At 45.6% G+C, this 1,153,433-nt stretch overlaps 2 protein-coding genes across 5 annotated transcripts; one reads left to right on the plus strand and one right to left on the minus strand.

Moving 5' to 3' along the window:
* Positions 1-38,591: 38,591 nt before the first annotated feature.
* On the plus strand, positions 38,592-895,464 carry SYT7 (synaptotagmin 7). 4 transcript variants are annotated; one of them, XM_086955594.1, is made up of 13 exons: positions 38,592-39,779; positions 350,437-350,540; positions 515,781-515,863; positions 532,531-532,662; positions 533,378-533,602; positions 570,691-571,059; positions 597,850-597,963; positions 704,642-704,774; positions 808,285-808,555; positions 809,667-809,836; positions 810,627-810,741; positions 811,579-811,778; positions 892,989-895,464. In XM_086955594.1, exons 1-13 carry the CDS (start codon positions 39,746-39,748, stop codon positions 893,091-893,093), a joined length of 2,055 nt encoding a protein of 684 aa, XP_086811720.1. In that variant the 5' UTR covers positions 38,592-39,745; the 3' UTR covers positions 893,094-895,464. The 4 variants fall into 4 exon arrangements, with proteins under 4 accessions (XP_086811720.1, XP_086811721.1, XP_086811722.1 ...); XM_086955595.1 differs by lacking the exon at positions 532,531-532,662; XM_086955596.1 differs by lacking the exons at positions 532,531-532,662; positions 533,378-533,602.
* A 164,605-nt stretch (positions 895,465-1,060,069) lies between these two features.
* On the minus strand, positions 1,060,070-1,064,590 carry LRRC10B (leucine rich repeat containing 10B). Its single transcript, XM_086955598.1, has one exon. It carries the CDS (start codon positions 1,063,058-1,063,060, stop codon positions 1,062,113-1,062,115), a length of 948 nt encoding a protein of 315 aa, XP_086811724.1. The 5' UTR covers positions 1,063,061-1,064,590; the 3' UTR covers positions 1,060,070-1,062,112.
* Between the last annotated feature and the right edge of the window lie 88,843 nt (positions 1,064,591-1,153,433).

The following is a 1,153,433-nucleotide window of genomic DNA, read 5'->3' on the forward strand; positions in this document are numbered from 1 at the left end:
TACGCCTCCTGGCGCGAGTCAGAGCAGCTTCCTGCCGCAAAGGATGCTGGGGATTGTGGTTCCCTCGGGCCGATCTCGGCCGCAGTATTCGCTGGGTTCAAGGTCCAACCCCAACTTCCCCCAACAGGGCTCCGGGCTGTTGCAAGTGTGCCCCCGCTCCACCGGGGGTAGCCGTGAATGAATGCGCCTCCTGGCGTGTGTCAGAGCGGCTTCCTGCCGCAAAGGACGCTGGGGATTGTGGTTCCCTTGGGCCGATCTCGGCCGCAGTATTCGCTGGGTTCAAGGTCCAACCCCAACTTCCCTCAACAAACAAACAGGGCTCCGGGCTGTTGCAAGTGTGCCCCCTATATTTATCTAAATATTCATAATAAGTACCCGTGCATATGGATTTTATAAATGTGTATATTACATTTGTGGGTTTCAATGGCAAGATGTATAAACACCCGACAAGGTACATTTGTACTGGGCTTTCACATAAGCTGCCGTACACAGTAAGTCTGTGTACCATGATAATCATCACGTGACATGGAGAGGTGAAGGTGGGTGGTTACCAAACAAACGTATAAAAAATGCAATGGCGAAATACAATACTGCATGTGAACAAGGGCTCCTGTGGCCCGAAAAGTGTCATGTGTGGGTTGTTGCAAGGAATAAAAACATCTTGCCAGAAGTTGTGCGGGGTCTGAGTCTCCTTCTTCGCCCCCGCCGTGTGGAATTTGGAAGTAGCGGGAGTTGAAATTTGCACATATATATATATATATATATATATATATATATATATATATATACACTCCTTAGTTTCTTAGCATGAAAAACCAATGCCCAGCCCAAATGCTTTTAGCGTGGATAAATATGATTTATTTTATATAGCGAAAAACACCTGACGCATTTCAGAGAAGCCGCTCCTTAATCACGGGTCAAAGTACGTTTGTTGCCACCATTGCCATATAGTGCACATAATTACAAACATAAAGGTAGGACTACATGATTATCCACATCACTTTGCAAAATAGCATCCATTTTGAATGGGTCATTTTACTACTTAGATTTATCTGGTGGTACCTTATTGATACTGCAAGTTTGAGCAAGTTATTACCACTACATCGATATTCTTGAACGTGTTTCGTATACAATGAACATCTATATAAGCAAACTGATTATTCACAGTCTCAAAAAACATCCACCGAATTGGCGTTATAAAAATTCCTATGCTCCAATTCTGCCCCAGTAGGCTGGTGAATATCTTTGCATAATGGTCATATTCTGATTCAATACTGCCCTAGTGGGCACATATTATGTTCAGTTTTACAACTGTATGTGATGATGGCCATGTCTCCTACAAGATAAAACAGAGTGCATGATCACTTAAGATCCCCTTATTACCATTAAAACCAACAACCTTATACATAAAGAGAGGGAAAGAGAAAACATATCTGATATTTCATTAAAGATACATGCAAATCGAATTAAAGTATTTAGCCCAGATGAACAGATAATTATTCATCCTTATTCAATCTTTATTAAATTGGATGCATGGTCTCTTATTTTATAATCAATTTTGATTACAGGCGTCGTAATTCCCGAATCCTGTTTCTTCCTCTCTCAGAGATCGGAATTCTGTTCATGCCGCAATTTTTTAAAAGCCTGGCATCATTATTATGATATTCTTTAAAGTGCCTCACAATGGAGTACTGTTTATCCCCCTTGTGATTCCTCTCATGTGCTCCAATCTTTTCTTAACTTTATGGATTGTGCTTCCTAAATAGACTAGTGAACAAGGGCAAGTCAGAGCATAGCCACAAAAATCTGAATTGCATGTGAGATGTTTCCTAACATCAAATGGTCTCAAGTGTTTCGACAACACAACTTGCTTACAATTGGTGCCATATGTACAAGCCTTGCACTCCCCACATACATAGAATCCTCGTATTTGGTGTTGATTCTTTGTGGACTCTATCGTACTGAAGCTTAAAGTGTCATTTAGAGATGTACATTTCCTAAAAGTGAACTTAGGGTTATCACATACATGTTTCTTCAGTGTTTTGTCAGTTCGTAGACAATGCCAGGATTTCTTTAGGCTTCTTTTAACCACCCAAGCCTGATTGCTAAAAGATGTTATGACTCAGATCAAATTCAGTTCATTTCTATTTAGGTTTTCCACAAAATCCATAGCGTTAAATTTCTGTTCCTCTCCAAATGCAAAATATATCATCAATATACCTTGCAAGAGGATGACATGTTGGTCAAAGGCCTTGATGTTGTTGGCCACCTGCTCCTCCCACAGCCCAGGTACAACCCTGCATTGCTGGGGGTGAAGCAGGTCCCCATTGCCTTCCCCTGGGTTTACTGGTAAATTACATGATTAAAAATTAAGAAATTATTTTTCAAACACGTATACATCATGTCTAACAGCGTCTCAGTATGCAAAACATATGACGCAGATTGGGCTCTTAAGAAATGGCGACAAGCCTTCATCCCTAAATCATGGGGTATACATGTGTACAAGCTTTTTACATCTAGTACTATCAATAAAAAATCTTTTTCCCATATTATGCTATTGATCACCCTCTAAAGATCACCTGTATCTCTGACATAGGATTGAAAAAATTGCACAAAAGGTCTTAAAAAATAATCAACATACTTCGAAGTATTTTTATATAGGCTGCCCATGGCTGAGACAATTGGTCTCCTGGCGGATTTTCTTTGTCCCTATGAATTTTAGTCAACATGTACATTGCTGCTGATTTCGGATATTCACAGTTTAAAAATAGGAATGCCTCATTTGATATTAAACCTTTGTTTTTCCATTTGGTCAGATGTGTCCAGTATCTCTCATTGCTTCTCTCGTAGCTCACTCTGTCTTCTTTTTTATAGTTTCTTACGTCTTCTAATTGTCTCATGCCCACTTTCAAATACATTTCTAAGGGCCAAACAACTACATTTCCTCCCTTGTCAGATTTTTTAATAACTACTGATTTATTATCTTGTAGTTCCTTAATTGCCTTCTGTTGTTCAAGAGTTAGATTATTATGTTTGAAGATTTTACTCTAATCCAATTTTTTTAATTCCTTTTTTACACCTCTTTCAAACACCTCTATTGCATTGGTATGTATTTGAGGTAAAAATATTGATTTTGGTCTAAACTCACTTGTTCTGGCTTGATCTATTTCCAGATCTTCTTTTACCAAACTCAACACTGGGTTATCATTAATCCCTCGCCTTCCTCCAATTCTCTCATTGTGTGTAAAAGTTCCAGAACACCTATTGGAAGATTGGATTCAATATCACTCATTAGTGGTGCTCCCACCATTTTGTTTACATACCAGTTTTTTAGTTTTAGTTTTCTAGTGCACTGAAATAAATAAATCCTACAGTCAGTGTAGGTGAACCTATTAGTTGGACAAAACGACAAACCTAGAGATAGAATACCAATCTGACACTCTGAAAGTCTAAAATCAGATAAATTTACCACAGTCAGTGCGTCCCTAATTTTGTTGCCGATTTGCCTCTTATGGTCATTCCTATGTAACCATCTAAATTTACTTGCTTTTTAGCACCTCATTTGTTGCCTCATATGGCGCCTCATTCTAGACCTCTGTGTTTCTGGGGTCCCAGATTTCCTAGTTCTTGTCTCCCCTTTGCCATTAGGTCGAACTCTTTCAAATGTTGAATTTTACTCCAGATTGTGTCGATTGCACAAAAGTATCGCTCTCATTTGCTTCACTTTCCATGCGTTCTCTTTGACCTCTGTTTTCCTAATTTCCAGCTTCGGATCTACTGGTGATCTCCTTATTTATCTCCACCTGTTGAATTGCTCCATATTTTTCCTGGTTTGTTTCTCTAAAATGATCACATTTTCTTCCTAACGTGAAAATCTTTCCCTTTTCAAAGTCGGTTTGATCTCCATGAAATTTTTGTTGTTTCTTCATTTTGATTTCATCCTCAGCTTTTTCAAGTCTCACATTTACTTTGTTCATTTACAAGTCAAATTCATTGTCTATGCATTTTTCCTTCAATGTATTTGAGACTGCTGGGATTGATATATAGGTAGGTAGTTATAGTTAGGACCTACTTTCCATAGGAAATCCACAACATTATTTTTGGAATAACTTTGGCGCCGGTGAACGAATCTTCACAAATTTCTCCCAGAAAATGGCCTGCTCCGCTCCTTCCTTGAAAGTTTGAGGGTGATTTGTCAAGTGGGGGCCGAGAAAAAAGGGGGGTCCCAAAATGTGTTTTCCCCATGCAATTTTCCTTAGGGACCTTTAGCCAGGGCTACAGCGCGAACGGCTGAACGGAACTACACCAAATTTGGTAGAGAGGTAGAGTTCGGTTCGCAGATTGTGCTTTTTGTTAAATGGTGTAAATCAGTTCAGTAGTTCCTGAGAAAATCAAAAGTAAAATCATAGTGATATCTAGAGACGAAGTACTGCATGCGTACGGAAATTTGTACAATTATGAGCATGAGCTGCTTGCTGATTGGAAGTCAACTGTCTGTCAACACTCGGAACCAGGAAGTGTTGGCAGCCATCTTGTGCCTCGGTAGAACCGAGTCACAAGAAAACAGTAAAATAAAGTTGAAAAATAAAGAAAGGGGGCAGTGTAGAAACATCCTGACCTTCTAGGCCTGCTCAGGGGGTCCCACATGAATATTTAGGGTCAAAATGTCTTTTTTTTTAAAATAAGAAATCGCGGGGTACGCATATAGTACGCGTGCGCAGTGGAAAAGGAAAAAAAAACTAGAAGGCCGTTTTATTCTTAATTAGCCCCCGGGGGCAATTTTTTTCCATAATGGGGGGCTTTTAAGGCCCCCCGCAGCCTCGGGGACCACCACCCCCTCTGTTTTTTTCAAGTATGTTTTCAGCTCCCCCTTCCCCCGTACACACCCCGGGGACCGCCACCTTCCTGGGGCATTAATGTAAAATGACCTTTCAGCCCTGAGGACCTGCACCCCCGGGGCTTTTTAATCTTTGGAGGGGGTCGCGCAGCCCCCCTCCTGGAGCCCTTGATGGCCCTGGGGGCCACCGCCTCCTAGTGCTGGCTCCTGCAGTGCCTCAGGGTGCCTACCCCGGGACACTGCTGTTTGCTATGGTAGGGCGGGAGCGTTGCGGTTCCCACCTTACCACAGCAAACCGCTTTCCTATTTGAAAGAGAGAGCAAGTTAATCTGCTCTCTTTCAAGTAGGAAAGCAGATTGGTTTTCGTTAGAGAGAGCAGCATGTAAGCTGCTCTCTCAGACAAAGCAATGCCAGCTCTCGAAGGACGCGGGGAGCCGTCTGGGATCGTGGGGGTATTGGGGCCAAAAAAAAACAAGTTATTTTTGTGAACTAACTTTACTGGTGAAAAAAAAAGCTATATTTCTATGATAGTATGTGAAACTTTCTGGGTTTTTTTGTGTACCAGTTGTACTCTCTATGCATGAGCAGCCTAGTTTCCAAGCCCATATTTCTTTATTTTTCTTCAAGTTTGCCAAGCAAAGCTGTCCTCATTTCAGGTAAAAATATTAGCTGCTTTCTTTTCACTGGCCGTGTGTGTCATTCATTGCTATACTTTTGTAATATATTAATAATTATGTTCTATCTATATTAATTTGAAACATATTGCTGAGGTGCCAAACGTTGATTACATACTCCGTGCAACGCCATTTCCTCCGTTATTTTTATTATACCTGTTACTTTCATTTCACCCTCCGCCTATCTTCTCTGTGATCGATGAGATTTCCTGCCACAGACACCACTGTGTTTGTCCTTGGCCTCCGATGTTATCAGACTTAGTCACACGCATACCTAAAAACTAATTTGAAGCACGTAAGCCACAGCCATTACAACGAGTGTCCGTCACCAGAAAGCCATTATCATGCTTATGCCTTTATCATGGGTGGTAAATGTATACTAGTTGTAAAAGCATGCGTGGTAAAGCCATATGCATGCTAATGGCTTCGTGGTGACGATCACGCATGCTTATGACCGCGTTGTAATGGCTGTTTCCCCGAATGGATACTGCAGCAACCAGGTCTGGGCGTTGTGGACTCCAGGACACTAGGCGGAGGGCCACACAGCCCCTCTCATACAATATAGAAATCTTTTGGGGTTGATTATTTCCGTGTTTTGAAGGGCGTTTTTGAGGCCCACAGACTTAATTTTGTAGGGGGGTAGGTTTGCACTGGAAAATGTTGCAAGAGGTTTGTAAATGTGGTACACATTGTTTTGTTTTCGTTTGATTTCTTTTCTATGTTGTAGTCCATCCAGAGAAAAAATTACTTATTGTACAGTTAGTACTTTTTAACGCTAGTCTTGAACATCTTACTATAGTACTTCAAATTATAAAGATTATTTTTATTGTGAGCCATCACCCCTCCCTCCCCAAAAAAGAAGTATGTAGTTTTTTATATTAACTTTTATTAAAACAACAATAACTGTAAACGTAACTTAATGATAACAATATAATAAACAAGTACAAAAATAACTTTAATAAAACATTATAAGCAAATTGTGATGTGGACTCCAAAAGACGTACAATAGGTAATCTGCAAAACAAAAAAGAAAATTCGAGTTTAAAATTATGTAGATGTGAGTAAATGAGGTGAAACATTACAAGTCAAGGTAACACTACGATTTTACATGTGCAGTGTGCCTAGTACATTTCACTTCTGTTATAGTCCGAAGTTCAAGTTGTGTCATGTGGAAGTGCCTATTGTGTTACTGACACAAAAGTGGCACAGCGGTATTGCAAATACGCTGATTTATTTCCAATGCATTGCAATGGAGGCATTGTATATCTAGGCCGCTGTGCTTACCTTGTATAAACATTGTGGCCACTAGAGTTCACAACTTCAATTCAACTCTGCTTCTGCACGTCAAAGTAGACCACAGTGTCTATAACTCTAAAAGAGAAAGAGAAATTATGTCACAGAGAGTGAGAGCGAGAAAGAGAGAGAGAGAGAAAACAACATTAAAACTGTCTCACAGAGTCTAAAGTTGAGAGGTTTTTTGAAAAGTTAGACGCAGATTTACAAGCTCCTTGTGCCACTTTCCCATGTTAAAAGTGACACAAAAGTCGCACATAAAGCTTGTAGATCTGTTTCTCAGACTGTTGTAGCCTATCTATTGTCACTGCTCTGTGGTAAATATACATTTCTACACAGTCAAGCTGATGCACTATCGACTCTCTTGTTTCACAGATAATTTGTTGTTGTTTCAGAAACAAGTTTGTTTGCACACCTAGTGTCATAGACATGATGAAAAGAGGGTTTAAGCAGGCTTCACTGTAGTCAAAAGAGTTTACCACTTAAACTTGGGTAAGGTTTTATACGGCACAGTGGAGACAGCAGAGTCCATAACTGTAAAAAAGAAAAAAAAACGATGTGAGATACAGTAAGAAAGACAGAGATAAAAGGACATTAAAACGTGGAAGAGACACAGACGATGGGTGGAGGGCTGAAGCCCCGTTAGCCTAATGGGTATTGCGTGCATGCTGCATACTACATATTCTCTTCTTTGAAAGTTAACTTGTCGTTGTTTCTTAAGCAAGCTTTACGTTCAACCATATACGATCAATTAAAATAGAGGTCTGGGAAGGCCACATGAGGCAGTAATAAATATTAAAAGTCACGGGAGGATTAGGAGGGAGCAAGTACGAAGAAGCACAAAGCATGTTGCGCACAAAAATAAAGTAAAACAGAGCTGGGAGGGGCACGTGACGCAGTAACAAAATAATACTATTATGAACGCAAAATTTATAACAATACAGGCTAAATCATGTGACACAGTTCAAAAATACAACACAGAAATTCATGCACGCACAATTTATTAAAAAAAGGCCTAGGAGGGCCCGTGACGCAGTTGGAAATATTCTGATCAGCAATATACGATCGATTAGAATAGAGGCCTGGGATGGCCATATGAGGCAGTAATAAATATTAAAAGTCACGGGAGGATTAGGGGGGAGCAAATACAAAGCAGCACAAAGGATGTTGCACCCAAAAATAAAGAAAAACAGAGCTGGGAGGGGCATTTGACGCAGTAAAACAATAATACTATTATGAACGCACAATTTATAACAATACAGGCTAAATCACGTGACAAAGTTCAAAAATACGACGCAGAAATTCATGCACGCAAAATGTATTTAGAAAAGGCCTAGGAGGGCCCCGTGACGCAGTTGGAAATATTCCGATCAGCAATATACAATCCATAAGAATAGAGGCCTGGGAAGGCTACGTGAGGCAGCAATAAATATTAAAAGTCACGGGAGGATTAGGAGGGAGCAAATACGATGAAGCACAAAGCATGTTGTGCACAAAAATAAAGGAAAACAGAGCTGAGAAGGCCACGTGACACAGTAAAAAAAATACTATCATGCAGGTACAATTTACAGCAGAGGCTGATGTTGTGACGGCTTCTCTTATCTTTGCTTCTGTCGTCTCTTGTTTTGTCTTCAAAGGTTGGGGCTTTGGCTGGGCCTGGGGTGGGCTGGGCGTGGGCGCCGCTGCCACCCCGCCTATGGTGGCCTGGCTGGGCGGCAGCAGCAGTGACACCATGTCGAGTGTCACAAGTCCTCCTTCGTTTGAGCAAATAGTTTGCAGTACAATCGACGACGACAGTCTGTCTGTCATTGCAGCACAGGTAGGCAAAAGAGAGCGTGCTCACGTGAGTGCCCGCATTATATGGGAACCGCGGGGGCTGACCAAACCAAGCCCAGGGCCGACATTGGTAGCGTTTTCGCACTCTACAAGAATAACGGCACTGGGGGACCTCCCATTGGCTAATGTATTGGCTTCCAGGCTTAGTAATAGCAAGAAAGCTAGGTGGCGACATCTGGGGAGTATGGGCAGGTGTGCACCATGCATGTGTAAGTGTGAGTATGTGCACCAACAATTAATAGCAGAGAGAGACGGGTGGGGTTATCATGTGCACAGAGGCAGGGCCAGAATCAGATCTCCAATGAGTGACACTTGTAATCATTCTTGTAGCGTGCCCTGTGCTCTGATTTCACACTGAGAGGGTGATCACACCATACTTGTACTGCTAATGAAACTCAGCGTGTACCCGCGCATACGCTACGAATACGCTTTGACGTTACGCGTCGCATCAAAGCTTCCGTGTGATGTCATGTACAGCGCCCTGTACGCGAGAGGCGCCAATGTTTTTAATTGTTTAAAAACATATATTTGTGTATTTAATGTACATACTAAGGGTAATAATTATCTGGGATAATTATGAAAACAGTTTTTGAAAACTTTTAACAATCATATATTGCTTTTAAAAGCAATTACGCAAATCGCGGCGGATCCTCATGCGTACTCGCATCGTAAGAGCATGGTAAGAGCACCGTAAGCACACCGTAAGCGTATGCAAAGCCATGTGACTTTAAAAGAAGAGATTTGATTAGTTCATAACACTTCCTATTCCAAGTATTGAAAGTTCCGTCCCATTTTAATCATTCTATTTTGACTTTCTCAGAAGAAGCATCTCTTCTGAGAATCCTGTCAAATAGATGGAAGATCACCATAATAGCAGCTATGGGTTCATCTTCCAGCCATTCTTCAGAGGGAAATTTCATTCCTGATGAACCTCGAAAAAAGAGGAAAGAAACTCTAATTTGGAAGTTTTTTACTTTTCCTGAAGGGCAAAAAAAGGCTAATGCTCCAAAAGTAACCTGTCAAATTTGCCAAACAATTCTTTCAAGGGGTGATCCATCTAAAAAATACTCCTTTGGAACAGCAAATATGATGCAACACGTGAATAACTTGCACCACAACAATTTTGCTTGAGCTGCAAGACGGAGGTTGCAGGACAACCCACCTGCTACTGCACCAAGCACATCAACTGCTGCAGCAGCATTTTCAGCAAGCAGTCCACACCCACAAATTGATGCTGGTTTTGGTGAAGTTAAAATTCTATGCATTTATTGCGATAAACTTTTGTGTTATGGGGAACAGTCTATCAACCTGATAAAACGCAAGAAGCATGAGCATCGCTGTCCTCAACATTAGTTTTTTTTTTAATTCTTTTATTCCTGCTGGACACTTTTTGGGTTCCAGTTTCATTTTTTTCTTTTAAAAAAAATTGTTTAAAAAACACAAAAAATCATAGAAAACTAAAAACACAAAAAAAACAGTTCTTCTCAGAACTACCTCCACTGGTCAAAGAAAGAGCTATATTTCTATGATACTGTGTAAAACTTTGTCTAAATGAATGTGTAGTGCATAAATGAATGAATGAATACATTAATAGTGTATGGTGAATGTGAAAGTGCAGAACTATAAGGAACCGCTCCAGCATAAATCTATAAGCAGTTTACCTATAGTATAATGTAGTACCTCCGAAGCACTTGAATGTAACATATGTACATAAATATGTCACAAGTCTATGCTTCAATTTCCACTGCTGGTGAAACTGCCTGGGTGAATTTATATGTGCTACTGGTGGATTTACAACCCCCTTGTGACTCTTTTAACACAGCTGTTGCGTCACTTTTGAGAAGCACTGGTGGTGCAAAAGATGTGAAAAACAGAATAAGAGAGAAAGGGTGTTTGAGTATAAGTCGGGAGGAAACTCCTGGTCCCCTTTAATTAGTATTTAAGAACAAAATGAAGGAGTTCCCCCTAGAGGCTATATACTGCCTCTATTTGAGAAATATCGGCAACGGGGCTCCATACAGATTACCGGCTAGGTGAATCTACCTCTCACGATCCATCCACAAGTTGTGGCAGTGATTAGTGCAGGAATCGGGACGCCCATGAAACTGATAATTCGAGCGCTTCTAGTTTTTTTCTAAGAATACTGGAGAAGAACACCACTGCTTTTAAACAAACCACGATTTTGTGGTTTCTGTTTTCCATGTAATCTTGGGCTGGGTACACCTTAGCGTGTGTACAACACCCGGACTACCAACACTGGTCCTGATGAAAACCTTATAATCACATCGTGGTTGAAACATATAGACCAATATTTTAATTCACTATACGTCTTTTTCTGACACCACCAGCCTACCTAATCAGGCAAAGGTGTCCCACATTATTTGAACCTTTGCCCAATCACTCCAGAATAAATTCTACGAGTGAGTAGTGTTGGACAACTTTTAATCACTCACTGATACTTCTGCACATATAAAACAAAATTAAACCCGCTTCACTGTAGTCAGGTGTCGAAGCACACCCGGATGGCACTCGGCTGTCCAGGTGGGACCCCGATGATGAAGCATGTCACCAACCAGGTTGGTGAGTGAGGGGTCTTCTAAAGGACAAACTCTGTCCCACGCTGTGTGGCACTGTGTGCACCTCGATATTTCTCAAATAAAGCCAGTATATAGCCTCTAGGGAGCACTACTTCATTTTGTTGTTAAAAAGGTGCAAAAGATGTGCCATGGCGTGTAGTTTTTACAATGAGACACATCTGGAAGGTGCATCACATTATAAAGCCTTACGCCAGAAGGAGGTGATATCATAATACCCAATAACTAGCATATCTCTGGGATGTACCACTTATTGTACATCTGCAGATTAGTGTTTTAATGTAGTAAATGGATTATTTTACAACAGTGTATAGATAAGCACATAGTGCTGTATGGTCTCTACAATACTGAAACAGAAGTGTGATAGTGTTTACTGGAAGTGTAAGGATACAGATTGGGGAATTGAAGATAGTTTCCTGGGGCATAGAACACTACATGCATAGTATATAGGGGTTTTCTCAGGAACTACTGAACGGATTTACACCATTTAACAAAAAGCACAATCTGCGAACTGAACTCTACCTCTCGGCTGAATTTGGTGTAATTCTGTTACCGTACATGTACGGTACGGTTACCAAAAAACAATGAAAAGGGAATTATATAGAATTCAATTTTAATATATTAGAAACAAAAATCCCAAAAAATATTTGGAACATAGTTTTGTTATTATTTTACAATAAGAATATGAAAAATCATTTAAAAAATAAAATAAATATAAATATATATATTAAAAATGTAAGAAATTAGTATAAAAAGAAAGAAATATAATAATTAACACATTTAAAAAATTTAATTTATAAAACCTTTGAAATTCACAGAAAAACCATAGGTTTCACACACGTTATAGTTAGGAATTAGCATTTTAAAAACCTTGCAAATTCACTGAAAAAAACAAGGTTTCACACATGTTATATTTAGCTGGACATTTCACTTATACAAAACTATTGAAATTTCCCTGTTATAGTTAGTTCAGCTAACTATAACTCGCGCGCTCGCAATGCACTGCTGAAGACGTCACATATTATATCACTCATGACATGATCAGTTACATCACTCATGACATCACTGATGACATCTCAAATGACATCACTGATGATATCACTGATGACATCATCCTTGTGAAAGAGTGGCAGACCTCCTCTCAGCGTAATATAACCTTTGATACACACATTGAAAAATCGAAACTAAAATTTTAAAAAAAATGAAGATACCAATACCTGTTAGAACAACCTATTCAGTAATTCCAAAATCTACATACACATCCACTCATTCTCCAACAGTTCTATATAGTCAGCATGAGTGACTATGAGTGAGTACATGCATATTCACTCATCATATGTACTCATACACCTATACATCCTGTTACACACCTACACTTATCCATAGAGTTACTCAGACACATACTCACACATGCAAATAAACTATCAAACATCCATTTACTTACATATACAGCTATACAAACACCACTACACTTACTTCTACAGAAACGTACACATAGTTACTCTCTTAAACAATCACTTACAGAAACACATACTTATTTATACAGGAACTTTTCCAATCTCTCACTCTCACATATAATCACGTATATACATTAATACTCACATATACTAGATTAAAACATATGTAGTTACTCATAAAGATACTATTGAGACAGTCATTCACTCACTAACACACGCATGCACACACTCATACACCCATACAGTCCTGCACACATGCTGTCTTCAAAACACATACAAACAGTGAGTCAGTCATTCATGCATCTGTGCACTAAATAATACCCCCACCAAAGCATACAGACACTCATTCTGATACTCAAAAAACCAACTAATAACCCATATCAACACTCATGTAGCTACGCACCAACCCATGCAGCCACTTATACACAAAGTGAGACACTGATACAGATATTTAAAAATTTAAACATTACTCGATTTGATTCGATATGCTTTATTCGATTTTTGTATAAAATCAGGAAAGCGTACAGTTACAAAATACAATCATAGTTAAAAAAAGTACATACATGTGAAGCACAGATTTTCTACAGGTTAAAAAACAAACATTTACTCACCCTGTGAATGTAACTTTCCTAATAATAACATACTTTACAGGGTTCATGATGACAGTTCTTCCGTTTCATCAAAAGGGGATGTGCAAGGGGTTGCAGTGGTTAAAAATGTTATATGGTATTTCAAATCTGTTTGGGGCGGGAATACTACAATAAAGCGGTAAGCAAACTCCTCTACCCAGCCTGGTACAATCCTCAGTCATTGGCCTGGAGGCAGGGATATATGATGTGCTTGGATAGAAGTCGTGTAGATCCCAGATGGATATGGGGCCATCGCCTTCTTTAGGTTGCGAAGTTCGGAGGTATGGGACAATGTTTCTACTCCTGAATCTTATTAGTATCAAGTCACCAGTAATGTCTTTCGGAAGGGGGCCCAGCCAACCCACTCTCCTCACGCTCACAATCCCAACATCCAGATCATGGGGCAGGGGTCTATTTTTAGATAACCAAAACTGGACCTTATTTAACAAGTCATGTTGTCTCTCCGGTTTTCCCTTTTTCGGTTGCGGGACTCCCGAGAGGACGCATACAAATGGGGCTGCCTCTGGAGGTATATGAATTCTAGAAACCCTGTTGCGCTCTACTCTGGGGACAAAAATTTTCGGTGTAGTGGGTTAAGGAGAGGCTTTAGAAATATTTGAGGGCAGAATGGTGGGGACTGGTGCTCGAGTTTGGGCAACTTTACTTTGAATGGCAGGATTAGGCTTATTTGGAGTGGCAATAGGCAAGGGATGGGTAGGTATAGAAGCGTGGGTAGAGGTTAACAAATTAAAATTGATTTTTTCCTCAATTCCTGTCAATCTATCCCCCAAGATGTTGATTTTGTCAATTAGGGGGTGTATAATGGATTTGATCAGTTGTTCGATCATTGACAATAGGGCCATCTGGAAAGACGGAGCTAGGTCGTCTAATTTTTCTGCCACCTCTGCTGTTAGGGGAGAATTGGTAGGGGGTGGAGTTAAGATTGGGGATTAATTTTGTATTTTTTTGTACTTTGGATTGGCTCTCATTATATTTATCCCCATCATGCTTCTTTTTGTTAGGTGTGGCCCGGACGGATACTATACATTGTGTGTTTGTTTTTGTAAATATAGAAAAGGGCTCCAGCACTCTCTCATTTGTAGTTAACAATTTAATGTTATTAGGTGGGGATGGTGATCCTGCAGGGGCATAGCTAGTCTTACACAGACTGTTTAATTCCTCCAACAGTGAGAGTCTACATACTGTATTGTTTGTTTGAGGAGAGGAATGATTACAAGATGGACTGACTACAGGCTGATGGTAATTATTTTTATCAGCGTCTGTGCGCGAAGGTAACAGTGTGTTATTTATGTGCTTGTCTAGCATCCTCAGACAAGTATCTGACCGAAGAGCAAGTTTTGTAACAACCCCTTTCTGGGTCATGATATGAGTTGGATGTGAATGAGGTGATAGAGTTTATTGGGCAAATACTACAGTCCAGTACAGAATGTCGATTAGTGGCTTTACCTCCTCCAGGAAAACCAAGTGGTTGGGCCCGTCACGTCCTCCTCGGGCTTAGCCCGGCGTCCCGCGACGCAAAAGGGGCTCTGTGTTTTTCTGCGCCTTCCGGGCGCGACAGTGGGCGGAGCAAAAGCAGCAAAGGTTTGTGGGGGTTGTGGTCCCCCCGCTCGGCGGCCGCATGGAGTTCAGGTCGCGGCAGCGGGGGGACCGGCTGCCAGCAAGAATCTTTGCGCTGACTGTGCCCTGCATGATCAAATCCCCAGTTCCCCCGGTGAGTCCTCTTCCAGACAGTCGCCCCAAGGGAAGAGGGAACTCTCAGCACAGCATTAGAGTGGGCCCCAAGGGTAGTATACAGACAGTATGGGGAGTAGAGGCGTAGAGGAGCAGGGAGGAGAGGCAAGTAAGAGGCACACTGCCAACGTTATCGGCGTTATCAGCGTTATCGGCAGTGGAAATAGCAATGGTAATTTCTTCAGTTCTACGCTGATATAGTGTAACCAAGGTCTGTTTGTCCATTTGGAATGCAGCAGAAGACCGTTGAAATACAGGACCGCACAACATTACTCGCTAATATATGTATTCACTAAGATACAATTAATACATCAGTTATACAATCAATTTTTCAAAAAAAACATCCATTTAGACACTTATTTACCCATCTATTCTTCCATCGACCTTTAGATATACATACATAAAAGAGATTTATTTTTCAGAAAGAAACACATTCACTGGATGATGTCATCAGTGATGTCATCAGTGATGTCATTTGAGATGTCATCAGTGATGTCATAAGTAATGTCACTGACCATGTCATGAGTGATGTAATATGTGACGTCATCAGCAGTGCATTGCGGGCGTGCAAGTTATAGTTAGCTGAACTAACTATAACGGGGGAATTTCAATAGTTTTGTATGAGTGAAATGTCCAGCTAACTATAACATGTGTGAAACCTATGGTTTTTTCAATGAATATATATAAGCAATCACACAGGTACGGACCACAATATGGAGATAAAAAATCCTTTTTATTGCAGATTACAAGTGCATGTGCATAGAATCATCCAAGCAAGTGCCCAGCCTGACGCGTTTCGACCGCCTAACAGCGGTCTTGATCACATGACGAGCTGGACCTATCAAATGATATATATATAGTGACCTAATGTGAGCACGTGATACAAAAAATGCAAATTAGTTCAGAATAGGCAATGGAGATCGAAACAATCCTGTTCCCTATAATCAGCCTAATAGAATAGGTATACACTTTTATCCATATACATACAGAATGGCTCAGTAATAATGATAGCATAGTGCTTAAAGAACCATGACACTCAGAATAGATTCTACGACAATATTTGATCCTCCTACATAAGGCAGCTGATATGTCTCTAAATTGCTGTTATATGATACAGGTGCAAAAAGTACAAGCGTGAAAGTGCTAACAGCGAGATTCGTCATTGTCCCGTTTTGCGAGTCCTTAATAGCGATTATTAACGAATCGCTATTAAGGACTTGCAAAACGGGATTCATGTAGGAATCGCAAAATAAATTGTGGTTCCTACAGCTTCCTTATTTGCGATTAGCAAATTGCTAATCGCAAATAAGGAATAACTCCCCATTCATTCCTATGGGCCTAAATAGCAATTTCCTAATCGCAAATAAGGATGCAATTTCAAGGGTGCCAGGGGTGTCCAAAGGACACCCTGTAGCACCCCTGAAATGAAAATGTAGACTGATGTTGCGCACATACATGTCCAAAGGACATGTGTGTGTGTACCATACAACTTAGAAAAATGCACTAAAGTGCATTTTTCTAAGTTTTCGCTATTTACCACAAAGTCACACTTCACGGTAAATAGCGGGCAAAAATTGCGAATTCGCAAATAAAAAATGGTTAATGAATTGCATTTAAGGAATCTCAAATAGAGATTCCTTAAATGCAATTCCTCGCAATTTAGCGATTTTGCTATTAGCGGTTATTGCATTTGGGATGATGAATCCCAAATGCAAAAATTGCGCTCGCAAAGGGCCAGATTCTCAGAATCTGGCCCTTTGTGAGCGCAATTTTCAATGACGAATCTGGCTGTAAGTGTCAAAATAAATATTTTAAACTTAGATCTACCCACCCTCCTTCGTAACACGAACAGGGAGGAAGGTTATGTTCTCTCAATAGGTGAGAAGTGACAGGGTCTATAGATACACCATGTAATGTTATTAGCTTTAACCTAAATACGCCAATATATTTTGAATTAATCAACCGGTAGTAGATTGTGGCAATGTTAATGCTTTTAGAGATTTGAAAGAAATCCTGTTATATATCTCTTCTTAAACGGACTTATACAAGCCTAATAATCCTCTGATGTTGTTTTTTAAAACAGAGAGTTCTACCCCTTAAAAAAGATACGGGAGGACAAATATACACGACCTGCAATTTAATATAAAGGACGTGTGAAACGGGCAGGAACCCAGCGTACCTAACAATACCTGATCAGCGGTGTCCATGTTTAAGGTCATTTTACTCGGAAGCGATGGAACTTCTACACATTGGGGGTGGCTGAACATTGGGCTATTTTATGTAACAGACCTGCGTTTGACTTTGTTTATGCAGGTGATATTTTGGCAAAACATTTATCAGAGTTGGAATGCCTACATAAAATAACCACATTGTGAATGATCTGGGTTTAAAAACATTCTAACCAAACTACCGGCACCATCGAAAATTTACAAAACGGGGTGCTTGAGAATGGAAGAGAGATTTTTGCGTTATGTGGCTGATGAGTGTATGATATCAAACTGAGATACGATTGTACCATAATAAACATGGAATTTTATCTGGGGGATACTCCAGTGGAAGTATATAAACTGGATAGGATTTACCCTTCGAGCGCCATATTGTTGTTTACATACCAAGTGGTTGGCTATTTTAAATAGGGAACTTGAAAAGTAATTTCGTCTGAGCATACCCTGCAAACTTATGGTGAACAAAGAGGTATGGCCATGTCTGAACCGGGGTGGCAGAGTGGGCTAAAGAACGGTGATGGATTAAACCCAGATCAGTTGACTGGGGGTGAGTGCTTGTATTGTCAACGCTCAGTCCATCATATCCTTTGGTTTTTCTTTTCAAAGTGAGCAAGGGACTCACGTCTGAGCATACCCTGCCAACTTATGGCAAACACAGCGGTACGAAGGGGGGTGGTGATGGACAGAGCATCGGAACCAATGAAACACTCACACCCAGTCAAGAGATCTGGGTTTAATCCATCACCGTTCTTTAGCCCACTCTGCCAACCCAGTTCAGACATAGCCATAAGCAAATCAGTCTGACCTTACGCCTCATGGGATCAGTCTAGCCCGAACTGCAAAGCCATCCCTTCTCTGGACCGGATTCAAGCTTCCTAGGACCGGTTTCTGGCATTACAGCCGTCTTTAGCCAGGATTGCTTGAATTCAGTGGCAGAGTGAGCAAGGGACTCACGTCTGAGCATACCCTGCCAACTTATGGTGAACAAAGCGGTATGGCCATGTCTGAACTGGGGTGGCAGAGTGGGCTAAAGAACGGTGATGGATTAAACCCAGAACTCTTGACTGGGTGTGAGTGTTTTATTGGATCAGATGCTCCATCCATCACCACCCCCTTTTATACCGCTTTGTTCGCCATAGGTTGGCAGGGTATGCTCAGACGTGAGTCCCTTGCTCACTTTGCCACTGGATTAAAGCAAGCCTGGCTGAAGACGGCGTAATGCCAGAAACCGGTCCTAGGAAGCTTGTTTCCGTTCCAGGGAAGGCATGGCTTGGCAGTTCGGGCTGGACTTTGCCCATGAGGCACAGGATCAGACTGATTTGCATATGACCATGTCTGAACTGGGGTGGCAGAGTGGGCTAAACAACGGTGCTGGATGAAACCCAGATCAGTTGACTGGGGGTGAGTGCTTGTATTGTCAACGCTCCGTCCATCATTTCCTTTGGTTTTTCTTTGTTCCCCATAAGTTAGCGGGGTATGCTCAGACGTGAGTCCCTTGCTCACTTTGTCACTGGATTCAAGCACGTCGGGTTGAAGAAGGCTGAAATGCCAGAAACCGGTCCTCGGTAACTTGTTCCCAGTCCAAGGAAAGCATGGCTTGACAGTTCGGGCTGGACTTTTCCCATGAGGCACAGGGTCAGACTGATTTGCATATGGCCATGTCTGAACTGGGGTGGCAGAGTGGGCTAAAGAACGGTGATGGATTAACCTCATTGATGCTACTGCTACACCTATTCCTCTGCTGTGCTGGACAGCTATAAAAACGGGTGTGGTCATGACGAGCTCAGCTCGTCATGAGCACAGGAGCACTGTGCTGCATGACGAGCTGAGCTCGTCATGAGCATCAAAAGGTTTAAACTCAGATCAGTTGACTGGGGGTGAGTGCTTGTATTGTCAACGCTCCGTCCATCATTTCCTTTGGTTTTTCTTTGTACGCCATAAGTTGGCAGGGTATGCTCTGACGTGAGTCCCTTGCTCACTTTGCCACTGGATTCAAGCAAGCCGGGCTAAAGAAGGCTGAAATGTCAGAAACCGGTCCGCGGTAGCTTGTTTCCGGTCCAGGGAAGGCATGGCTTGGCAGTTCGGGCTGGACTTTTCTCATGAGGCACAGGGTCAGACTGATTTGCATATGGCCATGTCTGAACTGGGGTGGCAGAGTGGGCTAAAGAACAGTGATGGATTAAACCCAGATCAGTTGACTGGGGGTGAGTGCTTGTATTGTCAACGCTCCGTCCATCATATCCTTTGGTTTTTCTTTTCAAAGTGAGCAAGGGACTCACGTCTGAGCATACCCTGCCAACTTATGGCAAACACAGCGGTACGAAGGGGGCTAGTGATGGACAGAGCATCGGAACCAATCCAACACTCACACCCAGGTTTAATCCATCACCGTTCTTTAGCCCACTCTGCCAACCCAGTTCAGACATGGCCATATGCAAATCAGTCTGACCTTACGCCTCATGGGAACAGTCCAGCTCGAACTTCCAAGCCATCCCTTCTCTGGACCGGATTCAAGCTTCCTAGGACCGGTTTCTGGCATTACAGCCGTCTTCAGCCAGGATTGCTTGAATCCAGTGGCAGAGTGAGCAAGGGACTCACGTCTGAGCATACCCTGCCAACTTATGGTGAACAAAGCGGTATGGCCATGTCTGAACTGGGGTGGCAGAGTGGGCTAAAGAACGGTGATGGATTAAACCCAGAACTCTTGACTGGGTGTGAGTGTTTTATTGGTTCAGATGCTCCATCCATCACCACCCCCTTTTGTACCGCTTTGTTCGCCATAGGTTGGCAGTATATGCTCAGACGGGAGTCCCTTGCTCACTTTGCCACTGGATTCAAGCAAGCCTGGCTGAAGACAGCTGTAATGCCAAAACAGGTCCTAGGAAGCTTGTTTTCGGTCCAGGGAAGGCATGGTTCGGCAGTTCGGGCTTGACTGTTCCCATGAGGCACAGGGTCAGACTGATTTGCATATGGCCATGTCTGAATTGGGGTGGCAGAGTGGGTTAAAGAACGGTGATGGATTAAACGCAGATCTCTTGACTGGGTGCGAGTGTTTGATTGTTTCAGATGCTCCATCCATCACCACCCCCTTTTGTACCGCTTTGCTCACCATAATTTGGCATGGTATGCTGAGACGTGAGTCCCTTGCTCACTTTGCCACTGGATTCAAGCAAGCCTGGCTGAAGACGGCTGTACTGCCAGAAAACGGTCCTAGAAAGCTTGTTTCGGGTCCAGGGAAGCCATGGCTTGGCAGTTCGGGCTGGACTGTTCCCATGAGGCACAGAGTCAGACTGATTTGCATATGGCCATGTCTGAACTGGGGTGGCAGAGTGGGCTAAAGAACGGTGATAGATTAAACCTAGATCTCTTGACTGGATGTGAGTGTTTGATTGGTTCAGATGCTCCATCTATCACCACTCACTTTTGTACCGCTTTGTTCGCCATAAGTTGGCAGGGTATGCTCAGACGTGAGTCCCTTGCTCAGTTTGCCACTGGATTAAAGCAAGCCTGACTGAGGATGGCTGTAATGCCAGAAACAGGTCCTAGGAAGCTTTGGTCCGGTCCAGGGAAGGCATGGCTTGGCAGTTCGGGCTGGACTGTTCCCATGAGGCACAGGGAGAGACTGATTTGCGTATGGCTATGTCTGAACTGGGCTGGCAGAGTGGGCTAAAGAACGGTGATGGATTAAACCCAGATCTCTTGACTGGATGTGAGTGTTTGATTGGTTCAGATGCTCCATCCATCACCAACCCCTTTTGTACCACTTTGTTCCCCATAAGTTGGCAGGGTATGCTCAGACGTGAGTCCCTTGCTCACATTGCCACTGGATTCAAGCAATCCTGGCTGAAGACGGCTGTAATGCCAGAAACCGGACCTAGGAAGCTTGTTTCAGGTCCAGGGAAGGCATGGCTTGGCAGTTCGGGCTGACTGTTCCTATGAGGCACAGGGTCAGACTGATTTGCATATGGCCATGTCTGAACTGGGGTGGCAGAGTGGGCTAAAGAACTGTGATGGATTAAACCCAGATCTCTAGACTGGGTTTGAGTGTTTGAGTGGTTCAGATACTCCATCCATCACCACCCGGTTTTGTACCGCTTCGTTCACCATAAGTTGGCAGGGTATGCTCAGACGTGAGTCCCTTGCTCACTTTGCCACTGGATTCAAGTAAGCCTGGCTGAAGATGGCGTAATGCCAGAAACCGGTCCTAGGAAGCTTGTTTCCGGTCCAGGGAAGGCATGGCTTGGCAGTTCTGGCTGGACTTTTTTCATGAGGCACAAGATCAGACTGATTTGCATATGACCATGTCTGAACTGGGGTGGCAGAGTGGGCTAAACAACGCTGCTGGATTAAACCCAGATCAGTTGACTGGGGGTGAGTGCTTGTATTGTCAATGCTCCGTCCATCATTTCCTTTGGTTTTTCTTTGTTCGCCATAAGTTGGCAGGGTATGCTCAGACGTGAGTCCCTTGCTCACCTTGCCACTGGATTCAAGCAAGCCGGGCTGAAGAAGGCTGGAATGCCAGAAACCGGTCCTCAGTAGCTTGTTTCCGGTCCAGGGAAGGCATGGCTTGGCAGTTCGGGCTGGACTTTGCCCATGAGGCACAGGGTCAGACTGATTTGCATATGGCCATGTCTGAACTTAGGTGGCAGAGTGGGCTAAAGAACGGTGATGGATTAACCCCAGATCAGTTGACTGGGGGTGAGTGCTTGTATTGTCAACGCTCCGTCCATCATTTCCTTTGGTTTTTCTTTGTTCGCCATAAGTTGGCGGGGTATGCTCAGACGTGAGTCCCTTGCTCACTTTGCCACTGGATTCAAGCAAGCCTGGCTGAAGACAGCTGTAATGCCAAAACAGGTCCTAGGAAGCTTGTTTCCGGTCCAGGGAAGGCATGGTTTGGCAGTTCGGGCTGGACTGTTCCCATGAGGCACAGGGTCAGACTGATTTGCATATGGCCATGTCTGAATTGGGGTGGCAGAGTGGGCTAAAGAACTGTGATGGATTAAACGCAGATCTCTTGACTGGGTGTAAGTGTTTGATTGTTTCAGATGCTCCATCCATCACACCCCCTTTTGTACCGCTTTGTTCGCCATAATTTGGCATGGTATGCTCAGGCGTGAATCCCTTGCTCACTTTGCCACTGGATTCAAGCAAGCCTGGCTGAAGACGGCTGTAATGCCAGAAAACAGTCCTACAAAGCTTGTTTCCGGTCCAGGGAAGCCATGGCTTGGCAGTTCGGGCTCTACTGTTCCCATGAGGCACAGAGTCAGACTGATTTGCATATGGCCATGTCTGAACTGGGGTGGCAGAGTGGGCTAAAGAACGGTGATAGATTAAACCTAGATCTCTTGACTGGATGTGAGTGTTTGATTGGTTCAGATGCTCAATCTATCACCACCCCCTTTTGTACCGCTTTGTTCGCCATAAGTTGGCAGGGTATGCTCAGACGTTAGTCCCTTGTTCAGTTTGCCACTGGATTCACGCAAGCCTGACTGAGGATGGCTGTAATGCCAGAAACCGGTCCTAGGAAGCTTTGGTCCGGTCCAGGGAAGGCATGGCTTGGCAGTTCGGGCTGGACTGTTCCCATGAGGCACAGGGACAGACTGATTTGCGTATGGCTATGTCTGAACTGGGGTGGCAGAGTGGGCTAAAGAACGGTGATGGATTAAACCCAGATCAGTTGACTGGGGGTGAGTGCTTGTATTGTCAATCCTCAGTCCATCATATCCTTTGGTTTTTCTTTTCAAAGTGAGCAAGGGACTCACGTCTGAGCATACCCTGCCAACTTATGGCAAACACAGCGGTACGAAGGGGGGTGGTGATGGACAGAGCATCGGAACCAATCAAACACTCACACCCAGTCAAGAGATCTGGGTTTAATCCATCACCGTTCTTTAGCCCACTCTGCCAACCCAGTTCAGACATGGCCATAAGCAAATCAGTCTGACCTTACGCCTCATGGGATCAGTCCAGCCCGAACTGCCAAGCCATCCCTTCTCTGCACCGGATTCAAGCTTCCTAGCACCGGTTTCTGGCATTACAGCCGTCTTTAGCCAGGATTGCTTGAATTCAGTGGCAGAGTGAGCAAGGGACTCACGTCTGAGCATACCCTGCCAACTTATGGTGAACAAAGCGGTATGGCCATGTCTGAACTGGGGTGGCAGAGTGGGCTAAAGAACGGTGATGGATTAAACCCAGAACTTTTGACTGGGTGTGAGTGTTTTATTGGTTCAGATGCTCCATCCATCACCACCCCCTTTTATACCGCTTTGTTCGCCATAGGTTGGCAGGGTATGCTCAGACGTGAGTCCCTTGCTCACTTTGCCACTGGATTAAAGCAAGCCTGGCAGAAGACGGCGTAATGCCAGAAACCGGTCCTAGGAAGCTTGTTTCCGTTCCAGGGAAGGCATGGCTTGGCAGTTCGGGCTGGACTTTTCCCATGAGGCACAGGATCAGACTGATATGCATATGACCATGTCTGAACTGGGGTGGCAGAGTGGGCTAAACAACGGTGCTGGATTAAACCCAGATCAGTTGACTGGGGGTGAGTGCTTGTATTGTCAACGCTCTGTCCATCATTTCCTTTGGTTTTTCTTTGTTCGCCATAGGTTGGCGGGGTATGCTCAGACATGAGTCCCTTGCTCACTTTGTCACTGGATTGAAGCAAGCCAGGTTGAAGAAGGCTGAAATGCCAGAAACCGGTCCTCGGTAGCTTGTTTCCATTCCAAGGAAAGCATGGCTTGACAGTTCGGGCTGGACTTTTCCCATGAGGCACAGGGTCAGACTGATTTGCATATGGCCATGTCTGAACTGGGTTGGCAGAGTGGGCTAAAGAACGGTGATGGATTAACCTCATTGATGCTACTGCTACACCTATTCCTCTGCTGTGCTGGACAGCTATAAAAACGGGTGTGGTCATGACGAGCTCAGCTCGTCATGAGCACAGGAGCACTGTGCTGCATGACGAGCTGAGCTCGTCATGAGCATCAAAAGGTTTAAACTCAGATCAGTTAACTGGGGGTGAGTGCTTGTATTGTCAACGCTCCGTCCATCATTTCCTTTGGTTTTTCTTTGTACGCCATAAGTTGGCAGGGTATGCTCTGACGTGAGTCCCTTGCTCACTTTGCCACTGGATTCAAGCAAGCCGGGCTAAAGAAGGCTGAAATGTCAGAAACCGGTCCGCGGTAGCTTGTTTCCGGTCCAGGGAAGGCATGGCTTGGCAGTTCGGGCTGGACTTTTCCCATGAGGCACAGGGTCAGACTGATTTGCATATGGCCATGTCTGAACTGGGGTGGCAGAGTGGGCTAAAGAACAGTGATGGATTAAACCCAGATCAGTTGACTGGGGGTGAGTGCTTGTATTGTCAACGCTCCGTCCATCATATCCTTTGGTTTTTCTTTTCAAAGTGAGCAAGGGACTCACGTCTGAGCATACCCTGCCAACTTATGGCAAACACAGCGGTACGAAGGGGGGTAGTGATGGACAGAGCATCGGAACCAATCCAACACTCACACCCAGGTTTAATCCATCACCGTTCTTTAGCCCACTCTGCCAACCAAGTTCAGACATGGCCATATGCAAATCAGTCTGACCTTACGCCTCATGGGAACAGTCCAGCTCGAACTTCCAAGCCATCCCTTCTCTGGACCGGATTCAAGCTTCCTAGGACCGGTTTCTGGCATTACAGCCGTCTTCAGCCAGGATTGCTTGAATCCAGTGGCAGAGTGAGCAAGGGACTCACGTCTGAGCATACCCTGCCAACTTATGGTGAACAAAGCGGTATGGCCATGTCTGAACTGGGGTGGCAGAGTGGGCTAAAGAACGGTGATGGATTAAACCCAGAACTCTTGACTGGGTGTGAGTGTTTTATTGGTTCAGATGCTCCATCCATCACCACCCCCTTTTGTACCGCTTTGTTCGCCATAGGTTGGCAGTATATGCTCAGACGTGAGTCCCTTGCTCACTTTGCCACTGGATTCAAGCAAGCCTGGCTGAAGACAGCTGTAATGCCAAAACAGGTCCTAGGAAGCTTGTTTTCGGTCCAGGGAAGGCATGGTTCGGCAGTTCGGGCTTGACTGTTCCCATGAGGCACAGGGTCAGACTGATTTGCATATGGCCATGTCTGAATTGGGGTGGCAGAGTGGGTTAAAGAACGGTGATGAATTAAACGCAGATCTCTTGACTGGGTGCGAGTGTTTGATTGTTTCAGATGCTCCATCCATCACCACCCCCTTTTGTACCGCTTTGCTCACCATAATTTGGCATGGTATGCTGAGACGTGAGTCCCTTGCTCACTTTGCCACTGGATTCAAGCAAGCCTGGCTGAAGACGGCTGTACTGCCAGAAAACGGTCCTAGAAAGCTTGTTTCGGGTCCAGGGAAGCCATGGCTTGGCAGTTCGGGCTGGACTGTTCCCATGAGGCACAGAGTCAGACTGATTTGCATATGGCCATGTCTGAACTGGGGTGGCAGAGTGGGCTAAAGAACGGTGATAGATTAAACCTAGATCTCTTGACTGGATGTGAGTGTTTGATTGGTTCAGATGCTCCATCTATCACCACCCACTTTTGTACCGCTTTGTTCGCCATAAGTTGGCAGGGTATGCTCAGACGTGAGTCCCTTGCTCAGTTTGCCACTGGATTAAAGCAAGCCTGACTGAGGATGGCTGTAATGCCAGAAACAGGTCCTAGGAAGCTTTGGTCCGGTCCAGGGAAGGCATGGCTTGGCAGTTCGGGCTGGACTGTTCCCATGAGGCACAGGGAGAGACTGATTTGCGTATGGCTATGTCTGAACTGGGCTGGCAGAGTGGGCTAAAGAACGGTGATGGATTAAACCCAGATCTCTTGACTGGATGTGAGTGTTTGATTGGTTCAGATGCTCCATCCATCACCAACCCCTTTTGTACCACTTTGTTCCCCATAAGTTGGCAGGGTATGCTCAGACGTGAGTCCCTTGCTCACATTGCCACTGGATTCAAGCAATCCTGGCTGAAGACGGCTGTAATGCCAGAAACCGGACCTAGGAAGCTTGTTTCAGGTCCAGGGAAGGCATGGCTTGGCAGTTCGGGCTGACTGTTCCTATGAGGCACAGGGTCAGACTGATTTGCATATGGCCATGTCTGAACTGGGGTGGCAGAGTGGGCTAAAGAACTGTGATGGATTAAACCCAGATCTCTAGACTGGGTTTGAGTGTTTGAGTGGTTCAGATACTCCATCCATCACCACCCGGTTTTGTACCGCTTCGTTCACCATAAGTTGGCAGGGTATGCTCAGACGTGAGTCCCTTGCTCACTTTGCCACTGGATTCAAGTAAGCCTGGCTGAAGATGGCGTAATGCCAGAAACCGGTCCTAGGAAGCTTGTTTCCGGTTCAGGGAAGGCATGGCTTGGCAGTTCTGGCTGGACTTTTTTCATGAGGCACAAGATCAGACTGATTTGCATATGACCATGTCTGAACTGGGGTGGCAGAGTGGGCTAAACAACGCTGCTGGATTAAACCCAGATCAGTTGACTGGGGGTGAGTGCTTGTATTGTCAATGCTCCGTCCATCATTTCCTTTGGTTTTTCTTTGTTCGCCATAAGTTGGCAGGGTATGCTCAGACGTGAGTCCCTTGCTCACCTTGCCACTGGATTCAAGCAAGCCGGGCTGAAGAAGGCTGGAATGCCAGAAACCGGTCCTCAGTAGCTTGTTTCCGGTCCAGGGAAGGCATGGCTTGGCAGTTCGGGCTGGACTTTGCCCATGAGGCACAGGGTCAGACTGATTTGCATATGGCCATGTCTGAACTTAGGTGGCAGAGTGGGCTAAAGAACGGTGATGGATTAACCCCAGATCAGTTGACTGGGGGTGAGTGCTTGTATTGTCAACGCTCCGTCCATCATTTCCTTTGGTTTTTCTTTGTTCGCCATAAGTTGGCGGGGTATGCTCAGACGTGAGTCCCTTGCTCACTTTGCCACTGGATTCAAGCAAGCCTGGCTGAAGACAGCTGTAATGCCAAAACAGGTCCTAGGAAGCTTGTTTCCGGTCCAGGGAAGGCATGGTTTGGCAGTTCGGGCTGGACTGTTCCCATGAGGCACAGGGTCAGACTGATTTGCATATGGCCATGTCTGAATTGGGGTGGCAGAGTGGGCTAAAGAACTGTGATGGATTAAACCCAGATCTCTTGACTGGGTGTAAGTGTTTGATTGTTTCAGATGCTCCATCCATCACCACCCCCTTTTGTACCGCTTTGTTCGCCATAATTTGGCATGGTATGCTCAGGCGTGAGTCCCTTGCTCACTTTGCCACTGGATTCAAGCAAGCCTGGCTGAAGACAGCTGTAATGCCAAAACAGGTCCTAGGAAGCTTGTTTCCGGTCCAGGGAAGGCATGGTTTGGCAGTTCGGGCTGGACTGTTCCCATGAGGCACAGGGTCAGACTGATTTGCATATGGCCATGTCTGAATTGGGGTGGCAGAGTGGGCTAAAGAACTGTGATAGATTAAACCTAGATCTCTTGACTGGATGTGAGTGTTTGATTGGTTCAGATGCTCAATCTATCACCACCCCCTTTTGTACCGCTTTGTTCGCCATAAGTTGGCAGGGTATGCTCAGACGTTAGTCCCTTGTTCAGTTTGCCACTGGATTCAAGCAAGCCTGACTGAGGATGGCTGTAATGCCAGAAACCGGTCCTAGGAAGCTTTGGTCCGGTCCAGGGAAGGCATGGCTTGGCAGTTCGGGCTGGACTGTTCCCATGAGGCACAGGGACAGACTGATTTGCGTATGGCTATGTCTGAACTGGGGTGGCAGAGTGGGCTAAAGAACGGTGATGGATTAAACCCAGATCAGTTGACTGGGGGTGAGTGCTTGTATTGTCAATCCTCAGTCCATCATATCCTTTGGTTTTTCTTTTCAAAGTGAGCAAGGGACTCACGTCTGAGCATACCCTGCCAACTTATGGCAAACACAGCGGTACGAAGGGGGGTGGTGATGGACAGAGCATCGGAACCAATCAAACACTCACACCCAGTCAAGAGATCTGGGTTTAATCCATCACCGTTCTTTAGCCCACTCTGCCAACCCAGTTCAGACATGGCCATAAGCAAATCAGTCTGACCTTACGCCTCATGGGATCAGTCCAGCCCGAACTGCCAAGCCATCCCTTCTCTGCACCGGATTCAAGCTTCCTAGCACCGGTTTCTGGCATTACAGCCGTCTTTAGCCAGGATTGCTTGAATTCAGTGGCAGAGTGAGCAAGGGACTCACGTCTGAGCATACCCTGCCAACTTATGGTGAACAAAGCGGTATGGCCATGTCTGAACTGGGGTGGCAGAGTGGGCTAAAGAACGGTGATGGATTAAACCCAGAACTTTTGACTGGGTGTGAGTGTTTTATTGGTTCAGATGCTCCATCCATCACCACCCCCTTTTATACCGCTTTGTTCGCCATAGGTTGGCAGGGTATGCTCAGACGTGAGTCCCTTGCTCACTTTGCCACTGGATTAAAGCAAGCCTGGCAGAAGACGGCGTAATGCCAGAAACCGGTCCTAGGAAGCTTGTTTCCGTTCCAGGGAAGGCATGGCTTGGCAGTTCGGGCTGGACTTTTCCCATGAGGCACAGGATCAGACTGATATGCATATGACCATGTCTGAACTGGGGTGGCAGAGTGGGCTAAACAACGGTGCTGGATTAAACCCAGATCAGTTGACTGGGGGTGAGTGCTTGTATTGTCAACGCTCTGTCCATCATTTCCTTTGGTTTTTCTTTGTTCGCCATAGGTTGGCGGGGTATGCTCAGACATGAGTCCCTTGCTCACTTTGTCACTGGATTCAAGCAAGCCAGGTTGAAGAAGGCTGAAATGCCAGAAACCGGTCCTCGGTAGCTTGTTTCCATTCCAAGGAAAGCATGGCTTGACAGTTCGGGCTGGACTTTTCCCATGAGGCACAGGGTCAGACTGATTTGCATATGGCCATGTCTGAACTGGGTTGGCAGAGTGGGCTAAAGAACGGTGATGGATTAACCTCATTGATGCTACTGCTACACCTATTCCTCTGCTGTGCTGGACAGCTATAAAAACGGGTGTGGTCATGACGAGCTCAGCTCGTCATGAGCAAAGGAGCACTGTGCTGCATGACGAGCTGAGCTCATCATGAGCATCGAAAGGACTAAACTCAGATCAGTTGACTGGGGGTGAGTACTTGTATTGTCAATGCTCCGTGCATCATTTCCTTTGGTTTTTCTTTGTTCGCCATAAGTTGGCAGGGTATGCTCTGACGTGAGTCCCTTGCTCACTTTGCCACTGGATTCAATCAAGCCGGGCTAAAGAAGGCTGAAATGCCATAAACCGGTCCGCGGTAGCTTGTTTCCGGTCCAGGGAAGGCATGGCTTGGCAGTTCGGGCTGGACTTTTCCCATGAGGCACAGGGTCAGACTGATTTGCATATGGCCATGTCTGAACTGGGGTGGCAGAGTGGGCTAAAGAACAGTGATGGATTAAACCCAGATCAGTTGACTGGGGGTGAGTGCTTGTATTGTCAACGCTCCGTCCATCATATCCTTTGGTTTTTCTTTTCAAAGTGAGTAAGGGACTCACGTCTGAGCATACCCTGCCAACTTATGGCAAACACAGCGGTACGAAGGGGGGTGGTGATGGACAGAGCATAGAAACCAATCCAACACTCACACCCAGTCAAGAGATCTGGGTTTAATCCATCACCGTTCTTTAGCCCACTCTGCCAACCAAGTTCAGACATGGCCATATGCAAATCAGTCTGACCTTACGCCTCATGGGAACAGTCCAGCTCGAACTGCCAAGCCATCCCTTCTCTGGACCGGATTCAAGCTTCCTAGGACCGGTTTCTGGCATTACAGCCGTCTTCAGCCAGGATTGCTTGAATCCAGTGGCAGAGTGAGCAAGGGACTCACGTCTGAGCATACCCTGCCAACTTATGGTGAACAAAGCGGTATGGCCATGTCTGAACTGGGGTGGCAGAGTGGGCTAAAGAACGGTGATGGATTAAACCCAGAACTCTTGACTGGGTGTGAGTGTTTTATTGGTTCAGATGCTCCATCCATCACCACCCCCTTTTATACCGCTTTGTTCGCCATAGGTTGGCAGGGTATGCTCAGACGTGAGTCCCTTGCTCACTTTGCCACTGGATTCAAGCAAGCCTGGCTGAAGACGGCGTAATGCCAGAAACAGGTCCTAGGAAGCTTGTTTCCGGTCCAGGGAAGGCATGGCTTGGCAGTTCGGGCTGGACTTTTCCCATGAGGCACAGGATCAGACTGATTTGCATATGACCATGTCTGAACTGGAGTGGCAGAGTGGGCTAAACAACGGTGCTGGATTAAACCCAGATCAGTTGACTGGGGGTTAGTGCTTGTATTGTCAACGCTCCGTCCATCATTTCCGTTGGTTTTTCTTTGTTCGCCATAAGTTGGCGGGGTATGCTCAGACGTGAGTCCCTTGCTCACTTTGTCACTGGATTCAAGCAAGCCGGTTGAATAAGGCTGAAATGCCAGAAACCGGTCCTCAGTAGCTTGTTTCCAGTCCAAGCAAAGCATGGCTTGACAGTTCGGGCTGGACTGTTCCCATGAGGCACAGGGTCAGACTGATTTGATATGGCCATGTCTGAACTGGTGTGGCAGAGTGAGCTAAAAAACGGTGATGGATTAAACCCAGATCTCTTGACTGGGTGTGAGTGTTTGATTGGTTCAGATGCTCCATTCATCACCACCCCCTTTTGTACCGCTTTGTTCGCCATAATTTGGCAGGGTATGCTCAGACCTGAGTCCCTTGCTCACTTTGCCACTGGATTCAAGCAAGCCTGGTCGAAGACGGCTGTAATGCCAGAAACCGGTCCTACGAAGCTTGTTTCCGGTCCAGGGAAGCCATGGCTTTGCAGTTCGGGCTGGACTGTTCCCATAAGGCACAGAGTCAGACTGATTTGCATATGGCTTTGTCTGAACTGGGGTGGCAGAGTGGGCTAAAGAACGGTGATGGATTAAACCTAGATCTCTTGACTGGATGTGAGTGTTTGATTGGTTCAGATGCTCCATTTATCACCACCCCCTTTTGTACCGCTTTGTTCGCCTAAGTTGGCAGGGTATGCTCAGACGTGAGTCCCTTGCTCACTTTGCCACTGAATTCAAGCAAGCCTGACTGAGGATGTCTGTAATGCCAGAAACCGGTCCTAGTAAGCTTTGGTCCGGTCCAGGGAAGGCATGGCTTGGCAGTTCGGGCTGTACTGTTCCCATGAGGCACAGGGTCAGACTGATTTGCATATGGGCATGTCTGAACTGGGGTGGCAGAGTGGGCTAAAGAACGGTGATGGATTAAACCCAGATCTCTTGACTGGGCGTGAGTGTATGATTGGTTCAGATGCTCCATCCATCTCCACCCCCTTTTGTACCGCGTTGTTCCCCATAAGTTGGAAGTGTATGCTCAGACGTCAATCCCTTGCTCACTTTGCCAGTGGATTCAAGCAAGCCTGGCTGAAGTCAGCTGTAATTCCGGAATCCGGTCCTAGGAAGCTTGTTTCCAGTCAAGGAAAGGCATGGCTTGGCAGTTCGGGCTGGACTGTTCCCATGAGGCACAGGGTCAGACCGATTTGCATATGGCCATGTCTGAACTGGGCTGGCAGAGTAGGCTAATGAACAGTGATGGATGAAACCCAGATATCTTGACTGGATGTGAGTGTTTGATTGGTTCAGATGCTCCATCCATCACCACCCCCTTTTGTACCGATAGATAATGATACTTTATTTGATTTAAAAAATCATAAAAGGGTGGGCTTACCACCATGCAAACAGCGTATACATCATAAAAAAACAACACAAATTCAACTTTAAATGTAGTTAAAAACTGGTATCATAAAATATGCAAATTTATCGGGAAAAAAGATATAAAGAAAAAAAAAGAAAAAAAATAAGAGGAATGGGGTGAATTCGATCTGGGTACACAATGTTTTTAACTCATGATAAAAGGAGAGAAGTAAAAGTGTGGGAAAATAACAGTAGTTCAAACGGGGGGCAGGTTATTTTTAACTCATAGTGCAAAAAGACATCCATTTGGAAAGGAGGGAAAGGGAGAGAAGGGAAGGAAGAGAAGGGTCCTTTTGGACCGCTTTGTTCGCCATAAGTTGGCAGGGTATGCTCAGACGTGAGTCCCTTGCTCACTTTGCCACTGGATTCAAGCAAGCCTGTGTGAAGACGGCTGTAATGCCAGAAACCGGTCCTAGGAAGCTTGTTTCCAGTCCGGGAAAGGCATGGCTTGGCAGTTCGGGCTGGACTGTTCCCATAAGGCACAGGGTCAGACTGATTTGCATATGGCCATGTCTGAACTGGGGTGGCAGAGTGGGCTAAAGAACGGTGATGGAGTAAACCCAGATCTCTTGACTGGGTGTGAGTGTATGATTGGTTCAGATGCTCCATCCATCACCACCCCCTTTTGTACCGCTTTGTTCCCCATAAGTTGGAAGTGTATGCTCAGATGTGAGTCCCTTGCTCACTTTGCCACTGGATTCAAGCAAGCATGGCTGAAGACGGCTGTAATGCCAGAAACCGGTCCTAGGAAGCTTGTATCCGGTTCAGGGAAGGCATGGCTTGGCAGTTCGGGCTGGACTGTTCCCATGAGGCACAGGGTCAGACTGATTTGCATATGGCCATGTCTGAACTGAGGTGGCAGAGTAGGCTAAAAAACAGTGATGGATTAAACCCCGACCTCTTGACTGGGTTTGAGCGTTGATTGGTTCAGATGCTCCATCCATCACCACCCCCTTTTGTACCGCTTTGTTCACCATAAGTTGGCAGGGTATGCTCAGACATGAGTCCCTTGCTCACTTTGTCACTGGATTCCAGCAAGCCCGGCTGAAGACGGCTGTAATGCCAGAAACTAGTCTTAGGTAGCTTGTTTCTGGTCCAGGGAAGGCATGGCTTGGCAGTTTGGGCTGGACTGTTCCCATGAGGCACAGGGTCAGACTGATTTGCATATGGCCATGTCTGAACTGGGGTGGCAGAGTGGACTAAAGAACGGTGATGGATTAAACCCAGATCTCTTGACTGGGTGTGAGTGTTTGATTGGTTCAGGTGCTCCATCCATCACCACCCCCTTTTGTACCGCTATTACGATGATGAGTGTCCGACTGACACCTTAGCGGGATGGAGTCCGCCCACTATCAGTCAGTGCAGTATTAGGATGTCTCCGCCCTATGCAGTTTGTGCAGCGGCCAGAATTAGGCCGCAGCACAAGCGTCAATAGAAAAATGTATGTTTTCAAACATCTGTGCACCATGTAGCAGGCACCATGCAGTGCCTGCCAAATGGTGCAGGGATGATTAGGGGGGCATCACAGGTGCTACCCCAGGCCCCATAGTGTATGGTCAGGGTGTATGCTAGAGGCCCTCAAAGTCACTTTCTGCCTGCCTTTTAATGGCAGGTGGCTGCTATGAAAGGGTAGGCGGAAAGCTAAATTGTAAACCCGAGGGCGGAGCCAAGGCTGGCGCCGCTGCCATTTTGGGATTACAATTCCACCCGCTGCACCGACGGGCTCCGTGAGCCCATTAGAAGGGGAGTAGAATTCCCCTGCAGGTTTCCGTCTGACTGCCAGTATCATAATACAGTAGTTGGATGGAAACCTATGGTGTCGAGCAGAAAGCTCAGACGAGCTGTCAGTTGGCTTTCCACCCAACATCATAATGAGGGTCTAATTGTTTTCTGCAGCTGTTTTGTGTCGTTATAAGCCTTCTTTAATTGGTGTATGTCACTAGCAGCGTCTTGCAGCTGGTTGTATGTCTCTATAACTTCCTGCGGCTGCTTGTATGTAACTATCAGCCTCCTCTCGCTCGTGGATATCACTAACAGCGTCTTGCTACCACATAAAAGAGCCACCAGCAGCTTGTTGCATATCACTAACAGCCTACTTTACCACGTTATAGGGTATTAACAGCCTTGTACAGATAGTAATGTGATCATCAGCTTCTTCCAGTTGGTGTATGTCACTACTTCCTCTCCCCACGATAATAGTGGAGGCCCTCTAACATGGGGCACTGCATTGCGATAGTTTTAATTAGTTTGCACTTTTACCTCATACCATTACTTACATTGTGGAGACTCCTGAGGAAACAGACAATAAATAATGTCTCACAGGGACAGGTGACGAGGCTCTCACACTGGTGCAGCTGTGGAGATTCTTCAGGGAGTTCATGTGGATTGAGATCTGGGCTGACAGAAGGAGAACGAGGGTCCTATTTAATACCCATTACGATTTGAGGAGCCTGCATTCCACATAGATGGCGTCAAATCTGTTAGAGCCTGATTAAAAGTTTGGCAGAGCAGGAGTGGGGCGACACATCATGCCCTGCTCCCGCACTGCCATACTCAACTGCTGGCTGCCCGCCAGATTGCGATTTTCCTTCGTAGTCTGGCATCCGGTCCTTTGGTGGTCCCAGAGCGGTGCCTTTCAAAAAGGCACCGCAATGGGAACGCAAAAGCAAGTTCCTGCATGGCATAGACTGTGAAGTCCATGCTGTGCAGAACAGGGCAAGTAAGCACAGAAACGGGCAACCCATGTGCCCCCCTGCATGCATCCCATGTGCCATGAGGCACTAGCGGGACCTGTAGGCCTCTCCTTGTTTCCTCACCACCACACTAACAAATGCAGTCTCACCGTAGTGGTTAGAGTCACAGTGAGGAAACTTGTAAAATGCTTGGTGGTGCTGCAGTGGCATAACCAAGCACATTGCTGCCGCAAGACCACTGTGCATGTGCCAAGGATCGCGGATCCCTGGTGCTGCTGCGGTCCACTCATGGCCCGATTGCTGTACTCATAATGCGGCAGTCGGACCACTGGTGCGGCAGTCACCGACTGCCACCACACCTCTACCACTGGTCCTCCTAATCAGGCCCTAAGTTATTCTCAAGATTAATTATGCCTTCAAAATCTGTGACCCATTTGACGCTTCAACAACACCCTTACTAAATGGTACAGAATATCTTTTAGGTCTCATAGGCCAATCATATTCCAACATCCTGATACCAATGCAGCTCATGTAGTACATGAGAAGCAACCCATGGAAAGGTGACAGTGCACAGTGTGTTTATAGAACTAGTCCACTGATGTATAACATCCACAATAGGAGGACTCCAGCGCTGGACACTTTGTGCAGTCCTGGTGAGCCTGTGGCCCATGACTCTGGCCCCCAGGAAGGGGCTATGTGTGCACTTCTGGTGGGAGACACGTGGCCCTGGGCCTCGGAAAGGACTGTGTGCAGTCCTTGTGAGAGAAACATTGGTCTGGGCACTGAGGTCCTGATTAGGCTATGTGTGCGGTCCTGGTAAGAAACACATGGCCATGGACTGTGTTCCCCTGGAATGGAGTCTGTGTGCAGTCGTGGTGGGAGATACGTGGCCCTGAGCCCTTGGAAAGGACTCTGTGTGCAGTCCTGGTTAGAGACACATGGCCCTGGACTCTAAGCCCCTGGAATGGACTCTGTGTGCAGTCCTGGTGAGATACAAGTGGATCTGGGGTCTGGGCCCTTGGAGTAGGCTCTGTATGCAGTCCATATGAGAGGAACAGGGCCAGGATATCTGCCCCTGAAGTAAGCAGCACTGTGTGTCACTCCTGAGAAAAACTATAGGAAATGAATGTCATAAGATCCTGCAACAGATTTTAGATTCCATTAAACCCTCAATCACTTAAGTTGAGTGTGTGTAACTTGAAGTGAACCCTGTGCTCCGCTCTATGCTCTCAGCAGGAACAGACTCTCAGGCAGATTTACAAGAAACCAACGCAGCGTGGTGCCGCAAATCATTTTGCTGCATAGCACTGTGCAGCGACGGCCCGTGGAGGGAGTTACGGTGGGGCAGGAGGGCGGGGAAGGGGGAGGGGCAGGGTGGAGGTTGCTAAAAACCGGCATATGGATAATTACAGGTAAGTAAACAATTTAATTAATAAAACGAATTTCGTAGTGCGCCTTGCATCGCAAAATGCAATGCAGTGCGAGCTACGAAATTCGTTTTATTAATTAAATTGTTTACTTACCTGCAATTATCCATATGCCGGTTTTTAGCAACCTCCGCCCTGCCCCTCCCCCTCCCTGCCCTCCTGCCCCACCGTAACTCCCTCCACGGGCCGTCGCTGGCACTGTGTTAGTTTCGAAGCACAGGGATGCGACATACATTAATATGTTGCATCTCTGTGCTTCCCCCTGCGCTGGTGCACAAACTGCTGCCATGCGCCAGTGCAGGCTCTCTTTTTTTTACCATGCTGCAAGGATGCCTGCATCATGGGGAGATTTTTTTGTGCAGGAAGGAGCATCTTCCTGAACAAAAACAATCAATTGAGGTGATTTCCACTTCCAATGTGTGCAATAGAATGCAGCACGCATTGAAAGAGGGAAAAACGAGGAGAAATTAAAACATTTTACCTTGTTGCACCTCTCTAAGCCTCCCTTAGGGTGGCGTTGAATTCTGGTGCATTTCCAGATATACGATTGCTCATTAATCTAGAAATGCATCATTGGACATGGGTGTTGCGTGGGAACATCCAGAGCAACACCCATGTCACAATCCTACAAACAAAGTGTTGCGTGAAAAAGGACGATATTCACAAGCACAGGTAAAGTAATGCAGGGTGGCTTTACGTGTGTTTCTAAATATCTCTCAGCAGGATGCACCGCTGGTGCATCACGCAACGTGACACACCAGCGGCGCAAGGGGCTTGTGAATCTGCCCCTCTCTGTGTAGCGCATGGGGATAAAGACAATAATAAGGAGGTCTAATTTCTATGAATGTTACTTGTAAGCATCTGGATATATGGCCTTAAATAGGCCAAAATCGAAATGCGTATGTAAAGTTAAGTCGACAAAACTGACAGGTTTGGTCAGTGGTCAGCCTTATGAATTGATCATTCATTGAAATTTGTTGGTAAAAAATGCAGGCATTTTGGAGAAAACCAACCATGCAGACGCTTTTAAAATGCGCCAAAATTGGCAAAAAAATATGGGGCAGGTTTACAAGCCCCTTGCAACACTTTTGCGTCTGCTGTTGCGTCACTTTTTGTAATGCAGCAATGGCGTAAACAATGCACCATGTTGTGGCCCACTTACAATGTGACGCATCTTGGGAGATGTGTCACCTTGTAAAACTCTGCGCAGGGCCGGCTTTAGGGCAGTTTGACCGGTCTGGTGGCACTGGGTGTGACCAGTGGAGGAGGTGCTGGCCTCATGGAGTGGCGCTTTGTTTAGCAATAACTTGTGATTGGAGAGATGAGAGGCACTTTTGCCTGGTGGTAGTGAGGTAATCTGAGGAGGCGGCCATGGGGAATGGGGGCGCCAAAACTAAATATTGCACCGGGCGCCACCAGTGCTAAAGCCGGCCCTGACCCTGACTACATTATAGCTGCATCAGGTATAATGTATGCATGGTGGGCGTTCCCGCGCAGGAAAGCCTGGTAGAAGTGATGCTGTGAAATCATGTAGATTTCACTGTGCCGCTTCTAGGATGCCACTGCTTCAAAACCCTGCGCCTGCTTGGAGCAGCCATGAGGAGTGATGCAGTGTATTGGGAACAGGCCTCCCCATGAATTGCTGGAGTTTTGTTGTGCTTGCGACAAGACTCCAGCAATGCTGGACTGTTGCACCGATAGATGCATCCGAATTTCTGATGCATCTGTCAATCCTTGCGCCATGGTGCGCTGTATTGTAAATACGGCACATCCATGGTGGTGCAACGATTTCGCATTGAGGAGCAGTGAAACTGACCTATCTGTACAGATGCGTCAGTATCTTGTAAATCTGTCCCCAGGGGCTTATTTACAAGCCCCTTGCATCGCCAGTGTGTCGCTTTTAATTTGGGAATAAGTGTCGTAAATGTGGCGCAAGGGGCTGTGGATGTGGAGGCTCCGAATGTTCCACTATGAAGGGTCGAGGGGGGAAGGAAGTTGAGAGCATATCTGATAACTTGCAGGGTTGGAGCAGCAGAGGCAAAGATCATTGTTCAACCTGCGGTCACCAGCTGAACTTGTAACAAGATAGCTCGGTGGGTTCCCGAATCCGAAGCCAGCTGCAGAAATGTGCATTTATCTTATAGGTCAGAATATGAATCCTGATGTAACCCACAAAGTCATATTTTCGAGGAACATGGAGCGGGCACCCTATGGTGATGATGACTCCTTTCACAGTCTCTATTAGGAAGTCTCATGGCGTGTCCGTGGGCTCAGTATCACACGCCTTCCTATCGTCAGGTGTACGCTAGGGGGCCGTGCCCCCTCCCAGGTGCTGGCAGGGATGGGCCCGCGTGCAGTTTCAGCGTCCGCCGCCAGCGCGCGCAGCATCGAGAAGCGAGAGATGTGCAGGCACAGAGTGGGCATCGCGCAGAGCCAGGGCAGCGGGCGAGGCAGCGGGAGACGCGCGAGGCTCCGTAGCGTGCAGCAGAAGGCGTGCGCTGCACTGCCCCGTACTGCCCAGGGCGCGGGAGGTGCTGGGCACACCGGCCTGCTTGCTGAACAATAAGCAGGGCATTCGCCTGCTTCAGATCCCCTCTTCCGTGGACGGCTGAGGAGCCCGGATACCCCTCGCTGGCATCGCCCTGCCAGGCTCCAGTGCCGGTGAGTGCACGCAGAGGTCGGTGATCTCCCGGGGACGCGGACACCTTCCGCTCCTCCTCTTCCACTCTGCCCAGGACCTGTTGGACGTGTTTGGGCCGCTGAGAGTTTCGAAGCATTGTCGCGGCACCTGCTGACGGCGGAGAACAGTCCGTGTTTCGGAGAGGAGAGGGTGGCCCGAGGGAGGCGGGGAGCCAAGGGATGGGGAGAGGGGCCCTGACCCCGGTTTAGGATGGAAGGAGCACACACCCTATATTTTCATAGCTTCTGTGTAGCGACCAAGCCTTTATAGTGGCGTCCAGTGCAGCGGTACAAGTGCAGCTCAGCCGGGAGCGGAGGGACCACCTGTGCCCGGGAGGACGGGCGCGCTGCCCGCGGAGGTGAGGCGCTGCCGGGAGCGGAGGGACCACCTGTGTCCGGGAAGACGGGCGCGCTGCCCGGAGCAGAAGGACCTGTGCCCGGGAGGAGAGGTGCGCTGCCCGGGGAGGTGAGGCGCTGCCGGAGCGGAGGAACCTCATGTGCCCGACAGGAGAGGAGCGCTGAACGGAGAGAAGAGGCGCTGTCCGGGGAGAAGAGGCGCTGCCGTGGGCAGAGGGGCGCTGCCCGAGCGGAGGAGAGCAGCATTGACGGATACAAAGGGACCGCTTGTGCCCAGGAGAGCGACGCGCTGCCCGGGAAGAAGAGGCGCAGCAGAGACGGTGCTCGCGGAGAGCAGTTGCTGCTGAGAGACGTGCCCGGGGGGCTGGCTGTCAGTCACGAGAGACCTCAAGTGCACACAGGGGGCAAGTTCAGCACGGTGCCACGAAAACGGAACCAGGGCAAGCGAAGTATTGGTCCACGTAGAAGAGGAGCCTAGGAGAGGAGCTGGGCAGGAGGGAAAATGTACATTAACCAGGAGACCTCCAGCACCAAAGGTAAGAGACCCTCCGTGGCAGCACCCTGTAGGGGTGACTTCCATTTCAAATGTCACCTCAGACGCGCGCATGGCTTCATGCGCTCACCTGCACCTCGAAACTGTTTCACATGTTCCACCAGGTCCTCATTGAATACCAGCCACCCCGAGACTGTGCCCACCTCTACCCTTCTACCCGGGGCTCATGCGCCTGTACCCTCCAAGCCTAGGGTGCTGTAACCCACCTCCTTTCTGGGAAAAAGGTGGGCTGAGCACCCAACTGTTGTTTGAAAGCTCTATACTCACCAGCGTCCAGAAACCCTAAAGTTAGCAGTACAGCCAACCCCAGTGCGTCCCCCGAGAGCCTACCCCGTGCCCCGATACTTTGTGGCTGTGCATGTACGTGCTTTCTGAGAGGTAACGTGGCCGGCTTATTCACCTGCGACCACGCGTGTGGGGCAGGGGCACCCGTTTGTCTGCTGAGACTTTGAATGTGTGTGTGTTTCTACCTAAGACCCCTGGGAGGGGGTGTTGTCATCTCTGCGTGTGCACGGGGTTACAGAGCAGCTGCGCACGCACGTGCACTGAGACCCTGACCCAGCGCCCAGTGGCCAGGATCGAATTGTAAAGCCACATGCAAGTCGAACAGGGTCCGCTAAAAAGCACAACATGTGGGTCACAAGCAACTGAGTCCAATCCAGGGCGCCAGGTCGCTCATTGTCAGCCGTTCCCAATGTACCCAATCCTGCACTTTCGTTTAATAAACCACTGCATTCTGGGAGTCTTTGCTTCAATTGTATCAAAAAGGTGAATTTCATGATAAAATGATCCATAAAAAGAAAAGCCAGTACTTTGACCTGCAGGTGTGTGACAGACTTCATCAGCGGTCGCTTCGGTTCTCAAAGTCAGCACCCTGGAGGTGTCCTCCCCAATCTCAAGGATAGGAGTCGGGGCTCTCCCTAATGTCAGGGGTGCAGCTCGGCTCGTCTCTGATACCCACGGACTCACAGCGACCATTCCCAGTATCATGGGGTCACTGAATGACACTCAGGCTGTCATTATCAGGAGCCTCACGGAGGTCACCATGACCTTCACAGGGCCCTACGGCATCACATCGGACCCTGCAGGTCCTCACCGTCAGGGGTCCTACCTGGGACCCCACCATCACCTGATCCCACCAGGGTCCTCCCCTCACCCACTCCCTACACGGTCCTCGTAATCTTGGGTCCCATCTGGGTCCTCGCTTTCACCCGGTCCCTACATAGCCCTCATAATTGGGGTCCCATCCACCCCCATCCACCCACCCACTCCCTACTAAGTCTTCATTATCAGGGGGGACCATCACCGGACCCCTCCCCCCTGGGTCCTACCCTCACCCGCCCTCAGGGGGTCTTCATTATCTGGAGTCTCACCCAGGCCGTTGCCATCACCGGGCCCCCAGGGGTCATCATGACTAGGTCCCTCGCTTTTGCCAGGTGCCACCCACTGGCGTAACGAGAGTTGAGACCCCCCCCCCCCCCTTCAAGGTACACGAAGGCCCCCACTGCGTATTTAATATGCAGCTCTCAGGCCTGAGTATGGTGCTGAGGGGCCCCCCCGAAGCACCCCCCCCCCCCCACCGCGGGGACTGCGGGGACCGGTGTTACCCCCTGGTGCCACCCAACTCCTCACAAGCTCTGAGATGCCCACCTCAGTTCCCACCAGGGTCTCCTCACTGCTGGTCTGTCCCTTACGCTTAAGTGCGTGCGTGCGTGCGTGCCTGCACACTTGATGCAGGACTTCATGGGCAATCTCAGATTGCTAGTGTACACTTACTGTACGGAGAAACATATAACATCAGGGGAGGGTCGTGATAGCAAACAACGCAGCCCAAGCCTACGAGGCTACTTACCTCCCTCGAAAGTGGACGAGGGGGGCTCTCTGCGTAAAAACAACCTCGGCCCCCTCCTCGTAAACCACAGCACCGGCCCTCGTCCTCCCAGGCCCCGCTCCTGCGGCGGCCACTCTGAACACACTGATCGGGAGCGAGGGACTGTCAGGGCACCCCCATATGGATGTACCCCCCCCCCTACCCTGAGAAGATTCTAGGAATAAAAGGAGGCACACGCTTCGAAGGTAGTGGTAGGTACAATATACCTACCCGCTGTACACCCTGCTTCTTAGAACATCGGCCGCCCGTGAAGCCGTTGGAGCCTGACACACCTGCGCGAGTGTGGCTAGTTAGAAACAGCCAAGAGCGGCGACGAACTGTTAGTCACATTCACGATGTTCACAATGACACACGTCTCTTGTGCCGGGTCCAGGGACCGTCGGCGAGGGGTACTGCAGAGTTACAGAGTACCAGTACGTGCTGCTGTCATTTTCGTGACAGAGCCGCTGTTGTTTATTGCTGCCAATTCCCCCCACTCTTCCAGCGTTAGGGTGACCAGAATTTTAAAGCCAAAAACCGGGACATTTCAGAAAAAATAGAAGAAGGACTACAATTTTACTTCAAGCGATGACAGCACTCCTCAGCAGAGAATTACAGAACAGGCAGTAAGAACATACATAAAATGCATTTTTTGAGCCCAGTAGCTTGCCTGTTAATTAAATTGCTTTCTTGAAACAACTGCTAACTATCCCTGCTTTGTAAAAGATAAAAAACACCTCCCACCATTTGCAGTCGACCCTCTCTAAAAACGGGGACATGAGCTGAATTTCTTGAAATTTGCTGGGACAGCTGGTTAAAAACAGGGACCGTCCTGGCAAAACAGGGACGCCTGGTCACCCTATCCAGCGTGTAGTGCTGTCGTTTCTCTCCCCCCCCCCCCACCTCCCTCAAGCGCCTTGAGACCCTGTGGGTGAGTAGTGCGCTATACAAATTTTAACTTGAACTTGAACACCGTCCAAGTTTTTAGTGCTGTCATTTTCCCCCACCGCTCCGGTGTTTAGTGCTGCTGTTTCTCGTCACCATCCCAGCGTTTAGTTCTGTCGTTTCTCCTCAGTGTCCCACTGGTTAATGTTGTCATTCCTCTTCACTGCCCAAGTGTTTAGTGCTGTCATGCCTCCCCACTGCTCCCGTGTTTAGTGCTGTCATTTCTCTTCACCTTCCCTGGGGCTGGTTCTGCCGTTTCTCCTCAATATCCCACAGTTTAATGTTGTCATTTCTTTTCACCGTCTCGGTGTTTAGTGCTGCCACTTCTGTTTACCATACCAGGATTTAGTGCTGTTGGTTCATCGTCAGTTCTCCAGTATTTAGTGCTGTTGTTGCTCTTCACCATCACAGTATTTAGTGCTGTCATACCCCTTCACTGCCCCAGAGGTTGGTGCTCTTGTGTCTCCTTAATGCCCCGGTGTTTTGCCGTCGTTTCTCTTCTCCACGGCAGTGTTTAGTGCTGTCGTTTTCTTCACAATCTCGGTGTTCGTTGCTGTCATTACTCGTCACTTTTCCACTGATTAGTTCAGTCATTTCTCTTCAAAATCCAAGTGTTTAGTGCTGTCGTTTCTCTTTACCTCCTCAATGCCTAATACAGTTATGTTTCTTCACCACCTCAGTGTTGTCGTTCCTCCTCATCGCTCCAGTGTTTAGAGCAGTGCGACCTCCCCACTGTCCTAGTCTTTAGTACTGTAATTTATCCTCACTGTCCCAGTGTTTAGTGCAGTTGTGTCTCTTCACGGTCCCAGTGTTTAGTGCAGTCCTATCTCCTCACTGTCCCAGTGTTTAGTGCAGTCTTATCTCCTCACTGTCCCAGTGTTTCGTGCAGTCTTACCTCCTCACACTCCCAGTGTTAAATGCTGTAATTCCTCCTCACTGTCCTAGTGTTTAGTGCAGTTGTTTCTCCTCACCGATCCTTTTGCTTTGTGCTTTTATTCCTCGTCACTGTCCCAGTGTTTAGTGCAGTTGTATCTTTTCACTGTCCCAGTGTTTAGTGCAGTTGTTTCTCTTCACTCTCCCAGTGTTTAGTGCTGTTATTCCTCCTCACTGTCTCAGTGTTTAGTGCAGTTGTTTCTCTCACTCTCCCAGTGTTTCGTGTAGTCTTATCTCCTCACTGTCCCAGTGTTTAGTGCAGTCCTATCTCCTCACACTCCCAGTGTTAAGTGCTGTCATTCCTCCTCACTGTCCTAGTGTTTAGTGCAGTTGTTTCTCCTCATCGATCCTTTTGCTTTGTGCTTTTATTCCTCCTCACTGTCCCAGTGTTTAGTGCAGTTGTATCTCTTCACTGTCCCAGTGTTTAGTGCAGTTGTTTCTCTTCACTCTCCCAATGTTTAGTGCTGTTATTCCTCCTCACTGTCCACGTTTTAGTGCAGTTGTTTCTCTTCACCCTACCTGTGGTTAGTGCTGCCATTCCTCCTCACTGTCCCAATGTTTAGTGCAGTTGTTTCTCTTCACTCTCCCAGTGTTTAGTGCAGTCTTATCTCTTCACTTTCACAGTGTTTAGTGCTGATATTCTTCCTCACTGTCCCAGTGTTTAGTGCAGTTGTTTCTCTTCACCCTACCAGTGTTTAGTGCTGGTATTCCTCCTCACTGTCCCAGTGTTTAGTGCAGTTGTTTCTCTTCACCCTACCAGTGTTTAGTGCTGGTATTCCTCCTCACTGTCCCAGTGTTTAGTGCAGTTGTTTCTCTTCACCCTACCAGTGTTTAGTGCTGGTATTCCTCCTCACTGTCCCAGTGTTTAGTGCAGTTGTTTCTCTTCACCCTACCAGTGTTTAGTGCTGGTATTCCTCCTCACTGTCCCAGTGTTTAGTGCAGTTGTTTCTCTTCACCCTACCAGTGTTTAGTGCTGGTATTCCTCCTCACTGTCCCAGTGTTTTGTGCAGTTGTATCTCTTCACTCTCCCAGTGTTTAGTGCAGTCTTATCTCTTCACTCTACCTGTGGTTAGTGCTGTCATTCCTCCTCACTGTCCCAGTGTTTAGTGCTGGTATTCCTCCTCACTGTCCCAGTGTTTAGTGCAGTTGTATCTCTTCACTCTCCCAGTGTTTAGTGCAGTTGTATCTCTTCACTCTCCCAGTGTTTAGTGCAGTCTTATCTCTTCACTCTCACAGTGTTTTGTGCTGATATTCTTCCTCACTGTCCCAGTGTTTAGTGCAGTTGTTTCTCTTCACCCTACCAGTGTTTAGTGCTGGTATTCCTCCTCACTGTCCCAGTGTTTAGTGCAGTTGTATCTCTTCACTCTCCCAATGTTTAGTGCAGTTGTTTCTCTTCACTCTCCCAGTGTTTAGTGCAGTCTTATCTCTTCACTCTCACAGTGTTTAGTGCTGGTATTCTTCCTCACTGTCCCAGTGTTTAGTGCAGTTGTTTCTCTTCACTCTCCCAGTGTTTAGTGCAGTCTTATCTCTTCACTCTACCTGTGGTTAGTGCTTTCATTCCTCCTCACTGTCACAGTGTTTAGTTCAGTCCTATCACCTCACTTTCCCAGTGTTTATAGCAGTACTATCTCCTCACTCTCCCTGTGTTTTTTGCTGTCATTTCTCTTCACCTACCCGTGCTGTCGTGCTTCCATTTCTCAGGGTTTTATGCAGTATGTGATGTATCTTCACTGTCCAATCTCACTGGACTTTGGTGTTTGCAAAGGTTACTAAGCTGGCGAAAATACGATGAACTTTTTAAATAATTTACACCAATGTGGAAATCCTGATAGAAATTTCCAGGAGAACTTATACATCAATTCTGGTCTGTGATGCATAGTTTAGCTTCTTCTGGTAGTAAACACAAGACCATAGCAGGCCCCTTTATCAGCAGCAGGAGATACTGTGGCATTGCATCTCATCTGGCAGTCAGTACATTTCGGTGAATAATGTCCTTATTGATGTCTGCAATTGAACAATCCCGCCTGATCTTCTGGGGCCTCATACTCCGAGCCCATGTGGTACTTTGTCTGGTCAGCTATAAGTGTAGTTATTAGGCATCGCAAAGGTTCCCCAAGAGACCTTACATGTTTTTGATGACTTTAGGGGTTGTAGCAGGCGAAGTTTGACAATGTACCGAGGTTAGGCATGTTGTCTATTACAATGTAATACAGATATTATCACACCCAGTAAGGGTTAATGTCCAGCTAGAGACAGTTCCTTGAATGAGACTGCCTCTCTAATGCACACATCTAAAAACAGATAAGTTAATATACGTACAACAGTGGAAACTCAAATTGTCTACCACTTATGTTTCTGAAAACTGACCTTAAATACAAACTCGTGTTCACTTATGGACCAAAACTTCAATCACTGTTAATCTGTGTGTGGGCAACACAGCCCAATTTTCGTCTATAGGTCCGTAACTCAACTCAATCTAAGTCTATGCTGCCAAAACTCCTTCCAGTGTAAGTCTGTAGTTCCCAACTCAACTAAATATAAATCTATGGGACCACAACTCCTCTCAGTGTATGTCTACTCAATGTGTGTCTCGGAAGCCACAACGACGTTCAATGCAACTCAGTGTAATCCTATTGAGCCACAGTTCCAATGAGAGTAAGTCAATGGCACCACATCTCCACTCAATGTAAGTCTATATGACCACAACTCCATTCAGTGAAAGTTTTTAGGTTCCCATGTCAATTCAATAGAAGCCTATAGATCCTCAACTTGACTCAGTGTAATTTAGTAGCACTACAACTCCCCTCAATGTAAGGCCCTGGGCACACAAACACACTCAATGTATGTCTACTGGGCCACATCTCCATTCACTGCAAGTCGTCTATGGGACCACAGCTAACCCCAGTACAAGTTTATGGGTCCACAACTCCACTCAATTCAAGTCTATGGAGCCACAATTCTGCTCAATGCAGGTCTTTGAGGTCATCACTCAATTCGATGTAAGTGTATGCAGCCACAACACCATTCATTGAGTTTATGGGTTCACAACTTAACTTAGTGTATTTCTATTGAGCCTCAACTCCACACAGTGTCCGTCTATGAAACTACAACTCGACACAATGCAAGTCTATGGAGCCACAACTCTAGTCAATGTAAGTCTATGGGACCACAACTCCTCTCAATGTAAGTCTACTCTATGTGAGTCTTTGCGGCCACAACAACATTCACTGCAACTCATTGTAAGCCTATTGAGCCACAATTCCAATTAGAGTAAGCATAAGGCACCACATCTCCACTCAATATAAGTCTATATGATCACAACTCCACGCAGTGAAAGTATACTGGCTCACATGACAACTCAGCAGAAGTCTATGGGTCCATAACTTTACTCAGCGTAAGTCGTTGGCACTACAACTCCCCTCAATGTAAGTCCATGTGGCCTCAACCCCTCTCAATGTAAGTCTATAGGGCCACAACTCCATTCAATGCAAGCCTATGGGTCCACAGCTAAACCCAGTATAAGTTTATGGATCCAAAACTTCACTCAGCGCATGACTATGAAACCACAGCTCTGCTCAATATAAGCCTGTGAAGCCATAACTCAATTCAGTGTAAATCTATGCAGCCACAAAATCATTCATTAAGTCTATGTGTCCACATCTCAACTTAGTGTATTTCTATGGAGCCTCAGTGTCACATAGTGTCAGTCTATGGATCCACAATTCCACGGGTCTTACGGATCCACGCGCATCCTTCGCCAGTGGTGAATAGGCGGGTCGAAGGAACAGACCGGGCTTTGCCTCTTTGTGGAGATGTGGTGCCATAGGCTTACTCTAATTGGAATTGTGGCTCAATAGGCTTACAATGAGTTGCATAGACAAGTATGGGACTGCGCCATTGAGCGAGCCATTGCCGTGTATTTGTGTATGATTGTTTTCACTCTCACACACACTCGACAGCCATCTATCTACACACCTTCCCGGTCTCTTTCTCTTTCTGTGTCACCCTGTCTCTCTCTTTCCCTCTCGCTCACTCGCTTTAATCTGCATACAATACATTTCCTCCTTCTGCCATTTATTTAGGGATTCTTCCTAGAAACGTGACACAAGCAGGAGGGGCTGGGACAATTTTATGGAGGCTGACTTACTTTCGTTTTTCAATGGTTGCAAGAAGAACACTCTGAATAACGTCTTACCATGAAACATAGAGGTTTTGCATACATATATATATGTGATATATATCCGGCATAGATAGATATGGCTCAGAGGTGTTCGACAATCACTGGCGTGTTTAGCCCTGTTTGTACTTGACCATGAGATGTAGCTGACATATTTTGAAAATAATCAAATTAATGTGTGGTTTGCACTAAAGAACCTTAGTGAACTGTCGAGTGTGTGTGAGAGTGAAAACAAACATACACAAATCAACCCCCGCTCCCCCCCCCCCCACACACACACTCCCCCGGCTGCCGTCCTTTGTCCAATGCACTCAGTGCCGTAAGGCGCCATCAACACAATATGGCGCTTTACAAACCGCCATATACACCAAATGTAAGACATACTGAAAGGGGTCTTGGCGTGGAGTGTAACAGAGCGGGTCAAGTAGGGAGTCCGTTTTCATCAGCGTATGGAGGGTGGGGGTACGGGAGAGATCGGAGGGGTGGCTGCTCTCGCATACTGCAGCAAGATCACAGTGGTTCACGGCCCTGGCCGAGGCAGGAGCGTGTCTTATGAATACACACCCTCAGACTGACGTATAAGGCGCATTGACGGAATATATATGTCCTCGGACTCCTCATGTTTTACGTAACGTGTCAGCTGAATATGGCGCTTCTTGAAGGAGCTGTCCCTATGCACGTAGGGGCAGATTTACAAGTCCCATAAGACACTTTTACGCCGCCGTTGCATCACTTTTATGACGCAGTGGGGGCGTAAACCATGCGCCACGTTGCGACTTATTTACAACGTGACGCATCTAGGCAGATGCGTCACATTGCAAAGCACTGAGCCACATGAAATCTGCATCAGGTTTCATGTGGGCGTTTAGTCGCAATGTGGGAGTTCCGTCGGAGGAAAGCCTCGGAAAAGTGACGCAGTGAAATCTACAAGAATTCACCCCGTCACTTTTCCATCGCTGCTGGGTCAAAAGCTTGCGCCTGCTTGAAGCCATGTTGGAGATAGGTCGGATTGGAACAGTGCTGCGGGCGGGAGGCAACTCTTGCACTTCACCAACCTTGCGCCAGCAGATACATCACGCATCTGCCTATCCGTGCGCCACGACGTGCCGCATTGTAAATGCAGCACATCCATGGGGGCGCACAGGTAGTTTTCCGTGATGTATCTTTCTTGGCTCATCCCTGCTGATATGCAGGGATGCGCCAGAAGTTGTAAATATGCCCTATAGTGTATAAACTAGCTCCAGTTTTATCTAAGGCGCCTTACAACCCCACTGCCCAGGTGCTCACTGTAAGAACACAAAATAAAATAATAATTCATGTGCTTAGACGCCCGCTTCATGGAGTCAGCAATGGTAAGTCCTGGCTTTTACGTGGGGTGAAAAAGGCAGGGATCTCTAAAAGCGGATTGTCCCACGTAAAAAGATGTGGATTAAATATGGAAATTACATTTCTGTGGTTACCACAGTGTGGCCACAACCGCTATTTTGGTTCCTCTCTGAGCTTTCTGTTATTGTATTCAGATATATAACACAGCAGGTGACATATATATATATATATATATATATATATATATATATATATATATATATATATATATATATATATATATATATATATATATATATATATATATATATATATATATATATATATATATATATATATATATATATATATATAAAAAAAACAGCCAGGATTATTGCCTTTTTCAATGGTAGTTAGAAAAAATTAGTCATACCAAAAATGTTGTTAATATTTAATATGGAAAATGTGTCGATTCGGAAATTGTCAGACTGTGAATTTAAGCAGTGCTCTCCAATTAGAAGTATTGCACCTCTGCTGAGAAGTGCAGGCACTCCCTCTGAAGATAAAGAATTGCAGTTACTCAGTCCATGACAGAACCGGCGCGTTCTTCTGCACCCTCTTTTCACTCTCTGAAAGTGCTTCCTCGCATCTCCTTCACTTCACCACCCCCAAACACACAATGCACGCCCTCACCTATGATCACAGTATTTACTTTAACTATCACTCTGTCGATATTTTGACAACTGTTCACATTAAGCATGGGCGAATTTTGCGAATCTCGCGTTCGCGAATTTTGCGGATTTGCGAACTCGCAATCCGCAAAATCCGCGAATTCCCGCGAATTTGCGTTTTTTTTGTGTGTTTGCGCGTGTTTCTGCCAGTTCGCGAGGGTTTTTACAATTTCGCAATTTGCGAACTTACCTGTCGGGTCGCAAGTTTTGCGAACTTGTTGTTTCTACGTGTCCAGCCTGTTTGGGACACTCTTCTTCATCACTGCCACTCTCTGTCACCACTGCCACTCTCTGACTACTCATGCCACCCTCTGGCCCACCCATGCCACCCTCTGTTTCATCACCACACCCTCTGGTTGTCCAGTGTACATTATTTTCGGCAAAGCAAAGCACACCTTCCCTGCCTCAAGTGACCTGAATTAATTTGGGGCTGATTAATGTGTCACAGAATATTTTTTTAGCTGGCACCTGCTTCCTTAGTGCTTCCTGATTAGTGATCTTTTGCACTTGCTAAGTGCTTTCATTGTTGCAAAATTAGTTACAACACCTGCCCTGCCCCAACTGACAATAATGAATTAGGGGCTGATTAATGGATTTTAACTTCCAGCCTGGCTCATGCTTGTCTCCCTTAGCTGTAATTCAGGACCTTTGTGGCATATGTGTAACTATTCTGAGGTTCAGAGCAGGGTCACATAATAGTTGCAACTGGCAACTGAACTCTGGAGTGGCCCCTCAGGAAGCACTACAGGAAATGGCTACTAATGATGAGCCTGAACTTTTGAACCTGGTAAGTAGTTTCAGTTTTGCTAAGATCGTATTTCTGCAATTTAGCACTTACTCGCGGGGTGCGAAGTTGTACTGGCAAGCCGCGAACTCACGCGAACAGTGCGAGCAAGCCATAAAATCCGCTGCTCGCGGATTTGCGGATTTTGCGGGAGATTCGCGGATCTCGCGGATTGCGAATTTACCGAAAATCCGCAAAATCCGCGAGCGAAACGGATTTTCCGCCCATGCTTAGTTCACATGCATTTGCACAGAATAACAATTTCAACAGGAATTCATGACTATTGCACTGTGCTCTCTACAGAGAGGACAAAGATGGGATGGCCATGCATTCTGAACACATTTTTGATCCACTGACATACTGTGAGCAACTGGCACTACCTTCAGCCTAAACTCCAAAGCTCTCAAAAGTGGCCTGTTTAAAACACCTGGAGGCGGCACAGTTAAAAGTATTTACTAGAATAATATGCTGTACAGAATAAAGCAGAAAAGACAACATCCTGGAAGTAGCTAACACTCTTATAGAATGCAAGATTAAGTAAAACGTGAACTATAAACAGGAACTAAACATATGACATGTGGTACTTTGGGTTTTACATTCATTGTTTAGCAACTGGATCACTTGCCAGTAAAATTAAGGACATGAATATAAGGCCTGTAAGGGACTTGTTTTAATGTCTGTGTTTCATTACTACTGGGTCTTAGATCCTGAGAAGCCCGGCCCACTTAAAGCCCTGAGTAAGGCATAGTATTCAAACGTATGTACGCCCTGGTTCAAGGACAATGTGGCATATCATAACCTCCACCTTCAGTCTGCCCTGATTTTTTCACCAGGAGTCTTTTGTATTCTGTGGGGAGCCAACAAAATCCCAGCAACTTAATAATTATGAACTAAAAAGCTAGGACTGCCAGAGGTGCAATAGGGCTGTGTGATGCTTATCCTTGTGGCCATTTGTAACTGTTTAATAAGTGAAGGCAGTCCCACTGGGGACTTGGTGGCGATCCGTTGCGGTGGCTGCCTGCTCAAAGACTTGAAAGTCCTTGCTTTTCGAAACTCTTATCTGCCCAGGCTGTCTGGAGCCCTTTTGTGGCCTGTTAAAGCCACACAATGCTGCTTCTCTGGGATCTGAGGAATGCTGAAAGTCTGCTTGGGTTTTTCCTAAAAAACAACCCTCAAAACTGCTATTTTATCCAATGCATCCTCTATGGTGTAGATTGTATTGATCCTGAGGTTATAGATTTGATATGACCAGCCTGTCACTATCCATACAGGATATCTCAATGAATGATGAAACCATGAGTTTCAGATTCAATCAGCTAGTGAGTGTGGGATGTCAAGCAGGTTTATGATCAAGCTATATGCCTCAAGTGGTGCACAAATTGCATTAATCAAACATGGAACGTCCAAACACAAGAATATGCCACCCATATTTAATTAATAAGTTGGACTAAAGGAACACCCGCTTCACCAGGTTCCCCTGAGCAAATCACTAGAAGACTACAAACCATCTAGAACTCGACAGCCAAACTCATCCTCAACCTCCCACACAGAACTCACATCACACCACACCTTAAGGAGCTCCACTGGCTAATAATACACAAACACACTCATTTCAGACTCCTCACACACACATTCAAGGCACTACACAACATAGGCCCCACCTACCTGAATAGTTGCATCTCCTTCCATCAACCACCCAGACAGGTCCGATCTTCGGAACTCATGCTCGTAAATATCCCACACATACACAGAACCAGATCAGGGTGACAGGCATTCTCTTACATCGCTCCTAAGGTATGCAATGGCCTCCCACTCCACATAAGAGCCTCCTCCACTTTTCTTGAATTAAACAAGAAGTAGAAGACCTGGATTTTCCATTAAACAGTTTACCATGTGCAGGGCTAGGCACACACAGCAGCTCAGCACAAGTATACCTTTGCGGGTGGTAGTGTGCTTTACAAATACATATAACAGTAATCTTTCTCTTCTCCAGCTTGTTGTGAAAATACGTTTTTTTCAATTTTACCTATAACTACTCTCTGACCATTGTAGTTTACTGTACCGTAGAAATGATAGAACACCTAGTACCCCTGACGAGGCCCCAAAGCTCTTCCTAGTTGTCAGATAAGGCCTGCACCGTTTGATATACTTGGTTGGCAAAATGTATATTTATAGAGTGTGTAACGCAGGAAGATCTTGGGTGCCATGTTAGTGTTTCTGTGGATAGAGCATTGCTTGTGGCTGCAGTCAGAGCTGGCTTTAGGGTCGTGTGATCAGTGCAGCCACATCTGGCCCTGATTATGGTGGGGGCGCTTTGTCCTTGTGCCCCCAGCAGTTTTAAAGCAACAATAAACATGCTCAGATAACTCTGTTAAGTAGTGTTCCTACTTTTGAGAGATCAGGATTTTTGGCTCATCATAAAGTAGCATGGAAGGTTAATGTGCCTGCTGCAAAGAAAGTGTACCATGCAGATTCCAGAACTGAGTGCGAGCAAACTATGAGCAGCACTATAAAAAAATAATATATATATATACATATATATTCGCTTCACAACTCACCAAGAATATTGATGAAAAACGGGACACCCAGAGCTGCAGTGTACAAAAGGTTTATTCGGCTTGGTCACGCTCCGAGCGTGACCAAGCCGTAATGGCGAAACGCGTCGTGGAACTTTGTTCATCTGCCGAATAAACCTTTTGTACACTGCAGCTCTGGGTGTCCCGTTTTTCATCAATATTCTTGGTGAGTTGTGAAGCGAATTGAACAGCCAGCTGGTGGCTGCAACGGGACCGCCCGCGCCAGCTCTTCTCCCAATACCAGCGGTGGTGGGGTGAATATACATATATATATATATATGTGTGTGTGTGTATATATATATATATATATATATATATATATATATATATATATATATATATACACACATATATATATCATAGAGAAGCTATGGAGAGATGAGGTGCACTGATGGAGAGTGGTAGTGATGGAATTCATGGAGAAGGAGGTCATGGGAGGTTTAAAAAAACTTTCGCACTAGGCACCACCAGCGCTAAAGCCGGCCGTGTATGCGCTTAAAGATGGGGTGAAACAGGGAGTTTTATGACACAGAGTCACATTTGCATTTATACAGCATCTTGTAGTAAGAAGAGGCTGCATATGTTATGGACGGTTGATAGAGGGTGTTTTCATAGACTTGTCTCTGTTGGAAAGGTTAAGATGTCATGCATGATGTTTTAAAGATGTGCTTCACTATCTACTATTGACAAATCAGACTTGTGCCTGTCCTCGTGCATGGACTGAAGCTGACAAGTGCAAGAGACAATGGCATGCACTTACCTTCTTCGACTTAAAAGCTATTATTTTTTGTGCATGATTTGTAGAGGGTTCTTCATAGAGGGGTCTATGTTTGAAGATATTTGGCGTCATGCTTGAGGACTGGCGGGGGTACCTCAATGTTGTTGCATGAAAGCCAGGACTCTACTTTAACATGAAAAAGAAAGATGTTAGTCCCATTTAAATATAGTAACGATCTTTTATTAAAAATCTACGACCATCTGTACTAAGAAAAGTGGTTGCAATTTGCAAATTGTTGACTGACTTTTTGCAAATTGATTCTGATTTTGTGAAGGAGCCTGTGTACTATTAGGTTGATTCGCTAAATCACCATTAAAATTGATTTTTGAATTGACTCATTCCAATTGGATGCCATCGCAGAGATGGTTTCCTACTGAGGTCAGTAGACCAATGTGCTTGTTTTCACTTTTATTTTATTTTTTTGTTTTTTTGTTAAATACAGCCCATCTTCTTTAAAGGAAACAATGCTCTGTTAAAAACAGTACTGTTTTAAAAACGTTGTTTAAGAGTTGGCTATGGTCCCCCTGACTACTCCCCCCTCCCAAACACACTATTTACCTTTAACATAGGGGAGTCAGTAACCTATCAATGATTTGCTAACAAAATTGCTGTCTCAAACTAGTGATGCATAGCATTACAAATCGCAGTTTGGAAAGGACGCCCTTAACACACCTTTTCCCCAAATTGTAATTTGCTATGCATTTTTTAAACCCATTTTACAGTTCTGGGATCATTTATTGATTCGCAAAAGGGGTTTAGTGCATTGAAAAAAAGCCATATAGCGAACACAAACCCTGTGATTTGGCATCCTGCAGGCTTTGCGACTGCTAAATGGCTTTTGTACATCTGACCCAGTTTGCAGAGTGGGTCTTCGTAGAGCGGACTCTGTGGAAAGAGATGTGGTGTCGTGGATGAGGATTGTTGGGGTACTTCAATTGAGTTGCAACAACCCGGTGACTGCACTTAAGCTTGGAGTGAAGAATAAAGATGTGGGGGTCTCACTGACATGTAGTTACTGGCTTTGAAGAGCGGTCTGGCTGGTGCCTGGTGTATCAAAGGGCTGTACCCACTCCGTGTCTAGGAGGAAGGGGCTGATACATATGGGCCTAGTGCGCTGTGCGTGATTGGCAGAGAGGGCCTTCTGAGAGTGTCTACCTGGGGAGGGTGTGGGTGCCATGCATGAGGGGACCCCAGGCCTGTTGCTCCGAGCCGGTGACGGCGCAGAAGCATGGGGTGCAGCGGGAAGGTGTAGGAGAGGCCGAGCAGCAGTTTCCCGGGTTGGTTATACAGAGTCAAGAGCCTGGATCCTGTGGGTGGGGCGTGGAGTGTGGTGTGATGTCATGCGGTCTGTGTGCCAGCTGTATACGGGCTCACTGGGGCAAACCCACTTGGGTCATCATGGGTATGCGAATAAAAGTCCGTGTGTACAGGCCTGCCTCCAGCGTATCCACGTAAGTGTGCGATATTACGAAAAGGCTGGTGTATTTTAATGGAAACGAATTACATTTGGCTGGATATCCGGGGTGTGTCGCAGGCGCTCCACACTGTCCACCATTTTTACACCCCCCATAAACCCCGCCAACTCCATACCCACGCCTTATCACACCGCCTGCAGTTCAGCCTTCTCACTTCCCACCAATGCGAGCATCTTCCCGCCAACAGTCCGGGCTCCTCAAGCTGCCGCCCTTGCAGAGTTCTGGCGCTGCCCACCAGCGTGAGCCTCCCTCGCTGCCACCGGTGCAGGCTTCGAACGGAGTCTTCTTGCTGAGAGGGCAACTCAAACTCCAGGCACGTTCAGTCCTTGGCCTCTCTGCTGACACTGCAGGCATTTGTTCCATTGTCAGAGCATTTGAAAGAACGCGCCGTGCCGGCCGCCGAGATGAGCGTCCTTGCAATCGATGCACTCAGAAGACATGGAACTCGCATGCGACCCTGGCCTGTGGCACTGTGCGGGGACAGTGTGCAAACAAGACGCGTGGCGCGCGCTTGATTGGCTCTGTGGGCGGGGAGTGCGCGGTCCCAGCTCAGCCCTTGACCCTGCATGAATCTGCTCCGGCTAGGACTCCGTTCGTGAAACCACTCTGCTTCGCAGCGTTGTAATGTATAAACCAGCAGCCGCTCAGTCCGTCGCGCCGCCTCCTTACCCTCTCCGATCGCTGCCGCTCAATACCAGCACCCAGAAGCTGGAGCAGTGTGTGTCTGGGCGCTGCATCGCTGTTGTCAGTGCGTTCAGGCGCGTACCGTGGAACCCGGCAGACCAGTGTCGGAACTCAGCTCTGCAATTTTCACCTCATCTATGTCTCCTCATGCCCCCCGCCTGTGCCCTCCCTTATCCCTGGATGGTCCCCAACTCGTCTCCCATGCCCTCTCGCTAGAACAACTGACACCACGAGCTCCTGGACAGCCTGTGTTCTCCCTCAGACTGAGCTCATGTCCCCCACTCTGCACAAGCCCGCTCCTTGCTACCCCCTTGCCCCTTTTCCGCCCCGGCAACCTATGGGGCCACCTGACAATGCCCGACTCCATGGTGTGTGTCCGTTACATTACCTTTGCCCAACACCCACCCGCAGCCACAATGTGCTAGTCTCCCTTCCGTGCCACCCGTTATGCCTTGTCTAGGAATGGCTTGGTATCCGCTTGCTGGCAGCTTCGTGCCCCTCCGTGCCTCCGCCCCCTCCCCTTCACTGCCTCCCTGCTGCCTCTCTGCCCCCCTCCTCGCGCAGCGCCACTCTTCCCCTCCCCTGCCACTCCCCCACCCACCGCGCCACCCCTTTCTTTTCCCGTATCCTTCACCAAATTTCTCCCGAGCCCCCGTCCTATTCTCTCCCTCATCTCCCAGTCAGTCACCCGCCGGCTCTCCCTTCTCTCTAGATCTCTTTCAGCCCCTTTGTACGCAGCTGCTTCCTTCTCCTCTCCGATCCACCCCCCCCTCCCCCTCCTCATTGTATTGCTCTTCGCCTATTCATAGCCTCTTTCCTTCCCTCGCTCTTTTCACCGCCCCGCCCGCCAGTCCCCACTGTATCCCCCGCTGTACACACCACCCCCCAGATATTTTTTTATAATCTGTAGGGTAGGTTTTTGTCACAGCGGAAAGAGTCACCACCGAGGAACAACAACACACACCGACGAGGGTTGTGAGTTTTGCATTTGACTAGACGACTATAGAATTCGGTCACGGTTACATTACAGGTGGCAAGTACAGTACCAGTCATGCCATTGGTGGAGGGGGTGTGGTGCCAGGTTGAGTTTCAGACTTTCATTAAAACCTTTAATGTCTGTGCGGGGAATGAGATTTTGGTATCAATTTATGATCGAATTAATAATTTATCTCATTCATGATTTTGGACCGCTAATATCTGTCATTGAGTAAAAGACAACTCCCACACAGGTTTAGTTAAATCCCATTAAATGACGCCACTCTGAAGAACCACTTACAACTGATAAAGTTTTAAGGCTTTTATATAAAAGTCAAATTTGAATGCAAATTACAATCTTCTCAAGATAAATCTCAAGTATACAAAATACAAAATCGGTTCTTTAATCAGAAATTTAAAGCTTCGATGTAGAGTGGTTCCTTTGCGTCATCTATAGAAAGAGAAAATAATCAAGTTAAATCTGTCCCTACTCTATACTAGGTGACATCCCTATTTCGCAAGTTCCTGGTACCCTAAAAAGGTGTCAGCAGTTTGACTTCCACAGAAGTTCAAACTCTCTTAGCCTCTAAAGGTAACTTGAGTTTAAGAAGCAGTACCCTCTCTGCCTACCCATCCGCTCTTCTAAGGGTCCTCGGCCTACTGCTCCCTTGCGCTCTGATCTCTCTCAGCGCATTTGCTCAAGGCATCTACCCTTGCCTTTGGTCTGAGCAATTCGCCTCGCTGTTCCTAACCTCCAATTGCCAATTGCTACCTCCTCCCCGGGGTGCTGTCCCTAAAATACACAATCACAGTGTGGGTGGAACGCCCCTTGACGCCCACCTCGGACTTTCCCCGATGATGTCAGTTTCTGGCTCTTTCCATTGCTTCATCTCTTTGCGTCGTCCGTTAGGTTGACCCTTCTCTTTAGATGTCATCTTCATCTTCTTGTTGGCGACTTTTAGTTGACACTTTCATCCAAAGTCAGATAACCTTAAACAAGACCTTAACATTATAACTCTTTCTCTGTCCTTACTAGATCCTGTGAATGGTCATTCAAAACAAGACTCAAATTCCAATCACCTCCTCTCATGTTTAGGCAATAAACTTCGTTCGACATTTGTCACCTTAAATCTAACAAATGCTAGACTCTTCGGCTCGCACCATCATGTGAAGACTATTCACGACTCCTGTGAGCCCACTAAATTACATACATTGGACTATGCTCCTGCGAACCCTTGGTTAGTCAGGTTATAATCACAAATGACCTAAACTCTTCTAACATTCCTACAAACCTCTTCTACACAGTATAACCTTTAGCATACATTTATATATGAACGCTTTTAGCAAATCCTTCGTTCATGTGTGAATACATCTTAGCTAAAATACAATTTCGTAGAGTATAACTTAATACATAGAACATAAAGCCTATACATGAAACATAACTTTATATTCTCATTGATTACATCGTTATGTGTATGCTCCTTGCACGTTTCTCCATGTTACATTTCTCTTGCCGTTTCTACATTTTAAAGTTACACACGTACATGAATTCCACTCTGCACGTTCTACTGTTCATAAGCATTTCTACATTAGCCCACTACGTATACGGCCTTCTAAATCTAATACATTCTAAAGTGAATATAGTTATACATTTCCTATACCATGTCGTCACTCTCTGTTTGACTTTTACACTATAGACATCGCTTCATATTACGATATGCATTTCATTCCTACGTTTATAATAGATGCGTCTAAATATGGCTACAATATACTTTCTGTTCAAATTGCGCTCTCTCAGTTCCCCCCTTTGATGACTTTTAGGAGTCATCACTAAAAGCAATTTGAATAACACCCTTTAAACCGAACTAGTTACTTCATTTCCTCTTTTCATCATTTCAAGTGCTCTCAAACTTTCATACTGTTGATCTTGTAAAACAGCCAATCTCCTTTCTTGTTCTCTCATAGATCTTTGTAATCGGTTCGCCTTATACCATTTATATAATTTCACAAATCCTAACAATGTGATTATACAGATTAATACTATTAATACAGGTTTTAATATGTACCATATAATATTTTTGCCAAGGTTGGTAAACCAACTCCCAACTTTTCCTACTCCTTTACCTACTTTTTCCCAAACATTTATTTTTGTCAAATCTTCTATTTCTTGATGAATCTGTGTAATGTTTCTTATAACCTTCTCAAGTGGTTTTGAATTATCAGGAATATAAGTACAACATTCCTGAACCTTCAAAGATTTACAAACTCCGCCTTCTTTTGCTAATATCACATCAAGAGCAAGTCGATTCTGAAGAACCATTGCTCTGATCGATTGCATCTCACCTTCTATTAACATTAATGACCTTGCAGTACTTGCAGATAATCTATCTACGACTGTAGCTAGTCTCCTGATCTTAACATCGTTAAGTATTAACCCTAACATAGGAAACATCGCTCCAAATACGTCTCCTACTATTTCTGCATCTCCTACTTCCCTTTTCGTTCTTGTCGAAGCCTTTCTTTCTATGACTGCTAAATCCTTTGCATGATATATTTTGGGGAAGACAATTGCCAAGTAACACGAACCATACCAATTGTCAGGCAGTTTTACATAGGCATTTCTCCCACATACAAAATATACATTAGGAATAGCCTGCATCCCTTTCATAAAATCTTTAGTATAATACTCTAACTTAAAAGCATGCTCACAATTTACTTCACCTACGAATTCACTCTCATAATATGTCTTGCTTCGAGTTAAACATAACTTTCCTTTCTGCGTTCTATCCAATGCTATTGGACCATTGCTACCTTTCTTTTTATGTGCCTTCTCTTCTTCGGTCCAATCAGTTTTCCACTGTCCTGACATTTTTAGAATCTTCTGCCTTCTGTATCTGTCATCTACTTGTCCTATAAATTTTTTCTCTATTTCTGACACCTTGCAAGTCAGATTATTTCTACGTGCGTATGATGTATCTAACGTATCCCAAGGAAGAAAGAATTTTGCTAGTCTATCCTCCTTCTTGTCATAGTCCCACTTATTCATTTGCTTATAATTCGGAACTTCAGGCAGTACCGAATCATAATTTGAAAAGTAGTACTCAAATCCTTCTCTACCATAAAATATACTAAGCAGTAAACTACATGTTATCCCATAAGTCAATGGGAGATGATGATATCTAATGCCCTCGTCTACAGAAGCCGGTAATTGCATACATACATAGCAATCTTTGGCCTCCATGGCATCGATATATTCGTACAATAATTTGGCATATGCATTTGACCTAAAATTTCCCTGTGACTCGTCTACGTGTAATCTACGAGTTTCATCTGCTAGTAACGCTTTTTCACGTATGACATTGCTCTCCTCCTTCTTTCCCACAAGAACAGGTTTCAAAGTCGTTACGAATTTTGCATCTGCTATTTCTTTATCGGTTTCATGTCTTACTATGTATGATATTGTCACTACTGTAATTATGAGAAATATCACTATCGCTATAAGTGTACCTATTATGCATCTAGCTTTTCTGTTTGGGTTGCCGTTCTCCATGTTGTCAAAACAACGCAACTCTTTCTTTTGCGAAAAGTTTTCAGTTCAATCCTTTGCTTGCCTTGTTTTCTTTTCAGTTTGTAAAGTGCTCTTTTATCAACAAAGTCTCTTTTTCGCAACAATGTCTCTTTATTTTTAACAACAGACAACCCTAACCCTTCTCCGTCCTCTAAATGTAATCCCTAATTTTATTCTTCTTTCCACTCGGCGCTAGGTTATCTTCTTCTTTATAGCTTATGTACAAAAGTCTTTACGCATCAACAATTATTCTTGCACCTGCAGCTCTTGCAACAAGTTCCAATAATTCAAAACGAATGATTTTGTCTTCTTCCCCTGAGATCTGATGACCAAATGTTGGAAATTGTAATCTGTTCAACACTAAGTCTTTAATCCGACTCAAGTATGGGGGTATGGGAAGTGTGAAAGTCAGTAACCCCTCAGTCTCGAGTCCAGGCGTCAACATCCATATCTCCACTGCCACAAATGGATCAAGATCGATTACTTTCACACTCTTCACTCTCCCAGATTTCTGTCCCCAAGACATCTGCTAGATAAGTCCACTCTGGGGTGGCGTACCTTCTGCAGGGCACACGTACCCTCCTTGACCTTCGTGGACTCTCAGTTCCTGAGTCAGTCGTTTCTTCCTCCTGATCCGATTCTTCAGCGATCGGGACAAGAGTTCTTTCTTGCTTTTCTTCCGAGCTTGGCCTTCTCTTTCTCTCCGGCCAACTGGCTTCGTCACTCCTTGTTTTTCTGCTCCTTGTTCTTGGACCGGTCTCTTGGTCACTCTCAGTTTGTTCAGTTTCCGATTCAGTCTCCCAGTTACTGTCTTCTCCTGAGACGACTTCGGTCTCGCTCGTCTCTTGACCTTCGTCGACCTGTTCTGTCACAATTTCAGCCTCTTCGATCACCTCTACAGCTTGGCTTTCCCCCTCTATGGTTTCTCCACTTTCCGCTGTATTCTCATCCGAGAGAGTAGCTGTTTCTTCTAGAGGTGTTGGCACTCTTCGGGTGTGTGAAGCATGTATCCAGTTTGGCAGGCCTCCACACTTCACCGCTGTATTTGTGACAAGTATGACTTGAAACGGTCCTCTCCAGCGCACGTCTAAGCAGTTCTTCCTTACATGTTTCTTCACCAGGACCCAGTCTCCAGGACTCAGGTCATGGCACAAGTCTTGTGCTGATGGAACCTCTGCAGCCTGGACCTGGAGGGACACAGAATTAATGGCATCAGATAGTCCCTTGCAGTAGTCCAAGATTAAGTCGTCTGTGATGTTCACTAGCGCTGCAGTCGGAACCAATGGCAATCTCATGGCTCTCCCCATTAGCACTTCATGTGGAGAGAGACCTGTTTTCCTATCGGGTGTGCTACGTATGCTCATAAGAACCGCTGGAAGTGCGTCTGGCCAACTCAGGGATGTCGATGAACAAACTTTAGCCAATCTGGACTTGATTGTACTGTTGATCTGCTCTACAATCCCTGAAGCTTCTGGTCGATAGCTGCAGTGTAACTTTTGATCAATATTCAAAGCTGAGCACAACATTTTCACTATTTCGCTATTGAAATGAGTTCCTCTGTCCGATTCCAAAGAGGATGGCACCCCAAACCTCGGTATCAACTCTCTAAGTAACAGTTTCGCTACTGTAAGTGTATCGCATCTACGTGTAGGGTAAGCCTCAACCCATCTAGAAAATATGCAGACAATCACTAAAACGTATCTGAGTCTGTTACATGGAGGCATTTCTATAAAATCAAGCTGCATTCTATTGAAAGGCCCCCCAGACCTTCCTATATGACTCAAAGTGACTGGTGTTCTCTTTCCCACGTTTAGTTGCTGACAGATCGCACATCGCTGACATACTGCTTCTGCCGCTACTCTAAACTTAGGATTAAACCACGTTTGTCTGAATACTCTCACCATGGCATCTCTACCTATGTGTGCTGATCCATGCAATTTCCTTGCCATTGGACTAACAAGTTCATTTGGTAAAACTGCCCTCCCATCGGCAGAAACCCAAAAATTCATCTCACTTTTCTCACAACCCGCTGTTTCCCAGCCCTTTTTCTCATCATCTGGTGCATTCTCTTGGACACTCCTTAACTCATCCCACGTATCTACCGTGTCTAATAACATCGTCAATTCAGTTCTTTCTTGAATTCCCCCCACTTTCACATCAGTGTGAGAATATCCTTGTTCAGCACAATAACGTGCTACTTCGTCGGCATAACGGTTGCCCTGCGACACAAAGTCTACGTTCTTCGTGTGCGCGGCACATTTGACAACAGCTATGGCTGACGGACCTTGCAATGCATCTAACAAAAGTCTCACGAATTCTCCATTCCTAATGGGAGAACCCGAGGAGGTCATGTAACCTCTTTGAGACCATAGCTGCCCGTAATCGTGAACTACCCCGAAACCATACTGGCTATCGGTGTATATGGTGACTCGAATTTTGTTACCTGCTAAACAGGCACGCGTCAAAGCAACAATTTCAGCTACCTGAGCGGAGTGTACTCCTTCCAGGCAAGCGGCTTCTACAACTCTGGTAATTGTGCAAACTGCATAAGCTGCTCTCAGCTGACCAATATCGTCTCTTACGCATGAACCATCAACAAAGAAAATTTCATCGGGATCAGTCAATGGCTCATCTACGATATCGGGTCTCGGTTTGGTGCATAGTTCAGTCACATCGAGGCAGTCATGATCTGTACAATTTTCATCTTCCACTTCATTCGGAAGTGGCATCAAAGTTGCAGGATTCAAGACAGAGCATCTTTTCAGGGTCACATTCTCGGCAGCCAGTATGACTTGCTCGTAGCGTGTGAGCCTGCTATTCGTCAGATGCTGAGTCTTAGTCCTGGTCATTAATAATTCCACAGAATGCGGTACATACACCACTAACTGATGTCCCATCACTACGCTTTCTGATCTTTCAATGCTGACACCCGTTGCAGCTACGGATTTGAAACATCCGGGCAACGCTGCGGCTACTGGATCTAATGTAGCCGAAAAGTACGCCACTGGCCTACGCGCATCTCCGTGGATCTGAGCTAAAACTGCTAAAGCGCATCCCTCTCTTTCGCAGCAGTAAAGCAAAAATGGTTTTGTGTAATCAGGCATTCCTAGAGCCGGGGCACGACATAAGTCCTCCCTCAGCTGCAAAAACGCCATCAAACAGTCTTTGTCCCATGGTACCGGATCACTCACTCCTTTGTGCGTCAGTTGTAATAACGGCTTTGCCTTCAGTGAGAAGTTGGCTATCCACTGTCGACAATAACCGACCATGCCTAGAAACATCCTGACCTCTCTTTGTGTGGTAGGCGCGTTCATTTTCATAATCGCCTCTATTCTGTCTGGAGACACCTTCCGTTTCCCCTTTTCAATCCTGTGGCCCAAGTATTGCACTGCAGTCTGACAATATTGCAATTTACTTGGAGACACCTTGTGCCCGTTCTCGGCCAAGTGATTTAACAAGGTTATGGTGTCTACTCTGCAAGCTTCCTCTGTTTCTGACGCAACTAGGAGGTCGTCTATGTACTGGACTAGAACTGAGTTCTTGGGCAGCACTAGACTTTCAAGATTTCTCTTTAAAAGCTGGTTAAAGATCGATGGGCTTTCTGTATACCCCTGAGGGATACGACACCATGTTAAAACGCGATCTTCCAGCTTAAAAGCGAAAAGATACTGGCTATCTTCATCTAAAGGTATCGAAAAGAAAGCCTGGCACAAATCTATCACAGTAAACCATTCAGCTTGGAACGGTATCTGAAATAATATCACTGATGGATTCGGTACCACTGGACAACATGAGACAACAATATTATTAATCTTTCGAAGATCCTGCACTATTCTGTATTTTCCACTAGGTTTCTGCAAACCCATAATCGGTGAGTTACATGGACTACCCACGATCTCCTTCAGTATTCCCTGTTTAATCATGGATTCGATCACAGGCTTTATTCCTGCAATCGTCTCTGGTGTCAACTTGTATTGTGGTGTTCTTGGGTACTCAGCATTGAGTCTTACCAAGATCTTTACTGGTTCTACTCCTTTGATCAAGCCTATTTCTTCTCCAGTAAAATCCCACACCTCAGCTGACACTTTCTCCCTCAAATCTTGTGGGAGCTCCTCCACTGTTAGGGTAGGATATAGTTCCACACATTCCTGCGAGTTTACGACTTTAAAATCAGCATCCTCATCATTGGTCTGTACTTCTACTCCTTCAGGTGTGCAATGTATTGTGCAATTCAGTTTACACAATAGATCTCTTCCTAGCAAACACACAGGGCTAGAATCACAGATCACAAACTGATGTTCGTCACTGTAATTCCCTATCTTCACTGACACTGGTTCTGTCAGAGGATTCGTCATCCTCTTGTTTGCGACTCCTACCACCTGAATCATTTCTCCTGATACGGGCAGACCTGGGACTACCGCTGATCTCAACGTGGATCTAGTGGCTCCCGTATCCACCAAAAAGGTCGTAGGACATCCGGCTACTTCAGCTTCTACGTATGGTCCTCTCTGATCTACTTCCAGGGCTGCTCCTAAAGTGCAGTCTTCTTCCCTATTCACTCGTTGCCCTGTAAGAGGATCAACGTAGTAGCATTCTTCTCCTCCTACGAACAATGGCATTTGTCTATAGGTTTTCCCTCCATTTGCAATGCGAGGTGGTTGAGGAAACGGGGCTCGAGGAGTCTGAGTCCCCCCTTTGATAAACTTTCCCTTCGGGACTGTTGCTCCCTTAACCACGTTGTTCTGTACCTCTTCCTCCTCCTGTTCTAATTCCCCTGTCTCAATATTGTACGGACACTCGCGTCTCCAATGTCCCACTTCGTTACACTGATGACACCTGGTTGTCCTTTTCAATGTCGCAATATCCATTCTCGGTCTCGGTCTTTCTTCCTCTTCTCTATTCTGATTGTTCTGTTTCTTTACCTGCGCTCCTGTTCCCTGCTGTCGTTGTCCACCCTTTCCAGCTGCTTGCATCTGCACTAACATTAATTTTTCCTTGAGCTTCTTTGCCTTCGAGTCTATCTCATCGCTACAATACCTTGCATACCTCAGAATTTCGTCTAAAGGTTTGTTCTGCCAACAGATCAAGTGCTGTTGAATCATTAGGCTTATGTCTGGTCTCAATCCGAGAACAAACTTTGACACAAACTGTCCTATGTCTTTAGGATCCATTACGTCTAACCCACTATACTGCTTGAATGCTTTCAGTAACCTCTCATAGAACTCGTGAACTGTCTCTTTAGGCTCCTGAGTTGTTCGATCTATCTTAACCCAGTCTATATCCTGCACTGGCACTTTCTCTTTTAGCCATGTTATTACTCGCTCGTATTTTTCCATGACTCTGTCTGATGGACCACCTGTCTGTGTATCTCTCTGAGGCTCACAAGTGGGCCATTCAATACTAAGCTTGCATGCCGTCCACAAATCTCCGGGTACTACGATATCGAACAATGTGTTCAAATCGATCCAGAGAACCTTAGAGATCTTCACGAATCTCTCTACCTGCTTGTACCACTCAACGGGATTTTCTCTAAGTTTCGGGAAGGAATTAGTGAATGCCGCTAAATCCCCCCTACTCCATGGTACATGCACGTAGTTTCCGTTCGCGATCTCTCGCAAAGGGAAAGCTTCCATTCGCATTAAGTCTGTATCCCGAGACTTCACAAGTGTACTCCGTCTGACAGATCCCTTCTTGGACCATCTTTCCTCCCATCTATCCAGATCTCTCCAAATTCTAATACACATGACCAATTCCCTTATGTGCACTCTTAGCCCAATCGTTCTGCGGTCATCTAAATCTTGGTCCGTGCAATTCAGCCTATGGTTGGCCTGTAAGGCCTTAGTTCGTGATATGTCTATCATGTATTTTCCTGCCAATTCGGACAACTTTTCATGAGCTGCCCTTGCTTTTCGAGTAATATCTTTAGATAAGAACAATATCTCATCTGGTGCGTACAGATCTAGCCTCTCGATTGCCACTGTGCCGTCAATTATTTCATCCAAGTCTGATTTTAAACTCATTACATCTATGCGTCTAGCCTTTATTTCGGCTCTCAGTATGTCAGTCCTAGGTTGTTCTCTCACATCCCTCTCACCTCCACTATGCGCCCTACGCCTGAGCACAGGTGAGTTATGAGGATTTCTTCGATCTCTTTGTTCCCACCTCTCTAGATCCCAAGCCTTTCCATCTTCCCTTGGGGTGTGGTGGAACGATGCTCCTTCCTTCAACCCTACATTCTGTCTTTTGGACTCGGTTTCTCCAGATACAAGATAAGATCCTCCGTGATGTTCTAAACCACTGTAACTCGCTTGCTGTCTGGTATCACTTAACAAACGATAGGGACCTTCATGGCTCTCCATGCTCCCGCGATCTCTTTCGTGATCACCGGATGTATGGCGAGACGTTTCGCGACTCCCTATATTCTCATGACTTCGTCCACTTTCACCGGCTGCATGTCGAGACGCTTCGCGACTCTCCATGTTCCCGTGATTCCAATGTCGCACATTTTCATCTGGGGCATGGTGTGTGCATCTGAAAGTGTTTCGGTATTCTTGCGTCCTACGTTCCCCTTCACTGAAGGTGACGCGAGGTACTTCGCCACACCCTGCACTCCTATCATCGCACATTTGCCTATTGCCGCTAATGGTAGGGCAAGTATCTCTTCGGCTTCCTTGGCTCCCTCTCTCCCATTCCGGGCTGCTTTCGCCAGCTCCACAATGAGAGAGGACCTTGTTATCCTGGTCTCTCCATTCAGCTCCTGTTTCTAAGCTTTTATTCCTAGCTTCCTCAGCAGTATCCCATTCTTTCAGATATTCCCTTAATTCCTTATAGGATTTCGGTTTTGGTCCCCTCAAATCCATCGATCCTCTTTGATCTCCTTGTCCTATCCAGGGACTCGTTGCGGAATCTAATGGGGTACTCCGACTTACTGGTGCTAATCTCTGTCTTTGAGGATTCATCGTGTCATTCCTATTCTCCATCTCTGCCCTTTCCCTGTCCCATCGTGCCTGTTCCTCCTGCTGGACCCCCTCTGGGTTGTAGATTGACACTATAGGGCCTATGGTGACAGGTACTTGTAAGGCGTCCGGCATTTGGTACGACCTTGCACATTGCGTCTCTGGTGCCTTCTGGACCACGAATCTTCCCACTACTCTCTGTTCAGAACTAGCTTGGGGTATTTCCTCACTCTTGTTGGAGTCCCACTCTGTTACTGGGATCGATTTATATTCTCCCCATCTAGCTCCGTCCCCTTGCTGTAATATGGGACTTGCGGATTCACCGCTATATGGAGGTGGTCTCTCTGTTAACAGCCTCTCTAACAGATCTTCTTCCGTTTCGCTATCCTCGTCTTCCTCTTCTAGAGGTTTCTTTTCTCCCGTAGCTTCTATCATAGTGAACAGTTTGTCTGCTTCTATCTTTTGCACTCTCCACTTCTTAGCTTCTTCATCCCATTTTGCATCCTGCAATGCCTTTACTGATCGTCTCACTCTTTCTTGACGCCTCTTTACGCCTTTTGCGTGTGCTGCTTTAAACCATGCACTAAGAGCTTCGAATTGTGTTGGCCTCGGTAGAGGTCTTGTTGCAAGCATTACCGCTTTCAATTGGTTCAACACGTCTAGTTTAAATGTTCCGAATCTTGGAAACGTCAATTCCTTTTCCCCTTCTGTTAGCCTATTCCACTCGGAAATCCACATTATCGAGTGTAAGCCTACATTTACTGCCATATGGTAAGCTGGTGTGCCTTCTGGTGGAGCTTCTTCTCCAGCATATAAATTTCTTCTGTTTCTCCTAAAGATTTTTCTTAAACCCTTAAAGCACTTCATTTTTGGTAATCTACGATTTCCCTTTATTAATTCTCTTCCTTGTTTACGTCCCGATGACAACTTTCACCAATCCCTGTGCGACTCTCGCTAATCAGCCTATCCCAACTTGGTTCTATGCTAACCGACCAATCTCAGCGCGACTCTACGCTGACGTCACTCGTTCCTTCCGCAGCGATTTCCGTCGTTTCTCAACTCGTCTCGCGATCTTACATGCGTTTCATTCATACGCCGAAAAATGACTACTTCCGTCCAAGCGATCACTTTTCTCTGACTGTACGGCCACAGTCTAACTGTAATTGTCACCTCAACTGGCGAGACGTCTTTTCCTCGTACGGTCAGACGTTCACCTCTACTGATAGGTTACTTTCACACAGTAAACGTACGACCAGCATGCGTTTACTCATACACTCACTCAAACGCTCCCCCTATCATCGGTCTGCGGGCGATCAATGCTACCTCATGACCCCCTTCAATGGTAGACAAATTACTCTGGGTGTTCGATACACCCGAACCACTTAAGTCCTCTGGACATAAGATTTTATCCGGTTGCGCGCGCTCACAACCTTCCCTCAATCACACTACAGGCATTCAACTCCGCTTGACATTACAACACAGGAACAACATAAAACACCGCAATCTTACAACGCATGACCCTTATACTCACTCTCGACCGATTCTGCTGCTTTTCTCTCGATGGACCGTCAGCACCTTCTTCGGCAGGGATTCGTCTTCTGGTCGTCGATGACTAGGGACCTTGGGGTAAACTAAACCTGGCCTAGGTCGTCTTCCTCAAGAAGATAACCATCCTCTGCTACCAACTGCGGGGAATGAGATTTTGGTATCAATTTATGATCGAATTAATAATTTATCTCATTCATGATTTTGGACCGCTAATATCTGTCATTGAGTAAAAGACAACTCCCACACAGGTTTAGTTAAATCCCATTAAATGACGCCACTCTGAAGAACCACTTACAACTGATAAAGTTTTAAGGCTTTTATATAAAAGTCAAATTTGAATGCAAATTACAATCTTCTCAAGATAAATCTCAAGTATACAAAATACAAAATCGGTTCTTTAATCAGAAATTTAAAGCTTCGATGTAGAGTGGTTCCTTTGCGTCATCTATAGAAAGAGAAAATAATCAAGTTAAATCTGTCCCTACTCTATACTAGGTGACATCCCTATTTCGCAAGTTCCTGGTACCCTAAAAAGGTGTCAGCAGTTTGACTTCCACAGAAGTTCAAACTCTCTTAGCCTCTAAAGGTAACTTGAGTTTAAGAAGCAGTACCCTCTCTGCCTACCCATCCGCTCTTCTAAGGGTCCTCGGCCTACTGCTCCCTTGCGCTCTGATCTCTCTCAGCGCATTTGCTCAAGGCATCTACCCTTGCCTTTGGTCTGAGCAATTCGCCTCGCTGTTCCTAACCTCCAATTGCCAATTGCTACCTCCTCCCCGGGGTGCTGTCCCTAAAATACACAATCACAGTGTGGGTGGAACGCCCCTTGACGCCCACCTCGGACTTTCCCCGATGATGTCAGTTTCTGGCTCTTTCTATTGCTTCATCTCTTTGCGTCGTCCGTTAGGTTGACCCTTCTCTTTAGATGTCATCTTCATCTTCTTGTTGGCGACTTTTAGTTGACACTTTCATCCAAAGTCAGATAACCTTAAACAAGACCTTAACATTATAACTCTTTCTCTGTCCTTACTAGATCCTGTGAATGGTCATTCAAAACAAGACTCAAATTCCAATCACCTCCTCTCATGTTTAGGCAATAAACTTCGTTCGACATTTGTCACCTTAAATCTAACAAATGCTAGACTCTTCGGCTCGCACCATCATGTGAAGACTATTCACGACTCCTGTGAGCCCACTAAATTACATACATTGGACTATGCTCCTGCGAACCCTTGGTTAGTCAGGTTATAATCACAAATGACCTAAACTCTTCTAACATTCCTACAAACCTCTTCTACACAGTATAACCTTTAGCATACATTTATATATGAACGCTTTTAGCAAATCCTTCGTTCATGTGTGAATACATCTTAGCTAAAATACAATTTCGTAGAGTATAACTTAATACATAGAACATAAAGCCTATACATGAAACATAACTTTATATTCTCATTGATTACATCGTTATGTGTATGCTCCTTGCACGTTTCTCCATGTTACATTTCTCTTGCCGTTTCTACATTTTAAAGTTACACACGTACATGAATTCCACTCTGCACGTTCTACTGTTCGTAAGCATTTCTACATTAGCCCACTACGTATACGGCCTTCTAAATCTAATACATTCTAAAGTGAATATAGTTATACATTTCCTATACCATGTCGTCACTCTCTGTTTGACTTTTACACTATAGACATCGCTTCATATTACGATACGCATTTCATTCCTACGTTTATAATAGATGCGTCTAAATATGGCTACAATATACTTTCTGTTCAAATTGCGCTCTCTCATCTGCGATGGTGTGTTTCAGAGTGGCCTGTGATGGTGAGTTTCAGAGTAGCCTAGCCAGTGATGGTGAGTTTCAGAGTGGTCGGTGATGGCTGCGATGGTAACTTTTGAGAAGCTATTGATGGCTGTCCTGGTGTGTTTTAGTGAAGACTTCTGGGGTTGTGATGGTGAATTTTAAGAAGTCTTCAGTATCTGAAAGATTACATTTAGTAAAGTTTCTGTTGATCGAAATTGTGAGTCTTAGGGATGTATTTGATCGCTGTGATGTTGACGTTTCATCTGTGATGGTGAGGTTTAGTGAACCTTTGATTGCTGTGATGGTGAGTGTTCGAACAGTCTTTGATTGCTGCCATGGTGAGGTGAACTGAAATGAGTGTGATAGTGGGTTATATAGTTGCCTTTGATGGTTGTGATAGTGAGTTTTAGTGAAGCCCTTGATGGTTGTCCTCGTGTGCTTTACTGAAGCCTTCCGTGTTTGTGATGATGAATTTTAATGAAGTCATCAATGTCTGAGATGGTAAGTTTAGAAAAAGGTTCTGTTGATCGTAATAGTGAGTTTTAGGGGCCTATTAGGATGGCAGGCGGACTTACATCCGCCCACCACCCTAGCGGTGCTGGGACCGGCCACCAATGGTGTGGCAGTCCCGCACCAGCATTTAGGATGCCACCGCCACGGTGGTGGTGGCATCCCCCATCCAAATCATTGTGGCGGGCGGTGCATACAGCACCGCCCGCCACAATGCTGGCGCTGTACACTGTGCATTTGCATGCACAACGTGCATGGGGTACCATAGGTACCACCCATGTGCCCCCCCCTCAATCCCCCAACATCCTAGGGGCCCTCAATGGGCCCCCAACTGAGAAGACTGCATGCCTATCCCGCCACGGAGAGGCTGCTTCCTGCATAAATTATCATTTGGATGGCGGTGTCTAGTAGACACCGCCACCATATTCAACCCTTTCCCCGCCCGATCAACTTGTCGACCGGGCGGAAAAGCTGCGAACGGTCTTCCCATACTCTGCGGTACCCTCCGCCATTATAATATGGCGGGGGAGAAATGGGAGGCGGGCTGGATGTAATGTTAGGCGGATCACCACCATCATGAGGGCGGTGGCCATCCACCCGACATTACAATAGACCCCTTAGTCTAGACTTTGATCGCTGTGAAAATGAGGTTTAGAATAGTTCATGATGGTGGTCATAGTGACGTGTCCTGAACAATTCAGCCGGTGTGATGGTGATTTGGAATAATAGTGAATCTGGTAATGGTTGTGATGGTGAAGTGAATCCTTCAATTGTGATGAATAGGTGAAAAGATGGTGAGTTTTAGTGAAAACTTTCAAAGTTCTCATTGTGAGTGGTAGTGAAACCTAGTAAGGTGGTATATTCAGTGTACCATTTGATAGCTGTGATGGTGAGTTTGAACAACGTCTTTGGCAGTTTTGATGAGGAGTTGTAGAGAAGCATATGGGTATACTACCTGAATATCAGGTTTTAAATATTGAGCGACAATTTTTTTTCCCCCAGAATACCAGCTACTAAACTATAGTGGCGGTATGCATATAAAGATAGGCTTTGATTTGCTTTCTTTAGCTCCAAATATAAGTTCCTTGAACAGTGTTAGAAATGGGTGTCTCTAGTTGGCAGAGGTAGGTACCTTTGTCCAAATAGGGAACATTGCTTCTATTCAGGGTAAGGGAGATACACACTTTAGATAACCCATGCTCACCTCCTGGGAAGCTTGGCACGAGCCGACAGACTTATCCCAAAGGGAATATGTAATGTATTTGTACTCAAAACACACAGTAGTACAGTGATAACACCACAAATGGACACCACACCAGTTTAGAAAAAAGTATCTTTATCTAAATTCAACAAGACCAAAATGACAAAAATCCAACATAATGTGTAACAAGAATATGACTTTAAAAAAGGTTTCAAACAAGTTGGTCCATAGAAAACTATGGAGGTCTGATTTCTCTCAAAGCACCTGTAGTTGCGACAAAATTCACAAGGCCAAACAGCTGCAGAAATGGGAAGCGTTAAAAAACAAAGAGTTCCTGAAACCATGGGGACAGTTCTACTGCACGCAGGAGAAGTGATGCGTCGAATCCGGTCTGTAGGGGGAAAGTGAGTCGTCGTTTTTAGAGACTGTTCTGGTCAGCGGGTGATGTGTCGAGAAAACTTGCTGCCCAGGTTCGATGCATGGAAATCTGGTATGCGTCAGCAATTAATGCGGCAGCGTCAAGTGGCGCAGCATCGGTTTCCTCAGCCATGATCCCACCATGGGTTGGTTTTTGCAGCGGCAAGAGGCGTTGGGCCGGTTTTGGCAGCGGCATGGCATTATGTGGGGATTCTAATTGCACAGCGGTGCTGCCTCTGAAAAACAGCGGCAAGAAGATGCGTTGATTTTCTTGTAGTTGCATTGCTTTTCCAGCTATCAACAGCAGAAACAACCTCCAGAGGCCCAACTCAGTCACAGGCACCTCTTGGCAGGTCAGAACTCCCTGCAAGAAGTCCAGGGGAGCTAGGGGCAAAGTCTTTGTGTCCCTGAGACCTCAGAACTAGAGTCAAGGTCTACTCAAGCCCTTGGAGATCTGCCTCAAGCAGGAGGACACAGCACACAGCAAAGTCCTTGTCCTTTCCTTGGCAGAAACAGCTACTGCAGGACAACGCCAGACAGCACACAGCAAAGGGGCAGTACTCCTCCTCCAGTTTCTCCAGCTCTTCTCCTTGGCAAAGATTCCTCTTGATTTCAGAATAAGTCTAACGTTGTGGGGGTTTAGGGCTAATACTTATACCCCAAAATGTTCTCTTTGTGCAAGGGTCTCTGAGCCCAATCCTAACCAGTTCTGTCCTCACTGGTGCAGTATGACCGTAAGGGGTGCAGACAGCATTGTGCAAGGGAGGCAGGCCCTATTCAGGTGCAAGGAAATCTCCTCACACTACTCTAAAGCCCCATTCAGCTCAGCTCTGGGTCATCCAGGAAGGGCCACGCACACCTCAACCCACCCAGTGGCAGTCTACAGTGAATACACACCCCCAGCCCCTGCCCCTCCAAAATCAGACAGTCAATACACAAACAGGCAGAGGCACACAGGATGGTTAAACAAGAAAATGCATACTTTCTAAAAGTGGCACTTTCAAAAGCACAATTTTAAAACCATCTTTACTAAAATATGTGATATTAAATTCTGAGTTCAGGGAGTCTAAACTTTATTCCTTTATCTTTTCCCAATAGTAAGTTATACTTGTAAATGTTAATAGTCATTTCCCATTCTATCCAATGGGGCCGTTCAATAGTAAACAACAAAATTGGCAGTATTTAACTATCAGGACATGTCACACACACTAGTACATGAATTACCTTTCACATACACTGCACCGTGCCCAGGGGGGTACCATGGGCCTACCATAGGAATGTCTTACATGTAAGAAAAGGGAAGGGTAGGGCGTGGCAAGTGGGTGCATTTGCCAAGTCGACATGGCAGTTAACAACTACACACAGACACTGCAGTGGCAGGTCTGAGATACCTTTTCTGTGCTACTCATGTGGGTGGCACAATCAGTGCTGCAGGCCCACTAGTAACATTGATTTACAGTCCCTGGCACACTTCAGTGCACTTTACTAGGGACTTACCATTAAATCAAATATGCCAATCAGGGAGAACCAATTGTAACAAAAATTTACACGGAGCACTTGCACTTTCACACTAATCAGCAGTTGGCACAGTGTCCAAAGCATCTAAGCCAGAAAAAACAAAATCCAGCACAGCATCAGAAATACAGGAGGTAGAGGCAAAAAGTCAGGGGAAACCACCGCAAAGATGCCAAGTCTAACAACTATATATATATATATATATCCACACGGGTTCTCACCAAACAGCGCCGAAGTATCAATATCACAGCAGCGCCATCAGAAAACAGCAGACCCAGAAGTTTCCGTGAGTAAATTAGTTTATTCTGCAACACACGGACAGCATAACGTTTCGGCCTCCCAGAGGCCTTGGTCACGTGGATATATGTATATATATATATATACACATATACCTATATATATATATATATATATATATATATATATATATATATATATATATATATATATATATATATATATATATATATATATATATTATATACACACATCTTGAAGGTACATAGATGTGGAGTAAAAAACAACTAATCTAAACATTCCAAAAAAGCTTAATTTAACAGTTTTGGTAGTCGATATTCTGGCTATAATATTTTTGTAGCACAACACTGTTTTCCTTGATATTCTGACATACAGTCAACGTTTGATGTTTGTTAGGGTGTGATTTAGCTTTGCCTTTGAAAGCCATGATGTGGAGTTATCAGAAAGCTACGATGGTTTCTTCATGACTTTCAGTGAAGCCTTCTATTGTCATCTCGGTGAGTTATCACAAAGGTTCCAATGGGTCTGGTAGTGAATTTTCATGAAGCCTTCCATACCTGAGATGGTGTGTTTAGTATAGCCCTTGATGGTTGTCATTGCTCTCTTTTTTACAGCAAAACCTTAATTTAATGTGATGTTGAGTTTTATTAAAGTAACTAGTTGTGATCAGACTGGGACAAAAAATAGGCCTGTTCACCAAAATAAAAGTGGCCCAAACCGGTCAAAACCTGATAGTTAATAAAAAGCCTATATTTACAAATGAGGTCAATTTTAAATTTGTAAAGATACGGTGAATGGGTACTTTGCAGGGTATGGGAGACTGCATGAACTAGTGTTTGCTGCAGGCAATGTTTGTGGAGAATGAGGAGCACCCAAATCCATCATGGCTGCTCGGAGCTTTTGCTCCGTAGAAAGCCCTGCGCTCGGCAACATAGCACGGTGCCTAAACTCCACCAATCCAGCTGATAGAGCCATCCCCTGACATATGAAGTTTAGGAGTGTCTACCATTGTGGCAGCCGTTCCAACTGGATGATGCATCGCCTGGGATATCGGTTAAAGTCTTGCCAGGCGATATCGCCTCAAGATGGCACCTGGGATTGAACAGACTGCCGTTTGAATGTATCCGAGCGGGGGCTGCGACACCGGTAGCTGATTCCTAGGATCCTACTCCTGTTTAGCGATGTTTTCGGGGGCTCCTCTACCCGCTTCCCTGGTGGGCGTCCGCAACGGAAATTGTTCAATTACACCGTAGGCGCAGTCCTGAACATCGGACCTACACCCAATTTGATTCTGGCATATAGTGAGCCTCCATCTGCTTGTGTGGCCCGACCACTGTGTGTGAAAAGCATCCTGCGGCTGTAGTGGACATACCGGAAAGTTTTCCTGGAATCCCACACACACTGGTTTGCTTAAGACTCCTGGTTAGTGCCCCCCCCAGCACGAGGCTATGTGGTGGCTTCTACTGCGCTGTTTACGATATTGGGAGATGCGTCCTAGTGCGCTTGCAGAGATGGCGCTACTCACGAGCGCCTGAGAGATCTTGTATCCCTTTTCATGGCACTTTCTTCCCTGCAAAGTTTTGTCGCACTCTCACAGTGTGGATAAGGGCTCCAGGATGCCTGACCTCAACACGGCCACAGTGGTGACATTCTTTTTCCCCTTGCTGATCTTTTTCTTTGCATAACCCCTACCAGGACTGTGCCTGACCTCAAGATGACACGTCTGGATTTCTTTTGCCCCCCCCCACACTAATCTGACATTCCCCGAGTTCACTGACCTCTATCTCCACAGCAGAGTCCGAGCATCATGTCAGACGCCCGGTGGAGCTGCTCTGTTCAGCTATTGAGGCGATTGGCATTGGTTCATCCCCTGACCGTCACCTACCAAGCCGGACCTTGGGCACAGTTTCTCCCCATCTCTCTGTCTCGCCCACCCCCCTCATCGTATTTCTGCAATTCTTCCTTTTCCTTATCTCTTTTCTATCTATCTTTCTGACCGATGCCCGATGGAGCTACCATGAGAGCTATAGGGGAGACTGGCTGTGGATTACCGCCTCGGCCGTCACCTACCCACTCGGTCTTTGGGCTGGCTTTCCCTTTGACTCTCATTCCGTCATCCCCCATGCCCTCTCCCCTCTCACTCCCCCTCTTTCCTCTCTACTTGTCTCTTTCTTTTGGACCATGGCTCCCCCTGCACTAATCTGACAATCCCTGAGTTCACATGATCTTTATCCCGACAGCGGAGTCCGAGCATCTTGTCAGATGCCCAGTGGAGCTGCTCTGTTCAGCTATTGAGGAGATTGGCCTTGGTTGATCCCCTGACCGTCACCTACCCAGACGGACCTTGGGCACAGTTTCTCCCCGTCTCCTTGTCTCGCACCCCACCCAATGTATTTAAGCAATTCTGCCTTTTGCTTATCTCCTCTCTATCTTTCGTACCGATGCCAGTTGGAGCTACCTTGGGAGCTATAGGGGAGACTGGTTGTTGATTACCTCCTCGGCCACCACCTACCCACTTGGTCTTTGGGCTGACTTTCCCTTTGACTCTCATTACGTCTTCCCCCTTGCCCTCTCCCCTCTCACTCCCCCCTTTCCTCTCTACTTGTCTCTCCTTCTCTCCCTTTAAGGTTTTGTATTTTTTTTTATGTAAAGTGTAATTGTTTTCATTTTTGTAACATTGTTGACCTTATGTAAAGCACTCTGATACCTTTGGGTCTAGCCAACGCTATATAAAACTGTTTAACTAAATAAAATAAACATAAGGGGAATCAACTGTAAAAACCGGCCCACCTGACCATGCAGCAGGACCACAAACTGATAAAAAAATGTCCTACACACTGATTTGTCAGACCAGCCCATCACACACTGCATGATTGCCCTATTTACCAGTCTGACTCTGATTGTGCTTGGGAAACTCAGTGAACCGTTGATGATTGAGATATTGAATCCTTTAATACATGTGATGATGAGTTAAGTATACAAAGGATCTCTTGATGATTGTCATCTTCAGTTTCTTTGACATCTCCAGTTCTCAGTGCTGAGTTATAGGGACGTCTTTTGTGATGAGCACCAGTACAGAATTTGATGTTGCGTTTCAGATAAACCTTAGATGCTGCGTTTTAGGGATAAATAATGTTATTGTTGTGTTTTAATGAAGCATTCAATGCTGTATTTTACTCAGCCTTTCATGTATAAGTTTCTATGATGCCATCGATTGTAACCCCAAATAAGGGGCCGATTCCGATCTCGGTCGGAAGGGCAACGAATCCGGTTTGGCATTAGCGGACCCGATTCGGAGGCTGAATTTCCGTCCGAGTCATACACAGGGCTGGATGTCGAAGTACGATGCGAACAAGTGCAAAATTTCCATCCGAATCGTTTCCGGGTCCGCACCGCTCCGTCGGACTCGGCCACAAGCAAACTGTGACGCGCAATGGAGACTTTTCACAACCGAGCTAGTACGATGCTAGATTCAGACAGCCAGATCGAGTCGGAGCGTCCAGTTCGCAATAGCTACCGGAGTTGGACTTTGGGGGTCCGCGTCGGACCCCCTGTTAACCGCAGCCTTACGACTCAGACACAGGGGGAGACCAATGGACCTCCCCAACACAGGCATGTACGGTGCGGGTGGAACCGACGTGTACCCTCTGTAGGGGGCGCACTTGTCTGTGACGTACCCATTCAGTCAATGGGAGCCCATGTACGCATCGTACGACCGGCTCCAATTGACTTCTAAGGGAGTCCGACCGAACCGAGTCCGACAACATTCGGCCGCATCGTACTTGCTCGGTCGTACTGCAGTAGTCCGGATCGATCGGAAAACACCCCAGATCCGGCACGGGCGAAGTGCTTTCCAACCCATATCGAAATCGGCCTCCAAATCTTTAAGAAATTAGTGTCAGATTCTGTTAAAGACAAGTGATTCTTGCTGGGGGACATAATATCCCCTGTAAACATGCCTGCTCGTCTTTTTTAAATGGTATTCACTCTTGGTTTGGCTTATTTTAAACAAATCACTAAAATATATATTTTTTAACAACTTGTTTCAGGAAATGATGCAATGTTAAATTTTGCAGTGAAGCCTTCAATGATGTGTATTGTAAAGTCTTGAATTATATGCTTTGATGACGCTTTGAATCCTGAGTTTTGTGAAGTCTTCAATTGTGTTATAAGCATTGAATGTTGTGTTTCAGTAACACTCTCAATGTTGAGTTTTGGAGAAGGCTTCAATGTTAACTTCGAATAAATTATTCTTTGTAAAGGTTCGATGAAGCCCTTGACGTTGAGTTTTTGAAAAGCCCTCAATGTTGAGTTCTGTTGAATCTTTCAGTAATGAGTTATGGAAAGTCTTCAATGTTCAGTGTCTGTGAGGACCTCAATGAAAACTTTCATGGAAGAGTCTGGCATTGAGTTCTTGTGAATTCTTACATGATTAGTGTCTCTATTACCTTTGATGAACTGTTTTACTGAAGCCCTTTATGTTAATTTTCAATGAATTCTTCAATGTTCTGTGTCCATGAAGCCGTGAAAAATTAGTTTCACTGAAAAGTTTGCTTTAGAGTTTTTGTGAATTCTTCAGACTCGAGTGTTTAAAATGGCTTTAATTAATAGATTTAGTGAAGCCGTCGAAGTTCAGTTTCGGTTAGATCTTACATTTGAGGTCTCCATGAATCCTTCAATGATACGTTTAGGTGGCGCCATCAATGTTATGCTTCACTGAGGTCCCAGGTATTGTGCTCGGTTCAGCCTTCATGTTAGAGTTTTAATGTAGTCTTCGTTGTTAAGCTTTTGTAAGTAAATTGATAATGAGTTCAACTGAAGCCTTCCTTGCTGAGGTTTAATGAAGACTTCATTCCTAAACGTTAGTAATGTCATTGATAATTAGTTCCACAGAAGTATTCCTTTTTAAGGTTTAATGAAACTTCATTGTTAAGCTTTAGTAACAACACTGATTATGAGTTCTACATAATCCTTCATGGCTGAGTTTTAGTGAAGCCTTTAATTATGTCATTTTTCAGTTGCCTTCAAAGTTGAGTACTGCCAGCCCTCAATCTTAATTTGGTCATGCTTTCAAAACAGGTGAAAACTTTAATCTATGTGTCAGTACAACTTTCAGCAATAAGCTTAAAAAACATTAAATGTTGAATTTCATGGTAGTTTTTGATGTTGACTTCAAGTAGTTTCTTTGATGGCTAGGATTTGTCAATGAGTTTCTGCGAGATATTTGATTATGTTCACTGGAGAATACTTATGGAAAATGTAGACACGTTTGAAATTATTTTGATTCAGATTCAAAGGTATACTGTATACAAAATCTAGAAACCACAGAACTATAGCAATTACATTTTTGATTTTATATGAAAAGGTTTTTATTCTTGGAGACACATAGGGGCAGATTTACAAAGCCCTTGCACCACTTTTGCATCATTTTTAACATGGGAAAAGCGACACAAAAGTGGTGCAAGAGCCTTGTAAATAAGCCCCATAGTATCTACACAATTCAGATATTCATTTAATTTGTTTTTCTTTTTGTCAATCTTCTTTCGTGCATATACAATTATGATCACAGTGCTTGTTCTTCACAGTTTATATTCTACAACACTCATTTATAATCTTGTCGCAACAGCTGATACATGTTTCGCGAGCAGCCTTGTTTTCTCCAGTCTTGAATAGGGGACAGTTTCACCTACTGACTTAAACTCCTAGGGCCTGATTCACCAATGACCTTCGCTGTTCCAGCGGAGGCCTCGCATTCACGCCTGGGGTCCCGCACTCATGGCGTGATCTCCGGACCGCAGTTTAAGATTGGGGAGGTCCCGCTACACAGCACCGCAACTGCAAGGCCTCCGCTTCCACTTTGGAGGCCGTTTGGGAATCAGACCCGTAGTCTTTTCTAGTTCAGTTTATTATGTATTAGAAAAAGAACTGAATAAGACTCTCACTCAGGTTATTCTTACATTAATTGTAATCTGGAATTTAGTGTAGATGTAGTTGTAATAAATTTAAATAATGTCATCAAAACAGCTAGACTTAGTTTAGCTTTTTTGCACTGAGTCTGGTCTGTTCATGGAATTCGGGCGAATAAGACAGACAGAACTGGTAGAGCATGCCTTAAATATGCTGAGCACATTGTCAGACAAACTCAGACTTATTGGATTCTCTTCTAAAATAGCCGAAAGATTTACTGTTTAAATCCATTTTCATTTGTTAGACTTCTCTGCCAAACTCTCGTTTTTTTCTCACCTTAGTCTTCTACTCATTCATTTGTTATCCAAACTATGCAATTGCTCTTCTGCAGCTCATTGTATAAATGAAATGTGTAGGTATATGTTGTAATGGTTATTTCCTCTCTTCTTCACATCAATGCTCTATCTTCTGTTCAGCCTGCATGACTGGAGAATGATGTATGATGTCATGGAATGTTGGTGTGTAGACTGGTGGAGAGCGTGAGTTGGAGGATGAGAGGCTGAGCAGAGGGAGACTCCTCCTGGTGGGCTATACAGCTATACTTCTATCTTATTTACCAACTTACCTTTATCCTCCTACTTCTACAATTGAAACTAATAAAGGAACTACTTGGAACTTACCACCTGGTCTACAACTTGGATTATTTACATAGAACATTATACTGTTGTAGGCCACTTTTGCTCTGCATATGTTACCAAATATCACGCCTGTTTTTGTGGCACATTGTATTTTCGCATAGCCAGCATGTTTGCGTACTCCGTTCTTTTTTTCTGGGATTTAGTCGGAACACCCCATGGAAGGTCAAACAACATTGCCTTATGGTATTTTCTGCTGCCGGACACTAGCACCTAGACATAATAAAGAAACTCAGCTGCTGTTTTTGAACATGCATGCTTTATCATATAACCTGGTACTTGTTGTTTTGAAAGCACACAGAGCGGAGGCTTGCACGCAGAGCAAAGGTCCTGAGAAGCTGAGATATAGAGCATCTATCTATGCATGCTAAGATATGGGCTTCGGCTCTATGCCCAGAGATCTGTGATATAACACTTTGCTTATATAGGGGGGTGGGTTTAGGCACATCTCACAGCTAAATTGACATGGCTTTTTATTGTATTTGGTCTTTTAATAATGCTAATGACATTACTACCCGCATTTGTTTTCTAAATATGGGACCATTATTGCATATCAGAGCATGATAATTTAAATAAATACTGTAAGCTGCCTTCTTGTCTCTTTTCTATTTATTGTGGACAAGTACGAGTAAGAGAACGAAAGGGGATGAACTACGATCTAGTTCATTTATGAAAACTTTTCCCCTGAGATTGCAGCTATGGGGTATACCCTGCGGTGACCTTTGGTGCTCAATTAGAAGGTGGACACACTCTACCAGCTTTGGTAAAGACAAATAAATGGCATTTTATTCTGAGTTAATGCCGCACCAATGCACCCAATCAATATTACACGAAGACAAGCAGTAGAGCATATTTCATGGGGTGATCCAAGACACCCAAAGCACGTTACCTCTTCAGTCACTAATCACTGGAATAACCCTCTTTCCGAGTCCTCCTTACTCCTTGCGCTCAAACCAGGACATAACGACACCCGACACCCCATTCCATAACCTTCTCTGCCAGACTTTGACTATCCACTTAGATTATTCTCATGTTGCCTGTCATCACCCAGGGTCCCTTACAAAATGCAACATTTGCTCTCTCGCATGTCGCCCAGATCACTTACCCGTCAAAGCGCACAGTGTCGCTCTGCTGTGTGCCCACCGTTTACGCGATAGTGCTCCAGCAGCAGCCTTACTGTAATAAGTGGATTGCGTAGAAGACCAGAGGTGGCCAGGTAGTATTTCCATGTAAGAGGTTTATTGGTAATTCGTTACAGGTTCCATAGAAGTCTTTAGTAGGTCTTAAGAAGATCATATGGAAGGTCCCACCAGGAGCTGCATGGTTGATGCTCAGCCCACTCTCTTCAACTGTCATTCTCCACACACAGCCAGGCACACTCACATTCTACTCTCTCTGTCATCAAGCATTCCAACATTCCAAGCAGACATCACATTCATTCTGGCTGAGCAGCTAAGAAGGAGAAGATTCAAGGTACAACACTTACCACCTTGCTGTGTCTGTCCTGGCCACGATGATAAGTGGCATACTGAGTTGTTCACTGCCCACAATAACCAGTGATTGCAGCTCAAAACTTTCATGCTCCGACCTGTGCAACAGTAGCACGGCCAGAGTCAGCAGCACATGGCCATCCGAAGCAGTGCGGAAAACATGCGCCACCAGTCCTTCTGAGGACATCTTCCAGAGCGACCACCACTGGCACCGAAGCCCCTGGCTCTGGGCTGAGCTAGGCCACAGATGGATAGGAAGAGGAAGTATGAGACACTGGAAGCTTACAGGGGCTGTAGCAACTGTCGCAGCACTTGCCAATGCATTGAAATAGAAACCGGACTTCCCGTTTACATTGTTTTGACACTGGGAGAATAGAAAGCTAGCGTGCTTGAGCACTTGAGGGGTGAACTGAGTATGCCAGTAAACTCCGCTTTGCCGGCAGTTATCAGAGATTATTTTGCCAAACACCGTACTCCAAGCGGAGTGGCAAAACACTACGGACTCCGCTGGCGAAGTGGAGTTTACCACCCACCCATACTCCCGAGGGGGAAGAAGCCTCTAGGGTTGTATGGCATTACAACACGGGCTTTTTCCATGCGTGCCATTACAACGCTGTTTTTACAACGCAAGTCGTTACAACGACTTGCGCTGTAAGCGCTGGATAGTGGAATAGTTTAATTTTCTATTCCAACTCCAACCCACGTTACAGTAGGGCAGGTGTTTGAATAGAAAATTAAACTATTCCCTATCCAACAGCGCCCTCCAGCGCAAGTCGTGGTAACGACTTGCGTTGTAATAGCAGCGTTGTAATGGTAGCACGTGGTAATACCTGCGTTGTAAAGGCTGTTCCCCAGCCTCCAGTGACCCTTGATGAGTGATGTGCAGGAACTTTCATTGACTGTCCAGGCAGAGCGTATTGAAACTCTATTTTGAAAGTGTCTGTACCAGTGTTTGTCGTTTTTAACTTATTTTAATCATAAAATGCTTTTTTAACTTTTCTAAATTGCTTTGCGAGCTTTGCAGATTTAAGATACTGTTGATCTTTCCAGGAGCACAGTGCTACCAGACCTAGGCTGCCTCTTGCCTTTAGTCAGTCAGGAGTTAATTGTAAGAAGGAGAGTCTCACCACTTAATTTATCTGCAAAAGCCTGCATGATTTTTGGGTTCGGGCAGACAGTGAGTTTGGAGGAAGACTAGGGCACCTGGGAGGGGCTACAGTATGGAGTGGGATATGTCTAATTAGCCATGTTTCCAGAGCATTGGGCAGGCTTCTTTAGACTCCTTCTTGTATGTTCAAAACATCTCCTAATCTTAGCACTGTGACAGAACTTGCTGGTTGTCTCCTGCATTAAGGAACATGTGCGAGAAAGGCATGCAGTGTGGTACTCTTGTTTGTTGGAACTGGTCTCTTCTTGTCAGCTGGTATCAATGGGAGAGTGGCATGTGGCAAGAGCAATAAGGCAGCAAGGCAGAGGAAACAGTAGGAGACCTGATGGTGAGAACAGGGTGCTCCACATTCCGCTAAAGTGATGGGCGGCAATGCAGGACTTAATCTTAACTCTAGGAGTTAGATTTTCTAACCAGACAGTTTAGGACAAAGCTGGGCCCTGTTGTTAATGTGTGCATTGCATTGCACATGTGCAATTGTAGACCAATAGGCAATACATTTATTTATTGAGAAGTAGAAGCATTTCAATAAAAATTTCTGTACATAGCAACAGAATGATTGTACAATGGGTCAGCCTCACTTTTGATAGAAACGTGTGGACAGGGTAGCAGCTATGAAGAACGTTCAGCAATAACGATACGTTTACTAAAGATATATGTATCAAACACATATACACAAGTAATAATCAAATAGAAGAGCAATCAGACAGGGAATATAATAGCAAAGAGGGTCTGACACTGGTTGGTCACTGTTACAGTTCTTGAAGGAGTAGGAGTTCATTTAGAGCAGGTTTGACGATGTAATATTAATTAAATACAATTTATTAGATACAGTACAATTGGGTAATAATGGGTGAAGTTTAGTAAACCCCCAAAAAAGCACAAGTGGATGCCCAAGTACATACACCAGAGGGCTGCAGGATATCAGAGGATCAAGGCCATGTTTGGTTTGATGGAAGATTGAGTGGAGGAATGTGAAAGGGCAGGATCTGCGGCACGGCTTCACACAAAACTAACAGTGCACACATTTATCAAATATGGCACATTCTGCATGTTTTTTATTTTGCAAGCTTGGTGAAGACGTCTTATTAGTAAAAAGAGATAGAGGCAATTTTAGTGGCCCTTTGCAGCAATGGGAAATTTAAGAGGGTGTGGATTGGCGCTACTTGACTGTCAATCCTTGCTCCAGACCCCTATCCCAATCATCGTCCCTAGGTCCACAATGCTCTCAGCATGTCCTTCTTAGCACCACCCATCACCTGAGAAGTCTCTGTCCACCATGTTTCACCCCATATTGTCTAGTCCCACCCCCACTTCCTGCTCATTGAACCTGTCAGGCAAGGGTTGCATGCTGCCAGTGGATATAGCCAAGGAATTCTGCCACAAAATTTAACACTCATCGGACATCCCATGGCAGGAAATCCTGACGTACAGCAAAAGTGGGCAGGTTGAGTGAAGTTAAGAAAGCTTTTCCAGACTTTGCCAAGTACGAAGTTCTCAAAAACATCAGCCATCATTAACAAATGTAGAACTTTCCTATTCAGTACCTGAGCGCAACTCCTAAGCTTACTGTCACTAGCAGTCCCATTTTACTGCTGACTAATTTGTCCTCCATCCAGCAAGAGGACTCTGACTTTCTAAGGCCCTCTACGAGATGCTTTGTAATTTTTAGGGGGGAGAGGGGCGCGGCACCACGAACTTTCACTCCGCAGAATTCTGCATAAAAACTCTGCAAGACTATGCGGAGTTCTGCAAGCAGACGGATTTGGCACGCTGCGCTGATTTTTAGTGCCAGGAGCTTGTTCCAAGCTGCAAAATAAGGGTGAACGGCGGTGCGCCATAGGGCACTGCTTCTTTGCTTCCGCTCGACTAAATTTTCTACCCAAGTGGCAGCTTTCTCACTGCGAACTGTTGCAACTGCCCCCACATTTTTCCTGGTGCCGTCCTAGTACCCATAAATCATGCTAGGGTATGCCAATTCTAGCTGGTGCTCGCCAATTTAATTTTGGATAGCCACGCATGAGAAAAAACTCCACTATGCAGCAGATGGCAGAGTTTTGCCAGAACTCCACAATACAAGCATAACATGGAGTGGGTAAAACTCTGCGAACTTCGCCGGCAGAGCGGAATTTTATCGTCCATCCCTAGTATTTTTAAAGACTTTTTGTGTGAGCAGCTTTTCCTTGTTACCATGTGCCCTCTCTCATAAAGTGGTTAGTGGACTTATATAAAAAAAACAGGTGATTTTTAAGGCTTCAAAATGTTCACCCTTTGTTGATAATAGTTAATTCAGTGCCATGTCGCTGGATTTGACCGTGGTTTAACAAGTACATGTGCATAGTAAAGTTTGGGTTATGCTGCTTTTCTTTAGTCAGTATTGTGTTCTCTTTCTCGAAGTAAGGCTTTTCTTGGTTTATGATATTGGGTTATCTGGCCCGGACGGCAATCAGTTGTGCTAATATTTCTTAAGTACTTGTTTCTCAGAACTAGGTTCTGGTTCTTTCAGAAATAGAAGACGTTAACAGCATCCAAAAGCATCCATGGTTGTCTTCCCCTCTACCTTTTCCACACATGTATCTTGCCTGAGTTGCCTCCCTCTTCTCCCGCTTTCTGATTTGTGAAAGGACCTGGACTATCCCTCCCCCCCCCCCCCCCCGCCCCATCGTGCCATTCTTTACACATATCTGGGCAGGAGACTGAGCCCTTTGGAGGTGGCGTATTAGTCACCCTCAGATTCTCCAAGACTCTGTCCACTTCCCCCTCCCGTCTAGGGAGGACCGAATGGTTTGATCCTTCAGAGAACACAAAACATTCATAAAAAGTGACATTCATAAAGGCTTAAGTCAGTAGACCTCACCTGAGCCCCTGCTCTATCAATCCATGCATGCCACTGCATTAACTAACCTGGCCCTTGCTGTTGGTCCTAGACGTGCATCTGTGGTGGGAGTCAATCATTTTTAGCTTTTTTACTTTATTCGAAGCGATGATGAATAGTGTCCCACGCAACGTCACTCAACGCCCCTTCGCAGGTGATGTAAAGGGTACATGCTTACTGTAAGTGTACGAATCTGAGCTTGGTACATCTTCTATTTCCATGTATTAGAAGAATAATGTATTTTTTCTTTTTGAACTTGTGTTTGGACAGTACATATTGTTAGCTTATTGTGTTAATTTGTGTTGCTTATTTATTTGTTGTTTATCCTCATATTCTTACGGAATAGTGCTCTATACCAGTGAACAGAGCAAGGGTGTCCTCTTTCGGCCTGGGTTCCATCAGTACAGGGTTTAATTCGCGAAAGTGCACAGGTTGAATTTTTATTTACAACCTGCTGCTGGCACAGTCAAATGCCGGAAACACCAATACCAAGGCTGCGTTCTCCATGTGACTCCATCACATGCTTCTAGCTATCACCACCACCACTCTGCACTTCATGAGCCCGCATCTCACTCTTGCAGGTTCTTTTTCATCACCGGTTTCTCCCAGTCGCTGTTTCCTTCCTTTCTCTTCCTCCTCATTTCTCGCTATTGTGCTTCTCTTTATGTTCCTTAGGATCAAAGTCTGATGGTATAAATAAGTCCCGGTCCCCAAAACGAGTGTAGGTGCCCACCACCAGCAACCACCGGTAAAAATGAAGAATGCTTCAGTGCTCGCATTTGGTGGGTGCTTTGACCTAAAGTCCTCTGATCTTAAACCTACCCTCCCAGTACTCGATGCTCAGCCCGGTGTGAGGGTATATTGTGTCCCTAGCAGAGACTCTGTGATGTGTTGATGTGATCTAGGCAGTGTTGCGTTATCATGCACCAGACACTGACAGTGTACATTGTGTTCAACACAGAAACAATGTGATTGGGTGACGTTTCCCCCATGCCCTATTCCCATGACCTCCTTAAATTCGTCTGCTGGAAAAGATCACCTTAAATGAAGATGGTTTTCTACAGAAGTTCAGGGCCCTATAACTTTTGGAAACAATGCCCACAGTCTAGTGTCCCCCCTCTCTCCACCCAAGGGCAATGCCATGAGTCATGTGGGCTCAGGCAGTGGAGTCCTTTGTTCTAGCCACAGGAGACATGGTTAATCTGTTTTGAAACCAGGGATGAGCAGCCTTTCGCCTGTCAAGAGACAAATCAATATCCTGAAGAAAGAGCCGACACCGAGTTCAAACTCTCTTTTACAGGAGCCTTCTTTGGGGACATATAAATGAATTTAGGACCAAAATACCTGGTCATTTACAGTAAAGCATTGGGAATGTAATTGTTATTTGCAAAACGTCGCAGATTTCCCGGTTTGGATGCCAGATCAGACTGATGTGCCTTACCTTTAGAGTTCTATTAGCAACAGCTTATGTACTGTACTCTTTGAGGTCCATATATTAGATCTGTGTTAAGGCCCCAAAGGTAGCGCATTTCAGGGGAGACGTATCTGATCTGTCTATAGTGGACCCATAAGTTACGGGCAGTAAAGGATTGCTGGGATGCGTACTATGTTATGCGCCTGGCCTGCTTCAATGTCTTTGGGGTTTCCCATTTTAGAGAAGATGCAACAGATCTCTGCGTCACAGCCCCATGAGTCACAGCCACTAAACGTTTGTGGGCGGGAGGGTATCTTCAAGTCGGGCTGCTGTCCGATGACTTGCACATTATTTCGACCCATATATCTCATTAATAGCGACTTCAAAATATACACAAAGATCCTGGCTAAACTGCTGCTGACAGTCCCTCATGCCTTGGTGCATCCGGACCAATGGAGGTTTATCTTTCAACGCCGCACTAGGCACTGCATCCATTGAGTATGTTTAGCCCTGTCCTGTATCTAAACACTAGGAGGCTCAGAGGCCCTCCTGTTAATAGACTTCGTAAAAGCGTTTGATACAGTAGATTGGACTTATATCGATGAGGTGTTGGGAGGAATGGGTCTTGGGTCTTTATTCTGGGCATACGTCAGGGTCCTTTATAGAGGTGATCCAGCTATTTTGGGGCTGGACAATGTGCTCCATGTCCTGTGTGGTGCCCCTATTCCCTCACATATCTGGTAGGTAACCCAAGTAGCATTCAGGGTGAGGAGAGCAGCTCTTCGATGGATGGGATTGTAAACTCACAAGGGAGACCCCTCTGGGTAGGCAGGTGGTTGGTTCAGATATCCACCCTGAAAGGATTTAAGGGGTGGGATAATATTTGGATATCAAGAATTGAAGATGTGTGGGGCAGCCACCATATGGAATCTTTCCAGGAACTCGAAACAGAATTTCAAATGCCACCCTCACAATTCTATCAATACCTACAACTCTGACATGCCCGACATTCACACAACGATGAGCTGCAGGATATCCCCGAGTATAGCCCCCTGGAAAATAAAATTGATATGGGTTATTTGAGATAGGGCGGGTTATCCCAGATTGATAGATCCCTTGTGATACACGCGCCTACCTCATTGGCTTCTTTGAAAGAAAAATGGGAGGGTTGGGTTGGGGCTCTGGAAGTGGTTCACAAGCGAGATGCCTGCATGGCTCCTTACACCTTGACAATTTCACCAGGTTCCACTTTATCCAATTTAAATATCTTCACCATGCCTATATGCCCCTTTTCTGCTTATGGAAGTGGGGTTGATAGACTCCCCCTCATGCTGCCAATCTAAGAATCCATTGTAGAACTTTTTCCATGTAGTTTGGCAAAGCCCAGTGATACAAGTATTCTGGGCTGAGGTATTGACCATTTTATCTGCAGTGGTGGGTATGACTTTTGATGCTGAACCCTAAAATAGCTTGACTAGGTATCTTGGATGAATTGGGAGGGCATAGAGGGACAAGACCCTGGTTAGCCTGGGTAAGTTATCAGCTAATCGAGACATAGCCCACAACTGGATTTAAATCTGGACCAAGGGAAAGGACAGCTGCAGTAAACTGGAAGATATGATACGTGAAGCTAGAGGGATGCCCAGCAAATATGATCAAATCTGGAAAAAATGGGACTACCATGGGCTATCAAATTAGATTTCACCAATGGGACCTGTTGCAAATAAGGGGGGGCTACCATGATGAACTTGTTACAAATAGATGTGTTATTGATTACACATGTGCATTATCCTTTTTCTTGTGTAAGGCAAATGGTTTGATATTAACCTGTAAAATGTCAATAAAATGTTTCTATAAAAAAAAGTTTGCGGGGTCGTGCATGACCTGGCACGTTCGACACACTTCAGTTTCTTGAGTGGTTCAGTGTGAACATGCATTTATGTAAATTGAGGCACCACCCACCAATTAGAGTCTCTTACACCCCTTAACATGAAGTCCATCTTGGGTACACATAGTTATGTCGCTATTTCCTGCATCAAACACAGAAGGCGGAAGTCAAAAAGTAAGTCCCTTTGGGCGAATTAGCATAAACACATAAGTACTTACAAACAAACGATAACTCACCAATATAACAAGGTAACAAGGAAGCAATTAGAGTAGTTAAAAATTCGATACACGTGAAAACACTATGGTAAAATTAAGTCTTTGGACAATTTATTAACATACATTATATTTTGTTAAAAATTGGAAAACACATACAGGACGAAACAATAATAAATAAAATCAACATTCCAATAAAAAGGAGCTACAGGAAAAAGGACTAAACTCAAACAACACAATTATTTTGAATTTTCCTTGATTTCTTATTCCAAATTCACTCCTTAAGCATCGACGCGTTTCGGCGGTATAGTTAGTATATACCTGCCTTCATCAGGACAATTGTACAAATGTTTCCCAATACTTCTTGGATACAAAATTTATTTTAGAGTATTATAAGGGGTGTATTGCCTCCTTATCCTTTGCAGTAGATATTCGTCCAGCGAATTATCTTCTTATCATGTACAATATTCTGAATAAAAAAGTAACAAGATCATATCACAGTTTCGAATTCGGCAAAACATCTAGCATGGTAGCTTTGATAAAAAGTATATATAGAAAGTAAAATGGACCCAGCACGCGGTAGAGTAGTGAAGAAATACACGAAAGTACGGTTTCCAAATAGATTCAGAAGCGGTAAACCGTTATGTGATCCCAGGATACGGGAAACACCGAAGACACGAGATTTTAATCTCTGTGTCAAACCTTCTTATATAGATTGGAAAGCGTCCCGCGTGGTGCGATCTGGTCTTTCTCACGGCAAGCCGTACTTTCGTGTATTTCTTCACTACTCTACCGCGTGCTGGGTCCATTTTACAATTGAAATCGGCTGCATTATCATTGCTAGCGCGCACATCCTGGCTGTGTTTGCATAAGAGATAAGATTATTGAAAGTGCGTCCGTTTAGTCTGCTGCATACCTTGTTGTTATTGCTGCCCTGTTGTTGTTTCTGCCATTTTGTTTATCATCCCCTGGCCCTTCCCCCACCTCGCTCCCACCTCCTGGCTGACCCTCCCACCCACGGAAACCACTAGCCGTCCTCGCACCCTCCTTGGAGCTGTGACCGTCCTGTCCTGGACACGAACGGCCGCTCCCCTTGCCTCCTCCTGCACAGACTTGGTATTGTAGCGCCTGACTCTGCTGCCCTTTCACCACCACGCTGATATTGTAGCGCTTGTCTCCGCATTTTGGTATTGTAGCGCTTGTCTCCGCATTTTGGATCGTAGCGTTTGTATGCAAAAGTATTACCCTTCTAGGAGCGACTGTGTGCTCTGGGGTAACAATTGAAATTGGCTGCATTATCATTGCTAGCGCTCACATCCTGGCTGTGTTTGCATAAGAGATAAGATTATTGAAAGTGCGTCCGTTTAGTCTGCTGCATACCTTGTTGTTATTGCTGACCTGTTGTTGTTTCTGCCATTTTGTTTATCATCCCCTGGCCCTTCCCCCACCTCGCTCCCGCCTCCCGGCTGACCCTCCCACGCTCCGCCCCCTCCACTGTCCATTTATGTCAGATGGTCCCACGCGCAGCGTCCACGCGCTACGGCCTCGCCGAAGGTGCGAAAAAGGTAAGCCCGTCTACGCCCGTCCGCGCCTGGACCGCGCCCAGCGCCAGACCACCTGGTCCTCGTAATGCCCGCCCCTCCCGCATTACTTACGATGCCACCACCCTCCTAGCCCTTAACCCCGGCCGTTCCCCCAACTGCGTCCAAGCCGCTCCTGGACACACCCATGGACCCTTCTCCTGCAACTCCTGCAAGTTCAACGGCACCAAGAACAACTCCTCATCTACGATCACACAACAGATATCCGACCCCAACCACCTACAATGCATCCTGCTCAACACCCGCTCGATCCACAGGCACGCCATCGACCTCTGGAATCTACTAGACACCATCTCTCCGGACGTCGCCTTCCTAACAGAAACATGGATGAACGCCACATCAGCCCCAGACATCACCATTGCCATCCCGGAAGGCTATAAGATCATTCGCAAGGACCGTACCGGCCAAACAGGAGGAGGCATCGCTATCGTCCATAAGAAATCCATCCGCATCTCAACCAGCTCAGACGTCAATCTCGCCAACACTGAACACCTTCACTTCCAGATCCACATCGACCCCAAGACCACACTCAGAGGCACCCTCCTCTACAGGCCACCAGGACCCCGCGCACAATTTAGTGAAGACATCACGGACTTCATCACTCCACAAGCGCTCCCCTCCAAGGATTACATCCTTTTGGGAGACCTCAATTTTCACCTTGAAAAGAACAACGACCGCAACACCACCACCCTTTTGGACAACCTCGCCAACCTCAGACTTAAACAACTTGTCACTACCCCTACCCACATCGCAGGTCACACACTCGACCCTATCTTCACCTCCAGCAAACATGTCTCCTTCAGCCACACCACAGCTCTCCTTTGGACTGACCACTGCTGCGTTCACTTTACCTACAACAAGCCCACATCCAACAACCACCCCCAACCCACTCTGCAAAGAAACTGGAACAAAATCACCATCGACCAGATCTCCTCATCGCTTCTTCAAAACCCCCCAACCCACTCCTCAAACCCGACCAAGCAGCCACTCACCTCACCCAATGGTTATCCAACAGCGCCGACATCCTAGCACCACTGAAAAAACGACAAATCAAACTAGGCAGCAAGAAGGCCTCCTGGTTCAACGATGATCTTAAAAAATCCAAGAAACTCTGTCGCTCCCTTGAGAAGGCCTGGAAAAAAGACCCAAACACCAGCACCAAGGACGCCTTCAAAAACGCCACCCGCATACACCAACAACTGATCCGGAATGCCAAGAAAGCCGCTTTCAAGGACCGACTAGATAGCAACGCCCACAACAGCAAGGAATTATTTAACATCGTCAAGGAATTTACCAACCCCTCAGCCAACTCCAACGACATCACCCCCTCTCAAGCCCTCTGCGACTCCCTAGCCTCATTCTTCCACAACAAAATTGCAGACATCCACAACAGCTTCGACAACTGACCCGAAGACCAACCCACCCAACCCTCTGCAGGACCCCCACCCCCCTTGAACATCCTCAATGACTGGAACCCAATCTCCACTGAGGACACCATCCGTCTGATGAACTCTATCCACTCAGGATCCCCCACAGACCCTTGCCCTCACCACATCTTTAACAAAGCAAACTCCATTATAGCACCGCACCTCCGAGACGTCATCAACTGCTCCCTCAACTCCGCAACCTTCCCGGAAAGTTGGAAACATGCCGAACTCAGCGCCCTTCTGAAGAAACCCACAGCTGACCCCACCGAACTCAAAAACTACCGCCCTATCTCGCTCCTTCCATTCCCGGCCAAAGTCATCGAGAAAGCGGTCAACAACCAGCTCTCCGCCTTCCTCGAAACCCACAAATCTCTCGACTCCTCACAGTCCGGCTTCCGAGCCAAACACAGCACTGAAACCGCCCTCATCGCAGCAACAGACGACATTCGAACTCTACTGGACAATGGAGACACAGTCGCCCTCATCCTCCTCGACCTCTCCGCAGCCTTCGACACAGTCTGTCATAGCACCCTTTTACAGCGCCTCAGAAACATCGGAATCCAAGGAAAAGCACTGCAATGGATCACCTCGTTCCTCACCGGAAGAACCCAGAGAGTCCGCCTTCCACCATTCAAGTCAGAGGCCACTGAAGTCATCTGCGGCGTACCACAAGGATCTTCACTCAGCCCCACCCTCTTCAACGTATACATGAGCCCCCTCGCGGTCATCGCACGCCAACACAACCTCAACATCATCTCCTACGCCGATGACACTCAACTGATCCTATCACTCACCAGAGACCCTAACACTGCCAAAACCAACCTACATGAAGGAATGAAAGAAGTAGCCGAATGGATGAAGCACAGCCGTCTGAAACTGAACTCAGATAAAACAGAAGTCCTCATCCTAGGCACCTCCCCCTCCGCCTGGGATGACTCTTGGTGGCCAGAGGCCCTTGGAAAAGCACCCATCCCGACGGACCACGTACGGAACCTGGGCGTCATCCTGGATTCCTCACTCTCGATGAACAGACAAGTCAAAGCCGTTTCTTCATCTTGTTTCAACATTCTTCGCATGCTCAAAAAAACATTTCGCTGGATCCCCACCGAAACTAGAAAAACGGTCACCCACGCACTGGTCACGAGCCGCCTGGATTACGGAAACACCCTATACGCCGGTACCACCGCAAAACTCCAGAAAAAACTCCAACGCATCCAGAACGCTTCAGCCAGGCTCATATTAGACATCCCGCGTAAAGAACACATCTCTGGTCACCTAAAAAACCTCCACTGGCTCCCCGTCAATAAGAGGATTACTTTCCGCCTCCTGACCCACGCACACAAAGCACTTTACGAACTTGGACCCGAATGCCTCAACACACGACTGTCCTTCTACACCCCCTCCCGCCAGCTACGATCCTCCAACCAAGCCCTTGCCACTATACCTCGCATCAACAAAACCACCATGGGAGGTAGATCCTTCTCCTACCTGGCAGCTAAAACCTGGAACTCACTTCCCACTCACCTTCGCCTTACTCAGAACCACCTAGCATTCAGAAAGCAACTTAAAACGTGGATATTCGACAAATAATTCCCCACCCTTCTTCAAGCGCCTTGAGACCCTCTGGGTATGTAGCGCGCTATATAAATCTCTTGACTTGACTTGACTTGACTAGCCTTGAAGCTGTACTGACCCAAAGCAGAACTCATCACCCCAAAGGGCCATGAGGACTGCATAGATCACCACTGCTGGCATAGATCATGCACATTATAGCAAAGCAACAAAATCAGTAAAAATGCATCAAGATAAAGTGAAAAAGGGAAATACAACCGAATCGAAAAGCAATTTTAAAAATAATAATGCGAAAACAGGGCAAAGCAATAAAATAAAGGAAGAAAGAAAATTCATTCTAAATAAATGCTTGAGATATCAGAGGCAAAAGAAAATAAGAACGAGAGCTAGAAGTGCGTTTTAAATTTCCTCAAAATGAGAGAAGATCAGGAGCTGGCTGAATGTTAATGGGATGGAAATTCCAGAGGCGCTGGGGAGCTGCCAAAAAGGCCTGATTCGAAAACTTAACACGTTTGAATCTCAGTATTTTCAGCGTCAAGATATCAAAGCGGAAAGGAGCTCGAGAGTCTAAAGAATTTCACATATTCTTTGCAAATTACTGAGTCTGTTTCAGTACAAGTGCCTTGAACCTGGTGCAGTGCAGCTTGAAGTGAAGCCACTTCTGAAGCAGGAACAAGTGATCAAATGGAATGAATGTGATGTGAACTTGTTTTCATGAACTAGATCTCTTCGGTGCATCAGAGAGAATAGTAACTATAGGCATGGCTGGGATGGGAGGGGCAAACAGAAAATGTATAGCCCGAAGGAGGTAAAACCCACTTGAGCAACAGATAGAAAGGTAGCGGTTAGAGGGAGAAGAAGATCGGTTTTAGGTGGCTCTACTTACACTCCTACTGAGAATACATCCAGACCTTGTGGCACGCAGGATGTCCATCAGGCAGTGGATGTCAGCTGGGATAACATCTGGAACAGAGATTTGCATCGGTTGGATACTGATGAATCGAGACATTTGAAGCCTCCACCAGATGTTCTGATCAGTGCTTGGAATGGAAATATAGAAGTGCAGGGACATTGTATCAGAGGACCTGCTTGTTTCTAAGAAGTGCCGGCACTCTCCAATTAAAAGTATTACGTCACTTTTGAGAAGTGCAGGTACTCTCCCTCTCAGAATAAAAAACTGCTGGTACTCAGTACCGGCACATTTAAAGCACTGGTTCTGATAGGTGGCATTTGGCTATATCTGGATATCTTCACATTTTAGGACATACCCATTCTGAGAAACTGTCTCAAATACTTAAAAACTTGGATTAGAGAAAATATCCCCCTTCTCATCGCTCCGAAGCCTGAATTCCTACTGTTGTCCATCTCTTATCGGGACAAAAACTCTAAACAAGCGAAACCTAGATGGCTTCACTCCCACACCTTCCCTCTCTGCTAAATCATTTGGATTCAACCTGGACTCAAATCTATCGCACCCCACATATAAATTAGATGGCTAAAGTAGCTAGTTTTCACATCCTCATTCTCTGGAAACTATGCAGCTAATCTGACCCAACTAACCTAAATCAGCAGTACACGCAACAGTCATTTCCAGAGTGTATTAGGGAATGTTATATTAGCTGGTGTGCCATCAACATATGTGGGTCTGCTCAAATCCGCCCTAGAGCCAGCCACCAGGTATACTCCCATTACAGAAAGATATGACCGCATCTCCCCACACCTTGAGATCTGCACCAGCTCTATATTGCTGCAAGAATACAGTTCAGGATCTGTTGTTTTAGTGCACAAGTCCATTCATAATTACAGCCCTCCTTGCATTGTCATACTACTCAACATCTTTGGAGGGTCAAGAGAGCTCAGAAGCTGAAACGCATTGCTACTGAAAATTCCTGAATTCAGAACCCCTGCTCCCAAACAACAATCATTCTCCGGAGCAGCTTCTTCTACTGGAACTCTCACCACGTGGAGGAAGAACTGTGACTTCACTCACTGCATTCAGAAGATACATCAAAGCACACTTATTCAGACAACTCCTAAACTAACGTTTCTGGAGGTTCCTGAAACTTCATCTCATGTTAATGGCATCTGTTTGTGCTTCCCTAAATATGACCTCCCCGCCTGTTCATTGCAACCTTCCTGTTACAGACCTGTTCTCTATGAAGTGCCTTAACACCTACGGGGGCTTGATGTGCATTATATATAAATGTTAACAATGTATAAATAAATAAAATGTTAATTGCTGTAGGAGACATGATTGACTCATGGGGGACATCGCACAGCTCCCATGTGGAGGAGTCACAGGTAAGGGCTTTGAAATTGGTTATCTTGGTTTGGCTAGGAAGAAAAGAGCAGAACCAGTCTACGGTCGAGCCACCTACCCAACCTCATGTGTGTAAGAGGGTTTTATGTGCATACTTCAACACGCATGTTGTTCTATCATGTCAAATGCTCTCAAGAGAACAAGCATCACCGTAATCTAGTATGCTCACGGTGTCACCCAACACTGATACAGAGGTTGTCTAAGCAGTAGAGGGGGGATCCAAATCGGAATGATGGATTCAGACTACTTGGCTTGCAGTTCCCCACACCATGTCAAAGAGTTTGCAAGAAAGGGTAGACCTGTGATGGGGCAGAAATCAACCGTGTCTGACATTTTTTTTGTGTCAAAATTATTTATTGGAAAACACTTGTAATGAATACATTAATATAAAGATATAGAATTGTCAAGTAACATTTTAAGCATATAGAATATTATGATCACATAAAACAGAAAATTTGAAATTTACATAAGGTAACTTATATGATATAAATTTACATAAGGTATCTTATATGATATAAAAGTGTGCTAAAAAATGGAAATAGACAAATGATAGTACTCACTCTGCACAGTACCTGATTGCTCCTGAGAAGTAACCGTATTCTCCCATTAAATTTATTGGAACAGTGATGAGAAGTGCAGCTACGCTCCATTCCAAATGAAAGAAGTGCAGGTACTCAGAACCGGATAGTGCCTGCTCATTTAAAGCACTGGTTTTGAATGAGTAAATATCTCAGCAGTTCTTAGGAGCAGTGGAAGCCACTAGAGGCAATAATTTCATTTGAGAATCACCGCAAGTTTATGTGAATATGTGGAGTCTGTGCTGGCCACCAACAAATCAGCAAGTGCTTCTCGGGAAACAAAATTCTGTTCAAATTACAGAGAGAGGTATAGTCATCAGAAGAAAAAAAGAGAAGCAAATATTGAAACAGTGTTCGACAACAGTAAAACGTTCCTTCCGTTGTGTTGAAGCAACAACGGCCAGTTGCAAATAAATAAATACAATTGCATTAGTTACAATCAGCAAATGTACTTCATTGTTATTTACATTCTGCAAAGTGAAAAAAACATGAAGCTTGCATCCTTATGCACCAAGCAAACAGAAATGGGAGGGGAAAAATGAAGAAGGACCAAAATCTTCTTAGCAACATTCCTAAACCTCAAAACGCAACTGGACTGGAGAAGCTAGTCTTTCTTGCTGCAAACAGTTACAATAATATCCTGAACTTTAGTTTGAAAAAACAAATATTTTGTAACACCTTCAGTGTTGGTGACACATTCTTTTGCTATTGTCTGTATGTCAACTGACTCCATTATCTCTTTATGTATGTTATATATGGGGACATGATTCAGTTTTTTTTTGGGACATAGTTGACTTTAACCAAGTTTCCAGTTGGCACCATTGAGGTTTCTCTCAGCCTCAAGGGAGTGTGGTGAGTGAATTCATAGAAAAACGAAAACAAATAAAAAAAATTCAATGAAAATCAATTTAAAGCAAATAAAAAAAATTGAAGATTAAAGGAAACATTTTGGATTTTAAAAGAAAGATATTTTTAAAGAAAACCAAAAATTACATTAAACTTGGGTGGAGTCTAGAACTTCTGTAGGGTTTTTGGGCTCAGGGATTGATCATGTTTAGGGTGTGAGGGTGTTCTTAGACACAAAGAATAATAGGTTTTAGGGCACAGAATGGGGTTTTTAGAGTTCTGAAATGGATGGAGTGCAGGGGTGGTGAGGGCTTTTTAGGGTTCATGGAAGAATGGTGTTTAGGTGTGGGAGGCGTTTTTAGGATTAAGGGACGAGTCGAATATATGGGCGTCAAGAGGTTTTACGGGTCATGGATGGGTGGAGTTTAGGGCTAGTGAGAGCTTTTAAGGTTCAATTATGGATGGTAGCTGGGGTGGTAAAGAGTTTTTAGGGTTCAGGATGGGATGGAGTTCAGGGTGGCAATTGGTTTTAAGGATTCGGGGATGGGTGGATTATAATTGTAGAAAGGGATTTTCAGGGTTCCGTGATGAGTAGTTTAGGGTGATAAGTTGTTATGGGTCATGGATGGTTGGTGTTTAATGGTGGTGATGTTTTTGTTAGACTTCAAGGAAGGCTTCAGTTTGGGTGTGCCGAGGTGTTTCAACTGGTATGGGATGGGTTGGGTTTAGGGAAGGAAATGGATTCTGGAATAGCTGTGGTTAGGGGTAGTGAGTTATTTTTGAGTTAGGTATGGTGAATTTTGGGGTGGAAAGGGTTTTTAGGCTTCAGAGATGAGTGTTGTTTAGGTATGGTGAGGGGGTTTGGGGACATGGATCGATGGTGTTTAGGGGTTGTAAGGGGTCAGCGATAGATGTTGTTTGCAGGTGGTGATAGGTCAGAGAATTTAAAGCATCCAAAGTAATTGCCTGACAATGTAGATGATATTAATATGAAATGATGTCCCCTGAAATAAAGAACTGAAATAAAATATCTCTGACAAAAATGTTTCTGAAATTAAGTCCTGCAACCATTGCATTTACACATAATAAATAAGCATTCAAAAGCCAGTTCAGACCAAAAAGACTTTTTATCCTTTCGTTTCTATGGAAAGGTAATTGCCATTCATTTTGAAAATTTCCATTAAACAGTTTAGATGAAATGGTTTCTCAGTAATGGTATTCCATGAAATACTTTTTCTATGAAATCACATACAACCCAAAGAATATACTGCAATAACTAGGAGAATCTGTTGTAACTTCTCAACCTATGTAAAGAAAGCTCTCTCTGTAGGAAGCATTTTTTTAGAGAATGACTGTCAGTTCTGGACCTGAAGAGTACGTAAATGTACTTGATAATATAGTTAATTGAGCTGAGGGTAGCAAAGGGTTGATTTCTTGCTATTGAGCATTGGCGTCTTGTGTGAGACATTGAAAAACAAATGGAGGAGTAACACCCGATGAGTAGGCTGAAGGTTTTCCAAACGTGGAATAAATATTCCTTTTTTATAAAACCCCTCCCTCACCACCTAGTGGTGACATGCTTCATCATCGGGGTCCACCCTGGTGGCCTAGCGTCACCAGGGTGTGCTTCGACACCTGGAATGCAGTGGAGCAGGTTGTGAGGTGTAAGTGCAAAAAAATATAGTGTTAAAAATTGTCCTGGTTTAGCTCTGTGAGTAAGTTTTAATGAAAAGCAACTGGACAATATTAAAATAATAAAGGATGAGATACTGGAAGGGGAGTTACGACCTACGTATCTCAATATGTGTTCATAGTGGGTTGGTCAACATGTTTCAACCGTCAGGGAAAATTCCCGGTATTCATCAGGACCAAAGGAGATGGAAGGTATGAGCCCCCTAAAAGACTCACCCTGTCCTAAATCCTTAATAAACCAGTGGTAAATTGTACCAAAGGTGAGGTGCTCTCAAAAATGTGGAGCATCAGTAAAAACTTGAGGGGTTTTCCTAATATGCTTCAACGAGCAGGGGGTAGGTGCATCACGCGGTACAACGTATTCGTTTCCAAGCGTGGCAAGCGGCCAGTCACCTACGTCTACTTAGCCGAGCACCCGAGCAGCGAAGGTAGACGTAGGTGACTGGCCGTAGGTGACTGTGGTTTTATAAAAAAGGAATATTTATTCCACGTTTGGAAAACCTTCAGCCTACTCATCGGGTGTTACTCCTCCATTTGTTTTTCAATATTGACCAGGGGAACAGGAGTATCCCTCGTCCATCGTATGTGGACACAATCCCTTACTCTCCCACTTGTTTTTTCGTCTTGTGTGAGACTCCAAGTCCATTTTTGAGGATGAAGTCCATAGCGCCATTTTCTATAATAACCCTCAGTCTTTTCGAAATATAAAGCTATAGTAGCTCATTGAATATTATTGCCTGTGATCAATGCATAATGCTATAAGGAAGTCGCCATCCCTCTATTACGTCCACTAAGCTCGACTGCCAACTATTGCTACCCTTGTTGTAGAAAGGCTTATTGATTTGGAAATTAAGAGTATTTTAGGCAACGCAACACCATTAATATCAGCAGTATGCATCATTCAGAAATCCCCTACTACAATAGGCCTCGAGAAGAGGTTTCTCATTCTACTTGTCAGAGAATTAAAATGATTAGAAACAGTGCTATTAAAACTTGACCAGAGTCCCAGTTGACAAATCACAGGGATCAGCAGACAGCACCCCTCAGCCACTAGATTTGGTCCTGTGTGTAAGTTTTAGTTAAACAATTATGCAATTTGTCATCTAAACCCAGCTCTTCCATTTTTAATAGAAGTCTGTTGTAATAAGCACTGCATTAAAATCTGCACAGGGCTTCTAACAGTGGTATTTGTTTGTGGGGTAATCCCTGGACATTTACCCCACCCTAACCCCACATACCCCACATTTTCAACAAATAACTCTGCTGCCTTTGCTTTAGCATTACAATAGATTGGGGTGGGGGGCTAAGGACACTACCACAGAAAGTTAAAGTGTATTGCTTGCTCTTTTTTGGCTGGAAGGTTGAGATGGAGACTCAGTATGCACTCAAAGCAACACAAAATATAGATCAAAATAAACGTTAAACTTTTGCTTTCTAATCTTTGGGAGGAATTAGTGCAGATGGATGACCTGTGTTTAGAGTGCTCACAAACTCAGTAGTTGAAGACGCAAACTTACCTGAGGTGAAACAAGCCCTGTGTATGAGATGCTCACAAAATGAGATCCAAAGTGTCTGTAAATTAGAGATAGATGCTTTACAAATGTGGAAAAGCTGATGTGACAGAAACAGATACATGAATGTCTATAAAAACAAGATTCAGTGTGCGTGTGCAGCATGTTTGCATAAACAAGAGGCAATGTGTGTGTAACAGGTACATACAAACGCAAAAAGCTTGCTGTAATAGACTCAGAGTACCCGAGTACATGAGATGCTTGAAAAAAATGAGAAATGTGGCACCAGCTTGTGAGATGCTCACAGAAATTCAGTTTAGTCAAAGTATGCAGAATGAAATGAGTGTCAGTGGTGCCTGGCTAATAGGCAAATCGAAGGGCTTCTTTCGAGCGAGTATATGCTTTAAATCATAGACTCATTTCAAGCTTCCCTGAATCAAAGTGTTATTCTGTTTTGGAAGGTATGCTAAGGTGGTTACCAGCCCTGGGAAGGTTTGCGCTAGGTATAGTCTGAGTGTGGGGTGCTAACAAAATTCTTTTTTAAAACACTCTAAGCACTGAAACACGTAGGGGCACATTTGTAACGTGATACAAATTAGCACAGCAACCAAAGTTGCTTCCTTGTGTCAATAGGTGGGAGAAGAACAGCACAATATTTACTAAGATATGGCACTATTTTATCTCTCACAGCGCTGGCGTACGTTTGGTTGCCCTATGCTAATTCATATAGCCATGCATTGTAGTGCATGGGCATGTGTGTGATGTCAAGTATAGGTTTTGTTTAGTGGAGGGGGGCCCTTGTACAAAAACCATGCTTTAACATAGTTTAACATTTTTACCACTGTGTGTATGCTGTAAAGTGCTGTACATGGGTAAAGTTTCAAACCTTTAGGAAAATGAAACTTTTTCTCACACTGTATGCCTCCCTTAAGTAGGTGAACATTTTTGGCACAAAGTACGGTCTGCCTTTTTTGGGTAAATAAGGCTTTGCATCAAAAACAATGCATGGATGTATGGGAATTGCCCATGCACAACCCATGGAACGTAACCTTGCTGCAAAGTAGTGTGCAGCTCTACTTTAATGTGTGTTAGGTAACTTTACAATGCAAATCAAGATTTGTGTTGAAAGGTATATTCCAGCACAACACTTTGTACCTGGTTTGTGCCACTTTGTTTGGGGGAACATCCTTTACGACGCAACCATTACCCCGCACTACCATTACAACGCGGGGATTACAACGAAAGTCGTTACAACGACTTTCGCTGGAGGGCGCTGTTGGATAGGGAAATGTTTAATTTTCTATCCAACACCATCCCTACTATCCACGGGGACTGGAGTTGGAATAGAAAATTAAACTATTCCACTATCCAGCACCCCCCAACACAAGTCGATGTAACGACTTGCATTGTAATCCCGCTTTGTAATGGCATGCGGGGTAAAAGCATGCGTTGTACTGACATACAACCCTTTGTTTGTGACGCAAACCTGGTGAAAGAAGTTAGTACATTCACCTGTGAGTCTTTCTCCAGATTGCTGTATTTGTCCTACATTTCATAAATTGACCTACATAGTCACAGTGCTTTCACTCCCAGGCTGGGACCTCATTGGTCTATAAATACACAAGTCACAAGACCCCAGTGCACCAACACTTTAGACACACAGATAGCTGAAGTAATCATATTAACATAGATGTAGGCGAGCCACTGAAAGCTTGGGGAGCTTTGATCCTGAAACTTGGCCCGGGCTCAACTTGGGAACCCATTAGAACCTCGAGCCCATAACGAGCCAAGCTCCAAGTCACCTCTGCCTGCCACCCTCACTCTACCCTCATACACATAGGTAAAAACATTAACATATGTAATTAAAAGGAGGTACAAATACATACGAATTTAGAAGCTGATTTGTACAAAGTGGAACCAAAAAACCTAGATTCATCGTGGCTTCCCCGCTTAACCAAACTGTGTGATCTTATGCAAATATTTTATTTTACCCATCCCCCTTTTTGTTCACTATCGCATATGAAAGCACCTTCAAATACATGAGCTCAAAATACCAGCTGTGCAAAACCTATTGTGTTTGATTAAATAGACTATAATGTTGCACTATCTATAAGGATGTGGGCTGCATAAATGATTCGCATGACACCTGTATTGCCTCTTAATTCACTAATGACACTATTGCCATGGTGGCAGCAGAGACAGGAATTATTCTAAATTCATGTTTAAAAACTATCACTTTTAATTTGTACTTCTGAGTGCAGTGCTCTAATATGACATATTAAAGTCAAAGCTTTCATGCGTAAAACATATAATTTTTAGAATTTATCATATTATAAGTGATGTTTGGTGTACGATTTACCTGGAAAAAGGCACATGATCTAATAACCAAGACAAACCTTTGGAGTGGCTCTGGCTCAGCTCGCCCTATTAGTTTGTTGGCTTGCCCACCTCTATATTAACCAACTGAGCTATACTCTCACAAATATGTATTTTGCACAAATTAGTTTATCTTGCAATTATTTTTTGCATGTCGTTATTGCCTATGGTCAAGGTCACTCGGATTATGTGGTAGGGAGGACCAAATTAGTTGGCAGCATTGACTAAATTATAAAGCAATACACAGAAAATTATGCTTCATAACGTGTCACATTTTGTGATGGTATGGCTTTATTATTTTGTCATTTTTTCAAATCTTAACACTTTCTGGGCAAAGGTTTCACCTCATTATTGCCAGTTTAATGCCCAAAGTTTGCATTTATGTAGTATCAGAGTTGTGCTCTTACTATTTTGTTTCTTTGCATGAATATGACGTGAAAGGAGTGTGAGATAGTCAGAGAAGGCAGAAGTCCTCAGAACCACCCCTTCCACTTGGGATGACACCTGGTGGCCATGTGCCCCCGACAACCCTCCCACACCCACAAACCACGCCCGCAACCTTGGCATCATACTCGACTCCTCCCTCACCATGACCTGACAGATCAACGCAGTATCTTCCACGTGCTTCAACACCCTCCGCATACTCAGCAAGATCTTCAAGTGGATCTCCCCGAAGCCAGGAAGATCGTCACCCATGCTTTCATAACAAGCAGACTAGAGTACAAGAACGCCCTCTACGCCGGAATCAACATATCTCTACTCCACAGACTCCGGATCGCTCAGAACGCCACAGCCAGACTCGTCCTCAGCATCCCACGACAAGACCACATCACGCAGCACCTACAAGACCTCCACTGGCTCCCCATCGAAAAGAGAGTGACCTTCAAGCTGCTCACTAATGGCTACAAATCCCTCCACAACACTAGACCCCAATCCCTCAATGAAAAAATCTCCTTCCACGCACCCAAGAGATTTACCTGCTCGGCCGACCTCGCCCTGGTCGAAATCCCTTGCCTCCAGAGAGCCAGAATGGGTAGAAGAGCCTTCTCCTACATCACGGCCAAGACCTGGAATGAACTACCGCTCAGCATCAGACGAACACCCACACTGCAAGCCTTCATTCAGGAAGAGCGTCAAGACCTGGCTCTGGATGGCTCAGAGCTGCCCAATATCCCCCCCCCCCCAGTGCCTTGTGACCCTCACAGGTGAGTAGTGCGCTTCACAAATCCCTGATTGATTGATTGATTGCTCAGATGGATGGATGGTAGTGTGTGAGTGCCTTGTTATGATAACATTCAATTTACATTGTGTCATTTTTATTTAAACATATTCATTTTAATATGGAAAACATTTTAAAGTGTTGTTTTAATTCTGTTTATTTATTTGAGTGCTTGTGGATACACGGTATTTTTAGTTTTTCCGTCTGGTGCGTACACGCATAAATCAGAAGGTTTCCGAAGCGTAAGCTGGCTACATAGAGTTGTCCATGTTAGAAGCACGGATTCTCCAAATCTAGTTCTGGCAAAACTGCAGCAAGTACCACGTGGTGGGGCTATTTCTTGCGCGTGGCTCATTAGCGTTAAGTACACATAGTCCTAAGGCCAGCAAAAAGTGGAGGGAAAAAAGCTAATATTTAAGGGTGACTTTCCACACCTCAGTAGGTAGATACCATTTTGGTGGACTCAACCATTGTTGAGTTCTTATATACATGAGTACTGTATTATAGCAAGGATCCACGTAAATAGAAAAAATATCTTAAGGTATACCCTAGGAAATATCCTTTATTTTTGGGTATGTTAGAAATTATTAAAAACACCATATATTCCGGATACTGGAAGAGGTTCAATACCTCACCTACCCATCCGATTATGCTTACATGTTTTAGCCATTCCTAATGCCCATGTGGGGCTCTAGCCTTTGTCAGGGCTCTTATTATCCCTTCCAGCTAGAAATTCGTCCATGCAGTTAACATGAGGCCTAACAATATCATACTGTTCTTGTTCTCTTGTGAAATAGAGGCACCCTGACTTAGTGTGATTTGGATTTTTTGTTTGGTCAGATCAGTGAGACGCTCCCCTCTAGCTACACATCTTCAACAGGATGTACCTGTGTATGCACCTATACTTATCGTTGTCTGCCGCCAGTCAGAGCCCTGTAAGTTAACCCAAAAGAAATGCGATCACATATGACCAGTGTGTTCTAGAGGTATTCACCAATGTCTACTGCCTTAAGCTTCTTACTACCCCTTCCAACATTCCACCCTGCAGACATGTCCTCAGTCAAGACCATCCCTGGCTCCTTATGGAGGAGATACAGGCCTGCCTCCAATAAAAGAAAAAGAAGGGGGGGCAGAAAAGAGTGTGCTTCCGCACCATCAGGGGAAAGGAGCTTACTATTCACTTCCTTTTTGGCAAAAGGGGTGACTCCCTCAGGCCCTTCCTAGACCCCAGGCCTTTCAACAAATACATCCTGTTGGGACATTATGATATCACAACTCTGCAGTACATCATTCTTCTGCTTTGACAAAGTGAATACATGATGGCGCTTGACTTCAAATACTCCAATTTCCACATACTCAGCCATCCTGCCCGCCACTACCATCTTTGCTTTGTGTTAAGTAGATATAACTACCAGTTCAAAATGCTAACTTTTGGGGTGACCGCGACTTTAAGGGTATTCACAAAGTGGCAAGCAATGTTGATGATCAATTTGCTAAGTCTTGACACTCATGTCCTTACTTGACTGGGAGCAGTAATGTCTCGCATTTGCTAAAGCAGCGATTTCCTTGTTCCAGAGTTTGGGATTCACCATAAATGTTATCAAGTCCCACCTCCATTCCTAAATGATCCTTCCTTTACTGTGATGCATACTACAATCACGAGATGGTGTTGGCATTCCAGCAGCTGCTGCCTCCCTTTCAGCTCGATCATTACTTCAATGTTAGAACCGTGGTACTTTTAGGAATGATGGCTTGCATTCCCATCATACTGCATGCCATGCTCCACGTGTGCCCTTTCATGAGGCAATGATCATAAAAGGAGGGTCTCTGGGAAGATCTAGTGTTGGTGAAGGCTAAGGCCAACTACTAGTTGCAGCGAAGCTTTCTGGGACCCCTTGTCGCAGGTGAACATTAACACTGATGCCTCCCTCGAAGGTTGGTAGCGCATCTGGAGACCTTGACTAGGACGAGTGTGTGAAATCCTCATCACCAGGGCTGCCACATCAATTGGCAGGAACTATTTACCATACACTTAGCCCAAAGCCTTCTACGAGGTTGTTAGGGGAAAGAAGTACTCCTTAAGACAGACAATATTATGGCAGTGTATACTTGCAGAAGCAATGCGCTCTGATACCCGATTCGGGTCAAGTTCGCGCTATATAAAACTCTGTAAAATAAAAATAAAAATTTTAAAAAGTTGGTGAGTAAGAGTGAGAATGGAAAGGGGCGACCAATCGGTCCCCCCGAACGTATGGTAGAGTACCCCGATCCCCCCGGGAAGCCATTTTGGGCGGGAGGCGCGTCTCGGCTGGTATGCCCGAAGCGGCGTGGCCGGGGCGCGCTTTTTCCCGCCCAGAAGTGGGTTGTCCTAGACACCGAAGCCATCCGCCACGCCCAGGGAGGCGGAAGGGGGCGGGTTCACGCCCGCCCCGAGAAGAATAAAAGGAGCCACAAGCCAAGAAAGCATCCTCTTCTTCCTATGCTCTGAGGCTGCACCTCCTCGCTGCACGTGAGCTCGAGACGGAACGAAGAGCCATTTTTGAAATTTGTAATTCCTCTCTTTTCTCTTCTAGCGCTGCAAATCATGCCGGGCAAGAGAGTCGCGAAGAAGGTCAGCACCGACCAGATGCTCCGGATGTTGGTGAAGGACATGGCGGAGATGAAAAAGAAAATGGCGGCCAGGGACGGTGCGGGAAGGCCAAAAAGACCCAACCCGACGGAGGCCCCGGCCGGCAGAAGGAAGAGGGCCAGGAACGGGCCAAACGACGACGAGGTCCCGGTTCCGGAGGCTCCCCCGATGAGCCCCCCGAGACCAGCGGAGATTCCCGCGCCGGCTCCTGCCGAGGGTCAACAGATCCCCGTTGTGGTTACCCCAGTGGACGAAGGGGACATGCCCCCGGAATTGGCCGCCCAGTTGGCAGCATGGCTGGGTAATAGCAGCGGGCGTCCCGCGGCTCCGGGGGACATGGCTGAGGAAGCCAAGCAATTAATGAGGCAGTTGCGGCAGTCTCGCGAGGCCGCGAAACCTACTTGTCCGTTTATTTCCCTGCAGGCCCCAGTAGAGCAACCCGCAGCGGGCACGAGTTCGGCAGCAACGGCGGTTACAGCTTCTAGCTCAGGTAAGCAGCTAATGCCGATTGCGGGGAAGGGGTCGGTACCCTCGAGGAGGGAGAGATTGGCTCAACATATCCCGATGGAGGTCAAAGAACGGATATGGGCTGAGAAATATGTAAACATGTTCTCCTTACTAACCGACCATTATGAGATCGAGCATGTGAAAGTTCAGAAGGAACTCATGCATCCGAGTGTTTGGCGCGCAAAAATGGCCGCCTTTAGAGTCAATGAGACGATAGGTAATTGGGGTAGGGCTTTTGGCGTATTTACTTCAATTTCGATGCATCTATGACGTGGGATTGTTATGACTCCATTTCTTGGCAAAAGATGGAACAATCAGGCATGTTGAAGGCGCCACTAGTGGGGGAGGGCGGGGGTGAACTTTCCCGCCAACCAGCCGGGGCGCCCTTTCGGGCGGGAGCAAGTAACGAGCATCACCCTAAGCCGAGTGGCAATACAGGTAAAAAAGGGGTATGCTGGAACTTTAACAGGGGAAAGTGTACGAGGCCCCACGGGTCATGCAAGTTTAGACATGAATGTGGGGGGTGTGGACAATCTTCGCATCCCGAGACCATGTGCAGAGCCAAAACGGGTGATAGCGGCAGTAAGGGAAGCGCCAAACAGGTCTGACATAGTCCGAGGGGCGGCTTTACCTACACCGGTTGATACCATGGCTATGATTCCTTGGCTCAGCGAATACCCTGATCATGTCTCTGCTGGGGTGCTGCGAGATGGTTTTTCTTACGGTTTCCGCATCCCGGTGGGGAATTTTCAGGGGAAAGCACAGTGTAGGAACCAACTCTCGGTCCTACATAATACGGCAGTGGTGCAAGCAAAGATTGGGAAAGAGGTGGCCCGGGGTCGGGTGGCAGGACCATTCGACACGCCACCAGTTCCTAACTTCATTTGTTCACCTTTGGGAGTGGTCCCCAAGAAGGACCGGGGTGAGTTCAGACTGATACATAATTTGTCAGCCCCGAGGGATATGTCAGTTAATGATGCAATAGACCCAGGGCTGTGCTCGGTGAGGTACGCATCCTTCGATGAGGCAGTCGCCATGTTGAATCGCCTGGGGCCCGGAGCCCTGATGGCCAAGTCCGACATCGAGTCCGCTTTCCGGTTGCTCCCAGTACACCCGGACGACCAGCGCCTCCTGGGCTTTATGTTTCAGGGGCGCTATTACATTGATAAATGTATGCCAATGGGCTGTTCCATATCGTGTGCTTATTTTGAAAAATTCAGTTGTTTTCTGCAATGGGCATTCACAAGGATTACGGGGTTTCAGCATGTCATGCATTATCTGGACGATTTTCTGTTTCTGGGGGCAGCTGGGGACACAGAATGTGCACAGGCTCTAGATGAATTTTGTGATTTGATGAGACAGTTTGGTGTGCCATTGGCACCAGGTAAGACCGTGGGGCCCTCAACTTCGCTCGAGTTTCTTGGAATAGAGCTCGATTCCGAAGAAGGTTGCTTCCGCTTGCCAGAAGAAAAAGTGCGGAAATTCAGGGCTTCCCTTGAAGCATGTATTAGAGAAACTAAGGTGAACTTGCATCAATTACAGCAGACTGTGGGACAGTTGAATTTTGCCCTTAGAGTGCTGCCAATGGCCCGCCCCTTTTCCCGTTCGATTGCACAAGCCATGGTCGGTCTTAAAGAGGGGCACCACCGCACAAGACTCTCGGCCGAGATTCGCCAGGACATGCGTATTTGGTTGGCATTCCTGGCGGACTTCAATGGTCGGGTTGTCTGGACGAAGCCGGCGGTGTCCTCCGGAGAATTGGGGCTCTGGACAGATTCGGCGGGGAGTATAGGCTTTGGCGCCATCTTTGGCAATCACTGGTCGGCCCAAAGGTGGCCGTCATGGTGGCACGAGTGTGGACTTACAAGTAACATTGCTTTTCTTGAATTGTTCCCCATTCTGGTGGCTTTGAAGACATGGCCTGAGGGGTTTAGGGATCACTCTGTGGTGTTCTGGTCTGATAACATGACCGTGGTTGAGTGTATCAATAGTCAGGCAGCACGATGCAAGTGGATCCTGAGGTTGCTCAAGGAAATTGTTTTACTATGTATGCAATTGAACGTGCTCTTCAGAGCGAGGCATGTGCGAGGGGTACTGAATCAGGCTGCTGATGCGCTTTCTCGTTTCCGTATGCAGGCCTTCTGGGGTTTTCTGCCCACAGCGGACCCGGTGGCGGCACCATTTCCCGAAGCTCTCTGGTCTCTCGGTGCCCCGAACTACAGTCAAGTCATAAGTCAAGTCATAAAATTTGTATAGCGCACTACATACCCAGAGGGTTTCAAGGCGCTTAGGAAGGGGAGGAGGATTATTTGTCAAATATCCACGTTTTAAGGTGCTTTCTGAACGCTAGGTGATTCTGGGTGAGGCGAAGGTAAGCGGGGAGTGAGTTCCAAGTTTTGGCAGCCAGGTATGAAAAGGATCTGCCTCCCATGGTGGTCTTGTTGATGCGAGGTACAGTGGCGAAGGCTTGGCTGGAAGAGCGAAGTTGGCGGGAGGGGGTGTAGAAGGACAGTCGAGAGTTGAGGCAATCTGGTCCGATGTCGTAGAGTGATTTGTGTGCGTGGGTTAGCAGTCGGAAAGTGATCCTCTTATTGACGGGTAGCCAGTGGAGGTCTTTAAGGTGACCAGAGATGTGTTCGTTGCGTGGGATGTCTAATATGAGCCTGGCTGAGGCGTTTTGGATTCGTTGTAGTTTCTTCTGGAGTTTAGCGGTGGTACCTGCGTAGAGGGTGTTTCTGTAGTCCAGTCGGCTCGTGACCAGAGCATGGGTGACTGTTTTCCTTGTTTCAGAGGGGATCCAGCGAAATGTTTTTCTGAGCATGCGAAGAATGTTAAAGCAGGAAGATGATACGGCGTTGACTTGTCTGTTCATTGAGAGTGACCAAAACCTCGTGGGAGAGAGTTTAGCACCTAGGACAAGGAAGGCATATGAAGGGGCATTCCGTCCTATTTGTCCTTTTTGGGTTCAGCTAGGGGAGAGCTTTGGGGTCAGGAAGAATTGGTCATAAAGTTTTTACTGTCTCTACGCAGGGCAGGAAAATCGGTGGCCACGGCCCAGAGGCATCGGGCTGCCATTTCCTTCATGGCGCGGGCTCATGGTATCCAGGACCCTACAGCGTCTTTTGTGGTCCAGAAAGCGCTGCGTGGGTGGCAACGCCTTGAGGGTCACAGAATAGATGAAAGGCACCCTATAGGTCTGGATAGGTTGGCTCTATTAATGTCCGTACTCCCTGCTACTTGTTCATCCCAGGCGGAAACAGTGTTATTCCGGGCCGCTTTTGCATTAGCATTTCATGGGGCTATGCGGGTAAGCGAACTGGTGGCAAAGAATAAGCAGGATACGGGGGGTGGACTGTGCCGAGAGCACATTCAGGTAAAGGGGGAGACGATGATTGTCTCGTTTGTCAGGTCCAAGACTGATCAAGGCGCGATCGGGGACAGTGTAGTAGTCCAGCGGATCCCCGGATCTTCCATGTGCCCGGTTGCATGCGTCGAGGAATATCTGGCGCAGAGGGCGGCGTCATGGGGAGGGACCTTGCTGAGGCATGCAGATGCCACCCCACTGACGAAGTTTCAGTTCCAGCGGGTGCTTGCAATGGCAATCTCGGCCGCGGGCCTAAACCCGGCCGAGTTTGGGACTCATTCCTTCCGGATAGGGGCTGCCACAGAAGCTACAGCCAGGGGTCTGAGTGTCGATAAAGTGAAACAGTTGGGGCGTTGGTCCTCGAATTGTTACAAAAGGTATGTGCGGTTGCACATGTTGTGAAGCTGATATCATGTACTCACGCTTCTTGTTTTTGTTTGGTTACAGTTTCGCAAACCTACGAGGCGGGGCGGACTGTGCAGTCGGCCCGACACCTGGGAACCAGCGGTCAGAGATCACCGGCTGATGAAAGAGTGGTGTGGGTCGTGGGCCACTCATACGTGAGGCGGGCCGGGGACGTATTCAAAGCAGGTGACATGATTCACACAGCTGGGGAATACGGGTACAGGGTGACCTTCTACGGAAGGGGCGGGCTCTGTATTGACCAGTTTCAACCTTTTCTCGAGGGTTTGTTAGGGCGGACAAGGTCACCGCCAGCTATAATCATAGTACATCTTGGGGGCAATGATTTGGTGACCACTGGTAGACGACTACTTCTCGAGGCGATACTATCCACAGTGAGTTGGTTGGCGAGGAGAGTTCCGGGGTGCACAATTGCATGGTCCCACATGATTCCACGAAAGGTGTGGCGGGGGGCTAATTCAGTGTCTGCTATAAATCAGTCTGTGAAAAAGATTAACAACAAGCTTGGTAGACTGTTCCGTACCAGTACTTTGCATTCGATTCCTCATGGTTGTATCAGGGGGGACAATATGTATCTAGAGGATGGGGTCCACTTGTCCCGGGTGGGGAACTCTTTACTAATAGGAGACCTCGTAGCATGGCTAAGGAGTTTACAACATGACCTTTAGGTAGGAGTTTTGTGGGGGGTCCGGATAGCCGGTCAACTATCCGGCCTGTGGCGGTAAGGTCATGATCGGTGAGCAGTCATTGGAAGATCCCTAGGGGGGGGCGTCACCCATTACGGATGGGAGCGCCCGGGGGGAGGTGGCCATTGGCCCCTTCTAAGGACGGGACGCCTAAAGGAAAGGGAAGGCGGTCAAGGCCCCTCCCTGGATAGGAGGGGCTACGGGCCCCTCCTGGGAATTTCCCGGGGCCAGGACATCTGCGACGGCAGATGTGGTAAGTCGTGTAAGGTGGGGAGGGGGGTCTACGCTACCTTCTAGACACCTCACACGAGTCCTCGGACGACCACGTACATGGCGTCGAGTTAACAGGGGCCCCCGTCAAGACAAGGGAAATTGGTATGGCACACGAGGTGAAGTCCTCTGTGCGACCGCCCCTCACAAGTGAGGGGGGAGTTCTGGTTTAGGGATCTGACACCGGTTACGACCTTGCCGTTGGCCCTTAACGTTAGGATGTACAATTTCAATTTGAAATGCAATGTTGTAAGGATGTTAGTATCGGCTAGGAGAACCTTTGTATTAGATATATGTTAAGGTTAGCCAAACATCGTAATGTTGATATGAAATTGTACATGATATGAAACTGTTTATTTTAATGTTTTGATTTTGTTTCATATTTTAATAAATACGGCCGGGAAGGGTAACTCCCTTCCCGCCTTCCAAAAGTTCAAGAACTGTTTCCGGTTTCCCAATTCTTGGGGATTGTGTTGAGAGGGGGTGGCGGGTATCTCAGCCATATGGAAAGGGGCGACCAATCGGTCCCCCCGAACGTATGGTGGAGTACCCCGATCCCCCCGGGAAGCCATTTTGGGCGGGAGGCGCGTCTCGGCTGGTATGCCCGAAGCGGCGTGGCCGAGGCGCGCTTTTTCCCGCCCAGAAGTGGGTTGTCCTAGACACCGAAGCCATCCGCCACGCCCAGGGAGGCGGAAGGGGGCGGGTTCACGCCCGCCCCGAGAAGAATAAAAGGAGCCACAAGCCAAGAAAGCATCCTCTTCTTCCTATGCTCTGAGGCTGCACCTCCTCGCTGCACGTGAGCTCGAGACGGAACGAAGAGCCATTTTTGAACCCACCCACCGTCCCCTGAAGACAGCAAGTTGTTTGGGTGTAAAATTCGTTTTTCATAATTGGTTTTTTCTTGCAGGTTGTTTCGAATAAAGTTTAATGATTCGATTGCAATAAAGTGGATAATTTTGTACGTATACTTGATTAAAGATATTCATCGGAGTGTTTTTTAAGGTTTAGATGTTTTAGATAGAGATGTGATCCGTTTTCATTAGGTATGTCTCTTGTTTTTAGTCATTTCTCTTGTCGTATTTATTGTCGGGCGGTAAGGTCATGATCGGTGAGCAGTCATTGGAAGATCCCTAGGGGGGGGCGTCACCCATTACGGATGGGAGCGCCCGGGGGGAGGTGGCCATTGGCCCCTCAACGGGGAGGTGGTCCCTTCTAAGGACGGGACGCCTAAAGGAAAGGGAAGGCGGTCAAGGCCCCTCCCTGGATAGGAGGGGCTACGGGCCCCTCCTGGGAATTTCCCGGGGCCAGGACATCTGCGACGGCAGATGTGGTAAGTTGTGTAAGGTGGGGAGGGGGGTCTACGCTACCTTCTAGACACCTCACACGAGTCCTCAGACGACCACGTACATGGCGTCGAGTTAACAGGGGCCCCCGTCAAGACAAGGGAAATTGGTATGGCACACGAGGTGAAGTCCTCTGTGCGACCGCCCCTCACAAGTGAGGGGGGAGTTCTGGTTTAGGGATCTGACACCGGTTACGACCTTGCCGTTGGCCCTTAACGTTAGGATGTACAATTTCAATTTGAAATGCAATGTTGTAAGGATGTTAGTATCGGCTAGGAGAACCTTTGTATTAGATATATGTTAAGGTTAGCCAAACATCGTAATGTTGATATGAAATTGTACATGATATGAAACTGTTTATTTTAATGTTTTGATTTTGTTTCATATTTTAATAAATACGGCCGGGAAGGGTAACTCCCTTCCCGCCTTCCAAAAGTTCAAGAACTGTTTCCGGTTTCCCAATTCTTGGGGATTGTGTTGAGAGGGGGTGGCGGGTATCTCAGCCATATTTACGTTTCCTAACAAGATTTTCGTGCACTAGAACACCTTTCGGTGAGATTTTCTCAACGTGGACCGTCAGGTCAGGTCGCAACCATTTGTGTTATGAAAACTGTGGCTTGAGTAGGAAATCTACTCTAGAGGCAGAAAAAAGCAGCACAATCTTGCATGATCCGTGGTGTTGTTAGCTGTGATTTTACCGTGCAGAACAAGCTCTTTGTGCAAGGTGTGAGAAGCATGACATGACGAATTTCGCCCACTTGCGGAACTTTACGTGACCTCGCTAACTTTTTGTGGAATTCTGCAAAGTGACACTCCGTGATCTGCAACCCCCAAGGTGGCAGGGTACTGCTGCAGCGTATTTGTCTGATGGGGATGATATGGAGCCATTAATCCTTTGTGAGCACCAAGTCTTTATCTGACACCTTGCAAGTGGGCTGAAGAGAGAACAGGACCGCAGGGGGAACAAGCAGTAATTTAGAAAATATCCTCCTCTGCTTTTAAAAGGCCTCTGAATGACCTGTGTATCACTATAGCCCAGCACACACATCAGCTCAAAAATCCTCTGGGGCAGATTTATGTTGGGAATGCGCCACGTTTGCGTCACGCAACTGCGGCGTAAACGTGGCGCATCCCGACGACCGATTTACAACGTGACGCATCTAGGCAGATGCGTCACGTTGTAAAGCCCTGCGCCGCTTGTGGGCGTTCCGGCGCAGGGTGGGCGTTCCGGGGCAGGTGCGCCTCGCAAAAGTGGCTGAGTGAAATCTATAAGATTTCACTCAGTCACTTTCAGGCTAATGCTGCGTCAAAACCCTGCACCTGCTTGAAGCAGGCGTAGGTCTTGACACAGCATTGTAAAGATGGGGCACCCCGAGCATTGCTGGAGCTGCGTCGCGCTTGTGACGCAACTCCAGCAATGCGCCACCTTTACGGCACAGATGCATCACGCATCTGTGCCGTTTTTACCCCATGGTGCGCCGCATTGTAAATGCGACGCACCATGGGTGGCGGAGCAGCGGCACAAAATAACTGGCTCATCCCTGAGGATGCGCCAGTTATCATAAATCTGCCCCTCTGTGTCATCGAAGCTACATCAGGCCAGGCTACCGCACATGATGGAAGTGGGGCAGGGAGTCTGAAGCACTTTTAGCACAAAGGGTGTTGTGTGCTTGGATGTGGGAAAAGCGACATGCTGAATTTGTCGACAATCCATTTAAACTTCCTTGGTTTTCCAGTCCCAATGCTTTTAATGCACTAAATAATTAATGATATTTAAACGAGGACTTCATCGTAGTCTCTGTTTAAACTTCAGAGTCAATTGTCCCCCCCTTGTGCCCCCACCCATGTCCCTTTTGTTCCCCGCCTCCAAAATCCAGGGTGGATAAAACCCCAAGGTACCCCACATTTCCTACTCCATGCCAGACATGGATAATGCCCTACTTTGCGAGAACTCCATGATTTTGAGCTGCAAAATGTAAACAATATTCACAGTCCTCGGGTACTCCAATGCCGGGGTTGTGTGACACCCACAGCACCCCTCATTTCAGCTCCTATGCTCCAAGCCTGTGCCTCCTTTGATGGAGCCTGACTTTACACAGCTGCCAAATTGCCAATTATCTGTGATGGAGAAGCTGTGAGATATGCTCCCCTCCTCTGCGTGTGTGGGGGGAGTGGAGGACACGCTGGGAATAAATGCTGCCTTCTGGTTTCAATTCAGTCTGAACCTCGCTGGAGGTGGGGAGGAGGACGATCTATGATGTGATTGGGGGTGGGGGAGTATGAGGCAATAAGGGATCGGGCGAGAATAAAGATAGTAGATTGAAAGGGGGAAACAGAAAAATGATAAGCCTGAGGGGAGGAAAAGAGAAGGAAAACGGGCTCTATACAAGGGAGAACCGGAATGAAAAGACTGGGAATAGGATGACCAGATTTTCAGTCCTAAAAACTGTGACTGCCATTGACAATTAAATAGGGCTAAATGTTTGCACTGCCCTGTACGTTTAGTCCTATATATCTATATGTGTGTATGTATGTATATATATATATATATATATATATATATATATATACACACACACTATCTCTCTATATATCTAAATCTACTAGTAGTCGCTAGTTTCCACAGAAAAGGCTTATTTTGACTAAACTTGGGTGGGTAACTATGCACCACCAGTGTAGTTTACGTAGTTTTGCATACTCCATATTCATTGTGAATGCAGAGTTTAGGATAAACTACGACCCAGTGGCTGAGCGTAGTCAGCTGGCCCCTCCACCCTCCAAAATATTTATATAGTAAGAAAAAAAGCACTTACCTGTAATGGCTGCCTCCTTCTCGCTATGGCCCCTCTCCTTCCTCATCCTCGCCGTCCTTCTTCTCTGATAACCTCTACGTTGTATGTCTTGCGAGTGCGCATGCCTTAGGTTCTCATGCTGAGTCAGTAAAAAAAGTGCCTGCTGGAGCAATATAGAACTGGGAAGAATAGGAGCTTTCTTTAAGTTTAAAGTAGAGATGATCGTATTCGTCATGCTTTACATTTGAAAGAAAAACAGAAAAGAAATGATTGTTTTACATATTCTACCTCAACAACTGTAGCCATGGTCCACAAGATGGGCAAGATGGGTGAGACATCCCTTGTCGTACTTTGGCATGTAGAGAAGGAAAGGATGGGATGTGTTTAGGTGGCGTTGTTGGGTCTGGCTTGACAGCACTTCTGTCTGCAAGAGATGTTTTTATTAATTCTTTAAAAATACACGGAGTGAGCTTTGCTCACCTTGGAGAGTATAATTATCTCAGCCACTGCTAATGACTACATCACTCTGCCTCCTGTTCAATGCTTGCAGGTCAAAGCATGAAAGGCTCATCTCGAAAGCACACTCAGTCATCACACAGAAAATGTGTTATCTAAGATGTACACAGAAAGCAGTTGTCTTTAGTATTTAGCTAGAGAAAACTTTATTTGTGTGGGCCATACCTATTGTGTTCATTAAATTGCATATACTTCTAGTGGGTTTTTGGTCAGCTCATTGACCATGATTGAATGGCTTTGTTATTTATCTCAACTCTCTGCTTCTAATTTGATGACTTTCCTCACTATCCTTGCGTTTGTCCCATCCAGAAGCATTTAGGTCACACCGTGTTCTAACTGGATAGCAGCCGTGGTCCATGCAGGTATCAGCCATGGGGTGGTGAGTCGGGGGAGGGAGTATTTCGAGGGACGATGCAGAGGGAAAATTAAGAAAATAATTATTTTTACCTCTGCATCGTTCATCGGAACCCTCCCCCCCCCCCCAACCAGGTCGCACCGCCCCACTGCTGTTACCTGCACATACCACGGCTGCTGGGTAGGGTATGTTTCCACTGCTGATATCGGACATTGTTTTGAAGTATGCTAGAGGGAATATATATTCTGTCCCTCTCTATACCAGCTCCCCTGTCCACTACATTCCCCTCCTTGCTCCCTTTGTCTCAGTTCCAGCATAACCTAGCACTCTGCCACAGGTCCTTAATTTTTTTACAGTTTTTCTGACCACAATAATATTGTTGTGTGGCCATATTAAAATGGTTTGGTGACCATCCCAAGATGGCTGACTGGGCATGTGCCTGCATGTGTGGCCGGCTCCTTCAAATGGTTTTGTTTCCTTTTAACTAATCACATTCAAAGATAGCCACTGTGAATGTGTGTGCATCAACTGTGGCCATTTTTTATATACGTTTTGTAATGTTTAACAAAATTGTGTTTCAAGCTGATGCTGTGGGCATGCGTGTCTCTACAGTGGTTGTCTTTGAATGACATTTCGTTAGTATAAAACAGAATACATTGAAAGATGTCATCTGTGGATGTGGGCTCGCCCGTTGTGACCATCTTTTCATCTATTTTGTATTATTTAAACAAAATACCTTTCCACGTTGGCCATTGCTGATGTGCCTGAAATCAGAGAAGCTATCTAGAATAGCAACAAGCATTGGCAAAGCCCATAACTTTGACAGCCTAAGCCTGTTTTCATTACCAAAGGCTTGTTTGTTTTGTTTTGAACTGCAACAGGCTTGTTTTCAAATATTTTAATCAGTTTCCTTCAGGGTTAGAATCCCACCCTCGAATCCTATTTTAGCAGGAAATACACTCGAAAAAATGCATCCTCCTGAAAAAGGACAGTTACAAGATGGCAGCTATCCATGGGCTCACCTACAAGGAGAGCGTGGCTCAGTTAACGCGATAGAACCTCTGCAGCCCGAGCTTGTGGCGTGAACCCCCTCCCTCCGAGAGCCAGTGCTCACTTTGATTGAGGGTTAATTCTGCATACTTTCAGCAGCAGACAACTCTTTCTTGCATCCGATTTAACGACTCGAGCGATTTACATTTGTTTAAATAATTCGCCCGTTCATACATAATTTACTAGGCAGATCATCACAGGTTGAAACAACTACAGCGGCGTGATCAAAATTCCAAAGTTACTTAGTACTGTTCTTTACAGATATATCACGTCTCCCTCTTAAACACCCAGGGCTTTCTGTTCGCCGAATAATAAAGACAGTTTACCAATACACTCCACTGGTTGCTTCGGTGTCTATTTGCCTTTTAATGAAGGAGTGCACCATATAACTATCATTTTCAATTTTTCACAGTAAGCTTTTCAGTTTCCCAACATCAAAGCCTCTCAAGAAAAGGAATACTCATCAGAACATTCACTGCCCAAATAAGTACCCCAGTTTTATGTAGGCGGGTGAAGGCAAGCGCAAAGGATGAGGAATGCTCCCAGGCCTACAGTTTGTAACTGGTGTTTGGGTGCACCCAGATGAGCGAGGGTTCTTTGAGGCAGAGTCTTAAGAGATTGACAGGTAGAGATTTTAAAGTAGAAATTGGCAGGTTGAAAGATTTGGACTGGGATGGTCATCCTGAGGTGTTCAGGACTTTATGGCTGGGATAGTCAGGCTGGGTGATCAGGCTTGGTTGGTCAGACCCAGATGGTAAGGCTTGGGTGGTCCTTCCTAGACAGTCATGCAAAAATGATCAGGCTTGGAAGACCAGGACACAAGAATGCAGCTGTCAGCTTTGGAGCTCTAGGGTTGAATTGCATTGCTGGGGTGGTCAGATGGTCATGGTCGGGCAGTGATGGCGTGATCAGGATTGCCACGCGCACACTGTAAACAGCCTGCACGTGGGTGCCCTTTAAGGATCTCTTCACATTGGCAGTCTGATCAAGTTGTCATTGATGAGCAGAGCTAGAAGAGTGCACTGGTGGGCAGAGCTAGAAGAGTGCAGTGTCTCTTGAGCAATGTGAGAAAACTTGGCACCGATGTCTGGTGCGAGAAGCTGTCCCAGAGAGTTGCTGCCAATCAAAATTTGGTAATGAGACACGCTGTCTGAAGTGTCCGCTTTATCCTCGGTTTGCTGAGGGTGACTGGAAAAAAAAACATGTGGGCCTTAATCATACGCAAACACGAGGTTGAGATGCACCTGGGTTTAAATATGCATATATATACATGAGACAGATGTGTATAGAGGGGACTGTTTTTGACCCCTCTCCTGGCACGCCTAATACCAGCGGCAAATACGAAGTAATGGCTGGAACACTCACCAGTGCTTGATTTGAAAAAGAATGAGTGCCAGTGACCAAAGCTCTGCACAGAACCCTGCAGCCGGCACTTTTATATATCAGCACGAAAATACTAAGGCTGCGTAGTCGTGAATCCATCTCATACCTCTTTAACCCGCTACCAGACACTCCCTGCCCCTTTATCTCACTTGTGCAGGTTCCTGCTTTCTTCCTTTATGGTGCTTTTGCTGGCCTTCTTTATCTTTTGAGTGTTTTTGCCCCTCTCTTGCTCTTGGTAATTGTTTGATGAGGACATATAAGCAGCCACTGGTAGGCACTTATGCGCCTCAGCATTCCAGTCTATTGTTTTCCAATCGCTATGCCACTTTAGACAGAGTCCAGCTATATTGGCCCTGCTCCAAAAGTAAAAGTTCAGCCCAAGGTGGCATGCCAGGTCCTCGAAGGATGAAGTGACAAGCAACCTCTGGCTGATATTGGCCCTTTGAAGCCTTATCAATGAGTCATAAGTTGACTTCCATGGTGCAGCAAGCGCAGGGTCCTTGTGTGGGCATGCCCCTTTGATTTAGGGTGCGGTACTAAGGTGAACAAGCATTTACAATGCAATGGTTTTGCCTTTGTTAAAGTTAGAGCTATTGGCATTGCTCTTGACACTCTGAAGCTCCACTCTGCATTCTGAAGCTCCACTCTGCACTCTGAAGCTCCACTCTGCACTTTGAAGCTCCACTCTGAAGCTCCACTCTGAAGCTCCACTCTGAAGCTCCACTCTGAAGCTCCACTCTGAAGCTCCACTCTGAAGCTCCACTCTGCACTCTGAAGCTCCACTCTGAATCTGAACTCTGAAGCTCCACTCTGAATCTGCACTCTGAAGCTCCACTCTGCACTCTGAAGCTCCACTCTGAATCTGAACTCTGAAGCTCCACTCTGAATCTGCACTCTGCACTCTGAATCTGCACTCTGAATCTCCACTCTGCACTCTGAAGCACCACTCTGCACTCTGAAGCTCCACTCTGAATCTCCACTCTGCACTCTGAAGCTCCACTCTGCACTCTGAAGCTCCACTCTGCACTCTGAAGCTCCACTCTGCACTCTGAAGCTCCACTCTGAAGCTCCACTCTGAAGCTCCACTCTGCACTCTGAAGCTCCACTCTGCACTCTGAAGCTCCACTTTGAAGCTCCACTCTGAAGCTCCACTCTGAAGCTCCACTCTGAAGCTCCACTCTGCACTCTGAAGCTCCACTCTGAAGCTCCACTCTGCACTCTGAAGCTCCACTCTGCACTCTGAAGCTCCACTCTCCACTCTGCACTCTGAATCTCAACTCTGAAGCTCCACTCTCCACTCTGAAGCTCCACTCTGAAGCTCCACTCTCCGCTCTGAATCTCCACTCTGAATCTCCACTCTCCACTCTGAATCTCCACTCTGAATCTCCACTCTCCACTCTGAATCTCCACTCTGAATCTCCACTCTCCACTCTGAAGCTCCACTCTGAATCTCCACTCTCCACTCTGAAGCTCCACTCTGAAGCTCCACTCTGAAGCTCCACTCTGAAGCTCCACTCTGAAGCTCCACTCTGCACTCTGAAGCTCCACTCTGAATCTGAACTCTGAAGCTCCACTCTGAATCTGCACTCTGAAGCTCCACTCTGCACTCTGAAGCTCCACTCTGAATCTGAACTCTGAAGCTCCACTCTGAATCTGCACTCTGCACTCTGAATCTGCACTCTGAATCTCCACTCTGCACTCTGAAGCTCCACTCTGAATCTCCACTCTGCACTCTGAATCTCCACTCTGCACTCTGAAGCTCCACTCTGCACTCTGAAGCTCCACTCTGCACTCTGAAGCTCCACTCTGAAGCTCCACTCTGCACTCTGAAGCTCCACTCTGAAGCTCCACTCTGAAGCTCCACTCTGCACTCTGAAGCTCCACTCTGAAGCTCCACTCTGCACTGTGAAGCTCCACTCTGAAGCTCCACTCTGCACTCTGAAGCTCCACTCTGAATCTCCACTCTGCACTCTGAAGCTCCACTCTGCACTCTGAATCTCCACTCTCCACTCTGCACTCTGAATCTCAACTCTGAAGCTCCACTCTCCACTCTGAATCTCCACTCTGAAGCTCCACTCTCCACTCTGAATCTCCACTCTGAATCTCCACTCTCCACTCTGAATCTCCACTCTTCACTCTGAATCTCCACTCTCCACTCTGAAGCTCCACTCTGAAGCTCCACTCTCCACTCTGAATCTCCACTCTGAAGCTCCACTCTCCACTCTGAATCTCCACTCTGAATCTCCACTCTCCACTCTGAATCTCCACTCTTCACTCTGAATCTCCACTCTCCGCTCTGAAGCTCCGCTCTGAAGCTCCGCTCTGAAGCTCCACTCTGAAGCTCTACTCTGCACTCTGAAGCTCCACTCTGAAGCTCCACTCTGAAGCTCCACTCTGAAGCTCCACTCTGAAGCTCCACTCTGCACTCTGAAGCTCCGCTCTGAAGCTCCGCTCTGAAGCTCCACTCTGCACTGTGAAGCTCCGCTCTGAAGCTCCACTCTGCACTCTGAAGCTCCGCTCTGAAGCTCCACTCTGCACTCTGAAGCTCCACTCTGAAGCTCCGCTCTGAAGCTCCACTCTGAAGCTCCACTCTGAAGCTCCGCTCTGAAGCTCCACTCTGAAGCTCCACTCTGAAGCTCCACTCTGAAGCTCCACTCTGCAGCTCCACTCTGCACTCTGAAGCTCCACTCTGAAGCTCCACTCTGCACTCTGAAGCTCCACTCTGAAGCTCCACTCTGCACTCTGAAGCTCCACTCTGAAGCTCCGCTCTGAAGCTCCACTCTGAAGCTCCACTCTGAAGCTCCGCTCTGAAGCTCCGCTCTGAAGCTCCACTCTGCACTCTGAAGCTCCGCTCTGAAGCTCCACTCTGCACTCTGAAGCTCCACTCTGCACTCTGAAGCTCCACTCTGAAGATCCACTCTGAAGCTCCACTCTGAAGCTCCACTCTGAAGCTCCACTCTGCACTCTGAAGCTCCACTCTGCACTCTGAAGCTCCACTCTGAAGCTCCACTCTGAATCTGCACTCTGAAGCTCCACTCTGAAGCTCCACTCTGAAGCTCCACTCTGAAGCTCCACTCTGAAGCTCCACTCTGAAGCTCCACTCTGCACTCTGAAGCTCCACTCTGAAGCTCCACTCTGAAGCTCCACTCGGAAGCTCCACTCTGAAGCTCCACTCGGAAGCTCCACTCGGAAGCTCCACTCTGCACTCTGAAGCTCCACTCGGAAGCTCCACTCTGCACTCTGAAGCTCCACTCGGAAGCTCCACTCTGCACTCTGAAGCTCCACTCTGAAGCTCCACTCTGCACTCTGAAGCTCCACTCTGAAGCTCCACTCTGCACTCTGAAGCTCCACTCTGAAGCTCCACTCTGCACTCTGAAGCTCCACTCTGAAGCTCCACTCTGAAGCTCCGCTCTGAAGCTCCGCTCTGAAGCTCCACTCTGAAGCTCCACTCTGAAGCTCCACTCTGAAGCTCCACTCTGCACTCTGAAGCTCCACTCTGAAGCTCCACTCTGCACTCTGAAGCTCCGCTCTGAAGCTCCGCTCTGAAGCTCCGCTCTGAAGCTCCGCTCTGAAGCTCCACTCTGAAGCTCCACTCTGAAGCTCCACTCTGAAGCTCCGCTCTGAAGCTCCACTCTGAAGCTCCACTCTGAAGCTCCACTCTGAAGCTCCTCTCTGCACTCTGAAGCTCCACTCTGAAGCTCCTCTCTGCACTCTGAAGCTCCACTCTGAAGCTCCACTCTGAAGCTCCACTCTGCACTCTGAATCTCCACTCTGAATCTGCACTCTGAATCTGCACTCTGAAGCTCCACTCTGAAGCTCCACTCTGAAGCTCCACTCTGAAGCTCCACTCTGAAGCTCCACTCTGCACTCTGAAGCTCCACTCTGAAGCTCCACTCTGCACTCTGAAGCTCCACTCTGAAGCTCCACTCTGAAGCTCCACTCTGAAGCTCCACTCTGAAGCTCCACTCTGCACTTTGAAGCTCCACTCTGAAGCTCCACTCTGAAGCTCCACTCGGAAGCTCCACTCGGAAGCTCCACTCGGAAGCTCCACTCGGAAGCTCCACTCTGCACTCTGAAGCTCCACTCGGAAGCTCCACTCTGCACTCTGAAGCTCCACTCGGAAGCTCCACTCTGCACTCTGAAGCTCCACTCGGAAGCTCCACTCTGCACTCTGAAGCTCCACTCTGAAGCTCCACTCTGCACTCTGAAGCTCCACTCTGAAGCTCCACTCTGCACTCTGAAGCTCCACTCTGAAGCTCCACTCTGAAGCTCCGCTCTGAAGCTCCGCTCTGAAGCTCCACTCTGAAGCTCCACTCTGCACTCTGAAGCTCCACTCTGAAGCTCCGCTCTGAAGCTCCACTCTGAAGCTCCACTCTGAAGCTCCGCTCTGAAGCTCCGCTCTGAAGCTCCACTCTGAAGCTCCACTCTGAAGCTCCACTCTGAAGCTCCTCTCTGCACTCTGAAGCTCCACTCTGAAGCTCCTCTCTGCACCCTGAAGCTCCACTCTGAAGCTCCTCTCTGCACTCTGAAGCTCCACTCTGAAGCTCCACTCTGAAGCTCCACTCTGAAGCTCCACTCTGCACTCTGAAGCTCCACTCTGAAGCTCCACTCTGCACTCTGAAGCTCCACTCTGAAGCTCCACTCTGAAGCTCCACTCTGAAGCTCCACTCTGAAGCTCCTCTCTGCACTCTGAAGCTCCACTCTGAAGCTCCTCTCTGCACTCAGAAGCTCCACTCTGAAGCTCCACTCTGCACTCTGAATCTCCACTCTGAATCTGCACTCTGAATCTGCACTCTGAAGCTCCACTCTGAAGCTCCACTCTGAAGCTCCACTCTGAAGCTCCACTCTGAATCTGCACTCTGAAGCTCCACTCTGAAGCTCCACTCTGAAGCTCCACTCTGAAGCTCCACTCTGAAGCTCCACTCTGCACTCTGAAGCTCCACTCTGCACTCTGAAGCTCCACTCTGCACTCTGAAGCTCCACTCTGAAGCTCCACTCTGAAGCTCCACTCTGAAGCTCCACTCTGAAGCTCCACTCTGAAGCTCCACTCTGCACTCTGAAGCTCCACTCTGCACTCTGAAGCTCCACTCTGAAGCTCCACTCTGAAGCTGCACTCTGAAGCTCCACTCTGAAGCTCCACTCTGAAGCTCCACTCTGAAGCTCCACTCTGCACTCTGAAGCTGCACTCTGAAGCTCCACTCTGAAGCTCCACTCTGAAGCTCCACTCTGAAGCTCCACTCTGAAGCTCCACTCTGCACTCTGAAGCTCCACTCTGAAGCTCCACTCTGAAGCTCCACTCTGCACTCTGAAGCTCCACTCTGAAGCTCCACTCTGCACTCTGAAGCTCCACTCTGAAGCTCCGCTCTGAAGCTCCACTCTGAAGCTCCGCTCTGAAGCTCCACTCTGAAGCTCCACTCTGAAGCTCCACTCTGAAGCTCCGCTCTGAAGCTCCACTCTGAAGCTCCGCTCTGAAGCTCCGCTCTGAAGCTCCACTCTGCACTCTGAAGCTCCACTCTGCACTCTGAAGCTCCACTCTGCACTCTGAAGCTCCACTCTGAAGCTCCACTCTGAAGCTCCACTCTGAAGCTCCACTCTGAAGCTCCACTCTGCACTCTGAAGCTCCACTCGGAAGCTCCACTCTGCACTCTGAAGCTCCACTCTGAAGCTCCACTCTGCACTCTGAAGCTCCACTCTGAAGCTCCACTCTGCACTCTGAAGCTCCACTCTGAAGCTCCGCTCTGAAGCTCCACTCTGAAGCTCCGCTCTGAAGCTCCACTCTGAAGCTCCACTCTGAAGCTCCGCTCTGAAGCTCCACTCTGAAGCTCCGCTCTGAAGCTCCGCTCTGAAGCTCCACTCTGCACTCTGAAGCTCCACTCTGCACTCTGAAGCTCCACTCTGCACTCTGAAGCTCCACTCTGAAGCTCCACTCTGAAGCTCCACTCTGAAGCTCCACTCTGAAGCTCCACTCTGCACTCTGAAGCTCCACTCGGAAGCTCCACTCTGCACTCTGAAGCTCCACTCTGAAGCTCCACTCTGCACTCTGAAGCTCCACTCTGAAGCTCCACTCTGCACTCTGAAGCTCCACTCTGAAGCTCCACTCTGCACTCTGAAGCTCCACTCTGAAGCTCCACTCTGAAGCTCCGCTCTGAAGCTCCGCTCTGAAGCTCCACTCTGAAGCTCCACTCTGAAGCTCCACTCTGCACTCTGAAGCTCCACTCTGAAGCTCCACTCTGCACTCTGAAGCTCCACTCTGAAGCTCCGCTCTGAAGCTCCACTCTGAAGCTCCGCTCTGAAGCTCCACTCTGAAGCTCCACTCTGAAGCTCCACTCTGAAGCTCCGCTCTGAAGCTCCACTCTGAAGCTCCGCTCTGAAGCTCCACTCTGAAGCTCCACTCTGAAGCTCCTCTCTGCACTCTGAAGCTCCACTCTGAAGCTCCTCTCTGCACTCTGAAGCTCCACTCTGAAGCTCCACTCTGAAGCTCCACTCTGCACTCTGAATCTCCACTCTGAATCTGCACTCTGAATCTGCACTCTGAAGCTCCACTCTGAAGCTCCACTCTGAAGCTCCACTCTGAAGCTCCACTCTGAAGCTCCACTCTGCACTCTGAAGCTCCACTCTGAAGCTCCACTCTGCACTCTGAAGCTCCACTCTGAAGCTCCACTCTGAAGCTCCACTCTGAAGCTCCACTCTGCACTCTGAAGCTCCACTCTGAAGCTCCACTCTGAAGCTCCACTCGGAAGCTCCACTCGGAAGCTCCACTCGGAAGCTCCACTCGGAAGCTCCACTCTGCACTCTGAAGCTCCACTCGGAAGCTCCACTCTGCACTCTGAAGCTCCACTCGGAAGCTCCACTCTGCACTCTGAAGCTCCACTCGGAAGCTCCACTCTGCACTCTGAAGCTCCACTCTGAAGCTCCACTATGCACTCTGAAGCTCCACTCTGAAGCTCCACTCTGAAGCTCCGCTCTGAAGCTCCGCTCTGAAGCTCCACTCTGAAGCTCCACTCTGAAGCTCCACTCTGAAGCTCCACTCTGCACTCTGAAGCTCCACTCTGAAGCTCCACTCTGCACTCTGAAGCTCCACTCTGAAGCTCCGCTCTGAAGCTCCACTCTGAAGCTCCACTCTGAAGCTCTGCTCTGAAGCTCCGCTCTGAAGCTCCACTCTGAAGCTCCACTCTGAAGCTCCACTCTGAAGCTCCTCTCTGCACTCTGAAGCTCCACTCTGAAGCTCCTCTCTGCACTCTGAAGCTCCACTCTGAAGCTCCTCTCTGCACTCTGAAGCTCCACTCTGAAGCTCCACTCTGAAGCTCCACTCTGAAGCTCCACTCTGAAGCTCCACTCTGAAGCTCGACTCTGCACTCTGAAGCTCCACTCTGAAGCTCCACTCTGCACTCTGAAGCTCCACTCTGAAGCTCCGCTCTGAAGCTCCACTCTGAAGCTCCACTCTGAAGCTCCACTCTGAAGCTCCACTCTGAAGCTCCACTCTGAAGCTCCTCTCTGCACTCTGAAGCTCCACTCTGAAGCTCCTCTCTGCACTCAGAAGCTCCACTCTGAAGCTCCACTCTGCACTCTGAATCTCCACTCTGAATCTGCACTCTGAAGCTCCACTCTGAAGCTCCACTCTGAAGCTCCACTCTGAAGCTCCACTCTGAATCTGCACTCTGAAGCTCCACTCTGAAGCTCCACTCTGAAGCTCCACTCTGAAGCTCCACTCTGAAGCTCCACTCTGAATCTGCACTCTGAAGCTCCACTCTGAAGCTCCACTCTGAAGCTCCACTCTGAAGCTCCACTCTGAAGCTCCACTCTGAAGCTCCACTCTGCACTCTGAAGCTCCACTCTGCACTCTGAAGCTCCACTCTGCACTCTGAAGCTCCACTCTGAAGCTCCACTCTGAAGCTCCACTCTGAAGCTCCACTCTGAAGCTCCACTCTGAAGCTCCACTCTGAAGCTCCACTCTGCACTCTGAAGCTCCACTCTGCACTCTGAAGCTCCACTCTGAAGCTCCACTCTGAAGCTGCACTCTGAAGCTCCACTCTGAAGCTCCACTCTGAAGCTCCACTCTGAAGCTCCACTCTGCACTCTGAAGCTGCACTCTGAAGCTGCACTCTGAAGCTCCACTCTGAAGCTCCACTCTGAAGCTCCACTCTGAAGCTCCACTCTGAAGCTCCACTCTGCACTCTGAAGCTCCACTCTGAAGCTCCACTCTGAAGCTCCACTCTGCACTCTGAAGCTCCACTCTGAAGCTCCACTCTGCACTCTGAAGCTCCACTCTGAAGCTCCGCTCTGAAGCTCCACTCTGAAGCTCCGCTCTGAAGCTCCACTCTGAAGCTCCACTCTGAAGCTCCACTCTGAAGCTCCACTCTGAAGCTCCGCTCTGAAGCTCCACTCTGAAGCTCCGCTCTGAAGCTCCGCTCTGAAGCTCCACTCTGCACTCTGAAGCTCCACTCTGCACTCTGAAGCTCCACTCTGCACTCTGAAGCTCCACTCTGAAGCTCCACTCTGAAGCTCCACTCTGAAGCTCCACTCTGCACTCTGAAGCTCCACTCTGAAGCTCCACTCTGCACTCTGAAGCTCCACTCTGAAGCTCCACTCTGCACTCTGAAGCTCCACTCTGAAGCTCCACTCTGCACTCTGAAGCTCCACTCTGAAGCTCCACTCTGAAGCTCCGCTCTGAAGCTCCGCTCTGAAGCTCCACTCTGAAGCTCCACTCTGAAGCTCCACTCTGAAGCTCCACTCTGCACTCTGAAGCTCCACTCTGAAGCTCCACTCTGCACTCTGAAGCTCCACTCTGAAGCTCCGCTCTGAAGCTCCACTCTGAAGCTCCACTCTGAAGCTCTGCTCTGAAGCTCCGCTCTGAAGCTCCACTCTGAAGCTCCACTCTGAAGCTCCACTCTGAAGCTCCTCTCTGCACTCTGAAGCTCCACTCTGAAGCTCCTCTCTGCACTCTGAAGCTCCACTCTGAAGCTCCTCTCTGCACTCTGAAGCTCCACTCTGAAGCTCCACTCTGAAGCTCCACTCTGAAGCTCCACTCTGAAGCTCCACTCTGAAGCTCGACTCTGCACTCTGAAGCTCCACTCTGAAGCTCCACTCTGCACTCTGAAGCTCCACTCTGAAGCTCCGCTCTGAAGCTCCACTCTGAAGCTCCACTCTGAAGCTCCACTCTGAAGCTCCACTCTGAAGCTCCACTCTGAAGCTCCTCTCTGCACTCTGAAGCTCCACTCTGAAGCTCCTCTCTGCACTCAGAAGCTCCACTCTGAAGCTCCACTCTGCACTCTGAATCTCCACTCTGAATCTGCACTCTGAAGCTCCACTCTGAAGCTCCACTCTGAAGCTCCACTCTGAAGCTCCACTCTGAATCTGCACTCTGAAGCTCCACTCTGAAGCTCCACTCTGAAGCTCCACTCTGAAGCTCCACTCTGAAGCTCCACTCTGAATCTGCACTCTGAAGCTCCACTCTGAAGCTCCACTCTGAAGCTCCACTCTGAAGCTCCACTCTGAAGCTCCACTCTGAAGCTCCACTCTGCACTCTGAAGCTCCACTCTGCACTCTGAAGCTCCACTCTGCACTCTGAAGCTCCACTCTGAAGCTCCACTCTGAAGCTCCACTCTGAAGCTCCACTCTGAAGCTCCACTCTGAAGCTCCACTCTGAAGCTCCACTCTGCACTCTGAAGCTCCACTCTGCACTCTGAAGCTCCACTCTGAAGCTCCACTCTGAAGCTGCACTCTGAAGCTCCACTCTGAAGCTCCACTCTGAAGCTCCACTCTGAAGCTCCACTCTGCACTCTGAAGCTGCACTCTGAAGCTGCACTCTGAAGCTCCACTCTGAAGCTCCACTCTGAAGCTCCACTCTGAAGCTCCACTCTGAAGCTCCACTCTGCACTCTGAAGCTCCACTCTGAAGCTCCACTCTGAAGCTCCACTCTGCACTCTGAAGCTCCACTCTGAAGCTCCACTCTGCACTCTGAAGCTCCACTCTGAAGCTCCGCTCTGAAGCTCCACTCTGAAGCTCCGCTCTGAAGCTCCACTCTGAAGCTCCACTCTGAAGCTCCACTCTGAAGCTCCACTCTGAAGCTCCGCTCTGAAGCTCCACTCTGAAGCTCCGCTCTGAAGCTCCGCTCTGAAGCTCCACTCTGCACTCTGAAGCTCCACTCTGCACTCTGAAGCTCCACTCTGCACTCTGAAGCTCCACTCTGAAGCTCCACTCTGAAGCTCCACTCTGAAGCTCCACTCTGCACTCTGAAGCTCCACTCTGAAGCTCCACTCTGCACTCTGAAGCTCCACTCTGAAGCTCCACTCTGCACTCTGAAGCTCCACTCTGAAGCTCCACTCTGCACTCTGAAGCTCCACTCTGAAGCTCCACTCTGAAGCTCCACTCTGAAGCTCCACTCTGCACTCTGAAGCTCCACTCTGAAGCTCCACTCTGAAGCTCCACTCTGAAGCTCCACTCTGCACTCTGAAGCTCCACTCTGCACTCTGAAGCTCCACTCTGAAGCTCCACTCTGCACTCTGAAGCTCCACTCTGAATCTGCACTCTGAAGCTCCACTCTGCACTCTAAAGCTCCACTCTGAAGCTCCACTCTGAAGCTCCACTCTGAAGCTCCACTCTGAAGCTCCACTCTGCACTCTGAAGCTCCACTCTGAAGCTCCACTCTGAAGCTCCACTCTGCACTCTGAAGCTCCACTCTGAAGCTCCACTCTGCACTCTGAAGCTCCACTCTGAAGCTCCACTCTGCACTCTGAAGCTCCACTCTGAAGCTCCACTCTGAAGCTCCACTCTGCACTCTGCAGCTCCACTCTGAAGCTCCACTCTGGCGCTCCACTCTGAAGCTCCACTCTGAAGCACCACTCTGCACTCGGTATAATCTTCATGCCTCCTACTTTCCCTGCAGCCAACCATCTCCTCGGATGACGGGCTGCCGGCGATACCTCCCTGCAGCTTGGTTTGACCTTCATGCCCTTTCCCGGCGGGTGCCCTCAATCCCGGACCAGATTCGGGGGCGTTCCCGAGAAGAGGCTTTCGGCTGACGTAGCCAAAAGCCAAAGAATCTCGGGAACGCCCCCGTGTCTGGTCCGGCATTGACGGACAGGCCCCTCGTCCAATGGCTAGGCTCCATTTACGGAGCCAGCCAATGAATGACGAGGGCCGACCCAAAGCACACTACAGTTCTCATCAGGTTTTCGCCTGCGCCGAAAAAGATGCGCAGAGCGCATCTTTTTGGCGAGGCAAAACCTAATAAAAAGGGATCGGTCAAGTGCTTGCAAAAGTCTCAGCACCTGAAAATTGCAACTGAAATTCCACTCCATCAGCTTTTGTCCATCATGCCACTTCCCTGTTCACTGCGAGACCATATGCAAATCAGCACTGGTCATAGCAGGAACATCCCAGGCCAAAGCAACAGGTCAGGTTCCCTCCCAACAGGAGCACAAACAAGCAGCAGGTAATAGAGACACATACACACCAGACCATCACATAGTGACACATTTAGAGATACGCACATTGAGGCACACATATTCATAGCGACATGCACAGAGATATACGTCACACACATATGTGCATACGCTCATGCACATAAGTGTGCGCGTGTATACATCCACATAAACACATACGTATACGGAATCTAGGGAGAAAATGAACTGACCAGAAATATGGGCTGAATTCTCAAGATGGCGTGTGTGTGTGCTTGCTGCCCACAGACGACCGCATTTTACAGCATTCTAACAGCTTCCCCTGACAGAGACACTCTTAGGCAGGCAACGTTGCTTAAGTGCTTTTTGCACAGATCCTGCATTATTTCGCAGGCAATTTGTCACAAGCGCCACCTGGGAGTCTCTTACCGATGCATATCAAAAATGTTCACTTGGAAGGCAAACAATGCATTCATTCATATTTGCTCACTCCTCACAGTCTTCAGCGTGAAAAGGTATCCACCGACGTTTTGTATTTATGTGTCGAATTTCACACTGTGACCCGCCAAGGCCTCGTGTAGCCTTTGATAAGAAATAGTGCAGGGCTGCGTCCATAAACAAAGATGGTCCTCTTTCTCGGCTCCTGCCCTAATATCCAGCGGCCGCCCCATTTTTCCAGGCCCTCCAGCCAGCCTCGCTGCGCCCGTGAGCCCTTAGATGCTGTGCTTGTTGTGGGCTTGGTTGGTTTATAAATATATATTTCATGACCCGCTGAGCTTCTCGTTCGCAGAGACGGCGGGCCTTCGGGGCGTCTTCAGACACTAAATTTAGCACAGGCAAAAAAAAAAATGAAAAAGTACAGAAAGATTATTAAAAAAAAAAACATCTTTGAGCCTGAAAGAGCGAAGGAGCGCGAGGCCGCGCGCGAGAGCGACGACGATTCCCAGGGAGCCTAACCTAGATACAGAGGCAGCAAAGGGCTGGCGAGGGAGGAGAGAGGCTAGAGACGTCTAGGGTAATGGGAGGGAGGGAAGGAAGAATGGCATGGGAAGGGCCCAGAGACATGCAGGGAAAGGGGTGACAGTCAATCATAGAGGCCAGAGGAACTAAAGACATTCGGCCAGATTCATGATGCTTAATTGCGCTCGCAAAGGGCCAGATTCTCAGAATATGGCCCTTTGCGAGCGCTATTTTTGCATTTGGGATTCATCATCCCAAATGCAAAAATCGGTATATGCGTTGTTGCTAAATTGCGAGGAATTACATTTAAGGAATCTCTATTTGAGATTCCTTAAATGCAATTCATTAACCATTTATAAATTGCGAATTCTCAATTTCGGGCCGCTATTTACCGCGCGGTCAAACCTCGTGGTAAATAGCGAAAACTTAGAAAAATGCATTCTAAGCTGCATGTTGCACACACACATGTCTTTTTGACATGTGTGTGCGCAACACAAATGTAGATTACATTTCAGGGGTGCTACAGGGTGTCCTTTGGACACCCCTAGCACCCTTGAAATCGCATCCTTATTTGGGATTAGCAAATTGCTAATCGCAAATAAGGAATAACTCCCCATTCATTCCTATGGGCCTAACGGCCAGATTCGTGATGCTTAATTGCGCTCGCAAAGGGCCAGATTCTCAGAATCTGGCCCTTTGCGAGCGCTATTTTTGCATTTGGGATCCATCATCCCAAATGCAAAAATCGGTAAATGCGATGTCGCTAAATTGCGAGGAATTACATTTAAGGAATCTCTATTTGAGATTCCTTAAATGCAATTCATTAACCATTTATAAATTGGGAATTCGCAATTTCGGGCCGCTATTTACCGCGAGGTCAAACCTCGTGGTAAATAGCGAAAACTTAGAAAAATGCATTTAAATGCATTTTTCTAAGTTGCATGTTGCACACACACATGTCCTTTGGACATGTGTGTGCGCAACACCAATGTAGATTACATTTCAGGGGTGCTACAGGGTGTCCTTTGGACACCCCTGGCACCCTTGAAATCGCATCCTTATTTGCGATTAGCAAATTGCTAATCGCAAATAAGGAATAACTCCCCATTCATTCCTACGGGCCTTAGGCCCATAGGAATGAATGGGGAGTTATTCCTTATTTGCGGTTAGCAATTTGCTAATCGCAAATAAGGAATGTGTAGGAATCGCAATTTATTTTGCGATTCCTTCATGAATCCCGTTTTGCGAGTCTGTAATAGCGGTTCCTTATGATTCGCTATTACAGACTCGCAAAACATGCCGATGATGAATCTGGCAGATAAGGCCCATAGGAATGAATGGGGAGTTATTCCTTATTTGCGATTAGTAATTTGCTAATCGCAAATAAGGAATGTGTAGGAATCGCAATGTATTTTGCGATTCCTACATGAATCCTGTTTTGCGAGTCTGTAATAGCGATTCCTTATGATTCGCTATTACAGACTTGCAAAACATGCCGATGATGAATCTGGCAGATAATGGTGAATGGGGAGGGGTGGGAGAGGGGCTAGCGACATCTAGAGGAAGGAGCAGGAGTGGCAAGAAGAGGAAGGGAAGAGCGAGAGGCTACTACTGGAAGGGGGGAGGGGCTGGAAGAGAAACGATCCGGAGGCAACTAGAGGAGGGGAAGACGGGAACTGCAGGGGAAAGGGCTGGAGCAGGGTATAAGTTGGGGGTACACGCAGGTACACGGCTTTCACTCACTATTTTCACAGGGTGGACGCCGTCCCCCCTGCCAAGACGTTGAACCCTCTGAAATATGCTGAACTTCGCTCAGCGGCGCCTATACGTTGTCTGCTTTCCATTCCCAGCAGCATTGTGCAGGCAGCCAGGGAGATCTCCCCCCCTCCCCCCCCCCCCCGCCGCCACCTGGGCCGAAGTTAAGGGGCCATTGTTTGAATATCCTGACTGGTGGTGGCCTGGAACCTCACTCTTAAATATAAATGCCATTGAGGTGAAACAGAGGCACACAGGTTGTTGTCGCGTCACAGGTACTTAAGAGAACTATACATTTGCCTTTGTTCGGTACCTGTATATAAGAGATGCATGCACTGTAAGAATGTCAGATGTGTTGGTCTGTCCTAGCATTACAGAAATACAATTTTCAATAGCACTATTTTATTTCTTTTGTAGCACTACGCAACCCTAGGCAGGGTGTCAGAGCTCTTTACGTAAGATACACATTATACATTTACAAATCATATACACGGTTAAACCAATGTACATGATGAGTTACATGAGACAGGGTTACAAGGTGTAAGAGACGCATGCCCTTCTTAGATCACTGTGTTAGATTACAAGGGTTACAGTAAATGAAATGCAGGTAACAAAAGGATCTCTGTGTAAAAAGCAGTAACCCCCTTTACTATGTACATAAAATAAAAACCTGCCATCTGCATGTTACTTGATGTGCTTTGCAGGAGACACATTAACCTTATACTACTTTCATTAAAATCTGGGAAATTACAAAACATAGATCTCTCCAACAAATGTGGTAAACTCCAGAGTTATCTCACCTTTATTACTATTCCCTGAGATTTACTGGGCACCTTTACAGCAGATGCCTTAACCCAATCAAATATTTTAAAATGCAGACTTTGCAACCAATTAGGCAGAACAGATCTACTGCCATGCTTCTGCTTCTTGCCAATTTCTGTGTGGCAGGGCTAAAAAAAATGTTTTAGTTGAGGGCCAGATTTTGTGCTTGGATTGCGCCACTTTTTTGGCGCAAACTCGACGCCAAATCTTATTTGTTAAATCTCAATGCGCTTAAATGTACTCATGATATACCTGATAAACATATGTGTGAGGTCTTAATGACTCTTGTCACTGCTTGTGATGTCACTTCCAGTGAGGTCACTTCCTGTGATATCACAAGTAATGTCACACATCGTGACATCATGCGCTGTGAGGGCACGCGTCATTATGCCACTTGCATACTGCCTAACCTGGTTAGTCCCCCCACTTCTTTTTTTAGGACTTGTGTCCTGGGCTAGAAACGTCTATGAAGGGAACGGAAGGGAGGGACCTGGAGAGGAGATGGGCTGGAGACATTACAGGTATAGTAGTAGTTTGGAGTCTGGAGGGGAGAGAATCATCCAGATACATCTATAGCTGCCAAGGTTTCAGATTGGTTATGTGTGCCATTTTCATAATGTCAGTGTAATTTTGAGTGACATTCAACGACTATAAGTGACACTCTCTCTTGAGCAAAATCAAGCAATGAAGAGGAGGGGAAACATAAATATTAGAAATGACACCCATCTGACCAACAAAAAACTCTAAGAAGACCTTAAAACTGCTGCAAAACTCCAGAAATGGAAGGGCACTCGCCTAGTACCCTTGTAACCCTATCGTACTGTAGACAGCGACTCACTGTGGAAAGGAGACCTCTCAGCTGTAACTTTACTTACGCAGCTGAAATCAACTTTGTGCAGACTGCAGACAGTGTGATTGCTGCAATGTAGCACTCTCAGCTGTAACTTTACTTATGGGGCTGAACTCAACTTTGTGCAGACTGCAGACAGTGCGATTGCTGCAATGTGGCACTCTCAGCTGTAACTTTTACTTAAGGGGCTGAACTCAACTTTGTGCAGACTGCAGACAGTGTGATTGCTGCAATGTGGCACTCTCAGCTGTAACTTTTACTTAAGGGGCTGAACTCAACTTTGTACAGACTGCAGACAGTGTGATTGCTGCAATGTAGCACTCTCAGCTGTAACTTTTACTTAAGGGGCTGAACTCAACTTTGCGCAGACTGCAGACAGTGTGATTGCTGCAATGTGGCACTCTCAGCTGTAACTTTACTTAAGGGGCTGAACTCAACTTTGTGCAGACTGCAGACAGTGTGATTGCTGCAATGTGGCACTCTCAGCTGTAACTTTACTTAAGGGGCTGAACTCAACTTTGTGCAGACAGTGTGATTGCTGCAATGTGGCACTCTCAGCTGTAACTTTTACTTAAGGGGCTGAACTCAACTTTGTGCAGACTGCAGACAGTGTGATTGCTGCAATGTGGCACTCTCAGCTGTAACTTTTACTTAAGGGGCTGAACTCAACTTTGTGCAGACTGCAGACAGTGCGATTGCTGCAATGTGGCACTCTCAGCTGTAACTTTTACTTAAGGGGCTGAACTCAACTTTGTACAGACTGCAGACAGTGTGATTGCTGCAATGTAGCACTCTCAGCTGTAACTTTTACTTAAGGGGCTGAACTCAACTTTGTACAGACTGCAATGCATCACAGCTGAGCTGAGCAGTCCGCCCTGGTTGGCGCTCGCAACCATCCAGGAGATGCAGTAACACGGATCTCACACCAACCGCCACAGCCTGTGCTGTCAGAGAGCTACAGGCTCTGCTGATGCCGCTGAGTTCTCAGCACTGAAAAAAGCATTAAAGTAGTACTAGTTGTTGGACCGGCATGCTGCTCGCCCCAGCCAGACCCAAAATGAGTCAGTGCGACTAACAGGCTCATTGTGAGATCAGAGCACAAATTGATTCTGACTGTACTAGTGTGAGACTGCAGAGTTAAGCTAGACTATAAGAAACACAGGGTACGTGATGTGCTCTGAACAGCTACAGCTGGGTGAGGAACCACCCCGGCCGCTGATGGGTTGGTTCTGGTCGCGGGATAATTTCTTAGAATACACAACTAACTGTGGTGCGAGCAGGCAGCGGCGAGCTGCGAGCTGCGAGCTGCGAGCTGCGAACTGCGCTGCCACCGACCGGAGCCTGAGCCAAACTAACTGCATTAAACTGCGGCCACCCTCTATGTCGGTAGTAGCTAATGGGCAGTGGCTCCTGACGTCAGTCATAATGTATAATCACTAATGCCGCGTGTGGTGTGTCTCGGGTGAATCCTTAATGTTGTTACACTGTTACCAGAGTAGAATCAGAGAGCTGCGAGCAGCTGAGCCAGCCCCCAAGCCTGCCACTCCAGCTTCTCAGAGTAGTAGTGCATGATGATAATCATTAGTAGAGTGAGCACTCAGGCTAGACACCTGAGAAGGCTCTAATGCGTGAATTGCATTTCAGGGTGGTGATGCAGACCACCACACTGAAATGTGTTGGTCTAACACCTGGTGCGTGGTACTTGGCAGGGCTGTGCATCTAGATAAGAGGAGGGAGGGACATATGGGAGAGGCCAGTGTCATCTTATGGATTTTGAGGCTCTGGGCAAGATGCTTTTTAGGGTTCCTCTACAGAACACATTTTAATTTTAATATTTATTGCCTGGTAATTCAAGCCTACATGATGCCACGTGTTACTAAATTATATGTTAAAGTGAAACAAGGTCACACAAAACAGCTGAAATATGTCTTGCATGGGACCCCAAAAATCCATCAGATAACACTGGTTAAAGATACAGAGGCAGAGGTAGTCAGGTCGACAGAGAGGTTTAACTAGAGATACAGAGTTCAAACAGAGAGAAAGTTCACTTTTCCAGTAGGGCCTTTGGAATTTGGGGGCCCTGGGCAATTGCCAACTTTGTCCATACCTTCAAACTTCTCTGGGAGAGGGAAGAGTTGCTTTAGATATCTGGGGGAAAAGGGAGGACATAGGTGAGAGCAATGCTAGTTAGACACATCCAAGGCAGTGGTTCTAGCACCATTGAGAAAGAGAGGGGCTAGGGACATCCAAGGAGAAGTTGATTGGCTAGGGGACATCTAGGGGAGAGGAAAGTCATGTATGTGATTGGAGAGATGTAGACTGCATCTATTGAAGGAGAGGGAGGGAAGATGACCCAAAAATATCTAAGGAGTGGCAGAGGGTTAGGAACATTTAGGATAAGGAAGGAGTCACAGGCATGGGAGAGAAAAGACATAAGAGGAGGGAAGAGCACATACACGTAGAGGAGGAAAAAGGAACTGAAGCCATCTAGGTAAAAGGGAGAGGGGAAATGGTTTGCAGGATATGACAGTTAGATACATCTCAGGGAAGAGGAAGGACATAGACGAGGGCAATGCAAGTTACACACATCCAAGGCAGTGGTGCTAGGGCCATTGAGAATGAGAGGGGTTGAGAGATACAAGAAGGAGGTTATTGGCTATGGGACAACTAGGGAAGAGGAAAGTCATGTATGGCATTGGAGAGATGCTGACTGCATCTAGGCAAGGTTAGTGAAGGACAGGGAGGGAAGATAACCTAAAAGCATCTAAGGAGTGGTAGAGGGCTAGGAACATATTGGATAAGGAAGGAAAGACTCAGGCATGGGAGAGGAAAGACATAGAGGAGGGAAGAGCACATACATGTAGAGTAGTAAAAAGGAACTGAAGCCATCTAGTTAAAGAGGAAAGAGGAAAATGGATTGTAGGATACGAAAGTTAGAGACCTCAAGAGAAAGGGCGTAGTTGCAAGTGCAATATGGGCTAGAGATATCCAGCGGCAGGAGCAATGTAGATGAATTGGAGAGGAACTAAAGCCACCTAGGAGACCCGAAGAGTGGCGAAGAGAGGAGGAAGAGGCGCTAGAGAGATCTTAAGATAGGTAGGGAAAAAGATGGAGAGGTGAGGTAGGGCCTAGAGATATCTTGGGACCGGCAAGAGGAGCTAGAGACCTCCTTGGGAGGAAGGAGAGATAGAGTGTCAGAAAGTTGAGGAAGGGATAGATACATTTACAATTAAGGGAGAAGAGCCAGAGACATCTAGCAGAAGGGGAGATATGTAACAGAGGGGAGGTAATAGAGGCTAGAGGCATCTCTGAGATGGGAGACATATAGGAGTGGTGAGAAAGGCTAGAGAAATCTATAAGAATAGATATAAACATGAATGGGAGGGGAGAGGTGCTCGAGATGTGCAGGGTAGGACTGGCCATAGCGGGCACCGGGCAATCCCCCGGTGTGCCGCACAGGTGGGGGCCGGTTTTGGGCCCCTGGGGGACGTTTTTGTTACAGGGCCGTTTTAGCTGCAAAATAGGCCCTGTACCAAAATCAGCCGAAAACCGGACCCAGCAAAGAGCTCGGCGGCACCTCCAACCCCCCCCCCGAGTTGGGAGGGATGCTGGCCGAGCACTTTGCCAGGGCAGGTTGTGGTTCCCAGTCCGGCCCTGGAGATGTGGTAGATGCATGTAGGAGAGGAATGGGGCTAGAGCCATCAACTGGAAGGGGGAAGGGCCAGAGACATTCAACAGAGGTCATGAAAGAAGAGTTGATGGTCAATGGTGTCAGTTGCATTGATAAGATCGTGATCACCTTTCAGTATGTAAAATATGAACTAGATGTTGACCACACATTTGAGCATGCACATTACCATTACCAGCCTTATTCCAATCTTATAATATCCAATAACACCAAAGCACATCTTTGCAAACAGTCACTCCCCTTCTCAAGCCTTTTGCAGATCCTTGAGGTTCCTAAGGACCATTTTAAACAAAGTTAAGACAGATGAGAACTTTGTTCCGATAGGAAAAGTTGGAGCTCCAAAGGCTCCTTGGTTCTCAGGGGGATAGGGTAAACACATAACTCCATGTCACCACTGACACTGTTTCCAGGCCTAGGTTGCCACATGATAAACTGATGCATTTGGGTGTTGTGGTGCTGGCCTAGTTCCATTAAACAACTTAGATTAATACACATGAGAGCAGTGACTTATATGTCTATAGTGATATTGAGTGCAGTGGCTGCCCTACTTGGGAACAATGGTGAAACTTTCAAGGCCTACTCCAACCACAGTTATTCTGAAGGTTGAGACCAATGTACTATGAAAATATTAACACACATATTAAACGTGAGTTCCCAGACAATGTTTTTACATGAAAAGACTGTTGGGTGATCCGGGATTACTGGACTTCAGTTGTGTCACTGGGAGCCTTTTCCCACTTTGTTATTGAACCCAAAACTGAGCACCAACTACACCAGTGGATCATTATGGTAACAAAGCAGAGCAGGTCAAGGTTTACTCAGGGTAGAACTTTGGGTTACAAACTTGGAACTCAGGCCATAAAACATTCTACCACTCCATTTAGCACTATCACTTTAACAAGAAATTTTTCTTTATTCTGTATACAGCTTAATAATTTGCATTAAAAAATAAATGAACTCTGTGAAACAAGATGCAATGTAAAGCAGACCTTTATGTATGAGATATTAAGGGGTGAAAGTGTCTCGCCACACATTACTTCAATGGCTGATCCTGCTACTGGACCTTGCAGTTGTGATACAGAGACAAGTCCTTGGTGTCTGTGCACTTCTTCTACACACAGTAGACTTCTGGTCTGTGATCTCCTTTCCTTGACAACTTTTCCATCTGCAGGACTACACTCTTAGCAACCCCGATGTCATTCAAGATAGAGTCAGGCTTCACTTCTAGCTTAGCCATGCACGGTCTTAGTCACCCGGCAGCTGGAATAATGACTCCATAAGGCCGGTGCTCCTGTGGATTAGGGGAGGCTCAGTCCAGAAAATCCCTGAACCCAACAAGCAAATTCTCCCTACTCCAAGAAGTCAGCAGCACTCTTTGTAGGACTTTGTTTTCAGGTTCAGTTCCCAACTGGGCAGCTGGCTGTCAAGGACCACCAGCACTGGAACTCAGAAATCTTATCCTCACCTGGATACCTGTTATTGAGAAATCCCTGGAACACAGACCTGAGGTTTTTGCCCTGTATTTATTTTGCCTTACAGACACGGGTGCGAATTGCAAAGCCCCTCACTGCTTTGGTTTATGTCTAGTTTTGCATTATTAGAGAATTTCACACGGGAAGATCAATCCACAGTCGATGTCTTGCATAATCAGCAGGAATAGGGGGCGTTGTAGGGTGTACCCTGACAGGAGGCGAATAACAAAGGGACAAAGGGGGGAAAGGCATTCTCATTGTCCACCACACAACCCTGCCTACAGTGACACTGTCACAGAAGGGGGTAGCAGGAAAGGCCAGGGACGGCCTTAGCACTTCAAAGGGAAATCACTTTCTACCTTCAGTTATTAACCACTTGTTGCTACCACAGCAACTCCTTCTCAGGGCTCTGAGAGAACACTAGTCACTCTAAAAAAGGGGGCAAATCCTCTTAAAGCCACATCTCCAGGAGGCCATCATGTTGCACACATTTATTTATTTGAAGTGTTTTATAAAGAATGAACATGACCCAAGAGTATCAGAGCGCTGTACATACAATTAGAAACAGAATCGAAGACCTGAAACATAAAAATGAAGACCTAACATAAAGCATAGAACATAAAACGTAAAACAAAGCAAGATATGGCATGTTGTGTCAGAGTTAATATTAAACATCTGCCATTCAGTTATGAACCACTAAGACACATTCTCCAAGATGCCATTCTGGGTCCTGCGCTGATTCAGATTCAGTTTCAGGTACCCTGGGAATAGGGTTTCTGAGCAAATCTACTGGGATGGATGTGATTCTGCTCTGTATTATTAGTCTCACCGCGGCACCCATGGAGACAGGCTAACCGATACTTCGTAGGAGGAATCTGTTCATTAGGATGCATTTCACCTCTGTTTTGAAAATGTGTGTCGATGGGTTTGACCGAATCTCGGGTGGTAGGGAATTCCATATCCTTGAAGCCGATCCTGAAAAGGAGCGTGTTTAGGTTTTGGTTTTCTGAATCTGGGTGTTTTTAGCCTGATGGAGTTCGCACTTCCGAGGAAGCTGCTACCCCCTGAGATTTGAATCTTTTCTGCTTGGTGTCTGTGTTCATTCAAATGCAAGGCCTTGTGAATGAGACAAGCAATTTTCAATTGAGTTCTGGCCTTTAGAGGGAAGCAATTAGGAGACCTAAGTGAGGGGATGATGTTACCAGTCTTGCTGCTTCATTGAGGGTCGCTTTGAGAGGAGCTGTTCCCAACTTAGGAAGACCTGGAAGGGTTGCAAAGCCATATTCTAGTCTGGAACCCACTAGTGGTTGTATTGCTACTTTGAAATCTGGTGGTGGCAGGAATGGTTTCACTTTCTTCAGTAGTTTGAGTTAGAAAGACACACTGCACATGGTTGCACTGATATGTGCTAGCATGTTCAGATACTTATCCAGAGGAATTCCAAGGGATTTAGTGGCATCTATAATGGTGGGTTTGCAGTTGACGCCGTCTAGGTGATTTGGCCATCCTTGGATGTGTGGGGTCTGTTGTAAGGGGCGATAAGTAGGAATTCTGTTTTCAGAGAGTTCAGCTTGAGGTTGTTTTGAGACAGCCAAGTTGGTGTTTTAACTAGAGTGTTCATGATCATAGAATCAAGCACCAAAACTCTGCAGAGGCACACCATGACTTTCTGAGCAGTGTAACACAGTGCAGAGGCTCAGGCTGTCCCAGGCCATGCAGGGAACATTTCCATCCAAACACTCTGATTTCACTTTTGGTCAGGGTCCTTCTTCGACAGTTCACTGACCAGGCCAGGCTGTATCCTACAATTCAATTTGGGTGGACGGATGCCTCTCATGGGACTAATGGACCACTATTTCATACAAGTCAGATGAGGATTGATCTTTTGCAACTGCAATGGAAGATTGTTTCCCAGTTTGGGACCAAGTAGTTGAAAGGAGTGGCCACCTCTTCCTTCTAGTTTGATATAAGGAATCCTCAATAAGAATATATTTTCTGAGTTTAAGGTTCTGGCAAAGATATAAAGGGAGTAATAATTGGCCATGCCACCATGTTATACCTCACAAAATATGCTATGAACTATGCACAAACCTTAGTTGCAGCCTCTTGACACAGCTGGTTGCCATATTTTTTGTTGTCTCGCCTCAGCTCTTTGCAGCATCTGCTACTTCTGAGCAGCATATTATATCATGCAACTCCAATATCCCTCTGAGCAGTCAGTCAGCTATCGAAGTAGTATGGTAGTATGTAGACATCCTTACTGGTAAGTTAAGCGAGACTACGCCAGGTTACTAGTCCCAAACCTGGCAAAAGCAGTTGGCAGACAGTACCCCAGCCCTGAAGGTCAAAGAAATCTCCTAGTGGCTATTGGCGTGGGATCCCAGGCTTCTGACCAAGACATTTTGTCAAACAGACTGGAAGTCTGCGTCATCTTTCTACCCAAGTTGCAGACATCCCTTATGTATTCCCTTTCTATTCTGGGACTGGTGCTGGCAGTTCTGGACTTTTGCGAGTCCTACGCAGACTGGTCCAGCCATGGTCTTTAATGTAAAAAGTGGAAGCAGGAAGCCAGGGGGACTGGGAGTCTCTGCTCAAGGACAACCCAAAACAAGAGCAAAAGCTCGTGCATGACTGCTCCACTTACCTAGCTGTTACCTTGTGGGTGGTAGCCTCTTCCTGGGCACCAATAAGGCAGTAATGGGAAGGATGACCTCCCTAACTTAGTGTTTCCCAAACTGTGGGTCGTGACCGACTGGTGGGTGTGAGCTGATTTTTGATGGGCCAGCAAAACTTTAAATTCTGTGTTTATCTAGTCACATTTGCTTGTGCTTCCAAGGCGGATGTCAAATGTCAGGCATTATCTTCTGATAAATGTCTGCTCACTCTTTTAACACAGGATTGGTGACTACAAAGTGAGAAGAGCTTTTAAAGTGAATTATGTGACAAGTTGTAGAGGGACTGTGAAAAGAAAGGCTGTAGGATAATGTTTTTGTAGAACCTAATAAAATGTAAATATCTATAAATAAACTGTAAATACTTGTAAATGATCTGCACATATCCAGCTCAAATAAAGCAATTTTTTGTGATTTTGAAATATGCTCGAGTAAGAGATTTTACCGGGAACAAAACAAATCAATCAATACACTTCACTTGTTGATGCACGAATGGCAAATATTCACAGAAATCCGCTCTCCACACATTATCATTTGAGTGTTATTATACCACTAAAACTGCATGACTCTGTAAAGTTAGTGGCCATTTCAATGGAAACTGTGCTATCTGTGAATGACAAGGAGCTACCACACAGTGCCCCTACTCATGTCTCACGTCTGTTTATGGTAGGCGGGTCACGAATGTTTGTCTTTAAAAAAACGTGGATTGTGGTTCTGAAAAGTTTGGGAAGCACTGCCCTAGCTTCAATTCGATCCTGTGTACTCTTTCTTAATATCAACACAACTGCACTGCCTTACCTATGGCTCTCCCTCCAAGCCTCCATCTTACATACCATACAGAGAATTAGGCCTGCGCGAAATTTCAAGCACACAGGCACAATTAACCACATGTTTGTGATTTTGCATTACGCTTTTTATATGAAATGATGTCATTATTCCAGATGGCATAATTGAAATCTGATTGGGTAAGAAATCCTAATGCATTAGCATCGGACAATGCAGACTTATTGCGAGAGGCTCATGTTCGCAGCACTTGTGCGTATTTGTGCTCTTTTTTTAGCAAGCATGGTGTAGTGAGCGCTCTAGCGTTGCACGTCACGTAGCTACGTGACGTGTGGTGACGTAGGGAGGCACCGCGCGCAGCGAGGCATTAGCGCGCGAGCAGGCTGGGCAGAGGACATGCTCGGCGCTCCTTGTACAATACAACTTGAATAAATAGAATACACAGCAACCCGACTCCGAGAGTTATTGGGGGAAGAAGGCACATCATTACAGTGGCGACGAAGGTGGGATCAACGACCCACGACCCCCCACAGCACAGATCACGCGACGAGCAGCAGAAACGGAGCGGAGTCGCGGAGCGGAGAGCGCGGAGGGCCCGAGGGAACGCACGTGACCACACCCTGACCGGGCACCACAAGGAGCGCAACAGAGCCAATAAGCACCCGGAACAGTGCACCACAGGCGCGCAGTGAGTAACCTGCTAGAAGCTGCGACGCGACCCGCGCCGGAAGCTAGTCACGACCACGGCCCACAGGGAACCGCACTGGCTACCCCACCTGAGCGGGAAGGGGCTGAAAGGAGCAGCCCCCCACCCTTACCCAGCGAGGAGGAACGAAACAGCGCGCCAGGGAGCCCGAGAAGCCCAGAAAGTGCGCCGCCCACATCTAAGGGCGAGAAGATGAGCGCGCAGGCGGGGTTCGCGATGGCCCCGGTCCAGTTCCTTCCCAGACCAGGGGAACCCCTCATGAAATGGGAGGACTGGAAGGAGTACATAGATAATTTTATAGAAGTGCTGGAAGACGAAAGCGAGGAGAAATTTAAGCCACCGAGAAAGAAACGTATCCTACTGTTAAACCTGGGCCCGGAAGGCCTGAGGATCTACAAAAGCCTGGTTCCAAAGAAAAGAGAGGCGACGGATGACGACGTGTACGCACACGCAATGGAAGACCTGGATGAACACTTCAAACCATCAGTATGTGTCTCAGTGGACAGGTTTAACTTCCAACAAAGGAAACAACAACCAGGGGAAACGGTGGAAGAGTATGTGGCGGCGCTGAGAAAACTAGCATCCTCATGGAGATCCGCCAACTGGGAAAGTGAATTCATAAAAGACCAAGTGGTGATGCACACCACGTGCACTAACGTGCAGGACAAGCTATGGGCCGCAGGCGACACCTCACTCAAGGACGTACTAGTGATAGTCAAGAGGGCCGAACTGGCACGAAGGTGCGCAGCGGCCGCGAAGAAAGAACCCGTGCCCAGTGGCGTAGTGAATAAAGTGGGCGATGAAGAACACCACAGAGACCACCAAACACGGAAACCGCCAGAGAAAGGTCCGAGCAGATGGCAAAATAACCCAGGCCCCTCGGGTAAATAGGCGGGAAGTAACAAAAGGTCCTGCTACAGGTGCGGAAGTTGGTCGCACGAGGCGCACGTCCGGAAGTGCCCCGCGTTTCGCGCCAAATGTATGTTTTGCGGAATTGTCGGCCACTATGAGAAAGTGTGCAGGAAGAAAGCGTCCAAGAATGCAGTGAAGTACGTCGGGCGAGAAGTGGAGGAACCGGACGAAGTGGCTGAAGTGGCTGAAGAGGAGGTGGTGACGGTCCTCTGCATCTACGACGAGATCCTGAGCGTGGATGGCCAAGCCCGAGGTACCGACGGAAGGAGGACGATGAAGCCAGTCCTGGATATGATGATAGGAGGCGTTGGAATCCAAGTGGTGGCAGACACAGGATCACCATACACCATAATTCCGAGAACCGTCTGGGAGGAGAAGTTTGCCCCACAACTGGGCCCCGGACTGGAGAGACTGGACATACGTCCCGTCACCTACAATGGAGACCGCATCCCCATGGCCGGATGCAGGAGGCTGAACTTCGAGTTCAGGGGCAGAACAGCCTGGTGCAAGCTGTACGTCTCTGAGAAAGGCCCTTCTGTCCTGGGGTGGCTCGACCAAGGAGACTTAGGCATCAAATTGGACCCAGGAGGCAAGGAGCAGATCCTGCTGACGGAGCAAGAAGAGGGGCCTGACACGGACAGATGGAGGAAGGTATTTCCCACTGTCTTCGGGGGCACAGTGGGGAAACTCGACAAGTTCGCACACAAAATCATCCTCAAGGAGGGAGCGGTGCCGGTGGCCCACAAGGTGAGAAACATCCCATTGGCTGTGAGGGACGACGTAAAGGAGGAGCTACGGGAGCTAGAGAAAAGAGGGATCATCGAGCCGTTGCGCCGAATGGTTGGCGCCGTTGGTGGTGGTGAGGAAACCCAACGGCAAAGTCCGTCTATGCGTTGACCTGCGCGAATTGAATAAGAACATTGTGGTAGAGAAGTTCCCCCTACCCCGAATAGAGGAGATGTTGGCCAGCACGAGGGGCGTCCAGTGGTATTCCACCATAGACTTAACATCGGCTTATCACCAAATTGCACTACACCCGGAGAGCCGCAAATTGACCTTGTTTATAACCCCCTTCGGGTGCTATCAGTTCCGCCGCATGCCGTTCGGGCTAGCCTCAGCGGCAGCGGTGTTCCAAAAACTCATGCACCAATTGTTCAAGGACAGACCTGGGGTCCAATACTTCCAGGACGACATCTTGGTGATGGGACGAGACAGATCCGACCACGACAAGAAACTGAATGACGTATTGGGAATCCTGGAAAAGAAGGGCCTCACGGCAGAATGGACCAAGTGCCGAATAGAATGGAAAAGGTGACGTACTTGGGCCATGAGATAAGCGCACGAGAAGTAACACCCAAGGCAGAAAACGTGAAAGCTATCTGCGACGCACCCCCACCGGCCAGCAAGGAGGAAGTCCGATCATTCTTGGGGATGGCAGAGTACTACGGAAAGTTTATGGAACACTTCGCCTCAAAGACCCACAACATGAGACTCCTCACAAGAGACAACAGTGAATTCCGGTGGTCGGAAGAGGCCCAGCAGGAATTTGAAAAGGTAAAAAGGGAGGTGGCAGGAGCTGTCCCGCTACAAGGATTCGACCCCCAAGGAAGCACAGTACTCACAACGGACGCTAGCGACAAAGGACTGGGAGCAGTCCTCATGCAAGACCGCGGCCAAGGGAGACTGGAAACGATATGCTTCGCATCCCGCACCCTGAGCGACACTGAGAAGAAATATAGCGTGGTCGAGAAGGAAATGCTGGCAGTAGTGTGGGCCATGTCTCGGTTTAGGCAATTCCTGTGGGGCACCAGGTTCCGGTTGAGGACTGACCACAAGCCCCTGCTCAAGGTACTCACATCAAGCGGACATGCAGACGCAACGCCAAGGATCTCCAAGATGTCACTCAAACTAATGGAATTCCGATATGATGTGGAACATATCCCGGGAAATAAGAACAAGGTGGCGGATTACCTAAGCAGGGCGGCAGCAATGGAGCCCAGCACCGAACGCAGCGAGGGAGCGGAAGAGTGGGTCGCACTCACGGAAGACCAAGAAACAACAGTGAGCAGACAAGAATGGAAACTAGCATACGAAGAAGACCCCGTTCTGGAAGAAGTGAAAGCCCATATAGTAAGGGGTTGGCCAGACAAAAACAAGACAGGGCGAGATCTCATCCCGTACTTTGAAGTTAGGGAGGAACTATCAATGGATGATCAAGGCATATTCATGTTTAGAGGAGAGAGAGTAATACCACCAGCAAAAATGATCCCCCTGTTGTTGGACATGCTGCATGAGGGCCATCTAGGAGCTGGAAAGCTGAAACTGAGGGCCAAGCAAAATTATTGGTGGCCGGGAATGGACATAAGAGCGGAGAGACACGTTAGAGAGTGCCCGAGGTGCCAAGGCGCAGATAAAACACTCAAACCCCTGCGCCCAGCCTTGGGGAAGTTTGATCCTCCGAAGAATCCGTGGGAGGAACTGTCTATAGACATCTTGGGTCCTGTCCTAAATGCACAAGGAATACAGAAATACATCTGCGTCATGGTGGATCGATATTCCAAATGGCCGGAATTGAGAATAGAAGAAACAATGGACACGGAAACGATAGTGAGTTTCATGGCCGAAACTTTTGTGAGAGAGGGCATCCCAAAGTGTGTCCTCAGTGACAACGGCCCCCAATTCCGATCTGAAAAATGGTCCCAATTCATGCGGAGGAATGGCATCACTGCAAAACACACAGCCATATACCATCCCGCTGGGAATGGGTTGGTGGAACGTTTTAATAGAGTAGTGATGGGGTCGATACAAGCGGCAATCTCAGACAACAAAGACTGGAAAGCAGAGATTTGGCACATGGTATGGGCATATAGGATAACACCCACGAACACCGGCTATAGCCCATTCCAGATTCTCAGAGGCCGGGAACCGTTCACTCAGGACAACAGAATATGGAAGGAAAGAGTAATCAAGAGCGAGTGGTCACCGGCCGTGGTGCAGGCCAACCTGGAAAGAGCCCAATCTGTGTACACCAAACACTATGATGCGCGGAGGAATGTAAAGGGCACCTCGTTGGAGAAAGGAGAATGGGTGAGAGTAAAACTGGCCACACTGCAGAAAAAGGGAGCAAGCAAGTACAGCAAGCCCCTGCAAGTAGTGGAAGTAAGAGGTAGGGCGGTCTTGCTGAGCGACGGAAATGTGTGGTCGCAGGACCGCATGGCCAGGTGCAACAAAATACTCTGCTGGAGGGTCAACAGGACAGATGGAGGTAGTGAAAGCAACAGCGAGACCCCCTGTGAATATGGGGGAGAGGATATAGACATCGAGGAGACACGACAAGAGGACATTGGTGCGAGTGGGGAGCAGCGGAGTGAAGAGGATAGGAGCAGGAGTGAGCCTAGTGCGGCTGCGCTAGGAAGTGGTAACGAGAGCGAAACGACAACTGCCACAGCCCCGGTAAGACTGATGAGAAGGGGAAGGGTGGTGGTCCAGCCTACGAGATTCAGAGACTACGACATGAGTCAGGACTTGTACATATAGTTTGTTGGGAAAAAGGGGAGATATGTAGTGAGCGCTCTAGCGTTGCACGTCACGTAGCTACGTGACGTGCGGTGACGTAGGGAGGCAGCGCACGCAGCGAGGCATTAGCGCGCGAGCAGGCTGGGCAGAGGACATGCTCGGCGCTCCTTGTACAATACAACTTGAATAAATAGAATACACAGCAACCCGACTCCGAGAGTTATTGGGGGAAGAAGGCACATCATTACACATGGAGTACATCCTCACATCAATTTTGGATGAGAGGATGCACCTCGTGCTAACAGATTTTTTTTTTAGAAATGTTGCGTACTTGTGCAAATAGAAACTGAATTAATTTTGCACCCCCAACAAGTGTGCCGGATACAAAATGGAGCCCACTGTGGCTGTAGTCACATGCAATGTCTTCATCTCAGCATAGGCATTCTTCATATGGAGGCAACACACGCACATGCAACATTTACATATCTGTAGTACACTCACACAAAACGCACTCCTCTTCTAGATCGGCAAAGGGCCCGGTTATAGTCGACTTCCAGAATAATTTCACACCTGGTTTCGGCTGGTCGGCTACTCTTCCAAAGCAGGGAACAAGGAAAACAGCATGCCCTGTACTATGATCATTTCACTGCCACTACTTTCAGTCCTCTGCATAAGAGACGGGTGACAGTAGTCACTCTCCAAAGACTGGGATGTGGACTTGGTGTGACCTCCCGACCACAGAGCCACGGTCCATCACGGAAAGGCCTCTCAGCTCACATGCATGATCATCGTCTGTCCTGCAGTGGGGGACACAAATACTAGCCCTTGCTATGGGGACTTCAAGGGAGGGGACACAAACACGAGCCCTTACTATGGGGACTTCAAGGGTCAGGAGGGTGGCACAAACACTAGCCCTCTGCTATGGGACTTCAAGGGAGGGGACACAAACACTAGCTCTTGCTATGGGAACTTCAAGGGAGGGGACACAAACACTAGCTCTTGCTATGGGGACTTCAAAGGAGGGGACACAAACACGAGCCCTTGCTATGGGGACTTCAAGGGAGGGGACACAAACACGAGCCCTTGCTATAGGGACTTCAAGGAAGGGGACACAAACACAAGCCTTTGCTATGGGGACTTCAAGGGAGGGGACACAAACACTAGCTCTTGCTATGGGGACTTCAAGGGAGGGGACACAAACACGAGCCCTTGCTATGGGGACTTCAAGGGAGGGGACACAAACACTAGCTCTTGCTATGGGGACTTCAAGGGAGGGGACACAAACAAGAGCCCTTGCTATAGGGACTTCAAGGAAGGGGACACAAACACAAGCCTTTGCTATGGGGACTTCAAGAGAGGGGACACAAACACTGGCTCTTGCTATGGGGACTTCAAGGGAGGGGACACAAACACCAGCCCTTGCTATGGGGACTATAAAGGGAGGGGACACAAACACTAGCTCTTGCTATGGGGACTTCAAGGGAGGGGACACAAACACGAGCCCTTGCTATGGGGACTTCAAGGGAGGGGACACAAACACTAGCCCTTGCTATGGGGACATCAGGAGGGTGGCACAAACACTATCCCTCTGCTATGGGGACTTCAAGGGAGGGGACACAAACACTAGCTCTTGCTATGGGAACTTCAAGGAAGGGGACACAAACACTAGCTCTTGTTATGGGGACTTCAAGGGAGGGGACACAAACACTAGCTCTTGCTATGGGGACTTCAAGGGAGGGGACCCAAACACGAGCCCTTGCTATGGGGACTTCAAGGGAGGGGACACAAACACTAGCCATTGCTATAGGGACTTCAAGGGAGGGGACACAAACACTAGCCATTGCTACAGGGACTTCAAGGGAGGGGTCACAAACACTAGCCTTTGCTATGGGGACTTCAAGGGAGGGTACACAAACACTAGCCCTTGCTATGTGGACTTCAAGGGAGGGGACACAAACACTAGCCTTTGCTATGGGGACTTCAAGGGAGGGGACACAAACACTAGCTCTTGCTATGGGAACTTCAAGGGAGGGGACACAAACACGAGCCCTTGCTATGGGGACTTCAAGGGAGGGGGCACAAACACGAGCCCTTGCTATGGGGACTTCAAGGGAGGGGTCACAAACACTAACCTTTGCTATGGGGACTTCAGGGGAGGGTACACAAACACTAGCCCTTGCTATGTGGACTTCAAGGGAGGGGACGCAAACACTAGCCTTTGCTATGGGGACTTCAAGGGAGGGGACACAAACACTAGCTCTTGCTATGGGAACTTCAAGGGAGGGGACACAAACACGAGCCCTTGCTATGGGGACTTCAAGGGAGGGGACACAAACACTAGCCTTTGCTATGGGGACTTCAAGGGAGGGGACACAAACACTAGCCCTTGCTATGAGGACTTCAAGGGAAGGGTCACAAACACTAGCCATTGCTATGGGGACTTCAAGGGAGAGGACACAAACACTCGCCCTTGCTATTGGGACTTCAAGAGAGGGGACACAAACACTAGCCCTTGCTATGGGGACTTCAAGGGAGGGGACACAAACACTAGCCCTTGATATGTGGACTTCAAGGGAGGGGACACACACACTTGCCCTTGCTATGGGGACATCAGGAGGGTGGCACAAACACTAGCCCTTGCTATGGGGACATCAGGTGGGCACAGACACTAGCCCTTGCTATGGGGACTTCAAGGGAGGGGACACACACACTTGCCCTTGCTATGGGAACATCAGAAGAGTGGCACAAACACTAGCCCTTGCTATGGGGACATCAGGTGGGCACAGGCACTAGCCTTTGCTATGGGGACTTCAAGGGAGGGGACAGAAACACTAGCCTTTGCTATGTGGACTTCAAGGGAGGGGACACAAACACTAGCCCTTGCTATGGGGACTTCAAGGGAGGGGACACACACACTTGCTCTTGCTATGGGGACATCAGGAGGGTGGCACAAACATTAGCCCTTGCTATGGGGAAATCAGGTGGGCACAGACACTAGCCCCTGCTATGGGGACTTCAAGGGAGGGGTGAATGCTCTCTAGAGCCATTCTTCTTAAGCAAAGAGTTTATCACGTTTGTCATGTTGTTTTCTGCAGAAGAGAAAAGATGCTTCATAGGCTGACTTGATTATCTCTTCCTGCACAGCAGGTATGACATTTCTGAAGAATGATTGAAGTGGGGGAGAGGTGCGGTGGGGGCAGGATGGTGGTTTGGAGCTAACATTGAATTGTAAATCTTTCTTATTTTTTATTAAAAATCCTCAATAGTGTTGTGGGTTTTCGCCAGGTTTTTTTTCATTTCTCCTGGATTTGTCATTTCCCAGAAGATATCGTATTGTTCCTTTCTTTTATTTGCAATGTCTTCAGTGCATTTTGAACATAGATTTTCTGTACTTTCCAGATTGCTTTTTGGCAGCCACTTCTGCCTTTTTCTGCATTTTTGTCAGTTTCAGGCAGGGATTTATGCCATTGGCATTCTAGATTTCTGCATTTCCTTTTCAGTTCAGGGAATTTGTGAGTGAATGATTTGTCAGAACCAGTGGCGTAGCTCCACCTTTGGTCGCCTGTGGCGGTAGCTCTTTTTGACACCTGCCCATAGGTAGGAGAGGGGGGCTGCTGTCGATTCCTGTGTGCTCCACGAGCGATGGCCATCGGTAAGAAGGGGGTGGAGCCCACCCCGAACACTCGTGCCGCCCAGGGCAGACCGGCACCCCTTGCTAGGCCACTGGTCAGAACGTTGGTGTACTGTTGGGATCCCTCATTTTATGTGGTGCCAACTTATTGAGGTGATGCTGTTGTAACAGTTCTTCTCAATTAGGAACTGTGAGCCATTGCCGAGGGCCGCAACTGGTTCTACTGCTTTGATTGCTCATTAAATTCTGTTTCATTGAGGTCTTGGAGCTGTTTTGGAAGAATAGGTTTTTCTCAATGTGAGCATAGGCTTGAGAGTTAAATAAAGTTTACAGGACCAAACTGATATGGCCAACACCGGAAACTGCATAATAAGCAAAAGAAAGTTCCATGGGACTTCTTTGTCTCTGAGAGTAAAGCACTTTCCTACCACCTTCCAATCAAAACTCGAATTTTATTCCCAACATAGAGATAGTACATTATATGCAATTAAAATGGGCCAGACGGCACAGTGCTCACTGTGCAGTGGGTTGCAATATTAAACAATTACACATATATACATTAGGGAAAATACACAAAAACAGCCAGGCGCCTCCAGGACGTCCAATAGTTTCTGGAACCAGTATGCTAATTTCTGGATCACATCATAAAACCATATGTACCAAAGATTATCACCTACATCAGACAGTATGAATTTTATTAACTACATTGAGGACAGAGAGTTTGATCCCAGGAAACAGATTTTGGTGACCTTAGACATAGAGTGCCTGTGTACCAACATATGACAGGAAGCAGCTTTAGGTGTCATATAGAACAAAATAGAATCTGGCCCCCAAAAACAATATCCCATTGAGTGCCTTTTCTAACTAAGTGACATTGCTTGAGTTAAAATCACTTCATGTTCAAGAAGTAGTACAACCAACAAATCGAAGGAGTAGGCATGGGAGCATGTTTTGCTCCAGGCGTAGTGACTTGGTAGTAGCGGAACTTGAAAATAATAAGCTAGTAACACAGTTTAATCCATACAGAAACAGTATAGTAACCTGGATAAGGTACATAGATGATATGGGTTAATACACAGGATTCAGACCTGAGATTCAGCTGTAGTCAGAGTCTGGGACAGATCAGCTACTTGGACATCTTAGTTAAAGAGGAGATATACACCACATTACACCGTAAACCTACTGTTTGCAAAGAACAGTTTCCACCCTAGATCGCTATGTAACAATTTACCATATGGACAATTTCTTAGTATTAGACGGAGCTTTAAACGTGGATCAGACTATTTTAGAGAAGCAGGACTTCTTACGAATGCATTGATTGAGATGGGACATCCCAAAAGCATAGTGCGGAAGGCCCTCAAATTAACATGGTATTGTCCAAGAGAAACCCTCCCCACACCAAGAACGAGAAATGAGAAAAATGCAGAATCTACCATTATGGTCTCCACATACAGCCTAATGACTACTTCTGTCATTAAGAACATTAATATGAATTTGCATTTGCTGGGAGAAGTGGAGAACTGTTTGCACACAAAAGGAATAAACGTATAAGGGTTGTTGTGGTTAGAGCACTTAGGGAAGAGCAGATAGGTGAGACGATAACACAGGCATAGGGGTGGCTGCCTCTTATTGGCCAGTACAAGTGTGTGAACTGTCAGGCATGTCAATCTACTAATGACATCAAAACGATGGATGTAGCAAATCTCAAAACTTAGTGTATAAGTCATTCAAATTGCAACACTAAGAATGTTATATATTTGATCATGTGTCCATCGGATCTTGTATATATGGGACTAACCACAAATGGCAAAACAAAGAATCTGTCAACATCCGAGCCGGATGCAAGTTTGGGAGTTGCACTGATGTGAATGTTGTTAAAGAAAGAGCATATATAAGCCACAAAGGACTGGTTCTCTACAAGGCATTAAGTGCACAAACAAAATTAAATATAGGTGCCTGGGAAAGCAGTATGAACACAACTCATGGCGTGCCTCCGGTGGCATTACACCTAGTGCCTCTAGCCAGGGCCCTTAAGACAGTCTTAGTGGCCTCCATTCTGGTTTGCACAAACATCAGTGCCCTGTAGCCCAGACTCCAGTCCTGTACCACATCCATGTCCTGGCAGACCTCAGTAGCGCACCAACGCCTGTTGCCGTTCCTCAAAGCCCACATCGTGGTGGATCCTGCAAAGCAGCGGAGATACTTCATCAAGCGAGCGTATTCACTGTGTCCTCGGTTTAAAATCTTCACCTTCAGACAAGAGGGTCATGTTTAAAGCACAACGAGGCCTGTTAGTCATGTTAGAAGTGTGGTGCTGGCCCTGGCTTCTGTAACTTGCCCTCAAGCCTTTGACAGCAGCACCTTAGTGGCTGGGGCACCACCTTGTCCTCGGGCATCTCAGAAAAGCCAAGGTGGTGACGTCGCACTTGGTCCAGCTTGACCTCTGAACTCCTTTCAGGGGTGAATTCCAGCCACCGGCATCTGGAGTAGCAGGACGAACAGGATCACACGAGTCAGCAGATTTACACTCAGAAGATCTGAGTGACCTCCCCCGCTCACCTGTCCCTGGACCCGGGCCACAGAGGGCGCTTGGCTAGAAGTCACCAGGGAGTGGCCACCTCGCAGCACGTACCTTTTCAATCTGTCCACCGTCACTGTCTGAAGTCAATCAACTGTCTGCATGTGACAGTGTATCAAAGTGTTCTCAGGCGAATAAAGGGTGGCATGCAAGCACTATATAAAACACCCAAACAAGCTCAGTGACAGTCTGTAACGGGCCAATGACGCACGTCGAGCAGGTTGTGCTCCCTTCAGGGTACACATTGGGGCCTTTTACAGTTTTCCCCCTGCAGATTAAAGCGCTGGAGATACATTAAGTTATGTTATGTTATGATGAATTTGTAGAGCGCACATTCACCCTGAGGTTTCTTGGCGCTGTGTACTGCTGGGGAACCCGTCCTGGCTTTCCCTGTGAGATGGTCCCTATTGGGCATCCCCAAGGTGAAGCCAGGCATCCCCGGCAGCGAGGGGGCCGTTGTGGAGATTAAGCAAGCTATTGCCCAGAGTTGCAGCGTGGGACCCATGGTTAGAGAGGCACCGAGGCAAGATTTATCGAGCCCGCTGACATTGGTTCCGTACCCTGCCGCGTCGGGAATTGAACCCTGGTCCCGGGCCGACCTCTGCTTCTGGGTCTGCCGCCTCTAACCGGTGAGCCACACTTCTCCAGCTGGATCATTTCTGGTGGCTGAGGGAAGCACAATCCTTAAAATCAGTCTCCTGTACCCCTTACTCGGTTCTTGATTGATCATCAGGATGCAGCCCTTAAATATACAAGTAGTGAATGAGAGGAGTGGGAGAGGTCCGATGAAATGTTTACATTCAAATGTATTTTAGCCCCTCCCCCAAAGTGTTCTACTTGCCCTAGATCATACCTCAGAGTAGTATATAGGTTTTAACTGCTGCTTAGTAGGATTAAACTCCCATTGGCCGTATACATGAAGAAAGATGATAGTCTCAATTACAAATTTACCAAATGCCCATTCATCACTTAAGAGTATACATTTTATATCCAGCTCACTTTTACTTGTTTACCCACTCACTCCCTCTCATGCGTCTCCTCACCCTAGAAGCCCCAGATCCTGTCAGTGAAGCAGGGGATGGTGTAAAGAGCAGAGCTCTCACTAAGCGGATTCTGTCTCTGATATACTCTGGTAGGTTCCTTGGGTCCCTCTTTTAGAAGGAAGAGGCAGAAACTGCACTACAAGGGGTAAGAGTGACAGGCATCATTCTAAACTCACAGGGGCCCAACCACGGCCTTGCAAGAGTCAATCGCCACGGAAGCCACGTCAATTTCTAAGGGGTGCCAGGAGCTATGGGACCACATCAGGACCCCATGATCATGGCATTTGTACTAGCAAAACTCACTGACGAAAGTGACCCTTATCTGAGAGTATTTCTAGTCCCAAGCATGCAAACTTCTATCAGAAATAGGAATGTTGTTGTTTTAGAGGGTTTTGGTAGGATACAGGTGCAACACCCCGAGCGCTTACTCGTTGATTTACGATGCTGGCCTGTATTTTGTATATATTGTTGGATTATAGTAGTGTCTTCCTACCCGTTGACTAAGGCCTCGCTGTGCTGTCGGTTCATCAGTTGGTGGAGTATATAACTACTCCATTTGTTGTTGTGCTTTGAGATGGTGTTGACTTAGGTTTCACCTACGGGTGGTGTGTTTTGTTGTGGTCCGGGAGCTCTAAAGTTGTGCTCCAGACTTCATGCAGCTGCATGTAGCAGCATCCTTCACTTGGAGCAGTGCCCGATGGAGTGTGAGGGAGAGTGTTACTCTCTGCTCATACAAACCAGAGTGATGACTTTGGAACCAGCCATGTATTATTGCTTTTCTGAGTTCTACACGTTTGTTGCTGATCATTACTCAGTTTAGGAGCACTGTTGAGAGCTGAGCTTGCTTCTCTAAAGGCAAGATGCTCCTGCGAGTTTTTCTGAAAAAGGGGATGATGAGGAGTGGACACATCTTGAATCTGAGATTTCTCCTTTGTACATTTTGAATACATACTGTAGGACTGCCAAGGCCTGTGCAGGTAAGAGGAGTAGGGTGGAGGGGCCGGGTGGGGGATGGATGGGGATTTCAACTGACGATGACCATGGAAAATTAGTTATTTATTTAATTTTCCTTCGTGGTCGTCTGTCGAATTCCCCCCTAACCCAGCCACACCGCCCCACTGCTCTTACCTGTTCGGCCCGTAGCTGCTGCCGGAAGATAGACCCTGTCCCAGAGATCACCCGAAGTGTGACAGAGAACACTCTGTAGGAGATTGTTTGTGCTACGAGTAATGAGTGTAGATACATGACGGTTTGGTTAATGTGGCCCTGTTTGCCCAGTTGCCGGATTGTATTCGGTGCCATGTTCTGGATTTGCTGAAACTTCTCTTTTAGGTTTAGAGAAAGTCTGATACAGAGACTGTTCTTACAGTCAAGAAGTGTTGACACTAGGGCTATTGATTCCTCAATACTGTATGTAGGCTGCAATAAGGAAAGATACACCCCCAGCCTTCTCATATCTCATGCTTGGAATGACAGGCTGGAGATCATGATCACTCCATGTTTCTTCAACACATCAGTTTAGTTGGTGGAGGTCCTAATTTACCCAGGTGTGGTTGGGTGGATGTTGGTCTGTTATCTGCCGACTGAAGTTTCTGCTTTTTAGATATGGGTTTAATGTAAGATCTTTCCACATGACTCTGAAACTTTCCAGTTGTTCAGAGTATGTTGATGATTGGTCTGGTCAGTAAGACAGCCGAGGTTTCTTGGTGAATGCTTTTATATTGTTCGTGAGAAAAAGGGTCCTTGGGAGATCCTGCCAAGCTTATAACTTTGATGAGTTCATTGGTTTCTTTTTTAGATTAGCAGGTTGAAGAAGCACAATGTAGGCTGTGCTATGGATGTAGCGTGAGTTAGCCAGGTTTTGAAGTTGGGAGGCTCTTTCTGAGTGTTGTTACCAGAAAGTGGAATTTAAGAATATCTGCTTTTTGATTAAACGATCTGCCAAGGAGTTGTCAAGCTCATGGGTGTGCTCTATTCCTATTGAGATGCAGGATGGATTATGGAATTCAGAGGGCATTTTGAAAACCTGCAGGAAGTGCCAGAAATGGCAGGAGAGTAGTGGAATCTCCTGGGGCCGCATTACACATGCAGAACATTTTTCTTCATTGCGTTGGTCGCACCTGTAAAAAGGTGCGCCCGGTGCAATGAAGGAAAATGCGCTGCATTATGGGGAATACACTGCCCCCATGTCAGCCACGAACTTGTGATGCCCCGGGGGCAGTGTATTCACGTGAAATACGGAGCGTCTGCTTTGAAGCCACTCTGTGTTTCACTGTTCAGGCAGCAACACACCTGCACTTTTAAAGGGGCTGTCTGGGTGTCCACATGACCGCCTTTACCCCCTGAAGAGGGCTGCTCTCTGGAGGCGCATTCTCAGTGCGACTCCTAAGGGCTTCTTTGCCTCTGCGCTCACATCGGTAATACGGCGCGGGTGCAGAGGCAAAGGGATTCCCTCATGTGCATGGGGCACGCCCCCCCTTGAAGCACTGCTGCTTTAGGTGCACCAGCACTATTTGTGTTACAGAAGATGCCGTGCAAGCGTTTCTGGCCCTTTCTGTAATACCAAAGTGCCCCAGGGGATTTTCCAAAGAAATACCATGCATTCAGACTGCAAAGAGAAAACACACAGAAACGATTCAAAACTGTATAATTTCGATCGCAAAACAAAAGTTAGAAAATTTCCTTCAAATGATCTTCAGTTTTAGAAAAGTCTAAAGTGTTTTGTACGGTCAAAATCAAATCCTGCCACGTCCAACAAAATTATCCAAGGAGAAATTCACACAGAACGCAGACCCTTCTATATCAGCTCCTACGTGTTTTAAGATTCATTAAGGACGATCTTAACTTTTCCAGCCCCTTCTTAATCCCCGAATCAAACAGCTCTTGAAATTTCATTTTTGCCTCCATTTTGAGATGAAGGTGACCCCTGGTATAGCTTTCACAGACAACTGATTATAATGACTTAGTATTCCCTTTGTCAGTCCTATGGGTAAGGAGCCCGTTTTACAATGGAGTAATGTTTCCGCAAGAGGGCACTTTATCATTTCAAAATGCCACCCTTTAGAGACGAGGTCTTCAAACTGGGGGGGAGGGGAAAGGGGTGGCTTAAGTGATGTCAGGGGGGGGGGGGGAGTCTCTGGCCAAGAGAAGCATCAAGCTTTGTTTTAGGTGTTAAAAACATGAACTTCAGTAAGCCACCTGATAATCGGCCATCACTAACAACTTTTGTCATTTATATCCTGACTGGGAGTATGTGTAGAAAAGCGTAACAGAGCTTAACTGCAATGTTTAACTATGTTTAGACATATTTAAACAGTACCAATTTAGCAGAATAATTGTAAAAAAAATTGAGGGGAGGTCCCAGGATTTTTTTTACACGGGTGCGGATGGGTGTGCAGCATTAAGAAGTTTGAAGACCACTGCTTTAGAGTGTAGAATAATGGTGAGGGAGGCTATTCAGCACCATTGTTGAAACCTTTCATTGTCTTCTAGACGTCCACTCTCCATTGCATCTGGATGCAGCAGCCCGCCCTGCCTTTAATAACTCATATTTCCAGAAATGCGGAGCATCCGTAATGTTTGTATTACTTGAGCCTGAAAAACACGTTCTTATCTTCAAGCTATGTTAGTTATTTTGTGCTGGCTGCAAGGTCAAGAGGAGGCATTCCTATGAAGTGAAAAGAGAAAGAATTGCTGGTATTTTGAGCAGATATCTCTTTTCCAGGTGCTTCAAGATCTGCCCTTGTGGCATGTTGGCTGCTCAGGAAGCCTCAGCAGGGTCTGTCGCGCCAAATCTACAGTTGAGTCCCTGGCAGGCCTCGGTGCACTCCTGATCTGTACACAGATGTCCTAAAACGCATGGGATTGCACTGAATCCAGACCCTGTGAGTGTAGACAACAGAAAGAGCACAGCGTCCTGCCGCCCTTCGCTTGGGATAACTTTTGCAGGAGTGGGACACTGACTGACACTTTTTCACTCCAAGCCGGCCCCAGAGCCTAAATGTCAAGAAGTCACTTAGCTACTCCTTCAATCTTACCCAAGGCTATGTGTAAAATCACAAAAGCAACATTCTCTCACAGTCATTTATTGCAGGACAGGCTGTGCTGTATTCTTTGCAATATACTCAAATGAAGGGGTCCCAGTATAAGTAGGAAAATTATAGATAATAGTAAGAATGAAAATCACAAAGACATTGAATCCATCCACATTGTTTTAATCACAATGGGAGTGTATATTGAATATACTGGACATTTGAACAAAAAACAAGTGGTTGAACAGTGCCCCAGGGAGGATGGGGGGGTGCGTGATCATGTGAGGATAATGTGATGGGAAGGAAATTTAGTGACAGTACAATCAACCAATTGAAACCATTTGGTTGGCAAAATTACATATTATGTACAAAACAAAGGACCATAAGTTCAAATTATGTGTCAAAACAAGTCATACTCCACATAGTTCAATCAATGAAAAATTAGGGCGTGAAGTTGATGTTCAAAAGCAGGCGGTTGTCGACGTTTCAACCCTCAAAAATACGCAGGTAATAGTGCTATCCTTGCAGTGGGGTCTTCATCAGGACAGGAAACGGGGCAGGCAACCTATTTAGTATATAAAACGGGAATATTATTTGAATTCAAATTAAAGGGGTGTCCCTCACTGCTTAAACAGAGAACCACACTAGCACACTGATCCCATGACGGATCGGTAATGGGGGGGAAGATTGGAAGTAAACGGGTAATTAATATGGAGCGTTTAGATGCACAGTTTGTTGTTAAAGAGTTAATCATCAAAATGATGTACAGTTTGTTATTAAAGAATTAATCATCAAAATGATGTACATGAGCGATTATAAAGAGAAAAGAGCAATTGGAGCCGTAAACCAGCCCTGCGGTGGTAACTATGGCAGGAAATTCCCAACAAGAGAATCGCGGAATACATTCAAGGTTGTCCGTCTTTACCTTGATGGTATAGAGTCAAGGAATGAGATGTTTGGAGGAAATCTTTCGCTGTGTCTGAAAAAGAACACAGACACTGGGTCAAACTGTGACTCGTCGGTACAGTTTGTGAGCAATGCAGGATTGAGTGCATAGATTATTGCTGGGGGCGTGATCAGGCTAAGGTAGAGTAAGAAGAACAGTCACTTACCCATTAACTGTGTTAGAAACGCGTTCACCATTCAGGGATCACGGAAATCAATGGTCCAGCGGACACACGATTATGAAGAGTCTACCAGGTGGGATTAAAGGAAACCATTAGTTGTGAGCAATGCGGGAGTAAATGCATGAATGATTGCTAGGGGTGTGATCAGGCTAAGGTAGAATAGGAAGGAAGGTGACTTACCCATTAACTGCGTTAGACACGCGTTCACCATTCGGGGATCACGGAAATCAATTGTCCAGCGGACACACGATTTTGAAGAATCTAACGGACGAAATTAAAGGGAACCATTAGTGGTATTCTTTGCAATATCAAGATTTTTCTTGTCTTACCCACCCTGTGCGCCTCTGAATGAGGAGTCAGCCGAGCGGGAAGGTAGGGCATTCCAAGGTAAGGCCTGTTTTTACATTTGTATTGCAGCATTTATATAGCCCTAACTACCCCTATGTAGGGTGCTAGAGCACTTGCCTACATAGGTAACATGCTAAACCACGCAGGGTGTGTGGTTGGAAGGATGCTGTCTTTGTTTTGATCCTATGTGGGAAGTGTTTCCACATTGTGCCTGATGACCACTGATGTGCGGTTATCGTGTTATGAGAGGCAGAGTGTAGCAGTGTGGCGGATGAGGAATTGTTTGAGGCAGACGTGCAGTTTTGGGTTCTTCAGTATTCTTGTAGCTTTGAGCAGCTCTGCAGATCTCTTCAGGGTCTTTCTTATGATATACCCTTCTTAGATGGTTGCTGCGATGGGACGTCCAATCTGAGATTTTGTGTATAATTGTGGTCTTGAGCTGGCATGGTTGAAGAGTAAGAGATGTGGAGAGATCTGTTGGGATGGACATTGTTGTTATCATCCCATATCTGAGTGCAATTGAAAGATGTAAAGAAGCTGCCACTGTGTATAGATATTTGAGCTTGTCAATCATATGGTATAAAGAAATCCAATAACTCGACCTCGAGTTATACCAACAATATTTTAACAACATAACCTCACCCTTTTTTATTAAAGTTTACTGGTGGTGAAGTTCTGTTTCTTATATTCTTTTTCCTCTCCCTTCGTTTTTTCTTTTTGAGGGTGCCCCCCCTATTTTATCTTTGGACACTACTACCGAAACCAGAGGTTGCCTCTGGATGAGGCAGGCATTTAGCACGTATTTGGACACCCAATGTTAATGCCGTAACGTGAGTGTGGGTGTGGATAAAAGTTATATACCGCACATCTGACACTGCGTTTATGAGGGTGATTCATTCTAACCGACGGTCTAGTAGTTACAAGTGTCCATTCTCCTTCATGATGATTTGATAGATTGAAACTGGGGAAATGAATGGACCAGAAATCCTCCTCCCTACCTGTTGATTACCTAGATATTTGAGACCTGCAGTGGCGGACTAGATTAAAGTCCTCCAACTTGTCCAGCAGTGTGTGACAGATCTCTTCTGTTATTCCATGCCTGTGTTTGGCCGTACAGTGCCCCTGATGGACAACCCTCATAGCAGGTATGATGTATGTGAACGTAAGAGGTATAAGTGACAATTATCTGCTCACCGCTGCTTATTATGGTTTTAGTATTATTGTGGACCATAACTGTTATATATGCGTGTACATAACTATACAATGTTGTGGTGAACCTTGTCCGCCCTTCTTATCTACCTGCATATATCAAACAGTTTGCTGGTTGAGTTGTTTCCAATCTGTGGGTTGTAAACTGAGGACTGTATTTGAGGGTTCGACTGTTGTCTGGGCTCTTTTGCAGGGATGTGGGGTGGTGCAGTTATCTAGGAGATGGTCATGTTTTCGACTGTCTAACGGTGTGTTTAAACTCTGAAACAACTGTGAGACAGCTGGATGGCTCTATTTAAACTAGCTGAGCAATTTAGAAGTGAGGTATTTGAACACAGTGCTATGATAACCTACTGTGTTACGGCACTGTGTTCTAGTATTAAGCTGCAGCACACAGTTAACCTCTGTGCTGATGGGTAATGTAGCTGCGTGCTGCAATGTGCCACAAGGCTGTAGGACGTGACCTGAGACTCCTTGAGATTGGACTAGCGGATCATCGTGGCAAGGATCAGGTGTTGGCTGTGTCGTTTTGAGGGTGGTCCGGGTCTGCTTCAGCTCACTGTGAGAAGGGTTAGGTTGAGCTTTGAGTGGCGTGTGTCTCACATTGATCGGTATCATTGTAGGAAGGATCTGAGGAATGGCTTGACAGTGGGCGGGGATTGGTTGTGACACATTGAGAGGAGGCACCCAAAGGACATTTTGATGTGGGACCATCTTGAGGTCCAGCAGCTTCCTTCCCATCAGGGGGATGGAATTTGATCTGTAAGGGAGGCACCCACTTCCAGGAGGAGGGCCATTACTGGCAGCACAAGTGACACCGGCTTTAAACACCTCCCAAATCTACGGAGATGCCACCACCTTGCACTGCTGGTGTCTGTCCAGCAGCCAGAACGGCAGACCAGAGGCTGTGTGTGTTTTCATGTGCAAGTGTTTTTGCACGTTTGCCTGATCTCAGCTGCATGTGTAGATTCTCATGTGGGTATGTGTTTTCTTGAGCGTGTGTGTCCTGTCAAAGGAGTGTGAGCCTAGTTTCAGAGTAGAGAGAGAAAGAGTGTAAGTGTGTGTGTGTGCGTGCACGCACGTATGCACGGAATCCCTGGTGTGCATTTGGTTATTTCTATGTCTAGTTGCATGTTCCTGTCCGTCTAGTATTCATATCAAGGATGTGCAGTGGCCCAGCGCAAGTGCCATTGTGACCACGTGTTGCGAACCAAGGGTGTGGCGCTCTCTGTGGTTTGCGCCAAGTTTCTATGCTACCTGCTCTCGGGTGCAAGTCTATGCGTAGCCATGCTTTGCCTGCTTGGTGCAGGCTGCACCCCTGTGCTATCTTGTTTGGTGTAGGCCGAGGCTGAGCACCACAGTTCTTCTCTGCGTGATATGGCGAGAGAGAGGAAGGGCCCTCGTGTGCCACTCGGCTCAGTGTATGTCAACACTAGGACACTGCCCGCCTCCTCCTGTCTGCTGTCCTTTGTGGATTGCCAACACATTCCCTGTACAGCCATGACAGGCACTGCTGTGCCTCATTGTATGGTAAAGGGGATGTATTCTTTCCCATCCAGATGTTGGCATCTGGAGGCCTTCGCTCGTTGAGCGCTCCAGGTGTAGACTGACTATGCCTCTCGCTCCCTTTCTCTCTTTGGCCTCGTGTTCAGTCAGAGGGTCGGCGCTGCTCTGCCCTGTGCTCATTGCAGGGTGAATGTGGGCGCTGCTCTGGTGTCTGCAAGCTTGGCACTGCCCACCGCCCTGCCACATGTATACCAAGGGTGGCTGCCTCCTCGCCCTCCTGCTCGGCTCTGCCTGAGGCTTTATCGGGCGGGAGTGCAAGCGATAGCCGGCTTCAGAGGCCCTAGAACAAGATTGCAATAATCTGGTACGATAAAGTGCCTCGGAGGGCTGGTAATGTCTGGAAATTGGCTGATTGCAGCTCCTTCTTCCCCTCTGACTCAGACGCTGGTTTCATTCCCACACTCGGCCTGCCGCCCGCTCCCTGGACCTGCCTTCTCTTGACTCCGTACCCCCCCCAATCTGTGCCCCCGTCTCCTCCTGACTCCGCTGCCCCCGCCGCCGTCCCGGGGAGCTTCTCGGCCACCGCTCCTCGAGTAATGGAGCGAGTCGGATGAGAGGGTCAGCGGCCCCAGCCCTCCCAGGGCAACGCTCCTCTCCGAGAAGGAGGGAAACCGCTATTAAACTGGTAACACGGGCGGACGCAATAATGAAACAATAAGAAATGTTCAGACACGTACATTAAAAACGAAAGAAGAATTTAATAAAGCCAAGACGGCAAGCAGACGCCCACGGTTGACATCCCTGAACCTGCTGTTCCACTTAAAAACGACGTGGGAAGGCTTGGACGACCCTTGCACCCCAAGCAGCAACTGCCTGAGGCATCGAGTGGCTTGAAACCTGGTCTCAGGGAGTTAGAGAGATCCGTTCCGCCTCTACCCCACGATGGACTCGGGTCAATAGCGTCCGGTGTGACTCTTGGGCGTCACAGAGCTCCCTTCAACGTCATGAACTGGCCCGTATCCTGTTCACCCCCTTCCCTAGCAGCCTGAGACGCCATTCTGGAGAGTGGGCGCTACCTCAATCCTCTGTCTAAATGCGAATAAAATTAAACTTCGAGATGGAAGAAGACGCATATGGTCTACATTGACATTTCCAGTCCCAGTTGTGAACCTTTATCCTAGGGATATCGGGATCAGACATTCAGTGGATCTGTGATAGACGGGGATGTTGGTTTGTATGGACCACTTATGAAAAGTTAAGAGAATGAGCAGCTCAAAAGGAACTGGGTGACCAGCGCCATGTGAAAGAGCCGGCCGGATCGATAAAGATCCTAAGGTAGATGGGAGCGGGAGATCCGGCCATGGATTCCTCAGTTCTGACTTAGATGCAGGAGCGCACAGCAGCTTGCATTGCTGGGCATGTTGGAACAGCCTTCCGAGCTCCGCCAGGCAGTCCAGTGGCCTCTGCTGAAATGAAGCCTTGCTCCTACTTTGCCCCACTTGAACCTCTCTAACTCTTGGTGACATTGATTTGCTTCTGATCACATTGATTGTCTGCAGGTGACATTGATAGGCTGCAGGTGACATTGATGGGCTGCAGGTGACAGTGTTGGGCTGGTGGCTTTGATAAGCTGCTGGTGACATTGATTGGCTGCTAGAGACATTGATTGTTTGCAGGTGACATTGATGGGCTGCAGGTGACAATGTTGAGCTGGTGACATTGATTGTCTGCAGGTGAAATGATTGTCTGCAGGTGACATTCGTGGGCTGGTGACATTAATGGGCTGCTGGTGAAATTGATTGTCTGCAGGTGACATTCGTGGGCTGGTGACATTAATAGGCTGCTGGTGACATTGATTGTCTGCAGGTGACATTCGTGAGCTGGTGACATTGATTGGCTGCATGTGACAATTGCGGGCTGGTGACATCGATAGGCTGCAGGTGACATTGGTGGGCTGGTGACATTGCTTTTTTGCTGGTGAACTTGATGGGCTGTTGGTGACATTGATTATCTGCAGGTGACATTGATAGGCTGCAGGTGACATAGTTGGGCTGGTGACATTGATAAACTGCAGGTAACATTGGTGAGCTAGTGACATTGATAGGCTGCTGGTGACATCGATTGGCTGCAGGTGGAATTGATTGGCTGCAGGTGACATTGATAGACTGCAGGTGACATTGTTGGGCTGGTGACAGTGATAGACTGTAGGTGACAGTGTTGGGCTGGTGACATTGATTGGCTGCTGGTGACAGTGTTGGGCTGGTGACAGTGATAGGCTGCAGGTGACATTGGTGAGTTGGTGACATTGATAGGCTGCTGGTGACATCGATTGGCTGCAGGTGGTATTGATTGGCTGCAGGTGACATTGATAGGCTGCAGGTGACAGTGTTGGGCAGGTGACATTGTTTGGCTGCTGGTGACATTGATATACTGCAGGTGACATTGTTGGGCTGGTGACAGTGATAGGCTGCAGGTGACATTGGTGGGCTGGTGACATTGCTTTTTTGCTGGTGAACTTGATGGGCTGTTGGTGACATTGATTATCTGCAGGTGACATTGATAGGCTGCAGGTGACAGTATTGGGCTGGTGACATTGATTATCTGCAGGTTACATTGATTGTCTGCATGTGACATTGATTGGCTGCTGGTGGCATTGATTGCAGGTGACAGTGATAAGCTGTAGGTGATATTGGTGGGCTAGTGACATTGATTGGCTGCTGGTGACATTGATAGGCTGCAGGTGACAGTGGTGGGCTGGTGACATTGATTGGCTGCTGGTGACATTGATAGACTGCAGGGGACAGTGTTGGGCTGGTGACATTGATTGGCTGCTGGTGACATTGATAGACTGCAGGTGACATTGTTGGGCTGGTGACAGTGATAGGCTGCAGGTGACAGTGTTGGGCTGGTGACATTGATTGGCTGCTGGTGACATTGGTGGGCTGGTGACATTGCTTTTTTGCTGGTGAACTTGATGGGCTGCAGGTGGAATTGATTGGCTGCAGGTGACATTGATAGACTGCAGGTGACATTGTTGGGCTGGTGACAGTGATAGACTGCAGGTGACAGTGTTGGGCTGGTGACATTGATTGGCTGCTGGTGACAGTGTTGGGCTGGTGACAGTGATAGGCTGCAGGTGACATTGGTGAGTTGGTGACATTGATAGGCTGCTGGTGACATCGATTGGCTGCAGGTGGTATTGATTGGCTGCAGGTGACATTGATAGGCTGCAGGTGACAGTGTTGGGCAGGTGACATTGTTTGGCTGCTGGTGACATTGATATACTGCAGGTGACATTGTTGGGCTGGTGACAGTGATAGGCTGCAGGTGACATTGGTGGGCTGGTGACATTGCTTTTTTGCTGGTGAACTTGATGGGCTGTTGGTGACATTGATTATCTGCAGGTGACATTGATAGGCTGCAGGTGACAGTATTGGGCTGGTGACATTGATTATCTGCAGGTTACATTGATTGTCTGCATGTGACATTGATTGGCTGCTGGTGGCATTGATTGCAGGTGACAGTGATAAGCTGTAGGTGATATTGGTGGGCTAGTGACATTGATTGGCTGCTGGTGACATTGATAGGCTGCAGGTGACAGTGGTGGGCTGGTGACATTGATCGGCTGCTGGTGACATTGATAGACTGCAGGGGACAGTGTTGGGCTGGTGACATTGATTGGCTGCTGGTGACATTGATAGACTGCAGGTGACATTGTTGGGCTGGTGACAGTGATAGGCTGCAGGTGACAGTGTTGGGCTGGTGACATTGATTGGCTGCTGGTGACATTGGTGGGCTGGTGACATTGCTTTTTTGCTGGTGAACTTGATGGGCTGCTGGTGACATTGATTATCTGCAGGTGACATTGATAGGCTGCAGGTGACAGTATCGGGCTGGTGACATTGATTATCTGCAGGTTACATTGATTGTCTGCATGTGACATTGATTGGCTGCTGGTGACATTGATTGCAGGTGACAGTGATAAGCTGTAGGTGACATTGGGCGGCTGGTGACATTGCTTTGCTGCTGGTGAACTTGATGGGCTGCTGGTGACATTGATTGTCTGCAGGTGACATTGATAGGCCGCAGGTGACAGTGGTGGGTTAGTGACATTGATTGGCTGCTGGTGACATTGATTGTTTGCAGGTGACATTGATAGGCTGCAGGTGACAGTGGTTGGCTGGTGACATCAATAGGCCACAGGCGGCAATGGCGGTCTGGCGACATCGATGGGATTCTAGTGCCATTTTTGGACTGGTGACGTCGATGCACAGGGGATCGTCTGATGATGTTAATGGTATGTTACAAACGAGGCTCTCTGTTGACGATTATAACTCTGCTCCCTGGCTGCACCTGTTAGGGGAGAACTGAAGGGGTGGGGTTCCGGTACGCCCTTTTGTGGGTCTGGCCTACATGGCCAGAACAATCACAAGGTCACCTTCCGGTGCTCGCAGCGGCACCTGTGCTGAAGCTGATGAACCTCAGAGACCGGAGACTCAGGTGCGCCTCTGTTTGCGTCCCTCCTCCCCTCCGCCTTCTCTTCCCTCCAGTTACTTCTCCCCTTGGGCATCGCCTCATACAGTGTCAGAGACCAGCACAGTAATCCGAAGTCTAAAAATAGGCCAACTCGGCGAGGGGGGGGGTGGGGTGGGGTGGAGTGAGGCGAGAGGAAGAACAAGAGCGGAGAGTGCTTAGGGAGCAGAGCGGAAGAGAGAAGAAAGGGGCTGAGAGGAGGGAACATGCAAGGAGTCAAAAATGGATGAGGAAGGGAAGAGGGTAATCAGGAGAGGAGAAATGAAGCCAGGGAGGAGAGAAAGGGCAGAAATAAAAGGGGAAGATGTAAGAACGAGGAGCCGAGAACATGACAGAGAGTGAGATAATGAGGGAGCAAAGGACCGAAAGAGGGGAGTGTAAGAGGAGAAAGACTACCCCAGACACCAGAACTGGAGACAGAGCAGATATAAGGATGAGAAGGAAAATTGAAAGAGGCATAGGAGAAAGGGTAGATATAGGGCAGACTAACGGATGGCAGAGGAAGACAAGGGAAGACGAACGACTGAAAAAAGGCGGCAATTAAGTGAGAGGATCATGTAGAAGAGAGGGGACCCGAGGCACTTGGGGAACAAAAACGTGAGCATTTCGTCATTCAGAGGAAAACTTATTGTTCATACTAATACAACTGTGTCTTTTTGTAGCTCTTCACATAAAATATTCTCTATGAAAAGGTTATCATCATTTCGGACCTGGAGTTCATCTTATTGGCTTCAGAAGGATGAATGACTGAGTTGACCACGCAGAGTTGAGCACGTGACACGCAGGTACCGGTGTTCAACGTGTTGAAACCAAAAGCTTCAGCAGCGTGCTGGCAGGGGGAGGCAGCCGTCCCAGTGCTTAGAGGCCCAACCCGCGCGCCCTCTATGGCACGCGAGCTTCAAGGTGGGCTGACACCTCCGGCCCCAAACTCCAATAGTGTGTCTTCAATTAATGGCGCCTTATAGGAGGTCTGTACCGATTATGAAAAAACGTGCATTCAAAATGTATAAATTGGTCGTACTCTGATGACATTTTTCAGAAAAATATTTCCTTATTCATAATCATTGCAACATGACCCTTATATTTATTTCTCCCAACTATCCAGTATCCAAAGCAGCCAACAGGTGTTTGGAGATAACCCGCTTTATCTACCCGGCTGGTTGCATGTACTCTGGGGCGCGTCCAAGTGATACAGTATCTGGCTGGTAATACCCTGGTGTGACGTCACAGGGTGTAACGGGGAATGTGGGGTAGTTAACGTCCTATCGTGCTGCTTGGCAAATCCTAGGGTAGATAACTTCTTAAGACACCCTAACTTGCACGTGGTGCAGTTTGCGCTGATTTTACAGGAAGGGTCGAACACCGTGCGCGTAAAATCAGAGTGAACGGCGCAACAGAATGCACTCCGCATAGCGCAGAACTCTGGGAACTCCCTTATTTAACCAAATGATATATGGAATTCTAGGTATTGCCAGTGACCCAATATGAGAAATGACGCATCGCTGCGAGAAAGCAGCGATGCGTCACTTCTCAATGCGCACTCCTTGCGACATTCCTGATGTGTCATATTTAATGTATGATGCATTATGTCGCAAGGAGTCCACAGATACGTCAGTATTTCTGACGTATCTTTAAGCGCAAAAGTGACGCATTGCTGGAGTGTGTTACAAAAGTGACGCAACTCCAGCAATGCGTCTATTCACATGGGCAAGCCCCATGTGAAAGGGCCTGCGTCAGTCTTACGCCTGCTGTGAGGCAGGCGCAAGATTTTGGCGCAACGGTGTCCTAAAAGTGACGCAATGAAATCTCATAGATTTCACTGCGTCACTTCTACGACCCTTCCTTGCGTCAATACGCCCCCCTTGCATACATCACAACTGGCGCAGGTATAATGTGGCGCAGGGGTTTACAAAGTGACGCATCTACCTAGATGCGTGACTTTGTAAATATGGCGCAACAAGGCGCATTTTTTACGCCACTGGTGCGTCACAAAAAGTGGCGCACCAGCGGCGTAAAAGTGACACACAGCCTCATAAATGAGGCCCACTATGTCTTAGAATCACATGTATTCGTGTGAAATCCATGTGCTCTGTTAAGTTTCATTAACATGTTGCCTGCATCTTCACCCTCTCTGGCCTCAGCCGGAGGCATGAGTTCAGCCCAGTTCCTCGTGTGCGTAATGGCGTGCATAGAATGACGTGACGTCATTGTGCTATTAGGGTTACTTGCCACTGCTGCTCCTGGCCGGCGTTCCCTCGTTGTGTGCCATGTTGCTGCTGAGCGGTACAAAAGGGGGTGGTGATGGACGGAGCATCTGAATCAATCAAACACTCACACCCAGTCAAAAGTTCTGGGTTTATTCCATCACCGTTCTTTAGCCCACTCTGCCACCCCAGTACAGACATGGCTACATGCAAATCAGTCTGACCCTGTGCCTCATGGGAACAGTCCAGGCCGAACTGCCAAGCCATGTCTTCCCTGGACCGGAAACAAGCTTCTTGAGAACGGTGATTTGCATATAGCCATGTCTGAACTGGGGTGGCAGAGTGGGCTAAAGAACGGTGATGGATTAAACCCAGATCTCTTGACTGGGTGTGAGTGTCTGATTGATTCAGAAGCTCCGTCCATCACCAACCCCTTTCGTACCATGTTGCTGCTGAGGGCACAAACAGGTTGGTGCTGCAGGACTGCAGATGGCTTACAGCCTCTCCACCCAGCAGCACAGGTCAGCGTGGGACTGGGGGTGACATGTGACCTCTACAGTTAGCCACAGCCAAAACCTGAGAATGTTAGCAAACTTTCAGGGATAAAGAGGTTAAAATATTGTTTAATCATATTTGAGTTAAACATCCACCGTCGTCATTTTCACGGACGTGTGTTTTTTGTTTCCCTAAATTTAAAACTGGAATGTAGCCAACATCCCCTCTAATCTACCGAAGCCGAACACTGCGCACCTACCGCTGCTCTGTGCTGCTTAGAACATGCAACCTTCACACAAACACTCAGAGCGCAGCAGATGTCTGTCTTCAAAGCTACTCGAGGGGGCCAGGAATAGACTGCGGATTTTACTTGTGTATAGCAAAGTACAAGTAACGTATATAGGCCTGGCGCGACAATGCAGCTGTCTACAAGACCTATTGTTGCCTGCTGTTTAGAACATACCTCGATGGTCACTCTTGAGCTCTGTCCATAGAAGTATTTCTCCGTCACTGCATGCTATTGGCTGTTAGGCATATCATTCTGTCTCCTACGGGGTGCTTGCATTGTTATGAACGAGGTACCACTTTCATTTCACAGTTAATCTAAATGAGCACAAATTAAATTATTTACCTCATAGACGCACAGCCCCCTATGCATGAATACGTCATGTATTTTTTCAATGCAGCATACTGCGTTCGATGTTTTAGTTAGGACTCGTATGCAAGCCAGACCAATTGGCTTTGCTAGTGCTTATTGTGAAGTAGCACCTTGATCAAGCCCAGTGTATAATATTGCATTACTGCTATAAACCCATAAAAGCTGCTGGTAGCGTTGCGGGTTGCACCAGAGGCTTCAATCTTTCCTTTCCTCAATCCTAATTGGAAGTTCTGTCAGGGGTGAGTGGGGGTTTAAACTGCTGACACAGAGAGGGGCCTGGAAACAATGCCCTCCACAAGCAATCAGATCAGCCCAGAGGGGGCGCTCTCTCACAACCCAGGCCTGTAACTCTTTCCAGTAGCAAATCACTTGCTGATTGAGAGCTACCCGCTAGCCAAGATTGCAGAAGACATTTTGAATCTGGCAGGATGTTGATATTTCTGGTGAGATTCCTTGGTCACTTGACCTGCAAAATGGTTACGGCTGTTGAAGGCCTTGAAGATGTGGGAAACTTGGAACACGTTGAATCTCTGCAGCCTTGGACCCATGAATCGTGTTGTGTCTGTACTGTGGCGCAGTGCCTTTCTGTCTCTCTTTCTCCTTGTCTCTCCCGCTTCCTTTCTCTCTTTCCTGTGGACTTCCTTTTGGTCTCTTTCCATGTCCTCTCTCCTTATTTTTGTCACTCTCCAGATTCTGTTTTCTCTTTCCTGCGGACTTTCTTTCTGTCTCTGCCCATTCTGCACCTTGATACCCTCATGGGTGACAAGCAGCGCTCTACAAATCCTCACTTTGAAAGGGTTGTACCTTCAATGGCCATACACTTCAGACATTGGTATACATCCTAATCATTAGAATTTAGGTGACAGAAATATTTTAGACAATATTTATTTCAACATTTCTTTTATTCTTATTTCATATGATTTCTTATTATTCAGTTTATAAAAAATTATTTCACCATGAATACATTTTTTGAAGCATATTTTTTCTTTTATAATACGTGTAAACAATTATCACAAAATTGCTATAGATATATACAAAAACATATGACACAAATTATCTTAAAAAAAACACCTGATACCAACCACACAAACTCAAAATCATACCATTCTCACAGCCATACTTCATTCAAACCACACTCAAGAAAAGACAGAAAGGGGAAAAGGCTGAGTTATACTTGGCAAGATCTAAATGCCAATTCTAAGGTCTCAAATCCACCTTCCATTCCATATCTCCCTCTTCTTGTCTGACTCCTTCCTCCGTTCTCTTTTTACTCACATCTATCTTCGTCTCTTCCTTTCTTTCGCCTTGTCTCTCTACTTCTCCCATTCTCTCTTTTCCCGGCCTTCCTTTCTGTTGTTGCCCATCTATTAATGTATTTCTTCTTTTCTCTTTCCCACTTACTTCTTCTCTTTCCACTAGTCTTCCTTTCTGTCTCTGCCCATCTATTCCTTTTTTTCTCCCCATCTCTCTCCTTCTCCCTTTCTCTCTTTCCCTTGGCCTTCCGTTCTTTCCCTCTCACTCTCCAGCTTCCTATCTCTCTTGCCCTAGTCCGCGTTTGTATCGTTGTCCGCCTCTTCCCTTCTTTCTGCTTGGCTGTCTCCCTCTTACCTCTGGTCTTCCTTTCTGCCTCTGCTCTTCTCTCTATTCTATTTCTTCCTTTCTCTGCCGGTCTCTCTTCCTCCTGTCCTCCTTTCCGCCTCGTCATGCCCCTTCCTTCCCTCCTCTTCCGCTCGCTCCCCTCACAGCCCCGAGTGGTTGCAGGCGGTGCAGATAGAGGGGGAGGCGGCTAGAAAGGCCCCCGTATCTCCGGACCTGCCTCTCTGTGCAGCAGCCAGAAGCAATTACCGCCAGCGAGCGGGGAAGAAGTGCTCGTCGGTAAATGAACCCTGGCACCGGTGGCTGCAATCTCCCCGCCCGGCTCTGCGCGAGCGCGGCGGCCCGGGGTGCCTCTGCGATAGTTCCTCCTTCACCTTCGCACTTTTCCACTAGCCAGCCTCCGTCATTTTCAATTTCTCTTTCCCCTTTTCTCTTGTTTCATGTTTGCACTCCCCGCCATTTTCTTTGTATGCCCAGTATTTAGCCCCCTCTCTCTTTCTCTCACAGTGACATCTCTAGTCTCTTTCCTTCCCAGTCTCCCTCCCCAGTTACCCCTCCCTGATCAGTCTCAGTGTTTCCTGTCAGTCCTTCTACCCCCCTCTCTCTGTCCCTCTCAGTGTCTCCCTTTATCAGTTACCAAACCTCTCGTTCGCCATCTCTGTGTTCGATCTAGTGTAGTGCAGGGCTGTGCAGTGCACTTCAGGGCCGGGAAATACAAAATGTCAACACCACAAAATACGCTTTTACCATGTAGATTATGCAAATCACCCCTATTATCCAGAATACAAAACATCCGAGACAAAACCATTTAGGTATCTGGCACTAATACAGCACACAACTGCCACTAGGGTGTCATTGTGGGACTCTAACCTTTGCGATTACAAGAGTACATATCAGTTTGGTTGGATAGTGTGTAGTTGTTCGTTGTATGTCCTGTGTGTGATGAGTTGGGTGTGCTGTGTGAGTTCCTGATAAGTCAATATGATGTAACAATGTCACACCATGCTATATAAGCTACAATGTGTGATTCAGCATATACAAGACAGTACTATATAATGAACAGTATAAAATACAGCACATCACGAATTGCAGTATATAATACAGCATACACTGTATTAATACAGTATGCCGTACAACACAATGTGATATCCTACATATGCACAATTTGGTATCCAGTACTCTGAACATTCGTTTGCAATACAATGTACAAAGTGTTATTTATGTAATACGGTATAACATACTGTACAATATAATATGCCATGCAATACAAAACGCTTTATTAGTAGCTCGATTTTTAAATAATATGTGTACTATACAATACAGTCTGCAATATAACATGCACGCAGTATAACATATTGTACAATAGAATGTGCAATACAATACAGTGTGCAGTGAAATGCACAATAAACTATCCTCCATTAAATACAATAGAACAGAAGGTGCCATACACTATATTATACATTACAGTATGCAATTCAAAATATGGCCAAGTATTCAATAACAGACTATTTTTAAAAAAAAATATAAATGCAGTATGCAACATTAATCACAATACACCAGCTCTTGATTGGCGTGATGAACAGGTATTGCCAGTGATGGGCGGTATATAGAATTTGTTGGCCATGAGCTGGTTATTCGAATCACTGAGGTTGGATTTTAGTTCATCAAGTCCACGTGTTAGACCAAGGGTTTGAGGTAAGATCAGTGTCAGAGCCTCCCTTCTGACTAAAGACCTTTTGAGCTGTTGCGCTGGAAAGTATCTTGATGCTATTTCTGGGATCTTTTAGGTTTTTCAATGAGGATTTGCATCTTAAATTCACCCCCCAGCGTCCAGAAGTTCGTGGTTTGCAGTACAATCTCCAGAGTACCCCATTTTCTGTAATACATCTTTGATGATGGAATGCAAAGTAAGGGCGCACCTGTGATAAGGATCTCGATAACACAGGATCTGGACACAGATCGTGTATTCCTCCATCTTCCAGTTCAATCTCTATGGAAAAGCAGCCCCCTTTGAGACCCCCGAAACTGCTTGGTTTGTCACCTTTAATTCACCTTCGATTCTATGAAAATAACGAGGCAGGCACTGGAAAATGAAAGACAAGAACAATGTTTATTTCTCACTAGGGGAGCACGTCTCCTGCAGACACCGGGATGTCTCTCAGGGAGGTGTTCCAACTTCGACTCTTCAACAGGCCACTTTTATACAGTGTTTCGACAATTCAATCTTTATGAGCAGTGTCATGTAAACTTAGTACCCCCCACCCCGGACAAGATGCCATACATTACGGACATGTCGGTTCGTACCCTCCCAACCATAAACAGTCAGAAGTATGATGCTTAATGGGCAACTGGCCTTTGCCTCAGGGTTGAGAACATGCGAGGTTGGTCAGGTTTTAACGTCTTTTACTGTTGATAGGGAAACAAGTTCTATTGTCCATCGGGAGGTGCATTCTTCAGGGTGCAATAAACCAGGTTAGTGCAGGACCTTTTGGTATCTACAATCTTTAGTTATCTGCACAGGGATGGGGAGGAACAAGGAGGGCAGAGGTTTGTGGTGGCAATAGAATGTCCCTTTGAAGCTAACATCAAACGTGGGCATGTCCGCTAGATTATGGCCCTTAGCACACATTCCAAGTCGGTCAGAGGTTTATACAGATACTTGTGGGAGTGCAGGTGAAACAGAGGTGAACAACAGAACACAAAATGGTTGAGGTCGATCAAAATGGCTGCGTCCTATGTGCTCGTAGGAAGGGACCATTGGGCAAGATGGCGCAGGTAATATTCACGATTATAGGCCCAGGTGTCACATCTCATTCTGCCTGTTTTCATCTCCCAGGCCTGATCACTCATGCAGCATTTGGTGCATCATTGATTAGAAGTGATTTGGCTGTTTTTGGATCTTAGGTCTACCTCCTCAGATTCTTCGTCTCTCTTCAAGCCTTATCTTATCAAAACGGCCATGTTTTGCCCGTTTTGATAAACAATGGTAAGTCTGTTACTGTTACTTTTTCTGTTAGCAGAATTTTGACTCTTCTTCTGCTTTTGGTCATGTTTTGCTGATGTTCAGATCTCCAGCCTGCTTGTGTCTGCTGGCCAGCTTGTACCTGAATCATAATCGCTTGACTGGCTTCTTTAGCTCCTAGATTTCCAGAATCCAAGGGAGAGTCTGGCACATGGTGTTAATGCGGCAGAGATGCCTCCAACTGCCCAGAAAAATCCCACATATTTCGAGGGATTATGTTACTCATAAATATCACTCATAAAGCAATCCAGTGTACAGTCCCTTCTATGTAGTGGAACAAGGTCGAGCTGCAGGGGTTCTCCTTGGATTGTAGAGGCGGCTGGTAGATATCATACCAGGCTACAACGGGACGTGCTTTACCCCAAATATACAAGAAAACGAATACCAGTCCAATAACCACAGGGCACCTTGGGAACCCCGAGCCAGCAGATGCTCAGAGGTTCATGGCAGCACATCAGCCTTTTTCACCCTGACAGGTTCCAGGGGTGCGAATAAACTAAGGTGTGCCATTCCACTGTCTCACCAACGTTACACTGAGGTCAGTAAGATCGGTACAGCCAATGTGGGCAACCCTTATAGGATGGACAGATCCTCACCCACCAAAGTGGCATGTTTCACCATCAGGTTGTGCTCCTCACTGGGTGGGTGCGACAGTACCTAGAGGGCCCCTCTTGGGGACTCTTTGCCAGAGACCGCATAATCGCTATGTTCGGTATTAGCAGACAATGGAGTGATGCCCATCTCTAAACTTTGGAGGGAGTGCAGTAGAATCTGAAAGTGTTTTAGCTAAAATTGGCTATGGGTTAGCCAATGGTAAACTTTTAATACCAGAGATAAGCCGTCTGAAGGGTAAAATAACATGTGAACCAATAGGGTGATAAGGAGCCCTCGGCTCTATGTGGCTGTAAACACATCTATAATGAAAGTTCATAAAGAACTCTCAAATTGGAGTTCTCATGCCCATATGACCTGTTAAAATGAATAACATGTATGTAAATATAAGGACAAACACATCTTTGAGAAATGTTGCAATTCATGTGAACACTGGAGTGCCCTGGCACTCCAGTGAGAGAATAATTAAACAATAGGCCATTGTCTTGCCCATATCTCAAACTACGCAGGTTTCGTAGAGTGCCATGGAGCCGCTTCTCATTCTACAGCAGCTTTAAAACAGACAGGAACACTATCGTGCGTAGAGTAAGTCTTCATATTAATCGTGGAAAAGGCACTTTCTTTCATTCTGGAGAAGCATTGCATTTAGTGTACCCACTTCCATGGACTCGGTAAGTGGGAGCTTTCAGCGGAGACTGCTCTTTCGACCCGCGGAAGTGACGTGACACAAGGGAATGATGCGTCTCGTTATATGGGCACCATCTTGGGGGTCAAAAAACAACTTGTTTGCATCTATTTTTTTGATGGAAAGGAGTTATTTCAAATGCTCCATTTTTTGAGAGGGTCATTAAAAAAAACGAAGCATTTTACGTGAAGATTTTGAATTAATAGAGGCATTGCATGTGCACTATTATTTTTTTTTAAAAAGAGAATGTTTGCTCAACACACAGTTGGAAATTGGGTTACTGTTTGGGAGGGTGGAGGGGAAGCCCTCCTCAAGCAGCAACTACAATCCCAGTCAGGATGAAACACAAGCAAACCCCAAATTAACTTGTGCTTAACCCTCTGGTAGCTTGGCACAAAAGCAATCAGGATTAACTTAGAGGCAATGTGTAAAGTATTTATGCAGCACTTCAAACAGTAATAAAGTGAAACACAACACAAGAAAAATCCAACACCAATTTAGAAAAATAGAGTACATTTTCATAAATTATTTAAGGACAAAATGGCAAAAATACAATCAGTAGAACCGGATATATGCATTGGTTAAGGTTTCCGGTAAGCAAAGCATTTAAATGCACAAAGCTCCACTCACGTTATCTGGTCGTGCAAGACTGGGTGTAAGTCACATGTTCAGGACCACTGTGTTGGAGCATGTGCTAGACACAGGGACAAGTTTAGTCCTATGAAAGAGTTACCTTCAAAGTCCAAAACAAAGCATTCTGTTCACCATGGAACGGGCCACGAGGAGCAGGGCGTGCATCGCGGTTGATCATTGATGTAGCACGAGGAGCAGGCTGGGTGTTGTTGATGTAGCATGAAGATTCTATTGGGCGTCAAGGACAGTCATTGTTAGAGTTTTGCATTGACTGTCACTGCGGACTGTCGATGCTGTCGTGCGTTGTGCAGATCTCGTGCTGGTAGGTGTCGTTGGCAGTCGCTGTGGCATGAAGAGTTATGTTCAGCAGGAGGCGTGGGTGACAAGATGTTGGTGCGGACAGGCCATTTGTATTCACAAAGTGCCCAAAACTTCAGGATTTCCCATTTTCTTTGGAGAGGAGCTGAACTGAGGCCTCATCAAGGATCTGAGGTTTAAGGGACACTTCTTGGGGTTCAGGAATTCACTCCAGCAGAGCCCAGAACGGCTAAGCAGGTCCATTTTCAGGTCTAGGCAGCAGGTGAGCTGGACAGTTGCAGGGAGATTCTGGAGCTTGTTATGTCCCTGAAGCTCAACACATGAGATCTGTCTGCTCATCCTTGCTGTCACTTCAGCCTGGGATTAATGGTTCAGGTCCAGTGTCACTTCTCAGCAAGCAGGTCAGCAGGCAACAGAGCAGCAGAGTAGCAAAGAAGCAGAGTGGAAATCGTTCTGGCAGCAAAGCAACACAGCTGTCCTTCTGTAGTATCCACAGGTCCAGGAGGGTACTGAAGAGTTGGATCTAAGGGTCCCATATTTATAGCTGATGCTTTCTTTGAAGTAAGAGACGTTTTTAAAGAATTCCCTTTGAAGCTCTTTAAGCTTCCCACCTCCCCAGCCTTGGCTACAAGCTAGCTGCATGAACAATTCAGTGGTGACAGGCCTTAGTGTGATGTCATTTCACAGCCTATTCAGTTGCAAGTGGGGCTGTGCCCAGCATCATGATGGCTCATTCGGGAACACCTAATCCCTCTATTGTGTGGCTGTCTGGGAGTAATAAACAAAGTCCAACTGCCAACTACACCCATCCATATGACCCAGGAACAAGCTGCAGGTACCAAATGACGGGGACAAGAAAATGCCAACTTTCTAAAAGAGGGATTTTCAGTACTGTGTCTTGAAATCCAACTTTACCATTAAAGAGGGTTTTAAATTAAAATTGTTTAGACACCAAACTCGACAATCTGACCTTCTCCCAATTGAAAGTTAGAACGTATTAAATATAATAAGGCAACCTAATATTATCCTGTGGGAGAGGCAGTCCTTTCAGTAGTGAAAAATGAATGTAAGAGTTTTTCACTACCAGGTCATGTAAAAGTTAAAAGTACATCTCCAACTTTCTGAATACACTGCATACTGCCCTAATGGCTATCTATAGCCTGTCCTAAAGGTGACATATGTATTAAAAAGGAAGGTTTAGGACTAGCAAAATATTTATTGTGCCAGGTTGAAATGGCAGCTCAAAACTGTGCACACGCGCTGTAATGGTAGGCCTGAGACACGTTTAAGTGGCCTCTTAAGTGGGTGGCACAATAAGTGTGTAGACCTACAATTAGCATTTAATTTACAGGCACTGGGCATATGTAATATCACTTTACTAGTAACTTACAAGTAGTAGTGGGAGAGGAGCTGGCCTAACGGCTTGGGCGGTAGACCTCGAATCTGGGTAACGGGGTTCGAGTCTCGGCAATGACGTTGAACATCCTGTGATTCTGGGCAAATCACTCAATCTCCCTGTGCCTAACAAAAATGAATGTGTCCTCATTTAACCCCACTGGTGCTATGTAAAGCGCTCTGATACCCAATTCCTTCGGGTCTAGTAAACACTATATAAAACTCAGAAAGAAAGAAAGAAAAAAAGACAGTGATTAAATGTACCAATTGGTTATAAGCCAATTTCACCATGTTTAAAGGAGAGATCAGAAGCAAATTAGCATTGATTAGTGATCTCTTGAACGTGAACAGTGGTTTAGGTAAATTCAGCTTCCCGCTGTTAAGAATACTCAATTTTCTGTTAATGATCCTTTTTACCTCATTGGATCTGGGAGTGAATTGAGCTAAGCAAATAATATATTCTGAAGGTGTCTTAGGTTAGTTTCCAGAGATGCTTCTCTGTTGTTATTCCTAGCATGTTTCCTTGCTTTGCAGATATTCTTTGCTGGGTAATTCTTCTTCCTGAGTTTATTTGACAGATATGTGGCCTGGAAATCATAACTCTCTAGTTTGCTGCAATTCCCACGTATTTGCAGGAATTGTCCTTATGGTAAATACATATGAAAGGCTCTGTAGTAGTGGCTGTCATATCATGGAATGCTGTTTCAGTCAGTGTCCTTGTGAAATGTGTTGGTATTCAGGGTTCCACCTTCAATTCTGTTAAATCCAGGAATGAGATTTCTTTAGTTGAAATGGTATTGGTGAATGTCAAGTAAGGATCCAGTCTACATATACCAGGTTGAAAACGTAATCCCAGCCATATTATTAGGATACCATCAATAGATCTGCACCATAAAATCATTTCCTGTTTGAATGGATTACTTACATTGTAAAAGAAGATGTTCTCAAAGTTGCGCATACAGAGGCAGGCCAGACTCAATGTGATGCGTTTACCATGGACGTGCCATGGGTTTGTAGATATACCAATTTTCAAATTCTTTCTTCTTTCTTTCTTTCTTTTCAGGGTTTTATATAGCACAAACTTGACCCAAAGGTATCAGAGCACTTTACATGAGCACCATCAATTGTTTGTTAGGCACGGGGAGATTAACAGGTACATGCAGCAATGTAGGCTTTTGTGATTCCTTTGATTGCGATTCTTAAGGATTCGCAAGTAAGGATTTGCAAAACCCTAAGCATTTAGGAATCGCTATAAAATTAGAAATTCCCAGACATTCCTTAATTGTGAGTCGCAACTGTGAGTCGCAATTAAGGAATGCCTCCCCATTCATTCCTATGGGCCTATAGGCCCATAGGAATGAATAGGAGATATCCTCTCCTTCCATGTCTTATTTTGTTGAGAAGATTTCATTTGTCCTTTGTATCCTTTAGGAATGACGGCATAGCTAACACAAGGGAGCAAAGAAAGGAGTCACAGAAGATAGATAGCTCCAGAATGGAGTTGATATCAGAAAAAATGTCTTTTCCGGGAGGTGGTATTCTATCTTTATGAATGTTTGGGAGTGTGCAGAAGTAGGGTGTCTTATGTTCCGCTTTTGGAGGCACTCCTCTTTTTTCTGTATGCACCCCATGGTCTCTTGACTATTAGCTTTATTCTGTTTTTTCAGGACTGGAGAGAGATCATATCCCTCAACCCCGTGCACTGCATCCTGCTGACACTCTGAGCAGGTGGAAGATGTCAACTATATTCTATGTCGAATGAGGGGTGGGAGCATGTAAAAAGTTCTGCTATTGGAAGGTCCATGCAGTTATTACAAATGCCTAGCGGAAACCGTATGGTTGTTGGAAATAGATACAGGGTATTGATCAGATTTGGATACTACACCCACCCCTCCCCCCCCCGTCCCCGCCCACCTTGTAACCCATCACCAACGTCCATCAATCTCATAATGAGGACCATACCCCTCTTGTGCTTGTTCATTATTGTCAACCTCTTGGCGGATCCCCTGGCCTGTATGTACTTTTCACGGTTTGCCCCTAACTCAGCTTGTATTACGTCTTTATTTACCTTTGTTTGTATCCTGCAGCATGTTAGTGTTTGCTTGTTTCTATCTCTGGGAAAGAACTATTAGAGGGAGACAGTGATGAATGCTGTTGCACTCCCAAAGTTCCCAACTTGAAAGTAGTAAAAGAATCAAAAGTTCCTTGCCTGTAGTGTAGGCAGCTATAGCCAATAAACACTGGGCTGCGTAGGGTGCTATCTACAAAGTTCTGATGTGTGCAGCCCACCTGTGCACACAGTAGCAACCATATAAGAATAATTATATCTTGGGCAGCACATCAGCATTACTTTAGAAATGTAATGTAGAGAAGTCCAGCACCCAAAGGATGGAATATCAGGAGAGGAAGATATTTAGCAGTACGTTTAATATATCCATAGATTTTTAACAAATGTAAGTTGTTACATAGCAAGCCAACACATCCCAATGTACATTACATTATTACATCACGTTAATTATATCGGGAGTACCTTTCCATACCAACACTTTACATCGGGTGTACTTTACTTCACATGTATGGTTGTATGTATATATTTTTCATAGATACATGTATATATACAACAAGTTTCTTGTGCGGCCACGTGTCTGGTAACAAAAATTAGATTTATGCTATGTCCAATGGAACAGCTCAAAATAACCAGTTACAGAAATAATGGGTGACAAGAATAAAAGAAGCGTACACCAAAGTAAAAAAACATATAAAGAGAAGGAGGACAAAACACACTACACAAATAAAATTTGGTATTGGCAACATCTTAGTCTTAGACCACTTCTTTGTGGCAGAGGCCTCTGTATATTGCTGAGGGTCCAACAACGAAAAGCCCTCTCTCGCTGGCTTCAGAGCTTATAAACGCTCTTTCTCAGGAATGGCACCCAGGATCTGGAACTCACTCCCTCCTGAAACCAGGCTCATCTCCTCCATCACACTTTTTAAGAAAGAAGTAAAAGCTATTCTCATGGCCAAATACACTTGACCTATTACTGTGGATCTGTAAGACTCTGCACCGATATGTATTATTTTGCTCGATCCCTACGACTATGTGTTTTACCTGTATTATTGACTTACCTGACTTTCTACGCACACATTTATCTGTAATACTTGCATTATTGATGTACCTGTTCCACTTTACTCCCTAATGACCTGCTTTTCACTCGCTTGTTGGTATTCCCTGCTTTGTAAAGCGCTCTGATATCTGCAAAGATCTTGTTCGCGCTATATAAAACTTTCAAATAAATAAATAAATAAATAAATAAGTCAATGTACAAAATAAATAAAACAAAATCGACAGAAGAATAGATGATGAGTGATGAGACCCTAATCACTCCTTAAAAATCGATATATTTGTCACATACAACCTCCTTGCCTGGCAAGAACTACAGAATTATCCACAGGAAAATAAAAGAGGGACACTCAGGGCTCGGACGCTCAACTAATGTGCATGTGCAGTTCCTCGTCCTGATTGAGGCCACCAGGTGTCTACTGTTGAGCATAATGATGTCCTCTAAAATGCGCTCCCTGACACCTCCCCTTTGTTGTAAGTAGTGGCCCTGGGGGATGGGGTCCCCTTAAAAAAAAAAGCCCTGGGTGATGGGATCCCCAGGGCCAGGACATGCACTACCTATCCCTGAGCCCTGCAAACCCCTTACTATTCATGTGCATTACCCGTCTCTGAGTCCTACAAACTCCTTACTTTGCACAAATTCACCCGAGTCTTAAAAACATGTTACTATCACTGTGTCCGTTCTTGATCCACTCTTTCGCTCCAGCTTGTTTTTTCTCTTCCTATTCTTTACTATCACTCCTGCTATTTGATTACCTTCACATTCTGGCATCTCTCTCACTTCCAGCAGCAGATTTGCATCCTAAACTCTCCTTTGCACAGTGCCATCTATACAAGACACCTAGGGTTGTCAGTTAGATCAGGGCTAGGGTGAGGAATGTGTGAGTGAGCATCACAGGGCCCTGGCATAGCCTCGTCACCCTAAGTAGGCTTGCCCAGAATTTCCATTTTGCTGGTCTAATCAGAGTAATTTCGGTAATTTCACATTACTCTGTGACACAGAATTGCCTACTACGCAATTTCTTCTGCATGTGTCATTAAGAGTAATTTGAGGGAAAAATCCTATAGCGAGCATAGACGGCTGCTCGTACTTGCTTTCACGTGCTGCTGCATTTAGTGTGGTTTTCTAGTTCAATATGCATCCTTGTGTCCATTGTGGATGCGAGGGTGCATTTGCGCTAAGAAAATAGTGCTAAATGGCAGTGGTACGTTGAGGAAAAAAGGTAGCCCCAGAGCACATTTAGCGAGTGTGAGCGGCTGCTCGTGCTCTCAATTCGTGTTCTGTTGCATTTACCTACATTTCTTAGTGCAAAATGCATCTTTGCCTCCATTTTGGATGCAAGGGGGTATTTTTTTGAATTAAGAAATAGTGCTGAATACAGAATTACTCTTCTTGTGTAATTCAGGTTAATCTTGAGGAAATTCAATGTGATTAAGTTACACGGAATTGCACGAGTTATGCTCACCCCTAATCTTATGGCCATGTGCCTGTGCAAGAAAGAAACTCTTTAGGAAGGAACTAGATGGTATTGATTTGCTGTTCATTAATAACTCTCAAATGACCTTCAGTCAGAGTCTTTCCTCGATGTATCAAGTGTTTACCTTACAATAGTGACTGCTTAAGTGTCTTCTAACAAAGCTATTTATGCGACTATGTTGAACTTAATTGTGCAAAAGACGTTGTTTATGATTGTTAGTTAATGTTCTGTAGTATATTTGTAAAAATATAAATGTACACTTGCTAAGCCATTTACACATGCCTAATATTGCAACATTATAACATAATATATCACATGAGCAAATCTGCTCACAGAAAAAAGGGAATGCGCATTCCAGGTCATAGGTCCCTTGAAGAGCAGGCCAACATCTACAAACATCCAAATTTGTTGGTATTCACAAATGTTTGAAAGGCACAGTCCCACCCTGAATAAGTCAGAATACATGCGTCAAAAGCAGGAGTACAACTGTATCCAAGCCAGTGCCTAATTTGAGCCAGTGGTTTATGGTGCTCAGCACCAATACGTAATCAACAACAGCAGAGCTTGAGCACAAGTTAAGGACACATTCATTTTTAGTAGGCACAGGGAAATTAAGTGATTTGGCCAGAGTCACAGGATGTTGATCCGAGTCTCAAACCTAGTTACCCAGGTCCGAAGTCGGCAGCTCTGGCCATTAAACCACACCTTCTCCCCACTTGTAGGTATTGTTGGTTCTAGGCTAGGTAGGGATAACAGGAGAAATGGTCTGGTCGAAGCTGCCTCCTGACGAGAGCCTTGGCACTTCTTTTTTTACAAATTAACCACTGATCCAAGGTGTTGAGAGAGAAGGAACACCCTGAAACATTGGTCATGGGGTAAGGGAAGGGACTTCTCCATCATGACAATTAAATAAATGACACCATTGTGAAGTGTTTCTGCATGTCTGATTTTACACCTGTTACATGTTCACTTGCAAAGATGCCTTTGCAAATGAGTCCATTTGACTCCTCAACCAAATTCTATAATTAGTGTGACAAATACCTTTGAGTTTGTTGCAGAACTAAACCTACGCTGTTTTTGAAACTAGCTAAAAACCTGACTTTGAAATAATTAAGGACTAGACATATTTAAAGTCTGTTCACTAAAATGGTCGCAAAGTATGCGCCAATGTTTATCCATTGTTTACATCTTTAAATAATTCCCAGTGTCTCTAATCATTACTGGTAGGAATATTTAATAGTGAGGTGGCTTGAATAAAGAAAGCAGTGCCACTAATAGTTTTCCTTATGTAAGAAAGAATTATGAAACAAACAGGGTGCCAGCCTGGAACGTAAGTTCTTTTGTTTGGAGTATTTGGTGTTTTTTGATTAACCCCTTCGATGCGGCCACTTTTTTTCCCGTGTGCGGCCGCCGGCCGAACACGGGCGGGCCATGACGAACCCCAGCCGTCATCAGCACACGAGCACCGTAGTGCATGACGGCTGGGGTTCGTCACCAGCATGGAAGGGGTTAAAGGAATTCTTGATCATTTCATTTGTTGGTTATTGCTCTGTGAGTGGTGCATACTAGCTTGAAAGAGGACCTTCTTGCAACTGTGAACCACTGGAGAGCCTTCAGGACTGGGCAGATGTAGACTTGCATATTTACAAGTAGCCTTGCTGCTGAATTTTAGATTCTTTGCCACCTTCTCATTTTTTAGAGTGAAATCCTCTGGTATAATCTGTTAGCATAATCAAGTTTAGAGATGGCAGGTGATGTTGTTGCTTGTATTTTGGGGAGGAAATCCAATATGTGGAAAGATGTATCTAAGTGTTTTCATTGTGCAAAACGTTGAATGAGACAGACAGTCAACTTGGACATCCAAGGAAAGTGTAGGGGCAAAGATCATTTCCAGATTAAACACTTCTTTTGCTATTTTTGGCAGAGGTTTGTCCACAAAATATAGAAGTGGCAGAGATCCCAGTGCAGTGGGCCAGAAAGACAGAAGTTCATGACGTTTCCATTCACCACACGTTTATAATCAGGTTTTTGGAGCATTTAACTTGAGGTGAGTCAATGTCTTCCGTTGATTTCCTGCTATGAGGCAGGTGCTGAGGATTGATATTCCTATGTCTTTGAGTGATTTCCAATTTGAGAATGATCTGTGTTTATCATCAGCGTAGTTGTACCAGTTGAGTTCAAAACTGTTGATATGGTCTAGTAGTGGTTCATATTTGTATTGAAAAATAGAAGTGAGATCTTAGATCCTTGTGTTATTTCTATTTTTTTGCAGCCAACGTTTGATTTTAAAAGGGGTTATATGAATCAGGTAGGGTCAAAGTCAAAAAGTAACTTTATTTCGATTGAATTTACAATCATAAAAAGTACATTTAAAAACAAATATTTACAATAGTTTATAAAAAATTACCATTGCTCATTAATTACACAAGGAAGCGAAACACTTTTACTCGAAACATTGAGAGATCGTTCGAATTTGACTAAACATTGACTCTCTATAGACAAATATATTAAGATAGTAGTCATTTGCTCGGAAATGAAGTCTTATGGGGCAGTGGCCAGCATTTGGGAATGAATTTTCAAACAGGCTTTGAGGTAGCTGGCTACGGTTTTGGCGACATACGGAGTGTCTAAGTGTTGAAGTGCAAAAAGAGCCCGTCTGCATCTTCTCAATCCTAACTGCCGGAGAAGTGGGACCAGCCAACGTTTACGCGGGGTCTCGTAAAAACTGCAAAAGAAGGTTACATGGAGGGTTGACTGGCGAGTGTGACCATCACATGGGCAGTTAGCAAGTTCGCATGACCAAACAGAGGGCACAGGCAGTGAGACAAGACGATAAAATACATCAAACCGAAATCTGGTTAAAACATATCTCTCGTAATTGGACAGAAAAAAAGACAAATAAGGTTGAATGCCATAGGAGGATTGAATCATCGTTAAATGAACATTTGACTTTTTACCAAGTTCTGAGCATAAACGTAAATCGCTTAGATGGGCGACACATAATTTTTTCAAAGTTTTTCTTGGTATAGCCAATAGTGATACAGGGTCAGTAAAATATGCAGGGCAATTCAAATCGTTCAAAAATTTAAAAACATATAACAGCCAGGGAATCTTTTTCCAATAGGTCAGTGTAAGACAGTCAGATATTAGTGACCTAGTAAGATGACATTGCTCCTGGGTCCATATGCGATGCCAAAGGAGAATCGGCTGGTATCTAATGATGTCAGTTAGATACTCCCAGCCGAGCTCCATATGGGTGCCGTAAGTAGGAGCACTTCGGGGAAGGGCTAATATGTATTTCAAAAAATCATTTTCAGTAGTTTGAAGCTCATCTGCGGGCGTATAGCCCCATACACCAGCCCCGTAAGTGGCCACACTCATGCATTTAGCTTGGTAGATCTTCAAAATTACAGCAGGGGCGGGCTTGCCCAATTTCCTTGAAAATGAAGTCAACGCCGATGTTGTGCGTTGAAACTGCAATTTCTTGCTGGAAATGGCAGGTTTCCAGGACAGATGTTTATCGATGAGAATCCCTAGATATGGGTAGGTGCTAGCAGTTTCTAACCTGGTCTTCTCAATAAAAGGAGATTTACATTTTTGGGCTTTCTTGCCAATATTCATGACAAAAGTCTTGGACTTATTAACTTTAAGTCCAAGAGAAAGCATGAATTGGCAGTATTTATCTAATTGAATCTGGAGTTGGTTGGGTGTCCTTTCTAAAATGACAGAATCGTCTGCATATAGTAGTGCAGGGATTGGGCTGGTGTTTATGCAGGGGAGGTCTTTGCTGTCAACTAGCATTGCTTGCTCCAGTCCATTGGTGTAGATGTTAAATAGGAATGGAGCAAGGACGCATCCCTGCCTAACGCCTTTTACAATGTCAAAAGATTCAGAAAGCTCCCCTTTGATGCCATATCTCACACAAGCTTTTGCGTCCGAGTATAACTCTCGGAGGAAATTCAGCAGTGCAGGATCTATGCCCAGGTTACTCAAGATCGCCCACAGCTTGGAATGAATTACGCAGTCGAATGCGGAACTCAAGTCCACGTAGACTAGGTAAAGATTACCGCCTTTGGCCCAGGCGTATTTACCCATAAGCAGAGTCAGGTTTAAAGCCTGTTCCACAGTGCCCAATCCCTTCTGGAAACCAAACTGTAAGTCGGTTAAGATCTTATTCTCTGAGGCCCAGTCCTGTAGACGGTCCAGAATTAGTCTACCGGCGACCTTGCCCAGAGAATCCAAGAGGGAAATGGGCCTGTAGCAGACTGGATTGTCACGGTCACCCTTTTTAAATATGGGTAGTAACACAGAAGTGGACCAAGAATCAATTAGGCCGACCTGTGTCACTGCGGACATGACCTGCGTGACAATTGGGGACCATAGGTCTATATTGCTCACAAAGATGTCTAAGGGGACCCCATCAGGACCGGGCGCTTTACCGGTCTTTGAGGAGGTCAGCGCAGCGATTACCTCCGTTAGATCGAAGTGGAGGTCAATAGGATAGATATTGTTACTGGTGGCAGCTGCCACCTCTGGTCTGGGGGCCTCGGTTATCAAGGTGGGGTCCCCAAAGATCTGTGAGTAATGTGCTACCCATTTTTCAGCGGGTACTGCCACATCAAGATGCTGTACAGCAGTCGCATCAGCTAAAAAAGGGGCCTTAACTGTTCTCCAAAACAGGGTACAGTCCTTGCTTAGTGTGCTCTGATGTAATTGGGCCCAGAGATTATTTTTTATTTCCCGTTTACGGGATTTTTGTGCCATCTTATAGTTTTTTCTTAAAGAGGCAATTAGAGGCAGGTCCCTGACTTGATTGTGTAGAGCGTTTTTTAGTGCACGCTGGGCTTTACGGCAGTGGGAATCAAACCGCCCTCTGGAATCCTTATCGTGAGTCTTATGTTGACTAAGCATGAGCGGATTTTGCGGATTGGCAATCCGCGAATTTTGCGGATTTGCGGATTCGCAATCCGCAAAATCCGCGAATTCCCGCGAATTTGCGGATTTTTTTTTTTTTTGTGTTCGCCCGTGTTTCTGCCAGTTCGCGAGGGTTTTTACAATTTCGCAATTTGCGAACTTACCTGTCGGGTCGCAAGTTTTGCGAACTTGTTGTTTCTACGTGTCCAGCCTGTTTGGGACACTCTTCTTCATCACTGCCACTCTCTGTCACCACTGCCACTCTCTGACTACTCATGCCACCCTCTGGCCCACCCATGCCACCCTCTGTTTCATCACTACACCCTCTGGTTGTCCAGTGTACATTATTTTCGGCAAAGCAAAGCACACCTTCCCTGCCTCAAGTGACCTGAATTAATTTGGGGCTGATTAATGTGTCACAGAATATTTTTTTAGCTGGCACCTGCTTCCTTAGTGCGCCCTGATTAGTGATCTTTTGCACTTGCTAAGTGCTTTCATTGTTGCAAAATTAGTTACAACACCTGCCCTGCCCCAACTGACAATAATGAATTAGGGGCTGATTAATGGATTTTAACTTCCAGCCTGGCTCCTGCTTGTCTCCCTTAGCTGTAATTCAGGACCTTTGTGGCATATGTGTAACTATTCTGAGGTTCAGAGCAGGGTCACATAATAGTTTCAACTGGCAACTGAACTCTGGAGGGGCCCCTCAGGAAGCCCTACAGGAAATGGCTACTAATGATGTGCCTGAACTTTTGAACCTGGTAAGTAGTTACTTTCAGTTTTGCCAAGATCGTATTTCTGCAATTTCGCACTTATTCGCGGGGCGCGAACTCACGCTAACAGTGCGAGCAGCGCGAGCAAAATCCGCTGCTCGCGGATTTGCGGATTTTGCGGGAAATTCGCAAATCTCGCGGATTGCGGATTTCCCGAAAATCCGCAAAATCCGCGAGCGGAACGGATTTTCCGCCCACACCTAATGTTGACGAGTAAGCTCTTGTCGGATAGCTTCTAGGATTTTAACAAAGCTAGATAGGATCAACTGAGGGGATGATGACTTCTCCAAGCAGTGATAGATTAAGGGAAGGGTTTTTTGGATAATCTTGCTAGTGGCCTCTGAGGGATTGATCTTCGACCATTTAACTGTATAGCCATTAATTTTACTCATCTCCAAGGAATGCTGCGTTAGAAGACTAGTTTTCGAACAAGCTGAGGATGGGGTATTAAGTACTATAGTAATACTGTTGGAGTAGTGGTCGCTTGAAGGATCAATACCAGTTATAAAATGTTTCAATCGATTGTTTAGAGATTGGGAACATAAAATAAAATCGATAATTGTGGAAAAACCTCTACCGTGAAAAGTCGTCTTAAACTCCACAGCAGGACTCTCTAGATGGTTCGCGAATTCAAGTTCTAAAGCAAAAACACAGTTATTTAAGGCGTCACCAACACTACTATGGGCAAAATGGGCCAGGGCGACATCATGCTTGTCTTGGAGCCCGCAAATACCTTTGTTGTAGTTGTTACACAAATAAACATTGAAATCCCCACCCCACACAACATGGCATTGTAGCTGCTGGTTCTTGGCTTTCTGGTCCTGCAAATATAAAGTGATTTCCAACAAAGATTTTACACAGTCGCCAGGCGTGGAATTATTATACATATTAATGAAATAATAACAAGAATTATTGTCTGGAACTAATTTGAGGATTTAAAAGATTGGAGAAACTAGCGGGACTTCCGTGGTCGTGAATGGAGTTAAGTTGGAAATGTAAATGGCTAAGCCACCCTTGGGTCTTCCATGAGCGGACGGTGTGGCCGGAAGATGAAATGTTTTGAAGCCCTGGATGTGAATAGGGTCAATTGCCCAGGTTTCCTGAAGGCAGATTAGGTTATAATTATTGGTCACTTTTAGCCAGGACTGGAGGTGAATTTTGGATCTAAGGCCAGCTACGTTCCAGTATATGACTGGAAGATCCTGGGTTGGTGGCAAAATAGGGTTTGAAAGCTGTGGTTCGTCAGAGGAATGTGGGGGTTGGGACAGGGACTGGGTGGTTGGGACGGAAAGGGAGGAAGTACGTTTTGGATCACTGAGTTGAGGAATAATAGGTTGTTGGCTCAGAGGTGAGTCAACTGGGGTATCTGACAAGGTGTGACACGGATCCTGGTGAATAGAAGGTGATGGCTCTTGGGTCAAGGATTGCTGGGGGGGACAAGACTCAGGGTGGATACCAGACAGGGATGACAAAATAAAGCCAACCGTCCGAGTGCTCTTACAGATGAGATTGGGGTTAGGCGGAACATTGTTGGGGCCCTTGTCTAAGGTGGGTAGAGTTGGTTGTCAGTCCACCAAATCCAAACAATCATATCTATTGGATAATGGTGGGCCTCTCCAATTGTTGAAGTGGCCTGGTGGTGGATTGCTAAAACCATAGCCTGACCACTGGTCTCGATCTCTGATCCCACCCCAGTTCCCTACCCTCGTCCAGGACCTCGGAGGACCAGCGTTACGTCGTGTGGTCGGGGGATAGAAGTACGACAGGTTGTGGGTGGCTATCCCTTCAGTATAGGTATGATCACCCCAGGAGCAGATGTGCTCGACTGTATTGGGATCTGCAAAGTTTACTATGACGCAGTCGCCCTGAGTGTTTTTCGGTTCGTTACCTAGCCAGGGCACTCTGCGCACAGTAGTAACTCTGTTGTCCATAAAGATTGGAAGAGGTCTGTTGTTGGACAACCAGTATATTACTTTATTTTTTAGTGACCAAACCGGTTCGTCTTGGTTTGGGGAGAGTTCCGGAACACCCGTCAATATTACTACATATGGAGAAGCCTCGGGTGGAAGATGAATAGGGGGGCTCCTTCTCTTACGGTTTTTCGGAATGGTGTTAAATCCAGTAGAGTTTTTGGGATGGGTAGGGGCAGGAGTGGGGACAGCGGGGGTTGGAAGGGAAGAAAGAGGATTTAATTGGGTAGATGATGTTGGGTTGGGGTTGGTTGCAGAATGAGACGGTAAGGGATTAGAGGATTTAGGAAGTGGTTGCGGCTTGGTTGTAGGTGCTGAAGAATGTTTTTGAATAGGCTTCTCTGGTGCTTTTTGTTTGTTGGTGTTGGGATTCTGCGCAGAGGTTACAGGCTTTGATGTTTTTGTGTTAAGGGTGGTGGGCCTACCTTGCGCCAGGTTGGTATCCTTCTTATTTCCCTTACTTTGGTTTAGTCCTAAAGACAGTTGAGTTAGTTGGGACTGAACCAAGTGTAGAGCCTTTTCTATTGGTTCTAAATAGGATTTAAATAGGTCTCCAATTCTAGTAAGCAGTAAGCTATCATTGCTACATGTGTTAGTTGTAAGGTTACCATTTTCCAAGTCTCCTCCACTGTCGTAGCTGCTAGAGCTAGTACAGCTGATATTCAGGTTAACCGAGATGGGATCCACTGTTTGTACACTTGACAGTGAAGGAGGATGGTGGGGGGTTGTGGGGTTATGGATTTGCGGGGGAAGATCAGAGACAGAAGGAGTTGCAAGGATAGTTGTAGGAGAAGGAATGATGGTGTGGTGGGACTTAGTAATTGCCTTCTTCTTCAATTTTTTGGGAATTGCTCCTTCTCGTATACCCCTGGCTGTTGGGGAAGAGGGGGTATTGTCTGATTGGGTAACAAAAATAACTGGAGATTTTTCAAGAGAAAGATGGGATTCGGAAAGATCTAGGGATGCAGATAGGTCCACTGTGCGAGGGACGGTGTGCATTTCTGCATGTACTGTCACTGGAGGGGGTAGATCAACAGGACGTTGGGGGGTTTTTGCAGTGGCCAGTAAGCCCATTGAAGAGCGTCTGGCAATCATCAGGTCCTGTGAGACCCTCCGTTCTAATAGAATGATACCCTGCTCAATGGCATCGTTAGCTTTAGTTATCAATTGGTCTATTGGCCCAATGACCTCAGCAGCAGTTTGAGCCTGCTTCTTAACAGTGTTCCTGGTGGTTCTTGGAGACATTGTACCAAAAGAATCGTAACAGTGGTAAGGTACAATGAAACTACTAAGACCAATGACAAAACTGGCGGGACCTAGATAGAAGTATTATCAGTGACAAAATATAGAAGCAAACTGAAATAGGGTGGCCCAGTCCAGTCCTGCCCAGTCTTGAACGGGCTTAAACGGGCCCGCCCTTGGCCCGGGCTTCGCCCGCGCTTCTCCCCGCGCGCGTCCCGCGTTGCGTTTGGGACTGTTCAATTCATGGTGAGCGAGATAGGGGGCGTGGCCGCCGGGGGAAGAGGCACCAGCTGTTAGGTGTAGAGGCTGCTGGTCCTCGCAGTCCCCCGGTGAAGCCAACAGGTAGCCTCCAGGTCAAGTGCACGCTGGGAGCGTGCAGGCTGTCCGCCGATTGCGGAGAAGCTCCCACCAGCGGCGCGACCTTTCCTGTGCAGGTTTGAAGATGCAAAGCGCCCTCCAAGTTCAGCGTTAGAGTGACCTCCTTAATGGCAGAGAGAGTTTCAGCAAATGAGCGGCACCCGCGAAGCGGGTGTCACGAAAAGTAAATAAGGCAGATGGGGGGCGTGGCCGCCGGGGGAAGAGGCACCAGCTGTTAGGTGTAGAGGCTGCTGGTCCTCGCAGTCCCCCGGTGAAGCCAACAGGTAGCCTCCAGGTCAAGTGCACGCTGGGAGCGTGCAGGCTGTCCGCCGATTGCGGAGAAGCTCCCACCAGCGGCGCGACCTTTCCTGTGCAGGTTTGAAGATGCAAAGCGCCCTCCAAGTTCAGCGTTAGAGTGACCTCCTTAATGGCAGAGAGAGTTTCAGCAAATGAGCGGCAGGTAGGGTCAGTTGGTTAGGGAAGAGGAAATTCAAGTAAGATTAATGCCGTCTGTTCCAATTATTTGAGTCTAAGAATTTATGTATCTTGTTGTACTGAGTCGAAAGATGTTGGAAGGTTCAGGAGTAGTAATGTGGCTGCACCATTTATGTTGCCTGTGTTTTTAGGTCATCATACATTGCAATTCGGGATACTTTGCTCCCTCTAAGTGGCTGGCCAGAATCAGGTTTACTGGTCTGAGAGTAGTTGGGTTTCTTCTATGAATTCCGAGATACTGTAAAATGCCATCCCCTCCATATGTTTGTCAACCAAAGGTCTGTTTAAAATTGGTCTGTTGCTGTCACGGTCTTTATGGTCCAAGCTATTTTTCCTAAGTAATGAGTGTATGTATTCTTTCTTCACTGCCTATAAGAAAATCTCCGTGTTTGAGAGGCTATAAATAAAAACACTGGCTCCAAATCAATATTTAAAAATAATTTTCAAGATGTAGAGATTCTCTGACCACCCTGATGCCTTTAATCTAGACTGTGCTGAAACTTTACTGCCGGTCTGTGAAATTAGTAGTAGCCTTGTAAAACCGTACAAGGAGATGTATGGCTTGACATGAGTTGCTTGCTATAACACTAGAAATTAAGATAAATAAAGATATACTGTACATTGCTTTGATGTGGAAATTGTGTGAGGAGGATAAGAAACCATGATCTAGTAGATGATGTACTTTCCTAAATGAATAGACATCTGTAACACCGCCCATGTCATGCTGGTGCTTCTTACATGTTATTTGCACTATGGAATGCCTTTTTCTCATGCTGTTTCTAAAACCTAACAAAAAGGCATTTACTAGATATAAGACAGTTGAAAATGCAATCTCACAAACACCTTAAGATTGAGGGCATGCTCAATACGAACAGGAAACTTGCAGCTCCACAGGCGTAAAGAACCAGCAGCAAGGATCTGTTCTTCTGATTCACTTAAATCGCTCTACTCACCGAACAGACTGACATTGATTTTTAAGTCTCGCTTATCGAAGCTCAAACTATCTGGTTGGAAAAGGACTATTGTGGGCTTATCGAGACCTTACAGTGGCCTATTGCTTACCATTGGTTGACTCTATTGCCCTTTTCATCTGCCTGTTTGTTAGCTTTCCTTGTTCATCTTGTTTCATTTGTGGTTGACCCTACCCTGGTTTTAGCCTCTATACCTTGCTTTGGCTTGACTGTCTACTGCTCACTTTAACGGAGCAACTTTTTTCTTTTTTTGCTTAAGCACTGTATGAGAGTGCATGTTTTCCAGCTTTCTCCCTCACATGCTTCCCTGTGCCAAATGTCCACCCCTCTATGCTCCGCGTTGCTGCCTCCTTCATGCTGCAAGCTCTCTCTTGTGTGCTGCTTCTCCTGCCAAACTCCCCCCTGCGCTCCATGCTGCTTTCTCACTCGTATGCTTCTACCACCACCCCTCTGTTGGTCTTTCTCATTTGCTTCTTTTCTCTTACCTCTACCCACTACTCTTTTCTTTCAAACCCATTCCTCCATTGCCCACTATGCCCATGTTTTTCTAAAATATTTTATTTTTTATTGTTTTGGGGAGGAACAATGTGACCCCCTCAGCTTAAAAACAGCACTTTGATGAAAATTTGCTAATTCTTTTATTTTTTTATTTACTGATCCTTTTCAGAACAGTAAATAAAAACAATGGCACCACCATAATTTTGTAGCTGCGAACAAGTGTTATGACGCATGTACGCAGACACATTAGCATGCGGTTCTACAAAATGAAGCAGCGTGCATTTTTTTTCCTTTCATCATATTGAAGAGTATCGTCCTGATGCTGTACTGCATCGCCAAAATCAATTGGCAAAGCTAATAGTTCCTACAGGCTTAGCCTCCTGGCTGTCCATGTGGCAGGAATCTGCCTTGTTTTCTAAGCAAAAGGAAACAATTTCATGTCCTCCTGAGGAGATGGAGTCATGTTATGTTTTGTTATGTTATGGTATGTTATATTATGTTATGTTATGTTATGTTATGTTATGTTATGTTATGTTATGTTATGTTATGTTATGTTATGTTATGTTATGTTATGTTATGCCATGTTATGTTAGGTTATGTAATTTTAAGTTATTTTATGTTATGTTATGTTGTGTTATTTTATGTTATGTTATGTTATGTTATGTTATGTTATGTTATGTTATGTTATGTTATGTTATGTTATGTTATGTTATGTTATGTTATGTTATGGACGACTCACCCGGGAGGGTATCCTGGTGGTCAAAGCAAAAGCTGTGCTGTTCAAGCCTGGGTCATAACAAAGTGAACAGCCACGTCTTCGGTTTCTTGCAAAATTCAAGCACTGAGGAGGCTGCTCTTATGTGCAGGGCCAGGCTATTCTTGCCTTTGGGAGCAAAGTAGTAGAATGTACAACTGCCAGATCTGGACCTAGTGCTCCGTAGGCAGGGAATGTGTGTGAGTAGGAGTCCAGCTGAGCAAAGTGTCTAGAAGGTTTATGGAAGTTTCTGCAATTGTTGAGGTAGGTGGGGCCAATATTGGGCACAGCTTTGAAGCTTGATGATTCTGAAGAGTGCTCGTGTGTGCCCTGCTACCCAGTGGAGGTTTAGGAGGTGCAGGGTGATGTGTGTACCACCTCTATATTAGGTGGAGGGTTTGCACTCATATATTTACTGACAAAACTATGTTTTTGTTTCAGTGCTCTAGACGGTGGAAGTTCAGGTGTAGTGTGTGATTGGATTCCTGGGGCATTCCTTCCCTTTCATCCCCATGGCTGTCAGTGAGCAGGGTTTGAGTGGATCCACAATTAGGCCCGGGCAGCCAAAACAAATTAACCCACAATCGCAGATCGCAGCTTTTCGCAATACACTGCTTGGTTAGGATCATGGAGCTAAATGATGGCAAACATTGGAGGTAATAAAAGTGGGACATTAACATTAGATTTGGAAAAAATGTACTCGGGAGGCACAGAATCCTCAATAATACTAGGAACTCGATTGTACAGAACGCCTAATCTTTGGACTGACTAGATGCCTGTTACTTTAATGGATATTAAGAAATAGGATACTGAAATACTTGGATATTAAATGATCCAATTATGAAGTACTATATATGTCTATTATGCCAATATAGTCTTAAGAAAGACAAATTCATTTGTAAGAATAGGGATTTTAATGAGATTTTTATCAATGATAGTAATGCATTCATTCTAAGAAAATCATCGAAGGAAATTTATGGTGAATTCATGCTAACTACACCAAGATTTGCAGACTAGTGAAACTAATATATTTGTAAATGAAATGGTTATAGCTCACTGAGAGTATTGTTTATTGTGATGAATGAACCTAATTTTTATAGTTGGTTTTAAATGGCAATATTCTTTAAAAATCATTAATATACTTTGCACGCTAGCAGGTCCCTAATTGTCGATGGGGTGTATTTATTGTTAAATTAATGTCATTTTATTGCAAATCTCACGATGGAGTTGTGCACCTGACACATTACTAAATACCAAACTATATATTTATTCAGCACAGTTATTACATGAATTTTGGACGCATGAGATGAGAATGTGAAATGTGATCATGTCCCCGGTTTCATATATTTCTATGTTTATAGTATAATTTTACTGTGAGGACAAGGATTTGGGATTTTTTTTATTTACTCATATGTTGTGCTTTTATGATTATTTATGAAAAATCAAATAAAGATACTACTACTACTAGGAACTCATTTTTATTTGCTTTTTTATCCATGCGTTTGCTGTGGATGTTTTGACTTATGTTCGCTGGGAAACATGACATGGCACAGACCTAGGCTGCCTTTTACACTCACCCTGGGCTTTTTTGATATTCATTTTATTTTTTGCAGTACTTAAGAGAGAGACTCCAATGCTCAGAGATTGGTGAAAGAGGCATTGTTTGTATTACTTTCTGCTAGCATCATGCGCACTTGCTAAGTAAGGGAATAATGCTAGTATGTAAATGCAAAAACAATTGTGTCACTTTCCTTAAATATAGATATATATTTATAGCATGAACTTGGCCCAGAGGCATTGGAGTGCTTTACTTGCGCACCAGATAACACTATAGAGAGTCATATTGGTTTTTTTAGGTTGATGTAGATTAAGTGATTTGCCCTGAATCACATGATGTTGAGCTGATGCTGAGACTTGAACCTGGTTTCCCAGTTTCAAAACCAACTAATTCCACACCCTGACCCTGTTAACTGCAGCAATTGATTACTGTTAGTTGAAGGAGAAAAGCAGAGACTATTTATGTATGTTTGCATGGAGTGGATGGGGAAAAAATGAACAAAGGCGCTCCCTCCCTAGCCCTCACCAATCCCACACCACCTATCTCATCCTCTCCCCTGCCCCAGTGCCCTGCAAAGCAAGTGCTAATTGCTTCCTATCAGCAGCTGCTTGAGGTCTCTGTCACACCTGGAAGGAGCCAGAGGGCAGACACACCTGTGCTGTGACAGAAGGAGCAGCTCATTGTCATTCTGCCTCTGCCATTAGCCCCCAGGCCTGACATTATGTGCATGGGGTGAGGCTCAGGATATGTTTTTTTAAGGCTGTAACCACAGCCTTTCACGTTGTGCACCAGGGGTGGAGTCCTAAGCAGACCAAAAATAAGCCCACCAGCTGGCATCAGCCACAGGCCGATGGCCGATTGCCCGCCATGCCAATCCGAGGCTGTCTCCGAGAATGGCACTAAAGCTGTGCTTCTGCCCTGTATTAAGCTGTTCAGTGTGTACCTGTGTTCTGGGGGAGCCAAGACTAATAGCGCCTCCTGATAGTCTGCTAAAAAAAGCCCCCTTGGCTTATCATTCAGCAGCTAATGAAGAGGAGCTCTTGAGTAAAGACAGAAGAAAAACAATGCCCCCTTCTTGGGTAAAGTACCAAAAAAAGCAGGGGAGGAACAAATGATGTGCCTCACTGCTGTAGACCATGTACCTCATAAAAGCATCAGTACTGTGCAAGGCACAGCCTCCAAGCCCCATGTGGCCACCTTGAATTAGAGCACCCTGTACGTGCCTCCTCTCTCTGAGCCTAGCCTACTCTAAGCCATATGTCTGAGTCCCTTAATAGTCATGATTGTATTCCTGCAAATTGCCACACCTCATTTCTTAGATCACAACCTCTCCTTCTTTGAAAACATATCCCTGCAACCTAACAATACCTGGTCTCCTTAGCCTGTCTGTTCATCCCACCAGCCATTTGCATAAACTCACATTGCCCCAACTACTGATCGCACCTCACTTCTTTTCATGTAATCTTCCACAAAGACGTTGGCGTAAATGCATTGAATGATTTCTTGGAAAGCACAAGAATATTCCTAATAACCAACAATGACCGAAGTCCAATGTATTGACCAGTGGCCTTGGGTTCCAGACCAGCTCGCTACTCATTGTGAAACGCTTCAACACCATGTCTGGGGTATTAAGCGCTATATAAATGCAATTGCATTTACTATATGTCTTAATGTACGTGTGAGATGGTTCTTATCTCTTCACTGGCAGGCCTTAGAAAAACATTTGACTTGAGGGATGCAATCGGATTTGGTAAGTCTATTTGAAGCAAGTAATAGTTGTTGTTGGGGATAACTAGATTTACCTTTATTGGTGGGATACTTGTCCCGTGTTACCCTTCAGTGGTAATGGTAGGCTCTTCCTTGTGTTCCCACACTTGCAGCAGGTTGCATGATAGCTGTCCATGCCCTGTGTTCCCCTCAGTGGAATCTGTCTCTGTCCTGTGGTTCCCCTCAGTGGTAGCTGTCTCTGTCCTGAGTTTTGCCCAGTGGGAGATGCCTCTGTCCTGTGTTTCCCCTCAGTGGTTGCTGTGTCAGTCCTGTGTCTCCCGTCAGTGGTAGCTGTCTCTGTCCTGAGTTTTGCCCAGTGGGAGATGCCTCTGTCCTGTGTTTCCCCTCAGTGGTTGCTGTGTCAGTCCTGTGTCTCCCGTCAGTGGTAGCTGTCTCTGTCCTGTGTTTTTCCTCAGTGGTAGCTGTCTCTGTCCTGTGTTTTGCCTCAGTGGTGGCTGTCTCTGTCCCGTTTTGTTCCCTAGTCGTGAAGAGCTCTGCCTTCTGTTTTTCCCTCTGTGGTAGGTATCTCTGCCCTATGTTGCCCACTTGGTGGTAGTTGTCTCTTTAGTAGTAGGCTCAGACTAGTGCTGTAAATAGGCCAGGACACCAAAATTAAAGCTGGCTCCTTTAGCACATCAGAGAGCTAAAAAGTGTCTCAAATTCTGCAAATCTGGTAGTTTTGAACATGCAAAGATACTGTGTGTTGTGTTTTGAAGGTATTGGGGGCTGCATGCATGTTTTCTTTCTGCAGGCAGTGTTTGCTGTATAGGCAGGGATATCAAAAATAAATAAATCAGCCCACCAGACCATAAAATAGGCCCCCAACAGCCCACAGTAACCTGTATGGCCAGCCCGTTGGAACTGCCAGTTTGCTCTTCAGGCCAGCCCGACCGGTGCCTCCTCAGTGGTGGCTGACTCTGCCTGTCTTCCAACGCTCACTTCCGGTGCTGTCTCCCCGCAGTCATCTCTCTTTAGGTTTCCGTGTTCTGTCTCTTCTTGTCATTACTCTTGTCCTGTCGTTTGTCACAGGCAGGTCCAGTGAGCAGCAGGCCTCGGCAGGGACAGTGAAATGTGAGCGAGAACAGCTGCTGTCTGGGCCTCGGGCTCGGCCGCCTCCGGGAGGCGCAGCTGTGAGCCCGGCGCTGTCTGCCGGGCCTGTGTCTCCCCGGTGCTCCCTGTGTGCTCTCTGAGTGCTGTGCACCCGGCCCAGCCCTGGGAAGTGCGTGGGACGAGGCCTGTCCGAGAAATTAAACTCAGTAAAGGGGGATGCCCCTAAAATTGGTACAATGTCCATCTGCTCTCTACTATATGCAGATGACGTTGCAATTTTTGATTTAACCCCCATTGGCTTGCAGCGTCATCTGGATGTTTTGACTAAATATGTGGAGGACCATTGTTTGAAAATCAATATTGCTAAAAGCAAAATTTTTGTCTTTCGCAAGAAAGGTTTTCAATAAAGAAAGGGTATAAGTGGCTGTTGGGGCAGGAAGAACTTGAATTGGTCAATACGTATCTGTATCTGGGGAAGGTTTTCTCAAAAAACGGGCGTGACTTAGAGCACATCAAATGGTGTGTTGGTAAGGGCGCCTCCCAGGCTGGAGCTCTAAATAGATTTTATAAGACCTGTGGGAGACGTCATTTTAATCATGTTCTGACAGTATTTAAGGTTAAAATCCCCCCGACATTAACTTATGCCGCAGAAGTTTTGGATAGGAATTACTGGCTCTCTTTTGATAAGGCTGAAGGACGGTTTTTCCGTCAAATTTGTAATTTAAATTCCTTGGCTGCCCCACATGTTCTTCGTTTGGAATTCCATTTAGTTTCTTCTATTACTTTTTCTTGGGCAGCGGTTCTGAGGTGGGGGAACTCCCTTTTTTGGGGGGATGAGGGCACTCTAAGGGCTGCCTTGAAGTTGGAAATTTTTGCAAAATTAAAAGATAAATCAGCTTTTTTTTAGATCATTCTCCCATGCAAACCATTTATTTGGGCTTAATTTAAACTGTGATTTACCTCTGTCAAAGCCTGTATTGAAGTCATTACTAAAGAAGTCAATAAGCATGATTAGTACAGCAAGAGATACAGCCTTAAGTCATCTTAAAGCCCGTAACGGGGTGATCTGTGTGAGTGCGACGGGGAGCAGACCCCAGCCCTATCTTTCATGGAATATCCCAAATGGAATCAGAAGGCTAATACTACTTTTAAGAACTAACTTGTTGCCCCTGAGAGAAGTAACGGGCATTTGGGAAAATACTCCTAGAGAGAAGAGAATTTGTGAAGTGTGCTGTTCCCAAATACAGGATCTCAATCATGTGCTATTTGTGTGTCCAGAACTTCTAAAGGCAAGGCGCATGTTTCTGAGACCCTTATTTATCAAACATAATATTCGTTCTGCTCAGGAGGCACGATCTTTTGTGTTGTCCCCTCCAAATGAAATGATTTGTTATAGAATATTTCAATTTTTTAAAACATTCCTGGTTATTTATTAGAATTCCTTTTTTCCTTTTTATCTTTTTTATGCTGACTGTTTAAGGTAGAATTTTGTATTTGTTATAAAGTATGTTTTTTTTTATTGTATTGGTGTATTTTTGTGGACCTCCGTTGGAGTTCCGTAACAAATAAACTATAATGAAATGACGAGGCCTGTCTGTGTGTGATTGGCAGTGGGTGCTCCGACGAGGAGGGTCTCGCTCCCAGAAGGGGGCAACCTCCCCAGGGGCAAACTGACAGCAGGGGCTCTCTCGTGGGGTGGAAGCACTGAATCTGACAGGAGGAGGGCGCTGCAGCACAGGACTGATGCTGCCAGACAGGGAGGGACAGACAGTAGGGCCCTACCCAAAGAGGGGGGGCACTGGCGGAGAGTGCGGTAGCAGGGAATGAAGAACGGAGAGTACTGTCACTGCGAAAGGAACAGTGACACACCGTGTTGTCCTAGGGAGAGGAACATGTGTGACGTTACAATGCATACATTTACAATGCATGCCTTTACAACACAGTTTTTACACCGCAACATCCTTTACAACACATTCTTTTACATTGCATGCCATAACATCGCATTTTCAGAAACTACCTTTACAACACATTCCATTACATCGCATTATACCTTTACAACGCATACTATTACAATGCATACCATTACTTTGTATTTAAGGTAAGCGTTGGATAGTGTAGGGGTAATATTAACTATTCTAACTCCAGTGAGTGCAACAGTAGGATAAATGTTGGATAGCGTAGGGGTAAAAATTAGTATTCTAACTCCAGTGAGTGCAATAGTAGGGTAAGTGTCGGATAGTGTAAGGATACTATGTGTTATGGTATGCGTTGTAATGACTTGCGATGTAATGCCTGTGTTGTAGTGACATGCATTGTAATGACATGCGTTGTAGTGACATTCAATGTAATGGCTGCATTGTGATGGCATGCGATGTAAAGTATGTTGCGATGTAATGACTGCTATGTGAAGTTAGTGTGTTGCAATGACTTCGTTGTAAAGGTTGTTTCCCTCACAGGATGGCGAGCCCAAACAGCAGCACTGACACAGAGAGGGAGATACTAACAGAGGGTGCTGTCACAGAGAGGGAGATGTCACAGAGAGCGAGAAACTAACAGAGAGTGCTGTCACAGAGAGGGAGATACTAACAGAGGGTGCTGTCACAGAGAGCGAGAAACTAACAGAGAGTGCTGTCACAGAGAGAGATACTTTACTGAGTGTTGTCACAGAGAGGGAGATGCTTACAGAGAGTGCTGTCACAGAGAGAGATACTTTACTGAGTGTTGTCACAGAGAGGGAGATACTTACAGAGAGTGCTGTCACAGAGAGAGTCAATAACAGGGTGCAGTTACAGAGAGGGAGACACTAGCAGAGATTGCTGTCACAAAGAGAGAAACATGAACAGAGAGTGGTGTCACAGAGAGGGAGACACTAACAGACAGCTCTGTCACAGAGAGGAGACACTGAGTGCAGTATTAGAGACAGAGAGAGATACTTTACTGAGTGTTGTCACAGAGAGGGAGATACTTACAGAGAGTGCTGTCACAGAGAGGGTCAATAACAGGGTGCAGTTACAGAGAGGGAGACACTAGTAGAGATTGCTGTCACAAAGAGAGAAACACGAACAGAGAGTGGTGTCACAGAGAGGGAGACACTAGCAGACAGCTCTGTCACAGAGAGGAGACACTGAGTGCTGTCACAGAGAGGGAGACACAAACATTGAGTGCTGTCACAGAGAGGGAGACACTAACAGAGAGTGCTGTCACAGAGAGGGAGACACTAACACAGTGCTGTCACAGAGAGGGGGACACTAACAGAGAATGCTGACACATAGAGGGAGACACTAACAGAGAGTGCTGTCACAGAGAGGGAGACACTAACAGAGAGTGCTGTCACAAAGAGGAAGACACTAACACAGTGCTGTCGCAGAGAGCGGGACACTAACAGAGAGTGCTGTTACAGGGAGAGACTCTAACAGTGCTGTCACTGGGTGGGAAGCCCTGAGTGCAGGGGGCGCTGTCACCAGAGGGAGCATGAGAGTCGGGGAGGTATCCTTAACCTGGCAGCACCCCAGATAGCGCTATCGCAGGCAGGGGAGAACTGGCAGAGAGCGCTATCCTTGGGAAGGAAGCACTGGCCGAGAGTGCTGTCCCTGCTAGACAGCAGTACTGACCGAGAGAGCGCCATGGCCCGGAACGGAGACCTGACGGAGTGTGATATTGCCCGTTAGAGAGTGCTGGCCGAGAGTGCAATCACCAGAACTGCACTGACCGAGAGTGCTATCCCTGGGACTGCACTGACCGATACCGCTATCCCTGGGACTGCACTGACCGAGAGTGCTATCCCTGGGACTGCACTGACCGAGAGTGCTATCCCTGGGACTGCAGCACTGATAGTGAGTGACATCACTGGCAGCGGAGAACTGACGGTGCCATTGCCCGGAAGGAAGCTCTCACACAGATGGGTGCTCACTGCTCGCCCCAGAGGGCACGAGAAGACAGGCGAGGCCTCTCAAACAAAGGAACTTTCTAGAGTGCGTTTTCTTGGGATTGCTACCAATTTTCTCTGCGCTGGATGGCCCCTTCAAGAGTCGGGGCGCTGACTGCATCCGGGGAGAGCGGGGGCAGCCTGGTGGGGTGCGCTTGCAGTGTCTGGGGACAGTCTGATGTCTCCAAAAGCCTCCCGGACGGCAGCGCTGCGGTGACGCGTCTCTAACCCTCAGCCTGACGCTGTCCCTGGTCCTGAACGCGCCCCTGGCTGCAGCGGCCTCCCTCCCCAGCTGGAGGACGGGACTTCTGAAAAACACAAGCCAGTGACTGTAGCCAAGCAGACCATTTTTTTTAAAAACACGCTTTCAAAAATACTGACGAATCTACTCAAGTAAGCAGTGTTATTAGAATCTTTTGCACACGTCACGTCGATGAACCCCATCGGCCGTCCGCTGCTGTTGGAACGGATATACCGAGACTTCTCGTTCTTTGGTGTGAAAGGTGTTTATTAAAGGATCTTTCAAGTCGCATATGTGTTGAGCCCCCTACGCGGAGGGCCGTGTTGGGTCTTTTATAAACCCGACACCGAGGGGCGAAGAGTGGCTCGACTGGTGGCCTGTTTATAAAGGGGATTTCCGAGAACAACAAGAGATAAGTTACTCGATGTTTCCTTGGTTGTCCAGCGATAGTAAAGGAAAACCAAAGATGTAGAAGGTAATTGGACCAGGTCTATCCCAGAGTGGAATACTGTCCGCACCAGGCCTATCCCGGGATAGCATCACACCACACCCAGGTCTATCTCAGGACAGAATCACTCCTCAATCAGGCCTATCCCAGGACAGAATCACACCTCACTCAGGCCTATCTCAGGACAGAATCACACCTCACTCAGGTCTATCTAAGAACAGAATCACTCCTCACCTAGGTCTATCTCAGGACAGAATCACACCTCACTCAGGTCTATCTAAGAACAGAATCACTCCTCACCTAGGTCTATCTCAGGACAGAATCACACCTCACTCAGGTCTATCTAAGAACAGAATCACTCCTCAACTAGGTCTATCTCAGGACAGCATCACATCTCACTCAGGTCTTTCTCAGGACAGAATCACACCTCACTCAGGTCTATCTCAGGACAGAGTCACACCTCACTCAGGTCTATCTAAGAACAGAATCGAACAGAATCAATCCTCAACTAGGTCTATCTCAGGACAGAATCATACCTCACCCAGATCTATCTCAGGGCAGAATCAGACCACCTCCATGTCTGTGTTAATATAGAACTCCTCATATCTCGGGCCTGTCACAGGTCAGAAGCACTCTTCACCCAGATTCACACTTTACACATCAATCTTAGAACAGACTCACACCACAATTATGTTAATCTCAGGGCATAATCACTCCTCATTCTGGTCTACCTTGTATAGAACTCCACATGCGCAAAGGCTATCTCAGGACAGAATCACACTTCACCTAGGTCTATCTTAGGACAGAATGACACCCATTCAGGTCTATCTCTGGCCAGAACCACACCTCACTCAGGCATATCCTGGGATAGAACGCAACATGCGCCAAGTTTATCTCTGGACAGATGCACTCCTCACTCAGGCTTATCCTGGGATAGAACTCAACATGCGCCAAGTTTATCTCTGGACAGATGCACTGCTCACTCAGGCCTATCCTGGGATAGAACTCCACATGCAGAAAGTGTAACTCAGAACAGAATCACACCACGTCCATGTCTTTGGTAACATAGAAGTCCACATGTCCCCGGTCTATCGCAGGTCAGAATCAAACCTCACATAAATTTATTATTGAGCACACTTCCACATGCCCCAGGCCAATCCCAGGGCCGAATGCCACCTGTCCAGTCTGTGCTGGGACAGAACTCTGCATGCCCCAGGACTATTGCAGGACAGAATATTACCTGTCCTGGGATGAAAATGCTATACGAGCCAGGCCTATCCTGGTAGGATCATCTAACGGTGCATTTTACTTGTTAAGAGCATCCCTGCAAAGACGCTGTGCTCGGGCTGGTGAACGGCGCACTTCCATCATGCTCCTGCTTGAAAGCAGTGCTTTAAATGGGCCGGTACTGTCACAGTTTTTATTTTGAGAAGGAATGAACCTGAACATGCAGGCACTGAGCACCTCCACTTCTATTTCTTCAATTCAAGCACTGATTATCAGAGCTGATCGTTGCAGCCCCTCTGAGCCCCCGAGGCCTGGGCCTCCACCCCCGCCCACCTGCTGCAGGACTGGAGGCTGCAGCTCCTGCAGGAGGGCGCTGAAGGTCGCCGCTCGCCCTAGAGAGCGCTGAAGGTCGATACTCACCGCCGAGCTCCATCCCTCGACGGCGGAGCCCGATAACGCCTTCAAGAGCCGCGCGGCATCAAAGGCTTCAGTCAATCGATCACACCCATCCCTCGAGAAGGCCCCCGCGATCTCCATCTCTCCCCCGCCCCCTCCATCTCACGCGTCAGAAAGAAAGAACGTCCGGCGCCTCTGGGAGGCCGGCAGGGCTGGGTCAGAGTGAGCCTCTTCTCAGAACCCCGCACCCACTCTTTCACCTCCGCCCTCCTACCCCCTCCCGAGCCGAGCCTCCCTCACACAGCCAATGAGCTGTCTTCACATCTCCCACAGCACCCCTAGGCCGAGATCATCGCGCGAGCGCAATGTGCATGAAACTGACACGTGTCTTGTAAAGGGCAAAGTCTACCATTTACATGGCCTCCCGGCCGGGGATGCCCCGCGGTTTCTTCTGTCGTTGGTGAATCCGCATGAACAGCATCCCAGGGGAGGGCAGATTTGCATTAAGAACCATGAAAACCCACCACAGTACAGTAGACAGCCTTCCATAGCGCCGACTAGAGCCTTCAAACCCTCCAGATATATGTGGAATATTATATGGTTCATATGCTGCTGCCAGTGCAGGAGATGACAAAAATAAGTCAGCTTCTTTAGCGACTCGCAGTTTATTGCATAATAATATTGTGACATTGGAGGTTGCAGGCATGTTTTATAGCGGGCATGGAGAGGGAATCTCTCCCCCAGGTTAATAACTAGTAGATTTATATATCAAAGCGGCGTATCACTCGTGAGGATATCCAGGCCCTGTCCATGGGCAGGGGGAGATGAATCGATTTCCCCAGAATCACGGGATGTTGAGCCGACGCCGAAACGAACCCAGATGTCCAGCTCCCAAGTCGGCAACTCTGGCCGCTGCCCCACATCCTCTCCCAAGTTTAGGTTACTAAAGCTGGACCACTCTGACATCAGTCAAAGACATCACTGAACTCATTCTACCTGACATCAAATCAGTCATGGACACCCGGGATCCAGAAATACTAAAATACAAGAAACCAAACGCTCCAAAGCTCTGGCCCTCCATGCTATAGATTAAAAGTGGGAAACATCAGAAACAAGCACTGGCAAAGCCAAGAGTTTTGACACATGCTTGGCGTTTGGCTCAGGCATGCACACAGACTACAGATGTATGTTCATATGCAGAGAAAATAATCTGAAAACGGATACTACAGAGAATTTTTGTTATTATCTGTAGCAACCAATTTTCAGGTGCTTTTGTCTTCACTTCCTCACCAGCGTTAAAGGGCCAATCACTAACTAATTTCACATGTAAAATAGTCTTTCATTCATTCTTTTGGAGGCGGAAGAACCCAACTGATAGATAATGAAACTGCGTCAGACAAAATGCTCTTCTGGGGTGATCCAAGGTGAGATGGATAATGTCTCAAGCCCCTGGCTATTGGTTTCTGGAACAAAATATGCCAAAGGCTGAAGGAGGCTGACCCAAAGTCTGTTAAGGTGCAAGCATATACTTCAAGTAAAACCTAAAAACAGCATACCTTACATGACCTTAAGGATCCCATCACCCTCAAATTCCAAAGCAAATAAATGTAATAAAATAAATTAGTAAACAGAAAGGCAGATACATTTCACAGCACAGATCTCCCTTGCTGCAAACCACTGACACACATTATATGTCTCAATTAAACGCTGTCCTAATCCTGTGTCACTTTATCATATTGCACATCATCATGCAACTGCCAGAAAAGAAAAAGAAAATAGTGGAGTATTCATCATGTAAGAACCTCTTCAAACATATTTGTTTGTTTCGATTTAGTATGTACACTGTCATGTAGTTTCCACAAATCATTAGGAACTGTGCGTTTGTGGATTACATACATTTAGTATGGTGCCTGACTGATTCCATGCACCCCCCCAGGATATGCTGTGCCTATGTTGTCCCTTATCCTAGATAGCTCACAGTGCCACTCTTAGCCTCCCCTAAACCTAGGCAAGGAGCAAACAGTTCTGGCAACCATTCAACATGACAACCATGTTCCCTCTGGAATCGTGTTGACAGACCTAGAACTTTTTGCTCAGTCACTCGTACTCTCTATCATTTAGAGAAACATACAAAGAATACACAAAGGGACGTTTTTCAATATTTATTGAGCCATAGTGATTCTTGTATAGAAGATATAGATATAGACAGAAGTATAAGGAGTTTCAAAACAGTGAATAAAACAAAGTGTTCCACCAGCTTGTTGAGACAGCTTATATATGCATGCATATGCAGTATTATAACATACCGTAACGTACAGTATCTAACATACTCATACGATGCAAACCCTAACCTATGTGTCTAGGGTGTGAAAGTATGGTCTGCCAAGAAACCCCCTTCTGGGTGATCTAACCCCTTTACTTGTCCGGTAAAAATGTAGAACCCCGTCTGGGTCATGACCTGGACACCCCTCATGGAGTTAGCTGTTAGGCAAAAGCTTCAGCATGGCGGGCCCCTTCAAAGTCAGCAGAAGTGTCTCCTCTACTATCTACTGCCACCAATATAGGGAATATTTTCTCCAACACAATATCCATTTAAACACTGAGCTTTTAGCAAACAAAGAAGCTACGCCTCATAACCTGACAATCCCCACAACATAGCTGCATTGTCATCATGTATGGAGCAGTACATACCAAAGAACATTAGGGCCAAGCATGATCAGCCTGGCAAACCCTGGAAAGATGAGAACTTCCAGAAAGAACCAGGATGACTATGGCCCACTGGAGGCCTGAACAGGCTAAGCAAGCAGTGCTGAAACGTGTAGGTGGGTATCTGAGAGTGGTTGACCATGCCTTGCGGACTAATGGCCCTGAACAAATGGATTCTTATACACTGCCTGTCTTCTTCTCCCTTGTACTACTGAAAACTCACTTGTACCAGTCTGTCATCAAGCTAGGGGTATGGTCCAGCCATCTGCACTCTCAAACTATTCAAAGTAACTTGGGGATCACTTTTGACTTTGGCCTGGGTGACTTGTAGTTGAGGTCCAGCAACTGCTAGCCCATGTGACTGTAAAATGTGGTTATCTCATATTAACATCGAGGTGCCCCTCTCCCCAACTTCGTGTCTCCAAAGCATATCCAAAAGGAGTTCCAGGACTATTATAACCCCCCAGTGAAAGAAAAAGACTACTGTGACCAGAATGGGGAACAGCCTTTACGACGCAGCTGTTACACCGCATGCCGTTACAACGCGGTTTTTAAAACGAAAGTCGTTACCACGACTTGCGCTGGAGGGCGCTGCAGGACAAGGAATTTTTTTATTTACTATCCAACACCTTCCCTACTGTACGTAGGCTGGTGTTGGAATAGTAAATTAAAAAATTTCTAAGTCCGCACCCCCTCCAACGCAAGTCGTGGCAACGACTTGCGTTGAAAAAACCACGTTGTAACGGCACGCGGTGTAATAGCACGCGTTGTAAAGCCGTACATCCGACCAGAATTTTTGTAAAGTTATTCTTTACAATTGCTTGTTTGGCCCTAAGCAAGAGACGCCTGGAACCCACAGCACATAATACCTGAAAATTTTGAAACATGACCTCTGGATTTGAAGATGCGGCCTGTGAACTGGTCCAGTTCCCCCAAGTCGTTTTGTTTCAAAAACTTTATTCGATTCATAAAATGGATCATAAAAGTACTAAACATACAATTCATCATACCTCATAAGATAAGAAAAACATTTTTTGTTTAAGAAACACAGTTTTCCAAAATTTGTAAAAGACATAATAGTGGCCATTATAAAAAATATATATAAAACATGATTTTTCACCAAAGGATATTCTATGCAATGTGATATTACCCATAGGCCTTCCTGATCTTTAGCGAAACTCTAACAAAATTTAGCATGGCACAGCAAGTTTCTATGGAGGATAGTGCTAACAGATAATCATACTCTTCCTTATAGGTACAAGGTTGCCTCCCCTTCAAGATGGGTTTAATAAACCAGAGTCTTGGCTCTTGATATAAGGAGCAAAAAAGGACCGCATGTATAGTGCTTTGGGTATCCCTGTTATTACATGGACAAGGGGGCAGCCTCTCACACCAACCCCCTTGTTTCAGGAAGGCAAGCAAAAAATGCAAAATGTCCAGTCTAAACCTTGTTAATAAGAATCGCCATTGAACATTGAGGGTAAATGTTAGGTAAAACTGAGGTTAGGGTTTACGAGCATAGACATTAGCATTGTCCAAAGATGGTGGATTCAATGATTTCCAATACATTGCCTTTATATCCGCCTTATAGTTTCCCTCTATTTTTTCGTGATTGTCATAATAGGAACCCAGTCCAATCTTGTTTAGCATGTTGCAAACATAAGACAACCAGGGGATCTGTTTTGAATTTTCTAAAGCCATGCAATCCGTGATAATGTCTTTAGCGAGTTGCAGGTCTTCAGATTGCCAAACTTTACCCCATAGCAATAAGGGGGACAGACGAATCGTATCAGAAACACTGACCATACCAATTTCTTTGTGGCAGAAGATGTTTGAGCAGCCTTTGGGAACCGATAAAACCCTTTTTATAAAATTGTTTTCCACCACCTGTATTACAGATGGTGTTTCGGTCCCCCACACCCCTGCCCCATAGGTGGCCACCGATAGACATTTTGAAGTATATAGGGTTTTAAGGTGCATGACATGTTTTTGCCCCAATTTACTACAGAAACGAAAGATGCCCTCTATGGCCCGTGTTGCGTTCTGGGCTCGAACCTTCATGACGGGCGTCCAGCTTAATTTGCTATTAAACAAATTGCCAAGGTAGTTAAAATTTTCCACTTTTCCAATTATGCGATTATTTACCACAAACTTCCTAATGTTTGACCCTTTGGGGCCACAAGACATTACAAAAGATTTATCAAAATTCACCTTTAAATCAAGGTCAAGCATGAGTGTATTGAAGGCATCTAGACATACTTGCATGCTATTTCCTGTTAATGTCATTAGGACAGTATCATCTGCATAAGAAAGCATGGGAATACTTTTACCTTTAATTTTTGGAAAGTCACAACCCTGGTTTAATAGATACTTTTCCAGCCCATTTGTGTAAACCAGAAAGAGAAAAGGCGCCAAAATGCATCCTTGACGCACACCCTCAGTAGAGGGAATTGGTTTTGTCATTTCCCCTCCAGAGCCAAATCTGATTGATACAGTTGTTGCTGCATGTAACCTACTGAGCAATGTGACCAAAGGTTCCTCAAAGCCCATGTCATCCATCATCCTCCACAACTTATGTCTACAAACAGTGTCAAATGCACTTGTCAAGTCCATGAAGGCGAGATGTACTGGGGACTTTTTTGCCTTCATGTACTTGCCTAGAATTAATGCCAGATTGAGGCACTGCTCGTTGGTCCCCTTTCCACGCCTAAAACCATATTGGGAGTCAACTATAAGTCCCGTAGAATCTGCCCAACTTTCTAATCTCGCAAGGATTACCCTACCCAGAATTTTGCATGAGGCATCTATTAAGGAAATAGGGCGATAGCAACGTGGGTCGCACCTATCACCCTTCTTAAAGATCGGCACCACGATTGCTTCCTCCCATGTACCAGGGATGCGCCCGACCACAACAGCCAAGTTTACAGGAGCCCTTGAAACTCAATGAGCAAGCAAAATATGCAAGCTTATATAGTTTTATAACTAGTAAGCAATTGTTATTCCACAATGATAGCAAACAGTAACTAGCGGTGTGCAAAGTTCCAAAGATTTTCCTCTACAAAATCCTTGACTTTGCAAAAAAAAGCAAATAAAAACATCAAAAGAGGTTGAGCAGGGCAAAAAAACTCCCTACAAAAAGCGTTTGGTGGGCAATTCCTGACGCAAAAAAAGTTTTGGTGGAAAGTGTAGCTGCCTAACCTTTTTTGCTCTAATCAGATCAAGTTTTGCAAAGGTAACAAACTTTACAACCTTTATAAAGTGTTAAGTTTGTCATCATGACAAAGGTTTACAAGCAACATTTACATTTTGCACTTCTAGCCATGACCACAAACCAAGGGGAACACTAATGGTGTTCAAAAGAACTAAGATTGCTATCAAGAAAACCCATTTTGTTGCAGAAAGGCTCATTTTCGTCACAGCTTGTTAGCACAGCGGCAGAACCCCTTTGGTACCTTTCACTGCCGGCTTCAAGAATTCACCCGCTGTCACCCTGAGTGGGGCTGTCTGACACCTCTCGCTTCCTTATGGCTCCCCCAGGCAGGCTGTCTGCCAGGCAGTGGAGCAGCAGTGATGCAGATAAGAACTAGTCTGGCTGCTTTTCACACATTATGAACTGACTGATTTGAGTCTATGTGAAGCCTTTCCATAGTTTAACAAAGTCCTGGTTGCTTACTAGGCGGCGGCCGCCATCTTGGTTATGTTATGAAATGCTATGTTGAACCTCTTATGCGTTATACGTAGAGAATCACACCAGGTACAGTGTTTTAGTTTTGACCATTGATGACCTTGAAATACAGCTACTTTAAGGAGCCAATTACAAGTGACTCGGCCACACCATACAGTATTACATATACATGGTGGTATTACTTTGCCGTTACCGACTGATTCGGAGTTATAATGTATGAAATAAGAAATAACTTGGGATGATGGTGCTCCTTTGGCTGCATATTTTCCTGAATTCCAGCCCATTTCCCATTCATATTTCCCTTTAAATCTGACAGAAAAGTGAAGTTTTGGCCGCAAGCAGGATTACTGGGGACCTCAGGAGTAAATAAACCTTGTGATGTCCTGGTTGGAAATGGACCTTTACTGTCTGTGATGGCCTTGGCTTCTCTGTGCTTGGTACAAACCTCCACACTACCAGCTCTGAGTATGACTAGACTGCTTGACCACTGCTCCCCCTGGTGAGTTGACTGGGCCACTGGACTCCTAGTATCCAGCAGCCTGGACCAGGAAGTTACATTTCTAATGCTGCTGGTGGCCCCAACGTGTGAGAGGAAAAAGCCCGGTGCAGGGTCCTCTCTGCTTTATTGGGGAAAATGCTCTTCATGCCAGGCGACTCAGTTACCCCAGCACCAATCAGAAGAGGTTATCAGCGCTTGGCTAGTAGCAGGAGCAATTTGACCATATCTCTTCTTTTGCAAACATTTAAAGTTTTCTTCTTACCCCCTTAAAGTATGAGTCATTATCTGAGCCCATCACACTCTCATCCACACACCACCCACAATGCATTAACGGGACACTTGTATAAGGAGTCACCGCTCAACAACCCAACATGTTCTTTTCTCTTACTGTGTCCTTTATGTCAGCGCTTACTTTTATAAGCACACAAATATCTTCCAGACTTGAGAGAGTGAGAAGAACTAGACAGCCCTTTGCCACTTTCTTCTCACAAGTTCAAACCCAGGAGTGTATTGTGTTGTATTTATAATATTATTTTGTCTCAAACTTTTTTCACCAGAAAATAATACATAATCCCTATGTTTAATTTGCTTGGATTGCTCAATCCACTAAAGACCTATTGACACAACGGGATTAGGAAACTGACCAGTTTGTGGTTAAAATTTGACTTGTTTAATTGTATTTGAGTGTCATGCATTTGTGTGATGTTGTGGTGAACCAGCTTATGCATTTATTTATTATTTTGTTTTTTGTTTGTTTATTTATTTTCGGTGTGTTGTACAGCGCTGGTATTTCCCCATTGCAGCCAGTTCCGGGCAAAAGCCCATTAAATAATTAGTGAATATGAAAAAGGGTAGGGCTCCTGGTTGAGAGGAGGAGCTTAGCTGGTCATTAACCTCCATCAGAGCCTGTTTGTTCTGGTTAGATCCATAGACAGCAAGGATGTCTCTGAAAGTATCTTTTTTCTGTATAACACTAGAAGTGCTTAGAAGCAGGTAAACTTCCAATTGGAAGAACTGGGAGAGTCAAAACCTTCACAAGGGCAGCCCCACAGGAGTCCGCCCTGGCTCCCGCAGATGTTCGCCCTGGCCCTGCAGATGTTGGCCCTGGCCCCGCTCACTGCTGTTTCAACAGCCCCATATTGTTCTACCCCCTTCTCTGACTCACTTCCTAACGGATCCAGTTCCTGTGAGCATCACTCCTTGGTCCACAGCTGGGTGTGCGCAGCGCTATAGAAACACCAGTGCACACCTGTATGGGCATGTGTTTCACACAAGCAGGGTTCTCCGTGTATGCACGGACGGACTGTGCCAGAGTTGTCACATGCCTAGTGTGAGTAGCTTGTCTAGTACCCCCTTACTTCCCACGCCGGCCTTTACAGGCCACTCTTTATACAGATGTGCACAGGCCCATGAACCAATACTTCAGCCAACTTCTCCTAAACTATGGGTAGCTTCACAAAGTGAGCACCTCTTCGTAGATTTAAAGGAGGAAAGGGGGGAAACGGGGCTAGCACGGCCGAGCAGCCGCCCACCCCACGCCCAGCTGTGAACACCGTCTATCTGAACACTGCATAGCCCTGGCCAGAGGTAGGGGGAGCAGGCAAGACCCTGGTCATGTCTGCTCCCCCACCTGCAGCGACTCCCTGAAAGCCTGCCAGCCCCTTGTGTCTCATGCCCACGTCCTACCAGCCCCCTCCACCCTACAGCTACCAGGGCTCCTAAGGGTGGTGCAGGGTCTTAGAAGCCCGCTCCTTTGTAGCTTGTTCCACCTATGGATCCTGGAGCGGGGAATGGTCGGAGCTCGTGTGGTCAAGGTTAGTTGGTGAAGATGGGAACGCTTTGGCTACTACGCGGAATCAGCTGTCCTTGTGCAGTTATAAAGTCACCCAGGCCGCATATTTAGAATGGAAATCCAACTACAAGGGCCTCCATCTAAACAGACCAAGGCCGTGCCAGCCACCAGGCCCACGCTGCTGGGTGTCTAAGCTGGGTACGGGCTGGCCGGGCCTGGCCCATCTCCCCTACTCACACCCCTTCTCTGCTTCCCTGAACAACTGGACAGGCCTAAACAGGCCACCAGTCACCTGAAAACCCAACGGAAGTCAGCAAACAAAGCCACATCCGGTGATGCCTCTTACTGGGGATCAGTAGAGCTGCGGCTTTGGGTGAAGTGAACCATCTACAGCGGAGGGCATTTTGAAGGGCATTGGTTGAAGTGCACACAGGGGCACCGGTCTGTCCTGTGCTCTCTTGGAAGACGTTGGACTGCTAGGCGGAGCGAGTCTTGTCTTTGTAGTAGATGCCACCCACTGTGGCAGTCTGCAGGGGAAGATGGCACGGGCAGTGGCAGTACGTGGATGCACACCCTGTAGCGGCTGCAGTCTGTGGCAGCAGATGGCATGGACTGAGCAGTGTGCAGTGAGGGATGCATGGACTTGGCAGTTCATAGAGACAGGCGGCATGGGCACTGGCAGTCTGCAAGGGCAGAGTACACCAGCTGTGCCAGCGTGCAGGGGCACTCGCTCTAGTGGCGGCAGCCTGCAGTGACGGGCCCGTGGGCTATGCCAGTGTAGAGAACCATATAACAGGGCACTGTCAGCAATCGGGAGAGGGAGGGTATCTTAGGCTATGCGGGTCTGCCCTGGGCAGGGGCAGTGTGCCAGGGCCGTGCCAGCTCGCAGGCCGTACGCCGTGGCCTGGTCGCCAATTATAGATTCCCACCAGAGCCTGCGTCCGAGTGACACATCGGAGGTTTCTAATTACAAATGAATATTTGTAACGAAGGAATCGTTAAGCTGCAATTATAGCAAGCGAGGCACTGTACAAGATTGTACCTTATTAATGAAGACACATCTGTGGGAGACGGGACACGGGTGGGGCCACGAGCGGAGGAGAGAGAATGGGCGACAGGGACGAGAGAGCTAACGGAGGAGAGAGGGAGAAAAGCAGGGCGGCAATTGGAAGCAGGGGACTGGAAGAGGAGACATCGGAATAGAGGAGAGGATGGAGTGAGGCGGCAGGAGGAGGGCACAGACGTGGAAGAAAAGGGATGAAGAGAAGGAAAAGGCAAAGCACCAGAGGTGTGGTACTACAAGAACCAGGAAGGAAAGAAGTGGGCATACGATTATCATCATATGGAAAGGATGGACGGAGGCTGGAGAAAAGAGGGAGAAAGAAGGAGGGATAGACTATGATTATGGTCGCCACAGAGATATGGCTCTTTCTCACATAAATATGGCTAAACCTTTCCCTTACGACGCGGCTGTTACAACGTCAGTCCCATTACCACGCATTACCATTACTACACAGGATTTTGCAACGCATTTGCCTTTAAGCGCTTAGAGACCCCTGGGTGATATGGCGCTATACAAATCCAATATACAATACAATACAATACCACGCATGCTTTTACAATGAATATTCGCTGTTTAAAGCATGAATGGTAAAGGTATAATCTTTTGAAATGTAATCATTAGGTAAGTATTAAGTGTGTGTGTGTGTATATATATATATATATATATATATATATATATATATATATATATATATATATATATATATATATCCTCCAATTACCGTTTCTTGCCAGCTGCACCCTGAAAAACAGGTACAGACCACGATGACGGTGCTTGATAGATTTTATTTCAGTGCAATTCCATTATTATATGTTTTGACTCTACCGGGAGCCTTGATCACATATACACAGGCGCGCAACACCCATTGGACTCACCGGGCTTCAGCCCCCCCACCCCTTCGTGTGTGGCAGCCCGGGATGAGACAGATCTCGGGCACACGCAGTGCTGCACCCGAACGTTTCACAGGTCTTTAAAAGACCATTTGAATGTTCATTAGGCCTTGCAGTTGTTTCACCCCTTCTAAGAGCCCCTGCAGCTCCACTCTGCCTACTGATTAAAGGTTCAGCCCCCCCCGAAATTTTTTCTTAGCCCCCCGAAATTCGACTCTAGTTGCGCCTCTGTATATATATATATATATATATATATATATATATATATATATAAATAAATATATATATTCTATCAAACTCCACCAAATCACGAAGGTGCACGGCACTCAGGGCACTAAAAAATCACCAATTTATTAGTGGCTAAAGAGGTCTCATCGACACATTTCGGTAGTCACAGCTACCCTGATCACCCTGGCTCCCCTCAAGCACAACCCAACAGCAAGAGCCCGACCACACGCCAGCTGGTACACAGAGGTAATCAGGCCTTTGAAATGCCATTGCAAGCAACTGGAGCTCAAATGGAGAACAAGTCAAGACACCACAGATAAAGACATCTGCAACTAAGCCCTAAGATGCTACCACCAGCAGATAAAGCATACCGAGCACATACCTCTTGTAGATAGCATCAACGCCAATGCTAACAGCAGCAAAGAAATCTTCACCATTATCAAAGATTTCTGTGCGCCTCCTGCAGCCTCCAGCAACATCTCCATCTCACAAGACCTTTGTAACAAGATCCTGGAATTCTTTTGTAAAAAAAATGACTCCAATATATTGTGACTTTGATCCTCAACTGGACCCCGTCACTGTTGCAACTTCTCATCATGGCCGAAGAACAAACCCTGACCTTGTCGCCTGCCATCACCACCATTAAAATCCCTGCTACCATGAAGATCATCCACTCGGGAGACCCATCTGACTCTTGCCCCCACCATGCCTTCACCAAAGAACTCTTACGGATCAGCAAAAGCACTAACACCCATCCTCATAACCCTCATCGACTTAACCACATTCCCGGACACCTGGAAACATGCCACCATCAAGCCACAACTCAGGAAACCATTCAGTGACCCAGCCGTACTCCCTAAATACTGACCCATCTCACTTCTGCCAAACTTTGCAAAGGTCTTACAGAAACTAATCAACCAACACCTCACTGACCCCTTCTGCAACCACCAGCTCCTCAATGCAGCGCAGTCCAGATCCAAGCCTAACAATAACCATTACAGAAACAGCACACATCACCACCACAAATGACATTTGCATGATCTTTGATAAAGAAGGCCCGGCAGCCCTCATTCTCCTGTGCCACTCTGCAACATTTGACACGGTCTCACACCCCATTCCGTATTAGGCACCTGCACGAAATTGGCATCAAGCACCACTCTCGCTTGGATCTGCTCCTTCTTAACTGACAGAAGACAAGCTGGCAGCCTGGCACCTCACTCGTCTGAAGCCCGCAAACTCATCTGCAGAGTGCCTCGAGGTTCATCACTTAGCCCCCCCCTCTTCAACACATATATGATCCCTCTGGCCAATGTCATCTGCTCATGTGACATCAACATTCTCTCATGCACCTATGACATGCAACTCATACTCTGCCTCTCTGGAAAGACCCCCAAAACAAGAAACAAGTTCAACACCTGCATGACCAAAGTCGCTAACTGGGTGAAAGGCAATTGTCTCAAGCTCAACACCGACAAGATAGAATTAGTTATCTTTGGAAAGGAACTTCACCATGGAACTCCAACGGGTGGCCAGGTGAACTCTAGCCTGCCCCCTCCCTTAGCACCCACACCAGGAACCTCTGAATAATCCTCAACAGCAAACTGGACAGGACAGCACAAGTCAACTCCGTCACTGCATCGTGCTTCCAGACCCTGAAGATGCTGAGGAGGATCATCAAATTATCTTCAATGGCTCCAAAGCAGCACTAGAAAAACTGTCACTGATGTCCAAGTCACCAGCAAATTGGACTATGGGAACACCCTCTCTGCCGGGATCATCAAGCAACTAATTGGAAGACTACATACCCTCCAGAACTTGTGAGCCAGATTCATCCACCTCCTCGCGCACAGAAGTCACATCACACCAAATCTCAGAGAGCTCTGATGGCTGCCACACAAACGTGCTCCTTTCAAACTCTACACACACACATTCAATACATTACACAGATAATGCCCCACCTACCTGAACAGTTGCATCTCCTTTCATCAACTACCAAGACACCTCTTCTCCACAGGACTTCTATTCGCGCTCATCCCTCACACAAACAGAACCAGATCAATAGGACAAGCATTCTCTTACATCGCTCCTCAAGCATGGAATGGCCTCCCACTCTACATCAGAGCCCTCGCTCTTGAATACCTAAGAAGCTGAAGACCTGGCTTTTCAATTAACCAGATAAAAAATTTTATGTAGGGAGGAACCCTTTTTGTAGCAAAAGTGGATGGGTTTACAAAAGACAAATACAAGAGTCCCTTTTCCTTAATACGCAAGGAGAAAATCTCTACCGGTCTTGAATGAATAATAAATTGATGTCCAGTAGGGTATAACGTGGAGTCTCACAGTAGATCAACACATTTACAGCTATATGATCTACTGTGAGACTCCACGTTATACCCTACTGGACATCAATTTATTATTCATTCAAGACCTGTAGAGATTTTCTCCTTACGTATTAAGGAAAAGGGACTCTTGTATTTGTCTTTTTCAATTAACCAACCTACCTTAAGCAGGGCTAGGCCCACACACCTGCTCAGTGCCAGGATAGCCTTGCGGGTGATAGTGCGCTTTACAAATACACACAACTTAATATAACATAAATAAAATAATACGCATATGACATTACACGATGGGAGTGGAGCAGGGCCGGCATTAGTGAGGTGCGACTGGTGCAGCCACAACGTAGTGCAGTGTTTAAAAATAACTATTTGTTTAAAAGCATGTGAATTTCCTTGTGTGTGCAGCACTTTTCAATCAATGATAACTTGCTGCAAAGAATGTCTACCATGCAGATCACAGAGCTGACAATGAGTGTACTATGAGTAGCACTATAAAAAAAGGAAATGTATGTCAGAGAGAGGCTATGGAGAGATGGGGTGCACTGCTGGAGAGTGGTAGTAAGGGAATTTGTGAAAAAGGAAGTTATGGGGAGCGCCAAAAAAGACAGTTACACTGGGCATCACCTGTGCTAAAGCCGACCTTGGAGAGGAGGCTAGAGGAGGAGAGAAGAAAAGGAATGAAGAAGTAGGAGAGCAACAGAGTGAGTGAGGTGTCCAGAAAATGGTAAAGGATAAGAGGGGAGGGGAGAGGAAGATAGTATTGGAAAGAAGGGAAGGAGAGGAGTTTAGATAAGAACCAGAAGGCAGAATATTAGAGAGGAGCGAGAAGTACAGTGAAGGGAAGAAAACAGCATCGGATGGGAAGTACATCTACCAGGATGGGAGGGGTGGGGAACAATCAAAGGAGGCAAGACAAGAAGTAACAGTAAGGGGAGGCCTGCAAGCGTGTATGAGATGAACTGTGTTTGATTATCAAGTCATATAGAGTTTTAACCACTTAATTCCAGACACTTTTGCTCTTCAAGACATTAAACACATTTAACCCATAAATTAAGATGAAGAAAACAGTCTAGCTAATGATCAAGGAAGTGAACTAGCCAGAAACATTGCACAAAAATAACAAACCTTATGGCCAATCAAGATCAGTCTCAAAGGTCAGCCTTGCGTAATCAGACTCTGGAAAAAAAACAGCTAAGTGGCCAGGGCCGGACTGGCCGTAGCGGACACCGGGTATTTCCCCGGTAAGCCTTCACGGCGAGGGCCAGTTTAGACCCCTGGGGGACTGTTTTTGTTACCCGGGATGATTTTGCAGCATAGCTGCAATATCAGCCCCCTGTAGCAAAAGCAGTGGCAGTGTTTTCCATGTGCAACCCCCAGCTCGCCTCCGGTGGCCGGCCCAACTCAATTGCCAGGGCCAGTTTGCATTCCCAGTCCGGTCCTGTTAGTGGCAATGTAGAAGGAAGGGATCTTTGAATGTTTGTGGGAGTTTATGTCTCTGCTTTTTATTTACGGACCGTTAGGCCCAAATTTGTCTGATATAGTTTTGATTTTGTGTGTTTTGATTTTGATGGTCTCTGTTGTATTTTTACGTCTTGCTTACAGCTTTAGATGTATACTGTAGAATACTGGTGTGCATACTAAACATCAAAGTCAGAATATCAAGGGTACTAAATATCGAGCACAAAATAATTGAAAAACATTGATAGGTAAGTAAATCTAGATTCTCTATGCCGAATTCCACGTATTTGCACCTATGTGGTACATATTTGTTCAAGGTACGTAGATAGGGTGGTAGGAATAGTAAGGGGCATATTTACTAGAAAATTACACAGCATGGAGCTACAAGCCATATTTCTGCGCTGAGCTGCGTCATTAGGAAAGTGAAGGGATGCAGCATATATACAGCAATATGACACATTACTTTGTTTTTCTCTGAGCTGGCGCACAATTAACTACCTAGTGCCAACCCAGGCACACTTGCACCTTGGTGAGAGGGTGCCTACGTTGCAGGGATGATTGTTTTGTGCAGGAAGGCACACCTTCCTGCACAAAACAATCATGATGGTGTTTTCTTCCTACTATGTGCGCTGCAGAATTCAGCACACATAGAAAGAGCAAAAAACAAGGTGAAATAAAGGCATTTCTCCTCCTTGCACCACTTAAACGCCTTCCCTGGGATGGTATTAGAATCTGACACATTCCCAGGTTAACAAAACCTTGTAATTCCGGGAATACCCACAGCAACACCCATGGAACGTCCCTTTCACACAGAGTAATGCTTGAAAGGGGGCCATATATACAAGGCCATGAAAAGCCAAGGAGAGTGGCTTTACGTGGCCTTGTAAATTTAGCTCAACATTGTGTGCCACCGGAGCATCAAAAAAAGTGAGTAAGTATGCCCCTAAATATATACTTCCCTTTATGCACTTACCTTTCGATATTTTGTCCTTCAATAGTTGGCCCTCGATTTTCTTGAATGCTGATGTTTTTGATGTTGATATAGAGGAGTACAATTGTCAAACCCCTGATGTAGCTAATACATTAATAAGAGTAGGTTTTGGGTCAACCCGATTCTCTTAATTGGATGACTTTCTTGTCTATCTAATTTCCTTGCTTCTTTTTGCAATGGCTTCTCTCGCTTTTCTTTGTATGTCTTGCCTCTGAAGCATTTCTTCCTTTCTGTGTCCTGCCTGATTGGATTACTTGTGTCCTTCTAGTGCTTGCATTCAGAACTTCTTTTTAAGTCTGTCTTAGTAGTGCAACTGTTTGCTTACCTATTTTTACCCATTCTTTAAAATATATCTACCGTGGACTTGAGCTCCGCCCAGAAGAGTATTTCTCTCACCTCCAGCTATTGGGTGTTCACATATCACTCCACCAAATATGGCATTCATGCATTGCAATACTTACAGACTATTGTACATCCCAAAGGTACACAGAATCATGACATATTAAAATGTGTATTGTGTAACGCAATCATTTCTTGCTTTGTTTTTTATTTCACTGTAAGAGGCTTTTAGAAAATATGTTTGTCAGGACTTAAAACACAAACCCGACCCAATGGATTTATCAATGCTTTTTTTCTTTATGACATCATGGGAGTGTACATGTTTTCTCGTCCTCTCTCTCTGTGCTGCTTCTCCCCTCAAATCCTGCCACCTCCATCTTGTTGTTATCTCTCTTCCTCCCACGGATATTCCATTGCAGCCCCCACGGCTTTGTTCCTTACATTTTCAGCCCCTGCTTCTCTGTTGTTCTTTCATCCCCTTGCAGTGTTTCTTCCTGCACTCCTCAATCCACTCCTTTGTTGCTCCCTGCCCCTCCCTGTCCTGTTCTTTTGACTTTTTTGTTTTAAGATCCTATTTAGAGTACCCAGCATCTGCAATTTGGTTATGAAATGCTTCTTTATTTCTAATTTTGCACTTTTTGTTTAATTTACCACTTCAAGACTGGTGTCATCAAAGATACCTAAAAAAAGGATCACCATGTCTAGATGCATATGCATGTCCATGCATGTGCCCCAACACATGTGTGCACATTAATTTAGCACTCTTTTTTTGTTTGATGGTGGTCGTCATGGCAATAAACACGTATTCTGTGTTTGTAATAATTGGAAAAGTCAGTAGGTTTGCATTGATAAAGCCAAAAGGCGATACTGCTTGGGTTTGCTAATGCTCATTTTGGCTGTTTGTGTATTCTGGTGTATCCGTCACCCAAAGGGGAATAGGCTGTGGGGGAGGGCTTGAAGTGGATGGGAAGAGAAGCTGTGAGTATGGGAACAGTGAGGAGATCAAGGGGGGCAGACCGAAGAAGCCAATCACGTGGAAGGGGCAGTAGGGATAGGAAGAAAATAAATGAAAAGGCGGGAGGATGGAGAAGCAAAGGAAAATGAGGGAGTGAAACAGGAGGGAGATCGCAAGACTATGGAGTAGAGACAAGGAAAGAACTGTGGCTGTTACAGTCATTATCGGCTCATGAAGATGTTCAGGAAATGCCCTGAATTTCTCGTTCGCCTTCAGTTCTTTTTTTTTTTTAAATGCTTAGGCGCTGTCGTGTATTGCACCACTCTCTGCTAAGGCGCTGCTGTGTATTGCACCACTCTCTGCTTAGGTGCTGCTGTGTATTGTACCACTCTCTGCTTAGGTGCTGCTGTGTATTGTACCACTTTCTGCTTAGGCGCTGCTGTGTATTGTACCACTCTCTGCTTAGGCGCTGCTGTGTATTGTACCACTCCCTGCTTAGGCGCTGCTGTGTATTGTACCACTCTCTGCTGCGCTGCTGTGTATTGTACCACTTTCTGCTTAGGCGCTGCTGTGTATTGTACCACTCTCTGCTTAGGCGCTGCTGTGTATTGTACCACTCTCTGCTTAGGCGCTGCTGTGTTTTGCACCGCTCTCTGCTTAGGCGCTGCTGTGTATTGCACCGCTCTCTGCTTAGGCGCTGCTGTGTATTGCACCGCTCTCTGCTTAGGCGCTGCTGTGTATTGCACCGCTCTCTGCTTAGGCGCTGCTGTGTATTGCACCACTCTCTGCTTAGGCGCTGCTGTGTATTGCACCACTCTCTGCTTAGGCGCTGCTGTGTATTGCACCACTCTCTGCTTAGGCGCTGCTGTGTATTGCACCGCTCTCAGCTTAGGCGCTGCTGTGTATTGCACCACTCTCTGCTTAGACGCTGCTGTGTATTATACCACTCTCTGCTTAGGCGCTGCTGTGTATTGCACCACTCTCTGCTTAGACGCTGCTGTGTATTGTACCACTCTCTGCTTAGGCGCTGCTGTGTTTTGCATCACTCTCTGCTTAGGCGCGGCTGTGTATTGTACCACTCTCTGCTTAGACGCTGCTGTGTATTGTACCACTCTCTGCTTAGGCGCTGCTGTGTTTTGCATCGCTCTCTGCTTAGGCGCTGCTGTGTATTGCACCGCTCTCTGCTTAGGCGCTGCTGTGTATTGCACCGCTCTCTGCTTAGGCGCTGCTGTGTATTGCACCGCTCTCTGCTTAGGCGCTGCTGTGTATTGCACCGCTCTCTGCTTAGGCGCTGCTGTGTATTGCACCACTCTCTGCTTAGGCGCTGCTGTGTATTGCACCGCTCTCTGCTTAGGCGCTGCTGTGTATTGCACCACTCTCTGCTTAGGCGCTGCTGTGTATTGTACCGCTCTCTCTTAGGCGCTGCTGTGTATTTTACCACTCTCTGCTTAGGCGCTGCTGTGTATTTTACCACTCTCTGCTTAGGCGCTGCTGTGTATTGTACTGCTCTCTGCTTATGCGCTGCTGTGTATTGTACCACTCTCTGCTTATGCGCTGCTGTGTATTGCACCACTCTCTGCTTAGGCGCTGCTGTGTATTGCACCACTCTCTGCTTAGCGCTGCTGTGTTTTGCACCACTCTCTGCTTAGGCGCTGCTGTGTATTGCACCACTCTCTGCTTAGGCGCTGCTGTGTTTTGCGCCACTCTCTGCTTAGGCGCTGCTGTGTATTGTACCACTCTCTGCTTAGGCGCTGCTGTGTATTGTACCACTCTCGGCTTAGGCGCTGCTGTGTATTGTACCACTCTCGGCTTAGGCGCTGCTGTGTATTGTACCACTCTCTGCTTAGGCGCTGCTGTGTATTGCACCACTCTCTGCTCCAGTAAAAGCCTCCTCGGCCACATGGCTGCTCAGGCACTCTCCGTGCAGCAGACCAGCAGCCGCGAACGCCCCTGGCAGAGAAAAGGGGCGGGGCCTATTCTGCCGTGGAACAATCTTCCGCGCTCTCTTCGAAATTCAGTCCACTTAGCTTCAGGAAATCTTTGAATATGTATCTCTTCTCATCCGGTTTTAAATAACTGATTAAGATGTTTATCCCCACTCTTAGGTATCATAATGGCCTAGCGCCAAGACACTCTTTAATGTAATGATACGCTTTACGAGAATTTCATAGCCTAAGACAACCTGACGAGAGTAGACAGGTTCAAGATGAGAGATATGGGATCCAAGCAAAACCCCATTAGGTCTTGCCACGGGCACGCGGCTTCTGCACACCCCGCTGTGCCAGTCTCTGCCTCTCAGAAGAAGGGAAGGACCTGACAAGGACCAGGAGCCATGATCTCATCTGAGAGCCCGGGGAGGGGGCCCCAGGGAGGCCGCAGGTGTGTCAGTGTGTGTCTGCCACGGACTGCAGCTGCAAACATAGAAACAGACTCCCGGCACTAGGCCACCCTGGCTGCCTCTTACCTGCTCGCACTTGGAAACAGTGACCCATCTGGTCTCCAGTTCTATATGACGCCTTTTGTTGCTGTGTTTTTCTATTCGGTTCTCACAGGCTTGCCAGAAATCAGTGGATTTTGTATTCTCCATAACTGCTGAAGGCAGTTCCACCCATCGAGTATCCTCTCTGCGAATATTGTGTTCCTGATGCTACTCCTGGCTCGCCTCCAGACTCAATCTGTGACCTGTCATTTATAACCCTCTTCTACCCCTCTTTTCTAATTTCATACTCTGACCTCTGGTTACAACAAGCTGAAGGGGGCTGACTCAAAGCATCAATTGGTCGATACAGGCAGACCCAATTCCCGTGCTTTTTAAGTGTTTTTGGTCATTGCCTGAACTCTTGAAGACTGCTTATTTGTATGTAGCCAGACCTAAAATAAATTTGTTTAGGGCCTGTGAGCTTCCTGACAACAAAGGCTTGAAGGCTAATATTGACCATGTTTGCCCTTCCTTAATGACAAAGGGTTCATATCTGTTTCCAGGACACAAGTTTTGCCATTCATTTAGCCTCTCCCCTTACGTTTTTCACATCAATAATTTAAATATTTCCATTTATGTATTTATTTATTTATTTATATAGCGTCTGAATCGACCCCCGAAGGGGTATCTCTGCGCTTGAACGGGCAACAGGCAGAGGAATATCTGCTGAACAAATCAAGAACAAAAGAGAGTAGTCTTGAGCTGCTTCCTGAATTGAAGATGGTCAGAGCATTGTCTCAGGTGTAGTGGAAGCTCGTTCCAATAGAAAGGGCCCAGATAGGACAGGGCCTTCCCACCCAATCGGGCCTTCCTGATTCGGGGAACCACAAGAAAGGACTTGGATCCCGAGCGAAGGGACCTCGGAGGCATATAAGGTATGAATTTATCGGAAAGGTAGATGGTGCAAAGGTTGAGCAAAGCCTTATGGATGGTACAGCAGACTTTAAACTTCACCCGTTCCTGTATTGGGAGCCAGTGAAGCTGTCAGAGAAGGGGGCGGGAGGCAGTCCTGGGAGGGGCATTAAGGGCCAGTCGAGCTGCAGTATTCTGGATGCCTGCAATCTGCTAAGTGAGGACTCATTGGCAAAGACCAGCAGGCCATTGCAGTAGTCCAGATGACTCAAAATGAGTGCCTGAGTCAGCGACTTCCGAGTAGGGTCAGGGAGCAATGTAAAGACTCAAGGCAACAGACCCAGCATGTGGAAACAGGAACCAGCTGTCTGAGCACCGTGCTCCTTCAAAGTAAGGGCCTGTTCCAGGCAAACACAGGTTTTTGGAGCAGGTGGAGTACCCAGATTGTCTGGTTACCATTTAGGGGTCCATAGTAAAGGAGCCTCTCCGAAGAGCATGATCTTTGTCTTCCCCACATTGCATTGGAGGAAGTTGATCCTCATCCAGTGTGAAATAGCTCTCATGCCTGCAGAGAAGGCTGACTGTACAGATGGAGTGAATTTGTCGAAAGGAAAAAGCAGCTGTGTATTGTCGGCGTAAGAGATGGGAATAAACCCACGCGTCCTGAGGAGGTTGGCCAAGGGAGCCACATAGATATTAAACAAAGTTGGGCTCAGGTATGACCCCTGGGGCACTCCCTTGGTCAGTTCTATAGGTGCTGAATGATACGGGCCAAGATTGACGGTCTGGGAGCGAGAAGATTGAAAACTCGTCATCCACTGAAAAACGGAGTCTCTAAGTCCGATCTCCTTCAATCTCCTGAGCAATATCTGATGTGAAACCATTTAGAACACGGCGAATAGGTCCAACAGCACCAGAATCGTAGATTGACCCCTGTCTAGGGTCATCCTGATGTTGTCTTTGACCACTAGTAGGGCTGATTCTGTGCTGCATTTGGGCTTGAAGCCTGACCCCGTTCCAATTGCTTACAGCAGTGCTTAATTTGTAAAATATTAAATGCCAGGACTCTGACCGAGAGTCCACTGCAGCTTGCCCCACCAATCGCCCATGTCATCACTGCCAAACAACTACTAATCATTTCTCCGGCATGTAAATGCAACAGTTCAGATTATTCCAGGTCCCCAAAGCTAAAGGAACGGCTGGAGAGGCAGGTATTAGCAATTTTAATGTAAATTATATTCCTAAACAACTGTTGTTCTCATCTCTAAATTAGATGAGCAGCGCCACCATGTGGTTGACTGTTCTATGTATGGTGTTGGCAATTAGGTGCCGAGCGCCGAAAACAAATTAAGTGTCAGTGCTTAGCACCGGAAAGCCCAGGCTGAAAATAAGCACTGGCTTAGAGGCTTAAAATATTTACATTATTTGACAAACTTGTACAGGCTTTACAGCTCAATTCAAGTAGAGTTGTAGCTGTTCACATCTAGCCTGTTTTTCTGTTTCTTGTCTGTTTTTATCATTGTGATGATGTAGCCTTTCAAGCTGGCCATGCTACTGTTGCAGGGATTCTGTACATATGCAGAATTATGCACAGGAAAATGGGACCTCGGTCTATAGGGGCTAGGCCTTCCTACCGCTTTAGTACCCACGAGCACAAAACTGACTAGCTATACCTTCTAATTCACTCACCTATCCAAATACAGAGAAGCAAATGATTAGACAACCCAGAACACAACACTCCCTGATCTCTGAGGAATCATGGTGGCAAGACACACCTTTTCGCTGAAACTCTCTCACCTGTCCACAATAAGATCTGACGGAGACACAAATATAGTTTAAAATGTTTATTTTAACTAACGTGCTATAACATGCAGTGTACGTGCCACAACAATCAGAAAAATGCATGACAGTAATACAGTTAGCATTGCAGCCAGTCCACACATTATGAAGGGAGATGTCATGGGAAACAACACTTACAACGCAACTTTTACAACGCACTACCTTTACAACGAAACCTTTACAACGCAACATCCATTACAACGCATACCATTACAACGCAACCATTACAACGCATGTCACTACAACGCATACCACTACAACGCATGTCATTACAATGCAGTCATTACAACGCATACCATTACAATGCATACCAACACTTACCCTACTGTTGCACCCCCTGGAGTTAGAATAGTAATTTTTACCCCTACACTATCCAATACTTACCCTACTGTTGCACCCCCTGGAGTTAGAATAGTAATTTTCACCCCTACACTATCCAACACTTACCCTTCTGTTGCACCCCATGGAGTTAGAATAGTAATTTTTACCCCTACACTATCCAACACTTACCCTACTGCTGCACCCCCTGGAGTTAGAATAGTAATTTTTACCCTTACACTATCCAATACTTACCATACATGCAATGTAATGGTATGCGTTGTAATGGTATGCTTTGTAAATGTAGTATGCGTTGTAGTGGAATGCGTTGTAAAGGTAGTTTCAAAGAATTCATTGTAATGGCATGCGTTGTAATGGAATGCGTTGTAATGGATGTTGCGGTGTAAAAAATGCGTTGTAAATGTATGCGTTGTAAAAGTATGCGTTGTAACGACATACATTCAGATGTCATTGTATAAAGATAATGAAGAACAGAACTATAGTGCCTAAACTCATTTCCCTTGACTAGGTGATTATTATTATATAATAAAAGATCTCTGGGTTTTATTAGCAGACCCCATACCTTAGAGCGTAGATGAAATTTCTACATCGAGGCTGGGCGTTGCTCTTCTCCCTGGAAAGGTCCCTCTACAAGTGTCCTAAAAACATGCCTCTCCACAATTTCAAAAGCACAATTCTCCAGCCACAGCTGTAGTCGTATGTTTTGTCTAGGTGGTAGGGCCTGACCAGAACAGAATAACAAGAGGCATTGTTTATTGACCTTGTACGTAGTGTTCAGACTAGACTCCAGAAACAAGCAGAGAATGAACACAGCAGACAGTTCTCATATGAAAGTCATAAACAAAGGCGTGCAAAAATAAAGTTATGTAGTAACATGCGCAAAAGCAGCATCATAGCTACACCAGCCATGCTTACTTAGTGATGCGACAATGTCACTATCAACCGAGTGACACTACTCTAAATGACACCTCCAAAACAGAACACAGTGTTCCAGATCAGGCCTCTAGAAATGGATATCATCTGGTTGCATCTAGAAGCAGGTACCTTATTAGACACCATAAAATACAATATGACAGCTGTGGTCTCCAGAACTAGACACAATAGTCCAGATGAGGCCCACAGAACTTGACACAAAACTCTAAATAAAGCATCTTGGGCTGCAGACAATTGTTGTGTTGTATTTTCCAGAAGTGAATAATCGTGTTGACAAGATGTTTTAGAGTGCAGTCGGTGCCCCAGATGTGGCCATCAGAACCAGAGACACCCCTGTAGGTGAACTCATTTTCACTATAGACACATCCCCAAATGTTGCTTCCAAAATTGGAGACAATGCTGCAGTTGGGGAATCTTGGTTAGAGACAATACTCGGCATGCAACATATGGAAAGGGATATGCTGATTTACAGATTTCATCGTGAACTAAACATCAAATCACAGTCATGCCCCTCAGACCTAAACACAAAACTGACGACGAAGCCTCCAAAAGTGGTACAAATATTCCACAAAAGGTCTTTACATCTACTGTCAATAAATCAGATAAGTCACTGGGTATGCAGATAATTCTCCATATTCACCTTCCGAACTGCATATAATATTGCATCCAAGGGGTAGGTATTCAGGGAGCATTCTAGATATAGCCTCCAGAACCAGACAGCCAGCACCCAGGTGAGGTTTTACTAGAGAATTATACATAATTGTAACTTTTTCCTGGTCATTTTTGGCTTAATGAATGGCAGTTGCTGAATTTAAGCACATGGAAGGATATCCATCTTTGAATTTTTTTTAATAGTAGTAGTAGTAAAAGTATGTTTATTAAACCATTGGTCTCCAAACAGAATACATATTACAATAAATAGATTACTTTAATAGAAAACATTCAAAGATGGCTGCATGAGCGTGCAATCACGAGCACAGGCAGCCATCATTGAATGGTTTTTGTTAGATTTGGGGGTCTCTGGTTGGCCCAGGTAGGTACTTGTGACAAGCAGGGACCCTCTCCTCTAGTCAGGATAAGTAGATAGTCTCCCAAATGACCCCTGCTCACCCTCTATGTAGCTTGGCGCGATCAGTCAAGGCTTATTTCATAGACGTTTGCAAGTTAAGCATTTGTAACCACATGCAGTAACTAAGTGACAATACCACAAATGGACACCACACTAGGAATATATCCAAAAATAGTTATCTTTTATATCAGGCTTAGCACAAGTCCAAATAACGACAAAAATTATCCACAATACTGTTAGCAATCAAGAGTTCTTTAAAAAATGTGTAGTTTATCGTTCTGTGCGCTTCGCACCCTCTGTCCGGCTCTCCTGGTGATAAAAATGCCCAAAAGAGTCAAACAGGCGCAGCGGACGCTCCGGTCCGATGCGCACACAAATGCAGTGCGAGTCGTACACAGTACCTTTGTTTTGAAGTGTCCGGCACGGACGGGGCGATGAAAACAAAAGCGTTGCACGCGACGATGTCCTCCTTTCACGGTGCGAGCTACGGCTCGGTGGGGCACAAAGTCGCGTTGCTCGAGGGGACAGTGCTTTGTGCAGTGCGATCGATGTTCGTTGCGGCGTACGAACCGTACCTTGAGAGCTGGCGCCTTTCAGTCGTCAAGCGCAGTGCGAGGCGGGCGGTACGATGCGGATGTGCGAAGCGTACCCCAGCCGCTCAACGCGAGTTGCAGTTATCAGTGGCAGGGTGCGCGTTGGATCAGTGCGGCTCGTTGGGCGACAGAGTCGCGTTGTTCGAGGCGGACAGCCTGGCATGGGGCTTCCCAGCGTACGAGTCGATCCTCCGAGGCGCACACAGCTCCCTGCCTCAGCGCTATGGGGAAATCAGCATTCCCAGCAGCTCTCTTCGAGGCAGGTGAAGTCCACTGGTCCTGGGACTCCGTTCAGGGGGCAAGCTCACTCACAAGCCCTTGGAGATCTTTAAGCACAAGTTGAAAGTAAAGTCTTTTGAAGTCTTTCTCCTCTCCTTCAGCAGCAAGGCAACCACTGCAGGCCAATCCCCCAGGTCAGGGATAGTACTCCTCCTTCAGCTTTCCCAGTTCCTTCTCGTCAGGCAGAGGTTTCCTCTTGTCAAAGCAGGATCTAATTTCTTGGGAGCAGGGTCCCAATACTTATACCCCTAAATCCTTTGTTCCTCTGGGGTAGAGAGGCCTGTGCCCAGACAAAACCAGTTGTTGAGCACATTGTCAACATGATTCTGACTTTCCATTCAGGGAGTAGGCTAGAGACATCAGACGCTCCACAGGAGGTGGAGCCAGCATTGAGGTGGAAAGGCACAGTCCTATTCAGAGCCCAGGTGCCCTCCTCCCACCCATCTGGATGTAAATATCTCTATTCACCACTGGGCTGCCCCAGCCTGTCTCCTGGAATCCCCCAGCCCTGTCACTCACAGAATCCAGACAGCAGATACGCATCCTAGCAAAGGCGGGCTGAAATGGTTAGGCAAGCAAATACCTACTTTCTAAAAGTGGTATTTGCAAACACAGAATATTAAAATAAACTTTACTAAAAGATGCATTTTATTATTCTGAGTTCAGGCATACTAAACTCGAATTTCTACCATGTTCTCTGAGTCTGCTAGGATCATAGAGTGTAATAATTCCAACAGCCCATTCTGACCTACGAAGAACAGGTAGCCTTGCAATAGTGAAAAATGAACATGGCTTTAATTCACTATTAGGAAATGCCACACACATCAGGGCTTGTCCTACCTTATACTTACAATGCACCCTGCCCTTGGGCCAACAATAGGGGTGACTAATATGAAGTTACGGGAAGGTTTAGGGACTGGCAAGTGGGTGCACTTGCCCAGTCAGCATGACAGTACCAGCCTGCACGCAGGTTCTGCAATGGCAGACCTTAGACACATTTTACAAGGCTGCTTCTGTGGGTGGCACAACCAGTGCTGCAAGCCCACCAGCCGAATTTGGATTTACAAGCCCTGGGCACTCCTGGTGCACTATACTCGGGTCTGACAGTAAACCAAATAAGCCAATCACAGAATCCAATCAAATACATCAATTTACACAGGGAGCACTTGCACTGTGGCACTGGTTGGCAGTGGCACAGTGCTCTGAGTATCTAACACCAGCAAAACATATGAGGCACAGCAACAAAAAATGGAAGGGAGACCCACGCCAAGGTGCCAGGTCTAACAGTTTTAAAGCAGTGCCTGAGCAGATGTGGCGCACTGCAGGTGGCAGCGATGGCCCCGTAACATGACCGAGGCGCTACCTGGCTATTGAAATATTTAACAAAAGGTTTTTAAAGGAGGAATAATTGGGTTGTGTAAAAAAGACACTGACCCACCAGTCTCTTGCACTGATGGTGACTACTTTTGACACACGTGTTCATTGTGCATAGGTAAATGCTGTCAATGATAGTGAAGCTGAACTAGAGAACCTATTGCCCTATGCTCCGGGCTAATGTGTGCTGGAGCAAAATGTGATTAGCACTACAACCGATTAATTAATGAAGAAGACCCCCCACCACTGTGAAGGTTGCCACTGTGTATTTATGATTCAAATGGTATTTCCATATAAAAGGCCTTTTTTGATTTGCCTAGAAAATTTTATACCATAGACTGATATCAAACTTGACAGTCTGCTTGCTATGTCAGCCATATTTCAGCATACCATTTTTATTGAAGATCCTACCATGGGGAAAAAAGTTAGGAGCAGTGAAAAAATTAAGTGACTTCATATTTTAGCTCCTGTAGGAAATTTTGCTCACATCTACAGCCAAAACAATTGAACAGATTTATAACAAGCATAGCATAAAAGTTGAACTTTAATATGATCCCGATCCTTTTGTGGTTTTGTGTAAATCATTTCTAAAGTTTATGAGACGTAAGCATTTAAAAAAGTTTGTGTGTGGACTTTCAGAGGTTAACACTTTTGTATATGTCTGTCATTTTAACTACGGAGTTTTTTTAACTACAGGCTCATGAACCTTGTTAGTCACATTTGGATTTTATTTTACAAAATGTGAGTGACTGGAATAAGGCTGAAATATTTTTTCTGCCATCTTGAAACTTTCAAGTCAGATCTGACTCACGATTTTCACGCTAAGAAAAAAAAAAAGAATACATGGCCAGCTCCAAAAGTGACCGACACCCAGGGCTAGAGGTCCTTGGCATCCAGATGCATGAAAAAGTAAAACTTAAACAAAACCTGAAAAAAAACACCTAAAATGGTGCATGACTCGCAAGTCAGAGCCCCCTCATGGCTCACAGTGGGCATTTTAGGTGACTGACCCAACTGCCATGATGTCCCTGATTCACCAGCTGCTTCTGATTTCCAAGTTTAAGGCAGTGTTTTAACAAACGAAACACAGAAACAAATGAGTGTCTCCTTTGGATGGAAAACATGTACCCACTCCTTGCTGCATAGTGCCCAAACCCCGGTGTGCAGGGCCGAAGGCCATACAGAGGCGGCGTTCGGTGCCATTGGCAGGTTGGACGCGGGGCATGGCACAGGCCCTGCACCTAACCTTCACAGTAGACAACTGAAGGCCAAGCACACCAGTGTTTTGGTGCCCATGGGAGAAGGGCCTGGATGCAGGTCAGGCCCTAACCATCCAGGCCTAACCCCAAACCCTGCTGCACAGGGCTAAAGATAATATAGAAAACAATTGGTTCTGTCGGTGATGCAATTGCTTTGATCACTGTATTCAATACAAGGGTAAATATATATCACAATTTCTAATTTACATTAAATGGAAAATGATAAGAACACACCCAGAATATATCATTTGAGTTGATTTACTCTTATATTTCTCAAAATGTGTTCGATATTAAATGGCTGTCATAGACACAAATGAATTGCGAAAATACAAATGCAGTAAACAATACACTATATACAGAACATACATATGTGACATAAATTAAAAGAAAGGTATCAATTTTTGTTGTCCTGTCTCCTTATTTTATACATGTAATGCAAGACACAATAATGATTAATTTGGTCAAGAGAACTGTATAGACATGTATGTGATTGACTCTTTCATCATACATGTCTATACAGTTCTCTTGACCAAATGAATCCTTATTGTGTCTTGCATTACATGTATAAAATAAGGAGACAGGACAAAAATTGTCAGGTTCTGATGGACACTGGGTCGCCCCATTATCTTTAATGTTCCACATGGCTAAAGGCCATGAGCAGCATGGCTAGGGCGACTCCATTGGCCAAAACACAGTTAGCACCTAAGTTAGGATTCCTGCTCAAATGTGTAAAACTACTGAAATGTATCAGTGATGGTTATGAATGCATACAACGGATGTCATAAATCCGATGGATCCCGACCGAAACCAGGAAGACGGTCACCCAGGCCCTCGTCACCAGCCGCCTGGACTACGGAAACACCCTCTACGCCGGAACCACAGCCAAGCTACAGAAAAGACTCCAACGCATCCAGAACGCCTCCGACCGACTCATCCTGGACATCCCCCGCCGCAGCCACATCTCCGGCCACCTGAAGGAACTACACTGGCTCCCTGTTGACAAGAGGATCACGTTCAGGCTCCTCATCCACGCACAGAAGTCTCTCCACGACCTGGGCCCCAAGTACCTCAAAGACCGCCTGACCTTCTACACACCCACCCGCCAGCTACGGTCTACCAGCCTCGACCTCGCAACCGTACCACGCATCCGAAGAGCCACCGCCGGAGGCAGATCCTTCTCCTACCTGGCGGCCAAGACATGGAACTCCCTCCCCATCCACCTCCGGCTGACCCAGGACCACCTCGCCTTCAGGAGACAACTCAAGACATGGCTGTTCAAGCAGTAGCGGACCCCTTCCCCCAAGCGCCTTGAGACCCTTCAGGGTGAGTAGCGCGCTACACAAATGCTGTGATTGATTGATTGATTGGTTGATTGATGTTGCCTGTCACGCACAAACCACCTACTTGCCAATGGCAAAGCTACACAGACAGTTATCAGAAGAACAACATGGCCATGTCGTGAGTTATGGCATGTGTTGTGTGCATCCACAGTCATAACTGGATACTTTCATTGGTTTTATGCATCTGAGCTAGAACCATGACTTTTTTCAGTGAATGCATAAATACTTGTGAATGTATTTTTTTCTAAAATTTAGAGGGAAAAGAAAAGGTTTTCAATAATGGCATACCTAAAAAAGAATTACTACCAAAGCTAATGGGTCTCGCCTTTTCCAGTTAGTGAGGGAGGTGCGCCAGTGTCCCAACTTACAAATGATTTTTTGCGCAAAGGTATACTAGCACTACATCGAGTCCACCACATCATGGGCGCACTTCACCGCCAGCACTAGATTGTGGGACATTACTTCTTTGAAGGTTAGCAATATAAATAAGGTAAGGGGAGGGGTTATTTGAGAAATAGAAAGAAGGTGTGGAATCAAGGTGCTCTCCGCTACCCGAAGACGATGGAATGTTCCGCTATGTGGTGGTGGCCTGTAATGCCCCACCACGTCGTCGTACTTGAGGTGGATGAACACACCTCTGTGTCATCGCCGGTGCCCGCAGGTCAGCTGGGCTGTGCATGAATGCTTGCGGACGTTTTGTTTTTTTCTGTGAATGGATACCTCGTGGCGTATTGCTCTGCGTTTATGCATTTCTTTTTGTGTGATTTAAGTGTGAATCAGTGTAATTCACAGTTGTCTGCACCCCTTGCAAAGACAAACCTTTCTCTGACCTTGCAGAGGTTATTCTGTGTGATATACCTTTCCATACGCCACATGCTCTCTCCCACCACGGCCTTGTCACGTTTGTCACTTTGAGGTCATATACATCGTGATCGAAGGGTGCCACTCACTGCTCCTGGCTAAAGGCCTCACCTTCACCGCGTCACCTGACCATGAACTCTACTACGAGTCTTCCGTCTCCTACACCCCTTCATCAGCGGTTCTTAATTAAACCTCATTTTGCCTCATTCCATCTTACACATGAACTCTTTGACAGACCTCCGCAAACGTTTCCTTTTTTTTACCTCCCCGCTCCTCTGCAATGTCACTTCTGATCGAATCCGCCGGGGAGCACTGAGCCGCGAGCCATCCTCGTGACAGGTCACGTGCCACCGCGCGCTTCCTCAGAATGGATTCCATTCACATCACTCTTCTGCTGGCGTGCGTCCCTGTGTGTCTGCCTGTCCATCTGCCAGTGCATGTTTGCGAGTGTATTCATGCAGTTCTTTGTGTGCCTATGTGTGTTCCTGCCGGTCAGAATGAATATATGTGTATGTATCTGCTTATGAATGTCTATATGTGTATATATGCAGACATTTGTGTAGGTATGAGCGTATATGTGTATGTACTTCCCCCCTCTCCAGTTTGAGTGCGCGAGTGGGTATCTGCTTGTGTCTGTCTGTGTGTGGATTTCTGCATGTTTACTGTGTAGGTGTGTGCATGAGGGTCTAGATATCTATGTATGTCTCTGCATATGTATGTCCGTATGTGTGTGTCTGCATATCTTTGTGTACATCAGTGTGCATCTTCCTGTGCCGCATGCGCATGCCATGTGCATTTCTGCTTTGGTGTGTGCCCGTGTATTTCCGCTCGCAGGTTCGGGGGTAGAGGGTGCTGATTTTGACAGCACGGGCATTGCTGGTTTCCATGGTATTTTTCCTGGAGAGCTGGCAGCGTTAGGCGGGAGAGGGTGACATTCAATCACAGTCAAGGACGGTCTTAGGCGGGAGAATTGGTTCAGAATGGACAGGGGCTGGCAGTGCCAGCCACGAGCTTGGATAGAACTGGAAGTGCCAGCCATAAGAATGGACAGGAAACTAGTGCCAACCATGGGGGTTCACGGGGACTGGCAATGCCAGCCATGAGATAGGCGGGGACTAGTAGTGCAAGCCATGACGACGGACGGGACTGGCAGTGCCACCCTCCAGACTGTGAAGAGCGTGGCAATGCCAGACTTCAGGCTGGATAGGGAGCGGCAGCGACAGTCGTGAGACTGCACTGGGACTGGCAGGGTATGCCATAGCCCTAACAGCCAAGGGATGACTGCAGAACGGGCAGTGCCCGACAGGGCCAGCACTGAATGGGGCTTCAGGATAGTTAGAGGCTGCTAATGTTTATGTTTATGTTTGGGGGAATTTTAAAGCGCATCTCAGCGCTGAGGTGATGCAGGATGAAACTGTTAGCACATGGGGTTAGGGGAAGAGCCATGTCTTGAGTATTTTTATGCCAGTCCAGAAATAAGTTCGGAATGGGTAATGATGGCAGAGCTGAGGAAATGGCCAGAGACTGGCAAAGTCTGCCATGGGGATGGAAGCAGAAGGAACAGAGGCTGTCAATGCAAACAGTGGGCAAGGATTCATGGTTGGCCGTAGATTATCAATACCAGTCCCGGGCAAGACGTCAGCAGGGGTTGAGGCTGCCAATTGTTGCCCTCGCATTTATTCCAGGTGGGCAGGCAGTGAATGTGCAGCCCCAGTGCAAGGGTGGCTTATATACCCCTTAGGGCCCCTCCTGGTCCCTCGGATATCAACCTTGCCATAGAAAGCGTGGAACACGTTCTGACTTTGCAGAATGGTGGTGGGTCTCACAGCCACTTCACAAACAAGAACTGGCAAAGCCAATGAGTTTCGCCTCAGCAAGCTAGTGCTATTATTATTTTTTTTTTACTGCAACCATATGCCACAAAAACACAATTGCCACCACATAAGCTGGCAGCCATATGGTTGCAATAAAAACATATCCATTGCATAGAATTATAATACACCATGATGGGTGCTTTCTGATATGCATGTATACTTAGAACATGTATAGAAGCCCTATATAAGTTGAATATAAATCGCAGAAAAAATGATTCTTGGCACTGACTAAATCAATAAAAAGTTATTGATGCAGTGCAATACAGCTTAAAAAATATTTGTGTGTAAAATGCAGGGTCAAGAAAAAATATTTAATGTGTGAGGACAACGTAAAGAAAATAGCTCTGCATGTATTCCAATTGAAATGGAAGGATATATCCAAACTGCCAATGAGAGGAATGTGAAACTAAAATACTGTTGTGGTCTGTTCCAAGAAGGGCTTGACAGTGCCTCCAGTGTCTGGTTGTAGGTTCTTGAGCTAAAATGAATGCCTGAAGGAACCTGAACAAAAGCCGACCCCAACAACAAAAACACAGAACACTTCCTCTACAGTATGAGCAGCCCAGATTGTCCACGACCCTACACACACTGCAGGACACATCCTGGACCCAATTTTCACCTCGAGCAACTGTGTCAAATACAGCCATGTCACAGAACTCACATTGACCGAGCAGTCCATCGTCCACTTCAGCATCTCCAGCCCCAGCGCTGCCACCAATAAGATGACCAACGCCCCCCCACCAGAGGTGGAGCAAGATCTCAGAGACCAGCTGGGCGAACACCTTCAACTCCTCCAACCCTGCTATTGCCACCAACCTATAACAGGGAATGAAGCCTTTCAACACCTGGATCACCAGGTGCATAGACAGCCTCGTCCCCATCAAGAGCATCATCCAGAGACAATCCTCCAAAAAGGTCAGCTGGTACACTCTAGAACACAGAACAGCGAAACGAGACAGGAACAGTTGGATAAGAGATGGCACACCAGCAAGGACACATCCAACAGACATGTAAATATAAATGTACAGGAATTTATATAGCGCAAATCACCGAGCGGTTTCTAAGCGCTTGCTTAGGGAACCCGTCCTGGTATTCCCCTGTGAGATAACCCTGGCAGGGTATCCGCAAGATGAAAGCCAGGCATCCCGCCGCGAGGGGCCGTTGTGGAGATTAAGCAAGCTATTGCCCAGAGTCGAAGAGTGTGAACCCGTGAATTGAGTAGGCACCAGAGCGAGAATTGTCGAGTCCATGGACATTTTAGGACTCAAGACCCCGCCAAGCCGGGAATTGAACCCTGGTCCCGGGCTGACCTCTGCTTCCAGGTCTGCCTCCTCTAACCAGTGAGCCACACTTCTCCAGACAGCCTTCGAGACCTACATCAACCTCTACCACTGCCTGCTGAGGGCAACAAAGAAGACTGTTCTTGCCACACACATGAAAACCAGCACCAACAACACCAAGAGATACTCAACATAGATAAGGAATTCTCCAACCCGACTCCAGCAAAAACAACATCACACCCTCACAGGAGCTGTGAGACAACCTCGCCCACCTCTTCCACGACAAGATCGCAACAGAAACCTTGAACCCCAACCCACACCTATGGACTTCCTTGACAGATACACCACTACCCTAACTGACACGAACCACACACTGACCACCGAGAACATCCTCTCCACCCAGGACATCACCTCCACCATGAAATTCATCCACCCTGGAGCTCCCACAGACCCATGCCCACACCACATCTTCCACTTCGGAAACCAAGAGATTGGCCAGGAACGCACCACCCTACTCAACACCTCTGTAACCACCACAACATTTCCTGATGCAGGAACACGCCAAAGTTAGACTACTAAAAAAAAAAAAAAAAAAACTCCGACCCCAGAGAACCAGGGAACTCAAAGACTGCTGGTTAATCTCCCTGCTCCTGTTTCCAGCGAAGGTACTGGAAAAGGTCATCAATAATCAGTTCATGACACACAGAGCAGAAGAACAAAAGAGGGTACGCAGTTTCCCAGTGAAAAAGGAGGATGAACCAAAAGTGGGTGGAGGCACAAAGGAGGGGAATCCTCCTTGTCGGAACTAGAATCCTCACACACACAGCAAGCTAGGTGTCATGCTTCATCATATGGACTCGCTCCTTGTTGGGTCGGCGGTGCAATACCCGATGGGCACCCATAAAGGGGCTCTTTAGCGAAGATCTTTTATTCCTGCCGTATGGTGCCGTGGGTGTGAGGGCCGTAGGGGTGAGTGTAGATGTGGATGAGTGGTGTTTTAAAAACGGTTAGATAGTCCACAAAGGAAATTTGATAACATGGTAATCCACCTTGTTAAAAATGAAAAGAGAGGCTGCTCGCTGGCTCAATGGTCCAGGGAAGCAATGCTCTACTCTATACTTGAGGTCGACATGTTTCGTGCTGTATGTTCAGGGTGATACAGTGCATTTCTTCAGGACCTAAATAACTATCTAGACTAAGTGGTCAGGTGGCACGGTTTCTACTAACCAGTAGTATACTCTGCTAGCATGTAGTCCCGCCACTTCTAGTGGAAGCCTACTAGATGGAAGCGCTGGCTTCAACTGTCTTCTCGATAGTGAGCACCATAATTCCAGGTGCCCTGTCTGTAATAAAACGTACGCCTTTCACCTACCCCTGCGCAGGATCCAAGAAGCCGGAGCAGAGCCAGTTGCTTGACGCCTTCCAATCTGGCTTCCGCAGCAATCCCAGCACAGAAATAGCCATGATCACAGCCACCGATGACATCTGAACCCTTCTCGACTGAGGAGAAACAGCAACTGTGATCCTCCTTGAACTCTTGGCAGCCTTTGACATCATATCCCACCCCATGCTGATCGAAAGACTCCACCACATCAGAATCAAAGGGGATACGCTCAGATCGATCACCTGGGTTCTTACTCACCGGAAGAACCCGGAGGATCCACCTCCCACCTTTAATCTCCGGATGCAAGGAGATCACCTGCGGTGTCCCACAAGGCTCATTCTTCAGCCCTTTGCCATTTAACACATATATGACCCCACTGTCCAACATCATCAGATCCCACGGTCTCAACATAATTTCCTACGCAGACGACACCCAACTCTTTCTCTCACTCACCGACAACCCCACCACCACCAGTACCAACTCCCACAGAAGCCTGACAAACGGAAGAACAACTGACTACAGCTAAACACATAGAAGATGGAAGTACTGATCTTTGGCAACAACACATGAAATGACTCCTGGTGGCCATCAGACTGAGGACCAGCACCCATTCCCTACAACCACACCAGGAATCTCAAAATCATCATTGACAACAAGCTCACCATGAATTCACAGATAAACACCGTCTCCTCCGCCTGCTTCCTCACTCTGCGAAAGCTGCATAAGATCTTGAAGTGGCTACCCCTACACAAGAAATGCACCCTGACACAAGCCCTCATCACCAACTGACTGGACTATGGCAGCGCCCTCTACGTAGAAATCGCCACACACCTCCTATACAGACTTCAGTCCATACAGAACGCAGCACCCAGACTCATCCTCAGCCTTCACCGACGACACGATATCACATCCGACCTAAGGCAACTCCACTGGCTTCCCATACAGAAAAGATGCAAATTCAAGCTGCTGACCCATGCACACAAGGCTCTACACAACCAAGGACCCGCCTGCATTAACTACCACCTGAACTTCCACCAACAGTCGAGAAGACTGCACCCTGCCTCCCTTTCACTTGCCCATACTCCTGCATCTACCGTAGCAGAAGTGGAGGACGCTCCTTCTCCCACATCGCAGCAAAAACCTGAAACAGCCTCCCCACGCACCTGGGGCTATCAAGGAGTTCCAAATGGCCCTCGAGACCTTGATGTTCGAATAAGCCTCCAGGACCTGTAAGCGCCTGGACACCCTATTGGGTGATTAGATGCACTCTATAAATCCTGATTGAATGATTGATTGAGTTTGCAGGACCCTGACTTCCCTGCAGCACAACAGGGCCTCTCTTCAGCCCCAGGCCCGTGAATATCTGTAAAATAGCTAAATCTAAGAACCATTCACCACATTCTAAAGGGAACACATTGTGAAGGCTGGCCTTCTAAGCCTTTTTGGTTCACCTGAGGTTGGGTTGGTTATGGTGGCGGCTGGCAAGAATCGGGGGTTGTAAGGCAGGTAAAGGGGAGAAAAAAGTTTTTTAAAAACGTACTCCCTTGCTGTGCCTCTCCTCCGTCATCTCGCCGGCATCTCTCCCAGCTGGAAAGGAAGAGGAAGGAACAGGAAGCACCCAGGCTGAGGCTTCCCTGAGCAATCTGAGCCTGGGCATGTTTTCCACCCCGGCTGTAATTCAGCCTGAGTGGAGAAAATGAAAAACGCACAGGACTGTTTGGCCGGCCCCAGATGGCCGGCCAAACAGTCATGTGCACTTGCAGTGTGCCACAAGGAGTGGGCAGTGCAGGTAAGAGCGGTGGTGTGGGGTGGCGGTGAGGACTCAACGGTATACAACGTTTAGCACGCATTTGTTACAACGCACTACCATTACAACGCAGGCATTACCACGCATACCATTACAACGCATTGCGCTGGGGGGCGCTCTAGGATAGGGAATAAGTTTAATTTTATATCCAACACCTTCCCTAGTGTCCACGGGGACTGGAGTTGGAATATAAAATTATACTTACCACTATCCAGCACCTCAAAGCTCTATGCGTTGTAACGGTATTCGTTGTAAATACCGCGTTGTAAAGGTATGTGTGGTAATAGTATGCGTGCTAACATCATACATCCCGACTCAACAGATGACGACGAGGGAAAATTTGAAAAATAATTTCTTTTCCCTCAAATTTTCCCTCATTGTTGTCTGTCGAGTCCCCCCCCCGCCCCCCCCCCTACACCCCGTCGCACCGCTCTTACTTACACAGGCCACTCCTGTGTGCAACCACTCCCCCTCCTGCTCCACTGTCACCAGAGCAGCCCCACCCCACTCGCAAAGCTGCAGCAGCAGGAACATTTTTATTTTACTGCTGCAAAGCAGTGAGTCGATGCTCCTCCGCCTTAGCAGTGGAGCCGCCACTAGTATAGATCAAGGCCTAGTTCCATGGGTAGCAGTCGGGGTGGGGGGAGATACACACATTTCGCAGATCACTCGACGAGGTAATAGATATCGCCACCTTAAAATTAACTTGAAAATATCTTTAGTAATGTCAAAGTAAGTATACTGAAGGAAATAGATGTAAAGGTCGAAACAAGTACTCTCCAGTTCTGACCCTACGTTAGACCAGACTCAACATAGCACTGGATAAAAGCGACAACTAGCGCTTACTGGGTAATTGTGGGCCAATGTTAGGAATAGGGATTTCAATATCAGACCCTCACAATTCTTCAGAGGCTCGTAAATAAATGTCGCTGGAAGTGTGTGGGGGCTGTCCGAGATGCAGGCTTGGGTCTGGGTAAAGATGAAAAGCGGGCATCAATGGCGTCTATATCTGGCTATAGAGCCCTGAGATGGCTCGGAGTGGAGGACACACTTCAGCAACGGCGGCTCCAGTGCTCGGCTGTCATCTCAGAGGATGCCTGCACTTGGACTTGTCACGAGTCAAAACGAAAGGGACATGTGACAAATCCAGAGAAAATACTCTACAGGGAGATGAGATATATCTAGCCATCAGGCCTCTAAGGGAGCCCAGCGGTTTCACAACGCAATTGCGTTTAAAAATGTCAGATCTCTTTCCAGAGGCTGCATTTAGTTGCTATCAGGTCAACTAGAAATAATGCACGAGTTCCTGCTAGTGGAACACAGTGCAGCTTATAAATGTTGGTCAAAAAAGCCTGGGAGAAAGCCACTCGGAGCAAGTATGGGCGCCCACATGAGGACACGCTGCTGAAAAAGAATGGTGACAGCACAAGACAATGTTGCAGAAAAAGAGACATTTCACACAAAGCCACTCCTCAGAAAACTCGTGATTCACTCAGCAGAAAGAGCATGGCCCACACATAGGGCCACATCACAGAAAAGGTGTGGTCCCCATACAAGACCAGTCCATGGTAAAAGCTTTGTGCTCATACAAGAACATTCCACATACAAAGGGAGGTCCTCACTGAAGGTCACTCCACAGAAAAGTGCAGCCCTCACACAATGTCACTTCCCAGAAGACGTGTGGTCCCCCCACACAAGGCCACTCCATCAGAAAAGCTTGGTCCTCGGATAAAGCTACTCCTCAGAAAAATCATAGTCCACTCAAGGTCACTCCTTGGGAAAAGTATGCTCCTCTCTGGCCACTCTACAGAAAACGTTTGATCCTCACATAAGGTCACTCCACACAAACAGTGTGGTCTTCACACAAAGCCATTCCACGGAGCAAGAAAATGAAAGAAAAATTGCAAAGAAAGCCTCGTAGTCCCAACAGAAGGCCACTCCACAGAAAAAGCATCAACCCCACACAAGACCATGTCAAGGAAAATGTGGTTCTCACAGAAAAAGACTCACAGAAAAGCATGCTCCTCACAGAAAGCTATTTCACAGAATAAGCATGAGTGTCAAGCAAGCCTCCTCTTTAGAAAAAGTGGTCCCCACACTATGTCACTCCACGGAAAACGTGTGGTCTCACACAAGACCACTGCAAACACAAAGGAAGGTCCTCAAAAAAGACACTCCACAAAGTGGCTGGCCCTCATACAAAACCACTCCACGCAGAATGGATGGTTCTCACAAAAACCCACTTCAAATAAAAAACGTGTGGCCACTTCACAGAAAAAGTGTGGTTCCCACACCATGTCTATGCACAGAATAATGCACACAAAAAGATTCAAAAGAAGAAGAAACAAGCTTGGTTGGTCCTTACACAAAGCCATTCCACAGAACAAGCATTCGACCCGGGCAAGAGTCCAACAAAAAAGAAAATTGTGAGGTACCATAGTAAGACTCTGTATGGGAAAGTGCAGTCCTCACTGCTCCTCACAGAATGTGTGGTCCACACATAGATCCACTGCAGACAGAATGGATGCTCCTAAGACAAGGCCACTCCTGGGAAATTAAGGAAAGCCTACAGACATATTATGGAGCCCTTTCAAAGCTAGCAGCAGACAGCCATCATCACAAAAATGAAAGCTTTTGAAAGAACACAGAGCTATCGACTCTGTAACCAAAACCAATGTCAACAGAAATGTAATTCAATATCTCAAAACGGCTAATGACGCTGACATTCCGTGTTTGACTGCTAATAGGCAGCTGTGGTTCAGCGTGTGCTTTGTTTGAATAGATTCATATTTTGGATTTTAAACACTATTCTCCGTTTGTAGATTTCACAGCAGCAGGCAGCTGCCAACAGTCTGCTCGGCTCTCGGAAGGCGCTGCCCCAGAAGAGGCAGGCAGGCTCCGGCGGCTCTCGAGTCAGGGCTCCGCTCTGCGCCCTGCTCGCGGTAATAAGGCGAACACATATCATTTAGAGCAAAATTACAAAAGTGTAGCCTGTGAGAACTGGAATTGTCTGGTTTCCGTGAGATTGCAGGGTGTAATTGAGAGTTATGACTGTCTCGTTGCATGCGAGGGGCGCTTGTGAACCGAAGAGATGCAGCTCATGGCGGGGGCTGCGGCGGCGCCTCGGGGGCGGGTCCTGCAGGAGGAAGGGGCCTCGGCGTGCAGAGGGGACGGGTCCGGAGAGCCAGGCCGCCCCGGTAGGGGCAGAGCGGGGCCAGATCCAGAGGACCGCTCATCGGGGCAGATCCCATGGGAGAGGATCTCATCCTCAGAGGAAGATCCAGAGGACCGCTTATTGTCTGGGGCAGATCCCATTAAAGGGGATCTCATCCTCAGGGACGGCCAGATCCAGAGGACCGCTCATTGGGGCAGATCCCATGGGGGGGTGGGGGGGGGGTCCCTTTCTCAAAACAGGCAGATCTAGAGAGCTCCCTCATAAGTAGGGAGGATAACTCGTCCTCATTGTCTAGGGCAGATACCAAGGGAGGGGATCTCTTCCTGAGAGGCAGACCCAAAGGCCAAGCTCATTGTCTGGGGCAGATCCAGAGGACCGCTCATTGTCTGGGCCAGATCCCATGGGAGGGGATCTCATCCTCAGATGCAGATCCAGCAGACCGCTCATTGTCTGGGTCAGATCCAGAGGACCGCTCATTGTCTGGGTCAGATCTCATGGCAGGGGATCTCATCCTCAGATGCAGATCCAGAGGACCGCTCATTGTCTGGGCCAGATCCCATGGGAGGGGATCTCATCCTCAGATGCAGATCCAGCAGACCGCTCATTGTCTGGGTCAGATCCAGAGGACCGCTCATTGTCTGGGTCAGATCCCATGGGAGGGGATCTCATCCTCAGATGCAGATCCAGCAGACCGCTCAATGTCTGGGTCAGATCCCTTGGGAGGGGATCTCTTCCTCTGAGGCAGATCCAGAGGACCGCTCATTGTCTGGGGAAGATCCGATGGGAGGAGATCTCTTCCTCAAAATAGAGGCAGATCCATAGGGCTTTCTAATAAACAGGGACAGATCCAAGAAGGTGGTGTTGGAATCAGGAGAGCAGAGGTCTTCATCGAAGATCGGGCGGATTGTAGGACGGAACAGTTCATTCTCAGAACAGGGGCGGAAGCAGCGAATCAGAGGTCTCTTCGTGGATAGGGGCCGATCTCATGGGTGAAGTGATCTTCATAGAGAGCGCAGATCCCATAAGAGAACATCCTTCCTGAGTGACAGGGACAGTTCCTGCAGGAGGAGAGGTCTATCTCAGAAGAAGGGCAGATCCTGCATCAGCAGAGGATTACCTCACTGGATTAAAGTCTTGGAATCTGTTCCTTATCTATCGTCACACTCAGTTAGTCATGGAGGGTTCTACAGCCAGACCTGCAAACACTGGGAATTCTGGCAACGGTATCATAATGGCTATTTCATCTACTACCTAGAACAGCTAGTGGGGTTTGCATAATATTTCCTGAAGGGCCAGAGGTGTATAAACTCTCATTGATAGATCGTGGCCCTGTGCGTCAGTAAGGTCAACATCGGAATGTGATTTTCATCTCCCCAGTTCTTCATTGCAAACCTGGGTCTTCCATCCCCCTAGTCTGGCCAGAAAATGTGGGGGATTCCTTTCTCGTTTAACAAAATTAAATATCAAACAGCCAGACTTAAAATGAACCCAGTTGCTGATATATGCTGGAAGCCCTTTCCCCCTTAAGAAGACAGCAGTGTAATACTGCTATTCTTTTCACCAAGATCTATCAGGAAACAGCACAGGTGAGCGCAGTAAGCTTCTATCCTCAGTTTAACTAAGCCACCCAAAAGTACGCCGCCAGTCCAGGTACCCAGCCTTACCAACAAATCACGATTCAAATATAATTCATAGTTCTCAAAGGAGCTCAGAAGCACAACACACAGGTCGGAAAATAAATGACGACTCAACTTCAGCCATGAGTTTAAACTACAGTATCCAGCGGCCTTCGTAATATACAAACTGCAAATAGGTGAGGCTGGGCTGAATTATTGTTTGCCACATGGTTCTCAAGCACTTAATCTAGTAAAGAACAATACAGATTGATTCAAGATCTTGCATCTGCATTATCCCTGCAGAACCTTGCTCCATCTTTACAAGATGCCTGCAATGAGTTGTCTTTGTTCTTTGTCAGATCAGGCTGCAGATTGATGAAGATGTTGTTCCTCAATCTAATAAGCCTGACATTACTGAAGCTATCCTCTTAAGACAGAGCAAAGGGACTTGCTTCAAAGAGATCTCACCAACAGATGTGTCTGAGATCATTAACACTGCCTGGCCTTTAGCCTCTCCTTCTGACATCTGCCTGGCTAAACTAATCCAACAGCTATGGCCTTCCCCGGTCTTGGAACTTGTCACTCTATTAAACCATTTCATAAGCCATGGTGAGATGTCTAAACAGCAATGATGTCAACAACCCACTGCATCACCGCACAACTCTCTTTTCCCAAATGATTGCTTTAATGTTTGCCCTATTTTACTGTTGTCCTATCTTGGGAAGATCCTGGAAATATTGGTCTGTGTCCATCTACAAACAACAAAGTCAATACAATACACCTCTTTCAGGCCAGGTTCAGACTGGGTAACCACACTAACTACTGATTTAATTATCATCTCAGTATTAGTTAATCTCTGGAGGTTGGTAGACAATTATGGTGTGAAGGCCCAGGAACTAGTGGACCTTTTGGAAGACTTCAAGACCATCGACTACTCCCTTCTCCCTAACAAATGGACGTATACTAGCACCGAAGGCCTGGCCCTCAAGTCGACTGAGCTCTTTCTGATTGATCTGTCCCTTACCACTTTTCTCCCATCTTCCACGTCTGAGGTGTGATACAACTGTGGTGTCCCATAGGGGTCTGTTCTCGCCTCATTATTATTGGATTGTCTTTTACACACCATGGAGGTACAATGCTTTATGTGTGCAGATGGTACATAATTGATGTTCAAGCTCTCCGCTGATAATCCAAACCCCTCCACCTCGCTATCATCCGAAAACAAATGTATTGAAGTACTTGCTACTGTACGTTGGGTGAATTGCCTCCAGCAAAGACGGAGCTCTTCATGACCAAACATATCATTGATAAGTAAAGCTCCTCTGTCAGGCAAGAAGTAATGGACCAAACATTGCCCCCCCCCAATGTGCTCCACAATTTAGGCATCCATACTGAGGCAGAGCTCTCCTTGGAGTACCAGGTATCGAAAGTAACCAGCACCTGATGTGGGGCAATCAAACTCCTGAAGAGAGTTTTGCCGTACAATGATAAACATTATCGCCTTAGTCAGTGCTTTACTGCAATCCTAGTCTGGTTATGGCAACTCCATCCATCTCAGTCCACCAGACAAACTCGTAAGAAAGCTGCAACAGGTGCAGAATGCTACAGCCAGACTTGTCACTGGCACTAGATGCAGTGAATGTATTGTACCTATCTTTAGATCCCTCTACTGGCTCTCTATCTGATAAAAGCCCCTCAGATTGGTACACCTTGCAATTCACACCACCACGCCCCTCCTTTAAAGCCATCAAATTCCAACCAGATGCTCCTCAATGCACCCTGCATTGTTTAGGTCTGTGTTTGCTAAATGTCCCCAAATCTAAGACTGCCACCTTTGACAGCAGGGCTTTTTCTTTCAACACGAAATGGAAGAAGCTCCCTCTGAAGATTCATTCCCTATCCTCCCTCTCTGCTTTTCAAAAGAAACATTGAAAACTTTCCTTTTCAAACAATAAACATTTGAGTCTTGTGCCTTTTTTCTGGCTTAACATGTTGTTGTATCTTTCTTCTATATCACCAAAAATCTTTGGTGGACTAGCGCTCTACAAATATTGATAAAATAATATAAGCAGTTCCTTTTCATAGTAGTGAGCAGATTCCACAAGAAATATGGTATTTTTCTTTAAGGATTTGAGCAGGTTCACAAAAGATACACCCTTCTTTGTACATTAGAATCAATCCCAGATGAGGATATGACATCCCCTAGACAGGGCAGATGATCCCCGGAGGATATGGGATATGGTATTAGAACATTGAGCCCTAAACATTGTCTGATAAAAAAGTTGTCCTAAATGTTCAAACCTGTCAGCCGACTAGAGTTACTAAACAAATCTGCAGTCAATGGAGCAATATTTTTAAACAACATTTTGGCCATGATCTTTATGTCGGATGAAATTTTTCTTATCAATATTCTGACCTATAACCCCAAAAATTATATTTCTGACTTACTGACTAGAGCATAATGAGGAGATCATAACCTTTCATTGTCAACTCAGACAGATGCTAGTCCAGGAGAGATTGTCTCCAAGGGCTTGATGTTATGTTATGTTATGTTATGTTATATTAATTTATTATGCGCACAGATACTCCAGCCAAGGAGCGTCCCGGCGCAGAGACAAGGTAGAATATAACACAACAGGAAAAGGAAAAACATAAAAGCAGCTAAAACAGGAATGTTTTTATAGCTCTCCGGAAAGTCAAGAGGTCCTCCAGCAGGCGGTTTTCAACAGGAAGGGAGTTCCATGCTGACGCGGCTTTAACACTAAATGAGCGGCCTCCCATGCGACTGAGCCTGAATCTGGGGACCACAGCAAGGGCCAAGCCCTGGGAGCGGAGGGTACGGGTGGGAACGTAAAGGGAGAGACAGCTAGATAGGATTTCCGGGCCTATACCTCTCAGAATCTTAAAGGCAAGACACAGAACCTTAAAAAGGATGCGCTTCCTTACAGGGAGCCAGTGTAGGGAACGAAGGACATTTGCCACCGAGCTGAATCTGGGCAAGCCAACAATCGCCCTCGCCGCAGCATTCTGAACCCGCTGCAAACGGGTTAACTCGGCCTGGTTGGCCCCAGCCAGAAGAGAGCTAGCATAATCCAGGCGAGAGATGATAGTTGCCTGGATCACTAGCTGCCTGGTCGGGGCGTCAAAGAACTTGAGAACAGGTCTCAAGCCCCTTAGCAGTCCAAAACAACAGGCCGCAGTTTTTTTAGTGTGCCCTACAAAGGAAAGGCCCGCATCCAGCCAAACCCCCAGGTTTTTCACCTCCGATACCGGGGTCGGAGTGGGTCCCAGCTCTGAGGGCCACCATTGGTCACCCCACAGCTCCACTCCCTTACCGACAACCATCACCTCCGTTTTTGTGGCATTTAGCTGGAGACAGTTGCCTGTCAACCAGCTAGCCACCGCCTTCAGTCCAGACTGAAACCTAGGGGCCTCAATCTCCGCGTCCCCGCTGAGAGTAACCGCCAGCTGTGTGTCGTCGGCATATGAGACCAAAGTTAGGCCCCACTGCCTAGCGACATCAGCCAGCGGTCTCACGTAAAGATTGAACAACGTGGGACTCAGCGAGGACCCTTGCGGAACCCCCATGGCCAGCGGTTGGAAATTGGACTTGAAGGGAGGGATGGCAACACAGAAGGAGCGGTCATCTAGAAAGGAGCGGAACCATTGCAACACCTGACCGCCAATGCCAGTCTCCTCAAGCCGATGCAGGAGGATGCTGTGGTCTACCGTGTCAAAGGCGGCGCTAAGGTCTAACAATATAAGCGCCGCCGTTTGACCAGCATCCAGCCTTGCACGGAGATGTTCCACCATCACAAGTAACGCGGTCTCCGTGCTATGGCCGGCACGAAAGCCGTTTTGTGTGGGGTCGAGGGCATTGGTCACACCCCAGGGGTGGAGACAACTGCTTGTGGGCAGAAAAATGCCTAACTTCCTAACGCAAAGGTCTTCTTCAAGAACAGTTGCACACTCCACCTTAGGAGAAGAGAACACGTCCACAAGAAGAGAAGACCACCCCCAACAAGAAAAAAAATGTTCTCAGTTACAGAAGATCTCATCCCAGAAGAAGGGAGGAAAAAGGAGCAGACCGACTAACACATGGATAGTAGTTTCTCAGAGAAGTATACTCCAAGCGCAGAAGATGAGAGACTTGCCTCAGTTACAAGAGTAGACCACACCAAGAGGATGTGGTTGGTTTCCCCAGAAACAAGAGAAGACCCCACTCTAGAAGAGGTGAGGACTAACTTAGTTTCTTCAGCAAACCCCACTCAAAGACTTCCTCAACTACAGCAGTTGCCTGCCTAGGTTTTACACACAGAATCCATCCTATAAAGACAGAGAACTTTTGCCTTTTGAAAATCTATTTTCCTATCGCCCCTACCGCCTATGAAGATGAGTCCCAAGTGGCAGGAGCAGACTCAAAAGAAGAGAAGTGCAGAGAGGAGTCCCAAGAGGTGGAAACATACCATGAACAGTAGAGGTGTGAAGAGGAGTCCCAAGAGGCAGAAGAAAACTCAGAACAACACAGATGGGAAGAAGAGTCACAAGATCAGAGAAGAGGACTCCAAAGTGGTGGAAACCTACTGTGAACAGCAGAGGTGTGAAGAGGAGTCCCAAGAGGCAGGAGGAGACTCCAAAAGAGCAGAGATATAAAGAGGGGTCCCAGGAGGTGGGAACATACTATGAACAAAAGAGGTGTGAAGATGACTCCCAAGAGGCAGGAGAAAACTCAGAGCAACATAGATGGGAAGAAGAGTCAGAAGATCAGAGAAGAGGACTCCAAAGTGGTGGAAACCTACCGTGAACAGCAGAGGTGTGAAGAGGAGTCCCAAGAGGCAGGAGGAGACTCCAAAAGAGCAGAGATATAAAGAGGGGTCCCAAGAGGTGGGAACATACTATGAACAACAGAGGTGTGAAGATGACTCCCAAGAGGCAGGAGAAAACTCAGAGCAACATAGATGGGAAGAAGAGTCAGAAGATCAGTGAAGATGACTATAAAGAGGTGGGAACATACTGTGAACAGCAGAGTTGCGAAGAGGAGTCCCAAGTGGCAGGAGCAGATACAGAAGAACAGAGTCCCAAGAGGCAGGAGCAGACTCAAAAAGAACAGAGGTATAAAGAGAAGTCCCACGAGGTTGAAACATACTTTGAAAACAAAGGTGTGAAGCCGAGACCCAAGAGGTGGAAGTGGCCTGTGAACTACAGATGCACGAGGTATGTTGTGATCCTTTAGTTAAGAGAAGGGCTAGCCCAAGCTTGGCTCAGCAACACTATAAGAGGCCATCTTCCAAATGCCGTTGAAATACAACGAGGAGTGTGTAGGTCCAAAGTGTGTTATAGACATTGTTATCATTTCCCTCCATAGCCAAAATTAAAGCAGACCTCCCACAGACTGAGACCTTTCTATCCTAGAAAGTAGGACACCCAAAAAAGTTAAGGACTGTTACATAAAAAGGAAACAGCTCTCTCTTCTTCAAAGAAGTAGGTCACAGGAGACATGTGTACTGAGAATGAAAAGACTTTTAAATAGACATTCGCGTTTTTCAGGGCAAGGTGCACTGACATGTGTCTAAAGTTCTGTGAAAATGGCCACAATAGCAAAGTAAATGGTGTACATTGACTCAAGGAATGAGGGGGCCAATGTTACCTTCTCAGCACTGTCCCAGCTAGGACCACAGCACAAGAGCCTCACCTTTCTAAACATGAGGCTTCATATGCCTCGGCGGATAGCTCTGATGGCAGAAGTACCTTGCCCACTGATCACAGTTGTGACATGGGCTGGGGTAAGGTTGTGTCCCGGCAGTCTCTCGGGTATACGTGATGGCTGCTTTTTCACAGCCTCTTGCAGTTGCTGCACGTACTGTTGGAGCTGGTGGGCCCAGTGCACTAGGCACATGGGGAGCTGATTTGGGGCACTGGAAGAGTAACGCCTCTGCATTGCTTCCACGAGATTCCCAATCCTGTAATAACCTCCATGCCCATGCTGGGAATGTAGGGCCTCGCGGCCCACAAAATGGATCTAACCACTGGTATGAGCCTGTATTGTTTGTGAAGAGAAGGGGCAGTAAATCTGAGGACAAAACACGACAACGCATACTCACTGTACCGAGTCTCCATTCAAACTCCCCTATCGCAGCAGTGTCAGAGACAAAGGTAATTTGGGGGTCTCTGTTAGGAACAGCTTTGAATTTATGATCCCGGTTGAGCTTTTTTATGCCCTCTTTGGCCAGAGCAGAGGCACACTGGCACACGTATATCTAATATTCACGGATAGTGACACACTTTTTTCAATATTATAATGAAGCAGCTCACTAATATTATTGCAAATAATCTTTATGACCCCCTCTTATTTCTCATATGTGAGGTCCTGTTTTGATCTAAAAGAAATGTTAATGGATATTGCATGGTCATATCAGTCACATTAAAATACATTAAAGGAAAACCGTATATAAAACAATCTTTCTAAGAACCGTTTAAGGTCATCAGAGTAAGACCCTCTACAGAGAAGTGCTGGCTCTCTAAGGGAGTCCCCTGAAAGGCTGGGATCCTGGGCTTGGGCCCACTTTGCCTATACCTTAAAACGTCTCTGTAGAGCTGTGACACTCATAGTACGGCCCGCGGGCTGCCAGCCGCCCAGCGGGCATTCATTGGCGGCCCTCGGACCTTGCCTTGCCGTGTCTACGTTTCTAGTGAGGCCGGCAATAAACACAGAAGATGACCGCAGGAGCATCCGTAGTGATTACGTGTTAAATAGGTATTCACTATGTATGCTTCTGCAGCCATCTTCTGTGTTAACTGCCGGCCTCTGTGACCTCACAGCATCGTCAGAAAGCTTTCCAAAAGGCCCTTTAAAAGACAGCTGTAAGCACTTTTTACAGCTGACTTTTAAAGGGCCTTTTGGGAAGCTTCCTGTTGAGACAGAGGCAGAGACAGATAGAGGCAGAGGCAGAGACCGATAGAGGCAGGAACAAATAAAGGCAGGGACAGATAGAGGCAGAGACAGAGACAGACAGAGACAGAGACAGACAGAGACAGAGAAAGACAGAGACAGCTAGAGATAGATAGAGACAGATAGAGATAGAAACGGATAGAGAAAAATACTGATAGGGACCAAGACAGATAGAGACAGATATAGACAGAGACAGATATAGACAGAGACAGATAGAGACAGAGATAGAGAGAGGCAGAGAGAGACAGATAGAGACACAGACAGACAGAGAGAGAGAGAAAGAGACAGAGACAGAGAGATAGAGACAGAGTGATAGAGACAGACAGAGACAGGTAGCGACAGACACGGGTAGAGATAGACAGATAGAGAGAGACAGAGACAGATAGAGACAAATGGAGATAGAGACAGATGGAGAAAGAGAGAGATAGATAGAGACTCAGATATATATATATATATATATATATATATATATATATATATATATATATATATACACACGGATATATATATATATATATATATATATATATATATATATATATATATATCCGTGTAAGCATGCAGCCCCATGGCAAAACGAAGCCTGCAGTCTGGCAACCAAACCTACTCAAGGACTAAAACATTTTAATAATTTCACAGAGACAATGAATCTTTGACTCACCACAGAGACTACGTGAACCAGCATGCTTCTGTGCAACTCTTGTGTGTAACGTCCAAAGTGGGTGGTGTCCTTAATAAAACAACCAAAGAGACAACACTGGTGAGTCAGTCATTTTTCCTGTGATACACCCCATGAAGAAGAGGCGCTGGCCTCGAAACGCGTTGGGAACAGAAAAGGGAATCCTTAAGGGAACAGAAAAGGAAATCCTTAAAATGAAATGGATGCAAAAAACTGCAAGCAGCCTCAGTTCATAGACCAGATGGTAGGAGCTGCATCGTGTGACCTCTGTAAAGCTCTATATATATATATATATATATATCTATAGAGAGAGAGAGAGAGAGAGAGAGAGATAGATAGATAGATAGATAGATGTGTGTATGCCGGGTCTAGTGGCTCAGTGGACGAATGAGTCTGCTGCAGGATCCTGTGTTCAACTTCATGGTCAGTTTTGTTTGTTGCTCTAGCCTCAGCCCCCCACTGACCCCGCCCCCACTGGTGTGGCCCTCGGCCACAAACCACACTGTAAATTTGGCCCCCAAGAGAAAGTTTGTGAGTACCCATGCTGAGAAGCATCCTCATCCAAGAAAGACACTGGAGGCTGGGGGATTCTGGGATCTTGAGCATCACACGCCATGACGCAATTCAATTCAACACATCACCCGACACCTTCCAAGGTGTAACCATCCTGGGTGGAAGCAGTATTATGGGATGCCTACCATTGGCAGTGGGCTGCTATAGCACTGCAGTGTAATAATAAATAATAATAATAATAATAATAATAATAATAGGGAAGCTTATAAAGCGCCTAGTTACGCACACTGGCGTGTCCCCGCGCTGTAGTAAGTGGGAACAGCATGCCCTCAACTCTGCTCACTGCACCTTAGCTACTGCACAAACAGATGGGTCTTGAGCTTTCCCCTGAACCTTGCATCTGATAGCTCCAGGCGGAGCTCCAGCGGGAGATTATTCCAGCTCCTTGGCAGTGTAAGCAAATTGGAATGGGTTTCCTCAATGTATTGAAGCCTCCGGCCTATGCAATCATTTTCAAAATATTTCCATGCAGATCTTAGTGCTGGCTTGTTGTAGGCTTTGTCGTGGTTTTAGGGGTACCACGTGTAGGAGCAGCTTACTGAGATACAAAAGGAGCAAATGCAACTCCTGCAAGAAATAAACTGTTAATAGGTGTCGCCTACAAAAAGAACAGGCTGCAACCACTCCAGACTTAAGAGAGGAGGGATATACTTTATATCTCGACCACAAAGAGTGTAAAGGAAACCCTGAGGCTCCAAAAAATCATAAATTATAGAGTACAAAACGTCAAGGTCAGCTAATTTGACAGATAAACCGAAGAAAGAAAGAGAAAGTTATAGAGAAGTTGGACTTTGTTGCTCAGGACAGTCTTCTCCAAAGAGTAGCTCATGAGCTACTGGTAGCTCTCCAGCTGTCGGGAAGTAGATCTGTGTGCAGCCCAGGCTACAAAATTAGAAGTTTTTGCCAGGTTTAATTATTATATGTATACCAAAATTGAAAAGCATGTATTCGAGATGAAAATTTGAGCATTTCACACCTTTTTTCAGTATTTGAAGTTTGGAGAAAAATAGTTGAATTTACAAAATATATTTGAAGCTCATGTAGGATAAATGACTCATGCGGCTAGAGACCTGTCACTCATCTTACCTTGGTGCCAGGGACATTTTAGCCATGGCTGTTATGTATTACTTATGTGGAAGAATTCCAAATTGAGTAAAACTTTTTACATTACTGCTAGCAACTCTGCCTCATACTCTGAGGAAATTACTTCAAGGAATTTGAGGAAATTACTGCAAGGAATTTTGCAAAGAGGGGCCGCTAATGTAACCCTGGTCGGCGTGGTCACCATTACAACACTAATAGTACCTCAGGATGAGTTTCATTGAACATAAGTAGCTCTTACTACAGAAAAGGTCGTAAACCCCTGGTTTTGGATGTCTCCCTCTCATTACAGATACCACTACTAATGGCACATCCGGTCCTTAGCATGGGGGAGGAGAATGGTGGCTAAAGACAACTTTTGCCCCCTCACACATATAGAAGCACATTTCAGGCAGCTGCATGACCAAGTAAATGTAAATGTAAATGTACATGTATTTATATAGCGCAAATCGCCCACATCACAGGCATCTATGCGCTTGCTTAGGGAACCCGTCCTGGTATTCCCCTGTGAGATACCCCGGCAGGGTATCCACAAGGTTCAAGCCAGGCATCCCGCCACTAGGGGCCGTTATGGAGATTAAGCAAGCTACCAAGTGGGGCCCTTACACCGACAGCTGCCGAACTCAACACAGGGCTTTTACACTTAAAAGTGTGCTAGGAAACGTAATACATAGCTCCAGATCTCACGGGGGAGGGGCGGTTAAGAGCACATACCCTTACAAATAGATCAGATGTGGGGCCTCCTGGAATGAGACCCTTACAGAGCTATAGATCTCATGGGGGGGGCCTCTGGGATGAGGCACTTACACAGAGCTACAGATCTCATGGAGTGGGGGGCTCACAGATGGGTTCCGTACTCATAGCTACAGCAGTCATAGCCGCATTAATCGTGGTTGGACGGCACATGGTTGCGAGGGGAGGGTCACTTGTGGAGGGGGCAGGGTAAATTTAATAATGAAGCCAGGTCCTGCGTTTTCTTGGCTCCTGCTCTCCTGCCTCCGGCAGGAACAGGAAGCAGGCAGCCTCCCTCCCCTCCCCAAAGCCAATCACAACGCTGCAATGGAAGCGTTGTGATTGGTGGTGACACAGTCCAGCCAGGGTCTTACTGGGAGGCCATTTTCTCCAAGTAGGCTTCATTGCAGCCTGCATGGAGAAAGGGCAGAGCACGCATGACTGGTTTGGGCGGCCCCGGAATGCCAACCAAACTGTCATTGCGCCCTCAGGAGTGGGCACACCTCCCCTCCCCAGCTCACAGAGCAACCCCGCCCGCCCGCAACCAAACCCTTCTGCTTTCTCGCAGTGCGAGAAGCATAAACATAAAATGGTAGTAATTACCATTTTATGTTTCTGCGTCTGCCACTGCGAGAAAGCAGTGGAGCCACGCTCCTCCGCCCTAGTGGAGAAGCCGTCCCTGACTACAGATATCCTGAGAGGAGGCGGTCAAGGATGGGACTCTTACACGCAGCTACAGATCTCACCGGGTGGGGGGTCCTGGCAAGAGACCCTTAAAGAGCTACAGATCTCATGAGGTGGTGGGCTCACGGATGGCGCCATCACACACAGCCACAACTCTCATGGGGGGGCTATGGACGAGGCTTTTACTCAGAGCTCCAGATAACATTGAGGGCTCCTGGGATGGGGCACCCGCGAGTCTGAGGGTGGCGGGGACCTATTGGGTACGGATTGTTGCAGATCCTTGGGGCACTCTCTTGTGCATCCCAGCGAGGGGACTATGGGGCACGTGCAGCTTTAGAGCCCGGTAGAAGGCGCTGGGCTACAGTCAGCTTCTGGCCCCAGAGTGGGGGCTCTTGGACAATAGCCAGCTGCTGAGTTCCTGCTTGGGACTCTTGGGTAAAGGCAAGCGCAGATGCCAGGTTACAGCCTTTGAGTCCAGACCGCTCAAGGCGCTAAGCTCTTCGGTGCCCTCTTTTGCAGGCCCTCGATGGGGCTCTTGGTAGCTGCAGTTCCTGGGGAGAGAAGTTTGGGCAGAGCCCGCTGCAGGGCCCAGTGCCGTGCTTTTGAGTACAGGCAGATGGCGATGCCAGAGTGAGGTTAGAGGCTCTTGGGCACAGACAGCTGCCGACGCCAGAACCGAAGCTCGTGGTTTCGAAGTGCAGACTGCGCATGCGTCAGGACTGACACAAGGCGTGGTGGATGGTGCGGGTTAATGCACTAATGATCTGTTTTCTCTTCTTTGTTTGTCAATTGATTGATTCTCTCACTAATATCGCGCCACGGCCCCATTACCGCCCGCCTGACAGTTACTGCCTGCGATCCTCGATTGGATAATGGGGCATTGATATGGCAGAGCAGGCGGGGCAGGCCTCTCTTTACAGCTGCTCAAGTACCAGGCCTGGCCCAATTAGTGCCCATTGTGGAGCGGCTGACGCAATTAAAGGGGCAGCCGCCCTGCGAAGGTGCCATGGAAGCGCTGTGCACGGTACGGGGAGCCCGCTCTGATCTACTGAAGACAGGGAGCCACAGTAAGAGGAGCCTCACCAAAAGAGAGAGAGAGAGAGAGAGAGAGAAAGCGGGAAAGAGAGAGAGAGAAAGCGGGAAAGAGAGAAAGAGAAAGCGGGAAAGAGAGAGAAAGGGAAAGAGAGAAGTAGAGAGAAAGAGAGAGAGAGAAAGCGGGAAAGAGAGAGAGAAAGCGAGAAAGAGAGAGAGAGAAAGAGGGAGAGAGAGAGAGAGAAAGCGGGAGAGAGAGAGAGAGAGAAAGAGGGAAAGAGAGAGAGAGAAAGAGGGAGAGAGAGAGAAAGAGAAAGAGAAGTAGAGAGAAAGAGAGAGAGGGGAAGAGAAAGAGGAGCGAGAGAGACACATTGAGAGAGAAAGAGAATAGGGCCCGGATCCCCCAGCATGCTCCCCGCTCCCTCCTTATGACTTGACAACCCACATGAGAATCAACCACAGAGATTTGTGTGGGTGTAAAAAACGGCCATGTTTAATATTTTTGACATTTTCATAAACATGACAAGGCATTTCAGAAATTCATCAAATGCAGTTATCAACACAATTTTATTCTTGTCTTCCTGATCTTCTTTCGCCAGATACAGCTTCTAATCCTCCAACACCAAAGGGGGGGGGACTTCCGGCTCCCCTCTACCATGCCGTGCATCCACGCGAGGTGCAACCCACCTGCGTCTCATGAGGAGAGGGCCCCCAACCTCTGTTCCTTGTCCGCCTTCTCCAGGGGCCCACCCTCCGACCACCAGGCTGACCAGGGACCCAGGAGGCTCGTAACCTGTCGCCCTAGCCTCCCCAGCCGGGGCCTTATTTCACAGCGGGGAGTAAGGGCTGTAGGAGGGACGCTTCCAGTAGACCGCCACGATCCGGTGCCACAGAGGGAGGAGAGGCCGGGGTCACTGCCCCCAGTGCCTAAATAGGTCACCGGGCTCCGCCCTCTGTCGCACCGGAAGTGCGTCACCCTGACCCCGGAAATGATAAGCGGCCGGTCGCCCATTGGGGCAGACCGGTCGCCCCTATCTGGACCAGGTAGGAGGGCGGGGGCCGGGGGGCCGGGCCCTAAGGGCGCGCTTGCCGATGCTCGGCTCGCGCTTGGCAACAGAGAGAGAAAGAAAGAAAGAGAGAGCGAGCGATGGAGACCGAAAGGAAGAGAGAGAGAGTAAGAGAGAGGGAAAGAGAAGAGAAGAGAGAGAGAGAGAGAGAGAGAGAGAGAGAGAGGGAAACAGAAGAGAGAGAGAGAGAGAGAGAGAGAGAGAGAGAGAGAGAGAGAGAGAGAAAGAGAAAGAGAAAGAGAAGTAGAGAGAAAGAGAGAGAGGGGAAGAGAAAGAGGAGCGAGAGAGACACATTGAGAGAGAAAGAGAAACAGAGAGAGAAAGAAAGAAAGAGAGAGCGAGCGATGGAGACCGAAAGGAAGAGAGAGAGAGTAAGAGAGAGGGAAAGAGAAGAGAAGAGAGAGAGAGAGAGAGGGAAACAGAAGAGAGAGAGAGAGAGAGTAAGAGAGAGGAGACAGATAGACGCAGCAAGAGAAAGAGAGAGGCCGAGGGAAAAAGGAGAGAGAGAGTGAGACAGAGAGAGAGAGAGAGGGCGGAGCGAGCGAGAGAGATAATCAGAAAGAGAGACGGAGAGAAAGAGGAGAGCGAGAGAGAGAAGAGAAACAGCACGCTATAGTAATGTATGGCCCCGCAGCCCTCCTCAGCAGTCCTAGCACACACCATACTGCGTCGAGTACAGCAGGGGGCGCCTCATGCGGCCTTCCTACCCGCAGGCAACATGGTATTGTGTGAACCACAGAAAGAAGAGCCTTATGCAGCCCCTGCTCGTGGAGTTCTAATGGCCAGCATGTTATATGGACCACAGAAAGAAGACCCCCTGCACCACAGAGTCAGAGCCCGCCTCAAACTATAAAGACCACAGCTGCAAGTACCCCCCCCCCCCCCCCCCCCCAAGAATCTACTGCATCGAATCAGGAGGAAGAGCCCTTTGTAGCCCCCTACCACAGAGAAGCATCCCTAGTGCACAACATGGGACTGTGAGGACCACAGAAGGAAGGGCCCCCTGCAGCCCCCCTACCTATATAGTCTCAGCAGTCAGCATGCTATAAGGACCTCGCAAAGATGACCCACCCCAAGAGTCCTAGCACACATGATACTGTATGGACTAAAACTGGAAGAGCCCCCTGCCCCCCACCCGAAGACAGTGACTACAGTAGAGGGACCCCCTGCCTACAGTACAGAGAGGGAGACCTGCCTCAGGGAAAACAATGGGCTCCCCTGTGAGGCAGCTGAGGGCAGAAGAGGTGCCAAACTGGGCCGGCCATTAGCGAGGGCGAGCAGGGCTCAGGGTGCCAATGTTCGGAGGGGAGTGTGCAGCAGGGTGCATTACGGTAATGCCAGCAGCAGCGCCCCTGTCGTCTTGCTCCAGCCTTGTCCGTGTGCCTGCGTGCTCGTTTCTGTCTGATTTGCCAGTTTAAAGTGGTTTTAATCCTTCATTATCATTCTGTGGGCAACGCTTTTAACACCCAATTGCCCTCTTCCTTGCCCTCCTTTTGCCGTCTCACCTGTCCCGAAACACACTAACCAAACCATAATCAGCTGGAAGAAGCTAAGCTATCCGTGATTTAGGTGCGGTGGGGAGGCCCAGGGACAATTGTGCTCAGGGGCCTGTCACTGCTCAGCCAGGTACTGACCAGTGAACTCAAAAGGGACCCCCTGCGCCCTCATTTAAGTAACTAGCATCTGCAAGGGTGCCACATTTCTCTCCACCGAGGGCGCTATCTTAACAAAGGCCTGCTCTGGTGCCAAACCACCATATACAGGACAGAGTGCAGCTGTAGAGATATCCAATCTCCATAGAGATGGGATGGAGCATTCCACAGCAGTGTGAACTCCCAGGGGTCGTGGCCACGCCGGCATCCAAGATGGCCACGTGGCAGTGAAGCTGCAGCACCAGCAGCCCAATCACCATGGTTATCAGGCACTAATCCCAATCTAACTACATCCGCCCTGCTGCTATCCATTGGCCCATACATTGCCGCACAATATTCAGTGTTTTGGGCCGGGATTTGAGGAGCGAGTGCCACGACCTCATGGGTGCGTAGAACGGGACTAGCCCTCCTCAGAAGCCCTACGGCAACAGGGGCCCCAGGTGATCCTGATGAGTGGGCTACCAAGCCCTGCCTGGTCCCCCGCACTCCATAGACACCCAATGTGGCCGCCTCCCTGCCCTGCCCGAGAACCTGAGCTGTCGAAGACATGCTGCTGGGTGGGGTGGAGCACCGTCGGAGACCGGCACCGGGCGGCCTGTAGGTGACTAGTGTTGCGGAAGGAGGCATTTCTACCTTGCTGCTGTTTCCTGCAGAGCCCCAGAGTAAACAGCTGTAATCCTTGCTAGAGGTGGCTAGCCCAGAGTGACTAATTTGGCCATATTGAGTGCTTCTTGGCCGTTGGGGCCTCAACCCATGCCTACCAGGGTGGCTTCATCGGGCCGCGGCGTGATTGCTGCCACGTTTGCTGGGGCTCCAGTTTGCAGCCTGCGGATCCTTGTGGACTACCGGCGTGCCCCCATATTGCACTTCTGACAGGGGGAGCATTTCGGCTACACCACAGTGCCCCGAGCTGGTACCACAGCTACTGTTGGAACCTACTCCTGCCCTGCATACTCTGTAACACTTTGCCTGAGCCCGTCTTGCCGCCCCATAACTAATCCTTGGGGTTGGATACTACTGGTGATCTGCTACCTCACTCAGGTGCTACCTACTGGGGTAGACCTGAGCTCCACCTGGACCATGTATGGGCTGTCTCCCACATCATTAATCTGGGGGCAGTTGAGACCCCTTGGAGCTGTCAACGTTCACCCACCTGGGTACGCCATGCTGCAAGCTGCCCTTCCTGTCTGCCCTCATCTCCTGGCTACTGGACGGCTCTGCCGCACCCCGGTCATACCCCTGATTGCTGCCCAAGGCCGTACTTTCTTGTGGGCCCCACCTATGTCCACCATGTGGTGGGGTAACCCCAAACAACACAAACTCCCTTTTGAAAGGGCCAGACAGTCCTGTAGGCTGGAATCCATGTCTGACACTGAGGAACGTGGCTCTGACCCTGCCACGGAGGAACATCTTACTGGGGCTAATGCCATGATGACTGAGCTGCAAGCTGGTTTTTGCTCCATCGACGCTCGCTTTGACACTTTGATAAACCGCCTGGACCACACGGGAAAGATTTGAACATCATGGTACTCGCCTACATTGCACAGAGGAACGTATATCAGGCCTGGAAGTTGGCACTCCATCCCTTGCCAGCATCTAGGCAAGATGCAATGACTCCTTAAGACTGTTGTCATTAAAAATGAGGATCTCAAAGCGAAATAGTGCACTGGCAAATTGGAATCCACCAACATGGGTCAACCAAATCAATTTATAGAGTGTTAGCTCATCGAATTGTTAGAACGCCAGAGCTTCATGGACACCTTTGTGGTAGCAAGTCCTGTTGCACTATCAAGGATCCACCATCTCACTGTACCACGACTTCACCTTGATGGTTCAGGAGTAAGCCTGGGCAAAGCACTACGCTACGCTCAGTAGTTTGCGAAGTTTGCGCTACTTCACACTACGTGAATTGCGTGTAGCACAGTGCATACACACGTAGCGTAGCGTAGTGCAGCGGTCATTTTTTGCTTGCTCGCGGTCCTCAACGTCAAGTTGGTGACCATGAGCAAGCAAAATGACATCCCAGGGAGACTTTTTCCACGTTCCCGATCAGCAACATCAACTTGCTGATCTCGAGCGTGGAAAATAAACTTCCCGGTGAGCTTCTCAACGCGGGAAGGTCAGGTTTCTCTTTGCGAGTGGTCGCGTATGCTCGCGACCGCTCGCGATGGGAAACTACCAGTCCGCGTTGCGAAAGCTGCAGCTCGACTAGAAATCTACTCGAGCGGCAGAAAATTACCACTTGCACTGTGCAAGAAGCAGTTTGCACTGATTGCAGAGTGCGGACAAGCATCCAGCACTGTGCAATCAGTGCGAACAGCATTTTGCACAGTGCACTACGCAGTTCGCGTAGCTCGCGTGCTGTGAAGTGCACTTCGCGTAGCTATGCGTAGCGCTACGTCGCAAACTACGCCCAGGGTTATTCAGGAGGCGCTTCATAAATTTCAAGATGTTATGGCATTACTCCATAAAAAGGGTATTCGATACGGCATGCTGTACCCTGCCAAATTTTCAATTGATGTAGATGGGAAAGTGAGTTTTTTTAACTCTCCTACGAAGACACTCTCCTTCTGTAAAACACTTAACTCTGGTGGTGCTCTGTTGTAGCGGTCTATCCCAGATCGCATTTCAGCCGATTTTCAGGCCTCATCCAGCACAAACCTTTTCCTCACTGGTTGTACTTGCTCCTGAGAGTGAGATCCTTGACGAATACTCTTGGGTGGGCCATTGAACTTCCCCTCTTGGCCCTGTTTTTTGACAGGATATTCCTGAATTTTCCTGTAAGCAATTGCTATTATGCACCAATTGTTTCCTTCATATTCGCTCAGTTGAGCGTGGCGTTGCCCACCTTTGTGGTGTATACATAATATTATGTCTTTTGAGATTTGTGTTTATTTAGTGATTTCTATCGGATTCACTGAGCAGTTGGGTGCTCCTATGGTTAGAGGTGTTATTTGGGGTCAGTTGTTCCTTTTCTTTCCTTTTTACCATTACTATGAGGGGTTTACATATACTGTCAGACTTACCATACGGAGTCCAATCATGACTAAGACCTTGTCGTTTGAGGGACCAACTTGTCAGTGCTGCCTTGCCTGTAACAACAACCGTGAACACCACTCTGAATGACCATTGGTCTCTACCGCCAGTCAAGGGTCATCACAAATGCGGTTCATATATTGTGTGTGGATCTTGTATTGACGGTAAAGAATTCGTTTTTGAGAATGTAAAAAATGAGCGTAAAACCTTCACGAACTGTAATAGCTGTAATGTGATCTATGCTATTTTTTGCCCCTGTAATAAGATCTATGTTGGGCAGACAACACAGAAGATAAAACTACGGATTTCGCAGCATCGTAGTAGGATCCGATGTAAAACAGCAAATGCTCCTCTTGTTGAACATTTTACTGAGAAGGGGCACAACGAGAGTGATGTCCGCTGGACAGTGATCAACCAAGTCACCCTCCCACCAAGAGGAGGTGACCTCACAAGACTGCTTAATAAAGAGGAACTAAAATGGATCCTGAGAACGGACAGCTTAAACACCGAACTTAATCTTCAGGAAGACTGGACAAATCTGGTCAAAGTAGTGCTTCCATTGAATTGTTTTAATTTATTTTTTTCAGATAATTCTGGACTGCATTGTACCAAATGTAAGAAAATACGTGGATGACTTTCTGTTTCCGTTATTGTGTTCCTATATTTTATTCACACCGTTTAACACCTCACAATTCACGGGCACCACTGTTTTTCCCCCTATATCACTGACACTACGTGGTCCTTTCGCCCAAACCCTTTGGCTCTCTCCCCGTTCCAATATGGCCACCATGTCTCCTATCCTTCCACCATGTACCTGAGCCCTCTTCAATTTCCACTGTGTCCCCCTGGACCAATAAGAGCGCGCTCTGCAGGAGTCCCCAGCAACAGCTAACTGCAGATCGCATTGCCGAGCGGGACTTGATACCGACTGATCCGGTAAGCTCCCTCCCACCATTTAGACTCTTTTCTCCCCGTGTTCTTAACCCAAGGAACATTCCCCTAACCTCCTTTCCTAACTCCCTCCCAGGTACTCCCAGCAACTTGCAAGCGATCGGAATTTCCGACTCTTCCTGGCCGGTCCCGATTCCGGTAAGATCCCTTCCTACCCCTCTCTTGTGCGTTACCAATCGCATTCTCCCCTTCCATTCTCATTGCATTCCCCATTACGGTTTTTAGGTGACCTGAATTCATCTATTTCATAGCAACCCAAAGCCATGGATGTAACATGGTAAGCCCTCCACCCCACGGCGCCGTAATTAATCACGCCACACGCTCGCTTCTCGGCACTGGTAGAAGTCAATTGTTTGTCCGTCGAGCTCTCCTGGCATTATCACTGCGAAAATTGCCGTTTTGGCCGCCGCAACCTACACTACCACTACGGGCGGTCCCCCGAATCTGCGAAGGCTACGCTCACGGTAGTTCCTTGATCACGTGGAACTGACATTTTTATTCAACCCAACTTCAATCACGATAGTAGACTCCCACCCACGTGAACTACTGATAGTCACAGAAGTCCAATGTCTATAAGTTCATTGCCTTACCACAGTCCCTCGCCACCCGTGTACACTGCGTTAATCTCTATAGCCAGTTTGTCGAGTTGCTTTTAACTGACACCTTCAAGCACTTACCATCACGTTGTGAATTTTAATTTTAATCTACAGTTGCCTAGTTCATAATTTCCTGGAATTCTCCTTTCTCCACATTTCCTTTTTAGGTTTTAGAGGCTTGCAACTATTAGGCACTTATCAAATGTCCTGACAATGATCCCTTTGAATTAAAAGTGGGATTGAAACGCCGTCGACCAATTCATGTGCCTTATACAGTGTGTATACTATGTACTATGTTGATGTAATGGCGCATCTTACAATATCTGTTCATACTATGATTTAAAGAACAATTTAAGCTTTTTGTCTAAAAGCCCTTTCCTGTTCACTTTGAGTGTACTAAAGTGTCTGTGTTTAATTGAGGTACAGGCTTGTGCCCCACAACGTGAGATTGTCGAAGGATATTCTCCCTGTATTTTTTGCTATAAGTAAACATATTCTGACCACTGTCCGGTTGGACAAGTCACTTAAATACAGAATCCATTGTGTCTGTATTCATTTGTATGCTTTATCCTATGTTGCATGGGACCATTGTTGTTTCTAAAAAATTGCTCCGTGAGGTCCTGTGCTGACTAACTTGGGGTCCCTTGTTGTTTTAAAACATAAGACCTTGTCGAGGCAAGTCACATTGGCTAAAATAGCATGCCTAACATGGAATGCTCAGGGCTTAAACAGTCCTCTGAAGGGTCAGCAGGTCCTGGCCTACATCTATGGGCATGGGACAAATATTGCTTTCCTGCAATAAAAGCACCTCTCCCCAAAATACTCTTTGGTCCTTGCAAAAACATGAGTACAACATAGGTACTTCTCCAGTAACAACACCTACTCCAGGGGGGTGTGCACCCTCATCCCCTTCAGCCTTACCGCCAGCTTCTTGGACAAAGAAGGTTGGTATGTGATAGTAACCGACCGATCGTTTTGCGGACCACTGCGTCCTCCTTGTGAATGTACACGCTCCTAATGTTGATGATACTGATTTCTTTCATGAGCTGTCTTTCATCATTGGCCGGTTTAATGCCACTCATGTACTATTGGGGATAGCTCTCAATTTGGTACAGAACCCTCTACTTGATTCCACGGGGACCCATGCTAATAGCAAACCACAGGCCACTATGGTGTTTAAAGAAATCGGGGATGCCTATGCGCTGACTGATGCAGCACTTACATGCCACAGCACCAGCATATACATTTTACTCCGTGCAATACGCTGTATGGATGTGCATTGATTACTGGCTTCTGTAGGCTAACGTCCCCCCCCACTAAGGGGTGTGCAACACTCGCCCCGTACATTTTCAGATCACTCCCAGTGCTGGGAAGCCCCAGGGCAGCTATCCGCTTTATACATCTTTTAACTTTGACATTAACTCCCTGTACAGATGTCCCTTGACATCCATTTGGTCGAGAGTTTGAGAGAAGATGGTGCCTTCCTGGCACAGTACTTTCAGATGCAGTGTTCCGTACAAAGATCTGAGAATCCATTGTAGAATACTTTGACTTAAACACTGCCTCTGTGGCCTGTCAGGTCACCCTTTGGGAGACCTGTAAGGCATACATTCGGGGTGTTTCCATCTCAAAACATGCAGGTGTTCTCCAGGGGATTCGTTATAGCATCAAATGTGTAAAGAATTAACTTAAAGATCTGGTGGTGCGCAACTGCATTGTCGCTCCACAATGATGGGTGAGTTCCATTCCCTGGCCAAAAGAGAGATCGCCTATCTGGGCAAGTGTGCCTGGGCCCAGAGATGTAGAGAGGGCGAACGTCCAGGGCGCACTTTAGCATACCTCCTTCGTCAGAACCGCGGTCCTGCTTACATACCTGAACTTCTACTTGATGACGACAGGCGAGTCACTCATAATGTGATATCACAGATGCCCTCCTTCATTATTATGAACAACTGTACTCCATCAAACTTGCAGGGGGGTGACAATGTTATAGCTGCCTACCTTGAGGAGGTTGCAACGGTGTGGTGCACTGATGCGCAGCTTCAATTCTTGAGCGACCATATATTCGCCGAGGAAATAGCAGAGGTCATTGATGCCTTAAATGGCAATAAGACCTCCGGCCTTAAAAGTTTTATGGGTATCTTTTACAAGACATATAAATCTATTCTCACCCCACACCTTGTAGAAACGTATGCTGAAGCCCTCGATGAGGGCATACTGCTGCCCTCACTGTGTAAGACAGTGATTACACTGCTGCTGAAACCTGACAAAGAGCCTCGCCTCTGCACCTCATATACCAGCCCCTCTCTTTAGGTAATATCCACCAGATAGGCACTTTAATCGATCAGATCATATTTCCGGTCCACACAAGATTAGTTCCTCACGGGTCTACTTCTTTCAACCTCTGCACGGCATTTGCGGTACTTGGCTGGGTCTCACCCGAGGTACAGCGGACTCCTTCCTCGCTGAAGGTCAGACTCTATGGCCTCAGCTTTTTCTTAATAATTTAACAGATGAGCTGTATGAACGCATTTTGAATGTGTTTTAATGTAATTGGTTAACAATTATTTTTTAATAACAGTAGCAGTTTCTGTTACCATTTTAACCACGCCGTCCTTTCACGTAACTCCCACACTTAATTACCCTCTGTGAGATCCCCGTTCCACCACAGCTTGTGCCGCTTGAGCAGAGGGGCGTGGTCTCCTGGTCTTTCCGGTGTGTTTACCGGAAGTAAGGGTCAGCGTTCCAGCTGCTGCCGCCTCCGCTTTTCCATCCTAACTATTTAAGAGAGGAAAGGGTGCGGACGTGCAGCAGCACGTGAAGGTGCGCCAAAGGCAAGCCCGCCTGCGCCCGTCCGCAGCTGACCGCCGTCAGGACCCCTGTACGTCTTTTCTTTTCCTACGGTTAGGTAAATAAATAAACTCAGTTCCCCCTTCAATCACATACGCCAATCCACAGCGCTAGGACGCCTCAGGGTAGCTATCGCGCTTTACAAAAATCACTCAATTACAATTACAATTACAAGTTAGCATCAGCTCTCCATAGCGCCGGCAATGACAACACTCAGTTATTCTAGTCAAAAGCTTAAATCATTAAATAAACCCCATACAACCATTTTACCTGAGGGCCACTTGGAAACCCCTGTACCTATACCTATTCTTAAAGTAGACACTGGAACCAAGCAAGAGGAGTCCGTCCTCCACCGAACCCCTGTTTAAGAACATAACAGACATGAATATTGCTGAGACATCTAAGCAATTAACTGGGCTCTACTTTAATGTCAGTTCAATCCCCAAACACCCACTAGAAATATGGAGCTTGTTGGACATAAAAAAGCCAGACATTTGTTTCTTTACTGAAACCTGGCTCCATGAGTCTGCCCTCCCTGATGTGGCAACCGCGTTCCCTCCTGACTACCATCTAACCAGACTAGACAGAAACATGAATAGAGGAGGCGGTATAGCAATACCCGCCAGGGCTGGACTGGATATCACTATACTGGAGCCCATTACCTTGGAAAGGTCCGAACTGCGCATTTTTAGAATTCAAAGACAATCCAAGGGAACCTGTAGAGGTGTCTTAGTGTACAGACCTGCCGTCCCAAAAAACAACTTTATAAACCATCTGATTGAGATGATTGCCCCACATGTACGACCAGCTGACAACTTTATTCTCATTCGGGATTTTAATGATCCCGGGGAACTTCCTTTAGACATCGACACGAGTCAACTGATCTCTACATTGGGACTAGTTCAATTAGTAACATGACCTACCCACTTGGCAGGTCACACCCTTGATCTTTTTATTCAACAACACAGTAAGTGTCAAAGTCGAGTCCCCATCCCTCTGCTCTGGTCCAATCGTAGGTCACTGAAATTTCCCTACAAATAGTCACCATAAAAAATTATTTACCAAATTATTAGATCTGTGTTCAAAGACTTTTCTTCAAGTTCTTCGTTTATTCAAAAGTTAAAAATTATCAAGTTGAAATGAACAGCCGACACGTTTCGTCCAAACAGATGGACTTCTTTAGGGCTGTAGATTAAACAGATATGTGTACATATATCAATATGATACAATACAAAGGAACATTACAACAACAATAAAAACACGACACATACAATATTACTCAAGAAATGAGAACATCATGACAGGACTGCTATATACACACAATAATAATCACATATACAATAAATCACCAAGACATGACACATGACATCCCTATGTTTGCCTAGACTGTGCATAGAATTGCATATATGACTAAAAACACAGCACCATATAACACCCATACAAAAGAGAGGGGGAAGTTATAAAGATCAAAAAGAGTGAAAAGAATCAAGCAAAGTGCCCAATTTCTTTGCTTTCCTATTTTGGAAAGGTACTCGAGTCCTTGGTCAATAAGCAGTTCACTACCCATTTAGAGAGCCATGGATTGTTGGATCCTTCACAATCAGGGTTTATGGCTGCCCATGGTACTGAAACCTTGTTGGTGGAGGTTGTTGACAGTATAAGATTTGCCCAAGACAACAGGCTATAAGCAATGCTTGTCCTGTTGGACTTGTCGGCCGCCTTCGAGACCATCTCCCTGGTAGACATCACTGCATGTCTCTTCATTTTTTCCCTGTAGTGATGTTTTTTGCACAGGGATACTTCTCACACTTTGCTTGATTCTTTTCACTCTTTTTTATCTTTATAACTCCCCCCTCTCTTTTGTATGGGTGTTATATGATGCTGTGTTTTTAGTCATATATGCAATTCTATGTACAGTCTAGGCAAACATATGGATGTCATGTGTCATGTCTTGGTGATTTATTGTATATGTGATTATTATTGTGTGTTTTTTGTTGTAATGTTCCTTTGTATTGTATCATATTGATATATGCACATATATCTGTTTAATCTACAGCCCTAAAAAAGTCCATCTGTTTGGACGAAACGTGTCGGCTGTTCATTTCAACTTGATAATTTTTAACTTTTGAATAAACGAAGAACTTGAAGAAAAATCTTTGAACACAGATCTAATAATTTGATGTGTGTTTGCTGACCTTTTAGTGGTGCACCTTTGCTTATGTTAGAAAACATTGTTCATTATGTGAGTAGGGGTCTGCAGTAAACTCGGCTCTCCAGCAGAGTTTGCAGAGTTTTGCCCACTTAAACTACACCAACCGCCGCGTGATGGAATTTTTTCTCACATGCGCCTTGCCAACAATAAGTTGGCAAGCGCAAGTGAGAAAATCGAGTGCTAGGACACCTCCCAACACGGGTGGTCACGACAGGTCGCTACCACTCACATTGAGAAAGCTGCTGCTTGCGGTGAGAAAGCTGCCACTCGAGTAGAAAATCTACTTGAGTGGCAGAAAAAAGCAGCGCACTCTGGGGCACTGTGTGGTGCCGTTCACGCTGATTTTACAGCGTGGGAGAAGTGTCCGGCACTAAAAACCTGCATGAGCAGCATGATGTACAAAAAGTCAGCTGCTCGCAGAACTCTGCGGAATCTCGCTGAGTTTTTGGGTAACGCTCCGGAACTCAGCAGAGTGAAACTCCGCCAGCACCGCCCAGCTCTACATGTGAGTGGACAGGGAGATGGGGTCATGGCCTTGGTGGGGGGCAGGGCCTTGGTAAATATGGCTTTTGACCCTCTGCCTAAACAGCCAACCATACCCTCCACCACAGCAATAAAGAACTCATCTGGCACCAATTAAGAGCGTTCACACTTGAACTGCAAGCCCCTTCTGTGCATAAGTTTCCAGCTCATTCTATGACTGTGCCTCTTTAGCGGGTGGCTGTGTGACGAGGCATGAAATCACATGCCACTTAGTGACACTGTATGAGTTGGCAGGTGTGATATGTGCTGGGAAATTTCTTCCTACTTCTGAATTTCTAAAGTTTCTGTCTCTCTGAAGTCTTTCATTGTATTGTGCAATCCAGTGATTTGATATGGTGTGGAGTGCTTCTTTGCTGTGTTCAATCTATTAGATGTGTCCTGTGTGATACTTTACACAATTACTTGGAGCTGTGATGATACACTGATGCACAAGACATATTCCCTTAAAGTGTATAATGCAACTTGTAGCGTGAAACAAAGGTGGACCAAGAGGAAGGGTTGTATGTCACTATGTCAACCCCGAAATATTGACCTACAGATGTATTACAATTCCAAAATATTTTCAAGTATGGATGTCCTAATATTAACTCTGCTGTGATGATATTTTGGTAGATGACATGGTGATATCGGTATATCTGTAAATTGATATATCTAACATGATATTGTGATAGAACACCCTGAGGACCATTGCATGATTGACAGCTTTCTTGCAAGATGCGGGAAGCCAGAGAATCCCTTTGGGAATTGTGTAAATTAATGTGGTGAACCGACTGAGGGTATGTTCTTCAGTGCACAACACTGAGCAGGATCGTCCAATTAAATCAAGTGGTCTGTGGCAGGGATACTCAAGTCCGGCCCGAGTGCCGCATGTGGCCCTCCTGACCTGTAATGGCAGCCCCCTGGTGAACAGCAGCACTGGGCTGCTGTTCACTTGACAAAGCAGGAACATTCAGAAAGCTGTGAAACAAATGGGTATACTCTATTTACACGTTAACTAAAGTAAAGTAGAAAAGATGATGTCCTAGACAACTTATCACTAGGAACAACTTTAGTTTTAAAGACATTTTGCATTACAAATGTAAAAACATGATAAACTCTTTTCAAACTTCAAAAGTATATTTTATTAACATGCATGAGCATTTTACCTTAATAGATCAGATCATATCACTGCACTGGAAGGCATTTATAAGCAGTGATAGTTTTCAAGCATGATCTTAGCAACGTTCATGCTGCCCCCATTCTGACAACAATGCCATTAGTGAACCAAGAGGTATGCCATTTGTGTGTAGCCTTGGTTTTTATATAATTGGAACAACATTATAGTTTATTAAATACTGTACAAGAGAAGGTTTTGTATAGCACGCCTCCTGAACTCTATATTTTACGGCGCTCTCATATGTGGTAATGAGGAAATATGAGGCAAAGTGAAATGAAACAATTGCCTAGGATCACACAATTTCATCAAGTGGGAAGCCAGGACTTCTACCAGGTTTTCTGGTTTCACATTTTTCAATTCAGCCACCAGATGAATATCTTTTCCCTTCTCACATCTTACATTAGTAGTTAATGCTTTGACTTTAAATTTTGGGGCATGAGAATAGTGTCTTAGTGGCAGGCAGAAGTCACGTGAAGGCTTGGTTTGTTGTCCACACCATGCATCTACTTCGCGTCCCCCTACACCCTCCTTTCATCACCCCGACCCTCACACTGGGGAGAGGGTGTGGCCTAATGGCTAGAGCAGTCAACCTCAAAGCTGGGGAACTGGATTTGAGTCTCGGTAGGGACGCTCAACAGCCTGTGATTCTGGGCAAATCGCTTAATTTCCCCGTACCTAACAAAATGAATGTGTTGATCTGTAACGCAACTGGTGCTCTGATACCTTCACGCTGACCGTTCTTTGCAGCCCGCAGGGAAATGTTTGCGTGTACCCGTGGTCTAAGGCATCAAAATCTTTTGACCAGTCCAGCACAACTAACATGCAGCCAGCTTCTCCATCAGCAAGCCGAAAGGCATCACCCCAGAAGTCAGTCTGTGCGCTTTTCGTTCCCTCGTGAATTTGACAGCCACATTGAAATGCAGTGAGGCATCAGCTGTTGTCCCGGTGGGATTGTAGCTGCTTGGTGTCAACCTGTTCCAAAATCTTGGTAATCACAACTTGCTAATGGGCCTAAAGTTTGATAGATGCAGAGTCAAAGACTGCTGCAATCCATACATCAATTTTTTTCTTTAATTAGCAACCAGCCCAAATCAAGGATAAAAGAGCCCCGCTGGCCATGGAACATACACCAGCATTCAATCACCCACTGATCCATTGTTGAACATCACATGCATTCCGGCGCACCATTCCATTCCACCCCTACCATCCCAAAAACATAATCTTATGTGATGCCGTTCACGAGCCGCCACCAGCGGTAGCCATTTTCTACAGTGGTGGGGATTTTTAGAGAGCTGAGGTCGAGCCCCTCTAATATAGAGCTGTTGGTCATCAAAAGGAGATAAATGTAAACACAGGTGACATGGGCGCTGAGAAGCCATGGGGAAATGGTTTGTAACGCTATCTGTAGATTTTAAAGCCTCTAGAATGAACTTGATCTCCTCAGGCTCTGGTGAAAAAGACATGAGGGAGGGCCTTTGTACAATAGGCTGGAGAATGACTTGGACATTCAGCTGCAGATATTAGTAAATACAAATGTTATCGAGGTCTTCACAGAACTGAAGATGGAGGAAGAGTTCACTACAGCATTGGGTGGGTTTTCTGTGTAGAAAGTGGGAGTTACTTGTAGAGTGATATGATGTTGCTCTGCTGCAAGATAAGATGTATGTAAGGGCACACTATGGTGAAAAACACTAGAAAGCTTCTTTGGATGGAAATAGGATGTTGCACTATGTAGAGATGGGTTGTTTCACGGCTTAAGGGTGTGATTTGAGCTCTGTACAGTGGTTGCTTGCTGCTCTCTATAGACAAGGGACATTGGTCGGTATCTGCATATAGTGGTTCTTGCTGCAGAGATGGGACATTGTTCTGTGTATGCATTTGGTATTGCTCTCTATACCGATGTGACATTGCTCTGTGTATGCATCGAGTTGTACTCTGCAGAGATGATGCATTGCTCTGTGTATACATTGGCTGTTGCTCTCTATAGAGATGGGACATTGATCTGTATCGGCATATAGTGTTTCCCTCTGTGGAGATGGGACATTGCTCTGTTTATGCATTGACTGTCACTCTGTAGCTCTGTAGAGAGGGGACATTGATTGATCTGGCTATGCATTGAGTGTCACTCTTTAGAGATGGGGCATTGCTCTGTGTATGCATTGACTGTCACTCTATAGAGAGGGGACATTGCTCTGTGTATGCATTGACTGTCACTCTGTAGCTCTGTAGAGAGGGGACATTGATCTGGCTATGCATTGAGTGTCACTCTTTAGAGATGGGACATTGCTCTGTGTATGCATTGAGTGTCACTCTGTAGAGTTGGGGTATTGCTCTGTGTATACATTGGCTGTTGCTCTCAATAGAGATGGGACATTGATCTGTATCGGCATATAGTGTTTCTCTCTCTGGATATGGGACATTGCTCTGTGTATGCATTGACTGTCGCTCTGTAGAGAGGGGGCATTGATCTGGCTATGCATTGAGTGTCACTCTTTAGAGATGGGACATTGCTCTGTGTATGCATTGAGTTTCACTCTTTAGAGTTGGGGTATTGCTCTGTGTATGCATTGAGTGTCACTCTGTAGAGTTGGGGTATTGCTCTGTGTATGCATTGAGTGTCACTCTTTAGAGATGGGACATTGCTCTGTGTATGCATTGAGTGTCATTCTTTAGAGATGGGACATTGCTCTGTGCATGCATTGAGTGTCACTCTGTAGATTTGGGACATTGCTCTGTGTATGCATTGACTGTCACTCTGTAGCTCTGTAGATTTGGGACATTGCTCTGTGTATGCATTGAGTGTCACTCTTTAGAGATGGGACATTGTTCTGTGTATGCATTGAGTGTCACTCTGTAGAGTTGGGACATTGCTCTGTGTATGCATTGAGTGTCACTCTTTAGAGATGGGACATTGCTCTGTGTATGCATTGAGTGTCACTCTGTAGAGTTGGGACATTGCTCTGTGTATGAATTGAGTGTCACTCTGTAGAGTTGGGACATTGCTCTGTGTATGCATTGAGTGTCACTCTGCAGAGATGGGACATTGCTCTGTGTATGCATTGTGTGTCACTCTGCAGAGATGGGACATCGCTCTGTGTATGCATTGAGTGTCACTCTGTAGAGTTGGGACATTGCTCTGTGTATGCATTGAGTGTCACTCTTTAGAGATGGGACATTGCTCTGTGTATGCATTGACTGTCACTCTGTAGCTCTGTAGAGATGGGACATTGCTCTGTGTATGCATTGAGTTTTACTCTGTAGAGTTGGGGTATTGCTCTGTGTACGCATTGAGTGTCACTCTGTAGAGTTGGGACATTGCTCTGTGTATGCATTGAGTGTCACTCTGTAGAGTAGGGACATTGCTCTGTGTATGCATTGAGTGTCACTCTTTAGAGATGGGACATTGCTCTGTGTATGCATTGAGTGTCACTCTGTAGAGTTGGGACATTGCTCTGTGTATGCATTGAGTGTCACTCTTTAGAGATGGGACATTGCTCTGTGTATGCATTGAGTGTCACTCTGTAGCTCTGTAGATTTGGGACATTGCTATGTGTATGCATTGAGTGTCACTCTTTAGAGATGGGACATTGTTCTGTGTATGCATTGAGTGTCACTCTGTAGAGTTGGGACATTGCTCTGTGTATGCATTGAGTGTCACTCTTTAGAGATGGGACATTGCTCTGTGTATGCATTGAGTGTCACTCTGTAGAGTTGGGACATTGCTCTGTGTATGCATTGAGTGTCACTTTGTAGAGTTGGGACATTGCTCTGTGTATGCATTGAGTGTCACTCTGCAGAGATGGGACATTGCTCTGTGTATGCATTGTGTGTCACTCTGCAGAGATGGGACATTGCTCTGTGTATGCATTGAGTGTCACTCTGTAGAGTTGGGACATTGCTCTGTGTATGCATTGAGTGTCACTCTTTAGAGATGGGACATTGCTCTGTGTATGCATTGACTGTCACTCTGTAGCTCTGTAGAGATGGGACATTGCTCTGTGTATGCATTGAGTTTTACTCTGTAGAGTTGGGGTATTGCTCTGTGTACGCATTGAGTGTCACTCTGTAGAGTTGGGACATTGCTCTGTGTATGCATTGAGTGTCACTCTGTAGAGTTGGGGCATTGCTCTGTGTATGCATTGAGTGTCACTCTTTAGAGATGGGACATTGCTCTGTGTATGCATTGAGTGTCACTCTGTAGAGTTGGGACATTGCTCTGTGTATGCATTGAGTGTCACTCTTTAGAGATGGGACATTGCTCTGTGTATGCATTGAGTGTCACTCTGTAGAGTTGGGACACTGCTCTGTGTATGCATTGACTGTCACTCTGTAGAGTTGAGACATTGCTCTGTGTATGCATTGAGTGTCACTCTTTAGAGATGGGACATTGCTCTGTGTATGCATTGTGTGTCACTCTGCAGAGATGGGACATTGCTCTGTGTATGCATTGAGTGTCACTCTGTAGAGTTGGGACATTGCTCTGTGTATGCATTGAGTGTCACTCTTTAGAGATGGGACATTGCTCTGTGTATGCATTGACTGTCACTCTGTAGCTCTGTAGAGATGGGACATTGCTCTGTGTATGCATTGAGTTTTACTCTGTAGAGTTGGGGTATTGCTCTGTGTATGCATTGATTTTCACTCTGTAGAGTTGGGACATTGCTCTGTGTATGCATTGAGTGTCACTCTGTAGAGTTGGGACATTGCTCTGTGTATGCATTGAGTGTCACTCTTTAGAGATGGGACATTGCTCTGTGTATGCATTGAGTGTCACTCTGTAGAGTTGGGACATTGCTCTGTGTATGCATTGAGTGTCACTCTGTAGAGTTGGGACATTGCTCTGTGTATGCATTGAGTGTCACTCTGTAGAGTTGGGACATTGCTCTGTGTATGCATTGAGTGTCACTCTGTAGAGTTGGGACATTGCTCTGTGTATGCATTGAGTGCTGCTCTCCATAGCGATGGGACATTGCTCTGTGTTTGCATTGAGTGTTGCTCTTCATAGCGACTGTTGCTCTCTACAGGGATGTGACGCTGCTATCTAATGAGATGGTGGTTTTCTTTGTATGCTGATGTGCAGTTGTTCTCTAGTGAGATGAGTGTGTGCTCTATGTGCTCCTGTATGCTCTCTTTGTAGACGGGGTGTTGCTTTTAATGGAGAGGAACCATGGTTCAGTCATGGCTTGAGTCCTGTACATGAAGCTTGCAAGGGTAGTGCTGCTAGAATCTGACATCTCACACCGGATGCACATCTTGCTGGTGAACCAATGGTTGCTGATCTCCGCTGTACATGTACATTTGACCTTTGATTGCTATAGTATATACATCTCTGCATAAAGCACCCTTAAGTGTCGTCTTGCGCGGTTTTCTGACTCTATGCCGCCATGCATCGCTCACCGTCTCGGGTGTGGTAGTGAGCTTGGATTGGCGGCTGGCGGAGCTGCCTGCCCTCGGGTGCACGTGCCGGGAGAGACAACTTCCGCTTGGTCCCTCCCAGCTGCTGTGTGCAGTAATTAAGGTTTCCAGTTCAGTGCTCTGTGCCACAGGTAGTTCTTCCTCTCTGCACCTCATTACCATGGGTTACAGTTAACAAGCAGCTCCATGACACTGCACTCGTCGAGGCAGGTGACGCCGCTCTCTGTTCAGTGTGCCCGGCGGTGCTCAGTCCCTCCACCTCTGTGACCGCTGCCATCCCCACTGCTTTGCAAGGCCTGCACTTTGACACCTCCGTGTCTTGCTTAGCGCAGGTCTAAGGCGAGCAGCTGTGGCTCTCAGCATCCGCCCCAGGGGTGAGCGGCGTCCGTCCTAGGTGGAGGGTTCATTCTGTGCTTGAGCAGTTTCCTCCTACCGCACTGAAGAGTGCCATACTGACTGAAATGTTTGCACTCTACCCAGAAGGGGCCCAGCTGTGCGTAACGGTGCCACGCTCTGAAGGGGCCCGCGCTGTGCGTAAGGGTGCTACGAGGCTCTGACGGGTTGCACACAACACTGAAGGATTCAAGATAGCCTGGCTGATAAGGGTTATGAACCCGAAACCGGTCCCAGGATGCTTGTTTCCGGTCAAGGAAGACATGGCTTGGCAGTTCAGGCTGGACTGTTTCCATGAGGCACAGGGTCAGACTGATTTGCATATGCCATGTCTGAACTGGGGTGGCGGAGTGCGCTAAAGAATGATGATGGATTAAACCCAGATCAGTTGACTGGGGGTGAGTGTTTGATTTGCTCAAACGCTCCATCCATCATCCCCTTTGGTATCGCTTTGCCCTGAGTTGGCAGGGGATGCCCAGGCGTGGCTCCCTAGCTCACTCTGGCACTGGATTCAAGATAGCTTGGCTGATGAGGGTTATGAACCCAAAACCAGTCCCAGGATGCTTGTTTCCGGTCCAGGGAAGACATGGCTCGGCAGTTCGGGCTGGACTGTTCCCATGAGGCATAGGGTCAGACTGATTTGCATATGGCCATGTCTGAACTGGGGTGGTGGAGTGAGCTAAAAAATGATGATGGACTCAACCCAGATCAGTTGACTGGGGGTGCTGTTTGATTTGCTCAAACGTGCTCCGAATGGGCGAGTGCTGTGCTGAAGGGTGCCACGCTCTGAAGGGGCGAGGGCTGTGCTGAAGGGTACCACGCACCGAAGGGGCGCACCCTGTGCTGAATGATGCCAAGCTCCGAAAGGGCGTGTGCTGTGCAGAAGGGTGCCACGCTCCAAAGGGGTGCGTGCTGTGCAAAAGGGTGCCACGCTCCGAAGGGGCGCACGCGGTTCGGAAGGGTGTCATGCTCTGAAGGGGCTCGCGCTGTGCGGAAGGGTGCCACACTCTTAAGGGGCACGTGCAGTGCGGAAGGGTACCACGCTCTGAAGCGGCGCGTGCGGTGCGTAAGTGTACCATGCTCTGAAGGAGCGCGCTGTGCGGAAGGGTGCCACACTCTGAAGGGGTACACGCTGTGCTGAAGGGTGCCACGCTCCAAAGGGAGCGCTCTACAGAAGGGTACCACGTTCTGAAGGGGCGAGCGCTATGCGAAAGGGTTGTTGTCGTTTCTTTTCTTTTTTGGTATTCAATCCAGACAAAAAATTTTTTCCAATTCAGACAAAACTGCCAACACGTGTTTCATCTACCCATAGACTTTGTCAACGTTGGAATGTAATACATACGGCAATTTTGGTGATACAGAATCACACAAAAGATTATTTTACATAAAATTCAATCAATATAATATAAAACAACACAAAAGTCTTTTGTTATGTCAAGTTAAAATCTCAAGAAAAAGGTCAAACCGAAATATCATCACACTTGTTATTTAAGTTTATGCGAGAGAAGAAGAATCAGTGAGAGAAGTGCATCAGGCCCGTGAAAAAAAGAGAAGAAGAAAAAGGAAACACGAAAACGGTGCTGTAGAAAGAATGCTTATGTTATGAATCCTTGTGTCCATGACCCACAGTGGTATATCAAGAGAGTTGGTTAAGATTGTTATACCCAGTAGCCTACTGCCAAGTGATGTCAGTTTTAAATAAAGTAAACCACCATAAAACACTCTACATGAGCGATGAATGAGTAATGAGAAGCACCTACCATGCAATGTGATGTAAGTAGATCGAAAATTCGGATGTGGTAAATTGCTACGACTTGTCTTTAGTGCTACCGTCAATCTGGAAAGACATATTTTTATACATAGGCCAGAGATTAGTGTCCCAATTATACTCATAGTTCGCCCACAGTTAGATTAGATTGTTCTTCCTGAGTGGTTATTTATGCCCAAGGGGGACTCCACTAAAAGGCTAGATGTAGGTAATTCCCATTTACAGACTCTTAAATACTAAATTTTACCGAATCGGTATTTAAGAGTCTGTAAATGGGAAGGGGGCAGATTTAGGTAATTCCGAATTTAGGAATACCGAATCTGCGAATCCTGCAAGGGTGCAGGGGGTGTCACTTTGACACCCTATAGCACCCCAAGTACAGGCTTGTGTGACATGTGGCACACATACATGCCCTAAGGGCATGTCTGTGTATCACATGGCACAGGTGTGCATGCACAGGTGTGCATGCACACCTGAATTCGGTATTTTACCACCCAATAGGATTGTGTGGTAAAATACCGACTCTTAAGGGCCTGTGGCACTCTTAGGAGTGTCAGCTACATATGGATTTACCGAATCGGTAAAATTACTGAATCGGGCCCCCTACATCTGAAAAGCCTAATACCGGTCGGAAACGGCCGAAATCAGCCGTTTCCGACTGGTATTAGGGCTCCTACATCTGGCCCATAGTTTCTTGCAGCCCGCTATTGTAATCAACCCTTCTGCAAGAGTGTCAAAGTCGCACAGATGCTGGGTATTTGCAGAGTGCCCTTCTGCCTTTATGCTTGCTTGAACGTAGGATATTTATATTTGTCAAGCAAAAACCCTCTGGCTTGTGTATTAATGGAGAGCAAGCCTGTCTAGGAAGCGGTGCTTTACAATACTGTGAGTAAGGGAACAATACAAGATCAGTCAGTTGGCCATATTTAAAGGTTATGGTGTAGAATTGTTGGCCTGCTTCCTACTCAAACGCTTCCTTTCATGGAACATTCTTTAATATGTTAAAATTACTTTGCCCTTCGAATTATGTCATGATTCTTTTAAATTCTGAGACCCTTTGCAATAGATATTTGTTTTCTGGATTCTTAGTGGTAGCAACACTTCCAAGCCGAGCAGCTTCCTCTCTGCTCCCTCCCACAACTTGGCTGTCAATTTCAGACTGTTATAAGGGAACACTCCACTCATCACACCCACCACACAGCCCTGTCACCCTGGCCCTACTCTTCGATAGTATCAGAGCCATGAACAAGGCTTATTGCCCCCCTGTTCTCAGGCATCACCTGCCTCCCTTTACTGTACCGGGGAGACTGGTGCCCACTTTAGAGTCAACATGCGTTTCAAAGCAGCTTGAAGTGACTTTTTGGGGTTTTGAGATCCCATGTGTTCTTTCTGAGGCTCACCAAGCTACATTTTAGGTAGGTAGGATCTGTCCCAGCTCTTTTTTGAGGTCTCTGATTAATCGTTTGGGTTGTTAACATCAGTCCTTGTTCCTTTTACAAGTCACCGAGTTGCCTTTCTCATTGTAGGGATCCATTCCTGTCCATTGCTGAGATCACTGAGTGATCCTGAGGGTTGGTGCGATCTGCCCCTGTTTTTTTGATGTGGCCACTGAGTGACCTTTCAGGTTTGTGAGCTCCTCCCCTCTTTTTTGTATGGTCACTGATTGATCTGTTTGGTTTGTGAGATTCTTCTCTGTATATTGCTGAGGTCACTGAGTGATCCTTAGGGTTCGTGAGCTCCACCCATGTTTTTTTAATCAGTCACAGAGTGACGTTTCAGGCTTGTGAGTTCATCCCCTGTTCTTTGCTGAGGTCATCGGGTGACCTTTTTGGTTTGTAAGATCCTCCCTTGTTCTTTGCTGAGGTCACCGAATGACCTTCCAGGTTTGTGCAATCCCCCCTTATTCTTTGTTGAGGTCACAGAGTGATCTTTCAGGTTTGTCAGATGTTTATGTTTGATGGTTTTATAAAGTGAATAGCTGCCCAAAGGCTTCCCAGTGCTGGCAGAGAGATGGTGGCAACGGTACAAATGGGGTAGTCGTCATGGGAACAACCAAGCCTTCAGTTTCTTCCTGAAGCTGGGTCCTTCTTCCAGAAACGTCTGTTCCCTGGTCACGGAATGCCACAACTTCAGGACCAAGAATGAAAAAGATCTGCCTCCCCATCTTCATCTCTTGATCCTCAGCGTCTTTATGAGACGATCATGGGATGAGAGTTGGTACCTCTTTGATACCTATGATGAAATAAGTTCCCTAAGTATGGTTGGGTCCCTGCCAATCATTGCTTTATGAGCCAGATAGGGGATTTAAATTTGAAACTGGCTTCGATGGGCAGCCAGTGAAGCTGTTTCTATGACGTTTTTACTGATTCCTGTCTTGGAATTTTTAAGAGCACCCAGGCCGCCACATTCTGCACCACCTGTAGTCTGTTAATAACATATTTTGATGAACCCAGATACAGGGAGTTGCCATAATCAAGACATGAAACCACGAAGGCCTGGACCACAATTCTTCATGCCTGTTCTGGGATAATTCCTATGATCTTGCGGATCATTCAGAGTGTACCAAAGCAGGTTTCTGCTAGTTTTTTAGCTTGGATTTCCATTGAAAGAGAGTTATCCAGCCACATGCCCAGATTCTTTATCGATGGTTTGGGGACGGGAGATATTCCTCAATTTTCTGACCAGTTCATCATGGCCCTCGGCCAGTGATTATTTCCCAGGAGCATCAGCTCAATTTTGTTGCCATTTAATTTTAGGCTACAATTGGCCATCCAATTAGCCACCTTTTCCAACAGCCCAAGCTCCTGAACAGTTTTCGCCAATGGGCACATATACATGTTAAACAATGTGGGGCTGAGAGACGAGTCCTGTGGGACTCCGCATGAGACTGGCAGTGTATCGGAAAGACATGTGGAATCCATGATCTGAATTGTTCTGTAAATCAAAAAGAAGTTGAGCCATTGGAGGGCTTTGTCCTGGATGCAAACCTCCCTCATTCAATGCGCCAGGGTAAAGTGACCCACGGTGTCAAAAGCTTCACTTACATCTAGAATCAAGAATGCAGCTACGCCCCCTTGATCTAACCACCAGAAGAGCTGATTCTGTACTATGTTGTGGTCGGAAGCCTATCTGAGTCTTATGCAGAAAGTTATTCTCTTCCAAAAACTGTGATAGGATATGATTAACATGTTTCTCCCGTAATTTTCCCAGGATGGGTAGCAGCAAGATAGGGTGAAAGTTCCTCAGTACCGCTGGATCAAGGTGGGGCTTCTTCAACAAGGGCCTCACATTTGCATACTTACACTTTTTTGGGACAATACCAGTCAAAGGGATAGTATGAGGAGCTCTGCTGTGGTGGAGAAAACAGAGCACTCACCCTTAACTAAAATGCGGAGAGTTGCTGGATCTCGGGAAGATCCTGATTTGAATTTGCCCAGGAGGAGCTTAATATTTTTCTTATTCGGGGCTGTGATGTGATCTAATACAGGTGGAGCTGCCAACCCTGTGCATTCAGCTACTTGATTCTGGTCTGCACTGGGATAATTACCCTGCTGTGTACCATAGCTGCGTCGCTTGATCTTTGCTGAGGTCACCAAGTGACCTTCATGTTTGTGAGATCCCCCTGTTCTATGCCGAGGTCACTGGATTGTCATTTTGGTTAGTGGTTGAGCTATGAACTCATGTGCTTCACCTGGGGTTATTGGGAGCCCTGTTAGGTACATGCCCTCTCGTCTGTTGAAGTCACTGTGTGCTCCTTCCACAGCCAGGATTTCAGCCCAGACGCGGCTCCCCACAGGTTTGGGGGTACCCGCCTACTCTTCACTCCTCCCACCCTAGCCTCTCCCCTCTATGAGAAATCGTCCCCACCACAAAGTTCTTGGCCGGACATATGCGATTTAAGTGTGTCTTCGTGTGCATTAAAGCGTCTTTAAGAATTCCTTGAGGGTAATAACATCACGGTGCCCTGCATTAACCTTTCACGTCACGGACAGCCATGCCCATTACTGCGCTGCTAACCTGCACAAGCACTCACCGCCGAGAGGATAATACATAGAACAATAGTAATGAATATTTACAAAATAAACAGCACGCCCTGGATTGGTTCTGCCACATTATCCAGCTAATGACGGTGTACTTGTTTAATTACATTTGAATGATGAATGGCTGAGTCAGCTCTGGAAATAATCATACCCCTGGCCTTCTGGCCTTTAAATCTGGGAGTTTTGCTGATGTACCTTGAGCTGTGAGAGGTTGCATAGACCCTCTCCTCTCACTGTCAGCCTGATGTATAATCCTTTACATAATGTGCCAGCTTCGCCGTAGATGTGTGTTTATTCCCATCTCGCTATCGGCAGCACTGTTTGCCCCACGCCCGTACAGATTACACCGTGAACACGAAGTCTCATCCCACCTCCTTGTCAGCACTGTTACCCCTATGGACAGAGATCTCATCCCCCTCATTGTCAACGTTGTCAGCACCATGGACAGAGCCCTCATTACCTCTCCTTGTCAGCATTGCTAGAACCATGGACAGAGCACTCATCCCACCTCCTTGTCAATATTGTTAGCACCATGGACAGAGCACTCATCCCAATCCTTGTCAGCACTGTCAGAACCATGGACAGAGAACTCATCCCACCCACCCTCTGCCAAAAAACGTAGCATCACTGGCACGGCTAGCTTCCCATGTCTGCGTGAGCAAGATAGACACCGCTTATCTTGTCTTCTCCCACCTCCTCAGCACTCCACCACACACTCCGCCCCCGTCACTTGTTGTCTCTTCCACACCTCACTTCCGGTCAGCACCGCGGGTGAGGCTGCCCCCTTCATTTGCAGTGAAGTGATTGGATAAGGCACTCTACCTATGCTGCTGTGGCACAGCTAGGCCAGGCTCTCCCACAGCTCGCGCTGCGGAACACGAGCTTTGCCACGCAGTGGGCACCTCCTGGGTCGTCGTAGACCCAGTGCAGTGGTATCTCCATTTCTCTTCACGGAGCGGTGACCGAAGGCTATTCAAGGTAGCTGTTTTTGGTCCTTGTGTTTTGCGGAGGGCTCCCAGTGGCCCTTTAAGGGCCCTTGGTTTCCCCCAGTGTTGTTCAGAGTGCGCTAGTCGCCATGCTTGGGCAGCATCACCCCTCGTACTGGAGGGAAGCCACTCATTGGCCTGTCAGTTAACACCTGTACCTGGGAAGCATTTTGGTTGCTTTGCTTAAAAGGGCAGTGACAGAGCTACAGTAAACGCTAGGCCAGGTCTCCTGCTAAATCCGACTGAAATATTCCTGCCCAGGGAGAGAAGCGGTACATCGAAATATCCCCTGCTGTTTCTTGCTAGCTTACGAGTGCAACGCAACACTTTTGGGAAATGACTGAGAGAGTGTTATTGTTGAATAACTCGTATAGTTAGACCACATTAAAATGCTGCAGGAAAAGTTCAGACTGTGATTCGAAAATAAATCAAATGTTTAGGATTTAAACCGGAAAAGTGTTAACAAAATGTCCTGGAGAGCTAAGGTCTAACCGCACCTGATATTAAAACGAAGTCTGCAGTCTGTTATTGCAGGTTGCAGTTGACCACCTACGTTGCATTATTGGCGAAAAATGATGGATTGGAGTGTGGCGGCACGATTATCTGGTCAGGCAGTTTTGGTCGAACTGTGGATTTCATAGCAGGACCCCGGCTAATTTGCATATGGCTGACTTTCTGTAAAGTGGCACATAGGTTGTAAAACAATGGACTGCATTACGATTGCCACTGGCTGAGACTTTGTGAACTTTCCAAAAATCTCCTCTGAGTTTTTCTCATTTCAGCTACATAAAGTCAGTGTCATGTCAGACAACTAAAATACGTGGGACTGAAGAGCCTATAGACACACTAATTCATAGTCAGCTGGCCTTGATAAGTCTTAGATACCAGACCCTGTGTTTTGGAGATGGCACCGACTTGCCCTGCTAGGTTAGTGATATTAGCTCTGTGTTGTGGTGATGGTTTTGGTGATGGCACTTAGGCCCTGATTATTAACCAGGCGCAGTAGAATTAGCGCATGGAATTTGGCTCCACCTGGTTTTAATTGGATCAATTAACCTCATTTTACCTGGTGGCAATTCCGCCTAAACAATATGGCATGAGGCTCTGGCTGTAGCATCAGCCAAGCCGCTTCCCCATTATTTTTTCTGGCAGGTGGAGCTTACAATGCCTGGTCGAATTTAGCTTCCGCGTCCCCTCTCTATTCCTCACACCCTCACCCAATCCCAGACTGGAGCCCCTTTACCAATTTCTCAGTGCAGGTGGTAAGAGTGTGTGTTAAATCCCTTGAGGTTGGGAATTCCATGTGGTTTTGCGACCGGTAAATCCTGTCCCAATTGGCTCGTTCTCCTTTCATGGGGTTTTACTCACAGTAGCACTGCACTGTGGCGGTGTTACTGCACAGTATCGATAACCCTGCATGCAGAGTTTGCACTCCACCAGTAACTGCAGCTTGTAATCCGGGTCATGGTGTTGAAGTGATCACTGTGTTCTCCAGCAGGCATTGACTAGCCATGGTAGGTCTGCAGAAGTGGTTCATATACCCTCCATTGGGCACAGCATCATCACGGCATTTTAGTGGAAGTGCCCGCTATGATTTCCAGAGGGCAATGAGAGCGCCGATTCAATTAGTGGTAGTAGCTTTTTAAAGGCCATGTGCACCCGTCCTTGCTGCCACAGACTGATTGGCCCATAGCCATCCACCTGTTTCCCCACCCCCTCTTACCCCACCTCCCTTTACTCTTTCCTCCTACCTCCGGAGAGCAATAACCATTACGTACTTGGCACAAGCTATTCTATTTTGTTTTAATGTTCATTAAATCTGCGTTAAGAACTCGTCCAGGGCTGCAGGACCCACAATTCTGTGCGTTACCCATGGCACGTGCTTCCTGGCTGTATCCACTCTGCCTGTCAGTACTGTATCCACCGCTGCAGACTGTGATCAGTCCTGTATTTGATCGTTTTGTCGTGATTTTGAGGCTACGAGTGGGGTTGAGAGCGTCTGTGGCATCAGGTCAGATGTGAGTGATGAGTACAACTGTAAAGGTGAAGAGTAAACAGTAGGTATTGTAAGGACTCCATTAGTGCCACAATACTGCCTCTACACGTAGCTAAATCCCTGGGTGAGAACTCTAGGCACACCCTGGAATGCGTTCTTCTGAATGGCCGGGTGTAAGGTCCCAGCAGTTAGCATTTTTGGACTGGAGTTTGTGGCCACGCATGGAAGACTTTGGCCCTGAATTTAACTGCCTCTCGCTAGCTAGAGCCGCCATCTTTTGTGCCATCCTAATGGCCAAGTTAACAACATTAACAACTTGTGTTGTTTTTTACGGTGTTATGTTGTGGTATTGTATTTATATAGAACCCAAGTTTCAGTAGGTATGATCTCGTAACACTCTCGGCTATTTGGGGAGCTGTCTCGACCATGTGTGCCTAGAGTCACTTTTTTTTACTCTAGCTGTCTAAGTCAGATCTTTGGCTAAAATGGCTTTAGTATGAGTTAGTTTGTCAATTCCACATGGCCTGGCACCGCTGAGGCCTTCCGCTCCCACCATATACCCAGCAATATCCGTTCGCCCCCACCTGAAGACATAAACTTTGCACAATTCTTTGGATTAGTGGGCATAACAATGGTTGTATTTTATTACAAACATTACTAGCAGAAAAAAACACATCCTTTCAACTATTTCACAAGCAGTAACCCTCAATATTTCTGGCTTTATTTACACATGTTGATTTTTAGAATTTGGGGTCTCTAATTGGCACAGGTAGGTACTTGTGGCAAATAGGGACCCTCTTCACTAGTCAGGATAAGGGGATTACACTCCTAAAATAACTCCTGCTCACCCCCTTGGTAGCTTTGGCACAAGCAGCAAGGCTTTACCTCAGAGGCGTTGTAAGTTAAGCATTTGTGACCACAAACAGTAACCCAGCGACAACACTACAAATGGACACCACACAAGGTTGTATATCAAAAATAAGTATATTTTATAGAGAGTTACCACAAGACCAATAAACGACAAAAAGAATCCACAGTACTATTTGATTTCAAGCGTTCTGGTTAAAAGACTTAAATCAAGGTTCTGTGCGAGTCGGTAGCCCGGTCTGGCTACAGTGTTGTTGAGATAACAGAGTCTAGAAAATCCAGCGGACAGCGCCGGTCCGGGCCCACTCAAATGTCACCGTACCTTTTACCTGAGGCGGCCGGCACGGATGTGCGAGCTGGTTCCGGTGTTCATCGCAGTGTAGAAAAGAAAGCGTTGCAGGACGCGTTGTCCCTCGATGCGGTGCAGGCAGTGGCCCGTTGCAGAGTCAGTGGATCCAAGGTATGCGTTGCAGGGCGAGACGGTACTTCGATGCGGCGTTTGCAGCTTGCGGTGAGGCGACAGAGCCGGAGTTCGGGAGCTGGCGTCGATCAATCCGGACAGCGGTGCGAGTCGGTCATTGCGTCGCAAAGTGTGCGAGGCGGTGCCCAACTCTGGTGCGTTCACAGGACTCAAAGTCAGCAGCAGTGACCGCGTCTGTCAGACCAATGCGTGTCGGTGTAGCAAGGCGTTGCACGTCGCAGTGTCCACCAGTCACGTGCAAGCAACGGCTCAGTGACGGCGTTGGTGAGCTCAGAGCTTGCATTGTTCGAGGCGGACGTTGCTTGATGCAGTGCCTACAGGACACCGGGCTGGTCGGGAGAGTCGGTCACAGCTCCCTGTCTCTGTAGCCACTGAAACAGCATTTCCAGCAGCAATTCACAAAGGCTGGTGAAGTCTACTGGTCCTGAGACTTCGGTCAGGGGGCAAGCTCTCTTCCAAGCCCTTGGAGATTTTTTCACAAGTTGAAAGTAAAGTACACAAAGTTCTTTCTCCTCTCTTTGGCAGTCTGGCAACCACTGCAGCCAATCCCCAAGCAGCACTTCAGCTTGGGAATGGTCTCTCCATTTTCTTCAGGTTCCTCTCCTCAGCAAAGGTTTCTTCTTGTAGTCAATTTTGTTCTCTGATGGGAGAGGGGCCTGTGCCCAGTCCAAACCAGTTCTGAAGCACTCTTTTTACCAGACTTCTCCTTTCCTTTCACAGCACAGGGCAGGCACATCAGACAGGAGGTGGAGCCAGCATTGTGGAAGGCAAGGACAGTCCTGAAGCACTTTGTTTACAGTCTTCCTTCTCTTCTTTCAGTGTGCAGGGCAGAGACATCAGACGCACCACAGGGGGTGGAGCTGGCATTGTAGAGGGAAGGCCCAGCCCTATTCAGGTCCCAGGTGCAACTCCTCCCTCCCATCTAGATGCTGATCTCTCTATTCACCACTGGGCTGCCCCAGCATATCTCCTGAAATCCCCCAGCCCTGTCACTCACAAATCCCAGACAAAGGAATACACAACCTCGCAGAGGCAGGCTTGAAAGGTTAGGCAAGCAAATACCTACTTTCTAAAAGTGGTATTTGCAAGCACAGAATGTTAAAACCCACTTTACTAAAAGATGTATTTTATCATTCTGAGTCCAGGCATACTAAACTCGAATCTCTACCATGTTCTCCGAGTCAGTTAGGATTATAAAATGTAATATTTCTAACAGCCCATTCTGGCCTACGGAGAACAGGTAGCCTTGCAATAGTGAAAAACGAAAATGGCTGTAATTTACTATTAGTACATGCCACACACATCAGGGCTTGTCCTACATTATACTTACAATGCACCCTGCCCTTGGGCTTACCATATGGGTGTCTGATATGAAGAAAATGGAAGGATTTGGGACTGGCAAGTGGGTGCACTTTCCCAGTCAGCATGACAGTACCAGCCTGCATGCAGGCTCTGCAACGGCAGACCTTAGACACATTTTACAAGGCCGCTTTTGTGGGTGGCACAACCAGTGCTGCAAGACAACTAGCAGCATTTGAATTTACACACCCTGGGCACACTCAGTGCACTGTACTAGGGTCTGACACGTAAACCAATTAGTCAATCAGAGTCACAAATTAATACATTCATTTACAGTATGGAGAGCATATGCACTCTAGCACTAACTAGCAGTGGTAAAGTGCCCAGAATCATAAAATAGCCAACAACTGGTCAGACAAAATAAGGAAGGAAGGAAGGCAAAAATCTTAGGGATGACCCTGCAAAAAGGGCCAAGTCCAACAGTGATGCATACCTAACCTTAACAGAGATTCTAGACATCAATTTCCTACCACTATCTAAACATGTTTCTGTGTATTCTTATGTATGCCCTGGACTGAGATCATGATTGGTACCTGTGATATCTCCCCGGTCTATGCCCAGTCTTTCCGCCCAATGACCTGTGCTGGGTCCCTCGTTGGGAGGGTCCAACTCACCCACATCCCCTCACAGGGGGGCCATTTGCCCTCAAGGATACCTACCTCGGGCACTCCCCCTACACCCATCACTTCTCAACCCCCGAGGGTCAGTGATAGCCTCATGCCCATTGCACATGTGCATGTAGTTGGCCAGAAGGCCAGATGCCAGCGATCGCTCACAACCCTCATGCCTCTGGATGCTCCATTCAACCTCCTAATAGCACCCTTTAGAAGGGGCCCGTGACCTCGCTGTCGTGCAAATGTAAGGAAAGGCGATGCCTAATTGACCCCCCAAAACATGACCTCATCCACAAGGCTACAAGACAAAATACAATAATAGCAAACAACCTTAAGGAAAAGATTACTTAACAACAACAAGACAAGCAAGCCAAATACTCCCACAATTATAAACAGCTTAATCCTATTTGTGTTATGGGGATAATGGGAGGGACAGAGAAGCCGCTGGCCAGAGTTCAGTGGGAGCAGTGCGGCAGCGTCCTAGAGAGGTGGCGGGCTGGAGGCAAAAGACGTGACCATAGCCAAATACCACCTCTTATGTGCGGGGCTACGCGGTCCAACTGGGCACTTACCCCGGAAAGCACACCAAGTGCTTTTGGCGTCACAGCTCCACCATTGTCCAATCGCAGCTCGTGTTGAGGGGAGGCAGCTCAATGTGCTGCTGACCCCCAACACCGGCCTGGTGAAATTGCCATGTGTGTGGCACCCTCGAGCGGTGAGGGGGTGGGGGGTGGGCCTTGGCCAAACAACAATAACCTGTATTTGGAACCTTTCCCAGGCCTCGCCTAACAGTTGCATGTGCTGTTGCAGGGAGAGGTATTCCCAGGAGAAATAAAAGGAAGTGACATCCTTTGATTAATGTCCTTCCACTGTCTTTCTGCTGCTCGCGCTGTGATTCAGTGTACTTTTTTTTCATTTTTCTGTCTACCCTACCACTTTCATGCTAGACCTTTAGGTTACTTTAAACTTCCGCCCTCCAGCAGATTTGTTTCTTGTTGCCTTAAATGATTTTGGAATTTGGTGCTCCCTTTTTCATCACCAAACAATTGACATGGACTATTACAGAAGTTTGTGGTTTTCTTTTACAGTTTAGAGCTTCTTTTTAAAGCACCAAACAAATGGCACAGAATATTAAAGCAGTTGTGTGACTGCATGTTTGTGTCGGCCGCGCCTTTTCTCTGCACATACAAAGTATGTGTCTGTTTAAAGTGTTTACTAGTCTGAAACCAGACTCATAGTCTTTCCAGACAAGAAGTCCAAGCCTTTCCAGACAAGCAGTCAAGTCACATCTGTAGGCCAGACTGCCACTAGGCAACATCACTTTTCCCCAATCTACCCCCACTCCATTCCACTGCAATCTGCCACAATCTACTCCATTCCACTCTAATCTACCCCAATTTATCCCACTCTACTCCAGTCTATCCCACTCCACGTCAATCTTCCCCTATCTCCCCACTCCACTCCAATCTACCCAACTCCAATCTACCAGAATCCACAGCACATCATTCCACTTTATCCCCCTCCACTCTAATCTTCCCGACTGCACTCCAATCCGTCCCAATCTGCCTCACTCAATTCTAATCTACACCAGTTTAACTCCCTGCAATCTATCCCACTCTGCTCCAATCTATTTCACTCCACTTCATTCCAATCTACCCAATCTACCCCATTTACCCCAAATCTACCCCAATCTACTCCACCCCAATTAAACCCACTCCACCCCAATATAACCCACCCTCATCTACCCCACTCCAATCTTCCCCACTCTAATCTACCTCACTCTAGTGCACTGTAATCTAACACACTGCAATCTACCCCACTCAATCTATCCCACTCCACTCTACCCCATTCCAATCTACCCCACTCCACTCTAATCTACCCCACTGCACTCCAATCTAGACCAATGTAACTAACTGCAACATGCCCGACTCAACTCCAATCTACCCCACTCCACTTCACTCCAATATACCCCACTCCACCCCAAACTCACCAGATCCACTCCACTCCAGTCTACCCCACTCCACTCACATCTACCCGACTCAAATCTACCCCTCCACCCTAATCTTCCCTATTATACCCCACTCCAATATACCCCAATCTATCCAATTCCAATCTACCCCTTTCCAATATACCCCATTCCTCTGCTCTTTACCAGACTCACCCCCACTCCACTCCAATCAAACCCACTATGCTCCAATCTATCCCACCCCACCCGCCCCCCCCCCCCACTCCACCCAATCAACCCCAATTCACCTCACTTCACCCCACTCCAATATCTCACATCCCACTCCAATCCATCCCATTCTACCCCAGTTGACGCCAGCCTACCCCAATCTACCCCAATTGACTCCACTCCACCTCAATCTACCCCACTCCACCCTACCCGAGTCTACTTCACTCCGCTCCTCTCCAATTTACCCCACTACTCTCGAGTCTACCCCATTCCAGTCCACTGCAATCTACTTCAGTTTACCATACTCCAACCCAATCTATAGCAATCCACTCCAACCAAATCCAAACTATCCCTCTCCACTCCAACCTACCCCACTCCAATTTATCCCACTTGAATCTACCCCACTCCACTCCAATCTACCCAAATCTACCCCACTCTAATCCAGTCTACCCCACTCTACTCCTGTGTACCCCTATATATCCCACTCCACTCCACCTTAATCTACCCCACTTCACCCTACCACAATCTACCTCACTCTGCTCCACTCCAGTCTATGACAAAACACCGCACTCCAATCCAATCTACCCCACTTCAGTATACACCTATGTAATCACTCCAATCCAATCTGTACCATCCATTTTGCACCACTCCAGTCCACCCCAATCTATCCCACCCCACTCCAATGTACCACAATCTGCCCCGCTCCACTCTAACCCACTCCACTCCAATGTATCCCAATCTATCCCACTCCACTCCATCCCACTTCACTGCACCCCACTGCACCCCACTCCACTCTACCCCACTCTACTCCACTCAACTACAATCTACCCCACATCAATCTACACCACTCTACCCCACTCCACGGCAATTTACCCCAATCTATCCCACTCCTTTCTAATCCACTTTACCTCAATATACCCCACTCTACCCCATTCCGGTCTACCCCAATCTCCCCCAATCTACCCCAATCTGCCACACTCTACCCTAATCTACCCTCTCCACCCTACCCCAAACTACCCCAACCTACCGCACTCCAATCTACCCCAATCTATTACATTCCAATCTACCCCATTCCACCCCACCCTGCTCCACTCCATGCCACTAACATTTAGCCTTGCTGAACAGAAGCCATATGTGTACAAGGCTATAACATATTGGCAAAGCCAATAGCTCTCGCATAGTCATGACTCATTGGCTATGCCAATGCTTGATTTTTTACATATACATGTGTGGAGTTTTTTCCAAGTTTGATCTTTTCTATTGTGTGGATGCACTATACATGCTTGGCCGAAAGGGAGTTGTGAGTCCTGGTTAACAAGCGTAGAGTCTACCTTTGTTTTAATACAATGTCTTGCTCTGACTTGGATTTTCTCAGCGGGCCTCCTGTGAGAGACTTCCTCTCCCATTGCCCATTGTGTCAGCAGGATTAATGGTATTAGAATATGGGCAAGGTGTTCTCACCCTCCAAATGAAGGGGAACATCTTGTAAGCACAAGACAAATGAATAGAGCTCATTGTCCAAGAGAACAGTTACCCAACCCTGAAACGGTGCCAGGAAGTCAGTTGGGAAGGACACTGCGACAGTGAGTGGCATCCTCTAGGAATTCCTATTTTGACCCTCCCTCTGCCACCACCCCACACCCTCCCACACACACACCCTCGACCCACTTAGTTTGGCCACCTCAGGCTATACCAATCACAGATCTCAATTCAGGAGTACAGATGCCGTCTTTGGGAGCTGTAGGCAGAAACACTCTTAAAATCAATTGACTTCTGCGACAAGACCTACACTCAAAGACATTTCTAAGACTTTTTTTCAAAGGCAGAATCACCGAGCTACAAAACTGGGTTATGCTAGGCCATTTTCCCTTAAAGAATCAATAGGGTCCTGGAAGGATCCCAGTAGCGCTTCTCCCACGCGTTCACCCACGTCCGTTTAATACGTTTTATTTCATTTTTCTCCTTTACATTTCATAAGTTGCTGTGGACACACCATTACATGGGGGCATCAGCATTGTTTTCCTTCTACAAACCTTTTTTCTGTATGCACACAGCGATAATCGTAATTATATTTTCAGGTCCTTATTGGATGTACACAGCTACAATCGCTTTAATTTGATATGTTCTTAAGTCATTCTCGGGCCGTTATTTGCCCATCACTATTCCTGTCATTAAGCCGGATGTGTAGATTACGCACTCCAAGATGGCCGACGGTATTTGTTTTACTACTATGCATTAGCCCATCGAGCATAATGTTGATCAATACCCCACGACCCTTGAGCTCTACATCAAAACACCTCAGGGGCTGATGAATTGCCCCCTTTTAACCACTAATGATAAACGGGGTACTACATTTACCAATCCAAGATGTCCGACGTCTTTGGAGCGGGTACAGTCCTACAACTGTTTCCACTCGCAGGCCTATATGAACGTGTGTTCTACTGCGGGCCATTAGGTCTCCAGCATACACCCTGGAAGGAGCTCTGTTTATCACAGAGGTAAGGGCCCATAACTATAACCTCCTGCAAACAGTGGTACAGTGCCAATTACGCTAGATACAAGCATCTGCATTTGGGGGAATCTTTTAGAAACTCACCGCCGGGTCTGTCTCCTCGCTTGTTCTGACACACTTTCCTTTGATCCTTTTTATTAGGCAAAGGTCTTGTATTAATACTGGCAAGGATATGGCTGCCGGTTATTTTCTTTAACACAACCTGCATCGAGAGGGTGCAATGCACCACTGATTCTATTTATTCATGCCTGAATAAACTTGCACTGACACTAAATCCTCATTTAAGGTACGTGGAACCACATTACCATATTCTTAAAGTATATAGAATATGCCCCTGCCATTTTTCCTTTGGGTGTATTCTTATATGTAATTAGGCTGTTTTCCTTTATTTATCCATCCTCAGGGACTCCTCATTGGGAAACACATCCTGGATACGTATAGGACACAAGATATGTTCAGTCTTAACTGTGTGTCTAACATTGGACCCCATTGAATCCCATTTGAGACGGAAATACAACCGGATTTAAGGTTGGTTTCTCAATCAGATTTAGTCATTTTAGCACAATAAACTTAGTCTTACAGGGTTTGTATACTTAGCTTTATTTATCTTTCTTTTTTACCTGTTTTCGGTTCCTATGTCACAACTGGACTCACAAAGAACAAGCATTCCTTAACTCTGGACCAGTTTATTTTATCTAAGAGTGGTATTATAATTTTTCTTAAATTACACTAGTTTGTCTCTAAACAACGAAGTGACACATTTATGACGGCATGGGTTCCCACAAGCTGGAGTAGGCAACATAAGCAGATTCTTCAAAGTTAGTCTGTCACAATGGGAAACGGACATTGGATACTCTTATCTACCATACCATCCATTCACAATTCTGTACTATTATATGTTTCTTAGCCCTGAAGAAGTCACTGCACACAACTGTAAGTGCGATGGAACACGTGTTGGGTAAGGCAGTTGTGAATAAACTGAAGTGGATTTTCCAGCAAAGACTCAAGCTTTTGTCACACTGTTATTGATACAATCGATATACTGTTAGCATCTGCAGGGGACTGTTGTCCTCTTTTACCAGTGGATATCCACACGTTGGGGAGGAGGGTGGCTCTCCCTACCGTTATGCACCGCAATCCTCACTCAGTACTAGAGTACACTTACCTGCGTATTGCCCAGGAGTGCCAATACCCTATAGAAACACCTACCAAGCAGTTTCAATTGAGACTTCTGTCCAAGAGATTTTTACTCCCTCACCCGATAGAGTTAAATAAATCTTTTTATCTTAGGATCTAAAATTAGCTTCTGGTTGATTGACTGGCTTACCTATTTACTGGTTAATCTATTTTGAGCCGTGGTGCACTCTGAGATAATTTTACCTATTTTAGTCACAAGTGTCTTTTTTTTATTTTAAAATATTCAAATGTTTATATTACCATCTGCTCATTTTAATTATTTTGAAAGTATCCTTGCATTGTGGTATACCATATTTTGCCTTTTGTAAGTCTCCTGCAGACTTAACCTTAGAGCAAGGCACCGAACTGTAAGACAGTTGCATTTTATGAAGATTTTGTGCATCAAATATAGTGGATTTGCTTTGTCCCTATCTAAAGTGAGGACAGATAAAGGTTGTTAAGCATATATATATATATGTACCACTTGACTCCTCTGAATCTCTCGGTGTTTCCAGCACCAGCTCCAGCTTAGCACACCAGCAAAAAGGCACCAGGCACCAGACCATTGAAATCCTATACCTATCATCCCAAAGAGTGCTAAACAATAAAATCCACGGTGGATTGAAACATCATATAAATTAAGAGGAGGGACCCATGAAGAAATCAGGAAGCCAAAAAAGGCAATGGGGAAAAATTATGATCACATCAGAGATTCAGTAGCTAAGTGCCAGCTTTTAAAGGCTTAGAAAAAACACAGAGTAGATAGAGTACACTATAAGTGGCATTTAGCACAGCTTTCAACAGACCTTTCAGGATCAACAGAAAAAGAGCTTTAAGAAGCACTGCACAGAGACAGTGACTTTGGCTCTTCCCAAGTGTTGATTAACTAGAATGCAGAGTTTGATTGGGCAGAGGCTATGCCCAGTACAGCAGAACTAATTTAGTTATGAGGCAAGCCATTGTTCAAACTATAGGCCTGACCTCTCAATTATGATAAGGCATGACAAAGGCAGCAGGTCTGACTTATTTACTGTGAAATGTAAATGTTAAAGTTAATAAGCCTTTAAGGTTGGATCGTCATTACACTCTGTTAAAGCTTGTAAACAGGTATTTCGTTACATGAAATCTAAAAAATCACCATAGTAGGCAAAGGTTTTGGTGTTAATTATGCCGTGTAACATACCTTCGGTTGAGAAGATTTTCACTTTGAGATTCCGTGTAATGCCATTTTTGGAAGGGTTTTATATTGTTTTGTCAACTTTAATTTTGTACATATTGGTATTTTTTTGACTGTATACCTAAAGTTGTTTTGAGGGAAAGCGTATGCAGAGCACTCTAGGCCTATGTTGTCATGGTGACAAGCAAATGATGAAGGCTGTACACCTAATTGGTTCATTGGAAGAAGTTATGTTAGAGGCTATGGGTCTAGTCATATTCTTATGAAAATGTATGACAGAATGGGGTTGGCTGAGATATTTATTGTGAAAATGATATCTCAAAATGTATAGTGGTTTAGGTGTGTATTGTTGTTACACTGTGCTGAAGCCTGTAGAAAGGTATTGCATTACATGGATCCTCACAGATTACTATAGCACGCAAGGGTGTTAGTGTTGCTTTCCCCTTTTATTCCTATTCCCTTTCCTTTAACAAACCCTTTAGGTAGATTTGCCCTTTGATAAGAACTGTCATTCATCTTAGTAGGAGTTGAATATTTTGACTAGTCATATTTTGCGTGTTTATAATTTTCTGACTATATATCAGAGGGTTACCTTGTGGGAAAGCTTATGCTGAATTCAGGAGGGCCAAGTTTGCTGCGGTGACAAGTCAGTGATGAAGGCCGTAATCTTGACTAGTTCTTTGGAAAAATGTATATCAGATGCCATAGGTCTGATGTGTTTTTATGAAACGCTTTGACAAAGCCATTAAGCCTGATCAGTTTATTTAGACAATTGTTTGTTGAAGCCAATAGGCATTTAAAGGTGTATTGTCATTACACTCTGTCAATGGCTGCAGACAGGTGTTTTGTTACATGAAATCACACAGTTTACCTTGGTAGTCAAGCCTGTTAGTTAGCCCCTCTGCTAAGCACTTGGAGTTGAAGATTTGTAATGTGATAAACTTTATCAAGCCTTTTTCGGAGGGGTTGTATATTATTATGGTTGGTAATTTTATGACTGCGCGTCTGTCGATTAATGACTCGTGCAAAACAAAAGGCCTCCGTTGGTTATGACAACAAGCGAATGATGAAGGCAATGAGCTTGATTGTTGATTGGAAAATGTATGTCAGATGCCACAGATCTGGTCTGTTTATTATGAAAAGTTATGATTAAAGGAGTAGGCCTGCCTTATTTATTGTGTGAAAGTAAAAAAAAAAAAAAAAAAAAAAAAAAAGACAGCACCTTTTTTACGTTTTATTCATCAACTGTGAATGTGCAGTACGTCATAGATTATTCTTGGTTCTCTGTTCACTAATGGTCAGCGATCACTCCTTGTACATATTCTATTACTTCATTTAATTAAACACATCAGACACAAGCACTCGGGGCCTGCTTCACACATTTATGGGAGGGCTGGTGAGTCAGGGCCCTCCACATGACAGTTAGAAAAGCTATAGACACTGGCCTTGAACGCAGTCATGTCTACAATGAGTATATGCTGTCTAACAAAAGTACTTGTGTGTATATTTTTCACTCTTGGGAGGTTGCCCTGGGAGCGGAAATCAATACCTGGCTGCTAAATGGCTAGCTTTTAATATTTCCATTTAACAGCAGCAAACTAGAGAGTAATTATCATTGTTGGGTTAATAGGCGACTGCAATTGTCGGACAATGGTTGCTGTGCATGCTATGGTAACACACTGTGAATTCCAAGTGCAAGCGGGTCTCTTCAATGTGATTTCGCCGTACTAGAAAAATGTTACCCCATGCTTCCTCTTTCGGTTAAATGCCATTTGTTAAAACAAGTATGCATGATAAAATACCAATGCATAAACCACATAGGCAGAGGCACAGAGTAGAATCTATTTGTTAATAACTTCGAAGGTCAAATCACGTTTTCAACCATAGTAGAGCTGCATTTTCTGGGTTTGCTGATCAAAAACCTTGATCCTGCCCTGGAACTTCACTGCTTCTCACTATGCCTATGCAATGAAATATTGCCCTAGGACTGCTTAAATACCAATGTAACTAGCTAATCACTATAAACTACAAAATGCATAAACTTTAGATGCAGGCACACAGAGATGAATATGCTATATTCAATACAATTCTCGAACGAGTGGGAAAGGGGCCTTATGGCCCCGACAAGGTTTCCTCTCTTCTGAATAATGACCTTCACCAAAGCCAAGTCTATTTCTGATGATGCTCAGCCCCACCCTGAGCGTCTGTTCTAAAGGGGATGTGGTGATAGTTGCTCGCAGACAGAAGGTGCCAGTCCCAGAAAAGGTCTGTCTTTTTTGCTTTTGGTAGTGTAAATATCCATCCTGTGCTAGTTACAAGCCCCACCCTCGATCCAAATGCCTCTGCACCCTACTCTCTCTGTTTCCCTCCATTTATGACCTTACAGGAGTCGAGCTATCACTATTCTTGTTGGTGCTCTGATCCATTTTTTTGTGCAGAAACTATAACATATGCTGGGGCTGCTCAGCACTGTCGCTGTAAGAGCTCTCATTTATAGCCATGCTTTCCCTATTTGTGCAGGAACTGATTCATATCCATACCAGAGCTTAGCTTTCTCTGTCCTGCACACTTTATCTGTGAAAGAAGCCATCTCTTTGTCTGTCTGTCTGTCTGTCTCTCCGCAGCAGGTCAGTCCTGCATCAGCAGCAGCTTAAATCTCTCCATTTTTTCAGGAACTGCGTCATATCTGTGCAGGTGTATAGACCTAGCTCTGCATGAGCTCAGGCCTCCTATCTCTCAGTGTCGGCAGAAACTCACTTATATCTATGGAAGAGCTCGGCTTTCTGAGTGCAAAAGATCTGGGCGTGTGCTCAGACCTCTTTATTTATGCAGGAACCGATTCATATTCATGCAGGAACTAGCTCGCCTTTATCTCTGGTAGACCACAGCTCTGTCCATCTACCTGTCTAAGCGTACAGGAGCTCATCTCTATCTCTGCAATTCAGCCCTGTCCCTGCAGGAGTACGGCGCAATACCAAAGGGGATGATGGACGGAGCGTTTGAGCAAATCATACACTCACCCCCAGTCAAGTGATCATGAGGCACAGGGTCAGACTGATTTACATGTCTGAACTGGGGTGGTGGGGTGGTGAAGTGAGCTAAAGAATGTTGATGAATTAAGCCCAGATCTGTTGACTGGGGGTGAGTGTTTGATTTGCTCAAACGCTCCGTCCATCATCCCCTTTGGTATCGCCTGCAGGAGTACAGCAGCTCGATCTGTGCAGGAGAATAGCCATGCCTTTTTAACACTTAGAATAACGAAAGATTGATGGAACAAAAAACAATTAAGCTTCAAAACTCACTCGTACCTTGCTTGCAGCTCCTTGATGCCATTTCATAACTTACTGTACTAATTACAAGGAAGGTAAAACAAGGCGTGCAAAGACAAAGCAGTAGCCTACTACACTATCCACATAAAATACAAACCAGTGACCTGCATGTTACACATGGGCATTGCAGCTGGCACATTGACCCTTTATGCTATTTTATGATGAGTTAAACCTGTGACTAGACTACATGCAGATCTCTCAGGCGCATTAACCAGGGCCGGCCTTAGGCATGTGCAAGCTGTGCACCTGCACAGGGCCACCAAACCCAAGGGGCCACCACGCCAATATATATCCTTAATATAATAATCCTCTGAGGATGGATACATATTTGCGTGGCGGCCGCTGGCAGGGATTTGGCGGCCTCCGGCTCTGTTCCACATCCAAACACCCTGACCCACCCCTCTTCACTGGCCTCCGTGCTCCACCCCGACCAGACCCCCTCTTGCGGGGCCCCCTACCTACGCTCCCTGCCCAGGGCCGCCATGAGCCTAGAGCCGCCCCTGCATTAACCACCAGAGTTATCTTACTGTTATTATACTCTGGTAATTGCTGGATACACAAACTTCTCTCCAGCAGGTGCCTTAACTCCATGAGATATTTTAGAAAGCAGCTTATGTGTGACACATTAAGTAGGTGAGAACATATGTACTGCCAAATCTGTGTTGTTGATCATTTATAATGGAGAAAGTTTTTAAAAGTAAATGTGTGAGTTGGCTGTCTGACACTCCTGATGACCCGGCCCCTCGTAACTCCACCCCTTCCTGCTGCTACGCCTTAATACCCCCCAAGTGGAGTGACCCGGAAAAAAGTTTTTCCCGGTTTCTGCACTGTCCCTGATCCCCCTCCTTCGGTGCCCGGTCTATTTACAAGCTTTATCTGCCGCCCATAAAAGCCCTTCCTTTCAATTATCGCGAGCACGGAGCCGGACTTGATGTGTTCCGGAGACGGGGAAGTGGTCATTTTGCTGCCTATTGAGGAGCTGGCGGAGCAGAATGAATCCGCGGCGCGCGCCTCCGCGCCGGAGGGAGGGGGCCGCTCCTCTGAGCGGGAATTAATAGACCCGCCCCAGAACGAGCGCCAATTATAACAAAAGAGGATCAGGACCGGGCGCCCCCCTCCCCCGCCCCGACACCCTTAAACACTCGTCACAAAGCCGTCGATAAGCGGAGCGCGGGCCGTGAGCGAGCGTCTCCCATCGATTCGCCGGCACTGGTCTCGAGCCATCGGTGACAAGAGCATTCATCTTCAGCTGTACATAAAACACCCATAAAGAGATCACGAGGCAGAGGAGCTCGCGCCGCCCTAATTAGCCATAATGAGTGCGTGAGCGGGTGTTCAGGGGAGCGGGACGGGCCTAGTGCAGGAGCCCTGCTCTGGCCTCTCTGTCTCCTCACACAGGGGCGAACCTGGAAATGCGCGATTGGTGTTTGCTTTTTGTTGAAGGTGTGTCACGTGGAAGGAGAGAGCGACATCCGACAATACAGGCCATTGTTCAGCTCTGCTACTCTTGTATATGAATGATTTCTAGAAGGCGGTGTTTCGAGTGTAACGCGCGTGGCAGTCCCCCCGTTTTTGATGCAGCAAGTTGCATTCTGGTACTTGTAGTTTCCCTGTACCTTTGTAACTGGGCAGACAAGTCAACGCCTGAGACATGTATGGTTGGCTAAAAAGCCAGGACTGGCTGGAGGTGTCATACATACATTGACGTCTTGGCATGTAGGCAAAAGATGGACCGCTTGGCACAGGTTACCAGGGCAGGCAGAAGGTGCAAAGCAGGGTGACCACCTCCTTCCAGGTCATTAGGGACACTTGTCTCAGTCCTAGACTGTTTGTGTGATAACCTAATGCATTGTGGGTCTTGCTTTCCTTCCATTGAATAAATTAATCAAGCACCCTTCAAATCGATGATTTCTAATTGAAGCGTCCATAGTCCTGGAGTGACCATTTTGACTATTTGGGAACTATGCTCGAGTTTTAGCTCAGGTATCTTGAGAATGTAGCTCTGGATTCGATATCACTAGACCTCTCAAGTTACCCAGTTCTCTTCCCGAGTATCATTCAGTCTAAGTTTTGTTGTTGTTGCATGCTGCGATTCTTATTGATGTTTAACCCAATATAAAGCCAGGATTACAAGTCTCATAATCAATGAAAATTCCTGGATTCGATCAGCTACTCACACGTGGACACTTAAGAGCTCTTTGTCTTGTGGCTTAAATTGCAGGGAGGGCTTATGGCAGGTAATGCTGAGTCCCCGCCTCTAAATAGCTGCCCCCCCCCACCCACCCTTGAGGCACAGATCGCACACAACTACCATCAGAACTTTTTGGGTTAGGGGTCGTAACAAGTCGGCCATATTTTATTTACACAAAACAACACATCAAAAATGTTTACATTTCATTTCAGTACACAGAAACCCCAATACCACTCCATACAAAATTATACAATATTTGTGGATAGCTAACCTTAACAGAAATTATAATACATAGCCATTCCTAATTCTAAACTAAGAAATTACACATTGACTCTGCATATCCTGCATTGAGTCTACGTGTAAGATCACGACTGCTCCAACTACATGGGAGGTCCCCCCACCCAGAGTGACGTTGCGCAGGAGGCCTGTCTGCCCAGAAGGTTACCTACGTCCTCGGGCATCCCCACGCTCTCAAATACCACCCCCAAAGGGGCTGCGCTGTTATACTTTCTGGGCACCCAGGCGCCCGTGCGGGGATTGGCCGCAAGGGCCTGTTGGAAGCGTGCACTTCCACACTCTCTAGCCGACTGGCTGTAAGCACCCCCTGTAAGTCCATGACAAACCGAAGTCCCCCACCTATCCCCAATAACGCTGGGGATGCCTACCAATGACATACCGTAAATGCCCACCAATCATGACCTGACCGCAGACCAAGGATACTATAAGTCAAAATACTACAACTGTGGACCACTGCAAGGGAAAGATGTTAGACAGACAAACAAATGCAAAGGCTATTAGGGAATAGCTACCTGAAAGGAGAAAAACACCGGCAAACCTGCAACAGAAAACCACATTCAGATAGGGTGACCAACTGGCATTGGTGCAAATTCAGGACGGTGAGTGTAAAAATTCAGGACAAAGGGTCAAAATTCAGGACACAAATTCAGGACAGGAGGTCAAAATTCAGGACAAAACTTCAGGACAATTGGATAAGTTTTACAGACACATCAGAGGTCGCGCAATTGTATATAAGTAAGACCAGCCATATCTAGACATATTCAGCCATTTGCAAACCTATCCATCATGTATCCTTCCATCTTTCATTTCACTCATTCATCGCTTCATCCATCCTTTCACTCATCCATCCATTATCCATCCATCCGCCCTTTCACCCTATCCATCTGTACACTCATCCATCCACTCTTCTACCCATCCATCCATTCACCCATCCATCCAGCGATTTACCCTTTCACCCTTCCAGCATCCTTTCACTTACTCATCCATCCACCCAGTCACTGATCCTTCCACCCTTTCAGTCATCCATCATCCTCCCTTTCTCTCTCCATCGACTCTTTCACTTAGCAATCCTTCCTTCCATCCATCCATCCACCCACCCTCCTTCCATCCATCCATCCACCCATCCATCCATCTATTCATCCGCTCATGAATCCATCAATTGACCCTATCACTCATCCATCCTTTCTCTCATCCATTTATCCTTTCACTCCTTCACTGGTCTATTCATCATTTTGTCCATCTACCTTCCCTTTCACTCACTCATCCATCCTTACATCCACCCTTTCACTCATCCATCCATCCATTCGCCCTTGCACTTATCAATTCATCAATCCATCCATCATTTCACTCATCCATCCACCCACTCACTCATCATCCCACCTTTTCACTCATCCATCCTTTCACTCATCCATCCACCCTTTTACCCATCCAGCTACCCTTCCACCCATACATCCAGCTATTTCCGTTTTCTCTCTTCCATCCTTCCACTCACTCATCAATCCATCCATCCCCTCCCATTATCCATCTATTCAATCTTTCATTCATCCATTCACCCTTTCACTAATTCATCCACCCATCCCTTCACTTACTCACTCGCCCACCTTTTCATATTAATTTTGAGCTGAGCCTTTTCGAGAAGAGGCCCATCAAGAACTTCACCCTCGCTGCAGGAGCCATTCCATGACTGGGACAGAAGCCACCCAGGGCAGAGACAGGATCCACTACAGGAGGGGACAGGAGCCATCACAGGCGGGGCAGGAGCCACCACATGGGGGACAAGAGCCATCACTGGAGGGGGAACCGGATCCACCAGGGTGGACACAGGGGTGGGTATGCAGTATTCTAGTATCATCTAGGTCTCTTCCAGGGTGGGGGAGGGCTCCTCACCCCCTCCTGGACAAGACCATGTTAAGACAGGCTCTGTTTCCAAAATGTTAGTTTTTCCCCCTCCCCCCACACTGATATACAGTACTGAAAGGAGATACTCCAAGAGAACTGATTTAACTGATTGTCCTCCATACTTTGTTAATCAGTGTGAGTGCGATTGTGCCATTTCTCTATTTTATTACAATATAGACTGCATGTTTGAAGAATCGAGGTTTGTTTACAATTTAGTGACAGTAATTAAGCTCTGTAAAGTGAACCACGTGCTGCCTCGGTGTAATCAGGGCCGGTTCTAGGATGTTTGAAACCCTGGGCAGAAAGGGAATGTCTCACACCAATTGCAGATACAAGACACATTCAGTGCTGTTTGCATCTGAATAGATGCCCCTGCTCCGAAGCTGCCGCCCCATCCCTCTGTCACCTTCAAGTACCTCTTACCAGCTCGTCAAGGGCTGAAGGTGTGAGGGTTGCCATCCCACTGTGCCTCGCCAAAGCTGATGGGTATCTGAGCTTTTGTACTGCCTCGGAGTCTTACACCCGACCTCAGTGTGATGTTAGTAAATTCCCCTAATTGATTACTGAGAGACTGCCAGGTGTAGCAACAAGTTCCTTTATTAAATTTAAGGAAAAACTATTACAGGAAGCGCCGAGCTTCTAACTCGCCTCAGCTCCGGTAGCTTCTGCCGCAATTGACGTTCACGCGCATTGTCCGTGCATGCGCCAGTGGTTGCGTTCTGTCTCTGGCGCGCCGCGTCATCACGCCGGCACGTCGGAGACTAGAACGCGACACTACACTCAGCAGCATCAAAGTCAAGAAGGGAGGTGGGGGCCAGCTGTGCCGGTTGTGCGACCAGTTAAAATTACGGACAAATGGCGTCCGTTAAAGAATCCTTCACGGACAACGGACAGAAGGCCGAAATTCCGAACTGTCCGTGAAATTTACGGACGGTTGGTCACCCTACATTCAGATAAGAAAAAATCCGCTGCCTCAGGGGATGGTGGGTGGGCCAAAGAAAAATAGAGATTTTCTAAGCCCCCGATGGGGCAGCTGGCAGCCCGCTGTGATGGGAGAGGTGAGTGGTGCTAAAGAGACCATTTTGCCGCTCCACCGCCCCTTTAAAGGAGCGTTAGCAGGCGCAAACCAGTTCTCCCTGCCCCAGACTTCTGGGGCACCACGCCGATCGGGCCAATGACCTGGCAGGATAGGGGCTGGCGCGGCCGCGTCATTCGCCGCCGTAACCAGCCCCAGCCCCTCTGGCAAGGACCGGCACACCGACATAGGCGCGTCATACCCGAGACTGTGTGACGCCTTTGCAATCATGCTGGTGTGCTCTCCTCGGCCTACCAGTGCTTTTAAAAATAGCCGTCTTGGAAACAGGTGTTCCTGTTATCTCCTACGTCAATAACAACACTGCAACTCTTCTGCAGTTCACAATCAAATCTTGGGGGCTACCAATACATATGTTAATTTGCATACACGGTTTCACACCTTGCCGCCTGTCGCTTCCTGATCTTGCCTCAGAGAGAAATGTTAATTATTTTTTGTTTCCAGGCTATCAATTGAAAGTGTTATAGCTAGACTTCTGGAGTAGCTTGGAAAGGAAAAACAAAGTTGATGCTTAGACAGATCAACTTTAGTGTCCTCACACTGTCTATTTCCAAGTACACGTCTTGCTTACAACAGGTAAAAAACGGCATGAATGAAAGAAGTAAAAATATGAAGAATGAACGGTAAGGTTTACACATGCAGAATTGCAACACAGGCCCTTCAGACCACATGTGTTGCACAAACCGATTCTGGCAAGGCAGGCTACACACACACATACAGTATTTACGTTGCTTGTTTTCTATTGGGATATATATATATATATACATATATATATATATATATATATATATATATATATATATATATATATATATATATTTTTTTTTTTTTTTTTACATAGGGGAACATTCCACAGTTCATAAGTAGTGTCTTTTAGATTTTCTGTAACTGGTTTTGAGTTAAACTATTTTGCCTCCTCAGTCGAGCTCTCCTTGTGTAGTCACCCAGGTAGACACACGCGAGAGTGGGAAGTTGGACACTTGAGCTCATGCTTACTCTTGCATATTTACACAAGGTGTGCACTACGGACGGACAGCGCAAATATTGGGACAGTAATTAAAGGTCCCTCTCCCTGACCACGTCAGACTGGTAACCAAAAAGCAGCTCTGGAAAATGTAGTTGCTTCAGCCGCATGTAGCACCAAGAGAGCCTAGAAAGCAAGTCTGCTGGGCGGTGTTCCTGGTACAAGCCCTTGAGAATTGATCGTTCCATGACAACATATAGCAGACTTAAACACCCACAGCTAGATGTCCCTTACAGGACACCATACACTCAGTTATCTCAGACCCATACTTAAAGCCGTATGTACCAGTCCTGCCACATGAGACTATTCCAGAACATGGCAAGAACTCTGACTACACAATCCTCTACTTGGAAAAGCATTAAGTTTGCTGCTAACTTCCTCATCTATGTAGCAGTCCTATTAGTTATGTCATGTAAGCCGAGGATACGACTAGATGGATAAGATGGATAATATCCCACTTGATCAGGAAAGATTACTGATCGTCTTAGAAGCCTGTAATTGACACAATTTTCCAGAAATCCATGTAAGAAGTAAAGTTTAGGGACTTTGGCTATGACAATATCATTGTTGTGTTGCATCAGAAGAATAAAGCGTAATGTTGTAAAATCACACCTTAATAGAAGTGACAATAACACTGCCATGGAGCTCAAGCTCCCCTCCGCACCCCCAGCAAGTTTGGTAATTAATGGAAATTGAGCAGATGTAGCAATTTATACTGTTTGTGTGATGACATCATTGAATAAAGAGTACAACATCAACATTCTTGCAATCTTTATTTGAACATTAATAGCACTGGAGGGGTCTTAAGCAAAGTATCATTACAATCAAAGGGCAGTACGTATCTGCCACATTGTCACAGCAACACACCTCCTACCTTGCTGCACGTAGCCGAGTCTGGTACCAAATGGGGTCAGTAAACAAACAAGAAAGCCATCATTAGTTTGCAAAGCAATAACGGGAATGACTCAGTTTGCTAGTATGTGTTGCTGAAATAGCCTATTTTACAAAGGCATAAGATAAGGCAATAATCACCCTCTTGGGTGTAAACGTGCTTTAGATAAAGAAAGCCGAAGCAGAGTGTTGCCACTGCTGTTTTTTACTATTGGAATATGTTCCGTACAAAGAGTCTCATTGTTCCTAATTCAAATAGTCCAGTTTTGCTCAAAAATCCAAGAGTGGGTCAGTTAAAACGGTTGTGAAGGATTATTTGCTCACGTCAGATTTTGCTTTAAAGAATTGTTTTTTAAAACAATGATATCTATTAACCCACAGAGATTTCTACAGGGGCAACAAATAACAATGTTAGCCATAGATTTATGTTTGGATTAGGAAAAGTTTTGTACTTGAAGTTGAGCTCCCACGTCAAGGAACACAAAAAAGAAAAGATCTGTAAGTCATGTGAGTTGGCTTTAGAAATTATTGTGCATAATCTCCATTTGCTTTCAGACGGTAGACCGTACATTTGACCTACAGTGGTAAACCATAACATAATCAGAGTAAATACAGGCTTGGACCCCAGTTATACCCGCGAGGACAGGGCGCTGTTTGGCCATGGGGGTAATGGCCCTGCCTCCGCTCTACTTGTCACAAGGCACTGCCATGTTTATTTATTTATAAAGCGCCAAAATCGACCCCTGAAGGGGTATCTCTGCGCTCGAGACGGGCTGCGTGAGGGAAGACTGTCAGCTAGAGATCAGAGGTGAAAAGATAGGTCTTAAGCTGTTTCCTGAAGTGGAGATGTTCCGTGCACAGTCTTAGTTGCACAGGGAGCCTGTTCCAGTGGCAAGGGCTGAGATAAGATAAGGCCTTCCCACCTTGTCTGACTCGTTTAATTCTAGGCACAGCAAGGAGGTGCTTGGATTCTGAGCAGAGAGACCTCCATGGTGTGTAGGGGATAAATGTATCCACAGGATAGCTAGGGTCAGAATTGGACAAGGCCTTGTGAATAGTGCAGTAAACTTTAAACTGTACTCGCTTCCATATTGGTGGCCAGTGGAGCTGGTAAAGCAGAGGCTGAGAGGCTGTCCTTGGGGGTGCATTAAGAATCAAACATGCCGCCATATTCTGGACAACCTGTAGCCTTTCAAGGGCGGCCTCGTTGGCAGACAGCAGAAGACTATTGCAGTAATCCAGGTGGCGTAAGATAAGCGCCTGGGTTATCGTCTTCCTAGATGAGTCAGGGAGCAGAGGAAGGATACGACGCAGTAGACCAAACACATGAAAACAGGAGCCAGCTGTCTGAGCAGCATGCTCCTTCATAGTGAGGGTCTGCTCAAGGTGGACACCTAAGTTTTTTACCCAGGTTTTTGGAACTGGGGCAGTGCCTAGATCTGAGAGCCAACAGTCGGGTGTCCACAGTAGTTGAGCTTTTCCGAAGAGCATGATTTCCACACATTGCACTGAAGAAAGTTACTCCTCATCCACTGAGAGATATTTCTCATTCCCAGGGAGAAGGAGGCCTGCACTGATGAAGTAAACTTTGCAAATGGAAAAAGCAGCCGGGTATCGTCCGCATAGGAGTCAGGGATGAACTCACTACTCCTCAACAGATCGGCCAAGGGAGCCACATAGATATTAAACAAAGTCAGGCTCAAACAAGAGCCCTGTGGTACTCCCTTGGACAATTCTGTTGCAGCTGAACTATAAGAGCCAAGGTTAACCGTCTGAGAACGAGAAGAAAGAAAACTTGTCAACCACTGAAGGGCCGAGTATCTGAGTCCAGTCTCCTCCAACCTCCTGAGCAAGATCTTATGGGAAACCGTGTCGAATGCGGCGGATGGATCCATCAGCACCAGAATCGTGGAGTGGCCTCTGTCCAGGGTCATCCTGATGTTGTCGGTTACCGCTAGTAGGGCTGATTCTGTGCTGTATTTAGGGCAAAAGCCTGATTGAGATGGATCAAGTCTGCCTGACCGTTTGACATGGTTAGAGAGATGTGTGTTTATATGTTTCTCCAATAGCTTTCCCATGAAAGGGAGGAGAGAGATAGGGTGGAGATTGGAAAATTCAGTTAGCGGGGCCTTGGTGTTCTTTTGGATAGGCATAACGTGTGCTGCTTTCCAGTCCAAAGGGACCAAACCTCCTCGCAGGAAGAGACTGAGGAGACGTGCAATGGAGGGAGACATGTGGCTGGCAAGAGGAGTGGTGATTTTTTCCGGTATATGATCCTGAGGTGATCCGGATTTTACTGAGTGGATCAGTGACTCAACTTCCGGCTGTGTCACCAGGGGAAAACTTCCCAACAATTGAGTGACTGCCTGCCTAGATTCTACGGGAATCATGGTGATGGAAGAGGGCATCCCTGATTGGACAATTTTGTCATACATGGTCTCAATTTTTGTATCAAGAAAGTGCCAATGTCATCGCACAATTTTTGTGTAGGGACCATCGGATTCTCACACCCCTTAGGAGTCGTCAAGGACTGTAAAATGCGATATAGCACCTTAGGGTCATTTTTTGGCCTGATCTAATTGTAAAGCTATGTGAGCTTTGCGTGCTGCCCTAATTTTTCCATGGTAATCGGCCAGAGCCGCATGAAACCAAACTTTGTCCTCCTCCTCATGAGTGAGACGCCGCCATTTTTCATGCTTCCTGCAAATTCGTTTCTGGATACGAAGTAGAGGAGAATACCAAGCATTCCGAGGGAGCCTAGGTGTACTAGGTAAGTGTTTCAGAGGGGCTAACTGGTCCACGGCACTAGAGACGGCCAGGTTATACTTGGCAAGCGCCTCTTCGATGTTCTCCAATTCTAATATCTGTGGCTCTACAAAAGAGGCTTTAAAGCCCTCTAGGATAACTCTCTTCCACTGTCTGAAGAGGCAAGGGGTGTCATAAGTAGCCTGGGTTCTCTTCCTAGGTGCCTGAAGGCAAAATTCAATTGACGCAGGGTCAGACCAGGACAAAAACTTAGAATTTCCCGCCAAAGCAGCAGGGACTAGGCTTCCACTGACACGGTGGTAGCACTTTCGGTGCACACACACAATACTCGCTGGCCTACCATGTCATCCAGACCACTAAGCATTTTCTTTAAAAAAAAATTAAAGACAAAACCCAAAGCAGGAGAGTTATTTTTGAGAAACTCATGGTGTTCCAAGTGTGGCAGGCCGAGGCATAAAATAGCACAGTAGAAGTGGTGCTAGAAGCCCTGGCTTGTAGATGCAGTGCTTTTGGCAATATGTTGGTGCCATAATCCAGCAACAGACATGCTGTGATGGTAATTCCTACAAGGGAGATAATAGCAGCTCCACTGCCGCAAACACAAGTGTTTCCCACTTCTAAATGAGGCAGGAAACCGGGAGTTGACCTGAGGTAGCATCCCCAATTTTTTGGGGGTACTTGTTCCATCACAGCTCTAAATAATGCCCTTGGCCTTCCACCTGGCAGGCCAGAATTATACAATTGGTAATAGAGACTTAAAATGTATCCAACAAGCTGAAAAGCTGTTTAATGTTTTAGTATGGCGAGGACTAGTGGAGAATGACTCTGGAGGTGCCTCGCTTGCCCTGGTAATGGCGGCTACCTCTCCCACTACCGGTTTTACTCACCATCACTCACCCCCTCTGAAGACATGCTGACACTGCCCCTGTCCTCCCGCCACTTCACTGCATAGATTACATCCCCCAATACTTTAGAGGCATTGACATTTTTGGGGACCGACGGAACTAAACACCAAGGTCATAAACCCCTTGCCTGACCTCAAGATGGTCACCTCAGTGGGTCTCTCCGCGATGCTCTATCACTCCTGGACAATAGACCTGGCCATCGAACTTATCTTAATCACATACCTCACCTGACCTTGATCCTGTTCTCCCTCCAGGACATGTACTCTTTGAATTTTCCCTCGACCGTGGAGACCCTGCTATTTGACTGAGGCCCGGTGGAGCTACCTGTTAGCTGAAGAGGAGATGGGCTGTGGATTCCCCCTCGGCCGTCACCTACCCAGCCGGACTTTGGGCAGACTTTTCTTCGTTTCTCTGTCGTATCCCCCTCCTTCATCTTCACCCTACCCCCTTCCCCCTCTACGCTCCCTTCTTCCCATCGTCTATCCCTTTAATATTTTTCAGTTAAGACCTAGCTATTTGACCGATGCCTGGTAGAGCTACCTGATAGCTGAAGCGGAGATGAGCTGCAGATTCCTCCTCGGCCGTCACCTACCCAGCCGGACCATGGGCAGACTTTCCCTTTGTCTCTCCGTCGCTTCTATACTCTACCCTCTTTTCCCCTTCCCCCACTTTCCCTTCCTCTGTCCATTTTCCTTTTCTTCCATGCTCCTTAAAAGTTTTTACTGGTATCTTTGGTAACTTGTAACTGATTTAAGTTTGCAACTATGTTAAACCTTGTGTAAAGCGCTCTTATACCTTCGGGTCTTGCCAGCACTATATAAAACTCTTTAAATAAATAAATAAAAAATAGATGAATGCTTCTCACGTGTCAGGGCTCAGATTGCCTAGTGAGAGAATCCCTGTGTGTCACTGGGTCACATCCTCACAAAACATTTGATCACTTCCTTTAATTAAATGTTTATATTCCCTTCAGAGGCTAACCTGCTTTGCTCTGCAAATCTGCCTCAAGGCCAGAACCAAAGTTTATGAGACCAAACACAAAATTAGGCTTTTGCTATAACTAGCATAAAGAGTATTTCATAATCATACGTTTAAAAAATGGAAGACAGACTAACCAGCAATAATCCATTCCAAATTGAGGAGGACCTAAACAATAACTATTAATAATTCTGGGTATGCTAGCTCCCTGGGTCTTTACACTGAACAGAAATATTGTCTTTTTTTGGGGACAGTGATATTCAGGATAATGCTAGCTGCTAGATGGAAAGATGCAGAGCCACCAACATTTTATATGTGGCTTGCTAGGCTTCTCGGAGTTTATGATCAAGAGGTGGCTATCTGTGCCTATAGGGGCAGGCAGGCCAGAATCCGGGGGAAGAAGATATGGGCACATATCGCTGAATGGAGCAGAGAAGCAAGACAAGGGCGGTATAAGAGAGAATTAATTGGGGTTTTTAAAGCTCCTCCTGTCCCAAGATTTTCGAATCTGCTTTATACTGTATTGACGTTTTTATTATGATTAAGTAAGTGATAGCTACCCTTTTGTAATGTATTAACTGTTTTATGATCTGGTTGTTGATTGGTATTTGCTGTATTTGTGAATGGTACATACTGGATATGCATAATAAAACATTTTTAAAAAAGAATTAATGATTCGAATACATTCATTATTAAGGTGCGTATAAAAAACTGAGTTAAAGAAACAGAGATCTACAGTGCTGTATTGTTTATATTTTGTGGCAATCCATGGAGAGTCTGAGAGTTGATTTCACCCTATCTGGCCCTATTAAGAAAAGCTCTCACTTTCAGAAGACTAGCGGGAGACCTGCATCCATCAACTGTATTGAGCACTGGTCTCCTCAGAGCCCGTGCGAACCTCTATCAATAGGTAGAATTAATTCTCCAAAAACGTTATACTTCTTGATCAATACTGAGAGTCATTTTGATTGCTTTAAGTTTAATGATCCATGTGGCTTAGTTTCAGAGCAGATGGAGAATTTTATTAATTTCCATCGCTGCATTGTCTGGGAATATGTTCACTTCTAAATAATGTGAAATCTAATGGGATCTGATTGTCTGAGCATATTTTTTACATTTATATTAACTTTTATGTACTCCTTGAGCGGGAGAATTCTTATATTTTAATACATTAAGAGTGTTTTGTACTGGGATATTAATTATGTGGGTTATACAGTTGATAAATAATTTGTGGTTTGGCAGAAATGAACGAGTTGGAATGTTTTGTCTAGTTGTATATGGTGCCAATGTTTGGCTCATGTATGGTAAAGATGTGCACTTTGATTTCAGTAGGTTGTGATATTTCAAATAGGTCACTCAGTCAACACCAGTTGTGTTTTTTTGATTCAAATAGGGCACTGTATGTTGGACGTAAGATAGTGTTTAATGCCTTATACTATACTATTATTATCCTTATGTAATATGCCTACAAAAAAAGGTTACATGCACTCAAATTTCTTGGAAGAGGGCACATCTTTTTCAAAGCTTCTGGAAGTTGATAAGCATACTGATAATATAAATGGATTCATAAATGTTCTTGGCATCTAAGTTAAGCAATATTCCTTTTAAGAAAAGTCCTCTCTCAACAAATTTGGGTGTCTGAAATTAATTGTTCAAGGAGGCGCAATATTGTGACTTAAGTCATGTAGGCCTTCTTCAGTCACCGTGCCCTATGCACTGGTTTCTCACCCCTACTTACTGCTCCGCTTGCCGCGTTCTCTGATCATGCACGCAAACCTACTTTTTACTCAAAGATGAAAGTTCTTACATCAGAGCATGTGTCATATTTTACTTGTTAACCACTCTCAGAAACTGAGTTAATCTGCCCATTCTTCACTGGTCAAAATGACTCTTATTCATCTGAGGATCCCAGCTTTTTCTTCTCTTCACTGCTGCTCCCTGTATTTCTTACTTGATTTGCTCATAAGAGAGCTTTTCAAAAAACGCATTTACATTTTTGCATTTGCATCTCAAACATGTGATGCTACATGAGATGCTGTACATGAAATAAAAGTGCATACAATATTGGATAGGGACCTATCTTGTCACCTATTGTTCACTATGACTCCATTGTCAGGGACATATGTTAAATTTAATGCATCATCCTTTCCTCTTCCTTTTTTGTCCACAAATATTTGTCGAAAATAGCTCCGTGATTTAAAATGAATATTAAAAATGTGTCAATAGATTTAAAACTGCTTTTCAATAAATTTGTATCTGACATCGCAAATAAGGACATTACAATCAATTTGATATGTTTTTTAAGAGTTAGGATCATGCATAGAACTTCAGCTTCGTACACAGATTTCCATAGTTTATTCGAAGCAATAAAGCTCTTGTGTCAAAAAGAAACTTCAGACTAAAGCCCCGATTTTTTCAAAAATTAACTTTGAATCTTAGGGACTGATGTATCATTCTCGAATCACAAAGCAATACGCGTTTTTGCACAGCGATTTGTTTGCAACCCAAGAATATCTTTGCGCTGGCACAGAATGTGTTATAGCACTAAAACATATTTTAGTAGGATCGACAGAATCATGCCCCCTCCAAGGATAGGTATTCTGTTTGCAGATCCTACCGAAAGTGCTGGGAACGCAGGGATGGGCTTTTCCAGAGGACATCTATTGATTCCATGAAGGACAGCAATCAAGAATAAAACCTGCGCGAGGCGGAGCACATTTGGGCGAACCTGTATGCTGCCCCCAGTTTCCTAGTTCAAAGTTACAAAGTGGGAGCTGTCCCTCATGGATAGTTTACACTTTACGAACACCATGTCACTCACCTTGAGGAGTATCGTACCACTTACTTTGAGGAGTATCAGTAGTTTGCAACTGCAATTGTCGCGATTATTGGGAACGACTGATTTGTCCCTTTGAATCTACCTTAATTTCCCCATCCACCAGAATTATGTTCAAGTTTAACCTTTTACGTTTATTGTGTTTTTTATGAGTGCCCCTCCTAGAACATTATCACTCTGCCTGGTCATGGTGACTTTGAACAGAAGAGAATCTTTCCAGGATTAATCACAGAACGTTTGACATATATACATCATCTTCAAAGACACAGCAAATAAACGAGTATTTGAAAGCTGTTGAAGTGCATGAGGAGCATCATTGCCCTCGAACGTTCAGTAATGACAATGCCCCAGGTTCTTGCTAGCTGAGGATTGTTCTGTAAAAGGACATCCATACAGTTTCAGTTAGACGTACAGAATCAGTATCAGTTCTAACAATTTGCAATCATATATCTGGCAGTTTAAAAACTAAGGCTTTTGGGGGTGTAGTTTTGTTATTTTTGGAGCTGACTATCATTAGTCTTTGACTGGTGTTTATTTCTGTGCACAAGAGAATTTGGCCTGAAAGTTAAAAAAATTAGGTTGGTAGCATAATGGGGGAAAGGTAAACATGAGACCTCAACAGTGGTACAAAACGAGGTTATTGATTTACCTGTTCCTCACAACAGATGTGGATGTCTTTTTATAGGTAGACTTATCCTGGAATCCTCCCACTATTTTCATCTGTTCATTCATTGAGCATTTAATTGACTTTCAGGAAGACACTGTATGTGATATGTAAGCATGTGGTATGTGGGCAGCACAAACCAATCCAAAAAGGCAACGGTGTGCTGTACAGGGTCAGCGGCAAGCATACAGATTCATCAAGCTTAATTGCGCTCGCAAAGGGCCAGATTTTAAGAATCTGGCCCTTTGCGAGTGCAATTTTTGCATTTGGGATTCATCATCCGAAATGCAAAATTCGCTATTAAAGAATTTGCACATTTGCGAGGAATTGCATTTAAGGAATCTCTATTTGAGATTCCTTAAATGCAATTCATGAACCATTTTAAAATTGCGAAATCGCAATTTTGGGCCGCTATTTACCGCGAGGTCAAACCTCGTGGTAAATAGCGAAAAATTAGAAAAATGCATTTAAATGCATTTTTCTAAGTTGCATGTTACACACACACATGTCCTTTGGACATGTGTGTGCGCAACACCAATGTAGATTACATTTCAGGGGTGCTTCAGGGTGTCCTTTGGATACCCCTGGCACCATGGAAATTGCTTCCTTATTTGCGATTAGCTAATTGCTAATCGCAAATAAGGAATGACTTGGGGAGTCATTCCTTATTTGCGATTAGCAATTAGCTAACCGCAAATAAGGAATCAGTGGGAATCGCAAATTCAATTGCGATTCCTACATGAATCCCGTTTTGCGGGTCCTTAATAGCAAATCCTTAAAATTCGCTATTAAGGACTCGCAATTCCTTACCTTGATGAATCTGGCCGACAGTCAACGGGTGATAGGAGGGGCAGCTGTTTATTGGATTGTTACTGCATTGTAATGTCCTGTTCTTTAAAGAGGTGCACCTACTTTCAAACCTGTTAGTGGACAAGAGCCCTTGATGATGGAGCAGCGTAATTTGATTTCATCCTGAGGTACATTATGTGTAGTTGGCACTCGAGTATATTCTGTGCGGTTAATGTGACTAAGAGAAAATGGGGTATTGCATATTTAAAGTAGTCCATATGAAAATTAACATGTTTATAAATCATGTGTTTAGAAATGTGAATAATAAGGGTTTTTGCTGTACTGAAATATTAACAGTCTAGGAAAAATGATTATATATGTGTCTCATGTGAAGCTAATGCATTAATATGTGTAGACTAAACGTTGACGTCTATAGATATAACTAGAAAATAGTGTTTTGCTTGCATATTTTATTTCCACTGCAGATGCAGACAAAGCTTCCTTAGTTAGTAAAATAAGGGTTTGTGCTTTTGTTAGATAGTAAGGTAAGAGAATATGGAATTTGGCAAGAGGAAACACGGTAACGAGCAAGGAGACGAGTTCTCATGGAGGAAGATAAGAATGGCAAGCACAAATGAAGTAACGATTTATCTCTAAGGAGAAGATGGTGCCAGTAAATAATTTGTGCCTGGATTGTGAAAAGTTACTGAAGAGAATTACGTGATCTACACTGAATGTGGGCTAATATCTTATGTTGCAATGTAGTGAGGGCCTTCGAGAAATCTTAGGACTTTCAGCCTGATTCATCATACTCCCGTTTTGCGAGGCCCTAATAGCGATTCATAGCGAATCGCTCTTAAGGACTCGCAAAACGGGATTCATGTAGAAATTGCATGAAGAAATGCGATTCCTACATATTCCTTATTTGCGATTAGCAAATTGCTAATCGCAAATAAGGAATAACTCGCCATTCATTCCTATGGGCCAAAAGGCCCATAGGAATGAATGGGGAGTATTCCTTATTTGCGATTAGCAATTTGCTAATCGCAAATAAGATAGCGATTTGAAGGGTGCCAGGGGTGTCCAAAGGACACCCTGTAGCACCCCTCAAATAAAATTTTACACAAGTGTTGCACACACACATGTCAAAAGGACATGTGTGTGTGTAACATGCAACTCAGAAAAATGCATTTAAATGCATTTTTCTGAGTTTTCGCAATTTACCACGAGGTCTGACCTCGCGCTAAATTGCGGCAAGAAATTGTGAATTCGCAAAATTAAATTGGATGTTGAATTGCATTTAAGGAATCTCAAATAGAGATTCCTTAAATGTCATTCCTCGCAAAATTGCGAGATCGCAATTAGCGATTTTTACATTTGGGATGCTGAATCCCAAATGCAAAAATCGCTCTCGCAAAGGGCCAGATTCTCAGAATCTGGCCCTTTGCGAGCGCTATTTTCTTTGATGAATCGGGCGGTTTGAGAGGTACAGACCTCTGCTTCTGCTATTATGTGGCTTCATGCTACATGATTCTTGGTTTGAGTTTCTTCTACTGAAGACTGTGACAGCTGACACATTTTTTACTTACTCTAAATTGATGCTCTTAGTTTGGGGTTGTCCCTTTCTTGGTTGGTGTAGGGAAATATAGTTAGCCATGCTCGCTTTTGATAATCAAGTGATGCAATTTAACATTCAATTCTTTTCTTACATTTGATTACTTATATTGCCATCATAGCACTAATCGTATGTTTCTTGCTGTATAGGGTACATTTCTTTAGGAGATTCGGACTCATTCTGTTTATCCTGTATTTCTAGACGATTATGCTAAGGCTGATTTACATGAACTTATTTCTGAATGTATAATAAATCTTACTAATCCCATCTTAAGTGCCCAGAGTAGTTATTGTGTAGCCACATGGCTTACACTATTTACCCCTCAAGCAACTAGAAAGACCATCGGATTGTGCGGATATGTTTGGGTGGGTCCAAACTTTCACAGTGACTTCAGCAGGAACGGCTTATTGGCAATATATTTATTGGTACTAGGGAACCTCTAATCCATAGAAATATTGTTTTTTGCATAAACTGTCTCAGAATTAATATGTCGCTGAGTAGGACTCTTTAATAGGAAAGGGTGAAAATATACCATGGACAGATCCCTGAAGTCCAATCTGGTTCATTGCAAGCAGTGTAAAAGAAAATGCCAAAAAAAACAGGGGTTCGGGCACTGGGTCTCTGTCTGTGGAACTGTCAGAACTTCAATGACATCAGCTTGCAGGGTTTTGCTGTGGTAGTGTCAGGAAGAAGCAGTCTGTTAATGTAGGATCAATCCAGTGTTGCAGGGTGGTAGGGAACAGTAGGGCGTGCAATGGTCTAAGCTTGTTCCACTTAGACACTGTTTACCAACGAATTCATGAACATCATCTGAACCATATGTGCATAAGTAGCAAGAATGATACAAACTCTTTGACAAGTTGTGAAGCTTTCTTTTAGTTCCAAGAAATGGCATGCTAATGGTAGAGGAATGGTCCTTCAGGCAGCTGGAAACTGTGTTTGTGCAACCATTTCCTCTTGTCCTACTCGGGTGCCCTAGGCCAAGCAAATCTCAGTGACAGGGTAGTAGCATGTAGGCTATCTGCAAGAATTAAACAATTTGAGCCACTGGATGATAATATTATTTGCCCAGAACTACCCAAAAGATTGGCAAGCACCAAATGGGACAATACAATTAATGTCTACAGGATCCAAACTGAGCATCTTGGCCCAAGGTCCAATATCTTGAGGAACATTTCTAGTTTACATTTATGGAGAATGTACAAATAGTCAACCATTCCCATGTAGCCCTATGATGAGTTGAACAAATGTCTCAGAGCACGTGCAACTGGGTCTCCCCGACACACACCCTGAATGTTCTGCCCTACCACTCTATTATCTAAGTCATTCACTCCTCCCCCAAAACACAGATCCCAAATCCTGGAGCCGAATCTGAGTGGGGTCCTCAAATCTATACACAGCTCTAACATCCTCCTCTTCCACGTGATCCCAAGCTGCCTCCTCACACCTGTGACCTCATTCTCTCTTCACATGAGCTCTTTGTTGCTGGCTTCGTATACATCAAATTTATGAGGTGAGAGGGCTGCGTCTAGCTCTCTCCACCCCCACCTCTACTGCACATCCTCGGCATCTTCCTCCTGCCCTCGGCCGCCCCCACTTAAACAGGCCCTCTTGCACACACCATCTGCTTCACACATCCAATCTCTTCACAGTAGTGTCCTACATATCTAGTTAAAGACCCTGAAAAATACTGATCGCTCCTACTTTAGTTCTGCATTCTCAGCGAGTGTGAGTGAGGGACCGTCCATGGGCCCAGTCGAAGTGCAACGCGCACGGCTTGGTAGACTCAGGAGGTGTGATGTCCGGCATTCCGGGGTCTTTTTTTGGTCTACCCAGGGCTTTAAGTGGGCCGGGTCTCACCGGGTCTGAACACCTGCAGTTATTTAAAGGGAGCCTCGAAACGGGTCTCTATCGGGCTCTGTTTTATGCCCTGGCACAGGTGGTCCATTTTTTTCCGGACTGCTGTCACAGCAGGCACATCGATGTGCACTGCTCACACTGCTCACTTCTCACTAGTGGAGAAGTTACGGCATGACGTCATGTCAGGTGAGCCTTGTAGGGGAAGAGACATCCTTTAAAGAGGGTCCTTTTCTCGCTAGATTTCCCTTCTCTTTTTGAAACTCAGGGGCAGCAACAATGCTGTGGTGTCACCAGGGCTTTAAGTGGAAGCTTTTTCAATACTATATACAAGCCATAGCTGCTGCTTATTTGTCTTATGCAACTAACAACCATTGACAAAGCCAATATTCCTGACTTGTTGTAGGTATGATGTAACTTGTTGTTTCATATATCTGGATGCAATGACAGAAATACCAAAATACAAGTTGGGCAGCACACTATGCTAAGCACACATTTTTAACTTACATGTTTTAAGCTACGCCCTTAATTACATTGGCCACGCCCCTTTGAGAGACCCTCCAGTGTTTTCAACCACTTAAAGCGCTGGGTCTCCCTTAAGTTTTATGCTTCCCCCCCTGAAAGCTTGTATAGATTCGCCCTTTGACTACTGAAGGAGAATGTGTGTGTGCGAGCACACGCGTATTTGCATGTGTGTGCATATTGTGTGTTTTGATACTCCTGGGGCTGACAGATTGTGTCACAGAGGGAGTATAAAGCTCAGTAGAGAGCTCAGGGGGTGCCTTGTGTCTTACTGTGTCCAAAAGCTATGCTCACAGAGGGTGTCGCCTACTTTTCTTCTCCTCTTCTCCATTACATGACATGTACTTCTTTAAAGGGTCGATCATGATGATATCATCAACCAATGGTCAATTGATCCCACTCTCACCCCTTTCCCTGTTCTCCCAGTAACATTTTGCCAGATCCTGGATTTGGATTCAGTCGTGGTTTGCTAAGATGGCTGCAGGTCTGCCCTCCCTGTTTTATGTGCAATCTGCGCTAAGACTAAGAGGTTACAAGGCTCACCTGTTCAGACACACAAGGATATGCAGTACTGATTTAATGAAAACAGAGTACCAGCAGGCCTCTCAACCTGTGCATCAGGAAGGTGAAGGCTCATCCGCTAAGCCCTGTACATAAAACCGAGCAAGTATCACTGGCGGCCCTCAGCGTTTTGAACAGATGCAGCACTGAGGCTGGGATTTTACAGTGGCTGTTGTGCACACATTAAAACCCTTTCTGAAGAGGTTGGCAGATGTGTATCTGACTAGAACATAGCCCTTGCTTTAGGTGGGATATCCCTTGGTGGTGGTAGAAGGGTTCCTCTGGCACAAAAATGATGGATATCCTGGTCTCCATATTGCAGGTGCGATACATCCAATGGCACTTGCAATACGGCGGACAGGATGTCCGTCATGTTTGTGACTCTGAATCAGGCCTATAGTTTCTTTGTCAATGGCTGGGCCACTCTAAATAACAATGTTCTACTAGGTAACAGCTACTTCTCAATAGGTGGAAAATCAAATAATCAACACAAATTCCAGTAATTAGTAAATGTCCCCAAACTTCCATTCTTCAGTTTACCAACTAAATATCCATGTTTCTTTTTTAAATCACTAATGCACTGTCTACAATCCTGCATAAGATTTTGTCTTCTGACCTTATTAATCTGCAGAGCCTGAAAGTCGTTACTGCCAAACTGTGGAGCACAGCTTTTTTTTCACCATAGTAATTTGCAACAACGTTCATTCAACAGTTGAAGTGATGCTAGACCATTAAAACCTCAGCTGTGAGTGTCGGTGTAAGACAGAGCACGGAAACGTGAGAAACGGGGCCAGAGAAAGAGAATCATATGACCAAGAGAAGTCTCACTGTAAGGGAGGTTAAGTGTGTGAAAAAGGCAAATAAATGGGGTTTGAGATAGGCAAATAAATAGGGGTTGTGAGGGAAAGGAGTATTTGGAAGAGGCAATGGAGTGCGTGCATGTGTTTGTGAGAGGAGCATTTCAAGGAGAGATGAGGGTTTGGTTACATGGGTGTGAAGATGGGAGGTGTGTGGGACAGAAAATAGGTCTTTTGAGAGAAGAGTGTGTGAAAGTTGAAATAGAAGATGTGAGAACTGAAGATGTGAGAAAGGAGTGAAACAGTGAGATGGCTGTGAGTACTGTGTGGTGTGCTAGAGGGAAATTAGAAGGACAGAGAGCAGGGTATTAACGGATGGACATTAATAGGTGTGTGAAAGAAAATTGTGAACAGTATGAGAGGACAGTAAGTAAGATAGAGAAAGAGAAGGGCAGTGTTGATGAGAGAAGGTATGAGGCTCGTGCATTTAAGAAAAGGAAGGAGATGAATGGTAAAAAAAGAGTTCAATAATGCCTGTGAGAATAGAAGACATTGTGAGACAAACAAGAGCGGGTTCAATTTTTTAGGAAGACAATACTAGGTGAATGCCAATGCTGGCACAAGCAGGGGGCGGCATATTTCCAGTTTAATCAGCACATGTGGTACCACTGCTAGAGAATGTGGTACAGAAAAAGTACCTTTAGCTAGGGTTTGCAAAAATCTTTGTACTTGTCCTACGCGGTGCACCTAGAGATAGAACTAACAGAGACAAGTAAAAACGTGAGAGATAGGGTGAGAGAGTGAAAAAAATGATAAGCGTGTGACTAGGCATGTATAGTAAATTAAATTGGGATAGAGGAGGGTGAGAGATTGATGGTATGCATGAATAGGGTGAGGTTTTTAAGGGTAAGAGAAAAGGATGAAAACCCAAATAAATATAAAACAAGATTAAATGACGAGACTCAGATGAGATGGAAATGTAAACCAGAAAAGAGTGCATGAGACAGAGAACATGAGAAAGAGAGTAAAGGTAGGAAAGGAGGGAACGCATAGAGGTATGGTCTGGATAGAGAGAGGGAGAAAGGAATATCCAATAGAGAAAGGGAGACAGGAAGGGGCAATGGTGGGAGGAGAACTTTCCTTCAATCGGCAACACTGGGCGCATGTCACTCTCTTCATCTCCTTTCAGACCACGACCAGGGGAGGTCTCTGTATTAGTGCATCAAGGGCCCAGACTTGTACTAATGTGCATGTGAATGTCAGCAGTTGGGTCTAAAGAAAGAGACAGCAGCAAGACTGGAGAATATGACACCAGGAGTTAAAGCAGTGACAGCAAGTCTTCAAGCGACAGCAGCAGGGCTTTCAAAATGCTGATGTGGAATATCACCTAAGTGAGAATGGTGCCAGAATTGTGCCTATTTACGTACTCATCCATGTATACATTCCTCTCCGTGAGTTAAGCAGCCGCAGCAAAGACTGGTCTGTAACCTACATGCCACTTATGCCTTAACTGTGCATGTTCTGGGAGTAATTAAAGCTTGCACTAGCCTGTCCAGATGAATCTGTTTTGCAGGGCATGGGAGATTCCACTATCTGCTTTCTGTGAGAGATGGAAGCTTTGCTCCTGCCAAGCTGTACCTGTTCTGATAGGAAGCGTTGTATGCATCTTATGATGGGAGAAAGCTTGACTGCTGCTATTCTAGCTGCGTCTGTCCTCTGATGGACAGAAGCTTACACAGCGGATGTATGACATCACAATGCATGCTTTTACATCGCAAGTTTTACAACGCATGCCTTTACAACGCATAGTTTTGAGGGGTGCTGGATAGTGAATAGTTTAATTTACTATTCCAACTCCAGTCCTCGTGGATAGTAGGGAAGGTGTTGGATAGTAAATTAAATCTATTCCCTATCCTAGAGCGCCCCCCAGCGCAATGCGTTGTAATGGTTTGCATTGTAAAAGTTGCGATGTAAAAGCACTGCGTGGTAAAAGTTGCGTTGTAAAGGATGTTTCCATTACACAGCTTCTGCCCAAGATGTGCCTGTTCTATGAAAAAGGAGTATTTTCACAGCTGTTGCCCCATCTCATGAAAAAGCAAAGCATATTGAATGCACTTGCATAATATACCGTATGAATTTGAGAGTTTTTCATAATATTTGTTTGAAGATACCAAGACCTATAATTCTGAGGAAGGCACCAGACCTCTGAGGGGCACTATTTGAGCGTTGGCACATGATGACAGAAAGAAGAAATGGGGTCTGTTGCTCAACCCTCGTTTTTGCATCTTGTAGTACGGAGACACCAGTAAAAGCATTTTAGCTCACCCACACACAATTTAAATATAGAGCTAAGTTTAACAAAGGGAGAACATTAATGCAGACTTGAAAGGCAAATTATGCCTCCTAATGCAGCACAATTCGTAGAAGTATTTTTTTTTTTTTTAATTTTTAACTGGAAAAAGCTGCACACATTAGTATCAGTTTAGCACATAAATACGGCACTCAGAAAAAGAACGGTGACCGGGAAACATTTCAAAGAATCTGCCGCTGCTCCCAATTAGGTTTAGTGCCTTCGATTTCAACACTTTTGATCCATTCAAACTAGAAACAACATGTCTTTAATGATGCAGCACATGATGTACTGTGTGGCAAATGAGGAAAATCGATGATTATGTGGAAAGTGCTGGATGCTTAGAAACACATTATTGCAGTGGGCCTGATTGTATGTCATAGTGCCAACTGCCAGACTTCCACAACGCAAAATAAAATGTAGTTCCTGGCTTTCTGCCTTATTTCCATATAGGCTATCAAAGGTGAAACACCACAGTGGGCGAGAGAGCATACACAGTCTTTCAAATGCTGATGGGAGCATCTCACAGCTAACTTTAACATGAGGCCTGGGCCAAATTTTGATTATGCCGGAGTGATTGTAGTAATTTTTATAATATCGCATTAATTTTGCAATGTGAAATTACTGAAAATTACGCCTGTTTGCATAAACTGGGGCAAAAATACCTGCTGTTCTTGTTATGTTGCATTTAGTACTATTTTCTTTGCACAATGGAATCCTCTGGTTCGTTGTGGGCGTGAGGGTGCATTTGGAGTAAAGAAAATAGCGCCAAATGCAAGGTTGCGCTCCTTGCATATTTCTGGGTACACTTGCATAACTTTGCTGCCATTTTGCGTAATTACACAACCACAAATTACATGACGTACACCCACCCCTAATTAACAGCCCTACAATAAACAAATGGACGTATTAAAAATATATATATTTACCAGACCAAGCAGCTAAAGTGCATGAAGAGACACTGAGAAAAGAAAAAAAACATCATGCCGGCACTCATTGCCGGCCTATGGATTGACGTGATTTAGATGGAGTGCCAAAAACTGGCCCCGCCTTGAATGTGTACAGCACATATTGCATGTGCTACCTCGCGCGGGCATCATGTCTTTGGAGCCGCACATCGTACTGACCAGAGCTCTGGGGGGAAGGGCGGTGGTGGAGGTAATCTGTTGTATGGAATAATCAAACTCTGCTGGAATAAGTGCTGTATCTCCCTGGAATCATTTCTGTGCCCATGACCCTGAGGGCAGAGCATGATGTTCATAAACGTCTTCCTTAAGAACTCCCTCGCTGGATGTCAAGCAGTGGCCCACGTCCAGGGCTGAGACATTGAGAGGGGCGCAGGAGCTGCCTAGAGCAGCCTTCTTCCAATATGGCGCCAAAGAGAAGTGCATTGAAACTCTGTTTCGGGAGGATGCTGGTGCGGGTGTCTCCTTTTGCCTGGTATTCTTCTTATGGTTTTCTTTCTCTTGCTCCCCTCACCTTTGCCCTAAACATCCTATTTTTTTCTATGATACTGGCAGTTGAGGACGATGAAAGGGAGGGGCACCGCTTTCGGTTTTGAACAGGGCAATCTCTGAGCACAGGCCAACTCTTGCTTTAAGCTCCGTGCACCCAACTACGCCTATGGTGGAAGCGACACCTTCAGGTACCTCTAGTGGGCCTTTAAGGCAAGGATAGGATGTGAGGGGAAGAATTTGTTCTCTGGGAGGGGGTTGTATTGTGTTGTTTTCCTGCTATTCAGACGGCCATGGCACTGGTGGACCCCTGACATCATGATTCATTTGCTTATTGCAAACCCGCCCCACTGACCCCACACTTTCACCCGCCCCCCATATCAGCGATTCTTTTGGATTATTATGGAACTGAGCATGGCACAGAGCCATTGGTGTAACTGAGCATAACACTGAACCATTAGCATGTCTGAGCGTTCAGTGAGTTATTGGTGTGACTGAGCATGGCAAAGAGCCATTGGAGTGACTGAGCATGGCAAAGAGCCATTGGAGTGACTGAGCATGGCACAGAGCCTGTGGTGTCCCTTAGCTTGGAACAGAGCCCTTGGTGTGACTGAGCATGGCACAGAGCCATTGGTGTAACTGAGCATAACACTGAACCATTAGCATGTCTGAGCGTTCAGTGAGTTATTGGTGTGACTGAGCATGGCAAAGAGCCATTGGAGTGACTGAGCATGGCAAAGAGCCATTGGAGTGACTGAGCATGGCACAGAGCCTGTGGTGTCCCTTAGCTTGGAACAGAGCCCTTGGTGTGACTGAGCATGGCACAGAGCCATTGGAGTGACTGAGCATAACACTGAACCATTAGCAGGTCTGAGCGTTCAGTGAGTTATTGGTGTGACTGAGCATGGCAAAGAGCCATTGGAGAGACTGAGCATGGCAAAGAGCCATTGGAGTGACTGAGCATGGCACAGAGCCATTGGAGTGACTGAGCATGGCACAGAGCCTGTGATGTCACTTAGCTTGGAACAGAGCCCTTGGTGTGACTGAGCATGGCACAGAGCCATTGGAGTGACTGAGCATGGCGCAGAGCCTGTGGTGTCACTTAGCTTGGAACAGAGCCCTTGGTGTGACTGAGCATGGCACAGAGCCATTGGAGTGACTGAGCATGGCGCAGAGCCTGTGGTGTCACTTAGCTTGGAACAGAGCCCTTGGTGTGACTGTGCTTGGCACAGAGGCCTTGATGTTACAGAATATGGCTCAGAGCCAACAGTGTGACAGTGCATGGCACAGAGCTGGTGCTGTGACTGTCTTTGTGTCAGAGGCAACAATGACTCCTGCACAGTGCTTAATGTGTAAGTACATAATGAAGGTAATGAGTAAGTTAGCAAGTAAGTTCATGGGGGCAAAATTGTCTTATGTTCCAGTCGGAGTTTTAAAATGCCAAGGATGCTTCATTTTCATTCCACCTCATACCTTCTTCCTTCCACGACCTTCAGTTTCTGTCTCTTCATCTCGCAGGTTTCATTTTCATCTTTGCTGTCTCCCTCTTTCGGTGTTTTTCAATCTTTTCTTTCTCACTCATTTTCCCTTTTCTGATTGTTCTCTCTCTTGCGCTGGGTCAAAATCTTTCAGTGAAAACTAAGACTGGGTCCTCAAAAATGAGTGCTGGTGCCAGCCACCATCAACCACTGCCACAGCTTAAGCACTGGTCTGAGCCCTGCAACCCAAGAGGAGCAACGGGGCCTCCGGTTCTTTTAGGAGGTTCCACCTACAGATTGGAAAATGGATGCATGTGCAGGAAGTGGGGGTTAGCAGCAGAGATAACAAGCATTTACAATGCAATCGTTTTGCCTTTGACAAAATTAGAGCTATTGGCATTGTAAATGTCAACATTTTCACCTATGTTTTTTTTTGTAAAACAGATAAATAAATGGCTTTGTCATTTACTAGTAAATAGCTTTATGGTTACGAAATGTGAGACCTATTGCATTTGCACTTATACACACATAGGTATATGTACACAGAGCTATACACACACACACAGAGCTCCTCCTCTACACACATTGACAGGCTTTGTATACACAGCTACATACACACACAGCTACAGACATGCACAGTTACACACAAACACACACAGTATTATACATACATAGCATCACACATACATAGCATTACACACAGACAGCATCACTCAGCTCCTAGACACATCTGCACACATACACAGCTACAGACCCACACATACACATAGCATCATACACATATAGCATCACACACATATACACAGCATCACTTAGCTCTTGTACACATAGCTGCACACATACACAGGTACGCACAGTCCGTCAGTCTGCACTCACAGCCTGCACTCACAGTCTGCACTCATAGCCTGCACTCACAGCCTGCACTCACAGCCTGCACTCAGTCTCACAGGCACGAAAACGGAGGCACAAGCAGGCAACAGGGGCACAAGCAGGCAACAGAGTCACGGCACGAAAACGGAGGCACAAGCAGGCAACAGGGAGACACGAAAACGAAGGCACAAGCAGGCAACAGGGAGACACGAAAACGGAGGCACAAGCAGGCAACAGGGAGACACGAATTGTAACTTTAAATAAAAGCAACCTTTCTCACCGATGTGTCTGTGTGTATTTATTCATTTAATTCTATGTCTGTGTGTCTCTGGCATCTTTCTGTCCGGGGAATTTTTGTCAGGAGAAGAGTGGCGGCTCCAGAGTGTGACGTGAGGGCAGAGGGCTGCGGGTCTGGGGTGGGCTGTAGGGGGGGGAGATGTGCAGGGCAAGAGGGGGTCGCTGGAGGCTCCAGGATGTGCCGACGATGCACGGAGTGCTGGGGGTGTAGCGCCTTGTGGGGGTTGGATGGCGCTGGAGGGATCGAGCCGGATGCGGGGTCCTCTCGTGGCTGAGAGTGCTGCAGGAGCCAGGCAGTGCGGGGCAGTGTGCGGGCCCCCTTCTGCGGCGCCCCTCCCTTCTCTGCGGCCGCACTCAGGGGTACTTGGACGCTGCAGCTCTTCCTCACCCGGTCCCGCTTCTTGGGGCCGGGTGCTCTCACGGGCGGCGGCGGGGCTCCTCTTCCACCATGGAGCCCTGCCGGTGGGTGCAGCTGCTTCTCCTTGTCCGCGCTGGGGGGGGGGGCGGGACTTCCGGGTCGCCCCCTCAGCTTCCGGGTCGTTGCGGGCAGTGCGGCGGCCCGTCTCAGCCACTGCAGGCGGGGAGTAAATTCACCAAGGGGTGGGCTCCCTCGAGGTGAAAATAAACAATAGCGGCAAGGTCCCTACGTAAACAGCACGGCTCGCCCCCTCAGCTTCCGGGTCGTGGCGGGCAGCGCGGCGGCCCGTCTCAGCCTCTGCAGGCGGGGAATGAATTCACCGAGGGGTGGGCTCCCTCGAGGTGAAAATAAACAATAGCGGCAAGGTCCCTACGTAAACAAGGGGGACAGCACGGCCTCGTACCGAGAGCCCTGTGAGCTGCACGAGAAAGACTGGCAACAAATCACCTTCCATTGTGTCGGCTCGGAGTAGAGAGCCAGTCAGGTCTGCGTCCTCACATGGAGAGCCGTCCAGCTGGTGTGAGGAAGGATGCTGCAGAAAGAAGAAAAAAATAAACACGCCCACCGACCGATGACGAGGCAAAAAGGGTGGAGAGGGAAAAAATCTCGGGAACGCCCCCGAATCTGGTCCGGCCTTGACGGACAGATCTCTGTTCCAATGGCTAGCCTCCATTTATGGAGCTAGCCAATGGAACAGAGGGTGTATTCAAGTGTCCCTTACTGAAAACTACAGATTTCTCCTGGGGGCGGTGCTAAAGCTCTGTGCCCCAGGCAAAACCTAAAAAGGGGGTTTGATGGAAGAGGGACGTGGCTGGAGAGAGGGGGCAGGACAACATTACAACTTCGCAGAAGGAGGGGTGGGTTTGAAGCTGACACAAGAGACCCTTCGTTAGTCACTGAACAATAAGGGGTAGACTTCACCCGGTCTGTTGCCACAATGAGTACTAGGATGGAAAACTCAACTAGAACACACATACACTCATGAACAAAGCAAACTCATCTTGCTTTGAGTTTATATCGAGAATATTGTGTTTGGTGAACCTGAGCATGTTCTTTGGGCATGGTCTCTTCATGGCTTTGTGTACTGAGATAGGCAGAGCACTAACTGTTGCTGTAGAATTGTCATGTAGGGAATTGAAGGGTTAAGTTGATACATTCTAGGTTTGAGTTATTAGACAAATAGCAAGTAAAAACTTGTCTATAAAAATATATTTACATTTTCAAGCATTTGAGTCATTTGCCTTTCAGTTTAAAGAGCCTGTCTCCTGTTGCCTCGTCACTTGCAGGATGGTAGAACAATGATTATATAGGGATGGTTTCCAAAGGGAAATGTTGGGCTCGGATCACAGGGTGGTAAAGGATAGCAGTGGATTACACAAGTTTCAGAGCAGAAACATAGCTGCTAGCCGCACCAGTGTTATGAGGCCCAACCTTCAACTAGTTCTAGTGCTTTAGATCTTGGCTATGACAGTGCACATGCATTGTCTCTTGCAAGAGATATTGTATGCTACAAGAGGCCTGCAGCCCAGCCATTGTTTACCATTCGTTGGCTTCTTTGTCATTCTTATTTACTTCCTGCTAATTAGCTTTAAGATACAAAAAGGCGATAGATGGAATGCTACGCTTCGGTCCTTGCGTACTACATCTTGCCTGTGTCGCTCTGTGTTCCCCAGCCGACACAAGGGTAAACGTCGTTGCCCGGCGTGTGGCTGGTCGCCCACCGGGTCACGTTGCTGCACCCCCAGAACATCCAAAGTGCATGCGAAACATCTTTGTCTGCTGTTGAACACTAGATCGGTAGGAGGACATGCTCAGCACATCTACGATCTTCTTGTCAGGGATAATCCTCTTTGCCTGCTCCTGACCGAAACTTGGTTGGGAGAGGCGTCCAATCCGGACGTCTTTACTGCGATCCCTCCATCCTATAATATCTTCCGCCAAGACAGGGCGAAGGGCAGAGGGGGCGGAGTTGCGGTGGTGGTGAGGAAGAACATTTCCTGCTCGGTTCTTCCTGTCAACCCCATTGAGGGCTCTGAATCCTTGGGCTTTACGCTCAGACTGTCTCCAGTTCAAGCACTTAAGGGTCTGCTAGTTTACAGACCCCCTGGCCCGGTGGGTTCCTTTTGGGAGGATCTACAGACAGCCATCTCGGAGCTGGCGCTTTCTGCACAGCATTGCCTGCTGGCAGGCGATTTCAACTTTCATCTCGATGTCACGGACGATCCGAATGGGGCCAAACTGCTGGATATTACATCTCCGCTCGGCTTGACACCGTTTGTGTCAGGGCCCACACACGAGAGAGGGCATACCCTAGATCAAGTGTTCTCTTCTGTCCCAATTGTTGACATCGAAACACGGCCGGTGCTCTGGTCGGATCACAGTCTGATTGGGTTTTCCGTGTTGGAAAATGGGCGGTCTGACATCTGCGCCCCCACGGTGCCCAGAACGGCTTCGAGAGCGCTGCACAGAGTGACGCCAGATATGTTGGAGCAGGCGCTCACGGAACATCCCTGCCCCCTCTCGGGGGATCCGGAAAGAGACACTGAGGCCCTGCAGTTATGGCTGACTGAGAGGTTAGATGATCTTGCACCAAAGGTGACCCCCCGGTCCTCGGTGATACGGCAGTCGGCTCCCTGGTTTACGGAGGCGCTGCGTCTGGCTCGCAGTCAATGTAAGGTTGCTGAGCGGGCCTGGCGCCTTCAATATGATGGGGAGGCCAAACTCGCCTATAGATCGGCGGTGAAGGCCTATCATCGTGACATTCTGGGTGCCAAGCGGGAATATCTTGCCAGGAGGATTGAGACGGCGGCGAACTCCTGTAAGGAGATCTTCACGATTGTGAAGGAGTTCACGGCCCCTTCCTCCTATTCCCCCCCGCCTGTCTCTTCGGATGCGTGGGCATGTGATCTTGCCACTTTTTTCACCGACAAGATTAAGGCTATTCAGGCCTCCTTCTCGGAGAGCGTTGTGGAGGGCTGCTGTGGCCCCGGGGCAGGACTTGGAACATCGTCCCTGCCTACGGCAGTACTGGCTGACTTTCCACCTGTCTCCAGTGATATGTCCCGGGCCCTGCTGTCCAGTCTCAAATCTGGTTCCCCGCTTGACCCCTGCCCTGCCAAATTTTTGGCCGGGATGGCGGCAGTGGTGAATCCTCTGGTCAACCCTATCCTCAATGCCTCCTTGAGAGAGGGGAGTGTCCCTCGCACCTGGAAAAGGGCGATGGTGATCCCCCTCCTGAAAAAGCCTGGTCTGGATGCCGAGGTCTTGGCCAATTATAGGCCAATTTCACTGCTCCCGGCCCTGGCTAAGATCACCGAGAAACATGTTCATGGTGTCTTGTCGAGCTTTTTAGAATCTAACAACTTGCTTCATCCGTCCCAATCCGGGTTCCGTCCGAACTTCAGTACGGAAACGGCGTTGGTGGAGGTCTCTGAGATCATCAGGGAGACCTTGGATGTGGGTGGCAAGGCCATGCTTGTCATGTTGGACCTGTCGGCGGCCTTCGACACCGTCCCTCATGAGGCGCTTCTCGCTAGGCTTCATGACATCGGCCTAAGGGGGACGGTGTTCAGATGGTTTTCATCTTTTCTGGAGGGCCGCCGCCAGACGGTCTGGGTTTCCCAGAGCTCCGCCGAGATGCCGCCATTGGGAGTTGGGGTTCCACAGGGTTCTGTGTTGAGCCCGACATTGTTCAACATCTTTATGTCCCCCTTGGCGGCAGCGGTGGAGGCTTACGGAGCCCAGATCGTGTCCTATGCCGACGACACGCAACTCCTTTTCACATGTGCTAAAGACCAGCCATTTGATGGGGAGAGAATTTGGGACTGTCTGGATATGGTCTTTGGCTGGTTCCAGCGGAACAGTCTAAAGGCCAACTCCAGTAAGTCGGAGGTGTTATTCTTCGGCTGTGTCACCGATCCCGAGTGGCGGCAGTGGTGGCCGGCCGCCATGTGTCCTCCGGCACATTCTTCCTTGGTGGCCAAAAATCTTGGCGTTAAGCTTGACAACAAGCTTTCTCTCAGATCACATGTTCTTGGCCTGGCTGGCACCTGTTTCGGCGTTCTGAAAATGCTCCGCAAGTTTCTTCCACTTCTTTCTGCGGAGCATAGACGGATTACGGTGCAGGCGCTTATCGGATCCAGGCTAGACTATGCCAATGCTCTTTTCCTGGGTCTTCCAGAGTACTTGGTCCAGCGTCTGCAGGTGACACAGAACTCGGCAGCGCGCGCAATCTTTGGTCTGCATAGACGCGCACGGGCATCTGGTCTTCTGCGGACGCTGCATTGGCTCCCGATCCGTAAGCGGATTATGTTCAAATCCTTGCCGCTGGTGCATAAAGCTCTGTTTGGCTCAGGCGCAGGATATCTACAGAAGAGATTGGCTTTCTATCGCCCTGCCCGCTCATTGCGTTCGGAATCCCTTTTCACGGCTGTGGTTCCACGCGTGAGGAAGGCCCGGATAGGGGGGCGCTCCTTCAGCCTCAAGGCCTCCCAGCTGTGGAACTCGCTTCCACTGGAACTTCGCAGCACTCCCAATCTGCTTCAATTCAGAAGGAATTTGAAGACTTGGCTTTTTAATCTTTCTGTTTAGGTGGATTTTCTTCTTTGTTTTCTCTTGGGCTTTTGTTTTTCTTGTTATGTTGTTATACACTGTAGCTTCATGTGGAAAGCGCCGGGACACTCTTTTAGAGTAGCCGAGCGCTATATAAACACATTTTAACATAACATAACATAACATAAATCAGTGTCTGCCACTGGTAATTGCTCGGGCTGCATCGCAATCCATCGTTATTTTGCACACCGCGCCACCCCAGATTCATCCCAGCTATATGAAAATCAACGTTGACTCTGCTCCAATAGGAATCACACAAATCCAAACTGCCAGGCCAGGTCCTCCCTGAACTGGAACACAAGTAACCCAAGACCAGTTTCTCCCTTATTATGGCCTATCAGCCGGATATAGCTTGGCTCCAGTGGCACAGTGTGGCTGGGACCCACATCTGGGAGTATCCATTTTACCTAGGGAATTGCATAAAAGTTTCAAAGAAGGATAGATGGAATACTGGAATCAATCCCACCCACAGATAATTACTCGAGGCCGTATCCCAGCTCATCCTGATTTTGCACACCATGCCACCTCAATTTGGAACAAATCAATCCTAACTCTGCTCCAATGGGAATAATACAGCCTGAACAGTCAGGCTTGTCCCTCTCTAAACCGGGACACAAGCAACCCAAAACCAGCTTTGACCTTACTAATACTCACCAGTTGGGGGATTAGCTTGGCACCAGTGACCAAATATTGATAGATTTTTTGTATACTTCAGTCTTGCTTTGCCGTCATGGGCCAGCTACACCTTCTTTTCTTTCATGTGGAGCATGGACCAAGTACTGAATTCTTCATCTTGATTAGGCTCTTTTTGCTGCTCATGGTGTGATTATGGTACTATTTTTATTTCTTCATCTTCTGCCATTCTTGTTCGTGTTGCCATTTCCCTACCATCGCCCGTTGTCCTTGTTGCTTCTTCCCTCTTCTACGTGTTCCTTCTTTCCTATGACTTCCCTTAACTCTGTTGCTTCTTCCCCCTTGAAGTCCCCTTTTGTCTGTGCTTCATCTTCCCCTCTACCCCCCTTGTGGGTGTTCCTTCTTCCCCTTTCACCTCCTTTTCTGGATAGCTTTTTCCCTCCCACCCTTACCACCCTGTTGTCCGTGTTCCTCCTTGACCCTCTCATTGGCTGCGTCATAGTCCTTTTTTTAGAGGGCCATTGTACGTTCACTCCCATCCCTCCTCTAGTTGTCCGTGTTGCCCATTTCCTCCCAAGCTCGCTCCCATTGTCTGTGTTTCCAGTTCCCATTCCACCCTCCCTCCCTTTGTTCGTATTGCCTGCCCCACCAGTCATAAGTAAAGGAAAAAGCACTATAATGCGTCTAGAACTGGCCAAGTTAGAGCAATTTTTTCAAACTTTTAGCCATGCTGCACAGCAGCTGTGCTGCTTTACAACATTTCAAAAAGTCATTCGTAATGCCAATAGCTCTTGCAGAAGTGAAACCCAATGGCTTAGCCAATGCTTTTTTTTTTAGCAAACAGAACCCTGCAAGTGTTGAAATTGAAGGATCATATACTCCAAATGAGATATTATACTGAATTCCTCCACCATATTCCTAGTGATAAAGTAATAGTAAATAACAGAGTGAAAAATAAACTACAGTGAAATAAAAGAGGGCAAAATAAAGGCTAGAAATTATTTTTGGGAAATAAATGTAAACTTTACAGTCCATAATAATCACCAATCATCCAAATTACCATTGTATGGATTCGTAAGGATAAATAGATTCTTTGCCTGTTTGCTTTGGAACTTAGCTACTGTTAACTAGTTTTCGAGTGATGCTTCTTGAGTCACTTTACATGATTTATCCGCTGGATTATAATTTTCTTTACACTACCACTAACCGCATAAAATAAGTTTGTAGATCTCACTTGGTACACGGAAACTTATGGTTATTTATTTCTAAATACAGTACGATGACTAATGAGAAGGATATTAATTGAGATGGGTACATTTTAATTGGGTTTTATTAATTTGCGTTGGTTACAGCATGGAGTATGTTTATTATTAAAACACACGTATGAAAATTATTTTTATAGATGAGCTCTAAGCGATGATATTGGTGCCAATTCAATACACACATGGTGTACATATTTAGGTTTCTAATTTTCTTCTTTTAAGATTTGTTTAGAGGTTGCAAACTGCAGATAGTGTCACAATATATAATACTGTTTTATGTCATTACACTCTTTCAACATAGAATGGCAATTTAGACAATTTGGTGATTATTATGGATTGTACAGTTTACATGTGTTCCTCAAAGGGAAAGTTTAGCCTGTATTTTGCCGTTTTTTTTTTATTCTATTTTTACACGCTAATCCTTACTATTACTTTGTCACTTGGAATATGGTGGATGAATTCAGTATATTATTCTATGTGAGATTATAATGTAATATTATAATAATTACTATTCTAGCCCTGATGAAGTCAGCTGGGATACAAATGTCCAGAGACGAAACACGTGTTGGCTAGAAAGATTTGCTGATGCTGACCTTGATCCATGAGTAAGGAGCTCGAGAACATATTTAGCAGAGGTGTGGACTTTGACTAATGTTGGAGTGCGCTAGATTGTTTTTTTATGTCTATGGATATTGCCCTTCTGAAGAAATGTTGGTGGCTTTTCTTCATCTTTAGAGTACCCAGTGGAATTACTTGACAATATCAATATTACTTGTAATTGGAACATCTGACACTAATTGTGTTTGCACCACAATTACCCAGCCGCCATTTTCCCATTATGTTACTGCAAATGAGAGCACACGTCCCAGCAACACTGCATAAAAGCCGGGAACAGCTGAAGGTGACCCTCCTGGCATGTGGTCAGTTGACAGCTAGGACTGCAGTCACATCGATTTTATGAGATGGGAGGAAAGGCAAAATACACTTTCATGTAATCCATTTCAGAGGTGAGAGGTGTAGGACAGACATGGGGCGGCCTTCCTTGTTTGTGTAAGTGGGGCTGGAGGTGATTCTATTCTGCGTTTGTCACAGAGTACACATTAAGTCATTTTTGTTTGAGGTGGAAAAGTTCTGCTCCGCTTGCAGCTACTTTCTGGGCAGAATTTTCGTGGAGCTTTTGTCCACGTGATATACATTTTTTTGAAAATCCAAAGAATGCTCTGTAATGAAATATGCTTTGAAAACATGGTATAATTTTTTTGTACACCTATGGTGTAGGTACACACAAGAATGAGTCTTGTACACTGTACACCTAATAATTCGGCTGCCACGGCGCACCAGGAAGCATGTTACATGTTGTCATGCAATTTAGGTGAGGACATAGAACATATCTCCCCATATCTTAACGTTAGCTCAAATGTGGAGCCAAATAACCAAAGCTCTCTGTATGTAGACCTAATAATGTTCTACTAGGTCGTGCCAAAAACAGTTTTTGTTTCACAATGTGTTTGTCTTGTTTATTGTCATGCTGCGAGGGCAGAAGTACACTCTGGGGTGCCCGGTAATGGATGCTCATATTACTCCCGGGCACTGAATTCATTCATCTGAGCAGAACATCCATGAGCTGTGTTGAAAGCATTTGACACACATTTTTAAATGTTTCGTATCCTCCTCTTGAGAACCTTTGCTGCCTTCAGCTGGGGCGCGCATGATCACGGTGCCACCGCCCCCACCTCTTTGTCTTGGATGCAAATACTGGTCCCCAATGAGACACCGCTATCCAAGTATATATAACACCAAAATATTTGTTCTTGCTATTATTCGTATGAACTGTGCTCTCCTTCTGCCCACTGTATAAGCTTGTTCGTGCCCTTTTTCTCAAGTCTGAGTTTTATGCAGAACAGCTAACAGCAATTGAGCAATAGTGAAAGAAATAATTACAAAATACCACACCAGTTAAAAATATAAAAATATAAATATACAGCAAATATTATGGAACATGCTGTGGACAAATGAATGAACAATAACAGTAAGAAATAATGTGAAATGGGTGGGGAGGGAAAATACATTGATGGGGAAATGTTATCAAAGAACTTTTACAAAAGATAATAAACTGTAGGCATATTCAGAAATTGAGAAAACAAAAATACATTAGTAACTATGGTGAAAGACAGAGATATACATATTAATTTAAGGTTTCTGTACTACAGCAGAAAATTAGATGTGCTTACTTACAAGTAAACTAAACTTAGATACAACATAAGTAATTAGTATCTAGTCTGTGGTTAAAACATACAGCGTACCACCAAGATTGAAAATGTAACATTGTGAGTGTAACAGTTGGCGGTCTAGTGGTCACCCATCACGTTCCACCACATCCGCAGGCCAGGCATGGCCTGCGGGGAAGTAATAAATGGAAGGCAGCCGCTCTGGGCGCGTCACTTCGGACTACCCCACTGATGTTGTCTGTGTGCCTTCATTGCGCGTGCCAACCCTCGCTCTATCCCTGTACACCCCTGGGGCAGCCTGTGAACCATCAAAGGCCGTCACACAACACTGGCGACGAGTGGAGAGGGCCCAACCCTCGCTCGCACTGCGCGCTACCTTGTGGAGCCACCGGCTTCAATGCGCAGCAACGCGGCTGAGCGCCGCAGGAGACTGAAGCTGCAGCGTGTCCGCGCGCCGCCCCCCACCTCAGCAGCGGCCGTAATTGCGGCAGAACATGTCTCTGCTGCCCGGAGAGTCACCGGCACACCACGTCGACGGGCCCAGGCTGGGCCGACTAAACAGATCACGCCCCCGCTGAACTGCAGCGCTCAAATCCTGGTGAGGCGTCTGAGCTGCCCGAGGCCTCTCCAGCACTGTCCGATCCTGCCGTTGGAAGCTCCTCAACTTCCCGCCTCCTTTCCATCAAGCACTGGCAAAGGCAAAAGAAGGTAAACAGAGAAGAGGATACACGGAGGTGAAAGCAGAGCACTTTTCCACATCAAGTAAGGAAAAAGAGGGATAGAAAGTACTGGAGCACCCAGGGTGAGGGAGACACTGCGACATAGCACCACGTGGGGCACCCAATGCCATTTTCCCCTTACACCAACCAGAACGTCTAGGGATACTCACCGCCAGGCGCAATGGTGGACAACAACAATGCTGCTGTGCCAGCCTGCATCCCATTCCAGCACGCAGCATCAGAGGTCCTGCCTCCCTTCAGTGAGCTGGAAGATCCTACGTCAGCCTCCCCACGGTGGAGAACATGGATCGAACGCCTCAACAACTACTTCATCGCGACCAGGGAAACAGACGAGGAGGTCAAGAGATCCCTGCTACTACACTATGCCAGAGATGAAATCTTTAAACTTTTCAAGCATCTGCCCAACACGGTGGTTGCAAATGACTACAATGCGGCGGTGACAGCGCTAAACAACCATTTTGACCCGCAACTGAACCCAGACTTCGAAGTTTTCAAACTCGGACAAGCTCGCCAGAGGGAAGGAGAATCCATGGACACGTTCTACGCACGTCTCCGGGAGCTGGCTAGTACGTGTACCGACGAAGACCAGCCAAAAAAAAAAATGAGGAGACAACTAATCCAGGGGTGCCGCGACAAGACCCTAAGAGGACTCATACTGCGCAAAGCAAGAATCACACTGAAGGACATAATAATACTAGCCAGATCACACGACCTGTCCGCAGCTAGGGCCAACAAAATGGATCAAGCCCTAACCAAGCCCCATGGAAAGCCTGACTCCATCAAGACAGAGCGAGCCAATGCTGTAAGGACTAAGCCCAGAGGAGACATGTACAGGGGAACAAAAGGAGACGCATCCAGATCAAGGTGCGGATACTGTGGCCATGAACCACATGCGGCTAAAGACTGTCCCGCCCAAGGAAAGACCTGCACCAACTGCGGAATACCCAATCACTTTGCATCCGTCTGCAGAAGGCGCAACAGAAGCCGTGAATTCTGAGGGCAGAAGCCCCCCACGCGAGCCGTCCGACAGCTGTCGGTGACAGACACCACGCCACCTGACCAAGCACAAAGAAGACACGCGAAACACCTACCAACCATGGAGGATTCCTCTGAGGATGATGAAGAGGAAGTGTACATAGTATCCTTCGGAAGGGAACTCAAGCAACGCCGTCGACCACAGCCCACATGCATAGTACAAGTCGCCGGAACCGAGGTGAAAGCGGTCATCGACACAGGAGCGACAGTGAACGTCATGGGCCTACAACAATACTGAAGCTTACGCCCTCTCCCTCCGGTGGTATCATCCAAAACCAGGATCTAAGCATATGGGGCAGACACACCCTGCCGCTGAAGGGAAAGATCTCGGTTCCCATCAAGGCAGACGATCTTGAGGCCGCAATCCACGTCATCGACATGGAAGCGGATACCCTTCCTGAGCAGCTAACCTGCTGAAGATCTGTAGCTAATCGCCTTCGCAAGACGAATCAGGGCGTACCAGGTGTAAGAGCTCCTCGGGCAGTTCCCCGAGCTGTTCAAAGGCCTCGGGTACATCAAATGCGACTCCATCAAGCTACACATTGACAATTCAGTCACCGCAGTTGCCCTGCGAAACAGGAGAGTTCCTTTCCACCTGCGACAGCTCGTCGAGAAGGAGCTGGAAGCTTTGGAAGAACAAGGAGTCATTGAAAAGGTATCAGTGCCGACGCCATGGGTATCCCCGATGGTCATCGCGGAAAAACCCAAACAGCCAGGAGCAATATGCCTGTGCATTGATTTGCGTCTACCCGATAAAGCAATTAAAAGAAAATGCCACATAACATCAAACATGGATGACATAATTGCGGATGTCAACGGATCCAAGTGGTTTTCAAAAATTGACTTGCACACACGGTATCACCAACTACCCCTGTCAGAGGAGAGCAGATTCATCACCACTTTCAGCACCCACCTAGGGCTCAGGAGGTACAAACGTTTGAATTTCGGGATATCCTCGGCAGCCGAGGTTTTCCAAAACACAATACAGGAGCTACTATCAGGTTTGCCAGGAGTATTGAACATGAGCGCTGATATCCTCATTCACTCCGCAACAGCCGCGGACCACCACAAACATCTCTGTGACACATTAAAACGCCTCAGCAAACACGGAGCCACCCCACATAAGGAAAAGGGCCAATTCTTCCAGCCTTCCCTCGAGTTTTTCGGCTATGTATTCAACCAAGAAGGCATACGGGTAGACCCGAGGAAGTCGCAAGCCATCAAGGACGCCCCCGCACCAACGACACTGACGGAAGTACGGAGTTTCCTGGGAAGGCTGGCCACCCTGAGTGAGCCGCTGCGGGCACTCACGAAATTTATTTATTTATTTATTTATTTTAGGCAATTTTTAAAGCGCTGCAATTACCCGTAGGTGTCTCGGCGCTAGCAGCTAAAGGATAACTAACCAGATAATAAACAGTGAAACAGTGAATAAAGTGATCTACAGGGATGTCATTGAGAAAACAGCCAAGTCTTTAGCTGCTTTCTGAAGACAATCAAAGATGGACTGATCTTTATATTAAGGGGAAGAGAGTTCCACAATTTCGCCGCTGCTATGGTGAAACGTCTGTCTCCCCAGGTCACTTTCCTTGTTCTGGGAATCTGAAGCATGTGAGCCGTGTTGGAGCGCAACGTTCTAGGGGTTGCCAGAGGTTTAAAGGAACTTCTCAGAAATCTGGGTCCCGTGTTATTTATTGCCTTGTAGACAATACAAAGGGTCTTGAACTTCGTACGACTTCTGACTGGGAGCCAGTGCAGTTGGTAGAGATGTCCAGAGACAGAGCTGTATTTGGGAATACCCAGTAGGATTCTGGCAGAGGCATTTTGTATTAGTTGCAGTTTGGAGATAACCTTTTTTTGAGCATTGAGGAAAAGGGAGTTGCAGTAATCGATGCGAGAAAACACCAGTGTGGATATGAGTGTTTTTCCCATAGCTATGGGAAGATACGGTAGTAGTTTCTTTATCTTCCTTAGGATGTTAAAGGAAGATGACACTACCGAATTCGCATGATGATGGAAAAGGAGCTTGTTGTCGAATATCACTCCCAGATTTCTAACTTTACTGACAGGTTGTGGTGGGGTTCCTAATTCCTCAGGCCACCACGAAGGGGACCACTCAGGTTGAATGTTTCCAAAGAGCATAACTTCTGTCTTAGCTGAGTTAAGTTTTAAACAGTTGGAAGCCATCCAACCGCTAATGGCCCTCATACCATTCTTGAAATTTGCTGCGACCGTGGGTCCATCTTTGTGAATAGACAGCACCAGCTGAGTATCATCAGCGTATGTTGTCAAGTTGATGTTATGCTCTTTTATAACCCTCGCTAAGTCCGAAACATAGATATTAAAAAGGGTCGGACTTAGCGAGGAACCCTGAGGGACTCCGCAGGGAAGGCTGAAAGTGGGTGAGGTAAAAGTGCCCAACTTGACCGCTTGGCTGCGATCCGCCAAGAATGATGCAATGAGGTCCCTGGCTTTGTGTTTAATGCCGATGGCCTCGACACAGCCGACCAAAGTTACATGATCGACCGTGTCGAAAGCCGCCGACAGGTCCAACAGTATCAGGACAGCCTGTCCACCCTTATCCATTGTGGCCCTGATTTCATCTGCCGCCTTGATCAGGGCGGTCTCTGTTCCATGACCTTGCCGGAAACCAAACTGGGTTTCGTCTAGCAAGTCATTGGTATGAATGTAGTCAGAAAGTTGTTTGTTCATGACCGATTCAAAGACCTTGGCAGGAAACGGCAGAGATGCAATGGGACGATAGCTGGAGGGTAGTGTAGGATCTAGGGAAGGTTTTTTAAGAAGCGGCCTAATAATGGTGTTTTTCCAAATGGTGGGGTAAGAACCAGTGGCAAACATACTATTACAGATACATGCAAGTGGCATAGAAGTAATGTCTGGGATATTATTGAGTATGGATGGATGACAGGGATCCAAAGGGGAACCAGATTTGATTGACTGAATTAATTTGTAAATGTCATGTGGATTTGTGCTAGTAAATTCAGTAAATTCAATGGAAGCTGTCAGAGTCTCATGTAGCCCAGAGTCAGAGGTATCGGAGGTTAACACTTTAGGGCTGAAATCCTTAAATATAGATGTGACCTTTTCAGAGAAAAAGTCAGCCAGTGTGTTACAGAGATTTTGGGACGTTTCCGTCGGGGGGTTAGAAGGTTCAGCAAGATGGTTGACAATTTCAAACAGTTTCTTCATGCTGCATTGGGCTTGGTTTATTTGGGCAGTATAATAGATGTTTTTCTCAGATACTATACTCTGCTTATAGCTGAGAAGTGCAGCTTTATAGGCGGTCTTGTCTGCTGGGTTGTAATTTTTACGCCAATGTCGTTCCTTGTTACGACAATATTGTCGTTGGAGTCTGAGGTTTTCGGTAAACCATGGGGCCGAAGGGGTCTTCCTGTTGCATTTGCGTGTTTTAAGGGGGGCCAAGGTAAGAAAAGCTTCTTCCAAAATAGAGGTGTAAGTGGCTGCTGCAATATTTGGGTCATGTATGGTGTCTATACTAGCAAAGTCGTCAGTAAGGATCTGTGCAAGTTGATTAAAATCAAGGTTTTTCCAATCTCTGTAGGTGAAGTCAGAGTTTACAGACGTGGTGTGGGGGGCTATGGTTTTTGTTCGTATATCAAATAAAATAGCAAATAGCAAAGCTGATGCAAGCTGGCACTGGGGCCCAAAAGAAGAAGAAGCATTCCAAGGGATATGCTAGCCACGCTAGCATATTTCGTTCCAGCGAAGTGCTGGTCGATGCAAGTCCAGTAGGACTCTGTGCAGTGTTGGCTCTGGAGTGGGAGCCAGGCCAGTGGGCCACCCTGGCATTCGCCAGCAAGTTGCTCACCTCCACGGAAGCAAGGTACGCCCAGATCGAGAGCGAAGCACTTGCCATCAAGTGGGCCTGTAGTCATTTCCATCTGTACCTCCACGGACAGCCGTTCACTGTGGTCACCGACCATCAGCCTCTGGTCACCCTCTTCAAAGGAACAGCACTGCATCCACCCCCACGTATCAAACGCTGGGCCCTCCAGCTGCAACCGTATGAGATGGAGGTGGTGTACCGCCCAGGGTCCAAGAAGCCGGCCGATTTTCTTTCAAGACACCCAGTTCAGTCCGAGAAACGGGAAAAAGGGAAGAAGATGAAGACGTTGAAGAATATGCCCACCTGGTAGCTCTGGCATCATGCCCCCAGAGTATGTCTCTAGGCGAGGTACGAGAGGAGGCTGCCACCGATGCCGTCTATACCAAGACACTAGCCGCCATGCAACAAGGTTCGTGGACAGACTACCTCCGCCAGTCCAATTCGTGGACCCCGGAAGATCGGGAGACCCTAACAAAAATGTGGCGGGTCCGTCATGAACTGAGCGCCACCAGCCATGGCATTCTGCTGAGAGGAATCCGGCTAGTGATCCCGCAAAGCCTCAAGCACGGGCCGTCCAACTAGCCCATGGAGGACACCAGGGAATAACCAAGATGAAAGCACGAATGCGAGAAAAGGCCTGGTTCCCAGAACTTGAAGACATGGTAGAGGAATATGTTCGATGGTGTTCACTGTGCCAACTGACAAGCGGCCTTGAGAAACCTCAAGGCCTGCACCGTCCCATGGTCTAAAGTAAGTGTGGATTTTGGAAGCTTTCCAGGAGGAAAACACACCCTTGTCATCGTAGCCCGTCACGTCAACGGCTTTCAACCATGTCAGACCAGTATTCGAAAAAAATCTTCACCATGTTTGGTTTCCCTCAAGACGTCTGCAGTGACACCGGTCCCCCATTCCAAGGGGCCAAGTTTGCCACATTCCTCCAACACCGAGGAATATCGCATTGCCGCATCACCCCACAATGGCCCCAAGCTAACGGGGACGTTAAGCGCTTTATGCGAACTCTAAACAAGATGTTCCGCATAGCAGTGGTGGAACAAGTAGACCCCGAAAAGAGGCTCCATGAATTCTTGAGAGAATACCGAAGCATCCCTCACTGTACCACTCAGCGAAGCCCATGGGCCCTCATGTTCCATGGCCCCCACCGTGACCTACTTCCCACCTGCCCGGGATGGTCACTGCCTCAACTGGACGTCGAGGAAGTGCAAGAGAGGCGAGTGCAACAGAACCAAGATGCAAGTGTCTGACGCCGCGCCACCCCCAGGAGGCTTAGCCATGGGGTGACAGTCATCCTGCGGAGCCGGCATCAGGGGGGAAAATTCCAAACAGCCTACGAGCCGGGCACCTGGACAGTCACCGCCAACCATGGCTCCATGGTAACAGGGCGTAGAGGAGCGGAGGAAGTGTCCCGAAACATCTTGTGGTTCAAGGAAGTCCCACCAGAACAACACCAGGAGACTGCCACCAACCCCCCAAGTCCCATGATTGCTGGCGAACCTGAAGAACGGGCGGACGACTCGGCGAGTGGTCAAGTTGGTGAGACCCCAGAACTAAGCCCCTCACCACAACATGGGGTTTGTTCCGATGACTCCGGCCGGAGCAGAACGGGATGGCGTACCGGCACCCAAAGATACAGCCTGAGGCCGAACCCCTACCCGAGCCAGCGGCTGAGAGACTATGCCTGCTGAAGACCTGGAGCTCACCAGCTGGGACTCACACAAGTACCACAGTCATGTGTTGGACTGAATACTAATATGTGTATTTGTATAACCATGTTGAGAAAATGTCTTGACAAAAGAACTGAGTTGGATAGGGATGTAATAGTTGGCGGTCTAGTGATCGCCCATCACTTTCCACCACATCAGCAGGCCAGGCGTGGCCTGCGGGGAAGTAATAAATGGAAAGCGGCCGTTCGGTGCGCGCCACTTCCGACTACCCCACTGATGTAGTCTATGTGCCTTCATTGCGTGTCCCAACCCCCGCGCTAGCCCTGTACACCCCTGGGGCGGCCTGTGGACCACCAGAGGCTGGCACACAACAGTGAGCATGTATTTAATTAGATGGTATTAGGTGAATCCAACAGTTAATAGAACGTTTATCCATTTGTTATTCTGAGCTTGTGCAGACTGATCAGGGACGAGACTTCCCAAGAAAATATTTGAAAATAAAAAAAGCAATACAAACTTTAAAAATTGTGTTAATTTGGTGCGAAACATGTTTCCAAAATCGCACACTAGGGAGGCGCTCAAATAACATATGCGTTTAATCTGCTTTTTAAACAATTACAGAGCCAGCAAGATGGGTTTGAGTCTTTAGAGAAGGGCTCCAAGCCTGTGGGGTAAATAATGAACACTGATAAATGAAACAAAGAGGCTGTAAAGTATTTGCAGCCCAAGTGGAATTGTGAGTTTTGAGCCAAATTCTGTTCCGTAAATCAGTAGGCCAGCCTTCCAATTAATCTGTTTCCTATGGCCACTCAGTCTTTAATTTAGTTCTGTCATTAGGAGAATGTATTATTTAATAAATCGCTTGTGCCTTTCTGTTCCTCATTTATCCTGGGATTGTCGGGCCTCAGTACCAGCCTATCCCGACGAGGGCTCTGTCTGAGCCCCATGGACCTGTAAGAGGCTCCGCCGGGGTTGACCAGGCCTCTGCACACCGCCTGCCATGAAAGGGTCTCTGTCTGTTCCCGACGGGTCCTGTAGGAGGCACCACGAGGGTCCAGGTCTCAGCACCCAGCCTACCTCCCCTCATGGTTAAGAAGTGATGTGATGCGCACGAGCTCTCTCGGACAGTTCTGAAGTAACAATCTTTTTCTCTATCCTTATTTGACAGGGGTCCTTTCCCGCGACGTCATCTTGGTCTCTGCCATCATCACTGTCAGCCTTACCGTCACCATCGTCATGTGTGGGCTTTGCCAATGGTGCCAGCGGAAGATGGTAAGTGATGTTTCATTCATTATGGCACCTGATGCTGCAGATCGGCTCTGTTTGGGGTCTGGGGTGTGGCTTGGGGGCCCCTCCTAGCTTGGGATGGGTCGGGCTGGGCTGCAAAGGTCTCTGCATCTCTGTGCTAGTAATGGCTCATGGCTGAGAGCGCGAGCACTCCTCGTTGTTGTGTTTGTGTCGCGCTTAAAGGCAAGCCAAGGGTCCCAAGGCCGCCGTGTGCTGCATGCTGCAGGGCGTCCATCATCTCCGTTGTGATAGTGTGAAAAGTTTATCTGTAGACTTACTTTTTTATTGTTGACTTTCTGAAAATGTTTCTGTCTTTCTGAAGCTTGCATGTTACACACAACTACGACGGGATTTCCGGCTTTTAGCTACCCTACTTATTTATTTGTTTTAATTTTTTCGTGCAAAGCTCTTAGGCAGGGTCGGATTGGCAAGGCGGGCATTCGGGAAACGGCCGAAGGGCCGTTGTCTCAGTGCCCTCTGTGGGCCGGTTTTTTTCTCCCCTTTTTCAGTTCACAGAGAGTGCTCTCTGCTATCTGCTCTCTGTGAACTTGGGAAGGGGAGAAAAAAAAACGGCCCACAGAACGCACGAAAACAGAGACAGAAATGAAAGCGCTTCACTGTGTGCCATGCAGTGATTATTAGCTGTGGCCTCACTTCACCCCCTGCCCCTGAAAAGCAATCACGCCAAGGGTGGGCTGGGGAGCGTGATTGTCTGCGAAAATCGGCCTCCCTGGGGGCCAGGTGTTGCTCAGGCCTTGAGCCATTTCCACCTCGGCCCCCCTGGGGCCCACGCAGCAGAGAAACGGTGTTAATCTTAACACCTCGCCCACAGCCCCTCAGATTCAGGGCACAGTGGGCGAGGAAGAATGGGTCTGGCTGTGGGGGCTAGGTGATGTTTTGAACTCCCACCATCTTCACCTCAGCCTTCCCCTGTCTACCATTGTGCTCCCCTGCCAAGACATTGCCCTGGGGCCTAGAGGGCTGGGGGGGGTTGATTAATTTACTAATTGCAGGGGCCATACTGCTGTTCATGTGCTCTTGAGCTAAGTAGGTTAGTAATAGCAGGGGCTTCCCTTCTTTTCAGGTGCTCCTGCACTGAAGTTCTTGAATAATTTTGTGACAGAAAGGGGCCTTGCTGTTTTTTTAGTTGCTCAGCATGTAGGCCATTGTCACCTTGGGCCTGTGTCCTGCGCAAGAACAGTATCCTCCCACTTTCATTCCTTATCTTTGCATAGGCATAGGTGGCCTAACGCCAGAGTTGCAGAGATGGGGATTCAAGTTTGAATCCCAGGGTCTGCTCAACAGCCTGTGATTCTGGGCAGATCACTTCCTCGCCCAGGCCCTTAAATAAAAAATCAGATCATGTGTACTGTAATTGGTACTCATGAATAGAACTCAAATAGCCTTTGTCTTGGGCTGAATTTACACTACATAAAACTGTCAAATGGTAAGAAAATTATAAAAAAATAACCATTTGTTCATGCTTTATGATTCTGCAAAGGGACCATGATAATTAAAGAGGACACTTTATAAAAACATGTCCATATTTTTAACACAGCTTTTCCGATACAAAATTTCCATTTCATTCCCCTTAGTGCTTCACTGTCTGGTTGTCTTATGCTGTGGAGGCTGCACTCTGACCCCTAAGTCATTCGGCACCTCTTGCTGAGTGCACCATTCTACTTCTATGTTCTTTTTGTTATTCTGGGAGAGTCTAAGCTTGCCCTAAGATAACATTTCATAGTATTCATAATTTCCAGTGACTCCCTCCTCAATGGGGGATCTTGTTGGCTGATGTTTATGGCCTTCCTTTCCCTCCCCAGCTCCTGGTTTCGTATCTTAATCAGATCATGTGATCCTAGGCAATTGTTTTATTTCACTCCCCATGGCCCAGACTTTAAGGCAGCAACAGATATGAATAAAACTGTGTTTTTTGTATATAGACATCACCTGCTGACTGTGAAATAAATGTATGACTAGATTGTACAGATACATTTTTTTAGCATTCTTTACACCCCAGACTGCCTTTTCCTCGTTTGTGAATTCTTACTTTTGTTATTACATGTTCTATTACCAGAGATTCCAGTCTTACCCTTTCTCCTTGACTTTGTACTAGATTTCTGGTTTATGTGATGATTAGAGTCTAGGACATAGCTGGTTAGGAAAGAGTATCCAACGACATTGTGCAGGGCGTTAAGACTGCAAGTAAGTATTCAGTTATCTGAACTGCAGTGCTCCTAGTCTTCACCAATGTTACTTGCTCTGTAAGCTTTAAAAGGCTTAATTTACTAAATATTTGTCTACAAATTAGACCTCAAAGAGTAACCAAATGGTGTTTCATGAAAGGGCATGCCCCTCGAATGTGGGCCACGCCCCTTAAATACAGGCCACGCCCCTTAAATGTAGACCACGCCCCTTAAATGTAGGCCACGCCCCCTTAATGTGGGCCACTTTTTCGTCAGTGCCCGGGCCAAATTGTGATCCCAATCCGACCCTGCTCTTAGGCGCCACGTTTCGCTGTATAAATGCTGCAATACACTACTATACGCAGTGAACATGTTTCATGCAGTGCTGAGTCTGCCTCATATTAAATCTCAGAGGGCAGGTGTCGGCATATGGGTAATCAAACAAAATGTCCTTTGCTGATTATCAGATAATGCAGTCTGTTGTGAGGACCGAGGGCATGTGGGTGGGCAGGAGCCCCTCCCACCTCGGAGGGGACGCAGTCCCTGTGAGGCCAGACTGTGGCTCAGAGACTTCCGTGTGTAAACTGGCATGATGCCAGTTTATACACGGAGGTCTCTGAGCCACAGATGCCAGTGGCATCGCCGCTGTTTAGAAGGACTCGGCGCTGGGCGGACCCTGAGGCGGAAGTGCAAGGAACTCTAAAGTGTGCACAGGCTCTCCGGGCTGTTGATTGGACCTCTGAACTTTCGACTGACGTAACAATGCTGCTGGGCCTAAGGCTCCGGCTGGGGGTGTTGTCAAAGGGCCTTTAGAGGGGAACGCTTACCCATTTCTCCCAAATGACTTGTTGAAGTGCACAGTACTTCCAATGTTATCCTTTGTTCCCCTGGGATCCGGTGTAGTTGTTTCAGAGCCTGGTGTTATTTGGTGGGAGATAGTTGGATTATGATGTGTGATTTGTCAGGGGTAAACATTATCTTGGCATAGCACCGAGAGGTCTACTACTCATTGCTTGTCAGGAAAATCTGACAAAGTCTTTGGTCTTGAGTAACCGGCAGGCAGATTCGCCGAGTCTTACTGTCCCCACCCATTTCTGCGTGGATGGAAGGCACTGGAAAGGAAACGGAAGTGACATAACTAGGTTCAACCAGGCTCCCGGCAGAGACGGATGTAAGTGAAGCAGTTCACATCATATTAATGGCTACCAACCTTGGGATGAGGAGGCTAGAATAGGTCTCATGACCTTAAACACGGGAAGGGCCTCGTTTAGCCCTTGAGTGAGTGCATGCTGCTGAGAGTCATTTTACATCCAGGGTGCCACATGGAATTTTCGGAGGGCTGGGTCAGAATAGCCATTGAATGTGTAAATACATTTAATTAAGATAGTATGCAAATTTATCTTGCATTTACATTTTGGAAATCTGGCTTGTGTCCGCCTTCCTAGACTTTTATTGGACACCTATGGTCAGTGCTTTAAAGGGGGGCGGGGGGGGGGGGGGTGCAGGTACTCACTAAATTGAGCTATGACTGAAGGTGTAGGCAAGGGGGTGGGCTTAGGGGTGGGGCTACTGGCCAAAATTGACCGGAATCGGTGTGGTATGTAACTGTTGGTGCATAGTGTGGTAGTGACTGTCATTCAGAAACAACACATTTTCCATTGTTAGACCCCTGGCTCCAGAGAATATTTAGCTTTCGGTCATCACCCAGTAAAGTATCTTATTAAATTCTTCCACAACACTTCAGAATAACGAAACAGTTGCTTTGTTTGTCCTATTTCCAAATTCGAAATATTTGTACAGTTCATTCACAGGTATTTATGTTTGCAAACTTTCAAAAATGCTCTCACCCTGCAGTCGGGGAAAGAAAAGTAAACATCAGTCTCCATGTTAAAAGTCGAAAGTCGAAGGGATCAAATCACCAACTGTCTACTTATTAACGTAAGATCACTGGTAAAGCACAGCATTGAGTGTGCCGAGCTGATTGTGGATCGAAACGTTCAAATAGCCTTTATCACTGAGACGTGGACGGACGCAGCATCTGGTCCGGATCTGGTAAAGGCTACTCCACCAAACTATTGTAATTTTGTTCTAGACAGACCTGGTAAAAAGGGAGGTGGCTTGGCCATCATCTATCAAGCGTCCCTTCAAGGAGTCTTTTTCCCAGTGACCTCAGTGGCATGTGAGGCCCTGGGGTTTAAGCTGGAGCTTTCCAATAACCAATCCTTTAAGGGCTGCCTCTTGTATAGACCTCCTGGGACAAAGTCAATTTTTTTGGAAGCAGTGGGTAGTATCTTGGAGGAAGCCCTTTGTGCCAACTCTTTCACGGTTTTGGGTGATTGTAATTTTCATTTAGAAGGAACCACGGATGTGGACACTATGGCTCTAGTGGAAGCGATGTCCGCAGTGGGTTTGACCCAGGTGGTCTCTGGGGCAACGCACCAGGCCGGCCACACATTAGATGGGATTTTTTCAAATAATCCTGATCTGGTATTCTCTAAGGCTGAACCCGTGTCCTGTACAGACCATGGGGTGGTACTATTTACCATCCTTAGCCCTCTGGTTAAGAAGACTCTGAAAGAGGGGCAATCAACTAGGATGTGCAGGGCATGGAAAAACATTGACGGTACAGCCCTTGAGGATTTGCTGACAGCTTCTAGACCAGTCATGCATACTGACGTGAATAAAGCCACCTCCGAGTACACGGAGTTGCTCGATAGGGCCTGTCACGGGTTAGTTCCGCCCAAGTTGTGCCGGCCCACCAGGCAGGTTCCTTCGGCCCCATGGTACTCAGACGAGCTTAGAGAAGCAAAAATAATATGCAAAAAGTTAGAACGTATCTGGTGAGTGAATTATCATGAGTCTGATAAAGAAAGACTAAAAATCAGCCTAAGGGCATATAAAGACAGCATCAGGAAGGCCAAGAGTGCCTACTATACGGACCGAATCGAGAAGGCCAAGAATTCAGCCAAGGAACTATTCGATACTGTGGTCAGTCTAACCTCCCCTAAATTGGTGACGGTGCCTCCCAACATCGAACTTTGCGAATCATTGGCTGACTTTTTCCTGAATAAAGTTCAAGCAATTTTTACCACGCTGGAACCACAGGTGGCCCTCAGTCTTGCGGAGAGGTCCCATAGGGCATTTACTGCCAGCTCCTCGGAGGAAAAATTATTGGCCTTCAAGCCAGTAAATTCGGGTGATGTTTTAAAACTACTGATGGCAACTAAATCAGGCTCACCTCAAGATCCCTGTCCTTCGTCAATTGCAAAACTGGCAGCTGTCCCTATTGCGGACTTTCTAGCCAGTATTTTCAATCTGATGTTCGAGAAGGGTGACTTTCCCACAGTGTGGAAGCGGGCATCCATCCGCCCACTACTTAAAAAACCCTCGCTGGACATCACGGACCCTAATAGTTATAGGCCAATTGCCAGATTACCACTGCCAGCAAAACTTATAGAAAAAATCAGGAACTCCCAGCTCTGCTCCTTTCTGCGTAACTCGAAGGGTCTAGACCCGGCCCAACATGGGTTTAGGGAAGGGCACAGCACTGAGACCGCCCTGATCAAATCTACAGAGGAGGTCCGGAAGGTGCTTGACGACGGGGGCCAAGCTGTGCGGATCCTTTTCGATCTGTCAGCAGCCTTCGATACGGTTCACCACGCTATGCTGGTGGACCGATTGGAGGGCTGCGGGATCCAGGGGCAAGCACTCAACATTCTGAAGGCCTTCCTGACAGACCGGGTACAAGTGGTGCCTATGGGTGACTTTGAATCAAGACCTTTCGAACTCCCCGGGGTGTCCCCCAGGGATCTTCCCTTAGCCCCACTTTATTTAATATCTACGTATCCTCCCTTGCCCCAGTGATCCGATCCTTCGGGTTCGACTTAACATCCTATGCAGACGGCACCCAGATTGTGGTCTCGGTGCTTCCAGGGAAAGAGCTGGGGGTGGCACCAGGTTTCAAGACTGTATGTCTGCAGTCAGTTCCTGGATGGCAAAAAGCTGCTTAAAATTAAACTCCTCCAAGACCGAGGTGCTTATCTTTGGGTCAAACACAAATCTCTGGAGTTCCAAGTGGTGGCCTACAGATATGGGATCTCCTCCAACTCCGGCTCAAAAGGTGAAGAATCTTGGAGTCATTATAGACAACCAACTCTCCTTCAAACCTCAGGTCAAGGCGCTGACTTCCTCCATACATTTTATTCTGAAAACTATTAGGAAGGTTCTCCCCTTCTTACCAGAGGGAAGCAGAAAGACGGTGGTGACGGCACTCATACTTTCGCGCCTGGACTACTGTAACAGCCTCTTTCTAGGGGCCCAACAGGGGTTGCTGAACAAACTTCAGGTCCTACGAAATGCGGCAGCCCGCCTGATCGGGGGCTTGCCCAAGTTCTCATCGGTTACTAAGGAACTGGAGAAGTTGCCTTGGCTCCCGATGCGGAAGAGGATTTTGTTTAAAGCCCTCTGCATTGTCTTCAAGGCATTGCATGGTCTGGGCCCGGTGTTTCTTCAGGATCATTTCCAGTGGTACAGACCAGGGAGACAACTTAGGTCTGCCACTATGGGACTGATTAAAACATCTCGGATCAGGAAGGCACGCTGGGGGGGCAGGAGCTTTGTTGGGGGAGCCGCAAAGGCATGGAACTCCCTACCCCTGATCCTTAAACTAAACACTAATCTGTTAGCATTTAGAAAAAACCTCAAAACATGGCTCTTTACCCTCTAGTCCGGCAGTCTTAATCTCAGGGAGTTACCACTTCAGCGCCAGGACACCGATTGGTATTTGTGCGCTCTACAAGTGTTATAAATAAATAAATAAATTAAAAGAATAAGCAGCAATTTGTCCGATGGTATCGCCTGACATTCCACCTCCGTGGCAAGAGAAAACACAAAATTCAAAGGCATCTAATTGCTCTTTCATCTTAACTCGAGTGCAGTTATTTTAACAGCTACTAACAAATGTAAAAAAAACAATTCTGCCTGACAGTAACAGATTGTGCTCACGAGCATCAGCATTGGCATCGCCGAAAGTGGCAAGTCTTACTTACCTTTTTCTTTCCCCCTTTGTAGCAAGCAGAGTCAATTGGGATCAGAATGCCCCATGGCCGGAGAACTCCTAGTAGAAGAGAGGCTGAGCACTGCCGGGTCCGAGCATATGCAGTCTCCACCAGGGAAGAGGCTTCCTCCAATGTCACCTAGACTTGAGGGAGAGCGCTCAGGCCATTTCCCCACCTCCCCCTCGCCCATTATGGGCTCGTTCTCGCAGATGAGCAGGGAGCAAATGAATCAGGTGAAACACCCTAGTGGCAGGCAGGCTAAGGGGTTAAAATGGCCCACCTGGTGTCCTGCGTCCTCAGCGACGCTGTATGGATCGGGGGCCAAACTGCAGGAATCTGATTGCTGCTTCCGGGGTCCTGGATGGCCCTGGATGCAGGAATACAGTTGTTGGCCCCCTGCCTGGCCCTTGAGGGAAATCTGATAATCAGGCGCTGCATTTTATGGGCTCCTTGTCAGTGATCCTCACTGCTGTATGGCAAAGAAGGAAGGGAAAGCCATTGCAAACTGCATATAGAAACGTCTTCCATTCCTTCCTGCCAGACAGCTACGGGGTGGTGACTTCACACTGTTGCTGATGGCGAGATGATTGACACTGCCAGTGTGAAATGCTAATCCTGTGAGCACGCACTGCAGAGTAGAAATGCTGCGCATGCTCTCATGATGACCATTTCTTTGGGATCATTGGGAAATTCCAGCATGCTGCAGTGAGTACCGATACACTCTCTGGGCACGGAAAAGTTCCGGTACACAGAGGGGGGAAAAAAAGAAGTGCCGGTAATCAGTACCGGTGAGTATCGGCCCATTTGAAGCACTGCCTATGGCGTTCGACATCAGCCTGGCACATCTGCGACTATTAGCAAAGCCATCTGCCCAGCAGCATCCCTTTGAGGCTCACAGGCCCCCAGTTAGTGCCAGAACCTGTGCCTGATCTAATAAGATGATGGCTGTAACAACAGGATGAGGTCCTTTGAAGACGGGAACCACATGCAGGGCCATTAAGCAAGAATGAGCGCGAGACAACAGAGTCCTCTCTTGGTAATTTTTCCCTCCAAGCCATTCCCCGAGTAGAGGAGAGCAGGGTTACTGTATAAGAAATGCTAAGCTAACACCTATTGTGCGAAATTAAATTACACTCTGGCCAAACCTGTAAGGTGGCATTTTGATTCAATCATTTTGCCACCCTGACATTCTGGGAGGTGATGAGACACAATATCGAGTTGTAAATATCGACTTGCAGAAATATCAAGTCACAAATATTGTGAGTGAGAAATATCGACAGCAAGAATATCTTGGTCAATATTATCGACTTGAGTTAAGTAATATCAATTAAAAAAATATGTAAGTGTTTAATATAGTTTGCAAAAAAATAGTTGTTAAAAATATAGATTTTTTTAATTAATGTTATGTATTTCAGTATATAATTTAAATGTATATGATGTACTTTTTTTGTATGAGAATTGTTTATATTTTTTAATATATGTGTTACATTTGTAGTAGTTATTAATTTTTTTTATTCAAATTCTGTAGCAGGTTGTGGGTTTATAGGGGAATTGGGTGGAAAGTAATTTATTTATATTAAATTAATGATCATTATTTTATTTATTAATATTTATTTAACTGAGATGTTATCGTGTTACATGTGTACATTAATTTATTATTAATTAATTAATAATTGGCTGTTAATTAATATGAATTCATTGATTGGTAATTCATTATGGTAACTGTGTAATTAATTTTAGTCGTGTGTTTGGGGGTTTATAGTGGTAAAGGGTGGCATGTAATTTATCAATTTATTTAATAATAATATTTTTTTAATTTTTCATAATTAATTTAATTAAAAATGAATTATGGTCATTGGGTAATTAATTTTGAGAGTGTGTTGTGGTGTTTTTGTGGGGGTAAAGGGTGGGAAGTAATTTGTGTTTAATTAATTAATGTATAGTTGTTAATTCATGTTAATTATTGAAAAGTTATTTTGGGTAATTGTTTATTTTTGTGTCTGTTGCTTTTATTGTTAAGGGGTAAAGGGTGGGTATTAAATACACTGTTATTACTTTATAATTAGTTGTTTAATAGTCATAGTTTCTAATTTTAAAATACGTTTTAATTGTGTAATTTATTGTTTTACAGTTTAATCTAGATGTGTGTTGTGGGGATTATAGGGTTAAAGTGTGGGTAGTTAATTAACGTTTTTTAATTATTAATATTTTAAAATATTTTTTTATTGATAATTATGTGAATTATTGATATATACTTTTAAATTAAATACATTTATCTAATAATTAATGTTTAGGTTTGTAAATATTTTCTACTTTAAAATATTTATTTTTTGGAAATTAATTTTATATTTTATTTTATATAATATTTGTAGGTGTTTGTCATATTTAATACATATTATAATATGTTTTCTTTTTTTATATTAAATGTATTGGTATTTTAATTGTTTAACATATATTCATAAATGTATTTATTTATAAATTTTTATAATATTATTTTTTGATTTTAAAATATTTATTTTGTTTTTATTTTTGAACTGATTGGAGTGTGAATAGTGATTTTATCCTTTCGCTAGCCAACACTTTCCCAACTGTTGCACTTATTGGAGTGGGAATAGTAATTTGTACCCCACGGCTATCCACCACTTTTTGTTTGCTCAGGGATAAAAGGCATCCCTTTTTCATAAGGATCCCACCGCTCCCATGAACCAGTGGTTTAGCCAGAATGGGTGATCATATATATCAAGTGCATTACAGCCATTGCCCTTCAAATGAGTTCCCTGGAGCATGACAACACCAGGGGCATGCCATTCAAGACATTGCAGAATGATCCCCTTTTAAACATATTGCCCAAACATTAATGTTCCATGACATTTTCTTCAGTGATGCTTTCCAGGACTCTAGTGCAATATACCCTGTCTTTATCGGAGGGTAGTCTATTCATCAAGTAGGTGGTGTTCAGTGCTCTCCTTGCATGTAGCCTGCTGGAGAATGTAAAAATGAAAATAAAATAACATAACACTTTCCCTCTAGCAAACTCTCACCTCCCTGCAACCCTGCATGGCAGGCTTATAACTACCTGTCTCACCAACAATGCAGTGCACTTGTTGCCCCCAAAGATGCATAATAAACAGGTAAGCATGGGCGAATTTTGCGGATCTCGCGTTCGCGAATTTTGCGGATTTGCGGATTCGCAATCCGCAAAATCCGCGAATTCCCGCGGATTTGCGGATGTTTTTTTTTGTGTTCGCCCGTGTTTCTGCCAGTTCGCGAGGGTTTTTACAATTTCGCAATTTGCGAACTTACCTGTCGGGTCGCAAGTTTTGCGAACTTGTTGTTTCTACGTGTCCAGCCTGTTTGGGACACTCTTCTTCATCACTGCCACTCTCTGTCACCACTGCCACTCTCTGACTACTCATGCCACCCTCTGGCCCACCCATGCCACCCTCTGTTTCATCACCACACCCTCTGGTTGTCCAGTGTACATTATTTTCGGCAAAGCAAAGCACACCTTCCCTGCCTCAAGTGACCTGAATTAATTTGGGGCTGATTAATGTGTCACAGAATATTTTTTTAGCTGGCACCTGCTTCCTTAGTGCGCCCTGATTAGTGATCTTTTGCACTTGCTAAGTGCTTTCATTGTTGCAAAATTAGTTACAACACCTGCCCTGCCCCAACTGACAATAATGAATTAGGGGCTGATTAATGGATTTTAACTTCCAGCCTGGCTCCTGCTTGTCTCCCTTAGCTGTAATTCAGGACCTTTGTGGCATATGTGTAACTATTCTGAGGTTCAGAGCAGGGTCACATAATAGTTTCAACTGGCAACTGAACTCTGGAGGGGCCCCTCAGGAAGCACTACAGGAAATGGCTACTAATGATGAGCCTGAACTTTTGAACCTGGTAAGTAGTTACTTTCAGTTTTGCTAAACCTGGTAAGTAGTTACTTTCAGTTTTGCTAAGAGCGTATTTCTGCAATTTTGCACTTATTCGCGGGGCGCGAACTCACGCGAACAGTGCGAGCAGTGCGAGCAAAATCCGCTGCTCGCGGATTTGCGGATTTTGCGGGAGATTCGCGAATCTCGCGGATTGCGAATTTCCCGAAAATCCGCAAAATCCGCGAGCGGAACGGATTTTCCGCCCATGCTTATAAACAGGTGGCCATGTCACAGCTGTGATTCCATATTGTATTTCCCCCAAAAATTAACCAGTTCCACTGAGGCACTTTGAAGCCCTCGCGCAGTAACAGTATGGTGGACAAGAAGCCAGTCACATTATCCCCTTGTCTGGCTTGAGCCAGGGCCTCTGCCATCCAGTGAACTGGCTCTCAGCTTCCAAGTTTTCTAAGATGCATGAAGGTCAACAGTAGCATGAAGGTCAACAGTACTGGAAGTATCTTCAATCTCAGAATCAGGAGCTGCACCTCCGTTTTCACTTGCTGTCTGCAAGTCTTCTTGTGATGAATAGTGATGAGGCCCCCTTGGATCCTCTGTATTCTCGGTTCTGGTTCTGCCTGCCTCGCGCTGTGGTGGTCAATTTTCTGCTGGACTTCATCCCCCAGCCTGTCCCACGCCTCCTCTGGAGTGGTGAAATGCCAGATCTCACCTACTTTCACCTCTTGTAACTTCACATGGAATATCATCATGTAATTAAGGTCATTTGATAATAATAATACTTTTTTCACTCCATCAAAGTTGCATCGTAACTGTTGTACATTTATTGTAAAGTCCAGAGACAGTCTTACAGTGTTGTTTTCATACTGTAGGTGGGTCCATTGCCTGGCAGCTTGCAGGATCGAGTCTCAATCCTGGTAAATTGAAAACGCATGCAATTATAGTTCTGGGTAGTGCTCCAGGGTGAGTTCTACTGAAAACACTTAGACCTTTGGGCTTCATGATGTGTTCAGGGACCCCCACAACTCGAATGTTCTTCCTCCTGGAGCAACTTTCAGTATCTTTGAGCTTGGCCATCACCACTGTGGTATCTTTCATCAACCTGTGAACTTGACCATGCAGGGGTTTGGTCTGTACCTGAAGGATAACAAGTGATGCCTCATCTTCTCATATCCTCTGACCCATTTTTCTTACGTCAGCCCGCAGTAGAGGGACCACTATTGTCACAGAGTCGATTTTTGGTTCCAGCGCATCTTGCACCAACTGGATCCCCGCAGTATGTCTTTCAAGAAGGGATCTGTTTCTATCTGTGGTTCCACCTGTTGCAGTTTAGATGCTTTCTATCCTGGGTGGGAAGGTAGCTTCATAAATGCTTTGGTCCCAACATACTAATCATGTTGTTTTTGCTTGATCTCCTTGCCATCTCTCCCACCATCTAATTCAGTCTTTGGGGGTAGGGGGAAGGAGCCATCTGTGTGTGGGCTTCTAGGTGTATCAGCAGCCCCCCACCTCCAGCCTGTAAGCCTACAGGTGGTACTCACTGTCACATCCGGGGGGCATTGAGGGTATTCGTGTCACACCCCTGCAGCCTTCTTGCTTTCCCAGCGCCCACTAGTGCTCCTTGAACAATCCTGGTGCATCCCGGCAAGTGCAGTCTGCACCAAATATAACTGTCAGACTGCCCAGCAGTTTCTGGGTACAGCACACTCCCTGAATCCACCAGCGGTGCTCTGCAATCAGAGGCTACGGCAATTGTTTGTTCTTTTCGGCCACCGGCTTTCCTGTTGTTCTCCTTTATAGCCGTTCTTCCAATCCAAATCAAGACCGTCCACCGCTTTTCCGCCCTGGTCACCTTGTGGCCGGGGTGGAAAAGGGATAATATGGTGGCTGTGTCTATCAGACACCGCCAGTCATATTATCATGGGCATTTTTCAATGCCTTTTCCGTGGCGGCAATGCCGCCACGGAAAGGCCGGCGGGCTTCACTCTGGGGCCCCTTAAGGGCCCCCAGAGTGAAGGTGAGTAGGGGGGGGAGCACGGGGGGGGTACCTGTGGTACCCACCTTCATTTGCATTCACAAAGCGGCAGGCACCGCGCGGTGCCTGCCACTTTGTAAATGCAAATGACAAGGCCATATTCAACTTGAATAGATCTATCAGAACACCATTGGACCCAGCACCTTTCCACCCAAGCTTACATGGATGGCCCGGTTCACTTCATCCAAAGTAAATTCAAGGCCAGAATATTGGTACAAGGAGTCCAAGGTAGTAGCTTCTTTACTTATATCAATTCCACCCACCCCGTTAAATACCTTTGAAAAGTGTTCTATCCATTGATCTTCACTTATCACAATTTCTATTGTGGGGTCATCTCCAGGGGTCAAAAAAGGTGCTTTAACAGCTTTCCAAAAAGCCACACTATCTCCCCTTAAGGAGGCCGTATGCAGAGACTACATGCTTCGTTCCTCAAAGCAAGTTTTCTATTCTTAATGGCTAACCTATATTCTCCTTTTGCCTGACTCACAACATCTGGGTTTCTTGGGATCCTATGTAAAGCTTCTTTTAAATTGGAGTAAGCTCGAGTACAGCTTGGGTCGAACCATCCCTGTGTTCTCCCTTTTTTGACTTCTGAACAAATAATGCCTCCCTTACAGCGCCTGCACTTACTTGAAAAGAAGTCAAAATGCTACCTGGGGTAGCTGTGTCACTAAGGCAGATCTCAAAAGCCTGTTTACAATTAAATATCACTTGCTTGGTAATCGATAGGGGGTCCACTATTGACCAACGCAAAGAATAACCATTTGTTCTATTGATTATGATATTTGATAAAATCTGGTCAGCTTTGGGTCGTCTATCAGGATTCATTAACGGCAAGGATATGGACAGCCACAGTGAAAAATGATCACTCAATGAATTATCATCAACATAAAAAGTACAAAGTCGCAATGCATACTTATTCGACAATAATATATAGTCTATAGGGGAACTTAGCCCCCTTCCATTAAAAGTGTGACACACAGGGACTGGGATGGCACATAGCTCAATTACAAATCCTAGATCACTACCAAAAATCAGATCATTAACCTGTTCCCCCAGTATCGAATGACAGAAATGGGTATTACTAGTCCTTTCTTCATTTATGAGATCACACAATTTTCTATCATCATTAGGACACAAAGCACAATTAAAATCCCCTCGCACAATTACCATTGTATCTCTAGAGATACTACAACATAAAGATTTTATATCATTGCTCAATTTTTTACTACAGGGGCTACATTCAAACATGGAATGTTGTTATATAGATTAATTAATGCAATACATAATTTGCCATCAATTTTAATCAATTGATAATAAATTTCCTCTATGTACAGCTCTACCTTTTTTATTACCAGCCTGTTAGATATATAGGTGCAGAGCCCGACCTTTGCCCTGCCACTTATTCCTTCATTTGCCGGGGAGTGAACAGTTTTATACCCATTGATGTGGATTATGTCTTTGGCCCATGTTTCTTGAAGACATATTACATCTTTATTTGATACAAATTCACACCAAATAGGATTAGTCAATTTGGAATACAAACCCGCAATATTCCACGAAACAATGTTTCAGACTTGTTCTACCACCTTGCCTCGAGAGGCTCCTAGATCTATTGGGCTTGATACAAGGCCACCAGGAGTAATATGTAATCATTCTCTAGTTGTATATCTATGTCCTCGGTGGGTAACCCCCTAGTCAAGTTACAAGTAACCGTACTCTTTTCTTGTTCCTCAGTAATACCTGACATAGCTTATTATTTACTAAAGATGTATGAGGTTGGATGGAAATAATTTCAGCATTTTGAAATTTATAACCTCGATGTCCCTCAAATTCCTGGTTGCTAATCAAAGGAGGAGGCCTTTGGCTAATTAGTCAGTCTATGTCCTCTAATGAATCTAAGATTTCAAAACAATTACTTAGAGGAACCTCCCACCTAGGATGTCTAAAAACTGGAAGTGTCTCCATCCCCCAGTCGTGCCATGGAACTCTATTGGTTTGGTAGATGAACCACGAGGTAGAATACTCATACCATTGGTCATAATATGTCGGTTTCCAGCCCTACCCAAAATATGCTGTACCAGACCGGGGGACCGAAAAGTTAGGACCACACAATCACCTGATAAGAACTTGGTTGATTTACCAACCCGAGTTACTGTGCGTACCATTTTGAACTCAGAAAAAAGCTTGTTTATTAAGCCAGTCCAAGTATTTAATAAGTGTACCGACTTATTCCGTAGTGTTGACCAATGTTCCTAGACATTGGACGGTAATAAGGGAACATTTGCCAGGACAACTGTGTAGGGAGTTGCATCTGGAGGGAGATGCAAGTTTGAGTGTAAATTAGGAGTAATTCCCTGTTTTAAATACTGATGACTCTGTACATGTGTATTTCGAGGAGCTTCCCCTGATGAATTTCTAAACCCCTTGATAACTGTAGACCCTTCTGGGCAAACCAAAGTCTGGGTATGGATCAGATTTGAGACTGCTAAACTATTCTGGGGCGCCACATACACTGACGCAGGGGATATTCCGCTTTGATTTATATTACTAATCCGATCTGTCTCAATAGCTTTGTCTGCAGATTTTGAGGGACAGTGTACCTTAATTATTGAGCCACTAGCCTCCTTTACTCTTCCCCTTAACTCCAGTGTGTCATTACCCTTACTTGAACACCAACCGCGTTTATTATCAGAGTACCAGTAATGACTGCTCTAGATTGGTGATTCTGGCTTCAATTTGTGTCAGCTTGTGTAGTAATGGTTCCAATAGAGCTACTACCCTTGTTTCTAAACCCTTATAAAACTCTTCCTTATTTGTCCATGGTAAAGTTGTACTTGTATCACTGGTTGGTAACATCACATTAGCCTGTTGATTATCTTTACTACTCTTGCTAATAATTTTACGCCTAGATATCTTCAAAGATTGCTACTTATATTTCTGTGGGCCTCTTCCCTTCCTTTTTTATGCGGTAGGTCAGATCGAAGTAGTATTTTATGCTGACGATACACAGCTAATATTTTCCTCTGAACAAGATCTGGTTAAAGCTAATTAATGTTTTTTCAGACGGGGTTAAATCAATCGCCGACTGGATGACAGAGAATTGCCTCCAGTTGAAGCAGGCAAAACAGAGACTATGTTGAGTGGAAAGTCCCAACAGCTCTGGTACTCTGACTGGTGGCCTCCTGAAATAGACATGGCTTTGATTCAAAAACAAGTAGTCAAGAACCTGGCTTAATGTTTGGACCAAACTCTTTCTATGAAAGGACAGGTCTTGTCTACTATTGGCTCTTGCTTTTCCATGATGCGGCTGTTGAGCAGAGTTTTCACCTTCCTCCCACTCTCATCAAGGAAAACTCTCGTACAGGTGTTGGTCATTAGTCGATTGGATTATCGCAATGCCTTATTGGCCTCTGCAAATGAGACGTTGTAATCAAAACTCCAAGCTGTGCAGAACACCGCTGTCCTGTTTTGTTTGCAATCTTCCATCCGGGGCTGCTTCATCTCCCCCTTTGCATTTACTTCATTGGTTACTGGTCCAAAAAAGAATCATTTTTAAAATCTCCTTTCCAGCATGATGTTTGAATATCCAATGGCTCATGCAACAGAGTTACTGGAGATGAAGGGTGGATACCTAACCATGAGGGAAAGGAGCGGTGTTAACACTGACTCAGGAAATGCCTAGAGGAAGGTGGGTCACTAGTCAATCGAGGGTCAATGCAACAAGTGGGTGGGTCTTTTGATGAAGATGGTGAAAAGGAACACTGTGAATATAAATGGTCCCTGGAAGGTCGGGTCCCTTCTCACCTATTCCAAAGCTCCTACTTATGTCTGTAACCCTTACCCTTTGCCCCGGCAATGCCCTTTTTTGTGACTTCGCCTCTTCTTCCCGGGCAGCATTATGATAACAAACACCAGAAAGGCTTGTGTGGAATCAGATGCAATGGACACCACATGCACCACCGGAGTGTTGCATCTACATGGCCTCACGATGAAGCCACCATACATACGAGCATGTTGAATGGAGAGGCACAGTTATACCTTCAGTGACTAGACCGCCCGTGTCATTTTGAGCTGCTACTATGTTGGATGTGGCTGAACGTTTAAAGGGGGAGGGGTTTGCATCTTTAAAAAACACCGAAGACAGCCTTAAGAAACTTGGGCCACTAGGATACGTGACTATGTTTTCCCAGGGAACTTTAACGCCCGCGGTTTTAACAAGCTTGTGATAAAAAAATTATAACGGAATGGAAAGTGTATCAAACAAAGTGCATAATTTAAAACATTTTGCAAAGGACAACCTGCTGCCCGGAGCCTTGCAACGAGGTGGGCTCTGGGAACAGGCAGCAAGACCACCGAGGGTGGCAAGGGTGGTGCAAAGCACTGGTAGGAGTTTTAAAACAAGCTGGTGCTGGGCAGCAAAAAAGAAAGGTGCAGAGCTGTCATGCTGAAAAGTAAATTGTGGTAGCTGTAAAGCGTGCGCTGTGCCGTTGAGCTCTTTCAGAGTTGAAATAAAATGAGAACACAAAACAGATGCATGCTACGTGAAATAATCAGAAAGAAGCTGGAACTGTAGATTAGTAAGTTACTTTATTTAAGTTAAGATGTTAAGTAATAAGATATAATGATAACCCCATCAGGAGCAGCTGTCCTGCTGCTCAGCCCTCACCCAACTGACATTCACAAACCACTAACATTCCATTCATCCAACATTCCACATCACATGCATTCTAGCTGAGCAGCAGGAATACTCAAGATACAACACTACGTCAGTCGGCAGGCAGAATAATGCAAGTGGAGTTCAGAACTCCAGCAGGAAACAAACCGAACAAGTGATGTTTGGAACACAAGCAGGAAGCTAAACCAAAAAAGAATATCAACAGATAAGGACTACAGTGGAACAAGACAAGTAGTTAGTCCCTGCTCCATCTAAGGAAACAAATGAGCACAAGGAGGGACAAAGAAAAAAGATTACCCACTAGCAAGCAAGCTTTTTTGAAGGACAGTCCAGGTAACAATTAAAAAGGCAACGGGCTATGTAAGCCCAGAGAGTGAATACAGCATGTCTCGAAGAGACAGCGCATGCTTACCTGTACTCGAGCTAAAAAAGTAGTATACTTTTCTAAAGTTTCCCGTTTTGTAGACAGATTGATGCCAATATCCACTGCTCACTGTTATGTACTTTAGAAAATCAATAAAGAAATTGGAGGGGAAAAAACTGTATTTGCCATTTCTCTAGAAACGGATTTTTTTTCTTTTTACTTTCAGGGGGCTGCTCTGTGGGTAGAATCAACTTCGGGAATGTTAGCCGCTAGGTCATGTCCTCCACCAAGTTGGTTATAGGTGTCTCATTTAAGGGCTTATTCTATACGGTCAAACAATAGTCTAATGTTGGCGTGTCAAGCTGCCTGTGAACGTTGATATTGTTCATATACTAAACTGCTGAGTTTGAGTATATTAATGTGCGGTGCAGGAGTTACATATGCACGTGCAGGTGTGGTATATTTCCCGAGCCTTTTTATGGAGTCCTGGTGTGTACAGTGCAGTCTAAATACATCTCCCTCCTTTAGAGATAAGATGCCGGGTATGGTTCTTTCGAAGGAAATGTATGTGTTGCATGCGGGTGAGGCGTATTAGAAATGCGTTCCCTAAAATTACTTTTGCAGCCGCGGTTACATTTACACAAATTATCGGATCCACAATCAGAACTGATTTAATGCACAGAACGTGGCAAGCAGTAGCGGTCGGTGGTAGGAGTAGCTGCCGGGCTGTGACGTGGGGAGGGAGAGGGGCAGGGTGTGGGTAGTAATCTATGGATTACGGAGGAATACAGGTAAGTAAACATATAAATAAATAAAATGAATTTTGTTGCGTGCACTGCATCGCATTTGGGGATGCAGTGCGCGCAACAACATACATTTTATTTATTTATATATTTAATTACCAGTAATCCTCCGTAATCCATAGACTACTACCCACACCCTGCCCCTCCCCCTCCCCACGTCACAGACCGGCAGCTATTCCCACCATCGACCTCTACTGGTGGCAAGTAGTGCCAAAGAGTAACATGGAGATGTAGGCAAGGTTGTGGGGAGGGAGATCGGACTCCAGGTCACGAAATGTTACAAGTGTAGTTCACAGATGCCACTCATAGGCCGATTACAAGTTAGAAAGATTTTGGCTGACCGGAATCAACGAAAAGAAAAAAAAGAAAACTTACCTCCTGGTCGCGTCGCCAGCCCCGGCCTCTCCGCCCCCTCTCTTGCGTCGCAGAAGGAGGCCCCCGGTATTCCTTAAGCCAATCACAACCCTGCAATGCAGTATTGTGATTGGTTCCCCTAAGCCAATCACAAAGCTGCAATGCAGCATTGTGATTGGTTCCTCTAAGCCAATCACAACACTGCAATGCACCGTTGTGATTGGTATGAGCGCTGTGGTTTGGCGCTCATGTGAGGACAGAGAGCCTGGTATGTTCCCCATCAGGCTGCCTAGTGAGGAACATGCAAAATGCGCATGACTGTCTGGCCGGGCCAAGACGACCGTCCAAGCAGTCATGCGCACTAAAAGTGTGATCACCACTCCACCACCTTGCCCCTGCTCTGGCGAGCCCTGCCCTCCCTGCACCTGGGAACAGGAAAAATTAAATTATAATAACGTCATGTTATTATAATTATTTTTCTCTGCACAGCTCTGAAAGTAGTGGCGTGACTCTCCTCCGCTGGCCGTATTGTACAACGGTTGTGGCCGAGCTGCTTGCTTTTAAGGTGTTGCTTTTATTCTGAATAGGGTCGTTGTGTATGCTGTCATTGGACTGTGAATTAAATTCGTGCAACTGTTATTGTTGAGTTGTGTGACATTTTTGTGTCCCAGATCTCGTGTGTCCTGAGGTACTTATTCTTGATCTTGTGTTTGAAATAAAGAGGTCATTGAATGCAAGATTCTCCCTTTGATTTATATAATTGCAGGTTTTCTCATTCAAGGTGCATGTGTTCCCTATTTTTTAAAGGTTTTCACGTGTTTATCATTTCTAAAATGTAGCTTTTAAAGTTCCCCAACCAGTAGCAATGCATTGTGAGAATTTTCTGAACGTTGAAGTAGTGGGAAAAGTGTGCATGATGCTGATCAGAATAGTTACCAAACATAAATATAATATTAGGAAATTAAGAAATACCTTTTATCCAACAAATACTACTGTTAGTAAACTAAAATCTGACTGTACATAAGTCCAGAACACAACATATGTCATTTGTCAATCATTTCCGTAAACGCCTTGCAAGTCTGATTGTTTTGTGAAACACACTTGTGTTTGTTTTATATATTTCAATACATCTTATGGTGACATTTTTACCCAGTGCACTTAGGGCGTTGTGCAGAAAATGTGACAGGTGATGTGGCACGTAGGGGTATTTTCAAGTGGTGAGGGAAAATATATACAAATAATCAAACAGTTAATTATTGGGGGGGGGGTGATTTAATGGCATGTGTGTTGTATAAATCCATTTGTTTATATGTCGCCATTTCGATCACAGGGGATGAATCCATGGGAAAATGTCCAGTGCGAACAATTTCGCGAGGGTGTCAAGGCGCTGGGAGCCGTCGGGAAGATTAAGCGAGCTATTGCCCAGAGTCACATGGTACTCGACTGATCTGCCGCCGGTGATCCAACCGTGAGCCCCCGGGTTCCAAAGTCAGCCGCTCTGGCCGCTGCACCACATCTCTTCCCTAAATGCAATGAATTTTCCCTTAGTGCAATGAATATCAGTCCAGTGGGAAGCTACTGTCAGGGAATCATGTCATTTGAGCTGATGGATAGTCCAGCTTTATGATACCTGAACCTTTATGATCCTAATCCCACAGTCGACTGAGATCCATACCTATGCTTCTTCTTGGCATGCAGGCGGGCTCCTCCGGTGGATTCGTGACACAATGAGCTGCTTTTATCTATTTCAGCATGACCACAGGCGTTCTAAAGTGCCAGCATATTTGAAAATGTTCCCATGCAGGTTGTCATATTAAACAAAATGTTACTTGAATATTGTAGAGCAACTCTGAATGATGATTGCAGCAACCTGTAAAGGTTGATCAATGCTCATATTTGTATGTGTCCTAGGATATGATGACAGCACTGTTGGGTCATTTAAGATGGTATTTTATTTTCTGGTGCATTAAAGGTGATCTGCTGTCAACTGGGCAGGAACTGTGAAGAAATGTTATCTGCTGTTCAATTTCCTGGCAAGTGATTGTCCATATCCATACATCCAGCGGTGCACGCTGTATCAGATAAGCACTGCTTCTCCTGGGGCCCAGGTATATTGCCTAGAGTCCACCCACTGCTTTCTATCAGACTCACTATTTTCTCAGAGGCACTTGGACGATTTCCCTCAATGGAAAAGTTGTATTCGTGAATACTGTGACAGACTCTGCCTATTAGAATATTTCATTATGTACTTATGTATTGATTCATGGCATATTAGCGGCTCTGCTCCTAGCGGTATTTTGATTTTGCAGTTGGTAGTTTTGGACTTTTGTTTGTCTGTTTTTGCGCCTTGATGCCCCTTGGGGCTAAGTTTTGCGCGTTATAAAACGCCCTTCATTCCTTCATGTACGCGAGCGGCATGATAGTGGTCACAGAAATGTTGAACAAGAGGACAATCGCGATATACAGCATGGACGGCAGAGAGGACGGATGGCACACACCAGAGTGGGTGATTAGGGTATTGCATGAAGATGGTGATTTTAATGGATAGACTGCGGAACACAACACATGCTAGGGTGTTGGGAAAAACCTATTGACATTTTTGGTATATTCTGCATCACTGATTGTTCTGTTGTTCCAACCACATGAGATGGCACTTCTGGGTAGTTTCAAACTCGCTAAGTGAAGGCGCAGGCTCGGATTAGAGGCCGCTTTGAGCTTCCGTAATGGGGGCCTAAAAGGTAGAGAAATCACAACCTTGGAGCATTGGGTGTGAGCAGCCTGTTCTGCTAGGCTGATCATATATTCCGGGATGGTGTGCTAGAGGTCAATATGTATATGTTGTGAAGGTAGTCCAAGCAATGGTCCAGTGCTTGGACCACCTAGAAAACAATTGACAACAACATGCAGAGATCAACTTGCAGAGACGTTCACCTTCCTGGCGAAGGGGAGGGGTGGATGTGTTCCTAGGCAGACTGAATAAGGTTCTGCGAGTACAGTTAGGAAATGTATCCAGCAAAGTATAGGAATGGGGAGGCAGGCCCTAGAGCTCGCTGTTGGAATAATCCAAGTACTAGTGAACCAATTCATGCATTGGTGAAAGGGTTTTATTCTTCTAATGTTTAGTACTTGGTACCATGCTGCTGTTTTGCTAGTATTAATAATTCTTTATTTTTTTAGGGTAAAAGAGTGCAGTGTTTTGCAACAGAGAAACAGAGGGGTACGCTGTCCACATGAAGAGGATAAGGCTAGATAGAAGCATGGGTGCTGAAGAGGAGCGAAAGTAAAGGGTCTCAGTTTAAAGGACTTTAACATAAAGCGCCTAAAGGCTAAACAGTGCCATTTAGAGATAAGGAACTCCTAGATGAGTACTGGAGGTAGAATGAGAAGGTAAGAAAAGAATGGAACATATTTTTGAAATGAGTCTACAGATTGTAGGAGAAATTAGTAGCGGATAGAATACCCCCAAGAGAGGTGTAGAGAGAGAGACCGGTGTGGATTTAGGATTGGCCCGTGAGGGACTCTAGTGGTAGAGCTATCAGTAGCGATCTCTTGGTGCTCCACGCTATTGAGAAGGAGCAGTTGTCTGGATACTTATGAAGAGCACCACTGTAGAGCAGAGCCCTTAATATTACTGGTATGGAGGTGGGAACATATTGTGGGGTGATCTTAGTGTCAGATCCTGCAGATGGATCCAGTGGAACAAGCCGGAAGGTAGGAGATTGTGATGATGAAGCACATGAAGGTGCAAGTAGAAGGGGTTACTTGTGTTTCATTGGTAACAAGAAGATAGATGTGCACTCATTCCGTTGAAAGTAGGCATTGTAGTACCTTGGAAATGGAAGGGAGGTGGGATGCTAAGCGATAGTTATAGGGAGTGGAAGAGTTAGCAGGGTTTTCTTCAGGAAATATAACACAACAGCAAATTGGAAGCACTGTGGTGAAGTTCTACATGTGATGAAGAAATTGAATGGATAGTTTAGGTAGAGAGGCACATTGGAGAGGGCGCTAGGTTTTATTTATAATTTTGTGGGCTACTAGCGTAAGATGGAGGGCAGGATAGGCGTGTGGATTTGAACATGGATATTATCACTAGAGGAGAGGCGAGAGAAAATAGCAGAGTGGGGTGGTGGGAGAAAAGAAGGAAGACAGAGGGGCAAAAAATCATATTTAAACAGTCCTTTATAATGGCAACCTAGGAGGAAAGGTATATCACAAAAAACTTGGCTGCAAGTAAAGGGTGAGTATTACGTGTGTGTGGTGGAAAGATTACATTATTGATTGTACCTGCAAGTTGAGGATTGTGATAACAAAGAGGCAATGTTCTGAAAGCAGGTGGACTTGGCAATATCTAAACTTAGAGAAAATGTGTTCAAAGCTTACTCAGAACTGTTTCTGAAACCTATGGATTTTAGCCAATATATTAAAAAAAAAAACTTGTACATTCAAATGTACGGTTTGGTCTCAGGTTTCGCAAAATGTTCCTGTGAAGACTTTTCAGCTCCCTGAAAATCCTCTGGAGGCAGTCAGACTCAGGGTCTATTAAAAGTTTGGTGGTCTTGGTGCAGGCCACCATGCCAGTGCCCTGTCCAAGACCACCAAACTCAACTGCCCGCCGCCAAATTTTGAGTTATCTCATGGTCTGGCAGGCAGTACTTTACTGTACAGCATAGAATGTAACATGCATAGCGTGCAGGAAAGGGGGTGACTGCACATAGGGGAGCACAACATGGGCCTCCTGCAGAAACCCATGGCCCAGAGGCAACAGGGGGCCCTTTTAGGCCACCATTGTTTCCTCGCTGCCACAGTTTTATGGTGGGCTCACCGCCATGAAAACTGTGGTGGTGAGGAAACTCCTAATATGCTCGGTGCTGCCGCAGTGGCACCACCAGCATAACAGGGCCTCTGACCCCACGGGCTCAAAAATCCCCATCGGTTGCGGCAGTCCTGTGGCGGTCCCACTGCCGTATTCGTAATACGGCGGGTGGACTGCCAATATGGAGGTCCAGGGACCGCCACCACAGGTTCTGCGGTCCATAATCAGGCCCTCATTCTTTTGCTGCAATTTGAGCCTGATATAAAATGGGTTGTTAGAGTTTCTTTGGCAGGTGCAGCTTATTGAAGTCTGATGCGAACAATAACATACCTTTGTTAAGGGTCTTCGACTGGAAAAGAGGCCAGATCGATGTCCATTATCGATTAGTAATTCTGTTAATGGGCTAGAGGACATGTTTGCACTACAACTGTCCCTAGGTAGAGCTGGCAATCCTGTCTCAAATAGCATAATCTAGACATTAGGCTGGAACAAAGGAATTTACCATTGGGGGAAACGTTTGCTAAAATTCTTCCTCTTCCAGTGTGAAACTGATGCTTCTAACTATCAATCCCTTCAGACCAAAAATGAATAGCTAGCGGATTCTCAGAGTCCCTCTTCTGAAATAAACGTAGCTAGTTTCCAACATACAGAAGTGTACAGTCAGAGGAGAAACCCCAGAGTAATTAATCTCGGGTCTTCGTAGGAGAAGAACCAGAAGTTAACATTAAATGGATACAGTGGTGTGCACAATGAGCATGGAATGCCTACAGGATTAGGGAGTGAGGACTGCACAGACCCAGGGACTGGTGAGAGTGAGGAAGAAAATGAGAAGATGAGCACGGAAAGGAAGAGGGTCTATGCAAATAGTACACTGAGTTCTGTATGACTGCAATTTGTATAGAAAGTCGCTGGCTATGTGAGCTTCCTTACTGGTCGGTCACCTTGTGATGTCTTGTGAGGTTTGTGATGTATCTGCCAACAAAAGCAGTCCCATGTGAGGGTATTATTAGACAAGAACTCCCACAAACTGGCCGGAAGATGGTTTCTTCTCTGGTCAGGTCAGCAGAAAACGTCACCAAAATGTTGTAAATAAGATGGTGATAGATGACAAGATACTTCTAGTTGATTAAATGTAGATTTATTGTAGGACACAGCTGAGTACAAACCTCGCCAGCTGACCATACCATCAACTGACACAGATAGAACACTCTGGTACAGGTTAGAACACTCGTATTCTAGTATTCTGGGAGGCTGAGAAGGTGAAAACACTAAGGAAGGGCTAATGACTACTGTCAGCCATATTACAAGAAGAATCAATATACAACAAAGTGCAGAAGCTCCCTCATCCCTACATGGAGCCAGTAAGGACCACATTGTGTTATTGGGCACGCTTTCTGCCATTGGTCTGGCCTCACCACACCAACAGCATTTAGTACCTGCTCAACATGGTTTTAAGGATTCCATCTCACACTGAGTGTGGTGTTGTTTGTTGTAATTTGCCAAAGTCAATGTTAAGCTGATACATTGTTTGTTGTTTGGTCATTAGATGTGTTGTAGATTTGTGTGTGTGGTGTGGCTTGTATCCTAGTTGCTGCTGGCTTATTTGTTTTACACATTCCTTGACGTGTTGTTTGTGTACAATTAATTGAAAGGCATTGGCTGGTGCCACAGAGTCCTCATGTCCACCTGCTGGCTTATTTGCACGGTGGTAGGTGTGTGAAGACCCATCAGGGAAGCCCACGAGCGGAAGGAACCATGTTCCAGATATGCACTAGTCAATAGCAACAATGCTAATATTGCAGCCTGGTGGTCCAGCTACTTTCACAATATTGCAAACCCACGCTTCCTTAGTTTTGAGTCACTGCAGGGTCAAATAAAGATTGGCAACAGTTTTAGGCCAGCACTAATCTTGGGGTCTTACTTAAGTATCGTGGGTAGATGTGTGATTAACTGCCACGAAAAAAACTGTCCACGGAGAGAACTCAGCACCATGTAGGGAACCTCAAGGATGCTGAAGAACTAACTTTAATATGTCTGCATTAAATATAATTAGTCCTCCCTGTTGCCCATTTCCCCAAATGTCTTGCCATGACTATACATGTATTCGAATAGTGGAACATGATCCTGTTTTCATTTATTTCATATTATTTTTACTATTTGATTTTAAATATATGTATGTTTAAGAGAGAACTCTAGTTGAGCAGCTAGAGATCTCTCTTAAACATGTTTAGGGTTCGCTCACAGGGAACCTGACGTCATTCTTGTGAAGATTAGCAGACACTGCCACCGGAAGTCCGGGCTATGGGAGGTGTTGTGGCGTGGTAGGGTCTTGGGGGTGTTTCTTATAAAGATTCAGATATGCGGTCATAACTATTATCTACAGTTTCCGTAGTGGCTTCATAGCAATGATGCAGTTGGCTGACAGCCATCAGTCTATAAAGATACTATCTTGGCTTGACCTCTAAAAGGCACCTTCAGCACTCAATGCTCAGCAGTGTCCACAGCATGCAGGACCTGGTTCTAGTGGGGCAGGAAGGAGAACGGTGTTCACGCCTAGTGTGACAAGGCCCGAATGATTTTCCTTGTACAGGGCTCAGAATAGGCATAGTGCCTCTTCTTGACTCATGTGCGGCCTTACCCAAGGTTACTACGAGCACTTTCAATGCAGAAACATGACTTTACCTAGGTACCACATTAATATATAGGTAGTATATCCTTCATTGAATATATATCAACATTGTCCCACAGCAAAAATTATTTAGAAAACATTATTCTTTTTTATTTTTTGACATACAAAATATAATCGTAACAAAGTAGTGTCATCACCATTCTCATTCTATATATACAGTTTTCCAAATTTACAGGTTAGATACATACAGTAACCCTCTAAAAAACAGCAACTAAAATATCATTCATCCATCTGATCACACCAAACATACTAACATTGATCCAAACTACCATTCACAACTAAATCACAGTGGAGCAAATAGGACAAAAGGCGTTGGCGCCTTTTTTTGTTGCTATGTTGTGTGTGTGAATTTATGTATCTTTTCACTGTGATGTTTTGTCCTATTTGCTCCAAACTCATCCAACAGGGCCATTGCATGCTGTGCCCCCATTGAACCATCTTTTAGATAAAGTAGGAGCTCATCGACATATAGTGATATTATATGCTATCTACCATCACAGCATAGCCTGCCCCATCTATTCTGAACAGTTCTGTCAAGGGTCTATAGCCAGAGCAAACAGAAGAGTCGACAGCAGGCATCCCTGCCTTGTGCCTCTATAAGTGGTATATCTTGCAGAGATACTGTGTCCTGTCTTAAGTCTTACTGTGGTAGATGAATAGAACAGTCAAACCTATTCCACCCACTGTTACCCCAGATGCACCTGGAGCAAGTCTTCATAAAGATAATCTCAGTAAACCAAGTCAAAGGCCTTCTCTAGGGCAATCGACAAAATTACAGTGCGAGTCAACAGTCCTGGGTGGTATAAGACATGATACAACCTATGAAGATTAACGGATGTGCTCTTTGACGGAATTAACTCGTTATGGTTATTATGCACTAAGTTCAGCATATATGGTTGTAGCCGATGCGCCAGGACTTCAAAATCCATATTAGGCATGGACAGGGGACAGTCTGTTCCTTAGTCTTTGAGAGAGGGATCACTATTGCCTCCCTAGTCAGGCATAAATCCTCTGCCAAATGCCTCTGCATATAAGGTTTCGAGCCGGAGGGCCAAAGAACCGGCAAATTCTGCATTAAATCCCGTGGGGAGGCCGTCAGACACAAGTGTCTTCTCGTTAGCCATTTTCTTGATGGCAGCCCTATTTTCCTGGACTGACATTGGGCCACCCAGCTCTCCCCTTGCTACTGATTCCCTTCCCCGCAAGGGCACTCTGTCCAAGAAGGCCCTTAAGCCATCTACATCTATTGGTTCCGGTCTCCCATAAAGGGATTCATAGTATTCCCTGAACGCCGTGTTGATCTCACCAGGAGCATAAAGTTGCATATCATCACTGGAACTGACCGGGGTAATAGGTGACCCCTAAATTCCAGATGGATAAGCCAAGCAAGTAGTCTACCCTCTTCATCATGTGGCCTCCCCGTGTACGCTTAGTAGTCATGACAACGCAGGTGCTCTAGTGTGTTGTTGTACAGATCCCTGCCCTCACAGAGCCTAGCCTGCATATGTACATCTGCCCCAACACTTTATCTAAATCGTGCAGTTTTACATCCAGATCTAGTAATGTATTATTAAGCTCTTTCCTCACATACTCTGACTGGTCCATACAGTGTCCCCTCACTACCACCTTAAAAGCCTCCCATTTGAGGCAGACCCTTGATTATGAGCAAAATAATCTGTGATAGCGCTCGCCAACGTGTCCCAAAAGCACGCATCTTCAAGCAACTAGGGGTTAAATCTCTTTGTAGCAATCTCTGGGCAGTCTCTGATAGGTCTGAACATCAGGAGGATCAGACTTGGGACAGACAGTGTACGACCAAGGTACTCAGTGTGTATCACCTAATGGCTGAATCTGGTGGAGCAAAGAAACCTATTCAACTGAGTGTGCAGGTGGTGTATACAAGATTAATAGGAGTAATCCCAACCATGCCCCTACCTGTTGCCGCCACACATTCTCCAGCCACCCCAAAGGCTGCAGTGAGCCGTCCTGGTTCATAGACTGTAGAGGTTACCCTGAACTTTCTGTAGCAGTTTTATAGCCATCCCACCTGACCTCTGATTGGCAACCCAGAATCCCACCATCTCTTCCCCTCGGGTGTATGAGCCGCATATGACTCACCCGAGTCTGCATGTCCCCGCAAGTCTGACTGTGAAAAATAAAAGCTAGGTCTGGTGTACCTTTGTTAGTTTCCCTATCTGCCTGTCCTTCGTCCTGCTCTGGAACCCAATACCACCTCCCCTTCCGTATCACACCCCGCTCCCCCACCGCCTTGATGCGAACTGCACCAACATTCCGCCCCTCCCTCCTCCTGCCGGTTGGTCTCCTCACCTTGCTGGCGCCGTTCCCTGATCTACCCCTAGCAGCAAGTAAGTCCTTGCAGGATGCCTCACGCTACTAACCATCTGTTCCCACTCTGCAAATCCTAGCCACCTCTTCCCCTTCCCCCTCCTCCTGTCGCTACCCTTCACTCTACTCTAGTGCTGCTATCAGCGCGGACGCAGAGCCTTCCACATGGGCCCCTGTGCTGCCCTTCTCATCCCTCTGCCCCTCCCGCTGCACTGTACGGTCTTTGGGCGTCTGGCGGATCCAATCCCCCTTCTTCATTCTACCTGCCCCTCATTGCTTGTGGGGCCCTCTCCCAGTGGTGTAACAAAAGTTCAGGGGGCCCCCCTGCAATGTACACAGAGGGGCCCCCACTCCGGATTTAATACAAAGCTCTCATTCCTGAGTACAGTGCTGAGGGGCCCCCTGCAGCTCGGGCCCCCCTGCACTGCGGGGGCTGCGGGAGCCTTTGTTATGTGCCTGCCCTCTCCAACAACCCCCTGCCACTAGGAACACAGGGGGCCACCCCATGACCCGCCTTCCATGATGTCTCCCTCTCCACATTCTTCACTAACCCTCCAATTGTCTGGTCTTTCCTGTTGTCTCCCTTAAGCTCCCAATTTAGCATTTTGTCTGGCTTACCCATGCCAGCATCCCTTCTCTGTCTTTTCTTTCCTGTGTCAGAGAGCTCATTGGTTTGTGTATGAGCAAAGCCTTTTCAGCACGCGTTGAACTTGGCAAGAAAAATTAATTTACTTGTTGATACATGTATTACTTCTGATGATTGCATGGATTAAAGTTGATTACAAAAAGAAAGATATTTTCCGAAAGGATTTCTCTATTAAGCTGTGCATCCTGGGTTAGGGAACATGACGAGGTTCCAGCTGCTACAGTGAGAGAGAGCTCATTAGTGCCATTTTTTTTTCTGGACCCCTTTATCCTTCACCACCCCTCCCCTTCCCGATCCCTCCTCCCGCAACATCAGATTGTCCCTTTTTCCCTCCCCAACTGCCCCAGCACTTCCGCTGGATCGGCTGGTCGCGCTGAAGTCCCACCCTCTTCCCCCTTCATAAATTCAATCGCTGGGCCTTTCCCAGCAAGCATGCCTCACGCTCCCCTCGGGCCGCTCTCCTGGATAGTGAGCAGTCCCGGGAACTCATCTGCAATATCTACGCAGGGGTCTCCAAACCGATTCCTGGAGGACCGGATCCATGCCAGATTTTTGGGATATCCCCATTGAGATACATGTATTAATTTTTAAAATCTGGCATGGATCCGGCCTTTCAGGACCGGTTTGGAGACCCATGATCTACGGCGAGCCCCCACATGGAGGCAAGCAGAAGAGGGTCGCGACTGCCACTCTACTAGTCTCATGCCTTGACCGAACGTGCCATCAGGTGTGCTCCCAGTGGAAGCAGGTCCATAAGCCCTGCCTCTGATAGCAGGCGCATGGCCTCCTGCACTTGTTTGTCCACATCTGCCATCTATAAACTTTAAACCACCTGGCAAAATTAAGTGCCTGTTAACAGGGGCCAAGGCCGGTTCTAGGATTTTTAGGGCCCTAGGCCAAAAGGGAATGTGCACGGCCCTTCTAATTTGCAGAAGTGATACTGCCTGGGCTCGGAAGGCTTCTTTGGGGAGACTCTTTCTGGGCAGTTGCTCTTCCTCTCAGCCACCTACAGGCACCTCTTTTACAGCCCATTTCGGGCTGAAGGTGTGAGAATTCCTTGGGGGCTGAGAGTTAAATCTGTGGGCGTTAAAGTACTGAACAATGGGCGTCCCACACTGTCACTGAATGGGCAGGAGGGCTAATTGCAGGACACACCAGCAAAATGTGTCTCCTTCCAACCATCCCTAAGAGGCCCGGGGAGGGCCACCTCCCCTCCTTCTCATGGGCCCAGTTGAAAGAGATGCGTTTCTTTCAATTGAATTGGCCGTTGACGAGTGATTTTGATGTGTTAAACTGGTGAGTGGCCCGAACTGGTGGGCTGAGTGCGAGGCCCTGGGCAGCTACCCACACTGCCCATGTCTAGCGCCGGCCCTGCCTGTTAATGGGCGCCTTGTCACCAAAATGGTGCCTGCAGCCGTAAAATGTATGGTTAAATGTGCAAAAAAAACGCCCAATTGGGAATAGCCCAAAACGAGCGTAAATGTTATAATGTTATCTGGGCTGACTCGTTGCCCAAATTCCCTGGGGGCAAACCTCCCATTGGTCCCCAAGGTCCATTGACACATAAACCTCACTCTGGCCCTTGAGCTAATGACTTAGCAGCAGGGGGCTGCAGAAGCCTGCTCCTGACACTCTAGCTTCCAGACCCCTGTCAGATCATCGCTTGCTCGTGCCAAGGCAGTGGCCTTAGGATGTTAGACCACAGCAAGCTGCAGTAGCACGGCTTCGTTCTGGCTGAATCTCATTAAGGCAAAGCAGTAGATCTTAGGGCTTGTCACCTGCAGGGATTTTCAAAAGTGAGCAACATTTTCAGGTGATCGTGCATGGATTACTCAGGAGACGGGATTCGATGCAGGCCTGGCTGCAGCTTCTTCGGGATTTTTGCAAGCAGTTGGAGTTGCATAAACACATTCATAGTAATGAGAATAGACTAGTCCGTCTGCGCACACACACATTGAAACACAGCCACCACCAAACGAAGTTATAAGCAGGAAAGATAGAAAGATCAATTTCTGGGGGGCGTGATACAATTTATAGCTCAGACATCAGAGATTGGAAGAACATTTTGATGCCACACACCTGTCTGAACGTAGAAATGTCTGATATTGGGTTACATTAAATGGCCTGCAATCAGCTATTATGCACCGACGAAGCAATGAAAGATATTTTGAGGGCGCTATAGTTCTGGACCGTGGACGTCCCTCCTCACAGCCTGTCTCTGATCCAACAGAAAGCCCTGCATTTACAAATAGTGATATGGCTGACTGCTGCAAACTCGGTATCCTCCCAACCCCGTTCTACATCTTGATGTTTGGGCCTGCTGGGAGCCTTGCAGGGCCCTTGGTTTCCCATGGTTTTATTGCAGTAAGTCCTGCAGATTGTTGCCTCTCTTACGAGGCCTTTCGGCAGGGTGAGCAATGCTCGAGGAACAATCCACCAATCCCTTCATATTGTTATGTTATGTGAAGATGTAGAGCACTGCTACTCACCTGTGAGGGTATCCAGGCGCGGACATTGGGCCATATCTTTGGGTGTTGAGTCACAGCCATGCAGTATATCAAATTCAGTCATACTCTAGCTATTTATACATAAATAAATGTACTTAGTGACATGCATATGCTATAGTCTTACGCCTCAACATTTCACAAGTCTACAATTCTGTTCAAACATCCGTTTTTATTTTACAAGAATCATGAATAAAAAAGTCATTATTTGAATGCCTTAATTGAATGTGTACTAGTGTGAAAAACAGCCGGTTTAAACTGAGGTGGGTAGTAGGGTGAGTTAAAGTTCAGTGGCGGCCACCGCCTACCTAAAGTGGTAGGGCCCGTGCGGGTAGAGCAGGAGGCGGGTTGGGCAGGAGAAATAAAGAAAAGTATTAAAAAGAGACTTACCTGTTGTTCTGCTCCTTCTGACGCCTGCCTCGCCGTTCCTCCGGTCTGCTGAGTGCCGGAAGGGGATGATCCCTCAGTTCACAGGCTCCGCACCCAAACTAGGCGCTGTTCGCACAAGAAATCAGCGCAAGAATGGTCTGAACGGCCTCATTTGCCACTCAGATGGTGCATTGGAGTCTGTGCTGTTTCGACACTCTGTTGGAGAAACATAAGTGCACATGTGTGTTTGGCCAGCCTCGGACGGCCAGCCAAATACACATGCGCACTTATGAGTGCACTCTACTCTCTCCCATGTCCGGCCCACTCGGCCCTATACTTTTGTATTGCAGGGCTCAAACAGCATAAATAAAAGGATAATAACATTGCGTTATAATGATTTTATTTACGGGCGGTGGGGCGACATTCCTCCGCCATTACGGGGGAGTCGCACCTGTTAAGGTTTGTGCTTGATACCACCTAATCATCGAGACACATAGCGTACCGTCTCTATTTTTTTTTTTTATCTATAAACATGGGTCATGACATAATTACATTTACTGCAAGTTTTGCTTTTGGGAGCACTATCTATCTTCTTTTCATTTCACTGAAAGAGACAGAGAATATTTTGTGTGCTAGTACTTTTCATACAGCGGGTAATGTGTCAAGGTCTATGCCAGCATCAGTTTTTATGTGAACAACATTTTATCACAAATTCTGCACAATTACAGAGCTCAATGCAAGGAATGAAAGAGAATTTTCCACATCAAGGTTATGCGAGTTCTGCTTTTAATGCAACAATGAATAGAGCTCGAATGTTGATATAATGGTTTTATTTCCTGCACAAACATTTCTCGGTGCTAAAAGAGCTAAAAAAAAAAACAGGTCACGAATTCACATTCAATGCAAACTAAAACAAAGAAGGCTGTCATCCTAAAGCATTAGAAGATCTGTAACTTTCATTAAAACCTGAGTTAATTATTTAAAGGATTACCTACTTTCTCATGTAGTGCGAACAAAGATGTTAGGCACAATGCGAAAAAAGCCAAACATTCAAAGAGAATTATGTACAATTTCTTTCAGAACGACGTACACAAACTTAGCTTTCAATTGTTCAATTTGTTGCAACGTGGTACCAGGCAATATTATGAGACATCCATGTTGAGGCAAGAAAATGACCCTACATTTTCTGGTTACTTGTGATACATGGACGATATTGTACATAACAAGTTTTGAAGTTCTTAATGGGGAAAACATGCAATATCCGTTTGTTATCTCCCATTCCAAGGTGTTGAAATAAGAATAATGAGGTAGTACCATACTTTGGGAAGCATAAGTGTGCAGTTTGCTATATGAATTGCCAAACTACCAGGCCTTTCATTACCAGAACCGCAGTGTTTTGAAACGACTGATGTCTCACAGACATCAGAATAGTTGTGGCGTGTGACTATAGCATATGCATGTAACTAAGTACATTTATTTATATATAAATAGCTCGAGTATGACTGAATTTGATATACTGCATGGCTGTGACTGATGATATATTTTGGCTTCCCGCAGCTTAAGTGAGGTATGCAGATTACTTTATATTGAAAGACTAGAAGTCATTATTTGGAAGGTAGCATCATAAAGTAATAATCAGCGCAGTTTGAAGAATCCATTTATTTGCTGATGATTTCTATGTTAATTTTAAGTTTTCATATTTTCAAATTCACTCTTCTAGAATAGGATTAATTGTTCATTTATATTTTAAACATACATGTTATCGATTTCCAATCTGTATCATCCCCTTCTTACTAGTTCTTCACACAATTGATATCCTCCTGGCTAGTGTAGTTTTCTTCTAAATGCTAAAATCTGCCACTCTTTTATTTGGTTTTTTTAGGCTGCAAACCTCATTGTTACCTCCAGCCGCTGTCCGTGCAGGTAAGATTGGTGAGGGGGTGAGGCTGGGTAGGGGAGGGTGGGGGATTAAGACAGACGACGACGAGAAAAAAGTAATTAATTTTTTAATTTTCCCTCGTGGTCATATGGCGAATTCCTCCCTCCGCCCCCCAACCAGGCCTCACCACTCTTGCCTGCACGGGCTGCGATTAGTTACTTCCGCAAAATGCTAAAATGGCGGCTCTGTAACTCTACTTCCATCAGAATGAACCTGTGACCATTATCCCGTCCAGGTAGCTGGTTGATCCTTTCTATTTGGAACACTGTTGATGTGGGGGCGCCTCACTATTTTGAAAATAATCCATAGTGAAAAAGTGTCTTTTTCGGCTGGAGTTGTCTTTTGTTTTAGCAGTCATGTGCTTCATCTCCTTCTGAAGAAGTCTTGAAAAGCACTGAGGGTAACTATGGATGACACTGAGGGATTTTTTTTTCGCGATTGAAAATCAGAACGATATGTCTAGACCCTTTTTGCGGGTTGAACAAAACCTGTATACACAAACTAAAACAACATATGAAGAATACATGGGTATTGATTAGCGGCCCTTACAAATAGTAGACTTTATCCGTTATTTAATTTTTTGAAATTACCAACACATCAAAGCGTTTTTTGAATAGTGTTAGTTCATTTATCCCAGTACTAATTGACAAAGCATGCAGTACATTTTTAATTGTTGTTTATTTTCCTTGTGTGCTTGATTGTTGCCCCATTCCATACCTGGTGAGCTCGTGTGACCGCATGGACTTCAGTCTCTCTGCAATCCTCAGTGGTGTGAGGCTTTCATCACTGTCTCGCGTTTTTCTTTGGCATGCTATTGTTATTGTTATTGTTAACTTCGGTTTGTATAGCGCCAACTCACCTACAGGTCTCCGGGCGCTCTAGACCGATGACAAACAGCAATGATTGAGAACGTAAGGAAGGCAGAGAAAGGCCAACAATACAGCTATTTAAATGGGCCAAATGCCTCCCTAAATAGAAGCGTTTTTAACCGCTTCCTAAAACGCAGGAGATTTACTTCTCTCCGAAGCGGTTCTAGTAGTTTGGAGTGTCAGCAACTGATCAGTGTCTCTTCTGTGAATGTGACATGGACACTAGACTTAAAGGCTGCTCAGTGTCTCTTCGACATGCACAGTGGTGTCAGCTGCTGATCGGTGACTCTCCTGTGTCTCATCGACATGCTCATTGGTGCCAGTCACTGATCACTGTGTCTCCTGTGTCATGCCTGGTAGAGCTTGGAGTTTATCGGTGCCTCCCCAGTGCACATCTTTTCAGATAAGTGTCTTCCCTGCTCTCAGAATGTGCATCCATCTTTTGATCCTCTAAGACACCTCTTAGGTGAGATCAATGTAACTCCCAGGAGAGCTGAGGGAAGCTGTAGTCGAAGAGGAGAATAGCAGCCGAAGAGAAAGTGACGAAATCCCACCCTGCCCCCCATGGGTAGGGCATGCAGGCTGGGATGCAGTGTTGCTGCTTGGATAGTACCACATTTCACCTCAGTTTGTCACAGTGCTGCCCCTGCTTTCTACATGGTATGCACACATGTAGTAACATCAGTATGCTGTGCTCTACACATTCTCAGCACACTACAGATGATGATGCACCTTTTCATTGTATGACATCACAGGTCCAACTGAAAGCGTTTTGTTTCAGAATTACCATGCATGCTGCCATCGTTACCTGTTAAAAATCACATTACACTTAATATTTTTATTTTAGAAATGCATTCTACAATTTTCATAACAAAGCAGCTGAATGTAGAATTTGCAGAACCCAACTCCTAGAAGGATAATCGACCCTTCATTGAGCCGTGCAGGTGGGGACCCCTGCAGATACTGACTCTTCATAAAGGACCCGGAAGGGACCTTTGCAGATGCCTGCTCTTCATATTGGACCCTGCCTTGAACCCTGTGGTCCCCTCCACCTCATAATAGATCCTGAGGGACCCTCTGGATGCCACCTCCTCCTCCTCATAATGGGTCCGGCAAAAAGGCCCTTGACCCCCAGGTTCCCCAGGCTTCAAATCAGGTAGAGGTTTATTTCTGCTGATGGGATCCTCCATCATAAACGTGACAGACATCCCGTTCACCATATTACAAGTGCCATAGAATATAATGCACTAGTAATACAGCAGAATGGATATCTGTCACATTTGTAATGATTGTCCAGTCCCCCGAAATATAAAACATGGGGGTGCAACTACCTCCGCATACCCCTGCGTGTTTTACTGTAGTGGTGTAAAGGTCTACGCACAACACTGCAGTTGATCTGAGATGTGTTTTGAAATAAACTCTGTTTGAATTTTACGTGTGGCATAAGAAAAAGTCTAACTGAAATACGTCTCAGTGCCTGCTGTTTATTTTCTTGCGGCAGACATTTTCCCCAGAACTCAGACAACTCATAGCATGCTGTGCCTTACTGTGTTGTTTTTTAACTGGTTTTACAACCTTGAGTCTATATTTTTATGTTCCTTATGGGCCAGTATTAAAGTACATCTTGAACTGCAACAGAGAATTATTTACAGAAAACATATAACTTACTTTATAGAGAACTCTTATGATAAACTTTGCATTCTTGGCGGAAAATGTTACATAGTGCATATTACAGATCTGCTCTCCTGTGTCATTTTGAAACTACAAACAATATAGTACACGTTTTTTTTGAGAACAGCAAATTCTGCTTGGATACTGCAATACAATTATATGCACTCTTTGACATTTATTAAACCAATTCTAAACAAGTAGGATAATGTAAATTTTAAAACCACCACCATTTTTCTTATCATATCCTGGTGAACCTAAATTGATTTGGAGCAAGTGGAAAGACATTTTTATCAATTACTCAGGAGTTTGTCTTCAGAATAGGATGCCTATGGTCTAAACAAATTTGAAACAGCAGTTATGAAGGTGCACATACACTATTTACTGATTTAGTACAATGTTTGAGAGATTTCACTTTGAAAGGTGTGTACAAGAAGATTGAGAGTCTGGGAAAGGACATCTGACAGCATTAAGAAAGTTAGTGTCCTCCTGTAAATTTGGGGCACTTTTGGAAGAAAGAATTAAGAGACTTTTTTGTCCTTCATTACAAACTGGAGAACATTAGACAGGAGTTATGGCTCAAAGATAAGCCTCCTCTAGCTGATGTATGTTTAACAACAAAGCATTTAGAAGATATGATGAGCTGTAAAGAAGAGTTGCGAGTGGATGTCAGTAAGTACGTTGATCTAAGTGTTGTTGGTATGTCTTATTGGAGAAAGAGTCCAGGTTCGAAGCTATTTGTAACAAGTGTGGCAGATGTGTTCACTTTGCCAAATGGTGCAGGAGTGAATAAAAAGTGAGGAGATAGTGAAAGAAGTGTGTGATGACGTCATTTTACAAGTTGGTATCTGAAAATTGAGTAATCTGGATGATATTGTTAGAACCATAAACAACCGTGTTGAGCTGAGGTATTTAAAAGGTTTTATAAAAGAAATATGTTTCTCAACAAAATGGATGTTAAACCTAGAGGGTATGGGTGGACTAGATCAAAATATTAGGGTATTTTCATACTCTGATTGAATAGAAGTTAAGATTCACAGAAAGAAAAGATATATATAGCGGTGAAAGTCGACAATATTTTAGGATGTCCCCATCAAAAATATCTTGGTATAATATTAGATGCAAATGCTTTACCTCGGGTCTATCTGCATCAAGGAGAGGTGTGGGGGCTTTCCACCAAGTTCTCTGAATATGTTTAGTGCAAAATTGCGCTGTCTTAAGAACTATGGGCCTCATTTATGAGGCTGTGCGTCACTTTTACGCCGCCGGTGCGTCACTTCTTGTGACGCACCAGTGGCGTAAAAAATGCACCTCGTTGCGCCATATTTACAAAGTGACGCATCTAGGTAGATGCGTCACTTTGTAAACCCCTGCGCCACATTATACCTGCGCCAGGTATAATGTATGCAAGGGTGGTGAATTGATGCAAGGAAGGGTCGTAGAAGTGACGCAGTAAAATCTATGAGATTTCACTGCGTCACTTTTAGGACGCCGTTGCGTCAAAATCTTGCGCCTGCCTCACAGCAGGTGTAAGACTGACGAAGGCCCTTTCACATGGTGCTTGCCCCATGTGAAAGGACGCATTGCTGGAGTTGCGTAACTTTTGTGACACACTCCAGCAATGCGTCACTTTTGCGCTCACAGATACATCAGAAATACTGACGTATCTGTAACTCCTTGCGACATGATGCATCATACATTAAATATGACGCATCAGGAATGTCGCAAATAGTGCGCACTGAGAAGTGACACATCCCTGCTTTCATGCAGCGATGCATCATTTCTCATAAATGAGGCCCTATGTTCATGAAGTTAGGCTAAGAATTAAGCCACAGTTTACAGTGGCAAAAGCATCAACAATGCTCATCAATGTGCGGCGAGCTATATAATAGGAATTGAAAAGACTCTGTGATGAGAGATTTAACATTTTTTTATTGTATTTTAGGTTTCATATACATTGTGACGTGCTTAAGAACCAAATCACTTTCATTTTTCACATTTAACACGTTTGGGTCAACAAAACCCCCTTCTACAAGCTGAAAACATTTAATATGCCAAAACAAACTCTGTGATGAGGGATTGTAGTTCCAGGGGAGGCAACAGACTGATTGCCTCCAGTACTTGTTTCTTGCAAGTCTAAGGGTGTCATTAAACAGTATTGGCGTTTGCAGTCTTAACATCAGTGTAGTTGCCCAATGCTGTCCGCTCTATCCGATACAAAGTATTTCACCACCCTAGATTTTTCATTAAGGTGCCACTAGATCAAGTTCGAAGAACTCTCACAGCACCTGCAAGCTTTTTATAACACCAAAGGAATTATAAACGTTTTTAAGGAAGCCATTCAGACTTCTTTCAGCTGCTGCTGTATTCCTACGAGGCATGGAATACCTGATGGGTGAGATACAAGGTGTCAAGAGCTTACAACAGGATTTACTCATTTTTGGAAAACATTGTGATGAGCACAACCAAAGAGTCTGTAAGTCTTGGAGGTTTTAGAACATGGCGGTTATCAACAGAGACAAGAGTCAAAATAGTATTTCAAATGTAGTCGAAAATGGAGTTTGAAATCAATAATTAGGAAAAAACATGTAAGTTTATTAACATTTAATAGTGCACTACAGAAAATAGAAAAATGCAAATGCAGCAGACTTATTGAATCTATAAATCTACATAGTTATCGAGTATCATGAAGTCTATTGGTTACAGTAATAATGTAATAATAAGCAAAATGGAGGAAAATGGACTGCCTCAAATGTGCATCAATTAAATTCAAAATAAGGCAGCATCCATAGAGGCTCAGGAGAAAGTCTGGCTCACTTCGAAATCCAGAGATTTTTATAGCCATTTTCAGTACAGGAAATTATAGAAACTGCAAAGGTCAGTATGGTGTGAATATTACTATGGCAAATAACATTTCATATTTCTAAAACGTCATATAACCATACCATCTGAGCACTAACCCACTACATAAGTATTAATTTCCCCCTTCTGACCTAAAATCATGTAGAGTTGGTCGAACAAACTAGTTACATGAACAAGACAAAAGAATTGTGAATGAATGTAATACAGTATGCTAGCAGGAAGAGCTTTAGAAAGTAGGAAAAGGCTTCTTCAAGAAAGACAGCGCATATGTATGCTGTGACAAGCGAGAAGTATTAACACAAAATGAATATCATTATACGGCAGCCGTTTTAATAAAGATTTTGTTAAGGCCTAAGTGAGGCCTAAACCTACGTCTTAGCCAGAAAAACACATTAAAACTCATCATAATGATTTTGTATAAATGCAATAGTTCAATGTTAAAACACATACATGAATTCAAATGAGGAATGGCTAATATTAATGCACATATACAGATGTAATGTTGAATAATTTCTACAAAATCTCTCTTCACAAGAGATGTTAGTTACATTGCTTATATAATCATGAATAAGCTACTGTTATCTTGGATGAAGCTGCAGCACTCTCTCACCCTGATAACCCTACAGACCCCACCCTCCTTCTCAAGAAGATTATCTAGTGCAAAGCGGTTCTGCATAATCACACTACTCCTGCCTAATCTCACTGAGACATCTTTTCATACAGATTGGAGCTTACTATGGACTCCATCGAATGATAACAAACAAAGAACGTTTACTTTGAGATCTACTAATTATGTCGGAAATCTACTTTATTTCTACACATCTTTGCATCAGTACTTGAGGATCTCTAAACCCTCCATTACTCTATTGTGAGCTGATCATATAACAACCTGACTATGTCACATTTCATAACTGTTTGTGCTCCTGCTTCCTTTGACTCCATTCACACATGTTGTTATACTATAGTGTGTGGATTCTTCTACTTGGACTCATGATCTTTTGTTTCAATTATATGAGTGAGCTGATTATATAATAACCTGAGACTGTGACTTTTTGCCATATTTCCCAATGGTCTGCACAGCCCACCACCATTGATTCCATCAACACATCCTGCCATAATACAGCGTGTGGAACACCATTGCTTAGAGGTGCTGCAGCAGACACCAACTGACCATTTTGAATTCTACTATTTGGACTTTTGATCTTTCACATCTATTATTTGAATCTTGAAAAAGTCACTGTGTGACGAAACATCTGTTGGCTGTTTTCTGAAAAAAGAACCCGTGAACTTTTTGACTGTACCGAAGATCATACTAGTTCCTATGCAAGATAATAAATTGTACTATTGTTGTGAAAAACAAGCCCTGAACGTTTGGACCTTAGACTTATCACTCGCTCCAGCAAACCCTATTGGCCTAATTCATTGAGATTTCTTATGCATCATATATATAACTCTCCTTTCATGCTCCATTCTCAGTCTCGGATGCACATTTGAGTTTCTAAATTCCTCTTCAACTTCAATTTCTTAATTTATTTCACTTGTATCTTTCCAGTTTCTTAGGATTTTTACCCTCCACTCATTATATTCCTTAGGATACTCATGCTGCTCTTTACTCAGACTACGCACATGCTATTTTTTAGTGTTATTAATATTCAAATTAGGTTGTGCAATCTTCTTTAAATGTGTAGAATAGCCAATTCAATTCCCAGATTCTTCATATATAGGAAGTTCTTCCAACAAATCATTAAAGTGTAAAGATATGACGGCAAAAACACTTGCTTATGAAAGTGCACATAAAAAACATTACATGATCTGCTCAGGATGGAAGATATGCACATACATTTTTGTTTAAAAAACTTTATTCGTGAATGCATATTTCCAACATAACATACATTTTTACCATATGCATGTCATACATCACGGTTTTCAATTTTCTCCCAATCTACAAATAAGAATCAGAGCTCTATAAAGATATGCACATACATAACAATCTCTAACATACTCCAATAACAGGTTTTGAATAAATGTTATCCTTGTAATTACCCTCTGAGCTATCCCTATGTATTAATCTCATGTGCTCTAGTTCAGTATATATGGTAATTAATTGACTCTATGAAGGAGAAACATATCCAACCAGAGAAGTTAGACATAACATTAAACCTACTTGAATTATGAATACCATTATCAAGAAAAACATGCTAAAAAAGGCCAGCATCTAATGTGTGCCTTCTTCTACTGAGGCAAAATAAAAGGTATAATAAAGGTACAAATGTTCAAGAGGTACAAATTCATATTATTTCTTCTTTCAGTTCAATAATTCAGGAAACCCTATTATATTCATGTGGATACCTACGATAAGATACATTAATCAGTCAATTCCTGTAAGGTTAAACATTTAAATTCAATATTTGTCAGGACTTAACAAAAGTTCACAGTAGATTTTTCTGCTTCTGGTTCATCCCTAAGCATGACCTGACAGCAGTTTGTCAAACATAGACTTCCACATCTGACTCTAAATCTGCTAGATCAACCCACTCAGGTAATATGTACTGTTGCAAAGTCATCCTGTGCCCTGGGAAGCCCCTACATTTTTTCTGACTGGAACTGGTAGTAACTGATTCTGACTGACCCTGGGCTCTGTTTAACCAGGCCCAGGGCCAGTGCCAAGCTAAATAGAGCACATTAGAATACAGTTAAGACACCCAACATACACTAGGGTACACTATGGTATGGTGGGGTACCCCTGTAATTGGCATGACCTACCCCATAAGCCCCTAGTATATAATAGGGCAGGGGATTTAAACTACCTAAAAGTCCCCAGTATCCTGGGGCATGGCAGTTTAGAGGCCAGCAGATTTTCTGCACCAGCATGTGTGCAGTGCTGAAGCCTGAGGTCAGTTTAAAAGCAGCACTGGTTGCTAGAACTGCTTTTAAAACTTAAATTGTGCCCAAACTTGACTTTGGGGGTAGGAGCACTTAAAAATAAAAAAAACTTACAATGTGTTTGCATATTAGGGACCCCCAGGGTCACCGCTCGGTATCACTGGGGTGGGGGGTGGGGGGGTCAGTTATCTATAAGGTACACTCTTATAAAATGAGTTTCTGCAGATTCAGAACCCCTGAAGTCTACCCTAGTTGCGCAGGGGGTGGGGGTCCTGTAACAATTAGGGAATTACTTATAAAATATGTTTTTATAAGCCCTGGTGCTAGAAAACTGGCCCAAGTCATTTTCCCCATCGCAAGCCCCATGGCTCATAGGTTAACATAGTAGGAAGTTATTGATTGCAAAATATTGATAGAAGACTAGCCGGGCCATTCAAAGACTACCCAGAATGGTAGTAGTAAATCCAACAATATTATATTGTTGAATTTCTCCTAAAGTTATAAAACTTTTTTGTTTGTAAGCCAAAATTCAGCCTTCGTGTGGTCTGCCCTGATTGGTCATTAGCCAGGCTGCTTTGAAGAGGTGATAAGGAACCCCTAGGGTTAACAACTCTGCTGAGAGGGCAATGTGTTGGTCTATAGGAATGCCAGGCCAGGGGGTGGAGTCGTAAACCATTTTCAAGTGTTATCCTATGGTGACGCCCTAAGATTTCGCGGAGTCAATGATTTGGGAAGCACAGTCAAAGGAAGTTAGATGCTTCAACCATAAGTCTATCTTGGGTGTGTGGTTGGGTGGGGAGATGAGAAGGAATTCAGTTTTTTTGGTGTTAAGCATGAGGTCATTGCTAGTGAACCAAATTTGGGTATTATGTAGAATAGCGTTGAGGGAGATGAAGTCTCATGGTGAGGAGATTTTTATATACAATTGAGTGTCGTCTGCATACAGGTGATATAGAATGTTTGCTGAGTTCAATGCATTTGCCAGGGGTTCCATGAGTAGATTAAAAAGAAAGGGTGAGAGTGCTGAGACCTGTGGATCCCCTATGGTGACCATGGAGGGTTGAGAGAGTGAATGCTTCATCTTGATTCTTTGTGTTCTGTTATTTAGGAAGGAGGTGAACCATTGTAACACTGAGCCATTTAGGCACATCCTTTGTTCCAGTAGGGACAATAAGTTGGATTGGTGTTTGTCTAGGAGGTTGTAATTCTCGATGTGGAGGCTAATGCCTCATAACTGTAAAAAGTTTGTCATGAACTTCAAAATCATTAGAGAATGTGTCACATGGCCCATGGGAACATTGTTGTCTTACTAAACAAGTTTATCTTTCAGCTGCCTATGCCTTTTGCTGTTTTCACATGAGAACCTTTCACTGTGTTCACACTCTGCAGCTTCCTGGGATATAGTCTGAACATTGTGAGCAAGTGTCGAACAACAATGCCCCTTGTTATTCTGTTCTGGTCAGGCCCTAGCACCTAGACAAAACATATTGATGCAGCTGTTGTTTGGGAATACGTACTTTGGTCTTATTGGAATACACATGTAGGGAGCACACCCTTTCTAGGGAGAAGAGCAAGATAGCGCCCTTAATGTAGATCTGCCATCTATAGACTAAGGTACAGGGTCTGCAGATAATGCCCCAAGATCTTCTGATATATAATCCTTCTGCTTATATAGAAGTGGAGGGAGAATAGGCTACACTGTCTTTTTATAATGACAGCTCCTTTCATGAATTACAGACTAATGACTATACTTACCATATTGGTGTTATGCATTTTCCTGCTTGTTGTGGCACGTTTACTGCATTCTAGAGCATGTTAGGTAAAATAAATATTTTAAACGCATTTGTGTCTCTGTCAAATCTAATTGTGGACAAGCACAAGAGTGCAAGCGGAAGGGTGTGTCCTGTAACCGCAATTCCTGAGAGAGTGGGGAGTCTTGTGTTCTGGTGATATCACTTATTGATACCAGTGCTGCTGAAGCAATGTACTGAATCTGCATAGCCCTTACCATGAGGCTCTCATGAAGAGAAAGTCCACTCTTTCTGTTAGGAGTGCTTCTAATGCTTACCAGAACAAGAGGACATTTTAAGATTGTTGAGGCACACACATTTATAAACTTGAACTTCATGGTACCAATCATCTTGCCAACCACACCTCATTCTTCTGTTCTGTAACTGTAATGGAATGTCTGCTCAGTTTGTAAAGCTGTACACAGTAACTTTAGGACCTCACCTTTAAAGTGATTTCCTAGATCTGTCTCAATAGACGTAGGTATGCCTAACCTCAATACTAATTCCCTTAACAAGAGCTTGGCTACAGTCATACTGCTGCTTCTCCTGGTTGGATAGATCTCAATACATTTAGAAAACAAACAGGCAGTTAAAGGAATATATCTAAACTCATTATAGAAAGGCATCTCTATTAAGTCTGCTTCAATTCTTGTAAATGGTCCTTCATATTTGTCTATGTGACCCATAGTAGCAAGTGAGCTTTCATGCTGAAAAATACTCTGACAAGTAAAAGATATTTGACATACATCTTCTGCTGCACTTCTGAACTTTGTGTTGTGCCAGTAATTTTCAAATATACTGACCATGTTGGTCTACATTCCATTGTCTGTGTAGAAACCTGGCCATGACCTGCAGCATTGAATCTGGAACAACACACTTGTGATTGGGAGTTACCCAAAGATCGTTATAATCCTTATTACAACCTGCTGCTTCCCCCATCTTTTTTTCATCCACTTCTAGCACCTCCTGTAATTTTCTGAGTTCGCTTAATGTTGCTACTGTTGGATACAACAAAAAAATAGTTTACATTATCTGCATCATCAACTTTTGTATCCACTTCTCATTGTTCTGATTCTTATTCTTGCTCTAGTTAATGTGATTTAATAGTTCCAGTTTCAAGAGCACAGTATTCTGTGACTTGATTCGGCATAGTGATTGCCCGTGGTGACCATATTATCACAAATCTTATGAGCACCTAACAGGTTTAGAGTGCATTCTTCATTACGAACAGGAGTACCAGAGGAAGTCATGAAGAAGTTTTGTGACCATAAGTATCCAAAGTCATGTATCACTCCCAATCCATATTGGCTGTCTGTGTAAATTGTCACACAACAGGCTTTCGTTTGGGCAATCTGCTCTGTTACTTGTGCTAAAATTATACCATACAAATTTGATGCCTCAACAATTTTAGAAATGGAAAAGATTGCATATGCTGCTCTCAGTATTCCCTGATGGTCTCTTAAACATGAACCATCCACAAAGTCAGATAAGCCACATTATGAGACACTTCTAAACATGTGATCTTGGTTTGATGCACAACTCGTTTAGATTGATACAATCATGCTCTGGGTCTCTATCAGCATCTTTGCCATTGTTTTGAATTGGTAGCAGTGTTGCAGGTTTCAAGGTATTGTTCCATCTTATTGAAATATTCTCAGCTGCCAGTATTGTTTGTTCATGCTTTGGAAGGCACCTGTTTGTCAGATGCTGAGTTTGTGAACAAATCAGCAACATTTCAACTGAGTGTGGAACTAACACAATAAGTGTGTGACCCATAAAAATCCCTTGACTCTGCTCAGTGGCCAGGCAAACAGCTGCTACCGACTTCATGCAACCAGGAACAGCTGTGACTCCTGGATCTAATGTAGCATAGAAGTAAGCAACAGGCCTCTTTACCTCACCATGCTTTTGATCTCGAACAGACAAGATACACTCTTCTATTTCATGACAGTTAAGCAAAACGTTGTTATTATATTTGGGCATTCCTAGAGCAGATGTACTACAAAGAATCTCTCTGTGGTGTAGGATTGCTTTCATGCATTTGCCATTAAAAGGCACCAAATCCTCTACATCCATGTGAGTAGGCCTCAGTAAAGGCTTTGTAATCAGGGCACATTTGGAATCCACTGATGACTATATCCAACCACCCCCATGAATACTCTTACTTCCCTTTGGGTAGTTAGAGGATTCCTTCTCAGGATTGTAGAAACGTGTTCTTTGAACACTTTCCTTGCCCCCTTTTCAATATGGTAGCCAAGGTAAATTACTCTTTTCTTACAGGCCTACATTTAAGTCACTAAAAGGTCATCTGCATTGAGTTACAGGGTAGTTGCTAACTTTCCAAATCCTTCTTCCTATAAATAAAGATAGAAGTGCTTTCTGTAATACCCCTCTGGGATTTGACACCAAACAAGAACTTTATTGAGAAATCAAAATGTGAAAAAATATTGGTTATTCTCATGAAGTGGAATGGAAAATAACGCTGGCATATGTCAATGACTGCATACCACTCTGAATCTGCAGGAATATTTATCAAAATCACGGCAGGTTTCAGTACCACCAGACAACATAGGACTGCAATTTTAATTAGTTTCCAAAGATCTTGGACTATCCTCTTCTTTCCACACAGTTTTTTTAATGCCCAATATTGGTGAGTTGCATGGAATTCCAAGCACCTTTTAAAAATGCCCATCTTTAATTTTTTTTCTATGACAGGCTTCCTTCCCTATTCTGCTTCACATGAAAGCTTGTATTCCCAAGTAACAGGATAAACTGCATCTGGTTTAATCTGAATTTTAACTGGTTCTGCACATTTTATTAATCCCATTTCTTTAACTGTGAAATCCCATACTTCTACTTTCAATATATTTCTTAAATCAAGAGGCAGGTTATCTTTTCAAAGAACTGGGAACAATTCAGCTCTCAATTTATTTTATTTTAAATACTGAATCTACTTCTTGGGTCTAAATTGTGACACCATCAGGTGTGCAATAGATCACATGATTCATTTTGCAAAGCAAGTCTCTACCAAGCAAATTAACAAGACTCAAATCACACATTATAAATTGGTGATTATTTTCCATGGACCATATTTTAACTTGGAAATTTGATGAAATCGGAATAGCCATTTTTATTGCCTAGCCCTACAACTTTGACTTCTTTCACAAGGGAGATAGGTTTGGGACCTCTTTGGAACATACAAAGGAGCGGGTAGCACCAGTATTGATTAAAGATGATATGGGGTCGCCATTCAGCTCACCATCTATATTTGGGCTACTCTGGTCTACCACTAGGACTGCACTACGGATGCAATCCTCCTCCCTCCCTAGCCTCTGTCATTATAAATGTGTAATATTCAGTGAACACTGAGTACATTCACTGCTCAGAATCATTGGATTCTTTTGAAACACTGGGTTGCATGACATTTTGTTTCTCATAGTTTGCTGTAACGTTGGCGCTACAGGCTTATTCGTATGAATTTGTTCCTGGTTTTGCACATTCTACATAGAAGTCTTTTAAATCAGAATAATAAATTGTGTTTGTAACTGATTTGCATTTTGATGTATCAGGATTACAACATTATTTTGAATTTGATCTGATTTCTCACTTGCGCTTCCAGTGACCAATTTCCCTATTGAAATGACAAACAGGGTTCTGTTTTAATAAATTGACATTCACATTCATTCCCTACCTTGGACTTGTATGTCCCCATGTCACTTCTTGTTCCCACTCCTTACAATCATTGCACTTCAAATTTGCAAATCTGCACTCACACCAGTACTTGCAGATGGCACAAAATCCGTATCTGAACTCATCATCTGATTTTTACTATCTCTTTGAATCTGTTTAATTTGCGCAGTTGTCAACTTCTTCTTAACCTTTTTCCGCTTGGCTCCAAAACCGTCATTACAGTTTTTGGCACACTTGAGTATCTTATCAATACTCTAGCTCTTCCAACTCATCACAGTCTTATTTACAAGACCCTTACGCCGCCAGTACATCACATTTTCCCATATTAAAAGTGACACACCAGCGGCGCAAGGGGCTTGTAAATAAGACCCTAACTTCCAGACGGAGACCCAAAATAAAAGCATATATGAATCCGGTAATGCCCTCTCTTCCCTACTCTTTGAAACCATTGTACTATAAATCTGCATAAACCTCTCATAATATGCATTCACAGGCTATTCATGTCTTGAATGGCTCTCATTATTTTTGCCCAATTCACCTCTTTCTCCAGCACTTTCTATTTCAAATAACCTATCACTGCTTGTATTTGCTCCACTAGGGTGGCAGGAGCATTGTTAGGGTTCCTCTATTGCCAATACAGCAGCCACTTTGCATTCTGTTCACAAATCCTTAGGAACGATAAATCCCAAACAGTATATTCAAATAGACACAAAGCACTTTTGAAATAGTCACTCATCTGTTAACTTCATTTTACCACCTGTATGGTTCCTCCCTCAATTTTGGAAAATGTGTTGTGAAAACATAGAGATCACCCTGTACCAGGGAACATGAACACAATTCCCTCCGTGTACTCTTGCAAAGGAAACTCTGTCAAAACCGATTCTGGGTCAGACTCATTCATGACCACATGTATCAATCTTGTTTTTTTAGCACTAGTTTATTGTTATATATTTACTCAAATCTGTCAAATCCTTTATGGAAACAATCTATTCTTTAATAGGAGATAACAGTGTTCTGCCTCTCTCAATTCCATGTATGTAGTTCTCTCCTCATATTGTATAAATAGTTGTCAAATTCTTCTGCAAAATCTTCAAGCTTATTGTTTTCCTTGTTTGCACATCTCACTGCTTCTTCAATTAAATATCTCATTTCATTATAATTATATACAAGCTATCTTCTTGTATAAATTGTACCTTGCAACATTTCCCCAGCTGCTTTTTGAAATTAGCAATATTAATTGTTCCTCTTCTCAAGTGGTGTAGTAGCAAACCGAGAACGCTGTATCCACAGCAGTTGCAATTTCACTAGGACCAGTTAATACTGGCCATGCACCCTTATTAAGAGCGCTTACTGGACCAAGTGCTGTTATTTCATGTGTGCTTATACACATGCTTTGCCCACACCCATGTCAAGTACTAGTGATTCTCTGTACTCCATCTGTGTAAGGAGTATGTCTTGAATCACACATATCAACTAAGAAATTATCCTTCTCATCTGAGTCAATTATTTCACCTAATATTTTATTTTTGGTTTTATAATCATCACTTTTTTTTGCCCGTTTCATTAAGTTTCGCAGGATATACCCTCACACTTTGCATTGTACGTTCTCTCCAGTCTTTTTTTGTGTATGCCTCACTTGGACTCTAACCACTGGTTCACTGCATATCTGAACTGCTTTTTTATTTTCTTTCTCTCCTTTTCTTTGGTCACTGGATCCTAATCGTTTAATGCTTCAAATAGTGAAGGCCAATCTGGGTTGTGGCTTTCTCTCTCACATTGTATGTTTCAGGAAATCAAGCTTCAAGTATCAAAGTCACTCTTAAAATGTGTTTATGCAGTACCTCACAAAACAGACTACCCTTCAGACAAGTTCAACAATATATTTTGAGACATTGAACTACAACAAATCCAATTATCTTATCTGACAAAAAACATAGAAAACACAACAACTTCCTCAACGCATATACAATTCAGTTCTCAAAAGATTAAAAGAAGTACAGCAACAATCATTCATTCTTTAGTTAATAGATATGATAAGAACATAAAAATTAGAGTGAATAAAGCGCCTAATAAGTCACAAAGCATAACCAAAAATCGTCCATGCAGTGTAGTTCATGATGATTTAACACAAATCCAAACTCTCAGAAAACATATCCAATAATCCACCGGCAAAGTGCCAAACCACTCTGAGTCACGGCAAAGGAAACAACAATGAGTAAAATGGGGGAGATTGCGGGGAGCAACACAGACATTGCGTGGGTGGGAATGTGAAGTGAAAGCTGGACCTGGGGAGAGAGAAAGAAAATGCATAAACTTCCATGGAGTGCTGAAAGGAAAATAAAAGTTGTTCCCTAAATGCCAGACATGGAAGAACACAAATCATCTAATCAAAAGGATGGTAAGAAGATATGCTCTTGGGGAGTGCAAGCACAGTAAGATGAGGGAAATCCATTGGATTGTCATGAAAGCCTACCAATGATAAGCAGTGGGCAGACACAAAGCACACTGTAAGTATTGATATTGTACCTTATGGGCCTTATTACAATGTCGAACGGACTTTGCTTTCTCGGGACTGACCGACCTCCAGTTGGCGGACCAGTATTACAATGTGACCACACCATTTCTCTATGGGAGTTTCTGCTGCAGCCTGGCCCAACCTTTAGAGACAGTAGAGAGTGGTCTTATCAATATCTGAGATAGTTCTTTTAATAAGGTTGATGATAGTTCTATTTAGCATCCCCATGTCCATTTCACTCCTGAACTGGGGCTCCTTGCGCTTGTTTCCACGTGTGCCTGTGATCTTGTTGTGCCACTTCTATGGTTTACTTTTGCAAAGTCTCTGTTGTCGCTACCTGCTCAGCCTCGACCTCGTCCTCTGTTGTCCAAGTTGGTTCCCTGGCCCCTGCTCTTCAGAGTTGTTGTGCCCCATGCAGTCTGTCGGCCTCATCAGAGTACTGATATTCATCTGAAAAAGTTGCAGTTTTGAAACTGCATTCACTGCTGAAGGTGTTGCTTTCGGTAGTTACAGACATGTTGATTTAATTTACAGTTGCCATGCCAGCCTGTTAGATCGTAGTTTCATACTGTGTAGTTGTTGCAGGTACAGCATGTTCATATTGATAGTGTTGTAATACTGGCAGTTAAAGGCCAGGATTCTGCCACTCTCGCAGTCATCATAGTACCTTTGAAGTTTTCTTTGTTTTCTTCCTTTGATGTACTCAAAGCAAGAAAACAAACAACACTTCAAAGCGTGGCTACTAAATTAATTGCATTGATATATCACAAATATATGCTGCAATTATTAAAAAACTATTTTAAAAAAAATATTTATATATATATATATATATATCCTTCACCAAAATAGAAAATAATGTCTGCACTCGTCCATTTGCTTTAGTTTGGGTTTTATTCAAGAGACTCAAGGAGCCCCATTCACCTACGCGTTTCGACCGCAGGTCTTGATCACAGTGTTGCAACACTGTGATCAAGACCTGCGGTCGAAACGCGTAGGTGAATGGGGCTCCTTGAGTCTCTTGAATAAAACCCAAACTAAAGCAAATGGACGAGTGCAGACATTATTTTCTATTTTGGTGAAGGATTATTTGTGGGGATACGTTCATCCCTGCTGTCTGGCACCGACCGATACAAGCGTGCACCTTCTATGGAACGAATTGGTGGCTAATATATATATATATATATATATATATATATATATATATATATATATCGAAAGAAACCCGACCGCCTCTCGCTGCGGTCATGAACGGGCGCAGACCTCCTCTCCTCTCCTCAAAGATTTAATATAATATCATCAACGCCATCACACCATTGAAGTGTCAGCAGTGCAGAATTTATTTCAGTTAGTGTCAGAGCAAGTGCCCTCCCTGACGCGTTTCGCTCCTCGGACGGAGCTTGGTGACATGCTAAATATATAAGTTACTTTGCAGTGTACTCCGCTACAAACCTTACATCCTGCTCCTAAAATTTTAATAAAAATATAGCATACTTATAAAATAAAAAACTAATTTTAGAGCAATAACATGATATAGAAACTTAAGCCCACTGTAAAAATAACAATATTAAACACAACAATAATATTAACCACAGTATTAAAAAAATACTTAGGAGTACAGTCATTTTATTGGAAATATTCTATCCTATTGTATTCTTCACATCTTCCTATTTGTGATGCAATATTTGTACCCAAGATATTTTAGAATCACTCCTGGTGGCTCCTGGTGGCCGACCACGCTGGGCAAGTACTCTGATTGATTGATTGATTGATTTTGATGGAACTCCCTGTAGGGTGGTATTTGGGTGTGTGCTGTGTTCTATGGGGCCCGATTCACAGAACTAACTTAAGACTAAATCCTAAACTTACTACCATTTTGGTATTCACAGAAGGCACATTCATTTTGGAGTTACTCATTAATGAGCAAGTGCCTTCTGTGAATACCAAAATGAGTAAGTACCTTCTGTAAAATACCAAAATGAGTAAATGGTAGTAAGTTTAGAATTTTGGCTTAAGTTAGTTCTGTGAATCGGGCTTATCGATCTCCGAATCCATTCAAATATTCCATTTGATACTTTGTTTTTTTTTCAACAAAGCAATGACTCAATATTTTTTTATTTGCCTACAGACAGCGTTTTAAGGACAGATCTTTTTATTCTTTTTTACACTATTAAACATTGCAGGTTCAGCTGCTTGCCACAGCTTATTTGAGAAGTGCAATAAGTAACAGAGCTTCCCCCTAAGCCTCCCATTACGGACATCTTTTAACACTATCTAGCTGAAGATCTGTTGTGGACAGTACCAATACTTAGACTTGACTTTGGATTAGCCCATTGGTTATCAGTGTTTGATTTTCATATCAATCTCCTTTGCTTGCTTCTTATTTAATGGCTTTCTTTATGCTTCTTGTGTTTGACTCTCCCCCAGGAACATAGCTTCTTTATCATCCTTTTCATTGGATGACTTGCATGGTTTTATTATTTACATTTCGGGAACTACTTTTTTCTTTTTCCATCAGCACTTTATGCAAGTCCATGTGTTTTTTTGCTGTTTCCCTTGAGTGCTGTTGAGTGCTGCTTCCCTCCTCAAATCTCTTCACCTTCATACCCTCCATGTTGCTTTCCCGCCACCCCACTCCGAGCTCATCCATTTCTTCCCCTACCCCTCACAGCTTATTCGTCCTCAAAAATTTTATTTTTCAAACTCCTCTGCCCAGGCCCTCCTTGCTTCTCTGCCCTCTGTTGCTCCTGCTGCTCAGAATCAGTTGTTTGCTTCTCTGTAAACCCTCAACCACTCCTCTGTTACTCCCCCTTTCCAATCTTTTATAAAAAAATATTAATGTATTTGTTTAGCGGGCCCAGCGGCTGCAATTTGCTACTGACCTGCTGCTTTCACTTTTGTGCATATTGGATTCATGTACTGTTCTGCCATCTTAAAGCAGTAAAATAATTGTAAATAAAAAAAGAGTCACTATCAATTGACGCATATGGTCAAGTTATAATACAGAAATATTTTTTGTTTGTTTTTGACAGTATTATTCTGCATTAGCAAACAAGCATTTTTTTATGCTTCACAATAGCATTGGAATCTTTTGGGGGGCAAAGTCAAGGGATAGGGTGGGAACATTGAAAGGTGATATGTATTAGCTTTGTCAATGCTTCTCTGCATTTTCTGTCACCAGAAGGTTGTTGCAGGCTTTGTTGAGTATGTGTGCAGAAGCAGAAGCCAAACTTTGTATCCTCCAGTATGAATTCGGGATTGATGATTTTTAGAAATGACCACCTGGTCATTTGTACGGTTGGTAAGCCCTTTAACATTGCCTGCAAGTTCATTCACATGTATGGATGATTGTTCTACCTGATGGCTAGTTCCATAATAATTGATGATGTGCCTTCTTAGCAGTTTATAAACTCATTGTAAAAAACAGACTTTCTAGTTTAATAGAAGTCTGTAAGCTCATTTGTGCATGATTATGAGATGACAATCTTCTTAGGTAAATATGAGTTCATTTGTACAAGCGTATGTGTCCCATAAGGTTAATGCCAGGTAATTGGTCAGGGCTGATGATTCCCCTAAGGCAACTGCTAGACTAACCATATAGGTTGATGAGAGCTCTGTATGTGTATATGTATGTATGGATATGCCATTTCTATAGCGTTATCCCAGTCAAAAGGCATAAAGCCAATGATTAATAAAAGGGGAAGCTGGGATGTGGACAGTTAATACATTGTGATGTGGTGTTCCCTTAAAGAGGTGAGTCTGCAACTCTTTTCTGAATTGGAGCACTGTTAAAGCAGTACTGATGGTCATGGGATGTTGTTCCAGATCCTGTGTACATAGAATGAAAAGGCCTTGCACCTTGTTAAAAAAAAATATTTTTTACACTCCTTAGTCTGCAGTCTGATGTTGTCCTGACTGTGTCATGCCTAGAACCACCATAGATGGGGAGCTTGTATGCTAGAAAAGCAGGGGTTCTGGTCGTGATGGATTTGTAAATGATGCAGCTGATTTGAAAGATGGTGCAGGCTGGCAATTGGAGCCAATGGAGGTTCCTTAGGAGGGGGGGTGGGGGGGGGGGATGACCATATTTCTCAGGTCCTGGAAGAGACTGCTGCACTGTGTCGGATACCCCTAAGAAGTTTCAGCGTGGAGTCTGGCAGGCCATGGATTAGGGCATTCCCATTGTACTCTGTAAGGACTGCAACCTGTAATGTGGACTGATCAGGGTCATATTGTGACTGCAGGGTGGGGACAAAGACAGGGAAGAAGAAGAATTGAAAAGACAAGACACATTGTAAACTATTGAAGGCTGGAGGACACCAAAAAGGAAAGTCGTGGAGGCCAAATCTGACAGGCTGCTGGAGAAGATCAAGCAGCAGTACATAGAAGCAAACAGAGAAAGAAAGCAAGCAGGTGTACACGGATACCCTTGCCAGCCAAGCAGAAGAGGCAGCCAGTAGAGGAGAACTGGGGAAGGTTTTTCAAGATCACAAAGTTAATAAGTGGTAAATTGTGTGCAATATACAACACATCTACATGCACGAGCAAGACAGACTACTCACCAAAGAGAAAAGGCAAGAAGCATGCTGGACCGAGCACGTCAAAGACGTTTTGAACAGACCAGTAAGAACAAATGAAGCGGACATCCCAGAAGCAGAGGCCGTCTTGAATGTCAACCGACCAACCACAGAAAGAAGAAATTGTCATTGCCATCGGATCTCTCAAGAAAGGAAAAGCTCCTGGCCACACCAACCTGAATGCAGAAATGTTCAAGGCAGATCCTGAAACATCAACCAAAGATCCTCTGTTTCTATCCCTTTGGGAGAGAAAGAAAGTACCAGATGACCAGAACCAGGGCATCATCGTCAAGATGCTCAACTGTAACAACAGGTGTGGAATCACCTTTCTGTCAATCCTGAGTAAAATCGTGGCGACAATTTTTATGCAATGCATTTCTCATGCTGTGAACAAGCAGTTAAAATAATGAGCTGGTTTCTTGATTAGATCCTTACTCTCTGTAACATCCTGGAGAAGAGCACAGACTTTCAGAGACAACTATAGGTCAGTTTAATTGATTTTGAGAAAGCCTTTGACAGTATCCACTATGACAGCCTCTCATGTATACTGAAGCCTATGGCATACTGCAACATATAGTTCTCCTTCTCAAGAGCTTCAATGATTATTTTACCATTGAGGTGAGAGATAGTGAGTATAGCTTCGAAGTCAAGACTGGTGTGAGACAGGGATGCATGATGTCAGTGTTACTCTTTCGCATAGTCATCAACTAGGTGTCGTGATACCATGCACAACGACCAAGTCAGAGGCATCAAGTGGACTTTATTCTCTACACTTGAGGACATAGGCTATGTGGATCATCTAGCCTTGCTCTCTCACACACACCAGCATATGCAGGAAAAGACAAGTGGGCCTGAAGATCAACAAGAAGAAATCAGATGTCATGCCACTCAACATCCCAAACCCTTCACCCATCAAGGTGGACATAACTCAAGAGTTCACCTAACTAGACAGTACTATGAAGCATGATGGAGGGGCAGGCCCTGACTGAACAAGCTCAGGATTATATTCAGGATGCTGAACAATGTGTGGAGGTCATCTCAGTAAGATCACCAACCCCAAACTGAGGCTTTACAAGAGATGTGCCCGGTCCACTTTCTGGTATAGATCAAAATGCTGATGCATGAAGAAAAGCGACATCATCAAACCATCTGCCTTACACATCAGTAACTTGAGAAAACTTGAGAAAAATCTTGCACATTTGGCCGCGAACCATCTCCAACCAGAAATTGCTCACCAGATGCAAGCTAGAGATCAAAGACACCATCATTATGAGACAAAGATGGAGATGAATAGGACACACTGTTAGAAGAGAACACGGCTCTATCACGAGAAAAGCTCTCCACTGGACCCCAGCAGGCAAATGGAAGAGAGGCAGGCCAAAGAACACCTGAATTCGACCTGTGGCTACAGAAATGAAGACCCTGAGCCACAGCTGGGGCACTGTACAGAAACTTTCCCAATACAGACAGTAGCATGGATGTCAGTTATGGGTCGCGTGAGTCTTTCTACCCCTGACACTGCTCTTAGGAACCCCTGACATCTGAGAGTCTCAAAGCAGTGCTACTGTGAAATATTGTAGCTTTTTATTTCCTCTCAGTCTCCACAAGTTGCTTTTTTAGAAAGCAACTGGGCCTGATGGAAACAGTGAACAAATTAAACTGAAAACGTTTAACTGTTGCCTTTTGTACCTATGTGCAGGTTGGTTCCGGGCAACAGGCCCCTGTGACCCAAACAACCATTAAGCATGAGGGCGTGAGCTACTTTGTGCTCTGTAGGGTCACAGTATTGGTGCCGCAGAGCACACGAAAATGATCAGTACTGGAATCCATGCATGTGCATTGTTTTTTTTATCTAAAAGATGGCATGGTTCGGGCCTCTGCTGCTTCTGCATTAAATCTGAAGGGGAGGTGCATGAGGTCCAATCTCCTGAGGCACAGCTGACTTTCATAATGGTCCGAGGGCATGATAATTAAAAGCATTCCACCTGGACTACACAAGAGTTGAGAAGAATGACTTGCCACTATTCTAGAACCAACGGCAAGCAGTTGGTCGGAGTGACATTCCCAGTTATTTATTATTTGCTGAGTTGAGCAAGAAACCAAAGATCTACACCATTGCCATGCAGAGATACAATAAAGCCTTATATGTTAGTGCATTTAAATATGCTCACGTTGCTTCAAAGCAGCCCCATGTTATGGGTGAGATCATCAACCTTGTGTGGCATTTGTATGCCTATTGTTACAGTGTTAAGGGTGAAATTAAAGGTCCCAACTACAGTATTCTACAATGCAAGACTTTTCTAAAGGAATCGCACATTATCTGAGGCTACTAGACAGCTGTGTATTGTTCACACTGCTTTTGTATGGTTTAGTAATGTAAGTTGTATGTTACTGAAAAATAGAAGAGAAAAAAAGTCTCCAAATTACATGATTGGGCACACTTTCTAACTCAGATCGCAAATTAAATTAATGTTTTTAATGGAAAATGCATGGTGGTGATTTATGCACCTTTATGGATATAGTAACACTGTTTAAATAGGGATAAGCAGCAGTTCTGATTTTAGGGCGTTGTCACTGCACTGGGTGCCAATCTCGAGGGGACACCGCTTGCATGACAAGTTGAAGTGAGATAAAAACAGCCAGCAGAGATCTTTGTGTTCCTGGAACTTTTAAGGGGATAATAACAATAGCATGATATTTCTGGTGGTTAATGCACTTGATGGAAATATGTGTGATTTGTCTATCCATAGTTCTGACTCATGATGCAGTAGCATAGAGAGTTCATGTACCCGCTGTAAAGAACAAGGTGTGGCGTACTGGTCACAAATTTGTATTTAATGTAGATAGCTCAGTGGGTTACTACTTTTCTGAGAGAGAATCTTTTGTTACTTGGAGTTAATAAGTTACAATTATTCTAATATAGCACATTTAGCTATGAACTGGCATAAAAGGTCTGCATGCAAATTGCTAGGATAGGTTTTGAAACTTGTTTTTTTTCCCTCAATCTTTTGTTAATTCTAAGGTTGCTACAAAGATCTCCTATGGATAGTAGTACAATTGTATTAGTATGTCACCCTCAATCATTGTTATGTTTCATATTCTGAGATTATGGTGCAGATTTGGTTCGCATCACAAACGTGTTGTTTTAGGTTGACTTTCCTGTGCAAATCCTGAATTGCATTGGAAAATAGCCCTAAAGTAACACAAAGTAGCTCTATGTTCTACTTTGTTTCAAGGAAGCAAGCCATCGGTGGTACATGTACATTCCCAGGGAAACATCCATTACAACCCAGGCATTACAACGCAATGCCTTTAGAACGCAGCCAATACAACGCAAGCTCCATTACAACACATTCTATTACAACGCATGCCATTACGACGCATTTGCCTCACTGACCAGCACCTTCCCTTAGGTAAGCACCCGGCAGTGTTTGAATAGTAACTTCCGTTGTAATGGTGCATGCGTTGTAATGGCTTGCATTGTAATAGCAAGTGTTGAAATGGAAGTTGCATTGTAAAAGTATGCATTGTAAGTGTTTGCATCGTAAAGTCATACATCCACATTCCCATGAACGCATCATGGATTTTAATGCTGATTCCTATCTACTAAATTAGGGGAAAAGGGTTTGCATCAAACAAATGGCGTAAAGTTGGAGGAAAGATTTCTTTTCTCTAAACACAAATTTGGATGTGTGCTTCACCATAGAGCATGCTTACAAAATGGAAAAGTGATAAACTTTGTCAAAGGATAAAATGTTGTACGGAAAGGGTACCCTTCCAGTATGAAACCTATGCTTGACATCAAGAACACACCTTTGCACTGTCAAGCAATGGATATGCATTGATACTAGGCATCCTAAGGTGCATCTGCACTCAGGGCCGGACTGGCCGTAGCGGGCACCGGGCAATCCCCCGGAGCGCCGCACGGATGGTGGTCCGTTTTTGTTACAGAGCCGTTTTTGCAGCATAGCTGCAAAATCGGCCCTGTAACAAAATCAGCCAAAAACCAGCCCCGGCAAAGAGCTCGGCTGCACTCACAACCCCCTGGGGGGCGAAGGGGGCCGGCTGAGCACTTTGCCAGGGCCGGTTTTGGTTCCCAGTCCGGCCCTGTCTGCACTTGAGGAGAGAGAGTACCAACACCATATCTTAGCAGATATTGTCCTGCTGTGCTCTCTCCTTTTCACGCAATGCAGCGCAGCGACTTTCATTACTGCCCGGCATGAAAACTTCGTAAGTTGCCCTTTTGCTTCTCCAGACCAAACACTCTTAACATATAATGCCTACCAATACAGCTCCTACACCTTGTAGTCCTTGTTGTCTTAAGTAACATTTTCCATATATTGACTCTCTCATTGTCTCTGTATAATATGTCTGTGATGTATAGCACTCTGGCAAGTTACATTAGAATGAGTAGCACAGTATAACACTCATTAACGAAAGAGTTCTTGGTACCAGAGCCTGGAAGGCTTGGTTTGATAACAGACACACATTGCAGAGACTAGAGTCTTAAGAGGCTAGAGGAATGGGTACACAGTGAGAGAATAGTACAAGGGAGCAGAGATGGGCACATAGTGACAACAGGAGAAGCAAGAATGGGTGGTCACAGCACTTGCTCTGTCTTGCAGCTGCCATTGGCCGTCTGTCTATGGGCCTGCCCTAAGGCAAAAGAATCAAAGTTGGAACACAAAAGATGATGTATTGTCACTTTCTGCAACATTCCAGGTTAAAGGTCACATAATGCCAATTCTTATGTAACCCGGTTAGAGGACATGTGATGCCACTTCCTGTGATGTCACGTAGGGGGTCAAAGGGCACATGAAGTCACTTTTGCTGCCTCATTCATTTTGGTAAATAGATGTCGATGGACAGAAGTGGAGGGCCTTCATTTCTGTCCTACATGGATGTATGACGTTACAAAGCAAACTATCACAACGTGGTTTTTACAATGCAAGCTCCATTACAACACATACACCAATACAATGTAATTTACTATTTTAACACCACTGGGTGCTTACCTCAGGGAAGGTGCTGGGCAGCGTTGTAATCACATGAATTGTAATAGCATGCCTTGTAATAGAACCTGTGTTGTATTGGCAGCATTATAATGCCTGCGTTGTAATGGATGTTTCCCGTCCTACATACCAGGCAGCATAACAATGTAGGGTCATTCAGTGTTCAGTGATGTTAATCTTTAGTGACTTCAAGGCCATATTTAATGCAATTGTACAAGGCAGGGTTGCCTGTCAAGTCCAGGTGGATTGAATCCATGCAGGAGGTTAAAGATAGCCACAAACTATGTAAATGAATCCTATCATACACCCATTACATGTAAATCTATATTGTATGAATATCTTACAAATATTGGTGAGGACTCGCTCTCTTTGGCCCTAGTTAGACACCGCTGGTCTAAGTCAAATCCTAGAATCTCAGCTTCTGCCTTCTTGAAGGGACAGCATCGCGTCTATTATCTCACTGTATTCTGGCTGGCAGTTTGTTCCTCTAGCACGCCACAGCTAAAGGTTTAAGGAAACATTTTATATGCCAAAGTAAATTAGATGTTTTCTGAATCTCAGCAGACCAGCCTGCATTCTCGCTCTCTGGGCCCTGTGGACTTACTCATTTGTTAATGTCTTTGCTGTATGTGGTTGATTGGTCTGTGATTGAGAGGAAATCGTATTTGGCTGCGGTGTAGCCTCACTTTCTGATACTACACAGGTTTTCCCAGAAGCTGCTCATTGAAATGACACAGTAATTGTTTTCATCCGACAGGCGGCCATTTCTTTACACTGGACCACAAAGCTCATCTAACCCTGTTCATGGGAATAGATCAAAGTACCACATGCTGCTTGTACTATGGTAAGCTTAGCATGACTGAGACTGCTCCAATCCACTGACTTTTAGAGGTAAGTGTGTCAGGTGGCTAACTCTGCCGCAGATCTACTGGCCAGTTGGAGGTTAGCTTGACATGTGGCTGACTCTGCTCCATCTCTATTATTCTTTTAGAGGCACAACTGGCATGTAACTGGCTCTGCCGTAGCGCTGCTCTCCATACAAGGCATGGAATCTCTAGCGGCCCAAGTGACCTTTTAGAAGTCAAGCTGATTTGTGGCGAAGGACAATTGTGTCAACCAAGCCTTGATTTTATCGAAGCTGAACTATGGGAATGTTCTCTATTTTGGAGCTGGCAAGGTTTCTATCAAGCATTTACAGGTGATCCATAACTCCGGGGCTAGGCTACAATTCCATCTTCCCAAAAGCTCTTCAGTATCCAGTCTGTTTTGTGATCTCCACTACTTTCCAGTGGACAAACACTTTCAGTTTAAAGCGCTATAATATAATAATAATAAGGGAATTTTATAAAGCGCCTGGTACGCTCAGATGGCGTGTCCCCGCGCTGAAACCAAAGAACTCAAAAAGCAGAAGAGTGAAGTAAGCCCAGTTATCGTGCTACATGCATAATGCCGGGTAAAATGTTGGTCCTCTCTATCTACAACAGCTTTCAGGGTGGAACACGCTCCCGGCCCTAAATCACAGCACGAGAAGCGCAACATGCCTATTCCTGCCAATTGGCAAAACTCTGCAGAATCTTGCTTAGTTTTTATTTAACGCCTTGGAATTCTGCCGAGACAGATTCTGTGAGTTCTGGCCACCCCTAGTATTCAAAAGAATTATACAAAGGCAGCGAGGAAAAAAAATTCTGCACATCATTACTTTTATTTCTAGTACTGGATAGCTGGGTCGAGAGGCAGTCACGGCTGCTGCCAATGTACAGTGGCCAGGCGAAGGGGCGGTAGCGGCAGGGAGGCTAGGGGGTGTGGGAAGGAATTCATAATTTTTTTTTTAAGTACCTGATTCCGACCAGCCAGCCACCTCGCGCCTCGGTGCTCTTCTGTTCTTGCTGCACCCAGCAGTACCATCACGGCCTCCCCATCCAATCCAGACGCTACTCTCATGCTATGACAGCAGCATGGGAATTGACCAGAGCGGGCTGGTTTGACGCTTGCTCAGTCACATGGAATCTGTGCTGTTTCTCCGACCACAGCTGGATTGAAGAAACCAAAATGCGCATGTCTGTTTGGCAGCCTAGGACAGCCGGCCAAACAAACATGCTCATTTACAAGTGCCCACCATTCCTCCTCCCAGTCCCTGCCCTGTCAACAATGGATAATAACATTGTTTTATGATCATTTCATTTTTCATTCTGCACTAAGTGGAGCCATGCTCCTCCGCCAGTATGAAGGAGCCGCCGCTGGCGAGAGGATAACACGTGACCTGCTGCAGGTAATCGGCCTGGTGTTGCTTTTCCATGTATTACTGCTGTTTCCTGCTACCCCTCCCAAAACCCACATTTAACCCCCATCAGCCTGTTTCCTCTATTGCGACAGTTACACTCTCTCTCCCTGATTTAAGTAGGCACACACGAAACCCACATAAAGTGCTATTAAATCAATAAATCGTAGGAGATGGTTTTTCTCGCTAAGGGACTAAGCAAAGCAACATTTTCACAGCAGCAGGAAATGTGAAATGACAAAGTGATATCCGGCTTGGGAGACAGGAAAGCTTGAGGGAATGCCAGTTGGATAGACTTCCTGTCTCTTCCACGGTTCTCCAAAGTGAGACAAAACCGTCCAAGGCCGTCATGAGTCTGATCGTTTCACCCAAACCATCATGGCTGTCTACCAAGCCTTGAGAACGACAGATGAGATTCTATGAGCGCGTGACAATGATTTAACCTAGCATTGCTGCCACAAGGCTGTCGTTTACATCTCCACATAACATTGATTCTGTTTTTTTGTTTTTTAAACAGGGATGATAAGCCCCTTAATTAGCACCTTCCTCCAGTGCAGTGCTTTAACTAAAGCTTTTTTCTCTCCTTTATCTGCCACGTCATTCTTTAAGCGCCTAGAGGTAATAGCTGAAATACATATCCCTTTGCTATATATTGAAATTCGACGAAGGGCGAACTCTATGTGGCGCACTGTTCCTGCACCTGAAATAACCAGATTCCATTTTACTCTTTGCACTTTCGTACCTGGTACAGTCCCCTTCAACCCCCTAGAAGGAGCTGTAGCCACAGGACAAGCATAGCCCCCAAGGCCACCCTCACATGCTCCATGGGAGGAGCCTAGAAACCTCACCGAGTTAAAACCTGCCCTGCCCGCCCTCTCCTGCATTGGCTTCTGCACTTCCTGTGTACAGGGACGGTTCTATAATTTTTGGGGCCCTGTGCAGAAAGGGAATGTGCTGTTCCCCTCTAATTTCCATACAAGGTGAGGTATTCAGGGTTGTTATCACCTCAATAGATTCCTTTGCTCCTAAAACTGCTTTATGCAGACCCCTCTCCTGCTGCGGCCCCTCCGGCGCAGGCGCCTCCAGGCACAGCTCAAAAAGTCTGAAAGTGTGGTTGTTGCTTATGTGTTAATACTGAGGGGACAGGGAGGGGGAGGTAAACTGCAGAACAATAGGCATCCCACATGCTTCTGTGTGGGCAGCCAGGCAGGAGGCCTAACCTGCAGAATGTGTCTGCTTGCAACTGGGACCATAGGAGCCTCCCCCCCCCCCCCCCCCCCCCCCCCTTTCCCTGGGGCTCCTCTCAATACACCATGACGGCGAGGCCCAGGTGATGAGGGCTCCTCGTGTGGGCCCAATTGCAATGAGACACCTTTCCTCCAACTGGAAAGACAGGAGGCACAGGAGTTCATATTCGAAAACTGTCACTTTTTAACAAATGCCTCTCAATGCAGTAAAATAATCCGAAGTACCAAGTTGAACTGGTTCTGCATTTTAAAGAAATACACTTTAGCAATTTTTGAAGAGTCTTCGTCATATTTCTATATGCTGTTTGTTGCACATTTTAGGTGCCAAACATTTTCATGGCTCAGCTCTTGCTTGAGCACTTACAGCCCAGCCAGATCCTTGGCTCGGCTCTGGCTTGGCTCGCCGACCTCTAGTACTGATAAACTCGCTTTTTTAGAAAACAGAAAGGGAACTTTCCTCATTCTTAAGGCGCAGGGAGTTGTCAGTCCTTTCCAGTTTAAAGGAAGTGTTGATGTGGTGAAATGTTTCGAATGTTTCATCATGCATACTTATAGGACGACTCACATTTGCGGGCACATTCTGTAAGAAAGAAGTTGTTGCAACAGTGTTTGGAGTGGTGTTTCCGCTGCTGAAATATTTGACATATCTACCAGGAAATCGCTTCAAATCTATGCAAATCATGTCTACGTCTGCGCTTACAAGGATAGAGACGTTAACCCTCAGTGACCTCCTCACACATATACCAAGCATTGGTAAATGCATTAGGTTTCACCTATGTGATTAATAATAAGCTGTTTTTTGTTGTAAGTTGTAGCTAGCTGAGTAGTTGTACAATATAAGTAACAGAAATTCTGTGAAAGTTTTATGACTTTATATACAAAAAGGCAATATATTGTGCTGTTACTAGTGGTATAGTACAGGTAAGTAATAGCAAAATTAAAAAAAAATGAAATGAAATAGGGAAATAATAGAATTAATTAATGTGAAAGCAATATTGTGTGTTTAGAGGAGCTCTAACAACTTAAAGGCCTGGTGCCACTTCACCTGCTGTACCATTCAAATCATGCCCCTAGTGCCTGCAAGACAAGTACATTTGTGGCTGCCTGCTTAGTAGTAAAATCTAGTAATATTTGGAGTTTAGAAGAGTTATGACAACTTTTGGACTCCATGCCACTGCACCTGCTGCACCATTCAAATCATGACTCTGTTGTCTGTAAGGTAACTGCACTTATGACTGCCTGTTAAGTAGTAAAATATTGCAATATTTGGAGTTTAGAAGGGTTCCTAAAGCTTTAGGCCCGGTGTCACTGCACCTGCTGCACCGTTGAAATCATGCCCCTAGTTCCAGCAAGGTAACTGCACTTGTTTCTACCTGTTTAGTAGTGAAATATAGCAATATATGGTGTTTAGAGGAGTTCTGGCAACATTTGGCCCCGGTGCCACTCCATCTGCAGCACCATTGAAATCAAGGCCCTAGTGTCTGTTAGATAATAGCATTTGTGACTGCCTGTCTAGTAGTAAAATATAGTAAAGTTAGGTGGTTAGTGGGTGCCTAGAGCTTTTGGTCCTGGTGCTACTGCACCTACTGCAACCATTCAAATCATGACCCTATTACCTACTAGATGAATGCACTTGTGACTGTCTTGTTTGGTAGTAAAATGTTGCAATAATCTGGGTTCAGTGGGGGTCCTAGAGATTTTGTCCACGGTGCCACGGCACCATATCATGTCCCTTTGAACTGTAAGGTAACTGCAATTGTGACTGCCTGTGTAGCAGTCAAAAATAACAATATTGTTTGTTTAGAGGAGTTCTGGCAACTTTTGAGGCCGGTGCTACTGCACCTGCTGCATCATTCAAATCATGACCCTGTTGTCTGCAAAGTAACTGAACTTGTGGTTGAATGCTTATGAATAAAATATAGCAATATGAGGTGTTAAATGGGGTGCCCGAAGCTATTGGTCCTGGTGCCACTCCACCTGCTGCACTATTGAAATCATGACCCTAGTGCTTGCTAGAAGACTGCACTTATGACTGCCTGTTTAGTTGTAAAATATAGCAATATTAGGTGTTTGGAGAAATTCTGACATCTTTTAGGCCCGGTGCCACTGCATCTGCTGCACCATTTAAATAATGACCCTGTTGCCTGCAAGTTAACTGCACTTGTGACTTCCTGTTTAGTAGTAAAACATAGCAATATTTGGTGTTTATTGTAGTTATGACAACTTTTGGCACCAGTACCACTGCACATGCTGCATCCTTTAAACCAAGCCCCTTTCTACTGCAAGGTAACTGTAATTGTGACTGCCAGTTTAGTAGTAAAATATAGCAATATTAGGTGTTTAGTGGAGTTCTGGCAACTTTTTGACCTAGTGCCACTGCACCTGGAACACCATTCAAATCCTGACACTAGTGCCTGAAAGATAGCTGCACTTGTGACTGCCTACTTAGTTGTAAAAGATAGAAATATTGGGTGTTTAGAGGAATTCTGACATCTTTTGGTCCCTGTGCCCTGCAAGTTAACTACATTTGTGACTGCCTGTGTAGTAGTAAAATAGAGCAATTTTAGGTGTTTAGTTGGTGTGTATTGCTTTTGGTCCTGGTGTCACTGCACCTGCTGCACCATTTAAATTAACGACTCTGTTGTCTGCAAGGTAACTTCACTTGTGACTGCCTATTTAGTTTTATCTTTTTGCTATAGTCTGAGTTTAGGGGGTCCCTAGAGCTTTTGGCCGCGGTGCCAATGCACCTACTACTCCATTCACATCAAGTCCCTCGTAACTACAAGGTAACTGCAATTGTGACTACCTGTTTAGTAGCCAAATATAGCAATACTATGTGTTTAGAGGAGCTCTGACAACTTTTGGGCGCGTTGCTGCTGCACCTTCTGCACCATTCAAACCAGGACCCTGTTGTCTGAAAGGTAACTGCACTTGTGGCTGTCTGTTTAGTATAAAAATATAGCATAGCTCCTTTATATAAACTTTATTTTTAACATGCAATGTTTAATAGAGCATTTAGAATTTGATCATAGTGACCAAATAGATTAAGTTGGAAAAATCAATCCGATAATGCCCACAAAGTGCAAATAAAGCTACTGAGGCATGAATGGGAGACGCCACAAACGTTTGAAGGCTAAAGCATCTGCTTTAGACAACAAAGTAATAAAAAGCAAGCATTACAGCATACTGTTAGATGCTGTCTGCCTGTTCTATGGGAAGAGCTATTACCTTTGCAGTGAACAGCTTTAGTAGAAGTATCTTAAATGTGTTCAGCCAGGGGAAGTCAGCAAAAAGAAAGTTCCCCACAAAAGCTAATGAACACAGTAATTCGGTTATGGGAACTGATAAACGCTCCATTTTAAAATATATTAAATACTAGAGATTTTACTAGCACAGCGCAAGCGCTGTGCAGGCGAAGCCTAAAGACGGAGTGCAGCTAGGCAAGTGCGGGTCTTGTGTGCGAGAGATGGCCATCATCGGCCCAGGGTGGTCAAATCAGTAGCAGGTGATTAGGATAACCACATAAATTATATTTGCAGACAGTGAATCAAAATGGAAAGCTTTTGAACAGTTAGTGATTATACTTTTTTAAAAAGTCTTAGTTCATGCCCTTCAAAACCGTTGCATATATTTCATGTCACCAAGAAGACCTCAGGGCCTTACATGTGAATGACTAAGCCTCGTTGATACTCAGACTACCATTACTAGCTAAATTTGTTAAGCACACGATAGACAGTGGTCTCTCGCCTCTGCTCTAACCCAGATTGCCTCTCGCCAGCACCTCCTGTATTTAAACATTTTAACTTAACTTTAAAAAATCACCCCCACTGCTTTACACTGGCACTGGCACAATAACATTCCATTCTTGGCAAAAGTTTCAGCTTTGTTGGGTCAAGATACTGCAAAAGAGCCGAGAAGCTAATCAGTAGCAACATGGAAAAGTGAACAGTTCTGTAGAAATAGGACAGTACCCTTCGGAACTATGAAGAAATAAGCATTGGCAAAGTCAATGGGTCTCGCTTTTATAATTGACTTTGCCAGTGCTTGCTTGTAAACCATTATTTAAAAAAGTACGAAATAAATCAAATAAATGCTTGAGGTAAAGAAATCACTTATCATAGGAAATCTAAAAACGGAACATTCGTTTAAATATTTCAATCTTTAAAAATAGGATAGTTTATTTTTAAAAGTTCACAAGGGGAATTCTGAACAGAACTTAACAGAAACATATTGTACTTGACCCAGGATAAAAATAACTTAAAAGGCTAACTGGAGGTACTTGAAAGAACATAGTAGATTTCTGAGAAAGTATCAGATTGAAAGGAAAATGCTTGCCATTTATGTTCCATACATCTAGGAAGTGGAACAAATGCTGCAGCCATTTGGTGCAATGCAGCAGCCCTTGGAGCAGATTTACATACCTCTGGTAGTAGAGATATTTTTACATTCACTCTTCTTCCTCCTACACAGACTGACTGAGGGCCGAAGTCTGCCACCCCTCCTCAGATCCCCCAGTAACATAAATGCTGCCTTTGGGTACAGTGGCCTTGGCTTTGAGGCAATACGTGGAAGGTATGAAATTAAAGAAAAGCAGCATTACAAAGCCTGCCTTTTCATCAAACCTGGAAATAATAAGCCAACAATGTACCTTTTGATTTGCTTTTGTGGATGTGCTGGGAGGGTAAAGAGCAACATGAACTATGCAGAGTTGCAGGGATGTGAAGCGGGTAGTGCAAGGTAAGGAAAGACACAACTCTCATTGAATGCTCAAAGGAAGCAGTTACTTGCCCTAGCAGTGGAAGGATACAGGTCATTCAGTCAAAAGCATGGTAAAGAAGTTATGCTCCAGGAATAGAAAAACACAAGAAACGGAGGAAAGACATTAAATAAGAAATAATCAAATGATATTGACCTGAGAGGAGGCAAATGATAAGCAATGGGAGGATGCAAAGATCACTCTGAGGGCCTTATTATGACGTTGGCGGTCTTGGGGCGTGGTCGCCACACCACTGCCCCACTCCAAGACCGCCAAAGTCATAGGAAACTACCCGCCAGGCCAGATTATGACTTTTTTTCCTCTGGCAAGCAGTTCTTTGGCAGTGCCTATGAAAAAGGCACCACAATGGGATCATCAAAGGCAGTTCCTCCAGGTCATGGGCTGTCAAGTCCGTGCCCTGCAAGAACAGGGGTGCATGCGGGCTCACGTCCATGAACACTGTGGTGGTGAGGAAACTAGTAATATGCTTGGCGGTGCCGCAGCGGCACTGCCAGCATATTAGAAGCCACATACCACTGCAAGACTGCCAGTGATTGTGGGAACCTGGTAGCAGCAGTGGTTCCGTGGTGGTCCAGCTGCCAATGACGGAATATTGTGGGTGGGCCGCCACCATGACTAAGGCAGTCCAATGGGACAATGTAGTCATATTAAGACTCTGTAGTCCAATGGGCCGATGCAGTCATAATATGGTATTGGTAATGTACACAATAGGTAATCGAAAACAAATAGCTAAAAGCTGTCTGTATGACAGGCCTACAAAATGAAGTGTTCTATTGACAGGGGTGAAGGGCATTTTTTCCTTTATCAGGTTGAAATGGGTAGTACATTTATCAATTTTTATATTTTCTTAATTAAATGCTTCGAAAATAATTTGGTTGAAAATCATCATACAAAAAGTCATAGGGCCTCCTTGCGATGATGGTTGGAAAGGCTCCGAACGGCATTCAGATTTTCCTAACCAGCGTCGGATCCCAAGTTTCCAACCGACTTGGAAACATTTCCGACTGACCAATTACAATAAAAGTTAAACGTTTGGTCTTTCAGACTCGGTGTCGATCGAAGCCAAATCGTACAGATCTATGGACCACGTTTCCGACCAATGTATTACGAAGTTGGATTCGGACAGCCTTTCCGAATCGGTCTGCCTGACACGGAACGGCTGTCGGATACTGACTTTGGGGGCCGGTAGCAAGCTCCCTTCACCCAATGCCTCCGGTTTTGGCCAGTGAGGTTACCCATGGGACCCCTCTTTATAACCATGCACAGTGTGGCAGGCAGCATGGGGTGCCTGCGGCAGGGTGCAGGTTTTTCCGCAATCATCCCTTTTTTCAATGGGAGCCTTTGTTGTCAACACAGGCTCCCATTGAAGTCAATCGGAGTCCAACCGAACGGTGTTCAGAAACATTGTATTCGGTCTGGCGGACCCGCCGAACCTGAGTCCGTCAAAAACGATTCCCACAAGGAGTCGGTCAGATTGCTTTCTGACTGTCATTGTAATGAAGCCCATAGTGATTAGAGAAATGTACAATACATTTTCAGCATATGTAAACAATAAAAAATAAAGCAAATATGCAGGTAAAATGCTTAGAATACTTGATTGTTAGATTGATCAAAACCCATGTTTTCCCCTTGTGACAAATGTGCTTTAAAAATGGAAAATAAACTCAAGGCTGAAGCCAGTTTGGAAATTAATAAAAGTAGTACCACACATGACTAACCTCAAAGAAAGGTGTGCAACACTGACATTAAGTACTGTATGTGGTATTTATTGATCACAATCACTGAAATTTGTTCAAATTTCGTAGAAGATTTAAATCTTCTAAACTGTCAGCCAACACGTGTTTTGCTTGGTCAACCTATGCCCATTAACTTTCCCAAAGCTGTTAGAGAACAAACATGTACCAAGATAAATACATAAAGGGATATTAAGTAAATAGTCCATTGCATCAAGACTTAAACAAAACACAACAGAGTTCAGCAGTGATGTACAATTAAAGGTAAGATCTGAGCAGTGATAATGTCAGAAGAGTAACATGGCATGTTACAAAATGAGAAAAAATATTTGGGACACAGGAAAAGTGTCAGAGGCAGCTGGGGATTTTGTGAAAAAGCACTCTTGGCCAAAACGAGTTCAGAGTTGGCAATTAACTTCCACTTAGCTTTGACACTTTCTCCGGTTTAGGTCTGGTTTTGACAGCACGGCTGTCAAACAGAATTGTAGCTTGCAATCTAGATAAAGCGGGCTTTGTGTCGGCCGCTTTCATCCACTGGCTTTTTTCAACCAGCCTTTTTTTGCCATTGACTTAACGTTTTGTCAGTTACGTCTTGACGCATCCCAGTAGAGTATTCATCTGATTAATGCTATTGTCTGTTTCAGTGTATTCTTCTACATACCTCCAACTGAGAGATTGCTTTGAACTACTGAGAACGTGAGCCCCTCTCTGTTCGCTCCTGCTGTCCCTCCCCAGTATGTCTCTCTCTAAAGTGCTAAGTCTACATGCATCAGCATATTAAACCCAGGCCTTTTGGCTTTGCCAATGCTTGTAAGCACGGTGGCCACTTTTTCAGCGTGCTCATTACCTGTCTCAGAGTACAGATGTTCTCTCTGCCACTAATATAAGAATGTAGGGCGGTGGTGTTCCTTCCCTTTAAGCTTCCATCCCCACATCCCTCACACAACAATGCCAGTGTTGGTGCGTTATTTTGTGTACATTTATTCAGAGAATAGGCCTTTGTGTAACTGTGAATAAAGAGAATTAGTCACCGCTGTCACTGCCTCTGGCAGCTTTTAAGACAAATTGCTCGTATTCCAGAAACAAAAACAGCGCCGAGACACGGGTATTTTACGTTATTGGATTGTGCCTGCTGTTTGATTGTTAAATATTAATGTTGCTCATTAACATACCCCACATCACACACGAACTTGACTCTTGGCAGATATGTAAGAGTTACTTCTGTAACCAAACCTTAAACTACTTGTTTTATAGACCACAGGAGGGTGAAAGGTGAAGTTAGCGCTTTGGAATTCATTCTTGTGATCTGAGCGTTAGCTGCAATTCTCTGCAGTGCACGCAATAGTACTTAACCGCTTTGTTGAACTTCAGTCCTTCTGTCTTAGTTGCACTTTGTAGTCCTATTTGTATGCTAGCGCCAAGATGCCACAACAGGAATGGATTTTGATCTGAATAAAAAACAAATAAATCAAACTAATAGTAAAAATAAAAAATAATAACCACCATAAAATTACAACCCCTAAAAACATCCACAACTGCATTTACCAGTATACATTAGACGGAACAACCACATACATTCAACACAGCACTTGTTTGCTATATGTTCAGCTATCATGTTCTTCCTAAAGCACTTGCATTACACTATAACATACAAATCATCCAATACAGCACATTAAATGTAACGTTTCACATACACCAACACAGGTCAAAGAAGGCAAACAGCCAGCAACATCAGGCCTAGTCACATCCAAAAGAGGCTACACAGCCAAGAACATCCAGCTTAGACTATTAGCCTCTTCGGTGCTCATGACGAGCGCAGCTCGTCATAAGTCAAAGTGGAGCTGTGCTCATGACGAGCTGGGCTCGTCATAACGGCGTGTAACACAACAAAGTTGGGGAGGGTCCGAGGGGAAACTATATTTAAAGACCCAGTAAACCAGCCTACACCCCCAATTAAACTAGTCGCAAGAAATAAAGACTGGTGGCGGTCTGTGTTTAACACTGAAGACTGAGCAAATAGATAGAGGCAAGTGCATGAGTGTTAGGACATACAGGTGTATGAATGGAAGGAAATGAATCCCATCAGCCCACCCATATGGCGGAGCCTTATCATCTGGGATTGAGTAAGGTCGTGGTCCAGATAAGGAGACACACCTGATGATGTAGTGGGTGTTTTTCTCCAATTCTCCAAAACCACCCGAGATGGATCCGACCCAGAGTGCTATGCGTGGGTATAATGGTGTGGGAAAATAAATTGCAGTGAAGAAAAATGTGAAACAAAGATCAGAACAAGTGCTAGTTAAAATTGGCTTCCATGATGTGGGGAAATATTTATTAGGGACAGATCATGGTGTCAAGATTAAAAGAAAAAGTGTATAACAGTCTGAAATAATGACTGTCCTACATAGTTGATATCATGGTCAACATGTTTCTGCCATGCAGGGGCATATCCCCTACCAGGCTTTCATCAGGACCAATTAGGATACACTACTGCAATGACATACTTGAAATCAAAATTGCATTAAAATTAATGTTACCAAATTATAATACTGGATACTGTGCCGTCCGAAAGTTACTCACTGCGTCGGTACTTCCAGTTTTTCCCAAAGGATTCTTTCCTGAAAAAAATTCAAAACACATAGATATTTCTGTTTTTCAGCTATATCTAACACAAACACAGCATGCCTATTATTCAAACCATGTTAGTTTTGCTTCAAAGTCTACCCTAACAGTGATAGTGGATAACGATAATATCAGGAAATTAAGTTTTACTCACCCAAAGATTCTTGGGAGTAAACCTCACCTCTCCTGGCCACAGCTCAGGAAATGGAGTCCCCGCTCTGTATCAGTGGAAATTTTTTTTACAAATCTGAGGGGTATCCTAAAAAGTAGAGCCCTTTATGTAAATTAACCACTACGTGTGCTTCCACAAGGAGGCACATAGACAACATTGGTATTAAGTCACTTATAATTTGGAGGTGGCTGACAAGTTTAAGGGCTAATGTAAAAAAAAACGGTATGCATGTCCTGACACTAGTATTAGTGAAACAGTGTTTTATCATTCACTAAACTTATGGTATATAATTAGAAACCATTCTCTCAGAACCTAATTTTTTAATTATCATTTTAAAGGTTATATAAAGTGGTTACTATGTGTCTAGACAGTCATGGACCAAAATTAGATGGTAAAATCAAAGAAATGAGCAGAGCAATGCAGCGCACTGTTGCTCCTTACCTGTCCGTCTGTACCTCTGGCCTTGTCTGAGGCTCGGGGGGAGGTACAGACTGGACAAAGCTTCGCAGTTAATATGTCCATTTCTGACCAATCATCAGGCCATACTGGCTCATATGACCCGAGGACCCTGTTGGAAACCGCTGTTGTTAGTGAAACAACTGCGAGTGGGAGGTGGCAACACAAGCCAATGCTCATTATTGGTCCTCTAATGGCCAATCAGATTCCAGTTTGAATGTTATGAGGCCGGGTTGCAATGCTCTCTCTGCAGACTCGTAATGTTGGAAAGGAAGCCTGCTTCTTGATAATTTATAAACCGTCTTCTATCAGTGTGATCTCATTTCAAGCACCGATGCGCCGATCCGTTTTTGACACACGGGATGGTTTACTCCAGAAAGTGTTCTTCGTTGCAGGGACTCTACGATTGAATAGGAGCCCAATTTGAGATCGCTGATTGGCCCATGGGGAGTCAATGGGGTTTCACGTTATGGTGCTCAGTATACACCATGGGAAAAAGACGTGTTCTAGGACACAGGGTATTCTTTACATCACAGACCTTTTGATTGGATAAGAGCCCAAGATAGGGCTGCTGATTGGACACAGCTAAATCAGTAATGTTTCCCGTTAACACCTTGAATATGCGTTGCGCGTTCGATGTCAAACCCTATGATTTGTCGTGTTATCACGCTGTATGATCTAGTCTTGTGGACTAAGTACCCTCGCGTATAGCTAATAAACTGCCTAGTGCGTGGTTTCGAGGCTGCTCATCCATTTTTAAATCAAAGTTTTATGCAGCTCCTTAAATAAAGCGTCTGATTGGCCTAAACATGACCAGACATTAACCTCACACTGAACTACACCTAAGACGGCCCATGTAAGCCTCAACCAGAGTAATATCTCTATACCCAATGATGAATCCGAGGGGAATATGGACACAGTCCCTTGTTTAATGGAAATATCTCAATGCTTACATGTGTATGGGGTCTAGGGTATTGACTTCAGCATAGATTTAATCATGTCAGTGTGCTATCCAAGATGCAAGACATTAAGTCTGCATCGCCGGACTAGACATAATACATACAACCACAGGAGATAACTGCCACTTATAAAACTTCTCACCATTTTGGTTGGAAGGGCGTTCGCTAGTAACAGTAATAAAGAATGCTAACAGTGGTGGAGCCCCAAAAGGTGGTTAGATGGACACCCATGGAATTTCGTCGTTCAGGCCTTCGATGTCACTCTTCAGGCGGAATATCCATTTTGCTCTTTCAGAAATAGAAACCTTGAAACGTCTCTTACGTGGGATGGCACAAATGGTTTCTCCAATACTGTCCAGCTCATCTCCTCAGGAGTGTGTTTTAGTTGGAGAAAATGATTGGTCAGTCTTGTCGCTTGTTTGTTGCACCGGATGGTGCTCTTGTGCTCATTTATGCGAATTTTTATTTTTTCTGGTCGTCATCCCGACGTAGCGCAAGGAGCATGGGCATGTGATAAGATATATCAATTTATCACTGTTGCAGTTGGTGTGACTTTTTAGGACCCATGGCCTTGATGTTCCGATGTCTACAGAGAGAGTCTTCTTTGTTTGAGGACAGGCAGTGCATTGTCTGCAGGGAAAATGACTCTGTACTGGAGGTAGGTTCCATAGAGTGTTAGCTGATGTCACCTCGTTGCCTCTGCATCTCGGCCTTTTGTGGACCAGGCTGTCTCTCAGATTGGTGCCCCTCTTGAAAGAGAACAGGGGTGTCTGGATGGACGAGCCTGCAGTATTCAGGATCTTCCAGTTCTTTTTCACCGTTTTCTGTAATTTATTGGACATTGTACAAAATGTTGTTACAAATGTCAGTCTGTCAAGGGGTGGTTTTGCGACTGGGGGACATAACAGGGCATCCCGATTATTATTCATAGCACGCTTCTGTGCTCTTCTTATCAGGTGTCTGGGATAATTGCGGTCCTCCAATTTGGAATCCACATCTCTGGAGAAGAGAGCAAAATCTGTAGTCCTAGAACAATTCCTGCATACTCTTAAAAATTGTCCTACAGGCAAGTTCTCTCGCAACGCCTTCGGATGATGACTGGCGTAAGATAGCAAGGAATTCCGAGCCATCGGTTTGCGGTATAATTTGCTCCAGAGACATCCGTTCTCAGGAAAAATGCTAATGTCCAGGAACGCCAGCTCCTGTTGGCTGTGCTCGATGGTGAACTTTCGAAATTGGTTTTGTTCGATAAGCCACTTCAGAAAATTGATGACAGTGTCTGATGTTCCATGCCAGACGACAAATATGTCGTCGATGTAATGTTTCCACACCAATACCTGATCAAAGAACGGGTTGGTGTGGTTAAGGACGCACTTCTCTTCAAAAATGTGTACGTACAAGTTTGCTAAGGAAGGGGCAAAAACACTGCCCCTCGATGTCCCTGATACTTACAAATACAGGCTGTCCTCGAAGGCAAAGTAGTTCTCCGTCATAGCCAGACGGGCACACTCCATTATGAAGTTGATCGGGGTGATAGACTCTAGCTCAGAATCTTCCAAGAGACTTCTAACAGTTTGTAAAGTCTCTTGTTGAGGTATGCAAGTATAAAGGGATTCCACGTCGAAACTGACCAATAGGTCAGTCTCGGCGTTGAACTCAATCTCGGGGAGAAGCCTTAGGATGTCTGAAGTATCCTGTAGAAATGTTGGCATTTTCTTCACAAGTGGCCTCATGAAAATATCCACAAATGTAGATAGAGGCTCCAGCAGCGAGCCAATGCCTGAAATGATCGGGCGTCCTGGGGGCGGTCTCTGTGCTTTGTGAATTTTTGGTAGATTATAAAAATACGGGGTGACCGGATTGGCAATTGTCAAATAGCGAGCTGCAGATTCAGTGAGCCAACCTTCTGCGGATGCTTCCTCCACCATATGTATGATTTCATTCTGTAACCTGGCGGTAGGATCTTCTGTGAGGAGGCGATAATAACTTGGATCTCCAAGCTGTCTGAGGCATTCCTCTCTATAGGTGGTCAGGTTCATGATTACTGTGGCTCCCCCCTTCTCTGCGGGTTCGATTATAATGGTGGGGTCTTTGTCCAGTGTTCCAATGGCTGATCTTTCTTCCCGTGACAAATTTGAAAAAGACTGCTTCTCGCAATTCGTTAGTCGGGTGATATCATGTACCACTGCCTTCTCAAAGGCTCCCACTTGAAATGAAATGAAAAATTACATTTCTATAGCGCATAACTACCCGGAGGCCTCGCAGCGCTTGAGGTGGGACCTGATGTAAAAGGGGAGTAAAAGTTGAAGGTTTTTTCAAACCTGTATTGGCAGTCCTCTATTCTGTTTCCAGTGTTTTATCTTCGAAGAAAAAGTGCAGCTGCACCTTTCTAAAGAATTTTTCAACTTTGCAGCGGAGTTGGAAAGGGTCAGTGGTGTTGGTGGGCACAAAGCCTAACCCTTTGTTAAGCACTTGTTCTTCTAGGTCTGATATAGGTCGAGAACTCAAGTTCACTACGAGACTCTCTCTGAGCTTGGTCCCGCCTGTTGAGGTGGTTGTTGTTTGCTCCTGCTGCTTCTGGTATTTGGGTAGCTTGACTCATCCTCCCATTGTACTTGTTGCTGTCCTCTTCTCCTGCCCCTGATCCGTCCACGGCCCTGGGCTAAAAAAGACTGGTCGATATACCATTGAGGTGGGGCTTGGAAATTAGGCATCATTTGTGGGTACTGAGGCTGGTGAAATCCCCATGGTGTGGGTGGCCACCAGGGTGCTCCTTGAAAGGGTTGATTCCCTCGTCTATTGCCTCTCCGATTCGGTCTATTGTATCCACCACGATTGTATCTCATTGGTGTATTGCCAGTAGATGTTTCTGAATCGCTTGATCCAGGATCGGAAGAAGATGTTGAATAATTTGATCCATACTTCCTACCTCTGTTGTTATACTCGGGTGGTTTGTAAGATTCACTTGTGTATGGAAAGACCTTTTCCATAGAGAACTTTGCTAGATCCTTGCGAAACTTGTCTATCTTGGAAAAAAGGATGGATTCCGTATATTCTTTATTGGCTTTGTTGTTATCATCAAGTTGTTTCTTGAAGGCAGCTCCCTTTATGGTTGTATTTATTTTGCCCTCCAACATCTGAATCTCTATTAAGATGGCATCGGCCAATCTTTTTGCAGTGGAAATGATAAGGATGAGCCAATCGCGTGTACATTTCCACGCAATGAGGGACCAATCCTTCATGAAGGTTTTGTCTGTCAAGAAAAGGCGAGTGGCATTTGTTACTATTAGCCCTGTGGAGGCACATTTACCATGGAGATACTCCGCCATAACCTGACCGTGTATGCATGTTCTTGAATGTGTCTTTTTTAGAACCAGCAGTGAACCCCAATCATCCTGGTGATTTGGTCCTGTTGTTGGTATTGCATCTAAGATGCTTGGATTTTCAGTCAGAATTGACTGAAGAGTGTCCTCGTCAAATGACAAGCCCGTAAAGTCAGCCATCTCTCAAAAACGTGTCACAAATTACCAAGGTGAGCAGGTTGGCCCTTGTGTAAAATCTTGTTACAATAGGCACACAAACTAAGGACCCGCAGCCTAGGCTGCTCTAAACATGTAACACAACAAAGTTGGGGAGGGTCCGAGGGGAAACTATATTTAAAGACCCAGTAAACCAGCCTACACCCCCAATTAAACTAGGCATTTCCTTCCATTCATACACCTGTATGTCCTAACACTCATGCACTTGCCTCTATCTATTTGCTCAGTCTTCAGTGTTAAACACAGACCGCCACCAGTCTTTATTTCTTGTGACTCGTCATAACGGCTCCACGCAGTCCACGCCGATTGATTCCCCGCCTGTGCAGGCAAATTAATCAGTGGGCGGAGTCGTGACGAGCCCAGCTCATCATGAGCACAGCTCCACTGTGACCACCGGGGCGCCACGCCCCTCCCGCCCCCTCTGCACCGTGGGGGAATTACCCCCGCAGCGAAGGGGCTAATGGCCATCTCACATAAACCAATACAGCCTAAAGACGTAAAAAGAGCCAGCAACATCAGGCCTAGTCACATCCCAAAGAGGCTATCCAGCCAACAGCATCCAGCTTAGACTACCTCTAATGGCCATCTCACATAAACCAGCACAGCCCAAAGATGCCACAAAGCTAGTTTCATCAGGCTTAGTGCCAAAAGGGCATGTCACTCTCCTAGGAGGTGCGTGAGCAAATGCTCTCCAGCAGATTTTTCCAACATGAAAATTGCACACCCACTGTGCCTTGACAATACTGACGTCACCTACATAAAGAAGGACCACAAAACACCCTTCAAGACATAACATCAGAGGACGGCTCAGACTCCAGACTCTGAAGAAAATGAGGAGGCCCGTGGCCAGGTACCTCCTACACAGCTAGGAGCCAACACCAGCGCAGACTATGCATTTTTATAAATGGCAGTGACATAACTTAACAAGTTATCTTACTGACTAATACTCTTTACAAGAACCCACCATATGGAATGTCTACATGAAGTCCATTAACGCTCTTACATTCTGAGGATATCAGCTGTTGACCAACAAAGAAAGAATACTAAATAACAGTTTCTGGTGCCTTTGAGATTATCGAGAGAGTTATCTGGTTGTATAACACTGCAGACTAAATATGGCATCAGAACCTAGGGCCACGTGTACAAACCTGTTTGCCGCTCGTAATTGGGCCGATTTGCAGAATCAGCCTGTTTGCAAATGTAAAAAGGCTTTTTGGCATCTACAAAGCCCAAATAGCAATTTGGTAACTTGTTACTGAATCCCAATCTGGATTTTGCGATTAAGAAGGGGCATGTTAAGGGCATCCCTGCCTAATAGCGATTCGCAGAGCTACAAATGTTTTGTGACCGAAATGCGGTTGCAAAACATTCGCATTTTAACGCCTACTTCAAGTAGGTGGTAACCCAGTCGCAAACAGAAAGGGGTCACAGAAGACACATTCCCCTTTGTGAATTGTTGCAAAAAGGTTTTTTGAGAGCAGGCAGTGGACTGCCTACTCTTAAAAAATGAAACTGGAACGTTCATTTTTCTTTTTGAAACATATGCCATTTTTATTTAAGGAAAACGGATTGCATTTAAAAAAAAAGTTGCATTATTTAAACACAGACATTGTGGTCTACTATCTCCAGCAGGCCACCATCCCTGTGTTTTTAGTGATTCCCAATGGGTCGCAAATTACGCCCTACCTCATGAATATTAATGAGGTAGGTGAATTGCGACCCAATTAAGAATCACAAAATTTGTCAAGGACACATTCGTACATATGGGTTTGTGATTTCCTAATAGCGAATCGCAAACATTTGCTATTAGGAACTCGCAAAATAAAACTTACGTACATGTGGCTCCTAGTTTTGTAAAATTAGAACAGCCTGAAACAGGCCAGTGGTGACTGATATCAGCAGAAGTGGCTGTGCCTGGCTGCTGGATCCGAAGCTCGTGAGGATAAGACCATAAGAAGCTCTGATTGAGGGTGGAGGTAGAAGGTGAATTACAGAGGTCAAGGTATTAGGTGGGTATTAAAGTTAAGGGTGAAATGAACAGCCGTGAAGGAGTCCGGCAGTCTGAGCAATGCCAGGAGACATCACTCATCCACGCCCAACCCTCATGTGATTGTTACCAAAAAAGATTGTTCAGTTTTGCCCCAGCATCTGTAGGACAGCCAGTCGCAAGTAACGACGGTATGCACTTTATTTTGGTAAAATTAGCAAATGTTCACACCTAGCTTTTTCTCTGTACTTGACAATTTGCAAGCTGGTTTGCCCCTTAAAGTTCTCTTTGGGCCCTGACAGATGCCCCCATCTCACGAGGAAAGGTGTCTGGTCACTGACTGTTGTGAAACCAGTAAGAGGAAACTCTTTGTGTGTTCAGTCCTCCTAGTCTCGCTCCTTCCTCCCTACGTTTTGTGCTCAGTGCCTTGGCTGGCCTGCAGTGTTAAAAACAGGGATTGTCACATGATTTGGCATCAAGGGATTGTCACATGATTCCGGCATTAATAGCAACCACATGAGCCAAAACAAGCAACAGTAGACTAGGCCGCCCAAGTATGTGCCAAAACACTGCAATGCATTTGTGTTGATGGCAATACACTGATTCCTGCACACATTGGAGCAGCCATTTGCGGCTGGTGTTGTTATGTGTTATGTTTAGTTATGTTAAAATTCTTGTAAAGCGCACATACACCCAACGGTTTCTTGGCGCTGTGGGCAAAAGGAGACAAACAGAAAGAAGTGAGGGCAACAGAGAGGGGGAAAGGAAGGAGCCTAATCATGTGCTTTGCGGAACATAGGTTTTCAAAAGAGACCTAAAGTGGACATAGGAGGTGGTAAGTCTGAACTCCAAAGTAAGTGCATTCCAGAAGGAAGGAGCAAGAAACGAGAATCTGAGCCCACCATGCTTCTTGCGTTTAAAGGTGGGCGTCGTGAGCAGAGCAAGGTGGGTTTACCGAAGGTTGCGTGATGGTGAGTAATGATGGAGGAGGGAGGAGATAAAGGCAGGGCCGAGCCTGGCCAGGGCTTTAAAGATGATACAACCCAGTTTAAATTTGCAACGCTTGGCTACCGGGAGCCAGTGGAGAGTTTTTAACAAGGGGCGAACATGCTGGTGCCTGGTATTGATGAAGAGTGGCAGGGCAGGGGGTAAGAGGTCAGGACGACAAAAAACATTAATTAAATAAAAAATATACCTGCAGCCGGCCGCATCGCACTCTTCTTCTCCAATCCTCCGCAGCTAGAGGGTCCCAGACTCCACTGTGGCCAATCCTCACGCTGCCCTCATGCTACTGCTAAATCTAGAAGCAGCATCAAAATTAGCCTGAGCACTGTGAATTTGCACTCCCAGTTAGACTGGGAGCCTGTGCCTGCTGTCTCCAACCCGGTAACGCAGCTCGGGTTGGAGAAAGCTCCAGAATTCATGACACGGCTGGCCAAACCATCATGCGCACTGACAACAGTGCCCACCGCTCCTCCTGCAGCCTGTCAACCCCCATGGCCCGCCCCCAAAAACTCACTGGGAAAGGAATAATGAAAAGATAATAAAACGTGTTTATTATCATTTTATTTTGCCTTTCCTGCCGTTTTGAGGCAACTGGTAGGGGGAGAGGGGGCGCGATAGCCATAGCGGAGGAGCCACCGCTGTGAGCAGCCACTCAACAACGAACTGCATGGCAACCAGCATCGATTACCCGCCTCCTACAAATCCTGTCCCAGACAACCAGAGCTCAGGCACTGCAGTTTTAGCCGTATGGCAGGGATCAAAATGCTTTCATCCGACCAGGCCTGGCCAGGCATTAAGGAATGTTGCTAATTGTGCTAGCTGGGCCACTATGGAGACCTGCTATGTGTACTTTCCGATGCTCTAATGGAATTTGCAAAGAAGAACAGGTGGAAATGTTGGCAATTTGAAAAATATGCTAAGTGACGCGTTATGGAATTTTGTAAAGTGTGCTCACTAGGACATGAAAACCCGGATATTGTACTAACTGGTGCAATATTTTAGGGAGGTGTAGAATCTTGGAGATGCATAATTTCTGATATTTCAAGGAAGGTAACTAGTAAACCATACATTTACTGGAAAGTGTGCTAACTGTGTGACCAAATCATGTCAAGTGTGTTAATTGGGTCACTATATGAAAAACATCAGTGTGTGCAAAGTTGGCATGTTGGAACTGGGATATTATACAAACTGGAAAAATATGCTAAATGAGGCAAAGCTGTAGCGTCATGAAATTTTAAAAACGGCATATTCATTCGGGCATTGTAGGTGATTGCAAAGTGCACAATTACATATACAAAACGGATAATTGCCAAGTGTTGTTGGTCATTTTGTGAACTTAGCCATCTACAGTGTCTATAAACGCTACCGAGCTTTGATCAGTGTCACTGACATATGAGTTTTCAATTCAATAATTTGTCATTAAATGTCACATTTCCTTGGGGATAGAACCCTCAAAACTACTTATCTAAGGGTCCTTAAATAAGTCAAAATTCCTATAAATTCTAGTGGCTCAATCTGCTTCAAAGTGCCCCGTGTGTCACTAAACTTTACAACATTTTTTAAGGCTGGGGAACCACAACCACTGGAAAGTGATTTTTGTCATCCTTCCAAATTCTGGTCAGTGTCATTGGCTAAATGTGTGTGCAAATGACTAATTTACTAAAAAGTGTGGGCTTAATTCCCTTTCCATGTTGCAGGTATTCCAACCCAACTCAAACGATTTACATTGGTTACCACATGGTTCCTTCCATGGAGGCCACGCCCCTGCGACTGGTGTCAGGGTAGAGACTGCACCTGCTCCGTCACCCAGTCCTCTACAGACATTAGAAAATGTTTCCAAACGAATCCCGTAGGCAGGGCAAAACAGTAAACAATGATCATAGAAGTGACAGATCCTGCTCCTTGCTAGAAAACACTGTTCAAAGGTGGCTAGGACTGCAGAAAATTATGAAAATATTTGGATACACACTGTTTTTGCTAGTTACTTTACTACAACTTTGTATAAGGAGAGAACTGATGTGCAGAAATCACAGGTTAATAGGGAACACAACTCTGAGAATTCGATAGAGATGTATGGGTAATGCTCTAAGACGTGTGACGATTTCTGTAGAAACTTTTGGGTAACCCTGAAGAAGCTTCCGGGATATTCGGTGGTGGCCATTGTATAAATCAGTAAAAATGCGGTCAATTCTGCAGAAATTTGTGGTCACTTCTGTTCACTTCTGGCCATTTCGCAGGAGTATCAATAATATTTTCCAGTTCAATAGACAAGCCTGGACAGTTGCCGGAAACCTCCAAATACTGCTATTGAAACATGTTCACAGTTCAGTCATTTGAAGGAAAATTGTCTGGTGTATACACATTAAACAACATTAATTGTGTGCCAAAATAAGTTATTTGTCTGCCACCTCTGCACTGTTTTGAAGACGACTTGCTCACAAAGCAGTGCGTGCTAGCATGCGTGCTCCCAGGCTGATTGCCCAGAAGTATTGGCAAGTGTTTTTTTCCAATATCCCATCAACAGTATGTCATTTACCATTCCACCCCTTTTTTGTGGACAATGACCCTGGACGTTCTTCATCACAGGAAATTTTTAGGCGTCTGGTGGTGCTTATCCTGTTTTGGGGGTGCAAATTTGTTTTTGTTTGGGGTTTATTTAAAGAGTTTTCACCTTTTGTTGGTTATAAGTAATCCTAGTAAAAGTGATTTATTCTGGTGTATGTGAAAAAAGAGCTGTATTCTTGTATCTGACTTCTCAAATGTTACAGTGCACATGTACACTTGAATGCCTGCTTCATGCCCCAGGAAAAGTAAGTATGAAGAACTACAGTTGATGAGATACATGGATACATTTTGTTAAAATGTTTAGATAGTTAAAACACTTTGGCCGATCGTGTAATACCTGTGGATAACTGAGGTGAAAGTGATGAAGAATTGGCGTTTTTATCAGCCAGTTCAACGATTGATTTATGTCTGCACCCCCTACTAAAGAAATATCACATTTGAAAATGAATAGTCACAATTTTATTTTTGGAACGACAAATAAAACCACATAAAGTGCTGCGGGTGAACAAAAAAAAGATAAACAACCACAACTACAAACTAATTGAAGGCTTTTGAAAAGTTCAATTCCTTCAATGAAACGTTACCACAGGTTAGGGAAACCTTTCCTTGGAAGGAATTCAACTTTTCGAAAGTTTTCAATATGTTTATCCCTTTTTCTTGAAAAGAAACACTCAGATCATTCTTACGAATGAAAATGTCAGCCAAGTAAGCCAACATTTGGGCAAATTCCTGTGATTGCAAAGCTCCAACCAGATCACATTCTCGCTCCTCTAGAAAAACTTTGATTTCTTCCCGTAGTTCAAATAAGCGGGACAAAGCTTGTCCTTGTGACAAACCACAGACGTCTGGGTGGAAAAGCAAAACGGAATGCTCACTTCATTGATGTTTCCAAAATGATTTGAAGATGAGATGGTTCAAAGAATGCCCCCTGATTCAGTTCCACTTAAGTATCAAGGACTTTCTTCAAATTTAGGGGCAATGATTTGAAGCCTAAGCATGCCAATGAAGACATCAATCTCCATTTTCATCAATGCAGGAAAGCCAGATTTGTTTGCAAGCAGTTAGGTTCCCAGTCTGTGCACACAAAACCAATGACTTTTTTTTCTTTTTTACAGAGTTTTAAATAGTGCAAACTTGACCCAATTGAGGTATCAGAGCGCTTTACATAGCACCAGTTGCATTACATAAGGACACATTCATATTTGTTAGGCACGGGGAGATTAAGTGATTTGACCAGAATCACATGATGTTCAGCGTCATTGCCGAGAAGACCGCCCTAGCCTCTCCCCTAAATCATGTTTGGCAAAGAAGGTTTTCACCAGCTGCATCACATCCTTTGCAGTTGTGGTTGTTTTTAGATCTTTACAAAACAGGAAATCTTCCTTTTACAGCACCATCATCGACATACCTCACTAATGTCAGGAGTTGACTACAGCTGGAGACATCAGTTAACTCATCCAACTAAATAGAGATTTTCAGAGGACTGGCTCTGACATCTGAGATAACCTGCTCCAAAATATCTTCACTCAAATCATTGATTCGTTTGTGAATGACTTTATTTGATAGGGGCACTAGTTAAAAATAAATTCACGCTTCTTTGCCCAGGATAAATGTTGTCATTTCCAGTGCACATGGCTTGTTGAGATCATCTGCACTAGTATGTGGTTTCGTGGATATGGCAACCTTATATGCCGCTTAGTATGAAGCAGGAAGGAGTGGCTTTACAACAGAAACAAACCCAACGTTGGAAGAGTTCCTACAAAATCAAAAAAGCTCTTTTGATTTTCAATGACCCAACATCATGGTCACTCTGCCATGCTTGTTCTTGAAGTGCTCTTGAAGCATGGATGGCTTCAGGTTTAAGTTGGAAAAAACAACACTACAAAGAATGCACCGGGGTTTTTGCAAGTCATTTCCTGTTGTGCAAGTGAAAACAGAGCACACATAGTTATCATTCCATTTCCTTCTTTTTGACAAGATGTACGGTTAATCTGTGAAACAGAATATATGAGGTAATTTACCTCTTCATTAAGCCCATTTGGACACATTTTCCCTAAGCAATGTTTCCATAAAAATATGAATGTCTGACATAATATCGACAGACAGAATATCGACATGCAAAAATATCGGAGCATAAATATCGACAGCAAAAATATCGGAATCCTATCTACATTAAGGTAAGTACAAAAATATCGAAAAAATAATATCGTAGTACAAAAATATCGGAATCAAAAATATCGTTTTTTTAAATGTATTAATAATAATGTAAAAATAATTTTAAAATACATATAATTTTACAAATATTAAATAAAAATATTAAAACTAATACATATACATTTAAAATAAATAAAACACTTAATAATTTAATGTAATTTTAATTTTTATCATGTAATTTATTTGATTTAATGTAATATTTTTTTGTTTTTACCCTGTACGCCTGTACCCCAAAAACCCAAAACTGACCCTGAACCCTAAAAATATCCCTGTACCCCAAAAACCCAAAACTGACCCTGAAACCTAAAAATACCCCTTTACCCAAAAACTGAAAACTGACCCTTATCCCTAAAAATACCCCTTTACCCAAAAACTGAAAACTGACCCTGAACCCTAAAAATACCCCTTTACCCAAAAACTGAAAACTGACCCAGAACTCTAAAAATACCCCTTTACCCAAAACCTGAAAACTGACCCTGAACCCTAAAAATACCCCTTTACCCATGAACTGAAAACTGACCCAGAACGCTAAAAATACCCCTTTACCCAAAAACTGAAAACTGACCCAGAACCCTAAAAATACCCCTTTACCCAAAAACTGAAAACTGACCCAGAACCCTAAAAATACCCCTTTACTCAAAAACTGAAAACTGACCCTGAACCCTAAAAATACTCCTTTACCCAAAATTAATTAATATTATTTAATTACCAATTAATTATTAATTAACAATAACAATAAAGTAAATATATTAGCACATTTGCTGTAATTAATTTAATTTAATAATTAATATTATTTTTCCCAATTAATTAATTAATAATAACAATAAATTATATATAAAAAAATTACTATAATTAATGTAATTAAATAATTAATATTAATTATTTACCAACTACTTAATAATTATAAATATGTACAACATTATATTAATTATTTAACTAATTAATAGAAATTAATTACTAATTAATTATTAATTAAAATATGTACAAACATATATCAATTAATTAATTATTATTAAATTACTTCCCACCCTATTCCCCTATGAACCCATAACCCGCTACAGAACATATTTATCAATTAATCAATTAATTAAAAAAAATATATATATTTCTCAATTAATTAATTAATAATTCCTACTAAATAAAAATTAATTTAACATAATTAAATTACTTCCCACCCTATTCCCCTATAAACCCACAACCCGCTACAGTAGTAAAAGACAATATTTAATTAAATTACATTAAAAATAAATAATAAAACATAATAAATACAATATAATATACACTAAATGTATTTAAAAATTGATATTAGTAACATCGAAGTTATTAATTTCGATATTATTGACATCGATATTTACAACTTCGATATTACTGATATCATACCAATATCGATATTAAGACTGTCGATATTACTTACCTTCGATATTTTGTCCCATCGATATTTAAACTTCAATATTTTTGTATATCAATATTTAAAAATCGATATTTTGTCTGTGTACCAAAAATATAATGTTAAAATGACATAGCACTCAGAGCTAAAAAAAAAATGAACCACAAATGCTGGCACACTGCAAGACACTGGTTGCACCAAGATAGAGTTGGACAACACACCTCACTCTTAGATGTCCGAATCCACACTAAATCACAGTTATGTCAATGCATGGTTAGGTTAGGGTTTTTTAAAGCGCTCAACTCACCCTGAGGCATCTCGGCGCTGCCTAGAAAATAGTGTCCTGAAAATTAGGGCTCAAAACAAGAAGATCAAATTAAAACAGAAAAGCTTTCAACTGTTTTCTAAAATTACAGTAGCTGAAGATTTTACGCAGAGCTGGGGGGACCTCATTCCAAAATCTTTGCGCAAGATATGAGAAGGCTCTGCCCCCAGTGCGGGTCAAACAAATTTGCCGAACCTGAAGGAGGCCCAATGTACTGGATCTAAGTCTCCTAGAGGGAGAATATTTTAGAAGTTTTTTTCTAAATAGAGATAGCCTCTGTCATTCAAGCATTGTATGTGGGGCAACAGATTTTAAAAATAATCTTTTTTTCACAGATAGCCAGTGTAGTTCCTTGAGCAGCGGAATCGAGGGAGATCCTGCAGGGCGATTGAGGATCATTCTAGCTGCCATGTTCTGTACTATTTGTAGTTTAGCCAGGAGAGTCTCTCCCACTTCAGCCAGCAAAGCGTTACCATAGTCCAAACGACTAATTACCATTGCCTGCACTAGGGTCCTGCGATGGGAGGTAAGCATGAAGGGAAGGATTTTTCAACGTAGTCGTAGACTGTAGGAGCATGAGCTAGTGGTGGCCGCTATGTGGTCCTTCATATTCAGGGCATGGTCCAATTTTATACCTAAATTATGAATGAATGAATGAAAGGTTTTTGTATAGCGCAATGTTCACTCCAGGGAGCATCTTGGCGCTTAGCAGAGAGGAAAGGGGGCATCAGACGATGTTTGAGAGGAAAAGGGTGGTTGAGACAGAGACTTTTTAAATCAGAGATAGCGCTAGGTGGTCTGAGGTGGCAAATATCCATGTTTGTAGGAGCCTCCTAAAGGTTAGTTCAGTTTGTGTGTCTCTCAGCTCAGTGGTTAGGGCGTTCCAGGCCTTTGATCCTAGTACCGCCATGGTCTAACCCCCCCCCCCGAGTTTTCAATTTGAATTTGGGGATATTTAGTAGGTTTTCTGATGAGGACCGCAAAATGCGCTTGGTGTCTTATGGCTTGTTGTTGGTTCTTAGGTATTCTGCTCCAGTTTCACTTATGGTTTTGTAAGTAATGGTCAAGATTTTAAAGAGAATTCTTTTGTGAACCGGTAACCAGTGAAGCATTTTGAGCACCGCGGCTGAGGGAGAGTCCCTAAGGAGCTTGAGTATCAATGTAGCCTCAGCATTCTGGACCACCTGTAACCTTTTTAATACTAGCTTTTTTGTTCCTGCATAGAGACTGTTGCAGTAGTCCAAGTGGGATAGAATTAGGGCCACTGCCACAGTCTTCCTGGCAGGCAACAAGAGTAGGTCAAAACATTTTCAGAGGATTTTATGGTTTTTATTTTTATGGTTTGGAGACAAATACCTGCTATGGCGAGTGCTTGCTTGTGAAAAGATAGTGTGGGATAAAATTGTATTCCTAGGTTTTTGACGGTATCAGCTGTTGAGGGTGGGGCATCAGAGTCAGAGGGCCACCATTGGTAGGGTCTAAAAGCATTGAACTTTCCAAACAGCATAACTTCCGTTTTGGAACTATTGCATTTGAGGTGATTTCGTTTCATCCAGTTCATTACTGCCGTGATACAGTGACGGAACTTCTCTTCTACCGCTGTGGAGTTTTTGTCTAGAGTGTGGATCAGCTGGGTGTCATCAGCGTATGCAATTGACTCAATGTCGAAAGTAGCTATCAGAGAAAGAAGTGGTGTCATATAAACATTAAACAGGGTAGGGCTCAGGGATGAACCCTGGGGGACCCTTGATGACAGCCACTTTTCTTCAGATTTGTAACTACCCAGAGTTACAATCTGGCAGACACTTGTTTGAGGGCGAATTCGGGCACGCTGCTGCTGACCTGCAATAAAAGGAGGAAACGAACTCCGCAAGAGTGTCTTCATTTGCAGGGCAAAGGCATTCGGAATATATATATATATATATATATATATATATATATATATATATATATATATATATATATATATATATATATATATATATATATATATATATATATATATATATATATATATATATATATATATATATATATATTCCGAATGCCTTTGCCTATATATATATATATATATATATATATATATATATATATATATATATATATATATATATATATATATATATATATATATATATATATATATATATATATATATATATATATATATATATATATATATATTCCGAATGCCTTTGCCCTGCAAAGGCATTCGGAATATATATATTCTGTATATATATATATATATATATGTTCTGTATATATATATATATATATATATATATATATATATATATATATATATATACAGAACAGCTCCACAGCAACCTCCGATTCCATAGAACGGCGAAGCAGGAAAACAGACCACAGGATCAGATAAGAGAAGTTCCTTCATTTATAAATCTCAGCAAAGACGCGTTTCGGGCTCAAAGCCCTTGTTCACATATATTACAAATGAAATTGCTCCCACAATTGAAGACACCACACGCAATGTTTTACTTCACCATTTATTGCTTGGCAGGATGCAGCATGAACAGGTATGGCTTCCCAGCGGGAAATCTGCCATTCGCCATGCGCGTTTCAGGTTTCCCCTTGTTCACTGGCTTGACTTATGGTGAAAATACAGCTATGCAGAACTTCTCGCACCTGTGATTATTTGTGTTATCCCGCCCCATGGGCGTGGGCTTCAGTGCACACTGGGTCTCGTAGTCTCACTTGTTTAGTCCATTGTGGTGCTGCTGTAAAAATTCCTCCTTTGATTACATCCCCTTGGTTCGCTGGTTAGGGAGCAGCTGGATGCTACATTTCTCATGCCTCGCCTCGCCAAACTGGTCACATCGCTCCATGTATGCCCTGTAATTTTCACAGTGGGAGGACCCGCTTTGCAGCAGTGGGGCATCTTCGTGGCCAGAGCAGGCCACTAAATAATCCAAATATAATTGCTCCCACGATTGAAGACACCACACGCGATGTTTTACTTCACCATTTATTGTTTGGCAGGCTTCAGCATGAACAGGTACGGCTTCCCAGCGCGAAATCTGCCATTCACCATAGGCATTTCAGGTTTCCCCTTGTTCACTGGCTTGGCTTCTTCTGAAAATACAGCTATGCATAACTTCTCACACCTGCGATTATTTGTGTTATCACGCCCCTATGAGCATGTGCATCAGTGCACTCTGGGTCTCGTAGTCTCACTTATTTAGTCCATATGGTGCTGCTGTAAAAATTCCTCCTTAAATTACATCCCCTTGGGTCGCTGGTTAGGTCGCAGCTGGGTGTTGCATTTCTCATGCCTCGCCAAACTGGTAACATCGCTACATGTAGGCGCTGGAAACATTAAAACATCTGCATTGTGATATATATATATGTATATATATATATATATATATATATATGCAAATCCAGAGTCCCGGTACAAGCTAGTACCCGCTCGCGAGTGGGTCGTCCTTGGGGCCCCGGAAGCCCAATATCTTGCACTCAAACGTTTTCCCTCCAGAAAGAACGTAGACGACACTCCAAGAGTCTGCTGTGCTGTGGAAATTTATTAGCAGCAAAAACAAACGACGCGTTTCACCTTACGGCTTGTTCACGTTTGCTGTGGATTCTAAAACATAGTCCTTTTACATTGTTTTCACAATAATCATAGAAGTAGGACTATTAAATCAACACCCAAAAGTGCAAAGTGCGAGAGACATGTTGGAAATGGAAAAACGTTAATTACTTTTCATTACATTTCATTATAACGGTGTCTTATTATCCAAATAAAATAATATTTAGACAAAACCAGGTTTATGCAGATAAACATGATTAATGACCGTTGTTTCAAATTAACATTTGTACCAAAAATTATTACAGTCTAGGAATTTGTTAAATCACAATTCCTTGCCCCTGATCATACATCTAGGCACCACATCGGTATGGAGGAGACAGGAAATCACGCCCCAGTGGGCTAATCGCAAAAACGCTACAGTCTTGCCCCAGTGGGCTAATGTTCCTTAATTGCTGACAATTGTTGTCATTATCACAATTATTGTAGATCCTCGTTTAAGGTTGGCGTTTATTCCATAAGCCAATGCCCTAGAACTATCTCACTTAGGGCAGACAATATTGCCGAACAAGATGAATAGGTCAAGCCCCAGTGGGCTAACTTAAAAATTATTAAAGTCCTCCTTCAATGTGCAAACATGGTTAAATCCAAGTTGAAAAACCAAATTACATCCTACCCTGGTGGGTTGAGTCCAAACTTTCCGGATTGTGTGCTTTTTCTCATCTAGAGGCAAAGGATTTCAATCCTATCCGTCTCCAAAAATAAATCAATATTGTGGTTCAACAAAGGGGAAAAATGTTCTTGCTCTGGTTGACACCTCTTATTCTTAAACTTCCAAAATCCAACATCCTATTAACAAAATCTGTGAATTAAAACATCAGAAATATACATCATGAAAGAATTATTTTAAAAAGAAACGACTTACAGTTAGCAGCTTGATATACATTAATCATTTACTGTTCTTTACACATTCAAATTATTCAATTATGTTCAATCCTCAAGGTGCACACAAAGCTCCTCATGGTTATTCAGACCTTGGGGAAAGGTGGCCTCGAAGTCGATAATATACCTTGATTCTAACTTTCTAAGACTCAAAGTCCTATTTCCACCCCGAATCCCTAGATCAATTTTATCCAGCACTACCATCCGTAGCAATTTTTCGTTTTGAAAATGGTGCTCGAAAAAGTGTCTTGCTACTGGATATTGTGTGTTATGGTTTTTGATGGCCCTTAAATGCTGCAGCACTCTGTCTTTCGCTTTGAGTGTGGTGCTCCCTATATACCACTTGTCACATGGACAGACAAGTAGGTATATGCAGTACATTGTGTTGCAATTTACATTTTTTTGTATTGTGAACACCCTGCCTGTACTTGGAACCGTCACCTCTTTACAATTGAAACTGTTGCGACAGGCTTTGCATGAGTTACAGCATTTGAACCCTGGTGGATCCTTCAATTTCTTCGTGCTGGTTACTGAATTGGGACTCAGTTCATCCTGTAAGGACTTGCTCTTTCTGTATGTCACCTGAGGATTGGAATTAAGATGCGGTTTGAGGTGTTGATCTGTGAGAAGCACATGCCAATGCTTCATGAGAATCTGTTTTACATCTCTAGCCTGGCCTGAAAAAGTGGTGATAAATCTAATGCTAGACTCTGAATCCTTAGATTTATTAGTGTCTAGTAGATCTTTTCTTTCTTTAGTGTTCACCCTCTTTATTGCTCCTTCTATTGTTTTTTGGCTGTACCCACGATCTTTGAAGCGCTTGGTCTTAACCTCCATTTCCTTTACAAATGCTTCCTGCGTGCTGCAGTTACGCTTTGCACGCAGCAATTCCCCATAGGGTATACTGTCTATGAGGTTTCTGGGATGCGCACTCTTTGCGTTCAGGAGGCTGTTACCTGCTGTTGTTTTTCTGTGCAGGCTGGTCATTATCGCAGTCCCCTGAATCTCTACATTAATGTCTAGGAATTCTATCCTTGATTCATGGATGTGTTCTGTGAATCTGAGGTTGATAGTGTTGTTATTCAACTCACTCACAAATGTCTTCACTGATTCTACTGTGCCATCCCAGATCACAAAAATGTCGTCGATGTACCTAAGCCACAGGACAACATTGGTGTTAAAATTGGCGATCTCGCTGGACACCTGCTCCTCCCACCAACCCATGAACAGGTTGGCATAACTGGGGGCGAAGCAGGTGCCCATCGCCGTGCCCTGTGACTGTCGGTACATCAGCTCGTCGAAAATGAAGAAGTTGTGATAGAGACAAAATTCAATGAGTTTGACCAGCATCTTCGAATGTTCAAAATAGGCAACAGATCTCATTTTTAGGAAGTGTTCTACAGCTTGTATTCCTATGCTGTGTTTGATACATGTGTAGAGACTATTAACATCTAAGGTGACTAAGATGTAAGTTGGCTCCCAAATGATGCCCTCAATGCTTTTCAGGAAGTGTGTTGTATCCTTAAGATAAGTGGGTAGAGCTACCACGAAGGGTCTTAAAAAGTGATCAATGTATTGAGATGTTTTTTCTAGCAGTGAACCTACCGACGATACAATTGGTCTCCCTGGTGGATTAGTGGCATTTTTGTGCACTTTTGGGAGAAGGTATAGGATAGGGATCCTAGGATGGTCACATTTGAGGAACACATATTCATCCCAAGTTAGCAAACCTTTCTCTTTGAAATCATACAACATATTTTCAAATAGGACCTTGGTTTCTCTAAAATCTGAAAAAGAACTTTTTTCATAGCAGTTGACGTCTCCCAACTGTCTATGCCCCTCTGCCAGATAGTTATTTTTATCCAAGACAACCACATTGCCCCCTTTGTCCGCATAGCGGATAACTATGTTCTCATCTGATTTGAGGCTGGCAATTGCATCATATTGTTCAGAGGACAGATTTTTCTTTCTATTTGGTAAACGGTCCTGTCTAAGTTTTTTCAGATCTTGTAGGACTCCCCTTTCAAATACTTCCACTGCTTCACATGTAATCTGGGGAACAAACCTAGATTTAGCTTTAAAGTTACTCCCCGGGTTTACACAAGTGCTAATATCATCATCATACAGAAAATCACTTTTGTCTACAGTGCCAGAAGAAATGATCTCCAAAAGTTCAATATCATTCACATTCAAATTATTCTCAGAGCGCATCTCAGCAATTGGTGGGGGTTGAGGGGGGTGTGTTTCAAACCATTTCTTAAGTTTGAGTTTCCTTGCGAAGTAAAACAGATCAATTCTAGTTTGTACATAGTTTAAGTTGTTACTGGGGCAAAACGATAGTCCTAAAGAAAGGACCTCATGTTCATACACAGTTAATGGTCTATTAGTTAAATTTATTACCGTCATTGCTGAGTCTTGCTGCCCCTTGTTTCCACTCCCATGGGCTGCTTTGCGGCGTTGTTGCCTGATTTTTGCTTTTTTGTTCCTTTCGGTCTTCCTCGAATTCCTTTCCCTCGTCCTTTTTGGTTTCCTTGATCTTGTTGTTGGTCTGTCCGTCCCTGATTTATTACTTGAAACTGTAATAAAAAACGCTTTCTTATTTCATCTTGATCATCCACCATATTCTGGTTGAGACCTGCCGCAGTGAGATCCGTCATACTCCCATCTGAGACGTCACTCTCTACCGGTTCCGTTTGCACTGTAGGGGAAGCGTTTTTGGCCATTTTAGTTTTGTCGTATAGATGATCATACCTCTTGTGGAAGGTCAAAGTGCGTCCTGCCTGATAGTCTTTAAAGTCCCTTAGGAACTTGCGTTGCTTCTTTGCTGTTATTTCCTCCTCCAACTTTTCCATTTTGGCTTCTAAGGTTTTCGCATATGCATCAAACGCCTCTTTGCCCATTATAGGGATGATTTCCGCAATTAATGCCTCAATTTGCTCCAGTAGTTTCTTACGGTCCTTTAGCGCGTATTTGATCAAGATGCGCATCATTGTTATTGAACATGCCGCTGAGTTATTTGACCATTCATCTAGCATGTCCGGGTCCGGGTCCTCGAAGGTAGGAACTGTGAAAATTCTCAGACCTCTTGGTACTCTTCCCGCATCGATGTACCGGCCCAGAGATTCCGCCTCCCACCACTTGCCAAGTTCTTTTTTGTTAAGTCTCTCCAATTTTGTAAGTAATGTTTGTAACTGAACTTCTTTGCTCATGCTTGCCGCTTGTGTCCTCGGGTCATCCATTATGCCGCCCTGCATAAAGAACAGTTTATCCGCTGCTGCTTTGCGTTTCGAATCCATTGCTGCCATGTTTGTTATTCCACACTTATTGGAATGCAGCAGACTCCCGCTGATTGAGAGGACGCCTCCTCCTTCGTAAAATCAGCCTCTACCTCCACTCATAGATTGTCCCGTGCTCCGACTTTGCCACCTTCGCTCGCTGCTCGTACTAACGAAAACACCGCCGCAAACGTATTCCCGCAAGGAGGCGCTCAAGGGCGTGTGCGTCACGGGGCCGCAGTCCCGTTTCCGCCTATACCCCGGAACATGTAGGCGCTGGAAACATTAAAACATCTGCATTGTGATATATATATATGTATATATATATATATATATATACATATATTTCTTTCTATTTGGTAAGGAGACTTGGAAACAAGATAGGGGCGTGGCTATGGGATCCTGTTTCTCCCCCAGTTATGCATGCTTGCATGTTGGCTGGTGGGAGGAACAGGTCCTAAGCAACAGACATAAAGCCAGGTACTGGTTGAGGTTTATAGACAGTAGGGGAGGGTGATGTAAAAAGTGCACAGGAGTTTGTAAACAATGTAAACAGTAACTCCTGAAATCTCAATTTCGCATCTAACATCAGCCAGTCCACAGTCGAATTTTTGGATGTGCAAGTCTCAATTATTGATAATAACCTAGTGACAACTTTGTTCAGGAAAAAGACAGCAGGCAATAGCATATTACATGCGACCAGTAGTCACCCAAGACACCTCATAGACAGTATCCCGTTGGTTGAGCGGCTGAGACTAAAACGTATCTGCAGCTCACCACAAGATTTTGATAAATGTTCAAAAGATGATGGTGAGGCTACAAGAGAGAGGGTAGTCTAAAACAGTTCTCTCACAAGCTTTGAGCAGGGCAAAGGATAGGACAAGAGAATCTTTGCTAGCCCCTAAAGCTATTTTGGGTGTGAAGGAGGAGGAAAGCCCTAGACTAATCACAACATTCAGTAAGCAAGAGAGGAAAATTAAATAAATTGTTAAAAAGAACTGGCCCATTATGCTTACAGATGGTGTATTAGGTAGTAGGCTGTCCTCAATACCCACCATCACATATAGAAGACCGAGATCTATGAGGAGTCAATTGGTGAAGATGAGTCCTGAAATTAACATTGGAGGTTCTTGGCTCAAACCTAGAGCAGGATTTCATAAATGCACATTGTGTCGTGCGTGTAAATTCGGAGTCAATACAACCCATTATAATACTCCCTTTTCTAACATGAGTGTTGAAATCAAAGGGAGCTATGGATGTCGCACTGTGTATGTTCTGATGTGCACCTGTGGATTGCGCTATGTAGGTAGCACCAAGTTACAGGTGCACGTCAGAATTTTGCAGCATCTCAGGGCCATAGTAAACAATGACACATCCTATCCAGTTGCTAGGCACATACTTTTTAATCAATGCGGTGGCCTCACTGATAAGGGGTGGGGATAGAGAGAAACTCTTAAGAAAATTAGAGAGACGCATGATTGTGGAACTGGATAGCAAAAGTCCCAATAGGTTAAACAACACCGAAGATTTGCACAATTATTTATGAGCTTTTATGCTATCTGTGTGTTTTTTACGAACAATTTTTTTATTTATGTATTTCATTAGAAACATATAAAGGTCATTAAGATGAGGAAGGAATTTTGCAACTTCAACATAATTTGATTCAATTTGATGCATCAGGGTAGGACTATCCAGGTTTTAGGTCGGATGAAATTACCATATGTATGTTTTGTAATGTTTTCTAATGTTAAAAGAATTTCCATGATTATTGAAAAATTGGCTTTGATATATACAAATTCGCTTTGAAAGTAAAATTGATAAATATAAATAAATCCTTTTTTTAACTGCTAGTCTTTGCACAAAAGGGGAATCAGAATAGAATTTAATGAGGTGTTTGTATATATGGTTTGTAATTAAGTATAGGTCAAGGTGTTTTTTAAACAGATTTAGATAGAGCCCTTTAGCACTTTTACACTTGAACACTTTATTGGTAGGTTTCCATATAGCTATATGACTTTCTTGGTAACTTGTGAACACAAAGAGGTGCAGATGTTTAGCCATTGCATTTATGCAAAAGATTATAAAATGTGGCGGAGCAATCCCAATGTATACGTGTATACGTGTAAGAACTAAGAATGTGTTACGGTACAGGGGGTCACAGATAGACCCAGTATTGCAGATTTTTTACACAAATGGCTCAATGTTGTGATTTTATCTTTATTTATATATTGATATATTTTATATAACTATATTGATTGTGATTTTGCTATATTTGCACATGCCAGTATTTATGCTGGTAGAATGATGTTGATGACAACTGAAAGCAATTTAAATAAACAAAACCTCAAAGCAATAATATTACCATTGGACTGATTCACCGCAATGTTGCAAAGAGACTGGTGCATTTGCGTAGTGTTTTTTCTATGTGGACACCAAGCAAAGTTTAAAAACAATGGCAGTTGCTGCATTTCAATCTGTGTGATCAAGAGCACTGCTGTGCTCGAAACGCGTCGCAGAGAGGAGGATTAAATAAAATACCTCCTGCCAGAACTTTGTGGCCCTTCTCTCTCTTTTCGCCTGAAAATGGAAGTCTAGAGGGAATGCTGGGAGGGATATATATATATATATATATATATATATATATATATATATATATATATATCTATATATATATATATATATATATATATATATATATATATATATATCAAGGAATCCTGTCAGGATAGCCGCCACGTCTTCAATCACGCGCTGCCGCCAGCAAACAGGACACAGACCCGGTATCGGTCAGAATACGAAGTCCCCGTGGGATTCTACCCACCTCGATATAACTTTGAAGAGACCTCGATTCCCACCATTTGCACATCTCCATTTTCATCTTTTTCTCGAGAATTTTCATTTTAAATTGAACTGAATCTGAATCAGGTTTGGCAGTGCTTGCCGCTTCATTAGGTTGTGAAGTTAAGCTCACGTGAGGGATATCTTTGAACATTCCTGTGGCTGCCGCCTCCCTCTCTTTCACGATGTCGCTCGACATTTTGGGATTTATGTACTTAAATTGTTACAGGCTTGTAAAAGGAAACCGGGTCGTAAATAATGTTCGATTTGTTCCTTATTATAGCCTTGCAGGCTCCTCCACCCCGCAATCCCGATGTCACTGTACCTGGCAGATGTTAGTACTTGAACTTCTTGCTCTGCGGGCGGAAAACTCACACTCAGCTGGCGTCCTCGTACTGATGCCTTGGGGTTTCTTCGGTGCAGGGGGGCAGCAGTAATTCCTTTTCGGACTTGTTTGTAGTCTTCCAGGTTGCCCCAGATGACGTTTCCGTTTCTTCCGCTAGCCCAATTATGGAGGAGGGGTCCGTGTAAGACTGGTTTTCGGAAATACCAGTCAATTATATCAAGGAATCCTGTCAGGATAGCCGCCACGTCTTCAATCACGCGCTGCCGCCAGCAAACAGGACACAGACCCGGTATCGATGCTTCAGATATTTATTTTCTCAAAGTCAGAGGCGCGTTTCGCAGCGCGAACGCCGCTTGTTCACTCGACAATTGGCTTGGATCAAGGAAGCAGTTTTTAAAGTGACAGTGAAGATTATTAGTGAATCACGTGAGTTACATTCTCTATGGACATGGAAAACATACTATTTCGCGCATATTTACATTGCTGAATGCGCGTTAGTTTCCAACTTTCAGATAATGGTTTGTATACAATAAAACATGATACACATATGCATATATATATTTTCTCATAAATTGATACATATATATCAGTAAAATAGTTTACAATTAATAATACTTTAATAGGCTGCCTCACGCCGAAAAGACACTTAAAATACTCATATTTTAACTTTTCCGCTATCAATTGTAAAACTGAAATAGTTTATACATATATCAAATATTGATAAGGCATGCCCCTTACAAATTAATTTCTGTACCATTGCAGTGTTTTTCGATTGCGTTTTTAGATGTTCTTGTAAAATACATAAACCTATATCTTGTTGGAGGTATTTTTTGTATATCACCTTCCTTAGAGAAGACTTCTGGAAAGGGGCGACCAACTCGGTCCCCCCGAACTTATGGCAGAGTGCCTCGATCCCCCCGGGAAGCCATTTTTGGGCGGGGGGCGCGTCTCGGCTGGTATGCCCGAAGCGGCGTAGCTGGGGCGCGCCCGTTCCCGCCCTAGAGTGGGCTGGCCTAGACACTGACGCAGCCAGCCACGCCCTCGGGGCAGGCAGGGGCGGGTATACGCCCGCCCTGAAGACGGATAAAAAGGGACGCAAGACCAGAAGACATCCTCTTGTTCTTGTGCCCTGAAGCTGCACCTCCTCGCTGCACGTGAGCTCGGGACAGAACGAAGAGCCAATTTTGAGCGTTTTAATCTTTCTTTTTGTCTTCTAGATACTTCGTTTGAAAGATGCCCAAGAAAGGCGCGAAGAGAATGACGACTGACCAGATGGTTCGGGTCCTCATGAAGGAGATGTCCGAAATAAAGAAGCGGTTGGCGGAGCGAGACGGGGAGGAGGGATCGGGGCGTCCACCGGCTGGAGGGAAGCCAAAGAGGCCGAGAAGGGGGCCAGCCGGGGGAGACGTCCCGGTCCCCTGTTCCCCGCTCGAGGCGCCAGCCCCGGTACCGGCCCCGGTACCGAAGGAAGGGAATCCGATTCCCGTCGTAGTCACCCCGACATCCACTGAGGATATGCCTCCCGAGTTGGCGGCACAGTTAGCAGCGTGGTTGGGGGACAGTAGCGAGGGCGCCACGGCTGCCGAAGCGCAAGCACTGATGAAACAGTTGCGCGAGAAACGTGATACAGCCAAGGTACCCGCGCCGGCTGCGGTGATAGACAAGCCACGCGTGGCGGAAGCAGCGTTCGGTGCAGGTAAGCGGCCATTGCCGATCGCGAGGGATGAGTCAACACCCTCTCGTAGAGAAAAATTGGGGCAACATGTTCCTTTGACTATAAAGGAGAAGATTTGGGCGGGGGAATATGTAAACATTTTCTCCTTGCTTGTTGATCATTATGTGGTTGAAACTGTTAAGAGTCAAAAGGATCTGATGCATCCAAGTGTTTGGCGCGCAAAAATGGCCGCCTTTAAAGTGAATGAGAATATTGGCAACTGGGGCAATGCATGGGGAATTTTTACGTCAATTTTGGGGGAACGTAGGCCTGAATTGCTCCCTGAGTTTCCAGTATATCAGTCACGAATTATGGGGTACTCGACATCGCACCAAGGTAACCAATGGTTCTGTTATGACAACCTTTTCAGGAAAGCGATGGAGCATAACAAAAGTTTAACCTGGGACTGTTATGATTCTTTGACATGGGATAAAATGAAAGAGTCAGGGATGTTGAAAATGCCGTTGGTGGGGAGTACTGTTGGTGAATCCTCCCGCCAATATGGGGGGACGCCCTTTCGGTCGGGTACGGGTACCGACGATTATCCGAGACCCGCCGGCAATGCAGGGAAGAAGGGTTTCTGTTTTAATTTCAACAAAGGTAAATGTACTAGGCCCCCGGGATCGTGTAAGTTCAAGCACGAATGTAGTGGTTGCGGGGCACCCCATCCTGAGTCCTCGTGCAGAGCCAGAACGGGTGAGAATGGGGGTAGAGGAGGCGCCAAACAGGTCTAATGTAGTCCGAGGGGCGCCTTTACCAACCCCGATTGATACCTTGGCGATGATTCCCTGGCTCAGCGAATACCCAGATCGTACTTCTGCTGGGGTGCTGCGGAACGGTTTTTCATATGGTTTCCGCATCCCGGTGGGGGACTTTCAGGGTGTCGGGACGTGCAAAAATCAACTTTCCGTCTTGCAGCATACGACTGTAGTGCAGGATAAGATCCGGAAAGAGGTTATCCGAGGTCGGGTTGCCGGCCCGTTTAGTGTTCCCCCGGTACAGAATTTGGTCTGTTCTCCTTTAGGGGTGGTCCCCAAGAAGGACCCAGGTGAGTTTCGATTGATCCACAATTTATCAGCTCCTCATGGCCTTTCTGTGAACGATGCAATTGATCCAGAGGTATGTTCGGTGCGGTACGCATCATTCGATGAGGCCGTAGCCATTTTTAATCGCTTGGGGCCCGGGACGCTGATGGCGAAATCAGATATCGAGTCAGCGTTCCGTTTGCTCCCGGTACACCCGGACGACCAACGTCTTCTGGGATTCATGTTTCAAGGTTCGTATTACATGGATAGGTGTATGCCGATGGGGTGCTCTATATCTTGTGCATATTTCGAGAAATTCAGTAGTTTTCTACAATGGGTTTACACGAAGGAAACGGGTTTTCGAAATGTGATGCATTACCTTGATGACTTTCTGTTCCTTGGGGCCGCTGGGGATGACGAATGTGCCCGGGCCTTGACTGAATTTTGTGTATTAATGGATCGATTTGGCGTGCCATTGGCACCAGGTAAAACTGTGGGTCCCACGACTTGCCTCGAGTTTCTGGGGATCGAGTTGGACTCTAGTGAGGGTTGTTTTCGTTTACCAGCTGCCAAAGTGTCGAAATTCAGGGCAGCCCTGCAAATGTGTATAAATGCATCTAAAGTTACGCTGCATCAATTGCAGCAATTGGTGGGGAAGTTGAATTTTGCCCTGAGGGTGATCCCAATGGCCCGCCCCTTTTCCCGTTCAATTGCCCAGGCGATGGTCGGCCTAAAGGAGGGTCATCATCGCACGAGACTATCGGCTGAGGTCCGCCAAGACATGCGTATTTGGTTAGCATTTTTGGCGGATTTCAATGGTCGAGTCGTCTGGAACAAACCAGCCTTGTCCTCTGAAGAGCTTGGTCTATGGACGGATTCAGCGGGAAGCATGGGCTTTGGCGCCATCTTCGGCACAAAATGGTCGGCACAAAGGTGGCCAACATGGTGGCATGAAGAGGGGCTGACGAGTAATATTGCTTTCCTTGAACTGTTTCCCATTTTGGTGGCCCTCAGAACCTGGCCCGATGGATTCAAAAATCACTCTGTCATATTTTGGTCTGACAATATGACCGTTGTAGAATGCATCAATAGTCAGGCAGCACGTTGTAAAATGATTTTAAGGCTGCTTAAAGAAATTGTCTTACTGTGTATGCAACTGAACGTGGTATTCAGAGCGAAACATGTCCCAGGGGTGATGAATCAGGCGGCTGATGCACTGTCTCGTTTTCAAATGCAGGCTTTCTCGGGTTTCCTTCCCTCAGCGGACCCAGAGCCGGCACCCTTTCCCGAAGCTCTCTGGTCTCTCGGTGCCCCGAACTTCGTTACCTCGTGGGAGAGAGTCTAGCACCAAGGACGAGGAAGGCATACGAAGGGGCGTTTCGGGCCTATTTCGCCTTTTTGAGGACTGAGAGAAGGGGGTTTTTCGGGCATGAGGATTGGGTAGTACATTTTCTGATGTCCTTGCGTAGGGCTGGGAAGTCGGTGGCTACAGCCCAGAGGCATCGTGCTGCCATTTCCTTTGTTGCCAGGGCTCATAATATCCAGGACCCGACAGCGTCTTTTGTGGTACAGAAAGCGCTGCGTGGGTGGCAACGCCTTGAGGGTCGCAGAGTAGATGAGAGGCGCCCGATAGGTCTGGATAGGTTGTCCCAGTTGCTGGCCACACTCCCCGCCACATGCTCGTCTCAGTTCGAGGCCTGTTTGTTCCGAGCTGCTTTTACGCTTGCATTTCACGGGGCGATGAGGATAAGTGAGCTGGTGGCAAGGAACAAACAGGATGTGGTGGGGGGTTTGTGCCGGGAACACGTTCAGATCTGGGGTGAGACGATGACTGTATCCTTTGTCAAGTCCAAAACCGATCAAGGTGGGGTAGGGGACTGCATAGTCATTCGCAGGATTCCAGGGTCCTCCATGTGTCCGGTAAAGTGTTTAGAAGACTACCTAGCACGAAGGGTGGCATCATGGGGAGGGACATTGTTGAGACACGCGGACGCCACCCCACTGACGAAATTTCAGTTTCAGCGGGTGCTCGCGATGTCAATTACCGCAGCGGGCTTGGACCCGGGCGAGTTTGGGACCCATTCCTTTCGGATAGGGGCTGCCACTGAAGCTACAGCCAGGGGTCTCAATGTGGAACAAGTGAAACGTGTGGGGCGCTGGTCCTCCAATTGTTATAAGAGGTATGTGCGGTTGCACATGTTGTGAAGCTATGACAATGTACTCACGCTTCTTGTCTTTTGTTTGGTTTTCAGTTACGCAAGCCTTCGAGGCGGGGCGGACTATGCAGTCGACCCAACACCAGGCCAGCGGTCAGACATCACCGGCTGTGAGGAAAGAGGTGTGGGTCGTGGGCCACTCATACGTGAGGCGTGCCGCTGACGTATTCAAAGCAGGTGACATGATTCACGTAGCTGGGGAATACGGGTACAGGGTGTCCTTCTACGGAAGGGGCGGTCTCTGTATTGACCAGTTTCAGGCATTCTTTGAGGGTTTGTTAGGGCGGACGAGGTCACCGCCGTCTATAGTCATAGTACATTTAGGGGGCAATGATTTGGTCACCACCGGTAGACGACTTCTCCTAGAGGCAATGCTTTCCACTGTAAGTTGGTTGGCGAGGAAAGTTCCGGGGTGCATAATTGCGTGGTCTCATATGATCCCACGAAAAATGTGGCGGGGGGCTGTTTCGATTCCTGCTTTGAACCATTCTGTTAGAAAACTTAATAACAAAGTGAGTAGGTTGTTCCGTTCCAGGACATTGCATTCTATCTCGCATGGTTGTATTAATGATGACAGTATGTATCTAGGGGATGGTGTGCATTTGTCTCGGGTGGGAAATGAGTTACTCATAGGAGACTTCTTAGCATGGTTAAAAAACGTTGAAACATGACCTTTAGGTAGGAGTTTTGTGGGGGTCCGGATAGCCGGTCAACTATCCGGCCTGTGGCGGTAAGGTCATGATCGGTGAGCACTAATTAGTAGATCCCTATGAGTGGGCGTCACCCAACACGGATGGGAGCGCTCGGGAGAGGTGGCCATTGGCCCCTCAATGGGGAGGCGGTCCCTTCTAAGGATGGGTCGCCGGAAGTAAAGGAAAAGGCGGTCAAGGCCCCTTCCTTTGTAGGAGGGGTTACAGCCCCCTCCTGGGGAATTTCCCGGGGCCAGTGACATCTGCGACGGCAGATGCGGTAAGTTGTGTGGGGTTGGGATAAGGTCTACGATACCTTCTAGATACCTCACACGAGTATTCGAACGACCTTTAACTGGCGTCGAGTCTTTAGGTGCCCCCGTCAAGTCAAGGGAAATTGGTAGTAGTTGCACTTGAGGTACGCCTCCGTGCTGTCGCCCCTCCCAAGTGGGAGGGGTAAGTCGGGTTAGGGATCTTGACACCGGTTATGACCTTGCCGTTGGCCCTTAAACGTTAGGATGTACAATTTCAATATGTCAAGAAAATGTTTGTAGGATGCTAGTTCGGCTAGGAGAACCTCTGTATTAGAGAATCTGTTAAGGTTAGCCAAACATCGCAATGTGGTAATGAAATTGTACATAACATGAAACGTTTAATGTTTTAATTTTGTTTTAATAAATACGGCCGGGATGGTCACTCCATCCCACTTCCAAAAAACTTCAAGAACTGTTTCCGGTTTCCCTCCTTTTGGGGATTGTGTTGAGAGGGGGTGGCGGGTATCTCGGCCATATGGAAAGGGGCGACCAACTCGGTCCCCCCGAACTTATGGCAGAGTGCCTCGATCCCCCCGGGAAGCCATTTTTGGGCGGGGGGCGCGTCTCGGCTGGTATGCCCGAAGCGGCGTAGCTGGGGCGCGCCCGTTCCCGCCCTAGAGTGGGCTGGCCTAGACACTGACGCAGCCAGCCACGCCCTCGGGGCAGGCAGGGGCGGGTATACGCCCGCCCTGAAGACGGATAAAAAGGGACGCAAGACCAGAAGACATCCTCTTGTTCTTGTGCCCTGAAGCTGCACCTCCTCGCTGCACGTGAGCTCGGGACAGAACGAAGAGCCAATTTTGACCCACCCACCAGCCCCTGAAGACAGCCAGTTGTTTGTAATAAAGTTGATTAATTTTGCTTCCATTTCGTTTACAGGTTGTGGAGTCATGTTGATGTTGAGTATAATAAAGAATGGTCGGTTTGAGTACGTTTTTGCCATTAAAGAGATTCAGATATAGTGTTGAATTTTAAGCATGCTCTTTCGGTCATAGTGGCCAATGTATTCTTAGGTTTAGTTAGCATTGTCGTATTTATTTTGGTAGGCGGTAAGGTCATGATCGGTGAGCACTAATTAGTAGATCCCTATGAGTGGGCGTCACCCAACACGGATGGGAGCGCTCGGGAGAGGTGGCCATTGGCCCCTCAATGGGGAGGCGGTCCCTTCTAAGGATGGGTCGCCGGAAGTAAAGGAAAAGGCGGTCAAGGCCCCTTCCTTTGTAGGAGGGGTTACAGCCCCCTCCTGGGGAATTTCCCGGGGCCAGTGACATCTGCGACGGCAGATGCGGTAAGTTGTGTGGGGTTGGGATAAGGTCTACGATACCTTCTAGATACCTCACACGAGTATTCGAACGACCTTTAACTGGCGTCGAGTCTTTAGGTGCCCCCGTCAAGTCAAGGGAAATTGGTAGTAGTTGCACTTGAGGTACGCCTCCGTGCTGTCGCCCCTCCCAAGTGGGAGGGGTAAGTCGGGTTAGGGATCTTGACACCGGTTATGACCTTGCCGTTGGCCCTTAAACGTTAGGATGTACAATTTCAATATGTCAAGAAAATGTTTGTAGGATGCTAGTTCGGCTAGGAGAACCTCTGTATTAGAGAATCTGTTAAGGTTAGCCAAACATCGCAATGTGGTAATGAAATTGTACATAACATGAAACGTTTAATGTTTTAATTTTGTTTTAATAAATACGGCCGGGATGGTCACTCCATCCCACTTCCAAAAAACTTCAAGAACTGTTTCCGGTTTCCCTCCTTTTGGGGATTGTGTTGAGAGGGGGTGGCGGGTATCTCGGCCATATAAATAGTGTCTAATGTGCTAGTGAAATTAAAATTGTGTCCAGCATATATCACTTGGAAAATTTTCATGAACCTAATGGGCAATTCAAGCTGTTGTTATCTATATTGCCATAATTATTTACTACTAGTATTTTCTTTCATCACTATATAATCAATTTTTTTACTTATGTGGCATTTGATACCTGATACTTGCTATTTGCATCATAGTTAGCCAATCTACAAAATTAGCTGGTTTTCTATCTGAGAGGATTTATAATACTGCCTTATCCTAACACTAGATACATGTTTACCTCAAACAGTTTCAACATCAATGCATCTCATCTCATTTGATAACATCAATGTCTCACATGTGCAAAGTACAATACCTAAAATGATGTAAAATGTTCAAAAATATTTAAAAATATTTGTTAAAACATCCAAAAATATTTCAAAACACCTATACAAAAATTATTATATAATATGATAATAAATAAATAGACCTAAAATTCATCTATTTACACAATATCCACTTCTTAGGAAATACTGATGTTATAGGCAGATGTTTGTTTCACCTCTCATTTATTCTTTTGGGGACATGCATATGGAATATCAGTTAGCGCTTTCCAGTTTTATGTTTTACTCCAAACAAGTGTACAAGTCCTCTGTTGAGTTCAAGCCCTATGGATGTTTAGAATCAAGTAACAGGATATATCTGGTCTCCAACTTGCGTAATTTACTTTCCCTATCCCCTCCGCGCCTATTAGGGGAAACTGCATCTATTAAATAATAGGACAACCCTTTGTTGTTAGATCCGAGGCGTTCCTTGAAATGTCGCGCCACCGGATAAGTGTTGTCCATATTCGTTATTGCGCGGAGGAGTTGGAGTACTCTGACATGAGCTTGTAACTTGGTACTGCCCACATAGACAAGTCCACATGGGCATGTTAGGATGTACACTGTATATTCCGTTTTGCAGGTTAACATTTTATTTATTTTGTTCGGTTTGGAGTTGAATGGGCTAAAATAGGTTTTGGTATTGATCCCATGGGTGCATGCCTTGCAAGTTTTGCATTTTCTGAACCCTTTTAAATTCTGATACCAGGTAGGATTAGTTATAATTTCAGGGACAGGTACCTCAAGACAGTCCCTCATTGAGGGAGCTCTTCTATACTTGATGGACACCCTCTGCGGTAGCAGGGGTCCTAATATGGGGTCGTTGAGGAGTATGGGCCAACCTCCCTGGATGATTTTTTGGAGTGCCTTGTGCTGTTTACTATACCCTATTATAAGGCGAAAACATTTGTCTTCCTCAATCCCCCTCGCTTCTTTGTGGCCATAATCCTGATCCTTTTGGTTGCTTTTTACCAACAAATCATTCCTAACTAGTATCTCTGTTTTGGCAATGGCCTGATCTACTATTTGTCTAGAATAGCCTCTTTCTATAAATCTTTCCTTGCTAAGTTGTTGGGCCTTTTCTAGTTCTTCTCGTGTACTACATACCCTCTTGATTCTAAGCATTTCGCCGTAAGGTATGCTATTCACTAGATGGCGCGGGTGAGCACTAGAAGCACTTAGCACAGAATTTCCTGCTGTTTTCTTCCGGTACAAAGAAGTTTCTAATTTGTTGTTACATATGTACACTTTGGTATCTAGGAAATTCACACTGATATCACTAATTTCCGCAGTGAACCTCAGTTTTAAATCATATTTGTGCCACAAATCTCTCTGCTTCCTCCCTTGTCCCATGCCAGATAACAAAGAGGTCATCAATAAACCTGAGCCACAGCTTTACCTTAGTTGACATGGTATCACTGTGGTTTTCCATGAGGACTAGCTTCTCCCATTTGCCCATATGGAGGCAAGCATAACTCGGGGAGAAGCTAGCCCCCATGGCCACTCCTTGAATCTGGCAATATAGCAAATGATTAAACATAAAGTTGTTGTTGTAGAGGCAACATTCTATCATTGCTAACAGCATTTCATTGTGTTGTTTGTAGATTGGTTCTCTGTTTCTCAGGTAGTACTCTACCGCCTGGATACCATCCACATGCACTATACTTGTATATAATGAAGACACATCCAGTGCCATCAGTATATATTCAGAATTCCATTCAAAGTTTTTCACCTTGTTTATGAAGTCGCTAGTGTCTCTTACATAGGAGGGTAAGGATTTGACATAGTCCTGCAGGAAATAGTCAACATATACGGAGGTTTTTTCAAAGATGCTGTTTCTGGCGCTGATAATAGGACGTCCTGGAGGTGTTTTATTGTCCTTGTGGATTTTTGGTATGAAATATATCGTGGGTACAACCGGATTGTCATTCTTTAGGTATTTGTACTCATTTTCACTTATTAACTGCTTGTTTCGCCAGCTTGATAATTTCTTATAATAAGTTCGATACATTTCTTTCAGTCTTGTAACATCTGTGCGTGTATAACATTGTCTATCATTTAGTTGGCTCATGGCCTCCTTTATTTACTCGTCGTGTGCCCATAGGACTATAGGGCATATTATCAAGGGGGTTAATCTCCGCTTTTTTTGCTTTAAAAGCCAAGAAAGCAGAGATAAAATTATCTCCCTATTACCTAGCTGCCGCTAACACCAGTTAGCGACAGCTAGTAGGAGATAGCGACCATCTTGGGCCCCACTTTGCATGTCAGTGATATTTATCACTAATGAGATGCAAAGTGGGCGTGCCAAGATGTTAGCGACTGAAAACAGTCGCTAACATCGCTATCTCCTATTACCAACTTTTGGAGATATTCGCGCTAAGCGGGAATATCTCCAAAAGCTAACACCTGCCCTGAGCAGTTCTTAGCCATGTTATCCAATGGGAGGTGGATAACATGGCTAAGAGCATTAGCTCGCTAATGCATGAATATCGCTGACTTTTCAGCGATATTCGTGCTTTGCGGCGATTTTTACCGCATTTGCGTTAAACCTTGGTAAATCCAAGGTTTATTTGCGGTACAAATCGCCGCAGCACTGCGGTAAATTTTTGTCTCTAACCAAGCAATAGCGATAATTATCGCTATTGCTTGGTAATATGCGCCTATGTTTCCTCCCTTATCGCTATTCCTTATTATGACCTCTTTATTGTTTTTCAATTTTTTCATTAATTGGAAATACTTGTGGTCTTGGTTACGATGTTTTTGGGTAGTCATACCAATTTTTTTATTTAATTTTTCTATTTTTCCAGTGATGATCTCGTGAAAAGTGTCAATAGAATCGTGCAACATGATGGGAAAATATTTGGATTTTGGTTTGAAATTGGTCAAGCCAGCTCCTTTGGTGGATATGTTGTTACTCTGTGGAACTCCCATTCCAACCGGAACATTTTCTTGATTCAACAACTCCTCTAATTCCACAATTGTATTTGATCCCGGTGGTGTGCTTTCAATTGGAGGATCATCAAGATTGTCTGCATTGATTTGTTTGTTTTTAATGGCATATAGTTTCTTCAATTTCAATTTCCTTATTCCCTTGTATACATCCATCCGGATGCTGGGGTATTCAAAGTTGTTGGGGGGACAGTAAGACAAACGGAGACTTAAGGTGCTTTCTTCCTTCTTGGTTAATGATATTTTGGAGAGATTTACCACTGTTTGTGTTACTTTTTTCTCCACTAACTCCTTTTCCTTCTTTGCTGGTTTTGATTTTGATTTCCGTTTTGGTGCGTTGCGTCTCTGTTTGCGTTTGATGTTTGCCCGCTTCCGTTTGTTTGGGATCGAGTCATAAGCCTTAAGGTTGCCAATCTTTGGGCCGCTAAAATATTCATTTCTTCTCCCGGCGATGGCCTGGCCCCAAATGTGCCGCTTGGGGTATTTCTTAATTCTGAATCGTCTTCAATGTTTGAAGTTAACTGATCGCTAGATGTTGTGGCTGCATCTTCATCTGCCCTTCTTTGGCGACTGATAGTCTGATGTTAGTGCCTTGACCTTGTTTTTGATGTGATGTGCGAACAGCATCGTATTTCCTAGCAAACGTAAATATTTGCCCCACCTCATAATCAACTTTGTCACGTTGAAATTTGTGTGTCTTGCGATCTTTGATTTTCTCCTCTTCTTTCTTCAAGCGGGATGTCCTTTCTTTACGTAGTTTATTTATTTCATCTTCCTGCCCAATTGCTGCCAGCTCTTCATTCAGAGTGTCTATTTCAGTCAAGAGGCGGGCCCTGTCGATGTCTGCGTACTTTATCAACAGTAAAGTTAATCTTCTTGAAGAATCTAGATTCCCTTCTGCCCACTCACGCATTAGAACAGGGTGTGGCTCTTCATAAGTGGGGGCGGTCAGAATACGAAGTCCCTGTGGGATTCTACCCATCTCGATATAACTTTGAAGAGAACTCGATTCCCACCATTTGCACATCTCCATTTTCATCTTTTTTTCGAGAATGTTCATTTTAAATTGAACTGACTCAGGTTTGGCAGTGCTTGCCGCTTCATTAGGTTGTGAAGTTAAGCTCACGTGAGGGATATCTTTGAACATTCCTGTGGCTGCCGCCTCCCTCTCTTTCACGATGTCGCTCGACATTTTGGGATTTATGTACTTAAATTGTTACAGGCTTGTAAAAGGAAACCGGGTCGTAAATAATGTTCGATTTGTTCCTTATTATAGACTGCAGGCTCCTCCACCCCGCAATCCCGATGTCACTGTACCTGGCAGATGTTAGTACTTGAACTTCTTGCTCTGCGGGCGGAAAACTCACACTCAGCTGGCGTCCTCGTACTGATGCCTTGGGGTTTCTTCGGTGCAGGGGGGCAGCAGTAATTCCTTTTCGGACTTGTTTGTAGTCTTCCAGGTTGCCCCAGATGACGTTTCCGTTTCTTCCGCTAGCCCAATTATGGAGGAGGGGTCCGTGTAAGACTGGTTTTCGGAAATACCAGTCAATTATATCAAGGAATCCTGTCAGGATAGCCGCCACGTTTTCAATCACGCGCTGCCGCCAACAAACAGGACACAGACCCAGTATCGATGCTTCAGATATTTATTTTCTCAAAGTCAGAGACGCGTTTCGCAGCGCGAACGCCACTTGTTCACTCGACAATTGGCTTGGATCAAGGAAGCAGTTTTTAAAGTGACAGTGCAGATTATTAGTGAATAAGGTGAGTTACATTCTCTATGGACATGGAAAACATACTATTTCACGCATATTTACATTGCTGAATGCGCGTTAGTTTCCAACTTTCAGATAATGGTTTGTATACAATAAAACATGATACACATATATATATTTTCTCATAAATTATATATATATCACAAAACCAACGCTGTCTGGAAATATCACAATGCACTCCTCTGTTGCTGCTAGCGGTGGGGGAAGACCCTAATTAATGCCACATTTGAAAAATGAACCACTGCACTCCAGTCCCCGGTAAAGATTCCACAAATGTTTATTTAACGTAGCAAACACAAACGCGCAGGGGGCGGGAAATAACAGGTACGGACCATAAACAGCTTAGTGGAATATGTGCTTTATTTTAGGATGACCACCTCTGCGTGACGCTTTTCGACCGGGTCTCCCAGGTCTTGATCACATATATTATATAAACTTATATATATATATATATATATATATATATATATATATATATATATATATATATATATATATATATATATATATATATATATATATATATATATATATATATAAATGTGTGGTGGAAGATCTAAAAGTTCTCAACAAACAAACACAAAGACAAAAACATATCAACAGAAGTAATTTTCAATCCATCCAGTACAATAAATTGATGGAAAAACTAAGCAAAAATCAGGACATACAGCCTAATTCATGAAGCCTTAATCGGCTCGCAAAGGGCCAGATTCTGAGAATCTGGCCCTTTGCAAGTGCGATTTTTGCATTTGGGATTCAACATCCCAAATGCAAAAATCTCTATTTGCTAATTCGCATATTTGCGAGGAATTACATTTAAGGAATCTCAATTTGAGATTCCTTAAATGTAATTCATCATCCATTTTCCAATTGCGAAATCGCAATTTCGGCCCGCAATTTACCGCGAGGTCAAACCTCGTGGTAAATTGCGAAAACTCAGAAAAATGCATTTAAATGCTTTTTTCTGAGTTGCATGTTACACACACACATGTCCTTTGGACATGTGTGTGTGCAACACCTGTGTTAATTTCCATTGCAGGGGTGCTACAGGGTGTCCTTTGGACACCCCTGGCACCCTTGTACTCGCAATCTCATTTGCGATTAGCTAATTGCTAATCGCAAATGAGGAATGACTCCCCATGCATTCCTCTGGGCCTTTTGGCCCAGAGGAATGCATGGGGAGTTATTCCTTATTTGCGATTAGCAATTAGCTAATCGCAAATAAGGAATCAGTGGGAATCGCAATTAATATTGCGATTCCTACACGAATACCGTTTTGCGAGTCTCAAATAGCGATTCCTTACAATTCGCTATTTGAGCCTCACAAAACGGCCCGTTCATGAATCAGGCTGATAGTGATCAACTCCTCTGATAAAGGAGGTAACATTGTGCTTTGGCAGAAAAAAGAATATGTGGCAGAGGCTTTGAGACAATTGAGTGACAGTAATTGTTACGTTGCAAGTAATGGCATGGAGTACAAACGAGCATGTGACATGTTAAAACGCAAATTACTGGCATACAAACGAGAACATTTAATTTCATCGGATGAGTACAATTTTTTATACGTGGAAAATCCAGTAATGCCGCACTTGTACTTAATTCCCAAAGTACACAAAATGCGACAACCCACCCCCGGCAGACCAATCATCGCCGCAATTCAGAGTATGGGTGAGAAAGTTTCTTGTTACATTGATTATTTTCTGCAGAGCCATGTTCGTGGTCTTGCAAGTTACATAAAAGACACTGGCGATTTTTTGTCCAAGCTCAGTACCATTCAGTGGCAAACCTCATGGTGTATGATTACATTGGACATAGAATCGCTATACACCTGTATTGAACACTGCAAGGGCATTGAGGCCGTAAGACATTATCTTGGACAGAGATCCTTCGAGTATTATGGCCACAATCAAATGTTGTGTGACCTAGTAAATTGGTGTCTCAACAATAACTTTTTTATGTATGGCAAGGACATTTGGAAACAGATCAGAGGGGTGGCCATGGGATCCTGCTTCTCCCCCAGCTACGCGTGTTTACACGTGGGCTGGTGGGAGGAGCGGGATCTCATGGCAACACCAGGCTACAACAAAGTCCTTTACTGGATGAGATTTATTGATGATGTTTTTTGTATCTATCAAGGTGATGTTACAAGTGCACAAGAGTTTGTCCAATCTCTCAACAATAATAACAGTAATTTATTTTTCACCTCCAATGTCAGCAGACAATCTGCTCAGTTCTTGGATGTTCAAGTTGACATCATAGAGAACAGCATTACAACCTCTTTATACCGCAAACCCACTGCTGGCAATAGTATCCTTCATGCCAGCAGTGGACACCCACAGCATGTAATTGAGAGCATACCGTTGGGGGAACTCCTGCGGTTAAAACGTATATGCAACAACGAGGATAAATTCAATGAAGGGGCAAAAGCTATGATGGAACGTTTGAGGGCCAGGGGATCTAGCGAAACCACTCTGTCCAAGGCTTTAATGAAAGCTCAGGATAGATCTAGAGTTTCACTTTTGACGCCACAAACTTCTGAGGTGTCAAATCTTGATCAGTCACCCAGATTAATTATCTCCTACAGCCGTCAGCAAAGAAAAATTAAGTCCATCATTAACAGGCATTGGCCCATCATAAAAACGGATGGTGTTCTTAATTCAAGAGTGCCGGACAAACCCACTATCACCTTTAAGAAGGCCTACAGCATGCATAGCAAGTTAGTAAAATTCAGCCCGGAGCAAGTCAGTGGCAGTGATTGGCTCGTCAGGAAAGGTTTTTTTAAGTGTACTTCATGCCGTGCATGCAAGTTTGGGCAAAACACCACGCACTATGATGATCCATTTTCAGGCACTAAAAAAGCAATAAGGGGCAATTTCAATTGCCGCACTGAGTTTGCTGTGTATGTCCTGGCGTGCACCTGCGGCCTCAACTACGTGGGTAGTACCAGGTCGCAGGTGCACGTGAGGATATTGCAGCATCTCCGTTCCATTGTAAACCATGATTCAGCGTACCCCGTGGCACGACATTTTGACGCAGTACATGCCAGGGATCTGGCTTGTTTGAGTTACTTTGTTATTGATGCCGTGCCCCCTTTGAGACGGGGTGGTGACAGGGACAAAATCCTCAGAAAATTGAAAACTCAGTACATTGTGGCATTGGACAGTAAGCAGCCATTTGGGCTCAATGCCACAGAGGATTTACACAACTTTATCTAACATTTTCCCCTGTTGTATCGATGTGGCATTTGGTGCTGTACATGATGTTGGAATTTTCATGTCTTGATTATTCTATTATGGTTTTTTTGATACTGGCAGCTCTTTTTTTCAGTATTGATTAACCCACTGAGTTACAATCTCCATTTCGCACAAATAAGAACATAAGAGTTTGCATAACTCTAGGAGTAATTATATGTATAGATGTACGCATGGAATCTGCTACTTGTCGTTTTTACATTGTACATAGTGTTTTATTTTCCATTAATTTTATTGTTTATTAGGCATATTCACAGTTTTTTCTCACTTATAAATAGGAACACAAATCAATTGTGGTTATTTTTACACTAGATGGTTTTGTATATATAAACACAGGAATCTTGGTATTTATGAAATATGTAAATTCATCAAATATGAATTTTAATAAATATTTTAGATTTGAGCTCGTGGGTAGCACATTGTGAGTTGCTAGGAATACATATGCATCATATGACCAGGGTAGACTAGGCTCTCTTATTACAGACTATTCAGGTGACCGGTTGTTATGGATTCATACTAGGTTTTCAACAACCTTGATGATTACTGCATTCATGCAGAAAAATTCAGGCACCAGTCACTTTAATAACTCGGCGATTGGACAATCTGCACTTATGCAGTTATGATACAGGGCGTAGCTGTGCTTTCCAATGGGTGCAGTGCCTCTGGGTATACATTGATAATTTTAAAAATGTTGAGAAATGTTGATTCAGGCATTTTTATTTTTGATAATGTCTTTGTATGTAACGTAATTATTGCATTTATGCAGATATATGTAGGCACCACTCACTTTAACCATTCGGCTTTTTTGCATTCAAGCAGTTATGATATGTTTCAGAGCCATGTTTTTAAATGTGTGCAAAATGACAATTTGATGAAATGTTTAACGATGTTCATTCACACATTTTTACATTCAATGTACGCAATATAATTTAAAAAAACAAATTTAAAATGCTATTTATATTGCACACACAAAGAGGATGTAAAATGCATTTTCAATGCATTTGTAAAAGCCGTCTGTTTGAAAAAGTTAAAACCCTTTTCCATGTCTATGCACTTGGGTCATGTGGTGTAAATCTGGAGGTGTGGCCCTTAGGAAGGGTCAGGGAAATGCGCATATAAAAAGCAGGCTGACCGTTCTATCGGTGTGTGAACAAGAGTACATCGTACTCGAAACGCGTCATTGAAAGGTTGCAATAAAGTTTCCATCTTGCCTGAAACGTGGGGTTCTGCTTCTTCTTTCGCCACGCCGTTGGCGTGGAGGTTTGAGGATTTGTGGCATATATATATATATATACATATATATATATATATGTACTTGAACAGTCAGTCCTGAACTTCCAAATAACTGGCGACCAGAGACTAGAGACCAAACGAATCCCAAAGTTGAGGCAAAAAAGATTTATTCAGACAAATTCAGCAGCGCAGCGGACTATATATATATATATATATATATATATATATATATATATAGAGAGAGAGAGAGAGAGAGAGAGAGAGAGAAAGAGAGAGAGAGAGAGACTGACTGCTGGCCAGTATTGCTGTTTGGTATTGTGTTTTGCACCAATGTCCTAGAGCTGTACATATTGTTGCGAGCAGCGGTTAGACAAGATCAAGGCTAATGGAAGCATGCCACAATGGATGAGCAAATTATAGGTAGAATTAATTGTATGGCAAGTAAAGGCATATCATGATATATACTGTGTTATAAAAGGCAAGTTAGGCATCACAAGCCTGGCATAATTAACTAGCTAGGTTGGCATTTTAACACATGGTTATTACTACAAAAGTAATCATAGACCTAATGAAAATAAAGACATTTTCAACAAAGAAAACTGTACACATCCTGCATTTCCCATTATTAAAGTATTCACGGATAATTATTGATTTTGGCCAGCATGGAAATAAAGACATACTTTTAGTGAACGCTATCCTTTCTTTTTTCAAAGTTTTAGTAGTTTATTTTCCTTTGGTTATCTCAGTTATGGTATAAAGAAAGTCTACTTAAGCTTAAGTTTTGGGTTCTTTCTTCATACAGATTTTGTAGGATGTTTGGATACGTGCAAAACAACACTTAGATAATTCTGTAGAAACGTCTAGATAATTCTGAAGAAAGGTTGCAGGATTTACTCATCCATGTGCTTGACTAATGTTAAAAAGTGACTGACTTTTGATGAGATATAGTGCTTTGCAGTTCACCCGCTAGATCCAAGATGGTTGTATTCCAACATGTATCAATCCACCACTTTGATGAATGAATAAAGAACTTGTGAAATATAATGTTTTGAATTGACTTACTCCCAGGGGCTTCCAGGTTGAAGATGGGTTGGGTACGCAATGGAGCAGCAGGTTTGTTACATTGCATGGTAACTTGGAAGGTCGTAGTCTGCTGTTGGTGGTGCTTGGGAGTGGCTCTGACTGAACCGAGGTACTTTGCTCAGCCGCGGTCTGTGAAGGTAACAGCGGTGGGGCCGGGTAAGAGGGCATTTTGAGGGACGATGCTGAGGGAAAATTAAATATTTATTTAATTTTCCCTCTGCATCGTCCCTCGAAATCCTCCCATACCCATCCCCACCCCCCACCGCTGTTACCTGCACAGACTGCGGCTGACTATACTTTATGTATGTTATTTTCAGAATGCACCAGAGTATCGCTATGCAAATAAAATGGGGGAGGCGGGGTCATGCTCCATAGTTTTTGCTTTCTGGTTTATCTAAGTCTAGCCAGGGGATTTGCTTGGAGACGAGAGCAGCCAGTGGGATGTGCGGGACGTGCACACTTCCATTCCATGGAAGTCCACATTAGTCTCCTGCTTACAGAGTCATCTGGGTCCAGCGGTTTTCTATTCTTAGGGTGGGCATGGTTGCAAGCAGGATGCTTGAGAACAAGACACAGCAATGACATTTTGACTGCAAATATTCTTTAGAAACAGACTTTTTCAAACTTATCTGCAATCAAGATTTTAAGCAATAAAGGGGTTGTGTCTGAAGAACATTGAATAAGTATCTACCTAACTGATCGCACTGTAATGTTACTCTCAAGCGACCAAGGGGATTTTTCTTCCTCACTGCGTTTAGCTCGCTGAATTACCTGAAAGGCAACATGAAACACTCTGTAAACCTGCCAAATGCTTAAATCAATTAGCAGCTGAGCTTGTATTTTTTAAATCTGTTTTCTGAACTAATTTTTAGTTTTTTTCTTTGTGCCACAATATGGTCTTCGATAGGATATCTTTGCCACAAAAAGAACAACGCAGAACCTTATTTATAATACAATTTATGATGTCTCACAAAAAGTCTCTTCATGTTTCATCGATATTTCATCGCTAATACTAGACCTTAATAACACAAGCACGATAATTAAGGTTCTTCTAGATTCAGATTCCCCCCTGAAATACCTGTTTATTTGATAGAACTGTAATGGAAATATGAATTTGTTAAACAATATGTTATGATAACTAAGAACGTATTATTTGTGGCTTGAGTTATACTGAGCATAAAATAGTATTGTTTCATGTAAGACACAAAATCCATTCCCTCAGCACATCAATTGGAGATCTTATTGCTATCTAGAGACTAACTACTTACCTCTATAATTCTTGAATACAGCATATCAAGAGGTGAAAAATTGCCTGTTAAATTGCAAACTCCAGAGAACAGTTATCTAGTAGATGATGATTTACATAGCAAACACAAACCACGAGGTAAAAGGCAGATGTCAGGGAATCACATCATTTCAGGGGGTCTCTCCAAGTTCTCCATAGTTTCCTGGACCCTCCTGAGGCAGCAGTAGTTAGTCAGTCAGTCATGGCTTCATAACGTAGGGGCCGATTAGGATTGCGGTGATTCCGCATCCTCCGGGCCGGCGGAAGCCATCGCCGGCCTGGAGGATGCGGAATCACCGCTGCGGCCCATCAAAACACCCACCGCCAGATTAGGATGGCGGTGGGATCAGCGGCGGACGGCAGGTCCGTCTGCCGCGGATCCGCGGGGTGTTTTCCGCAATTTGGTGGCAGTGTCTTCAAGACACCGCCAGCCAAATTACAATGTGTGTAGAAACATGCTTTTCCCCGGCGGATTGACCGCCGTGGAAAAGCATGTGGAAAATTGCTTCTGGGAGGCCGTTGCGGGCCCCCAGGGTGTCGGGGTGGGGGGTGCACATGGGGGGTACCTATGGTACCCCCCAGCATTTGCAAGTACAAGGCGGCAGGCACCGCGCGGTGCCTGCCGTTTTGTGCATGCAAATGGTAAGCATGCATATTTAATCTTGCGGCGGGTGCTGCTTCAAGCAGCACCCGCCGCAATGTTAAATATCCAGGATGTGACCGCCAGGGTGGCGGTCACATCCTAATTCACACGGAGGGACCGCCGCTGCCCCTGCGGACGGTCCCTCCACCTGCGTCCGTCCGCCATCCTAATGAGGCCGTAGTTAGGGATTAGTGTTCAGATATAAAACAACGCAGTAGTTATCACTATTATTAGAGATTAATATCCAGTTAGACGTATTTCTTTGAAATAAAACCTCACCTAAAATATAAAATATGAGGTGAGCTGAAGGAGAACACAACTGAAAATTCTAAGGGTCATATGTACGACAAAGTGTCGGATCATGTCGTTAGCCTCCTGGGCTTAACGACACTCTACGCCACTTTGGAAACGCCAGGCTGAACCATATTTACAAGAATGTGGTGAAGCCGTGCATTTCCCCCTGTGATGGCGCTAAGTTTCACAACTTAGCACCAATGCAGACACCCTTGCCCCAGAGTGCATGAATGTCTGTGTGCAGTGGAGCATTGGTTATGTGTAGGAAGGTGTCCCTTCTTGCACATAATCAATCCTAAAATGCCATTTTGTAACTTTCATATGTGCTGCTTCATGCAGCACAAATGAAAGTTACAAAATGGCATTTTTAAAAAGGTTTGTTCATGTACAGGAAGGAACACCTTCCTGTACATAAACAAACCATGTTATTTTGCACAAGGCAGCACACATGGAAAAAGCAAAAACGAGGAGAAATAATGCATTTCTCCTCATTTCGCCACCTTAAGACCAGGGTTTTCCAAGTCTTAATTTTTGCGTTGCCTCCTATGCATGCAACCCTTGTACATAGGGGGCAGCGTCAAATACAATGGGTGTTTTGCGGTGGAACACCCAGCACACCACCCACTGCACACCCCTTTCACGCTGAACATAGCGTGAAAGGGTGCCTTATGTACAAGGGAGAGTTAAGCCACGTTAAGTGGCTCAACGCTGTCTTGTACGTAAGGCAAGGCCCCTATCGCCACGGGAACGTCACAAAAAGTGACGTTCCTGTGGCGATAGGGGCTTGTACATATGCCCCTAAGTGCGCTCCACTGATGGTTGATGAGAGCACACAAGTTGTCCAGTGTTTCTCTATAGGACCACAGGCACATCACTTTAGGACTAGAGGGCTGGTTGCCTGAACATTTCCCAGTGGGTTTTGGGATACGACTGTGTTTATGTCTTCAGCTCACAGACATTGACAGGGCAGAAGGCAGCAAGGGATAGCACAGCAGCCACAATTTACTCTTATCCAAGAAAGCTCAGCAGTTTTAGCTCTTATCAGTAAGCACAGTAAACAAGGCTCTCATCGATGAAATACAAAATGTTGAGCGAACTGTTTGTTTTTGGAAGCCTTCATGCACCACTCTTCCTGGTGCTGCATTGAACATGGGAAAGAATATTGGATATTAAAAATGTATGACTGACAAAAATAAGAAAACAAGACCAGGCCAGTTAAAGCTGGATGGTCCTGAATCGAGTGCCTTGGAAATTATTGCTTAAAATGTTTTCAGCTGCTTCGTCAAAATTCATCAAAGTGGATTCTCGACAGAGGTTGAATGGGGAGGTTAGTAAGGCAGTAGTGGTTTATAGAACATAATTTAAAGGAGCCTTGCCACACCTCACAGCACCTACTCGTTAGTGTTTCCAGGCACTCCCAGCCCTCTCTGGGGAAGACTTCCCTGTGTTGTGCATAAGACTCTCTTTCCTGCCATTCCATTCAGGTCTCGTTCTACAACTTCAGCACCACTGACATAGGCTCCCATTCTGCACAGGAGGACGTTCTGATGAGTTAACACTCATCGCTTACATCTGTCGGGATTTGCATGTAATACGTTTGTATCCTGATCTGGTTAACTTTGCCCTCCATCCTCTCGAGGTCAGTAAGTAGATTCCCACCAAATTTGGAAATAGCACCACCAGTGATTCACAGTGCATAGAAACGGCAGATGAGGAGCTAAATAAAAAAAGTTTCTCATTTTTCTTGGTACCTCTGTGATGCTTCTGCTTCTCCGATCCTAGGGCTCTTCAGGAGTATTCCGTCACACCCAGGCTGTGTGGAGCTTCCCTGACCATAAAAGTAGGCGACCTCCGGAAGAAGAAGACAGGGGAAGTGCTTGGCATTGTCAAGACAGCGGGCTGCTGTAGGGATCCAGGATCCTGCATAGCAGTAGGAAAGCCCCGCGTCTTGAAAGAATAGCCATTGAAGGCTCAGGTTTGAAATTAATTTGATCCTTTCTGTTAGAGAGCAGGTCATGGATCTTGTGGGTTTTACTTCTGCCCCTTTTACTCTTCCATATGGGTTCCCCAGGGATCTTCGCTTAGCCCAACTTTATTCAATGCATACATGACGCCGCTGACTGGACTTATTCGAGCCTCGGAGTTTGCAGTAAACTCCTATGCTGACAACACCGAAATTATGGTGTCTGTCTCTTCAAAGTCTGAAAAAGTGGCCAAACAATTTAATCCCTGCATGACTTGCATTGCAGATTGGATGCAGAAAAACTGCTTAGAGCTAAATTCGGACAAAACCGAAGTTTTACTGTTTGGTAAGGGAACATTTTATTGGAACGCTACCTGGTGGTCGCCTAATTTAGGCCCCCTTCCCACGTCAGTCCAGAAAGTAAGAAATCTGGGTGTAATGTCCGATACCAAACTTACGTTCATGGACCACACCAAACAGGTTACATCCTCCTGCTTCCCTATTCTAAGAATACTTAGAAAAGTTTTGCCTTTCCTTTCCTTTGATTTGAGAAAAACAGTTATCAAATCAGTTTACTGTAATGCTCTATATGTAGGATCTCAAGATAGATGCCTCAATAAATTGCAGACCCTGCAAAACGTGGCCGCTCAAATGTTGAAGAACTTGCCAAAATGTTGTTCAACCTCACAAACTATTGAAGAACTGCATTGGCTGTCTATCCGAGTCAGAGTAAAGTTTAAGGCTTTGTGTTGAGTTCACAAAGCATTGCATCAGACAGGCCCTCTTTACTTCCGTGCATTTTCACATGGTATACTCCCTCTCGAACTCTCCGATTAAGAACAGCCATGCAGGTGATCATCCCCAAAATCATAAAAGCTTGTTGTGGAGGGAGAAGGTTTTCTTATTACATTTCTAAATGGTGGGATTCTCTGCCCAGCCCATCCATCTCAGATTTCAGCCTAATTTGCATCAATTTAGGAAAGAACTGAAAACGGGGCTTTTTGGTTCCCTTGTTGAATCTTTCTGATTGCCTTCGTGCTGTTCATCATGATAGATACTAGCGCCAAGACGCCAAATGGTATATGCTTCAAAAACCTTTAACACAACATAAACATAACATATGCGGCATGGGTGCCTTGTTTTGTTCCACATTGTTTTTAAAAAAAACCTTTGTTCGCTTTGCTCACTGTGAGCCATCAGACTTTGCAGCATTTGTAGAGCCCTAGTAATATGCTCTAGGAAATGTAATAATTGAACTTTCCAAATTTTAGAGGATAATGCTCTTCCCATTAGTGTCAGCCTGAAAGGACAATTAGTGGTATAACTAGTTATCATCTCCATATTGTTATACTCTCATTCCATCGTCTTTTCAGATCTTGACTCCTAGCAGCCCCCGATGAACATAGTGCTGACTCAGCTGAACTCTTCGGTACCCCTTGAACAAAATTTGAACATCTGGCAACTTGAGGATTTAATTAGTTTTATCTGGCTCTTCCCCTTAAGAAAGTAAGATGTAGTTCAGCACAGCTACTCCAACTCCCACTCTTGGAATGTGTGTTTTACACACTCTCATGGTAGACAATATCAAAAGCCATTCAGACCTCAGCAGAACTAGGTGGCAACGTCACAATGTTTGAGACTGTGACCTGTCGATTTATATTTATCTAGACTGTAGCCTACAGGGTTACAGTTGTCAAAATAATGATCTTCAAGATAATGCAAAGTGACTAGTTCTCTCCTACTTTTATTCCTGTATCCCACTGGATGGTTGGAGAGAAGGTTGTGTTTAGAAATGTATCGTAATGTTGTGTTTTATTAACTTACATCTTTTTCCCTCAAGGTTCTAGCTTCTCTGCTCAGGACACCTCTTAGAATAGGAATGTTTTATGGTTCTTAGAATAGGAATGTACTGTGAATTCTTGGTCAGTTACGACCTTGGGCTGTTGGTGGATGAGGCAAATAAACTGCACTCGTGAACTTCTTCTTGCTTCCTGTTTAATTCATTTTGGAAACACCACATTATTATTGGCGACGATCCTACCTCGATGACTCAATACGCAGCCGTCCCTGAATCGATCTTCCTCCCCAGCGGCTGATCTATTTGGAAAGGAAGCGTTGTCTTCCCAGCGGCAGATCAAAGAAAACAAACGGACGTATGAAGACTTAATCGTGCGGTGAGGAGCACAGCGGGATGATATTTAAATTAGAAGGGGACTTAAAAAAAAAAAGCGAAAATAAATAACGCGCCGCGCGTTAGAATACAGTTAAAAATTGCTCGCGCTGCTCGCGTGATAGAACTCGCTTGGATTTAAAAAACGCTGCGCGTTTCAGAGGAAGACTCTCTGCGGGTCAGTGACGCACTGCGCACACGTGCGCTTCTATTACGTAAGACGCTGGTATTCAACCTCGTCCTTTGCGTTTCACTGACGCATATAATTTAAAAAAAAACAAAAAAAGAACGAGGATTTTCTAAGCGTTCTGTTTCATAATTCTAAAAAAGGAATGAAGCATTGTTCAAGGAAATAGATAGAAAAAACAATCTCTCTGCATTCTTATGTCTGTATTCCTATTATGACATCAACAAACACAAAAAAAAGGGAAATAAAGCAGACTAGAGGTGAACAGGTCATTATTACATAACAAGACTTAGTACAAAGACAATATTTTTTGTAGAATTGTATAAATAAGGAGAATCTTTGAAGGAGAACAATTTAAAATATTTACAAAAAGGAACACAGTCTACATTACAATTCAAGGAAAATATTACTGCATTTAAAAAAAAATGCAAAATGTAACTCAGCCTGCGTTTTTCTTGATAAGTCCAGGTGAACCAAATGTAAAATGGCAGAAATGGAAGAAAATATTTGCAAATTACGCAAGAGTATGTGGCACAAACTTAAGTGCAGAAAGAAAGCACTCATTATTGTTACACTGCTTAGGAGGTGAAGGCCAAGATGTTCTGGAACATTTACCAGAACTCACAGCGGCGGAACAGAGGAACTTAAATGAGTACGAAATAGCCATAGAACAGTTAGATCGTCATTACCTCCCTAGATTGAGCACAATAATGGAAAGATACCATTTTGGATTAAGAGGTCAAAAAAGGGATGAGTCTGTTGAAGACTATGTATCTGCTCTAAGAAAATTAGCTTCTTCTTGTAAGTTTGGTCAAACGTTGGAAGAAAGAATAAGAGATCAGTTCGTATTAAAATGTGCTCATGGCAGTATTCGGAAGGAACTATGGCTAAAGGATGAACCACCGTTAGAAGAAGTTCTGGTAATAGCAAAGCAAGTAGAACACATGACAAAATGTGTAGATGAACTTAAAGGAGAAAAAGAAAAGATGGTTGAACCAGAGAAGAAAATTGAATCCAAAGTTGAAGAAGTTGTTTGTCAAGTCAAAAAAGAAGATAAGGTGGACAGTGGAAAAAATGACAATGGGATGAATAGATTCAATCCGAGTTTTAATATGTCTAACAAATTTTCTTGTTTCAGATGTGGTAACACTGGTCATTTAGCTAACTCCCCAAACTGTCCTGCTTTGAAATCTATTTGCAATGACTGTGGGAGAAGGGGTCATTTTTCAAAATGTTGTAGAACAAAGGGCAACAAAAGAGATAATACTAATAAGAGGTGGTCTCAACCACAAGTGAAGACTGTAACTTTCCAGATCAGTAGTGGTCCCTTAGAACATCCCACACATTTAGTTAAAGTGGATGATGCCATGATTGAGTTTAAATTTGATTCATGTTCTCAGATCACTATGATTGATGAAGATTTGCTGCATAGAACTTTTGGAAAAAATGTAAAGTTATTCAAGAGTGATATTTTACCCTTAGGTTATGGCAGCAAACCGATTAAGATTTTGGGATATTTTATGGCCACTATGGAATTGGGATGCAGAATTATTCCAGGCAAGATTTATGTTACCAATTTTGGGGATGCCTTAGTTAGCTGGAGAGACCAACGTGATCTAGGTGTTACACTTAATCCGAATGCCTCACCTCAGGTGCAAATACTAGAGGTAGAAAACCTGTCCGATATGTTTGCAGAAAAGTTTCCTTCTGTATTTAAAGATAAGTTAGGTTGTTTAAAAGGTTACAAACATTGTATAAAGCTTAAGAAAAATGCGATTCCAATAATAGCAAAAGTAAGAAGGATTCCGCTTGCTGAACAAGGTAAAGTTCAAGAGGAAATTGAAAAATTAATTGCAAACAATATAATTGAACCAGTAGAAGCAACAGAATGGTTGGCTCCGATTGTAGTAGCAAAGAAGCCAACTGGCGAAATTCGTTTATGTATTGACTTAAGAGCTTTAAATAAGGAGGTGGTGGTAGACAGATTTCCGTTACCTAATATAGATGAGATCGTAGGTACGTTAGAGGGTGCAAGGTACTTTACTACCCTGGATCTGGCATCTGCCTACCACCAAGTTGAATTAGATACCTCTTGTCAAGATTTAACCGCATTTATAACTCCCATGGGTACTTTTAAATTTAAAAGAATGCCTTTTGGATTAATATCAGCGGCCTCTGTATTTCAGAGGATCATGACACATATACTTAAAGGACTTCAAGGGGTAAAATGTTACCAAGATGATCTTTTAATATTTGGTTCCAACATCAACGAACACAATGAACGTGTGTGTGATGTGTTAAAAAGGTTGTCCGACTCTGGTTTGTCTCTCAAAAAGGAGAAATGTAAATTTGGTTTGGAGGAGGTGAATTATCTTGGTCACTGAATTAAGAGTGAAGGAGTATTTCCAAAATCAGACTTAGTTGCTTCAATCGATAACATGGCTGAACCAGTTAGTAGAGATGAGTTGTTATCCTTTCTTGGGATGGTAGAATTTTATGGAAAGTTCATTGTACATTTTGCAGATAAGACAAAGAATATGAGAAGACTCACTGCTAAAAGTGTTACATTTGACTGGTCTGATGACTGCAAAAAAGAATTTGAGGGGATAAAAGAGGAATTAAAGAAAGCTCCATGTTTGCAAGCGTTTGTCCCTGGTTTACCTACGTACGTATTCACTGATGCAAGTGATAAGGGATTAGGAGCAGTGTTGGTACAAAATAAACATGGTCATGATTCTCTAATTGCCTGTGCCTCCAGGTGTCTTCGTGGTCCGGAACTAAATTATTCCGTAATTGAAAAAGAATCATTGGCTATATTCTGGGCACTTAAAAAATTCAAAAATTTGGTTTGGGGGACTAAATTTATTGTCAAATCTGATCACAAGCCGCTAAAAGAAGTTTTTTGTAAAAAGTGTTTAGATTCTATCTCTTCTAGGATTAGAAGGTGGATAATATCTTTACAGGAGTTTGACTTTGAAGTACAATATTTACCTGGTGTGTCAAACAAGGCGGCTGATTGTTTTTCGAGGTTGGTGAAAGGTGATAATATATGTTGTGATGAGGAGTTCATTGATGAAGATGACTATCTCAATGTTTGTGAGGTCACAGAAGGGGTAGTAGGAAAAGATGAGTGGAAAGAGGAATTATTAAAGGATGAAGAGTTAGTTAGAGTATTATCCTTATTAAGGGATAATAAACGACTAGACAAACCTTGGTCCCTGGTCTCCCAGGAATTATCCATTTCTGATGACATGTTAACTCGTGGTTTAAGACTTGTGCCTCCCTCTTCTTTAAGGAAAAGGTTATTGTTACATGCACACTCTGGGCACTTGGGAATAGTAAAAACCAAGGAGATGGTACGTACCCAATTTTGGTGGCCCGGTATGGATTTAGAAATAGAACGCATGGTTAGAGATTGTGTTGAGTGTGGTGCAAGTGACAAGATTCTAAAAGTCAGACAAATGCCAATGGTATGTAGAGACTTACCCAATCATCCCTGGGATGAATAGCTATCGACATCTTGGGTCCCCTCACAGGAGTATCTGATACACCTTACCTGATTGTTTTAATTGATCTATATTCACGTTGGATAGAGGTATGTGCAGTTAGCGACATAACGTCAAGTTCTATTATCAAATTCTTATCTGATATATTTTTGAGGGAAAGTTTTCCCAATAGCATTTTATCGGATAATGGTCCTCAGTTTTGTTCTACCACGTTTGATGCTTATTTTAACAAATGTGGCATAGTACATAAACGTTCATCATTATACCATCCTGAAACAAATGGTGCTGTTGAGAGGGTCAACCGTACATTGAAGGAATGCATTCAGCTTGCGAGAGCTAATGGATTGAATTGGAAAGAAGCACTAAGGGAAAGAATTGATGCATATCGTTGTTCCCCTCACTCAACTACTGGAAAATCTCCTTTTGAACTATTCAAGGGTAGAGTTCCCAATACAATGTGGTGTCCAGGATGGATGAATTTGAAAAAGGGGTTTGTTGATAATCGTGTTGGTGCTTGAAGGGAGAGAGAAATAGAAAAGCAAACTTGTAGGAAAACTTACTTTGACAAAGTTAAATGTGTTAAATCTCATGAAGTAAAAGTAGGTGACCTTGTTAAAATAAAGGCACCTGTTGGGAGAAGGTCTTGGTCAAAATACACTAATGTTAGACCTGTCATTAAAGTTTTTGGTAATGCAATCAAAACACAGGATGGTAGAATCTGGAACAAAAGTCGAGTTGTGGTGGTCAAATCAAAGAACATTGCTCATGCTGACTGTGACTCTGACTCTAATCTTCTAGGTACTATCACTCCTCCGTCCTGTTCCAACTCTTCATCTAATAATCGTGTGAGGAGTCAGAGATTACGCAGTGCTCCAATGTATATGAAAGATTACGTGTAGACAATGTTCATTTTTTCCTTTATTTGTTAGTTCTTTATTATCTTCATTTTCTTTTGATTCTTTATGCTTTAAGTTGTTGTAAAGAAGGGAGATGTGTAATGTTGTGTTTTATTAACTTACATCTTTTTCCCTCAAGGTTCTAGCTTCTCTTCTCAGGACACCTCTTGGAATAGGAATGTTTTATGGTTCTTAGAATAGGAATGTACTGTGAATTCTTGGTCAGTTACGACCTTGGGCTGTTGGTGGATGAGGCAAATAAACTGCACTCGTGAACTTCTTCTTGCTTCCTGTTTAATTCATTTTGGAAACACCACACCTATAGCATCCATGTTGTGAGTATCATGGGAGCGGCAGTACACTAGATGTACTAGGTCCATGTCAGCTAAGGGGAAGTAGTTCCTTGAGCCAGTAATAAATGTCTACTTTCTTCTTCCCTGAGCTGCCACAATCTGCTGATGTCAGAGTGAGACAAGCTTTACTGCTTTCTTCCCACTCCTGATCCAAGATACTCTTCGCCCCTCTCAAGCCACAGGCCGGGAACACAGATGGCCAAGTGTCAGAAAGCGGGTTCAGAAAATAGCACAATCTGAATGTCGCAAAGACAGATGGCCAGGTGTGAAATTGTGGGTTTATGGGAGCAGCATTGAATCAGCATGTGAGATTTCTTCTTCACACTGAGGAAATACAGGGCTTTCCATGGCAGAGGTGGTTGTTGGCCACCTGCTACCAACACAGCTTCTCTCTCTATCTTTTCTCTTTGTCAAATAAAGTTATCTCGGTGTTACTCATTCTAGGACTGTCAAGTTTGAGATACCCATGCCCCTCATACAGAGTATCATACCCAGCTCCATCAAAGCCTCCATGGCTAGTTGGTTGCTGATCTATGGCTGAAAAACATGCCTTACTGGCACAAAGGCATTACTAGGAACTAGTTGGATGCCACACCTACTCTGCGCAACAGAAAACAACAACGCTCCATATTGATTTGTTAATGAGAGTTTTTGTGCATTCTTGTTAGCTACAGTTACTCTAAGTGTACGAACATCACCGGGATCAACAAAGCATGCCATATAATTTACAGGGCATCAAACCATGCAGGCCATGTATTACCGATCACTGGACTACAGTAGGACGTATCCCTGCAGGCCAGTGATTGCTCATAGAAGCCTGCATTTTTTGATCTTCTGTAAATGGTTTGGCCTACTTCTTAGTGAAATCAGCCTGAGACTTGTTATACCTCCTTTAGGTTTGCAGAAATGTTCCTCTTTGGCTTCAATGATAGTCTGGGCTGTACCACTGACGAATGGTCTCAGCCTAATATTCCATACTCTCTACTGGTCCTAATAGCCTGTCTGAAATTGTGCATATATTTCCATTTCATAGTGACTAGCCTACTATAATATTGTGGTTTTTCTTGTAAAAGTTTCACTGTTTGTTCACCTCCCTCTTCGAGACTTGCCACCGTACGGACTGCACCAATGTTTATTGCACCACCGGGTTGATTTTACTTATATTGAATGCACACCATGTGATGACTTGATTCATTTGTATTAAATAAGCTTAGTTTGATTAAATCAGACACTTTATTATTTTTATAAATGTAAAATCAGAATACAAAATGGGTCATTATGCTTAAAGGCATAATCAATGACGCTTTAAAACACTTCTCATTTGTAACTTTCTCAACTACAAACCGATAGACTTTACCATTGATGTGCATTTCCGCCTCCTTTGAAAGGCGGGTCAAGGCTGTGCCTAGAGTCCACGTCCTGTGACTCTCCTCTTCCTCACCCCCAGCAGGACTGAGAGTGCTACGAATGACTGTATAAAACTGGCACCTCTGTTATGCTCCACAGTGTTTAGACATTTTTCATAATAATGTGTGTATTTCAGCGCTCCACCAGAGAAGAAGAAAACGATGATTTCTTCCTTTGCTACCCCTTTACCCTCTTACCCTTAAGTCAGATTTTCTGCACTTGCCATGATGGTTTTTTTAGGGTGCAGGGAGCAGAGAAGCTGTCTGAGTGCATTCCTCACATAGGTGGGTGTGACAACAATCACTTAAAGCAGCAAATCTTCAATGCACAGGCACAACTGACCGAAGAACTATCCAATGCTCAAGGGTGCCCTGTGTGCGGTCTCTATTTTCCGTTCTTCACCTTTGCCTTATTCACGTCTCCTGCATTCCATACAAAGCACCAAGAAATCAGTGAACCAGCATAACTGATGGAAAAACTAACCACGCCAGGCAGCCATCATTACTCAAAGAATATTTTCATATCGCTGCATCCTCATCATTCCCGCTTCATCATCTACCAAGCTGCAAGAAATCTGTGTACAAGCACACCTGGTCGAAAACCAAACCGTCTCAGCCAATCAACGCATCTCACGGAAATCAGTTTGTATTCGAATCATCACTCCTATGTCAGTTCCAGATCAACAAAGTATCAGCTCTTGAGCATCCCTTCTCCAGGTACGCATCACTCATTCAGCCAATGAGACGCAAGAAGCCAGTAAGTCAACAGGTGCAAAAACAAACAATGCACAAGAGATCGGATCAGATCAGGAGTCGAAGCTCCCCCGCCTTGCACCAGTGATCTGTAAAAACACCACCGCATGCCTCACTCCTCCAGCTCAGAAGGGAGGTGAAGAGACACCTGTGAAAGGTCCCATGCTCCTCCTTCCCAGGCAGGTAATGGAGTCCCACCACCTCCACATCCCTCCCCATTGCTGGTTTTAGGTTTGTCTGTAGAGCTGCCTGAGGGGGCTTACTGTGGATCAGAAATGGTGCTGCTGACATGTAATAATACTCGTTGTTATTGGTATTACTGTTTCTAGTATCACGGTGATTGTCCAGGAGTAGGCTAGTTCAGGCATCAGCGTGCAAAACACACGCAGCGGGCGATGGACGAAGGCCATAACGTGTTATATTGGTTAACATCAGCAACAAGTCATGCATGATTTAACGCTTGACTACAGTGCTCTTGCTGGAGATATTATGCATGAGTTTCAGCCCTGCGGGGCTTGGCTGCTTGCCATTGTACAAGACACATCGTCTTGTCGGTGAATAGAAATGCAATCACTTATTCGAGTTACTTTATTATAGAGTAATTTCTTTCAGGCTGCCTGTCATATGAGAAAGTATTTTGCATCGCAGCAGGTAGTTGATGTTGCTAAATTAACTCAGCTGGTTGATGTGCCTGCTTCAGATATGTTTGCTAGAAACCCCACAATGGTGAACGGAGTTCTTCAATACGGCTAGCTACTCTAGGAACATTCTCTTCCATTGTTTGTGCTCACTGGGCCATTTCAGGCAGGGGACCAACCATATGCAAATCAGTCAACGGTGACCGTACCATAGTCTAGGATACACCAAGCTGTACTTTAACTAGGCCAAGGTAACCCAAAACTTACATCTGCTATATCTTCATACAGAAATGTTTGTCACGGACAGAAAATACCATTTAGTCATCCTGCTGAGAGAACTGGCTATTTCTCTGATAAGGTCAGAAAATCCAGTCCTTTGAGAACAGATTTCGAAATTGGTTGTATACCACACAGAGTCAATGGTCTACAATTCCTGGGGAGTCCTTTGGAATATGATGACTGCAACCACAACCTACAGATTTGTAATTCCACTCAGAAGAGCCAAAGTTTCGCAAAAACCTTTCATTATCGATGCCTTCAAACTCAAGATTCTTGGTGTGGGCCAGTTGAGGAACCGATGTACGGAAACAGACATTTGCGATGCTTTGGAGTAAGTGTGACTAAAAGCATCACATTCCCACTAAGGTCCCGGGTTCAGAGAAGTACTTGTCAACTCCTAAAAAAGATTCCTCTCTGCGATCATTGGAGAGTGAGTTATTGGAGATTTTCCACCTTGCAACTTAGGTAAACACCCTAGTAGGGGTGAAGATCATAAAAGATAAGGGATCAATACCCTGGCGAAGGCCACTGTGACCCGGATGGGCATGTAGTACTGGCTGAAACATATTGGTTTTTGCAGTAGGGACATAGGGGCTTTTACCTCCCCTGAATATCCCATCTTCCATGTTTTAATCCTACCAAGGGGACAAATGAATAAAGGCATATAGTGGTTATCCCCTTAGGAGGTTTTAAATATATTTGTCTGCACTCTTTGGTCCCTTCTTGAGGGAATACTTTTTCCTCTGTTTTCATCTTTTCTTTTTTCCTTTTTCGTTTACTTCCCTCTCCACTCTTCATCATACACAAAAAATCACGCTCCGTCCAATGTGTTGGTCTGCACCTGGACGTCTTCTGCGGCCCTATGATGAAGCATGACACTGTAAAGTGTGTGAGGGCAGTATTAAGAAAAGCAATGTCTTTTCTTTTCTCCTTTTGCCTCTCATGTTAAATTGTTTAGCCATCTCGGTGGAGGGTATTACAACAGATAATTTTTTCCTCCATCCTCCAAGGTGGATCTATTTTGTTGTTTCTAGTCCTTCTCTCTTGAGTGAGTTATTAGTTTGGGTAGTTGAGTCAGAGAAGGCTCATTCCCTTGTTTGTTCTTTTTGAGAGATAGACCAGTTGAGGGACACTACTAACTAGTGTTATGTTATGTTACGTTATGTTAGCTGGATTTGTAAAGTGAGGCTCATCACCCAGTAGGGTATCCAGGTGCTGGAACAGGTGTGGATCACAGAAATAATATCGATGACATAAATATAGAAGTAGCAAAATATCGAGTAAAAAATATAGAATACAAAAATATCAAACTTTTATCTCCAAACAGGCAAGTACAAAAATATTGAATCAAAAACATTGTTGTAAAAATATAAATAGTCAAAATATCGAATTTTTTTAATGTCTTAAAAGTAATTGAAAAATAATGAAATAATAAATATAATTAACTTAAAAATACTTAAAATACTTAAAGAACCTTAAAATGAATAAATAATTAATGTAAGTTAAAAATAAATAAACATACAATTTGACTTTTAAATACATATATATATATAAACATAATATTAATAAAAAATATACAATATTTTTACCGTAGGTTAGCGGGAAAGTAAAACAGTAGGGAAAGTGTTGGATAGCGGGAGGGTAAAAATTACTATTCCCACTCCAAAGAGTGCAACGGTAGGGAAAGCATTGGATAGCGTAGGGGTAAAAATTACTATTCCCACTCCAGTGAGTGCAGCATTAGGGAAAGCGTTGGATAGCGGGAGGGTAAAAATAACTATTTCCACTCCAGAGAGTGCAACAGTAGGGAAAGCATTGGATAGCGTAGGGGTATAAATTACTATTCCCACTCCAGGGAGTGCAAAAGTAGGGAAAGCGTTGGATAGCGTAGGGGTAAAAATTACTATTCCCACTCCAGTGAGTGCAACAGTAGGGAAAGCGTTGGATAGTGGGAGGCAGCCACGGCCCGTGGAGGGAGTTTCGGTGGGCCGGAGAGGCAGGGCGGGGTTGCTAAAAACTGGAGTATGGATAGTTGAAGGTAGGTAAACAATTTAATTAATAAAACGAATTTCGTAGCGCGCCCTGCATCGCAATGAGAATATCAAAGGAAGTACCTGCATGGCATGGACTGCTGCCGTCCATGCCGTGTAGACACTGGTGTGCATGCACACAGGGGGTCCCATGTTGTGCCCCCCTGTGTGCATCCACGTGGCTTGAGGCACAATGGGCCCCCTTTGTTTCCTCACCACCATACTTATCATGGCGGTCGCACCTCCATGAGAAGTGTGGTGTGAGGAAACTCGTAATATGCTTGGCTAGGCCGTAGTGGCCCTGCCACACATAATGCGTCCTCAGTACTTCCACGCAATTGCCAGGGAACAGCAGTTCCCTGTCGGTTGCGGCTATTGCAGTGGTCCAAGGCAGCCGACATGTAATAGATAGTCTGGAGATCTCCACCATGAGGATAGCGATCCATGAACGGCCAGACTCATAATAAGGCCCTAAGTCATAATAAAAGATGCAATTTAAGCATTTTGTTTTTTTACAGCAGTGTCAAATACCGCCTATTCATGCAAGGGGCTGTTAAGGGGTGATAACATGTAACATGGCATGAGCTAAATGTTACAGTATTCTGATCACACGGCCCAGCAGTGTTGCCTGCTATACTTCACAATGTGAGTGGCACAGTCTGCAATGGCTGATGATGTTTTAATAGTGGGGGTTGCCAGGGTGAAGAGTACCCAGAGGCAGAGAGAATGAGGAAGTTGTGGGATATCAAGAAATATGGATTCTATGTGAAAAATGAAACATTTTACACAGGTTCAGAGGTTAGTTCTAAACTGCAGATTGGAGCTATTAAAATGACTGAGTCCATTGAATATTATGTTGTGCCAGAACTGGCTGCAAAAAATTGCCCGCAATTTCCAACTAGTATTTATTGTGACCAGTAAAGAATTTTACAAACGAACATATGTACTTATAAGTCAGTTTGTAAAATTATGATTCAAAGTGGGTTGCAATATGACCTATCTCATGAATTTTAATGAAGCAGTTCGCTCATTGTGACTCACTCTGATTGGTGGCCATCACAGGGATGGTGGCTTGTTAAGGTCAGGTGACCACCCTATCTGTGATCAATTTACATAAAGGGTATTCAGACATAGGGGTCTATTAGGATGTAGGGTGGATCGCCACTGCCCGCCTGGTGGTAGTGATCCGCCCAGGTTGAAAAAGGTCTATAGCCAAGTACTCAAATGTCATAAAAACAATATGATATTTCTAATGGTAAATTTCCAGTGTTTTAAGTGAAAAGGTCACCAAACAGAGCCAATTTAGAAACAGATTATTTCATTTATTTATTGTTGAAATTAGTTCCAAAAATATATATATCTTTTTTTGTAGTATTTTTGTTGTTTATAAAAATTCTTTTTTTCTCTTATTTTTGTATAACAGTTAATTTATATCATTGATAAGTCATATACATTCATTCTACAAATAGTTATAAACAAACAGTGAATGGAAAGAGACGAAAGATGTTAGCAATACGGCAAGGTGGATCACGACGCGCGTTTCGGCCAAATAGCCTTCTTCAGGTGGCCGTGTATTGCTTTGGAGGCTATTTAAAAGGTCTTCAAATAGCCACACTTCACTAATAGTCGCGTTTTCTAGGTTGCTGTTTTAGATTGTGTACCTATGATATCACGAATCTGCCGGATTATGTGAAAATAGCCGTCCCAAAAGTGAGTATCCGGATGGAGTGCTGATTTTATAATGTATGCACTTTCTGGGATATCTTTTATTGTGGATAACTTCTCTTTATGGATAATTTGTTCGATGAGATAGCTTTCGTAGACAGCAGTCAGGTAGTTTGTACGCAGGGGTTGCTTTCTTTAGCGACGGTATTCTAGACAGTCAGTGATATTTCCAACTATTATTTATTTTATTTAGTATTTATTGTGACCAGTAAAGAATTTTACAAACGAACATATGTACTTATAAGTCAGTTTGTAAAATTATGATTCAAAGTGGGTTGCAATATGACCTATCTCATGAATTTTAATAAAGCAGTTCGCTCATTGTGACTCACTCTGATTGGTGGCCATCACAGGGATGGTGGCTTGTTAAGGTCAGGTGACCACCCTATCTGTGATCAATTTACATAAAGGGTATTCAGACATAGGGGTCTATTAGGATGTAGGGTGGATCGCCACTGCCCGCCTGGTGGTAGTGATCCGCCCTACAGCTTCCCCTGCCCGCCACCCATTTCCCCTGTGCCATATTAGAATGGGGGGACTCCGGCGGACGGAAAGGCCGTCCTCTGGTGTTATGCTGGTCTACTTGTCGACCGGGCGGAAAAGGGGCTATGTATGGTGGCGGTGTCTGCTAGACACCGCCATCCATATAAGCATGGGAGCGAGAAGCAGCCTTTCCCACAGAAAGGCATGTGGATTTTGCTTTCGGGGGCCTGTTGCGGGCCCCCAGGGTATGGGGGTTGGGGGTGCGCATGGGGGGAACCTATGGTATCCCCCTGCATTGTCATGGACATGGTGGAAGGCACCTTGCGGCGCCTGTCACCTTGTGCATGACAATGCACACAGTGCATTCCCAGCATTGTGGCGGGCGGTGCTGTGAGCACTGCCCGCCACAATGCAGGGAATGGAGGATGCCACCGCCACGGTGGCGGTGGCTTCCTAATCGCCGGTGTGGGACCGCCGCACTACTGGTGGCCGGTCCCAGCATTGCTAGGGCGGCGGGCGGACAAAAGTTTGCCCGCCATCCTAATAGGCCCCAGAATATTGAGTTGCGGAAATATTGATTTTTTTTAATATTGTGACACAGAAATATTTTGTGCAAAAATGTTGTTGACAGATATATCAATTATTTAAGATAAGAAATATAGTTTTCTAAGTTTTTTTGTGTTTAAATAATATTACAATTGTATATGTTTTATGTTGTGTAAATCTTGTTAATATTTTAAATACAGTTTGTAATATTACGTTATTTATATTTTTATTTTTATTGTAAAATAATAAGCAGTTTGTGAGGTTTGTAGGGGTACAGAGTGGGAAGTTAACTGAATATAATTAATATATCTCTTTCTTTATTAACACTAATTATTTATTAAGTATGTAATATGGGTAAAAAAATGTAAGTTATATTTTAAGTGCGTGTTGGGTTTTTAGGGGTATAGGGTGGGAAGTTAATTAAATAATAATTAATGAATTATAAATTATGTATTTACTATTAAATCAATAATTGTTACTTAATAATATAAACTGTGTAATTATATTTAATTTTTTTCATTTAGATATATATGTTAAATGTGCATTGCTAGGTATGTATTTTTAAGTATAATCTTTGTAATTGCTTAATTGTTTTTTAATGTATATATTTAATTTTAGATTAATAGTTTTATAATCTTATTAAATTAATACTTGTATTAAAATATGGTATGTATTAAAATAAGGTATGTGTTTGAAGTGAAATACTTCCCTACTGATGCATTGACTGGAGTGAGAATCATACATTTTACCCCTCCAGAGTCAAACGCTTTTCTTACTGTTGCACCAACAGCAGTCGGAAATAACAAAAACTTCCCCTCCTAAGTCCAACGGTTTCCCTACTGTTGCACAGATTTGAGTTGGAATAGTAAATTGTACCTCTGCTGAGTCCAACGCTTTGCCTACCGTTGAAATGACTGGAGTGGCAATATTTACCTCACCTGGGTCCGGTGCTTTTCCTACTGTTGCACAAACTGGAGTGGGAATAGTAAACTTTACCTCTCCTGAGTCCAATGCTTTCCTTTCTGTTGCTTAGACTGGAGTGGGAATAGTCCATTTTACCCCCTCCTGGGTCCAACACTTTCCCTACTGCTGCAGAGACTGGAGGGGGAATAGTGAATTTTACCCCTCCTGCGTCCAGTGCTTTCCCTACTGTTGCACAGACTGGAGTGGGAATAGTCAATTTTACCCCTCCTGAATCAAACGCTATCCCTACTGTTGCACGGACTGGACTGGGAATAGTATATGTACTTTTCCAGAATTTTGTAATTTGTTTATAATGTTTAAAATTATATTATTATTATGTTTCTGTACATTAAAACGTTTTGATGATATATTTTTAATTAGCAATGTTTGTAATATATAATATATTTTTATTGAAATGTATTCTTTTATTTTGCTTACATTTCTTTATGTGTAATTAAATTGGTATGTTTAAAAAAAATCCAGGTTATTTGTTACGATTTGTAATTTAGGGCCTCATTAGGATGGCGGTGAATCCGCATCCTCCGGGTCGGCGGAAGCCACCGCCGGCCCGGAGGATGCAGATTCACCGCCGCGGCCACATAAAACACCCACCACCAGATTAGGATGGCAGTGGGATGGCGGTGGGATTGCGGTGGGACCAGCGGCGGATGGCAGGTCCGTCCACCGCTGATCCGCGGGTTTTGGAGGGCTATTTGGTGACGGTGTCTGCAAGACACAGTCAGCCAAATTAGGAAGCATGTGTAGACATGCTTTTGCGCAGCGGTTTTTCCGCCGTGGAAAAGCATGTGGACCGTTGCTTCTGGGGGGCCTTCGCGGGCCCCCAGGGTGAAGGTGGGGTGGGGGTGCACAGGCACTGCCCGGTGCCTGCTGCTTTGTGCATGCAAATGCAATGCATGCATTTTTAACAATGCGGCCGGCGCCGCTTGAAGCAGCACCCGCCGCAATGTTAAGGATACAGGATGTGACCGCCAGGGTGGCGGTCACATCCTAATTTGCATGGAGGGACCGCCGCTGCCCATGCGGACGGTCCCTCTACCTCGGGGTGGCGGACGGATGCAGGTCCGTCCACCATCCTAATGACCCCCTTAGTTTGTATGTGTGTGTGTGTGTATATATATATATATATATATATATATATATATATATATATATATATATATATATATATATATATATATATATATATATATATATATATATATATATATACTTGTTATATAATTAAATTAAAAATCAAAATAGTAAATTATGATATAAATTACAATTATTTTAATAATATCTTTACATTTTATATCTGTAAATAAACATATACACATACATATATGTATTTGTATTTATTTAAATAAGCATATATTTATTTATATTGTTTATATTATTTAAATATATTTAATTTACATTATATTACTGTTACATGTTAGTATATTTAATGCTTAATATGTATAACAATATATATCTTAAAAACTGATATTTTTGTATATGTTTTTCAATATTAGTGTAAAACGATATTTGTTTTTGATATTTTAGGACTAGGAAAAAGATTTTTTTGTGTTCGATATTTTTGACACAATATTTTTTATTACGATATTTAGGGTTTCGATATTTTGTCAGTGAAACGAATAAATTACACTTTTTTTTACAGCACTTTAGTTTCCATAAAGGAAACAGAACTGCATTTATAGAAAGTTACCCTTTTTTTAATTTGAATTTGAGAGTTTTTGAGCTTGCAATAATCCCCTTGACTATTGCCTATTACCAAATCTATGTCCATATTTAAACAGTAGCGACAAGTGGAGGGGGAGCTGCGTGGCAGTAAGGTGGGGCGGGGGAGGGGTAAGGTGGGGGGTACTAAACTCTGGCTCATGGCCGACTGGAGTAATGTAAAGAAATAAATAAATAAAACAAATCTCATTGCGTGCAGTAAGACACATTTGGCATTTCAGCACGCGCAATGAAATTCATTTTATTCTTTTATTTATTTACATTATTCCGGTCGGCCAAGAGCCGGAGTTTACTACCCCCCATCTTAGGCATAAAAAGAGGCAATATGTTCAAATCCTGAAAAGAGCCCCAAACGGAGAATAAATCAGCTTGTTTAAGTTACTACATGAGATTTTAACTCTTACCTGTAAAATCTTTTAATCAGTCCACATATCGCAACTTTAAATAAGTTGAGTTAGTTCAACTATACTTTGTGTTTGTTTTATCTCAGAGAGTATAGATCAATTGTTGGTAAAAATTGAATCAACTAAATTACGAGACCTAAATAGCTGCTGCAAAGAGGAGATGTCACAAATTATGCCGATGTTTCTAGGGTACTGAATCTTAAACTTTGCATTTGAACACTGCTGCCCTTTCAGCTGTACCATTCAGAATACATTTGGTTTCAATTTTTCAATTCAGAGAGCAAAAGAGAAAAGCAACAAATGTAATTTGTGGAAACTCTCTAATCATAGTGGAGGGAATCATAGTGACATTGAAAGGGAAAGAAATTGGGCACCTGCTAGTTTAGTACTTCCAAGATTCTAAACTTGGAAGTCATTTGTTTAGAAAATGCAATTTGTTAAGTATTTGACTTTCAGACAGAATTTTTTAGATTTTTTAAATATTTCTGGACTTAACAACAAATAAAAAGGATTTAACATACTCACAAACGTTATGAGAGCTAATAACTATTTGCTTCTATTTACATACTTTTTTAATTAAATAATTTCACGCCTCCAAACGAAATTTAAGAAATGAAGATTAATGTGTGAACACTGGTTTAGTAGGAAAATCCTGGATCTATGTCACCCACTCCACACAAATATTTATTAAATTAATACAATTCTATCAACAAAAATCCAGTAAATAGAATTTGCGCTACCCGGACTTCTAAAATTATGAATAAATATAAAGACGTGTTTTGGATGTTTGTCCCAAAAATATAAAATTATATTGACATCCTTTTTATCAATGTTGTTGATGCATCATTCAAATAATGAAAAAATTGTTCCGTCAATGTAGCAAAAGTCTATTTGATACTTACTCTGTGGAGCCCAGTTATAAAAATAGTTACTAGCCATGCAAGTCAACCTTAACAAATAATGAAATTAAATAATTCATACTTTGATTAATAGCAGAAAATTCTGAGAAATGAACTTTGAATTTATTTAACTTGATCGTGAAGACAGGGACAGAATGGCAGCTGCTGCCTTAATATTCCTCCTCTATATCTCAATGGATATAGAATTTCTTTGCCAACGTTTTGAAAGTGTAGTATCATCTTGATAATAAAAAAAAAATGCCATCGCTATCGCACTCCACTTACACTATAATTGTGCATTTGGACGCCAAATTTAAGATATTTGTTAATATTTAACATAGGCAATTGAGGACCTTTTTTAAAGGGGTGAAATCTCATCTCTGTTTTCTCTGAGCACCATTGAGTTGGGTAACAATAAACATCTGTTATTCAGCGCCAAGATGCCTCTTTTGGGGGTGAACGTGCGCTTTACAAATAATGTTATGTTATGTTATGTTATCAAACAGACATTCACCAAGGGCAAATCTATGTATGACTGGGGCCAGTAAACCTTGAAAAACAAACTCAGTGAACTTGTAAACAAGTATGGTGTACCATAAGCCAGTTTTATATAGCAATTGTTTTATAACACAATAGTCTTAATAAACATGATTTTTATAAATAAATACAGTAATAAGTCAATTGTAACTCAATTGTATATCAGTTTTGGAGGAAGTTTTCCTTTTGTGGGCATGATCGAGCTAATAGCACATTTATAAATAGATCCCTGTAAATGACTGAAGTTGGACAATGTGGATAAATAGTCACAAGTTATCAGGACAAAAGGGAAACAGCCTTTACCATGCATCCATTTGCCATGTAGTAATATACTACTCAGATAAGTATGTTTTTTAAACATAGCATAACTTTCAAGTTATTTTATTAAAATGAAGTTTTGGTGCAAGTAAAGGTAAAGGGAGGTAAGGGTGGTTTTAGGGGTGGGTAACGGTAAATAAAAGTAAGGGTAGTTTTAGGGTTTGGAGTGGGTGGAGGTTACGGAAGGTAGAGATGATTTTAGAATTATGGGGCGAGTAGAGCTAAAGGAGGTATGGGTGATTTTTTTTTGTTTAGGGTTGGGTAGAGTTAAAGGGAGGTAATAGCGATTTTAGTAGTTGGGGAGGGTGTTTAACGGTGAGGGAAGGTAAGGGATAAAAAGGAGTGGTTTGGGGGTCCCCCCCCAAAACAATATATAGTTGCATATATATCTGTGTGTATAGGCACACATATATATATATATATATATATTTGTGTTGTAAAGGTCAACTTGTTGTATTACATGTGCGGTAAAGGTATACGTGGTAATGGCATGTGTTTTAAAGATCTGCCATCAAGCAAAAATGGTTCCTAGTAATGTATGTCTTATATTCAATGTTGTTCAACTGGTACCTCTCATCTATATTCTCTGTTCAACTTTTGTATCCTATTTGGAAAGCCCCCAGATTGCGCCACTGTGCTTGGAATCAAAGACCAGAAGTATTTTGATGTATGCAGATAACTTCTTGTTATGTGATTAAACTCAAAATTATCTTTATAGGCTGATCAATTTACTTGAGAATAATAATGAGGCTAGAAAACATTTGCTCTCTGCCTGCTAGGGCTATTGAAAATCCAGCAACATCCACACAAGCGCTAGTTGACAACAGCACAAAATGAGCCACCTGTCCAGCAATCAATTGCATGTAAACAATAATATCAAATTGATAATTAATTAAAAATATTGCACCTTCTGCTTCTTCTTAACTGCAAATAACAAATCATACAGTTACCTATTATAATGGCACTCAATGTATCTGCCCTTCGAAAGATGTTGCCAGGATTCAAACTTGTGACCTTCAGAATCGATGCTGATGTCAGCAGGAGCTTTTTTTTTTTAAGTTTGAAGTTTATTAAGGCATAAAGAAGTAAAGGCAGTACATGAAGAAACAATCATAAGTTATAAAAACAAGAAATCTCTCTTACAAAGGAATGGAATTGATCAAAGAAATATCGTAAACAGAAAAATAATATGCAATAAAAATTTCAGGAATATTGAGGGTAAAGGGAAAACATCAGAATCATATAACGTAGAAGTGATATAAAAGAAACATAGGATGCATCAATAATCTTACATATACTAAGATAAAACATTCACGGTGGTTTTTGAACTTCAACATTACGTAATGGAGATGTGGGAGAAGGCCTGGCAATTCTGGATAAATATTCGGTAAGGGGAAGCCATAGAAGGTCACGTTTAATTGCTAGGGAAATAGGGGAGACAAAATTGGTATCTAGACGATGGTTAAAACAAACTGCGTTCCACCAAGCAGAGAAGGAAACATCTTTAGCCTGTTTCCAATGCGATGTGATATGATGAAAAGCAATGGCTATCAGGAGATCAAGTAGTTTGTGTTTATGGTGGGGTCCAGAAAGATCAGGGGAAAGGGAGCCTAGAAAAATGTGAAGAATTGAAAAGGGGAGAGTGAGCTTGAAAATTTTATGAATTTGGGACCAAACTAATTGCCAGAAATGTAAAATGGGAGGGCATTCGAAGAGCATGTGTTTCAAATCAGCCAAAGGGCAGGGACAGGACCAACAAGTGGAAGGAGTGTCTGAGGAGAAAGATGACAGAATTGAAGGAGTAAATAGTGTACGATTATAGATAAAAAATAAGGTTTGGGTAGTGTTGGCAGCTCTAGATGTACTGTGAATTTTAGACCAAATTTTATCCCAGAGAATAGGGGGCCAGTTTTGAGACAGATCTTTCTCCCAAGCCAACTCAACCTTAGATTTATTGCGTTCAGTAGATGATTGTAGAGATTTATAGAGAAAAGAAGCAGAGGGGGATTGGTCAAGAGCATTAGAACTAGAAAGGTGAGGTACAGGAATAGAGTTGGTAGCAGGGAGGGAAGAAAGATATTGGATAAGGGAGGGGATCAGCGATAAATATTGTTTACGAGAAGAGGATGGTAACGAAAATTGGGTTTGGAGGAGGTGGAAGGGAAGAGGGTGAGTATCAGAAAGAAGTTGAGAGATCCATTTTAAACCACGTGAATGCCAAGATTTCCAATAGATCGAGCGATTACGGATTTTAAGGTGTTTATTATGCCAAATAGGTTGGGTGTGAGTAGAAGAAGTAGAAGGGTAGGAGGATAACAAGTAAGGTTGAAGAAGAGAACGTGTGTGAGAAATGATGGGAGATCGGAGAGAGGTTACATTAGAGGAAAAGGAAAGAACTTCACTGAATTCATAAGGATGAAGGAAGGATGATTCTAACGTCAGCCAAAGTGGAGGATAATACGGAAGATCTGAAGAGAGCCAACGCAAGGCTTGTTTTAAAGAAAAGGCATTATGATATGATTTAAAATTGGGAAATTTGACTCCACCCAAAGATTTATCCTTCTTTAAAACAGAGAGGGCTATTTGGGATTTTTTACCTTTCCATAAAAATTTTAACAGAATAGAATCTATAGACTGGAAGTGCTGATTAGGGATGCGGATGGGAATCATAGAAATAGTGTAGAGGACCAAAGGAGCTAACATCATTTTGATGGAATCTAAGCGACCCCACCAAGAAAGAAAGAGAGGGTTCCAACGATTGATAGAAGTAGTGAGCTTAGTAGAGAGAGATTCGAAATTAAATTTGAGGGTATCAGAGAGACGAGGGGCGAACCAGACACCTAGATATTTAATCTTGGAGGGTTGCCAGGAAAAGCCTGATGTATCAAATAGATGTTTTAGACATAGAGGATTTAGGGGTAGGATTTCACATTTGTCCGTGTTAAGTCTATAGCCAGATACATTAGAAAAAGAGGAAACTTGATTAAGGAAGGAAGGTAGAGTTGTTTGAGGGTCTGAGCAATAAAATAAAATATCAACAGCGTATACCGATAATTTAACTTGCTGCTGGGAACCATATTGAAAACCAGAAATATTATCGTCACGTCTAATTTTGGTTAAAAAGGGTTCCATAGCTAGAATAAACAAAAGAGGAGATAGAGGGCAACCTTGACGTACTCCTTGTCGAAGGGGAAAATAATCGGAAGTGATACCGTTAGCAAAAATGGAAGCATGGGGGCTAGAGTAAAGTAAAGAAATAAGAGAAATGAATTTAGGTGGGAAACCGAACCAACGAAGAGCTTGAAACATAAAATTCCAGCCTATTCTATCAAAAGCCTTCTCGGCATCGAGAGAAATGGCAGCTAGTGGAGAAGAGAGAGAGGCGGCTTTACTTAAAATGTTAAAGAAAACACGAGAATTATCTGTTGACAAACGACCTTTAACGAATCCAGATTGTTCCGGACCAATAAGTTCAGGTAAAAGAGGATCTAATCTGAGGGCTATAATTTTGGCAAAAATTTTATAATCTGTATTTACAAGGGAGATTGGGCGATAGTTTTTACATAGAGTGTGATCTTTATCTGGTTTGGGTATTAGACAAATTAATGCTTCTTGAAAAGTTCCCTGAGAGGAACCAGAATCAACAAAGAATTGAAATAATAATAAAAGTTTAGGGAGGAGAAGGGAAGAAAAGTGATTGTAGAACTCAATGGTGAAACCGTCTGGTCCTGGAGCTTTGCCTCGACGGAGGACCGAAACAGCATGTGAAATTTCAGAGAGGGAAATATCTAAATTTAATGATTGAAAATCAACACGAGAAGATTGTGGGGAGGGAATATCTTGAAAGTAAGCAAGAAGATCAGCAGGATCAGGGCTCGACTCAGGGGTGTATAAAGTTTGGTAGAAAGAGACAAATTGAGCCAATATGTCTTTGTCTTTGAAGAAAGAAACACCAGCTGGACCTTGTAAAGATTCAATCTTTGTTTTCTCTTTGCGTATCTTGAGGTAATTAGCTAGAAGTTTGCCCATTTTGTTTTGGCCTCCATAATAGCGAGAATTACATTTAAGGAGAGAATTTGATGCCGCATTTGTGGTAAACTTATCAAACTCGATTTTGGCAGAAATAAGTTCGCGAAGTGAAGATTCAGAGGTAGAATTATAATAGGTATATTCTAGTTTCTTAATTTTATCCAAAAGTTGAGTTGATTTGGTGATTGATTGTTTTTTCTTTTGAGAAACGAAATTGATGATAAAACCTCTAGCAGCTGCTTTGAAGGAATCCCACACCGTGACAAAGGGAGACTCAGGAAGATGATTTAGTGCAAAGAACTCAGAGGTAAAAGCTGTAAATTTAGTGCAGAAAATGGGGTCTAGAAGTAATGAGATATTAAATCTCCAGCGTCCTGAATGAGGAGAGAAGGGGATAAGATCTATATCGACATAAACGGGAGCATGATCTGATATTAAAATGGAACCAATGTCTGAATGAGTGGCTAGTTGAGCTAGGGGTTTGCTGAGGAAGAGGTAATCAATACGAGATTGAGAGTGATGGGTGGGGGAATAGAACGTGTACTCTTTAAGGTCAGGGTTGCACAGTCTCCAAATGTCAACTAGAGCAAAGTTTCGAATAGAAGTAATAAACTGGGAATGCATCTTAGAGGGAATAAACTTAACCTTGGAATTCCTGTCAAGAAAGGGGTCCATAACTTGATTGCAATCACCACCAAAAATAACATATTGCTCATTAAGTGTAACCAATTTGTCAGAAATAGCAGGCCAAAATAATTTATCAACACCTGTAGGAGCATAAACATTGAAAATAACGATAGGAATTTTATCAATAAGAAGATTAATAAGAACCCAACGGCCATTAACATCATTTTCATGGGATATAACTGAAACTGTTAACTTTTTATGACATAAAATAACAGTACCATTTTTCTTACCTAAAGCAGGAGAATGAAAAACATGTCCCACCCAGCACCGTTTAAGTTTGCTAGCCTCCTTGTCCAAAAGGTGGGATTCTTGGAGGAGAGCTACGTCAGCTTTAAGCTGTGTCAAGTGAGTTAGGACACGTTGACGTTTAATGGGGTTATTTAACCCCTTAACATTCCAAGTAACTACTCGGAATTTGCAACTTCAGTAAAATGATATAAAATAAGATACAGTAAAAGATGAGTTAGGAAAGGAAGAGAATAGTAATGAGAATGTAAAAAACAATAATTGTAAGAGAAAGAAATCAGAAGTGAATAAAGAGAATATAGAAAAGGGAAGGAAAGAGAAAGAGTTGAATAAGAGAATAGAAATAGAGAACAATAGAAAATATAGAGCAAAACATGAAGAAAGTAGTAACAATTCAACAGATAGAAAACAAGTCAAAAAGAACTGAGGGATGACGACGTCAGAAGAGGACGACATCAACAACGGAGACTCACATCGTCGAACACCTGAGGAACCAGCGAAGGAACAAAATGAAGGGAAGTACGGATACACCGGGATGAAGAAACACGGGGAGAGGATCTGTAAGAAGATAAAATATCAGAAGAAAACATTAGAGAAACATATGGTAAATGCAATAAAGAGATAGCATGAGAACACTGCACAAAAGAGGCAAGATATACAAGGGTACAAGGCACTCAATCATATATAGGGAACAGAAACAAGAAACGGCAGGGAAACATAGAGGCAGACAAATAATAAAACATGGTAAAAACAGAGATGGTTAAACGGGTCTTGCAGTGTCCATGTTTTCGGTTTTGTGACGACGAAGGAACTCTTCAAGGACGAGTGGATCTTCAAATGTAGTTGTCCTGTCTTTGTAGGTCACCTTGAAGAGACATGGATGTAGCAGTCCATATCTGGCACCGAGGGTCCTCAAACGTGGTCTCAAATCAAGGAACTGCTTTCGACGATCAGCTGTAACTTTAGCAACATCCTGAGAAAGGTATAACCTGTGCCCTTCCCACATAACTTGTTTTTTAGCCTTTGCTGCCGATAGTACTTGAAGGAGGTCAGTATATTTGAGGAACAGCATGATGACTCCGCGGGGCTTGGTGGAAACTTTCGGGCCAAGTCTGTGCGCACGTTGGATATTAAGAGAAGAGGAAGGAGGAAGATCCAAAATTTTTGGTAAAAAGGTTTGGAAGAAAGCTGTTGGATTGGATCCCTCTGTAAGTTCCGGAAGATTATAAAGGCGTAGGTTGTTCCTCCGGTTGCGATTTTCCAACTCCTCCGACTGTCGCTTCAGGAGAGAGACATCTTTTTCTAAGAGCGAAATTTTTGCGCAGGAAGAGTGTAGAGTTTCTGTAGATTGTTCCACCAAAAGAACCCGCGATTCCAGAGTAGACCATTTGTCATGAAGAAATTGTAAGGTTTTAGTAGTTTCAGCCATGAAGGGTTTGAGTGCACGGAGTTCCTCCAGAATAAGATCCATTGACGCTGAGTGCGATGAAGAACCTGGAGAGGGAGGGTCTTTTTTTTGACGTTTCGTTGTTGAACCAGGTTGTAAAAGCTTAGAGGATGGAGTAGCTTTAGGGATTGCGCCGTGAGCGGCGTTTGGTTTGAGGGGAACAGGCTCATCCATATTCTGCGTCGTGGAGTCAGAGTCTGAGGAAAGTTGTGGTTTGGTCTTAGAAGCTGTAAGTTTGAGGGTTCGGAGCTTCCCCATAAATGGCAGGGGAAGAAAGTGCAATGTCACCACAAAAATTCAGATGAGAAATTTTTTCATATATAGGAAGCAGGAGTTACGCTTTATGGTGAAAAACTGTAAAAAGCGTATATATGTTGCAATGAGGGATGAAGAGATGCAGCCAATTGGTAGTCACAAAACATATAGTCTCTCCTCAGAAAAAGCCAGAAAAATTGTGTGAATACAGTATCACCTCATGTCAAGGAATAACAGATTGAAACGCCTACATCGACTTGGGAGGCTCAATAGGTGCTATGCAGAGTAGTGTGCCACCATATTGTGTGGAGAAAGGCGTCATACATGAGGAATTAGCGCTAAGGTAGGTTGAGTCAGGTTGAGTGAGTGAGTGAAAATTGCGCTTTTTCGTCAAAAATTAGGTAAGGAGTGTCATAAGTGGAGAGACATGATGAATGGGAGGGTTTCATTAAGGCATGAGGCCGGTGTAGGAAATATCCGCATCACGCACGCTGAAGTATGAAAGCGGCGGTCGCTGGTTGAGGAAGTATCGCGGCAAAGTGAAAGAAAATGTTGGCCGCTGGAAAGCGAAGCGCGTCACCAAAGAGAAAAGCGCATACCGCTGGAATAGAGGAGAGCAGCTTAGGTCTCCCTGCTCACCTCATGTTCCGGCATTGAAATATGTCAGCAGCGCTCACAACTGTGCGGTGTGCGCGAAGAAAATTGCCGGCTCCGGTGAACGACTGACGGAGCTCCGGTATCAAGCCGCCATCTTGTGCGGCGTTCAAGCCACGCCCCCTCAGCAGGAGCTTTAACTCACTCAGTTCACTAGCAAGATAAAATAAAATATGCATTGTCTTATTAGGGGGTGTATGGTATTCTGCTCTATGATAGGCCCATGGCTATGTACTAATGGTACCCGCAATACAAAATTTGACTACTACTAGAACTACTCTTTATCATCGGAAAAGGCACCATTGTGGTCAGTCGGGTTACCAATTCCCTCTAGGTCATTTGAGAACTTTTTCCTGTACTTTTGTATGGTGCCTAATTCATTCTGAATGTTGTGGTTTGGTTTTGCCTTCATTGAACTAATTAGACAAACACTCCTGAAATCAGTAACTTGTCAGTGAAATGTTCAGGACTGGAGACAGTGTCCATTATAGCCTGGAGTCAGAAGACCACCTCTGTTGTGAGGGAGGTCCTGTTGTGATTGCAGCCCACATTCAGTTTAGCAACATCTCCAAAATGCAGCTCTCAGGATACTGAATGACAGTCTACATGTAAGAGGCAGTAGACACACTGGTGCCACAACCTGATGCCTCATCAGTTGGCCCAGGAAATGTCTGCATTCACCATGGGTAAGCACCTATGCAGGATTTAGGGAATTTAATTTGTAAAAATGTAAGTGCCAGGGCCCGAGGTGGTTAGCAATATTGACTGTTCCTGCCAGCATAGCCAAATACTAACCATCACACAATACAAGTGCGACACTGAGTATTCCATGTCACCTAGCAGTGTAAATATGACTTGGACCCATTGCATTATTTTTTTAAGTATATTGAATAGGTTGCTCGTGGGTTCTCCTCAAACATATACACGCCGCGCCACAATGTAGCAGACTGTCATTAATAAGTGCCAGTCCTATAGTTTTGCAGAACTATAGGACTCTGAAATTACTAACATGAGTTACTTAGTACTATGTAACCAGTTAAAAGAAAATAAAGACCACAGCATTGTGAGCAGGATAGTTCTAGGTATCGCCATATCTTGGTGCAGCACCTTGATGAGTGCACATATAGCAGTTTGCAGTGACCCTGGGCCATCTTTAGGACAGTGCAACTGGTGCAGCCACACCTGGGGGGACACCTGGAGGGGGAACCTTGGGGGGCGCTGTGTTTAGAAATAATGTATGGGTTTACAAGTACCTGCTGCAGAGTTTCCTGAGTGCCCAGCAGATTTCCGGTAACAACATAAATGTCAAGAAAACTCTGATGATCAATGTTCCTGCTGGAGAGAGATCTTTGCAGAGAAAGAATGTGTACTATGCAGATAACAGAATTGTACTTATGTGTAAAGTGCAGTGGGTTACTGCTTTTGTCACATAGATCCTTTTGTTACTTGCAGTTCATAAATTACAGTTCTAATATAGCACGGTGAGCTATGAAGTTCCACCAAAGAGCTGCATGCAAACTGTATAATATAGGTTAGAACTTTTCCCTTAGTCTTTCATTATATTTTGCAAATGTTGCTGAAAATGGTACATTTTGGGTAGAAATAGATTCTTATTTGTAAAGTCAACCCCAACCACTGCTTTAAAACAAATAAAATGAATGTGAAGAAGGAACTATGGCGAGAAGAGGAGCACTGCAGGAGGGTGGTTGTGAGGGAATGGCGAAGATTATGGGGGCGCCAAAAAATTGTTGCACAGGGCACCACCAGTGCTAAACCCAGCCCTGTTTCTTTCAACCCTGTCTGAAAATATCAAAAGCGCTCACTGGATATGGTTGAGCCCAACTTGCTTTATAGAAGCCAGAATGAGACCCGATGATAAAGCATGCCACTAATAGAATGATGAAGTCATTGGGTGATTGTTTCCCATGACGAAACACGTGTCGGCTTGGTTTTCTGGCTACATTTGTATGACTCCAATAAACATTGTATGAAGACTGACTATGTGATGGGAATTTCACGCTTATGAAGAGAAAATAAAATAAAATAAAGGGAATTGACTGCATGAACTTTGAATACAAAAAAAAATGTGATCTGGTTTCTCTTTTCTCTTAGATTTATTATTTATTGTGCTGTGTTCGGGGACAACAATTTGTTTCACTAATAGAATGGGAAAGGGTCTTTAAGACCCTTTCCCATTCTATTAGTGAAACAAATTGTTGTCCCCGAACACAGCACAATAAATATGGATGGCGGGATGTCTGGATGCAGGCCTCCGGGGGTGGGATATGAATATGCAGATCGCGCCTCCTCTCGTTCGCCGGCCTACGGGGGCACCTCATGATTCAGCGCTGTGTGGCACCTTGTCCTCCCTAATCTCTGGGATTAATTCATGGCCAGGAACATGCAATAAGCACCCAAAGACTGCAGAGGGAGAGGTGGCTGGCACGGTGAAGGGTCTAGCAGTGGAAATGAAATGGCAGGAAGAAGTGGTGCAATCAGGCAAAACTTTGTGCGAGGGCGTCGAGCAAGCTGGGCTTACTGCTTGGTGTGGTATTCGAGGTTGGAAGCAGAGGGCGAGTATTGTTTTGTGACAGAGTATTGCTTTGCAACATCTCTATAGTGGTTACTGCTTATTATCCCTAAGTGGGGCATTGAAGCACTTGCCTACTTGGGACACATGCTACACCATTTAGGTGTGTGGTTGGAGGTGTGTCATCTTTTTTTTGATCCTGTGCGGTAAGTGTTTCAATGTTGTGCATGAGGACCACCACTGTGCTGGTTATTGTGTGATGGAACTCATCGCTCAGCAGCAGCATGATGGAGAGGCGTGCAGTTTATGGTTTCAGTAAACCTGAAGATTTCTGCACCTCTGTCTTCTCCCACAGACTTTGTACTGTGGCTGCTCTATTTATTGGTTTGCGGTCACAGTTTATGGAGCTCTTAGTCTTATTCTGTACAGCACAAAGTACCCCGTTCGGGTGAACGCCTGAGTTGTTGTCGTTCTAACCTAAGGGAGGGTCACAAGACGTCCCCGTTTTCACAGGACGGTCCCCATTTTTGGAGAAGTTTCCCCGTGTCTCGACACTTTTCTCCAAGTGACTCATATGGCTGAGATACCCGCCACCCCCTCTCAACACAATCCCCAAAAGGAGGGAAACCGGAAACAGTTCTTGAAGTTTTTGGATGTGGGGAGGGAGTGACCCTCCCCCGGCCGTATTTATTAAAACAAAAAATTAAACCATTAAACGTTTCATTTTATGTACAATTTCATTATCACATTGCGATGTTTGGCTCACCTTAACATATTCTCTAATACAGAGTTTCTCCTAGCCGAACTAGCATCCAACAAAAACATTCTCTAGAAACACTGAAATTGTACATCCTAACGTTTAAGGGCCAACGGCAAGGTCATAACCGGTGTCAAGATCCCTAACCAGACTTACCCCTCCCACTTGTGAGGGGCGACAGCACAGAGGCTTACCTCAAGTGCAACTACTAACAATTTCCCTTGACTTGACGGGGGCACTTAAGACTCGACGCCATTTAAAGGTCGTTCGAAGACTTGTGTGTGGTATCTAGAAGGTATCGTGGACCTCCCCCCATCCCACACAACTTACCGCATCTGCCATCGCAGATGACCCTGGCCCCGGGAAATTCCCCAGGAGGGGGCTGTAACCCCTCCTACAAAGGAAGGGGCCTTGACCGCCTTTCCTTTACTTCCGGCGACCCGCCCTTAGACGGGACCGCCTCCCCACTGAGGGGCCAATGGCCACCTCTCCCGAGCGCTCCCATCCGTGTTGGGTGACGCCCACTCATAGGGATCTACCAATTAGTGCTCACCGATCATGACCTTACCGCCTACCAAAAAATAAATACGACAATTTTTATTCAAACCTACAAAAAACATTGGTCGCTACGACCGAAGGAACATGCTAAAAATACAACACTACATCAAATCATTTTAATCGAAACAACCTACACAATATTCACCATACTTTATTATGATCAACAACAAACTGATACTTTCACAGCCTGTAAACGGAATGGAAAAACAAACTTATAAATTCACTTTATTGCACAACAACTTGCTGTCCTCAGGGGCTGGTGGGTGGGTCAAAATTGGCTCTTCGTTCTGTCCCGAACTCACGTGTAGCGAGGAGGTGCAGCTTCGGAGCACAAGAACAAGAGGACGTCTTCTGGTCTTGCGTCTCTTTTTATCCGTCTTCAGGGCGGGCGAGAACCCGCCCCTGCCCGCCCCTAGGGCGGGGCTGGCTACGTCGGTGTCTAGGCCAGCCCACTCTAGGGCGGGAAAAAGCGCGCCCCGGCTACGCCGCTTCGGGCATACCAGCCGAGACACGCCTCCCGCCCAAAAATGGCTTCCCGGGGGGATCGAGGCACTCCACCATACGTTCGGGGGGACCGAGTGGTCGCCCCTTTCCATATGGCTGAGATACCCGCCACCCCCTCTCAACACAATCCCCAAAAGGAGGGAAACCGGAAACAGTTCTTGAAGTTTTTGGATGTGGGGAGGGAGTGACCCTCCCCCGGCCGTATTTATTAAAACAAAAAATTAAACCATTAAACGTTTCATTTTATGTACAATTTCATTATCACATTGCGATGTTTGGCTCACCTTAACATATTCTCTAATACAGAGTTTCTCCTAGCCGAACTAGCATCCAACAAAAACATTCTCTAGAAACACTGAAATTGTACATCCTAACGTTTAAGGGCCAACGGCAAGGTCATAACCGGTGTCAAGATCCCTAACCAGACTTACCCCTCCCACTTGTGAGGGGCGACAGCACAGAGGCTTACCTCAAGTGCAACTACTAACAATTTCCCTTGACTTGACGGGGGCACTTAAGACTCGACGCCATTTAAAGGTCGTTCGAAGACTTGTGTGTGGTATCTAGAAGGTATCGTGGACCTCCCCCCATCCCACACAACTTACCGCATCTGCCGTCGCAGATGACCCTGGCCCCGGGAAATTCCCCAGGAGGGGGCTGTAACCCCTCCTACAAAGGAAGGGGCCTTGACCGCCTTTCCTTTACTTCCGGCGACCCGCCCTTAGACGGGACCGCCTCCCCACTGAGGGGCCAATGGCCACCTCTCCCGAGCGCTCCCATCCGTGTTGGGTGACGCCCACTCATAGGGATCTACCAATTAGTGCTCACCGATCATGACCTTACCGCCACAGGTCCGGATAGTTGACCGGCTATCCGGACCCCCCACAAAACTCCTACCTAAGGGTCATGTTTTAATGATTTTAACCAGGCTAAGAAGTCTCCTATGAGTAACTCATTCCCCACCCTCGACAAATGCACACCATCCCCCAGATACATACTGTCATCATTAATACAACTATGCGAGATCGAATGCAATGTCTTGGAACGGAACAACCTACTCACTTTGTTATTCAGTTTTCTAACAGAATGATTTAAAGCAGGGATCGAGATAGCCCCCCGCCATACTTTTCGTGGGATCATATGAGACCACGCAATTATGCACCCCGGAACTCTCCTTGCTAACCAACTTACCGTGGAAAGCATAGTCTCCAGGAGAAGTCGTCTACCGGTAGTGACCAAATCATTACCCCCTAAATGCACTATGACTATGGACGGCGGTGACCTCATCCGCTCTAACAAACCCTCAAAAAATGCCTGAAACTGGTCAATACAGAGACCGCCCCTTCCGTAGAAGGACACTCTGTACCCGTATTCCCCAGGTACGTGAATCATGTCACCTGCTTTGAATACGTCCGCGGCCCGTCTCACGTATGAGTGGCCCACGACCCACACCTCCTTCCTTACAGCCGGTGATGTGCAACCGCTGGCCTGGTGTTGGGTCGACTGCACAGTCCGCCCTGCCTCGTAGGCTTGCGCAACTGAAAACAAACAAAGACAAGAGGCGTGAGTACATGATTACAGCTTCACAACATGTGCAATCGCACGTACCTCTTATAACAATTGGAGGACCAACGCCCCACACGTTTTACTTGTTCTACATTAAGACCCCTGGCTGTAGCTTCAGTGGCAGCCCCTATCCGAAAGGAATGGGTCCCAAATTCGCCCGGGTCCAAGCCCGTTGCGGCAATGGCCATTGCAAGCACCCGCTGAAACTGAAACCTCGTCAGTGGGGTGGCGTCTGCATGCCTCAACAATGTCCCCCCCCATGATGCCACCCTTCGTGCTAGGTAGTCTTCTAAGCACTGTACCGGACACATGGAGGATCCGGGGGTCCGGCGAATGATCGTGCAGTCCCCCCTCCCGTCTTGGTCGGACTTGGACCTGAGAAAGGAGACAATCATCGCATCGCCCCTGATCCGGACATGTTCCCTGCACAAGCCCCCCGACACATCCTGTTTGTTCCTTGCAACCAGCTCACTAACTCTCATAGCCCCGTGAAATGCCAGCGTAAATGCAGTCCGGAACAAACAGGTCTCGAAAGGGGACGAGCACGTGTTAGGGAGTGAGGCCAGTAACTGGGCCAACCTATCCAGACCTATCGGTCGTCTTACGTCTACTCTGCGACCCTCTAGGCGTTGCCACCCACGCAGCGCTTTTTGTACTGTAAAAGACGCTGTCGGGTCCTGGATGCCATGGGCCTTGGCAACAAAGGAAATGGCGGCACGATGCCTTTGGGCCGTAGCCACCGATTTCCCAGCCCTACGTAAAGACATCAGAAAAAGTACTACACACTCTTCCTGCCCCCACAGTCCCCCTCTCTCTTCCCCCAAAAAGGCTAAATAGGCCTGAAACGCCCCTTCATATGCCTTCCTTGTCCTGGGTGCTAGACTCTCTCCCACGAGGTGACGAAGTTCGGGGCACCGAGAGACCAGAGAGCTTCGGGGAAGGGTGCCGGCTCTGGGTCCGCTGAAGGAAGGAAACCCGAGAAAGCCTGCATGTGAAAACGAGACAGTGCATCAGCAGCCTGATTCATCACCCCTGGGACATGTTTTGCTCTGAATATCACGTTCAGTTGCATACACAGTAAGACAATTTCTTTGAGCAGCCTCAAAATCAATTTACAACGGGCTGCCTGACTATTGATGCATTCTACCACGGTCATATTGTCGGACCAGAACACGACAGAATGATCTCTGAACCCGTCTGGCCATGTTCTCAGGGCCACCAGAATGGGAAATAGTTCAAGGAAAGCTATATTACCCGTCAGCCCCTTCTCGTGCCACCATAGGGGCCACTTTTGTGCAGACCATTTTGTGCCGAAGATGGCGCCAAAACCTATACTTCCTGCTGAATCTGTCCATAGCCCAAGCTCTTCGGAGGACACGGCTGGCTTGTTCCAGACGACTCGGCCATTGAAGTCCGCCAAAAATACTAACCAAATCCGCATGTCCTGGCGGACTTCGGCCGATAATCTCGTGCGATGATGCCCCTCTCTTAAGCCAACCATTGATTGGGCAATCGAGCGGGAAAACGGGCGAGCCATTGGGATCACCCTCAAGGCAAAGTTCAACTTTCCCACTAATTGTTGCAACTGGTGCAGTGTAACCTTAGGTGCATTTAAACATACTTGGAGGGCTGTCCTGAATTTCAACACTTTGCTAGCTGGTAAACGGAAACACCCCTCCCTTGAGTCCAACTCGATCCCCAAAAACTCGAGGCAAGTCGTGGGACCCATAGTCTTACCCGGTGCCAATGGCACGCCAAAATGACCCATCAACACACAGAATTCATCTAAGGCCTGGGCACATTCGGGACTTCCGGCGGAGCCCAGGAACAAAAAGTCGTCAAGGTAGTGCATTATATTTCGAAAACCCGTTTTCTTAGTAAACACCCATTGCAGGAAAGTACTGAATTGCTCAAAATAAGCACATGATATAGAGCAACCCATTGGCATACACCTATCCATGTAAAATGACCCCTGGAACCCGAATCCCAAAAGACGCTGATCGTCTGGGTGTACCGGGAGCAACCGGAACGCTGACTCGATATCAGATTTCGCCATCAACGTCCCGGGCCCTAGGCGATTCAAGATGGCTACTGCCTCATCAAACGATGCGTATCGCACCGAACAAACTTCCGGATCAATTGCGTTGTTCACCGAAAGACCATGTGGAGCAGACAGATTATGGATCAAACGGAACTCACCTGGGTCCCTCTTGGGGACCACCCCTAACGGAGAACAAACAAAATTCGGTACCGGGGGTACACTAAACGGGCCGGCAACCCGTCCCCGGCTAACCTCTTTCTGAATTTTCTCATGCACTACAGATGTATGTTGTAACACGGAAAGTTGATTTTTGCACATCCCTACCCCCTGAAAGTCCCCCACCGGGATGCGGAAACCATGTGAAAAACCGTTCCGCAGCACCCCGGCAGAAGTACGATCCGGGTATTCGCTGAGCCAGGGAATCATTGCCAAGGTATCAATCGGGGTTGGTAACGGCGCCCCTCGGCCAAGCTTAGACCTGTTTGGCGCCCCCCTTACCCCCATTCTCACCCGTTCTGGCTCTGCACGATGACTCAGGATGGGACGACCCACACGTACTACATTCGTGTTTGAATTTACACAATCCCGGAGGCCTGGTACATTTCCCTTTGTTAAAATTAAAACAGAAACCCTTTCTCCCTGTATTGCCTGCGGGCCTCGACTGGTCGTCGGTGCTCGTACTTGGTCGAAAGGGCGTCCCCACATTTTGGCGGGAGTAATCAATAACATTGCTCCCAACCAATGGCATTCTTAACATTCCCGATTCTTTCATTTTATCCCATGTTACAGAATCGTAACAATCCCAAGTCAAACTCTTGTTATGTTCCTTCTCTTTCCTGAACAGGTTGTCATAACAAAACCAATGGTTACCTTGATACGATGTCGAGTACCCCATAATTCGTGATTGATAAACGGGAAACTCAGGAAGCAACTCGGGCCTACGTCCCCCCAAAATCGATGTGAAAATACCCCACGCATTGCCCCAGTTGCCAATAGTCTCATTCACCTTAAAGGCGGCCATTTTTGCGCGCCAAACACTCGGATGCATTAAGTCCTTCTGACTTTTAACATGCTCCATATCATAATGGTCAACAAGCAAGGAGAAAATATTCACATACTCCCCAGACCAGATCTTTTCCTTTATAGCCAAAGGCACATGTTGTCCCAGTCTCTCTCTACGAGAGGGTGCTGACTCGTCCCTTGCAATCGGCAATGGCCGCTTACCTGAACCGGACGCGACTTCTGCCGCTTGCGGCTTGTCTTTAGCCGCCTCCCTTTTCTCACGAAGTCCTTTTATCAGCGCCTGTGCCTCGGCAGCCGCGGCGCCATCACTACTATCCCCCAACCATGCTGCTAGCTGTGCTGCCAGCTCGGGGGGCATGTCTCCCTTGGGTGTCGGGGTGACGACAACAGGGATTGGATTCCCCTCGATCGGTACTGGGGTCGGCGCCTCGAGCGGGGTAGAGGGAACCGGGACGTCTCCACCGGCTGGAACCCTTCTCGGCCTCTTAGGTCTCCCTCCAGCCGGCGCAGGGCCCGTACCCTCCTCCCCGTCCCGTTCTGCCAACCGTTTCTTTATGTCGGACACTTCTTTGCAAAGGGCCCGCACCATCTGGTCGGTCGTCATTCTCTTCGCGCCTTTCTTGGGCATCTCCCCGAGGAAGTATCTAGAAGACAAAGAAAAGGATCAAAACGCTCAAAATTGGCTCTTCGTTCTGTCCCGAGCTCACGTGTAGCGAGGAGGTGCAGCTTCGGAGCACAAGAACAAGAGGACGTCTTCTGGTCTTGCGTCTCTTTTTATCCGTCTTCAGGGCGGGCGAGAACCCGCCCCTGCCCGCCCCTAGGGCGGGGCTGGCTACGTCGGTGTCTAGGCCAGCCCACTCTAGGGCGGGAAAAAGCGCGCCCCGGCTACGCCGCTTCGGGCATACCAGCCGAGACACGCCTCCCGCCCAAAAATGGCTTCCCGGGGGGATCGAGGCACTCCACCATACGTTCGGGGGGACCGAGTGGTCGCCCCTTTCCAAATGACCCTGTTTTCAAACAGTGTCCTGGTTAAACACAGAAATGTCCCTGATTTTCATTGTTCCGGTTGAGAATGCACGTGCATGCTATCTTTGCACTGTTTACGGCGTGTGTAGTCTCTGATGTAAGTGCTGTAGCAGGAAGGGAAATCCATTGAAGAGAGACATTTTCTCTCGGGATTTCCCTTCTCTTTTTACACGCAGCACCACCTACGTCATCGTGCCAGCCATATTTGAACAATTGCATATCTTCAAAACTGAATCTTCGCTAGAGGAGGAAATAGTGATATTAAGGTGCAACCCCAGTTTATAAACTTTCTGAGCCTCTGTGATCTGTTGAGGCTGTGTGTTTGCTGCTCCCCCAGATGTTCCATCTAGAAGTACATGAAACAGAAACTTTGAAGTATTTCTGAATGTTAGGATGAGTGTCCGATAATACATGTGGTGATGACGTCCCAAACGTCCTTCTCAAGCTCCAACCATTCATATCTACCAGTCCCAAGATCAGAACAGAAATCCTGTATTCTCCATATCAAAGCTATGACTTGACCTTTTGACTGATCTTTCAGATCACGGCAAACTGTTTAGCTGGAAAGGACTTAAAGGAGCAGTATTAACGCCTGTGGAAGAGGCGAGCAACACTGCTCGAGCTTTTTGCTGAGGTCTTCACACTATTGCCCTTTGAGAGGATACCAATGGCTAGAGTGCACTATACATACCCCAGTAAGGTAACATGACATCTCAGCAGTGACCACGCAAATGTGGGAGGACTGTGTGGTCGGCCAGCCTTTGCGACCCTTAAGACCCTAAGGCAGTAATACCTTGAGAGAAGTGTTTTTCTTACATTGGTCTATGGCTGCCCTTTGGCAATTTAGCATTCCGCAGTTTACCTCCCATGCTTTTCTGTCATGAACAACTAAGCAACATTAGTGACTTGAACTTTACGTGGTGCTGATGCGCAGCTATAGAAACAACCATTCATAGAGCTAGTAAATCTGGCGTTTGCTAGACTGTGATGTTTTATAGATTTTTGGCAAATATATGCTATAGTCCTTACAAGTGTAAATGTAATAAAAAGTACTAATGCTGCTGCGTAAAGGAGAGGGGTGCCAATAAAAGACCTCGGATTTGTTGTCTGTAATGCTTCATCTCGGTCTGTGGAGGTAGCTGTCATTGTAGTCCTTTTTCTATGTCTATGACAGCTGTCAGATAGTCCTACTTTTAGGTCGATGGTTACTGCAAACCGTAGTCCAACTTCTATGTCTATGACCTGTCCCAGTTTTTTGTTTTGAGAATCTGGTCACCCTAACCTAAGGTGACAAGGTGGTTTCATGTCACTTAGGAAAATTGTGTAGCGCTAGCCTGTAGTTTGACAACTCAATGCATTCTAGCATCTGCAGCCCTAATTGAACCAATGGGCAGAGACGTTTTAAGACATGTGCAAAGTCTTTCGAGGGGGCCCTGATAGAGCCTGCTCTGTTCGACTCAGTCTTGCTCTGAAGACTTTGAATAATTATTAAACAGACTTGTTTTAAATACTGTCTTTCTTTAATTTATTTTTAATTTGGGTGATGTTTGAGATTATCTTACAGACATTTTTAGGAGATTGTGTTTGTGCTCCATGCAACATCCATAAAAAAGTTTCTTTTAGATCAAAACAGGACCTAACATATGAGTGTGTTGCACATAGTGTGGTTTATAGTTGAGATTGTGAGTTAGTTGCAGAGATGCTGGGGTTTATATTTGAGTGTATGAGTTAGTTGCACAGAGCTGGGTGTACAGCTGAGTACATTGCACATAGCTAGGTTTATAGTTGAGTGTGTGAGTTAGTTGTACAGAGCTGTGCTAACTAGTTGTGCAAAGCTGATGTTTATAGTTGTGTGTGGGACTGATGAATTGCAAGGAGCTGGAATTTAAAGCGAAGTGTGTAAACACATTGCAGAAATCTGGTGCTTAGAGCTGATTGTGGGAAAGGATTTCGCAGTGCTGCGGTTTATAGCCAAATTATTTAATGTATTCGACAGTTATGGGGTGCAGAGCTGTGTGTGTTGCACATAGCTGAGTTTATAGTTGATGTTGTGAGTTAGTTTAGTTGAACAGAGTTGGGTGTACAGTTGAGTGTGTTGTACAGAGCTGGGGCTTTATAGTTGAGTGTGTTAACTAGTTGTGCTTATCTGATGTTTATAGTTGTGTGTGTGAATGATGAATTGCACCAAGATGAATGTACAGATTAGTGTTTTGCACATAGCTTGGTTTATAGTTGAGTGTGTGAGTTCACAATGATGGTGTTTATAGCCAAGCACATGACTGTGTTCCTCAGAGCTGGCCTGTACTGCTGAACGTGTAAATGTATTACACAGAGCTGAGTGTCCCGTATTGTAAGAGCGAGGAACTACGCTGTGGTTTATAGTAGTATGCAAAGGTACAGTACTGAGGTTTATACTAGTGTGAATGTATTGTACCTTAATGTGGTTTGTAACTAACTAAATGTGTTACAAAGAGCTGGGATTTATAACGGTGTGTAAATGCATTGCATAGACCAGGAGTTTGTAACGGCATGGTTGAATGTATTACAAAGAGCTGTGGATTACTTTCTAGCAGTGTGTAAATGAATTGCATAGACCAGGAGTTTGTAACGGCATGGTTGAATGTATTACAAAGAGCTGTGGATTACTTTCTAGCAGTGTGTAAATGCATCACACAGACCAGGAGTTTGTAACGGCATGGTTGAATGTATTACAAAGAGCTGTGGATTACTTTCTAGCAGTGTGTAAATGTATTGCACAGACCAGGAGTTTGTAACGGCATGGTTGAATGTATTACAAAGAGCTGTGGATTAATTTCTAGCAGTGTGTAAATGCATTGCACAGACCAGGAGTGTGTAACGGCATGGTTGAATGTATTACAAAGAGCTGTGGATTACTTTCTAGCAGTGTGTAAATGCATTGCACAGACCAGGAGTTTGTAACGGCATGGTTGAATGTATTACAAAGAGCTGTGGATTACTTTCTAGCAGTGTGTAAATGTATTGCACAGACCAGGAGTTTGTAACGGCATGGTTGAATGTATTACAAAGAGCTGTGGATTACTTTCTAGCAGTGTGTAAATGTATTGCAAAGACCAGGAGTTTGTAAAGGCATGGTTGAATGTATTACAAAGAGCTGTGGATTACTTTCTAGCAGTGTGTAAATGCATCACACAGACCAGGAGTTTGTAACGGCATGGTTGAATGTATTACAAAGAGCTGTGGATTACTTTCTAGCAGTGTGTAAATGCATTGCACAGACCAGGAGTTTGTAACGGCATGGTTGAATGTATTACAAAGAGCTGTGGATTACTTTCTAGCAGTGTGTAAATGCATTGCACAGACCAGGAGTTTGTAACGGCATGGTTGAATGTATTACAAAGAGCTGTGGATTACTTTCTAGCAGTGTGTAAATGCATTGCACAGACCAGGAGTTTGTAACGGCATGGTTGAATGTATTACAAAGAGCTGTGGATTACTTTCTAGCAGTGTGTAAATGCATTGCACAGACCAGGAGTTTGTACCGGCATGGTTGAATGTATTACAAAGAGCTGTGGATTACTTTCTAGCAGTGTGTAAATGCATTGCACAGACCAGGAGTTTGTACCGGCATGTTTGAATGTATTACAAAGAGCTGTGGATTACTTTCTAGCAGATTGTAAATGCATTGCACAGACCAGGAGTTTGTAACGGCATGGTTGAATGTATTACAAAGAGCTGTGGATTACCTTCTAGCAGATTGTAAATGGATTGCACAGACCAGGAGTTTGTAACGGCATGGTTGAATGTATTACAAAGAGCTGTGGATTACTTTCTAGCAGTGTGTAAATGTATTGCACAGACCAGGAGTTTGTAACGGCATGGTTGAATGTATTACAAAGAGCTGTGGATTACTTTCTAGCAGATTGTAAATGTATTGCACAAACCAGGAGTTTGTAACGGCATGTTTGAATGTATTACAAAGAGCTGTGGATTACTTTCTAGCAGTGTGTAAATGTATTGCACGGACTAGGAGTTTGTAACGGCATAGTTGAATGTATTACAAAGAGCTGTGGATTACTTTCTAGCAGTGTTTAAATGTATTGCACAGACCAGGAGTTTGTAACAGCATGTTTGAATGTATTACAAAGAGCTGTGGATTACTTTCTAGCAGTGTATAAATGTATTTTACAGACCAGGAGTTTGTAACGGCATGGTTGAATGTATTACAAAGAGCTGTGGATTACTTTCTAGCAGTGTGTAAATGTATTGCACGGAGCGGGATTTTATAACAGTGTTTGTATGTACTACAAAGAGCGGAGGTTTATAACAGTTTGTACACGTATTGCTCAGAATAAATAGTGTTTATAACCGTTAGTAAATGCACTGCACAGACTGGAGTTTATAGCCACTTGTGAATGTAATACACGCTGTCTGAGTTTACAGCTGAACGTGCTAAGTTCCCGCTGCTGCTGGTGTTTATAAATAAGTGGGAAGTAACTAGCCAGTACTTGGTTTATAGCTCAGTGTCGGAGTTTACTGCCTTGTGCTTAGATTCATAGCCGAGTTTACGTATTCTGCGCGGCGCTTAGCTAATGTCCAGTGCTGAGGTTAACTTTTCTGGTTAGCATAGCCAGTGCCACAGAAATGATGCTATTGTGGCATTTACCACACATTTATGGATTTGCCACATAATCCATTATCTGCTACATAACTGATAGATGTTCACACAAAGAAATTGTTTCTAGGATAAACGGATCAAATTTTACAAAACATTTTGCTGTGCAGTAAAAGGCTCTTCGCAAAGGTTAAATAGTCACCATTCAGCAATACTATCAAAACATATGCTGCATTATGCTGTATAGGTTGCATATTTTGCGGCATAATTTAGTTAATCCTCCTGCATAATGTTGCCCTCTTCTATTGCATAATCCCAGTGGCCCTGAACATGTGAGTTTACAGCTTTGTCTGTGTAGGTGACCAGGGTCTTTATGACTTGAGGAGTATAATTATAGAGTGCACTTACTGCTCTGTGATGTGGTAAGTATAGTCTGGTGTGTAAATCTAGGTGTGTGTGTTTATTGTATGTATGTGTTGTGTCCTTAATTGTGCGTGTGTGTGTTTGTGACCGAGAGTGTGAATCCAAGTGTGGGTGTTGTACTGTTTAGTTTCTACCCAGGGCTTTTCCCACAGTGTGACACCGGCATGTGTGTTTTTTTATCTATGTGTTGTTGTGTGTGTCTTTCTCTGTTTCACCTATTTGCTGTATAACACATTGCATTTTGAACTGACCACTTCTTTCGGGCACACATTGAGTGCCGTCCACATCATCTGCATGTGTATAGGTGGAGATAGTCTACTAGCATTTCCAGGATCCTTCCTACAGCTGTATGAGAATTAATTTGCCAATCAGACCAAGCCACCAAAGATGAGCCAATGTTACATTCATTCGAACCCGTTTGCCTCTGGGCTATTGAGGGCAATGTGGCTGCCCCAGTAACTGCATACATCAAGACTGGCCTATGTCACAAAGCCTGCCAGCAACATTTCTACCCCAGTTCTTATCATCCGTGCATCCTAACCAAAATTTTGTGATCTTAACATTATGAATTGATTTTATTGTAGATGTTCAGTCGAGGCGGCTCTAATGCAGCACAAAAGAATCTGAGTCCGTCCTACAAAAGATACTATTCTCTATGGCTGGAATGACTAAAATTATGGGATCCCAATCCTATATGGAACACTTTAAAGGAAAAACATGCTATAATTTATAGCGCCAGGCCCACAGAGTTTAAAAGAAATTGAGTCTCCAACAAGTTTCAGTTGCATTAGCTGTTCCTCCTAAAAGCATTAAGTCTATCACAGGCATGCCATAAAAACTAGAAAGTTTAAGGCACTGTCTGCCTCACAGTAAGAAATGAGAGCGAGGTGACCAAACATTGCATCTTGATGGGGACTTCTTTTGTCTTAGTCGAAGGAAAAAGGGAATCCTACTGGATTGTACTTCATAGGTTCCCATGCAATTCGTCTCTGTATATGCATAATCATCCCCACTTCCAACAGAGTACCTGTCTCGTTGCTGCACACACTCGGATCCATTAATGCCGACGCACAGTGACTCCACGATGGAGGGAACATGTGCTCAGTTTTCCTTCAAAGCTCTCAGCCTGTCTGAGTCATGATAATCAACCCACTGACCAATGGCAATTTTCCTGTTAAACGCATTTGAAAGGATGAATCATTTCGACTGTGACAGGAGGAGGCTGATGGCAGGTCCATCCAAATGAGGGTTACAAACACTTTGCCAGCTGTGCAGTTTGTCCAACATCAGACATGCAGTCAGATGAGGTGAAACTTGTGCACCTGTTCCACGCACAGTGATCAGGGGAAGAAAACTGCAGGTTGAACATGGATACCTGAGAAAGTCAAAATGCACTTGCAAAGGAACAGGCAGTTGTTTAAACCTCCTTGCCTTCACGCCTCACTATCTCTGTATGTATGTATGTATGTGGCATTTTTGTAGCGCGAACCTAGCCAGAAGGCAGTGGAGCATTGTACACGGTCAAAGGCAACTAATAGGAGAGAAAACTGAGTTGTGGCCAGTTAATGCATTGTGATGTAGTGTTCTTTAAAGACATGATTCTTTAATTCTCTCCCACCCAACTCTAGGTTATCAGTCACTACAAACTACACCTTTTAAAAAATGTAATTCTTATGGTTCGTTCTTTTATCACTTGTAGGGTAAACGGTATAAGAACTCCCTGGAGACAGTGGGGACCCCGGATTCCAGCCGCGGGGGCCGAAGTGAAAAGAAAACCATCAAGTAAGTGTTGTGGAAGGAGGGGGGGGATTTTTCAAGGTGTGTGGATTAATGAGGGCTTCAAAGACTCAGGGATGAAAGATAATGCCTATTAGTACTTGTAGTCTTGGTTGCACAGATAAAGTTTGGACTTCATGCCCCACAAGGCATTCAACCACGTAGCATCTCGTGTTATTGTCATTCATTCTTCATTTAAATGTGGTGTGAGTTGAATGTTCTGGACTGTACAATACCCATCGGCCACTTCCTACCCTAGGCCTAGTGGGAGGGACATCTGCCATTGGTCACTCTCTCTTCATTGCAGCCATTCACCGTACATCTCAATGGAAGCTGGGTCTTTTTTAGGCTTCTGAGATTATGGCCTCCTTGTTGATCATCTGCTCCTGCCTGCTCAGAGGAACTTCTCAGAGGCCCTCTTGTTGTATTTTGCTCATGCCTGCAAATGGCCAAAGCAGAATGTAACTTGGGTTTTCTTTGGCTACGAAACCCATCTGCTCAGGGGAGTCTTCATGGTTCCCTGAGGGCCTCCCATTGTATCTTGCTCCTGCCTCCTTGTAGTTGGTGGGTGCATTTTTTAAATTTGTTCTTCATTGTCCACTGACCCAGCCTCCTAAGGAAAGCCTTCTTCCGGCTTCTGATGCCTCCCTTTTCTTCTTGGGAAGTGAGTGAGGTGTGCATCTTCTAAGTTCCACCTGCCAGAGTCATTCTCTGCCTATCAAGTTGAGGCATTCTAGGTCCTCCAAAGGATTGCTGTGGTCACAGGGACTGTGCTTCCCCTTTCCACAGGTTATGACAGACCCCTGAATGTGGCAGTGTGCACTAGCATTCTAATCATTAAAAAGCGAGTGGCTACCAAGATATAGCAAAACTAAGATGGGATGGAGAAAGAAGGGCTTATTGTGTCCAACGTTTAACTTTTACTATTGTTAACATCATCAGGTATAAGCGTGCAGTAGCCGATATGACTTTTTCTCTTGATGCAAGGCAGACAGGTAGTTGAAATATGATCCATAGCAAGAGGCTGAACTCCCAAGTGCTCAGATCATAGCAGACAGACCATCATTCCAGGACTTAGCCCACCAGGCCTTCCGGCAAAAGCCTTCAACCAGTAGCCCTTCAGCCAAAGCACTTCAGCAGCCATGACTTTTTCCTTTATGAAATTTTCCAAACTGCCCTCAGTGATCAGGCCTTCAGGCACCAAAAAAATCAAATATTAGGCCTTCCACTACCAGACCTCTTGGCATCTAAGCCATATGATACCATTCCATAAGTGACTAGCCATTTCACAACTAGTCCCCACTATCAATCAGTCATGCCACTAAATCTGCTTACACCTGACCTTCAGTCTACGTACAGAAAAGCAACTCTTCAAGGCCAACTTCGTCCAAGAAGTCTCTGGACCACATTAATCCAGCCAACAGCATTGGGATTGAGGGTCAGACATTTGTAAGATGGGAGAGTGCCTCCTATCCCGGAACAAGCTGAACGTAATATGGGACAGCACCTTATACCTCAGTACTAGCCCCATAAAAACTGGGTTCAAAGATTTGCTGCACCCGCAAGAGTCTCTTGTTACCCCAGGACCAGCATCATCAAGAACAGGACAGCAGCTCAAGCTGCAGTGTAATGAAATGTAATGTAATTTGTAATTGTAAAGCACGCTAATACCCCAACTGGGGTGTCCTGGCGCTGTAACACATACAGCTGTGGAACCCTCCCTGGCTTTTCCCTGTGAAATGCCCACTCCTGGGCACACCCAAGGTGTTGGGGCAGAGTTGCAGAGTGGGACCCATGATTAGAATAGGCACCGAGGTGAGAATTATCAGGTCCGAGGAAATTGAGCCCAAGACCCACCGAGGCGGGAATTGAGCCCTGGTCCCGGGCCAGACCTCTGAATCAGGATCTGCCGCTCTAACCATTGAGCCACACTTCTCCAGTGCTAGTCTCATTCCACCTGCCCCAGGACTGGCTTCAGCTAGGATGGAACTGCTCCCCTGTCCCCAAAGTGAGGGTTAGCCAGTAAAGGACAAAGCTTTGTGTTCTGCAACCAGATTGCCATGTCTCCCTTTTCATCCCTCATTAACAAGGTGCCTTGTTTTACTCTCTGATAGAAAGCCACGTTAGGGCCTAGTGAAGCACAGCTCAAACTCTGCCAAGTGTTCCTTTCAGAGACGAGTCTCGTCCTTGGTTTTTTAACGCAACTCTAGGAAAAGACATCAGCCTTTCGGACTGACATACTGAGTTAAATGTACAACCTACACTCTTGGTAAAAATACAGCAATGTATGTAATTCAACATGACAGCCTCCTAAAAGTGTTTCCACGAGGGTCAAAAAAGTAGTTAAAGGAGCCAAGCTACATGGAAGAAACTTTCAGCTGGACAATGCATGCAACAGTGGCCTGGCATCAAGGCAGAGAGGTGGCTGAGCTAATGCCCAGGCCAAGGCTCTTCGGGATCGAAAGGTACAGCTTGCAGGATGTTTTAAGTCTCATATTGGTGTATCCAGGCAGATCACTATCATTAGTTGAGAGAGAAGCACGTGTGACACAGAGATCAGTAATAAGAGAGTTCTTGCTGACATATAATCTATAATTCTTCCATAGATGTTATGTTAACCAGGAATTAATATTGTCATTTACAAATAGGGAATCACCTGTTAAAGGGTTCCTGAAATAGCTTACAGATTCAAACTATCTAGTCAGAGAATATATTGCAAAGGAACCTTTTTCGAATATCAGAGTGTTTGTGGTCCCATGTCAAACACAGTATGGCTGATGCTGACATTCTCTATGGGAAACACAGGATTAGAAAGAAGCCGAAAGGCCACAAGCATATCCTCTTCCCTCCATAACACCATCGCCCGTCAGCATGAGCGCCTTCCCTAGACCCAAGAGTAAAATTCCCCTGTCACTCCTCTATAAAGGGAGGTTCCCCGACTCAGCATTAAAGGGTCGTATAAGTGAGGAGCATGTAAAGAATTGTGACATGGGCTTCGTGGGCAACTTCCTACCCTTCAATCTCACCACTCAGCCATTGATTGGCAATGAGGGAAATGTGTGCGCTCCGCATCGTATGCAAGACAGACTCTTTTACCCCCTAACCTTTCTGCTCCAGACACCATTTGATTCCTCAGAAGATGGTAGAAGGGGTGCAATAACATGAATACCCAAGATGGCGACAGGCCTACCTTGATGCCATTGCATACTGAGTTTTATGGAGAGCTCTACCGCCCTAAAGGGTCTGTAGGTGCCAGTGATCCGTATGCGGTGAGATAACAATGCATGATATTTAGTATGCATTAGCAGAAGGGGAACAGGGATGTCTTAAGAGAGTTAGGTAACAAAAGATATCAAAGATTTTTCTCTGGTTACAAAGGAGGAGTAGTAGAAGGAGTACAGACTACCGACGTTGCTTTATTTAAGTGTTGAAATGTCAATAAAACCCTGTCTCACTGATTCAGAATTTAGAGCAATTGCCGAAGGATCTAGATGACAGCAACACTATGGGCCTCATTACAATGTCTGATGGACCGCCCCCGAAAAGCTGTTGGTGACTGTCTGCCCGACAGACATTCCATTGGTCCTCCTCTGTATTTCAATGCAGGCAGTCGGACCGCAGAGGTTGGGGGAAATACCACCACCTGTGACAGGGTGCAAGATCCCAACGGGGCAGCGGTCGGAATCGTATCCCTGCACAGGCACCCCCATAGGGATTATGATGTCTGTTTCTGACTGCCTTTTCATGGTGTTCTGGCCCCAATGAAAAGGCAGGCAAAAGGGTACTTTGGGAGCCCCAAGCAGGGTCCCCGCCCTACGTGTGCCATGGTAAAGTGGCACTAGGGGCATATTATTTAGTGTGTTTCTCCTGAAGCACATTAAATAATTGAGGAAATGTTACCAGATCTCATGTCCCAGCCCCCCCCCCCCCTTTCCCGGACTGCATCATCATCATCAAGGTCTCCTCAATCAGCAACAAATCAGAACACTATCATAACTATCTTGTTAAAACAAGCAATTTAGGTGACCAACGAGACAACAATGAATCTGGACATTTCAAGATACAAAGTAAAAAACAATGCAAAGAAAAAAAGGCCAAGAGCCCAGCCCTCTCCATCTGAATGACTCTAGGCTTCTAGCTGCACCCTCCTCGTGTTCTTCGGATAATAGGTAAATACAGAACGATTCAATGAGCGTCTCTTTGGGCCTTGATAAGGATCCTTTTTTACTCCACAAGTCTCAGTTGTTTCAATAGGAATCCCTCCCACCCCAATCTAGCCTGCTTTTGTATAGAGTATTAGTCCACTCCTTCCCTTGTACCCATCTAGTATTGGTGGCTACCATATTGCTATGTGCCGCACTCTATTGCTCCCCAGCTACATTTTAGCTACATAAATACCAGTCTATATGGTCTATACATCTCTGGTGGCTAGCAGGCAAGCTTGTGTCAAAACAGGAAGCATTTCACCTCAGCAGAATCAAGACAATGTGGGATCAACAAATGCCTCATGCATCAACCCACCTGGTGCTTCAGGTGGTACGGACGAAACAATCTCTCAAGGCACGTGAGCAGTTCACTGTAGATCTCACTGAAATGTTTCAAAGTACTTTCCAAAATAGGTCAGGGAAGAGAGCAGTCACAGCTGAAAGCAAGCAAAGTACTCATGTAATGGATTCCGGAGTCCTCTCTCCTTCTATCTGCAGTTGGAGTAGTTCCTTAGTCACTACCACTACACTAGCCTTGGGTCACTAGATCTGAAGATGGCTTGGCTAGCTGCAGTTAAAATGGATGACTGACTGGGACATTCTCTTCTCAAATGGCCCTGTTCCAGGTTCTTAAGGCTGCCGTTGCATAGGACCGTTTAGGATGTACCATCGAAACCTGTGGCCTCTGAAAAGTGTTTGAGTGGGCCGTGGAAGTGGAAGAGGTTGAGTGGGTAAACTTTCTTTGCTTTACAGCCATCCTATGACTGGAAATCTTTTACAACACATTTTTCAAAGCTGTACCACACTCCCTTTCTAAGACTTGTGCACCCCTGTCTGCCTGCATAATCTGTTCCTATCAGATGGAGTGTAAAGTTCAAATGTAGGCTCCATGTCAAAACATTTTTGGCTTTTAGTAGCATGAAGTCTTCCCATTACCAGTCATTACCATTCCCCCTGAACCTGCATTTCACAAAACCTTTTTACACAATTCCAAATGGACATCCTCTCCCACTGCCGCCGCAACACACCAGCCAGTTTTCTGAGAAAGCCTAAACGAAAACAGAGGACCTTTATGGAACCATCTTAGTTGCAACAGAAGGCACTAAGAGTTTGGTAGACCCCAACAGCAAATCTCTCTAGTTCACTTTTCATTTCTAATTCATTCCCTCCAATAACAGGAGCATTGAGATTGCTCAGTCTGCAGCCAGCAGGAGATCTTGCAAAGTACCAAGCTCAAAGCAGGCTTAGGACTAATGCACCATTTCCCCTTAATATAGGGTTCTAGAGGTGTTGTTTTATGGAAGAGGAAAGAAACAACATCTCCACCACAGACCAAGCACTTACAGCAGCTCTCTCATGCTTCGTTTAATGGAATCGGCCCCCAAGCATAAAGGGATCTGCTTTTTAGCTGTGTACTGCCTGCTCTTGGTATACGACTGGTGCTGCTCATTGAGGTATAGTTACTCTAAATCCAAGGTTATCCACTGATCCATGATCCAATCAGTCCACCATGCATGGAGGGAGCTTCTCTGCCGTTCCTGAATGGAAAGGAAGCCCGCCATTGAGTGGATGATAATCGTGGAGTGGTGTTTCTAACAGCAAACCCATCCACTGGCTTAAGGTGGACAAGAATTTGAAAATGACCACAAGTAAGACATAGGTAAAAGAAACAAGAGTATGATATGAATGGGCCGCCACTGGGCCTTATGGTCAGGTGTACCAATCGTGTTGTACTGTCACAGCTGACTCCAGTGTTCCGTGCACATCCCAGAGGACAAAGATAAAATGAGGCCGCTAGTAAGGAGGCTGCCTTGGAAGAGCAAGCCAGATCAACCCATAATAGAGGGAAGGCCCAAAGCCATTCTGTTAAAAGGGACCTTAACAGAAGGAATCACACCTACGAGAGCTTCTCTTGGCTCTGGCTCATCGTCTTCTGATCCCTCACCATTGGAAGGATTATTGAATCACTGCTAGTGAGGAGGACACAATGTGTCCCTCTCTCGGCTTTCCACAAGGCTCTTTTCCTTCGAAACTGTTATAAATAGGGTCTCTAGTTGGCAATGGTATATACTTTTGTCCAAGTAGAGACCCTAGCTTCTAGTCAGGTTGAGGGAGTTACGCCCTTAGAAAACCCCTGCTCACCCTTTTAGAAGCTTGGAACGAGCAGACAAGCTTATCTCAGAGGCAGTGTGTAAAGCATTTTTGCACATATACAGTAATACATGAAAAACACTACAAATGGACACCACACCAGTTTAGAAAAAAATAAGTTATCTTTAAGCAAATCAAGACCAAAAAGACAAAAATCCACAAAACATATATTTAAATTCCACCAAAATAGGTTCTTCAAAAAAATCATGCTTATAGCAACAAATAACTCCACCTGGAGCTATTACGACATTGTGACAGATGAAAATCCCAAAGTACGGTGCAGACCACGAGGTGCACGGCATCTGGGCAGGAGTCACACAGACCCCAAAGAACAGTACCTTGGCAAACAATGAAAATAAAGACGGTGCATGGCATCAGGGAAGTGATGCTACGTTGGTGCTGGGTGGCGTTGGTTCCTTACAACCACAGGGGAGGTGAGGAGTCGGTTCCTTACTGCGATGCAGGGGAGGCGAGGCATGGGTTCCTTAATGTTGCCGGGGAGGTGATGTCAAGGTGGCCCGAGGCATTGGTTCCTTATGACGGTGCAGAGTCGATGAATTCATAAACTCACCCACATCAGGTATCGGCTCCCTGAGGATGCAGCACAGGCGTCGGGGAAGTTGGGGCTGTGGTGTGACTCGGGCGGTGCGTCATTAGCGTCACAAGCTGTGCCCTTGGCTCAGACAGCGGCCTTGGCAACTGCATTGCAGTCGATTCAGTGTGGCGTCACCAGGCGTCGGGGCTGCGATGCAAGTCAGGATGGTGTGTTGTGCACTTTATGAGCGGTGCCCACGGCTTTATTACAGGTTGCAGCGTCGCTTGCCTAGTGTCGGTGTTTCAATTCCCCTCTGTGGCAGCTGAAACAGCAGTTCCAGATGCAAGAGGACAGAAAATGAAATCTTTGTGTCCATGAGACTTCGAGACAGGAGGCAAGCTCTACACCAAGCCCTTGGACAAACAGGTCAGAAACAGGAGGCCAAAAAGTCTGGGGATAAACCCACTGAAAAAGCCAGGTCTAACTAATATTCTGAATCTCTGTAGAGTTCATGGAATTCTTTCCTACCAAACATATGGCTTCACCCCCTTGGAGAGCCCAACAACAAAGGTTGAACAGTACCCTGAAATTCTGGGACCCTTCTCTCTCATTGGAATTAATCAAAATAGCTTGACTGGAAGGCTCCTTCTTGGCTAGTCCACCATTCCACCAGTGATAGAGGAGATATCCTGGGTCACATATTTTGGGCCCCATCTCTTTATTTTCCATTTAACCCCTGCATGCACTTTGAAAGCTGAATCTTGAATCTGCAAACTCTCCAGCAAGTGTATTTCTCGGTGTGACCAACAACAGATTGCCAACGACAAAGATAGGTACTTTGCAGAAGTCTGTAGTTCTTCGCACAGGTCCTAGTGTAGCCAAGAGGTGCGATGGGTGCGAAAGATATTTTACGGCATTCCCCAAGCAGTACGATAACATAAGTGTTTAGAAGAACTCTAAGCAGTCCCCGGCTTGCCATGCCTTGGTAACTTTGAAGCACTACTTACATCACAAGGCCCTCGTAGTAGACGACTGAGAACCAAGACCACAACTCGTATATCTTTGTGGCCCCGGTCCATACCTATAACGTTGTAAAGGATGTGGAGTGTGATGCAGAAGCTCATGCCACTGACAGCTCCAGTGTGTCTTGGGGCAGACCCCTTCTTTTTATCTAAGGGCTAGTTCCTTCTGCGATTGGGCACCAGCTCTTATAGGTGGGCTAGTGAATCTGTGAAGGGACAGCACCCCTAATCTAAGGGCCCATGAGCTCGGTGAAAGGAGAGCACCCCCACCCTCCAGTCAAAGAGCTCTGTGTGCAGATGCTCCCATGTCCCAGCACCCCTAACCTCGCGTCAGGCACCAGAATGATCATCCATAGACAACCCTGAGGGTGCAAACACCGCAAAACATAACTCTGCCTCCAGTAACTAGTCAAAGTAGTACAGCTTCCCCCCTCTATTACATTTAGGGTGCATCTATAATCAATCCCCCAGTAAGCCAGCTTAGTATGCACACAGTAAGCCCCCAACAGCCACCCACACTAAGTGGGTTTAACATGCACGCAGGCAGGCAGGCACCTGCCCCCTCTAGTGAGTGAATTTAGTTTAGTATGCATATATAGTCAGGCCTCGGCCCCTCCCCCTCTTCACTGCCCGGGTTTCTTATCCATACGCAGCCAGTACGTGCGTTTAGCATGCATACCTACCCAGGTCACGGTAGTCGCCTTCAGTAAAGGCGAAATGTGAATGCTCGTGTCCCGGCAGCTCTCTCTGTCCCCAGCGGGCGGCGCTCCTACGCATACACAATGAGGGAGTCCCCTGTGGGCCGACCCCCTGCTGTTTAGTATGCGTTCATCAGGCCTCTATAACATCCATCTCCATTAGATGACTTTAATATACATACTGCCAGGTCCGAGCAGCCCCCTCCGGCGAGGGACCGCGGCGAGCAGAATGCAGGCGGTCCCCCAGCAGCTGACTGCGGGGAGGACATTCAATGTGTATCCATCGCCCGGCGCACGGGGATGGGGCGCTATTACAGGTGTGTTAGAAGGGTTAGCAGTACCAACATAACTAACACCTGAATCCAGAGATCACTCAGTCAATTTCCTATTCGAATGTAGTAAAATCAAAAGTTATTTTACAATTAAAATGAGGTAAAAACGAAAAAAATGGAATTAATCACCGCAAATGCATATTATGTCAAAGTAACACATTCGACATTGCTTCTCCATTCTGCACAGACAGTCAATGCAGCTCCTGTGCAGAGGCGTGCCCCCCTCCAGTAACAGCACAAATCCCAGCTCTAGGGGGCGTCAGTCAGGGTGGAGGGGTTAGATGGGGAAATGGTTTTAGATAGAAAACCAACCCTAGTGTTCATCACTGAAACTTGGGCCAAAGATTCATCTGGTCCTGATCTAATCGAAGCGGTCCCTGAAGGGTACTGCCTGACTAGACTGGACAGACAAGGTCGAGTGGGAGGTGGTATAGCGATTCTTTATAAAGACCACCTTCAATGTCACACTATACCTATTTCTGATTTCCCGGACTGTTTCCAAGCCCTTTATTTCACCATAAAGGAAGCACAGTGCCCTTTTTTCCATGGAATCCTAATATATCGACCGCCAGGCCCACGGACTGATTTTACTTTTAAATTTCTTCAGGCCTTGGAACCATATTTTGGTCGAGAAAATCTCTCCATCCTAGGTGATTTTAACTATCACTTAGAACGACAGGATGCCTCTGACACCTCAGGACTCATTGAGGCTATGGCTTCCTGTGGGCTTATGCAGCGAGTCAGTGGGGCGACTCATCGGGCAGGTCATACGTTAGATGGCATCTTTTCGAATGACCATCGTATTATCACTAAGGATCCGGTGCATTTATCCTGGTCCGACCATCTCGCAGTTCCATTCCATCTGGAATTCCTCATGAGGGATGGAAGTAAAAAAGGGAATCATGCAATGGTTACGGCTAGAAACCTTAGGGACATCAGCAGCCATTCCTTTGCGCCTTGGGCTGCTAGCTTTTCAATCACGGGTATGGACAATGTACATACCGCAGTTGATCATTTTGAACAGGTTGTGACCGAAGCTATGAATGAGCTAGCTCCCATACAGACCCGACGTCGAGCAAGGAAGAGACCCTCTGCTCCGTGGTTTTCCGACTCCCTCAGGCTCCTCAGGCAAGAAGTGAGGAGGAAGGAGAGGCTCTGGCATTCTAGCTGGGACTTTAAGAATAAAGAAGCCCACAAACTCCTTGTCAGGAAATACAAGGCTGAGATTGTGCAGGCTAAACAAGATTACTTTGTAACCCTGACCACCTCGCTCTCCTCCCCGAAGGAGCTTTTCAAAATTGTCGACGCGTTAGTCAATTTACAAACCCCTGACCCTGTTATCCCTTCGCAGGACTTATGTGATAGGATTGCCCTATTCTTCCATACAAAAATTTTGGAAATCCATCTTGCTCTCGAGAAACAAAGAGCTGGCATCAGTGTTTCTAATGCCCTGCCTCAGTCGAATCCGCCCATCTTTGATGCTCCTCCTCTAAGCACTCTGGACTCCTTTCCACCACTAGAACCGCAGGATCTTGAAGTCCTGCTTAATAAGATCAAATCCGGTTCCCCTTTGGATACTTGCCCTCTGAAAATCATCAAGCAGTGCAAGGAGTCCTTCTTACCACCACTGCTAGAAATTATGAATCTAGCAATAAGAGATGGTGTCTTCCCCTTGGAATGGAAGAAAGCAGTAGTAAAACCTCTGCTAAAGAAGGCCTCCCTTGATCCGGAAGTCCTGAAAAACTTCCGGCCAATTTCGCTGCTTCCCGCCCCTGCGAAGATGCTTGAGGCTCATCTAAATAAGCATCTCGCCGCTTTTGTAGAAAGCTCGGGCTGTCTTGACTCTTCTCAGCATGGATTCAGGAGGGAACATAGCACCGAGTCGGCCCTCACTGTCGTGCTCGATAACATCCGCACGACAGTGGACAGAGGCCAGACTACCCTCCTGGTCCTGTTAGACCTAACTGCGGCCTTTGATACCCTCTCTCCCTCAGTTCTTTCATCTCGTCTGGGGGATGTGGGGGTGAAGGGCGCAGCTCTAGATCTCCTGACTTCCTTCCTGACTGGGAGGGAACAAAGAGTCAAGATGGGTGAGTTTCTATCTCCATCCCGGCCTGTGCTATGTGGGGTCCCACAAGGGTCGGCTCTTAGCCCGACCCTATTCAACATCTATGTGACCCCACTGGCCAGACTAATAAGAACTTTCGGGATGGAGGTAGTATCCTATGCTGACGACACCCAAATACTCGTCTCTCTCTCCCATTCAGATGTGCAGACCGTCTCCAAATTTAGATCTTGTATGGAGGCGGTTGGTCACTGGATGATTCAGAACTCCCTCAAACTGAATGGGGAGAAGACTGAGGTGATGGTGTTTGGTGGGAACGAAAATATCTGGTCCTCCAGTTGGTGGCCTGACTCGCTAGGTGTGTGCCCTTCCCCCACTACATCTGCAAAAAATCTTGGGGTGATGATAGATCCTGCCCTGGATATGGGTAGACAGGTGAGTAGGACCATCTCCACCTGTTGGGGCCTTATCCACACCCTGCGAAGGATCAGGAAATATCTTTCTGTGCAGTCCAGAAAGCAAATAGCGGTCGCGCTCATCGGCTCACGCCTGGACTACTGCAATGCGCTGTATGCGGGGCTAAATAAGACCCTCCTGCAGCGCTTGCAGGTTGTCCAGAATGCCGCGGCCAGATTTGTTCTGGATGTTCCTAGACGCTCCTCGGCCACTTTGGCCAGAAAATCGCTGCACTGGCTTCCTGTGGAGTACCGAGTACGGTTTAAGGTCCTGTGCATGACATACAGAGCCATCGCAAGGAACAGTGACTCTGGAGTGGGTTCAATCATCTCCCACTACATCCCCGGAAGGAATCTGCGTTCCTCCGGGAAATTGCTTCTCTCAGCCCCTCGCGTGCGAAAGGCTAAATGGGGTGGTAGGGCCTTCTCCACTTTAGCTCCTAAGTGGTGGAATGATCTTCCTTTGGATCTTAGGTCCCTGCCCTCCCTGCAGACCTTTCGCGGCGCTTTAAAAACCCGCCTCTTCCTACAGGCCTATGTGTAAGGATGATTGATTCAGACTTTTTGATGTCATTGATAGGCGCCTTGATACCTTCGGGTTATTGTCCTGCGCAATATAAATTTTTATCAAGATGAGGGTTAGTCACCTTGTGCAGGCAGACACAGTGCACAGCTTCCATACTTCACAGAGTTCTTGTGGGGTTGTCTCTGGCTTGGGTCTCCATTACAGACCGAGCCTCTCTCCCCAGCCCCCAGACCGAACCCTATAAGAATTGCACATTTAGGTCTTGGTGCTGACACCAAGCGCTCTGACTTCCACTTCCATTAGCGAGCTCCTGTTCCACGTACCTGCTCACAATAAGTGTAAGGTGCCTTCGTCACTCACTTCCAGCAAAGAAGCTTCATCAAGTCATCACCAGGCCAGTTATGAATGGCTAACAGGTCTGCTTCACAAGAATATTCTTCTGAGTGCTGTTTTGTAGAAACGCACAGAGCTTGTTTGGGGCAGTCCAATTCTCACCTATAGCTGGGAAATCTAACCCGTTTCTGAGTTCTGCACCCTGCCTGTCTACCCTCCCGTGTTCAGACTCCCATCCGTGTTCTCTCTTTTAGAAGGGAGAGCACTCAAGACCTGGCTTTCTCACTAATCGGCCCACCCTCAGCACCTGGATACCGCCCACACCCCACGGGTGATGTCGCGCTCTACAAATCCGAATTGACTGAACTTTTGGGAGCCTCACGGGTCTTGACTTGGTGACTAACCAGCACACAGCCAACCTCCCGCCACTTCCTTCTGGTAAGGTTGGAGGGCCCGTGCCCAACGGTGTCACATCTGACTCTGCTATCTGAAACACAATCCAATATAGCTCCTAGCAGAGGTTGCGGGGACACCCTTTCCCTAAGTCCACCACCTACAATTTAATGTCACACCGGTAACTGTGAAAAATTAGTCTCGCCTTCCGTAGGCCATTTGCATCTATTCCCACCCATGGAAAACCAAAGGTGTCTCATCCACAGCAGTTTGGAGGCCGCTGATCTTGGGTTTCCATCAAAGAACAGACCCGTAACGGTAGTTCTTGGTCTCTGAGCCTCACAGCTCTCCATGGCCCGAAGCTTCCCTCTTGTAGTAGGTCTGCATAATCCTCCCTTATCTCATCTGCCTCACATGGAGGTGCTGTTGGCCTCTTCCAAGAATAAGGCAACATACTCTTGTCTGGTCCTGCAAAGGAAAGCTAGCCCAGGCCTTCTGTAGCTTCTTCATGGAAAGAACAGGCAGGCTGCCCATGGGCGGCTGGGAAACCAAGCCCAGCACTGTTACTTGCATTTAGTAGCAATCATATAAAGAGTCTTAAAATTCCCCCTCTTGTTTTTTAAGAAAACACATGCAGTGATAAACCCATTAATGATTTCTTAATATACTGAGTGAACATATCTGCAGTATCTGGTAGAAAAAATAAGTGGAACCAGGTAAAAAAGTCAGATCTCCTACAACATGCAAAGCCAGATGCTAGAAGCTCCCCCTCCTCTTAAGTGGGCTTATTATGTACACAGGACCAGGTTCCAATCGCCTGTTTCACTGACTGTTTTAATAATGTCCATATAGTCAGGTCCTAGCATCCCCCTTCGGTGTGAAAATGTGGTACATACACATAGCCAGGCCCCAAAGCACTCCTGCAGTGAGTGAGTTTAGTATGGTCACATAACCATGTCCCAGCCACCCCTCCAGTAAGTGAGGTTGGTGTTGAAACATGGCCACGCCCCAGAACCCCTCCAGTAAGTGAGTTCATTTTGTACACCTGTCCCAGTTCCAGGAACCGCCTCCAGGGAGTTAGTTTAGTATATACACTTAGGCAGGCCTCAGAAGCCCTCTTATATTGAGTGAGCTTAGTGTTAACACATAGCTATGTCCCCAACACTCTCCCCTCAAGGGAGTGTTTATTATTTGCACACAGCCAGACTCCAAAACCCCTTTTCATTGAGTGAACTTGGTATGTACACACAGTCAGGCCCCAGGGCCGCGCTTCCATTGAGTCGGTTTAGTGTCCACCCATAGGCAGGCCGGCACCCCCATCCAATGAGTGTGTTTGCATTGTATGCACAGCCAGGCCACAGCAACCCCTTTGAGTGGGTGAGTGTTGCATGTATTTAAACATAGACAGATCCTAGCAACGTTTCATCCAGGGACTCTAGTATGCACTATGCACGCTTAGGCGCAAGCAAGTCCCCCTAAAGTGAGTCAGTTTACTATGCACGCTTGAACCTCGGGGTTCTCCTCTCCTTAAGTGAAGCTAATTCATGCAGCCACCAACCGCCTCCAGCTGAGCTCTGAGTTCTGTAGGTCTTTACAATGCAGATGCTGCATTCTGCTGCAGGGGGGCTTCAGGGATGCCTGCAGATAGAAGCGGAGAATAAGGCCTTGGTCTGGGGGATGACTTTGGAAGTCTGTTTGGAGATGTTCCTTTTGACTTCAAAGACTGCTGATGTCCTCTCATCTTGCTTGATGCTGAGAGGTAGCTAATGTTGCCCAACTCCACTGTCCAAACTCTCCGATCTTGCTCTCGCCTGAGACAAAGCAGCTGGATTTGGCAAGAAAGCCCCTTCTGTGCATGATATCCATAGAGCTGGGACTGCATGCTGTCGCCCTTCTTAAAATTCCCTGAATCAACTAACCGCGGGAAGAAGGAAATTGTGTGTCTGTGCAAGCCCACAACTTCTCTAGCAATCTAAGGCAACCTCCTTCAAGTCAAGGTAGATTATTTCAAGCTAACTGTAATATAAGGTCATGTGGTAGAAGCGAAAGTGGTGTTTACGCTTCACACTACAGTTGTGTCTTCACACCAAGGATGAGGCATTCAAACTAAGGTTGATTTCTTCAAGATAAAATGATATATGATAATATAAGGCCCTCATAAGCCTTTCTTTTTTACAAAAAATCTGTCACTGTGTAAGGTTAATTTATAGAACCTGAAATCAGGTGAAATATGCTAAGTGAAGGTCCTACTGCTAAGATCAGTTCCTACAAGCTAACATCTGGTCTTGCAAGCCAATGCTTCTATATTCAATTTAGAAAACTTCTTAAAACAGAGCTCTTCTGAGTCTGTCTTTTTTATTGGTCTGTACTGACTGCTGTGTTTCCTACAGCACTGAGATACCCTTTCCGGGGTGATTTGTGCGCTTTATAAAGTAGACCAATAAATTCTCTCTTTTACAATTGACAGGTATACCCTTTAGGCTAAGATTGGTTCTTATATGTTAGACCAGGCCCTACATGCTGCACTTCAGTCCCCTCAGCTAAGCTCTAAGTCAACAAGCTAGCATCAGGTTATAGAATATTTGGTCAATTTCTACAAGCTAACCTTTGGTTCTTCAAGATAAGGTCAAGTGTTTCAAGCTTGGGAAGGTACCAAAAGGCTAAGGACAGCTCCCACTAGTTCGTGGCAGGTTTTACAAGTTAAAGTCAGGACGTAAGGCTACCATCACATTCTACAGTGTTTTCATGGAAATGCTTGGTTCTACAAACTGAGCTAGTTTCCCACAAAGTTATGTCAGGTTCTCCAAGCTAACTTCAAGTCCTGCAAGCTATGGCTCAGACTATATAAGCTGAGCTGAGGTCTGCCTACTGAAGTCACGTTATGAAAGAAAAATGAGGCCCTACAACCTAAGGTTATGTGCAACGGGGTGAGCTAATGTTATGATTCTATGAGTTAGTTCACCTTCGACAAGCTAAGTTCATATCAACAACCTGAGACAAGTGCCTAAAACGTGAGGCCAGGTCTAGAGCTCTAAATGTGATGTGATGCCTTATAACCTAAAATTGACTTTTGAACTTTTGAGTCAGGTTCTGTAAACAAGGTCAGGTTCTGTAACCTTTTTTCCCATCCTACAAGCTAAGCTTGGGTCCACTCTGAAAATAGTTCCTTGTCGTATTGTTTCGACTAAGCACAAATACCACAGCTTTTTGAAATATTTTGGCCACACTCATAAGTGATGATGGCAGGAAAAACATAACTCATGTAGGGAAAATCACTATATAAACAGACGATGTGTACTTGGGACCTTGAAGCAATGCAGAGCTTGCAACTCAGCCACGTTGAGGTATCAGTGGGTAATACTATCCTTGCAATCCCTCTTCTTCCTTGCTGGCCTCAGCCTATCAAATGGGTTGGTCCGATTGCTTCATTCCCAGAGAAGAAGTTGGAATTTGTAGTTAAGGCTCTACATTTTTCCAGTTTTCTTGGAGGTTCTTTTCCATGGAGAAATCCCCAAAGATATCATAAAGACAATGCACAAATAACCAGAACTGGTGCACCCTTACAGACAACAGTTAGTTTTAGCAACTCACGTTTAAGAAGTAAGGAATGACAATAAACCATTGCACCTTCAATTCATTTTCAAGGATCTCTCTTTGTTCCCTTTTAACTCAATTATTTTCCTTCTACCAGCACAGAGTCCTCTGCTTCTGCATTAGCACCTACTCCCCATCCTCATTCCTTTCACTGGCAGCTTGCGGATATTAACTCACTTCCTCCACAGCAGATTTCATATGTTCCACGCCCACTACATGTCTCCATAAGAGTAGGGGACCATTTACTGGCCTGTTGACTTTTTAGGGGCGCGGGAGGCGGGTTCCCTTCCTCCCCTCTCAGGAATTCAGTTTTTTTGTTGTATTTCCCTCTTTTTTATTTTTTTCTCTGTCTCTGCCAATCTAGTGACCTAGACAAAGACTTTTGGAATAACAATGACAGCACAGTCCACCAGAAGTGGAGCTCCTACCCTCCCAAGGAGTTTATCCTAAACATGTCGCCTTACACGCCCTACGGCGACCCGAGACTATCCCTCAAGTGAGTCTCTCTCTGCCTGGTCTGATCGTATGTAGTGAGTATGTAACCCACCTCACCACCACCACCTTACGTCCTCCACACTCACCTTCTTTCCTTACCTTTCTTTTCCTCGCTCCACTCCCCCACTCTGGCCGCACACTCCACCCCATGGGCTGATGGGCCATGGAGACGAGCAACCCCTCCTCCTGCCTCTCCCTTCCCTTTACCCCACCCAACTCTAATTAATTTCTGATAAAAGGCCCCTGATGGAGCTGCTGACTTGGACTTCCACCCAACTCCTTTCCTCTCCCCTCCTTCCTTCCTTCCCTCCCTCCCTACCTCTCTAGTGCAAGGAAGGGTTGCCCGTTTTGGTCACTTGGAGTATCCTCACATTTGCACTCTGTGTGGTGGTGAAACTCACTAACATAGCTTCTTCTTCTTCCTGTGGCTGGCTGTCTGGTGCCTCTCCTTAACAGTTCTCTCCTTGTGAACCCTTGGCTGTGGAAATGGCGTCACTTTTACCTCCATCATAGCTCAATTCCCGGGCTGCAGGTTCTCTCCTTGATCCCGTGATAGATGCTATGATTATTTTCTTTGCTGTGCTGATGATGCTCTTTTTTTCTCTGTCTGTCTCTTGTCTGTCTGTCTTTCTCTCCCTCTCTCTCCTCCTTTTCTCTCTGTCTGTCCTGTTTGTGCCCGATTTGTTGTTGCCCCATGTTGGGGGCCACCCTGCCAGCGGTGGCACCTTGCTGACGGGCAGTAAGTCTGCAGCCTGCTCTGCCTCGGGGCTGCTGGACAAAGATGGACGCCTGGGGGAGAAGCAAGTCCGCAATGAGAGCCTGAAGAGCAGTTTGTCTGCCCCACACAGCCACCAGGGGGAGCCCCTCAACGGCAAGGCGGGCCGAGGCCGCTGGCACACCGTGCAGAGCCACATGGCCACAGGGAAACTGAGCCGCAACAAGTGAGTGTCCATTACACCCAGCGGGAGGGCTCCAGTGGATAAGGATGGGAGTGGAAGCAAAAGGGCATCCACAATTTCCCACAGGAGCAGGGAATAGGAGGGGAGACCATCAGGGCGGTCTTAAATCCCCAGTGAGCAGGAGTATAGAGAGGAGCTAGGGGAAAACATCAACGAGGAAGAAAGTGTGGCAAGTACCACAAACTCCTGTCCCACTCTGTGTCACAGCCTCGGGTGGTCCACAGACAGACTGCCACTCTGAACCACAGCACCGCAGAGGTAACAGAGGGCCTATTACGATGGCAGTCGGACCGCACACCGACAGGTTGTCAGTAGCGGTTTCGACCACCTAAAGCCCTTCGGTCTGATCGCCAGATTACAATCTTGGTGGTCACACCCACACGTTCAGAGGGAAGACCGTCGTCTCCGACAGGATCAGTGATCCAGATGGGGCAGAGGTCGGAATCTTAACCACATCGCTGCTTGAGATATTCCTCTGCTGTGCTGGACAGCAATAAAAACGGGTGTGGTCATGATGAGCTCAGCTCGTCATAAGCGCATGAGCACTGTGCTGCATGACGAGCTGAGCTCATCATGAGCATGGAAGCGGATAGTCCTGAATGGCGGCAATATCCTTTTCCAACAGCCTTTTCATGTTGAGAAGACTGCCATGAAAAGACTGTCGGAAACAGAATTTGAGGGCCTCGAACAGGCCCCCCATACACCATGGGCCACTGTAAAATGGCCACTCACCTGCAGCACCGTGTACCACAAGGTCGATGGCACACGGTGCATGGAGGTGCAGGAGGAGCTCCATACCACAGCGGCTTGTGCTGCGGCCACAGCACAAGCCGCCAGTGTATGGAGCACTTTCCGACTGCCAGCACGGCGGTCATTTCAAAATCCTATGGTCCGACCTCTGCATGCTTGTTGGGCGGTTTCCTGACCGCTGTAACAGCAGACAGCGGTCCGACCATCTGCTATGATAATGAGGCCTATAGTTATGCAAGATCTTCACTCTGTCAAATACTCTTGGCTGAAATCATAATGTATTAAAATCATTAATATGGGCTGGCATGTTCTTAGGGATAAACGAAGGCTGAAGATATTGCAGATACTTATCAAGGAAATTTTTGCAGGGCCTTGCAAGGAATCACAAAAACACAAATACAATCTAGGTCTATAACGACAAAGACAAACAATTTAGCCTGATTAGATACGTTTTCACTCAGTTTATTAAAGGATGCCCTGGCTACCAGGTTCTGGGGGCAAGTCCAATTTATGATAGACACACTGGAAGGAAACATTCCCCCACACTTTATGTGCAATCGGGGATTTACAGAAAGTATGTTGCATCTCTTGGAGCCGAAGATTCCAACCTGTGGCTTGTTCTTTTCTTTTTTACGTCCTTTTTTTAATATTCAGGTTTGGAAGAAAAATGTCAAGGTTAGCCTTTTTAAGGCTGTCTCACCAGCCTCATATTAAAAAAATAGTTCAAAATGAAAATACTTCGCTTTATAGAAGGGATTTTGGACAGCCCTCTACATCCATTGATTCTGTTCAAGTGTCATTCATATTTTGCTCCTGCTAACCACACAGTATAGTATGGAGGAATGGGTCAGCCCACTTATTCCATTGGCTAATGTGCACTGTGATAGCTGCATTCTCTCCGCGTCACATGTGTTCAGCAGCATAAAAAGGAGTGCACGTTTTGATTATTTTTCTTTGCAAAAGTATAGCCTTCAGATGGCAGCCTTTGTATATTTTACACGTTTAATCTTTTGATATGTGTTGCAAGTTTTCCAATTAATAAATGCATGTTAAAAAAGATGGCATGCTTCACAAGGGCAGACTTGTTGACTTTGCCAATGTTTGTAAAAGGACAGTCCATGAATAAATGCACAAGCACTTCCAGTGGCTGGTCAGCCATTTAAACAGAGAAATATCCACTACAACCTCTTGTGCTTAGTTGAAATGTGAATTTATGCTGCTTTGAAAATCTTGTCTTCAGCTCAGGATGTGATGGGTTATGATAGGGAACATGAAAGAAAGCGACTTATTCACAGGGAATGTGATTTCCTACATGAGCCGATGATAGGAAAACACAGCAATCACAATGGACAAATTTGGAGAGGAATCCATTGGAAGGCAACCATCTCAGTAGGAAAGGAAAGTAGTAGACAATCCAAAAAGATAACCACCATGCCCAGGGAACAGGAAGCTCAGAGTGGCACTTTGTAGACAATCACCCTCACGAATTGACAATAGGACAGAAAGATAACCAAAAAAAGTAGCACAGACACTGTAGCATGAGATAAGGTGCTCCCATTCCAAAGGGATCATACAGGGCAAATGTACCTAAAGGTTAACAACAACTATTGACAAAATTAGTTGGAGTAGGAACCAGGATGCAAATGGCCTTTTCCAGAGGGAAATCAAGGGAGAATTGAAGTTGGAGGGCAATTCAAGAACAGCAAGGGATATGATGATGGGGCAGGATCCAGGCAACCAGGTGGGCCTCTAATATCCATAGCTGAGCAAAATGATATAGAATAACCAGAGAGACACTCACATTCCTTGTGGGAAAAGAGGTGGTATACATACCAAGAGACTAATTAACATCTTCAGAGGGCGACGATATGGGGGAAGAATGACGATTATGGATAGAACAAGATGACTGTAGAGGACCCACCAACCCACCACTTCTCCTTTTGCAAGGCTATCAAAAAAGAACTTAGAGGGAAAATAGCAAATTCCGGGAAACAGTCAATAGGAGTGCAATCTGGACAGAGGACACCATACTCAGAGCAAAAACTCTACCCAGGGAAATAGACAAGCAGGAGGGTCACTACAGTCAAGCAGGACACCAGTGGAATAGGCAAGAGCTCGATGGGTATGGTGGAGGATACATCATGCTCAATACTCCTTACAACAACAGCTAGGGAAGGTCCACTGCTTTATTTCCACTCTATGTGCATCAAAACAGAAGTACACACTCACAAGATTTTATTCTTCGAGTTGCACTCAATAATAAAGATTTAGACCTTTACAGTTTATCAATACTAAATGTAGGTACCAAACCCTTGAAGTGACTTTCTTAACAAAATCAAAACATTTTACGCATTTAGCCAGTTAAAGATAAATGTAATATGTGCTGCTTTACCTTGGTGGCAAGGTGTGAACGAGAGACAGTACTTATCTGCAGTTAAGAAAGGGGCACGCTCAACGGTGGTGGTATAGATTCCAATCCATTAATTAGGTGCTCATCGAGACCAGGTCAATATGTATAAAAGCAGGAGGTGAGCAGGTTCTGGGATTTGGGACAAGGGGTGTTATCAAGAATCTATTAATGTCATATCAGGGGTTGGTGGAACAGGACTTTTTCAATGGCTACACACCACTGTTGTTCGACAATCCCCAGATCCCTCCCTGCAACCACTTGTCTCTCTCGTGTTCTCTACATGAGAGCTCCAAAAAGTAATCTAAATAAACTCAGAATGCACTAGGTTAACCTAGAGGCGTGCCGGCCCCCTGCAGTCCATGTTGTATTTTAATCCATGGGGCGCATCCACAATGCACGCTTGCCACAGGTGGTATAGTTGTTTTATTCTGAGGGGTAAGAGCAAAATAACAGACAAGAGGAGAAAAATGAAAGAGTAATGAGAAATACAAGTGTATGCAACTGGAGTAGCAGGAACTTCCTGTCTTCCAGGTGTAGGATTCCCTACAACATCCCCTAGGAATCAGCTAGTGTATCTACAAAACGTGCTCAGATAACCGGTTTCATTGAGAGAGAAAGAGGAGGAATGAGATATCTACCGAAATCATGCTGTTTGGTAATTGGCTTGACAGCTCTAGATACCCGATTGGTGGCCCTCTGAACTTGGCCTAGCTCAAACTCCCAAATTATTTGGAAAAAACATAGGCCTTCACCTCGATCAAGAACTCACTATGAAAAAACAGGTTGTTACCACCACTGGCGCCTGCTTTCATATCCTGTGGCTGCTACAGAAAGTTTTACTGATCCTCCCAAATTCAGTGAGGTAAACTCTAGTCCAAGCAGTAGTCATCAGCCGCTTGGATTACTGTAATGCTTTATTGGCTTCCATAAATGGGACTGTCTTAAATACATTGCAAGTCGTTCAAAAGACAGCAGCACGTCTCATTCATAATCTTCCAGCCAGCACGGCCTCTGCCCTTCTTTTATACATGGCTTCAATGACTACCGATTCGCAAAAGATTAATTTTTAAGGCTTGCTGCCTGACTCACGAGTCCTTGTATGGCAAAGTGCAGAGTTTCCTTTCCTCAAAGCTCATCCACTATCATCCAGGTAGATCCAGAAGATCTAGAGATAATGCCTTGCTCACAGTACCATGTATCAGCAAATTCCGTTCAGGAGGTGGATCCTTTTCATGCCTATCGCCCTACTCTGGAACAAGTGCCCATTCCACATATGTCAATGCGCGGATATTTACAAATGAAGAAAACTTCTTAAAACTTTGTTATTTCTGCGTTGCACCGAGGTATCCTCCTGGGGTGATTTGCGCTAAACATAAATCAAATTAACATAACATTACAGAGAGGCAGAGAGTACGAGAGAGAGATGGAATGATTGAGAAAGATGTACCCGCAAAAAGACAAAAACAAGGGGGTATTTTCACAAACATTTAGTCAAAAACAAAAATGCAAATGGGATTTTCCAAACTTCCGCTAATCTGAAGCTGGTATGGACAGCAGCTCCATATATCTAGGATCCTACTCAGCAAGACTGTCACCCTGCTTCACTAACAAGGGTTTATTGACATTACTATGGGCTGCCCCTACCTGGTGACCCCTTCTTATCATAAGGCAGATATGGAGACCTTAGGGCACAGGATTTTAGGGATGTAGACACCTCATTGTGTGGTCATATGGTTTGACCTATGGACACGCCTCATTCATGCTTTTAAGTGGTTGTACCTATGGGGGCACCTCATTCTGTGCTTAAGAGGGTTCTACCTAAGGAGACACCTCTTTGTGCGTTGGGGTAGGTCTACCCACTGAGATGTTGGGTGGTTCTACCCATGGAGGCACATCCCAGCTTGTTGTGGTGGTGCTACCCACTAGTACCAGATCCCTCATTGCTTGTGGAATAGTTTGGGTGGGGCTGTTAAGTCTGTAGAGCTCTGGCTGCAAAGCTAAGACCAGAAGTAGCCATTCTTTTTCAATGGTCTCATTTTTACTTTAGATTGTCCTTTAGGTTGTTCTGCTCTGTATTTTTAGTATTTATTAATGATAAGATGGTTCCTCCTTATTTGTTGGTTTAATTTAGGTTTGCTTAATGAACATAATAACAATTTGCTTGTTCTCCTGCAAACATTTGCAATTATATTAAATGTAAAGAAACTCCACCACATTTTCAATATATTTATTTCAGAAAATGATGTTGTGTAACAGGAAACGGCACAGTTTTATGAACAGAACTAATAATAAACACAACAACAAAACAATTCTATGATGCAGCTTAATGAAACAAAATATAAACACAACAGTCAAATGAAAATAAACCCAAACATAAGAGTTCCCATAAAGTTAGGTGACATACATACGTATTCCAAATTCTGAAATAAGTAGATGAAAATCCAGTCCACAAAATTATATTTTGGGGGTTGCCAAAAAGGAGCTAGACTCGACTCCTAACCCCCCTGGTAAAGCCCTCTGCATCAAACCCGGAGCAGTAATAGGCAAAGTGTAACTGGAACTTTTTTAACAGAGAAGGCGTGGAAAGCCAAGCATTACTCGGATTACTCTGCATCTGACAGTGACCTGGAACTGCTCTGCCAGTTGCACCTTTTGAGAGAAGACAATGCCTTGAAGGCTGGTTTCGCCATATTTGAACAAACCTGTGTACAAGCGAGTAAGCCAGTGAAACTAATGAAGGAGTGGGCCAATGACAGCAGTATGATGCAGCCCCAACCAAGAGTACACCGACTGAGGATACGCCTTAAGAGAAGCTAGAGTGGAGGTAAGAGAAGCAGAAACGACAGCAACTCGGTCCCTTGGAGAAGAGGCTACGGCGCAGAATGAGAGTCTACAATGAGAAAAAATAATTAATTATCCGCAATAGGGTAACTGCAAAGAAGATTAGCCGAATTGGGTAACAGCTGGTGCAAACAGCTGTGAACCTTTATTAATCAAGATGTTAACACCCACAAACGTGAAAATCCCTCTAAGATGTTTGGTGATTCCCAAACTGAAACAAAATGATTGGCTGTAGTTCACCTGACAAACACATGTTCCTTTCTCAACCTGTCAAAAGATATGCACTCTACAAAGTCAACTGTGCAGCCTTTTAAAAAAGGGCAAGATTTACTCACACCGGAAATCTTTTCCCACCAATCTTGAATCTTTCATTGGCATTTTGTGGCAACTCGGAGCACATTTTGCTCTTGGTTCATTTTGCATCTGCATTTATACTTCTTTTTCAATTGAATCCCAGAGAAGAGAGGGCCAGGGTTGCGCAACAGAGGAGTAAACTACGGGAATGAACAAAAGACGTTCCCCTTTTCAAATTCAATTTAAGAAAGTAGCACAGCATTCAGTCATCGAAGAGGCAGAGACAATTCCTCTGGTGAAAATTCTCCTCCAGGGAAAAAACTCTTGGGGGCATATTATCAAGAACGGCGATAAAATTATCGCTGCTTTAGAGGCAGAAAACTGCCGCTAAAACGGCGATAATGGGCTTGATAATATGCCCTTGTGAATTCCCATAGAATTCCAGGTTCTGGTGTTAACCTGGTTGCTATGGGAATTCACAAGGGCATATTATCAAGCCCATTATCGCCGTTTTAGCGGCATTTTTCTGCAGCTAAAGCTGCAATAATTTTATCTCCGTTCTTGATAATATGCCCCTTGGTAAGCAGAGGGAGTCAATAGCATACTACCAAATGGGGATGTCCAAGTTATGATTCACTTCTCCGGTGGTAAAGTTGAGCAACTTTGCAAACAAAGGGTGCATCCCACAGTCTAAGTCAGCAGGACTGGAATTCTTTTAAATTAAATTTGGCTGAAGATAGAACTTAATCGTTTTCTTGCGATATAGCTACCATAGAAGTAATACGTTAATAAGTATATAAATTGCAGGAAGTAGCGGAAAATCTGAATATGGACTAGTTTACTGATTGAGGGTCTTACATGCAGAATCAGGAACGTGGAATGCTTTAAGGAGATACCTAGAAACCACAAAGAGTGATGAATGCAATGCTTTAAAGAATCTTAGGCAAAGATTTGGGCCGCATTCCATTTCATCATTTTACTTCAACTCTAACATTCCAGACTGAGGACATCCACATGAACATCAGTCTTGGCCCAAAATGCACATTCGGTCTCCTTCGAATGACGATATTGGCACAGACGTTTTAAATCTTATTTGAGCAGAAAGTATTAGCATCTTGCACACATGCCAGAGATTGAGGCCTTGTAGAAATAGAACTAAAGCAGCGCTTAGTTGCAAAAAAAGTCACATAAGTGTGTTGAAACCTACACACACATTGTCCTGCAACTGGAAAGCTTATGTAGAGATTTTGTAGGAACGTATGATCTGCAAGCAGGATAAGTTGGAAGGTTTGCCCCATAGAATTATCAGTTCCCCAAATAAATATTCTACTGCTGAACCATGGGCCATTGCGTAGGGGTTCTTAAAGAGCAATTTCATGAATTGTAATTAAGGCAGCGGAATTAAATTGCTGAGCTGGTGTAATGGAATCAAATCGAGAGGTGAGGAGAAAGATCAGCTTTAAGGACAGAGTCTGCGGCTGTGAGCAGTGTGGGTCGACACTTGACATATAAATCATTCACACTCCGCTTATTATTGAGCCTTTTTTAAACCCCAATTCCTGTGCTGTCACTTAAGTGAAATGGCTCCCTGTGCGGCTTGCCCTTTCCGAGCCGCAAGCTGAGAGGTTCAACTGCCAGAATTTTCGTCTGAGCCTCAAAAACACTGAAGTGTTTAGTTTTGCAAAAATTCCACGAAATTGCTTCCTCATTGCTCAAGTTCAGGGGATGAAAATGAGGTCAGTTGGCTGAATGACACTCAATAATTGCAAAAGGCCACAGACTATTTAAAACTTATCAAAGTTGGAATTATTTATAGAAATCTTAGAGCGAAATACTATTGTAGAGTGGCTATTTGGAGTACTTTGCCCTTAGGGCTCTGTAACCCTTTTTCCACATAAGGTATCCAGGCCAGTTTTGTGTCTTTTTTTTTCCAAAATCCTGGGGATTCTAAAAGTACCCAATATTTGTGGTGTCCCCTGAAGAGGACGGGGAAAATAGGCAAAATATAGCCAGAGGTTTGAGTTAGGAAAAAAGTGCTCCGAATAAAAGTGCCTGTTTTTTCCCCTATAAATGATATCAGCGGTTTGCTGTGCTGGAGTCACCATGCTCTCAGCTTTCAAGAACATGCAAAGCTGCATCAAATAATCATTTTTTTTACCACAGTTTTGCCATTTTTCAAAGAGGTAGCCCATTTTTCCTATTTTTTGTGCTTTCAACCTACCTCCAGTTTGCGGTGGAAACCAGAGTGAAACCCATGAGTGATCCAGGTAACCTATAGATTTATGAAAAGCAGACATAATTCTGAATTAAGTGAGGGGTCATATTTGTAGACTCCTCATGGTTTTCCCAAAGAAACTAACTGTTGAAATAAAGAAATATTGAAAATGACTTGAAAAAAAACACCCATGTGCGACAATGTTTCATCTATAACTTCTTGTGACGATGGGCGATTTACAAAAGCAATATACCATCATGTCCACTTGACCTATTTGGTTGCGGGGCTATATATAGTTTGTAGATTCTCCTAGAACTTGAGGTATCCAAAGCCAACAAAAGCGCTACTCCATACAATGGTGTATAGTGAAATATGTAGAATAAAAAATGGGTATCAAGGAAACACATGTTTTTCTGAAGTGGGACGAGACAAAGGAGCGGTGGTTAGTTGTGTATCACTGAATTTGAGGGGACCCCTACAAGCACATCATTTAGAGGTTATTTTTCAAAATACCTTCTTTCTTACATACTGGCTTACATTTGCTGGCAAAAAATGCACTAAAATTCAATTTTTAATAACATATGTTCTACTATTGTATGCTAATGTGCAATCCTGGCAGTAACCTGCTGGCAAATCTAATGACGCACCGACTCAAAAAGACCCATAGGCTCAATCCATTTAACACTGAGTAACCTGGCTAGAAGACCAGGTTCAACTCGATTTTACATTTTTAACACCTTGACTGCTACAGCAATTCCAGCAAGGTGCTGACATTTTCAGATTTCCATTAGTCATGACGAGCTCAGCTCGTCATAAGCACACGACCAGTGTACTGCATGACGAGCTGAGCTCGTCATGAGCAGGGAAGGGGTTAATGTTCGAATGTTGACAGATCCATATAATAATTTCCAACAAAAAAGATCATTGTTCGTTTGTCATACATCTCCAATGATGCGCCGGATTTCTTCAATAACACCCAGAATCGCAAATGACACAATGCATTTTGGCTATAGAGAACTCTTCATCAGGGATAACTAGAAGCAAAACAATACACTGTTTATTTAGGCAGGCAAGCTAGTGGGACCCAGGAAAACAGCACCTCAGCAGCTGATATAAATGATTATGAAGTATTACTTAAATCGGAACTGCATAAAAAAGTGTCAATTCTGATTTAACATGCTCTCCATATCTCCTTTCAACCACGTAATACATAATGAATTAAGTGATTCAAAACTGACTGCATTATATTATACACTATAAAACCCTATACACCTCACCATGTGAGCCAATATACCAGATTATAAAGAAATGCTTGAATCAGAAATGCATGCAAAGCTATCCAAACATTATTTTTTTTGCCTAACATTCTCCCATTCTATGTGTCTGCCTATGACCATGAGTTGCATGGCAAGTTTAGTGATTATAACCTAACTGCGTTTTACATGCAGGAAAATATAATTAAGTGAACGTAAAAGAAATAAAAAATGAAAAACCAGATGAGAAGCTGTGACGTGCCAACATCACAATATTATCAGTGAAAGCTACCACAAACCTGTAATGTAAACCTGTGGAAAAGAATTGAAATTACCTGGAATCTGAAAGGGGAAAAACCAGAATGAAACGCCAAAGGAATACTGGTGTGCTTGTTTCATGAATCTTAAGAGTGCGCCTTTGTATTTAAACCAAGTGACCCTAGAGTGACCAAACAAACTGTAGTAGTCGCAAACTACCAAAATTATGCAACAGTGTACTAGCGCTATACCAACTAATGTCCAGCACTCCGGCGGTTTGCATTGTTAAAAGATATGTTTAAAGTAACATTAACCATCATGCGTCTAGTTAGATCGTATAGGACTTGAAATCATAAAACTAGCATAAGCCCACAACTGAACAACAAAGTTTTGTAAGCAGATGATTCTACATCTCACTAGTATTGTAATCATAAATACATGCTTTCCCTGATAGAAAATAATAAAAACTCACTGTTCCCTGATCAATCATGGCAAAACTTTAATGGTCACGTGATAGAGACTACCAACTGACATGAACACTACTTGGAAGAGAAAAATCTCAACGACATAATATGCAATAACAAAAAAATTAAAAATCCAAAAATGCACATAATGTGGCAACAAACAGTGCATCATGAAAAATAAACAGTGCATTATGAAAAATAAACTGGATATCTTTTTTGAAAAGGAATATGGAAAACATCAAAAGTTTTCACACCAACATATTTAACTCTATATTTTGTTAAAGATCCTTATGAAAAATTAAAATCAATAAATGAAATGAAAGAAAACATGCCAATTCCAATTTGTCATTCATGCCATTAGGATTTTTAAGTGTCCAATTTGTTTAATACAAAAAATCGCTCTTTGTACAAGTCCAGTTGAAGTTGTACCACTTACCAAATTTGAAAAGGCCCTTGTGAGATGTTATAACTAAGTTCAAAGCAATACCAAACGGGATGATGGACGGAGCATTTGAGCAAATCAAACACTCACCCCCAGTCAACTGATCTGAGTTTAATCCATCACCATTCTTTAGCTCACTCCACCACCCCGGTTCAGCATGGCCATATGCAAATCAGTCTGACCCTGTGCCTCATGGGAACAGTCCAGCCCGAACTGCCAAGCCATGTCTTCCCTGGACCGGAAACAAGCATCTTGGGACCGGTTTCGGGTTCATAACCCTCATCAGCCAGGCTATCTTGAATCCAGGGGCAAAGTGAGCAAGGGACCCACGTCTGGGCTTACCCTGCCAACTTAGGGCGAACAAAGCGATACCAAAGGGGATGATGGATGGGGCATTTGAGCAAATCAAACACTCACCCCCAGTCAACTGATCAGAGTTTAATCCATCACCATTCTTTAGCTCACTCCACCACCCCGGTTCAGACATGGCCTTATGCAAATCAGTCTGACCCTGTGCCTCATGGGAACAGTCCAGCCCGAACTGCCAAGCCATGTCTTCCCTGGACCGGAAACAAGCATCTTGGGACCGGTTTCGGGTTCAAAACCCTCATCAGCCAGGCTATCTTGAATCCAGTGGCAAAGTGAGCAAGGGACCCACGTCTGGGCTTACCCTGCCAACTTAGGGCGAACAAAGCGATACCAAAGGGGATGATGGACGGAGCATTTGAGCAAATCAAACACTCACCCCCAGTCAACTGATCTGGGTTTAATCCATCACCATTCTTTAGCTCACTCCACCACCCCAGTTCAGACATGGACTTATGCAAATCAATCTGACCTTGTGCCTCAGGGGAACAGTCCAGCCCGAACTGCCAAGCCATGTCTTCCCTGGACCAGGAACAAGCATCCTGGGACTGGTTTCGGCTTCATAACCCTCATCAGCCAGGCTATTTTGAATCCAGTGGCAAAGTGAGCAAGGGACCCACGTCTGGGCATACCCTGCCAACTTAGGGCGAACAAAGCGATACCAAAGAGGATGATAGACGAAGCGTTTGAGCAAATCAAACACTCATCCCCAGTCAACTGATCTGGATTTAATCCATCACCATTTTTTAGCTCACTCCACCACCCCAGTTCAGTCATGGCCATATGCAAATCTGTCTGACCCTGTGCCTCATGGGAACAGTCCATCCCGAACTGCCAAGCCATGTCTTCCCTGGACTGGAAACAAGCATCCTGGGACCGGTTTCGGGTTCATAACCCTCATTAGTCAGGCTATCTTGAATCCAGTGGCAAAGTGAGCAACACATGCCTCTTCGCTAGAATTCTTATTCTGATTTCTGTTACTGCATTTGTGTTACATGGTTCCGGTTTTGATCTTCCTTTCCATTTTGCCAACGAATAAAATTCCACACAGACACTTTAAGCAATACACTACATTTAGGCTGTGGACCTTTACATGAACCCTTTGCCAAAACAATTGGATACTTTCTTACAACCTATAGTGCAATAATGGAAAGCCTATATGCAAGACACAGCTGCTTTTATGAAAAGATTGCCTCAGATATATTTTGATCACATTCAAGATTGGTGGCTTTGCATGATTCAATGTGGATAGCACTGCTGTAACCCATACGGTAGTGGCCCCCAGGGCACAGTCAAATGTTGCTGAATGCTTCAGCTGAACTTTTCTCAATAAAGTTTTTTTACGCAAAATAAACCGGAGTCTTTCTTCTTCTTTACAGGATTTTTAATTCATCCTTTTCAATTTCAACCATATATGCTGGTAATTCGTAAATGTAATCACATTGCATATTTCTTCGTTTTTCAAACATGAATTCACATTTTACAATCCATGGAAAATCCAATGCATTTCGCCCATTAGGGCTTCATCAGGGAAATCTACAAAAAATATATATATCTATCACCAAATCATATGTGAATGTTCTGTTTCATCACATTGTAATATACTAAACATAAATGATGTTAATAAAGTTCAAAAAACCATTACCATTCAACATATATGTAACCACTTAATAAACGATTCATGCATACCTCGTCTATTGTTCCTTATGATTTCTACGTTATAGACTACTGGTTGGTTCATCGGGGTCTTAAAAAATGCCATATCAAATATACGTTCTAGCGTGTGCAAAGTCCTCTAAACTGCGCCTTAGTTGTAGTACCCAGCCGCGTTGTTCGTAATTCTTACAGTAACAAAACATGTTACGCGCTGTTCGTGATTTTTACAGTAACAAAACGTGTTACGCGCTGCTTCCTAAGTACACTGAAAGGGATCAGCAGTTCTTACCCGTAACGTCTGGAAATTATGCGCGCGTCTTTAGGTTTCTACAGCATTCTGAACGGTCTCCTCTGCCGGTGGCGTGTGACGCGCTAACCGGAAGTGTGTGTGTTTAAAGACCCAATGTGCTTAAAGAAACACGGTATTTAAAGAGGCAGTATCTTCGTAGGGACATACGTGCTAAGTAAACCAAAGTGTGCATTCATGAGTCAATTATGCATCAATAGAAATACATACATATTGCGATTTAAAAAAATGTGGTAAGTGCATGATAATCAACAGAGACTTCAAAGAGTCTGCATGCCATACACGATGCTCATGTGTAAATACCATCCTCATAAGTGGATCATAAGTAACAGCTGTATTCCACTCTTTCATTAATTCCATAAGGTACCAGGCTCTGTAGATAAAAGATCCAGTGATTTTCTCGCATAAGCAAAGATTTCTTATTGTCCTTATTATCTTTTCTCTCAACTATTTCAAGGATGCAAGCCTTTATTTGGTTAATTTGGTGTCTATGTTCCAAAAAATGAGTAGCCAACATGGATTTCATAACTTTTGTTCGGATATTGCTTTTGTGTTCTGTTAGTCTGGTCTTTAGTTTGCGTTCCGTATGTCCCACGTACACCTTGCCACATGGACATTTAATTAGATAGATAACATTTTTAGTATCGCAGGTTCCTGTGACCGCTAGTTTTATTTGGTTACCTTTCATCGGATGTCTGATGGTATTCCCTTCCATAATATTGTGACAGTTACTACAATTTCGGCAAGGGATGGTTCCTTTGTGGATTTTTTTGTCCTTTTTATTATCCGGATATTTAATGATTTCACCCAAATTTTTGGCTCGGGTGTATGCAAACACCGGTTCCTCCAGAAAAATGTTTTGAAAGTCTGGTTCTGTTTGTAGCATTGGCCAATGTTTTTTGATTGCTTTCTTAACCAAATGGCTTACCGTAGAACACTTACTTACGCATGTTATTTTGATATCCTTTTTGGTTGGTTTTGAATCAAGTAACATCTCTCTGGATTTCAGCTGTGCCCTTTCTTGTGCTGTTCTCAATGTACTTTCTGGGTATCCACGTTTTTTAAAACGTTGTAACATGTTTTCTGTTTGTGTCATTGATACTAAACAGCTAGAAAAACACACTGAGGAAGTTAATGAAAGGAAACTGCGCAAATACCGCCGTGACACTATAGATTACAAGCTAGACGAGGTATACAACTGGGCTGAAATCTATGCTAAAAAGCGACAAAGCCGGCCTTATACTCAACAAACAGACACATCGTCAACCGATACCGACACCGCATCAGAAAGTTATAAAAGAACAACTAATATTCAGAAACCAACAGACTTCAGACTAACAGAACACAAAAGCAATATCCAAACTCTGTTGATTATCATGCACTTACCAAATTTTTTTAAATCGCAATATGTATGTATTTCTATTGATGCATAATTGACTCATGAATGCACACGTTGGTTTACTTAGCACGTATGTCCCTACGAAGATACTGTCTCTTTAAATACCGTGTTTCTTTAAGCACATTGGGTCTTTAAACACACACACTTCCGGTTAGCGCGTCACACGCCACCGGCAGAGGAGACCGTTCAGAATGCTGTAGAAACCTAAAGACGCGCGCATAATTTCCAGACGTTACGGGTAAGAACTGCTGATCCCTTTCAGTGTACTTAGGAAGCAGCGCGTAACACGTTTTGTTACTGTAAAAATCACGAACAGCGCGTAACACGTTTTGTTACTGTAAGAATTACGAACAACGCGGCTGGGTACTACAACTAAGGCGCAGTTTAGAGGACTTTGCACACGCTAGAACGTATATTTGATATGGCATTTTTTAAGACCCCGATGAACCAACCAGTAGTCTATAACGTAGAAATCATAAGGAACAATAGACGAGGTATGCATGAATCGTTTATTAAGTGGTTACATATATGTTGAATGGTAATGGTTTTTTGAACTTTATTAACATCATTTATGTTTAGTATATTACAATGTGATGAAACAGAACATTCACATATGATTTGGTGATAGATATATATATTTTTTGTAGATTTCCCTGATGAAGCCCTAATGGGCGAAATGCATTGGATTTTCCATGGATTGTAAAATGTGAATTCATGTTTGAAAAACGAAGAAATATGCAATGTGATTACATTTACGAATTACCAGCATATATGGTTGAAATTGAAAAGGATGAATTAAAAATCCTGTAAAGAAGAAGAAAGACTCCGGTTTATTTTGCATAAAAAAACTTTATTGAGAAAAGTTCAGCTGAAGCATTCAGCAACATTTGACTGTGCCCTGGGGGCCACTACCGTATGGGTTACGGCAGTGCTATCCACATAGTATTATACAACTCCTGAGCAGGGAGTAAACCCCAAGGAGCACGCCATACATAGAAAATTTGTGAAAAAAACACTGTTGTGCACAGGACATAACCACGGCTTTGCATGATTGACATGAATGCCTTATATACTTCCCTTCCCCATTCTGAGGAACTACAGGCAGTTGAATGGGTTTAACTTCAGAAGGAAGATATCGGTGCCACCAAAATTTTGTTATTGGGATTGTTACATTTTTCTCTGTACCACACTTATTTTTCAATGGAAGGATATATTTTTTCGTCAAAAGAAATTGACATATATGGGCTTTTCTGGAGCACCTGGTCATGCTAATATTTTCTTGGCTAAATTTGAAAAACAATACATTTTCCAGTATGAAACTTAGCAGGAACATTTGTTGATTTACCTACGATTCATCAATTATATTTTTTTGATTAGGGATGGATATAAGGAATCTTTCGGAAGGAATATAGGTACGCTTAACTCCAGAAACCGCAACATACTATTCACTCAGCACAATAAAAATGTGGAGATTTAAATCTTGGATGTACTCGTGATGTTGACATCTTCAGGTATTCAAACTAAGGTACTTATAAAATCGACAATAGAAATAATAGTCTGCATTTCCAGAATTTTCATCCTCAAACCCTCAAACAACATTTACCATATTCCCAATTCATGCGATTGAAACGGATTACCTCTAACCCTGAAGACTTCACAACCACTTCAAATTTTTACAAAACCAGGTTTTAAAGAGAGATTATTCTCAATCTATGCTGTAGAACGCTGTCCAACATTGTTGTAAAAAACACAAAAGGATAACTCTACATTGATGGCTTCTCTTTCTAACATTTCCACTAAATCTCGTGCCTTCGAAAAAATCAACAAGCGTTGGGAATTATTGCAAGTTGAACCTGACTTTCAATGGATATTTAATGGGGGACCTCTATTTGCATATAACCAATCTAAAAACATCAAAGAGGTCCTAACAACCAACAAGTCCACCTATGCAAATAGCATTCAGGGTTAAAAACAATTCATAACTGTCTTCATTACAATAACGTCATACCTGTTAATACCGTTTTCCCATCCTAAGAAATGAAATACAATTCCAATTCAACATTCTGCAGACTGCAACACAAAAAAAAATTATTTTATACTTAAAGTGTCCATGTGCATTTTACACATTGGCAAATTGGAAAGGAAGATAAAAAACAGAATCACAGAACACAATAGCAGTATTAGAAATCAGAATAAGGTTTATTGCATAGCTACACATTGGGTTGAACTAGGTCATAACAACTCCCAAGTGCGTTTTCAAATTTTTGAAGTGGTAAAAGAGAGATTTTTTGGGATCAAAATGTTGGACACTTTACAACCTACTGGCATGAATGACAAATTTGAATTGGCATGTTTTCTTTAATTTCATTTAATGATTTTCATTTGTTAATGATCTTTATCAAATTATGGTATTTGTTTAATGTTTTGGTTTTAATACTTTGATGTTGTGTGTATTTCAATATTCATCATCAAAAAAGATAGCAAGTTTATTTTCCAGGATGCACTGTTTATTTTTCATGATGCAATGTTTGTTGTTGTCACGTTATATTCATTTTTGGACATATTGTTCTAATGCATATTATATTTTTGAGTTTTTTATGGCATGATAGCCCCCACAGTAATTTTTCACATCAGTTATTTGTCTCCATTATGTGCCCGTTAAAATTTTACCATTGTTAATCATGGGATAAGCCTGTTTTTATTATTGTCTTTCAGGGAAGAGCATGTGTTTGTGATTGCAGTACTAGTTACATGCAAAGTCATCTTCATACAAAACTTGGTTATTCACTAGTAGGCTTAAACTAGTTTTATGATTTCCAGTAACATAAAGACTAACTAGATGCGTGATGTGTTATTTTCATTTTAAACATCTTTTTTAACAATACACACTGCAGGAGCGCTGGACATTAGTAGGTATATTGTTAGTGCACTTTTCCATAATTTTCGTAGTTTGTTGCTACTACACTTTGGTTGATCACTTTCAGAGTCACGTTGGTTTAAAAACTTCCTGTTAAACATGCACTCTTGCACTCTTAAGTTTCATGATGCATGCACACCAGTATTCCTTTGGCATTTCACTCTGGTTTTTCATCTCCTAGATTCCAGGTAATTCCAATTGTTATTCCACAGGTGTACATCACAAGTTTGCAGTAGCTTTCACTGGTAATACTGCAATGTTGGAGTGTCAAATGCATCTCATGCTGTTTTATTTATCACTTCTTTCACATTCACTTAATTACATTTGCCTGCATGTACAATGCGGTTAGGTTGTAATAACTAAACTCGCCATGTAACTCGTGTTTATATGTAGACACACAGGCCCATAGCATGTTTAGGCAAAAAAAAACGAATTATGGATAAATTTGCACGCAATTGTGATTCAAGAATTTCTATAAAACTGAGTACAATAGCGCATATGGTGGGTGTATGAAGTTTTATCATGTATAATGAGCTCCGTTTGAAATTACTAAATTTGCTATGTATTACGTGGTTGAATGGAGAGCATGTTTACTCAGAATTGACACATTTGTATCCAGTTTCGATTTAAGTAATTCTTCATAATCATATATATCGGTTCACGTGGTGCGGTGTTCTGGGTCCCACTCTCTTTCATACCTAAATAGATGATTTATTGTTTTGCTTCTAGTTACCCCTGAGGAAGAGTTCCCTATACCCAAAATGCATCGTATCGTTGGCAATACTGGAATCTATTAAAGAAATCAGACGCATTATTCAAGAATTATGAAAAAGGAACAATGATCTTTTTGTTGGATGTTTTTATATGGTCCTGACTAGATTCAACATTTAAGAAAAATGTTAAATCGAGTTGAACTTGAACTTCTAGCAAGTTTATCAAGAGTTAACTGGATTGAGCCTACGGGCCTTTTTGAGTCGGTGCATCTTGGGACTGGCTAGTAGGCTTGCTGCCAGCAATTTCACATTACCATTGGTGCTCATCTGGACTGAGAACACACATCAAAACAGAACTTCATCAGTTGTATTCACTTGGATTCCATTTTGTTTATTTGATTGATGCATCCTCCAGGTGTTCATTCTACTGCTAGTCTATGCTCCCACATGTCTTCCAATAAAAAGTGTACATCTTTTGTGTTTGTAGGCCTAGCACCTGCAACAGGAAAGGGCCTAAAATTCAACATGGACACATAACATTTTTCCACTCAAAACTGACCATTTTGTTTTGCAAAGTGTGTAGCTGTGATTTTGGGCCCTAACTCACCTGGCACCTTCGTAAACCTAGCAAACCTGCAAACTTTTTAAACTAGACACCTGAGGCAATCTAGGGTGGGGTGACTTGCATGGCTCACAGAAGGTTTTCTTAACCATAATCTCTTGCAAACCTTACACCTTGCCAAAAACCACACATTTTCCTCACATGTCTGTGATGGAAAGTTCTGGAATCTCCGAGGAGTCACATGCCTCCCTCTACTCAGCATTTTGTCAAGACTTCCAGTAAAAATGGTACCTCACTGCTGTGGGTAGGCCTAGTGCCCACGATAGAAAAGGGCTCAAAACGCAACATCACTTAGCATTTTTCCACTCAAAACTGACCCTTTGTTTTGCTAAGTGGACACCTGTGTTTTTTGGTCCAAGCTCTTCCGGCACCTAGTGAATCCTGCACATTTTTTAAAACTAGACATCTAGGATAATCCAGGATGGGTTGACTTGCATGGCTCTCACTAGTTTTTTTGCCCAGAATCCCTTGCAAATCCCACATTTTGCCTAAAGAAACGCATTTTCCTCACATTTGTGTGATGGACAGTTTTGGAATCTGCGGGGAGCCACAGACTTCCAACTACCCTCAGTTCCCATATATACCCTGATAAGAACTGTACGCCACTTGTGTGGGTGGGCCAAGAGACTACGACCCAAAAGGCACTAAAATACTACATTGATAGATAAGCAATATGGATAGCTGCAGTATTTTGAGCAGTGCTGTGGCTTCACCCTTGCAAACCTACGACAACAAGGGGATTCCAGGGTGGTGTGCCTTGCGTGAATCCCATGAGTTGTTTTACCTACAATGCCCTTCAAAACTCAAACTTTACCTGAAATGAGTCATTTCCCTTACATTTTCGTGATGGAAACTCCCGGAACCCACAGGAATCTACAAAATTCCTACCACCCAGCGTTACCCAACTTGTGCCAATAAAAATGCTACAGTACTTGTGTGGCTGAGCCTAGTGCCCGCGACAGGAATTGATTAAACCGAGGTCAATGGGAGTCCCCTCGCAAGGACCACCATTGACCTCTGTTTAATCTGTTGCAGTCGCGGACCCTGTTATCCTACTGACCGAAGTACTGATGCACTTTCGGTAGATATTCAGCACTTTCATGTGTCCAGACACAACCTCACACATAAACACAGTGAAGAGCCTTCCTATAACACACAGTTGATCTTCAGCAACATAAAGAGGGGAGTCATAGGGAGAACAGGTTGGGAGTCAAGATGGGGACAAAAGCTTGTGTCCAGTACCTGTGGCCTGGTGTGCGAGAGGCTACAGAAGTGCTCCTCAAACTGAACAACATTTGGTAAACTGCTAAAAGCCCTTATCTCAGAAAAGGCCAGAAGCATTTACCAATTCCCGCATCAGGGGCTCCCATAGAGCCGGGCCGAAGACAGCAAGGTGCAAAGGGGGCTGTCACAAATAGGGATTTTAAAATGACATTTCTTTACAATTTCTGCATGGACTTGCATGCAGCTTGTGTGATTTTATACAGCAACCATACCAATCACCTACAGGCCAGGTGATAGAACATAGAATTCTCAGGGGTCTGTTGTGAGCCTCTAGTGACCCCCTCGGGGGGTCAGAAGTCAGACACAGAGGTAGCTTAACACAGAGATACGTCTCGAGCTGACCTCCCACAAGGCACAACAGTGTTGATCCTAAGTGGATAGTTATTTTTTTCTTTCTGCACAGCTATCTAGTCACCAAGCAACTATGCTGTGGTCTGTTCTTCTAGAAAGCTTTCTTCTGCCCGGGTACACTTACAGCAACTGACACCTCCCCCCCTCCAACCCCCCCCCCCCCCCCCCCCCCAAATTCCCTCAGACCAAGCGAGCTCCTTCTCTCAAGGCAGATCCACGTAGTACTTCCTGCAGGTTTCATGACCCGAGCAAAGTTTCTAACTTGACAAGTGGAGACGGCAATCAAAGATCCCAGTCCTGGAGCTAAGTAAACGTCTCAGATTTTCTAGTGTGTGTCTCCTATCCCTCGTCAATAGATTTCCTGTCACCCGTAGAGTTTCTGTCAAGTTTTTATTCTCAGACAGATCAGCCGTATTTGTGCCATTTTCAAATGTTGGGTGGTATCCCTAGAGTTTACAGATGCTTGATGTTGTTTCCAGGAATCCTCTCTGGAGCTAGTTTGGATCAGTGCATATTTTTTGGTATATTCAAAGCAGACTAGTCCAGACCCGGTCTTTGTTAAGGGGATGTATAAACTAGATGGATGGAGCTGGGGGTTCTATGATAGGGAGCAGAACGTCACTACACTTTAAAGGGAAGGATGTTGCATCCCCATGCACCAGCTAATGAAACCTGACTACAAATAAAATCTCAGGTAAGTGGAAGGAAGGTTGTAGGAAATGCTCCCACACAACAAAGGCGAGGATATGCTAACTTTGCCCACCAGCTACAGGGCTCTCGGGACACTGAGGTCTCTGGGGAAGAAACAGAAATGTTCCAGGCATGTATTTAGGTTAAACAAAGGACCAGTACTGGCTCGCCTAAGCCCTGTATTTTAGGTGGTCATCCACACAATGAATCCCATATTGGATTCCTGTGTTCAGTCTGTAAAGCACACACACACACTTAGGTTCCACACTCACCCTTTTGTAGACATACAAAGTGTACACACACTCTCCTTCAATGGCCCACATGAATGGACTACATAACCCAGCTGAATGAGGATAACAGAACTTCTAAAGGAAACGCCCCAGGAGGCATCTCTTATCTGAAGGCAACAAGCAAAAGGGGTCACCATTCTCAATCTCTTTCAGACTGCTGGGAGGACAGTGGTAACCTTCCCTATGAGTGGTGCAAACTATGCGCCCCTCCTGACCTCAGAGTGGTGCTCTGTGGTCACTGCACATTTACACGGGAGGCCCTCGGTTCAAATGTGGTATTGTTGTGTTCACTGAGGCAGAAATCGAAAGCCTGCAGATACCTTCAAGGACTTGCTAGGAGCTGCACACAGAGCAGGGCCGCACACTCTCCGGAGCATCGAGAGGGCATTTCCATTACAGAAAAGTGTGTGTGTGTGTGAGACAGGGTGTGTGTAAAAGAGAAAGGGAGCCGGTGTGCATATTTCTAAATGTCATATGTGGCTGTGTGTGAACAGGTCTTTGTATGTGTGCATCTGTGGCTGCAGGCATGTGAGCTGCATGTGTTTGTATGCATGTAGTGTTAAATGAGTGGGGTGTGTATGTATGCAGGTTTCTGTTGTGTGCGTGTGGGTGTCTCCTATGGATTTGTGTGCTTGGTTGTGTTGGCATGCAAGTGTTTGTGTGCACCTAGCCCTGCCTGTGAGCAAATATTTTCTCTTCTGTGTTGCTACCTGTTTGGTGCGTGGGCAGAACTGTCTGTGTTAGTGCAGATCCATACATTTGTGCATACAGATCTTGGTTTCTGAAGGATTGTATTGCGTTTGTGTCTTTCTTTCAAAGTCTCGCTGTTGCTGTGCACGTCTCTGAGAAGTCCTAAGCTTTTTTGTATATTTATTTGTGTTAGTAGTGTATCTGTGCTTGTGTGAGGGTCTGTTTTTGTAAAACAGTAAAACAGTAAAAAATGTATTTGATCCAGACCTCAACTGAGATCAACAAATACAGAATTAAAATAATTTTAGATACTCATAAAAATGATTAGATTAAACGACTTTTGCTTTTTAGGCTCACTACAAGTTGGTACAGTAGCAATATTCTACCACCTACTCATACAGCATTCGATAGGATTAGATATGGTGAAATCTTCGGTTTTATGCTTATAACTTAAAACAGCTGCAAAAAGCTTTTTAAAAACTTAAACAGATTATGATAGACAAATTCTTTAATGGGAGAATTACACAATTTGGTTAGGTCTTCGGTAGAGGCTGCGTTATACTTTAATTGAATTGGGGTTATATAACATTGACGAGCCGCAACTATGTTCACATTAGGACATATTAATAAAACGTGTAGAAAATCGTGTTGGCAAACTTTGCATAATTCGCATAAACCTTTGGGATTATTAGTACCATCCCAATTAGCTAAAAAAGTGGCTAATGGGAGTATACCCAAGCGTAAGAGTAGAATACAACGCCTTACTCCATGCTTTAATTGAAATCGCAAATAGGGAGCACAGGTTTTAAATTCTATTTGTTCTGCAAACCGTTTATAGTGCTTCAATTGACTGCAGTGTTCTTTATCAGATTCAAAGCTGATGCTAGGGGCCAAATGTTTTAAAAACAATTTCAGGTGTGCTGGGGACCACTGCTGTAAAAGTGCGACCGTGCATTGAGAGACCTCAAAGGCTTTCGCCATATTCCTATTTAAAGTATACCCTGTCGCTTCCTCTCTGAAAGTCTCCAATTTTAGCAAATGTCTTGAGGTGTCTGGGGCTGCATGTAATAAATTGTACGCCCTCCTAATAATATTTGAAATTACTCCGGTTGCGATGCCCACTACCGATAGCTCAAGACGTAGGGCTTGAACTGGCACCGACTGAGCAACTTTTATCAATTTTCGGAGTATGGTCCCTTCCATTACTTTTATAGATTACCATGTTTTAATTTGTGAATATTCCATGGTATACAATAAAATCGGAGGGATTTTCATACTGTAGACTGCCAGCATTGGTGTAAAGTGTCTATTTCCCGCGGAGTGGTACAATCTCTGTAAAGCCCCAACGTGGGAATCTGCCTTCCGGTACAGGTGGCAGAGGTGGGCTGTATCTTACAGATTGGAAGTAAAAATACGACCCAAGTACACATACTCTCTTACAGTCTCTATTGGTTCCTCTCCTAAAGACCATATATAAAGTAAAGGCTTCCTTCTGCCACTGAAAGGGATTGCTTTTGTTTTGTTAATATTTGGCGTCAGGAAATTTTTTATTGCATACAGATTTAATTCATTCAAAGTTCTTTGTAAACCTATCGGGTCTGGTCAAGTATAACAATATCATCTGCATACATTAAACAAGGTATATCGACTTAAGCTAATTTTGGAGGGAAATTCTTACTTTGAGAGACACCCTGGGAGCTCGCTAATATAGATGGAAAATAATAGGGGAGCTAATAAGCATCCCTGTTTTAGCCGATTCCGCAAAGGGATGGGTTTGGTTAGGCCTTTTTCTCCCCCTATTTTGGACTCTGCACTATGTTGACGTATGAAGGGAGATTATTATTGTTAAGTGATCTTTAGGAATCCCCATTTCAGCCAATTTTCTCCACAGAGTCAATCTATCTACACTATCGAACGCCGTCGAAAAATAAAAAAAACACAATATAAAATGTGGTCATTTAACTTCACAAACTTATCAAGCACTGTTTGGAGCACAGCAATGTTGTCCAAAGTAGAATGCTTTTGGGCGAAGCCCAGCCTGATACATCGGAATAATTTTTCTAGAAAAAGCCCAGTCTTTTAAAAGTTCCAAAACACAAGCAGCAAAGATCTTGCCGGAGGCGTCGAGGAGAGCTATTTGTCTGTAGTTTGCGGGATTCGTTCTTACGCCTTTTTTTAAAAGGGGAACCACCACACTCCCTCGCCAAGAATCTGCATTTTCTCCATTTTTCCAGCAATGTTGGAAAAATGTACATATCACACATCTTTTCTGTATCTATATGTATGTAAGTCTGCTTCCAAATCTATGGCTGTGTTTATCGTCTTGTGTGTGTGCATTTCTGTACATGTGTGTGTGTGTGCGTGTGTATGTGTGTTTGGATGTATATGTATGTGTGTGTTCCTGCTATTTATTTGCAGATCTATGCATTATAGTGTCTCCCTTTGTCTCAATGTGTTCGTGTGTCTACATATCTAGTCTGTTATCCATGTGTTTGTATGTGCACATGTGTGCCAGTGTGTATTTGTGTGTTTAACTGCTTTTGCATATCTATGTCTATATGCGTGTGTGTATCCGCCTCTTTGAGCGTATCTCTCGCAGTGCTTTATGTCTGTGATGATCGGTGCCACCAATACCTCCCCTGCACAATCTACTTCAGATGGTTGCTGAACATCATTTAACCTCGAAAGCCCCCTTCTTCCTGAAGCAACCAAATTTAAGGGCCTACAGAGAAGACGAGCAGGAACATTCCTTGTTCTGCGCCTGGAGTCAGTGTTCTCACTCACTGGTTCCACGCACAGCCTTCAAAAGAGACAAGATGGACTGTCTAATGAGAAGCCACGCTGCCCTGGCCCTGGAGCGGGAAATAAGTCACGCAACCACACACCCTTAATCAGGGCCGCACACTGCCTTCCTCTGGATCACACTGGGAGCCAGCTGTGGCACACACACACTCACTTGCCACCGCAGCTTTTTTTTATTTTGTCTTTGTGTATTTACTTTAACATAACTACATAGACTGCCTATGGAATCAAAACACGATTGTGGAAAATAAAAGGCTGGGGTTGAGCGGTGTTTCCAATGTAGCCTTTAACGTCGTGCTGAACGCCATGGAACAGCCAGACCTCAGAGATGGAAGGAACCAATACATTCAACATTTATCACTTAGAGGTCAAAGCAGCTATAATTTTCAAGAATGTATAAAAGTGTCCCATCTTTGTAAGTCTGTAAGTCTTGCAGCCATACCTCCCAGTCTGCTGCTATGGGAAGTCTACGAAGACCACGTGCTTCTTCGTGCCATAGTGCCACAGACTCTGCCTTCACCCACTTAAAGTGTCGCTGCAGCCCAAAGGGCAATACTCGGCAGTGTTCAAGACTTCCAGTGCATGGCAATGAGCCTGAGAACCATAAGCAGTGTGAAGTCAATACATCTATTTATGTCTTTTGCTATTTTTTAGGGCTTATACAGCCCCAGTAATGCACCCTCCATCAAACACATATTGGTGCAACTGGTTACCTCCGCATATGCATTGGAAACATTGCCCCAGAGAGCGATGACCTCTGGGCACTTCCAAAACATGGGATCCATAACAGCCCCTGGTCTGTGACCTCCAGGACAGTTCGCCACACACCCAAACATCTGGTGTAGTGTTACTGGCATGAGGTAGAATATGCAGGATGTTATGCTGTATGAATTGAAACTTAGCATTTCGTGATAATTTTCTTGGGTTCAGTAGTACCCTCTCCCTCTCCTTCTTTGTCAATTCTCTCCCTATGTCCCTCTCCCAATACTTACGGGTCATGGCCAATGGGTCGTGCTTGGTGTAGGCCAATGCTTGAACAAGCCACCTGATTAGTCAATGACCTCCACCTATTAACAATGAGCAAAGATCAACAGCGGGCCACAGTAGCCGCACCTCACTGCTAAGTTCCTTTTTTGGTTGTTCAAGAGCAATACATGATGATGTGCACACACTACTCCTTCACCTGCTGCTGTTAGGTGCAAACTGCAACCCAGATTAAGAACTGTACAAACGTGGAGCGATGCATTTCCCAGGTGTCTTTTTCAATAAGTCAGACTGGTCAATTCCTTTTTGTAAGGAAATCCTTTATTTCAAATGTCATCAGACAACATGAGTTCCAGCCAACACGTTTCGTTCAATAAAGATTGAACTTCATCAGGGCACAAAGAAGCTCGATGCTTAGTGGGCGTCCATAGTTCTCGGCTCCCCAACTCCTATAGGGAGGGTTAATAGAGTGATGCGTCGACGTTGCTAAAGTGTAGTGGAAAAACCATAAATAACGCGGTGCATGGGAGTGTGTCCTGTTTGGGCCTCCTCGATAAGGGCCTGGTTCCAGAACGTCATGTGTCGTGCGTAGTGACCCTTCCTTCCTGGATCCGAAGTGAGAGTGTGTGTGCCAGCGGGTGCTGGTCTGGTTCTGCATCTGTGATGTGCCATAGACGGGCTATCTCAGCTAACAGACAACCATCCAGGGAATGACCCACAGGTAGCTCTTTTCCCTCCAGCAGTCTATCAAAGGGCAGGAGTGCCCCATCATGAAATAAGGCACACACCGTGCCCACCCCAGCCAACTTCCATACCTCTAAGCCTTCCGTCCTACCATGTCAGTGGACAATTCGATGGAGCTTAATAGGATTTCAGGTAAATATTGCAGGATGGGAGGCATAAGGCGCAGACTACGGTGAAAGCTATCACATGCTACCCTCAGTAGACAATTTGAATCTGGTGGTATTCCGGCTTTTGGATGCATGGCTTGCTGGACCTGCCACTGCACCCACACAGTGGTGGGGTGTCTTAGTTCCTCTGTAAGGCATCCTGCCAGCTAGGGCGTGGGCGATTGAGGCTGTGCTGCCACATAATAGTGTTCAAAGTTAGGGACTCCTAAGTCCTCCGTGTCCACTGGGAGTTGCAGGTTGCGAGATGCAACTTACTGCCTACCTCTCTTCCAAATGAAGCTCACTAGGGCTGAGTGTGGTGTGTTAAATATAAATTTAGGGATATGCACTGGGAGATGGTGAAGGTAGTATAGTAGGCGAGGGAGCATGACCATTTTGGATAGCAACACTCTACCCTGCACTGTGAGTGGCAATTTGCTCCAATATGCCATTTGTGGTTGTAGAGAGGCAACAGCCCTGGTGAAATTGCCATCTATGAGATCTTGCGTCTGATGAGAGATACGAATGCCAAGGTAACAGTATAAATAAGGCTTGATAGTGAGTGGTAAAGGCATTATGTATGTCCACTTGGTTAGTAGCCATGAGCGTTGGATAATTCTGATCATAGCGATAGATGTAGATGGCATAGCACTACGTAGAAGATACACTAATCAGCAGCCTAACTTGTCACCAACCACCTTGCATTTTGGCTTTGTACGCCTGAATGTCTAAGCAGCGTAGTTATTCCATCAATTGAGCATGTCACTCTAGCGGCTCTGTTAATTCTCTCTGTTTTGTGCGGTCAGCCGGAGTCGCTACTTCTAGGACCCCTTTTTCAATATGCATCAGATTTTCTGTAGGTCTGCCTTAACCCCCACCACTACACGGATACAATGACCCCTAAGTGCAACCTTTGTGGCCTCCCAGTCTACCAGTTTTTAGTCAGACTCTGGAGCAGTGTTTCACCAGTGGCATCCCTGAAGACCCCGTCCTCTATCCTGGCTGATTGTAAGTGCCAAGTAGGAACCGGGAGTCATGGAACACACCAATTCAACTGTATCTGTAATGGGTTGTGATCAGAGAATGTATTTCCTAGATATTCCACTCCAAGGGCTTGTAGCCTAGTGGCTGGGTCACAGAGTATGCAGTCCAGTCTCTCATGTAGCTCATGTGCCCACAAATAAAAGGAGTCATCCTTCTTATCAGGGTTCAGCGACTGCCAGCAGTCTAAAAAAGACCAATGTGTAAGCTATTGGGACTGGTTGTCACCACCGGAAAGGTTCGTAATGGTGGGTTGGAGCAGTCCAACTGCGGATCTATGATACAATTAAAGTCCACATCCAATATCCATGGCATGTGGGCCCAACGTGTAAGTATATTGGATAGGCGGAAGAAAAAGGCGGGTTGTACTACATCCAGAGCATATACTCCCTGCCAGTCCAGGTCTGCCATCTAATTGGCCCTCTACTGGTACAAAACAGCCTTCTGGGTCCAACTCCACCGCCGTACTTTGGAAGGGAACTCCATGATGGCCCCAGACCAGGACCCTAAGTATGTAGTTCAATAACATTGCCATCACCAGCGCTTTTGCAGTCAAATATCTTCCCCACCTGCAATGTGTATTGGTGATTGGTTTATCCATGATTGGCATATTTTATTTACTAGAAAATCCGTAGTAAAGTGCACCAGAGGAGCCAGGGCCTGTAAATCAAAAGCTACTAGTGGGCCTTCAGCACTGATTGTATGTGTTGTTTTAAACTGCCATGTCGACCTAGCAAGTGAACCCACTTGCCAGGCCCAAACCTACCCCTTTACTACATATAAGTCACCCCTAAGGTAGGCTCAAGGCAGCCCCATGGGCAGAGTGCGGTGTATGTAAAAGGTAGGACATGTACTGGTGTGTTTTACATGTCCTGATAGTGAAATACTGCGAATTTCGTTTTTCACTATTACAAAGACTATCTCTCCTTTAGTGTAACATGGGGTTGTCTTTATCTTTTAAAGGTAATTTCACATTGGGAGAAGATAGAGATTTGGAGTTTGGGGTCTCTGAACTCACAATTTAAAAATACATTTTTGTGTGAAGTTGGTTTTTGAATTGTAAGTTTGAAAATGCCACTCTTAGAAAGTGGGCATTTTCTTGCATAACCATACTATGCATCTGCCTATCTGTAGAATACATGTCTCGGTTTGCTGACAGTTGGGCTCTTGTACATTCACTCTATACAGTCACACAAAGGAAGCTGTGTTATGCCTTGCATTTCCTGATGGCACATCCCCAGGCTGATGGGCCTTCCTTAGCTAGAGTTGTGGGAGGAGTTGTCACTGACACCTGAATAGGGCTGTGCCTGTCCTCATACAAAGCTGTGTCCACCCCCCTGTAGTGTGTCTGGAGCCAGGTCGAGAAAGGCAGGTGTTGTGCACTAAAAAGCCTTTCCTTTGAAGTTTGCCCACTCTAAAGGCAGAAAGTGGTATAAGTACTGGACCTCTGATACCCTAAACTCAGAACAGTTCTGGACTGAGAAATTCAGCCAGGAAGAGCTGGATGCTGTAGAAGGGGCTGCTACGTTGCTTGTTGCGTTGTGATTCTGGCAAGCGGCTTACTGCGTCTGTCCTGGGAGTGAAAGAACTGGATTTTGCTTTCTGCATCCTGCTTCTAAGGTTCTCAAAGGGCTTGAGTTGAGCTTGCCTCCTGTCAACAAGTCTCAGTATCATCAAAGACTTCACCTGTCAGTGCCTGGACTCTTTTGGTGAGACTCCTGACTTGCCAAGTGGTACCAAATCCAGTTCCTGGGCACTTGGAAGTCCAACCTGGTGATCTTAAGGAGACAATACATGCATCCACTCCCAGTGCTTGTTTAATCGACGCATCGTTGTAAAAGATCGACACATTACTGCTGAGTTTCTACTTGACACCTCCACTACAGCTTTCACCACAGGCCCCAGCACGCCATTGCAGCATGTCAGGAAAATTGGTGCGGCGTGAGTTTTGAGCCCCGTTTTGCCTACATCTGTGACACCTGCTCTGACTCCGACGCAGGGCCTTCTTCGCGGCTGAGGAATCAACGCAGAGCCTGCTTGATCCATCAATACAGTGCATCTGGATTTTTGAGGCATCGTCCCTGAGGGCCGATTCTTCAGTGACACCGCAGTAAGGAATTGAGTCTGCATGTCCAGAAACTGACTCATCAGCTCCCCTGCCAGTAAGTAACCGATAAATCACCTCCCCTGACAGAAAGGAACCAACGCATCTCCTCCCCTGCCTAGTAGTTATGAACCGCCATATCACCTACCCTGCCAGTAAGGACCTTAGGCATCACCTCCCCTATGTTATAAAGAACTAGTGGGCTAGTTTGTTTCTTTCCTCTGCGCATTTAATGACGCATTGGCGGAAGCGCAGTGGACGAGCGCAGCGGGAGCGCCGACTTCGCACCGAAGTCGTGCCAAAGTCCTGCCCGTCTGCGCCCGTCCGCGCCAGGACGGGACCAGGGACCACTTCCCCTGCTCCCGGACATATAACATATTCCCGCGATGCATTATTGGGGTTACAGCGACCTCCCTGTACTTCTGCTACTATTTTTAATTGTCATGATGCACCGTTAAAATGTTCAACATGCACTCTTGCGCTAGACTCTGTTACCTCGTCCATAGACTCCCTATCCTCCACTTTCTGGGCTATCCCTCCTCCTACGCATTACGTCTCCCCTACTACGTACAATACCTGTTCTTCCTTGAATTTTATTAGCATAAAATGTCGATCTCTCTTGAAACATAAGAGAGATATCTTTGACCTCCTAGAGACAGCTAGCCCAGCAGCTGTGTTTGTAACGGAAACGTGACTGAACGAGAATTCCGGCCCTGATATCGCCATGGCTCTCCCCAACGATTACACCTTTGTGGGGCGAAACCGTGTTCTCAAAGAGGGCGGAAATATTGCTATAATCTTCAAAAGAGAATTTTCCTGCAAATGGGAAGACCTAGATTTCCCTAATTGCGAAGCTGGTCTTTTTAAACTTCTTCTTTCTCCTTACTTTACTTTGACTGGAACGCTGATTTATCGTCCACCTGGCTCGGCTGCTGCATGGGCTTCTTCTTTTCCTGAGCTTGTTGACCCTCTAATAGTACAATCCACTAATTTTCTTGTTGTGGGTGATCTAAATATTCATTTTAATCTAGCCTCTTGCCCCATTAGCACACGTCTATTACAGGATTTAGCCGCTTTAGATCTTCACTTACACAACTCCGGCCCCACTCATAAGGCCGGCAATTTATTAGATCCTATTATTTCAAATCTCAACTGCATTACTCACCAATCCTCCTCTCCTGTTATTTGGTCTGATCACTTTATTATAAATTTTCAATTAAGATTTCTGCTCAGAACTCTTCCATTGTCTCACATCCTCATAAAGCCAGTAGGAACTGGAAACGATTAGATAAGGGAAAACTAAACATCTGCCTTGTAAATTCGAAACCTACGTTTTCCAGTGTGACTACCAAAGAGGTGTCTGCTGTCAGCTCTTGGCTGACAACAGCTTTAGATTCTTGCCTCCCAATTCAGAGAAATAAATCGCAGATTCATCATCCTCCGGCATCCTGGTTTAATGATTTTCTTCGCCAGGAAAAATCTCGTTGCAAGAAACTGGAGCGCGTTTGGCGTTCCAATTATTGCACGGATAATAAAATAAAATATAAGACTGCCCTCCAGGCTTACCATTCTGCCTGTGATATCGCCACAGCTAATCATGCTAATTGCACTATACTCAATGCCCAAAATAGACCGAAGGCCTTGTTTAAAGTAGTAAAAGATCTCTCTGGTGCGTCTTCTTCACCTAAAGATCCTTGTCTGGACACTGCACAATGTAACGCCCTGGCAAACTTTTTTCTAGAGAAAATTGATAAGATCTACGCCATCTTTAATGCTACTTCTATTGTATCGACCTTTCCTGAGTATGTACCACCTATCCCCTCTTTTGCTGATGCCTCTGGTTTAATTCCTACTGTTCCCCAACTCCACTCTTGGGAACCGATCTCTCCCATGCTCTTTAAAAAATATCTTCATGAAATAAAATCTGGCTCTCCCCTAGACCCTATGCCTCCTCAAATACTGAGCACTTTGGATCCAGCCATACTCCAGATTATCCTGGACATTCTGAATGCTTCATTGATCGAAGCTACTGTCCCTAATGAATGGAAACACGTGATGGTGGTTCCATTGTTAAAAAAGGCCAACGCGGATCCAAATAACCCCTCCAACTTCCGTCCTATCTCTTTGCTCCCCTGCTACTCTAAGGTTCTTGAAAAGCATGTCAACTCCTTGCTTAGTTCTTATGTTGAATCTTCTAATCTTCTTCACTGTTCACAGTCCTGGTTCAGGGCTGGCTTCTCCACTGAGACTACACTTCTTGGTGTGTCTGAGACCATCAGAAGACAGATGGAAAACGGGGAGACAGTGGCACTCATTTTGCTTGATCTGAGTGCCGCATTTGACACCGTCTCCCATTCCATCTTGTTGTCCACCCTGAAATCTGTGGGTATTGATGGCCCTGCCCTGGCCTGGATTGCTAGTTTTCTTTCTAATCGCACTTTTCAAGTCTTTTCTTCTACCTCTGCTTCTTCTATCTTTTCTTCCCCTCACGGTGTTCCCCAGGGGTCTATTCTTAGCCCTCTTTTTTTCAATCTTTATGTGAGACCCCTTGCTTTCCTGGCAGAGCAAGCAGGCCTCACAATCTATTCTTACGCAGACGATACACAAATGTCTATTCACTTTCCACCAATAAACATCTTCCTATGTCTTCCCTACAGTCTGGACTGAAACATATATCTGACTGGATGTACAGACATAAATTAAAATGAAATGGGGATAAAACAGAGCTTTTCCTGTTTGAACATCGCTCTGGGGCCCGCAACACTGGCCTCCTCAGATGGGCCCTTTACCCACCCCTTCAGCCACAGCCCGCAACCTTGGGGTCCTTTTTGACAACCAGCTGTCTCTGAAGCAACATGTTGTAAAAGTCTCTGCCACCTGTACCACCATCATCAGGTGGCTGAGATAAATCACGTGGATGCTTCCAGCTGACACCCTGAGGACCGTAGTCCAGGCCCTTGTCACCTCACGTATGGACTACGGGAACATTCTACTCTTGGGCACCTGTAAGGAGGTAATAAAGAAATATCAGGTGGTTCAGAATATGGCAGTTCGCCTTATCTGTAACTTACCTGCCAGATCCTCGGCCGTCATCCATTTGCGTAAGCTACATTGGTTGCGAATTGAGAGCCGAGTAAAATTTAAAGCTCTTTGCATAATGCACCATATTAAGACAGGTAAAGCTCCGAAATATCTGTCTTCTTTGGTGCAGCAATATGTTCCCTCCCGTACGTTGAGATCTTCCACACAAAACAAGTTTCAGATCCCGCGTGTCAACAGAGCTACAATGGGCGGTCGCTCGTTTGCTTTATTGGCACCCACTTTATGGAATTCTTTACCTCAAACTTTACGATCTGAAATCTGTTACCTGACATTCCGCAAAGGAATTAAGGCCTGGTGTTTAACTTTTAATTTGCATGCCCATTATCCCTCACACCTAGTTTACCTTCTGTTTGTTTTAGCGCCGGGAGACCTCCGGGTAGCTGTGCGCTCAATAAATGCAATTATAATAATAATAATAATAACCAACGCATTGGTTTGCTTTCCGGCGCCTCAGCTCCCCTTCACCTTGCATTGTCTTTAATTTTTAACACATCTATGGTACTTTGTGCTAAAACAAAAGCATCCATTGATTTATATGGACTAAACTTGCTTAATCTTTTAATAGTAATATTTTGGCTTGGGTATGTCGGATTATTGTCGTTTTGGTCTTGTTTTAGTCAGATAAATATTGGCTATTTTTCTAAACTGGTGTGGACTCCATTTGTAATGTTTTTCGGTGTGTTTATGTGTGTGTGTGTGTGTGTGCCTGTATACAAATACTTTACACATTGCCTCTGAGATAAGCCTGACTGCTTGTGGCAAGCTACCAAGGGGGTGAGCAGGGGTTAGCTTAGCTGTGTGACTGCCTTGCCCTGACTAGACTGAGGGTCCCTACTTGGACAGGGTGCAAATCACTGCCACTGAGAGACCCCATTTCTAAAACACACTAACAAAATTCAAGGCATAGGAAAACGTGGCTTTTTGCTGATACATGGGACTGGGCCTTCTTCAGAGTATGGTCTCAGTTTCAAAAGCCTCAAACCAAACTTTAGAGCCATCATTATAAGTGGTCAGATGTTTGGGCTGACATTTATCACAGCCAACAAAATCTGACTCTGGTGAGATGGAATTTATTGGATCTGAAAAATAACTCCAAGTTAATAATTTGGTCCTGAAATGGGGGAATAACACTCAGATTTTGGTGTGCAATGTACAAAAATGTGCTTGTCCCAATATATAGTGAGCATTTTACACATGATCAATTCCAGCAGGTTTGACCTGCCGAAATGTATCTGTGAAAAACTGCTGCAGTGCAGTATTAGCAGCAAAAATCCTAATTGCAATAATTTCAGTAACAGAAGTTACCACACGCCTCAATTAACTGGGCTACTCGTAATGAGGCCATAGTTATTCGACTCTGCAGCTGAAGAGAAAGACAACGAGTCCTGCCATGGCATTGTAAAAGTCAATGGGAAAAATACCACCTTACACAACAACATGCTTCTACTGTTAGATAGAGATTGCCGTGGTGATGTCTTTAATGACTCAGCACTTCCGAGTGTCATGGAAGGAAGTGCAAGTCATGTTTTTGAGGCCTGGAAACGACCCTTTACACCATGCCACTGGCTTATCAAAGCTCCAGAAAAGGTCTTCCCATGTTTCAGCTTCCAGCAGAGACCTTCATAATGATCAAGAGATTATGTTCCAAAATTAAATCTCAACCAGTCATCAGTTGCTAGGAGTTGTGGATACCCTACGCCAAGATCTTAATATCTTGTTTTCTACCACATTGCCAAAGTATTCTATTGAGCAAGGTGCACCAGATTCCTCCACATGATAATCAGTTTCAAAACTTCCCACTAACTAGTTTACGCTGCTTTTTAATGTGAGTTAACTTAGTATTTGTTTTAAGAAGGAACCTCACAGGCCCATTATGTCTATGTAGAAGGATCACAGGCATCACAATCTGCCATGTTCTGTGCATTTCTCTCACAAATGAGATCTCCAGAAATATTCAGAAGATTGACCTGTCACCCAGTGCTGATCCTCTCTCGGTCTTCCAGTAAATAAGAAGATACCAGATATTTTCTTGCAGACTATCACCTCCACAATCACAAGCAGTTAGATTTGTCCACAAGCGAGACGCCAATAATATTGGGCACCTGTGAACACACTGGAGAATATTTGCAGGTCCGCGTCAATTGGGAGTTAAACCAATACAAAAACAAATGACTCCACCTTGCACTAACATAAGACACTGCGCTCAGGTGGAGAAAGAACATTGAGAAAACTTATTGAAGGAATTTGAGAAACTGATAGTAATGTACCCCCATGGAATCCACAAATCCTAGCACTCGCATTTTCAGGGACCAAGGCTTCTGTAGCACATGTTAATCACGCCCATCAGCAACTAGAGGAGCCTCTGTGGCCCGTCTGTGCACAGTGACAGGTAGAATCAGGGACGCCCAAGAGCAGGGATACACCAGATGTCCACTGAAGAACCCCATACATGTAGACATGGCTTCCCTTTATGCTATGACTACTCGGTGTTTGCATGTGGGTGCGGTTTTTCTCTGCCCCGTGGCTGCTCTCTGATAAGGCGTGTGTGGCTGCCCTTGGGGTTGGCGCCTCGGGAGGTGTTCTCTGATCTCTGGGTTCTCGATGTGTCTGTGACTGGGAGTGCCAGCAGTGTGAGGGAACAGCCACCAGCGGGATCTAGGCGTGCTCTGATACCCTGGTCCTCTCCGGGTTACTCATTCTGATAGTTTGGGTATTTCCATTTTCTCTAGAGCAGCTTGCACGGGTGGATCTTCGTAGTTTGATCTGAGTGCCTACCTGGCAGGATATGGTTCTTTGCCGCCTGTGGATAGAAGTTGTTCAGGCTGAGATCCTGTAGGGTAAAGGTCTGCCTCGTACCCAGCATCCACAGTGATTGGGTTAAGGTTGTCGAGGGCCTCCTGCTCAGATGACTGCCTTGTACAGTTGGGTTCAGCAGTGTTGTGGAAGTCATGAGACTGGCTACACTAGCTCTACTCTGCTGTCACCTATAGAGCAGCTGGGATGGGTCATATGTGCAGTAGATGAGATGGGGCAGGGCAGGCCACGACTTTCGAGAGAGAACTGCCAGGTGCCCTAAGCGGATGGGGCAGGAAGGCCGTAACCCCTTGGAATAATCGCTCCATATACCTTAGCTCCAGCAGGTCAGTCAATTCAACAAAGCCCTTTGGGTGAGTGTAGGTAGCAGTCCAATGTCCAGGGAACAGTTGGTGGTTACTTCCAGGACATTCAAGGTCATGCTTTAGGACTTGTCCCTCTCCCTGTCGTTTAGAGGTAGCAGACAGGGATCTTTGACCAAGGTGGCTGTCTGCAGTGGCACACTTGCTTCCAGAAGAGTGCCAGACCCCCAGGTGCACCTGGTGCATTCTTCTAGGTGTTCTTGTGATGGCTAACTCCTTGGCATTTCTTTCTTTGTGCTCTCTCTTGATACACCACTCTTGGACTCTTGGTGCTCTTGCCTTTGTGCTTTCTTCTTCGGTGTCTCGATTTGTTGCTCACTTTTTTGCACTTACTTGTTAGCGCTCCTTTTCTAGTAAGCACATCTTGACGCTCCTTCCCTTGTTCTCCCTTCTAGGCGCTCCCCTCCTGTTGCACCCTTCTAGGCGCTCCCTTTCGCTTGCTCCTTTCGTAGTGCTGCCCTACTCGCGCTCCCTTCTTAAGCACACGGTCTGGTGCTCCCTCTATGGGGAATCCTGGGGTCCTTGCTGGCGCTCCCTTCCTGGCGCTCCCTTAGTCAAGCTCCGGTCCAACCCTCTTTATGCTCCAGCCCTAATGCTGCTAATGTAGCCCTCCTATCCAAGCCCTCCCTTCAAAGGGACTCCAGCCCGTGTGCGCCAGAGATGCTTTCTTACCATTGGCTATCCTCAGTCTAACTCTTATGTCTTTCTTTCCTTCACTTCCCCACCCATCTCTCTCCTTTCATGCCATCATTCCCCAAGTTTTGAGGAGCCCACCCTGCCGGCTGCCACCACCCTGCAGCACATCTCGACTTCAGCTGCAGACCCAAAGTGCCAGCGGCCGCGGACATTGCTTCGGCAGCAGAGTCTGCAGCAGCCCCTCAGCTACCAGCAGAAGCCCTTCCATGTGCAACCAACCACCAGCCAGAGCCTGGGTCAACTCCAGCTCCAGCCTAACTCAACAGGCAGCAACCCACGGCCTCCGCGCGGCGGCCCAGGCCGGCAAGGAAGCACGGCTGGATCCAAGTACCGCGGCGCCAGCAGTGGCGGACGCAGCCGCTCCACTCCAGGCAGCTGGGACTATGTGGTGGGTCAGGTCCGGAATCGTGGCATGGACATGAAGTCTTTCCTGTAAGTCTGGCTTTCCTCTACCTGCTTCCGCTTTCCCTTGTCTCTTGTAGTCATCATCAGTTCTTTATCCTCAGCACTCTTGCATGTCTGCATCTTTGCATGCTGGTCCCCAACAACTGTGATATTTCCTCACCATGTAGGGCGCATGCTCACACTGTATCCTACCTCCTTCTGTTGCTTCATGCATGTCTTAGGTAAGCTCGTTCCATGAATGATATTGTCATATCTCAATGTGTCATCCCAAGAAGAGACAACTGCAGGTATGAGGTGTCAGTGCAATTCTAGAAAAACCTTCAACTGTCAGGTGTGTCTGTATCAGACAGGGGAGATGTTTTCAGTAATCATGTGTGTCTAATCCAGAAGAGACATTTTGAGGGTATCTGGTGTATTTTCTCCAGAACATATAACTTGGAGTCTCAGCTGCACTTGCTCCAGAAAAAACATCTCAAGATCTCACACAGAGGTGCCTTCACAGACACCTAGTGATTCTCTGTGTCTCCCATAATCATGTATGGACAAACACCTGATTGGCAACTTGCACAATATCACATTATTACATGGGAGGTGCGCGGTATGGCCACGCCGACCAAGTGCTACTGTATTTATGCATACCTCAAATGCCGGCACGCCCACTTTGCCATGCTCCAGGAGACCCATCTCACGGCGCCCAAACTCCATAAGGCGCGCATTAAATGAAGAGGGCAGACCTACGAGAACACTATGTCGGTCTATGTGAGGGTTGTGCTAATTTGGAATGCCCCAAGGTTCCCTTTGCCATGGGCACTCTGCGGGTGGACACAGACGGGTGGTATGTGATCCTGGGGGGACACTTAGACAGGGGTCCCCTTACCTTGGTGGCTCTTTATGCCCCCAACGTCAACCAAGCGGGGTTTTAAGATGTACTTACCCCAGCACTCTTCCTTGACCCGCTGAGCCCTGGGCTCTGTGGTGGTGATTTAATTGTGTCTGTTATATTGTATTAGAATGTAATACGTGAGGTTGGGCTATGTCATCTATGATGCATTGGGATCCCATCCTTGTCGCCAAAATGTTGTAATGAATTCCAAGATCTATGTTTATCTTGAGTAAGATTTATTCAGTGACAGTTGATCCAGCTGCGTCTGGTAGGGTGGTTCTGGGTTTCTCCTTGGAATAAATCTTACTCAAGATAAACATAGATCTTGAAATTCATTACAACAGTGTCTCTGACTTACCACTTCACTGCTCTACTCCCCCGGCACGCAGCAGCCAGCACCCGCACTACATAGCAGTTTGAGCAATGGTGCACGCATATGCACTTATTGAACACTTGGCGCATGGGGCACCCGAATGATTAAGAATACCTGTTTAGGGTTGGGTGTGGCCAAGCGCGATCCAAGATGGCCACGTAGTCTCGGAGCTCCGTGACTATTTAGCCCAAAATCAATCCTTTCATTCAATCCTGATGTCTTCCCAGGGGCAGTGAGTGTGGTGGAGCCGCTGCTGCCTGTCCCGGAGCTCTCTGTGGTTCCTGTGAAGGTGTCCTTGCCGTGGATTCCGTCTGACCAAGTGTGGGCCTCAAGCCAGGACCCACGGTGGGAGCCCCGGTCTGAAAAACGACAACTTCCGGCTCGGCCGGAAGTGGGGGCCGCAACACAAAAAAGAAAAGTCGTCTCCGGCTCTCTGCGGACCCCACCTCTGGACGCTGTGGCCCTGCGCTCCTGTGTGTTTGTGCGCAGCGGTGCGGGGAGCGGCAGCAGTGGAGGGGCTTCAGCGGCGGCGGCTCGAGGGGGGTGCAACTGGTACCACATGATGCTGTTTTAAGCTGCTTTTACCGGATTGTGATGGGCCTGATGCTAAGGGTGGTGACCCTCGGTGAAGGTGGTATGTCGCAGCTTTAAGGTGGATCCGGATTGTGAAGCATTACTTCTTCTGGCCGGCGGCGGATGGATGGGGGATTCCCCTCCCCCCTGCTTTGTTGCTCTCCTCTTCTGAATGATCCTCTGGAGGCGCTGTCTACAACCTGGTATTCACCTGATTGTGTGCTGATCTTCCCTGGATGTACGCACTTTATGGTGAGCATGATTGGGCATTGAGACACAGTTGCCTGGTATTTACGGTGCCACCGAGGTGCAGCGGGTATCCCTTGTGGTGGTTGACTGACCCTGCTCTCATCTCTCGGATGCTGAGTGCCATTGTGAGGCCCATTTCATCTCCTTCTGGTGTTGGGCTGCTTTGCTCGTCCTTGTTGCTGTGGATTCTGGGGGCCTGTGTCTGGAGCTACAGTGTTGGGAGTGCTCTCAGGGCCACATCTGGAAGCTGGCCTGAATAGCGCTCTGCCCATCGGAACATGGAGCGTGTGAAGGGCACTGGGACCAGGGGGTAGAAACCGGTTTAATCCAACAAACTTGACAGGTACACAATCTCTAAGGATATACCAAAGGGTAGGCTGTCGGAGGACTCGGTAAAGTGGGCGCTGACCGGAGATGAATCTGAGCTCTCTCTTAAGGATGTCATGGACGCTATCTCTGGAGTTAAAGCCTCACTGGAGCATAAAATGGACTCAATGGCCATAGACATCCACCTAATTCGTGCAGATATGGGTAAACTCAATGAAAAAGTGAAACAAGTTGAACTTACCACCTCCAGTCTTGTGGAGGATGACTCCCAGTTGCAGCAGGAGGTTGGGGAGCTGCGCGATTCACGTGTGGCCTTTGACCTTAAGTTGGATGACTATGAAGGCCGCCTACGCTGTAACAATCTGCGCTTCCTGGGTGTGCCTGAAAAGGGGGAGTGGCAGGCCCCAGACCTGTTCGTGGAGGATCTTATCCTTGAGCACCTGCAACCGAAGGGTCTCAGTAAGTTCTTCATCATTGAGCGGGCGCACAGGGTCCCGGGCGGCCGTCCCAGACCGGGCGCCCTCCCGCCCCCCGCGGCCCATGTTGGCCCGAGGACTCAACTACCGAGACAGAGATGCTATTCTTCAGTGTTCAAGAGACAGTGCTCCCCTTAAATATGAAAATGCTACCATTGCCTTCTTTTCCGACTTCACGCAAAGAGTTCAGAAGCAACGAAAATCCTTCTTGTCCAAGAAGCGCGACCTGCGGGAGAGAGGCATGAAGTATTCAATGTTGTGTCCGGCTCATCTTAGAGTTGAGGTGGATGGTAGGGCATGGTTTTTCGATCAGCTGGAGACCGTATCGGAGTGGTTTGAGGTTCGGGTCCCCCGGATCGAGTGGGGAGGAGTTGGTGACTCAGAAGCTCAACCTTCTTAAATGGGGGTCCAGTCGTGTGTTTCAGAGTTGTGGGGGGGAGAGGGTGTGGGGGGGACGGGACAAGAGGTATCCTTGGATTCATTGGGGGGAGTGATATAATCCCTCGTTGTAAAAGGATAAGGAAGAAACATGGAGGCATGAGCTTCTCCTTCTTGGCCCCCTCCTTTTGGAATTCTTTACCTCTTAGTGTCAGGATCATTGCATCTTACATGGACTTTTGCAGAGATCTGAAGACCTGGCTTTTCTCGCGAGCTTTTGCCGAGTAGGCTGTCTCCCTACCCTCCACCCACTACCGTCCTCAGCGCCAAGAAACCGACCGGTCAACGAGCGCTTTATAAAACTTTTAACTTTAACTTTAATGCTTGCATAACTGTATTTTTCACAGACTTATTAATATGTCTTTTTGGGGGTGGCCGGAGCTCCTATGATCTATACCCCTAAGTACTTTTTTTTGTTCTTTCTTTTGAATGTTTAGGGCGACAGGCACTCTGCATTTTTCAATGGGCAGTTCTAAGCCTAATGGGCAAGGCAGCGGGGTGGTGGGGTGTTGGGGAGGGAAGTTTGTTTCACCAGTTGGGTGGATTGTTTATGGCATCAGCAGGTTGAACTTGTTTACCATGCAGCAGACAGAGGATTGTCACATCTTTTTCGCAAATGATGATGGGGGTAGGGAACTGAAGATTTTGAGTTGGAATGTGAATGGGTTGGGGGACAAAATTAAACGCAGTGTGGTTCTCCAGTATCTTAAAGGCCAGGCACCAGATATGGTTTTGCTTCAAGAAACACATTTAATTGGGAATTCATGTAAAGCTATGCACAGAATGGGGTATAAGTTGGTGGCCCACGCGGGTTTCACCTCTGGTTCCAGAGGGGTGGGGATCCAAATTCGGATGGCGCTCCCTTTGGTGATAGATTCCACGTGGGAGGATGACAGGGGCAGGTATGTTGGCATTATGGGTCAGTGGGAAGGACAGGTTCTTACCCTCTTGTCTGTTTATGTCCCCCCGGGCATGCAGAGTACCTAATTTGCTGATTTGGGAAAGCTTTTGCTCGAACTGCCGGTTGGGCTTTTGATCTTGGGTGGTGATTTCAATGCGGTTGTCTCTGAAGTTATGGATAGACATCCCCCGCGAGATATGGGGCGTGCCATGCGATGGCTACCCGACTTCATCGACGCTAAGGGTTTAGTGGATGGGTGGAGATTGATCCATCCTGATCAGAAACAATACACATTTTATTCTGGTGTCCATAACAGCCTTTCCCGCTTGGATTACTGTCTGGTCCCGGCGGCCCAGGCGTCGTACGTCGCTGAAGCTGTCCACCTCGCAAGGGGTATTTCTGATCATTCCCCGCTGTGGTTTAGGCTTTGTATTGCTTCGGGAACGGCGGGCAGGGTAGCCCCCATTGACCCCTGGTATCTACGTAACCCCAAACTTCGTAAGGACCTCATTAAGGCCCTAGATGAATATTTTACGCATAATGAGGGATCAGTGTCCTCCCCCATGACTCTTTGGGTAGCCTTTAAGACTGTCATCAGGGGTCAGGCTCTATCACTGATAGCTGGAACTTAAAAAGGAAAGAAATAGGGAGGTTGTTGATGCAGAGACTGAGATTGGTCGGCTGGAGGGGGAACTGAAACATAAGGTAACGCAAGCTAAACTACATCTTTTAAGCCCTAAGCAGTATGATTATAAATCACTAGTCACTGATAGTGCAAGGGCTCTTGGTAGGGAGCAACAGGGCAGGCTTTATGACCTCGGGGATAAGGCAGGTAAACGTATTGCTTGGTTGGACAAAAAGGACTGGGCTGACCGTGTCATCCCAGAACTCGTTACAGCGGAGGGCGCTCTGCTTACAGATCCACGGATTATTGTGGACAATTTTGCGGCGCATTTCCAAACTGTTTACACCTCGGTCTCTGATCGACCCGAGGAGGACTCTCACCTACTGCTTCATGATATACAGCTCCCGCGCCTATCTCCTGAAGACCGTGATTTCATGGACAGTGCCTTAACGGCTGACGAAATAGCCCAAGCTATCCGCTCCTTGAACTCGGGTAAGGCGCTGGGTCCAAACGGGCTTCCAATCGAACTCTACAAGCTCAGATCCGATAGACTGTCTCCCTACCTTAAATCCATGTTTGTCGAGGCCCGGGGGAAAGGTATTCTGCCCAGAGATCAGAGGGTTGGGTCCGTGGTTGTGATTCATAAGGTGGGTAAACCCAAGACCAACGTCCCTTTCTTTATTAAAGGCTGAACCCAAACTTCTGGCCAAACTTCTCTCTAATAGACTTGTGAAAGTGGTTAGCAAGCTGATTCATCCAGACCAATCGGGCTTTGTTCCTCATCGGAACACGGTCCTAAATTTACGTAGGTTGCATGGCGTTATAGGCAGGGCCCATACTTTGCAGGAGCCAGCCGTAATTGTTTCACTCGACGCCACTATGGCTTTTGATACTGTAGAATGATCCTATTTGTGGGCGGTCCTGTCTAAATTTGGATTTGGCCCTGAATTCATTAGCTGGGTGCGCTTGTTACATGCTGAGCCGCTTGCTCAAATAGTCGTTAATAATCGGGTCTCGGCGTCCTTCAGTCTTGGTCGGGGTACTCGGCAGGTTTGCCCTCTCTCACCTCTTCTTTTCTCATTGGCCTTGGAACCCCTGGTGGCTTGATTGCGCTGGGAACCATCTTCGCAAGAAACCTCAAAACCTGGCTCTTCGACAGACCCCCTCCTTGATGGAATGGAAGCTGCACCCCCCCACCCCCCCACCCCTAGCGCCTTGAGACCCTTACGGGTGAGTAGTCGCGCTTTAACTAACTCCTGATTGATTGATTGATAGATCCGCCCTGTGATTAATCAACTTCTTATAGATCAAGGAGATCGTTTGTGCATAGCGGAAATATTCAAAACCCGACAGCTCAAAATTCAGCCTGCATTTCCTCAAATGACTTAACCCTCCCCTTGCTCGATAAGTCTTTAATGGTGGAGATCCCTATCAGGTCCCATTTATCGAATCCCTTCGTCTTCCAGAGCTTACCCAGCCGCTCCGAATCGAAGAGTAGGGTAGCTAGCGTCAACTTGTCCCTCCAGCCCAAAGAGTTCGTGGCATCACGCCAGATACGGACAGCGTGCTTAGTCGGCCCCGTCAAGTCTAACTTTGCTGGCTTTGAGTACAATGCTCTATTATAACTGCCTCCAGGGAGGAGCCATTTATCCATGGCATGGCCAGGATCTGCAATGGGGTCATACATTCCATGTTTGATCGCGGTCAGCTGTGAGGCCCAATAATACCGTTTAATATCTGGGAGGGCAATGCCTCCATCATACCAGGGGAGCGTTAATTTAGCTAAAGCGATACGGGGTCTGCCCTCCCATAGAAGACTACGCTGCAACCCCTTCCACCTCACGGAAATAGCTGTCCGGCACTACATCTAGGGTATTTTTAAGGGCATAGAGGAACCGAGGCAGTGCCATCATTTTAAAAAGGACCGCTCGCCCCAACAGGGAGAGTGGAAGTTTTCTCCAATTAGCAATATCACTTCGAAGCCTCTGCAAAGGGGGAAGGAGATTCTGGGCATACCGAACTGCGGGGTCAAGAGAGATAAAGATCCCCAAATCTGTACTGATTTGAATCGGACAGTTCCCCGAAGGGACTGGGGGTTCCCCCTTAAGGACAAACAACAGGAATTTCCACCAATTGATGGAAAGCCCAGAGTTCCTACCGAAAGAGGCCAGAACATCGCACACAATAATGAGGGACTTCGGGGAGAGGTTAAATAAAGCAGAATATCGTCCGCATACAAGGCAATTCGGTCCTCCAAATCAGGGGACCAACCGAACGCTCCTCTCTCACATGCGCAGACCTTCTTCTGGACTCTCGCTCGCCTCTCACCTGCATGCGCTGTGCGTTGACATGCGCACTTTCACCCGTGAAGCACAGGCCGGCCCGGAAATGTAAACAGACGAATTGTAAGCTGTCAATTCGTCTGCTTACATTCCTGTTCACCTGTTGCCCGATTCTTTTGTGGGGCGCAGCCCTAGACGCCCCTATGGACTAGCCCCCACTGCTAATGTGGAAGCCAAAAATGATGTGCTCCTCCCTTGAGTCTGTACTTACCCAACTGACATTCAAAATGGCGTATGTTGGCACACACAGGGGTGAGTGGCTCCCATGCAACATATGAGGACTACTGGATTACGTAGCTATCCGATCAACACATCATATATCCCTCAGTGCGCACAACTGCTTCCCCTATATCTTTAGCGCTCCATCGCCTGTCCCTTCCTGGATCAGTGCCCTTCTCTGCCCCGCCCCTATATGACATGACCATACATACTATTTGCTTTTCACGCTTGGTGGACTCCCCTCTGGGCTGTTTCCCTTCCTCTTCATATATGACTTGACTCCTTACGTCTACCGTGCAGCCTCATGAGCTTCTTTGCTTTGTACTGACGTTTTGTTTGGTATAACAGTGTTTATCAATGTCATTCTCAAAATGGGCACATTGTATTGGTCGATAAATGGCTTTTGCATGTGCCGCATGTTACAGCGACGGCAGCTGTTTCACCCTGTGCATGAAGCCTAATAAACACATTTTTTTAAAAGGATCTCACACAGAGGCACCTTCACACCTCTGCTCTGTGTGGCCCCTCAGGAAAGATACCATCAGGTCCCAGGTGTGGAACGTGGATGAGTTTGCTTCATGAGAATTATCTTGTGGTTTTCCGTTGTCAGAACCAGAAGATAGTTCTTCAGATCCCAGGTCTTTCTTCCTGCTCCAATGAAACAACGTCACTCCTCGGGTATGGTTCTTCTAGCAAGGTTAAGCTTAGGTTCCGGTGTTTGCTCCAGTAATTGGAGTTATCAGCAAATGTTAGCTGTTTCTTCTCTAGGTCAAAAAAAAAAACCAAAATTCGCACCCATCTCAGATACTCTGAGGTCCTACCACTGGTTGTCTATCCAAAACAGGATAAAGTTTAAAGCTATGTGCATAGTCTACAAGGTAATGCAGGATCAGGGGCCTCGCTTCCTAAAAGATCACCTAATACCTTACAGTCCTGCCAGAAAGCTACGATCTTCATCACTTAACCAATTAGTCGTCCCACGTAGCAGAACAGTCACATGGGGTGACCGCCGCTTCTTAGTTGCGGCCCCCAAAATCTGGAACACCCTACCATACCACATCAAAGCCAGTCCATCGCTTTTACAGTTCAGAAAAAATCTGAAGACGTGGTTATTCAACCAATAATACAGTACACCCACCGCATCCTCACCTCTAAGGAATGACATGACTGCAGTCTAGTGCCGAGACACCCAAGGGTAATTGTTCGCGCTCTATAAGTGTCAGAAAATAAATAAATAAATAAATAAATAAGGTCAGTCAGTGATGTATCTTCTCTTTATATCCTTGCAAGAACAAAAGTATATTAAAAAAAAATGTCTCACTCACAAAAATGTGCTCGAATTTTTTTCTTCAGTATATTTTCTTTAAAACATTATAGACCTAATTTTGAATTTGCAGGTACATGAACATATTTCCATTCTCTCAATGTGGAGCATGTTCCCTCCAAAATACATATAGTATTTTTAGTGGATCTCCTAAAACTATTTGTTTGGTTATGTGTAAAAAGAGCCTTTCCCTCATAGCTGTTGCCATCCATCAATAGGAGCACTACACATGCCTGATGTGTATTCTACAGAGTAGATATCTTGAGGTGACATATGTGTCTCACAGGGTAAATGTACCTAAACTCAATCACCGGTGTAAAGGGTGCCTACTACATTGAGGACACCAGTCGTGGCCGGCATGACTCGCGGGTAGTGGGGTTGTGCTGGGAGGGGCGTAGGGGGATATAATTCTTTAAAAAAATAATAAACGTATCCGTCTGGGTCCCGCGCCGTTTCAGCTCTTGGCTGGGTCCCGTGGAACAGGAAGTAGGCAGCCTCCCTCCCCTTCCCAAAGCTAATCACAACTCTGCAATGACGATAATGGGGAGGCCATTTTCTCCATGTAGGCTGCATGCAGCCTATATGGAGAAAAAAGAGAATGTGCATGACTGGTTTGGTCAGCCCCAGAGGGCCAACCAAACAGTCAGTGCCCACAGCATTGGGCTAGCCACTCCTCCCCGGCCCTCCAGCAGAGCCCCCTAACAAATCGCAGTGCCAGAAGCAGAAACATAAAATGGTAGTTTTACCATTTTACGTTTCTGCTTCTCGCACTGCGAGAAAGCAATGGGGCTCCGCACCTCCGCCCTAATGGAGGAGCCGCCCCTGGAGGACACTGCGAGTCTCAGGTGTATTTCTTACACTGAAGCTAACCGAAGTGGCAGATGTGCCTGCTCTAGTGAAAGCACACTCAGGCATCAGATATCTCTCAACTGTAATACGCCAGATGTGCCTCCTCCAGTAAAGACACCACAGAGTCCACTCCATTAACCACATGGCTGCTGGGCGTTTTCCCCCCCCTGTGCTGGAAAATGCCATTTTAGTGGCACTATGACGAGCTGAGCTCGTCATCAGCACACGACACCCGTGGGTGATGACGAGCTCATCTCGTCATCAGCATCGAAAGGGTTAAAGGTCAGTTGAAGGAAGTGCCAGCTTCCTCTCTTTGTGAGAGGACACCTGTAGGATACACACACTCATCCCTCATTGAAGAGGTTGGTGGGTGTAGGATGTGTCTCTACCAAAGAAAACACTTTCAGATGCCAGATGTGTCTCTTCCAGTGAAGACACTTGCAAATGCTATATGTGTAATCTGTTGTACAGATACTGTCAGATAAGGTCTTGCGAAGAAAACACTCGCCATTGGTAGGTCCTTCAGTAAAGACAGTAGCAGGCACCAGCTGTCTCCTCAGCTGAAAAACATTTTAGTGGCAGGTTCGTTTCTTCCAGTGAAGACGTTCAGATGGCAGAGGTCTTTCCTCCAACTAAGACACCACAAATGCCAGATGCTTACCTCCAAGTGAAGATGCAACTCTGGTGTTAGGTTTTTTCCCCCAGTGAAAAGACTATAAGGAGGCAACTCTTTTCCTCCAGAAAAGACACTGCAGGTGCTAGATGTGTCTCTTCAAAAAGACACCACATGTGCCAGATGTGTCCCTCCAGTGAAGGCCCCGCGAGTATCAGATGTGTCTCTCCAGTGAAGTCCCTGCAAGTGTCAGATGTGTCCCTCCATTGAAGACACTGCAGGTGCCAGATGTGTCTCTCCAGCGAAGACGCCGCAGGTGTCAAATGTGTCTCTCCAGTGAAGGCACCACAGGTGCACCATGTGTGTCTCCAGTGAAGACACCGCAGGTGCCAGGTCTGTGTCTTCATCGAAGATACCCCAGGTGCCAGATGTGTCTCTCCAGTGAAGACACCCCAGGTGCCAGGTCGGTGTCTCCTCTGAAGACATCACAGGTGCCAGATGTGTGCCTCCAGTGAAGACACATCAGGTGCCAGTTGTGTCTTTCCTTCTAAGACACCACAGGTGCCAGATGTGTGTCCCCTGTGAAGACACCGCAGGTGCCAGTTGTGTGTCTCAAGTGAAGACACCGCAGGGGGCAGATGTGTGTCCCCTGTGAAGACACTGCAGGTGCCAGATGTTTGCCTCCAGTGAAGAAATATCAGGTGCCAGTTGTGTATTTCCTTGGAAGACACCACAGGTGGCAGATGTGTGTCCCCTGTGAAGACACTGCAGGTGCCAGATGTGTGTTTCAAGTGAAGACACCGCAGGTGGCTGATGTGCTTCCCCTGTGAATACACCGCAGGTGCCAGATTTTTGTCTCCAGTAAAGACACCGCAGGTGCCAGATGTGTCGCTCCAGTGAGGACACCGCAGGTGCCAGACGTGTCCTTTCAGTGAAGACACAGCTGGTGCCAGATGTGTCCCTCCAGTGAAGACATCGCAGGCGCCATGTGTTTCCCCCAGTGAAGACACCCCAGGTGCCAGATGTGTGTCTCAAGTGAAGACACCGCAGGTGCCAGATGTGTGTCTCAAGTGAAGACACCGCAGGTGGCACATGTGTTTTCCCTGTGAATACACCGCAGGTGCCTGAGGTGTGTCTCCAGTGAAGACACCGCAGGCGCCAGATGTGTCGCTCCAGTGAGGACACTGCAGGTGCCAGACGTGTCATTCCAATGAAGGCACCGCTGGTGGCAGATGTGTCGCTCCAGTGAAGACACCGCAGGTGCCAGATGTGTCCTTCCAGTGAAGACACCACAGGTGCCAGATGTGTCCTTCCAGTGAAGACACAGCTGGTGCCCAATGTGTCCCTCCAGTGAAGACATCGCAGGCGCCATGTGTTTCCCCCAGTGAAGACACCCCAGGTGCCAGATGTGTCTCTTCAGTGAAGACACCGCAGGCGCCATGTGTTTCCCCCAGTCTTCCGTTTTGGGGCTGCAGGTTGGCACACACGGTGGATGGAGGCTGGCTTATTGCTATGACAGCTGCTCGTTGTTGTGGTGGACTGCCAACCAGTGCGGCCCCTCCTCAGCGCCGATGGTCGGGCACAGTTATTAAACAACGCCATCAACGGAGGAAACAAAATGAGCATTGCTAGGGCACTCAGATCCAACCAAACGAAGAATGCAATTAGGCTAAAGTACATGGTTTGAAAAATACTCACCGGCCTCACAATAATAAGCTCCCCTCGGCCCCCTGAAGAGAGGAAAGCGGGGAGTTCATTGATTGTTAGCAGAGTGGGATGTAGCCGTCAGTAACCAGCCAAAAGCTGTGTGTATGATAATAACCAACAGGGTCGTAAACGTGTAAGCAGCAATGCGTGCGGCGCGTGGGCCGTGCAGTGGCGCAGCCAGTTTGTCACTGGCCCTAGTGCTAGAAGGGAAATGGACCACCTGCTGCTGACTGTGCTGTGAAACACAGCCATGCACAGAGTTCAGTGGGCCCCGGTACCACGGCGCCTGCTGCATGACCCTGGGCCTGTGGCGTGACGCTAAATGGTGCCACCTGGCAGAATATGACGAGGGACTGTGTATGGGGCTAGATGACGTCATATCCTGACATCCTTTTTCCATCCACGCATCTTTTCTTCTTGGCCTCGATGTGTATGGGGTGAGAGGAGTCTATGTGCCCACTTGGATCAGCAAGCAGCTTCCAAGGAATTCTGTGGGCCTGCTCAGGGTAGCAGGCAGCTTCCAAGGAATTCTGAAGGCATGCTCGGATCAGCAGGTAGCTTCCAAGGAATTCTGTGGGCCTAGTCAGGGTAGCAGGCAGCTTCCAAGGAATTCTGAAGGCATGCTCGGATCAGCAGGCAGCTTCCAAGGAATTCTGAAGGCATGCTCGGATCAGCAGGTAGCTTCCAAGGAATTCTGTGGGCCTAGTCAGGGTAGCAGGCAGCTTCCAAGGAATTCTGAAGGCATGCTCGGATCAGCAGGTAGCTTCCAAGGAATTCTGTGGGCCTAGTCAGGGTAGCAGGCAGCTTCCAAGGAATTCTGAAGGCATGCTCGGATCAGCAGGCAGCTTCCAAGGAATTCTGAAGGCATGCTCGGGTCAGCAGGTAGCTTCCATGGAATTCTGTGGGCCTAGTCAGGGTAGCAGGCAGCTTCCAAGGAATTCTGAAGGCATGCTCGGATCAGCAGGTAGCTTCCAAGGAATTCTGTGGGCCTGCTCAGGGTAGCAGGCAGCATCCAATGAATTCTGAAGGCATGCTCGGATCAGCAGGTAGCTTCCAAGGAATTCTGTGGGCCTAGTCAGGGTAGCAGGCAGCTTCCAAGGAATTCTGAAGGCATGCTCGGATCAGCAGGTAGCTTCCAAGGAATTATGTGGGCCTGCTCGGGGTAGCAGGCACCTTCCAAGGAATTCTGAAGGCATGCTCGGATCAGCAGGTAGCTTCCAAGGAATTCTGTGGGCCTGCTCAGGGTAGCAGGCAGCTGTCAAGGAATTCTGAAGGCATGCTCGAATCAGCAGGTAGCTTCCAAGGAATTCTGTGGGCCTGCTCAGGGTAGCAGGCAGCTGTCAAGGAATTCTGAAGGCATGCTCGGATCAGCAGGTAGCTTCCAAGGAATTCTGTGGGCCTGCTCAGGGTAGCAGGCAGCTGTCAAGGAATTCTGAAGGCATGCTCGAATCAGCAGGTAGCTTCCAAGGAATTCTGTGGGCCTGCTCAGGGTAGCAGGCAGCTTCCAAGGAATTCTGAAGACATGCTCGGATCAGCAGGTAGCTTCCAAGGAATTATGTGGGCCTGCTCAGGGTAGCAGGCAGCTGTCAAGGAATTCTGAGGGCATGCTCGGATCAGCAGGTAGCTTCCAAGGAATTCTGTGGCCCCAGTGGTGGCTGGTGACATTTGAAAGTGGTGAGGCATAAAATTATTGGCATGCTGCACCCCAGCGAGCGAGTGCAATGAGAAAAACAGCACTTGAGACGTGCAAGACAAGTCGAGAGCACAGAAGGCTGCGCAGAATGAAAAGACATACAATTCTTTTTTGTAACAGTTATCAATTTGGACAGTTAGCTATAGTGTTTTCGCCTAAAAGGACTAGCTGGCAACATGCATGTTTATCCCACAGGCCTGCCCATCCATTTTAGCTTGAACTATGGCGTCTATGATCTGAGCGCTGGTAATGGAGAGCCAACCATAGCAACGAGGTAAGACTAATATGACTCAGTACTGCTACTTACAAAAGCACAGTATGTCCAACCCACAAGTACAAAGGTGCACGCCGGGTAATTCATGGAACACTGCAGACACACCTTCGGGGGATCTCTCCTGGCCAAACAGGCAAACAAATCGCAGCTTTAATGGAGGCTGCTTAAGGGGGGGGGGAGATCACTTGTAAACCTCTAGTAAGGCCTCAGATTGAAGGCCTCCAGTGGGCCTGCTCGGGGTAGCAGGCACCTTCCAAGGAATTCTGAAGGCATGCTCGGATCAGCAGGCACCTTCCAAGGAATTCTGAAGGCATGCTCGGATCAGCAGGCAGCTTCCAAGGAATTATGTGGGCCTGCTTAGGGTAGCAGGCAGCTTCCAAGGAATTCTGTGGGCCTGTTTAGGGTAGCAGGCAGCTTACAAGGAATTCTGAGGGCATGCTCGGATCAGCAGGCAGATTCCAAGGAATTCTGTTGGCCTGCTCAGGGTAGCAGGTAGCTTCCAAGGAATGTTGTGGGCCTACTTGGACAGGCAGGTAGTTTCTAAGGAATTTTGTAGGTCTGCTCGGATCAGCAGGCAGCTTCCAAGGAATTCTGTGGGTCTACTTGGACAGGCAGGTCGTTTCTAAGGAATTTTGTTGGTCTGCTCGGATCAGCAGGCAGCTTCCAAGGAATTCTGAGACTCTGTAGGCCCACTCATATCAGCAGGCAGCCTGGAAGGAACTCTGTGTGCTTCTTGAATAAGCAGGCAGCTTTCAAGGAATTCTCTGACCCTCCTCGGATCATCAAGCAGTTACCAAGAAATTCTGTACAGCTGCTCAGCTCATCAAGCAGCTTCCAATAAAGGCTGTGCTCCCGTTTGGATCAGAAATAATTAAGTGACCTGCTTGGACCAGCAGGCAGCTTCCCAGCAAGTCTGTGCACCTGCCACGTTCACTGGGCCGCCTCTCCGGATGAAACTCTTGGCTCCTGCTCGGATCGGCTGGCAGCTTCCAGTGCATTCTGTGAGCCTGCTCGGATCATTGGGTAACCGTCCCAAACACATCTGGGAGGCGAGCTGGGAGCTCACCGTGCCTGCCTGTGCAAACCCCTCTCTGAAGCCCCCACAGGTGGTGTGTGATCTCATAGACACCTCGTCTCTCCATGCCCCCTGCTTCTCCATACCCCTGATAAGTCAGATGCGTTGTTCAGGCATGCGTGGTTAGGCTTGCGTCGTTCCGGGATGCTTGGCTCCGCTGCACCCCTCTCGCTCCCCGCAACGGCTGAATATTACTCAGAATTGCAAAGGGGCTCGTGTGATGTGTGACACCCCCAGCTACTCGTGACTTCAGCCCAAAACACTCTCTCCTCTAGGACTTGTAGTTTTACTTTTCACATAGTATGCGACGCACCATGTTATGAGGGCTAAAAATCAAGGTTAGGCTGAAGTTGTCTCACACAGGCGTCGCTCACTGACAGCTGTGGCCCACCAGCAATGGCTGAGAGTGGTATGGTGTGCCAGTCATTCTAGGTTGGGCACATGTCACTAATTACACACCTAACCAAGCCGGGGCTGCATGCACAAGTCTAGACTAGAGGTGGTGGAGTGACACACGCCCATGCATGTCTACTCTCGGGTTGAAGTTAGATGTGGCGGTGTCTGGGTTCATGAAAGGGTTGTCTGCTGTCACTTGAACACTCCAGGCTCAGGAGTGTGCACCCCTAAACCCCTGGAGTGCTCGTTTTCACACCTTTGGCCTATGGCTCCATTGGTTCAGGCAAAAACATCTATGGCTGGGAAATCGAATACTTGCAGGAAAGCCTTTCAACTGTGAAAACTGTGTTCTCTTCCTGTCTGTCCAAAGGGGTGTTTGTTTACTCTATTTTCTGAAGAGCTACCCGAAGGTTCACCGACAAACAATCTCAAAATGTGTTTGTGGCTAGGAGAGGGGGATAACGGAGCAATGGAAGTATATTCCAAAGTTATTCTGTATTTTGAAAGGTCAGAGATGGAGTGGGAGAGAGCTGAAGAAAGATGTGTGGCAGTCCTCTTTGCGCTTCTATGTTTTGTAGGGGATATATCAGATGGTCTGATTCTTCCAGCTTTCTGTTCTTATTTCCCAGCTGTACTACCCTGATATGCTGTTTTACCAACATCAGAATCTATAAACTTCAGGTTTCACATGCCTGTGTCCACAGCAGGTGTATTCACATACCAGTGCCAGATGTACTAAGAAACGACTTACCAAGTGGCCACAATTTAAGCACCGACTTTTTGTGAATCAGTTCTCATTTGTGAAACAACTTATGCACTTACTGGTGGGTTCGCCAAATCACTATTTTGAGTGTGTCTCAATTCGACCCACCTCATCAAAATTCATGAGGCAAATTGCAACTCACTCCAACTTGATGCTATCACAGGGATGGTGGCCTGCTCGCGTCAACAGACCACTTTGTCTGTGAATACATTTATTATAAATATATTTTTAATGCAGCCTGTTTCCCTTAAAGTAAGAAGCGTTGCATTTACGAAAAAATTGATTTTCAAAAAAAGTGTGTTTGAGTTGCCCATGATCCCCTGACAACTCCCAGGCACCTTGTTTTTAACATTCCGAAAGGGGACGGAGTCCCAGGGGTCCCCTTTCCCTTTGCAAATAGTCAGTAACCTATCAATGGTTACGTCCAAAACCGTGGTCACAGACCATTGATACATCGCTGCACGAATTGCAGTTTCAAAAGGGACGCCCTAAATATGTCCCTTCCAAATTGAGACTCGTTCTGCATTTCTAAACCCATTTTGTGATTTGATAGGAATTTTCCCAATCGCAAAATGGATATAGTACATTTAAAAAAGTAATTTATTGATCATAAACATGTGATGTTGGGTATGCATCTGCTAAAATGCTTCGTAAATCTGTCCCCACGCTATTTACTGGCCATGAGGCCTGTGCTTTAACTGTACAGACAAAATACAGATCACAACAAAAGGTGCTCTGCGCCTCCTACCCCAGATATCTTGTTCGGATTGCACCCTCTAACCTAAAAGCTACAGTTTCCTTGGCATTCGCTCAACTCTCTCAGCTATTACCAGTTATCGTAACACCCAGAGACCTAAATGCTTGACTAGCTCCGAACGAATGTTTACCTGATTGCAGAAGCTTATAGAAGTGTGCAAGCACGAAGAAGAAACGGGCAATCGTTGTGTAGAACATTTGCCGTACAATGCATAAGGTACTGAATAAAAGGTGGTGCCACTGTTAGTGTATTTAATTGTACTCATTGTTATCAACCACAGAAGGATGAAATGATTATCTGGCTGCTCAAGAATGTGAAATTGTATATGAAATCTGCAGCTTGAGCAGCTCTCTGCAAATAACTTATAAACCTCGAAGTATTTTGCCAGAAAGAGGATCTTTGTTCAACTTCCTCCTGGAGCGCGTTCAGCCAGGTTGATTATTAATCGTGCTCTGCTTGTCTCGGCAGTCAGTAAGGAGATGCCATCACGCCCTGCAGCTCAGAACAAACTTACTTGGTGAAAGCACACGAGACCGGATGTGTCAGTACTGGGAATTCAGTGCTTTGTGCAAATCAGGATAGATGTGCGAGGTGCATTGTTAGAGTTCTGTGAAGGCCTCAGCGCTTGTGTAATAGAACACAATGCAAGGACAGGGGCGCGTTGTTGAAGTTCTGTGAAGGCCTCAGCACTTGTGTAATAGTGCACGATGCAAGGACAGTGGTGCGTTGTTAGAGTTCTGTGAAGGCCTCAGCACTTGTGTAATAGTGCACGATGCAAGGACAGTGGTGCGTTGTTAGAGTTCTGTGAAGGCCTCAGCGCTTGTGTAATAGAACACAATGCAAGGACAGGGGTACGTTGTTAGAGTCCTGTTGATGCATGGGCACTTGTGCGATAGTGCACGATGCAATTACAGGGGTGCATTGTTAGAGTTCTGTGAAGGCCTCAGCACTTGTGTGATAGTGCACGATGCAAGGACAGAGGTGGATTGTTAGAGTTCTGTGAAGGCCTCAGCACTTGTATAATAGTGCACGATGCAAGGACAGGAGTGCGTTGTTGAAGTTCTGTGAAGGCCTCAGCACTTGTATAATAGTGTACGATGCAAGGACAGGGGTGCGTTGTTACAGTTCTGTGAAGGCCTCGGCACTTGTGTGATAGTGCACGATGCAAGGACAGAGGTGCGTTGTCAGAGTTCTGTGAATACCTCAGCACTTGTGTAACAGTGCACGATACAAGGACAGGGGCGTGTTGATAGAGTCCTGTTGATGCCTGGGCACTTGTGTAATAGTGCACGATGCAAGGACAGGGGTGTGTTGGTAGAGTTCTGTGAAGGCCTCAGCACTTGTGTAATAGTGCACGATGCAAGGACAGAGGTGCGCTGATAGTCTCCTGTGGATGCCTCGGCACTTGTGTAATAGTGCACGATGCAAGGACAGGGGTGTGTTGGTAGAGTTCTGGGAAGGCCCCAGCACTTGTGTAATAGTGCACGAGGCAAGGACAGGGGTGCGTTGTTAGAGTTCTGTGAAGGCCTCAGCACTTGTATAATAGTGCACGATGCAAGGACAGGGGCGCGTTGTTGAAGTTCTGTGAAGGCCTCAGCACTTGTGTAATAGTGCACGATGCAAGGACAGTGGTGCGTTGTTAGAGTTCTGTGAAGGCCTCAGCACTTGTGTAATAGTGCACGATGCAAGGACAGTGGTGCGTTGTTAGAGTTCTGTGAAGGCCTCAGCGCTTGTGTAATAGAACACAATGCAAGGACAGGGGTACGTTGTTAGAGTCCTGTTGATGCATGGGCACTTGTGCGATAGTGCACGATGCAATTACAGGGGTGCATTGTTAGAGTTCTGTGAAGGCCTCAGCACTTGTGTGATAGTGCACGATGCAAGGACAGGGGTGCGTTGTTAGAGTTCTGTGAAGGCCTCAGCACTTGTATAATAGTGCACGATGCAAGGACAGGGGTGCGTTGTTAGAGTTCTGTGAAGGCCTCAGCACTTGTGTGATAGTGCACGATGCAAGGACAGGGGTGCGTTGTTACAGTTCTGTGAAGGCCTCGGCACTTGTGTGATAGTGCACGATGCAAGGACAGAGGTGCGTTGTCAGAGTTCTGTGAATACCTCAGCACTTGTGTAACAGTGCACGATACAAGGACAGGGGCGTGTTGATAGAGTCCTGTTGATGCCTGGGCACTTGTGTAATAGTGCACGATGCAAGGACAGGGGTGTGTTGTTAGAGTTCTGTGAAGGCCTCAGCACTTTATAATAGTGCACGATGCAAGGACAGAGGTGCGTTGTTAAGGTTCTGTGAAGGCCTCAGCACTTGTATAATAGTGCGCGATGCAAGGACAGGGGTGCGTTGTTAGAGTTCTGTGAAGGCCTCAGCACTTGTATAATAGTGCGCGATGCAAGGACAGGGGTGCGTTGTTAGAGTTCTGTGAAGGCCTCAGCACTTGTATAATAGTGCACGATGCAAGGACAGTGGTGCGTTGTTAGAGTTCTGTGAAGGCCTCAGCACTTGTGTGATAGTGCACGATGCAAGGACAGAGGTGCCTTGTTAGAGTTCTGTGAATGCCTCAGCACTTGTGTAATAGTGCACCATGCAAGGACAGAGGTGCGTTGTTAGAGTTCTGTGAAGGCCTCAGCACTTGTGTAATAGTGCACCATGCAAGGACAGAGGTGCATTACAAAAGCTTTGCATGGGCCTCAATACTGCGATATTAGAGTGCAGGCGTCTAGGGATGGAGATCCATTGTGAAAGTTTTGACGGCATCATGGTACTCGGGTCAAATGCCCACTGTGGGTCAAGACAGAGGTGCAGCATAGGAACTCTTTGGACTTCGAGGTATTAAGGCGCCAGTGCGGGGAAACTGGGAGCAGGGCCCCCGCACTTGTCCATAATGCGGATCGCAAAGGAAGGTCACGGTGAGACCCTTGTAGATACCGTAATATTGCTGTACTATGGACGGCTGGAACACAGGCCTGGGAAGCATTGGACTATTCACGGATGTGTCAGCGGTAGAAAAGCCGTGTCTGAGGCAAGCCAGGATGAAGAACTCTTCAATCTTTCAGTAATTGTGTATCAGTGGAAGTGCAGGACAAAAGAAATCTTGTTTCTTTACATTACTGCTTCCAAAATTAATTATTACTTTTCAGAATATCCTCTTCCTCCCACTGTCACTCAGTAGACGTCCCCACTGCTTGCTCCGCCCCCTCGCGTCGTCTAAGCATTCAATTCAGTTGGACACTCTGTATTTCACCCCTCTATGCCAACGCACCATGGTACGGCCCTGCATGGGCCTTGTCGCTCTGTCGGGGAGCTGAGCGGATGGTGGTGAGCCTGGCACGCGGCATGAAGAGGAGGCGGGCCCTTTCCATGGGAACCGGCTCTCGAAAGATTTCGGCTGGGCCCGGTGCCAGTTCCTGGTGTTTGCGCTGGGTTTATGGCAATGTTTACTAGCAGCTCACAGCGGCTCCGTCATTCCGCTACCCGCCCTTCCACGGGTCTCCTCGCTGTCTGTGGGAAGGGTGCGAGGCCGGTCTATTCAGCCGCCAGTTATGGGGCACTTCCGTGTGTGCCACCATGGGACGGACTGTTGATATAGAGAGGTTGGACAAAGCTTGTGGCGAGCCCCGTGCAACGCAAAGTACAGACCTGCACGAACCCTCGCTCCTTTCAGCTGTGTGACGTCAGTAGCCTCGTGGCCCGGGCACAGCACCCTGGCCACAGCTAGCCCCTGGAAGTGTCCTCGAGGGATGTCACTAGTCTCCCTTTTTAATGGGCAGAGCCGGTATCTAGGGCTGGCACTAACTTCCCTGAGCACAACCAGTCCCTAGGCGCTTGTCACTAACGTCCCTGTTTTCTTGACACATCTAGTTTCTGGGGCCTGGCTCTAACATTCATGTTTCCTGAGCACATATAGTCTACACTACAGTAACTGGAAGAGGTGTGGCGCAGCGGCCAGGGTGCCTGACTCCGGACCACCGGGTTCACGGTTCGATCCCTAAGACAGCCCAGCACCAGGTGACTGGGCATTAGCTCGCTTAATCTTCCCGATGGCCCCCAGCGCCGGGAAACCACTTCGGAGGTAGCTGTGCGCATTACAAATTCAAAGTTATTATTATTATTATTACTAACCCTGCTGATTCCCTGGCACAGCTGGTTACTGTTTCCTTGCATTTGCCTTTTAATCGTGGGCACAGTCTGCCATTCGCCACTCTATTTTTTCTCTAGCTTAGAAAGTACCTGGAGTCAGTTGGCATTAACTTCGGTGCTTCCCGGCCCCACCTGTTCCCTGAGACTTTCACTAATGTCTTGTCTGGGCATAACTGGGCCATAGGGTCTACCACCATGTTTCCATGGCACAGTGGGTCCCTGTTGGCTGATGCTCATTTTATTATCGTAGGCTCAGCCAGAGCCTGGCGCCTGGCTGAATACTTCCCTTTATAATGGGTACATGTAGTGCCAGAGTCCGACGTAAATCTCCTGTTTTCCTGAGAACAGCCAATGCCTGCAGGCATGCACTCACCTCTCTGTGTCCAGGATTTAGCCAGTGTCTGGGCCTGCTGGGCTGTCACCACCAGTCCCTGTGATCTGACACTATGAAGAAGTGCTTAATTTGTCAAGGAATGAGCGCCAGTACGCAAAAGCTGTGCTCAGGCGCCCGCGGCTAGTACTTTTAAATGACGTTGCAGTGAATGCCAAGACTGCATAGCTTTGAATTCACCTGAGCCTCTTAAATCCACTTCCAGGCTCTGCCTGCCTTTTATATCACTCTTACCGGTCCTTGCATTCTCCCTTTGCAATGTTTTTTCTGCCTTTCTCTTCATCCTTCTTTCCCATTTGCGTGTTTTTCCTCTTGCTCTTGATTAATATCTACTGAGGAAAAGTAAGTGCTGAACCCAAAAAATAAGTCCAGGTCCCAAAAAAGGAGTGCTTGGGATCCCACCAGCAACCACCAGCACAAATTAAGCACTGCTGTGACCCCTGTGTTCTACATACAGCCAGACCATGGGGCCTGGCACCCCACCCTTTATTCCAACTGGAATTTGGTGAACAGAGGGGTTTACTACTCAAGCAGAAATCAAGTCTTCACTTGCTTGACATTACCTGACATTGTTATTTTGCATTTACATGACGCACAATTGGCCAGGACCGTTTATCACAAGAGCCCAGCCCCCGCTGCCCCAGTCAGCTCATGGGTAGCTGGCAGCGGAGTGAAGGGGGGTGTGGCAAGAGATTCAGACCACACTTTTTTTTTGCCTGTGTCTGGCATCGCAGATGTTCTAGATGCCCCACTTGATAAAAGCACCAGTATTTGCAGCAGCGTGAGCATCTTCTCAATGTCCTCGTGCTCCCCACAGGGATAGACCTGCCAGCGCTCCTTGACTGACGACATATTTAGTGCATCACAGCCCCATGCGGAGAACACCTGTCTATAGAGAGAGTTCCCGTGTTCAGGTCAGTTGACTTTCTGTCCTGTAGGAACTCATATTTGGTAAGACACAGGTCAATCCAGTGATTGGGTTCAACAGAAATGAGACCATGGCACGTGGGAAGCTAATCAGTGATGCACCAGAATCAAACACAAGAGGTAGAACAGTCATAGAACAACTAGACAGGCGCATGGGCCATCAGCACCAGGAGGCACCAGACTAACCCTGGGCGGAGTTGGCGGAGTGGGGCTTCGCGGAGCTACGCGAAGTGGGCGAGAAACTACGCCCACCTCCGCACTCCGCGTAGCCCCACTCCGCAAACACCACCCGGCCGCCAGCCCCGCCACCCGCCTCCCGCCTCCCTCCCGCCCTCCCTAAATACTTTAAATGAAAGGAATAAATTAATTAAAAACGCACTTACCTTGCCGGCCGCTTCCCGCCGCGTCCCCGGGGCTCGCTATCTTCCGTCTTCTTTCGTAATGCGCATGCGCGGGCGGCCGCGCATGCGCATTTCTCACGAGAAAATGCGCATGCGCGGCCGCCCGCGCATGCGCATTACGAAAGAAGACGAAGACGGAAGATAGCGAGCCCCGGGGACGCGGCGGGAAGCGGCCGGCAAGGTAAGTGCGTTTTTAATTAATTTATTCCTTTCATTTAAAGTATTTAGGGAGGGCGGGAGGGAGGCGGGTGGCGGCCAGCTACGCTCCGTTTGCGGAGTGTGCGTAGTGCCGCCTGGCTCCGCCGGCTCCGCAAAATGCGGAGTAGGCGGCACTACGCACACTCCGCAAACGGAGCGTAGCTGGCCGCCCACCCTTACACCAGACACAGACCCAAGACAAGAGTCAGACCAAACATGGGACTCCCAGAAACCGACCAGAAGCCATGCTTTGGGTATCATAGAAACAGGCACAGTATATTGGCCAGACCACGCATTATAGACTTTAGAAAAGAACTAAGATGTTGGTCAGCACAGGAGCTTGGTCTCTTCAGTAAGAGCCCTGCAACCGACTCTGTACATGAGTCGGTTGCCAAGGGTTTGAGGTCTCCAAAAACAGAGCAGAAACAGGAGTCCGGACAGGTATTCGAGCTCTCCAGATACAGAGAAGGAACAGGAGCAAAGCCAAATGGTTGGTGTGTCCTAAAACAGACTCAAAACATTGGTCAGTATATTTATCCATTTATCACCCAAAGCTTTGGGGGTCTCCAGAAATAGACCAAGAGCACTGGGCATCAGACACACTTGAGGTTGTCCAGCACAAGATACTTAAAAAAAGGTTGAGGGACAATTAGAAACAGGACCCCTGACAGCTCTAACAGTGGGGATCACCGGAAACAGACATGTTGGTCTACTCAAATATGAAAATCTCCAGAAAAAGACCAGAGACTGGAGCACTAGACCAAGATTTTGAGAGCTTCAGAAACAAACTCAATCAATCAATCAATCAGTGACACTTATATAGCGCGCTACATACCCGTAGGGTCTCAAGGTGCTGGGGGGGGGGGGGGGGGACGCTACTGCTCGAACAGCCAGGTCTTCAGCTTCTTCCTGAAGGAGAGGTGGTCTTGGGTCAGGCGCAGGTCGGGAGGGAGGGAGTTCCAGGTCTTGGCGGCCAGGTAGGAGAAGGACCTTCCTCCTGTAGTCGCTCTTCGGATGCGGGGGACGGCGGCGAGGGCGTGGTTGGCTGATCGGAGGTGGCGTTTGGGAGCGTAGAAGTTGATCCGGCTGTTGAGGTAGCTCGGGCCTTGGTCGTGTAGGGCTTTGTGTGCGTGGGTGAGGAGGCGGAAGGTGATTCTTTTGTTGACGGGGAGCCAGTGAAGGTCTCTCAGATGTGCGGTGATGTGGCTGGTTCGTGGGATGTCGAAACTGATGTTATAGGTCAGTCTGAGGACAGTGTGCTTCAGGATTAAACCTGGGACATTCATCAAACCAGCCAAAACTGACCAAAGACAGAAACAGACCAAGCATTTATCCTTTTCTGAAACAAACAAACATCTGGCTTATAGTCAAAGCTGAAGGCACTCTTGAAAGGCAGAGGTGGGCTTTCCAGCCACAAGAAATAATTGAAGGACTGGTAACAAGCTGTTACCATTACTAGGGCTTCCAGATTGTGGTGGGCACACAAGTAAGGCACATGGACACACGTTTGAAGGATGTTATTTTGTATTGAGCATGTATGTGGTATGTTACTACCAGTGCTTCGGGCCCCAATCACTACTCTCCTTGCCCTGTTTGCCAAAAGCCAAGCTTGTATGCATGGTTAGCAGTAGCACAGTGTATGTGGACACACTTTGCTTCAGTGATGGCTCCCAGGAAAGGCCCTTCCCATACCCCTAAACTCCTCCAGTTTCCCAGAGATCATCAAGTAGCTGGTAGAGGCGGGAACTGGCCTTCCCTAATATATTTGCTGAAGAGACTGGCATGCCTCTTACTCCCTGGGGTGTCACCTTTATGCTCCACCTGATCGCTCACATCGGAGCGTGATTGACAGGCGGGAAGCCTGCGAGCTGCTTTGCTTCACATTCGATTACGGTACGGACGGCGCCCCGGGCAGCATTCCGTCCTTTGTTCCAGGAAAAGGAGTGCTGACCCGTCCTGCCACCTAAACGCTGCCGAGTCTCTGAGGCGGGAAGACCACTGGAGCGCACCTGCTCTGTGGGCCTCGGTGCTGCGGAAGAGGCATTTCATCTGCATCCGAGCCGGGCCCGGCACTGGGCCTATTGTTCCCGCGGCAAGAAAAGAGCCACGGGCGGCGGCGTGGAAGAGACGGCCGAGCCGGTCGGCACGGGCGTCCTGCTTTCAAATATGGCGCCGGCTTTTCATCCTTCTTTCTTTTACTCTGGAGATGTGGGAAAGAACGGGTCAGTGAGAGCTTCTCCCTAAACGCGTGTACGCATGAGGTAGAGGCATACATAGCCAGAGACCCGAGTCAGGCGGCAGACTCGCGATTTTAAAGCAAAAAAGACTTTACCTAATGTGCTTCTGTGCATCAATGGCGCGAAAAGTTACCGTGCACTTCAGAGACACTCTGGCTTTACTGTACATTAAACTTATCAAACTGCAAATATATTCCGCAACTTAAGCCTATTGCAGTCTACAAAGAACAACTGAGAAGAACTTGCTAATTTTTCATATCAGGGCCTGCTATTCCGGCACTATTTTACATAAAAAATGAGGTCAGCAGCATTTCCAAAGAGATGAGATTCTGGCGGACCTCTATTTTTGTGCACAGTTGGGAAAGGGTCTGCCCCTAGCCTTGAAGTCCGCCTGCAATCTGACATACATGAGCAGCGGCAGGGTACTCTAAGGGGCAATTAGCGGTACCTTGACAGGCCGGTGCCTTTGAAAGGACTGCATGTCTGGAACATAGCCAGTCACATGTCAAGGCACTCAGTGCGAATATTCAGGTGAACGAAATGAAAATACTTTTTCTTATAAGTGGTTTATGAGCCTAGAAAACATTTAGTTATGTAGCACGTGCAATATAAATCTATATATTAGTAAAATAACAAAATAAGTTAAGCACACAATGCAATTTTAATTGTTTTGGGCGCATCTCTGTATTCTAGGCACATTTCTCTTCTGTTTGCAGATTTCTATTGGTGCAGGAGTTGGTCAGTAGTGTTTTCAGTGTCTATTCCCCTAGCAAGGAGGCAGTCACCATGCATATCTTCTTTGTGTGTGTCTCGCCTATATTGTGAAGTGCCTGGAGGTGACTTTCCCTGTTTGCAGTGAAATCTGCTTGAAGAGGCCGGCTCCCTCTTACCATTTGACAGTGACAGCGACAATGCTCTAATGATACCTCACTCCAGTATACAATGGTTGTGTCATTCTTTAGGGGGGATAACAACTTAAGAGATTTCTGGGTTCTAGTTTTACCCCATCCTGGTACTCTCTCCTTTCCCACTCTCTCAGCTACCTACTCTCCTCTCTGTGCTGTGCTACTCTCTGTGCAAAACTTGCCCTCCAAAGATTGTTGAGTTTAAAGGTAAGCAAGATGATTTAAGAAGTTTGTTTGGTGATGTAAAAGGTTGTCCTACAGAGGTTGGTTAAGTGAGGTCAAAGGTTAGCAAGAGAGATCAGAGGTCAGCCTGTACGTAGGTAAGGCCAGTAGTCCACCCAGTGAGGTCATAGAGGTCAACCCTGAAAGTCAGAGGAATGATTAGTGATCTACAAAGTGAAAGGCAGAAGTTAGCCCAATAAGGTCAGAGGTTGATCAATAGACATAAGTACTGAGAGTATAAAGAGAAGCTGAGTGAGGCCAAACCTTGGTCATTAGTGGTTGCTATGGTGAAACTGATGGCCGAACAATGAAGTTGACATATAGAGGTCAGTCCGATGAAGTTGAAGGTCATATACTGTATATAAAAGGTTGGTCCTGCTAAGTCAGCCTGGTGAGGTCAGAGGTCTATGCTGTGCTTGCTTCTCATGCTCTTGCTGCTTGCCTTGTTCTGTCTCTTATATCTTTTTCTTTTCTTGTCCTTTCTCCTAATTCTCACTTGCTTCTTGGGTACCTGCTGTCTCTGCCCTGGCAGGGAAGGCCGGATGGTGGTGCTTTCTTTGGTGCTGGGAATCTCCGAACAAGACGACTTTGCCAATATTCCAGACCTGCAAACAGCCGGAAACCAGAACTCCCAAGGGGACAAGAGGTATGATGGCGCAGAGAGAGTCACTTTCAGGAAGGCATTTTCTTCTTTAGGGTTAGGAGGGGATCATCAGGGGAACTTCTTCAGGCGATATTCCAAGGGAGAAACAAGAGGTAAAACGTTACCAGTCATGGAAGTCAAATACTGCTCCTTGAGAGTCCCTGCTTCTTCACGAGCAGTCTGGGTTCAATAAACAGCTCTCTTACACAAGGCCCTAACAGGGCAGAGTAGTTACACACCCTGCAACAGTCACTGTTCCTGGTAAGTGTGGCCATTGTGTAGAGTTTGCTGTCTGCATTGGTTCACTAGCCAACTAACTATTTTAGTTATATCTTGTCCTAAGAACAGTACTACGGTGGTGTTGGAATTCCAGATATGGAGGTCATGGATTTCCTTAACATCATGTCCAGCAATTGAGGCCATGTTTCACCTTGCATGAGTGGGTAGCCATCTAAAGTGTCACCTTGAGATATTGTCCAATCCTTAAAATCTCTTGTTCCCTTAAAGTGCCTCAAGCTTTGGGAACTATTTGGTTCCTGATCACAGATTCTTGCTTAAAAGTTGTTGTTGCTCTGAGAGCTTAGAAATCATGTGGTGGCGTGAGAGCACGTCCAGTTAGAGTACTACAAAGTCTGTCCTGAAAGATTAGAAACACCACATGCCTGCAGACATCTAGTATTGTAAACAAGCACTTCTCGGAATAAATTCTGTAATCCACATACAATGCTTTAAAGTCTGACCCTTGTTCAGGGAATATAACATAGTAAACATTGCAGGTCATTGTGTGAAATAAATCCCTACACTGACCAGCCTTTGCATAATTTAGTCCAACACTATCCAAACACCCCAAAATGCTGAACATTTAGGCCTGGAAGACCAAAATGTTTAAAATGTTTACCACCTCTACTAGAGGAGCAAAATCAGGCTGAATACACACCAGTCAATCCATACTGACAAGGCATTTTTGTCTTTGCTTAAGATGATAGAGCCCAAGAATATCTGATGGCTGATAGTGGTTCCCGTGGAAGGCAAGAGATAATCCACGAACTTCTGACATTTTCCAAACTATTAATTGCAAGTAACCCTGGTATTCTAGCTCAGGAGTGACTGCACCTGGACTCAGAAGTAGATTTACAAAAACAAATGTTTTTATTTATTTTTTTATTTATAGTTGCAACCTTAAAACACAAGGAAATAGCATAATCTTCATACACAATACAATCAAATAAACGGAATTCACTGGGTGCTGCATTAAGGAGGTAACACAGGCTTACATTTGAGTTCATGTATAGTATTCTAGCCATGGAAGGATAGTGACAAATAATGCATGATGGCAGTGCAAATCTTAGCAGAAACCAGCTTTCATCAGAGGCAGGGTCAAAATGATACTAATGAGCTACAGGGGCGGTTGAGAAAGCAGGCAGAGAAGGACAGTGACTGGGTTAACAAGTACGCTTGGAAAGACCACGAGGTCCCAGGGTCTGCTAGAATGCTGGAGCATAGAACAGTATATCTTTAGCTGCTCTTGACAATGTGCCACATCTAATAGCCACTCCTGAGTGGTGGGTGCACGCCCTCAGCTCCACGAGCAGGCTATCCTATGATTAGCAAGGAGCAGTGCCATCTCTGCCGGGAAACCTAGGAGCACCTGCCCTGGTGAAGGGTGTAGTTGTAGATGCAAAATGTCTGAGAGGGTGGAGAAGACAGCAATCCAATATGCTAAAATTGGAGCACAGAGTAAGGTTACGTGCATTAAATTGCCCCCCGCCCCCTCGCCCTGACAACTGGAGCCTTCATCAGTAGCTCGTAGCTTACATTTGCACAGTTTGTGTAATATGCCTGGTGAAGAAAATGCAAATGTATAAGGAGCTGCAAGGTCCCTTGCAAAGTTACTCGCAAATGGTACCCAAGCCTGAGACTTGAGGTGCGTTTCTTGTAACAAGGTAAAATTGCTGTTGTGGTGCGTCAAATAGGCTAGTACCCTCCGTTTTTTTCCGTGGATCAATCGGCCACGCACAATCCAAGTGATAACGTTGACCTCATGTGTCTTAGTGTCAGGCAGTGGCATGTGACTCAGAAGTAGATGAAAGGAAAGAGGTAATGATGATGGAACATCCATGTAGGTTTACAGGAGTGAAGATACAATACTTGGGCAGGCCAAAAGGGTGAATTAGGACTTTCACCTGTGCTTCCTGACATGTTTTATTAACATGAAGATTGTGGCGAAGGCAGGAAATGCATTAGCAAAAAAGGTGCTCATGTCTAAAGGAATGCAAAAACCACAGTTGATGGACAGAATGCAGAACAATGTCATACATTCACCCCAGTACAGAGATCTGGGCCCAAATCCATCGTTTTTTTGCACTCCACACTACCCCAGTTCAGACATGGCCATATGCAAATTAGTCTGACCCTGTTCCTCATGAGAAACAGTCCAGCCCGAACTGCCAAGCCATGCCTTCCCTGGACCGGAAACAAGCTTCCGAGGACCGGGTTCTGGCATTCCAGCCGTCTTCAACCCGGCTTGCTTGAATCCAGTGGTGTGGAGTGCATGGGACTCATGTCTGAGCATACCCATCCCACTCGGGGTGGCAAATGCAAAAACCACAGTTGATGGACAGAATGCAGAACAATGTCATACATTCACCCCAGTACAGAGATCTGGGCCCAAAACCATTGTTTTTTTGCACTCCACACCACCCCAGTTCAGACATGGCCATATGCAAATCAGTCTGACCCTGTGCCTCATGGGAACAGTCCAACCCGAACTGCCAAGTCATGCCTTCCCTGGATCGGAAACAAGCTTCCGAGGATCGGTTTCTGGCATTCAGCCGTCTTCAGCCCAGCTTGCTTGAATCCAGTGGTGTGGAGTGCATGGGACTCACGTCTGAGCATACCCATCCCACTCGGGGTGACAAATACAAAAACCACAGTTGATGGACAGAATGCAGATCAATGTCATACATTCACCCCAGTACAGAGATCTGGGCCCAAATCCATCGTTTTTTTGCACTCCACACCACCCCAGTTCAGACATGGACATATGCAAATCAGTCTGACCCTGTGCCTCATGGGAACAGTCCAGCCCGAACTGCCAAGCCATGCCTTCCCTGGACCGGAAACAAGCTTCCGAGGACCGGTTTCTGGCATTCCAGCCATCTTCAGCCCGGCTTGCTTGAATCCAGTGGTGTGGAGTGCATGGGACTCACGTCTGAGCATACCCATCACACTCGGGGTGACAAATGCAAAAACCACAGTTGATGGACAGAATGCAGAACAATGTCATACATTCACCCCAGTACAGAGATCTGGGCCCAAATCCATCGTTTTTTTGCACTCCACACCACCCCAGTTCAGACATGGCCCTATGCAAATCAGTCTGACCCTGTGCCTCATGGGAACAGTCCAGCCCGAACTGCCAAGCCATGCCTTCCCTTGGACCAATAACTAGCTTCCGAGGACCCGTTTCTGGCATTCCAGCTGTCTTCAGCCCTGCTTGCTTGAATCTAGTGGTGTGGAGTGCATGGGACTCACGTCTGAGCATACCCATCCCACTCGGGGTGACAAATGCAAAAACCACAGTTGATGGACAGAATGCAGAACAATGTCATACATTCACCCCAGTACAGAGATCTGGGCCCATCACCACCCCCTTTTGTACCATGTCTAAAGGAAAGCATCCTCCACATCTGCTTTTGAATCTTATGTTCAACTGAGGAATCTCTGAAGTTTGTGGTTGAGCGACAAGGCAAAGAGTTCTACCTGCACAGGCTCCATAATGAGGTATCCGTCCAACTACTCTCCCAGCTAGAGCCTAGTCACTACTGTACTGGAGAAACCTCAACTCCCAATCTGCTATGGCATTTGAAAATCGTGGGAGATATTCCACCTGGCCCTTATAATATCTATAACAAGAAGTATCCCACCCAATAGAAACTAATATTGAATATGATAGATATAGGCACAATTCTCCACTATGAGGTCTGATCATATGTTACTACCAAAACTGGAAGCAATACCTCTTTGTATAGTAACCCTCACACACTCTAATAGTGCCATGCTTCTTCATCGCGTTCACCCCGGCTCCTAAAGGCCAGGGTAGGCTCAACCTTTTTTCAGGGAGCGCTTTTAAGTAGAGGCTAAGGGGGTTACATATAAAAAATCCTACAAGTACTCCAGGTATCTCTTTATCCCCTTCCATGCGTTGGACACCCCCAGGCTGTTTGACGTCACAGTGGGGGTGTGCGAGGAACAGCCGGGGGACGCCCGAACACCGCCCACTCAATAAATCACCAGCACCACGGCGGAATTTGTGCCGCGGTCAAGGTGTTAATATGGACTAATGGCGGATATTAAAAACAAAATAGTAGGGTGTCCCAAGGATACAATAGTCCTATGACCCTATTTTCATTGACTATATCTAACATACACAATATCAGTTTCTATTGGGCGGGATACTTCTTGTTATTGATTATTATTTGGGAGGTCGTATCCCTTCCCCTGTCCGCCTTCCATTGTGTGGAAATACCTCTCCACCCTTCAGGCCTTTGGCCGGTATTGTGTACCTTATATTATCTAGACACACTGCTCCCCAACCTAGTTTTCAGGCATCTGATTCTAGTGTGATATCTTCGCAGGGCCAAAAATGTATCTGCCATTATGAATTTCTGTTGGAGAGAGCTACCTGAGGCCCTTTCTTAAGCGACGATCGTTCAGATATTGAAGGGCTCCGAAATGTAAGCGTGCTCGAAAATTGTTTGGATTGGGGATGATGAAATACCCACAATCCTGGCCAACTTTCTCAAAGAAAATTAGTCAAGTTTCAAAACCACTCCCATATCTTTCTTGACCAGCAGAAAATGAATGTTTTGTAGTGGAATCAACCTCTGGTGGTTGATGTCAGCTGTTGCTTCAGGACCTGAATCTTTAGATTCTCTTTGGACTATGATAAATGTCATGCTAATATGTTAGATTCGACCTGCCACAATCCATCTGTGCCGATCTCCTTTCCAGAGTTTTTGACATTTTGGATTTGTGTTCTATATGGTTGCAGGACCCCTGGATCCTACTTGCTGTAGTCAACAATGCACCAATTCAGTCTTGTTTAAACTGATCAAAATCAGTATGCTGGTGACTATAGATAAACACAACTAAGGATGGCTGGCCAGGTGGCTTGATCTGATGCCTGGTATTATTAGATGCATATTCATTCCGGCTTAATGTCTGTGTGATATCCAAGTGCAGCCCAGGTTAAGAAGCAGGGCTTCAGAGCAGACAGGCTTAGTGACCTTTCAGGGTGCTTTAGGCTAGTCTTATTTTTGAAGCACCAATAGGTGAGGTTTTTGGCACATGTTCTTGCCATCCTGTGGCTTATGTAATTGGCGGGTCCTTTTCACTGCAGGATGCCGTTAGTTTAGCTGGACTTCACACCAGGCCTGGGGGAAGGACTGGATTTTGCTTTTGTTGGAGATCTCTGCATCTTACCGTATGATGTTGGCCTCCCAAGGCTGATGTAGGAAAGGCTCCTTTTGGTCGAGGTGTGGGTAGGTAGCTCTCCATAAGAGTAAGTGGCAACTATACGAGCACACCTTTATCAGGGCAAACTTAAATTTCTAGATGTTCCTTAATGATGTATCTCCACTAAAGAAATACTTGAAATACTAACATGCTTTATGCCCTTTATTCTTCAGCATGAGCCCTGTTTAAGGCTGGACTTTTGTTTGGTGTAGGCAAGGTCATTTAGCCTTTCCAAAGTGCTTCTGTGGGATTTCAGTCTAAATATAAATTGCAATATTTTCACCGCAAAACACTTCTGAAACTTCCCAAACACAGGCATTATTTTACAGTTAATACCTTCTCTGTGAACTCCATCAGACAAGAGAGGTCTATCTGAAGCCTCTGACCTGAGAGTCAACATGGCTGATCTCCATTATTTTCGGAGGTGACATTGCTTCCGGCTATGGAGAGTTTCTTCTCACCGTATCGTATGGATGTACACCAACACCAGGGCCTGCTCTCAGCAGAGACTTTGAAATATCCGGAGGAGTGACCCCTTTGATCAGCATCTAACCACTACATTTAGTGTCCAGTGAGAAATAGACACCTGCCTTTATCATTGATGTAACTGGGGAAACATCCGGAAAACCCACTCCGGAACAACGAGTTCCAGAGTCACGCAAGCCAAACAACGACTTGCCCGATCAGCGACTTAGCCTAACCACGCATGTGTGTGGTTAAGGTTAAGTCGGTCTAGTGTTCGGGATGGGTGTAGAGAGAGGAGCGTCAGACAGGAACAGAACAGTTAAGAAGGGTTTGGGGACGTTTTTAGAGGGTGGAAGGGGTATGGGATAGTTCTGATAACAATCAGGTTGGTCTGCAGGCTAAGCTGATGGCCAGAGAGCTCCCCCTCAAGGACATAAGTGCCACTGTGCTCCCACCAGGCTATATCTCCTGCGGAGATCAACATGCCTGATCTCCATTATTTTCGGAGTTGACATGGTTTCCGGCTATGGAGAGTTTCCTCTCACCTTATCGTAAGGATGTACACCAAAACCAGGGGCTGCTCTCAGCAGAGACATTCAAATATCCCTGGGAGTGACCCCTTTGATCACCATCTAACCATTACATTTAGGGCATCATTGGGATGGTGGGCGGACTTTGTCCGCCCACCTTCCTGACGGTAAAAGGGACTGTCTGCCATATGTGCAGGGGTCCCCTGGGTGACATTAGGATACGCCTGCCACACTGCCGGGCGCATCCTGCATTTTTAACATTGGGGCGGGCGGTGCTTTCAGCACCGCCCACCTCAATGCCAAAAAGACATGTCGTGCATGTGCATGTACAACGTGACAGGCACCGCGCGGTGCCTGCCATGTTGTACATGCACATGTAGGGGGGTACCATAGGTACCACCCATGTGCCCCTCCCTCCCCCAACATCCTGGTGGCCTGCAACGGGCCCCCAACCTAGAAGACGACATGCCTTTCTGTGGCACCAACGCCGCCATGGAAAGGATCCCTCCCGTCTGCATCCTGATATGGATGGCTGTGTCTAGCAGACACCGACACCATATGAAACCCTAAAAAAAAGCAGACGGTCTTCCCGTCCGCCGTGCTCCCCCCGCCATACTAATATGGTGGTGGGGAGCGCGACTTAGCCTTAACCACGCATGTGCGTGGTTAAGGCTAAGTCGGTCTAGTGTTCGGGATGGGCGTTGAGAGAGGAGCGTCAGACAGGAACAGAACAGGTAAGAGGGGTTTGGGGAAGTTTTTAGTGGGTGGGAGGGGTATGAGATAGTTTTGGGGGGTAGGGTGTTTGGGGTAGTTTAAAGGGGTTCGGGTTAGTTTTAAGGGGGTGGGGGTATGGGGTAGTTTTAAGGGGATCAGGTTAGTTTTAAGTGTGCGGGGGTACGGGGTAGTTTTTAGGGATGGGAGGGGTTTGGGTTAGTTTCTTGGGGTTGGGAGGGATTTGGCTTAGTTTTTAGGGAGTGGGGGTTCGGGGTAGTTTTTAGGGGGTAGGAGGGATCTGGGACAGTTTTTAGGGGTGTGGGTTTGGGGAAGATTTAAAGGGTTTGGATTAATTTTTAGGGGGTGATGGTTTGGGGTAGTTTTTAGGGGGTGCGGGTTTCGGGGTAGATTTTAGGGGGTGACCGGTAGCCACAGAGGGCCGTTTACCATGCATCCCTTTACCACAAAACTTTGTGGTAAAGTATTACATGGTAAGAACAAATCGTGGTTAAGATGCAGTTGTTGTAGCGACCGCATTGTTAAGGAAGTCATTGTTGAGGAACTCGTTATCCCAACATACAACCGTGTAACTGGGTATTGTGGTGCTTTGATGGTGCAACCTATGAAGAGAAGTGGGCGAATAGATTTCATCAGTGGCAACATCCGTCAGAAACCCATCATCACGATATAGGAGAGTCAGGTGGTCCAGGCCTTCAATCATCAGGTTAAACTGCATAAGTGGATTACAACCTTTAGTCAGCATCAGAGCATTCTTGCCAGGTTTTCCAATTTTTCCATACCTTAACTATTATAATTTAGTGAAAGGGCCTCCGTCAAAATACCATAAGGGGACTCCAGTAAGCACAAAGGAAGGTTTTTACAGATGATGCTCACACGTTACATACACTGACTAATTTGGTAATTGCACCGACTCACAGTAAATGTCTTACAGGCTGCTTGCAGTGATGGGCAGTGCTGTGCCATGAAAGGCCCGAGGAACCATTAATGGCCAAACTGAGCCTCTTTCATATGTGATCTGAACTCAACTAGTTTGCTCCATGCTGTCCTCTGAAGTATTCCTGTTGGATGTCAAACAGCACAATAGGAAAACAAAGCTAACATCAAATAACTTGGCGTTTGCCACAAAAGAAAACAAATCTGAAAACATAACTTTAAATGGCTATAATCAACCATTATGTGGTGAGGAAAAGGTACAAAAAACACGACACACTTCGGCTTCAGCTTGTGAACTTGTCTTCCCAGACCCTAAATCTGTAACAATCAGGTTGGTCTGCGGGCGAAGCTGATGGCCAGAGAGCTCCCCTCAAGGACCTAAGTGCCACTGTGCTCGCAGCAGGCTATATCTCCTGCGGATAAGTATGAACAAAGACACCCACTGGGGATCATGCCACACACGCCACTTCAGCCAGTTTATCAGACTTTTCATAGTCTTGTTGAGTGCAAATACTGTGTGATGCGCAGACTTGAGATTTCATGCACTCTAAACACTGCAGACAATGTGAAACGTGAATGAGTGTAGATAGGGAAGGCAATGTGCTCACCAGTCTGCAAGCCACAATGCAAGACGGCGTGATATGCACAGGCTACTGAGAGTTGATTCTCATTTACATTGGAATGCACCACCATGGGGGGGAATGGGGTACACAAATAGGAGGATCAACTTTACATTGGTCGCTCTGGGAAGAGGCTGGTATCCAAACGCTAGAGGATATAATGCAGGGAGGTTCATTTAAATCTTACAAAGAGTTATAAAATGGTGTTGATCTACCCACCTCCCGAGTTTCAAACTACACACAATTAACCCACTGACTGCATTCCAGACTAGGCTTCCCTCCATACTTATTCCAATGTTCATCCATCAGGGCATACCGAAAGATCTGGGGAACCTATAAAGGAGCTGTCTCCGACCTTAACAGCACTATAGTGGACGGCCCTTTTCATCAAGACAAACATCTACTCCCAGGCAACAGTGGCAAGCTGATAAGTGGGCAGGCATATGAGCCCGTCACAAACAAGGCCTTGGAGAGGCTAGACGTAAGTTTAGCTGTTACAAAATACTACATAAATGCCACTGGTCCCTATAGATCCTACACGTGGCACAAATGTGTCCACATTCGAAGTACTGGAGGTATGGACACCGGGATTGTGATTTATACACGCAGTCTTGTCCTGCACCAAACTAACACAATACTGGACACAAATTTGGGACATGAAATATGAAGCATATTTTCAAAAAATGTCCTCTTTAAGCATCATTGACCATTTCGCTTTATATGACTAACATGCAGCACTTGACAAATCAGGGGCGAGGTGGTTTGTCAAGGCATTATATGTTGGAAAATGATTTTACGAAAATGAAATTCCCCATGGTTCCTATGCACTCAAACTTGTTTAGGGAAAGGAGATCCATGGCAGGACACAAGAGAATTATTTACAACCTGAATATTCAGACTGAGATTTTTGATTCTATCTAGAAACATTTTCTAGATACCGAATGAGAGTATTAGATTTAATTAAATATCTATTATTCCAATAATGGCTTGCTCGGGCCAGGGTAAATTGCTCATAAAATATAGCAGATTAATCATATGTCTTTCCTGATATGATCTTAATCAACATCTAAGTGGCAGAGCCCATTGCTTACAGAGCTAGACATAAGGCACGAAGAGATTTCTTCTTAATATGAAACCAATGATAGCCCCTATGTCTTATCTAATCTTATTTTATAAGGAGACAAATGTCTACATTTAGGGTTGACTTAAGTTACCTGCGAAAACAAAGATGAATGCGGGAAATGATTTATTATCGTTTGTGTTGTATTTGTTATCCTCTTCTGACCTAGAAATATGAGACTGCGGATGTCTTAAATATAGCTGGGTATTTCAGTGATAATTCTCAACAGTTTCACTACATGATCTATACTACTATAATAAAGGAAGAACTTTCAGCCTTTGAGGCGGGTAAACTCGGGAACCACAGCGCCAATCCACACACCCGATACACCGTTGGAATCGTCAGGGTGTATTGATGGTTATAGGCTATATAAATAAAAAAAAAAACGTTATTTAAAAAATTTACAGTAAAAAAAAAGTAGTCCCTCCAAAGTAGTGCAGGCCGCGACGTGCGTGCTCACGTCAGGAGCGCAGGGAGGAGCGGCGTCCAGGAGCGTGACGAGGAGCGGCGGACATGGCGCGGGGGAGGAGCAGTGACGTGAGGAGCAGCGGACAGGCCAGCGGCGGTCCGAGCAGCGGACAGGCTGGAGGAGTGGCGGCTGAGGTAAGGGAGTGGCGGACATGGCACGGGGGAGGAGCGGTGACGTGAGGAGCAACGGACAGGCCAGCAGCGGTGCGAGTAGCGGACAGGCGGGAGGAGCGGCGGATGAGGTAAGGGGACCCATGTCGGGGCCGGCGGGGGTCAGGGCAGGCGGGGGTCGGGGCAGGCGGGGGACGGGCCGGGAGGGGGCCCGGGCTGCAGGACAATGTCGGGGCGGGCGAGGGTCGGGGAAGCCTGTTGCTCCCGGACAAGGTCGGGACGGGCTGCTAGTTTATTCATATGATGAAACTATTCAATAAAGAATGGAATACTAAACACCAGTTGGGCCAGTAAAAAGGTCTAAGAAGGGGCGATTCTCCTTTGTGGATGAGAGGGTGAGGCCATCCACACTGGTACTTTGTAGAGGTGCCACAGGAACTGCACACGTGCAGTCCACGATTAGGAATGAGTCCTCTTCCTGTCACTGCCATTACTCTTGTGGCTCTCTGTGACCTCTAGTGGCCTTATGTACCAATTGGTGAATGTTTGGGGGGGGTGGAGTCCATGGGATTTGCAGCACATCCGTAGGAGGAGAGGGGTCAAACTAGGGGCCTCATTTACAAAGAATTAGCGTAGGGCAGCGCCACAAGTCATTTTGCTGCGATAGCGCTGCCCTGCGCCAATTCAAAAGGGCAGGAATGCACCATATTTACAAGATAAGGTGCATTTCTGTCCTTTCAGCCAGTGCCAATGCACATTTTGCAGTCGATCGCCAATGCAGGTACCCTCGCACCATGGTGCAAGGAAGGATGTCTGTGTTGTTGGCATGATTCTTTTTGTGTAGGAAGGGGCACCTTCCTGCACAAAAATAATCATCAGAGCATTTTCCTCATTCTATGTGTGCTGCAGAATGAAGCACTCTTGGAAAGAGGAAAAAAACTGGGAGAAATGTAAACATTTCTCCTCATTTCACCAGCTCTGGGGAGGCGTACATTTTGGGTAATGCCCCAGGTTTATGTGATGTTGTAAATCAGGGGCAGTGTCAAATTCCATGGGTGTTGAGTAACTTTGCTCCACCAGCGGAGTTTATGTTGTTTTCCACACTCCGCGTTCCGTTGGGAACCCGGAGTTTAGGCAAAGCTATGACTCCATGGCGGAGCGTGGTTAGCCGGCCGCTCCACCCTCCCAGTAATTATGAAGTAAGAAAAAAGGCACTTACCTGCCATGGCGGCCTCCTCCTCGCCATGGCCGCTCTCCCTCCTCGTCCTCGCCGTCCTTCATCTTTGATAACCACTGCGTTGTACGTCTTGCGGGTGAGCATGTGGAGCAAAATTCCACAGAGTTTTTTTCCAACTCTGGGGAACTCTGCATAGAGGCACTACGCCAGCTCCGCCCGGGGTTTGTGTTGGGTGGGAATACCCACAGCAATACCCATGGGACTCCTCCTTAACGTACAGTAAGGCAAGGCAGCGATTTGCACTGAGTTGCCTTATTATATATCTATGCAGTCATGCAAAGCCACACAAGGTGGCTTTGCATCGCCTCATAGATATGATTGAGAGGCCTGCGCAACCGGATCATCATAAAAAGTGATGCTCTGGAAGTACAAGCTTCTTGTAAATGAGGACCTGACTGTGCTAACTCTTTGTGGGTCACTGCCAGTGTGCGTCCTGAAGTCCTACTTGCTACTGAGACCCCACCTGGTGAACTATTTTCTTCCTCCATCTTGCTACCACAACCTGCAAAACCCAAAATGGAATCCACTTCACTTTCATAATTATTACTGTGAACCAAACTTTAAGGGTGAACATCAGTAGACATCCACGCCAGTATTTGCAGAATCTTCTCTTCAATGTTAGCATTTTTCTCCCCATATATTCTCTCACGTTGCTATTATCATGAGGCTTCTGCTGCCTTTGAGTGCAGCCAAAAGCTCTCCCCATTCCTCTACATAATGGTCCAGTCATTACTTTCTTCATCTAGCCATTGAGCTTATTATCTGTTCTTGCTGAAGCTTTGATCTGGTGGTAGCCTTTCTAGCAGGGGTGGTTTCTCCATTAGGGCTCTGGGACTGCTCCCCCCTGAAATTCCTACACATTCCTATACAAATATGAAACCGATCGATTTATTTATTGGTATGATCGTATCTCTCAACAATTCAATGTATTTAACTCTGGGCTGTCTGTCCCAGGCTGCTTGCCCCACCTCGGTTTGAAGCCGGAGAAGGAAGCCAGGCAATAAATCAACTTTCTGAACTGTGACGCACAACACAGGACTTACTGTTCTAAAGCCCTTCCTTGCCATTGTATTCTATAACAATATCCACTATAGGCCAGTGACGCTTTCAGCGTCATGGTTTCAGGTGTTGGAGACTCCATCCCTGCGTTAGAGCAGCCGTCTGTCATTCACAGGCATAGATGCCACCCTTTCCTGTTCGTCGCATGCAGGAGTGGAATCAAGCACATGTGTATTGATGCCTTGTTCTCGGTAATGGTAAGTGTTAGAATGCTAATCCTCTGGTATGTATATTGTGCTGAGACCCTTTGCCATGCTAACCTCCCCCACTGTGACACCCAAGGCCCTGGCTGCACATCCGTTGGCCCTGTTAGAAGTGGAGCTGCTGTATTTGTTCCCCAGCTAAATTGATCTCAAAGACGAGCAGGTCAAGGTTCATGGTCCCTTGTGAAGATGATACAAATATCCAAGCGCAAAACAGAAGATATGTGCTTGCTGCATGATATTAAAACTGGCACTATCTTTGCCCTTAACAACATTAATGCCAAAAACATGGATTGATTTCTGAACAATGACTGTAAAAAAACATTAAGGCAGTGCATGGCAGCGATATTCAGCCTGATTCATGTAGCCAACAGCGCTCGCAAAAGGGCCAGATTCTGAGAATCTGGCCCTTTGCGAGTGCGATTTTTGCATTTGGTATTCTTGATCCCAAATGCAAAAATCGCTAATAGAGAATTAGCAAAGATGCGAGGATTAGCATTTAAGGAATCTCTATTAGAGATTCCTTAAATGCTATTCATGATACATTTAAAAATTGCGATTTAGCAATTTTGGGCCGCTATTTACCGAGAGGTCAGACCTCTCGGTAAATAGCAAAAACTCAGAAAAATGCTTTTAAAAGCATTTTTCTAAGTTGTATGTTGCACACACACATGTCCTTTAGACATGTGTGTGCGCAACACCTGTTCAAATGTGCATTTTAGGGGTGCTACAGGGTGTCCTTTGGACACCCCTGGCACCCTTAAAATCGCTATCTGATTTACTCGCAAATAAGGGATACTCCCCATTCATTCCTATGGGCCTTTTGGCCCATAGGAATGAATGGGGAGTTATGCCTTTTTTTGCGAGTAGCAAATTGCTACTCGCAAATAGAGAACATGTAGGAATCGCTATTTATTTAGCAATTCCTACATGAATACCGTTTTGCGTGTCCTCAATAGCGAGTCGCTATGATTCGCTATTAGGGCCACGCAAAACGGCCCGTACATGAATCAGGCTGTTAGTTCCTCTCTTATTTCACGTTTTACTTAACCTAGCCTTCCTCAAGTGTTAGCTATTTAATCATGTTGTGTTTCTGTATTCCGTGCCTACTTTGAGCCATGCCAGGAGTTTATGAGGGGCTTTTATTGAGAGCTCTGACTCTGAAGTCAAAGTAAAGTGCCTGTTAGTGGGTAGGCCTCTCTGCACAGCACATAAAACAAGGGTCATGTATTCCTGTTTTCTGTAGGAATGTGTGAGAAGGGGTGCACGGATGGCAAAATGTTTACAGAGCAAAAGGAAATAAATTACTTAAATGTGAGAGTGCAGTGTATGTTGGGAAGTGGTGAAGTGAGGGAGATGTGAGGAAGTGCTTTTGGGGAAGAATGAAAAGAGGGTGCTGAAGAGGAAAGAGGTGGTTGAAGATGTGCAGATGGCTGAGATCTGCAGAGAAAAAGGTCCTACATATCTTACATAAAGCGCACATAACTGAAGGCCAAAACTCTTTCCACAGTCCTTAATACAATGGAAAATTCAGAGTGGAAACTTTTTCGAGGTTAATTATTTATAACAAATCCTTGTTGTTACTCATTTATCTTAAACAGCTAACAACCATTGACAAACCCAATCAGACTGACAGGTTTTAGGTGTAGGTTAGTCCTGGAGGCAATTACATATTAGATAGAAGCCAAAATATTGTTCGGGTAGCACACCATGGGAATTATGTTATGTTATGTTATGTTATCCGGATTTATAGAGCGCACAGATGCCCCAGCAAAGGGGCGTCCTGACAGAACAGAAAAACCGGACAAGAACACTAACAGAACCAAAACACAGCAGCACTAAGGAGCTGGGGGAAAAAGGAAAGTTTTTAAAGCCCATCAATAGCACGTTTGTGGGCAGGAAGGGAATTCCATAGCTTGGCAGTAAGAACTCTAAAAGAGCGTCCGCCGATCCTGGATCTCTTAAAACGCAGCACTATGGCTAAGTGGAGACCAGAAGACCTCAGAGAGCGTGCTGGCACGTAAGGGGAAATGAGATGCTCCAGGATCTGAGGGGAGGAGTGTTTAAGGATTTTAAACGACAGACAAAGAGATTTAAACATTATTCTCTGAACAACCGGGAGCCAGTGGAGCTTGTGAATGGTTTTTCTGGCTGAACAGAATCTGGGTAAGCCGACCAGAGCCCTGGAGGCAGCGTTCTGGACGCGTTGGAGACGGGAAAGTTCAGCCTGATTAGCTCCAAGAAGAAGAGAACTGGCATAATCTAACTTGGACAAAATCAGAGCTTGAACAATGAGTTGTCTAGTGGGAGCATCGAAGAATTTAAAAATGGATCGAAGCTGACGCAAAGTCCCAAAACACGAAGCAGCAACCTTTATGGTGTGGGTAGAGAAGCTCAGTTGGGAGTCGAACCAAACCCCTAGATTTATTACCTCAGTGACGGAGATAGGGGCAGGGCCAAGCTCGTGCGGCCACCAATTATCGCCCCATAGATGGGTTTGTTTCCCAACAATGAGCACCTCGGTTTTCTTGGCGTTCAATTGGAGGAAATTGTCAGTCATCCAGCGAGCCACAGATATAAGTCCTTCACGGAACTTAGCAGCCTCAAGATCGGAAGCCCCACTTATGGCAACCGCCAGCTGCGTGTCGTCCGCGTAGGACACCATGGACAGGTTCCCACGCATGGCGACAGCAGCTAGCGGCTGCAATAGAGGTTGAATAAAGTGGGACTAAGAGCCGATCCCTGCGGGACTCCCTGGGCAATCGCATGAGGTTTAGATTCAAAAGGAGGAGTGGTGACCTTGAAGGTGCGATCAGATAGAAAAGATCGGAACCACTCAAGTGCCAAATTGTCCACCCCGGCCTCTACCAGACGTTGGAGTAGAATGTCATGGGAGACAATATCGAAAGCGGCACTGAGATCAAGAAGAACCAGTGCCGCCGTATTACCAGAATCAACCAACATGCGAAGATGTTCTGCCATATAGAGAAGCGCAGTCTCGGTGCTATGACCGGGCCTGAAACCATTCTGCGAGGGATCTAAAATATTCGCAGAATGGAGATGATTAGCTAAGATGGTATTAACATGGGCCTCGGTCAATTTAGCTGCCCACGGGAGGAGAGAAATGGGACGATAATTCTCAGATTTTTGAGGGTCCAGAGCAGGTTTTTTTAAATTAGGAATCACCTGGGCCTGTTTCCAGGCACTAGGGACAGAGCCTGAAGACAGGGACAAATTAATAAGCTTACATAATGGGGGAAGACAGAGGGAGGCAGATTCTCTAAATTGAGCGGGACGTAACGGATCCTTAGGAGAACCCGACTTCACTCTTGCTACAAGTTTATTAAAATCCTCCGTAGAGAGCTCTGGGAGATGCGATAGAGAAAAAGTTTTTTTTGAGGTAGCTATCGTATTCTGCTGAGACCCTGTAGAACTAGGGAAGGCCCGATAGATACCTTCCACCTTACTAATAAAAAAAGCAGCTAAATCCTCACAATGGGAGGAAGAGCAAATCTCAGCGGTAGATGTTCTGCAGGTAGTGAGCTCTTTAAGTGCCTTAAAGATGAGTTTAACAGGGTTTGTACTGGCACTGAACTCACAAGAAAAATAAGTGGCCCGAGCCCTACAGATAGCTCTGTGGTACTTCTTGATGGTGGCGAGGTACAGAGTTTTTCTTTCAGGTTGGTATGACTTGCGCCAGGCTCTTTGGGCTTGTTTGCAGGATTTTTTTAAGAGCCGAAGCGAGTCATCATACCACGGACTAGAGTCTGTACGCCGCTGTTTACTCTGAGTAATAGGGATCAACTTGTCCAAAGCTTTAGTCAGCCAGTTACAGTAAAGATCGTACCCTGACTCAACGTCAGTAAAAGGGCCCAAGGGAGCAGCGCCCAGAAGCTGATGAAAATCGCTCAATTTCAATTTTTTCCAAGGGCGTCTAAGAATGGTAGAAGTAGGGGCAGCTAGAGGTGGACCATTAAGCGTGAGATGGCATTCAATAAGATGGTGGTCTGTCCAGGCCATAGGCCTTGGAGACAGGACCTCAACCGATGCAAGGTTAGTAAAAAAAGGGTCCAAAATGTGACCACCAACATGAGTATTATGTTCAACTAGTTGAAATAGTTGGAGAGCCTCCAGGTCGGCACGAGTACTACTGGCCGCCGAAGGACAAGGAGAATCAAAGTGGAGATTAAGATCCCCAATTATGCTGAAGTTAGCAGTTTTGAGGGCCAGAGAACTAACTATGTCAGGGAGAGCGGCCCTAAAGGCCGCATCCGGACCCGGGGGCCGGTAAATGAGTAGACCAGAGAAGGTGAAGTGCGGATTAACAGAGACAGAGAAGTAGGCACTTTCACATCCCGCAATATCTATGGCCTTCCTAGTGCATGAATAGCTGGATTTGATAGCCGCTGCAATGCCACCACCTCTAGAGTCACGGTTAAGGGTGTAGATCGTATACTCCGGAGGGAGTGCTAAGTTAATAGCCGCCGAGGCATCATCTGGAGCCATGTTTCCGACATAAAAAAGATATCAGGAGACTCATCTAATAAATCAGGGATATCCAGATGATGCTTCACCAGAGATCTAACGTTGAGATGGTAAACCTTAAATAAGGTAGGTTCTGGTACCAAGGAAGAGCTAGTATTATTTAATGCCCTTAGGGGAGCTGAGCAATGAGTAGAGATCGGAATAGGAGAGGGGAGAGAGAAGGCACACCCGGGGCAACAAAAAGGGCCACACAGAGGATGTAAGGAGGCATCAGAGCAGGAAGAAAGAGTCGGGTGGAGATAGAGCAATTCTGCTCTGGAATACATACTTGCAAGGGGATAAGCACACAACGCAGCCAAGCAGGCGTGGAGAGCCCTGCCCCAGCACTTCCTCAGTGCTGACGGGCGCAGACGGGCAGGACTCTGGCACGACTCAGGCGCAGTGAAGGCGCGGACCGCTGCGCGTCACGGCTGCGCACTAGAGGGAAGGGTTTAAGAAGGGCGGGCGGAGGAGGGCCGCAAGACTAGAGCGCTCGGTCCGGCGCCTCTAGAACGGCGCGTCCTCACCCAAAATGGCGCCCAAAAAGCGAGCAGCAAGCTAGGAGCCCACAGACCCGGACCCGCTAAGCAGCGGTGAGAATAACTATTATGGTGCAGGTAGGGGCCAGGAAACCCTATTAAAATCAGGGGTAAACTCAAATAAAAATAACCAAGATAGCAAAAAGCGGCAATTTTTAAAAAGCGCGATAGCGCTGTAGAGCAGAGCGTTGCAGCGTGAAGGTCCCAAGCACACTGATGTCCAGCAGGTGTTCTCCTACAGCAGGTGAATTACAGACCTGTATTTTACATGTACCCTTTTAGAGTGTCCCCACATTTTTCATACCACTTAAAGACCTGTCTTTACATATTTCTGTATTACTGATTGCAGTCAGCAGATGTGAGTCCCTCCCGAAGCCTGGTTAGAGCATTTACTTCCAAAGTTGATAACGCATGCAGTGCAAGACACTGGGCAAGCACGCACTTTGAAAGGCTCAAGTTGTACAATTTGCACATTACAGTAACTGTTGAACATATGAATCCAGTACGAAATATAGGCAAGTTCAAGATTATACATTCCCACGGCTTTATAAGCCTTGCTTCATCAATACATTAATTTGCTTTAAAGGCACCATTTGCCAATATTTTACCAATTTTTTCTCCGGAGGAGGATGCAGTCTGGACCCCACATTTGTATATTAAGCTTGCCCACGTCGCTCACTATATAAAAGTCATACCAAACTTTTACCCCCCACTACTTTCAAATGTCACCAGCCTCCACAGCTTTCTAGGGATATTATTTTTAGCAGCTTCGAGCGCTGGACAAAATGCACTTATATAGCACGGTCACCCATGTAAATAATGTTTCTTTCTACAGTTTTGTGTACTCGGATTTAATGCAATCTCAAAAAAGCCTTGTTTGTTTTCTGGAGAATATTGACCTTGATTTAAAGCTTTCAATTGTTGCCTCTCCTTTTCATTCAAAATGACTTGCTAGTTACTTTGTATCTTCTGCATGCCTCCTCTCTCCGAGCACAGCTTCCTCTACTAACAAGCATGTTTCCTTAACACCTATTATTGCATTGCTGCAAACTGCCTACACCTCATTTCAAAGATCACAACCTATCCTCAGCAACCTAATACCGAATCTCCTGTAGCTCATCCATTAAAACTGCCAACCATTTGCATTAATTCACATACCCCCTCAACCACTAAAGACTACATCTACCTTCCATTAATGTAATCAACCACATAGAAACTGGAGTGAATGCATAGAATCATTTCCTTAGGAGGACAAGACTAATCCCAATTGTAGTTTATATAGGCTGCATAATAATTCCCTTATGCTACTTGACGCTCTTGCCCTCACATGAGACAAAAATGCTAGGGGTCATGCCCCTCACTGAGTAATGTACCAGTCTACTGCAATAAACCACCCATCACCACCTGGGCAGGCATGGCATAACTGAAGAGATCTGCCATATGCCAACACAGGGCTTTCATTTAGTTCTACGTCCAGCCCCCAAAGCACAAAAGTGCTTCACATGTGCAATGCATTAAGCAATGGAAGGGTTAACTTGTTCAAGTTTTATGTCCCCCAGATAAGAGATTAAAAGATAACCTGTCCTGGGCCATTCTAACAAATAAAGAGGATGCTGCCAGCCAGCGGCATGGAGGTTTACAAACATTCTCAGGTAAGTATTTGTAAAGGCAAGCAGCTGCAGTGCTAGGGTACAAGAGACCACCTCTCAGCCTCAGTCTAAGGGGAACATCCCCCTGTCGAAAAATATTGGAAGGGAGGACTCCATCCACCTCCACCCAATTACCCTCCTCCTCGCCCCCCCCCCCCTCCCCTCCGCCCCGCACCCACGATAGGGCCCTGGCCACATGGAAAGACTTCCCATATAAAATCAAAACAAAGACTATACTCTTCCAACAACACACCATACTCGCTGCACCTTGCTACCAATGTAGGCAAGTGCTTCAGCACCCCTCATAGGGGTGGTAAGCGCTATATAAATGTTGCAATACCATACAAAACAATGGCCACAGAATTTATGACTGGATTTGCATCTTGTGCACACAGTCATGTAAGCGGTCTCCTGCTTTGCGCCTGCACTCAGCCAGGGAAGCTGTGCATTGCTCTATATGTGCGACTAGACATACAGAAGACCATGTGCTGCCGCGTGCCAGCAGGCATGATGTCCTGTGTCCTCTGTGTGGGCAAGCAGGGCTGCCCTGAATCCTCTGCTCTCGCTCTCAGATCGCTGAGCTCTCCAAGAGGAGCTGGAAAATAATCGCCGCTCTCAGTCCCCGTCAAAGCATCCAGCAGATAATTGGCCGTGTGTATTCGTCGGGGGGAGAAATAGATGCTAATTTGGGAAATTGCTTCATTAACGTTCCATTACATTCTGTAATCTCGCTGGCGGTCGGTAGGTACAATGTCTACGGCCTCCAGGAGGGGAGGGAGAGGCTGGGAGAGCAGGTGACGGGGGAGAGGGAGTGAGGAGGGGCTGGGGTACCTCTGGAGGGACGGGAGGAGACATCATCCCTAAGAGGGGGAGACAGCATCCATACGAAGGAACAAGGACGAGGAGAGACTGTATCTTCAGGAGGGTGAAACAGAGAGGAGGGGACTGGGGCAAAACAACACCCTGAGGAGAGAGTGAGAGCATCCTTAGGAGGGGATCGGCGAGGAGGAATTGGTACCCTGAGGGGAGAGAAATACCATCCTCTGAGGATGGGTTAAAGAGAGAAACTGCATCCTCAGTAGGGGACCGAGCGAAGAGTTTATCCTCACGTGGGATCGACAGCATCCTCAGGTGGGGATTGGGTGAAGAGACACTTTGTCAGGGGAGAGAGATAGCAGCAGCTGCAGCATCCTTAGGTTGGAACGGGGAAGAGAATTGGTGATATACTCAGGAAGGCAGGACCATCCTCAGGAGGGTACTGTGCAGACAAGAGACATTATTCTCTGGAAGCGAGAGACAGCATCCCTGACGGGAGGAGGCGGAGAGGGGGTCAGTGAACAGAGCAGACATACAAGATCCTCAGGATAGGAGACATGCTCATGAGAGGATTGGTTGAAGAGACCCTTTATTCTGAGGAGAGACAGGAGAGAGACAGCAGCATCCTTAGGTTGAATGGGGAACAGAATTAACATTATACTCAGGAGGGAAGTTCCATTCTCAGGAGGGCTCAGGGCAAAGGGGAGACATTATACTCAGGAGGGAAGTTCCATTCTCAGGAGGGCTCAGGGCAAAGGGGAGACATTATACTCTGGATGGGAGAGACAGCATCCTCGGCGGGAAGGGGAGAGGGGGGTCACTGAACAGAGTCAATACATGATCCTCAGCAAAGTTGACACAACATCCTCAGGACAGCATTGACCAGAGGAGAGACATTATGATGTGGCGGGAGAGAGAGCATGTGCAGGCAGGAAGGGCAGAGATGAGACATCCCCACGAGAGCGAAGATACATCCTCAGAGGAGGGCTGTGGCAGGAAGGGATATTATCCACAGATAGGGAAAGACGCCATCCTCAGGAGGGAACGAGGCCAGCTTTAACGCTGTTGGCACCTGGTGCGACAATCCTACCCCCAGTAATCCACTCAACTATCCACATAAAATATAGATCTGTGATCTGCACGGTTAGTGTTCTTTGCAGCAGGCATATTAACCCTTTACGCTACTTGATGGCAAATGAAAACTGCCACTAAACAAAACTCTGATCTCTTTGTCTAGCAGGAACATTAATCACAAGAGTAGTCTTGATATTTTTCTTGCTGCCTGAAAACTGGACCACAAGTAACTCTGCAGCAGGTGTTTTTCAATCATAAGTTATTGATAAACACAGTCGCCTCCCCACCTGCACAGGTCAGCACCCCTCTCCCCATGTCAGCGCCCAGTGCTGCTGCACCAGTCGCACAGTCCTAAAGACAGCCCAGAGAGAGAACTAGGAAGAGAAGAAGATAGGAGACAGGAGTGGCCTGGGGTGAGGAGAGGCCTTGTCTCCAGGGGGTAGGGAGAGCGTCTCAAGAAGGGGTACTTCAGAGTGTCTTGGGGCTGGGTTCTCAGAGTCTAGAGCCCTAAAACACGTGTTCCTTTTCACTGAGGCACAGAACCTGTGCAGCCTCCAGGAATTCTTTGCCGAGTGGATGTCATCGAGCCGCCTGAATTTTCACTGTATTCTCCTGTACTTCTATTAACCAAGTGCATGCACATATAAGTAATCCATACATTTAAAACGCACCAAAATATACACAGCTGAAGACAAAGATAAACAAGTTATTATACAGCACGCATTAGACCGTTCTATATTAAACTACTCTATATATTAGTATGTTCGTATGGCGTCAAGATCAGGGGATGCAGTTGATGCTCATTAAAGTCTTTCTTTGAGTTAGAGACCCATGATCTGAAATGGCCTGTGCCTCGATGTGTGCACAACCTAGTGGGATTCGAAAGCACTGGGAATGGTTGTTTTTTGCAGTTGAATCTGGAAACTGAGAAGGAAGAAGCCTTACATTGAGTGGCCATGAGCCCCACTGTCCCATTTGCTCTGCCAGAGCTGGGCCCACCCAAGGAAAGGACATGAAGTAGGGATCTCACAGCTGTGACCCCTACCCAACCTTTAGTTGCAACACCAGGTAAAACTTTATTAAAGTTAATAAAAAAACTACGAGTTTACTATATAGTGCAAACATTTTTAACCACAAGCAGTAGGCCTTTCACCAATGTGCAAAATTACTCCCCCCGAATGTTTCTCACCCCCCTCACCCCACAAAAAATAGCTGGAGTATGATATGGATTAAGAAAAACAGGACATTCCTGCCAGAGGTGAGTTCCTGTCACATACATTTAATGACATGGTAATGAGATGCAGCACCGAATTGGGGCTAAGTCGCTGCAGTGCTGAATGCCATTAAAATCCTTTTAATATTACTTATTTAGGGACCTGTGAATTTACAATGCTAAATGCTAAAGTGAAGTCATTTAAAACCCGTGTCACAAAAGTGTAGAATATCAGTAAAATCCCTTTAAAAATCTTATTAAATTAATCCTCGAAGTTTCAGTTGATTACATGGCAATAAGATAACATGCTGCACCAAATTAGGGCTGGATAGCTGAAGTACATAGTGACAGCGGCGTCCCTTTGAAGTGACTTATTTAAAGCCCTATGAATCTAAACTGCTGGTACTAGAGTGCAGCGATGTAAAACCTGCATCGCTAAAGTGCATAAAATCGATATAATCCTTTAAAAAGTAATTTTAGGTTAATCCTGTAACCGGTAGAATAAAACATTAATAATTCATTATAGTCGTATCTGGGAGCGATAGAAAGCAGTGATTGGTTGCTCCTGAAGAATAATTTGGCATCCGTTTTCAGAAGGGATGTCTCTCAAGATGGCCGCCAGGTCTTTTCTTCGCTCGAATGAGAAGGGGGAAATAACAAGCTATGAATCCTTCATAGCAACACACACTCGGGGAGTGACAGGGATTTTCACACAGCTTTCAAGAGCCTACTCTGGCCCAAAGGGATTCACATATACAGAGCCTGCTGAAGGGATGAAACGAGGACCCGAAGCATGCATTTAGAAAATTGAAGAATCATCCTTCGAGAGCCACTACATCTTATTCGTGACGTAGGAAGGGGGTTGTGCTCCTGAGAACCCTTTAAGGACCTTCTTTGCATGTGTTACTCTCAAGAGAAGGAACAAAGACTTCTTTTGGGTCTAAGTGCGATACCTTCGCAACACGCTCTCGCGACTGGGGGGATCGCTTGCGCGTCTAGATCAGGAACAGGCCGGAAGGATCTCACAGACATACCAAGCCAAAACAGCGACGCTATTAGCAGGGTTTCAGGAAGTGGCAGTGAGAGAAACCAACTACTTGAGTAAATATGCTACAGCTAGGAAGTATGGTGAATGGGAAAGGCCCAGGAGGACCCTTGCACATCTGTTACAGCTGTCACAGGGGCCGTCATACATGACGGGGATATGCAGTTCACAGAATTAATATATAACTGAATGTAAATTGGTGAAGTACTACACAGAGTTATACGCTACCAGACATGCAGAAGGGGAGGAAGAAATTACTAAATAATTGGAGAACTAAGCTATAGTGTGGCTCACTTCTGCCCAGCAACAATTTCAGAGTGAGCCCTTCACTGTTGAAGAGATTAAGCAAGCCAAAGATGCCATGGATGGTAGTAAAGCCCCTGGGGCAGATGGATTCACAGGATCATTCTATAAGACCTTTAGGGGTTATTGACAACACAGCTACTGGAGGTCTATGCGAAGGCAGGGCTGGAAGGTATTCTCCCCCCTCGCTACAGGAGGCCATTATTGTGATGCTACTTAAGCCCGGGAAAGACCCAACATAATGCAGCTCCTACAGGCCACTTTCGTTATTAAACTTTGATATGAAAATTCTAGCTAAAGCGAATGCTACCTGGATGTCGTTGCTACTGGAGCAAATAATATCACCTGCGCAAGCGGAGTTCATTCCACACAGGTCTACAACATTGAGCCTCCGTATGTTGTTCTCCATACTGCATAGAATAGAGCCCCGGTGCCAGCGATTGCAGCAATGTTAGACGTGGAAAAGGCCTTTGACTCACAAGAGTTGGCCTTCCTCAGGGCCATTCTGCGCAAGATGGGGTTCCCAGCGGGAATCACTTCGCTGATCAGCCCCCCGACCGAATAAGGATAAATGGCACAACAACTCAATCATTTAAGATAACGCTAGGCACTAGGGATGCTCCCTGTCACTAGTCTTATTTAATATTGCCACGGATCCATTGGTGAGGCTATTGCAAGAAAATCATATGCATAGGGGACTACAATTTAAAACTTGCCCTGTACTGATGACCCTCTACGAGGACAATATTTTACTGTACGTCAGGCACCCTGCTGAGAATCTGGCTCCATTGCTCCTCAAGATCTCTCGTTTCGGGGAACTCTCTGGGCTACATAATAACTGGTCCAAAGCAGTTGCATTTGAATTGACAGAAGTCCGAGGTCGAGAATATGAGTGATATCCATTGATATGGTGCGACACCGAGACTCGGTGTTTGGGAATAATGCTGCACAAGGGCAAGGAGCAGATAGTGCTGCTTAGTTATGGGCCAGCCCTGGAACGGCTGAAAATTCGAATTGGTAGGTGGATTGCCCTGCCACTCTCAATGGCTGGCAAGATTGCAATAATTAAAATGGTCGTCCTACCAAAAATGTTATACCTCTTCCATAATATTCCCATACCAATCACCAACTCTTTCTTTGCCTAATATTACACGCATCTGTTGCGTCTGGTTTGGGGAGAGCAGCAACCACGTATTGGGTGGGATACTCAGTGTAAAGGGAATGGCATTGCTATCATTCAGATGCCAGATTGCCATACACGAAGCCCGAGGTGGAACTTGTGGCTCCATGGGCTATTGCCAGCCGGTCTGCCACCCGATAGAGTCGATATCCAAACCATGTCAACTGCTGGGCCTGGAGGAAAATGCTGCGACTGATGGGAGGCACGGAACTATACAATTCCCAAATCTCACTGATTGATAACCTCTGGATTCCCATCACATCTGAGCCTTTAGTCAAGCGTACAATTCGGGGATTTGGGTTGTACACATTTGGGAATGATTTCCGAGGGGTACACATTTACTTATGCACAGAGGAGTTGCGCTTCACGGATGCTACACTTATAAACCAGTTTGTGCTGACCAACTTCAAAATGCACTGCAGCACCAAATATCCTCCTAACCCCTAGAGCTAGACACTTTTTTTCACAATTAAAACTTCTCATATCTGACACTGAGAGGGACAGACTAGTGACTAGACTGTACCATGCCAGCCTAGAGCATACGCCGGCATGCAACAATAAACTCAGGGTCGTTTGGAAGCTGGATTTGGGGCACCCCATTGCTGATGACGAATGGAAAAAATACTGCACTCATACTCGTAAGGTCTCTGGGAATTATAGGCATAAGCTGTTACATTATAAATATCTACGCTGGGTGTTTATGACACAGCTAAAATGGCGCGCATAGACCCCTTCCACACTGCTGATTGTCCGAAGTGCCGGGCTCTGTATGCGGAATACATACATATGACATGGACATGTAGTAGAGTAGTGGAGTACTGGTCACATATATTCCAAGAGCTGCAGCAAATGACAAGTCTCACAATTAGGGTACCGCTATTACTGGCTTTGCTGGGTTACATCGCAGAGATCCCAAAGGCTCTGCGTAAGTTTGTCGACATAGCACTGCTCATAGCAAAAAGAAATCTGGTCATTCATTGATGGCGCAGATTTTTTAAAATTAAAAAGTAATACTTAACTACCATTAAAAAAAGCAGCCCCCGCCACGTCTGGCCTTCAGCTATGTGGGGCGAGGGTTGGCCATAGGGCCTGGCACGGGAAACCCCATCCACTAGGGTTGCTTTTTTTAACTTAACGGTCAGACGAGCCACATGGGCCTGCTCCCCAAGCCGTTATTGGCCCCGGGGACCCCATCACTAGAGGCAAATTATTTAAATAAAAGGGAGGGGGCCTTGTGGCCCCCCTCTTCTAGTCTTATTAGGCCCCAGGAACACCATCCCCCAGGGCCACTCTTTTATCCACATCCTCCTGTTCCCGGTGTGCTTGTTTGGGGAGGGGGTGCATGGGCCCCTACCTGGGCTGCTTTCAACTCTGGGGACCCCATCACCCAGAACCCGGTGTGCTTGTTTGGGCATGGAGTAGGCAGCCTCCCTCCCCGGACTGATTTCTGCCCCAGGGGCCCCATCCCCCGAGCCCAGTCCAATTTGTATGAGGAGGGGGGCATGTGGCCTCCTCCCCAGGCCAATTTCGGTCCCTCGGGCCCCATCCTCCGGGGCCTACCACAATTTTTATGGGAAGTGGGTACGTGACCCTCCTTCCCGAGCCAATTTCGGCTGAAGGGACCCCATCCCCTGGTGCATTTTTTATAGGGAAGGGCATGCGACCCCCTTCCCCAGGCTGAATTAGGCCTCAGGGACCTTTAGTTGAGCTCAGCTCAACAAAGTATGTGTGCCCTGGTGCCCACTCACGGCTCCCACCACACTGTCACTGACGGCTGCAGGGCAGCCTCAAGAACCCAGTGGCCCCAGCTGGCTCCCTGCATCAAGCTGGATCTGGCATTGCTTCCACCCACAGGGAGTAGCATTATTAGCTATGGGTAGAGAAACAGTCCTAAAGTCCACTCCCAGCAGGTGGGACCTTTTTTGAATTCCCCACCCGCTGGGAGTAGGCATGATCTTTGCTCCTCTTTGCGGGAGATTTAAAAATGCTCCCGACAAGTGAGAGAAAACACAGGTTTCCCTGCCCGTGCTCCTGCGGGTAAGGAAACCTCTATGTCCTGAGGGTGGGCACCCCGGGACATAGCTGTTGAGCCAGCCACAGGGATGGGCTGTCTAGGGCCAGTAGAGGCCCTCGGGAGGGTTGCGTAGCCCCCTCCCTATCAAAATTAATGTTGGCCTTGGGGTGGGCTCGACAGGCCCTCTTGAGGCATGGGGAGGGAGGCCTTGCAGCTCTCCTTCCCTTAGAAACTATATTCATCACAGATGTTGGCTCCCATGGGCCTCTCAGAGAGGGGGTCACGCAGGCTCTCTCGCCTTAAAAGCTAATTTTGGCCCCGGAGTTGTGCTCCCAAGGGTCTTTGATGGCTCAGGGAGGGGGACTGCATGTCCCACCTCCCCCTAAATAATAAGACCAGCCCCATGTGTGGGCTCCCTGAGGCCTCTAATGGCAATATTATCCCTTATGTGAGAAAACAGGATAAAATTGTTGGGGGCCAACTACCCCTCCTGTTACCTCCAGCAAGTCCCACACAGCAGGGTTGCTGAGACCTGGTAGGAGACCATGCCCCCTTTCTCCACCACTCTGCAAACACGCCTCCTGGGGCACTACTAGTTGGGGGATGAAGTCCCCTTGGCTCTTGGGGGTACTTGGGGGCCAACTAGCCCTCCGGTTACCTCCAGTAAGACCCAGACAGCTGGATTGCTGAGAGGTCATCAGGGGCCACGCCCCCTTTCTCCACCACTCTGCAAATGCACCTCCTGGACACTTTAGTCCTGAGGCCCTCAGAAGGAAAGGAGACCTCTTCCCCCCACCAGCCGTGTGAGTGCCGAGAGGCTCATTTGCAGAGTGGTAGAAAAAGGGGGCGTGGCCTCCAACCACCTCTCACCAATCCCATTGTGTGGGGCTTACTGGAGGGAACAGGAGGTCTTTTGGCCCCAAGGCTACTTGTGTTAGGGTGGGGTGCCACATGCCTCCGTCCTCTTTACAAATATATTTTAGCCCCGGGGATGGTTCCCTGGGACCACTACTGACTTGGGGAGGGGGGCTGTGCACCTCCTTCCCTTAATTTAAAAAAAAAAGCTAAACAGAATATGGAGTCCCAGGGGCCATTAGTGGCTTGGAGAGCAGAGCGCTCACCCCCCTCCCCTGAATTAAAAAAAGGCTCCAGCAATGGGGTCCCCTTAGTGGGTCACGAAATGAGGCTGCGCACCCTGTCCCCTTAAAATAAAGAGGACTCAGGAATTCCATGGGGGCTTAAGTGACATGAAGACGGCGGCATTTTATATAGAGCGAGTTAGACTCATGCAAACTTTTAGCAGACCTTCTACACTTGCATAACTCTAAATAAGGCCTATGCGACTGCAGCTTCAAGTACCTGCCTTTCAGATGGACTGAAACGGGATACTCTGCATAAAAGCTGTAGTTGCTCCTGGCACTGTGATGAAGTATGCGCTGGGTAGTCTCTGCAGTGTCCGTCCAGTGAAGATGGATAATAATACTTTTATTTGATCTGTTGAAATCATAAAAAAAGAGTGGAACATACCACCGTGATGAAAGCATCATAATTCAGACCCAGAATAAAAATTGCAATAAACATTTTTTAGTTGTTGTAACCCTCATGTCACGTGACATGGTACCAAGGTATAACAGATTATTGTAATGGTAATGTAAACATGTCCATGCTTTCTTTTGTAATTAAAGTGCTTATGCCAATAAAGAATAGGGATGGAGAAGAGGGCAAAACTGCTAGGCATAAAATTAATTCCAGTTTCTTGTCACTATGGTTTTCTATCCTGGACCATTTGCTGGTATGAGCGTGTTTATGCCTTGGACTTGTCATAGAAGGCAGCTTGAAAGAAAGGGAGTGCAAAAAAGGTCTGAAAAAGACTTAGGCCGGCTACTTTATACTCTTCTTCCAAATTACTCTTTTTGTGTTTCTTTCTTTCCACCCAGTGAATGCGCAACATGTTTGCATATATTGAACAAGCCCCTTATTCTTGTGTTGTAAGATTCAAGCATTTGTTCTGTACTCCTTAGACAATCCAAGAAATATACGATGTCCCCACAGACACCTAATTTAGGGTATTTCCTCTCTTCACTAATTTGTGGCTCTTTGAAAAAAGTAAGCAACACAATACTCTCATTAACTTAAGTAGAAATCTCTTGGGTTATGAATCTGGCCTTTGTGGAGAATGCATTTCTTTTCCTGTGCATCTGAAGACATGGTGCAACTCTAGCTAAAGCTTGTAGTTCACTTACTCTAATTACCAGTTATCAGAAACATGCTGGCCATGACTAATGAGCTTGAGCTAATGCACTTTTAAAGATAAGCTACTTTAGTTGTGATTGTACCGTATTCAACCCCTTCGCTGCGGCGGCTATTCTGCTGCAGTGCTAAGGGGGTGGGGCGGCCGCGCAGCGGTTCCCAGCTTGTGACGGAACCGCTCCGTCACGGCTCGCGGGTGAGCTGTGCTTGTGATGGAACGGTTCCGTCACGAACCCGCCCGCCCATTATTTCATCAGCGCAGGCGCCGAATTCGCGCCGCGCAGGTGCGGCGAGCGGGCTGTGACGGAACCGTTCCGTCACAAGCACAGCTCACCTGAGGCTTGTGACGGAACGGTTCCGTCACAAGCATGCAAGGGGTTAAATGCATTGTTGTCCACGAATTTCCTATTGACGGCTTCATTTTCTTTACATTGGTAACCAGAAATTCATCAACTATGGTGAATCCCCTACATGCCTTTTGGGCGGCAAGATGAACCTTCATAAATGCATCCATGATATATAAAACTCACGGATACAACATGTATCTTTGCCATGGAGTGAACTGGTGATATGTACACACTCTTTGCCCATAGCACACAAGGTTTACACCTCATCCATCTCTGTAATATCCACTCCTGTACAGCCACCATCCTATGACGATTGGGGTGCAATCGTTCCCTTTGTCAGGGTGCTGTGCAAATTGGTTGTATTGTTTCTCCTGATCGTTGTGATGTTGCCTTGCAATGCTGTCTAAAAAGAATCTCCTGCCAGGCCTTCTGTCATGAGTTTCCATACACGTCTGTGTAGCTGGGCCCCTGCTGGGCTGTTAGTCATGACATATGTACTCCCCAGCCCTGCCAGGGGACGCGTCATCGTGATGTCTACGCGGGCCGGCAGTTAATGAATAACTCCTGGGTGAGAGGTGCAGTACATTCAGCTGTTTTGGAGGGTTCTCCGCCTTTTGTCAAACAGCCACTCTATCTTCCCTGTTCTCCTCTGCTTCCGGCCATTGTATGTGCAACCCCTCCTTTAGTTTCTGCATATGCAGCCTGGCAGGGGTGTTTTCCTCTTGCCTCTCTGCCCTAGATTGTGAAGCCTGCTTCACACAAATGTTCAAGTGGGTGAAGGCTGCTTTGCCATGGGTCGAACCCCTGTTAGAAATCCTTCACCAATATTTTCCACCTAAGAAGAATCAAAAGACTCTGTTGTTTTTTATTTAACAAAACAATCGCCCTCTAGATGGGCCAACAAGGGCCCCGACGCATCCTGTTGAGTAGCAAGCCCTAGCAATGGAAAGCAGCACAGTAGCTCGGCTCTTTCTGGCACTTTGATGGAAGAACCGCCAGCCAGCCAAATTCCTGCCAGATGAAATTACGCGAAATCCGAAGGTCCAGCCCGACAGTGTCTGACTACGACATTTACGATCTGGAGTGGACCTCAGCTAACATATGGCTCTCTGCGAAATTTCTAAATAAATGAATTTAAAAAAACTACAAGTTAAAGGTGAAACCCCAGCAGTGCAGATTCAGCCTTCTGAAGTCAAAAAAATAAGCACCACGAGTTCAGTAATAGACCTGGGGGCAGATTTATGAAGGACTTGCGCCGCCTGTGCGTCACTTTTTACCATGTTAAAAATGACGCACCGGCGGCGTAAGGCCTTCATAAATCTGCCCCCTGGTATTTACGGCAGTGCAAACTAGCGTGAGAGGGGCAGCAAACGCTATAAACCAACAAATCATTTGGAACACAATGAATAGGGAAGCCCGGGGACAATGCTGGTCTCTAGGTGAGTCAGGTGAGGTTTCTGACAGCAAGCATCAGAAACGGCCTGAAATTACTGGTGATCAGCGCCATCTAGGGGTCAACCTACCGGTCCACTTCCAAAGTAAATATGACTTTGCAGAAGTGGTTTGCTGCTGCGCCCTATGGAGGTCCTGGCCAGTCAGCTTTCTGGAACTAAGAAACAGACTTTAGGCCGCTCTAGAAGGGGTAAATGTAAACAAGATCCGCCCCCCTGCCCCAGCCTGCAGGGCTGGGGCACTGTCTGAGAGGACAGTGGCCTCCTGCCCACCTCCTGTCATGTGTACCTTGCGTTCTAGAGATCAGTTTTGTAATGTGAGGTCATGTTGACGCTTTGTGGGGTCATGCTGGAGCTGTGTAATGTCATGCTGGAGCTGTGTGATGTCATGCTAGAGCTGTGTGAGGTCATGCTGGAGCTGTGTGAGGTCATGCTGGAGCTGTGTAATGTCATGCTCTAGCTGTGAGAGGTCATGCTGGGTGAGATCATGCTGGAGCTGTGCGTGGTCATGCTGGAATCATGCTGGATCTGTGTGAGGTCATACTGAGCTGTGTGTGGTCATGCTGGAGCTGTGTGTGGTCACACTGGAGCTGTGTGGGGTCATGCTGGAGCTGTGCGAGGTCATGCTGGAGCTGTGCGAGGTCATGCTGGAGGTGTGTGTGGTCATGCTGGAGCTGTGTGTGGTCATTCTGGAGCTGTGTGGGGTTGTGCCAGTGAGGTGCTGGCTGGCATCTGTAATGTGTTCCTGTCACAGGCACTGTATGAGTCGGGTGAACGGGTCACCGAGTTACTCCTCTCAAGGAGGTACTTTTGTCAAGGAAGTGCTCTTTTCAGGGAGGTGCAAGTCTCGGTGCAGTGCGCGTGTCTATGAGGTGCTCACACTAGGCCACGGTGTGAAAGGAAACCTCAGACGTGTGACTGTAAATGAGAAGTTTTTTCCCACCTGCTAATTAACTGGCCCAATTTCGCTCTCGAGACCTATTTTTACCTCCGCGCGGTGAGCTGACGCCGCATATTTTAGCGGGTTTATTTTTGCTCTGATCCGCTTTTGCCACGCGCCTGGCTTCGGCGGAGACGCCACCAATGACGGAGAGCTACGCAAGAGCGACGTGGCGTGTTACAGGCCTGCTGGAACTCGTGCTTGTCACGAGGTAGGGTACGTTCCTCTTCCAGGCGGGACGGTGGAGGTGACGAGTGTCTTTCCATCAGGCCTCTCACGTCTCAGTCCCGACCTTTCTCACTTCGGCAGCCATATAGACCTGTCGAAAAACTCATATTTTTGGTCGCGAACCTCACTGGAAAGCAAGGATGTGCTAAGAAACGTCGTGAAGATACTGTAGGAGATCGTGCGCACACCTTGCAACTGAGCAATGAATTATCTCTTGTGGAGCGAAAACAATTTAGAGACACGTCAACATCACAGGTTTTGTAGGGGCCTCTAAAGAAGGCGACCAATTTGCGTTGCTGACAAGTCTAAATAAATGGTTTCAGGTTTACAAGAGATCACTTTTTCTTGTACTTTTATCGAGATCTGCGATTTTTGTGTCGCCCGTTTATTATTTATTATTAATCATATTACGATAATATTCCTAGCAACAGGAGAATGCATGTCATCTGAATGGTGCCCAGGAGTGCAGGGAGCAGGGACTGCCACCTCTCCAGCTGCCATGACTGCCACTCCAGCCTCCGGCTCTCTAAGTTCATCTTCCACCATTACCACCAGCATTCCCATCCCTGCGCCATGTTACTCTGCAGCTTTGCAGCATTCCTGGGTTCAGTGACTAGTCCCCCTAGGCCTTCTTCTCTGACAGCCTGTATTTTGCCTGTGTTATATTCTCGATCTCCTGTCCGTTCTGCCAGACTTGCCCTCAGTTTTTATGCTCTTGCTTGTTCTCTATTTGCCTTTTCTGTGGCCTACCTTGTTTAGCTACTTTTTGTCTGAACCTCTACCTCCCTCACCGAGTTCAGGAGTGACCTCAAGACCTGGATGTTCGAATGGCCTCGCCTGGTTACCCCCGGGAGTGATTAGCATCCACTATAAATACTGATTGATTGGCTGTTTGATAATTGTCATTACATGTTTTCACCTGTGCAGCTACATACTACACCTTTGCAGGGCTTTAAGTGGGATGAAAAAACTGGGGGGTCTCTCAAAGGGGCGTGGCCAGAGTAATTAGGGGCGTGGCTTTAAATCACTTACGCAAAAAATCTGTGCTTACCATAGTGTGCTGCCTGACTTGTATTTTGCTGTTTCTGTCATTGCATCCAGATATTTGATACAAGTAACATCATACCTACATTAAGTAAGGGATATTGGCTTTGTCAATGGTTATTACTTGCAGAAGATAAATAAGCTGCAACTATGACTTGTATATAATATTAAAAAAGCTTCCAAATAAATCCCTGGTGACCCTACCACAATGTTACTGTTCCTGAGTTTCAGAAAGGGAATGGAAATCCAGAAATAAAATGACTCTTAAAGGATTTCCCTTTCCCCACAAATCTCTCCTGACATGACGTCATGCTGTAACTTCCCTACTACTGAGAAGTGAGCAGTGTGAGCAGAGCACATCCATGTGCCTGCTGTCTCGAAACAGGTCTCTATCAGGCTTTGTTTTGCGCCCTGGCACTTTTTTCGAGACTGCAGTGACAGCAAACAGCTGTCACTGCAGTCTGGGGAAAAAACGGACTGCCTGTGTCAGGGCTCAAAACAGAGCCCGATAGAGACCCGTTTCGAGGCCCCCTGAAAAAAACTGCCGGTGCTCAGACTCCTTGAGACCCGGTCCACTTAAAGCCCTGCACCTTTGTGTAGATTTGCTCCATAGGGTTCCAGTTGCTAGCTTATGTCCATGAGGCATTTCTGCGTCTTTGTTTTGTTCCTGTTTTCCCAGGAAGCAACCTGTGCAGACTTCCTAATGGGTTGTGGTAGGCTTGTCACATGTCAGTCTACCACCTTTGTGTGCCTTCGGATCCTGATCAAAATATCAAATGTGCATTACCTTTCGCCTGGCTAATGAGGAAGGACGTGGGGAGGGCAGCGGTGCTGAAGCTTTGAGCTTCCCTGCTCTCCCACAAGGTCCCTGGTCTAATATGTTTGCAGTGGAAACAGTGTGCCTGCCCGTTCCTTATACTCTTTCATGCATATCTTCGGTCTGCCACTCTCTTGGCTTGTTTGCTTTTGCTCTTCTGATTGCTTGGTCTCTACCTGGCCTTCATGTTCTCTCCTCTGACCGGGGCATAGCTACTAATAATGCAGCAGGCACTGTGGCACTAGGACCAGGACATGAGGACCTACCACACGGAAGTTACAGCCACCCGATACTACCCACCCAGTGTGGGATGGAGCAAGTGGGTCAATACATCTTGCTTGCATTAACACCTTTAGCACACTTGCTAAGTTGTGTCTTATGTACACTTCTTGTGCCTGTCTTTCTATGCCAGCTGGGCACAATTCCCATCTCTTACGCCTTGAAATGGTACATTCTAAATATGTTATTGCTGCCACTATATTATAGTAGATTTAGGCATTTATGTCCATTTTTGTGTCATCCGTATTCATGTACGCATAGCAGGGCCTTTGATCCTCCTTGATTTTTCTCATTTTTAGGTCTTGGCTACAGACAGCTCTAGCTGTCTTTTGGCCAGACCTATTGCTTCTAATATGCATATCATAGACTTTGGGTCAGCCATGACTGGATGGCTTTGTTGTTTACCGCCTTTCCTGCTCCTGATTTGATGGATTACCTCCCTTTTCATGTGTATGTCCTGTCTCACCCTGGAGCATTTTTTTTTCACATTGTCCTAAAGTTTGACTTGTGTCTTTCCACTGCTGACCTTGCTTGAATCCAGTAAACGGCTTGTTAGGTTTCTGCTTCAGACAGCTTTAGCTGTCTGATGGCCAGACCAATTATTTCTTATACACAAACAAACCCCCTCTCCCTCTCACCCATTCCATGCTTATGATTGGATGTCTCTGTGGTCTATCTCCCTTTGCTCACTACTCATGTGTATGTACCGCCTAGGAGCATTTCGCTCTCTGAATGTTCTGATTGGTTGACTTGTATCCTTACACTGCTAACCTTACTTGCATCCATGATACTACAAGGTATATTTACTAAAATATTATGTTGTGTTTGCAGCAAAACCTGTTTTACATTGGAAAATCACTTGAAAGTTATGCAGGCGCGGTTTTGTATTAATCAGCGCCAAGGGGGCGTTTCATGCGTAGTGCATGGACGTTCCCATGCAACCACCCTAGGTTTTTTACTTAAAACCCTATTTACTTAAAAAAGTTTATGACAAAAAACTGTGCCATTTTATGTAGGCGCTATGAAGGAGAAATTCATTTTTTTCTCCTTTCTTTTCCGACTTTGCATGTTTGACACACTGTACAGCAAACATACAAAGTGGGAAACGGTTTAAAGTTAGTATTAGCATAGTATTATGTACTGGAAGGGTATCCTTACATTAAACAACTTATGCTAGACTCAGGAAGACACCCTTGCACTACGGTACAAAGGTGTGTCCCTGGAGTACAGCAGCATATTTAAGCACTGGCACTAGGGAGAGGGGGGAGAGGGCTGTATTTCTGTAAATATTGCACTCTCTCTATCTCATGCAGCCCGGTGCAGCATTACCTCCTCGTCAGCCCTCCCCGTCCCAGTCCTAACTACATGAGCATAGCTTCTCCCACCAGAAACTCCCAAGCAACTTGAAACCCATCCCTTCCCTCCAGGCCACACCCATACCCTGAGGCATATAGCCCTGTGACCTGCCAATCAACAACCTGTTTGTTTTTTCTGCGGAATCACTTCCGAGCTGACTTCATCGAGGGGGGCACTGGAATTGGCCTCCTGTCTAGGTAAGTGTGAGACGGGATGTTAAGCGCCCGTTTTTAACCCCTATTGTGCCCGTTTTTATTTTACCTTGTGGGCATTTGATTTGAGTCCCTGCTGTAGCGGGACCGTGGGGTTGGGGGTCCGGACTGCCTGGTGTGATGGGGGGACTGATTCTGCTGGCTTTGGGGACGCTGTGTTGCGTTCTACTCCGGTGGTGTTACTTTTCTGTGCTTTAATAAAGTCTGTTTTTTGCTACTGAGTGAAGCCGATTATTGCTTTGGTATCTGCTCATGTAGTTAGGACTGGGACGGGGAGGGGTGACGAGGAGGTAATGACCGGTTACTCACTGGTAATATTCATTACTCCGAGTCGTAGCCCTCCCCGTCCCAGTCCAGGTTCCCATCCCTCCCTCCCTGTTTCGGCTTCTTGTGCTTGGTGGGTACAGGTTGTTGATTGGCAGGTCACAGGGCTATATGCCTCAGGGTATGGGTGTGGCCTGGAGGGAAGGGATGGGTTTCAAGTTGCTTGGGAGTTTCTGGTGGGAGGAGCTATGCTCATGTAGTTAGGACTGGGACGGGGAGGGCTACGACTCGGAGTAATGAATATTACCGGTGAGTAACCGGTCATTTGCAACTGCTGCACTGCGTGATAAACTAGCAAATCAGGGCTAACATTTTACTTTTTTGTAAGCACCCCATGGGAGTTCTTGTGATTTTCCTGTTTTTGCCCCCTTGTGATGCTTCCTCTTTCAATTCCGCTGTGCCACCTCCTGTTGCCCTTGTTGCTTCCCCTGCCCCCCAATCTTGTGTTTTTGTAGGTTTATTTCTCACTCCCCCATTCACATTCATTTTGTTTTATGTCAACTATTCATATTTGTCCTCTGCACTGCCAGCGTTCTTGAGTACATTGTTTGTAATCACAATGGCCACAATTGGCCACTAGAAAAAAAAAAAATATATATATATATATATATATACAAACACACACATTTGGTAAGTCCGTACCTCAGAGTACCTAGCCACATAATAGGGGAGAGCATGTGGCTTAATGATTAGAGCGCTGACCTTGAAGCTAGAGAACTCGAGTCTGGCAAGAGGCTCAAAAATCCTGTGATTCTTGGCAAAACACCTAATCTCCCGTGCCTAAAACAACATATATATATATATATATATATATATATATATAAGAATTTGCTCGTCTGTAAAGCAACTAGTGTTCATGTAACGCGCTCTGATACCTTCGGGGCAAGTTCGTGCTATATATATATATAAAACTGCAAAAAAATAATAATAAAATAATTCTTCTGTGCGGAGGAAAGGCACTCGCTTCTGGACTGGGACCAAAGGCTCAGCCTGAAATCTGCCTCTCAGAAAAGAGGATGGGGGTGAATTAGAATGCACCCCATGTCCTCGCGTTGTACTGAAATCGTGCCCAGCAGTGCGAGAGAAAATCGCTAGTAATTGGTTCCTCCTCAAATTCTCCGTAGTGCAGCGGGGCAGCGCGAGCAGGAGGGGGCAAAGCAAACACGCGAAAATAGGTACAATTAAAAGGTAAGTTCATTCCAAACATGCAGCACACTGGCTACCGACCTAATCGAAAGATCAATCAGCGAATGCAGTTATGGATTTACCGCCTGTTGGTGAATTCTCCGAGAAGGGGTGCTCGGTTCGATGAGGGCTGAGCTCGCTGGCAGTCTGGCAGCAGGCAGGCCGCCTTTTCTCGCCGGTGATGGAAGGAGGGAGGCTGGGGAAGGGACAGGTTGGCTTGGGATTTTTGGCTGCTAGGTTCGAGTTTCTGTGGAACAGACGCTCTGCAGCCGGCTGTCAGACCAACGCAGTCCGCTCTCAGAAGTAGGCCTTGGAGGCGCGTGTTTATTCTCAGACTTTCATATCAGGCCATCTGCGCTTCCAGAGGCACAGAAACGTGACGTCAGACAGGCCAGGTATGGTAACAGCGTTCTGGGTTCCAGCAGCTAGGAGGCGCTAATCAAAACACCCAGCATTTGAAGTCTTGCTAAATTAGCCAGGCAGGGCAGGGCTAGAAGAGGCGCTGGGGTTAGACGGAAGGAAGGTTCACACCTCAGGGAGTGTGTTTAATATATGACTAGGTCATCATAGACACTGGACGACTTCTCAAAAACACAGGCAACACGTGCCCTCCACCTGTGTTCTTCGAAGAGAGTGTTTTTCTCAGAATCAGACTGCAAAACTCGGTAGCACCTTGGGATGCTGCCCTCAGCCTGAATTTGCAAGCAGAAAGAGCAGTCAAACCACCAGTTAATAAATTCATATCGATACGAATATATCTCTCATTATCCCTCAGCTACAAGCCATGGTATACTGAAGGCTAGACTTTGGAAATGCTTTGTACAGTGGACTAACAGAATACCAAGTGTAAAGGTGCTAAACACAGTAGGGACACGTATCTTTGGCCTGAAAAGGATGGATCGGCAGCGGCCCACCTCAGAAGCCTAGATTGTTTCTCAGCTAATGACACAATCACAGTCAAGGTTCTATGTTTCACAATCGCATTGAAGGCACAGTTCGGAAGAATCCACACCAAAGGGCACCATAGGCTCAGGAGGCCAGGGTGACCTTTGTTGACCCTTAGAACTGGTTTGAGCAGCGCTTCTTGGTGGCAAAACCTCACCTCAGGAACAAAGCGCACAGGGACATTTCAGAACATGACCTAATACTCACCTATTTTATCCCCATGAATTTAGTATCATTCAACTGCACCTTATGTTTTTTCTGCCCCATTAATGTGGTTACCTCTGCCATGTCACCACCTTCCTGACTAAGGCAGAGTAGCCAAGACCAGCAAACGTCTGCAAAAATATGAGAGTAACCATATCCCCATGCACAATGTGTGTTGTCTAAATATCCCTTGCATGCATGGTGTCTAATATGTTTTACTAAGCCCAGTACTTTAAATGGGCCGTTACTGCCCGGTACGGAGTACCAGCACTTTTTTATTTTGAGAGGGAGAGTATCGGCACTTTTCAAGACCGTCGTAATACTTTTAATTGGAGAGTACCGGCACTTCTCAGAAACAAGCAGGTACTCGGCTACAGAGTACCTGCACTTCTATTTTTCCATTTCAAGCACTGACGAAGCCCAATGGATATGGTCAATGTAAATTCAATCAGCCTGGTGCCACCCACTTCAACAGAGGGGTGCGAAGGACAGCTCTTATGGTAAAACAGACCATCGCACTCTAGTGGCAGTCGCATGGTCATCCTTTGGGATAGCCACAAGGTGACAATTGGTATCCATCGAATGCCCGGTGGTACCCTGACAGCCACTGTCCTTGTTCCCAGTGTTTTCAGCTGTCATAAAGGCAGAGGTAAGAACAGAAAGAAAAGAAGGCTCAAAAAATCATGCTTACTTTTTGAAGGGTCTGCTCCTTGTCCTATGCCTCGCCCCCAACAATAGATAGGAGGCTGTCGAGCAGCCGTGGTACAGCGGTGGGGCCGGGAGGTTTATTCTGACTATAACAGGGAGCATTTATTTTTTCTTTAATTTTCCCTCGGCATCGTCCCTCGAACATCCAAGGGCCCCACCGTCCCACAGCGTTACCTGCACGGATCGCGCGGCTGCTGAGAGGCTGAAGGTGGAGCAATGGGAAAGGGTACAATCTGTGATGATATCAGAGGCGCAACTAGAGCCAAATTTCGGGGGGGCTAAGACATTTTTTTGGAGGGGGCTGAACCTTTAATCCGTAGGCAGAGTGGAGCTGCAGGGGCTCTTAGAAGGGGTGAAACAACTGCAAGGCATAATTAACATTCAAATGGTCTTTTAAAGACCTGTGAAACATTCGGGTGCCGCTCTGTGTGTGCCCGAGATCTGTCTCATCCCGGGCTGCCACACACGACAAGGCGGGAGGGGAGGGGGGGGTGAAGCCCGGTGAGTCCAATGGGTGTTGCGCGCCTGATCAGAGGTCAAAAGCTGCGTGGTCTCAGTTCCCCCAGTAGTTTGGTCAGTTGACAATGCTGTTTTCAGGATTTAATTTAAGAAAACAACATCTCCGTACGTTCATGCCACATACCGTGAAGCTGCATGGTCAATAATAATAGTCCTTAAAAGCAAAACTTGAGCAAAATTAGTTTAATCCAGCTCCTTAAAAAAACAAAAAAACTCTCTGCACAATGTTCTTGTGACTCCGTTTCCCTTTCCCTGCTCTACACTATGGCCCCAGAGCGTGTCCCATTCCTTTTCAGATTGACTGCAGAAACGTGTCTCATTCGGGCTCCACCTTCTCAGAGGCTGCTGACCTCGCCTCCCCTCGCAAAAGCTGCAGAGACTGACCTTGGGCCTGCAGTCTGACTTCTTTGGAGCTCTCCTCTCTCAGGGGCTCTAGAGCCTGGTCTCTTTGGAACACAGAGGGCTGCTCAGCCTGGTCTGCCTGGGGCTCTCCTCTCTCAGGGGCTGCAGATCCTGGTCTGTTTGGGGCTCTCCTCTCTCAGGGGCTGCAGATCCTGGTCTGTTTGGGGCTCTCCTCTCTCAGGGGCTGCAGATCCTGGTCTGCCTGGGACTCTCCTATCTCAGGGGCTGCAGATCCTGGTCTGGTTGGGGCTCTCTGGGGCTGCAGAGTCTGGTCTCCTTGTGGCTTCCCTCTCTCAGGCTCCAGCATGGTCTCCCAGCACCTTCCCCAGGCTATGGGCTGCAGACCGTACCTGTGTTTTCACTTCTGTTGTTTCACCCTGGGGCGGTCTGAATGTCTGTTGTCACAGGGTCTGCATCGGGGCACTCGTCTATGTTGTGTGTTCCTGATGGAGCAGGAGTAGAACACTCTGCTTCCTTCCTGTCTCCCATCCCTCGCATCAAAAACTTCCTTCTTTAATTTCACTTTTCAAGCTGTCCTATCACTTTTCCTCTTATTTCATCTCCCTCTTCCCCACTCCATTTATACTCCACCATTCTTTAAACAATGCTCTCCCCTTCTTCTTGCCTATCTCATGCTTAATACAACCTCTTTTTCTTCACACTCACCCACGCCCAGGGCCAGATTTTGGGCGGTGCGACTGGTGCAGCTGCACCTGGTTCTGAGCTCTAGGGGGTGATGTGTTTAGAGCACCGGCTGCGGAGCTGTATGTGTTTCCAGCAGATTTCGGGCAACAATAAAAATATCAACACAACTTTGTTGAATAATCTTTCTGCTGGAGAAAGATCAGTTTTGTCTAGCAGCAGTTTCAATTCATCATAAAGTAGCACAGATGGCCAGTAGGCCTGCTGCAAAGAAAGTTTACCATGCAGATCACAGAATTGTATTTTATGTGGATAGCTCAGTGGATTACTGCTTTTGTAACAGAGATAATTTTGTTGCTTGCAGTTCATTAGTTAGAATCCCAAAATAACACAGTGACCTATGAACAGTCATTAAAGAGCTGCATGCAAAGTACATGGTATTGGTTAGAGCGTTATGCTTTTCCCCAGTCTTTCCTAATCCTAATGTTGCTAAAAAGGGGTTGTTGGGGTAAAAATATATTCTTATTTGTAAAGTCAACCCCAACCAATGTGGTATGTTTTAAATATAGAGTTTGAGCTACTCCAGAGCACTCTTAAAATATATTGTCTACTTTTTTGGATCACAAGTGATTCCTACACTTTGTAATCCTCGTTGTCTAACATAACTTTTCCTATAGACTGATTTACACATGTATGATTCACTGTCTCTTTATAATGTGTGTGTGATGTAAAGTGCTCTGACACCCTACACTGGTTTGAGTAGCGCTATAAAACAAATGAATTGCATGTGCAAGAGGGGCTATGGAGAGATGAGGGACACTGTTAAAGGAAGCCACTGAGGGAGTCTCATAAAAGATTGTTGCACCTTGCACCACTAGCACTAAAGCTCGCCTTGCCCCTGCCTCGCCATCAGTTGCCTTTCCCTTCCCTTCACCCTTCCTGGTCCTTGAACCGCATGCCCCTTTCACCCTATTCCATCATGCTTTTTTCACCCCTCTTCTGTATCGCCGCCAACACCTTGCTTTCTTATCCCGCCCTCTCCCACTTCTACACCTATGGTCTCTCTCTCTCTCCTCTTCCTCTCCCTCGGCCATCTTTATCTTCCTGTGCCCCTTCTCCCTTACCCCTTCATCCTTTACAGTTCTATTCATTCCCTGATCCAAGCAGTCCCCCCTATCTCCCTCTTTATCTGCCGACACTTGCTCCCACCCTTCCCCCTTGCTTTTTTTCTCTCCCACGCACTCACATCACTGCATGTTTAGCGCCTCCTGCCAGATCCCAGGCTTCTTGGCACCCAACGGCACACACTGATGTGGTATCAGGATTAAGAATTTTTTGCCATCTGTGCTCGTGTCTCCTTCTGTTTGTCACCTTAGCTAACTCTTTTCTTTCTGCCAAATTACTACTCTCTCTCTCTCCTTCTCTCGTTCTAGCTCTCTCTGTATCTGCTGCTGGTGATTGATTCGATATGTCTCCATGTTTATCTGCTGCTTCCCTATGCAGTTACCTTTACCCTGTCTTGCTTTCTTTTCTCAACAACTGTTTTTCTGTGCTGACTCCGGCGCTCCTTGTATGTGGCAGGTCTTTTTCTCTGTCCGTTCCATATTTTTGGACCCTCTGAATAGTATTCGTAGGCTGCACCAAGTGTTTTAAATGGAAAAAAGATGTATAGGTACTAACCAAATTAAGTCTGGGGGAGGGCTGTAGGGGTAGGGCTTGGGGTGTGGTTTTGAATCAGGTATTTAATGGCATTGGCATTTTCTTGGTGTGCGTCTGTGGCTGGTGATCTTTGTGCATTTTACAAGACTATTTTCTAATACATTTGCAAAAGAACAATAGATTCTGAAAGGGCACTAATTAAATATTCCAAAACATCCATGGTGTGCCAAGAAAATCTAACCCACCACAGGAGAGTTGGAGGTTCACCCGCACAAAGAAAGTTTTGAGAAAATGGAAACAAATTGGTGCATTTTAAGCATGATTTCCCATTTAAATAGAGTTGGATATTTGCCCTTTATGCAGGGTCCCCCTGGATTTGTTTTCCTTTATGCTGAACCCTGTTTTTGCTGGCTACAGAACTTTTTACGCTTTACCACCCAAACCTGTTGTAAAGTACTTTTGCTCCTTCTTTCAACATGGTCAAGTTGGTATGCTCCTGAATGGCATATTTAACTTACCTATAAGTCCCTAGTATACAATACCAAAGTGTACCCATGTCTTGTTAGTTCAATGTTACAAATGGACTGCATGTAACTTGACTTCACAACATGTGCAATCGCACATACCTTTTAAAACAATTCGAGGACCATCGTCCTAACTGTTTCACTTCTTCCGCACTCTGACCCCTGGCTGTAGCCTCAGTAGCAGCCCCTATCCTAAAGGAGTGGGTCCCGAAATCGCACGGATCCATGCCCGCCGCAGCGATTGTCAGTGCTAGCACCCTCTGGAACTGAAACCTCGTCAGTGGGGTGGCATCGATGTGCCTCAGCAAACTCCCCCCCCCCATGTATCCGCCCTCAGTGCCAAGTATTCCTCTATACACATTATCGGGCACGTGGGGGACCCTCACATGCGCTAGACAACAACACTGTTTCCCATCGCTCCCTGGTCAGTTTTGGACCTAGCTATCGTGACTACCATCGAATCACCCCTAATTAGGATGTGATCCCTGCACAAGCCACCCTCCACATCTTTCTTATTCCTTGCAACCAGTTCGCTCACCCGCATAGCCCCATGGAACGCTAATGCGAAAGCTGCCCGGAACAGAACTGCTTTGAATTGGGAGGAGCATGTCGTGCCTAGTTTTGCCATGAGCAGGGACAACCTTTCTAAGCCAATCGGGCGCCTCTCGTCTTGCTTGCGACCCTCGAGGCGCTGCCAGCCGCGAAGGGCTTTTTTCGCCAAAAAGGAACCTGTTGGGTCTTTGATGCTATGCACCTGCACCATGAATGAAATGGCCGCCCTGTGTCTATTGGCCGTAGCCGCTGATCGGCCTTCTCTGTGCAGTGCTACCAGAAACCCAAGGAAGGAATCCTCCTGACCCCAGTTCTGACTCCCTGTCGGACCCAAAAATGCACAATAGGAACGAAACGCTCCTTCGTATGCCTTCCTCGTCCTGGGGGCTAAGCTTGCTGCCACGAGGTCTTGTAATCCGGGGCACCGATTAGCCAGAGTGCTTCGGGGAATGGTGCCGCCACTAGGTCCGCTGTAGGTAGATAACCCCTGAATGCCTTCATATGTGAACGAGAGAGTGCATCAGCCGCATGATTCAGTACACCCGGCACATGTTTCGCCCTGAACTGTACATTCAGTCTCATGCAAAGCAGCACAATTTCCTTCAACAATCTCAAGATCCATTTGCAGCGTGCTGCCTGTTGGTTAATGCATTCGACAACAGTCATATTATCAGACCAAAATACCACCGAGCGGTCTCGGAACTCATTCGGCCATGCCATTAGAGCAACAAAAATAGGGAATAGCTCAAGGAACCCTATGTTACCTGTGAGACCGCTGGTGTGCCACCACGTCGGCCATGTTTGCGCTGACCATCGATTACCAAAGATGGCGCCAAATCCCACGCTCCCCGCTGAGTCGGTCCACACACCCAGCTCGTCCGAAGATGCTGGCGGCTTGTTCCACACCACTCGACCGTTGAAGTCCGCCAGGAATGCCAACCAAATGCGCATGTCCTGGCGAACCTCTGCAGACAGTCTCGTGCGGTGGTGTCCCTCTTTGAGACCAACCATAGCTTGTGCAATAGAGCGTGAAAAGGGGCGGGCCATTGGTATCACTCTCAAGGCAAAGTTAAGCTGACCCACTGCTTGCTGTAACTGGTGCAGGGTCACTTTCGCCTTACCAAGGCAAAGTTCTAGGGAAGCCCTAAATTTAGATACCTTTCCCACTGGCAAACGGAAACATCCCTCCACAAAATCGAGCTCAATTCAAGAAACTCCAGTGAAGTAGATGGTCCAACCGTCTTACCTGGTGCCAATGGCACTCCAAACTCCCTCATGAGGATGCAAAAGTCCTGTAGCGCCTGCGCACATTTCGTGTCGCCGGCTGCTCCCAAGAACAGAAAGTCATCTAGGTAATGCATAACATGCCTATGCCCCGTGGCCTCGGTGAATGCCCACTCTAAAAACAGCTGAATTTTTCAAAATAGGCACAAGAAATGGAGCAACCCATCGGCATGCATTTATCCATGTAATAACGTCCTTGGAACGCAAAACCTAGCAGACGCTGATCCTGTGGGTGTACCGGGAGCAACCGGAACGCTGATTCGATATCTGATTTCGCCATCAGCGCCCCGGGGCCCAGGCGATTTAACATGGTGACGGCATCATCGAACGATGCGTACCGCACCGAACAGACTTCTGGGTCAATAGCATCGTTTACTGAGAAACCCCTTGGAGCAGACAGATTATGGATCAGCCTAAACTCCCCCGGGTCCTTTTTGGGGACCACCCCTAACGGGGAACAGATGAAATCCGCCACTGGCGGGAGCTGAAAAGGCCCAGCCACTCGGCCTAGGCTCACCTCTTTAGCGATTTTTCTCTCCACCACACCTGGATTATGCTGTGCCGAAAGCTGGTTTTTGCAAAAAGGTTCCCCACGAAAATCCCCCGCCGGGATGTGGAAGCCATATAAGAATCCCTTCCTCAACACCCCAGCGGAGACATAATCAGGGTATTTGTTTAACCAAGGAGTCATAGCCATGAGATCAACGGGAGTAGGCAATCGTACACAACAATCCACCTCAGTCCTGCTTGGACCCTCCTTTACCTCCCGACCTGCTATTTTTCGATCTGCATGAACTCTCCGTGTGAGAGGAATTCCCACAACCCGCACACACGTGCTTGAACCTACATGTACCTTGCGGTCTGTTACAGTTGCCTCTATTGAAGCCCCAACAGACCCCCCGCTTTCCACCATTCCCGCCGGTTTTCGGCTGGTGATCGTCCCCGGCGCCTGCTCGAAAGGGCCACGCGGGCTTCTGGCGGGAAACCCCCGACCCATTCCCACCTGGCGAGGAAGTTCTTGCCGCCCCAGGCAGGAGCTGCTTATGCCAAGAAATTGAGTCGAGGCAATCCCATGTCAGAGAGGAATCATACTCTTTTGCTTTACGGAACTTCATGTCGTAACCTTTCCATTCACCCCCCTCATACGTTTCATAAAAATCCATTATACGTGCCTGATAACAAGACAGTTTGGGCAATACCTCGGGCTTACGTTCCCCAATAATCGCAGTAAACATTGCAAAGGCCTTAGCCCAATTCGTTATCGTCTCCTCAACCCTGAACTCCGCCATCTTGGCGCGCCAGACGCTCGGGTGCCACAAATCTTTCTGTGTTGTAGCATACTCCATCTCGCGATGGTCGGTTAACAACGAAAACATATTGACATACTTGTCTGCCCATATCAATTCTTTTGTGGCCATCGGGATATGTTGAACCACCCTCTCCCGCCTTGAGGGTAATGAGCCCTCCCCCGCCACTGGCAAAGCGAGCTTACCCGGTTCGGTCGTTGTTCCCGCCGTTTTCTCGAGACCAGCTGCCGGTCCTTCCGGCGTCACCTGTGGGGAAACAAGAGGGAGATTCGCCTTCGCGGCATCTCGCGACTGCCGCAACTGCTGGATTAGTAATTTGGCCTCTTCGGCCGTGTCTCCTGGCGCCGTAGCACCCCCTGACTTCTTATTGAGCCATGCGGCCAACTGGGTGGCCAATTCAGGAGGCATATCCTCATCGTTAGCGGGCGTAATCGCAACCGGAATCGGTTGACCCGCGTCTGGGGTTGGTACTGGGTCATCAGCTGGTATGGCAGGGATGACCGGGGGCACCTCAGGGACCGGAACCTCCCCTGCCGCCGCCCTCCTCTTGACCCGTTTCCCTCTACCCTCGGGGACGACTCCCGGCAGTGCCGGGCCTATTACCTTCTTCGGGTTACCGGGCTTGTTCATTGCGGCCAGTTGCTTCTTAACATCCGCCAAATCACGACCAAGCGCTGGGACTTTTCCGAAGCTTCGTTCCATTCTCGCCATTCTGGTCACCAACATGCGAAGCATCTGGTCTGTCTCGGAACCCTTTCCTGCCTTCTTGCCAGACTTGCCAGACATGGTTTCGATTATCAACTGTTAGCCGATCAACACGGTCCTGGATCCTTCGCAGTAAAGTCTCTGAAAGAGAAAGACAAGAATTACAAGTTCTCAAAAATGGCTCCTTGTTCCGTCGAGGGCTCACGAGCAATGAGTGGGTGCAGCCTTCCAAGCACAGGAACAAGAGGACGCTTCTTCGGATTCCCGCTCTCTTTATTCTTCTTCGGGAGGGCGTGTACCCTCCCCAGGTACGCCTACTGGGCGTGGCCATCGGTGTAGATGTGTAGGACTACCCCTCTTGGGCGGGAAAAGGCGCGCCCCGGCTACGCCGCTTCGAGCATACCAGCCGAGACACGCCTCCCGCCCAAAATGGTTTCCCGGGAGGATCGGGGCACCCGACCATACGTTCGGGGGGACCGAGTGGTCGCCCCTTTCCATATTTAACTTACCTATAAGTCCCTAGTATACAATACCAAAGTGTACCCATGTCTTGTTAGTTCAATGTTACAAATGGACTGCAGCACCCCTTGTGCCATTCACTACAGTGACAATGTAAACGTGACTGCAGTTCTGCTGCCAATAGCCTAGCTTTGCAGGTTTTAACTGCAAATTCAAACTGTCAAAATATCCCCTTTTACAGGAGCTAAATCTTCTTTCAAATATTATTAAGTCACCCCCAAGTAGACCTTATTGCTCATAAGGCTGTATGGAAGGTATTTAAAAATAGACATGTAATTGTAATTGCATTTATATAGTGCTTACTACCCTGGACGAGGCATCGGAGGGCTTTTTCGGCGAGAAGGACGCTACTCCGGAACCCATAAAGGATTAGTGTTGAGTTAGTAAAGTGAAATATGAAAGTAATTTGAGTGGTGGGTAGGTTAGTCAGTTAATTCGGATTCAGAAGGATAGAGGAGGGATAAAAGAGGGAAAAAGGTTTGCATTTATATAGCGCTTGTTACCCCTAATGGGGTGTTAAAGTGCTTTTTTCGGCGAGTAGCACTCTACTCCGGAATCTATGAAGGATTAGTGATGAATTAGTATAGTGAAATATGAAAGTAGTTTGAGTGGTAGAAATTAGTCAGTTATTTGGATTGAGAAGGGTATCGGAGGGATAGAAGAGGGAAAAAGGTTTGCATTTATATAGTGCTTGTCACCCCTGATGGGGTGTTAAAGAGCTTTTTTTGGCAAGTAGCACGCTACTCCGGAACCCATAAAGGATTAATGGTGAATTTGTATAGTGAAATATGAAAGTAGTTTGGGGGGGTGGATATTAGTCAGTTATTTACAGTGAAAAAACCCTAAAAGTTATTTTATCTGTAGCAGGTTTGGCTGTTCTATTGGAAAGCATTGAGATAGTATGATAACTTTAATCAATGTTATCTCTATCTAGGAAAAAGTTACAAATTAAATTTTTGAACTTTTTGCTGAAGTGGGATTTGTAATAAATAGTTTGGAAAGAAGACTTAAAAAAAAGCCCTGCCTGAAGTCAGTGGAAGCTAAATCTGCATTCTACTCTCCCTTCCAACAACCAGTAATTAGCATTTCAATGGGCGTGACTAAGGTGTGAATTTTTTTCTAGGGCAGGAACAAAAGGCCTTGAGTGATAGGAGGTGTTGTTGTACCCTTGACAGGGTGGCCTGTGGGATGGGCCCATGGACTTGATTAACTTCAAAGAGGCCTATCCTGTCACAAGGAGATGTAGATAACACCCAGGCCTACACCCTTCTTTTGTCCCCTCAGCCAGACCTTAGGATTGTGTTCAGGTTTATTTAGTGTTTTTAGTGGTACACCCTGACTGTGAATATTCCCTGGGGTGAGTACTCACGCCCTCAATTAATAACCCAATTTCTTACAACTGGCCAAAAAGTCAAAGGGCCTACAGGCATTACAGAAAATGTTTTTCCCGTGATGTATCATTTGTTATAGCATTCATCTACATTTCTAAATGTGCGTTCCTTTCATTTATGCAACCTGCTAATTCCATGTAGATTTTCATTCCTATTAAATTGAATGATAATATCCTTAGAAGGATCAGACTGGAATAATAAGAAATACACAAGTTGGGCAATCTCAGGCAGCACAGCTAGATAGATTTCCATTCTCATTTAGCAGTGCTGTCACTCTGGTTTCGAATACCTTGAAGGTTATTACTGAACTATGTACATGGAAATGCAATAACTCTGTTCTCAAGCATCAATTTGTCACTTTATCTAAATGCATATGATGCAAATGTATTTGATTGCTATCAAATACAAGCTTCCCATTTATGAAGAAATAAACTCAAAATCGCTGCAAACAAAAGCTTAATATATATATATATATTTTACTTAACTTAATTTTTGTTCTGAAAAAAAACATTTTCATCTTTGGTAAATACTTGTTTCATGAGCAACCACTTACATGTTCTACTGCCATATCTAGACAGATTCTGTCCTGCCTGCTCATGTGTCACCTTCTCATACCATGGATGCCATCCTCATTGCAATAATAACCGGTACCATGCTAGAATCAGCATTCTGCCGAGTGTGGGCAACGGCATACCCCCTAAAGCCACTGTTATGTCAGACCAGCATTATATTAGGGATGGGCAGCATCTCAATATGATGCCCAAAATATATTAGGGATTAGCACCATTAACACCATTAACACCATTAGCATGGGGTCAGCATTATGCTAGAGATAGCCACAATCATGCCAGGAGTTCCCACAATATGTCAGTTATTACCATCATACTGCCAGGGCAAGAATTTACTTTCGTTGCCAAGGTATGCCATCAAATACCACATTGTGCCAAGGACAGCCCTATGCCTAACCGTCTATTGGACAGAAACTATTGTGGTGGTTGTGGGTGGCTATAAGTGCAGGGTGAGATTTTGGCTGGATGAAAGTTGGTGAGAGCACTGAGAGTAGAGGAAAAAGAGGAATAACCCATCCAGCACTCAATTGATATGTTTGAATTTTTTTCCTGTCCCCCCAGCTGGACCCACTATAAATCCTTTATCCCTGCTGCTTTGTAGCCCAGCTTGGAACTCAAACACAGCGTGATTGACACCATCAGACCTGTATCATGTCCAACACCATACAGCAGACGCACAGTGTTTGACTATGATGATTTTGCTCTTGACTATGGAAACACTATTCTAACTGGAACTCTGAAAGTCCACCTGGCCCCCCCTTACAGCAGTGCTCAACTTGGCTGCTAGGCTCATTACCGACTACAAACGTTATGACCACCTCTCGCCTGCCCTCAAATCACTTTATTGGCTCCCCATTGAATGGAGATGCATATATAAGACTGCTTTCATTACCCACCAAGCCTTCATGCTCAATCTCCAACGTACTTAACGAACAAACTCGAAAAAGCGGGCTGTTCCAGACTGATGAGAAGCTCCACGGCTCTACGACTCGTTCCCCTGTTACTAAAAAAGAAATCCACCCAGACCCGCTCCTTCTCAGGTAATGCTCCAAGCATATGGAATGCCCTCCTGAGGGACCTGCGCTGTAACTCCTCCTGCCTTGGCTTTAAAAGAAACCTTAAATGTCACCTCCTCATCAAATACTGTAGTCTTTAATCGTCTGTGATCCTGCACTCCTTTTATCTCCTGTATTGGTTAGCTCTCTGCTTACCTGTTTATCGTATCGTTTCTCCCTTCACTCTCCTGGCCTTCGCTCGCCCTCGTCTCTCTGGTTACCATTTCCTCTCTAACTTCTGCATTGGTTGCTGCTTGTTGACACACTCCCCTGTGCTTTGTCCATTTGTTTTGGACCCTTTCTCACCTACCCTCTGCCCCCTACCACATTTTTTTCCTCCTGGATTGTACTTATTGTGCAACCCGTATCGTTTAACTCCATCTTATCTTTGAAATGCATAAATCCTGTTAACTCTCACTTTTTTGCCTTCTCCCGACTTTATGGGGAGATTTGGCTTGTAACTTTAGTTAATTTTAAATTTTGTCCAGAACTGTTGTTTCCTGTATATTCTGCCTGCTCTTGCCTCTGTAAAGCGCTCTGATACCTTTGGGTCTAGCAGCGCTATATAAAACCTTACAAATAATTAAATAAATGAATAAAATGCAATTCTGGGTAGGTCATAAGGTCACTGTAAGCATACCTTGGCGGCACAAAGAGTGTACATTTGCTCTTATTTTGAGCTTCAAAAAGTTAAATCACGTTACTTTCTGAATAATCCTATTAATGTGTTCAAGTAAACACAGTAAAATACATTAATTGTTCCAAATAGAAGTTGGGATAAAAGATCATCCTGCAGAGTGGTAAGTCTGCACAGGAGGCCTTTATGACAGCGTAGGTGCATTATCCCACTGGGCCATTTTATGAAGGAAAGTGAAGAGAAGGCCACACAACGTTTGGCAAAGGTGATCTATTTTCATACCTTTGGGCCCTGGGACTGAGGCACTCTCCATATTTGGGTCGCTAAGAGAATGCAGCACAGCTGAGGGCCCGCTTTAGAGACCCCTCAACAATCCGAAAAAGATGGAATGGGAGACTCAGTCTTTGATCTTTCTTGGGCCGATAAATCAGTCTTCAATTTGTGATTTGGCAACTACCACCTGTTTATTAAAATGCTTTTAAATATCGAACAGTCTATATAAATGAAAGAGTATACACACTCTGAAGGAGACGCACATGTATCCAGACAGAGCTGCTCCCATACCACCGCCATTAGAGCGAAAGACATTGGCAATTTTTATCTACGTTTTATATGTCTTTATTTCTCTTATTTAGCAATGCGTTTCGTCAGTTGTAACAAACTCACAATGTAAAGTAACTGAGTACCACTAAGGACTAAGACCCCAATCACTCATTTTCATTCATTTTTAATATATCACAGATTTTGACTTTTTGCAAACACAATAAATAAAAGAAATCGACCAAAACGAAAAATGTGAAGTGCTACTCATGACTCTTAAGATAACATGTGGGAAGTGAAAAAGTTCCTACAGTATGACAACATTGAGAGGCCATGACATCATGCACGCATGCCAGAGCACACACAGTTTAGCAAGCACATACAGCATCCCTCTCTCACACACCCTAGCCAACATTTTAGTGCTAAATATGCCCTCACCTCATGTGTTCCTTTATCTTTGACAGTAATAATCCAGAAAGGGACGAGAACACCTGCTCACACTCGCCCACTAGACACACAACCTCTGAGACTTACCACCCGCGCCCCCTCCAGTGCCTCCACACGTACCTGCGGAAAGGCGCTCTCGTGTTGAGCGCTGCCCTTCCCTCAGCGCAGAAGCGCCGTCGTGTTCCCGAGCAGGGCACGCGGCATTTGGCTGCACAGTGCCGCAAAGATGCGCAGCGCGAGCCCCGCACACCGGCTGCTCTGGGCCCGCAGCCCGGCTACTATCAGGAGCACCGGCCTAGATTTTCGGTACTCTGGAGAAAATATTTAGAAGTGCCGGTTCCAGTAACAGTGTGCACTGTCTGTACCCTGCTTTTTTCTCCCTAAGCTTAGTTAATATGCTGTCTCCTAAAGCTGCAAACTGTGCTGCCTCCTCACCGCTTATAGGTATGTTGTAGTTTGTTACATTAATCTAGTAGATTGTCTCTCAGTCTTACCCCGTGTTGCACCCTGGTGACTCGCCACGGTGTCCTATGCATTATTCCTGTAATTTATGTCTGTGCCTTCATCTATGAGCTGGATCTTTGTGCCGTATCAAGGGGTCTTTTTGTGTTATGAGGTGCCGTTATCAATGCAACCTTTTCTATGTCATAAGTGCCTCATTATGTCTGTTTTGTGTGCTAGTGGCTTATCTCTGTGGCATGTTTCCTGGTTCCTTGTCACTGTGCCTTGTCCCTGTAACTAATCGCTGCTGCAGTATCCACGTGACTTCTGTCACTGCTTTATCTCTACGCTGTACTGTGTCTAATCAATTTTCTATTTCCTGCTGTCCTACATATATGTTTATAATGGTGTCTTGTTTCGGTGCGGTTCTCTGGCACTTCATCTCTGTGCTGGTGTCTTATCTCTGAGCTTTATCTCAGTGCCGTATCATGGGGTCTTGTTTCGGTTCGGTTCCCTGGCACTTCATCTCTGTGCTGGTGTCTTATCTCTGAGCTTTATCTCAGTGCCGTATCATGGGGTCTTGTTTCGGTTCGGTTCCCTGGCACTTCATCTCTGTGCTGGTGTCTTATCTCTGAGCTTTATCTCAGTGCCGTATCATGGGGTCTTGTTTCGGTTCGGTTCCCTGACACTTCATCTCTGTGCTGTTGTCTTATCTCTGTGCTGTATCTCAGTGGCGTATCATGGGGTCTTGTTTCGGTGCGGTTCCCTGGCACTTTATCTCTGTGCTGGTGTCTTATCTCTGAGCTTTATCTCAGTGCCGTATCATGGGGTCTTGTTTCGGTTCGGTTCCCTGGCACTTCATCTCTGTGCTGGTGTCTTATCTCTGAGCTTTATCTCAGTGCCGTATCATGGGGTCTTGTTTCGGTGCGGTTCCCTGGCACTTCATCTCTGTGCTGATGTCCTATCTCTGAGCTTGATCTCAGTGCCGTATCATGGGGTCTTGTTTCGGTGCGGTTCTCTGGCACTTCATCTCTGTGCTGGTGTCTTGTCTCTGAGCTGTATCTTAGTGCGTATCATGGTGTCTTGTTTCGGTGTGGTTCCCTGTCACTTCATCTCTGTGCTGTTGTCTTATCTCTGTGCTGTATCTCAGTGCCGTATCATGGGGTCTTGTTTCGGTGCAGTTCCCTGGCACTTCATCACTGTGCTGGTGTCCTGTCTCTGTGCTGTATCTCATTGCCGTATAATGGGGTCTTGTTTCGGTGCGGTTCCCTGGCACTTTATCTCTGTGCCGATGTCCTATTTCTGAGCTGGATCTCTGTGCTGTATCATGGTGTCTTATTTCTGTGCGGTTCTCTGGCACTTCATCTCTGTGCTGGTGTCTTATCTCTAAGCTGTATCTCAGTGCCGTATCATGGGGTCTTGTTTCGGTGCGGTTCTCTGGCACTTCATCTCTGTGCTGGTGTCTTATCACTAAGCTGTATCTCAGTGCCGTATCATGGGGTCTTGTTTCGATGCGGTTCCCTGGCCCTTTATCTCTGTGCCGATGTCCTATTTCTGAGCTGGATCTCTGTGCTGTATCATGGTGTCTTATTTCTGTGCAGTTCTCTGGCACTTCATCTCTGTGCTGGTGTCTTATCTCTAAGCTGTATCTCAGTGCCGTATCATGGGGTCTTGTTTCGGTGCGGTTCTCTGGCACTTCATCTCTGTGCTGGTGTCTTATCACTAAGCTGTATCTCAGTGCCGTATCATGGGGTCTTGTTTCGATGCGGTTCCCTGGCACTTTATCTCTGTGCTGATCTCCTATATCTGAGCTGGATCTCTGTGCCGTATCATGGTGTCTTGTTTCTGTGTGGTTCTGTAGCACTTCATCTCTGTGCTGGTGTCTTATCTCTGTGCCGTATCATGGGGTCTTGTTTTGGTGCGGCTCCCTGGTACTTCATCTCTGTGCTGTTGTCTTATCTCTGTGCTGTATCTCAGTGCCGTATCATGGGGTCTTGCTTCGGTGCGGTTCCCTGGCACTTCATCTCTGTGCTGGTGTCTTATCTCTGTACTGTATCTCAGTGCTGTATCATGGAGTCTTGTTTTGGTGCGCTTCCCTGGCACTCCATCTCTGTGCTGTTGTCTTATCTCTGTGCTCTATCTCAGTGTCATATCATGGTGTCTTGGTTCGGTGCGGTTCCCTGACATTTTATCTCAGTCCTGGTGTTCTATCTCTTCGCTGTATCTCTGTGCCGTATCATGGTGTCTTGTTTCTGTGCGGTTCTCTGGCACTTCATCTCTGTGCTGGTGTCTTATCTCTGTGCTGTATCTCAGTGCCCTATCATGGGGTCTTGATTCGGTGTGGTTCCCTAGCATTTCATCTCTGTGCTGTTGTCTTATCTCTGTGCTGTATTTCAGTGCTGTATCATGGGGTCTTGTTTTGGTGCGGTTCCCTGGCACTTCATCTCTGTGCTGTTGTCTTATCTCTGTGCTGTATCTCAGTGGCGTATCATGGGGTCTTGTTTCGGTGCGGTTCCCTGGCACTTCATCTCTGTGCTGTTGTCTTATCTCTGTGCTGTATCTCAGTGGCGTATCATGGGGTCTTGTTTCGGTGCGGTTCCCTGGCACTTCATCTCTGTGCTGGTGTCTTATCTCTGTGCTGTATCTCAGTGCCGTATCATGGGGTCTTGTTTCGGTGCGGTTCCCTGGCACCTCATCTCTGTGCTGGTGTCTTATCTCTGAGCTGTATCTCTGTGCCGTATCATGGTGTCTTATTTCGGTGCAGTTCCCTGGCACTTTATCTCTGTGCTGGTGTCCTATCTCTTAGCTGTATCTCTGTGCCGTATCATAGTGTCTTATTTCTGAGCGATATCCTAGCACTTTATCTCTGCCTTATATCCTGGTTTATTTTCTCTGTTCCGTATTCTGGTTCCGTATTTCTACTGTATATCCCGCTGTGTTATCTCTGTGCTGTATTCTGGAACTTTATTGCTATGCTGTATCCTTTATTGCTATGCTGTATCCATCTCTGTGCAATATCCTTTGTCTTATTTTGGTGTCTTATCTTAATGCCTATCCTTGTGTGGTAGTTCTCTGCTTTCCATCTCACATAAGGAGGGCCTAATTGGAGTATTTGTCACCATCCAACCATACTACTCCACTAAACTGAAACTCACACAATGTACGTGGGTGGTCAAAGAAGGGGAGAAGAAGGGACTGGAGAGCACTATTGTGTTAAGACGAGAAGTCTCACTCACATTCCCCTCTTCACACTGGGACCGCAAGGTACCCAGTGTGGGCTACTACCCTCCTGTAGGTGAGGAGCGGGGTAGTCACATTGATAGCAAGTGCTACTTCTTATATGGGGAGTGAGGGCAGAGTGCAGAAATATGTGACTTAAAACTATCTCTTGGTGGATAAAACACCTTTTATTCTGGTACCCCCAATGGATAGGATTAAAAACAAGCTCAGTGAGATAGGTATATGGATTTTCCTCAATTCTATGGTCTGGTCAAAATGTTTCTGCTGCAATTGACTAAAAGGTTTGTGGCATTCCTCAGGACGAAAGATATATATCACTCTACTAATACAAACGAATTTGAAAAACAAAAAAAATCTAAAGACCATACTTCCACAGTGAGGTCCACAAGATTCTGCAATCGAAATAAAACACAACAATGATAAAAACAGTCCTTATTTCTATAAAACACCAGTGTCCATGACCAACACTGCAAACCAACTGTGGTGTAACTATGTGCCTGTGAGAAGACTACATAGGTTCTTACCATCTGCAGTATGTCTTTCATCTGTCCCTTATGGGCAGGTCAGAGCTAAGCATGTGTACAAAAGTAACACAAGGTCAACTTAAAAAAAGACTTGAAGAAGGTTTCCCCTTAAATTCCTTTCATCTGGACAACAATATAGATGCCATACAGATGTTGAAGAGTGTTGGGTTGAGAGATGGTCCTCGTGGGACTCCGCAGCTTACTTTCTTACATTCTGAGGTGTATGGTGGGACCCTGACTCTGGGTTCTGCCTGTTAAGGAGGCTATCCACTTTAGAGCTGGTCCTTGTATTCTGGTGTGATGTAGCCGTGAGACAAACGTGTAGTGAGAGACAGTGTTGAAAGTTGCAGATAGATTGAGCAAGATGAGGACTATCGTGTCAGGACATCAAAGGTGGCCGCAACGAGGGCAGTTTCTGTGCTGTGGTGGCCGCTGAAAACTGATTGCCTGCGGTTCAGTAGTTGGTGATGTTCTAGTTGTCTGGGGAGTGATTTGTTGATCACCTTCTCCCTGACTTTGGAGAGGAAAGGTAGTATTGAGATGGGTTGGTGAGTTCGCTTGGGCCTGCTGATGGTTTCTTCAGGAGGGCATTGACTTCTTCATGCTTCCATTTGACCAGGAAGGTTGCACATTTGATGGATGTGTTGATGATGGATTTAAGCACGGAGCTGATCGTGGATCGTCGGAAGTTGTAGATGTGGTGAGGACATGGGTCTGTGGGGGCTCCTGAATAGATAGATTTCATGATTGCAACAGTGTCCTCGCTGGTGCGTGGTGTCCAGTTAGTTAAGTGATTGTCTTACTTGGTCCTTTTTACCTGTACAATATGTCTTTGTCTTATCGTTGTGTTGTGCCCTGCTGCCTTATGTGGGTGCCATGTCCTGTCAACTTATCTCAGTCATTGTTCGGGTGCCTCATCCTAGGACCTTGTTTCTGTATCTGATCTCGATGCCTTATTCATGTACAATATCTCCCTGTTGAGTCCCAGCAAATGCAAACTTCATGAATGCATCCTTCTCAGTAGAAGCACCCTATATAAATCAATCTCCACCAGTAAAAGCATGCTATACCAAACAGTTCGCACCAGCTAAAGCACCCTATATAAACCAATCCCTATAAGTTAAAGCCTCTAATAACAACTAGTCCCTTCCAGTAGATACATTGCGTGGATGCATTCCTCCTTGTATCACTGTCTTATGTCTTCTGGAAGCCTCCCTACCAGTAAAATATCTTTTATAAATCATTCCCTACTAACAAAAGCATCCTATATGTGTGTGTGTGTGTGTGTGTATTTGAGCTTATATTGCGCACAGCTACCCACAAAGGGTTTCCCGGCGCTTGCTTAGGGAACCCGTCCTGGTATTCCCCTGTGAGATAACCCCGGCAGGGTATCCACAAGGTGAAAGCCAGGCATCCCGCCGCGAGGGGCCGTTGTGGAGATTAAGCAAGCTATTGCCCAGAGTCGCAGAGTGTAAACCCGTGAGTCGAGAAGGCACCGGAGCGAGAATTATCGAGTCCGTGGAATTTTTGAGCCCAAGACCCGCCGAGGCGGGGAATTGAACCCTGGTCCAGGGCCGATCTCAGCTTCCGGGTCTGCCGCCTCTAACCCCTGAGCCACACTTCTCCACATATAAACCGTTCCCTGCCAGTAGATGCACTGTATGAAAGCATACCTGCCAATAAAACCCACTGTGTAAAACAAGCCCTACTAATAAAAACACCACTTGAACAAGGCCTTGCGTCTGAGAGCATCTCAGGGGTTAATTCCTCCCAGGTAAGTCTCCTCAAACAGATCAATCACTATTAGGCTGACATCTCATGGATGAATAGCTGGTATGTAAAACATTATACGTATGAGGTAAACTGTAGTTATATGAACTTTACTTTCAGGGTTACAAAGCAAGTGTACATATGTCACCGCCTAACTCTGACATATTGGTATTGTTTTGTGAAATCTGTTCTCTCAAGAGCAAATAAGGGACACCTTTGAAGCAGCACCTTTTAAACAAGCCTCAGTAAAGCTTCAATGGGCAGAGGTGGTTTCAGGTGAGAATGGTGTGGCTTAAATGGTGAAAGGAAAGACAACAGGGCTGGGCCGGGGTACCAGAGCAAAGATGAGGGAGTTTAGCAGGGACTTCCTGCACATATTATAACGGAGACCGTAAAATTCCCAATCCTCCCCTGAAATGGACAGGCTGCATAAAGATGTATTTTCACTTTTTCCTGCAAAGACTAGGGTCTTCTCTGTTTATCTGGCACACAGTCATACTCCTGTAGGGGAAGGCTTATAGGACATCTGAGTCACTGCGCTAGCCAAAGATAAGATTCAGGCGAATATCCATTCTGACTTAGCTAGCAGCCAATGACCAGCCTACTCATGAAGTCTGGGATAAGAGAGTGCGTAGTCGCAAAATTAAACTTCAGACTCATGTGCTGGTAACTAGCTGCTGGATAGTCACTGTAGTAATGCAGACTACACAGGAAGTAGGTTCAAGCAAGTTTATTCGTAGGAAGAACAGCTTAACAACCACAGGTAGCAAGAGATGTCTTCATCATCAGTAAAGCAGTAACAGACACTAGTCAAGGGAAAACATTCTAAGGTCCTAACACTCTACTGAGTGACATGGGAAGGTTCCAGATGACATAAGGTAATGGAATACCACACACCTCCCCCCTTTGGAAAAAAAAAAAAAAAAGCCTAAATAGGAACAAGATAATACAAAAAGAAGTCAAGTTCTAATGTAATCTCTAAGCTTTGAAGGAGCACATTTCACGCGCTCACTACGTCTTAGTGAAATGTCTTCACACTTTCACACACTACATTTGATTGATTGTCTATAGCGACACACGGAACAGGATGAACATGAGGGTTAATCACAACATCAGAATTATTTACAATCACCTTTTCTAAATTGTCATAAACTTCATGCGTACCAGAGAAACCATCTGGATTATGGTCTGATACAAGTTTGTCTGAGTCAAGTTTGTCAGAAACAAGTTTGTCTGAGACAAATTTCTCTGGAAGAGTAGATTTCTGAGAAGAGGTAACAAAGGGTTTGCATAGAGAAATCCTTCTTAAATTCCATATTTTCCCCCCCTTCGACTCTGACAGCTTTCCTAAAAATTTCAATAACTTTGATAGGATCAGACCATCTAGACACATTCTTGTGGAACAAAGCACCCATTTTTACACGAACTCGATCACCAGCTTTTACACTGCAAGTATTATACTTCTTTTTGGCAGAATGCTGGATCATACTTTCCTGGTATTTCCCAATTTTCTCCCTCAATACCTTAAAGTCTACCTCGTAGGGAGAATCACCTTTTAGCCACCAGGGTAAAATCCGAGAGCCTGGTTTCCACCCGCGCAATAATTCAAAAGGAGATAGGCCAGTGACTGAATTGGGAGACAACCGATAAGTTAATAAGGTTGCTTGAAGCGCTTTCTTCCATTTCAAGACACTTTTAATAGCCAATTGGCAAGATTCTTTGATGACTCTGTTGAACCTCTCAACTTGGCCGTTGGCTTGCGGAAAATAATTAGAGGTTCTTTTGTGAACAATACCACAGTTTCTGAGAAAACACTCAAACTCATTGCTAATGAACTGTGGACCATTGTCAGAGATAAGTTCCTCCGGTAAACCTTCCCTAGCAAATATCTCATCAAGAAAATCGATTACATGCTCTGAGGAGGTTTTCTCAACAATTTTAAGTTCAGGCCACTTAGAGAAGTAGTCAATTAGAACTAATGCAAACATTTCCTTACCGGACTGATAACTGAAAGGTCCAATATTGTCAATTGCTAACCTTCGCCAAGGACCATTAGCGTACTCAATGGGAGTAGTGTCAATAGCCAAACTCTTCACAGATTTGTCACTCAACGAGCAAGGGGAACAATTCCTGACCCAACTATCTACCATGGCATCAATACCAGGCCACCAGTAGTGTCCCCTGATCCTTCTTTTGGTGGTGGACATTCCCATGTGCCCTTCATGAGACAATTTGCAATTTTTTTCTCTCAGACTTGTGGGAGGTATGATTTTATCTGATCTGAGAATGATGTCTTGACATAACATTAAATCATCCTTAACTTTGTAAAACGACCCCAACTCACCAGAATGCTTCCTTTCTTCAGGCCAACCTTTAATCAAATACTGCTTAACTAGATTCAAGACAACGTCATTCTCCATAGCTTCTGACCAATTCTTTTCTGAAAGAATCAAACAATTTTCCTGATCTGAAATTATATTGACATCTGCAAACGAGTACGCAACATCACAATCTATGCTGTCACCAACTTCTACACTGGCTGGAAAACGCGACATGCAATCCGCGTGAACATTTAAACGACCTGGAATATATACAACCTCACAACGGTATTCCTGTAATTTTGCCGCTAGTCTCGCTAAGCGAGCAGTAAGAACTCTTCCACCACCAGCAGCTAACATGGTGATCAGAGGCTTATGATCAGTTCTTAAAGAAAATTTTGTCCCCCACAAAAACTGTCTAAAATGCTGAGAAGCCCAAGTACAAGCAAGTAATTCTCTCTCTATAGTTGAGTAATTCTTCTCAGCATCACGTAGAGCTTGAGAAGCATAAGAGACAACAAACTCACCAGATTTATCTTTTTGCATTAGAACAGCCCCTAAACCGACATTGCTTGCATCAACATAAACAATACATTCTTTACCCACTGAGTAAGGTTTCAAAAATGGGGCTTCAACAATTTTGCGTTTTAAAATTTCAAAGGAATTCTCTTGTTCTTTCCCCCAGACAAATTTTGCATTTTTTTTAGAAGAATTCTCAAGGGATGCACAATATCAGAATAATTTTTAACAAATTTGCCATAGAATATAGTCAGTCCTAGAAAAGAAAGTAACTGTTCCTTTGAATTGGGAGAGGGAGCATTGACAATATTTTGGACATGATTAAGTTTAGGTTTGATTCCATGACTCGATATTTCATGTCCCAGGTACTCAACTTTGTCTTGTCTGAATTTGCACTTGTTATATTTCAGAGTGAGACCCTTAGAACGAACTTTCCTCAAAACACAAGATAAATTCTCATCATGTTCAGTATGGTCTTTCCCAAAAATCAAAATATCGTCTTGGAAAGCTATGGCCCCTTTGCAGTCTGTCAATAGTTCTTTCATAAGATGCTGGAAGACGGAGGCTGCACTTGCCAACCCGAAAGGCATGCGTAAATACTGAAACATGCCCTCTGGGGTAACAAAAGCAGTCAATTTCCTTGAGTCTTTATCTAATTCTACTTGGTGATAGACACTAGCCAAATCAATTGAAGAAAACACAGTAGCGCCTGACAATGCGGAAATTAACTCGTGAATATTTGGCAAAGGATGTTTATCAATCCATATTTCTTTATTGAGGCTGCGCAAATCCGCACATAAGCGAAGTTCGCCTGAACTCTTAAGAGAAATCACAATAGGCGAAACCCAAGGGGAAGATTCAATTGGCTCTATTATGTTCCTTTTTACTAAATCATCTAGAATTTCTTTTAATTTGGGTCTGTAAGCTAAAGGAACATTTCTTACCATATGCCTGACAGGAACAGCATTATCATTTAGGACAATTTTGTGCTTGAAATCAATGTATTTTCCCAGCTTGTCGTAAAAAATTTCGGGAAAATTCTTGAGTACACTCTTAGTGAAATCAGAATTATTAGAAGTATTCAAAGTTAAATTAACTAGCGAGTCAGTAATGTGTTTTTCAAACCGGGGCTCGTCAACGTAAACTGGTGGAACAGAATTTGGATCCAACTTGATCCCTAAAGCACGTTGATGAGGCCAACCAAGAATAGAAACACCCTTGGTAGCAACATAAACCTTTGCTCTGACATCCCAGTTCTTAAAAAACAATTTAGCCCAAAAGAAACCCTCTAATGCAATCCTACGTCCTGCGTACCCACCAGGATATATATCTGGACTTAAGAGTTCCCTGTTGTGCCAAAGTTGTTCAAAAATATCCTTACCAATAATACTGTACCATGCGCATGAATCGACAAAAATTTCAATAGGTTTGTCGTCCATAAAAATTGTACAAGAAGGAAAATTATTTTGAATACATTCATCAACAGAAAGTATGCAATTTAGACTATTTAGGACTTCTTCTTCTTCAGGAGAAATATAATTAATTCTTTGACCAGATCGGCACACATTGCCAAAATGTCCTTTCTTTTTACATTTGATGCAGATTTTATCCCATGCAGGACAACCTTTGTAGTTACCAACATGGTTGGTACTACCACATCTGTAGCAAACTATTGTACTTTTCTTAGTAAAACTCTTATTATCGCTAGAATTCCTTACATATTCTTTCTTAAAGGTAGGTCTAGGATTAAAAGTGTTCGAAGTGGTTTTAACAATGGCCACTTCAACTTCAGGAACATTAGTTTTCAGATTTTTCCCTCTTATTTCAGATACAAATATTTCAGAATGTTCTATACCCTTAGCTATGTTCACCACTGCAGCAAGAGTAGTCTCAGTACCTAACCAAAGCCTTTCTTGGATCTTTTTGCTTTTTGTTTTCATCATGATTTGGTCTCTGAGGACTTGCTCATATGATATAGTTTCAAAAGAACAAGTGCAGGCAAGTGAACGTAAAGCTGCAACGTAATCCTCAATTGTTTCATCCGGTTTCTGTTCACGAGAGTAAAATTTAAACCTTTCCATCACAGTGTTTATCCGTCTACCAAAACGGATTTTCATTTGCTTTGAAGCTTTGTTAAACACATCCATATCACCGGCATCTTCCAAAGGTGGTAAATTATCGAATTCTTTTATTCCTGCACCACCAAGACAATGTCTTAGAAGAGCAAGTTTTCTTTTTGCTGAACAATCCTCTTTTTCTAAGACATCCACCTAAGCAATAAACATGGGAAACCAAAGATCCCATTCTATAGGAGGATCGCCCGCAACTTGAAGAAAGTGAGGTGGTGCTGCAATGTTAGACATTTGTACATAAAAATCAGAGCAACAATATAAGCAATTAAATGCAATTAAAGGAAAATGAAACTTAAAAGTAAGAATATTAATGTAATTGGTGTGCAAATCACCGTAGTAATGGATTTGCTGAAATGGATTTTTCAATCTTCAAACATCGTTTTTCTCTCTTTAAGTTACTGTTAATGTCTTTTAAAATCAGCGTTTATATGTCTATAAATAGCTTTAAATCGCCGTCTGAATTGTAAGTAGTGGCAAGCAGGAATAAACTTTTGAGGAAATTCAAACCGATACGAAAATTCAGCTTCAGCCTTTACCAAGATGGCCGCCGAGAGCGTCAGCAATGCGCGATGACGTGCGCAATGACGCGTGTGACCAGAGTGCAACTCCGTATAAACAATGACGATGGAGCAAGGTGTAGAAGGCTCGAGCAATGCCTCGTGAGGAGTTCGGAAAGTAAACGAACTGCAAGGCGCTCGAGGTGCGCTCGAGGTGAGTCCTTTCAAATGTAAACAAGAAAGGAAACCATGCTCTAATTGAAAAATGAACAAAATCTTCACTGTTAAATTAAGGTTCGTAATACCGCTCGATAATGCGGTCGGAAAGTAGAGGCACAGAGCGGGAAATAAAATCCAGAAAGGTGACTCACTTTTGAGTTGAGATGTAGGAAAGTCAGTTCTGATGGATGATGATGGTCCAAAATCTGTTCTGATGGATGAGGATGATGATAGAAGATCCTCACCACAAAGAAACAGAGAGAACGTTCTTTTTAGTAGGCAAAATCAAATTTTGCAAGAAACAGGAACCAAAGTAAACGAGTGAACGTTGTCTTCGAGAAAATCACTGCTCCCAACGTCGCCAATAATTGTGTAGTAATGCAGACTACACAGGAAGTAGGTTCAAGCAAGTTTATTCGTAGGAAGAACAGCTTAACAACCACAGGTAGCAAGAGATGTCTTCATCAGTAAAGCAGTAACAGACACTAGTCAAGGGAAAACATTCTAAGGTCCTAACACTCTACTGAGTGACATGGGAAGGTTCCAGATGACATAAGGTAATGGAATACCACAGTCACCAGCCAGGAACCCTTCCAATCCATGGGGTGGAATCTGTATTTGCTGAAAACACTTATTGAAATCCTCACGAGCGGATTCATCTGGTCTCGTAGACATCATGTGGTGTGAACGACCTGTCTCAATCAACTACCTGGAACTTAGCACGCAGTAACTAGAAAGACCTTTGCCTGAATCACCTCTTTCCAGACACTCAGAAGCAAGATTGGTTAGAGACTAGAGTGGTGTTTGACACAGAAAGTGTTGTACCTCTTTGGAGGACCCAAGCGGCATCCCCTCACACGGTTGTCCACCTCATACACTCAGCCTTGGGAAACAGATATTCAAAAATACAGCTGTAATGGCAAAGTCTACCTCAATTATTTTAAACTGGTGCACCCGCTTCCAAAGGGAGAAATTGCTGATCCAACTGTCTCTTGGCCCTCAAAGCCTGGATGGATGAAAATATCCTAGCACTGCACAACAAAAATTGAGAGTCTTAGTGTTGACTTGGTGAACAAATTCCATTTACGCAGCGGACAAATGGGAAACCATGATCACCAGTTATCAAAGTAAAATACGGAGCCTTGGAATATTATCTGATGAAAAAAATGTTCACTCCAAGAAGTTGCCAAAATAAAATAGAACTAGAATAATCTCTTGTGCCTGACAATCATCACTGATTCTGTGATCACTCAACGTGGCACTGCCCAGGTCCGACCAATAATAATGTCCACATTTAAATCCTGCAACTCATCATGGAGGCCGTCCTTACAGACTTGTTGCGAAACATCAGAGTTTACAGACTAAAGCTGTGACGCGAATCAATAATGCCAAAGAGATACCATGAACCACCATTTACTCCATGTAATGCACGCAACAAGCAAGTCACACTACTGAACCCATTAACCTCCATCGGAGGCTCAGAAAACACAGCTCAGGTGCAACGTCATGTTCAGCCCAAAACTCTACGACAACCTGAAGGTACCAGAAGAAGGAACAATATTGTCCTGGACTAGGGAGTCGCTCTCACTTTGCTGACACCAGAGAATGCTGGACCCTTTACCCATCTCATAAGCTGGTTGTCTGTTCAGACACTGACTGTGTTAAAGTTATGTGTCACAATAAGTAACATCTGCTCTTGAGAAATATCACGTGTTTAGAGGAAAGAGTAACATGGTCCCAGTAAACCAGTATGTGGAGCAGCTCATACCAGTAAATAGCTCATGCAGACTGATCTCTCTCTTAGAAAGATTGATCCCTCGCCACCCCCAGTAAGAATCTTAGTCTAATCCTCTGTAAACGTTTTATGGAGAAAATGCCTCTCTTAGGTCAATCCATATTAAGCCCTGATGGCGAATTTCTTGTAATAAGAACCTTTCTCAGTAGCTCAGTCCAAACCATACTGCTAAAAAGCTCTTATGGAGAATACCTCACAGTTAGAACCTGCCTTAGCCCGACCTATACCACTTAAAGCCTCTTATGGGGAATTCCCAGTGCTTAATTTGAGGCGTTGGTTTCTGGTGCTTGGGGCCAGCACTTAATTGTCAACACCAGCACTTGTGACAATCTGCCAATGGATGAGGCTGTCTGGCTAAGTTAGAGAGGATCACAACAACAGTTAATTATCTGTTCATTATACATTAAAAAATACTATTACCTGCTGCCCAAGCTATTCTTTTAGCTTTGGGGGCCTGAAATAGTCAGAATTGTCAAACTGGTAGTAGTGCGAAGGTTTGTAGTTGTGTCATTGCGATCATTTGCAGCGCTGTCAAGGGCAATCTGTGGTGCAAGCTGCAGCGGCCTCCAGATGAGACCCCTGGCACCTATGTTTTTTACAAATTGAGCACTGGAGACTTCTTTCCTGTGACAACATCTTAGTCCAATCCAAACCTCTAAAAACGTGTCTGCTATGGATAATTCCACAGAATAACAAAACTCTTTTAGTGAGATCTCTTCCAGGCAAGCATTCTATTGAGCAATCTCTCGAAGTAATAAAAACATATTACTTCTCAAACCCATGCAAAAATATTTTCTAAGCTGAACCAACAAGGAGAGCTGGACACATGCGGAATAAAACCCTGTCTTTAGGGGAGTGGCCCTAACCCCGCTTCTGGGGGTGGTGGCGTAACGTTATGCGAGCCTCTAGCTCCCCTCGCCTTCCTGATCCTGCTGCCGGATCTCAGTCTGAAGTGTTTTAGTTCTTGGGCAGTTTCCAATCTCTGCTCTGGTGGGACTATCGACTGGGCCTACAGAGGGCTCATCCATGCACGTCAATTACACGTTGCCATGAGCAGCAGCTGCTAACCTTCTGTTGCCCTTTGATACTCCTGGCACTGCCCTCACTATCCCTGGTCTCAGATGCCATGAAGGCAGCACCAGGAAGAGGACGGAAACTGGGCTGTGTTTATTTGCTGCTTCAATTCTGCCCTACATCTGGCGGAATCACAGCAAACAGGAGGCAGTGAAGGGGCAAAGGCTGAGACAAGGGGACAACCTTTTTCTGTTACTCAGTCGTGTGAAGTTACATCTGGTACCTTTGTGTGAACAGATGTCAGCTGGGCCTACTTCACAGCAGGGACAGAACTGCTAATAGAGGTCACTGCCTTGTACCAATCCCAGCCCTTTGGTTGGTGGCGGCACCATCTAGTGGACAATTCCAAAGGGCCCTCACTCTTGGTCCAAAATGTATGAGTAGATTGTAACCCGTCCATCATACATGCTTAGGCACCCTGTCAGGGGTACGAGGTGCTATATAAATGCTGTTTCAAATCATTGCACACTTGATGAGAGTGCAGGACTCTGACACTCACACCCACTTCTCGACGAAGGAGTGTCTTCAGATAAAGGGTGTAAGCATTTACTGACTGATGAGGAACAGCCTGAATGGAGTTAGGCAGGGCTTTATGTGGGCTGGAGCCATCCGGGTCTGAGATCAGGTGGTATTTAGAAATGGACATTGAAACGGGTCCCTATCAGAATCTATGTCCTTAACTTTTTTGCTGTCAAAACATTGACCCATTTCTGAACAAAGAAAGTAAGAAATATTAAGGTAATTAATGCACAGAACACTACTCTCGGACAGTGCATCCTTTGAGGCAAGCTGATTCCAATGGCCATATTTACAAGAAAATGGTGCAGTGCGGTGCCACAAGCAAGTTTGTTGCTCCTAGCAGCATAATCCCAAGTGATGGGATGCGCTGTATTTACAACAATACAACACTTTCTGGTACTCACCCCTGAGCAAGTGCAAAAAAAGCAGCCTAGCGCCAGTGGAGGCACCCTTGCACCTTGGTGCAAGGATGCCTGCATTACAGGTATGATTGTTGTGCAAGAAGGGGCACCTTCCTGCACAAAAACAATCATCAATGATGTTTTGTTCCTTCTATGTGTGCTCCAGAATGCAGCGCACATAGTGAGAGCAAATAACAAGGAGAAATGAAAGTATTTCTTCTTGTTGCATCACTCAAAGTGGCTTAGCACCACCTTGTAAATATGGAGCATTGCACAGCACCACCAGGGTATCACAAAAAGTGACGCCTGGTGGCGCGATGCCCATGTAAATATGCCCCCAGGTGTTTGGAACTGGCCACAATTTCGAGGTCTGGAGTTGAGGTTGAAAGCTGTGTGTGCTTCTCACCAGGCGTGCAACATCCATTGGAATCAAAAGGCTTCAGCCCCCCCCCTGTCGTGAGTGGCAGCCCGGGCTCAGACAGCTCCCGGGCACGGACACAGCAACACCCGAGCACTTCACAGGTCTTTAGAAGACCATGTACATGTTAATGAGGCTTTGTTGTTTTTTTACCCCTTCCAAGAGCCCCTGCCACTCCACTCAGCCTATTGCTTAAAGTTAGGCCCACCCCCTCCCTCCGAAATGCCACTCTGGTTGCGCCTCTGCTACTCCCAGAGCTTGTTAGTGGGTCAAACTGGCATTCAGAACATGCAGCCATCCAATCATTGGCCTCTCTGCAGGGCACACAGAATAATTGTTTTGTATTCTAGTTGCAATTCTGATACAGTACAAATGTGTGTAAGAGGTGTAGAGTTGCCAAAACATTGACAAGGCAAAAGCAAAACAAATACAGCGCTTAAAGGTGAGTGTGTGTGTTGTGGGATTGTAGGGTCGTGAAATGAAGGAGATTCAAGAAAGTGTAAGGAGAGAGTAAAAAGAGAGTGCTGAATGGGAAAGAGATGAGATGTTAGGCAGCAGATGGACGAGATGTGGAGAGAAAAGGGTACACATGTCTAAAATAGAGTGAACATAATGAGAGTGATTGGACACTTTAAGGACCACTACTCCTTTAGCAGGCCTCAGTAATATTGAATTCACAGTCTCAAAATGTCATATTTAAAAAAAAAATGTTTTTATTAACATTATCAACAAATTGGCAATGATGACAATATACAGAGAATCATACATTAAAATCAGCATATGTGAGTCCACAGCCATGTCCAGTTCAAACCAGCTATACAGTATGCAAAGATGTGACAATCATATCATTGATGCTATCCTCTGCCGACCTCCCACCCTATTAATCTAAAATGTCATATTTTAAACATTTTCAATATTACTTCCTACAAAATCATTGTTGTTACTCATTTATCTTAACCTCTTCCAGGCTCATGACGTCCGGGAGCCGTTACGCGTAACGGTGGGCGCGTGCGCAGGACGGCCCCGGCCGTCAGAATCCCCGCCCACTAATGGAAACGCCTGCACAGCGTGGGAATTTCCCACGCATAGAAGGGGTTAAACAGCTAACAGCCAATAGTCCTGGCTGGTTTTCGTTGTATATCTGTTGTGTTATATTTCTGGATGCAGTAACAAAGCTCAGGTGAACTAAAATACCAGTCTGCGGCACACTATGGGGATCACAGAAATTTAGTTTGTGGTCACTCCACAATTAACCCTCTGAAATGAGTGACAGGGCAGAATCTATCTGATGCAGACCAGCACCTGAAAGAAGCGATTGTAAGACAGAAGCAAAATCATTAAAAATATAGTAAAGCAGGGCACAATGAGCCCCTTGTCTGGTTAGCCCCTAAAAGGAGAGTGACTGAGGTATGGAAAGAGTCTGCCTTATGAAAGGAGGTTATAAACCTTCACTACCCCACCAACCTGCCAGCACCACCATAACCGCCACCCAATTCTCCTCCATAATCACCAAAAGCCCCCTACCACCACCCTACCACTAACTTGCCAATCATCCTAACCACCACCACAAACATCACCACCTCCCTACTTTAACCATCACTCTAGCCTAACCACCACCACTACTATACTAACCACCACCACCATCCAACCCTAACCACTACCACCTTCACACTCACCCTAACCATCACTGCCAATCTACCATAACCACCACTACCCTAACTACAACCACCACCACCACCATCCCCTAACCACCACATGCTACTACCACCACCGTAGCCACCACCCAAACCATCATCCCCACCCTAACCACAACTACCACCACCACTCTAACCAGCATCAAACCATCACCATCACAATAACCACCACCACTCTACCCTTCTACCACAGCCTACCCTAACCAATAACCAGCCGGCCTGATACCATATCCACCACCACATTAACCACCACCATCCTAAGCACCACCACCACCACCCTAACAATCACCAACACCCTAACCAGCACCTTCACTTTACCACCACCACCTTATTACTACCATTCCACCAATACCCTATCAAACACAACCCTACCCTAACCACTACCACCATACTAACCACCCTACCCTTACCACCACCTGATCCTAACCACTTTCAACCTGATTATAACCATCACCTTAACCACCATCTCACCACCACTCTTACTCGAGCCACCACCCCCACCCTAATCACCACTATCATACCATACCCCACCACCCTACCATCACCACCACCCTAACCAGCTGACTATCACTCTACCCTACCACCCTATCACCACTACCCTACTACCACCACCCTAAACACCTACAGATTACCACCACCACTCTAATCACCACCACTACCCTAACCAGGACCAACACCAACCTCACAGTACTCTACCACCTCCACCATAACCACCACCTCCTTACCCTACCCTAACCACTAACCTAACCTAAGCACCACCATCCGGCCCTAACCACCACCTCCGTACCCTAATAACACCACCACCCTACCATAACCCTCACCATAATCACCACCAACACCCAACCCTAAACACCACCACACTAACCACTACCTTCCTAACCAACACCCCAACCACCTCAACGACCCTACCACTCCTACCCTAACATTACCCTTACAATTACCACCCTTACCAGTGCCACCATCCTCAACAGCACTCTCACTATCGTCACCCTCACGATCACCATTCTAACCACAATCAACACCCTACCACCACCACCAACCTACCACCATGCTCACCCCCTCACGACCACCCTCACCATCACAGCACTCACCACAACCAACCTTACAAACATTATTCTCACCGCCACCACTATATCCTCCCTCCCCTAACCACCACCACCCTTTCAGTGAACATGCCCCTCAGTTCCTTAGAAGGTTGTCAATTCCTTGTTTACTTGAATTTTTAAGAACAATTTCAACTCATTACTTGATTGTTGTGTTCATGAAAAGCTGTGGCATAAGTTTGGGTTTGTTTACTCATAGGCAACTTGTTCTCACCTGAAACTGTGCATCTAGGTATACAGTAAAGCTAAGTCATATCAAAGATTAAGAAACATTTATACATTGTATACAGCTGTTTATCAACCTGCCTTCTTTATGTATGGAAATCCATATGTGACTGTTCAGAAAGAACTCTACGGTAGGATGTTGCTGTGAGGCTTAGTGTGAGTGCTTGTTGGGCAGATTCACATTTGCATAATCTTCATAGTTGACTGTCTTGTACATTTTAATTGCTGCACAGCGGGAATAAGAAAACATAGGGGCTTATTTGCAAGCTCCTTGCACCGCCTGTGTGCCACTTTTTTAATGAGAAAAAGTGGTACACATGTGGTGCAAGGGGCTTGTAAATAAGCCCCATAGTGTTTATTGCACTACGTGGCATACGTATAATAGGTCAACCTACAAACGCAGGTATTCCTGCTTCGAAGACTGGTTGTCTGCACTGTCCCTGCCCTGGAGCTCTCTTCTCATTACTTGGGTCCTTCTCTGCTTCCTTTTCAGACACTCCTTTTTTCTTTTTGATTAAGCACTCCATGTGAGTGCATGTGTTTGCCGCCTTTCTCCATTGTGTACTTCTCTTCGCTCCTCCACTGCACTCCATGTTGCTCTCATCCGTGTGCTTCCCCCTCATGCCCCTCTATTAGAGTGACTAACCGTCCGTAAATTTCATGGACTGCCTGTTATTTGGGCTGTTGTCCGTGGTGATTTCTTTCACGGATGCCCTTTGTGTCTGTGATTCTGCACCTTGGAGCTTGCTGCCCCCCTGCAAGCATCCTCAGAGTACTCTAACTCTCACTGCAGGAGCCAGCTTGCACTGCTCTTGTAAACTCAAGGGGCTGTAGCAACCCCTGCCCGGCTTGGCACAGATTGCTATCAGCTCATTATCATTCTGTTTGCCATCCTAATTATCACATACAGAATGATAATGGGCCTCTCTTTGCAGTTAGCTTTTGTTTTGCAGCATCCGGACACTTGAAAAATTACAGTGGCCCTGGTCTCTAGTAACATTTCCTATATATTGGTTTACACACTTATATAAGCCATGTGTCTGTATAATATGTCCGTGGTACAACACATTGCAACACCCTACTGTACCCTATATACTTGGGATGAGTAGCAGTTTAATAAAAATTAATCACGCATCAGAGCAAGTCTATGCAGAGACGAATCCTTGGAGAAGCAGGTCCTTGGTGGAGTGGGGCACAACAAATATTCTCACACCATCTGGCACCAGCACTAAATCCAGCCCTGTCAGGGGTGTAGCTTTCATTCCTGCAGCTTTTGCAGAGCCCCAGGCCCTGAGGTAAAAGCACTTCAGCCGCTGAGTGTGGGATGGCTGGTAGGAAGGCATCGTCTATAAATGGAGGGATTTAACTTTATTGTAATCAGAGTTTCTATAAAAAAAATGTATTTCAACATTTCCAGTTAATAGAAAACAAAGAGCAGAAGTAGAAATGCCTACTTAACATGATCGATGTGCTCTAATACGAGTAACTCCTAGTGCCGCAATGTGACCTGCCAAACAACTGCTCCGGGCTGGAATCATGGATGGATTTGATCCCCATTCTTTGAAAAATAGCATTTTTGAACAAACAGTGATTTTCTGTCCGTCTGAGTATATATATACCTTTTGTGTAGTGGGACCTTAGCCAAAAGACAGCGTACCACCGTACGAGATCCAAGACAAAATGTAAGTCTGGACAACAACCTGTACAGTTTATAGTATCTAGCACACTTCTGTCCATCAACGAGAATCTGCAGTTTACAGCTCACAGAAAGGAAACAGCCCAATCAGTATACGTATTCCATATACAGGTAAAATAAGGAGGGCTGATATATAGCCAACCAGGGTATTATATATTAATGTGCACTCCTATTCTACTGTTCTGCCCCACAATAATTCCATAACACTCTGCAGTCTGCAACCAATTGTAGTCCTATGCAGGCTGGTTAATAACGACCTTTTCCACCTTAATGCTCTTACCCTCATAAGACCTGTCTGCTATGGATCTTAGCATGCAAAAATACTCCAGTGGACCACGAGGTGGTCAGTTGAGTAATTATAAGAAACTGTACCTGTGATCTGAAGAGAAAGGGTAGGGGCGATAAGACTAGAGGTACTATAAGGTTGTGACTAGCGCAAACACATATGTGGGGAAAAAACTAGTTTATTTATATTACCCTAGGGTCTTAGGACCATATAATCCTGAAATGACCCAATTGTATAAATAATTGTTATACAGTATTTTTAACTTCTCGGATAGACCCCAAAATAAAGGGACACCGGGGATCTATCTGAGTGATTTTATCTTACGTAAAGCCCCCTCCTTGAAAATATCAGAAGAGCTTCCCAACACTGTGGTCGAGCCCACCCCGACTTGTAGGGGTCGGGGTGACCCGATGATGAAGCATGACACCACTAGGGTGTGTGAGGGTAATATAAATAAACTAGTTTTTTCCCCCACATATGTGTTTGCGCTAGTCACAACCTTATAGTACCTCTAGTCTTATCGCCCCTACCCTTTCTCTTCAGATCACAGGTACAGTTTCTTATAATTACTCAACTGACCACCTCGTGGTCCACTGGAGTATTTTTGCTTGCTAGAACTCTTTGGGAGGACATACTCCGGTACCCCCTCTCTTACCCTCCGGGCTATTGGGTCACTCCAGTGCCTAATTGTGCTATTGTGCTATGGATCTTACCCATCACTTAGTACTGTACCAGCGCCTAAATCCAGGGTTTTTAAAGCGCAGCAAATCACCTCTAAGGGTTTCAAGGCGCTGAATTCTAGGGACAGAGAGGTTAATTGATTTGTCCAGAATCCTAGGATGTTGACGCCAATGACGAGACATGAACCTAGGACCCACTGGCTCAGAAGTCTATAGCTCAGGCCGTTATGCAACAACCAGCCATTGTCAGCTGCACAGACATGCAATCTAACACATAAAGTTGGCCACTCGCAACCCAGTGCAGTAACCATATAAATAGATTACGATCATATGAAATACTGCAAAAATACCTGCACAGTTGCTTAAAACTGCACACATAACAAAAAATATTGATGTGCACAATTGTCTCCACCTACTATAAACTTATTTTGACTTGAACTTATGTTGTTTGTCTATTTACTTTTATACTATTGTGCAACCTCCTCTGATGTGTCTTTAAAATGTACCTTTTGTCCTGAATTTTGCCCTTCTATTCTGAATTTTTGTGCTGAATTTCGATCCTTTGTCCTCAATTTTTACACTCTGTATCCTGAAATTGCACCCATGCCAGTTTGTCACACTACCCTCCATGTTGTGCTTCCCTTGTGTGCTTTTCCATCAGCATGTGCTTCTCCCCATTACACATTATGCCCTGGAATGGAATGGAATGGAATGAGGATTTGTAGAGCGCGATGGCTACCCAGGGGCGTCCCAGCGCTGTAGGGAACTTGAGCTTATCCAGAGGGGTAGGAAAAGGGAAGCTAGGTTTGGTTTTAAACAGAGGTTTTGCTGAATAACCAGGTTTTGAGAGTTTTTCGGAAGGTGAGGAGGTTGGGTTCGGATCTGAGATTGAGAGGGAGGGAGTTCCAGATCTGTTCCCCGTGCTCCATGTTGCTCTCTCTGACCAGTGTTGTGTACTTTTCCTCCAACCCTCTGTGTTGCTTCCAACCCCATCCACCATGATCCTTCCAATAACCAGCACCCTCCTTGTTGCTTCCATCCCCGCTCTCCGTGTTGCTTCTCCACACCCACTTTCTTTTTTTAAATCGCTTTGGCACTAGTTTTTTTTAATTTACCAATCCAACTTGGATCAGTAAATATATATATATTTTTAATATTCATTTTTTTTATCGCATGCATGTGTTGTGCACACGCCTAGAAAATGACACATTCTCTGTGGCTGCATCATAGCATCTTTTTTTGTTTGTTTAGTTTTTAACCATGCTACACAGCATTTCTAAAAACCATTGGCAAAGCCAATAGTACCTTCCCAAAGGCAAAACCTATTGCATTGCTCAATGCAGTACAGAAACTATGGTTGCTAAAAATAATAAATCTTCCCATATATGTGCCTTCCTAGCCTTAACTCTCTCTCTCCCTTAATCTCTGTCTCTCTCTCTCTACTCTCTGAGGGCCATATGTAGGTAGCTTAATACTGGTCGGTAACGGGCGAAAATCGGTAAATTTGCCGTTACCGACCTGTATTTGGATTTTTCTAATGTAGGGGACTGGATTCAAGGATTCGGTAATTTACCGATTCAGGGCCATATGTAGGTAATCTCTATTTACCGATTCTTGAAAAACAGAATTTTACTGATTCGGTATTTAAGAATCGGTAAATAGTATGTAGGTAAAAATTTGGTAAATTTTACCGAATCGGTAATATTTGGTATTACTGATTCACTATTTACCGATTCGGTAATTCCCATTCATTCCAATGGGCCTGGAGGCCCATAGGAATGAATGGGAAGCCATTCACTATTACCGAATCGGTAAATACCGAATCGTTAATAGGGGAAACATATTCAAGGGTGGCAGGGTGTCACATTGACACCCTGTTTCACCCCTGAATCGTGCATGTGTGCACATGTGGCACACATACATACCTTAAGGGCATGAATGTCTGCCACATGGCACTTTTAAAAGAGCACAAAATTGCTTTTTTAAAGGTTTTCCTATATTTACCACAGCCTATTTGTGCTGGCAAGACTTGTTAGAGCTCATAACTCGATTGCAGAATCTCGATTACAGAAATTTAAGAGCAGCGCTGGTTACCTACTGAGTGAGAACGCTGTGGGGACACTAACTGGGCTTTTAAACTCATTTTTTATTAACGCTTACCACATATTTGCACAGTTTTGCTCCCGCTCCCCAGTCCACCACGGCTGCTGTGCTCCTCTAATTTTCTGATATATAAGCTAAATGTCCAGGTAGGAATCATTCATAACAACCACTTTGCATTTATATATGTCACGTGAGTGATCACACAAATCAATATAGTAACCAAAGGGCTTATATCAAAAATATACTTAATTTATTTTTGATTTTCAATTTTCGTTTTTAAATACATGAAAAGAATTTCAGAACTGTCAACAGACAGACTACCATAACATGTAAACTGATTGATAGTCTACATACACCTTCAGCATAACATGTGGCTACGATCTACGGACCACATCAAGGTAAATATTTACACATAAAAATTCACAAATCAAATTATACAGTGAATTATACAGTGTATTGCATGCCAGGTGTTAAGCGTTGACGTTTCGGTCCATGCTGGTCAAGTCGATCCGTCGGACCATCTTCAGGACAGAGACGTTGCACAGCAATGTCTAATACAAACATAATAACAACAATAATAAACCCTGAGGCACACGGAGACCAATATCCAGCTCAACACAAAAAACCAACAAAGTGATATCAAAACTAGTGATCCAAAAAACCAATTCCAGTGTTAGTTAAAAAAGTTACCATGCCAATATGTAACTCTCACCACATGCAACCAAAGGTGAACATGCGGGGTCAAACTCGTAAGGTGGTGTATCTATATAGCATGCTCCAGAGAATATCAGCGTGTTACAGTGCAAGAATAATAGGGCATTACTCACGATAACTAAAACACCACACAGGTCGTTCTGCCTTTAAACCAAAACATCACATAAACATAAGTTACAGGGGGACGTTCCTAAATAATGCCTAAGACTGCGTAACCTTACACCAATACACCCAATAGCCAAAGAAATCAACTTACAGTTAGGACTGTCGCCACGGGGTCTAAAAAAGTACAGAGTCAAGCATTAACGCAATCGCCTGCACAAACAGACGGGTTCAAGTCCGAAAAACGGAACAAGCCCCAGAAACGGAGCGGGTGCATATCACTTACTGGAACAACAGCAATGCGCCGGCTCTAAAGAGTCCGTGCTCGATCCCCGGTGAATACTCGGGACGCCAAGCGATCTCCACCCATAGCGTGGTTAAGTAAACTAGAGTGATGACATCATCGCGGCCCGCGAAATCGGCGGCCATCTTAACCTAGTCAACTAATGTAGTGAGCGTGTATATAACTTAAAATTAAAACTAATAACAAAAAATAAAAAAGGTTAAACAGGTGCAAAGTTCAGCACACATACTAGACGTACAACCACCATAGTGTCTGTATGGCAAATGTCGGAAACAACAACAGTAGCCAACTAAGGCTAGTCATACCTACATAGTATTCAAATGGTGAGGCAAATAGACAGCCGTCTCAAGTAGTGTCAAGATAATCAATGAGATAACAATCATCTTCAAAAATCTTCAAACATGTATTTCTAATTTTCTGCCACTATTTACTCTCATGTTTTCCCAAACGCGCAGCAGACATGCGCAGCCCGCCGAAGGCGCGCCAAAGGCAAGCCTGTCTGCGCCCGTCTGTGCCCAACCGCGTCCAGTGGCCAAAACGCCTGGCCAAACTATCACCTACAGCCGGGAGGATCTACTTTTATTACATTCTACTTCATCCCCACGCTTACTAAAGGACTCTATGATGAAACCATTGCATTAAGAGAATCTATTAGTGGATGGTCCTAGCTTTCCATCAAGTGGTGTGTCGAAGTCAGGCTAAGATAGCAAGGCCGGTAAGGCTTGCTTAGAGACTAGGTCTAAAGTACATTTGCCCTATTAAATACCCGCTCCCTTGCCTAACACTCTCTCTCTCGAGGTGTTCTCACTCCTACAGGATGAGAAACTCGGCTTTTTGGTACTTACAGAAACCTGGATTAATGAAAGGTCAGGGCCTGACATTGTAGCTCCCCTCCCCCCCAATTTAGAGCTCTGACATACAATCGTCAGGAGAATAAAAAAGGGAGAGGGGTAGCTCTTTTCTTTCATATTACCTACAGCACAGAGACAATCATTGAGGAAAGCCTTGATGGAGCAGAAGTCTTGGGGATTAGGCTAGGATTTCCTTCTGCCTGTTTAGCCGTGATTTTTGTTTACCGCCCTCCACGACCGACTCCTCATTTTAATCATCAGTTTTATGAAATTATGTTTAATATTCGCTCTAAATATCAGCAAATTATGGTTCTCGTGATTTTAATTATCACTGGGATCAAAACCCTAGAGACTTGTTGGCTAGTGATTTTGATGACCTTATGACTACAATGGGGCTCCACCAGATTGTAAATCATCCCACTCATGATAAAGGTCAGATTTTGGACCTGATCTGGACCTCTAACCTCTTACAATGCACACACCTTGTCAATTGCCCCTGTAGCTGGTCCGATAATTTTTTGATCAACGGCACACTGGTCTTGGACAAATGTCTGAAACACAGATCGGCCAGATGGAAAATGAACTGTAAATGGCTAAAACTTGATGAATTTAAATTTAAGGAAGCCTTCGTCAAAGCTAATAGAGTCTTGGTGGATTTTGCACCTCCACCGGCTAAGGCCACCAACCTGGATCTAATGTACAAAGAATTGGTTTCTGACGTACTGGTCGGAATTGATCACGCTGTGCCGTTAGCAAAGACTAGGCTATCGGAAAATAGTAAGGGAGCGCCTCGGTACACTCCAGTCCTGAGAATGGAAAAACAAGCTCTCTGTAAATCTGAGCGTCTTTGGAGACATCTTATAGATTCCGCTTCTAAATCCATATATAATGCTAAATTGGTATTTTATAAATCATCTGTGGTTAAAGCTAAATCTAGCTATTATGAAATCAAGATAAAGAATGCAGTTGATGTCCAAAAGGAATCCTTTAAAGTCCTCAGAGAGTTAAGCGGTCCTAAAGTATCCAGTCCAGATTTTGACCAGGCTGGGTGTGAGAAGATGCAAGAGTTTTTCCTGACTAAAGTCAAAGACATTATTTCTAATATAAATTACTCCTGCCTCACCTCTGCCCCACCGTCAGAAGAGGAACCGCTAATGTCACAAAACAATCCTTTGCTGGACCTTCCCCCCCTTGAGTCTTACAATTTATTTCATATTTCATCTAAAATTAAATCTGGCTCGCCTGAAGATCCTTGCCCCCAAAAGTGTTTCAAACTATCATGCTTGTCTGGAAGGGGATATACTGACTATACTGAATACATCATTAGCCAGTGGGATGGTCCCACTGAAACTTAAGGAAGCTTTAGTTGTCCCCCTGCTTAAGAAGACGGGAGCAGATGCTAAAAATCCAAAAAACTATCGACCGATCTCTCAGCTCCCTTTCATGGCTAAGATCTTGGAGCAACATGTGCTCTGTGCTCTTTCGTCTTTCATAGGAGACAACAATTGTCTCCATTCCAGACAAGCTGGCTTCCGAGCACACAATAGCATGGAATTAGTGATGCTTTCAGTGCTAGATGATTTAGGAAGTGCAGCTGATAGGAAGGTTCCATCTGCACTTATCCTCCTAGATCTCTCAGCTGCGTTTGACACGGTGGACCATGATATATTGGTGTCCCGTGTAGGACGGCTGGGAGTATCGGGACTGCCCTCCGTTGGATTTCCTCGTTCTTGGTTGATCGTTCTCAGAGAGTCCAGATGGGAAAGCATACATCTAAGGCGGGTAGGTTAGGGTGGGGCGTACCTCAAGGTTCCGCTCTATCCCCCCTCTTATTTAACATCTACCTACAGCCACTGATTTATGCATTATTCAAACTGGACTGTCAAGTCTTTAACTATGCGGATGACACGCAATTGATCGCCCGTATTGATAATACTACTTTTTCTCAGGTCAATGTCCAGAATATTCTCCGGTTTATCACTAACTGGATGACTTTTAATTCTTTGAAGATTAACCCAGATAAGACGGAGATTCTGGTTTTGTCTGCCCTGGTCTAGCTGTTGCTGGCATTTAGAGTTAGGCATAGTGCCCTCTCCAGTACCTGTAGTTAAGAGTTTAGACATCAGGCTGGATACTGATTTGTCACTAAAGCAGCAAGTCTCAGCAGTAGTTGGGAGCTGTGTTGGCTTAATGCGGCAACTCTGGAAGTTGGTTCACCTGCTGTCTGTATCAACTAGACAGACTGTGGTGACTGCGCTCATTCTTTCCCCTCTAGATTATGGGAATGCAGTGTATCTTGGGCTATCTGAGGCCCTCCTAAAAAAACTGCAGGTTGTCATGAATGATGCAGATGCAGCTAGGTTAATCTACATGCAACCTCAGTATTGAAGCAGCTGCATTGGCTCCCAATGAAACAGCGTATTGAATTCAAGGCTTTATGTATTGCACATAAATCACAGTAAGGCATAGTCCCAGAATATATCAGGGACCGTTTGAAGGTTTACGCACCCAGCCGTTTGCCCCGGTCATCAGACTTAAATCTCCTGGTCTGCCCACGGTTTAAAGGAGCTAGACCGGGTGGCCGAACCTTCTCCGTAGTGGCTCCCAAACTCTGGAATAAACTACCTTAAACTCTCCGTAAAGAAACCAGGCTTTTACCGTTCAGGAAGTGCTTGAAAACAGTGCTATTTCGAGAAGCCTATGGTTAGGTTCGCCCAAGGTTGCTGCTTGCCTCTTCGGTTTTGAGCCCTCTCTTCTGTCAGACACTGCAGTGCATTTGTATTTTGAACTGTGTTAACATCTTAGCGCTTAGAGACCTTGGGTGATAGGCGCTCTATAAGTATAAATAAATCCTTAAATCAAAAATGCACTCACTTGAGTGCTCCCTACATAGGAATTAAGGATTCGGTAATTTACAGATTCCTTAAATTACTGAGGGCCCGATGTAGGTAAATCTAATTTACAGCTTCTAAAATACCGAATCAAACCGATTCGGTATTTAAGAAGTGGTAAATTAGAGGGGGGAAATGTAGGTAATTCTGAATCGGTAAAGACCGAATCTGTTTACCGATTCTGTAAATACCAAATCGGTATCCCCCATTGATTCCTATGGGCCTTGAAGCCCATAGGAATCAATGTGGAATACCGAATCGGTATTTACCGATTCGGTAATTACCTATTGTTGCAAGGGTGCAGGGGGTGTCACTTTGACACCCTCTAGCACCCCAATTACAGGCTTGTGTGCCATGTGGCACACAGACATGCCCTAAGGGCATGTCTGTGTGTCACATGGCACAGGTGTGCATGCACAGATGTGCATGCACACCTGGATTCGGTATTTTACCACCTAATTAGATTGGGTGGTAAAATACCGATTCTGTAAGGCCTGTGGGACTCAGAAGAGTCCCACCTACATCTGCAAGTTACCGAATCGGTAAAAATACCGATTCGGTATTTTACCGAATCGGTAAAATAGGGCCCCTACATCACAAATGACCATTTACCGGTCGGTAAATGGCCACCTACATCTGGCCATAAATATCTTACTTTTTTCCATCTACCTGTTTTTCCCTATCTCTACCTCTTTTTTCACTGTCATCAACTCCTCTCTCCAGGGCCAAACTCAGAACCAAAAGCAGCTGTGGTAAATGTTATTCAGACAATCCCCCCACAGTGCATGTATGGAGGGGAGAGCAATGAGCAAGCCCAGCCAATGCAAAGGGGTTTGGAGGGCTTCTCCCCCAAGGACTTGCAAATATGGCAGATTTTACAAAACATTTATTATCAAACCATGTCCAATCTTTGAATGGACGTATGGAGATTGACGGGTCATTTGACTCAATGAATGAACAGCTGCATGGAGAGAAGAGGGTGGATGAACAAGGGTGGGTGAATGCATTCAATAATGGAAGAAAATGAAAAAATACTTTTAGCTTTGTAGAACAGACAGATTCACTGCACAGACCAAGGGTTGGTGCGATGGTTTTCATGATAGCTTTCACATTAAACCATCACCCTCCCAAACACTATCACCAGTCCATATGATACGTACATAGACTGGATGTATTTTCACACAGTACACTGTTGTAGCCCCTTAAAGAATTAAACACAGAGCCTTAGGCTTTGACATAAAATGGGAGAGAATTTAAATGAGGCAACCATGTAGTGGCTTAATTGCACAATTACTTCCATCAATGGAAGCCTCCATGTGACCAAAGTGTGTGATCCTAGGCAGTTACTTTTTTCTCAATGCCTCCATTTCCTTCATCATCACATGAGAGCACCTTGAAATGCATCAGTTTGGGGTGTGCACTGCACAAAATCAAAAAGCTAAAGGTTACTCCATCTGCAGTAACATCCTAGGCCACGTATAAGGGAGAAAAGACAGATTCCGCTTGGTTCACTAATAGCATTGTCGATAGAGCGGTGGTGGGGGCAAGAATGTTTTCACGTTCATGATTAGATTCTGTCATTTCTAACAATTGCCACTTAATGCAAAGGTATAATTTAATGTTCTCAACCGAAATGCTTTGCAAAGGTCACATTCTAAAGAATTACACTGCAACTTCATTTTTGAAGAGACTTTATCATGTATGTACTGCACTCCCTGAGCCAAGCAACAGCAGACCCCTCCACACCCATTCCCCACCAAAGCCCTGAAGGTCAGCAATACTCATGGCAACACTGCAGGAAACAGATGCCAACCTAATGCAAAACACTGCTCTAAAATAATTTATTTTGAATTGTTTAATATTAAGCACCAAAGCACAGAGTTGTAAGGCATGGACAAAGTGGGCTCCGACCCAGGTCCTCAGCTTTTCAGGGGGCTCTCTTATACAGCCAGCTCTGAACTGCAGAGAGTCTTGCCCTGATTACATTAAATACTTTTAAATAGATTGCTTTCAATATCATTTTACCTTTACTTTATTTTTAACATGGGTGATGTGTGAGAGTCTATTACAGACATTTTGCAGAGAAATGTTGTGTTTATGTTTCATGCAACATTCACAAAAAAAAATTCTGTCAGGTCAAAGCAGGGCCTCACATTTGAGAAATGGGAGGCTGTCACAGAGATTATGTGCAATAATATTAGTGAACTGCTAACATGTTACAATATTGAACACACACTTTACTATCCCTGCATATTAGATGAAAACACATTTAGAATATGAACAGGTGTGCCTGGGAACTATCAGTGGCCTAGCCAAAGAGGGGATGAAAGAGCTGAAACTGGATCATAAATTCATACTGTTCCAAACAAAATACGTTTGGCCCAGGGCCCCCAAAATCCTTAAGATGTCTCTGCGACAAAGTGCTACAAGATGGAGCATAACCAGCTCTTCTACAGCAATAAATCCAGCCCCTACCATCAGTGAAACCAGCCCCCACTCTGTCAGCCCACCTGGAAAATGACTGACACTCAGTATCTCCAGTCCAGACCTCTCTCCCACACACTCTGTCTTTCTCACATACACATACCTATGTCTAGGCATCCTTCTCTATTTTAACTCACCCCCTCAATGGCAACTATCTCGCTTTTAAAACAAAAAATGTATTTGATTTTGTCTGTTAACACAGTGCATCTGTTTCAAGCATAAACATATAGCTGAGCATTGTAGCTTAACATCAGAGACATTTTCTATTATTACAGTTTTACAAGTGTACATCTTTACCACATTCGAGAGCAAACCTTTTCCAGTTATTCCGGGGTCCTCAGTCTTCTTCTGAGACCGAGCTACTGTCATCGCGGTCTGATAGCGGTTCACAAATATTTCCCCTGTATTTGTTCCATGCCCCCCAGATTTTTGTCCATTTCCTGGGGCAACCCCTGCTACCGAACACCGCCCTCTCCGCTACCATGGCTGCATCCATGTCGTTACCCCATGCTATTAAAGTAGGTCTTTATGCTCTTCCCCACCTTTGCGCTGTATTCCTCTTGGCCACCATCATACCCATTGTAACCCAACTTTGCCCTGCACGTGTAAGGTCATTTCGTTCCCATATGTTTAACAAGCAACGTCTAGGCTCAGGTAACAGCGCTACCCCCTCTGACTGTGACATAGTCCTTAGCACTTGCGTCCAGTAGTAGGCTATTTGGCAACAATCCCAGATAGTGTGGTAAAAGGTCCCTTCCTCCCCACACCCTCTCAGGCAGTAGGGATGATCTGCTCACCCTATTTTATGTAGGGTGTGTCTTGTGTAGTAGGAGCAGTGTAGGATGCATAATTGTACCAATCTGAGGCGCGAGAGAATGCCCACCTCTTTTGGGGGCGCTAGTGCTTCCTGACACTCCGAGTCATCACTTTCACCAATGTCATGAGTCCATTTTTCTCGTAGGGTTCCCATCGGGTCAGGCAGGTTATTCACCAACTTACGGTAGGTTAGGGAGGTCGCCTTCTTTGGCATGTAATCTGTCAACAACCTGTCCTCTAGAGGGGACGCTTCTGGGACTTCTGAGCCAGCGGAAGCACTGTCATTAGGGCATTTCGAATCTGTGTGTACCGAAACATTTCAGAGGGGCCTAAATCATAACTATCTCTCTTTTAACCTCATTCTTTATACCTCACTGTCTCTTTCTCTCGTGACTCAACCTCTCAACATAACTCAACTTTCTTCCTCTTTCCGGTGTGTCTCTCAACTTCATCTTTAGACTCTATACCACGTTCCTCTGTCTACCTTTTACTACTTTCTCTCTACCTTTCTCTCTTCATCACCACTATCTTTACCTCACCTGTTTTCTATACATCTTTGCATCGCTATGTGTTCATTACCAAGTCTCTACTTCACTCCTTGGAATACTGTACTCTTCTGCTTCTCTCTACAGTCCATTCTCCCTAACTCTAGCTACCTCTGTATGGCACTCTTAAGACCTTATGCTTACCCCTTCCTCTCTTTCTCTACCTACATATTTATCTTTCCTTCTGGCTACCTCAGATTTCTCTATTTACTTTACTTTTCGCCCTACCTCACATATCTTTCTACGTCATCTCTTACCCCCTTCTCCCTCGACTTCACATCTCTCACTGTAGTGTCCTCTTACCCCCATGTTAGGGCCCTTTTAAAGATTTCAGGGCACCTGGGACAAATGTATTTGGGATGCCACTGTTCATCAGCACAGCTTTGAAATTATGATTCAATTTCGGCTCTTTCATGCCTTCTTTGGACAGGTCACTGAGGCACACTCGTCCAAATTCTAAATGTGTTTACATCTAATATTCAGGGATAGTGATGTGTATAGCATATGCAGTTTCTCCGCCACTCTTTCTCAGCCGGGACTCCACAGGAGAGGCTGTGGATTTCAGCTGCGCTCTCCATACGACCAGTTTGTCTTCGGAGCAGGATGAGCTTTTGCTGTGATTGTTATTCTGTATATTGGATGTGTGTAGAGGGTCTGGGGTGTTTTTTGCTAAATTTCCTCCTGGGTAGTCTCTCGATACATATCTGCTCCTGTGTAGGTAAAGGCTAAATTCTTTGTCAAATATCCGGACTTTGTGAAGTGAACTGAAGTCCTTACACAGTCTGGTGGTACTCCCTGTGTAACCTTCAGTGTTAGCTGGTGAGGTAACTCCTGTACAGTGGGAGAAGGAAGACGGGATTAAGCATCTGTCCTCTGGGTCTGACTGGGGTAACCTGGGGGACATGATACACATGTGGGCACTTTTTCTAAGGGGAAATATATGCAAAGTGGCTCTATTCTTTTCACATGGCTAGGAAGCTGACAGAAAACATCAATACATGCAGATAAATCAAATACAATCAAAGTGGCACTTATAAAGTGCGCGGCTACCCAGTAGAGTGTCAGAGCGCTAACAGTACATCATCTCACATATACGAGCACAGATCAAAAAGCGTGGTTAAACAGCTACGTTTTGAGGTCACGTTTGAAGGAGCCTGCATCCTTATTCGCACATAGAGGCAAAGAAAAGGCATTATACCCAGTAGCTGCCAATGTGGAGCAGGAGGTGCCTCCCCGTTTCTTCCTCAAGGGATGATAATGTGAGATAATGTAGGATAGCTGGGGCCTAGGCCATAGAAAGCTGTATGGGCCAGCACCAAGCTCTTAAACATCACTCTCTCCCGTGCAGGCAGCTAGTGCAAATCCTTGAGATGGGTATAGGTTGAAGTGTTTCTCGAGATGATAAGCAATGGTATTCTGTACCAACTGCAAATGTTTGAGTAGGTACAGAGGGAGACTCCAGTGTAGAGCACTGGCATAGAACAGCTGAGATGTAGTAGGGCATAGACTGCTCTATTCTGACATGACAAAGGAGGCAGGTACAAAAATGTCAACAGAAATCAGAGAAGATCGAAACAGGAACCAACTACACTCTCCACTGTTATTTAAAAGACAAATATCTGTCAAACCTCACCCCAAGATTAGGAACCACTGTGGACAAAGGGGTCGAAGACAAAGGGACCGAGCTGGGCCAAAATTCACCATCCCAAGAAGGGGGATGGTGTCAAAAACCAAGACATCTATTTACTGGTGTTGCATTGGAGATGACTCCAGTGTATCCAATGGAACACTGCTGACAGGCACCCTTAAAGACCCTTCCTACAAGCCCACTTAGACTGAAAGATCCTCATTTACAATATCTCAACGCATGGCAGTGCAGCAAGCCTTCCTGCTGCGCTGTTGTGCGTCAAAAGAAAAGGGCAGGAATGTGCCGCATCTAAACGATACAGCGCATTCCTGTCCTTTCCTCCTGCGCTGGTGCACAATGGGCCGCCATGGGCCAACGCCGGCATCCTTCAGTCATGCCGGCATCCTTCCGTTATGGTGCAAGGGTGTCTGTGTTGTAGGGGTGATTGTTTTTGTGCTGGTAGGGAGAACTATGTGCACAAAAACAATTACGAGAGGTGAAGCACACATAGAAAAAGGACAACTGATGGGAAATAAAGGTATCTCTCCTCGTTGCACTGCTCTTACACCTCCCCTGGGGGGTATAGGAATCTGACGCATTCCCAGATTTACAAAACCTTGACAATCTGGGAATGCGTCAGGTTCCAAGGATGTTGCAAGAGAACACCCACATAAAAAGCCATGGAACGCTCCTTTACGTGGCCTTGTAAATATGGGCAGGCACACTGCAACGCCGGTGCGTCAAAAAAAGTGATGCACCAGCGGCGCGGTGGGCTTGTAAATAAGCCCCAAAGTGTAATGTTTCCTTGATTACAACTCCATCTAGGCTCAACCTCAGCTCAGTATTCTTTGTGGCCCTTCTAACAGCTGTTCGGCAGGAGATCTCCTATGGAGGTGTGCTTGCACTTTATAAATACCTACATAGATAAACAGGGCTCGAGTCGGGGTACCACGCGGGTGGACGGCGTCCCCCCAATTATTTTACCGTTTGGACGCCGTCCCCCCTGCCAAACAGCTGGACTTCACTCTTTGGCCTCTCTGGGACGAGGAGCTCGGCTCATTTCGTGACGTCACTTCCTGTCATGATGTCACTTCCGGTGACAGCGTCCCACCACTTCTTTTTTTACGACTTGTGCCCTGTAGATAAATGGATATCATCACAGGTGGTGCCTTTATTGCAGGGTATCTCACAGTATCTCTATTTGATTGTCCTTTCTCTGTTATCTTCTTCTTTCTTTTTTCTGTATTTTAATTCTCTGCCATTTTCTTTCAATATCCACTTCGTTTTTCTTTTTCCACATTCGTCTCGCTTTTTGTCCCATACTCATTCCGGATTTCTTACTTCCTTTCTTCCCCCCATCATTCTTTCTTTTTATTTCTTCTTTCTTTATCTCCACCTTCTATAGTGTTCCTCTTATCTTGCTTTTTCTTTCATGCCCTCTCCATTCTCTTTGCTTTCCTGTTTTTTGCGCTCTGTATATTTCCCACTTTCTTTCGTCTTTGTTCCAGAAGAGCCCAATATTATTTTCTTGCTTCTCATTTTCTGAGACTCGCATCTTTTCAACAGCTCACAATGGTTCTTGTGCCCAGAGCGGGTTAAACAAAATAATTACATTTGAAAGTCATCGCGACTTTTTCCGAGCTCCGTGAAATCGCTGTGATTTTCAGAAACTCGATGTGTGAAGGTGTAAAAGGATAGAATAGAGAAAACAGCCTGTGCCCTGGGCAGAAAGCGGACATCTGAGAGCACGTCTATTAAAAACGTCCAAGTAATGACAGTGTTTGAGTGGAAAATGTTAGGCTTTCAATACAAACAAACATAGACCCTCATTAATACATTTCAGGAAGTCTAAACAAGCATGGCAAAAACAATAGGTCTGGCACTGGGGGGCAGCCTTTTGGGTTTGTTAAGTCGTATGTCATGTTTTTTTGTAAAACGCAATTGTTGGGATAAATGCTGAGTCGTTGCCTTAAAAAAAAAAATCCTCGGCTAAAAGCAAAAATATGTGATGGTCTCAAAAAAGCATGCCTTGCCCAAGTAGTGACTGGCACCGAATGGAACTAAGTTGAATGTGTGGATGTGCATCTTGTGAAAGCAGTGGCGTAGCTAGCCAATATGGACGCCCATGGCGGTTTGTGCGTTTTCCACCCAGCGCGGCCGCTGTGAAGAGTGTTGGTGAGGTACTGGCAAGAATTTACTCTGACTTTTGTTGCCACCCCGAGTTGGCAGGTGATGGGGGGGAGGCCACTGCCCCCAAAACTTATGCCGCACGGGTCAGCCCACTGTGTGAAAGAGCAGAACACCATCACTCACAGTGAAGTTAGTTTAATGGCTGAAGTGGGCTAACCATTGTCCCATGATGTATGCGTAGCGGGCAGAAGAAAAAGGTTAATAGCACAGCAGACCAATTGTTAAGGATGGCTGTCTGTATGCCCCCCCCCCCCCCACACCGAAGTAAATATATAACATAGATAATTTTAGTAACATTAGAAGTTCTTGTCTAATGCAAACCTAAAAAAATGGGCTAAGTTTGCTGAAAGTCTTTTTCTGTGCATTTACTGCATCAAAAATGGTATTACTAGTTCTTAGTGAAACTCTGCACCTTCAAATGCAAAAAAAACCCACAGGGAAGCTCTCGTAGTGGTTGCCGTAAAATAATTAACAGATTGGTGGTATTGGTATAAATGCATGAAAAAATCTAAATGATTCTGTTTTTTGGATGAACTTTATTGCTTTATTCTCACAGATTGAGCCTTGAACACTAATATGTATTTCTTTGATTACATAGATTTAAAAAGAGGTTCTGGCCTCCACAGCACTGATATCGCTCAGATTACATTTATGTTATAGGTTTGGGCCTCAGCCAGCAGAGTTATCTCTCCAGTTATACATATCTTACAGGTCTAGGCCTCGGACAGTTGAGAAGAGCCTGAGGTTACACAGATCTTAAAATTTCTGGGCACAGATTTTCGAGGTAGACCCATATTACTGTATAATGACGAGGTCAGGCCTCAGACAGCAAAGTTATCCCTCAGAATTCACAGATTTTACTGACCTAGGATTAGACAGCAGAATTACTGCCAGTATATGCAGGTTTTAAAGGTGAAAGATTTAGACAACAGAGGTATCCTTTAGGCAACTAAGGCCCACATTTAGCGTTTGGTGGAAAGAGTACTCTACCACAAATGTGGCGGAGTACAAATTGATGCTCGCTCTGTGCCGAGTCGAGGAGATCATCATGTTTTCTCCTGCTCAGGCCAGCGGAACCCTTACTAATGGCCCAAAGAGACTGGGTATTTAATGGAACTACCATGGACCCTCCACCCTATTTAAATGTTTGTGGTTTTTATTCAGGAACTCCAGGAACATCCTGGTGGTCCTGCCCAGAAAAAAACAGGAAAAATTACCTCACACCTTGAAAAAAACTCCCAGGGAATGAGGGTGCATAGCATGGGTACTCGCAAAACATATGCCTAGGGGTCACAAAATACGGTCTCTGGTGTGATAGAGGGCTGGCCTGATGCCTACATGGTGGCGTTGGGGGCTCTGGGTGAGTCAGGGATTGTGTAAGGAGGTCTAAAAGAAAATGGGCAAGCAATTATTTTCAGGTTAATAAATGCTTGCCCGTTTCTTTAAAATAAAAAATCTGAATATTAGTGCTCTGTAACTGAACAGCAGCTCGTGCTGCGTTTACGAGGCCGGGTAATGTAATGGTCAAGAGGGCCGCAAGACTGCTTCATAGCAAACTTTCAATCCCTTCAAAGAAGCCCCCTGACAACAGTTTCTCTGAAAGCATAGAGTTTGGTATCATCAGTATCAGTAATCCGCCGGGGCCTCCTCCCACTTGCTGGGCAGTGGGTCGCTTGCCCCAACTCTCAAAACTCAAGACATTAAGGTTTTACTGGCCTAAACCACAGACAGCAGGGCGTAGAGTGACGGAGAGTGGTGAGGAGTGGAGTGGTGTAGAGTGGAGTGGCACACAGTAGAGTGGTTTAGACTAGAGTGGCAGAGAGTGGAGTGGCATCAAGAGGAATGGTGTACAGTGGAGTAGCTCAGAATAGACTGGTCTAGAGGAGAGTTACCTAGAGTAGAGCAGCGTAGACTAGAGTGGCATGGAAAAGAGTGGTGTGGAGTGGAATAGAATGAAAAGATTGGCATAGCATGGAGTCATGTAGAGTGGAGTGGCATGGAGTAAAGTGGTGTAGAGTGGAGTATTGTACAGTACAGTGGCATAGAGTAAAGTGGCATAGAGATGGAGTTAAATACAGTGGAGTGGCATGGAGTGCCATAGAGTGGCACTGTGTGGAGTTGCATAAAGTGGAGTGGAGTGGCGTGGAGTGGAGTGGAGTGGAGTGGAGTGGAGTGGAGTAGAGTGGAGTGGAGTGGAGTGGAGTAGCGTACAGTGGCCTGGCACAGAGGAGAATAGAGTTGTGTAGAGTGGAGTGGCATACAGTAGATTGATGTAGAGTAGAGTAGCATAGAGTGGAGTGGCATCAAGAGGCATGGTGTACAGTAGAGTAGCTCAGAATAGACTGGTCTAGAGGAGAGTTACCTAGAGTAGGGTAGACTGGAGTGGAATGGAAAATAGTGGCATAGAGTGGGGTTGGAATAGAATGAAAAGTGTGTCCATAAAGTGGCACTGTGTAGAGTTGCATGAAGTGCTGTGGAATAGAGTGAGTAGCGTACAGTGGAGTGGCATAGACTGGACTGGAGTGGCACAGAGTGATGTAGAGTAGAGTGGCTTAGATTAGACTGGTATAGAGTGGAGTGGCATTGTGTGGAGTGGCGTAGAGGAGGGTAGAGTACGGTAGGGTAGAGTAGAATGGCGTAAAGCTGCGCTGAGTAGAGTACCATAGAGTGGGGTAGACTGGAGTTCAGCAATGTGGAGGGATGTAGTAGAGTGGTGTAGAGCAGAGTAACATCGCCACTATACAAGATTATGTCCTTCCTCCTACAACTCAAAGAAGAAATTCACACCATCAAGGAAGACATGCACACCATCAAAGAGTTGCTCACCACACCCCCTAGATGCGCCTCACGCACCACCACCCCCCCCCTCCTGATCTGCTACCCTCCCGTCCCGACGATGCCCCTAAGCCACGTCCCTCACACCGGACCGCGATCCATGCCCACAATCGCAACAAGCACAACCGCCGCACTCACTGGACCGCGATCCCCGCCCACAATCGCAACAACCGCCCCCTTCGTACATGCAACCCTCTCTCGGACCTTGACACCCTCTCCCTCCTCCGCTCCTACGACCAAGCTTCCCTAAACCTCACAACTGCCTCGCACTTCCCCATCCCCACAATACACTCAAATCCCTGTAGATCCTCCACTTTCAACAACAGAACGTCTGTCCCAAATAACCTTAGAAAAGTCCCCCTCTCTCTAGTACCCTCATCCTCTCCAGACACACCCCGTCTCAAATGCACTCTCCTAAACTGCAGATCGGCCTCTAAACACTCCTCCGCCATCGCTGATCTCATCCTAAGATTGGACCTTGACCTTATCATCCTGACTGAAACCTGGTTAACCGAATCCTCTACACCTATAATGGACATTCTGGTTCCCCCTAACTACCACATCATTAGGTTGGACAGGTCTGGCAAGATAGGTGGCGGAATCGCATGCATATACAGGAACAGCCTTTCTGTTCTGACAGTTTCCGTGCCGCCCCTACCCTCCCCAACTTCCTACGAATACATCTGCCTCGATATCATCAGTGATGGCAAACCAATATGCTCTCTCCATGGCATTTACCACCCTCCTAGAGACCACCTCATCTTCGCCCAACAAATGATGGACCTGATTTCAACCAACGCAGGACGACAGCTCACCCAAATATACCTGGGTGACTTCAACCTCCACTGGAACGATCCTAACGATGCGGTGGTAAATAGTCTTAAAAGCTTCCTCAGCGCACTGGACTTCACACAATTATGTAACAGCCCAACCCACGAGAAAGGCTCTACCCTCGACCTTATCATCACCAAAGAGGGCGCTACTCAACTTGAGACTATTCAACCCTGTGACTGGTCTGACCATCATATTGTTACATTCCACATCAATGAAAAAGTCAAACACAATTCGGTTCAACCCACCAGAACTAAAGTCTGGAAAAGAGACCTGAAAAAACTCAACCTATCATCCTTACCCCCGAACAGTCGCGACCTCCTACTCCCCCCTACTGGCGTTACAGATGTCCAATCCCTGACTGACCACTATCTTAGCGCCGTGACCTCAATAATTAATGAGGCTGCTCCCATGCAGCTAAAAAGAGTTTCCGCTAAAATCTCCAACCCATGGTACGACGGGAGTCTCAATGAAGATAGACGAGCCATGAGACTGGCAGAGCGCACCTGGAGGACAGCTCCCTCTGCACTACACCTGAAAACCCTGAAGAAAAAGAGAAACGCCTACTTCAGGAAAATAAAGCTCTCAAAAGCAAACTTCTTCAGCCTCCAGCTCGACCAAGCTAAAAATCGCCCTAGAAAACTCTTTGAGTTAATCAGAACACAAGCCAAGGAACAACCCCAACCTCTCACTACCTTGCACGAAGCACCCTCCTGTGAAGACTTCGCCACTTTCTTTACCCAAAAAACCGACAACATAAAGAATGATCTCCGCGATGACGCAAGTCTCCACAACACACTGAACTGCATAACACCCACCGAACCTAAAAACAATGCAACATGGTCAACCTTTGAGACCTATTCCGAAGAAGAAATAGGCAAACTGCTCCACACCTTGAAACCTTCCAATCACCTCACGGATCCCCTCCCTGCTAACGCTGTCAAAGATTTCATCCCACTGCTCCTTCCTCTCTGGACTAAAATCATCAACAGCTCGCTCCAAGAAGGAACCATCCCTGACTCCCTCAAAGTTGGACAAGTCACACCTTTGCTAAAGAAACCTACTGCCGACCCTTCCGACCTAAACAACTACCGTCCCATTACCAATATTCCCACTCTCGCCAAATTATTGGAAAAATGCGTTCAACTACAACTGACTAAACATATCGACCTGTTTGATCTCCTCAACCCGCATCAATCAGGCTTCCGGGCAGGACACAGCACTGAAACTGCTATGACGCACATAATTGACGACGCCCTTCAAATCCTAGATCAAGGTGACACCTGCCTCCTCATCCTGCTTGATCTTTCTTCGGCATTCGACACTGTCAAACATGAGAAGTTACTCGATCTTCTGAGCACAAGAATGGGTCTTTCTGGGACTGTTCTCAAGTGGTTCACCTCCTTTTTACACAACAGGACGCAGAAATTCAAGAGTAACAACCTGATGTCCTCTCCAATACCTGTGTCGTTAGGCGTGCCCCAAGGATCTTCCCTATCACCAACCCTGTTCAACCTAGTTATGGAACCTCTCACCACCTTGCTTCAAGCATCCAATGTACTTTTTCACATGTACGCAGATGACACCCAACTATATCTCAAATTACAATCCCCCAACGACATTTTACTACTGAACTCTACGATTAGAAGCACCCAATCCTGGCTTGCTGATAATCATCTCAAACTCAATGCTCTGAAAACAGAATTCCTGCTGATCGCACCTCCCGCGAAGATCCCCATCACGCAAACCTGGCTTAAACAGTTAACGGCACTCAATGTCCAACCCATCATAGTGGACTCAGCGAAATCTCTAGGCATAACCCTCGACTCCAACCTTAACATGCAGCAGCATATCAGCAAGGCCACCAAGGGAGCAAACTTCCAAATCAATACACTGAGGAAACTTAAACCCTTCCTACCAGCCAAAGACTTCCAAACTGCAGTACAAGCTTTAGTAATCCCGCGAATTGAATACGGCAGCACCGCCCTCTGCGGTCTCCCGTTAACAAGCACTGCACCCCTAAGAGCCTCTCTAAACGCTGCAGCCAGACTCATCACTGGATCAAAAAAACACTCGCACATCACACCTGATCTGAAAACGCTGGACTGGCTGCCTTTTGAAGCCAGAATACATTTGAAAATCGCCTGCATGACACACAAGGCTCTACATCTGAGCTCTCCCGGATACCTCGCTCAGAAGCTGTCAATCTCTGGCGGCTCTAGAAACACTAGAGGCACAGACAATCTTCTGCTAAAACCTCGAAGATTCCGGAAGGTAAAAACCTATAAACGCTCTTTCTCAGGAATGGCACCCAGGATTTGGAACTCACTCCCTCCTGAAACCAGGCTCATCTCCTCCTTCACACTTTTTAAGAAAGAAGTAAAAGCTATTTTTATGGCCAAATACACTTGACCTATTAGTTTGGATTTGGAAAGACCCTACTCTGACCTGTATTACTTTGCTCGAACTCTATGACTATGTATTTCACCTTGAGCCCTTTTGAGTTGTAGTAAGACCGCGACTATGTACTTCACCTGAATTATTGTCGCTACTAACTATCTACGCACACATTTAACTCGCTGTTCGAACTCTATGAATATGTATCTTACCTGTATTATTGATGCTATTGACTATCTATGCACACATTTAACTGTTATACTGGTATTATTGATGTGCTGTACGTCTTATGTGTAACCCCACTCTCTTGCTGGCATTCCCAGCTGTGTAAAGCGCTCTGATATCTGCAAAGATCTTGTTCGCGCTATATAAAACTTTCAAAATAAATAAAATAAATAAAACATAGAGTGGAATTGAGCAGATCAGAGTAGCATAGAGTGGAGTGGCATTGTGTGCTGTGGAGTGGCTTAGAGTAGAGTGGGGTGGCGTAGAGTGGATTGGTGTAATGTAGAGTGGAGTGGCATTGAATAGAGGCATGTAGCGTAAAGTGAAGTGGCATAGAGTGGAATAGAGAAGAGTGAAGTGGAGTGAAGTGAAGTGAAGTGGAGCTGAGTGGAGTGGCATAGAGCAAAGTAGAGTGGTGCAGAGTTAAGTGGCATAGAGTAGCATAGAGTGGGTGTAGTGGAGTAGAGTGAAGTGACATAGAATGAAGTGGTGTAAAGTTGAGTGGCATAGTGAAGTGGCCAGTGCTTAATTTGTAAAATATTAAGTGCTGGTTCTCGAATTTGTCTTTAGGAGGCCACACCCACTTTACCGGCTCCGCCCACTTCTTCCAGATGCTGCAACCTCTTCCTTTATTGGTTTCACTCACATCCACATGCCTCAACACATCAAATCCACCTCCTCACATCTTGAGTTCCGCAAGAAGCTCAAGACCCGGCTCTTCACATAAGCACCGCCGGGACCTCACACCTACACACACACTTGCTCAAGGGCCTGGATACCCTCTTGGGTGATTAGTTTGATACACAAATCAATATATCATAACATAATATAACATATGGAAAGCCTATGAGAACAACTTAAAAGTGAGCTCAAACTAGAGAATGTGTAATTCTCAAAATGCAGCTTTAGGAAAGGTCATTGGCGGACTTGAGGCAGCTTTGCAAACTAAGTAGAATGTGCTTGTAATGTGCTCTTTAAAAGATAGGAAGGGGTGAAGGAAGGAATACATTAAAGAAGGCAGCAACAAAGGCATGCAGTAACAGGAGTACTGGAGTGAGGACATATATGAGTAACGGATGAAATAAGAAAAGAATGTGAAAGGAAGAAATGAAGGAATAGAGGGCGAAAGGAAGTGAATGATGTGTGATGGATGAATAGAAAGAAGAAAGGAAAGGAGCAAGATAAGCATACGGAGGGGTTGATGAGAAGAAAGGAGGAAATTAAAGAAGAGGTGAAGGAAGGACCAGAAATAAAAGAATGTAAGGAAAGAAAGAATGGATGAAGAGGAATAAATGCAGCAAGAGAGGAAGGATGGGGAATGAATGAGGGTGGAAGGAAGCAAGAGTGGAATGAGGGTGTAAGGAAGCAAGAGGGGAAAGGAGGTATTGCTGGAGGTGCTGAGGAAAAGAAAAAGGGAAAAGAAAAAGATGGGACGAAGAAAAGGAAAGAAAGGTCAGGGGAATGGATACAAGTATGAAAGGTACTGGGTCAAGGAGGGACAGAGAGTGACAGTGTAATATTGCAAAGAAATTGAAAAACAAAAGATTAAAATACATTTGTGTGCTTAACATACCATGTATGTTTGTAAAGCACATATTCACCAAAGGGAGCCTTGACGCAGAATGTAAAATGTTGTTATCCAGCTCATAGGCACACATTTTATCGACGTCAGATAGATGAAAGACTGAGTTGCATACCAAGATTACAATTTATGACCCTGAAAACAAATACTGATTCCTGGAGTGAATATAAAGAAATGCACAAGAAGGAACAACATAAAAGGGAGAGTGAGGAAGGAGGAGATGTCTGAAGGCAAAGATAGATATGGTAGACAAAGAATGTGAAAAGACGTAAGGAAAGCAGAGATAGGGAGTGGAAGACTGGCGTGGAACATTATAGGAATGAAAAAAGGAAAGAGGAGAAAGGGAATATGAGCAGACAGAAGTGAGCTGCGTGAAAAGAGAGTGCAAGGGAAAGATGAGAAGGTGAAAAATGATAAGCAGTTAATGAGGGGAGGTGGTGCTTAAAAGGAAACGTGGACGCATGGCAGAAAGTGAAAGAAGAATGGAAAGAAGGGAATTAGTAAGGTGTGAAGGGAGGGAAGAAAAGCAGATACTGAGGAACAGCAAGAAAAAAGTACACCTCTGCTTTATTAAAAATAGAGTAATTAATTATGTAAAGTTGAGAGGTGACAGGGCTGTATTGTTCCTGGCCTGGCTCATGAATGCATAGCTGTGCTGTCCAAGACACACAATAGCGATTTAGGGCACCAAATCACTGAGTGGCAAGCTGGGGGCGTGCCATTTGCGCATGTACTGTGAGAGCACGAGCCATTGTTAGTTCTAAGGCCTAGTTATTTCAGAGTGATCAAGGTGCTCCCCCCTTCTGGCAGACCCTGCCACTGATTTAAGGCATGATCTGTGCATTGCTCCTTTGCCAGAGCTACCCAGTCCCTGGACGGGTGACTCTAGGAGAGCCAACATCGAGGCCAAGCTCACAAAGGCCGCAGATATGGGCGTCCGAAACCCTGTGTGTGAAACACTATCACCTTTTGCCAACCATGGGCTGGTAAAGTTAACAGGCTCCTGATCTCGACCGTTTAGCAGCAGAAAATGCAGGACAAGCAAGAGCGATAGGCGAAGCACCCAATTAACAGCAAGTGATCAGCCAAACCAAACTTTGCGCAATAAGGCACTAAAGCCAAGCTTGTCCAAACAACGAGAAAAAGTGAGCCTAGCAAGTGATGTGCATGCAGACGCAAACTTTGGGCAAATGATGGGATGAGGCTTGCACGGCCTAAAGAGCTGAAATTAACTTTAAGCACACGACTAGCCAATTGGGAACTTCAAGAGAACTTAGAGAGATTATGAGTCAAAGTGAACTTTGTGCGTGCAATAAATATGCTAGCGGCAACTTTTAACTTGAATGAGTTTGTCTTGACCTCGGAATGCAGAGCGGTTCTCTGGAGCACAAAGGATGCTTTATTATGCAATTTAAGTAAGTTTAATGTCAACAGTCTTGGGGGCAGATTTATGAGGCCCTTTCGCCTCTTTGCGCCGCAATTGCGTCACTTTATTTGACGCACCGGCAGCGCAAACAATGCACCCTATTTACAACCTGACGCATCTAGGAGATGCGTCACATTGTAAAGCCCTGCGCCATAAGGAGGCGTTCCTGCGCAGGGGGGGCCTTCCTGCGCAGGAACGCCTCCTAAAAGTGGCTGAGTGAAATCTATAAGATTTCACTCAGTCACTTTCAGGCCAATGCTGCGTCAAAACCCTGCGCCTGCAGGCGTAGGTCTTGATGCAGCATTGTGAAGATGGGGCACCCCCGAGCCTGGAGCTGCGTCGCGCTTGCGACGCAACTCCAGCAATGCGCCACCTTTACGGCACAGATGTGTCACGCATCTGTGCCATTTTTGCCCCATGGTGCGCCGCATTGTAAATGCGGTGCACCATGGGTGGCGGAGCTGTGGCGCACTGTGGCGCACATTAACTGGTGCATCTCTGGGGATGCGCCAGTTAACATAAATCTACCCCTTAGTGCGCATCTGGAGAGTGTCAATAATAAAATGTGCCTTATGTTGTTATAGCGCTTGCAGCGAAGTATTTGAAATATCACAGATTTCTGGCTCACTGAGCTGCTGCGCTATGTGTGTGCCTGTCTCTCAGTCTCTTGCCCCTCAATGAATGCATGGTGCTCTCTGCCGCCGTGTATATTAGTCTGTGAGTTTTTAGGTTGTGTGGCCTCATTAACACAAGACGTCCGGCCTGCTTCGGGGTAACTTTTTTAGGGTGGTTAACTACCTGCTTTTGAAATAACATTACAAAAGCAGGGGTTGCAAAGAGCCAGGCAACCCTACTAACTTTACTCCACACCCCAGGCGCTCACCCACGTCTCCTGAATCTCAAAATCATGCTTGGGGTTGCCCTAGAACGTCTCCCAAGATCGTTTCTAGGGGAAAGCTTCCATCCTCTAACCCAGGAATGCATCTGGAGAGTGTGGGTGCAGTGATTCTTGGGAGCACAAAGGATGCTTTATTTCGAATTGTCCTTTCTTTTCATGACATCGCGGCGCTCCCCACGAGCCAGCGTGCACATAAAACACCCTTTTGCAGCTCTTTTTGCTTTTATGATGTAAATAAATCAAACGTATAAAAATTATACCTGTATCGATTGCTGGCGCTCCTATATATTCACTTCTGCTGGACATTGTATATTGTACGTTTATTGGCAGTCCTGCATACTTCCAGAATGCCACGCCACCGCTCAGCCAAAAGCCCGCCTTCAGCCACTCTTCAAGGGAAATGAAACTATGTTCCGTGAAAGGCAGGCACGATCTGCTGCAGTGCCAGTGACTATACTAACGTGATGACGCCACGCTCTTTCAGTATGCCTGGGCCAAGATGGTCTTCCTATGAGGACACACCAGGCAGCAACCACGGAAAGAAAGAAGGCATTTATTTAAATAATTACAGGGCCATCAATCTGCCGGAGGAGAGCAATTGTATAGACTGTGAAATAAGTGCTGGTGCTGAGCACCGGAAAACACCGGCACAAATTAAGCACTGGCAGTGGCTTAGAGTGAAGTGGTGTAGAGTTACGTGGATTAGTACAGTTGTGGGTGTAAGTAACTGAAGCATCAATAGAGACCGCAGAGAGGATGAAAGCAACATAAATAGGAAGCTGAATACCTGTGTTAAAAGTAGTAAAGCACATTGCACATGCAGGAATAATACCAAAATGCTTATAAAAAAAAATAGTGGGTTAGAAAAAGAAGAGGAAGAACACATGTACTTGGTTCATGCTCCAGGGGAAGGCTAACAAAAGAAAGGAAGGAAAGCCTAACAATTGAAAGATTGCACATAAGAGTGTCAAAAAAAATTATTAATATGCTGTGGGCGGGTTATAAGCCGAATGAATTGTAAACAATACATCTCGCAGCACAGCCCATGCGCTGTGCATACAAGACTTAAAACACAATTACGGTTTCCAGTCTTTAGGCTTCAAATATATGTCAAGGTGTGTGACTTAGGTCACCAAGTGGCTGATGTCATGTGGGACACCCTTAACCAGTCCTGGCTTTTATTCTTAGCCTGCATCATATTTGTGTTTTGGGGCTTGTCGTTTTACTTTTGACATCCTAAATATGAGCTAAAAAATCAGAACAAATAAATTGGAGTTAGCTGAAAAGCCTAGGCTGACGGAAAGTGTCACACTGGGTCTGATGCCACTTGGCAACAGTGGAAACGTAGGCCAGTTTTCTGGGGTAGCAGGACATGGATTGCAGGGCACTGTTACTTGAAATATAGACTTTATGCCTGCATTGATGTCCGAAGAACTCTGTAGAGGAAACCGAAGAGCTCTGAAGCTACTCCACGGCCTACAACTCTAGACGCACATACAGAACTCTGAGCATCTTGTAGAATAAATCTGTTGTCTGAAACGGAATCCAGTATCATCCCTGCATTCTGGCGGATGGCCCTGCTGTCTGATGCTTGAGATAGTTATAGACAGGTAACTGGAGGGGCACGTGTCCTGTCTGAAACCCAAGCCATTAAGATCTACCTAACCTGAGTGATGGCTCTGCTCTCTGAAGCTTGGCACAACACATTTAATCTAATCTGTCCTTGATTACAACAGAGCCAGTATAATTCTTATTATCTGAGAGATAGTTCCAGTGCCTGATGTGTAAGCCAGCAAGAGAAATACAGCATCAGGGGCTTCGCTTCAGCCAGAAACTTGAGCCAGTAAGGTTCATGCAGCCCTGATTGACAGCTGCTCTTGAATGCATTGTACAGTAAAATGCATGTAAGCTTAGGGTTAGCTCTGTTGTTTGAAACCTGATCCTGTAAAATAAATGTAACATGTGAAAAAGCTCTGCTGACGAAGGTCTGACTGAACCTGTGTTGCAATAAACTGGACAATTTATATAGTGTTTTATAACCGCGACAAGGCTGCAATAGGCTTCAGTGGTTATTAAGTAACGGCATAGTCCTATTGATGCAAGGGTTTGTCAGGGCAAGGGTTTTAAGCGTGGGCTTAGTTGAAAGAATGTAATATTGCCTGCAGACTGGAGACGTGTACAATCGAATTCCAGTAATCTTACAGCTGCACTCACTTAAACATGAAGCATAGCAAAAAAGTATAAGAAAAGGGGCGGTGGCAAGCAGGTAAAACTGATATGATCTTTTGAACATTAGGCATAGTTCTGCTGTTTAAAACCAATCAATGCCAGCTCTGAAACGTGCCCTACTCTAGGTAACTCTCCTCTAGACCAGTCCATTCTGAGCTACTCTACTGTACACCATTCCTCTTGATGCCACTCCACTCTCTGCCACTCTAGTCTAAACCACTCTACTGTGTGCCACTCCACTCTACACCACTCCACTCCTCACCACTCTACACCACTCCACTCCATTCTCCTCTGTGCCACGCCATGGATTTTTAGCCATGCTGAACGGCAGCCATGCTGCTCTACAACACGGCTGAAATACTTTAGCAAAGACAGTAGGACTCACAAAGGTGAGATGTAATGGTGTTGTCAATGCTTGTTTGATATTAAGACTAATGCTGAAATCTTGGTAGATGCCCAGGCTTCACTACCTCTGCCGATGTTTACAGCCTTCGACAAAACACATCTCCCTTTCAATGTTCAAGCCTTGTTTACGTCCAACACGCCGGGGGGTTTGAAGCAGGGGTGCGGTTGTGTGTTATTGTTTCTCTCTTTTAACATTCTGGGTTTTAAAACGAGGAGTGTGTGAAATTGTGATTTCAGAGTGAACTGTGTCATAAAAAGATAAGTGCTATGTCACCAGCTGCAGGGGTCAGGTGTGAAGGCGGGGAGGCGGGGCTAGCCTCAGGCATGGGCGAGCTGAGCCAAAGATCGGCGTGCCAATTACCCCACACCCACCATTGACCCCCTCCATGGGACCTGCCTGAGTCAATGTCATGCAAACAGCAGCTCGTCCATTCCTCTCAGTCTCATCTGCATCCTGTAAAATACTTTGTAATCAGCCCTCAATGCACCTCAGCGTTAGCCCTGCATCACCCCCTGCCCTTTTCTAACTTCCTCACACCTCCTGGCCCACACGATAAACACATACATTATTTCCGCCTTGAGCACTGTCCAGGTCAAACCGATTTGGAGGGGGCCCTGGCGGGAACAGGAGAATTGTATCTTGAATATGGAGATTACAACGCGACGTGTCTAAAGGTAGGGGGAGGGGTCTCTCTCTTATGGATCCTTGAAAGCCACAAACACCCAGGGGCGTGACAGAAGCAGTCACTTCCGTGTCGAACATGCATGACTGCACGAGGCCGCGTCATCCGGACAACACCTTTCCCGCCCTGGGCTTTCATAGTCTTTGTTTAGTTCTGTGGAACTAATTGGAGCAACACGCCGGAAAACAGCGAAATGTGAAAGTAAAGCCAAGGACCGGAAACGCCATGCCCTGCGACAAAGAGCCATCTGCCCCCCCTGTCATGACATGGAGGGCTGGCAGATCGGCCCCGCATGCCCACCACAGTGTACCCAGCCCTCTGATTTTCTTTTACAAATTGTTACTGAAGGTGTATTCATCCCCTTGCTTTCATCCAAGAGAACAAACACCGCCGCACCCGGAGCGCCGCGCTCTGCTGAATGAAAACATTGGACTGGAAACGTGGTGTTTGGCGTGCGTGGGCGAACCTGGCATCCCAAAACGAGGCTGACTCCACTTCTATTTGCCTCCCATAGGGGCCCGATCTGGTGCAATGTCTTCCAAGTTTTGTTGTGAATCTGTCAGCCTCTGCGCCTGACAGAAGCAAAGCACACCTGAGCAGCGCCAGCTCTTGAGGGCTTGAAGAGAGCTGTCTCGAATGGCAGGCATCGGGCGTGACGCAGAGACGTTACTGCAAGTGGCCCCATGTCATGGCGGCACCTTCAGACTGCTACTATTTGTTAGCCAACAGGACGTTGCATTCTGAGATTTGTGCGCCCCTTTTACCATTATAGGATGGGCTGCAAAGTCCCAACATTCAAAACGCCCTTTCCTAAAAATCCAGGCCTAGGGAAGGAGTCACACCTGCCTCGCTCCACACGTACGTACCCTGGTGGCAACAAATCACTGCTACCATGTTATGTTATGTTATGTTATGTTATGTTATGTTATGTTATGTTAAGGTGACTTGTACCGCGCATGGCTGCCCCAGCACCAGGGCGTCCCAGCGCTTGCTGAGAGGGAGGCAGGGAGGAATGTAGCTAGATGGATGTGAAAAGCCAGGTTTTAATCAGCTTCCTGAATGTCCAATGATCGTAAGTGCTGCGGGCAACCAGAGGGATGGAGTTCTACAGTGCAGAGTCCGGGCTTTGAAGGAGCGACCCCCAGCTGTGCACCGGTGAACTCGTGGAACGCATAGCAAATGTTGATCTGCGGAGCATAACTCACGCCTAGGAACATAGGCAGTGCAGAGCTCCTGCAGGATTTGGGGACCTTGGGTGTGCAGAATCTTATGTTATGTTATGTTAAATGTGATTTATATAGCGCACTGACACCGAAGCTTCCTGGCGCTGATAAACAAAACAGATGAGGGGGGAGCATAGATGACAGATTCTAAGTAAGGATGGGGAAGAGATGGGTTTTTAGCATTTTTCTGAAATTCAGAAGGGAAGAACAGGATTTGATTAAGAGAGGGAGGAGGTTCCAAAGCACAGGAGCTAGGTAGGAGATACGACGGCCGCCGAATCTCTTGGTTTTACTCCTGGGGGTGGTCAGTAAATCGCGGTGGGCAGATCGAAGATTGCGTGTGGGACAGTGAGGGCGGATGAGGGATTTTAAGAAGGCAGGGCTAGGGCAGTGAAGTGCTTTGAAAGTGAGGCATGCCACCTTAAAGGCGGCCCTTCGATCGATTGGGAGCCAGTGAAGGCTCGTGAGCAGAGGCTTGGCTGATTGCCATCTGGGAGTTCCATGAATCAGGCGGGCCGCCTGATTCTGGACAACTTGGAGGCGTTGAATCAGAAATTGTGGCAGACCGTGGTAGATGGCGTTGGAAGAATCCAGACGGGAGAGTACCAGCGAAATGATAGTTTGAGTAAATGCCGCCGGGGGCATAAAGTGACGGACTTTACGGATCCTTCGAAGTTGATACATGCAAGAGGAGACCACCGCTCCAACTTGAGCCCTGAGAGAGAGCTCGGTGTCAATAATGACGCCCAGACTCTTTACTGTTTTTGCTGGGGTAGGGGAGGAGCCGAACTCTGGAGGCCAGAACTGTGGACCCCAGTAGATGTGACTGGGTCCGGGGAGAAGGAGCTCGGTTTTACCGGAGTTCAGCTTCAGTTGGTTCTGGTTCATCCAGAGTTGGATGTGAGTCATGGCTCCGTGAAAGGTTTTGATGGCGTGTGGTGAGTTGAGAGAGAAGATAATTTGTAGATCGTCAGTATAGTTATAGGTGACGATATCCCATTTCAGAAGTGACTGGATAAGTGACCGAAGATAAAGATTAAAGAGGAGCGGGGAGAGAGAAGAGCCCTGGGGGACACCACAAGAAGTGAGGGATTCTTTGCCTAATGGACAGCTAGTGAAGACAGTGAAGAAGGTTGGAGGTGCAGCAGTGCCTGGGTTCGGCAAGAAGAGTGCATGCCGCTGCATTTTGTACTCGCTGGAGCCTGGCCTTGACTGTTTTATTAACGCCCAGCAGAAGACCCTTACAGTAGTCTAGGCGCGATTGAACCACCAACTGCACTATCAGTTGACGGATAGGGGCATCAAAGAACCCCAGAATGGGATTGAGGCTGCGCAGGAGGCCAAAACATGTACCAGTCACCTTCTTTGCAAAAGGCTCAAAAGTGAGGGCAGTGTAAATCAGCATTACCAGGCCACTCAGAACAAAGGCCTTCCGTGAGTTGTGTAGGATGTGTATTTTAAACATTAGCTTCCAAACAGAGGGCTGAAGCAGCCATATTACCGCCGGCCGGGAGGCGCAGCCGACCCTAGAGGGAGGCCAAGTAATGCCCCTTGCGGGAGGCAGACAAAGGGCACAACAGCAGCAGGGCACGCGAGCGCTCCAAAGAAAAGGCCAGCGCATGACCAAGGAGTTTGGATTTGAAGGGCCCAATCAAGGAAGAGGGACGTGGTCGCAAGCATGGCCAAAAGACGACCAGCAGAGGCAGTCCCCAGCTTTGTCGACGGAGGAAATTGCATGTTTGTAATCCATAAATCAGAATTGTTAATTAATTCTCATTACATCTCGAATCCACTCCTAGCTTTTCTTATGGAAAACATACAGTCCATATGTAACTGTGAGCTTCTGATCCACACAGAAAAAGGAAACAGTGCAACTGCATTCAGTGACGTAGCTAGGCATTTGGCTGACCGTGGTGGTCTCTGCATTTGCCACTCCGCGGTGGTTACGTGTAAGAGCTGAGGGGTGCTGGTGATTCCGGCATTCGCCGCCCTACGATGGCCACAGGTAAGATCAGGGGGGAGGCTGCTGCCCCCAAAACTCGTGCAGCTCCGGGCAGACCCCTTGCTATGCCACCGACTGTCTTTTCTCAGTCATACATCCAAAAAGCCTGTGTTTTATTTAAACAAAAAAAAGCTTGTGAAATCCCACCTGTTCGCGGACAGATGTACACGCCGTTTTGATGTCCTTGTAGATTTAAAATTTGTAACAAGTATCTGGTGCCAGCTTGCCAGACTCATCCAACCTATAATACTTTACATATAAGTGTACATAACTCACGTGATCCCACTATTCATTCGTTTATATCTATTGTATTTCCTGCATAAGCCATTAACTTTATATGAAACCACTCAAGTCCAGTGTTTTTTGAACACTTGGCAGGTGCCCAGTATATTGTTTATTGGATAAGGGGCCCCGCTGAAGGATGCCATGGTTGAGTTGATTGCCCTGCACAAGCAAACTGGTCGAATTAAGTGGTTCAATAAGATCAAGGCGTGGTTCATTACATTAGGGCTGGGAGAGCTCTGGGAGGAACCTGGGACCATTACTAAATCTATGGCCCCCCTTGTTAAAAAAAGGTTCTGGGGATTGATTGCTTTGGAAAACATAGAACGCACTGCACATGGCACTTTAACTGTGAGGTTTTTTAATGTCAAGGATAGTTTTGGTCTCAAAACTTTCCTGGATGATATCGAACCACCACAAGCGCGTGCACTGTATACACAACTTAGATATGGAACTATTCCCTTTAATGCAAGGAGAAGTTGCCTGGGTAATGTGCTGGCCATTCCAATGTGCTCTTCCTGCCACTGTGCCCCCGAGACACTTGAGCACGTTCTTTTTGTTGTCCCTCCTATGCTGATTTCAGAAGAACCTTGTTAGCTCCTGTCTGTTGTATGCTTTCCATTAGGTGCCCTTTGGAAGCCACTCACATCTTTGAATCAGACACTACAGGATGGCTAGTGTTTGCTATTTCGAGATTCCTGCTATTTGCCTGGTGGAGGAGATCAAAATGTGTTAAGCAGTCTCTGAACATCGTTGCAACTTTTTAGCTCTTCTTATTTCTATGTTTGATCCTGCTCATTATGTTATTAAGGGGTCTATAACAATGCATTTTATTGGACATTTTAATGCACCTTCTTTTAATGTAATATTAATTGTTTTTATCATGTTGTATTGTTTTTTACAATGTAAATGATCATATTTTTGATCGAATAAAGCATACATATATATGTATTGTTTATTGTTTGTCACACTAAGGCCGTTGGCTAAAATGTGCTTGGCTGGAGTGTATGGACAGCCCGGGGCTGCTGTATCTTGACAGGGCGGTTGGTAGTCGCGCCATTACTGACTGCCTCCTTTTCGTCCTCCAGGTTACCTAGCGGCGGGAAAATGAGCACAACAGGTGTCCCAGGGCAGATGCAGCAGGAGGATTCGGACCGGAAGCCGGACGCTCGCTCATCAGTTTCAGATCTGGTGAACTCTCTCACCAGTGAAATGCTCATGGTAAGTAAAACAGGCATTCAGAAGGTAGATGTGCAATAAAGAAACATCTCCACCCAGGTTTGCACAATGGAGCTAAAGTGGCAGAAAAAGACTGGGCAGCGAGACCAGATATCACCAACAATAAACACAGCACATATAGGCATAACAGCTAGAGTCCACCCGCATAGGAAGATCACTCGCTTGATTGCTGTAAACTACCTTGCACATGGGTTAAGCGACATAAAATAGCCAAACTATGCTTACTATACTTCCAGTTTACAAGAGCTGAGCATAGCGTCTGCAGTAGAGACACTTTCAAAACTTGGGCCCCACATGTACAATACATGTAAATACATTTTTGAGGCCGCAAATGGCATGATTTATTTTTTTTTATGTACAAACACCGAATATGATTCGGTAAATTGATATTTGGGTTTGCGACCAAATACCGATTTGGGACGAAGGGGTGTTTCGGGGTGTCACCTCCAAATTCCGAATCATAGTTGTATGTATTAATGTTTTGCAACCAAAATGCGGTAATATTTTACTGACACCTCAAAGGAGGTGGTAACCCGTTTGCAAACGGCAATAGGTCCCTAAGGGACCCGGTCTCCTTTGAGAATGTTAAAAAATAAAAATTATGTTATTTTATTTTTTTGGGGTTTAAACACATCCCGTTTTCCTTGGAGGAAAACTGGTTGCATTTAAAGAAGAAAAAATGCTTTATTTAAAAACAGTCACAGACATGGTGGTAGTGGCAGTTGGTGAAGTGTAAAAGAGGTGGGCATGTTTTTGTGGGGCTTGTTGTGGTGGGGGAGTTGCGGCCCACGAGAATGAATTATTTTTTTTTAAAATGGGATAACACTTTAAACTTTCTAACACAGTCTTTTTTTAAAAAATGAACTAAAAAGCAATAGTCTTCTAAAAGAACTCTATAAATATTTAAGGAAATTCCTGCTTTGCCATCAAGACTGACCTTCTCCATAGGGATGTGTGTAGAACACAAGAGAGTTTGCAGTTGGTATCTCCCCTCTTGAAAAGTAATTGAGAATAATTTAAATAAAATCACACAAGAAATTAAGAAAACACATTTAATGTTATTCCTCTATGATTACATTGCTCAGAAGTGCACAGGCAAGGGAGTATATTAATGTGCAGTTTCCGTTTGTGTGCAGTACAAGAAGAAAATATAAATAAGTAGGAGGATGTACACACATTTGCAAGCAGGGGTGCACATCCAGTAGACCTGAAATCATCAACCTGTCCTGACTTTGTGGCTATCGCAAGTTGCCTTCTGGGACTTGAAGTCTAGCCCATACAATGGAGAGAGTTAAAGTACAAATCACAGAATACAAGCTCCTGGTCTGACGCCCCAACTTCCTGAAATTGTCATTTATCACCTAGGGCCACTTTGCAATATGTGGATAGCACCACAGAAAAGGCTGGTAAATGGCTGACCTGCTCTTTCTCGAGAGAAGGTGTATGATGTTGTCCTGCTCTTGAGAAAAGCCATTTCTGTGGTGCTGTTTTTAGTGGGAAATACACCTATTCCATAACAAAAGGAATGACAGGTAAGAAGGCTCAGGGATGGAACCCTGCCCTTCACAAGACAGCCTAGTGCTGCTTGGGTGTTGGTAACAGGAAAAGCACTGGGTTCAGTGGATTTTTTTTACAGGCCTGGTGAGGAACATGCCCAGCCTCCCATTCTCCATCTGAGTGCCTGGCCACAGTGCTCAGACCAATCACAATGCTGCTATCAGCAGCTTCGTGATTGGCTAGAGGAGTCTGGAATCCAGGGTGCTTCCTGTTCCTACATCGGGAAGAAAGACGGAAGAGAGGCGTCCGCAGGCATGATACTTTTTTTTATATTTAAGATTTTCTCTCTTTTTTTTTAACCCCTCGCCCCGCTCCGCCCCACCACTGATTTCAGATAGCATCCTCTACTGGCGCTTAATGCACACTTTACTTCCCTTTCTAAGCATTGTAAATACCAGATTTCACAATGAAGAAGCTCGGTGTTGCAGGGATGTTTGTGATGTAAAAGCACAATATACTGTGATTGCTCTAATTTGACATGTGTGCTGCCGAGGATTGCTTTCCATGATGCCTAAACAGAATACACGAGGCCACAGGGCTGGTAATAAAATTAGCCCAGTGCTACGAGGTGGTCTGTCAAGGCATTGTGAGGGGTAGCTGGAAGAGGAAGCACAATGTTTCAGTGCTATTCAATAAGAATTGGCACTTTATTTATTTATTGTCTGTCTTTGCCATGGCAAGCATAGCTGGGTGTTAGTGTTCTTCCATCCGACCCCCCACTGTGGTGTCTGTTACCTGCTGCATGGCGCACCAAGGGAATTGGATTTTAAAGTGAATGCTAAACACATTTTTCTATGTGTCAAAATATAATCCTATAATTCACAGCGAAATTTAAAATGATCCCCTTTAAATCACTGTAGCTTGCAGTTGCCGTAATGCAAACAATGACAGCCGAGGGCTTAGGGTTTGTGACTCGAACTCTAGCACATTTGCCAAAAGTTTGATCTTAGGCGCTTGGCTGAAAAGCTGGAGGTGGTGTCACAGTTTGTCAGGAAATGTACAATGCATTGGGAATGTTCGAGCCTGGGAAAACTGTAACACAAAGGGTTGCTTTAAATGATAAAACTCTCAGAGCTTCTGCTCTGTATCATAAGATGCAAACTCACCAGCCACGGCCCATGGAGGGAGTTTCGGTGGGACGGAGAGGCGGGGCGGTGAGGGGCATGGTGGGGGGTGCTAAAAACTGGAGTATGGATAACTGAAGGTAAGTAAACAATTTAGTTAATAAAACGAATTTCGTAGCGCGACCTGCATCGCAAAATGCGATGCACAGCGCGCTACGAAATTCGTTTTATTTATTAAATTGTTTACTTACCTTCAATTATCCATAATCCAGTTTTTAGCACCCCCCACCTTGCCCCTCACCCGCCCCTCCTCTCCGCTCCACCGAAACTCCCTCCACAGGCCGTAGCTACTCATTGTATACAGAAAGTTCATGTTGCGCAGTCTCCACGCGGAATAATTTCACTTCATGGGGGCTGGTGATTTCGGGACCAGGGATCAAACTGTGCTCAGAGTTAAAGAATGACACAGCTGTGTAAAAGGGTTCAAAGACAACCAGTGACCAAAGACCCTTTAGTGTTGCCCGGCGATGTCGCCTCAATGACCCACCAATATTAATTAATGAAGAAGCAGGCGCTGGAGACTGAAAGGCAGGAAACGAGGGTTTAATCTCTCCGGAGGAGAACACATCAATTCGGACAGCAAGTATCGTCACGAGGTGCTCTAACCGCATCTCTGAGGCCTGGCCTCTTATACACAGGTTTATGATCTTTATTGCACGTAACACATTCTTGCAACACTTTGATATGTGAAAGAACATCCTCGGAATCTCCCCTTCAGGCCCGTTCCCACATACATTTACAGTTGAATTCCCCACCCCGGTCACAACAGGTGATGATTATCGCGCAGCTGGACATTCCGCCGATTCACGGAATGCGTGGAGTTTGATCGGATCTTCATGGAGGGGGGGGCTTTTGATCGGCTCGAGGGTCCTTTGATGGGGAGGGGAGGTGTCCTACTGTACGGGGTAATAAACAGTATCCGCAGGGCCAGGTGGTGGCTTGGGAACAAGGAAGACAAACGGGCACACAGGAAAGAGGGGGGGGGGTTTGCATCAAAAGGCCTGAGACTATGAAAGGAATGAAGGGAGGTGTCGCGCTGGGAACAGGATGGGGTTCTGAGGCCGATCTGCGCTGAAGAGGGGTTTATGACCCAAGGCATGTGAGAGCGAGGGGGTTGTCAGCGTGCGGGGGATGCCTGTGAGGTTAAGAGAGAGTGAGACGCGCTGGCTATCAGCGAGGGACAGGGAGGCCATGGCGATTAAAATGGCTGCCGCCTACGCGCACGAATGAGCTTGAAAGGGGCAAGATGGCGCCGATAATGTTGACGTTCGCAGTCTAATCTTTAACAGTCCTCCCTTTTCAACATATCTTAGCCAACTTGCTTACTCAATGTCAATCTTCATCAAATTCCTAACCTCGGCATCATATAATGTTCTCATACGTTCGTTTCCAAAGTCCACAGTCTTAGGGCAAATACAATTTACGCATAATGTACACAGAGGTGGCAGACATTGAATTCCTAAGCATAAACCGCATATTACAACTACAGGAATCAGGATAATGGTGAATAGTCTCCAGCCCCAATTCTTAACGGTGTTCCAGAACCAACCACCAAGCGACCATTCTTCTTGTTCTTGGTGGACTTCTGAAGAGAGTCTATGAAGATGTTCGATGGCTTTGTACACTGAGGGTGAGTTGTCCGGTATGTACGTACAGCAGCTGGACCCAATAATGCGGCATGCTCCACCACGGTCCGCAAGAACCACATCCAGGACAAGGCGGTTCTGGAGGGCCACCAAGCGGACCGCTTGAAGTTCGGCGGTGTTGTTAGCAAGGATACCAGCCGTGATGTTCATTGTTGTATCAACTGCTTGAGTCAGATGTCGGATGGCACGGCTGTTTGCCATCGGGCCCCAGAGGGGGACAAGTCCCTTCATAGCATCGAGGAACTGCGCTCCTGTTGAGTCGGCTTGTTCAATGTCCTTGGCTCGTTTTTGTCTGTGATGATTTGCTGGTGCCACATAAGTCAGAGGAAGGATGAAGGAAATGAAACAAGTGCCCCCCCAGCCTTTGGGGAGCCAGGTGTAAGCCTTCGTGCCGCAGACAAAATACATGTTTGGGGATGCCACAAAGGAAGGTGGGTCGGTGGAGTCCAGAGTTCTGGAAAACCGGCAAGCACTGTGGCCTACCAGCTGAGTCCCAAGCCCTTCTATGCACATGTGGCCGGTGACGTTGATGACTGACAGGGCCACAGTCAGAGTGGCAGCCGTTCGTTTTCGCAGGTAGGAGAAGGTGGTTCTGGTTGGATTATTGAACACCTGCATTTCAATTTGCTCTTTAGCAGGAATGTCCAAGTGGATTGTGTTGTTGGTGGTCTGCGGGCAGAAGTGTGTCTTTGTTCTGTTCCGCCAGACCCCGTGGTAGAAATGCGTTACGGTTTTGCTGGAGGTGGCATTGTCCTTAAAGCTTTCTTGCAGAAGGATCAGCCAAGCAAGACAGGAGCCGTGAACTGAGAAAGGTGAAGGGATGAATGGTATCGAGTGTCCAGTGGCGTGGGGTAGCAACCCACAGATCCAACAGTTGGTGGCATTGGTGGCAAGGTTGTGCTGGTGAAGTAGTTGTACGAAAGAGTTATTCCAAAATTCCTTTCGCCTCTCTCTGAGTTGGGGAGAGAGCGAAATCAAATAATGTTCCTTCATGGTGGTAGGCTGAGCAGTAGTCAGGAATGTTTCGTGAGCAGGTGTGTTTTCTTCCACAATCCAGAGTGTGGTCATGAGGAGAAAGCAGAAAAGGATTGTGATGAAGAGTGCAATTGTCTTTGAGCTGAGGAGTCTGTCTGCTCTCGAGTTTCTGTAGTGGGTATTTCCTGTTGCTTCCATCATCTTCTTATTTGGCGCTTCCATCATCTTCTTATCTGGCGCTGCCATCATCTTCAAGGTGCTCGGTGGTGGGCAGAACCACAGACTTCGTTTAGCTTCTCTCCCGGTAACCCTTGGTTGTGTTTAGGTCACCGTTCTGCGATTCAACTTAGTCCGTGGTCTGCTTAGCCGGAGCTCCCTCCCTTCGGCACAGGAAATACCCTTCTCTGGATGGTACAGTGGGATCAGAGAATTCTGAAAGTTCAAGTGCTTCGGTATCAGGATAGCAGGTCAGTGACGGTCGGTCCTTGTTCAGGAGCTCTTCTTGGTTGTCGATGTTTTCTGTCGTGGCCAGGGTCGAGGAGATCTTCTTACAGTGGTGCGCATGCACCCAGTTGCGTTTTCCCTCCACTCGAAGTGCTGTTCGGGTGGTGATGAGGACTTGCCAGGGGTCCGTCCACCTGGGTTCCAGACTCTTGGCACGCTGGAAGTTCCGGATCAGGACGAACTCCCCAGGTTGGATGGTGTGTCCGGGACCCCTGGAAGTGTCAGGGATGGCATGCAGCACCTGTTGATGGATAACAGACAGTGTCTTAGTCAACTGGCATAAGTAATCAGACATTAGGACGTCCGGGACGTCATGAATGGAAGTTGGTTTCGGTGCAGACCAGACATTCATAGGCCGGCCGAATACAACCTCATATGGTGTCAAGTGGTGTTTGGTAGGGGTGGAACGCATTGAGAGCAATGCCAGTGGGAGTGCGTCTGGCCATTTTAGTCCTGTGGTAGCCACTATTTTTGCCAATTTTAGTTTCAGTGTGGCATTATGTCGTTCAACTAGTCCAGCAGATTGGGGGTGGAAGACTGCGTGGAACTTTTGTTTTACACCCAGCCCCTTCAAAATGAGTTGGATAACTTCGGCTACGAAGTGGGGGCCATTGTCGCTCCACAAAATTCGACAAAGGCCGTAACGGGGGAAAAACTCTTTTAACAGAACTTTTGCTGTGGCCATAGCAGTGTTGTCACGGGTTGGGTATGCTTCCACCCATTTGCTAAATGCGCATACCACAACAAGTACATATTTCAGGCCTTGACATCTGTCTAGTTGGATGTAGTCCATCTGCAGGACTTCAAACGGGTGATTTGGGACCCCAAACCCTCCCCTGGGTACTACAGTTCCTTTCCCGGGGTTGTGTTGCAGGCATATCAAGCATTGCTGGACCAGACGTTTGGCGGAGTCTGTGATTTTATCGTTGTGCCAAACCCTGGAGACAAGTTCAATCATGGGGGCTGATCCTATGTGGGCAGGGGAGTGTGCCATAGTCAGTATGGGAATCAGGTACGAGTCAGGTAGCAACCATTTGTTTGTGTCTTTTGTCCGCCAGCAGCCTTCGTCATCCTTTAATCCCACCTGCGTCCATTCAGTGAGTTCGTGTTGTGTGCTAGCCATTTGAATGTCTCTAATAGTGTCCCTAGCATCAGTCCATTTTTCTGCTTGTGACCTGGTCACGTACATATGTGTTGTCGTCCTACTTTCAGCTGTCGTTCGGGCAGTGATGTCAGCTAGTGCATTTCCCTGTCCTATAATGTCTGTCACCCTTTTGTGTGCCTGGCATTTGATGACTGCAAGCCTTTTAGGGAGAAGGACGGCTTCGATCAAGGCGGAGACTAGATCCCCGTGCAAAATGGGGGTGCCGTGTGAGGTCAAGAATCCCCTCTCCCTCCAAAGGAGCCCAAAATGGTGAACCACCCCGAAGGCATACTGGCTGTCGTTGTAAATGTTCGTTGTGGTTCCTGCTGCTAGAATGCAGGCTCGTGTTAGGGCAATCAGTTCCGCTGCCTGGGCAGATCGTTGCATGATGCGGGCTGTCTCGACTACAGTTCGAGCCGTGGTGACTGCATAGGCAGCTGAAGTGGTGCCATCGGGGAGTTTGATGCAGGAACCGTCCACCCACAGCTCTCCGTCAGGGTCAGGAAAAGCCGTGTCTCTGAGGTCAACCCTACTTCTAGTCTGTTCGTCCGTAAGGGTCACGCAGTCATGCACAGGGTGCACATTGGGTTCGTTTTCTGGTAAGGGTAGCAGAGTCGCCGGGTTCAGTGTGGTGCATCTCTTCAGAGTGATGTGGGGTGCGAGCAGAGTCAGTTCGTATCCAGTCAGTCGGGCACTCGTCAGGTGTTGCGTCTTGGTTTGGTTTAGGAGGGTGTCAACTGCATGGGGTACCAGTACTGTGAGGGAATTCGAGAGCACGATCCCCTCACTCTGTCGGATAGGGATCGCAGCAGCAGCTACAGCTCGAAGGCAGGCAGGCAAGGCTCTGGCTACAGGGTCAAGAGTGGCAGAGAAGTAAGCGCACGGTCGTTGCTTTGGGCCGATGGACTGGGTCAGGACAGATAAAGCGCACCCCTCCCTTTCGTGAGTGTAAAGGGAGAAGGGCTTCGTGTAATCAGGGGTACCTAACACAGGGGCCGAACAAAGGGCATCTCGTAGTTGCGTGAAGGAGGTCTGACACTCAGGGGTCCAGGGGAGTGGGAAAGGGACGTCTTTAGCTAGCAGTGAAAGTAGGGGTTTTACTATGAGGCTAAAGTTGGGTAACCACTGTCGGCAGAAGGAGGTGAGGCCTAGTAGGGAGCGGACCTGTTTCTGAGTCTTAGGGATAGGAGTTTCAAGAATAGTTTGGATCCGGTCAGGAGTGAGTTTCCTTCCGTCTTTGGACAAAAGGTGGCCTAGGTATATGACCTGGGGTTGGCAGAATTGCAACTTCTTCTTGGAGACCTTGTGGCCATTTTCTGCAAGGAAGTGCAGGAGTTGAATGGTGGCTGTGACAGCTAATGGAGGGGTGTCGGCTGCCAAAAGGATGTCATCGACATATTGCACTAACACCACTCCATCGGGTAACTGGACTTGATCCAGTTGTCTCTTGAGGGCCTGGCTGTAGATGCTAGGGGCCTCATTTATGAGGCCTTGTGTCAGTTTTGCGCTGCTGATGCGTCACTTTTTGTGACGTATCGGTAGCATAAAACATGCGCCTTGTTGCGCCATATTTAAAAAGTGACGCATCTGGGTAGATGCGTCACTTTTTAAAACCCTGCGCCACATTATACCTGCGTCAGGTATAATGTATGCAGAGGGGGCGTTCCCCCGCAAAAAGCCTCGTAATAGTGACACAGTGAAATCTATGAGATTTCACTGCGTCACTTTTAGGACGCTGTTGCGTCAAAATCTTGCGCCTGCCTCACAGCAGGCGTAAGACTGACGCAAGCCCTTTCACATGGGGCTTTCCCCATGTGAAAGGACGCATTGCTGGAGTTGCGTCACTTTTGTGACACACTCCAGCAATGCGTCACTTTTGCGCTTACAGATACGTCAGAAATACTGACGTATCTGTAACTCCTTGCGACATGATGCGTCATACATTAAATATGACGCATCAGGAATGTCGCAAGGAGTGCGCAGTGAAAAGTGACGCATCGCTGTTTTCACGCAGCGATGAGTCACTTTTCATAAATGAGGCACCAGGGCTTTCTGTGTAGCCCTGGGGTGCTCGGCAGAACCTATATGAGCGGGCTTTGAGGGTGAAACCGAAGAGATATCGGCTGTCTGGGTGGATGGGGATGGAAAAGAATGCGTTTTTAAGGTCAATGACAGTGAAGGTGGTGGCAGTAGAGGGAATCAAAGTCAGGATGGTGGTGATGTCTGAGACCACGGGGTACTGGGGTACCACCACTTTGTTGATCTCTCGAAGGTCGATGATAAAGCGGTATGCTTTCTCATCTCCCTCTCCCTGCTTCTTGATGATGGGCAAGATTGGGCTGTTGCAAACATTGCTAACCACTTCCTCTACCACCCCTGCGTCTATTAGTGACTGAATAATCTTTACCAATGCCTTCTCGCCCTCGGGCGATATCCGATATTGTGGAAGTTTTAGGAGTGTTGCATCTGGTCGGACAGTAATGTGTACTGGGTCAATCATCATGCGCCCTACGTCCGAATCCGTTTTGGCCCACAGATACGGAGGCAGAGTGTCAAGCAGGGATGTGTCAACGTCAGTGATGGAAAACATGCGTCGGGGAGGGCAATGTCTAAGCAGAACGGGGTTGTCGTAAAGAAAAACTCGAACTCCGTCTTGAGAACATCTAATTGTTGCTCGGAAGTGTTTCAATAAATCAAGTCTCATAATTGCATCAGGGCTATTGGAGGAAAGCAAAAACGTGGTGTCAGTGGTGTTGTTTTCTAAGTCGAAGAGGATCGGGGCGGACAAAGGGTTAGTGGAGGGCGTTCCATCGAAACCTGTCGACGTTATTAGTGAGCCAGACAAGGGTGCCCTTGGAATCAGTCGTTTAGATAACGCACTACGTGTTGCGCCAGTGTCTACCAGAAATGGAGACTTTGTACCCAAGACCTTAGCAGTGACGTAAGGGCCTTGCTGGTCAACATGGAGCTCGACTGGATCCCTCCCTTGCCCTAGGCAGTCCTATGCAAAGTCGTGAACGTCATCGTAGTCAGATTGCTGGCATTGGTTCTGTCTGGGTCGGTAAAATGTGTTTGGCCTGCCTGATCTATCGTTAGTCGCGTCATTTGGGGGCCCTCGCTGCTGTCCCTTATTTCTCGGCCCACTTGCTATGTCCCTAGGATCTTTATTTCTGATGATTTCCAAAAGAACTGGGCACTGGGATTTCCAATGGCCCGTTCCTTTACAGAAAGCACACTGGTCCTCTCTAATGTCCGTACGTCCAACGTGGGGAGTCAAAGTGCGGTCCCTGGGAGGTGCAGTTTTAGGGACGTTCGTCTGATAGTTTCCCCGGTATTGGTCTCGTCTTATAGTCACCCCTTGCAGTTGAGCAATCATCACCCTCTCTTTTAAGTCCTTCTTCTTTCTCTCTGTTGCTCTATCGTTTTCATTTTTCTGATGTTCATAATATTGGGCCATCTGGAGGATAGCCGTAGGTTTGGAGGCTGCCCAACTACTCTCGCTGGCCTGCAGTTTCTGGGAGACCTCTGGTGACAGACCCTTAACGTAATTCTGGACAAAAAGATGGTGTCCGGTTGCAGTGGTCAAGTCCTGGCCGCTGTAATCGGAGAACACCGTTTCAAACCGGGAGAAGTAGTCTGATACATCCTCCTGAGGTTTCTGGCGACAGGCCGTTACTATCGACCAGTCCACTTTCTTTTCTGGGATCAGGGTTTTTAATTTCTGTACGATTTTATCCGGGAGGTCTAAAATGGCTTTCAAAGGCTTTTGTCCAGGTTCTCGTTGTTTATCTATGCCATCGAGTTGTGACCAGTTATGTCCAAACAGCTCAAGGTGGTCGACTTTCCGGATTTGCTTCCACACATCAGCTGGTAGACATAACCCGAAAAACAAGTCGATGTCAGCCAGGGTCATAATCGTTGATCCTAGGGCTGTACCCAACTCAGTATAGAAGGCAGTGGGGTTTTTACGTAGGTCAGGCAGAGATTTCCGGAATGTCAGAATCTCTTGCCGGTCCCATGGTTGGTAGACCCAATTGTACACTACCCTTCCTTTTGCATCTTTGTTGTTTGCGTCATCGTGAGTCCCTTCACCTCGTGGAGGAACCCAGTAAGGGGCAGCCTCTCGTATCGGCATCATGGCGTTAGATTGTTCAGTTTGTGGTTTGGTCACTACGGATGCCGTGGGTTCGATTGTTGGTTTCCGTTCAGTGAGGTGGCGGAAAACCTCAAGCGTACGCATAAGGAGGTCCGTCACATCACTCTCACTCTCATCCCCGATATCGACCTTCCGGTACAGAGTCGTTAGGCTCTCGGGACCTTTGTCTCGATATCGGTCCTCGTATGCGTTCAAGACGTGGTAACACAGTTGTACAGTAAAGTGTTGTCTGTGACTCCCTGTATAAGAGTTAAACACATCTGTGATGGACTCTTCATCTTCCCTCTTCTCTACCAGTATCCTTGCTATCTTGTCAACCCCTGCTCGTTCATTTTTGCTTAGTCTGTGTGTTCTTGCAGAACCAACCCTTCGGGCCTCGGGGTCACCTAACGTTGTCGTTTGCGCGGTATCTAATGCAAGGGGTTCGGCCGGTACAGAGGCCATGGGGGCCGAAGCTGTGGCGCTACTCTCGCTTGTACCTGGGGGTGGTGGGTGTTGTGCTAAGGGTTCGGAAGGGGCATATGGAGGGGGCATGTAGACGATCGGAGGACCTAGCAGCAGATCATCGTTGGCTCGTTGTTTCAAGGGTAATTCAGGGTAGAGCGTGGAGGACGTTCTAACCGGACACTGGCTGGACGTTTCTATTTCTAGTTTCTGTTTGGCTTCCTCCCTTTCTTTTATCTCTTTTTCTAGTTTCTGAGCCGCTAGGTGGGCTGCTTTTCGCAGCTCTTTTCCCAACCTACTCTCAGTTCTCTTCTTTCGTTGTTCAGTTTCTTTGCGCCACATGCCGAAACTATCAAGCATAGTGGGCGTTGTCTTGTTTTTACCAAGGGCTGTTTCTAGCGTGTTTATTTTATCATCATCGAAGGATCCTATCAGTGGCCACTGACTTTCTCGATCCTTTTTCGTATATTTATGCCACAGCTTGCTATAGGCTATAGCGATCAATCCATGCTTCATGAACATGTCCTTATTAGGGGTGCCTTCCAGCGGAGCCGGATGGTTCATCTCTAATAAGCGGTCCGGGCTAAACAGGCTACTAACCAGTGGGGAGAAGACAGGCATGACGGATCGCAATGGGGATAATAGTCAGCACTACCTATCTTATCACTGCGTGCAAAGACTAGACAGAATATTTCTATTCTACGTTGTTTGCAGGCAGTGAATACCTCAAGAACCAATAGCGGGCAATCAATGTTTGGTCAATAAATAAAAAATAAAAAATGGTCAATGGGGAGAATAAGTAGGCCCGCAAAGGTCCGCGTCACCTACCCTTTCACTATCTGCAAAGAGGGGACCTATTCTTTCCTGTTTGCAGACAGAGAATCTCCAGAAAACGATCCGTAACAGTTAATCAATGGGGAGGGGCAATTGATCAGTGGGGGAGAAAGATAGGTCCAACGGACGCGTACCTATCCTTCACTGTTTGTAAAGGGAGAGCCTGTTGTTTCTCCGTTTGCAGACAGCGAATCTCCAAATAAATTAACAAAAAGTAATACTAGTATTTTTCATCAATTATCAATCATTTCGCAATTTGTCGTGTTTACACCGCATGGACAGTTTCTTGTCTTCCGAATCCAGCGCCCGATCGTCCTCTTCTCTTCGTACTCCTCGTGGCACTCCTGATGGTTCCCAGTCAGGACCGTAGATCACTCGAGAGAGGTCCGTTCGGAATCAGTGAAGTTCGGATGATCGGCTGTCAGACGAGGGTCTATCGGACAGGGTACCTTCCGATCGTTGCAGTCGTTCACTCTGTCGTCAGGACCTCTCCCACTGGATCCACGAGTCGCTGATGGGCCCCACGCTTGGGACGCCAATTGTAAAAGGGTTCAAAGACAACCAGTGACCAAAGACCCTTTAGTGTTGCCCGGCGATGTCGCCTCAATGACCCACCAATATTAATTAATGAAGAAGCAGGCGCTGGAGACTGAAAGGCAGGAAACGAGGGTTTAATCTCTCCGGAGGAGAACACATCAATTCGGACAGCAAGTATCGTCACGAGGTGCTCTAACCGCATCTCTGAGGCCTGGCCTCTTATACACAGGTTTATGATCTTTATTGCACGTAACACATTCTTGCAACACTTTGATATGTGAAAGAACATCCTCGGAATCTCCCCTTCAGGCCCGTTCCCACATACATTTACAGTTGAATTCCCCACCCCGGTCACAACAGGTGATGATTATCGCGCAGCTGGACATTCCGCCGATTCACGGAATGCGTGGAGTTTGATCGGATCTTCATAGAGGGAGGTGCTTTTGATCGGCTCGAGGGTCCTTTGATGGGGAGGGGAGGTGTCCTACTGTACGGGGTAATAAACAGTATCCGCAGGGCCAGGTGGTGGCTTGGGAACAAGGAAGACAAACGGGCACACAGGAAAGAGGGGGGGGGTTTGCATCAAAAGGCCTGAGACTATGAAAGGAATGAAGGGAGGTGTCGCGCTGGGAACAGGATGGGGTTCTGAGGCCGATCTGCGCTGAAGAGGGGTTTATGACCCAAGGCATGTGAGAGCGAGGGGGTTGTCAGCGTGCGGGGGATGCCTGTGAGGTTAAGAGAGAGTGAGACGCGCTGGCTATCAGCGAGGGACAGGGAGGCCATGGCGCTTAAAATGGCTGCCGCCTACGCGCACGAATGAGCTTGAAAGGGGCAAGATGGCGCCGATAATGTTGACGTTCGCAGTCTAATCTTTAACAGCTGACGAGAACATTCTCCTGAACAAAGAGAGGCGCACTCAGTTTCGGTGGCATAGCAATGGGGGGTGGTCCGACCCGGGCATCACGAGTTTTTGGGGTGGCAGCCTCCCCCACTCTTGCCTGCCATCTCGGGGTGACAAATACCAAAAGAACAATTGATGGACAGAATGCAGAACAATGTCATACATTCTCCCCAGTACATAGGCCCCGGATCCCCCAGCCTGCTCCCTGCTCCCTCCTGAGAACCTGATAACCCACATTATAATCATCAACAGAGATTTGCGTGGGTGTAAAAACGGTCATGTTTAATATTTGACATTTCATAAACATGACAAGGCATTTCAAATTCATTAATTACAGTTTTCAACACAATTTAATATTGACTTTCCATATCTTCTTCCGCAAAATTAGAATCCTCCAGCACTAAGGGTCCTTCTAGCTCGCATCTTCCATGCAGCGCATCCACGCAAGGTGCAACCCACCTGCGCCCATGAGGAGTGGGCCCCCAAACCTCTGATCCTTGTCCGCCCTCTCCAGGGGCCCACCCTCAGACCACCCAACTGACCAGGGACCCAGGAGGCTCGTAACCTGTCGCCCTAGCCTCCCCAGCCGGGGCCATATTTTACAGCGGAGAGCTTACCGTCTCCCCCCTCAGTGCTGGCCTAGGGAGTACGCAAGGCGGACTCCCGTCCATTCCGTCGGTCAATTTTACTGTTCCAAGGTCTTTCTACCGCCACAAAGGTGGCCCGGGCCCACAGGTCCGTCACCATCCCCACCTGCGCCCTGAATAGGTCCCCGTCTCCGCCCTCTGCCCCACCGGAAGTGCGTCACCTCATTGCCCTAGAAGTGCTAAGTGGCCGGTCGCCCCTTGGGGCTGACCTGCCACCAATGAGATTAGCGAGGTAGGGCGGGGGCCGGGGGGCTGGATCCTAGGAGCGCGCTCCTTGATGCTCGCACTTGGCAGAGATCTGGGCCTAATTCCATCGTTTTTTTGCTCGCAGAGGGGCGGCAAATGAAAAAAATATTGCCAGAAAACCCCCACTCCTCCCCCGCTTTTTGATGTGGCCGCAGTGGGGCGGAAAATACGGGAACCGCCACGGGTGGCCAAAGTGCTTGCTATGCCACTGCTCAGTTTCATTTAAATTTACAATATGAACATGTCATCTCTTACCGGGTCCACTCATGGCTGACTGGGGGGCCCTGAATAGAAAAGGCTGGTTTGCTTGGGAATGACGTCTGCAACCACTGTGCAACCTGCCTACCATCTCACACCCTGCTATTGTATCGGCTAACTAAGTGAGCCGCAGGAAGCAAACAACTCAAGTCTGCAGTGTATTGTTAACATTGGTGATGATATAATGCGCAGACTCGATTTCCCTGCTTCCCGCCTGCAGCCTCTGCCCCCACCCTTTGACAACTTGTCACAGGGTGGGGTGGAGTCCCTGAAGATCACAGATCCCACTCCACCCTGTAACGAGTTGTCAAAGGGAGTGTTAACCATGATATCTGCTCCCTGATTGATATAAAACCCCTATCCAGTGGCGTAGTAACAGAGGTGTGGCAGGGGGTGTGGTCCGCCCAAGCGGCATGAGTTCTGGGGGCGGCAGCCTCCGCTGTTACCTGCAACCGTCACAGGCGGCAAGGACAGGAATCGCCAGTACCCACCCCCGGGGTCTTACATGTGACCGTGCGTGGCAAACCCAGCGGCGGTCATGGATGGCGAAAGGTCTTGCACGCCACTGCCCCTAGTGCTTCGGGCCTGAGCCTTAGATGGCGATCATCCGGGGCCATTGAGATATGTCGAGCTGATGACCTCACGGACCACAGGGCAGTGGGATTGTCAGCCCAGCAAATGTTCTGTGTAGGAGGATGGCAAGTCTGTACATGCGCGTAAATAAGCACATTCATAAGCCCCTGCCAGAAGGGAGCAAGAAAGGAAGGGGGAGTGAATGCAGCTCCCAGTCAGTGATCAGATCCTGTGTGAACCATGTTTGTTTACATTTTTAAAATTATGCACTGCTGATTAAATCCTGATGTAAAGAAAACTAAATTTGACCTGAAAATGTGACTGGGCGACACCCCTACACTTACGTTAGAAAATTTCCCCTGCATGGGGGTCTGCAGTCCGTGTGATGGCTGCGATTCCTAGTGGGTTACAATTTACAACCTACCTCATTAAGTTGCATGAAGTAGGTCAAATTGTGATCCACTAGAAATTGGTGATTCGCAAAACGACCTATTACTACATAGGCAGGACTTACGGTGGTGAATGTCATGTGAGGGGGTCTCATCAGTTTATTGAGGATTTCAAAAATGGAAGAATAAATCATTGAAATTATTCCAAATAGAAAAAAATAACTGTGGGGAAGATTCTTCGTGAGATTTCCTTTGTTCACACCTACCAAAAGGGTGGTGGCCATCTCAAAGTTCAATAAAGTGTGAAGTTGATAACATCCCATCCATAGCCATCCGACATGGATCGGTGTTTAACCTCCTTCTGAAGTTAATCATTCATCACTGGGTGACCAGCCTCGTCAATCAGTTTTAGTATCACATTGCGAGGTGGCCTTTGGCATTTGCCCTTGAACACTGACTCCAGTCACCACTCTGCATATGGTATTGGCTTACCTGGCCTTGCCAGTCGGCCTTCATACCTCTTACTGGGGTGACCTTTAGACTTTGAATATGAACTTTAACCATCTGTTGACCACCCCACCACCCAATTAACTTGCTACAGCTTTAGCAGCCTTTCATACGTAGCAATACATTGGAAAACATTCTGGATTTCCAACGAGCCATTTCCAGCTAAAAACCAGGCAATCACCAAATCCCGGCACCCATCTTGTTATTTCCATTCTCTTCCTCCAGTTCAGCTTTGTCCCATGCTGCGGGTGGACGGCATGGGATTTCTCATTGGAAGTGAAAAGGGTACGGAAGGAAAATAGAAAACTGGGTGGATGGTACTTGATGGGCACAAATCATATCTGCTTAGGTCCACGGATAGGTCACTGGACTAAGTGGTCAGCAGGTACAACGAGTGACCTAGTGGTGCCCGTGAAGAAGATTGCTTATCACGACAATCATGTCTAGGACTTCATGTACCTTCCAATGTGAGCGAAGGCCGAGTGGGAAGAGAAAGAGACCTGTCATGGGAGCGTAGCAGACAGCAGGAGCACATGCTGAAGCCAAGAATGGGTGAATCTTGAGTGACAGCAGGGCGCATGCAATGGGAGTGGGCATCTGCCAGAGACTTTGGCTTCCGCCGCTTCCTCCCAAGCTCAAGAAATCATCCAGGTTGTAGACACGGATCTTCCCACCTACGCCCATTCCTCTGTTCCCAGTTCCGATCTTTGCTATTTGCAGCGATATAAAAAATGGCATTTCTGTGGGACTGATAAAAATAGACACCTAGCCCTCTGCTCATCAATATTCAATTAGACGAGTCACAGAGAGGGTGCAGGCTGCTAGTCATGTGCACGGAGGCGGCCTGCACTTGTCTGGCATAGCGTGAGCTGCTGGTGGGGGTGGAGGTGGATGTGAACCGCCAGCTGCAGCAACGCAACGCAACGCAATGCCTGATCAGATTCTTCTGCACCTGAGAGAACAAAGGGTACCAAATGTTGGTGCAGAGGAAAACACATCAGGGGTATGGAAGACCCCATCCCAGGTGGGCCACCAAGGGTGACATGACAAGGGAATAAAAGGACCATCCATGGTGCACAGGGGAAGACTGACCAAGGGTCCTCGAGAGGTTCTTAGGGGAACTAAATCTGGGACAAAGGAGAGGGCAGACGGGGCATTTATGGGGCAGCTCAAAGCTGGAATGATGCCATAAGCAGGGGGCACAGGACCCCAGAGGTAAATGGCAGGGAAAGAGCTTGCATCAAAGATACAGAAATCCCACCCATCCTTAGAGGTCGAACCATGCCTCTATGGGGCAAGGCTTGCCAAGGACAGAGAGTGGCTAAAAACATGCCCTACAGTACTGTAAGCAGAGGAGAACAGTGAAGGGCAGCTGAAGAAAACAGGAGAGAACATGTTCATCCCCACTTCAGTTTATTGCGGTGCCTGATTTCTTAGGAAGTTTAGATGATATTAGATAGGGCGATACTTAACGGTCAGAACTGCAGTTGTAAGCCATCGCTCACTCACATCACAGCACTAGCGCCTTTGCATTGTCATAAAATAGTTTGATGAACACGGCTCAAGGGTGCTTAGGAGTGAGAGACCCACGCAAAGCTGCAGGTGCAACCCATAACCCACTCTAATCAGGTTCTTTGTCCCAAAGCATTATCACTTAAGTCTAAACTCAGTACGTTTGTTGGACTCACTGTAAAACACCCCTTGTTAAAATGCATGAATCAAACCTATTTCTCTTTTTTTTAAACTGTAGTCATAATGGTTTTTTATAATGTCAGTTACCCCTTAATGCGTGGAAAAAATGCATGTGCTTTTTAATAGGTGAAACACATTTTAAATGTTCTTTTCACAATTACGGTTGTGATCATGTCTAGTTAATTGGTTCTGTTTGGTGCTCATGCAGTCAGGAGGCCGCCCGGATTTGAAATTAGATGTTAGTCTATTGGCTTTCTCAATGCTTGTTCTATCATGGTTTGTGTTAAACTTTAGTTTTAAGGATTTGCTGGGCCCACCAATGGACAAAATAAATACTGGCTAAAAGAAAAAAAAATTTGGACTTACAAACCACACTGTGCCGTACAGGTCCCTGGTAGAGACAGGGACTACTTTGGGCGACTGTTCTCTTTGTGAAAGACCGTAATGCTGTCACTCACAGAGAAGTTAGCCAATGGCGGAAGTGGGCTGATCCTTTACCCAATGCTATATGCTGCAGTGGGAGATGAAACATGTGAATGGCACAACAACATATCCATGGTGGAAGAGGGCTAACTGAAAGCCCCTACAAAAAAGTATATTATATAAATAAAATTAGTAACATCAAAAGGTCTTGGCTTAGCTAATGCCAGACCTAAAAAGATTCAGAAAAGGGGGTGGTGATGGACAGAGTATCTGAATTAAGCAGAACACTCGTACCCATTAGTCTGTCCCTGGCCCAGTGCATCATGGGAACAGGGCAGACCAAACTACCAAGCCAATTCTTTTACTGGGAAGGAAACAAGCTTCCGGTTCTGCTTAATTCAGATACTCTGTCCATCACCACCCCCTTTTCTGAAACGTTTTGTCCACAATAAGCGTGGAAGGGTATACTCAGATGTGAGTCCCTTGCTCACTGCACCATCAGGATTCAAGCAAGCCGGTCTGAAGACGGCTGAAATGCCAGAAACCGGTCCCCGGAAGCTTGTTTCCTTCCCAGTATAAGAATTGGCTTGGTAGTTTGGTCTACCCTGTTCCCATGATGCACTGGGCCAGGGACAGACTAATTTGCATGTAGCCAGGTTCTGAGCTGGGATGGTGCAGTGAGCTAAAAAACGGTGATGGATCAAGCCCTGATCTGTTGACTGGGTACGAGTGTTCTGCTTAATTCAGATACTCTGTCCTGTCCATCACCACCCCCTTTTCTGAATAGACCTAAAAAGATAACATGATTACAAGCCTTTGAGTTCCCTGCATGTAAAACTGTTCTTGTCTCCTGTGGTTTTCTATAGTTTATCAGAAATTAGTGCATTTGACTTGAAACATCACCACTGATATTAACTTGATGAGTTCCACATACAGAGCATAGCAGCAGCGCATAGCTTCTTAAAGCAGCATTTGCATACCTTAGTTGTGTTTTATCCCATGGCAGGTATGAATGAGTGTTTATTGGTGCATGTGATTTTTTTTTAAATGTGTTACCACGTTCATTCACTGCTTCTTTGTCTTGAACGGTAGATAGACAGGACTATCATTCTATATATGAAATCAAACATTATACCGATATAGTCTAGACAGAAAAGTTTGCAAGCTGGCTACTACTGCTAAAGAAGAAAGAGAAATCCTCCTATGACAAAGTGGCATCATTGTGTATACTAACTGGCCCTTCCATCTATTTCTAGGACTTTGTTTCCTTTGCAGATTCAAGGGAGGGCAGCCTGGGTGTCCAACGCTGATTGGATGACATTATGCAAATTGAACCATTTATGGTTAGCCAGGTTTTTAAGTGGGCCAGTTCCCTCAAGGTCTCAGATCCGGTAGCATTTTAGAGCAGACATTGAAACGGGTCCCTATCAGGCCCTATATTCACGTCCTCCACTTCAATGGGAAAACAATAACCTTGTTTGCACTATTAATTATATAAATGTTCAGATGAGACAGGTCAGAAATATTGTTTCCATTTATATTTCACGTTTTACTGAATCTTGCAATTCAGTATACTATTAGCTATTCCTTGGATGTTTTTTTTCAACATTTTACTCCTATACAGCGAGTGCATGGTTTGAACTGACATACTTTGAACTGAGTCGCCTCCAAGTGTTTATAAGAACCACGAAAGAGAGCTCTGGGGTTCAGGCTCCAGGCAGTGCAACTTACTCACAGTGCTTGGCAGCGGGTCAAAAGTGTGTTCAGAATACATGGTCACCCAGTCCTTGGCCTCTCATCAGAGCACACACAAATAACCCTTGACTAACTCAACAGTCCAGGCGGGTTTTAGGTGTGTCAGGTATTGTGTTATATATCTGGATGTAATAACAGAAATCTAAGGGAGACGCCATTACAGGAAGCACAGAAATGTTGTATCTGTGTTTAAGCCATTTTAAAACTACATAAGCCACGCCCCTTTTAATGGGACCCCACCACCATTTGTTTAATCTCACTTAAAGCCATGGGCCAAAGTCTGGGTCGCGTGGTCGTTTTCAAAGGACACTCAGCACCTCGCCTTGATGGAGCTGTTCGTAACTGGGGCAATTATTGTGCGGGCGAAAGGACTGATGGAATGTGGTGTCAAAGAAGCACGTGTTCCTGTTCAACTCTCCTGTCCTTACTGTCCTAGCACAACATCTTTTGTTTTCACGGTTGACTGCGTATTTACCAGCAAAATGGTCAGCACCAGGAGAGTCCCTTCATGATTACCGCAATATGGCCGCCGCGGTGCCTGTGTTTAGCTTTTCTGAATTCCTCTTTGTAATGTTTGTAATTTAGTGCAGAAACACCACAATGCAGTCATAGTTAAATGAAAATAATAAGGATACTGCTTATCTCTCAGAGGTCAATAAAAACTAGGGCCATTGAGTGGTATATTATTTACACCTGTAATTTGGTACGAAGTTGCAAGGCTGTGCAAGCTAGTGGCACACAAAACACATTATGATTAGTACAGCCTGGCTGTCAGTCATTTCTGGCTTCTTGGAAGGCCATAGACAATGCATGGGTGTCCTCTAGTGGCAATTTAAGGAAATACATCCTTAGATGATTTTAAAAAATGTGCATGCAATGCTATATAGATCACAACAGGGATCCGCAGCCCGCGACGGATTTAAATAGCTCACCCAGATTTCTTTTCTGTCACTTAGTTCCGCATTCAGAACAAGAAATAACAATGTAATAATGAAAAAAAACGAGTACTTAATTAACTATTAACATCTGACACTGACGATATTTATTATTGCTCTCACACATCTTTGTCATAGTAACTGTCAGAAGTGAAAGTCACCTAGAATTGTATACATCATTAAAAACCAACCCGTTCTTGCGTGAAACAAATGACCAAAAAAGGGGAGGTGCAGATAATTGTATCATCTAACTCCAACACCCTATAAGACTCCAGGTTTCTGCGTATAGACTTTGTATAGTATTTGCATTTATGTACCTCATACCAGTGGCGGCTGGTGGAAATTGAAAGTGTTGAGGCATACGAGCAAGGAAGGAATTATTTTGCGTGAGCAAAGCGAGCAAACACCACTTTTATGACGGGAGCTGGGGGATTCTCCCAGAGGTTAATATTAGTGTATTTTGGTTCAATTTTCAGCACCATTTCAGTGTTAAATGCACCAAAATAGAGTTCTCATAGGCCTTTATAAAGAAAAACTCATAAAATATGTCATTTAAATTTTAATTTGCCAAAGAAGTCTAACCTCCGAAGGGGGTAGGGTGACAAGCTGGCATGGGTGAAAATTCAGGATGTTGAGTGTAAAAATTCAGGACAAAGGGTCAAAATTCAGGACAAAAATTCAGGACAGGAGGTCAAAATTGAGGACAAAACTTCGGGACAAAAGGTAAGTTTACAGACACATCAGAGGAGGTCGCGATATAGTATAAAAGTAAGTAAATAGACAACCACTTAAGCACAAGTCAAAATAAGTTTATATTAGGTTGAGACAATCGTGCACTTCACAGTTCTTCAGTATGCCCGCAGCTAGGTACCTTAGACGATTCAAAGCTCGCATCTTGCCCCAGCAGGTATTAGTCACCAGACAATGGTGAACCACACCTGAATACAAGTGGGGCTGCCTTTATTGTTGATTGAAAACTACTGGCCATACAAGGAATTTAGCTGTGCCAGCCCCCAGTAACAAAACCGCCCCACCACCCCTTTTCAGCCTCCCAGGGAAACACCTGATGCCCTGTCCGGCCAGTCCAGCCTTGCTACCACCCTCGATTGGTGCCCCTCATCTTCACATAGACCGTCTCTCATGTGTATTTAATTTCTTTTATAGTGCTACTCATCCCAAGTATGTAGGGCAGGATGTAGGTGTGCGTTACATGACATGCATCATATAGAGACAATGACTCATATAAACGTGAAAGTCAATGTACAGGAAATGTTACTTAAGATAATGGTTCCTACACGGTGTAATCATTCTTTTATCTATCAATTAGTCTTTCACCATTCATTGTGTCCTTCCATCTGTGTGCCCATCTATATCCAAACATATTCAGCCATTTGCAAGCCTATCCTTCATTCCATCATTTCGCTCATCCATCCCTCCATCCCTCCTTTCACTCATCCATCCATTATGCATCCATCCACCCTTTCACCCCATCCATCCGTACACTCATCCATCCACTCTTCCACCCATTCATCTACTCACTCAGCCATCCAGCCATCCTTTCACCCATCCAGCCATTCTTTCACTTACTCATCCATCCACCCAGTCACTTATCCTTCCACCTATTCACCCTTTAGTCATTAATCCTCCCTTTCTCTCTCCATCCCCCTTTCACTTATCCATCCATATTTAACCCACCCATCTACTCATCCATTCATAAATCCATCCATTGACCCTATTACTCATCCATCCTTTCACTCATCCATCGATCCGTTCTCTCATCCATCCACCCTTTTACTTCTTCACTCATCTATCCATCCTTTTGTCCATCTACCCCCTTTCACTCACTCATCAATCCTTACATCCACCCTTTCAATCATCCATCCATTCACCCTTTCACTTATCAATTCATCAATTCATCTATCCATCCTTTCACTCATCCATCCACCAATTTACTTGTCCATCATCTACCCTTCCACCCATACAACCATCTATGTACCTTTTCCCTCATCCATCCTTCCACTCACTCACTCAGCCATCCTTTCTTACATTATCTATCTATTCACCCTTTCATTCATCTATTCATCCTTTCACTAATCCATCCAGCCATTCACACATTCCTTCACCTATTTACTCACCCACCTTTTCACATTATGAGCTGAGCCTTTGTCTGCAGAGTTGCAGACAGAAGAGGCCCATCAAGAACTTCACCTCGCTGTTGTTCCTGAAGCAAGGGGTGCGGGGGTGTTCATTATGCCCTTGCACATAGGCAATCTGAAAACTTAGAAGTCATGAGTCATGCATGATGCACAGTGCCAGGACATGAGGTGACTGTGAAATGGTGTTGTTTCCAGGGCCTTAAGTGGGGTAAAAAACTGGGGGGGGTCTCTTCAATGATGGTGTTCGATGTAATTAAGGGCGTGGTTTTAAAACACCTAGGCTAAAAATCTGTGCTTAGCATTGTGTTCTGCCAGACTGGTATTATTTTGTTTCTGACATTGCATCCAGGTATATAATACAGTAAGTATCATTACACCAACAAGAAGCCAGGACTATTGACTTTGTCAATGGTTGTTAGTTGCTTAAAATAAAAAAGCAGCAACCATGGCTTTATTGAATATAATATAAAAAATGTGTCAGTTCTAAAATGATAAGACAGTGAAAGAACTATAACCCGTTCTTTTTAACTTGTTTCGCAGGCTTCATTATATAAACTGTATTCTCACGTTGCATCATGAGCGTTTTACCTTTTATCCATCTAACAGAATGCACTGCTGTTCACTGAGGCAGGAGGAGGCCACCACAAGCTTTAACAGCCCAGACTGCCCCATTGTCATTCTGCATGTGGCAGTCAGCTGGCATACAGAATGACAATGGGCGGGTGGGTCTGCTCTTGTGCCCGAGGAGGAGAGCGAGGCGGCCCCATCAGGGGGCTAAGGGTTCTCTCAGGGGAGCAATGCTGCGCCCTGTAATGGCCGTTATTAAGAAAAAAAGGTATCCGTAAAAAGGATCCTCACGGACAACGGATGTGAGGTCCAAATTACGGACAGTCCGTGAAATTTGCCGGCAGTTGGTCGCCCTGGAAGGGGGCTAGTATACCACGCAGAACTGATTGGGCTCTACCGTTTACAATATAAAACACATAACATAGGATCATGTGTGCACAAAGAGAGCAGAAGGATTTGAGTGTGTTTGTGCTTCAAACAGTAGTTGGCTGTCTCTAAATGCACGGGCAGGTGTCTGCTGATGCTAGAGATGGAGTGTGTTGGCTGACCTTGGCGCGCCATCTCCTTGAAGGGGCACCACTGATTTTGAAGGCATGGCAATGAGTCAGCAATGCTAGGCATTGGTAATGTCTTTCGTTCTCTTGCTTGGCAAGAACATCACATCTCTCACACAAGCAGATGCATTCATAATGATAGATCTGAGATGGACCCTACAAGGCACAATGTTGGCCATTTCTGATTTATAGACAGCAAGCAGAGGGAATACCTGTTTTACTAGCATTGCAGGGCACATATTTTGTTGATGTTCATATAGATGAACAGTGAAAATTGCATCCTTACAAATGCCAGCAGTTGAGGCAGGAAGGAGAGAACAATTTTTATGACAACTAATTATCATCATTTCTCATTTCTACATATATATTTCTAGTGGAAAGGTACAAATTTGACTTGATGCTGAAAAAAGATTAGGGGCTAAATAGTGTGCAACTAGTGCCTGGGCACACATAAATAATTGTGTGTTTGTGAAAGACCAAGGAGCTGTTAATAGCTGTGCATGAGAGCAAGCGAGTTCTATGCAAGATGATCCAAGGATGTTTGTTGCGATCTTTCAGATGAGGTTGGAGCCAATATGCCAGAAATAAAAGAGAGATTAAGTCAAACATGCACATGATAGAGTAGGCAGTGCTCAGACAGAAAAGACATATAGAGGATGGAAAATAGAGCAAGAGACACTCAAACAAAAAAGAAGAGGCAACAATCTGAAGTTTTAATTCAAGGTCAAATTTTTCCTGCAGGGTTTTAGGAACATAGAGCAGCCTTTTGATAAAACATGCACTCTGCGGATGCAAAACTGCAGAAAAAAACAATTTTATTCGCTGTGAAGTGGAGCCATATTTACACAAATGCTGTGTATTGAGGGCAGCCTGAGACAGTTCTGTGACTTGTACAAGTGGCTTAGTCCCTGATCACAGTTACAGGGTGCCTAAGTCAGTATGTCAGGAATGGGAAACAACACTTACAACGCAACTTTTACAACGCACTACCTTTACAATGAAACTTTTACAATGCAACATCCATTACAACGCATACCATTACAACGCAACCATTACAACGCATGTCACTACAACGCATACCACTACAACACATTTCATTACAACGCAGTCATTACAACGCATACCATTACAACGCATACCTACACTATCCAACACTTACCCTACTGTTGCACCCCCTAGAGTTAGAATAGTAATTTTTACCCCTACACTATCCAATACTTACCCTACTGTTGCACCCCCTGGAGTTAGAATAGTAATTTTTACCCCTACACTATCCAACACTTACCCTACTGCAGCACCCCCTGGAGTTAGAATAGTAATTTTTACCCCTACACTATCCAATATTTACCATACATGCAATCTAATGGTATGCGTTGTAATGGTATGCATTGTAAATGTAGTGTGCGTTGTAGTGGAATGCGTTGTAAAGGTAGTTTGTAATGGCATGCGTTGTAATGGAATGAGCTGTAATGGATGTTGCGGTGTAAAAAATGCGTTGTAAAGGTATGTGTTGTAAAAGTATGCGTTGTAACGGCATACATCCGTCAGGAATGGTCACACACACAATGTGTGAGTAAATTATGAGCAACATCCTTGTCTTTAAAAAATCAAGGAGAGGAGTAAGCCCGCAACGCCGTCCTCCTTAGAGTTTTAAAATGTTTAAACGTTCAAAGCACACTGCTTGAATCACATACTTGAACCTCGCATATCTCACACACTATCTCTCAAATTGGCAAACTACATTCAGCAACCTAGCCTCCATGTATTATAAAGGGCAAAGGGGACCCCAATATAAACCGGGGCACTTGGCGGCTTCCTCGTGGGTATAAATCCCCAGGAAACCTCCCAGCTTCAATCTGCCAGACTCACTGCTTGAGAGCGAGACCTCACATCAGGTCATTGGGATGTCGCCAACGAGTGAGAGACACTTTGCGGAGTGACATCACAGCTTGTGAGAGAGTCATCACAGTCAGATTGTTGGGTGGATCAGAAGATCCTGGCCAATGAAAGGAACACCTCAACCCTTGTAAGAGGCTTACTGGGGGAAGGGTGAAGATTACAGTTACAATAAGGGACATTATGGCCAGCCAAAGGGACATTGCATCCCTCAAGCTGGACCTCACATCCAGAAATGGGGCATCACAGCCAGTGCTTCCAGCATTTACACGCTTCATTCTTGATGCTTATCCATGCCAGTGCCTTGGCAGAGTTGCAATAGAACATTCTGAGCTGGGCACTAACCCAAAAAAATAGAATTTGAATAGTTGTTCCTACGAGCTCACTCTGCAGCTTCCTGGTGAATCTGTTTGAGGAAAGTGGCGTTTCCCTCCTACGGCATCCTTACCACTGGTCCTCAATGTGGCGAGGACGATGAGTGTGTAGCACCAGCCGACCCCATTCCACCAGTATAGGCTGTGCCTTTGGAAGATTGGCTGCACTCCTGAATGGGGGCCCTCTCTATGTGTTTTCTTCCCCTCTCTTCCATTCTATACCCTTCCTCAATTCTCTCCTCTTGGAATTGGGAGAAGTAGGGCCAGTGGCAACCATGGTTCATATTTTTTTTTTTTTAGATATCAGACATGATTGAAAATTCATACAAATAAGCACACAATCAAGAGCCAAAAGTTCATGTCAGACACCATTTTTTCGATTTTCACCCTACCCCCCCTTTCGAAACGCTGCAGGAAAAAGGAAGGAAAGAAGAGAAAATTAAGCTAAATTTAATTAGAGGGGAAAAAAAAGAAGAGTCAAAAAGAATCCAGAGAACTTAAATCTTCATCCAGATATCTGAAACCTTAATTAATTATCACAATTTATCCACTTAGTTAAAGGTTCCCAGATGCGTTCTCCCTCCCTTTGAGCTCTACGTCCTCTTCTCTTGAAAACCAGTAGTTCCCATCTACTGGTATTTATAAACTTGCCCAACCACTCATGTACCTTCGGAGGAATAGGATCCAACCATACAGTAGCAATTGATAACCGCAAGATAGCCATGGCAGTAAAGAATAATTTACACTCTGATTGAGTCATATTTTGATCCTCAACACCAAGCATTACAGCTTGGGCTGTCAATGAAATCTGGCGTTTAAATATGTGTTCCAAATATTGTTCTACCTTTTTAAGGAGAGGAATCAAACTGGAACAGGTTGCGAACATGTGAATACTATCCACTGTGTATTCACCACACCGGGGGCAATTTACCCCTGTCGTACCTCCCCATTGTTGTATGCGGTGTGGAGTTATATATAAATTGCACCATGTCTTAAAGCACTGGACCTGGAGATTTGCAGAAATGGTGGCCGTTTGACTATAACCTAAAGATTGCTCACATATCTCCTGTCCAGCCTCCAAGCCAATCTGCCAGCGCTTAAAATGTCTATTTAAGTCGTCACTCTGCACATCATTTAATAATGTATAAGTCTTGGATATAGTTGATTTCCCCCCCTTAATAGCATCAAATAACAGGATATGTTGCCAGCAAACAGTTTTCCTTAAAAAAAATCTAAAATCTGTAACAATTTAAAGAAATGTCTATTGCTAATTCCAAACTTCTGTTTTAATTGTTCAAAGGTCAATAAACCAGATTCTGACACAATGTCTCCAATTACAGTAATCCCACGCGACACCCAGTCACTAAAGTATCCATCGTGAAATATTGCCGGTAACAGAGCATTTCCTACAAAGGGAGAATATATATGAAGTCTACCAACATTACACCGTTTACGTACCATCGACCATACTTTAAAGGGTCCCCACAAAACCTTAAACCTAACCCTTTTAAAATAAGCAAAATCTATGTGCCTAAATAACAACCCGCGGGCTTCCTCTCCGTAAATTAGCCCCTTCGCTGCTCATAACGAGCTCAGCTCGTCATGCAGTACACTGGTCGTGTGCTCATGACGAGCTGAGCTCGTCATGATCCATGGAATATAGGAACTTCCAGCACAGGAGGGGAATTGCCTTAGCAGTCATGTGGTTAAATGATAAATTGACATATCCAAACAGTCTTGATCTTGAACATCTAGTAATTCAGCAATATGTCTCATCGTTATTGCCCAATAATATATCTCAAAGTTTGGGACGGACCATCCTCCCCTTTCCCTGGGTAATGTCATATATTTCATAGCACGTCGTGGGCGTTTCCCAGCCCAGAGAAACCAGGAGATGATCCGATCCAGCTTTCTAAACCAACTATGATCAAATAATACAGGGATAGCTCTTAAATAATAAAGAATTTTGGGCAGAAATATCCTTTTCACCACATTACATCTGCCCATTAATGTTAGTTGAAGATTATTAATCCGACGTGCATCGGTATTAATTCTATCTATCAAAGGAGGCAGGTTAATAGGGATTATCTCATCCGGGTTTGCACAAATTTCTATCCCCAATTATTTGGATTTACCACCCGCGGGTCCATTAAAGTAATTTTATCATTATGAATAATTTGAGTTTTGGCCTCATTCAGATGATACCCTGAAATCTGCCCAAAATGCATAGTTATGCTCCGAATTTCTAGTAAAGCTACCTGAGGGGAATCTTTCAGCACCGCCAAATCGTCCGCATAGCCAAGGACTTTAGTTATCCCCCCTTTGGACTTAATTGGGGAAATCAACCTATAAAAAAAAAGATTTTTAATTAAGGGGTCAATATAAATTGCAAATAATAAAGGGGAGCAGGGACAGCCCTGCCTTGTACCTCTTAAAATATTGATTGTACCTGTATGAGTTCCCAGGATGGAAATTTGGGCAGTAGGTTGTTTATAAATATTCTGGATCACCTGAATAAATCTTTCCCCTAACCCACAATGCTTCAAAGTAGCCCATAAAAAAGGCCAGGAGACCCTATCAAAGGCTTTCTCCGCATCCAGTAGGATTACAGCCATAGGGTCTCCTGTAACCTTGGTAAAATCAAGCAATGCAATAGTGCGGGGTATATGATCAATCGTTTCTCGCCCAGGAACAAACCCGTGTTGTTGAGGGGAAACAAGTTTTTTAATAACCCCCGACAACCGATTCGTCAATATCTTAGCATTAATTTTTATATCACTATTTATAAGGGTAATTGGACGTTATGACCCCATATCAGAAGGTTCCTTACCCTTCTTCAGAAAAGTAACTATTCTAGCTGCTTTCCAAGAATCGGGAGGCTTGTCCCCGTTCTGGACCTTACCAGACATTTCCATCATCACATGTACGAGCTGAGATCGAAAACATTTATAAAATTCTCCCGCCAGGAAATCAGGGCCCACAGCCTTCCCAGCAGGGAGGGAATCTATAGCAAGCAAGATTTCCTCCATACTTATATCAGCCTCTAACAGATCGCTTTCCTCTGGAGATAGCACATCAAACTCAATATCTCTGAGATATTTTTGAATTTCATAGTGCAGTGCCTCATTTTCCAGGATGTCCTCTTTATAAAGTTTTTGGTAACATTTTTGAAAAGCTAATGTGATAGAAGCTTCCTCTGATACTAAACCCACATCTGGATCAAGGATATTTTTAATACGTGCAGCATATTCTCTTTCTCTGGTTCTTGATGCGAGTAGATGTCCTGCTCTCTCACTATTTACAAACATCTTAGACCTCCATGCTACATATTTACTAGCCGCCTTAGCTTGTGAGATCTCTATAATGGCTGACTTAGCCAAAATAATTTGCGCTTGAGCCGAATCACTATCCTCGCCCTGAGACAGAACCTGGACTAAACTCAACTCCGCCTTCTCAAGGTCTCTGTACAAGCCCATTAATTTGACTTTTTCCTTTTTCTGGCTTTCCCATCCAAAGCGGGTGATCTCACCCCTTATCCCAGCCTTGAGTGTGTCCCAGACATTTTGTAGTACAGTGCTACCCAAATTTTCTTCTAAGAATTTTGTGATCTATGTAGCCATGGACTCTAGAAACTGATCGTCGCTGAGCAACCCCCGATTAAACGTCCACTGATCCGGTTTACCCCATCCTCCTAATACATTCGTTTCAAGTAAAAGCGGATTGTGGTCCGACATCACCCTGGGAAATTAATTTCAAAATGTTAGATTTTACAAATAAAACGGAGGAAATTAAAAAATAATCTAATCTAGAACATACATTGTGAGGTTCTGGAAAATAAGTAAAACCAGGATCCTTAGATCTAAAGAATGCCCAAGCATCTATCAAACCATGTAAATCTATCATATGTCGTAAAGTCCTGTACACCTTGGGTTTCCGACCCCTATATATTGCCCCTGATTGATTCATCAAATCACAATCCATATTTATGTTGGGATCCCCGCACATTATCAATGGGGCAGGCCATCATATCAGCTCAAGATTCAGCCATTTAAATATTTCAGGATCATCCAGTACTGGGCCATATACTGAGCACAAAGTCAGATCCATACTCCCAAATTTACCATGCACAATGACCCAGCAACCATAGGAATCAGCTATTGATCGAACAATATTTACCCTACCCCGCTTTGCCAAAATGGCAACTCCTTTAGTTTTTCCCTCCAATTTAGTCCAGGATATTAGTTGGAATCCCTCAAACTCCAAGAATTTGTGCCGTCTGGCCTCTATATGAGTTTCTTGAAGGCAGATAACATCTGCCCGCAAGAAACAAAGATCTTCTCTGATCCGGCGGTGCTTATTTGGATCATTGAGACCGCAAATATTAATAGTTGCTATTCGAATGGTAGCCATGCCACTAAGAACATTTTTCTAGGATTCATCTTGCCAGTACACTGTACGGCATTAAGCCAGTTTCCCCTTTTTTCCGTCACCACCCTTCCTCTTCCCTGCAGCGTCCTCCCACCCCCACCCCAGAACCCCCCCGCAGCCTCCCCCCACCCACCCCTCGCAACCCCACCCACAAAAAAGGCAAAAGGGGTCAACAGACCCATGTGATGCCTCCCGCTTCCCGAGTGCCCATGGTCGCTCCCTACTGGCAATAAGTCCAATTTAGAGAGCAGGGAAGGGAGGAAAGGACATACATGAAGATTCCTTGGAGTCAGCAGGAGAGGGAAAAAAAAAGGGAATATACCGGACATATATACAGCCACCAGAGATAATTAAGTTAAGCAGCCATCTAAACCAGTAAGGACTCATTCAAAATCATTACATCTCAAAGTCCGTTAGCCATCTGGAAGTTCTTTCAAATAGTCCCCAGCTTGAATATCAGATGTAAATACTCGTGTCTTGCCATGGTTCAATGTGATTTGGGATAAAAGGAACCACAAACAGACCACAGAGCTTATGAGCAGTTTCACATTATTTTGGAAAAAAATGTTTAGTTAAATACAGTAAATCTGACAGACTTGGAATTGAACAGCAACATAATGAATGTAATATTATATAAATATGTTGATTACTTTCCACTGTTGCCTAGTTTAGTTTGCAATAGTATACAAAAATTGCCAAAATAGGGTATGTCCAGACATGTGTCCTTTGCTTACTTTGCCACTGTAACCAAGCTGCAACTGACTAAAGAGTCCCAGTCAGAGCAAAACTGATTTTGGGTTGCTTGTGGTCCATTTTAGGGAGGACCTAACCTGGCAGTTTGGGTTGGACTTTGCCTATTGGAGAAGGGTCAAGACTACTTTGAATACTGCCTAGTCCAGGGTTCTACAAAGTTGGCCCTGGAGGGTCGGATCCATACCAGATTTTTAAGATAACTACATTTATCTAAATGGGTATAAGCTAAACATCTGGCATGGATCAGGTCCTCCAGGACCAATTTTGGAGGACCCTGGCCTAGTCCAAACAAAGGTGACATAGTGGCCCAAAAACATTGGGTTGAAGTGCTAATCCGAGCAATTGCCAGTGGTTAGACTTATTGCAAGCACTCTTACAATCACCTTTGTGTGTTTAATGCAAAAATAGCAGCATATCTAAAATGTCTTTCTAATCTACTTCATTTTGTAAATTTTTTGTAAGTTCCTGGCTGATAACTTCTTTCTTAAGCTTTTACAACCATGTTTAATTGAACAGTCTGTGAAATCTGCACCAAGCCACCTAGATCAATGCCTTTCAGGATGCAAGCCTCCGAAAAGTATTTAGAAAAGCATGATCCTCTGTGCTTTACAAATCACAGCTTCCAGCTCGAACCAGTGCCACTGATGTATGTGTTTAAAGATAATAAACAGGGAGAAATGTGGCAAACTTGCCTTGTGCCAGAAGACGCTTGAAAGGAGTCTGCCAACTAAGCCTACTACTCAAGCTATTAAATACTCATACAACTTATCTTAAAACCCCAACAAGTGAGATCAAAATGAATTAAGACTTCTCCTAAAACCATTGTTGAAATCAACGGTGCAAATTGACAGTTTCTGGTGCACAGGCTAGTAGACTTGTTTCAGGGGCAAACATCTACTTGCAACACAACACTGTTGATTCAGCATATAATTTCATTTCATTGTTTAACAGCAGGGAAGGTTTTATTCCTCATCTGTTGGCTTTCACTGACACTTGTTGGCATTAATCTAGAAGAGGACCGGCATGAGAGTACAGGATCACATGCAAACTGTTGCTACTGAACAAGGCATAGCCAATACATTGCTTACCAAATACAGCCTTCATTTCTGTAATAGAAATTAGTTCATTCCAAGTTATCTTCCAGTACTGCTGCCATTTTTGTAGACACTGAGTATTTAAATAAACCATAGTCACACCACTAAATATTCATCAGCCAATTTTCATAAATCATTAAATAATTGTAACATTTCAGCACCATTTTCTCGAGGTTAATTATCCCTATACCTCTCTATTCTATTCTTCACTTGATATTTTTTTCATTTGCCATGTAAGGTTAAACTAATTTTCTCGGCTTTCAATTGTTTTCATATTCATTATTAGAAAGAAACTTTTTATCTGCCTTTTTAAAGTTTCTTGGGTTGGAATCTCAGCAGAGCCTCCAAAGTGTAAGTCACTTGTCACACTTTGGGGTGACTAAGCACTGCTATCCACTTCCATTCACCAGGTATAGTCTTTGGCATGGGTACAGTAATTATGCATGAGGTGTCTCACCACAGTGAGGGTCAGCGACATGGATTCTTCATAAATCATGCTGATCATTGTGTTGATATAACATAATTAACAGGGGATTCAAAATGTGTGATGTACGCGTTCAGGCAGTTGGGAATACCCCTGGTGACCGCTTCAATGTGCCCAAAGTTCATGTATGGTCAGTGCCTCCACTGTAAGTAATTGGTAACAAAAGGGGTTAGGTCCTTTATGTGGTGAGGGCTAGACCTAATATCAATAGTGAACAACACAAAGTACCCAAACCACAGTGACTCAATAAGTTTTTTTGATACAGGGTAAGAAACCAATTTATTGTCGCTTCCCTAGACACCATTATTTTGTGTCAATCATTTCGTATTTTTTATATTTTCAAAGAATTGCTGACAGAAAAAGACATTGATTGCAAATATTTACAAGGCTAAACAAACTTTAACAAACATTAAAGGCAAAGACTATTTACACATTTAGAAACCATTATGTCACACATTAGAAAGTATTCTCACATCAGACATTAAATAAAACAATTATTGAAAAAATAATACAAACATTTTTATCACAAACAACAAAATGTTTTTTTTGCAAACACTGAATGAGAGAAACTAGGGGTTGGGAGGATTAATATAAGTAATTAAATGACTTATATATATTTTAATGCTGGACCAGCCGGTCCTAGCTTTTGTACAACAATGATACTTTGTATCTCCCAAACAACACTGCGTTCAGGCAGTTGGGAATACCCCTGGTGACCGCTTCAATGTGCCCAAAGTTCATGTATGGTCAGTGCCTCCACTGTAAGTAAGGCAGGGTCACTCTTCATAGATTGATCACAAATATATTCATGCTCTGCATTGGGTCTACTCAGTTCTGTTCCTTTTTATTTAACCAAACCTTTGTTCCTCACATAAAGTCTGCGGCTCTGCACTATTCCTAAAGCATCACTTTTTTACATCTTTGCATTCTTGCCTGGACCTCTTTGTTCCTCACCGGAGAAAGGGGAAAGGGAAGGTTTGTTTACTTTGCATAGTATGGACAATAAAGTGCAGGTACATTTATGTGCCATTTGAAATCCTGCCAGTAATTCCCATTTTTTGCATCCTCTTTTTAGGTCGAGCCTGGGCAGCGCATGCACTGCTGCGAGGCAGGCAGTAGGGGAGTATGGCTTTGAAGCCCCGCCCACTCTCTGCCCATATTTGTCACTGGCTTGTGTCATTGTCTTTTGTAAATGCTGGCTTGCGAGTTGTTATTAGGCTTGTTAGTCCCTCCTTGGTACCGCCTTGTCTGCATTTGTAACCTCCCATGGCGACTGGCCCTTTTACTTCAGTTGCGACACAGTATGTCTTATTTAGTCTGTAAGCTCTCTTTTATTTAATGGGTGTCTCCTACTGCAGGCATGACGTGCTTTCCTCACCATGCACGCTTTCACTTTCAAGCAGCCCCGGACAATGGCGGCTGCTTCTTTGAAGTGAAATAGGTCTCACATTTACAAGAGTTTGAGCTTTTGCCATTGTAAATGACAATAGCTTACTCTCTTGTAAATGCGAGACCTATTGCATTGCAAATGCTGGTTTCCCTCTGCGTGCAGACATGGCCAACAGCAGAGCCTTAAAGTGGTGGGGCTACTCCGGGCAGATTATTTCAGTCCCTACGATCTGACCTCTGATAGTGTTCTTCACTCTGAGGGTGACACCATCTGTGAGTCACCACCCTTGGCTTTATGCAGGCTGGATCCCTGTAATTTGGATAGGTGCACTATGGTCCCAACACAAAATACCTTCCTACGCCGCTGTAACATAATGCAAGTCGTTTCCAATATGGCAGTTGCTCTGAACTTGACGAATGTGGAATATCCCTCACAAATTGGCCGATGTCTTGTCTGCCCTGTGTAGAGTGTGACCTGGCTATAAACCGAAGTAGGGTGGATGGGACATCTGCCAAATGTAAATCAACCCCTCGTCTCTTAAACACCTTTGTTTTTTTTTTACTTGCCACAATCTGTTTCCTGGTGAGGGTCCTCAATTTTTCTATACCCTGGCAAGGGAGGGAAGGGGGGTCAGCTCTATTCAATGGAACGAGTTGCCCCTAATTTAGCCTAACCTGTCCCTAGTACCCTCTCTGGTCACAGTTCTCCATACGAATACTAAAGGGGCATTTCCCAGAAAAAGTGCCTAGCTAATTGTAAGAACCCTTTCCACAAGGGTGGATGCCATGTGAGGCCAAGGCTGCACTAGATACAGTGCTGACCTCAAATTATACATCGCATAAGGCCATTGAGTAATAACACACTATTTAACCTCGGAACCTTAGCTCCAATGAAAAAAAACAATTCCACAGAAGACCTCCAATGGATTGAGATTTGATATTTGGACGGTGCGGCAAGAGTTGGATAGCAGTTTTTTTTAATTCAGCCAATTACAAACACTCGCCCAGAATCTGGATAGAAAGTTCCACATATTTAGCTTGAAATGCAGCTTTGAAAGTAATAGTGAGAAACCTTTCATTCGAAATCTTTCAGCACTTATGGAAAAATGCATTTCGAAAACAGAAGTAGAGGCCAGGTGTGAAATCTCCTGTTTCCCCTGTAGTTATGGACGTAAATGTTGAAGTATGCTAGTAGCAACTTCATTTTTTCAATGCGCCAAATATGTATGAATACCAAGAAGCTGTGAGAAAATAAATAAAGATAATTACAGATGGGAATATAAAAAATATAAATACCTTTTTATTGGCTACCTGAGGAGTCTTCTTAGCCTCGGGGCCCTACCTGAAGGCTCAGTGCTCAGGGCAGTAGCCTCTTTTCAGTGCTGATAAGAAACTGTGACAGTGCATGTTAAGAGGGACTTCATGCCCTTCAATAATAGCGCTCTAGTGAGCATGTGGGACCCCACAGGCACCGAGAGGGCCATCAACAGCGGACAGCCTTTATGAGGGGTATTCTAGCAGGCAAGATGGCGAAGGCAGCGAGGAATGTCTCCCTCACAGATTGAAAAAGAATCCAGCTTAGATAGGCATGACTGAGGAAAGGCAGGTCAGAGGTCAAATATTATGAGAAAAGAGTGCCTACGGTGGGCGATCCTGAGACTGGGGTCTCGCTGATAAGGGTGTTCTGGATTAGGCTGCTCGGGATAGTCAGCAGAAGCAGAGTCAGGCATCAGCGTCTCAGGCATCAACAGCAAAGCTATCCGTAGTGTCTCGCGCGGCCTGGCCGGTGGTCATGTGGTGGGCACAATCTGTCAGAAGTCATTTCCCTAGATTCACGGGATGAGTTTGGGCAGGCTGCCTGTGGCTGCACTGGCAGGGGAAAGGCGGCACGCTCCAGAACAGAGCCGCGCGAGCCCAGACACTGATCGATCCTGACAGCTTGTGGAGCAAAGACAACCTTTACATTACCCTGTGCAAACCGGAAGGAGACGTGAGAGGTGGACGCTCTCCCGCGCGCCCAGCCGGACACATCCCCTGTGAGGCAAGCGGACAGACACACCACACTCCTGGTCCGGATGCAGCAAATGAGAGAGACAGAGCTGCCTTAAGAGAAAAAATGCTCCCAGACCCGAGGCCAGGTGACAAATATGAGCTAGAATAGGGATCCTGTGCACGGAATGCCTTTCTACCCCGCTGTAACATTATGCAAGTAGGTTCTAATATGGGGGTTATTTAGAGCTCGACAGATGTGGAATATCTGTCCCAAACTGGCAGGTATCTCATCTGCCCTTTGTAGAGTGTGACATGGCTATAAAGCAAAGTAGGATGGGCAACTCTATATCACCCCCTTGTCTCCTAAACACTTTCGGAGTGTTTAGGATACACGTAACACCTAGGAATACATCTATTAAATCCTGGGTACATGCAAAACGCACCATCTGTTTGGGAAACAATGATCCCGGACACTTAGCTTTGCATAGTACATGAAAGTAAGACCCTCCAGAATTTTGCGATTTGCGGCGGGCCCAAAACTCGATAAAAATGAATGCCCTTCTGGGCCCACCAGCCATGGGGCACCAGTGGGGATTTGTGTTTATCTAGTGTTGGACCCACCACCCACAGGACATGCCGCGGGCTCAGAGGTCTTTTATTTTTAGGAAATTATAAAAGCCGATGGGGCATAGGGCGAACCCAGGAGGCATTTATCTTTATAGAGTTTCAGGCACAGAAGTGGGCCCGAAACTTGATAAAAATAAATGTCCCCTGGGCACACTCCATGCCCTGGGCTGCGGGCCCTAATCATAAAAAAAAAAAGATTGCCCCTTAGGGCCCGCCATGTACTCCATTGGTGGTGGGCCCAAACCTTGATAAAAACGAATGCCCCTCAGGTGGCAGTCCCAGGGTGCATTTCATTGTTATCAAGTTTTGGGTCCGCCACCTACAGGGCACACGGCAGGCTCCGGGGGCATTTATTTTTTAAATGATTAGGGCTTGCCACATACGCCGTGGGTCCTAATAATTTTGAAAAATAAATGCTTCTTGGGCCTGCTGAGTGCCCGTGGGCCCTAATCATTAAAAAAATCAATGCCCCCCAGGGCCTGTTGCGTGCCCTATGGGAGTGAGCCTAAAACTTGAGAAAAACAAATGCTCCCCTCCCCGGGTGGCGGGTCCATCGGGCATTATTTCTTATCAACTTATCAACTTTTGGACCCGCTGTCCAGGAGGCACATTCTAAGCCCAGGGGGTATTTATTCATTTAAATGATTAGGGCCCGCTGCCCAATCTGCGCCCATAATTTTGAAAAATAAATGCAACCTGGGCACGCTGTGTGCCCCATGGGCGGCAGGCCCATAACTTGATAAAAAAATAATGCCCCCTGGGCTCACTGCCCAAGGGGCAACCGGGGTGGCATTAGCTTTTATCGTTTTTGGCCCACTGGGCACGCAGATGCCCTGGGCCAAAGGAAAGAGAAAGAGGTGTGGTGCAGCGGCCAGGGTGACTGATGCTGGACGCTGGGGATCACTGTTCGATCCCTGGCGGCAGGGGTCTGGCCTGCACCATGCGACTCTGGGCACTAGCTTGCTTAATCTTCCAAATGGCCCACCGGGCGCCGAGATACCCCTTCGGGGTGATTTGTGCCCTATACAAGTACTGGATTTACAAGTTCTGGATTTTAAAGATCATGACCTGCTGCCCTGGGGTACGCGGCGGGCCCTGGGCAATCGTTTAATTAAGGCCTGCTACGCACGGGGCACGCGGCGGTCACTTGGGGCATCTTTCAATAGCAAAATAGCACTATAAAGTGCCACAAAAATGCCGCAAAATTCGCAGATTGGTGCCGCAAAATTTGCTAGTCCATGCTGCAATATCCTGGGGGTCTGGGCCAAACACAGCACCCGACTTAGAAGATGTTCATCGGAAAAAATATTGTGGCTGGCCACTGGTGGTCTGGGAAGGGGCCAACTGCTTGCAGCACTTTCAAATTTTAAGTTATGCCCTTGTGTGCATGTGACTTTTTGTCTTACATTTCTTAAATTGTTTCGATTTGCTTTTCAAAGAGTGAAAAATAATATAGAACTAGCTAGCGTTGGGCAAGCGTGGCTGTGTGGTGGCATGCTGTCATGGGATATCCAGCTTGCATTGTGTAGTAAGAGACTGCTACACCAAGCTGTGGGCATGGCAACATGTGTGTTTGCATGCGGGATGAAGTCTAGGCGATCGTGGCTCTATCTAGTTTAATAATGTAGAGAGTTCTTTAAACACCCAGTGGGAAAGGATCCCGCCTAATGGACGAACAGTCTGGGACCAATCTCTCTCTGCGGTCTCAGAGACAGCGCTCCCCATGTAATGGAGTTCACCTTCAATGTGTGCGGCCCAGGCAACAATATGTCTCAGTGGGTAATTCCACAACGGAATCTTTAAGGTGTGAATGGTGTCTGTGGCTGACTGTCCACCTAAACACCCTCCATGCACACTGTTCTCATAATTTACAGCTGCTGTCGGGAATCTGTCAACTAGAACACACCACGTTCATAGTTCGGGTTCTGAAAAGAGACTTCACATGTTGAAAGTACCTTGCTGTAACATATGCTGCCTCTAGGATTTCCACTCTTGCATTCTCCCCCTTCTCCCACCGAGAGCCTGTGAAGGCAGATGGTGAGGTTTGAAATCTTGCTCAAATATGAATCTGAGAGGGTCGGTCACCTTGAAAGACTGGCGGGACAGCTGCATGGCGTTCCTCCTGCATGCCTTGGTTGGAGCAGTTTTTTCCTGAGCTATTCCTTCATTCAAACTAATTGCAGCCATCTCCGTGAGGCCAGGAAACTGGCTCTGCAAACCACGGATGCCCCCAGGGACTGCACACCTTATCAACAGCAGGCCTACTGTCCATGGCAATTTACCAAATATATATTCAAGCTCGAATGTTGTTCTTAAACACGGGAGACTTGTTAGTTTCTCCCGCCTCTCTCTTTGTGGACTCTGTGGTTTGGAGAGAGAATAACCTTCATTCTCCTTTACTGCTGGTTTCTTTTGTTGTCCATTTCTTCAACTTACAAGGTTTAAACAAGGCCCTCTGGGTGTTATGCTGGTTTTTCTGTTCTGCTTGAAAGGATTTTAGGAAAACGGCATGAGAGGGAGTGCTGTATCCATGTAAACTCGTGTGGGAGGGGCATGGTGTATCCTTGAGTGGCTACTGAGGTAGAACCATCTTTGCCTCCATGGAACCATGCACAGAAGCGGTTTTGTTAAATTAGAGAGAGTTCAAAGATGAATACCAAATTAATCAATGGGAAGAAAGCCATGCTCCTAAGAGATGATTACGTTTGCCGTTGCAATAGTTTGCCCATATCAAGGAGCACTTATACTTCGCACTGCACCAACAGTGCACAGTAAACACTCCCCCATCATGCAGACAAAATGGATACACGCCACATAGTGGCTAAGCGTTTGCCGCTGTAATGGTTCAACCATTAATGTTATATCTGTACTTCACACTGCACTAAGAGTACGCATTGAACACGACAACCACTGGGAAGGTTACACTCACACGTCACATCTAGGTAAAGTTACACTCACACAACAGTATGCATAAGACGTAACTTCAGGCATCATCATGCACATAACACAGCTCCAAGATATAAGGCTGACTAAGTAGCCTCAACAACGTATCGATAGTCACTCACCAATGTATATACCAACGTCCGCAAAGAATTTACCTTATGTCAACTAGAACCACATGCACACAACATTGAATGAAAGCCATATAATGATTGCCTTGAAATGTAACAGCCAGCAGAAACTGAGCAATGGACATCCATACACCCCAGTCGAATGAAAACAATGGCAGTGTTCATCAGCACACACATCCATGCACATACTGCTCCACACAGATCCATAAAAGGATCTAGCCAACCATTATTGAGTACAATTTATTACTAAACGATACAGTCGTCGATTCTAACCTCAACGACCACTAGTCTACATCACTCACCTCATAATCGAAGCATAATCCAATACAATGTCAACAGACCACTTTGGCTCAGGTCAACTAATGCCCCAGACACAAAATGTCACCCAGATTACGCAAGCGGTACAAGACAACCCAAATCATAGAAATGTGCTACACAAATGGACATACAAAAATATAGTTTGGGTTCTGTTGGTTACTAACATGAGGATGGGAATGATTGTGATTCCCCAGACTGTCTGGAAATGGTTCATAAATGGATGAGCAGGAAATATTCACCACCGGAACAATAGAGATGAATACACTACACCTATAATGAAGGAATGCCATTCACTGTCATTGGAAGGGGTTGTTTTACAGTACTGGTAGTTACACCATGGAATATTTTGGAATACATTCTCCCTAGGGCGGTCCTGGAGTGGCTGCTCTTTTCAACCAGATAGTTCTAAAGTAGTTGTATTTCATAGCAGCTCAAAGGCCATGAGCAGAATGGTTATGGAGTGCATGACAGATTGCGACATCTTCATCAGCGAAAACATTACGGAGAGTTTGTATTTTGTTAGCAAGACATCCATGGTTGTATGGACTATCTCCAAATGTAGGTCTTGAAGGGGTAGACTTTCTTATCGTGAAGGTTTCTGGACAGTAGCACTTTCACTTCAGTAAGGTCTTGAGGAGCTTTCACTTCGTCATCAGGAAAGTGATGTTTGGGTACACATCCTAAACTAACTCCATTCATCAAGTGGTTCCACTTTCTCTGCAGGAAAGTCCCTGAGGGGTGGCACTCTCTCTGCAGGGAGGTTTTGGAAGGGCTTTTTCTCTACATTAAAGACCTGCATGGTGCACTTTTGTTGCAGAAAGGTCATGAGCAGTGGTATTTTCTCTGCAGGAAGATCCTGGGTGGTGGAACTTTCTCTGTTGTGGCACTTTCTCTGCAATTTGGTGCCCTTTTTCTGCAGGAAGGTCCTAGGTGGTGGCTGTTTCTTCGCAGAAATCTTCGAATGGTTGGTTGTACTTTCTGTGAAGGAATGTCCAGTGGGGTGGCACTTTCTCTACATGAAAGTCTTGAGCTGTGGCACTTTCTCTTCTGCATGGTTGTGGGCGTTGGCACTTTCTCATCAGAAAGGACTTTCTTTGCAGGAACTATGAGGGCACTTCTTGGACTTACTCTACTAATCGAGTGGTTGTTTTTTTTCTGTCGGATGGGTTCGCGCAATCGCACTTCTTCTGTAGGAAGGTCCTGTGTGGTGGAACTTTTTTTACTGTGACACTTTCTATGTAGGAAGGTGTTGGAGAGGTTGCACTTTCTCTACAGCATTGTCATGGAATGGTTGCGCTTTTTTTTGCCGGATGGTCTTGGAAAGGTTGCACCGTCTCTGCGAGATTGTCGTGGAATGGAATGGTTGCACTTTTTCTGCAGGAAAGTTCTTGGCAATGGCACTTTCTCTGCAGGAAGGTCTTGCCCTTACTCTATAGGAAGGTCCCGTGGGTAGTACTTTCTCTGCAGGAAGTTCAAGCTGGCAGGTGTTCCCGTGGTGGCATCGGATGCCCAGGAAAGGCTCCCTCCTTCACCATCACATTATGAATGCAGCAGCTGGCATGGAGTAGTTTAACTCCAGATGGATGTTGGGCGGGTGCAGCTGGCCCTGTGGAGAGAAATGAATTTTATTTATAGACAGCGAGCAAAAAGCCTTCACTTATCTCTCCTACTTTTATGATCAAAACAAACCCTCAACTGCTCCTTAATGAGCTGTGCTCACGGGTAGGCGCGGCAGAGGCGTCTGCTGGCTCCAGGCGTTGCTTCTGAGGCGCTAAAGTGCTTCCATCGGCGCGCAGCCGCGAGCCGCCCGGGGACGGCCTGACCCAGCTCGGCGCTGACGGGACATTAACCGCTCACACCGTGTCCTGATGTCATGGCGGCTAGCCACGGGCTGAGGTCACGCGCAGACCAAAACATCCCCGTGACGCCAGCGCACAGAAGCGCGAGTTGGTGTGGCCCAAGACATGCGAAGAAGTGTTGTCGTGGCCTAACTTCGGATCTTTCTGTCCCACTCTGATCGTGTGTCGCCTCCCCCACCACCTGTTTCTATCTCTGCCTCAGACCTACCACATGTGCTGTTAATCTTTTATCGCACTCCACCCGCCTGCGGGCTCTACATCCGCTGTTTACATTTCACTCCCCATTGCTAGGCTGCAGGCTGTGCATCTGAAGTGTTTTATTCCCCGTTACATGATGCCTGTCGGTTCTATGTCTGTTGTTCTTCTTTTACACCCTATTTCCCGTCTGCAGGCTCTCTATCTGTTTGTTACCTGTCTGCAGGCTCTCTGTCTATTCGTCGTCTGTGTTAATTGTATATTCCACGTCGCCTGATGGTTCTGTATGTGTTGTTTCTGTTTTATTCGCCATTACCCGTCTGCAGGCTCTTTATCAGTTAGTCATCTATGGTTATCTTATATTCCACATTACCTGGTGCATTTGAGTCCTGTATCTGTTGCTCATCTTTTAAATGCGATTAACTGCCTGCAGGATTTGAATCAGTTGCTCATATTTTAACATTGGTAACAGCCTGGTAGCGCCTTCACCTGTTCATTTTTCATTCCCCATAACCTGCCTGTATACACTCTGTCTCTCTTTAATCTATACCTGGTGTCTGTGGGTTCTATCTCAGGTCTTCCTCTTTGATCCCCATTACCTTCCTGCTGGCAGAGCTTCTTATCTTCTTCACTAACAGGCTGTAGCCCTCTATCGCCCTTCATTCTCAATCCAACGCATGTGTCCCGAGAGCATCTCATACCCTCCTTCCCCTCCTTATCTGCAGGCCTGCGACCTCAGGGCTTCTTTCTCATCTCCTACCTCAAGGCCTCTCCCATCTTATATTCTCCACCACCTGCATGTGCACCTCACCTATCTTGCTTTCATTCCTAGGCCCTCTCTGTAGCTGCAGGCCTCCCCTATTTTTCACACCGGGTCTGTGTACATATCTTTTTCTTCCTCTTTCCCTGGGTGTTGATATCCATCCTATACCTATATACCTTGGGAATGTCATAGTTCCTTTCCCATATTGTATTGTAATTACAATTATTTAGCACTTACTGTCCCATACCAGATACTACCCCTGACCATGAAGGGGTGTTGAAACACTTTTTCGGTGAGTAGCACACTACTCTGGAACCCATAACGGATTAGTGGTGAATTAGTATACGCTCTGGACTTACACATCAATGGTTCTCTGACCCATGATTTAGAACCTCTTTACTACCTTGTTTTTCAATCCAAAGCCATGAGCCTCAATCTACTTTGAAGAAGAGCTCGATCACCCTTGTACTGTCTTCTCCTGTGGCGTTGGCTCGATGTATCAGGGTACAATCAACTGCGTATATCAGAACTTACCTTAAGTAACAACTGCCATGCACTCCAATCAATCAGAATACCTGGCAAAGTGGGCAGCATCCGCGGTAGGATCTCTACTACTGGCAGAGATGGCTCCTCACCAGGTATTCTCAATAGATCTGGGACTGAGACAGATAGGTAGGTGCTCAGCCACCATCTGGATGAGATCCCATTTTCCTCTAACTAGGGACCTAATCCAAGCACTCAGGCCACTCTGCCATGAACTCTATAACCAGTACATTCTTTAGACAGAGCTACGTGCTGGATGGAGTTCAACAGCTTAAGTTTTATTACAAATATTTAATTCAGACAACTCACTCGCAGAGGGGGCTACCTGACCTCCTCTGGATCCTGACTGGTCCTTTTCAATGTCGATAGCCAAATCAGCCCTCACGTCAGTGCAGCTGCGTCAGTGGCCAGTGTCTTTGACCAAATTATTTCTCTGGCCCCTGTGGCACCCTTTGGTGGCTTCTGCCATTGTAATTTCCTGTATGCCTAGGGCATCCATCATGTGTGCCCCGGACTGCGGTTACCTTTGTGTCTTGGGGGGCAGCTGTCTGCATGTCTGAGTGAGGAAGGTTGCAACTGTGTGCCTCTGGGATCTTCACTAGTGGTTACCAGTGTGTGCGAGACTGCAGGTGTCTGTAGGTATAGGAGTAGATGGGTGGGCATGTGTGCCCGTGGGACTATTACTGAGGTTCCAAAGCCATTTCCAAGTGCTGGACAGATGCAGTCTGTAGGTCAATGAGAAGAATGGTGCTCCTGTGTGCTCTATTGCACCATTGATCCTGCTGTCTATGTGTCTGAGAGAGGAAGTGCTGCTTTGTGCCCCTAGGGCCGTGTCCTGTGGTTTCCATTGTCTCCTGTGGTTCTTCTGTCTACATGCTTAAGAGAAGAAAGATGATCCTGTGGCCCCAAGTGCCATCAACTGTGACTCCCACTGAGTCCTGGGATGCTGGGATCTGCAAGATATGCAAGAAAGGGTCTCCTCTGTGTACCTGGCACCATCGCATGTGGATCCCATTTCTGCATTCCCATGATAAGAAGGGGGCTCCTGTGTTGCAGTCAGTGCATCTGTGGTTCACATTGGGTACTAGACTGCTGGGATCTGCAGTTTTATGTAGCGCGAACTCGACCCGAATGTATTGGAGCACTTTACTTGAGCACTATTTACAATATACACAGTGGCGGCTGTTATAATTGCTTAGTGATGAGGCAGGGCAGTTAATACAAACAAAACTATACTTTGATATTTAAAATAATTAAAATAACACTTACCTGCCACTCTGACAGCCGCTGTCTTGCTTCTTTCCTCCGATTCTAGAGTCTGACTGCGCAGACTCCTAGATGCAATATTGGTTTGTGCAGCCTCATTTGCCGCTCAGACATTGCTTGGGAGCCTCAGGTGTTTTTCCAACCTGGCTGTGCAACACAGCTGGGTTGGAGAAACTTAAGTGCGCCTGTGGGTTTGGCTGGTCTAAAAAGATCGGCCAAACACATATACGCACTTAAAATCGCTCACCACTCCTCCCCCGCTATGCCTGTCAAACAGGATTGCCTGATCATGCCCCGCTGAAGACTTGTGTCGTCAGCTGTTAGAAAGGCAAAAATAAAATTAAAATAAAAAGATTTTATTCTCATTTTATTTTTCCTCTTTTAGCAGGGGGGTGGCACTCCTCTGCCATTACGGAGGAGCCTCTTCTGATTATATAAGGACACATTCATTTGTGGTAGGCAGGGGAGATTAAGTGATTTGCCCAGTATAAAAGGATGTTGAGCCGAGGCCCAGATGTGAACCGGTTTCCCAAATCCAAGTTGGCACCTCTGGCTGTTATAACACATCCTCTCATGTATACGTATCAACAGAGGTGCAAGTAACTAAGTAACTCATTTAGAGTTTATAAGATCAGATACTATGTCATAAACATGGCAGATGTTCCATCCACCCCATTACATGTGCATTATGGCCAGTGGCACTTCTGATACGGTGGACAAAAAATCCATAATGTTTTGATGGAGTATCCCACCCTCCAAACTCTAAATAAGACTGTCATTTTACATATGAAGTCTGAGCCAGTAAACTGGCCATTTCGTTATCCAGGCCATATTCTCTCATTGTCATTATAACAGACTGGTGCATATTTATTGCTGCGCGTTCTCGTCACCAAGCTTGACAGTATCATGTTTTGTTTAGGATCGCTAATGACGTGCAAAGCCTTGAATCTTGTCCCAGGAGTGCTAAGGAGCTGTCATCATCAACATTATTGACATCAGGCATCAATAGGAGGACAGCCTGCAACAACCACCAGTTAGAAAAGTCAGACATCAGTTTGAGTCTTAGGCATTGTACAGAAATGAAGTTGTGGATAGAAAAGCACCCCCTTCAGTTAGGATCCTTCTGCTTTGTGAAGATCCTAACGATTCTGGAATCACTAGAGAGGAGACCTGAAGGTAAGTTGGGAATGATTTTGACTGATAGGCAATTGCTTATAAATAAAGAGACAACCCTACAAATCCATGATGGAACTTGAGGCCTGTTTTAGAGGTTCAAAAGGGGGTGGTGATGAACGGAGCATCTGAATCAATCAAACACTCACACCCAGTCAAAAGATCTGGGTTTAATCCATCACCGTTCTTTAGCCCACTCCGCCACCCCAGTTCAGACATGGCTATATGCAAATCAGTCTGACCCTGTGTCTCATGGGAACAGTCCAGCCTGAACTGCCAAGCCATGTCTTCCCTGGACCGGAAACAAGCTTCCGAGGACCGGATTCTGGCATTCCAGCCGCCTTCAGCCAGGCTTGCTTGAATCCAGTGGCAAAGTGTGCAAGGGACTCACGTCTGAGCATACCCTGCCACACTTATGGCGACCAAAAGCGGTACAAAAGGGGGTGGTGATGGACGATGCATCTGAATCAATAAATTTGTCATGGATTCAGTCCTCCCAGATCCACTTTGGAGAACCATGGTCTTGTATTAGCCAAAGTTCCAGGACCTTGGCAGTACTTCATAGGAGCTAGGACATGATCGAACAGGCTTCACAAGTGGAGTCCAAGGCAAGTCCTATGGCCACTGGTTAGCTGGGCACTTCTCAGGTGCAGAATTCTTTAGATTTTGTGCTCCCAAAGATTAACAGGAGGCTTGCCAACTTGTCTTTGGGGGCCACTCACTAACAGGGCGGGCTTTATCACTAGTGGCGCCCTGTGCGACAATGTTTGTTGGCGTCCCCCCAATGACCACCTCTGCCATAGATGCCTTCACTAGCACCCTTTAACAGTGCCCTCAAGTCTCCATAACCACTGTCTCTTAGATTAATTTAGTTTTATAGCACCACTCATACCAGTGTAAGGTGTCAGAGCACTTTACATCACACACACATTGCACAGCGACAATCATATGTGTGTAAATCTGTGTATAGGAAATGTTACATCAGACAGGACTACAATGTGCAGTGTAGGAGTGACATGTCAGATACTGCTAGGCAATATATTTTAATAGTCCTTATTCTGGAAAAGCACACATTCAGAATTAAAACATAACATAATTGTTAGGGGTTCTCTTCAATAATAAGAATTATTTTCTAACCAAATGAACCCTTTTGGCAAGGTTATGATACTGAAAGACTGGCAAAACACATATAGCCCAAACATATACCTTGCAGTTTGCATGCAGCTCTTTGATTACAGTTAATAGCTTAATGTTCTATATTAGGATTTTGACTTCTAAATGACAAGTAACAAAAGGTGCTCTCTTACAGAAGCAGTAACCCACTGACCTATTTCCAATATATGCACTTTGTTATCTGAATGGTACATGTTCTTAGCAGCAGGCATTTTAACCCTCTGCACTACCTTAGGATTAGTCAAAACTTCCACTAGACAAAACTCCGTTCTCTTTCCAGGAAGATGATTAATCACTGGAGTTATCTTGACATTTTAATTGATGCCTGATAATTGCTGAAGGCCTGGAACGAAGCAGAAGGTGCTTTTAAAATGAGAATATACTTGCAAAAATGATGCTCCCACCCCAAGTTAGCGCCCGGTGCGGTGGCACCAATCGCACTGCCCTAGAACCGGCCCAGTTCACTAATGTCACTAGTGGGAGGAGGTCCGACCCTTGGGGTCTCTCACCACAAAAACGACAGTAGGAGAAGCCCATCTCTTTCTGGAGTCTTCTCTTGGTTCAGGAGGTACAGCAGGTGGAGTCTTCCTTGGTGCAGCCTTCCTTTCTGTGGTTCACCGGCTTAGCAGGTATACTTCTGTCCTTTCTGAGTACAGGAATGTCTGAAGCTGTTAGCCAGGGGTGGAACTTCTATACCAATTTCGAGTCTGTGATCGGTGAGGGCTTCCTAGCCAATTGGGCTACCATTCCCATGGGTAAACCCTACCCCCCTCTTACAAAATTTTCTGTGGGGTTGGCACTAAACAATTGCACGATACATCTTTCTGCCCAAATTCAAGATGTTGGGGCCTTTCCTTTGTCCAGTCTAATTAGTCACACCTCCTGGAAAGCCAGTTCTGCAATGGGTTTTTCCCTCTGTAAGAAATGCTAACCTGTCTGCCTACACACAGGAATGGGCAAGCTACAATGTGACTTGCGTTTGCCTATCAGAGGTGGTAGCTCCTATGAATCTGGGCCATCTATGGCCATCACTCTTGGACCATCAAGTCTGAAGAAGAGCCACTCCTCTTCCCTCCCACAGACCCTCTGATCCCATCGCTGGGAGCGTTTTGCACCTCCTAGCAGAAGGGCAGCAGGCTGTTTCGGGTGACAACTGCTGCAGTTCATCAGCAATGGCTTCTAGAAGTTTGGGCCAAGAAAGTGGTGACTTTCTAAAGTTACCTTACTATTAAAAATTACTTTAAATCTGACTTCAGAATTAGTCAAGGGTGATATAATGATTAATTTGATACCTTGGAGTATAATGTTTGGTTGTCCCATATTTATGATGTCATGCGATGTTTCTCTCCTACTTTTCTTTCTGATGATGTAGATGTAGAGTCCATTTATAACGCGCTAGCAATCGCTCCAAGGAGCATCTCGGCGCCAATATGAGGACAACCAGATGAAAAGGTTGCCTTACTGCTAAGGAGACCATAACCGGGATCACACTAGCGCTCTGGCCATTGAGTCTGGAAGATTGTAAATCCAGGTTTTCAATTGCTTGCGGAACTCAGACTCCTTGTCCAGTGCTCTTAATAGAGGGGGTAGGGCGTTCCATGCTTTCTGCACTCTGTATGCTCTTCCAGTACATTTGCCTTTCCTAACATAAGCGATAATATGGTATTTCATAGACAGACAGCTATTTGCTGGGGCACTGTTCTTGCTTATAACCAACAAAACTAATAAAAAAAATGTTTTGTGGTCGTCCCAAATGGAAATGAGCACTTAGCGCCCAGGCTGGTGTAACTCCATGTTCATTAATGGGACCACCCGCCTTGTTACAATGAAAACGACAATTTGAGTTTTCACTTCCAGGACATGTTGAATATAAAAGAAATATGTTCTTCTTTTTAATATATTACAATACTAATACCCTCCCTAGAGATAACTTATAAATATTAAAAAGGAAGGTTCTGACTTGGCAAAAGTGTTTATTTTTCCATTTCAAGTTGTGGCTTAAAAGCTGCCCAACTAGGCCGCAGAGGCAGAACTAGAGTCATGTTTTCACCTTGTCACTGTAATGGTGGCACAATAAGAGCTGCAGTCCACTAGTGGCCTTTAACGTATTAGCCCTGGGTACACTCTGTGCCATATACTGGAGACTTATAGCTAAGTTAAAGATGCCAAGCAGAGGTTAGCCATTGCATATACAAGTTGAGGGGTCAGAGCACGTGCACTCGGGCCTGGTCAGCCAGGACAAGTGCACCTCAGAGTAGAGAAACTAGAAGCATAGTCCAAAGATTTAGGAGTTGAGCATACAAAAAGAGGCACTTTCTTACGGTGAACAGTCTTCTTGGAATTGTAGTCACCTATAATAAGCATGAATATCTGTCACTCCACTATTAATTCTTCAATACAGTTCACGAGATCCACTAAAAGATGGTGTTACCCTCTCCATACAGTAGATATGTTGTTAAAATTATTATTTTTTCACAAACCTCAGCTTAACATAACTGTTGCACATATCATTCACAATGGGCAAAAACTTGCTTGCGCTAGAAATAACTTTGGGATGCACGTGCCCCAACCCTGCAATGCCCTCTACCATTAACTACCCACTCGCCCTTTCTTTTGCATCTTTGCTGCAAGAGGGTGAAACAAAGTGTATCCCGCACTCTTAGGAATCTTTCAGCCTATCTCCCACATTAAAGTTCTCAAGCCATTGCGTGAAGACAGCAGTAGTCTACAACCAGTAGCGGCTCCTCGAGAGAGTGCTGCGGGGTGGTGGGTGTGGCAGGGTGGGGGGTAGTAAACTCTGGCATACAGCCGAACGGAGGTAAGTAAAGAAATAAATAAATAAAAAGAATTATCTGGCGTTGCAGCGTACGCAAAGTAATTTGTTTTATTTATTTACTTACCTCCGTTTGGCCGTATTCCGGAGTTTACTACCCTCCACCCTGACCATCCCCTGCCCGACCTCCCGCAGCACTCCCTGGAGGAGCTACTACTATCTACAACACAATGTTTATAGCAGCGTTATCATGGCTTGGCACTGGGCTTCACTGGTCTTTGATTTAGTATGCCCGGTAACCAGCACCATTCCTCTGGTCCCATCAGCATTTTCATCTGCAACTGAGTTATTCAGAGTTTGGGACATGACTTCAAAAGCAGCATCATCGTTATGGTAACATTCAGCCAGTTTAGCGACGCTCCTCTATAATTTGACTAATAGGAGATAACATGCAAGGAGCAACCGTCTAGATGGGGTGTGACAACCATTTAACATACGACTACCTATCTGCTATCCTTGACCTGAATCTAGCCAACTGGTTCAACCTAGGGCAGGTCATCAGTGGCCGCCCTCAACCTCATCGCGGTTGTCATATGTCAGATTGTGGAACTCCTCTGCATGTATCGTGAAAACTTTAAGAGTGGAGGCTGGTCTGCGCACCACCTCAGTAATTATTTAGTCAGCCACACGGCCGCCCATAAGGCTGTTAAATATAAATGATCCCAGTGCGTCCACCCTGTTCTTCTGTTTCAAACCATTTGGCCCAATGTTTTTTCACAGTCGTCCTAGTTTCTTTCCATGTCTATTTTCTGGCGGTAGCTCCGCCTCTCTTTTAGTACCAGATTTGTGCAGATGGTGTGTGCTCTAGCATGTGTGCATCTCCCTCTGCTGGGAAGTCTACTTTCCTGAATGGTCACGGTTTAAGGGCCTCATTTATGAGGCCCCCAGCGGCACTTTGACACACTGAAGCACAGCAAGAATCCCTGTGGCACTGCCCTGCACCAAAACCTCGTAAATGACGTCCTATGCTTGGAAAAGGATGGTTTCAGAATCAGATTCTAATGCAGAACATCTCTTCCTAATATGGCGATTCTGCTGGTGGTGTACCGATGGGGCTCACTGGTAACTGTCGGCCTGCTGTTGATGCAGATACCGAGAGAGTCAAACTCATCGGCGGGCTGACTCTCTTTTAACTGTTGTTAAATATTTATCCATTTGCTTTTCTACCCGATTTTTATCTCTGCTGTTTCTCTCTGCCCTGTGTTTTATGGGATTCGTGCTCCAGTTCTTAATATCAGCTTCTGCAGTCGTATTCTACTTGTCATAGAGAAAAATGTTGTCATTCTGTTTTTCCAGTGCAGTCTCCTCTCCTCAGTGCTTCCAGGGGCCTATTAAGAAGGCTGACACTTTGAGTGATACTTTGATTAGGTTGGCTGTGAACTGCGGTCATAATGGAGGAGTATATTATGTTATATAAATATACTTCGCTGCTGGTAGGTTAGATGTTAGTATGCAGTTAGCATTCCAAGGTGCATAATATGCATTTAAATTTAATAACCTTACTTCATTCTTCTTTGCACGTCTTCGCTTTCCATTGTAATGTGTTTTCACGTTTAATACTGCAGTATCTTCTTTGTCCATGGCCGAATCTTTGCAGTTCTACATCACAGTATTAGCTGCTTTATTTCTTTCAATTCATTATCCCTGGGTCTGATTCCTTAAGTCATTTATGGCCATAATGGTTCCCACAAAATGATATTTGGCCGCCATTAATGGTCTGAGTACTGCATATTTATTAAATAACAACGAGGAAGAAGGGTCTAGGGGAATTTTAGAGACCACCCAGATTAATATCCCCATACCATAAATGCTAAACACAAGAAAAACTGGGGTCTGTGTAGGAGCTAGAAGCACTCCAAAGCAAGCTACGAACTTCTAAGTAAGTAAGTTCGTGCTGGTAAAGCTAAATAAGTCTTGCTACCTATATGCGTAACAGGGCAAACCTTCAGATGGACCTACTTAGATTGTTGGTAAGACCCATGACAGAGAACGTTGGATTCCCATCAAAAGTATGTGTAGATCAAATGTTATCATTTGGTCATCCAGGCAGGGATGGTATGTCTCTTGATCATCAAGACCAGTCCATTACCCTTCCTCAATTGGGTCGCACCCTCAATCGCTATAGTGACCATGAGTAAAAGATCATGATGGGATCATGTGCAGTGCAAAAAAAAAAAAAGTGTAGTGAGTTAAAAAGGGGTAAAGGATCAATAAAGCAGACTATAATATAATTTGTCCTTTCCCTCATAAGAACCATGCAACAAGGGCAGTTTTAGACATATAACTGCGTATACAAGGCCAACATGTTTCAGCCAGCAGGGACATGATCCCACGGCTTTCTTCAGGGCCAGAATTCTAAATGTTTGCTACTGCGTGAAGAGTGAAGATTGAGTTAATCATGAAGGATATACGTGTCCAGTCCAAAATTCATGTTCCTCTGTATCAACTGGTGTCTCTCATATCTATTTAAAAAGAGAGAAGAAAAAGTAAGTCCTGTCTGAAGGAAAACACTGACGCTGGCTCTTATCAAATGAGCCGCTAAATTATAATATTATTACTCACCCGAATATTGCAGGGAGTTTACCTCACCTCTCCTGGAAAACTGCTCAGGAAAAGGGAGGCTCCGCTCTGTAAAAGGTAAGGGAGGGGTATTATAGGGAGTAGTGAACAGAGATGGTCTATCCCTCTCTCCAAACCAAAATATTACCCCTAAAATTACTCAAGCCCCACAAAGCTGCAAAGAGTCTCAAGTAAAGGAACAGGTCCCCTGACCTCACGAGTTCCCAGCCACCCACTAACCGCCAAAGCTGTTATAACTTTGCCTAAGAATGACTTAAAAAGCACTCATATATACACAAAAAAATAAAACTTCCAAAACCCTTCACTAGTCTTCGAAAAGCAAAACGTTACTTTAAACAGCAGTAAAGTAAGGACGTGGAAATCAAAGATTGTGAAAGATCACTTGTGACGAATGAAATTACACTCTATGGATTTCATTCCAAGCTGGCAATACGATTAAAGAACATTCCCCATACATCTTAAAACATATCCAATCTCAGTTTCATCTGGTGAAAATCTCTTTAGCAACAAAATATGTTCACTATATCAATCCCAGCAACCAATAATAGTGCTTGTTTGAAGCTCTAATTTTCTGTAAATAAGGTTCTGGCTATTGAAGCAAAGATAATATTCAGTTTCTGCCTATTCCTGGCTCAGTAAGTCTAGATGTGAATGGAAGAGACATAACTAAAACCCGCAGGTAGCAGGCGGTGTGCTTGCTGCCAGGATGAGGTTGCAAAAATAAGCATCAGAAACTAAGAAACTAAGAAAACAGTGATCCAAGCCCTGATCACTTCCAGGCTTGAGTATGGAAATGCACTATACTTGGGTCTTCCAGAATAGACTTCTAGTGGTGCAGAATGCGGTGGCTTGAACTTTTCTCAACCTCGCTCCAAGAACCCATATGACCCTGCATTTAAAAGCGCTTCACTGGATTCCTGTCAGAAATAGTTTTTTTTTTTTAACTTTGGCCCTGACTTATAAAGATCTGCATGATAAAGGTGTGGTGTACGTGAGGAGTAGGATTTGTGCTTATGCCCAGCCAGCAATTTATCATCAGCTTATGGTTATTTAGCCAGAATTCCCAAAATCCGCAGTGCCAGAACCGGAGGTAGATCCTTCTCTTACCTTGGGTTGGTGGCCTGGAGCAATCTTCCCCTAGAATTCCGTTCCATTTCCAACTATCCATTTTCTGGAGAAAAAAAGCTAAAGTACTGGCTCTTTCAACAGGCTTAATCAGTGCTGCGATAGGGAGCCTTCCATTTAGCGCCAAGACACTATTTTGAGTATGCATGTGCTCTACAAATCTCTTTGCATCATCTACATCATCACCAATATCAAGAACTAGGCCAGGGAAGTACAGAGGGTGAAACAAATCTATTTAAATATACCACACCAAAAAGGATTCTAGTAATGAGCAATACAAGACCGTCTCTTGCCAGAAGGCTTATGATATCCCGTAATATTGAGATTATTTCCATCTGACAATTTTAATATTCTGTTGAGAAAATAATAAAGGCAGAACAAGCAAAAATATTGAATTCTCTGGAAATGAGATCCTAGGGCAACATGATGCGTGGCATAACTTTTTCCAGTCTACTGACTTCAAGACAACTTTTTCTTTTTCCTACTACTTTCTTGAGATTTCTTCTAAATATGATGTAGTCAAACCATTTAATTTGACAAAATGGCACAAAATGGATTATTTAATGGAAAGTCGATCTGCAATGAGTCTGTTGATTTCAATCACAAGTCTTTTATTGTATAATTTTAAGTCGTTCTCAAAAACCTGACCTGCTTCGTCCTACGGAAGAGATGGGTTTCTCCAGAATGGCATCTCTCCAAGCTCACCAGACGTCTCCAGCGAGCCCTGATTTGGTGGTACATTTCACAAATATTTGGTAAGATCTGAAGCTGACAATTTTGAAACGTTTTGCTTTATGAAATGTACTGCGGAAGTAAAATGGGACGTTTGATCCCATCTTTTTATTTAGGATCGGAGAATGAAATGATGTAAGGGAATCAGGAATTACCACCTGCCTAAATAGATCACAGACCCTGGTCTAAGTCAGCTGCCTTCTGGAGGGCTGCAGATCTTCCTGCAGCTGAACTGATGTACCTTGTCTGCTAGATAAATATCCATTATTCTCTGATGCAATTTAGAATTTGATCTAGGGAGGAGAGGCCTTGGGACAGAAACGAACAATGTTTAGAAGCTCAATTTTCATGGAAAAACAGCTGCTTTACCATAGACAGTTAAATGGGACCGAAAACATTAACATTCATCTAATATTCTCAATTACTTGGCATAATTCGCCTCAGAGCATTCTTCGACTTTTGATGAACATGGATCCCCAAACAACCTGCGGGTAATGAGTGGTGTTCTTCCTCGCCGAGGTTCAGTGGGGCACGGATTTCGCATATATTAAAACTAAGTAAATTCCTTTTTATATTACATTCTGCAACTTGAGAAAAATTCCGATTACAACCTGTACTCTAACAAGATTTTCCCTCTCAGATTTTACTGCGAGCCACATCATCTGCATACAAATACATTCTGGAAAACCTTTAAATATCAGTGCTAGGGATGGATTCAGTTCTTATTATGCCACTCTTTTAGGAGGAAATTTGCCTACTTTTCTCCATTCCAAATTAAGGCTGTGAGTGCTTTGTAAAACAAATTATGCGAAAGTATACTCTTTGGCTGTCATTATTTGGAACAGATGCTCACACTTGACTGGGTGAAAAGCCTTGGTTACATCTACTAGTTACTAGTGCAATGGCCAACAGAGTCCTTTGACTCTGTGTGAACTAGCGTTTCCAACAGGTAGCGGGTTTCCTGGCACTAGCCTTCAAGAAACGCACCTGGCCTGGGGTCAAGATATTAATTTATCTGTGGTGGCTGGCAACCAATTTGAAATTAACTTTTTAGAGATTTTATTTCCCTATTATCACTAAAGGTTTGGGTTGTTAAACACCCCAGTCTTTTGTATCTTAGGTTTAAGAAAAGTAATCAGCATTGCATAGTGTAATGGGCAGGGCAGACATTCCAGATAACTTCAGCTTGGGAACACCTTTTGGACTGCTAGTATTACCTTCCCAGAGAACTTCCTAGCAGTGCTGGTATCACTTTCCTGATGTGCAGTTCTTCAAAAACCAGCAATGAATATCCCACACGGCAAACTTTGCTTCACCTTTGTAGATCTTCTGGTTAGTGGCGGCTCCTCCTCTATGGCGGAGGAGCATCACCCCACTGCTTTTAAGCAGTGCGAAGTAGAAACATAAAATGATAATAACTTTGAGTTATTATCATTTTATGCTTGTGCTGCTTTAATTCGGAGCTGCTCTGCTCTCGGTACAGGGCAGGGGAGGAGTGGTTTGCCCACTCCAAAGTGCACATGACTGTTTGGCCAGCCCTCTCGGGCAGCCCAAAACAGTCTTGCACACTTTCCCTGTTCTCCATGCAGGCTGCATTACAGCTTGCATGGAGAACATACCCAGGCCCTCATTCCCTGGCTGAGCGATGAACCAGGACTCTCAGACCAATCACAACGTTGCATGGCAGCATTGTGATTCATCAGTGGGGTCACGCTGTGCTTCCTGTTCTTCGAGTTCCATGAGGAGAGCAGGAGCAGAGATGCGGGACCCGGCAGCCAGGTACGTTTTTTATATTGCGCATCCCCTGCGTGACTCCCCATGTGGTCCACCCCGTGCTGCCAGCCACGAGCCATGCTGGCCACTACTGCTACTGTTTCAGTGACTAAAAATGTATCATATCCTTTTCTATCACTAGTTCTTTCAGGTGGTTTATATTTGTTTTTGTTTACATGCCTACTTCCCTAGGAAAAGTGACAGCCAGCACTTTTTTCTAATCCAAATTTGGGCTGCATGTATTCCTCTTCTAGGACCAAATTTCTTGCTTTTCTGATTTCCTGTTCGTGAATCATGTGTTCCAGTTTGTTGTAAAAGAACCGCAAACTATATATTACATTACAAAGTTCTTGTTTAATTTAAAACTGCATAATATGAGCTTTATAACCTTCATTCTTTGGAAATGAGCACTCCGTCCTTTAAGATATAGGTACCCTAATGCATATAATACTAAGTAGAAAAAGGCTGTCCCATTCAGCCATAAATCATTACTTCTTTACTCAAATTAATACTGATTCTGGGAGGTGCTTCTGGCACCAGAAATACTTTTAAATATTTTTTTGTATATATTTAAAAGCTTCCATTGAGCACATTCACCAGGTACTCCAATCATAACTGCCACATAGCATAGTAAATATATCAGCAATGTAACCTAGAATTTCATCCCTTTTTGTGCCACCACATTATCAATGTGATCAACAATTACCTGACAAACATAGAAAGTTGATAACTTATTGAAAGCAAATGATCACCATTGTGATAAATTGCTCAATTGTCCAAACCATTACATCTATCACCAAAGCGGAGAGTCCCTTGAACTATTTGTGAACTCTAAAAATTGCCAAATCGTCCAATAAGTACAGGTCAGATATATGAATCAGAATAGAAGAGATGACATAGAAAAGCAACAATGTTTAACAATGTAACAATTTTTAAAAATTTTACAATAGCTCAATGAAAAGAATAACTTTTCTGAAGCCATCAGAAGCTATGTCACCCCTTCTTCAAGGTTGAAAAGAAAGTGTTGAAAGATGGGTTGGAAGCGAACAGAATGACATCTGATTCATACATATGTCCTATAGTCCTGGCATTAGGAAAACATAAAGGAACGGAAAGCCACTGACATTTTAAAAGTTCTATCTAGTTCTCTTCTGAACATTGTTTTGCCTCCTTTCTCACTGTTTTGCTGTATTTCACATCCACCCTCTTTCCCTCTCTTCTGCCTTACTCTTTCTTGCTCTGGTTTAGTTTAATGATGAAAAATATCTCCCTGTTCCCCAAAAACAGTTGTGTGCCTACCTCCTGCAACCACTGGCACTGCATGTATGTGTTTTTTGATAGCTGTGGTCCGTTACTGAGGGAAAGGTAGGGTCGAGCTTTGGGCTACTTGTGAATATTGCGTAAAACAGTCTCTTTATCCTCAGAACCAGAAAAACCCTCTGGATCTACACCCACGTCATGACTAGAATGAGAATTTTCCTTTACTGGAAGCTGTAAAGCCTCTGGATTTTTATAATTCTGAAGGGATAGGAAGAAGAGCATTTCTAGGTGGATTCCATTTGCCTGCCTCGCCTTCAGTAATGCAAGAGAAATCAGTGGCGGATGGTGACATTTCCGAGTGGTATATCATGAACAGCTATTTTTGCATGGAATGCGTGCCGCTTCACTTTGGCACTTTGTGTGATCCTGTACCTCAATACACTCATCTATACATTTTAGTAGAACTTAGAAGACGTGATTAATTGCATTTGCTCATATTGCCAGTGACTCAATGGCTGCTTGTTAACAAAGTAGCCAATAGCACAAGGCGGGGGACAAATGCAGCTCCAAGAAGAGCCAAAGCCCGCTACATGTATATTTTAAAGAATTTGTAATAATAAGTCATATTCCAGCCAAGTCTAAAAAACTTAAATCTTCCTCAAACTGTGGGTACAAGGAAGGAGCCCTACATTTTGTGCACGCGCCCACAAAATCCTTAAAATGCGTACAACCCTTCTGTCTAGCAGTCCCCCAATGTTTTAAAGCCATTTTTACATGTTCCTTAAAGCATTCTCTTAATTTACATCTGCACTGCCACTGTTTCAAGCCATTTATTTAAACTGCACCACTGCTGCTAGGCCGGAAGGCATCATTGTCTTTTGTAGCAAGAATGGTGCGATTACAGAGCTGACACAGCAAAAACACAAATGCCCAGCACATAGCTTCGGGCAGTGCTAGTTCCTATGAAGCCGCGTACAAATGCTACAAGAAAAGACAAGATGCTGTTAGCCCAGATTCACAATGTTTTTTTGGGGCACGATATTGGGACACTAAGTGGTGCTTGACAAAGTACAGTGTTAGTAAAAGCAGCGCAATGAGGTTTCATGTACAGAAGGTATTTTTGTGCCAAACGCTCACACGGTATGCAACGTTTACAACGCAAGCGTTACAACACCCTACCATTACCACGCGGTCATAACAACGAAAGTTGTTACAACGAATTGCGCTGGGTGGCGCTCAAGGATAGTAAATCATTTACTTTACTATCCCAACACCTTCCTACTATCCACGGGGACTGGTGTTGGAATAGTAAATAATTTTTTTTAAATTTGCGCCCCCCCCCCCATGCAAGTCGTTGTAACGACTTGCGTTGTTACAACCGCGTTGTAATGGAACGCGTTGTAAAAGTGTGCGTGGTAATGACGTACATCCGTGCAATCTAGCCCTGCAGATTTGCACACAGCACGACTTTCAGGAAATCTAGCAGGCCGTACATTATTAAGCTGGGAAGCATTCCCGCAGTTAGCATGCACGCCGGGAAGGCACTTTGTAGGGTTTCTGATTATTTTCCTCAGTCTTCAGTAGCCGCGCTAGCACTTCCCTGTGCCAGTCAGAGTAAACATGGCTCCATTTGCGCACATATAATACATTGATGCCATGCTATCACCCCCAGCTGATATACACAAGCTCGCCAAGGGGTGGGGTGCCGGTGAACTCCTTGGCCTAACATTTTTTGGAGACATTTTGCGTATTTCCATTTGTGTATAAAAATGAGCTCATGCCGGAGTCACAGCATCTGGTGCTGAGCCCCAGTCACCTTCTCGGTAATGGCAGTGTAAAATATCATGACATTTTATTATCTTGGCTCCTGCACCGGTTCATTGGGCTTGTTAATTCCACGAACCCCAGACATAATTGCTGTGATTAAAAAAAAGCCCTAAAGTAACAGCGAATAATTATACAAACGCAATGCATTCGCCCTAGAGTTACAAAACTTTAAACCCAGGTGCTGTAATGCAAGGGTGGTCACTATGAATTGGATCACCGTAAGAAAATCCACATTAAATTCATAGATAACTGGAATCTACATTATTCTAGATGTTTTCGATAATGCCCCACCCATGCACTTCCACTCCTCTTCAGAATTACCCAGTCGATTCTACTAACAGAACAGTACGTGCACTACGCAGTTAACAACAAAATGTTCACCATACCTCTTTCCCTAATTTTCATTCAAAGGTATACATACTTTATGAAAAGAACTAGCTGGGCCAGTTTGCTGCATGATCTCGCTATGCTTTTCAGGGTAGTTCTTGCAGGGCCGTTCACCTGGCCCTGGAAGTATGCACTCGCAGCCAGAGAGGACTCGAAAAAACGAATGATTTCTTCAACCTCACTTCCCCGTCCATGACGTTGTGTGTGAGAATAAGTGCATGTGGATATATTAGCAGTCGCAGCTCGCAATACCCACGGGGGGTCGCGTGGAGGTGGGGTGTGGGGGCCGGGGGCGTTTAAAATTAAAAGAAAATAATATAAAAAGAAAACTTACCTGTCTGCGCCACCTCTGCTCCAGGGCCGGGGTTCCGCGTTGGCATGCTAGCGCTTCAACTTCTTGAACAGGAACAGCCACGTCACTGGCTGGCAACCCCTCTCAGCCAATACTGATGCTGCTCCATCAGCACCAGGATTGGCTTAGCAGGAATACTCGCCACCCGTTCGCCCATTAGGAGCCAGAGGGTTGCAGGTTTGTTCAACCCTCGCTCTCCTAAGGCGCAGCCGCCAGCCAGAGCAAACACTAGTGCTCATGACTGGGCTGGTTTGAACAATTCTCCGACCTAAACCCAACATGCGCACTTGTGCTGCTGCCTGCTGTGTGCTCCGTGCCACCCCCTGGATTGACGACATCACGACAATGCATGTGAGTCAGCATGACGCCGGACCGCCCACCCCTTCAGACTCTGAATGGGTTGGGCGGTCCGACATCATGCTGACTGACATGCATTGTCAGTTCAGAGCAGCCGAGGGAACTCCAGGTGCGGCGGCGTGTGGGTCAATGCCCCAGCGCCCTAATGGACGTACCGCAACTGATAGAAAAATGCCCTGAAGATTGTTGAAAGAATCATCTTGTGGGTGCTGACCATCAAGCAGCTGCGGCTCCTCCGCTAAGGCAGAGAAGCACCACCCCACTGCTCTTTGAGGAGTGCAAAAAGGGAAAATAAAATTATAATAACACAATATTATTATCATTTTATTGGGTGGGTGGGTCTGGGCTTCTGCCACAGTCAGCATTTGAAGGAGTGGTTGGTGCCCCTAAGTGCCTTCTTGGGCTGGCCAAACAGTCATGCGCACTTAGCATGTTCTCTACCGGGCTGTATTGTGCAGCCTTGGTGGAGAACATGCACAGGCTCCCACTGAACCAGGACGCTCAGAACAATCACGACACTGTTGTCACGGTGACAGGAGCATTGCGATTGGCTAGGGGAATCTGGGAGCCAGGAATGAAGGGAAGAAGGATGAGAGGCGGCAGCCGGCATTCAACAGGTAAGTCGTTTATTCTTTAAAAAAAATTCTAAACCCCTCCCTCCACCCCTTGCCAATATTGCCTAGCAGCCGCCACTGCCATCAAGAACAAAATCATCATGTCTGATCTGTTACAAAAGTGATGGACCCCTCCCCAATGGGCCACGCTTTCTCCCAGGCAGAAAAGAGCAGCATTTGTTACACCGAATGGCAGTACCCTGTCCTTCAGGATACAGTTGAAAGTGACAGTATGATAACAATATGTCTGACCTGATGTCTTTTAGACTGGAATCAGTTGTATGTCGACTCTTCTCCGGCACAGAAGCCTCTGTAGAGTCAACAGGCAAGATACCGTAGAGATCTGTAGAGGGTTTCAATAACCTCACGGTCAAGGAGGAGGAGGAAAACTGGTTTTGAGCCCTTCCTCTGATACCCATTGCTACTGTATGGCAGACCACCACTCTGGTGCCATTTGGGATGCTGCTGCCTCCAAGTCCTTCTGCCTCCTCTCCACATGCAATGCTCCTTTCGTGTCCGCAGGTGCATTATTACAGGAGGCAACGTGGCTGCTTCCTGAGGTGCCAGCTTTGTGAACAGCAGATACAATGAAACAGGGCCCGCATCGGTCTGGCTCGGCTCCTCCTGCCCTGCTTTGCCAGACCTGCCACTTGTAGAGTATCCAGAGCACTGAAAGATAGGACACCAGCCACTCAGCACTTTAAGAATGTATCTCTGCTCTCCTATGTCCATCTGGTGCATGGTCTATTACAACAGCTGAAGTCGTGGTTTAGTTACCAGAGAGCCCGATCTTCCAGAATCGCCGGAGTTGCTGCAGTTCCCCTTTCCTGACCACTTTTTGCTGATACGGAGTCAAACCTTGAGCCAGGCGCTCTCAGAAGAGCCCCCCTTTCACGCCCTCCTTTCAGCACTTACCCACAGAAGTAGCCAATACCATAGTATATGTACTGAACCCTTTTGTTCCCACAGATTACTTGACAAAAAAGGTAGAGTGACATTTTCGATTCATCCTCTTAGTTCTTTCCTGTTGCCAGCAGCGATAAACTTTAATGTCTGGACTTACAAGAGCCCTATGATTAGATCAAACTCCCTGTCTGGAGCTTGTACAAGTCCTCTGATAGGATGAAGCTCCCGAGCTTGCAAGAACATCTGGAAGGATGAAACTTCCAGCCTGGGACTTGAAGAGCCCTCTGGTAGGCTGAAACTCCCAGCCTGGGAATTGCAGAGCTCTCTGATAGGATACAACTCCCAGCCTGGGACTTGCAGAGCCCTCTGATAGGACAAAACTCCCAGCCTGGGACTTGCAGAGCCCTCTGCTAGGATGAAACTCCCAGCCTGGGACTTGCAGAGCCCTCTGAGAGGACAAAACTCCCAGCCTGGGACTTGCAGAGCCCTCTGCTAGGATGAAACTCCCAGCCTGGGACTTGCAGAGCCCTCTGAGAGGACAAAACTCCCAGCCTGGGACTTGCAGAGCCCTCTGAGAGGATACAACTCCCTGCCTGGGACTTGCAGAGCCCTCAGATGGGATGAAACTCCCTGCCTGGGACCTTGGAGGACCCTCTAATTGGATGAAGCTCCCTGTGTGGAGACTGCAGATCCCTCTGGCAGGATGAAACTCCCTTTCTGAAACTTGCAACCTTCTGATAACGCTGAGCCAGTGCTCTGATAGATCGCTACTTACAGTATTCTAACATGGCTGGAAATCCAAAGAGACAAATCATCCCTCTTAAGTCCCACTGAGAGCAGCAATTGGCCAATGCTGTGGTCAGACCTCCCCATCCACCATGGCGACTCGCACAGACATTATTTGCTGGCGGAGCAGCTGCTTTCTCTCCTCCTCTTAGCAATAAACTTCATTTTACCGATTTGCTGACTGGCTGTTTTTATTTGTTAGGTTTACCTGTTCTGTTATTATATATCTCCAAGGATATTTATAGTTAATTTTCAGTGTGGGATTTTTTTGTTACTTCCTGCGTGTCAGCAGTAGTGGTGGGACAGCAGCAGTAATGGTGGGACTGCTTAAGGATTTCGGGGAGCCTGGGCTGAATGTATTTCGGGGGCTCCTGCTGGGAACAGTTTTGAATTTAGTATCCAGTCTAAGCGCTCCATGCCCTCTGTGGCCAGTGCCCTGGCACACTGATCCAAATTCTAAATCTGTTTGCATCTAATATTCAGGGATAGTGACGTGTTTTTTTCAATATTGTAATGCAGCAGCAGCTCACTAATATCATTGCAAATAATCTTTAGGACCCCCTTGTATTTCTATTATGTGAGGTCCTGTCTTAATCTAAAAAAATATTTTGGGGGATATTGCATGGTAATATCACTCACGTTAAAAATAGATGGAAGGAATCAGTGTTTAAAGCAATCTGTTCAATTACTGTTCAAGGTTATCAGGGCAAGACCCTCTACAGAACAGAGCTGGCTCTATAAGCCCCCCCCCCCTCACCCCTACTTCACCCCCCCCCTCCCAAAAAAAAGTCTGGGGACCTTGGCCAGATCCCACTTAGCTCATGCCTTAAAACGCCTCTGTCCAGATGTTTTCTGGTCTGTGCAGTCGGAAAAGACCTGACTTCAAACATTAAGATTAGAAGAAGGAACTGAGCAGTCAGTCAGGACTGTATGAGGGCGAGTCTCTGATGTGGGGGCTCTGTTAAGGGTATTGCCTTCATGAGTCGTTCAGCTCGCATTTGGTTTTGTTAAGTCTCCTTCTTGCAGAGTCTAAGAAGCTGCTCTTGTCTCAAGCTTCAGTGGGTGAATCTACACACGATTCATATTGAGCAGTCGGAAATAGACCCTGATAGAGATGCTCATAGGGCAGTCAGAAAATCCTTGCTCTGCTCTTAGTTATGTGAGAAGGGAATCACTTACATTTCTGTGCCAGGGTACCCCATCTTTTCTGTTCCTCTTTATTGAGGGAACTCTATTTTCTTAATTTCTGTGCACAGCTATTTCTCATTGTGTCTCCGACTTTCCCTGTCGCTCTCACTCTCTCGCTAGCTCTCTTCTCTCTAAGCTCTGTCTATGTTCATGTCTCCCTCTCGCTTTCTCTGCATTTCTCTCGGTCTTCGCTCGCTGTCTTTCTCCCGAGGTTCTCTGTCCTGCTCTCCGGCCCTCGCTGACTTTCTCTCTCTCTTCATCTGTTCTCTGACCTCTCTAGCAGAGGCGCCGAGTCTCCACGCGCCCCTTACCCCCCCTTGACCAATACTTATTTATATCTCCCGAAGGGAGGGGCCCTCCTAACATGACTACATTCTGCTTATCACAAAGAAATAAAATACTATGCGTACATTTACCTACGTCACCAGAACCAAACGTCCCCTTCTGTCCTACATTGTTCCAACACGCTCGACCTTCCTAACGCAGGCATTTCCAATCATTGTCGTGGGAGGTTATACATATACGAGAGGGTGCACACAATGTCTTAGAGCCTTCCAGTGTCGAGACAAATAGTGGCCTTTGTGCAGTTCTGCATCTCTAACATTCGCCAACAATAGGCTTCTAGAAGGTTCGTTTGCTTGACTTCTATTGTGACATGTCAATTTTGCCTTCGAATACTTCCCAGTTCAAGAGCACTTTTTAAGAAAAGGGCATGAAATACAATTAGATGAACTAGGCTCACCTCAGGGTAAGGTGAGAATCTTTTTCTCCAATTACTCGTTAAAGCACCGAGGAAATGTCTGTACGATCGACCAAATGCTGGAAGAATTCTTTTCAGAGCTAGTCTTAGTAAGGTGAGCTGCCTTCTTCCCCTCGGGCAAGGAAGTCGATATGACAATATAACAATATAACATCCATCATATGCTGTAATTACAAGCGCCAGCCTTTTCTCAGATACAACCTGTGGGTCTCACTAGGAGCTTGGCAACGCAGGAGCCCTGCCCTAAAGGGGCAAAGCTCCTGTCAAACGAAACTTGCAATTTCCCGACCCCACTAAGAGGTGGGGGAACCCAGTGCTTTAAATCCAGTGAAAAATGTGGGGGTTCTCTAAAAGAGGTATGGTAAGAGAATCCTAACTAGAAATTCTTTCCAAGAGGAGTGGTTTATAAATTAATGGATGTGGCTTAAAATATGTCAACTAAAATCCTGTGCGTCACACATAATGCCCCTGACCAATATTTGGATACATCTGTCTGGGCCTTCTGGTATTGCATCTATCCAAGTCACACAACAACACATATACCTAAAAAAGCTAACGCTAGTTCTCGGTCGAAGCCTACCAGACAGCGTAGTGTAGTAATGGGCATGTTTTGGTATGTATTGTAGGCCTGATATAGAATGTATTTAGGGTTCTTTATACTTAAAGGAGTGCGTGGAATGTCCCGATGTCAGCAGTGTTTTTGCTGCACTCCTGTGATATCCTGCTGTATCCATCCTTGCATATGAAATAAAGATTTTAGTACACAAGAAAAATGTGCCTCATCTCTACAGTATTGATACACGCAGCTCTCTGGTTTGCTGAAAACGTCTTGGGGACATTATGAAAATTTCCTTCGGGAATCCATTACTTACCATTCATTGCCTTTGTGTTTTGTAGCTCACAGTTACTTGCTTTCTATTTGCTCTCTTTATTTGTTGTAGCCTGTCCAGGATGTCTTTGTCCCTCAGTAGAGTATAGCATGTTTACAATATTTTTCCACGAGTGCTTGCCTTCTGCAAACAGGCCTGCAAATTTGTTTTATTTTCCTTTCACCTTTCCTGTGCATCTAAGGACAGAGGTTAAACAGTCAGGCTGTATTTTCCAAATGAGTTTGGTGCTAACTTATCTTCCTCTGACTTCAAAGTTAGAAGATTAATGTGAAAATCATGCTGTGTACTCTAGTTGTGCTAGTGGAAGGCTGTACGATGTTAATTATTTTCTAGAACCCAACATTAAATGTCTGTAAATGAACTGTGCAAATATTTCAAACAATATCTGAATTAAGAAAGCATAAACGAAGCACATTTCTTAGTAATTCTAAAGTGTGCTGGAAACAAATATTTTAATATAATGAAAACAAATCAATCACTTGGTCATTTCCACACATTATTTTTATGCACTATTTAGTTTTTTCAGTAAAACTGTATGTCTGTGTAAATGTGATGGTCATTTCAATATAAAAAGTCTGTTATGGCACTTCACTCCCACACCATACATACTCCACTCTACGCAACACAACTCTTCGGCACTATACTCCAGTCTATGACACTCTGTACCATTCCACTTTATGCCACTTCACTTTATGACACTCTACGCACCTCTACTCCATTCTCACTCCAAACCACACCACTTCACTCCACTCTACACCAATCTACTCTGCTCTATGCTGCTCTACTCTACTCTTCGCCACTTCACTCTAACACACTCCATTCCTTTCCAATCTATGCAAATCTATGCCACTCTAGGACACTCTACTTAGCTAACACTCCACTCTATGACACTCCACTATATCCCACTCTACTCTACTCCTCTCCACAACACTCTGACACTCTACACCGCTCAACTCTATGATACTGTACTCCGGTCTGCCCTTCGCCACTCTGCTCTATGCCACTCTACTCTGCTCTGCTCTATGTCATTCTGCTCTATGCCACTCTACCCTACGCCACTCCACTCTATGTCACTCCACTCTAAGCCACTTAACTATGTGACACTCTATGCCACTCTATGACTCTGCACTCTACAACACTATGTGCCACTCCACTCTACACCCGTCTACACTACTTCACTCTACTACACTCTATGGCACTCCACTCAGTGCCACTGTACACCACTCTATTCTCCCCACTCTACGCCACTCTATACCTCTCTATTCCACTCCACTCCACAACACTCTTCACTACGCTACGAAAACTCCACTCATCAACACTCCACGCCAACCCAACGAGTCTACAACACTCTATGCTACTCTATGACACTCTATGCCTCTCTATGCCAATTTACTCTATTACATTTCATACCACTATAGTCCACTCTACAACACTCCACACTATGCCACTCAACTCTATGACTCTTTACTCCACTGTAGGATGCACCATTCCACTATGCTCTGCACCTCTTCTCTCTACGCCACGTCCCTCCACTCTACGCCACTCCTCTTTATGACACTTTACCCCACTCTACAACTCTTAACTCCACTCTACACTACTCTATGACACTCCACTCTATGCCTCTCCACTCTACGTCACTCCACTCTATGACACTCTGTTCCACTCCACTCTACGACACTCCATTATACAACACTTTACTCCACTCTTAGACACTCTACCCCACTCCACTCACAAACACTTTACACTACTCTACACCACTCCATGCCACTTAACTCTAGGCCACTATACTCCACTACACTCTAGTCTACAACATTCCACTCTATCAAACTCCAGTCAGTGCCACTTTAAGCCATGCTGAACAGCAGCCACGCTGGGTTACAACATGGCTAAAGCACATTGGCAAAGCCAATAGCTCTCCCATAGGCAAGACCTATTGGTCTTGCCGATACTTGTTTTCCAATGCATGTTAACTGTATTAGATAAATGAATACTAACAATAATTTTGTTTTGAATACCTAAAATGGAAAATGTTTCAATCATGCCTGAACATATCAGACTGTGAATTAAATAGCACTACGGTCTGTGGAAGGGGTAGTGGCCTTTGCGTGTCTCAGTCACTCCTGTTCTCCCTACTCACCACTTTCTTCTAAAGTATCTTTTTTGGACCCTTACAGACTTTTCCCCCCCACATTAGTCTGAAATCCTCCATCCACATACCTCACACTTTCACACAATTACAGTTGGCAAGTATGAGACTATTCAACTGTGTGCTCTGCATAGAGGCCAAACACTGGCTGTTTGTGCAGTACCCACACCCTTATGACCCACTGACAGGTACTGTGAGAAACGTGAGGGACACAGTTCTCTCAATTGTGTCCCTCATGAACAATCACCCACAACTTGAAGTCTCCCAAGCACCTAGAGGTGAGTCCGTTCAAAGTAGGCAGCTTTCAAGAGTCGTATATTCCATGGAAAAAATTACAGAAACACATCCTTAAAAAAAAAAAATTCTCTTAGGGATTGCAAGATGAAATAAAACATGTGAACGTCAGAAAGGGATTGCATTGCATAAGATATTGAAAAAACAATCAGTGTTTTGATAGATAAGTCGGGGGACATAAATATGGAGTCTAGTAGAGACACTTTTCACAGCTGGTTACATGCTTCCGGTCACAATTGCTAGAGCTAATGTTGGGTGAGTTAGGGTAGAATTGGACCCTATTCCAATGTTCCTTACCCCCAGAATCACCTCCCTGATTATTGTGCAGGACCACAGGAAAAATGTGAAGCTGGTCCTGGGTTAATGTTAGGAAGGGTAGACGTGTTGCAGAATAGTAACATCGGAAGGAATCCTGCCTCGTTGTGTTAACGTAGGACCTCAGAGGGCCTAAGTAAAAGAAATCAGACAAATGCTTTGTCTGACCAAATAACACAAGGGTCTTCTCTGTAAATAAATACCAGAGTATCCCCCAGATAGTGAGTCTTTATTTGAGGGCATCACGGTGCACATGTTGAGTTCCCACTTCTGAAAAAAAGAGTTGGGGTTGCAGGCATATAATGTGCTGTGGTTACATCTGGGCATTTATACCCGCACCATATGTAGGAGAGTGACCTGTGAGCACATATCCCTGTCTAAAATGTGAACAGGATATAACTCTTTTATTATACAGGTTAGCTCTAATACTGACATGTGGGTGGGTGTCCACAAGGAGGAAAACCAGGTAACACCTCCCAAGCCCAAGGAACCTTCCTTCCCATCTTTCAGCTCAATTACAGCTCTCCACATAAAATCTAAAATTGATCGCATTGATCTAACATTGATCATTGCAAGCTTTAAACTCTTAGACCAGTCTTCAAACTAACATAGCTAGAAACATTGATTGACCAATCAGTTGGCATCCAACTATCTGCCAGTATCTTGAAGCATGACCTCCCGGGATCTCATCAGCATGGTGCCAGACGATGATCTAGTAAGGAGACACCCACCCTCCAAATACTGCACACTTGAGGGGTCTGCCCAAGGACCAGACCTGCCATGTGTCACACATTGGGCATTAGACTAATGCAACCTCATTCCTACACTGACACTTATTGTCACACGTTTTAGAGATCCAGGAATCCAGCCACACCACTGCTCACAACATGCCAACTGCCACCAGTGTGTAATAAAAATGGTTGCCCGTGATCACTGAATGAAGGACAGTCTACATTAAGCTGATGCCGGCATGATACAAGGAAAGGTCACAAGTGACTCTGAGTGGTTAAGGCACAGACACTGTGCTGGCTGCTACATTAGTGTGGAGAAGTGTGGTTCAATGATTAGAGCGGAGACCCTGTTGCAGAGGTCTAGCCCGGGACTAGGGTTCAATTCCCCGCCTCAGCGGGTCTTGGGCTCAAAATTCCACGGACCTGATAATTCTCGCCTCGGTGCCTATTCCAATCATGGAGTCCCACTCTGCAACTCTGGGCAATAGCTTGCTTAAACTCCACAACGGCCCCCACAACGCTAAGGATGCCTGGCCTCCACCTTGGGGGTGCCCAGGAGTGGACGCCTCACAGTGAAAGCCAGGATGGGTTCCACAGCGGTATTCGTACAAGCGCCTTGAGACCCTCGTGGGTGAGTAGTGCGCTATACAAGTATCAATTTACATTTTTACATTATCAGATCTTCATCTTGAGCTGCCCGGCGTTTCACTTTACTGGCTGGGCCATGTGGAGGACCACCTTCTCAGTGGAGTAAAAGTCATGCTGGCCTTGCTGTGTCTGCTGCAGATGAAGTGATCTTCACAGATGTTGAATTAAACTAAGTTCCTGTCCTCAAGACGCTTCCTGCTCTCACACACAGGATGGTAACAACCTCTGTGAACATGGAGCCGTCCTTGCGCTCAGCGGAGACTCCAAAACCAGAGCCCATCCCAGTCAGTCAACATAGAGTTCAGGTTGGGGGCTTAATGCACCCTCTTCTAGTTAATGCTGTGTGTCACAGATAGGTATTTCTACTGGCACTCATGGTCACACACTGCCTTGGAGCATGCGTGTGCCATGTGACCTTGGCGCTTCTACAATGACGTTTGTAAACTTGCAGGAAGTGCTTTTCTTGCAGCTGTCAGTAATCTATGTAGCCTGGGAGTCGGATGGGCTCTTTCCTTTAGTCTGGGGTAAAGGAATTGTGCTTTTCCATGATTCTGTACCTCCCCATCTCCTTCCACGCATGGCTAAACAGACCAGTAGAATCCTCGATGACTAAAGATCCAGAGACACAACTGGAAAAATATAGTGATCTGAGCCATCAACTCAAACAGAAACCTGTAGATACTGGTCAGATATGAATTCTCTTTTGTTTCTGAGGTTAATTATGGTTTTGGGAGGAGACCTGTGAAAGGTAAACGCGGCAGGGTGTCACCCTGTTCTTGGAGAAGAGTGAACACTGCACAGGGTCCTTAACGCAGCAACAACTAACAACACCAGTACTATTTCCTTGAACTTGCAGTGTCCAGCCATACCCAGTAAAGAATTAGCTGTCTGCTGGCTGTGTTTGTGTGCTGCTGAAGTTTCAAGAGCTTGTGCTCCTGGCCCTAGCGTTGAAGAGGAGTGATCTCTATTAGCAGCACCGTTGTTAAGTTGCACATCCAGTTAGCTCTTGCTATTTAACTTTCAGCCCTGTGCATGTTAAGATTTTAGACACCTAAATATAGACTGTCCATTTTCCAGTGTTTATGTTTGTGTGAATATTCAGTGGTGTTTTCTCTGTGTTTTCTAAACCTTTTGAAAACAGTATTTAATCAGCTGCTTGATCCCCAAAATAGTGTGTTTTTTCAGTGTTTACACAACACGTTTTCTTTTGCAGTAATTGGTCAAAAGCATTTTTTAATTTAAAGGAGACATAATGCAGGGTATGTAGTTGCTTCTCATTTTCAGTGTGTCCAATGGGCTTTTGATAGGCTATTTTAAGCATAGAAAGTCTGTGTATTACACTCTCATTAACATTCACACCTCATTACCCTCTATCACATCGCATTACATCTCACACTCACTCTGTCTCTGTCTGGTTTACAGGACAAATTATTGGGTTAAACAATTCAGAGTGCCTATTCAAATGTTTCAATAAACAAATTATTAGACACAGTGAGCGGTAATTCACCTACTCTTTACTAAATATTATAATATTGTCGGGGTGGTCAAACCTGCGAAACACCTCTGCGTACTCCATGAAACCTCTACATTTTAAATTATGCTTGATTAAGTTGTAGCCTTATACTGTAAGGCTCATGAAACTGGATGGTTTGAGCATGGTTGCCACCGCATCTCTGCACTCCTTTCCTGATATGAAGGTGGTGTTGTGTGGAAATTCATATCTTCCAAGGGTCTCCATGGCAAATGTCTCACTTTTATTCAGTACTGAGTTTTTAACAGACATTACATTGTGTTCTGGGACTTGACATTTTTCTGTTTACATTGTAACAGTGGGCTAAAAACAGCAGTAAAGTGCAGCTGGGTATACAGCCAGGAGTAGATTATGGCATCACACATGACAATAGGACACCTTGCAGCTATGAATATTATTGATATGTGGAACGTTTGGTATCATGTTTTCACCACTATCCCATGTGTCTGGTGACAGCACTCTTTTCAGAGAAACCTTTCACTAAGTAAGTAAGTAAATAACTTACTTACTTACTATTCCTTACATTAAATGTTTAAAGCCTATGTTTTTGACAGGTTGGTAGGCTATGTCCAGAACTGGGCATTTTGCGTTTGCTGTCAGCGTGCGGGGGATGCTTTGCGAGGTCAGGAGAGAGAAAGAGAGACGCGCTGGCTATCAGCGATGGGCAGAGAGGCCATGGTACTCAAAATGGCTGCCGCTTACGCACACGAATGGGCTCGAAAAAGGGGGGGGGGGCAAGATGGCGCCGATAATGTTGATGCTGCAGCCTAAGTTTTAACAGTCCTCCCTTTTCAACATATCTAGCCAGCTTGTCTACTCGATATCGATCTTCATTAAATTCCTAACCTGGGCATCATACAATGCTCCCATGGGTTCATTTCCAAAGTCCACAGTCTTAGGGCAAATACAATTCGTACATAATGAACACAGAGGCGGCAGGCATTGAATTCCTAAGCATAGTCCACATATTACAACTACAGGAATCAGGATAATGGTAAACAGTCTCCAGCCCCAGTTCTTAACAGTACTCCAGAACCATCCACCAAGCGACCATTCTTCCTGCTCCTGGTGGACTTCTGAAGAGAGTCTGTGGAGGTGTTCGATGGCCTTGTACACTGAGGGTGAATTGTCCGGTATATATGTACAGCAGCTGGACCCAATAATGCGACATGCTCCACCACGGTCCGCAAGAACCACATCTAGAAGAAGGCGGTTCTGGAGAGCCACCAAGCGGACCGCTTGAAGCTCGGCGGTGTTGTTAGCAAGGATACCAGCTGTGATGTTCATTGTTGTCTCGACTGCCTGAGTCAGATGTCGGATGGCACGGCTGTTTGCCATCGGGCCCCAGAGTGGAACAAGTCCCTTCATAGCATCGAGGAACTATGCTCCTGTTGAGTCGGCTTGTTCAATGTCCTTGGCTCGTTTTTGTCTATGGTGATTCGCTGGAGCCACATAAGTCGGAGGAAGGATGAAGGAGATGAAACAAGTGCCCCCCCAGCCTTTGGGGAGCCAGGTGTAAGCCTTTGTGCCGCAGACGAAGTACATGTTTGGAGACGATACAAAGGAAGGTGGATCGGTGGAGTCCAAAGTTCTGGTAAAACGGCAAGCACTGTGGCCTACCAGCTGTGTCCCAAGCCCTTCTATGCACATGTGGCCTGTGACGTTGATGACAGATAGAGCCACAGTCAGGGTGGCAGCCGTTCGTTTCCGTAGGTAGGAGAAAGTGGGTCTGGTTGGATTGTTGAACACCTGCATTTCAATTCGTTCTTTAGCAGGGATGTCCATGTGGATAGAGTCGTTGGAGGTCTGCGGTCAGAAGTGAGTCTTGGTTTTGTTTCGCCAGACCTCATGAAAGAAATGCGTCATGGTTTTGCTGGAGGTGGCATTGTCCTTATAGCTTTCTTGCAGGAGGATCAGCCAGGCAAGGCAGGAGCCGTGAATTGAGAAGGGTGAAGGGATGAAAGGTATCGAATGTCCAGTGGCATGGGGTAGCAACCCACAGATCCAGCAGTTGGTGGCATTGGTGGCAAGATTGTGCTGGTGCAGCAGCTGTACAAAGGAGTTATTCCAAAACTCCTTTCGTCTCTCTCTGAGTTGAGGAGAGAGCGAAATCAGATAATGTTCCTTCATGGTGGTAGGCTGTGCAGTGGTCAGGAATGTTTCATGAGTAGGTGCATTTTCTTCCACAATCCAGAGTGTGGTCATGAGGAGAAAGCAGAAAAGGATTGAGATGAAAAGTGCAATTGTCTTTGAGCTGTGGAGTCTGTCTGTTTTTGGGTTTCTGTAGTGGGTATTTCCAGTTGCTTCCATCATCTTCTTATTTGGCGCTTCCATCATCTTCTTATCTGGCGCTTCCATCATCTTCAAGGTGCTCGCTAGCGGGCAGAACCACAGACTTCGTTTAGCTTCTCTCCGGGTGACCCTTGGTGGTGTTTAGGTCACCGTTCTGAGATTTAACTTAGTCCGTGGTCTGCTTAGCCGAAGCTCCCTCCTTTTGACGCAGGAAATACCCTTCTCTGGATGGCACAGTGGGATCAGGGAATTTTGCAAGTTCAAGTGCCTCGGTATCGGGATAGCAGTTCAGTGATGGTCGGTCTTTGTTCAGGAGCTCTTCCTGGTTGTCGATGTTTTCTGTTGTGGCCAGGGTCGAGGAGACCTTCTTGCAGTGGTGCGCGTGCAGCCAGTGCCGTTTCCCCTCCACTCGAAGAGGCGTCCGGGTGGTGATCAGTACTTGCCAGGGGCCCGTCCACCGGGGTTCCAAACTCTTCGCCCGTTGAAAATTCCGGACTAGCACATAGTCCCCCGGTTGGATGTCGTGGCCCGGACCCCTGGAAGCATCGGGGATGGCCTGCTGCACCTGCTGATGAATGACAGACAGAGTTTCAGTCAACTTATACAAATAATCAGACATTAGGACGTCCGGGACGTCATGAATGGAAGTCGGTTTTGGTGCAGACCAGACGCTCATGGGTCGGCCGAAAACGACCTCGTAAGGTGTCAAGTGGTGTTTGGTGGGGGTGGAACGCATCAAGAGCAATGCCAGTGGGAGAGCGTCTGGCCATTTCAGTCCTGTGGTAGCCACTATCTTGGCCAGTTTTAGCTTTAGTGTGGCATTGTGCCGCTCGACAAGTCCAGCAGACTAGGGGTGGAAGACTGCGTGGAACTTTTGCTTGATACCCAGCCCCTGTAAGATGAGCTGGATGACTTCGGCTATGAAGTGGGGGCCGTTGTCGCTCCATAAAATTCGACAAAGGCCGTAGCGAGGGAAGAATTCTTTTAACAGTACTTTTGCAGTGGCCATAGCAGTGTTGTCACGGGTTGGGTATGCCTCCACCCACTTGCTAAATGCACATACCACAACAAGTACGTATTTCAGGCCTTGGCATCTGTCTAGCTGGATGTAGTCCATCTTCAGGACTTCAAACGGGTGATTTGGGACCCCAAACCCTCCCCGGGGTACCACAGTTCCTTTCCCGGGGTTATGTTGCAGGCATATCAAGCATTGTTGGACCAGACGTTTGGCGGAGTCTGTGATTTTATCATTGTGCCAAACTCTGGAGACAAGTTCAATCATGGGGGCTGATCCTATGTGAGCAGGGGAGTGTGCCATAGTCAGTATGGGAATCAGGTATGAGTCAGGTAGCAACCATTTGTTTGTGTCTTTTGTCCGCCAGCAGCCTTCGTCGTCTTTCAATCCCACCCGTGCCCATTCAGTCAATTCGTGTTGTGTGCTAGCCATTTGAATGTCTCTAATAGTGTCCCTAGCGTCGGTCCATTTTTCTGCTTGTGACCTGGTCACGTACATACGTGTTGTCGTCCTATTTTCAGCTGTCGTTCGAGCAGTGAGGTCGGCTAGTGCATTTCCCTGTCCAATAATGTCTGTCACCTTCTTGTGTGCCTGGCATTTGATGACCGCAAGTCTTTTGGGGAGAAGGACAGCTTCGATCAAGGCGGAGACTAGATCTCCATGTAGGATGGGAGTGCCGTGTGAGGTCATGAATCCCCTTTCCTTCCAAAGGAGCCCAAAATGGTGAACCACCCCGAAGGCGTACTGGCTGTTGGTGTAAATGTTCGCTGTCGTTCCTGCTGCTAGGATGCAGGCTCGTGTCAGGGCAATCAGTTCCGCTGCCTGAGCAGATCGTTGCGTGATGCGGGCTGTCTCGACTACAGTTCGAGCCGTGGTGACTGCATAGGCAGCTGAAGTGGTGCCATCGGGGAGTTTGGTCCACCCACAGCTCTCCATCGGGGTCAGGAAAAGCCGTGTCTCTGAGGTCAACTCTACTTCTAGTCTGTTCGTCCGTGAGGGTCACACAGTCGTGTACAGGGGGCACATCGGGATCATTCTCTGGTAGGGGTAACAGAGTTGCTGGGTTCAGGGTGGTGCATCTTTTCAGGGTCATATGGGGTGCAAGCAGAGTCAGTTCGTATCCAGTCAGTCGTGCACTCGTCAGGTGTTGTGTCTTGGTCTGGTTCAGGAGGGTGTCAACTGCATGGGGTACTAGTACCGTGAGGGAATTCGAGAGCACGATCCCCTCACTCTGTCGGATAGAGATAGCAGCGGCAGCTACAGCTCGAAGGCAGGCAGGTAAGGCTCTGGCTACAGGGTCAAGAGTGGCAGAGAAGTAAGCGCACGGTCGTTGCTTTGGGCCAATGGACTGGGTCAGGACAGATAAAGCGCACCCCTCCCTTTCGTGAGTGTAGAGGGAGAAGGGCTTTGTGTAATCGGGGGTACCTAGGACAGGGGCCGAACAAAGGGCATCTCGTAATTCCGTGAAGGAGGATTGGCATTCAGTGGTCCAAGGGAGGGGGAAAGGGACATCTTTGGCTAGCAGAGAAAGCAGCGGTTTCACAATGAGGCTGAAGTTTGGCAACCACTGTCGGCAGAAGGAGGTGAGGCCTAGTAGGGAGCGAACCTGTTTCTGAGTCTTAGGGACAGGGGTTTCAAGAATGGTTTGGATCCGGTCGGGAGTAAGTTTCCTTCCGTCTTTGGACAGAAGGTGGCCTAAGTAAGTGACCTGAGGTTGGCAGAATTGCAACTTCTTTTTGGAGACCTTGTGGCCATTTTCCGCAAGGAAGTGCAGGAGTTGAATGGTGGCTGTGACTGCTAGTGGAGTGGTGTCAGCTGCCAAAAGGATGTCATCGACGTATTGTACTAACACCACTCCATCGGGTAACTGGACTTGATCCAGCTGTCTCTAGAGGGCCTGGCTGTAGATGCTGGGGCTTTCCGTGTAGCCTTGGGGTGCTCGGCAGAACCTATATGAGCGGGCTTTTAGGGTGAAGCCGAAGAGATATCGGCTGTCTGGGTGGATGGGGATAGAGAAAAATGCGTTTTTGAGGTCAATGACAGTGAAGGTGGTGGCAGTAGAAGGAATCAAAGTCAGGATAGTGGTGATGTCTGAGGCCACGGGGTACTGGGGTACAACCACTTTGTTGATCTCTCGAAGGTCAATGATGAAGCGGTATGCTTTCTCATCTCCCTCTCCTTGTTTCTTGATGATGGGCAAGATAGGGCTGTTGCAAACATTGCTAACCACTTCCTCTACCACTCCTGCGTCTATCAGTGACTGAATAATCTTTGCCAATGCCTTCTCGCCCTCGGGCGATATCCGATATTGTGGAAGTTTTGGGAGTATTGCGTCCGGTCGGACAGTAATGTGCACTGGGTCAATCATCATGCGCCCTACGTCCGAATCTGTCTTGGCCCACAGATACGGAGGCAGAGTGTCAAGCAGGGATGTGTCAGCGTCAGTGATGGAAAACATGCGTCGGAAGGGCAATGTCTAAGCAGAACGGGGTTGTCGTACAGGAAAACTCGAACTCCGTCTTGAGAACATCTAATGGTCGCTCGGAAGTGTTTCAGTAAGTCAAGTCCCATAATGGCGTCAGGACTATTGGAGGAAAGCAAAAATGTTGTGTCAGTGGTGTTGTTTTCCAAGTCGAAGAGGATCGGAGCGGACAAAGGGTTAGTGGAGGGCGTTCCATCGAAACCTGTCGATGTTATAAGTGAGCCAGACAAGGGTGCCCTTGGAATCAGTCGTTTAGATAACGCACTACGTGTTGCGCCAGTGTCTACCAGAAATGGAGACTTTGTACCCAGGACCTTAGCAGTGACATAAGGGCCTTGCTGGTCAACATAGAGCTTGACTGGATCCCTCCCTTGCCCTTGGCAGTCCTATGCGAAGTCGTGGGCATCGTCGTAGTCAGATTGCTGGTACTGGTTCTGTCTGGGTCGGTCAAATGTATTTGGTCTGCTTGATCTATCGTTAGTCGTGTCATTTGCGGGCCCTCGTTGCTGTCCTCTATTTCTCGGTCCACCTGCTATGTCCTTGGGGTCCCTATTTCTGATCATTTCCAAAAGAACCGGGCACTGGGATTTCCAATGGCCGGATCCTTTACAGAAAGCACACTGGTCCTCTCTAATGTCTGTACGTCCAATGTGGGGAGTCGAGGTGCGGTCTTTAGGAGGTGCGGTCTTAGGGACATTCGTCTGATAGTTTCCTTTGTATTGGTCTCGTCTTATAGTCACCCCTTGCAGTTGTGCAATCATCACCCTCTCTTTCAAGTCTTTCTTCTTTTTCTCTGTTGCTCTATCGTTTTCATTTTTCTGGTGTTCGTAATATTGGGCCATCTGAAGGATAGCCACAGGTTTGGAGGCTGCCCAACTACTCTCGCTGGCCTGCAGTTTCTGGGAGACCTCTTGTGACAAACCCTTAACATAATTCTGAACAAACAGATGGTGTCCGGTTGCAGTGGTCATGTCCTGGCCGCTGTAATCGGAGAACACCGTTTCGAACCGGGAGAAGTAGTCCGATACATCCTCCTGGGGTTTCTGACGACAAGCCGTTACTATCGACCAGTCCACTTTCTTTTCTGGAATCAGGGTTTTCAATTTCTGTACGATTTTATCTGGGAGGTCTAAAATGGATTTCAAAGGTTTCTGTCCAGGTTCCCGTTGTCTATCCATGCCATCGAGTTGTGACCAGGTATGTCCAAACAGCTCAAGGTGGTCGACTTTCCGGATTTGCTTCCACACATCAGCTGGTAGACATAACCCGAAAAACAAGTCGATGTCAGCCAGGGTCATGATTGTTGAACCTAGGGCTGTACCTAGTTCGGTATAGAAGGCAGTGGGGTTTTTACGTAAATCAGGCAGAGATTTCCGGAACGTCAGAATATCTTGCCGATCCCATGGCTGGTAGACCCAGTTGTACACTACCCTCCCTCTTGCATCTTTGTGGTTGACGTCATCGTGAGTTCCTTCACCTCGTGGAGGAACCCAGTAAGGGGCAACCTCTCTTATTGGCATCATGGCGTTAGCTCGCTCAGTTTGTGGTTCGGTTGCTACGGGTGTCGTGGGCTTAGCTTCCGATTCCTGTTCAGTGAGGTGGCGGAAAACCTCAAGCGTACGCGTAAGGAGGTCCGTCACATCACACTCGCCCTCATCCCCGATATTGACCTTCCTGTACAGAGTCGTTAGGCTCTCGGGACCTTTGTCTCGATATCGGTCCTCGTATGCGTTCAAGACATGATAACACAGTCGTACGGAAAAATGTCGTCTGTGACTCCCTGCATACGAGTTGAACATATCCGTGATGTACTCTTCACTTTCCCTTCTTTCTACCAATTTCCTCACTATCTTGTCAATCCCTGCTCGCTCATCCTTGCTTAATCTGTTTGTTCTTGCGGAATCAGCCTTTCGGGTCTCAGGGTCGCCTAACGCTGTCGCTTGTGTTGTATCTAATACAAGGAGTTCGGCCGGCACAGAGGCCATGGGGGCCGAAGCTTTGGTGCTACTCTCGTTTGTGTTTGGGGGTAGCGAGGGCTGTGCTAAGGGTTGGGAAGGGGCATATGGAGGGGGCATGTAGATGATCGGAGGGCCTAACAAAAGATCATCATTGACCCGTTGTTTCAAGGGCAATTCAGGATAGAGCGTAGAGGGCGTTCTAACCGGACACTGGTTTGATGTTTCTGTCTCTGGTTTCTGTTTGGCTTCCTCTCTTTCCTTAATCTCTTCTTCTAGTTTCTTAGCAGCTAGGTGGGCTGCCTTTCGCAGCTCTTTTCCCAACCTACTCTCATCTCTCTTTTTACGCTGTTCGGTTTCTTTGCGCCACATGCCGAGACTATCAAGCATAGTGGGCGTTGTCTTGTGTTTCCCAAGGGCTGTTTCTAGCGCACTTATTTTATCCTCATCAAAGGACCCTATCAGTGGCCACTGACTTTCTCGATCCTTTTTCGTATATTTATGCCACAGCTTGCTATACGCTATAGCGGTCAATCCATGCTTCATGAACATGTCCTTATTAGGGGTGCCTTCCAGTGGAGCCGGATGGTTCATCTCTAATAAGCGGTCTGGGCTAAACAGGCTACCAATCAGTGGGGAGAAGACAGGCATGACGGATTACAATAGGGACAAAAGTCTGCACTACCTATCTTATCACTGCGTGCAAAGACTAGACAGAATATTTCTATTCTTCGTTGTTTGCAGGTGGTGAATACCTCAAAAGAACCAATATCGAACAGTCAATGTTCGGTCAATCAAACAATCAATGGGGAGAATAAGTAGGCACGACGGGTTACAACGGGGACAAAAGTCTGCGTTACCTACCCTTTCACTACCTGCAAAGAGAGAACCTGTTCTTTCCTGTTTGCAGACAGAGAATCTCCAGAAAACAATCCGCGAACAATAGTACGGGCCAAACAATCAATCAGTGGGGGAGAAAAGATAGGCACGACGGATTACAATGGGGACAAAAGTCCGCGTTACCTATCCTTCACTGCTTGCAAAGAGAGAGCCTGTTGTTTCTCCGTTTGCAGACAGTGAATCTCCAAACAAATCAACAAAAGAGTAATACTAGTATTTTCCAAACAATCAAACAATCATTTCGCAATTCGTCGTGTTTACACGACCTTACCCGGACCGCATGGACAGTTTCTTGTCTTCCGAATCCAGCGCCCGATCGTCCTCTATTCTTCGTGATCCTCGCGGTACTCCTGATGGTTCCCAGTCAGGACCGTAGATCACTCGAGAGAGGTCTGTTCGGAACCAGTGAAGTTCGGATGATCGGCTGTCAAACGAGGGTCTATCGGACAGGAGCTCTCCCGATCGTTGCAGTCGTTCACTCTGTCGTCGGGACCTCTCCCACTGGGTCCACGAGTCGCTGATGGGCCCCACGTTTGGGACGCCAATTGTGGAAAAAAGTAGGGCTGATGACCTTTTTCAGAGTTGCCCGGCGTTAACCGGCTCTATACCCACTCAAGTTTACCAAACAAAGAGGCAGGCGCTGGAGACTGGAAGGCAGGAAACAGAAGTTTTATTCCGACGGAGCAGAACACATCAAATCAGACAACAGGGTATCTTCTCGAGGTGCTCTCTCCGCATCTCTGAGGCCTGGCCTCTTATACACAAGTTTATTGTTTTATTACGTAAAACACATCTCTGTCACTACTTTGATGTACGGAAAGACATCCTCGGAATCCCCGCTTCAGGCCCGTTCCCACACACATTTACAGTTGAAGTCCCCACCCTGGTCACAACAGGTGATGATTATTGCGCAGCTGGACATTCCGCCGATTCACGGAATGTCTGTGGTCGATCGGATCTCATGGGGTGGGGGCTTTGATCAACTCGTGGATCCTTTGATGGGGGAAGCTTCCTACTGTACAGGGGGGAGGGGCAATAAACAGTATCTGCAGGGCCAGGTGGCGGCCTGGGAACGAGTAGGACAAACGGGCTCACAGGAAAAAGGGGTGTTATCAAAGGATCCGGGACCATGAAAGGAATGGAGGGAGGTGTCGCGCTGGGAACAGGATGGGGTTCCGAGGCAGAGCTGCGCTGAAGAGGGGTTTATGACCCAAGGTATGTGAGAGCGGGGCTGTCAGCGTGCGGGGGATGCTTTGCGAGGTCAGGAGAGAGAGAGAGAGACGCGCTGGCTATCAGCGATGGGCAGAGAGGCCATGGTACTCAAAATGGCTGCCGCTTACGCACACGAATGGGCTCGAAAAAGGGGGGGGGCAAGATGGCGCCGATAATGTTGATGCTGCAGCCTAAGTTTTAACAGTAGTAGTGCTACTAGAGCCTGATTGGAGAAAGCGATGTGTAATTCTAAATAGAGTGAGGGTTACATGAACCTGAAGAATGGTAAAGATGCTACAGCCTGATGAGGGTAAGTACTACAGTAGCCAGGAGAAAATTGTAGAATATTCAAGATCCTGAAAGCAGGGTTGTAAGTGAGGGGGTGCTGCAGAAGGAGGGAAAGCTAGTGTTGTTGTGTGGTGTGAGAAAAATTGCTACCAGAGTATGAAAGGAAAAGAATTGCTACGGGAATTCGAAATGTCTTCGCACCAGCTCCCACTGCTGCCACATGAACATCTGTTCATACAGACGTGCCTTTTTCTGACCCCGCACCTTCTTTGCACTGCCTCTATTCTTGTTGCACGATTGATGGCTGCCTCCTGCAGCTGTTTTGTGCCTCTCTGTTAGTTTGCCCGTACATGTTATTCTATGCAAGTGTCTTTCAGCATTACTTTTTTTTGCCCATTTATTTTATTTTAAGTTAGTGCCTCTTTGTATCGTTATCTTGCCCATATTTTTAATTCTGAGCAAGTGACTCTCTGCATCACTGTTAATTTTTCAGTACCTTTCTTCTCGAGTTAGAGCCTATTATAGCACTGTTATTTTGCCCATTCATTTCTTTTTTACCAAGTAACTAATTGTAACATCTGTTGTATTTTTGTTGCCAATAAACTTTGTGTCACCTCTTTTTTCTTCCCTTTGTTGCACCTACCATGCCTTGCTGTTTTCCCGCCATTTCTTTTCCCAACCTTCTTCTCCTCTGCTTCCCGCCTGTCCCACCCTCCGCCTTACTGGAGGCCAGCGCATGGCCACTTCACCAATTTGCCAAAGGTGCGCCAAAGGCAAGACCATCTGCCCCCATCCATGCCTGGACCGCAATATACTTATAGGGACTATGAAGTCCAAGCAGAGCTACTGTTCCCTGAAGCAGCAGATATTGCCCTAACAGTAAAATAGCCCAACTGCCGGAGCCTTAATTCTTGGCTGCGAGATTCCTTTGTAGCACTATCTCCAGGCCCCTACCAGTATCCGAGACTCATGACCATCGCCCCTTCACTCTAGGTCCCTGCAGTGATTATTTCAATTAATCAAGATTTGTAAAGCGTAGATAATCACCTGTGAGTGTATCCAGGTGCTGAGAACAATGCTGCATGGGACAGTTCAGTTGAACAGCAGGTCTCGAGTCCTTTTTTCTGAATTCCAGCAGAGAGGAAGAGGTCTGGATGTAAAGTGGGAGATTGTTCCAGGACTTCGCGGTGCGGTAGGAGAAGGAGTGTCCTCCATTGTTGCTGCGGCGGTTGATCGGGGTGTGAGCGAGGAAGAGGGAGGTAGAGTGCAGTTGTCTGGAGTGTTGGTGGAACCTCAGGCAGTGGTTGATGTATACTGGTCCTTGGTTGTGAAGGGCTTTGAAGGTGCAACATCTTGAACAGACATCTATTCTGAATGGGATCCCATGGAGTTTCTTGCGGTGGAGGATGATGTGGGTCTACTTTGGGAAGTCTAGGATGAGTCTGGCCACTGGGTTTTGTATGGTCTGCAGTCTCTTGAGGAGGTGCAAGGTGATTCCTATGTAGTGTGCGTTGCCATAGTCGAATCGGCTGGTGATAAGGGCTTGGGTGATTGGTCTGTCTGGTGTCAATGGGGAGCCGCTTGAAGATCTTGCAGAGCATGCGAAGGGCGAGGAATCAAGCGGCTGAGACTGCATTAATCTATCTTTTCATGGTGAGCTTACTATCTAGGATGTTTGCAAGTTTGCAGGCATGGTCAGTTGGAGTGGGTGAGGGTCCTAGTTCGGGAGACCACTAGGTGTCGCACCATGGGGAGGTGTTGGTCCCTAAGATCAGTACTTCTGTCTTGTATGTGTTGAATTTAAGGCAGTTGTCTTTCATCCAGTCACCGACACTTGTCATGCACTTTCTGATGTTGGTCAACATGGCAGAGGTGTCTTCTGAGAGTGAGAGGATGAGCTGTGTGTGGTCGGTGTGTGTAGGATATGGTGTTTAGTCAATGTGTTCTGACGACATTGGCTAAGGGGGTCTTCTAGGTGTTGAACAGAGTCAGGCTGAGGGATGAACCTCGAGGGACACTGCAGATGGTGTTCTTGGGCCCGAAGGTGAAGGGAGGTAGGCAGACTGTCTAGGTTCTTCAGGTGGAGAAGGAGGCAATCTTTTTTAACACCACCTCCCACCCCCAACATGACCTCTGCCTCAGATTCCCTCACTACCACCCAGCAAAAGTGCCTCTCATCTCTCCATAGCCCCTCTCTCTCATACATTCAATTTGTTTTAAAATGCCCATAAAGGCTAGCATTGCTTATCTTCTCAGCTATCCACATAAAATACAGATTTGTTCTTTGCAGCAGACACGAGTGGCTGCTACCTGGCAGTAGTGGTGGGGTGGGGGAGGGTAAAAAGAAAAGGGGAAAAGAAAAAAAGAAAAAAAATGTACTTACCTTTCCGGCAGCCGTCTCTCCTCCTTACTCTTCAGTCGATGAAGCAGGAAGCACCCAGGCTCCCGATTCCCCTAGCCAATCACAACGCTGCCTTACAGCAGTGTTGTGATTGGTTTAAGTGCTGTGATGCGGCACTTGGGACTGAGAGACTGGGCATGTTCTCAACCCAAGCTGTAGAACACACCCCGGTGGAGAACATGCCAAGTGTGCATGACGGTTTGCCTGCCCAAGACAGCTGACCAAACAGTCATGCGCACCTAAGAATGAGCCACCACATCTCCTCCTGCTCTGCGGGAAGCACAGCCCCTCCCCGTCTGCACCTTTTTATAGCCAATAATAAAAAATAAAATGATATCAACAGTGGTATTAACCTTTATGTTTTCTGTGGGGTGACTCCTTAGCAGAGGCACTGTCACCCCTGGCAGCAGGCATATTAACTCACCGTGCTACTTTATGGCTAGTCAAAACTGCCCCTGGACAAAACTGCACCTCTCTCTCCAGCAGGAACATTAATCACAAGTGTTATCTTGACATTTTTATTGCTCCGTGAAAGCTGTACACACAAGGAACTCTGTAGCAGGTGCTTATAAATCGTAGGTTATTGCTAAACACAGCCCCCTCTGAGGTCAGTGCCCCCCACTTCCAGGTCAGCACCCAGGGCAGCCCGGCCTGGATCATCATTATGAAATGTGCGGGGAGAAGTGTATACAGTAACCTACACAGCAACTTACAGAATCATTGTGCAGATGAGATGTAGTTTACAAGGTAACCTTCTAACTTTGGAACCTGTGTACATGGTTTTGAATTTTGGCCTTTGAACGTGACTAAAATGCATGCGATTCTGGGAAAATCACTTATCTTCCTGTGCCCACATAAATGAAATGCAAGTGCAAATATGGAAAATGTAATGTAGATGTGTAATTCATAGATGTAAATTCCATTAAGTGTATGCAATCTTATGTCATGTCCCAACACCCCATAACGTACAGTGCTCTGTTGCTTCCAGCTTGATTTGCACAACAAAACATACTGATACCATGGGATGGGGTAATTTCAAATTGTGGAATTACCAGTGTATTATGAGTATTTCACTCTGAAATGGGGAATAACTGTGGACCGGGCTGGCTCTAGGGAGGTGTGACCGGTGTCACCACGCCAGATGCCTACTTCAGGCAGCGTTGGTTTGTTCCTTGACTCCAGCAATTTCCGGGCAACAATAAAAATGTCAAGATAACTTCGTGAATAATGTTCTTCCTGGAGAGAGAGATCGAAGCTTTGTCTAGTTGATATTTTGACTGATCATAAAATAGCACACAATATTATGCCTGCTGCAAAGAACGTGTACCATGCAGATCATAATGTGCATATAATATAAATAGGTCAGTGGGTTATTGCTTTTCTAGGGGGCATCCTTTTGTTACTTGTAGTTTATAATTTCAAATCCTAATATAGAACAGTGAATTATTTAACTGTCATCAAAATGCTGCATGCCCACTGCAAAGTATAGATTCGAGCTTAGATTAATGTTGTAAAAAGGGTTCATTTGGGAAGAAATCAATTTTTATTAATAAAGAGAACCCCCAACTATGGTGTTCCGTTTTCAATTTGGAGTTTGTGCTTCTCCAGACCAAACATTCTTAAACTACCCTGCCTACCAGTACGGATGACATGTCACTCCTGTGCCATGTAGTCCTTTGACTTAGGTAACATTCCCTATTTGCTAATTTACACACATATGATTGATTGTCTCTGCATAATGTGTATGATGTGCAAAGTGCTCTGACATCCTACACTGGTATGAGTGGCGCTATATAACTAATTAAATGCATATGAAAGAGAGTGATTAGGGAGACTTGAGGGGCACTGTTAAAATGTGGAGGTGAGGAAATTCGTGGTGGAGGTGGTCACAACCCCCACCATGGATGGGGGGGCACCAACAGACATCGTCGCACTGGGCGCCAACAGCGCAAAAGTGGGCCCCGACTGTGGGAACCACTGTTTGCACCATATTATTTTTCCTCCACTCCTCCATCTGCTTTCTTTTACAAGCGCAGATTTAACCAGGTTTCTCCGTTTGAAATCTGCCCTGGGAAAGAAAATGGGAGTAGTTCTTACATACATAACTTGTAAATTTGGACAGAAACTCCTGTTTCTCACCAAATAGGAAATACAAGAAAAGTCAAAATAAGGGACCACGGGCTCATTATGATGGAGGACGGACATCAGACCGTCCGCCATCGTCTCCTATTTCGGACCGCCCGCCTACCGTGCGGCAGTCCCACAATAGGAATTACGATGCGATTGCCACGCAGCACCCGCTGCAATGTTAGAAAGTGAGGTTTTACATATCCCTCTACTACGTGACAGGCACCATGGGGTGCCTGTCACTTGGTACAGGGATATGTTGGGGGGCACCACTGGTGCCCCCCATCACCTACAGGAATGGGACAGGGGCGAAGGGGGGCCCACTACAGGCCCCCAATCTCCATCACGACCAGCCGTTTGATGGCGGTTGAACCAGCATGGAAAGGCATGTGGAATGGATATCATAGTCTGTTCAGCAGTGTTTACCCACACCGCCACCATTTTGGGTATTGCGGGCAGTCCGTTTGGTGGTCGGAATCTATCCGACTGTCGGGACCATGGCGGTCAGATTTTCCGATTGCCATCGTAATGTTGAGGTCTGATCGGCCCTTAGAATAGGAGGGCGGACCACCACCGACAGGCTGATGGTGGCAGTCCTCCCACGAACGTAATGAACCCCTTAGTTTTGAAACTGGAAGGCTTCCTAAATGCCTTAAAATGTGGTTTGTGGCTATGTAGCTATTTACAAATGAAGGCCATGGAAATGAGAGTATATGTCCAGACCTTTGAATCTGTCTGCTTATCTCCTATGTAGCTGATTTTGACTCCTGTATACTTTGTAGTTTCTTGTATGCTCTAAAGTGTTCTACTACTCTCTCATGAGATCTACACTAGACTATTACTGTTATGTGTGAGATAAAGCACCCCAAATGTACATAAAAAGGATATTTGCATAAGACGAGTTGTGTAATCATATAGGTGCTAAGGTCAAAGGCTGGGTTCGTTTACGATTCTAAAACGCAGATGTGACTTGCAATACACTGTCATGTATTGTTGAGGGTATTTTATTCTGTGTAATATATCACCTAGATCCCTTATCTAAATTTCTGAAGATATTATCGTTCCTTCCTATGTTTCATAATAAATGCCAAATGGTGGAGTGTCAAGTGCAACACTTCAGGTGGTTCCAGCTTTTTCACCAAGAGCACTTCTCATGGAGAGTATTCTGATTTCAAATGTACCGTGCTGAAAACTAAACTCCAACTTTCATAATGTAACATTTTGAAGTCATCAGCCACAGCTGGCTCAAGGCATATATAACAAGGTGCCCCTTGGCATTTGGTAAATCTCTTTACAAATACAGCAAGCTCTAGCAAAGCCAGTAGGTCTGGTTTGCATTTTGAGTCCTGGCTAAAACCTTAATTAAAAGCCTGCTGCTGTAAGAAAATACATTTTCTTTCTATATACAGTGTTTCTAGGCAATACAGAATGTAATGTGTGATTACTCAGAGAACTTTTGAGATGTAATCTAGCCCCTCATACATTGTAATGTAAGCACTCCATATAATGTGGAATGATACACCAAACAGTCAATAGCATGAGGTTAGAGTGTAATACTCCTTGAAGGTTCATCTGTAGCCCACTCAATATATAGTTTAAAGACTTAGTAGCAATATGTTTTGCAGACAGCTGGTCAAGTCAGACCTGAAAACAAGTACCCAGGCAATGAATCAAGTTAAACAAGTATTGGCAAAACAAATAGATCTCACCTACGCAAGTGCTATTGGCTTTGCCAATGTGTTTTAGCCATGTTGTACGCCAGCGTGGCTGCTGTTCAGCATGGCTAAAAGTTAGTGACATTGAGGAGAGGGGCATGGAATGTTGTAGCGTGGAATGGCGACAAGTGAAGTAGAGTATTGTAGAGCCGAGTGGCATAGAGTGGCGTATATTGGAGTGGCATAGAGAGGAATAACATGACGTACAGTGGAGTTGAGTAGACTGGACTGGTGTAGAGTGCAGTGGTGTAGAGTGCAGCGGCATAGAATTCAGAGTGCACAATGCAGCCTTGTAGAAAGCAGTGGTGTAGATTAGAGTGTAGCATAGTAGAGTACAGTAGAGTAGAGTGCAGTGGTAAAGATTAGAGTGTTGCATAGTAGAGTAGAGTGCAGAGGTGCGGAATAGTGTGGCATAGAATGCAGTGTAACATCGTGCAGAATAGAGTGTTGTACAGTGGTGCAGAGTAGAGTATAGTGCAGTAGAGGGAAGTGGCATGCAGTGCAGTGACCTAGAGTGGAGGACTTCAGAGTAGTGAAGTGATGCAGAATAGAGTAGCCCAGACTGCAGTTTGTGTAGAGAGCAGTGGCAAAGCATGTAGTAGTGCAGAGTAGAGTGTTGTTGAGTTCAGTGGCGTAGAGTGCAGTGTTGCAGAGTACAGTGTCATAGAGTGCAATGAAATACAGTGCAGCGGTGTAAAGTGGAGTGATGCAGACTGAAGTGGCATAAAGTGGAGTGTTGCAGAGTAGATTGGTGTAGAATGCAGTGGCAAAGAATGCCGCAGTGCAGAGTAGAGTGGGTTACAGTTCGAGGTGAGTGTGCAGTGTTATGGCTGTAGGTTTAAAAATGGTCCTAAGGGTCCCACTCTCCACAAGGGTAACATAATAGAGGGCCCTTGGCAGTGTTAAAAGCAAGGCTGCGAATGTGCGAATGTGTGTGGAGTGTCATAGAGTGCAGTGGCATAGGGTAGAGTGGTGCAGAGTAGAGTGCAGTGGAATAGAGTTCAGTGGTGTAGAGTAGAGTGATGTAGACTACAATGGAGTCAGAGTAGAGTAGAGTGCAATGGCGTAGGAGGGAACAATGGAGTGGAGTGGTGTAGTGTGGACTGCTGTAGAGTGCTTTGTTGCACAGTGTTGCAGAGTTTGGTGGCATACACTGCAGCTGCTTAGAATTCAGCGACGTGCAATGCAGAGTCGTAGAATGCAGTGGCGTAGATTAGAGTGGTGCATAGTAGAGTGCAGTGGTGTAGAGTGAAGTGGTGAAGAGTAGAGTGGCATAGAATACAGTGGCTTAGAGTGCAGTGGTGCAGAGTAGAGTATAGTGATGTAAAGTGGAGTGCCATACAGTGCAGAGGTGTAGAGTGAAATGCTGCAGAATGCAGTGGCATAGAGCTCAGTAGTGCAGAGTAGAGTTGCACAGAGTGCAGTGACAGAGAGTGCAGTGTTGAAGAGTGAAGTGTCACAGAGTGCAATGTTGCAGATTAGAGTGTCATACAGTGCAGTGGTGTGGAGCAGAGCGGCTTAGAGACAGGCCCGGACAAGCCATAGCGGGCACCGGGCAATCCCCCGGTGCACCACACGGGTGGGGGCCGGTTTTGGGACCCTGGGGGCCATTTTTGTTACAGGTCCGTTTTTGCAGCATAGCTGCAAAATCGTCCCTGTACCAAAATCGTCCGAAAACCGGCCCCGTCAAAGAGCTCGACGGCACTCCCAGCCCCCACCCCGAGTGGGGAGGGGGGGTCGGCCGAGCACTTTGCCGGGCCCGGTTTTGTTTCCTAGTCTGGCCCTGCTCAGAGAGCAGTGGTTTAGACTACAGTGGTGAAAAGTATAGTTCAGTGACATAGAATCCAGTGATGTAGAGTGCCTTGGTGCAGAATACAGTGGCACAGAGTATAGTGGCACAGTGTGCAGTGGTGCAGAGTGGCATAGGGTGCAATGGTTTGGAGTACAGTGGCATGGAGTAGATTGTTTCAGAGTAGAGTAAAGTGGCATAGAGTGGAGTGGTACAAAGTAGAGTGCATTGACGTAGAGTGTATTGGCATAGAGTGCTGTGGCGTAGAGTGAAGTGTTGCAAAGTTGCACAGAGTGGAGTGTCGTACAGTGGAGGTGTGCATATTAGAGTGGAGTGGCCTAGACTGGAGTGGTGTAGAGTGCAGTGGCGAGGAGTGCAGTGATGTAGAGTAGAGTGGCATAAGGTACATTGGCATAGAGTAGAGTGGGGCAGAGTAGAGAGGTGTAGAGTGAAGTGGCTTAGAGTGCAGTGGCATAGAGTGGAGTAGTGCAGGGCGGAGTAGAGTAAAGTGGCAGAGATTGCAGTGGCATGGTGTAAAATGGAGTGGTGCAGAGCAGAGTGCAGTGGTGTGGAGGGGAGCGGTGCACAGTAGGCTGGAGTGGCGTTGAGTGGAATATGCATGGTGTGGTATCCCTCTTCCATTACAGACAGCACATCTTCAATTGGAATCACCATTACATTTGCAGACATACAGTTTCACTAATAAAATTATACAGATGCACAAACAATAATGTGTGGAAATGTCATCTTCTAGTGTATTGATTTGTTTTGATCATTTTCAAATATGTTTTGCCACCACACTTAAGATTCACCAAAAAACGTGCTTCCTTTGGGCTTCTCTAACTCTGAAATATCTGCACAGTTCATTTAAGGACATTTACATTTTGTTGTTCACCGGAAAAAAAAGACATTGTACAGTTTTTCTTCAAGCACTCCCCCAGAGCCAGCATGATTGTCACATAAATCCTCTCATTTTGAAGTCAGAAAAAGAAAATTAAACAGCAAGGCACATGAAGGAGAGAGACTGTCATTTGACCTCTGTGTTTAAATACACATCAAATGTGACAAGATAGGAACTAAATGTAAAGGCCTGTTTACAGAAATCGGGCACTGGTGTGCGAATACAGTAAATAGGGCAGGGAAGAACTCTAGCTGGACAACTATAGAGTTAGCAAATAGAAAGTCAGAATATTTAGGTTACGAACTACAAAACCAATAGTAAACAACTGGTGGAATGCATTTCCAGGGAAGCTTTCTGAATGTCTCCAAGATGCCATTAGTAAACCAGACGTCTGTGCTGCCTGGAAGGCTTGGATCTGAAAAATAACTGTTTCCATTCATTTTCGTTGTTACACGCAGGAAGTGCACTTGTGGGTGACAGCCCAACTTTGTCAAGTGTTAACACTAATGGTTTGGTTCCTGAGAACTGTCAAAGCCTGGTACACAGTAAATGTGTTTTTGCTGCTTACACTTCTCACTGATTGTTGTGTTTTTGCAGCGATCTGTTGAAAGGATTTAGGACTTCAACACTACTCTTCATTAGAAGGACAGCTACCTTTGCAGACAGGCAGATTCAACAGAGTCTCTTGCCTTCCCCCGAGTCAGTGAGGGATATCTAAACACCAGAAATCACCCCCTCTGCTATGGAGGGGGCTGATGTTTCTTTCTATATTCTAGCGCACAAAGTACCTGCTACGGCAGCGTTCCCGGTTTATCCTACAGCACCTTATAACAGGTGTGTTTTAACTTTCGAGCCACCTGTAAGAAGGAAGTAATAACTTTCCTGACTTCAACTTTACTGACTCTAACTCTAAATAGAGCAGGGCAACGGTGAGAGGGGGAAAACGCAATTTTATGGCTTTCCTCCAACTCCGCCAAACCCTAAATAACCGCCTAGGAGGAGTTTTTAGACATTTAATATTAGTTTTCAGAGATAAATAATTTTGTTTGGAAGAGAAGATGGTGTCATGGCCATTTTCTTTAACACTGCACATTTTCTAATGTTTCCAAGAGTTTCTTGAAAGTTGATCACTCATTCCATTTCTTACCATCCTCATTAATTAGGACGCCTGTTGCTAAACTCTACACCATGGGTACTCACAAACATCTTCTCAGGAGCCCAAACGTTTGTTCTGAGGTGTGGATGAGGGCCGCATTGATGCTGGTAGAGGTTGGAAGCCAGAATAAAACAAGGCAGCACACATGGTAAAAGCAAAAACGAGGAGAAATAATGCATCTCTCCTCTTTTCGTCATCTTATGACCAGTTTTTACCTGGTCTTAATTTTGGCACTGTGCCCTATGTACGCCACCCTTTTACATAGGTGCACGCATCAAAATGAATGGGTTTGCGGTGAAATATCCACTGCAACACCTAATGCCCACCCCTTTCACGCTAATCATAGTGTGAAAGGGCGCCTTATGTACAAGGCAGCGTTAAGCCACATTAAGAGAGTATTCTGTTTAATTCAGAGACTCTGTCCCTCACCACCCCTTGTTGTAAATATTTTTGTCCACCCTAAGCGTGGAAGGGTATACTCAGATGTGAGTCCCTTGCTCATTGCACCATCAGGATTCAAGCAAGCCGGGCCGAAGAGGCTGAAATGCCAGAAACCGGTCCCCGGTAGCTTGTTTCCTTCCCAGTGTAAGAATTGGCTTTTGTAGTTTGGTTTGCCCTGTTCCCATCATGCACTGGGACAGGAACAGACTAATTTGCATACAGCCAGGTTCTGAAACTGGGATGGTGCAGTGAGCTAAAAAACGGTGTTGGATCTAGCCCTGATCTCTTGACTGGGTGAGAGTATTCTGTTTAATTCAGAGACTCTGTCCCTCACCACCCCTTGTTGTAAATATTTTTGTCCACCCTAAGCGTGGAAGGGTATACTCAGATGTGAGTCCCTTGCTCATTGCACCATCAGGATTCAAGCAAGCCGGGCCGAAGAGGCTGAAATGCCAGAAACCGGTCCCCGGTAGCTTGTTTCCTTCCCAGTGTAAGAATTGGCTTTTGTAGTTTGGTTTGCCCTGTTCCCATCATGCACTGGGACAGGGACAGACTAATTTGCATACAGCCAGGTTCTGAAACTGGGATGGTGCAGTGAGCTAAAAAACGGTGTTGGATCTAGCCCTGATCTCTTGACTGGGTGAGAGTATTCTGTTTAATTCAGAGACTCTGTCCCTCACCACCCCTTGTTGTAAATATTTTTGTCCACCCTAAGCGTGGAAGGGTATACTCAGATGTGAGTCCCTTGCTCATTGCACCATCAGGATTCAAGCAAGCCGGGCCGAAGAGGCTGAAATGCCAGAAACCGGTCCCCGGTAGCTTGTTTCCTTCCCAGTGTAAGAATTGACTTTTGTAGTTTGGTTTGCCCTGTTCCCATCATGCACTGGGACAGGAACAGACTAATTTGCATACAGCCAGGTTCTGAAACTGGGATGGTGCAGTGAGCTAAAAAACGGTGTTGGATCTAGCCCTGATCTCTTGACTGGGTGAGAGTATTCTGTTTAATTCAGAGACTCTGTCCCTCACCACCCCTTGTTGTAAATATAGCCTTGTACATAAGGCGCAGCCCCCATACCCACCAGAGCCTCACTATAGGTGACGTTGTGGTGGTGATAGGGGCTTGTACATATGCCCTTTTCAATTTTTATACAGTGTGAGAACTAAAAGTTGGCCCGGCCCAGCGCCACCTGACGTGCTGAATGTGACTTCAAATGTAACAGCCCTGTGGAATATATCCTGAAGTGTCTCCGGCTCCCAAAGTGTCCCTGTTTTTAGTAAAGCACACTCTCACACACCATACAGTATACGAGGGCCAGATGTACACTGATCGGGGCCAGTGTTTTTGCGACCAGTTAGGAATTTTATGAACCAACCTAGGTTCTCATAAGTTGGTTTCTAAAATTCTGAATCTGAGTGGGTTGCATTTCGACCTACCTCAGGGTTTTGTCTAGTTACAATTTTCACTTATGCAGTTTTCATGCAGCTCTTTGGCTACAGTTAGGTAACAGTCACTGTTCTATATTAGAGTTTTATCGTATGAACTGCGGTGACAAAAGGATATCTGTGACAAAAGCAGTAATCCACTCAGCTATCCACATAAAGGGGCCGTTTATGATGGCGTACGGACCTGAGTCCGTCTGCCACCATAGAGTAGGAGGGAACCTCTGCATGGCATGCAGAGTTCCCTCCTGTGCAATTAGGATGTGACCGCCACCCTGGCGGTCACATCCTCTATTTTTACCATTGCGGCGGGTGCGGCTTCAAGCTGCATCCGCCGCAATGGTAAAAATGCATACATTGCATTTGTATGCAGAAAGCGGCAGGCACCGTGTGGTGCCTGCCTATTTCTGCATACAAATGCAGGGGGGTACCATAGGTACCCCCCATGTGCACCCCCCACCCCACCCTTCACCCATGGGGCCCGCAACGGGCCCCCGCAGTGAAGTTACACATGCTTTTCCACGGCGGAAAAGCCGCGGCGGAAAAGCATGTTTCACAGCCCATCCTAATCTGGCTGACGGTGTCTGAGAGACACCGTCACCATATTAGAGCTTTTCCGCCACGGTTGTAAGCCAACCACGGAGGAAAAGCTGCAGACGGAAACCAGGACCCACCAGCCATCCTAATGTGGCGGTGGGTCTTTGGTGGGTCCGCAGAGGATTTTCCGCATCCTCCGGGCCGGCGGTGGCTTCCACCGGCCCGGAGGATGCGGAAAATCCTCCATTGTAATAGGCCCCTAAATACAGATCTGTGATCTGCACAGTGTGAGTTCTTTGCAGCAGGCCAATTTACCCTCTGCACTTCTTTATGGCACGTGAAAATTGTAACTAAACAACACTCTGATCTCTCTCTCTACAAGGAACTCTGCCACAGGTGTATTTAAATCATGAGTTATCACTAAACATGAGGTCAGAGCCCCCCTACCCAGGTCTGCGCCCAGTGTGGCTACACCAGATGCACTACCCTAAAGCGGGCCCTGAGGATAACATTCCTGTGACTGTTACCTAACTGTAGTCAAAGAGCTGCATGTAAATTGCATAGAGTAGGTGAGGACGTTCTGTATTTTCCTCCCAGTCTTTCATTATCTATTCCTAATGTTGTTGAAAAGGATTTGTTTGGGTAGATATACATTCTTATTAGTAACTAGCTGTGCCCGGCCACGCGTTGCTGTGGCTCAGTCTGGGTAAATGGCAGAGAAAGAAAAGAGTAAGCGCACATTTCTAATATGTTTAAATTCACAATGCTTGTGGGTATACAATATGTTTTTGTGACTATTGTCTATATGCGTCCCTTGTAGTTGTTAAGCAGCAAGCAAATCGATAGGGTCTGTTCGGCCTTTCGATTAAAAACACGCGCGTATTGTACACGCGAGTATTCGAATCCAACGTTGTGTATCTATAAATACGCGCTAATGTTGCAAAGTGAACCAACTCCTCCCCCCTCCCTCCACCCACTTTCCGGTCTGCCATCCTGACACCAACTGTCCATCCTAATATATGTAGACTATTGTCTCTATGTGTCCTTTCTTAATGTTGCAAAGTGAACCAACTCCTCCCCCCTCCCTCCACCCGCTTCCCGGTCTGCCATCCTGAGACCAACTGTCCATCCTAATATATGTAGACTATTGTCTCTATGCGTCCCTTGTAGTTGTTGCGCAGCAACCAAATCGTTAGGGCCTGTTCGGCCTTTTGATTAAAAACACGTGCGTATTGGACATGCACGTATTCTAATCCACCGTTGTGTATATATAAACACGCGCTTAATGGAATGCAATGTTGTATCAAAATTTCAAAGCAATCTGTGACCAACTTTCGGAGATTTAAGATTTTGAACAAACGAACATTGACATTTTTATGCGTCTGTTCGGGCTTTCGATTAAAAACACACGCGTATTCGACACGCTCGTATTGGAATCCAACATTGTGTATATAACAACACGTGCGTATTCGAATCCAATGTTGTGTCAAAATTTCAAAGCAATCAGTGAAGTACTTTCAGAGATTTACGATTTTGAAAAAACAAACATTTACATTTTTAGTTATATAGAAGTCAGCCTTTACCAGTGCTTTAAAACAAATTAAATGTATATGAGAGAGTGTCTATGGAGAGATGTAGGGCACTTTTGCCCAGCAGTCAAGAGGGACTCCAACAAGGAGGTCATGGGTGCCAAAAATGGCTTTCACACGGGGCGCCAACAGTGCCTAAGCAGGTCTTGGATGGCCTACTAGGATCGGCAGACCACCATGTCTGTGATCGCCTTTGAATAAAGTACGCTTGTTTCATTTTTTCATAGCAGTCCATTTTCTTAAAGTAAATGGTGGTGCGTTTATAAAATTAAGCTTACTTTTTTAAAGTTTATTTCCCCCTTCTCCCCGTCAAACTTCTTTTTACATTCACAAAGCAGAGGGGGGCAAATGGACCACCTTCCTCTTTGAAAATGGCATCCCACCCCAACTTGGGAGTTGGTAATTTTAGTTTAAAAACATTGATACATCTCATACCTAGTCACTGGTTGGAAGGGACACCTACACACACCCCTTCTGAATAGTGAGTCAGTATGAAGTTGAAAACACTTTCAGGAGTCACTAAAAATCTGCTGACTCCTAAAATGCCATTAGTACATGGCAAAAAAAGTTTCCAGTCATAAGCAGCGATTCAGACTTTTTGACACCCTAAAAACTTTTAGTACATTTAGCCCTTGGAGCTACATTTGCGGTGTTGACACAATAGAGCTCTGCAGGCAATGTTGTTCCAATATGAAGCCACCCAGTGAACAATGCGCAGAACCTTAAAACTATATTCCCCTGCACCTCAGATGTGCAGTATTTATTGCTGCACCGTGATTCACAGAGCAGCAATATGGGGAGGCTGGAGGGAAAACAGGCTCATCTACATAACAAATGTAATCATTTTTTTGGGTCAAGATCCCAAAATAAAGCAATACATCAAATACACAAATATTTGAACAATAACACAGCATCCTATCTCCACAGCATAAGCAAAGGAATACACATGCTTGTGATAAAGAGAAATTGGATAAAACAGCAATCACATTGTGAGAACATAAACTGACTTAGAAGCATGGTGTTGTCATCATTTTGTGGTTTGTGTACAATGATACTACTTTGATTAGGGATATCCAAAGTTAAGACTAGAATTACCAATTCCTATAGGTCTGCCTTATGAATAAAAGTGCACTTTGTATAATTGATGGGTTTAGACACTCAATAGCTCTTCATACATACACTCTGTCTCCTATCTTTGCACTCATGCATCCATTCATCCATCCACTAACTCATTCTTGCATTCAGCCTCTGACTCAACTGCAATACAGCACACATTAACTCAACAACATATGCAAGATACATTAAAAAATACAAACACAAAAGAGAAAATATCCATCAATTAATCGTGAAGAAGACTTAATGGAGGGAGGCAATAATGCTGAAGGTAATGATGTACTGTGTATATATGATTCCAAACATTACATGTTTGTAAATGGAATAGGTCATACAAATGTAACGTGTACAGTGATAACTTGATTGTGACCTTTATTTCTTTTGTTAAATAAAAACAATTTAAAAAAAAGAGAGAAAATATGCTGCTGTCTAAACAGAGCAGGCTTATGCTTTATAATTACAAAACTAAACATATCAGCGGATGTTCGTCCTGCAGAGGTATAGTAAAAAGTCTATTGTTGTTTTAAAGTTCCTGCATGGCAGTCATATTTAGAATCAATGTGTTTACCATCTTGGAATGGTAAAACAATGACACACTATTGTCAACAGCATTCCATAAAGGTATCCTAGTTTAGAGGAAGTGGCCACTTGGGATGCGGCGCACTACAAATGAAATGAGGGCAAGCAAGCGACCCATTAGCCCTTTCCGGAAAGAGCTAATATCCTCTTAAGAAATATTAAAATAAAAAGAGGAGAGACAGAGAAATGAAAGGGGGAATATAAAATTTGAAAATCAGAAAGCATCTGCCCTGTCACTGCAATGCACTAATTTGCAGGTGGATATACACATGTGATCAGAAAATGCTATCATTCACAGAACAAGAGAGCCAATGATTTAAGTGAACTTAACCATTACCCCGTGCATTACGCTTACATGAATATAATTAGAGTTCAAACAACATTCAGACAGACCAATGGCAGCCAAGAGCTGGTTCAAATGCACCCAATGGATCTATATAGATATACATTTATATTTACGCATTTATCTATTATTTAATAATTTTTTATTACAAGATCCTTGAAGGTAGCTAAGAAGAAATTCTAGCAAGAATTATTACAGTGTAAATCTTCTGCTCCAAGAGTTTGTCAGAGGCAGTAGCCAACACCAAAATACTTCCCTACAAAGGTAATCTGTGACATTTCTTGTATACAAATATCTCTCTATCTGTAGGCTTTATACAAAGAAATCATAATCCACAGTTTAATGTGTTTTGTCTTTAATATATGCTTTTTAAAATCAATATGTCAGGGCTACAGCATTTACCATAACTTTTCATGATAAAACTTATCAGACCCTTGCATTGGAAATAATGTTTGCTAGTGAACCAATCAGACCGCTCACTTTTATTTTTGACTTGTTACCATAAGCAACAGAGGCATCATGTAGTAAGCTTAAACTTTCACGGAGATTAACCATCAAGGATGCAGTCCTATAATTACATAGTATGTAAAATTACAGTTGGCAAAGTATAATTTCTCTTAAAAGGGCAAAACAAGGATTCTGGTAGTGTGAATCTTCTATACACATGGTTTGTCAGAGGGGTAACTTGCACCAAGGTTCTTGCCTACTACAGTAACCTGTGAGGTTCCATGTAACAAAATACCTATCTGTGTACTTTAATGTAGAGTAATAACAATTTAACCTTAAATGTCAGTTGACTTTAAAATATGTTTTTCACAATCAATATGTCAGTCACACTGTCCTTATTGTAGCTTCTCATTCTAAGCAATCAGGCCTATAACCTTTATCAAGTCACCACAACCAACTCAGACTTAATGTGTTTCTCATAAGCTTTTCTACAAGACAACCATCAGGTATACCACAATATCATTACAAATATGTGCACACTAGAGGTGTCAACGCAATGTGAATTACCTGCTAATAGAATGTAATAAGGATTACCATAGTGCAAATAATTTATACCCGTGGGTTTTTCAGGTGGGTCACTGACAACAAAACCCTTAACAACTACAGTGATCCATGAGATTTCCTATATATCAAACTATCTCCCTACAGACCTTAGCCGTGTAATAACAATCAACCCTTAAAAGCACTACTTCATTTGTCATAACTTCACATTATAAACAGATCACACCTGGAGAATCTTACATAACTATTGCCAGTGAACCTCAAGGCAACCATCAGAAATACAGTCATAAAATTGCACATGTATGCAAACGTAGCTGTCAAAGCAAATGCTATCTGTCCTGAAAGAGCCAAACAATGAATATTGTAGAGCATACCTTCCCTCCCCACAGTTTGTTCGGGTGAATCACCAGCACCAAAATCCCTGACTGGTATAGTCATCTGTGAGATTCCATGCAACAAATTACCTGCCTGCAGGTTTTAGCACAGAGTATTAATATCCCATCTGCAAAAAATATTATCTTTAACACACGCCTTTCACAATACATAGGTTAGACCTACTGGCTTTGTCATAACGTGTCATAATAAATAGATCAAACCTATGATATCCAACATGACTTTCCCAATGAACCGATGAAGTCTATAACATTCACCATTGGCTTTACACCTTACCCAACATCTGTCTGTAAATAAACTGGTAGCAATCATGCATATTGTTATAAAATTACAAATGTGTAGAAAAATGCAGCCTGCAAACAAAATACAACCCCTGTCTACAGGGCCTAACAAGAAAAATCACAGTGAAAACCCCCTGGGTTTGTCAGAGTCAGTGGCCACCAGTACCACAACCGTTGCCTACCACAATGACCTATGAGACTACATGTAGCAAAACATCTGTCTATAGCCTGTAACACAATATCATACCAACCAGCTGTTTAACGTTTATAAATAAGCTAGACCAACTGCATTTTTCATAGCGGATCAGCATATCAAACCTATGGCGTCAGAAGTAATTTTTCCCAGTGCACCAATCTGGCCTACAGTTTATCATAACTACCTCGAACCTAATGTTTTTAGTGTAAACCTTTCCACAAAGTAAGGATTAGGCACCCAGTCATACAATTAGAAAGGTGTGCACAATTACAGTTGTCTAAGCAAAATACTGACTCTTCCTTAGATAGCCTAACGGAGATTCTTGTAGAGTAGAGCAAACGTTTTATATCGACGGTTTGTCACACGGCTAACCAACACCAAAAATCTGTGTCTACCACAGTAATCTGTAACATTCCATGTAATAAAATAACGACCTGTAGGCTTTAATATATAGAAATAACAATCTTCACTTAAATGCCGATTAAATTTAGCATATGCTTTTCACAATAAATATATCAGGCTTAGTGTCGTTATCATAGCATTTCATAATAAACAGATCAGGCCTATAGCAATGATCATTGGCCTGTCGCCATAACCAACCCATACCTGCTATATCAAGTAAAAGCTTTGGCACACAGTGTAAAACAAGCTGTGTTTTGATTGGCCCAATTAAATCCTGTACTCTTGCGAAACTAGAAGTGGATGGAGCCTAAGTCTCTCTTTCTGTAGTACTCTGAAAGCTCTAGTCATATATGGTCATGCAACAGCTGCACTGTCAAGACAAGCCTAAAAAACCATGTAGATTACTGTACATCCCATACTGCTTTCAAACTCAGGACTGCATGCTGAAGTCTATAGTTAATGATCAAAGGGAAGGGACTGAAATACATTCCTCATATCTGCCCATCTCTGTTGCTGCCAGAGAAAAAGAAATAGAGTAGTGTATCTGGTAGTTTAACACACTTTAACAGTATTACAACATCATGTGTGTGCCATTTAAAGTTCATGCTTAGGCAGATATACTGTTGTTGCCTCAGGCAGGTGGATAAGTGAACAAAATAATCACAGTTGCATAAAGGAGAATCTTTTTTTTTTAGGTCGAGCCTGGGCAGCGCATGCGCTGCTCTACGAGGCATGTTGTATTCAGGTAGGGACTTGAAGCTCCGCCCACTCTCTGCCAATATTTTTCATTGGCTTGTGTCATTGTCCACTGTAAACTGTGGTTGTTCATTGGTCAAAAGACTTAGTAGTCCCTCCTTAGTAACGCCTCATTTTGTAACCTCCCATGGTGACACAGCCTGTTTCATGTGTTGTTACTCAGTAGGCTTTAACTACAGCCTCTGAACACTTTTTCACAATAGCTATGTCCAGCCTGCTGTTGCAGGCAGGACATGCTCTCTCCTAATGCTTAAAAAAACATATTTTTACAGCAAGGACACTGGCATTTGCAATGCAATAGGTCTCACATTTGCAAGAGTTTAAGTTCTTGGCATTGTAAATGTCAATGCCTTTTATTTATCTGTTTTGAAAACCACACAGAAATAAAATGCATTGTCATTTACAATCCCAATAGCTCATACTGTCATAAATGTGAGACCTAGTGCATTGCAAATGCTAGTTATGTGGAAGCACATAACTTCTGCACAATCAAAACATGGTCTCCTGGCTACTAACATGGATGGTGCTAAGGCTCCTTTCTTTACTACTCCTGAATGATCTTTTTTAGGTTGATTACATTACATCTGTCAAGTCAGAACAAAAAAACGTGTTGAATTGAAGAAGCACAACAGCTTTCAAATTCTTTCTTTGTCTCTTATTCTCTTAAACTGAGATTCCATACTGTACGATGACGATACAGTATAAATGGGCCAGAGTATAGCATGCATAGTATGCAGTGGCTTGTTTCTTGATACACATATAGGAGCACTACTGTCCACAGCTCTTGTGGACTCTCTTTTAGGTATGTGTTCCTCTTCCCTGAATGTTTCCTTAAGAAAGAATCTCGAATCACCCTCTGAAATGAATGAAATCAGACTTGCGTGGAATGGATTGTCCGAGCACCTGTTTGGCAGTCCCTGATTATTACCATGTGACCCAAATTACTATTTTTAATCTTGCTCATAGTCACTCATTTGTTCATTTATTCATTTCTCTTCACAACCAAAAACATCCTTGCATTATTCCTGCTTATGGCCACCCTCATTTTCTCCATGCCAATCCAATGTGCCCCACTGCCCAGTTTCCTGGATTCGAATGAATTTCACGAGTGTCTCTTGCATCATCAGCTCTGCCAGCTCCCCTACAGAGCATAAGGATTATTTCTACTTTCTTAATGAATGCTTGTGCAGCCTGTGCATCATTAGCCAACCCGGCACCTGCCCTGTCACTTGGATCCACACCGAGCAAATGTCTAAAATGCTTCACACAGTTTCCATTTCTGCAACTAGGTTCTGGAATATGAACATCAATTCACTAAAACACCAAAACAGCCGAAATAACATGATGCATCCTTTGCCCATGACGATATCCCACAGTTGGCCTTTTGTCCCCTCAGCAACTTCCTAGTTGTTCCTGGGGAGCTAGAGTAAGGGTCAGAGACCGACATGACAAAGAGTAGCCTCCAAGACCCATGTGTACCTTTGTTTCTTGTTGTTGCCTTCATGATCCCTGAGATTAGGGGGGCCCAGGAGTACCAAACTGCACTCCAGTGGTAGCAACTGGTACCCACGGTAGTCCATGCCTACTTGCCCCTCTCTATCAACACAGTCTTCAAAAGAGCTTTAGCTATGTCTGTTTCCTAGCATCTGGCGATATGGTCTACCAGCACACTCTTTCTGTTTATCCCAAGATAGAACATCCTGCTGCAGGAAACCTCAAGTCGTTTTCTTGTAATATCATAAGGTACAATTCCAATAAGGACACATTTTAAGCAAGCCAATCCATGCCAATCACTCTGTACACACTGGCAGCCAGGCCTTGCTCATGCAGTCCATCCAAAAAATCTCCTATTGCCAGGAAAAATATGCAATTCCCTGTAAACATGAGGCAATGTGTAGTGCTGGCACCTACGACAACCAAGAGAAGCATGCATATTTAATCCTCATAATTATGACAGTTGGGCTGCAAATAGTCATGGCTCTCACCTGGCTAATCAGCCTGCAGGGATTGACTCTACTCAGGGGACAACGATAAAGATCATGTTTTATCAAGCTCAAGTTTAAAGATATCAGGCTCTAATGGTACACTTTGGTATCTGCAGTCAAATGTCCCTCATTCCTTGTTCTAGTAAGTATGAAGATGATGCAGATGAGGTGTTTCACAAGATACTGAAAAGATTGAATTGTCTAAGATATTTTGAAAGATTTAATTCTCTTTTCTGCAGCTTTCGCCAGGCTCTGATGAGGACGAATGCCACGAAACGCCTGGCAGGGATAACCTGGGTCGTATCCAGTTTAGCGTGGGATACAACTTCCAGGAGTCCACATTGACGGTCAAGATCCTGAAAGGCCAGGAGCTGCCCGCCAAAGACTTCAGTGGCACTAGTGACCCATTTGTTAAGATCTATTTACTGCCAGACAAGAAGAACAAGCTGGAGACCAAGGTGAAACGCAAGAACCTGAATCCGCACTGGAACGAGACCTTCCTCTTCGAAGGTGAGTGCATCATGACACTTTGGGCACAGCGAACATGCTTGGAACTGCTAGCATTGACGGATACTTGTGATGATGAGTGTGCCAGACTGGCAGCTGTTCCTGCAGAGGTTGGAGGTCCACCTGAAGGAACAGCTGAGAGTGCTTGGTCTCCACTACATTTTGAGGTATATTTCTCCAATGATAGCAGGGTGGTGCCCTAAGCTGTTCGATTCATGTGAAAGGCAGTGAGGGTACTAAGAGCCTTAAACATGGCTAAAGGTAAGCATTCCGGGAAATGGTATTGCCCTTGAGCTAATGTGGCAATATCACCCGACAAGATTAAACCAAGAGTAGGGAGAATTAAATCGTGACTGGAGAAAGAGTAACGGTAGGCCACCAATAACAAGTATATATTTCATAAACGTTCCTTCCTCTTAAAGGGTAACTAATAGCAAATTAAGCCAGGGACAGCCTCAAAAAGGGGAGGGGGTGTAGAACTAAAAAAAGACACATGAATGAATATGGACCATTTGGATAAAGTTAATCAAGGATATCTAAATTCAGATTGCATCCAGCAACTGAGCAACACCAGGAATTATGCTGGGGGACCTGAAAGCTGAATGAAGAACTGTCAGTATTTGGAAAAACAGAAAGTAAGGGCATTATCATCCAAAGCACATAAATGTGGCTGTTGCTAGTAAGTGCAATGCCTTCTCCCAGTAAGTGATCTATTTTCACAAAAGGCACTAAAACGTGAATTTGGTCTTACAAGGGATGAAGGGCAAACTCAGACTTGAATAGTGTTTTGGGAATGTGCGGTATTAAACTCTGGTGGTAATTCTCAGGGTCAGGGTAGCAGTCCATTGTGAACCCCTCTGTTCCCTGGCTGAAGTTGGTGGTGGTGATCCTCGAGGAAGACTTAGTTTGTCACTGAGATGGACGACTAGGTGCAGAGACTCGGAGAAAAAGCAGAACGCCCCGGTGTTTGAATCCTATGGGAATTACACCAGGACTAGGTCAGGGAATATGTAGGAGGCTTTTCTTGCATAAGTCGTAAGACTGGACACAGGCCTGTATTCTCGAGACGCCACCTGTGATATGAAACGAGGTGTCCTTTGTGCTTTATCTGCAGGTTTTCCATACGAGAAGGTGGTACAACGGGTGCTCTACCTTCAAGTTCTGGACTATGACCGGTTCAGCCGCAATGATCCCATTGGGGAGGTGAACATCCCCTTGAACAAGGTGGACTTGGGGCAGACACAGACCTTCTGGAAGGAACTGAAGCCGTGCAGCGATGGAAGCGTAAGTCCCTCCCCCCGGATGGTGCGACTCAGATCCCTGTAACTGGGGTCCTGGGCAATGCCTGGATTGCCATCAGCGAGGGGCTCCTGCAGGGAAGAGGTATGGCACTGCAGCTAGGGCGACTGACTCTGGAATCTGGGGATCACGGTTCGATCCCCCGGCACCGGCGGCAGATTAGCCCAGCACCATGTGACTCTGGGCAATAGCTTGCTTAATCTTCCTGACGGCCCCCATCGCCTAGAGACCCTTACGGGTGATTGTGCGCTTTACAAATGTCGATGTTTGGAAGTGGTGTTCAAGGGGCTCTCCCACGTTACAATACGCAGTAGATCTAGGCATTTATCATGATCTATCACTGCCCACAAGTAGCCACCTTCTGCCGCTCAGCCACATAAGTGTCATCGGGACACCCTACTCTTTATGCATCTAGTTACCCCAGTACCCAGTTTCACAGAGACAGCCCACCTTGTTGCTACGATTTCATACACTTTACCAAGCTTCCATTTTGACCTCGATTCTTTGTCTGTTTTTGATGCACAATATCCCCCATCTTGTGTCAATGTTTTGATTTCCATTAGTTAGATATCACTTTACACCGTCCCGTGCCTGTCTTGTGACCACCGTCCCAGCTGTCTACTGGCTGGCAGGTTCCATCCTGTGTCTGCTCCTCTTAGGTTTCCTCAAGGATGGCTGTGGTTTCAGTCCTGGGTTTTTGGTCGAGCTGTTCTTATACCTTCCCCTAGATCTTGTAGTTGCTCCACTGCTGAATGTCCATCTTTGTTCTCTGCAGGGGAGCCGGGGAGAGCTGCTCTTGTCTCTGTGCTACAACCCGTCCGGCAACTCCATCATTGTAAACATCATCAAAGCACGAAACTTGAAAGCCATGGACATCGGAGGGACGTCAGGTATGAAAGGGGAACTTCAGGGCCAGAGACATTTCCGAGACTCTGAGGTGGAGGGGAGAAAACATCTGTATCAAGCTTCATTAAGGGCAAGAGGTTGCCAGCAACCTTTGCTCAGGTCATGGGATGAGAGACATATGGGTTCAAAGTATGGTTGGGCCGGTTGTGCACCCTCACGCCACATACAAACAATTTCGCTCTGCCACTCTCGATATCACTCTTTCTAAGGCCTCTCTCTTTCCTCCTCCTTCCCTTTTTTCCCTTTTCTTGTCTTTTCCACTTCTAAGGCCCCATGTTCTGGGCACTTCTGCTTCTTCACCCCCAGGGTCTGTCCGTCGCTCATGGTGGGTTGCATGGAGTCTGTGGGCAGCCATCCAAAGGAGCTTTCTCTGTGGTGCTCACTCACACTGCGGAGGAGGTTTCAGTCAGTACTCTGACCAGGAAAGCACTATGCCCTACCTGAGGGAGTGTCCCTGCGGGCCTCATACCAGAGAAGAGCTCACCAGGACTAGGCATCATGGCGTCCTACTTGTGGGGGCTGTTTCTGTCTTTCGTGCTGGAGGCAGACGGTTCAGTCCAGACTCTAGCTCAGACATCAGACATCAGTACACAGGTCTCTGGCTTGGAAGGACTGGCCTCCTACCTGTTGGGGGGTTCTCTTTCACTCTCATGCTGTAGAGGAGGGTTCAGTTGGGTCTCTGGCAAGGACATATCTGTGCCCTAGCTGAGTTAGCTGTCCCTGTAGCCCTCCTGGTCCTGGAGGGTTCAGTCAAGTTTCTGTCTTGGAGTGCATTGTGAACTTCCTAATGATGCTGTCTTTTGGTTCTCTCTCCACCCCAGACCCTTACGTCAAGGTGTGGCTGATGCACAAGGACAAGCGTGTAGAGAAGAAGAAAACAGTGGTCATGAAACGCTGCTTAAACCCTGTCTTCAATGAGTCCTTCATCTTTGACATCCCCACGGAGCGGCTGCGGGAGACCACAATCATCATCACCGTGATGGACAAGGACAGGCTCAGCCGGAACGACGTCATTGGCAAGGTGAGCTCAGACCAGATGGAACCCCATCTACTAATCAACACCAAGTATATTAAAGAGAATGTTGTTTAAAATCTGCAACTTTAGAGGCTATTTTTATATTAAAATAGCAAATGTCCTCTGTGAAACATGCTGTATGTCCTAACACAAGCCAGACCCCTGTCCCTAAAACACAGGCTTCCTCAAGGGAGGAGTTAAAGCGCCAAGACGCCCTAGGGCATTCGTGCCCTCTACACATTTTTTAATCAAATCATTAAAGCGCCACAAAACCCTGAGAGAATGTGAGTCCATCAGCCAAAAAACTCTAACTCTTGAAAGACACTGCTCATGGTTACTGTGAAAGGTAAAATGAGGTTATTTTTGAAAGCAAAAAGAGTTTTTTAACACACACTTCATAAAAACAACAAGGTCAGAAGCGGATAATGTAAACAAAGGGAGTTAAATGAACAGCTTATTCCAATAACAGTCTTTACTAGGGTGACAAACTGGTATGGGTGCAAATTCAGGACAGTGAGTGTAAAAATTCAGGACAAAGGGTCAAAATTCAGAACAAAAATTCAGGGCAGGAGGTAAAAATTCAGGACTAAAGGTCAGTTTTTACAGACACATCAGAGAAGGTTGTGCAATAGTATATAAGTAAATAAATAGACAACTACTAAAGTACAAGTGAAAATAAGTTTATATTAGGTTGAGACAATTGTGCACTTCACGGTTTGCCAGTATGCGTGCAGCTTTTAGCAAATGTGCAGGTCTTTTTGTGGTAACAAAACCACCCCTTCCATTCCAGCTCCCAGAGAAAAAGCCTCATGCCCGGTCCGGCCAGTCTGGCCTTGATACCACCCTCCAATAGCGCCCCTCATCTTCACATCGACCCTCTCTCATGTGTATTTAATTTCTTCTATAGTGCTACTCGTCCCACGTATATGGGGCAGAGTGTTGGAGTGCGTTACAACACACACATATTATATAGAGAATCACGCCTATAAATGTGAAAGTCAATGTATAGGAAATGTTGCTTAAGAAAATGGGGCTTACAATGTGTAATCATACTTTCATCCATCATTCAGTATTTCACCATTCATTCTGTCCTTTCATCTGTGTGTCCATCCATGTCCATTTTCATCCATTTACAAACCTACCCATCTTGTATCCTTCCATCCATCATTTGACTCATCCATCCCTCAATCCACCCTTTTACTCATTCATCATCCATCCACCTTTTCACCCTATCCATCCTAACACTCATCCATCTACTCTTCCACCCATCCATCCATTCACTCATCCATCCAACCATTTACCTATCCAGCCATCCTTTCACTTACTCATTCATCCATCCAGTCACTCATCCTTCCACCCATTCACCCGTTCAGTCATTCATTTACCCATCCCCTTTCTCTTTCAATTCCCTTTTCACGTAGCCATCCATCCTTCCATCCATCCACCCACCCATCCATCTGCTCATCCACTCATGAATCCATCCATTGAACCTATCATTCATCCATCCTTTCACTCATCCATCCATCCTTTCTCTCATCCATCCACGCTTTCACTCCTTCACTCATCTATCCATCCTTTTGTCCATCTACCCGCCCTTTCATTCACTCATCCAGCCTTACATCCACCCTTTCACTCATCCACCTATCCGTTCACCCTTTCACTTATCAATTCATAAATCAACCCTTTCACTTATAAATTCATCAATCCATTCGTCATTTCACTCATCCATCCAACCATTCACTTGCCCGTCATCCACCTTTTCACTCATCCATCCATCCATCATCTATCCAGCCATCCATCCACCCATCCCTTCGCTTCTTTACTCACTCACCATTTCACATTAGTTATGAGACCCTTCAAGAACTTCAACCTCCCTGTAGTTCCTAAAGCAAGGGGTGGGGTTCACTATGCCCCTGCACATAGGCAATCTAAAAAAGTGGAAGGTATGAGTCATGCATGATGCACAGTGCCTGGACGTGGGGCGACTGTGACATGGTGTTGTTTCCAGAGCTTTAAGTGGGATGTAAAAACTAGGAGGGGTCTCTCCAAAAGGGTGTTTAATGTAATAAAATGTGTGGCTTAAAACACATAAGCTAAAAATCTGTGTTTAATATAATGTGCCGCCAGACTGGTATTTTCGTTGATTCTGTCATTGCATCCAGATATATAATACAACAAGTAACTTTACACTTAGAACAAGTAACTTTACACCTACAACAAGCCAGAACAATTGGCTTTGTCAATGGTTGTTAGTTGAATAAAATAAAAAATGAAAAAGCAGCAACCATTGCTGCTACATTAGAACTATAATCCCTTCCTTTGAACTTCTTTCACCTCCTTCCTTTGGTTGACTGGAATCTCACCAGCAGCAGCATGGGCATTTTTGCACTTCCATGGCACAGAATGCCCTGCCCTGGATGAGGCTGGAGGAGGCCACCACATGCTGTGCCAGCCCAGACTGACCCATTGTAATTCTGTATGTGGCAATCATCAGCCGCATACAGAATGACAATGGGCAGGTGGGGCTGCGCTTGTGCTCAGAGGAGTGCGCGCGGGCCCCATCAGGGCGCTGAGGTCTTTTGCAGGGGAACATCTCTGTTCCCCTGCAATGCCTAAAATTACGGACAAAAGGCGTCCGTAAAAAGGATCCTCAGGACAACGGACATGAGGTCCAATTTACGGACTGTCTGTGAAATTTACGGACGGTTGGTCACCCTAGTCTTTACCGATATACTTTACAGTGAGGTTTCCAGTGGCTCATCTTTGCTGCTGTGAAGACTAGGATGGTGCAGAAGACAGGAATGTATTTTGTATGAGTCCATAGGGTGGTGGATTGTTGGCAATTTACGAGTCCTAAAAGCCTTTTTTGAGTGTTAGGAGGTATATATAGGGTACATCCTTCTCTGTTGCCACCAGGTCACACTGTTGTTTGGTTGCGTGTCTGTGTGGGTTTGTTGGCTGACTTTGTTTGTCACCCTTGGTCACTTTGTATTGGTAACTATTTACATAAGATCTATTTATACTCCAGTAAATGAAAGCCCATGAAGAACAGAGCACTTGAGAAATTTCAGCTTACTTCTTGAACATATGACTCTTCTGGGAGCTTTTTATTATTTATGTGCCTGTCGTTTTGACTCTTACTTAAGTGGACCAAATCTAATAGTGTGTCAAGTTGAATTTCGTTTTTACTGTACTTTGCATGCACACTTTTTTTTAGTCAGAAACATCAATTTTACCAGATCACTCTATTCAGAGAATCAGAAAAGACATATTGTCATAAACCTACAACTATGAGGTTGACAATTTCAGTACAAAAATTGTAATTCGGGTAATTACCGATTAGAGGACTAACTGATCATTGCCTTAAGAACCATCACAACTTCAAAATATTTCTTTCTCACAATGATTCTGTTTCTATACTGTGCATAAGCATAGCAGACTGTAGCATAATAGGCTTTCACAAGATAACACATGTTTTCCATAGCTATATGGGTGTTTTATACAGATTTATGCCAGTTTTATATAGTTCTAATACCGAATACTAATTTAATAATTTAGAAAAATCCAAATGTATAAAACAATACAAACGTGTGCAAAAGTGAAGACATGCGGAAGTGGTTCCCATTCACAGAATGTGCACAACAGAGGAAAGCCTAACTCATACCGTGTATATTTAAACAGACTATGCCCTATGGATAAGAATGATCAGAGTGATTACTTTTTACTTAGACACACTGCAAACTGTCTCTGGGTTCATTCATGGCAATATTGATTGGTATGCGATTAAAGGGTATCTGTTAGATTGTCTTCAGTAGAAGAGAATACGCTTCCGCACTCAGCTCCTGACTGGCTTTCGGTGCATCAGGCACATTGTGGACAGGAGCAAGTGCTCACGAAAAACACCATGAAAAGGCCCTCCACCTATTGCGAGTAGTACAAAGGTGTTTCCGGGCTCTTTAAAAAGTTTAGAAGCCTTTAGATGCTCTCATCGCCCATTTCATCCTCCACATCCCCACTTGAGCAATATCAACACTTTTGTGCTCCTAATGACACCACACGCCACGGCGTGGCTTGTAAACCTTGACAACATTACATGAAGCAAAATCACAGAGCTTTTGAAATTGACGGCCTGATATAACTTTGGATTGGATTCTGGTAGGACCACAAAAAAGGGGTATAAAATCCCTGCGATAAGTGTACAACTGATAGATGACTTCCAGCCCTCATATACGCGTATGGATGCTAGGCACAAAGATCAATGCCGGGCCGCTGCTCATGCTGGCATCTAAAGGACACATCTGCCCTTCTGGAATGGCTAGGTCAGGGCTTTGCTGGTCCTTGCAGGTCACCTGGTGCACCAAGCCTCCGCATCTCCACACTCTTGGGTGCGAGAGACTCGGAGCAAGCCTCATCCGACAGCCGAGAGCAGCTGGAGTATCTGGGCTGTGACGTCGGCATCAGTAGGCGATGTCCTTGCACACCTCTCTCTCTGGAGGTTTGTGCTGACGTAGCCCTAAATGAGCAGGAGCTGGTTATCGACCCTACAAGAATAGAAAGCGTCACATTAGACCAATTGCACGACCTCCCTAAAAGCACTGTAAACTACATACAATGGAAAACATTTACGAATTTGCACCATTTGGACTGCTCAGATCAGCCACTGCCAGTTTAGTAAGAGTTCAGCGTCTTCAGCAAAATCAAGACAACAGACCTTTCTTTGCTTGCACCCATCAGCCATGGATCAGCCTGCCCCTGAGCCTCTAATTAGGTCTGCAACTAAGATACACCGTAGTGTCAGTGCCAAGAGTTGTCAGGATTTAAGAACACTTAAAATACACAACATTTGCATAGATTTGAGAGGGCCATCTGTCCAAGATGCAGACTCATTGCACTGTATTCTCAGAAAAATATTGACACTCTGAAGGGAGAAACAGTTTAATGCACTCCTGTTGGCAATTCCACACAGTGATTCATAGTGAAGCCAGAGGAAGCAATTTGGCTTTCAGTCGTAGCTATCAGTCACACTTAGGAGAACTCAGCATGAACCACTAGTCCCATGATGAGTCAGAGAGGTTCTTGAGCCTCTTTGAAAGTCATCAGAGATGGTAAAAGAACGTTTTATTTTCAACGAATAAATTACTTAGCACCAGTACACATAAGAAGAGATAGAATTCTCGCAACTGTAATTGACGGATGGTAAGCATTTTTGACAATTTCAATATTCAGTACTTTTGATTAATGCATTACTTTGGAGCTCATTATATGGTTTCCCCTTTTACCGTATCCAGCCAAGGCCCTCGAAAAAGATACCTCACAGACCACCTTGCCAACCAGCAGCTCGACGCCACTCAAACGGATTTCAGGTCAAACCATAGTACAGACAGCCCATATCCCAGCAACAAATAACAGCTGAATGATTCTCAACAGAGGAGAAAGAGCAGCCCTCATCCTACTCGGCCCCTCTACAGTATTCAACAGAGTCTCCTATCTCATCCTGATCAGACGACATTACGAGGTGGGTATCAAAGTACCCACCCTCTAATGTAACTGTATGCGTGTCTGACCAGAAGAACAAAAACAGTCAACATACCACTGTACTTCCCATAAGCCTTGAAACTCTTTTGTGGAATCCCACAGGATTCCTTGCTTAGCCTGGCTTTCTTCAATGTCTAAATGGCGATGGTGCAGACATCACCCATGCACACAACATTCACGTATGCCGATGACTAACAACTGATATTGTCCCTCCCTGACAAAACACTCAGCACCAGAATGACTCCAACTCTTGCATCACCGAAGAGGCTACCTAGATGAAGTCCATCTGCCTCAAACGTAACATGGACTAGACTGAAATGCTGAACTTCAGAAGCGATGCCTCAAAGTAAGACTCAGCCTGGTAGCTTACAGACCTTGATCCTACTCCCATCCCCAAAACGCAAGCAAGAAACCTTGGAATCAACAGTGACAGCAAGCTGGACAAGCCCACCAATCAACACCGTGCTGTGAATGAGGGCTGCTGTTTCTCCTCTGTTGAGAATCATCCTGATGTCATCTGTTGCTGGGATGAGGGCTGTCGCTTTACTGTGGGTTGATCTGTAACCTGTTTGAGGGGCGTCGAGCTGGTGGGAGACAAGTTGGTCGACGAGGTATCTGTTGGTGGCTTTTTCGGGGGCTTTGGCTGGATATGGTAAGAGGGGGATCGAACAGCAGTTCTTGACTTTGACTGGGTCTGTTGAGGGCTACTTCAGGAGAACATTGATTACTTCATGCTTCCAGATTTCTGGGAAAGTAGCTGCGTTGACGGAGGTTTTGAGGAAGGGAGTGACAGCTTTGCTGATGGGGTTGAGCCTTTCTCAAAGGCATGGTGGGGCAAGGGTTTGACTAGGCTCTGGAGTGGATGGTCTTCATGATTGCTTTGGTTTACTCTATGGTGATTGAGTTTCATGTTATCAGGGTGTCACCTTTTTCTGATACCTGGAGACTTGTTGCAGGGTTAAAGGGGTATGGTTGGGGGTCAAAGTTGGTGTATATGGCTGCGATTTTGTTGCAGAAGAAGTCTGGGAGATCCTTGCACAGTTCTTTGGGTGATGTTGCTGGTGTAGTCACGATGATTTTAAAGTGCCTTTGCTGCTATTGAAACTGTTGTTGATGCATTAAGCTAGGGTCATCCTTTTGGCTTCCCAGATTTGCCGGTGGTACCATCTCTGCAGATTCTTCATGGTTTGTTCTCCACCCCAATTTTAATTACTTGCAGTGCAGTTTGATCATTATGAGTTCTTCTGTGTACCAGCTGTCCTGCATTTGCATTCTTACATATTGGCTTCTTTTCTGATGGGCAGGGTATCGGCACAGGCATTGATCCAGTCGTTAAAGTTGTTGATGTCGCTGGACAGGTGACCTGCGTGCTCTAGTTGGATTTTGTGGGTGATGGAAGCCCAATCCGTCTCTGATGTATTGTTCCAGTGTCAGCGGTCAGGGCCTGGCATGGTTGTTCTTCTGTGGAGGGGAATAGCAATTGAGGAGCTGATGATCGCCTGGTTGGTTCATGTGACAGAAGTGGGTGTGTTGATTATGATGCTATTGAATGAGGTAAAAACAGGGTTCAGGATGTGTCTGGTAGAGTGGGTGGGCCTGAGATGTGTTGGATGAGTCCAATATTTCAGATGATTGGATTGGGGTCGGTCAGGTCTTCTAGGTGAAAGTTTAGGTCTTCTACGCAAAAGTTAAGGTCTTCTACGCAAATGTAGGCACTTGGGTGAATAATTAGTGGGCCAACAAAGTCCAGACGTTGCTAGTGAAGTTGGTTCATGGTCCTGGAGAGTGGTTCACCAGGGTTCCTCCCGGGTGAGGTTGACTGTAATTTGCAGTTTGAAGTGGAGGTGTTCCATGTAGTCTGTTCCGGTTTCAGTGTTGGTGGTGCAGCTGATGGTGTTCTTGAAAATGATAGCAATTCCTCTTCCAGCCCTGTGTTGGCACCCTGGTTAAGATGTGGGTCCAAATATGCAAAACTCTTGTGCTGACATTTTTGGGTGCAGGAAAAGTATATTCCCTTTATTCAAATCAATACGCTATTGTTATCTTGACCAACATTTGTGGCAGCATCTAGCCAAGCCATTAATCAGAGTCTGATAGATCTGGCAGTACTAGAAGAACTGGTCTGACATGTCTGTTTTTGGGGCCTATTGTGGCAGTTTGTTTGCTGGTTTGTGGTCTGGTGGGCTGGTTTTAATGACAAACATTGCAGCTAATTAGATAGAGGATCAAAAAAGAGTGGCCACACAAAAAAGGCTTAAATTCAGAGTTATTGACCCAATTAGAATTGCAAGAGATTTACATGCGTAAATAGCCTAAAACACCTGGGTTTACCAGCATGAGTCATTTTACAGATTTGACTTTTTCCTGCTCTCCAAAGAATTTCTGAATGCTTTTTCAAAAATAGATATAGCATCCACACATTCGTCGCACCCTGCTGTTTTAACACTTGAATTTAATTGACCACTTACTTAAGAACAATTATTAGAGATGTATATATATTAAAAATTCCATACCAGAACTTCTCTCTCAAGCTAGAGCCTCAACTCATATATTCTCTGTATGGGACTCGCTCAAGTCATACCTTAAAGGGAGTTTAGCTCAGTTTTCCCAAACGAAGGGAAAACAATAATGGGCCAAACAAGATGAACTATAAAATAAGATTACAAACTCACAAATGTTGCTGGAGAATGAGAGAGATCCAATGATGCAAAATATTTATGTTTCAAAATAACAAGAGTCCCATGCCAATTTTAACCAACGGTCTAATGAAAATTCATCCCAGAGGTTCATACTGCAACAGGAAAACTGTCTGAACAATGAAAAAAAGAGAGGAAAAATGCTTGCCTGGAAAACTAAGGTCCAAATTGCTAAAGACCAGGTTACTCATATTCATGTAGAAGGCAAAGCCTACACTACTAAAATTAAGGATTTCAAAACATTGTTCATCGATATTTTCAGAAACTGATATGGTTGATAAGCAAACGGACATTTTTTATCAATTCCCAATAGAATGTCCATTCCTGGAGAGCATTACAAAGATGGTAAAACCCATCACTAAAGCAACGGTGATTACCACAATAGACCCATTCATCAATGGGAAGGTGCTGGACCTGATGGGCTCCTTATAGAAGTCTGAAAACCGCTTCCACAAATTTCTGAGATGCTATCCATTGTATATCAAGAATGTTTTCAGTTGGATGTTTCTCCTAAAGCTTGGTGGGAAGCACTAATAGCGGTTTTTGTAAACCTCAGACATATTCGATAACAGATCCTCCTAATACCCAATATTATCAATAAATACCGACCACAAAATCTACAGTAAACTATTAGCTGATTGTTCATAAGATTCTTTATAAAACTGATGTATGAAGGTCAACAGAACTTTATGTACGACTGTAATTTTAATAAGAATATCTCTGAATGTTTTTCTCAAAAAAAAACAAGGGATGTCATTTGTTTAAATGCACGCAAAAAAAGGGGAACCCTTGGTACACTGCCTCCTGTAGAGAGAAAAGGAAAGCAATTTCACTAGCTATTAAAAATAAGGATGCCCCAGCTGCTAGATTAGCTAGAAATGAGTATCGCACTAGTATTATAAAAGCCAAAAAAGATTGGGAAGAGGAACATTGGCAGGCTCTAAAGGAAGCGGCTCATGGGAAAAATGCCACTGCATTTTGGAAATTGATCAACGTCATGAATAGACGTGGCGCTGAGCCCGTACCAAACCATATAACTGAGTCCCAATGGTATTCCCACTTCTCAAATTTATATGGCGTGGGCTCCTTAGAAGTTACGCCAGTATCCCCTATACTAGGTACTGATTGTATGGTCCATGGGAATGATGGCTCTACTGATGTACTGTTTTCGCCCCGTGAGGTGCAAGAGGCAATTCTTAAAATAAAACCGGGTAAGGCACCTGGCCCGGACGGAATACCGGGTGATTTATTGATGTCTAACCCATTGGTTTGGGCTGATTTTATTGTAAATGTTTTGAACCTTATTCATTTAGGCCACCAGGTACCGGACTCATGGAAGGGTGCTGAAGTTGTTACCGTTTTTAAAAAGGGTGAGAGAGAGGACCCTGCCAACTACAGACCAATTAGTCTAATTGATGTTATTCAAAAAGTAGTTGGCAGGGTAATTGTAAATAGGATTGAGGGCTGGCTTATGGAAGGAAACATTCTGTCCCACTTTCAGGCTGGATTCAGAAACAATGTTGGGGCCATTGACCAAGTCTTCAGATTCTGTGCAGTTTTTTGGAAAACAGTGTCAATAGCCAGAGGGAGCCTTTACCTGGCTTTTATTGACCTCAAAACGGCTTTTGATGTAATACACCGTGTTAAACTTTGGAATGTCCTACTGGATATGGGTTTCCCATCTTACCTGCTAAATCTTATCATCAAACTCCATGAGGGTACATATGCGAAGATACGCTGGGGGGCGCAGGGGCAACTCACTAAGAGTATACCTGTCAACAGAGGGGTGCGGCAGGGGTGTGTGATGGCCCCTACTTTATTTTCCCTCTTTATAAATGGGGTTGTGAAACATCTGCAAGATACACCGGCCGATGCCCCGATCGTGGCTGGGGAGAAAACACCATCCCTCCTCTTTGCCGACGACACCCTCCTCTTATCAAAAACCCCCACAGGTCTCCAAATCCTTCTTGATCAGTTTAGTGTTTTTTGTCAGGAACGGGGACTTACAATAAACACAACCAAAACCAAACTAATGGTCATGACCGCTAAGAGGAAACATAGGAATATCCACTTGACCTTGAATGGATCTCCTTTAGAGGTGGTCGATGAGTTTGATTATCTTGGTGTTAGGATTAGTAACCATTTGAAATGGGAACCCCATATATGTAAAAGGATTTTAAACCTTAAAAGGGTTTCCGGCACTATTTTAAAAAACCAACGCCTCTCTATAAGCAGGCCAGTTGCCCCTGCCTTATCAGTCTACGAAGGGAAAGCAATTGCCTCAGCTGTTTATGGCTCGGAACTGTGGGGCAATGAGAATACCAACGACCTTGTCCGATCAGAGAACAAGTTTATGAGGGACTTGGTGTCGCTTCCATCCTCTACCCCACTTAAACCTTTATTTTTAGACCTGGGTAGAAAGTCTATTGGGGACATCCTCCAGCTCCGTCCCCTCTTATATTGGGTTCGTTTGAGGAGGACCCCTGAACTAGCTAATTATGCCCTTGTGCTAGACGAAATACTAAAATTAAACACCTCAGGCAAAATCAGATGGCTAAATGCATTAAAAAAGCTTGTAGCAAGTGTGGGTTTAAGCGACGCTTGGGTATCCCAATCACCTCCACCAAAACAAGTGGTGAAAAAATTATATTGGGATTGGATAGAGACCAAGGCGCTACAGAACCCAAACTGGGGTCATTTGACCGAGAACTTTTTGACCCATAAATGCACCCTAAAACTGGAATTGTTTTTGGACTTTATTCAGATTCCTCGGGAAAGGACTTTATATCTTAAATTTAGACATGGAACATTGCCCCTCAAAACTTTTACATCTAGATGGAACAATAGGAGGGAAGAGGATACAATGTGTCCAGGGTGTACAAATCCCGAGGAATCATTGGGCCACTTCTTCTTTGCCTGTAAGGCATACATCTTACCTAGGAAGAAATGGTTAAAACCAGTACTAAAGAATCTTGGTGTTAGAGATTACAAATCAGCTTTGCGTATTCTTATCTCCGACACCTCTTCTATGGTTACCATTTGTGGGGTTGCAAAGTTCTTATCATGTGCCTGGATCATTAGGACTAAGATTTTAAAAAATGCTCATCAAGTCAATTTTTCCACATAACTCTTATATGTCTTTTTGTAAATAATGAACTGTTTTTATAATTATGTGTGTATTTCATGTTTGTACTTTTTATGATACATGTGTCGAATAAAAGTATAATGACTTGATATCTCTGAATGAATTGTTTGTATAAACAACCACGGAATTCCAGTTAACAGTCGCAACTTTAATAAGCACAGAAAAAGAGTTTATCCTTGTTCATTAGTCTTTCGTGTGGCTCGCTGTGAAGCACTAAGGACACGCAGAACTCTTTAGAGCAGCTATGAGAGCGTTAAATCCGTCATCTTGTGCCAACCATTTTTTATTACCCATGGCACAAGACACACATTTCCTCTGTCCCCTTTACTCTTGGATCTTTTCATAGCACCGTTGCTAACTATGTTCCATGAGAATCCTGAAATCAAAGGATTCTTGCTGGGTACAACAAATCATAAAGTCAAATTTATGAGGATGATTTCTTTGGGTTAAGCCAAGATTCATAGTCAGTAGTGACACTCATGGATGTCTTAAAGGACTTCAGATCTTTATCTGTCCACGTAGTAAGTAATAAAACACAGATTTTGTTAAGGATTAATACAAATGAAGAGTGGAGGACGATATTGAACTGAAAAAATACTAAATACTTATGAGTTATTATTCTCAAGAATACAGAATATTACTTTTCCTTGAACTACCACTCAGAAGGGGCTGAGATTAAACAGCTGTTGGACTATAATCAGAATTACCAATGCCCCAAAGATGGTCTGCAGATGCCTTGAGTTACACAGACTTCCCACGGAGAAGTGTTTTAGGTCTCTATGCTGGATCCCTCATATAGGTCTCTAGCTTGATTGGGAAACTAACTACAGGATACAGCACATGGTACATGGCAAATCAAAGCCCTTCCTTAGTGTAAATAAACTTTGAACCCTCTTCATCCATAAGTGATACTCTCCTTAGAATGTTTCACTTCAATGATTTGCTGACAGACTGCACCTCAGATTCCACATCTCCTGGGGAAAACATTAGGATGCACATTTGAATTTGCTACATTTGATGAAAATGATGTCGTACAGTGGAAGGACTTCTTCATTCTTTTGGATTACAGTGTCACAGAAGTTCAAAGGGAGCCTAATATTTGCTAACAGGGGCTCACTAGTTGGTTATTGCCTACAGCTCCGAAGCAATGATGATTCATAAGTTTAAGGAACCGCTCCCCAATCATAGGGACAGTAGGTCCCTTTGCAGCGCATTCTTCTTGCAATGTTTGAATCAAGACAAGCCCTTTTAGTTTCTGGGTCACTTGGCCATACCAGGCGATAGGAGGCTAACCCAATGCCACAAGCCCTTGGGGCCCAGGAGTCTTTCTACTGTGACCAAAAGAAGGAGAATATTGTTTCTGGTAGCCTAGAGTGGCCTCCCATCTGATCCATGACGTACTAAATAACGTGGACAGACTCAAATGTTATCATAATGCCTAGTAGCAAGACTGGAATTTTATTTGGCCCAAAAATTGATTAACTGGAATACAATTTAAGTCTCAAAATACCCCAAATTATGTCTAAGCTTGCTCGAAGTGTCATGTATGTGCCCGAGGGTACCATCAAACGTTCCTTGATACAGGCAGCCATATCAAAAAGTTCAGCAGGCTTAACATCTCTGAAGCTGCTTCTAAGGTTTCATAAGATAACATTGGCCCATAATATCTAATGAGAGATGTTCTGTCGAAACAAGCTACTCAACCTGTACAAGTCTGTAAATTTGAGTTGTTAATTAGGCTGAAGGACTTGAATCTTTCGCTGTTGATCTTTATTCTTTCCGAAGTATAATTCCACAGTGTATATTAAAGTATTATTTCCTTTTAAAGAAGAAGCTCGACTTTACATTCACAATTAAAATATTGTATGTGTTCTAACAGCAGTGCTGTATTGTATCTGGCTCTACCTTCACACACCTCCAATGAGCAATGCCTTGACTGTGGACCAAGTTATGCTGGTCAGTCAGCAACACTTTGGAGACAACTTTACAAATTAGACCCAACACTCTGGTCAGTATGGGATACATACAGGGCCACTGTTAACACTGTAGGTGTTTCTTACAACTTTCTTCTTTGGGTAGGAGTGTGACAGGGTCTTGACCAAACATAGGGATTCTGCAGAGTTAGTGTTTTATACACGTGTTCCGCTACACTCTAGCTTGCTGTGTTGCCCTAGGCCTCTATAGGTGTCTCAGACATGCCTCTAATAAATGCAGCATCTCCCTTGTTTGGCCAATTCTGGTTGCTCTCCAGGTCAATCATCAGCCATGGTAACTACTAATATCCTGAGCCGTGGACACTCTATGCAGGCTGAGGGGAGTCTCACGGCAGTCTGATATGCTGGAAGCCAGCTGAGATGTTAAAACCGTGTTGATTAAGAATGAGCATCAATGTTATGTTATGTTAGCAGGAACTTTTAGAGTGCACGGTCACCAAAAGTTTTCATGGCGCTAATCTTGAAAAGTGTCGCTGCGCAATGGACTATGCGTAGGCTTGCTCAAACAACCAGGTCTTAAGCGCCTTTCTGAACCCCAACAGGTAGTCGCACATCCTGATTGCTAGTGGTAAGGAATTCCAGAATTTAGGGGCAAGGTAGAAGAATCTACACCCTCCCTGACGTTTGAGTTTAATGGCAGGGGTAGTCAGTAGTTGAAGATGAGCTGACAGAAGGTTGCGAAGTGGGGCGTGGTTTACAATCATGCAGCTGATGAATTTGGGGCTCCTGCAGTGTAATGCCTTAAAGACTAAGCACCCTGTCTTGAAAGCTGCACGTGGGGCCATAGGCAGCCAGTGAAGTTTGAATAGCCAGGGTCTGGCAGTGTGCCATTTAGGTTGTTTATAGATTAATCTTACAGCCTGGTTCTGTACTAATTGTAGGCGTTTGAGTAGGAACAGAGGCAAGCCAAGGTAAATGGAGTTTGAAAAGTCGAGACGTGAGAGAACCAGTGCTATCACAACCTGCATGAGGGCTGAATGGGTCAGTAAATGGGCAATCTTCCTGATTTTGCGCAATTGGAGAAAACAAGTGGAGACCACTGCCCCCACTTGTCCTCTGAAAGAGAGATCTGCATTTATAGTGACCCCCAGGCTTTTCACCGAGGGGGAGGGAGAAGGGGGAAATCCTAATTCTGTTGGCCAATAGTGTGGGCCGCAGAAGATCTCAATCTTCCCAGGCAACACTAATTCCGTCTTGCCCAGGTTGAGTTTAAGATGGTTGAGGTCCATCCAATGCTGAATGTGAAGCATAGTGGCCTGGAATTCAATGACAGAGTCAGGGGAATCCAAGCTAAAAACTAGATCGTCAGCATAATTGAAGGTCATTATCTTTCTGTTTTTTAGTGAGTGTAAACCAATGAGTGTAAACCATTGTATGAGGGTTGCTAAAACCACCTCTCAGAAATGCACAATGCACATGGTGGTAACTTACATACATAGGGTATGTAGGAAGCTGGCTCTCCAGATGATAAACCAAAAAGAGGTATATCGTGCAAAGAGTCCAGTCATTCCCTTACTAGTGGACAGGGGTTTGCTCTAGCAATCCCAAAGTGCTCTTCTAGGGGGCAGGATGGTCGAGCCGCCTTAGGCTTATTAGAGAGAAGTGTTAGAGATCTATTGCACATACATAACCTATGAATGATACACATGACTCAATAAGGAGATCCACACCAAATTAGAAAAATAAAACTTATATTTATATAACTGTAGGCACGAAAATCATCAATATCAGGTAAGTGCTTTTTAAAATAGCAGGTTAGAAGAAACTAGGTTTTTGAAGCTTTAAATGGTAATTAAAGCACTTTGTTGCAAAGATAACTTAGGAAGAAAACATACTCTGCATGCGGTGTCCTCAGGCATCGGAGTTTCGTCAACCGAACACTCGCATTAGAGAGGGCCTGCAAACAAAGCCTGCTGGCAGCGCTGGGAAGTCCACAATGGGCAAGTAGAGCATGGGCTTTATCACTGGAAGGTCGGGAAGCCACGCTAGCACCTTTGGCCCACTTTACTTTGGAAGACCGGGTGCAGTGGTGTTTGGCACTGTCGTGTTTTTGCGGTCCAGAGCACTCACAGTCTCCTTTGGGGTGCCCGCTGGATGCAGGGAAGCGGCTCTGCTGCTCCACAGGAGTTCTTGAATCTTTATTGAGGGCTGGCAGTCCTCCCAGGCTTTGAAAGCACAGCAGCTGCAGGACGAGATGTCTTCAGCGCAGTTTCAACGGGAACAGCAGACACGCTAGCAGAGCTGGTGCCAAGTCATTTTCTCTTTCTCAGTCCTCTGCTTTCACAGCTCTTCAGTGTCCTTCTACTTTGAAGGTCATCAGGATATCGGGACGGTGTTAGCCCCATTGGCCCACTGCAGCTAGGCTATGTGGAAGTGGGCATAACCCTGTCACAGAGATCCTAAATTTGTAATCACCAAGATGGTCACTTCTGAAAAGTTGTATCCGCTTTAGGTAGCCCAGTTCAGGGGTGGTGCTCGCCTGAGGGTTGACACGCCTGTCTTGCCTTTTGAATTTTACCACCTGTCCAACTGGCAAAGGGATATGGACAAAGGGAGTTGGTTTCCTTTCCTGTTAGAGAAGCTAGATTTGCGTACCAAGGTTGTTGGGCCTATTTGACTCTTCCTGGCCTTGGAATGCTAACCTTCAGGTCATCCTGGGTGTGGGGAGGCATGGCACCCCCTGCTGGAGCAGACTTGGTCTATGGCCCCTGGAGAGTCCAGGGGGCATATTACCAAGCAATAGCGATAATTATCGCTATTGCTTGGTTAGAGACAAAAATTTACAGCTGAGCAGCGGCGATTTTTATCGCAAATAAACCTTGGTATTACCAAGGTTTATCGCGAATGCGATAAAAATCCACCGCAATGCATGAATATCGCTGAAAAGTCAGCGATATTCATGCATTACCGAGCTAATGCTCTTAGCCATGTTATCCACCTCCCATTGGATAACATGGCTAAGAACTGCTCAGGGCAGGTGTTAGCTTTTGGAGATATTCGCGCTTAGCGCGAATATCTCCAAAGGTTGGTAATAGGAGATAGCGATGTTAGCGACTGTTTCCAGTCGCTAACCTCTTGGCACGCCCACTTTGCATGTCATTAGTGATAAATATCACTGACATGCAAAGTGGGGCCCAAGATGGACGCTATCTCCTACTAGCTGTCGCTAACTGGTGTTAGCGACAGCTAGGTAATAGGGAGATAATGTTATCTCCGCTTTCTTGGCTTTTAAAGCCACAAAAGCGGAGATAAACCCCCTTGATAATATGCCCCCAGGTTCTCACCCTTGGGGCTCTGAACCTCGTCTCTGGTGACAGGTTTGTCAGCACACTAATGGCTGGTAACTTTTCTGGGGCACCTCTAAGGAGCACTCTGTGTGTGTATATATTACTCAATCTGACCCTGGCATCAACACGGTTTTAATAATACATGATGTTTAATACCCTTTTTTCAGCTAAGCCATCATGTAGCTGTGGAACTTGTTTCTACCACTGTCCAGCACATGCTTGTAAAAGGGCTTCCCTGTTCACTTGTACCGGCCGCAATTAAACTGACCAGAAGCCGGGCAATACCTGCTCATGCAGTCATGTACCTGTGTGGAGTGTAGTGCACCCTGCCTTAGGGCTGTAAGGCCTGCTGTAGTGGTGACTTATCTACACTGCATGCATGCGTTTTCACTTTTGTCTGCACCAAGACATGCAGCATGAGCATGGTACAGGGCCCCTTAGGGTGGCACAATTTCTGCTGCCAGCTTTACGAGACCCTCTTTAGCAGGGCTGGACTGGCCACCACGGGCCCTGGGCATTTCCCCGGTGGGCCGGAAGGGTGGTAGACGGTTTTGTACTGGTGGGGCCTGTTTCTTTTATTTATTTTATTGGGGGGCGGTTTTGCAGCAGTACTGTAAAGTCGGCCCCTTGTAAAAAAAGAGCAGCAGCAGTGTTTCACCCCAGCAACCGCCCCCCTGCCCTTCCCCCAATGGGCCTGTCGGACTTAATTGCCAAAGCTGGGTTGAGATCCCAGTCTGGTTCTGCTCATTTAGTACCTCAGGTCCATATACTAAGACTTTCAGAGGGTACCAAAGGTATAGCCAATTGGGGGAAACAAATGTAGTGTTTTGGGAAAGAGATCTGGCACTGGGGGCCTGGTTAGCAGGAACCCAGTGCACTTCCAGTCGAAATCACATCAAATACCAGGCAAAAAAAGTAACCATGTAGAAAAGGGCCCTTTCCTACAGGATACCAAGATAGGGAGCCGGGTAGAACTAAACCCAGTACCAACTTCAGTAAAGCTGATTATTTTAAAGTTCTGTACTTGACATACTAAGTATTGGCACGTAAGATACTTTTTTTCAGTTTAAGAAATTTTTATTAAATATTTTAAAGATATTAACAGTACATATGTTATGAATTTTTAGAAAATAGGCAAATAATATGTATATTTAAGGAATACACAACATATGCAATAAATACTAATCAGATTGATAAGAGGGATATAAAGGAAGGAGGGAGGAAGAAATAGGTAAAGTAGCAGAAAGAGAGCAAGCGAGAAAGATGATAGAGAAGAAAAGGAAAAAAGAAGGGGAAGAAAAAGAAGAGGAAAAAGGGGAAATGTACGTGGGAGTAAATAGAAAGCACTCAAGAAGGAGAATTAGAAGAAAGGAGGTGAAGGGAAGCCAAAAAAGATCAGATTTAATTTTTAGGGGAATAGAAGAAGAGGCAGCAATAGAGATCCTATGTTCATCGCATACAAAATTCCACCAAGTATGAACAGAAATCTTAGAATTATCTTTCCAACACGATAGAATGACTTTGAATGCAATAGAGATCAACAGGTCCAACAACGTGGCAGAAGAAGATATAATATCAACATCAGCGGATAAAGAGCCTAGAAAAACGTTCTGTAAAAATAACGGAGCGGAATAAAAAAATATGTGCATACAAGTCTTCCAAACTTCCTTCCAAAATGAAAGGACAAGGGGACATGCATATAATAAGTGTTTAAGTGTTTCAGTCTCTTTAGAACATGACCAACACAGTGTAGGTTAAGTTTGGGAAAACTTATGAACATTAACAGGTGTAATAATGACTCTATGATAAATAAAAAACTAAGATTGAGTAATGCGAGCAGCAATAGATGTCTTCAATAGTTTGGACCAGATATGATCCCACAACAAAACAGAGAAGTTAGTGTCCAGGTCACATTCCCATGCAATCTCAACAGAGGATTTGGGACGATCTTAAATATTCGAAGTCAAAATTGTATAAACATGTGCAGCTTTAGGTTGATGGCTGGAGAATAAAGGATATAGAGGGGTGGTAGGAACAAAAGAAGGAAAAGTAGCTGGAAGTGAGAAAGAGGCTAAGTGAGATAGAATGGCAGACGTAATAATGTTGTATTCATTAATAGAAGAAGAGGGCAAGTCAAATAACTTTTGCAATTCCAAAAATGGAAGGACAGAGCCATCAACAAAAAACTGGTGTACAAATACAATATTCTTTTCCTTCCAGTGTTTGAAATAAAATGTTTTACCTTTGTAACGAAGAAATTTGTTATACCACACAACTGATGCTAAAAAACATTGCAATGGGGACAGGCGAGAGGAAAATACATTGGATAACACAGTTTTGGAGTATTTTAAAATAGGGAATTTAGTCAAAAAAGAACAATTTGACATAAAACAGTATGCTGAAAGGAAAAATCCTTCAATAGAGAGCGTTCAAGGAGAACCCAGGCAGGCACAGGGGTATCATTAAAGTCATAGGCCAAAGAAAAAGCTTGTCTAATCAGGAAGGCTAAATGGTATGTCTTAAAGTTGGGGAAATTAATGCCACCTTCAGATTTAGGGCGCATCAGTTTATGCATGGCTATACGAGGGTGTTTATTATTCCACAGGAATTTGGAGCAAAGATCATTTATGCGGGAGAAATATGAAAGGGGAATTTTAAAAGGAAGCATAGAGACATTATATAAAATATGTGGAGCAATCATCATTTTAATTGTGTCCAAAAGACCCCAACCGGAGAGATATAAGGGAGACCAACTTTGAAGAAGGGATTGGATTTTCTGTATGAGAAGAGCAAAGATAAGCTTGAGGGTTTCTTTCAAGGAAGGTGCAAACCAAATACCTAGGTATTTAATTTTGGTGGGACACCATGCAAAGTCAGTATTATTAAACATGTATTGATAACATAACGCGTTGAGTGGTAGAACTTCCGTTTTGGAGAGGTTCAGCCTATAACCCGATATAGAGGAATATAAACGGACCTCCTCCAAAAAAAGGAGGAAGAGAGGATTCAGGGTTGGACATATATACCAGCACATCATCTGCATAAGCCGACAATTTAGTTTCAGTAGAGGATAATTTAAATCCAGTAATCTTGGGATTAGATCGAATTCTTTCTAGGAAAGGTTCAAGCCACAAAATAAATAATAGGGGGGATAGGGGGCATCCTTGTCTAGTACCTCTAGATAAGGAAAAAAAATTGAAATTGATTGTTAACAAAAATACTAGCACGTGGTGAGGAAAAAAGGAGTTTGACCATTGAGATAAAAGAGGGACCAAAGCCAAACCATTGTAAGGTATGGAACAAGAATTGCCAGTTGATGCGGTCAAACGCCTTTTCCGCGTCTAAGGAAAGAGCTGCCAGAGGGATTTTAAGTTTTTTACTATGAGAAATGACATTGGAGAACATACAGGCATTATCAGCAGCAAGTCTACCTTTTACAAATCCTACCTGATCAGTTTTGATTAAACAAGGGATAAGGGAGTCAAGGCGTAAAGCCAAAATCTTTGCAAAAATTTTGCAATCATAATTGATTAAAGATATAGGGCGATAATTTTTACACTGGGAATGATCCTTGTCTGGTTTGGGAATGAAAATGATTAACGCATCCAAAAAGGATCCAGAAGCCTTCGCATCCAAAATAAATGAGTTAAAGAGTTGTAAGAGTTTTGGAGCAAAGACGGCATGGAAAGAGGAATAAAATTCCACGGGAAGGCTATCTGGACAAGGTGCCTTAGATTTTTTAAGCGAATTAATGGCCCAAGTTACTTCTTGGATAGTAATTTATTTTTCCAAGAGAGCAAACTCATCTAGAATAGATGGGGGGGGAAGGAAGAACGTCAAAAAGGACGTTAAATTAACATTAGAAGGATGCGTATCATCTGTATATAAGGATTGGTAATAATTATGAAAAACTTCATCTATATCTTCATCCGCTGAAACTAGTTTGTTTAGAGAACCATTAAACATTGGACCTACATTTTTACGTTCTGACTTTACTTTCAAATAGTTTGCTAGCATTTTCCCCGCTTTATTTTGGCCACCATGAAATTTGGACTTAATTTTGAGAAGAGTGTTACAAGCTTCATTCGTAATAATCTTATTCAGCTCTGTTTGGCAGAAATTAAATCTTGAAGGGAGGAGGGGGATTTAGAAGAAAAATATATATGTTCTAGGGTTTTGATTTTCTGAAGTTGCTCCTCATATTTTTTCCTATTGAGTTTCTTTTTGTTAGCAACATAGGAAACAGTAAACGCCCTCAAAGCAGCTTTAAAGACATCCCAGTTGTTAGGAATGGAGGTGTCAGAGGGATTATTAAGACGAAAAAAATTCTTCAAAAAGCTCCACACTTTTCTTCATAAAAACTGGGTCAGATAAAAGAAAGGAGTTAAATTTCCAACGACTAAATTTGGAAGAAATAAGAGAGAGGTCAAGTGTGGTAAAAACAGGGGCATGGTCGGAAATAAATATGGAGCCAATTACAGAATTTTGAATGGAAGGGATTAACGATTCACTAACCATAATATAGTCAATCCTAGAGCGGGTGTGATGAACATTAGAAAAAAAGGTATATTCCAACACATCAGGATTACACAATTTCCATGAATCAAATAAAGGACGCGAGGCAATTGCAGACTGAAAACTCTAATGGGACTTATCGGGTTGAAATTTACTGGAATATAGTCTATCTGAGAAAGGGTCTAACCATTGGTTAAAACCACCGGCAATAATAAAGTCTGGGCAATCAATGGAGGAAATCAAAGTTTTAATATTGTTCCAAAATTTAGGGTCAGGACGTGCCGGACCATAAATATTTAGCAACACCAGTGTCTTATTATGGATATTCACCTTAGCCATTGCCCAACGTCCTTCATCGTCATTTTGAGTAGAAATAATCTGTACATTTAAAGCTTTATGAAATAAAATAGCGACCCCCCCTTTTTTATGAACAGCAGGAGAAAAAACAACTTGACCCACCCACTGCCTTTTCAGCTTTAAAGATTCAATATCAGAACAATGCGTTTCTTGAAGGAAAACAACCTGTGAATTGAGTTTAGATAAATGAGACAATACCTTTTGACGCTTGACAGGATGACCAAGACCTTGCACGTTCCAGGAGACAAATTTACACACCATGGAGGGAAGAGGAGATGGGCGACACGTGAATTGAACATATGGTAGGGGAACAACTACGGAAAGGGGAATAACAGAGACAAAAAACACATGAGGTGGGAATTCCCAGGATACTCTCTGCACAAAAACACAATTGACTACGATTCAAAAAGTACGTCATGAAAGAAAACAATTGAAGAAAAGACCGCATAGGAACAGAAAAACATAGAACAAATAAGAAGAAGAAAAAGCAACCTAGAAAAGAAGAAAAATGAAGAGAAATAGAAAAAAGGGGAGAGTAAAGAAGCAGAGGAAATAGAAGAGAAATAAGAATAAACAGACCAAGGCACAGGAGCTTGATCGGAGAAAGATAGAGCAACCGAAACGAATGAGGCATGGATACACCAGACAGGGGACACGTCCCAACGAGCAACCAATAAAGGACATGAATAGAAAAGGATAGAAGAAAGTAAGAGCGAAACCTCAAGAATGAGAAAAAAGAACATAAGAAAGAAGCAAAAGAGGATAAAAAGAAGAAGAGAATAGCTGCAGTATAGAAGAAAGAGCAACAAAAGAAAATTCAGCAAGAGGAACATTAGATGGCACTGTCCATATTCGAAGGTGAGATACTCTGAAGGTATGCATAGAGCTTTTGAGGATCATCACATGAGGAGGTGCGACCATTATGTGTGATCTTGCAAAAGCATGCATGTAGGATGCCGTATTGAATGTTGAGCTGTCTCATGAGAGATCTTGTGAGAAAATTTTTTTATGGCCGGACCATTGAAGGCGTCTTTTAAGTCTGGCGGCTTTTAAGACAGACAGACATTAACTCTGTGAATTCTAAGAAAAGCATAATAATACCACAAGGTTTATTAGAGTTTGAGTTAATGCGGCCCAGACGGTGAGCCCTCTGGATGTTAATAGGGTGTGACGCAGGTTGGAGGTTTATTTATTTATTTCTGACATTTATTGAGCGCGAACGAATACCCATGGGCGTCTCGGCGCTAGACTATTCAGCTATCTTTCCCCATGGAATTGATGACTACGGAGAATTGTTGGGCAATGTCACTGGTTAAAGAGCCAGGTTTTTAATCTCTTCCAAAACTGCAGAAGTGAGGGGCTGGTTCTGATATTTTGAGGCAGTGTATTCCATACCTTAGGAGCCGCAACTGAGAAGCGGCGGTCACCCCAAGAGACCGTTTTGGAACGTGGAACCACTAATTGGTTGAGGGTTGTGGATCGGAGCTGTCTGGCCGGTTTATAAGGTATAAGCTGGTCCTTAAGGGGGCGTGGTCCTTGATCGTGGAGTGCCTTGTAGACTATGCAGAGTGATTTAAACTTGATCCTATTTTGGATCGTCAGCCAGTGGTATGTCCTTATAGTATCGGGGATGGGTGCAAACTTAGGTGTTCTAGCCAGCAGACGTGCTGCTGAATTCTGTATTGTCTGCAACTTTTTAGTTACCCTGGCTTGAGCATTTAGAAAAAGTGCATTGCAGTAGTCTAGGGATGAAAGAACTAAGGAACTGACCAATGTTTTGGCTGCTGCATCAGGTAAAAAAGGGATGATTTTCCTTATCATTCTAAGTTTATGATGGGCTATGGCCGCTACTTTGTTCGCATGTGCCATGAAGTTGAGATGGTCATCAAAGGTTACTCCCAAATTCCTGACCTTAGGGGTCGGGCTGGGAGGGGTGCCGAAGGCTGGAGGCCACCAGGATGCAGACCAAATCGGGGAGAGGGTTCCAAAGATGACCACCTCCGTTTTATCGGAGTTGAGCTTCAGGCAGTTCCCTGCCATCCACTCTCCAATGGCCATCATTCCATTTTGGAAGCGCTCTGCCACCTCCAGCCCGTCATTTTTAATGGCCAACACCAGTTGCGTGTCATCCGCATAGGAGGTTAGGCTCATCCCATATGCTTTGATCACACAAGCAAGGTCCGACACATAGATGTTAAATAGTGTTGGACTAAGGGATGAGCCTTGAGGAACTCCACACGATAATGACAGCTTGGCCGATTGGTATGGCCCCAGTGTGACCGCCTGCGTTCTATCGGCCAGGAAGAAAGAGAGCAAGTTTCTCACGGTGTGGTGAATGCCCATCCTTCCAACACGGTCCACCAAGATCTTGTGGTCGACCGTTTCGAAAGCTGCCGAGAGATCTAGCAGTACAAGTACTGCTGTCCCTCCCTGGTCACGGATAGTTCTGATGTCATCTGCTGCTTTGATAATGGCGGTTTCCGTACCATGATACTTATGGAAACCAAACTGTGTGTCATCCAGTAGATGGTGTTTCTCTATATACTCTGCTAGCTGCTGGTTCATGGCTTTTTCCGCCACTTTGGCTAGAAAGGGGAGGCTTGCAATGGGCCTATAGTTCTTTAGTTCTTCCTTATCTAAACTGGGTTTCTTCAGCAGGGGTTTCACCGGTGTGTTTTTAAGGAATCTGGATATGTCCCTGAACTCAGTATTGTGTTGCAAACATGAGTGATGACCGGGGCAACCGTGTCCATCATCATAGAAAGTACAGAGGAAGGGCAAGGGTCCAAGGCCGATCCTGTTTTAATAGACGCGACAATGATCTTTGTTTGATTGATAGTAAGAGCCTTAAAAGTGGTCAAGGTGTTTCCTGAAGGCATATGTGAGGGAGGGGGTCTGATGATATTAGTTTTTGAAGTAAACGCTTGGTATATGTCGTTTCCCTTGGAGAAAAAAAACTCGGACAGTGCGTCGCAGAGTGATTGTGACAGGGACGGATTAAAGATCTGGAGCATTACCAGATAAGGTTTTAGTGATGTCATATAGTTGCCTGCTGGAATTTTGGGCTTTTTCGATTTGCTCCGAAAAATGTGTTTTTTTAGCTGCAATAATCATTGTTTTGTAGGTGGCCAGTGATTCTTTATATTAGATCTTACTTTCGGTGTCATAAGTTCTACGCCAGTGCCTTTCCCTATTCCTGCTTAATTGTTTTTGAGTTCTTAATTCCTGTGTATACCACGGAGTGGTCGGGGTGCTTCTATTCCTGGAGTGGAGTTTAGTAGGTACTAGTTGATTCGTGGCATTGCCTAGCCATTCCTGGAATTGACGAGTTGCGTGTTGGGTTCATTGGATAAGTCTGGGCAAGTCCTGTCAAGAAGTTTTTTTAATTCAGTGTCGTTTAAATTCTTCCATTCTTTGAAGGAACCTGGCTTAGAAGATGTGACCTTCTTCCTCAATGATTCCTTGATTGTCAGGCCACTAAATATAGCAAAGTGGTCCGTCCATGGCATGGGTAGAATATTTAATATGTGCAGGCCCTGTACGTTAGAAAAAATGCCATCCAGCGTATGTCCTGCCTGATGGGTGGGAGAGGTACCCAGTTATCTAAGGCCCATTATTTCTAGGTCTGATGTGAGGGCGGCAGTGTCCCTATTGTTGTCTTGTTCTAGGTAGAAATTTAAGTCACCCATAACTGTCATAGACTCTTCAGTGGCTATCGATTCTGTTATCATAATTAAGTTCGTCAGAAAGCCTGCTCTTGTCCCAGGGGGATGGTAAAGGAGAACTCCCTTAAAATTAAAAAGGGTTGTGAACTTTATGTTGAAGTGCATGGCTTCACATGGCGTGACGGGAATGGATGATGTTCGAACCTCGAACCGTTCTCTTGTTATAATGGCCAGACCCCCTCCCTTTTTTCTAACCCTGTCCTGTCGGTAGACTTTGTACCCGGGAGGGACTGCAATTACTAGGTCGGGGGCTGATGCATCATCAGTCCATGTTTCTGTGATGTAAAGGGCATCTAAGTTGTTATCAGTGATGAGGTCCGCTATTTCTTGGCTGTGTTTGCCCAAAGACCGCGCATTAATGAGGGCCATAAGAATGGCCACCTCATTAACGTTGCTTTGCAATTTAGAGGGAGTCTTCAAGTTGTTAATAGATATCGTGCTATTACAGTGGGGGCATATCAGGTTGGCAACCATAGGTGTTTGTAATAGGTCATGTTTTATACAGCGGGAAGAAGAGGCTGGTCGGAGCTCCATCAGGGCCATACAAGAGTAGGCTAACTTGGGATATGAGGGAGCCCGAGCAGGGTTCTTGGCCCAGGGCCCGGTCCCGGCACGGACGGGCGCAGTCGGGCTTGCCTTAGGCGCGCCTTCGGCGCGCCTAAGGCGCACCCGCTGCGCCCGCCCGCTGCGCAGACGGGCCGGTTTATACATGATCGGAGAGGGGTGTGGGAGAGGGTAGGAGGCGTCCAACAACTGGACCGTGGCCCTTTCCTCCCTGCAAGATGGCGGCGTAAGAGTAGCGAGTCACGGTATGGGCAGCGCCTGAATCGGCTGCACCGTGTCAACAAAAGGTATTATCCGCTTCGGTGCGACGCTATTCTCGCACTGAAGTGCCGGTTAAAAATGAACAATTATAATATGTACAGATTTTAAAAACACAACTTCATTGGCTACAAATCGTGCAAATTAGCAAAGTCAATTTACGCTGCAGAGTGCCCCCGGCTTCCGCCTCAGGGGAAAAATAAGCAGAATGTTCCTGTAAAAATTTTCGTAAGAAAGCCACCATGTCAGGCCCTTCCAAATTTTCCCGAACACCATAAACGCGTAGATTATTCATACAATTACGATTTTCCATATCCTCTGTGTGTAGCTTAAGTTTATGGATTCCTTGCTCTAATAGTGGAATTTTGACTGAAGCATCCTGGATATCACTAACTCTTTGCTCCAAGTTTAAGACCTTGCTCTCCATAAGCACCCAACGATCCACAATTTGTTTAAGGCGTTCATTAGTAGCAGACATAAACGGTTGGAGACCTCGAACCTCCTCAAGGATGGAGTCCAACACCGGGTTTGGTGTCGATTTTATGGGAGAAGGCCGGTCATTTTTAAGTCTTTTAGGCTTGGTGCCTGTTTGAGATAATTTCGAAGTATGAGAGTCAGTAGCCATGTTTGCAATGAGAAATAAAGCAAAGAGAACCAGACAGGCTGGATAAGCAAGATTGACACAGCCCAGGTTAGCACGTGGTACGACTGAGAGCAAAACGCCACTTGAAGGCGATGTAAAATGGCACTCAAGTCGAGCAACTAAAACCACGGAGGGTTGAGCCAGAAGTCGCAAAGCACAAGCTCAGCTGAAACAGGACCTTGAGAAGATATCTCAATAAAAAGTCATAAAAGGGCATTAAAAGAAATTATCCGCCTCCATAGGATGTATCATAGATGTTAGCTTATTGAAGTAATATCTCAGGAGGTAGAACAACATTAGCAAAGATACTGTTGTGAATAGGGGCACTCATGAGAATACTTCAAAACCAGTAGAGGAAGCGTTTCCAAAATGGCGGCAAGCATTCCTTTGAGGCACACACCAATTGAGGAGAAAAACGGCAAAAAACATGCAACGCCGTTCAGATAAGAAAGTTACAGCATAGAAGCATTGTAGGGCAGCGCAGTGGTGCAGTGTTATATTCAGGAACCCTCATATCAGCAGTAGAATCAGAAGCTGAAGAAAAGCCAGACGCGAGCTCAGCGGCCAAAATGGCGGCCGCCCGCGTCACAGAAAAGAGAGGAATTAACGTTGGTAATTAGACACACCATCGCTGCAGAAAAATGGCCGGAAACAACATCCTCACATTCTCTGGGTGTTCCGCCGTAACTGCAGCCGTCTCAGGTCGTAGAAGAACAAGGAAAACAGCTCTCACGGAGAAGCCGTCCTCACCAGCCGGCGCGCAAGCCACGCCCCCCCACATAAGATACTAAAGTCAAGTACATGAGGTGCTATAACTGAGTACGCTAGCCAGTTAAGAGCACTGAGAATGCTATCGCTCGGCAGTGGGTGTTCTAAAGCTTTATAACATTGATACTACTGCTTAGTAGTTGTGGTTGTAGCTCAGGATTTGAGATGCTGGATCTACAGGAGATGCTGTGTATCACAACTGAATTTATTATACATCAGTACATTTTACGCTGGATGCTATAGTTCTGTACAAGGCATGCTGTTTAGGTTGAAGTCTGTGAGTTGCAAAAGACTTACTGGGGACAAGTTGATCGCTGACCTTGAAAAGAAGTCTGCCCATTAATTTCCATTGGCTTTTTATTTTGTCACTTTTTATTTCTTGTTTTCTATTTGATGGTTTGATTTGTTTTAGCCCGTTCATCTAGTCGTTGTTCCTCCCATGGAGCATAACCTGTTTCCCATCTGCTGAGTGACTTCTTTTATCCTACCACAAGTGTCTGATTTTTGGAAGCTTTTTTTGTTTTTTTAGAAGCACTCAAGAGAGTGCATGCATTTCACCGTTCTCTGTGTTTTTCCATTTCTACTAGCGCATTTCTATCCATAACATTATAACATTTAACTTTCCACAACTTTGACCTTCGAGTCACTCTTACATACACTTTCACTTTTATACAGCTTCTCCCTTCGAACCACGGTCCTGTGCGCTTTCACCCCACATTGCGCTCACTTCCAGACTCTCTATATTGCTCTATTTCCGTGTTGTTTTCCTCCGCCCGCTCCCCCCGTGTTGCTTCCCCCTCAAACCCATGTTGCTTTTGCCCGCAATCTGTGTTGCTTCTCCCGCTCTCCTGTTGTTTCAGACCCTCTGTGATTCCATCCTCCGTGTTGCTTCCTTTCACCTGCGTTCTTTATCCCTAACGCTTGCTTTCTCCTACCTGTTTGAATCACTTTTTTTGTTTACTGATCCAACTTGGATCCGCAAAGGCACACCTCAAAATGACACAGCCAGCCCATAAACTTTCTTTCCAGTTTATCATCCAGGTTGCACAGCATCTGGGAGGCCATGCAATATAGATAAAGCCAGTAGGTCCCTCAAGCAAGACCTATTACCTTTGCCAATGCTTGTTCTTAGTGTTGTTGAGGCTGTCGTTCGATACCTGTGGCGCTGTAGCTCAATGTTGTTGTGTCGCTCAGTACCAGTGATACTTCTGCTGAGTACTCGTCATGCTATAGTTCAGTACTGGGATGCTTAGCTGAGTACCAGTGTTGCTGGAACTCAGTACTGCGGAATCTGTAGCTCAGCACCGTTGCTGCTGTAGCGGAGTGATGGGAATGCATCATTTCTGTATTGGGAATTCTGTAGCTCAGTACTTAAGATGCAGTAGCTCAGTCTCAACTTAATAGCTTAGTATTCTTGATGCTTTAGCTTAGTATTGGAGATTCTACAGCTCGTTACTAGGGATGTTGTTACTCAGGATTGGGGATACCATAGTTTGGTCATATGATACCGGAAGGTCATTATTGGGGAAAGTCTAACTCGGTACCATGGATGCTGTTCTTAAATGCTTGTGATGCTGCATCTCTGTACTAGTGATACTGTGGCTCTATATTGGGGATACTAAAGCTCAGTACATTTGTTGCAATAGCTCAGTGGTGTGAATGCGATCATATCGGGTAATCTAGCTAGCTCTGTACCAGGGATGCTGTAGCTCAGTAGAGAGGATACTCGGCTATACATGTGCAGTGGGGATGCTGTAGCTCCGTACTTGTGATGCCGTAGCTCACTGCTGAGATGCTGTAGCCCTGTACCTTAGATGCTGCAGCTCAGTACTTGAAATGCTGTACTGCGAATGCTGTAGCTCAGTGCCTTTTATGCTGCAGCTCAGTACTTGGGATGCTGTACTGTGAATGCAGAAGCTCAGAGCCTTAGATGCAGCAGCTCAGTACTTGAGATGCTGTAGCCCTGTGCTGGGAATACTGTAGCTCTGAGGAGGCTGTGCTATACATTTGCTGTGGAGATGGTGTATCCCAATGCCTATGATCCTGTAGCTGAGTGGTGAGGATGCTATAGCTCTGAACTGTGAATGCTGTAACTCAGTGCCTTTGATGCTGCAGCTCAGTACTTGGGATGCTGTAGCCCTGTACTGGGAATACTATGGCTCAGTAGTGAGGACGCTGTGTTTTACATTTGCAGTGGGGATGCTGTAGCTCACTGCTGAGATGCTGTAGCCCTGTACCTTTGATGCTGCAGCTCAGTACTTGAGATGCCGTAGCTCACTGCTGAGATGCTGTAGCCCTGTACCTTTGATGCTGCAGCTCAGTACTAGGGATGCTGTAGCTCAGTAATGAGGATGTTGTGCTATATATTTGCAGTGGAGATGCTGTAGCTCAGTGCCTTTGAAGCTGCAGCTCTGTATTTGGCATGCTGCAGCCCTGTGCTGGGAATGCTGTAGCTCAGAGCCTTGGGTGCTGCAGCTCAGTGCCTTTGATGCTGCCGCTCAGTACTTGGGATGCTGCACTGTGAATGCTGTAGCTCGGTGCCTTTGAAGCTGCAGCTCTGTATTTGGCACGCTGCAGCCCTGTACTGGGAATGCTGTAGCTCAGTGCCTTGGGTGCTGCAGCTCAGTGCCTTTGATGTCTTGGCAACTATTCCTGATGCCGTAGCTGGGTTCTGGGGATGCTAGCCTCGGCGCGGGGGCCGTAGTCCCGCCCTGCGGTGCTGCATCTCAGTGATAATGAGGATTCTCATCGCAGTGTTTGGAATTGGCAGCCAGTGGTTGAAAGCTGTTTTCCGCCGTCGAGCACCAGCCTAGGATGGTCGGAATTTTCCGGTTACGTTTGTGTTTTTTGCCACAGAAAGAGGAAGGCCCATGAATAAGTAATGCATTTGCTCTGCGGGTCTCTGGGGTGTGTATTTACCGAGGGCCCGTGGTGAGCACGCGGTCCTGAGAGGTGTAAATTATGCATCTGAAATCAATGAAACATGAAGTAAAACCGGCTGCGAGCTGAGCCAAACAAGAGGCAACCTCTCCCAGAGGGCTGCAAATCAGCATTACAGAGGGATGGAGGGGCCTGGAGAGACCACGAAGAAAGGAGCGAGCATGAGAGCAGGAGTAAGGGGCAGAAGAGGGAGGGGAGGGAGGAAGGAAGAGAAAAGGGAGGCGTAGAATTGGGAAAGAAAAAGAGAGAATCGGAAAAAGGGTGAATGGCAAGGAGAAACGGGTGAATAATGGATAAGGAAGCGGCACACCAATTCCATTACGAGTGTTTTAATCGCGAGAACAACGCGTTTAAGCCGAGGCGGACTTTGTACAGTTACCCAAACGGCTCTATCTATCTATCTATCTATCTATCTATCTATCTATCTATCTATCTATCTATCTATCTATCTATCTATCTATCTATCTATCTATCTATCTATCTATCTATCTATCCATCTATATCTTTATATAAATATATATAAATATACATAAATATATATATACATATATATATATGTATATATATATTTATTTATTTTATTTATAAAGTTATATATAGCGCGAACAAGATCCCAAAGGATATCAGAGCGCTTTACAAAAGGATGGAAGGAAGGTAATAAATGCAATATCAACATCAAGTAGGCTAGATAGACATTCTTGGAGTGGTCTCATGTGTAATCTGGCATGAGGAACTATACAAGATGCCATCATAACTAGAAGTCTGAGAAATGTTTTGGCTGAGATCTGACTCCGTGTTTGAAACTGTTGAATTAATGTTACTATGCTGTGCCATCCCGCCATTCAAAGCCTGCAACCCATGATTAAGTGCAGCCGGTGCATGAAACGCGTCGGGTGAGAAGGACTGAGACAGAGTGTTTCATCATTTTCAGCCTGCTTTCAGCAACCTCCAATAAAGAATTCAAGCCTACTTACCTGTTCGAGGCCCTTCCATGTCAGGCATCTTGTTGTTTTGGATATTTGCGGTTCCGCCGGGACCGCGGAAGGAGCTCAGCGGTGAGTACAGACCTGCGCAATGCCACACAGCATTGCGGTGAGAGGAACAGGAGCTGTTTGTGGGAGTAGTAAGGTGCCGTTGCTGGGAAAAGTGGTGCCACAGAACCCACTTGGGAGCATTTGTTTGTACTGTTGGTGAGACGGCACACGACCCACTGTGGTAAAACAAAGATACTACGAGTTCCAGAAGGTCGCTTTCCATGGCCATGCCCACTGGGGCGGGGACTGTCATTATTCAAGTGCTTCAAATCTTGCTGTGCCATCCCACTATTCCAAACCTGCAGCCCAAGATTAAGTGCAGCCCATCAGCCCATACAAGAAACACGTCGGGGAGAAGGACTGAGACTGAGTGTTTCATCATTTTCAGCCTGCTTTCGGCAACCTCCAATAAAGAATTCAATCCTACTAACCTGTTTGAGGCCCTTCCATGTCAGGCATCTTGTTGTTTTGGATATGTGTATACATATATATATATATATATATATATATATATATATATATATATATATATATATATATATATATATATATATATATATATCCCAAACATCACTGCATTCAGCGATCCTCAGCCTCGCAACGCTTGGGCCGTGGGTGGCCGCAGTCGCCACACTATATTTCTCTCGCAATTCCCCAATCACCGCCACATTCGGTTTTCAAGGACAAACGGCACACCAGGTAGGTCCAGGCACAATTAATTTTTAATGTGCACTCTCCAAACAAAGACGACGCGTTTCGGCATGAAGCCTTTATGAAGTATATATATATATATTACCTGCTGGCAGTCACCAGTAGGTAGTTATAATAAGGACCTATTTACCTATTTTCCATAGGAAATCCACAACATTCTATTTGGAATAACTTTGGCGCCGGTTGACGAATCTTCTCGTAATTTTCAAAACTTGCGGTCAGCTCCAGTCCGCTCCTATCCTGAAAGTTTCACTGTGATTCGTCAAGCGAGGGTCGAGAAAAAAGGGGGTCCCAAAACACCTTTTCCCCATGCAATTTCCCATAGGCAATTTAGCCACAGCTACAGCCCGAACTACTGAACAGGATTACGCCAAATTTGGCAAAGAAGTAGTACTCAGTTCAGACTCAGTTCAGACTTGTGCCTTTTGCTTAAATGGTGTCAATCTGTTCAGTAGTTACTGAGAAAATTACAGTTAAAAGCCTTTATATATCTATGGCTGCGGTGGATCCGCGCATCCTAAGCGCACCATGAGCGCACTAAGCGCACCCTTCTGATCACGCGCTGAATGCTAATTGGCTGTCAAGTGGTTGTCAACATTCGAAACCAGGATTTTTAAGACCCGGCAGGTGCGTGTAGGGTGCGCAGACTCTGCCGTAAAAAATAAAAATAAAATAAAACTGAGCTGTTTTAATAATTAGTCCCCGGGGGGCTAAATACCGTGGGCAAAATTATTAAATTTTATGGGGGGCCCAGAGGGCCCCCCCAGCCCCGGGGATCGTCACCCCACTGGGCTACAAAAAATAAATAGGTGGGGGTAGAGGTCCAAGCTCCCCAAAGCCACGGGGACCAACATTCCCGTGGCTTTATGTACTGTGGGAGGGGGATTGTGTGGCCCCCCTCCTAGAGCACTCGCGGGCAACGTCACCCCACGGGACTACAAAAGAAAACGGTTGGGGGGCTGCAAGGTCTCCAAAGACCCAGGGACCACCACTCCCTGGCGCATTGTGTATTGTGGGAGGGCCAGCTCCTGCAGTGTCCCGGAGTGTCCATCCCACCCTCCCATAGCAAGGAAATCTGTTCTCCCTTTCAAAATCTAAATAAGATTGCTTTTCCACATGGGGAGCTGCATGTTAGTAGCTCCCCATGTGGAAAAGCAATGCCGGCTCACAAACGCATAGAAGTTGTGCACCAAAGGCACTGGAGTCGTGCACCCTACAGATTATGAGTCGTGCATCCAGCGCATGCACACCATGGGGCCGCACTGAGCGCCGCGCTGGGTGCACAACTTCTAATTTTACCGTAAGAAAATAGCCCCTATCAATAATTTCTAATATCCAGGGGTCCCCATCCCCATTGGGATGGGGTCCCCGGGGGGTATAGGGTTTTCATAAGACCCCCCAGGGGGATGGGGTTTTTATAAGACCCCCCGGGTCTTATAAAAAATGTTGGAGACCATGGGGGTTAGCCACAATGCCCTCATGGTCCCGAAGCCTCTCTGCATCCTTCAGGAGTCGGCATTGCTTTTCCACATGGGGAGATGCTGGCATGCATGTGGGAAAGTAATCTAGTTTGGATTTTGAAAGAGAGAACAGATTTCCCTACTCTCTGTTACAAAACCCAAACCAACTTTGCTATGGGAGGGCGGGAGCCGCAAGACTTCCGCCATCTCATAGCAAACAGCAGTGTCACGCGGGTAGGCACCCAGGGACACTGCAGGGGCGTGGCGGTCCCCAGGGCCCTCGAGGGCTCCAAGCGGAGGGCCACACAGCCTGCCTCCCACAATACACAAATCCCCCAGGGGTGGTAGTTCCCGGGTCTTGAGGGGGGTCGTTGAGGCCCACACACTTCTAATTTTGCAGGGGGGACCTTGGAGCCCCCCCCAACCATTTATTTTATAGCCCCGGGGGATAGCTCTCAATCTTGCTTAGGAAACAGCAATGTTGAGAAAATCTTCCGGTAAGATAACAAAGGATTTTGAAGTCCATTTTTGGTGTTCTTGTTGTAGTTTGCAGCCCTTAAAGCAACGACAATTTCAACTCCGTCTTTGTAAATATGCCACTAAGTTTTGTAATGTTGACAATCTCGTCTTCCATTTAAATAGGCATGAAGCATTTATTGAAGTTCATTGTGAATTGTAAAGCAACACTAATTGTGATCGATAAAGAATTGAATGATTTGTGTACTTGTTTTGCTTGTAATGTGCATAGGGGCAGATTTACAAGTTCATTGCGTTACTATTGCATCACTTTTAAGATGGGAAAAGTGATGCGAAAGTGGCACAAGGGGGTTGTAAACCTGGTACACAGTGTTCTGTTTTACTTTGCTTCCCTTTCTGTCATGTAGAGGATCGTGGGTAAATATAACGGTTTCTGTACCGCCAGTACCTTTCAAACCTAACCCCAAACGGCTTAATGTCTGTTACCATAGTAACAGTGCATGGAACACTTAAGTGAGCACAGAGGTTAGAAGTTCACCACATTATGTTGCTAATCAAACCAGTTACTGTGCTGGAGTTTTAAAAGTTTTCCATAGGATCCATTAGTCGTAGCTATAGACTGGTAAAGAGCTGGAAAAGAGTTAGCCTCAGTATTATACCTCATGGTATAAATATAATTTATATTTTTAAATGTTTTCTAACTGTATTATTGTCACACTAAATAATAGTGAAATGTTAGATAAAGAAGGCGTATATACTTTTTAAAATTAACTTTTATTAAAACAACAATAAATAACTGGAAACGTAACTTAAAGATAACAATGTAATAAATAACTGGAAACATAACTTTAAAAAAACAATTAAACAAAATGTGATATGGACTCCAATAGAAGTAGGGTAGGTAATCTGAAAAACAAAAATGAAAATAAGTGTTCAAAATTAGATCGATGTGACTAAATGAGGTTAAACATTATAAGTTAAGGTAATACTTGGCAATAATTTTAATTAGCAAGTCTGCAGTGTCCCTGATACATTCCACCTCTCTTATAGGCCCGCGTTCAAGAGGTGTCTGTACGGAAGTTCCTACTGCGTCAGATTTACAGTATGGACCAACAGGTCTTTAAAATGATTCAGAGATAAGACAGAATTAGGTGAGAGATCAAGCCATTTTGCAGGACAATATTCTTTAGGGCTTATTTACAAGCCTCTTGTGCCACTTTTGTATTACTTTTCCCATGTTAAAAGTGACGCAAAAGTGGTGCAAGGGGCTTGTAAATAAGCTCTTTTATTTCTAATGCATTTAATCGGAGGCATTGTATATCTAGGCCACTCTGCTTACCTTGTGTAAACACTGTGGCCAACAGAGTTCACAACTTGAACTCAGCTCTGGTTGTACATGGCAGAGTGGACAGCAGCATCCATAACTTTAAAAGAGAAAGAGAAACAATGTGAGAGAGAGTGAGAGAGAGAAACAGAGAAAAAACAACATTAAAACTGTGAGAGAGAAAAAGTTATAGAGAGAGCAGTTGATACTGGAGAAAATATTCGTAGCTCATGTTTTGCCTCGGTTGTGTGTCCAAGCACGTCCTGGTTCATAGCGCATCCTCCAGTTTAGTGATCTGAAAGATAGTACATAGAGTTAGTAAAAGCATAGTACATACAACTGCACACGTATATTTTTGCTTTAATTATTTGTACACTCAGGATAATGTATTTCATCAACTTCCACTGTAAAGAGGTATCTGTGCGCTGTTTTTCTTTCAAAGTATTATATCCCATGCACTCCCACTGCATAGTGGTGAGTTCTCAATATTGCGTACCTAGACTGTTGCACCCCATTTACTCGCAGAGTTTGGAGGTGAGTGTTTTTCAAGGGAAGTCAGAGACAGATTTACAAGCTCCGTGCGCCACTTTCCCCATGTTAAAAGTGACACAAAAGTGGCGCAAGGGGCTTGTAGATCTGCCCCTCAGACTATTGTAACCTAACCTCACTGCTTGGAGGTAATTGTACATTCCTACGCAGGGAAGCTGCTGCACAATACCCACTCTCTCCTTTCACAGATGACTTGTCGTTGTTTCAGAAACAAGCTTATTTGCTCACCTTGTTCATTGGCGTGATTCAAAGAGGGTGCACCACGTGTCGAAGCAGCCTTCTCAGACGTTGTTACGATGGCCACGCATCAATGCAGAATCCACTAACGTAGAGCTTTGTAGGTGTTTGGGGGGGGGTGACGCCAATTTGTGAAACACAACCTGTAAGATAAAAAGGAAGTTAACATTGTGTGTCATTTCTTTATCAAAGGAGAGAGGAAGTGAGAGAGTGACTGAAAATAATATTCGGAGCTCACCTTTCTGTCACTGGTGTGTTTTTCACCACATGCCGGGACATAATGCACCCTGAAGCTCTACATATAAAAGATAGTAAAAGAAAGATATTATGATTGGTATTTTTTACTGTCTTAGGGGCTCATTATGATTGCAGATTTTCCGCATCCTCCGGGCCGGCGGAAGCCACCGCCGGCCCGGAGGATGCGGAAAATCCGCAGCGGACCCACCAAAGACCCCCCGCCACATTAGGATGGCTGGTGGGTCCTGGTTTCCGTCCGCAGCTTTTCCTCCGCGGTTGGCTTACAACCGCGGAGGAAAAGCACTAATCTGGTGACGGTGTCTCTCAGACACCGTCCGCCAGATTAGTATGTGCCTGCAAACATGCTTTTCCACTGCGGCTTTTCCGCCGTGGAAAAGCATATGTAACTTCACTGCGGGGGCCCGTTGCGGGCCCCCTAGGTGAAGGGGGGGTGGGGGGTGCACATGGGGGTACCTATGGTACCCCCCTGCATTTGTATGCAGAAAGCGGGAGGCACCGCGCGGTGCCTGCCTCTTTCTGCATGCAAATGCAATGCGTGCATTTTTAACATTGGCGCGGGTGCAGCTTGAAGCCGCACCCGCCGCAATGTTAAAAATAGAGGATGTGACCGCCACCCTGGCGGTCACATCCTAATCGCACAGGAGGGGACTCCACAGCCCATGCGGACGTCCCCTCCTCCTCAATGATCGCGGACGGACGCAAGTCCGTCCGCGATCATAATCGGCCCCTAAATGTGGAGTTGAATAACATCGCCCTTTCACAAACCTTCCCTCTCGCATTTAAAAACAACTATTTATATAGTTTATATTCCGGACATTTGACCAATTATAAAAACGTTCCTGCTATTGGAAAAAAATATATATACATGCAATAAGATACGGTATAGAAGAAATCTGACATATGGTGCAGAGTCTTGATATCGGTATGGGTAACAACATACTTGTGCTCCTATCATCATCGCAGGTTCCTCACCCGCTCAATCCTTCCGGTACCACTAACTCAGTGACCAAAGAGGCCACGCACGTAGTGGTGGGTCCTTGTACTCGGTTGTTCTGGCTTCCATGAGGCGTTCGAAGCACTAGGACGGACCATCACAGTGCTTGCGATGGGAGCAACTCTAAAATGGTGTAGAGCACGTGCGCCCCATCTTTTTTATTGGTAGGGTCACATGTGTAGTGACTCTTGTGCTGGATGGTTGTGGTGTGGGTGTATACCAGTCATGAGGGAGTGTGTGTGTTTGTGCTGTTTTGACAACTAGACCTGGAACTAAGAAATCAGTACAATGGAAATCTGGGCAATATTGCCTTTTTGTTTTTTCTGGAAGCGTAAGCGGAGTGGGCTGGCCTGGGTATGCCAGTGCTGCGTGAGGCTCTGAATCATGATTCCGGAGCTATGGGCGTGGTACCGTCATGAGCTATATGAGAAATCAAGTGATTTGGGTGTCCGTCTTATAGGGCTGACGTTACTCGGGTCTTAAACGCAAATGTGTCATTTATCTGTAAAGTTCCACAACATGGCCAACATGGAAGGTACGGGGTATCACTGACTCTATATTCATTCATAGTTGCATACATAAAAGATGGTGGACATGACGCATATCTGCAATTATGAATGTTTGTTGTAAATTCAGTGGAGTATTGTAGCTGTTGTAATACAGGGCTGGTAAAGGTTTAAGTTGCAGTTTTTGGCACATGAAAGGCAGATAATATATACATACGTATGTGGTCATTCAGGTATACTGTTGAACTTGGTGCTGGAAATCAGTGTTCGAGGCTCGGAGTTGCATCCACATACTGTTATTGTAGCGTAATGATGTAATCAACGCCTGCCTGAAAATGTATTGTAAATACGGTGCTCATGTAAATTGCTGATATAGGTTTGGGTTGATTTTGCGCTATATAAATGCACACAAAAAAAGGAGGAATAGCCCACACTTACTGTCAGAGGTAAGATGGTTGTATACACTATTAATATCAAAATATAATTTGGTAGGGCGCAGGAGCAGCATTTTACAAACAAATCCACAGAAACAAATAGATAGTTGAAGTGTGTACGGGCACGTGTGCTCAACTCCATTTTATTACGTTGCTGTTGGTAACAAGTAGAATAGTAATCATGATTTCATACATAGATATTCAATCGTAACTGGTTTATGACTTCTGCTGTACAAAGGTAGGAGCACTACATGTAAAATAATACACAGAAGATTCTATCATAAAGGGTTCATGAGTTGTGGTGCACTAAGGTAGGGTGGGTTTGTGTGGAACCTGCGATGATGTGTGGTTCAGGCAGACCGCACCGCTAACAATGTCTTTTGGCTACTGAATTTTGCCTTAATAAGGCCACTTGGCAATTATGTATGGTGCACTGAGTTAGTGGTACGTCTGGTAGTCAGCGTCTTTTCTACTGGACTTCATAATCTGTAAATACGATTAAAATAAAAGATGAGACATGTATGGAATACATTGTCGAAATGTGTATGTATCAGGGACATTATAGTTCAAGTTGTGACCTGTGCTGTCCACAGTGTAGACTGCCATTGAGTGTGCCTTCGCACTTGCAGCATGAATTTTGGTTTTCAACTAAACCTAGAACTGATATAAAAGAAGTTTTTGAAGGAAGGCTAGTAAAGGGATATTGTATAGGGTTTGATAGATGTTTTATTTAGTTTGGTACTGCACTCTGCAAAAATTGAATGAAGAGTCAGTTGAATTCTGCCTGAATACAGCCACGTGGCGATGAATTATGGTGCACTGAGTTAGTAGGACCTTTGGGACTGAGCGTGTACGTAACCTGCGATGATGCTTGGTTCGGACAGGCCGCACTGGGGATTATGTTTTTTGACTACTGAATTTTGCCTTAATAAAGCCTCGAGACGATTATTTATGGTGTACTGAGTTAGTGGTACGTCTGGTATTTAGCGTGCGCTTACCCTGCAATGATGCGTGGTCTGAACGGGCTGCACTCAAAGCATTGAATGTTGCATACTGGATTGCATGTACTTTGAGGGGGAAAAAAAACTACCATCGATGTTTATCAATTGTTCTGCAAACTAGGTCTACTGATTGCTCCCCATAACAAATTAAACGATTGCACTTCACGCAGTGCATTCTAACTTTTATAAAATGCGGACGTATGTCTGGTGGCGATGTTGCAGATTGGGAGCATTTGGTTTCCTTAACCGATTATAGTCTCTTACACAATTTGCATCTGTACTAATCTTGAATTGTGAGCCCTACTATTCCTAGTATAGATTGGAGGGAGTAGTGAGGAAGAGTCCACAGCCATGTGACATTGACTTGAGCTGTGTAGAGTTAGTGGTAGGTGTTTGCTCTCAGTGTCTACGCAGCCAGCGATGATGCGTGGTGTGGTACAGTCGCACTGGGAGCAATGTTTTTTGCCTAGTGAATTCTGTCTTAAGAAGGCCAAGGGGAGATGAGTTGTAGAAGCATGCTTTTTTTCACTTATTTAAACAAAATCTGAATACATACAGTATAATTGTCTCTGTATTAAGTAAATCAAGGCTGAATTCTCCACTGCCTACAGTGTAGATCCAAAGCTGAGTTCAAGTTGTGAACCCTGCTGTCCGTAGCGTTTCGTTTTATATCCACATACGTATTCGCTCTTTGTTTTGCTTTTAATTCTTTCTCTCATTTATTATATGAGTATTTAAAAAAATCCCCAACTTAAAATGCGCCACAGGGTGTGTTTGCACAGTGGTGAAGGGAGGGGATGGTGTAGGAAAGTGGCTCTATATATTCTGGACCGAAGTAAAATCAGCCGAACTACGAATTCCGATTTACTTACCTGTTATCAGGAGAGACCTCAGTGCTACATCTTTGAGCCCAGTACAGATCTTTCAAAAGTAATTCTAACCGTACTTACCAGTAACTTGAATTTCCTTCCATAGGATAACATTGACTAGCTTTACTTGGAAATGTTTGTAAGTGTGGAATTTTCGAACTTTAAAATATTCACCTAAAATCATTTGAACAACTTATTCTGATTTACTCACCTGTTATCAGGAGAGAACCCAGTGCTGCATCTTTTAGCCCAGTCTTGACTCTGAAAAGTAATTCTAAGCGTACTTACCAGTAACTTGTATTTCTTTCTATAGGAATCCATTGTCTGGTTTTCACCAGAAAAGTTTCTAAGTGTCGATTTTCACAAACTACAAATATTCCTTAAAAATCACCTGTATAACTTAAAAACATTCTTTCAACTGTTTACATGAGATGCACCAGTGCTGGATCAAGGATCCAACACTGAGTAAGAAAAAATAATCAGAACACTACTTACCTGCTAAGTGAATTTCCTCCCATAGGATAACATTGGTGATGCTCTGTGAAAAAGTTTCTAAGTGTTAAATTTTAAAATACAATAATACTAATCAATAACTAACATAGACACTCATGTAGTTAGTGACCAATTGATGCAGCATGTTATACAACAGAGACAGTGATGCACACATTTACATAGTTTAGTTAATAATCCATGTATTAAGTGAGACACTGTTAATTACTCACTTAAACAGACAGTCCGACAGCTACTAAATATTCCATCCAGACAGTTATATATCCACTCAATCTTCAATACAGATTGGTATATATATATATATATATATATATATATATATATATATATATATATATATATATATATATATATATATATATATAATACATATTTAAATGTCAAACTAAATCACATTCACTGGATGATGTCATCAGTGATGTCATCAGTGATGTTATTTGAGATGTCATCAGTGATGTCACTGACCATGTCATGAATGATGTAATATATATATATACACAAAGAGCTGTGTATGAAGGAGCTGTATTTACAAGGAAAGGAAAAGTCACGCAGGGTAACTTTTTCTCTCCTTGTAAATATGAAGGAGCCACCTGCGCCACCAGTATGCCATGAAAAGTGACCTACTGGTGCCGCAGAGAGCTTGTAAATCTGCCCCAGAATTGTTTTCATTTCTCCTCATTTCTTCCAATGTATGCTACAATGTACAGCATACATTGATGGAGAGAAGTGCCTTCACTGACTTGCAATATGGTGCAAGGGTGCTGGTATTACCATATGCCTGCAGTTTAAGTGCAGAGGGAAGCATAGACTTTCAACATATTTATGTACACGTGTTGCAACCCTGTGCTTCGGAAGTAGCTCGGCACGCTGTAGCTAAAGAGCTTACAGTGTAATGCTACTGCACTTCCTTATATTTCTGCAGTTATACATTCACCATATACCACAAATACATTATTTTGTCAATTATGCAGTACGTATACTTGTATGTAAACTTTCACACACTAGCATACAAGTTTAGCTCTTTCTTTAACCAGAGTAGTTAGTTCTGAAAATAACTTTTTTTTTTGTTTTTTGTACTTTTAGATTATTTTGTTTTTGATGTTTTTTCTTTTTTTTGTTTTTTTAAAAAAAGAAAACAAAAGTCAACAGGACGAACAAAACCATGAACTTTGAGGGAATAAAAAAAACTAGCATTGATGGTTATCATTTGCTCTGCAAACTAGGTCTACTGATTGCTCCCATAACAAATGAAATTATTGCACTTCACACAGTGCATTCTAACTTTCACAAATTGGGGACGTATGTCTGATGGTGATGTTGAAGGTGATGCCCCAGAGGTACTTGGTATTGCCGGTGTTGGAGGTGCATTTTGGCGCAGTCTTCTACATTCTTCGTGAGCATAGTTCACAGGATGCATGTATTGGAGGTGCTTGCACATACTGGCAGAGCCACAGGAGTATTTCTTGTTTGGATCTCCTCTGGACAGTACTGCCTGGCAAATCTTGCATGTTACTTTGGTGGCATTACATTTCTTTTGCCCCTCCGGAAAGTAAAATCTTTCCATACGATGGTTGTGTATCTTTCGGGAGGGGAGGTTCTGGTAGAAATTGTTCAGCACCAAAACATCAGAATTAGATGATTCTTGCAGTGGTGTAAACATTTTTGTCTCCAAAAAATAAATTCAGGTTTCCAATGAAGAAAAAGTGACGCTCTTTTCAGGACAGGTCTTCTCCTAAGGAAGGTCTAAGAAGAGTAATTGAAATGGGTAGGGTTCTTCAATAGTTAATCTCCTGAGGCGGAAGCCGGGAGCACGATCTTCAACCTTTTAAAATTTGAGTGTCACAATTTTGTGTGGTGTATTTTACACCTACCTGATCTCCTTCCCTGACTTTGTTTCGGGGCCCTTGCACGCTCCTGCCTTGCCCGTGCAGTGGATTTTAGCGCTGCCACGGGATCACAAACTAAACAAAACACCCTGCCGCCATCACCGGCGAACCTGCAGGTCACGCCCCTTTTTGAGGCCACGCCCCACGCCGATACCATTTAAATGACGCTGACTGCAAGCGCCATTTAGAGACTAATCTCCTGAGGCGGAAGCCGGGAGCACAATCATCAACCTTTTAAAATTTGAGTCTCACAATTTTGTGTGGTGTATTTTAAACCTACCTGATCTCCTTCCCTGACTTCGTTTTGGGACCCTAGCACGCTCCTGCCTTGCCCGTGCAGCGGATTTTAGCGCTGCCACGGGATCACAAACTAAACAAAACACCCTGCCGCCATCACCGTCGAACCCTCAGGCCACGCCCCTTTTCGAGGCCACGCCCCCCTTGCTGTCCTCCTTCACATATAAAAATGTGCAGCTTCCGGACGCGCAGCGGGCACGCCGTCTGCGCGCCGAAGGCGAGCCCGTCTGCGCCCGTCCGTGCCAGCTCCGGGCCAAGGGTCAGCCATGCTGCCGGTTCTCTCCCAGCACTGAGGCAGGTCTGGACTAGATCACAGCTCATTAATCTTGGAAAGACCACTTGCACTTCCTCTACACCATGCAACCTCTTGCTGACTAACCCTCTTCGGTTTAAGTGTCCGAACTGCCCTTTTTCCTTTTCCCCTCACACTCCTTTAGATAGTCATCTCGCAACCATAAAGACATATTCTATGGGACTGTTGAACTGTCGCTCTTTACCATGCAACGCAAGCGACATTTGGCTACTGCTATCGTCCACGTCCTGGGACCTACTGTTCCCGACTGAGACATGGATTAAAGACTCTTCCAACCCAGATATTTCCCTTGCCTTGCCCCCGGGCTATCGCCTTACAGGGATAAGCCGCAAAGGCTCCAAGTCTGGAGGCGGAATCGCAGTAATCCTACAGACTCACCTGTCGATCATGTCGAGAAAAATTACGAATATAGGACCCATAGAGGCACTATATTTCTCCGTCTCTGACCCTTTCACAGCTATCTTTTCAGGGATTCTGGTTTATATCCCCCCTAATACCTTACAGTCTGCCATTTCTTAACTATTAACAGTCACCACAGATCTATCTCTTAAACACCCCCACTTCACGGTACTAGGAGACTTTAACCATCACGTAGATGTTAGTGGCTGCAGTCGCGCCACCTACCTCCTAGATTCCATGCTAAGTATAAATATGACACAAGGGGTTAAGGGCCCCACACATGTTGCGGGACACACCCTTGACCTAATTTTTTCTAATTGTGCAAAGCTTAAAATCCTTCCTTCCACACCTATGACATGGTTTGACCATTTCTTGATTCCTTTCGAGATGTCCTCATCCCACCCTCCTATGAAGGAATCTGTTATCAGAGCACAAGGCAGAAAATGGCACAAGATCTCTTATAATGCCCTAGAACAAACGTACTTGAATAGTTTAGACTCACTCCCTGACGATCTCTATGAAGCGGTCATTACATTTAATAAAGATCTCATGGCCGCCATTGAGAAAGTCGCGCCCTTACAGACCCTCACTTCCAGTAGATCAAAACTTTCAGCTCCCTGGTTTACCTCGGAATTAAGGGAAAACAGAAGCCGATGTAAAAAACAGGAGCACCTTTGGCCATCGGACTTATGATCCTGCAACCAAAACTCTCTACAGACAGGCCCTCAAAGAGTTTCATAAACTCAAACGCAACACGATGAGTAAATACTTTGCAGTAACTATTACTAATGCAAAAAACTCTACCAAAGCCCTCTTTAAAAGCGTTAAAGAGTTTACCAACCCCATTGCTTTGTCAGTGCCCATCATCCCCTCTCAAGCACTTAGCGAAGACCTATCTGATTTCTTTATGGAAAAAATCTCAAACATTACGGCAACAATCCTTCAGAATCGGACAGAAGCCACCTTAGATCCTGACATCCCCTGTACAAAAGCATTCACCACTTTTAAACCTCTTACCAAGGAGTATGCCCTTAATCTATTTTTAAAATGCAAATCAGGTTCCCCATTGGATCCAGCCCCGGCCCAGATCCTGAATGAAATTGCCCCACTAGTCATCAACCCCCTGCTTGAAATCTGGAACTCCTCCTTATACTCAGGTGTTGTCCCTCCCGTATGGAAACATGCGGTGTTAATCCCCATTAAAAAAAAAGCAGGTGTCGACCCAGTATGCTTGAGCAATTACCGCCCTATCTTGCTCCTACCCAAACCAGCCAAAGTACTCGAGAAGGCGGTACAAGAACAGCTGTCCAACTATCTTGAGACAAATTTGCTGTTCCACGACTCACAGTCAGGATTCAGGCCGGACTTCAGTACCGAATCTGCTCTACTTGAAGTATCCGAGTCGATTCGCGAATGCACGGATAGGGGAGAGGAGGCCAGGCTGGTCCTCCTCGACCTATCCGCAGCATTCGACACCATCTCCCATGAAACACTTCTTATACGCTTGCAGGAGGTGGGAGTTGGTGGGACCCCTCTTGCCTGGGTCAAATCATTCCTCACGGATAGATTCCAACAAGTAATGCTGGGCTCTTTCTTTTCCACTAAGAAACCGTTAACATGGGAGGTACCACAGGGTTCTGCCCTTAGCCCACTCCTTTTCTATGTCTATCTGAAACCTCTCGCAAAAGTGGTGGAAGCTTGGGGCGTCAGAGTGATCTTTTATGCTGACGACACTCAGCTGGTGTTTTCCTTTAAAGATTACTCTGAAAGCTCCTTGCTAAACTTTCGACACTGCTTAGTGAATATCGCAGCCTGGATGTCCTCAAACAATTTGAAACAAAATACAGACAAGACGGAAGTCTTATTTTTCAACCAGAAATCCCCCATCTCTTCCAGCCTCTGGTGGCCTGCCGAATTGGACCCGCCTCCTGTACCTGTCCAAGCGGCCCGTAATCTTGGCTTCCAATTTGACACTGCCCTCTCCTGCAAGACCCAAATCAACAAAGTCACAGTGTCATGTTTCGGAAAGCTCCGTATGATTAAAAAAATCATCCCTTTCCTGCCAATGGACTCACACAAGATAGTAGTCCACGAGCTCATCACCTCCCATCTGGACTACGCAAATAGTCTGTACGCGGTGTATCTCATAAATCGTTTACAGACAGTACAGAACTCAGCGGCCAGGCTGATCTGCAATATCCCCTACCAACATTCCATCTCACCTCATCTGATTAAACTCTACTGGCTCCCAGTGAGACTACGTATACAGTTCAAATCCTTGACCCTGGCATTTAGAGCTCTCAATGGTCGAGGCCCCACTTACCTGAGGCACAGACTGAAGATCTCACAAGCCTCCCGAGATCTCAGATCTAACCATCTCTGCCTTATGATCTGCACCCGTTTTCGTTTAGCGTGAACTGGAGGCAGGGCCTTTGCAGTGGCCACTTCCAGGCTGTGGAACCACCTTCCAACAGAATTGAGATTCCTGACTTCTGAGCCGCTGTTTCGAAAGAAACTTAAGACCTGGCTCTTCTCCCTGATCTAGCCCACTTTTTTCTTTCTGATCCCTTCTGAACCTTATGAGATCTACAGCCTGATTCATGTACGGGCCGTTTTGCGTGGCCCTAATAGCGAATCATAGCGACTCGCTATTGAGGACACGCAAAACGGCATTCATGTAGGAATTGCTAAATCAATAGCGATTCCTACATGTTCTCTATTTGCGAGTAGCAATTTGCTACTCGCAAAAAAAGGAATTTCTCCCCATTCATTCCTATGGGCCAAAAGGCCCATAGGAATGAATGGGGAGTATCCCTTATTTGCGAGTAGCAATTTGCTACTCGCAAATCAGATAGCGATTTTAAGGGTGCCAGGGGTGTCCAAAGGACACCCTGTAGCACCCCTAAAATGCACATTTGAACAGGTGTTGCGCACACACACGTCCAAAGGACATGTGTGTGTGCAACATGCAACTTAGAAAAATGCTTTTAAAAGCATTTTTCTATGTTTTTGCTATTTACCGAGAGGTCTGACCTCTCGGTAAATAGCGGCCCAATTTTGCTAAATCGCAATTTTTGCAAGTGTCATGAATAGCATTTAAGGAATCTCTAATAGAGATTCCTTAAATGCTAATCCTCGCATATTTGCTAATTCCTCATTAGCGATTTTAGCATTTGGGATTGTGAATCCCAAATGCCAAAATTGCACTCGCAAAAGGCAAGATTCTGAGAATCTTGCCCTTTGCGAGTGCAATTTTGCTTCATGAATCAGGCGGATTGTCTCCAGCGCCGGGACGTGGTGGTGGTGGACGTGGTGGTGGTGGACGTGGTGGTGGTGGACATGGTGATGGTGGTGGACATGGTGGACGTGGTGGTGGCAGATGTGGTGGTCGAGGTGGACATGATGGTGGTCGTGGTGGATGTGGTGGTGAATGTGGTGGTGGTGGTGGACGTGGTAGTGGTGGTGAACATGGTGGTGGACGACTATTGGGTAGGAGGGAGCTGGCAGAATGCAGTAGGAGAGGAGGATCTCGAAGGGGGCGCATGGGAGAGCAGAAAGAGGCCGAATATTAGAAACAAGACACAGCATCGCTCTGGTTGATGTTTGGGAGGTGGGAGGGGTGTTCTCTGCAGAAAGGCATTACATCGCTCTAGTAAATAAATAAATAAAACAAGCGTAGTACGCGAAAGTGAAAGCAATTGCGTTTGGAGCTGAAAGGGCGCGCTGTGCTTAATGAGCCATGATGAGGGAGGAAAGCCGCGCTCGCTCCCGCAGACCCTAGGCCAGGGCAGAGAGAAGGCGGGACATGGACCCGCTTTTGGCCAACTGCATGCTGTCTTTCTTAGAAAGACGCATGCAAAGGCCAATAGAGGGTGAAGAAAATAAAGTTTAAATCTCTTACTAAATGTCTTGCAGAGCAGCGCATGCACGCTGCTTCTGGCAAGACCTAAAAAATCATATAGCATGAACTCCTAAATAAATCCATATTTGACATCTTGAAATTCAAGAAATTTGCAAATTTCAAATTGAAAAAGGGAGTAAGTAAACAGGCCTGTCACTGGATGCAGGGAGTGGCGTTCAGTTAAATTTCAATGCAACAAAATTACACAAAATTATGAAAAGTTATGAATTTTATTTTAATTAAATGATAGATATCACAGGCCCAAGAGTACGAAAACACACAATTATATAAACCATATACATTAATCACAATTCAGTTCTGCCTTTTGAGAAGAGTGGAGATGATGGGAGGATTCAATGGAATGTGTAGGACAGGCCGACTTCAGCTCTTCTTCCTAAGACAGAGGGTCTTTCACTGGTCTATAGACTCATCAGGCTTAGGCAGGTATACCACCTCTCGGTAGGGGCAGGCTGTTTTTTTTGTGGGGATTCAACTCTGATGGCTGTATTGTTCAACGGCGTTATTTACATTTTGAGGTGTTATGGTGCGTGCAGTTTTTTAAATAAGTTTATACCAGTACTCAGCACCAGCAGTGATAAAAAACTGAAATTGAAATAGTTCACTACTTACCCATGGATAATAACTTTAATTGTAAAAAGAAAAAACTGTTCTCTTCTCAATCATGAACATAAGAATGTTTAAGATTTCGAAAGTCAAAGATACAGTCCATGTTTACATTTCACACGTTTTACTTGATTTTGCACGGCCTTTCTGTTCCTACTCCACAAGAGATATCATTTTCAATTATGTTGTGTTTCTGTAGGTTTGTTTTTCATGAAATAGATGACTCTATGTAGTGTATAATGCGACCAGGTCAGTGCTTAATTTGAGCTGGTGTTTTCTAATACTCACCACCAGCACTTAATTGTCAACACCGGAGCCCTTGACAGTCTGCTACGTGGTGGCAAAGTTTGTCTAATTTAGAGATGAGCAGAACAGTTGTTTATTAATTCAATATCCATTAAACATGACTAATACCTGCAGCCCAAGCAATTCTTAAAGCTCTGGGGGCCTGTAATAATCTGAATTGTCACACTTGTAAGACTGCTGTTTAATAGTTGTGCTGGGGCCGTCATTGGTAGGTCTGGTAGGGGCAATGGTGATGGACGCTGCAGTGGTCGGTGAATGAGGGCCTTGGCAGGGGCGGCTCCTCCATTGGGGTGGAGGAGCGTCGCCCCACTGCTTTCTCGCAGTGTGAGAAGCAGAAACATAAAATGGTATTTTAAATACCATTTTATGTTTCTGCTTATGCCTGGTTGGGGCGGTGGAAGGGTTAAGGTGGAGTGGCTTGCCCAATGATGTGGACCCTGACTGTTTGGTTAGCTCTCTGGGGCCGATCAAACCAGTCATGTACACTCTGCAGCCTACATAGAGAAAATGGCTGCCCCAAAGGCACCCGGCTGAGCGTCGTCCGCACCAATCACAACGCTGCCATTGCAGTGTTCTGATTGGTTCAGGGGAGTGGAAGGTGGCTGCAGGAAAATGCAGCACCTGGCCAGGAGCGGAGGCAGCGCGGGTTCTGGTAAGGTGAATTTAAAAAAAGTTTGAAATCCCCTAACCCCTGTGAACTCCCACGCAACCCACCACCCGCCCACCCACCCGTGAGTCTTGCCAGCCGCAACTGGGCCCAGGCATTAATTCTTTTTACAAATGGCGCACTGTTGAACTACTTGTGACCTGAGTTGCCTCTGAGTCTTGGTGTTTGAATGAGTTCAGGGTGTAATAGGCAGAATATGACTGAGCACGATTGAAAGCTTTGAAGTTGAGGCTGACATCTGCGTGAGTTTCTCACAGTGATTGTCAGTGGGTCATCAACATGTTCATTACATGCTCACCAGTCCTCTGCCTTTCTGCAAAGCTTAGAGGGCAGTGTTCACTTGAGTGACAACTGTAATTGTCATTCTACACGAAAGTATGTAAAGGAGGTAAACTTCTGTTGAACTATTGACAACACCAAAGAAATAGATTGTAGTGTTTACTGGTGGGGACGATGTATGTGTGTTCGTGAGAAAGAGGAGAGGGTATGAGAAAGAAGATGTGGTGCCGGAACTGGGGAATTGGGTTTAAGTCATGGCGTCAGTTTAGCATCCTGTGATTCTGAGCAAATCACTTAATCTCCCTGTGCCTAAAAAACAAAAAATGAGTGTGTCCTGGTGTAATGTAATTGGTGCTCATGTAATGTGCTCTAATGCCTTCGTGTAAAAATCTCAGAAGTACACTCTCTCTTCTCACAGACCTTTAAAATATTTAATTTGCACTCTGTTATTATACAAATTTTTATGAATCTCAATTTAAGAATTGAAATATTTTCGGTTCTAAATATTCTCAACAATATTGATGTTTTTCATTTATCTAATATTGAATGAAAATTAGTAGAGTTCAGTATATGACAAAGTCAATTGGCCTAGCTTGTTGTAGGTCTGTGTTAGTTCTTGTGTGATATCAGGGCCGACTTTAGCACTGGTGGCGCCAGTTGCAATCTTTTTTGCCTCCCTCCATGACCTCCTCCTTGGATCCCCTCACAACCTCCCAGCAAAAGAGCCTCTCATCCCTCCATAGCCCCTCTTTCACATACATTTCATTTGTTCTAAAACGATGGTGAAGACTTCAGCAGGCATGTTAACCTTCTGTGCTACTTTAGAGCGAGTCAAAACTGCCACCAGACAAAACTCTGTTCTCTCTCTCTAGCAGGAACATTAATCACAAGACGTATCTCGACAATTTTTTTGCTGCCTGAAAGCTAGCCTCACAAGGAGCTCTGCAGCAGGTGCTTTCAAATTATACGGTATTATTAAACGCAGCGCCCCCCGGAAGTCACTAACCCCCTCCAGGTCAGCGTTTATTGCGGCTGCACTGGTCGCACCGCCCTAAAGCCTGCCCTGTGTGATATTGTTGGATGTAGGAACAGAAAACGCAAATAGAAACATCCAAATACCAGCCAGGTACATACTGTGTCAATTACAGAATACCAGTTAGTATGTTTTAGGCCATATGTCTCGTGTAAAGGGTTCTAAGCTTGATTTCTTTGGCCCCACCCATTTGAAAGACGCCGTGCCTACACCTACTTTGTTCACTGGGTGTGTGAGAGTGCACCTCTCATCAATGGGTAAAATGCTCCCTCTTCGAACAGAGGAAAGGTGGCGAAAGCCCACTGGCTGTTCTCTGAGTGGTTCTGTGAATTATCAAGAACAGAGCCCTGAGAGGCTCTGGGCATTATCAACAGCAGTGCTGTGAGTGAAGCTGCAATCTCGGCAGACCTACAAGCAAGCCTGGGTTTTGTCAGAATTACAGCCATTAACTGTGCTCTAGCAAGAAAAAAGCAATAGCACACTCTTTTCTTGCAGCGCCTGCCTTACGTGCGGAGATTTATAATTTAGCTTTGCCTACTCTGATATATTGTACAGAGGGAAACTGAAAGCTATTTCTAAGAGTGCCTCTTTGTGTTTGTACTTATATAGGCGAGTCTAGCAGTGGCGGCTGGTGACATTTTAACCTGGTGAGGCGGAAAATGATTTCCGCACTGTAGCTCGCGATGTGAAAATCGAGTGGACAAATGGTGCATTTGCAAGCAATTTTGAGAAGGAAGGAAGGTTAATAAAGACATTGTGAAAATGCAGTTATGACAGTAATAAAGAGATGTCATATAACATAGGTAGCTACTTGCTTATCAATATGTGGCTTCATAACAGACTTTGAGATACAATGCATTTCTGACTACCTCACAGAGGTTTTTTATTTAAAAACAAGTAAACAGATCCCAAACTAGCAGAATTCACCATATAGTTACTTTTTGTAATTAAAATCAACACCTCTGTCCTTAAGAGCAGCAATCTTTTCAATAACTTGTGTGTTGAACTCTGGTATTCTTTTGAGCAGCTCGCTCTCTATGGAAAGCACAACTAAAGCATTCAGTCTTTACTGAATCATTGTGTTCCTCAAGAATGTCTTAATCCGGTTTAAGGTCGAAAAACATTGTTCCGACTCTGCTGTTGTCATTGGAGTCGTGATGACAATTTTTAGTAAAGCCACTGTCTCTGTTAGTGACTTTTCCATATTGAGTTTCTGAATTAAAGTCAGCAAAGCAATGGCAGCTATTGTAATCAGACTTTTAATAGCTCGAAATATTGCGTGGTATACAAGGTGTACAATCTTGCCACACACATTTTGCCTGCTCTGCCCACCATTTTATCCCCATGCGAGGAGGGTCACAGACCCTGCAATAATCACCAGGTTTGAAAATGGGCTACCGAGGTATAGCAGCGGGGTAATGAGTCACGGAGTTGGGAGCACGTAGAGTGATTGGGCACATGTAGATGTGAATGTGGTTTAAAACAGGTGCGAATGGCTGTGATGCTGCACGATGGTCAATAACGCAAAGAAATGGAGACGATGAGGTAATGTTGCCGGTAGCGATTTCAATGAGGCCATTCATTTTACAGAACTGATAGATGAGGTAGATGGGAGCTCGGCATACAGATTGGAGGCATACGGGGAGAGATGAGAGTGCATGATGGAATGGTGCGAAATATGGACAAGCTGATGTTGGTGCCGAAGCACAAGGCGGCTTGTGCACGTGAGATGGTGAATGTTCCTTTTCCTAATGAATGGTGGAGGCAGGGAGCGGCAGGGCGGAGTGACAAGTCCAAGAGCAAGAGGAGTACAAGCAACGACACCGTCACCTATCTAAACAAGTCTTGCATGTGGGGGATGGGTAAAACGTAACGGTTCGGGTGGTGGGAGTTTGAAAAACAATGCAAAAGGGCGGTAATCGCCATTGTGATCACCATCACGGCTCACCTCATCACCTCAGTAGTTCTCGTCGATGTCCCCAGTTGCAGTAAGGTAACGGTCGTAGTCAGCTCCACGACGAGGCGGGGGCGGGTTTCAGAAGAGTTACCACAATACCACAGCACCACCATCAGGGCACGAACACGGAACACGACGTTTGAAGCGGGCAGTCAGCACTCACTGTGTGTGGCAATGGCTGCAGGTGCAGGGTCCGGGGTGAGAGTGACTAAGGAAGTGACGTCACATGACCCACGTCATGCCAGACATCATCAGGCAGGCAGGTCGGACTGACTTACTCCAGCTCAGGATTGGCTGGAGCAACCAAATTCCCCGCCCCATTAGGAGGCCGGGGGCTGCGGCATGAGGCAACCCCCGGTTTCCCAAGGGGGAGGGCTAGTGCGCATGATCCAGCTGGGCAGGAAAATGGCCTTTGCTCTAGGCGCACTTGCGCCGCGCGTCTGCACAGCCCCACCCACCCCCCTGTTCCCGATGGTTTCTGGTCCGGCCCGGTGACCGGCCGGCCAGAAACTACATGCTGAATTTGTGCTGAGCACAGAGTGTGGCGGTCCCGGGATGGCGGCAGTGCGCATTGGGAGGGCAACGCCCTAACGCCCCAATGGACGCACCGCCGCTGGAGTCTAGTTGAGCAGCAATGGAGGCTGTTAATGGTCGATGGATGGGACTTTCACCGTCTAGTACAGTAGGAAAGTCACTGCAAGAGCTCGGACTCGGACGCTCGAGCAGCTCAGGTTTCCTTGAAGATAATAACAATGAGCTGTTATGTGAAAAGATGAACTTTCCATTCCTTTCTGAAATGGAGAAGTGGCAGCACAGGCTTTACGTGGTAAAAGCTTGTTCCATCACATTGGTGTTCATCTTGAAAAAGCCTTGTTCCTTTTTAGGTTGAGCCTGGGCGGCGCATGCCCTGCTCTGCAGCATGCTGTATTGGAGTATGGAATCAAAGCCCTGTCTCTCCACGCATATTTGCCATTGGCTTGTGCCATTGCCCTTCGTAAAGGCTGGCTTTTGATTCCTTCACAGACTTCTTAGTCCCTCCTTCGTCCCCCCTTGTCTTCATTTGCAACCTCCCATGAGGACTGGCCCTTTTACTTCGGTTGTTACACAGTAGTATTTTTTAGTCTGTAAGCGCTATTTTCTCTAACAAGTTTATCCTACTGCAGGCACGACATACTTTCCTGCAACATTTAACGCACCATGGGTTCTTTCACTTTCTGAGCAGCCGGGACAATGGCGGCTGCTTCTTTGAACAGGTCTCACATTTACAAGAGTATGAGCTATTGGCATATTAAATAACAATGACTTTTATTTATGTGTTAATTAGCAAAACAGATAAATAAAAGGCATTGTCATTTACAATGCCAATAGCTTAAAATTTCGCAAAGGCGCAACGGATTGCATTGCAAATGCTTGGTTTCTTTGCACACCTGGGCTCCCATTCAAGTGATGTCCTTGCTTCACTTATTGGGTCGGCAACCCAAGATGTTGGCTTTTTCAGTCCAGCTTGGTAGGGTATTGGTTGTATCTGCTTTGTAAGTGAGGTAGCAGGTTCAGAAGTCTATGCTAGACTGCAGGGACAGCCGCATACGTTTCTTTTTGAGCCAAAGCTGAATATCCAAAAACAGCAAAATTGTTTAATATAAAAAAGATGTTCAATGTATAATTAGTTCAGCAAGCAATCTTCATCATAATTGTTCAGTTGTTCTAACAATGATACAGCTACAGCCGACACGTGTTTCGTCGCTTCTCTTGCGACTTTTTCAAGGCTGTTGAACAAGATCATACATGATATTTTATAATAATTGTATACAAAAGGAGAGATATGACAGAAATTAAAAGACATTCTTTCTTTTTCTTACTAATATCTCTATTGCGATGGATGTTAAAAGTCCCTCTATTCCTACCAAGTGAGATCAAGCAAAAAAAGGAAAATGAAAAATGAAGAAGAAGAAGAAGAAGAAGAAAATATTGTGTTTATTAGAAGCCATCACCCCTGTGCGTGAGTTCCGGAAAACGTTGTCACAGCTGTCAGGACGTTTGTGACACTAATGAAAATCGACTGAATTAGAAGTGAAATGTAGAAAAGAGTACTAGGAGAAAAACCTTAAAACCCAGTCATGCTAAAACCAATAAGAAGAATATATATGGATACCTCCAAAAGTGCATATATTCTGGAAGTAGAAGATAGTATTTGTCCTGATATTGAAAATTTGTAATTAGTCCGGATTATGTTTTCCAGATCACTAAAGAAATTCGTCAGAAAAAAAAGGGGCCTAATATTATTGAAGGGCCATTAGGTGCGTCTTATACTCTATAGTTGTAAATTTTGATTAACACTAAGTTGTTTAAAATTAATTGTCGGCCAAAACAACCATTAATTAATAAAACCCGAATCTTGCGTCCTAGCGTAATCTTTAAGCAATGCAATGTCGTCAATGTTTCCATAACATTTCACATAGGTTTTATAATAGGAGCATCATCTATGTCTTATTTATCTATGCCCTGTATGTCCTCTCTAACAAGTTTGTAGAGGACCCCAGTCACTCTTTTGTTTAGAAAGAGTCACATGTGTGAAAACATAAGCTCAAGCATGGCACATAAGTAAAATGTTGTTTTTACTCCAAAAGGTACAATTTATTCAATAATTCATGTAAGTGCGGTATGACGCGGCCGGAACGGTAATGTATTGCCCTCAAAGATTTGTATTCGAAGTTCGTATGTGTGTAATTGTAGTATACATACTGTTGAAGATAAAAAAAATATAAGAATATTGTTTGGTTATGACATGTAGAAGGCCGAGTTTACAAAAAACAAACATCCCTACCCTTGGCAGATCGGATTTACTTTATAGCCGAACCACCCCACTTTCTAAAAACTTTTTATTCCGTAACGTTTGTAGCTCACCTCTCGCGAGTAAGTTTAGGTGTGAGACGACATCTTCCAATACGTAATTAGATGTCCAAAGTACTAGCGTCAAACCACCTGATTGATGTACTGGTATTTCGGGCTAAAGAATTGATAAAGAAACCAAGGCCACTGTAAGATTATAGCTGTGCCCCATAAATACACGAGTACTAATTGCATAGGCTGCCGCATGCCTCGTAATATATAAATTATTATCCCAGGCTTAGCAGCAAAGGTGATACTCGTCCACTTAACCGCTCTCAGTCCGAAAGGTAATACCCGCGCTGCGTAAACCTGAATGTTTTGAATCCTCCATTTCCTGACGCGTAATGACGTAGCAGCATACGTCATTGCGTCTGAATTTCCGCTTGTGTATCATCTGCGCCATTTTAGTAGTCTTTACTGTTTATTAAAATTAATAATGTAGTCCACAGTTATTTTAGACATATACCTTTTTTTGCTCCCCGTTAAATTAAAGCCATCGTATCATAATCTAATGAGATGTCTGCGCGTCACTAGCTGATTTAGATCTAAATATGTGACTCGTATCCATTCAGCAAAACGTTTCTTAAGCGAGTCGTCGCTTCCTCTATCATCGTGTACTCTTGTGTCTGAATGTCGTTACCTTTTCAATAATGTGAGAAAAGTTCTATAAGTTAGTGCTAAAGTCAGAGAGGGGAAAAGATAGTTTCATAGAGAGATAGCATCCCCAGTGACATTTAAATAATTTGTATCAATGTATCTTAAAGAGCAGAACTTAAAGGACATACATTTTAAACTCTTCTTAGGAACACATACTTGATGCTTAATATACAGGTACTCATAATACATGGGAAAAAACATGTCATATTGTAAATACAAACTGGTCATAAGTATCCGCATTAGGCAAGATCCTATCATTGTTGTCCTATACAGTACTTGAATATCAATTCCATTTTTTGTACATTGCTCAAGCGAGAATCCTCATTTCACAAAATTTCATGTGTTAAAAGAGGGCAAATTTTCAATTCATTACATGATAATTTGACACTGACAAAAATAATCAATATTATTTTTTTTTAAGAATCCAAAATAGGCAACATGACTTGATTCTTATACACATGTTATCTCTAATACAGCATGACTTAGTTCTTATTTTATGCTTTGCATGTAATAGAGATGGACACAATCCACATTATACAGGTCTATGGAAATACATTAAATTACTCCAAAGAAACGTACCATCAATGATAATGTTATCAATCTTTCAGGAAAACAAACATCTCTTTATCAAAATTGAGTCCATATTCAACTGCTCGTAATTTACATATCCAGAGGGCCCCTGGTTTGCGCAGACTTAAAACCTTATCACCCCCTCTGGGGTTATCTGGTACAGATTCAATTCCATTAAATCTAAGGTGTATAAGGTCCGCTGCGACGTATTACCCATTGAAATGTACAGCCAGGGGGTAGCTGGCATTACCATTCCTAATGGCCCAAACGTGTTCCTGTATACGTTCCTTGACAGGCCTGATTGTACTTTCCACATAGATTTTCTGGCATACACATACTATGCAATATACCAAAATTTTATATTCTGTCTGTGAATTGTATCTGAAGGTCTTAATGTTATCCATAGAGTGTGGACACACTGAAGAGTGGCCACATTTATAAAAACCATTCAGTGGTCCTCCTAGCCAGGTATGACCTCTTTCCTTTTTTTTTGGGTTATAGAAACTGGAACTCAATCTATTACGTAACGTTAAGCCCCGTCTATAAACTATTGTTGGTTTTACCCCTGTCACTTCTTGAATGGTTGTGTCCAATCTCAACACATGCCAGTGCTTTTTATTTATGCTATATAGTTTGTGACTATATGTGTTATATGTTGTTACCAACACTACCTTGTTTTTATGGGCACTTGTTTTTCTGTTCTTCTTTTTCGGTATATGTGAGAGTAGTTGACTGAAATCCAGGTGTTGTGCCTTTCTTTCTGCTTTCTTAAGGATCACACTATCATATCACCTAGATTCAAATCTACTTATAGTTTTTGTCATTTCTTGTTCAAAGATGCTGTCCTCACTGCAGTTTCGTCTTACCCTGGTGAGCTCCCCAAAAGGAATGGAGTTCACCTGTGATCTAGGGTGTGCTGTTTCTGCATGCAAAACTGCATTGCATGCTGTCTCTTTTCTATACAATGCTGACATTATGGAGTTTTCTTTTACATATAATCTTAAGTCCAAAGATATCGCCTCACTTTTGTTGAATCTGTCTGTGAAGCGAATATTATTTGTGTTTGAATTCAAGAAGGTGCAAAATTGTTCCAGTTGCATCGTATTCCCCGTCCAAATTAGCAAGACATCATCTACGTATCGTCCCCAGTATATGGCATAATTAATTAGATGACCCGGGCTCTGTGACCATATGTAGAATTTTTCAAGCCACCCTACGAACAAGTTGTCATATGCCGGGGAAAATTTTGAACCCATGGTCACTCCCTGGTGTTGTTTCAACCAGGATGGTCCTTCTGACGAATTTCTTTAGTGATCTGGAAAACATAATCCGGACTAATAATGAACTTTCAATCTCAGGACAAATACGATCTTCTACTTCCAGAATATATGCACTTTTGGAGGTATCCTTATTTATTCTTCTTATTGGTTTTAGCATGACTGGGTTTTAAGGTTTTTCTCCTAGTACTCTTTTCTTCATTTCACTTCTAATTCAGTCGATTTTCATTAGTGTCACAAACGTCCCGACAGCTGTGACGACGTTTTCCGAATTCGCGCACAGGGGTGATGGCTTCTAATAAACACAATCTTTTCTTCTTCTTCTTCATTTTTCATTTTCCTTTTTTTGCTTGATCTCACTTGGTAGGAATAGAGGGACTTTTAACATCCATCACAATAGAGATATTAGTAAGAAAAAGAAAGAAGGTCTTTTTAATTTCTGTCATATTTCTCCTTTTGTATACAATTATTATAAAATATCATGTATGATCTTGTTTAACAGCCTTGAAAAAGTTGCAAGAGAAGCGACGAAACACGTGTCGGCTGTAGCTGTATCATTGTTAGAACAACTGAACAATTATGATGAAGATTGCTTGCTGAACTAATTATACATTGAACATCTTTTTTATATTAAACAATGTTGCTGTTTTTGGATATTCAGCTGTTTACTTGTATGTGCTGTGCTCTGTCTGGCTTAATTTGTCTTTGATATATACGGAATTTTTTCTGCATGTATTGTGTGATGTGGTGGGTGGCACGGTATTGTGACATTGAGCACGCTTGAAATATAGTGAGAATGTTTCTACTTTATAGGCGATCATAACAGAGGTGCTGGCTTTCTAAATTTCCCATTGCCACCATCCCCCCCTTTTCCTACGTTTCTTTTTGGTCAGTTTTTTTCTTTCTTCTTTTTATGAGTTGGTTAAGATGCATATTGAACGTACTGCCTTTAAACACATTTTATTTAGGCAGGTAAGGACTTTATTTTACCTCAAAAAAATTCAGACGCCATATTCCGTAGGGTGGTGATTTTTGGTCAAGGACTGGAACCAATGCTTTGAGGATTGTCTTCTGGTTCGCCCTCATTGTGAGAGGCATTTTTTTATGTTTGGGTTTTCTGAGAATCATTGTTTCGACGCACATTATTCTGAAAAGCATAGTTTAATATTATAGGATTTTAAGGACCATTTTTTCATCACACAGTATTCTGAAAAGCATTGTTTAATTGCATAGGATTTTAAGGACCATTGTTTCATGGCACTGTATTCCGAAGACCGTATTTTTGATGGCACATTATTCTAAGGAACATATTTTCCTTGCTCAGTGTTCTAAGGAACATTGTACAATTCTCTAGAAATTCGATAACGCATAATTTCTATTGGGAGCCCAGTATTTCTGATAGCAGCATTATGCCTAAAACAGAGGGGCATATTACCAAGCAATAGCGATAATTATCGCTATTGCTTGGTTAGCGATAAAAAATGATCGCCGAGCTGCGGCGATTTTTATCGCAGATAAACCTTGGTATTACCAAGGTTTATCGCAAATGCGATAAAAATCGGCAATAATGCATGAATATCGCTGAAAAATCAGCGATATTCAGGCATTACCGAGCTAATGCTTTTAGCCATGTTATCCACCTCCCATTGGATAACATGGCTAAGAATTGCTCTTGGGCAGGTGGTAGCTTTTGGAGATATTCGCGCTTAGCGCAAATATCTCCAAAAGTTGGTAATAGGAGATAGCGATGTTAGCGACTGTTTCCAGTCGCTGACATCTTGGCACGCCCACTTTGCATGTCATTAGTAATAATTTTTTCTGATATGCAAAGCGGGGCCCAAGATGGTCGCTATCTCCTACTAGCTGTCGCTAACTGGTGTTAGCGACAGCTAGGTAATAGGGAGATCATTTTATCTCTGCTTTCTTGGCTTTTAAAGCCAAAAAAGCAGAGATAAATCCCATGATAATATGCCCCAGTATTTCTTATGATGCTTCTACACAATTTCCTTGAGGTTTCTGCGGGATTAAGATAATTGTGTTTTTGGAGATGAACTTGGTAGAGGTAGGGTCTTTCTTTCCTATCCACAGGCTCGGTGAAGGCAAACTGATAAGAGCGTCCTGGGTGATCCGGTCTTTGATATGTCCAATTGCTGTAGAGCTCTTTCCCTCAACCGTCATTTTGGAAAGAAATGTGGACAAATCAAGTGTACCCATAGATTCTTGGTAAGGTCAAAATATAATTTATAGAGTCTTGTGCCTATGTTCTTCTTTCCCTAAAAAACGAACATTTGTTTAAGTTCCTTTCAAAAGAATATTACCAAGATAGGCTTCATAAGTGCAGTGGAAGGGCGAGAAAGTGACTTCACTTTGATACTGGCTGCTTCGTGTTTTTAGGTCTGGTGTTAGACAAAACCTTTTGCTGTGACTAAATCATGTATATAACATACTTACTTACTTGCAGGGGTGTTCTGCCAGACTCTTCCTATATTAGTCTGTTGCTGTGACATTCCTATTTTTCTTCCATTGCATACAGCATGGGAGAGTGAATCGGCCATCTTCAGCCATTATCTAACTTCACTGTGAGTGACTATGAGTGAATGCACCTCCACTGAAAGGTAGTTCCCATCAGTGGCAGAGACTGCTGTTCAAATGTTGGTTTTTATAGACCAAAAAATACTTTTGTTTTTAGCCAATATTTTTGTAGATTGACGATGGCCTGGCAACCTCCCCTGCAATAAAGTTGTGAAAAAAAACATGTCAGCCCAGGAACTGTTGAGGCTGTCCCCTGGGATGAACTCAGGAGACTGAATGACAAGGAACCCTACCTCAGTCTGCGGTGTTACACTAATCGTAAAAACACTGCACTGCTTCCATAACAACGGGAAAGGGAATACGGGGCTACCAGAAAGATACTTAAAATTCAGAGTGGCAATGAAAGAGCTGAATGACTGATTACTGAAAGCATCTGATAGTCACACCAGGGATAATTACATATCCACAAAGGTGATGTTAAACACCACAGACGTATTTGGATGGTTGAAAGGCGGGTGGGGTAAGTGGCACAGAAACACGAATTTCCGTTTTAGTAACGTTTGTGCAAGAGGAAGCTGCTGCGTTTCAGGTCATAATGTACAGAAATACACAACGTTACCTGTGTTTCCAGTAATGAGGAATATAGGCGGCCTTGTTCAGTGATGCAATGGAGCATGCAATAGAACGTGCACGGCTTTATTGCTTAAGAGAACGAAAGGTACACTGGATCATTCTATAATGGAAAAGAAAGCGCACTGGTTTATTGCGTAACAAAACTGAATGCTCCCTGTTTTATTTAGTAACCGAAAAGAATGTGCACTGCTTTATCGTGCAATGGAAAGGCATGTGCACTGCTTTATCGTGCAATGGAAAGGCATGTGCACTGCTTTAGCCTGCAATGGAAAGGCATGTGCACTGCTTTATCATGCAATAGAAAGGCATGTGCACTGCTTTATCGCGCAATGGAAAGGCATGTGCACTGCTTTATCCTGCATTGGAACAGATGTGCACTGATTTATCGTGCAATGGAAAGGCATGTGCACGGCTTTATCCTGCATTGGAACAGATGTGCACTGATTTATCGTGCAATGGAAACAAATGTGCACTGCTTTATCCTGCATTGGAACAGATGTGCACTGCTTGCTTTATCGCGCAATGGAAAGGCATGTGCACTGCTTTATCCTGCATTGGAACAGATGTGCACTGCTTTATCGCGCAATGGAAAGGCACGTGCACTGCTTTATCCTGCATTGGAACGGATGTGCACTGCTTTATCGCGCAATGGAAAGGCACGTGCACTGCTTTATCCTGCATTGGAACAGATGTGCACTGATTTATCGCGCAATGGAAAGGCATGTGCACTGCTTTATCCTGCATTGGAACAGATGTGCACCGCTTTATCGTGCAATGGAAAGGCATGTGCACTGCTTTATCCTGCATTGGAACAGATGTGCACTGCTTTATCGAGCAATGGAAAGGCATGTGCACTGCTTTATCCTGCATTGGAACAGATGTGCACTGCTTTATCGAGCAATGGAAAGGCATGTGCACTGCTTTATTCTTTAATTGAAAGGAGCGCACCTTTTTTCTCAGCAATGGAAAGGAATGCACACTGCTTCATTCGGTATAAAACGAAACGCAATAATATATCCAGTGATGGAACGGAACGAGCACGGCTGGGCTCCAGAAAAGGAATTGATATGAAAAACGTATTAGGTATTTACACTGCATGAGCCCTGCCTCAGCTCTGTAATAGAAAGGAATGTGCACTGTTTTGTTCAATGGTGCATTGGAATGAGCACGGGGGCGGCACCAGCGTCTCTCTCGCGCACAGCCTCTCTCATGCCACTGAATAAACAAGCACCATCTTCCAGACACTGAACATTGGCAGAGGGGGAAGTCCCTTGCGTAGCTCCTTTCTACTGTTTGATCTTACATCAGTACCGCTCCTCTCGCAGAGGTCTGCCTTATCATTGCCTTATGGCTGTTTATTGGATATCTGTGTTTGGTTTGTCTTAGTGGTAGGTGCTTGTGGGAATTGCATGAGCTATCACGCAGGTCCCAAAACCGCCTAGAGCTAAGGCAAGACAAGCACGCATATCCAATCGAACACACTATACAGAATATCTTTCATAATCCAGCACTGTCTAGGTACGACATGTACTCGGTTCCTACATGACGTCCATTGCCACTTCACCAACATATACCACAGGGAAGGAAGAAGCTAGACTGCACACCTTGATGCATCCATCATTCAATTCATTCAATTCAATTGATTTATATAGCACGCTACATACCCAGAGGGTCTCAAGGCGCTTGAAGAAGGGTGGGGAATTACATTTCGAAAATCCAGGTTTTAAGTTGCTTTCTGAATGCTAGATGGTTCTGAGTGAGGTGAAGGTGAATGGGAAGAGAGTTCCAGGTTTTAGCCGCCAGGTAGGAGAAGGATCTTCCTCCCATGGTGGTTTTGTTGATGCGAGGTACAGCAGCAAGGGCTTGGTTGGAAGAGCGTAGCTGGCGGGAGGGGGTGTAGAAGGAAAGTCGTGTGTTGAGGCATTCGGGTCCAAGTTCGTAGAGTGCTTTGTGTGCGTGGGTTAGAAGGCGGAATGTTATCCTCTTATTGACGGGGAGCCAGTGGAGATTTTTCAGGTGACCGGAAATGTGGTCTTTACGCGGGATGTCTAGTATGAGTCTGGCTGATGCGTTCTGGATGCGTTGGAGTTTTTTCTGAAGTTTTGCGGAGGTACCGGCGTAGAGGGTGTTTCCGTAGTCCAGGCGGCTTGTAACCAGTGCGTGGGTGACTGTTTTCCTAGTTTCGGTGGGGATCCAGCGAAATGTTTTTTTGAGTATGCGAAGAATATTGAAGCAAGAGGAAGAAACGGCGTTGACTTGTCTGGTCATCGAGAGTGAGGAGTCCAGGATGACGCCCAGGTTCGGTGCGTGGTCCGTCGGGATGGGTGCTTTTCCAAGGGCCTCTGGCCACCAAGAGTCGTCCCAGGCGGAGGGGGAGATACCTAAGATAAGGACTTCTGTTTTGTCTGAGTTCAGTTTCAGACGGCTGTGCTTCATCCATTCGGCTACTTCTTTCATTCCTGCATGTAGGTTGGTTTTGGCGGTGTTAGGGTCTTTGGTGAGTGAGAGGATCAGTTGAGTGTCTTCGGCGTAGGAAATGATGTTGAGGTTGTGTTGGCGTGCGATGGCCGCGAGGGGGCTCATGTATACGTTGAAGAGTGTGGGGCTGAGTGACGATCCTTGTGGCACGCCGCAAATGACTTCAGTGGCCTCTGACTTGAATGGTGGGAGGCGGACTCTCTGAGTTCTACCGGCAAGGAACAAGGGGATCCATTCCAGTGCTTTTCCTTGGATTCCGATGTTTCTGAGGCGTTGTAACAGGGTACTATGACAGACTGTGTCGAAGGCTGCGGAGGGGTCGAGGAGGATGAGGGCGACTGTGTCTCCATTGTCCAGTAAAGTTCGTATGTCGTCTGTTGCTGCGAGTGCGGTCTCAGTGCTGTGTTTGGGTCGGAAGCCGGACTGTGAGGAGTCGAGGGATTTATTGGTTTCGAGGAAGGCGGCGAGCTGGTTGTTGACAGCTTTCTCGATGACTTTGGCCGGGAATGGAAGGAGCGATATGGGGCGGTAGTTTTTGAGTTTGTTGGGGTCAGCTGTGGGTTTTTTCAGAAGGGCGCTGAGTTCGGCGTGTTTCCAGATTTCCGGGAAGGTGGCGGAGTTGAAGGAGCAGTTGATGACGTCTCGGAGGTGTGGTGCTATGATGGAGTCTGCTTTGTTGTAGATGTGGTGAGAGCATGGGTCTGTGGGGGATCCTGAGTGGATGGAGTTCATCAGGCGGATGGTGTCCTCAGTGGAGATTGGGTTCCAGTTATTAAGGATGTTCAAGGGGGGTGAAGGTATGGTAGAAGGTTGGGTGGCTTGGTCTCCGGGTTGGTTGTCGAAGCTGTTGTGGATGTTTGCGATTTTGTCGTGGAAGAACGAAGCTAAGGAGTCGCAAAGGGTTTGAGAGGGAGTGATGTTGTTGGAGTTGGCGGTAGGGTTGGTAAACTCTTTGATGATGTTGAATAATTCCTTGCTGTTGTGGGCGTTGTTGTCTAGTCGGTCTTTGAATGCGGCTTTCTTGGCAGTCCGGATCAGTTGGTGGTGTATGCGGGTGGCGTTTTTGAAGGCGACCCTGGTGCTGGTGTTTGGGTCTTTTTTCCAGGCCTTCTCGAGGGAGCGACAGAGTTTCTTGGATTTCTTAAGATCATCATTGAACCAGGGGGCGTTTTTGCTGCCTAGTTTGATTTGACGTTTTCTCAACGGTGCTAGGTTGTCGGCGCTGTTGGTTAGCCATTGAGTGAGGTTAATGGCTGCTTGGTTGGGGTTCGGAGAGTGGGCAGGGGGGTTTTGAAGAAGCGATGAGGAGATCTGGTCGATGGTGATTTTGTTCCAGTTTCTTCGCAGAGTAGGTTGAGGATGGTTGTGGGTTGTGGTCTTTTTGTAGACAAAGTGAACGCATCTGTGGTCCGTCCAATGGAGAACTGTGGTGTGACTGAAGGAGATATGTTTGCTGGAGGTGAAGATAGGGTCGAGTGTGTGACCTGCGTAGTGAGTGGGGGTATTAACAAGTTGTTTGAGTCCGAGGTTGGCGAGATTGTCCAGGAGGGTGGTGGTGTTACTGTCGTTGCTGTTTTCCAGGTGAAAGTTGAGGTCTCCCAATAGAATGTAGTCTTCGGAGGGGAGGGCGTGTGGGGTGATAAAGTCAGTGATGTCTTCACTGAATTGTGCATGGTGTCCTGGTGGCCTGTAGAGGAGGGTGCCTCTGAGTGTGGTCTTGGGGTCGGTGTGGATCTGGAAGTGAAGGTGTTCGGCGCTAGGGAGGTTGACGTCTGAGCTGGTTGAGATGCGGATGGAATTCTTATGGACGATAGCGATGCCTCCTCCTGTTTGGATGGTGTGGTCCTTATGGATGATCTTGTAGCCTTCGGGGTTGGCAATGGTGATGTCTAGGGCTGAGGAGGCGTTCATCCATGTTTCTGTTAGGAAGGCGACGTCCGGAGAGATGGTGTCTAGTAGATTCCAAAGGTCGATGGCGTGTCTGTGGACCGAGCGGGTATTGAGCAGGATGCATTTTAGGTGGTTGGTGTCAGAGCTCTGTTTGGTGTTCGTGGATGAGGAGTTGGTCTTGGTGCCGTCATACTTGCAGGAGTTGCATGTGAAGGGTCCATGGGTGTGTCCAGGCGCGGCTTGGGCGCAGTTGGGGAGTCGACCGGGGTTGAGGGCTAAGAGGGTGGAGGCGTCATATGTAATGCGGGTGGGCTGGGTGGGATGGGAGCCAGGGGGTCTGGCGCTGGGCGCGGTCCAGGCGCGGACGGGCGTAGACGGGCTTACCTTTGGCGCACCTTCGGCGCGCATGGGGCACGAACGCTGCGCGTTAACGCTGCGCAGGAATGCCTCTGTCTTGTATGGTTGGTGGAGGGGGCGGCGGCGAGGGAGGATCAATCTTGGAGGCGGGGGCGGGGTGGGGAGGCTGGCTGCAGGCACAACAAACAAAATGGCAACGATACCCCTCGTGAAACTGGCCGAGATTGGGGCACAGAGGTGGAGTGTGCTAACGTCTCGGTGCAATCAGGCCAAATTAAATAAATAAGTTGCGTTCCCACGTTCACAAAAACAGACACACCCGAAACATGCAGGTTGTGCAAAGCGATCTCAGAATACAGTGCAAAGCGCTACAATATCTAGGCACAAAGCAGGCAATGGGGGGAGCACTACGATACCAGAGGCAGGCAGTAATCAGGTAGACAGTGAGAGCAGCAATGCGGGGCGAGCAGGGAGCGACCGCTTCTCACGGTGCAGCGAGAGGGGTCACAGCGTTATTTCCGGCGAGGCAGGGATTTAAAGTCCGTGGGAGGGAGGATCAATCTGGGAGGCGGGGGCGTGGTGGGGAGGCTGGCTGCAGGCACAACAAACAAAATGGCAACGATACCCCTCGTGAAACTGGCCGAGATTGGGGCACAGAGGTGAAGTGTGCTAACGTCTCGGTGCAATCAGGCCAAATTAAATAAATAAGTTGCGTTCCCAGGTTCACAAAAGCAGACACACCCTAAACATGCAGGTTGTGCAAAGCGATCTGGGAATACAGTGCAAAGCGCTACAATATCTAGGCACAAAGCAGGCAATGGCGGGAGCGCTACGATACCAGAGGCAGGCAGTAATCAGGTAGGCAGTGAGAGCAGCAACGCAGGGCGAGCAGAGAGCGACCGCTTCTCACGGTGCAGCGAGAGGGGTCACAGCGCTATTTCCGGCGAGGCAGGGCTTTAAAGTCCGTGGGAGGGAGGATCAATCTGGGAGGCGGGGGCGGGGTGGGGAGGCTGGCTGCAGGCACAACAAACAAAATGGCAACGATACCCCTCGTGAAACTGGCCGAGATTGGGGCACAGAGGTGGAGTGTGCTGACGTCTCGGTGCAATCAGGCCAAATTAAATAAATAAGTTGTGTTCCCACGTTCACAAAAGCAGACACACCCTAAACATGCAGGTTGTGCAAAGCGATCTTGGAATACAGTGCAAAGCGCTACAATATCTATGCACAAAGCAGGCAATGGGGGGAGCGCTACGATACCAGAGGCAGGCAGTAATCAGGTAGGCAGTGAGAGCAGCAATGCGGGGCGAGCAGGGAGCGACCGCTTCTCACGGTGCAGCGAGAGGGGTCACAGCGCTATTTCCGGCGAGGCAGGGCTTTAAAGTCCGTGGGAGGGAGGATCAATCTGGGAGGCGGGGGCGGGGAGGGGAGGCTGGCTGCAGGCACAACAAACAAAATGGCAACGATACCCCTTGTGAAACTGGCCGAGATTGGGGTACAGAGGTGGAGTGTGCTAACGTCTCGTTGCAATCAGGCCAAATTAAATAAATAAGTTGCGTTCCCACGTTCACAAAAGCAGACACACCCTAAACATGCAGGTTGTGCAAAGCGATCTCGGAATACAGTGCAAAGCGCTACAATAAGTAGGCACAAAGCAGGCAATGGGGGAGCGCTACGATACCAGAGGCAGGCAGTAATCAGGTAGGCAGTGAGAGCAGCAATGCGGGGCGAGCAGGGAGTGACCGTTTCTCACGGTGCAGCGAGAGGGGTATGCAGTATGGGTGGCTGCGGTGCTGGTGCAAGGATTTTCAGATATTAAGGCAAGACGCCAGCCTGCCTTTTAGGCGTTCACTCCCTCCTAGCAACAAGGCAATCTTTATGCCATGTGTTGTAGCTTGTGGAAGCACTGGAAGGCAGCTGCCTAATAAAGCACCAGCTCAGGCTGGCGCTGACTGGGCTGGCAATTACACTTGCCTTCATGATACCTATGAAAAGACGTGACAAATTAAATTGCACAGAACTGCTAACATAAACCTACAAATGCATAGATATGCCATTCAGTTGGTTATCACAGGACCGAAGTGCACTTGCCAACAACATACTCCCCACCAGCAGCGGGCGGCACATTTAAGCTCAGTGGGGCGGGGTGCGAAGGCGGGGAGAGTCGACAGACGATGGAATAGGTATTATTTATTTAATTAATATACCTATTCTGACGTCTATCAATTTAACCGCCTCCCACCCTGGCACGCCACCAGCCCGCCGCACCGCGCTGGGACCTCTCCCGATCAGCAGGGTGGGGCAGCGCTGCGAGAACCAAGCTCGGCATCAGATGGGTACCCGGACCCACCGTGCCGACCAGCGGGTCCCCGGTCTTCTGCTACCCCCTTACGGGTGAGAAAGATCCTTATCGCGGGGTCCCTATTCGGGCGCCATCTGATAAGCGTGGCTCAAATCCACCCGAGTGACTTACCGCACTCACCTATAGTCGCTATACAGGAAGTCAGCCGGACAGTGGAGAAGAATAAACAAAAGTCTTTATTAGGCCAAACACACTCATATGAGAGGGCCCTGTCCGACCTCACTCCTAAGAGTGCGAACGAGAGGACTGACTCTCTGCATCACAGCAATACATTATAATGCCATACAGTAGCGAGGGGTACGCCCCTTGTGGAAAGTTACCGAGCCTCAGACCAGTGAACAATGCTCTCATAGAGCAGGCATCTGCACCTGCGAGGGATACATTATTATCTCTACTCAAGGCCATGGAGCTAGGCTTCAGCGTCTCTGGGTATGAGAACATTACTGATAAAGAGACTTGTTAGTTTCGGCCACAGTAAGCTGAGAAACGAAAACTGCTGTCTTAGTACATTTCTGTATTCCTGCGGGAGGGGCATATGAGCGAGCAGGGCCCGCAGGCACAGAGGGTTACACAAAATGGTGGCACACAGGCTAAGCTAAGAAGCTAATATGATCACACGTACATTTGAATATAACCAAAAGCAAGAATAATAATTCAGCATAGGTGCATATACGAATCTCATTAGTTAGTCATATGATGCTAACTCACACATCATCAGAGGATAATTAGGGCATCGAAAAGTGAATTCTATCAAGGCCAAATTAAATAAATAAGTTGCGTTCCCACGTTCACAAAAGCAGACACACCCTAAACATGCAGGTTGTGCAAAGCGATCTCGGAATACAGTGCAAAGCGCTACAATATCTATGCACAAAGCAGGCAATGGGGGGAGCGCTACGATACCAGAGGCAGGCAGTAATCAGGTAGGCAGTGAGAGCAGCAATGCGGGGCGAGCAGGGAGCGACCGCTTCTCACGGTGCAGCGAGAGGGGTCACAGCGCTATTTCCGGCGAGGCAGGGCTTTAAAGTCCGTGGGAGGGAGGATCAATCTGGGAGGCGGGGGCGGGGAGGGGAGGCTGGCTGCAGGCACAACAAACAAAATGGCAACGATACCCCTTGTGAAACTGGCCGAGATTGGGGTACAGAGGTGGAGTGTGCTAACGTCTCGGTGCAATCAGGCCAAATTAAATAAATAAGTTGCGTTCCCACGTTCACAAAAGCAGACACACCCTAAACATGCAGGTTGTGCAAAGCGATCTCGGAATACAGTGCAAAGCGCTACAATAAGTAGGCACAAAGCAGGCAATGGGGGAGCGCTACGATACCAGAGGCAGGCAGTAATCAGGTAGGCAGTGAGAGCAGCAATGCGGGGCGAGCAGGGAGCGACCGTTTCTCACGGTGCAGCGAGAGGGGTATGCAGTATGGGTGGCTGCGGTGCTGGTGCAAGGATTTTCAGATATTAAGGCAAGACGCCAGCCTGCCTTTTAGGCGTTCACTCCCTCCTAGCAACAAGGCAATCTTTATGCCATGTGTTGTAGCTTGTGGAAGCACTGGAAGGCAGCTGCCTAATAAAGCACCAGCTCAGGCTGGCGCTGACTGGGCTGGCAATTACACTTGCCTTCATGATACCTATGAAAAGACGTGACAAATTAAATTGCACAGAACTGCTAACATAAACCTACAAATGCATAGATATGCCATTCAGTTGGTTATCACAGGACCGAAGTGCACTTGCCAACAACATACTCCCCACCAGCAGCGGGCGGCACATTTAAGCTCAGTGGGGCGGGGTGCGAAGGCGGGGAGAGTCGACAGACGATGGAATAGGTATTATTTATTTAATTAATATACCTATTCTGACGTCTATCAATTTAACCGCCTCCCACCCTGGCACGCCACCAGCCCGCCGCACCGCGCTTTCCTGTGCCGGCCACCGCTGCTCCACACACAAACTTACAACGTAGCATATTAGATATTACATGCATCAGAGTAGCTACAGCACCACCCGCAATTCTAAAATAGTGCAGACATGTCATGCACTCTGCAACAGCACATTCAGAATAATTCCATGTACAGGGCAAGGGGCATGTGTATCGACTTACCAGATGCACAGTAATTGGGCCTTCAGGCCTTCCTCCTCAGTCAAGTCATATATCCATAAGCTCATTTAATAAGACATAATCATCAAACCGAGAGGCATACCTGAACCCAGCACCTGAGGCATATCATCAGATGCGGAAGTAGACATCAGCCAACATGGAAACAGCAGAAACCTTTGGTAAATACTGCGGGCTATTCCAGGGGCAGATTGTGCACTGTTTGAATGCCTACAGCATGTCAGAAATGTTACTTTTATAAAACAAGTTTGCTCCTGTACTCATAAAAGAGTGAATAAAAAGTGTTCTGTGTCTAAGTATTTTGAATTCAGAAAACTCTTTAAAAGCAAGTTATTCATTAAAGCTTTTAACTAGACTTCTACCTTGTCAAGGCGTGCGACCAGTTCTAGGAACAGTTCCCACAAGCCCTTGAAATCTACCTCAATCTTTCCTTGTTGTTTTATTTGTCCTATATGTGTTCTTAAAGCACTCTAAAATGATCATATGCACGTAGCGCTGGATAAAATTCCAAAATAAAGGAACTGGCATCTAGTCATGAAGAACTAGTTGAAAAAGAAGCTTTGAAGACCCTTTAGTCTGTGGAGTATGCCTGTCCAAGATCTGCACCAGAGTAGTATACCACGGGTTCTTTATGGCGGATTTAAGTCATTAAAACTTTAAATCCTGCAAAAAGACTGTGTTAGACCTGTTGGTCTTCCTACAAACGTTTTGCGTTTACCCTCCACTTTTAGCTACAATTCGTTTTTGTTGCCTCTGGGACTCTGTGGGACATATTTACAAGCCCCTATCAGCACCACAACATCACTTTTCATGATGTTGTGGTGGCGATATGGGCTTCATCTTATTTACATGGCAGCATTAAGCCACTTTGCGTGGCTTAATGCTGCCTTGTAAATAAGGCACCCTTTCACACTATACTTAGCGTGAAAGGGGAGGGAAATGGGTGTTGCTGTGGGTGTTCTGCCACAACACCCACTGATTTTGGCGAAGCCCCATACTTACAAGGGTGGTGTAAATATGGGGCTTCGCCAAAATTAAGACCAGGGGAAACCCGGTCTTACCCTGGAGCAACGAGGAGAAATGTTTAACTTCTCCTTGTTTTTGCTGTTTCCATGTGTGCTGCGGTGTGCAGCACACATGAAAACAGCAAAACACCATTGATTATTTATGTGCAGAAAGGTGTCCCTTCCTACACCTAAACATTAATCATTAAAAAAAATATGTTTTGCAACTTCTATGTATGTTGCATTAAGCAGCACAGATAGAACTAACAAACCACCATTTAAAGATTATTTATGTGTGCACATAAACAATCTTCCCCTGCAACGAAGGCACGCTTGCACTGTCGTGCAAGGGTGCCTGCATTGGTGCTAGGCAGCTAAACCTAGTGCCAGCACAGGGGGAAACGCAGGGCTGCACCATATTGTTGTAAACATGGTGCAGGCTTGCATTTCATAAGTGATGGAGTGCACAGTTAAGACAAGGAGGCTAAAGTCGAGCTCTGCCACTTCTATTGTACATATGCCCCTGTGTACTGGACCACTGCTCACAAGTGCCAAATTGCCTATGCTCTCTCCCTGAAATATGGTAAAATTGTCTTATAAGTCCCTCGTTAAGTGGTATACTATATACCCAGGTCCTGTAAATTAAATGCAACTAGTGGGCCTGCAGCACTTATTGTGCTACCCCTCTTTAGTAGCCCCTTAAAACATGTCCCAGGCCTGCCATGGCAGTGTGAATGCAGTCAATTCAACTTGGCAATATAACCCCTTGCCAAGCGTTAAACTCCCCTTTTATTTCATAGAAGTCAGCCCTAGGTAGGTCCTAGATAGCCAATAGGGCACAGTGTATTGTAATTAAAAGGTTGGACATGTACTTTTAAGCTTTACATGTCCTGGTGTTGAAAAACTCTTAATTCATTTTTCACTACTGTGAGGCCTCACATAGGATAACTTTGGGTCACCTCATTACATTTATTGGGTTTGCCTTATTACATTTAATAAGTGCTAATTTATTATAGGGAACAGGTAAACATTTCATGTATGGTATCTGAGACATTGTAATTAAAACTCCCCTTTAATGTCAAGGCCAGATTTTAACCTATAATTTGAAAATGCGACTTTTAGAAAGTTGATGTTTTTCTGCCTTAAGTATTTGGCACCTGCTTCCTATCCCTTGGTCACGTAGCTGGGTGTAGTTGGCAGTTAGACTTGGTGGGTGGGCAGAGCTGGGCACAACACCCACTTGCAACTGAATAGGATGACCTCTGCCTTCACACAAAGGACTTGTCGCCCCTGCATTGTTCATGCAGACAGCCAGGTCAGAGGAAGTAGGCAACTTCAAGGACTTCAAAGGGAATGCTCTAGAAACTTCTCCTACTTCGAAGAAAGCACCAGGTGTAAAAATAGGACCCTAAGACCCACTCGTCGGGTTACTTTCTGGACCTACGTTAGGGCTGTTAGAGGACCGCCTGCTGCTGTGGCCTACTGTGTACACCACAAGCCTGTTTTGCTACACCTGGAAGGACTGCCTTGCTGCATGGAACCTGCCATAAACCCTCAGAGGCCTGCCCTGGTGCTTGCCTCGTGTTCCACTGCTTGAAACCAGAACTCCCAGAGTGACTCCAGTGGCTAGTTGGCTGACCTAATGATCAGAGCCTCAGGGACAGAAAGGACTCCATCTTGAACTGGCACCTGAACCCTGTGAGTCTTAAACCCTCAAGTAGTGCCCCTCAAGCGCTGGACCGTTGGTTGTGGTTTTAAAGGTGCCCACATAGCCAAAATCCAAAACTTGGGGTTTAGAATTGTTTTGGCTATAAACTGCTCTGATAATAAAGGAAGACCACAGCCAAATGCATATCTGCCTACGGTGCAGCACCGGTCAGCCTGACTTCCAGTTCCCGTTACTTTCCTCCCAAAGAAGCAAGTTCTTTTCAGTTGTCATTCGTCAAAGATGGATCCGCCTTGTAGAACTTTTGTCAGCTACAGTCTCTAGCCTTGTCCCGCTGGAAATTTTTGACTTCCAAAAAAGTAACTAAATATGAAAGAAGAAATCTTCACTGCGACTTTGTCCAGCCGCCCCTTGATGACAACGCTCCCTCCTCGGACACCGCCTGCAGCCTTGTCCCACTGAACTTTACTTCTAAGAATATTTTTTATGAAATTTCTTTTAAGTTCAAAGGTAAATATCGAACAGGCCCAATCCTCTTTATGGGCCTTATTTATGAAGGCCTTGCGCCGCCGATGCGTCACTTTTAACATGGGAAAAAGTGACGCACAGGCGGCGCAAGGCCTTCATAAATAAGGCCCTATGTATCTAAGTAGTGCTCCATCATGGTCGGCCATATATTTTTACTTCGACCCTGTCCCACTCAAATAGATATCCACGGTTGGCATTTTGATTTATTAGGTGCTAATTTTGACCTTTGAATTTAAAAATTATTTACTTTGGTTCTACTAATTGGATTTTTGTCATTTTGGTGTCAAATAACTTATTACATTTTGATCTATTTTTAGGTTTCGACCTGGCCGTAGCACCGCAGGTGCTACGCCCAGGGCGAAAGCTTTTGTTTACACTAGGGGGAATTGAACACACCCCTTCTTCCATTGGCTAGCTCCATAAATGGAGGCTAGCCATTGGAAGACATCAGCGTCAATCCCTTTCTCCCGGTCAGAACGCGAATCGTGGGCGTTTCTGACTATTTTTTTAAATCCCGCCCCTTGATGTCGTGTGTCCCGGGCCGCGCTGTGATTGGCTGCCGGCCCGGGACACCCCAGTGACGTCATTTCCCGGGCCGCGCTGTGATTGGCTGCCGCCCGGGACACCCCCGTGACGTCAGCCAATCACAGCACGGCCTGGGACCTGACTTGTTTCATTTTTCTGCCGCTAAATTAGCAAATCCGAGATCTGAATACACCCGATGCATGCCACAACAGACGGCAATGGGAGAGGAGCACTCGAGAGAACGCAAGCTTCTACTTCAGTAAGATTCGGCAAGGCAATCATTTAGAACAGCACTAGCCCCTTCTTGGATGCACAGGAAACCCCAGTTCTATGTTCGACTCGTCACTTCTCCGAACTTGAAACCACAGAGCATGCGCAATGGAAGATTGCCTCTGCTGGGACACAGCGCTACAGAACTGGCTCACGAGTCACGACCGCCACTTGTGAGCTTACGAACGCCGTAGGAGGAATACAGTGGAGGCAGTGTTTCTGCCACCGGACGCGAGAAAAGGAAGCCATAAGTGGGTATACCTGGGTGCACCTCCTCCCTCTGAGGCCACGCCACTTCTATCTTCACGACTCTGTTCCATGGTTTTCATTTATTTTATGCGATTTTATATACCGCGGACTTTAGCCGGACGCTTTGCAGGGCTTTTTGTGTGCAGACCACCGGCTTATCCCTGCTGTACTGCGTGCGCCTGGCAAGAGAAATAGTTATGCTTGTGCGGCCATGCTGGTATTGTGGTTTGATCGGCACGCGGGCCAGTAGGTCGCTACACCCAGTAGACGGCTTCAGTCCTCGCACGTGCGCCGTGCAATGGAGACTTGTGTTTGAGGGAACTTCTTCCTCCATTGCGGGCCTGGAGGCTTTCTGGTGGCTATCGGCGAATACTTTGCCCGTGACACCAGAAGGGGGACGGCCACTGTCCTGCCGGTTAGTTGCACTAATCGCCCCACGTGGCTTTTGTTACTTAACCTTTCAGGGGTCCTAAAGGTCGATAGCGCCTCTGCTTAGGCTGACCAGACGTCCCTGATTTCCCGGACAGTCCCGACTTTCAAATGACTGTCTGGCGCTTTCTTTAATTTGGAGCATTTTGGGTCAAAGGTCACGTCAGGCTTGGGGAGTGGATGTGGTCTGACGGCTAGACTGCCGAATTTGGTGCTGGAAAGCAAGGTTTCAGTCGCGTCCACATCTTGTCATTCTGGGCAAATCACTTCATCTCCCGTGCCTGAATGTGTCCTTGTGTAACGTAACCGGTGCTCATGTAAAGAGCTCCAATACCTTCGGGTTGAGTTCGCGCTATATAAATCTGCATAAAAAAAAAAAGAATTGAAAGGCATCTTAAGTAATTTTTCTTTCGGGCAGCACAAGGGAGGTCGGCTGCATGCATGCTGCAGCAGATGAGACCTTGGGGGCATAGCTAATGAATGATATGTATGCGTAGCTTGTAAATGTGTGGCATATATTTATACGCACACTTAGGGGCAGATTTACAACCCCCCTGCGCCACCATATTTACAAGGACAGGAAAAGCAACCCAGCATGACTTTTCCTCTCCTTGCAAATACGGTCCTTCACACGCATCAGTTTGGGCTGAAGGGGCGTTCCATGGGTGTTGCTGTGGGTGTTCGCACGCAACACCCATGGAACAAGACACATCTCCAGATTTATGAGAAATCGTAAATCTGGAGTTGCGTCTGAATGCTACGCCACCTCTGGCGTAGGGATACATGAAAACATTTCTCCTCGTTTTTAGGTTTCGACCTGGCCGTAGCACTGCGAAGCAGTCTCTGCCCAGGCGAAAACTTTTGTTTACAGTATGGCTTTTGTTTACAGTATGGGGGATTTGAATCCGCCCCTTCTTCCATTGGCTAGCTCCATAAATGGAGGCTAGCCATTGGAAGAGATTGGCTGTCAATCACGCTTTCCCCGCGAAAACGCGATTCGGGGGAGTTTCTGACTCTTTTTTTAGGTCCCGCCCCTTGTTGCTGTGTGTCCCGGGCTGCGCTGTGATTGGCTGCCGGCCTGGGACACCCCTGTGATGTCATTCCCCGGGCCTCGCTGTGATTGGCTGCCGGCCCGGGACACCCCCGTGATGTCATTCCCCGGGCCGCGCTGTGATTGGCCGCCGGCCCAGGACACCCCCGTGATGTCATTCCCCGGGCCGCGCTGTGATTGGCTGCCGGCCTGACTTGTTTTCTTTTTTCTTCAGAGCTTTGTTTCACCATTCTCCTGGGTGCCTCCACAGAGCTGGTGTCTCGCTGGCCCCTCTGCAAGTGCCGCCAGTCCCTGCTGTGTTCCATTTGTCAGCTGGCTCTCTAGTCCTAGCTGCCTAACTGCGTCGCACGTCCGCGGGGTGTCCCCGGGAGGCCCCCAGTTGGCTCAGTGGCCTCACGTCCCTGACTCTCTCTCGAAAGTGCCCCCCTCTAGTGGGTGCTCCTGAGGAACTCCATGCAGATGCCTTTTGGATGCAGCCTCCCTGACACTCTCTGGATGACCGTCCTAGGTGCTGTCCTTGACTGCCTCTACTAAGGATCCGCCTCTCTGATCCTACTTCCCTGTCGCTCTCTTTACAGCACTGGGTGCAGTCTCACCCGGCCGTCTGCCTCCTCAATGCTCTCTCGGCAGTGCTGCCAGTCCTAGGTGCTGTCTCCTGGGTGGCAGGGACGGACCTCCACACTCTCCATAGTGGTCTTTGTGCCCAGTCCTTCGGTGGCACGGGTGGTCTCGGGCGCCTCGGCAGCCGGGGTACAGAGCTGATGCATGCTCAACCTCGTTGTCCCTTGTCCTACCCCTCTCATCTTTTTCTGCATTTCTAATCTATTGAGTGCCCTCCCCGCTGTCATGTTTTATAATTATATCTATCAGAGCCCAGGCCTCTTCTTTTACGTCCTCCCTACTCTTGCCTCTACCCTCCTTTCCTCATCTCGCTTTCCCTGCAACCTTAGTCTACCCTTTTCATTCTTCCTCATTTATTTTGTCTCCCGTTTCCCAGTCTTTCCCTTCTCTACTGTCTTTCACTATTCTCTTCTCCCATTCGGTTTTCTCAATTCTTTTCTCCCGTATTATTCACATTCACTTTCTTTTTCTCACACCTACACTTTCTCCGCTTTTTTTCCTTCTCACCATCGAATTCTTCTGAATATTCGCTCCTCTTTTCGTTTTCCCTTCTCTCGGACTGTATTTTCTGCACTCAATCCCCTCCTTTCTTCCTCTCTTCTCTCTGTATTCCTCATTTTTTGTGCTCCCTTCTCCATTCACTCGTCCTCATTCACATCCACTTTCTTTTTCTCTCCATTCTTTCTCACACCTACCCTCTCCTAATTGTCCAGTTTCTTTTGATATCCCTTCTTCATACTCTCAATTTTTCTCTTCTATTCTCTTTCTCTCTCTCTCCTTAACCCTCCCCTCCGGTCGTTTCTCCTAGCACCTCTCGTCACATTGTCTGCCGCTGTCTTTTCTCCCTGCTTATCTCTCTACAATTAGCACCGGCATAAAAAACACAGTCATTGTGTCATCAGCAACGTGCCACCATACAGCAAATACCAGCTACCACACTTCACCTCAAATTTAAATACAGTAGTAGCCTGTTTGTCACAGTCCTGGTTATTTATGCTTTTTTTGGTTGTACTTCTGGAGAATTCAGACACTCAGATTGTCTGTACGCTTTAACTACCATCAGTCCTCGGGACATCTGGAGTTACTGAATCCTTTTGAACAAACCGGAGCGCTACAAAATATTCTGAAATTAAATTCTTCCATATCTGAGATCTTAAGTTGTGAAGTGTGGTAAACATATGACCCAACTGCAGCCTGGCTTAAGCAGATGGTATCCCCTACCACTTTGACAAAGTAAATAACTTTTGGGTTGATACATGCTACAAACTCACACCCAAAAGACAGAGCAACAATGTGATGAAAAGCATTTTCTGATATGAGAACATTACAATGCTTATCTACTGAGGCTTTAAGTCTCAGCATCCTAGGTGCTGTTATGCTTGGAGTAAGCCATGTGTGTGGGTCTGTGTGTTTTTGTGTGGCATTTGCCAGAGATTAAACTATTGGCATTGTAAATGGCAATGCCATTTATGTATCTGTTTTCAAAACCAACACACAAATACAAATGTCGTCATTTACAATGCCAATAGCTCTAACTTTTCAAAAGGCGAAACCATTGCATTGTAAATGCTTGTTTAAATTGGAGTGGGATTTTTCTTGTGTAGAGTTTTACCTTTGTTGCTGTTTGCATGCTGCACTAATACTTTACACATTGCTTCTAGGTTAAGCCTGACTTCATTTGTGCCAACCTACCAGAGGGGTAAACACAGGTTAATTCAGTGACTTTTGTGGTTCGGCCTGACCGGGATTGTGGCTCTTGCTTGCCCAAGGTTAACACCTCAGTCAACCATCATGGCTGTTCTTGTCAATGTAAAAAAAGATTAACGGATGTCTCTGTCAAATATGATGGACAGACGTCAAACTTTTCCAATTTTTTTTTATTTTTCAAAAAGAAACTCCTAAAGCGGATTTTGAAAAATAAAAAACAAGTGACCCCATACACCATGGGATATATTTCCCATGGTGTGGGGGTATTTTGTCTTTTTTTGATGCCCCTCACTGCCAGTATTTACTTGGCAGTGAAGGATAGAAAAAAAGCCATTGGACTGCCCACTCTAACTAGGGTTGACGGCTCACCTCAAACTGCCCGACTCCCTAAAGCTATCAGAGAAAGGTTTACTAATAGAGTACATTTTATTCTTTTTGCACAAATCTGCTGGGTGGACCGAGTGTTTGGTATAGATGGTACTCTGTTGGGGTTGCAATAGAGTATACGCAAAACTAAATTTAACAAAGGGTCAAGAAGGGGAAAAAATATTTAGCGACCTAGTTGTATCCTATCCTCCAGTTCAACTATATCAACACATACAAGGATGCTACTGGTCTATTAACAAGTGGCTAGAAATGGAAAAACAAAGGTGCAACGTATGTCAACAACAGGAGTAGAAGTGTTGTTTCGCAAAAGGAAAGTAAACCCATCAGCCCACCCAATGGCGGAGCATCATCATGTGGGATTTTGTGTGACAAAACTGGTATCTACTAGGTATCTCAATTGTTTTCATTGTGAGAGAAAACCTAGTACTAGATCCACCAGTGATGAAAAGCCATAAAGTGTAATTGGGTGAGTCGAACTAATTAATAAATTCAAAGTACATATACTGTGGCTATTACATGTTTTTGTAATGTTTTGAAACGTACTGTCTGTGTTTATGTATATGTATATACATGTTTCTCATTTCAGGAAAGAAATCTATCCCTAGAGATTACTCTCCTACCATCTGGAATTCAATACATGATAGGATTGATTTTTTGTTAAACGTTCACGTACTTTGCAGTAGTGTTATCTTTTCGGTCCTGAAGAAAGCCATAGGTATAACTTTCGACCACTCATGGCTGAAACATGTCGACCATTTTTTCAATCAGATGATAGTTAATATTTCCCATATTATCTACACACTGTTTTTTAGCCTTTAAATTATGATGACCCCCCATAATAAATTATGGATTTGGCATCATAATAGTCAATTTTAGTCTCACACTTATGATTTAATATCACTACTTAAGCACTGCAAATATATTTCGCAGCACCACCATTACACTTTATGTCTTTTCATCACTGGTGGATCTAGTACTAGGTTTTCTCTCACAATGACAACAAGTGAGATACCTAGTAGATACCAGTTTCGTTGCAATAGAGTACCCTCTCTGACAAACTCTAAATCAGTCCCTAGATGTGATCCTTTACATGTGTGGGTGTTTTAGCAGCACATTACAAAAAGCCCAAATAAAATAAACTATAGTGTGCTTTTTGTTCTTCAAGGCTCAGTGAAGATGTATGCAGAAGGTCATGGTTCATTGGACTCAAATTTCTTGTTCAGAAGGTCAAGCTTGCTTGTGGTGACGTTTCAAAGGGGAGACAGGCTCATGATTTCTACCACTGACCATTCCTAGGGAATTAACATATGAGGTGACAAACACCACACCAATCAGTTTTTTGAAGATCTTAAATATTTCTTCCTATGCAGCAACAAAAAACACAGAAAAGCCCCTCATTGAAAAAGATATATGAATAAAGTCTACGACTTGTGAATTTGTGCAGGCTCAAGGATGAGGTAGTCCAAAGTTGATATGGCAAAAGAGACCTATCGCCCGTGGCTTACCGTTAGCCTCTGCAGCCCCCATGGTGCGAGAGAAGAGGGGCTATGAACTCCAAGGGGACCCCTCAGTACAGTACACCGACTGGGTCTGGGACCAAAGAGGTAGGTGGTGGGCTGAGTTTGATTTTGTTTTAGAAAATCAACTTCTTAGCAGGTAGCTCTCCATCCAAGATTCGATTTGATCTAATGTTCCCCGGATTTTTGCCCTCATGAAATGTAATTGATAACCACCTCTTATCCTTTTTTGAGAGACCCAACTCTCAATTGAAGGAAACAAGACGCTCCCTCTGTGATCCAACTATCCACAACAGAAATCATACATTAACTCTCCCTCTTTCTGTGTGAAATTCACCATGGTTTTATCTCAAAGCTCACAATGTTTAAGGCAATATAGTTTTAACAGGCAGATGGGTGTGAAACACAATCACACCTTCCAACTGCCCCCTAGAACTCATGAGAATCCATGTGAGGTGAAATTGATTGCTCCAAAGGCTCGAAATCAGCCGCGGTCTGTGCAGGTAACAGCGGTGGGGCAGTGGGGCAAAGTGTGGGGTGATTTCGAGGGACGATGCCTAGGGAAAGTGAATTAAATAAATAATTTTCCCTCTGCATCGTCCTTCGGAATCCCTCATTACTCAATCCCCCAAGCTGTAACTGCACGGACCGCACAGCTCAAAATGGTAGTGTGAGAATATTTCCCTTGGAATCCGGTCTCCCATGTGTTTAACTGATGTATCATCTTTGCTGTTCTTGAGCTTGCTGAAGGATCATGTATTCCACATCCAATCCTCTATTATAGGTGTTGCCCAATACTGTTGGCCTGCGGCTTATTGAAGGAGGAAATGCACTGGTTTATTAGAAATCATGGCACCACGAGTGTTTCTGATGTGTGTTCCTAATGCTGGCTGTGGGAAGATGAACATACTTCCTTACATTCTTAGACTTTATATCTCCCATATAATTAACGTGTGTCTATTTTTGTGTGTGTCTATTTTCCGGTGCTGTCAAAGCACAGGGTTTCATGATTTCCACAAAATCTAACACAATGCCTTTTTTTCCATAGATCTACCTGTCCTGGAAGAGTGGGCCTGGAGAAGTGAAACACTGGAAGGATATGATTGCTCGGCCCAGGCAACCAGTGGCACAGTGGCACCAACTCAAAGCCTGAATGCCAGCCCTTAAAGATTCCAAAACAGTCTGCTGTTCTCTGGGTTGGACACCACCAGCCTCGCTCCAGTTTAAAGTGACAATGGAGTATTCACACTCCTTCAACTGAACAATTTGGGGCATAACCAAGGAATTGTTGGCATCTTTGAAGTTGTGTGGGGAGTCATGAGCCTTTGAGGCCAAGTTGGCCTCCGGCTGATCTTACAGTTGCTCCCACGTTTTGCTTCAACCTTTCCTGCTACTTGTTTGAATAAAGAAAACAAATAGAGAACACTCTTGTTTTCCCGATGACGTGATCTAGGAACTTCTTTTCCCGATGGCGTGATCTAGGAGCTTGTTTTCCCGATGGCGTGATCCAGGAGCTTGTTTTCCCGATGGCGTGATCCAGGAGCTTGTTTTCCCGATGGCGTGATCCAGGAGCCAAGCCTTCAGCGCAGTGTTAGCCAGCAGCCAAGCAGGGCCCAACAGGAAGCCGCAGGAAGAGGTAGACTCTGCTACACCGGACCACATGGTCCAATTTTCACTGTTCTTCCAGCAAGCAGGCTACTGAGAAAAGCACGTCCGTGTCGTCGTCGTTGTCAACGTTCTGTCCAGGAGGGAAAACGCTTGAGAAGCAATTATGTTGTGATGCACTGGTGCAGATATAGAGGATCAGACTTATAGTAAATCTGGGTATTTTTGTTGTTGTTGTAATATTTTTTTTAAAACAAACTAGCCCGACTAATATTAATTAATTAATTAATGTAAATAACATTTCCCTCCTCCAGCCTTTTTTGGGAGGAAGGTGTCTTACTGAGGAAGTTGCAATAGAGAGGGAACATCCAGAGACTCCACAGAGTTATTCTCATTTTTTAAATACATTTTAACTGCTGTCTTCCCTTGAGCTGTCGTCTCCCGTGCTTGTGCGGGCTAGCCCCCATACCTTTGCAGACTCCTGGTGCTTTGCTCTGGTTGTTTGGTCACCACTTTTGAAAGTCTGCTTTGAGGTGGCATTTTTGGGCAAACGTGAACATTCTGAGACCAAGCTACAATAGCAGTGTCATCGATAGGATGAGATACAAAACAAATGTCAGGAAAGCGTAGACAGAATGGTAGTATTTTGTCTAGAAAAGTGAAGCAAGCCTTTGCTAAATCAGGACATGTGGCACACCATTCAAGATGGCCGCCAGTGAGGGAAAGAAACTATGCAGGAGAGTGTAGGCTCGTGGTTATCAGAATGAAAGGGTTGAGTGGAAGAATGCAGTCCTGCCTTGTCAGCAGGTCAACTTCCAGTTCCACAGAGGGACCATTGCTCTTGGTGTATGTTTTTAGTGTTCATTCAGTGTCTTTTATGCGCAACATACGAATGTCAGCTTGCAAATGCGGAGAAGGGGCAAGGGGAGGCTGCTCCTTTTAGTGATCAGGATTTGATTTTAGATTTGGGTGTATTGGCAAAAGGGTCTTTCTTTGGAAGCTAATATTTTTCTTTTTCTTTCAAAGGGCAATCTGGATGTTTTTTTGACAAGGTGGTTTTATTGAAGGAGATGGAGGAATTGGAGGGGTGTAATTGAATCCCTGATGAAACTTCCATGCCCGCTCAAAATGCACAGATAAGGTGAGGGGCATCCTAGGTCTTAGTGTTGAATAGTCTCGAACTCTCCTTAAAAATACAGTGTAATGGGGTGGTGAGTATTTCAGAAGGACAAAGCAATAGCCATTTTAGTTCCCTGTGAGGGACTTTCCTCACCCCTAAACGGGGAAGACAAAAACTCATGACCCCCCTTAGAGAGGACATACTCAGTCTGGGGGGTGAAAGAAAGCAAGATATAGTGGGGGACTTACATTTCCTGTTTAACTGTTCTCTCTTTCTTCTCATGGGGGTCCCCTAGTTGGTGGGGACATCATGTATCTTTGTACAGTGGTTTCATGTGATAAATATGTTTTGTTAGTGTGTGCGTGTGTGTGAGGTTTATTTTTCACTATGGCCAGAATTAGTATTTTTACAGATTTAGTAGAGCTCACACCACAAGGAAACTGCACAGCCAGGCTGAATATGCTGCCGCCAATACTTTTAAGGCACAGAGACAAGTTGGCTGCATTTTAACTTTGTTTTTCCTGGTTGAACCCTACATGTAGTTCAAATTCCATCTTCAGCGTTACCTTCCTCCTCAACCTGGTAACTGCCAATAAGTTGCTGGTCCGAGCAAGCTGTTAGCCAAAGTGGATGTTTTTCAAATATAATAAACATTTGACATTCTTTTTCTCTGCCAGTAGTATGTTGCATCTAATGAGGAGATGGCACTTTAAGAATTATTTGAATCCCACTGTTAAGCTGTCTGTTTGTTTAAAATTATATGTAACAAAAACACAAATAAAATACTTTTTGGGTAATAGAATAATTGTTGATCTTTCATTTGCCTAGTCAGTAGTCAAGTCCTCCCTTTCCAACTTGCCAAAATCTAGCCCCAAAAATAATAAGCAAAGTCTTATCACTGACTAGTATTTTGTCAATTCGGTGTAGAACTGAAACAAATTAGTTGATCAGCTGTGCCACAGATTGCATGATGGGAATTTGGCAGCTGTTGCTGCTTACATATAAAGGGCCACATTTCCAAACTTTTGATGCAGGGCAGAGCAGGAGGCCTTCCTGCTGCGCTGGTGTGCGTCAAAAGGAAAGGGTAGGAATGCACTGTATCTACAAGATATGGCGCATTCCTGTCCTTCTCCCCTGCACCTGCGCACAAACAGCAGCCGGCCGTCAATGTGGACACCCTTGCATGATGTTGCAAGGGTGCATGTGTTGCTGGGATGATTGTTTTTGTGTAGGAAGGAACACCTTCCTGCACAAAAACAATCATTGATGGCATTTTCCTCTTTCTATGAATGGTGCAGAGTGCAGTACGCATAGAAAGAGGAAAATGCCATCAATGATTGCCCTGCAGAATACAGCACGCATAGAAAGAGGAAAAAACAAGGAGAAATAAAAGTATTTCTCCTCGTTGTGCTACTCCTACGCCTCCCCTGGGGAGGGGTAGGAATCTTCAGATTCCATGGATGTTGTGTGGGAACACCCACAACAACACCCATAGAAGTTCTGCATGAAAGGGGCACATATTTACAAGGCCATAAAAAGCCATATCAAGTGTCTTTCATGGCCTTGTAAATATGCTGCAGCACATTGTGCCACCGAAGCGTCAAAAAGTGTCCGGCGGCACAAAAGTGCCGCTAGGGCCTCGTAAATGAGGTCTTTAGTCTATAAAGGGCAATCCTCTTTATGAAGTGGTGAATGGTGTACATAGATCTAAAAACAAGTAGTTTAAATCACACTCACAGAAGTTATCAACTATATATTCTATGAAAGAAAAATGTCTGAGTTGATTTTAATTTCACATTACACACCCAAATCAACCCTATATTCAACAGCTAAGTTAGCTACACACTCTCTCTTTCCACCATCAACATCTTGCATGTGACCTCACAAAGTATTCTTGGTCAGTGATATCACATATGGCATCATCACTGGCATCCCTCAAGAAATTCAACCACACGCTCTAGATTTGTTCATTCCAGTTTCCTTCAAGCAACAATTCTGTCCTTGCTACTTAAAAGTTCACAATGTTTCCCAAAGTCCCATATTCTTAAGACCACCTCATTATTCAAGAGAATGTAGAGATCATCACATGTCTAGAGATATTCAGAGGTAGTTATAGGAAAGGAGAAAGTGATTCATGGAATGCCCATGGGTATAATTGTTGTTGACACATGGTGCATAAATGTAGTGTGGTGTAGTGTGTGCTTAGCCTGCAGGATTCCAAAATGAATGTGTTTGTTTGGAGGGTTCTGAACGAACTGTCTGGACCCAAAGCCAAGAACAATTTACAGCTAAATAATGAGCAATTGGAGAACAGATCCAAGGAAGACAAATATAAGGTCCAGTAAGGAAACTGTAATAATTTAATATGTCTGCATGGTTCCCCTATTTTTTCCACTGGATATTCTAGTATACTTTGACTGCAGTAACTGAAAGCCTTCTAAATACACCAAAAAACATTCAGTAAAACTTCTATAATCTTCAGGTAAAGCTATAGCGAGGTTGTACAGATGTCGCACTTATGGCATAAAAATCAGAAATCACATATGAACTACAATATTTATTTGCACAACTAATATGAATGACTTTAAAAGCATGGCATCAGGACTACCTATATATCTCTAAAGTGCTGGAGGCAGAAGCTGCAGCAACCTGATGTCAGAAAAAACACATTTGAAATGTTGAAATGTCCGCTGCTTCTAACATTAGCTGCTTGTGCCTTGGCGCCCACAAGGCCTGGGTGCATAATGTGTACAAGTAAGAAATGCTAAGTAGGTTTGTTGCACTGTCTTTGCAGTACCTTGATTTTAAAATGCGACTTACTGCACAGGCTAAAGCAGTTTTCTAAAGCATTTCCTAAGGTCTTCTTTAGGTTTAAAATCTCTAAATACCAATCTCAGTGTAGGCTCAAGCTAGAAAAGTTGTTGGTGCAGCACTGTATTCAGCATTTAACACCTATTTTAGTTAGAAGTGTTGAAAAGATTATTTCTATAACGTTGTTCAGCTGCACCTGAGCTGTGGCAGCCTATAAAAGAAAATGCCTGGCTTTCCCATTCCTGCAGTGGCTATAGTTAGATTCCCAAGTCCAGGGCTCACCTGACTTGTGAACTACTCCAACCAAAGCCTTCATGGAAAACTAAGGGTCTCTTGAAGCAGTTGGCCCACAGGAAGATTGATGGCTGGAAGATGGGAGTATTTTAATTCCAGGATCACCAACTTCTACTATCTAAGGGATAAGAGGGGAGAGAAGTAGATGCCATCTGTCCACACAAAGGGGAGGCATGAAGTGGGAGGTACCTCATTTTCATAGACAAGCTAGTGGGCAAGGTGAGAAAGCTCATTCAGTGGAGATGCCCTGAAATGCTTCCTGAGATTATTTGTACAACAAGTACCTCGTGGGGAAGTCTTGTGAGGAGAGGTTCAAGGGACTCCACCGGCCACTGCTGATGAACTATTATTGCTTGTAGATCTCACTACCAGGAAAACAGACCACCACAGAAGATAAGAGGAAGAAGGAGAATAAGTCTGCTTGCTATCAGCTGTCTGCCTAGGAGAGCACTGAGGCCCTTTTCTCTGCACTTTCTTATACCCAACATCTGGAACTGGCCTTCTGAGGACCAGGAGACAGGCCGCCAATAGTCCATTGGGAAATAAAGGGCAAGAAGAGCATCTTTGGTGGAGATGAAGACAACCAATGGGACCTGGGGTTTATCCTGGAACCCTGTCTGCAGAGAGTGGTTTAGGCTGCATGTGGCTGCCATCTGCGCTGTGTATCTTAGCACTGGAAGCTTGAGCGGCCAGAAAAAGGATATTCAGCCATCCCTTTAAAGTTGGGGCTGGAATAGTTTTTATCTGTGGGCCTGAAGCAAAGAGGCAAAAATGTCAGTCTCTCACTTGAACCTGTAGCCTAAGTTCACTAGAAGAGTTCCTTAATCTGTGGGAGCATTTCTTGCAAAACTCTACAACATATTTGACCCTGTATTCACCCTCCCAGCCCCTGTGAGGCTGAGCAGTTTCCTAGTAACTGCTTTTCATTGTTGGTGCAAGAGCAGCCTACAGTGGCCACTTTTGACAATGCTCACCTACTACATTGGATATTGGCTCCCTTTGATCCAGATTGGTGTCATTTGATTATTTCTTCAAAATAATCATACTTTCCAGTTTCTTTTACACATTGTTGTCATTATAATGGCATGTTAATCATTACAAGTTTCATCTTTTCAATACATTGGTTTGGGGTTGTACTGTTTAATTTCTTGCTTTAATATTGTTTTGATGCTTCCGATCTACTTTACATGTATCTCCTGTGAGGTAGGTCTGCCGCTTGGAGCTACAACGCTTAGCTTAGGGGCAAGTTCAAGACTCCTGACTAAAATGTGTGTTTTTTACTTTTGGTACTAGATTTCTTAACTTCGTGGGGATTCATAATGCAGTGCTCTACCCAGCTAATAATGCGTCTTCATACAAAAACACTATTAAAAAATGAGAAATTAATACCTCTTTTAGCCAAGCTGATTTGAGACAAACCTTTAAGAAAGAAGTTTTATTTTTATTTTACAACACTGGTTTCCCAAATGGGAAATTTATTTTTTTAATTGTTAATAGCAAACTTATATTGTGTAGGTTGCTTGGGTCACCTTGTGTTTACGGTGAATATGTTAATGTTAATGTTAATGTTAAAAATGCTTATAAAGCGCATGGCTACCCCAGTGACGGGGCGTCCCAGCGCTTGCAGACAACTTGAAAGTAAGACAGACTTTGAACCAAGGGGGAGACGTGTAGCGCCACTAGGAGCACTAGATAGAAGGGAACAACCAGGTTTTAATGAGTTTTCTAAATGACAGGTAGTTATTTGTAGCACGTGCCTCCGCGGGGATCGAGTTCCACAGTTTTGGAGCCAAATACCTGAAGGAGCGGCCGCCAGCTCTGCTCCTTCGGATTTTGATGGTACAGGCAAGATGAAGGTCCGCCGAGCGGAGGGCACGTGAGGGGACATAGGACGAACACAGACCTTGTAAAACTCGGGGGCCAGAGCCGTGAAGGATTTTATGCATTAGGCAGAGGGACTTAAATTGAATACGTTGTGTGACTGGAAGCCAGTGTAGACGCCGTAGAATATGGGATGTGTGACAGTATTTTGGTAGGGCAAACAAAATGCGGGCAGCTGCATTTTGGGCTCTTTGGAGTCTGTTGATGGCTGTTTGATTAGAGCCCAGCATTAAGACATTGCAATAGTCTATATGCGATAAAACAAGGGCTTGGACAATTGTCTGGCGTACAGATGGTTCAAAGAAGCCCAAGATTGGTTTGAGCGACCGTAGGCGACCATAACACACGCCCGCCACTCTTTTTGCATGAGATTCTAGGGAAAGAGAGTTGTCCATAAGCACGCCCAGGTTTTTTACTTCCTTCTTAGGGATGGGAGGTGGACCTAACGTAGAGGGCCACCAGTGATCATCCCACTTGTTTGTTTCCTTGCCAATCAGGAGTACCTCAGTTTTTGATGAATTTAACTGCAGGCAATTCTTGGTCATCCATCTAGAGATGGCCAGAATATCGTCTTGAAATTTGGCTTGGTCCGTATCCGTGTCCTTCGAAAAGGAGAAGATAAGCTGCGTGTCGTCCGCGTATGATATTAATTGGATATTACGTTCTCTGGCCAACACTGCCAGAGGGCGGACGTACACGTTGAACAACGTAGGGCTGAGCGCCGACCCCTGCGGGACACCGCAGCTCAGCGGAAGCCTGCTGGATGAGTACGGTGGAGCATGGATGTAGAAAATAAGTAGTATTGATGTACATAGGCTACGTTCATTTCCCTTTTTTTCCCACTCCCCTCCCTGCACGCACCATGAATATTGTAGAGCATTGACTGCATCCCTCAGCCCGCAAAGGCCTGTACCCATGTGTACATGACAGCCATTTTTAGGCACCCTGGCCTCTTGCCCACTCGTTAGAATCACTGGCTTCCCTCCTGCGCGCATTTGAGCACCCCCCTCCCTCCCACTCTCACATGCATAGACCATGAAACCCAGCACTCTGCGCGACCCTGCTATGAAAGGCAACTCTCCTGCTTGACCCAGGTACCCCCCCCCCCCATTTCCCTCTTGAAGAGTCATCCTTCGCCTCAGCTGACATAGCCCCCAGTTGTATCTGACTGCCCCTGTTCTCTCATGTACAGGTCATAAGATCTCTCTCTCTCTCTCTCTCTCTCTCTGCGCGACTCTGGCCCTGCATGCACCCTGACCCACCCTCCTTCTCCTCATATGAGCAAGTCATAAACCCTCTTCTTCCGCAAAGCCCTGTCCTTGAGAATCACGGCCACGCCTGACCAGCACCTCCTTCCCTTCCATGAATGCCCCCTTTATTGACAAGCCCTCCCTCCGCACTCGATTGTCCACGCAGGCATGAATACCACTCCTTTGATGACCCCTTTCCCCGAGTTCGGCTGACCACACGTGTCCGAGGCCATCGCCTAAGCCAGGAGATACCATTTACTGCCCTTATTGTATGCCTAGCCACCCCACCCCCTGGGCCATGATCAGGCGCACACATCCTACGACACACTCAGTTGCACGATCGCCCTGCCCTCTTATCAGCAGGTCAAGGGTCCCCATTGTGAACGTATTTGGAGTAGGATTATCACGAGGATTATAGGAATGTATTCCTTTTGCGACACACTGACCTGATTGTATCATCAAATGTTCTGCAAATGTATAAAAGCCGGAGTCTCACGCTCACTTGTTAGAGCACCTCCCGAAAGACACTGTGTTTCGTGTCCGAAATGACTGGCTCTCCTCATGAGAAATAAACTCCGTTCTTGATTCCTGCTCCCAGCGCCCGTCTCTTTATTTTGGTAACTATTCAGAATGGGAACTAAGAGGCGGTTTGCGCCAGCAGCCTGGGCATCGATAGAAGTATGGGCCAACCTTCAACAATTGGCGTCCCAACGCGGGGTCCATCAGTGACATAGGGTTCGGTAAGAGGGATCCAGACGAAGAAGTGAACGTCTAAAATGATCGGAGTATACCTGCCTTGAGAGGGCCCTAGCCCGGCTGCCGATCGACAGAACTTCACCAATTCTGAACGGACCTCTCTTGAGTGACCTATTGTCCTGACTGGAATCCCACAGGAATGCTACATGGAGTAAGAGAACGATCGGGCGCTGGAGGAGGGAGTCGAAGAACTGTCCGTATGGTCCGGTCCGGGTAAGATTAAGTAGGGTGTTTTTACGCCTGATTGGTAGGGTGGCTCTGTCCACCTGATTGATTGATTGTTTGTATTGAAAACCGGTATTTGTATACTGGCATTGTTGGTATTGGTCCAGTTAGCTTTGAAGGCTACTTGACATATTGGTTCTCTTTTGAGAACGAGACATTCTCTGTTTGCAAACAGCGGCGAATAGGAACGTCGTCCCTCTTTGCAGATAGAGAAGGGTAGGTAATGCAGACTTTTGTCCCCGGTGTAATCCGTCATGCCTACTTTTCTCCCCACTGATTGTTTGAAGTCGATTAATAATCGATTGTTGCTCTTTGAGATCTTCCCTGTCCACAAACAGAGATGAATAGGAATATTCTGTTCCCTTTATGGATAGCGAAGGGCAGGTAATGCAGACATTTGTCCCCGTTGTAATCCGTCATGCCTGTTTTTCTCCCCACTGATTGGTTGGTTGCCTGGACATTGTTGTTCCAGGAATTGTTTCGTTTGAGGTATTTTCTATTTGCAAACAACGTGAAATAGAAACACTCTGTCTAGTCTTTGCAAGTAGAAAAGGGTAGGTTATGCCCCTTTGTGAATTCGTCAGTCCTACCCACTCCCCACTGGTTGGTGATTGTGGGGTAGCTCGCATGGTCCGCCCAGGAGACTACTCTTATGGAGGACATATGCTCTCTACTCATGGGCCATTTAATAGAAATAGACCGACTGGTCCGTCCAGGAGGCTACCCTAGTAAGTGGAAGTACATCGCTCGGTCTGTCCAGGATGATACCCTAATGAAGGAATATATGTTCCCCTTTTGATCGATAAATCTCGTTCCACCCCGGACCATTTATTGGAGGGGACTCGTCTGGTCCGTCCAGACGTACCCCCCTAGTGAAAAGGACACATAAAAATATGAAGTGATCACCGTTCCCTACTAACAAAAAGCTTTAGCTCGAAACACGCTAAGGAATAGAAAGAAAAATAAAAAGAAATCAGGCTAAGTCAGTAACCCCCTGATGAGCTTTTGACTTCACCAAAAATAAGAAACATTAGAAGTAGTTCGTAATAAGAGATGTAAAAAGGCGAAAAGATTCGATATCAGAACATAGCCACGAGGTAGCTAGGCTTCACTGCCTGTCCCTGTTCCCAACATGTCTGCCTCATTGCCCGCCCCGCCCAAATAACGGTCACATGAAATAGAAACAACTCAATAGGTACCTACCCCCATTCCAGGAAGCTCCCGAGGTGCGACAGGTCCGCGGTTACGCCCATCCGGAAGGTGAGGCCTGGAGGCACGAGGGACTCGCCTGCCCATGGTCAGAAGGAGACGATGTTGGGCAGGCGGTCCAAAAAGGATGACAAGGACCTCTCCGTCTTCTCCCTTCTGCCGCCCTGCAGGCCGCGGGGGGAGAGGGGGCTGTCTTGCCTCGGCCACCGACCACCCCTCTCTCTCACCCGATCCGGCTTTTGCCAAAGGCCGACGCCAAGGCGACAACGGCGGCGAATCAAGTAGTCCCGCCACATTTCAAATTCGCCGCATGCCATCGCCTGCTGGTCCAGAGCCGAAGCCAAGGCAAGAACGGCGGCAAATCAAGTAGTCCCGCCAGATGCCAAATTCGCCGCCTGCCGCCGCCTTCATGGGTGCGGGCGGTCCTGCCACATTTCGGGCTCCCTGGAGAATCAGGTAGTCCCGCCACATGTCAAAAAGGGAGGGGGGGGGGCTGTCTTGCCTCAGCCGCCGACCACCCCCCCCCCCCATCATCAATGGCTGGCACGGCCGATGTCGAAAACCGCTGGAAGGGGGAGGTGCCGCGAACGACCCTCCCCCACCTCCCTCCAGGTGGAGGCTTCCAGCGACACCCCAACACTCGTCGCTTAAGGGTCAACATCAAAAAGAGGTCCTCTGCCCAGGACGGGCACACGCTCCATATCGCCTCTCCTCGACCTTGAAGATTCTATAAGAGCCGGGGGGCCCCCGACCCTCTGCATGGGTGCCCCCGCCCCCTTCACTGGGAACCACGACATCGGTGCTACTCCTGCCGGCACCAGACTCGGATCGGAAATGGCTAAGATGCCGCCACGGCACAGGCTTGTTCAGTTCCGGAGGAACACCAGAATGACCCGGTAGGAAAATTGTTGCCGCCCTTCCCACTCTTTGACTCATGGTCCATATTGTTAGACTGTTAACCACACTGCACGAGACTTTCTGAACTGCCAATGGAAAGTTCTGGGCCAACCTTGCGAGACTAGAGACACTCTGACTGTGCTAGAACTCGCCTGACCCCACCCAAAATGGCGCCGACGCAAAATGTGACGTTTTTAATGAACTTTGTTGCACCCTGATCGCGCAAGCTTTTGCCCCGAGATATATATAACGTTTGGATAATGAAAGTAAATATGAAGGATATTGAGTATGTGCTTGAACAATGAATTGACTTAAGGGTGGGTACTGTTTATGAGTTGGGAAATGAATTGGTATAAATGAATGATCATTGGACGATGTATTTATGAACGTATTAAAGATGAATTACTGACATGCATCATGCTTGCTCTGTAGGAGAGTTTAATATGATTTTATTGCACTGCCGCACTTTATACAATGAACTGCCACCAGCTTCGTTCTTCCCATGCACAGTTCCAATCTGCTCCGTGGCTAGCCCACCGGGTTGTAGGCCTGTATTTATGTGTCAACCCTCTTTATTAAAGGTATTTTGGAAACGAAAGCATCGTTGTAGCGAATTGCATTAATGAGTTTTGAATGTATTACTACTATGAGCAACGAGAAAGTATGATGAAGGCTAAAGGTTAAAAAGGACCCGATATTTAGCAGCCACACTATGTGTGACAGGCAGCCGGAAAGGTGCTTTAGAAGCCCTGAAACGACACCACAGAAATGCCACCTGACCGCCACCCTTGTACCCGATCAAAAGAGGTTACGACCAAGTAGCTCAGGTCGCACAGATCGTCAACGATTATCTGTCTGACCTCTCTGGTCCATCTGGGCTTAAACGCCGTGATGGTAGGGAAATGCACTACGTGAAAATAGGTCGAGTATGTGGTAGGTAAAGCGTTTCCGGATTACTGCACGTTGATGAGGTTTTTGAATGTTGCCCCCCACCCCCTTCTTTTTCCTCCCTTCTGCAGGTCACGTCGGAACACTGGCTAATGTCTGGATGAACGACGACCGAACCGCCGATGAGAGAAAAGAAAAAAAAAAAAAAAAAAAGGGGAATGTGAGCATGGTCCTTAGGACAAATAAAAGTTTTTAAAAGGATGTAGACTTAAACATGACTGTTCCTCCTTAGAGCATAGCAATGGGAGGATGGACTGACATAGAGACTGGACAGGTACTGAATGACAAAAATAAAATCGACTAGAAACGACGCGTTAGATGAAATGACTGGACGTTTTGACTAGGTAGGGAAAGGACAAAAGAAAAATTGTACGGGTAAGGGTTGCCACGGCACCATCCGCCTAGGAAGTTAGAAATGTCGCCAATGTTCAAAATGCACTACTCCCTTTCTCACACTCTTACAGATATAGCCAAGCTGTCCGACTGTTTTCCCGATCAATACTTGCCGTTGCCTCAGCCTGGAGAACTTCCCACCAAAGGAGGGAACAGAAAAATGGTTTAAGATCCAACCATGGGTAACTAGCATGACCAGGTTAATTTCCGATCAGCCAACGGAGGTGTGAGTATTGGTAATTGGGAACGCTCACAGGCGTGACAAACGAGAAGAAAAAGGGGGGAAAGGCAGAAAGAGCTAAAGCACGTAGATAAATAGGATAGTAAAGATACGTAGGATATATATATAAAAATAGATGTTGTAGACTAACAATTGTTTTCTGTCTTGTTGTGAATGTCTTGTATATGTGTACTACATGTGCCGACTCCCCTGTCTGAGTTTGTGTGTGTGTGACGTACGAATATATGTCTCCCCTCTGTCTATATCTGCATGTTACCCGACCTTTGCTGTTCTGTGTTGTGAACGCACTAAATGACCTACTTTCGTACACGTCTCTCTCTCCACCCTTTTTTCTCTCTCTCTCTCCACCCTTTTTTCTCTCTCTCTCTCCACCCTTTTTCCTCTCTCTCTCTCTACATGTCATACGTGTACCGAATGGCTCGTTTAGATTGCGGACGACTCTCACTCTCTATGAGAGTCTCTCTATTTTCTCTCCATTCTTTTTGGTAAAATTTGTGCCCCACCGGCACCAGTCTGATTTGATACATATTGAACACGAAGGTGTTCAGCGAAATTGACCGAAACTAAAATGACTGTATCTCGCCATGTTACTACCTCTCCTTTCTGCAAAATGAATGAACTTGAATTGGCTAAGAAGGAAAGGACGGGTAAGACGGCTAAGGTCCCCCAATTTGGCCTTTTATAGGGGAACTATATGCCAATGGCATCCTAATTTTTATTGTTAGAGACAAGCGCCAAGGTCCATATTGACCCCCCCAATGCCCAGATTGCCCCACCCCTTTGCACCCAAGCACGAATGCCCGAAGCGTCCCCGCCCCACTTGATCGACCCCAGCTACTGCCCCCGATATATATATATATATGATGACCATGAGTAACTGCCGCCCCTCGAGAAAAACATGTTTGACTCTGTCTTTCGATAATTACACCCCCGCTTTGTTTTAAAGAGTTAGCCAGCTCTAAAGGGAGATGTAAGACTGTTACGGCTCGAATTAGAAGGACGAGTCTCTCCTGAATGTTGTCAGTCTTGTCCATATATGTCATGAACGAACGCCGATTAGACCTGGCGCGAACGCAGTAGAAATACTCATCTACTTACTTCATGGTAATAGACTTCTGATTATGACCAATGAGCATAACGCCCGGTGCTAGGATTGTGAGTGGAATTCATATGTAAAAATCTCTTCTCCTGCCAGTTCTCTGAAACTTGTTTTTACCCATTTAAAGATACTCAATCACCGGAGGAGAAGGGCCGGATGTGACGCACAGCGTGGCTGCAGATCATGAGACACATGCGACCTCAACCGAAGGTGGAGCCGCAGGACAACAAGAAACGGGACGAGGCAGCACTCTCAAAGGCGGTAAAGGAAAGAACGAAGGGCTGTCCTGAAGCTCTCTGTCCGCCAACCCACGTGTGCCTGGAGCCTCCGTCCCTCTTTTCAAGCCCGATTGATGGGTCTGCTTGCTTGTTACCCATTGCTCCCTTGGTCCCTTTGGTGTGTCCCGGGAAAATCTGCCCCCACTCCGCCCTCTCACTCCCATCGACTAACGAAACAGCACACCCTCTTTCCACGCGACTCTCTGCTGAAAGGAAGAACAGCATCTAGATGGAAATAGGGTTACACCACGGAAATATAGGTGCCAAGCTTAAGGCGCCACTCAAAGGATTGGTTAGGGAACAGGACTGTGGTCTAACAGCAGAGGACTGACCGCACCCTGCAACGCGCAAGGATAGAACAGAGCTGGATCTATAGCTCCACCGCGGGTGCTCAACAGCGCCAACGAAAGGACACGGACTAGAGCCTACCAGTGATGGCTCACTGATAAAAGACACTGGGACGAAGAGATCTTGTAACTGAATTCCTCCCTTGACTATTTGATTTGAAATGATAGGAACTCGACAAATGCCATCCCCTATGTACTGCGTTCTGCCAAAAACATCAACTGTCCATGATTGCATGACATATGTTAGTATTGACAAATGCAAATTCTTCGATCGCACCTGTTTATATGTACCTTCATCGACTGTAAAAGAAATGAACTTTGCTATGTAAAAAGGGGCGACTGTAGAAAATAAGTAGTATTGATGTACATAGGCTACGTTCATTTCCCTTTTTTTCCCACTCCCCTCCCTGCACGCACCATGAATATTGTAGAGCATTGACTGCATCCCTCAGCCCGCAAAGGCCTGTACCCATGTGTACATGACAGCCATTTTTAGGCACCCTGGCCTCTTGCCCACTCGTTAGAATCACTGGCTTCCCTCCTGCGCGCATTTGAGCACCCCCCTCCCTCCCACTCTCACATGCATAGACCATGAAACCCAGCACTCTGCGCGACCCTGCTATGAAAGGCAACTCTCCTGCTTGACCCAGGTACCCCCCCCCCCCATTTCCCTCTTGAAGAGTCATCCTTCGCCTCAGCTGACATAGCCCCCAGTTGTATCTGACTGCCCCTGTTCTCTCATGTACAGGTCATAAGATCTCTCTCTCTCTCTCTCTCTCTCTCTGCGCGACTCTGGCCCTGCATGCACCCTGACCCACCCTCCTTCTCCTCATATGAGCAAGTCATAAACCCTCTTCTTTCGCAAAGCCCTGTCCTTGAGAATCACGGCCACGCCTGACCAGCACCTCCTTCCCTTCCATGAATGCCCCCTTTATTGACAAGCCCTCCCTCCGCACTCGATTGTCCACGCAGGCATGAATACCACTCCTTTGATGACCCCTTCCCCCGAGTTCGGCTGACCACACGTGTCCGAGGCCATCGCCTAAGCCAGGAGATACCATTTACTGCCCTTATTGTATGCCTAGCCACCCCACCCCCTGGGCCATGATCAGGCGCACACATCCTACGACACACTCAGTTGCACGATCGCCCTGCCCTCTTATCAGCAGGTCAAGGGTCCCCATTGTGAACGTATTTGGAGTAGGATTATCACGAGGATTATAGGAATGTATTCCTTTTGCGACACACTGACCTGATTGTATCATCAAATGTTCTGCAAATGTATAAAAGCCGGAGTCTCACGCTCACTTGTTAGAGCACCTCCCGAAAGACACTGTGTTTCGTGTCCGAAATGACTGGCTCTCCTCATGAGAAATAAACTCCGTTCTTGATTCCTGCTCCCAGCGCCCGTCTCTTTATTTTGGTAACTATTCAGAATGGGAACTAAGAGGCGGTTTGCGCCAGCAGCCTGGGCATCGATAGAAGTATGGGCCAACCTTCAACATGGACCTGGAAGGAACGGTCAGATAGAAAAGACGCGAACCAGTCCAGGGCACCATCTCGGACTCCGATCTCCCATAGTCTTCTAAGTAGAATCCCATGGGAGACCGTGTCGAACGCCGCACTCAAATCCAGCAGGATTAGAGCCGACGTGCCACCCAGATCTTGTGTTGCCCTTAGTTGTTCAGTGACGGCCAGCAGTGCGGATTCCGTGCTGTGGTTAGGCCGGAATCCGTTTTGTGAGTCATCTAGAATCGCATTGCTCTCCAAGTAATTGGTCAAGATGTCATTAACATGCGTTTCTACCACCTTGGCCAAATAAGGTAGCAGAGAAATCGGTCTAAAGCTTTCAAGCCTGGAAGAATCCAAGGTGGGCTTTTTTAGTAAAGGGACAACCTTGGCGTGTTTCCATGATTTAGGGACGGTGGAAGACTGAAAAGATCTATTAATCAGCTCCCGACCCTCTGCCAAGATGGAATCCTGGAATAGTTTGAACATTTCAGGTTTAACGGGGTCTTCCGGCGACCCAGACTTGACTTTAACAGCCAGAAGTTTCATATTAGCCTGTGTGATGGAAGGGAGGGAGTGAAGAGAGTAGGGAAGTTCCGAAGAGTCTGGGGATTGGTGAGGGGTCGAGACAGACCCATCAGACCCAAAAGAGTTATAAATCCCTTGGACTTTACTTACGAAAAAGCAAGCAATCTCTTCACATTGCAAGTCAGATGTTATTGTGCAATTAGGATCCTCTGGTGGTTTAGTCATGTCCTTCACTAAAGAGAAGATGGTTTTAGATCGATTTGTGCTCACACTGATCTGGTCCGTAAAATAGGTAGCTTTAACTTTCTTTATAAGTTTATGGTAAGCTTTGGTAGCGGATCTGAAGGTGGCTTTCGCCTGGGGGTCATACGATCGTCTCCAGATGCGCTCTAGTAACTTACATTGCTTTTTCTGTTCGGCCAGTGCCACAGAGTACCAAGGGTGAGAATGCTTGCGCTTGGGCCTGGACAGTTTCTTGGGGATGAGGTAGTCAAGTGATGTATTGACCCAGTCTCTGTATGCTGTATCAGCTGCCTCCAGATCCTCTGGCCAGTCTGGGCGGGAGTTTTTCAGTCTGGTCTCGAATATGGCACCATCTAGTTTGTGCCATGATCGCCTCCAACGCGGTGGGGGAGGCTGTTTCCTGGAACCAGCTGAGATCTTAATATAAATTTGAACCAGGAAATGGTCCGACCAGCTGAGGGGGCAGGGAGTGGAGGCCGATATTTCGGAAATGTTCGAAAATACCGGGTCAAGTAGATGGCCTGCCAAGTGGGATGGGCCTTTGACTAGCTGAATAAGTTGGCAAGCCTCCAGATCGCCCAGAAGATCTCGTACAGCGGGGGAGTCACAACACTCCAGATGGAGATTCAGGTCCCCCAGTATACTGAAATTAGCAGACTACAAAGGAATGCTGCAAAACAGCCAACGTCAAAGAAACGAAAGAACAAGTGTCAACATCAAATAAAACCTTAGAGGCGCGCCTAATATTCATATATCGCTTGATCCTACACGTCTGAAATTTCTAAGGGTTCTAATTAACAGGTGTTACTCTTACGTAGTTAGATGGCACTCAATTCACCAAATAGGCAAGGATGGAAGTCTGAGTCCATGCTTCAAACTCGCGACCTGTGGATCACCACATGTTTCAGGAGAGAATGTTCAACTCACTGTGCTGTCTTGGCAAAAACTAGAGCAATAAAGAGAGTTCTAGTCCACAAGAAGAAAACATTTGCTAACTCACACGAAGGATATCTCTAATGGTAGATGAAGGAAATAAGCACAGAACTGTGAAAGATGGGCACCAAAGAAATAAAGAAGCAGGAAAGACCAGGTATTGAGCACGAATGTGCAGTACATGAGGCTGACCCAGAAACCTAGAGGTCTCACAGGACAAGCACACCAAGCACCACAAAACCAAGAAGAATGTGCATGATCCTCACTAGTCTAGTCACCTGAGGCGGAAGCCGGGTGCAGGCGAGTGAAACACATTGTGCTGAACACTAGCGTTTTAAACCTGTTTATGCATTTTATCTTGTTGTGACTTGTATTGTAAATGCTGATTACACTTGGCTGACTACTAGCTTTTGTGTCCTGTACTATCTCTTCGCACTTTGCACTTTACTTTCCTGACAGGCACCTGAGGTGGAAAGCCGGGTGACCTGAGTTCTTTTAAAACTGCTCGGTTTCCTCCTACCTCTGTCACCTCCTCTGTTGGCGCCGCGCTGCCCTGCCTGCAGTCTCTCCAGCCTCCTGACGGCTCAGCTTGTTGTTAGGGGTTTCCTTGGGACCCGCAGACGCGCGTTTTGGTGGCAGCCATATTGGGGGTAGGCAGCTGGTCGGGGGGCAGTCTAGTGGTGCAGTCCTGCGCCGGACGGCCAGCTCCGCCTTAAAACTGGGAAAAGGCTGAGTCCAGGTTAGATCCTCACTAGTCTAGTCACCTGAGGCGGAAGCCGGGTGCAGGCGAGTGAAACACATTGCGCTGAACACTAGCGTTTTAAACCTGTTTATGCATTTTATCTTGTTGTGACTTGTATTGTAAATGCTGATTACACTTGGCTGACTACTAGCTTTTGTGTCCTGTACTATCTCTTCGCACTTTGCACTTTACTTTCCTGGCAGGCACCTGAGGCGGAAAGCCGGGTGGCCTGAGTTCTTTTAAAACTGCTCGGTTTCCTCCTACCTCTGTCACCTCCTCTGTTGGTGCCGCGCTGCCCTGCCTGCAGTCTCTCCAGCCTCCTGACGGCTCAGCTTGTTGTTAGGGGTTTCCTTGGGACCCGCAGACGCGCGTTTTGGTGGCAGCCATATTGGGGGTAGGCAGCTGGTCGGGGGGCAGTCTAGTGGTGCAGTCCTGCGCCAGACGGCCAGCTCCGCCTTAAAACTGGGAAAAGGCTGAGTCCAGGTTAGATCCTCACTAGTCTAGTCACCTGAGGCGGAAGCCGGGTGCAGGCGAGTGAAACACATTGCGCTGAACACTAGCGTTTTAAACCTGTTTATGCATTTTATCTTGTTGTGACTTGTATTGTAAATGCTGATTACACTTGGCTGACTACTAGCTTTTGTGTCCTGTACTATCTCTTCGCACTTTGCACTTTACTTTCCTGGCAGGCACCTGAGGCGGAAAGCCGGGTGGCCTGAGTTCTTTTAAAACTGCTCGGTTTCCTCCTACCTCTGTCACCTCCTCTGTTGGCGCCGCGCTGCCCTGCCTGCAGTCTCTCCAGCCTCCTGACGGCTCAGCTTGCTGTTAGGGGTTTCCTTGGGACCCGCAGACGCGCGTTTTGGTGGCGGTCATATTGGGGGTAGGCAGCTAGTCGGGCGGCAGTCTAGTGGTGCAGTCCTGCGCCGGACGGCCAGCTCTGCCTTAAAACTAAGTGCACCCCCCTCCGTGCAGCGGACGCGCGCTGCGGAGGCGCCTAAGGAGCGCTGAAGGAAAGCCCGTCTGCGCCCGTCAGCGTCCCGGAGGCGGACAGGCGCGGGCCAGGCCCGGCGTTTTGCTTTTAAAGATGATAACCTATTGCAAGGATGTCCTTCTTTCCCTTTGTACCCCCTCCAATAACTGCACCAAGGTGTTCCCTAAACCTTCGCGGTCTAATATTAGATGCCCGGGCTGTGGCTGGTTACCTGGCCTAGGCCGTATTGCTTCCCTCACTCCTCCTTCTGAAAGCACTAGCTGCCTTCTGTTGAACACAAGATCCCTAGCCAAGCACGCGCTCGATATTTACAACCTCCTCACAGATTCCAGAGCCTACTGTCCGTTTCTGACAGAGACCTGGCTGGGAGAGGGCGCTGGTCCGGATATCGCCACTGCTATCCCCCCGAGTCATGTGATTTATAGGAAAGACAGAGTTAGCGGGAAGGGGGGTGGAGTGGCTCTAATCATCAACAAACGTGTCGCCTGCACTATCCTTCCCTCGGATAACATCCCGGGGAGTGAAATAATTGCCTTCTCCCTCTCTCTATCTCCTCAGCAGTCCTGCATAGGACTGTTGGTCTATAGACCTCCTGGCCCTATAGGCACTTTCTTTGAAGATCTCCATTCAATGATTTCCTCACTATGTCTGAGATCTAACCACTGCTTGCACCTTGGCGATTTCAACATTCACTTGGACAAGTTAGACGACCCCCACAGTATTAAGCTCAATGACATCACCTCATCCTTAGGTCTGGTCCCCCACCTTCGGTCCCCTACCCACTGTAAAGGTCACATATTAGACCAACTGTTTTCTACTGTTCCAGTAGTTCTTACTGCCCTTGCGCCGGTCCTATGGTCTGACCATTTCCTGGCAAAATTTGAAATCCCTTTCTCTACAAAGAGCCCTGATTGTGGACAAAGGGACAAAGTGCAGCCTTCGAGAGCCTTTCACCGAGTCTCTCCAGCCATGCTATTAAAGGAACTTGAGATTCATCCTTGCATGCTATCGGGCTCCTTGGATACGGGCCTTGACCTCTTACAGGGTTGGCTGACCCAACGCTTCACAGACCTCGCCCCCCCCATACTCGCCAAGACACCATCGGTGAAATCCTCTGCTCCCTGGTTCTCTTTGGCCCTGGCAGACAAACGTCGGCAGTGTAAAAAAGCCAAAAGGAAGTGGTGTAAACACTACGACGCCAGCTGCAGGGAATCATATAGGTCTCTGATCAGAGACTATCATCGCGATATTATCGCCAATAAAAAGTTCTATTTGGCTAGCCGAATTGAGGAGGCCACAAACTCCTGCAAAGAAATTTTCAGGATTGTTAAGGATTTTATCTCCCCCCCTTGGACCAATCCCAAAATCATGCACTCCGAGTCCTGGATTTCCGATTTGGCAGTTTTTTTCGCTGACAAAATTAAAAATATCCAGCTATCCTTTGGTGCCCCCAATATGAGTTACACTTCCACCCTTTGGTCTCCGGATCCTTCATCTTCTGCGTCAGAGCCTTCCCTTTGTAACTTCCCTTTTATGTCTCTTCAGGCGTCACTGGACCTCCTCACCAAACTCAAATCAGGCTCTCCCCTTGACCCTTGCCCTGCCAAAACCCTTGCCCAACTAGCCCCCACCATTAATCTTCTCATAAACCCGATCCTTAACCTCTCACTTAGCACAGGTGAAGTCCCGCAGCCTTGGAAACAGGCACTCATCCTGCCTTTACTCAAGAAACCCAATCTGAACCCTGACTCTCATGCCAATTACCGACCCATCTCCCTCTTGCCTGCCCTCGCGAAAGTGGTTGAGAAACATGTCCACACCTCTTTGTCCCACTTTCTAGAGACGAATGACATACTACATAGATCCCAGTCTGGCTTTCGCTCTAACCTGAGCACCGAAACCGCTCTTCTCGAGGCCACCGAAGTGATCAAGGCAACCTTGGACAAAGGAGGAAAAGTCATGCTGGTGATGCTCGACCTCTCTGCGGCCTTCGACACCGCCCCCCATGACCGCCTCCTAGCAAGACTCTGGGAGGTGGGTCTTAGGGGGACGGTGTTCAGCTGGTTCCGGTCCTTCCTCTCTAATCGACAGCAAACTATCTGGGCTCCACCTTTTTCCGCCGCGATGCCACCTCTGGAGGTCGGAGTTCCGCAGGGCTCAATTTTGAGCCCTTCGCTTTTTAACATTTACATGACCCCTCTGGCAGCACTCGCAGAGGGCTTTGGGGCCCAGATCGTGTCGTACGCTGGGCCCCAAAGCGACAAGGGCCACGACTTTGACGGGACTTCTATACGGGACTGCCTTGGGGCGGTGTTTGACTGGTTCAGCCAACACTGCCTCAAATGCAACTCCGAAAAGTCGGAAGTACTCTTCTTTGGCTGCCCCGCTGATCCCAGGTGGAAGGAGTGGTGGCCGGCCGCCATGTTCCCTCCTGACAGTGACTCTGGGTCGGCGAAGAACCTAGGTAATCAGGTCGACAACTGCCTCTCTTTCAGGGGTCAAGTCTCAGGCCTGGCTGGCAGATGCTTTGCGATCCTGAGGATGCTGAGGAAGTTCTTGCCCCTACTATCCATCGAGCACAGAAAGATGACGGTGCAGGCCCTGATTGGCTCTCGCCTGGACTATGCTAACGTTCTGTACCTTGGTCTACCAGAATACCTCATATCGCGCCTCCAGATAGTACAGAACTCGGCAGCCCGGGCCATCTTTGGCCTTACTAGAAGAGCCAGGGCCACGGAGCTCCTCAGAACTCTTCATTGGCTGCCCATAAAGAAGCGGATCGCTTTTAAGGCCCTGACCGTCGCCTTTAAAGCCCTGCATGGTATAGGCGCCCGATATCTTCAGTAGTGGATCACTTTCTACCTTCCTTCGAGATCCCTTCGTTCTTCGTCACAGGCTATGGCAGTCACCCCTAGGATACATCGGGCTCGCCTCGGCGGACACCCCTTTAAACCCTGCTGTGGAACGATCTTCCTCTCGCGCTCAGATCCTGTTCCAATCTTTTGGCATTCAGGAAGGATTTGAAAACCTGGCTGTTTCAGCAATAAGTTCTTTCACCTTGTCCTCTCATCATGCTGCCTGCGCCGCCTGTTTTTAGTTTTTTCCCTTTAGACTTGTGAGGCTCTGACAGCGCCGGGACACTCCTCGGAGTAGCCGTGCGCTATAGAAGCACCCAAATTAACATAACATAACATAACATAACATGACGTAACATGATTATCCTATCAGCAGGAGAGTGAAGGACTGTGAGACTGCCTGGTCGACCAGGAAAGAAAATACATCATGCATAAAGAGGGGACATCTTAATGTCAGGCAACAACTTTCTGGCTAGGTATTGAAAGTAACAAGTTCAATTATCATGGGGTCGATGTGAGAAAATGCCCTCTTTCTGCATGGTTGCCCCCACTTTTTGCTGAATTGCTGATGTACTTTGACTGAGTGTGCCCTGGGCTCCTGCTAATTAGGTACCCAGGCCCTATGTTCTTTCCCTAAAACTGCATTGAAGCCTAAACCCAATTGGCATCTCTGACCATAGGTCAGCCCCTGGTAAATGGGACCACAGAAACCAAGACACTGTGACCAGAGAAGGCCTCTAAGGGTTGCAGCACTTATTGTGTCATCCTTAGTACCCTGACACTCACAGACTGCCTTTGCAGGCTGCGTGTCTTGGAGCATAACAAAGTGAAGAGTCGACATGGCACATGCCCCTGTTTGCCATGCCTACAACCCACTGCCCTGGTATAGATCAGTCACCCCTCTAGCTGGGTGCACTATACCAGTGGTGAGGGTACAGGTGCATGAGCCATGTACCCCCACAGTGTCTAAGTCCATTCTTAGACATTGTAAGTGCAGTTCTGCCAGTAAGAATATATGGTGCTGGGAGTTTGTCATTACAAACTCCACAACACCTTAATGGATATATTGAAAACTGAGAAGTTTGGTATCAAACTTCTCAGCACATTAAGCCCTCACTGATGTCAGTATGGTATTTAATGAAAAATGCACACAGAGGGCATCTTAGAGATGCCCCCTGAAAACAAACCTACCCCTAGTGTCTAGGCTGAGTGGCTGCTTTAACTTCCACCACCAGACATGTTTCTGGACCTCTGGGTCAAAAGCCTGCTGCTCTCTGGGGCCTGAAACAATGCACATCCTTGAACAAGGTGCCAAGCCTCTTCCCCCTGGATGGGCAGGGTTCACGAAGGGGAAGCTTCAAAGGCTTGCCGCCTTTGTGAGCTTCCCCAGGCCACTTGTTGCTGTCAGCATTTGTCCCCACTGGTTCTGACCCCCACTTTGGGCGGGAGAACCGGCAGGAAAAACAAGTGAGGAAGAGAGGTGTGCCCACCGGTTAGACCCGGGATCCCTGGTTGGCTGAGGTGGGTACCTTCGGCCAAATAGGGACCCACGATTCCACGTCAGGGAAAGGAAAGACACCTTCTCAGATAGCCCCCACTCACCCTCTTGGGAGCTTGGCACGAGCAGCCAGGCTTTTCTTCAAGGCAAATGTGTAAAGTATTTGCAACCATGATTACAGCAACCCAATGATGACACCACAAATGTACTCCACACAAGTTTCATAAAAACAAGTATAAATGTATATAAAAAGATGTACGATAAAACCACACAATATAAATCCAACATATGCGTATTTGTAATATTCCTCCTGGCCAGTTGTTAGGCCAGCCAGCCCTTGCAAGTTCTGGCGATAGTAATGAGCACATCTAAATCTTCCACTGCCATCCTAATACAATGCTAAGCAGTTTGTAATGCTAGAATCAGGCACTTTGCAATGTAGCAATAATGCAACTCGTAATACTAGAATCAGGCAGTTTGCAATGTAACAATAATACAACTCTTAATGCTAGAATCAAGCACCTTGCAATGTAAAAATAATGCAATGCTTAACACAACAATCAGATTACACAGTCTCCCCATTCTATCCTATAGGCTAGATGGCCTTTCCTCAGTGAAAAACGAAATGGAGATTATTTCACTATCAGGACATGGTACACACCTCAGTACATGTCCTATCTTTCATATGCACTGCACTCTGCCCAGGGTTAACCTTGGACCTACCATAGGGGTGTCTTAGGTGCATAGAAAGGGAAGGGTAAGGTATGGCAAGTGGGTGCACTTGTCAGAACAACATTGCAGTTTAACAAACTGTGCACAGGCACTGCAGTGGCAGGCCTGAGTTCCCCTTTTAAGGCTACTTGTGTGGGTGGCACAATTATTGCTGCAGGCCCATTAGTAGCATTTGCATTACCAGCCCTGGCACACATAGTACACTTTACATGGGACTTTACTAGTAAAGCAAACATACCAATCATGGACAACCAAGTACCATTACACTTTACACTGGGAGCACTTGCACTTTGACACTGATTAGCAGTGGCAAAGTGTCAAAGTGTCCAAAGCATCTAAGCTGGCAACACCATGTCAGACAAAAGTTCTAGGGGGAAGCAAAAAGTTGAAGGAACGTTAGCCAAAAAGGGGCAAGTCCAACACCACCTCTGCCAACTTCACTCCTCAGGTGGGGAAGGCGAGGTGAAGCACAACTCTCAGTCCACATCATCTTGAAGATGGGGGACTCAGCCAACCAGGGACAGGCTCATGCCCCCTCCCACAGGAGGGTGGCATAATAGGAGGTGTGCCCACCCCAGGGCAAGGGTCCCATTGGTCTCGCCTTTTACTAACCTGTAACGCTCCTAAATCTAGTATTTAGGGGCACCCCTGAACCTTGCTTCCTCAGGCAAGAACCAGCAAGAAGAAGAAGAAGGACCGAACAGCCGTGTAGCAGCTAACAAGAGGAAGACGCCCACTGACTTGGCCCCAGCCCTACCGGCCTGTCTCAACCTCGTACCTGCTCCTGCGAAATCCCGGTGTGTCCTGCAGCCAGCAACCTCAAAAACCCAGAAAGACCTGCCTGCCTTCAACCTCAAAGACTTTGTCTCCTGTGAACACTGGATTTGTTCATCTGCCACCTCTGGCCTTGGCCGGAAACCACGAATCCGCACCACTCTGCACCCGCCGTTCACGGTCTGAGCTCGAGTGGGCCAACACCCAGAGGAGGTCACCCTGGCGATCCTGACCTGCCTCAAGCCTCCAGCTGACGCCTGCAGTCTAAATCCAGAAGGCCCCCCTAACCACGACCAGGAGCTGGCAAGAAGATCCAACCCCAGAAGCCACCCCTGCACCCGACGCCTCACAGCCTTGTGTGCCCTAACCTATGATGCCTAAGCAACCCCTAACTTCCCAACTTACTAGGCCTGGGCGGGGAACTTTGCTCCTTTCGCAGAGTTTGCAGAGTTTTCTGCACTCAGCACTTCGTGGAGCTTGCGGAATGCAGAAAACTCTGCTTCGTAATGTGCAGCAGGGTTTTTTCCCCCACTCACAATCACAAACGGTAAGTTCGCGAGCGGGAATTTCTACCCGAGCGGCAGGAACACCAGCACAAACTCCAGTTCGCAATGCACTCCGCTACTCGCACAGCTTCACAGAGTTTTTAACTACGCCCTGGGTTACAACTTACCTCTCAAAGTGTTGGTCCCACCCAGAAGACCTTTGTCTCGCTGCCTGCAGTGCTTTTGCAAACTTTTACTTTTACTGAAAAGCCTATTCAAGTCTACGTACTGCATCTACTAAGAATTGCATTTCTCTGTATCGATACTGTAAATCAAATCAAAGTGCATATACAATCATCATTCAAACTGCATTTCAATTGCATTACTACTGTAAAGTACTTATTGGTTACCTGTGCCAGGCTTGCTTGGTTCTATAAAAGAAAATAACTAAAAGAATATTTTTATACAAACACAATTGGTCTGAGGTCTAGTCTTTGAGTGTGTGAATTCATTTCCTGACTGAGTATGTACAACAAATGCTTAACACTGTACTCAGATACTGCCTTACTGCTTGATCACATTACCACAAATAGAGAGTAAGGTTCTGTCTAACTTTACCTCTGCCTACCTTTGGGGTTCCACTGGACTCTGTGCACAATATACCTCGCTTTGGTATAGTATATACAGAGCCAACTTCCTCCAGTCGGTGATCCTGAAGAAAGGAAAAGAATGCATGCCTTTGCCTTAAGAGAGAAAACTGGTGCAAGCTACTTTACTCACTTGAGTAGTCAAACTAAGGGGCTTATATACAAGGAGCTTGCGCTGGCAAGGTGTCAACATTTTTCACACATTGGCAGGGTAATCAAGGCTCCATATTTACAAGGTGATGTAACTTTGAAGATGAGTCACTTTTTGGACTCATGCGACAAAAGGAGCCTACGTCAGAATTGCCTGCATTCTGTTAAGTAGTAATAAATGCAAAATTCCTGCAACTGTGAAACCCATGCGTAGGAAATGATGCATCAACTTTTCTGTATAAAGAGAAGCTGGACAGGACAGTTCTGTAACCAGAATTACACCAAGGAGGTAGTTAGTTTGCATCTGGGAGTCGCAGAGAGATGACCACCACCATCCACCCCACCCCACCCCGCCCCAACCACCCACCTCAGCCCCCCTCACCACCATGAAAGCACAGCAGAAGAAGAGGGCACATTTATAGACAGAGGACAACTTTGATAGGACTCAGGGAAGAGGAGGTAATCACTCTTTACTGGCTGAGGAGGAAGTCCATTGTAGACCTGCTACACCTGACTGCCCCAAGGCTACAGCCAACAGGGCTACCAACATCTCTCCATAGTGGAGCTTATGGCGGTACTAAATATGCTGGTGTTGCGGTCCTTCCATACAACAGCCGCCAGAATCGCTGGAATCTCCCAGCTATCTTTCCCCTCATTGCTTCCCTCCATCCTGAATGCCATCATACGGCTGACACCCCGTTACCTCCTCTTCCCCAACAACCAGGAACTGCAGCTGGAGACCAAGCAAGGATGTTATGCCTTTGCTGGGTTCCCACACATGCTGGGTTCCATGGACTGCACACATGCGCAACTGGTACCTCCTGCGGCCACCGCACATCTCTACAGGAACCAGAAGCACACACACTACATAAATATCCAAGCCATTATGGACCATCTGGCCTCTTCACCAATGTGTTGGCCAAATACCCTGGAAGTGTGCATGATGCTTGCATATTCAGGCACTGCATCATCAATGACCAATTCCAGAACAGACACTATGTGAATTGCCTACTTGTAGGTAAGCTAAACTGTAATACCTAACACACCCACTAACAGGTAGAAATGGATAGCATAATTCCCATGACTGTGTCTGTTGATGCAGATAGGAACTGAACTAAGAGGAGTGTGGCTCATACATGCACCATCTATCATTGTACATATGCCAGGCAAACCCACAAGCTAAGAATGTCAAGACACGCAAAACCACTATGACCTCTGCTTAATGGTAGAAGGGTACAGAGCAATGCAAATGCAGAGTAGCATCCATGTTTGTAAGGGAGGTTTTTCATGGGGATATGGGGATGTCTATATGCCCTTCCATGGTTTATCAGGCATGTCATGTATCCCATGACCCGCATTTGTGGTTAACCATGGACATATGCATGTGGCAGTGTAAGGCATGTCTCCAATGTCAACATTAACCTACGGAGGACCAAGTACCCAAATAGGTACCACAATCAATAAGTCCACACATGTGTGAGCACATAACATTGAGTGGTCACGAGCTACTCTAAATAGACATCTGCATCTAACAGACATCTAACAGGATCTGCGTGACAGTCAGGATGTAGAAGTGTACGATCTATCAGCCCATGCTCAGCATTTTCTATAACACAGAGTAATGGAAGAGACAAATGTCAACCTATCAACAACTGATTGACTAACACATTGTGAAAACAATGTTAGAAATATGTATGACAATGTAACTACACATAACGCACATTGTATAAAGAGAAGCTGGGCAGGACAGTTCTGTAACCAGAATTACACCAAGGAGGTAGTTAGTTTGCATCTGGGAGTCGCACGGAGATGACCACCATCATCCACCCCACCCCACCCCGCCCCAACCACCCACCTCAGCCCCCCCTCACCACCATGAAAGCACAGCAGAAGAAGAGGGCACATTTACAGACAGAGGACAACTTTGATAGGACTCAGGAAGAGAGGTAATCACTCTTTACTGGCTGAGGAGGCAGTCCATTGTAGACCTGCTACACCTGACTGCCCCAAGGCTACAGCCAACAAGGCTACCAACATCTCTCCATAGTGGAGCTTATGGCGGTACTAAATATGCTGGTGTTGCGGTCCTTCCATACAACAGCCGCCAGAATCGCTGGAATCTCCCAGCTATCTTTCCCCTCATTGCTTCCCTCCATCCTGAATGCCATCATACGGCTGACACCCCGTTACCTCCTCTTCCCCAACAACCAGGAACTGCAGCTGGAGACCAAGCAATGATGTTATGCCTTTGCTGGGTTCCCACACATGCTGGGTTCCATGGACTGCACACATGTGCAACTGGTACCTCCTGCGGCCACCGCACATCTCTACAGGAACCAGAAGCACACACACTCCATAAATATTCAAGCCATTGTGGACCATCTGGCCTCTTCATCAATGTGTTGGCCAAATACCCTGGAAGTGTGCATGATGCTTGCATATTCAGGCACTGCATCATCAATAACCAATTCCAGAATAGAAACTATGTGAATTGCCTACTTGTAGGTAAGCTAAACTGTAATACCTAACACACCCACTAACAGGTAGAAATGGATAGCATAATTCCCATGACTGTGTCTGTTGATGCAGATAGGAACTGAAGTAAGAGGAGTGTGGCTCATACATGCACCATCTATCAGTGTACATATGCCAGGCAAACCCACAAGCTAAGAATGTCAAGACACACAAAACCACTATGACCTCTGCTTAATGGTAGAAGGGTACAGAGCAATGCAAATGCAGTGTAGCATCCATGTTTGTAAGGGAGGTTTTCCATGGGGATATGGGGGTGTCTATATGCCCTTCCATGGTTTATCAGGCATGTCATGCATCCCATGACCCGCATTTGTGGTTAACCATGGACATATGCATGTGGCAGTGTAAGGCATGTCTCCAATGTCAACATTAACCTACGGAGGACCAAGTACCCAAATAGGTACCACAATCAATAAGTCCACACATGTGTAAGCACACAACATTGAGTGGTCACGAGCTACTCTAAATAGACATCTGCATCTAACAGACATCTAACAGGATCTGCGTGACAGTCAGGATGTAGAAGTGTACGATCTATCAGCCCATGCTCAGTATTTTCTATAACACAGAGTAATGGAAGAGACAAATGTCAACCTATCAACAAGTGATTGACTAACACATTGTGAAAACAATGTTAGAAATATGTATGACAATGTAACTACACATAACGCACATTGCCTGCCATGTATCAGTACCAGATTTCTAAAGTATTTGCTTCACTTTCAGCTGACCAGGTGTAATGGCTGCCTTTTTGCTGGCTCTTTGGAGAAGGAGAATGATGGAGAGTGACTCCAGCCTATCACCCCCATAGCATAGGGATTAGGACTATAGACAGGGACCCTGTCTTACATATATTAGGGCATTTTCGTGCCATTTTCCTTAAAGTAAGGCTTATGAATTTAAGTTAGGGGATAGATATATAAGTATTAGTTATGATTTACTTATTTGCTAACATGCTGGGCTATTTTCCATGGAGCTATGCATATTGTGGGCTCCGTAGGCCTTAAACGAGACAGACTCCATTTTGCTTTCTGCCCGGTAGCCGAGAAGGCTTTCTAGGTCAAATGTAGTGTTTTAGTTTCAAGCTGTTGTTCGCTTGGAGAGAACCGGTTCAGGCTGACCCTTATCGAAGGAATGTATTTTTCTCCACTCCGAAGACACAACTTCAGGCCGGCCGGCTGGGAAAGTGTCCTTGGTACGGGGAGGTACAAGAATTTGGTGGGCGGCAGGTTACTGGCCGTGAATTTCCATGAAGGAACGGGCTTTGATATTAGCGAAGGTGTTAGTCAGTTTGTCAGTTAGTCCGTAGGCGGCATCTAGCCGTTAGCATCTCTGCCATTATTCATCTTATGGCGGACAAGTCGCCATCTTTGAAGTCTGAGAAAGATTTAAGACCGAAACTCTCTGAGAAAGACTGAACGAGAAGCAGCGCGGAGCGCACTGACAAAGAGAGAGAGAGAGAGACGGTAGCTAATAATCAGCAAGGTTCCGGTGTCCTGAAGGGAAGCAGACGAGGTTGAGCCTAGCGGTGCAGACGTGTACTTGTGACGGCTGGGGGTGACTGCAAGGCGAGCCAGGATACAGAGACGAGAAGGGAACCTAGATGACTGCCGAGTCCAGACTTCCCACTAATCAGGTGACCTCCGCCTAACTCTAATAGAATGTGCACTCTAATCTTTACCTTTTCTTTGCAGAATTTATGTTGCATAGTAATGTGATTTGTGTCTATTGTTAATAAATACCCTAATTCTTATAGAATTACTGTGTACCTGGTGTTCGTGTTCAATCTTGGTAAACTTCATTTCTAGTTGGGAACTGTTTATGTGAACGGATGGGAAATCCCGATCAGGTAAATGGTGATCAAATAAAGAGGGAGTGAGTGGACCTTTGATGTCAAGAGCAGGGAGTACACTATATAATTTGGAACTATATTCAAAGTTATTATTGTAGTCTTATCCCGAGCAGATAACTGAGATATTATCCCGATAACTGTTCATAGGAATGTGGTCGTCGTTGATATGCGGCGTTAATGAGAGCACTGGGGAGGATTACCAGTGTGTATACCCACTGGATTGTGGCTTGAGTAAATGAGAGCACTAGGTGGTCGAACTAGTGTGTAGTTTTGCAGGATTGCAAACACTTGTGGAAAAGGGAGCATTGGGTTCTGCAGGCCCGTGTGTAGACGCACCGGATTGTGTGTCATATCTGCCCTAGGGTAGAACGGTCTGGGTCAGGGTGGCCGCGAGACCAACTGATGTGAATAAGATATTGTAGAAAATCCATACATGTATATTGTCATTCCCCATCCTTAGGTGCGATCTGTATATATCTGTATATTTATCCATTGTGAATGCGATCTGAGGAGGGAAGGTGAGTACGTTTTGGCTGGGTCATAGGGGCCCCTGGGGGCTGATCCCATCTAAACAGAAAAATCCGGCCATTACATCTGGCGTCACGAACTGTTTACGAAGCCTGTGTGCATTGTGTTGATTTTATCTTGTTGGTTTGCGCTCGGCTTATAAGTTTTGAATTTTGTTTATAATTTGTGTATATAAATTTTTGGTGTTAATATGTTTGCGAAAAAATCATCGTCGGTTTTTAAACTGCCGATTCAGATTCCCGGCTGCGAGTCTACGCCTTATGAGGCTTTGGCCCGTGAGTGGGCTGATTCTACTGGTTTGAGTGAAAATTGGTCTTCATGCTTGGAGCAGGCGGAGCCTGCCGATGTGATATCGTGCTTGCAGAAGGCGCCAGTAGTGAAGGGTGATGAGCTTCCTATTTTAGGACGCAGAGGGTGGATTGTTCTTAATGCATACAGAATATTGCATGAGAGGTTTGTTCAGCTACAGAAACAGTTTAAAGATACGGAAGGACAGTGTGTTGAGTTGCAAAATGCGCATACTCTGTTGCGTTGTCAAAATAAATTGCTTGCCGACAAACTTGAAACATATCAGACCATTGCCGAAAGGGCTGCGGTCCGTATTGCACGATATAAGTATAAACATCGTCGTGGACGTGTGTCTTCACGCAAAGTGCGTATGGTTGTAGCAAAAGCTGGAATGGATTGGAACCCCGATGAGTGGGACGGTAATATTTGGGATTCTCATACTTCTGACTCCTTGGCGGAGGAGGGTGACAAACGCGAGTCTTCTCGCTCCGGACGTGATTGTAAATCTGCTTCATGTATTGATTTAAGTCCTGATTGTGACCGTGCTCGTTCTTCCCGTGTGGATGACGTAGCTTGCCCTGATTGTGCTGCTAAATCTAAGATGCGGGCTTCCTCGGAAGCTCTTCCTGCGGTTTCTGCTCATCCGATTTTTCGACGAAAGTTACAACAGGCCCCTGGTAATCCGGGTGGTATAGCTCTTGACTGTATTGAAGACTTTACTCAGCAGGAGGTTAGTGACATTTTACAACGATTTCAACAACGGCCTGGTGAGGCCTTGCTTACCTGGATGGTGCGTCTTTATGAACTTGGCGCTGCCGGTATTATGCTCGATGCTGTTGATTGCTTACGATTTTGCTCTTTGAGTTCTGATTCTACGATTCAGGATCATTTTCGGAATTATAATGGTGCTGGTCAAATTTCTTTGCTCCAGCTTGCGTCTGACGGCTGTAATCATAAATATCCAACTGAATCTGATTGGCCTATTGATGAGAAACCGTGGTACACTTTGCGCGATGCGTCGCAACGTCTAAAGGAGGAAGTTATGAAAACGTCCATCTTTCTTAGTACTGCTGACAAGTTATTGGATGGTCTTTTAACATCTTCTGTGCGCAATCGCATTATCCGTTCTTCTCCTGTTGCTTACAAGCAGGTCATGATGACATTATTGATTAACCAGACTGGCAATCCTTTGTCTGTTGTGCTTGAGTCTGTTCGTCAGCTTGGTGAGTTGGGTGAATGGTTTAAACCTGAACGACAATCTCGACCTGAGGGTCGCACTGGTGGGGACTATAAGTTCTCTAGACGTGACATGTTTCTTGCTCTCATTGCTGATGGTGTCAAAAGGGAAGACATTGATGGTGAGCCTAATAATACCCTATGGGATATGTTTCGTAAGCGTGGTTTGGATCGGAAAGAGGGTGCCCGTCGTGTACGAAAGAATGAGTATGACCGTGGTTCGGATGACAGTGGTGATGAGAGGCGACGTGTGAATTCTGATCGCCGTGATGATCGGCGTTATGAACGTGATGGATCCCCTCGTCGTAATGAAGGGAGGGGGAGAGTAGATGATCGTGAGAGGGGAAGAGATGATCGTGTTTCTAACAGACGACGAGATGCAAGGAGTTATTCCCCTGATGTAAGAAAGAGGGAGGATCGTAACAGACTCTCTGACCGTAATTCACAACTTTTTGAACCTGACACTAATCCGTTTCGTACTGGAGACGGATATGAACAAGACATTCTAATACCAAAGAAAACTGAGAGCATTTACCCTGATTTGTCTTGGTTGACAGACCGCAGGAAAAATGACTAGGAAATAGGTCAAGCTCCGGTACGCAAGTGGGCCCACAGAGATTACAGACCATATGTAGATATTGAGATTTTTTGGAAACATCGTAATATCCAAAGGGCCCGAGCCTTAGTTGATACTGGGGCGGAGGCCACTTTAATTCATGGTAAGTCGAGAAAATTTCATGGACAGTCTTTTACGATTACTGGTTTGGGTGGTAAAGAGACACCCGCAGTTCAAACTGCACTCGAAATTAAAATTGATAGAATTCCTCGTAGAGAATACTCTGTGTTGGTTGTGCCACTTTTGGAATACATTATTGGAATTGACATTTTAAAAGGTATGACTTTGCATTTGGATGATGGATGCTATCAATTTGGTACACGACAGTACATCTCGACCAGACCCGTACGGGTTGGCCGTTTACGCATGCCACCTATTAAAATACCTTTAGCGACGAAAGTGATTTCTCAAAAGCAATATCGCATCCCAGGTGGTCATGAAGAAATTACCGCTACGATTCAGGATTTGGTTGACGCGGGAGTCATTACTCCGGTCACATCTGCTTGGAATAATCCCGTTTGGCCTGTGCGCAAAAGTGACAACTCTTGGCGCATGACTGTTGATTATCGAGAATTGAATAAAAATACACCTAAATTGACTGTTGCAGTGCCTGACATTGTCACACTGATTCAAAGAATTCAAAAGCATCCAGGTACGTGGTATGCTTCCATTGATATTGCTAATGCATTCTTTTCAATTCCGATTGCCCCCGAATGTCAGGAACAATTCAGTTTTACATGGAATGGACGTCAAATGACGTTCCGGAGTCTTCCTCAAGGCTATGTACATAGTCCTACGATCTGTCACTGGCTGGTGGCGGAACATTTGTCTGAAGTGCCCACGAATCCACAAGTTCAGGTTTGTCATTATATTGACGACATTTTGATTCAAGGTGAAACGCAAGACCAGGTGCAGTCCCATTTAGATCAGATCATTGACTGTTTGCGAGCGAAAGGCTGGGAAATTAATCCTGACAAATTACAATCTCCATCCCAAGCTGTGAAATTTTTAGGAATTAATTGGCATGAGGGTCACAGAGAGGTGATTCCACAGGTTAAACGAAAAATACTTGATTTTGCTGTTCCCAGAAACAGGAAAGAGGCTCAATGCTTTATTGGTTTGTTTGGATTTTGGCGTCAGCATATTCCCCATTTGAGTCAAATCTTAGCTCCACTGTATCGAGTCACTCGTAAAAAGAATGCGTTTGAATGGGGTGAACCTGAACAGACTGCTTTTAATTTGGCTAAAGAAGCTATTCAGTATGCCTTGGATTTGTGGCCCGTGAGTGAAGGTGATGTGGATTTGAATGTATCCGTGGAAGGCCTGTATGCCAATTGGAGTTTGTGGCAAAAGCAGGGCAGACAAAAAGTGCCATTAGGTTTTTGGACCAAAAAGTTACCGGAGGCTGGTGAGCGCTACTCACCTTTTGAAAAACAGTTGCTTGCTTGTTATTGGGCTCTGGTGGATACCGAGCAATTGACCCTAGGCCATGCTGTGATTTTAAGGCCCGAAATTCCCATTATGCAGTGGGTTTTGAGTTCACCAAAGTCCCATCGAATTGGACATGCTCAGGAGGCTAGTGTGATTAAATGGAAATGGTACATTCAGGACAGGGCACGTGTGGGTCCGAAAGGTGTGGCGGTTTTACATGAGCGAGTGGCGCAGGCGCCCTCCAATGAGATTGAAAGTGAGTGTTCGGTTCCCGTAGTGCAGGAGTCTCCCGTGAAGTGGGGTAAATCATTTGATGATCTGTCCGCGGAGGATAGAAAACATGTGTGGTTTACGGATGGTTCTGCGAAATTCATTGGTGACAAAAGACATTGGAAAGCTGTTTCATATAACCCGATTACACAGAAATTGTTGAGCACAACTGGAGATGGTAAGAGTAGCCAATATGCTGAACTCTATGCAGTTTACCAAGTTTTGAAACAGGAACTACCTGGTACATGTCATATTTTCACTGATTCCTGGTCCACTGCGAATGGACTAGCGGTCTGGTTACCGACATGGCATTCTCATAATTGGGAATTGCATTCAAAGGAACTGTGGGGCAGAGAACTGTGGCAAGAAATTTGGGAATTGCTCCCGCAGAGTACTGTAACAATCTTTCACGTGGATGCTCATACTCCAATTGACTCCCTTGACAAATTTTTCCATAATATTGCAGATGAACAGTCTAAAATTTCTGAGGCAGTGGTGGACATGCAGGATTCTGATTTGGCGGGATTGGCGAAGTGGGCCCATCAAAAAGCAGGACATTTTGGAGAGAAAGCCACTAGCAGGTGGGCTGCCGATAGAGGAATTCATATTCCCTTTCCTTTAATAAAAGATGTCATTTTACATTGTCCCGTTTGTCAGCATTCTAGGAAAAAAGAGGTGCCTCAGATTGTTCGAGGTCACTTACATCGAGGTAAATTGCCCGCCCAAATTTGGCAGATTGATTATATTGGTCCGCTCCCTATGAGCAGAAATTGTCAATATATTTGCACAGTGGTTGATACTTACAGTGGCCTTTTGGTCGCTTTCCCTTGCAAGAACGCTACCCAAGTGAATACAATTAAAACCCTGGAGCTGATTATTCTGTACTATGGTGTCCCTTTTCAAATTCAATCAGATAACGCATCCCACTTTCGTGGAAGATTGGTGCAGGAATTCTGTACGGAATATAATATTGATTGGGTGTTTCATATTCCATATTATCCACAGGCTTCAGGACTGATTGAGAGAGTGAATGGCTTGTTGAAAGAACAGTTGCGCAAGTTAACTGATGACCGTTACAGCCAGTGGAGAGATGTTTTACTTCAAGCTTTACTGATTCTCAATAATCGCCCTTTGTTACATGCTGAATCTCCTTTGATGCGTTTGTTTCCTCCAAATGTTGATGCGAGACCCAATTCTATATCGAATACTGTCATGTATTGGGAAATTACCCCCGGTGCTTTGGCTCCATGTAGAGCAACCCCTGGTTCCGCAGGCCTCGACCTGCATGCTTTAAATGATGCTAAATTTCCAGGAAAGGATCGAATCATTGTTGAAACTGGCATTGGTGTCTGTATACCTGCCGGTAGCTTTGGATTAATTGCCCCTAGATCTGGCCTGGCCCTGAAAGGTGTACAAGTGCTCGGAGGAGTAATTGACAGTGATTATCAGGGAGAGATTAAAGTTCTCCTGCTTAATAGCAGTGAGACGGATTTGTTCATCAAAAAGTCTGACCGTGTTGCTCAGTTACTGATTATGCCTGTCTTCAGTGGTGAGATCAAAAAAGGCTCTGCCCCAACGTTGCTAACTGTGCGAGGACAAAAAGGCTTCGGATCGTCTGATCTTCCTGGAGCTAAAATATGGGTGCAATCGCCTAAAAATCCTCCTGAACAGGCTGATATTATTGCGACCGGTCATGACAACACCGTTTTGGTGATGAAGCCAGGGAAAGATGGCTGGGAAGCTGTCCCAGCTGATAAATGTTACTTACGAGAATGATTAAGGTCTGTGTTTGTATTCTTTCAGATCATTCTTTGGCTTGCTGCTGCAGGATGTGTCGGCGCTGGACTCCTTTTGGCCTGCTACGCCGGGAGAGGAGAGGATCCACCAATGCCGGTTGATGGGATAATTCGAGCCCCGCGGTCTGCGTGGGCAACTTCGACTAATTTTTGGATTACACTCGCAAAGCGGGTGACGAACTCTCCACATTTCTGTCTCACGCCCATGAATTCTGTCACTGACATTTTAGCGACCTGTTTGGTTGCTGTCCCTGCATCCACTGAGACTTTACGTCATATTTTTAATATATCTAATGCCCGACCTAATGTTATTCTGGGTGATTTTGCGGCCCATGAATTTTGTCCCTCATGTACTGCTCTTCCAGACCTTGATGTCCCTATTCATTCCCGCATTACTACTTTTAATATTACCCCTGGAGTCCTATGTTTCATCATGACTTGTGACCCTAAAGCTATTACTGAGTGCTTGAAGCTGAAGCTCCAAGCCGCTACTTCCTTTTCAGCTCATCAACGTTTGTTATGTTCAAAGAGACTTCCGAATTCATGTCTTTCTGTTAAAAATAATATGACCTGTAAACGTTTATTAGTAGCCACTAGCCATTATCGTTCAATGCTATTGCCGGCTGGATGGCTCTTTTCTTGTGGGAATTCATCTTGGCCCTATATTCCTGCGAATATTTCTGGTGGCCCATGTGCCATCACTAGATTGAGTTTGCTAATGTTTTCCTCACATCCTACTTCACATTCCCGTATTGTACGTGATTCTATGTCATTGCATGAAGATTGTGATTCCTCTGTTCATCTCTATTCCAGATCAGAATATCTTGGTTTAGCTTTTTCTATTATTGGAGTGCCTGCATTGGCCGTTTATAATGCCAAAACAATCGGCAAAATGGCCTGCTGGATGGTTAAGTCCATTAACCAAACATCTACTGTTTTATCTGACCTCTTATTAGACGCCCAAGGCGAACGTAGAGCTATTTTGCAGAACAGGGCCGCCATTGATTATCTTTTGTTGAAACATGGTCATGAATGTTCTGATTTTGAAGGTCTATGCTGTTTTAATTTGTCTGACCATTCTAAAGCTATCCAATCCCATATTGACAAACTCCACGACTTGACTGCAGAAATTAGACAACATATAGATCAGGGTTTCTTTGACTGGCTTTTTAATTGGCTGCCTGACTTGCATTCCTTACGACAGATTTTAGGGGGGGTTATTGTCGCTATTTGTGTCCTGATAGCTATTTGTTGCTTTATTCAATGCATCCCTTCCCTGCTCCAATTTTTTAGACTTAGTAAGAGTCGTAGATCAGTTAGTTTTGTTTCATATTATTCTTCTACTGATGTTAGCTCCATTTAGTTTGTGGTTAATAGACTGGAGTCAAGGGGTGTAATGTAATGGCTGCCTTTTTGCTGGCTCTTTGGAGAAGGAGAATGATGGAGAGTGACTCCAGCCTATCACCCCCATAGCATAGGGATTAGGACTATAGACAGGGACCCTGTCTTACATATATTAGGGCATTTTCGTGCCATTTTCCTTAAAGTAAGGCTTATGAATTTAAGTTAGGGGATAGATATATAAGTATTAGTTATGATTTGCTTATTTGCTAACATGCTGGGCTATTTTCCATGGAGCTATGCATATTGTGGGCTCCGTAGGCCTTAAACGAGACAGACTCCATTTTGCTTTCTGCCCGGTAGCCGAGAAGGCTTTCTAGGTCAAATGTAGTGTTTTAGTTTCAAGCTGTTGTTCGCTTGGAGAGAACCGGTTCAGGCTGACCCTTATCGAAGGAATGTATTTTTCTCCACTCCGAAGACACAACTTCAGGCCGGCCGGCTGGGAAAGTGTCCTTGGTACGGGGAGGTACAAGAATTTGGTGGGCGGCAGGTTACTGGCCGTGAATTTCCATGAAGGAACGGGCTTTGATATTAGCGAAGGTGTTAGTCAGTTTGTCAGTTAGTCCGTAGGCGGCATCTAGCCGTTAGCATCTCTGCCATTATTCATCTTATGGCGGACAAGTCGCCATCTTTGAAGTCTGAGAAAGATTTAAGACCGAAACTCTCTGAGAAAGACTGAACGAGAAGCAGCGCGGAGCGCACTGACAAAGAGAGAGAGAGAGAGACGGTAGCTAATAATCAGCAATGTTCCGGTGTCCTGAAGGGAAGCAGACGAGGTTGAGCCTAGCGGTGCAGACGTGTACTTGTGACGGCTGGGGGTGACTGCAAGGCGAGCCAGGATACAGAGACGAGAAGGGAACCTAGATGACTGCCGAGTCCAGACTTCCCACTAATCAGGTGACCTCCGCCTAACTCTAATAGAATGTGCACTCTAATCTTTACCTTTTCTTTGCAGAATTTATGTTGCATAGTAATGTGATTTGTGTCTATTGTTAATAAATACCCTAATTCTTATAGAATTACTGTGTACCTGGTGTTCGTGTTCAATCTTGGTAAACTTCATTTCTAGTTGGGAACTGTTTATGTGAACGGATGGGAAATCCCGATCAGGTAAATGGTGATCAAATAAAGAGGGAGTGAGTGGACCTTTGATGTCAAGAGCAGGGAGTACACTATATAATTTGGAACTATATTCAAAGTTATTATTGTAGTCTTATCCCGAGCAGATAACTGAGATATTATCCCGATAACTGTTCATAGGAATGTGGTCGTCGTTGATATGCGGCGTTAATGAGAGCACTGGGGAGGATTACCAGTGTGTATACCCACTGGATTGTGGCTTGAGTAAATGAGAGCACTAGGTGGTCGAACTAGTGTGTAGTTTTGCAGGATTGCAAACACTTGTGGAAAAGGGAGCATTGGGTTCTGCAGGCCCGTGTGTAGACGCACCGGATTGTGTGTCATATCTGCCCTAGGGTAGAACGGTCTGGGTCAGGGTGGCCGCGAGACCAACTGATGTGAATAAGATATTGTAGAAAATCCATACATGTATATTGTCATTCCCCATCCTTAGGTGCGATCTGTATATATCTGTATATTTATCCATTGTGAATGCGATCTGAGGAGGGAAGGTGAGTACGTTTTGGCTGGGTCATAGGGGCCCCTGGGGGCTGATCCCATCTAAACAGAAAAATCCGGCCATTACACCAGGGTTATGGCAACTAGCCGTGGGTCATGACACCCTATGCACTCCCCCCCAGACTGAGCCGGAGAAGGGTTGTAACCAGGCTTTCAGCAGGACCTAAAACATTGTCACAAGAACATTTGGACTGCTGAAGGCCAGGTTCCGCTCCCTTGACATTTCAGAGTGTAGATTGCTCTACTTCCCCCCAATAGTCTTCAAGATCATCATGGTCTGTGCAATACTGCGGTATTCACCTGTTACAACGCATTTTTTACAACGCACTACCACTACAACGCAGGCATTACAACGCATACCATTACAACGCGTAGCGCTGGGGGGCGCTCTAGGATAAGAGGTAAGTTTAATTTACTATCCAACACCTTCCCTAGGGTCCACGGGGACTGGAGTTAGAATAGTAAATTATACTTACCACTATCCAGCACCCCAAAGCGCTATGCGTTGTATTGGTATGCGTTGTGAATACCGCGTTGTAATGGTATGTGGAGTAAAAGTATGCGTTGTAACGTCATACATCCCAATACTGCACAACATTTGTGTGCAGACTAATGTCCTCTGGGACGGTGACCTACAACTTCAGGACTCGATGGCGGATGATTATGAGCAGGTGGATCAGAGGCTCGAGACATCAAGAAAACAGCTGCAGGCAATCGCAGACGTGCACACATTGGGCAATTTTTTTTCACATGACACACATGTATGTGATTGGGCCATAAAACAACATAAATGAAAGTTTCAACATGATATTAAAGGTTTGAAACTATTACTTATCTTTGTGTCTATGTCACATTTCCAGGAAATATCAACGTCCATACATTCTGTCAGATAGAACTAGACCTCAGAAGTTTATAATCAGGTCGGAAGCCAGGCATTAATATCAAGCCCCCTAAAACAATGCACCATTGTCAAGTGTTGTTTGTCACTTGCACCTTGACCAATTCCATAGCACTGTGTCAGTAAAGAAACATGTTTCAGTAGGGCAGGTGATACTCTAGTAGGAAAGGTTACACTATACTCCGAAAGTTGACACTGTCGTATGAAAGGTGAATTTTCTGTGGTAAATGTGACTTTTTAACATGGAAAGACATGCATGACTGCTAAAAGTGACATTGGACTAGGAAAAATTACTCAATGGAATGAAAGATGACTTTTCTGTAGCAAACATGACTTTTTGCCTTGCAAACTCACGCATGACCATTAAAAGTGACATTATACTAGGAAAAATGACCCAATTGAATGAAAAGTGGCTCAACTCAATGTAATTCTTTGTCATGCAAAGTCATGCAAGAGCATTAAAAGTGACATTGGACTAGGAAAAATTACTCAATGGAATGAAAGGTGACCTTTCTGTAGGAAACATGACTTTTTGGCATGGAAAGTCAGCGACCCTTTACCCTGCTCCAGGCAGTTCGCTCCCCACGCCGCAACAGCACCACCTATTGTGCATGTGTTTCCGTGCTCGCTGCTGCTGCCCCTGCCACAAGTTTGAGGCCCTCCTCCACCCGCAGGCTACCACCTGCGCCTCGTCCCTGGTGGCCAGTGGCTGGCCGTAGGTCTGCTTGCACTGTCTTGCTTCTGTTTTATTGTTTACTTGTTTCGTTTTTTCCTCCTTCTGTTTTTATTGTTTAATTCTGTGCCCTGTGCCCTCTTTTGCCTTCCGTCCCATCGCCGCTCCTGCCCTCGCATTTCCGGCTGCTGCGTCCCCTGCAGCCCGCCCGTTGCTTTGTGCTGAATTGCTTCTGTTCTTTATTGTTTAAATGGTTAATTTTTTCTCCTTCCCCTTTGTATTCTGTGCCCTGTGTCCTCCTTTACCTTCTGTTCCCTCGCCGTTCCTGCCCTGTTTTTCCCGCCGCTGCATCCCCTGCAGCCACGCTCCCCGCTCGCCCATTCATCCACTTCCTCCTCCCAGCTGCTCCTCCCACCTCCCCTTCTTATGGCGGCCACGCGTAGCGGGCGCACCTAAGGCAACCCCGTCTACGCCCGTCCGTGCCTGGACCACGCCCAGTGTCAGAATCCCTGGCCCCAGTGAACCCCATGACTCCCGTCTCCGCTACGTGCACCCTTCACGTACTCAACATGGGACGATCACACACCTGCTTCCTGGGCGCCCGAAGCGCACCCAAGGACTATTCTCCTGCCAGAGCTGCAGCTTCCTAAGCATCCGATCCACCAAGCCACACAACCACCTCAGATGCATCCTTATCAACACCCACTCCGCCGGCAAAATACGCCGTTGAACTCTGGGACCTACTCGACTCAACCTCCCCAGACGTCGCTTTCCTAACGGAGACCTGGAGGAACCCCTCCTTGGCACCCGACATCGCCATGGCCATCCCAGATGGCTACAAGATCACCCGCAGGGAGCGCACCAACAGAACTGGAGGAAGAATCGCCATCATCCACAGGAATACTCTCAGAGTCTCGACCAACACTGACGACACCCTCAGCACCGCAAACACCTGCACTTCCAGATCCACACCGATCCCATCACCACCCTCAGAGAAACTCTCATCTATAGACCCCCTATAGACCCCCCGGACCAGGGCCACAGTTCAGCGACTCCATTGCCGACTTCGTCAGCACACACACCCTCGCCTCCACAGATGACATCCTCCTCAGGGACCTGAACTTCCACCTCGAGAACAACAACACCAACTCCACCACCTTGATCGACAACCTCGCCAACCTCGTACTCAGACAGATCATCACAACACCCACCCACTCTGCTGGCCACACGCTTGACCCTATCTTCTCCGCAAGCTCCCACATTTCCTTCAGCCACTCCACAGAACTCCATTAGACAGACCATTGCTGCATCTACTTCACCTTCCGGAAACCCATCACACACCACCACACCCAACAGATCACTCGCCGCTGCTGGAGCAAAGTCACTGAAGACCAGCTAACAACTACCCTCACCCGGAGCCCACCCGCCGACCCCGACACCGCCGCCCGCAACCTCAGACAGTGGATCGACGAATGCACCAAAACCCTCGCTCCGATCAAGACACCCTCCAACTGATACACCAGCAAGAAAGCCAGCTGGTTCACTTAGGGCCACCAGGCTTCCAAGCAAACTTGCAGAAAAATAGAGGACATGGCACCGTAAACCGACACGGGACAACTACGCAGCCTACAAGAACGCCATGTGCCAACACAATCACCTCATCACATCCGCCAAAAAAGCCTCCTTCGAAGACAGCCTAGATGACAATGCACACAACAGCAAAGAGCTCTTCAACATCGTGAAGGAACTATCCATCCCCAGCTCCAACAGCAACGACATCCCACCTTCGCAAGACCTGTGCGACTCCCTTGCCACCTTCTTCCATCGCAAGATCGCAGACATCCACGACAGGTTCAACGACATGACCGCCCGACAGCCACTAAGACCCCCGCCTCCACAGCCACCATCCGCACTGAACGCCTGCTCTCCTGGACCAACATCTGCGGCGACGACACCATCAAAATCATGAACACCATCCACTCTGGATCTCCGTCAGACGCATGCCCACACCACATCTTCAACAAAGCCAGCACCACCATCGCACCCCATCTCCGGAAAGCCATCAACATCTCCTTCGAGACAGCGACCTTCCCGGAGAGATGGAAGCACGCAGAGATCAATGCCCTACTCAAAAACCCAAGACTGACCCTAAGTACCTCAAGAACTTCAAGCCCATGTCCCTGCTCCCCTTCCTGGCGAAGGTCGTCGAGAAGATCGTCAACAGACAAATGACCTGCTACCTCGAAGAGAACAGCATCCTGGACCCGTCCCAGTCTGGGTTCAGTAGCAACCACAGTGCCAAAACTGCCCTTGTCGCCACCACCGATGGCATCAGGGCCATGCTGGACAAAGGCAAAACCGCGGCCCTCATCCTCCTGGACCAGTCAGCCACCTTCAACACTGTCTGCCATTGCACCCTACGGCCACGCCTCCATGGCGCAGGGATCTGAGACAAGGCTCTGGACTGGACCACAACATTCCTCTTCGCCAGAACCCAGATCGTCCGCCTCCCCCTTTCCGCTCCGAAGCCACCGAGATCATCTGCGACATACCCCAGGGCTCATCCCTCAGTCCGACATTGTTCAACATCTACATGGCACCGCTCACCCACGTCCCCGACTGCATGATCTCAACATCATCTCCCACGCCGACACCCAGCTGATCCTATCCCTCACCAAGGACCCCCTCACCACCAAAACCAACCTCCACGAAGGAATGAAGGCTGTCGCCGAGTGGACGAAGACCAGCCGCCTGAAGCTAACTCAGACAGGACAGAAGTCCTCATCCTCTGCTCCACCCCCTCAGCTGGGACAACTCCTGATGGCCGACCGCACTAGGAACAGCACCAACACCCACCGACCACACACGCAACCTGGGGTTCATTCTCGACTCAACTTTCTCCATGACTAAGCAGGTCAACGCCGACTTGTCCTCCAGCTTCAACATCCTCCGCATGCTCCGCAACATCTACAGGTGGATCCCCACCGAAACAAGAAGAACGGTCACCCAGGCCCTCGTCAGCAGCAGTTCGGACTACGGAAATGCTCTCTACGCAGGAGCCTCGGCCAAACTCCTGAAACAACTACAACACATTCAGAACGCCTCTGCATGCCTGGTCCTCGACATCCCTTGCAGCAGCCACAAGAGGATCACCTTCAAGCTACTCAGCCACGCACACAAGACACTCCACAACACTGGACCAGCATACCTCAACAGACATCTCACCTTCTACACCCCAAACCGCCAGCTCTGCTGCGCCGACCTCTCCCTCGCCACGTTCCCCGCATCTGAAGAGCAACCTCCGGCCGCAGATCGTTCTCCCACCTCGCTACCAAGACCTGGAACACCTTCCCCACCCTCCTACAGTAGATCCAGGACCTGCTAACCTTCATAAGACTACACAAAATCTGGCTATTCGAGCAGTGGCAGCATTCCCTCCCTCCCCCCACACCTCCACCAGCGCCTTGAGAACTGCACGGGTGAGTAGTGCACTTTACAAATGTTCTGATTGATTCATGAACATAAAAGAGTCCCTTTTGGACTAATAAAAGTCACTCAATGGTATGAAAGGTGACTTTTCGGTAGGAAATGTGAAATTGTGGTATGGAAAGTCACGCATGACCATTAAAAGTGACATTAGATTAAGAAAAATGACACAATGGCATGAAAGGTGACTTTCATGAATTGAATGTGACACTTTTGTAGGTAAACAGATGCTTTACTACTAAACATGAGAGGGAAGACCGTCCACCGGAAGTCACGCATCAAGAGCACAGAGTGAAAAACAATGCTTTGCCCATAGTGTAACTAGTGACTTTGACATTTGTCTAGCGAAGCATCAGAAAAAAAAATGTTTTAGTTAGACAAATGCCACATATGACGAAAACATGTTGCTTCCACACAGGAAATGTGATGGCTCAGCCATGCTACAAACCAGGAAGTGTGAAGTGTCTTTCACTTACTGTCTTTTTGTCTGTGCTTGGTGGTGGAGGTGTTTGGTGTTTGCTGGCGAGTTTGGTGGTGTTTCCTGGTCATTTAGTTGTCTGTGCATTCTTTGTCCTGTCCCTAAATTGTAATATTTGTCTTGTTTTTGTATTTTGTGTTGATTTGTGTAGTGTAGTGTATTGTGGGGTATCTGCCTAAGTAGAGTGTATTCGTCATAGTTATTGGAGCAAATGGTAGTGGGGTTAGGGTAGCTCTTGGATGTAGGAAGGGAGGACGGTGGCAGAGTCTCCCCGACCCGCTTTATTATCTGCTGTGATTGCTACAGCGCTCGGCGCTCCCCACTAGCCGGTACCTGTTTGTGTGCTCCTGCACAGTTTAACTTTTAATTTGTGACTACTACTTTTTAAAAACCTTTTGTGATACCTACTGTTGGACCCGGCCCTTTGGGCAGGTTCACCCCTAGACTTTTTGCTTTTTCCTAGCCTGTTTCTGGAACCTGGTGTTGGTGATTCTAGGCCTCTGCGCACTTTTTTCACTGTGGTACAGTGTAAAGTGCTTGAGCTCTCTGTATGAAGAGTGAGTGACCTGCCCTCCCATAGGAATGAATGGGGAATATGTATGCCCATGGTAGTTCCTGTTGTGTGGGGAGTGCAGGGGTCGAGTTTCATATGTGTGAACTCGTGAGAATGAATGCTGCAAAATGATGTATGCAGCATGAATGTGTCTAGTCTAGAAGTACCACTTTTGGAAGTTGGCATAATTGTGTAAGTTGGTGCTAGCGTGTGATTGGCTGGTGAGTCTGCCCAGGAGTGCCTGGACCTGCTGGTGGATGGACTGTCCGGTTTGAGTAGGACAGGGTCTGCAGGGTCTGCAAGGCCCCAGAGGAGGGGGGTCTGAGTCAGCCGTGGATGAAAGGCCCCTCTGCTGTCAGGGATGGGAGGAAAGAGCGTCTGGTGGTGCCGGGCCGTGCCTGTCACCCACCCTGCTAGCTCTCCTTCCTGACGGCCCACTGTCACCTCTGGCCCTGAAGCTGTCAGGAAGACGAAAACCAGAAACATTCCAGCACTCAGGGTCCCTTGCACGAAGTACTTCAAAGGCATTTCTGGCTATAAGAAGGGGATGAGTCTCCTTCCAAGTTGTTCTTGTTCTTGCTCTTGTGGCTGACTTGGATCTACCCGGGGTGGGCGCTGCCCAGCCCCTGGGTGCCTGGATTCCTGGACTCCTGGGGGACCCTTCTGCCCTGCCTGGGCTGAAGGGGGGACTTGGCTTTGCCCCTGGGGAAGCTCTGGGACCTTGGCAGCAAGGAGAGGCTGCCTTTTCCTGGGGAGAGCGCTGGAGTTGATTTCTAGCGCCTGGAGGCGCTGTGCTTCCCCCTGAGCGCCTGGGAGCGCTCTGCCTGCTGTCTAGAGCTCTGGGGCGCTTCCTTTCCCCCAAGCGCTTGAGAGCGCCTTCTCTGGACTTTGTCGCGCTTAGGAGCGCTTTTCCTGCTCCGTAGCGCTGTGGATCGTGTTTAGCGCTAGGAGCGCTTTATTGCTGGGAGCCGGTGCCCACCCGGCGTGGATTTGCCCCGCTGGATCTTTGTTGGAACTACGAGTGCCCACCTCGCTTATGTGGCGCTTTTGGATCGGCTGCCCACACCGATAGTTTGATTACCTGCCCGCCTGCCTGCCTAGCGAGGGCCGCCGCGCTGCCCGCGGCGACCCGGAAGTACCTGGCCGGCCGGCCAATCTCTTCGCGGCCGGCCGGAAGTCCCGCCCCTCAGCCTGTGAGGCGGGAGGAAGAAAGGAGGAGGCGCTGGAGATGGCGGCCGTTCGAGGGGCTCCTCTCGCCTGAGGGGGCCCCGAGGAGACGAGGCGGCCGGTTGGCAGGGCTCCCGTGTACCGAGGGAGCCCTGCAGGAAGAGAGAAGTTTGACCGCCCCCGTCCTGCCGCGAGAGAAGAGACTGCCCCCGGGAGCCTGGCTGGCTCCACTCTGCGTCCCGGTCCCGAGACGGGGGACCGGGCCAAGCGAGGAGAGTCTGGGAGGAGCAGGAGCTCCTCCGTGGCCGCCGAGCCCCGCCCCCGCCGCACAGGAGACCCGGTGAGTCGGGACTGAGGGCCGGGCAGAGGGGGACAGAAGGGAGGAGGGGCGTCGGGACACGTTGCCGGTGTCCGCCCCCCCCCCCCCTGGCGCGAGAGCGCGCCTGTTGGCATTACGAAGCCACGAGGGCTTCAAGGGCGGCCCCAGTTGGCAGTGGGTCGCCCCAACGCATTACAAAGCCTTCAAGGGCGGCCCCAGTTGGCAGTGGGTCGCCCCAACGCGCATGAGCTTAGAGAGGCTCAGAGGGGCCGCATTATGTTTACGAGCCCGTTTGGCTCCCGAGAGGGCCATATCCGAGAGGGGGGGACTTCGGGGCATATTGTCGGTGCTCGTCCCTTCCTGCCCCCGAGTGTGAGGGCTAGAGTCCGGTGAGGCTCCAGGGGCACCAGTGTTTTAAGAGCCTCTGTGGCTCCAACGTCTGGGGCATGTGCTATGCCCAGAGCCTGTGTGGCTCCAGCAGTGGCGCAGTTGGCGCCTAAGGGCCAGTGAGGGCCCTGGCGCAGTTTTATTGTTCTCCAGGTGCCCAGCACTTAGTGGGCACCTGCCACGTTTGGGCTTTTTGAACTTTGAGACTGGCACCCTGACACTGAGACTCAGGGCGTCTGAGCCCCAACAAGGCCATTGGCCTAGGGACTGCCACAGGTGGTGGCTTTTGTGAGTTTGCGCAATGGTATGGTTATCGCACCTCTGAATGTGATCTTTTGCATCATGTGTTATTCCTGCACCTCTGAAGGTTTTTAGGCCTCATGTGATATTTGCGCTATGGTATACTCTTGACACCTCTGAATGTTTTATGCATTATGTGTCCTTCTTTTCCTGCGCTGCACCGCTGAATGTTTAGTCATCATGTGTCTTCTTGCGCTGCACCCCTGAATGTATTTTATTGCATCATGTGCTCTGTTCTTAAACACCGCTGAATGTGTAGGTCTATACATCATGTGTTTTCTTTCTTTGCTACTCCTCTGAATGTATATTCATGCATCATGGGTAATGTGTTCTGATTTATACCCCTAAGTGGATTTTATCCTTGGGTGGTTGTCCTTTCTAATACAGGGGGTCCTAGTGAGGTCCTGGTTCCCTGCGTGACATGCTCCTAAGGTGTTTAGGGTTGCGTAGTGTGTACTTACCTGTTCCCAGTAGTTACTGGATGTGATTCATAACTGTTACTTTGTGCTACAGTGATTTTATATCCTTTTAGTCTAAGTTCTGATAGTATTTCATTACTACTAAAGTGTTGATTGTGACAGTGGCCCTTGTGGCCCTGTCTTGTGAATAATCCCATGTGAATATTGCCCGTGCCAATTGGCACCATGTATATGTGTGATCTGATCTGATGTGCTTTTACAATACAAAAGGTATTTTTATAATAACCTTGTGTGGAGTCTCTTTTGTGGTGTGCCTAGTATGTTGTTGCTATTGTGCGCTGACGCAAATGCTTTACACATTGCCTCCGAGTTTAGCCTAGACTGCTCGTGCCAAGCTACCAAGGGGGTGAGCAGGGGTTATCTTGGCGTGTGACTTCCTTGCCCTGACTAGATTGGTGGTTTCTGCCTGGCTTTGGCGTCAGCCTTAGCCTACCAGAAATAGCCAGTTCTAACATTGGTGGGTCAGCGGTGCGGATTTGGGACTTGCGTTTGCTCAGTGCCATAGCGACAACTGGCTACATTACAAAACTCTGCAATTGTTTTTTCAGATAGTCACATGTTTGGGATTATTGTTTTTGATTTTTTTTTTTTCCTCAAGAGTGTCATTTTCAAATGTGTTTCTGCGCTTTATGTTTAGCGGCAGATGAGAGGAAGTGACAGGGCAGGACGCCAGTAGAGGGGGAGGTTCCCATAGATTAGGAATCCCTTGCTGGGTTCAGTGTCCAATCCCAAATCCTATCCCCATGTGTGGGTGTGGGTAGATAGGAGAGAGAAGGAGTGTGAGGAGAAAAGGCTAGCTCAGGGGGGTGGTTGTTCCCTGAGTGTAGTGTGTGTGTCTGGATTCCCCAGTGTGGTAGGATCCAGTGGTGGCAGCTTAAATGTGTCCAGTGTGTTAATTCCCATTCCCCGCTCCCAGAGTTTGGTACCTGTGTCACGTGTGGTCAGATTGAGGAATCAGGGGTGGTAGAAACTGCCTTACCAGTCCGAGGGGGGGGAGTGTGTGGATGGGTGGTGTCTTGAACTGGAGGAGCTGGTGTGAGTTTTTTTTTAAAGGAGCTTGCACGTGAGGTGTACCTCTGGTGGTGTGCAGGAGGTCCTGCAAAGGAACTGGACAGGAAGGTGGATGTCTGGCGGTGTGCTAGATGTCTGGCTGAGGCATTAGGAAGTGATTTTAAAAGGAGTGGCTTGTGTATCTGATGATCCTGTGTAGGTGAAGAGGTTCATGTGTAGCCCAGCTAGATCCCAGTAGAAAGGGTAGGGTGTAGGGGCTCACGTCCTGTCTCAGTGGAGGCGGAGTGAGTGTGGGACGGTGTGTCCCACGTTGGCCTGAAACCTTATCTCAGGGCCCGGAGGGTTCCCTAAGGGAGCGCCAGGTCAGGGGCCTAGGCTGTACATACAGGTCAGTTGAGGAGGATCTTCCTGTGTCTAGAGGACGGGGAGTGTCTGTAACCAGAACTCCGGCGGTCCTAGTGTTGGGCAGTACCGCTCCTAAGTGGAGGGTGCAGAAGTCCTGGCTCGCTGAGCATTTGACCGTCTAGAGTGCTTAACCATTTGTGGGGCCTCTGGAGGTTGTTCCCCGAGGAGGGGGGAAAGCCGGGTTGGGATTGTGGCCTGACCTGGGAGGAGTACTGGACGAAAGTGTGTCACTGATACGCCGCTGGCGTGTGCTCTGTCTAGCCTTGGACATACTGAGAATCACCCTGTAATAGGGAGTACTGAAGGAGAGTGTGTCACTGATACGCCGCTGGCGTGTGCTCTGTCTAGCCTGGGACATACTGAGAATTACCCTGTGATAGGGAGTACTGGAGGAGGGTGTGTCGCTGATACGCCGCTGGCGTGTGCTCTGTCTAGCCTGAGACATACTGGGCCTGTAGTAATGGAACTGGAAGGGGGCGCAGAGGGACTGTGTCCTTACTTCTGACCCCGGTGCAACCTGAGGGTTTAGATCTTAGGTTGGGAGATTAGGAAACTTCTAGGTCAAGAGGAATCTCTGCCCAAGTGGGTCAGCTGAAGAGACTGAGGGGGCTGCCCTTGCTTTGTGTACTGGGGCTCACCTGCAGTTTGTTGTTTCCACTAAGGTAGAGGAAAGGGGGCTTTGCGGTGTGCTGTGTCCCCCCACCTGCTTGAAGAGGAACTGTGCTGTGTGCTTTGTACCTCAGAAGTGAAATAGTTTCCAGGTGGTAGACCAGTGATGGAGTGAGGTCCTGATCTGGTAGGAGACTTGTGTTCTGGTGAATGCTTCTCTGTGAGGGTGCGGAAACCCAGAAGTAGAGGTAGGGTGGGGCTTTCTCGCCCGAGACCTCTGGTCAGCTTGGGGGTGTGGACCCTAGGTTGTTGGATCAGTGGTAGTTGTAGCTACACTGAGAGAGAGAGTGGAGAAAGGCTATTGTGTGCCAGGGGTTATTGCCCCCCGCTCTGTGGATTGGTTAGGACCTGTGATTTGGATGGTCTTGGCTGTGGATGACTAGGGAGTACCAGTGGGGTATCCTAGTTGTGTCAGAGAGTTATTGTTTAGAGATAACCAGGTAGGTTCAGAGTGGCGAAAAACCGGAGGGTGTCCCTGCCGTGCAGGTCCGTGTCCGTGGTTTTTGTCGCCCAAAGCAGTGAAGCCCATCAGTGGAGTGATTGGTCTACCCTGCGTTTTGGCTGGAAGGGGGCTGTGTTGGACCCGGCCCTTTGGGCAGGTTCACCCCTAGACTTTTTGCTTTTTCCTAGCCTGTTTCTGGAACCTGGTGTTGGTGATTCTAGGCCTCTGCGCACTTTTTTCACTGTGGTACAGTGTAAAGTGCTTGAGCTCTCTGTATGAAGAGTGAGTGACCTGCCCTCCCATAGGAATGAATGGGGAATATGTATGCCCATGGTAGTTCCTGTTGTGTGGGGAGTGCAGGGGTCGAGTTTGATATGTGTGAACTCGTGAGAATGAATGCTGCAAAATGATGTATGCAGCATGACTGTGTCTAGTCTAGAAGTACCACTTTTGGAAGTTGGCATAATTGTGTAAGTTGGTGCTAGCGTGTGATTGGCTGGTGAGTCTGCCCAGGAGTGCCTGGACCTGCTGGTGGATGGACTGTCCGGTTTGAGTAGGACAGGGTCTGCAGGGTCTGCAAGGCCCCAGAGGAGGGGGGTCTGAGTCAGCCGTGGATGAAAGGCCCCTCTGCTGTCAGGGATGGGAGGAAAGAGCGTCTGGTGGTGCCGGGCCGTGCCTGTCCCCCACCCTGCTAGCTCTCCTTCCTGACGGCCCACTGTCACCTCTGGCCCTGAAGCTGTCAGGAAGACGAAAACCAGAAACATTCCAGCACTCAGGGTCCCTTGCACGAAGTACTTCAAAGGCATTTCTGGCTATAAGAAGGGGATGAGTCTCCTTCCAAGTTGTTCTTGTTCTTGCTCTTGTGGCTGACTTGGATCTACCCGGGGTGGGCGCTGCCCAGCCCCTGGGTGCCTGGATTCCTGGACTCCTGGGGGACCCTTCTGCCCTGCCTGGGCTGAAGGGGGGACTTGGCTTTGCCCCTGGGGAAGCTCTGGGACCTTGGCAGCAAGGAGAGGCTGCCTTTTCCTGGGGAGAGCGCTGGAGTTGATTTCTAGCGCCTGGAGGCGCTGTGCTTCCCCCTGAGCGCCTGGGAGCGCTCTGCCTGCTGTCTAGAGCTCTGGGGCGCTTCCTTTCCCCCAAGCGCTTGAGAGCGCCTTCTCTGGACTTTGTCGCGCTTAGGAGCGCTTTTCCTGCTCCGTAGCGCTGTGGATCGTGTTTAGCGCTAGGAGCGCTTTATTGCTGGGAGCCGGTGCCCACCCGGCGTGGATTTGCCCCGCTGGATCTTTGTTGGAACTACGAGTGGCCACCTCGCTTATGTGGTGCTTTTGGATCGGCTGCCCACACCGATAGTTTGATTACCTGCCCGCCTGCCTGCCTAGCGAGGGCCGCCGCGCTGCCCGCGGCGACCCGGAAGTACCTGGCCGGCCGGCCAATCTCTTCGCGGCCGGCCGGAAGTCCCGCCCCTCAGCCTGTGAGGCGGGAGGAAGAAAGGAGGAGGCGCTGGAGATGGCGGCCGTTCGAGGGGCTCCTCTCGGCTGAGGGGGCCCCGAGGAGACGAGGCGGCCGGTTGGCAGGGCTCCCGTGTACCGAGGGAGCCCTGCAGGAAGAGAGAAGTTCGACCGCCCCCGTCCTGCCGCGAGAGAAGAGACTGCCCCCGGGAGCCTGGCTGGCTCCACTCTGCGTCCCGGTCCCGAGACGGGGGACCGGGCCAAGCGAGGAGAGTCTGGGAGGAGCAGGAGCTCCTCCGTGGCCGCCGAGCCCCGCCCCCGCCGCACAGGAGACCCGGTGAGTCGGGACTGAGGGCCGGGCAGAGGGGGACAGAAGGGAGGAGGGGCGTCGGGACACGTTGCCGGTGTCCGCCCCCCCCCCCCTGGCGCGAGAGCGCGCCTGTTGGCATTACGAAGCCACGAGGGCTTCAAGGGCGGCCCCAGTTGGCAGTGGGTCGCCCCAACGCATTACAAAGCCTTCAAGGGCGGCCCCAGTTGGCAGTGGGTCGCCCCAACGCGCATGAGCTTAGAGAGGCTCAGAGGGGCCGCATTATGTTTACGAGCCCGTTTGGCTCCCGAGAGGGCCATATCCGAGAGGGGGGGACTTCGGGGCATATTGTCGGTGCTCGTCCCTTCCTGCCCCCGAGTGTGAGGGCTAGAGTCCGGTGAGGCTCCAGGGGCACCAGTGTTTTAAGAGCCTCTGTGGCTCCAACGTCTGGGGCATGTGCTATGCCCAGAGCCTGTGTGGCTCCAGCAGTGGCGCAGTTGGCGCCTAAGGGCCAGTGAGGGCCCTGGCGCAGTTTTATTGTTCTCCAGGTGCCCAGCACTTAGTGGGCACCTGCCACGTTTGGGCTTTTTGAACTTTGAGACTGGCACCCTGACACTGAGACTCAGGGCGTCTGAGCCCCAACAAGGCCATTGGCCTAGGGACTGCCACAGGTGGTGGCTTTTGTGAGTTTGCGCAATGGTATGGTTATCGCACCTCTGAATGTGATCTTTTGCATCATGTGTTATTCCTGCACCTCTGAAGGTTTTTAGGCCTCATGTGATATTTGCGCTATGGTATACTCTTGACACCTCTGAATGTTTTATGCATTATGTGTCCTTCTTTTCCTGCGCTGCACCGCTGAATGTTTAGTCATCATGTGTCTTCTTGCGCTGCACCCCTGAATGTATTTTATTGCATCATGTGCTCTGTTCTTAAACACCGCTGAATGTGTAGGTCTATACATCATGTGTTTTCTTTCTTTGCTACTCCTCTGAATGTATATTCATGCATCATGGGTAATGTGTTCTGATTTATACCCCTAAGTGGATTTTATCCTTGGGTGGTTGTCCTTTCTAATACAGGGGGTCCTAGTGAGGTCCTGGTTCCCTGCGTGACATGCTCCTAAGGTGTTTAGGGTTGCGTAGTGTGTACTTACCTGTTCCCAGTAGTTACTGGATGTGATTCATAACTGTTACTTTGTGCTACAGTGATTTTATACTCTTTTATTCTAAGTTCTGATAGTATTTCATTACTACTAAAGTGTTGATTGTGACAGTGGCCCTTGTAGCCCTGTCTTGTGAATAATCCCATGTGAATATTGCCCGTGCCAATTGGCACCATGTATATGTGTGATCTGATCTGATGTGCTTTTACAATACAAAAGGTATTTTTATAATAACCTTGTGTGGAGTCTCTTTTGTGGTGTGCCTAGTATGTTGTTGCTATTGTGCGCTGACGCAAATGCTTTACACATTGCCTCCGAGTTTAGCCTAGACTGCTCGTGCCAAGCTACCAAGGGGGTGAGCAGGGGTTATCTTGGCGTGTGACTTCCTTGCCTTGACTAGATTGGTGGTTTCTGCCTGGCTTTGGCGTCAGCCTTAGCCTACCAGAAATAGCCAGTTCTAACACCTACTGTTATTATTGTGCTGACTTCCTGACTCTCAGAGGGCCTGCGCTCGATTCTTCCCCTGCCCCGCCCCGGTCCGACACGGCAACCAGTGCCGATTGAGCGGAGGGCGGGACAGGAAGAGTCAGTGACCCCACCCAGACTATCGCGCTGTTAGCGCTCTAGCTGATTGCATCAGGCAGGGCATTTAAGGCGGCGAGGAGCAGCGGGAGCTTGCGGAAGGGAGGACGGTGGCAGAGTCTCCCCGACCCGCTTTATTATCTGCTGTGATTGCTACAGCGCTCGGCGCTCCCCACTAGCCGGTACCTGTTTGTGTGCTCCTGCACAGTTTAACTTTTAATTTGTGACTACTACTTTTTAAAAACCTTTTGTGATACCTACTGTTATTATTGTGCTGACTTCCTGACTCTCAGAGGGCCTGCGCTCGATTCTTCCCCTGCCCCGCCCCGGTCCGACACGGCAACCAGTGCCGATTGAGCGGAGGGCGGGACAGGAAGAGCCAGTGACCCCACCCAGACTATCGCGCTGTTAGCGCTCTAGCTGATTGCATCAGGCAGGGCATTTAAGCCCTCTCGTCGCCCAAGCGCGCAGCGGTTGCGCGCAGCGGGCGCCTTAGAAGCGCCTGAGACGAGCCAGAGAGGAGCCCGTCTGTGCCCGTCCGTGACCGAACGGGGCCAGGGGCCATGCCCCCTGTTCCCGCGGCACCCCCCGCTAGCGGATCTGACAGACTCAGGTACACCTCCAATGACCTACGTAATTTGTGGCACCCGCCGCCGAAAGGTTGCGCACAGGACCCCGGCCCATGTCCCGGGGGCCCGTTTTCATGTAAGCATTGCGGCTACCAGTCATACCCATGCCCTCCCCTTTCAGGCACACTGACCCCTGAGGACTCTAGCCCCAGGCCCCCTAGGGGCAACAGCATACTTTGTAATATAAGATCCCTCCCGAAGCATCACTCGGAGGTTTGGGACCTAATCCACTCGACCCGCCCTGATTACTGCTTCTATACGGAGACCTGGCTCAAACCCCATCTGGTCCCTGCTATCACCTTGGGGATCCCTTTGGGGTACAAGATTCTTAGGCTCGACCGCCCTGTCAAAACCGGCGGCGGGGTCGCTGTAATTTATAAAGACACTCTCACTGTTACCTTTCTCGACCAATGCTGTACTAGGGACATTGAAATCCTGGTTTTCAAGATTGGTTCCTCTTCACAAGCTTGCTGGAAGGGAGCACTGGTGTACCGTCCCCCTGGCCCCTGTGCCGAAGTTTCGACCCTCCTTCTGGAGACACTAGCTCCTCATATCAGCATAGGGACTAATTTTGTACTCCTTGGAGATTTCAATGTCCACAGTGAACTGTTTGACAATGCAGAAGCGCGCAACCTGCTGGCTGATCTATCTGTACTAGGTTTTAAACAGTGCAACCGAGGTCCGACCCATCGGGCCGGTCACACCCTCGACTTAATCCTGTCCAACTCGCACTCCCTAACCTGTTATCCTCCAACGCAGGTGGAATGGACCGACCACTTTGTAATCAACTTCTCCCTCCCTACCCTTATCAAAGAACGCCCCCAACCTGCTCCCCTCCCGTTATGGCGCAGGCAGTGGTATAAGGTGTCTGCTGACACTTTTAAAACTACTTTCGTACCTCCCGACTTTCTCCCCTCTGACTCCACCAGTTCGGCCCTGTCTAAATACAATGATGCCTTGATCACGGCGGTCAACCTAATTGCCCCTTTAAGACGCTGTAACCGGCGTTCTGACCGCAGGCAGGAACCATGGTACTCGGACCTACTGCGTGCGGAGAAAAAGGCCTGCAGGAAGTTGGAGAAATCCTGGAGAATCTCACGCAGTACGGCCGATAAAGACCGCTATGGCTCAGCCATGAGACTCTATCATAAAAACATCAGAGCTGCCCGTAAATCCCACATTGTCTCCCAACTGTCTGAGGCTGGCAATGACTCTAAACTACTGTACCAGGTTCTCTGCACATTCACCAAGCCCGTCGCCTGTGACAGTCCAGAAATGCTGACCCAAAAACTGTGTGAGGATACTGCTGGGTTTTTTGCCGATAAAATTGATTCTATTTATCGAAACATTTCCCAAGCAATCCCACCTATTGAGGAAATGGTCCCCTCTTCCAGCCTCCAGCCCGGAATAGTCGGCGCTATTTCCGCTGCGCTGTCCTCTATCCCCGAGATTAGCTTGGACCAAGTCAACTCCCTGATTGGGACTATTAAATCAGGCAGCCCAGTGGACCCTGTACCTGCCCGTGTCATGCACCTCATTGGGAGTGTCCTCAGTCCCTCCATTCAGACGGTGATCAATCGCTCCCTCTCCGAGGGACTGGTCCCCCGGGAGTGGAAAGAGGCCATGGTCAAGCCTATCAGGAAAAACACCTCCATCCCCTGGTCAGATATGACTAATCTGAGGCCAATCTCCCTCTTGCCGTTCATCAGCAAATTGATGGAGAAGCATGTGAATCACCACCTTTCCAGCTTCATTGAGCAGACCGGCAGTCTGGACCACTCTCAGTCGGGGTTCAGGCCTAGGTATAGCACCGAGACGGCTCTTCTTTCCGTCACGGATGCTATACGCTTGTCCCTGGACAGAGGGATGTCAGTGGTGTTGGTGCTGCTGGACTTGTCCGCAGCATTCGACACCATATCCCACGCCATCCTCCTTACCAGATTAAAGGAGATTGGTATTGATAGATCTGCCTTGGCGTGGTTCACCAGCTTTCTCTCCGAGCGTACCCAGAAGGTGAATATGGGCTCCTTCAGCTCCCCCTCGGCCAGCATCACCAGAGGAGTCCCGCAGGGCTCCTGTCTCAGCCCTACGTTGTTTAACGTATACGTCTCCTCTTTGGCTAACATTATGAGGTCTTTCGGGTTTATGCCCATCTCTTACGCTGACGACACGCAGCTGCTGTTCACTTTTAAAAACTTTACCCCGGAGATAAGACAAGCTTTCTCCAACGGCATGACTGCGATCGCCAGCTGGATGGCCAAGAACTTTCTCCAGTGTAATGTGGGAAAGTCTGAGGTCATGCTATTCGGAAAGGCAAAAATCCTGTGGACCCCTGACTGGTGGCCCTCCAGTCTGGGTCAGGCCCCTTCCCCGAAACAGGTGGTGAAAAACCTGGGGGTCCGTCTAGATCATGACCTCACCCTTGCCCATCATGCCAGCACCACGGCGGGATCCTGCTTCCACATCATTAGCCTCCTTCAGAAGGTGTTCCCCCTTCTACCAGACAATACAAGAAAGACCTTGGTCCAGGCCCTCGTTCTGAGCCGCATGGACTATTGCAATGGCCTATTCTTAGCAGCCAATGAAGGAGTGCTTAATAAACTTCAGGTGGTTCAGAACACTGCGGCCCGCCTGGTGACCAATGCCCCCCCTAGAACTCCATCCTTGCCCCTCCTCAAGGCCCTCCACTGGCTTCCCATCCGGAAACGGGTGGAATTCAAGATTTGCTGTGTGGTGCACAAGAGTCTCCACAACCTCGGTCCACACTATCTGGCCGAGAAATTTGTATACCACCGCCCTTCCCGCAATCTCAGGTCCAGCAATCAGCTATTCCTTCAGGTTCCTAGACATAACAAAACTAGACAGGGAGGTCGCGCCCTTTCCATTATGGGCCCGCGTCTGTGGAACAGTCTTCCCCTTTCCCTCAGAGAGTGCCCGAGTCATCTAGCTTTCAGGAAATGCCTAAAGACAACTCTATTCTAGTTGGAGCGCTGCCCGACCTGTTTCTTCACAGCACCGCGCGGAGATACACCTTCGGGTGTGATGCCGGCGCGTTACAAGCCCATAAATAAATAAATAAATAAATAAATAGGTAAATGTTAAGCAGGGCCAGGAACCTGACCGAGCAGTTTGGGGTGTTGCTGTGTCTGATTGTCAAATACCTGCCGAATATGATAGCAAGTGGAGGCAGGATGCCAACCCAGGAGAGGCACCGCCAGTAGGAGAAGGAGCGTTTCCAAATGCAAAGACTGTTTTATGTGGACCGGAATCTCAGACAATACAAGCACCAGTGTGCTGTCATTGTGAACCGGGGGCAGGATCTCCTTGATCATCTGGGCTTAGAAATTGGAGGGAAGGTCAGTAAGTTCCCATATACAATGAGCTTGTAGCTGTTTGCCTGTAGCTAAATACTCTTAACACTTTTGTAATTGAAAGGGCCAGATATGTATATAGGTGACTATGGCAAGATACATGCTAACTAAATTACAGACACTGAACATGACACAGGGGCCTGTTCGCAAGGGCATCATGATGGGCAAAGCAGACCATGTAGTGCGGGGGAGGCCCATAGGTGATGTAGGACCCATCCTGCACTGTGCAGGGAGTTGTGTCACCCGGGCTGCTAGGTCATTACTGACAATAAACTGTGTGGCCCACTCCACATATTTGATGCATGGAAGAGCACTCACATGTCATCAGGCCACAGGTTGGACAGGGTGTCTGTGTCCCCCCCAAAATAGTCATACATATGTCTCTGTTACATAACTCCATCCTCCTACATTTATGAGTCTGTATGGGCTGTGATTCAACAATGTTTCATTTACAGTGCACTGGCCACATGTAAGGAACTAAGTGAAGGAGACAAACAAGCATGGCTATAGTCTGATGTGTGTAGCCTGGCAAAGTTTACGTATGAACTTGAGAAGGCTCCAGCACTGTCTTACTATGCAGAGCGTGAATAATCATTTTGGATTGTTCATATTGGCATCAAAGCCAGGTCCCCTAACACCATGTTACAATTTAGGCTGGTCATGTACCTTGTCTGCATTCTGTGCAACTCATATGTGATGCGCCTCCTATCATCTGAATACACTGCAGTATGGCTTACATATGGCCATCATGAGGGCATTACAACTTTGCTGTGTGCTACAAGTCCAACGTACAGACAATACCTGGCATTTGTGAAGACAATGTACTGTGCGTCATATGTACACAGTGTAAATGTTCAGCCTTCACAGAGCTATGTACAACGGTTTTGTCATGCAGGTGGACCAAACCCATTCAGCCATACAGAGGTTGCAACATTCAGAGATGCCAATGTTACCGGTGAGTGACACCTCATTGTTACTGTGATCTGTAACAATTTTGTGCATTTGCTGAAATAGTTTGCTGTGAGATGAGCAAGGAGCATCATCAGACTGAGGGGAACCCAAAGCATATCATTCCTTGCGAGGACACAGGTGTGGTTGGTGTGTAACACTTATCCCACACCAAACTTCCAATACTCCCCAGCACATCAGATGTTGACATGTGCATAATGGTCATGTACCCAATATAGGTGTTCACATATATATTCACATCATACCAAACACATGGCTGGGAATTATCCTATGAGCTAAATGTTTGAGTGCATGACAGACATTTATGCCACTCAAACAACATATTGGAGGGACTTCCATACATGTACCTGTACTATGTCTTCTAGCCAAAGTGTGGACTGCAATGGACTTGGGTGAGCATGTCCGCAGGCTCCCTGTAACAATACATGATTCCATCATAGAATAGATGCAGCAAATGTATAAGTGAGGTGGCATAGGTAACATGTATCATTTCAGATGACATGGCCAGTGGTATAGTCAAAAATCCCCATTTGTTTTAGTGAGTACATAAGTCCATTGTCTATGTAATTGAGTTACCTGGGTTAGTCAAGATGTTACAGAGGTCACCCTGCACCATGTACTGTTTTACATGCACTGTGCATATTTACCTATGGATCTCAGACCCACATTATACTTTAGATGTCAGATAGTGCCTTGAGAGTCAGCACATCCACCATGGACTATTTACTCCACTCATGACCAGAAATCCAACATGCTGATAAGTGAAACTAGATCTATCTACCCATCAACCAAGTAGCAAGGAGCAACTGGCAGTCCCTGGGGCAACAAACCCAACATAGTTAGTGAGCCTGTCCAGACACAGTCCATGGGTAATACAAGTCATGGGACAGGTTGAGTAGAGGTGTGTTCCAATGAGGAGGAAGATCCACGTGCCATTATGAAAGAAAGTCCACACATGGATGGGATCAACAGGTGGGGAAGCAAATGGAGGACAGTGCCTGTTGAGAGATACACTGGCATTGGCATAAGCATGGTGCATTGGAGAAACTGGCCATGTGGCACAGAGATGTGCTACTGGGCAGTTTTTCTTTGCAAAGAACTGAAGTCCTCATCTTCCTCCTCTGATGTCTTTGGTGCCTCACATGAGGGTGCTATTGAAGGTCCCAGAGCCAATGGAGGCAGACACACATCAAGGGCTGAAGATGTGGACCCCTGGGTCCCAGAGCCATTTCCCTGCACGAGCAAGTAAGGCAGCATAGCACTGAGAAGGACCTGCTGGTGTGCCAGTACAGTAGCAATATCGGGGTGGTAGGCACCCATTGTTGCAATATAGAAGTCCTGCTTCAGCTCCAGGGTCTCCAAGATGTTCTCGATTGCCCCCAGCTTGTTGGCAACCTCACTGGTGCCACTTTGGTGGGGAATTGTCTCATGCCTCTGCATCATGATACCAGCGATGTCTGCAAGGGACCGGTCCAAGCCATGGAGGGAAGAGTAGTTGCCTCTTCCAGCCTTAGTGGGGCTGAGGCTCATACGGACTCCACCAACGGTGCCCGCCATGGTCTCCATCCCCGCCCGCACCTCATTTACCATCTCATGCTGCACTCCTACCACACAATGTTGGCAAATTGTATGCCGGTCCTCAGAGTCCAGCGCTAGGGGTGGGCTGGCAGGTGGTGTTTGATGTGTGATAGGCAGATCATGTGGAGACCCCGCAATGCTGTTGACCCTTCTCATGATCAAAGATGGTGTTTGAATGGAGTGGAGGATTTCCTGGAGGGTGTCTTCATCGAGGATTGGCAGCCTACATCCTTTGCAGGATCCACTTCAAGGACATGCAGCTGGTCAGGAGTAGGTGTTTCATCCTCTCGAATGTAAACAAATTTATGTTGATGGAGGTTCTTGTCAGTTGCTCACAAGAGTAAAAAGTTTGACAATCATGGCCTCATTTACAAGTTTATGGAGCAAGTCAGCAGTGCAAGCGTCCTGCCGTGCAGCCCTCCATCAAGCAGAAAAGGGAATGACTGCCCTATATCTATGAGATACTTTGCATTCCTGTCCCCTTCCACAGTGCTGGTTCTCACATGGCTGTGATGCACCAAGGGTGCTAAAGTGCATGCATTGTTGAGATGGTTGTTTTTGTGCAGGTAGGTGCACCATCCTGGCCAGAAGCAAGATATGTAGGGTGTTTCAGCTTTCCGTTTGTGCTGCTGAATGCCGCATACACTGAAAGAGGCTAATTTGTGGTGAAATTATGTAATTGCTCCTTATTGTATTGGTCCTCCCTTGCACCTCCCCTGGGGAGGCGTCAGATACTGATGCAATTTCAGGTTTACAGCTAGTAATAAATCTGTGAATGTCTTATATGCCATGACTGTTACCTCGGAACACCCACCATCAGCCCCACTCTGCCTACTATGAGTTGCCCCACACTCGATTTCCGCAGTGGAACTGCTGGGTTAAAAGATATCTACTAATAGGGAACTACAGCACCTATAAAGAGACCTTTCGTATGTCACCTACAACTCCACTAAACAGATCACCAGCATCACACATGCACAGCACCCTTTTATATAACACCTGTTATCAACACATGACCTCAGTAGGCTCCCAAGAATCAGCCAGGTCATGTTGTATCTGCTCATTGATCCCACACATGGTAGGCGCTGACCGGCTGATAGGCTGTATCTGTCCCAAGAGGTATCCCTGAGAATGCCTAATTCACCTCTGTCTTTGTAGGATAAGGGCCAAGATCCAACCCCATAAGATAAAACTGCACAGGAGTCCTAGGTAGGCAGTCCAGCTCAGGGATAGTAAGCGGAATGGGTCCCATGGGGGACGGTTTAATGAAAGTATTCTAACTCATGTCAGGAAATCTGGGACACTGAGGTGGGTGGATACATTAGGCTAGAAGGGAAGGGACAACCCCTCATTGTATGGACCCTTACCCTGTATTCCTTATGTTTCAGAGAAAAAGGATGTTTCTGATGTGCACAAATGCTAACTGCGTAGTGATTTTACATATTCCGAATATGCAATGGGGCATATCCATGCTTATGGATTTTTATTGGCAGTGCGGTGAGCATGCATATAATCAGCTGGTTCCCAGTTGGAGAGGTTTGGGTTCCCTGGTAAGGTTGTACACCCGACCCTGGTCATTACCGTAGAAGAGTTAACAAAGTTGTACCAGCACTGGTTGAAGAAAAAGACCACCTTGTTTCACCAAGCTTGCGAAAGGATAGCAGTGGACTATTTTGGCTGGGCTCAGTACAAAGAAATTCCAGTAGAATGTAGGCTATTCACAGAAGCACAGCTCAAGGCAGGGGGGTTGATACCCTTCTTCACCCGGCACACAAAATCCAATGTCCGCTAGCTCCATATCATCTGGTGGGAAATGCACAAAATGATGAACAGCACTGAGCTCAGGCTCAATTTGTTCATGGAAGAAATGCAAGCCATCTGCCTCAAGGTAATGCAGCACAATTATATTTTAGACTTAATGACCGCAATGGAGGGAGAGATCTGTGCCAAGATCAGCACCACCTGCTTTACATTCATCTTAGGGAACGAATTGGACAATGGAACATTGATACTTGCAATCCAAGCACTGCATAATCTATAACCAAGCATGCGTACAAAGGGAGGTGCCATGGGCAGGAGTGTTTATTAAATTGGTTCTCCTGGATCCCAATATGGATATCCGGTCTATGAAAATCACTGTTGCCAGTTATCTTTGTGTTACTATTAGGTTGCAGAGTTATACAATTGGGGGAAACTTGCTGTAAAAATGCAGTGATCAAACTAGATGGCATGGAAGTAATTAAAAACGTTGTTGTAGTTAAACACCAGCATAGGGAACAACAGGACCCAAATAAAATAATAGTACAAACGCATGAGCTAAATAGTGTAGTTGAAAAATCAATTAGAGGGTGGAAAGTTAATATGGATATCAATGCGTTTTTCGATGAACTATCGTCCTTATTGATAGAAACACCCGTTCTGAACTCCTCATCTAAATCGATGTGCAAGTAGATAGTCTAGCAGGTCCTGCGACCTAGGCTCAGGATTACTGATTGATGGGTCACAGATGGGAGGGTACATAGCGGCAGGCAAACATTTGGGCAGGAAACTCTTGATCAATTGCACAGATAAGCGCAGCAACATTACAATGGTCAGGGTAGATTGCCCCAATAAAGCACACATGGCCGGAAGGGGTACTCGTTTTCGTAAAAGCACCATAAAGTCAGATGCCACATGAGTTAGGAACAGATAGAAAATCAGGGCCTAGCACACGTAGTGATCAAGTGTACTTCAGGCTGGACATCTGGACACATTCACTACTGGCCACACTATGTCCATGCAGGTCAAGACCCACCTGTAGTTACCATTTATCATTAATTTATGACTCTAAAGGCAGCAACCAACATTCCTCACCATATACGGTACACTGGAAACTGTTTACTGCTTGTTGTAATATTGTATATAAAGAAGACACTGTGTCGTGTAATGGTATAAAAGCTAAGTATTCTGTGAGAGAATTCAATCAATCAATCAACCAATCAGTGTACTTGTAGAGCGCACTATATACCCGTGAGGGTCTCAAGGCGCTGAGGGGAGGGGTGCCGCTAATGCTCTAAGAGCCAGGTCTTGAGGAGTCTTTTGAAGGAGGGCAGTTCTTGGGTCTGTCGTATGTGGGTAGGGAGGGAGTTCCAGGTCTTGGCGGCGAGGAAGGAGAAGGCTCTGCCGCCGGAGGTCGTTCGTTGGATGCGGGAACAGTTGCGAGGGCGAGGCTGGCGGATCGCAGCTGGCGGGTGGGGGTGTAGAAGCTTAGTCTGCAATTGAGGTAGGCTGGTGCGGTGTTGTGGAGTGCTTTGTGTGCATGGGTGAGGAGCTTGAAGGTGATCCTCTTGTCGACTGGGAGCCAGTGTAGGTCTCTCAGGTGGGGGTTGATGTGACTGAGGCAGGGGAGGTTGAGGATCAGTCGGGCGGAGGTGTTTTGGATGCGTTGTAGTCGTCGCAGGTGTTTGGCCGGGATTCCTGCATAGAGAGCATTGCCGTAGTTCAGCCTGCTGTTGACGAGGGCCTGAGTCACCGTTCTTCTCGTTTCGGTAGGGATCCTCTTGTAGATCCTGCAGAGCAAGCAGAGGGTGTTGTAGCAGGAGGAGGTGACGGCATTGACCTGCTTTGACATGGAGAGGGAGGCGTGGAGGATGAATCCTAGGTTGCGAGCGTGGTCAGTGGGTGTTGGCACTGTTCCCAGTGTGGTTGGCCACCAGGAGTCATCCCAGGCAGAGGGGGTGGGTCAGAGGATGAGGACCTCCGTCTTGTCCGAGTTCAGCTTCAGACGGCTGCTCCTCATCCAATCGGTGACGGCCTTCATACCCTTGTAGAGTTTGGTTTTGGCAGTGTGCGGGTCCTTGGTGAGGGAGAGGATGAGCTGGGTGTCGTCGGCCTAGGAGATGATGTTGAGGTCGTGTTAACGGGCCACTTGTGCGAGGGGGGCCATGTAGTAGTTGAACAGCGTCAGTCTGAGGGATGAGCCCGGGGGTACGCCACAGATGATGTTGGTGGCTTCGGAACGAAAGGGGGTTGGCAGACGCTCTGGGTCCTGCCAGCGAGGAAGGACATGGTCCAGTTCAGGGCCTTCTCATGGATTACGGCTTCTTGGAGGCGTGTCTTTAGTGTGCGATGGCAGACCGTGTCGATGGCGGCTGACAGGTCCAGGAGGATGAGGGCTGATGCTTCGACGTTGTCTAGTTGGCGCCTGATGTCGTCTGTTGCGGCGATGAGGGCTGTCTCTGTGCTGTGGTTGCATCTGAATCCGGACTGGGAGTCTAAGATGTTGTTGTCCTCGAGGTGGCGGGCCAGTTGCATGTTGACGATTTTCTCGATGACCTTCGCCGGGAATGGGAGCAGGGAGATGGGTCAGAAATTCTTGAGGTCCTTGGGGTCTACCTTGGGCTTCTTGATGAGGGTGCTGATTTTGGGGTGCTTCCAGCTTCCCGGGAATGTTGCTGTCTTGAAGGAGATGTTGATGACCTTCCGTAGTTGGCTGCATCTGCTTTGTTGAATACGTGGTGTGGGGAGGGGTCTGAGGGTGCTCCTGAGTGGATTGAGTTCATGACCTTGCGTGTCTCGTCGTCGTTGACGTTGGCCCAGGAGGTCAGGTGGTTGGTGCATGTGATGTTCGAAAGGGGGATGATGTCTGGCGTGGTCGTGGCGGTCGTGGTGTTGAAGGTGTCATGGATGTCAGCGATCTTGTGGTGAAAGAAGGTGACCAGTGCATCACACATTTCTTGTGAGGGCGGGATGTTGTTGGCGCTGGGGTTGGAGAGTTCATTCACGATGCTGAAGAGCTTGTTGCTGTTGTGAGCGTTGTTATCCAGGCGGGCTTTGAAGGAAGATCTTTTGGTTAGTCTGATGAGGTAGTAATGTCTGCGGGTGGCGTCCTTGTGGGCTGTGTGGCTGTCCAGTGTACGCTCGTGGAGCCATTTCTTGCTGGTGTGGTTGTTGGAGGGTTTCTTGAGCTGAGCTAGGGTGTTGGCGCAGTCGTCGATCCACTTTCTAAGGTTGCGGGTGGCGGCGTCTAGGTCTGTGGTGTCGGTGGGTGGGTTCTGGGCAAGGTTGGTGGTCAGCTGGTCTTCGGTGACTTTGCTCCAGCAGCGGCGAGCAGCTGTTGTGTGCAGTGGTGGGTGGTGGGTTTCTTGAAGGTGAAATGGATGCAGATGTGGTCGGTCCAGTGGAGTTTGGTTGTGTGGTCGAAGGCGATGTGGGTGCTCGTGGAGAAGACAGGGTCAAGCGTGTGGACGCAGGCGTGGGTGGGTGTGGTGACAAGTTGTCTGAGGCCGAGGTTGGCGATCAGTGCGGCGGAGTTGGCATCGTTGTTGTTCTCGAGGTGGAAGTTCAGGTCCCTGAGGAGGATGTAGTCCATGGAGTCGAGTGCGTGGGTGCTGGCGAGATCGGCGATGGAGTCGCAGAACTGTGCCCAGGGTCTGGGGGTCTGTAGACGAGGGTTCCTCTGAGGGTGGTGTAGAGGTTGGTGTGGATCCGGAGGTGCAGGTATTCGGAGGTGTTGAGGGTGTCTTCTGCGTGTGAGGAGACCTTGAGGGTGGACTTGTGGACGATGGCTATTTTTCCTCCAATTCCATTGGCCCGGTCCCTACGGGTGATCTTGTAGGCGTCCGGGATGGCTATGGCGATGTCGGGCGCCGAGGAGTCGTTCCACCAGGTTTCGGTCAGGAAGGCAATGTCTGGGGCGGAGGTGTCGAGCAGGTCCCAAAGCTCGATGGCATGGTTGCGTGCGGAGCAGGTGTTGAGGAGTATGCAGCGGAGGTTGTTGTGTCCGTTGTTTGGATGTTTGGTGGCTCTGTTGCAGGTGAAGCTGCAGGTGCGGCGGGTGAAAGGTCTGTGAGTGCGTTTAGGGGTGCTCTGGAAGCATCTTTGTTCTCGGCGGGTGTTGAGTGCGTGGAGGGTTCTGGCGTCGTAGCAGAGTCTGGCATTGTGGCAGTCACGAGGTCCAGGTGTTCTGGCGATGGGCGCAGTCCAGGCATGGACGGGCGCAGATGGGCTTGCCTCTGGCACCTGTCTGGCGCGCACACCGGCCACCATTAAAGGCAGGGAGGGAGGAGCAGCTGGGAGGACGGAGCGGGCGGCGAATGGGAGTGCGAGGGGGTGTGTCAGCAGCGGGAAACAGGACTCGTGTACAGAAGAAAAAAGGGTAGGGGGGTTGAAGCGATAGTGAGGGGCACAGAAATGGAAAACCACAGTCAGCAGCAGGAAATAAATAGAACAAATATAATATGAAATACAGAGCAATCACAGGCAAACTAGTCAGATAGTGGCGAATGGCAGGCACCGCAGGGGCGAACTCACGGAGGGAGCGGCAGCAGGGGAGAAGGCACGATCACACAGGCGGTTCTGTACGGCGTGGGGAGCGACCTAGCCTGCAAGCAGGGGCAAGGTTCAGATATGCTAAAGCCCCTGCCGATAAGGATACTTTGCATTCTTTTCTTGGGCTGGCAGAGGACTATGCCACGTTCATGTCCAACTATGCACAAACTGTAGAACCTTTACGGATACACTACTCAGGAAAGGTCAAGGATTCAGATGGTCTAATGAGTTGGAGGAAGTGTTTGAGAAAGTGAAGGAGATGATTATATCTGCTCAACCATTATATGCATTCCGAGAAGACTGTGTTTTACTTATAACGGTGAATGCAAGCATCCACGGTCTTGGGGCAGTGCTTAGCCAGAGGGTGAACGGTTACGAACAAACTGTGGCTTTCGTGTCAAGATCCCTTAAGCAATTCAAGCAGCAATATAGCACCATAGAACGTGAGGCCCTTGGATGTGGTACACAGACAAAATATCGAGTTTTAAATATCGATATACAATAATATCGAAGTTTAAATATCGATGGGACAAAATATCAAAGGTAAGTAATATCGACAGTCTTAATATCGATATTAGTATGATATCAGTAATATCGAAGTTTTAAATATCGATGTCAATAATATCGAAATAAATAACTTCGATGTTACTAATATAAATTTTTAAATACATTTAGTGTATATTATATTGTATTTATTATGTTTTATTATTTATTTTTTATGTAATTTAATTAAATATTGTCTTTTACTACTGTAGCGGGTTGTGGGTTTATGGGGGAATAGGGTGGGAAGTAATTTAATTATGTTAAATTAATTATTAATTAGTAGGAATTAATAATTAATTAATTGAGAAATAATTTTTAATTAATTTTAATTAATTGATTAATTGATAAATATGTTCTGTAGCGGGTTATAGGTTTATAGGGGAATAGGGTGGGAAGTAATTTAATAATAATTAATTAATTAATATATGTTTGTACATATTTTAATTAATAATTAATTGGTAATTAATTTATATTAATTAGTTAATTAATTAATATAATTTTGTACATATTTTTAAGTATTAATTAGTTGGTAATTAATTAATATTAATTAGTTAATTACATTAATTATAGTAATTTTTTTATATCTAATTTTTTGTTATTCTTAATTAATTAATTGGGGAAAATAATATTAATTATTAAATTAAATTAATTACAGCTAATGTGCTAATATATTTACTTTATTGTTATTGTTAATTAATAATTAATTGGTAATTAAATAATATTAATTAATTTTGGGTACAGGAGTATTTTTAGGGTTCAGGGTCAGTTTTCAGTTTTTGGGTAAAGGGGTATTTTTAGCGTTCAGGGTCAGTTTTCAGTTTTTGGGTAAAGGGGTATGTTTAGGGTTCAGGGTCAGTTTTCAGTTCTTGGGTAAAGGGGTATTTTTAGGGTTCAGGGTCAGTTTTCAGTTTTTGGGTAAAGAGGTATTTTTAGGGTTCAGGGTCAGTTTTCAGTTTTTGGGTAAAGGGGTATTTTTAGGGATAAGGGTCAGTTTTCAGTTCATGGGTAAAGAGGTATTTTTAGGGTTCAGGGTCAGTTTTGGGTTTTTGGGGTACAGGGATATTTTTAGGGTTCAGGGTCAGTTTTGGGTTTTTGGGGTACAGGTGTACAGGGTAAAAACAAAAAAATATTACATTAAATCAATTAATTAACATTAAAAAAAATAAATTACATTAAATTATTAAGTGTTTTATTTATTTTAAATGTATATGTATTAGTTTTAATTTTGTTTTAATATTTTTATTTAATATTTGTAAAATTATATGTATTTTAAAATTATTTTTACATTATTATTAATACATTTAAAAAAACGATATTTTTAATTCCGATATTTTTGTACTACGATATTTTTTTTTCGATATTTTTGTACTTACCTTTATGAAGATAGGATTCCGATATTTTTGGATGTCGATATTTTTGTTCCGATATTTTTGTAGTTCGATATTCTGTCTGTCGATATTATGTCAGACATTCCTTGGATGTGTATGCTGTACAGGGAAACATCCATTACAACGCAGTCAATACAATTCACTACCTTAACAACGCAGCTGTTACAACGCAACAGCCTTTACATTGCATGCCTTTACAATGCAGTCATTACAATGCATGTCACAAAAACACATGCCATTACAGCGCATGTCACTGCAACACATGCCATTACAAACCATTATAAAGTAAGTAATGGGGATTTTTTAAGTTTTAGGGTGGGTATGGGTTTTGGGGTACATGGGAATATTTTTGTACCCCTACACTATCAAACACTTACCTTACTGTTGCACTCACTGGAGTTGGAATAGTATTTTTTACCCCTACACTATCCAACACTTATCCTAGGTTTGCACTTATTGGAGTAGGAATAGTAATTTTTACCCCTACACTATCCAACACTTACACTATTGTTTCCCTAAAAGTATTATGTGTTGTAATGGTACGCATTGTAATGGTATGCGTTGTACTGGAATGCTTTGTAAATGGAGTTTCTAAAAATGCGTTGTGAGGGCAAGCGCTGTAAATCATGCGTTGGAATGGATGTTGTGAGGTAAAAACCGAGTTGTAAAAACATACATTGGAAATGTTTGCTTTGTAACATGTCCTATTCGCTGTACATAAGTTCAAAATGTACATTTGGGTTTGCAGGTTTGAACTCTTCAAAGACCATAAACCTTTGATTTATATATTCAGCAAGGTCATTAATAATAGTATGTCAGCCAGGCTCACAAGACTGGCATCTAAATTGTAAGAATATAACTTTACTGTCAAACACATTTCAGGGAGCAAGAATTTTAAGGCTGTCTGTCTGTCGAGAATGCTTATTGAAGTGGATAATGAGGATAATTCACAGGTGGATGACACTGAGTGGCCGAGGTAGTTAAGTGCATTACACACAGTTGATCTGAACCAAGATGTTTGAGCATGGATTTGAAATTTTTGCAGAGATAGCAGATGAACTGTCTTTTGGAAAATGAGATTGTTTGGTGTGGAGATAGGTTCGTACCACCTGCTGGGTTACATAGTATAATCATTAACTAAGCATGTGACGGACACCTTGGTTCTACAAAAAACAGAATGATAATAAAACAGTATTATTGGTGGCCTGCCATGGACAGTCAGGTTAAGTTGTTAGTGGGAACACTACACTAGAAAGGGTCAGAGCTATACAAGACTAGCACAAAGTATAACTACTGATATCAGCCTATTTTCTTCTATTCGCTGTGCATTGGGTCAGGGATGTGACCGGTATACATCCCTGAATAGTGATTGGAAATCACTTGTAATCAAACAGCAAAAGATGTCCCTGCACCAAAGTACATGTGTACATAATGTATATCACTGTTCAAATTCAATGAATCTCAACAAACTGCACAATACATTGCGTGGCTACCCTAAGGCCATCATCGCCAAGACCAGCAAGAGAGCCCGCTACCAGAACAGGGATACACTCCTACAAACAATCATCAAAGAGCCCCAAGAACAACCTATGACCTGTGTAACAACCTACAACACAGCCTCCAACCAGGTTGTGAAGATCATCCGCAAACACTGGAAAATCATTAACTCAGGCCCGAAGACGTGGGAGACACCGCGCTTCACCTATAAAAGATCTAGCAACCTGAGAGACCAACTAGTGTCCACTCGCCCCAAGCCTCAAAACACCTTGGGACCCTACACCATCCTCAACACCTGGGGCCTCCCAAAAGTCACGGGACACTATCCCTGCAATGATTGCAGTGTATGCCACCTCACCCGACACACAGAAACCCTGGACCTGGAACAAGGTAGAAGATGGACCCTACGCCATCACACTAATTGCAACTCCAGCAATGTAGTCTATCTCCTGACATACCCATGTGGCCCATGTGTCCTCCGCTACATTGGTATGACCACACGTAAAGTACGTACACAAGTGGTGGAACACAGAAGTACAATTAGATGTAAGAAGAACATCAGCAAATTGACAGATCATTTCCTCAAATTCAACCACACTCCTAACGACTTGACTTGGACCATGATTGAACAATTCCCCACCGACAGGAATGACAATGACAAGTTCCTCCTTAGTAAGGAACAACGGTGAATCCACCGCCTTTCCCTCCATAAACATGGACTTAACAATGCCATACCATGGAACCCCCTAAACCTGTGACCCCCTATATGGGCTAACCTGTGACCTTAGTGCCTGGCTAGCTCCCATGATTCTGTGCAGCCCAGTGTCTGGGCTATAACTCACTGCCCAACCTACTGGGGCCCATTCTACCTTCTGCGCTTATCACTGCGCCACCGCACATGACTACAGAGCGCCTCTTGATTTTGGTGCTTCCTCTTTGCACCCCAACTGCCCACTGCGGGGGCGTCAATGCCTGACCACTTAATATATTTGGTGCCTTGCCCCCCCCAATATTGAGATATCACAAACGCGATACTAAGTACTACCGCGCATGTGTCTCACGCGGCATCCAGAACTACCGGACATGCGCAGAAAGCAGCCCTCACTGCACACGCGCCAGCTTGTCTCTATTCCACGCATGCGCTTAGCAGCGGATGCCGGCACGGGAGTCTCTCTACCATTTCTCCACCCCTCCAAGTGCCGGTACATACGATCAGTATTTAAACACCGCCACGACCCTCACTCAGGTTCCGGAGGCTGATGGTGGCACAACAGGTACCCTGCAGGCATTGACCGACATTCTTGTGAGTAACTCTACGCATCCACCGGGTAAGCGATTCTCTCCATACAGGTTCTAACTCTCAGTGGTCCCTTACAGGGTCAATCCCCTTGCCGATTCACTCCAGGAGGCATACCAGGCAATTTGCCAGCGTGAGAAACATTTTTACTTACGCTCATGCCACCACTGTGTGTGATGCTCGCTCTCTAGCCTCACCATGCCATGATCTACCGATAACATCACTAACATCACCACCAATGTGGTACACTTTCGCCATGCTAAAGTCCTTCCTCCCCACAAAGCACTTATAAACCGGCCATAATGTCTAGTGACCTAAAAGACATATGCTAATTGACTCTTCTGCATGTCCCGTTTTTGTCCTACATGTCTTGTCATTCATGTTACATGTCAAGGTATGCTTGATGAGGAAATCCCCTCAAACACTTAGAGCACCTTAGCAAGTGCGACACATAGTCGATTAACACTCACTTAATAAGTATAATAACTCTTTTAAATTGCACCCACACTCTTTATGGTCCTGAGGAAAGCCAGCATAACAAAAGGCACTGGCTGAAACATGTCAACCTACACCGGATGTATGTGGTCTTAACTTCACCACCATAACATCCAACTGCCTTGTTTTTAACTGCTCACAGAGACCCAGTAATTAAAATTTAATTTACCCTTGGGTACTGGGATCACCGTGAAGCCGTTATAATTTTTACCACTTCACTCTCCACACTGCACTCTCAGTAAACATACCTTCTCCGCTGTAATCAGGCGTCGTAGCACACCCGGGACACACTAGGTGTCACTGGGTGGGTCCAATGATGAAGCATGCCACCAGCTAGGTTGGTGGGTGAGGGCTTCATGAACACCTACTAGGTGCCTGCTGACAAATACAGCCTACAGTCCTACTTAGGTCATCCGTGGCTGGTCCTTGTTGATATTATATATAAACCCCTGGGGATCTGGACTAGCTATCTAGTCCTCCCTCTCTCTCTTGATATACGCGTATACATTATATACACATGTACTTTGGTGCAGGGTCATCTTTTGCTGTAAGTTGTATTGGAGGACAGCGCAGACTCCTTTGCATCCAACCAAATTTCCGAAGGAAGCATGGGAAAAGGTAGGATTGGATTTTTTTGCTCCATATTCTGTGTTAAGCTCTGACATGAGGTACTTAATTTTAGCAATAGACTACGTTTCTAAGTGGATGTACTATAGTTTTGTGGAGGCACCTGACACTGACTCGACTGTGGCAGTCTAGAATAAAATATTTTTGTTAGAATTTGTGCCCAAAGCCATAGTCACAGATAATGGCACACATTTTGTGTCAGGGAAAATGCAAAAAATTTAATTCAAGGGACATAAAACATTTAAAGGTTGCTTTATATTCACCTAGTTCAAACGGCCTAGTAGAAAGAGGAAATAAAGTTATCAAAGAGGGTATCCAAAAGGAAATTGCTGCCTGGTTGAATGTTAGAGTGTTCATTCAACGCAAAGTGTGGAGCTATAACACTGCACCCCATTCCACCCCACAGGTGATCCCTTTTGCCTTGTTGAGGGGCAGGAATGTACACACTCCTTTGTTCCCATCTTGGTTAGATGATATGTCACAGCATGCCAAGCCTGAGGTTGAAGAGGTTTCTGCCAGGGTGTTTGAGAAATAAACTGCCATGAAAGACAGATTTGACATGAAGTGTCACCAGGGCAAGGGTGACGTGTTAGCTAGTGACTGGGTTTTGATTGAGAAACCCCAGAAAGTGAGAAAAGGAGAATCTACATTTTCTATGCTGGAACAAGTGGGGTGAGTGAGTTAAGGTGCAGCGTTTATGGTGGGTAAAGGTTGGTGGAATAAAAGTCAGCTGGTAAAAGTGATGCCCGAACAAGCAATAATCATGCGTGAAAGAAGAAAGTGTGTGGAGGACCAAGACTGGGCACATTGGTTGCAGCTGTGGTCTAAACAAGTGTCTGAGACGGGTGGCTGGGAAGAGAATTTGTCACATGGGCTCAAGTCCAAGGGGAGTGGAGGTGTTGCCACCAAGAGTAGCATGAATGACTAGAGGTGTGTTCATATTAAGAGAGTACCAAAAACGTTTAACGATTTCATTAGATATTAAGTGGAGAATCATTCTTCATCTCTGGTTATTTGTTTTGGTTATTTATTTATTTTGCTTTCATTTTTAAGGTTGTAATGTGTTGCTCTTGCTCAGCTTTCGGTGTGTGCATGGTGCGTGCGCTTTACAGTGTAATGTAATGTTATGTTTTGAATCTGGCCCATGCATGGAGCGGATGCTGGCGAGATAGTTGAATTGTCGTTCGGCTAGCGAGCCAGGAGGTAACTCCATGCCGCGGTGGACTGTTAATAAAAGAATAATGCTAACCTGAACAATGTGCACTCTCCATCTTTTCAACAGAAGGGTAGGGTTAAAGGGTAACATAGGGGTTTTAGGGTTCATGGATGAGTAGCTTTAAGGAGTAGTAATGGGGTTATATGGTACAGTGGTGGGTATCTTTAAAGGGGTTTAAAGGTTTTATTACTGTTCATAGAAGGGTAGCGTTAAGAAGCATTAAGGTGTTTAGAGGGTTCCGTTAAACTGTAGTAAGGGGACTTTTGGGTTGAAGGAAGGATAGTGTTGTGGGATAGTTGGTGTTTAGGGATAGGTAGTATTACGGGTAGCGAGGAGTTCTTAGGGCTCAGGGAAGGGTAGTGATAAACAGCAGTGTGTGGATTTTAAAGTTATAGGATATGTAGCATAGGAGGTAGAAATGTTTTCCAGTTCAGAGAAGGGTGTCATTAAGGGGGAGTTGGGGGTTTTAGGGGTCAGGAAGTGTAAGTGGTAGAAAGGATTTTTTAGGGTTCAGAGATGAGTAGGATTAAGGGGGTGTAATACGTTTTTAGGGTTCAGGGAAAAGTAGCGTCAAAAGATAGTAAGAGGTTTTAAGGATTCAAGGAAGGGTAGCATTAACTTGTAGTATATTTCTTTTAGGGTTCATGGAAGGGTAGCTTTAACCAGGAGTAATATTTTTTAAGGTTCATAAGGTTTTAAGGTTCACAGAAGTGTGGCTTTAAAGGGTTCAAGATGCCTGACGGTCGGGCTTTCCACCCGCCTCCCCCCCGCCTGCCATCAAAATCTAGTGGATGGAAAAGCTGCTTAGGATGGCTGGGGGACCGCCACCGACAGCCTTTCGGTGGCGGACTCCCCGCCATCCTAATCAGCCCATAAGTTCTGGACAGATAGGATGTGTGTCTCACATAAAGAAATATAAATCACAATGGCTTTCAGCCCATCTTGTCAACTGGAAGGAAAATGATTGAAGTTACGGTTATTTCAAACAGAACCAGGAGATTGTTAAATCAATGAGAGGTCCCTGGCCCACAAAAACCCACTGAAACAGAACTGGACCTGAAGAAGAATGCTGTCAAATAGTGTATGGCCAACATGCCATTGAACAAATCAAGGTCTTTATCGGCACAGTATCTAGCACCATCAATCTCACATCTTTAGGTAGATATTTCTTTGAAGTGTAATACTCAATGAGAAGAATTTTGTCCTAAATGTTCTATTGATGTAAAATCTGTTGCAAATTCACTCAATTATAAAGTGAACAGAAGAATGCATAATCTTAATGTGGTAAACAAATGTTTGAATCAATCAATAAAAGATCACAATATCCTAAGAAAGGAATGTTTGGTACATTACTCAACCGCATCTTGCTTGCTTCAATTGTGGCTCTTTGACTTACCAGCATGGCACTGCTTGCGCACATTAATGTTCTTCTGGGTCACTCTATTAATTGCTACCTGAGACTTGAAGCCATCTACACTGCTCACACATTTGGAAAACCATTAAACAAGCTTTATAAACCCTAATAGTACAAATATTTCCTCCTGAACATAATTTTTAATACAGCTGCATCATTTGTGGAGATTTTACACAGCTACGATTGTTAAGAAGCCATCTTGAATACTGCCTTAATTTTGTAAGAGTATGACTTATTTATTTTAAGCAAATTTTATTGATTTTTAATCATCAGGCATATAACATATCCTGCTGTCCTCCCAGAGCGGCAGTATCAAAAAATGTATAATACAATGCAAAACATTCCATGACAGGAGTGCGTGATTCAATACTATAAAACTTAGGGGCATATTTACAAACCCCTACCACCACAGGAATGTCACTTTTTCCGATGTTCCAGTGGTAATAGGGGCTTTGCTCAATCACAAGGTGGCATTAAGTAACCCTGGGCAGTGAACTCTGCTCCGTTCGCAGAGTTTACACAGTTTTCCGCACTCCGTGGTGCATGCAGTTTTTCCAAAAGTGGTGTTTCTTTCCTTGTTTGCGCTCACCAAGGTCTAGTTGGCAAGCGTAAGCGAGGAAAATCCTCAATGCGAGTGGTCACAGCAGGTCACGACCACTCACATTGAGAAACCTTCCGTTCGTGTGGAGAAAGATGGTGCTCGAGTAGAAAATCTACTTGAACAGTAAAAAGGAAGCTGTCCCCTCTTGCGCTGTGCATGGTGCAGTTCGCAATGATTTTACAGCTCAGGACAAACTCCCTGCACTCAAAATCACAATGAACGGCATGACCCTAACACGCTCTGCCGCTCACCGAACTCCGCGTAGTGTGTCAGAGTTTTTCTGTCACTAGCAGAACTCCACGAATTCCGCTCAGGCATAGCGTTAAGCCACTTAACGTAGCTTAACGCCGCATTGTGAATAAGGCATCTTTTCCCGCTACACAATGGGACTGATTACGATGTGGCCTGGCAACGGTCGGGGCCTTTACCGGTCCGCATCTCTATTTACTTTCAGACCGCCGCATCACAATGCTGGTAGTCGGAAACTAAACTGACCGGTCATTCTGGCCAGTTGGAGGCCGGCCCGTGATCACAAAGGGTGGTCTTTCCGCCCTTGGCATTACGATGCATGGTTTCCGACAGAGTTTCCATGTTGGCCTTTCTGACATGGAAACCCTGTCGGAAAGTGTAGTTGGGGTCCCCTAGCAGGGCCCCATGTGTGTGTAGACTCCAGTTAAGGTGCCTGCCACAGGGTGCAGAGATTAGCACCACCTCCCATTTCCCTATGGGAACATGTACTACGGCCGGTTTACAGCCATAATACATGCTCCAAATAAGGAAATGTCAGAATGTGACTGTACTATGTTCGGTCACATCTTAATCAGGAGGTCGGGACCACCAGCCGGAGGTCAGTCGGTCCCAGTTCTGAGATGGTGTCGGTGGATGCAAGTCCACCCGATATCGTAATAGACCCCTTGGTGTGAAAGGGTTGGGCAGTGGGTTGTTGTGTTGGGCTTTCTGCCGCAACACCCATTGGTTTTGACGCTGCCCCATATTTGCAAGGGTGGCATAGATGTGGGGCAGCAAACAGTGAATTCCAGTTATGATAGGTAAACCTGTGGTGTCCTATGCGAAGGCCCCAAGAAACAATAAGAATACATTTATGAGTAGGTCTAGAGGTCCCCCCTTCGCCCTTGCAGAAATAGGAAACAACAAACACCCAGTCCATCGGGCTTGTAAGAGAGTGACTTATTATGCACAGGATTTCTTTCATGGTTGTAATCACCTCTTAAAGTAGTGATTTTCAAATTAATACATTTTATTTTTACAGCACCAACTTCAATGGAGCAATTCCAAACTAGCAATTGTTTTCTTTTTTACAAGCCCTTTTACTTTACTATAAATTGGGCTTTTATTTTTGTCATCTAACTTGAAGCTAACACCTTTGGCAGGAAGCTATTGTAGTTTGCTCTTCTATTCAAGACGTGCATTCTATCTGTCTGGATTTCTGGGCCAGAACATAATGGTTCGGTAAGCTGGGTTGATGTATTCAAGTGTTCATTGATATTTGAGATGTTCACATATTTTCAGTAAATTCAATTGATTTTCTCACGGTCCCTTTAGAATATCAAGGACTTTTGATTACTCTAATTTATGAATGGGGCAGAATCAACTGTTCTGCCTACCTTATAAGCATGGGCGAATTTTGCGAATCTCGTGTTCGCGAATTTTGCGGATTTGCGAACTCGCAATCCGCAAAATCCGCGAATTCTCGCAAATTTGCGGATTTTTTTTTTTTGTGTTTGCGCGGGTTTCTGCCAGTTCGCGAGGGTTTTTTACAATGTCGCAAATTGCGAACTTACCTGTCGGGTCGCAAGTTTCGCGAACTTGTTGTTTCTACGTGTCCAGCCTGTTTGGGACACTCTTCTTCATCACTGCCACTCTCTGTCACCACTGCCACTCTCTGACTACTCATGCCACCCTCTGGCCCACCCATGCCACCCTCTGTTTCATCACAGCACCCTCTGGTTGTCCAGTCAGTGTACATTATTGTGGCAACGCAAGCACACCTTCCCTGCCTCAAGTGACCTGAATTAATTTGGGGCTGATTAATGTGTCACAGAATATTTTTTTAGCTGGCACCTGCTTCCTTAGTGCTTCCTGATTAGTGATCTTTTGCACTTGCTAAGTGCTTTCATTGTTGCAAAATTAGTTACAACACCTGCCCTGCCCCAACTGACAATAATGCATTAGGGGCTGATTAATGGATTTGAACTTCCAGCCTGGCTCCTGCTTGTCTCCCTTAGCTGTAATTCAGGACCTTTGTGGCATATGTGTAACTATTCTGAGGTTCAGAGCAGGGTCACATAATAGTTTCAACTGGCAACTGAACTCTGGAGGGGCCCCTCAGGAAGCACTACAGGAAATGGCTACTAATGATGAGCCTGAACTTTTGAACCTGGTAAGTAGTTACTTTCAGTTTTGCTAAGATCGTATTTCTCCAATTTTGCACTTATTCGTGGGGCGCGAACTCACGCGAACAGTGCGAACAGTGCGAGCAAAATCCGCTGCTCGCGGATTTGCGGATTTTGCGGGAGATTTGCGAATCTCGCGGATTGCAAATTTACCGAAAATCCGCAAAATCCGCGAGCGAAACGGATTTTCCGCCCATGCTTACTACCTTATTCCACTATTTAGTAAGACTAGAAGTGAATAATCAGAATATCGGATTAAAAATATTGTGTTCATGAATATCGTGTCAAAAATATCATGACTACGAAAATATTGTCGAACAGAATACCTATGGTAAGAATGTCATTTATTTGGTCTTTAATATTGTTTTCAAGAATACTGTTGCATTTAATATATCTTTACTTCAATATAGTTGTAATAAATATCGTTTATTGTTAGTATAATTGTTGTTTCCCCATCGTTTTTAAATAAATGTGATGTTTTTAAAAATGTAATTAGTAATTTGTAATCTAGTACCGATTGTTGGGTTTGTAGGGAAAAAAGGTAGAAAGTTAATACATTATAATGAATTTAATTTCAATGTTAATTATTTGTATTACTAATTAAATATTTAATTGATTATTAATTATGTAAATGTTTCAAAGGTAAAGGGGTTGATTCCGATTCTGGAGAAAAAAACGTCCGTACGATTCGTATCCGGAGCACTCTCCGTACGAATCGTAAACATGCCGTACGACCGGGATATGAGGACGCGATTCGAATGGTCCACGTCAGGTAAGGGCGATTCGTATGGAAAAGCACACAATCACATACACACCATAATGTCCGTACACCCCATGATCGCATGGGGCAGGATTTGGCGGCCTCCGACCCCGGCGGCTTTTAGTTTCAGTTTTTTACTGTCACTTCCGCAAGCCCTGTCACCCCCTCCCCCCTCACCTCCCCCCCCTTTCACTTCCCTGGCCTCCTCTCTGGCTCCGCACCACCGACCTCCTGATTGGGCAGCAGGGGCGCCGGGGTGTTACTTAAGATGATTCATGACCAGGCTGAGTTGACTGTCATCACCCGGCGGGCTGGCACAGATAGACGCCGGAAGCCAAGGTGATCTGCGGCGTGGCAGCGCGCGTGCACGCAGACTCTCAATCTAACCTGGCTGCTTCCCGACGCGTGTGCGTAACTTGTGTGGCTTTTGTCTATTAGTCTCTGGCTCAGCTGCAACATAACAGCATTCTGTGGTGGTCGGTGGTCGTCGTCCGTCCGTCGGATCGGAGTAAGCTGAGAGTGAGCCTGAGCTGAGCAGCGCAGCCTCAGATTAAAGAAGTACTTACTGTACTGTGTACGCTGCGCACCTGTCCTGTGACCTGGCTGGTAAGGGCAGAACGATCATGTTATGTACAAACGTCATGTACTGAAAGATTCATTTCATTGATTATATTTCATTGTCTGGACTGGATTATTTTTTTTTTACTTTTGTGGCACTCACTGAATTTATGTACAAGCACGAGTGTGGTGGTGCTCGACGTGCTGCTTGTAAACTAACTACTAGGCAGCCCTTTGCCCAATTTCGCGTCATGGCATGGCAGGCCCGCCCGGCCGACTCATGAGGCCCAAGTACGACCTTTTGAAATCACACGGGGAAATAAAGTCAACGGTAATCATAATCATATGCCTTTCATGCCAGTCTCACTTTTAATGTGGTGTGCCTAAATTAACAACAAAGGTGTCTCTTGTGGCAAAGTACCTCTACAAAAGGAGAACGGCAATTGTGAAATGTCTTTCTTAGGCATGAAGGCAAAATGCTTTCCAAGCAGCACTCTACAATTTTATAGATTATAGGATCAGCGTATTATTGAATACCGCCTTTAGCACTGAAAACTCATCTGATGGCATCTGTGCAATGGTGGGACGTTAGTGGGACAGGTGTTGAATTATTGGGATGGGCTTGGGGCCAACAGTCCAGCCAAGTGAAACAAACACATACATAGGTCGGCTAACAATCCAGCAATCACAATTCACTATTTCCTCTAATTTGGCATATAAACATAGGCCAGAAGCCTTTTCTCACACACCCTGCCTTCAGCTACTAGTTGCCCTAGCTATATAAAAATACATATAACATGGCATACTGTGCACTTGCTGTTGCTAGAGCCAACATATTTATCTATGTATTCTTCATTTAAACCAAAAGCAAAAATGCTAAGAAAGAAATCCCCTAAAGACGGAAGACGAAATGAATAAGGTGGTCTTCCTAAAGCAGCATGTATTCTAAAATGATGCTTTAATTATGAAACACCTTCCTGAGCTTCGCCCCGTCCGGACCCCCTCTTCCGGGGCCCCAACCTACGCTTTCTGCACAGGGCCACCATGAGCCTGGAGCCGGCCCTGCCTGCGATCATGGGGTGTAAGCACCATACCCGGGAGGGGGGGTGAGGGGGGGTGGGGGGGCATTACATACTTGTTTCGAGGCGAACTCTGCTTCTCCGGATGTTTTTGGCTCCCATAGAAAAAGCGTTGTGCGGTGCGTACCCGACATGAATCGTACTTGCTGGGTCAGAAAAACCTGCCGCGATCCGTACAGATGTCGCGTACAGCAGGTTCCAAGGGAGATTCATACGAGGATTAGATTTGTACGGTCTCTGTACAATTCGTACGGAGTCCAGCTCCTGGTACGAATCGTACTTCGTCGTACGTACGGGGGACCTTGCAGGGTACGATTCGTACGGGAAAAACGCTCCATACGGCTATTCGGAGCAGTTTTTCCCGAATCGGAATCGACCCCAAAATGTTACTTTACTTGTTTAAATTTAATTTGTCAATTTTAATTATTATTTTCATTTTCAAAGTAATGGTAGTAATTTATATTTTAGTATTGGATTGTTGGGGTTACAGGGTTATAGGGTAAGTCATTATTTAAATTATAATTAATTTAATTTATATGTTAATTATAGCATTGTAAATTCAATATTTAATGGATAACCTTTATATTTTAGTAGCGATTTGTTGGATTTGCAAGGGGATATGGTGGCTTGTCATTTAAATTATAATTCTTTTAATTTATGTGTTATTGTAAATAAAATATTTAATTGTTAAAAATGTTAAATTGCTTAGTTATTTATTTATTTTATTTATTCAAGTTTAATTTGTAAATGTAAACTGTATTTTAATTTTTATTCCTTTGTTAGTAATTTATAATTTAGTAGAGGGATGTTGAGTTTGTAAGGAAATAGGGTGGGAAATTATTTAAATGATATATATATATATATTTTATTAATGATTACTAATAAAAAAATATTGATAATTAAATATGCATATTTTTATGCATGTATTTATTATTTAAGTTATGATATGTATTACTTTATTGTTACATGTTCTTAATAATAATATTTGGTAAATGTGTTTTATTTATTTTTTATTTCATTTATTTAATATGTCATATTTTCATTTAAATCTTTTTTATTCAATTGGTTTGGGGTGTTTGTGTTTTTTTTATTGTAGTGTTGGAGGTGCCATTAAGTGTATTTTTGAAAATTATTTTGTATTTGTTCCAAGTTTATACTCAGCATTTTTAATATCAAATATAATTTTAAAATATATTGTTAGGTATTTCAATGTTTTCTAGAAAATAATTATAAGTTTGAACAGTATGCAGGATTCTTGCAAAGGTCAGCACCTTCCCACTGCTTATTAAAATGGAGCGGGAATAGTAAATCTAATCCCTCTGAAGCCCAACTCATTCCCTACTTTTGTGTAGACTGGAATGGGAATAGTAAATATAACCCTTCTGAAGTCAAACACTTTCCCTAATGTTATTTACACAGGACTGGGAATACTTGATCTAACCCCTCCGAAGTCCAGCACTTTCCCTACAATTACTTAGAGTGGAGTGGGAATAGTGAATCTAAACCCCTCCCAAGTCCAGCACTTTCCCTACAATTGCTTAGACTGCAGTGGGAATAGTACATCTAAATCCCTTCAAAGTCCATAACTTTCCCTACTGTTGCTTAGACTGGAGGGGGCAAGGGGTAGTAAATCTAACCCCTCCAAAGTCCCACACTTTCTCTACTGTTGTGTAGCCTGAAGTGGGTACAATAAATATTACCCCTCTGAAGTTAAATACCTTTAATACTGTTGTATACATTGAGTTGGGAAAAATAAATAAAGCCCCTCCAACATCCAAAAATTTCTCCAATGTTGGGTTGAGTAGATTTATATTTTTAATATTGCTGTTAAATTGTATTTGTTTTTTTGTTTAATATTTTTAAAATAAATATATTATTTTTAGACTAATGGTTAAATATGTTTTATATTTATTATGTGACTTTAATATTTTTTTATATATATAATTTGTTTTCTGTTAATATTTGTGTCATTTGTTTAACTTTTTTTAAAAACGTCTGTGGATATTATTGCTGTTTACAGTATTGAATAAACAATTTTTGTATAACGTTATTTTAATAAATAAACTTAATTACATATATGTGTTTGTTGTATATATGTCAGCTTGAAAAATAAAAAATAAACCATATGTTTTGCACGGCAAATGGCCCTGAGAGAGTGTTTATTTGAAGATTGTTTTATGGATTGCAGCTGGCGTGCTCCTCCAGCAGCACACTTCATTACCAACAGGTTGAAGGTCCATTGGGAGCTGATCATGTGGAGAAAACATATAGAAAGATAGATAGATAGATAGATAGACAGATAGATAGATAGATAGATAGATAGATAGATAGATAGATAGATAGATAGATAGATAGATAGATAGATAGATAGATAGATAGAATATAAATATGTATATCCATAAACATATATATATGTATATATTATCTACTAAGGTAGTTATAGTTAGGACCTATTATCCATAGGAAATCCACAACATTCTATTTGGAATAACTTTGACGCCAGCTGACGAATCTTTGCAAAATTTTCAAAACTGTTGGGGCGCTTCGGTCCGCTCCTATCCTTAAATTCTCAGTTGATTCTAGAAAAGGGTGCCGATGAAAAAAAGGGGGTCCCAAATCGTTTTTTCCCCATGCAATTCTCCCTATGAGCCCCCGAACTGCTGAACGGAATTACACTAAATGTTTCAGAAAGGTAGACCTTGGTTCACACTAGTGCCTTTTGCTTAAATGGTGTAAATCCGTTCAGTAGTTCCTGAGATAATCAAAAGTAAAATCACATATATATATCTATTGCCGCTGAGGTAGAACTGAGGCACAAGAAACCTAATAAAAAAAACGTGCAAAACGCGAAAAGGGGGCAGGATAGAAACAGCCTGACAACCTAGGCCTGCTCAGGGGGTCCCACAAGGACCCCCAAAGCCCCAAAAATATATATACATTTATTTTAAATTGTCAAAATCCACGCTGGGTGCGCGGATCCTGCCGATTAAAAAAACTGAGGCGCAGGCTCCCGCGATTAAATGCTAATTAGCCCCCGGGGGCAAATCCCAGGGGCATTATCAAAAAAAGTGTCGGGGGCTCAATACCCCCACACTGCCCTTTGGACTGTCGCCCCATGGGGCTTTATCATAATATAGGTGGAGGCTCACGGCCCACCCACAGATCCGAGGACCGCCACGACAATTCTTTAGATTGGGATGGGTGTGCTCTCAAGCCCCCCAGCCCCAGGGACCGCCACCCCCTGGGGCTTCCTAAAATTAGGTGTGGGGGGCTCTAGCCCTGTAGACCGCCACCCCTGGGGCTTCTTAAAATTAGGTGGGGGGTTCTCAGGCCCCCCAGCTACCGCCACCTCGGGGTTTCTTTTTAATTAGTTGTTGGGCCTCTCAGACCACCCCCATCCCTAGGGACCGCCACCCCTGGAGCTTTAAAAAATGAACGGTGGGGGCTCATGGCCTTCGACACTGTCTGCCACCGCACCCTAGTGCAACGCCTCAGCAACGTCGGAATCCAGGAGAAGGCACTGGAATGGATCGTCTCCTTCCTCGACGGAAGAACACAGAGAGTCCGCCTACCGCCGTACAAGTCAGAGGCCACCGAAGTCATCTGCGGCGTCCCTCAAGGATCCTCGCTGAGCCCCACCCTCTTCAACGTGTACATGAGCCCCCTCACGGCCATCGCACGCCAACACAACCTGAACATAATCTCCTACGTCGACGACACCCAGCTGATCCTCTCCCTGACCAACAACCCCGCCGCCGCCAGAGCCAACCTGCACGATGGGATGAAGGAGGTAGCCGCGTGGATGACGACCAGCCGCCTGAAACTGAACTCAGACAAGACGGAGGTCCTCATCCTGGGCTCCACGCCCACCGCCTGGGATGACTCCTGGTGGCCCCCCGCCCTGGGCACCGCACCCAAACCGACGAACCACGCACGCAACCTGGGCTTCATCCTGGACTCCTCCCTCTCCATGACCAGACAAGTCAACGCCGTCTCCTCGGCGTGTTTCAACATCCTGTGCATGCTACGGAAGATCTTCTGGTGGATCCCCACGGAAACCAGGAAGACCGTCACCCAGGCCCTCGTCACCAGCCGACTGGACTACGGCAACGCCCTCTACGCCGGAACCACCGCCAAGCTCCAGAAGAGACTTCAGCGGATCCAGAACGCCTCAGCCAGACTCATCCTCGACATCCCACGAAACAGCCACATCTCCGGACACCTGAGAGACCTGCACTGGCTCCCCGTCAACAAAAGAATCACCTTCCGTCTCCTCACCCACGCACACAAAGCCCTACACGACCAAGGCCCGAGCTACCTCAACAACCGAATCAACTTCTACGCTCCCAAACGCCACCTCCGTTCAGCCAGCCACACCCTCGCCGCCGTCCCACGCATCCGCAAAGCGACAACAGGAGGAAGGTCCTTCTCCTACCTGGCCGCCAAGACCTGGAACTCCCTCCCGACCGACCTGCGCCTGACCCAAGACCACCTCTCCTTCAGGAAGAAGCTCAAGACCTGGCTGTTCGAGCAGTAACGGCACCCCCCCCCCTAAGCGCGTTGAGACCCTACGGGTAAGTAGTGCGCTCTATAAATGTCTTGATTGATTGATTGATGTCCCTCCGTGGCCCAGGGAACGCCACCCCCGGGGCTTTATTTTTTTTTAAATACCCTGTGTGGTGGGCTCAAGACCCCCACTTGCCCCGGGGACCACTACCCCCCGGCTCTTTCTAAAATATGGGAGGGGGGCCTTGGAGCCTCCTGGAGCACTGTCGAGGCCCTGGGGACCGCCACCCCCAGGGCCGGCTCCTGCAGTGTCCCGGGTGCCCATCCCCAGGACATTGTAGTTTGCAATGACAGGGTGGAAGGCTCGCGGCTCCCAGCCTGTCATAGCATACTGCTTTGCTATTTGGAAGAGAGAGCAGGAAAACTGCTCTCTCTTCCAAATAGCAAAGTAGATTGCTTTTCCAGAGGGGGACCATTTTAACTGCTTCCCGTGTGAAAAAAAGCAATGCCGGGGAAGCCGGCTGGGACAGTGGGGGATTGGGGACCCCCCCCCCACAGCTCGCAATGGAGAGGGTCATCCCTGAGGGATGGGGTCCTCGGGGCTATTAGCGGCCCGGGAGGGGGGGCCACGTGGCCCCCACTCCTCAAATTGAAAAGAATATAATTTTTTTTTCTTTAAAAAGCCTGCCCCGGGGGATGGGGTCCCTGCGGCCTTAAGTGGCCACAGGGGTGCAAGTCAGTCCCCCTCCAAAATATTAATAATAAAAAAAAGGGCCATGCTCCGGGGATGGGGTCCCCGGGGCAAATTATGGCCTAAGGAGGGGGGCCACGCGGCCCCTTTCCCGACTTCTACATTTAAAGAAAAAGAAATTGGGGCAGGTCCTGGGGGATGGGGTCTCTAGGGCTAATAAATTAGAAAAAGAAGGGGGGCTGTGTTGCTACACAGCCCCCGTTCTTAAATAAAAAAAAAAATGGGATCATGCAGGAAGCTACGCCCCCTCCTTGCACCACTCTGCAAACGCGCCCTGATGCGTTTACAGGTGGGGAACAAATTCCCCTTGAATACTAGGGGTCCCTGGGGGCCAACAAGCCTACCAGGAACCTCCAGTATGCGCCAGGGGGCTGTGTTGCAGAGAGGTGTTCAGAGGCCACGCCCCTTTTTACACCTCTCTGCAACTCAGCTCCGTGGCACTTAATGGAGGTACCTGGTGGGCTAGTTGGCCCCCAGGGGACCTCAGGATTCAAGGGGACTTAATCCCCAACTTAAAACGCGCTTTGCAAAGTGGTGAAGGTAGGGGGTGGGGCCTGAGGTTATATGTGTGCAAACAAGCTCTGTGGCGAGTTTTAAGTTGGGGAATTAATTCCTCTTCAATCCTGAGGTGCCTTGGTGGCCAACTAGCCCACCAGTTACCTCCAGTAAGTGCCACGAAGCTGTGTTGCAGAGTGTTGTAAAAAGGAGTGTGGCCTCTGAACACCTGTCTGCAACGCAGCCTCCTGGCACTTACTGGAGGTACCTGGTGGGCTAGTTGGCTCCCAGGGACCCACAGGATTGAGGAGGAATTCATTCTCTAACTTAAAACGCGCCACAGGGCGTGTTTGCAGATATATCACCTCAGGCCACGCCCCCTTCCTTCACCACTGTGCAAACGCACCCCATGGCGTGTTTTAAATTGGGAAATTAATTCTCTTTCAATACTGAGGGTCCCTGAGGGACAAATAGCCCAACAGGTATCTCCAGTATGCGCCAGGGAGCTGCGTTGCAGACAGGTGTTCAGAGGCCATGCCCCTTTTTACACCTCTCTGCAACGCAGCTCTGTGGTGCTTACTTGAGGTACCTAGTGGGCTAGTTTGACCCTAGGGACCCTTAGGATTGAAGGTGACTTAATCTCTCAATTTAGAACGGTGACAGGGCGCGTTTACACAGTGGTGAAGGGAGGGGACGGGCCTGAAGAGATGTGTGCAAACACACCCTGTGGCGCGTTTTAAGTTGGGGAAAAAATTCCACTTCAAACCTGAGGGACCATGGGGGCCAAGTAGCCCACCAGGTGCTTCCAGGAAGCGCCACTGTGCTGATTTGCAGAGAGGTGGTGCAGGCCGTGCCCCTTTTTACATCTCTCTGCTACGCAGCTCTGTGGCGCTTATTGGATGTACTACGAATTCCGAGTTATCAGGAGAGACCTCAGTGTTGCACCTTTGAGCCCAGTACTGATCCTGAAAAGTAATTCTAACCATACTTACCAGTAACTTGAATTTCCTTCCATATGCTAACATTGACTGGTTTCACTTGGAAATTCTTCCAAGTGTGAAGTTTTGGGACTTTAAAATATTCCCATAAAATCAGCAGAACTACGAATTCCGATTTACTCACCTGTTATCAGGAGAGAACCGAGTGCTGCATCTTTTAGCCCAGCACAGACCCTGAAAAGTAATTCTAACCATACTTACCAGTTACTTGTATTTCCTTCCATAGGAATCCATTGTCTGGTTTTTAGCAGAAAAGTTTCTGAGTGTCTATTTTCACAAACTAAAAATAATGCTTAAAAATCGCCTGTATGACTTAAACGCATTCTTTCAACTATTTACAGGAGATGCACCAGTGCTGGATCCAGGATCCACTACTGAGTAAGAAAAAGTAACGATACTTACTTGCTAAGTGAATTTTCTCCCGTACGATAACATTGGTGATTCTATATGAAAAAAATTCTTAGTGTCAACTTTTAAAATACAATAATATTCCTTAAAAATCACTACTGTAACCAAAATGCTTTTATTCAACTGTTTACAGGCGATGTGCAAGGACTGAATCTAGGATCCAGTCCTGTGGTTAGAAAAGTAATCCATAAAGTAACTAATTGCATTTAACTCGAAATTCACATAGAGCTCAATGTTGCATTGTGTTTAAAATTGAGTTGCCCATTGTAACAACTGTAACTACTATACTTAAAAGTCTATTGCTTATTTGCAAAGTATTTAAACTCAAGTAATTCAATCTGAAAAAGTAAATTTTGTAATGTAATGTATAATGTAATTAAAAAATAAATATCTAAAAATAAATAGTTTAAAAAATGTAGTAAATCAGTATTAAGAAAATAAATATAACAATACATTTAAAAATTGCCATATACAAAACCTTGGAAATTCACTGAAAAAACCTTCGGTTTCAGATATGTTATAGTTAGGAATTAGCATTTAAAAAACCTTTGAAATTCACTGAAAAAACCTTCGGTTTCAGACATGTTAAAGTTAGGAACTAGCATTTAAAAAACATTAGAAATTCAATGAAAAAAGCATAGGTTTTAGGGGTGTTATAGTTAGCTGGACATTTCACTCGTACAAAACCATTGAAATTCCTCCGTTATAGTTAGTTGTATTAACTATGGTTTTGTATAACTCTCGCGCCCGCAATCCCCTGCTGATGTTGTCACATATTACATCATTCATGAAATGGTCAGTGACATCACTGATGATATCACTGATGATGACATCTCAAATGACATCACTGATGACATCACTGATGACATCATCCACATGACAATCTGATACACCTCATCAAAAACATGTTTTTTCCAGTGAATATATATATATATATATATATATATATATATATATATATATATATATTTATATATATTAATATATATATATATATGTATATATATATATATATATATATATATATATATATATATATATATATATACACTTAAAAAACCATAGGTTTCAGGCCTTATATAGTTAGGAATTAGCATTTAAAAATCCTTTGAAATTCACTAAAAAAACCATAGGTTTCAGGCCTTATATAGTTAGGAGTTAGCTTTAAAAAAAACATTGCAATTCACTCAAAAAACGTTTTAGGGGTGTTATAGTTTGCTGGACATTTCACTCAAACAAAACCATTGAAATTGCTCCTATATAGTTAGTTGGACTAACTATATTTCGTGCACCCGCAATGCACTGCTGATGATGTCACATATTAGATCATTCATGACATGGTCAGTGACATCACTGATGACATCTCAAATGACATCACTGATGACATCACTGATGACATCATCCAGTGAATTTGGTTTGCTTTTTTTGAAATATGCATTATATATATATAGCAATTTGCATTGAAGAATGAGTGGATATATATAAATAAATATTTGGATGGAGGATTTAGTAGCAGTGTAATTGACTGTTTACTTGACCAATTTATAGTGTCTCACTAAATATAGTGGATAGGGACTAAACTGTGTGAATATCGGTATCACTTTGTCAGTTGTTGTGTAAACTGGTTCTCCAGTTGGTTACTAGCTATGTGAAAGTCTATATGAGTTATTGATTAGATAACTGAGTATTTCTATGGGACAGTGAAAGTGTGTGTGGTTCGTTGGGGGGTGTGTGACTGTCCAAAGATGTGTGAATAGTTGATTCAGTAGATATATGAAGTTAAAATTACATGTTCTAACAGTTTGGGTGAGTGAATCTCTTTAAGGGTGTGGTGATGAGCAAATATATTTCTCAATGGTACATGTCCAACAAACTAGAAAAATAAAAGGCAGTGCATGTGTCAGTTGTTGTTTATAAATAAGTATCCATAAGACTCAATGATTGTGTGAGTGACTGTATGGATAACTATATACTTGTAATAATGATTTTATAATTCACTAAGTATGACTTACTATCTAAATGAATAGATGAAGTAGTGTTTGTATAAGTGCGTAGTTAAGAAAGTATGTAAGTATGATCCATTGTTTGCCTAAGTGAGTAGGATGACTTCATATGTGAATAAGATGTGTGCTGCTGTGTAATGTTGATATAGGTGTATAAGTATTTTTGATAGTGTTCTATCGTTCATTGACAGCATGTATGAGTGAATCTACAGGTAAGTGATTAGATGTGTGCATACATATATGAATCACTGAGTGGGTTTTTTGATACTTGTATTGCTGTGACAATGCATTCAAATATGATACTCTGTATTTTACAAAGAGTGATGAAAGATTTTACTTGTGTATGAAAAGGTGTTTGTGATTGCCACGTGGATGATGTCATCAGTGATGTCATCAGTGATGTCATTTGAGATGTCATCAGTGATGTCACTGACCATGTCATGAATGACCTAATATGTGACATCATCAGCAGTGCATTGCGGGTGCGCAAAATATAGTTAGTCCAACTAACTATATAGGAGCAATTTCAATGCTTTTGTATGAGTGAAATGTCCAGCAAACTATAACACCTCTAAAACTTTTTTTGAGTGAATTTCAAAGTTTTTTTTAAAGCTAATTCCTAACTATATAAGGCCTAAAACCTATGTTTTTTTCAGTGAATTTCAAAGGTTTTTTAAATGCTAATTCCTAACTATATAAGGCCTGAAACTTATGGTTTTTTAAGTGAATTTGCAAGGTTTTTTAAATGCTAATTCCTAACTATATAAGGTCTGAAACCTATGGTTTTTTAAGTGAATTTGCAAGGTTTTTTAAATGCTAATTCCTAACTATATAAGGCCTGAAACCTATGGTTTTTTCATTGAATTTGCAAGGTTTTTTTAAATGCTAATTCCTAACTATATCTGGCGTGAAACCTATATTTTTTTCAAAAAACTTCAAAGGTTTTGTAAATGCAAATTCAATTAGCGAATAACGTTTTTATATGTTAATATCCTTCTGGTACCACCTGAGCAGCCATCTCATTTCTCTGTAGAACTGAGGCACAAGAGAGCACAAAACAAGTTTTGAAAACGCAAAAAGGGCTAGAGACTCCCTGACCCCCTAGCCCTTCTCAGGTTGTCCCAGAAGGACCCCCATGGGCAAAATTATTATTATTTTTTTATATAAAATCATGGGGTACGCGCACGGTATGCGCTCGGTACACGTACGTACGCGCGCCTGTACGCGTACCGTGCGCGTACCACACAATTGGTTTTTTTTGCTCTTGGGGGTCCTTCTGAGACCCGCTGAGAAGGGCTAGGGGGTTGGGGGGTCTCTACCTTGCCCCCTTTTCGTGTTTTCCACTCTTGTTTTGGGCTCTCTTGTGCCTCAGTTCTCCTGAGAAACATGATGGTGGCCAACTCATTCTGGTTTGGACAGTTTGGAATGTTGACAGTCGACTGCCAGCCAATCAGGATCGCGCTTGCGCACGTAAGGGTACGCGTACGGTGCACGGACCCGTAAGCTCATATAGATATATATGTGTTTTTTAACCTAATTTTCATAAAAACCACTGGAGCAATTTTCACCAAACATAGCAAAGGCACATCTGCGTACCAGTCCCTACAATTTTGCAAAGTTTGGCGTTATTCCGTTTAGCGGTTCGGGCTGTAGACTTGTCAGACCGTCCTATGAAAATGAACATGGGGAAAACACGTTTTGGGACCCCCCTTTTTTCTCAGCCCCCACTTCAGGAATCCCCCTGAAACTTTCAGGGAAGGAGCGGAGCGGAGCAGACCAAAATTTTGGAAAATTACACGCAAATTCCTCAACCGGCGCCAAAGTTATTCCCAATAGAATGTTGCGGATTTCCTATGGTAGCCAATCCTAACTATATATACCTACTGGCTATCGCCAGTAGGTAATATATACATATATACATATATGTTCACTGAAAAAACCATAGGTTTCACACATGTTATAGGTTTTAGGGGTGTTATAGTTAGCTGAACATTTCACTCGTACAAAACCAATTGAAATTCCTCTGTTATAGTTAGTCCTGCTAACTATAACTCATGCACCCGCAATCAACTGCTGATGATGTCACATATTACATCTTTCATGACATGGTCAGTGACATCACTGATGACATCACTGATCTCTGAGATCTCTGTACTGCTCTATGGATGCTGCTCTTCTCAGACCACCATCCCGGCGGTCGGAGAAAGGCTGTCAGATTTAGCAGTCTATCAATGGTCGGATTACAGGATGCCTGCATCGTAATCCAGCGGTTAAACCAACCGCTTCTGACGAGACCACGGAGGTTGGACTGCCTCCAACAGGACCTTGGAAGTCGGTTCGACAGGCATCATACTCAAGCCCCTAGTCATGGAACTGATGCTATCCTGCTTGATATAGTTGACAGTTTATTGGAAATTATTGATGGTGGAGGTATTGGAGTGCCTCTTGTAGAATTGCTCATCAATCTTTACCACCGGAGATAACAGTATATTGGCCTCAATCAACTGCCCATTAGATAGTTTAAATCTTTTTCAAGCAGATGGGTCCAGCATATCTAATCAGATGCTTTAGTTCCCCGGGGTACTTTTACCACCTGGAGGATACCTCCCTGTATTTTCAACATGTACATTCGGCCATTGAGAAAAGTTATCCAAAAATCTCAGCTTGTTCACTAGCCATGGGTGGTGATAAATCGGTTAGCGCTAACTGTAATAAAAATGTTTGCATGCAGGCTTAAAGGAGAGTGTGGATTGAGAGTTTCGGTCAACTGTTTTGGAAGGATTTTGGAATTGGGGGTGGTAAGCCACTGAAAACTAATTTCCAACCTTCAAACAGCAGCAGACTGGTAGATATGTGCTCTGCAGTGGGCACTTTGGCCCATAATTGTTGGTGAAGTGACCTTGTGCTGAAGGAGTGCACAATGAGAGTTCTAGTGACATCAAAAACCCATGGGTAAATTTGCATGGAGAGGGTACCCAATAAGAAAACTTGTCTGAAATAAAATCGCATTTAAGAAGAAGGATAAATGAGTGCACTCACTACTCAATTATTTTGGAGTATTTTCTCTTTATATATTTGACTATGCAAGAGTCATTTTGGATTATACCACAAATATTTTATAAGAGAACATTTAGGCACACTTATGTGCAAGTCATTTTTAAACCAATTTGAATATAATGGACAAAATGATATGTTCTATAACTTAAATAGACTAGTTTTTTCCTACTGGGAAAGAACTGTAGATATTCTTAACTCCATGTCCATAGTACTTTGAAATTTAAAGTACATATAATTCGAGTTAAGTATAGTAAATATATGCTTACCTATGTATACTTACCTTCTAGATATTTTGACAGTAGATGTTATGGCTACAATATTTTGATAGCATAATGTTTAAAACTCAACATTAAGTTAGTATGCTAGTTTTAAAATTAGCAAAATCTAGGACTGCATATATTTAAACAGTACAAAAGTAAAAAGAAGTCAGAAATAATACATTCAGTAAGTCACAGAATCCTTTTATGATTTACAATTTGTTTCATTTTTTTTATTTTCTAAGCAATGTACTTTAAAAATGTTGATTTAAATAAGGATCGTGCCACAAATATTGTCTCATAACTATTACTCTTGACTTGATGGCTAAAGTTTCACCACTTAGGCTTAGGGACCCGAATTCTTCAGGATTCGCGGTTAATGCTTTAGCTCCACAAAAGAATTCATCAGGTTGGTAGCTCCTGGCTGATAACTACAGGGCGATGATTATTCCTAATAGAGAGGAAGCATTAATTGTCTCATGTAACATGTCTGGTTTCTTATACGGGTAAGATTCCATGGAGTTCTGCAAGCGGGCGGATTCAGCACATCGAGCTGTTCATGTTGATTCTTAGTGCTGGGAGCTTGTTCTGCGCTGCAAATTTAGCACAAATGGCACCATGTGGCACACCAGACCGTGCTGCCTCTTTGCTGCCCCTCCAGTAGATTTTGTACTCGAGCGACAGCTTTCTCACCATGAACGTTCGTAACCATCTGCGACCGCCCGCCTTGAGAAAATCTCAACAGGTGCAGTCATAGCGCCGGAAATTCACACTAGGGGACGCCAATTCTCACTCGTGGTGAGACACCTACAAGATATTTTACATAACGCGGAGTGGGCAAAACTCCTTGAACACCACTGGAGGAGTGGAATTTATCGGCCACCCCTAGTTTCTTACTGTGGGTGAAGGTGTGCAACCACATGTCTGAAATTGGTGCTAATACTGTAAAATATGTTACAGAATCATAGCCCATAGGGCTACCTCATATAAATGTCTTTGCTTAACCAGCAACAGTTGTAATTCAAGGTTGCCCTCCTAGTGAGCAGTAGGATACGAATAAATCTAACTGAATGCCATATGTACTTTACAAAGCCAGTTCGCTATTGTAGTCTACACTAAATTCAACCAAGAAGATTATACAAAAAAATTCATAACATTGAACATCCTCCTACAGCGAAGTTATGGCCAATCTGTCTTTAACTGTATATTGGAAGTTCTTGATGACGACTAGGAAATAATAAGAATGCAGATTCATAAGTTGTGCTGTTGTGAAGATTTCCCCTCTTTTTCTTTCTCCATCTTTACTCTTTGTTTGTTTTAAAGGTAACCTCTTGCTTTTGGGAAATGTCTGATGAGGAAAAACAAGTGTTGGTCCCCATAAATGGATGTCGGTGGGCCCACCAGCTCAAATTAAGCACTGATGGGGTGTTCTCAGTCTCATGAAAAGACACAACTATTCTCCATCGCAGGAACGATTTTCTACATCTCCTCCCCATATACTGTTTTAGAAATAAAGGGGCCCATTAGGATGTCGGGCGAATTGCCTCCGCCAGGCTGGCGGTGGCTACCGCCAGTCTGGCGGGGCAATCGGTCCGACATCTGCATTTGAATCCCCCCTGCCATATTAGTATGGTGGGGGACCTCGGCGGACGGAAAGACCGTCCGCCGCTTTTCCGCCCCGGTCGCCTTGCGGCCGGGGTGGAAAAGGATTAATATGGTGGCCGTGCCTATTAGACACCGCCAGCCATATTACAATGGGCTTAGGGAGATGCCTTTCCATGGCGGCGATGCCGCCATGGAAAGGCATGCGGTCTTCACTCTGGGGGCCCACAGGGGGCCCCCAGAGTGAAGAAGAGGTGGGGGGTGCACTCGGGGGTACCTGTGGTACCCACCTGCATTTGCATAAACAAAGCGGCAGGCACCGCGCGGTGCCTGCCGCTTTGTTTATGCAAATGTAAAAGTGCATTTTTAGCATTGTGGCGGGCGGTGCTGAGAGCACCGCCCGCCACAATGCTAAAAATACAGGATGCGCCCGCCACAGTGGCGGACGCATCCTAATACCCCCGAGGGACCCCCACCCCTATGGCGGGCAGTCCCGATTAACAATGGGATGGTGGGCGGACTAAGTCCGCCGCCATCCTAATGGACCCCAAAGTCTGTGTATCCTTTTAACTTTATAAAATAAGCTTTATTGAAAATAGATAAATACATAAAATATTAATAATGTTTAGAGTACAATAGAACAGTTACATGGTTAAATATACTGATCCCACAAAATTATATAACTTTATATGAAATCTATGGAAAGAAATCAGAGAAAGGAGAGGAAAAGGGGGAAAATACAGAATAGACATTTGTAAGGGTTGAATAACAATATAATAAAAATGAAATAAGTAGCGCAAAAATGTAGTGTTATAGCACAAAATAAGTAATGAAAACGTATGATTACAATGAAAAAATGTGCTTAGTGAAATAAGAGTAGAAAGACTAAGAGGGTTTTGAAACCTCTTCAGTAAGAGGATGATGCAAACTACCCATTAAGGCGGAAAAAGTCCAAAAATGTTACTGGTGACCAAAGAAGCTCTCTTAATGGCTAGGGAATTGTGGTGACATAGTTTCTATCCAATCTATGATTGTAGAAATTGCCATACCACCATGCCTGTTAGGAGATATTAATAGCATTTTTCCAATTGTTGGTGATTTGTTGAAATGCAACAGCACAAGTCTGTGTACACTGAACGATATCTGGATGGTAGGACAGCACTTACACTTGGCTTTTAATTAATCTTCTATAGAAAATATTGTCTCTGACTAATGGTCTTACCAACCTTGTACTGGATTGAGAATGCTCTCTGTGCCTGGTATCTATCACAAGCCTATCATAGTGTGTTCTTCAGCAAATGGTAACAGCTCAGTTCCTTCAGCTGTGCGTAATAAGGGAGTACTTGCTAGATAAGAGAGGGTTAAGATATGACGGTGATATGGTTGTAAATGTCGACCTGGCTATGGCCATGTCTAAGCATGCAAGAGTTATCGACCAACATTTGGAACAGAGTGGATGTACTGGTTAAACAATTACGGTTCGCTGGAACAAGAGAATATAAAACCATCAGAAACTAATTGCACAGTAAGGGCTGTTGAAGGGCCACTTCTACTCCAGTTAGGCATCTTCAAGTGTTTTTGACAAATCAACAAGGAGGACATAATATAAATCATGTGGAGAAGTGTGGCTCACTGGTTAGAGGAGGCAGACCTGGAAGCAGAGGTCAGCCCGGGACCAGGGTTCAATTCCCGGCTCAGCGGGTCTTGAGTCCTAAAATGTCCACGGGCTCGACAATTCTCGCTCCGGTGCCTACTCGATTCACGGGTTCACACTCTGCGACTCTGGGCAATAGCTTGCTTAATCTCCACAACGGCCCCTCGCGGTGGGATGCCTGGCTTTCACCTTGTGGATACCCTACTGGAGTTATCTCACAGGGGAATACCAGGACGGGTTCCCTAAGCAAGCGCTTAGATACCGGGTCGGTGATTTGCGCTATATAAATACATGTACATTTACATTTACATAAAACTTTTGTCAAAAGTACTCATCTCTAATAAGAGGTAAGAAGCAGGTAGCCAGACCAAGAACATGGTTGTTAAAGGAAGATGCAATAGTGTCAAGAAAGTTTCAGATATTTTGATCATTCTTGTAGACTTTTTGCATACGGGATAGTTTTATTGTATTTATACTGCAATTTACATGGTGTAATTACTTCTTTCAGCAGTATCATGCTTTCAAAATCTCTACATATAGAATGTATTAATTTGTTGTCAATAACGGCATCCTCTTCAACCTAAAAAATTGGTTTAAACTATTATCTTTTGTGGCACTAGTAGTTTCAAGGGCCGTATGGTATCCTCAACTTAGGAAAAAATAAATTCCCTTAATTTTAGGCTATGATGTATTTTGACTTTTGTTCATGTGAGAAAATTACATCTACATGATAAGGATCATTGTTAAGCCTATTGTGAAAGAAGAAAAAATGGCTGATCCAGTATCATAGACACTAATATGCGTTTTGGGATAATGTTACTGCAGTACCAGGAAAAATGGGTGGAGAAGAGAAGCCTCGTTGCCTTGGAGCGGGTGAGGCTTTGCATGGTTTACGCACTGTCTACCAGATATTTGTTTACTGTGAAGGACAACTTGCATACCAGTTTTGTGGACTTTTGACTCTATGGATCATTGCCCTTGCAGTAAGCTGAAGCTAATGTAAATTTCCAAAACATTGCTAGATCTGGTGATATTCATACATGCAGGTTATTTGACCAAAGTTTACCTGGGCAATACAGAGTAGCTATCAAGCAAAATCTTCATCCTCAATGGATTCAAGCCGGGGTGTGTCTTAGCACCCTACTCTTTGCTCTATACTTTAACGATCCAGCCAAAGCATTGTCTAAACCCTTAAGGGTTCCCATAAAAGAGTCTGATATGATTAATAGCATATTTCTTTATGCCTAAGCCTTGTACTCTTAGACTGGGTATTTTTCCCCAAGTACGTTTTGGCAGGTTTTGACGTGCCTAAACTTACCTGTGCAAAATTGTGGGAGTGCGATTTTTATTGAGCCCAGTCATTAGCCAATGTGTTAAACTCAGCAGTGGTCGCAATTCTGATCTCTACATAAAGAGGAGGTTGCACAGGGTTTGGAATTTAGCTCCAGCCACAAAAGAGGGGCCTATCTGGTCTGTAGTACGTAAATCCCTAAAATGAGCTTACAGCTTTAACATATGTCATTGTCCTACATGACTCGGCTCCTCTAGTTTTAGAAAATGTTATATAGCTATGTAGAGTAAATCCTGAAAGAAAACTGACCAAATGACGGCGGTAACAGGTTTGAAGATTCAAGCATAATTTATCCTCAAGTATAGGAAACAAAGCTGAATGATTTTGACGTCTTTCGTTCTTCTTATTATAGTCCTTCCTCCAGCCACCTCCTGTTCAGACCCACACATATCATTCCATATTTCATCACTCATACATTGATCTACATTTCACCTACGCCTTTTTGTTCCACGTACATACCTCCCATAACCTAGTTCGATTCCACATATCTTCCTTTTCACACATGAACACAACACAACACTGAACATACAAAAAAAGAATTTTAATGTGAACCCATAACTAGAGCATCACAACTAACCCAAAATATAATCCTGGGCAGGCATTTTAAAGAATCTTGGACCGCTACCACTACCTACAGTCCTCACTGAAGCTTCACACCTCACAATACCTGCCACGGGACCTCCATTGTTCTTCCTCTCTATCCTCAACATTAATCCCATTTTTTTATCACTAACATCCAAATACACATTATCCTCAGATCTGTATCCAAGTTTGCTCTCAAGTCCCTCAACATCACTGACCTCCCGGCACTTGGACACAGTCCCTAAATTCCACACTCTACCACCCCGCACTCTCACCACAGTTTTCATGATTTTAGTAACCTTTTGAGATTCTGACCACAATGGATGTCCTTTGGGAATTAATCCTGGTTCCTGACCCAATTACCCAGTACACCTCAAGTTGAACACACTTTTAGGCCACCACAATCTGATCCCATTTGACTCCTAAATCTTTTCTGATACCTCTTTATTCTCTCTCTCATTTCTACATCTTCTCCAAATTTCAACTTGGTCTGCTGATGACAAATCAACCAGCATGGCACCACTTTTGCCATTTGTTTTGATCTCCTCAGCAACTCAAATGGCAGATTGCCAGTGACAGCACCATAAAGGGCTTTGCATGATGACAGTGTGGCTTGCAACGTTTTTCTCCAGCACAACCCTGACCTGAAAGTCAATTGAATTGTTTCTTTCACCACTCTATTATACTGCTCCATCAGGACATTAGTCTCTGGATGGTACCAAATAACCTTAGTTTGATCACACTAAATGAGAAAACTGCATTATTGTCCACGACTACCTCTTCAGGAATACCTTCTCAGCAAAAAATATCTTCAAAGAATTCATTGACAATATCAGTGGTTACGTACCTCCGGTCATTTGGAAGAATAATGAACAAGAACGAAAGCATAAGACTCCCTATGAGGTAAAACAATAAAAGGTCCCATTATATCCACAGTCACCTTTCTCCACGGTTAATTGGCAAGTCAACTGTGCACACCGGAGAAGGTAATAAACGAGCTGATATCAAGTTTGTTTTTTTGTTTTTTATTTCCTCATTCTGCAATAGAGTATATCTGGAGTTATCAGGGACCCGCTTCTCTACTTTCCGGACCTTCACAACATCTAGAGTTGGGGAAACTCGCTGTATGTGTTTACAAAGTCGGGTCCCCTTACGTCCATAATACTTTCAATACTTTTTCTTCGTATGGGGGAGCTGGCCACCCTGGCCGCTCGCACAAGCATCATGCTTGTAAGTTTATTGCCATTGCATAATCATTGGAAATGAATAGGCCTTAGCATGTCAGTGTTCTAAGTCTCCCAATTAGTTAACAAACTGGGAATCTTCCCAAATCTCCCAATAATTGTATTTCCTGCTGGGTTTCCCTTTCCTGTCCCACTTATTTACTCTGTTTATGGAGGCACCCCATTCTAAGTGTGTGGTGGGGGACTATTCTTATCCACTTGATACAAAGTTCCCTTTGTGCAAGCAGAATAAACATAAACAGCAAATTCTCTTCTTTTCTTGTTAAGGTTGTTACCCCCTCTTGCGGACTGACGCCAAAAATAACAAGGTCCTTACTTACTATGAGTGGTCTTCTCAGTACCGCTTCTAAGATTTTACTCACTTCCTGCCAGAAGCCGTCAAGCTGGGGGCACTGCCAGAACATGTGCACGTCATCTGCCCTTGGTAGACCACATTTGGGACAGGATTTCATGTTAGTGCCACTGAATTTGGATAGACGTTTCGGCGTCCAGCAGGCTCTGTGGGAAGTAAAGAGGTGATTTCTCCTTATGGTAACAGATTTCACAATGGACCAGCATTTGCTCATGGATACTTGCCACAGATTTTGGAGGTCCAGCGATGGCAGATCCTCCCCCCAGGTATTTTCCGGAATCAGCAGGTCACCTCCCTGGCTTCGATCAGTGCCGAGTACCATTGTGCAATTCCTTTTCTTTTTGGGAAATTCTTTATCATCGATGCTTCTAAGATTTTATTTCCACTGCACTTCTCCTTCAGAGTTTTGCCCAACCAGAAAGTTAATAGAACTTGAACTTCGAAAGGGATGCGTTTGTACTCGCACATAGAGTCTCCCAGTCTGTTACGATGTTCTTAGCTAATAATTGGCCCCATACTTGAAAACCTGATGTTTTTAGCGGTTTTGCCAAACTGTCTTTAAGACACTCTGGGGTTCCTGGACAGTCACATATAGGCGCAAACTCACTATAATAAGGGATATTCAGAGTACTCCTGATCTGGTACCATAGTTTGGCCGCTGATCTCAAAGTCTTCAGTTTTATTTTTTTGAAGTACTTTGGATGGCCAAATTTGTACAAGAAGGGGCCAGTATTTTCGGTCATTACTTTGAGATGTTCCGGATACAGATCTTGATTACCTAGTAGAACCCTGATGTGCTTAAACTGGAAGGCTCATATTATTCTACTAGATCAGGGCTAGCCATTCCTCCTTCTAGTTTTCTTCTCCGCAGTTTTCCCCACGCAATACGTGAACTTTTGGCTACCCAAATGAAGCTTGTTAGTTCTCCTTGTATTTTCTTCAGAGTATCTCTATTAAATTCTAAGGGGATTGCACTGAATAAGAATGTAAATTTCGGGAGGGTGGCCATTTTAATCAAATTTCATCTGCCCAGAAAGGTCAGAGGGAGGCCTCCCCACGCCTTCCATAACTTTCTTACTTCCGCTTTTATCCTGTCCAGATTTATCTTGGCTATTTTATCTAAGTTTTTTACCAGCTCTATCCCTAAGTATCTAATTTTCTCCCTGGTATAAGTGCTATTTACTTGGGAGTTCCAGCTCAAAATCGCTGTTTTTAAATGATTAGTTTGATAACCGGATATCCTACCAAAGTCATTTAGAGTGTCCTCAATAGCTTTAACGGACCCTACCTAATTATCCGTGAAAATCATCAGGTCATCCGCATACAAAGCTATTTTTTTTTCCCATCCATTATATTTGAACGGGGTTATTTCCAGATTAGATCTAAGCCTGTGTGCCAACAGCTCGATATATAAATTAAACAGTAAGGGAGAGAGGGGACATCCCTGTCTCGTCCCCCTATATATATCTATATTCTCTGTTAAGCTCCCATTTATTAGAACCATGGCTTTTGGTGTTCGGTACAATTCTTTCACAGCTTCCTGAAAATTTTCACCCAGCTTACATTTTTCTAGCGTTGCATTTAGAAAGGTCCAGTTCACTCTATCAAACGCTTTAGCCGCGTCTAGCGTTATTATTGATAGGGGGATTTTCTCGCTTATCGCTATATCTATTGACCCGATGAGCTCATGAGTGAGATCCTGCAAGTGTCTGCCTCCTACAAACCCTTTCTGATCTTCTTTTATCAGTTTACCTGCAATTTTACCGAGCCTTTTTGCTAAAATTTGTGTAAAAATCTTGTAGTCACAATTAAGTAAGCTTATAGGAGGCCTCTCTGCACCTCTTCTACCTCCTCCTTTGTAATTAAGGCGTTCAATTCTTCTTGTTCCAGATTTGATAACACTGGTAGTTCCAGATTTTCTAGGTACTTGTCTAAGTCCTCACTTAGTGGGGCAGTATCCTCAGTGTATAGTAGGGAAAAGAAGTCTACAAATTATTTCCTTATTACTGCTTCTTCTGAACAAATATCTGAGCCATCCTACGGTAAGATATTAAGTATCTTGTTTCTACTGGCATCCGCCTTTATTTTCCACGCCAGCAGCTTGCTACACCCCTCCCCGCACTCATAGTGCGCCAACTTGCTTGCCTCCCATCTCTCTCTTACCTAACTCTCTAATTCTCCTGTTAACAGTTCCTCATGCCTCCCTTTGTCCTCTTCCAAATTCCTTTTTGCTTCAAGATCTGCCTCAGCCTCTATTAATAGCTCTAGGTTTTTGATGTTAGTTTCCAACATTCCTATCTCTTGTTTTGATCTTTTTGTTTTGTATGCAGACAAACTGAGTATCTTCCCTCTTATTACCGCCTTATATGCATCCCATGTAACCTGCGGGGATGCACCCTCCTTATTATTCTCGAAGTACTCTGCTGACTCTAATTTAAGTTTCTCAATGTTTTCGGGATCACTGAAAATAGTGCGATCCACTGTCCATCAGACTACCGGCTGTTGACTACCCAATTGAGTTTTTAGCAGCACGGCAGAGTGGTCCGACAGTATGGCTGGCAAATGTTCAACTTCATATATTTTATCCACTAATATTTTGTCTGTCAACAAGAAATCAATTCTGGATTTTATTCCCAGTCTTTTATTTTTGAAGGTAAAAGGGTGTTTTTTGTCCCCCTTCTCCTTACAAATATCCGTCAAACCCAGATCTCTTTTGTAGATTCCCAACCACTCCCACATTTTAGGGAGATTAGCCTGTTTCATGGGAGGCAGACAGTCCCCCTTATTGTCTGGAATCAAATTAAAGTCCCCCCCTAAGAACTCCGGGGATGCACACGATAAGAGATGGGTATACAAGCTCTGTAGGGGAGAGGGGTCATCGGAATTAGGTCCATAATAACCCGCTATAGTGTATGGGGTGTTGTAAATTCTTACCCTTGTGATTGCACATCTATCCTTTTTTATCAAGTTCAGTCTTTTCAATTTTTACTTTTATGGATTTCTTAAAGAGTATCGCTATTCCCTTTACCACACATTCCTGATCTGTGCATACATAGCAATCCACCCAATTCAATTTTTTTATGATTTCTTCCCATCCCATCTTTAACAAGTGTGTTTCTTGTAGAATTATGATCTCGCAGTGTGCCACCCTCAGATATTCCAGAATTCTTCGCTTTCTGCTTGTGAGTCTTAGCCCATTTACATTCCAAGATAGTATGTTAAAGTTTTTCCCCATCATTTCCTCTTTCTTTCACATGCTGATTTTCCATGTCCTCCCCTGACCTGTACTTCGCAAGCCCTGATAACTCCTTTTTCTGCCTTCTGAGGATCTTTTTCCATTTTTTCCCTAATTTGCTCCCCACCCTTGTGCACATTTTTGTATTTTTAAGGTTTTTGTGACATAAAAGCAACCACCCTGGGGAAGCCTCCCTTTTTTTTCTATTGGGCTGCATTAATAGCCCCTTTTGAGCTCTGTGACTGCCCACTTTTTACAAATAGTGCTCCCTTTTCATTTTCATTTCATTACGTATTATCCCTCCATTGAATTAATCACTAGTTTCATAACATCCTTGTTTTCCTACAGTACTATTGACTCGGCTCTCTCCTACAGGGATTAGAGATCAGATACCAGTCCTAGAGCTGGACCCAAACTCCGGCCCTGACTGCATTCTCACTTGATCCTTCATCTGTTCCAGGAAATGGGCCACTTCAGCAGGCTCCCTTATATTGTACATTTTATTTTGCTACATAATTCTAAGTGTGGCAGGAAACTTCATTTGTACCGTAGCCCCTAGACTCTTCAACTCTTGCATGTATTGACCTAATTCCCATTGCCTATCTTGAGTGGCTTTGGAGATATCCAACCAGATCCTAAATGTCCAATCTTCTTTGCTATGTGGGCCGCTTTTTAACGCCTCACTCAGGATTCTCTCCTTGATGGTATAGGTTTTGAAGTTTATCAAGATTTTCCTTTGGTTCTTTTTTTCTTTATTCCTACCGAAGGGGTCTCGGTGTGCTCTGTGGATGTCTTTGTCTAGTCCTATCTCCTTTGTCCACGGAAAGTGTTCCTAGAGTAACTGTACTATGAATTTCTTTATGTCAGTCCCCTCTTTCCCTTCTGGGACATTCAGTATTCTCAGATTGTTTTTTCTAGCCTGGTTTTCTAGAGATTCCAGTTTTTCGTTGGTACTTCTACCACTTTCTTTGAGAACCCTTATATATTTTTCATTTCTTTCTACTTTTTTTGAAAGACCCTCCAGTACTGATTCTACTATGGTGACCTGATCATTCAGCGCAATCATCTTAGTGTCTAAGGCTTCACATACTTCCCGGATTTTGCTCTGATTTGTTTCTGATAGAGTAAATTTTGCCCTCATTTCCTCTAACATTTTCTCCAGACACAAATCTGTTGAGGTTAGCTCCGGGGCTTGAGTTTGAGATTGCTCTCCCCCTGACTAGTCCCCATTATGATGTCGGCTCGATTGATCTATTGACAAGTAAGGGTATAGGGTGTCTGGCCCTTCCGACCCGTCCGTTGTTAGGTCTGTTAGGTCTGCCTACACTTGTCCTTGTATTGTAGTAATCGTCAGCTTTTCTTGCGCAGGATCCCTGTTTTTCCCTTCTGTTACAGAGGGGATGGGTATAGACTCTTGTGGGGCCGACATGCCAGATATTCGGTTCATTATTGGAGACCCAGCCGTAAGTGGACAGGATTTAGGTAGCGAAGTAAGAGCGTTGCTTTTTGATATTTTAACCTCTTGGACCCCTTAATGGAAAGTGTTTTGCTCTGGTCCTGGACTCTAAAGAAGGATCTGAGAGATGGAGTAACACGAAGAGGCGGGTCTAGTGAACTTCCGATCTTCCCTGTCTCCTTAGGGGTTTTCCTCTTGGTGTAGAAGTTATTGGGGTCTGACTTAAATTGTTTCTTGGACTTCCTTTTGGTGCTACGAGGGGCAACAGCTTGCTTAGATACTGCTGGAGTTGTATATTTGAGGAATTGCCTATTTCTCAAGCAATAGCTTGATATGCCTTTTTCCTGAACTGTGCTTACTCTTGTTACCTCTGTAAGTGCCTGCTCCCCAAGCACCGGTGCTACAGCCCCTCTACACTCATTTGTTTACCACTGCTTGCTTCAGTGCAGTCCACCTCCACTTCCACTTCCACTCTTAGTGCGTGTACTTGAGCTAGATCTGGGTTATCTGCGTTTTCACCCCCCCCACTCAGGGCTTTACCCCCCTCATTACTCCTTGCATCCCCAGTGTTGTCGAGATTTTTCATCCGCTGCCGCTGCTGTTGTTGTTGCACACTGGGGGGTTCCTCAGTCTGCCTTGCGCCTTGAGTGGTTGTGCCTCTTCCGCTCTGTCCGTGCACTGAGTTTAATACTTTGCTTCTTTGGACCCCTAAGGACTCCGTAGTTCTAGCGTTTAATACGGTGTTTTCTATAGCGACCTCTTCCAAACTGCTTGCCACACCCTTGATTCTAAACCACTGTACAGCATCACTCACCCGCAATCTGGTCTCCCCCTTCGGCTGCGATTTTGCCTGACCTCTGGAAATGCCGTCCGTTTCACCGCTTGAAGGTAGACCCGTGACGCCTCCCACGCCGATCTCACTCCCCCGGAACAGGAAGGAGACTCTGCCTGCAGCTCTCTGGCAAGCACTGCGAGCCTCTTTCGCTGCACTCCACAACCCTGCGTATGGCGGCGTCACCAGCCCCCACCTCTCTTGGTGAGCCGTACACTGATCTGGAAGTGCCACAGAGAGTGGACACGCGACTGCAACCTGGCAAGACTCCTCCAACAAGCCCACCTGTGCGGGTGGCGGCATACGAGCACCTCCTCACTCCTCGCTGACCAATGTCAGAGCAGAGCGGTGCGGAGCAAACCAGCTCCGGAGGCTGAAAACTCGAGGGTTAGTACTTTGCTAATTTCCCTCCGGGGTTGATTTACAATTTTGAGAATGTTTCTCGATGTACAGGGCTATTCAGGGATTTTAAGGGGGGTATGTTTAAAGAAACGCTTAACGGGAGTGAATACTCATCAAGGAGAGAGTTATTTGGCAGCACATCTCCGCATTTTCCCGTTCCGCTGGGGCAATCATTCCGGACCTCCCGACCTAGCGTCCTAGCCGGCCGCCATCTTCCCCTCCCTTTGGCACAAACCTCCGATATCAAGTTTGTTACATGCATGGCACACTCTCACCTGTCTATCTTTCCTGGCATCCATTCCTGGCCACCAGCAATGTTACCCTACTTTCCTCTTACATCCCAGACATCCCACAATGTTCCAATCACTTTCTTTTTTCAAGTAATCCATCTAGAGGCCTTAACTTAGCCACCCTTGTCCATACATTTCCGTTAAATATTAATTTGATCCTCAGTGCCTCAAAAGAAATACAAACCTCTCACAACTTCTTCTTATAGGGCTAATCATTAACCAGAAACTATTTTACCAACATTGCTTCATGGTCTGTCACCACTGCCTTCTCCAACACACCCTTGATTACACATCACAGTGTATTAGAAAACTCTCCTCCACATCCTCAAATGTGGCAATTCAATCACATTCTTCATAAACATCAACATCAATGCACTTATGCCACTGTAACAGCAATATGGATAACCCCTAAACTTGTGCATATAATATTCCAGGGACAAATTCTAAAAAATAATGGTACGCCTGCAACTTGGATACTAGTATCACCAATCTTGGTGACATCGACCTTCCTTCCACTGGAGGTAACAAATGTACCAGCGGTTTATGATCAGTTCTAAGTAGCACCTTTGTTCCCCACAAGTACACACTAGCACTTCTCAATCAATGTGATGTGCTAGTGTGTACTTATCTACTGACTGAAAAACAAGCAAATCTTACGCTCATCAGTATAAATTCTCTGGGCTAACACAGACCCTAACCAATAACCACTTGCATCCACCATTTATACACTTTTTGCCACTCGTATCTGGTTTTAGACATGGTGCCTTGAAAATTAAAACATTCGTCCTGTTTACTGCCCCACACATGCATACGTTTTCTTAAGCAACCTTTGCAAAACGTCCTCCTTGATAGAATAGTTCCAAATATATCGACCATAAAACTCTCCTAGGCCTCAAAAAGACCATAATTATCAATAGGAAGTGGTGCATCAACAATTGCTTACGCAGTGACATCCTTTGGCATAATTCCCAAACTAGAAATTTTGGTGCCTAACTAGTCCACCTGCTCTTTACCAAATGTAAATGTTTCCCTGTTTCACTGTAGACCCTACTTCCAGCAATAAATACAAAGCTTTACTCAGGTTACCCTTCCCAAACACTAACGCATTATCTTGGAGCATTCTGGCTCTTACCATACTCTATATTTTACACATAACTCTCTGGAATACGGTGAATGACATGCATTTGTATCAGAATGCTTCTCTGATGTAATAAAACCTCTGAAATGCCTGGATTCCTCCTCCAATTCCACCTATTGGTAATCACTTTTTAAGTCAATCATTAAAAACACTGTAGTTCCTAACACTGCTGCCAACAGCTCTTGCAGGTTTGGTAAGGGTTCTGTCTATCCACGCAACGCATCATTTAAGCAGTGTAAGTCGACATACAACCTCAATTTCCCAGAGTTCTTGAGAGAAATGACAATCAGTGACAACCAATCAGTGCATTTAATTGGTTTGAGTATATCTTTTGCACACAATTATTGTAACAGCTTGAAACTTGCTTCTGTAAGATAATGATACACTTCAAGACCTCTGTCTCACTGGCCTTGAATTTTCATGTGCACAATATTATGTTTATAACCACAGAATTTTCTCCCAATTTTTACTAGTTCTTCCCAGAACACATCCTTGTACTCCATATGCAACTTGGTAAACCTCCCCGCCACACACACAGTTGTTTCTACGGCATACACAGGTGGATTTGCTCTTAGATCAAGCTGCATATTTGATTCTCCTTAATGTGGCCAACCCAAAATTGACACATCCTTATCCTCTTAAATCAATAGTAGGCCTGAATAGCTCCCATATTGCACCAGGGTTGTACTTTACCCCACATCATTTTCTGAACACATTTTTACTGATTATGGTGTACCGTGAACTTGAATGCAGCATTCCCTCCAGAAGGCACCCTATCCATTGACACCTCACACTTGTGTTAACTCTTGCCCTCCCTGTTTTTCGCAATGAATGAATGAATTCAGATTTCTAGAGCGCACGTAGCTGCCCTGAGGCGTCCAAGCGCTAAGCATACCAACTGAAGTTCGAGTTAGGAAAAGGCAGATTCAGCTCCACAGTTATGTAGTGAACAGGAGCGTTTTCAGCTGTTTGCGGAAAGAGAGAATATCGGGATTAGATCTAAGATGCTGAGGCAGGGCGTTCCACCTCTTAGCCACATTGTAGGAGAAGGAGCGGCCTCCGGACCTTGATTTCTTTATTTGCGGCACAATGGCTAGATTTGCAGAGGTGGAGCGCACTGTCTTGTGGGGAGATAGGGTGTGATGAGAGGGAGATTAATTGCCGGGCCTAGAGACCAGAAGGTCTGGTGTGCAATGCAGAGTGATTTGAAGTTTACTCTTTCCTTTACGGGGAGCCAGTGCAGTTTCCTCAGTCCGGGCTTTACTGAGGATCTGCGGGGGATTTGTAAGAGCGTTCTGGCTGCGCAGTTCTGTATTCGTTGCAGTTTGCGTAAGGTGAAGTCAGGGGCTCCGAGATACAAGGCATTTCCATAGTCCAGCCGCGATTGGATCAGGCCCAGAACCACGGTTTTTCTTGCTTCAAAGGGGAGTAGAGGCAGGATCTTCCTGATGACTCTCAGGATGCTGAAGCAAGTGGCAGAACGTTTTGTTGCCTGTTGATCGAAAGACAGGGACCTGTCGAGCCAGACACCAAGGCTCTTAATGGCGTCTTTGGGAACAGGGGCAGGACCTAAGCTGGAGGGCCAGAGAGTGTCTATGGTAGATGGTACGGTGTGCCCCAGGAGCATGAGCTCGGTCTTGTCTCCATTAAGTTTGAGACAAGACTTGGTCATCCAGCTCTTGACCATCTCCAGGCAACCAGCAAGATCTACATTCGCCGAAGGACCACCTGCCTGTGCCAAGGAGACCACCAGCTGGGTATCGACCGCATAGGTAACGATCTTAATACCATACGGGCGGACGATCTCAGCCAGTGGCCTCATGTAGACGTTAAATAACGTCGGGCTTAATGATGATCCCTGCGGGACTCCGCACCCCAGAGGCTTGCTAGAGGAGGTGACATTGCCCTCATACACCTGGAAAGATCTGTCACTCAGGTAGGACTTGAACAACTCCAGAGCTCTGTCAGATATTCCGGTGTCCAGGAGACGCTGCAGGAGGATACCGTGGTTGACGGTATCGAATGCCGCGCTCAGATCGAGGAGGATGATTGCCACCGATCCTCCCCGATCTAAGATTCTCCTGGACTCCTCTGTGACTGCCAGCAGTGCCGTCTCGGTCCCATGCTTGGGGCGGAAGCCAGTCTGGGAGGGATCGAGCAGTTGGTTTTGCTCGAGAAAAGTTGTTAATATGCTGTTTATGTGTTTCTCCCAGATTTTGGCTGCCCAAGGCAGCAAGGAGATCGGGCGGAAGTTGTTGAGGTTCTTGGTGTCAAGGTTAGGTTTTTTGACCAGAGCTCTCACCATAGCCTGCTTCCACGCTACTGGTACTGTGCTGGTAGAGATCGAGGTGTTAAGTACTCCAAGCAGTGTGGGAAGAATGGTTTGAATAACAGAGACTAGAACATATGGGAGTGCTGGGTCTCTAGGGGAGCCTGACTTCACTTGGTGCATGAGGGAGGTGAGGTGATCCACCTGCAACTGGGGGAATTCCGCCAGCACCGGAGGGTGGTTGGATGTATGTTATTGAGGGGGGCATGAGGCTGCTTTAGTCAAAACAGTCTGTTCTATTGATGGAAAAGAGGAGTAGATAAGGTTAATTTTCTGGGAAAAGAAGTTAGCCAGATCTTCGCAGTGGAGCTGAGGATTCTAGGTTATAGGAGGGGGTGTAGGGAGGATGGTGAGGCTTTTTACTATTTTGTAGATCTCTTTCGAGCTGGAGCTGGCCTCTGCGATCTGGTTTTTATGTCTTTTTTGTAAATCCTGATGGCGTCTCTATAGATAGTTTAGTCTGCTTCCGCGTATCCCAGTCGCCATTTACGTTCCAGTCTCTTACAAAAACGCTTTTTCTCCCTTAGTTCAGTAGAGTACCAGGGAGCTGAGATTCTGGATCTTTTGAAAACTGTTTTCTTCAGGGGGAGCGTGGCGTTTAGAGAATTCTGTATCCATTCATTAAATGTTTCATTGGCCTGTGAAGGAGTCTGACCGACTAAGGGAATAGATTTTTGTAATTCCTGGGTCCACTGGGCCAGCGGTATTTTAGACCAATTTCGGGTTTCTTGGACAATAGGTGTAGGGGGTGTAGATTTCTCTGTTGTCCAAAGCAGCGGGACTAAAGCATGGTCTGTCCAAGGAAGTGCTATAGGAGGGCAGGCCTTCAAATGTGGACAGTTGCTGAAAACTGGATCCAACAAGTGACCTTTCGTGTGCGTAGGAGATGAGACCAGCTGGAGCAGCTGCAAAGTGGATAAGTCCCCGCTTAGTTTATTGGCGATGGAGTTATTGGGGTCGTCAAAGTGTATTTTGAGATCACCCAATAGCGTGAAGTTGGAGGGCGATAGGGCCAAATCGGCGACTAGCGAGGCAGAGATTCGTAGAACTGTTTGGGGGTGCCTGGTGGGCGGTATATAAGTGTTCCAGAGAAACTTATATTGGGGGAGAATTCCAGGGTAAAAGGCATGCTTTCACATTCCGGGAAAGGGTTGGGGGTGCAGCGACAGGTGAAACAATCTCTGAAGATGATGGCTAGGCCACCCCCTCTTTCATTTTCCCGGTCCAGTCTTACAATTTGGTATTCCTGCCCCAGGATTTGAACCAACTCGGGGTCGGAGTGAGGGGTTAGCCATGTCTCAGTTAAAAAGACAGCGTCCGGTCTTTTCTCGTCAATTAACAGAGAGAGCTCTGTGCAGTGTCTTGGAAGAGACCTGCAATTCAACAGGAACAGTCTAAACAGTTGTTGATTTGATGTGTGGGGTTTAGGCTTGAGGTGAGTCTTGCAGTCATTACATTGGGAAGGTAGGTCGAGTGGGCCGTATTTATGAGCGCAGGTCAGGGTTACCTGAGAGTTGATGGTTCGGACTGTTCAATAAACCCTATTTCTTCCTAACATCCTAGTTCCTTTCAACCTTTCTTCTATCTGTCCCCCTCTTCAGGGAATCCACAATTCACGCCTCACATTTGCTCCTTGCACACTCAGCCAAGATGACCTTGTTTTTTGCATTGATTGCACATTTTAACAATAGCAGGACAATGTTTGGCACTTGCTAAATGGGTGAAATATCTACACCTACCACATTCATGCCATACCATTCCTTAGGGGCAGATTCTCAAGGATTTATCGCGTAGTTAACGGCACATTATCACAGCTAAAGTGGAGATAAATGTATTGCACCATTCACAAGCTGGTGCTAACAGCCCATATCACCAGTTTTCCTGCGATAGCAGCCGCAAAAAACATCACCACAGATAACCCCGGCAACTATCGCTAATGAGATGCAGAGTAGGCATTCCCGTGCAAAAAATCACGACAACACCACTCCGCAACATTCTCAACGACCAGCCCAATCGGCGATCAGAACCCAAAACAGGCGATAAGGCGCATTAGCAGCAGGAGCTGAACACCTGCTCTGACTTGGTGTAAAGCCAGATGAGAGCCTGCACCAGAAAAGGGAGCCCAGCCCAGAGGCACACCTGAAGGGCAACAGATGCCATGGAACCACTGATCATGCATCTCGGAGCCCCAACAGGGCCCCAACACCAAACACCCCCAGGACCCCCCTGTGGTACCCCCCGGCAAAGACATGCCACATCAACTTCACGAAATCATGTACCAAAGAATCCGCCTGATGTCGCACACTCACATTTGCTAACATTCATGTGTCATCACAAAAATGAGCATCACACATTCACCTTCGCATTACCAAATGAAAATGTATTAAAAAAAGTCAGAAGAACATTAATGAAGACACATGGCAATCTGTAGGTCCCAGCCTGCAAGACGAAAAACCAGATAAGAAGGTGTGTCATGCGCTCACCAAAGGACAGAGAGAGAGAGCGAAGGTGAGAGAGAGATACAGAGATATAGAGAGAAAGACAGGGAGAGAGAGAGGAAGACGGAAAAAGAGGGTGGGAGAGAGAACGACGGAAAGAGAGGTAGAGAGAGAAAGAGGGAAAGAGATGGAGAGAGAAAAACTGAAAGAGAGGGAGGGAGAGAGAGAGAAAAACAGAAAGAGAGGGAGAGAGGAAGACAGAAAGAGAGGAAGAGAGAGAGGAAGACAGAAAGAGAGGGGGAAAGAGACACAGCGAAAAGAAGAGAGGGACAGGGAGAGAGAGTGCCGACACTGCGCACCCAGGCCTCACTGCTCACCTGCTGCTACCAGTGTGTGGCCAACCACATGCCGGTACATAGTGCAGTTCACCAGGTCCCTAATCTGAAACCGATCCATCATCTGAAACAGAGTCCAGATACATGAATGGCAAAGTACATACAATTACACACGCCATCATCGCCTGTCCGCCCCTGGGCACCCAGGCAGCTGCACCCATGCCCCTCCTGCCGTCCAGTGGTGCATGCCCGCCCCTGCGCACCCAGGCAGCTGCACCTCAGCCTCTCCCACCGACCAGCAGTGCATGTCCACCCCTGCGCACCCAGGCCTCACTGCTCACCTTCCTCCACCAGCTTGTCACAAAGAGGGCCCACCACGTTCCGGTGCAAGCCCAAATGCTGGGGCCCGCGGACATGGCACCCTACAAATCATGCAGGCCCGCTCCGCAGGCCACCAGGTCTCACATTTGATTCTGGGTCTTGATTTTGCTATGGCAGAGAACATACCAGTGCACACGGCATCATCGCAGGCTGTACACCTGCTCAGCCCTTGAGGTGCCACTAACTCGCTGACTCGTGAAGCAACGCCATGTGGCTGTAAGCACGCTCTGCTCACTGGTTCAGGCCTACACTGCGGTCTAGCAAGGCTCACAGCGATCATCACCAGTCCGGACCGCCGATACGGGGCATCATCGCAGGCTGCACACCCACTCAGCACTTAAGGTGCCCCTACCTCAGTGTAACGAAAGTCACAGTCCTATGGTGGTGTGCCTGTGCCGGCTGCAGTGTATCCGATGCCACCAAGTCTGTACCCAAAAGTCATGAACACTCTATGATTGAGTATCGTGGTGCGGACGACAGCATGTCCCCTCCGGCCCTGTGAATGTGATGTTGCAGGGCCCTAGGCCCTCATGCCTACATTAACACCACACGGATAAATCCAGAAAGAGAGTGGAAATGGCAACGAGCACGTGCGGCCGGCCCTTTTTATTGTCAGAGTCACATGTCCTTTGACGCGTGTGCTGAATGGGTGTGGTGTGGGTGTAAACCAGCTGTGAGGGAGTGGTATGCTGACAACTAGACCTGTGATCAGCAGAACACTAAAGGGAAGACCTGGGTTATGTAGCGTAGTCATCCTCCCCTGTGAGCATAAACAGAGTGGGCTGGCCTGGTGTACGCCAGGCCAGCGTAAGGGTTTGGACAATGACCCCGGGGCTCTCGGCGTGATTCCGTACTGGGCTGGACAGGGAAGTAATTATTGCGTGTGTCCCTGTTGTTGTGTCGGCGCCATCCGGACCTCATTCGGCAATGTGTCACCCTGTGACCTAAGTCCAACAACATGAGCAACATGGACGTAAGGGGGAATCACTGAGCCTACATTCATCCATGCTTCTACACTTGAAGATTCTCCTAGCACCCCAACACACGGCATTGGAAGGCCATGTGTTATTCGTGGGGGTCCTGGGAGGCAGCCTTGGTGGGTGCTGCCTGCTGCGTGGTTTGTGCAGGGGGTGAGGTCTCCTTGTGGCAGCTGGGCTACCCTGCTCCTGAAGGTGAAGTGAAGAGGCTCTCCACAAGCTGTTGGAGGGCATCAGAGTCGAAGCTGTTGTGGTCTTCTTAGTCATCAGAGAAGAAAGGTTCAGGTTGCTCTGCAGAAGGTGTTGATTCTCCCTCTGCAATGTAAAGGGGAGATAAAGTTTAACAATGTGTCCACATGTATGTTGTCGCATTGTACACGTTTTCGTACAGACTGCATGACTGTGTACATTGTGGCTGTTTGGGAGGAGCTGCCTATTTGATGGGGGACAGTGAACATTTTGACAATATGACAGATGTCTGTTTGTGCTTGTACATTATCAACTCAAATTTCCCTGCAATGCCAAATGTGATTGGCCAGTTTCTGCACACAAGCGGCACCAGTTGTGTCCTGTGTTCTGTTGTAGACGTGTTGCGGTTTGTACCACATTGTTGTCAATGTTGATGTGCTCTGCATGTTATGTGTGTATGTTCTGCAGTTCGGGTGAGTCACTCCTGCAGCTCTGATTTGTTTGCCCCTTATCCCTTTCATGCGGTGTGCCTTTGCCTTCTGTGCTTATACAGGGCTGAGATGTTGCAAACTTGGGAACATTGGTCTCTTGGTGGGAGTTGGGGGCTGGGGCATGGTTTGTCCGCAGATGTGTTCTACTTAATTGTACATGTGTGCCCTTGTGCCCATCTCCCCCGTGCCTCCAGTCCCTGGTTGTTACTCACCCTGTGCTGTTGTGTCCGGTCATGTTGAGCAGTGTCCGGTCCCCGAACTCCTGCCACTGTCTCCCCACTGATTATTCTGGTCACCATTACCTCCATATCGTCCAGTTTCCCCTGTGGCGCAGGACTCCCACCTCAAGTCTGCATTGCTGACTTCTGGTTGTTGGCGAATTTCAGCTTGGTTTTGTGCTTGACATCATTCCAGCGCCTCTTGACCTCTTCCATTGTCCTTTTCAGCACTCCGACTGCATTCACCTTGTCCACGTTGGACTGCCATAGTCTATTTTTTGTTGCCAATGACACAGTGGAGGTGACGAACAGTTGTTGATGGTGTTCTACCACCTCTGTTATCAGGATCCTGTTTTCCTGCGGACTGAACCGCTTCTTCCTACTCTTCTTCTCCTTGCCCTTCCATGACCCCAAGGCCCCAGGCTGGTCCTCAGTGGGGCTTATGGGGTTCCGGTGTCCTCCGTACTTGCTACGGCAACATCCATTGTGCTTTTCTGTTGTTTGGCATTTGTTTGTCTATTTTTTTTTCTTCTTTTGTGGTGATTTTTCCCGCCTGACGTGTGTGTAGTGCAGGCCTGTCACTGGTTTTCGCAGATTTTTGTATCGCAATTGGCCTCATCGCAACATTTTTTGCGTTCGTATTTTGCATTTTTGCGAGGTCGCGTTGACTTTATGGTGGACATTTGGCGCGTTATCGTGCGCCTATCGCATGGTACCGCCGTATTGTGAAGTCATAGTTAACACAGCGTTATTTTCCCACGATAGACAGCGATATGAAGAGTTGCGTTGAGCTCAATTTGCAGGAATTATCACACATTCTTGAGAATATCCCCCAATGTGTCCTCTTTCATCTCAAATTTCTGCATTTTTTTATTTACTACATTCCCTGCTCATCCCCCTGTATCCATACGTACTTCCTACACACACCTCTCCGATATCTCAGTTGTCCTAGCAACACTTATCGGCCCCTTCAGGTTTGCAGCTTTTCCTGAACTTTTTTCAAATTTGTTTTCATTAAAATCTGCTTCTTTAAAACCTGATTGTAAGTAATATGTTCAAAGTTGCAAGACTCTGTGTGATATCCAGTACACGTGGATTATTAAGTGTGCTGGATTATTAAGTGTACTATGGTTCCATGCTTTCATGGAACTTGAGTGTTATGATGTCATGATGTTTTGAAGGATGCAGTGCATTTGTAGCTGTCTCCTCATGGCTGTTGGATGGGATCCTTTGTGTTGAATAAACCTGTTGAAAGAACTTGATCAAGAATCTTCTTTTATTTGAAAATATCACACTGGCGTAGTCGGCAGCTCTTCAAAGGATCTCAACACAAAGAAGAAATCGGTTCATTCTACAATTCTTCAAATTTGTTGACAAAACTTCATATTTTAAAGTGAGAATACCACCAACTTTACTTTAATGACAATTCTTATGGATTAATAAATTGAGTCTGGTGGGATTTTGAGCTTCGCCACATATCTTCATATCATGAAGATATGAAGCTTTGTTGATTGATGTGGGCTCTTCCCAGATTTAAAAAGACGTGAACATTAAAAAGATCGTTTGGTTCACTATTAAACGATAATTTGAATCATTCATTATTATCCTCATGTGATTGCATTTACTGATGTAGTTCCCTATTTTTGCTAAACTTTATGGAAATGGGTGGATGTGCTCAAAAATGATGGTGGTAAAATGGATGAAAGGGTTAATGCTATCAAGGGGAAAGAGTGTAAGTACAATCCTGAAGTGTCTGTAAGACCTAAAAAAGAAAATAAGAATGCAACATTTAAAAGCAAGGAAACGTTTGTTAATTTGAAATGTTTCAGGTGTGATAAAACTGGGCACTTAGTAAACGACAATAAATGTCCTGCATTTAATCACATATGCTCGAGGTGCAAAAAGAAGGGTCATTTCTCTAAGGTTTGTAAAACGCAAATGACTTCTAGGGTTAAAAGAGTGGATGTGTATGACAGCAACTCCGACTCTTCTCATGAAGATTTTGTATGTGGGCAGATAGTTGTTCAGGTACAAGTTAGTTCTAAAAAGAAAAGTTGTCCTTTGGATGACATAGTTATTGATGGTGAGACAACTAATGTACTTTTTGATTCGGTGCAAAGATAACTATTGTCTCAAATGAATTTTACCAGTCAAAACTTTGCCATAAGATCAAACTGTTTAAGCCGGACATTATCCCTTTGGCTTACCATGGTGAACCAATTAAGCTGCATGGGTATTTTATGGGTATGACTGAATACAAGAATAAAGTCCTTTCTGGCAAAATATATATATATCCAAGAAAGGGGAGAGTATCATTAGTTGGTTCCACCAAGGGGATTTAGGCGTGTATTTAGATCCTAATGCTGATCCCCCCATACAGATGAGAGATACTGTTTCTTCTGTTGATACTAAGTGTAATAGCAACAATTGTGTTCAGTCTCTGATTGATGAATTTCCAAACGTGTTCAAGCAGTACCTGGGTTGTTTGAAGGGATATCAACACAAGATCAAACTGAAAAGTAATTCTGTTCCAGTGTGTTGTAAAGTTAGAAATGTGCCTTTATCAGTAAGGGAAGACATGCATAAAGAATTGTTAAAACTCAGAGAAAGTGGAAATATTGAAGAGGTTGAGGGAACGGAATGGTTGGCTCCGGTGGTGGCCGCGAGGAAACCCAATAGCGATCTTGGTTTATGTATTGATTTGCACCAATTAAACAAACATGTAGTCATTGATAATTACCCTCTGCCAAACATCAATGAACTCTTGGTTCTTCTAGATGGTGCTAGGATATTTAGCACTATTGATTTGACCTCAGCATACCATCAGATTGAGTTGGAAGAAAGTTGCAGGGACTTAACGGCATTCATTACGCCTTTCGGTACTTTTAGGTTTAAAATAATGCCTTTTGGCCATGTTTCAGATTCTTCTGTATTCCAGAGGGTTATGGAAAATGTATTAAAGGATTTGAATAAAAGTAATCTTACTGTTAAGAAAGAAAAATGTAAGTTTCGGTCGGATGCAATAAATTATTTGGGTCACAGAATTGATGCTAGTGGTGTCAAACCTAAAGATGACACTGTACATGTCATACAAGATATGTGTCCTCCTTCCAACAAAGAAGATTTAATGAAGTATCTAGGCATGGTGGAGTACTATGCCAAATTTTTGAAGAATTTTGCGGAGATTACATCCAATATGAGAAGTTTACTGAGGATGGGTGTAAGCTATAATTGGTCACCTGAATGTGATTTGGAATTCTCTAAAGTTAAGCAGTGTTTGGCAAATCCTCCATCTCTGAAAAGTTGTGATACGTCTCTGAAACCAATTCTCACTACTGATGCCAGTGAAAGGGGGCTAGGGGCTGTCCTACAATATGGACCTTCAGGTTTAAGAACCATCTTGTTTCTCTCCCGCAGCTTGAAAGATCCTGAGTCTACGTATTCAGTTGTTGAGAGAGAGGCGTTGGGAGTATTTTGGGCTATAAGAAAACCAACAATTTTTTTATGGGGGATAGAATTTGAGGTTAGAACGGATCACAAGCCTTTAGTGGAAATTTTTGAACAAAAGGGTTTAGATTTAATTTTTGGCCTTTTCACAAAGTGGATTATGGGTTTACAAGAATATTCCTTTCAAATTAAGTACATCCCAGGTATAGAGAATAGAATTGCTGATGTGCTCTCTCGGTTTGTTCCTCATAATGATGTGAATAGTTCAGATGACAGTGGAAATTCTTTGAGTGAGGATAGTGAAGTTGAAGAGGAATGGGTTTGTGCTTAAGATCTTTTGAATGTAACTGAGGAACGATGGGTTAGTGAGGTTGCACAGGACGAGACCTTAATGGAAGTTATTACTTTGATGCGAGGGAATTGGACTAGTGCAAAGGCAGGATCTGTATCCACAGGTCCTTGTTGGAGTGAGAGACATGAATTGTCGGTAGATAAAGGGATATTATTTTGTGGCACAAGCTTGATTCCTCCTGTGAGTTTGAGGAAAGAATTAATGGATTTAGCTCATGTGTCTCATTCTGGTATTACGAAAACCAAAGAAAGATTAAGATGTTCATATTGGTGGCCAGGAATGGACAAATTTGTTGAGAGGGAAATACGTGACTGTGTGGCATGTATCTTAAGTGATAAGTCTATGTCTCCAAGGGTGCAACCTATGATTGTAAGAAGACGTCCCATAGGCCCGTAGGAGGATATTTCGTTAGACATACTAGGTCCAATTCACCATAAAAGTTCACAAACGTTTGCATTGGTCATCATAGATATGTTTTCAAGATGGCCAGAGTTTTTTTTTTATCCAGTATTAATACAAAATCTATTTTGAAATGCTTAAAGGAGTTATTCCAGAAAGAGGGACATCCGAAATCCATTTTGACTGATAATGGGGTACAGCTAGTATCAAAGGAAATGGAGGATTTTTTCACGCAAGATTGTGCATTAGACTAGTGCTTTTTACATCCAGGAGGAAACGGTATGATCGAGAGATTTAATAAGGTCTTGAAAGAAACCATTATTTTGGCAAAATCGATTCATCTTGATTGGAAGGGTGAGGTTTGTAAGAAAATGTATGAATACAGAGTAACTCCACATTCCACAACTGGGAAATCTCCTTTCTTTTTGTTTCGTGGAAGAAATGCAAATACCAATTTAGAACCATACTGGGTCAATCATTATTGCAAGACAAAAGGTAAAGATGTAGACATTAATTGTGAACATTTGAACGCTAGAGAAGAATTTAAGGCTCAACAAAGTAAAAAATATTTTGATTTGAAAAAGTCTGCTAGGAAAACTTTGGTTAATGTGAGGGATTGGGTTGCCATTAGATGTCCAGGTTCATTTACAGGTGGTGATTAATTTCTTAAACCTATGTTAGTAATTAAAGTTTTTAATAATGCTGTTAAAACTCAAGATTATCGAATATGGAACCTCAACAGAGTGGTAGATGTAAAATCTAAATCAAAAAAAGTCTTACGGGAGAATGATGATTGTTCTGGAGAGCATTCTGTTGCAAGAGACTCTGGCTCTTCCTTTACCAAAGAGAAAGAAAGTAATCATCTTCGTCGCTCTTTGGGAGTAACTAAACGTCCATCATATTTGGAGGATTATTCTTAATTAACTTTTGTTATTTGTGCATATAAATATTACAGGAGGGGGATGTGTGATATCCTGTACAAGTGGATTAATAAGTGTGCTGGATCATTAAGTGTACTATGGTTCCATGCTTCCATGGAACTATAGTGTTATGATGTCATGATATTTTGAAGGATGCAGTGCATTTGTAGCTGTCTCCTGATGGCTGTTGGATGGGATCCTTTGTGCTGAATATACCTGTTAAAAGAACTTGATCAAAAATCTTCTTTTATTTGAAAATACCACATTCTGTTAAAGCTGTCACTGCGAACAAATATTTGTCAATGTCTTTTCCGTCACTCTGACTTCGCAAATAAAATTTTAATCTTCCCAGGACTAAATTCACTTTTTTCCCATATCTTTCTGGTATACATCCAAGCCCCCAACATTTTCCAAAGCTCGCAGGATATGTAATTCCTTCAATCCCACTGCACCACAAGATAAGCTTAACAAAACTAAATGTCTAAAAGAAGTGCATTCATCATCTTCCAAAACATCGATTTATGCCTGGAATAAGCCCAAACACATATCCCACTCAATTGATGGTTCGCCAGTTTCAGGCAAAAATGGAGGAAGAGATTAACATTTGACAGGATGACACATTTGACGTACCTGCAAGACACATCAGAAATACAAAATTTAAATCAATTTATGAAATATCACAGTCGCAATGAATAGTTCAATCACCAGAATAAGCCTCCTTTTACAAGAAAGTCTTTAGTGTGCCTGTCACCGAATGATATACTATGTCAAGAAGAATAAAATTCCTACTTACTATTCCTCATTGTCAATGTAACCTTATGTGCTCTTTACCGATTGTGCAGACAACTGAAATCTTCTAGCTATACTGTGCCAGTGCTTAATTTGAGCCAGTGGTTTCCAGTGATCAGCAACGGCATTTAGTTTTCAACACCGGCATTTATGACAGTCTACCATGGTGGTGCTGTTTGTCTAAATTAGAGATGAACACAACAACAGTTGTTTATTACTTCATATATACATTCAAGATGACTAATACATGCTGCCCAAGCCATTCTTATAGCTTTGGGGCCATGGAATAGTCTGAATTGTCACGCTTAGTTCGTAAAATATGAAGAGCAGGTGCTGACAGTTTTTAAAGAGGCCAAACCCACTTCCCTCAGTGGTCCCACCCACTTCCTTTATTGGCTCCACCCACTGCCACAAGCCTCATCAGGTCAGAACCACCTCCTCACTTCTTGAGTTCCACAAGAAGCTGAAGGCCTGGCACTTCACAAAAACACCTGAAGTCACACCTACACACCTGCACAAGCCCCCGGATACCCTCCTGGGAAATTAGTGCACTATACAAATCAATATAACATAATACAACATATATTAAAAGTTAACTCCAATTAGAGAATGTGTGTAAATCTCGAAATGCAGCTTTAGAAAAGGTAATTTGAGTACTTGAGGCAGCTTTGCAAACATAAGAAAATGTGCATGTTTAAAAGAAAGGAAAGGATGAAGGAAGGAATACCTTAAAGGGGCAGCAATAAATGCAGGCGGGAAGAGGTGCACTGGAATCAGGAAATAAATAAGTAATGGATGAAAGAAGGAGGAAATAAGAAAAGAATGTGAAAGGAAGAAATGAAGGGATAGAGGGAGACGCACACCATGTATGTTTGTAAAGCACATATGCACTATAGGGGGCCTTGACATCAAAATAAAAATGTTTTTATGCAGCTCAATTGGACTAATTTTATCTAAAGATGAAAGACTGAGTGGCCAGTCCAAGATTTCAAAGTATGACCTTGAGATAGAATACAGATTCCTGGAGTGGATTTAAACGTATGTGCAAAACTGAAAAAATGTATAGGGAGAGTGAGGGAGGAGGAGAGGTTCGAAGGCAAAGATAGATACGATAGACAAAGAATGTGAAGAGAAATGTGGAAAGCAGAGATTGGGATTGCAAGTTTGGAGTGGAACATGATGAGAAGGAAAAGTGAAAAGAGGAGAAAGGCAAGGGAAGAAAAGCAAACAGCTGGGAGTGTGTGAGAGTAGAGGGGAAGGGAAAGATGGAAAGCTGAACAATGGAAAGCATTTAATGAGGGGAGGTGGCGATTAAGAGAAAACGTGGATGTAGGGCAGAAGGTGAAGGAAGATTGGAGAGAAGGGAAAGAAGCATTGTAGATACTGAGGGAGAGCAAGAAAAGAGTACACCTCTGCTTTATTAAATATACAGTAATGAATGATGTAAAGTTGGGGGGGTGACAGGAGTGCATAGCCCAAGGCACACAATAGAGATTCTTTAACTGTGTCAAGTTTAATGCCATCAAAAGATGATGTGTGCCATCATAATAGGTATTCCTGATAAAACATAATAAAGTGTCAGTTATGCCATTGGGATTAAGCTACGATGGAGAACCACACTCTCATGCTTCAAACAAATAGTTCTATTACATGATCAGACTATAAGTAGTGGAATCCCACTGCCAGCTATTTTTCAATGAAGTCTGACATCAACTCCATTCCGAGAGGTTTCCACATACGCGTTTTAACTAATAAAGCACAAAATTAAACTGAGTCTGCCGCCTGTAATATATTATGATTGTAATATATGATCAGTGAGTAACAAAAGGAAGTCTGTGACAAAACAACTGAAACCCACTGAGCTATCCATATAAATACAGTTCTGTCATCTGCATGGTGCATTTTCTACATTACCCCTCTGCGCTACAGTGAAAGCTAAAACTAGACAAAACTGATCTCTCTTCAACAGGGACATGAGGCTGTAAGTATGCAGCAGGGGTTTACGGAACATGGGTCTTTGCAGGTGAAGAGATGGTGTGGAGCGATAGATCTCAGCAGGCTCGTGGGGTGGGGAGAGGAGGTACAGAGCACTCAACACAGCCTAGCCCCTCTGATAGCACATTTTAAATGAATGCTATTTTTCTCCAGGTCGAAGGCTCCAACCCCCATTCGAACCCACACACATCATTCCACATTTCATCACTCGCATTATACATTCTACAATCCACCAACACCCATTAGCTCCATGCACATACATTCCACAATCTAGCTCCACACCTCAAAAACGGCTATCGGTTCAGAACTGGAGATTTGTGTTTTTAAATTTGAAATCCAGGATCCCTAGGATAAAATTCCTTAGTGGCCTGACAAAGAAGCTGCTTGTGCTATTGCTGGTTGTTGTTTTGTGGAGTTGCTGAAGCGTGTAAATCAATACGTGTCGTATCGCTCTTTTTTCACTTAAGGTATTGAGCAAATAAGAGGTTGATGGTGCCTTGTTATGGGGGGGTTAACGCAATTAAAGAATTGCATTGAATAAAGTAAGGCTAAGGGAGTTTTTTTAAACATATGGGAATGAGTGGGTATTTTGTGTTTGTTGTAGACTCAGTTGCTGAAGTGAATAGGACAAATTCCTAGATAACACTCTATTAAGTAGGAGCCCAGAACAGTGGTTACAGGAATTTTCTAAAAATCTGTGCTTAGCATAGTGTGCAGTCCAACTTGTATTTTGCTGTTTCTGTCATTGCACCAAGATATATGATACAACAAGTCACATACCTACAACAAGTCAGGACTATTGACTTTGTCAATGGTTTTTAGTTGCATAAGATAAATAAGCAGCAACTTTTGATTGCATATAATATTGAAAAGGCTTCCACTTAAAGCTCAGGTGACAACACGCCAATGTTGCTGCTCTTGAGTTTCAGAAAGAGAAGGGAAATCCAGAGAGAAAATGACTCTTTAAAGGATTTCGGTGCCCCTACCTACAATGCTCACCTGGCATGACGTCATGCTGTAAATTCTCCAGTAGTGAGAAGTGAGCAGTGTGAGCAAGCAGTCTGGAAAAAACGGACTGCCAGTGCCAGGGCACAAAACAGAGCCCGATAGAGACCCACTTCTAGACCTCCTTTAAAAAACTGCCAGTGCTCAGACCCGGTGAGGCCAGGCCCACTTAAAACCCCGTCTAAGCTTCTTTCAGCAAGAAAATTATATCAACGCCCGCTATAAAACCAAAGTGTTATTCCCTGTTGGACTCCCTAGCTCTTGATTTGTTGTTCACATTGAATACAGTTTCAAGATCAGCACATATTGGATGCTTTTTAACGTAAGTAATATTTTAATAGTTAAAGTAGGAAATTATTCTTTTGTTTATTGTGTATATGTGTACACTACTTGCCTAAATTATCTAAATGTAATGATAATTTGATATTTCTGAAACACCACCTATAGTAAATTCTTCATTAGAGACCGACACCCTCAATAAAAATCAGATTATTTGTCCTTTTATAGTTTTAAATTGCAAATGTAAAACTAAACCAAATCAGAAAATACACAATTCTTGAAACTTACAACAGGTTGTGTGGAGTCCTAGAGTCAAGTATGTTTGCAACTGAATCAACATATGCACATGGGGGTGTTTGTATGTGAGAGAGAAAGAGAGCGAGAGAGAGAGAGCGAGAGAGAGAGAGACAGAGAGAGAGAGACAGACAGAGAGAGAGAGAGAATAGCTGCTGAACTTTCCACTCAAATGTGGAAATTGGTTGTGATAATTCAAAATCTGCATGTTATCCCTCAAAGTCACCTGGACAACTGGGAATAGTGCGTTGTAAAATGGCAAGATAGTTAACAAATTCACCCAGAGCACCTTAGAGGTCGGATTGAGGCCCTAAATCTATAGCTCTCTCTTTCTACTCTGACTCTATAATTGTTGCGAAAATGTTTGAAAAAGACTGTCTTCTTTGACATTATACAATTTCTCCTGGCCCAGCTATTTATAAGACTCAGGCTCCTAATCCTTCTTTGTTACACACAGTCTTTAATAGTGCAGTCATTTACAAATAACTGGCTGTGCTAGTTTTACGTCGAGAGCAATGGAATGTTTTTTTTATAGGAACGCTTATTCATCTAAACTCTAAAAATAAATTCACAGAAGCACATCCCTTAAAATTCTAAAGAAACCTCCGTAGCTTATGTCTATGGAGAGAAATGCATTCATCGAGTTCTGGAGAGGTTCAAAACCAGATGGTTAACTATGAAAACATGATTCAGTCTGAGCCCACCTAGTGAAGGGAGAAGTAAAACAGAAAGGGAATGAATAAACTCTGCCCTCCCCTCTTTGCCACTGCCCACCCGTTGAGACCTGTACTTTGATAATATCAAAGTCTATGATTAAAGTGGTACATATCAATTGTATTTCACAAGTGCCCCTCGTTTGCAGGGTCTAACCTTATTTGTGAGTGGGTTCCAGCTGTCACCCTCTAAAATATTGTCCCTGATATTGTCTTTACTGATGATAGCAGAGGGCCTACAGCACAGCTTTTCAAACTTTTCATGTAGGGGACACACATATTTTGGAGATGCATCATTTTGGGACACAGTAGGACAGAGTAGCAAGCGTAGCGTAGCGAGCCGGAACAACCTAAGGGGAGTGCGATGGTTCTTACTCACTCTGTCTGTCTCCCTCTCTCTCTCTCTCTGTCTCCCTCTCTCTGTCTCTATCCCTCTCTCTCTCTCTGTCTCCCTCCCTCTGTCTGTCTCCCTCTCTCTCTCTCTGTCTACCTCTCTCTGTCTCCCTCCCCTCTCTCTCTCTCTCTCTCTCTCTCTGTCTCCCTCTCTTCCTCTGTCTCCCTCTTGTTTGTCTCCATCCCTCTGTCTACCTCCCTCTGTTTCCCTCCATCTGTCTCTCTCCATCGGTCTCCCTCTATCTGTCTCCCTCCCTCGGTCTCCATCCCTCTGTCGCCCTCCTCCCTCTGTCTGTCTGTCTCCCTCCCTCTGTCTGTCTTCCTCTGTCTGTTGCCCTCTGTCTCCCTCTCTCTGTCTCCCTCCCTCTGTCTCTGTCCCTCTGTCTCCGTCCCTCTGTCTCCGTCCCTCTGTCTCCCTCCCTCTGTCTCCTTCCCCCTGTCTCCCCCCTGTATCTCCCTCTGTCTCCCTCTGTCTCCCTTTCTCTCTGTCTCCCTCTCTCTGGCTCCCTCAGTCTGTCTCCCTCCCTCTGTTTCCCTCCCTTTGTCTGTCTCCCTCTTTCTGTCTTCCAGTCTCTGTCCCCCTCTCCCTCCCTCCGTCTATCCCAGGCTCCCTCCCTCTGTCTACCCCGGACTCTCTCCCTCTGTCTCCCTCTCTCTCTGTCTCCCACGGTTTCCCTCTCTCTATGGCCCCCTCCCTCCCTCTGTCTCCCTCTGTCTGTCCCCCTCTATCTGTCTGTCCCCCTCTATCTGTCTACCTCCCTCTGTCTGTCTCCCTCTCTATCTCCCTCTGTATCCTTCCCTCTGTCTCCGTCCCTCTGTCTCCCTCCCTCGCTCTCTCTCTCTCTGTCCCTCTCTCTGTCTCCCTCTCTCTCTGCCTTCCTCCCTCTATCACTCTCTGTCTCCCTCCCTCTGCCTGTCACCCTCTGTCACCTCAGCCTAGCTTTTGGTGCAGATGTAATTTGAAGAACACAGATGTCTACTGTTTCTCATTAACAGAGATAGCTTAAGTCTGAAACAAAGAATCAAATGAGGTTTCATTCAAACTAACATTGCCTTTAACTCTAAAATAGCTGGCCCATCTGAGAAACCTAACTCCACATGTAACTGGACCACCACCGGCCAACTCTTTCCAACCAGCACTCCCCTGCATCCAGCTCACACCCCTAAATGGCAGTACCAATCCTGAAGGAATTGGTGCTGAACCTACCCAGGGGCCAGCACCCTCTTTCAACCCATTCTTCTGCCAAACTGCCATCTACTAGCAGCATAACTGCATAAGCACTTCCCATAAAAGACACACCCCATCAACTTTCAACTAGATATTGTAGCCAATACCCGTTTTCTTTCAACTGAATATTGCAAAAAAGTTAATCACCCTTCCTGTCTCATATTCCATGTCCCCTCCTGCTCCTTGTTCTTGCCCCTGTCTTCAAGAATTCTTCCCAGGCCTCCCGAAATTCCACCCTTGAAATTTCTGTCATACATCTTTCTGCTAACCACAGACACATCACAAATATGAGCATCCACATGTCAACTGTGATGGGGGTTGGCTGAGTATTCACCTTCGGAACCAACCTAAAGATGTTAGCCACCTGAAAACAAGGCAATGCATCAGACAAATTGTAATTAAGACCTAAGATATCTCTGGTGCAAAACATGATGTTACATTGAAATCCTTCCTTTAAGCCTTTATGTCAGTGGCTTAGCTGCAACTCTATCTGGCTACCTCTGCAGCCACACTGCCAAAACAGAGTACCCCTGTCCCTGAAACTGTCTCCTGAACCTTGATCCTGTATAATATGGTGTACCTCCCTGCATTTTGAGCAGTTGTACCATAATTTGCATGGTTTAGGTTTCATGTACCTATGTCAACATATTCACTAGCCCATGTCATCTTTTATGTAGTCAGCAACAGATGCCTTCATAAAAGAGTGGTAATACCCATGAAGGGCAGTTTTTTCTCGTATCAAAGTACATGACTATCTTCTATTTTTATCCACATTTCCCTCCTTTTTGTCATTCTATAGCTCAACTTTCGATTCTCCAAACACTCTACTCAAGGCACTGTGTCACTCATCGCATTGTTGCGCTCTGACTCGCCCCGCATCACACAGTGACTATTGCCCTTGGAACTTCCGCCTGCACATTCTATGTCTACTCTTTAGTCTCTAGGAACTTGTCTAACATCCTGAATTCCCTAGACCTGCATCTATTCTTCCTTTACCCATTCACATCAGCCTATCACATGAATCTACATTCAACAACGACTCTCACCCATACCCAGTCACACTCATGAGCAGGTCTTACCCTGGACACGCTTTGGCCGCTGAACCACCTCAATCTTGTGCTACAGCCATCCAATTTCTCCTGTAAGTGACTCAATGACAACTGCCTCTTGGCCTTCATAGCCCACTCAGTTCCCCTCCTCTGCTCATGCTCGCAGCTCACTACTTGACCCTGTACTCATCCTCGTCTTCAGAGCAAAATCTGCACTTTGGAGAGCCAATGCTCTGTGCACAGTACCTACATCTCCCCGAAATATTCTCCTGTGCAGTTTCCTTCCATGGTACCTCCTCTCACCTCTTCCTCAACACTCCAGCCCACCCTCTTCCCTACTATTGTACTCAAATGAGTCCTCCTCCAACTCCACTATGCTACCATTGTCTTCGGCCCTGCAGCCCCATAGCTGTTCCATGGCTCTCCTCAATGAAACAAGCCTTTTGCCCCTGCCCCAGGATTGAGACCATGCAAATGGACACCTGCTTGCCCCACCCATTGGGTGGCAATTCTTTAATCCATTCCCATAGCATCCCTCGGCACTCTACTTTGCAAACTTTTGTCTTTCTCATTTGGTCATCTCGAGGCAGAGGCAAAACCCCTTCCTTACCTGCCCTCTCTCTCTCCTGCTGAAGATGTCCACACTTTGCCCTCTGCCTTGCTCCTGGTGATAGAGTGTATGCTCTGGCCAATCTCCCCTTTCCAATTGAAATCGCAGATGCAGTCTGGTGGCCCTCATCTTTTGAGGGGCCTGCACCTCTTGCAGCCATTGTGCTCTTGACCGTGGGCTCTTGTCAAGCCAAGAGGAGGCTCCCCTAGACTACCCCAATATGTCCCACCTCCTCTTATTCACCTTTTGTGTCATCTCTACCATGTGACCTTGCTGGGTCTGTTCGTCTGCTAAGACATTTATATCTCTCCCCACAAACATAAAAACAATGCTGCCTGGTCCAGCTTTAAAACATTCGAAGAAAGCAACATCTCAAAACTTCTAACTTCACTGAAATTCTCCAACCACTTTAACAATACCCTTCCCTCCAAACTCCTCAATGAGTCAATTCACCTCCTAATCCCTGTATGGACTAGGATTATCAATGGCTCACTCACCCAAGGATCCATACCTGACTGCCTAAAAAGTGGTCGGGATATTCCTATCTTAAAAAAAAATAACTCTAACAAGTCTGACCCCCAACAACTACTACCCTATCTCCAAAATCCAAACTTTGAACAAACTTTTAGAAAAAGGTCTGCACCTACAGATTTGTAATCACATTGAGCAATTTCAACTGCTCGACCAATGTCAATCTGGTTTCAGACCTGGCCACAGCACGGAAAATGCCCTGGTCCACATTTTTGATGATGCTCTAGGCTCTCTCGATCAGAATGAATCTTGTTTACTAATCGTACTTGAGCCGTCAGCTGCGTTTGACACCATCAATCATAAAACCCTTATCCACCTATTAGAACATCGGAAGGGTCTCTCCGGTGCCATGTGAAAATGGTTCTCCTCATTGCATCACAACAGATCTCAGTATGTTCTAATCAACCACGCTCTTTCCGATCAGTCACCAGTTACGTTAGTCATCCCCCAAGGTTCCACCCTCTCTTTGACACTGTTCAGCATGTACATTGAGCTCCTGACCGAAATTCTCAAACTCTCGCACATCTCCTCCAACATGTATGCAGATAATACTCAACTCTACATGAAAATTGCCTCTCCTGATTACACCAGTATGCTTAATAACACCTAGACAAAAATGCAACATTGCCTGACTCATAATCATCTCAAAGGTAATACACTCAAAACAGAATTGCTATTGATCTCACCACCCAGTATTCTTACCGCCTTGCATTGTACCCCACACCCCACACATCATTGACTCAGCTGAATCCGTAGGAATAATCTTGGACAATGCCCTCTACATGCAAAATCACATCTGTGCCGCCACCAGTACTGTACGATATATAATAAAATGTAAATAGCATTTTGAAATGGATTTTATCAAGTTTAATTCACCTAAAAAATATTGCATTATTTGTTCTTGTTTTTACTATTTTTTTTTCCTACATTTATTAACCTGGATTTTTATAGTTGGTTGCGTTTGTTGTCTCATTATAAGATTTCAACCTCTTCGGTACTCCAGACAGCCCCCAGCCGTCTGCCATCAGGGTGGGCGTGTGCGGAAGATAGCTGGGGGGGCGTCTGTTTTCCGCATGCGTGGAATTTTCCCGCACAGCAGGAGAATTTGCAGCGAAGCGGTTAATTAATCAAACAATAGAGAATAATAATAACATCAGTGACGCCACCAGAGGAACTAACCAACAACTACATGCATTGAGGAGACTAAATCCTTTCCGACCCATGGCAGAACTTAAAACAGCAGTTCAAGTGCTTGTGATATCTAAATTAGTCCATGTTAGTGCTACTTTTGTAAGCCTTTCAAAAAGCAAAATAGCACCTCTGACGGCTAACTTGAATGTGGCAGCAAGGCTCATCACTGGCTCTAAAAAAGAGATCATATCACCAAGACCTCCAATCCCTGAAATGGCTACCCTATGAGGCTACAGTCCATCTAAAAAATGCCTGTATAACCCATAAAGCGCTGCACCACACAGTTGCGACTGCCACAGAATAGTACGGGTGTGGCGGGGTAGTGGGTGGGGGTAGGGGGAAAAAAATCACTTACTTGGCTGCTGGCCACTGCCTCTCCTCCGTCCTCTTCTGTTGACACACAGGCTTGCAGACTCCCCTAATCCAATCACAATACTGCGATCACCAGCATGACAGCAGCATTGCGATTGGTCTGAGCGGCCCGGTCTAGCACTCAGGCAGGGAGTGGGAATCTGGGCATGGCACAGCCGGATGGAGAAATGCTAAATGCACATGTCTGTTTGGCCGGCCTAAGACGGCCAGCCTAACCATTATGCACACATAAGTGCATCAACCACTCCTCCCCCTGCTGGCTGTGACGACAGCGCAGCCCGTCCTGCCCATTAGGTAAACTAATCTCCTCAGTATTGAAAAATAAAATGATAATAACACTGTGTTATTTTCATTTTATTTTTCCTTTTTGCACTGCTCAAAGAGCAGTGGGTGATGCTCCTCCGCTAGCTCCACAACACCCCTTCTTGCCTGTCACAGAAATTGACCCTATATGGTGGAAACACATCTTCCAGAAGCAAAAACTCCCTTCTACTTAAACTATAAAAATTCAACAAAATAAACCTACAATTGAGCCTTTTCCGAAATTGCCACTAAAATCCAGAGACCAGGTGCAACCCTTCCATTCCCATCTTCAGAAAATAAGTAAAACTTCTACTGTCCAACAGATTCCTCTCACACTGAGGCCATACCACCCTCTCCTCCCCTCTCGAGCAACACTTACCTGCCTGTCTGACGTTCTATTTTATCATGCCTTCGCCCACATCACTGAAACTTGCGCTGTTCTTCCGTTTTCAACCATCCACACACGCCCTGACACCTATCAGATTCTGCCCACGGCAGTATTTACGAATGACCAGGCGCGGTTCGTCCATTGGGGTGTGGGGGCGTAGCCCCCCCTGCCCGACGCCACCCGCAGCTCCCTCATGACAATCATGTCAATGAATCAACATGACGTCAGACCGCCGGGCGGGCGTCATGTTGATTCATTGACATGATTGTATAGACGGCAACACAAGTACGCATGCGTGGGGACGGAGGGTGAATTTTTACCCGTGCCCACGCATGCGCACTTGTGTTTTGGCGGCGTTGCGCATGCCCATCAGGAGCCCTAATCGGCATGCTGCGGGCAAGAGGGTACCTGTGCCCCTTGCGTCAGGATTGGCCAGGGGCACTGTGAGCCTGTGAAGTGTGCGGGACCGGCAGCAAGGTAAGAGTGTGTGTTTTTCGGTGTTCCAGTAAACTAGCTTGCACAAATGACTTGAGATAGTTCAGTGTGTTAAAGCATCTGCTGCAGAAATGTGTGCGTCTATTCCAGGTCACCCGTTTATGTCACGGCATGGGGTTTTGGAAATGTAAAAATTCTCAGAATTTCTTTTTTGATAGTTGCAACAACAGCCTTCAACAGATTTCATTTTATAAATATTTTCCAGAAAATGAGTTAACAACTGTCACCACAAATATAATGTACTCTTTGAACTAAGGTTATAAAATTTCAAAATGTTAACAAACGGTAGAGGCGGAATAGCATGATATATGCATTTATTATTGCATGCATGTTGGTGTATGTTTGTATGTGAATTTGTATAGTACATACCTAGGGCTTACAGGATGTCAAATACATGGGCGGTAGAAGGTTTCCAGCATAAAAAGGTAGGGGTGATGTAATATGTAAACTGGCACATCCTTCAACATCGATCCTAAAGGCTTGTTAGAGTCCATCATTTATTTTTATATGGTCATAAAAATACATGAATGATGGATGGATGCAGGGTGGGTACATTAATGATTGTTCGGTGGGTGGATGGGAGCATGGATGGATGCATGCATGATGGGTGGATGGATGCATGAATGATGGATGCAGGATGGATGGGTGGGTGGATGGGTGGATGCATGAATTAATGATGTATGGATGCAGGATGGGTGGATGGATGGGTGGATGCATGCATGATGGGTGGATGCATGATGGATGGATGGGTGGATGGATGGGTGGATGCATGAATGATGTATGGATGGATGCATGCATGATGGGTGGATGCATGATGGATGGATGGATGGATGGGTGGATGGGTGGGTGCATGAATGAATGATGTATGGATGCAGGGTGGGTGGATGGATGGGTGGATGCACGAATGATGTATGGATGGATGCATGCATGATGGGTGGGTGCATGATGGATGAATGGGTGGATGGATGGGTGGGTGCATGAATGAATGATGTATGGATGCAGGATGGTTGGGTGGATGGATGGGTGGATGCATGAATGATGTATGGATGGATGCATGCATGATGGGTGGGTGCATGATGGATGGATGGGTGGATGGATGGGTGGGTGCATGAATGAATGATGTATGGATGCAGGATGGGTGGGTGGATGGATGGGTGGATGCATGAATGATGTATGGATGGATGCATGCATGATGGGTGGGTGCATGATGGATGGATGGGTGGATGGACGGGTGGGTGCATGAATGAATGATGTATGGATGCAGGATGGGTGGGTGGATGGATGGGTGGATGCATGAATGATGTATGGATGCATGCATGCATGATGGGCGGATGCATGATGGATAGATGGGTGGATGCATGAATGAATGATGTATGCAGGGTGGGTGGGTGGATGGATTGGTGGATGCATGGATGCATGCATGATGGGTGGATGCATGATGGGTGGATGGGTGGGTGCATGAATGAATGATGTATGGATGCAGGATGGGTGGGTGGATGTATGGGTGGATGTATGAATGATGTATGGATGCATGCATGCTTGATGGGTGGATGCATGATGGATGGATGGGTGGATGCATGAATGAATGATGTATAGATGCAGGGTGGGTGGGTGGATAGATGGGTGGATGCATGAATGATGTATGGATGGATGCAAGGTGGTTCGGGCTCGCTCACTGCGCTCGATCGCTGCGGTGCAATATGCAAATTAGTTTACGCCTCACCACTTTGAAATGTCACCAGCCGCCCCTGCGAATGACTATGTGTTCCTGTCTGCGTTCTTAATATTTTCTCATGTAACAATTGCCTACATGACCTATACCATTGATATGTATGTCGCTTATCGTTGGTATCATAACTATCTTGTATTATTATCGTAAAGCGCTCCGTCAGTTGATGTTCTCGGAACACAGAAACATTCCTCCCATCGCTGTAATTTTTGTGTCCCTTTTTGACTAGCATTGTTAAAGCCCAATACTGGGAACCAGGTGTCTCGGCGTCGGTTTAACATACTGTGATCCTGGGCAAATCACTTAATCTTCCCGTACCTAACAAAAATGAATGTGCCCCTGTGCAACGTAACTGGTGCTCATGTAAAGCGCTCCATTACCTTCAGCTCGAGTTCGCGCTATATAAAACTAGAACACCAAAAAAATGGTAAACGTTATACAGTCATGCTGAAAAAGCATCAGATAACGTCTTCTGTACAAAAGGATCCCTCTCTTCAGCATCCCTTCTTGCTGTAAAGAGGACGTGTTCTGGCCCTATTCCTAACCCTCCAAAGAAGGAGTTAAATGCAGCTAGCGCACAGGGTTCGTTCCCTTGGGTCAGCAGATTCTTTTTAATTGCCTTTATCAGCTCTAAACCCAAGTTCTGCATCCAATTAAGTTACCTTGAATATATAACTAGCATGTCTGGCTGCGGCCTGCTTATCCTGGTTTCCTCTTTCCGAGGCGTCTAATGCCCTCATTAAATGCTCCTCTGCCAGTCCAAAGGATGTGAACCTGCGCGCATCTAACCCCAGCTGCCTCCCAGACTCCACTTCTTTCTACCTGGATTTCTGCTCGCCCAAAGATGGACTCTCCACATAACCAGCTCTCCTTCCTTGCAGGTTTGTTCGACACTGTTTAGATATGGGGCGAACATGCAAGTTTGTGTGTGCATCTAAGTGGTGGGGGGGGGGGAGGGGGAGTAGGGGGCGTATCCTTTGCATCTTTACTCTCACCTTGTTCTTCGCCTCTGTGTATCTCTGCTACCGCTATCTGAAACAAATGAGCACACACCTGGGCTCAGTCCTGTTCTCCCTTCTTGATGCCTGCTCTGCTCTTAGATCACAAATGTGAGTCAAAGACCTACTCAGGCCTCTCCACCTGAGGTTGCTAAGCTGAGTGCCATGCAATCGTTTATTAATAACCAACACCAGTTATTTACGGTGTTCAGAAAGGCAGTATGAAGCACTATAAAAAAACAAGATATCATTTTTAAAAGCTTACTGAATCCTCCCAATATCTGTTTTGCCTAACAATAATTTATGATCTGCCTTTTTATAAAGTTATTGATGTGTGAAATTGTGGGACTTTGTTTCTGCAAATTTTGTGAAGTTTCTTCTTTAAACTGAAACCTATACACGACTGTACCACAGTACTAAACTGAAGTCTACACAAAAGAGTGGCAATCCCACTAAATGTACAAGTAAGTAGATTTATTTAATTTAAACCATATATATTAATACTAAAAGTTGGGTACTTTGGCAATGACAGAGTTCATAGATTATATAACTCGTAAATCCGAATTAAAAAAATACATAAAGTGCTTCAAATATATGAAGTGCATAATATAATTTCTGTTCTTAGTGGGCAGAAACACCGAGGCCCAGATTTATCAAGGGCGTGTGTTGCCCTTGCGCAACGCTAGGCAATGCAAGCCCTTAAGTCAGATGTATTGTGCCACCTTGCAGTGCCACCTTGCAGTAAAACTGCAGTAACTCAAGGCAGAGACTTGCACTGCTTCGCGTTTCCCTGCTTGGGGAAGGCATTCCATAGGTGGAGCGTGGGTGTTCCCACACATCCACCCACGGCTTTTGGTGCATTCCCAGAATTACTAAAACTGGTAAATAGGGAAATGCGTCAAAATCCAAAGCACAGCCCACAATACCTGCATTCCTTCACCATCCGATGTACGGTACACTTCCTGTAGATTGTTGCTACAGGTGCTGTGAACACTGTGTTGTCTGCAAATACACACAGTTAACCGCCCTTCTCTATGCGCACAAACCAAACATAGGGGCCGATTAGGATTGCAGTGATTCCGCATCCTCCGGGCCGGCGGAAGCCACCGCCGGCCCGGAGGATGCGGAATCACTGCAGCAGTGCCTTTAAAGACCCCCTGCCAGATTAGGATGGCTGGGGGGTCATCGGCGGACGGGAAAACCGTTTGCTGCTTTTCCGCCGCGGTCGCCGTCCGACCGTGGCGGAAAAGCTCTAATATGGTGGCGGTGTCTATTAGACACCGCCAGCCATATTGGGGCTTTGCGGGGGGTGGCCGACCGGAGGGAGGCTCGCCCCCCCGGGGAGCTTTGGGGCCCCGGGAGAGGGGAGGGGGGGTTGACTGGCAGGAGACCGGGCCAGGCTGTTTTGGGCGGGTTGGGCTGGTTGGGCTGTCTTTGGGCGGTATTTGGGCTGGTTTTGGGCTCCTTGGGCTTGTGGGGGTACTTAACCGGCCATGTCAGGTCACTGTCCACCATTTTAGGGACAGTGACACGGCAGCCGGTGTTTAGGCAGGGGCGATTTTGGTTCGTTAGGTGTGCTTGGCTGTGGAATTGCCTCGCTCGGTTTTATTGGACTTGCGTCGCGGGGTTGCTCGCTCCTCCCCCCCCCTTTCCTGCCCCCTCGCTCTTGTCACCTGGGTTTGAGGTGCTCCGGTATTTGGCATGGGCCCGGGCGCTCCCGCTCCGACGGGAGCGGACTGCGGGGAGCGCGCGCCGCGCGCCGGGTCACCCATCGGCGGGTCAAGGGTCTATGGCCGAGCCTCCTGCGGGAGGCGGGAGATGAACTCCGTGACTGACGGATGGGCCCCTGCGCGATCCATCACGTCCTCGGGTGAGTGTCGGAGATGCCACACAGGGGAGGTGGGGAGGGGGGTTTGTTCAGGCGCGTGGCCTCCGGCTAGATGGAACTGGGGGCATGAGGATTTGGTTAAGCCCCCGCGGCGCGCTGCCAGTGGCGCCGCGGTGGTGAGGGATCACATGCGGCGGGCCTATGCGGACACGCCAGATGCGTGAGGTGGGTGCCGGGGGGGCGGGGCGGGTGGTTGTTGGCGGCGAAGGGAAGGGGCGATGGGGGCAGGGGGGACGATACCAGGCAGAAGCGTACGGGCGCGAATGCGGCGATGTGGCGTTCGTGGGGGGGAGCGGGGGGGGCCAGAAGAGTGGATACAGTGGGGCTGAGGGGATGGGGGAGAGGGGGGCGAAATTGGGGCGCATACTACAAGGAGGGTGGGGGGATGGGCGGGCTGCCGGGGGTAGGTACTGGACAGGAGGTGGGCGAAGTGGGGTTAGCTGGCGGGGTGCTCAACGCTCTGGGGGTGGGGAGAGACAGGGAGCTGGGGGGTTTACCAGGGGCTGGATTGCGAATGGGGGGGAGCTGGGGGTGCGGGAGTGGGTGGGGGGGCGGTGGTTTTGGGTCAGGCGGGGCGCACGGCGGGGGTGTGGGGCTTGCAGGGGGGTAGGGGAGGGGTGGGGGGGTGTCCAAGGGTGGTTGGAAGTGTCTTACAGGTACGCCCCCGGCAGGCAGCGCCGAGAGGGACGCCCCCCCCAGCGAAACTGGTTGGGCGGCGGGTTCCCGTGCGGACGCCAGCCTTGACGCCAGGTAAGGATGGTGGTAGAGCGGGGAGTGGCTTGGGCACGCCTCATGGAGGCCAGGTGTTGGTGGTAGGGATGCACGGGGGGTTTTGGTGCAGCTGGTAGCAGGTTGTGCCAGAGGTCGGGAGGTACAGTCAAGGAAGAGAGGGGGTGGTTACAGAGTTGGCAAACTGCCGGGATTGGGCAGGCGTGCCTGGGGGGCACCTGTCCGGTGGATCCCGTGTGTGGAGGCGGCTGATTGTGGTCGGGGGTTAGAAGTATTGTGTTTAGGCGGCTTAGTGCCTCGGGTGGTTGTCAAAAGCTTGTGCGCTATATCGTTTCGGCCGCGCTACGCCCCTCGGCAATGGGAAAGTGTAGCCCAACGGGAAGGTTATGCACGGTGGAGTTTTGTGTTATTCAAAACTGTGGACACCCTAGTTTTCGGGTGCGCGGTGCGGGGCACCATAGTCTGGTATGTCAAGTGTTTGTGGCCCTGACGGTGTCCGATGTCTCGGGGTAACTTATATAATGATGACAGTGTGTCTTCGGACCTCTCTTGCTGTTCAGGTTTGGTTTGAGTGGCGGGAATGGCCGCCGGACACTATCACGCTCTCCCTCTGTTACGGCCTCCTTCACAGTTAAGACTTATGAAGCATTCCCGCTTAGTCAAGGGGAAGCACGACCCGTGTGTGCACCCTGGGCCGGAGGAGGGATGGTCCACCTCTGCGGTACGTTTTGGGTCCACATTAGCGCCCTGGTTCTATGAAGCTGTTTGTTTCCAAAAATAAATAAATAATTGAAGGCATAAGGTAACTGAGCGCTATACCGCAACACTATGGTTCCCCAGGGGAGTGACTTTACTGGTCGGTCTGTCCCGGTCATCAGTGTCCAACCTGGTCAAGTTCAGCACTTAATAGAATTCACGCCATCTTCAGCTGCAGACTTATACCGGCACTGGGGGTAATGTGACCCTTGGTTTCAGGCCCTCAGCGTTTCTCTTTTAAGGGCTGCAGCATATGATTATTTTGATGCTGTCCGCAAGCTTGTGCACGCGCTCAGAGGCTATTTTGTTTGCCTAACAGCGGGAGGGTAAAGTTGAGAAAGAGTTAATTAAATTTTATTGTGAATTGAATAACAGGGCATATAATGCCTTTCCTTTCACAGTCTATGTCCCCAGCTAGATTGTCACATAATTCTCATTACTTTTCTTTCTCTGACTACAATTTGAGGGAAGCTTGGTTTGTAAACAACAATATCCATTCAAAATCAGCAATTTGGCAAAAGACCTACCCTGACACTGTACCAGCGCCTTTGAAGCTCTGTAAATGTGACGAGAAAAATGCAGAATTTCAGAACTTCTTTATATTATGCCGACCCGACAATGAACTCTCCTGACGCATCAGTGGGTCGCAAACCAAAGTTGGGACTCACTGGCTTAAACGAACTTCGAATGTAGCTTGTAGTTATGTCTTTCACCGCCCTGTGTGCATAGGGTATATGTATTTATTTTGTGCTTAGACCGGTTTTCCCTAACACGTGCTGTTTTTTGCGATATTTATTTTGCGTATGGGTTGCTGCCAGTACATGCGGTGGGGCACCAGTGCTGGGGGGGGTTTTCAGTTCGACGGTTTTGTCGGGTGGTCAACGCGCTTTTCATGGGGTGCTCAGTTCAGGTGCGTAGTGCGAAAGGTTCGGTTCCGTCCTGCAGTGGGTTTTTTCCTGGCGCACAGGCTCAGAGGGAGTGACGCATTACCTGGATGATTTCTTCCTGGTGGGTTGGCCCGGTTTGACGGACTGCCAGAGGCAGCTGGACGGTTACGGACCGCATGGGCTACCGGGTGTCTCCTTGGTGCCGGAGAAGAATCATGACCCAGCACGGTGCGGTCCTTTCTTGATATAGAGCTCGACTCAGCGGCCATGGAAACACGCCTACCGGGCGATGTGTGGACGGTGGTGGCAACACTGGCGGGAGACACTGGGACAGGCGGACGGTGACGGGGGTGGTGCAGGGGCTAGTGGGGCCATCTGACTTTCGCATGCCGCGGGGTGCGGGCGGAGCGGACGGTCGCCGGTGACTGGGGCTGGCGTGGTTGGGGTTTTGAGCTTCCGCTGCGTTAGGTACGCCGGACAGCGGGAATGAATGAACACTTGCGCATGTGCTTGGTTTCCTGGGGTGCTTCATTGGGGGCAAACACAGAGGGTACAGGGGTAGCTCACAGGGGCTACGAGTGCTTGGCAGAAAATGGGGTACGTCAGGAGGTGCCCAGAGGCGGCGAGAGGCGGCGGTTTCGGCCTTTACGGGGCAGGGCGACGGTGCGCAGCGCGAGGGACGGCTCACTGGCAGGCGGGGGGTGTAGTGCCTTTTCGGAGTGTGCCCTTTGGGAGGGGAGTTACGGTATGAGCGCAGGAAGTGGCGCACCCGCGGGTATTGTTCTGGGTGGTCTAGGTGGAGGGGCGCAGGTGGTGCACGGGCTGTCGGCGGGGTTGTCGCCGGTACAGTTGTTGCGCGTTTGCCTTTGGGCGTGTGGGAGACATGACATACGGTTTTGGGCCCGGCAGGTGCCGGGGGTGGACAATGAGGTTGGGAACCTTGGTTGGGTGCATTCTGGTGGAGGTTCAGTGGGCTAGCCTGGGCGGCGGACGAGGTCGTAACGCCGGTGCCAGATGGGGGAGTCAACCCGTGGGGGGGAGGGCACGAGGGAGGTGGAAGTGCTGGACGGTGGAGGGGCCGGTGAGAGGACGGCGGCTCAAGGTGGTGGGGACCTGCGGCACGCCCTACGTTGGAAGGGTGAGGGCCATAAGAGTAGGGACGCACTTATGTCAGGATGAGGGGGGTAGGCATGGAGTGCCAAAAAAGATAAATAAATAAATACAAATGTGTGGCCCGCTGCTTACATGTGTGTCTTTGCAGGTGCTGTGGCGGGGGCCAAAAAATGCGGTGGCTAGGAGCGCGTCCATGGTGGGCCGTTCTTGGTTCAGGAATCTCGCCTTGGAGTTCATCAACCAGTTGGGTCTTGGTCATTGGCGAGGTACGGGGGGTAGGCGCTGGCACCAGGTGGTGCAGGCATTGTGCACGGTTGGGCGGGGCGAGTTGCCCTGCAGGGCTGGTCATACTTTGTTCAAAGTGCGGAGGGAGCTGAAGGGGGCAGGCACAGGACCCTCAATTTGGGAAAATTGGCCAGTTGTTACGTGTCTGTGGCAGGGACCAGGGGGTAGGCGCTGGTACGAGTATGGCTGGCATGGAACAAAGTTGTGCGGGGGGAGAATCTTGCCCTGCGGGTGGTCAACCTTTTTTAAGTAAGAATGGAGGGGGTGGTAGAGGACAGGCACGAGGACTGCAATTTGTAGCTGTTCGAGCAGTTGTGGGCGTCAATGGTAGGTACGGGGGTAGGCGCTGGCACGAATGAGTGCCAGCAATGCACGAGGTGTGCGGGGGGGAGTTTGCCTTTCTGGCTGGTCTTGCATCTGGGGGGGAGCGGAGTTGGTACAGTGTCAGAGGATAGCTCTGGTGAAACGGTTGGCATGGGACTGACGGGAGACGTGGGAGTAGTGGCGGGGTGCTAGGTCCTTTGGCGGAGTTTGTCCCTAGGCATGGCTGGAGGGGGCAGAGGGGGCAGTGGCCCTTGACAGGACAAGAAGGACTGTTGGTATAGGAAGGGGGAGGTTCATTAGATGTACGTTTTGGGGTAGGCCGGAACACTCGAAGTTGGGATATGGCCCAGTGTTTTCTTTAAGGAGGCCGGTGTCCAGTGGTCATGGTATGTGATGAAGTTATATGATGAGCTGATGTGGGCAGCGGACTGGGCTATGGGGTGGGTAGGTATCTTGGGGGCGGGTCCTAAGGGGGGGTTGAAAGCTGTAGTGGGCTTTCGAGTGGCGCTTTTTCCTAGTCTAGGGGGGAAGGGGTCAGGATATGAGGACTGAGGTGTTCCTGGACTGAGGGGGGGAGAGTGTACATATGACAAGTATATAACAGTTAGCCAGGCATGGTGCAGTTTGCAAATTATGTGTATGTTGTTCTTCGGGGGGGAACCATTTTAGGGGTGGGGGTGGGGGGGGTTGTCAGGTAATGCATATTTAGTAAGGCCTAGTTTTGTACGGCACAGGCCAAGGGCTTTGGGCATGTTAGGATGCACCTGCTTCCAATAAAGTGGCCTTTGTCACACTTTAAATTGGTCTCCGGTTGGTTTGTACCCCCCCTTTCCTGATGGGCCCCAATGGGGCTTTGCGGGGGTGGCCGACCGGAGGGAGGCTCGCCCCTTCGGGGAGCTTTGGGGCCCCGGGAGAGGGGAGGGGGGGTTGACTGGCAGGAGACCGGGCTAGGCTGTTTTGGGCGGGTTGGGCTGGTTGGGCTGTCTTTGGGCGGTATTTGGGCTGGTTTTGGGCTCCTTGGGCTTGTGGGGGTACTTAACCGGCCATGTCAGGTCACTGTCCACCATTTTAGGGACAGTGACACGGCAGCCAGTGTTTAGGCAGGGGCGATTTTGCCCACCCACCCTCCCTATATCGCAGCACTTTGGGGGAGTGTTTTTGGTTTGTTATGGCTCAGCTTTTGGCGGGTGATAGCGGGGTACCGGGTCCCAGGGGAAGGGGTAACTGTTGGGTGTTTTTCTTGGGAGCAGGTGTGTCCGAGGGCAGGTGGTAAGATTGGGTTTCATGTCGCTGGAACAGGTGCTGGTGGGATGGTTGCTTTAATGGCGCTTTTTCCTAGTCTAGGGGGGAAGGGGTCAGGATATGAGGACTGAGGTGTTCCTGGACTGAGGGGGGGGAGAGTGTGCATATGACAAGTATATAACAGTTAGCCAGGCATGGTGCAGTTTGCAAATTATGTGTATGTTGTTCTTCGGGGGGAACCATTTTAGGGGTGGGGGTGGGGGGTTGTCAGGTAATGCATATTTAGTTAGGCCTAGTTTTGTACGGCACAGGCCAAAGGCTTTGGGCATGTTAGGATGCACCTGCTTCCAATAAAGCGGCCTTTGTCACACTTTAAATTGGTCTCCGGTTGGTTTGTACCCCCCTCTCCTGATGGGCCCCAATAGGATGGGGCAGGAAACATGCTTTTCCACGGCGGCTTTTCCGCCGTGGAAAAGCATGTGGTTTTTTGAGTTTGGGGGCCCGTTGCGGGCCCCCAGGGTTTCAGGGGGTGGGGGGTGCACATGGGGGGGTACGTATGGTAACCCCCTACATTTACATGCACAAAGTGGCAGGCACCGCGCGTGCCTGCCGCTTTGTGCATGTAAATGCAATGCATGCATTTTTAACCTTGCGGGTTAAAGAAACGGGATGTGACCGCCAGGGTGGCGGTCACATCCTAATAGGCATGGAGAGACCGCCGCTGCCCCTGCGGACAGTCCCTCCACCTCGGGGTGGCGGACGGATGCAGGTCCGTCCGCCATCCTAATGACCCCCAGACTTTGTGACAAGTACATCACTTAGGTTACACCACAGGGCCAAATGGTAAAAGTTCTAAGGACGCCCCAGTGTGCCTTTGCACTTGAGCAAGTTTAGCCGGCCCACGTGTCCATCAATGACATGTGACTAAACCTTTACACTTCTCAAAGTGTTTGACAGCATGCATTGCTCCTGCGATCATGGCTTTCAGGGGTCCCGGAGCAAGAGATCCTATTGTTGCTATAGTGGTGGCATTGGAAGCTTACCAATATCTGTATGTATGTATGTATGTATAGGCATTTATATAGCGCACTACTTACCCGGAGGGTCCCAAGGCGCTTCGACCGCTGCGAAACCCTTCCTGGCTTCCCTGAGAGATGGTCCCTTAATGAGTATCTCCAGGGTGAGACCAGGCATCCCCGGCGGTCTGGTGGGGCCGTTAGTGAGGATGAGGCAAGCTAATGCCCAGAGTTGCCGAGTGTGATCGCTGATCAGAGTGGGCACCGAGGCGAGAGAATTATTGAGTCCGATGACCCTGGTCCAGAAACCTGCCATGCCGGGAATCGAACCCTGGTCCCGGGCCGTTCTCTGCTCTCGGGTCTGCCGCCTCTAACCAGTGAGCCACACTACCTACTATCTCCATTATACCTCGGCATTGTCAATATTTGTGATCTGCATTTCAAAGACGGAAATGACAAATGTTTTGAGAACAAACTTTAATAACTCGAGTAAGTCTCATATTTAAGTTGCAGCAAAGGAGAGACTGGCGCTGTGCACTCTCTTGTGTATATCGACTTGCCTTATTAGTACACCATTGTCAGCAAATGAATAAACAAAAGTACCATTCACCTTCTGAACATAATTTATGGAGAGCTGTCAAAGATGTGTCCCTAAAGATGCGTTTAAATGTACTGGTAAAATGTGCTAGTCTGTAAAGACTGGTTACATTTGGCAGGTTAAACATGCAGGAATTTAAAGAGGGCAATTACCCGGTAAAGACCGGGATATAGTAAATTTAGTACAGAAAACGCAAAGGAATGCCTGTAATGCCCCATTTTGAGGGCACAACTTGTAATAGGCAATATTATCACAGCCAATAAATTCCGTGCACTTCGGTGTTGGTTTTTAACTAGTGGTAAAATTACTGAACAAAAAGACCAAGCCTAGTAATGAGTGTGTTTAAATGCTGCAGTAAAAATACAAAGGCGTGTGATGTTTTTTTATTTCTGCATTTTGTCTCTTAAAGACTGCCCTTTCCTTCTCCCACAATTAAACCAGCATTGCTACATTCATTTAAATATTCGATGGTGCGATAAACCTTGTCTTGCATGCCAAATGGCATTCATCGTCCATGCCTCTCAAACTTGCTTTTGTTCTGCAAACCTAACGTGCAAACGTGCATTATTTTCTCTGTCTGAAGAAATAATAGTTTACTGCAGCTTTATATATTTAACATAGCACCAATGTCACCTGAGGAGCCGGTGTGATTTTCAAAGCTAATCAACATTGCCATCAATGCATGTTATCTCAAAAAAGTCAACTATGTATTCAAAACTTGGCGCGCTTGGATATCAGGGCTGAACTAACACAGTGGTTAGTCTTACTTTCTTTCAAACACATCAAGCCTTCAGGTTCCCCGGCAGCTCTCTCTCACCTGATAGCCTGCACCCAATTCACACTCTCCCAGGCTTGGACAAAAAACAACTGTATCTTCAGTGGCTTCTTTTAAAAGAGATTCCGGTGTACAAAGGCCAGGCTTGTTTCTTTCCCATTGCTCTCCACGACTAGCAAAACCCACCAATCCTACTTCGGGGCATGTGACTCAGGCCCACGCCTAGCCCCTCCAAGACTTCTTTTCCGATAACTAGCTTTCAACACTTGTACATTCTCAGTGACTCTCGCTCAAAATCACATACTCATATTTTTGTATTCTCAATTACTATCTGACTCACCAAATCCCCCAGTAAATCTGTCCCTTTTTTGACTTGCTAAATTAGTGACTTTTTGCCAAACATCCTATATCGGCATTGCATGGGAATTTGAACATTAGGGAATAGTAAGGTAAATGTACATTTAAGCAAGCCATGAACTAAGCGTTACTCTGACCTTGCCTTCTGTCAGGAGATTAATACAGTCACTAAAAGTGTGCTCTATCACCCACGCCGTCCTTAGGGAGTAGTGTCACGGCCACAATAAAAGCAATTTGGAGTTTGCACTGGTAACCACCCATTGCACGCGTGTAATGCCCTGGCTGTACACAGGACTTGCAAAAATGAAGCCCCGCAGTCATCATGGAGTTTAGAACCATGCTGCTAAACTCGCTTTCGATGTAAAAGCTCCAACAATATTACAGTCAACTTTTACATACTACATGTGCTCCCAATAAAAGATCACAGTGAAAAACGTGTGTACACTAGAAAGTAAATGTTGTATCAGTTCAGGGATGTGGTAAGATGATCGGTGAAGAGGAAGTGGCGCTGCTTTCGGTTATGGCCTCAGTGAAAGGAATGATGGACTTTTTAAGGGCCTGGTCGGATTATCCAGCCACTCCCAATACCAGGAATAGTCCAATCAGATCACTTACATTGAATGTTCTCTTGAATGTTACCAAACATTCACAGTTAATCTCAGTTTAACTTTACCTAACCTCTATACACCCACGTTGGTGATACTGACTTACTAAATGAATGCGAGAATCTTTGATTACTCCTATACATACATCTGGAAAAATCCTTACAGGTGTCGCCTACATGTGTCAGAGGAGACCAATCTTGCGCCGCAATTCGAAATTAAGATTGTTCCTAAAATACTAGTGAACTGAGTTCAGGGTCTTCATGCCGTTGATCCAGGCTAAAGAACGTCATTAACCAAAGAAGGTATGACTGGTGCAGAGTGTGATAACAGTGCGCTTAACTCTAAAGGTAAACATCTATATCAGCAGTTTCCACTCCTACCACTAGGTGGCAGCGATAGTCACAAATTGAGAACGAGAAAGAGGCAAAAAGAGTAGATTCTGTACCAACTCCAGTGATGTCCTTTGATGAAGGTGAAGGTGCTCAAGTCAGAAGTGAACCTGTTAAGACTAGACCTATGGAACGCCATGACTATGATTTTACAAGATTTCCATGTTCTTTGTGTAAGGTGTTTGGTTTGCGTTAGGGTTTGTTAGTTTGGGGGGAGGAGGGGATTGTATCTGTTTCTGACTTAGGCACTCATGACAAGTGGGTCAGATTCGGGGTCTGGGGCACCGGGTCCAGAATCTCGGAGCCCGCTTGGTTTCGCGCATTTTTTTGTCCCGGACATTGGGCAGTGCTTTAAATGGGTCGGTACTCACAGGTACTGAGTACCTGCACTTCTGAATTTTCTCTTCTGGGGTACTGGAAATTCTCCTTGGCCAAGGTGAGTACTGGTACTCACAGGGGCATCAACAAAGGCTCTATAATGTGCAGCAGCCCAAGGAGCATATTTATGAGTTTGTCACGCAGCACAGAAAGTCACCTTGCTGCGCTGCACTTTGTGACAGGGAAAGGGAAGTAATTTGCCGCACTTTAAAGAACAGGGTGCCTTCCTGCATTTCCCCCTGCGCTGGTACCATTTTGGACTCTTGGCACCACCGCAGGCTCCCTTGCACCATAGTAAAAGGGTGCTTACATTGTAGGGTAGATTTTTTTGTGCAGGAAGGAGCCCCTTCCTGAACAAAAACAATCCCCAGAGTCTGTGCTGCTGAATGCAAAATAAGGAGAAATTAACATATTTATCCTTGATAAATTTCATCTGGGGAGACATAGGTTTTTGGTGCATTCCCAGGCCTACCAATACTGGTAAATCTGGGAATGCCTTAAAATCTACGGATGTTGCGCGGGAACACCCACACAACATCCATGGAATGCCTGCCTTGCGTAGAGCATGGCAGGGCATCGATTTGCGCTGTGTTTCTTTACTCAAGATTTATGAAACCACTCAGGGCCACACAAGTTGGCCTTGCATGGCTTTGAAAATCTAATTTTTGAGTTGAGTCACTCTTGCACCATGTTGCATGGTACAAGAGCGACACAACCGGGCTCGTAAGTATGCCAAGTTGCTGCTGTCTATCCCTGCCATGCCACACCACTCCGATTACGTTCCAACGTTGGCCCCACATAGCTACCTGTCGCAGGCATACTCGCTGTTGATGTGCAGGTCAGTAGTCTAGTTCTCAACATCTCACGGCCACTCCCTGAGGGTAGGTTTGCACACACACCACACCCATCCGGCACATGCGGCAGAGGCCATGTGACCACGCAAATATATTAGTTCAACAACGTCACATCCTTTATTGCGGGTGCTGACTAGCTGGCGAACGCTCCATGGGTCTCAACCATAAAGAGTCCATGAAAAGTTACGCAGAAGGTTAGTCGCACCGTCAGCTGAATGGCTGTTAGCAGCCTACCATCCCCTTGGCGCAGACTTCCAATGCATAGGGTTAGTGCCACCCCAAACTCATGTGGCCATCAGGAGCCTACCACAACTTGGCACGAACTTGAGTTCCACAGGCTTAGCAGCACCAAACCTTGAGGTGCTCTCCGCCATTGACTACTCAGGACTCAGCGACATGTGTGAGATCTGCAGGGCCGCGGAGAAGCTGTATTGGTCTCCACCATTCAGGACACAGCGACATCTGGGAGATCTGCCGAGAAGCTGGTGTGGTCTCCGCCATTCAGGACTCAGCAACATCTGTAAGATCCGCGCAGAATCTGATGTGGTCTCCGCCATTCATGACTCGGGACTCAGCAACATGTCTGAAATCGGCGGAGTATCTGATGTGGTTTCTGCCATTCAGGACACAGGACTCAGCAACACATCTGAGATCGGCTGGGTTTTTACGGGCACGTAGACTCGACCCAGTACTGCACACTCCGCTGGCACCAGGTAATTATTTGCTCATGGATGCGCAGAGGCGACAGTGTCTCTCTCTCTCTCTCTCTCTCTCACTTCTCTCTCTCACTCTCTTCATTCCTTTCCTTCTATATCTCTCTCTCTTCTCCCTTTCTTTCCTTCCCTCTCTTTTTCTCTCTGGCTTCTTTTTCCTTCTCCGTTTCCCTCTCTCAGTCCTTTAATATGCACATTACACACGTCCTTATTTTGTGCTTTATTTTCCAGTTTCTGTCGTCGACATCCATGGTCCCCACAGCACTCTTCCGCCTTGTTCTTTTCTATTATGATTGTTAAATTTTGTTAATTGGTTTCTTTTTTATATATATATATATATTAATACAAAAATTAAATTAAAAAATAGTTTAGGGTTTATAGATGTTTATAAAAAAAAAAGTTTGACAAAAAAATGTATTAACCTTTTTGGTTGTTTTCTTAACTGCTGTGTGACTCTTTCTTGTTCTTATTACTGTTATTTGCTGGTATCCACCACAGTGTTAACTTTTGGGGCACTTATCGCGGAAATACTGGTGATTTCTGCAGTTTGCACAAACTTCTGAATACTGTGTTAGATTTATCTCAACTTTAGTTGCATTAAAGTGCTGATAATGAAATTCAGAATAGCCGTCCCGTGCAAAAACACATTAGGTGTACCTTTGCGATTTTTTCAAAATACTAAAATCCTGTATTGAATTGCACATAGGTAGTGCCTCCACTTACAGTGGACACACAAAATCAATGAAGAAATCTCATTGTATTTATATTGATTAGGAATAGTGCGTCAGGTGCTGCATCTTGATGGGATACACTGCCCAGTTCGTATATTGTTCTGCACACGAAAAAATGACTTCACAACTTTCACAACTACAATGCGAAAATAATTTCGGCAATAACCCTTGTTACCACCAAGAATTTTACACCTGCTTTCTCCTGGTGTTAAGCAGGATGACTACCTGCAGCATGAAAGGAAACACAGCCAAGAGCCATACCAGAACTACCACACACGCGCCATAGAGTCAATGAGCACGATACAGGGATACCCATGAGGGACCCAAGACTCATCAGGACCACAAATGTCCCCCAAACCCGCATCTGAGCAAATGTGTCTGTGTGTTCATTGTGTTAGCATGATAGGCACGGGCCCTGCAACATCACAGTGTGCTGTCTTCAGCAGACGTTACCATGTCACCTCAGCGTTGGCAGTGACCCTGGACAAGTAGCTACGCACGCATCCTCCTGCAAGCACAACACATGTATACTGGTCCGACGTACACAGTTCACCGCAGAGGTGTGCCAATCCAGCAAGGGAAACGGGGTGTCTCGGACATGTCTGTGTGCAGGAAGTGCGGTAATTGTGTCTCTGTGTTCTGGTGTGGCCTGCCACAAGGGCCGCAGCAAACGATGTTGTAAAGTGGGATACACCACCAACAAACGGCACTCTCATGGTGTAGTTCGAATGCCACAGGACATGCCGGAATAGACATTACAATGCTGTGCCGTACGAGTGCATAGGATGCAATAGCGCACCGCACAAAAAGCGTGGAGGCTGACGGGAGGGAGGAACAGCTGTTTGGCAACGTAACACACAGTGAACCTGCCCATGTGCTACGGGCTGGGCATCTCATCCATGATGACCAGGGTCGCAAACATCCCACAACACCCACGACCGGCCTTTCTACACATCCTGTATGAATACAGCGTGGTTTTCACTTTGATGCTCGTTCAGTGGTGTGATGTTCCCAGGTTGTGTTACTTATGCTCCTTGTAGGTGTATTTCATTTTGGCCATTCTTTGTCTAAACTTGTGCTGTACTTCATTGTACATGTGTGCCATTGTGCCCATCTCCCCCCGTCCCCCCACGCCCTGCTTCTTCCTCTTCCTGGTGCTGTTTCTATAATTTTGTTCCTCCACACTTAAATACAAGTAACAAACAAATTAGGATACTTCTTTTACGTTTCAAAACTTCTCTCTATTGGTTTCTTTTAATTTTCCATCTAAACATTTTTTTCATATTCCACGACACATCGAAGTCAGCAGTGCAACGTATTCTATCAACACACTTTCTAGAACATTCTACAACATGTGCAGGTTAAAAGTTAATAATTTATTTGAAACCTAACGATATTTTTTTGCAACATTTTCTCGAATATTTAACGGCATGTGCAGGTTAAAAGTTCACGATTGTTCTAAGTTTGAACAGTGCCTTCCAAATGCAAGTAGCAGGTGCGGTTGAGTTGAGAACATTTTATCCTAGAATATGTACTCCACGTTCAAACTGCTTTTTCTTAACCAATCACAAACATGCTTTTCCACAAAACGAATGTGCACCCTACTTTTAAAAAACAATGCTTTTAATCTCCCAATCAGGTATCGTTTTGTATGTGAAAAAAAACGAGTTCCCCATCTTTAAACATATCTCTTATTCTATGAAGGAACTGAATGAGCTACAGACATCTTTCCATACCTTTCAGTCATACCTTCAAAATGCTAGTGTGGATCGTTGGATATAGCTATGTTTTCTGGTGCAAGAGGTATGCAGAACAGAGATGTATTGACTTAGACCTTGGTTTACAAAATGTGGACATTAAATGGTTTCCACAGAGAGGATTGAAGTGGCAACAATTGTTCCTTTTGGTTAAAACCTGTTCGCATCTCCAACACCCTGACCTCATGATTGTACACTGTGGTGGAAACGACCTAGGCACATTGACTGGAGTAGGTTTGGAAATGCTTATGAAGGACACCTTTGGACAATTGATGTTACTTTTGCCTCAAACTGTCTTTGTATATTCCATTATATGCCAAAGACAGAAGTGAAAATGGTCAAAACAATTTTGTCCTCAGATTGAAAAATCTAGGAGGAAAGTCAACACAACTGTGTCTGCATACCTCAGAGACGACAAGATGGGGTCCATCTACAACAACAACATACATTTTGATTAGGGCTCCCGGTTTTATGGTATTTATTTTTTTGCCATTTCCGTCTGTATTTATCCATATTTATTTTTGGGGCATTTTATCTGTATTTATCCACATTTATTTTTGCCACAAGTAAAAGGCGATGCTATAGCTAGTATTTTTCCACATTCATTTAAATTGACAATGCACACATGCGCTCACTAGCGATTTGTTGTGGCTTTAGGAGTGCTTTAAATGGTCCGATACTGAGTAATTGAAAAGAAGAGTACATGTGCTTATCAGTTCTGCAATAAAAACACTTTAGGATAGAGTACAAGCACTTATCAGCAGCAAACATGTGCCAGCGCTTCTGTATTTCCACCTAAAGCCAGCTAGAAATCTGTCTTCAAATGTCTATGGTTTTCACACAGAAAGTATGTAAAGATACCTATATTGGTGGTGGTGTGTTTATGTGTAGATAGACAGATAGATAGATCCCAAGCTACACGCCACGTGCTCTGAAAGTTACTATCTCAGTCTAAGGTTCACAGACTGAAAATAGATGCTAAACCACTCTAGGGTGATCCCAGCTAAATTTATCTTCCAAATTAACTTTCATACAGATTGCAAATTGTAGAAAACACAGAGACCCTGTGACTTTACGGGCTGCAGTTTGCCAAAAGAAACCTGTTAAGGCTCTATGCCTGTGTCACAAAGCCATCTATCCAACAGGTTCTGTTATTACTGCATGCTGATTGGCGAAGAAAATCAAAACACGAAGCGCAGAACCTGTTCGTGTGTGTGCTTTACTTTTATTACAACATACTGATTGGCACACTGCACTTTCTACCGAAGGGTAGAGCGCTGTGCATTGTACTGTTTTTATCCACATGCCCGGTGACACAAAAACAAACATGTGAACTACAGGAAGTTCTCCCTATACTTTGGTCTTTTACTACTGCAAGCTGGCAGGTACCCAACACAGAACATGTGGCATGCAGACTAAGTCACTGGCCATTGCACTGATACCACTGTAGGCTGACTGGTGCAGAACAGTGCACACGTGAGGTGTGCCACTCCAGCAATAATAGCCTACGTGTGGCGCCGCGAGGCCAAACCAAGGCGCTCATATACGAGGCAGACTCTCCCCGTGTCCTCTATGGCTGCCCCAACAGCCAAGGTTGGAAGGGCCGTGGGCGTGACCACTGATTGTGGGTAAAGAGGGGGAGAGAGTTATCAGTCTATTGTAAGATAACGGGCTGGCTCAGTTCTAATAGGGCAGGGGCAGTGTATGGTCTTAAGCTATCCAACGCCTCCCCCTTCCAAACCAAGTCCTTTCATCAACAGCAAATACCAAAAACACATATTGGCAGGGAATCTGCCACAGTTTTGTTCAACAGAATCGATCTACCAAATAACGGGAACCTCGTATGCACGCAGGTGCCTGTGCGTTGCACTGGTAATACTGCACACTGTTACACATTACTGAACACGCAGTTTCAGTAAGTGTTACCATGTATTGCGCGTTTATTATTCACTGCTACAAATTGTTGAATTTGTGAGTGTTAAATGCATGCTCTTAGGCGCAATAAACACTCACTTTCAAGAGTGCTGTCATTCACTGTTCCTGAAAGAGGAAAAATATGACTATTAAAACTGAAATCAAAGGAGAATATGAAGAACACACAAAAAAAAGAAGAAATAAGGTGAATCACGACAGGAGGACATAAGAACAGACGGCATTCCGTCAGAGACTAGTAAAAGGTGTGCTCCCTTTATTTTACAAACAGCCGCAGAAAAGGTTAAGCAGGGCTCACGTGAAACAAAAACTGGTACTGTAGTCAAAAGGGAACCGGGTAAGCCATGTGAGTTTTATAGCGCTTCTCAGCATTTGCGCACTCCCCCATGCATCTTAAGAAGTAAAGAATTCTACAGGCAAACCAGGTAACCTGCAAAAGTTGTGTATAACAGTCCTTTCCAGAAAAAGCTCATACTCTCCCGAAAAAGAATGATTCTACATTGTACAAGTGTTGTGAATGTGCCAGCTCCTCCTCATCCCGGGGTAGAAAGCGCTACATAAACTCAAATTCAACAAAGCACGAATAGAACCCAAACGCATAAATGGTACAGCTCAGCAAAATCAGTAATGTAAAGTTCACCAATCTTGGGCCCTGGCAGAATAGACAAGCACCTGCCACATGAAGACCCAGAGGGGCAGCCTCCAGCCCCCGACCCGCTGCATGGTCCCCAGCGCGGCTCGTTCTAATCCAGTTGGGTTCAGACCGGTAAGGGTTCAGGGGCGGGACAGAGGTTCCTGAAGTGCTGCTCTTGGGAGCCCTAGGGTCCCGCAGGGGGAGCAGAGTGTAGCCGGGTACAAGGGAGAGATGCGCTGCTGCAGCACTGTGAATTTAAGTGCTTAAAATGTGCACTGTATGGGGCCTGCGACAGGGACTCAGGAGCGTTTGGAGAGGCTACGGCATGGGGTGAAAGGACAATAAAGCCCCATTAACAAGTAAATGGTCTTTGAAAAGACCTGTTAAGTACTCGGGTGCGGCTGTATGTGTGTGTGCCCTGGAAGGAATTTCCAGCAGCAGGAAGGGGGCATGATGAGAGCTCTGGATTCGAGAAAGGCACCGTGGCAACATTTTCTAGTATTTTACCATTTCTAAATATAAATACAGACAAAGGAAATATAGATTTCCGTCCGTATTTATATGTAGAAATCCGTAAAAACGGAAAACCGGGAGCCCTAATTTTGATATGGCTGATATCTACAGAAGTGATGGAGTACACTTCACAGATCAGGGAACTCAAGTTTTCCTGAATAACTTGAAGCTGTGCATCCGTACTTATATGTAGCTCCAACTAATGAACACAAGGGCTCTTTTTAGAGCCACCCTACTATAACTTACAACTTAGCCCTGCTATTTTAGGGCCAGGTAACGGCAACTCCCGGACCCTCGCTAAAATGTATTCTCCACAGAGCTGTGGCGCAGCGGTCACACCATCTCACTTTGCAGCATAGAGCTCTCGCTTTGATCACCGGATCTAGTCACCCATAGGGGTCAGTAGTTTGCACTTTACAAAATACTGTATTGATTTACCTTCGCACTCCCTATACAACATCACCTAAGCACCATATACAAGTTGGACAGGTGTGGCACAGCGCCCAGAGCACATGACTTCACAGCATAGGACACACAGTTTGGGCACACGGTTTCATCCCAGAGTCCAGCGGTAGCTGTATTTACCAGCATGACACTCTAGGAAATACACAGAAACAGTGGACCTTCAGTGCAGCACCTGGTGCCAGTTCCTTTGTGTACAGGTGCTGTGCAGTCAGCCCCTACGCCAGCCGTTGAGTGGCATTGCTGTCCTCCAGATCAAAAGATTAATAATACACGCCAAAAGTTTTTAGAAAAGTCACTTCTTTATTTCAGATTGTTCGTCTTAAAAAGCATTCAATTCAAATCATCAGCCGGCTGATGAGTTGAATTGAATGCTTTTTAAAACGAACAATTTGAAAAAAATAAAGAAGTGACTTTTCTAAAAACTTTTGGCGTCTTGGACTTTGTGAGCTGCGCACCCCCATTTGTTATATCACTCTAGGAAATACCTCACTTAATTTCCGTACCCAGAACTTTTAGACCGGTAGGGGTCAGTAGTTTAACGACTTTACCCCGACTCCTTTAGCCACTCAGCATACGCCCCCAGCACCATAACACCCGTAGGCGTGAGTAGTTTGTACTTCACAAATACCGAATTAATTTGATACGCACAAATGTACCTTCGCACTCCCTGTAAAACACCCCCTTAACACAATACACAAGTTACAATGTTTGAAACAGAAGTTCCTCCGAGTAGCTATAACTACATGCTGACACTACTTGGACAGATGTGGTAGAGAGGCCAGAGCACAGTTTGGACTCACGCTTTCATCTCCGAGTCCGGCAGCAGCTCAGCTTAGCAGCATGAGACTCTAGACAGTACCTCACATATTTTCCTTACCCCAGGACTTTCAGACCAGTACGGGTCAGTTGTTCACCCTAGTAGTTATAAACACATGCTGACACTACTTCCACAAGTGTAGTGCAGTGGCCATGCCACATTACTTCACAGCATAAGACACACAATTTGGGATCACACTTTAATCCCAGAGTCCTGCACCAGCTCACTTTAGCAGCATCAGACTCTACGCAATACCTCACTTAATTTCCATAACCCACCACTTTCACACAGGTAGGGATGAATACTTCACTATGGCACCCCATCTATAGCACACCCTAAACACCCTACAGAGGTTACAGTGCTCCTACCCTTCTCTTTCCCACTTTTTTTGCCCTTTTTCCCCCTTACTCTCTTCAACGGAATCACAAAATGGCAGCCAACACTTCCTAGTTGTACCGCTCGCAGCCAATCAGCAGCAAGCTTGTGCTCGTAACGCCTCAGCCAATCAGATGCAGAATTCCCAAATATCGATATCTGTAAATTTTGATATTTCTCCAAAACTACTGAATGAATGCCCCTCCTTGACGAATCACCCCCAACCTTTCAACATAGGAGCTGATATCAACAACGAATTAGTTTTAAAAATTTCACGAAGATTCGTCAATCAGCGCCAAAGTTATTGGGAATAGAATGTTGCCATTTTCCTATGGTAACTAGGTCCTAACTATAACTACCTACTGGCGACCGCCAGTAGGATATAGATATATATATAGATATATATATATATATATATATATATATATATATATATATATATGATGTTTGAGACATAATTTGATGCTTGTGTTGTGTCGGTGGATTTAAGATATTATTTTCTTCAAAGATTCTTCAAAGATTGTTAAAATTTGAGTCAGGAGAAGTTTCCCAGATGTTAAATTTGTTCACTTATAGGTCCTTCTAGTATTTAATGTGCTAATGAATAACATTATTTACAATTCCTTTACCCGACAGAACTGTTTGTAGCTCATAACTGTATACCCAGGTTCTGAGGGACACAGGGTAACCCCATTATATTTAATGGGACTTTTACAGACGAAGCAAGCTTTAGCTCTGCCACTGATTAATGGGTGAATAATTTAGTAGAGGATCATTTACATGAAGTCAGAAGGACTGGGTGATACCTGAACTAGCACAGGGCCAAGCTGCAATTTACAGACTGTACTGAGGTACGCAAACTGTGTGGCCACTGGTAATTTTTTTTAAATATATATGTTGAAACTTCTAAAATTAACTTCAGGAGTTTTATATAACTGTATTTATAATATATATTTATAAAATGTATATTATTGTATATTTAAATTTGTACATTAATGAAATCTATTTATGATGATTTTTACCTTGTACATTCCACTGCAGCCACTTTACCACTATATGCAGTCTGTTTTTCGTATAATGCATTACATAGTCTGTCTTCTAGTTTTATACATGTGATGACACAGCTGCTTGCTATTTTGTGAACTGTGCACTTTAAATTTGGCGCCTGTCCATGGGTAACGCGTCATGTGATCAAGGTCCAGGTCGGACCGAAACGCGTCATGGCGGCATGAGATGCGGGGCAGAAAATTTAAATAAATGAAAAACGCACAAAGAAATTGGTTCCGTTTGTCTATCTGAGTCCGTGTTGTCCATTGGATTCTTTACGGATAGAGTACTGCAAAAAAAAAAATATATATATATATATATATATATATATATATATATATATATATATATATATATAATGTTTGAGACATAATTTGATGCTTGTGTTGTGTCGGTGGATTTAAGATATTATTTTCTTCAAAGATTGTTAAAATTTGAGTCAGGAGAAGTTTCCCAGATGTTACATTTGTTCACTTATAGGTCCTTCTAGTATTTAATGTGCTAATGAATAACATTATTTACAATTCCTTTACCCGACAGAACTGTTTGTAGCTCATAACTGTATACCCAGGTTCTGAGGGACACAGGGTAACCCCATTATATTTAATGGGACTTTTACAGACGAAGCAAGCTTTAGCTCTGCCACTGATTAATGGGTGAATAATTTAGTAGAGGATCATTTACATGAAGTCAGAAGGACTGGGTGATACCTGAACCAGCACAGGGCCAAGCTGCCCGGGTGCAGTGAATCATACTGTTGGTGTGTATTGCATGGCATTCCAATCGGCAGTCCAGAGAGGGTTTAATATACTTCAAAATGTACATAAAACGATAAAGTAAAAGTGCTTGTGCAAGTCATATAAGCTTGAAGTGTCATACTTATGGGTGCACATTTCCAGCATGCTATTCAGCTCAAGGGAATGAGAACCTCAACGTTGCTACCTATGGGGGGGGGGGGGTTTGATGCACTATCCTACAGGCCTGCAGGGATTTTCAAAACATGGCTGGTGGTTTTTCCCCACCATTTCATAGTCCACCATTAAGTGTAAGAGTAAATTTGTAACGGATACAGTTCTGCAATACAGTCAGGATCAATGTCCAATATTCGTGTGATGCCATCTTTAAAAACCTGGCTGTGATTACATGCATACTGACTTCTGCTGAATGAAGAACCTTGGAAGGTTCCGTTTTGAGCCACTTAAAATGAGCTTGAAGATGATCTGGAGGCCAGTTGGCCTGCGCTGAACTGGCAATGACTGCAAAGCCTCGACAAATCATATGCATATGTGACAAACTGCCGTTTTGCGATTGCATAAACATATGACTCATATTTAGTCAAATGTGTTAGTCAATAAGGGATTGGAATAATATTCCCTTTGAACCTTAATGCATCCTTGTCTTTTTTTTTTAGGCTTCAACATTGGTTTGAGGGGTATTTCATCTGCTACTGCAGTGAAGGTTGAGTAGGATTTTTTTTAAACTATAGGTGTGAATCTCAATCAATAGTATTTTGTAAAATAGTTTACCTGTGCCCATATTGTTTAATCAGCCCTAGTAAGTTTGGCAAAAATCTAGTAGCATACTTTCCTGAGAAAGCGCCTGGATACCCTGTCGGATGATTAGGGGCGCTTTATAAATTCTGATTGATTGTATTTTTACCTTCCCTCTGTTTTGAGAGACTTGATTTTCTTTTTTTATTGTTTGCTTTTCTTTCTTCGCTACTTACTTATTTGTTTCCTTCTATCACTACTTTGCTTCTGTTTCTCCTTTTCTTCTGTCCATCTTTCTATGATTTGTTAGCTCCTTCTTGTTTAATGTGCCTCCTTTTGCTCTCCCACCTACATTTTTGGTTCTTGTTTCTCACCACTTTCTCTTGCTATCTTTCATTAACAACTTCTCTTCTTTGTTTCCTTTCTTTTTTCATTGTTTTTCTTTTTCGTTGTCTTGTCTTTCTTTCACCTTTTTCCTTTTCTCATCTTTTACTTCTCTCCCTTTTATCTCTTTTACTTTCTTTTTGCTATCCTCTTTCATTTCCTCCTTCTTTCCCTCCTTACATTCCTTTCCTGTTTTTCTTTCTTTCAACTTTGTTTTTTCTTCCTCTACTTTTTTTTTACCTCTTTGCATCCTAACTTGTACTTTACTTGCTCTCATTTTCTCTTTCATCCGCTTTTTTCTTTCTGACAGGCTGTTTCTTTGTTTCAGCCATCTTTTTCAACCTCTTCTTTCTTTCTTTTCACATTTCCTTTCTTTTACTCCGTTTTCCTGTTCTACTTTATTTCTTTTTTTCTGTGTTTAGCTTTGGTTTTCTTCCTCATTTGTTTTACTCTTGTTTATTCTCGTTCTTTCTTTGTTATTCTGCCTTCTCTTGCGTCTTTTTTCTCTTATGCTATCCTTTTTGTTTGTTTCTCTTGTCCTCATTTCTTCCTCCCTCTTTTTCTTTCATTCTCTCTTCTCCTTTCCATTTCCATGCCCTCCTCACCTTTCTCTCTTTCCCATCATTTCTCTCTCATTCACTGCCCTTTCTCATGCTTTTATCATTTGTATCTTTTTCTTATTCTTTCCCTGGCTTTCTCTGCCTCTATCTTTCTTTCCTTCTAAATCTCATTACTTTCTTTGTCTCAATTTCTTGCTCCCTTCCTCTCCTCCTTTTTCTTCCTCACATTTCTTTTTATTTCTCCCTCAATTTCCTTTTCATTTATTCATCAATATATGTTTCTCTTTCCTTTTTCCTCTCCATCCTTACTCTTCCATTCTTCATTGCTTATTTATTTCTTTTCTCCTTTGTTTCAAGAGTGCTTAGCTTCCTAAAGAAATCTCTTCATACATTAATGCGTGTGTCATTGTTGTAGTATAGTGTGTCAGTCAATGCTTAGAAATGTTTACTTGTAAATAGCTATGAAGTATGCATGGGTCTCCTAAAATGTATAATGCTAGTGGTCCTTTGTGCCAAAACTCACATAGTGCAAGTAGTGTCCTCTTACAAAGACTAGCAACAAATGGAAACATGCCCCAGAAAGAGATTTGTAGACCAAACTCTTACTAAGACTGTCACCTTTCAGTGTGATTCATAAAAAAGGGACAAAAATGATCCTCGGTACCTCTTAAATTCAAATTTGCTATAGAGCTCATGGGGCGTTAATGTATGTTTGTATGTAAGGAGGCATGCCCAGCAGGAGGACAATGTCCCTCCAATCTGGAGTCAGTTCAGGCATATGTTTTCAGTTTCGTTTGGAAGCTACATACCAACAACTGGAGTTATTGGACAACCTAAAGAGATAGTTAAAAACTGTAATTCAATGTTAGAATGTATTTATATTGGAACAGAAAATCAATTCTTTTTAAACATATTCTAGTTGTCAGTAACTGAATTATCAAGAGGTCACAGTGACCTGACAGCACATACCCCCATCACCCATCAACACAGGAAGTGATATCACTGAATTTCCCATCATCCATCTGGATAGGAAGTGACATTACTGGTTCTCCAGCCAAAACCATCTTTAAAAGAAGAATCCAAATAAGAGGACTTCATTTCCCAATAACCATCAGGACAGGAAGTGACATCACTGCATCTCCCATCATCCACCTACACAGGAAGCGACATCACTTCATTTCCCATCTTCCAACAGGACGGGAAGTGACATTACTGGTTGCCCGCCCAAAACAATTTTTAAAAGAAACCAAGCAAGAGGAATTCATATTCCATCACCCTTCAGCACTCCCCTACCAGCGCCTACCTAATGGAAGCTGAAACATGAATGCACAGCGAGTGTGCCGCTGCCGTGCCAAAAGAAAGCCAGTCTTGCCCGTCTGTGCCTGGGCGGCGCCCAGTGCCAGGAACCCTGGTCTGATCACCTCCCAGCAATACTCTGCAGCACTATTTAGGTCACTAAACCACGGACACTGTTCCACCAACTCCTATCATACACTGTGTCACACCGTGATAGGAGCTTTCACCTGTATCCACTGCTGGTTCTCCAGCAGCCACACGCCCACACCTCCCACGCAAATACGAGCAAAGCCCTCAACACCTGCTCCCAACACACATACCACACAAGCACCAACAACACCTAACCCCCACCCACCCCCACACGCCACAGCAAACCCACAGGTCAACACCCACTCGTATGTATGCTTTTCAACACACGATCACTCAGCAAACACACAACCAACATATGGGACCTGCTGAGTAGCGACGCACCCGACATCCTCTTTATCACAGAGACCTGGCTCAACCCCTTAATGGCTCCTGACATCTTCACAGCAATACCAACAAGCTACAAGATCGCTCAACAGGACCGCATTTACAAGCCAGGAGGATTACTCGCTATTATCTATATGGAATCCACAGAGAACGCCACCCAATTCATGAAACACCTGCACTTCAAACAGATAATCTCAGAAAAATTCACCCTGAATGGAACCCTTGCCTACTAACCACCCGGACCACGATTTACCTTTACCAACCTCATCACCAACTTCATTGTTCCGCTCACCATCGACTCCAGAGTCTACATTCTCCTCAGTGACCTCAACTTTCACCTGGAAGACTGAAACGAACTCTGCTACACAGCACTCTTGGAAAGCTTGAGCAATATCAGACTCACGTAACTTGTCCCAGAACCAACACACACCACTGGAATACACCTCCACCACACTGCTCTAATGGAACCACCACTCCATCATCCACTTCCAGATCAATACACCTCAAGTCAACTCCCTTTCCAAGTTCAGCATTCCAAGCTGCAGCTGGGGCAAAAGCACAAAGCAGACTGGCTCAGCGCCCTCAACACGGATCAACCTAGCCCCGAAGACAAATTCGACAAGGACATGGACAACTGGATCGAGATCTATGTGAACTCCCTCGCACTCATCAAACCCAAAAAGCATAGTAAATCTTACATGTAGACAAGCTGTTACACGGAACACCTCTGAGACACCAAACAACACTGTAATCAGCTAGAAAGGAAATGGAGAGCCAGGCACACTGCCACCAACAAAACCACCTACAAAGCTGCCTTCACAAGCTATCATCAAATAAGAGACACCAAGAAAAGAGCACTAGTGGACTGCATCGAAGGAAGCTGTAAGGAAATCTTCTTGATCATTAAGGATTTCAGCTCTCCCTCAGCCACGGTCACCAACATCGCTACCTCCCAACAACTCTGCGACAACCTTTCCAACTTCTTCCACAGCAAAAACGCAAACATCTACAGAAACTTCGCACACCAACCCAACTACAGAGAACTCGTTGCTTATCTACCGATCATTAAACAAGACGGCCAACTAACCAGATGAAAAACCCTCACCAGAAACGGCATAGCTGCAATCATGTGTACCATTCACTCAGGGACCCCAACCAACCCATGCCCCCACCACATCTACAACCTGGTAACATCACCAATCAGCACCACCCTGGCCCACAACATCAACACCTCCATCATGTCCGCAACTTTCACAGATCAATGGAAACTTACAGAAATCAACACCCTTCTCAAGAAGCCCACAGTGATCCAGAATCAACTGAGCAACGTCTGACCCATCTCCCTGCTTTCCGATCCAGCCAAAATGGTTGAGAAGACCATTAACAAGTAACTGACAACCCACCTCAAACATTTCCATCTTCTAGATATCATTCAATCGGGATTCAGAAAGAACCACAGCACTGAAACTGCACTCTTGCAGCCACCGATTACATTCTAATAATCATGGACAAACAACGGCCCTCATCCTTCTTGACCTCTCTGCGGCCTTCGACACTGTCTCCCATAACACCCTCATCGGAAGACTCCACAAGACTGACACAAGGATCTGTTCCTTCCTCACTGGAAGAACCCAAAGGGTCAGGCTGCTGCTCTTCACATCAGAGACCAAGAAACTTATATGCAAAGTCCCACAGGGATTGTCCCTCAGTTCCACCCTTTTCAACATATACATGACACCGCTCACCAACATCATCCGATCACAAGATATAACTGTCATCTCCCACGCTGATGACACCCAAGTCATCCTGTCCCTGACGACACCCAATTCATCCTGTCCCTGACAGACAAAACAACATCCACCAAAACCAACTTCATCTACTGCATGACCATGGTAGTAGATTGTATGTGAACCAACTGCCTGCAGCTCATCTCTGACAAGATCGAAGTACTGGTCTTCGGCAACAAGACATCCCCATTGGACTCCACCCGATGGACGTCAGAACTAGGACCAATCTCTAAAGACCACAATCAACATGACAGCTCAAGTCAATGCACCTCCTGCTTCCACATCCTACGCATGCCATGAAAAATCTTCAAATGGTTGCCTCAGCACACCAGATGGACTGTTCGCAGGCATTTTCCACTAGCAAGCTGGACTATGGAAACACTCTGTAAGCCAGAATATCCAAACAACACCTACACGGACTCTAGACCATCCAGATCACTGTTGCAAGACTCATACTTGACCACCCACGCAGCTGCGGCAGGTCCATTAGGGCTGAGGGGCCACGCCCTCCACCTTTTGCCCCTCATGAATAGTGTCTGTCATGCTGAATAAAAGTCAGCCTGACAGACACTGTTCATTCTCAGGTCAGGCAGCCAGGAACCAGACATATGCTAAATGAGCAGGCTCCAAGCGGCCTGAGCTGAATTTTCCTGGGCTGAGGAAGTCACAGAACTCAAGAGCCTCCCCTCATTGATTAAGGGTAGCATCACTGATTGCCTCGCACCTGGGAGCTACAGTCTTAAGCCCTGAAGCGCCCAGGGTAGAGGGTCAATCAGTGACACTTCATCACAGAGTGGTATGGGGTCAGCAGTTTCACTGACCCCATCCCACTTTGTGAGGACGCTGGGACCTTAGGTCAGCCAATGAGGGAAAGCAGCAGTCCCAAACCGCCTGGGACCTGAGAAGCAGAGAAGCAGGTAAGTGTGTGTTTTTTTAAATTAATATTTGGTGTGTGCATGTGTGTATGTATGAATGTTTGGTAATGAGTGTTTTGAATGGATGTGTTTGTGTGTGCGAATGCAAGGCTTTGTATGTGTATGTGTGCGTGTGTGTCCAGTCAGCCCCCTTCCCTCCTAAACTTGCCAGCCGCCACTGCTCCCACGCTGCACCCACATCACACAGTACCTCAGAAAGCTTCACTGGCTTTCCAGTCACAATTCAAACTTCTCACGCACACATTCAAAGCCTTACACAACACAGGAACAGAATACCTGAACAGCTACATACACTTTCACCAACCCACCAGACACCTACGCTCTACGTCACTCTCATAAATTACAATTATCTGCAAAAGCAAAACTGGAAGTCGCTCATTCTCCTACATCGCACCCGAGAAACAGAACGACCTCCCTCAACAAATCAGAGCCTCCTCCTCACTTCCTGAGTACCGCAAGAAACTGAAGATCTAAATCTTCGTATAAGCACCTTGGGGACCACAAACCTACACACCCACCCAATCACCTGGATACTCTCTCGAGTGATTAGCACAATACACAAATCAATTTAACTTAACAGACTGAAACATGCAATGCTCTGCAGGTGACAAGTTTGAATCCCGGTGAGGCCGACTCAGCCTTTCATCCTTGCAAATGAAGTGACATTTGAATAACAATACCTCACACTCGCAAATGCGGTATGAAGAGCTCTAAATAAAAAAAAGCTATAATTTATTGCTACTGTGTGCATACGTGTTCCAACAGAAAATGGAAAACTAATAGTGTATCTGAAGAAAACTGGTACAGCAAAGCTCTAAATGGCCTTAATGTGCTTCCTCGTGCATGCACTGTGATGAAAAAAAACACACATTACAAACTAATATTAATACATTAGCATGGCATTTTCCTTCATTAAAGGAGCTAGTTATAAAGTTCTAATTTGTTCATGTTTTAATTTTGATATGATGCAGACACCTGGTACACATGGGCTCTGGAGTTTATGCATAAAAGAGTATGCTATCAGTTATTTTGCCAGTCAGTTTATTTCCCAATATAGTTAATCTTGATACCACTACCTAGTTGCAAAATGCAGTTAGTGTGACTGAGGTCACTTGAGCAAGTAATTTTATTTTTTGGGCAGTTGTATCCAGCACAACTTGGCACAGGGGAATTAGTGCACTTTACGTGAGAATCAGACTACGATACATTTTCACACACAGGGAAACTGTATTTTGCCCACAAGATGTTGAGCCAAGGCTAGGATTCGAACTTGGTCCCCCAGTTCTAACATCCTCTCCTATTGCAGTAAATACATATCACCTCCCCCAAGTAATGGTCATTAAGAATGCGGAACGCATCTGCTGTGTTTAACACTTCCTGGCTACCGTGTGTAGTTTGGTAAAACGGGCACTCGATCAATGGCCCAGTATCTGAGTTGCAACTGTGGCCCACTTTCTTAGCCAGCGTGGTAGCCGATATGGGCTGTTTCTGTGCAGTTCAGATGATGCCAGCATCCCAGTGGGGGCCTGAGCGGCCTTTTGAGAGGCAGAGGGGCCTCTGTTACCTCCCTTTTACCAACGAGGCGGAGGTATCACTCCCAGTCTCTCGCTGGACCGGTCCATTAATGTATGCAGATTGAGCAAGGGTGGGGGGCCTGAGCAGAAGTAGGCTCGCTTATATTTAAGTGTGAGTCCTGGCAACATTTGCATTTTTTATTATCTCAGTGAAGTTAAGAAAACTTGCCTCTTTTATAGAAACACCCCTCCTTTTTATAACACTTTAAACACCGAAGCAGTGTTTTGAGAAAAGACTCAATCCGCAAATGTGGGCTACTATTTTTTTATGGTGGCTGAGACAATTTTTTATCCCCAACCTGTTACCTGACTATCAACAAAGTAATCAGTGGCACCACCAGGATACTATTAAAGTATTGGAATCTGAAGTAGATTATCTTGCTGAAGGGAGTAGGGAAAGGGATACTAAATATATCCTTGTACATGCAAGGGCACAAATAAATACTGCAAAAAGGCAGAAATGTGTCTGTAGCACAATGCACTGAAAAAGTCTCAATCCGATTAAATGAGTGAAGCTGGCAACCGCTCAAAACTCCGCCCCCAACCCACAGCTCAATTTAATGAGTACATTCACTTCTTTTTTTGCATTGAAAGGACTGGCATTGGGAATAAGCATGAGGAACCAGAATTACAGGTTCTTTCTAGTCGTTTTCCTGAATTCTGCTGATAAATCAAATAATATTTACCACCTGCTGTAATGGAAGTGGCGGAGGGGTCAATGTAGGTCAGATGGTGGCTTCAGGAAGAGCATCTGAGCTTAAGGGGGAGCCTGTGACATGTATGGGCAGTGTTCTCTGCCATCCTGTGGTGCTGAAGGGATGCAGGGATCATGTTGTTCCACTGCCCTCAACCCCTGCCTCTCTCCAAGTATGTTTTTACCGGGTGTGAATGTGAACCTGGTAAAACCGGATCTGGTGCTTTCAGACCCAATAATTTCAGGTACGGAATCATATGACTAGAGGGAGATGGAGAATTGTGCCCTCTCGATTTGTCAACGTTAGTACAAAATTCTAGTACCGCAGAGACTGAATAATACCTTCCTTTTATAGAATCACAAACTTTACCAGCCTATATAACCAAATTCTGCCTTGAAAAAGCCCACGGCCAATAGGTCACTAGGGCGAAACATGTGTCGGCTGTCTTTTTCATGTATGGAACAACAAATAAAGACCATGCATGTAACACCATCAAGGAACGTTTGATAATCATTTTGTACTAACGTTGACAAATTGAGAGGGCACAATTCTCCATCTCCCTCTATACTTACCCCCATAATGGCTCTTGGGTGAAGCCCTTTGCGAGGAATGTGCCACAACATAATTGGGCCCTGACAATTGTAGCACCAAAGCCCAGAGACTTCCACCCAAACAGTTACGTATACGGAATCATATGACAGTTCGTAGTTTAGCGTCATATTCATAACGAGGGTTATAGTTTTAAGAGTGGTACTCCAAGGTGACTGATGGTGACTTAGTAATTACCCTCTGCTACTGACCACTCGCCACTAACAGGAGCTGTATCTCTCTTTCCAGGCATCTCTGTGAGCGGGCATAGCAATCAGCTATTACTGGATTAGTAAAGGACTGTAATTAACACTTGAAAGCCACTATGCTTCAACCTTAAAATGAAAGGCCTGTAATTTTATCTTAGGCGAGTTCAATTATGCAGGTCTGGACTGAATGGTATGAAATACATTGATTAAAGGTGCATCCTATTTTCCTTCACACTCTTGACCTCATACAGTGTACCCAGCCCTGATTGTGTACTTAAGAGAAGGGTGAAATCATTAGCTTAGACCTACTGCTTGCAATGAAAAACATTCAGGGATGATTATTCGTGTTTCTCTGCTGTCATTGTATTAGACATGTTGGAGCTCGAAATATACAGTAAAAGAGTAGCCACTCTCTTCCTTTATATGCTGGTCTGAGGATCAATGGAAAGTGAACTCTACAACTCTCAGTGCAGCGCCCTCTCCACACCAACCTTTTTTTTCCAGTGATGGACACTCAAAATATCCGACGGGGTACACACACTGCTCCCTAAACTGGGGGTTATAACAACACTCACACACACGCTCCTCTTCGGGGACAGGCGCACAGCTTCGTATCCTGCTGATACGCATTGCTTCACCGAACTCAAAGTTCACTCGAATATACATCACAATGCAAGGCATACACTCCGTTTCCGACAGGGGGCGCGCTACAATATTGCCTACTAGAGGGACGCAACGCAAGCAGGCTTCTCTCGCCTCGCTCGGTACACTGCTTCCGTCCCGAGGAGCCCACGCTTCTCAAGGAGGGCACAAGCGCGCGCCACGCATCAATCCAAACTTGCCTTCCTCCCCCGCTCATCCCCATGGCCACACGCCTCCTCTCAGCGGATTTTACCTGCACACTCTTCAAGGCAAGCCGGGAACAATATCCGTTTGGAAGGAAGACAGCCAGACTGTCACTGAGAGGGAGCTGTCTTTTTAATGAGTACTCTCTGTTCCCACTCCACTCCCCGATGTCCCTGAGAATGGAGGTCTCGCTCCTGAGGGGGGAGGGGCCCTCGGACTGAGGTACCGGGGGCCGGGGCAGATTTACGAAGTAAGGCCCTGAGGTGAGATTTGGGGGTAAAATGCTGTGCTGGTGCCCCTAGGGTGATTATTGAGGGTAAACGGAGGAGGGTGAGTCCCTGAGGTGTAATCCTAAACCCTCACTGTGCAGTAGAGTAGTACATTTTGGGGCTGGGCCACAGTTCCTCACTGAACCCCCACACCCCATCCACGTAGTCTTTCATGATTGTCGCAGGCAGGACCGGTACGGGCCCTGCTCACAAGCCTCTAGGCCCATTTATGGGAATGGAAACTTGTGTCCCGACTGGCAGAGAAGTGTCTCTGCGTCTTCCTCGCCATACAAAGGCTGCCAGAGCTCAGCAGGCCCGGGCTCTGGGCCGCTTCTTCTCACAGCAGACAGCTGCGGAGGTCGGTGGGAGGGAGCGCAGTCATCCGTGTACTCCAAGGGGTGAAACACGGGTCGTGTGTACTCGCTTCTAGGTAGTGCGAAGGGCAGACAGTCCACTCGTAAGTGGATGCATAATGCACAGGAGCTTGTTTTGTGGTGCATGCACAAGAACTCCTCTCGAATATTCTGGGGAGGGAAAAGGGAAATGATGCTCCCTTGTGGGAGTGGATGAGTGCCAAGGAGTTCTCTTTCGAAGGGTCATATGCTGTTATGTACTCTCTGTTGGGGGCGCACCAGGGCCAGGATGCTCTCTTGAGAATGTGATGGCCACACAAGGGCCACTGCACTCTCCTCTTGGTGGAAAAAGCATATGAGATACACGCTCTTTCGTGGGGGTGCACAGCGGCCAGGTTGTTTTCTGTCTTGGTATGCAGAGGGGCAACTGTAATTTTTTTAAGATACACATATCGGCTAGGGTTCTCCCTTCTGGTGATGCAAAGAAACACTGCTGATTACAGAGGTGTTCGTGGTGTGCCACTGTGCAAGGATTAGGGCGCATGAGGGTCAGGGTACTCTGGAGGTGTATGGGTCATATGGTCTTTTTAAGCGAGCGCTAAAGGTGAAGAGGGCTTTCTGCTGGGGGGTGGGAGTTATAAGCATCAGGGGATCTCTTTGAAGTAGATATGAGGGCCTGCATGCTCTCGACTGAGTGCGCACTGTTTCCACTTCTGAGGGCATGCCTAGAGCCAAGGTATTCTTTAGTCAGTGGTGCATAAGAGTTAGGGGCTCACTTCAGAGACAGTGCAAAACGGCCACGAAATTACATTCTTGGTGGAAAAAGGGGGGAAAAAAAACAAGTGTCCCCTTCTGGGAGACACAAAAGTGCATTATGGAAGGGTCAAGGTGCTCTCTTCAGAGGTTTGAGGGTGAAGGTGGTCTCAAGTAAGAGCGCATAAGGACAAGTGTGCTCCGTTCCAGCGAGTTGAGGTCTCCAGGACCATAGACTGTTCAGGATGAAGGTCCCCAGTAAAGGAAGGAATATACGATACAGACTGCCATAATCAGGGCGCTAGAGCGCTTTACTTGGTGCGACTCTCATTAAAGCTGTCTCCGGAGTTCACCTCTGAAGTCGCACCAGAGATTGCATGCACCACGTGGTAGATCAGAATAGCACTGTTCAGGCATGTGTCACAGATACCCAAGGCACTTTTGAGGGCAGTTTGGTGCTTTGCTGTCACTTGAAATTGCAGCTGGGTCCCAGTACGAAAAGGCCTAAGGTCCATCCATACTTCTAGTAAGGTTATTTTCCAGAAAAACCATTCCAGTGCCACTCATCTGCATGAAGAGCCCAGTGGTCACTGGCAGCAGCCCTGCGGTTTTTCCAACTGTGGAACAAACAGAACACTCTTCATGTTGACAACCTGCCCATATGGCCACATTTCATGCTCAAGACACTTGTCAGAATCAGTCGAGCCAGGTAGCTGGTGATGTCAGGTGCCCTGAAAGCCAAGAGCAAGTGATGATCTAGCAGCAGCAAATCCATCTCTTTGTCACGTCTCTTCATCGTCCTCAAAGAACAGCTCCTCCTCAAACTCCTCTGGATCCTCCTCGAAGTCTTCCTGGTCCTGGTCAGGTTCATCCAGGGCAGAGAAGCTCTCCCCGGCACTCAAAGTAGAGCTGTTCTTCAGTATACCATGCAGTGGCTCCTGGGCCTGTTGCTCCTCTTCCTCCTTCAGCTGCTGTTCCTTTTCGGCTCTCTCCTGCATCACTTCCTGTGCGCCTTCCCCCACCAAGGTGACTTTGTCAGAGACTGCTGGTGGTGCCTTGACTGGATTGTGGTCAAAGGAGAAAAGGCGGAGGTTCGTCAGGTGGCAAAGACTCGGAAAGTTGACAATCTTGTTGCGATCTAAGTCCAGGATTTCCAGAAAAGACATCCGAAGCAGGACCAGTGGAAACTCTTCAAAGCGGTTGCCATAGAGCCAGAGGCCCCGCAGTCCAGTCATAGCAGTGGGCAAGTCCTGGGGAAGCCCCTGGAGACGGTTATCCCCCATCTGCAAGGACTTGAGGCCCCGAAGACGTAGAAGTACCCGAGGAAAATGCTGCAGGTAATTTTTCTCAATCCACAAGCAGCGCAGGCTCTGCAGTTGTTCAAAGTACGGGGGTAGGTCTTGGAGACGGTTGCCCCCCAGGTAGAGACGAGAGAGCCGAGGCAAGTGGCAGAGGGCCTCAGGGACCTCTTCCAACTTGTTGAAGTCTAAGGCCAGAATACGCAAGTTCTCCAGCAGATTGAGCTCATCCGGCAGTTCTCGCAGTCCGTTGCTGCTGATGTAGAGTTTGTGGAGGCGCTCAGCCAGGGCACACACAGATACTGGCAAAGTCTTCAGTCCGCGCCCACTCAACTCCAGTGTCTGATCCCCACTACTCAGCTGTTCTTCTGCACCCTCAGGCAACTGCTCTTCCCCAAGGGGCACTGGCATCGCACTGCACACACCACCCATGCTCAGGGGGCCGGCCCTGGCCAAAGCTGGGCAGTGGGGAGGACCCCAGATGTTCTCACTTGCTGCATCACAGGAAGAGGGCTGTTTTGTGAGCTCATGGACACTGTGGAACTAATATTTACAGAGACTGACCACCCACAGCAAGTAACTAACATCTACCAGTGCACTGACTAACCAAACTGAACATCTACCAGGGTTATCACTAATAACAAAGATCTAAAATCTACTGAGGAGATCAACCACACCAATAATTTGACATCTACTCAAGAAGATTACCCACACCAGGAGCTAACATATAGCTAAAGAGAACACCAACATAAAGGAACTAATATCCACCTAGGAGATCAACCACAATAAATAACAAATAACATCAATCGAGAGAGATTGTCCACAAAAAAGAGCTAACGGCCAGTGAAGGAGACCAATACTCCAAGGACTAAATTCTAAACAAGGGGATTACTAACACCAAGAGTTCCTGTTTACCCAATTAGATCCCCATGAGATGTTGACGTCTACCAATGAGGTATACCACAGCAGAAGCTACCATCTACCAGTAAGTTCATCCACACCACGATCTAACATGCACAACATGAGATCACACACTCCAGAAGCTATCCCCTGCCAATCAGCCATATTATGGCTTAATAGTGTCCAAATAGGATCAGCCATTCCAAGAGATAATATCAACCCAGGGTTATCACCCAAAGCTAGAAAATAACATCTACTAAAGGAGATTACCCATACCAGTGGTTCAACATTTACTAAAGAAGTCCACCAAAACCAATAGCTAAAATATTCCTATAGAGAACACCAACACCAAAAAACTAATATTTACCAAAGAAATTCAACCGCAATAAAAGCTGACATCTACCAAAAAAGATTGTTTAAGAGCCAACATCCATCTAAGAAGATTAACAAAGCATCTGACCATGGAGAATATTAACACTATCTAATTAAATACCAACACAACCACCGCTAACCAAGGTGCTACCATTCACCCATTAAGGTCATCCATGCCAGGAAGTACCATCTACCTGATTATGTCTTTCACACTAAGAGGTAGCATTTGCATATACATTTACTAACTTCTGAAGATAACATCTACCTACCGGGGCCAGCCGCGCCTGGCCCAATGGCACAGAACCCACCATCTAACCAATGAGATCACCCACAACAAGAACTAAAACGTACCCTCTACAGAAAACTCCCACTGGGTAAGGTTTCGCCAGGGGTTGATACATCAGCCGTTGCGGATTTTTGCTCCTTAGATGCTACATTTCACAGAAACCGGAAGGTATCTTCCTTCTGTCGTTAGGGACCAGCCTCGGCGTTCTATGCCCATCAAAAGCAGCAGCTGGTGTTTGAACTCGAACCAAGAGGTCCAGATCGCAGCATCCTCCCCCGGCAGTCCAAGGCTCATTCTTTTTCTTTATTGGCCGAAGTCCTCGCGCCGCATTCCATGTTGCTTATTGGCTGGAGAGTTCTTACACCGCCACACTCGAATGGCAAGGAGTTGCTGTCCCAGCTCCGGGTCGCTCTCTGCTCTGCTTTCTGCTATCCCTCAGCCAGACTCAGAGAAGCCCCCGGTTCGCGTTTCCAAGGAGACCGGCGACGCGCGGGCTCCAACCAATAATCAGACTGAAAGGCGGGGTCTAGTGACAGGTGCGACTCTGTTCTTGTAAGTGGAGACCAGAAAAACTCTCAGTAAACTATCGTCGAATTGAAGACTGTTCTTTGACGCCCAAGTAGCTGTGATGTGAACAGCATGTTACTGCATTTCACGAGGAATAAAAACAACTGCAACGCCTCAGATGTAAAAAGCACGACAAGAATAACTTTAGAAACAAATACTTTTTTTAGAGAAGTAATTTATTAAATCCATCTATATTGTTTATCATAAACCTAAGTAATGCGGACAATCCACTAAGCATCAAATTAACTTCCTTCCAACTTGATCTCTTAGACTGCCTGCTTCTGCCATAAGTAGGACGTGATATATTTACGCTTTAAGATGGCCGCCGTTTTTGGTTGAAACTGTCTTGTCGCAGTAACTCAAGAACAGTAGCATTTTTTAGCGATAAAAGTCCGTCAACGACACGACTTCTTCGAATTTCCATCTTGCTGTGGAAGCGTTGTTGATGAAATTGGAAAATTACCTTTTAGTACGACATACATATTAAAGAATCATTAATTCGACAAAACTGTTAATGCTGCACTTATAAACAAGCGTTAGAAATGCAATAGGTCTCGGATTTATTTGAGTTAGAGGAAATGGCATTGTAAATGGCAATGTGTTTGCGCCATGTGGTATGGAGTGTATGTATGTAGTGTGTAATGGAATTTTGTGAGTTGGTTTGGAATTGTAGCAATAGTAGCATGGTTACCTTTAGATCATTATGTTTAAAAGTAAAGTTTGCAATACTGCTTTTGCTACAATAGTTAATTGTGGATTGATGTGTGTAGTGATGGCTGTTGGTGTGCACTGACGGGTGGTGGTGTGCAGAGGCGCAACTAGAGCCGAATTTTGGGGGGGGCTAAGAAAAAATTTCGGGGGGGGGGGGGCTGAACCTTTAAACAGTAGGCAGAGTGGAGCTGCAGGGCCTCTTAAAAGGGGTGAAACAACTGCAAGGCCTAATTAAAATTCAAATGGTCTTTCAAAGACCTGTGAAACGTTTGGGTGGGGCTCTGTGTGTGCCTTCAAATGTGCCCAAGGGCAGCGCGGGCCCTGATTGGTTCTCATTACTGCTGCTGGCTTAAGCTTGTATTTCTTTTCACCTTTTTTCCCTCCCTGCTCTCTTGCTTCCACTTTTCCTTCCCACAATCTCCGTTTCTCCCCCTATCTACCAATTTTTATTTCTTCCTCTGTCATAAATGCCATAGACCAGATCAGCACAGCACCTCTTGACTCAGCACCACCTCAGCATCACTGATCACGGCACCATTTTAACATCATCAACACAGCACCACCTCCGCATCAGTGCAACACTATCGCAGCACCTCCCCAGCATCTACACAGCATCACTTCAGCACCAGTCAGCGTCACTCATCACCACTGCAGCAACACCATGTGAGCTTCTCTCACCAGCACCTGGGCACGACCACAGCACCATCTCAGCATCACTCAGGCCCAGCGCAGACCCACCCCAGCACAGTACCACCTCAGTATCACTCAGCACCAGGATAGCACCACCTGAGCACCACCGCAACACCAATGTATCAGTGCAGCAATACCTCAGCACAGTTTCTGCATCTGCGCAGCACCACTTCAGCACCAATCACGGTCACTCAGGACCACCTCAGCAGCACCACCTGAACGTCACTCGGCAGCAGCTGGGCACTACTACAACCATCAGCACAACACCACCTCAACATTATTCAGCCCAAGCGCAGCACCATCTTAGCACCAGCGCAGCACTACCTCATCACTAGCACAACACCACCTCAGCGCCACCTGACTAGTGACACACCACAACCTCAACATTAATGCAGCACCAGCACAGCATCACTCAGCACCAGCATCTCCTTAGCATCACTCAACACCACCACCTCAGCATCACTCTGCACGAGGTGCACAGCATCATTGAACACCACCTCAGTATCACTCAGCACCACATGAGCACCACCTCCGCACAAGCACACCACCACCTAAGCACTACTTCAGTTTAACTCTGCATGATCTGAGCACCAGCACAGCACTACCTTGGCATTAGTGCAGCACTGCCACCTCTGCATCAGCGTAGCACCAGCACAGCATAACTCAGCACCAGCGCAGAATCTCCTCAGCATCACTCACCACCGCAGCACCACCTCCGTATCAGCACAGCACCACCTCCGCATCAGTGCATCACCAGCAAAGCACCAACTCAGTACCAGCGCAGCCCCATCACAGCATCAGCGTTGCACCACCTCAGCACAACTTCAGCATTAGCGCATCACTCAGAACCACTTCTGCACAAGCACACCACCACCTCAGCAACATGTCAGTATAACTCAGCATCAGCTGAGCATCAGCATAGCATTATCTCAGCAACAGGAAAGACAAACTGGAAGACAGTGTATATATTAATTTTCTTTAATAGAGTCGTTAGTTTGTACATAATGTTTACTTGTTTACTGTATGTATGTAAAGCGCTCTGATACCTACGGGTCAAGCTAGGGCTATACAAAACTTTTATAATTAAAATAAATAAATAAAAATTGTAAATGACAAAGCTATTAATTTCGCTATTCTCAAAACCAACACATAAATAAAAAATGTGTCATTTACAATACCAATAGCTCAAACGTTCCTAATGCGAGACATATTGCATTGCAAATGCTTGTTTTATTGGCGATTGAACCTCTTCGTCTATGAAAGACATTTCTGCATGGGAAAAAATAAGAGGGAATGGTCTGGTGTCCTGGGTTGGAGCTGGATAAAATTCCAGGTGAAACCCCTGAGCTGTTTGCAACACCCAAGGGTCTCATTCCCCAATTGTGCAAAAATAGTTGGATTCGTCCCCCCACTTTGGTCTCTGACTGAGGAACAAGGCTCATTTGCGTAGTTGGCATTAGTGCTGTTGTCTCCACCTCTGTAGCCTCCTCTGCGGCCCGACCTCTGTCTCAATGATTTCGTGTTGGGTAGAAGTTTGACTGTTTGGGGGCATCACCTCCTCCTCTAGGGCTATATCCGCCTGTGGCCCTGTTGGAAGCCATGGCCTGACGCTCGGACGCGATAGTGCCTGGCACTGACAAAAAGGCCCCTGTTGAAGACCTTTTTCAGTGATGTCTGCTGTTTGTCTAAGGCTGTGAAGGTCGAAACATATTTTCCTAATTCCTTGACAAACTTGTTGCCAAACAACAGACCATTGGCTAACATGCCTCATTCATTGGAGGCCTGGTCCGCCTGCTCAGGGTCGATCCTCATGAGCACCGATTTGCGACGCTCCATAGAAAGTGCACAATTGGCATTGCTTAGTAGATACAGGGTTCTTTGGGCCTATTCCAGAATCTCCCCCCTTTCAAGTTGGGCCTAGTGTCTTTTGTGGAAAATTAATACGGTTTGGTAAACATTATCTGCGCCATCTTGCCTTTTCCCCCGATGCCACACTTTTTGTCGTGCACACCCGCCATTTTAGGTGCCTTGGTCAGAACCACCCTCTGCACGCCGCTGACCCCCAGCACGGCTCTTCGCCCTCACAAGCACCCCCCACGCACTGGTCACCCCTGCTCTCTCATGCATGGGCCATAAACCCTCTCCATCTGCGCTGCTCTTCCCTGGGAATCACACCCCATGCTCGACCGACACCTCCCTTCATCCCTTTCATGGTCGCATACCCTTTGATAAACTCCTTCCTCTATGCCCGATTGTCCGAGCCGATCCCAGGCCATCACCTAGCCCTGCGGATGCAGTTTATTGCCCCTACTGTAAGGAATCACCCCTCTTCAAAGGAGTTACAGTTGATCAAAGCCCCCACCCCATGAGATCTGATCAGTCGCACGCATTCCGGGAATCGGCGGAATGTCCAGCTGTGTGATAGCCATCTCCTCCTGTGGGTAGGGAGGGGACTCTTACTGTGAATATGTGTGGGAACGGGCCTGAAGCGGAGGTTCTGGGAATGTCTTTTCATGCTTCAAAGTGACTTTATTACAATAAAGAATGTTTGCCGACCATAAACCTGTGTATAAGAGGCCAGGCCTCAGAGATGCAGTTAGAGCACCTCGTGACGATACTTGCTGTCCGAACTGATGTGTTCTCCTCCGGAGAGAATAAACCCTTGTTTCCTGCCTTCCAGTCTCCAGCGCCTGCCTCTTCATTGATTAATATTTTGTGGGTTAAAGAGGCGACACCGCCGGGCAATACTTAAGGATCTTTGTTTATTGGTTGCTTCCCACCTTTTACAATTGGCGTCCCAAGCGTGGGGCCCATCAGCGACACGTGGATCCAGTGGGAGAGGTCCTGACGACAGAGTGAACGACTGCAACGACCGGGAGAGCTCCTGCCCAATAGACCCTCGTCTGGCAGCCGATCATCCGAACTTCACTGGTTCCGAATCGACCTCTCTCGAGTGATCTACGGTCCTGACTGGGAACCATCAGGAGTGCCGTGGCAATATCGGAGATTGGAGGACGATCGGGCGCTGGACGCGGAAGACGAGAAACAGCCCATGTGGTCCGGGTAAGGTCGTGTAAAAACGACAAAATTACGAAACGATTGTCGCTCTTTGAGATATTCGCTGCTTACAAACGAGGAAGAGTAGAAATACTCTATCTTCCTTTGTGGACTGTGAAGGGGTGGGTAACGCGGACTTTTGTCCCCGATGTAATCTGTCGTGCCTATCTTTTCTCCCCACTGATTGATTGACTGATTGACTGATTGATTGATTGTAAGGGTAGCTCCCTGTTTTATTGTCAGAATAGATTTTGCTTTTGAGATATTCACTATTTGCAAACAACGTAGAATAGCAATATTCTGTCTAGTCTTTGCAGGTAGTGAAGGATAGGTAACGCGGACCTTTGTCCCCGATGTAATCTGTCGTGCCTGTCTTCTCCCCACTGATCGTCTGTCCGGATCTAGTTCTCTCGAAGCATTCATTATTTGCAAATAACACAGAATAGAAATATTCTGTCTAGTCTTTGCACGTAGTGAAAGATAGGTAGTGCGGACCTTTGTCCCCCGCTGAAATCTGTCATGCCTATCTTCTCCTCACTGATTGATAGCTGGTTCAACCCGGACCGTTTATTAGAGGTGGACCATCTAGCTCCGCTGGAAGGCACCCCTAATAAAGACATGTTCACAAAGTATGGATTAGTTACCATAGCCTATAGTAAGCTGTGGCATAAGTATACCAAAGAAAATCAAGAGAAACAGTGGCCACTGATAGGATCCTTCGACCTTGATAAAATAGAAGCGTTAGAAATAGCCCTTTGTAGTAGTAAGACAACGCCTATTATGCTCGACAGTCTCGGTATGTGGCGCAAAGAAGCAATGCAACGAAAGAAAAGAGACGAAGTCAGAGTAGGTAAAGAAACGCGACAGACAACCTTCCAAGCATCTGGTAGGCCAAAGGAAGGGATAGCGGCGACACGGTTCCAAGGAGTGAACACAGGAAGGGAACGATGTAAAGGGATATACCGACAGGACAACCCCAAAACACAACGACCCGAAAGTAATCCCCCGACACTACGCGCAGGACGAACAGACTTAGGGCAAAACCAATGTGCTTTTTGTAAATATTCCGGGCACTGGAAAGCCCAATGCCCGACTCTACTGAACACGGGTAAGAGCAGAGGGCCGACAGAAATAACAGGCCGGCAGAAAGGTAAAAGGCGTGAGACAAAGATGAATCAGACTGACACGGACAGGCCGGATAGAACCACCACGTTTGATTACGCCCGATGGCACAGATTTCGCCAGACAGATTTCAGTGACATGTTTGAGTTCTCATAGGTCGAACAACGCTAAGACGGGAAACCCAGTCAAGCTCTAGGTTATCCGGTGACGAACCCCGTACTACCGCTACTGTTCCCGAACACAAAAGCCACCCTTTCGGATAACATACAGGAACAACACACAGAGTAGTTTCGGACAGATTAGTATACATTCCATTAATGAACTCAAACTTCGAGTGCAATGGGACTGATTACTCTCTGTTGCCCCCTACTCTGTGGGCAAAAGCAATTACAGGCCTGCATAGACAACCCCCCCGTTCAGGAAAACTGTTCTTGTGGACACCCCACGCCCCCATTACCCAGGCATGCCTGTCCCGCCTCCTACCACGCCCAATAGACAAAAAAAAAAAAACCATGAACAAAAAAAATACCTACCCCTACTCCGGAAGTTCCCGAAATGCAGCAGGTCACCGGTCATGCCCATCCGGAAGGTGAAACACACAGCACGTGTGGGGCAGGGTCCTGCTAACAGCCATCGATCGAAGAGGTCGCCGGTGGGATGTCCAGGAGGCACCACGGGCCCGGCATGTAATGGCCTTCCCATCCTCTTCTTCCTGGGGCGGCGTCCCCCGGGCCACGAGTAGGGAGGGGGCGGATGCAGATGACCCCCCTCCCTCGTATCTCCTGGTCCGGCCATCACAAATACCTCCGCTGAAGAATTGATGCAGGGTGAGCTGGGAGAGGGAGGCGGCGCGAACAAGCCTCCCTCGCCTCCCCAGGTGGAGGTTTCCCAGCCCCGGCACGGCGCCGAAATCCTCCAGCCGGGCGACGAACATACTTTCGCAGCACAGGACATAGAATGGCCAGCAACCATACTTGCGGAGCACGAGACATATGATGGCCCTCAAGTGTACTTGTGGAGCACAGGATGTGGGGTGGCCATCATGTATACCCGCGCAAAGGGACGGCGTGGGGTGCACTGGGAGAGGGAGGCGGCGCGAACGAGCCTCCCTCACCTCCCCAGGTGGAGGCACCACAGCTGCACCCTAGCGCCCCGAGCCGAATGTCCTGCTCCTACGGCACGGTGTTCCATTTTTTCGCCCCAAGAAGTCTTATCCACTCTTGCAGACACGACGAAGGGCGGCTGCTGCGGGGTCTCAAAATGGCGTCTGGGCCCCCTGGAAGTCGGGTCTAGGCCGCTAGAGTAACTTTGACCAGTAATGTAACTCGGACGCTTGCCCACCTGGGCACGAGTCCCCACCTCCGACAGCATCCCCACAGCCTTGAAGATTCTACAAAAATCCCAGGAGCCCTCGGCCCCTACAGACTTCCGGTGGGGAACAACTGCCTTGATCACTAACGAAATGACCACGACGTAGCCACAAGATGGTGGTGCTCTCGTGTCAGCGCCAGCTTCAGTCTGAACCATCCAGAAACATTGTGGGCTAACAAATTCGAGCAAGTTCCGGCTGAACCTCAACGTGACCCGGTAGGGGAGATTTTGCCTCCCTCCCCTTTTGATTGACGGTCCACATTGCCTGCCCCTTCTGTTAGCACAAGTCTTTTTGAACTGCCGAAAGGGACTCTGGTCCAACCGCCGGTTGTCGGAAACATTTTGTCCCTGATGCTACTTCCGGACTAACCCGGCCTCGCCCAAAATGGCGCCGGTGTCAATAGGAACTCACGAACACCTCGTGGTGTTTTTAGCTAATAAGACTTGATGTTCTGAGATATGTATATGATCCTTTGTACACTTGACGAAAAAGGGGGAGGGTTCACTTGGCGAACACGTAAAAGGATCCCGTTAAAATGTTGGTTTCAATGTACGATTTATTGTGATATTATTGTAACTGATACATAACGTCGCTTATGACACACGCCCACGGTATGCATCTAGGAAATTTGATAGCAACTAGTCTGACTATGCTTCAAATTATGAAATGAATGCCCCCTGATCCCTCAACTATTGATAGACGTTTTTAGTTTCCTGCAAATAACTAAATAAACCCTTTTAAAATGTTTTTAATGCTGCAAAATAGCCCCCCCCCCCTACTGTACGCGCTTCAGCCAACGCCGTGTCCGGCCAAATACGATTGCACTCTCGTATTTACATGCTGAACAATTGTGCAAATAAAGGTTTTTCAAACTATGAACAGGTATCGCATACTTTTGTAAATGTGGGATCAGCGGGAGGTTTTTTTTCTGTGCGCTCTGTTTTGTTCTCTTTTTAAGGTTATTAGAAAATGGTTGCTCAGCCCCGGATTGATGATCGAATCTAAGGCACGATACGCTGCCTCCAAATGTGCGACTGGCTCAGGAACAAACGCATGGAGAGGGATCTCGACTTCTGAGAACGGGTAAAGTGAAGCGGTGTAAATGATAAAATGTTATAAAGGTATGGTACTCAAAGGTACTAGGGAACAGGGTTGGCCGAAGAGCTGGTATGCCTTAGAACATCACAGCATTGGAAAAGATTTAAGGATCCCGATAGCTAGATACATCTACAAACTAGATACCTCGCACTAAGCGCCTCTGATTTCTAACGTTTCCCTACACATGGCCTATAATGCCACACTCGGACCGTCTCCCTCATGAACAACCTATCGCTCGCCATCCTTACCACACTGCCCGCCCCCCTGGCTTCAGAAACCAAGACCCCAGGGATTACATCCCGAGGAGATAAGACGAGTATTTGGTAAGTAAAGGACCTTCGTGCCCGTACATTTGATATGCTCGAATGCTGTCCCCCCTCCCTTCCCCACTTTTTCTCCCTCTACAGGTTACATTGGAATCACGACTGGGGTATAGTGAAGATCTGAAGCCACGCCATGTCTGATACATGAAGCGGGCTAACGCTGCAAGGTGGCACCTAAAGACACCCACAAACTACTCTTGTAACGAAAGAGCCAATAGTTGTATGATATGATGGGATGCGATCACCCCTAACCCGTGTTGCGTGAATGAGCACATGTCACGTATGTCTGAAACTATGAGAAAATGCTTTCTATGCGACTGAAGCATTGACTTAACTAGGCAAAGGACCGAGAGTGCGAGAAGTGCGACACAATGGTGCCTTTTACTCAATGCATGTCCCTTTGTACCCGGCCTAATGCTCGTCCGTCCCAAACTGCATGCTTTCTAAATTCTAACACAGACCCGTAATGTCTCATGTTGTGTAATGCGCAGAATAGCCTATCTTAGTACACGGCCACTCTCCATGTCTCACGTGTACTGTTTAGCCTATTGTTGCACATCTCTCTCTCTCTCTCTCTCTCTCTCTCTCTCTCTCTCTCTCTCTCTCCCTCTCTCCTCCACACTCTCACTCTTCCTAACGACTGGCACCTAATTGGCGAACCACCATCCCTGGTGCACCACCCAATTGGCTCCAAATACCGCAAGTATTTGCACAAATGTGTCTTAAATAAAATCACATTGATACCATGTTACTACCTCTCCTTTCTGCTAAATATTGATGAAACCTAGATTGGCCAAAAAGGAAAGGACAGGTAAGACGACTGAGGTTCCCTAATCTGACCCGTAATAAGGGAACTACATGTCAGTGGCTTCTATGATAAAAATGCCTCAGGTAACGCGACCTTCCCCGTCCCGAATTGTCTCAATGCCCAAACAGTAAAAGTGATCGAAGCATCCCCGTCTTCCCAGAACGCCCCCAGTTTTGTATCAGCTGCCCCGGACGAGAGTTTGAAAAATGTGGCTCACCCCCGGTTGTAAGAGATGGGTCGACTTACAACTGACACAGGCCAGCCGTTGTTCCTAGAAATGATTTGTTGATGAACAAACTACAAAGTTTAGAAATTCGAGAAATGTCCCTGAACGCTTACCAACTGAACTGTAGCCTTCTGCTAGATAACGCCCTTATGACACAAAGCAAGACGATAGTCCCTCACCCCAGTCTGCTATGTTCCTGGTTGTTTTCCATAAGACCCCGGTCACCCCAAGGATGAGTTGAATAGTTATCGCAAGCCCCCCCCCCCGTTTTTTAATGAAGTAGCTAGGTTGTAAGAGACTATGTAGAAATTAGAATGATGTTTGCGAAGTTAAGATTAGATTGAAATGAAGAAATTGTTGCAGTAAAGCCTGTTGAAAGTAAAATGTTTAGCTGAAAGATAGGATGCATTGATATAATGAAAAATTGTTTAGCATATGTTCATTCCTCAGAAAGATACCTATCAGGCCATGGTGATAGCACGTTGCACTTTTTCGTAAAATACAAAGCCCTGAAGAACGGTATAGCTTTGTAAGACTAGTACTAGAAAAGTGGGTCTCTGCCAGAAGAACTGACGTGACTGTAATAAACAAATGCAATGAATAGGTATCAGACCTCGTACCACGACAATGAATGTAATACCAACAAACGCCAAAGAAATAGTTACGATGGAAAGTTGTAGGGAATCCAGCAAACCTATCATCAATTATTTATACGTTGGTTGTAAACCCCAATGTAACGGATGTTTCCCCAGTTGCTTGGAGTTGGGAGAGAAATAGACTTATGTGATTACCTTCCTCTGCCAGTTCTCTAAAGACTGTCTTTTCAAACTCATTTAAGGGTACCACTGTCGGAGGAGAGAGAGACCGGATGTGGGAGCACGCGGCCTGATTGCAGATCGTGGAACATCTGCGACATTGGCCAAGGCGGGACCGCAACAGTAAGGAGTCGCAGGACAAGGCACTGTTTCCGACAAAATGAAAGGAAAGGGCTGACCTGATGCCCCTGCTCGATCATAAACATGTGCCGAAAAGTCCCCGCCCTCTGAGCCCGGTCATGGGCCCACCTACCTGAAATTTTCCGTCCCACTGGTCTGTTCCCGATCTGGCCCTGCTCCATCCCCTCTTCCCCCGACCTACCATAAGGACTACTCACACACCCCCTTCTTCCACCTGAACTCTTTGACAATCGACTCAAAAAAGAAAAACTGCAGTCAGATAGAATAGGGTTTTGTTGCAAACTAAAATGAAACTTGGGTGCCCTGTCTAAGGTACCCATGAAAGAATAGTTAGGACACAGGGCGAAAAAGGACCTTTTTGACCAGAAAAACGAGGAAAAGGTCATGCCCTGCAACGCAGGACCTGGAATAGAGCTGGACGCATAGCTCCACCGCCGGTGCTCAACAGTGCCAACAGAAGACGACAAAGAATGCTGAGAACTCACTAATAATGGTCCACGACAATAAGACACTGGAAAAAGCAACACCCCTCCTCTTCGAACAGTGACACCCCTAATTATCGTTTTTACTACGTCTCATTTCTCTCCCAGCCACCATTGTATTGATTATGCTCCAACCGAGTACGAAATGAACTTACATATGTAATAACCTATCAGTTCTTATTCCGAATGACTATAAGCATCCATGAAATGTACCCAACGCTCTCACTACAGAATCATTTTTTTGTCCGATATTGCATTACTATGACTTTCCTTCAACGAGCTTAACGATGGGCCCGCCTCCTAAGATGAAAGATTTTAAATGTAATGTTTATGCACAGCTCCTTCGCCTGGGTTCCTACTTCTTTACTTATGACTGCCACAGTAGACATGGGTAGGAAATAGGCCGGCAAGATGTCTTGGGAATGTTAAAGGGAGGACTGTGGAAAATTAATACGGTTTGGTAAACATTATCTGCGCCATCTTGCCTTTTCCCCCGATGCCACACTTTTTGTCGTGCACACCCGTCATTTTAGGTGCCTTGGTCAGAACCACCCTCTGCACGCCCCTGACCCCCAGCACGGCTCTTCGCCCTCACAAGCACCCCCCACGCACTGGTCACCCCCGTTCTCTCATGCATGGGCCATAAACCCTCTCCATCTGCGCTGCTCTTCCCTGGGAATCACACCCCATGCTCGACCGACACCTCCCTTCATCCCTTTCATGGTCGCATACCCTTTGATAAACTCCTTCCTCTATGCCCGATTGTCCGAGCCGATCCCAGGCCATCACCTAGCCCTGCGGATGCAGTTTATTGCCCCTACTGTAAGGAATCACCCCTCTTCAAAGGAGTTACAGTTGATCAAAGCCCCCACCCCATGAGATCTGATCAGTCGCACGCATTCCGGGAATCGGCGGAATGTCCAGCTGTGTGATAGCCATCTCCTCCTGTGGGTAGGGAGGGGACTCTTACTGTGAATATGTGTGGGAACGGGCCTGAAGCGGAGGTTCTGGGAATGTCTTTTCATGCTTCAAAGTGACTTTATTACAATAAAGAATGTTTGCTGACCATAAACCTGTGTATAAGAGGCCAGGCCTCAGAGATGCAGTTAGAGCACCTTGTGACGATACTTGCTGTCCGAACTGATGTGTTCTCCTCCGGAGAGAATAAACCCTTGTTTCCTGCCTTCCAGTCTCCAGTGCCTGCCTCTTCATTGATTAATATTTTGTGGGTTAAAGAGGCAACACCGCCGGGCAATACTTAAGGATCTTTGTTTATTGGTTGCTTCCCACCTTTTACACTTTGGCCTGAACTGCCAAATCTCAGAACTTGGTGATGGGGCCAGAAATATCCAGTACTTTGTCCTGGCAGTTCCTCCAGGCTCTGTCTAGACCCTTTTTGGGGTACTTGGTAAACTTCTTTAAGATGGTGAACATATTCAGGTCAAGTTCCGGAGTGTACGCCACCTTCCCCAAGAGCAAGGGTCCTGGACACTCGGAACGCAGTGTGTTGCAAACTTCCTTCTCGAATCCTTGTCACAGATTGGATTGGACATAGTGTGCCACCTCCATACATGTAACCCACTCCGTGGATGTGGGATGAATGGTCTGCTTTAAATCGAATAAAAGATTCTTGTTAGGAGGGAGGTCTGGTTGGGTATCGTACACCTTGTGTTTACATTTTAGTGCCTGACCAGACCATCCTGGGAGGCCCTCGTGGTGGTCTGAGGAGGACTCCGACGTGGAGGTGGGTGGGTCCGCCAAGGCAGAGGAACTTCTAGGGAAACCAAACCATCCCGAATCCTCTGTACTTCCGTATTCGTGACCCAGCAGGACCAACTGCTCAAGCTGGGAGAGAACCTCATCCGAGGACCCTTTAGAAGCACTGCTGTCAAAATCCACATCCTGCCAAGCCACACCACACGTAGACGTACTCCCTACTGCGTCCAGTAATTCTCGTTAGCCATAACTTTTCAGTGGTTGTGTAAAGGGGTGTAAGGCTTTAATTAACTCCCAGTTCACCGAGCATTGCACTTGGGAATCAAGTGCCTCCACAAGACGCTCCTCCATGTCTGGCTCATATGAGACTTCTGAATATTCTAGATAGTCCTCACCCGTGTCGTCTTGGTAAGCCATGAGTATTACTTTTGACTCTTTTTCTTTTAGTTAATTCCCTTTTGAAACAGTTTCAGAGGAGGTTCCAGGGGGGAGAGAAAAGCCCCAGTAAGGTACGTGCTATTACTGGTAGCTCAAACTGGGTCAAACAGTCCCCAAAGTGGTTGCCTGTATTAAGTGTGGAAGGAGGCACCTGCTCTCCTAGGGCGAGGCCCTTATCAACGTGAATTCGCCACTTCGGGCGTTCTCAGGGACCAGAAGAAGTGTGTGCAGCTCTCAAGCTTGGCACCCAGTGAGCCAATCGGAAAACCCGATTTCTGCCTCATTGCGCATGCGTTACTGCCCAGCAACGAGAGATGACAGGGACTGCATAAGCGCATCTACAGCGTGTCCCTCTCCCGCTTCACGACAACGATTATGCTTGCAACAGAGGTCCAGCGTATCGCACCCGCTCAATCTGTAGCCATAGCGCTTGCTTTCATACACACATTGAACCGTGAATAAACGAATAAGCAAATTGACTTAACTGAGGCCACTGCAGCAGCAAAGAAAGAGGAAGTGAGACCGTTACATGGAGCTATATATGTATTGTGCCCCTGTGATTGATGGTTACAGGACTACTGAGGCTTATGGGAAGTGTCGTTTTATGTTATGCTGTAATGTGATTGGCTGCTGTGTTGGAGCAGTAAAGGAAAGAGAAGCATAATCCGAAGCCTCCGTATCCTGCCATAGAATCTTGAACGCTAGAACATGTCCTGCAGGACACTACATCACTCCCAAACTTTATTGGAAACAAACCAAACAAAAGTCTAACCTATGAGAAAAACAAACAACAAAAGAACAGCACCACTGAGTCTCCTCAGGCCATCTGCCGGGCAGTGCTGGATCTCTGGACTGCCTGTCCATGATTCAGTCCACCTCGGGAATGTAATTTTGACTGGCTTGGTCTCATGGTGTTGGAGACTATTTACACAGTTCAATGTGGGTGCTTCTGGAGCGGTGGTGGAGTTCACTATGGTGAACTTCCTGAAGGAGCTCAAGCGCCGGTGGACAGCAAACCTGCGAAGACTGAGGATGACCTTGATGAAATAGGAGCCTTCCTTCAAGTTGGTGATGCTTTCCGAGCCAGCTGGTAGAGCAGCTTCAGACTTGCCTCTCCTGTCTGGACTCCCCTCTCACAGGAGTCTCCTTGAGGCCCTTTCTGCTGGGCTGCCACAGGACCGTGTGAACTGTGCAGGGCTTCTCGTAAGCCGCACAAAGGCGTAGCTGAGAAACTGCCACCAGAACCACAACCAAATTGCTCTTGTAGCCACAAAGGATCGTTGTCTCCAGGTCTGTGTGCTCTGGCCATCAGGACTCCAGTTAACATGCCTTCATCAAATAGTTTTTGGGTGACCAGTCTCTGTCCGTGACCTCCATGCTTCCTGCTCCCTATTGTGGAGCTGCTGCAGACGCATCTCTCTTGTCGAGATTCCCCTCTCACTGGAATTCCCTTGAGGCCCTTGCCCTTGGATTGCCACATGACTGCATGGGCTGTGCTGGGCCTCTCGTAGGCCGCACCTCAAGGTCGCTGCGGAACTCCCAACAGGCCACGGCAAAGTCTCTTGCAAACCCAAGGGTGGATAGTTCAATAATCGAGCATGCACTCTTCGGCAGGCCTCAGGTTCACAGGAGCACACAGAAGGTTTCTGAGTGGCCAGCCTTCTACGGCGCCAAAAATGTCTTGTTGGTCTTTGGGCATTTCAAGTGTTTGAATCCACTCTGGTGGTGCAATGATCCTTAGATGTTTCTGGTGATGCACCTAGGTAACAGTGACGATTACCTTCTTACACCTTCCCGGATGACTGGAAACATGCAGAAGTCAGACCTCTGGTCAAGAAGTCCTCAGCAGACCCCACGGACCTTAAGAACTACCGACCCATCTCTCTTCTCCCCTTCACGGCCAAAGTAACTGAGAAGACCGTCAATGCCCAGCTAACAAAATTTATCAAAGAAAACTCCATCGTTGACCCCTCCCAATCCGGATTCTGCAGCAACCACAGCACTGAGTCTGCTCTTCGCACAGCCACTGAAAACATCCGCACCCTCCTCGACCAAGGACACACCATGGCCCTCATCCTGCTAGACCTCTCCGCAGCATTAGACACTGTCTCCCACCGTACACTCACCGCCAGACTCCATGATGCCAGCATACAGAGAACTGCCCTCGACTGGATCCGCTCCTTGCTCACCAGCAGAACTCAAAAAATCAGACTGCTACCCTTCCTCTCCGAACCCATGGAAATCAACTGCAGAGTACCCCAAGGATCCTCACTCAGCCCTACACTCTTCAACATCTACATGGTCCCTCTTAGCGCCATCGTCAGACAGCATGGACTCAGCATAGTATCCTACACCAATGACAACCAGCTCATCCTCTCCCTCACCAAGGATCCCATCACCACCAGACTCAATTTCCAAGAAGGAATGAAGGACATCCTATCCTGGATGAACAACAGCTGCCTGAAGCTCAACTTGGAGAAGACATAGGTCCTCTTCCTCTGACCCTACCCCTCTGCATGGGACAATACCGGTGGCCTACCAGCCTTGGCATCCCTCCCACCCCCACTGACCACGCCTGCAACCATGGCCTCATACATGACTCCTCCCTCTCCATGACCCATCAGGTCAACGCCGTTACCTCCAGCTGCTTCAACACCCTCCGAATCCTCCAAAAGACCTTCAAATGGATCCCCCCAAATCAAGGAAGACCGTCACCCACGCACTCATAACCAGCAGACCAGACTACGGAATGCCCTCTACGCCAGGATCAACAAATCTCTGCTCTGAAAACTCCAGACCATACAATACACCGCAGCCAGACACGTTCTTGGTGTTCCTCGACACAAACACTGCGCCCAACACCTGTGGAACCTCCACTGGCTCCCCGTTGAGAAGAGAGTTACCTTCAAGATACTCACCCATGCCTACAAATGCCTCCACAACCCCGGACCCCAATACCTCAACAAGAGATTCTTTTTCTACGTACCCAAGAGAAACCTCCGATAACCTCCGATCTGCCGACCTCCCCCTCGCCGAAACCCTGCGCATCCACAGAGCCAGAACAGGTGGAAGAGCCTTCTCCTACATCGCGGCCAAAACCTGGAACGAGCTCCCGATCGACATCGGACGCGCCCCCACCCTGAACATCTTCAGGAAGACACTCGAGACCTGGCTTTTCGACTGAACGTAGCTGCTCTCCCCCCCCCAGCGCCTTGAGACCCTCACGGGTAAGTAGAGCGCTTTCAAATCCCCTGATTGATTGATGGTGGTTTACAATTGGTCCTCCCGCAAAGCTGTCTCTAGTGACATCTCTGCACCCCTGTGGGCTGGCTTCTGTTGATGGATGCCCTCTCCGATAGTGGTATGAGTCCTCCGGTAGTGGCAAGAGTCCTCGGTCTTATCAGTCTTATCCCTTTTCTCTTGCGCAACTGTGGTGGTTGCTCATCCTGTGACATTGTGACACTCTTTTCAAGATGTGGCACCCTGCCACGCTCTTCTCTACTTCCAACAAGGTTTCTCACTCTGATGTGGCATCATGCCACATGTTTCATGTTTGCTCCACACGGTTGACCACATGGTCGTGTTCGGTTCTGAAGACTGAGGGTGCCCTCTTATGGCACTTTGAATACCCTTTTTCTAGCTTGCGGTGGGGTCCTTTTACCACTGGGAGTGGTGGCGCAATTTCCTCGTTTGCGTTGGTGTCAGACAGCCATTATGGGTCATGCGCTTTGTGCACATAGTTCTTGTGCTTTATTTGAGGATTGTTGCCTTGAGGCTTTGCTCTCTGGCTGCTTTTGGCATCCCTGGACCCATGGCAGCTTCGTTGGCTGGGCAGCTTTAGCCTTGCTTGTGGGGGTTAATAGTCTCTCCCCCAAATGTCAGGCAGCCCATACAATGGTTGGAAGCAGCGCTGCTCTTTTTGTTTTGATTTGCTCGTGCTATTTCCTTAGCTTTTTCTTGGCCTTCCTGGACAGTGGGCCCTCTGGTATCGCTGGGCTTGTTTGCACCTCATTATTGTCCTTCCCTTTAGGCTCGACATCTGACCGGGAACTAGGCCCCATTGGGGAGGGCTGTGATTTGGACCATACAGAAAGGACCCTGAATGGGCTCGGGACTGTCACTTAAGTTTATAAGTGGGCTTTTGGACTGAGAGGGGCAGAAGTGCCATCTCTTCCCTTGACTATGGTTACGCTCTAGCCAAGGATTTCTGGTAACGTTACCCACCTGTCAATGATGGCTGCGCATGAACAGGAGCACAACTTGGTATGCAAGTTGCCTTGAATTTCCTCTTTGATGGATTCAATCTTGGTGCTCAAGTTCACTAGGATCTACGCAATCAATTGCAGAAGATCAATTTGTAACTCAATTCTTTTTGTAGACTGTGATATCAGTGCTCTTGCTATGGAGTTTTGTGCTGCGTTTATGGCTGTAGAGTGAAGGTCCTCAATACTATTGGTGACTTGTGTGTCTGGGAGTGATTCCCTTGTCGCGTCCAACATTCTGAACAGCTTTGGGGTGAACTCCTGTGTTCGTTCCATTTTACACTCAATACTTTGTAGTAAGGAGGCTGTGAGTTCTCCCATGTTGATGTTTTCAGTAGTTAAGCCAGTCGCAAGCAGGGTGGGTCCAGGAGAAGTTAGAGGGATGAGTCGCTTTGGCTCCTCATAGCCGGATGAGCTGCAATGATTAATTTGCGCAGCAATTAATTGCACTTTTTTGAGGGCTCTCCTGCACAAACTGATTTTTTTAAGGTTTGTTGGATCTGGTGTCAGGAGGTCCAGTGCTTGGGAGTTGAAAGAGGTGTTGGAAGATTGCCAGAGAATAGTTGAGTCATGCTCAGGTACGCTCTGACCCCAGGGCACAAATGTGATCTTCACTTCGCGTTTGACTTGATGTAGTTGGGGTGCCCTGGGCTTGTGCTCTTGTCAACCAGGGAACAGATCACTTCAGCACCTTCTGACTTGCCAGCAGTGGAGGAAGACCCCTAAGCTAGAGGAGGTTTGGAAGAAGTATGTGACAAGGCCTTTTTGGAGAGCATTAGAAGATGATTTCGGGGGTGAATGAACTTGTATGATGCTCCAAATATTCCTTGTGGTGGCTGGGGGAGAGGTGGCTTTCCCCTCAGTGGTAGAGTTTGAGAGGAGTGTGGGTTTCCTTCTGAGCACCATGGTAATGGATCAGCAGGCTCCCTTATATGAGCTTCAAGGGGGCTTGCTGCAGGGTTGTTGTTGCCATCAAGTGGGGTTAGAGCAAGTGTGAGAGCAAGCTGGTTATTTTCGAGGTAAGGCCTTCTGGTCTTTTATCTTGCCTCCGCTGGTATTCTTGGTATAGACTGGAGCCCAATTCTCCATGAGGTGACGTGTATCGCATACTGTTGTTGGCCTTTGGGACCTTGTGGACAGAGGTTCAGCCGTGTTTGCGTGCTAGCATGCAGGCTTCAAGCATAGGGGGCGGGTGGGAGTGCCTGAAACATACAGCAAGTGGGGCTCACTGGGACCACTCAAGCCACACCCAGACTGGCTGAGCAACTTTTGCGAGGTCCGGAGGCTTACACTCGGAAGTACTTCTCTGTCAGTAGCAGAAAAACATTGAATGACTGCTGGTGGTCATGAGACCAAAGACCCGCACCCATTCCCTCTGATTATGGCAGAAACCGCAGAATCATCATTGACAACAAGTTCACTATGAAATCACAGATCAACGCAGTCTCCTCCGCCTGCTTCCTCACTCTGTGCATGCTCCGTAAGATCTCCACGTGGCTCCTCATCAACAGTTGACTGAACGATGGCAACGCCGTCTACATAGGAATTGTGGGACACTTCTTACAGGGACTTTAGACCATATAGAACGCCACAGCCAGACTCTTCCTCGGCCTTCCCCGATGAACCCACATCGCATCCCACCTCAGGCAACTCCACTGGCTCCCAGTACAGAAGTGATGCCAATTCATGCTCCTGACGCTTGCACACAAGGCTCCACACAACCAAGGACCCGCATATATCAACCACTGCCTGACCTTCCACCACTTGTCAAGAAGATTAGGCTCCCCCTCCCTTTCACTTGCCCATACTCTCTGCTCTACCGAAGCAGAAGTGGAGGATGTTCCTTCTCCCACCTTGCAGCAAAGACCTAGAACAGCATCCCCAAGCACCTCCGGGCCATCAACTCACTTCCAGAATTCTGAATGGTCCTCTAGACCTGGCTGCTCAATAAGCCTCCAGGACCTTCAAGCACCTGGATTCACTTTATAAATTCTGATTTATTGACTCCACAGGGCTACTAGAATGTGCAGGGGGTCGGGCACATCACCGGGATACTTTACTTTATTTTTAGTTTAGTGTGGGTCCGACTCAGGCATCGCTAATGAAGAACCTGGAGGGCAGGGGAGCACGACCGGCAGTACTGGGCGTGCGGGTGGGTCAGAGCTTGTACCACTCTAACTTCAATCCCTAGGAGCCTTTCGGAGTGCTTCAGTCCACTGCACAGCATCCCACAGAGTGCCTTGGTCCAGGACTGTAGGAAGTTGGCTCTGTATATACTATACAAAAGTAAGGTATAGTGTGCACAGGGTCCAGTGGACCCCCAGAGGCTTACAGAGGCTCACGTAGATAATACTAGACGCTCTATTTGTGGTAGTGTGGTCAAGCAGTTAGACTTATCACACAGTAGTGTTAAGCATTTATTGTGCACAATCAGGCAAGCAATGGTAGCACACACTCAAAGACTGAATCCAGACAAATTGGTTAGTATACTCAGTTACAGGTAAGTAACAGTTTTGAAAACAGTGATACTTTTCAAATACAGTAAACATTATTTAGCAAGGCAGTAGAGAATGCTTTACAGTAGTTGAATTGCTTTTGTAAAGTCAGTTTAGCATTGTAGAACATTGCAATAGATAGAATGCAATGTAATCATATGGATGGAAAACAGGGTTAAGCATTAGCAGCTAAGTACTCAACTTACAATTCCACTTTTCAGGGGTTTTGACCAACACTGTCAGGGTTCAATTTCAGGTAGGTATTGCACCACCAGCAGCACTGGGGATGGCGGGTGTAGAGGTCACTGTGCCCAATGTAAATCAATTGAGGCATGGTCTGCTGGTAGGTACCCGCAATTTTAGGGAACAGGCCTGGGGGTTGACGTCAGGACAGGGGAGGCCATAAGGCAGCACCAAAGCTACACCACCAGCAGCACAAGGGCGGCTGAGTGCAGGGTGCAAAATTAGTGTCCGGCGGCCAATGCATTTCAATCGAGGTCATCGGTCGCACAAAGAGGCTGCAGGCTCGGACCAAGAGCCCTGTTCAAGGTGACCACCGGCTCGGTAGGTAAGTTGGAGAGCTGGGAGAAGTGGAAGCACCATCGGTTGGGCTCTCCAAGGCCAGAGGGCTGAGGATGCAGGGGTACCTTTTGGTGTCGGATCCTCTGGGTTAGAGCTGGTCTGGGTCAAGGGAAACCTTCATGTAGAGACTGCAAGCGACTTTGCGGGGTCCTGGAGAGGTCAGCCAATAAATGGAGACAAGGTCAAGATTGCTGGGGAGACTTCACAGGACAGGTGAGTCACTCGAACTGGGGCCGTGGGCTTCGGGTGCAGAGTGGTCCAGGTTTGCAGATCCGCCTGGATCCGGAATTCTTGAAGTTGGAGTTTCTTTCTGGAGAGAGCCACTGTCCTCTTATTTAAGAGTGGTAGTCTTCCTGGGGTACTTGGAAGTCGCTGGCCACAGGACAGGCGCCATTTTCTTTGCAGGCTCGAGAAGCAGGAGGCAGGCCGGTAAGGATGGTGCCAAGGCGAAGGTGTCTTATTGCTTTGCTGGATGGCGTCCTCTTCATCCGTCTCCTTCCTAGGTTACAGGAATCTGGGAATCAAGGTTCATGGGGGGCCTCTAAATTATAAATTTAATGGTGTTACAGGGATGACAGATGGTTGCCAAAGGGCTTCTTGCCTTTAGGGTGACTACACCCTTAGTATGTCCCCTCCATTTCAGGAGTGGGCATCCCCTATCCTGATTGGGTCAAATCCTTCTATTCAAGATGGAGGATTTCCTAAGAAGTGGAACACCTTGGTCTAAGGCACCTTAGGGGTGGTCCTGGCAGAGAGGGGACACCCCATTACCTGGCTACTAATTTTCCCACCGACCTTGCCACCAAAAGGGGGGGCTTGGTCAAGGGGGCAGCATATCCACTAGCTGGAGAGGCCCTGGCTTGCATATGAAAGGGAAGGAAGTATTTGAGGCTCACCACACTGAATGCAGTTCCTGCTTAGGAGTAGGTGTGAAGCACCTCCACCGCAAGCAGCTTTGTCCCTGGCCAGGGGGTCAGAAGCATGCCTGTGTGTGGCAGGCTGGTGCAGACCAGTCAGCTGGACATGAGGGAGTGGATCATTTTTCAGCAGGCATCTCTAAGATGCCCCGTGTGCATTTTTGTTTATTAAATCCAACACTGGCATCTGTGTGGGTTTAGTATGCGGAGAAGTTTGATACCAAACCTCTGAGCATTCAGTAAAGCCATCATGGAGCTGAGGAGTTTGTAATGATAAACTCCAAGCCCATGTATGCAATATGGCTGCACTGCACTTGCAATGTCTGTGAATGGCACAGACACTGTAGGGGCACATTGCTCATGCAGCTGTGCCCTCCCCTGTGGTATAGTGCATCCTGTCGTAGGGCTGTGAGGCCTGCTAGAAGGGTGACTTACCTATGACGCAAGCAGTGGTGGATGGGCATGGCACATAAGGATGTGTGCCATGTCGACTCTTAAGTTTTGTCTACACCAAAACGCAAAGCCTGCAACAGCAGTGTGTATGTAGTTGGTGAGGGGTCTCTAGTGGTGGCACAATACATGCTGCAGCCCTTAAAGACCCTTTCTGGTCACAAGGCCATTGGTGCCACTAGTACCTTTTACAAGGGACTTACATATGGCCAAGAACACACGCCTGGGAACCTGATCGGCAGGATCCAAGGGCACTCTCAGTCAAAGTGCATCAGAAATCTGGGACTAGTGTACTGCAACAGAAACCCACTTTCCTACAAGGACTGAGACCTAGACCCGAGACCCGGACCTTCTCCTGGTCCCGTCCAGAACCTAGTCTTGTGCTTGAAGCCCACAGCTTCAGTTTCCTCATCTCCTTGGCTCCCGGTGGCCTGGTGCAGGAGAGGCACCAAGTAACGTGCTGTGCTAAGGCTTCGCCTCTCGCTTTCTGATTCTCTCACTACACAATTTGTACAGAAATGTATAGACAGATACTTGGCTGTGTAAAGAACCACATGCTATTGGTTTAATTTCATTACGTGATCTATGTTAAAGTTTTCCAGGTATGTCTATGTGTCATCCTTACAGATGTGTCCAACAGGTTTATTGATTTGGAGGTAGCTAGCCACACTCCGTCTATGTTTCAACTACCCGGCACAGTCAATCTATGCTGCAATGTGTGTGGCCTTGTGTATTTGCCATAAAAGTAACCCATTGCAGAGGCACAAGATGTGTACTTGCTATATATTATTCATTTCACATAGATGATTGGCCATAGTTTTTACCCTCTTGCATGCTGCTCAACAATCCCCTGGGAGTGCCTAGATGGACCATGTGTACCTTTCCATGTGTACACACCTCATTGTTCAGAATCGGTCTTTATATACGCATGGGCATATGTTTATTAGGCCAGACAATCCCATATAGGATTTTCTTGAAAGGGTACTTTCACATCAGGCACTTAGCCAAGGCCTGTAAGCTCATCGGAGGCAGTATGAGAAATTGAAAGCAGCAGGGACATGGAAGTCACCACCTCGTAGACAGAAAGTCCTGGGAAGGGCAATCACCAGGGCAAGTAGAGGTGTCACATGGTGGTGATCCTGAGGCAGTTCCGGGACGCTTCGCAGCACCGCCAGCAGTGGCACCAATGGTGGTCACCACAACGCCTGCTCTGCAAACGGAATATGAAAGGAAGTCCCTGGCGGACAATGCAGACATAAAGTTGAGGCTGGCAAGCCTAGAACTACAGATAGCGACAGTGATGAGAATGGTGCGCACCTTACAACAATCTGTGCTGAGGATCGAGCATCGACTGTAGGCCCTCCCTCTGAGTTTCTGCCCCTCTCGAGTTCATATTTGTTGTTTTTAGTATATTGAGTTTTAGCATAGGTTAGGATAGGTTTTAGTGTTTTATAGATTTTTATATTTAGCTGTGGTTAGGTGGGGATATGGGTGGATAGGTTGTTAAGTGGGTGGGGTGTTAATGTGTATAATATCACATGTATGGTCCGGGATTGTAAAGTGAAGGACTGTTTAATGCGAATTGTTTGAGCCAAAATAAATATTTAATCTTTGCTGTTGGAATTCTTGGCTGGACTCGATACCCTGCTGACATCATCTTTGGTGGGACTGGAGTACCAGGACTTACCTGTTGTTTGCTGCACTGTGAGAGCCTCAATCTATGGACGGGGACTACGGGTCCCAGAATCCTCTGACTCCACACAGGTGCTGTCACGAGGGGGAGGCGCTGGTCAACATGCATATAGCGCTGCCTCTTACACCGCGGCGCAGGAGATTTTAATCTTTGCTGTTGGAATCCTTGGCTGGACTCGATACCCTGCTGACATTAACTTTGGTGGGACTGGAGTACCCTTACCTGTTGTTTGCTGCACCACAAGAGCCTCAATCTACGGAAGGGGACTACGGGTCCCAGAATCCTCTGACCCCACACAGGTGCTGCCCCGAGGGGGAGGCACTGGTCAAAGCGCATATAGCGCTGCCTCTCACACGGTGGCGCGGTAGGCGCACGGGACAAAGCCCGGACCAAGGGCGGGCCGGTCTGTGCCAGTCAGGGGCCAGAAGAGGCTGTGCTTGGCCATCCCCCTTGGTCTGTGTATAGTTAGCGATATTAAGTAGGAGTAATATTGATCGTGCATAGGGTAACATTGGGTATTTCGGACTGGGATACGGACATTCTTAGGCTTGCTAATCTAAAGAAGTGTATATTTGAGGTGTCATTTCGATGTATTGCGGGTGGAATACCATCTAAGCGGGTCTTATCTGAGTTCCTGTAGTTATACGGTAGGGGACTGTTGTGGTAACACTATATTATTTCTTATATCTCAGCTCATACAGAGTTCTTGTGTTGTGTCGTGCTGGCAACTTTACGTAACCTGTTAGTATTTATTAATTATATTTTGGGGGTTTTATCTCGTTATTGAATTATGGGGAGGCGAAAGACTCAAGCTAACCAAGAAGGGCTAAAGGCTGTAACAAGAGCTAACTTTACAACTATGGATGCGTTTCTGCAGAGAGCTGCATCGGTTATTGATAAGGAGATCGAATTAGTGAATAGGCATCTCTCCAGATCTCCATCCAATGGCCTATTTTCTACCCTGGTTGGCGCTACAGACTCTTTAAGGGAAGTTATTACTGAATCTCTAAGTTTGCCTTTAACCCTTTGGCTGGGTGCTGGTTCACAGGATAATGATGCCCCATCCCCTTGCGAAGAACTCAGCACGAGGTGCTTATAGGCCTCTCTCCCCAGTTATTGTCATCAAGAACAGGGAGAGTGGTGTTTATATCCTATATCTGGGAATGGTGGCATTGATAAAATATTCTTTGAAGTGCCCAGTAGTGTTAGCCCTCTTCAACAACCCAGGGAGACGCAAAGGCCCTGTGGGAGTATAAAAAGAAAATCTCAGCCATTAGGGAGTAAAGCCAAAAAAGTAAAACCCAATGTAACCGCCAAGGCAACCAATAAAAATCCAGCATCTGCATTGACAGCTGAAAACACTGTTCACCCGGCTATGATGGAAGCCTTTAAATCAACTATGAGTAGTTTGTTGGATGCCAAGCTGAGCCCCATTGTGAATAGGTTAAACTCAATTGAGAAACGCTTAGTAGAGCGTAACAGGTCCGCTCAACCCGTTCAATCTGTGATTTTGGACGGGACTAGAGATAACATAGCTTCTAGTACTATACCCGTCCCCGGTCCATCTACAGATCCCTCTGTTCCTCGGCTCCCTAGTGGAGTCCAGTCCCATTCTAAAAGTTTGATCTTTCAAGAAGTAGGGGTGATGTGGATGGCACACGAGAAAGACAGGTATTTAGTGGGGCTCCATCCATTCACCATCAGGGTCTGGCTCCTCAAATATTAGGCAGCTCATTGGAGGAGATGCAGGGGCAGTCAACAAGTGTTTTAGAGAATTCACTGGTTATTAATCTTCCCCCCGCAATCCACACCCTTTGTAGTGATCCTGGGGAATGTGCCACCGCTTCACCCAGGGTCCCACGAGGATTTTAATCAACTTAAAAATAACGTCCTTTATTGGCTGTCGAATAATACTTCTGTGGGTCCAAGAGTGGAACGCAACATTATTATGGTGCGTAGTGTTGGTTGGATAGGGAGTTTGTTGAACCCTGGTTGGGGAGATTGTATTATTGTGAATTTTAACAGATCCTTCCTCGCGGATAGAATCTTACGGAATGCTTATTCTGATCACATACATCGGGGTTCAGATATTCAGATTTTTCCTTTGGATTTTTTCTATAAGGCTTTCTATAGGGCTCCCTAATACACGCTTTTCACGCGAAAAGTGGACTCAAAGATCTTTTGAAGCCACAGCTGGTAGGTACCGTCAAACTCAAAGGGCTTTGTCTCAAGTAACTGGGCACTATTCTGTGCCCCCATTAGAGTTATCAAACAATTTTTCAATTTTATCAAGGTTGAATGAGTGTGACTTACTGCATAAGAACATAAAGCCCGCTGTAGAGATATCCCATCGACAGGGATCTCCTTGCCATCCCACATTAAGTGGGGTGGCTTGTGGGACAGAGATGGATGGGGAGATTAAACCTCAGCAGAGGGTCCCTTCATTGGCAGTAAATCATGGGGTGATCCCTAATGTAGATATAAATAATGTCCTGTCGTGGAATATTGCAGGACTGGCAGCTAAGTTTCAGGATCCACTATGGATTAAGTTTATCAGACAATTCTCTGTGATTTGTCTTCAGGAGACATGGCTGGTGAATAGTGATCTATTTATAGAGGGCTATAAAGCCTTTTTTGTCCCTGCTTCCCCGTCAGCTTGCGGTAGAGCTAGGGGTGGTTTGGTTATTTTTGTAACCTTGGCTGTGTCCTGTAAGATCCAGCCACTACCGACTGTTAACAAGGATTTTCAAGTTATTGTGTTGAAGAGGGGAAATAATAGTATGGGTATTATTAATTTTTACAATACGATAAGCGCACAGTGAGACTGTAAGATTGCCCAGCTGGGTCGTTATATAAGGCAGTCCTGCAGCTTAATTGCGCCTAAACTTATGGTGGTGGGTGATTTTAATATTCACCCCTGTGGAGACCCTAAATACTTATGTATGGATGAGCTGGGATGTGCAAGGATGCAGGGATTTCATTTTGAGCATTCTACTCAGGGGGACGCATTGAATAATTTGCTCAACGAATTTGATTTGATGTCACTAATGTCTTTGTCCGCCCCCCATAGTATATTTTCTGTCCCTTCTTTTAAAGGGCGAGGTGTGGGATCCTTTATTGATCATATTTTGATTTCATCCGGCTTTCAGTCAGAATTTTGCGGGTTCACAATTGAGGATAGCGCTTGTAGTGACCAAAACACCCTCTGTGTGCACATAGGAGGTAAGTTGTTTCTAACACACGATAGGGTGGTAGTACCGGGCCTGTTAAGACTTACGGATGGAAAATGCCGCTTACAATGGTCGCAGATATCCCCAGACACTTTCTAGGGTGAGGTAAAAGTCGCCTGTGCAACTGAATTCGCATTCTGTGTTTCACCTGGCTCCTCTCAGGGGGGCATTCTTAGTGCTTTTGATGCTATTATCACCAAGGTTGGGGACATTTTAAGTGCTCCCTTACATAGGACAGTGTCAACTGATCCTAGATGGTTTGACCCTTCTTTCTCAAGGGCTGCGAGAAAACTGAAGGAAGCCCTAAAAGTTATCCCAAGAAACCAACCCTTAATTTGTGCCCGTCGAAGTGAGTATAAACAGGCTTTGGCTACCCGTAAGGAGAAACTGAAGGAGGAGACTTGGAGAGACTTATTGGAGTCAAGTACCTTAGGGAACAGTTCGAGATTCTGGGGCATTATTAATCTCCCATTGTTTCGAGAAGGATAGGGATGGAGAATTAGGTGCCCATATAACCGAGGAGGAATGGATGGCCCACTTTAAATCCATCTTTAGGTGCCCTACAGATCAATTACAATACCATGGTATGGCTAATATTTCCGCCCCTGTGACTTTTGAGCAGAAGGAGGTCGAGGCAGGGATTTCAGGTTTGACATGTAATAACGCTCCCTGCCCGGACAGCATCCCACCAGACCTTTTTAAATCAAACCCCCTTTTCTGGGTTCAGGACTGGTTGCTGTGCTTAACGCGGCAGCCAGGGATGGCTGTCCGGCTTCTTGGGCCACCTCAACCATTGTGCCGGTTTTTAAGAAGGGCGACCGTAGCTATAGACCAATCTCCCTTCTTAATTTCGTGGTAAAGGTTGTGGGGGGGTTGTTACTGGAAAGATTATCTTCATGGGCAGCAGAGTTTAAGATAATTTCTGATATACAATTTGGGTTTCGCCCAGGACGTTCGACTCTGGCCAATGCCTCAATTTATATATGATCTTAGGGAAGTACAATTGCCCACCCAGGCACGATCTACATGACCTTCATGGATCTTTCCTCTGCTTTTGACTGTGTTAATCGGGCGAAGCTGTGGCAATCCATGAAGGCCATGGGGGTGGGGGACAATCTGGTAAATGTTCTGGAGGATTTTCACAGGGCCACAAAGGCTAACATCAGATATGTGTAGAAATGGATGATTTGTGCACAGCCCAAATGTTTACTTTGTTTTTTTAGAATAATCCGCTTTTATGGGTGCTTCAAGGGTAACGCCTCATGTCCAGGGCGTTCTTAATCAAATATACACACGTGATTCCAACAGTCTGTTGGTCCCATCCCTTTGTGCACACCTTCTTGTTCTTGGGAGTAATTCCAAGAACTCCACAATAAATGTTTTTCAAAACTCCTTAAATGAATTTTCAAATGAAAGTTTTTACTGTTGCTTTCTTTTCTTCATGTATCGAAATGAACTTATATCATTATGTTATTTTCACATTGTTGCAACATTTTAGAATGCATCTGGCTTCAACTCCTCCTATGCATTTCGGGGCACAGAGCCCTTCGTCAGGGAGCATCACTAAAGAGAAATATATATGTGTATATATATCATATCAACACAAACAATATTTTCACTAAGTTCACTCTATTAGTGCATAACTTTGTGGTTCACTCGTGGTCAATATTCACAACAGATAACTCAGTTTGAGGTGCCCATAATTGTGATATGTGCAGTGTGTTTGCATGCTTGTTTCAACGCGAGCTCAAGGTAAATAAATAACCGGGTGTTTTACTTACATGCCAGACTCATGGTTCTCAGGCATTCATAAGATTTGATAAAACTGTGAACGAAAATGAGTAATGGATATAAATGGCAATGATAATTGGTACAAACTCCGCAGAGTGTTGGTATCGGTCTATGAGGGTCAGATATCGGTACTTACATATGAGACACGGAAGTCTCTTTATGATTCAGCTTGCAAGATCTCTGTCGGCTCTCAAGTTTGCCGCGTCTACGAGCGATCATTGTGTTGCATTCGTATTGTGATGTGAGAACGTTTCTGACAGGTCATCTAACTCCGATCACGTGGTAAACAAACTAAACAATGGACTAAACTACCGAAAGACTGGCTCAAGGGTGGAAAAAAGAAGAAGAAATGTATAGAAGAAATGTGTATAAAGTGTAGAAACAAAGTGTGGAAAAAACATGTAGATGAAATGTGCGGGCACAAGTGGTAGTGTAATGTGAATAAATACTTTATAAAGAACAGTTATGTTAACCTCATCATTTGTCGATCCAATGGGTAAAAACATACAGCATTACAATATCAATGAAGTTTGTTCAATAATGTAAATTCCCAATTACAGATAACACGCAAATTCAATTCGGTCATTGAACCCGTAGGGCTTCATGGAGTTCATTTTAAATATTTAAAAGTTCTCTCTTTGGAGGAGATATTGGTTCATATCAGTCCCCTCTCTGTTGGTTGCTGTTTCCAATATAATGAATTTTAATTGTGAGACATTATGGTGTTCTTCAGCGAAGTGTATCGCCACTGTAAATTTCTGATTAAGGGTCCGTATATTGGATTTGTGCTCATTCAATCGTATTTTTATTTTCCTTTCGGTTTTTCCGATATATACTTTACCACACGGACATTTCAATAGGTACATAACATGGGTGGAGTCACAGGTGGCATTTACTCTCAACTTAATGTTATGGCCTTTCATTGGATGTGTTATATTAGTACCCTTTATGATACTGTACAGTTTCCACAATGCATACATTTATTTATCAAATCTTATGAATGCCTGAGAACCACGAATCTGGCATGTAAGTAAAACATCCGGTTTTTCATTTACCTTGAGTTCGCGTTGGCACAAGCATGCAAACACACTGCACATATCACAATTATGGGCACCTTAAATGGAGTTATCTGTTGTGAATATTGACCACGAGTGAACCACAAAGTTATGCACTAATGGAATGAACTTAGTGAATATATTGTTTGTGTTGATATGATATATATACACATATATATTTCTCTTTAGTGAGGCTCCCTGAAGAAGGGCTCTGTGCCCAAAATGCATAGGAGGAGTTGAATCCAAAATGGATGCATTCTAAAATGTTGCAACTATGTGAAAATAACATAATGATATAAGTTCATTTCGATACATGAAGAAAAGAAAGCAACAATAAAAACTCTCATTTGAAAATTATTTAAAAAGTTTTGAAAAACATTTATTGTGGAGTTCTTGGAATTACTCCCAAGAACAAGAAGGTGTGCACAAAGGGATGGGACCAACAGACTGTTGGAATCACGTGTGTATATTTAACATCAAATATGCTCAGGATCTCCGCGTATCAAGGGATTTTAGCATTGAGAGGGGGGTTAGGCAGAGATGTATTTTGGGCCCTCTTTTATTCAATCTATATTTTAATGATTAGGATAAAACTTTGGTAAATACAGGGGTTGACTTCCCATATGTGGGGCGACGAGGTCTAGCCGTCCTGCTTTATGCAGTCCTCATTGCCAGAACTGCAAGGGGACTTCAATCTCTGCTTGACACCTTTCAGAGTTTTATGGAAGCCTGTGATTTGGCAATTAACAACTCCAAATCCTATATCTTGCAGGTCGGGACTCAGTCTAAGATACAGTACCCTTTTAAAGTGGTTAAGGAGAAAGTGCCAATGACATCAATTTTCTCTTATCTGGGGGTTTTAGTAGATGATCGCCTAAACTGGGTGCCCCTTATACAGAAAAAAGGGGGAGGTTACAAGGGTGAATGATGCTATTTTCAACTTTGCTGCTAAGATGGGTAAGCGCCCAACTGCGGCGATGTTGAAAATGTACCAGGCAAAAAGTGTTGCTACTGCCAGCTATGGGAGTGAAATTTGGGGGTATATAGCCATAGATGTCCTGCAGGTGGTGGAGAATACCTTTTTAAAACGTCTCTTAGGGGTGCCTAGTGGCACACCAAATTTGGTGGTTCATGAACAAATGGGGATGCCGTATTTATGCAATATACTGGCTTTGCGTCCCCTGGTGTTTTGGCTCAAGTGTTGGTTAAACAAAGACTTAGCTCTTAACCATCAGATCTTAAGGGAGAGCTTAAGTCTCGATTATATGTTACGTACACCATGGCTGAAATACATCAAGGGGTGTTTTGTAGAGCTAGGGCGTCCAGATCTCTTTTCAAGGCCTGATTCTATCACTCTGAAAAATGTGGAGTTTGTAAAGAAAATTTTTATTAGCTTGAAAAAGATCGAAAGAGATGAGTTAGAAATTGGAAAATCGAGTGTCTGTAAATTTGTGATGCTTAAAACAACCCCTTCTATAGAGCCATATCTTTTAGGGCCATTGTCGACCTACGAGCATTTTTTATTGTCTAGGTTTCGACTGGATTTCTTTCACTTACTACTTGCTGTTCCAAAAGGGAGCTGTAGAGGTCAGGTGTTAGCATCCTGTGGCTCCACAGGATTTGCTACACTGTAAATTTTATGAAGTACCTCGTAGATATTTTTTGACACCACTTTTAAAAAAGTAAAAGTTTATTCTATTAATGTCTGTCTCCCAATTTTTAATTGAATTTTAATTGTGTATAAATAAAAAGTGCAGGACTATATTTTATAACAGTTTTGTTACATTTATTGCATTGCTTCTACAGTTTTCTACAGTTTTGTATAAGTGTTTGTTCGCTATTTGTTTTATGTGGATGAGAGGATTGTTATTTCAAGCACAAGGTGCCCAAAGGGAATCTTTTTTTTTTTTTCAGAACAAAATTTTATTTTGGCGTTGATAAATTGCATAACAAGCACAGCACCCCGGGAATCGGAGGAGCTGTGAGCATTAGAGTAGTAATCACAGTGAGGCAATTCAATCAACAGTTCAAGTGGAAGAAATGCAACCAAGGCCCCCCTCCCTCCACCCTCCCACTCCCCCAACCCAGAACCCCCCTACCCCTTGCACAGCGTCTAAACAAATTCTAAATACAGATACAGTAAGAAGCGTACAGTGTGGATGTCTCATGGCCCGGGCCCACCATTCAAGTGCCCCTCCACAGGCCGATCAGGTGATGGCGGTTCCAGCCACAGTCCACGATAATCCGCCCATCTTTTCCAAATTTTATAATGTTTCCGAGGGCAGCCCCTAGCTGCGAAGATCGGGCGTTCCAGTCCCATGTAAAAGTCCAATCCCCTTTTCCACACTCCCACCAGAGGGGCCCTAGGGTCTTTCCAGGCACGGGCAACGTCTCTCTTGGCCACAATAAGGCCCAACAATAGCAGATGTTGTTTGTAAATATTCCCCCCCCCCACCTGTTCCATGACATGGAGAAGACCCAACTGTGGCGAGCGGGGGAGCTCCCAGCCCAGCACCTCAGACAGGCAGTCCCACACTCCAGACCAAAACCTCTGCAGCCCAGCACACGACCACACAGTATGGAGAAAGGTGCCTACTTCCCTGCCGCATCTCAAACAATCTGCGGACCCAATCAGGCCTGCCTTCCACAACCGTCCCTTGTATAGTAGGCCCTGTGGAGGTACTTGAATTGAATGAATCGTAGACGTACCGCAATGGCAGCTCCTCTCGGTGCCTCAAGCGCTTCCCTCCAATCCTCCTCCTCAAAGGGACCAACATCCCTCTCCCATTTATTCCTTAGGCCATCCAGAGAAGTTGAGCAATGTGTCACTAGTGTTTGATAGATAGTGGATATCTTTTTAATTTCTAACTCTCCCATGGATACCTTGGCCTCCAGTGGGCCAAATTCCTGTAAGGAGTCCAGGCCCCTCAGGGTGGGTGTAATGGCGTGCCTAAGCTGCAAGTATCTAAAAAACTGGGTCTGGGGCATATCATATTCCTCACGTAGTTCCTGGAACGACTTGAGGGTCGTGCCCCTGACAACGTGTCCCAGGGCTGATATTCCAATCGCATCCCAGCCCCGAAACCTCGGCAGGGACGCCAATGACGGTAATAGCCCATTCCGCCAGAGAGGAGTCTCCCTCGTAAGTTTGTTCCACCATCCCATACGGCGGAGGGCGTCGCGCCATATACGATACACTATTTGAGTGACTACTGGGAGGCCCTTCTCCTATTTGCCGAGTAAAGTATGGTATGTAGCGTGTCCGGGTCCATCAGGTGCCTTTCCAGGGCATAGGCCGGGTCGCCTCGGTCCCCATACCACCACTCGTTCAATATCAGAAGATGGGAGGCCTGGTAATAGGACAGAATATCCGACGTCGCCAGGCCGCCACAGTATGTGGAGAGGAAGCATGTGCGTAGCGCCACTCTCGCCACTCCCCCGTCCCAAAGAAACTGACTGAGTGCTGAGTTGACCTGTCTGAACCACTGCGGTGAAATGGGATATGGGTGGTTTTGTAGTTGGTACAACAGGCGCGGGAGGGCCACCATCTTAAATATGGCTGAGCGGCCATATACACTTAGAGGCATGCGCGACCAGGTGGTCATATCTGAGCGCACGCGTTCCCACACTGGCACTACATTGCGCGACCAGGAAACTCCACACAAATCAGTCAGAAACACACCTAGGTATTGAAGGCCTCCCGTCGCTTCCTGCAACGTCCCCGCCCAGGGCCCTAGGCCACCGCGCTCACCCAGCACCCACAGCACAGATTTATGTTGGTTCAGGCAGAGGCCCGACACCTCACCAAATATCCGCATTATGTCCAGGACCCGCGGGTCCGATTTGTTCAGGTCTGTAAGGAAGAATAGGACATCGTCCGCATAGAGTACGATTCTATCGGAGGGTCCCGCCTGCCACTCGACACCCCGCATCTGAGCGTCCATTCTCACCCATGCTGCCAACGGCTCCATGGCTAGGGCAAATAAGTAGGGCGATGCCTGGTGCTTCGACCTATAGGGAAGGGGTCGGACACCGCTCCAGCTACTCTCACGGACGCAGTTGGGTCTGTATACAGCAGATGCAGATATGATAGGAAACGGGGCCCGAGGTTCAGGCGGGACAGAAGTGAGCGAAGGTAGACCCAGCTCACTGAATCAAAAGCTATATCTATGTCGGCCAGCAAGAGCGCCGCAGGAATCCCCACTGCTCGGGCCGCTTCCACCACCACCTGGGCGCGTCTGATATTATGTCGTGTTGCTCTATGGGGCATGAACCCGGCCTGATCGGGATGAACAAGGTCGGTAATGTATGGGAGAAGACGATTGGCCAGCGCCTTCGCCAAGATTTTCGATTCGGTGTTTAATAGCGATATTGGTCTGTAGGACTCGGGCAGGTCAGGGGGCCTACCGGGCTTGCAAAAAACGACTATCTCCGCATGCCGCCAGTCCCTCGGGAGCCGGCCACTTTCCCTGGCCGCCTCCAGGGCTCTACCGTAGTATGTACCCAGCTGGAGATGGAATTTCTTGAAAAATTCACAGGGGAACCCATTGGGTCCAGGGGCCTTGTCCGCGTTTAATTCACCGAGGGCTGTTCCCAGCTCCTCCGCCGACAACGGGAGGTCAAGTCGAGCGCGCCCTTCATCCGAAACTGCTTGTGGCAGGAGGTCAGCGGGAAATTTGTCTACTTCCTCTGCCTGAAGGTGTTCCCGGGGGGCATATTTTGCCGCATAATACCGCGCAAAGCTGGCCGCCAGGGCCGCCGGGGCTGTCATGGGCGTACCCTCCTCATCACGAAGGCACGGCAAGAACTGTGGATGGAAGGCGCTCTGGCAGAGTCTATATAACATCGAGCTGGATTTATCGCCCCATTGGTAGATCCTACTTTGAGTCGCCAGCCACAACTGCCTGGCCTCATCTATCTGCAGGGAGGCGTATGACTGCTGCAACAGCAGCAGTTGACCTACGTCCTCCTCACTCCCACCCACATGGCAACGTTCCTCCTGAGCACGAACCTGGTCTGCAGCATTTATAATATCTTCCCTGCGCGCCTTACAGGCAGCCGCGCACCAAGCGATGTCTACCCCTCAAAGTCATGGCATCTGTGTCAGGGTGATCATTTTCATTTCAGTAGTGTGCAATAGCCTCCCTCATGTGTGTTTGATAAGGTTCCTGCTGCAGATGCCACGTGGAGAGACGCCATCGGAACGGCTGTCGTCGCTTGTCTAGGAGTAGGTCCATTGCTACTGGGGAGTGGTCCGACAGACCTCGTAGCAATATAGAAGTGGAACCCACCCTCCCGACCCAGGCGTGAGGGACAAATAGGTAGTCGAACCTAGAGAAGGACTTATGCACCGCTGAGACATAGGTGTACTCACGACTTTGGGCGTGCTGGTGGCGCCACACGTCTACCCATCCCATCCCTCTCACCATGCCGTTCAGTTTAGTGGGTGTGTCCGGGGGCAACTCACCTCCTAGCCTGTGTCTATCCATCTGCACATTCATCACATCGTTCCAGTCACCACCAACCACTGCCATAACATCGGGTATCCCGGCCCACACAATGAACGGTTTTTCAATAAGAGCTCCTTGCAGTGGAGGTGGGGCATACACACTCCCAAAGACTACTGGTTCAGTGCCTATCTTACTCTGGATGAACACATATCTGCCTTGTGTGTCAAGCCATTGAGTTTCATGAACGTAGGACAGCCTGCGGTGTACCAAGACGGCCACTCCACGAGATCCCCTCGCAAACCCGGTATGGTACACCTGCTGAAAGCCGTATCGCTGCAGGCTAAGGGTCTTAGTACCCATGAGGTGAGTCTCCTGTAACAATAATACATCTGCCCCATCTCTCTTCCCCTGTCTTAGGACCGCCCCTCTCTTAATCCTGTCTAACATCCCCGCACATTCCAGCTCACAACACGCATCGAAGCCCTCTGCAGGCCTGATTCAGGGGTTTGTATTAACCGCCATCTACGGGCAGAAAAATGAACAGTCTGAGCATACGAGACCACACACACACACACCTCGCTTCATTAGTACATGAAAGAACACTGTGCAATTCAACCCCTCCCGCCACCCCGTGCCCCTCTTCCGCAAACCCTCAACAAGCTCCCCAACCCCCACCCCCTCCCAAGTCCCACCAACAACGGCCCCACTCCCCCCACCCCATACCTCAAAAACGTTGAAGTATCTGTCGCGGTATAGGTCAACTCCGGCCCCCAACGGGAGACCAGAGATCCACTATCCCAATGGATCCCCATGAACTTCCAACTTCGTTCCCTCTCAACCCCCCCCAACAAAACTCCTCCAAAATGAGGGGTTACCGCCTTGTAGTCCACCCCACCCACCCAACCCGCATCCCGCGACTGTAAATCCACAAGTATTTGCCAGTGTTAGTGTTACCATAAGCGTAGATCATCTCCATTCAGGCCGGCAATTCCCGCTACGCAGCCTGTACCATAATAGACAAGTCAAACAGGCACCCCTCGTCACTTCACTCCTCACGGATCCACTATCGGAGAGTCTGGGGGCTTAGTCTCTTCTGCGGTCCCCTTCTTGGCTGGGGAGCGTTTCGTGGAGCGAGATCTCCAGTTGCCTCTGCTGCGCGAACGCCGGGGCGTCCGCGGTGGCGCCGCCGAAGAGGATGAGTCCGAGTCTCTAGCCGGCGGCGTGTGAGGTCGGACACGTACAGTTTCATCCGTCCAAGTAAAGACTTCTTCAGGGGAGTTAAAGAAGAGAGTGCGGGATTGAAAGATCACTCGTAGCCGAGCCGGATAAAGCAAAGCATATTGGATCTTGAGGCCCCGCAGGCGGGCTTTAGCGGCTGCGAAGGACTGCTGTTGTTGCTGCACTAACCGTGTGTAGTCTGGGAAGATCATGATCCGCTGATTATTCCACAGGAGGGGTTCTTTCAACCGGGCCTGCTTCAGGGACCGTGTCCCGATCGTGATAGTTGAGCAGCTTGGCTATCACCGGCCGCGGTCGTTCACCAACTGGTGGCTTCTGAGCAAGCGCCCTATGAGCCCGCTCGATGATAAAGCAGCGGGAGAGGGACTCTGGCGGGATCCAGCCCTCCAACCACCACCACAGAAAGGCTTCCATGTTTCCCTTCTCACAGACAAAGCGCAGGTTATTACGTCGAGCTCATCCTTCGGCATCCTCGGCACGGAGAGCTAGGCCCTTTTGTATGCCCTCCATATTGGCCACTCTTTTCTTCAAGGCCGCCATTTCGCCCTCCACTCCAGTAATCCGGGTTTCTGCCTCCGTGATGCGGGCCACTGCATTGCGCAGATCTTGTCGCAGCAGGGTCACATCAGCTCCAACGGCCCCAATTTTTGCGTCCAATGTATCTCGGATTGGGTGATTGCCGCCAGGAGAGCAGCGTTATCCGGCCCAGCGGCCTGCTGTCCTCCCAAAGCTCCGGAGTTTCCACTTGGGCCCGTGAATTTATCGATTGTTCCTTGTTTCGAGGTCCCACCACCACTCCCGCCTCTGGTCATGGTGGACGATAGGGAAGGTAGTCGTCGGTCACCCTTGCAGCCCCTCTACGGCCGCCGATCGCAGCCTCAGAATCTGTCCGTGACGTCCCTTCTCCAGACTCGCCAGAATTCCCACAGACCGGCGGGATCTAGAGCAGTGTAGCAAGGGCTCCATGGGTAGGTGGGCGCAGGCCGCCACTGGTTCGTCAAGTTCCCCTAGTCCGTAACCGCTCAGCCTCGTGTCCTGTAAGATGGCCACCTCAGGGCGCCCGCCACTACCACCCACCGCCAGGCAAGGCCTATGCGTGGAAGCGAAGATCCGCTGTCCCCCGCCTGTTTCGGCCGCTAGAGTATCGGGCCTCACAGAAAGGGCGCCAAGGAACTCTACCCGCCTCAAGTTCAGCGCACTCACTCTCCAATATCAAGGGCCACCGCGGTCCGATCTGACCGCCGGATCTCCACAGTCCTCTTGTTTCGCGGTCGCTCCTCGGGGCTGCCGCCGCGTGCTCCAGCACACACCCACCGCAGAGGTCTCTCCGCTGGGTGTCCGGCCTCCTTCGGGGTCCTCGCCCCCACCTCCGGGCAGCCGGCCGATGTTGTGCCAGCAGCAGCCGTCCGGCAGCAAGTGGGCCCCCTCGGCGCAGCACACCTCCCGACACAGGGTATAAACAGCAGGCACCCTCCAGCTGCTACACCTCAGGAGGGGTCGGGCCGCCGCGCAGCCCCACTCCGCCGTCTGCCGTCCGATGGCTCCCTCGGAATCGAGGTCCCGGCGTCACCTCGCGGTGCAGGCCGCTCCGCCTCCGGGCCGATTACACCCGCGCCAAGTCACCGGAGCGGCTGAAAGTCTCGCCACACCTGCCGGACACCCTCCGCCACTCTTCTCTGTCGCGGGACGGGCGCTGGCGAGGGGGGAAGGCAGGATAAATGATCAGTGGAAGGAACGGGTGGACGGAGCTACACTAGGCTACGTCCGCCATGTTCGCCGCCTTGGCCACGCCCCCCAAAGGGAATCTTTTTTGACGAAAGTCTTTACAATAAGCACACTGATTAGAAGACAAATGTGCTCAAGGGAGAGAGGGCACCACAGATTTATACATTGCACATCCGCTTCTTCCACCTCCCCTAAATGATGGACCATATACTCGAGCCAACATAACTTTTGTCTTAAATTCTTTAACCTCCTTATCCTCCCTGCCTTTCAGTTCCTGTTCCTGTTGCTCATAATATTGGACCATAATCAAAAGGGAAACTGGGGAAGACTTGGTCCAAGAACTCTCACTGGCCTTTAAGCAACCAGTTATTTCCGGTAACATATTAGCGACAAATTTATCAACAAACAAATGCTTAAACGTAGCATCGGCCTATGACTGACCACTAGAATCATGGAATGTTTTCCTCAAACCTTGAAAAGAAGTTAGAAACAAACTCATCCTTTTCCTGTTTACAGGACGCTAACGTAATCCAACCTATTTTCTTAGGGGGCATGAGAGTCTTTAACTTTGTCACAATAGCTTTAGGAAGATCTAATATCTCCTTTGGAGTTTTCTGCGCAGACTCCCTTTCCGCATCTATTTGTTCCCAGGTATCACCATATGCAACATTATCATCTTTTTTACGTATTGTTCTTCACATATCAGGGGGCAAAATAAGCCCAAAGACATATTATTATCTGGCAAGGTCATAGTGCAAGAGGTAATGGCTCCTTCCACCTCCTCGTAGAAGGCGGCGGGATTTTTCCGGGGGTCGGGCAAAGCAGCTTTAAGAGCCATCACGTCAGCTCTACTCCAAGGAGTGTAAATCTAATTATATATAAAATATCCCCTAGCATTAGCCGAAGTTTTATCATCGTTTGTTTCCGCACCCTTACGATGAACATACCGGGATGCAGCTTCACGCATAGGTTTTGCAGTGACTGTACTGGGTATAGCCTCTTCCACCAGAGCATCTACATTCTGTGCTTGAGATTGAACTACTTCCATAACTCTCTGTTTTCTAGCTAGTTCTTGCTCCTTTCGTAAATGCAATGTTGCGTCTCCTATTTTAACCATTCATCTAATCATATCAGATGAGGCTGGAAAAGGAAAAGTCCCATCTGTTAATCGTTTGTAATCAGTATTTATATCAGCTGGCTCTAGTTTCTGAGAAATTTGTCTATAATCAAATATTACCTCCCAAGCAAATTTTTCTACAAAATAAAATTGCTCTGTATTTTTCCACTGTTGAACCATAGTTACAATGAGCGATGCAGCGTGAGGCCGGCGAGCCTCCTCCCTAGTAGCGGTTTTTAATTTTATCTTTTCCTGCCTAAGTCAAAGTAGAGCAGGTCTGTCACCCATCTTGTTTAACTTTATCTCGTTCTTCTTAAGACAAATGCTTGTCGTCAGAAACCTCATCAGGGGCCCTTGGAGTGGGAAATTTGTATAGGGTTCGGGGGCGTTCTAATAGGATGCATCATCCTGAGGTTTATTATGTATGGGATAAACAGGGCACCTAATAGGGTACTGGCCATTTACCTCTAATCGACGTTCCCCATATTCTTTTTCTATATTTTCTTTCTTTTCTTTCTTTTTTTAATTCTAGCACTTTTTTGATATATCGTTTTCATTGTTCTTTTTCTGCTATAGCTTCTGCTCTCTTCACTCTGTCTTGTACTTCTTTCTCCCACATACACACACAATAAAACATATCCTGTCTACTTTTTCTTTTAACTAAACACTACTCTACATATTGAACCTTTTTCAAATCAAATGACCCATTCACTGGCCATTGTAGATCAGTATCTTTTTTTGTGTATTTGTTTCACAGTGGACCGTACATTATGGAAGTAATACAATATTTGACATAAATGTCTCTATTAGGTGTCCCCTCTGGGGTAGCCGGCTGATTTTTTTCTAAACTTTGTTTTGGTCCCACCAGAGCAGCAACACCACCTACGGAGTCTGCTGAGAACAGGCATGCTTCAAAAATATGTGTAAAATATTACTACTCCAAACAAATATTCTAAAAGGAGAAAAATCTCCACATTACCTGCCTTCAAACTTTGCAAAGATTGAATCCCAAATTCAAACAAACAGTGCCGCTATAGCGACCTTCCCAAACACAAGACTCAAACTCCCACCTGCTGATCTCTGGTCAACCTAATGGTCACTACAAAAGTGCGCCAAAGAAAACCCCAGTTGAGACCGGCCACCACCTGGAGGGTCAAATCGGGAAAACCGGAAAAGTTACGTCGGCCTACAAAGACAAAGGTCTCCTCGTGCTGTGCGCTTCCTCAGCAAAATACCAATCCTCCTTCAAGACCACTCCTTTGGATGGCAGCGTCTCCAATGGGGTCCCACAACGGGCGTCAACTATGGAAATATACCTTTTTAGGGGTACACTGGTGCAGGGTCACCCTTTTGTCCACGGGTTCAAAAACCAACAAAGTAGAGAACAGCACTGGATTAGGAATAAATACCAAGTATATTAATGACTCATGAGTGGGACCACGTCCACACAGCACTCTCAAGTGCTGGAGTAGGTAATACACTGAAGTCACAGGACACAGGTCTTTTATACAAGTTTTGTGCAGTGTAAGGACATGAACGGACATAGGGAGTACAAGTTTTAGAAATAGTTACAAGCAAAGATGGGCAGATAAATAACCACTTGGTCAGCAAAGTGGGAGGGGGAGCAGGAGTGCTTATGGCAGTGGTAAATGATTGACAGTTAACAGATGTACTGGCAGCTACAGCTCTCAGCAGGCACATTGCTTTTAGCTGAGTCAGAAAGTCAACTAAACTAGATAGCACAAACAGAGTGAAAAGACAAAAGAATTGTGAAGGAAACTTAAATGGACACCACAGCCAAACTGGCTGTAGCTTATACCAAGTAAAATATTACATTTTCCACAGTAGTGGGCGGGTTGATGTTTAACCTGCTTGTTGTGGTATATGTGCAGAGGAGGATAAGTTAAGGTTAGGTTAGTTTTAAATTAGGATGGTGTAGGTAATTTAGCATAGGTTAGTTTAAGCATACTTTAGACAGGAATAGTTGGTGTAGTTTAGTTACTTTTAGATTATAGATACGTTATGGTGTTTTAAATAAATTCTGTTTTACACTTTCACAGCTGCTTACTAATTGACTGGGTGGCAGTTGTCACATATGCTTTGGTTATAGCACATGCTGTAGAATTTCCTGGCAGTGTTTGTATACATGTTTAACTAGGTGAAGCACCCAAGGAGTGCAGTCTCTCACGTTTGCAATGGAGTCAATTAAGGGATCGTCGAATGTGATTTTGCACTATAAGTGGAACTCTTGCTGTGAACGAGCACACAGCCCAAAACAGGTATTCCCCTACTGTTGCACTGTGTGTGTAAGTGATACTACATCTTTTGTATGGATGATTGAGGCAAATCATTGTGACTAATCAAGGATGTGTCAGGTCACACAACTGATGCCAGCCATTTACACACTCTCCCTTGCACCGTTATATTAACACATCAGTTTTGTTTGCTGGCTAGTATCAGTGGAAGTATCCCCCACCTGGGCAGAAACTTCATTCACTCTTACCATTGACTGATTGCTGATTGTTGCACTTCATGCATGTGACCTTGGGTAACTGCTTGCTAGTTTTGATGCACATAGGTTTCACATATACAGTTTCCCTTAGCCTGTGCAGATTTTCCCATGGGTCTATGTAACACTATTTCCTTTAGATGCTACGTCGTGTCTTTAGGGTTAGCAAATCCACCATGGTCTAATTAGTCCAACCATGTACAGACACAACATGCCAGTTCAGGTAAGTGATTTTATTGACACATTAACGAAGGAGCAAGTGGCAGTACTTGTGACAACAATCCCAACATAGTTTGTGAGCCATAGGATGTCCAGACAGAGTCCATGGGGATCCATGTCATGGAGCATGTGGGAAAGAGGAGTGTTCAGTGAGGAGGAAGATCAGATTGCCATTAGGGAAGAAAGACCATATAGGCAGTCCACATACGGGTGAGTTCAGCAGGTGGGAAAGCAAGTAGAGGACAATAGCAGTTGAGAAGTACACTGGCATGTTTATAAGCACAGGTCAAAAGAGAAACTGGGCACGTGCGCAGAGAAGTTCTACTGGACCGTTTTTGGCTGTAAAGAAATGAAGTCCACACCTTCCTTCTCTAATGTATGTTGTGCCAGCAGTTAGGGGGGGTGTTGTCAGTGGCGGAGGTGATGGAGGCACACACACATAAGGGGGTGAAGGTGTGGATCCCCTGTCCGCAGCAGCATTTGTCTGCGCCAACAAGTTAGGCAGAACAGCACTAAGGAGGGCCTGCTGGTTTGCCAGTACTGCAACAACATTGCGATGGAAGGCACCCATTGTTGCTATGTAGGAGTCCTGCTTCTGCTCCATGGACTCCAGAACGTTGTGGTTCTCCTGCAGCAGGTTGGCAACCTCGCTGGTGTCACTTCAACAAGGCAGCTGTTCGTGTCTCTGTCTCATGATACCAGCAATATCAGCCAGGGACTGATCCAGGCCATGGAGCGAAGGTTTATAGCCGCCATGGTGTCCTAATTGGTACTGAGGCACCTTCAGATTTCCTCTAGGGTTTCTCAGTGACAATTAGACTTCCTACTAATTCACTTTCAGGTCAGCATTAATACATAGGACATCTGTTACTTATAGGTATTGATGTCAAGTTGCAGTGTTGTTGCCTTTCAAATGGCTGTATCTCTGCATTGTTGACACAACCACTATGTGACAAGACCAACTTTTCGTGTCATGACACACATTGCAACACGTTTGCACAGCTCATTGGGCCTGCCTTTCATAAACGTATGATAAGAGATAAGGTCCACATCTGCCTTGGCGATTTGCATTCTTTTTCATGATGCCTATATTCATTGTGTTTTGATGTATTGACACCACCACTGTGCACATTACACCTAGCCCCCAGAGGGCCATCATCGTCTGTGAACAGTGCTTAGCCCACAGCTCCTGTGAAGGTGATGTGGGTTTGGTCATGGTTTAGTTTTGATCCTGCAGTCTGCCTTTCACACAGTACACCACAACACTTTGCCTTGTTGTGCTGCCTTGCACGCACATTGTGCATTCATGTGGCCAACATTTGGGGTTTTCACACACATTCTGCACACCTATACATAGCTACCAACCTTACTACACTGCATTAATGTGTGGGGGCATGTACTTACCATGGGTTTCTTATTTGTGTATACTCATGTGATCTAATTGCCCACACAGTTTGATCCATATTTCCGGACAGTGGGCACTGTGTGCCAACTCTGAGGGGTTGGGCCCAGTCCAAATAGGTAGAGTGCTAGTACTGATTCTCACCCCATTTATTCATTGCCAGAGTTGTTATTTGCTGAGTATCACACATTGTTGGCCCACTCTCCTGTACGTGTATATGCTTCCTCTGGAAATCCTCATTTTGAGCCAGGGACTCAAATTACTGCCACAAAGTGATGGAACCCAGATCATACAGACTCTCACGTGCCTACAATACCAACAATATGCGTGACCATATCCAATGGACTGACATGGCTGACTGTTTTCGAGGGCTATGGGTCAAGCTGTATTTACATGGTAGTAGTGCTGGAATTAGTGACATGTACCTACCCAGGTTTGCCACACAACTAGGCCCATCCACCTCAGACTTCAATTATCCCGGAGTCCTGCTCTCTGTGGTGGCAAACTAGTTCATCCTATTCCTTGGCATATCCCTGTTTCACATCCTCCGACTTAGAAATATGTGGCATGGTGCGACATTTGTCCTTCAGACTCCCTCCTGCCATGTGCTACATCTTCACCGAGGTCAACCTCACATGGAGGATATAGTACCCCAAAGGGCTGTTCTCTGTCATTCCTTCCCAGCTGTGACACAAGTGTGACACATTCAGACACAGCAGTGAATGTGAGTTGATCAGGCTACCTTGCAGTACATGTGTCCCTTCTCACCTCCATGCTGTGCAATGTCTCCCCATTCCAACACAGTGGCAGTTCTGCGTGCTCAGCCAGCACCTACAATGCACTGCACTACCAGGGGCCCATCAGGGCCACACAGCGTCTTTTGTTTGAACATACATGGCCCTCTCCATGCTATGCCAAGTCAAGTCAAGTCAATGCAAGCTTTATTCAATTAATTAAAATCATAAAAGCAATTCCATCACATATATAAAAACAGCAATTCATGTGTTAAAAACAATTCATGTATAAAAACAGTTTACATTAAAAGAGCATTTAGGAGAACAATTTCATATATTTACATAGGATAGAGCATTTCATCAGTAGAACTAATGGATAGTAATTATTTACATATATCAAGGAACGTTTAGCTTCAGTTTTTTAGACTTAATACGTATAGCAGCAACCAAAAAACGTGTGACACCAAATATTACTCTGATGCTACTCAAGAGCTGTAGGTAGCGGAGAGCGGGACGGACTTGAGTAAACCCTGCTTCTCTCAAAATAGGTAATAAAAACTGTTTCCTACATTCCTCATAATGGCCACAGAACATAATAAAGTGCATCAGTGTCTGTTCGGAGAAGTTATCACAGCTACAGGGGGTAGATGGATCTGGTTTTCCCCATACTGGATAATTCCCCAAGGAATACTGGATGATATTGAGTCTAAATCTCACAAGGAGGTTACGATGGAAGGGCCGGGTCACAATAGTCAAGTAGGGTTCCAGTTTAGGGGTAGTCTGAAGTATGTAATTAGCTCTAACTCCTGGTTTTTGGACCTCTACTTCCTCCCGTTCCATCTCCACGCGTCCCAAAAAATTATTCTTAATCCACAGTACGTCACCCTTCTTGATGGTGCTTGGGTCAGAGTATAGTTCTGGCCTCCCCAGTTTCAAAAGGTGTTTTAAATGTAAACCAACCATGGGATTTTGTTGACTTTTTCCAGATCCATACAGTCTTTGAGGATGGAGTGGTTTAAACTAATTTCAGGATTCAGCCAGGTCTTGGCCCAGCAGGTCAGAGGCGCCAGCTGTAATTGGTCACTGATGAAGCCAAGGCCCAGCTCTGTATGGACTGAAAGTACTGGGGTTGATTGGGGGACCACTAGAAGGGATCTAAGGAATTTATTTTCCGCCACCTGGAGTTTGCCTTGTGGTAGATAACCCCATAGGGAAGCACCATACCTTGCTATTGAGAGGCTTTTTGACTTGTAAACTGTCAACAGTGCTTCGACTGGGTGTGATCCCAATCGTTTCGCAAAGCTCAGTAGAGCAGAAGTTGATCTGGTGGCAGCTAAGCCTTTAGCATTTAATTGTGGCCTCCAAGTGCCCCTTTCCTTAAATAAGACGCCCAAGTAAGTAAAAACCGGGACCCTGGAGATTTCTTCGCCGCTACATAGAAACGTTCTTATTTTTATAGTTTTTGAGCGTTTCCCTGCAACCATGACGTGCGATTTTTTGTTTTGTGCGGGCGAGCAGTACCGCGTCGTCCGCGTAGAGGAGTACCGGCACCGTGTACTCCCCCACACGTGGGACGTCAGGTGTGGACCCCTTCAAAGTTGATTCGAGGGAATTTATGTATAAGGTGAAAAGGAGGGGTGCCAAGATGCACCCCTGCCTTACTCCTCGTTTTGATCTAAAAAAGCTAGTAGTTCCACCCTCTCTATTGGTTCTAATAGTGGCACGCAGATCTTGATGCAGTGCCGCTAAGTAGTTTACCAAAGGCGGGTCAATCCCTATGTTGATTAAAATCGCCCAGAGTTTGGTGCGATTGACCAAATCAAAGGCCAATGATAAATCCATAAAGGCCATATATAACAGACCCTCCTTAGCCAAGGTGTATTTACTAATTAACTTGTGGAGGTTAAGGCATTGGTCGAGAGTACCCCTTTTGGCCCTGAACCCATATTGTAATTCAGAAAGGACCCTTCTCTCTTCCAGGTGATCACCGAGTCTCTGCAGAATGACTCTGCCCAAAATTTTGACGGCAGAGTCAATCAGAGAGATCGGCCTGTAACAGGCAGGGTCAGTTCTTGAGCCTTTTTTAAAGACTGGTATTATAGATGATGTAGCCCAAGATGAAGGGAACCCCGAGGTAATTGTGGAGTTAAAGACATTTGTAAGTGTCTTGGTCCAAAACTCCAGGGGGGTCCTATAAAGGGCAGCAGGCACACCGTCTGGGCCCGGAGCCTTATTTTTCGTCATCTCTACTATAGCCCTTTGTACCTCCACTTCCTTAAAACGCGAAAGGGGGGCTACACCATTTTCTGTGGGGTCCACCATTGAGATATAATCCTCCGCACTATTATATATTTTGCTGAAGTGGGCCACCCATATTTCATCGGGGATCACAGAGTCCATCACTAAGTTATTTTTACCAGAAAATTAGGGATGGTTAATTACGGCCCAGAATTTTGAACTATCTTTAAGTACATCAATTGACATGAGGTTTTCCCATGCCTTATGTTTTATGCATTTTTTACTTTTAACCATGGCAAGTTTGTAATTTTTTCTGAGTACAGCCACCAGCTCCCGATTTCTTGGTTTTTGTTTTAGTGCATACATTAGTTCTTTATGGGCTTTTGAACATGTCTCATCAAACCACCTTGGTTGGTCTGGACCATCCCTCTTCTTATTACACTTTAGGTCAAGTCTAACTTGAGCGCAGATAGTGGTGAAAGAATTTATGACCTCTTTCCCATCCGCCAAGTTGTCTAGGCATATTACCATGTCCTCTTTTACTTTGTGCTCTAACTCCCCTGGTCTTTAGGAATGAGTTTGTCAGGATTACATTCCTCATTTTCCCTCTGGTTGTCTGCGTCTTCCCCCTTGTGTAAGGACAGAATCAGAGGGTTATGGCCGCTGAAGGCCGAGATTGCGACCTCGATAGAGGAACATACCTGAACTATGCCCGGGGAGACGAAAATATAATCAATTACAGTCTCTGCCTCTCTACCTATAAAGGTCGGAGCCCTTTCCTCCCCTCCACTTCCCTCGACTTCATATAAGTTAGTGTTTGCAAGGAGTTCTTCCAACATCTCTCCTTGAGGCGAGTGTTCGAAGTGAGTGGAGATTGAGCCAGGTGGGCCTATGTCAGAGGTCCTCAAACTTTTGGATGCCGAGACCCCCCTGTCAACATTTTCAAGCGTAAGGACCCCCTCCTGACAAAAATTTCTAATACTCTAGGTTATGAGGAAGGTGAGGACCAAATTATGCGACAGGCTTGACTAAATAGTGTGAGTAGAAAATGTAAATAATGTTCTGTGATGCTGCGTATTTTGGGGTAGCATTGCTTTATTATTTAGAATTTTTTTAAACACCGTAATACTGAGGAAAGATTTCACCCCATCAGTGCCAGTTTATAACCAAAATACAGCAATTAACATCAGAAAGATGTCTAGTCAACCTCTGTGAAGGGCCTCCCAATCTGCAGGAATTAGCGCTGCCACATTAGAAGCTCACCTGGCCATGGCCGGGAGCAGCAAGGGTGCATTCAAACCGTGGTGGTCTTGTGCAGAGTTAAGCAGTTTACCCATGCCCCTTTCCTCTCACCCTCTTCCTTCCATCCCTCTCTTCTCTCCTCTCCCAACCCCGGATCCCTCTCTCACATTGCAGGCAGATGGTTATTAGCCCCAGGACACCTTTTGGTAACAGTAGCGCACTACAAATGTAAATAAACGGTAGAAACAGGGGATCCACTAGACCCGAACTTCGGGGGGTGGGGGTGGAGGGGGGGTGTTAACACTCCCAGCCAGGGCATGTCCAAGCACTGGTCGCACACGGTGCAACAGTCTTTCCACCTTCTCCATGAATTCCCTCACTACCACTCACCAACAATACACCTCATCTCTCTATAGCACCTGTCTGACAAACATTTCATTTTTTATAGCGCTACTCATAGTTTACTCACACTCAGTTCTGTGATGTGCATGGTGATCAGTGTGAGTGCATGGTGATCAGTGTGAGTGCATGGTGATCAGTGTGAGTGCATGGTGATCACTGTGAGTGCATTGTGATCAGTGCGTGTGCATGGTGATCAGTGTGCGTGCATGGTGATCAGTGTGCGTGCATGGTGATCAATGTGAGTGCATGGTGATCAGTGTGAGTGCATGGTGATCGGTGTGAGTGCATGGTGATCGGTGTGAGTGCATGGTGATCAGTGTGTGTGCATGGTGATCGGTGTGCGTGCATGGTGATCAGTGTGCGTGCATGGTGATCAGTGTGAGTGAATGGTGATCAGTGTGCGTGCATGGTGATCAGTGTGCATGCATGGTGATCAGTGTGCATGCATGGTGATCAGTGTGCGTGCATGGTGATCAGTGTGCGTGCATGGTGATCAGTGTGCATGCATGGTGATCAGTGTGCGTGCATGGTGATCAGTGTGAGTGCATTGCGATCGCTGGGAGTGCAGGGTGAACGTGAAAGTGAAGGCGAGAATGAGAAGTGAGTAGTCTGAAAGCAGGGTGCAATCCCGGAAACTTGAAGCGTAGGGTTTCAGATATAAGTTAAAGTATTGCTATAATGGCATCAATTAGGGTTCGAGGGTGGAGGAAATAAATAATGTGCTGATCCTGCAACAAACTTCCAGTCTAATGATTAGGGTTACCAGCTCATTATTTTGTTGGCCCAGAAATCAGCAGTCACCTACAGCTGTACTTTTTGCACTTATCTGTGAATACTTAGAACAGCAAATATAAATAGAAAGGACTTTTAATTATATTCTAGGGATGCCTCAATGATCCATGACTAAAAATTAAAGAGAATAAAGACAGAAAAGTCACATAACTAATACATACTTTTTCATTTATAACTCAATTTAGTGTCAAGAGCATGTCTCTGCATGACCTTTAAACAGCACATAGCAGGCATGTTTCTTTTGGCAACCCAACTTTAGATTTCTTTTCATTAAATGCATTCTCACACTACAGCAGTAAGTGTAAAAGTACAAATGTAAGGATTAGGCAGAGTGGGGGCCCAGGGGATACTGGAACCATAAAAAACTAAGCTTTTGGTAATCTGTTAACAAAGGCATGTAAATATGCTAATGGTCTTTAAAGACCTGTGAAAAACTCTGGCGGAGATAAGACTTCAGACACTGCCCAGCCGAGGCCCCAGGAGCGCGAGCTGCACTGCAGCAGCCCGGGCTGAGACACAGGATGGGGGAGGAGGGGGGCCGAAGCCCTGGAGGCCAGGGCCGAAGTGACACTGTGAAGGCGCGACCCCCTTTGCATCGCTCCACGGCCCCCCTGGGGGTCGCGCCCCACAGTTTGAAGACCCCTGGCCTATGTGGTGTTTAGCCAGACAATCCCAGGCGCAGGGGTGTATGTTAAAATCTCCCTTTAGGATTATATCGAATATAGCATTTTGTGTTGACTTATACTGTTCTAAAAAAGAAGCCAGTGTGTTCAGGTGTATATTTTGTGTATCCTTCTCTGGCGCATTATAAAAGTTCAAAATTAAAATCTTTGGGTATTTAGAACGACTCCATTCTAATCCTTGTAAGTTTGCTGAAAGAATCCCCAAATTGGTAAATGAACCTGGGAGTCTAAGTGAAGTTAGAATACATAGACCACCTTTTGATCTCCCTCCCAGGCTAGGGGTAGCCTTGACTTGGAAACTACAATAACCATCTAAATAAAAGAGATCACTTGTGTCCCAGGTCTCTTGTAGAGCAATAATCTCATGTTGTGTCACAAAGTGTAACAATCTATTATCTTTTACTTATCTTACTCAGCCCCGCCACGTTCCAGCTAATTATTTTGAACGACGAGTGGGGTTGCAGTTGGTTATTCTGGACAATATTGGGCGTGTTAACAATTGCAATGGGAAGTTTTCAATCATTTATGTCCAGACTTGATAAGGCAGAAAATCTATTTGTTAGTGTTAGTTCTAAATTGGGTCCTGCACCTATCTTGTCGTTCGTGACTGCTTTTATTGACCTCAAGGAGGCCTGTTGAGATTGGTACGAGTAGCATTTAGTGTTGTTAACATTCAAGGTAGAACAATGAGTCGGAGGAAATATAGGCCGACGTGCTAAAGGTTGTAGGAAAGGGGGTGGAGGATTGAAGTAACCCAGAGGAAGTGGCCTAATGCCATGACCATCAAGCTCTGAGCCATCCCATAACAAAGTGTCCACAATATTAGCTCTATTAAAATTAACAACCACACAATCTTCTGAAATGGTCTTTTCCGTTTCCCCACCCACTCAACCCTTCTAGCCATAATGATACTTGAGGCAATATCAATGCTCCCACTGCTAAACTGTGGGCACCACCTTTTAGTTCTGTCCAGAAGTTCATTCTCAATTTCCACGGCACCATTTTTTAGGGGTGGAATTCCAGACAGAATTACCACTAAAGGAGCAGCTTGTGGTGGAAGATGTAATGTGGGTAATTTTGGGGTACGGAAATCAGGAGTGTGTCGATCTTTGCCTGGGCCCCTTGATTGTATAACCCCAACGGGTAAGAGATGTCGTTGAACCCCCGGGGTAGAATCCGTCCTCTTTTCCTGATGTCTAAAACTTCCTGAGTTAGTCTGCATGTCCTCACCCGAGGGGGACTCTGTATCAATATCCTGACTAGGCGCCCTAGTTTGGTTTACACATATGGCACTACCATCATTGGGACCTGTAAGATGGGCCCTTAGTTCCTTCAAAGATTTTTCAATGTTTTCGCATTTCTTAACAATATTTGCGACACAAAGATTCAAGGAGTCCACAATATCCTTGCCAATGTTCACAAGTACAGGCTCCAAATGAGATTCAATTAGATCCTCCATCAACTCCAAAACGTTTGTTGGGAGGCCAGGGTTCGATGTAGTAGCCACAACACCCTTTGGTCTGGTTAAGGGGTTTCTTTCTTTTGGTACCTTTATTGGTCATTTTTGGGTTTTCATTGTGTTTGCTTGTCACCCTCAAGCTGGCTCTCTGGGAAGTGTTTACAGAGATCGGGTTGGCCTGGGCACCCTGAAGCGGGTTAACTACAATAATGTCTGGTTCTAGAGGAATGGGGGGTGCAATACTTGGGGATGACTCAACATTCGGAGTGGGCACTGCATCTGTAAGTAAATCAAGTCCCAATTCCTTCTCTACGGTAGCAATTTGATTGTTTAATGCCCCCACAGCAGAAGTTAAGTAGGAAATAATAGTCTCCAATTTACGGGGCACCTTGGCCTTCTTACCTTCCCCTTCTCTAGAGTTTAATTTGCGCTTCCCCATCCTACAGCCAAGTGGGGTGGCCCGACCCAACCTCTGCTGGCCCCTAATGACCACAGATGGCCCGCCCTCTGCCCGGGCTCAGCCCGGCGTCGCCCGCGCGCGTCCCGCGACGCGGGAGGAGCGTCTGGTCTTTATGCGCCTCCGGGCGCGGGAAAGTGACGCTGCAGGCAGTGTCCCGGCGTCCAAGCAGAGGACGCTGGGAAGTGTAGGCGAGTTTACTTTTCCTCTGTGGACGCTCCCCTCTCTCGGTGGCCGCGATGGCAAGTGCGGCGACGGGGTAGATTTGTGGAGTGAAGGCGCGATGCCCGGCAGCGCGGTCGGGTAGGTACAAGCTTTCTTCTATGCCCCCAAGTGTTAGAAAGCCCCGCTCCCCAGCAGGAGCGTCTGGTCTTTATGCGCCTCCGGGCGCGGGAAAGTGACGCTGCAGGCGGCATCCCGGCGTCCAAGCAGAGGACGCTGGGAAGTGTAGGTGAGTTTACTTTTCCTCTGTGGACGCTCCCCCCTCTCGGCGGCCGCGATGGCAAGTGCGGCGACGGGGAAGAGCGGTGAAGTGAAGGCGCGATGTCCAGCAGCGCAGTCGGGTAGGTACAAGCTTTCTTCTATGCCCCCAAGTGTTAGAAAGCCCCGCTCCCCAGCAGGAGCGTCTGGTCTTTATGCGCCTCCGGGCGCGGGAAAGTGACGCTGCAGGCGGCGTCCCGGCGTCCAAGCAGAGGACGCTGGGAAGTGTAGGCGAGTTTACTTTTCCTCTGTGGATGCTCCCCCCTCTAGGCAGCCGCGATGGCAAGTGCGGCGGCGGGGGAGAGCGTGGAGTGAAGGCGCGATATCCATCAGCGCGGTCGGGTAGGTACAAGCTTTCTTCTATGCCCACAAGTGTTAGAGAGCCCCGCTCCCCAGCAGGAGCGTCTGGTCTTTATGCTATGCAATGTCGCCCCATTCCGACACAGTGGCAGTTCTGCATGCTCAGCCAGCACCTACAATGCACTGCACTACCAGGGGCCCATCAGGGCCACACACCATCTTTTGTTTGAACACACATGGTCCTCTGGTGTGTATCGCTTGCCTTCACCCCGACACCCAGTCAGATTGGGTAAATGAAAGAAATTGGAGTGGTACCTACCATGGTAGCTGACACCCGTGTGTTCTCACCCCAAACGTTGGGACAGTGCAATGTAGTTTCAGGCAGGTTGCTATACACGTGGTTCTTGGCATGTTCGTATGTGTTGACTTCCCATGCTTCCTATGCCCCACACCTCAGGTGAGCAGTTTCCCCTCTGACAAGCCCATTTCATTCAATTGCGTTACAGTCCAGATTTGTGTGCATGGGCCCAAGTAAGACACAGTGGCCTCATGTTTCAAGGTGGTCTGCATTGCCACAGTCAGATTGGGCAGGGCTCATGTGTCCATGCGTGATGTGTTGTTCTAGTCCATGTGTTTTGCTCTCTACTGTGGTATTTGTAGTTCTGGTGACTCATGCTGTACATTCCACTACAAGTGCCAGTATACACAGGTGAACCTGGACTGGTGATGCATTTCATACATGGAAGTGTGACAGAGGTGAAATGAGCTGGGCAACATGTAACTGGGTAGTGTGATTAACATTTATGTGATGTCTATCAGCACATAACCCAGATTCCTATTCCTGCCCTCTGCCCTGCACACAGCGCAGTGGAGCACTGGGACATAGGTAGCTGCACTGCACAACATGACCTCTCTGTCCACACTGCCCTTCCTTGTAACTCCCCCGTAGGTCTTGTTGTTCCTTTTGGCTAGCACTGTCCTGTCCAGGAACTCCTGCCACCAACTCCCCTGGGATGACAGCTGCCACCCGCTCCTCCAAGGCCAGCTCTTCTTGGGGCACCCAGCTTCCTCCTCCAGTCTACATGGCTGCCTCCAGGTTGTTGGCCAGTTTCTCCTTCGTCTTGCACTTATAGTCATGCCAGCATTTTTTACAGTCGGTGACTCTCCTCTTTGCTTGTCCCAGGCTGTTGATCTTGGCCACTATGGATTGCCACATGGCCTCTTTCTTCCCTAATGGCAATTTTGAGCTGACAAAGAGCTGATGTTGGTGCTATGTCACCTCAGTGATCAAAATGTTCACTCAAATTGCACTTCCTCTTCCACTTAGAGTTTGTTTGGACATCCTGGGTCATGCTGGGGTTGTTGGGGTAGTTGTCTGTATGTTGCTCTCTGCTCCCTGCTCCACGGCTGCCTTCTGTGACAAGTGCCAATTTTTATTTTCACAAAAGTGTAATTTTCCATATGTTTTTTGACGATTCACGCGTTGAAAAGTGATGCTAAGATGGTTTGAGTCCGATTATATGCCGCAAACCAACCTTATGTCACTTTTGCTCCCAGTGTGTCAGTTTTCACTGTGCCATCATCTCAGGGAAGCATCAATTGTTTTTTGACGCAGCCTGGACCTTACCCCATGGTGCACCATAACGTAAATATGGTTCGCCCATGGTGTTCAAAAATAGTGCCTCGAAACGCAAGTCATTTTGGTGCATCACTGCAGCAACGAAGCAATGTGTCAGTTCTTGTAAATTAGGCCCTTACCCGTAGCGGTGACAGCAGACGGACTGACAACTGGATTGCAGTAGTTGACAGCTTTGTGCACGATGGATCTTAAGAAGCAGAGGAATTGGCAGGAATTCTATCCATTGACATCAGCACTCAAGAGTGAGAGCAACAGGAACTTATGTTATATAATAGCAGCAGCAGTCGCTTACGGTGAGAGGAGCACACGTTGCACTTTGCAGAGAATGACAGCGTTAAGCCTGCAGACACTGAAAGCAAGTCTCTATAACAGCAGAAAGGCTCCAAGATATGACAAACGTAGGAGTGACGGTAACAGCTGGACTCAGCGTGACAGCTTCAGAAGTTTCAGGATATGACAGAAGCATCTTAAGTAAAAGAGTATGACTACACATGTCAGCTTGTGTCTATTCTTGCACTGCTGCTAATTACTGCGAGCAAGGAAAGCATATTTATTGCTGTCAAGGAGTAAAAGCTTTGTGAGGAAAGCAAGGTTGAACTGTAGGGTCCTAATATGATGAAGCTAGCATTGCTGCTGCAAGGACATAGATATTCTTAAAAGAGGGAAGCTTGCACTTATGTCACTTCAGATGTGCCTGTTCCTTTAAGGAAGTGAAGCTTTCACTGCTCCTTTCTCATCTGTTCCTGTTACGTGAGAGGCACACATTTCTACTGCTGCTTGACATCTGGCTGTAATGTATGGATGGTTTCACAATTGCTGTCCATTTTGTACCCAATCTGTTTCACAACACCTTAGACTGCTTTTTCTTCTGCTATCACTTGCCCAGTATCTATTCCTTGTGGTATGGATGCTTCCACTGTCACACTGTCACAATGTGGCTGTGGTATGTTTTTTTAGTGATGATTGTTTTCAGACTACTTTATTGCTCTGATACTGTGGTGGGACATTGGGTTGGTTTAGGCAGGGTTACAGGTATTAACCCAGATGTCAGCTATGCTCGATTTCAGTGGGTCTGGCGCCAAGCTTAAGCTTTAAAATCCACTCTTCAGGTGGACATTAAAAGGGGGAGGCATCTGAACTGTGTTTCAGCAGCAGATGTTTTAACCCACAGGACTACACTTGCCAGTTTGAGCTTAGCATAGGGGGGTAGAAGGCAGGACAGGCACCAGCTGACTGCAAAAGTGAGTCAGCTGGCAGGACAGCAAGGCCCAGTGGTTGTGCAGCCTGAATGCATTTCAACTGAGCCCTTGAAATACGTATGTGTTTTTGATTTGGAGCTGTGCACTTTTTTTCTCGATGTTTTCCAACTGCCAACTGCCACACACAGAGATGGTAAGAAGAACCAAGAGGTAAACCACACAAAGGCCAAGCAGTCTGATACACACCATGCTTTGCGACAGAACGTTTTGGTGGACATAGTGTCAGGCGCTGTCCATGCACAATGCCATGCTGATCCTCTTTGTCAATCTATTATATGTCTGGGAAAAAGTCAGACACAGCATTCTGTGAGATGGACTGCAAAGGATCAGCACATAGCAATCCTCAACCAGGCACAGTGACATACTGCACATCATGTGTGCCCCTGCTCAGTACTTAATTTGTAAAATAATAAGTGTCGGGCCCAAGAGTTCGGAAGCCTATGTGCAGTACTGTTAAATGTTAAAGAAACAATTGGTGGACAGAATGCTGAATAATGCAAGCATTCACCCCTGTGACAAGGATCTGGATTAAATCCATCATTATTTTGCTCATCACACCACCCCAGTTTGGGCCCGGCCTTATGCAAATCAGTCTTGACCCTGTTCCTTGTGGGAATAGTCCAGCCCAAACTGCCAAGCCCGGTCCTCCCTGGACCGGAAACAAGCATCCTAGGACCGGTTTTAGGGCATCACCCTTCATCAGCAAGGGTAGCTTGAATCCAGTAGTGTTGTGAGCACAGGACCCACCTTCTGGGCATACCCTCCCCACTTAGGGTGACATATGCAAAAAGAAACAATTGATGGACAGATTGCTGGAAAATGCCAGCATTCACTCATTAGTTACAAGGATCAAGGTTAAATCCATCATTCTTTTGCTCACCACACCATCCCAGTTTGGACCCAGCCATATGCAAATCAGTCTTGACCCTGTTCCTTGTGAGAACAGACCAGCCCGAACTGCCAAGCCAGGTCCTCCCTGGACCGGAAACAAGCATCCTGGGACCGGTTTCAGGTCATCACCCTTCATCAGCCAGGCTAGCTTGAACCTAGTGGTGTAGTGAGCAGGAGACCCACATCTGGGCATACCCTTCCCACTTAGGGCAACATATGCAAAAGAAACAATTGATGGACAGAATGCTGGACAATGCAAGTATTCACCCCCAGTCACAAAGATCTGGGTTAAATACATCATTTTTTTGCTCATCACACCACCCCAGTTTGGACCCAGCCATATGCAAATCAGTCTTGACCCTGTTCCTTGTGGGAACAGTCCAGCCCGAACTGCCAAGCAAGGTTCTCCCTGGACTGAAAAAAAGCATCCTTGGACCGGTTTCAGGGCATCCCCCTTCATCAGCAGTGAATGTTTGCATTGTCCAGCATTCTGTCCATTAATTGTTTCTTTTGTAGTATTAAATGTTAGCATTGTGAATGCCAAGTCAGCCTAGTTTTGATTCCACCTCGTCCTCTTCACCCGCCACCAGACCTTTTCTACTACATTGTCCCACTCTTTTTCGTCCTTGCTTTCTTTCTTTGTCACAGTTTTTTCTCCGTTTCTCTTCCTCCTTCTTTCACCTTTTTGTGTTTTTTCTCTCTTGCTCTAGGTCAAAGTCTGCCTAATAAAAATTACAGTTGGTGCACAAAAATTGGTACTGGTGTGCCCCACCTGCAACCACTGGCTCAAATTGTGCACTGTCCCTACTGTGGTGTACATGACCGGCCTTACCCAAACAGAGCAATCATGAGGTAGAGGAATGGGTTGCTCTGTGCCGCTGCCTTTGTACACAGAATTGTAGAGTATTTGTGCAACTGTTAAAGTAACTGTATGACATAATGTTATTGTCAAGCCATCACCCTGGCAGGCAACATCAGCCTTAGCCAACCTTTCTTCTTGTATAGACCAGACAGCCAGAGACTTTTTACTCGGAGGCTGCTCTTATGGTTTTTGGGGAGCATGTACAGCTTGTGCCTCCTTGGGAATTGTGTTGTCAGCTATTGTTTGGTGTTTTCATCTATCCAGTCTATATCCAACGCATTATCCAATAACTTTTGAAGTGAGTTCGAAATTTCCATTGTAGGATCTGCATCCAACATCATATATGTGAAGGTGTCCTTGACATGTTCTGTGACTTTTTCTTGACAAAAGATCAAATCCATTATCACTAGAGCACCACCTTTGTCAGCTTTCTGAAAAGCAACTTCAAGATTATTTGCCAATGTTCGGAGAATGCTATTTTCAGCCCTTCTAAAATTAGGCGTGCGTGTATCCTTGTTTTTGTGATGCAAAATGCTGAGATAATTTTTAACTAGAGTCTCAAATATATCCAGTGTTTTATGGGATACTGAGGCCATAAATGTGCTTTTTGGTTTAAACTCTGGTATTGCGACTTCCTTGGTTTCTTGGGCTGGAATTACGGAAATTTTTCAATTTCAAAACTCTCATAAATTTGAAAAAAGCTACTTAATTTTCTAATGCCAAACCTTTGTAAGTAGGGACGAAGAAAGTTCCATTGTTGAGCACAGCTCTTTGGAATGATGTTAGTGGAGTTGATGACATGTTAATCACTAGGGGTCAGATCTACAAGGAAGTGCTGCAGCGCTGCAACGCAAGCCCTTTGGCTGCCCGCGCTGCGGCACTTTCGAAGCACAGGAATGCAACATATTTACAATAATAAGTCACATTCCTCTGCTTCACCCTGCCCTGGCGCACAAACTGCAGCCATGGGCCGGCGCAAGCGTCCTTTCACCATGGTGCAAGGATACCTGCGTCATGGGACGATTGTCACCTTCCTGCACAAAAACAATTACTACAGGCATTTTCCTCTTTAAATGCGTGCTGTAGAATGCAGGACTCTTTGAAAGACGAAAAACGAGGAGAAATGAAAACATTTCTCCTCGTTGCGCCTCGCAAATCTGGAAATGTGTCTTGTTCCATGGATGTTGCATGGGAACACCCACAGCAACACCCATGGAATGCCCCTGCGTTGGAAGTGGAAGTGCTGCGTGTGAATGGGCCATATTTACAAGGAGAGGAAAAGTCACGCAGGTTGGCTTTTCCTCTCCTTGTAAATATGGAGAAGTGAAATGCTCCTACAGTACGTCACAAAAAGTGATGTACTGGTGGCGCAGGGGGCTTGTAAATATGCTCCTCAGTCTTGTTCTGACTCCTGAGGCCCTTCTTTGTTTTTTCTTTTTAGTTTTTCTCGCTGGATTTTTTTGTTGGTCCCCCTTGTCTGTCCTGTGTTTTATCCGGTGGTTGTCCCATGTCTGGAGATTGGGATAAAAAAGAAACCGCGAAGACATGTTCTGATCCATTTTTGTCTCCTGATAGATTTTGTGTGGTGTCAGATCTAGTATGCAAGATTTTCACAGAAGCTCTTGAAGTTTCTGTGTCTTTTTTCAGATACTACGCTTTCCTCTGAAGATGTGTTAGTTTCATGCATGAATCTTCTTTGGGCAAACACTTCTGTCCAAGTGTATGCTTCGATTAGCTTGTAAACTATTGTGTCATGCTTACATTTCCGGAGCTTTGTTTCTTGTAATTCTTTCCATAAGTATCTAATTTTCTATTCAGACCTTCTATAAACTGTTTCCAATTTCCCTCTTCCATTCTATTAGATAGATCTCGTTAGACATTGTCAATTTCTTCATCTATTTCGTGAATGGTTCGCAAAAGTTCTACAATAAGTAACAAAATTAGATCCAATGAGCATTTATTTATTATCGCGTACCATTTTCCCATAAATTTGCAATTGTGTTGTAAGCGATACAACAAAGGTTTAATTGCCAGCCTCAAACCTCAGGGGATTCTCTTCACCTTATCAATGTTGAATTAAGGCGGAAGCATGTAGTGGTTGGTTCAGCTCATGACATGTCAGATATTCTAATTGTTTAAGCTGCTGTGTTATAGATCCACTCTGTACATTAAAGAATTTCACTTCCTGTATGAGGCCATATACGTCCGTGGCCTGTTCAGCTATATATGCTTTTCGTAAAATTCTCAGTAGTTTTAAATGACATTATGAATACTTGCAGGTGTTCCAATGTAAGTGTAGGCAAGGATGGTTATTGAAAATAAAATATTTTTTAGATCGTTAACTCCTTGATTATCTGCATATGCTAACTTTAGAACTTGAATGGCGATCTGTGTGCTACACCTTCTTGTGTTGGCCTAACACAGTGATATATGTGAGAGAGGCCAAGAACCAACAGGCTCCTTGGACTAAGGTGCGCACCACTTATAAGCAGCGTATCAACAATTTATCATTTTATGTCATGATCATTTATTTTATCATTTACATTTTCAAACTATGTTTTACATATGTATATATATATATATATATATATATATTCACACGATCTTCAAACCTCCACACGCAGCGGCGAAAGAAGAGGCAGACCCCACGTTATCCAGGCAAGATGTTGTTTATTTCAAATGTCTTTCAAAAATGCAACGTTTCGAGTACTAACGTACTCTTGTTCACACACCACATTTAAGTTCGGAGATTTCTTTTATCTATGCAGTTCTGACCCACCCTAAAGGGCCACATCTACCACACGTGGGTCACATGGTTCTACCTGCTGCTAGGTTTAAGCAATTTAAAGTCACAGTACATATATTAGCTATGTCTTTGATCTATTATTACATCAAAAAGACCAAACTTGTTAATAAATGCTTAATATCGATTTTGTCACAATCACTGACAATCCATGTCAATTACTGTATAAATACTCAAAAAATGTCAATGTCATATAACTGCATGAATGCAATAATGTTGCTGTGCATCACCAAATAGCTAGAGTGATATGCATAAATGCATAATACAACTCTCAATTAATTGAAAAAACAGCACTGGACCTTTCACGAAATATAAACATAACAAGGAATGTTTTGGTGTTGAAAATAATAGCAGTACCGTTGTAAATTGCTACACAACTTGGCAGGACCTTATGAAAAGAAGAAAATATATCACCCAAAAAAAGCACCTCAGTGTAAAAACCACAGTTTCGAGCTACAGTCCTGTATACCTATTTAAAATTTATACATTTCAAATTTTATATGACATAAATATTGAGGACTATTTACAAAAAAGGTTATATATATCAAAAAAAGTGCTTAAGTGACTTCACAGTGCAACAAAACCACCTAAAGAAATTACTTCCCAATAATTGTTTAAAAGACTGCGCTGCCCAGAAACCTGAACAGATGGCTTAGAATCGGAAATAGAACTACAGAATCCATAAAACAGGTGCTTGAATGTGAAATTCATATATTTACAAGACATGTGTGATTCATCATTTTAGCTTAGATAGCATAACAACAGAACCATGATTGTAGTGTATGTATACTGAATACAGAGTGTGTAAGCTGGATCAACACTCCTACAAAAAATTGTGCATGTCCTCTGTCGCGTTTAACCCATTAGGTTGTTTGCTGTCGAGCTTAATAATATACTGCGTTTCCAATGGGCGTAATAATTTTTCACGGTCGCCGCCACGCCTTAAGGGAGCAACAGCATCGATGACATAGTAAGTAAGACACGACAGATCCCTGTTGTGCCTGCTGTTGAAATGGCGTGCCACCGGGTACGCCCCGTCGTGATTAACAATGGCACGAAGGTGCTGCAGTATTCTAACATGCACCTGTGCGCCGGTACTGCCCACATAGCGTAGACCGCAGGTGCATGTTAGGACGTGAACCGCGAACTCCGTGTGGCAGTTGTAATTGCCGCGAATCGGATATTCAGTTTCAGAAAACGGAGTGCGGTAATGGGTGGTGTTCTGTCCAAATTTACATGCTCGACACGAGGAACATTTGTGGAAGCCTTTACCTCCAAACCATTGAGTGACTATGGATAATTCAGGGCTAGATTTTACTAGCTTACTGCGCATACTGAATGCACGCCTGAATGTGATCACAGGTCTATCGGGAGTCATATCTCGTAAGACACCATCAGTTTTTAAGACTGCCCAGTGTTTGTTAATTATGGATTTGATCTTGCGGTGCTGTCTACTGTACGTAGTTATTAGCCTGGTGGTGTCTGACATGGCATCATTGTCAGGGGGTTTAGGTGCCAATAAGGAGTCTCTAGATCTTTCTTTACTCTTTTGCAATGCATTGGCTAGACAGGTTTTGCTATATCCTCTTGCCTGTAGTCTATCCAGCATTGCACTAGCCCCCTCCTCAAACTTCTCCTGAGTGTTGCAGATTCTCTTTAAACGCAACAATTCACCAAGAGGGATACTCATGATGACGTGTTTGGGATGACCACTGCTGGCATGTAATTAAGGAAAGTAAGTTTTGTATTCCTCGGGAATACAAAACTGCTTGCACAGCCGGATCTGTCAAAACATCGCAAAAAAATTGAGGATAAATCTCCTATAAATGCACAGTTAAATACACTGCCGAGACACGCAATCTGAGTGCTAACTGGACAATAATTTCATGCATGGCACTAAGCCTGAAATGTACACAAATATATTTGTATGCATATATATAATAACATGACACAAATGTTGTGAATAAGTATGCGAAATAAGCCTTAAACTGCATGTCCCACAATGCACTTTGAAAAGCACTAGAACATAAATAATTGAAAGTAAAGTAGGACAACTGTGTAACACTGCCGTGAGAAGATACCATCTGGTTCGAAACGCGTAGGCTGTAACAGTGTCTGAATAAATCTTCATTGCATCCAACGAGCGGAGTGCTGGCTTTTCCTTTTCGTGAAAAATTGACTTACGGGACCCGGTCCTGGCTCCGAACCCAGCACCGACTTGCTAAGCCATTCCCTCTGCGACAGGATTGTTTGTGAATGATATATATATATTCCACGTGCTCTTAGTATCCTAGAGCATTAATCAAATACATTTTTTTACATGTATTTTCAATACATAAAAATTAAATAACAACTCTTTTCAATTCTGATGAATCACGATCCATTTGTGAGCCCAATGCATTTTGGGACACAAGTCCCTTCGTCAGGGGCAAATCTGTAGCAAAAACAAACCATGTTTCTTGTACATATGTGGTCAGATAGCGCATGCTAGCTAATGTAGTGTAGTGTACTCTGTGTAACTATTTGTGTATTACTGAGTGTTGGTGAAAAATAGCATATCTGCATTTGGTGTACAGCCCAAGTGATGTCAATCAGTCTACTAAATTATGCTTAACCTACAGACCAATCATGGTGAAATCACAAATGTTATGTCTTCATACGACCCGAACCACTATCCTTATCCGAGCACCTTAAGTGTGTTAATGACAGGGTAGTGTGCCCTATGAAGACCCGGTCGAGCTAAACAGACGATTACTCCTACTTACTGCAAGAATACGGAAAGTACACTTAGATGTTAACCGTTTCGTTCAATATATCCCCTGTGGGTGAAATGAGAAAGAAACCAAATCAAATTAAACTTCGGGATTCTATCGTCACAATTTTAAAGGAAATCTCAGATTAGAATTTTAACACCTCCGTACCTGATTATGATTAGGGCTCCCGGTTTTATGGTGTTTATTTTTTTAATATTTCCGTCTGTATTTATCCATATTTATTTTTTGGTCATTTTTTCAGTATTGATCCATATTTATTTTGTCGTGAGCAAAAACAAGACGCTGTAGGAAGTATTTATTCACATTTATTCAAAAAGGCAATGCGCGCTCTGTAGTTTTTGGTTCAGATAGATTTATGCAGATGGGCAAATGGGTTACTGCTTTTAACAGAGATCCTATTGTTACTTGCTGTTAATAAATTGCAAACCTTCTAATATAAGACAGTGAGCTATGAAGGGTCTTGTAAGCCTCGCTGTTTTATGTAACGCATCCTATGTATTTATTTACACATGATTTATTGTATTGTAATTGCACTTATATAGCGCTTACTACCCTTGACAAGGCATTGAATAGCTTTTTTATCCAGTAGCACGCTACTCCGGAAATAACTAAAAAATCAGGGATTGTGAATAGCGTGACTTTCCGTGGTGGTCACATATTAGTCAGGAAAACAATATTATTTGAGTAGAGGTGAAAGAATTATGTTTTAGACTGGATAAAATCATTATTTGCCATTGGTACGCATGCATATAGTCTTGTCACTGACCTAGCAGTACTAAAATAAATGCCTCCCCAGACTGAAAATGCTGCGGTACTCTGCAGTAAATACAATGCTGTGCAGAGCTCCCTGTGAAAATCACGCTACACACTAGAGCAGGGGTCTCCAAACCGGTCCTGGAGGGCCGGATCCATGCCAGATTTTTTGGATATCCCCATTGAGATACATGTAGTAATTTTAAAAATCTGGCATCGATCCGGCCCTCCAGGACCGGTTTGGAGACCCCTGCACTAGAGTGATGGTCAATGCCATCCCAGTAGCCGTGGGAGAGATATGGTGCAAGGAGAACCTGACCCGAAGCACCCTGTAAAATCATATTGTATTCAAGCCACGGTCTGAGCAAGCCAGACAGGCATATTCTGAAGCCGAATTAGAATCCCTCAGAGCATTTCATCTTTTTCGTGAAATCAGAAACCATTCACCCTTGTAGCAGACCACCATTCTCTGCTTTTAATTTGCAGAAATCCTAAAACGAAACTTCCCCTCACAATAGAAAGGCGATGCCTCTGTCTGCAGGGCTAGAAATAATTCACAGGTTCCACGTGCTGAAATTTCCTGAAAAATACCCGAGCTATGTAGTCAAGCCGGTCAAACCTGTGCACTCAGCAAGGACGTGTTAATGCAAGCATCAATGAGTGGTCCAGCACAGCAGGCAGCCTCTCCGCTCCTGGACCATAAGCAGTGGGGGGCTCAGAGTGCGCCCACAGGCAGCACTTGCAGCCCCTTGGCACAGCTCAAGTTCTTCAGGCACCCACAGACAGGACTGGCCAGCAGCCGCCATGGACTCATTGTGAGAGAACACACGTCTCCTACAACATCAGGCTGAGGAGCCAGGCCATGACGGCCGCCGAGAGACAGTGGCAACAAAAGTTCCAGTACACCAGAAAGTACAGGTTCCACCTCGGGGATACCCTTCGTGGCGAAAAATGTGGGTGAATGTCACAAGTGCCAAAAACTGAGCAAGACTCTCACACCAGAGACCTGCAAATGCCCGGCCTGACTTATGTGCTGAGGGGGCCCCCTTCAGCTCGCCCCCCCCCTCCTCTGCCCCTACGGGGAATGGTGGGGGTGGGGCGAGCTGCACAAAGCTCATCACTTCACAGATACTCTCAAGTATCTGTGAAGTGATGAGCTTTGTGCATTTGTTTTCCCTTCATTTCTTTTAAGTGTGCATCCCGCCGCACCTCTGCTCCCCCCAGGACAGCTCCAAGTCAGGATACTTAAACAAAAGGAGGCCCTAATGGCCCCTTAACATTAACCTTTCTATTAATTCAGCTGAAATCCGATAAGCCCCCTCCCTGCCTACGCTCGGACAGAACTGTCTTCGAGACCAATTTATTGGCATTTTTCCGCTTTTACATATAAATGCAGACTAAGAAAAAATATTTTTCCGTCTGTATTTATATGTAAAAATCCGTTTAAACGGAAAACCGTGAGCCTTAATTATGATTAAGGTTCCCGGTTTTCCGTTTTTACCGATTTTTACAGATAAATACAGATCGAAAACAATGTGTTTTCTGTCTGTATTTATTTTTAAAAGAGGAAAAATACTGAAAATTGTGCTCCTTGTGAGAGACTTTCCATGCTGTCTTTCATGAACTCCAGGCAAAACCTGAACAGATAGACAGCATAGGAAGTTAACAAAAATAGGATGAGATTTCCTTAAATACAGATAAATGTTAACATATATTTGTAGTATAATGCTAATATGTACCTGTAGTTGTAGTTTTTTTTTATATGTTTTGTTTTTTAAATCTCTTTATTGAATTTTCATTATCAGCGAAACATCATCTGCCTCGTAGGGCAGTGCAATCAAAACAGAGAAACAGCAAAAAGAAATTAACTGTAGCCTCAGTGTTAGGTCAAGGCCTGTCTATGTCTCATCACACATTTGTTATTACACACTTAACGTAACATTTCAGCCAGACAGTATAAGAGAACGCTCAGATGATTAGTCATCCATGTAGAAAGTAAGTTACTCGAATGCTGTAGTTGGAATCAGGTACAAGTTTATTCATAAACATCCCCACACCTGGTGCGGTGCGTAGGTCAGGAAAGTAATCCCTGGAATGACAGTTGGGCAGTTGGAGGGAGACAGGAGGGAGAGTGGAATGTTGGGGAACCAATGGAAAGAGGTATGGTGACAATGGGTGCTCTCGCACAGGAGAGGTGACTTGTTGTCGTCACACACGGGGGCACGAGAAAGGAAAGAACTGGGATACAACACATCTTCCTCTCTTGAGAGTTTTGACTAATAACTACATTCTGTGGTATAAGAAACATTTATGTGGATTAAACTATGAACCTTTAGGCAAACACAAAGTCTTCATAACGTTTCGGCTTATGGATGGCTCTCCCAAACCTCCCCGTGACTAAGTAAGGATCAGGGACACTTTCGGTGTCGGAGTGAGGATCATTACTGGTTCTACCAGACCTACCACTGAAACTATGACCGTCAGACATGGTTTCAGAGTCAGAGTGTGAGTCACCGTAACAACTCTGCATTGGTATCGGAGTGTGAGGACTGACATCAACAGACTGGTCTGATGAGTGACAATCAGCAAAGTCAGTGAAAGGTGGGAGATCATGTGAAGTCTCATTACTGGGCATGCAACTTTGTTCTAAACTGGTCCTATCAACAACAACCCACAGATCTTTGCAATACACATTAGGTTGCAGTTGATTGGGTATATTGCCTCCATGATGGTATCTGGCCAATCTACTCATGTGCCACACTTTCCCATCGCTGAGCCTTGCAGCATTGTTATAAAGTTCATCGATATGAAGAGGAGTGTTGTATGTGTGTCAGGTGCCGCCCCCTGAGGACATATGGAACGGAGAGGATGACTATCATTTACCTCTTACGCCTCTCCTGTTTTTTTCTTTCAGTCGCCTTGGGACCCGATAGACCTTGATAGCAGCGGCCCCTTTAACTCTTCATCCTTCCTATTTTCCAGGGATTACGAGCCTTCCCAGCTGATTAGGTCACGTGCACCAATCAGGACACCCGACCGAGAGGAGAGGTATGCTTCAGCCAGTCCGGAACGAGATGAGAGGGCAATATCAGTGATCCTGGGAAGTCGTGAATCCTTGAGGGACTGGAGAGACGCCACGTTTGAACAGGAGGACACCGACCTGAGCCTTCCGGACCCCAGTGCACCGAGGACGTCGGAGCCACGAAGCCGCCATCCGCTGAGGAGACAAGAAGGGGAGCCGGACCCAATTCGGTACTACGTGTCTGCCAGCCACGCTCACCGGGAGTGTGGCTCCCGCAGGTATGTTCCCGAGTACGGGGTTGGTTCCACAGGGGGGCTGCTACAACCGACCCACGTCTGGGGGAGGGAAGAGTAACACAAACCCCTACTACACCTTGAGACACGTCCCTAGGGAACTTCAATTCCTTCGTTTGCCTCACCCGGGTAGTTGTTGGTGACAGTTTGGGTGCTCTCCCTCACTCCTTTTCCCTGCTCACGGAACGGACCGAAAGAGTCCAAAATTGACCGTTGTCAATATTTTCTTTATTTCTCTGTCGGTATCGATAACCTGAGTGAAGATACCAAAGAAGGGGCCAACCACTTCCTGCCGATTAAGGAGAGTGCAACCACAACAAAGACTCTTATATAAAAAACTACACGCCCTATTACTTTGCCTTTAAAACTTTGATGCAATAAAACGTTGAAAAAAAAACCTCAAAACAAGTCCGTCTCTGAGTCAAATCCAAGACATGGTGTCAGAAGTGGGATTTCGACGTCCATTGTAGAAAAATGGAGAACCTTCTTCAACAACTCATTGCAGGCCAAACAAAGTTGGAATGGGCTCTCTAAAGACACATGACCTCTGCACAAGCAGACAGAGAACCTTTCAGTGCAACCAAGAATGAACAGATGGAAGGGTTGTACAAACTGACCGACCAACAGGAGTTAGCCATTAAGGAAATAGCCCCACGACAGGGATCCTTATCGTCCTTTCCTGATATCGCGCTCCAGAAATATGTTGCGGGTAGCCAGAGCGTCAGGCTGGCCCAAAAACAAATGGCCGTTTTTCCTAGCACCCTTACTGACGGGCGAAGGCGGCCTATCCTACAGGCACTTCTAGTTATATGGAGATCAAAGAAATACTCCTAGATCATCTGGGGTTGGATACCGAAGCCTACCGGGTGTGTTTTCGCAAAGAAAAGGGTAATCCAGGTGACACACCGAAGACCCTCTTCCACAAATTGAAAACCGCGGCAGATAAATGGCTCAAGCCACAGGAACATACCAAGGAGGAAATCATGTCGCTTATATACCTTGAGCAGTTTTTGGAGGCCCTACCCTATCCTACCCAAAGGTGGCGAAAACAACATACAGGACTTTCCATGGAGCGAATCATCGAAATGGCAACCACTTACTCCAGGGCTCAACCCAAAACCTCCATATGGGACGGGGAGAACAAATCAAGACCCCCTAGCTAATAAAACGGAGAAGAAAAACCTCGGCAAAACCCCAGTAGAAACCTTTAAGACGAAACCCTCTAAAGCAGTGACCCCCACAATAAAAGGAACGCAATGTTTTGAATGTGGAACCTGGGGACACATGGCCTGTTTCTGTCCTCAAAGACAAAACCACGAAGAGCCAATGGATGTTAGTTATCTTCCACGGCAGGTTCTGTATACAGAGGAAATGGGCACCGGATTTTACGTAAGTTTGGTTATCGACAGGATACACGTTAGGGCTCTTTTAGACTCTGGTTGTCGACAGTCCGTCATCCAAAGCTCCCTCGTCAAACACAAAGACATCCTACCCCAAGAGACCATCCCCATTAGGTGTGTGCATGGAGACGTTAAGGTATATCCTGCCGCATACATAACGGCTAGAATGCCCAATGGGAGGGAGTTACCAGCCAGAGTAGGGTTTCTTCCTATTTTACCCGAAAAACTTATATTGGGGATAGACCATCCGGAGTATATGAGACATCTTAGCCTAAAGCTGGACCACTATAAAAAGAAAGCAGCCCCTGTTTGTATTAAAAAAAACAGAGGTTTCTCTTTTCTTGGTTATAGGTGGTAGGGCGGACTGCAGATAAGCAGTCCTACTACCCAAGCGTAATATTAAGCTACAGCTGGAGGTATAATCAAATATAGGGCGCACCACACAGTAACAAATTTACATTTAGTCTCTAATCAGTATGAGTAAGGTTCTTATCTCCCACCCAATTTGAGACACATTACACAGATATGTAGATGGTCAAACGAAGAATAATGATCAGTATGAGTAAGGTTGTTATCTCCCACCCAATTTGAAACACATTACACAGATATGTAGATGGTCAAACAAAAAATAATGATCAGATCATAGAGGTTCTATTACTGTAAAATTGAGTAATTTATTTATAACAAAGGATAATAATTTATTGACATTCTGTAAAAACACATTATCACATCCATTTTATTTAAAAAACATCATGAGACACATTCTTTGTTAAAAAAAAGAAAAAGCACAATACTGTCGACGCGGCGTTTCGGTGAACAGTTTGAACACCTTCTTCAGGACAATGCTTTCTATGGTTAAAAACAATCTATATTGGACAAGATAAACAAAACATTTTTCTGTTATTAAACATTCTCATTTCCAAAAGAACCTCTCTTTTTTATGTAAAATGTTGATCACTCTGATCAAATTACTACATCTCTTTATCTAACTCATCAGGTAGAAATACATCATCTACGGTCTCCCTTGTTCAAATCAGAGGGAGCTGTTGTACATTGTTTTTATTAAACATCTTATTGATACACACATATTTTTGATCTTCTAACATTTGTTACCCCGTGGTGCTAGCCCTCTTTTTTACCCCCTTAACGAATGACCCTAGGAGTTTAATGTACTCACTTTTATCTCTAAGTTCTCTGCTTTATTCAGCTTTGAAGACTTCGTACCCAAGGTTTCTTTAACTTAGGGCGCTTCTTTTATGATTAGTACTAAAAATATAAAGGGAAGTATCTTTAACATGGAGCAACCAAGGTCATTTTAACTTATCAAGGGGTTGCTCAGTGTCGTCAAGTTCACTTACTTTTATGGTATTTTCAGCAGGGATGTTTACATATCCTGTATTGTTTTATGTTCTAAAGTCCTTGGTCTTTTTGCCATTTGACCGATGACATTAGTCTGTAGTGGGAGTAAAAGGATTCTTGTACTAATGTTTGTTCACTCTCTCAATTAATATACGTTAGCAATTTCAGAAACATTACTAACCTTTAGTAGGATAAACTGGTATTATGGTGTTTGTTCTTTGTTGAGCAGCCTGCACATACTGTGTTGATTGTCAATTTTCTACACAGGTAGGGCTATTATAACGGTAACAAATATACATAAATCAATTGAGTAACTCTCCCTTCTTATTTGTAATATACAGGTCTTTTTAGGTTGTAACTCTTACCTCTTAATAATTATTAAATTTCTCTTATTCAGGCTAGGTGTGGTTGGATCATCAATTAACTGTTGAAAAACAAACAAATTTTGATCAATGTACTTGTTGGAAACTAGGTTCTTTATTTCTGGCACTTTATCTCTGATTTGGTTTTTGTTACCTTAAGATTGTGTGTTGCTGTGGACGCCTTCTATGTAAGGTTGGATTGCTTTTTCTCCTGGTTAAATAATTTCAGGGGAATCTATATATGAAAGGCAGGTACAGAAAACCCATATGGGTCTTTAGTACAATACTGTTTTCCTTTTTTAATTAAGGAATAAATTGTACTTTAACTTAATCTACTACTTGGGGGAGATACTCTTACTTGCAGAGTTTCTGAGCTTGCTTCCACACCGTCCTGGGTTTGGGCTGCAACTGAGAAAGGGCTCGGTTTGGCTGTTGTACTTATACCACAGTTAATTGGATAATCTCCGCTTAATTATTTTCAGCTTTATTCATTCCCTGCAGGGACTGACTTATTTGTATGTAAGCATTTCGGCCATCTTGTAACGTGTTAATGGTACTAGTTGGTACCTTTCTTTGTTGCCCCTATAAGTTATCTGAATGAATTGTACATTGTTTATCGGTTCCTTGCTATTATCTTGTGCGTACATGGTACGTTATTAATTTTCGGGAAATTAACGAAAGGTAGTTATCTATATTACATTTTCGTGTCCCTAACAGGTGATCAAGTTGTAAGGCTCGGACCTGTGGTTGCCAGTCGTTTTGATTAATCTGAATCTTTCTTTGATTTATTTTCGGATTGCGTTAGTGTTCAGGATAAGCATGCAATGCTATCTACGCATACCACATTGGTCGCTTCTGGTATGGCCATCTTGAAGCGAACTTAGGTCACATTCAGGATGCAGTACTATCTACGCGTGTCGTGTTGGCCGATTTCCCACCTGGTTCGGTCATCTTGGAACGGGTTAAGAACAGTTTTCCTATTACTGTTCTTCATTTTAGTGCAAGCCGGTATTTTTCAATGTCAAAATTACATTACAGATCTAACTTATTGGGGAAAGTTTCACTTAAGTTACTTACAAACCGATGATATCTGTCTTGATTTAAGCCCCTGTTTGTATCACACAAGCCCCGTGGCAAAGAGATAAAAACTTCCACTATGCACAACAAAATGACCCTACCCTCCGGGTAGCCTGGCAACAGGCGACCCTTCCTGTCATGACCTATCCGGCATTTATAAAGGTAGACGACCTCTTGTATAGAAAAGATGGTCCGACAAGCCCTGCACAACTCTTAGTACCCCAACGTTTTAGAGAACAGGTCATGTTCTTTGCACACGCCCACCTCCTAGCCGGACACACAGGAGCCCTAAAAACCCGAGACACTATTCTGAAACATTTCTATTGGCCCGGGATACATGCCCAAATAACGAAATACTGTTGCGAGTGCAAAGTATGCCAAAGGAAAAACCTGTATAAACCACCTGCTGCCCCTCTCCAACCCCTTCCGATCATTGGGAAACCCTTCGATCATATTGGAATGGATCTTATTGGTCCTTTACCTAAATCACATAAGGGCAACCAATTTGCATTAGTCGTAATTGATTACGCTACTAGATACCCCAAGGCTTTTCCATTGAGAACACCTAACACTGTAACCATCTGTGAGAAGCTGGTAGAACTCTTCTCAAGAGTGGGATTCCCACATGAAATCCTCACGGATCAGGGTACTCCCTTCGAATCCCGGTTGATGGGCCAAGTATGTAAAAATCTGGACATAACCCAAATAAGAACTTTGGTTTAACACCCCCAAACCGATGGGTTATGTGAAAGGTACAACGGTACGATCAAACTCACCCTTAAGAAAATGATGACGGCCGAGGGAGCAGATTGGGATGCCCTCCTACCTTTGGCACTTTTTATCATCCGCTGCCAAAAGCAGAGCAGTCTGGGTTGCTCTCCGTTCGAACTCCTGTATGGCCGACAGCCTTGCACTCTCCTCGAGATGATCAAAGAGGCATGGGAGAAGGAAAAACCTGAGGAAACCCATGCTCTACTCGAGTATTCAAGGGGTTTGAGGGAAAGGCTAGCTAAACTACGAGAGTTCGCCCATAACAACGTGGAAAAAGCACAACAAATGCAGCAGACATTCTATGACAAAGGGAAGAAGTTGCATCATCTCCAAGTTCATGACTGGGTCTTAGTACTGCTACCTTCCATAATCCCAAGAGGCAGAACTGAGTGGAAAGGGCCTTATGAGATAGTCGAAAAAATAGGTCTCACCACCTATAAATTACGACTGCCCAAAACCAAAAACCAAATATTCCACATCAATCTGTTAAAAAAATGGTTAGGCCCCCGACCCCGGTCCAACCTCGTTGTAACAACAACAGAGACCACCTTGTCCCATCTTGAAATAAATCAAGATCTATCCAAGATCGAGAAGGAAACATTGAGCTCCTTGCTATCCGCCTTCGCAGAGATCTTCTCCGACAAACCAGGACAGACCTCATTAGTAGAACACCTCATCCCATCCACACTGGGGAAAGTTATAAGACAACGCCCACATAGGATTCCCACCGATCGCCAAGCTGCTGTGGAACAAGAAGTACAGAACATTAGCCAAGAGCTAATGGTCATCACTCATTGTCCTCATCCTGAAACCGGACGGCAGCATACGATTCTGCATAGACTTCAGGGCAGTCAACTCCATTACGCAGTTTGACTCCTACCCTCTACCCGAGTAGACGAGCTAGTGGAACAATTGGGAGAGGCTAAATATATTACGACCTTGGATCTGACCAAAGGTTATTGGCAGGTGCCCCTTTCTCCACAAGACCAACACAAAACCACCTTCTCCACCCCATCGGGCCTATATGAATTCACAGTATTACCATTCGGTTTACACGGGGCTCCCGCCACTTTCCAACGCCTCATGGACATTGTATTGAGGGAGCATCGGGGATATACCTCCGCATACCTCGATGATATTATCATCCATAGCTCCTCATGGGAACTACATTTCTCACATTGTCAGAAAGTCTTCCAAGCCATCCGGACAGCCGGGTTAAACATTAATTCAAAAGAATCCAAGGTGGCCTTCCAAAAAGTTATATACCTGGCATATCTTTTAGGAAATGAGCTCATCGAACCACAACAAGAGAAAGTCCAGGCCATTCTCGATACCTCATTCCCTACCACCAAGAAAGGGGTTTGTGCATTTTTGGGGTTACTCAGATACTACCGAAGGTTCATCTTTCACTACTCCCAAATAGCAGCGCCCCTAACTGACTTACTCATGAAGGGGATCAGGGAAAAATAACTCCTGTCTCCTTCCTCCCATGCCCTCCAGGCCTTCTCAGACTTGAAAACCTGTATCATCTCCGGTCCAGTGTTGGTATCCCCTGAGTTTAGTCACCCCTTCATTCTTCAGACCTATGCCTCTGACACCGGCCTAAGGGCAGTTCTTTTCCAGGAAAGCCCGGACGGACAGAAGCGCCCGGTGGCCTTTGTCAGCCGTAAATTGTTGCCCCGAGAAAAGAACTATCCAACCATTGAGAAGGAGTACCTGGCAGTCAAGTGGGCAATTGATAAGTTAAGGTATTATCTGGAAGGGGCCCCTTTTCTTCTGTATACTGACCATGGCCCCCTCTAGTGGTTATGTCGCAACAAAAGGAATAACGCTAGAGTCATTAGGTGGTTCCTCTCCCTACAGCCCTACTCCTTCGAGGTTCGCCATTGAAGAGGGAGCTCCAATGCGAACGCAGACTTTCTCTCCCGCGTTCCCCAGTCTCCCGAACGGGTACTGCCTAGGGGAGGGATATGTAAGGTGCCGCCCCCTGAGGACATATGGAACGGAAAGAATGACGATCATTTAACTCTTTACGCCTCTTCTGTTTATTTCTTTCAGTCGCCTTGGGACCCGATAGACCTTGATAGCAGCGGCCCCTTTAACTCTTCATCCTTCCTATTTTCCGAGGATTACGAGCCATCCCAGCTGACTAGGTCACGTGCACCAATCAGGACACCCGACCGAGAGGAGGGGTACTCTTCAGCCAGTCCGGAACGAGATGAGAGGGCAACATCCGGGATCCTGGGAAGTCATGAATCTTTGAGGGACTGGAGAGACGCCGCGTTTGAACAGGAGGACACCGACCTGAGCCTTCCGGACCCCAGTGCACCGAGGATGTTGGAGCCGCGAAGCCGCCATCCACTGACGAGACAAGAAGGGGAGCCGGACCTATGTCGGTATCGATATCCTGAGCGAAGCCTGCCAGAAGCCGAAGATACCAAAGAATGGGCCAACCACTTCCTGACGATTAAGGAGAGTGCAACCACAACAAAGACTCTTATATAGAAAAGTACACGCCCTATTACTTTGCCTTTAAAACTTTGATGCATTAAAACGTTGAAAAAAAAAAACGTCAAAACGAGTCCGTCTCTGAGTCAAATCCAACAATGTGTTTTATTAAAAATGTGCATTATTAATTGTGTGCAGAGCAACTAATCTACACTTGAATTCTCACATGTACACTGACATAAAACTGTTGCAGTTAAAATGAATTTGCTATGGCCTGTTAGAGTGTGTTTTCCTAGATTATGCTAACTTGCTGTCAGTTAGGCCTCAATGCCATCTTACCTAAATTAGATATCACAGCATCATTTTTATTATATTATTAATTCCAGGGCCGGTCCTAGGCATGGGCGGTATGGGCAGCTGCCCAGGGCCTCGCGCTCAGGGGGCCCCCTGCCGGCCCCGCAGAGTAGGGAAAAGCGCACTCGCGCAGGCAGTAAGGCACTTAGAGGGGCCTCACATCTTCCCTTTCGCCCGGGGCCTCAGAAGGCCTCAGAAGGCCTAGGACCGGCTCTGATTAATTCTGTTGCATGTAGTCAAGCACGATGTGGATTTGTTTATTTCTGAATTACACTTCTCAAAGAAAGCCTGCTGGAGGGCCTACTGTTACACTTTTTCAAGGACCTTCCACTTGCAAACGGTATTTCAATGACTCACAATAGTTCACTGTTGTTATGTAACTAGTTTGTTCTTACACCTATGGAGGACATTAGGTCAGAGGGCCTGAATCAGTATTCATGTATTGCGTTAGTGCTAAGGTGGCAGATAGGGTTTTGTGACGATTTTAAAATGTATAATTAGATTGAAAATGTAATTCTTTGGTCACACCACAAAGACTTTGCATCCCTTATGTTAATCAATGGTGAAACTGGCTTTATAAACCCTTGAATTTGAGACAGAACCTTTTGTGTCTTTTCTATGGATGCTGCCTGATTTGTTGCTGATTCGGTGCACATTTGGATCTTAAACTAATATTGATTTTGCTTATTACTTCGATTTGTTTTTATTACTCAAATTGTGCAATATACCTTCATGGTTTTCCTAAATTCCGCACCAGAACTTACTTTTTGAGTCAGTCCTTTCTTTATTTGACGACATTTTTAAATGCTATTTTGAACTTTCTCTCAGGGACACATTGCCTCGGAACTGATGACCGTCCACGCACCCAACTCCTGGGCGTGCTATTGAGCAGTAAAATGTCCACAGGAGTAATGGAAGAACCATACATAACATAACATACATAACACCTATCATCACCACTCTCTGTGCCTTTCCTCCCCTCCAGGAACTCTGCACCCTGCTTTCCATCACTGCTTTGATAGGCTCCCAAGGAGCGCAGCCGGGGCAGCCAATAATTCTAGTATGAGTTAGCAACAGTGGTTACCAAGCTCTAACCCAATGTTTCTACCTCATAGCAGTGAATTACTGGACGCAGGGTCCAGTCGTTCTCGCTAATGGCTCTCTTAAGTATAAGACAGATGATAAGAAGGTTCTCACTTTTGTGATGCAGCATTGAAATTGACAAGATTAGGCATTCTTCACCTTCCACCCAGCACCATCCTCTTGCCCTCAGCCAGTGAGTAGCTAACTCCCCCATGATGTCACATTCCCAACATTCTAAATACGGAAGGTCTCACAGAACCCCATTGGAAAGGTCCAAAGGTATAGAAAAACGGCAGTGAATACAGGAAAATAAGGGTAGCAGCCGGGAGATGGTAAGTTGTGAAGAGGATAAGCAAAAGAATAGGAGAATATTAAAAAAAAGAACAATGCATTGAAAATTAACAAATGTAACAGGCCTAAGTTCCTCAACGACCGAACCATCATCAAGTGTCTTGTTTATGAAGCCAGTGACCTGCCCTGACAGGGGCCACCGCGCCTGGGTATCACATGACGGCTTCCTCCGGTTACCTATTGTGTCGAGCCAGCAGCAGTGACAGTCAGTGTGGGATGGGGTGATGTGGCGATCTAGTTACCTCTGGAGGAAACCTGAGGTCCCTAAACCCATCCAAGCTTCAGGAGCAGTAAAGGATACTCCAAGTGTCTGGTTCCCAGATGAACAGCTGATCTCGGCCTTGCTCAGGCCCAGTCTGTGACTAGATGAGACGTCACAGGATGTGCCCCTGTCACACAGGGAGCATCACTGGTAGCATGGGAGTGTGTAAGGCTCAGCTGTGGAACCCCAAAACACCCCCCAGCAGCACAAACCAGACTTGTTTCTATAGGGTGGCCGACACATATCACAGCTCTGCCAGTCCACCTCATCCCTGGCTTGAAGCGTCTCCGCTGCTGTTCAAAAACTGCACCCACACACAGCTCTGCCACTGCACCTCAATGTTGGCCTGTGGCATCGCCCACTGCTGTTCAGTAACTTGACCACACAGTCTGCTGCTAGCCGAGGCACCCACAGGGGGCCACTAGAGGTCAGCACTCTAGTGTCGCCTGGGCACCCCACACCCCCGCCCCAATCAGAGACAGGGGCTCTGAAGGGAGCCCCCCAGCCTGGTTGCAGCGCACGAGGGGCGTCACTTTCTGGTATATATCCCCCCTCTTAAGTTCGCTCCCCTCCCCCAACACGACTTTGCATGGTAATTAATGTTTCTTCCGGGGGCCCTTTGGCTGAGCAGGCAGAATTCTAGTGTTCAGGGGCCACAGGCTTACATCTATGCATGCCACCTTATTCGAAAGCGGGCGGCATACATGGGCGGATCACAGAGCGAGGTTTGGCTTTGTGTTAGGGGTTCTCCCATGTGGGGGGCTGGGGTGTTCGTTGTTGTAATGCGAGGCGGGCCATGTGTTCCAATTCCTGCGCCCCACACACCCTTCCCCCCTTCCTTGGATCGTCTCCTGCCTCATTGCTGGGCGAGTCATTTGCGCCGCAGATGCAGCTGTACCGTCAGAGCCGCTCTTTCAAATCACAGCCATTACTTTATAACCTGGCAGAGGCTCCAAGCATTGCGGCCCCCAGGGAAAGTGAGGTCGGCATACCAGTCTCCCCCTGGGGAGTTCGCGCGAGAGGGACAGGACGTTAGGTAGTGTAGGGGGTGGGTTTAGTGGGTGGGGTTAGGATAGTGTTTATAAGGGGGTCAGGGGAGGAAGTTCTTCCTCTCCCTGTCCCCAGCGCCTCAGGGAATAGGTTAAGGAAGTTTGTAGTTTAGGAGTTTTCAATTAGGTACTTTCTAGGTGTAGTTATACTTGTGGACGCAGACTTACACTCCCAGTCGGTCGGCTGGGCGGAGGAGCGAACACTTGTGTGCCGGTGTGTGCGTCTGAAGGAGGGCATTGCCGGCTTGAGGTAGGGCCTCGCCGGCTGAGGCAACAGTTGTACGGTGCGTGGAGGCATGGCGGACCCTGATGTGGCAGCAGTGCGCGCCGCGCTCATCGTGCTGGGCCGGGCTGGGAGAAAGGATCTCCTACGGCCCGGTGTGTTGGACCAGGCGTGGGTCGTATGACCCGCACGCCGAGGTCTGCGTCCGCGGCTACGGCGGCAAGTCAAGAGGAGCCGCCACTGCCCAGAACAGGTATGTCGGGGAGGGCTGTGGGGCAAGAGGCAACCGGAGGGTGGCAAGCGCGGGGCAGGCGCCAGAGCCTCCCCTCACGGCTGCCCCTGATACGCCGAGCGTGCCAGTGGGTGAGGCTGCTGGCACTGCACATGGGAGCCTACAGGCCGTTGTGGTGCAGGGAGAGGGCCTGGAGGTTTTGGAAGACTCTAGTGAGGCCAGTGGGGGAGAGGGGGAGGACGCCACTGAGGAGTCGGCCGGGGAAGATTTCTCTTTGATGCTGTCTGCAGGGGAGTCAGGGGGGGAGGGAGGGGGATCTGGGGGATGCTCCAGTGGATTTATCATGCAGTAGAAATGGGGTGAGCAGGCCTCATTTCAGCAAAAGGAAGGGACTGTTGAAAGTGCCCAAGGCGCAGGCTACCTGGGTGCCCACAGGGGGGATGCCCCCACCCCTTACCGGGAAGGGGGCAGGTTTCAGGTTTTTTGGGTCAGGAGTCTTGTGCCGATAGGTGGGACAGCATGTGCCTTGAGGAGAGGATTCTCGACTAGCGTCGCGTTATTGAGGAGACTGAAAGGGGATGGCAGGTATTGTGTGTGACCAGGGAGACAAGGTAGGGATGCGTGGCACCCCTGGCGCCAGGTTATGACGCAGGAGCAGGCAGGGGTCTGGCTTCCGGGTCCCAGGGAAAGTGGGTTTGGGTAGAGGGGCAGGGACTGCCTTGGCGTCGCAGAGTCGCTGGGGCCTCCTCAGGCGCAGACGGCCTGGGGGGGAGCGGGGGGGCACAAGCCGGCAGCGGAGGCTGGCAGAGGCAAGGGTGGGCCGGCAGGGCTCAAGACGGCCTCCAAACACCGGGTCGAAGCAGCAGGGGGGTCCGTGGCGGCCTGCCCTCCACCAAGGGAGCGGGCAACAGCGGTTCTGGAGTGTGATTTTGTGCCTCGTGTGCAAGGGAAAGGCGCGAAGAGAGTGGCGAGTGAAGGACGGAGAGCAGTTGTGGAGGTAATGGATGAGGAGCAATTGGACTGTGAAGAGGATAGTGAGGAGCTGGAAGAGGGTGAAGTGTGTGAGGAAGTGTGTTGGAGAAAGAGTGAGGCAGCAATAGGGAAGCTTGGTGTTTTACAGGCGACACAGGCCAGCACTAGTCGGACAGCGAAGATGTTTCAGAAGACGGCGGACGCCAGAGGGAAGGACCGGGAGGTGTCCACGACACTTTCAGGTGAGGGTGCTTGGTGGAATGTGTGGGATGACGGTCCTAAGGGGGGGTGTTAAAAGGCCTGCCGGTCGGTGGGTGTGGGGGATGGGTCTGTCAGGGATGCGGGGGCAGGGGGGATGCGGTGGGGGCTGCGACTGGTGGGAAGACGCAGGCGGTGGTGGCCAGTGTACAGACTGACAAGACTGAGGACCCGGGGGGGGAAGGAGGACGCGGGGGTCAAACACCGGAAGAAGTTATCGTACATGGGTTTGACGATGCCACTCAGGTCTCATTTGTTGGAAAAGACGAAATCTAGAATATGGAAGCATGAGTACATAGATGTGTTCAAATTGTTACACAGGGAGATTCAGGCCAAGGAGGGTTCAAAGGAGGAGGAATGGGAGTTGACGAGGCAGCCAAGGGTGCCGGTAAATATGGAAAATTGGACGTCTGCGTTTTTGATCTACGCCAGCATTTATTGGGAGAAGCATCTGGATAGGGCGATAGCTCTGTTTAAGTATATGGATGTGATAGGAAAAGCCCAGATGCATTTTGGTGGGTTTGCGTGACTCAGCTACGATGAGGAGTTTAGAGCCATGATTAGCGTCAACCCGGACAAGGCGTGGGGGGATATCGACCATGAGGCAGCATCTACACACACGGCCAGCGGCCTCCCGGTTGCCTATTGGCCTTTTCAGTCGCATCCCGCCCAGTCTGGGGCGGGTGGGCAGGGATCTGCCGCTGGATCAGGGAGTCAGGGTACTTACACAGGAACCGCTGGTCAGTTACTCAAGCCTGGGAGGGGCTACCACTGGGGACTGCTAGAACTTTAATAAAGGCTTCTGCACACAACATCCTTGCAAGTTTAAGCACAAGTGTTCAAAGTTTTGGGGACGCCACCCTGTCACGCAATGTTTCACCCTGGCCACGCCCTCCAAGCAGTGGAGGATCACTAAAGGACGGGGGGACACTGTGCCAAAGGGCCCCTACACCGGTTCATGTGGAGGCCATGAGTCCATGTCTCTCTCGGTACCCTGATAGAGAGTCGGCGTTGAAGATTCATTGGGGGTTTCTGGAAGGGTTTCGGGTAGGTTATCAGGGTGCTCGGGAGCGTAGATGGGCGGAGAACTTGCGGTCTGCGAAGGAACCATCGGGGATGGTGGCAGCGAAATTGCAAAAAGAACTATTGGAAGACATGTGGCCGGTCCCGGATCTCATTATTTCACCTTTGGGAGTGGTACCTAAGAAAGAGCAGGGGGAGTTCAGGCTGATTCACCATCTGTCCTGGCCGGAGGGGAGTTCAGTGAATGATTTCATTGCGGAGGAGGACTCCAGGGTGTTGTATGCTTCGGTCGACAATGACATTGGTCTGGTGCGGGTGTGTGGTCGGGGGGGCGGAAATGGCTAAATGTGACATCAAGTCTGCCTTCCGCCTCCTTCCCATTCATTCGGCGGATTTTTCCTTGCTGGTGATGCAGTTTTGAGGGGCCATCTTTGTGGACAGGGTCTTGCCGAAGGGTTGTGCGATTTCCTGTGAGTTGTTTGAGACATTCAGTTCCTTTTTGCAGTGGGCCTTCATGGACAGGAGTGGGCATCGGCTGATGTCGCACTATCTAAATGATTTTTTGTTTGTGGGGAGGGGACAGACGGGAGGAGTGTGGGGCGGCTCTGGGGCAGTTCCAGAATTTGGTTCAAGATTTTGGAGTTCCTTTGGCGCACGAGATGACGGCTGGGCCCAGTTGCTGCTTGATCTTTTTGGGTATTGAGCTTGATTCAATAGCGTGGTTGGCACGACTGCCAGAGTAGAAGATGGTGGGGATGAAGGTTTTTCTGTTTCACGTGATTGGGGTGCGGAAGATTGATCTGAGGTCAGTGCAGCGTCTCCTGGGCCTGCTGAACTCTGCTTGCCGGGTGGTGAGGGCCGGGAGGACTTTCTGCAGGCGCCTTGGCATGGCCATGTCAGGAGCAGTGCTCCCTCACCACAGGGTCAGGGTCACGCTGGGGGTCCGTTCGGATCTACGGGTGTGGCTGAGTTTCTTGGAAGACTTTAACGGCAAGTCCCTGGATTTTGCACATGATAAGATGGTGTGGCAGGTGCAACTCTATTCAGACCTTGCAGGCGCAGCCAGTTTTGGAATTTTCTGGGACGGGCGATGGTGTGCGGAGCAGTGGCCGGCCCATAGGCTGCAGTAGGGTAGGAACATTGCTTTTCTCGAATTCTTCCCCTTATTGGTGGCATTGAAGGTGTGGGGCCCTGAGTTTCAGAACAGGTCAGTTTTGTTTCATGTTGACATCAGGACAGTTGTGGACCTGGTAAGCAATCAGAAGGCGAGAGACCTGAGAGTGTTGCTCCTATTGCAAAGTTTTATGCTGCTATGTTTGCGATTTAATGTGCTGTTTCGCACGCAACATGTCCCAGGTGCAAGCAATGACATTGCGGATGCATTGTCTAGTTCGCAGTGACAGCGTTTCAGGAGGCTGGCACCGGGAGCGGAAGTTTGCAAGACCAAGGTGCCGGAGGGTATCTGGGCCTGAGGTGAGTGAGAGTAGTGGGTTTGGTGAAAAGATCTATAGCGGACTCTACGAGGCGCTCCTACAGGTTGGCATGATCTGAATTTGGTGCCTTTTTGGGTTGGAACAGGGATGCATGGCGTATGCCCAGGTGTGACTGTGAGCGGGGAGTTGTTCGATTTGTGTTGGACTGCATGGACAGGGGACTGTCGCAGACAACGATTTTGGGTAAACTTGCTGGGATTTCTTTTTACAGCATGGTATATTTGTGTTTTGACTTGCTGAGCAGGATGCTGAAAGGTTGGGTGCGTGTGAGGGGGGTGGGGGGAAGGGGTGGGTGGCGCATCGAGAGGCAATTACGTTTGAGTTGTTGCTGGGCTTGTTGGCTAAATTGCCACATTGATGTTATGATGACCATGAAGTGGCTTTGTTCCGTTTGTGCATGATTTGGATGTTTTTTGGGGCTTTTAGGGTGTCCGAGTTGGTGGGGACAAGGGGCATGCCTGGTAGAATGTTTGAGGAGGTGCGTTTGCATGGGTCTCGTCTAGGTATTTGGTTGGGCCGTTCCAAGATGGACCAGGTCGGACGGGGCAAGTGGGTATGGCTGGGTGAGATTGGTTGTGCGGAGGTGTGCCCGGTGCGTGAATGGAGGGTGTTTTGTGGCAAGGTGCGGAGGACGGTGGGGGAAATATTTTTTCATGCCTCTCAGAAGTGTTTGTCTTCCTTTTAGTTGCTGGCTGTGTTGAGGATGGCGCTGCAGCACATTGGCAGGGACCCAGCTCGGTATGGGACACACTCATTCCGGATAGGGGCGGCCACGGCGGCAGCTAGGTTGGGGTGGTCGTGGGATGAGATCAGGAGGATTGGACGCTGGAGATCTCGCTGATGTGAACGCTATGTGTGTAAATGATGGGGCGGAACGTTTTGGGTAGGCAGGGCTGCTGCTTGTGCGTTGATACTGCTTAGTTGTGGTGCTAATCTCTTTTTTTCTTCGTAGGTTGCATTCTGGGTCCGGCGGCCAAGACGGTTACCTGGATTGTTGGGCACTCCTTTGTTCACTGGGCCTCAAAGTATGCGGACAGACAGGTGTACGGTCGTAGCCTGGGCCTGCAGAGCGGCCATCATGAGGTCCATTGGTGGGGTAAGAGTGGGATGCGATGGGGTGCTTTGTTGCCCCTGGTTGACGAAGAAGGTGGCTCAGCTGGGCTGCCCGGACATGATTGTTATCCACCTGGGGGAAAATTACTTGGTCAAGCAGTCCGGAGTGTCATTACTACATTTGATGCAACGGGACTTGGAGGCAATAAGGACCAATCTGGCTGGCGCCTGCATTGTTTGGACTGAGTTTGTGCCACAACGTATCTGGAGGGGGCTCTGAAGCCTGCAGCCATTGAAAGGGCGAGGCGAAATTTGAATAGGGCTATGAGACTTTTTTGTGGTACCATGGGATTGAGGTAATTGCTCATGTGGGGCTGCGGCTCGAGGAGCCCCTTCTCTTTCGTGACGACAGAGTGCACCTTTCGTACATGGGGAAAGCGTACTATTTGATGGAAATGCGGGATACTATTAGTCAGTTGTGGAACGAGTCGATCTGGTGCCGACGAGTGTGAGAACAAAAGGTGCACGGTATAGGGTGGGGCAAATAACCGCCCTCCGGGGGTGTTGGACTTGGCCCTCTTGGCAGGGTCATCCCTGAACTTTTTGCCTTCCTCCAATATTTTCTCTGACCTGTTTTTGTTGGTTTAATAACTCTGGGCATTTTACCTCTGCTGACCAGTGCTAAAGTGCATATGTTCTCCCTACTGTAAAGTGTACCTGTACTTGATTTCCATGATTGGCTCATTGGATTTACTGTCAGTCCCCAGTAAAGTGCACCAGGAGTGCCAGGGCTTGTAAATACCAATACTGCTAGTGGGCCTGCAGCGCTGGTTGCGCCACCCACAGAAGCAGCCTTTTAAAATATGTCTAAAGTCTGCCACTGAGGAACCTACGTGCAGTCTGGTACTGTCATGCTGACTGCACAAGTGCACCTACTTGCCAGTCCCTAAACCTTCCCTTAACTTCACATTAGTCACCCCTATGGTAGGCCCAAGGGCAGGGTGCATTGTAAGCATAAGGTAGGACAAGCCCTGATATATGTGGCATGTCCTAATAGTGAATTTCAGCCAATTTCGTTTTTCACTATTGTAAGGCGACCTGTTATCATAGGCCAGAGTGGGCTGCTGGAATTATTACACTTTATAATCCCAGCAGGCTCAGGGAACATAGTAGAAAGTCAAGTTTAGTATGCCTGAACACAGAATAATAAAATACTTCTCTTAGTAAAGTTTATTTTAATATCCTGTGTTTGCAAACGCTACTTTTAGAAAGTTAGCATTTGCTTGCCTAACCATTTCAGCCCGCCTCTGCTCTTATGTGTATCTGCTGTCTGGGTTCTGCGAGTGACAGGGCTAGGGATGACAGGTGGTGAATAGAGGGATAACACCATAATGGGTGGGGGGAGTGCCCCTTGACTCTGAATAGGGCTGTGTTCTGCCACCACAATGCTGGCTCTGCCCCCTGGGGAGCGACTGATGACTCTGCCCTGCACCTGGCCCAGGAAGAGGGAAGACTGTCAACAGAGTGCTCCTGGCTGTATTTGTCAACTCAATGCTGGCTCCACCTCCTGGGGAGCGTCTGATGTCCCTGCCATGCACACTGAAAGGAGAAACCAGAGCCTGCAAAACAAAGTGCTCAGAGACTGACTGGATTAGGCAAAGGTCCCCCTGGCCTGCAAAAACAAAGGAAATGTCCTATAAAAGTAGGAGCCCTGCTCCTAAGAAATCAGATCCTGTTGACGCCAAGAAGAAACTCTGCCTGAAGGGAAGGACCTGGGAAAGCTACATGGAGGACTACTGTCTCTAATCCTGAGAGACTGGCATGTGGTGGGTGCCTTGCTGCAAGAAGGAGAGAGGAAGAAAAGACTGAAGGGCTTTTAATTCACTTGTGCATCTTAAACAATCTCCAAGGGCTTGCTTGTGAACTTGCCCCCTGAACTGCGCCCCAGGAACATTGGGCGCTAACTCCCTGAAAAAGGATCTGCTGCCGAGGGTTGTCGTCCCTGCATTGCTGCCCATGGAAAGCTGAGTGCGCTTGGCTTCGCCATCGTGCCCTTTGAAGAGCCTGCGCCAACCTCTGTCCTGCCAAACGCCGTGACTACTGCCCGCCGAGCCGCAGCTCGCAAACTAAAGGTCAGCACCGCCTGACCCAAGCACCGTGACTGTGTCTCCCCAAGCTGTAGCTCACAAAGCAAAGTCCAGGACCCTTCCGGTCCAAACACCGCAATCTGCTGGTCCCCGCGCTGTGGAAAGCAAAGTAAAGTCGGACTAAAGTGTGGGCTCGCCTCCCATGTAAACGCCCTGCTGTAAGCGACTCAATCCGCTGCACCCCCCTTCAGGACCCCATAACTCAGCACTTGTGAGCCTGTGTCCCCCGGAGCACCGCCAACCAATGGAGAAGTGACCCTGTGGCCTCCGCACCACCCCGCCCTCCAGGACGGCACCGCAACGTAGGACATCAGCATAGAGCCGTCTGCCCGATCTACAAAACCAAGGTAAAGGACTGTGCACCGCTTATGGACCCGAGACTGTATTAAGCTGGAGTGTGCGCTGAGACCTGTGCGCTTCCCCCGACAGACCTCGCACCGACTCTACGCCTCGTACCATCTGCCTTAAAAACCTGAAGTACATGCGCTGAAGGTTGTGCGCTGGGCTTGAGTTGAGGGATACGCTGCGAGCGGTGCGATTGAAGTCAGAAGCAACGTACGCTTGCTCCCAAGCGAACTGTATGCCCCGTACCTCTCCTCTACATCGACCGCACCGTACGCTTGCTCACGCGAGAAGCGTGAGGTGTAGTGGGGTCCTTCCCTGAAAGCCGTATGAAGCATGCAAGAGCGCTACGAAGCGCACAAACCTAGGAGAACTGCCTAAAAAAACCAAAACACTGCATTTTAAGAACTGTGGCATACTGAAAGTAACGGGAACTCTTCCTAAAGTATAAAGACTGTATTTGAAGCCTGCTTAAACACTTCTATATAAAGAGTATATTTTTATAAATAAAGTCTTGTCTCTGTGGTGGGTTGGTGATTATTGTGGGACATTGCAAATGCTTAACCATATACACTCCAGAGATTAGCCTTGACTGCTCACGCCACACTACCTAAAGGGTGAGCAGGGGTTATTTCCTGAGAGTAATCCTTTGCCCTGACTTAGAGGAGAGGGTCCCTGCTTGTTTCATGTACATACCTGCGCCAACCAGAGACCCCCAATTCTTACAGGGGGTTTCCTGGTTGGCAGTATTTGGGAGGGGTGGGGAGTCCATGATGGGCATAATCACCCTTCCGGGGAGGGGGGTACCGGTGCAGGATGGGGGTGTGGCAGGCAGGAGTGCAATGGCTAGATGCTGGAGGAGGTTGAAAGAAAAGTGTGGAAGTGAATGGTACAAGTGAAGAGGTTGTGATGTGAATTGGGAGTGAGTAATTGGAGTACGAGAGCGGATGATGGTTGGAAGACATGAGGTTGGGTATTATTAACTGTTTATTAGTGTTATATTAAAATTGGTTATCAACCCTGTCCTAATAAATGGCCTTTTATGCTAAAACTAACAGAGTGGAGTGGTTAATGCGCGATGTGGCCCCCATGGGAAGTGAGGTCGGCAGACTAGTCTTCCCCTGGGGAGTTCGCTCAAGAGGTACATGGTGTTAGGTAGTGTAGGGAGTGGGTTTAGGGGGTGGGGTTTGGATAGTGTTTATAAGGGGGGCATCCTGTCACCAGCGCCTCAGGGAATAGGTTAAGGAAGTTTGACCACCCTCCCACCCTACAAGTTTCCAGGAGTGGGGAAGGGGTTTCTTTTTTGTTTCATAGAAGCGTGCCAGTTTAGGACGGGTTGAAAGGGGTGTCTTTGCAGTACTTGGGAGAGGTAAGGTGTCCATGACGGGCATAATCACCCTTCCGGGGAGGGGGGTACATGTGCAGGATGGGGGTGTGGCAGGCAGGAGTGCGATGGCCAGATGCTGGAGGAGGTTGAAAGAGAAGTGTGGAAGTGAATGGTACAAGTGAAGAAGTCGTGATGTGAAGTGGGAGTGAGTAATTGGAGTACGAGAGCAGATGGGTTGGAAGAAATGAGGTTGGGGATTGTTAACTGTTTATTAGTGTTATGTTAAAATTAGTTGTCAACCCTGTCCTAATAAATGGCCTTTACTTTAAAACTAACAGCGTGGAGTGGTTATTGCGCGACTTACGTTTCGCTAACCAGGCTGTTGGGACGCAGCCGCCTTGCACGGCGGTTGCAGTCCCCGACCTGCCACGCAGTTTGTGTAATTGGGCATGTGCTCCTCTCGCAGCAGTTCGATCCATGAATCAGTTGTGTCTGAATTCCTTTTGGACCGAGCATAGAAATGAACCACTTCCACATGCCAGCCCGATGTGTAATTTGAGGAGAATGACTCAGTTTGGAGATCATAAGGTCTGGGAACGTTTCTTATTTTCATGATATGTGTGTTCACAAGTTAGCTGCAGCATGCTGATTACACAAAGGATCAAATAGGGGACAGCATATACATCTAGTCCCAGGGCTTGCTCCTCGGGCACGGGGCTGGAGGCGCGTCCTAGGGGGTGCAATACATGGTGTTGAGTGTATGTGGCGTAGCGGGTTGTGTGCACCCCTTCCGCCCCTGGTGTGATTGGCTCGCCCCTAGGGCATTTGAGCAGGACCCTGCCAAGGGCCGCAAGGGAGGAGGCGCTGGTGTGTAATGCCTTGTTCCCAGCATGCCTGCAGCAACTGGGCATTGGACAGGATGTAGCCTTAAGGCTAGAGCTGCTGTCTTGGGAGCTGGGGAACTAGGTCCGATTCCCGGTGGTGGGTCAGCATCTGGTGATTCTGGGCAAATCATTGAATTTCCCCGTGTCCACCAATACATTAACGTGTCCTTGTGCAACGTAACTGATGCCTCATGGGGGCTCAGGTGAAATTACCGTGTAACAATGCTTTTCAACCATTGAGCCCCTAAAGAAACAAATGAGTGGAATTTTAGCCATTTCGCACCCCCTCTACAGTATTCAGAACATTTATACTTGCTTTAATTTTATCTAAACATATCGCATGCTTCCAAAGAGAATCGGTCGAGTAATGTATGTGGCCGAGGTCCTTATGGAAGTGGCGAAGGGTCATGTGCCCAAGGACCACATCTTACGCAACAGAGGGTTGGTCGCGGGCTCTCTGCATGAACGGGCCCAGGGGAGTTTTGTGTGCGCATGTGCACAGCTGGCGCTGGTTGTGACTGGGCAGCTGCTGCCCGAGTGGTGAGCTTCGAGTGGGTGTTTCGTCGGGTTTGGTTCAATGGATTAGTGTGTGTTCCATTTCGACAGTTGCAGCCTTGTACAAGAAGTTTGTCTTTGGGCCTGGACCGGAGCTTGATGGTTGTGAATGCCATGCCCTATTCCTCCCAGCAGGGGACTGGAGCAGTTCAGCATGTTTACTAGTTTGGTGGGCTACTCATTGTATTGGGCAACACATTGTATCACGATGGAGCAATCATACATAAAATAATTTACATGAATTGTTTAAACGAGGACACATAAATGGGTAATTCCCTGTAAGGCCTTTGAGCCGATGGCTGTAATAAATGCAGCAAAGGTAATTTCCAGAGAAAAAACACCTTTCAGTCCTATGGGAAAAACGAAGTGTTAGGTTTGCAGGTAAGTAAATAGTTTGAGTTGGAATTTTGGAGGGTAGAATTAAAGTTCTGCAATGTTCAAGTTGGCACTCAAGGTCCACCACTGTCTACACTAGGGCAGCCAAGTGCAGGGTGTCAATTTTAGCCAATGGGGCACCTCAGTTGGGGGCTGCTCACTGGCAGGCCACTCGATCATGGGAGTAAAGCTTCTGGGTTTAAGATGAGGGCAAAGGGGGTCCCAGGTAGGTACCTAGTCCACACCACCAGTGGAGCAGGGGCAACTTGGTGTTGGGTGCACAGAATGTGTCGGGAGACCAATGCTTTTCAATGGAGGATGTAGTTCGTGGAATAGACTGCAGGCTGGAGCCAGAAGACTGGACAAAGGGAACCAACGACTGGAGGATGAATAGTTTCTGGACACCGTCGGTCGGGCACCTCAGGTCTCAGGAGCTGCGGGTGAAGGGGGGTGTCCTTTTGTATCGTGTTTTTCTCACCGGTTCCTAGGACGGTCGGGGGTACCATTCAGGATGAGGCTGTAGGCGTCCAGGAGAAGGTCAATGGAGGTCGTTCTACGCTGGAAAACAGGTCAGGACCCCCAGGGGAACCTTGCTTGGGTGTTGCGGCCACTCGAACTTTGGCCGTCAGGTGCAGAGTGGTGAAGACTCGCAGATGAGGCTTGATCTGGAGTCCTGGCTTGGTTTGGTATTGGACAAATCTAGTGTTCACAGGAGATAGGAGTTCTTTAGGAAGGCAGGGCAGTTCACCGGGGTTCTTGGAGGCTGCTGGCTGCAGGACACCCTGGGTTCATCTCGCAGGGATTCAGAGCAGGCCGCAGGCTGGTAGGGCTGGGGCCATAGCAGTTGTTGTCGCCCACCTCTTCTGCACCACAGCTCTTCAATGCTTCTTCTTGTCACGTCAAATCTGAAGATACAAGGATCAGGGGTGCCCCTAAATACTAGATTTAGGGGCCTTATAGGGGTGTGCAGGTTGGGACCAAAGAGTCCTTTCCCTGGGGTCTCGAAACCCCGTAGTATACCACCCTCCAGTTGGAGGGGGGCTTAGGCCTCTTCCTGATTGT

The sequence above is a fragment of the Lissotriton vulgaris genome, chromosome 2_1 (assembly GCF_964263255.1).
Source record: "Lissotriton vulgaris chromosome 2_1, aLisVul1.2, whole genome shotgun sequence".
Lineage (NCBI taxonomy): Eukaryota > Metazoa > Chordata > Amphibia > Caudata > Salamandridae > Lissotriton > Lissotriton vulgaris.

What these genes read in the sequence shown, in the direction of transcription:
- SYT7 (XM_086955594.1), top strand. Translation starts at nt 39,746, where the DNA reads ATGTACATTAACCAGGAGACCTCCAGCACCAAAG. An exon ending in GACCCGAGACTATCCCTCAA is followed by an intron (nt 532,663 to 533,377) that starts GTGAGTCTCTCT and finishes CCACCCTGCCAG; the next exon opens with CGGTGGCACCTTGCTGACGG. An exon ending in AGCCGTGCAGCGATGGAAGC is followed by an intron (nt 809,837 to 810,626) that starts GTAAGTCCCTCC and finishes TGTTCTCTGCAG; the next exon opens with GGGAGCCGGGGAGAGCTGCT.
- LRRC10B (XM_086955598.1), bottom strand. Translation starts at nt 1,063,060, where the DNA reads ATGGGTGGTGTGTGCAGTGCGATGCCAGTGCCCCTTGGGGAAGAGCAG.